This window comes from Podarcis gaigeae, assembly GCF_964106915.1.
Source record: "Podarcis gaigeae genome assembly, chromosome: 5".
Lineage (NCBI taxonomy): Eukaryota > Metazoa > Chordata > Lepidosauria > Squamata > Lacertidae > Podarcis > Podarcis gaigeae.
The window spans coordinates 19,911,907-20,930,311 of NC_139681.1; the positions used below are offsets into that span (position 1 = coordinate 19,911,907).

General features: G+C 43.0%; 8 protein-coding genes and 12 long non-coding RNA genes across 60 annotated transcripts; 5 read left to right on the forward strand and 15 right to left on the reverse strand.

Annotated features, from left to right (window-relative positions):
• Positions 1-20,874: 20,874 nt before the first annotated feature.
• On the reverse strand, positions 20,875-44,971 carry LOC310844431. The gene is made up of 3 exons (XR_014564120.1): positions 44,057-44,971; positions 43,175-43,383; positions 20,875-21,206 (listed from the first exon to the last, which is right to left on the reverse strand). It is a non-coding gene; the product is annotated as an uncharacterized lncRNA (long non-coding RNA).
• On the reverse strand, positions 35,258-38,639 carry LOC310844420. The gene is made up of 2 exons (XR_014564109.1): positions 38,478-38,639; positions 35,258-38,011 (listed from the first exon to the last, which is right to left on the reverse strand). It is a non-coding gene; the product is annotated as an uncharacterized lncRNA (long non-coding RNA).
• A 68,985-nt stretch (positions 44,972-113,956) lies between the features above and the next one.
• On the reverse strand, positions 113,957-134,344 carry LOC310844412. Its single transcript, XR_014564101.1, has 4 exons — positions 134,249-134,344; positions 126,682-126,844; positions 125,887-126,019; positions 113,957-114,185 (listed from the first exon to the last, which is right to left on the reverse strand). It is a non-coding gene; the product is annotated as an uncharacterized lncRNA (long non-coding RNA).
• An 18,641-nt stretch (positions 134,345-152,985) lies between these two features.
• ZMIZ1 (zinc finger MIZ-type containing 1) lies at positions 152,986-530,085 on the forward strand. 20 transcript variants are annotated; one of them, XM_083738293.1, is made up of 26 exons: positions 164,597-164,983; positions 238,808-238,925; positions 277,554-277,650; positions 322,609-322,690; positions 359,826-359,920; positions 377,470-377,580; positions 395,126-395,239; positions 405,612-405,717; positions 475,355-475,490; positions 491,997-492,065; positions 496,357-496,471; positions 497,813-498,030; positions 499,786-499,984; positions 501,843-502,130; positions 503,256-503,438; positions 506,598-506,772; positions 508,250-508,436; positions 511,280-511,490; positions 511,924-512,029; positions 512,203-512,363; positions 512,598-512,665; positions 514,124-514,192; positions 514,770-515,017; positions 517,031-517,197; positions 522,466-522,714; positions 525,020-530,085. In XM_083738293.1, exons 6-26 carry the CDS (start codon positions 377,521-377,523, stop codon positions 525,125-525,127), a joined length of 3,237 nt encoding a protein of 1,078 aa, XP_083594419.1. In that variant the 5' UTR covers positions 164,597-164,983; positions 238,808-238,925; positions 277,554-277,650; positions 322,609-322,690; positions 359,826-359,920; positions 377,470-377,520; the 3' UTR covers positions 525,128-530,085. The 20 variants fall into 20 exon arrangements, with proteins under 20 accessions (XP_083594417.1, XP_083594419.1, XP_083594406.1 ...); XM_083738298.1 differs by lacking the exon at positions 164,597-164,983 and adding an exon at positions 181,106-181,316 and having other exon boundaries at positions 508,295-508,436; XM_083738291.1 differs by lacking the exons at positions 164,597-164,983; positions 359,826-359,920 and adding an exon at positions 152,986-153,176.
• LOC310844455 lies at positions 181,243-182,830 on the reverse strand. Its single transcript, XR_014564144.1, has 2 exons — positions 181,998-182,830; positions 181,243-181,551 (listed from the first exon to the last, which is right to left on the reverse strand). It is a non-coding gene; the product is annotated as an uncharacterized lncRNA (long non-coding RNA).
• LOC310844437 lies at positions 396,027-399,795 on the reverse strand. The gene is made up of 2 exons (XR_014564126.1): positions 399,530-399,795; positions 396,027-396,146 (listed from the first exon to the last, which is right to left on the reverse strand). It is a non-coding gene; the product is annotated as an uncharacterized lncRNA (long non-coding RNA).
• On the reverse strand, positions 500,016-528,123 carry LOC310844388. 3 transcript variants are annotated; one of them, XR_014564066.1, is made up of 7 exons: positions 528,029-528,123; positions 523,701-523,737; positions 522,527-522,766; positions 521,113-521,207; positions 515,092-515,270; positions 501,054-501,154; positions 500,016-500,181 (listed from the first exon to the last, which is right to left on the reverse strand). It is a non-coding gene; the product is annotated as an uncharacterized lncRNA (long non-coding RNA). The 3 variants fall into 3 exon arrangements; XR_014564067.1 differs by lacking the exons at positions 500,016-500,181; positions 501,054-501,154 and adding an exon at positions 521,961-522,047 and having other exon boundaries at positions 515,024-515,270; XR_014564068.1 differs by lacking the exons at positions 500,016-500,181; positions 501,054-501,154; positions 515,092-515,270 and adding an exon at positions 517,096-517,195.
• Positions 530,086-537,374: 7,289 nt separating the features above from the next.
• PPIF (peptidylprolyl isomerase F) lies at positions 537,375-558,885 on the forward strand. 5 transcript variants are annotated; one of them, XM_083738525.1, is made up of 6 exons: positions 537,375-537,488; positions 547,544-547,574; positions 549,580-549,668; positions 553,192-553,288; positions 554,233-554,308; positions 556,688-558,885. In XM_083738525.1, exons 3-6 carry the CDS (start codon positions 549,660-549,662, stop codon positions 556,821-556,823), a joined length of 318 nt encoding a protein of 105 aa, XP_083594651.1. In that variant the 5' UTR covers positions 537,375-537,488; positions 547,544-547,574; positions 549,580-549,659; the 3' UTR covers positions 556,824-558,885. The 5 variants fall into 5 exon arrangements, 2 of the variants coding, with proteins under 2 accessions (XP_083594651.1, XP_083594650.1); XR_014564047.1 differs by lacking the exon at positions 537,375-537,488 and adding an exon at positions 543,402-543,948 and having other exon boundaries at positions 549,580-552,823; positions 552,958-553,288; XR_014564048.1 differs by lacking the exon at positions 537,375-537,488 and adding an exon at positions 543,402-543,948 and having other exon boundaries at positions 549,580-552,817; positions 552,951-553,288.
• On the reverse strand, positions 547,826-576,234 carry LOC310844406. The gene is made up of 4 exons (XR_014564089.1): positions 574,339-576,234; positions 565,006-565,554; positions 551,080-551,139; positions 547,826-548,497 (listed from the first exon to the last, which is right to left on the reverse strand). It is a non-coding gene; the product is annotated as an uncharacterized lncRNA (long non-coding RNA).
• A 3,677-nt stretch (positions 576,235-579,911) lies between these two features.
• On the reverse strand, positions 579,912-688,365 carry ZCCHC24 (zinc finger CCHC-type containing 24). 3 transcript variants are annotated; one of them, XR_014564056.1, is made up of 5 exons: positions 687,586-688,365; positions 661,133-661,333; positions 597,652-597,816; positions 583,286-587,560; positions 579,912-583,117 (listed from the first exon to the last, which is right to left on the reverse strand). XR_014564056.1 is itself a non-coding variant. In XM_083738541.1 (4 exons), exons 1-4 carry the CDS (start codon positions 687,826-687,828, stop codon positions 587,447-587,449), a joined length of 723 nt encoding a protein of 240 aa, XP_083594667.1. In that variant the 5' UTR covers positions 687,829-688,306; the 3' UTR covers positions 579,912-587,446. The 3 variants fall into 3 exon arrangements, 1 of the variants encoding a protein (XP_083594667.1); XR_014564057.1 differs by having other exon boundaries at positions 579,912-583,131; positions 583,310-587,560; positions 687,586-688,306; XM_083738541.1 differs by having other exon boundaries at positions 579,912-587,560; positions 687,586-688,306.
• Positions 674,079-678,309, reverse strand: LOC310844443. The gene is made up of 3 exons (XR_014564132.1): positions 677,009-678,309; positions 675,945-676,852; positions 674,079-674,923 (listed from the first exon to the last, which is right to left on the reverse strand). It is a non-coding gene; the product is annotated as an uncharacterized lncRNA (long non-coding RNA).
• Positions 688,366-722,697: 34,332 nt separating the features above from the next.
• Positions 722,698-756,111, forward strand: ANXA11 (annexin A11). 2 transcript variants are annotated; one of them, XM_083740471.1, is made up of 16 exons: positions 725,042-727,190; positions 727,235-727,336; positions 738,941-739,001; positions 739,647-739,759; positions 741,442-741,849; positions 742,179-742,266; positions 744,273-744,367; positions 745,740-745,853; positions 746,644-746,734; positions 748,194-748,273; positions 749,251-749,307; positions 750,473-750,566; positions 751,064-751,159; positions 752,873-752,931; positions 753,671-753,793; positions 754,414-756,111. In XM_083740471.1, the coding sequence occupies exons 3-16, from the start codon at positions 738,950-738,952 to the stop codon at positions 754,471-754,473; spliced, it is 1,530 nt and encodes a 509-aa protein (XP_083596597.1). In that variant the 5' UTR covers positions 725,042-727,190; positions 727,235-727,336; positions 738,941-738,949; the 3' UTR covers positions 754,474-756,111. The 2 variants fall into 2 exon arrangements, with proteins under 2 accessions (XP_083596596.1, XP_083596597.1); XM_083740470.1 differs by lacking the exons at positions 725,042-727,190; positions 727,235-727,336 and adding an exon at positions 722,698-723,040.
• Positions 755,760-808,356, reverse strand: PLAC9 (placenta associated 9). Of its 4 annotated transcripts, none has more exons than XM_083740555.1 (4): positions 808,338-808,356; positions 761,091-761,191; positions 757,783-757,900; positions 755,760-757,241 (listed from the first exon to the last, which is right to left on the reverse strand). In XM_083740555.1, the coding sequence occupies exons 1-4, from the start codon at positions 808,339-808,341 to the stop codon at positions 757,231-757,233; spliced, it is 234 nt and encodes a 77-aa protein (XP_083596681.1). In that variant the 5' UTR covers positions 808,342-808,356; the 3' UTR covers positions 755,760-757,230. The 4 variants fall into 4 exon arrangements, with proteins under 4 accessions (XP_083596681.1, XP_083596680.1, XP_083596678.1 ...); XM_083740554.1 differs by having other exon boundaries at positions 757,783-757,903; XM_083740552.1 differs by lacking the exon at positions 808,338-808,356 and adding an exon at positions 771,124-771,296 and having other exon boundaries at positions 757,783-757,903.
• Positions 786,060-816,658, forward strand: SRR (serine racemase). 10 transcript variants are annotated; one of them, XM_083740452.1, is made up of 13 exons: positions 786,080-786,169; positions 786,723-786,861; positions 789,656-789,682; positions 796,441-796,771; positions 797,221-797,337; positions 798,067-798,308; positions 800,635-800,800; positions 806,097-806,193; positions 806,444-806,519; positions 807,181-807,306; positions 808,349-808,516; positions 809,788-809,845; positions 815,333-816,658. In XM_083740452.1, the coding sequence occupies exons 2-13, from the start codon at positions 786,728-786,730 to the stop codon at positions 815,429-815,431; spliced, it is 1,641 nt and encodes a 546-aa protein (XP_083596578.1). In that variant the 5' UTR covers positions 786,080-786,169; positions 786,723-786,727; the 3' UTR covers positions 815,432-816,658. The 10 variants fall into 10 exon arrangements, with proteins under 10 accessions (XP_083596581.1, XP_083596578.1, XP_083596576.1 ...); XM_083740451.1 differs by lacking the exon at positions 786,080-786,169 and adding an exon at positions 786,415-786,509 and having other exon boundaries at positions 786,599-786,861; XM_083740458.1 differs by lacking the exons at positions 786,080-786,169; positions 786,723-786,861 and adding exons at positions 786,422-786,509; positions 786,599-786,667.
• Positions 816,659-821,927: 5,269 nt separating this feature from the next.
• On the reverse strand, positions 821,928-829,347 carry TMEM254 (transmembrane protein 254). The gene is made up of 4 exons (XM_083740550.1): positions 829,164-829,347; positions 827,400-827,503; positions 825,538-825,597; positions 821,928-824,381 (listed from the first exon to the last, which is right to left on the reverse strand). Exons 1-4 carry the CDS (start codon positions 829,275-829,277, stop codon positions 824,264-824,266), a joined length of 396 nt encoding a protein of 131 aa, XP_083596676.1. The 5' UTR covers positions 829,278-829,347; the 3' UTR covers positions 821,928-824,263.
• Positions 829,348-859,681: 30,334 nt separating this feature from the next.
• On the reverse strand, positions 859,682-861,332 carry LOC310845876. The gene is made up of 3 exons (XR_014565020.1): positions 861,178-861,332; positions 860,491-860,577; positions 859,682-859,755 (listed from the first exon to the last, which is right to left on the reverse strand). It is a non-coding gene; the product is annotated as an uncharacterized lncRNA (long non-coding RNA).
• Positions 861,333-914,124: 52,792 nt separating this feature from the next.
• On the reverse strand, positions 914,125-915,642 carry LOC310845482. Its single transcript, XR_014564793.1, has 3 exons — positions 915,488-915,642; positions 914,801-914,887; positions 914,125-914,198 (listed from the first exon to the last, which is right to left on the reverse strand). It is a non-coding gene; the product is annotated as an uncharacterized lncRNA (long non-coding RNA).
• Positions 915,643-953,434: 37,792 nt separating this feature from the next.
• Positions 953,435-959,485, forward strand: LOC310845416. The gene is made up of 3 exons (XR_014564686.1): positions 953,435-955,258; positions 957,445-958,568; positions 959,174-959,485. It is a non-coding gene; the product is annotated as an uncharacterized lncRNA (long non-coding RNA).
• A 4,200-nt stretch (positions 959,486-963,685) lies between these two features.
• Positions 963,686-970,396, reverse strand: LOC310845398 (transmembrane protein 254-like). The gene is made up of 4 exons (XM_083740547.1): positions 970,219-970,396; positions 968,700-968,803; positions 965,656-965,715; positions 963,686-964,523 (listed from the first exon to the last, which is right to left on the reverse strand). The coding sequence occupies exons 1-4, from the start codon at positions 970,330-970,332 to the stop codon at positions 964,406-964,408; spliced, it is 396 nt and encodes a 131-aa protein (XP_083596673.1). The 5' UTR covers positions 970,333-970,396; the 3' UTR covers positions 963,686-964,405.
• A 32,592-nt stretch (positions 970,397-1,002,988) lies between these two features.
• LOC310845483 lies at positions 1,002,989-1,004,492 on the reverse strand. The gene is made up of 3 exons (XR_014564794.1): positions 1,004,338-1,004,492; positions 1,003,653-1,003,739; positions 1,002,989-1,003,062 (listed from the first exon to the last, which is right to left on the reverse strand). It is a non-coding gene; the product is annotated as an uncharacterized lncRNA (long non-coding RNA).
• Between the last annotated feature and the right edge of the window lie 13,913 nt (positions 1,004,493-1,018,405).

The window sequence follows — 1,018,405 nt, forward strand, 5'->3', positions numbered from 1 at the left end:
TCTTTCTTTCTCCAGCTTCTGAACCAACAGGGAGACATTGTGTGTGCTGCCAGGCAAAGCCTTGCCTCTGAGGAATTGATGTTGACCTCGTGTTTCTCCCTCAGCTTGCACAGGGCCGCCACGGAGAAGCGATAAAGCTCGCAGTGAGAGCTTAAAAGCTGGGGAGTTTTCATTGTCTGTCTGCAGTACGGCTATCTCGCAAAAGGCCAGAAAGAAAGGCAGCCTCAAAAGTGCACCTCATTAAGGGAGAGAATGTGAAGAAGCATATTTCTTGCCTGCTGCGAGAGCCAGTGGAGTCAGGGATGCCGGGCTAGGAGACAATTCCATCCATAAAATGGGAAACAAAACCAAATATGTTGCGAGGATTTGTTTCATCACTGGATAGCTGGAAAACATTTTCTAATGACCAATTAGACTTGCCTCTGCAGTTGCCAGATCTCTCTGATAGTGCCACTATCTATTATAATAGTATTCATTCATCACAGGGATGGCATTATACATTTTTCCTCGCTGCGTGGTGCTTATGCACAGATACTTTGGAAGTCAGCAACCTCTACTCTCAGCATATTGGCATCCAGTGGCATCACTGTTGACAAAGTGAAGCCCATAAGAGAGGTTGTCCAGAGTTTTGGAGTCAGGTGCTATCAGTACATGGATGGCCGCAATTTCCATTTTTCTTTCTTCATCAGATCCAGGTGAGGATGCCCAGAATAGGTGCTTGGAGTCAGTAGCAGATGGGATGGAGGCTGGCAGAGGAAAGCTCAGTCCAGACACAACCAAAGTGCTTCTTGTGCAGTTTTATAATATACTATCTAGTATCTAGGGCAGGGTTGGGGAACCTGAAACCTTCCAGATGTTGTTGAACTACAACTCCCAAACTTCTGGCGGGGGCTGATGGAAAATGAAACGCAGCAACATAGTTAGGATCACTGGTTTTATTTTATTTTTATTTTTGTGTGTGGTTTTAATTGTATATAAATATCATTGTTGCAAACTACTTTGATATTTTTTACAGTACAGCAGTATATAAATATTTCTATGAATATAAGTGAAATGAGTACCGGTAATACCTGAAGGCCACAGGTTTCCCATCCCTGGTCTAGGGAAATGGTATTCAGCCTGTTCTGGTGGGGGTTTCAATCAACCTCCAGAGCAAGTTCCCATCATGGGGTATTTTTGAACCCAGAGTTACTGCTGGAGGTTCAGGTGGTGACTGTAACCACTTGTAGTTCCTTCCACCAGCTTTGGCTAGAATGCCAGCAGCAAAACACTGTTGAAATTCTTTTTGTTCACCTGCAATTCTTCAGATGTTTCACCAGAGGAACCTCCAAATTAACTCTGAATTTTACTTTAGGCAGAATCTGGTGACAACCAAGTAATTTGTGGACCACATCACTCTGGGGAGCTTCACTAGTCTTAATGAGATTGTGTCCAAACCAGATGTTCAGAGCCAGTTGAGAGCCAGTGTGGTGTAGTGATTAAGAGCGGTAGACTCGTAATCTGGTGAACCGGGTTCACGTCTCCGCTCCTCCACATGCAGCTGCTGGGTGACCTTGGGCCAGTCACACTTCTGTGAAGTCTCTCAGCCTCACTCACCTCACAGAGTGTTTGTTGTGGGCGAGGAAGGGAAAGGAGAATGTTAGCCGCTTTGAGACTCCTTTGGGTAGAGATAAAGGGGGATATCAAATCCAAACTCCTCCTCTACAACATTTGGCTCAAAATTTGCATGAGCCACGATCTAAAAGGTGGGTGAAACCCAATGTAATTATGGTAGCAGTGGCAGACCTTCCAAGTGTCCCTATTTTCCAGGGACAGTCCCGGATTTGCAGATTTCTGATTTGATCCCGGAATGTTCTGCTTTTACTTAGGACATCCCTTTTTTCATCTGAGAAATGCTGAAGGGTATAGTTGGACGTCCCTGTTTTTATTGAAGAGTTTGGAAGAGTTTGGATTTGATATCCCACTTTATCACTACCTGAAGGAGTCTCAAAGCGACTCACAATCTCCTTTCCCTTCCTCCCCCGCAACAAACACTCTGTGAGGTGAGTGAGCCTGAGAGACTTCAGAGAAGTGTGACTGGCCCAAGGTCACCCAGAAGCTGCATGTGGAGGAACGGAGATGCGAACCCGGTTCACCAGATTAGGAGTCTACCGCTCTTAACCACTACACAACACTGGCTCTCTGTTGGAGAAATGTTGAGGGGTATGGAGTTATTCAACTCCCGAGCCAAGGAGTCAAGTAATGATACAACCTTTAAAAGACATCTGAAGGCAGCCCTGTATAGGGAAGATTTTCATGCTTAAAGTTTTATTATGTTTCTATATATATGTTGGAAGCCACTAGAGTGGCTGGGGCACCCCAGTCAGATGGGTGGGGTATTATTATTATTATTATTATTATTATTATTATTATTATTATTATTATTAGGCTATCCCTATTTTCAGCAGAGAAATGTCAGAGGGTATACATTGGCAGTTTAGGTGCATAATTCAAAGAGGGCTTACTGGTGACTGATGGTAGAAGCAATGTTCTCTCATTTTCTCTCTGTATATAATTTCTTTCTGTCTCACTTGTTGTTGGAGAAGGAGTGACTCACAATATCTACTGCAGGAGGTTTTCCCCAAAACATAGGACACCAACAAGGCTTGCGCTTTCCTCCACAATTCAGGCTCCCTCCCCAAGTTTAGCCCAGCACTAACTTAAACTCTTCTGAACCCCTTTGAAATTTCTACAGTTAGAAGACATTTCAGTGGCAACACTTAACACATTTTTTTCATTTTGATCCAAGCAAAAAAGAAATTACAACAGTGATCCTAATAAGGGGCATCAAAAGATTTAATCAAATGTATAAAATCCAGTCAGTTTTGAATGAAACTGTTCCTCCTCAAGGGATATTAGAATTTAGGAACTTGAGGTTTGGGGAGCAGACAAAATCTAATTTATTAAATGAGGAGACAGTAAGATTTGTTTCTAATATCATGTGTGGTAAAGGATTCCCACCTGCCGCCAAATGCATCAGGATTTTATGACTTCGATTAAGCCTTGGCTATAACTACCTGAATCACTTTTGTCATTTTTAGTAAGATCATGTTTTCTGGCTGCTCTGAATTATTCAATATTAGCTTTCAAGAACCAATGTATTTTAAGTTTGCATTTTTGATATCTTCCTCATAATAATTATGGCAATTTTATCAAGACAGGTCAAATATCCTTTTCCATGGAGAAAGGTTTTCTGCCTTTGACAGGTATTGTGAGTACACAGGCTCATTTCTATGGTCTCTCAGCATATAGGCCCAATGAACTCACTAAGCAATATCAGTGGTCCTGGAAGATATCCATCTGTGGCCTGCAAGAGAAATGGAAATGGAAGAGAACTGTTGTGATTCAAGGGCCTGCCACCTGCTTGGGGATAAGAAAGACACATGGACACAGTATATTAGGTTAATGGGCTAAAAAAGGCCACAACTTTATTGATTACGGCATGTGAGAGGTATTGGCTTAGGCATTGGATAAAACAACAGAGCGTGACTCCACCCCCTCAGGGAGGGGTGAGTCTAACAAGGGTTAACCACCAGTGGGAGGAGCCTGTTGATGCAAATACAACTGAAAGCTCCCTCTGATGTCACCGGGGGTCGTGCCATGGCCCTAGCCACCAGCAAGGGCATCGGACAGGATCCATAGGATTCCTTTACTGGAATACCCATAAAGTGGAGGGGTAGGCGATGGCCACACCCTGCCCTCCAATACACAAACATATTCCAATGCCTAACCGCCACCCGAGCTAAAAGAGGCTCGCCGCCAATACCCTCACAGCTGCAACCAATCCCTAAGGCTTCTGATGGTGCTGGCCAGCCAAATATGATTGCTGTGATCCGAAAAGTGAACACCGTCATCACAAAACAAAGAGAACTCGCTTTACAGAATCACATGGCCATACATATAGCGCAATTTACGCGCCACCACACGGTTTAAGAGTTTCCTCGATTTTTCAATGGCCACAGGGCTATGGGAGCCTCACCAAACCCTTCTTTTCAGAAGGTTGGACCAAAACAACATTGTCCAGCAGCGGAAGGGAAGTGCTGCCGCGGCAACATGTGAGTGGCAAAACCCCGCCCCCAAGCCTCCACCTGATTGGTTGGCTACCTGGGGGCATGGCACAGCAGCCAAGCCAGCTGGGCAGGGGCTGGAACGCCCCCTGCCAATACGGTAATGGCTCCTGCTCACAACTCCTCCCCTCTGTAAGGAGGAGAGGCTTTCCCATACCTGCCCTCCCTAAATAGCACCATTCCCTGCTTGTTAGAATTTCACTGCCTGAAAAAGACTTGTCCAACCTGAGAGTTTCCCCTTGGTTACCTTTCCCCCCGATAGAGACAGTGGTGGCTTGATGGAGGGATGCTGGCTCCTTTTTTCTGACTGAGTATATCTACACTGCAGGGACGCAGCGGTGGCGCTGTGGGTTAAAGCCTCAGCGCCTAGGACTTGCCGATCGAAAGGTCGGCGGTTCGAATCCCTGCGGCGGGGTGCGCTCCCACTGCTCGGTCCCAGCGCCTGCCAACCTAGCAGTTCGAAAGCACCTCCGGGTGCAAGTAGATAAATAGGGACCGCTTACCAGCGGGAAGGTAAACGGCGTTTCCGTGTGCGGCTCTGGCTCGCCAGAGCAGCGAGGTCACGCTGGCCACGTGACCCGGAAGTGTCTCCGGACAGCGCTGGCCCCTGGCCTCTTAAGTGAGATGGGCGCACAACCCCAGAGTCTGTCAAGACTGGCCCGTACGGGCAGGGGTACCTTTACCTTTACCTTTATATCTACACTGCAAGTCAACAGTTCAGGGAAAACCTTTGGGTGTCTGCAAATAACATATGGTTTTCATAGAGCTGCTGTATCAAAAATCTCCTGGCTGCTCAAATAGCCATCACATATATGTCAGATGACAGCCTGCCCTTTCCAGGAAGACACTTGAGAAAAGAAAGAGGGAAAGCATTCTCAGAAACCTACTCATAGATTAGGTACCACCTGATTTACACAGAGACATGGGTCTTGCAGCCCAATGCATGTGTGTGCCCCAGTCCACTCTGACGTTCGTTCACATTTTCCTCTCCATTCCACTGCAACTTTTTTATTTTGTACGAGTCTCTCTTCCATTTCGTAGCCCACTGATGCAAAAATATACGTGTCTTTTTGTGTGTGTGTTTTAAGATATTGCAGACATGCATCTTAGTCATAAAGCCACTTCCGACTATCAGGAGGAGGTGGGGTTGCGGGCTTCACACCCAACCCATGCGATCAGGGGAATCCTCAGGCCACGTCATCCCCCGAGCCAGCCAATCGGCTGGCTTGGGGTGTGTGGCTTGCGCCATTTAAGGCAAGCGTGGCCCCGGGATCTCCCTCTTTGACTGGCGCAGCTGTTCGTTTTGCTCGAATGGCAGTTAGACATTGGTAGGGGTATTGTTATCTAGATGTGTTGGGGGGGAGAAGCGCCATCACCTCCCCCCAAATATTGAAGGGTGGTCTGTTAAAGGATTCCAGGGGGCGTGGCCTCGTCCGAAGCCTATGGAGGCCAGGACCTAAAGCACGCCCCCGAACGGTGACCCCGGGGAAGTTCCTAGTTGACGTGCACCAGCAGGGCTCCCCCTGCTGGAGTTAACCCTTCCCGGTCTTCAAGCAATCAAGCTGAAGCCGGATAGTGGATAGGACCAATGCCTAAGCCAATACCGCTCTTACCTGTAACCAATAAGGTTGTGGCCAATTTAAGCCCATTAACCTTATTCATTGGTGTCCTGTGTCTTTATTTTCCACCGGGGGGAGGCGGAACTCGCCACGCAAACAGATATTTACAAATCACCATGTGCTCTCCAGGGAGCTGGTTTGAGACACCAGGCAACTCTGTGTTACAACAATGTCTGCTAACATGACATGAAGGCTGGCAACATTATTCTCCCCCATGTGGAAATCCCTTGCACGCAACCACAGTGTGTGGCAGAGGCAAATTTAGGGAGGTACCACTGGTTCACCCGCACTGGGCGCTGAGCCGAGCCAGTGCTGCAGGAGGTGCTGCAACCATGCCAAACAACGGAAGGCAAGAGGCGGGGGAGGGAACCGAATTTTGGCATCGGACAGGATACTGTGCGATGTCCAATGTCCAAAGTCCGCCACTGTGCCTGGAGACAATCAGTAAGGTCATGTATCCACTGCATTGATCAGAGGAGGAATGACTGCTGGGAGGAGCGCAAAAAGAAGAAAAGTCACGGTGTATCTCCAGCAGCACAACTGGACACCTTCACCTGCCCCAGCTGCAACAAAACATGTCTCTCCCTTATTGGTCTCTACCGCCACAGCAGGCACTGTAACTCACCAACCATTTGACGTCACCCCCAAAGGTGCAATTTCCCACTGTCTCCTGAGACAGATGGATGCAAACAAACAAAACACCATTGTCAATCAGATTGGCAGGTAAAGGGACTGGGCCTTTTCTCTCTCTCTCTCTCTATAATTTTTAAAGTACTCATTTTTACATCCTTAAGATATCTATGACTTCTCTTTCCATGGTTCATTTTACATATCATAAATCCCTGCCTATTTTACAAAACTATATCATTCAGTATTCCATTATTATGTCCATCAAAACTTATTTACGCTGTTGAATTTAACTTAATGTTGCCAGCATTTTCAGCTGTACACAGTTATTTCCCATATATTCAATAAATGTTTTCCAGTCTTCTCTAGACATATGTTCTTCTTGATCTCTTATTCTATATGTTAACTCTGCAAGCTGCACATATTCTGTCAACTTAAGTTGCCATTCTTCTTGGGACCTTACTCGTTTTCCATTTTGGGGCTAACAAAACATGGGCCGCAGTAGTAGCATACATAAATAACCTTTTTTGACACCTAGGGATTTCAGTCTGAATTATCACCAACAGAAAGGAGTCTGTTTTTTTGTTTGTTTTTCTGGGCCTTTTCAGTGGTAGCCACACATTCATGGAATTCCCTTCTTGAAGGACACAACTGCCATGAAGCTTTTAAGTACATACTAAAGACTTAAAATTATTCCTTCTTTTTTTCCGATTAACATTTGGCTGCCTGCATGTTCATGATGTTATCTGTTGCTGCTTTTATAATGTATTTTGGCCATTGTATTGATTATATATAAAGAGGGGGGGGGGAGATAGTCTCTGTGTATAGTACTTGACCTAGAAGATGGGCGGAAATATATTAAATAAATATGTAAACAGAGGCTGGTGACCTAGGAGATTTTGGGGGGTACTGAATGTGAAGGATGCTGAACTTTGAGGGCAGCTGTTTACTCACATATCCACTTAGCAGCTGAAGCAAACAGTACAAACAGTTCATCCTCAGTTGTAAAGCCGATAGGACCAAGCTGCATGGCTAGCATTGTTTTAGCATTCATAGACTATTTGTGGGAGCGTATTCAACCCCAATGCATCAGTGGCCATTCACCAAATGGTGTGTGAGAGAGCGATTGTGATCTGTTCGTTGTGTGCACATTGATGGCCTCATTTTCATCATGCAAGCAAATTGTGCATCGCCATTGCGAAATGGCTGCAGATGCAAATACAAGGGATTTACAAGGGAGTATCTGGAGGCAGTTGGAGGATGGGTGGCGGCTAACAGATTGAGGTTGAATCCTGACAAGACAGAAGTACAGTAGGGGGGACAGGAGGCGGGCAGGTGTGAAGGACTCCCTGGTCCTGAATGGGATAACTGTGCCCCTGAAGGACCGGGTGCGCAGCCTGGGAGTCATTTTGGACTCACAGCTGTCCATGAAGGCGCAGGTTAATTCTGTGTCCAGGGCAGCTATCTACCAGCTCCACCTGGTACGCAGGCTGAGACCCTACATGCCCGTGGACTGTCTCACCAGAGTGGTGCATGCTCTAGTTATCTCCCGCTTGGACTACTGCAATGCGCTCTACCTTTGAAGGTGGGGCTACCTTTGAAGGTGACCCGGAAACTACAACTAATCCAGAATGCAGCAGCTAGACTGGTGACTGGGAGCGGCTGCCAAGACCACATAACACCGGTCTTGAAAGATCTACATTGACTCCCAGTACGTTTCCGAGCACAATTCAAAGTGTTGGTGCTGACCTTTAAAGCCCTAAATGGCCTCGGTCCAGTATACCTGAAGGAGCATCTCCACCCTCATCTTTCTGCCCAGACACTGAGGTCCAGCGCCGAGGGCCTTCTGGTGGTTCCCTCACTGCGAGAAGCCAAGATGCAGGGAACCAGGCAGAGGGCCTTCTCAGTAATGGCACCCGCTCTGTGGAACATCCTCCCACCAGACGTCAAAGAGAAGAACAACTACCAGACTTTTAGAAGACATCTGAAGGCAGCCCTGTTTAGGGAAGTGTTTAATGTTTAACAGACCACTGTATTTTAATACTTTGTTGGAACCCACCCAGGGTGGCTGGGGAGACCCAGCCAGATGGACGGGTTATAAATTATTATTATTATTATTATTATTATTATTATTATTATTATTATTATTATTATTATTTTAAACAAATAGAATTGCTCAATTCTGCTCTCACCCTGGCCTCCCTGAGAGCCCGGCGTGCCCCACACCCCTAGCGCCTATGGGAAAGATGGCCCTATGCTCAGTTCAGCTGTGCCCCTAATCAAGAGCCCTGGAGATTTTCATAGTACACAAGCTCTCCCTCCACACTGTCAAGGAGTGGGCAGAGGAGGAATGGTGGAGACCGCCTCCGCATCCTGACCCTTCCAGGGAGGGGGAGGAGGAAGACAATATAGACTTACAACAGGGGGTTGAGGGAGGTCACAGCTCAAAGGCAGGTGAGGGGGGAGTTGGGAGAGCCAGAGCAGCTGGCTGATACGTTGTCATTAGGAAGCATCCCAGGCCCACCATCTCCCAGAACCCGGTGGGCCTTAAAAGTAGGAGAGCATAGAGCTCAAAGACAGAAGGCACATAGCAGCACCCATAGAGGAAGTGATGATGATGATGAATGAGGAAGTGGGAGAGACAGGGGGTGGAGATTCACTCAGGACAACACCATTATCCAAGAGGCTGGGTTCTATAGTTTCTCTCTGTAAAGTTTGAAATACAAAAAGACTGTAAGAAACTTTTCCTTGTCTTTATACTTTCCTAGGCAACCAGCCAAGAGCCGCTGACAGTATCCTGACACACACACACACACACACACACAGAGAGAGAGAGAGAGAGAGAGAGAGAGAGAGAGAGAGAGAGAGTTCTTTAGAACAACTATCATTTTGCTGGTGTGTTAAATAGTAATCAAATCCTCTCCTTTGTATTTCTTCCATACAGAAATATCTAACAGGTGATCTCTGGGCAGAAGGTGTGGTGTTGTTCAGGGGTGCTGAGAATGACAGACAGCCAGAACATTCTCTAGGCGGAGAGGCCTTCCGTGTGTGGAGAAATCACTACAGCCTGCATTCCCGCAAGGGATTAATCCCAACCAGGGAGTGCATTTTAGCTGTAAAGTGCCAATGTTCTCAGCTCCTGTAAGCAAGCTGCAAAGATTATATATGAAGACAGATTCAGTATAAACCACACCAGACAGTCCACAGACGAACAGGTTTGCCGTCCTTCTCCACCCCATCTCAACATGCGTCAACTTTCGCAGTCACTATATACGTCAGCAATCTGGTGGAGCTTAGTTGTGTTCAGAGAAAGCCTCGCTTTAAAACTCTTCTCATAATAGAAACTATTATTTATCCAGTCTACTATCAGACAGATGGCTGCCATTTTATATCTGCCCAGCTCAGTGGACACTGGAGTTCAATTTAGAAAGTAGAAGGCCACGAAGTGGGGTTCATAACTAGATTTGGGGGAAAGAGGACAATTGGGGTAGGATTTTAACCAAAGATTCTGTGTCTTTCACACAAAGATTCCTGTACTCCATGTTCTGCAACAAAAGACAAAACTCACTGCTTGTGGGGAGGGCTCTGCGTCATAAAAATAATGTTGTGCTAAATTCCTGAACAAGAAAAGCTGGCTTTATTCGATAGGTACACAAACCAAGGCTGAATTTTGTTTAGTATTTCTTAATCTGCATAATTTGCTCTCCAGTTTTTACTATTTTACATAATTTATTCTGGTTTTGCCACTCTTGGGGAAGGGCAAGGAACTATACACCTAAATGAAGCCCTACCGTTAAATATCTTATTTAGACCTTGCTCCGACCTTTCAGCCACTTTCAGTCCTTCTTGTGTATCTTAGAATCATAGAATTGTAGAGCTGGAAAGGTTCTCAAGGGTCATCGCTCCCCTTGTGATGCAGCAATCTCAACTAAAGCATCCAGGACAGATGGCCACCCATCCACTGCTTTAAAACATCTAAGGAAAGAGAGTCCACAACCTTCTCAGGGAGTCTGTTCCACTGTCAAACAGCTCTTACTTTTCAGAAAGTTCTTCCTGATGTTTAATCTGAATTTCCTCTCTTATAACTTGAATCTGTTGGTTTGGGTTCTAGCCTCCACAGCAGGAGAAATCAAGGTTGCTCCATCTTCCATGTGATGGTTGTTTAGATCTTTGAAGATGGCTATCATATCTCCTCTCAGTCAGCTCTTTACCAAGTTAAACACACCCAACTCTCTCATAAGGCTTGGTTTCCTGACCCTTGATCATCTCAGTCACCCTCCTCTGCTGTGATGGCCTGGGACTCAGGCTCAGACTCAAAACCAGAGGAGACTCCTTTGCCTCAGTCATTATGTGAACCAAGTCTGGGGCCTGATCCTGAAGAGTCCCAGTCCGCACAGGTTCCCCTGCAACAAACACCAGCTGGGCCGAGTCAGGGGCCTGAACCTGCCCTGGCTCCAGATGCGAGGATTACCTTGTTGCCTTCAGCTGGGCCATCACTTACAGCTGCTCCACTACCAGTTTGGTCAGGTGGGGCTGAGGCAGCCCCTGGGTCTAGTAACCCACCGACGTCTCCCGAGCTGCAGAGACGAAGGTCTGAGAGAAGGAGAGACTTGAGTACTCACAGGAGGAGTGCTCGCCTTCGGGCAAAACAGGGAGGTGAGACGCCAGGGGATCAGGACTGGCCGCTACCCTGACAAAGACAAAATGCTGTCGGACCCCGCCCCAGGTTGTGGGAGCAACATTGCTGTATGTTAGATCCTGTACTTGTCCTTGCTTGGTCTCCTGCCTTGGCCCTGTTGGACTGACTCCCAGTGGAGCCTTTGGATTCTGGACTGGTCCTGGACTGCGTTTCACAGGTTACCCCTGGGCCCAGCACATCTACACATGTTCCAGCTTGTCAATATCCTTCTTAAATTGTGGCACCTAGAACTGGACACAGAATTCCAGGTGAGGTCTGACCAAGGCAGAATAGAGTGGTACTATTACTTCCCTTGATCTGGGCACTATACTTCTGCTGATGCAGCCTAGAATAGCATTAGCTTTTTTTTTGCTGCTGCATCACAGTTGACTCATGTTAAGCTTGTGGTCTCCTAAGACTCCTAGATCCCCTTTTTCATGTACTACTGGCAAGCCATCTTATATTTGTGCAGCTGGTTATTCCTGCCTAAGTGTAAAATCTTATATTTCACAACCATGGGGGCTATAAACTTTTTTTATTACACTTTTTTAAAAAAGATACCTTCCAGCTTATGGAAGTAAGAAGCAATTACAACAGTAAAGCGAGGAATATTAGGTTGTATTCTGTCAGTCCTACCCAGGGCAAACCCAATGCAGGACTAACTCAGGGCCATTAACTTCAATTGGTCTACTCTGAGTAAATCATAGTTGACTACAACTCAAGGGAGATTTGGGGGATTTTGGAAATTATTCCATCAGCTAAGGGCCAAGTTAAATATGTCATAATTTGAATTCTTCTTATGTCTTTTGTAAGCAGTTACCCCAAGAGAGGAAAAGAAACATGTTAAAGAGATAGCTGTATACAGCTGTACTGAAAATTATTTATATAATGATTTTATGCAGTAACAGAAAAATGCTTTTAGTTCATTGAATAGTATTGTAGGCTTGATATATGTTCATCTTTTTTTGTCATAGAATGTGGAATGGGTCTTAAGCTAATGGATTTCTATGTACATGTATTGATGTATATGAAAAGGATCCTTTCATGGATGCAAGAATGAGATGTTACTGCATTTCTTAACATACTCCAATGCCTTTGTTTAAAACACACACACACACCTTTAATAAGTATTACATTAAGCCAATCGAAAAGCCCTTGAATACAAGGTTCTCTTTATTTAAGCTAGAGCTGCATTCTTTCTGCATAGATGAAATTCCCTAGAGTTTATTCGTGGGAACCTGAACCGTTTCTTATCCTCACAACCAATTTTCACAAGTAGTTTCCAGAGAGCTAAATCTGAGGGTGGGAGCAGTCAGGGCTATCCTGTGACAGCTGATAGATATAAATTGTCCCAGTTCTGTTTACACAAGCGAGGTGGTGCCGATTTCCAACTCACCAGTATCTGATTCATTCTTTTAAGTACACAAACAACAGTGAGCTCACCACTGGTGAGTGTTCAGGGTTCCCCATCCACCCACTCCTCAGAATACAAACGACTCACTGTAACGTCCACTAAAACAAGCCAAGATGGAAAGAGAAAATCTTGCCATATGCCTTTTCCCCTCCCTCCTCAGATTTGTTTTCTTCCTTTCGAGGGGAAGAGGAGCAATTTTCCAACAACGATGGAGCCAGGCTTCCAGAATAAATACAGCGTTGGACACAAATACAATATTGGGTAATGTTATTTACGGGCCCTGTTTCAGAATAACCTGATATCAATCATGAGTGCGGTAAAATGATGCGAGTTACTTAATGCTCCCATTTGTCACACTTTCCTTGTGAAATAAATGACAGCTGGTTAATGCAGGATTCTGAACATTTAATAAACAAATGAGGACGCTGCCAGCGCCTGTGATGTTGATCCCCTTTTTTGCTCGAGGGGGAGAGGAGACGTAGTGCAGCCCAATTAGTGGAGTAATGAATGTAAAATCTAGCCTGAATTCATGGGCTTACTCTGGGTAGAACTATACATTATGCAGTGCAGGGCTACCACCCAAACCATCTCAGGTTCTCTCCATATTTCTCCCTCAAAGCATAATCACACCTACCCATATTGCGGCTTCACCCCTTTGGGCCCCAACTACTGGTGAGGAATGGGTGCTAGAAATTCCCTGGTGTCATGATGTGGACCTTTGCGTTACAGAAAGAAAGGGGATGGAGAAAAGGTTTAAACCAAACTTAGGTTCCTCAGATGTCCTTGGAATACAATTCCAGTCACCTCTTTCCATTAGCAAGGCTGGCTGGAGATCATTCATTCATTCATTCATTCATTCATTCATTCATTCTATATACCACCTTTATCTTCCAAGGATCTCACAAGGTGGACATGGTTCTCCTCCTTGGTTCTCCACCTTCCCATTTCATCCTCACAACCTTTTGAGATAGGTTAGGCTGAGAGACAGTGACTTGCCCAATGCCACCCAGAGAGCTTCATGGCTGAGTGGGGACTCAAACTTTGGTCTCCCAGGTCATAGTCCAACGCTCTAACCGTTATGCCACACTGCAAGTCCTCTGTGCTAGGGCTTGTAGTCCTACAATATCTGGGAACCCAAGGCTCAGCGGAGGGTGGGATAAGTTCAGATTGGCCTTCAACAACCTGGTGCCCTTTATATGGGAACTGAAGGGCAGTGATGGACTTTGGCACCTCAAATTTCAGTGGCACCAAAATCCTGCGTCCTTCTCCACCTCTTGCCTTCCATTTGATGCCATATTTATGGCGCATCTTGCAGCACCCCAGAAGCTCTGTGTCCACACTCCCATAGATCTGCCTTTGTGAAGGAAGTCATAGTCCCAACACATCACGTTGGCATTATTTTCACATTATTTTCTGCGGCCTAAGAGTGGAGCCCTATACACACTTACCTACAGGGGGGGGCCAACTTGAATAAAATATTGGGAGGGCAGGTAAACCCCACCCCACATAATCACAAGATGTGGCACACATATACCATTTTAATGGCAATACCCATCAATTTGGGGGACTACCCCCTCAAATATTTTATTGGGGGGGCGAAGGGACTTCAGCACCTCGGAGTTGGCTCCTATGCTTACCTGGGAGTAAACCCCATTGACTTTATTTCTGAGTAGACATGCATAGGATTGTGATGTTTGAGCCATAAAGTTGAACCATGTGGGCATGTCCACCATTTGGGTTCTTTCTCCTTGATTAGTCAACATTTGAGGAGACAGAGGGCTCCTTCACACTTCATGCGAAGCAAACCTGTGTCTGATCCTAACTCCTTGAGAAGGATAAACTCTGTTTACTGATGATGGTATATTTATGTTAAATGTCTGCACATGTATTTCTCACAAGCACACATTATATTTAACATGGTCACATAAATCATCTTAGATGTACATTTAAAGTGTAGTGTTGGAGGCAGCCCTCAGCTGGAGGTGTACTTAAAAAAGCAACAAAACACCACCCTACAGCATCTATATATAAATATAAGAGGAACACCGAGCCCTATATATTTTTGAGGACCCCGTCATATTGCCATACTGGAGAACTTACACTGGTTAATCAAATGAAAATAATACAAGAATTATCCCAGAGTCCTAGGAGGCCAATCAGATCAACACTTTTATTTGCATAATCAATAAAACCAAAGCATGTTGCATAAAAACTGTCTGTCTCTGCTTGTCTTTTGGGTGCCTGTATTTGTTTAGTCAGTTTTTCCAATAATGCTATAGATTTGTTGATGCCATCGTTCAATAGATGGTTCAGTCTTGGTGTTTACGGTTTCTTGCTGTGATGAGGTGTGCTGCCCCCGCCACTAAAAATGTTAATAGTTCTTTGCATTGTAAATTTTTATTGTTTCCTTCAAAAACAGAAGGCGGAACTAAATTCTGTGGCCAGGTCTGCAGGATTGGTGTGACTGAGCAGCCGAGCTGTACCATTTTTGCACATGCCCAGTTATTTGTTGTGTCCAGTTTGAAATGTGCATGTGCATGGAATGGTCTTATTTTAACCCTTTGGTCTCTACCTGGCCAGCAAAATGCCCAGTTCTACTACAAAATGGGTGTTTTAGTTGCCAATTCTCTGCTTCGGCAGCCACTGTAGCTCTTGCTCCATGTTGCTCTTTCTTTATATAGCAGAGAACATGTGATAACAGCCAATCAGAGAAACATGCATCATGACACACATGTTAAGACACATGGACCACCATGTTGTTTACAAAGCTATTGTAGTACCAACCTTACTGTATGCTTGTGAAACATGAACCACTTATAAACACCATCTCCAACTCCTCGAAAGATTCCATCAATGGTGTATCTGAATTTTTTTTACACATCACTTGGGAAGACAGGCCAGTGTACTGCCAGTGTACTGGAAGAAGCAAAGATCACCATTGTCAAAGCAATGACTCTTCAACATCAACTTTGTTGGACTGGTCATGTTGTTCGGATGCCTGATTATCGTCCTCCAAAGCAACTACTCTATTCCGAACTTCAAAATGGAAAGCGTAATGCTAGTGCTCAACAAAAGAGGTTTAAAAACTCTCTCAAGGCAAATCTAAAAAAATGTAGTATAAACACCAACAATTGGGAAACACTGGCCTGCAAGTGCTCCAATTGGAGAACAGCCTTTAGCAAAGGTGTCATGGGCTTTGAAATATATATATATATATATATATATATATAAATGTCCAGTAGCACCTTAGGGACCAACTAAGTTTGTTCTTGATATAAGCTTTTGTGTGCATGCACACTTCTTCAGATACACTGAAACAGAAGTCATCAGACCCTTATATATAGTGGGAGGGTGGGGGTTTTCTCAGGAGGGTAGTAGGAGATGGGTGATTGACTCAATGGGTATGGTAAACCTGTTGACGACTGTTAACAACTGCAATTAGTCCTACAGGAAAAGCAAGGGGTAGTATGCAGATGATTAGCATATGTAATGAGACAGGGCTTTGAAGACTCAGGATGAAAGGGAGAAACATGCTAAGAGGAAGGAACGCTTGGCAAACCCTCACCATGATCAACTCCCACCTGGAAACCAATGTCCTCACTGTGAAAGGACGTGTGGATCCAAAATTGGCCTCCACAGTCACTTACGGACTCACTGTTAAAACTGTGTTTATGGAAGACAATCTTACGCAGCTTCACCGGAGAAGAAGAAGAAGAAGAAGAAGAAGAAGAAGAAGAAGAAGAAGAAGAAGTTGTGCATAATATGGAGGACGCAAATGCACACAAATTGTATTTCCAAAAACCTTGTAGCAACAGAGAACTTCCATCCATGTTTATATAACTTTGGATTCCTGACTCTATGAGCACATTATGGATTGTGAAGGGGTCGGTTTGCTCATCGCTAGCTCAAGGCTCTGCTCCCTGTTCACACAGAGTGACAGTGAAGCACAAGAGGCCTGGTCAGAGATTCTGGGAACTGAATGTGCTCCTTCAAGACTTTCCCTGTGCAAACGCGCAGGGATTTCCTTGACAGAGAAGGCAAAGACAAAACGTGCGAAAACTATTGTTTAAACCTGCGTGGAGAAGCCTGGGCTTGCAAGGCAAACTCGTTCCCTCCCTTTGCTTTTGATAAAGACAGTGGAAGAGGTATGGATTAAGCTGTAAGTGTAAGTGAGGTAAGATTTTTATAGGTGGAGCTGCCTCCCCGCCTCTCCAGATAGCATGAAGCCACAGATAAAGGCGGAACAACCTGGTCTCCTGAGAGGGACGGTGCCCCAACTGTGTGTGCCTAATCCTGCTGCTTACTTGCCAAGCATACTTCTTGTCTGGCTGGCATAGCATCGCCCGTAGAGACAAGAGAAATGTTCCTGTTTCATGTGAGCATGCTTCCCTTGGCCGATAAGGCTATGTGTATTATTTTGAAGTTCATCATTAAAAAATTCTTTGGCAGAGGCCCATGGGAGCGGCCCACACATTTGGCTTACTCACACTCTCATACTGCGTAAGCCTTGTTCACTTGATATAAAATAAGCATTTCCCTCTGACGAATGTTGAAGAAAGGGATATAAGGCAGGGAGTGGCATTAAGACTCCCACCAACAATATCCCTCAGTTCACTCATTTGCTTTTAACCATGTGAAAAGATTATAATACTAAGATTCAGATTAGGATAAACCTTTGAGGTTTACTCTCAGATCCGATCCATTCCACCACAGGGCATCGATCAGAGATGATTACTAGCTCCAGCATTATTTAATTCATGATTTTATTTTATTTTATTTTTTATATACTACTCTTTATCACAAGATCTCGGGGCGTTTCACAGGATAAAAATACAAGGTAAAAGTACAAGTAAATAGTTAAAACAAAAACAGCAAAACATTTATGTTAATCCTTAAATAACTGATTTAAGTAACAATAATAGAAGAAGAAGAAGAGTTTGGATTTGATATCCCACTTTATCACTACCCGAAGGAGTCTCAAAGCGGCTAACATTCTCCTTTCCCTTCCTCCCCCACAACAAACACTCTGTGAGGTGAGTGGGGCTGAGAGATTTCAGAGAAGTGTGACTAGCCCAAGGTCACCCAGCAGCTGCATGTGGAGGATCTGGGTCCTCCGCTCTTAACCGCTACACCACAAAAAATGGGAATCCAAGAAAGTTGCAGTACTTATGTATGTTAATGACACTATTTTATTTTCTCAAACCCAACAAGGGTTAAGAAGACTTTTGAAATCTCTTCATCAATTGGTAGAGCAAGAAAAACTAAACATTAATTAGGAAAAGACAAAAGTTTTCGTTTTTGCTAATAGGTTTTAAAAAAACACAAGCGGCAAATTGATGGGCACCCCACTGAGCAGGTGAAATCCTTTAAATATATGGGTTTATGCTTTTCTTTAGCTGGGAATTGTAAGAAGTACTTTGTGAATAAAATAAAATTGGCTACTAATGCTGTGAACTCTTTATTGAGGTTCTGCTGGAGTAAATGTGGTAGGCAGATTCCTCCAGCCCTCAAAATTTATGAAGCCAGAGTCATCCCACCAATCTGTTATGGCACACAAATATGGGGACCTAAAAGCAGCCAGAAGCCAGAGAGAGAGAGAGAGAGAGAGAGAGAGAGAGAGAGAGAGATCCTTGATTTCTGACTGAATCCAAAACCCTCTTGTGGTGTTAATGCTGTGAGTCCCTCCATCGTAGGCTCAGATTATATATGTGTGTGTGTAAATAAACCATACCTGGTGAAGACATCACAGTATCTGCTGTCCCCCATTCTGAGGAAACTGAACCCTGCGTAAGCGCCTGGAACCACTGGAATCTCACACTGCTCAGAGATTGGGGTGGCATGGCAATAATATTTTGGGTGGGGAAGGGAGATGAAAGGCAGGCAAAGGGCACGATGGATTGCACTGGATTAGCTGCACAAATTCCACCCACCATCCTCTCCAAGAGGCAATCAAATAAACACCGAACTGTACTTGAAAGATTTCTGAGTATTTATCAGCTGACTAGCTGCCTTGCTTCCAAAAAAACATTTGCAACGAATGTTTTCGGTTTCAGGGCACACATTTTCCCCTTGTGTCATTTTTTTTTAATACAACGCTTCCCCATTTGAACAGCCTGTTAACTCGTTTTCTTGAACTTCTCTGGTTCTTGGTTTCTGTACACAAAGAGTTCAGTCCAAGCCTGAAGTGAACTAAATCTTCCATATGTTCTCTTCATTACGTCTTTTCTCAAATATCGCCTATTCCTTCAGTTCTATTATCTCTCATTTGGCTTGAAAGCCTCCTGGAGACGAAAAGTGTTGCTTCTCTACTCAGCCCAGCTCTTGCTACAGTCAATAACCATAGTACAGTCAATAAATCTTCAGTACTCCTTAGAGAGGTAGTAATAGCTCAAAGTGCATAAAAGAGTCCCTGGATAATGAAGGACTCTTTCCTTTGCCTCCGTTTCCTTTGTCTCTGTCTCATGCTGCCCTGTTTGGGTGACATTTTTCTCCTCTCCAAAAGAACCTTCTCACAGGAGGGTATACAGTATGTCATTTGTCAGCATTAGGCAACATGCTAACAGCAGCTCGCCCTGTGCAGTTAGAATATTTATGAACGTTCCATCACTTCTGTGCAGTTCCGTTTGAAACCGGAGGGACACACAGACAAATCAAGTGTGCATCACTCTCTAAATACAGTGGAGATCTCAAAGATCCTCTATGAATAGTGTAATGGAAGAGGGCAAAGAATGTTTTGCTCTTGTCTACAACTGGCAGCATCCAGCTTACCTGTCCTTGGAGACCCAAGCAGCTTGTTTTTCTACACCAGACCCCAGCATAGGCACACAAGCAGCATGAAACCAAAATGGTCTAGCCACATGAGAAGAAAAGTCCCTGAGAGTCTGGAAGAAATGCACATAAGACCCCCCCCAACACCAATTTTATGACAGGAGGAAAAAGGTAAAAGTAGAATGGTACTTTAAAATGTGAGGGGGGGAATCAGGTCCAATTGCAGCAGCTTACAAAAAGGTTCCTCACATATACTGAACTTTATGGTCTGTTGAGAAAGGTTGAAGGACAAACGGCTATGTGACAGAAGTTCACTTTTAAGATTCTTGGCCGAGGTGGGTCTTGATTGACAGGTGACATTGCCCAGTCACTCACAAGGCAGTCAGTAGCCAGGAGGGTTAAATATGCTCTCTGTTCCTGTTTTTGAAAATGCAAATAATTTTTTTTAAAAGATGAAGGCCACTATGGTAGACATTTGGCTGTCTGTCCTATATTGACCTGGCAAATTGTATTTTGGGTGTGCCTTGGGGGAAGTGTTTTGTTACTAGGTCTTCTGTGCCATGATGGTCTTGTAGACTAGAGCTGTGGTTATCAGACTTCCTACCTTACTGCTCCACTGTCCACACTGAAGGGTTTACTATGGAGCCCCAACCTATTACAAAGGTTCGAGGATGTGTTCTGAGCTATTGTGAAGTCTTATTCAAGGTGGTGGGAGTGGATTGACAGGCCATAAACTAGATGAAATGTCATATGGACCACAGACTAGGACACACATTAAGGCACACGCTCAGTTTCTGGATGGCACTGGCCAAGACTCTCAACAACCTGTGAGAAATGAGAGTGTTCCTTTGAGCACCTCACCTACATTGCCCAAGAACAACCCCCTGCAGTCCTTCATTGCAAAGGAATATCAACAGTCATGGACAATCTGTCTTTCGTGGACTGTGTTCACCACTGCTCTCCTGCTCACGGAGAAATCTCTAAGAAATTTCCAAGGAACCCTGGGATCCCCCAAAAGCACAGTATGAAAGCAACTGCGTCTGTCAAGAGGAAGGAGGGAGGGATTTTGTGCTTCTTCTAAGCTCCTTCAGCTGTCATTCAATGAGCTAATCACCACCGGTCTGCCTGAATGTAAATATGCTTTCAAACATTAGACAGATGAGCATGCTCTATTGTCTCTTACCTAATTACCTGTTTAAAGTGCCACATAGCTCAGAGGGAAATAAACAATTAAATGATGGCTGGCCATTTCTCTGTGCCTGCAAGGAAAACAGAGGTTGCTGAGGAAAAAATTAGATAGACGCAGTTGAAAGCAAATCTTTTAAAAGCAGTCACATATAAGGAGGCAGAATAGCTTCGAAGCACAGTCAAGAGGAAGATCTAAGATGTGTGTGGGCTCATTCATGTGCAGACTATGTCTTCATCTTTCATCTTTGCGGAGCACTTAGCAGAAGTGCAATTTTCTTGGGCTGAAATAATTATGTAAAGATTGAAAACGTGGATCACCCCTAATCTGAGAACTTCCTTCCTTAGAATTAACTGAAGCATTATAGACAAAAAATTGAAGTCGGTAACATCTTCCCCCTGAACATGATACTGCAGTTCTAGAATTCACACTATAATATAACAAAATGAAGTATGAGAAATAAAAGCAAGAAAATACAGAAACATATATTAATATTTAATACAATGGATATGCCATCTCCCATCTTCAACCACAAATCCATATGCAAATGCAGACCACCATGAGGCTGGTGGATCACAGTTTGGGGACCACTGCAATAGACTATTCAGAAGTTCTAATCTGTGCTTTCAATTTAAAAAAAGGTTGTGCATCTACTGCACATTTCGACTAAGGGTATGGTCTGGACTAATTAAAATAATTATTTTGTCAATCATCCAAGACGCCACTCTTCCTCTCCTTTTTTCCAGGAAACCTTCCATTCATTTCTGTACACAGAGCATCTCGGTCCACAAAGGAGTTTTGTTTCATTCTGAGAAAGTGAAAATATATAAAGAAACTGCAGCAGCAGTCTTAGACAGCACAATTTTACATATCCCTTTTCTAGGACACACATCTGAACGCTAAAGAGAAGGAGAACAGTCTTCACTCAGTTATACTTAAAAGGTAAATCATCATAGTTTTTAGCATGTACACAGTGCCCAAAGCACTTGGCAACTATTACGTTGCTAATCTTATACGGTAATTCTTATAAGATGCTTTTCCCATATTAAAGAGCGGGGTCACAGACACTGAGCAACAGGAACTCCCCTAAGGTAAACTTGTTGTGAACAAAGTGAGATTTCAGCCAGAGGTGGCACAGTTTGTTAGGGCTACACTAGCCAAAATGTTGTTTGTTTAAAGAACTTATAAACTGCTTAAAGGAAAATATCTAACTGGTGAACAAGGAAATTGAAAAATACAAGAGATTAAAAAAACAGTAAAAAAAAAACCAACCCAATAATTAAATGTATAATAAAAATAATTCATTGTAGATTGCATGGGCCGCAGACTAAAAACTAAAACTTATCAGTAGATACAAAGATAAGGGGGGAAAGAGGGTTTTCAGAAGAGCCATACTACAAACATTCACTTTGACTTAGTGGAAGTAGAATTTGCCAAATGGTTTAGGGGAAGTATCGATTTATCATATACAAAAGACTAGTTTGGCTTGGGGTTCATTCATAACTGTTACTTGCTTCTATGGAGTGGATTGCCACCAGACCATGTGATCATATAGCTACATTCACTCAGGGATCATATAGCGACATTCTATAGCATTCACCACGCGGTAATTTAAGACCCAATAGTTGTCATTTGGCATTGCTCAAGCACAGGGATCTTCAGCCTTTTAGGCCACCTTTTACCCCAAACTTGCATATGGGATTCCCGTTTCATGTTTTCTTCCTCTTCTCCCCCATCTATATCTTTATTCCTCTCTCTTATGAACTCTACTTCACCTTAGCCCTTTCTGCCCCCAGAAAGATCCCGATGCTGTTAGGACAAGCCACCTGAACTAAGGTTGCAGGCCACCAGTTGCAGGTCAGTGTTCACTAGTTAATTATCTATAGACATCACTTAGAAGTAGGCTTGTGGTTATGAAGAGGTAATCAGAAGAGCACAGGAATAATATGTCCTGAGTGTATAATCCCTGTCTTAGTTGACGTTATCCAAACAGTTTAGTACAAATGGCACTACAGTGGTACCTCTGTATAAGTCCGCCCCGTCCAACGTCCATTTCTGCGGACGTCCACAGCAAACCCGGAAGTAGCAGAAAGGTTACTTTTGGGTTTGCCGCTCACACATGCACAGAAGCGCAAACCGCTCCGAGCGCACAGAATAGTGCTTTGTTGAGCGTCCTTTTCGTTGAGCGTCCGGGGCTCCGGAACAGATCCCAGACTCAAAACAAGGTACCACTGTAAATCCTTAACTGCTCAAGGACATATTGTAGCATGAAAAATGCTCCATTGGTTAGAGCATGGTTGCAGGTTCCATCCCTGTATGGGACAGCTGCATATTCCTGCACTGCAGGGGGTTGGACAAGATGGGCCACAGGATTCATTCCAACTCTTACAATTCTATGATTCAGAAGCAAGATCTATTGTGACCATATAGAAGCTGGACTGGCAGCTGAATTTTATTTCATTGCTGGCAATGGGACAATCTCCTCCACTGCATCTGAGGTCTGCAAACTAGCTCATAGGGTACAAGGCAGGCCATGCTCCAACACCTCACTACAACTTGCTCACTACTCTGCATGGCTACAGTGCAGCATCTGTGGCACCAGTGTATGTCATGTGAGTAGAGCAACACATGTACAAGCATCACTGCCGCTTGGGCACCAGTTCAGGAGGACAGGAACATGTGCAGGACTCAGAGGAAACAGCTTGGGGGACTCCTATCATACAGAGACACTTCTGAACTTCCACAGCCTGAGGCAGCTATCTCAATCTACCTAATGTTAGGGTTGACCTTGACAGTATGTCAACAAAGCCAGCTGTAACAGCAGCCTCATCTGAGAGGTCATCCAGTTTCTGTGGACACTGTGAACGAGGTGTCCTCACTGCACATTTGTATAAATGCTCCAAGGTCATTGTACTTGCAAAATTGGAATATCACATTACCATGCAAGGCAGTGAAGGAGCATGGCAGTTGTTCCTTTGAACTGGCTATAACATTCATATCTCATAGATGGTGTGTTTAAATTTAAATGCCCAAATATTCCTTGCCGATCCAAAGGGGTATGCGTATGTAGATAGATAAACAGAGCCTGAAGCTCTTTTCATTGGACTGAACCCTGCTTCAGATATCCAACCAATGAAGAAAATTAAATTGCAATGTGAAGAGAATGGAGAAATTCCTAGCAAAAGAAAGCAAACACTGTTGTTAGGTCATGAGTCCCTTCTATCGTCAGGCACTCCTGATAAGAGAGAGCATATATCATGTACAGACAGAGGACAGGAGAGATTGTTCTTGTTCCTGAATTCAATTAGTCTGAATGTTTGTTTTTAAGCAAGTGTGAAATTCTTCTTGTTGATTTTGCAAACAACCTATAAGGGGCAGGTTGATATCAATTTCACTGTGGTCGCAACAGGGCTGAGTGGAGGGGGGAATACTTTGGGGAAATGCTGGGCGAAGCAAGATTTTAAATGTTGGAGGAACAGCTGTGTCATTTCTGTTTCTTTAGGAACATTTCCATTGGCCAAAGAAAATATCTTCCTGGTTTTGTTCTTCTTCCACCCCACTGTTTCCCTCCTCTTCCCCACAGATTCCAGCACTCCTGGAATTTAATTTTTATCCAGAACCTAAAGGTCTTCATTTCTGCAGTTCTTGACCTTTCTACTAACTGGTGTAGTGACCTTTACAATGTTTGGCTCCTGGGAGATCTGCCCATGCCACATTTGCCACAGAGACTTGGCACTGTGCTGACCTCAGACCACTAATTCTTGGGGACTGAATCCTTCCATGAAAGCAGCTCTGAGGAGATGGATCAATTCCATGGTCTGTCCCACGAGGAGCCATGAGCACCAGAGCCTGAATCTCTTCCCCTGAACCCCACGGATACACCTCTGCTGCTAAACTCTGATGAATGGTCCACAGATTTCTCAGAGAACCAAGTGAGCCCTTAAGGATGTATCCCCAATGCTTGAAACCCCAGGGCCTTGAAGAAGCCAACAGCTGCAGAGGAAGTCACTGACCAGATTCAATATTTAGGAGGTGGGGCCTCTGGTCTATGAATTCCTACCCCAGGCTATAAAGATCTGCTAGTTGCTCCAGGACGCTGCTGAGATAACTGGTATGTTCTGCCTCATGGGGCAGGATAACTAACTCTGGTCCTGTGACCAACACTCTAGTCCCTGTCCAGGGTGCTGATCCTCACCTTGCCTCCCTGGAGCCACTGACCTCCCTCTTGCCTGGGCCATCACCTTTCCTGTGTGATCAGCATCTTCACCAGGACAGGCACGTTGCTGAGAATTCTGGAGCGCAGCTGTAATTTACCTGCAGAACCAGCCACTTGCATCAAGCATTCATTGTTATTGCACTTAAATTCAGTGCAACCCGGAACACACTCAGCATTCTCTGGCAGCTGTACATTATGGGGGAGGGGACTGATAGTGGTAAGCAAGCTTGCCTTTCAGAGAAGCTTGTTTCCCATTATTGATCTGCTCATGGAGAAATCCCTAATAAGCTTTCAAAGAACCCTAACGTTCTCCTGAACAGTTTGAGAACCACTAAACTAGGGGAGTGACTACTGAAGAACAATAATATTCCCATAATATTCCCCCCACCAGCAACAGACATCTGAGTTCAATGGATTGTCTACCCAGCACCCTTGACAATTGTGCCAGCCCACACTATTGGTTTAGTTCCAGGATCATATTTGGGAATCAGTAAGAGGGAACCAAGGTCGTCATCTTGTGTGAGAGCTGTACCACTTTTTTTTGCAGGGACTGACACCACTGAGTGCTCCGTTACTCAACAAAAACAAAGCACATATGTGAAGGACAAGGCTCTTGGCCTAGCCTTCATTCTGACAGGCTGGTATTCTATGTGTAGGAATCTTTTCCCCTCCCTTGTAGTGGCCAGGAGGGAGATGACAATTCTATCCCATGACCTACAATCCAAAGTGGAACGGCCCAGACACAAGTTTACCACTTCAGTAAGATCTAGGCCTTAGACTAAAGGACTTCTCAACGAGATTTTTCAGACTCTGGGGGAGCACAGGCTGGAAAAAGATTCTCTCCTGCAAGGAATCCTGCCAACAAAGGCACCTTGTAAGCACCAGGTGCAAAAAGCCCAAGGTAATTGTCTCTAATTGTGAGCTTCTTGTTAACGCTATAGTTAGCTCAGCCAGAGTTGCTCACAGCATCCTTTCATGTCAATGGGAGTTACATGCATGAATTGCGTGGAGAATGGGGCCATTTATGCTACACTCCCTTGATGCACACCGTATTGAGCTAGTATGCTGGGAGGTGGTTGTTTTTAAACAATATCCAACATTTGCATGTGTTAAAATGTGGCATTAAGAGTTTTCTTTCTGCAAGTTGTTAGAAGTCCAATTAGATTTCTACAGAGCTGTACCTCCTTGAAGATAATTTCCTATTATCAGAGGAAGATGCATACGATGAAATATTGGTTTTCATATGCAAATTATCTCACCTACTTCCCACCCACCACCCTTTTTACTGCTTTGGGACTAAATGCTTTTGCAAACCTAGATGTTCCCACTAGAAAAGTTTGGTGTGATGGACTTTATTTAATTCAGGTTACAGACGCTTCAGGTTACAGACTTTGCTAACCCAGAAATAGTACCTCAGATTAAGAACTTTGTTTCAGGATGAGAACAGAAATCGTGCGGCGGCCACATAAAAGCAGCAGGGGGCCCCATTAGCTAAAGTGGTACCTCAGGTTAAGAACAGTTTCAGGATAAGAATGGACCTCCAGGATGAATTAAGTTCTTAACCCGAGGTACCGCTGTATTTAAAATAAGCAATAAAAATAAAACCCCAATATTGTTGTGTGTGTTTTTTTTAAAAAAATAAATGTCCATAATAGAGAGCGCACAAATGTCAGGGTTAAAATAGCAGCATTTAATCCTGAAAGCTTTACAAAATAAATGTGTTCAACCAGCCTCCTAAAAGCTAGGAGAAAGGTAACTTGGCAGTCTTCTCTGAGCAAGGCGTTTCAAAGAGCTAGGACTGAAAAGGTCCTAGTTGCTTTTAAAGCACCAAAGGCGCTTACAAGGGAAGACCAGTGGACTTTAGCGACAGGCAGACCAATCCTGTGGGTCCTAGTATAGTTGAAAAGAGTAGTACAATGAGGCACACAACAGATGAGAATGAGAGTTGGATCCCATCTCTGGATGATGGAAATACTGTAGTCCCAATGAAAGCAAAGCCTACCTTGTGGGTGTAACTGAGGACAATAATAACCTGAGATGAAGATAGAGGACTAGGACCCAGATCACTCACTCTGAAAGGTGATACCAAACTATGAGAACAGCCAAAAGAGAGTCTCATGTGTGGGGCTTTTGAAGCCCATGTCAGTTCAAGGTAAACATTTCCAGCCAGGCCAAAAAAAAAAAAAAAAAAAACACTTGAGGAGGGTGCAGAACAGGACTAGTAAGGGATGAAACCTAGGAGCCTAGGAGGAGTCCTGAAAGGCAGATAGAGGTGTCTGGAACCCTATCTGAGGTTCCACATATGTGCAATGATCCATTGTGGAGGTTACCAAAGCATGAAGTACAGCAGTCAAGTTACCTGGGACTAGGATGGACCATAGTTGCCAAACCAGCTGTAGCTGGAAATAGACCACCAAGGTTACATGTGATCCATGAGTACCCCAAATTACACAACTGTTCCTTCCTCACCCTTTCCCAGAACACCTAACATCTTGTTGTGATCCAGTTTCCCATTTTGGGCCCCACCTCCAGCCTGTTATTGCCTCCAGACAATATCCTGTCTTCAAGAACAGCTACCGAAATCCAAAGTTCACGCTGATGAGACAGTTACTGCTCAAAGCTATTGGCCAAAGCATAGGCAACTGCTGCTGCCCAGTGCCACCTATATCTGGTTGTTGTTGTTGTTGTTGTTGTTGTTGTTGTTGTTTTTGACTCCTTTCCCACCAACAGCACAGTGGTACCTCAGGTTACATACACTTCAGGTTACATACGCTTCAGGTTACAGACTCCGCTAACCCAGAAATAGTGCTTCAGCTTAAGAACTTTGCTTCAGGATGAGAACAGAAATCGTGCTCTGGAGGTGCAGCGGCAGCAGGAGGCCCCATTACCTAAAGTGGTGCTTCAGGTTAAGAACAGTTTCAGGTTAAGTACGGACCTCCAGAACAAATTAAGTACTTAACATGAGGTACCACTGTATTCAGTTGCTGAATGTGCTTTCCTGTGTTAGGCTGCTGCAGACACAGGGCCAATGAGAAACAGCAAGTGTGCCCCTGTGTCAGGGACCATGCTGAGGAGGACTGCACTGAGGAGGAGTGGTGGGAGCCTCCCCCTCCCCCTGAATCTTCCCAGGAGCAGGAGGACAGTATATATTTGGAACAGTGGTTTGCAGAGGGACATAGTTCAGAAGGCAGAAGCTGGGAAATACTGGATGGGGAACAGCTAGGAGGGAAAAAAACTGGAAGAGAGAGGGTTAACAGATTCACAGTCTCTGGACAGCATTCCCGCCCTTTCTCCAAAGTCACAGAGAGCTCAGAAAGTGGCAGAACAGAAAGCACAGAGGGTACAAGCTCAGATTATAAAACGTAGAAGTGATGTAGATTAATAGGGACAGAAGGGGGTGGGGTCCTTAATTGGGATCACTGCCATTCTGGGAGATGTGTTTGCTGTGATTATTAAAGTTTCTAACTGGTAAGAAGACTTATTTTCCTTTGTTCTACTTATCTACTACCATGGGGGAGGAAGCTGATACCCTGAAACCTGGCACCCGATATACCAGGCCTGCTGCCCTCAATCAGATTCTGAGTAAGCTGATACCAGCTTTTAACTATTCAATTTTAAAAACTCACCTGACTGTTCCATACTGAAATGCCTGCCACATCATTTAGCATTACAGTGCTACCTCGGGCTAAGTACTTAATTCGTTCGGGAAGTCCGTTCTTAACTTGAAACCGTTCTTAACCTGAAGCACCACTTTAGCTAATGGGGCCTCCTGCTGCCGTTGTGCCACCAGAGCACGATTTCTGTTTTCATCCTGAGGCAAAGTTCTTAACCCGAGGTACTATTTCTGGGTTAGCGGAGTCTGTAACCTGAAGCGTATGTAACCTGAAGCATATGTAACCCGAGGTACCACTGTATTTTAATATCTGGGGACATGCTGCAAGATCTTAGATGCCCACTTTTGGTGCCTCTGCCCAGATTGCGACCAAGAAAGATGCTCCGTAACCTATTATTGTTATCACTTCTAGGGCTGAATTGTGGTTGTTAACCTCAATTCGCTACTAATAAATACAGAGCGGGGAGAGGGGGAGAAGAGAGAAGGGAGGAAGCAGTAAAAAGTTGTGTTTAATTCATCTACCACTGCCCCACTGAAGGCAATATCACAGATATTAGCCAAGAGCTTCGGCATAGCAGGGTGAGCTCAGGACAAACCAGAGACTCGATCTGCAAGTTCCTGGATTTTGTCAGCTTGAGTTACAATATTTAGGGAAGACTAAGACACACACTCACATAAGTGTAAAGCGGAAGGAAGGAAGAGAACAGGCAGGCAGAAGAAGTGCCACTGGTCATATCACCTCAGGCTGCAATCTTGTCAGCTCTCATAAGTTAAGAAGGGTCAGCCCAGGTCAGTTCATGGATGAGAGGGTGCCCGTGATTCTCATCTGTTCAACCCAGACTCAGAGTGAAGAGTACTGCAGCCGTCCTGCACGGGACAGGATGCAGCTTTCAGTGAATGCAGAGCCAGCTGCATTTGGGGGAGAGTCTAGACAAAACGCCCTCCATAAGCCCCTTTCACTTGGAAAAGGGGTTTGCGTGCAAACTAGTCATTCTCCCACCAGTTTTCTTGGGCCCTCATGCAAAGATTATTTCATTAGTATCCATAGGACTGCAGCCTTAGAATTCTTATGTCTGCTATTCAAAGGCATCCCCACACACTCCAACATTTCTCCAATGAAAATTATTATTATTATTTATTATTATTAATTGAGTTTCTACACCGCCCTATACCCAGGGCGATTCACAGAAAATATCACAACATATATAATCAGAATAAAATTAACAACCTAATAACACACACACACCTTGAAAAGAGCCACATTTTAAAAGGGTATAGAACGTCAAACAGATCAACCAAAGGCCTTCTTAAAAAAGAATGTTTTCACCTGGCACCTAAAGGTGCATAATGAAGGCACCAGGCGAACTTCCCTGGGGAGAGCATTCCACAGACGAGGAGCCACTGCAGAGAAGGCCTGTTCTCATATTGCCACCCTCCAGACCTCTTGAAGAAGGGCCTCAGAAGATGATCTCATGGTCCAGGTAGGTTCATATGGAAAGAGGCAGTCCTTGAGGTATTACTATACAGGGATATCCTATTCAATAATAATATTATTTATGCCCTGCCCATCTGACTGGGTTGCCCCAAACACTCTGGGCAGCTTCCAACATATATTAAAACATAATAAAACGTGAAACTTTAAAAAAAAAAAAAAAAAAAAACAGCTGCCTTCATGTCTTCTATAGGTTATATAGTTATTCATCTCCTTGGCTTGGGGGTCACAGAACTGTCGGCATGCAGAAGGTTGAAAGGCCAGCTGACTAGCCCCCAGATGAGCTGTCTCCTTCCAGCCATCCCGCTGCAAAGACCCATCAGCCTCTGCTGTGATGTAATTCAGCGACCCGGGCTTCAAAGCCAGGGCTCACTATGTCAGCAGAGCGAACTGCGCACACAGAATAGGCATGGGGCTTGTGGAAGCATACTAAAACTACAGATTTATTAATCATAAATCAGGACAAAGAAACATGTCATCTCTCTTTTTGTCTTCTCCAAGAGACAGGGGAAAGCAAAAGCTATATACACAACAGAAGCTCCCAGCAAGCTGTGCTGATATGTAAACAGACATGTGACATGCAACAGTTCCATGTCTGCAACTAAAGGTGGAATGGAATTTTCCAACATCCTCCCCCTTTCCATGGAACCTATGGCGCAGTATTTCAACCCAACTGCAACCGCTGTACATATACCTGAAGTTGTTCTCTGTTAACAACCTTAGACAACAGATCTGCAGGAATTTTGTTTCCTGGCATATAGGACACCTGAATAAGCCCTTTCTAAACACACTCCCTTGCACGATGTAATTTGATCTGCAAGTACTTGGTTCTTTGCTTGCAACTCTCTGAAGCTAGCAAAGCCAAACAGGACCTGTTGTCTTGATAAACCTGTATAGGACATTTCACATTAACCCATGTTTCTCTGACAAAAATAGGGATGTTCCACTGGATTGACTTTGGCACTATTGGTCTCGCAGTAGCAGAAAGCCTTCCACTCATGCAAGGCAGGGCACCTACAAGAGTGTTCCATATCATATCTTATACTATTCTGCAGGGCTGCCACCCCCATCTTGGATCCTTTGAAGAAACCTTTTGGGGAATGGGCAATCCACATTGGGACCTACAAAACTAGATGCCCCCCTGCGTTGACGTAAGTAGTGTCTGCTATCATAATGCTGTGGTTGGCTACAACCCCTTGTAACAAAAAATAGTATAGTGTTGCCAAAAATGACTGCAGCAGTTAGCGATGGTTGGCAGAGCTATATAGAGCCTTGGCTAGTCTCCTGTGGTGAACAGGAGTTGCCTGAAGACGACCAGGCAGGAAAGCTTCTGTAAAATTTGTTCCTTTCAGACAATCAAGGTGACTAAAAAAACACAAAACTTAACAAAGTGATATGTGGGTGAGTAAAAACATGGCTTATAATTTTTGTGCTCATTAATATGGCTGAGTTAGTGGGAAGGTTTGGCTTGAAACACAGGGAAATAGAGACAGCTCATCAGATAAAGTGGGGGAAAGCGGATTTTAGTAAGATTATGAATGAACAGAGGAGGCAATGTTGAGAGGGGGCGGATATATTATCAAGTCATTAGTAAAACGGCATATTATAGTGCGCTTTATCTTGTGTGGTTTTAAGAGATCATTAACATCAAGGGCTTGTCTGTGTTTCTACACGACACAGAACCTACCGTTCTAACACAATGAAAGCATGAAAAAATATTACGGAGACTGCACACAACCATCCTGCTTAATGACTACATAATATATGTTTAGTGCCAATAAACATCATGAAGAGTATTAGTTGCTGAGTCTGGCCTTGCCACTGTTTTTCTAACATTAATAACTCAGCTGTTTTGGATTTTTTTTATTTTTTTATGCTAAAAGCAGCATGTCTGCATTATTGACTATGGAATACAGGATTTCATTAAGCAAACAACACAGCCCATTTCAATTGAGGGATTGATTTCCAGAGGAGAGAGAGCATCTGGAAGTGGCCTGCCGACAGTTCCTATTCCTCCCTCTGTAATAGAAATTGCCAACTGATTTAAATTAGGTTTCTCCACATTCACTCCTGGACTGTGAACTTGGAGCAGGAGTTAATAAGTCCAGAGCAGACAAAAGGATGCACATCACCTCCTCAAAGTCAAGGAGGGGAAAGCAGCAGGAAAATCTGACACAATTTTGGACAGCGTTGGACAAGGGTGGCTTCAAGCATTCAGCTCTCAAACTGAGGTGAGGTTGCCAATTCTTCTTTACCAGCTTCTGTTTCGGGTCTTAGCAGGCCTTGGCAGGTGAAGGTGCCTATCGTCATGCCCTGTTGTGCTGCCTTCAGCTGCTGATTTCTGGACCTCAACGTGATCTGAAAAGCACAGGAGCAGGCCAGCTATTTTCCCCCTCATCAATTGGCAACCCTACATGGAAAGCAGCAATGATCAATTCCATATATTAGCGTGCCATCAGGGGGCTACACTTTGTATGCGACAATTCTGAGGGAATGAAAAAAGAGGCACAGTGGTACCTCGGGTTACATACGCTTCAGGTTACATATGCTTCAGGTTACAGACTCCGCTAACCCAGAAATAGTGCTTCAGGTTAAGAATTTTGCTTCAGGGTGAGAACAGAAATCGTGCTCCGGCAGTGTGGCGGCAGCGGCAGGCCCCATTACCTAAAGTGGTGATTTAGGTTAAGAACAGTTTCAGGTTAAGAACAGACCTCCAGAACGAATTAAGTACTTAACCTGAGGTACCACTGTATTGTATAACTAACAAGCACGGCTAGCTCATTTTTTTCTGTTTCCCAAAGGACCACAACAAAAACAGCTTTCCTGCCATGACACACAGTTCCTTTTGTGCAGGTGAGTGCAGGTCGGGAGTTCTAATTATGCAGGGTGTTTGTCCCGTGTAGGTTTTTCATTCATGTTGAAAATATTCTCTTCAGCATGAGTAATAAGAAAAAGACAGCCTAACATCTCTGGGGTTTCTCCCCACCTTGTTGCTATAATCTTAATCTTTCCCGTTGCAGCAAAATGTTTGCTAACATGTTTGATCAAGCGCCTGTTAAAGAGAAATATTGTGCTGTTGGTGCCAACCAGACCACCTCCACTTGGGTGTCACTGTAATTATTGTCAAGCATTATTGTTGCAAGGGTGTACAGAGCACATAGATCTTTCTTTTAATATGGAGCTGGCCAATTTAATGGAACATTAGTAATGCAGCCAGCACAGAGTCTGCTAACAAAACTTTACGTTACTGCTGGATGAATTACACTATACCTCTTGAATGTCTAGCAGCTGGCAAGAGGCCAGAATCTTTTACATCTGAAAATGGAGCTTGTTTCTTCCTCTCCCCCCCCCCCCGCCCTCCCTAAAGAAAACAGAAGAACTGGTCTTGGTGAGCTTCATATATAGTAAAGTTTTCCAATAGGCTAGAAATGTAAAACATCAACCCTAAAATAACATTGTCTGTTATTTCATTGAGAGGTGCACTAATTCTTCCTTAGTTTTGATTTTAATGTAGAAACTAAAACCAGCCATGTTGAAGGGATAGAAAGTTTCAACCAAAAAGCACCTAGATTGCATCTATATTCAACTTTCCTCAGTCCTCTTTAAAGCCATGGTTTTCTTTGGATTTTGTACCATTTTTTCTCAGTGGGTGCTTTGCCACCATTTCTAGATTAATCATAAGTATGATTCCCCCCACCCACAAAATTCAACATTAGGTACCGTGGTTTGAAAGGAGTGAAATCAAAATGTCAGTTTGCCTACAGAAAGCTTTCGTGGAGGACAAGTGAGGGCAATGGTGAGTGGAGACAAATGAAGGAAATATAATGAAATAAATGAATATTTTTTTGTAAAGGGAAGGCACTTTTCAAACACTGCAGAAAATCTCCCCCCCCCCCCAATGCAGTAGGTTTAGCTCTGTCTCTAATTTACTTTTACTAGCCTATAAGGATTTTACATATGAACTGGTTTCGAAAGGAATATTTTTAAACCTCAGTGACCTGAGCTTGGTTTGGAAGCCAATCCAAATTCCATCATCACCTTTCACATTTGCCTAACACCCTGGCTCGGTGCGCCCAGGAAAAGGCAATTTCTTTTTCTTGCAGAAGTCATTATGACCCATGAGAACAAACAAAGAAAGCTGCAAAACTGAAAATGAGCAATAAAGCCAGCTAGACCACGAAATCTGCCATCTAGCAATTTCCCTCTAAAGCAGAAAAATCAGGTAAACGTGGCCTTGCTTTCCCTTCACCTTATTATGAGCTCAGTAACATTTATCACATAGGTAGTAAATCTACAAAGGTTATAGTGCATTTGCCATATAAGGCTTCTGGGAGGTTGCTTATTGTGCTATAAATTGCAATCAGCTAAATCCATTCCAAATAAAAAACAACAACCCAATTTAATTTTTAATTTTTGCTGTCTACAAAGGCGCTCAAGGAAATTGTGGCATCTGTTGGGGGAGTGCAAAAAAAAAAAAAGACAACATGAAATCCTATTCATGATCCTTCTTTGCAGCTCTCAAGTGGATGACTGAAAACCAATGACTTTAGGAAACCAGTGCAGTTTGGGAGCTACCAAAATCTCACTTATTCGCCAGTCTCTGCTAGGAGTTGCTGGAGTAGAAACATCACCATCTATTAAAGTGATTTTTAAACCTCATGTTACGCTATTAGAATTCCAAATTTGCTGCGGTAATAAAGTTGCATTTTAGAGCATTCAAAGCACTTGACATACGTTCTCTCACATACCTGCCAATGAGGGGCCACCATTTCCTCCCACAATGCCCCTGGAATTATGCTCTATCAGTGTCATGATACAGCATCATTTCAGGGTCAACCTTGAGATGGGAGGTGGCCGCCACTGGGCCTAGTTAGGAGCGCCACTGTTAGCGCCAGTTATTAAAATTTCTTATCCCCCCCCCCAACAACAAAAAAGCCCACAATGCAGCCTTCCACCTTTTTGTAACATACTTGTATAGAAAATGCATATTGTACTTCTAGAGAAATTCCTATCCACCCTTCTAGGGCTGATGTACTACCAAGGACAACTTCCATCAATTTAACCTTTTTTCAATAGAAAAACTGACTGTTCGACTACATTACTGTGACATGCTCCATGTAGGGTTAACCCTTAAGGCTGCCCTGGGAACTGCAGCTGGTGTAGCTTGGATGCTGTTAGGGGCAATTTACCATCAATATGTAATATAGCTGCTAAGGCAGGCTTCCTCAACCTTGGCCCTCCAGATGTTTTTGGCCTACAACTCCCATGATCCCTAGCTAGCAGGACCAGTGGTCAGGGATGATGGGAATTGTAGTATCAAAACATCTGGAGGGCCAAGGTTGAAGCCTGTGCTAAGGGATCTGCACTAACTACCAATTAGCTACCGGGCCAAGTTTAATGTTTTGCTGTTTATTTATAAAATTTTCCTTCCTTCCTTCCTTCCTTCCTTCCTTCCTTCCTTGGGATCTGTTGGTATACAAAGCTGTAAACAACTTAGGATCTGTTTGCCTGGAGGCTGCCTTTTTATCCTGCTCAACCCTTTTCTTTTCTTTTCTTAGAATAATTTCATTTATAAGAAGATAGTGTGAAAGAGAGAGAGAAGTTAGTGAGAAAGAGAGAGAGAGAGAGAGAGAGAGAGGAGGAGGAGGAAATATGTCATAATACAATCCTACTTGAACCTTTAGATCATCAAGCGAAGCCCTAATGTGGGTACCACATGCCCCAGGAGTCTGTTTAGGGAATTCGCAAGGCAGAGCTTTTAGTATGGTGATATCCGTTGTATGGAACAGACTCTCCTTGGAAATTAGAATGGCATCAACAACTTATTCTTTTAAGCAGCTCCTTACTCCCCCCGCTCCACCCAGTCTTTTCCAGGTAGCATTGCTTAATGCATTTTACTGCTTTAACCTGCATTTTGTATTTTGCTTTTTTCCCCTTCTTGACAGTATTTTTCAATATTGGTTGGTACATTTTTTAAAAAAAAAAACAACACAACTAAATAATCACTCCAATCAGATATTGGAGTCAAAGGCACCCCAAGGAAACCATACAAACAAAACATATACTGGTAGCTATTAAGGACGACACAATTGGTTGGTAAAAAAAAACAAACACAAGCAAACGCAAACCATGTCTTCCAGTTTTCCAGTAAAGGCAGTCAAGTTGCACAGAAATCACTGGGGTTAACCAATCTCACAGACTTTGCAACCACAACAGGCACTATCAGAGCATCCTACGCAAAGTCACCAAATTTCAGAAATGTATGGCGCCTATGGTCTGTATGGTCTATGCTTCATCAGACTGCAGTCTGGGCAGACAGCATGTGGGATTCCTGGTGGAAATAGCTGGCTGGCCACTGTGGGAAGAAGGATGCTGAACTAGAAGGACTTTTGATGTGCTCCAGCATGAAATCACAGAACTGTAGAGTTGGAAGGGGCCCAACCCCCTAGTTCAACCCCCTGCAATGCAGGAATCTGCTGCCCAACATGGGACTCAAATCCACCACCCTGAGATGAAGAGTCTCTTCTCTTCCAACTTGTTCTTATGTGGGGTGCTACATGTTGATCATCCACATCAAGAAGCTAGGCATTTCAGGAAGAAAGGTTCTAGGGCAGCCTTCTCCCTGTCGTGCCAGTTTTCTGTGTTTGGGGATTAATTTATTTTTATTTCTGCAGGAGCATTCGTGTATGTGGGCTGGCCTTCTTCAGTCTCAGACTAGCCTAGCCAGCCCCCTTCCCCTTCCTATCAGCCACACAAATTATTCTTGATATTGCAGTCCTGTGTTTTAAGTCTGTCTCTTGACCCAAGTTGTCTGGCATGTCACCGTAATTGTCACTTGGTCCTATTCCTGATCTCCAGTCACAAAACCTGTGGTTTTTCATGAACATAACATGGAGCCCTTTCCATGTCTCAGCTGGGCCGCTGTGACAGCAAACATATACAAGAAGCCCGTTCCAACGTTCCAGCATGCTCCAACGTCACACTGCAGTGTGACCAACAGAACACAGGATGGGGCTAGGTAGGTAAAAGGGAGAACTATGTATCTAACCATAAGGTTCATTCCAAACGGCTAACATGACCAGGGCAGATGAAGCCCAATGGTTCAGTTTCCGATCAGGTTAATGACAGCAATGAGGATAAAATCTGCATTGCACCACAAACACTGGAGCCTAATTCCTAGAAATCGCATGCAGTGGGCTTCTTTGCACAAACTGCACAAACCAGGGAACCTCCAAATGCACAAACTCTCCCTAGACACACACACACACACACACACACACAAACCCCATCATAATGGGTTGCATTTTGCTAGCCCTGAATACATGGGCTTAGGAAAAGGGCTCTTGCACATAAGTGTTTTGATGTTATGCTAATTTGCAGCTTGATTTTCTTTAATAGTCCCACTACCACTTGCTTGGAAATGGGGTGGGGTGGGAGACAAGAGAGGAGGGGCGCAGGTCTAATGGAATGAAACCGTTAGGCATTTTCCTCTAGATTTTCCATGTCAGAGTATGACATCAGCATAACCCTTGTCCTTCCTTTTCAGTCTAGACGCTGAATGTCATTTGTTGTGTTGAATTAAGGCTCCAGCCTACACAGATGGGCCCTTCACATTCATTCAGAGTAGCAGTGTGATGTCAGATGGAACTTCATACAGGCGTATATCTCTCTGAATCTGAGCAGCAGAGGCTTTTGCCAAACGTACCATGGCTCTGTTAATGCCTTTATTGATCAGGCTGGAAAGTTATCATCACACCATATAACAAATAAAAACCCATTTTTCCTTGGCAGTTCCTAGTGCTTTTCGGAGAGAGGGAAGGATCTCTCTTTCCCTGTTCTTACTTCATTCAGAATCAAGCTCAGGGCATGACAAATGCTATATTCTTCAGCATAGGCATTCCTAAATAGGAATGCAGTCTGGAACCATGCACCCATTGCTACCATCTTTGCTTGCTTGATTCCTTATCTCTATAGTTTCCCGAGCACCAGCCAGCAAATATATTTGGGATGGATCAAGAGAAAAGGATGTTAAGTGCTTCTCATGACCCACAATTCGCCCAAGGCAAGGAGCAAGAAGGTCTGATTTGATAATGTGGGTTTCTTCTCCCTCTTTCATATAAGCTGAATGTTGGAAGAGTCAGGACAATGGATATTCCGCAAAAAATGAAGGGCATCTTTTTATACGCCACGGCGGCAGCAAGAGTTCTTATCATGGCAAAATGGAAGAGTATTGAAATTCCCTCTGTACATGAATGGATCCAAAAGCTGACAGAATATGCCGAATTAGATGGTCTATCAGAAAAAATAAAGAATAAATCAAAACAGGAATTTGTCTCAAAATGGGAGGTTTTCAAAGAATATTTGAAATATATAGTAGTTTAAACTCTGTTGCAGCATTCGAGGAACTTCAGTAACAGTTGCAAATTAGACATAAGAGTTAAGATATATTAAGAAAAAGTTAAATTATGATAAAAGTGTGTATTGGCAAGAAGTAATATGAAATTGAAATAAGGAATAGATGGGAGGTCGGGTCTATAGTGTTAAGACCAACTTATGTTTTATTGTTTGTTAAGAAAAAAAATGTGTTTATTGTTATTCCTGTGGGTGTTTCTGTATCTGTGTTTACTTTTCTTTTTTTCTTGCTGTATCAATAAAAAAAAAAGGAACAGTCAGGTCAGAACAAACAAAGTACTTTGTCACACAGCACATAGACAAACTATGGAATTTGCTGCCACAAGATATATTGATGGCCATCAACCTGAATATCATTAAAAGGGAAAGTTTAGAATGACAAGGCTACCAGTGGCTACTGGTTCTGATGGCTATGTTCTGCCTGAATTGTTGAAGGCAATATGTCTCTGAACACCAGTTGCTGGGAATCAAGTTGCTGTTGTTTGCGGGCTTCCCAGAGGCATCTAGATGGACACTGTGAGAACAGAATGCTGGACTTGGTAGATCTTTGGCCTGATGTCACAATGCTGATGTCACAAATCACTGTTTTTGTCAGCTGCTGCTTTCCTAGCAACCACAGTGGATATCCCATTAACATAGTTAACCACAGTGGATATCCTATTAACATAGTTACAGCTGATTGGCTGAAGAGAAGAGGGGGAGCAAGGCAGGTTGCTCAGGAAAGGATGTGGACAAGGCAGCAGACAAAAACAGAAACTGGGCAAAGCCGACTGGGAAGGGATTAATAACTGTAACAAATATGGTGCAGTTATACAACTAAGTCACGCTAGGATTCTGCTTTTCTTCCAAAACTAGGTTTTTCAATTAGCACTTCCATCTTCCCTGCCTATTGGCCATGCTGGCTGGGAATCAGAAACATCTGGAGGACAGCATATTGGCTGCCCCAATCCAAGGAATGGAAGTGTTTGCTTCATCCTTATCCTCTCTTATTGTATGGGAGATAATTAGATTACAGCATGGGAATAGAGCTGATTCAACAAAGACTGTGATCACTAAGGGTGTCCACCAACTTTTGTATCAATGAATTTTAGAATGACGTTATAAATAATATGGCTGTTGTGGTCTCGGCATCACCGTAAGTCAGCAAAAGTAACTCTGCACCTGAATCATAAAAGTATATCAGCAAACTAGGTGGAATTTCCAGTGTTTTTATATACGGGGAGAAGTATAAGCATGAAATCTGTCTTCTTCTAGCCAGACTTAATATCACATTTCTCTTCCCAGAATAGCTTCTAACTTTATAGATACAAATTCCAGGTGTGTAGTCGTGGTTGTTGTTGTTTAGTCGTTTAGTCATGTCCGACTCTTCGTGACCCCATGGACCAGAGCACGCCAGGCACTCCTGTCTTCCACTGCCTCCCGCAGTTTGGTCAAACACATGCTGGTAGCTTCGAGAACACTGTCCAACCATCTCGTCCTCTGTCGTCCCCTTTTCCTTGTGTCTTCAATCTTTCCCAACATCAGGGTCTTTTCCAGGGAGTCTTCTCTTCTCATGAGGTGACCAAAGTATTGGAGCCTCAGCTTCAGGATCTGTAGTCAAGGTAAAGGTAAAGGGACCCCTGACCATTAGGTCCAGTCATGACCGACTCTGGGGTTGCGGCGCTCATCTCGCTTTATTGGCCGAGGGAGCCGGCGTACAGCTTCCGGGTCATGTGGCTAGCATGACTAAGCCACTTCTGGTGAACAAGAGCAGCGCCCGGAAATGCCATTTACCTTCCTGCCGGAGCAGTGCCTATTTATCTACTTGCACTTTGAGTTGCTTTCGAACTGCTAGGTTGGCAGGAGCAGGGACCGAGCAATGGGAACTCACCCCATTGCAGGGATTTGAACCGCCGACCTTCTGATCGGCAAGTCCTAGGCTCTGTGGTTTAACCCACAGCGCCACTCGTGTCCCATGGTCAAGGTAGGCCTGGCCAAAAGTACTTCTCCCTGTGCTGCCAGTGGAGAGGCATGCCCACTTGCTCTACACTGGGGGTGTGGCTCTGCAGATGTTGCTGGACTACATCTCCCATCACCATTGGGACCTTTGGCCATGCTGGGTAGGGGTTGGTGGGAGTTGGAGTCCATCAGCAGCAGAGGGATCACAGGTTCCTAATCCCCATCATGGAGATGCCCAATCACATGGTTCCCCAATTTGTACTACCCTTCCCCTTTGTATAAAGGAGAAGAAAGGCATGAACTGGGCAACCATGTGCAGTGCCCTGCCCTGTTAAAGATACCAACTCAAACAAGCCCTCCTAATCACACATGGTATTATCTGGATGGTGGAAAGGAGGGATCAGACCCAGTCATCTACCACCCAAAGACCCTTATTGCCCAGGTAAAGTCAAGGACTGGTTGGATGCAGAGGAATGGTGGAAGGAACCAGCATAAGTGACCAGTCTATTTAGAGGGCAAAGGTAAAGGGACCCCTGACCATTGGGTCCAGTCGTGGACGACTCTGGAGTTGCAGTGCTCATCTCGCTTTACTGGCTGAGGGAGCCGGTGTACAGGTCATGTGGCCAGCCAGTTCTGGCGAACCAGAGCAGCGCACAGAAACACCGTTTACCTTCCTGCCAGAGTGGTACCTATTTATCTACTTGCACAGCATGCTTTAGAACTGCTAGGTTGGCAGGAGCAGGGACCAAACAATGGGAGCTCACCCCATCATGGGGATTCGAACCGCCGACCTTCTGATCGGCAAGCCCTAGGCTCAGTGGTTTAGACCACAGCATCACCCGCATCCATTTATAGGATAGATGCGCCCAGTTTATAGGATAGATGTGCCCAATTTATAAAACAAGAAGCTAGACAAACCCATTATGGACCTAATAAAGACCTTAAGCTGTATAACCTTTTCTTTCAAAAAGCAAGCAAACAAACAAGATGACTGTTGCTTACCTAATTATTAGTGGTCTAATTTTTATTATTCCACTTTCTTCCACCTCCCTTCTTGGGATTTAAAAAAATTGTGTGGTGGGATATAAACCTGCCGTTTTCCAGTAAGTGTTCTTGCAAGGTCATGAAAATTATCCCAGATGCAGAATATCTATGAGGCACCGTGCCAGAATGCTTGCATTCAGCAAAATTGCAGATGTAATGTCTGTAAATAAGGCTGACTCCAAACGTCTAAACAACACATGTGATAGATGCCTTATAAATACTTAAGCAAAATTGAAATAACACTGGTTAGAATCTAGATCATTTCCTATAATAAGTGGATTTGAGAAGTGTTTCCTCAATGCTCAGTGTCGCTCTTGCCTGAATTCGTAAAATCACCTACAAGGAAGACCATTTGGAGTAGAAATAAGGGGTGGCGGTGGGGAGTCTGGCTGATATTTTTGTATGAGGAGAGTTGCCTTGCTGAGTTTAGCCCTGAAAAGCAGCATACAAATATACTTATTTATAGAAATATTTATATACCACTATATCATCAAAGAGGGACACAGGTGGCGCTGTGGGTTAAAGCCTCAGCGCCTAGGACTTGCCGATCGAAAGGTCGGCGGTTTGAATCCCTGCGGCGGGGTGCGCTCCCGCTGCTCGGTCCCAGCGCCTGCCAACCTAGCAGTTCGAAAGCACCTCCGGGTGCAAGTAGATAAATAGGGACCGCTTACCAGCGGGAAGGTAAACGGCGTTTCCGTGTGCGGCTCTGGCTCGCCAGATGCAGCTTTGTCACGCTGGCCACGTGACCCGGAAGTGTCTCCGGACAGCGCTGGCCCCTGGCCTCTTGAGTGAGATGGGCGCACAACCCCAGAGTCTGTCAAGACTGGCCCGTACGGGCAGGGGTACCTTTACCTTTACCTTTATATCATCAAAACATCATACTTTGCAATAATATTCCTATACCTTGCACCTTTTGAAATAACACAGCCAGGGAAGTAAGTGGCCTTGGTTGCAATTATGGAGGGATGCTAATTCTCAGGATCAGAAGACAATTAACAATTTCCTCCCTGCTGTTGTCTTGAAGAAAAATGTTCCTTTGAAGCTGCCATTTGCCTTGGGAGGAAATCCCCCATTCATGTCTCCTATGGCGCTCCAGACGCTTTGCACCTCACAAAATAGGCTGGTGGACCTCAGAGATCTAGTAAAACAACAACCTAAAGTAGATCCTGCAAACTGGAAGTCAGCCCATCTGGTCTCTGTACTCCTCTCTGCTTGCTTCCCAGTTTGATGAAGCTGACTCGGAGGAGAACTCTTGTAGCCTCTCTGCTTGAGCAGGTCTTCCTGGACACAGCACCTCAATCACCCATCCGCTCGAACCAGGACCTTGGCAGGTTGAGCAGAGAGCTTGTTTGAGCAGCAACCATCATCACCATCATTTTTAATTTGTATACCGCCTTTCTATCTTACAATACTCAAGGCGGTTTACAGGCTGAAGAAACAAAAAATGTACATCTTATAACAATCTAATGCAATACAAAAATGTGATAATAAAACATAACTTTAAAATAGGCAACCTCCATCAAAAAAGTAGCATTCAACAATCATTAGAATAGTATAAAAAAATAATCAACATATAAAAGTTAAACAGAAATCCACTCAACAGTTACAATAATGTTTAAACTATAATCAATAAAACAACGGCAAGCCACAGTACATAAAACAATACAATACACATTGAGAAGCAGAGGTAGAGCAAGGCAGGTGGAAGGAGGTCTCTCCCCTCAAGTTCTTCCTCCAGGCACAGCTTCCTTATGAGGACTCCTAGGGCTGGAGGGTTGGGCAAGGCAGGTGGAAGGAGGCCTTGCCTGATGGAGTCTCTCCCCTCACCCTGCATTCAGCAAGCTCCTACAGACCCTCTGCTCGAATGAGATGCTTTCTTGATGAAGCAGAGATGCAACTACGGTGCCTGTTCCCAAATACAGGGCCAGGAAGTAGTGGTGAGAGGGAAGAGGGAGAGAAAAGGGTGGAAGCTCTTTGCCATGTTCCTTGCTACTCTCCATTTTCTTCTGCTGCTCCACATCAAATTTCTAACCATGATGCTAAAATAACCACCATACTAACCTTGCTTTGAATGAACGTGGCTCGAAGTTGCGAAAAACAGAAGAGCAGAAACTGCAGAGTCCAAATGCAGTCAGATGGTTGATTTCACAAATGCCTTCAGGGTTCCTGAACACATGTGGGAGAAGGGATTGCTAAACACACACAACTCTTGACCACTGTCACCGCCATCAAAAGGCTCCTGGGATTCATCAAGGTACGCTGCAGATGGTCTGGAGGGGGAAATGGATTTTTCAACATTACGCCTGAAGAGTGTGTTTTCAAAGCTTTGGAAACTAAAGAAATGCTCCGACATTCTGTCCTTTGTTTCCCCCGTTGGGCCTGTACGATGGGGCATCTCTGAACAGCGGGTGATCATCAAACCATATGTGCCACAATGCTTAGGTAAAACGAAGGACAGTGTCAGACTGCAAGCAAGGAAATAAATTAAACTGACAATACCATCTGGAAAAGTCTTCACAGAAACATTGCCTTCTGCTTATTCCCTTTCCTTGGCCTTTTTCATTTCACAGTCTAATCTTTCGTCGATCCCTTTGGAATACGGCTGAGGAACCTGTAGCCCTGCAGATGTTTCTGGACCCTATCAGCCCCAGCCAGCAGGGTTCATTGTTGTTGTTATTATTATTATTGTTATTATTATTTTATTTTTTATTAGTTAAACTTATTACCTTATTACCTATAAGGTCTCTAAATGACTTACTTTTAAAAACATATACATATACATTATACCATTGGCAAGGGAGAGAGAGAAAATCATATTAATATGTCATAAATTACATAAAAAATGGCAAACAAGGCCTTTCCATAAATAATAGAAAGCTTGGGCAGCACACCAACAATAAAACAGGCTCACATGAGTTGAAAAGTTTTGGTGAAGATGTTTACCTGGTCTTCTTTCTTTGGTGATCACTCGTACTTGAGTAAGATTGTCTTCCATGAACACAGATTTAACAGTGAGTCCGTAAGTGACTGTGGAGGCCAATTCTGGATCCACGTGTCCTTCCACAGTGGGGAGATTGGTTTCCAGGTGGGAGTTGACCACCGTGAGGGTTTGCCAAGTGTTCCTTCCTCTTAGCACGTTTCTCCCTTTTTTCTCTGGTACCTGGTACCGAAACTATGTCAGCCAGGGTACCATGTGGATTTCACTGAGGATGATATAGCACAATGGTTATATCAGAAGTGGAGAACCTCGGGCTGTGGTGGGGGTGGGGTGCAAATGTGATCCTCCAACTCACTCTCACTCTCTCTGGCCTTGTTAGTTCCCCTCCCAGAGCTACAGTTGCCAGTGTGATGTAACAATCAATCCCTCTTCACAGAGGCTTCTGGAAACCGTAGCTATGGGCAAGGAACAGAGGTCACCTAACAGCTCTCAGCACCCTTCACCTACTAAAGCTCCCAGAATCCTTTGGGGGAAGTCATCACTGCTTAAAGAGGCGTCCTAGTGCTTTAAAGTGATGTCATAGTGTGAAAGTGGCATTTGCCAAGGTTCTTCTTTTTACTCCGGATCACACGGCTTTTGAAGAGAAGTAGATGAAGCTTATCAAAGCTTATCTTGTATTCAGACTTGTTACGGCGGCAGCTGTCTGGCAGCAGCAGAACAGACCCTCCAAATGTCCCTATTTTCCAGGGACAGTCCCGGCTTTACAGAAGCCATCCCAGTTTCTGATTTGATCCCGGAATGTGCTGCTTTTCCTTAGGGCGTCCTTATTTTCATCAGAGAATTGTTGGAGAGTATGCTGGAGGATATGGAGTTATGGGACCCCTCTGAGCCAATGAGATAAGTAACTATACAAACTTTAGAAGAACATCTGAAGGCAGCCGTGTACAGGGAAGTTTTTATGTTTTGTGTTGTATTATGTTTTATAATGTCACCCAGAGTGGCTGGAGCAACCCCGTCAGATGCGCAGAGTATTATTATTATTATTACTATTATTATTATTAAATAGGACATCCCTGTTTTCATCGGAGAAATATTGGAGGGTATGGAAGCACTAGCAATGGGGTGGCACACCTGGGACAGGTTTGCTTAGGGACACAGGGGACAGTTCTGTCCTCTTGCCACCTTGCCACCACACCCTGTCCCAAAGCAGTCCCCCGCTAAGCTGTCTCACTGTGTCTAATGTTAGAGGTGGCCTGCAACAGAGAAAATGAAGGCGTACAAACAGAAAAAGAACACAAAAGCTATTTCAGTTGCTTAAGCTTAGTTAGAGTTGGGCATGCCTTTCGTCAGAGAATGCAAACAGCTGCCCAAACAATTAAATGGGCGAAGGGATCTAATATGCCACAAGGGGAGTCCTTGCTGTTCACAGCGCGCGAACAGCACCTATTTGGATAAACGGTGGCACTGCTGCCAGCTTCCTTTGGCGCCTGCGCTGTGCAAATTGATATGCCACCTTAAATGCTCCAACATTGATTGAGCACTTCTCTGCTTTTATTTTCACTGCCGCCTCCTCTCGGGAGACTATTGCCCCTGGCCTGACCCCTTTTGCTTCGCACGTCAAGCAAAGGAAAATCACCTCTTGCTACCCTTCTGGGGACAGATATTGATCTGAGTCCCACTGATACAATTCCACTGAAGTTGGCAGAATTACTTTAGGCTTGCGCTCTAGGGAGCTGGGAACAAAAGCCGCCCCGTGATTTCCTGAACCAAACGCCAAGAAAGACCACTCTTGACACATTAGCTGTTTGGCACATGCAGGGCCAGAAATGAGGGGAATGTATGATTAGTTACTATTGACACTCATATTGCAGAACATTGATGGATTTTGCCCTCTCAATATATTTTCTTAATGGCCCCATCTATGCCAAATATCCCAACGATTCTTCAACATATTAAGAACATAAATATCAACATTTAATTTTCATAAAAGCTTTTTAAAGGCATCATATTGAGACTCCTCGTAACTTAACTACCACCCTCCCCATAAAGAAAAAGCTTTATTGCACCTCCTGTTTAGAATCTGCTTCTACATTTCACAAACAAAAATTAGCAAAGTGAGTTTATGCACTTGGCGCTACGGGAGGGGGAGAAATCTGATTCCGTTTGCACTTAAAGGCAAACTCACCTATTCTGCACAGTGTGGATCACATACACAATGCACAACACACAAACTGAAACACAATCATCCTTTGAAATTCACGCTTCTCCAGGTTTTGAATTGCAGTTCTCTAGCTAATCACATGCACAAAACGCAAACACTACAACAATGTGTGCATTAAAATGCATATATTTGAGGAAATAACTTACAAAAATGCTTTCCATCAGGGGAAAAAGTGCTTTGCAAAATTGTGCACATTAGGCAGAAATGTGTACATTAAAGAAATTCACACTAAAATGCTGGTGAATTTACATTACTTTTTTTTTAAAAAAAATCCCATATGTATAGAAATGTGGGAAACATTTGTGCATTCTGTCTCCTCAGGAAATGCTAATAACCTAAGTTCTTTGAGGGGAGGGCTCTGACATGGCCAAACTAGACCTGACATTCAATGCATAAATGCAACTAAAGTACATGTTTTTAAGAGGGTGAGCAACTTCAGAGAGCAATAGATTTGGAGCGAGAGTTTAACCCTTCCCCTCCTGTGCTGATGAACCCTCTCCCCAAGCTGCTGCTTGCCTTGGGAGGGAATTTCATGCGACCGGTGCAGCCCTGCTTCCTTTTGGCTCTCTCCAACCACTGAAAATTCAAGCTGAAAAACTGTGGCTTGCATTTGCTCTCTAGATTTGCTCTCGCCGTATTAAGTTTGACTCCCAGGCTGCTGCTAAAGGTGCAAGGGGGTGGGGACAGTAAAGTAAGGTTACCAGATTTTTTTCAAAGAATCTGGGGACACTTTTTTAAAAACAAAAAAGAGGGGGGAAACTATTTTTTTAAAAAGTTTATTTTAATAAAAGAAAAGAAGTAATATCTTCTCTTCTGTGGTCTCCTCTGTCACGTGGCCTTCCTCTGGGCCCTGGCCTGCTCTCCTGGAGCACTAGCCACCATGGAGTAGGCTTGGGTTGGGCCTGGGCTCAGCCACATGTCCTTGCCCTCTCAGTGCTCTCCTACCTCTCCTTCTCAGCGGCGGCAGCAGCAGTGGCGCAGCAAGGTCAGGGCTCCCCTCTTTTTTTCTCCTTCCTCTTTCTCTCTCTTCTTTCTCCTCTCCTCCTTCTCCCTGTGTCAGCTCCAAAGTTTTCCTGGCCCTGGAGCACCACTGGGCAGTCGGCCGGGTAGCCGGGCACTCTCGATTCCAGTTCAATTTGGGTCGCAGGGTGTGTGTGTCAGCGGTTCCCCCAGTTGACGCGCCAGGCATCCCCGGTTCCTCCTCAGCAGTGGCGGTAGTCTCAGCAGCCCGGAGCCAGCCTGGTAGCGCAATTGGCTCTGGCTGGCTTCAGGAGCTGCTCGCTGCCGTGGCGTCCGCCATTTTGCCTCGCCGGAAGTCCCCATAAGATGTGTCTTGTGCCGTCAAATCAATCACGCAACATTCATTCCCTACTAATAAATCTACAACACTTAAAATATAAATCTGCGGACATTAAATGAAATCCGGGGGCATTCCAGGGATGGATTTTGTCCGGGGACAGATTTGTAAATTCAAGCACTGTCCCCACAAAACGGGGACGTCTGGCAACTATACAGTAAAGGAGTTCGCAAATCTCAAGTGAGATGCTACTTAGCTCAGGGGTAGAGCAGTGGAGTTTTGTATGCATAAGGTTCCAGGTTCAAAATCTGACACCTTCAGGTAGGGCAGGAAGCTATCCCTGTCTGAAACCCTGGAGACCTCCTGCCAGTTAGATGGATCTGTGTTCTGATTCAGAACAGGGCTGCTTCCTATTCCTTGTTATTTGCTCTAATTTTAAAAAAGAGAACTTGCTCAGGGGACAGTTAAAACCACATGAGATGGCTGGAAGACAACAGAAACACACACAAAAAAACACTTGAGTTGCCTCCACTGTTCTTGTGAGCCCCAAACCCAAAGAAGCCAAGCAGCTACAGCTGGTTGAGGTCATTCCCGGGAAAGGAGAAGTAGCCAAAAGCTATAAAAGACTGTTTGGCGGAAGCAAGTGTGGTTTTTAGTGGGGTGGATGCATCTGGTCTGCAGTAATGGTGGTTTCTGTAGGCTCATATGCTAAGCCCCACAAAATATCCGTAGCTGCCTTTTCATTTCAGATGTTTTTGCACCCAGTTAATGATGCCTTGATAGGACTCAGGAGGCAAAACACCTTTAAGCTTCGCTGCGAAGACTCATTTGCGATGATCAAACTGAAAAGGAGGTTAGGGAGGGAGTGTCTCTGAAAGGAGCACCCTTCCTTGACATGAGGAGCAGGCAGCTGAGGTTGTTGGTTGTCATCCAGGCAACGTTAGCCAATGTTGACATCGTTGGGGCTGACTTATTTATCGGTTGCATTTGCCGCCCACTCATTCCCCCAAAAGCTCAGAGCGGTTCTTGTGAGGTTATTCCATTCTATCTTCACAACAACCATGAGAGGCTGAGAGAGTGAAGTAGTGTTCAAATGTTCATCTAAAGGTGCATTCAAGGAGGACGTGGGGCTGTGGCTGCTGGCCCTACCCTACCTTGTACACAAATTCAGCAAAAGCCATGTACAAGCTATGTACACACAAGCCTAGGGACGCGGATGGCGCTGTGGTCTAAACCACTGAGCCTCTTGGGTTTGCCGATCAGAAGGTTGGCTCCTTGCCAACCTAGCAGTTCAAAAGCATGCCAGTGCAAGTAGATAAACAGGTGCCACTGCAGCAGGATGGTAAACAGTGTTTCCGTGCACTCTGGTTTCCGTCATGCCAGAAGCGGTTTAGTTATGCTGGCCACATGACCCAGAAAGCTGTCTGAAGACAAACGCCGGCTCCCTTGGCCTGAAAAGCGAGATGAGTGCCGCACCCCATAGTCACCTTTGATTGGACTTAACTGTTCAGGGGTCCTTTTACATAAGCCTCTATTCCTTCAGATGTGAAGGAAATAAGCAGCTATCCTATCTTTAAAAGACATCTGAAGGCAGCCCTGTTCAGGGAAGTTTTTAATATTTAACGCTGTACTGTTTTTAACACTTCATTGGGAGCTGCCCAGAGTGGCTGGGGAAACTCAGCCAGATGGGCAGGGTATAAATAAATTATTATTATTATTATTATTATTATTATTATTATTATTATTATTATTATATATGCCAACCTAAATAAATGGTTTGACCTTGAAATGCATATGTAGCAGATTTGTCTAAATAAATACAAATACTTGATCTGGTTCTACTGGAATTACTTTCAGTGAGGAACATGTGTTTCAATGAGGAACACTTCTGAGTCAGGAGACTGTGAGTGGTACAGACCTTTAGATCTAGAACTGGAACTAAGTCAGGATGAGAAGCATACTTTGAATTCTTTGAATTATCAGATGTTGGCAAACATGACCTGGGCCTGCAACAGAGTAGGGACCAACTATGATTAAATTAGATGGGCTTCTCCCCCTATGTCTGCTCATCCAACTCCCATAAAGATGCACCATGAAAATTGCTATATTTTAAAAGTAGGCTTTTCAGCTGCGGCCTGGAGCTTACCAATCCCCCAATATGCATAAGGAAAATAATGAGGTGAAATGCCAAAAGTTTGAGCACAAGCTGAAGAGGCAAACCCCTTGTTCGTTTCACATTTAAATGGGAAAAGCAGCTTCCTTCTTCAGCTGTGAAAGAAGCTGTGATGGAAATCTCGTGCACTCTGCCTGGTTCTTTGTTTTTTGTGCTCCTCGCTTCATTAGATTGCAGTCACAAAGGGCAAAATGTACCAGCTTCATTTGGAAGCCTTTCAAATACGGTACTCTCTTAGACTAAGGCTCTGAATGTGGTGGTTTGCAAAGAATGAGCAAACAGAGGGACAGTGGCCTTCAATACAACGAAGTATAAGAATGCCCGTAAATAGCTGCTGTTACCTCATCAAACTAACAGAGGAATATTAGCTGTGGTCTCAGCTGACATGTATTTTTAGAACATGAGTAGACAATTTAGCGTGCAAATGAAGGGATGTGTGCTCAGTACGAAAGCAGGTTTCAGGCCAGTTGGTCTCTGTGTGTGGCTCTTGGATTCAGGGAAAAGTATTTGAGATGATGTTGGTAATGTGGGCCAGGTGGCCAGGGTGCCTTATGTGTGTTAGAAAGCACTTTGGGTGGTAGCTTGGCCTAGACAGATAGGCAGAGAGTTAATCAATTTATAGGCCACCCTGTAAGTGCAAGGCTTATGGGATGGCATGCCATTTAAAAGATCAACAAATACAGTCAAAGCTCCGAATAAAGCAGAACTGCAGCAAAAGCCATAAAGTAAAATAAAAATCCAGGGTTGTTATCAAGACAATATTAAACCCAGTTATAAAACACTCTGAAAGGCCAGGGCGACTCATATATTTTAAAAAGTGTTTGCCTTGTTCTAAAACGATATCAAAGTTGGTCCCAGGCAAGCTTCCCTTCAAATATGAGATGTCATGTCTTTCAAAAGGTGGTCACTGCTCACCAAACAACAGACACTGAGAGAAGCAAGGGTTTGGCCAGGCACATGCAGAAAAAGGCATCTTTTCTGCGAGACACTTAAGGCCTTACAGAAGCACTTGGAAATATGCCTAGAAACACAACAGCCAGTGCAACTGTATAAGCGGGAGTTGGTAGCCCCCAATCCATGGACCACATTAGGCCCAGAAGGGATGCTAATTTGGCCAATGAGGCTATATCCCAAAAACAATTCTCACCTGCCTGACCCCTGATGCCATATACGACCTCAGTTGGGACATTTTACTATGCCAAACAAAGTGCCACCTTCTGAATTAGGGCTTCCACTTTCTTGTGTTCAAAAAGTCTAGTAATGACTTTACATTTTAATAGTACAGTGATACCTCAGGTTACATACGCTTCAGGTTACATATGCTTCAGGTTACAGACTCCACTAACCCAGAAATATTACCTCGGGTTAAGAACTTTGCTTCAGGATGAGAACAGAAATCGTGCCGCGGCAGTGCAGCGGCAGCAGGTGTCCCCATTAGCTAAAGTTTCAGGTTAAGAACAGACCTCCAGAACGAATTAAGTTCTTATCCTGAGGTAACATGTATTTGTGTTTTATGTTGTAAAACACCCTGGGAACCTGGATTTCAAGAAAAGCGAGCTAGAAATTGAAATAAATAAGTAAATAATAGATGCCTCTGAGTATGTGGAAGGTTAATTTTATTAAAATACATTTTGAAGGCTCTAAGGAGGAAATGTTTCTGGGCATGTGATAGTTACTTTAACTGCTGACAGGAAGCATTTTTTTTATTTTTATTTTTATGAATATGAGGATAGCGTGCCAAAGAGAGCAACCCCTCCCGACACAAAGGTTACCTTCTATTCTCTTTCCAAAGCTCATATTGTAGAAAGTTAGGAAATAACAAAAACAATGAATGCACACATTTTCTCTGGCTTTGCATCCTCCTGTTCCAGCAGGTTCCAAGAGGGTTAAATTCTTGTTGGGTCTCTAAAATTCTAAGTAGGCAGCAAGCCTAGGTGTTTTGTTTTTTTTGCATCCGGTTTCCACTACTCAAAAAAATGAGCAGTACAGAAGAACCCTGACAGTGTTTTCCTTGTTCTCTTGGTAAACTCTGCAGATTTTATTTTATTTTAAAGCCAGATATCTTCCCAGCCGTTTGCAAGGTAGCCAGTTTGTGAAACATTGCGGCTTTTCATTAACGTGTGTTTGCCATCTTGAAAGTCCTCTCACCTAAAATACGGAACCCTTTTGGCCTTCTCGCAGCACGTGCAGTAAGCATTTTGAATGGAGAGATCTTCATCAACTTTATGCCGATGTCTTAGATTTAATCCTCTTGGCTAAATCACTCACGTTTTTAAGAGAGAGGGTCTTCGGTTGACCTCCACCTTACATTACACACTTTAAAATTGTTCCCTCAGTAGAAAAGCCACCATCCTTCTGAGGTGATTTCCCCTGCTCGATGTATCCTAAATTGTAGGACTCTTCATCTAAGCCAAAAATAATCTCTAGTCTGGGGAAGCAAGGAGGAGTTGTGGATGTGATTTGGGGCAGGGTAGTGGGGTTGTGTTCTTGCACCCTGCTCCAAACAGGAGAAACCCAACCCACCAGGAGCCTTCTTGGTAATTTATGTATTCTGGGGCATTGGGTGGCTTCTAGGCTGGTCCAGGCCGCAAGAAGCATGATGGGCTTAAAGGTCGGTATATCTTACAGAGGTCTGAGGCACAACTGTCTCTATTAAGAAAGAACAAACTAGGGCTGGATCTACACTGATCTGTAAGAACGTTACAAAAAGAACGTAATATAGCTCCCAATGCAATTTCCCATTGACGACAGATCGCTGCTCTACAGCGCTCCCTGGTGTCACATTTTTATAACGTATTTTTAACATTATAGCTGACCAGTATTGATTTGCCCTCAGTAAACCAGGAGAGAGAATGAATGGTAATGGAGAGATGAGGAAGAATATTGACAGGTCATCCAAATATCATTGCCACTTTTTAACCTAGCAAGTTATGGACAATCAACCCAGTCGTTCTACCAGCAGGGCAAAAAACAAACTGGCCATCAAGGGACCTATTGTCACTACAGCGAAAGTATGTGTATCTATCTAGTCACATGGCTTTAACTAGTAAATACAGGGTTGAAAAGGAGGTTATGCTTGCAACTCATGCTCTTTTGTTAAAAAAAACCACACCATTATATATCTATGATTACGTCTCTCTCTCTCTCTCTCTCTCTCTCTCTCTCTCTCTCTCACACACACACACACACACACCTATTCTTTTGAATCCTCAAGAGTACTGAAACCTTAAGAGTACCTCAAGAGTACTGGTTCTGAAGCGCAAAGAGAAAGGTCTGGCATCCTCAGCCATAGACCTTCATGTGGGCTGCTTTTAATTTAAGAAGGCTTAGGACAAATGTCTGAAGGAGACTGCTTTCAGCACTGCTTGCTTAATATAATCTAACTACTTAATGTAATCGTGCACAGAAAAAAAACAACGTATAATGGAAATAACAATATTGGCTATGCAGACACATCAGGAACTCACTGGACTTCAGCTGTCTCTGTAGCCTACATTAGGTTGTCAGTGGACGGACCACTCTTACCTCAGAGTTGTAAAAGCACAAACAGGAGTTTGCTCTCCAGGCCTCATTTGTACATTTCCTTCCTGTAATTCTTGCATTAGAAAGGCTCTTAAGCTTTCACACTTTCTCTGATCTTCCCCCCCCCCTCCAGCTTCCTTTTCTTTACACAGAATTCCTGGCTCAGGGTGAGCTGCCTGTTCTTTCCTGAGAGATTAATTTCCTCAGAGAGATGCGTTTAGAAGAAAGAAAAATGGGTTCAAAACAGCAGGACTCGAGAACTCTGCTAAATCAGGTTTTTATGTAGCTCGATAAAAACAATTTTCAGTAGGGCTCAAGGTTTGTCGTTGAATCTGAGCCCAGCTGTCACAAGGGCTCAGCAATCAATATTTTGTTCTGCTAGTCTATTTAGAAGCTTCTAAGGGCAGAAATCAAGTCTTGTGGGTCTAATCACTGTACAGGCCTCAAACAGAAGGCAAAGCCACTTGTGAGAACATAAACATTGTTAGTTCCACTGTGGATTGGGGCTGATGCCTTTCATCCGCCCCACATTGTACCCAAATGTTAGCAACTATTAGAGCATTCATATTATTTATTAACTACTACTGGAAATGCATATAAACTGCTTTAATATTTTAAACTAACCTAAAACGGTATGCAAAGGAATAAAAAGCACGCCACACTTAATAAAACAATATAAAAACAGCATGAAATGCAGTTCTACTGCTTCACAGTGGCCAGTCATATAAATGACCAGCGTCAATACTCTGACAATGCTCGAGTGAACAGAAAACAGTTTTAGTTTAATCCAAAAACATGCCTTATTTCCAAAGTGAAAGTTTCTGCTTGGCAGGTGCCACCACACAAAAGGCCCTACTACTCCATGTAGCTGCAAGATGGATCTCAGGTAGAGATCTGACCACCCAACATCTTTTCATAGATTATCTCTTTATATGTATTAGGGGGTTGCCATGCCCTCAAGATGTATCTGTATCTAGAGCATTTAGAAGCAGTCCTATCTGCTTCGGATCTACCCTGTGCCGTCCCAGGGATGGGTCCAAACCTGATCCGTTAAATCTGAAGGTCTGTTTTGCCCCTATTAGATTCCTGAGGAATCTAAGAATGAATATTTTTCTTCCCTTTTAATGTGGGAAAACCAAGACAAAAGACTTTCCAGAAGGTTGAACACCCTCTGATCTGCCTTGGTAACAATGTGAACCAACTCAGCGATGTGAAAGAAACCCCCAACATAACTCTGATTCGCCTCATTATTCAGGACACACAAAGTGCAGAGATGAACACCCCTAATATCTATTGCACCTACATCATGTGCATGAGCTATCTTTGTCTCACACAAACAGGACCAAGAACACGGTTTGAGCTATGCAGAGCAACAGAAAGAGGGGTGAGGATATGCTGCTCAATGGGTGGAGCTATCATATGGGGCAGAGGGGCAGTTCTCACATAGATCTCGGGATGTGGAGGAAATAAGTGGAATCTGGGGAAATGTTGGGGTGGAGCAGCAGTGGAGCAAGCCTTTCAGGCACCTGGGGCGGGGCGATCCACCCATAGGGATGGGGCATGTGGCGCACATAGGGGCAGGGCGCTAGGCGCTCATAGGGACAAGACTGTGCCCATAGGGACGAGACGGGGCGTGCGGCACCCATGGGAACGGGGTGCGCAGCGGGGCCTCAACCTCCCTACAACTGGGGGGGAGGTGGGCGGACAGCGCAGAGCCTGCGAGCGCTGAGATGCGTGGCTTGTGCATGCTGCGAGCCCCACGGTGACGAGTGCTGCTTGCCATTTTGTCACCCCCCATCAGGGTGGCACACGGGGTGAACCGCCCCCCTTTCCCCTCCCTTCATATGCCCCTGGGATGGAGAACTTGACTTGTGCCCCACCCACTGCTATCAATGGGTCCCTATTATATCCAATCGAACACTTTCCTGACTCTTCATAATGATGGACATTTCATTAGCTAGTCATATGGACCACAGTGTAAAGCAGTGCATACATTGTGCCTCAGACCTGCAGAAGAAATGCAACTATCTCCTTAGGTCATGTCCCTCCCAGACCACACTCCAGACTGACCCTGCTGCACACTATCCTCCAGTGCTTTTGCCGGGCCCTGAGGAACTGAGCCGGACCCTGCCATCATCATCTGAGATCCTTCTTCAGGTGCTTACTTCATGAGAGGTCCAGATGGTGGCAACACAGGAACAGGCCTTACCTGCGGTGGCTCCCCATTTGTGGAATGCTTTCCCCGGGGAGACTCACCTGGCCCCTACATTACATATCTTTCGCCGCCAGGCAAAAAAATTTCTCTTCAACCGGGCCTTGGGCTGATTAACATTCTATGAACTTTTAAATGTGTCTGTGGGAGGGGTGTACGTGTTTTGCTTTTGCTTTTATGTTTTCATTTTGTATTTTTACATTGCAAACTGCCCTGTGAAAGGCAGTAAACAATAATGATAATAATAATGATGATGATGATGATGATGATCATGTGTCATTGAAGTGTGATAATACCTCTTGCTAGTCTGAATGTTTGATGGAATGAGGTGGGAGGGTCCATAGAAACGTATGGCTTTTGTGTGGCTGGAATGTAGCCTAGGGTTGCCATACGTCCATCCAAAACAGTGACTCGGCGGAAATTGTGTAAATGTCCAGGAATATCTGGACATATGGCAACCCATGTTGGAAATTTCCCAAAAACCAGCTCAAAAACTTACATATTTTAAATCTAGCCTAATATTGTACAATAGTATGAGCCATATACATTGGTCTGTCCACAGTCAGGCTTCAGGGAATCTGATCCCCCTCCCTCACAGCAGTTTGCCAGTAATGGAAAGACAAGAAGCTCTTACCAATGTCTTTGATTCAATATTCACAGAGACGTAGAAATGCCAGCTCTCTTGGATAATGGCATTACTCTGAGTAAAGCCCCACCCCCTCCGTCTCTCCTATTCTATGTCACCCCTACATTGGCTGATCTGTACTTTCTGCCTCTGAGCTTTCTGTTCTCCTACTTTCAATGCCCACCAAGTCCTGGGAAGGGGAGGGTCTGGAATGGTTTCTAAAGACATTGGGTCTGTCAGCTGTCTCTCCCCTTCTTCTTCTTCCTGCTCCTCTCCCAATATTTCCCAGCTTCTCCTCTCTACAGCCTCTGAACTGTGACCTTCTACAAACCACTGTAAATCTATACTGTCTCCCTCTTCTCTGTGAAGTGCGGGGGGGGGGGCGGCAGTCTCCACCATTCCTCCTCAGTCCAGTCCCTGACATCCACTTTCCCTCGGGCCCTGCCCACCACTGGAATCTGTGCTCTTAGAAGGTTGTTTGCATTCTGTTGTGGGCAATCTTCACCCACAACAGAATGCAGTCAACCTTCCAAGAGCACAAATTCCAGTGGTGGGCAGGGCCCGAGGGAAAGTGGGTGAGGGTTCTTATCAATGAAGTTGATTGTGCTGGTCCAGGGGGGAGGTTACCGTGGGGCGAGGTCCAGGACCTGAGTTGAGGGTCGGCAGACAGACCTCCTCGGGCGAAGTGGGGTCCACAGCGAGAAGCTGGGCAAGGACAGGAACTCTGGGGGAACAGGACTGGATGCTGGCCGAAACAGCTCATCAACGACCGGGCTGACTGGCCTTTATCTTCTCTGAGGCCAGGGGCGGTCCCCGCCCCCAGGAGACCCGCCTCTCCTGGCCTTAAGCCGAGCACTCCTCCTGGGAGAAACCAGTTCCCTTCGCCTCTCTGCCCTGAGCCTCTGCAGTTCAGGAGAGGACAAAGGGTTACTGGGCCCAGGGGGAGACTCACCTGTAGGCACTGAGTCCTCAACCACCTCTGGAGCCAGAGTGGATTCACCTGGTGCCTGCTCCTGAGGATCCGGCACAGGTGCAGGCGCTTCAGAATCAAGGCCCTGCCCCAGTTCAGCCGGCCCTGGAGGCGGGGACTCCTGTGCAGGCTGGGATTCCTCCGGTTCAGCCTCTGAATCGGATTCCCAGGCCATCACACCGATCCTGACCTATCAATTTAGTGAAACGGGGTAGAGACCCATTCTAAGTTTCTTCAGAGAAGCTGTAGCCCTTACTAGAAAGAAATTCCCACCCAACTCTGTTAATTTAGTCCTGGTGGCTGTTTAGTGTGTCAAAGTCATTGTCAGGCTACTCTTAGGCATGAGTGTGCAGAGTTCAGTTCCACTCATTTCAATGGGATTTGCTCGTTCTAAATAAACGTGCCTAGCATCAATTGGGAAGTTTTTCTCCTTGCCGTCGGCACAGTACGTCACCACTTTGACTAAATTAATCAAGGCAGAAAATTGCACGAATGATCATTATTACACTTGCTGAAAAGAAATGTGTCAAAAATATGTATTATACAACTTTTTTTGGAAAAATTAGTCTCTCTAATTTTTGATAACTGTTTTGACAGAACCCATAGGTAGCTTTCATTTAACCATGTTGCTTTTTTAAACGGAGCAAACTGAGATCCTTATGTGGGAAGTGCATCTTTTATTCAAACCAACCTTGTTTAGCACTACACCTGTCAGCTTCCCTTTACAATATTCTGATTGTGCCGATTTTCCTTTCCAGGCCTGAAAGTGGGCGGCTGTGACACCCTCTATGCTCCAATCAGAACCTCGTGCAGTCATATCACCACTAAGTAATGACACCCTCAAGCTGACAGGCTTCCAAAATCCCCCCCTTTCTTTAAGGTCTCACAACTGGTGCAAATCCTCGTAATTGATTTGGATTATGGGGCTGGTAATACAGCACTGACTAGCAATTAATGCTAACATTTTAGTCTCATTTCGTGCTGTCAAATACTTTTGACACTTGTTTTATGTGCTGGATTGTCAAGTATGGAGCCACTTGTCTCATTATATGCTGATTGGCCTCCCCCCCTTCAGATTGCTGTTGCAAACGACGTTCCTATTTCTTTTAACACTTTATTGAGGGGTAGGAGATGCAAATGACAGGCAGGGATAGGCAACAGAGTGCCCAGTGGATGCTGCTGGGCTATATCTCCCATCGTCCACACCCACTGGCAATGCTAGCTGGGGCTGATGGGAGTCCAACAACATTCAGAGCACAACAGGTTCCTCATCCCTGCTCCAAAGGGATCTCGCAAGTCATGTAGTGTTTTTGCAATAGCAGGATTCCCTAATACAGAACTGGCGCATTCTAGTGGCGAGGAATGTTAGACAGGACATGGCCAGTCATTAACTCATGAGTAGCCTTAAGTATGGGTGGCACTGTGATCTAAACCACTGAGCCTCTTGGGCTTGCTGATCAGAAGGTTGGCGGTTCGAATCCCTGCGACTGAGTGAGCTCCCATCGCTTGGTGCCAGCTCCTGCCAACCTAGCAGTTCGAAAGCACACCAAAAGGTGCAAGTAGATAAACAGGTACCACTCCGGCGGGAAGGTAAATGGTGTTTCCGTGTGCTGCTCTGGTTTCAGTGTTCCATTGCGCCAGAAGCGGCTTAGTCATGCTGGCCACATGACCCGGAAAAACTGTCTGCAGACAAAACGCTGGTTCCCTTGGCCTGTAAAGTTAGATGAGCACCGCAACCCCAGAGTCGTCTGCGACTTAAGGCTTTACCTTGAGCCTTAAGTAAGCCAATCTATCCCAGCCTCAACGCCTCGTTTGCAGTATGAGAATTTTATTTATTTATTTATTTATTTATTTATTTATTTATTTATTGTTATTATATTTTTATTTTGCTAAATATACATAATTTCTAGGTGATTTACGTAAGATGTTAAAACCAATACCGTTACTCATTTCCCTTCCAGCAGGAGCAAGCCAGCAGGAAATCACACCAAGCAACTTGGAGTTAACTCTTTATTAGCAAAAACAGGATCTGCACAGGAGTGTCAGGCCTAATGAGCACAGCAACTCATCTCCAACAGGTCTGGCCCCCATGAAGCAGTTGCTGAGATTGAAGATCCCTGCCTCCCCACAGCTGCCTTAAGTCCCCTCCTCTCCAGAGTTTTCTCCAAGCAATCTGAGACTGTGCCTGCATAACGCAAACTTCTCCTTCACCCTCTTCATGCCTCTCCTGGTTCTGGGAGAATGGGGGAAGGGGAGCTTGTCGCAGTAGGAGGGGGAGGCACTTGTGACTCTTCACCAGCCAGACTCATTGCTGCCTCTTGGTCTCCCTCCTCTCCTGCCTCTAATTCTGGACTTCCCTCTGCCATAGACTCTCCCAGCTCACTAAGCCCTGTTACCTCTTCAGCTTCTGACACATCCTCCTCCCAGTCTTCTTCCTCTTCTCCCTCAGACCACTCATCATTGTCCCACCACCAATCCCTGGGCTCTGAGCCTTCATCCCTTCAGGGTTCCCCAACTAGTTCCCCTGCCATTCTTCTGTATCCAGCCAATCTGTGACACCTTACAGAGTACCTTATAAAACTGTTCAAAACCAATTTTGCTGGAAGCTGCATTGAAGAGGGGGTTGAAGGAGAATCAACTTTCTCCCCCATGCACACTTCCAGTGGGACCCTGATTTCATCGTGTGTGAATTATTTTTATTTATTAAATTTAATGCTTGCCTTTTTTTTTTTGCCAAAGGCAACTCAAAGCACCTTACAACCAAATAAATAAAAACCCACATCGATACATTACATTCCCCCCAGTACATTAAAGTAATACATTTAAAATACATTTAAACCCTATAATGAAGAAAATCATGAATCTCTTGGTACCTTTTATATGATTTGGCATTCCTTTTGACATATACAGAGGTGCCGTCATTTTAAAGACAATGATCTGATAACCTTGATCATCTTTACTTGGATTTTGTTATTTTATTATTATTATTATTATTGGGAGGGGGATATGGGAGGGACGTGCATTCCAGAACTTTATTTTTTATTTTTATAGTATTTTCATTAAGTTTTCAACAAAAGTAACAAATGCAATAACATTCATAAACAAAGAAAAATATACATAAAACCATATCACTTCCATAAAGTGGGATTCTCTGAATCCCATGACTTCCTTCCCCCACTTGCATTCTTGGTTCCCTAAATTTCTTATCAACTGCATATCATTTCTACTCCACTTTTTTTCTAACCTCAGATTTCCTATACTATTTCTAAAATTACAAGTGTTCTTAAAATCCTACCAATGTACAGTGGTACCTCTGGTTGCGAACGGGATCTGTTCCGAAGCCCCATTCGCATCCTGAAGTGAATGCAACCTGGGTCTGCGCATGCACAAGTTGCGATTCGCCGCTTCCGCGCATGTGTATGACGTCATTTTGAGCATCTGTGCATGTGCGAGCGGCGAAACCAGGAAGTAACGCGTTCCATTACTTCCGGGTCACCGCAGAGCATAACTTGAAAACGCTCAACCTGAAGCATCTTTAACCCAGGGTATGACTGTATTTACATTGGGATTTTGCTATTTTGACTCGCGTGCAACTTGTGTGCTTGTTATATAGTTTTCTTATTATATTTTCAATTTTTTCCTGTTGCTCTAATTGTTCTCTCTGTTTTATATACATTATAAAATAAACTAATAATAATACAAACCTTTTTTAAGAGAGAAGCATTTTAAATTCCCCGCCCACTCCAAGAGGCCACAGATGGTTAGAGGCCAGAAGCCTGGTAAAAGAGGAATGTTTTCGCCTGGCACCTAAAGATATATACGGATAAGATAGGGCAGCTATCCAGGCAAAAACACAGAATGGAGCAGGAGATAAATGAAAGAGGAAGAGGGGGAAAGTTGGCAAGGGAGAAGACTGGCACTGCAGCAATCTGGAATGTAATTGCAGCATCAGAGGGCCATGTTTGGGAGTGGACATTTTTAATTTGTTCCATGTTGCAAGCCATTTTCAGGTTCATTCCCAGCTGAACCTTTCCAGTAACTTTTGCTGCTTCAGTCCAGACTATGCAAGGAACTTGAGCTATATGATAAACTAAATCACATTTAAAATTGGCTATACTCTACTGTCTTCAGGCTAAGCTTCCTAATACAAGCTCTTTCCACTAAATGTGTTGGAAAGTCTTCCTGGCTGTTTCTATTGGAATCAATTTGCTTTCTCTTCCAACATGACGAAATACATTTGGGGCTGCTGTAATGCAAACCAAAAAGATATTTCAACCTCCTATAATTTGCTGGATTTTAGCATTGGATGGAAAAGACGTTTTCAAATAAAATGTCACCGTTTTGGACACCTCCCACTTTGTCCTTTGCCTGTGTATCATTGACAAGATATCTATATCATAGCTTTGTTGATGGCTTACTCACATATACTGAGCAACATGAATGGATAAAATGTGCACAAATTATCTAAGGAGGTGTGGCAGAGAGAAGGATTAATTGTTATGTAATTGGGAAGTCCCTGATTTCCTTTCTTAGTACAAAAGCATCACTGTGTTAGAAAATTCACAGTTGAGTTAAATGGTGTTAGAGAAGATGTAGTAAAAGCTTAATTTCTTGCTATTAAATCACATTTTATTTAAACAGCAAACACACCACAAAACATCACTAACATGACATGTGATGTGAATGCTTTGAATTTGCCCTGCTCCCATTCTATGTATGTAACATGCAAATCGGGCCTCTTACCAACTAGCCTGCTATATATAGTGAAGATATATTGCAGCTTATTACAATAACTCTGTATCTTCTTTAAAAGCCAGGCTTCCCCCCCCCCCAGACAATCTGAAGCCAGCATTTATTAGTTTTATATTCCTTTAATGATTCAAACTTCCCTCCACCCCAATCCCCTTATTTGGTACATGGCATTTTATGAATTTAACAGTTTTTATTAATTTAAGAGGCTTCCATTGAGCAATAAAATGGCTCAGCGTGACAACGAAAGTGTCATAAATGAATTGATTTGTCACCTATCAGTGGTGATTTCATTATTGCGGCTATTTCCTTTCAATTATCTGCAGATGGAAAGATGCTGGAATAACATCCCCATTATCAATTGAAAGGGATAGGGAAATGTGAACAGTTTCAACACACATACATCCCCCCCCCTTCTGATTATTGATGCCTTCCATTAATTTTTATTCCTAGAGGCAGAATCTTCCTGGAGATAAACAAGATATTTTATTCAAATGGGTTTGTGTGAGAGCTGGTCTCCAAGGCAAAAGGGAGATAAGCAGCAGAAGATTTCCAGCACAGTGGCTGCATCCACATAATAATGCTGCATGTTGGGGGGGGGGGGGAGTTGTTTTGCTTTTCCAAGTGGATGGCTGATTCTCAGCAGGTACTGGTCTGCCATTAAAAAGAAGGAATAGGGATGTTGTTCATATTAGAATGCAATCTGCTACACTGGTCTACAGCTAGTGGGCTGTGACTTGATCTACAGTGGATCATACTAGCAGCTTTGTGGCCATGTTTTGCAGAGTGGAAAAAGAGGGAAAGAGGGAAATGGATGCAGAGAGAGAGGTGAGGAAGGAGGGGTGGGAGGTGTGTGTGTGTGTGTGTGTGTGTGTGTGAGAGAGAGAGAGAGAGAGAGAGAGAGACGTATTCTTGTGGCCATCAAATGAGATTATTCTCTCGTCTTTAATAGCTAAAGAAGCTTCCCCAGAGAACATTAATGACTTAGAAGATATTTCTTTAATGTACGTTGATGGCTGGTGGGTACTAACAAGACACACACTGCCTGTTTGGCAAAGTAGCCATATCAGAAGCTCATATGGCTGGTCACCACCTCTCACCTTAACTTAACTCACAGGCTGTTGGGAAGATAAATGGAAGGGAGCTCTTTTTGGGATACATAATAAATAACCTCTAAACTCTGTTTGAAGGGACAACACCATTATTGCCATACGCTGCTTCTATATTTCACTGGCAGAACAGAAGGTTGAGGGGGGGAAACAGCTTGAAGCATGGAAGACATTTATAAAGCTGGCATAAATTCAAGGTGAATGGCAATTTCAGCTTCTGCCTTGAACATGTCATTACCTCACTGACCTCTAATTGCTAATAAAGGTTTATTATATACCTAGTATTAAAAATAGCCTGTCTGGAGTGTGTGCAAAGAATCTTCCCTCATGTTAATTCTTTGACAAGTCATGAACGTCTCCATTAGGCAGCTTCTGAATGGGAGAAGGATTTTTTTTTTAACTCAGCTGGGACAATCCAATTGCTCTGGAATCTGTCTTCCACAGAGTGCTGAAATAGAGAGAAAAAATATTTGCCAGAAGACATCCATCCACCCATCAGTACTTTCACAAGTCAACCCACTGAATCCAGACCATAACGAGCTACAATCAAAGAGCAGAACCTCTGCGAAAAGGCAGGTGCTTCCCAGTGCCCCCAGCAAGTAAGCTAATAGGACACTCTAGAATGGCAAAAACTGCCATGCCCGTGAGATATCCTCAGATCCTTCATTGCATCTGTCATGAAAGTCATCGGCATTCTCTGCTCCCATGTCTGAGGCTCAGGGTCACTTCTAGAATTTTTGCCTCCAGTAAAAGACATTGATTTACAGGCATAGCTGCATTGATCAAGAAAGTAACACACAGCACAAACCTATATAACAGAGGTGGCAAATCTTTGGCTCTCCAGATGTTGTTGCATTCCAATTTCCATCAGTCCCAGTCAGTATGGCCAGAGATTAACTGCACTTGCTAGCCATGGTTAAGCAGAAGTAAGTACCATTTTGTTCAATAGGACTTATGCACAGGAACACATCTCCTGCCAACCTAGCAGTTTGAAAGCACGTCAAAGTGCAAGTAGATAAATAGGTACCGGCGGGAAGGTAAATGGCGTTTCCGTGCACTGCTCTGGTTCATCAGAAGCAGCTTAGTCATGCTGGTCAAATGACCTGGAAGCTGTATGCTGGCTCCCTCGGCCAATAAAGCAAGATGAGTGCCACAACCCCAGAGTCAGTCATGACTGGACCTAATGGTCAGGGGTTCCTTTACCTTTACAGGAACACATGCATAGTAGAACTGCAGCCTTAAGCACCTGACAGAAGAACACAAATTTTCAACATAACAATATCTGTTAAGTTTAGCTTTTAGAGAAATTCATTTGATTATTTCTAAGGAGAATGTATAGTCTTTGTTTATTAAATGGGGGAAATCTCCCCAGCAACTCAAGAAAGCACTGGGTAGCTTTTTTGATATTACTTCCCTAAACTAACAAAATATCCTGCGTCAAGTAACAGGATGCATTCAGAGTAAATGATTGTTGATCTTAAGAGAAATATGGATCACTAGCAAGAGCCTCTGGGTATTTTTCGTTTGCGTTCTAGGATGATCCTTCAGCAAAATGAAGTTAGTAATATCAACAAATTATATACTGTTCGTTGGTGTTCCACCACTGTGGACACCCCTCAGCACAAGAACCCCAGTTGGATGGAAACACTGCTGGAATTCAAGGGTTCGTTGCTGTTAGTGTGCAGCAGCCCCAGTGCATATCTCCTGTCTCCAGTAAGGAGTAACAAAGACATTAAGCCAGGAGAAGGAAGGGCAGCCAGGGAAGAAATGGACGCCAGAGTTGCAATTGGTGGAACAAGTCTCATCCAAAACTGTCACCCGAGGCTGGGTGAGCTGCATCCCAAATGCCACTGGGATTTTAAATTTATGTATTCATTTATTTATATTTATTTTCATAAAAAATTATACCCCACTTGATTGTAAACAGCCTCAACACTGTTTACAAAAAGAAAAAGCCAGTCTTCCGGGGAGGATCACGATGCTATATAAAGGTATCAACTGTTCGCAGATTTAGTCAAAGGAGCTGTTTCCCAGCAATAACTGCTAGAAGAATTACCCAAGATATTGAGTGCTACCATAGCACTCACTGCTCCCAGACAGTGGTCTGAAGGCATATGAAGCTCAGAGGGGCTGACCCTGGATGCTGCCTGGATGGGAGATCAAAGAAACATGTGTAAACTACTTTTGATCTTCTTGGAATAGTTCTTGGTTTACAAATGTAGTAGGTACAACAAATTCGTTGCAGGAAAAGTACTAGTCTTTCTGGGTGCCCAGAATCTGTAGCAACGCCATGGGTTCCTATAGAACCAGGCCTTAAGGCAGGATGGACATTATAATTTAATAGATTTTGTAATCTATTTGTAATGTAAAAGATTTTACAAACTTTGACCATTCTGGTCTTGTGCACACATCCCGACTTAATTTTGCACATATAAATTCTGGGTCCTTTCAGACCAATCAATCTTTTTCGGTCAGTAGATTTGGCATATTCCATTATTTTGAAGCCAACCACTGGTGGCAAAGATTCTCTATTGAAAAAAAGCATAAATGCATTCTTGTCTACCACTGGGAATCCACCTCACCAGATCAAAGTATTGTTAAAAGTACGTAAAGGGGAAGGCCATGTTTGCAGAGCTTGCTGAAACCATGCTGAAAACCTGGGAAAAAATCAATGTGTTTTTCAGAGCTCACACCAAGAGAGGGGAAGAAAAGTGTTCTTTGAGAGCTGTAAAGTCACTATTAAACCACCACTGTCACTCTTACAATGTTCCATCTGTCTTCGCCCTCAGCAGGACGCCAGTACAAGGGCTAAGTGTGGAAGGTTTTCTGAGGTAACCAGCAATCAATAATAACCAAGCAATAAAAGTACTATGAAGTCATGGGGCAGCTAATGCCACTCCATGAGCCTTGTTTGCCATCTCATGGTAAATTTACCATGAGCACACTCCACTTTTAGGTGACATCTACTGTCCTGTGAATGACTGGTGCTACAGACCCCTCCATCAGCTGCAGAAGAGGAGAGAGTCTGCATCATTAATCAAGCGTATTTATGTAGCAGCAGGACATCGCCTTCCTGTGAAAGTTTCTGTTCCATGGCCATTAAACCCTTAAATGCAGCAATACTCCTACAGTAATCTGAGAAGGACACACAGCAATTGACTACAAAGTTGTCATTGAAATTATTGCCACCAACATTTTTAAAAACTTAACTGTATTTATCCATCAATATTTAATTTGGGGGGCTTTGCCACATCCTTTCAAAAGCTGCAAAATGAGCATTGCTTTCACTTTAGCCCCACTTCGTTTTGCCATGATTTCCTATAACCTTTCACAAGAATTGTTTACACTTTCCCACGCTTTTTCTCCTGTACTTTTAGGGTTGCCATACGTTTGGGATTTCTTGGACATATTGGGAATACAGCTATCTCTAGCAGTGCCTGAGAGGAAATCTGCTAAATGTCTGGTAAATTTCGGACATATGTTAGCCCATGTTGGCAATGCCCTTTTTGCCGATTTTCCATAAAAAATAGCTCAACTTTGCCCCTCCCCCCAAAAAAATCTCAACAACTTTTCTGTCCAGATTTTCACTGTTGAAATATGGCCACCCCGTGTACATTTCCTTCATTTGTTTCCATTTAATAACTTAGGATGCAACCATCCAAAATGGCAAGTCAGATCCTACTAAAATAAATGAGAGCAACACAAGAATATTGCTGAGCTCCTATTCCCCTCCATCAAATTTGTACAAAACCCAGACTTCTCTGCCAGATTTGAGGAATCTTGTCAACCACACAACCATTTTGGGCCTACTGTAGACCATACAAAGACTAGGGGTGGTTCAAAGGTGGTGCAGTGTGTCAGTAGGTTGGTGGTTCAAGCCCCCGCAGGAATGGCTGTGGGGATTCCTGCGTTGCAAGGGGTTGGAAGTGATGATGCTCTGGATCCCTTCCAATTTACAATTCTGTGATTGGGCCCTTAAAAGACTCTGGACTCTGTGGAGAAATGCTGCATGTATGTCTGATTATGGCTGTGCATGGAACAAATAAATATTCTTGGAACTCTGGGACTGTCACAGTTTAAGGCCTTGTGCTGTTGTGAGAATGCAAGCCTGCTTAGTAGTAGTTCTCAGTGACATGTTCTGACAGGAGAGAGAGATTGTTTTCAGAATTTATTAGGCAGGGCTGGATCAGCTAACTGCATTCTGATTGGTAAGGGTGCCTGGAACTTCAAGACAGTTCAGAATTAACTGCCAGTGAGAGAGATGCTTTGGATTTTGTCATCTGAGGAGATTATTATTATTATTTATTTCATTTCTATACCGCTTCACATTTTTAAGAAAAATCTCAAAGCAGTTTACAGCAGATTAAAACGTCAATCCAGAATCAAACATTTCTGAAGAAAGTCAGATATAAAGTATACAGTCAAAGCAACATAATTAACAGAAAACTAAAATATTATCTTAATATTTTAAGCCATCAACATTACAAAGGAGGTCAAGTATAGAATACATATTTAACACAAAGTTAAAAAACAAGCCCAACATTGCTAAGTGAAGTCAAATATAAAATGCACATTTAAAACAGCATAATTAATAAGAGAATAAAATATTGTCATAAGCATGACATGGCTGTTTGGCAGGCACAAAAAAAGATACTATTATGATGGTACAAGCAGAATTAAGTCCTGTTGATTTCATTGAGGCTTACTTCCTTGTAAGTGATTATAGGATCACAGCCAAGCTTGAGGTTTTGTTTTGTTTGAGCACTTGCTGGGATTTACTCAAGGGTAGACCTTGCCGTGTTGTTGGCGAATGCAGAAACCATTATAACAAACCATGAAATAATGCAAGACTAATTTTCAACAGTCTCCGAAGCGGAGAAGCTTCCGACTTTCTAAAAACATATTTATAAAGCTTTCCCCTCAGCAAAATAAGTAACATCAGTTGTACTCGTTTCTGTTTTCAAAGCTGCTCAGAAACCTAGGCATCCTGACCTTCGTGAAGACTCAGTAAACTGACATACTCCTTTATTTATTTTTTAGCATCGTTTTGATCCAGTTGTGCATATCACACACCCTTATTCTTTATTTTTATTTTTTGTGACACATTTCTGGCACAACTTGTGAATGGGCATAACGGGGGGGGTATCATAATTTAGTGTACAATGCAAGTATTGTCACTTCAGACAGACAGCATCTTAATGATAACAGATGCAATCGTGTTCACGTTTTGAACAAATATGTACGCCCTAATGATTTGACTCTGCCACAGTTCCTGCACTGCATCAACCCCCCTCCCTACTCCCCTTTTCAGTTACCAGCAGTGACTTCCATGTTGGGAAAACAAGTGAGATGGAGGGAATAAGGGGGTTTATTAGGAATAGCTGAGGGGAAAACTCAGGCCTATAGATGAATACCCAGAATGTTATTAATACATGACTGGTGAATATCAGAAGGGAGCCGGTAGTTGAGTTAATCTGAGAGGCTGCCCTGTGTAAAAGTCTTGAGAGAGGAAGGTTACACAAGTGGAAAACCTAAATTGACTAAACTGTCCAAAGTACAAGGAGAAAAACTTTGGGCTTCGGAAGAAGATTGTCCCTGGTATCTGGACTGGATTGTGCTGTATTTTGTTGGGGTGCAGGATTAGGGAATTTGCCCAAGGTAAAAGCTGCTTAGAGGCTGGTGCCAGCAACAGTGTATCTTGAGTCTTCAAAATCTGTCAACAAGCACCTTAAAGACCCTTGTGATATTCCCTTATGTGTATAATATTCCTTTTTTTAAAAAAAAAAAAAAGCCCCACCAAACTTAGTTAAAATTTCATCCTGTCTCTAGTGCTGGTGTCCATCTCGCACCTAAACCTAATGTACCAGCCATTGGGAGGTTTTGACAACGTTCTTAGTGAATTGGTGGCTGCAGAAAACGAAACAGTAAATACACAAATTTGTGTTTATATGAGTGAGGCTGAGGAAACCAGCGTATTCCTGACAGACTCCCCTCAAAACGGGCAGTGGCTAGAGAATGAAGCAAGCCAGGTGTCAATGGCAAGGAGAGACAGGTTAGACAGCAACCTTTCCAAAGTGTGCGTATGAGGAACGTGATCCTTCCTCCCGGAGAAAATGGAGGACCAGCTGGGATGCAGGAGAGTGGCACAGCTGTGGCATAATGGCATCATCAACATCACATGCCATGACCCAGAGCCCAAACATCATCTTCAAACTTCACTGTGAATGGAACCTGCCAAACACTTGTCATCATAAAATAGTTTCCAGAGGTAGAGGATAGCTTCATTCATGGCAGACGGAGGATCTTGTTCATGGCTTCACTGTGCTACTACCCTCTCGAAACTGGACAATGTGAATCAGCCTTCACTTGAGGTGGCAGCAGGAGTTGGCAGTGGGAATTGAAGGTAAGTTGTATCTTGTAAAAAAAGATTGTGTGTTTTTAAGCATTGCTCAAAGCTTTAAAAAATGCTATTGTTTTTAACACAATGGTTTTAAACAAGCTTAATCTTTAAATGAGCTTATTTTGATTTTAGTATTTCCTCTTTACTCAAGTAATTTCTGAACATTTGAGCTATCGTCACTGCAAAAAGATTAACGCACAGATAAACATGACTCATTTTCAAATAAACTAATGTTAAGGGGGAAGTTTGCCTTTCTGAAATCAGAAGTTCTTTGGATTCCAGCAGAAGCAAAAACGTTGTTGTTGCTTTTAAAAAGTGATGTACAAATTGCCTGAAATGAAACACTGACAGACACAAGTGTTTGCTGTAGTGGGAAGAAAGGGGAGGAATGTTATACTCGGTGTGCGTGTGTAATGAGCATGTCTTTCCAATGATCCTTTTGCTGCTGTAAATCTTCCACAGAGCGGTTTAAAATTCTTTGTGAATGTAAATGCATGGGTGGTCAGGGTCAGGAAAGTATCTTCCCTGCTCCTTTCCCTAGACAATTGAATACTTTTAAGAAGCCCTGCCCTCCTAGTTACATTTCAAGATCTGCTCTTTTTACATCCCTCTCAATCCAGGAGGGGGAAAAATAAATCTTTTTCTGAAATGAACAAAAGCTTCAGCTAAAGAACAGTACTACTCCATAATTGTAAAGAGGGAAAGAAGGTTTTCTTTTGAGGCCCGAGAAAAAGTATGTAGGGAATACAAATAACTACCTATAACTATAGGGAAATTGTACTTATACAAGCCTCTGTCACCAACTGGTTCAGCTGATGTGGTGCTTTGGAATGTCCAAAGCTGACCACAAAAAATATTCAATATTCAAAAATATTTGGCCTTCTGTAGGAAGGCCAAATTGTCTGTTTGGCGGCAATTAAATCATTCCATAGGCTTATAGATAGGGGTATGTGTGGAGCAGGCTAAAAACTGGAAGGAGCTCCCTGAGGGCAGTGAACCTCAAATAGTCCAGAAAGGGCAGAGGGTGGCTGAAGAAGAGAAAGATATTTTAGTAACAGCAAAAGAACCTGTTGGATCAGGCCAATGGCCCATTTGGTTCAGCATCCTGCTGGGGGAAAGTTTCAATGCTAAAACCTACAAATTCTTTTCAAATATCCCACTGACCATGTTAGGAGTGTTTCTGACAAAACGTAGCTCTGGCTTTCTCTGGCAAGGATTATTGGACACAGACCCACATCTTGGTGAAGGTGGGGCACACCGCCCAGCACCCAAAGACCTTCCTTCTTTGTCAGTAATTCTGAAATCACAGTGTTTCCCCCAGTCTCATGCTTCACCCTGTAAATTAGTTTCTCCTGATTGTTGGGGGGCAAGAGTGTGTACAAGAGAGACAGAAAGAGAAGTAAGTTTTTGGAAAATCTTTTTCAGATCAGGAATGCAGACAGTTGGAAAGGTTGCAAAGTGCTAGATAATGTTTACAGAAAAGCAAAATGCACACATACTACCCACAGTCACTTCCCAGCAAAAAGATAAACTCAAAACTGAAATTCTAAAGAACTTCTCAAGTAGAATGAGGAGGAAATGGAAGCCTTTTTCTCAGAAGAACAAAACTTTTGAGAAACTGGAGGTCAGGTTTTGACAAAGCACTAAGTTGCACTCCTCCAAGGAACTTTTCTATGATGACTTAGGGTGCTGCTGTTGTGAGTGAAAGAGAAGGATCCTGCAGAAGGGGCTATGATGGACATTTCCAAAGTCCACTTGCTCTCTGCTTCCCCACAAGAGGGCAGAGCCAAGCCTGAGAATTCTGAGGCTCTAGGATTCCATACAGATAACTTGACAACACTTCCTCAAAGATCCTGGAGCAACCAATATCTTTCTTGGATGAATGCTTGGGTGATTTTTTGTTTGTTTGTTTTGGAGTGGGGGAGATATGAGGAGAATTGATGCAAAACCAAAGAAAGAAAGACCTTAATGGGGGTAAAAGACAAGTATTATAGAAAGGCTACCCCAAATATCATTCTGGTCTGGGCAGAAATTTTGGTGGTGTTGCAAATGTGCCAGATTAACTGTAGCAGATTGTGATGCGAAGCTATTAAATTGAACACATTATTCCATTGCTACTGCCCTGCAAAGGTTTTAGCACATTCTTGGGTAAAGGGGTAGTCTTACCCCACCCACTGCCGTTACCTATGAGTCACAAAGCAAAAGCTCCATTCATAAAGAGGGGGAAAGACCTCACGTGGCACGCAAGCTGTCATTTAGGCAAGGTGGAGAGAAGAGCGGGCTTCAGAGCAAAGACAGAGGCAAGGGAACACCCAAAGTGTACAAGAAACACAGGAACACAGGAACCACTTAACACATGCCCAGTCAAGTTAACATATTTATACCAATTTATGAACTTAAGACGTGTCATCCTGAATCAGCCATTAATCTCTCTGGTCTCATTGCTAAACATGAGTGGAGAAACGTATTATCAGAAATACAGGGCAATTTCCCAAAATGACACTCCCATGGCAAGTTCCTCTCCCCCTCTGAACTTAGTTTGCTTTGGGCCCTGACATCAGGACACTGAGCAATTCTCTAGCCATCACTCCAAATCACCTGTTGCCACATGGGACGGCAAGGAAATACTCTATATTATGATATCAGTTAGATCCTGGCTGGGGCAGGTGGGGGCAACCATTACTTTTGGACCAAGGGCTACATTCACCCTTGACCATCCCTCTTTGAGCTACATGCCACCAGTGAGTGTTACCAAAAATGCACATGGCCACCCCACATTAGCATGTGCTCATTCTTCCTCTTATCCATGCAAATTAGGAGTAGGTTATAGTTGCCTCCCAGCTCATCAGATGATTGCTCCGATGATCAGGGAGGGGATAATTTGCATCTCTATTAGAGTCCTGGCTTGGGCTGAGGGGTTTCTCTAAGCGCCTCAGGGCTGTGTCTAATTTTGTTAAAAGTACATTTTCCTGCTGCAGACCAAATACTAGGATCTTTGGGGTTCAGGGGGAAAATTGTACTGGGGGCGGGGGTTATATCAGTCCCCTCGGCCAGGGTTAGCCACTTCTCAGTGAGACCCTAACAGTAGGAGCTGAAGCGTACTGCTACCCAGAAGTCTATGCCAATGTCCTTTGTGTGTTTGGGATGTGTGTGTGCTATTACATTTTAATCAGCCCCACTGGAATGTCATTTCATAGGCTTAGCCCTTGCCTGCTTTAGTTGCTTAGCATGGATCAGTGCCCATCTGGGACATCATATCCATGATTTGCATTGTTTCAAGCCATGTCTCTGCCCAATAAGGAACAAATCCCAGGAACTCTGCTTTGGCGTGCTGTTACAACACTAAGACATTATACTAAGGGACACATTTTGCTCTTTTCACAAGCAACACTGTTGGCATCCATACAGGGGGACAATTTACTTATTTATTTCACATCCTTTTAGGCACCTAGGCAGCAAGATATTGAACTGGCTTACAAAAAAGAGAGATTATATTACATAAAGCAAAATATAAAAACCTAATAAATACAAATTTCAGAGATAGTCACACTACTGGTTGTAGACAAATCAACAACAATACTAGACTAGCCAAAGTGGGGGGGGGCCAAAAGTGCAGCTATTGTGTGAATTTTTAGGGGAGGAATTCCCTTTGGGAGAATGACAGACAAACAAACCTAACTCCAAACCTCCTCCCAAGGGGATAATGCAGTTGCCATGGCATAATTTGATGCAGAAACATGAGGAAAACAAAATGTGTGTTAGACATGGAAGCACAGAAAGGAATGTGGATGACACAAGAGAGATGCTCCATAAGGAATGCAAACCCAAAACAATTTGTAGAAAAGCCAGCTCCCCAAGGAGTCATATTCACTTCATGAACAAGAAACAAAACTGACAGGGGAGGTATATAAGCCTGGGCTAGACTGGTTTCTAAGACGTTCTATGGAACGAAGAAGGTGAGCTGAATTCTGGGGTGTGGGGGTTGAAGCTCTGCTCCTCAGACAGGTTATTATGGCCACCACGTGAACTTATTTTCTCTAGTCTAAGTGAATGGATGTAAGAGAGTACTTGAAAGTCATATCTGCCCTTCACCCCTGAGAAGTGGCCCAGACTCTGCCAACCGTGTCTCTATACGCATTGCAACAGTCCCCACAACATATAGACCCTCCACACACATGTGCATCTCCCATCACAATTATGGGCATTTGAGTAGCTGTGCAGAAAAATGGGGCTGTTCAGCCTTAGTTTTGTAAAATGGGAATAACCACAACATATGAGGAATAACAACCTGAAGATGATTATTGGAGAGGATTGCCATAACGATTATGAAATATTCACTACACCTTTGTAGGTCTACACATGACATGATTGTTGCCTCCATAGCTACTCCTGTGCCGCTCCTGGTAACAAATATTGATTGAATATATTTATGTCCTAACCTTTCTTCCATGAAACTCAAGGTACTCTGCATAGGGTTACCACGGTAATCTTTAGTCCAGGCACTGATGACCATCCTTAGGGCTCGTCCACACTTGCCTTTTCCCACACCTAGGAAGCCCTTGGACTTGTTCATGCCTTCAAACTGTTCCCTGGAAACTGCATTGTTCTACCTGTGTAGTTAGAGCTGATTGCCAGGTCATGAAGCACACTGGTGATTTGCCATCAACTCAGCCTGGTATCATCAGCACAATATGTCATCAATCACCATGCAACCCACTGTGACCACATGGGCAGAAGAATATATGTTACCATGAGCCTCGTGGGAGCAGCCAAAGGAGGAGCATCAACTATGTAACATGTAAAGGCAGTCTTAAGAGACAGAATGGACTATAAATCAGAGCTAATAAATTTTATCTCTTGTAATTTGCTAGAGGCTTCCCTCTCCAGTTCATAATTTCACAGTGTCTAAATTTAATAAAATTAAAAATTTGGACATCTCTTGGTCTTTAATCATGCATATTCTATTATAACTTCTACCCCTCTGAGGCCTCACTTGGATGTTTTCCCACTGTATCCATCCTCTTTCTCCCTCCCTTCTTTTCTTTCCCAGGTTGCTGAATCACTGGACTTTTTCATGATTACATTAAAATCATATGTCAAACCTCTTGATTGAAAAAGTCATCTGGGTTATAAAACTATGGTATGGTGCCAAAAATAAGAGAAATGTATAACTTCCTCTGTTGCCTTTCACCAAGGATGTGTATGAAAAGCATTTTTCTTAGGACTCACTCATATTTGGAAGTGTGTGTGTATGTGTGTGTGTGTGTGTAAAGAGAAAGAGAAGGAATGAGATTGAGAAAGAGGTGGTTTTCGTTTTCACCCAGGTGTATTTCAGGAATAAAATGGATGTGGGACCTGCAAAGCAACCAGATTACCTTCTTTGTAGGCTTCAGTATAGCTTGGTAGCTGAAGATGCTAGTTTTAATTGGCCTTTGACAGTCAGTGACTACAGTGCCAATTGCTTGGGTAGGGGCTGCAGATGGAGGCTAATGGAAAGAGTTGTCCAGTTCTAATCAGACTGGAGAAGAGAGAAGAAACCAGAGTCTGATTGCTTCCCAGGGAGACTAATTGTGTTGCAAGACTAGTTTTACCTGAATGGGTGCATCCCTGGTCATCTCAGATATGTATAAACAAACAGATATAGTAAAAATGTCTCAAGTTTTCAGTCATCTCTCCTCACAGGGAAAGCAGATCCCGGGATTTCACACCAGTTAAATGAGAACATGAAATAATACTGTAATGAAAATGCTGTTGTCTATTGTCAAGTGCAGAGATATGCTTAGGCTGTTGTCTGGCTAATAGCTAAATATGCTTTATTAATGGACACTGATGGCTAGAAGTAAGTTGCTTAAATGTGCATTAATAGCTATGGGGGCTAATGGCTACTAGCTAGAGAAAACTGTAACTCGCTCCACCTCCATGGGGGTTTGGGCACTGGAAGGCAGTCACCAAAGGAGACAGAAGCCAAAATTATTTCAGCTGACGGCAGGATTCCTAGTGCATGCTGTTTGCTTTGGGAGGGCTGATGCTGTTTTAAAGACTAGCATTGTCAAGCTAGGTGTCTGCCTGCTCCTTCAGTTCAACTTGCATGTTTGTAAATAAACATATTACAATAACACCCACTGGCACAGCTCTTTAGTACAATGTGCAAAAGGATCCGCACAAAGCAGCTACAATAGAATGGTTATTATGTTTTCTATGGTAGCAAATTCCTGAATGGCAGGGAAATGTGACCTCCCAGAGTTCAAAAAGAATTTGGCACACAAAAGTCCATTCTGGAGCTTCTTAATGAACTCTCAAGTTTATTGGAGGTTTCCTTGAGAAGTGAAGTGCGGCTCTTGTATATGCCTGGCACACACTCAGAAGGCTTTCCCCCATTCCAAATTATAGCAGACCGTACAAAAATGCAGACACTGTTGCATATTGTGCTGCTAGCTAAATTAAAACAGGATTCATATCCGATATACTGCATCAATACTAGAAGTTTTCCCTCCATTTTCTTTCCATTTCCTGCCACAATATAGTTTTCCTTCCTTCCTTCTATCCATTTCCTCCCTCCTTCCCAGGAAGAGCATCAGGACCACTGACTGACAAGGGAACCAAGGGCCACAGAGAGGTCTTCCCTTCCAGGAATAACATTATGGCAAGGGGGAGATGAGGTTGGCCTCACTTACATTATGATTATGATTTGGATTTCTTGCCTGCCCTTTACCGTAAGATGATAGGGGATTTTACAAAATAAGAAATCACTTCTGTCTTGACGTCCATCAAAGGTCACAGCAGAGAAGATAGCAGCGGTCAGTAGACCATTATCTTTATTGTTGCACAACAGGTCCCCACAGGAGTAAGAACCCCAAGCATGCGGTGACATTGGCTTTTAAAACTTCCCACAATCACCCAGAATACAGTTAGTGCAGCATCCTTGATACATCATCTTTGCATCACTGACATGTCACAAAAGGGGAGGGGTAGACAGGGGTTACACTAGTTCAGCCTTGGCAGACATGTCCAGACAAGTCTCTTAACACCTCTCAAGTACCTATCACCAAAGAACAATAGAACTCTTTACATATCCTTGTCCTGTGGCAAGTCCGGGGATGATCTCTTGGGATTTTATGGTCAGCGATCAGCTCGGAGATTGCCACCCTTGGGCACTCCCTGGGTGGATGGATTATGGTGGGAGAGAAAGGTAAAGGAATCCTTTTCTCTAAGGCTAAAATGGTGTTGGAATGAAGAGAATCGGTCAAACTACTGATTTTATATGAATTTATACAGCACGGTATCTTCCCTGAGCTGTCAAGTTGAAAGGATACATTCAGGCATAATATTTGTAACATTGTAATATCTTTAAAGATGTGCCCCCTGTCATTTCTCTAGCATATTTAAGAGCAAACCTTTCCACTTTGCTGAAATTGCCTTCACTAACCCCTAAGATCTAGCCCCCTGTGCAGAAGAGCTATCAGCAAATGGAGGTCAGAAATGGGCATCATCTCCACACACACATTCACTCATGGATCCATGCATTCTTTCCAAAATGTCACCTCAACAAAACAATAGTTACCAAGCTTATGGATACTGGAGTAAAATGTAATGTCTGGAAGACTCTGGAAGACAAAGAACAATATGGATGTGCTCTAAGGATACTTCTGGCACACTAGGGAGGCACAAAAACACATACACACAGCTTGTCCTGATCCAAGTCACTGATGAAGTCACAGAGTGTTCTTGGAGCTCCATGCAGGATAGTGGTCTGTTATATACAGCTTGTATCTGTCGTCTGCCTTTATTAATCATTTCCTTCATTTTTCCATATCTGGCAGCAGTTAGTACCTAAACATATCAATAAAAGATTTGGTATGACAATTAAAAGCCTTTTTGTGTAAATGTAAATTAATTCAGTAGTGAATTAAAGATATTTTAATACATCCTAAGTTTTGATGGGTTATAACCTACTTCTTCAAGTGCAGCAATGGAATTACAGCAGTACAGTACAATGGAGTTAGCAGAATGTTGGCTGTCAACATTCTGACTTTTTAAAGGGAGAATAACCCTATACAACACGTAGCATAGGGAATAATGTGAAATGTTTGAAACAGTGCTGAAAATCTCCCCCTTTTTAACATCTGTTTAACACAGTCAAAAGTTTGAACGCAGTCTCAGCCTACCATCTCAGCTTCCATCTGCCCATCAGAATTGATGTTTTAAAAGTTTCAAATGTTGCAACCTTCCCTCATAGGAAAGTTGCTCTGGCACCTTGATCATTTTGGTTGCCTTTTTCCAGGACCTACAGTATACTTCTTGAGGTGTGGTGACCCAAACTGTACACTGTAGTAGAGTTGTCTCAGCCTGGGGGGTTGTCTATGTGCTTTTAAAAAATAGTTTGTTTCTCTAAGCATTATTTGCAATGTTTATGTGTGTTGCACAGGAAGAAGCACTGCTAAGTCCTGTCCATTTGTAAAAGGATTGATTGGCTTGGCTGTGGAAAATCCATCTGCAAAGATGTATTAACATGTGCCTGGTAAACAGTGGAAAAACACTGGCTAGGATCAGAGCGCTCCAGGCAAACACCCAGAGTCTCTCAAAGCTGACAGGGTTCTCCATCCCTCCAGTTGAAGGCTTCATCTTGCATAAGCTTTCACAACAAAATAGTACTTATGCTAAAATCCTTAATGTGAGATGCCCTTTTAAAGAGGTTGCTTCATTTAATAACATTCATTGTATTAGCTCCCCCTAAAGTAATCACTGACTTTGATGAGAACATGCTCGGTGTTCCTTTATTTGATCTGGGAATAAAATTAGCACGTCTTTGCTTTGGTAGCTGCTCCTTTTGCTCAAATAAATAAACATGAAGCTGTCACTGACAGAGAAAATCCAAAGCTTCTCTCTCTCTCTCTCTCTCTCTCTCCCTCCCTCCCTCCCTCCCTCCCTCCTGTTACACACCTTTGATTTTATGTAAAGAGGATTCTCCTACAACACAGCACTCTCTTTAAAGTACATTAAGCACATTGTGTTTGCTTTCTTCTTCTGCTTGTTTCCCATGTAACGGGAAGGGGAGGGGCAGACACAGAGTCTCCTGTCCCAACAGAAGAGTCCTCTTATCAAGTATCCTTTCCTTTCGGTACAATTGGCTATATTGTTTACTGTGGTTAATAATCAGAGGTATTAATAGCCAAGACCCACCCAAAGCCAACAGGGTTCTAGCAGTAAATCTTGTCAGAGGCCTAAACTTGCACAGACTCACAGGCATGCTTGACTTGGCTCCTTTTTCTTAAAGTACTCTTAAATCATGCTAGTGATATGTAACACATGTGCATAATACTGCTGCATTTCAATTACAACTATGTTTGGAATGCAGCACACAGTTCTGGCTGGCCCATCTCAGGATGGATATAACAGAGCTGGAAAAAATATGGAAAGGGCAACCAAAATGATGAACTGGATTGAAGCACTTACCTAAAAGTAAACTAACACAAATCAGATATTTTACAGTTTATTGTTTTATTTATATCCAAGCATGTCAAAGTGCAAGTAGATAAATAGGTACCGCTCTGGTGGGAAGGTAAACGGCGTTTCCATGCACTGCTCTGGTTTTGCCAGAAGCGGCTTAGTCATGCTGGCCACATGACCCGGAAGCTGTATGCCGGCTCCCTCGGCCAGTAAAGCGAGATGAGCGCCCCAACCCCAGAGTCGGCCACGACTGGACCTAATGGTCAGAGGTCCCTTTACCTTTACCTACCTTTCCTCCCAGGATCTCAAGGCAGACATATAGTTTTCACTCACCCAAGCGTGCCCTCACAACAACCCAGTGAGGAAGATTAGACTGAGAGAAAGTGACTGGTCCAAAGTCACTCACACTTGGCTGAGAAGAGATTTTAGCCTAGGTTTCTTTGAGCTAACTACTATACCACACTGATCTTCCAACCAATGAAAGATAAATAAAGGTGTGTAGAGATGTAGCTGCAACAAAGAAATAGTTATGTTTTTTCTGCTGTGGCATGAGCTCTGCTTGAACTAGACTCTTCAGTATTGCAACTCCCATCCACTGAATATCCCCATAAGCACTAAAAGCTTGTGTAGAAGGAGCCATGGTTCTAAGTAGGTGGCATGCCTCCACCTGATATCCCTTAAATTGTGGAGTACAGTCTGTTAAAAGGGTCTTGGACTCCTGTTTATTGCCCTTCCTTTCCTGATCTGCTCAGGGCACAGTAGCAAATATACCTAAAACGCTGCAGCCAATAACTGTCTGGCTACTAAGATTCAAGTCAATATGTTAAATACATTGCTAAGGATTGGCTTTTGTTTATGCTTTTTTAACATTTTAACTGCTCTTTTGATTGTTATTTATGTAGAGCTTTTTTCCCCCCTAGTGTTTTTATGAACCTGGGAATACCAGTTATGGTAAAAAGGTGGCATTCTATTTTCAAACTAAATAAATGTACTCCCTGCATCTTCAGAAGGCATTGCCTTGTGGGGTTACCAAGTCACAGTGCTGTACTGATGGTGGAAGTTCCATCTAACAAAATTTCTCTTTCTGGTTTAGGCTTTTAACCACTTTTAAATCAGACTTGTTCTCTTTGCTGATCATCCTTTCTGACTTTAATCTTTGTGAAGTCATTCCAAAATTCCTTCTTGGTGCAGTCCAACAGTGAGAAACCTCTTGTCTAAGGACTGAATGTGATTCTCCAGGCCTTTCTATTAGGCCCTCCTCAAGCCACAGCCTCTCTCTTCACTGTCCCTACTTTGCACCCTCTTTGAGTACCCTTTTACTTGTCTGGAATGGATCCTGGAACTCTGATAATGCCTCTTTCTTGCCTGGATGAAAGATCAAGAAAGGTGCGTGAGTGCATGTAGAAACTAGCCCATTGTACAAAGGCTAAATATGCATTCATTGTTCTGCCCACTTTTGCCTCTGGTCCCACCCACCACTGGCCTGTGGTCCTTGAAAGGTCACCTCTGCCCTTTTTGTTAAAACCATCTATCTTTCCTTCAGATCACTCTTTCTCAGTTAATTTCCATCACCGCATGTCTCATTTCTTCTGGGTCTCTTGGCTCTGTGTCCCCATCTTTAGCCTGCTCCTGTTTAAGGTTTCAATCCCAGTCTAACCAACAAATTTCCTTTCCGTCACAGGACTGAAAGGTATTGAATCCCCTGAGTAACTGAATACTTCACATCACCACCCCAGCCCAGTCAATCAATGGAAAGAGCTTCCACAAACACGATATGGATAAGACTATGCAAAATATTCATATGCAGACATTTCCACCAAAAATTCTCAAGGTTATCAGTGGGGCTAGCTGCCTCCTTTAACATACAACTAGGCTAAAAATGGAAGACTTCTAATTCCATGCTTCAACCAACTCCCAGTAGCAAAATTTGGCACTGAGCCTCTTAGGAATAGTTCTGCTCTTTTAAGATATTGCTGCTGAAATTCAAATTTTTCATTGATGAAGCAGACTGCTGCCATTCTTTGTTTCATGTGTTAATCTGTTTTATAGATGTATGCAAAGAGTATTATTTTAATAACTGTAAACATATATGCCATAAAATATGTGATACTCCTGTCTAGATGGGGTCTGGGGCAGGTGTCCCTGTAACCCTACCTAAGCTATTCTAGGGCTATCTCCTTTTCCTCCTAAAATAGCAGAAAGGAAGAAGACTGAAACCTGTTGTCTTCTCTCACAGGGATCAGACTGAAACCAGGAAAAGCTGTTGCATTAGGAATTACATTAAGTAACATGGTTTCACTAGCATGATTTAGCACTAATATTTTTGCTAGTGAGTACATGTTTCCTCTTGTCTCTTAAGATCCTACATAGACTCCCTCTGGCTGCACTGGGATTTGGCAGGAACTCTGCATCAGGAAGAAGGGGTGATTCTGGGATTGGAAAAGGCCTCTGGGGCCAATATATCTCCTGACAGCGTACTTATGTAATAAATTGTTAGTTAGTATAAGCATATGCAATCATAACTCTAGCATGGGAAATTGTGGTTGTTTATTCTTTATCCTAAGCCTCTTTGTAAGGAAAGCTCCAGGGATAGTGAGTACACATTTCACATCATTCTTTTCTACTGAAGCTGGGTGGAGAGGAGGGCAGAGATCTACTTCCACCTTCAACTCAGGATAAAATTGATTATTTCTAAACCATTCCCTAGTCCTTCCTTCATTTCATTTATTTAGATCAGTAGCCACACCTACACCCCCTGGAATGCAGGAAGCAGTGGCAGACCTTGGAGTCTCAAATTTCAGTGGCGCCCTGTGCAACACTAAAATTCTGCACCCCCTCTCACCCCCCCCATTCTACATCATAATTGTAGCATCCCCAAGGCTCTATGCCCAGTGCAACTGAACCAGTCCTGCTCCCCTAAATCTGCCTCTGCAGGAAGCCTCAGGTTGGGTAGTACTTCATTTTTACATGGGTATGGAGAACCTGTGCCCCTCTGGCCATAATCTCTGGCCACTGACCACATTGGATGGGGCTGATGGAAACTGGAGTCCAATAACATCCGGAGGGCCACTGCTTCCCTGTCGGTGTCTGTGAATATAAACCTTAAAAACAGAACTTAAAATACTCTACCCCAGTCACAAATTGGCAGCTTAAAGGATTTGGAGCACTTATGAAAAATACTTAAGCCTAGACTTTTGTAGATCTCTCAAGGAAAGCAATTCTACAGTTTTGGAGCAGCCAGCGATAATGCTTCTCTTTGGTCACTTCCAAACAAATCACATTGTGAACAATCATCCCAATTTATTTTCACACAAAATTAAGTGGAGTTAAATGATGTTGACATGAAATGGCTGTTATCCGGCATTTTCCACTGTAGTTTTCTATTACTTTTCTTATTGCAAAATGCCCTCTCTTTTTTGATGTGCATTTGAGTGCACAAGTGCAATGTAGCTGTTGCTATTCGCTAGCCCTGGCAGGCGCATTACGTGATCCAGAAGAGCAGCATATGATCAGGCAGTACACCAGGTGCTGGGATGAAATCAGGCCAAATCTTTTATGGAACGCAGTAGGCGGGATAAGGGTTGCCATAGCAGTAGGGTCAGGATCAGTTCCTCATTAAACTGACCCCAAGCTGGTGGAATGGGATCTGCTGAGGATGGACCCCACCAAATGCATTCCATGGGAGTCAGCTAGTGCTGAACCCTGTCGTGGTACAAGGCAAGCTTTCAGGGTCTCACTGGGCAACCAGGGTGAGGATTCCAGCCAGTCAGAGCCCAGCCCAAGCTTCTGGGGTGCCATGGCCAATCCTCCCCTCAGACCACTTATGGGGGTCCACCTTTACTATGTTGATCCTCCCCAATGCCATTTCTGCCTTTACACAAAGACAATGTTATTCTGCCTAACAAAAGAAAGCAATAAGTTTTGCTGAAGGAAAGGCAAACAAACTCCAACCAAGTGCCAACTCTGTCAAGGCCTTGATCTGAAGGCAGGTGGGCGAGAAGCTCACAGGACAAAATGACATGAACACCCAAGGGAGACCAACACGGCTACCTACCTGTAACTAGACCCAAGGGAGAAGACTTCTTCCCCCTCTCCCCCCTGTGGCAGTCCACAGGAGAACTTTCTCTCATAGGTTCCTGCAGAATCCAAGGTGTGGGCAAATCTTCCCCATTTCCAGCTCAGTTGAGCCACACGCCACCAGGCAAAGACATGCCACTCAGATTTGGCCCAGAACAAAGCTTATCCTAATGTGCCCACTTCCTTTGTGTGGGTTATGAAGCTGCTGTCTTATTGCACAAGAGTATATACCAGCATCTACCTGAATGTGTGAAAGATCTGCATAAACATGTGACTAGTTGGGGGGGGGACACCTATGTTCATAGAATATTCTCGTAACACAGTGAATGTATGGAATGCTCTTGTTTCACTTTAGGGGCTGCAGTGGAATATAGGAAACTCCTTTATATGGAATGAGACCATTGGTCCATCTTACTCAGGGCTGTCTGCACTGACTAGCAGCGGATCTCTGGAGTTTTCCTACCTGGAATACCAGGGAATGAACCTGGAACTTCCTGCAGGCAACGGAGATGCTTTTCAGCTGAGATATGGCCCCTCCCCTAATGGGACAAAGGGCAGGAAAGCAGTCTGTTAGGTATGCTGTGTCCAGACCATTCTGGTTTTTATAGGTCAAAAGTGCTTGGCCTAAGGCTACCTGTTAAGGTTACCTGAGTGAGGAAAGAGATGAATCAGGAGTTGCTAGTATGCACCCAAACCTCTTAGTTAGACTAAACTGAACTAGGTTTGGATATATCTATAGTGTCACAAAGCCCCAGCTAGTTTTAATTCCTTATTTGCTTATTTTAGTAGCTGTTCAAATATCTCCTCTTCCGGGTTGGTGTCAAGGTTGCCAGCATTTATCCTGACAAATTATGGACAGTCTAGCTGTTCACCATGTCAAGGGCAAAATCAAGGGGCTTATTATGATGAGAGTATAACCATGGATTACATTGTTTTAGTTTTAATTATTAAATAAGGAGTTGGAAAACAGGTCACTAATACCTAGTGATCATTGTGGCCTATTATCCTGAAGAGCAATTTTCATCTTCAAAGCAATTGCATTAAAATAATTTTTACAAATTATCCTTATTTTTCAAGCATGCTTGCTGTTCAAGCATCTTTGCTGCCCTTACAATTTTTTGTATTTCTACCTCATACACATTAAAAAAACAAAACAGAAATGGCAGAATGAATTGAAATTTGTGCCAGCATACAGGCAGACTGCATCATAATCATGTGTTTTCTATTTATTATCTTGAGAAATATGATCATGACTTGTTGCAAAAGGAAAAATATTGGAAAGAAAAACATTAATTTATTTACTAATCTGTTTCTTTAAAAAGGTGCCCTTCATTCCCAGCCCACAAGATTCTCAAAGCAGCTTACAAAAGATAACAATACAATGAAGTTTATCACAGTAATAAAAAAAAACCAGAATCCAAGATCAACCAGTTAGTGCTGGGTGGACTGTCTAAAATATAACAGCCAAAAGGTTATGGGTGGCAACCCAGCTGGCAAACAAAATATTCAGGAAATGTTCCTCCCTGTAGCTTTGTGCATTCAGGAACTGGTCTTCTGAAAATCTGGCAATCTTCCCTGGCACATCTGTGAACACTCAATGATCATAACAAGCACCATCATATTATGGGCATAGAAAACATCAAAGGCTATTGAATATCAGAGTCCCAGCTCCCTCTCCTGGCAGAGCACTGCAGTGGTAGTTGAGCTGAGGGTCTTTGAATGCTGAGAATACCCCCAACACAGCCCATCAGGAGAACTGGGATTGATCAGAAAGCAAATATGTGTTTGGCTCTGCCTTTCCTGAGCAACCAAGTCTCTCCGTTAGGGCCCTACCAATAATAAAGCCAACATAGCTCTACTGGCAGATTAATACTGGATTAGCAAAAGCAGACTCTAGTCTAGTGCTGGACATCTGTGACCTAGCTTTAGCTGAATAACTGGATATGTATTTGAGGTGTAATAGAACCTTTTTTCTGTGCACAACTTGTAATTCTTAAGATTGGCAGATATTTTAGTTCCTAATCATTTGATTCTTAGATGGGTGTGAGTGTGTCTCTGTGTGCACAGCACTATCTGGTCCTGAGTCCTCGTGGTCTCCCTTTACTGCCTAGTTTTACAAGCAGGAGGAACTGTTTCCCAAGGTGCAGAATGCTTTAAGTGCTTAATATTTCACAGATGAAAAAAGGTACACACTAGTAGTGTACTTGTAGCATCCCTTGCTCACATCAGAGATTACTGCCTGGGCCTTGTAGCTGAAATCTGTTTTTCACCTGCCTCTTCCTGCAGCAATTTAAAGCAGAGGGAATTTGTTCCTTGGGTTAAAAAGAAAGCTTTTTAAAAAGAGCAGCTTGTAATATGTAATCAACAAACTGAACCATGCTCATGTCAGTGTGCGAAATGGTAGCTAGCATGTGTATGCTCTAGACAAAATAGATTTCATCCTGTATATTTTACACAGAGAAGTTCAGTGGAGTTAAAGTTGTAAAAGGAGACCTTATTTCAGTGACACTGCACCCCAGCAAGCATAAAGAAAATGTTTCGTAATATGATTTTAAACGTCATGCAAATGAGATGTCGTACAAAAGATGCAGATACGTTTTCCCCATATTGATCACTGCAAATATAATAGTTGATCAAAAGGGGCGGGGGGAGAGAGAAAACAGAAAAACCCTTGTAGATTCAGCAGGCCTGGTGGTGGGGGATGCTACAACAGTTAAACAATTCTGGACAAGGAGAGAGAGCACCACTGCATTACTGGAAAGATGAAAGCTATTTATTCCATATCCGAATAAAATAAAATGAAATATTGTAAAATTATTTATTTAAACACGAGCACCAGGTAGTGAAGAAAGGGCCACATTCCCTCATAGGCAACCTTCCAGGGGCCACAAACCTGTTTTAGGAGAGGACAAAGGCAAAAATAAGCACAGCAATGAATGTGATGTACCTTGGTACAGATAACATTACAGCACTGCAGAAATGGGAGGTTTCTGCACATACACTCTCTAGCCTCCTTCCAAGCAAGCAAGAGTTCAATGACACATTCCTACCACCAGGCAAAAGCACTCAAGGAGCTGATGCAGAAAGTGCTGTGGCCTGCGGGGGGGGGGGTGATCTGGGGAGAGCCCTGAGGGCAAAGTCAAGAGGCCTGGAAGGCCTGAGATTCCCCACCCTTGATTTTAACAGAGGCACAACACTTGCAAATTCCCAACTGGGTGGCTTGGAAACTGCATTGCAGTCCTGTGCACATCATAGATCCCCATTTGATCCAAAGGCTGGGGCTGCATCCATTATTACACAACTGCTACCAATCCACTGTTTAGACATTTTGAATGGGTAGCAGGGCTGCAGCAGGAAGTCTTTTTGATCAGGACACAGGAGATGGGTCATAGAAGAAGCAGATGATGAAATGTTTCTCCCTTTTTTACACATGCATTCTATTCATAAAATAAGATGTAAGATGCATCCATCACTCACTCAGATTCACATCTAGAAATCTGGGAGAAGTATCTAAAGCCCCAAGAATGGCAGCTCTAGCATTCCATTCTAACAAAATGTTGAAAAGGATGTCCTTTCTCAAGCAGACTGTGATTTACCTGGGACAGGTAGCAATAAATAGGGACTGTCCCTACTTAAAAAGGGATCCCTGGAGCTTGTGCAACTCCAAAGTGCTGCCTCTTCAGAATCTCTCTTTCTACTATTTGTGGCATGGGAGACAGGCTACATGTGGTGAGCATTGCCATATGTTCAGGCATCTGCTGTTGATCCTACATTTTGGAGAACATCCACATACCTGCCAACGTTTCGAACACTGAAAAGATAGTTGCCTTTTCTCTCCTGGGTAACACTCACTATCCACTGATAAACAAAGCAGTGCCCAGGCCTGAGAGCAAAGCCACAGGAAGTAGCTACCTTTTAGGGTTCCCAACCAGTAAAATAATGTTTAGTTGCTTAGTGACCTCTCCTTAAACCAATTTATTGAATGTATATATTGGCAGAACTTCAATGTGTATGGGGATTTTTAGATTAAGGTATGAGATAGTTGCTTTGTTTATTTCAATATCAGTTACCACTCATTGGCAGGGCAGGAAAGGTCACCTTTTTCTCAAGTATTCAAATCCTTTCGACTACAATATGAATTACATGAATTAGACATGATTTGATTCTCACTCCCTTAAAAAAACAGCTTATGGTAGTTCCAGAGGCACAACTGTGGCATGTAAACTAAAGGATTTGTTTAGGGCTCCGGAATTTAGTGCCACCCATATAGCACCCTGAAAGCTACCTCTACGTAGGATCTATTCAGAATTGTGCATATACAGTACTGAAATTCTGCAAGAGCAAAGAAAAGCCACAGAACATGACATTGTCTACATAGTTCAATTTCCTTAGAAACTTAGCTCCATTTAAAAGGAAGTTTCTAGTGCTTTTATGACTACAGTGCACATGGGCAACGCATAGTAAAATCTTCAGAAGCCAGAAGGTAGAGAGAGAAGGATTTCCAGGGGTCAGAGGCTGAGGCATTAGTATTTTGCCTGTCTGCCTGACTAGCAGGAAAATAAACTGCACAAAGTACAAGAAATTGTGAACATTTGGTTTGAATTTTCATAATTTACAGAAGTCGCAGAATTAAATTTTTCCTTTTGCAGAATGTGGCTTGCTATGGTGCATAATTGTAAGTTTATTTTATTTATCATGCTCATTCCTAGAGCTGGCACTGCAGCACATCAAAAGGAAATTCCAGTATGAAAAATAAGTGCATCCCTGGTTTCTCATAAGCTTAGAATAATGGTTTAATTTTCAGTTTCATTCTCTCTTCCCACAACCTCAATTTTTTTGTGTCCTTGAGGTTTCTTACAGACACTTTAAAAAAAGAAGAAGCTTTTATGGTAGTGATTATGTTCTTGCAGTAACATCATCTTAATGTGTTTTGTCCTAAAGTATGCCTTGGAATTGAAAATTAAACTTTGCTCCAATGTTATCTCCTGGCAGAAGTCCACTGTCGTCATTTAAGTTGCCTCAACAAGCTATTTGGACCATTGGCTCTCTTCTTTTCTTTTCTTTTTTAAAAGTTCCATTTTAAACAGGTTTCTGCCTCCCTTTTTTCGTTCCTTCTTCAAAATGTGGACACCGTGTAGAATTCTGAGTAGGCTTACACTTTTTCTCAGTGCTTTGTTTTTGAATCAGTATTCAATTGTCTATGTTGACCCTGCCCTTTCCATTTACAAGGAGCACTAGGAAAAATCAAATGATAGTACCTGGTAGCATTCTCTTCTCTAAGCTAGTGACATCACCACCATTGGAGCAGTTCTCCAAGTAAAGCTTTTATTCACTTCTAATCTCCTAAACCTGTCAAGCTACGAGGGATGTAGCCAGGCTATTAGTAAACAGTTTGTGGTGTCAGAAACCAGAAAACATGATTCAGTGAGGATGAAAACACTGAAGTGCTTGTTCCTAAGGAACCCTGTCACTCCCTCACCACAAAGCGTAATCTTCCCATACCTGATTTGGGGTTCGGGTTCTTTCGTCTCTGAAGCAGTCGCAGAGACAACCAGCTGAGACAACCACTAATCCTACATTATTCATGTAAAACGGCCTTTTTAATGAAACAGGTCATGTCTGCCCTGTATCTTTGCGGCAGGTCTGGTGCTAGTTTAAGGCATCTCAGACCCGACCTCTGTACAGTATGGTGCACATCTTGCCTGTCCTACTTCTAACACAGGCACAAAGCTAAGGGGGGAAAGCAAGAATGACATTCAGACTTGACATCCAATACCAGATTGAAAGTTGCCCTGGTTGTGACACAGCCGTGATTCTACCCCTGCATCTCTGGCAAAAGGCATTTAGCACCTGCCAATGGTCACATTTCAATATAATCTCAGTTCATTTGATACTGGGAATGCCAATCAGTATGTTTTAAGACTGAGCTCCCTTGGCTACAAAAGCCCTAATCAGGTACTATGAGAACCGGTATTAAATTATTATTGTAGGGGCTTGGGGCTGCCCTTTCTGGCTCCATATCTGCCCTTCACAAGTAGGGCTAATGGCATGTGGGAGGCCAGGTGTCACCATGTGCTGCAATCTATGTGAATTCTTTTGTCTGGATAAATGGCCCCATACAGTCTCCCTCTGCTTCCAAAGTGTATGTGATTGTGAGTAGCAGTTCCACAAGTTGGCATTATGATGGATAACCCTTGTCCATTCTTTCTTAATCAAAGTGTGAGGTTTGCTGTTCTAGTTTTGTTTTGCAGTTCGCCTTGTTAGAAGGATATACCAGGGCAGCTTTGTATCAAATCATCTTCTTGTGGGGAGAAAATATGAATTGTGACTTTTGTAGTTAACCTTATTTACAAATATACAGGTGTAGCAGATGGGAAGCAAGTACACCTATAGGCAGTTTTAATCCCAAAGCAGCATCAGTCCAGTGCCACAATATCCCAGGCAGGCTGCTTTTGCGAGCCACAAAGCTTTGAGCAACATTTTTCAGGCAAGTTGCAATCTCATGCTGGGTTTTCTCTTGTTTACATTCAAAATGCAAAAACTGTTTCTTGCAGCCCCCAGCCAAACAGCAGGTAAGACGTGACACATGTTATTAGAGCTCAGGGTAGTAGCCACTGGTTGTCAATGACTATTCATCATGACTATCAAGTGCCAAGCTACATTAGAAAGAGCCATTCTGCACAGTATCTAGGTACATGTTTACAACTGTGTGTCTCAACTTTTGATGTCATTGTTGATTTGGCCTCAAAACCATAGAAAAATAGTAATAATGGCTTCGTTTAAAAATGCTGCTATGCAAATTACTCGGGGGTTGCAGGGGAGAATTCTAGGAGGAAAATAGATACTAAACTACATCTTTCATATCTTTACATTATTATTGCAAGGTGATTGGGCTGTCCATACTACATTGTCTAAACTACCGTATTTTTCGCCCTATAGGACGCACCGGCCCATAGGACACACCTAGATTTGGGGGGGGGAATAAAGGGGAAATTTTCATTTACCCCCCCCCCAGGCACGGGGCTGGGGCGGGGGAAGCCCGAGCTTCCCCTGACCCCAGCCCCCAGAACAGGCAGCTCTCCGCAAGCCGTGAAGTCCTGCAGGGCTCCCACAGCTAGCAGAGAGCTGCGCGAAGCCCACTCTGGGAGCATGTGGGGCTGGGAGAAGGGGGAAGCCCGCCGCCTGCCTCCAAACCAGGTCGGGAGACAGCGGGTTGGTGCGCTGCGCCTCCCCGCTGTCCCCCGAGCTTGCGGGGCTGGTGGCGGGGAGAAGCATGCTTCTCCCTGCCGCCAGCCTCCAAACCACGTCGGGGGGAGACAGTGGGATGGCACGCTGCGCTTCCCCGCTGTCCCCCGAGCTTGCGTGGCTGGCTGCAGGGAGAAGCGGGCTTCTCCATGCCTCCAGCCTCCAAACCATGTCGGGAGACAGTGGGATGGCGGCGTTCCGCCTCCCCGCTGTCCCCCGAGCTTGTGGAGCTGGCGGCAGGGAGCAGCACGCTTCTCCCCGCCGCAAGCCTCCAAACCACGTCGGGAGACAGCGGGATGGTGCGCTGCCCCCCGAGCTTGGGGCCTGGCAGTGAGGCTCTCCTGAAGCCTGGAGAGCGAGAGGGGTCGGTGTGCCCCCTCTCGCTCTCTAGGCTTCAGCGAAAGCCTGCATTCACCCCATAGGACGCACACACATTTCCCCTTCCTTTTTGGAGGGGGAAAAGTGCGTCCTATAGGGCAAAAAATACGGTAATAACATATAAATTGTACTTTGGTACCTTGGTTTGCAACCGTTTTGGATTACAACCATTTTGGATTACAACCATGTCAAACCCTGAAGTGTGTGTCCCTTTTTTTGGATTACAACCCCTTTTTTATTACAACATTTTTTTTTTTGAAGGCCCCATTGGCGAAAGCACGCCTTGGGTTACAACCTGTTTTGGTTTACAACCAGACCTCTGGAACAAATTATGGTTGTAAACCACGGTATCACTGTACCTATTCCCATGGGGCAGAGTACTTCCTATTCCCAGGGTGCAGAGAGAAGAGCTTTCCTGGCTTGCATATCAGTGGATAATGTCCTGTTTATCTGGCTGGTTACTAACCAAATAGCTGTGCTTAATTGAAAGCAGGAACTGATGATGCAACTGCATTGAGACAGGACCTCTTGGCATCTAACTCACCTGACACAGGATGCCTATAACTAGAGAGTAAAGGGAGCAGGAGACTGATACCAACATGATGTACACACACTATGAGTTACGAGAACCAACACCACCCCTTGTATATCAGGAATGACAAACCTCTGCATTATTGGGAACCAACATCTGACCAAGTCTTGGAGGTGTATTATTCTCACAGATGATCAGGATGTAGACACCTTTGGCAATTAGTGAGTGATAGCTAGTGGTTGTGCATTCCTCCACTCATTTCCCACACACTTTGTTCCTGTACCACTGGTGAGTAATTTTATGCAGGAGGACTAGAAACTGCTGTCAGATCCTCAATGCTAGACATACCTCTTTTTAAAACAAAGTTGTCAGATCTCTAACTCTATTCTGCACAATAGCATTTTGCCCTCAGCATTGTTCAGATTTCAGAGGCCTTGTTTTCGTTGGCAGGAGAACATATTGCTGGATTTATGGATTTTGACCAGCACCAGAACACTAATGCAGAGCAGCACCTTGCTTATTCAATTCTGAGCCATGTGTTATCTAGGAAGAAGTCTCAACAGTAACAGCACCAGCATCAATTGCATTTATAATTAGTAGGAAACATTTGTAATCATATTGCGTATCGAGGCCCCGTGACCACCCTCTTCCCCAAGATGTAAATAACTAGACATCACACAAGATACTTGGTTTAGGATCAAATAATGACACAACTTTATTGGTTACAAATATGAGGTTTGGTCATAGGCACTGTGGTAAGCAACTGCACATGCCATGCCCACCTGTCTGCTGGGAGTGTTTCGAAGGGTGAACCCAGGGGGGCACCCTATGACCTACATCAAATCAGGGTCTCCCTACAAGCAGTTCCCATTGGAGGAGTGGTATGGCCCTAGCCCCCACCTGGGCATCGGACAGAAGCTACTCCTCCTGAATCCTTTTAATAAGATCCCCATACCTGTGGAGGGGCAGGCAGAGGCTACAACCTCCCCTCCAACCAAGACTATGCTTACCCAATGCCTATCCACCAATCGAGGCATTAATGGCTCGCTGCAAAACCCCTCGCATATTTTGACCAGCATATGTTTCAGAGCGCATGTCTGATTGCAATTGGTCGGTTGGTTCCATGCCCAGGGGAACGCCCCCTTACTCCTGCCGCCGTTGACCCGTTTGGCGACAGGAATACAATCTGGCCTGCGATAGGCTGGTTGCCAGGGAGGCCCGGGGCCTACCTGCAAAGCTACCCACCCGAAGAAAGGGGCAAACAGACTAAACCACAACGACTGTATCACAAAACTAGCTATTTGTGTTTTGTTTTTAAAATAAAATGTACATACAGGCAGTGACTGTTTTAGGCAAGTTCGATATGTGTGCAGCTGCACATGCATGTATCAGGCAAAACCTGGAAGTGACCCAAAATGGTCACAAAAAGGGGGGGGACAGGGCGGAGGCGGAACAAGGTGTCTGCAGACTTTTTCAGTGGTGTTTCAAATAAATGCAGATTCACTTAAACATGTGGTGCCTTGGAACATAACTACCGCATAAATTGGGAGTTGCCTGTATGTAATGTAGGGATAAAGTAAGCCATATGTTTGCTGTAAACTGTGTTGTATCATGGTCATTAATTGAGGAAGTAATGGTTTCTCTAGTCTTTACTTTGCTAATAGGGAAAGAAAACACTATTGGCTTGAAGATGGCTACTTAAATGAGTTTAAACCATGGACAGTGGCTGCAAGCTACTGAACACACCTACCAGGCAATATGGGGAACTGAAAACATAGTGAGTAGCACACTTGTGTGGAGCTAAACCAGAGGTGAGAAAACTGTGCCCAGCTACAACTACCATCATCCCTGAAAATGTAGTGGGCCGTTGGTCTAAGGACTGATTCACTGAGGATTTTTTAGGTGTACACTTAAAGCTGTTTAGTGTGAAGGAGAAAGTTAAATGCACTCATCAAAGAGTTAGGACTAACTACCACACCCTGTCAAACACACACACACTGTTGAAAACCAAGGTTTGCTGCTGTGCAATGTGTAGAACAACCTTTAATTATACAGTGGAACCTCGGGTTGGGAATGTGATCTGTGCAGGAGGCACATTCGCAGCCCACAGCGCCGCGTCTGTGCACGCGTGGGTCACAATTCAGCGCTTCTGCGCATGCTCAAAGTGTGATTTAGTGCTTCTGCGCAAGTGCCGAAACCCGGAAGTAACCCGTTCCGGTACTTCAGGGCTCGGCGCGGTGCGCAACCCGAAACTGCGTAACCTGAAGCGTCTGTAACCCGAGGTGGTACCTCAGTTTAAGAACAGTCTGGTTTAAGAATGATTTGGCTTATGAACTCTGCAAAACCAGAAATAGTGTCCCGGTTTGAGAACCTTACCTCAGTCTAAGAACAGAATTTGAACGGTGGAAGGGCGCTGGCAGTGGGAGGCCTCATTAGGGAAAGCACGCCTCGGTTTAAGAACGGTTTCAGTTTAAGAACGGACGTCCGGAACAGATTAAGTTCGTAAACCAAGGTACCACTGTATAGCACTTAATTATACTCTAGGACAGCCTTTGGCAACACTGGGAGGGCACCAATCAGTTTTAGGAAGAGGGAGTAATTGTCCTTCCACTTTTGACCTGGCATGGTTAGGGCATGAGGAACCTAGAAAAATCAACAGAAACAGAAAAGAGGTTATTATTGTACAAGTGTTGCTGTTCCTTCCAGGCAACAATAAATAGGTATATTATGAACGGAGGGAAATGCCATTTAGTATGAGATGAAATGCCTGGAGTTCCATAAATGAGGACTCATCTCTGCTGCAGCCTTGGACAACTCATTATTTGAGAAGGATGTGCTGTCCTTCCACAAATCTTTAGCACTATGCTCAAACAGTGGTTCCTCAGGAAGGCACTTTATCACCTTGACCATTGTAATGTTGCCTACAGACAAAGAGCTAGCTTCTGCGGAAATAGCTTTGTTACTTCATAACAAAGGGGAAACAAAAATTCAATGTGTTATGAACCATCTTATCCTCTGCTCCAATCCCAGCCAAAGATTGTGTTTTCAAAGGCAGAAAATGAACACTATAATATGTTGAAATGGTGGATCTACTTGGTGTTGTAAGACTTGTCAGGACAGCAACAAGATGGATAAGCTGGTAATTAGTTACATAAGTCTAAGGAAAACAACCTATGGCCTAGGAAAGAGCTGGGGAATGTGGCCCTCCAAATGTTATTGGACTCCAACTGCAATTTCCTGGACACATGAAGCTTAGACTAGCTTAATTAGTTCTTAAAATTTGCCAATTCTGGGGGGTTAGGTACAGTTTAATACAAAGAGGGCTAGCTTAATACACCCTGGCTCAATATATACTCATCTGGCACCCAGTATTAACTCCTAGCCTTTATTAAACAACTACTAGGCCCAGGAATTTAGGGTGTCTAGCACCCACCAATTCATAACATGATGTTTAGATGAATGTCTCCCTCCTATGTACAAAGTCTGATCCAAGAAAGACAAAAGCTTCTCAGTTTCTTTCTCTTCAAATTATACACAGTTTTCATTCAGTTTGCTCAGCAAATGTCATCAGGTCTTTTTTCTTTGGCATCCCTCTGTGCTATTTAAATGACTTGTTAGTAGTTCTGCTCTAAGAGCATGAGAAGAATCATGCAGGATCAGACCAAAGACCCATCTAGTCCAGCATCCTATTCTTACAGCGACCACCAAAGTGGCTATGGGAACCCTAAAAGCAGGACCTGGGTGTAATAGAATTCACCCACCATTTGGATGATCTAAGAAACGTTTCTTCCCTTGAGTCACATCTTGGGCCAAAATACCTTCCCTCTGACTGAGTTAAGTAAGCATCCTGATTCACTGATTATGTAGTAAGCATGTTCAGCTATTCGGTATATTCCCAAGGAAACATAAAACCTTGCACTTCCAGGGCAGGAACCTGGCTGGGATTGGAACAATTCTGCATTTACAAATCTTCTATAAGCAATAGATTTTTAAAAGCACATTTCTAGCAATCATGGCTGCAAAGAGATGAGCAATGCCTGCTGAAATGAAATTGTAAAACCCTGAAAGATGGCTTGCAGTCCCCCTGCATAGTTGATATGCTTGTTCTTGGGAGCATCCTTAAAACTTAAATGCTTTCTTATCCACTTGTTCAAAGATGAAGAAGTCTGCAGACTTTTTGCTCCCATTCAGTACTAAGTAATTGTGGAAATTCACTAGGTGAGCTGCAGTAATTTGCACACTGGGAAATAGTAGGGGAAATGCAAAACATGCTTACTTACAAATTAGGTGTGATCCCAGCCCACAGATACCCAATTGCATTGTTCTTAGCAATATATTTTAAAAATAATAACACAAAAGGAAGGAAAGACTTAACAGACTGATGGAAACCAAGCCATACCCACACAACCCTAATTGCCGGTAATAATCTACATTATAGCAAAGGATGGGTAAGGTTGAGACCAAAGTGCAGCAATCAATACAATTTTCTACATGTCAGGAGCAGAGGACACTATGCAACTAGAATGAAGCACATTTAAGGCTGCAAACCCATAGGCAGCACTTAAACTCAGTGAGGGGCTCACATCTGCCTAAACATACATAGGTTTGTGCTGCAAGTCTCCTTGGTTTCAGTTAAAAATAGGTAAGCACATCTTTAACACACTGAAATCAAAAGTGTTTTCTTTGCCTGGATTATAGTCAAGGTAAACACAGAGGCTCCGAAAATGATAGTTCTCCTGTATATCTGGAATAATATTCTAAGATTTTAAATATAATTGTTTGAAGCACAGGGTATAAACAAAGTTCCGGTTGTTGCCATTTCGGTCTGGCTTTGCAAATGAGAATAAGTAATGGGCTCATTTTTCAATTAACAATGAACTGGAGTGTTGCATTTATTAATGAAATATGTGGCCATAAATAGTTATAAATCTAAAATGATTGCATTTCAAGTCCCACAGTATCAATTCTGGCAGAGCATTTATTGAGATAAGTAAATGTTTTGAAGGAGAGCTCCAAGGGTGGTGGTTGTTGTTGTTTTGCCCCAGTGAAGGAGTTCTGTTATATGAAACACACACACCCCAAAAAACCTCACACAAACCCCAAACTGAGAAAGTAAGCTTCTTGGGGATTTAATTTTTGCTTATGTTACCTCATAAAGTGTTGTGTACACTGATCATATTATAAAAATAATAAAAAATAATAATTTGCATCAAATCAGAGAATACTTTTCCTAAATTGAGGAATGCCATAACTCTACATCAGCTATGGGTTTCAACTGATTTGAAGTGGGAGAAGTGTTGAAATCAGTAAATGCTTGTGAGTGAATGAGAGGATTGCAGAAATTTTCTTCCTGCAGCAAATCTTTGAGAAGTGTTTGTCTAAAGACGTTTTCCTCATATGAGATTGAAGTTAGGAACCTACCTGTATGTACAATCATTTCCTAAATGCATTAGCATTTAGGGTTCGATGCTATTAACAGCATTCCAGCACATGTACATTTGGTTTCCTGGGATAAATTCCTAAAGCCGCCAAAGGGAGTGGGAATTCTGCCATAAGAGCAGGATTGCCCTCCCAGTGTTTGCAGGGATTATTTAGTTGCCTTGGAAACTAGAATTGCCAACAATTAGGTATTGGTTCTAAAAACTGGCACCCAAATTAAAAATGTTTAGGAGCTGATAAGAATTCCTTCTCATGTTTGTACATGTAAAGTGAAAGTAGGACAGTGGCAAATAGACAGGATTGGATCAAACCACATCAATCTCTCTTGAAGTCAGTGGGGCCATTCTAAATTCAGAGCAGATATCTAGTAGCTATGGGGCTCTAGGGTCTTCCCATCTGGCCCTAAGGAACTTTGTATTAGCCACTTTCTTCTGCAAGAGCTAAAGTATAGGCCAAGTGCTATTTAACCCACTCTGATCCCATGTGGCTAGACCCCACCTCAACTGCTGATTCTCATTTGTCACTGTCTTGGCTCATAAGCAGCTGAGATGCATAACAAGTGGAGACCAGGGAGCAGCTTAACCTGTTTTGTTTTTTCTGTTTTAAGTTCATGGTTAGTTGCTGAATGAGGCTCTGGCTTTCTCCCTTTAATTTGCTCCTTTTAAGGATCTGAACATGCAGCCATCCATAGTGGGCAATTGCAAGCCCTGGATCAGGAAGCATTGTACTTATTTATTTAACAAAATGTCCATATCGGTTGGTTGTAATAAAGCATCCAAGTGATCTAAAAAAAAGAAAAAAGCAACCACACACAACATTATCAATAAAAGACAGTCAAGACAGATATTTTAAAATATTCAAAAGATAACTAAAATCAACGTAACCTGAAAAGAGATTAAAACACTTGCCAGCATTCTACATTAAAACACAAGTCAACATTATGCTGTGTGCAACATATTGCAAATGAACTGGTCAGTGCTGCAGCCACCATAAGGGACTGAGCTTCGGCCACGTACTAGTCAGTCAATGAAGAATGGTTAAAGGGGCTGTGGCAGCCTATGAGCAGCCTGATGAAGTTGCAGCAGGTATGGGACAATGGCAGCTGTCCTGCGGCGCAATGGCAGAGGTAGCTTGGCCTCCACCCGCTTGCCCTGAGCAGTGATGCCAGCCAGCTGCCACACACACCAAAAGGGCTGCTGCACAAAACAGAGCAAAAACATCTCTGGGGTGCATGCCTGGGCAGTATGCATGGAGGTCTTGGGCTGCCAAGGGACAAGGCAGCAGCTACAGATTGTTCGTCAGGGTTTACTTCTGAAGTCTTCCTCATGAATGGGTATAACTGCAAGGCAGCAGACGTTTAGGATCAGTTTTCCATCTCCTAGGTGGACTTCCTCCCCAGCTTGATGAGCCCCATCTGCCCCTCATTTCCCTCAATAGCACATGCAGAAACCACCTTCCTGACTGATGGACCCGCTATTGGTCTTAACTGCTCAATTTGCCAGAGCATGTCTTCACATGCAGGGGAAGTCCCTAAGTCACCAAGGGTTTAAGACCCATCAGCTACACTCAGGGCTTTGTTTCAGCCGGAATTTGCAGGAATTCAAGATATTTTGAGCAGAGGGTTTTTCATCATGGTACTATATTATATCACTATAAAATATTAATAATTATAAATAGCATCAGTGAAATATTTTTTCTTCTTTAAAAAGAAACCCCTTACATAAACAATATTTCATCTAGGCAAAACATGAAATGAACACAAATCATAACAAAACTGGATAAGTAAAGTGTCAATAAATAAGAGCAACAACTGATGAGATCAGAATTATCATGGAAACAAATACAGTGGTACCTTGGTTTTTGAACATAATCCGTTCTGGAAGACCATTCAAGTGCTGAAACATTCAAAAACCGAAAACTCAATAACCGACATCTAGGTCTCAGGATCTTGCACTCAGAGGAAGCCGTGTGGCACGTTTGACTTCCGAGGCGTGTTTGAAAACAGAAGCATTTACTTCCAGGTTTATGGCGTTCGAAAACTGAAATGTTCGTCAAAAGAGACGTTAGAAATCTGAGGTGCCACTGTACCAAAAATACAACTGTAAAACTTGACACAGCAATTTTTTATAAACTAAAATTATGTAAAACGCTTATTTTTACATTAATAAGATTGTCTATGTAACTATCACAACCTTACCCAAACTCAGAAATTTCAAAGATCACAAAATCCAGATCACAAAGGAAGTGCTTAAATGTGGAAGATATAAAGATGCCTTTTTATTTTAAAAAAAATTGGAAGTCTTCTGCTCTGCCTCCCCATAATCACCTGTCCAAATAGTAACTGTTTGCTCAGTTCATTTTTTGTTTTTCAAAATCTAAGAGCCTTTCATTTTCCAAATAATGAATTCAAGCTGGCTTACAAAACAATACATTATACAATATTTTCAAATATTTATCTATTTAATCCATTTATAGACCACAATATTGAAATAATAATAATAATAATCTGTAAGTTGTATACAAATGTAAAAATACAAAAACAAACCCATAACAATCACAAAGCTAGAATACAAATAAAATGAAAATACATACTGTCCATAAAAATCCAAAATCCAAATACTAAAAATTAGCATATAACAAACAACACTCCTAAAAACAGCAGTCAGGAGAGACCAATATTAACATACCAGGCTGGAGAACAAACTGGATGTGTTTGAGTTGCAGCTATTCTGAGGTAAGTGCAGTCAGCTCTACTGGGATATTGAACACTCTATTAGGCATTCATAAACTGTATTTTTTTTAATAAAAAAAGGAAATTATTACAGCCAGTTTACTATCACAGCAGGATAGGCTGTTGCAGAGTAAACAATTACAACATACAGACATAAAAAAAAAGGCTTTCAGTAATGTGTGTAGCAGGTGGGAGTGGGGGCTCAGATCTGCGGTGTGGGACTAGACCTGTGTGAATTACTCAATAGTTGCCCCGCTTTCCTTTGTGAGATGTTGGCAGGTTTGCTTTGCATACAGTAGTCAGAGGAGAACCGACAGCAATGTCTGACTAAGTGTGGTGCTGAAGGGCTCAGAGGGAGATCATTAGTATAGCAGAATACGGATGATACAAGTACCTAAGCGTATCCCTGTTTTCATCTGTAAAATGTTGAGGTGTGTATGTATGTACACACACACACACATACGCATGCACACTGTGCTGTGAAATAAAAAGGGCTGGCCTAATTTCTTTTCCATGTGCATATTCAAGATGAGAAAGGAAAAAGAGAAAGAAATCACATACTTTCCGATGAGGACTGGCGAGATGAGCATTCCCCATTAAGAGGGAAGTGATATGGATTTGATGTGTTCTGTTTCCTAGTACTGTGAGCTGAGCGCTCTGGAGCTGATTAGGTGAACGCTGCTTGGAAGAAGAAGAAAGCACCAGGGCTGGGTTTTCGCCTCCCTCCCTCTCTCCCCCTTTAACTCTGGCTCATTTTATCCGTCTTTCCTTTCCTCCTCTGTTGCCGGAGGGTACAGTTGGCTTTCTGAATGCACTACTTCCTTTTCCCTGGGCCTGCTTTGATTGCATCTCCTATTACTAAAAGGAGAGGGGCAACGAGAGGGGGGCAGGTGGTGGGGCCTGCTTCTTTTTCATTTTATTTTTAAGTCGGTGGTCTTTTTGGGGAAAGGAAAATCATTAATAAAAGAAAACCAGCCGAGAGGCTGTGCAGCTCCTGTGCAAAACCATTCCCTGGCAGCTGACTGTGTCTGTTTTCTCTCACCTCTAAAGGGAATCAATACAGCTTTAACTGATTTCCCTGATGCCGACTATTCTTGTGTGGCATGACTGTCACTGCAGTCATTCTATTAGCCCATCATTCCTACATCCTCTCCCTCCCTCCTGGCCTCTCCTGGCTGTTTCCTCTGACACTGTTACAAACATGCTCAGATTCCCTTACTTTCACATTCCCATTCATATGCTGTTTCTCCTTTTCCCGCGCTTCTCCTTTCCCTCGCTCCACAGTCACAAAAACAAGTTTGCATAAAAACTGGCCCACTGGATCAGGTCAAAGGTCAATATTCTGCTCCCAGCAGGGCCCACTGGAAAACTCACAAGCAGGGCCAGAAGGCAACATTTCTGGTCCCCGCTATCCGCTATTCAAAGGTACACCATCTCCCGACTCGAGGGGAAGGGGTTATATTATAAGCAGCCTCCAAGGAGTTCAGAATGACATACATGTTCTTGCATGGCTAAGTGGCAGTGGTGGCCAAAGGTGGCTTTTTACCAATCCCAGTCTAACTTTGGTCATTCATGTTTCAGAAACGTCCAGATTGGACTCCATAGAGCTGTAGGGTATTCAGAAATGTCAGTTGGTTCAAAACTCACTGTCAAAATATGAACAGGAGCGGACTAGTTGGTACCAGTGGTATAGCATGGGTTGCCAGTGCCCGGGGCCGCAAAGAGGGAGAAAAATGTACAGAGCATGCATGTGCATTTGACTGCCTAATGCCACAGAGATAAGAAGAGTTATTCCATTGTCTGGAGAGGTCACTTCCTGGTTCGCATGGAGAAACTGTTTTCAGCGGAGCCCAGCAATGGAAGCGTTCAGCTGTATTGAGGCAGCACCGGGTGTTGAAATTTTGCGCCCCTAACAATTTTGTGTTGAGGGCAACCACCCCTCTGGGGGGCCCCCACGCTACGCCACTGGTTGTAGCATATATTACCCCAACTTGTATCTTCTTTCTTGGCAGACAGCTTGTTTCGAAGCACTCGTCCCTATCTGTAACACCCTAAGTAGCCTGAGGCCAACTTATCTTGCCTATATAGTCATACCTGTATAATTAGGTCTACATCAGAGGCCTCGTTTTCTGTCGCTCCCATCATCTGATATTTGGCAAGCAAGGATGCAAAAGGGGCCTTTATAGAAGCATAGGATTGGAAGAGGCCCTAAAGGTCATATAGTCCAAACCCTTGCCAATGCAGGCATTCCATTACTTTAGCATTTCTGATTGGTAGTTTTCTGTCCTTTTGGCTGCTGCACACCAGAGGTGGAATGGCTTTCCTGAGTCCACTGGGCTCCGTCACCATTGGCTTCCTGATAAGTAGTCAAAACATGGCAGTTTAGGAAGGCCTTTGTGGACATGGTATTGATCATTTGCTGTATTGAACAGAGAACAGGTTTTTTGCTATTTCAGTTTTCTGTCTGTGTTGGTAATTTTCAGTTCAGGTTCATTTTGTTTTATTATTTAGTGGTTGTTTTGTGATGATTACTATCAGCTGTACTGAATAGTCTTTGAAATTAAAAAGGCGTAGAGACATTTTAAAAAGAGGGAGGGTGAGGGTGCTGGCTCAGCCTTAAGGTTACCAGATTCTTTTTTTTCAATGAACGCTGGGACACTTTTCAACTTCCTGCTAAATAGATGGATTTTGTCAGGGGACCAATTTGTAAATCCGGCGGCTGTCCCTGGGAAACGGGGACATCTGGTAACCTTAGCCTAGGTAATCCTCATCCCCTTCCACTTGGTCTACTTGGGGAGGCTTCCCATGCAATTCAGAACCCTGGTTTTCTTCTTCAGAAGTTGTCCCTCCAACTTGTTGGAGGTGGGTGTGGGTGGGGTAAAGCTAATGTGCTTATTCCCATTCTCCCTCATTACATTTCGGAAGGATCACCTGAATGCCACATTTTGAGAAACACTAATAATATGGTGAGTTTGAATAATTTGATTTAGCTGCCATTCCCGCACCTGCATGTAGGAGTACAAAGATGTGCAAAATGAAAGGACAGTTGGACTTCCAGATAAGTCTATGAAATTCCAAAACAAAGTGTTTTTGAATTCTAGATTTTATGGGTCTTACGGACCCATCAAAGCAATAGCATCACACAGTAAGCACTGAGCGTGCAGTACTTATCCTAACTAGGCCAAATTTTTACTAAAGGGAATAAAATTGCCTAGGGAGTACTCTTGATGGGTTATTGCTTGCTTGATTCTTTATGCATTTGTTAGATGTGTAAAATGGTTGGGGTAGGAAAAAATGCTTAGAAAAACAAAGATATGTCTAAAGTAATAATTAAGATCAAAATCTGAAACAGATATAAGCCTGATTCATATATTCACTTGCTTTCTCTTCACTTGACTAGTGTCTCAGTTCAAAATCTTTATTGTGGTTCTGCCAAGGGGAGCAGCCTATTACGCAGTGACTCCAGGCAGTGGCATCTCTGTGAGGGCACCCTGCTATGGATCCTCCCTTTGGAGATGTATCAATCACCTTCATTATTGGGTTTGTATCACCAACTCAAGACTCACCTGTTTACCAGGCCTTTGAGTGATATTGATGGGCCATCTGTATTGCATTTTTCTTTCTTATCTAATGTTCAGTGGTTAAGGGTTTATATGTACTATTTTTATTGCCAATACTGTATTGTGAACTGCCTTGTGGTCTGAAATGAATGAAAGGTGGTCTGCATATTATTGAAATAAATACAATTAAAATAAAAAAAAATCCTGGAAGCCAAATGCATGAACTCCATTGAAAAGCATTGTATCTAAGGTGATATGAAAGTCATGCATATGTGAATCAGTCCTGTCCGGCCATGCACACTCTCCTGGCATGTGCACTGAAACATTACTACAGTCATACCTTGGGTTGAATACGCTTCGAGTTGAGCGTGTTCTAGTTGCGCTCCGCGGCAACCCGGAAGTAACAGAGCACATTACTTCTGGGTTTTGTTGCTTGCGCAGAAGCAGTGAAAAATGACGCACGTGTGTGCAGACGTGCTGTCTCTAGTTATGTTTGCTTCTAGATGCGAACGGGGCTCTGGAACGGATCCTGTTCATATCTAGAGGTACCACTGTAAATCTTTCTTTCCCCTACCTCTATGTATTATACTGTATTTCTGGCCCATCTTCCCCGCAAGTAGTTCGGGGCAGTTTTTCCCCCTGTTAATTTAATCCTTACAACAACCCTTGAAGGTAGATTAGGCTGAGAGATAGCAAGTGAAGATTTTATAGGAATCACGATTGAGAGGAAACTATTCCATTATTCTATTTGTCCATTTACTGGAAATCTCATTCGGTCCATAAAAACTACACTCATTTTCATCATTCCCATTCTTCATTTGCTTTTAACAGGAGACCGGGCTGCTCCTCTGCTGCCTTTAAGTGCTGTGTTTTCCATCCAACTGGTATTATATTTTTAGGCATTTTGCTGACTTGCAAAAGGATCAGACCTGTCAAATTTCAGACAGAAAGGTAAAGAAGTCCACATTTTATATGCAGTCAAAAAAGCACACAGATATTAATTAGAATAACTAGTATCTGAATTGGTATGCTACAGACTATAAGTAACTAACAACTAATCGCAAGGGAACATATATGAGCTTAAGGCTCAAACAGTTTACAGTGCCAATCCCCTCTTTCCCCATTCCATCTCTCCCTCCTTCCTGTAACCTTCAACTGACCTATCCCAGCTTCTAAAGGAAAGCAAAGGAGAAAAGAATGTGTTCCAAAAGGATAATGAATGTATAGAAGATATTCTGAATTCATTCATGACTCTGGCATTTCTTTCTTAATTAATAACAAATGGACCCCATTTGTTTCATGTTTTCATTTCTTAAGAAACAAATACACATCCCTTGTCCGATTTGAACTCAGGCCAGAGTCCGCATCAGCACCAGGCATTCTTGGGCAGCAACTGTCACACCAGAACCCAGGTAGAGCCAACCCTTAATGCTTGCCCTGAGCCCTACCATTACCAGGTCCTGGCAGCCACCACCTTTGTTTCCAGCTTCCAGGACATTGTGAAACCAGTCCCCACCCCCGTGTCCCCCTTATGTTCCAGACAACAACTATGGGTTGCGTTCAGTGCAACACTAAGCAAAACCTTCTGTCGGTGCAAGAATCTCTCCTTGGGCAATGAAACTTTCTTCCCCTCTCTTCCCCCCATGCACCCCCTAATTTGATTCTAGGTGTTCCCCAAACCTTCTGGAGCAAATTTAGGGACAGATGGGTCATGCACAATGGGAAGAGGGGGGGACCCCATCACATTAGTGCTAATCCTTGCACTAGTGGAACTATTTAGTTGAATACTGTCACGAAAAAATATGACTACCTGGAGTTTCTGTGTCCACCAAAGTAAATCCCCATCACTGGGCCTCCCTCAAATCCACTGTAGTAAAACAACCACCAGACAACATCTTGCCTTGGGTCCCCTCAACCCTGAAGCTGGCCCTGGCCAGGTCTTCCCAGGCCAGTCTGATGCTCTAACCACCACATCACATTGTCTGTCATTGTGAACGGCAAGCACTAGGAGAGTCATCCTTTCGCTAAAATTTTAACTGAAAGCATTTGGTTGCTAGGATGATAACAAGAGCAACAACAACAATTCAGCCTCATTCTAAAAGCTGCCAATTTCTGGCTTGCCTCTATTCCTGCCACTCTTTTCCACACACATTTGTTTGCCTGCAGGCAAGACTTTTCTCTAATCCTGTGACATCATTTGAGAGATGATGCTCTCCTCTTAAAGGAAGTCAAAATCACCTTCAGATCTATCTTCCTCAGCTTACTTGCTGTGCCTGTATGTTCAATTTTTTATTGCGACCCAAAAAAAATTTAGGTGGAAAGAAGAGATCCACTGATTTTAATTAAGCCCGTGACTGGGTAACATTGCAAGCCTTAGCATATTTACTTGGAAATTAGTCCCAGTGAAATCAACAGTATTTACTAAGGAGTAAACATTGGTAAGAGTATAAGGATGGAATTGGACTTAGGATCTCAGCCTGTCTTGAGCTACAGTTCTTTCATGGGCAAAGCCATCTGAATTGTCATTTCAATTCCATTATCAGCTGCTCATCTTCTGCAAACCAGTTCACTGAATTCAAATTGACAATGGATAGCTCATTGACAACAGGATAGACAGGCATTTGCAGAATGTGTGTAACCATGCGGGAAGTGGGAGCCAGCAATCTGCAATCGTCATCTACAGTTGGAGGCAGAAATGTTTCTGAATACCAGTTGCTGGAAACCACAGGGCTCTTGTGCTCAAATCCTGCTTCCTGGTTTCCCAGAGGCAACTGGTTGGCCACAGTAAGAACAGGATGCTGTTGGCAGCATCTGAACTCGTATATATTTTGTGAGGGAGAACCCTGTAGGAAAATTCCCCTTTGCTCTTATGCAGCTCCCATTCATTTCAAGGAGACTTAAGCACAACTGATTTGTGCTGGGTTGGGTGCCTAGTATGTTACCTACATCCCTCATTGGCAAATGGTGGTTGAAGCATGGCAATTGCTGATATCTTTGAGTTTTGGTTACAAGCTTCCAAGTGCTCGGGCCATAAATGAAAGCCACCTCATGCTAATGGCCACAGTGCCCACCCTTATCAACTGAAATATTAATAAAAAATAATTTATGTCATGTGACTGCTTTTTAACTAGCTGCTTTCAAGACTTTAGATCAGGATTATAAAAGACACACATTTATAAATTATTGGCCTGGAGCACATAGGCACCATATACTATGGGGAGCACTTTTCTAGCACTTTAAATTAATTTATTGTTATTCATTCCAGCTGTCTGTGATGTAAACCTTTAGCTATAAATTTGTACCATCATCCAACACGCCATTAAACTAAAGTGGTGCCCGTGCTACAGCATATAATAAAACATATGAATAAGATTTCTGTGGGGACAGAAATCTCCCCCCCCCCACCCTCTGCTTATACTCTCCTCTTGGTTAATGACACAAGAGAAGTGAGAAATAATGTAAGTCATTCTACAGCTGTGCATCCACTAAAATATGGCAGGGGAAGGGTAGTGAGAGACGCACATACTGTACCACAGTATGGTTGGATTTTGACCCTCTGGCTAATTGCTCCAATTCAAATCCTAAATCTGAAGCTTGGGCAGAATTCTTCATGAAATTGATGACAAGGGTGGTACTCACACTAACCCATTTGTAGCACAAAAATGTCATTTTTCCTCCATCCAGAATTGTTTGTTCTCGTCCTCAACATTCAATTTAGATTGATTCTAGATCCTTCTGTCCACAGGAGTGGGTGTTGTGTTTACTCCATACCTCTTTGGACTTTCTCTACTTGATCAGGTTATCTGCGCCTTTTCTTCCTTGCACATTCACCCAGGGTAAATGAATGGTGGTTGTTGTGATCAGGGAATACACCCACCCACAACATCATGGGTTTTGTGTGGATACAACCATCATTTCTAGGACCCCAAACATCCATTTTCATCTGTATAATAATAATAATAATAATAATAATAATAATAATAATAATAATTTATTGTTTATACCCCGCCCATCTGGCTGAGTTTCCCCAGCCACTCTGGGAGACTCCCAATCAAGCATTAAAAACAATACAGCATTAAATATTTAAAAACTTCCCTAAACAGGGCTGCCTTCAGATGTCTTTTAAAGATAGGATAGCTGCTTATTTCCTTCCCATCTGAAGGGAGGGAGTTCCACAGGGTGGGCGCTACTACCAAGAAGGCCCTCTGTCTGCTTCCCTGTAACCTCACTTCTTGCAATGAGGGAATCGCCAGAAGGCCCTCGGTGCTGGATCTCAGTGTCCGGGCTGAACGATGGGGGTAGAGACACTCCTTCAGGTATACAGGACGGAGGCCGTTTAGGGCTTTAAATGGACACACTTGCATTCCTACAACATACTGTGATCTAATCCTGATGTAACTAAACCTTGTTTGTGCCAGTTTCTCCTTTCCTACAGCTGATACTAAGAATGGTTATGCCATATCCCTATAGAGGAATCTATGGGCTTTTTTAAAGACATGTTGTGAATGGGGCCACATTCACATTAGACCTTTAATGCACATTCTTTCCCTGAAATAATTCTGGGCAATGTATTTTACCTGTCAGAGCTATAACTCCCAGCAACCCATAACAAACTACAGTGCCCAAAATTCTTTGAAAGAAAGAATGTGTTTTGGATATGCTTTAAAAGTATACACAGCCTTTAATTTGCCTTTGAAGAAATAGATGGTTACTCTGATGCTGAAATCACATATGCTGAAGTAAGCTGCAGTGAAATTTGTGGGGCTGATACCCAAGTAAACATATTTGGGACAGGACTGAATGTCATACAGATAAAAAAAATTCCTTCCAGTAGCACCTTAAAGACCAACTAAGTTAGTTCTTGGTATGAGCTTTCGTGTGCATGCACACTTCTGTGTATCTGAAGAAGTGTGCATGCACACGAAAGCTCATACCAAGAACTAACTTAGTTGGTCTTTAAGGTGCTACTGGAAGGAATTTTTTTTGTTTTGACTATGGCAGACCAACACGGCTACCTATCTGTAACTGTCATACAGATGTCAGCTTTAGCACTGATTCCTCTTGAGCTATTTGCACACTTCCCCAACCTGGTACCCTCTATATTTTGTGGTCTACAAGTCCCATCAGACTGACCATTGCCCATGCAATGCATAGTGCAGTTGGGCCACAATGTTTATTATATTTAGTTTAGATAGGGATGAGGAACTTGTGGCCTTTCAGATGTTCTGCACTCCAATTCCCATCAACCCCAGTCAGCATAGCCAAAGGTCAGGAATGATGGGAGCTGTAGTCCAGCATCTAGAAGGTTCCTTTTCTCTGGTTTATACATATGTGTACCCTGAAAGAACATGCCGGAATAAAGCTGTTGGTCTAAGTTGCCAGAAGACCATTTGATGTTACTAACAACGCTTCAAGAATATGCATGTGACAGAAAATTATGAGCTAATTTAGAATTCTCAGAAAAGATCTTTTTTAAAAAAATGTTCTCAGAGAAAGCTCATAATTAGTAGCCCAGATAGAAGTAGAGTGGAGTAGAGCTTGCATATTGCTAATGGAAACAAAAAAAAAATTGCTCTGCCTCCCAGCCAGGCAGAGTAGCAAGGCTTGAAGCAAAATAAACACACACACACACACACACACACACACACACACACACACACTAACCCAGAGAGGTGAGGTAGAAAAGAAATAAGGAAAGGATGCATAGCATCTTATCAGAGAAACAGCCTGGATGGCAGCAAAGTATCAAAGCTAGAAATACATCCTCAATGATTTCATACTCAAGGTCACCACTGGAAAAGAGGGGGAAATGTATATGATTTGTTTTTGTGGTGATAATTAAAGGACTATTAGTTGGTTCCTATTGCAACCAGTCATCATCTTGCCAACAAAGGTCCGTATAGTTAAAGCTATGGTTTTCCCAGTAGTGATGTATGGAAGTGAGAGCTGGACCATAAAGAAGGCTGATAGCCGAAGAATTGATGCTTTGGAATTATGGTGCTGGAGGAGACTCTTCAGAGTCCCATGGACTGCAAGAAGATCTAACCTATCCATTCTTAAGGAAATCAGCCCTGAGTGCTCACTGGAAGGACAGATCCTGAAGCTGAGACTCCAATATTTTGGCCACCTCATGAGAAGAGAAGACTCCCTGAAAAAGACCCTGGTGTTGGGAAAGATGGAGGGCACAAGGAGAAGGGACAGAGGACAAGATGGTTGGACAGTGTTCTCACAGCTACTAACATGAGTTTGACCAAGCTGTGGGAGGCAGTGGAAGACAGGAGTGCCTGGCGTCCATGGCGGTCCATGGGGTCATGAAGAGTCGGACATGACTAAATGACTAAAGAATAAGAACAACAACATTGCAACCAGTAGTTATTGACCTTCAGGTTGCTATGAAAGCCTAGATTTTAGAAGCTGGTAGCCTAGGGTGAAGAAATATAGTCTTGCTGACCATCCAGCTAGACCCTTGTCAGGCTCCAGCTGGCTTCCAGCCAGCTCCCTATATCAGTATCCCTAGATGAGATGAAAACCTGCAGTATGAGATGTCTTCAAATCAACACTCCTATGGCCTTCTGCTTTGTACAGTATGTCTCACTCTTATTGAGATTTCTATTGCTGCCTAACTGATTATGAAAGCCAACTTGGCTTCCTGAGTCAAATGCTTTGTTGCTCTTTAGCTAACTCCTCAGGGCTAAGGACAATGGGGTGAGCTTCCCAGACCTGAGCTGAGTTGAACACTGACAATGAGCTTGTGCTGAGAAGGGTGGGTACTAGCATTTAAAAACAAAAACAAAAATGCCCACTTATATAAAAAGATATTGGCATCAAGGGATAAGAATGGTGAACAGGCATACACTAGTGTTGGCAGCATTCTTAAACTTCCACAACACCTTGAAGCCTGTTTCTTGCAATGCGCTCTTTCAGATTAGGTGCCAGGAAATGTTAATTACTGCAGTGCAATTTCTTGTTTTCTGTGGAGCAATAACGATTAATTTATGCCGTTTGGGAAAACACTTTCAACTTATACATTTTTTATTAAAGATCAATAAAAGTAAGTCGATATGGTGCAAAGCGTACAGTACCAAAACAGAAAGCTCTTGTTTTATATACTTGCGATGTAATAAAAATTCGGTGTTGATATAGTCAATGCCTCTCTGCTCTAATGATAGGCCGTCATGCTTCTCTTTATAATCAAGAAAGCAATTAAAAAATGCTGGCCCTTGCACTTACTAAAATAATTAGCAGTTCTTTTATTGAGTGCTAACACAATGGGATAAGACTGATTGGGTCTTACCACATGAACTGAGTAGTCAATAGGAGGTGTTCTTTTTTGAACTGTTTATTTATATCTTGTTTATTTAAAATTATATTTATAGTAAAATAGATGTTTATAAGCTGTATGTGAGCTAGGTACCAGGCTGAATTGCACCCTAATTTCACCTGATGGCATGTACTGAGCTTCAAAGATGGAGTAGTTGAGATATGCAAGTTGTAACACCTCTCCAAATTCAGGCTGTGCAAAAGCAGCAGCATGCTAGCATGACAAGAATGAGAGCTGGAGCTCCATGCGACATTAGTAGCCCTAAATGTATGTTACCATGTATTAAACAAATCACAAAGGAAAGGATGTGGTAGCCTAACGGTTAGTCTCCACCTCTGCAAGAGAGGTAGTAGGCTGTTCGGACAGAGCTGGTTTTTTTTAATAATAATAATAATAATAATAGGCAAGTTTTTAGCAGATGCCTGTATGTCTCCTGCCTAGCAGGTTTGTGTTCTGCATCTTCCTTGCAACCAGGCCCAGCTTTACAAAATATGTTCTGCTAAATGTAAACAACCCACCGTGTAAGTGTTACATTGTGCAGATGGTGGTTTCCACCTTAATGGATCTCCACCCTCAACTCAGAGCCAAATTGCATGCCTGGAAAAGATATCTGGGAAAAGAGCAGGGATTGGGTGAATGGTGGCTGATGTCATAAAGGTACTGCTTCTTCTCCAACTATGACTACTTTTCCATATTCATTCCAGCCATTTGGTGAAATGGCATCCCATTGGTTTTGGCATAATGCTTCTTGGATTGGCACCTTAATATTTCAGCTGAACCAATAAAGAGGATACTTCAAGAGAGCTTCCTTTTCAGGAAATGGAGTTAGCTTCAAGCTGATAATGTCAAAAAATAATATTCAGAAAATAACAGATTCTAGCAAGCGTGTCGGCTTCTCTAGTTTGCTTTAAGTGGAAGCTGATGATCAACTGAGTGGAGAACAGGAAAACAGCCAGTGCAGAGGTCAGCATCACTTCCTAGATCCAGCTGTTTTGGTTTAGCTTTTTAAAATTAAGTTTGGCTCAAATTAATGATGACAGCTTAAAGGGGACTCATTCACCTATTTAGCTGACTTTCCATCTGAAACCAGGTCCCTTCTGTCTCCTTGTATTTTGTCAGAGGATTTGCGGTTGGGATCCCAGAAAGTCCACTGATTATCCCAGATTATATATTTTTTTTCCGTCTTTTTGTTCTGTGGTTATTTCCCTCTGCCCTTTCTTCCCATTTCCAGGAGAGTGCTGTGGTTGCTGCTACTGCGATAAGAAACAAAGTGCTGTCTAATTGATTTTTAGGAGTGGCTTCAGTTTGAGGATCATTGAAACCAGCAGGCCAGGCACGTTTGCTCTCAGATCCTGGGTCAAACCCTAGCTTATAGCTCTTGCAAATTGGCACAGCTCCTGAGAGTCAGTGGTGCTATAGAGGTTTTACATCTGTTGAAGGTCTGGACAAAGCTTGATGAGCTGCTTGAAGGCAGCGTCCTGGAACAAGGTAGACTAAGAATAACCCTGTGCATAAGACCATCTGTGTTTACTGAATGCATGGAGGGGGGAGGTCAATGGAAGGAGGTTCTGACCCTGACTTACTTATGCTTGGTAAACTGTCAGAGCAGGTCTTGTGAGCATTGTCTTGTCTATATGATCTGGAACATGTTTGGAATATATTAGCCCATAGTGCAGGTGGCACTATGGGACCCAGGTGGCGCTGTGGTCTAAACCACAGAGCCTAGGGCTTGCCGATCAGAAGGTCAGTGGTTCAAATCCCCATGACGGGGTGGGCTCCTGTTGCTCAGTCCCTGCTCCTGCCAACCTAGCAGTTCAAAAGCAGGTCAAAGTGCAAGTAGATAAATAGGTACCGCTCTGGCGGGAAGGTAAACGGCATTTCCGTGCACTACTCTGGTTCACCAAAAGCAGCGTGGTCATGCTGGCCACGCGACCCAGAAGCTGTACACCAGCTCCCTTGGCCAGTAAAGTGAGATGAGCGCCGCAACTCCAGAGTCATCTACGACTGGACCTAACAGTCAGGGGTCCCTTTACCTTTACCTTTAATCCTATATAAAATTGACACTGCTTATCAGTTTGCTTCCAAAAACAATTTAAAGTGCTGGTTCTTAAATTTAAAGCCCTAAATGGACCGCCGCCAGGGTGCTAGAAGGAATCTCTTGACCCATAAAGTGCCCCTGCAATCCATAAATCATTGTAGAAAGCCCTGCTTGACCACCTAAATTTAGGCTGGCAGCTCTGAGTAGCCATCTCTGTAGCAGCACTCATTCTGTGCAACTTCCTCACAAGGGAAGCTCACCAGGCTAATAATCTATTTTATCTGGGTTATGACTGCTGGTGACAGAAAGCAAGGAGGGTCCCTGTGGTAATTCCCGCTCCCCCACCCCCACATTACTCACAGGGACCAAATCACACAAAAATCACTTCACAAGCCCTCAATAATCCTTACAACGGCCCTGTAAAATAGACTAGTTTTATTATCTCTAAGGCTGAGATGGCGGTTCGTCTGAGGCTTCCCAGTGAATTAGGGATGAAGCAGGATTTGAACCAGGAGTTCACAGAGCATTCTTATTTTCATAGCAGCTCATTTTCTCCACTGTACTAGACACCTTTGAAAACACACAATAGAAGTCACAGATAGATGGCATTCGAAAGCAGGACACATAGCCACAAATCTAAAACAGTAACACTGACAAGCATCAACATCCTCAAAATCAATTTGTCCTGCATGTAAAATGAGTGGTGGAGATCTCGCTGGTGGAATTTATTCTTCCCTTGCTCCAACAAGCTACAGATTTGATTGTTGCACAGAATCAAACTATAAATAAATAAAGCAAAATGCATTCCCTTCTGGAAATGGTTTAATTCATATGAAGATAATCGAATGGGACGTAAGCACTGAAGCCTTGTCGGCTCTCAGGGCTCCTTTCCTATGAGCCATGTGTGGTGTATCAGCCTTTTAAACAGTAAGACAGCGGGCAGCACAACAGATGGATCCAGCATCCATCCAAATAACTATGTTAACGAAACAGACAATGGACAAGCATTTATGCTCTTTCTGTGCACTGGCAATTTCTAAATATAGGCAAAAGGAAGCTCCACTTGTGGGGCCTCATATAGGCTATTAAAAGGAATATTTGCTGGTTCCTGCAGGGTCTAAACAGCCTTCATCTCTTCTTTTCTGTGGCAAATGCACACCCTAAACTAAAAAAAGGCTTCCCCTTTCAACTAATAATTGAATGAAATCTAACAGGCCACATTGTCTCTTGCAATAATGGTGTTACACACTCCCTCCTTCCCCAAGCAGTGAGAAGTTTCAGAAGCAGTGCTACACAGAATTTAGTTTCCTTGTGAGGAGAGAGCACTGGAGACGTGTGCTGTTTTTACGATAACTGTTTATTTATAAAGAGACATGCTGAGCATAAAGAAGCAGAGAGGCACCCAGGCAAGCAGGGCTGGTCCGTAAATCAGCATAAGCTCTCCATGGCAAAGTACATCTCCTTGGGGCCTGTAAGGCTGGAGGTGTTGACTTGGAGACTGACTGCCAAGCCCAGACGTCTCTCCCCCCTCCCCCCAGTTTAAATACTTTATTGAAATTCGTAGTTAATATACACAATATACCAAGATGAAAACAATCATGTACTAATAATCTTATATATGTTTACAAAAATTAAATTTAAATTAAATTTATGCAATCTCTTTTTTCCTATCTTTTTGCTAACATAGAATAGACTTCTTATCATTTCCCGATGCATATAACCTTTCTGGCGATGAATGTACTTATCATTATTACCTTACTCTTTCTGTAATTTCTAATACTTTTTTACAACAATTCGTACCTTTTTTCTTGTTTCTTAACAGTTCGTTTAGACAAGGGTCATTCAAATGCTGCCACAGATATTGTACCGCTGTTATTCTGTAGATATATCTTATACACATCCCAATTTTGAATAAATGATTGTCTTGTATTACCTCTTAGCCTGTTAGTCAATTGCGCCATTTCTGCATATTCCAGTAATTTGCACTGCCAATCTGATAAGGTTGGAACTTTCCCCCCTTTCCAATTCATTCGGGCTGCAGCCGTTGCATATAGACAATTTTCTCTTAGATTTTTGGAATGTCTTTACCTGAAATTCCAAGCAGAAAGGCTTCTGGCTTTTTTAAGAAGGTTAACTTAAAGATCTTTTTCAGCTCATCATAAATGAGATTCCAAAACTTTCTAATCTTTCTGCATGTCCACCACATGTGATACGTATCTCCTTCACCTTCCCTGCACAGCCAACAGTTGTTTGCTATGTTTTTATATATATTTGAAAGTTTTGATACCAACTATATTGCATCTTTAACATGTTTTCTTTAATGGTAGCATGCTGCAAAGTTCATGTTTATTTTCCAGAGTGTTTCCCACTCACTCATCAAGATGGTATGTCCAATGTTCTGAGCCCATCTAATCATAACTACCTTCACCACGTCCTCCTGTCACTACCATGGCAGCTTGCAAGTCAAGAGAATGCTTGGCTTGGTTTCTGCTGAGCTAGAATGTCCTCATCCCTGATGGCCAAATGATGGTATTGAAGAAGCTGGTTCAGAAGTGATCCAAGTACTATAACAGAAGGAGCATGTAGAGTCCCAACAGTTTTTGAAAGGCTGCTGGTTCTGTTCTGTTCAGGGGCAATTTCCTCCAGGTCTATCAGAGCCATTCAAGATCCCTTCTTAACAGGCTTGACACAGGGGCATAAGAAACTGTCATACTTTGAGTCAGACCATCATTCCATCTAGCTCAATATTGTTTACTCTAGGTGGCAGCTGCTGTCCAGAATTTCAGACAAGCATTTTTCCTCAACATACCTGGAGACACCAGGAACTGAACCTGGGACTTTCTAAATATAAGGCAGATGCTAAGTCACTGAGCTATGGCACTTCCCCTGGCCCTTTGTCACCTCCCTGGTGTCTTCTCTCTAGCTCGTGAAACTAGCCAGTACAGAATTAAAAAGCAGGCCATTCTGCATAAATCAGTACTCTTAAGATAAGTCACTAACTTTATATCTGTTGTTGACTGATGATCTGCTGATCTTTTCTCATTGACCAAGCATGGCCAATGGTCAGCGATGCTGAGAGTTGGTAGTCCACCAGTATCTGGAGGGCAGCAAGTTCCCCAATCATGCCCTAACACTTCCTTAAGATGCTTCTCTGTTTTACACATCTCTCTCTCTCACACACACACACAAACAAACAAACAGCCAAACAGCTTTTCCTCCCACTCATCTGAAGTCAAGTAGAGGGATAGTAAAGAAAGGAAGTGGGAAAGAAAGAGGGAAATTAAATAACCTAAGTACTTTAGGATAGATCCAGGCTAAGTTAGTTGAAATTAGTTCTCACAGAAATGACTACGTTCTGTTGATTTCAATGGGACTAACATTCAACTAACTTAGCTACATCATAATTTAAAATACATCATAATTTAAAATATTCTTCATTGCAGGGGGCTGAATGAGAGCACCCTCCGGGTCCCTTCCAACTCTACAATTATATAATTCATGGTTCCCTCTTTCTTCCCCCTTGTGTTTTAAAGCAGTGATTCCCAAACTATGTGCTAGGACATACTAGTGTACCAAGAGAGGGGAACTAGGCTGCCTTGAAAAATGAAGGCCACAGTGTTATACACACCTACCTAGGAGTAAGTCCCATGGAACTCAGTGGGATTTATTTCTGTGCGGATACGTATAGGATTGCATCGGAAGCCACTATGCTGGGTGCACAACTACTCTTAACTGCTGATGCAAGGAAGCCCAATACCATATTGATTACTCTTTCTCTGCCAGCATATGAGCATTGACATCATCCTGAGAAATACAGTAAGGACACACAGGATTCCTTGATGCAGCCAATACTTCAGCTGACAGGCACAGAAGTGTCCCTGAAGCATCACCATTGCTCAGAAAGCAAATTAATATCCCTGAGCTGCGGCAGGACAAAATGACAGTGAAACACCAGCAGGCAGTGCTATCTGGACAGTTGCAAGAAGGATGTATCCTGCCTATAGTTTTGAGAGCTAATCAAGACAATATGTGTGTACTTTATTTTATTTTTTAAGTATGGGGTAGTGTAGTGTGTGCTTCCAATTTTTATCCAGAAAAAAAATGCCCCAGATACCAAAATATTTCAAAGATTCCACCGCAGTTCAGTGGAATTCCCCCCACTTCACCAGCAGAATAAACCTTGTGTCAAGTCACAGTGGAAATTTATGGGAAGGAAAGGGAGGCATGAAAGCAAAGGAAGTTTGAAGGGAGCCATTCCAGTTCTTGTGTAACAATCTGACAGTTCTTTAAAAAAAAAAAGCAGAGGGCTGTGGCTCAGTTAAAAATTAAAGTAAAATTATATTCCAGGTTCAAACTAGGACAAATGTAATCTTTAGAAGCAATAATAAAATAAGCTGGAGTAAATTTTAAAAAGAAATCTAATGGAAAGAACATCAGCATGAATATGTGTAGATACACAAGCTCTACTGAACTCTTGTCCGGTCATAGATTTATAGATGCCTTTCTTCACAGAACTGTTGGCAGAAGAATGGTCCCTTCGCAAGTTACTAAATGGAGCATATGCTCAGCTTTAACAGTGCGAGTCAAAATGCTATTTATTTCATTGTTATACCACTTGTCCCCCTGCCTGTCCACCCCATAACACACACACCCCGGGATGAATAAAAACACGGTACGGGGCCTACTACTGATTCCTGCACTGCCTCCTTACTCTGCCCCATGTTTATGCCCTGAGAGTGAAGAGACAGGGTTGAGAATCAACCAGGCAAAAGTGACCAGTATCACCAGGGGGATCTTTCATTACACTCCAGTCACATGAGTTTCATCTCCTACATAGAAGAACTGAACAATTAGTTACTTCCAGCAGCCCAGGTAAGTAGAATTAAGAGGTGTGAATGGAAAAGATTATCCTCTTCTGTTGACAGATCAGGCTAGTGAGGGAAACTCCACCCTCGAATGCTTTGTATGTGACAAGAGGGGAAGTCATTAAGTTAAAAGTAGAAGATTTTAAAGGAAAAGGTATTATTATTCCCAAGGCTCTTCACACTTAAAAACCAGGATATGGAATACCAGTAATTCTCATACAGGAGCACCAGAGCAACTCCCTCCACAGGCAGTTAATTCTTGCTCTTGCATATTAAAAGAACACTTTAGGGCAGCCTTTGCCAACCTGCTGTTCTGCAGTTAGCCAGCATGTGTTTACTGGGGCTGATGGGAGTTGTAGTCCAAAACATCTGGAGGGCACCAGATTTGGGAATGCTGGCTTAGGTGCAGGAAGAGTGAAGTACAGCTCCAATTTTAATTTTTTTTTGGGGGGGGAGGGAATGTGTTGCAGCTATCTGAAATTTTGCCCTGTTGGAAGGCAGACCTGTGGAAGGCCTGTGAGATTTGTATGGAGGAAGATGATCTCTTAAACAGACAGGTCCTAAATGGCATAGAACTGAATAAAAGTGGCTATTGTGCTTAAAAGCATTAAAAAACCAGTGTTTAAACTACATCCATGTCATGTGCTGTGAATGTCTGTTGAGTGAAGGGAGCCCTGGAGTTTCTACAGGCTGCTTTATGTACCACCATGATTCCAACAGGATTCTGGCTTCTGTTCTCTCACCTCATCTTTTGTCAGATCCCTGCTTTTGGGAAACTGGCCATCAGACATTTGCCAAAAAGGAGAAAATGCCATTAGTGCATGATACTGAATCTGAAATGAGTATTCCAAAATAATGAAAATTTACTTAAAATGTGAATGGCAAAATTTGGAAGGTGGTCAGGCTTTGCATGTGACATTTTGCCTGACAGCCTGAAATTCAAAAGCTTTCCACTGGAACCTCTTGAAGGCTTTGATTTTGGCAAGCGTCAACTTTGAAATCTCGTAAACTGTCAGCTGCCAAAAACAATTGCATGTCATTTATCAAATGTTGTCAGTTGGTAACACAGCGATTCTGTCCTCAACGTACACCTGTAGTGAGTGGAGGTGAGATACAGCAACCTAACAATACCGCTGGGGCTCCTCCAGCTCAAGGGGGAAACGGGACAAAATTCAGGATGTGGTGGAGGCAGAGTGGTAGTTAGGCTTTGCATGCACACCCATTTGCTCCTCATCCAGTGCACTCCCATTGCTGGTTTCGGAAGTGGCATACACGTGCCATTAGCCACAATCAATATTTGTCCTGTTGTTTCTTGTGAAATACTGCATATTGGTGCATTTCCCCCCCCCCAAACAGTGCTTTGATCCAAATTGAGTAAAAGAGCCACCTAGCTGTGTTTTGTGGGACACGGGTGGCGCTGTGGGTAAAACCTCAGCGCCTAGGACTTGCCGATCGCATGGCCGGCGGTTCGAATCCCCGTGGCGGGGTGCGCTCCCGTCGTTCAGTCCCAACGCCCGCCAACCTAGCAGTTCGAAAGCACCTCCAGGTGCAAGTAGATAAATAGGGACCACTTATCAGCGGGAAGGTAAACGGCGTTCCGTGTGCTGCACTGGCTCACCAGATGCAGCTTGTCACGCTGGCCACGTGACCCGGAAGTGTCTGCGGACAGCACTGGCTCCCGGCCTCTAGAGTAAGATGAGCGCACAACCCTAGAGTCTGTCAAGACTGGCCCGTACAGGCAGGGGTACCTTTACCTTTACCTTTAGCTGTGTTTTAAGCCAGTAATTCAGTGTACACAGCCTTAGTAAGAATCCTTTCCTTGCTCAGGGGTTAGACACTCCTGAACAATTGCACCTACAAAAAAGGTGGCATGGCTTTAAACACTCTGATGAGGTCAATGTTACATGTAGCCCCAGTGTAATTCCAGAGGTAAGCTTCTCCAACAAATAGGAGTGCCAACACAAAGTACCTCTAGGCATATTGATACTACAGACATAAGCTAGTACAATGGTCATTCTTCATACGTAATGCTGAGGTTAGTGGCAAATTTGTGTGACAGGGAGCTAGAGATTACTAACAGAATTCCCATTTCCTTGCCAAACTACAAGGCCCAGGATTCTTTGCAGGAAAATCTGCCAGCTAATAAAATATATGTTTGCAGATGAGGCCGCAGGATAAGTATTTCCTGCAACAAGGATTTATCTGGTAAGGCACATAACATCACTGTACCATACTTGCAGATCCTGCTAGAAAATCTGGAGCAGTTTTAATCAGACACTTTACAAAGTAATCTACATAGAAGTGCCCCAGCACCATTCTAAGCATATTTCCTTGGCAGCAAATCCTGTTGGTTGAAACGGGATATTTAAAAGGAAATAAGTTTAGGAGTGCCTATTTATCTAGTAGCTTTGAAAAATGCAGCCTTCCAAATTCTATTGACATGCCTGTGAGTAATATAGCAGGGGAAACACAATGCAACCTACATTATCATCTAGTGGATGTTATCCAGACTCTGCAAGTTGTGACTTCAGCAAGATTTGCTGAAGAATACTCTGTTTGTGTGGAGTTGGTGGATGCAGAAATACTGGCAATTGGGAATGCAGGAAGTAAAATACCGAATGTGACAATGGGAGAGAATCTTCCAGGCTACCCTGATCTGTTTCTGTTTTCATTACGCTAAAAGACAGCCAATTTCAGCAAACAATATAGTAGATTTATTCATCTGCAGAAGAGCTAGCTGCGTAGGGGCCTTGAAGGGGTGGAGAAAAGGAAAGCAGAAATGGGAAAAGGCTGATTAAACAAAGCAGTGGGGGAGAACACTCTGGAAGGTTCCTGCACGCAAGTCTGCTGCACTAATGCTTTATGTCACTGCAGAACATTAAACGAGCACTTAAAAAGGTAATTAGCACCTTTTCATTGGACCAGAAATCAAAGGTGTAATTTACCAAAAGTCAGTGAACAATGTAAGAGATCTAATTGAATCATAGTGTACAGCTTAGCCAGGGTGAAAAGTCAGAAGAACATCTTGGGTGTGCTCTGTGCTGTGGTGGTTACATTAAAGCCACTGTCCTCCTAAGCCCACTGCTACTACCAGCTTGCTCTAATCCCAACCAGAAATGCCATGAATGTATTCATGAAGATAGCTGGCCCAGCCATGATCCTGGAGTGTTATTCTATCATTGATTCTGTAATTGGGAGTTTTTTACAGTCTGCAGCTGAACCCCTAATTTCATGGGCAAAATTTAGTTACCTAATGGTGCTTAGCACATCACAGAGGCTTAACAGATGTTAAACAGCAGCCGTAGCACCTATGCATTTTGCTTTCCTGAACTGCCCATAACTGTCTCCTTACTTCCCCCTTCTATCAAGGAAAATACCTGTTATTCCAGGTGGAATAAACCAAGTGGAGGCTGCGGAGGGATCCTCACTTTAGGGATGGGGCAGGAAATGCAGTCAGGAATTGGACCGCACACTCCACTTTAAAAACTGTAATGATTTTTTAAAATAATAATAATAATTTATTATTTGACCCCGCCCATCTGGCTGGGTTTCCCCAGTCACTCTGGGCGGATTTCAACAAAGATTAAAAATCCTTCCACTCTTGCTGCCGCTCCTCATTATTGCTAGTCTTCTTCCTCCTCTCTCCATGTACCCCACAGACAGGCAAAGGTGCAATCATAGCCCCAAGAGCAAAGGATGGAACAAAGATAGGAGGAGGGGAATGCAACATGGCCTTCACTATTAGCTTGCCACCTTACTCCAATGACATCCCTCACGCCTCCTCTTTTCTACCTGCAAGCCAGCTCTGTAAACACCAGCTGATCCAGCAGCAAAGAGAGCAGGACAGCTCTGATAGCAATGTGGCAAAGAGCCCTAGTGCAACCTCTCCCCACCCCGCTTTTTTAAAAAAGCACAAATATGTGATTGCTGTGCTAAGCCTTCATTCATTTCCACTGAAACTTCATCTAGACGAATGTGGGAGTGGCAACAATACCAAAAAGTCATCACATTGCTGTGACACCCTAGCACTGTAGTGCAACAAAAGTGAGAATTTTTTAAAATGGAACATTTGGCTGTGATTGAGGGGGGACTACAGACCACACAGAGATTGCAAGAGATGCTGTTTGACCATCGAGAAAGATTTGAGGGCACAAATCTAAAAGCGGAAGCGTGTATGACCATCTCAATATCTTCAAGAGCATAAATTGCCCCGAATGCACATTAAAAGTCTTGTCTAAAAAGACGCCAAGTTGCCCCATCCTGTCGTCCTTTCCAGCCATTTGAATTTAGATTGTAAGTTCCTTGGAGCTAGCATTTGCTGAAGTTACTCTACATAATGTACTATATATAATTACTACAGCTATTACATTTACTAATAACATAATAATAAAAAATAGCATCAATAATAATAGATGACTGGCTATGTATGGCCTGTTAACCATGGGGGAGGGGTCTCCAACTCAGGGTCCGTGAGGTGACTTGAGCTAGTTGCTAGAATTTAATGTGCAGCAAACAGAAAGCACTGTTCTCTCATTCAGACTAGGGCTGCATAAACATCATACATTTAAAGCATACAGTTCCCCCCCAAAGAATCATGGGAACTATAATTTTTAAGGGTACTAGGATTTGTAGCTCTTTCTGGGTGAACTACAGTTCCCAGGATTCTTTGGGGGAAATCATGTGCTTTAAATGTATGGTGTGTGTGCAGCCAAAGGCAGAACATTAGGCTCCTAGTGTTTATATTATAGTCCAATCCAGAGGGTTCATACTTCCTGCCAATCACTTCGAGGAGGGGCACTATTGTACACCCCTAGTCTTTTCTGCATTCAAAGTGGGTTCTTAGTACAGACTTTTCATAGTAACTCACAGCCTTAGACACTTCAAGCCCCAGAGTCCCTGACAGTAACCTTATCAGAAACTACTGGTAGACCTAATCCACTTGAAGGACTTTGACAAAATTGCAGATTCCCTCTTGTGTAGCAGATCGCTTTAGATAAAAGTTGGATTCCACCCAAAGGCAAGCATTTATTCCCTTATTATTTCATAGCTGTGGTAGATTTTACAAGTACCAAATGATAATGGCTGTTCAGTTGATCTTTACAGATGATATTGAAGTAATGGCTGATGGTGAGGAAGATTCAGTTTGGATGATTAATGTCTGTGGCCTCAAACTAAATAAAGACCAAGGCCATGTAAGTGAATCATATGAAGGGAGAAAAAGGATGAAAATTCTGAAAGCAAGGAAACAAGTTTCCTCTATTTAAACTGTCAAAGGGCCTCTTCTCCATATTTCCTTTGTTCCATTTCACCTCTGGACACTTTTTTTTTTTGCGGGTCTCTGAAATAACATGAAAACCTATTTACAAGGGGCAAAATAGCCCAATATAAAGACAGCAAAAAAAATGCAAACTAAAATTGTGTGTGTGTGTGTGTGTGTGTGTGAGAGAGAGAGAGAGAGAGAGAGAGAGAGAGAGAGAGAACAATTACATTAGCATAGAATCATAGAATTGTAGGCCTGGAAAGGACTAGAGGGTCATCTAGAATCATAGAGTTGGAAGGGACCCTAAGGGTCATCTAATCCAACCCTCTGCAATGCAGGAATCTGAGCTAAAGCATCCTTGACAGATGGCCACCCCACTTCTCACTTTTTTCCAGGATGACTAGGAATCATTAATGGATTTGGTCAGTTAACCAGCTACAAATCTACCTAATGCTTATCTCTTTCTTTCTTTCTTTTTCTTATATTTTTTATTAGTTTTTCAACATATCATTTTCAACAATAATTAAACATACCGGTACTTTCATATCTTATACCATTTTTTTGACTTCCATCAATCACATCTGAAAATTTTCCACTCTATTCACTTAATATACATTTCTTACTTCTACTATTACATTTAAATCTCATAACTAATATCTCTGTTCTTTCTCTACTTTGCAATACTTCATACATTTCTCCTTACAAAACTTCTTGTAGTCTCTACTAGTGTAATTTGTTGATTACAGTTGCTCTTCAAAGAGTTCGTATATTTCTTCCAATCTTCTCTGAATCTCTGGTCCCGCAGGTTTCAAATCCTTCCTGTCATTTTATCTAATTCTGCGTAGTCCATTAATTTTGTCTGCCATTCTTCTTTTGCCAAACGCTTACCTCTTTCAACACACATTTTACCAGCTTCCTTGCGAGAATATCATGGGGGACTTTGTTGAAAGCCTTACAGAAATCAAGATACACTATGTCCACAGCATTTCCCTGATCCACCAACTTTGCAATTCTATCAAAAAAAGAAATCAGATTGGTCTGGCATGACTTATTTTTGAGAAACCCATGCTGGGTCTTAGTAATCACGGCATCCTTTTCTACATGCTCACAGACTGACTGTTTAATTATCTGTTCTAGGACCTTCCTTGGACACAACCTCCTGCAATGCAGGAATCTTTCAGCCAATGTGGGACTTGAACCCACAACCCTGAGATTACGAGTCTCATGCTCTGCCAGCTGAGCCATAATTACAGCATGCTAAAAATTGCAAAGTCTATCTAGCCTGCTGCAAAAAGTCCCCCCCCCCCCCCATCTGCAATTGTCAGCCTGGATATCATTTCCCAGCCTCCTGATATCATTTCCCAGGCTCTGGGAAGGGGCAGGGCCAGATTCCACTTCCTGTTAGCTCAAAGCCTCTCCTTTTCCCTTTCCAGCATTTGAAAAGAGGCCCCAGCAGCCAGCCTGCCAGCTTACTCTGCCTGTCAGCTTGTAAGTCTGTCTACAGCATTCAGTGAGTTTTATTCTCAGATAAGTGTGCACAGAATTGCAGCCACCGTTAGTTGAGCAGCCCGCAGCATGGAGGAGCAACCAGGGGAACAGGGAAAACAACAGTCCCACTTTCAGAACACCCTTCCTCTGGGGGAAACAAAACCCTATCATCTCTCTCTCTCTAGCCTATTTAGCATGTATAAATATTTATTTATTAAACCATACATATGGAGTGGAGCTGACTGGATGTGAAGCGTGGGTGACAGAAATGGAAGAAGGGAAATCGGGCTCAAAATGTGCTGTTAAAGGTGAATGGGTTCCTTGATGAATTTTAGACAAACTACACAGATTTATTAGCACAAGCCTCAACTGACTTACAGTGTGATTCTGCACATGTCAGCTCATTGGGTGATTACCATAGGACTTACTCCCTGGTGTATAGGGATGTGTCCATGTTCAACTCAATACTCTTGCAAGGTACCGTACCAAACGCCTGCTCAGATGTGGACATTTATATATTTGTTACTTATTGACTTTCACAGACTCAAAGAACTGTAGAATTCGAAGGAACCATAAGGATCTTCTAGTCCAACCCCCTGCGATGCAGGAATATTTTACCCAAAGGAGGGCTTGAAGCATTGACTCTGAGATGAATCGGAGTCTGAGTTATGCCTCCTTCCTCCCAAAGAAGCCCAAAGTGTGGCAAACACCAAAAAGTTAATACAATTTAACAAAGCTCAGATGTTGCCGATATAAAGTAGCCATCAAAAGCCTGGGGATTGTTTCTTTTGAAAAAATGTCTTTTCCAGGCCCCTACGTTTGACGAAACTAGGCACTAGGAAAGTGTCCCAGAGTTGGGATGCCATGACAGAGGAGGTCCTTTATTGCCACATGGCTAACCTCAGGTGCTGGGTGCAAAACAGATTTTAGGTTGCACCAAGGATTATTGGGAGTGGAATACAATGGCTGTTCTTTGAAAATATATTGTTACATGCCACCCCAGTCTCCAAGTGGTGTGAGGATCCAAAGGAACCAAGGCGCTTACCCAGGGTTTGTGTTCCCTTTGGAAATAAGGCACAGAGGAGACTGTGGTGTCTTTATGATATATGGTTTATATCAAATATCATATGTATATCCATATATATATATATATATCCAACCTGAGCCTATGATGGAGGGACTCACAGCATTACACTCCAGGAGGTTCTTGCTTTTCCCATGGCCTCAATCTTGGGGAAATCAGCCATGGCCCTCTGTCTCCTTGCTCAGCTTGCTGCATTTAACAGACTACCATTTTTCCTCTCTAGCTTACAGCATTCTCAATTGCAATCCTAAAAACAACTGCCCTCCTTCCAACCCTAAAACTCCTTCAAAGGCTTTTGTCTTTGTAACTAATTCTGAGTTGAAAGAGGGACTCCTTCCATTTGCCCTCGGGCATAGAGCCACACATCCTTGCGGGCCATTACCAGGCTGGCTCCTTGCTTATAGTTTAACATGCTAAATCCAGTGTCTGGAACCCAGAAATGAGAAGCAGGGTCCAGGAATTAGAAGGGGAGTCCAGGCACCCCACAAACTCATAACAATATTAAAAAAACAGGAGCAGTTTGGATTCGCCTCTTGTACTGATTGGAACACATGGGTTTGAAGGACACAACCTTTGAACAGACATGCTATATACATGAACTTCCACAGTTTATGTCATTAGAAGAAAACAGTGCATTCTGCTCGCCCCCGGGCATAACCTCCATCATAATACATTTTAATTTCTTGAGCACCAGTTTAAGACTTTGCCTCTGATTTTACCATTCCAGCGTTACTTGCTGTTGTTTTGTTTTCTGATGTTTAGTATTAGCAGGATTTTTTTTCTAGTTAGAAATTGTGGTCATTAAAATAAATGTAAGCAGCTTAGGGAATTTGTAATTGCTCAGGCAGGGTATACCATTTCTTAAAGAAACAGATAATAAGCCATCACTAGCAGCTTTTCTAATAATATATCACACATCTTACTCTACAAGCTTGGGGTCTTCTTAAGGAAGGAATGTTATATATCTTACTGATGGAATGTGGATTTTGAATGTGAAAAGACTCAGAGACCACAGGCACCTAGAAGACCCACTGCAATCACAGTACTGAATCTGTTGCACAACTGAGTGTGATTTAGTGCTACATAGCTCACCTCTTCAGTTACCTGTGCCTCTCATGCAGAAAAGTGATCCATGCCATAGAAATGGTCCGTTCATTTCTTAAGCAGTCATCACCTGTTCATCATAAATCATTCTACTTATCTTTCTCCCAATTTGTCACAGAACCTGTCAACAACCAGCATAGCATGAATGCTGCAACTTCCTTCCAAGGGCTCTTCACAATTATTTATCTTGATGACGTAAGTGCCTGGTACTGCCTGCACCAGATGTTAGAACTTGGAAGACATGGAGAACCTTTTTTCCAGAAGCAGGATTTGAACAAAAGATTTAGCAAGAAGAAACAGATTCACCATCAACACTAGGACCCAAGCATTAGATAGCTTATCTTTCTCTCTGGGCAGATCCTCAGTTGCAAGCCCCTTCACCATGATGGAAATATGGAGGCTGAACTGTGATGAAAGTTGTTTATATTATCTTATTTCCCCACATGCACAAGCTGTCTAGGGTCACTACCAGACAGAATCTTGCAGGAAATATTTGAGCACTATCCTGGGAATTTAGATTTGCACAATTATAGTGGATGAAAGTGGTCGGTCTCCCTTGGGCAACAAATCTACTTCTTACTTATTTTTTAAATAAACTTTTTATGATTGGGAAAGTGCTGGCAAAATGCTCTGAAAAATGTGGAATGAATGAATGTTTAATGGGGAGACATATAAATGCCATGCAGGCAAATCAGAATTAATGCAGGATGAATGCTCATCGCCATATAACATCTCCGCAAACAAATCTGAATGAATTCTCAGTGAAGATGAGACATAGTTTACCCTCCGTATAAGCTCTGTGCAAGCAAATCAGGATGAATGCTCAATAAACAGGTCATCTGAAGGAGCCTCAGATCTTGGAAGAACTTGTAAGATTTGCTGGAGCCACTCAGAAGTGATATAACAACACAAGAAACAATATTCAGAACAGCTAGCTGTTGGTTGTCTGGAAGAGAGGGAGAGAGGGAGAGAGGAAGAACAACTTTCAAGGGCCCCTTAGAATTTTTAGCTGGAGAGGCAGGAAGAAGGGCACATCCCTAGATGTCCCTATACTAACCTTCTGGAATAGTTCAGAACAATATTTTAAAAGACTAAATGTTCCTGTGTCCCAAGTTTAACAGTCCCCTTGGGCAAAAGCTGTTGAAAAATTCAGAAATGCATCAGATTGTTTCATGATGCAACTCTAACTTATCTTGGTGGTGGTTATGCAAGAGAAGGTTCCTTGCTTTCATGTGCTTGCTAAATTGTTTCATGAGCACTCAAAGGACACATGCATTGAGCAGAATAGTAAACCATGAGAAAAGAAAATATTTGCTACAAAGGCTACAAAAAAAAAACATTTCTAAGGGTATGAAATGATCTGACTGGTCATCACTTGTAGGATTCTGATACTGTTGCTCATTCCACTTCCATACAATGACTCCAGGGCCAGTTGGACAAATTTGTAAAGTGCAGGGAATAGGACATAGCCTTCCACAGGAGTCAACTACAGTGGTACCTCTGGTTGCGAACGGGATCCGTTCCGGGGCCCCATTCGCAACATGAGCAGAACGCAACCTGCGTCTGTGCGGGTCGAGACTCGCTGCTTCTGCGCATGCGTGTGATGTCATTTTGAGCGTCTGCGCAAGTGATGAAACCCGGAAGTAACCCTTTCCGGTACTTCCGGGTCGCCGCGGGACGCAACCTGAAAAGATATAACCTGAAGCGAATGTAACAAGAGGTGTGACTGTACTGGGGCGATGGGGGCTTTGGCCCCCACAATAAAATATTTGAGTGAGCCGGGCCCCCACATGTTGATGGGCATTCCCATTCTAATAGTGTTTGTGCACTGCATCATGTGATTGATTATGTGGGGCAAGGCTGACCTGGGCACCCACAATATTTTATTCAAGTTGGTACCCCTGTACGCTTCCATTTCAGCCCTACCCCAGCTGCTGAATAATTTATTTAGTCCATAAAGAAAATCAGAAACAGCATGGAAAGTGTGGGAAAGGGAGCAGAAATCAAGAATGGAGGCTTGTGTTGTTTAGGGAGGTTCAGTCGAGAATCGGGCCCTCAACTCCCCAAATCTTTCAAACAGACACCTCCTCTTCTAATTCTTCAACTGAAACCCATGGCATAAACTTTCAAAAGCAAGAAAGGCCCTGCTGGATCATGTAGCACCCTGCTCACATAGTGGCCAACCAGAAGCCTGCAAGCAGGAAGGAGCATAATGGCTCTCCTGCAAAATAGAAAATGCAGGAATCTTAGAAAATGATTTCAGAGCTTGTCTGCTTCTGGGTTCATCCTGGTTCCATGGCACAAGTAAACTCCAGATCTTCTGAATACATACATATTGCAGAAAGACTGGTTAATGCCTTAAAGCTAATCATTTCCTTCTTTTGCTTATGGAAAACATTTGAAGACATTTTGTCCCTAATTCTCTGTAGAGGACTTCTGTTCCTGATTTTAGAGGCGCACAGCATGAGAGAGGTATCGGGAATAGTGCAAGCCAGAGCAGTGTCATCACCCTGTGTGAAATGCGAAGCCGGTTTTAAATTGGGCAGGAAAAGGAGCAGCAGTGGAAGCAGACAGAGGCCAAGTCAGACCTGTAGCCCCAGCCTGCTCTGCAGAGCTTGGTTTTCATTCCCTATCAGGAAAAGTCGAAAGAAAACAGCTATGGAGTAAAATCAGAATTGGCCGGGCTGCTTTGGTAGATCCTTAGCAGGAAGGATCCTTCCACCATGCCTATGGCTGTTCTTTATGCAGCTTACCTCCTCTGCACTTCAATTTAAGGTTACTAGAATTGCCAGCCAGCCGGTCAAGGGGGATAAACTTTCACCAGAAAGAGAGGGCAAGATCTCAGCTGAGGCTAGTCATACAGCTTTCCTTAGCAGCAGCAAGAGTTTCCAAGAGAGTCTTCCAGAGAAGGCAGATGAAAAGAGGCCATTGTGTGTGGCTTTTTCTATGAAGAGCAGAAACTCACCAGAGATTTGGAGCTCAGTGAATTTGAAATTTTCTTAAACTGTGAAACACGAGTCCTTTAATTTTTCAGGAATGCTTCAAGGGGGCAACAAATCAGCTCTACAGGATTCTCAGTTAACCATAAATCATTTTCTTAGCGCGCAATGAAGGCCAGTGTCTGCTCCTTACCCTGAGCTGCAACCAAAGTAACACATGTTGCATACAAAAGGATTGTAATAAAACTCAGGTGATTCCAAACCACTCCACAATGCAAAAAGCATTGATGTGGCCTTACTTCAGGGTTCTTGCACATTTTGCAGGCCATTGTACAGAGTTAACTTGCAACTTAAATATAGGCATCCTGCTTTTCAGAATTGTGAGAGCAGAAGAACTCCTACCTTGGCCGTAGTCTGTTAGATTTTCAGAGATTGCACTGCAGGACAAAATCACTATACTATCAGGCAAACAAACTATATAGAGAGATAGTATCATTCCTGGTGTCCATTGTGTGGGAGACAGCTGAGGACACAACAAATAAAACATCAACTGTGAAACACCACGACAGGCTCAAGCTAAGTGGGATTCTTTCACCACAATAACTATATCCATTAGCCTGCATTTTTCATCTATATACCAGCAATCAGAAATGCTAGCAGCCAGGTCATTGTACAGAAAGAATTGGAAATTGGAAAACTGGAAAGGTGGCCTCACAGGAAAGCAGGGAAGAACAAAGATTAGAATAGGATGAATTCTGGAAAAGGAGCCTGCCCAAATCAAAGCAGTGGTTTGTTCAATTGGACATTGAAAGCTTTAGTCCTAGGGATACTGGACTGGGAATGTTGTTGTTGTTTAGTAGACCCCTTTAAATGCAGTGAGATTAACTGCCATGTAAACATGCATCAGACTGCACTGTAAAAAGAATGAAATGTAGAAAACTTGAAACAGGTTGTCTGTGTTTTGCAACACAGTAAATTTGTTATTTCATACTTTATTTTATATGTGGAAAGGACATCTTTTCACCCAGAGGTGGTTACTATCTGCATGCATTGAAAAGCTGTGATGGAGAGAGCTTGGGGCTGCTGACAGTATTTCTAGAACCTTCCTTTTGAGCATCATCATATGTATCAAGTAGAAATGTCAAGTTGTTAGAATTCCAGCAACGAATACTATATGACCCAATATTCTTGGTGTGAATATTGTTATTGAGTCTTTACTTCCCTGAATAGCAAGAAGACCAAGCGTACCATAGGTTTTAGTTTCCTTTGGATGAGAGAGCACTGGGGACTTGTGTTGTCTTTAGAATATCTATATACAGTGGTACCTTGGTTTAAGAACAGCTTAGTTTATGAACAACTTGGATTAAGAATGCTGCAAACCTGGAAGTAGGTGTTTTGGTTTGTGAACTTTGCCTTGGAATAAGAACAAGTTTGGCTACCTGTTGAGTGTAAATTGAGTCCCCCGCTGCTATGGGAAAGCACGCCTTGGTTTAAGAACACTTTGGTTTAAGAACAGACTTCTGGAACGGATTGAGTTTGTAAACCAAGATACCACTGTATATGTCTGTGTGTACATGTGTGCAGCTGTTCATTTATTTACTAGCATCAACTGCTGGTTTTTAAGCAGAAATTGGATGGCCATCTGTTCCGTATGATCTAGCTGAGTTCCTGCATTGCAGGGGGTTGGACTAGATGACCCTCGGGGTCCCTTCCATAGGAATGCAAATTTATTATAATGTCAGATAAATAGAATATCTTGTAGGAACCCACCCACAAAAACCTATGCTTCTTTGGGAGGAGGGGTGGGATGGGATATAAATTTATTAAATAAAGAATTAAAGAATGGCAGGAGTCTTTAGTATGTGCCAGAAAAAAAAGGCTGCATACACATCATGCCTTTAAAGCACATCCCCCAAAGAATCAGTACTACTGATGGAAGAATCAGTACTACTGGAAACAGTAGTTTTTTTACGGGTGCTGGGAAATGTAGCTTTGTGAGGGATAAACAACAGTTCCCATGATTATTTTAGGATGTGTTTGTTTTCAATGTGCTTTAAATGTACGATATGTACGCAGCCAAGGTTGGTATCTAAGGGGGAAATAACCTGAGGTTGTAGCTTTGCCTTCTTTGGAATGGCTATTTGGGAAGGTATTCTGTTGATTTTGATTTTGGTTGATTTCTGAGTCACACTATTTGTTGATTTGTGCTCAGAGTTTGAGCTTATATATTTTACCACAATCCATAAGCATTATTAATCCAATAAGACTCAGAGCCCAGCTGTATCCACGTGACAATGCTATCTTGTATAACTCCAAAATATTTCCCCTCATCCCCAGAGGGTTATGTCCACACTTCATGCCACAGAAGACACTCTGTGCCATATGGATGTCTATAATTCCTGTCTATAGAAGTTTTTACTCAGAAAAAAACTTAACAAAGCTAAAATGCAAAACATAGCCAGCTGTAACATCCGGTAGAGTGAGATAATTCACCTCAAGCAGCAGATTTTAGGAGACCATTAAAAGGCAGAACATTTATTGTTACATAACAAATAAATATAACAAATATAACAATAAAGTTATTTGTTAAATTTGTTAAATTTCTGGGTTGGGGAATCCATAGCTCTCCAGATATTGGGCTCCCATCAACCCCAGCCAGCAGGGCCTGTGGTCAGAGATGATGGGAGTTGTAGTCCAACAACATCTGGAGAGCTACAGGTTCCCCATCACTGAAACAGAAAGACAAGGCAAACAAGAAATAAGATGAGTTTAAATTTTTAAAGAATAGAAGGGGCTTTCAAAAATCCTCAAGCTTGAACCAAGTGTTCGCTTCAGATGGTCACTTCACAACTTTAACTTTTTGATCTGTGACTTGTTTCACTTCTTGAATCATCTCCGAATATGCCTTTAGTCCTTTTCCTCAGAACTGTGACATCCAGTGCTATTTTTCTAGAAGAATAAATGCTGGCACTCACTGTGAACACCTCCCTCATTCTCTTTGAATGGTAATGGTGCCCACCTGATAGGTGCCAGAACTGAGTTCCAGCAAGTTCCAGCTGTAAAAAATCTTGTTACATCCCATTACCTATGAAAGTACAGAAGAGTTTTGCTTATATTTTAGCCTTCTACATTCGGTGAGGGCCTCAATTCACCTCATGTAGTTGTGCTTTTTGCTTCTTCGAAAACCTCCATATGTATATGTATTATTTATACCAGTGTGCTAAAATAGGCAAACTAAATGCTCTGTGAGTGCCTTACACTCCTTGTCAAAAACTCTGGGGAATATCTGTGAATCCCTCCTTTCTGACCATTAGCTAAATGTTACCAAACTGTTGGCATTGTGTAATATTTGAAGACCGACATAGTTCCACTGACATTACAGAAGGGGTGAAGTGTTGTGAAGGTCATTAGAGAGAAAGCGTCCTCTCATTAAATCTGCTATTATGTCATCCTACAGCAAGAAAAGGCGGCTGTGCAACCAGGCTACCTTCAAATGCTGAGGCTGGAATTCAAAATAAGTTGTCACCAGGGAACCTCAAACACACACTGTCCTCTAGATTGCTTTGGCACATGACTGACAAGCGCACCTTGTTGTTGGGCTGGTCTTATGTATACAGTAAGTCCCCAACTTACGTGGTGGTTACGTCCCGGGGATTGCGCTGAAAGCAAATATTGTGTACAGTGGTACCTCGGGTTACATACGCTTCAGGTTACATACACTTCAGGTTACAGACTCCACTAACCCAGAAATAGTGCTTCAGGTTAAGAACTTTGCTTCAGGATGAGAACAGAAATCGTGCTCCGGCGGCGTGACAGCAGCGGGAGGCCCCATTAGCTAAAGTGGTGCTTCAGGTTAAGAACAGTTTCAGGTTAAGAACAGACCTCCAGGACGAATTAAGTACTTAACCTGAGGTACCACTGTATACTCAAAACACACTAGGTTCAATGGTTGGTGGAATAGCCAAAGTCATTTCTCCAAAACCTCACTACTTTTCACTCCACCTTTTTTGGTGAGGGGCACATATGTAAAGCTGAATGCACACAAGTTAAATGCACATACTGAATATTTACTGAACTTAACTAGGCATCGGTTGTTTGAACTTGTCTCAGCTCACTACATTCCAGGTCCCAGTACAACCTATATCTGACTAGAAATATTAACAAAGTACAGTTCTTAGGATTCTTTGGGGAAATGGGTGATGTGTACACAGCCAAAATGTTTATCTGAAAAGAATATGAGTTCTGTACAAGATAATTGGATGGGAGCTTATGACTGTGTCAGTCCTAGCTCCGCCATAATTGGGAGCCAGGACCATCTTTAGCCACCAAGAATAGATCTCTGTTCAGCTAAGTAAGCAAATCTGAATTAGAGGAGTAGGGGTGGGGGTTACTTAGCCCACTTTTGTCTGATTTCATTGTGTGGCCGGTCTCCCTGCAGCCCCCCGCCCTTCCTTTAGTAGAACAAAACAAAAAAAATTCCTTCCAGTAGCACCTTAAAGACCAACTAAGTTAGTTCTTGGTATGAGCTTTCGTGTGCATGTACACTTCTTCAGTATGGCAGACCAACACAGCTACCTATCTGTAACTGGAACTTTAGTAGAACAAGATAGTGGTGGTTATCAAGCTGAAACTCTGCCCAGCGTCCCCCCCAAGTCCAAGACCCCACTGAATGTTCCTGACATTGTGAAAAAAATGTGAAAGGGTAATGAACTCAAAGTACTGGCTGCCATTCAACTTACATTTACATTATCCTTTCTGGGAAAGCACAGTAACCACCTATCAGTTCTAAAATCAAAAGTGTTATTTACAAGGTGTGAACCTTAGTAGATGAAATTAATGGATAAGATTAGTACAGTTAATTGGTAGATTAAGCAACCAAAGTTTTAGTTGATTAATTGGTTGAGGTAGTTTTAATCATCAAGGGCAATTTTTAATCAGTGCGGTTATGATTTAAAGACTATTATTTTTGGCAGCCATTTTCTTCATGTGCTATTGTAATAGAAAATAAATGAGGAAGTAATAAAATGTAGCTTCTGTTTTGTTAAATTATAAGTTACCTTGCATTTCTTTCAATAGCTCAAACCAGAATTAATATTAAAATATGGTAATATGCACATTTGTTTACACTTCATTGATTGGTTAGACAGATAATTAATCAGATAAAAAACTTTTAAATGACTGACAGCCATAATGCTGTATGGTCAAAACGATCCAAGTCTGCTTAATATTTCCTCTTTCAAAATGAGTGTTTCCCACTAACAACCAATCCCCAAAAAATGTACTTGGGTGAAACTGCAGGGAAGATTTTCTTATTGACTTAAGAGGGAGTATCCAAATAACGAAAGAATCCTGCGGTGCTGCCTATTTCTACACACATGAACTCTCACAGATCTTGGTACACAAATACTCACAGGAATTAACGGTGGATTAGAAAACCAGTGTGCTTAGTCAGAACCTGGCCTGTTAATTCCTTGGTTCTGTCGAAACAGATCTTAGGTTCCCAGTGTAGTCAGAAATGATTTGCCCCTCCATCGCCATAGCAATAAAAGCAGAAGATTCTTTGGGTGTCACAAAGGGAGAATCAGTGGTTGAATGAGACTTTGAAGCCCTCTCTCTATAGCTCTCTTAACAGCCATGCCTTCTTCATTACTAGTGTTATAAGAACTTAAGGTCTCATATACAGTGGTACCTCGGGTTAAGTACTTAATTCGATCTGGAGGTCCGTTCTTAACCTGAAACTGTTCTTAACCTGAAGCACCACTTTAGCTAATGGGGCCTCCTGCAGCTGCAGCCGCGCCGCCGGAGCACAATTTCTGTTCTCATCCTGAAGCAAAGTTCTTAACCCGAGGGACTATTTCTGGGTTAGCGGAGTCTGTAACCTGAAGCGCATATAACCTGAACCGTATGTAACCCGAGGTACCACTGTATATAAAATAAATGTTCATAAATAGTATGGGAGAGCAATCCTGAAACCATTTTGACTCTCCCAAATTTACCTCAATTTTTTCTCTGCAAGGAAGAAGGAAATGGCCTCTCCATTGTCTTTTGCTTACCTGTCTTTAGGGCATCTTTGTGTATTAATAGGGTGAGCCCGTGACCTGGATTCAGGAGTATTTACCATCACAAAAGAATGACCAGGCTGCCCAAGTAAGCAATCACTGGCCATTGTCAGGTATTCTGGCAGACAGGATTTCTGTTGTAGACCACTTCCTTCTGTGATGTATGTATGATGTTTTGGGGGGTGGTCTTGAGCTACAGGGTGGGCAATTTCAATAGTCTATATAAGGGCTTGCACACCATGATTCTGGGTTCCTCCTCCCTCCTGCACATGGTGAGTGAGGACCCTGTTGTAACAGTTTAATAAAGATCAGGCTTACTAGCTGCTTTGATTCTCGATATTCTCTGGTTGGCCTCTTATTTTCTCCTATTGATAGGGAACCCACTTAAGCACTCTATGAGGGCTCTTGGATACCCCATAAGGGAAAAGGAGCCAATTTTTTCTACATCACTAGGTTGTCTTACAGTGCAATCCTATACATGTCTATGCAGAGGCAAACTCAATTCAATTTAATGGGGCATATGTCCCAACTGGGACACAGGTGGCGCTGTGGCTTAAAGCCTCAGCACCTAGGACTTGCCGATCGAAAGGTCGGCGGTTCGAATCCCTGCGGCGGGGTGCGCTCCCGCTGCTCGGTCACAGCGCCTGCCAACCTAGCAGTTCGAAAGCACCTCCGGGTGCAAGTAGATAAATAGGGACCGCTTACCAGCGGGAAGGTAAACGGCGTTTCCGTGTGCGGCTCTGGCTTGCCAGAGCAGCGATGTCACGCTGGCCACGTGACCCGGAAGTGTCTCCGGACAGCGCTGGCCCCTGGCCTCTTGAGTGAGATGGGCGCACAACCCCAGAGTCTGTCAAGACTGGCCCGTACAGGCAGGGGTACCTTTACCTTTACCTTTTATGTCCCAACTATATTTGTATAAGATTGCGGCTTTTGTCACTGTTTCTGATTAATGAAAATAGGTTTGTTGGTTGGTTTGTTTTCTAAAGTATAAGAGGTTTCTTATATCTTTTAATATCTGTCTAGGTATTTGGGCAATTGCATCTTCCTTTGTAGATGCTCATGGTACCTATGTCCTCCTTAGTATCGGGTCACCTGATTTTCAAGCAACACATTTAGCATCACATACAGTTCAGCCCATAGTTATACATCTTTTGCTTTCATTATTGAAACCTGGGATGTTCTTTTGTAAATGTTTAATTTTCCAACGATAAAAAGCAAAATCCATTTATTTTTCTGCCTTCATTTCTCTTTCGCAGAATTGGCTTTTCCCCTTTCTTGAAACAAAAGCTGAGAGAAAAATCTAGAATTAAAAAGGCAAAGGGACTTCAGTGCTATCTATTGTATATCTTCTCATTTCCTAGAGGGGAAAAGCAATAGCTAATTGTTACAAATACTACCGAATATTTTAGGGTATGTCTCTGAGTCATAGTGCAAATATTCATGGTACATGATTTTTTCCAAGGAAATGCCAGGATAATGTGTGAATTTCTTACTAATTTGCCTGCATAGCTGGGGTAGGTGTGGCTTCATTTAAATGCAGGAGCAGAATGAGAGAGAGAGAGAGAGAGACAAGTATATTCTTACTCCCTGCATGAATGAATTAAATTTTGCTTAGAGATGTTGGATGATAAACAGTGAGGAAGGTGAAAGAGTGGTCACATTAGGGCTGGTTCCATTGTTTTTCCTAATTGCATCTTTAAGAGGGAGCAAATTTGTCTGGAAAGAGCTGTGAAATCCAGTGTCTCCGTGTTTGAACCACAGCTCTCCATGCGCCTCAAAGGGAACACAGGGTTGGTGTGAAAAGCACGTCTCCCAGATCATGTTCTCCCATCTTCTCACCATAACATGTAGTTATGGAAATGTGTGAAGTGGTATCTTCATGGACTGTATTTCCCAACAGCTGCTGTGGGGCTGGCAGTCTCATGAAACAGTCCATGTAATATTACATGGAGAGGAGGGGAAACCCAGTACTTGGTGGCCATTTTCAGCTGCAATTCCGTTTTGTTACCACCTCTAAGACCTGTTCCAAGTGGGCCCATAATCAGGAACTTCCTGGCACTGGCGGAGGAAGAGGAGTGCAGAGGGAGCGCACCGCCCCCGCCAGCACTATCCCGGTGGGCTGCCATCATGGCTCCCTCCCCCCTGTGCTGAGCGCGAGGCCCCCAGGACATGTGGCAGCCCCGCCCCCGCCTGCTCTCCTCCCTCCCCCGGTGCCAAAGCATGAAACTCCACCACTGCTTCCTGGTACCTACGGGACTGCCTCCCCTGGTATGCCCTGTGGAGGACCTTAAGGTCCACAAATGACAACATTTTGGAGGTCCCAGGTTGCAAGGTGGTTAGATTGGTCTCAACTAGGGCCAGGGCCTTTTCAGTACTGGCCCCAACTTGGTGGAATGCTCTGTCACAAGAGACTAGGGTCCTGCGGCACTTGACATCTTTCTGCAGGGCCTGCAAGACAGAGATGTTCCACCTGGCCTTTGGTTTGGACTCAGTCTGACCCTTATGTTTCCCCGCCCCCCCTTATGGTCTTGATTTATAGGCTACTTTTAAAATGATGCTGCATTTTAAATTGCATTTTAACCTGTATTTTAAATTGTCCCCCCACCCCCAATATGTTTTTACTGTTCTTTTATTGGTGTTAGCTGCCCTGAGCCCGGCTCTGGCTGGGGAGGGCGGGGTATAATTAAAATTTATTATTATTATTATTATTATTATTATTATTATTATTATTACCTCTCCTTGGTAAATTACTATTCCTCTTCTCTCTCTCCCTCTCTCTCTCTCTCTCTCTCTCTCTCTCTCTCTCTCTCTCTGCAATTAAGAGCTTCTAGTGTTTCTTCTAATTTCAGCCCCTTCCCTGTGGAATCTAGAATAATTCACCAAGTTGAGTGCTGAGTATACATTTATTGCTTGTTCACATACATGGAACTGCACCTTCTTGAACACAACTAGCTCACCATTCAGAACCCAGTCTGCTATTTCACATGCTGCAGCAGGGAAGGCACATTTTGAACTGTAGAAAAAAATAGGACAGTGTCTCAGATTTCAGCCATATTTCTGTTCTTTGGGTTAAACACCCTCTGTCTTTCTAAATATTTTACTGGGGTTATAATTTTTAACAGTGCATACTTAAAATATATATCTTCTCATGCATATATTCTCAGCTTCCCAAATAATATGGACTTCTTTATAACAACTTAACCTCTAACTAGAATATTCTCAAACTGCAGTCTGCAAACCACAGGGCGTTTGCAAGCTTTGCTCAAGTGGTCTAGAGACACATAGTGGAACTGAAAAGGATATTTGTACCTGGTCATATGTTCATTAAAACGCAAGCTATGTATGTGACTTGATTTGTACAGTGGTACCTCGGGTTACATACGCTTCAGGTTACATACGCTTCAGGTTACAGACTCCGCTAACCCAGAAATAGTACCTCGGGTTAAGAACTTTGCTTCAGGATGAGAACAGAAATCGTGCTCCGGCGGCGTGACAGCAGCGGGAGGCCCCATTAGCTAAAGTGGTGCTTCAGGTTAAGAACAGTTTCAGGTTAAGAACAGACCTCTGGAACGAATTAAGTACTTAACCCGAGATACCACTGTAGAACAAAACATATTAATTAAGTGGCCCACCAGGATCCCTAGCGATTTTCAAGTGGTGGGGTGGGGAGCTTAAGAACCACTGATTGTGCTAACCTAAAACTCGGATTTGGGTGGGGAAAGGTAAGTTTGTACTGCAGGTGAGAGAGGGTGAAATCAAATATAGGGCAAGAAATTCAGGTTAAGGAAGAATAAGGAAGTGGGTTGCTGGGAACATCACTATTTATGCTGCTGCTTGATCTTATAATTGCTGTGTTTGCTTTTAAATCAGTGCAGAACAGGGTTTTGCAAGATAAATAAATACAACCGTGAGCCTTCAGCAATATTTGATAGTATGTGCAGGGGGGTGGTGTGAAATTAGGTTGGAACAAGCACAAAAGAATTTTCATCTGTGCAATCACAGGTGGAAAGTTGCTCTGTAATAGCTGGCTATAAATCTACCCCAGATGACTCACTGAGAGCAAGGTTACTTCAGTCCATTGATTTTTTTGGTTGCAGGAAGAGGTGCTTTGGCTGGTCTGTGGTGGCCAGACCACCTCTTCTCTGTTGCTCCTTCCTCAGATTTAGGCCTGGTACTAACACTCTGCGGGACGCAGGTGGCGCTGTGGGTTAAAGCCTCAGTGCCTAGGACTTGCCGATCGAAAGGTCGGCGGTTCGAATCCCTGCGGCGGGGTGCGCTCCCGCTGCTCGGTCCCAGCGCCTGCCAAACTAGCAGTTCGAAAGCACCTCCGGGTGCAAGTAGATAAATAGGGACCGCTTACCAGCGGGAAGGTAAACGGCGTTTCCGTGTGCGGCTCTGGCTCGCCAGAGCAGCGATGTCACGCTGGCCACGTGACCCGGAAGTGTCTCCAGACAGCGCTGGCCCCTGGCCTATTAAGTGAGATGGGCGCACAACCCCAGAGTCTGTCAAGACTGGCCCGTACGGGCAGGGGTACCTTTACCTTTTTACTAACACTCTGCACCATTTCCAGCCAAAGTGTATTCACTTTAGGTGTGGTCAGTCATAACATGGAGGTACAGTATCAGCTTGCCCCAAGCTGCTCAGTGCCTCATATAAATTTGTGGGGGGATGTGGCAGAAAATGAACAGCATCTGATCATACTACATGGTCTTGAGTCCTGCTCAAGAATTGGTAGACTTCCTTGGAGGAGTTTTTTGGGTGGTATGGTACAATCGTTGGGGTGTGGAATAATTCATCCATGTAGGAAAATGACAGAAATCAAGCAGTGTAAGTTATGTGCATTTTGCAAAGGGGGATGTATTGTTATAGCAGTAGATATTGCACTTAACAATTTCCGTGGGGGGGGGGCAGTGGCGTAGCGTGGGTTGTCAGCACCCGGGGCAAGGCAAGTAATTTGTGCCCCCTAACCCGTGGATTTGCGCCCCCTAACCCTAACCCCCAGATGTTGCGCCTGGTGCGGCCGGCCCCCCCTGCACCCCCCCACGCTACGCCACTGGTGGGGGGGGCATGGTAATAAAACGTCTGCTATATTTAGCCTGGATATTTCAGTACAGTTTAAGAATCATGACTTGGGGTTCTGGTTTTGGTGATGATGATAATTTTAAAAAGTATCATTTAAATCATTTTTCTGCATTATAGATGCTTCTAAAGAAAGGTAGCATCAGTAGCTACAGAAAAAGAACATGACATCATTAGAGACAGGGTTTAAAATTCTATTCTTTGTGCTACCAATTAAAATGTTGCAATGCCCTCTATGTAATAATAATAACAAATTTTATTTTTTTTTTCGCCCTCCCCGGCCAGTAGTACCTATATGATCACGCCTTAGCTTTTCTATAACAAGAGCTATTTTGTGTTTCTTAATTTGTGGTTTTGTAGAAGTCATTTGAGAAATTGCTGCTTTAAGAGGCCAGCTCCAGAGGTCAGCTTCCATACCAGCAGTGATCACACATCTATAAGTGAAACAGGAGATATCTCCTGGATCTGAAAGGTGGGATGTAATCAGTGGCTGGAGTGTAGAACTTGGGAATAAACATACATATAAGATTTATTTACAAAAATATTGCAAATTGTATGAATGTTAAGAAGGATGCTAGAGTATAAACAACTTGGCACCATTGAGTTAGATGAAGTGAATTATGAAGGTAAGATAAATTTAAGAAAAGATAAAACTTGGAAGATGTATGTTATATTTAAACCTTTTAAGACCTGAATAAAATGATAGTCAAAATCAGAGACATAACATTGGAAAATTAGATATTAGGATTAGAAATAAGGGGATAAATTTGTTGAATAAAATTTTATAAACAGGAACGCAGGAGCGGGAGATGCGAGGGAGTCCAAAGAAGTGAAAAGATCTATGTTAAAAGATGTTATATTGTATTGTTTTATTGGCATTGTGATTTAAACAAAAAATTGTTAATAAAAATTATTATAAAAAAATAAAATAAACATACATATCTCAACAGCCATAGATTTTCCTACTGACCTTAGGCAAATCAATCTCTCTTGATCTCTGTTTTTGTAAAATGGGAATAAAGGTGACTAACCTGATACAAAAAACAACAGAGTCTTGTGGCACCCTAAAGGCTCACGAATTCATTATGGCATAAGCTTTTGTAGACCATAGTAATCAAATGTGTGATGTGTAATCCAGAGTTATAGGTATATGTACACTTGGTTTGAAATTCAGAATCGTATGGACAGTGATAATTATATAATTAACAGTGATAATTCACAGAACAATTCTTGATGATGCTGCCATCCTGGCATTGGCAAGGCAATTCACACATGTAATGTGCTTGAAATCCTGTGTCTCAGATAATGTTTAAAGTGATAGGGTTTAAACTCTTGCTGTAGTATAATTCAGTGGTTTCATGTTGCTGATAATTAACCTGATAGTATTACTGCAAGGATAAAAAGCACAATATCTCTTAGCTATGGAGTAGATAGTTTTTAATTGTGTTTACTTGGAGAATTTATAGTCTGGTTTTCAACACTTTTTTTCAACAAAACAAAGTATCAATAAAATTAACACAGTAACAATAAAACACTACAACGATAAAAACAGAGCACAAGCTTTAAAACAACATGTTATAAAAAACATTCTTGAGGAGATTGATGTTGGCAGCTCGTTTAAAAGGTCCTTGTCACAGAGCCTGCTGTGTGCTTCCAGCCTGCAAGGGGGTAAAGTGTCAACCTCAGCTCCAAAATTTGGGTAGTACTGCCACCACTCCACATATAAGCCTCTGGACATCCAGACTCAATATCTGCCAGCATGAGCAAGTTAGGATCTGGCCGACTCCTGGTGCAGCTGAGCACAAGGCCCCATATCCCTGGTTGGCCAGAGATACTATGATGTAACTCCTTCATCCTAGCTCAGCCAAGACAGCCAGCTGAACCAAGGTAGGCAGATCTTGCTGGCATAAGCACTAGAAAATGAGTGCTCTAAGGGGCGGGGGGTGGGACTGGGCAGGGGGTGCTTAGGCTCAGTGGCGTAGCGTGGGGGTGCAGGGGGGGCCGGCCGCACCAGGCGCAACATCTGGGGGTTAGGGGGCGCAAATCCACGGGTTAGGGGGCACAAATTACTTGCCTTGCCCTGGGTGCTGACAACCCACGCTATGCCACTGCTTAGGCTGGATCCTAAGCCCATTCATCTTGGTCATGTGACCTGGTAGCCAAGTAATAATAAATAATAATTATAATAAACCTTTATTGTCACTACACCACCTGTGTGCAGTGAAATTAAACGAGCCCCCCCCCCTCCATACACTCAGTCTTGTTCACGCTCGGAAGTCAATTACACCATTTTTTTCCATTCAGCAGCCCAACAGCTCACGGATAAAAACTGTTCCTTAACCTGTTGGTGCGGCTGACTATACTTCTGTATCTCCTGCCTGAAGGTAGGAGATTAAAGAAGTGCCAGCCAGGGTGTGAGTCGTCCCTAAGAATTTTCCTCGCTTTCCTGAGGCAGTGGTCTCCTGCAATGTCATCTAGTGAACTCCGAGGACAGCCCATGATGTCATGTGCTGTATTCGCCACCCTCTGTAGGGACTTCCTGTCCGTGGCTGTCAAACCAGCATATCACACTGTTATACAGTATGAAAGGACACTTTCTATTGTGGCCCAGTAGAAGGAGATCATGAATTTTTGTTTGACATTGTTCTTTCGCAAGACCCTGAGGAAATGGAGTCTCTGTTGGGCCTTCCTAACCACCTGGGTTGTATTGATTTTCCAAGTGAGGTCTTCACTGAGGTAAACTCCCAGGAATTTAAAGGAAGAGACTATCTCTCCACACACACACACACACACACACACACACAAACACACACACACCCCTGATATACAAGGGGCTAGTTCCTCTCAAGTCTGAGTTGAACAGCAAACATGGTGATATGAGGGCTTATCCACACTTACATTTTGCCTCACTCTTTCCAGGCACGGGTCCACACTTTAAAGTTCTGGGCCCAAGTGCCCCCTTTTTCTTTTGCTCCAGAGCTTCCCCTGAAAAACTTGCTCTTTAAAGCTGAATTGGAGCAAAGGTCAATTCAGGTTTTCTGCGGATTGCTGTTTGCTCCAAGTCAGCTTTAAAGAGTGGACTTTCACAGGGAAAAGCTCCAAAGCGCTTGGACACAGAACTTTAAAGCACAGACCATGCCTGGAAAGCAAGGAGACATGGGCTATGTACTCGCCATATATTTAGTGCACATGACTCCTCCTCCCCCGCCCTGGGAATTGTAGTTTAGCCCTCACAGTCCCAAGCACCCTTAAACTACAGTTCCCTATATTCTTTGCAGGAACTCATGTGGCCACCCCTAACTTGCTGGCTTCCCACTGGAACTATTTGAGGTTTGTAGCTGTTATTTCCACTTGCAGATGGGAAAGAGAATTGAAGGAGACTTGAACCAATGAGCTCCAGATTGAGCAAGGATTTGCGCCAAACCTAGGTATACTTATACCAACCCCAGTACTTGTCTGGCAGGACCAGACAAAGTAAGTGTAGATCCTTCAGACTTCACATTCTAAGCTGAAGATCATGTACACCTAGGCCTTTTCAGTGGCTGATTTCAAAGAATCCACAGTAATGAAGCTCCATCTCATAATATCAAAGAGCTTTTCTTTTCTTCAGCACCTTTCTTTCTTTCTTTCTTTCTTTCTTTCTTTCTTTCTTTCTTTCTTTCTTGCAAACAAAAAGCAAGCATATTAAAGCTTGCTTAGGTTGGTTGTTCCTCCTCTGGGAGTAGAGGACAAAGGTCAAATTGGATTAGATAGCATGAAGTGTGCACCTTGGTTTAGTGAACTACATGGAAGAAAACACACAAAATAACAGCCAGCAATAAAATCATTACAGACTTCAAGAGGCACAAAACTAAATGTATATGCAATACATAAACATACCATGGCCACATCCAGGAAAGGTTTGTGCATGGTTAAACCCATTGATTTCAATTGACTCCTTAACCATGCTTAGCTCCATGGGGTGAGGCCTGATGTGATATTTAAAGAAAACTCTCTGCAGATTCTTCACCCATGGTGTGAGCCTGGTTTCCTTCTGGCTCTACAGTTTTCATTACAAGCTTCGGGTGAAGAAGGTACAAATTTCTAAATGGGATGGAAATGGCTTGAACACACTTTCTTTGCCCAGGAAACAAATTCCTCAGAATGCAGTGGAATATATAGCTGTCTTCACACTTCCATTTTAACAAGTTGAATGCTATGTTGGCTATTATCCTTCCTCACCCAATGTTTTAGACAGGTTTGCCTGCTCCATTGTATTGCTACTACTAATAATATAAGTTGCACGTACATTTACCAATGAAAACATTTTCAAATCACCCCAAATGCTCTACAAATGTTACATCCATCTCCACTATGTTGTTGGAATATGACCCTTGCCTCTTATTTCAGAAGAGGATTAAAATATTTTTATTTTATTTTATTTTTTAAAACAAATATCTACAGTATTCATTTAATAGCCTCATCTATGTTTGTTGGATATGTTGTTCCACATATACCATGTGACAGCTTTAAAAAAGAAAGCTCCCTCAAAAGAATTCTAGAGAAGGCGGAGTGGAGAAGTGGTGCAAAAACTCAGGAAGTCATCAATTACCCTCAAGGGAGCTGCCTGGTTTTCTTTCTTTTTATTCTTGCTATTGCAAGAAGCAATAGCATCAAAAATAGCAAGAAATAAAATGGTTTCCTATGTTACAATGCAGCTCCCAAAATAATGTTTGGTTTGGTTTGTTACCTTGTTTCAGCGTAACTAAAAAAAAAATTCAGTGAAAGAGTTATTATGATTTGATTTCACTTATTTATGTGTTATGGCAGTTCTTAAGGAAGAAAACGAAATGTAAAATTTCTCCTTGGTCTTTCTGCTCCAATTCTCTTTCTGCATAGGTTGAGGGGAAGCACCAGCTTTCCCTAAGAAGGCAGCAGGGAAATACAACCATCTCTGCACAATATTTTGCAAATTGATCAGTGCAAGCTTCTGGGGCAGGCTCCCTCAAACTCGGCCCTCTGGATGTTTTTGGCCTACAACTCCCATGATCCCTAGCTAGCAGGATCAGTGGGCAGGGATAATGGGAATTGTAGTCTCAAAACATCTGGAGGGCTGAGGTTGAGGAAGCCTGTTCTGGAGGTTCCACCAACTCCCTCTGCAGGCCAGAGCATAATAAGACTTTTACTGCCTAGAAAAGCTATACAGTGGACCCTCCGTATATGAATTAAATTTGTTCCAGGGGTCTGTACTTAACCTGAAAAGTCCGTAACTGGAGGCGTCGCTTCTGTGCACATGCATGGCATGATAGAGCGTTCTGCGCATGCGTGTGGGGCGAAACCCGGAAATATACACCAGTGGCGTAGCGTGGGTTGTCAGCACCCGGGGCAAGGCAAGTAATTTGCGCCCCCTAACCCGGTAGGGGCAGAGAGCTGTGAGTGCGCCCCCCCAGATGTTGCGGCCGGTGCGGCCGGCCCCCCCTGCACCCCCCACGTACACCACTGGTATACACTTCTGGGTTTGCTACGTTCGCAACCCGAAAGTTACCGGTACGTATCCAGAACGGTATGTAACTCAAGGGTCCACTGTACATGCTAGCTGGTACTTGGCCTCTTCCATACTTGCCCTTGCCCTGCCACTTTCCCCTGGGGAAACCCAATCGTAACCACTGATTCGGAGCAAACATCAATTGGGTTTTCTCTGGACTGACGTTTGCTCCCGATTTGTTGCTAAAGAGTGGGTTTTCCTAGGGAAAGTGGTGGGGCACAGGGCTCAAGCCCAAGTCTGGATGAGCCCAACTGAGTGGTAAAAGGTTGGTAGCAAAATACTTTTTTGTCACTTGCACTCTAGTCACTATCCTTAGAAAACTAGAGAACTAACTGAACTCTGTGGCTGTGTTGGCACATCCCACTAAACCAAGCCATGGTTAAGTGCAAACACGGAAACATACTGGTTCCTAAGGTGGAGATGACAGCCACTTTGCACCCCCCTGGGCTTTTTAGGTCAGTGTAGTGTGGCTACTAAGCTAAGGCTTGACTTAGCATGTTGTCGTAGCCAGAGTGGTGTGCTCTGCCCCATCCCCATCTTTTGCACTTTTCTTCCATACAATATAGGTGTGTTGTCTGGGTGCTAAAAGAACAGTGGCCCCAGCGTAAAGAGAAGCACCATCTTCCAGGAAATTTCCCTTCTAGCGCCTGATCTCAATGACACTGTTGTTTACATAGCATTTTTAGTGTTCAAAGCACTTCGCATACATTATCTCAGCCATCTTCACAACAACCTTGTAAAGTAGGTCACCATTACTGTCCCCATATCTAAGATATACAGTGGTACCTCAGGTTAAGTACTTAATTCATTCTGGAGGTCCGTACTTAACCTGAAACTGTTCTTAACCTGAAGCACCATGTTAGCTAATGGGGTCTCCTGCTGCTGCCGTGCCGCCGGAGCCCGATTTCTGTTCTCATCCTGAAGCAAAGTTCTTAATCTGAAGCACTAGTTTTGGGTTAGGGGAGTCTGTAACCTGAAGAGTATGTAACCTGAAGCATATGTAACCCGAGGCACCACTGTACCATCAGCAGCTAGTGCGTGGCAAGGTTTGCACCACAGACCTCTCTTAGCCCCGGCACTGCACCAACTCTAGACTCAGCTATGGCTGTGTAGCAGAGCCTCAGCAATGGCATGTAGTAAGCAATAATTATGATTTTTAAAGTGGCAGTGAAAAAAATAAATCATTGTCAGTAGCTGGGATGAAACAGGCCAGAATGAAATCAAACCACATGGAGCCTGATAAGATTCAAAAGTGGCAGACATGTGAATTAGCCTTAGTGGAAAACTGTAGTCAACTTTCTAGAGTAACAGAATTGGGTAGTCTGTATCTACTACAGAGCGAAATGTTTCATTAGTACAGCGCTATCTATTTAAAACTGTTTTAACATCTTAAATGTCCACCCATCCCTCATCCCATTTTTTTGGTTTATTTTTTTTTGCCAGTGTTCCATGACAATCCCCTCCGCTCCAGTGACAAATCCATACATATTCCAGAAATCTACCATGGAAAGCCCTTAAGTAATTATTGTGCATTTACATAATTAGTGCAAATACATGCAATTATCATGTGTGCCTACACAATTACCAGCTACAATAGAGTCCTAATAATCCTTTAGTAAACTTTATGGCAGGGAGGGGATTGAACATGTCCTTTCATAAATAATATTTAAAGCACTCACCCCGTTGGCAATTTGCTAACATAGATTGGCCTCGCAGATAATAAGAAAAATCAACCCTCATCATGAGTTGGGTATCAAATACATTGGTACAATGGTCCTTTGTGCCTGGCTTCACCCACAGCTGATTTGCTGGGATGAATTTATGCCCAATAACCATGAATTAAGCAAAACTGGTTAAGCAAAACATAGCGATAAGAAGCAAACTGGGATCAGAAAAAAATGAAATGCTGTGCTGCCAATATGAAAACAAAGATTTATAATATAAGACTGGAAAAAGTTTAAGGACTATTTGAAAAAACACTATAAGCTGTATGAATGTTAAAAAAAATGCACCTTTTAGGAAACTCTAGCTTCAGCAAATGTAAGTTAATGAAATGGAAATTAAGACACAAGAATTTAGAGGTAAAATAATGAAACAACTTTATTGTGTTTAATATAAAACGTACAAGAATTGAGTTACAGTATATTTGAAATTAGGTAACATGATAAAATGGAAGATACAATAAGCTTTGAAATAAGTTAACAAATTGCTGATGCTTTATATTACAGAGAATGCAGGGTTTGGAGGATGCGGGGAAGTCCTTTAGATTTGATGGAAAAAAGAACATGGAAATTTGTTATTCTTCTATTCTATTTTCTTATATCTATCCTTTATTCTTTTTTTTCTGTATTTCATAAACTCAATAAAAAAATATTATATAAAAAAAAATATAATACAAATATAAACATAAAACCCCCATAGATTATTTTTTAAAAAACAAAATGTGTCTTGATCAAAAGGTCTTATTCAGTGGTCACGAACATGGGGTTTTTGGCATATGCATATGTAATTCAAAAATATTCCCAACAATAAAGCAACATTATTTAAAATAGCTGGATTTTTGTTGTTGTTGGCAGACAGTGGAGAAATCAGAAGTAGCAACCCATGATAATCATAATAATTTAGAATAATATGAATTGGTTGGGGGGGGGGAATCAAAGTGCTTATCTTTTATTTAAAAACCTCACCCAATTAGAATAATTGTAATCAACTTTATCAAGCCAAATGGTTGCCCCATATATATATATGTTAGTATATCAAAAGTTACTCTGAATTGAAGGTGTGGGATTGCAAGGAACTCCAAAAGAACCTCTCCAAAGTGGGAGAATGGGTAGCAAAATGGCAAATGAAATTCAGGGTGAGCAAGTCCAAAGTGATGGGCATTGAGGCAAAAACGATTCCTAACTTCATAGGTTATGAACTGACCAGGACAAAGATCTTGGGGTCATGGTGGATAGCTCGATGAAAATGTCAACGCAGTGTGCAGATGCTAGGACAAAAACTAATTTCCTGTTAGGGAGCAGCAAGAAAGGGTTTGAAAAGAAAACTGCCAATAACATAATCCCATTATACAAATCAATGGTGAGACCACACTTTGAATACTGTGTTCAGGTCTGGTTGCCTCACCTGAGAAAGGATATTGTGGGGCTGAAACAGGTCCAGAAAAGGTTAACCAACATGGCTGAGGAGATGGAGCAACTGCCTTATAAGGAAATACTGCAATATTTGGAGGGTTTTAGATAGAAAGAAGGCAAGTAAGGAGGAACATGGAGGAAGGCAAGACCTGTCTGGGGCGCATCCATTTATTCCACTGCTCTCCCACATGCAAATCTATGTTAAAGGATTAATAAATGGGTCCCCAAATACATGTTTGGGTTAAAAGTGGGTGCTGGTTCTGAAAATGTTAGAGACTCCTGTTCTAAGTAATACACCACACTGTCTCACGTTACTCCTGGCAGGGACCTTGTGCTTTTAAAAGCCGCATGATCAGCAGAAATTAAACAGATATGTCTTTCCTCCATAAGAAAGATGCAGGGATAAGAAGTGCTTCACCTGTGGAGCTTCTGACTGCTCTATATCTATTAAAATACACAGGGGTATTCTCAGGAAAAAATGGCAACCTTAGTTTATTCATATTTTAGACCGTTATTTAATCTAAAAAGTAATTGAATCATGATGCTTATTGTGGCATGCATTTGAAAACATAGCCACAGACACCTTCATTGTGAACTAAATCTGTAGTTCAATAAAAAGAAACATGTCAAATTGTTCTAATATTTTCCTTGGCTTTCTTGCTGCTGCTGAATCATGATGTGTGTATGTGTGTGTGTAGTTATCTGGAATGAGATGATCTTTACCACAAGGCTTCTTTATCTGTAATTCACTTCCACTGTCTGTCCTCTTAATAATCACATGCCAGATTGGGCTGGGCCTGCTTGGTTTGGTGTCACATGTAGGCTTGGATTGCATAATTTGGGAGAGATTAAAAGGAAAATTCTGACTCTTGAGGTCACTAAAGCTCACCTGACACTTTGGTGTGTGCACAAGAACAGGCTTGTTAACAAAGCGTATTTTCAGATTAGGTTAATCAGGCTCTGAAAGTTCTCCTGTAAATGTAACAGATACTTGCCTGTTCTTTTTGTCCTGAACTGTTGCTTAATGTTACATACATGCCCTCCCACATTTAACAGATGGGAATAGGGATGTGCCTGTATTCTTACACCAAGGATCACAGGCTGAGCTCCCTTCCTCCCACTGTTACACGTTGCTGAAGCTTTTCTGCCTGCTGTTCATGTTCATTTACTGCAATGTTTAATGATTGGATAAGCACTTATTGGGGGGGGGGGGTTGGAGGAAAGGAAGCGGTGCCCTAGCATTTTGTATCTGCATGTATACCTTTACAGCCATACACATGCAGGAGAGGAAGAGGGAGAAGACTGAAATCTGAAATGATGATGATGATGATGATGATGATAATAATTTTTTATTTATATCCCGCCCTCCCCAGCCGAAGCCGGGCTCAGGGCGGCTAACAACAATAAAATAATACAACATTCTAAAATCATTTCGTTATAAAATTAATTCAAATCAGATTGATGGCAACCATTGGGCTAGAGTTCTGTGAAGATTGCCAAAGGAGGGAGTCAGGCTGTGCCCTGGCCAAAGGCCTGGTGGAACAGCTCTGTCTTGCAGGCCCTGCAGAAAGATGTCAAGTCCTGCAGGGCCCTAGTCTCTTGTGGCAGAGCGTTCCACCAGATCGGAGCCACAGCCGAAAAAGCCCTGGCTCTAGTTGAGGCCAGCCTAACCTCTCTGTGGCCTGGGACCTCCAAGATGTTTTTGTTTGAAGATTGTAAATTCCTCTGTGGGACATACCAGGAGAGGAGGCCCCATATGTACGAGTGTCCTAGGCCGTATAGGGCTTTAAAGGTTAAAACCAGTACCTTAAACCTGATACTGTACTCCACCGGGAGCCGGTGCAGCTGGTATAGCACCAGGTGAATGTGATCTTGCAGCGAGGACCCCGTAAGGAGTCTTGCTGCGGCATTCTGCACCCGCTGGAGTTTCTGGGTCAGTCTTAAGGGCAGCCCCACGTAGTTACAATAATCCAGTCTGGAGGTGACCGTCGCGTGGATCACAGTGGCTAGGTCAGGGCGAGAGAGGTAAGAAGCCAACTGCTTAGCTTGGCGGAGATGAAAAAATGCTGCCTTTGTTATAGCTGCAGTCTGCGCCTCCATGGAAAGGGAGGTGTCGAAGATTACACCCAAATGATGATGAGCTGAAGCTTTAAAAAGGCACCCCAAAAATCTTTTCAAAAGACAAAATAAAAACAATGATTTTCCAGGGTCAGATACCAGATATTAGGGCAGGGCTCACCCAGTCAGATGGGCGTGTGTGTGTGTGTAATCATAACTGGCAGTCATGGGTGCAGCAGTGCCCTTGAGATCTTCACCTGCCCCCTGTGAATTTTAAGTTATCATTATATCATTATTATAAAATCCTCATAAAAATTCACCAGCATTATAGTGCCAATATCTCCTAAAATACACATTTTTGTATGCAATTAATTTTGCCCATTATACATAATTTTTGCAAAGCAATTTCCCATAATGTAATGCAGGTTATTGTCATTAATATGTACATTGTTGTGCACTCTTTACCCTTGTATATGCATTTTTATGCACATTACTTGACCAAAGAACTACAGAATTTAGAGATGTGCACATTTCAAAGGATGGCTGTGTTTCATTGCACATACTATTTTGGAAAGCATGAGCTACACCTTTAAATGTGAACAGAATCAACTTTCTCCCCCATCCCTACCCAAGTATACTTGTAATGCAGTCAAGCATGCAGGGAAAATTAGCATCTATGGACATGAGTGCCAAGAAATTAGTATCCTCCTCAAGTCTTGGTGAGGGTGTCCTCAGGAATGGTTGACATGTGATCCTGAGCATGGCTACTCTTCCATAAGTTCCACTACTGAATGCAGTGAGACTCACTTCCTAGCAAATGTTTGTCGGCTTGCAGCAATAGCCATTGCGCCAAAGCTAGAATATTGTGCAGTTGACTTTACTCACTGTAACTACAAGCCCAGAATTCATTATAATGAGAGTGTGCACAGCCAAACAAATAACTTAAGACTGCAGCTGGTTAGAGGGGGTGGCTGGCCGAGGGGAGGGGTTAAAGGGAAGCTCTGGTTTAACGCACCGTTCTCTAGGGAGAAGGATTCCAATCTGTCTTCTGTTATATGAGAGAAATGAGTTTAGCAGAATCAGCCGGGTCCCCTTGTGGCTAGACCCACCGCAGAGTGCAGCTTGATTTGGCACCGTTGTCTGTCTCTGCTTACTCAAGAGGGCCTCAGTCGTACCACACCGACAGAACACTACTGAACCACTAGTAGTGCGGTGCATTTGAAGCCTGCACACTGGCTAAAGGCTGGCTGCAGACACTGCTATCAGTTACAATCTTTCAGACAGGATTGGTTTGCGGAGATCACCTCTGATCCTTGTAAAAGCCAGTTGATCTGGCCTAGCAAGGATTCTCCTTGCAAGGGAAAACCTTTGATTTGCCTTTGCAACTACATTGACTCCTAAATTGCCCCTTTTCCTAAAAGTGTTGTTTCAGGAAAGCTGTTCTGATGTGTCTGTCCCTGGTTACAGGTTTTATTATCCCTTGTGGCTATCATCTGCTGCTCCAATATAAACAAGGCTGGATCTAGGTTTGAGGGGAAGGGAAGGGGGTAGTCAGGGGTAAGGGGTCTTCTAGGGAGCTGTCTTCTCCATCACTGAGCCCTGGTGGGTTAACTTACCACCATTGGACAGCAGCAGGCGTCAACAGCTCTTACAGCAGCACCACGTGGCTGCTTTGAGCCACCATTTTAATTTCCCACAATGCACCAAAGCAACACTGTATCACATGCATTATGGAATATTAAAATGGTGGGTAGACTCAGCTGCTTCATACTACTCAGAATGAGAATCAAGACAGGCAATAAAATAAACAATAAAATGTTTGCTTTGCCTTGAGAACACAAGAGCCATGCTGTATCAGATAAAGAGAAACTGGTAGTCAGAAAGAGACTGCCACTGACCATGGAAGCAGAGCCGAGCCATCATGCCTAGTAGTTATTGATAGCCTTACCATCAATGAATTTGTCAAATCCTCTTTTAAAACTTTCCAAATTGGTGGTCATCACGACATATGAAATCCCATTGTACTGAGAGAGGAAATGCCTCCTTTTTTCTGTCCTGCGTTTTCCAACATTCAGCTTCATTGCCCTTATCATCTTTAAATTCTAGGCACAGTCCAGCTGAGGGCAACTCACTTCTGAGTAGATATGCTTAAGTTTGTGTTGTGCCTCCCATTGAAGACTGTGGAATGAGATTTAATTAACATGGGATTCCTAACTTACAGAATATACTGCCACAAGATATGAGGATAACCAATAACCTACATTTTTGTTTTTGTTTTTCAAAGGAATGGGTATGGAGTCAATAGCTGCTAGCCAGGATAGCTAAATGGAACCTCCAGGCACAAAGACCACCAGCTTCATGATCTGCTTATGAACACCAAGACACACCTTGCTGGCTACTGTCAGATACAGAGTGAAGGACTGGATGATTCCTTGGTGTGATTCAGCATGGCAATTCTTACACTTTCATTGGGACTTGAGCCTGAGTAAGTGTACAAATGATTGCAGCCATTCATGATTAACTTTTCCTAGACTATGTACTGGGGATAGGGGAGTAATTCGATGCAGTGCGTATTTAAAAGCAAACTACCTAATTTGTACTTTCCAAAAGAATATGAGGGGAACAACAGCAACCCCATATCCATCCATCAAAATCTGCACATCTCCAAATTTTGCAGAGCTGTTTTCCAGCCACGTAGAGTATAGAAAAATGTGATTACTGAGGCAACGTGTTCATAACAATGCATATATTAACAAACTAACATTCCAGAATGTTACACATATTTGCGTAAAGCAATTTCTCCTAATGCTTACTAGGCAAAATTGCATATAAAATGTGTAAATTAGAAGATACTTACGGTATACTAAAATGCAGTTGAATTTTCATAAGGATTTCAAAAAGAAAAAATCATAAATGATGTGGAAATGTGGCAAACTGAACCTAGGCCTGGAAAACTGAGAAACAGAAAGATACCAAAATGGACAGAGTCACCCATCCCTACTAAATACCAAGTGAAAGTGTGCCATCTAGTCTTATAAACACATCTAAGAAACGACCATTTACTTACCAGACCAGCAAGTTCCCCAGTTGAAGTCTTTGCAGAATTGTTGAGCCATTCCCTTAAAGTTGTGACTCGTTAGCAAGTTGATTGTTCAATAAGAAAAGAAAATTAATTGCAAATTAATATGCTATTAAGGTGAGATGCTAATGGCATATCATCTGTGTTATTATAATGAAATGACTGCATGGGTACAATGTCATCATCACTTACTTAAGAAGGCTGGGTTTATTCATCCCACGCTTTAATAATGGGCACCAAAGGCAGTGATTTATAGCTCACGTTGACTAAACAGTATCCATCTTTTTAATCTCTGGACTGCTGGGTAAAATTATTGGGGTTTATATTCATCTCAAAGGAAGGGCAATGAAGTGTAAAAATAAAAGGGAAGGAGCCACTATACTTCAGTAAGATCTGGCTGCTGTGATAGTGTTATCCCAGCACTCCCGGGGCCTCTTGAAAACATTGATGGAGAACCTGAATCAGATATGGTCTATCCATAAATTACTGGCATGCTGTCACTAGGTTACAAACTTTGCAGAACCATCCAGCATAGGAGTAGGATTGCAAACTTTAACCAGTAGTAAGGTGGTTGAATTCAAAAGACGACAGGGCTCCTGCACTTTTAATAACTGCAGCAAAGAAGGAATTTCAGCTGACTTCTCATCTTCTTGACAACTGTGGAAGGTGCAGGAGCCCTGCCCTCCTTCGCACCTGGCCACCCATATACCGTATTTTCCGCTCTATAGGACACACTTTTTCCCTTCTAAAAAGTAAGGGAAAGTATGTGTGCGTCTTATGGAGTGAATGCAGGCTGCGCGGCTAAGCCCAAAGCCAGAACAGGGAGACGGAGCACTGCGCAGCACTCCATCTCGCTGTTCTAGCTTGGGGATGGCAGTGCAAAGCCTCCGCAGGGCAGTGGGGTGAAGGCACCCTGCTGCCCTGCGGAGGCTTCACAGGCTGTCCCCAAAGCCAGAACAGCAAGAGGCTATCCCAGAAGCCAGATCCCTCTTGCTGTTCTGGCATCTGGGGTTCAGAATTTTTTCTTCTTCTTGTTTCCTCCCGCCAAAACTAGTTGCGTCTTATCGTCCGGTGCGTCCTATAGAGTGAAAAATACGGTACTTGTATATTCATGTTTGAATCCAGGGAGGAAAAAACCGTTAGATTAAGTAAGCATAGGATTTATTTCTGAGCTCTTGGCAGTGAGCAAAGTTTTGCTTCCCTCCTTTCCTATCATCCTCTTTCTCCTACACAACTGTTAAAGGTACAAGAACCCTCTCGTCTTCAACCTGGGCATCCTTATTAGCAGATGAAGTGAAATCTTGTATAGTGTGGAACTACCTCATAGTCCTCCCCTCCCCGTTCTCAGCTATGAAGCAGTCATGGAGCATTTGGCTCTTCATTCCAAGGTTGAGGTTGCACACTTCACCTACAAACCTCTGCAAGCTCATGCTCCCTCATACTTCTGAACGTGGGTGTACACCTTCTCTGCCTGAGAGTAGATTTCTCCTGTGTGAGAATGAACCTAGGAGTACAGTGGTACCTTGGTAGTCAAACGGCTTGGCTCCTGAACAAATTGACTCCCGAATACCACAAACCCAGAAGTGAGTGTTCCGTTTTGAGAACGTTTTTTGGAAGCCAAATGTCCGACACGGCTTCCAGTTGAGTGCAGGAAGAACCAAGATACCACTGTATCTGTAAGGGAGGCACAGCAAAGCCTGCCACATAATGAGTACTTTGGTGGGTATTGCTCCACTTAGCAGTGAGGAGATGGCCCTGCCAGTACAATGCCCCTGCATCTTGACTGATTTATGTAGGACAGCAGCATACACTCCATTCAGTGTGTGAGCCCAGCATGATTGTACCTCTAAAGTTCTGATCAATTAATGGCTTGACTAACACCAGTTCTAGCGTAATTGTGCTGGCTGCCCATGTTTCCGAACCTATTTACAAATGTTGGTTTTAACCTGGGCTCAGGACCCCAGCATCTAATGGAACACCTTTTGCAGACTGAATATATCTGGACCCTGGATTCATCATCTGAAGCCCTTCTCTTGTTGCCCCTTCTGCGAGAGGTTTAATGGAAGGATAGGTGCCACCACTAAAGGCCCAATTCCTCCCTTGTGTGGAACAGCCTTCCTGATAAGATGGTATATGCAGAAGGCCCACACCTGAAGTGCAGTGATCAATTTGGGTATATAAGAGATGAGATGATATTTCAGATATCCTGGTCCAAAAATGTATAAAGCTTTATCCGCAAAAACAGCACCTGGCAGCCAGTGCAATTCTTTCAGTATGAACTAATGGAGCTGAGATTAATAGTCATTTTGGAGGCTGTTGTGATTCTGGTGTGTTTTTTCAATAGGGAACAAAATACTTTGAAAATTCCTTTTAACAATGAGTAGCAGCATTAATTAGCCTAATTGTACATTGTTTCACACTTCCTCAAATATCTCAATAGGGCATTTATGTTGAAGTTTTCTTAATATGCAGATTTATTTAAATTAAATCAGTTAATTTATTAAATGGATAAAAAGACAGGTGACAAATCACCTAAAATTAGAGATTGACACCTCCAACTAACTAGACTTCTGTAACAGTGTTATAAAGAACTATACTAGGGAGGAAAATGATCAAAACTTGCTCATTTAACTAGTGCTTAAAATTTTTTGAATATACCAATAGGCCATTTCACTAAAATGACTGGCCTGATTTATTCAAATCAATCCTTATTATTATCATCATTAAATGGTATATAGCATGCACAGTTAGCTAGGGACCAACATAGAACATACCGTGCCCAGAATCCTATTAAGAATTGTAGGTAATTCACGCTGGATGGAACTAGTAATCAGTCAGTCAATCCAATCACCACCATCCCTGATCTTCTCTTTGAGGAACCCCTGATTAACTTTTGAGAAACCCAAGGGCTCCCAGGAGCACAGTTTGAAAACCACTGTGCTAGGTCATATGAGTAAGGTGAGGAAAAATAATCAAGATAGTCATTCCAGATTAACCCAGAATAAGAGTTACATCTATCTGTGCCATAAGAGATCTGTGTACCCCAGCAGCAGGGCGCATAGGCTGCCACGCTAATCAACAATAGTGCTTCATGCTGGAGGTGAAACATGATGGGTAGGGGGAAATAGGCACTTAACCGTATCAGTTTTGTTCTTAGATTGGAACTTGTTGCTAAGCACTATGCTCATTACGGTAAATAATCACCTTGTAAACTTGCGGCACTGCGCTCAAATGCTTTGAAAATGGTAATATGGCACACAATGCCATTTGCATTTACCATTAAAAACTGATTATATCTGAGGAAAAGAATAGGTCTTTCGTAGATGGTAAAAGGGTTACCAACTGTGCATTGCTTATATTAGACATTGGTTTTCTGCCCGCTGCTTACATTGGGCAAAAGTTTCCTCGAACATGTTTGGAAGGCAGCGATGGTGGCTGCTTCTCCTCCCCATTGCAATCCACTGGCTTTGTTCACCAGAAGCAGGAGGCACCTCCTCTCCACAGGTGGCAGCACCTATGAAGAGGACTCCAGAAGGTGTTTTGCTGAGAGTGCTTTAAAAGAAGGAGCCAGTAGAGGGCAAAAGGAGGAAACTGAGGAAGGAAGAGAATGGATGCTAATGAATGAATGAAGAATTCTCATAGCACTTGAGACCAGGATAGGGCTTTATTCTTTACTTATTAAATTTCCATCCCACCCTTTGCAGGGAGCCCAGGCAGACAAACAACAGCAAAACAATACAAGTAAAAATAAAATAAGTAAAAATGTTTTTTTTAAAAAAACAACAAAGCAAAACATTAAGAACAATTTAAAACAGCCACATACTGAAAATTGTCAGCACAACTAGTTTGGCAACACTGGGTGCTGACGTCACAACAGTGATGCAGAATGAAGTGCAAGAGGCAGGGGGCACCAAAAAGTTGCACAGGGCGCCGCTGAAATTTGAAAGTCCAAAGTCTACCCCTGAGTCTATGTTATGTGTGGAGGGAAAGGAAAGTCCGGATGGGCTGCTTCAGAGACAGGGTGGCTCTGAGGACAATTGGTGGTGGAAGCATGGTGCTGAGGAAAGGTGGCGCCCAGTTGAAAGCAGGACTCGGTCAAAAAATGCAACACAAGGTCTAGGGGCCAGGAGAGGTTTTGCATTGCTGGCAGGAAGTGAGTAGGCAAGGGATGTTTGGAAGGCCTGTTCAGAAGAGTTGCAGACCAGGGAGTCATCATTACATAGCTCTAAAGCAGCCTTTCCCAACCTGTTTTTTTAGACTACAACTCCCATCAGCTCCAGCCAGTGTGTCCCATGACTAGGGGGTATAGGAGCTGTAGTGCAAAAGAGCTGGAGGTCATTCATGTTGGGGGAGGCTGCTCTAGAGTTCGGACCCTAACAGGGAGGTTTCATTTATTTATTTAATACATTTAGATTCCACCTTTTCACTTAATCATCAAAAGGAGATCATAGTAAATAATAATAATAATAATAATAATAATAATAATAATAATAATAATAATAATAATAGATTCTGCCCATTGTGGCTTCTGTCATCTTTGTACACTGCCAGCTGTAAAGGGGTGATGAGGTCCAAACTTTATTCAATTTTATTTATTTGACAAAAGATATTTAGATTCCTATTGCAGGGGGTTGGACTAGATGACCCTCTGGGTCCCTTCCAACTCTACAATTTTGTGACTCTACAATTGCAATAAAACCTCAAAGCAGTTTATCAAAATGAGCAGTGGGGGCAGGTGTCACATATTAATTTGAAGTACCCAGCTAATTAAGGGACGCAGGTGGCGCTGTGGGTTAAAGCCTCAGCACCTAGGACTTGCCGATCGAAAGGTCGGTGGTTCGAATCCCTGCGGCGGGGTGCGCTCCCACTGCTCGGTCCCAGCGCCTGCCAACCTAGCAGTTCGAAAGCACCTCCGGGTGCAAGTAGATAAATAGGGACCGCTTACCAGCGGGAAGGTAAACGGTGTTTCCGTGTGCAGCTCTGGCTCGCCAGAGCAGCGATGTCATGCTGGCCACGTGACCCGGAAGTGTCTCCGGACAGCGCTGGCCCCTGGCCTCTTGAGTGAGATGGGCGCACAACCCCAGAGTCTGTCAAGACTGGCCCATACGGGCAGGGGTACCTTTACCTTTACCTTACCCAGCTAATTATTTGGTTTCAGGCTACTTTTTAATTAAACAATTAATTACTTAATTAGTTGGCAAAGGCAAGAGTTCTGTGGCTCCTTAAAGAGTAGCAAATGTTATTACTGCCTAAATTCTTGTGGACTAGTGGACTCCAGTCCCTGAAAGCTTTATGTCAGAATAACATTTGCTAAGTCTTTTAAGGTCTCACAAGACTCTGTGTTGCTTTTGTTGAGAGAGACTGACAGGGCTGGCCCTCTGGAAATCAATTACTTAAGAATTACTTTTATGCTCACCAAGTTCTTTGGAAAGAGTTTACTCTCTAAAGCTCAGCCATCACGTCTGGGGAAAGTTGCAGGACTGAGAACTTTTAAATATCTCTTTAATGGTGAAAACAGCCAATCTGTAATTATGTCTTAATACAGCATCTTAACTAGGCATATGAAAAAGCAGCTGTCTACACACACACACACACCCCCCAGACGAAAACAATATCGCACTGTATTTTCCTTTGGGGGTCGGGGACATGTCCCCACTTAACACACAACTTCGCCTGCGTTATTAGTGGCAAGCGAGGTGGCGATTCAAAAGATTAAAAGCAAGAGCAGCAGCCAGGCTGAACTGGCTGACTAAATAAAGAGGAAGGAGGTGGGAAGAGCTTGCAAAAAAAAGAAAGCTCCTCTTTGGAGAGCCGAGGGGCATAAAGGGCCAGTGTCCCTTTAAGGATCTGCATCTCCGAGAGCAGAGCCCTGTTTGTGTGACCGAGGAGGAGCTGCTGTGCGAGTGTGTGCGTGTGTGGCGAAGAGGGAAAGCTGTTGGCACAGGCATTGTTCCCTGACGTCACTCAGCCAGCTCTGCTGCTGCTGCGGCTGCGGCTGCTCTCAAACTTGTCTTTGTTATTCAGAGCTCTCCATCTGACACGGCGGCTGCCTGCAAAACGCGGAGCCCGGGACAGCGCCACAAGCTCAGGATCGGAGCAGTAGCAGGCTGCAGTTAGTCTCGGGGAACTTTCCCTCGCTTTAAGGGATGGATCAGGGCAAGGGAAAGACACTTAGCCGTCCTCGTGGGTGGAAAGGACACACGCGCACACCCTTAACGCGTTACTAGCGAACGGGGCAAGCCTGTCCACCCCAAACAACCCCCCAGAAAGCGATCCTGTTCATGTTTGCCTGAAAGTAAGAGCAATGGGGGTTTGCCCTTAAGTAAATTTGTAGGATTGCAGCCCAGCTCCTTACGTGCTTACTTGGAGACAAGAACCCCTGGCACCATTGGGACTGCCATAGGAGCCAAGTCCTAGGGGCAGAGGCCCCTTCGGCACCCCCAATGAAATCTTTGAGTTCCCCCCTCCCCATTAATGGACATTGCCATCCAAATAGTGTGTGTGCACCTCATCGTATGATCAATTATGCGGGGCAGGGCTTCCTTGCCCCCCCCCCCAGTATTTTATTCAAGATGGCACTCCTGAGTGCACGCAAGTCAATGCCTATTTAGTGATGAGTTACAGATAGGTAGCCGTGTTGGTCTGCCATAGTCAAAACAAAAAAAATTCCTTCCAGTAGCACCTTAAAGACCAACTATCTGAAGAAGTGTGCATGCACACGAAAGCTCATACCAAGAACTGACTTAGTTGGTCTTTAAGGTGCTACTGGAAGGAAATTTTTTTATTTAGTGATGTGGCACTGTGGGTTAAAGCCTCAGCGCCTAGGACTTGCCGATCAAAAGGTCGGCGGTTCGAATCCCTGCGGCGGGGTGTGTTCCCGCTGCTCGGTCCCAGCGCCTGCCAACCTAGCAGTTTGAAAGCACCTCCGGGTGCAAGTAGATAAATAGGGACCGCTTACCAGCGGGAAGGTAAACGGCGTTTCCGTGTGCGGCTCTGGCTCGCCAGAGCAGCGATGTCACGCTGGCCACGTGACCCGGAAGTGTCTCCGGACAGCGCTGGCCCCTGGCCTCTTAAGTGAGATGGGCGCACAACCCCAGAGTCTGTCAAGACTGGCCCGTACGGGCAGGGGTACCTTTACCTTTACCTAAGCCCCACTGAATAGGGACGTGGGTGGCGCTGTGGGTTAAACCACAGAGCCTAGGACGTGCCGATCAGAAGGTCGGTGGTTCGAATCCCCACAACGGGGTGAGCTCCCATTGTTGGGTCCCTGCTTTTGCCAACCTAGCAGTCCGAAAGCACGTCAAAGTGTAAGTAGATAAATAGGTACCATTCTGGCGGGAAGGTAAACGGTGTTTCTGTGCGCTGCTCTGGTTCACCAGAAGCGGCTTAGTCATGCTGGCCACATGACCCGGAAGCTGTACGCCGGCTCCCTCAGCCAGTAAAGCGAGATGAGCGCCACAACCCCAGAGTCGGACATGACTGGACCTAATGGTCAGGGGTCCCTTTACCTTTTAAGCCCCACTGAGGTCCACAAAACTTGCTGTGGAGTAAACAGACACAGGATAGGAACCTAGGAATCTGTCTTCCTCCGTGTCAGGCCACTGCTCCATCTAGATTTTTTTCTAGATTTTTTTTCAGTGGGTCTTTAGGGTTTCAGATGGGGTCTCTCCCTGGAGATGCTGAGGATAGAACCTGGGACTGCCTTCTGCATGCATAGCAGATGTTCTTCCACGGAGCCAAGGCCCTCGTGTATCACTCACACATGATGGGAGCTGTTGAGTTGCTGGCAGTATTTATTCTTTATTTGTGTAGACCAGGAGACCTGCGTAGTCCTAACTCAGCCACTGGTCCTGCAAGAGCTCACAGCTTAACACACAGAGACACACAGCCCTCTTTTCTGGTGTATGGCTTTTCAGACACCCCTTCACAAAAGCAAAGGGGAGGCAGGAATACTGGCGTTGGTCTTGGGAATTCGGGATTGGGGTTAATTAGAAACATAGCAATCTGCACCGTAGGGCCGTTGGGGTGAATGAATAGTAGGGAGGCGAAGAGAAAATAAAGAACCACTACCCAGTTTTCCTGAAATGTTGTTATTTAAATTTGTATACCGCCCTTCCTCCATAGATCTCAATATTTGAATTTGTAGATTTCTAGCCTGATCATAAGTATTAATCTACTCAATGGGGCTCAACTTCTAGCTAACAATAGTAAGGATCTCGGTGTTACTCAGGACTTAGATTCAAGCCCTTCAGAGCAGAATATGCAGCCTGCTGTTTGCCCGGAGGTTCCACCGAGTGACGTGAATTTTACTGCCAAGTAAAGATAACGCTACGCCTTTTCACTTGGAAATCTCTTTTAACTCAGTGGGACCTCCTTCCGAATAAACACCGGATCGGGCTGCACATCAGATTGTTGCGTGGGTAGGTAACTCTTACAAAAATAAAATCAACAGGCGCTCTCCTTCGGTGCGGGTGGCATCCAACTCTTTAAATGGGCATTATTTTGGAGGGGTGCAGAGGATTTAGGTTGGGGGGGGAGGGGGTTGCCAAGGAAGAGGAGTCAGATTGTATCGGTTAAAGGCGTCTTTAATTGAGGGGAAAGGGATGCGGTGTCAGAGAGCACGGGGAAATCCGGCCGTCGGCAACCTGGCGCCCGCCAAATGTTGGGGACGACAACTTCAGTCCGCGACAGCGGGCAGGGGGGGCGCTAGGTTTGCGACGGCAGCTCTAAAGGACCCCCTGCAAAGAGACGCCTCGAGATTTCTTTGATCCATCTGCGGAAATTAAAGCGCAGCGCTGCCAAGATGTACCCTAAATGCAGAAGTCCCGACGGATCATATAAAGAGCACTATAAAACTCCGCAGCTCTGGGCCTCCTTCCAAGTGTGAATGCTGCGAATCTGAACCTCGGAGTAAGCCCACCCACCGTGAGACCCACGTCTGGGATCCGGACCCCACGTACCCGAGAGTAAGGCTCCTTGCGTTCAGTAGGACTTGGCCCTGAGCTCTGTTACTTTCGAGTAAAGGATACATCGGGCCCTGGGTCTGCTAACCGGGATAGCTGGGTGTATAATTCCTTCCACCCCCCACTTGCTTCAAAATCAATTTCTCCCTCCTTCCCCCAAGAGAAACGGGGCGGAGCCTGGGCGCTCTTTAAATCGCTTCTCTTCAATTGCATAATCTAACAAGCCCCCTTGGACTCGACGGGCGTGGAATATATATTCGACTTCTTAATAGCTCGTCGTAAAACATTGCTAGGCCTGCAAATATTTTGTCAGGGAGAGAAGGGATGGTAAGGAGGGTCGGGGCTCTTAGAAGACAAGGACGATTTGGCGTGGTCATCTAAATCAATCTATCTATTGGAGACCCGGCTGGAATCCCCCCATTTGGAGCTCATTAACTCCTCGCTTCTTCCGCTGATCCAAATCCGCCAGCTTTTCAGGGCAGCCTGATGGTGGTATTGTGCGCCTAAGCTTGTATGCAAGCCCTGTGTGTGAAACGCGTAAGGGGCGGGGGGCAGAGAGCAAGCCCCACTTAAAAAAAAAACAAAAAACCCGGCGCTGACTTTCGAGGAAAACGTGCGCTGGGATCGGGCTGCTGCTGCTGCTGCAAAAAAGGGGACTCGCGCCAAAAATACTTTTAAAAATCGGGGGTGGAGGGCGAGAGGAAGAGAAGAGCCGGTGTGCCTGCTTCCCCGCCGCCTAACGGGGCATTTTAAAGGCAGAGAGGACGAGGGAGCCCCAGCGAGAGCTCTGTGTAGTCGGGAGATTTTCACAAAAAAGGGCGCACATCCACAAACCTCTCTTTCAATTAACATCGAGACCCAGCAGCCTCCTCGCTACCGGGGCTCTGCTATTAAAACACACACACACGCAGCTCCTCCCCCGGGATCTGGTTTCCACTCCCCTCTTCTCCCCGCTCCCGGTTCTTCTCAGAGGAAGATCCGGGTGTTGTGCAGATTTAGGGACATCCTCGCCTCCTCCTTCCGCCTCTCTGTGCTGGGCGTCTTGCAAATCCCGCTTAAAGGATCGGACTTTTCCTAAAGAGGAAAAAAATATATTTAAAGTCAACGCGTTTCCTGCCATTGGCTACCCCCCCTTCCGATTTTATTGGCGCTTACTCAGAAGTAAATCACAGCTGGGTTCAAGTGGGTTAAATTCCTGGATAGAAAGGTGGGGGGGGGGTTGCTCGTCTTACCTGGGAGGAAGCCCTATTACACCTAAATGAGATTTACCTCCTAGTAAGTAGGTCCAGGCTGCACGCACCGTGCGGGGCTCGTGGATTAAGCTGCTGGTTTTCTAGTAATTTTAAAAAAACCCTACAAAACTCCCCCCTATAATGTATCTATAAAGCACACACGCCCCCCCCCCCGCGTGCAAGAACCGTGTCAAAATACAAAATGTTTAGAGCGCACTGGTTTCCATTCACACGCAGAGAGTAAAACAATGGTCTTAAATGGCCGTGTAGACTGGGAAGCGTTGCCAGTTTAAAAGTGCACTGGATTATGGACGTCTTTCTATGGGGGGGTGGAAATTGCAAAAGGGTGTGTGTGTGTGTGTGTCCCTCCACCTCCCCCCCTTCATTAATTTTTATAAACAGTCGGGCAATGGTGTGCGCGCCGCGCTCCGTTTCTCTCGACAGGAAGTTCTTCCCTTTGATGAGGGTGGCGGGGAGGGGAGGGGGAAATCTCGAAAGACAATTATTTGCGTTGTTCAACTTGGCTCTTAAAGATTTTAACTTTAGGTGGTCAGAAGGTGCGGTGGGAAGCGGGGTGGCGGGGAGGGGGGGAAGAGGAGACGGGCACATGCAGGGAGAAAAAGCTTCCTTCCAGGAGAGACAGCTCCCTTTCAGATAGGAATCTGGGACAGATTTTGCCAACAGCCAGAAGCAGGGCCCTTTGGTAATAAAATAGCCAATGTAATTTGACACTTCAACTTGCTCTGCTCTCTGCTAGTTGATTCACTTATTCTCCCACTAACACTGAGCTCCTTTTCACTGTCTGTGAGAGGTTTTTTTAAAATTTAGATTTTATATATATATACATATATTAAAGGCAAGAAATAAGAGATTTTTTTAAAGTAAAATTTAAAAAGCCACCTGAACCAGACCTGCAGCAGATCCACTGGAAAGAGGGAATATTTTGCTTTGCCTGCTTTCTTCCGTATGATTTTTTTCCTCCTTCTTGCAAGCCTTGCTCGTTCCCCCCAGTCTGTAGGTAAGTTTCGTCTCTCAGTTCATTTACATCTCCTTGTGCTTTTTTTGGGAGGGGAGTGGGGGTTACTCCGGCCAAGGTTTGTAGAAACAATGGAAGTAAATGCGAGATAAGGAAATACACCGAGATCCATAGATATGTTTTATGTTTGGTGTGAAGATTGGAAGCGGCGGCGGCGGCGGCGGCGCGGGTGCGGGGGGGGGGGCAGAGAAGAAGAAATCCAGGAAAACAGTGTGAAGACTTCTTAAAGGGGCAGCTTGTGTTTCTACGTTTGGCAATGTGGGGGGTTCGCGAGACAGAGGCAAAACCCGGGAGATCCTGGGGAAAAGGCGGATAGACTTGAATCTTACTTTGCTGTATTAATATCTTGCTTTATTTTACGATTGCGAAGGGAGCATGGGGGGGGGGGGAGGCGTGAAGAAGCCAGACGTTTACCGGGGGTCGCTTTTATTAAAAAAAAGAATCGAAAAGCGGTGCGCATGTTAGAGCGTGGGTGGGTCGGAATGAATGCAAAAGAAAGGAGACCTACACAATTATATACATCTAGATCTGGAAAAGGTGTTTTTTTATGTGCGCGCGTCTCAAGTTTGAAGAGCCCAAACAACGTTCCTAATTTCGGCCCCCTTGACTGGCAGGGGTCGGAGCCGCGATCTTGCGCCCTAAAAACAAAGGAAGGTTTCAAATAATCCGGAGAGCTTCTGGTTCGGGGTTTTGTTTTGTTGCCCTTTCTCCCTGCCCTCCCTCCTTGCCTCCCTCCTCCTCTCCTGGCCGGCTTTTATTTTATTTTTTACTTTTGCTAACTGGTTTTGAGAAAAGGCGATTCCTTTAAGATCCTCCCCGGCGAGAGCCTAATCGATCGATCCGGAGGAGTGTTTGCAGGGGAAGATGTAAGAAAGGTGGGTGGGAGGGGGAGGAGGGGGCGCCGAGCTTCTTTTCCGGGCGGTGGGAAGCCGGAGCGAGTGCAAATTCCTTGTGTCTGGATTCTGAAAGCCAGTTGGGACTTGGGGCCTCTCTCGCCGGGCAGGAGGGGCGCGCGGGGAGGGTCTCCCCCCACCTCTCTCTCTCTCTCTGCCTCCCCCGTCTCTCCCTCCCTCTCGCGTTCATCTGTCCAGGAAGCCAGTGGAGGAAGGTGGCGGGCGCGGGGGGGGGGGGAAGAGAAGCGTCTAGCCCCTGCTTTCTTGGTACTGTGAACCGAGGGTGGGCGCGCGGAGAGGGAACGAGGGAATCGTTTTCAGGGGAGAGCAGTTTGGGCTATAGCTGGCTGCAAGGAAGGGAAAAAAAAGAAAACCCGAAAAGCAACATGGCAGTTAAAAGGCACTTGAGGAATGTAAACATTAAAAATAGGAGCCATCTGAGTTGAGCCTTGGATTCCTGGCCACGAACTTTTTGGGCAGGTCTCCTAGGCCGGCTTCCAAAGGAAGATAATGGGAGAGGACCTAAAAGTTCCTTGGTCGGGTTTCTTCGCCTGCCCTGAAAACTTTTTTGGATATAGGTGTGTGTTGGGCGCACGTGTGAAGGTTCTAATCTGGTTGCTAACTTTGGTTGTAGGAGGGAGACCTTCTGAGATGCCTGTTGCCTTCTTCTTTCTTAATAATTATGAGCATCATTAAATAACTGAGGAATGGTGAGGAGGAGGAGGAAGAGAACAACCGCACACAATATTTTCTTTTCTTTGCCTGATTGTGGTTCTACAGCCTGTGCAGCTGGGAAATGTGTAAGCCTGCAGTCACAGAGGGAATTGAGACGGTAGCCAGTTTTTAAAGTCTCAGCCCCCTGTCATCGCCACAGTCTGCTTTTCTGCACTGTATATACATGTTGGTCTTTAGTTACTGATCTGAAAGGGCTTAATGATTCTCCAGGGCCAAAGTAATAGTGTGTATCTGTGCATTGACTTCAACAGGCCTAAGAGACGCTGGGTGTTCTGACTGCTCCCCCCACCCAGACTGACATGAGAGTGGAGGATTTAACTTGGCAGCTTGAACAAATGCCCTCTCAAAGGTTTCCAGGAGACAGTAAGAGCAGGAATAGGAGTAGAGGGGTGGGGGAAGAGATGAATGCCTGGGTTTGGTCTTGGGGTGCTACCTAGCTGTGCTTTCTTTCAAATATGAAATGGCTATTTAGGCACCGTGAATACAAGTGTGTGCCTCAGTGAGGCAATGGGCTTATCAAATTTGAAAGGGCAAAAAGCCTGTTCAAAGCTCTGGCGCCCCAAGTTCTAGATAAGTGGGGCTTCCAGCTGCCAGTTTTTTTTTCTTTTAAGCATGTTTAGCAACTCATACCTCGCCTTTAAACTGCAATATGGGACTTGGCCTTTGGAATTGGAAAGGTTAATGATGGAGTCGCCTCCACCAAGTTGTAATGATTACTTTTTAGATATTTGGGGGGCGGGGGGGGAGTTTACAAGGGAGGATTATTGGGATAATGGAAGCCCAGCCTGGTGCTAGCCTTAAAAGGGTTAGAGTTGGACCAAGGTTCAAGTGGAAGCTCAGCCGTAGACTTGCTGGATCAGGTTGCTGTCTCTTGGCTTCTGCTGCTTTTCCCTCAAAGCGTTACCTTTTCTCCAAGAGTACTTGTGAGGATGTATATCATAAAAGGAAATGTGGCCTGCCTTGGGAATAAAGCAACAAACAAACCATCAACAATGAGGACTAGCGGCTTGACGTATGGGTGGTTTAAGTTATATTACTTCCCCAGTTAGTGTAACCAGGCTTGTAAATAGCCACTTGCCTAAATGCCTCTGGTGAGTAAGAAATGCCTCCAAGCGATCAGACAGGGAAGCTTTTTAAAGATTGGCTCTCATTCTTCTTTGGCCACAAAACGTCTAAGGCAGGAATGTTTTTAGACAGGCTGGTAACTTCAGTGAATGTTTGCAAGGCTGCTGTGAAGTATTTGTTACTGCATCTTTAAAAAATTTAAAGTTCTACAGGCGAAACTTCTTATTTATATTATTTAAAAAATGTGGCTGTGACCATCCAGGAAAGTTTTGAGAAAGATCTCCTCCTTGCTACTTTCCTTTTAAGCTATAAGTGATTGACACAGGTCTGTGTGTTTGGCTTATAAAGAAAAGTGTAGACCTATTTGCAAATCTGTTGTAGATGCCCCCCCCCCCAATCTACATATGCACATATCACTGAGGGAAAGGTTTTGTTGAAGGGTCTAGCTAAACCACATGCTTCTAAGCATTATTGTCTCTCCCTTTAGGAGAGAATTGAGATTCATCTTGCAAAGTTGGTTTCTGCCTCCAACTGTCCCTGCTTTTGATCAAGGCAAATTTACTACAACATCAATCTTCCTTTGGCAGGGCCTGATTCAGGTTTATGAATGCCAGAAGACTAGGGCTGACCTTTTTCTGTTCAGATCGAGGATGTTGAAACACCAGCCATCAAACAAAAGACACATTGAAAGCAAGGTCTTGCAATGGAGCACGTGTGACTTTCAGACTGGTTGCAAACATTTGGTTGATCGGTTTCAGAGTAGGGAGGTATTGGGGGAGGGGGTGCAGGACACTTTTTAAAAAGCTGTGTAAGGTTTGAATCTTCTTGAGGGGAGGGATCTTAAGCTAGAATGGGCGATCATGAGTGTAATAATTACTAGATTGGGCCCAAAACTTTTAAAAACAATTTCCAGCCACCACAAGCTGTTTTCATTTGCGTTACTGGCTCATTTGGTGATTTCAAACCTAGAAATTAGCTTGGGTTCTTTCCAATCTTCTTTATTCAGGTTTTCTTCCCTGTCCCCCCACTAGCAAAAAAAAAAAAAAAAAAGGCAGAAAGCAACACCAGAAAACCAACATTCTGTGGAAAACAGGGTTTAGTTGCCAGACCTGGATATCTGTCATAAGCAAAGACAGTCTTTTAAATGATTTCAACTTGAAGAGAAGATTTTGCTTTCCTTGTAAAAGGGCAATTGACTTTAATGTCTTACTTGATGAGGAAACTTAAGAGAGAATCCCATTGATTTGCAGTGCTTGTGGTCCCTAACACTTGACATTTGTAAAAAAGCAAAAAAACCAACTTTAATAATATTACTGAGCTTGGTATTAACTGAGTATCGCTTAGTGTGTCCAATATGCATCCGTGAAAGAATTTTTTCTCCAAAAGGAGTTTGTTGCTGCATAAGCAACAAAAGTGTGTTAAGTTTGTTGCTGTGCAAGATTTAAGCCTGTGCACACGTTTAAGATCACGCTGGGCAAACCAAAATGAATAATGCTGTGTATCTTGCTGAAAGGCAAGACACAAGTGTCTTCTGTGGATCATCCCCCCCACCCAAGAGGGGTTACTATGGAATTCTAAGTAGTAAAATTCTGCTACATATGTTTCTACTCAGAATTTTCCCCCGGTGTGTTACATTTGCTCTTGATGTAATGCTTCTTCCACTGCCAGAGTTCTCAAAGACTTTTGTGATGCTACTTGCACCTCCCCTTCTTCAAGTGTTTGAGAGGGGAGGAGGGGGATTGCATCAGTGGAAGCCCTGTGGAGGTCTTGGGCAGTTTTACTATGTGTTTCAAATAATAGGATACAGTGGCGTAGCGTGGGTTGTCAGCACCCGGGGCAAGGCTAGTAATTTGCACCCCCTAACCCGTGGATTTGCGCCCCCTAACCCGTGGATTTGCGCCCCATAACCCTAACCCCCAGATGTTGTGCCCGGTGCGGCCGGCCCCCCTGCACCCCCCACACTACGCCACTGATAGGATAGCTACATTGAGGCAAACCTGGTACCATATATACTTTTCACTCTCTCAGTACAATAATGGGATGAAGCACTACTGGTCTTACCACACCTGCTTTATTTGTACTGAATGATTCTCCACTGTCAAATTTTGTAATCTTGTGGGGTTTTGAGCTCTGACATTTGATGGCCAGAAAGATGGAGGTATCATAGGTCTCAAAAATGGGTTCTTTGGATTTTATTATTCCTAAGCTTGGGTCTCTGTTGTCAGGAGGTTTTGAAAAGTCTCTTTAGATGTAGTGGTAGCTGCTACGCCCAAGCTGTTTTTCAATGGACCCGCCACCCCACATACATTTTTGGCATCTTAAATGGTTCATTAAGATAAATAAGTTTGCAACAGTTTAGTTAATTAGAATCTGCAAGCAGAGGCAGAACAACAACCATTATAAAACATGTTGCCATCTCTGCTAAAGGCCCACCAGTGGAAGATTGCATTGCATTTGTTTTGAGTGGCACACTCGGAACTCTTGGGAGTCAGAGGTGCAAGACGTAACTTTACCCACATAAAGAAATGTATGCACTTTGATGCACATATACAATTAATGAATTGAGTGAGTGCAATGACTAAAAAAGTACTTGAGCTAATTTGATTGGCTTTGTTTTCAGTTTAGGTGAAAATATATGGGTCAGAGGACAGCAGAAAATGACTTCTTGGTATTAATGTATTGACCAAGTGAATGTGCTTATATATTCTGCACTCTGTGAATATGAATCTATGGTTTCCCTGGGACTGTCAAAGATAATTTCATTGGGGAAAATCTGTAGAGGTGAGTTTCGCTTTAGATTATTAAAAGGGATTTGGTCACAGCTCTGGCTAAGAAGGGAGGGAAATGCCCTGTCTCCCCATCTCCCCATATTGGGTGATCAGATGCAAAGGACAGTGGGGCTATTGTCCCTTTTAAGAGTTATGTCACACCTTACATTTAAAACACTATTATACCACTTTTAACTTTCATGGAGAATCCTAGGAACTGTAGTTTGTTAAAGGTGCTGGGAATTGTAGCTTTGTGAGGGTAGCACCCTAAACAAACTACAGTGATCAGTATTCTTTGTGACTGCTAAAAGTGGTATAACAGTGCTTTAAATGTATGGTGTGGATGTGACTTTAGTGTCAGCCCAAGGAGACCTGGGCTCAGATTCCTTTCTCAGCCATGCAGCTCACCTTGTGCCAGTTGCTATTGCTCAGCTTGACATACCTTGCAGGATCATTTGTGGGTCGCATCATATATGCTGCCAGGAGCATGGAGAAATAGTTGCTGAAAAAGAAGTTGGGGTGGGAAGGTGTGCCTTGTAATGCCCAGGTGTGGGCAGAGAGATGCACCTGATTAAATGCTCTTCTACTTAGTTGTTAATGGTACAGAAGCTCTCGTCTCCTTTGCATCTAGTCACATCTGTGGAGTTGCTTGTTATTTAGTCGTTTAGTTGTGTCCGACTCTTCGTGACCCCGTAGACCAGAGCACGCCAGGCACTCCTGCCTTCCCCTGCCTCCCGCAGTTTGGTCAAACTTATGCTGGTAGCTTCAAGAACACTGTCCAACCATCTCGTCCTCTGTCGTCCCCTTCTCCTTCTGCCCTCCATATTTCCCACATCAGGGTCTTTTCCAGGGAGTCTTCTCTTCTCATGAGGTGGCCAAAGTATTGGAGCCTCAGCTTCAGGATTTGTCCTTCCAGTGAGCACTCAGGGCTGATTTCCTTCAGAATGGATCGGTTTGATCTTTTAGTCCACAGGTCTCTCAAGTGTCTACTCCAGCACCATCTATAGTGGGACAAAAATGCAGCCAGCACTGGTTATCCAAAGCTTGTTGGGGTTTGGGATTTTATGTTCTTAACAACTGCATGATGTTCACATGATGGGTTCATCCTCTGGCAGCAACGATTTTCCATCTACTCACACTTACTCCCAGTGGCATCAGCTTGTGGTGAGGCAATTGTGTGCACACAACTGCCATTGAATACAGCCTGGATCAGCTTTTTGGCATGGCATTGTGAACCTGCAGCTAGACTTCCAGTGACATGCCAAAAAAGGGAAATCAAGCCATGGCCGTTCTTGTATGTGAAAGGGCATGGCATTGGGATTGACATGGCTAGAAGTTAGCATGAGCATCCTACAGCTTCCTTTAGCTGTTCTAGTTACACGAAGGGGTCCTCAGGTGAGTGGCCAAGAATGCAGAGAGAAATCTTTGAAGTTTGCTGCAGTACTGTACTCCTTTGAATGAGAGAGTTCCTCCTGTTTGGGTTTCAGGAAGCTCACCAGACCACTGTTCAGTCTGCAGATTTGTTTACTACTGTCATCAAGTGAAGGAGAAAAAAGCAGTGGGGGAAATGGTTTCAGATCAGAGTTAGGTTGTATTTTAAAAATGCTTCCTAACTGTGAATACAACTTTAGGCAATGCTTTCCTCAAGGAACACTGGTTGTAGGAGGGGTGGGTTCTGAAATTTGGTCTCGTACACCCCTCCAAAAAAAAACCCAACAAGCAAATAAGTGTTTTATAGCACAGAAGAAATAAAACATGTTTCCAAGTAATTGCAAGAGCAGTACGGAACACTAATCAGCTCTTAATTTTCTCACAATCCTTTTTTTTTTACATGTGCATTCTTAAGAGGGTATGCAGATTAAACCAATAACTGGTTAAACATGAAGATGAATATAAAATCAACAAATGCAGGTGCCCAAATAGCAAAAACATAGCCTAATAAAAGCATTCATGAACTAAAGATCTAAGTGAACAAAAATATTTTCCCAAGCTGCCTAAACTGTACAGTGAGTGAAAGCCTGGCGGGTTTCCCTGGGGAGGAAATTCCACAGCTGAAGTGCCACTGCTAGAATGATCCTGCTCCAAACAGCAGAATTTGTCCTTTCCCCAACAGGAGAAATTCGGTGCACAGCCTCTTCTGATGTTCTTAAACCCTAAGACAGGGATAGCTACTGCGGTATCTTCCAGATGTCTAGAGCTGCATCTCCCATTATCCTTCAGCTGATGGGAATTGCTTTCCAGAATCAGGAGGGCATCTTATTAGCTACCTTGTGCAAGAATTATAGGTGTAGAATGTCTTCTCTGTGAAGGTGCTGGCATGCGTCTTGACACTCATGGTTAATACAGTGGTACCTCGGGTTAAGAACTTTGCTTCAGGATGAGAACAGAAATTGCACAGAGGTAGCACGGCGGCAGCAGGAGTCCCCATTAGCTAAAGTGGTGCTTCAGGTTAAGAACAGTTTCAGGTTAAGAACGGACCTCTGGAACGAATTAAGTACTTAACTCGAGTGATACCTCTTTAGCTAATGGGGCCTCCTGCTGCCGCCGCGCCACCGGAGCACAATTTCTGTTCTCATCCTGAAGCAAAGTTCTTAACCCGAGGTAATATTTCTGGGTTAGCGGAGTCTGTAACCTGAAGCGTATATAACCTGAAGCGTATGTAACCCGAGGTACCACTGTATATGAATGAGGTCCACATAGAATTGTAAGGGATCTCAAGGGTCATCTAGTTCAACGCCCTGCAGTGCAGCAATCTCAACACGGGGTCCCCCATCCAATTTGAACCATATGTGCTATTGGTTTTGTTGCTGCACCACTAGGAAGGCTTGGTCCATTTGAAAACCTCCTGTATATCTGCCTTGGTTTGCAGTTCATAAAATGGGAATAACCTAAATTTGCATAGATATTGTAGGAATATGCAAATTAAAGATTGGAGGTCATGCCTGCACATCTTGTGTCCCACTAAGCTGCATGCTTCCCCAAAGAACACCTTAATGAATCTGATTTTGCTATTTCATAGAACGGGGGGGGGGGGGACTGGGTGGGTGACTGGGGGTAGGTTTTCATGATCAGGCCAAGCAAGACTATGGTGTTGTGGTCAGCTTAGTGGCCTGCAGGCCTGCAAATAGGTGTGCAGTTGTGCTGACAATGGCCTTCCTCCGTTACACAAGTAGCAGAATGCAGGGTAGGACAGACTATGCCACTTTAGATTGGAAGTGGATGCCGTAAATGAAATAATAATTGCAACGTTGCTATTCAATACTCCAGTATCTTCTTCCAAGGAGGAAACTAGCGCAGCACGCACACACACACACACGCACACACAAACGAACAATAGAGAGTTCTCACTTTCTTTCTCCATGGTTTCCTTGAAGAGGATCAGTGATACCCTCAGGAGCTGTAATCCATGGACACAGTGCTGGCCTGCTTGGGCTTTTTTGTAGTAAGAATCAGAATGATTTTGTTACTTTTAAATATTTGCTACCTCTGCTGACTTTAAGAATGAAAGATTTTAAAGTGCCGGGGGGCGGGGCGGGACTAGCATAGCAGAGGGATAGCTGTGTTAGAGTACTCCTTGCTGTCTTGGGAGATTTGGGCTTGTTAATTTTGCTTTCAGGGAATTCTTCTGGACAGGCAATAATAGTAATAATATAAAAAAATGCTGCAATAAAAAAGAGAAAAAACACTGCAGTCTGAAGTGGCACAGTCCACTCTATCACCTTAGGTTTATAGTTCCTCACTTCCACTGTATGCATAGATCAGGCTAAAGTCTGCCCACGGGAAGGAGAAGTTTATACTGGGACCAGAAAGGGTGGTGACGGTACATGGGGCAAAGGTTCTTGGGCTTTAGAAGACCTGTATGGTTTTCTGCAGATATGCAGTCTTTGTGAGGAGGGCTTGTGGTTGATGCTTGATCCTGGCTGACAATCCTGACAGTTTGTCTGCATAAGGAATTTGATTTTCCTCCAGCTAAACATTTATGTCGGGGGTTGGTGGAAAGCTGATTTATAAAACAGATGTCCTCATACGAGGACATCTTTTCTGCAGTCCTTTATAGCCTGGCTTGCTGAAATCACACACCACCCATTCTGTGATTTGCTCCCTGCTTGGCACTGGAATCTTATCTCCCTTTCAGAGGCAGCATTCAGTTCCTCCCCACTTGATATCTGTTACAAGGTCAGAGACATTACTGTTTGCTCCAAGCCTGCTTTGCTGGAGTAGGAAAACATTCAGGTAGTACTTGCTCTTGCCAGCCTAGCCACCTTGTGGGAATCACAACCAATCTTTCAGACACTGTATTTGTTTTGAAATGGGAAGGGTATACGTTTTGTCTTTCCATTGTCCATGACACTCATTGCTCTCTGAAAGGCTAACATAAAGTAGGGACTAAGAGGTGATCCTACACTGATCCCCCCCCCCCCCGATCCTAAAACGGACTCTACCTTAACTATTTCTTAGCAAATCATAGTTTGGAAACAAGCCGGCTGCAAAACAACATCATGTAATTGCACCTTAATGAAGTATCCCATTAATATTGTTAAAAGTAGCAAAATACTGGTTAAGCACAAACACAGGGACTCAGTTCTGTTGTTGCAGGAAATCATGGTTTCATGCTGTTCAAACAACAACAACAGCAACAACAACTTTATCCGATGCCTTTTTCTTTGATGGGACTCAAGACAGCTTACAGATAAAAACACAAACCTTTAAAAACATAGAAAAATTGCAAGTCTTTAGGACCTTCCCCAAAGCCTCACGTGTTATAGATCTGAACTATTGGAAGTTCCAAAACCATGGGATCACCACAGAGAAGGCCCCGTCTCTGGTGGCCATCCACTCCACAGACCTATGGTATAGAGGCAACAAGAGGGCGTCCTGATATTCAGATTCTGTCTTGTTTTCACTAACACACTGTGGTTAGTTTAAAATCAGAAGCAGATACTTCTCTTCTCCTCCTGGGCATAAAACAATGTTTCCCATGAATCAGGCAATAATGTGTAGCATGAGACAGGCAACAATCTTTAGTCTAATTTATCCTTATACATTTGTCTTTTTGATTAGTATTTTAGTAATGAAATATACATAGACATATTAAGGAATATTAATATATAGACTGAAATGCAAACAAGAAATGTTCCAAATTGTCCAGACTGTATAGAAAGCCACTAATGCACTGGTCTTCAGTTGGTGGGTCGCAACAGGAGCACTAAAGGTAAAGGTAAAGGTACCCCTGCCTGTACGGGCCAGTCGTGACCGACTCTGGGGTTGTGCGCCCATCTCGCTTAAGAGGCCGGGGGCCAGCGCTGTCCGGAGACACTTCCGGGTCATGTGGCCAGCGTGACGAAGCTGCCTGCACCAGCGCAGCACACGGAAATGCCGTTTACCTTCCCGCTATAAAGCAGTACCTATTTATCTACTTGCACTTAAGGGTGCTTTCGAACTGCTAGGTGGGCAGGAGCTGGGACCGAACGACGGGAGCTCACCCCGCCGCGGCGATTTGAACCACCGACCATACGATCGGCAAGTCCTAGACGCTGAGGTTTTACCCACAGCACCACCCGCGTCCCTAACAGGAGCACTACCACCATGCAAACATATGGTAAAAAATTAATAGGTTCCCACATGCATGTTTGGGTTATACGTAGGTCTTGGGTCTGAAAATGTTGAAGTTAAATGAACTAGTGGATGGTGGAGAATGTACAGAAATCAGATGTATTTTGTACATTCCCCAGATCGGGAGTGTCTTGACCTGTGGATGGACCACCACTCCCATTGTTCTTGACCATTGATTATGCTGGCAGGGCTTATGGGAGTACAACAGCATCACAGCTTAGCTTCCTTTGGCCTAAATGATATGCATAGATTCCATACCGGCTGGGCAAAATTCATGTCTCCTAAGATGTGAGGATGTATATCCTGACTGGGTTACAAGTATGCTACCTGATACTCTTATGCTAATTCTTGGACATCACCTGGAGACCAGGCAATGTGCAGTAACCTCTGCACATGTTCTCAGTTTGCGCAGATTTTCCAACATGGACTTGAACTGGTGACCTGAGCAGAGATTGAGCCTGTGTCCCAATTCTGATCTGGCCAAAGGATGAGAACTGCTAAGGAACTCTCCTTCCTCCAATAAACCAGGTCAGGTCAGGAATATTTCCAAGTCAGGCTTGGTATTTGGGTTCTGAAACCAATACATGCTCCTGTTTCCTGTTTTTACCCCTGTCATCTGCTGCTTGGGAAATAGGTCTGACAACATGATTTTGGTTGGGTGTGTGGTAGTTCTGCCAAACATAATGAATTGTGAATGTTTGTTTGTTTCTTTTAAGCTCAGAAAGATGGATGTTGGCAGACATTTTTATCTTGTGATAATTTTAGGAAACGTTTAGCATGTGTGTAAAGATGGAATAAGCGCAATCAAATTAAAGGAGCTTGTCTTACCTTGAAGATGCACTATAATTTATGTATGACAAAGATAATGTTACCGTGTTGTTAATGACTTATGTAAGACGAGTGCAGTTTGCGTTTGGTCAGAAACAGACACTTGATTTCAGAAATGTTTAAAGATGAAGAGTTGCTTGCTGGTTGTGAAAGTTATGACAGTTGGTTTCTGCTGATAAGATAAGTGTACAAAGATCTGTATGGCTTCTTGTTTTGACAAAAGTATTTGACTGTCAAAGCTGCTGCTGTGTTTTTTTGTTTGTGAGGATTTTTAATATAATACCTCTTGCCCAGAAAGTAACAAAATCAAGGTTGCATGTTTCATTATTCTTCCTTACACGTAACACTTACTTTTTGTGCGTGTGTCTTCATCTAATGGTTCTTAATCTAAGGTACCTTTGAAGATGCAGGTACCTTAAATTGGGAGGTGGTGGAGGAAATTCCAGAGCAGGATAGGATCTTGGGACAGGTGGACACTTTTCCCTCCCTACCAGTTACAGCCTGAGTAGGTTAAATGCCCCAAGACTTGTGGTATTGACTATATCACGACTGCCCCGTCATTCCAATCTTATATTATGAGATGCACATGAACCTGGGAGGTTTTTTTCCTTAAACTGCAGGTTTAGGGGAAGGAATTGCTGTTCATTTTGTTTTCTACATAACTAGCTGCCTCTTCTTCCACTTTTACAGTGACATTCAGGTTTTCTACTGCTACATTTTGTCCACCTTTATTGCTAAAATGAGGACTCCACAACTTTTGGTTGGCCTTAGTAGCCAATCTAAAATTGGTAGTTACCAAGACCCTGCTTCTCCACTGTTTGGAGAGCACCTTCCCTGCTCTTCCTTTTTTCTGAGAGCCCCATCAGCACAGCAGCCAAGGAATCCCCTTGCTCCAAAGCAGGAGAGGGGGTCAGTCCTTCAAGAAATTTCAGACTGTTTTAGGAATCACAACAGCTCAGTTGAGAAAACATGTCAAGCTAGGGTTAGGGGAGCTTCATAGTTTAGTATGATGATTCAATTTCATTCAGTGGACAAACCAGAATAGTAAACTAGGGTTTGTGCTAACTATGGTTTGTTATGCTGTCTGAATTGACAAACCATAGTTACATACCTCTGCTTTTAGAGGTATCTGAACCTAGAAGCTGGATTGTTGAGTAGGGAAAAATAAATTATGGTTAGTAAACACCATGGTTTGGTATAACATCTAAAACTAAGCCCTAAATATATTAATCTGGAAAGCTGTTTAAATCTGGCATTCATCCTTCTGATTGCTTTACTGGATCAGACCAAAGGTCCACCATAATGTTTTCAGCATTCGCCATTTAGATGTTTTGAGGGAGCCCAAAATGAGGCTTTACTCCAAGGTACGCAAGTTATAGGTTTGTGGTCTAAAAGGGTCAAGACCTTCCATAAAGACAACAGCCACCTTCTGTTAGTTCTGCAGCAGCAACTATTCAAATATACACTTGTCTCTGAACACAGAAGTTGCATTTAATTATCTTGGCTAATGAGCATTGCCAAGCCTATCTTCCACGAATTTGTCTAATATTTTTTGAAAGCCATCTAAGCTAGTGGCCATTGCTGCATCCTGTGGTAGTGAACTCTGTAAGTTACCGTATTTTTCGCTCTTTAAGACACATCAGACCACAAGACACACCTAGTTTTTGGAGGAGGAAAACAAGGAAAAAAGTATTCTGAATCTCAGAAGCCAGAACAGCAAGAGGGATCGCTGCGCAGTGAAAGCAACAATCCCTCTTGCTGTTCTGGCTTCTGGGATAGCTGCGCAGCCTGCATTCACTCCATAAGTCGCACACACATTTCCCCTTACTTTTTAGGAGGGAAAAAGTGAGTCTTATAGAGCAAAAAATACAGTAATTGGGCATTGTGCAAAGAAGCACTTTCTTCTGTCTTTCCTGACCCCTGTACTGTCAGTCAGTTACACTGGATGACTCCAGTCCATGTTCTAGTGCTGTGAGAGTGAAAAGCCTTTTTGCACCCACTGTTTATACCTTTCTAAACTCTTATCATGTCCTGCTTAGTCACCTTGCAGGGTTAGGGGCAGGGAGTGGACTGAATCTCTAAACTGAAAGTAAATCATCATCATCACCATCATTTTTTTTTAAAAATTTAATTTTAATAAATTTTATTCAGTACAAGTTAAAACACATACATATTCACAACAAAAGAAAATACAAAAGAGAAAAAAATGCATCTATCCAAGGAAAAGGAACTAGAGAACATTTTGTCTCTTTTCATGTTTACAGTTATCATCACCATCATTTTATTTGTATGCCGTGTTTCCACAATTAAAACAATGCTCAAGGCAGCTGACAATATGAAAAAAATTATATAGTTAAAAACATAGCAAGGTAGTCTTAAAAATAAATAAAATTGCTGTGGTTTTTTAGGTTGTAACACTATACCCACTTACCTCATTGAATTCATTATGATGCTTGTTACCTAATAATTCCTGACACTGAATTTGCCCTTTTCACTGTGGCAGGCCATGCAGTTCTTGGTTTTTATTTCCTGTGAGCTTTACACTATCTTATATTTTTATACATTCATTGTCCATGGAATTTGGGGTCGTTTGTATGAAGCTACATCTTTTCATCTACTCAACACACGTGACAGGTGGATTAAGGCTGCAATTCTGCACTCACTTAGCTGGGTGCAAGCTCCATTGATACCAGGGGGACTTAATTCTGGGAAGCAATGTCTTGAACTCCATTGTGAGGGTGGTTTGTTCCTGTCTACCCTTAAGTTTCATAACTGAGTAGAGATTACCTGGTTTCTCATATCTGAACCCAACCCAAAATCTCCTCCCTGGGGTAATGAAAGCTAGTATAAGCCCCACCAGCAACTTTCTGTATCCTAGGTTGTATCCTTTTGCACTTTATTTCATGCTATTTCCAGGATCCCTACAAAATATATTACTTTGGACACAACAAACATACTTGGGCTCCTTTTGAGAAAGGTCAAAGGTGTTTTTTTAAAGAGACAAATGATTTTTGTTGTGTTGTTACAGTATCTACACTTTAGTATTTGAGTTCCTTCGGAAAAGCTTTGGGAGTGAATGCCATCTGGCTTTGGTGACTTAATTTATTTTTATTTTGTCATTAGTGTCATTAGTTATTATATCCATTGTAACCTCTTTGACATTGTTCTTTTGATGTAGATGCTTGAATCTATTAAAAATTTTAGCCACGAACACTGATGCAGATAGTTTTTCCCATGGGGAATGTTAATTAATACAGGAGGCACACTTTATCTTAATACCTGAAAAAAATGTTTGTATTTAGAGTGTGTAACGGTATGGATTTTGCACGCTTTCAGAAGAACCTGCCCCATGGAGTTTCTGCATGAAAAGAGAGTCAGTGTGGTGTAGTGGTTAAGAGCAGTGGACTCATAATCTGGTGAACCAGGTTCGATTCCCTGCTCCTCCACATGCAGCTGCTGGGTGACCTTGGGTTGGTCACACTTCTCTGAAATCTCTCAGCCTCACTCACCTCACAGAGTGTTTGTTGTGGGGGAGGAAGGGAAAGGAGATTGTTAGCCGCTTTGAGACTCCTTAGGGTAGTGATAAAGTGGGATATCAAATCCAAACTCCTCCTCCTCCTCCTCCTCCTCCTCCTCTTCTTCTTCTTCTTCCTGGGTCACTGTTCAAGATGTGTTGCCCATCTGGGAGGAGGCACGCCCAGAGGAGTGACGTATGCAGAGAATCTATGGTCATCTCATATGAGGCACTGGGAGTAATTGAATTATCTTATTATACTTGATGCAGAAATGTGGCAGGACTACGTGTTCCCAGCAAAAGAACCTGATTGGGAGGGGACTAGGCAACTGGTACCTTCCAAGTCCAAGAAGCTCTGAAAGTCATGACACAGGCTAAAAACAATTTGACTTATCCCCCCCCCCCCAGTGAACAGACTATTTGGTAGAGCCTCGAAGGGCCTCCAAGACCCAAATCAAGGGCTGGGCATGAGTGGGAAGAAGCATTGTCAATGTCTCTTTAGCATCCCTCAGCTATTCTCTCTCCTGTATGAGCCAAGCCTTGGGCAATGCTAGATAATTAGTACTTGAGAGGTGGAATGACTCTGCTGCAGCTCACACTCCGTGGTGTGGGAGAGCAGGGACTGAGTGTCACCACTTAATTTCACAGTGTGGTTTATGATGTCATGTCCCTGAGCAGGATTTGCCAATCTTTCTTGGAGAGAAACCCACCAAAGAAGCTGAGCAGATCAGCTGACACTTAGCAGAGCAGAAATGGTCTAAATTAATCCCCATGGAAGCAGTTCTTACAATCTTTCTTATGACATATCCACAAACACGGTGGGGAGAATGGGTGAAAAATCCTTTATCTCACCGGTTCACAAGATTTCTGAAGAAAAATTCTTAAAAGTGCTATGTCGGGTAAGGATAGCCTCTAGTTTGCAGATGTTCCCCTGTGTCTTCGTGACTAGTAGTTCTTCCCAGCAATCCTGTTGCTCTTCCTTATTGCTCAAACTTTACATTGCTCAAAACTTCCCTTTTTTGTTGTATAAGAAGGGATGTGGCTATGGGAATTGCCATGAAGAGCGGCTGCATTTCAGAATTTGATGTTGCGTCACTGCTTGCTGCAGGGTGGGTGGTCCAAAGAGAGGTTTGCCTCTGTTTGGCATGCAGTGAAGTGTAAATGTAGCCAATATCGCTGTCCCCTTATCTCTCATGCTCAATTGACTGAATGCACAATTGAAAACATATCTCCTATTTTTAAAAACCAGTTGCTAGCCAGGGCTCTTAAGATCAAGCAATGCTCCCAATTTCCTCCCCCTAATTCGTTCTGCAGTCCAACCTGCTGTTCTGCCTCCTTACTCCACCAAGTTCTTACTGAGGGGTAAATTTAGTCTAAGCTGTACCACTGTAAATGGAGCCTCTTACACATGGAAACCCATGTGGAACCATAAACACAGAGGATTAATTTCTCAGGAGAAAGGGTTGCAACCTAAGTCTTCTCACCATCACACTAGTTTTATATGTGAAGGATAAGAGTATTCAGCTACATGAGACCCCCCTACAGTCCCAAATGGGAAAAGTTAAAAACAGGTTAACTACCTTAAGTGAGAACTAGGCTGCCTTCTCTGCTTCCTTCCAGAGCAAGCTGAACAATCCCTTCCTTCTTGACCTGTTAACTCCTTTCTCTCATTTTTAAGCCTCTGCCTTTCTCTTCACCCACCGAAGGAGTAATGGTTTCTAGCTGATCTTGGCTGATGTCACATTGGCTTATAGGCCATTTGTGACCTACACTGGCACCCTAGCAACAATGACATCACAAAAGAAGGGTTAATGCTTGGGTTAACACTTGAAACCACATGTGAAGCTGTGGGGAGTGAAAGTTGGGTAGGCAAGTATCACTCTGAGCCTGTACAAAGCATTGCATTGTAGCCAATAGAATATGGGTTGCAATGTGTTCTTGACTGCCAATTCTCCAGGTTGCAAATATGCCCATGGTCCCCCAAAAAAGGTTGGCAACCCAATCCCTGGTGTAGAAATTTCTCTTTATTTTATTTTTATATTGTAAGGTAGTTTTAGAGTGGAATTTATTGATATTTAGCTTGGGCTGAAGTTACAGATTAATTAGCTTTAGATTATCATAATCAGTGGGGGCCAGCTTTAATCTCTGAAAATACATTTTGAACAGGTGGGGCACTGCATTAAAGGTATACTTGTTTTTTGAGGTTGACTTTGTTACTGACATGTACTGTTGTACTGAAGATAGCTAACGTACTGAACAAAATGCGAGATATAAGCCAATACACTTAGAGTTAAAGCTTAATTGGTTAAAATGCAGGTACTCAATAGAAATTACTTAATTGGATGGTAGCCCTAGGTCCTGGAGAACTCTGTGCAAAGTACTTCCTAGTCATCCCCCTTTTTAGTGGGCCTTGTGTGTTTGCTTGACATCAGTGCACCAGGCAGCCAATTCGAGCTGCCATTTAAATGACCCACAATGCCCCAGTTAAATCTCCCACAATACCCCAGAGTTAATGCCACATTGAGAAAAGTAAATGGGGGCTAGCTGTGGTTGCCTAGCACTGTCCATTCTGCCCCCCACCCCAGAAAAGAAAAAAATAAAGGGAAACCAGGGCAGGAATTAGCATTGGACTCTGCCAGTGTACCAAGGTGCTGGCAGCTGCCCAAGGATACCAGTTGCTAACACTGTTGCAATAATTTATGACAGGTGTCATAAGTTATAAGGTCTTGGTCATGTGATGGGTCTATGCAAGGTTTGACAAAGGAGCTCTTTTCAGATAATGCCTGAGTGATAGGTCCCTTAATGTTCCTCCATTTGTTGCGGCCTCTTAAAATATAATCTCTCTATTCTGGTGCACATTGATTGCTGCTTACTTCTTTCTGAAGGCTTCTGTGACTTTTAAGTTAAGCTCCAAGGATAGGGATAACCCAATGCACATTGTACAGATTCCATTGCAATGTTGCCTCTGATATTGGCTTTGATCTGTCTGTCCCACCTGTCTGAAACTTCCTTCGCAGCCTTGTGAGTGGATGCTGGTTGTAAGTTCAAGCAGCTAGTTAAAATAATCTCCTTGCTTTCAGCTTTACGAAGGTAGGGACGTGTGGTTTACCCTTGTTGAAAAGCTCCTAGAAAACGACAGGCCAGGATATCTTGACTACTGACTCGCAGTGCTCCTTCCTGAGAACTTGTGTGGGGAAATGGTGCTTTTGGCCCAACAACTATCTGCAGGCTATCTTCAGCCGCGTCATTGCTGGGTTGCTGCTAAGTCTTTGCACCACTGCACAGCTCCAGTGGCATCTCTCCACAGCCCAGGGAAGGCTGAGAATCCTGCCTAGCTGGTTCAGAAACAACGACGTGTAAATTTATCGTTTATGAGCCAACATAGCAGCACCTCTGCTTTCCTTGGGCTAGAATGGGGGAGAGATTTCAGAGAAAAATAGAGAGGGACATTATAGAGCTGTGCTGTAATGGAGGCCCCCTTAGGAAAGGAGTTGAAAATAAAACTTTGTCGTGCCATTATACTAATTGATGTTGCAAGTGCACTTCAAATATTGTGTTCTGTTCTAGTTGACTTGCATTGTTGCAGAGTCAGAAAAGATTCAGAAAAAGGCAACCAAAATGACAAGGAGTTGGAGCAACTTCCCTTTGTGGAAAGGTTGCAACATTTGAGGCTTTTCGGTGTAGAGAAAGGTGAATAAGGAGGGAGCTGACAGAGGTGTATCAAATTATATGCAGTGTGGAAAAACTGGTTAGGGAGAGGTTTCACTCTCTCATAATAGCAGAGCTTGGGGACATTAATGAAGCTGAATGTCGGAAGATTCAGGAAAGAGAAAAGAAGGTGCTTGTTCACTCAACACATAGGGAAACGACGGAGTTCACTCCCAGGGGATGCAATGATGGCCACCAATTTGGATGGCTTTAAAATAGGATTAGACAAATTCATGGCGGATAAGGCAACTAATCTAGACTGCTTTAAAAGGGAGTGGGGTAGACACATTTGTGAAAAGTGGGCTTGTCGACTACTTTTAGTCATTTTCTGGTTGTGGTAAAGTTTTTAACATGCCCAAATGCCACCTTAGAATCATAGAATGGTAGAGTCGCCAAGGACCATCTAGTCCAACCACAGGATCTTTTGCCCAGCGAGGGGATTGAACTCACGAACCTAGGATTTAGAGTCTCATCTTGTGTAAGATGAGAAGGTTGTGGGTGGAGCTTATGTTTCTACTCGCACACTCCTGTTGCTCCTCACTCCTCATGTACTGATACAGAGTGGGACGCAGGTGGCGCTGTGGTAGCAACTGATCCTAGGGCTTGCCGATCGGCAGGTCGGCGATTCAAATCCCCGCAACGGGGTGAGCTCTCGTTGCTCGGTCCCTGCTCCTGCCAACCTAGCAGTTCAAAAGCACGTCAAAGTGCAAGTAGATAAATAGGTACCGCTCCGGTTGAATGGTAAACGGTGTTTCGTGCGCTGCTCTGGTTCACCAGAAGTGGCTTAGTTATGCTGGCCACCTGACCTGGAAGCTGTACGCCGGCTCCCTCAGCCAGTAAAAGAAGATGAGCACTGCAACCCCAGAGTTGTTTGCGACTGGACTTAACTGTCAGGGATCCTTAACCTTTACCTTTTTTTACTGATACAGAACAGCTGAGGAAGATGACTTCATAAACCATAGTTTAAATTTGGCATGCTTTGAAACGGTCCGTAGTTGGTCTTAAACCAGGAGATCGGTTCCTCTGATATGCCAAGACAGGATTAGTGGGATGTGAAACTAAACTCTGGCAAAGTCCTCTTCAGTACTGGGGGAGCAGAGAGTATGTGAGCAGTATGTGAGTCCAAGGCTCTGTTCAGGCCCACAACACTAAACCATAGCTTAGTAATGCATTGCCAATGTGTGTTCTGTGAAAAACAGGCCTATTCTGTATCCTACACTGAGCCTGGTTTTAATATTACTCAACAGTTCATGAAACAGAAAGGGGCAACAGAGGTTGCATTCCCTGCTGTGATGAGAAATAATGTGAGAATAAAAATTGGAATTGATTTTTTTAAAGAGTGCTTTGACGGTATACCTGGCTGCTGGTATACTTGGCTCTTCTATTGTTTTCTGATTTCCCATTTCTTATGTATATCCTGGCTCATTAAAAAAATAAAAGTCAGATATGCCAACTGAGCTCAGTTAAGTGGCACAAATGAGCTGCTGATGTGGAGGAGGAGGAAATATGCACATTTATTGTTCCCTGCTTTTTTTTTTAACTTTGAGGTGAGTGATATACTGAATTAATTAATGATGATTGAACATGCATGTTCCTAGATTTATTGACCATCTTTCCACACAATCCAGTGCTCATAGGATCACGGTGGCAAGACCTGCCATATGCACACCTGCATAATACAGTGGTACCTCGGGTTACATACGCTTCAGGTTACAGACTCCACTAACCCAGAAATAGTACCTCGCGTTAAGAACTTCGCTTCAGGATGAGAACAGAAATCGTGCTCCGGCGGCGCGGCGGCAGCAGGAGGCCCCATTAGCTAAAGTGGTGCTTCAGGTTAAGAACAGTTTCAGGTTAAGAATGGACCTCCGGAATGAATTAAGTACTTAACCCGAGGTACCACTGTATCTACATGGACAGGCTTGCATGACCCTATTCAGATGTAATGCTAAACTATGGCATGTGCTAGAGGAGGAGACTGGAAGCACCTGCAGGTCCTTGCCCATTTGTTACTGTGTCTTAACTGGGAGCTGTGACTGGTTTATGGTGGCTTATTAAAATAAGAACAAACCAGTATTAGAAACCACAGGTTGATGTTGGCTGGTTTGAGTGAACAGTAGCTTAAACTAAATACATTTTGTACTTGTTGGATATAGCAACAAACCCGGTTTAGTTTAAACCTTGGAATTATTCTTTGAGCCTTCTCTTCCTCCTAGTGTGTGCTGCAGGCAGAGGGGAAACGCTGAGTATATAGCAGGCCCATTCCTGTAATGCTAAAATATGGTTTGGCACTGTATCTGAAGCAGCCCGTTCTGTGAAAGCACAGTTCCTGACCACATACATGTTTAGTGTTAGTATACACAATACTGTACCACATTTCAGACAGGCCTGTGAACTTGCTGGGTCTAAGATGCACTGCCATGATCTTGCTTTGCTGTCAAATGTGCCACTGTCAAATGTGCTATCCTTCAGAATGAGGGAGGATAGTTTCTCATAGAAAGATGGTTTTTATTGCTTGGATAACCTTAATTCTTATGTATATGACATCAAAACTAAATTAAATAATGAATAAAGGTAAAAACAACAACAACGACAGATAGCTTATATTGCCTAAGAAGCAGAACAGCAAAGCATGGGTATGGTTCAAAAAGTCAGCGATAAGCTGCTGAAGGCCATTTCAGTTGTGACATCATTTTGATGGAAAGCGGTTCCTGCAAAAAAATGGGCTTGAAGTCCACACATAGGCCTATGTGAGAAATAAAAATAAAATTTCCGAGTTATGTCTCTCCAGCCATTTTGTGACCACTTCCCTTCTCGAAATACAAAGTGAACTCCGAATTAGCCGTTGGTAACTTTGGCTGCGGCGGCAGCTGCTTTCCATTTTGTCTTTTGACTGCTCTGCAGTTCCTTGTCTAGCTTGTGACGATATCATCACTCCACTTGCAACCTAATAAGTGTGTTAATTGTCTAATGAAGATTGATCTTTACTGTGATGTGACACATTCTAAATGAATTCCCCATGATGCTCTAATGAAATCTCCATGTTTAGTGCTTGTTTTGAGACTAAAAGGTTGTCTTGTGTGAAGTTCGCTGCAAGACAGTTGGGCTAGAATGAATGGGTGCCCTTCATTTTGAGGCTTCAGCCCTGTCTTGCTTCGGCTTGAGAGATTGTGAGCTTCTTGGGGCAAGGACCTGTCTCTTTGTTTATGCGACTGGCTAAAGCAGCCTTATTTGCTCTCGCCCCAGAAGCCAAAATACTCAGAACTCGCTTGCTCCCACCTCAAGGGTCCCCTCTGTTATGTTCCAGTGTTTGGAAACCGTATCATTCGCTAAGTTAACCCTGAAACCCCTCAGTATGAAACTAAGGGCTATTTCACAAATGTATATTATATTCCGGAGATGGCCATCCTGAATTAATGAGTTACCACAAGCAGAATTTTCACGTGGCCTCAAATACAGGGATTTTACTTGGCTTCAGTTTGTGCATTTGGCTGTGGAGCAAGTGGGGTGAACCTGTCTTCAGAAGCCCATTTTGCTTAGCAGTGCATTCATGAATGTGGCGCATTTCAGTTTTATTTAGTTGCACAGACGTGAGGGCTTGGTGGCAGATGGTGTTGTTGCTGGGGAACACCCACACCAGCCTGGATTTTTCTGTCCCCTCACCTCTCTGGTTCACCCTTAGTGATGTAACAATTTGTAATATTTTAAATTTAATATGGAATATTAGATTAAATGCCTTTAAAAAATTAATAGAGTGCACTGGATTCATAATGAATGTGGCTAGTAGCCTGGTCTTTTTCCACGCACACACTCAAGAAGTATAGCAAAATTGTGTCACTTTAAACTGTAAATGCAATAGGCTGCAAAGTAGGGAATAAAGTTAGATTTTGTTCTACTCATGGGTTAAATTGTATTTCTATCTGAGTCTAGTTTGAAATACGATTTTTCCCCTGCCATCAGATTGGCAATATTGAAGTCCTCCTACGCCCATATTAGTTTAATGTAATGATTGGCAGGTGTTTGCGGTTCTCTTTTTGTTGTTTTTAAGTAACTAGAATAGGGAGCACAAGAAACGCGGCAAGCACATTCTAGCGCTGTGTTAATTTACATTATTTAAAACAACTTTTGGTAAACATTTAAGCAGATGGCCATGTAATCCCATGCTTGTTTACTTGAGAGTAAGATGCACTGAACACAGCAAGACTGATTTCTGAGTGAACATGCTTAGGATTTCATGCTTAGGACTGTGGCAAAATGTTTATCACAAAATGTTATTTTTGAAATGAAGATGCTTATCAGACAACAAATGGGAGGTATGCACATGATGGTATAGCAAAGATTAGTAATTAAGAGGAAATGAAGACACACTGACTGTGTTAGCATGTAAAGCTAAACCATGGTTTAGTGTTTCATGTGCAAAGGAGCCACTGTGACTCTTGGGCTCACATGCTCCCCCTTCCCTTCTCCTCACACAGCTGGAAGGATAACTTCAGCAGAGTTAAATTTCACTTTCCATGAAACTTGGCTTGTTGGTGCATACAAACCAGAAATTCTGGTTTAAAGGGCACTCTGTTCTGCTTCTCAGCAAGCCATCGTCAAACCATGGTTTATGAAGTGGGCTTGTTTAAGTAACCAGACTTTGTTCGAAACCAAATAACAAACTGGGTTTCCGGGGAAATGAAACTAAACTTTGCCGAAGCTCTCCTCACATGTTCCCCATTCCCCTCTCCTCCTTCTGCATGACCAGTTTTGTGGTGACTCCTTTCAGCTCATGTGCACAATGCTAAGCAATGGTTAAACCTTATGCATGGACCAGGCCACTGATTACAGCGCTTAGTTTATCTTGAATAAGCTTGTGAGGCCATTAAAGTAATGCAGTATAAGGTGTTTGCCTCCAGGGAGCAAGGATTGATGTCCCACAGAAGAAGCAAGGAGGCTTGGGCTAAGCACCGGAAAATCCGGCTGTATGGCAGCCCTAGGCCTGACTCCATGCTGAGGGCAGTCATGGGCTCTCCTCCTCCTCCTCCCCCCCAGGTGTGCCACAATATCTCTTTGCATGCATTCCTTGTGGCACGGTTGCTGCTTGCCCACCCACAACACCAAAGCCGGAGAATCATAGGCTCAAATCCTTATTGGCTGCTGTGATTTCCTTGGGTGGCCTGTTCCCCGGGTGGGCTTGTTTGAGTTGCTTTTTGATGCCGCTGTTAGGCTTGAGGAAATGGCAGTTCTTAGCAACCTGCTTTTCTGTAGCTGTTTTAGGGATGTGGAAACAGTTGCAAATGCACTGTGCTTTTTTATAGCTAGAGAGAATCTCAGTGAAGTGATGGTTACAGGTGAAGCACCCTCTAAACATGCTATTGAAATTTTATTATCAATATTAATAGACTTCAGATGGGTAGAGCACTTCCTTTTCGATCTATGTGACACAGGAAATGTTCTTGCTCTTTTTGCACATTGAAGTGTGTACAGTGTTGTTTGATGGAGATATTTAGCTGTATTTATATAGCATTTCCCCAGTAATCATTAAAACATCCCTGTAAGGGAGACCACCATTGTTTCCTTTCTGACGGATCCCTCGGTGGAGTGGTTGTTGTGGCTTGCCTAAGGCCGCCTAACAAGTTTTGAATTGGGCACTTCCAGGCTGAGGCTGCACAGTCTTGGCTGTTGCGCTTGCGTTTAATGTCTGCCCAAATTTGTGGCTGCACTCTGCAAGTCCTTCACACCACTTAATGCAGCCTGCCGATTTGGTTTGATTAAAACGGTGTCTCTGGGTGTGTGCTCTAAATACCTTTTTGATTTTTCACCTACAAAACCAACTGTGGAATTGCCGATAAGAGTGACAGCTGCAGGCAATAAATGAGAATAGTAATAGAAGGTTCAGTGCTGGATAGAACATCATAAATCACGAGGAGAGAGCGGTGTGTGTGCTGACAAATCGCGGAGCAGCTGCAAACAGCACTTTCCAGGTAAGAATTATTGCTCTAGCTTCTGATCTGTTCAGAAACCACCTTTCCCTGCGCATGTAGGTGACTTTCCCCATCGCACAGCCAGGCACGGCTAGGCAATTAAGAGAAGTGCAGTCGCTTTGGGGCTCGATGTGGTGTGCCTACAGGATTATGGACTTTCATTTTTACTCGTGGTGCATTTAATAGTGGCATTTCCTTTCTATTAGGTGCATTGACTAAATCGAGACTCTTTTTCATTTGAAAACTTATTTCAGATGATTGTCTAGGAAGCTGGTAGAAAACAGTTCTCAGCAGTTGGGGCAATTATGGATTGTTTTCAGCTGTCTTTAAAACAGCTTCTCTCTCTCTCTCTCTCTCTCTCTCTCTCTCTCTCTGTGTGTGTGTGTGTGTGTGTGTGTTTTGTTCTGCTGTCTGGGCCCAAACCACCAGGAACATCTAAGCAAGCTCCGTTGTAGGGGTGGGAAACCTGCGGCCCTTGAGATGTTGCTGGACTTCAGCTTGCATCAGCCCCAGCCAGCATAGCCAATGAGCAAAGAATGAGGGGTGAAGAAGCCTAACAGCATCTCGAAGGCCACAGGCCCACCTGTCCCAGCATTTCAATTATTTGGTTAGGGTGCAGTTGTGGCTGGGAAAGAGCAAATAGTATCGGTGCCCTCCCCTTATTGCTTCTGAAACAGAAACGTCAAGAGTAAAGAAGAAATGTCAGTGCTTAAATGCTAAGCAGGGAATGAACATGGCCTTGACATTGCCTAGGTACATGCCTGGGGCAGCCCTCCTGCTCCAGATGGAGAGGGCTCTGCATTCCTGGCTCCATCTTAGTCATGGGCTGTGTCTAGTCTGCGCTATAAATTTAAAATTCTAATTCCAGGCAATATAAACTTAACCTGAACTCTGTGCCCTGTATAAATTATACAAATCAAGCACATTTTGTATAATGTCTCTTAACTTTGCATAATGCATTCCTCCATTTCTGCTGTTTTGCATCCAGGTTAGTTCTGATTTTGCCAGTCGTGGGGGGAACATCAAGGGCCCTGAAAGCCCTCTCCCAACCACTGGGGGTGGGATAGCCATTATTCAGGCTTCTGAGATTTCAGCAGGCGCTACTCACACAATTTTTCAAAAGACGCATGACTTAACTACCACAAAGTCCAGAAACTTGCTCTTTTTCTGAAAAGAAATGACAGCTAAGATTCCCAGGAAGCTGAAATCTATGTTTAGTGTTGCGCTGTCTGCCAGCTTCTGCACTACTCCAGAAATGCAACCTGCACATAGCCCTGATCTTTGTGAAAAGAAGTAACACAGAGCTAATTTTTGAGGGAGGGGCTGCTAGAGGGTCAGACTTAGGGGAAGTGATACAAGTAGATAAGCATGGGTATCGGGTTCACCCTAGTTGTTCTGAAGGGTGAGTAAAGGGCCATTGTACAAGGAAGCAGACTTAATCACTTCCTTCTGTCCGTTTTTCAGTCAGACAGCATGGGAGCTGAAGATCAAGGCATCAGAATCAGGACATGACAAAGTTGATTAGGGAATTGTTTTCCCCACTATGCCCCGCCTCCTTTTCTGTCCCTTGACTTACCACATTGGGGCTCATGACTGTGATGCTCTGGAGCTTAGGCAGCGGGGAGCGAGCAAGGAAGCAAGAGAGCCACCTATGGAGTGGAGTGGTGAACACAGTGCAGTGTTTTGTTCCCAGTGTTTGAAATTTGCCAGGTGCATTTTGTACCTGGCTATTGGCCACTTGCAACCAAGTGAAGATGCCTGGGCGCCAGGATGGTGCCCGACATCTCCACCATTTGAAGGTGCATGCCTGAGGATCATTGGATCTGGACTGTTTTCACACACTCGTATCACATTCTGTAGGAATAGGCCAGTCTATAGGTGAACTGTCCCTGGGTAAAGTGAACTTTCTTCTTTAAGTTCTCATAGTTCTTAACCTAGCTCAGTGTTGACATCTGAACTAGCCAGATGTTTGACTGAGAATCAACCACAGCCAGTCCATCATTTGAAAAACAAGGCTTTAGAGCTGTCTTGCCCCAAAATGGCAACTCGACATTCCGTTTTGGTGATTGTAATCTTGGTTTAAGGAGCCATTTGGTGCCTAGCTTATATATCCTGTTTCTAACACTTTGTTCCCCAGCTTTTATACTTCTCCACTGTGTGTGTGTGTGTGTGTGTGTGTGTGTGAGAGAGAGAGAGAGAGAGAGAGAGAGAGGGATGTGATTGACGTTCTTATAAGTGGTCAGAAAGCTTGCTGCATCTATTGCTGAATTTTTGTTGCACATCCTAATTATTCTTTTGTGATACATTGTGAGAAATTGAGAGCACCTTTTGGGGATGAGTGTGGGATGCAATTTTTCAGATGCACAACTTTATTGCTTACGTTTAAACGTTGTTCACTTTTGGAAGTACATGTCTGGTCCCCCCCCCCCCAGTTAAAGACTCTGGTCCCCCCTCCGCAACAGGGATTGTTAAGTGGCTTCAGATATATTCTTAAAAGACAAAGAATGCTTTATAGATAAGCACCTAACTTTCAGATGCACCTGCCTTGGCTGAAGAAATAGAAAGAACTTGCTCTTGGCAAATATTTCATTTAAGATGTTTCAGAAATTCTTGAATTGAAAACGTGGATTGAATGAAGTCAAATCTCACTGTTGTTTAAAATGAGGGTGTTATTTTTGTTCTCACAATGTGTGATTAAAACCTTTTTATATATCAAAGTTTGGGTTTTTTGGGTTTTTTAACCAGGGGAGTTGCTACTAACATCTGCTGTAATGTAATTGCTGCAACAACACTTGGTTTGTGGAGTAAGCAAATACTGAAAATCTGTAGGTGCTGGGAATTTTGAAATATTATACAGCAGAGGTCCATTTCATAGATTCCACAGAGGCAAACCTGGATTTCTCCCTATGTATACTTCCATACATCAAGCAGCTGCAGCCCACCATGACTTCTGGAGAAGTGTATCTGTATAATATAGATGTGTGCAAACACTTAGTATTATGTTGGTGTCCATTTTTTAAAATGGTCACGAACAAGGTGATGGCGACAGCAAAGGAGCAATGAACCATGTTCTCCAGCTTAGTGTTTATGTCCAAAATGGGGGTGGTGGTTTCTTTTTCCTCAAATAAGCATAATCAGGAAGCTTTGATGCAGGAGATTCAGAGCTAGAGCATCCCCAAGAGATCAATGGCCGCCCAATCTCTGCCTGAAGGTCTGCAAGCAGTGCTGGCTGCCTGGAGGTACTCACTATAGTTTCGAATGTCTGCAGTAGTGGTCCTGTTAGGGCAGGGGTCTGCAACCCGCGGCTCCGGAGCCGCATGTGGCTCTTTTACACCTTTGCCGTGGCTCCGGGGCGGATACTAGCGAGGGGAGGAGGCGCATTGTGTGCCCCGACACTCCCCACTGTGGCGGGCGCTGTACTGGCTGTGACGTCGCATGGGGGCAGTGCGTGCGTTAGTCACGCACCGTCCCGACGTCACCTTCCCGCCCGCCCGCCCGCTACATTGTAAGGGGCATGTACGCTGGTCACTGCATTGAAAGGGGACATGTACGCTGGTCACTGTTTTGAAGGGGAGTGAAGAACACACACACACACAAAGGTAACTTGTTAATTTAACGTTTATTTCTATGAGGAGGAGTAATTCTGAGGGGTCAAACAAAGAAATAATAACAAAGTGACAAAAAAGTTATTTTTATAATGATGAGTTTTGCGGCTCCCAGGTGTTTTTTTTTCTTCGGAAACGGGTCCAAGTGGCTCTTTTTGTCTTAAAGGTTGCAGACCCCTGTGTTAGGGGGTCTGTTGACACATCCCTGATCATCACTCAACAGCTTCCATGTGTGAATGAGTCATCACAGCTCAAATACCACAGAATTTCCATATTGTCTCATGGAGCTGCTTCACACAGTCATTATGGATGTATACGCACATTTGAATCAAAGGGTGGAGTGTTTGACATGAACAGGATTACCCATGGTGGTGGTGGTTTTTCTGTGGTCGAATGAGGTTTAGTAGACAGTGCATTAGATCAGGTACCCCTGGATTCAAATTCTACCATTCCCTTCCAGCGAGTTATCTCAGGGGGGCACATCACCATTTCCGAAGCCTCAGTTTTCCATTCATAGGCACAGGCATACTAATAACATCGCACTCAAAACGTAAGGCACATTAGTGTGTCAGATACAGTACTGATGATAAAATAACTTGAGTTGAAGCTTTTCTCAATTAACAAACATGTATTTTTGTTCAAACTGCTTGGTCATTGTTAGTTACTGTGATTTTTTAAAAGCGCTTTTGGATATTGAGTAATGTAATTGCTTGAATAGGTCTGTCTCCTAACCTGTAACGTAAATGGGTCAAAGCCACTGATTATTCAGGGGCTCTTATCCTTTATTTTTTCTGCAGCCTCAGTCCTCCCACACTCTTCACTGGACTATAAATCTGGGAGAGGTGGAAGGAAATTAAGGGGTGCTTAGGAGGAGGAGGCAGCTGGTTATCACATAATGCATATTTTAAATATTAAGTTTATTGCCACAAGAGATGGTGATGACCTCGTAGCTGAGATTGCTTTAAACACGGATTAGGCAAATTTGTGGAGGATAGATTGAACCACAGCTATTAGTAATGACTGCTTACTGCAGCCTCCATATTTGGAGGTGCTATACTTTTATCAGATGCTGAGCACAAGCAAGAAGCAATGGCTTTCTCTTGTCTTATTCTCCTTGTGAGCTTTCCAGGGTCATCTGTTTAGCTGAAAACTGCTGAACTATTTATGCATTTATTTATTACATTTATAGCCCGACCTTCCTCTGAGATTCTCAGGGTGACCTTATGGTGAAGAGTAAGCAATAAATTGAAATATTGTTCTTGTTATTATTGGTAGTAAATAATAATACATGGTTCTTGCCCACCCTGCCAAAATCTATCCTCACAACAACCCTTTGAGTGGCTGAGTGGGATTTGAACTTGGGACCTCTTCGGTCCCAGCCAAATGCTCTTCAAAACTACACAACCCTAGACTAGATATACACTTGGTCTGATCCATAGTTCTAATCATGCATGGATTTGGAGCTCCTGACGAGAGAGAGAGAGAGAGAGAGAGAGCGAGCGTGGTGTGCGTGTGTATATGCTTTCTCATTCATTTCTTACCCTCCACATTTGTTTTCCAGGGTTGGAGGCATGTATGTGGAAAGAGAGCCTGAGGAACAGTGATAACTGGCCTCTTGCTCTTTTCTAGCAATAGTGGGTTCAGTGGCAGAGCTTCATGCTCCGGCACTGGGGGTGGGGCTAGCGTGTGTCCCGGGGGCGTGGCACCCAGCGCAGGCAGGGGGACAGCCGCGATGGCACCCCACCGGGATCATGCTGCCGGGGGCGGTGCGATCCCCCCGCACTCCTCTTCCTCCGCCAGTGAGTGGGTTCAATGTATCTTAACAGTGTAGCAACCCAAAGCAGAAATGAGAGGGTAGGAGAGGTTCTTGGGAGGGTAGAGATTGTGTAGGGAGCAAGAGGGAGAAAATCTGTTTGTTCTGCGCTGGGTAAAAGTGGAGGGATTAATCTGGAGAAATGGTCTTCTTGCCAAAGTGCAGCATCTTCTCTCTAGTCAGCTCCCCCAGAAGGACCAGGGCTCCAGAGGAAGGAGTTCAGAGCGATGCAGAGAGGTTGGTTGTGCACACAGTGCATCTGACAGAAATTCAATGCAGGCAAAGAAGAGCAGCTGGTTCTTAGCCAGTGTGCCTTTAAATGCTTTTTGGCACACAGCTGGAAGCTGAATTGAGTTTGCTTCAATGGAAGAAAACTCACCCTTGGCACTTGTGTAAACACAGTTTGAGAGACAGCGACCTCAACAAAGGAGCTGCAAATGTATCTTGCAAGGCAGGAACATGGAGCGCAGGAGGCCTGATATACACAAGTTGGGTTGCCAGGTTTTCTTTTTACAGATGTTGGCCATCACCCTGGAGTAGAACTGGGGTAAAAAAATGGGCACTTGACTCTTGTCTCAGTTCTCGGCTTGGGTCTTTTAGATGAAGATGATAGATCATGATAGAAGAACCTCAGTCACTTGCTAGACTTCTCAAAATGTGTGCTGCTTCACAGTTGCCAGGTTTGCATATATTTAAACCATAGCTAAGCATAGCTATAGTTTGAAGGGAAGCATGCAGCTTGCTAGTTCATGGGGCTTAAATTGCAATTGCCTCACACCTCCTGCTGGGAAACATGCCATATTCTAGCTTGGTGTTATGTCTGAACTTGCAGCATTCATGGTCTATGTCTCTCTAAACAAACCACGATCTGTAATCAAGGTTTGTTCTTGGCTTACTGTTCATGGCTTCTTTAGGGGAAACAATCCATCAACCCAGATTTGGATGCCAAACCATGGCTAAGCTCCTGGTAGTGGATGAGTGGTAGAGGACCAAAACAGTCACCATTTTAGCCCAATGCACTTGCATGCTGCTCGTTCACTTTTAATCCATTTTTGAGCTTAGCTGTGGTTTAAAGTGATTTGTGCACCACTGCATCATGTTTGCCCTCTGCTTAATCATTAAATAAACATATACCTATGCCTGGGAGCCCCAACTGGGCTGCCTCACGCATGCCCACTGCATGTTCCAAACGTGCACAGACTTTTCACACTTTCCATGGTAGCCGCAGCAAATGCAATTGTCATGGAAAGGGGCCCTGAGCTTATGGGGCCTGGAGGATAAAATATTGTCAATTCTGAGCCTTCTTTCTCGCACCTTAAAACACCTCATTTAAAAAATGTTTAGTTGCTAGCTTTGGGTACATAATAAAAGGAAGGGAAAGCAGGGTCCATTCTCTCCAGGGCACTTCCCTCCCCCCCGCCAAACAACAACAACAACAACTGTCCTGGAGAGTAGGCAGCTGGCATGCATATCTGGTTTGCAAAATGGTGGGCGCTTCAAGAGTTCTGGGTGTTTTGTTGTCATCCCCACTGATTTAAGTGGGGGGAACTTAAATCTGCAATTAGCGCTTGAGTTGATTGATTGCTGTATTAATTACAGCTTGCAGCCCAAGTAATAATTAGTGATCTTATTGGTGCTCTGCTTTTCTGCTCCATTTATACAATAGCCACTGTGTAAATGGCTATTAGTCAAGGTAGCTGAAGAGCATTTGCATGTTCGGAGACAGCATACCAGAAGCCGGGGAGAAAGGATGGGGAAGGAAGGTTGCCATCATGTCCTCCTTGAAATCATGGCAGAGGCACGTGACTGGTCTCTGCCAGGAAAAGGATGCAGGGACCAGCTGCTCTGATCCAGGAGGGCTGCTCTTGTATACAAGGTATGCAGTGTTACCAGATCAGTAAACCCAAATCACTGCAGCAGGTTAATTGTAAGTACGCCATAGTATGCATTTTTATCTAAATGGGCAGTGCAGAGATTGCTAAATTCCAGATTTTTGTTTTCTACGGGCATACGGCTGTGTGTTTTGCCCACAGAAATAGCTTTCATGGGCTGGCAGATTTCTCCTCTCTCCCTCTGCTTTTCCCCCCACCTCTGGCCCCACTTCCCTTGCCCCATGTTGATCCAGCTTGTGGGGAGTGCGGGTAGACATGGTTACATTGGTTCTGTAGCGCCCTTCCTATTGGTGTATGTTTCCAGCCATAAAAAGGGTGAGCGGTAATTTTATTTATGTTGGTCTCATTTCAAGCTGTCACTGTAAATCTATTTTACTTGTCACTTTGTAAATCATTATACAGGATTAAGCCTTTTACCAGCTTTTAAGAATTCTGCCATCATTTTAAGCACCTCCCCACCCCACCCCCAAGCCTGGTTCAAGTGCCTGGTTCTCCTATTACTGCTCCTTTACAACTCTGACAATATTGTACGTGCTTAAGAGGAAATAGTTTGTCTTCAGAATGCGGCTGACATTCAGGAGCAGAGACTGCAACAAAGGAGGCTTTACAAGTTAAATAATATTTTGAATGTTAGAGTTGTAGTGTTTTTCCTATTGTTAAGGGAGATTTGGCTTGCGTCCCAGGACTGCAGTTAACTTTGCCAACAAACCTTATTTATCACCACTCAGGAGTTCAAGTTTTGAAAGTGCAGCTTGCTCACTCTCTCTTCTGCGCTCCGTACCAAATAGCAGTGAAAGTGAATGCCTACATTCAGGAGTAGAAAACCAGCACAAAGTTGTTACAAAGTAGGTGTCTTGAAACAGGGCTTTTTTCCCCCAGCCGGAACTTGCTGGAACTCTGTTCTGGCGCCTCTCAGGTGGGCGCCATTGCCATTCTAAGACAACAAGGGAGGTGTTCATGGAGAGTTCCAACACCATTTTTCTAGAAAAATATCTCTGGTCTGAATCCACATGCATGCCCAGCACTCATGTGTATTCATGCACACACTACCAAGAGGTTTGGGATCTTTTGCTAGAGTATGATGTGCATCCATTATGTGTATATGTTTGGCCTTAACAAGAAGTTCTGACACAAAAGGAATAGAGAAATAGGTTTATTATATGAAATGAAAGTGATGGAATATATAAATGCGGCTTCAGACAGCCAAATTACAATTTAAATAGGCATCAAATCCTATAACATGCAGCTTGATCTAAAGAGTGAAAGAATGCCTAACTATTCTCGAAAGCCTATAGGATGTGAGCACGACAATTTTTCCACAGAACTCAAACTAATAGCCAATCCAGAAATGGAGGAGGGGGAAGGGGATACCTGTCTTTAAGGTGGAGTGGGTATTGGTTTCTTGAGGGCACTGGGTAAAATTCTTGTTGGAGCTTTGAGAATTAACAAAACATTTAGAATCTTTTTAATCCTAAATTCAGCCAGTGCAATAGGGAGGAGAAGGATAGTTTCACTGTTCTATTGTGTTTATTTCAAAGTTTACTATCTATTTCCCACTTTGTCCATTTGCTCATTAACAATTGAAGAATGTGATACTAGTGAAGGCGACTAAATTGGCCATCCTTTTTTGCCTTCTGTCTCAAAGTTATCCCACCATTATCTTGATGGCCTCCATTCAGGCTGGCGTCCATTCAGGCGTTGAGTAGATTTAAGTTAGCTGATCCTTATATAAGTTGCAAGGAACTCAAGTTATCTCCTGAATTCCTTTTAGGACATGTTTTTGAGATCAGACTGGTACCAGGGTTAAGAAAGTGCGTAATGGTCTCCTGTCATGTTAAGTTATCAGTTATTGAAATCTATTCAAGATACTGCTGAGGTTTATGAGAGGGTGATTAAATTTGGAGAAAGGTAGCAGCACTGGCTTTCCACTGGCACCTTTCTGATGTTGAAATTTACAGGAAATAATTGCCTGGTTCAGATGTGGTCGTCTCCCTTTGATAACACACAATTTTCTGGCCCAGGAACCACTTGCCCCATTCCTCTGGCATCTCCCCTCAAAGGCCCAGATTCAGTAAAGTTATCTAGGTTTCTTAAACTGTGATGTCTGAACCAGAAAATTATGGTTTATGGCCCCCTCCAAACCAGGGTCCACTTCTGGTTTCATAGTTTGGTTTGGAAGGGCTCTTTAAATTAATTTGTAAGTACAGACATGACAGGAGACTGACAATGATACCTTGGTTTCTTAAGCAAAACTCAGGTGCCTAAGAGCAGTAGGAAAGGACAAGGAGCAAAGAGGAGTCGCAGAGGTCGATGGCACACTACAGTTTATCTGCTCAATATTATTGTGTGTCTGAATCAAGCCAGTTAGACATGTTTTGGCAAACTAAACCATCAATTTGTTAAGAGACACCAAACTTCCAAGGTGCAAGTTTTGTTTTATTTGTATTGCACCAGTTATGTACTGATAATTAATACAAGCAAAAAGATAAACCCCTGCCCCAAGGAGCTACAATCTGAATGTTTGAGAGTGGAGATCATGAAGGAGGGAAATACAGTGGTACCTCGGATTAAGAACTTAATTTGTTCTGGAGGTCCGTTCTTAACCTGAAACTGTTCTTAACCTGAAGCACCACTTTAGCTAATGGGGCCTCCCGCTGCCGCTGTGCCACCACTGTGCGATTTCTGTTCTCATCCTGAAGCAAAGTTCTTAACCCGAGGTACTATTTCTGGGTTAGCGGAGTCTGTAACCTGAAGCGTCTGTAACCTGAGGCACCACTGTACAGGCTTGCATGCCATGAAGGTGATCAGATGCTGCTTTTAATTTAGGTGCATTTGACTGCTGCTGCTACTATTATTTATTAAATTTATATAACACCCTATACCTGTAGATCTCAGGGTAGTTTACATAATGAAAACAGCCCAATCATGCCCCCAAGGTTTTATTGGTATGAAGCCAAAAAGTTGGCAGCATTTATGAGTTTTCAGATATCTGATGGGGAAAAAAAGAGGTGGCAAATGTGAAATGTGTACCTAGGAGGGAGTTTTAGGCAGCAAGGGAGAATGGATGGCTCCAATTAAAAGAGCATGAGACTTTTGGGTAGCTGAGGAGGGCCGAGTTGATGTGTGGAGGTCATACACAGGAGAATACTGGAAAATAAAGGAGAAAAGATAGCGAGATGAAAGGCCTCAGGGAAGAGGCCTCAGCTGGTATAAAGGCAGCTTCCTGTGGTCTCAGATTTAGACCCGGATCCAAGCAACTTGGTGCACTAGCGGAAGCCAGTACAAGGGCTGTCTGCTAGCTCAGTGGGGCTTCCTCCATCCTTCCCCTGTGTGCCCCACACTTTCCCCAATGCACCATGATGGCAAGTTCATGTTCAGCAATAACCTTCCAGCATGTGGCAACTTCTTTTCTTGCCCCTTTTTAAAAAAATGTAGACCTGCTTTCCAAGTTTGCTATAATGTGTTTATAGCATTGCATGACTTAAATGGAAAATAGGAGTGTCACATGGATTTAAATTAATCTACTGATGGGAAGTAGTGCTGAGCACATTTCTTACGTCCTTGTAGAATTCATGTCTTCAGATAATTAGCTGCTTTTCTTAAGAAGCCGTTTGTTTGACATAAGCTGTCATTAATAAGATGTCTTCTGTCGGACATGGTGTCTTCCACATGTGGTTGTCATGACAGCATTCTGCACTTGCAAACTTTGAGGATGTGGGTATTGGGCTCTTACTGGCTTATGATACGTCCCCTAGGTCTTATTTCCTGTCCATTCCCTGGAGTCTAATTGTTATTGCCATTATAAGTAATAACGGATTATCAGACCAGATTAAAGCTGTGCAAACTTTCTTGAATGCGTAGTAAATTGTAAAGTTGTTTTGAGGGTTGAAGCAGAATGAAAGGGGTTGGGGGAATCTCTCATCTTGGTCACTCACTCTGTATCAGGGTTAACTTTTTCAAACTTTTAATCTTTATCAAAGAGCTGAATTGGATAAAAGGTTGAAGAATTATTGTCATCAAGGATTGACACGATAGGGATTTAGGGACAATATTCTCTCTTTCACTCACAATACTTGAATTTGAGGTTGTTCAATGAAATTGATTGACAGGAAACTTCGAACAGTCAGCCAAAAGAAAATACTTCTTCACACAAAGCACAATTCACGTATAGAATTCACTGCCACCAGTGTTAGAAATTCAGATATGTAATCTAATTGCCAAATGGCACCTTAAACATAGGTTGTGGTCGCTACGGTGCAATGTCTAGGTGCTGTTTTTTTGTTTGTCTTTTTGCAGTGGAATCTATTGTTGTTGTTATTTTCATTGTTATCATTTCTCTGCTGCTTTATATTTTAAAGAACAAATCTCAGAGCAGTTTACAACACATTAAAACATCAAATAAAACAATGCAAAATAAAATTCAAGCTTCAAGGATTTTTTTTCAGATCCTTCTCTAAGTGACATTTTGCTTTCCCCAGTCGCCAACCTAGAATCCAGAGACCTCCGTCTGATCGCAATTGGATCCACACCAGTTGCAAAATGCTCCTAGCTCCTAGTTGCTTTCTAACACTGGCTGCTGCAAGTTGTTGTGACAACCATTGGCTGAACTTTAAATGGGGATTGGACAAATAAACAGTTATAATGATTAACCAATAGAGCAGAGGCATTATTTCCCAGAATGCTAGTTGTGGGGTCACAAAAACATAGCTGTTGTTTTCATGGTGGGCTTGCAGGTTTCCATCTAGCTGGTCATAATTGGAAATGGGATGCTGAATTAGAGACAAAACATTCTGATCCCACAAGACAGTTTTTATTTTTCTAAGGTTGTGGAGTAAGAGAGCTGAAAAAATGCCAATATATTTCACATCTGGCAACCAATAATTTGGTTTCAGCTAGTACATGGGTAGACGAATCCAAAAAGCCTGGGACGCAAATTTCCACAGCCCTCTAGTAGCTATGGTGGCTCATTTACCAGAAGTAATTATTTAGTGTTAACTTTGGGAGTGTATACTCAATTCTGAACAAACTAAGCCTTCTGATGTATATTTTGCTCTAGGCAGTAGATTTCAGGCAGTAGATTTTAACATAGAAGAGGAATGACACCAAGTTATTTTAATTTGGGTATAATTGTAAACTGTTTGTTATTGTTGTTGTTAATATTGGTTTCTATTGATTTATTGGTTTGTGTAGGATATTATGTTTTTTAATGTTTGATGTTTTGTTGTGTTTCTATATGTTGTAAGCCACCCAGTGTGGCTGGGGAAACCCAGCCAAATGGGTAGGATATAAATTAAATCATCATCATCATCATTAACAACAACATTTTGGTGTGGTTAATATGATTAAACACACCTTTGTAATAAACTAGAGATGTGGTCTGCAGCATTGTCCCTCCCTGCTAGGTTCATTTGCTTGATCTTTACAAGTGACCTGCCCTGTCGCTGGGGCACTCCCATGGCACACTGTCCTCTTCCCCATTTCTGTGGGCTCCAGGGGGCTCACTGTTTGGAGGGACCCAGAATTAAAGACACAGATTGGATGAGATAACCTTCAGGTGCCTTTCACTGCTATGTTTCTAGACGGTTGTTTCAAATTCCTTTGTTTATAGTACTCTGTGTGCTAAACATATAACAGAAGGCACCATACAGCTGCTTCTTGAACTAGGTAAAGATCCAATAAATCAAACATAGGGGGAAGAGAGAAACTCATCAGATGCTTAGCAGGATCTCATGAATATTAAGTACATTTGCAGTTAGGCTGCCTCATTCTATGTTTTTTTCCCGTTTAAGAAAAAATCCAAAACAATAATGTGACTGGCTAACACCACTCCAGCTGTACAGGAGAGATAAAATATTTGACTTGGGGTGATTTTTATCAATTTGCTCCAGCTAGTGTTTGATCAACAGGAGAAGACCTTCCATCAGAAGGATTTGTAGTGCCTAAGAATTGGTACTTCTAGATTGGACAGTGGGCAGCTGTTAGATGTTGCAAATGCCCAAGATGGACTGGGACAATTGACTGGTTTGTCACGTATTTATTGCAAATTTCATATCAAAATTGTCTCATCGTGATTTGGGATGTGAGATTACATTGTCCTGAACTGAATATTTATCCTAAATGACCCTGCCATACTCATAATAATGTTTATTTGTTAAGAGTAGCAAATATTGTTCAAAAATATGCACAGCTGCTGGAGGAGGGTGGCGAGTGTAGATTCCAGAATGGAAATGCATGTTATGTTTTCAGTGGGCATTCTCCTGAAAAGAGCTCCTTTCCCAAGATCCTCTGGGAGACAGGGAATATAAATTTAGGGCCCATGCATACTTTCATTGGTCCTGTAATTCCAAGTGATTTTAAGTCATGAGTCCAAGAGGATTTTTTTTTTTGTTCCGCCACCTTCACTGGGAAAATCCACTTTTTTCCTGCTGAATTGTAACAAACATCATTCAAGTTTTCTATGGATTGTAGTTTGATCAAGTGGCAGGACCATAAAAAACCCCTCTTAGACCCATGACTTTGAAACCATGAGACAAATGAAAGTGTGGATGTACCCTTAGTAATAATAATTCACCTGATCTTTTTACTTGCTTCTAACTGTAGTATGAATTGCCAGCATCACATTGCACATTTCCACGCTTCTTTTCCTTTGACCACACTCAAAGCAAGTGGTGGTTCAGTAAATAGAAGTGTTGGACTGGGGAGTCCAGTGTTCCCATCAATATGATGTGAGGCTGTTTCTCTCCATACTATTTTGAGGATAAAATTGAATAATTGCATGTGCAGCCTTGATCTCATGGGGCAGGGGTGAAGGCCAAATACGACAGAAATTTCTCTGAGTATCCCTAGAGTGAGCATTGGGTTCCTGCACAGTTTTTAAGGACTATGTAGGATTTTACAGAGGACGGTGTAGTATTTTGTATGGATTGTGTATAGCACTCTAAAGTGTTCAAAGCATATCACATACATTATCTCAGTCGGTACAACAACCATGTAAGGGAGACTAGAACTGTCATCCTTTACTGCAGATGTGGGAGTGCTCTGTTTGAGTGGCAAAAGTGAGATTAGAAACTACTGTATCCAACTTGCTGCTAACACTCATAGTCTCTAGACTCGCATCAGTTCAAATCACACACAGGCCTAATTGTTGTCTAGGCAATACCACTTTTAAAAAAGATCTCGAGAGGTACCAAATGAAACTCAATTTAAAACGGGGACTTGATACTCCTGAGTTATACTTTGGTGATTTGTAGAAGAGAAAGCTTAATTGTGGGAGGAGGGCAAATCTTTCAGGATCCCGCCATACCTCTGAAGCATTATTATTAAAGACAACTACTGCCTTATTGTCCCTCTTCCTTCCATTCCCATATACATGCTACAGAGCGAGTTCTTATTTCAAGCCACACAGAGCAACCTCTTACCATTTGTAATTTATACTGGCTTGCTTTTACAAGAAACAAGATCTGTACTTCCTGCTTGACCGATAACGATGCAGTTTACAACCAAGAAGTTAAGAGCACATCCGTTAAATCGAACAAACAAGAGATGAAACAGATCCCCTCATCCCACATTACTTTCTAGAGGCCGTGATTAGCACTTCTGTGACTGGGGGAGAAAAATCTGTAGGGAAATGTTGTATTTGCATATGATTCAGCTTCTAAAACCACTTGCCACATTTTTCTTTAAAAATAATACCCCTTACACTAATTCTATTAACTTGGTTTTACTGAAACTGCTGTTCAGATCTACAGCAATAATAAAAACTAAATTGTCTGACCTAGTTGAATCATATAATTTGCATCAATCTGTACTCTAAAACAGTTTTTGAGAATTGCATAGTCAACTGACTGTGAATAGTGTACATCTGATGGCTTTAACCTTTGAACCGCAGCTAAGAAGTGGACCACAAGTTCACACACTTCTCATAAAATTCTCCCTCTCACCTTTAATTGTGTTTAAAATATATGTTGGCAATGACCTTGTGGTTAACACTAACAAAGTCCTTTCTTATCCAGGATTTGTTAGCCAACTGGCACTAAAATGGCTTCGGTTTGAATCCCTAGCTAGGCACCTATTGATCCCTCCCTCCCTCCCTCTCTGTATGCCACTAATTCTGTTACTCCTCTAGCAGGTTATATGAGCCAATAAAAAACTTGTAGGGCAGGCTATTAAAATTAGTTGTGGGCTACTAATATCAGTGGACTATGGTTTTGTTGTAGGAGATTGGATGACCTCTGTGGGGCCTCTGAATGTTTGAGGGGTCTTGACCCAAAATATTTGGCCACCTCTGTTTTCAAGTACTCTGTGAAACTCTGTTTCACAGCTACAGGTTCCATTTTGGACCTCCAGACTGGAAGAGTAACTATCAGCATGCTCTGTTTTATTGCACTGCAGTATGTAAGTAAATCAGTGGTAGGCCAATAACTCATCGCCAACCCAGGGGTGCCTGGATGGGCCTGTGATTTCATGCTGAGAAATGAGGGAGTGAAATAATACAATGTAACCAAATTTGAGCCCTGATGTATTGCATGTTGGCTATTTAACTGTTTTGGTTATTGCTAAAAATTGTGGTAGGAAGCCGCCAGAAAATGAAATGCGAGGAACTGTGTATAATAATAAAATCAATTGGACTGTTTCCCCAGTAATTCTAGAGACTGATGCATCATTAATGTTGGTAATACAGTGGCTGTCAGACCACAAACTTCTCAATAAATGTGCAGCTGGCAGGCTTTGATGGAAATTGGAGGCAAGCAGAGAATGAGATTTAGGGCTTTGATATATGGGGTGTCAGGCATGTGATGAAGGTTTTATCAATTTCTGTCGCTTCTGTGTCTTGTGCTCACTACACTTGTGGCCTTCCTTGCCGTTTTCTCTGGGTGGCTGCAGTGCTAACTGAGCTTTTTAAATGCTTAGCACTGGGAATCTGATTTTAAAAAGAAGAGCTGCTGTTTGTGTTTCCAATGGGCTGCTCAAATGTTTCCCCACAGGAGAGTTTTTTCATTTCAAAATTAGCAGTGGTTGTTGTGTATCCGTGTTTAGGAAAGGCAGCCCTCATAAACTGAGTTGGAGGTAGTGTTATCTATCACCTGCACTGTTCAAAGCCTTTAGCAGGGATGTGAATGTACCACAGGTGTGCCCCAAAATGAGGGAGAAAAGAACACCATATGGGCAGAGGAATCGGTTTCTTGAAACTGTTTTCCTTTTCTTTCAAAGCAAGCTTTTGGTCCTTATGACTTCAGGTAGGTGTTTAAGAAGAAGAAGAAGAAGAAGAAGAGTTTGGATTTGATATCCCGCTTTATCACTACCTGAAGGCGTCTCAAAGCTGCCAACAATCTCCTTTCCCTTCCTCCCCCACAACAAACACTCTGTGAGGTGAGTGGGGCTGAGAGACTTCAGAGAAGTGCTACTGGCCCAAGGTCCCCCAGCAGCTGCATGTGGAGGAACGGAGACACGAACCTGGTTCCCCAGATTAGGAGACTACCGCTTTTAACCACTACACCACACTGTGCAGGTGATCTCAAAAGCCAAACAGGTGGCTGAACAAAACTTCTAGCCATTGGGAGCAGAGCTTTAGGGAGTAGAGCACAGCTCCCTGCCTCTTCCAGTAACTATGAAATTAAATAAAACAATAACATGGTAAGATAGTATGCATACAGTCTTGAACTGCAGAATTTGTCTGAATTACCTTGGCACAGAATTTGTATAAGCTTTTGTGTACAGTGTAAACACTGCTGTGCTTTGAACTCCTTGTGATAAAAGTTTTTCTCAGTAAGTTGCAGTGACGTCGGTGAACCACTTACTTTTTCCGTGGATTCCCCCCCCCCCTTTTCCATAAGTAGTGACAATGAATGGATGCCAATTGCAAATACAGTATTGGGCAAGCCTGGCAGTTCCAAAGTTTTTGGCTAGGTTTGCTATATACAAGCCCGCAGGAGAGCACAGTCGGTAGAGCATGAGACTGTTAATCTCAGGGTCTTGGGTTTGTTATAAGAAAATACTGCTCCTTTTCTCTTTATGGGGTACCCAAGAGCCCGTATAGAGTTACTATGTAGGATCCCTATTGGTAGGAGAAAATAATAGAGGCCAAGCAGAGAATATTGAGAAGCAAAGCAGCTAGTATTCCTGATCTTTATTAAACTGTTGCAACAGGGTGCTCACCCCCCCCCCCACGCAGGAGGGAGGAGGAACCCAGAACAAGGGTGTGCAAGCCCTTATACAGTGGTACCTCGGGTTACATACGCTTCAGGTTACAGACTCCGCTAACCCAGAAATAGTACCTCGGGTTAAGAACTTTGCTTCAGGAGGGAGAAAAGAAATCGTGCTCTGGCAGCGCAGCAGCAGCAGGAGGCCCCATTAGCTAAAGTGGTGCTTCAGGTTAAGAACAGTTTCAGGTTAAGAATGGACCTCCGGAACGAATTAAGTACTTAACCCGAGGTACCACCGTATAGACAATTGCCCCCCTGTAGGTCAAGACCACTCCTTAATACATCATACATATATCACAGAAGGGGTGGTCTACAGCAGAATCTTGTCTGGCAGGAAACCTGGTTTCCTGGCTGTTAATGGGTTTACCTGGCCATTCTTTTGTGATGATAAATACTTAATTCCTACAGGCTCACCCTATTCATACACAAATGTACCCTTAAGGCAGGATGGTGATGACTGTTCTCCTGTACTATTTCAGACACATAGTTTATATACTTATGTATATGTTTGCCTGGTACATTTATGAACATTTATTTTATATCTTAGACCTTACAATTCTCATAACAGGTTCAAGCCCCACATTGGGCCAAAAGATTCCTACATTGCTGGGAGTTGGAAGAGGGGTAGCCCATTCCCAAGAGACTGCAATCTACTCTCAGAGTTCAAAACTGGCAGTGATCTACCCCCTTGTGGGGGTGCGGGGCAAAAATACTGAGCTTTTTTTAGGGGAGCCAAAGTTCTTGAGCAGGGGTAGGCAACCTAAGGTCCGTGGGCCAGATGCGGCCCAATCGCCTTCTCAATCCAGCCCACGGACAGTCCGGGAATCAGTGTGTTTTTACAAGAGTGGAATGTGTCTTTTTATTTAAAATGCATCTCTGGGCTATTTGTGGGGCATAGGAATTCATCCATTCCCACCCAAAAAAAATATAGTCTGCCCCCCCACAAGGTCTGAGGGACGGTGGACCGGCCCACGGCTGAAAAAGGTTGCTGACCCCTGTTCTTGAGCTTCTTTGGGGGAAGCCTGTGATCTACCAGGGATCTACCACATATGATCTACCTGTTTGATCTACCACATTGGCTAGCCCCGCACTCCAGAAAATTTTCCAGTGCAATGTGGAGTTTTTCTGATGCAAATTACTGTAATCTGCATGATAAGTTTTGCAATTATTTCCCCCCAGAAAACTGACATCACTGATTATTTGCAGTATAGTTTAATAACAAGCATGTGTGTAGATACAAGATCTAACAGTGTACAGAGGAGAATATTCTGCTTTGTAGAGCTGCCTCAGTAAAAAAGACAAGTAGGTCTCATAATTGCTTACCTTTCACTAGATGGTACAAACTTGTTTTCTAAAACCATTTAATTGGTTGCTTTTTTTACATTGTTTTGCTTAACTTCTTTTCAGCTTTATCATCATCATCATCATCTACAAGTTTAGTTTTGTTGGTTTCTGTTTTTAGTAAAATATTTTCTTCTTCTTCCAAATTGACTATTCCTTTTCATAATTTGATTCCAGCATCTGTGGAAAGACAGAAAGGTATTTCATTTATAAAATTTACTATTTTCCACCAAGAAGTCAGCTTATGGTATGGCACCTTTCTGTGGAGTTGGCTGGGATGAAGGGTGAACTCAATGAGGAGACCAAAACAAATATCAGAGTAAACTGGCAAATTTTGGGTGCCTGTCAAATTCTACAATTGCAGCAGAAGAGTGTGCATCAGGATGCAATTGCACAGCACTGAGAGCCATGTTAGTGATACAGTGGAGGGTCCCATTCAAGTGTGCACCACCTAACCCAATTTAGAGATGACTGTGTCACAGAAGAACACAAGTACCACCGGTTGAAATCAGACGGGGAATATATGTTTCCTGTGGCCAAGTTTAGCACTTGCTTGTTAGTTATTGTAAAGATCAAATGACAGCCTTTTTTGCAAGGTTAGGTCAGGAGGGCATAAATGGATGGAAAGTGGGACAACTATCTGGAGGTTTAAGGAAAAATAAATAGAGCCGGTTTGCTAAGAGCAAATACTGATAAGGCAGGTTGTGTTGGAACACAGCTCATTTACCGGCTGGATGGAATACATAGCCAGGTAGCTATGGTCTGTGGGATTGCCCTGGTCTAGTCTTTTTGTTGAGCTGTTGTTCTGTCCATTCACTCTATAATTTAATAACAAATAAGGCATTTGACAAGTAACCTCTACTTTAAAAAATGTTAATTAACCCATTATAAAAGAGCACTAAAAGTAATAATATGTCAGAGCCGTAAAGAACAGAGACAAGCAAGCTGATTCCAAAAGTAACTGTTTTCTAGGGGTCTCCAATCCCTTTCCTGAAGCTTTACAGTATACAGTGCCGGAAAATATGGGTGCCCCTTCTTGCAGCAGAAAATGCAATGGACTTGGTGGTAGCATTGTCTTCTGCCAACTGCAGGACTTCTTACACCTTGGTTTTCTGCTTCCTCCTGAAGCCTCTACTCCTGTTTCTAGACAAGATTTGCTTGTATTGGGCACTTCCAGTCTGGATTGAAATGGGTTGAGAATTTTCTACTTTGCGAGGCAGTGCTTTGATGTTTTTAAAAACCTAATCAGCTTGTAAAAGTTTGAGATGAAGGTGCTTGACGGTTTGGAGGACAGCCTTCTGAAGGTTTCACAGAATACTTGCCCAAGCTGCCAAGCAAACCCAGTTGAGTGATTGGTATGATCAGTTGCCACTAAAAAGTGATGGCTACAAAACTAGAAATAAGTTCCTAAGCTGAGCGCTTTTTCTTTTCTTTTTTCTTTTTTTAGGGACCAGAGAGGAAAGTTTTTCAGTGTCTGTGAGCAGTATAACTTATGACATCAGTAGAGAGCTGTGAATATATGTGTGCTCTCTTTCTTTGCACATGGTAGAGTGTCAAACTGGCTGAACTTTCCATACCCTTCAATATGGTTGGCATCCCGGCTGCTTAGTCACATGCTCATTTTGAAAAACTAGGTTGTTGCCTCCTCAATTTTTCAATAAGAAACAGAGTTATTGAGGTCCCATGGGTTCAAAGGGCAACAGCCACAATAAGAGAGAGCAGAAGTTGCTTCAAATTTGTTGCTTCAGAGCTACTAGCTGAACTCTGTAGTCTTCTACTGGAAAACTCTCTCTCTCTCTCTCTCTCTCTCTCTCTCTCTCTCTCTCTCTAGCTCTGCAATCATTATATATCAGAAGGTGATGCAACTTTGAGTATGTCTTAACTTCCCTCCCATTCACAGATCAACAGTGCTGTGTAAATACTGCCCTTCAAGGCAAATAAGTAAACAACACTACTCTTTCCCTTCCGGTTTACTTTGTCCAAGTGGGAACCAGTTCAAAATCGCTTGAACTGTGGTGTGCCTGAAGAATAGTTACAGAGATGCACTCGCATTTCTACCAATACTCATGCTTGTTCTTGATATAGTAGTGAAAAGAATTTGGGCTAAGTATGTGTGGCTTCACAAGACCCTCTCCCCTACTATGGTTTCCAGTGACTTGTATCCAGAAGCGTTGCTACCTCTTAACTGTGGAGGCCGAGCATGACCATCATGGCTAGTAGCCATTGATAGCAGTCTGCACTGTGAGTTGTCTAATTCTCTTTTGAATCTGTAGTTCAACTATGTGTTGTGTGAAGAAGTACCGTATTTTTTGCTCCATAAGATGCACTTTCCCTCCTAAAAAGTAAGAGGAAATGTGTGTGCGTATTATGGAGCGAATGCAGGCTGCACAGCTATCCCAGAAGCCAGAACAGCAAGGGGGATTGCTGCTTTCGCTGCAAAGGGATCCCTCTTGTTGTTCTGGCTTCTGAGATTCTGAATAGTTTTTTTCTTGTTTTCCTCCTCCAAAAACTAGGTGCGTCTTATGATCTAGTGCATCTTATAGAGCGAAAAATACTTTCTTTTATCCATCCTGAATCTTCCTTCCAACTCTCAGCTTCATTGGATGTCCATGAGTTCTAGTGTTATGAGAGACGGAGAAAAGCTTTTCTTTGTCCACTATTCCCATGCCATGCATAATTTTATAAACTTCTAATTATTATTAATTATTTATTATTTATACCCCGCCCATCTGGCTGGGATTCCCCAGCCACTCTGGGCGGCTTCCAACTGAATATTAAAAAAAAATACAGCATTAGACATTAAAAACTTCCCTAAAGAGGGCTGCCTTCAGTTGTCTTTTAAAAGTAAAATAGTTGTTTATTGCCTTGACATCTGCTGGGAGGGCGTTCCACAGGGCAGGTGCCACTACCGAGAAGGCCCTCTGCCTGGTTCCCTGTAGCCTCACTTCTCACAATGAGGGAACCGCCAGAAGGCCCTTGGCGATGGACCTCAGTGCCCGAGCTGAACGATGGGGGTGGAGACGCTCCTTCAGGTATACAGGACCGAGGTCGTTTAGGGCTTTAAAGGTCAGCACCAACACTTTGAATTGTGCTCGGAAACGTACTGGGAGCCAATGCAGATCTCTCAGAACCGGTGTTATGTGGTCGCGGTGGCCACTCCCAGTCACCAGTCTAGCTGCTGCATTCTGGATTAATTGCAGTTTCCGGGTCACCTTCAAAGGTAGCCCCACATAGAGCGCACTGCAGTAGTCCAAGCGGGAGATAACCAGAGCACGCACCACTATGGTGAGACAGTCCGCGGGCAGGTAGGGTCATAGCCTTCGTACGAGATGGAGCTGGTAAACAGCTCCCCTGGACACAGATTTGACCTGTGCCTCCATGGACAGCTGTGAGTCCAAAATGACTCCCAGGCTGCGCACCTGGTCCTTCAGGGGCACAGTTACCCCATTCAGGACCAGGGAATCCCCCACACCCGCCCGCCCCCTGTCCCCCAAAAACAGTACTTCTGTCTTGTCAGGATTCAACCTCAATCTGTTAGCCGCCATCCATCCTCCAACCGCCTCCGGGCACTCACACAGGATATGTCACCTCTTACTCACAATTTCTCTAAAAAGTCCCAAATGTTGCAACTTTTCTTCACAGTGGAGTCGCTCCATCTCCTTTATCATTTTGGTTGCCCTTTTTTGATTTTTTCTCCTAACTCCTATAATATCTTCTTTGAAGTGAGGCAATCAGAGCTGTACATAGTATTCCACATGTGGTCACACCATAGATTTGTATAATGACATTATGATACTGGCAGTTTTATTTTCAATTCCTTTCCTAATGGTCTCAAGCATGGAATTTGCCTTCTTCCCAGCTGCCACACACTGGGTCAACATCTACATTGAGCTCTATAAGCTGAAGTCACACAGTTAACTATCTCTGGGCGATTTCTTGCTTTGATTGTTGAAGGTTAAAATCATACATATTTTTCATTCACATTTCAAATATTATGCTCAAGCGTATTCAAAAATGGAAATCCATAGTTGATCTGCATTATAAAAAATAACTGGTAAATATGTAGCAAGAAGGCGGAAGGGGAGAGTGCCACCATTATCCAATAAATTTAGCTGTGCAATAAATAAATAAGATTGCCCTGCTGAAAACTTTAGATTCGGTAGAAAAGAGAACAGGCTAATTCTGTTCCCTAATTAGTCTTAAGCAAATTAATTTTGGCTCCTTCTGCAGTCCTAAAATAAATCATTCACCTCTCATCTGTTCTTGTTTTCCTTTGGAACTGTAGAATCAGCAACTGTGTGTACGTGGAAGAAAATTATAAAGCAAATAAAAGAATGCCGTACTAAGTGCTTGGCTTATGGCTTTCCCTGGCTCTCTCCCCCCTCCCCCTCACGTGGCTCTGCTAGTATTGTCACAAGTCTTAGCTTTTATATAACCATTTTTCTGGGTGTTTGGATGACCTATCCTGGACAGTAGGTGGATATTTATTCTTATTCCCATATTACAGGTGGGCAGCTGAGAGATGTGTCAAGGGGGGCTGGATGCTAGAGAAGATCCCAGTGACAACAACAAATGGCCATTGGTGAACTCCTGTTGTGTTACGATGCTACCATGCCCTTTACTCCCAAGAGATTGTAGCTTTGTAGGATTCCCACATTTGGTTAGCTTCAAAGGTAGAACTGCGTCAGATGCCTTCTAGCTATTTTGCAGCAGTTGCCTCATCCATCCTAGACTACAGTGGTACCTCTGGTTACGTACTTAATTCGTTCCAGAGGTCCGTTCTTAACCTGAAACTGTTCTTAACCTGAAGCACCACATTAGCTAATGGGGCCTCCTGCTGCCGCCGCGCCGCTGGAGCACGATTTCTGTTCTCATCCTGAAGCAAAGTTCTTAACCTGAGGTACTATTTCTGGGTTAGCGGAGTCTGTAACCTGAAGCGCATGTAACCTTAAGCGTATGTAACCTGAGGTACCACTGTATTGGTATGCTTAATGGTGCAGGAAGGTCTATCAGGTGACCCTGTAAAATTGGTGTACTAATTATTTGGATCTACTGGATATGAGTTGGCTGTAGTTGAACTACCAAATATGCACTTAAATTCTCATCCTGTACAAAGTTGAAAAGGTCTCTGAATGTCCTTCTAATGTATTTACTGGGGAAATATGTTTGAGCTGGAATTAAATGGACTCCCTATCTGTCACTGACTGTCTCTACTATAGACAGAAAGATCTGATGAGGAATATCTGTCGGTGTCAGGAAGAATAGGTGATAACTTTTATTAAATTATGTAGTCTCGGCTAATCTGTTCATACAGCTATGTCTGTTAGAAGCGACAAACTAATATGTCATCAAACTTGACAGCCCCCTTAGTTGACTGTACAAACGTGAAGCAAACTGTCATTTAAATACTTTGGAAGTGATGAGTTTGAGATAAAAGAAATGCATTCCTCAAGCTACAGTTCAGAAAGTATGTGTGTTTGCAAGTGAGAGAAAGAGAATGCTAAAGTGGATTTGAGTTACAAAGTTGGGTGAGTGGGGCACAAATGCACAACTTTTCTATATTTTTTGTGTTTTCTGCTAAAGGACGGTTGTGGAGCTGAATTTTGCCCCTAACAAATGTTGGCATTCATGAGGATTCCTTAAATCCAAGAGTATGTATATATATTTAAAAATATCATTTTATGCTGTGTTTATGGTGTGTTTTAAAGCATATCAGAAACAAAACATGACAAGGGAGCTCCCCCCTGCCCGAGGAAAAAAAAATGAGGACTGTGATGGTGGTCAGAGGGAAGAGAGGCATATAAAGGGGGTAGCAAGAGATGTACATGAAGACAAAGAAACACTTATTTGTAAATTTCAGGGATTTGATGGAAGATGGGGAGAGAGGTGACAACATCTGAAGCATGACATTTCAAGCACAAGTGGGGAGGGACAGCAAGGGAGAATGGGAAGGAAGCTTCTGAGTGAACAGGAGATATCCAGGAGGCTCAGAGTAGTAGAGATGAGTGGAATGAGGTGAGCCATTGGTGCTTCCATTGTGTTGAAATAAAAGAAGCAGCTTTTTTGGGCAAGAACTCTGGGGGAACTGAGTTCCCTTACCTTTAAAAAAAATTACCGTAATTTTTATTTTTTTGTCTGAGGGTGTTCAAACTGATATGCACCCAATGCCCGAGGCAAAAATACACCTCTGTCTGTAAACAATGAAGTTGTGGCCATTTCTAATCCAAATCAATGCTTGAGTTTATTAGTCACATCTTACATTTTGGCATCGTCAAGGGTGGGTGGGTGGCACTGCAACTGGTCCTGCAGTAAACAAACAAGCAAACTTTGTTGTGAGTTTCCCCCACCTTTTTTCCAGAAAAAAAGCACTGAAGACAAGTATTTGACACATGCTTGGATAATGGGTGGTCATAGACATTTTTATTTTCAGGTGATCAGAATAGGAAAATTGTGGATTCTAACTTGAGTTTCTAGGTAACGAACTGTGTTCTAGGAGTAAGATAAAATATTTTCATATTTTTGCTCCCAGTCTGTAGTAGAATATAGCAGGGCTGATTTTTGCCAAGGGCACATTGCAGAGCAGATTTGCATTACAGTCTGGTGGTTGAGTTTTTAAAATCTGATTTGTTTCTAAAAGAATGAGTCTCCTGCAGTAGGAAACCTCACACTTCTCCCCACTCCTATTTCCTCAAGCTTCATGGATATTCCATATATTTTGAGAGATGAGTCATAGGGTGAAGGAGCCTGGAAAGCAATGAGTACTGATTGCCTCTTTAGCCCCAGCCAATAATTGCTTGATCCAACTGCCACCCATTTAGAGTGACTTTAATTCTCACCAAAATGAGGAGCTAATAGCACTGCCTTAAGCCAAGGCAGATGCTGGGCAAGTTTCCTCAAGTATTCGGCCAATGCTTCCCCCACTTCTTCTTTTGGCCCGTAATAGCCATGTTGTTATGTTTCTGGCTCCTTTCCTCATTGTGTCTGCCAGCTGTGCCAAACCATGCCGTGGGTTTGTATAACTGGTCGATTACATTGTGGCTGAAGAAATATATTTCCACTGATCGGTTCCAGCTCCCAAACATAACACCTTTTGGCTTCCAGGGAGAAAGTTGACTATTGTACTTCTACTTGCTGAGTTGAATAACCATCGCTATCAGGGAAAACCCAATTAGTTTAAACCTTTCTGGGATCAGATTTGTTGCCGTATACATTTCAATCTGAATTTGGGTCAAACCAGGCACTGCCATCAGCCGGCCTTCACTCGCCGGCCTCCTTAGTTACAACCCATCCATCCAAAGGGCGACATAGTTTCCTCCTCCTCGGTGTTGCCTTTATAGAATTCAGCAGCGAGGAGGATGGGAGCAAAACCAGAATTAGTTGGCTCTGCATAACAGTGACTCTGGCTCTGCTACTTTTGGCATTCACGCCCTCTGCCCTACCACCAATGTTAGAAAATCAGGTATATAAGCTAATTGCCAAATGGCTCCTTAAACCTAGGTTATGGCTGCCACAAAAGAATGTCCAGGTGCCTTTTTGCAGTTGAATTTATCATTATCATCATTATCAATCATTTCATTTCTATACTGTTTTATACAGGGAAAAAATCTCAAAACGTTTTACAGTACATTAAAACATCCAATGAAACAATCCAGAATAAAACAAATTCAAGCTTCAAGGAATTTTTTTCCAGATCTTTCTCTAAGTGACATTTTGCTTCCCTCGTATTTGTTTGCCTACTTAATCTATGCCCCATAGCAGAAGTACTCCAGGAAGCCAGTGTGGTGCAGTGGTTGCAGCAGTTCTCAACCTGTGGGTCCCCAGATGTTGTTGGACTACAACTCCCATCATCCTTGAGCTCTGGCCTTGAGGTTGAGAAAGGCTGGAGAGTGTTGGACTAGGATCTGGGAGATCAGGGTTGAAATGCCCACTCAGTCACAAAGCTCACTGGGTGACCTTGGGCTGGTCACAGCCTTGTAGCCTACCTCACAGGTTAACTGAGGAGGGGGTGAACCATGTATTCCTTGGAGAAAAAGGTGGGTTTATAAAAGCAATAAATACATTTTTCTGCTTACCTGCTTAAGAAAGCTGGAGGGGCCAGCCAGATGGCGATGTCGCCAACCTGGTATCCAGAGATTTCCATGATCTAAATTTCTGACATTACATTTGTAGGTTCCATAGGGAATGGTTCTCTAGATACACTCTATCCCTGTGTTTGAAGGAGCTACATAGCTTCCTTTGGAAGTTAGCAGCGACAAGCTTTTCAAGTTAAAACAAGTTGCAGTGAGGTCCGTGCTCCTTTGCCAAAATGGAAACAGCAGTTATTTAAAGGATAAAATGAGTTTGCCTTGTCCAGAACTCCTTGGAGGAACAGCACAGCAAAAATGTAATAAATAATAAAGCTACTACATTATGGAACCTCAAAATTTAGGACTTGGAGATAAGAGTGGGATTGAGTGTGCCTTCCCTCTCTTAATTACCAGAAGTCCTGGAAATGTGAGGGAGCCTTACTTTTCCGATCAGTGGAAAATCTGCAGCACAAAGGATTTAAAATGTACACAAATTCATCAGAATCTTCCTTAGTTTGCATACATTTTGCAATTCCTTCATTTGTTATTTTTCTGGGGAAAGAAAGTTTGAAAGTTTCTTTCAAAATTCCGAATGAAAAGGGTATCTCTTGTGTCAAGATAATGAATGTTTCATTCTCTATGTGCTTATGTGTATGTTCACCTCTTCTCCCTACCCCAAAGTCTGATTTTGGAATTAGGAGGAGTGACACTTGGCTTAAATCCTCACTGTTTGTTTTATTTAATTATCTTGTTCTTCCTTGTGTGTTAAATTGGAATACAGCCAAACAGCTAATGTTGTATTAAGTTATTGCTCTATTATTTGTTCAAGGAACAGCAAGCCTGTCTTCTGTAGAGAAATGGGGCCACTTATTTTTCATCCATGGCCTGTCTGTAGAAGTTGTCATGAGTTAATGTGACATTTTTCTTCTTCTGTTTCTCCCCCCCCCCCCCCCAATGCTTTTTCTCTTATTAAAAATTACAGCAAAGAGCTGATCCAGATTAGGAAGGAACGGCACATCCGTGAAGTATCTAACATAATAAAATTAATGTTAACATATAAGATCAGGACCATTAAGATCCTAAGGTAATTAGAGATTGAATTAGCCTTGAATTGCATCTGATTTCATCTGTTTGAGATGGAAGACAAAGGAATAGTATAATAACTGAGCAGACCAGGCTTTTTAAGGTCAAGTTTTTCCTGTAGGGGAAAAGGAGGTGGGGGGAGGAGGAAGATGAGAATAAGATTTGCTTTGTTTCTTTCTTTTATGGAGCTTGCTGTTCAGTCTCATGAAAGATTAATCAGGCTGGCTACAAGGATAGAGAATCTCTGTTGCGCTGCCATCGCAAAATGGTGGGTTGGGACCTGGGAATGTTTGGGTGTTTGAGAAATTGAGTTTCTGTTCATTCCAAAGCAAAACAGCCTTTCACACACCTCCTGAACTAGCATGCAGATTGGAACAAAATTATCCACCAGCTTTTGCACATCTCCAGATTTTGTGATACAATTCCCACCTGAAAGATTAAAAATCCACATTTTTAAGGATAAAATACATTTTTGGAAATTTGTGTATTTAGATTACATAGTTATATAAATGCTATTGTGTGTTGTAATATGTGTGTCAATACATATTAAAATAGGGATTTTCATATAGCTTTTTTAAAATAAAAAAACTCGGATTTCTGTTGAAACAGGATAGAAGTAATTTATGAGTGAAGACATGCAAAAGTGATTCAGACTGGAAATACTGTAGATTTATCCATAATAGCAACCGGCCATAATCACACCAAAAAGGTGTTTTGTTTTTTAAGTGCCAGTGAAGCAGCAAAAGGGAAAATAATCACTGCAAGCAGTAGAGAAAAAGGCATGGTTTGGAAAGTTGGTGGAGAAGAATTGTCCCCCACATATATACCGGTAATTCTGCTTAGACGATTACAGGAAGAACATTCAGTTGAATCAGATGAACTGGGATACATTTTCCATATACAACAGGGTGTACATACATAAAGTCCTGATCTTTGAAGTGCGGTGTGTATACCAGAATGCATTTGACATAATTTAGGGCATCAATGGGTGGGACGCAGGCAGCGCTGTGGTCTAAACCACAGAGTTTAGTGCTTGCCGATCAGAAGGTTGGCGGTTTGAATCCCCGCGACGGGGTGAGCTCCTGTTGCTCTTTTCCAGCTCCTGCCAACCTAGCAGTTCAAAAGCACATCAAAGTGCAAGTTGATGAATAGGTACTGCTCCGGTGGGAAGGTAAACGGCATTTCCGTGTGTTGCTCTGGTTCGCCAGAACCTGCTGGCCACATGACCCAGAAGCTGTTTGCGGACAAACGTCGGCTCCCTCGGCCTATAGAGAGAGATGAGCGCTGCCACCCCAGAGTCGTCTGTGACTGGACCTAATGGTCAGGGGTACCTTTACCTTTAGGGCATCAATACACTTTACTGAAGAACTTGGTAGAGTAAGATGAAGTCCAGTGAGCCTGTTCACCTCATTTCTGTTCTTTCTGTTTTGTAACGTCTTTGCCACCAGAGAATTTAGTCCAGTACTAAAGCCCTTTTAACTATGATTTGTGGGGGTTTTAGGGCATAAGGTGTGGACATAAGGCAGATCCAAGTTCTCCTAGTAGATCTCTGGGTGACTAGCAGATCAGTGAAGGTTTCTGACTTCTCACTGTTTGAGAAGAGCAACAACTATAAATTTGCCTGTTTCTCTGGCAGCTGAAATGAAGAAAAAAACCTCAGGTGTTTGTGTGTGGAAAGGCTGAGAGCTCAGTTTTGATAATGAGAACAAATTCCTGGTCTGGGCATGTGCTCAGAGACACCTCTATTCTTTTATTCTAAAGTGTCTGTCTGCCCCACTGAACCCACCTTGCAAATGCTTAATCTTGGTGGCTTATGGGGGTTGTTTTTTGAAGCTGTAAACTGCTAATCACCCCTCATTCCCTAGTAAGATGGATAAATCTTAAAAACAAAAACATGCCTCAAGAAGGTTTTGAGTGATAGGTGGGCGCATTGGCCTTGCTCGTTCAGAAACTGATCATTCTAGTTCAGGTGGTTAATATCCAGCCTTGTACTTAGAAAGCAGTGTAAGATTTTACAGAAGTTGATTTTTTCAACATTGCGTTATTAAAAAAAATATTTCAAAATAAGTTCTTCAGTTGTTCTGCTCCTTCCTGCAGGGCCAATTTGGGAGAGTAACATTGGCCGTCTGGCAGTGTCATTTGGGGTGGCACAGGGCAAGAATTTGTTCCAGTGCTATTTAACATATCTATGGAGCCATTGGTAGCAGCCATTGGGAGATCTGGAGCATGATTTCTTCAGTATGCTGATGAAACTCAGCTCTGTCACATCTGAATGCAGAGGGGATGTGCCTGTGTCCGGATGCAGTGGTGGGCTGGATGAGGACCAATAAACTGAGACTAAATCCTGACAAGAAACTGGCCATTTGCCTGTTGTGTATGGGGTCGCACTCCCTCTGAAGGAGCAGATTCCTAGCCTAGCAGTATTCATTGATTTACGGCATCTTTGTCACTAGAGGCTATAGTGCCATCAGTGGCTAAGAGTGCCTACTACCTGCTTCGTTTGGTACGCTAGCTGCAGCCATTTTTGGACAGGGATAATGTGGCCACAGTGGTCCATTCATTGGAAACCTAAATATTTGATTATGGCAATTGGGGGGGGGGGGGCTCCCTTAGGATTGGTCTGGAAGCTTCGGTTAGTCCAACAATCTACAGTCATACCTTGGGTTGAATGTGCTTCGGGTTGAGCGCATTCAGGTTGCACTCCGCGGCAACCCGGAAGTAACAGAGCACGTTACTTCCAGGTTTCGCCGCTCGCACATGCGCAGACGCTCAAAATGACATCATGCACAGAAGCGGCAAAACGTGACCCGCGCATGTGCAGAAGCGCCGTCATATCTTACGTTGCATTCACGATGCTAATGGGGCTCTGGAACGGATCCCCATTCGCATCCCAAGATACCACTGTACTCTTTTAGATGTGTGTTCAGGGAAATTTGTGAACAATTTGGTGTGCTTCCCATTTGTTAGTTGACATTTTTAGTAGCAAAACCATGCAATGTTGACAAACAATAGTGTCGGTATTGTAGGGTATTTGTTAACTCTCATATTCTTGCTTCTTTGTTTTATAATAATTTGCTAGTTTTAAAATTTCAGCATAACGTTCTATGCCACAAATGCCTTGAATTTACACAGGAACAGATCTCAGCAGAGTTCTTCCAAGTTTCACTACTTTTTTCAGGTCTGTAGCTGTTTAATTGTGGAGGGAAAGGCAGATACACCTTGACTTTAGTGCTCTGATAGAGCGTGTGCTATCCATGCAGAAATTCCCTATGTTCCGTTAAGGGCTGCCAGGAAGCCCAGTTTAGGGAAGTTCATAATACTTCATTGGATATTAGAGACAATCTATCGAATTCTCTTTACAGGACTTCTGTTTCCTTAATTTATTCCCGACTCACTATATTGTTCTGCAAAGTCTTTCACAGAGCTTCATGAGCTGGATCTTTCCTGCCCTGGTGTTCCCCCAGGTCTCCCCCAGCAGGAATGGATGCAAACTGCCTGCTGAGCAATAGGTTTGCAGATAAAATAATGCCAAGTGTACTGTTTGTGAGAACTTGAAGGGGTTCCTGCCTGTCCCCACACGCTAAGTGAATCCAGATGATCGACTTGCTCACCTTGCTGTGGCTTGTCACAATAACTGCACAGTGGTGTTCGCATTCGGCAAGGCTGCTGAAAGGGCTGAACGTTTGATTGGCTCCAAGGCTGTCACGCTTTTTGACAAGCTGCATTTTTGAAGCTCACAAGAAATTTGATTGACCCTGGAGACTGTTCCTTTAACTCCCAAATTACATTCCACAAAAGGACTGCTAGCTTACTACAAGAAAGCAGGAAAATTCCATGAGACTGAGGCTTTCGACTGTCTCTGCATGCCCCCCTATTCTGGTTGTATTACCTCCTGGTTAGCCTCTACACTGCATGGCATTGGATTATTCAATCACTCCAAATACAGATACAGTGGTACCTCGGGTTAAGTACTTAATTCGTTCCGGAGGTCCGTTCTTAACCTGAAACTGTTCTTAACCTGAAGCACCACTTTAGCTAATGGGGCCTCCTGCTGCTGCCGTGCCGCCGGAGCACAATTTCTATTCTCATCCTGGGTTAGCGGAGTCTGTAACCTGAAGCGTATGTAACCTGAAGCGTATGTAACCTGAGGTATCACTGTAATGGCTTGTCCACAGAGGGAGCTGCCGGTTGTTGTTGTTGTTGTGCACTAATCACTGCCCCGATCTTTCCACTTTCTAGTTAGAATGATGCAGCTGGTTTAGAAAACTGTCTGTGAGCAGATTACTTTTGCCCTAAAGGTTTGCAAGTGTATGTGTGAAAGATATCTCCAGTTTGGGTGGTGGCAATTCACTTGTGGAACTCTACTATAGAGGCATACTGGGTGCCCAGTCTTTTATCCTTTTTGCATCTGTGTGATCTAATATATTTTTAGAGTTAATTACAACTGATTTATTTTAGTTTGAGTTTTCTTTAGTTATTGGGTTGCAGGTCATTTTATGGTTTTATCTTAATTGTAAGCCATCTGGGAATTCTGTTTGTACTGCATATTGGGAAATAAATTTAAAAAGTGTGCCATAAGTATCAGACTTTTGGAAACACTACTTTAGTTTATCTGCTTTCCCATGAAACATGCAGGGGTTTTTTTAAGTGGGAAAGGAACTAGGTAAAAAGAAATGAAGCCCAGTGAATGAAATAAATGTTTTGTGTATTTTGCCGGAACCCCCACCCACCCTTTTCCTATTCATTATGTATATTTGCTTTGCTGATTTGATTACTCTTTATAATATTTTTAAAATTATTTTTTAAATACATGATTGTGTGCACAGACACTCATAGAGAACCATATAGAATTGTTAATGACTCTCTGCTAAAATTTCTACAACTTAGTTTGTTTTGTTAATGCTTAATCTATTGCATATCAACAATTTTATATTACTGGTTTCTATCCCCGCCCCCCAAAATTAAAAATACTGGTTACTGTCTTACATTCCTTACCTGTCTGTCAGTGCCTTGTTTTTCACCTTCCTCTTCCCTATTCACAATATTTCCATCTTGCTTCCTCTTTTAATTTTTCACTCTCTTTCTCTGATGGCTTTACTTTATTCCTTCTGCCCTATGTGCTCTCATCTAGGCTATCTTACATCACCGTTAGTTTCCCCCAATTCTGTCTCCTTCAGTCCTATGGCTATTCTTTCTTTCACAAAGTCTGCAGCAGTTGTGAATGGGTAGGTGCATGTTTCGAGATTTATTGAGCTGTCAAAACAACTGCTGGCCTCCCCGTGGTCTAATTTTTCTCAAGCAATGCATTACCCCCCATAGATCCTCCATGTTCCCCATCTATTCTGAAACACTGCCAACCTTGTTTGTTCCTCTGCACATGGTCAGAAATGTGGAACTGCACAATCCACACTTTCAGATAACAACACTGTCTCTTTCTCCCCCCCCCTTTTTTTTTAAAAATATGTGCTATCTTGAACTGGTAGTCATTAAATAACAGTTTTGTCTCTTGTGGCATTGACTGAGTGGAATGCGAGCAAGGCAGACATTCCACTCAGGCATTCCTTGTCTCCCCACAATGCATCTGGAGGCCCTGCTTGGTGTCACACCCTTTCCTCTCAGGCTAGGTGTCCTCTGCTCGCGCCTGCATGCTGCCTTTAATTGCCATCATTTGTCCCCAGCATCTTACAGCTGGGCATGCACAAAGCTAAACTATTCCTCTCTCATTTAGGTTCTTTTAAATATGAACCTTCTCTCCCCCTGCCCAGCACCTGCCTCCTCCCGAAACACGCTTTATTGTCATTATTTATTATTTCTTTATCTATTGCTCTTCTATCTCGCCTTTCCTCCAAGCTCAAGTTGGCATAGATAGTTCTCTTCCCCGTTTTCTCCTCACACCAGGCCTGTGAGGTAGGCTCGGCTGAGAGTGAGTGGCTCAAGGTCACCCAAGGTGGGCTTCGTGGTTGAGTGGGGATTGAATCCTGGTCTCCCAAGACTTAGTGCAGCACTCTAACTACAACACCACACTGGTTATTTTGGCACTAGGTGCATCCATGCAGGGCACCCTGCTTAACTAATAAGGGACTGATGGATTCCAGCTACAAGAACTGCCACTGCATCTTTTTCCTGTGTTGCAGGGGGTTGAACTGGATGACCCTCAGGGTTCCCTCCCAACTCTACAATTCTGTGATTCTATGATCCTCTATTCAGAAAAGAAATCAAGAACAGAACTTCCTTTTAGTAGGTGTCATGGACTTATCTATTTGTAGCGGGGGGGGGGGGGAGCTTGTGTCCTTGTTATGACTTGCTACGACTACAAGCTTCATTAAATTTGTCCCATGATAATGTGGAATACTGCTTTGTAAGGGAAAAATTGAAAATTGCAGTTAAGATAGCCGGATTCCCCAGAGGACAAGGCTCCTGTGCTTTCAGTGGCTGGGCTGGAAGGAGATTCTCCACAGCTGGATCCTTTCCATGTCTCTTCTTGAATCTGGCAGTCTGAGCTGCAGTCGTTCTAGGACAGAGTCATGTAGTGGCTAGAGGGCAGGGTCTGGATGAGAACTGGAGCAGCATAGTGCCATGTGTAGGTTGTAAAGCAGGAAGTGGCTCAATCAAATCTTACCCCAAGCACAAACTCAATAGGTGGCCTTAGACAAGCCACTGACTCTGAGCCTTCACCTGTCCTCCCTTCAGCCTGCAACATAGGGATAAATTGGCATGTTTTGAAGGGCTATTGTTAAGATGACAGTGATAATGTAAGTGAAACTCATATTACTATTATATGTTGAGCTGAGATTTCAGATCTTTGTGCAATGATGAATCGCAGTTGGTGGCCTCAGACAAGTCACACTCTCATCTCATCTTTGCTTTCCTGCCAGGGATGTTGGGAAGATACAAATGGAGTAGCACCACTTGTGCTATGTTTGACCTCCTTGAAGGAAGAAGGGCAGGGTACAAATTCAGCAAAATGCAAAAAAGGAAACATATTCAGAATAGTATAAGAAATGGAACAGGATTTAGACATGAACACATTTGAGAGTGACAGAGACCAGAAGTAGACTCATCCTATATACTAGTTGAGTGCAAATTTTGGCTTGCTGATTGTCATTTGTCTCTTGTGAATTACCTCTTTAAACTATTTGGCACTGGAGACCCCTTCACACATTAGATTGCTTAGCAATTTACATTAAAGCAATGTACATGAGAAAAGCATATTTTTGTAACCACATAATGTACAGGTATACTTGTTAGGGAGCTACGATTGGAGCTGTAATCTGTGTTGAATTTATATTCAGTGGCAAGCTCAGATCTGTCTCTGTGTCTCCATACAGTGTGAATTAAATGGTTATTAACCATGATAGCACAGTGGAACTTCCAGTTGCAGGGGCAGTTTACCTCTTAATTCAATGCACTGGGGAATAAAGAGGGGTGATCTATGGGTGCCTTGCCCAGCTTCTGCTCTTCTAAAGACATCTGCTTGGCTCCTCTTGGAGGGAGACTGTTGGGCTTGATGGATGGACCTTGGCCTGATATCGCAAGGCAATTTTTCTGATCTTGGAATCAGGTTTGTATTGCAACTACCTAAATGACATAATGTTGAAAAATGAGCACGGCAGCCAAATGTTATGGTAACGTGTTCATGTTGCGTTTGTTTCTCTGTATTTTCACACTTCCTGACTAGTAGTCTGTAGCAGAAATACTCTTTATGAAATAGCATGTTGAGGTGCTATGAAAGGTTCAAAGTGCAGTTGGCTGAGAAACAATAGCCAATAGTGTCTGTCAAGGCCCAGTCTTCCTGGCACCGCTGTTGTGGCAATCTGGATACAGGGCAGGTGTGTGTTCAGAAGGATGATTGGTGAGGTTTTAGAACACAATTCATCATACATCCAGAGGAAGATAGAGGAAGCATTATATTTTACAACATACAGCAGATTACATAATAAAGTATCCCACAACCACAAAACTCCGATGAAAATGCAGAAGCCATGAGAGATGTGGATTTACAGATGCACAATGTTGTAGTGACCCTCAGATCTAGCTTTCCTTTTGAGAGGACTGTGTTTAAATGCCTACCTGGCTGTGAAGTTTACATGGAGGCCTTGGGCAAGTGGTTGTTATCTGTTAGCCTACCTCACAGGGTTGGCGAAAGGCTAACCACTGCTCTGAACCCCTCAGCAGGAGGGTGGAATGCAGGTAGAAGTAAGAAATATAGATTTGAGGGGAGCAGTTGAAATTGTTTCTACAGAATGTTTCTAATTAGGGGGATACAGCTATATGCTAAGAGAGTGCATGGGCTCCAAGATTTGCCTTTTATCCATACTTGTGGTTTTTGTTTCGTTTTGTTTAATCCAGTCGGTGTCTGATGCACTCTGTGTTTTCCCTTGCTTCCATCTGCGCTTCTGATTCTGAGCCACTGTATAAAATGTAGCGTTGTGCTCCCCATTCTCTATATTGGGGAACCTAAAAGTGGCTGTAACTTCTCCCATTTTGCTACAGTGGATGACATCCACAGATTCAGGAGTCCCTCTGGAGTGGGTTAAGTCTGCCAAACAAATACCGGTAGGTCCAGTTTTTTTGTTGTGGAGAGAATAGAAAATGACCTCATTTTCCTCCATCACCCTTGTTAGGACAATATCTTTATAAGGCCAACTAAAAAAACCAAACACAACCCCTACAAAATCTGTATTAGTGGGAGATTGTATCTTATTCTTCCTTACTTTAAAATTATTACAAGGTGTCCCAGTGGTGTGTATTGTGAGTTGTGCATTAAAAAAAAAACTTTGCAGCCTTACACTGCCCTTTTGATGCTTGTTTGTGTCCTCCAATAGAATACCCTCTGACATTTCTCCAATAAAAATAGAAACTTCTTCTTCCTCCTCCCGCTCCTCCATTATTATTATTATTATTATTATTATTACCCCGTCGATCTGACAGGGTTGCCCCAGCCAACATATATAAAAGCATTGGAAGCATTTATATATGCTTCCAACATATATAAAAACACAAGAAAACATTAAACATTTTAAAAAGTCCCTATACAAGGCTGTCTTCAGATGTCTTCTAAAGGTTGCATATATACTTATCTCCTTGGCTCCATACCCTCCAACATTTTTCTGATGAAAATAGGGATGTCCTAAGGAAAAGTGGGACAGAAACTGGAATGGCTTCTGTAAATCTGGGACTGTCCCTGGAAAACAGGGACTCTTGGAGGGTCTGCAAAAGACCTTCTAGGCCTCTTTATGGGCCTTCCAATGTGAGGTTGTCTAGAATGCTGCCTGCAGAGTTCTGAAGAGCCCTGGGTTTGGTTTTGTCCTACCAGTGGGCCTCCCGAGAATATCTGGTTGGCCTGCTTAGCTTTGCAAATGTGCTCGCAGTTTTATTGCTGCACCACAAACTACTACTTCCCCCTCCCCTTTCTCTTGCAGCTTCTTCCTACTGCTCCCATTTTCTCATTACCTGTAAAAATAAACGAGAAAGCTCTACTGAGATTGGCATTGCTACCTCGGCAAGTGTGGAAGCGAAAGTCTATTACCAGTTAATGTTTGGAGTAATTATTACGGCAAAAGTTAAGTTTTAACTAGTGTAACTCAGAAAGTGTATGGAGTCTCGGATGTATTGTCTTAGTGAATTATCCTACGGAGATGGGGGAGAGAAAGGTGGAAGGAAAGAGCTTGACAATTTACTCAAAATTAAGTCTCATTCAGTTAAGTGTGTGAATTTGTTATTTGTTCTGCCACTTTTGGTAGCCAAAAGTCTGTTTCCAAATATGGAAAACTTGTGTTTGCAAATACATGTGTCATACAGGTAAACTCATCAGACAGCCCAGGTTGGCTGCAGCTCCACACAGAGTGTGCACGTCTTGACAGACCCAAGTTTGCTGTCACATAACGTATAAAATGACTTTCAGTGTGGTTGAGTATTCAGCTCTTGTTAGCCCTGCATTGAAAGGTTCATGTGTGTGTGTGCTCTTGGCTGGGTTAATTGCGTCAAACAAAAATTTCCATTCCACCTCTTGTATCTTGAGCCCACAAGTGGGTTTTTTTCTTCCCTTTCCCTTCCTGCCAAAAATAAATTCATGCCTCCTGGGTTTGTGTTCTGTGTACTGCGCTATGCAATATCTACCCAGTGAGATGCTTCAGTGGAAACTGCATTAATGATTGATAAAACCTGAGAGCTGGTTTAATTCTCTCCCCCTCCCCTGTTTAATGGCTATCAATAATTTAATGCACTTACTGTGAGTTTTTTAAGAAATGGTACCCACACTTAAAAAACACACACACAAAAAAACCTGGCCTGGATTTAAACAGGCTCAGATAATTAATGATGAAAATGCTCTTTGGGAGGAACTTGAGGGACCAACCACTGTCCCTCTTTGTGAACACTAAATCTAAAACATTTAATAGAAATATTTTAACCAAAAATAATGCACACCCCCCCCAGTTCCACCACCTTGCAAAATAATGTTCTGAATTGCGAAAAAAACAAAAACAGTTATAGAGGTAAACAAAGTCTGTGCTAGCCATAACTTCTAGCTTTATAATGGAAAGTGTTGTCATAAGCCTAATAGCAGGAATCCCCAATAAAATACCATTCCATGGATGACATTTGTTTTCTGGTCTATCCTGCTCTGCCATGTATTCTCTTAGAGGCCTAATGTTTTGCAATCACTTTGTTTCGTTTCGTTCTTTGGTAGTTTGAACCATAATGCCTGCTGTGTTTTTTCCTTTTCCCCTTTCCTTCAAAGGAAATGCTCTTGGACCCCATTCATATGTACCGTTCCTTTACTGTTATAGATACCACTCCCCCAATAATTATTATAATCAGCACTTTTTCTGGGGGTACGCAGGGGTATGCGTACCCCTAAACATTTTGTGAATCTAAGTTTGGCCTCATTGAGGGGCAGTATTTCAATACAGTGGATGCTCGGGTTGCTAACGTGATCTGTGCGGGAGGCACATTCGCAACCCACAGTGCTGCCTCTGCGCATGCGTGGGTTACACTTCTGCACATGCGCGTGACGTCATTTTGTGCTTCTGCGCATGCGCGAGCTCCAAAACCTGGAAGTAACCCGTTTCGGTACTTCTGGGCTCAGCGCCGTGCGCAACCCGAAAAAGCACAACCTGAAGCGCCTGTAACCCGAGGTATGACTGGTATGAGTAAGAAAATGAGAGTACCCCTAAACGTTTTTTAAGAGAAAAAGCACTGGTTATAATTATATTATTTATTAAATGCATATAACGCCCTTCATCTGAGGATCGCAGGGCTGCTTACAGTATAAATGACTGCCTCCATGCTGGGCTAGGTACACATAAAGACTGCTCGAAGTGCTTTGACTTCCTGACATCTTTACAAACCATGCAAGCAATGCCTGGCCTTTTTGAGGGGCCCATAGTTGGCATGGTTTGCTAACATGCCAGGAAGCCAAATCACATGGCCTTTCACATATCTGGTTTGGCCTGGGAGCAACTGCAGACATTATAGCAACCACGCTGGACAGGATACAAATACTGTAAAGGGGTGTTGGAAAATAGGCAGGTGTCCAGTTCCAAACCCCCACTGAAAACACTCAAAAGTAATAGTTGAAAATGGTTGTAAGCATTTGCAAGTGACATAGGAATAAATTCTCCCACGTCCAGAGTAGGGGAGCAGGTAGAGAAGCAGAGGGGGAAAATTAGAACTAATCATTTTAATGAAGAAATTTGGGCTACCGTTTACCAAATAGTACATAAGAATTGTGTAGCACAGTGTCCCCTACATTGACTGACACCAGCTCCCCAGGTTTTCAGACAGAGGTCATTGCAGTCCAACCTGGAGTTTCTGTGAGAAACCTGTGACCTTCTGCTTGCAAGGAAAATGCTCTGCTATTGAGCCACAGCCTCCTTCACTGTGTGAATATTACCACACAGTAAGAAGAAGAAGAGTTTGGATTTGATACCCTGCCTTTCACTCCCTTTAAGGAGTCTCAAAGCGGCTAACATTCTCCTTTCCCTTTCTCCCCCACAACAAACACTCTGTGAGGTGAGAGGGGCTGAGAGACTTCAGAGAAGTGTGGCTGGCCCAAGGTCACCCAGCAGCTGCATGTGGAGGAGCGGAGACACGAACCCGGTTCCCCAGATTACGAGTCTACCGCTCTTAACCACTACACCACACTGGCTCTCAGTAAAAGTGGTTGTCTGTATGAACCTGCCAAGTAATGGGGGAAATATTATCACACTTATCACTGGATCAGAAATCTGGACAAAGGGGCCAGGGGCAACATTTCCCACAGAAGTTGTGGGAAACACTTGACTGGCTAAAGAAGTGGGTCTGTAAACGCCATGGTTAGTTAGCATCTGATTTCCTCAGTACTATGTTCCTACAGAAGTCCAACTCATCTCCTAAAACCTTACTAAGTGAAGGCTTTTGCTAGTGAAACCTCCTTCAGTCATCTATCCCTACATGACATATATTCCATCTGCATTAATTCAGAGTCATTTCCCTCAAAAATGTTGCTACCTCCGCATTTGACTCTGAATTTAACCACAGGCAGAAATTAGCAGCAGCTCCAATTTTATCAGCTTGGCCTGCCCTGGATTCCCAAGTGGACATCCAGTTTGAGCGAGAGGCAGATGGTATTTATTTACAAGCATGCCCGCAACACAGCTTGACCGAAAACCTCCATTAATGTGCTCCTAAATTGGCATTTGATAATTTCCAAACCTCATCTTGCTCTTCTCAAAATTCTTTGGTCGTTTTTGCCCAGGCAGGAAATTGCCATTCTTCCCTCCCCACTCCCAAAATGTTGTTATAGATGAAATCCAGTGGCAGCTCTTGCCTTGAGGATGGTGAGCAGGGAGATGAAAGCAGGTGGAATAATTACTGCATGGTGCAGCAGGATCTCTCTCTCTCTCTCTCTCCTTAGGTTAGTTGAGAAGGCAGCATCGCACTGTGAAGTTTCCCCCCACCAAGAATATACCTGCAATCATGTCAAGCAGCTCATGATAGTAAGAGGAAATTAATTTCGCTGGCAGCCAATGACTACCTGATTGCAAAGCTGGTTTATGCTTGGAGTGCTCCGTGGTCAGACTTTTGTCCACTGGCTCTGTGAGAAACAGCTGGCAGTCATTATGGGCTGATAGTAGCAGGAAATACAGCTGTGTGGGAAACATAACTGCTACTTCTGAAAAGGATGCATATGGGAAGGAAATGTGGTTTTCGGCAGATCGCAATAATAAAGCAAACTTTCTCCGTTGTCTGCTTTATTAAAAAATATGGACTTTGGTCAAAGTTGCCTCAGTTTGCTTTAAACCTCTTAAGTATGTGCATCTGACTTTTGAAGTAATTGTAAATCCCCTCACCTTTCGTGATGGGCAGTTTAAAGAAGACCTGCCGTAATTGCAACGTAAGGAATTGAGATGCGTAGAAATGTCAGATATTTTGACACTCGTGAAAGGAGTCGACAGCAGAGCAACGAAAAAGACACCACCGCAAAATACGTTTCTCTGTTATGGATGGAAGCTCCTTTTTTTCTGCCAGGCTTATTGTTCTGTAAGTTGCGGACATTGTTTGTAATACCATCAAAATAAAAGATGTTATAGATGGAGGTGGAGCCTGGCGAGGAATGTTCCGCCCAAGTTCTTCTGACAGTAAAAGCTCAGCATTGAATCAGAGGCAAGAGTTTTACCTGAAAAGTGGCAGCTTTAGTGGGGCAACTTTATGATGCGGTGATAAAAGACATCTCCCCAGGGTGCTACCTGAGGCACAAAACAGGCAAATAGAATACATATTGACAGTTATTTAAAATAGTGTTAAATAATGCAATGCTTGCTTTTTCTTATGGAGCTAGTAGAGACTCAGGGAAAAGTGCCACTGCCTCGTATGTATTGCTCTGGTGTCTTTGTTACAACCTTTTTTTAAACTTTTACTAATAGTAGGCTTCATTTAGGTTCACAATAAAACTTCGTAAAATATCTGGATTTTCTCCCCCCCACCCTTGTGCATTTACAAACTGTAGCTGCAGTATTTTCTTCTCCCCGTGCCTGTAATGTTTCGGCGTATATGATTATTACTGGATTAGTAAGGCTATGCTGTATAGCAAATATTTTCTTTTGACTTTATTTGTGCTTGCTTCTGATGTATGTAGCATTTATAACTTCATTCTGGATAACAAAGACACATCTTCAGGATACACGTTTGTTACAAACCAAGACACTGTTACCTGTGTGTCAACCCCCCCCCCCGCCCCGCCCTGCCCAAAAAGACCATTTCTAGGTGGAATATTAAAATTGGCTCCTGAATACAGAATAAATGAGTTCTTTCTGCTGGTAAATATTATATAGTACATGCTATGAAAGAAGTATTTTACCAGTTTGGTTTATTGTGCATTCATTTTGGTTTGTTTCCCGGGTTTGAGGATCTTGTGTCAAGTCAGGGTTATCCCACAATTCGCAGTGCATTTTCCTGCCACTTTATTGCAAAAGGTCTGATCTTTGGGGGAAGTGGGTTTTTTGCACAAGACCTCCTAATCAGCTATAATGGTGCAGTTGTCAATTTGTCAGGATGTGAGTGAAAATGGCCATTTTCGGAAGCTGCTTTTGTGACCCCCCCCCAAACTTGAGTACTGTACTAAAGGTACTGCGACCTTTCAGTTCAAACAGAGCTCGGGCTGATGTAATTGTCATCACTTTTCCTCAGAATTGAAATGTTTTGGCTGAGTAAGATTGACATATGTATCACACTGCCTATAGCAGAATTGATATGTGTGCCACTCTGAAGGGTCGTGTTTTTGTTTTTGACACACAACAGCACTCAGTGTGTCCTGCTATTCTCAATGAATTTTGTCACACAGCTGTTTTCTACATCTCCCTGCTCTTGCTGAACGTTCATTTTGTGCAGCTTTTTTCTTTTCTTCTCCTTAATAACTGATTTCTTTTAGAATTCTTCCTCAGATCTACTGTTTGCTAATCTGTACACTCACATACACGCCTTGGAAGGCCTCTCCTCTTTCTGCTTCTGGCATTTTCCCGCCTTTTTGTAATTCTGTTTTCTGGATACAAACCGCTTTAATTCCTGCAGTTATCTTCAATGTTTATACTATTGTACAATGTTACTATAAACTTACGGTATTTATCATTATTGCCTGTATGGCAACATAGGATCAATTTTGTCTTCTGTTTTATATGCAGCCTGGCATTCCTAGATTAATTTTATTTTTTATATACACCTTTTATGTCACTGCTGTGGACTGTTATTAATGTCTGATGTCTTAAAGCAGAATTGAATGGGCCATTTTTTAATTTATTTTTCCTTATTGCTGTCTCTACATTCCCAGCTTGTTTTTGATTTGAGAACAAATTTGCATATGCTTCGTTGTACTATATAAATTTCTCCCACATCTCCTTAATAGTATATTTATACAATGCTCTCTTCTGCTTCCCTTCACTCTATTGTATGAATCTCCTACATTGTTTTTCCCTCCCCCCCTCACTCTTTTGATATATTTCCAAAACACAGTCTATCTTTTTTTATAAGCGCCCCCCCCATCTTCTGTCAGTTTTTCTTGGATTATTATTAGTGCCGGGTAACTAAACCAAAATCTAAAACATTTCTTCTAGCCATGTTTCTGCAGTATGTGTATGTGAACACCATTATGTACTCTTAAGAATACACAGTCTCTTTACTCCATTTATCAGTTACACACACCATTTCTCTCTTTTCCCCCTCCCCATGGGAAGTCTGTCCATTCGGAGGGCACCTGTTTTACTCAATTGAACATACTAAAATAATATTATCAAAAATGTAGATGAAAAGGTAGAAATCAGATTCTCAGAGGCTTAGTGAGGGCAGCTGGCCAGGCAGAGTGACACTGTTGCTGTTTTTAACTGACCCAGAACTCATAGCCTAATATACTGTATAGGATGTTGCATTGGATATTGCTGGTGAAGAAGAATATATATTTTTTTTATAAAAGTGACCACTCTTCAGTGCAATTGGATTTAGCAGCAGTCCCCTCGAAGGGCCATGACTGACCTGAATTCATCATAGTGCTTGTCTCTTGCAGTGAGTGAGGGGTGGCAGGGACGTGTAACATTGGTTGCCTGCCTTGGCGTAATTCGTAACAGCACCGAGCCTGTCAGTGCATCTGGTGTGAAGCTGAGGATACTTCGAATGGTGTCCTCAGTGATTTTGGAGTTCATTATTGCAAGAGGTTATGCTTCAGCTTTTCTTCTGAGCTGTGTGTTTATTTGGGGAGGGTTTTTAGTGCTACAGTGTAGGTGTAAGGGTTGATTTTAGTGGAATACACATATTTGGTATATTTTTAGTGACACATAAAAGCTGAAATGTTTTGTGAGCTGTTGTGAGCCTACAGGGGTGATGGTGGGCTATAAATCTGAATAAGGGAATCTTAAGTGCTGCCAAACCCACATTCAAAAAGCACCTGATTTAATTTTGGTTCTCTGGGTCCAAGCTCTGACCAGAAATTACCCTGCTCAGCATGAGCTCTAATGAAATCCTGGCTCATGCTGGTTTGGCTGCAGGCTCATTTTTGCTAATGGTATGGCTTAGGAAAATGATTGGACTAAACCCATTAGAAAAATTTACAGTTGCGGATCTTTGTAGGAGGATTGTGAACACAGCTGTCTTCTCTTCAATTATCGCTTAAATTTGATTAGATTGAACCTTTGGGTTCTCTTGTCATGCTTAACACACTGTTCTCTAATTTTTGTTTGCTTGCTTGTGGTACGCTGGGTGTCCGTGCATATAGGTGTGTAGCTTAACAAACTGAACTTCCATAGTCTTGCAAGTTGGTGGAAAATGGGTTGGTTTGTAGGGTACATCAAGCAGAACCTTCAACAAAATTATGCAGTGCTGTTCAGGACTCCTGCCAGTCCGTTCCATTATTCTCTGCTTCTCCCCGGCCCTCTATTTTCCATCTCCTCCAACAGTCAGTCAGCATTTCATGCTCACTAAGCATGCTCAGTTCTCCTTGGACTGTTTCCAATTGAGGGAGGGGTTTCTCCCCTAAAGGTTTTGGGTGTGGGTGGTGCTGTTTTGGCTTCATAAAGACTGCATCAGAGAACAGAGTTCGCACTATGGCACAATGTAAAATGTCTCAGCATAGTGTAATTCAGTGTGCACGGCCCCAAACACTGAATTCCATCACGCCCTCCCAGTTTGTCATTCCCACCCAACCAAGCCAATAAGCATTATATTGCTATTGCACATACCTGGACTTCACTTCGCAAGAGACACCACAGCATAGCTCTCAACGTTTCCCTTTTTTAAAGGGAAATTCCCTTATTCCGAATAGGATTCCTTGCAAGAAAAGGGAAAAGTTGACAGCTATGCACCACAGTCTCATGTATAGGTGGGTGATGGCATTTTGGCTGCAAAGTAACTGACACTTGGAGAATTGAGGTCACTTTATGTATATATGATGGTGTGTGGCCAGCCCTTTAATTCATATCACATTTGATTTTACCATTTATAGTTTATGTTGCTTGGATCTAAATTGTGGGTGTTGTTTAACAGAATCATCTTTATTCTGACCCAGGTTTTCAACACTAAATAGAAAAGGGTGACTACTTTGTCAAGGCATATCTGCATGACAAACTTAACCTAGTTTAATAATCCCTTGTCATGGCTGGATCACTTCCTATTGAGATTTAGGCTTTCAGAGGCTTTTTTTTCTCCATAGAGGTGGGGGACCCAGAGGTTGATAGTTCTAATTGGTTTGCAGATATAGTGGTACCTCAGTTTACGAACTTAATCTGTCCCTGAAGCCCATTCTTAAACCAGATCCATTCTTAAACCGAGCCGCACTTTCCCTAATGAGGCCTCACGCCGCCGGTGCCCTTCCACCATTCAGTTTCCGTTTGTAGACCGAGGTAAAGTTTGCAAACCAGAACACTATTTCCAGTTTTGTGGAGTTCGTAAACTGAATGGTTCATAAACAGGACTGTTTGTAAACTGAGGTACCACCGTATCTCTCTGGGATTTTCTAGCCCAGTGCTTCTCAAAGAGCCTAGGACTTGCCGATCAGAAGGTCGGCGGTTCAGATCTCCGCAACGGGGTGAGCTCCTGTTGCTTGGTCCCTGCTCCTGCTAGCAGTTTGAAAGCACGTCAAAGTGCAAGTAGATAAATAGTTACTGCTCCAGTGGGAAGGTAAACAGTGTTTCCATGCGCTGCTCTGGTTCGCCAGAAGGGCTTAGTCATGCTGGCCACATGATCTGGAAGCTGGAAGCCAGCTCCCTCGGCCAATAAAGCGAGATGAGCGCCGCAACGCCAGAGTCAGCCACGACTGGACCTAATGGTCAGGGGTCCCTTTACCTTTACCTTTACCACCCTATACCCTGAGGTCTCAGGGCGGTTCACAGAAAAGTTCGACATAAAAACCCCAATATATAGAATCAAAATAAAAACAGCAACCCCCCCCCCCAAAGAGCCACATTTTAAAATGGCATAGAATGTCACTCAGATCAACCAAAGGCCTGGTTAAAAAGGAATGTTTTTGCCTGGTGCCTAAAGGTGTATAATGAAGGCACCAGGCGAACTTCCCTGGGGAGAGCATTCCACAGACTGGGAGCCACTGCAGAGAAGAACCGTCTTCAAAGACAGCCCTACATATAACACATTGCAATAATCTAACCTTCTTCTATGTTATCTGTTGTGATGGACTCCCAGCTATTTTCCCCAATGTACCAGGGGTCTGTCTGTCTGACTCCAAGTGCAAAAGCTGAGGCCACTGAAGAGAATCTTGGGCTGGGGTTGGGGTGTTGCCGTGGGTGAGGGTTGTTGCTGTTATTGATATTAAGTTTGTGTTTCTTTGTTTTAGATCTTATTATGATTGATGTGGAAATTGTTTTATTTGGTTGGGTACTTTGAGGCATTTTATTTCTTGTTTATGACTACTTTTGTTAGGTTTGAATTATGCAGTTTTTTCGTGTCATAAGCCACCTCTAGCATGGTTTTAACTCTGGAAGAACAATTACTTTGTGCTGACTCCATTGCATCCTCCTTGTGCCATACAGCAGAGTTATCTCTGGTGGTGCCGAGCCTTTTACATGCTGGCCCAAAGGCACCTGTGGAACTGACAGCGGCCCACTGTGTTTTTTTGTGTGTGAAGCATTTCAGGTTGCTTAAATATGCCCCAACGGTGATTCTGTTGATGAACCTTGAAAGGTATCCAGAACACCGTTTGATCCAGTTTGGTTGGATGAGTTACATTCGGTGCAGCTCAAGGTTGTGGACGAGGGGCTTGGATGAATATGGGTGACTACTTGTATTCTTGATCCTTGATCCTCATAACTGATAAAATTGAGTAGGGGATGGAGGCAGCTGTTTAAACCAAGGAGATGATGATTGCCCTGAATGGTTGTGCAGATTAGTTCCAGGGACAAAGACCAAATGTATGGGCAGCAGTGACTGTGGCAGAAGGAGGCCCCATTCTGAGGGAAGCCCACTGAGGGATTCCCAAATGCCTGTAGTGGACACTGGTTCTATGGATTACTGGAACCATATTTGTGAAGTGATGAGAATATTTGTGATGTGTTGTAAGGATGCTTAGTAGGTTGTATCTTTCCTCTCTTTTTGTTCTCTGATAGATGGGAGACCAACACTGCAATCCTAGCCCTATTTACCTGGGAGTAAGCCCCACCAAATTCCATGGGACACATTTCTAAGTAGACAAGGTTAGGATTGTGCTGTAAAACCTACAAATGTTGAGGCACTTTAGATTTAACTAGCACAGCAATTATAAACTGGCTCTGCCACCTAGGTATCTCTGTAATTTTTCTGTCTAAGGTCATGGGAGACTTCATCATAATATCGCCTAAAGCATCTTAGTGTTATAACAGTTTAATTGAGAGGGATGTATCACTGATTACACTGTCTGTCTCGGCTCTTTTATTTGCATTTTTATTATGTCAACACTGGTCAGGTTGGGAAAGTTGAGTTGCCATTTTGTTCATTGGTTGGGGTGCTGCGTTTGGACTGGTCAGATATTGGTGAGACTCTCCCTGGGTGGCCTTAAGGAAGAAGCCACCATTACTCAGCGTCAGTTCCCCATCTGTAAAATCAGAATATTAATCACTTACCTCTTAAGGTTTTGGCAGGGATGACTAAGAGAATGGTCATAAAGCACTTTGCATATATGTGTAATCCCTCAACTCATGAAGCAAGTCCTCAGCTCACATAGGGATTACATTCTGGGGGTTGTGCCTAAAGCCAGAATTGCATATAGTCAAAACACAATGGGTGCAATGGCAGGTGTGATTGCCAAAGTCTTTTTCCTCCTGGACCCCTACCCCCTTTCCACCCGCTCTATCTATCTATCTATCTATCTATCTATCTATCTATCTATTGCGTAAAGTTAAATGTTCACAAGTTAAATGCACGTGTTGAGGGTTCTCTCTCTCTCTCTCTCTCTCTCTCTCTCTCTCTCTCTGTGTGTGTGTGTGTGTGTGTGTACAGAGGTAAGACATTTGTTAAGGTACTTCTACAACAATTAGCTAACTGAAATTAGGTCTTGAAGATGCATACAACTTTAAATAGTTCAATCTAAAATGCGTTCAAATGTGTGTTATCGATACAGTAATAAGATAGGATCTTTGCAGTATTGAGTCCCAGCCTATGTTGTGTTATCATTGTTTCCATTTTTAGTGGTTATCATATGCTCCATCAAAAGACCTGAAAAGGGATAACTAACTACTTTGTTTTTCCCCTTATGTTTCTATTAGGAAAAACCTTGTGCATTGTGGATTCAGGCATCGCTTCCAGCTCCCTTCCACCTTTTCTCCCTGTTTGTTAAGAGCTCCTGTAAGCTAATTGATGGTGACCTCTTCAGAGAGTTAAAAGGTAATTATTTGCCCGTTTAGGTGTTCTGCCTGTTAAGTTTCTTCCTGTTAAGTTTTCTCATGGGGCAGGGAAGAGCAATGGATGAGGTCTAGATTAGTTTGTCTGTGCAGAAATTTTTATTCATACGTCACTTCTGAGCTTACATTAATTGCTGTCCCTCCCTTTACAATGTTTAATGTTTTTTATGTATTAGGAGGCAGTGCTCTTGATACATTTTGTACACACATTCCAGTTTGTATTCCTTGCATGGACAGCATTCCTTTCAAGGGCTAGGAGAGACATAATGCTGGGAGATCATTCAGAATCATGTGGTTCCTGCTCTCCTCTTCTCCTCTCCAGCAAAATATTTTCTCTGCTGGTTCTAACTAGATGCCCTTAACTAGCTTCCAATCCTAGCTAAGGGGGACCCTGGTGAACATTTTTCATGGTTAGCTGAGATGCTGATGTAAATCTTAAGTGGAAGAGAGGCACTTAGTGGAACGGGCTACCTCTTACCAAAGCCTGCTCCCAATATCTTAAGCAGGGTGGTGAGTAGTGGTAGTTATTACTTCAGTTTGCATGCTACGTTTCCACGCAAATCTTCCAAAAGAGACTCACAAAAACATCAGCAGCCATACAACAACAAAACGAATACAATATTATAGTGAATAGTCTTATACCAACTCACTTCAAAACATATAACATCCAAATATACAGTTCATTTTTATTGATTAGAAACAGAATCATATAACAAAATAACACTGCCTTCCAAAATATTTGGTCCAGAATAAACTCATCAAACTTTTTCTCATAAAACTATACCCCCCTTCACATATATTTGAAGGTCAAGGAAGGCCCACTAAATATCTTTACATTTATTCAGAATTTCTCTTTTTATACAAGTCATTTTCTCATTGGTGGCAAATTCCTTAAAAAATATTTGCTTCAGGATTTGTAAAGAAAAAGTCGTGTTTTTCTTTAGACATGTGATAGGGCAACTTATTTTCCCTTTAATACTTTGCAAGGTCAGCAAATCAAACTTTGAATTATGAGTAGTGGGATCTTCTGCTGATACTTACATCTTCATAGATGTAACCACAATTTATAGAACCACAATTTATAGAAGTTAAAATGCGAAAAGCAATCAGCAAAATAAAACATTACAAACAAAATTCAATTACAAAAAGACAAGCAGAATAATTAGCAGCAAAGCAAATATTATCTGAAACGAAAGAACAACTTTACACGTATAAGTTAAACACAAAAATACGAAAAAGAAATCCAGGTATAAAGTATCATTAGCAACTAGACAAAATAACTGAGCAGAAACTACAACCTACTCCTGCCCCAGAGTAACATATTCCAAACACATCCTTAGCATTCTCTTACATACAGTGCACACTCTCAACAGTCACAGACTGTTTCCTCTACTAGCCGCTGACATGGATTGCGAATGCATGTAAAGTGAGCTAATAATTATTTTTGTTGGCTATTTAACTATGGTGCACTTAATTTCCGTAGCTAACCCACCCATTTATCATTGCCGTCCTTCTCCACTTTGCCCCTCTGAAGCCTTTGCAGGCTCTTAGCTGCAGATGTGCTTCTGTCTGCAAGTGTATGGCGTTCCCATTTTGTAGGCAAGATGTGTATTTTATGCCTGATTATACTGGGCAGGTGTTTTTTTTTGTGTTCTCAAGGGTACCAGAGGGGAATCCTGGATTTGACACTTGGTTTTCCACAAGGGTCCTTCTGAAAATCCTGTCCATAATCCTTTCCAAGCATTAAAAAGCATTCCTTTTAACCGTTTGCAATATTGGGAAGGAAAGAGCAACACTTCTGGTAATAAGGGAAGTAATTTGTAATTGTGTACTTTTGGTAGGATATATATATATATATTAAGTACCATATAGAATAAATATTATTACCACCCCAACACACTTTGGGTGTCAAGTTGCTTAGAAGTAGCTGAATATGGAAAAGTCTTTCCTGCTTGGTTCACAGTGGAGAAGATGGGAAGTGAGGAAAAATATTATTCAGCCTCTTATAGCTGGTCATTTGTGTACTAGAAGAGAGCACCAGGCTTTATAGGACTAGCCCTTCTTTGAGAAGCACTTGGGAACCAGCTGGCCAATTGAAGGCTTCTTCCAGAGCCAACTGGATTTCCCTGAAGCTCATGCCATGTAATTACCTGTCTGTTGCTTTGTCTCTTACTTCCTTATGCAAGAATGTGTGCCAAATTTGCAGGGGACTTAATCTGCAGAGAGAGAGAGAGAGAGAGAGAGAGAGAGAGAGAGAGAGAAGGGAAATATGTCCCTCCCTTTCTCACACTCTTAAAACGAAAACAAAAAAAGCACCCACCACCCAACTGATCCCCAAAGTCTTGACTAAAAATACAAGGTTCTTTCTGCTTTAGTCAGGTAGTCCATGAACCACAGAGACTGGAAGGAGCTGAAAAGGTTTGGGAGGAAAGGGAGGGAAAATGCTGATCTGAAGGAGCAAATTTGTAAGACTGAAATTCATTCAGACTGGAGCTGTGTCTGGAATTGGTAACTAGATGAGTGAGTGTGCATGTCTGGGCTGATCTGCGTACCTGGGTGGCAGCTCTTGCAAAAATCTAGCATCACCAGGAGAGTTCATTTCTAGTTCTTGGGTCCTTTGAAGCTGCCGCAAAAATCATGCAGGTGAGACTATCCACGCTTTTGAGCTTCTGGTGCCTGGTCTACTAGTTTTTCTAACCAGGGTCCCTCCAGTTCTCTGGCATTCTGACAATACCGCTTATTTGAAATCCTATATACAACTAGCAAGTTCATTGTTCAAGTGAGGATTCTTATGTAGCCAAAGTGGCTAGGGATGCAGAGAGGAATTAGCAGTTCACAAAACAATATACAACCTGAGATCTTTCAAAATTTGCGCTTTTCCAAATTTTGCAGTGCGGTTCTCCAATCAAAAAGTGTGTGCTAGAAATCATGTATTAGGGGAAAGTGCACATAAGAATCCATGTATTGCACATACACAGTGCAATAGATTATGGGGAAGTGTGTATAGGAGAAATATAGCCTAAAAGGCTGGTGCATTTTCAGGTCAGCTTTTTAAACAAAACAATTGCAGACTGATTGATTGAGCAGGGATATAAGTAAGGTGGGGGACGCGGGTGGCGCTGTGGGTAAAACCTCAGTGCCTAGAACTTGCCGATCGCATGGTCGGCGGTTCAAATCCCTGTGGCGGGGTGAGCTCCCGTCGTTCGGTCCCAGCTCCTGCCCACCTAGCAGTTCGAAAGCACCCCCAAGTGCAAGTAGATAAATAGATACCGCTTTATAGCAGGAAGGTAACGGCATTTCCGTGCGCTGCGCTGGTGCTGGCTCGCCAGAGCAGCTTCGTCACGCTGGCCACGTGACCCGGAAGTGTCTTTGGACAGCGCTGGCTCCCGGCCTCTTAAGCGAGATGAGCACGCAACCCCAGAGTCAGACACGACTGGCCCATATGGGCAGGGGTACCTTTACCTTTATAAGTAAGGTGGTCCGTGAGATACCCTGGATCCCAGTTGTTAAGGGCCTTCTAAATAAATGCAAGAACCATGAGCCTGGCCTGGTAGCATAGGGGCAGCCTGTGCAAGCTTTTGGGCACCATCGTTGTGTGCTGGCAATAGACCAGGCATAGGCAAACCCGGCCCTCCAGATGTTTGGGACTACAACTCCCATCATCCCTGACCACTAGTCCTGTTAGCTAGGGATGGTGGGAATTGTAGTCCCAAAACATCTGGAGGGCCGGAGTTTGCCTATGCCTGCAATAGACTCTTCATATCTAGCCACAACGTTTTGCATCAGCTCCCCTTCCCCCCAGCACATTGCAAAAAGCCTTGAGGCTACCAATGCAGGAATCACCATGGCCATAATTGGCATGCCAAAACAGCACTTCTAGTCACCAAGTCTACCTGAGCCTCCAGCGACAAAGATGGCTCAAGGGGGATGCCTAAACTGCCCAACTAGAATATGGACTGTCCACTCTCCCAGACACAGGATCCACCAATCCACAGTGCCTCCATTTCCCCAGGGTTCAAGCTCAGTTTTCCGGCCCTCATCCAGTTCACCACTGTTTGCAGACTATGGTCCACATCATGTACAGTCTCTCCTGACCCAGATGTTATGGAGAAGCAGAGCTCTATGTCAGCATTGTATTGTATTGTGGCGGTGGCGTGTGTGTGTGTGTGTGTGTGTGGAGAATCTGAAGGAGCAGGCAGCAGAAACCTCTTGAGACATTTGGCTGAGCTCCTGGGGTTCCATAGCGCACATATGAGCAAGAAGCAGCCCTATGGCCACATCTTCCCTCAGCGTAATCTGAAAAATGGTGGCTGTGGGTGAGAGAGGTGGCAGAGATGAAGGGAGAAGTGGCAGAGAGTGAAAAGGGCTGATCCTGCCCAGTGCTTGTATGTAGCACTCTACCAACTGACAGATTACCCCCTGAAAAAATATGGCCCTTGATGAAGACAAGGGTGCCAGTCCCTGTCACAGGATGATCTGGGAAACAGGTGGCATATGCAGGGGACTTAAATGTATCCGTACTCTATTAGGAAGGACATTTACCATTTTTACCATCATAAGTACTTTGTTCAGAATTTTAAAAAATCACTATCTTTCACTTTTTTAAAACACAAATGAAGTTTTTTCTTCTTAACCTTTGTTTATATCTCTGCAATCTCCAAACTGAAAGGTGATACTGCTTCTAGCTAACATATTTTAGGTGTGTGACACTCTGGTATGTTAAGCAGTGTCTCTAATAACTTATCTTTTGGTGTGGTAAGCCTGCTTTGTTTGTGTTTTTCTGTGCTGTTACATAAATCAAGTGCAGCGTTCCAAAAGCTTAGAGCAGTCTTTCAGCAGTATATTTACTTAGTGTTTGGATTTTATTTTAAACCAAACCTTTGAGATACGTTTGAAGTTGAAATTCCTAATTGGGCAAGCACAAACCATTTCTGAGGGCACTTGCAGCAACGTAGGGCTGTCTTCTCAGTGATCATTTGCCGATAAGAACAAATATTTATGCGTGAGTTGGGTGTGCGGTTTAAGGTCACCATTATGTATAGACAGCTAGCATTTGCATTGTGTTTTCTCTACAAAGTGAAACTTGTAAAAACTTGTAAAATTCAGAATTCAAGCCTGATAGAAATTCCACAAGCATCACCATAAGATTAGCCTTGCTGCATATGGGAAGTACCATATAAGCTTTGCTAAGATCCTTGGCAAATTTCAGTCCCTTGCCGTGACCTAGTTATTTCGTTGCTTTCCATTGCTAAGAATGTGATATGTATTTTTCCTTTGCTGCTCATCTTTAAAATTAGGGATGTATGGCACCACCCCCACAAGCCAAATATTTCACTAGTCTTCTTGGTTTTCTTTTTTTGCTTACCTTTTAAATTCCTGAAAGGTTTCATCTAAGCAGGAGTCTCCAAATTTGACTCAAAAACACTTTAGCTAAAGCTGGTGGCATTTTCTATTGAGAGTGATCCACAGATCACTAGACTGCCATTCTCCTGCACCTACTAACACAGGGGTCCCCAAACTAAGGCCCGCGGGCCGGATAAGGCCCGAGGGACTCGTTCATCTGGCCCACGGCGACTGCCGCTGCCTGATCTTACCGGTGCTGCGCTGTCCACTTCTGGGTCAGAGGAGCACCGGAAATAGCTTGTGCATATGCGCAAGCATTATTTCCGGTGTACATTTGGGTCGGAAGAGGCCCATGCACATGCACACAAGCTATTTCCAGTGCTCCTCCGACCTGGAAGTGCACCGGAAATAGTGTGTGCGCACGCGTATGGGCACGTGCTCCCCCGCCCTCCGGCCCACCGGACCGGCACTGGAGACACCAGCCCAAGGCGCAGTAAGTTTGCTGACCCGTGTACTAACAGGTATAAGCGTAACTGTGGTTAACAAGATGATGAGCTCTGAGCTGGGAAGTCCCTGGTCAAAACCTTACTTGGATGCAAATGTACCAGGTGGCCTTGGATAAAAGCAGCTGTTGACCCAATTCACACACAATGCTAAGGTAAATCATGCCTTAGCAAGAACTAGCAAATGTGTAGGCTCCCAAAATGAAGGTTGTGACTACTGCACCCTTTCCCCCTCCTGCTGCAACTATGTTATCCAAGGCTAAGCTATGGTTAGTCTTAGACTTATGCTCTAACCCAATCTTGTGTTTTGTCTCATTCCAGACATACATATCATGAGCAGGAAGCCAAAGTTTATTCTTTGTTCATATCTCCTGGTTTGTTATGGAGAGACAAACTATTAGTTGCTAATCTATATACCATGGCTTCCCTCCAGACACAGAGTGGTCTGTTTTCCTGAGGTTGCACTGAGCCTCAGCAAGGCATTTCACTGCTTTCTGAATACCTCTGGGGCTCAGTACAGTAGGGGGTGAGCCCATTCCCCTTTCAGCTGAAGAGTAAAGTAGGGAGAGACTTTCCCTTGTGGTTGTACTGGGCCCTGGCCATGTTGGAATGCCTCCAAAGCTCAGTGCCCACCTTGAATACTGGAGGCAGCGTGAGTGGCGAACACAGGCCTTGGTCAGCTCCCAAAGCCAGCCATAATTTGCAGCACTTTGCTTAGAAGTCTATAGATTACTAAGATAATGTTTGTAGCTTTTGCAATTGCAATGTATCATATGCTTTTTTGTTAATGAATTAGAAGTGTAGATCTGTATAAGTGTCCTGTGGTGTGTGTGGATATAGATCACACCACTACAAACAGTGTCTACCCCGAATCCATGACTAGGGAAAACAAAACTGTGGAGATTAAATGGGCAAGTTTCTTTTCTTTTATCACTTATAGAGGTCTGTCTTGATTATTCTTTATTGCCAGTACAAGATAAATATGCAGTTCTGGTGGAATCTGCAGGGTGAAAAACATCACTCCATCTGTGGTCTACATATGAGCTGGAGAAGTTTGTGTACTTAAGTTGCCTGCTTTGTTCTTTATAGGAGAGGGATCACAGGAAGGGAATAATGTGTATGTCCATCATCTGTCCCCAGTTACTCTCATCAATTTGTGACACAACAACTCCTATAGCATGGGAACGGAGAAAGAGAGAAATAATTTCTTAATCCTGCTGCTGACATGATATGTCATTTTGTAACGAGATGCCAGCAGTGCTGAATTCAAAGGCAGCAACTGAGTTTTGTTCACCATTTAAGTCGCCTGGCTTGAGCCCCCCATAGTTTCCTAAATTCTACTGTGTGGTTTTTCATTTGTGATACAGAGTTTATAGCCATTTCCTTGTATAAAAGCACTACCATGAAAGAAGTGGTCATAGTTTCTTGGTGAGTAACCTCCAATTTTTCGCACATCAAAAAAATAAAAGAATGTAGGAGGCCTCTTTTAGGATTCCACCCCCCCCCCACACTTTATTATTTACTTTCAGAGAGCATGAGGGCAGTTCATATGGGATTTTCAGTGGTCTCCTATCCAGGCACCAGGTCAGTCATGCTACAGCAGTGGGTACTCCTGGGATATGCAGAGTAAAAAAATAAAAGAGTTTTTTTAAAACACCTCTGCTTTAGGCATGACAATGTCATAAAGCCAGCACTGGTTAAAGTGTTTGATCAATCAGAAGTTCAGTGAGTTGCTTTGGGTAAGCTCCTGTCTCTTGACCTGTTGTATTTCACAGGGTTGCTAGCATAACATGGGATAAGACCTGTTTCAGGCAGGGGTATCGCTAACCTGTTGCCCTCCAGATGTTGGACTAAAACTCCCATCATCCTTGAACTCTGGTCATGCTGGCTGGGACTGATGGAGTCCAACATCTAGATCAGGCTTCCTCAAACTCGGCCCTCCAGATGGTTTGAGACTACAATTCCCATCACCCCTGACCACTGGTCCTGCTAGCTAGGGATCATGGGAGTTGTAGCCCAAAAACATCTGGAGGGCCGAGTTTGAGGAAGCCTGATCTAGATGACCATAGATTGGCTACCTCTGGTCTAAGAAACAAAACTGAATCGGGAAGTTCACATATTCCTCTGCCATGGAAGACAGCCACCTCCCGTCTCCACTTCCTGTCTGAAATATGACAGTAACAAACTTTACCTACCTTACAGCGTTATTGGAAGGATTACAACGCAATACTGTATGCGAAGTTTCTTGAACATTCAAAAGCATTTACCCATATACCTTAAGCATTGTCTCTTCACTAGAAATATATACCACCTTTCATGTAAGTATCTCTGTGTGTACATCACATTAAAAACTCCAAAGATGTACAGTGAAACAACAAATGGGGAAACAATGATCAGAAAAAATGTCTGCGTGAAACATTTTTATAACCTGCGGTATGTTGGGATAAACTGCTAGGAAAGATGGGTGGGATACAAATGCAACAGATAGAGAGAGCTTCTGATGTTTTTTTTCTGGATTCATAGATGTGCTGGTGCAGAGCCAATGCTAGTTTCCTTTTAACTGCAGCTATGAGGTTGGGAATGAGCCGCAGGAGTATGAGCTCCTTCTCTTTCTTCCCCTTCCCTCGCAAACACAAGTAAAGGACACATCAGTATTTATATTTGCCAAGGCTAAGACCAGATTGGGCTTCCATTTAAGTAGGATTCAAAGGCATGGTTTAATACTAGTTTTGAATCCTAGTTCAATGGGACTCCTGGTTATCCTAGGAGCTAATGTTGATACCAATGTATCCTGTAACCACAGTTAAGAAGGAGCCACTGCTAACACTTGTTGTGGCCTTAAAATTGTCTAACTTGCTGTTTGGGAGAAGCTGGCCTAGGCTGTCTCTAGAGGAACAGGATAAGGTTGCATCTGCTTGGGAATATTCCCATGGTACTGCACTATATAAAGTCTTCTGAGACAAGCGTGATACTGCACTATAAAGACTTTAAAGTGCAGTACCATGCGTGTCTCATCAGAATGTCCCATTGTAGAGCATATTACCTTAGAAAGTGTTTGTTAAGTCTGCAGCCATGCCAAAACAACACTGTTGTCCTTACACTGATGCAACACTGGCGTAACTTAGTCATCATCCTACACATGCTCACCGCAAAAGCCGAGAGAAAACTGCTGCTACAAAAAGCACAGACTCAAACAACAAAGGCCACACCCTGTGGCAACACTGCTGGAACAGCAGCAGGCTGAAACAACTGCTGCCTCCATGGGAACATTCCTGGTGCCCCCCAGTCATGGGCTGGCATGACAATGTTGGCACTGTATGAGGCAGCTAATGTAGGAGCCAATATACTCACAGGGATAGGATTTATCCCAGTCCCATTTCACACGTAACACATATCCCACTAGGCACAGCAAAATCGCAGTGCCCTGCATAACAGAAACTGCCATGGCACAGGCAGCATGAACTCAGTGACTGAGAGCAAAGGACAACACCTGCATGACCTCTTTTGACACGCAGATCTGAGGCCAAGCTGTTCTTCTCCAAGTGAAGGTACATGTAAGGGTATGGCAAGTTGAAGCAGTGGTTGGGACAGGGTGCCTGGCATTCAGCCACAGTTTGCTTACATACCAGTGAGAGTGCATCCCCACCCTTGGTCTCCATTGTGGGAAAAACATATCCCAGCTGTTTGCTTGTTTCACTCATTCCAGGGATAGCTCACCTGTGTGCAATACCCATTCAGCATGTTTGCCACACTTTTTGCACATTGTAGTGTCGGGGAAAAGAGATATAGGAGACTTTTGAAGCCACAATACCTTGAAGCATAGAATTCTGTCTTCCTTTCTTTGTCTATGAGGGGTCCCAGCAACCAATTCTCCCTTGTGTCATGTTGGGAAGGTGCAATGCTGACCACTGCTGGGGTAGCCTAGAAAAAAAAACAGTCATGTGCTGTCTATATAGATACACCATATTTTTCGCCCTATAGGACGCACTTTTTCCTCTCCACAAATGAAGGGGAAATGTGTGTGCGTCCTATGGGGCGAATGCAGGCTTTTGCTGAAGCCTAGAGAGCAAGAGGGGTCGGTGCGCACCGACCCCTCTCGCTCTCCAGGCTTCAGGAAGCTATCTGCAAGCCTTGGGAGCCTGCGGGAGTTCCCGCCGGGCTCCTAAGGTTTGCAGACAGCAGCCTGCAGCCCGAAACCCGGGGAGCGCAGCAGAGCGCACCCCGGGCTTCGGGCAGCTCTCCACAAGCCTTGGGAGCCTGGCGAGAGTTCCTGCTGGGCTTCCCAGGCTTGCAGATAGCAGCCTACATCCCAAAGCCTGAGGCGCGCTGAGCAGTGCGCCCCGGGCTTCGGGCAGATACCTGCAAGCCTGGGGAGCCCAGCGGGAACTTCCCGCAGGGCTCCCAAGGCTTGCGGATAGCAGCCTGTTCTGGGGGCTGGGGTCGGGGAAAGCTCGGGCTTTCCTCGCCCCAGCCCCGCGCCTGGGGGGGAAATAATTTTTTTTCATTATTCCCCCCCCCAAAAAAAAACCTAGGTGCGCCCTATGGGCCAGTGCACCCTATAGGGCGAAAAATACGGTATATATCACACACCCATACGTACACTGTTTAGATAGGAGTTCAAGTCAAATCACCTCTTGGCTTTAATAGAGTGTACATTACAAGTAGCCTTAACCTGTAACTGGCAAAATACTTAAGGAAAACATAAGCATTGTCAGTATGTAATAATTACTTTGAGTTTTGTTTTTCAAATATACAGCACATATCTATTTATTATGGGCACTTTAGAATTGATGGTGATAATTGGTGCAACTGTACCCAGGATTTGTGGAGGAGACTGGATGTTTGCTAGAAGGTTAGTAAATTACATTCTTGGAGAGAATTTGAAAGATAGATTTTCATTCATGCTTAGGATCAGATTCTGATGAGTCACTATATTCAGCAATGAACAGATATTCCATAGCTTAAAATGATATGAACATTAATTCCTCCATGAATTTGACTGCCATGGAAATATTTGAATTCCTTACTTTTTGGCTAGTAGGCTGGACCATATGCCTCTCATATAAAGTAGGAAGAAGCAAGCAGTCATTAAGCTTTGCTGCTATGGATTTGCCATACAACTACCTGTGGTAGCAAAATATGCAGACTCTCTTCAATTGAAGTTATCTGTTGTATCTCTCTCAATTTTTTACACTGTTTTCTTTGTAAAATATTGGAGGGTGTGCTTAAATTGATGTAACATTGAAGTGTGGAGACTCTGCCTAAATGAACTTGCCACCCTTATGTTCTTCTTGACACCTGCATTATCACTCCATAGATCATTGCCTGAGTACCCCGTGCCCTGCACACCATCACCATTATATTTTGTTTTAAGTTTCCCCAGCCTGCTACACTGATCAAAAAGCTGAGGATGTTTCTTTAGTGCTCACAAAAAACATAATTGCCCTATATTATATGTATCAACAGTTTAAAGTTCCAGATTTTTTCATTTTCCCCTTTTCAGAGAAGGAATTAAGGTGCTTACAGATGTTCTAGAAAGGCACCCAGACTTAACACCCATGACATGTAAACAGTAAACATGTTCTACCATCTGAGGTAGCACATGCTCACTTACACCTTGGGAGTCATCATTTACTGACACTTTATGCTAGTTTTTGCCAACCCAATCTTCCTCTGCAGGTTGGAGGAAGAATAGCATAGCCAGAAAAGTAGGCTGTAGACTCCCCCTTAACAACTAGTTCCCTTCCCTCCACCAGCAAGGTCACTTTGAGGAAGTCAAGCATAGCACTCCCCCTCCCAACATTTCCCAAAACAGACTGCCTGCAAGTCCCATTGTCACAGCCATCACTTCCATACCACTCCTTTGTAACTGGTCTGGCAAATGGGGCTTAAGAGTGCTGGGACTCAAGGGGCCTGATTGGGCCCTGACGCCCCCAGTTGCTGATCCCTAATGTAAGCAAAATGGGGGCCTCTGTTTTTATGGACAGCACATATAATGGATATTCTCTTTTTATAGAAATATGCCTCCTTTTCACTTCTGTTGCTTTTCCTGTTTTGAAAACAAATCCCAGGCTTCGGAGTTCAGACATGCAAATCGTTCAGCTCTACACACATTGGGTCCTTTTCTTCTCTCTGCCTCCCCCCGCCTCTCCCACATTGCGCTTGTGATCTGTGTTAATGCATTGATGGCACAGACTCTTGACTGCAAAGGGCTTGTACATTTTTAGGTCAGCTGTGGATTATGGCATCTTCCCTCTCATCACCCTAATAGCATTTGCATGCCGTCGTTGCTTGGTTTGAGAAGAAAAGAGGGGGAAGCTGGATGGAGGAAGCTTGAACACCACATTGGTAATAATAAAAAGGGATGATTGGAAGCGTGTGATCCATGGCTCACCAGTGTGTGATCCATGGCTCACCAGCGTCACATTAGTAGCATCCCTAAATCAAGAGCTCATTCATTTTAACCAGAGGTTAATTAATCAAACAAGAGTGCATAAAATTATAAGCAGCTTTTAATGAAGTGAAGCAGCATTATTAGCAGTAAGCAAAATGCAGGCTACATTCGTCTGAGGCACTTGCGGCTTGGAGTGGACCAGCAGTTTGCCATCGGCACTGGAAAGAAGTGATGGTGTCTTTTGGAAGCAACATGTGTCTTGCTCAGGGAGGTGTGCCATTTGTGTGGAAAGGAGAGAGGAAGCTTTAGGCTTTGTTTTCAGAATGTACACCTCTTCAGATAGCCCTGCGTATATGCAAATATTCTTTCTCTTGTGTGTGAATGGTTCTTAAAGACAACGTATCCATGTCTTATGTGCCTCTGTGTGTAGGGCATGATGCCCCTTGTCCATCTGGAGGAGAATGGAGGATGGCTCTTTATCAATCAGTCCCTAAGCTTCTCAAACAATTAGCCAGCTGGGGGGGCCAAGCTGGGAGGTAATATATCTCTTTAGCTTCAACTGCATGCTAGGTGGTGGACTGGGTTCAACACGCGAAGGCCCAAATGGTGTAGCCATGCAAACCTACCCTCTGCCTTGGCAGTGCTGAGCATTGTGGTTTGCTTCTCCCACCTTCAGGTAGGCTGGAGTGAAGCGGGAGTGGTGTTAAGTGGTGTGCATCATCATTCTGCTCATTCCCAGTAAGCCATATTTTATCTTTTACTTACTGTGACATGCAAACCAGCCCATAGTAATCAAAGTAGACCAGCTCTCTAGCTCTAGAAATATAATGACTTTTGTTTTGCATTATCCACACTCTGCCTTACAAGGACCGATGGCTGGGTACTGGAAAGGTGCCATGGTTTCTTTGTTTTTCCTTGTCTGGCTGCAATTTATTTTCTACACTGCTAGGTAATGCTGTGGAAGTTGGCCTACATTAGCCAGAATGCATTCCAGATTTATCTCTGCATCTGGAGATGTACGGTAAATGATAGTTTTGTTATTTTTGTGTGTGTCACTCACACCCTGGCATAAGGCAAAATTCTCTTGAAACTACTGTATAGTTGTGGAGAGGAAAATATGCCCTGCATTTTAGCTGCATTGTGTTTCCCTGAAATGTTTCCTACCATTTATTAAAACCTTTTGGGTCCTTGGTGCAGCCTTAACTTGATCCTACTGGCAAGGGCAGTTTGTAATGCTATTAGGCTACCCCAGCTCCACTAGCAAACCTACTGCTCTTTGTATGATGAAACACTCAAAAGCGGCCAGGCTGCTTCACACGTTACAATTTTTAAAAAATGGGTTTAGTGGCTACACAAAACTAGATTGTATTTTTCTAAAACTTAAGCATTTGAAACAGTCCCTTTCTTTGTGGCCTCCCTCTGGTTCTGACATCTCTGTCAGAGTGCCCAACTTCACCACCTGGGCTCATCAAGCTCTGACACACTCTTCCCATGCTTTCTGTGGATTGGGCCATTTCTTCCATGACATCTCCATGACAGTGTTCAAAATTAGCCAGGCACTGGCTTTCAGCCATTTGTGACCAAGTGAAGATCCCTGGGTGCCAGGATGGCACCTGACTTCTCCACCCTCTGGGGATCATTGAAACTGAGCTGTTTTCACTCACTGATGCCCCATCCTGTAGAATTCTATCAGTTATCTCTGGAACCAAATTGTCTTTTCTGTGCAGCCTGAGCAGGAGCAGTCACCATTAAGAAAAAGACGTCTGAATAGGCCAGTATATATGTGGACTGTCCCTGGATCAAGGAACATTTCTTCTTTAAGTTCTCAATGTTCTTAACCTAGCTCATGGTTGTCATCTGAACTAGCCAGATGTTTAACTGAGAATCAGTCAGTCCATCATTTGAAAAATAAGATTTTAGAGCCGTCTTGCCCCCAAATTAGACATTCCATTTTGGCAACTGTCACCTTTGTTTAAGGAACAATTTGGTGCCTAGCATATATATCTGAGTTTCTAAAGCTACTCCACAGGACTCATGACAGGAAGCCTGCACAACGTACTGTATTTTTTGCCCTATAGGACGCACTTTTTCCCCTCCAAAAATGAAGGGGAAATGTGTGTGCATCCTATGGGGTGAATGCAGGCTTTCGCTGAAGCCTGGAGAGCGAGAGGGGTCGGTGTGCACCGACCCCTCTCGCTCTCCAGGCTTCAGGAGAGCCGCAGCGCCAGCCCCACAAGGTCGGGGGACAGCGGGGAGGCGGCACGCATTTGACAGTGGAGAAGTCCACCGTGAAGCATTGAGTGAGTCCTTATTCCAGAAGGTCATTAACTCCCCCAAGCCTTTAAAATGAACCAGTCCCTTTCATGTGATCCCTCCGAACATCAGTTGCAGCATTAAACTGGGCAGAATGCAGAGTCTCTGAGGGCTGTGGTAATTCCCTCAGCATTCTCTGATATTAATGGTTTGCTATGGAAATAATTGGGCGGCCTTGGGGTGAGGAGTACACCATACAGTCCAGCCAACTGGAACTTGTACCCTCTTATGAGAGGCAAATTATATTCTTTGTGGAACTCTGAAATAATTACTGAGTTATTACTGAATTGTCATGCTTTAATGCCAGTCTGGAATAGAGACATTTAAAATTTACTTATGACTTGATTTAAAACAAGGCTTTTAAATGCATGACTCTTAACTGTTAATTTGCTCATAACAATCCCTTGGTATGCAAGGTCCTTTAAAACCCTGTAGGGATAAAGTTAATGCACATCTGTGAACTGTAGAAATATATCCAATCATGATTTGGCAGTAAGGTGCAAGTTGTGGCAATGAGTGGGGTCCCCTTTTTCTTACCCCCACCTCCAAATGCCAAGTTGCCTGTAGCTATTTAAAGTATTAAATTCCCAGGAGCAAAGAAAGCCCAAGTCCTCAAGCAGCTCAGGGTTTTAGGAGCTACTGCTGTCATAAAGATACTGATGCCTATCTTTCATTCTACCGGTGCTCCCGTTTACAAAATCTACGTTCGCATTCACACATGCATCCCTTGGTTTTTCGCCACTTGATTACTGTACATTTTATGTCCAGTAGGAGAATGTGTGAACTGATCCCATAGAAAAAGATTCCTGACCTCTTCATACATGCAGGTGTTCACTTAATGATGAAAATCCATGTGTGAATGAACTGTGTCTGAAAGCCTTAAATGAATGGAAGGGCATGCTGCTAATCCTCAGTACAGTTCCCAGTACACTTCATTTACACTTTCGAAAGTCAGCTTCCTCACGCCTATTTCCCTCATGTCTTTAAGATCTTATACTTAAGAGACAAGGACTGTCTGTATATTACCTGAAAGCAGTGTACATGTTTCTGAATGACAGCAGCCACAGGACACAAGAAAACATTTGGAAAAACAAGGGCTTCTGCCAGTTCTTCACAGGCCTAAACCACTATGGCAGACAGTGGGGCATTTTATAGTTGGCATGGTATCTGTATGACATGTGAAACTGCCTAATAAAGTGGTACCTCGGGTTACAGACGCTTCAGGTTACAGACTCCGCTAACCCAGAAATAGTACCTCAGGTTAAGAACTTTGTTTCAGGATGAGAACAGAAATCGTGCGGCGGCAGGCCCCATTAGCTAAAGTGGTGCTTCAGGTTAAGAACGGACCTCCAGAATGAATTAAGTTCTTAACCCGAGGTACCACTGTAATAAGTTTCACCCTTAGCAGCTCAGTATGACTGACAGCTGCTCTCCAGGATCCCAATAGCTCAGGTTCTGTTGAACTGGAATTGCTGAAGACTGAAGCAGTTGTAGGACCTTCTGAATGTAGAGCATGTGTTCAATCCCTAAGCTGTGAGCGTTGTATGTTGGCTGCAATGAATACTCATGAGTGTCTTCCATAATGAAGTTGGCACCAGCTAGCCACAAAGACCCTCACAGTGATGGAGTGCTTACAGATTCCAAGAAATGGGTACCTCAGTTGCCTACACAAGAGTTTGGAAATCTCTTCTCTTGGAGTGGAACAATGGCTAAATGTTTATCTGTGTGCCATGATTTTAATTTAGTAGGAATGGATAAGACTGATGTGGATGCCATATTTAAGAACTCCTTGAATTATTAGAACATCAGGAAGCAACCACCTGAGAGTCCCTCAGAAATGAGATGGTGGTTCAGGATACAGTCTTCACAGTTGTAGTTCCCCAACTTTGAGATACTTTCCTACCACTGAATCTAATCTCTCTTTGGCACTAGAAGACCTTAGCTTAACCCATTATGCATCTGATAACATAGTGTCCTGCCTGAAAAGCTCATGCTGGCACATCTTTCATCTGTAGGTGGACTCTGGGCTTCTTCAGTCACAGATTTGCCTCTGAGATTCTGTTGGGAGGTTGGGAACGGTTGGGAACAGCCTCAGCCTCAGACTTGCCTCTCCCACCTTCCTCTGCTTACTGCATGAGTAGAATGTATCATATGAAGCAGGAGAACTCTCATGAAGCAGGGATCTCACTCACTAAATAGTTTTTGAGCACTTCTCGTAATTTCCTGCTTATCAAAGGTTAGAATTTCACAATCTTGCTCTTGGTAGAATCCTTGGATCAAAATAGTACCTGGATGGGTTCTTGGTTATTTTCAGAAATATCTGTTTTTAGAGAGGGAGGAAATGAATGTATAGTTAAGAAAACCTTGCATATGTGTTTCAGATACATTTTTCAGGGTGAAGTCTCTTTATCTAACAGTGCTTTGAAAGAGTTTCATGCAAACCTTTGCCATTGTGTGAGGTGGATTAGGTTTCGTATGCATTCTTCCTTCCATAATAATAACCCAGGAATAATGGCTCTTGCCATAAGCTTTGTTTTGCTTGCCAGTGGTGATGGCTGTCACCGTTCTTCTCTCGACCAAGTCTGGATGTTGCAATGGGAGGAGGGGGCATGCACGCACACACACTCATGCCAAAAAATAATCTGGAATATGGTAGAACATTTTTGAAACTAGCAGATCAATGTCCTGATAAAGAGCGTGATAATAGGCATTAAACACGATTGCAGAAATACTACGAGTTGAGGCCAATGGGTAATCCATAATATTGATTAAATGCTTGGTTTCAGTACAAGTTTAGAAAAGCCAACACATCATTTTTATTTAGCTTTTAAATTGGTCCAAGCTTTCCTTGTCTTTTAATGTCTTCTATTTTTAAAGGGTTGGTTTTAAAACACATCACAAAAAAATGTTTTTTGTACAATATTAAAGACAGTGTTGACAGGGATAAGAAAGGTATGTTTATCCATGCAGGGTGAGGGCCAAACTAGTCTAGCTTAAGGCCAGAAGGAGGCTACTTAGGGATTCTACTGGTCATGCTTATCTCATGACTAATACTCTCTTTTGTCCTTACTGTTCACTGAAACGTAAGCTCTGTAGCCTTCCCTCTCCTTTCTTGTTTTCTGATGCTGCAGCTCTTGCCAAAACCTTTTTATTTCCTCAGATATCTTCATAACTTATTTTAACATATAGTTTTCAAAGTAGCTAACTATATATACATTTATTTGCATCATTTATTCTGTGTGCAGATGTTGCATTTGTATATATGTTTAAGAGAGCATTCATGCTCCTAAGCATGAACTGTGTGCAATGTAGTAGCATATTGATCCCAGAAAGGAGAAGATCAAAAATGGATAAGGTGATGTCCTCATATTAACGTAATACAATAAATATGTTGTGTTTCTGCTGAGGCAACATATAACAGTTTAAAAATATAAAACCCACACAAACCTACAATCAAAACTTTTAGTGTTACACCATTACAATGGCTTGTTATAAGGACCAATACATTCATTATGGCATAAGCTTCCATAGACCAGAGCCAGCTTCATCAAAAATGTTTTGTTAAAAAAAATACACAAACAATTGAACTTTTATAACTCTTGCATTTCATGGTCTTTGGATCCCACTATTTACAAACTGTTTCTTTTTGTCAGCCAACTGAGGGGACTACTTCATGCATCAGGCAAAGTGGACTCCAATCCAAGTAGGGAATAAATCTACCACAAGAAATCTGTAAATCTTTGAAGTGCAACAAGACCTGGTAGTTCTTGCTGCAGCAGACTAATGTGGCTATCCTTAGAAGAGTTAAAGGGCCAGCCATTGAAGAGCCAATCCATTTTGTTAGGAATGTGCATGTTTTTATGCTACATAGCATTTTTCATTCTTTTTGAGACAGAACTCTGTGCTAACTTGAAAGTTTACATACTCCTATCACAACTCTAAATTGGTCCAGTAACCAATTTCACATCACTTGAAGGTACGCTCCGGTTTGTAGCATTTGTAAAATGTGGGGTTTTTCTTTCTTTCTTTCCCACTCTTGGTTGAAGCCTGGCAGGAGATTGTTTGAGGTAAATTGTGTTGGTAATCTGTCCCTCAGGCACATAACCCTGCTAATGAATTACTAGAAAAATCCTTTGTTTACTCACTGTCACCATTCCTGGCTGTTTAAAGATTTGCTAGAGTAATGCAAGGTTTGTAAAGCTTTGACACAGCCTTTAAGAGCTTAAATGTTTCTTTTGTGTGTGGACTTCCTTGCATACATAGGCTGGGTTTCACTCACCCTGCCCCCTTCACCTGTTTGATGTATTGGATTTGAAATTTTCCAGCATGGAGGAAAGGACAGTTGACTTTGTTCAAGCCATAGACAAAATAGGGTAAGCTCCCTTAAGAAGCACATAAAGGACGCGGGTGGTGCTGTGGGTTAAACCACAGAGCCTAGGACTTGCTGATCAGAAGGTCGGTGGTTCGAATCCCCGCGACGGGGTGAGCTCCTGTTGCTCGGTCCCAGCTTCTGCCAACCTAGCAGTTCAAAAGCATGCCAAAGTACAAGTAGATAAATAGGTACCACTCCGGCGGGAAGGTAAATGGCATTTCTGTGCGCTGCTCTGGTTCGCCAGAAGCAGCTTAGTCATCCTGGCCACATGACCCAGAAGCTGTAAACCAGCTCCCTCGGCCAATAAAATGAGATGAGCGCCACAACCCCAGAGTCGGTCACGACTGGACCTAATGGTCAGGGGTCCCTTTACCTTTACCTAAGGGCAGCAAAAATGTATTCTCCATAAAGGTAATTTTGCCTGAAATGGTGCTTGATCTCCAAAGGGCACCAGTGTATGGATCTGGACTATGTCTGGAAGGGGGACTGCCTGGGGATCCAGTACATGTGGCCTTGAGTATCATATTGGAAGAAAGGCAGGATATAAACATCCTAAATAAATGCAAAGCACAACCTTGGATTTTGATATGAATTCAAAGGCATCACATGGCCAAGCCTCCTCTGAAACTATACAGGCTTTCCTATGAAAGGGACCTGGTTATATTTATCTAGCTGGAACCTTATATGCTTTCTTGGGTGGTCACTTACAGGAGGGATAGATAATTTTGTCCTGCATGCCCATAGACCTTTCTGGTTCAGACATACTAATGTCCTACTTGAGAAACACCTCCAGCAACCCTAGAATCAGTTCCAAATGGAACATAGAAAGCTTCCTTCTACCAAGACAGACAATCGAGTTGATTCAGTATCTGTCTAGTTCAGTGTTATTTCCTGAACTTACCTGGAGGTGCACTGCAGAAAAGACTTGCTCCCGTGTTGCCATCCTCTGAACCTCTCATGGAGGAGGCACACGAAAACCGGCCTCAAATGATGGTCCAAGTCGGTTCATATGGGTAGAGGCAGTCCTTGAGGTATTGTGATCCTATCTCCTCTGTTACCATAGTTAGGCCAGACCTCTCAGACACAGGCGTATCTGTTATAATAGGCAACCCCTACTCAGTCACAATCTTCTGTTCTAGTGGGGTGAGGATTGGACATAAGGCACCCACTTGATTGTGCAGTGTGTGTGTGTGTAATATTGATTGTACCAAAGACAACTGGCTCTATCACAGGAGGTTGTGTGTGAATGGGTCCATTGAAGTCCTCAGAATCCATCCTTAGATTTTTATGAAACCTAAACCCAGAGCTTAATTTATGCCAGTGCTCAGCTCCGGAATCTGTTGACAGCCCTGAGATTTGAAGGATGATCACCTGGAAAGCCGCAGGAAGAAAGTGTGATTTGCAGCAAAGGGGCAAGGAAGGGTGTGTAAAACCCTTCCCGTGCTTGGTTCCTGCAGCTGCCTCTCCCAGCCTCTGAACACAAGCAGACGCTGTTTCAGTAACCAGCACCCACAGGTTTCAGATCTAGGGGGCTGCTGTGTGCAAGGTCTTGGTAAAACCTGGCACCTACTTAAAAAACTAAATAAAATGGAAATAGAAATTTCAGCCTGCCTGAAAAGTGCTATCTTTTCTGTTGCTTGTTTCTCATTGACTAACTTGGATGTAAAAAGGATAATCCATTATGAAATATTTCCAGCCAGCGGAGGCGGAGGAGGCGGTGGCGACTTGCAAGGAAGAGTCTGCAGGCACAGCTTGTGTACATATTTGTTGAAAGCTGGTTGGCAAATGGAGTCGCTTTTCAAACGTGTTCTTTCACCTATCAACAGAGCACAATTCTTGAGTACTTAATGTTCTGCAGATTGCATAAGCGCTGCTCTGGAAATATTTGGACAGGCTGAGAGCTCTTGTTTTCCTACTACTTTGTTTTGCTGCTGCCGTAGGCTGAATCCCGTGAAATAGAGGCCGGACTACTGGTGTTGCGAAATAAATTCCATCATAAGGTTTATTTATAACACTTGGAAGGATAATTCCCCCCCCCCCCTTTTAGTCTGGTATGTATCAAGACATGTTGTCATCAAGAAGAGCAGCAGCCTCCTGGTCATAACTGGGCTGTTAAAAGTCTTCACCCAGTAAAATATCCTGCACTTTGCAATGGTTTGGCAACTATCAAACGTGCTGAAGCTCAAGAACAAAGCTGTTCCAGAAAACTCTGTGCCGGTGCCAAGGCTCCAGGGCTTCCTGCGCTACATTTGAATGTTTTATTTAGTTAGTTATTTAAAATATTTATAGGCCGCCTTTCCGGGTCAAACCCTCTCAAGGTTGTTTCCAGCATGCAAGCCGCCATAAAAATTAAGAATACAATGCAATGCAATGCCAGCAAACCAACACCAACAATATAATATAATCTTAGCATAATGATACAGAAAGCAAAGCAAATGAACATATAGCACCAAACCAAAGAGTGGCACAATCAAACTTATGCAAACGCAGGTTTAAACAAATGGATCTTGAAAGCCTGATGGGGCCAGTTAGACTTCCTTTGGAAAGGAGTTCCCCAGGCATGGGGCCATCACAGAGAAGGCAGCCCTATCTGTTGTACTCATCAATCTAATTGATTTCACAGGTAGGCACCAGAGGAGGGCCTCCGGGATAGTCTCAAAGTGCAGGCATGTTAATATGGATGAAATCAGTACTTTCAGATAACCTGGCTCCAAACCGCTAAGGGCTGGAAGGCAAATCCCATCGCTTTGAATTGAGCTTGGACGTGCAGCAGCAACTAGTGCAGTAAAGGTGTTACATGTTCCAACTGAGGGCAACCAGAACTATTCAGAGTATTTGAAATGCAGCTGCAGTGTGTGTGTGAATATGAAAAATTTAGGCATAAATTATATTGATCATTCTAAATCTCTCTTCTAATAAACCCATCATTGAATTTAATGCACACCATGTTGATGCTTTCTTGGCCTATTAATTCAATCTCAATACCTCTTTTCTGGGTTGATCACTGCCATTTCTAATGCCATGTGTGAAATCAGGATTGTTTGCCTCAGTACACATCACTTTGCACTTCTTTCAGGGAATCTCATATGCCATTTTATAGCCCTTTTGCACAGGATTCAGAGATCATTTTGGAGCTCTTCACAGCTGGTTTGGGATAGTTCAGTCCCTCCTGAATAATTGGGTATCATCGACAAATTTGGCCACCTCACTGCTTACCATATGACTCCATATCATTTGTGAACAAATTAAATAGCACCACTTCTGATATAGATTCTTTGGGGCAAGGGAACACCACCAATGTCTTCTCTCTGTTGTGAGAATAGTTTGTTCTTCTACCCACTGCTTCAGTATTCGAAACTCCCATTGTTCTAGGCGCGTTTTGCGACAGGGAATTTCATTAGCACAAGCTGTTTCTGAGCTCTCGGTGCAGTACTGCACTTAAGATTTCGGATTAAAACTGCAGAGTGGAAGGAAAAGAGGACCTTTTTTATGCCTCCCCACTTCCAGTTACTCTCTGAAGACTGGAGAAGAGACCCCCTTAAGAATATTAGGGGGCTGGGCAGGGGAAGGACTAGAGTGACCATGTGAAAAATGAACATAATATTTTAGCTGCAGTTCATTCATTTTCAGCTTTGTATTCTTGTTATTAAAAAAGTGTGCCTGGACATTCCATTGTTGCGACCATAACCCAGGTTTAAGGTGCCATTTAGCTCCTAGCTTTCACATCTCAGTTTCTAACACTGTACTGCTTCCTTTTTTTGTTTTGTTTTGCTCCTCATATCTTAAAACCACTGAATTAACTCCAAGAGCTTTTGGAGGGGAACTTTGTTTTTTAAAAAAACAGAAGTCCACATCTGCTCACCCCATCCAGATGTTTGCCAGCATTCTGACAGAATTCTAAAAGCTTAATGAGTCAGGACTTCCCTTAACCAGAAAAGGCCATGCTAATTCTTCCTTGGTCAGACTTGTTCTTCAATCTTTTGATATAACAGTCTTGGCTTTAGAGATATTTTCTGCCAATTTATGCTGAATAAACTTTTTTTCCTCACTCACCTGGAATATCATGTCTTCCCTTTGATTCCCCCTTTTAAGATCAACATTATTTTGCTTTCCAAGAGTCTGGAACAAAGAACAAAAACCTCACATCTGACTTCTTAATGAAGTCTTGAATATATGCCATCTAGATCCAGTGACTTAGTGGCTTTTAATTAGCCTCAGAATTTTGTTGTGCTCACTCCATGATCAACCTACCGGTAGTTCTTCAGATGCTCCCTCTGAAAAGAGTTCAAGCATGGGTATCTGTCCAACATTTTTCACAATTAAGACCATTACAGCCTTCACGTTGCTCCTAGAGACTCTGAGAAGCAGCAGCCAATTCTTCAGTTATTCTACCCTTGAAAATGTATTCCACTACTTTTAAAACTTCTCTCTCTCCATTAAGTGCACGTTCCTCCTTAATATAAAAAGAGTTAATATAAAAAGTTTCACAACAACTCTAACAGGCTATATTGACAACTGCTGTCAGAAACCTTCCCAATGGACGCCACATGCGTATGTTTTCTATTTGAAAGAGCAATGCAGAGAAGACAGTGGTGCAAAGGATCTTTGAAATGAGAGCCTCAGCTCATCCTGTTGCAATCAGTGCAAGGCAACACAGTCCCATCACGTTGCTCTGAGTATCTTCTTCAATTATATGTGGGAACTAAGCCAGATTTCATAGCTGGAAAAGTCTTTGGGGCTCTTCTATAATCTTTTTGCTTATTTGAAGGATGGGGTAGGAGGTTAGCAAAGGAATGTATAGTGAGTATAGCTTCCTAATTGGCTCTTGTTATATGGTTTTCTGTGGAGGATATATCTGATTCTGACCTTGTTGTTAGGGTACTCACAGCAACGATGGCAAAGATAATCTAAAACGGACTCGATTGTTAAGCTGTGTACAATTGCATGGGGTGGTGAAACATAAGCTTTAATGGGCTACAGTCCACTGTGGCAAAATACAGAGGCAAGGAGAAACATCAGAAACCTCACTCTTCACTACACTGGTCCTTCAGTTCTTCTCCACAGAAATTGGCAGTTGTACTTTTTTCTCTTTGGTGCATTAAAAAAGTGGGTTCTTCCTTCTTTTTGTAACAAGTTGGAAACCTGTTCTGTTTGCTTCAAGGAAAATCAGTTTTGTTGGCATAGCTTAGAAGTGTATTACTTATCACGCTTTTTGTGGCAAATCATGAGAGCTTTCCCTCATCTTCTCCCCCCTTCATTTTCCTCTACTGACACATGCTGCTCAATTGTGGTGTTATATTTAAACAAATCAATTTTGTTGCAGAGTTTTCCCCTGTCATGATGATCACTTTTACAGCACAAATACCATTGATTTTTCCCGCCCCACAGCCCTGAAGGAAAAGGGAAGGGGGGGTGAGGAGAGAAGAGAAACCAGTTGATGAATTGCATCAAGATCTCTGGAGAGACTAATTTTGTGGCTTCTTGGAAGAATCCAGCTCCTGGCCGCTTTCCATTCCTCTGTTCCTCTTGCTGGAACAAGCCTGCGTTCCTGATGGAAGTAAAATGGTACCCACACGGGAACGGGAACTATCATAGAGACTGATAGAGAGAAAGCCTAAGCACAAGAGAGGCGAGGGCTGCAGGGTTGAAAGAATATTCCAGCTGAGGTCAGCAATGGCTTGTCAGGCAGGCCGTGAACTTGGTCAGACCCCAACCTTTTTACCAAAGAGAACCCAATTCTCAGTAGTAATGGCAGTCAGTATGAAGCCCTCCCCTGACCGCCCTGACAGTGTGTCCTTAATGTTTACATTCTGTGGACTTGAAGGCAGAATAATTGGTGTGCTACATGCTGACTTTGATTTTTCCTTCACGGTTTTCAACTGTTCTTTCCCAACACCACCTTTCTCTTTTTCTTCTTCTGATCGCAGAAACAGCTAAGTGGAAGGGGATGCCTCAGTCGGGGTGTGTGTGTATGTGGTCAGTTTACCTGCTAATATAATTGCTTGACTATTTTTTCACAAATCCCCCCCCCCTCTTAAAAAAGCAATCTCTATTACCAATACTTCATTTTTAACTTGCTGTCTATGCTAAGCAAATAAATTTACCCGCTTTTAGTTTTTATCCCCTAAAATAGGGGTGGGCAACCTTTTATTTATTTATTTAGAAGACATCTGAAAGCAGCCTTCTTTAGGGAAGTTTTTAATGTTTGATCTTTTATTATGTTTTTTATATTCCGTTGGGAGCCACCCAGATTGGCTGGGGGTATAAATAATAATTTTTTTTATTATTTTTCATACAGAGGGCCATATTCCCTCCTAGGGGTGCCAGTGGGGGGGGGTGTCAGAGGAGTGGATGAAACTAACAAATGTATTTTTGACCTTTTGTGGGGAAGGTTAGTGTTCCACACACACTGTCCTCCATCCAGACAAGCAACAGTTCAAGGGTGCATTCCTGTCAAGACAGGGTGCAAAGTAGGCTTGGTTAAGTGTGAGGCCTGCGGAAAGGAAGTATTGACTGAGGAGGTGCCATAGCCTAGAAGAGTCCCAACGAGAGGGGTGGGTTGCATTTAGCCCCTGGGCTTGAGTGCCCCCCCACTAAAAGGTAAAATAGCCACAGAATGTAGACTTAACCATGCAACTTGAAGCTTGCCTTCTCAAGCATAAGTCCATCTGATTCAAGGACTTACATTTTCGTAAGCATGTCTAGGACTGTAGCTTTAAAATACTGAACCCAAACAATCCAACTCACACAACTTCACAGGCTTCTCAAGGCTTTACAGCATAGGGAGGCAAAAACTAAGTCCTGGGGGCCGGATCTGGCCAGTCGCCTTCTAAATCCAGCCCACGGACGGTCCGGGAATCAGTGTGTTTTTACATGAGTAGAATGTGTCCATTTATTTAAAATGCATCTCTGGGTTATTTGTGGGGCATTGGAATTCATTCATATCCCCCCCCCCCAAAAAAAATATAGTCTGCCCCCCCCCCACAAGGTCTGAGGGACAGTGGACTGGCCCCCTGCTGAAAAATTTTGCTGACTCCTGCTTTACAGGATAGTCAGATGGTCATACAGTGGTACTGTTCAGATGGTCTCCCTCCTCTTCCACTGGCCCCCTTGGTCCTGGATTTTGTCCAGGAAGTACATACATCAGGAATGGCCCTCAGACTTTTGACTCCTCCTTCCATTTTTAGTTGCCCTCACTGTGAGAATTAATAACCAGGAGACCTTATTTCCTTAAAAGTAAGATGCTCTCTTACCCTGGGAGATTGGTTGTTGTTGTTGTTATTAGCGTGAGCTGAGAGTTCAGTTGTTCCAAGATTTCTCATTTAAATATGGGAAATACTGACTCCATTGTTTGGCTAAGAAAAGAGAGTGAGACTAAGGACTGCTGCTGCTGTTCTCCCCATACAGTCCTGAGGGAGCATCTTATCTGCAAGAGAGATTTCCAAAACTGCTATTTGGTGAATGTACTCAAAACTAAAAACAAGGTGAAGGGTTAGTTCCCAGTGCGGAGAAGGTAACACTTCCATTTGTATGCTGCTCTATTTTGATTTCCAACAGCTCGTTTAAAACATTTTAAATTGACCCAAAATAGTTTTAGTTGCAAGATTCTCCCACTCTTTTGTTTTTATTCTCGTTCCAAACGATTTTTCTGCCCATCATGGACCAGTTAAGTTTGCTTTGGAGGTAAATCTCATTGTAGTAAACATCCTGCCTTTGCAACTCTCCCTTTTCCTCCCTCCTTGTCTAAACAACTCAGAATTTAGTGCAGCAGCTGTGGGGGCTGCATTATAGAGCCTGACAGGAGTGCTATGCTGCTGTTGGCTGTTGTTTGCTGCATGCCATCAATCATCCTCACCACATGGTCCTTAGCTTCCAGCTGTGTGTATGTGTGTTAAATGCATGGTGGACAATAATAATCTACAATAACCATTTTTTACACTATGATGGAGCATTGTGCTGCTGATACCTGGATTATAGCACCATTGCAAAGTATCAAAACTAGAAGGCCAGTCTCTCATTCACAAAAAGGCATGGTCTCTGGTATCCTGGCTCTGGAAACTGACAGCACAGCTCCATACTTGCAATGTGCTGTGTGTATTGGAGCAGAGAGTAAAGCATAAAACTCACCTTGCAGAGTTAAGTCACTGATGAGAGGGTGCTTTTTGACACAAGTGTGGGTTTTGATTAGCCAAGAAAAACGCCTAAAAGACCGAATATAAGCATTGTCTTTTTTAAACAAATGCTAAAATTTTGTTTTTTGTTTGTGTGTCCCCAGCAATATCTATTTAATGTTTCTTGGTATTTGGCACCAATTGCACTGCAATAGTTACATAATGGTGTTCACAAGAACCAACAAAGGACTATCGACTCATGAGAGCTAATCCAATATATCCGACAGAGTGTTGGAGTCTATGGAGACTTAAGTTCACATTGTTTCTTGGCCAATAACATTATTAGAAGATCTTACTGACAAACCATGATTTAGGGAGACTTGCCTGCTTTTGTTTTACATTCTCTCAACCCTCAGCTTCCTAAATTCAACACCATCTCCATAATGTAGCATCCTCTGGAAATGGAGAAAATAGTTTGCCAAATCATTGTTAACCTTTCTTCACCATGCTTTGGTGTGATGTCCAAATAGAGCAAGCATACGCAAACTCTGCCCTCCAGATGTTTTGGGACTACAACTCCCATCGTCCCTAGCTAACAGGACCAGTGGTCAGGGATGATGGGAATTGTAGTCTCAAAACATCTGGAGGGCTGAGTTTGCCTATGCCTGAAATAGAGCCATGGATTATAATCTGGGAAAGATTTAGATAGGCTTTTCTTCTAGAAAAAAAGGTGCCAGTATTGCATATCCTTGAATTCCCTCAGAAAAAAGCCACTGGATTTAGGTGCTGGTTGTGATTTATAACCCTCCAGATACTTTTAGGCTCTGGCCTTACCATGCCATAAAAATTACATATCCTTCTTGATAATACACTCCATGTACTGAATACAAATGATCCAAATGTGAGTTCTTGGTGGCTTGTCTCACATCTAGAATTTTGTTTAGGATGGAATTCTTTCTGAGCCAAGCATCTTCTGGGGGCTTTTAATCTCTGGGAAAATACGCACGGAGTTATTTCGAAGTATATGTTTATATTTGTTGTCACTCAGTCTTTAGCACTATCATTAATTAACAGTTTTTGTTTTCCTGAAACCAATTGGATACATCGGGATATAAACTGAGACGGAAATAAGTGAGGCTGGAATATAGAAGGGGACTGCATTGTTACAAGATAATTCTACCGACTTGGCATTGATCTCAGAGTTTGGAAGGGCTGGCAAAAGAAGCAGGATTTTGAAGGGTGACCAATTGCTGCTAGTCATTATTGCTGTGTTCTACATCCACTGTTGGAGGCAGCATGTGTCTGAATACCAGTTGCTGGGAATGACAAGTGGGGAGAGATCCTGCTTACAGCAGATGCCCACAGCATCTGGTTGCCCACTGTGAGAACAGGATGCTAGACTGAGTGGGGTTTTGGCTTATCTTCTTATGTTCTTATGCAATAACCACCTATCCTAGGTGCACCCGTTGCACCTATCTATCTATCTATCTATCTATCTATCTATCTATCTATCTATCATCTATCTATCATCTATATCAATCATCTCATCATCTATCTACCTCTCTCTCTCTCTCTCTCTCTCTCTCTCTCTCCACACACACACACACACACACACACACACACACACGCACTAAAAGTTAGAGCAGAAGTATATAGTAAAAGCTGCTGTTAAAAGGATGTAGAGGAAGTAACAGTTGTCAGCAACCTTTTTCAGCTGTGGGCCGGTCCACCATCTCTCAGATCATGTGGTGGGCCGGACTATATTTTGAAAAAAATAATAATGAATGAATTCCTATGCCCCACAAATGACCCAGAGATGAATTTTAAATAAAAGCACACATTCTACTCATGTAAAAACACCAGGCAGGCCCCACAAATAACCCAGAGGTGCATTTTAAACAAGAGGACACATTCTACTCATGTAAAAACACGCTGATTCCCAGACCATCCGCAGGCTGGATTGAGAAGGCGATTGGGCCGCATCCGGGCCCCGGGCCTGAGGTTGCATACCCCAGGTATATAACATATTGCTTCCCTCCCCCCCCCTCTGCACCCAACCCTAAAACATAATATTTAGCCACCAGATCAGTGTTCAAGATACATTCCCCACCCCACACCCCGAGGAAAACTATAATGCTGGCAAAGCATGCTTGATGGAGGATTATTGGCCATGCTCAAGAACCTCAGTGTCATTAGCTTGTAAAGAGGCAGTGAACTGCCTCTTGCTAAGGCTAGTGAGCAGAATAAAAGGCAGCCTCACATGGTGGCCTTTTCTCTCCATCTGCTCCATATCGTGCTCCATACAAATTAGATTTGGCAGTGAACCCAGCTATCAATGGGAGTGTTAGATACCGGACCTGTGATTATGCTTCCCAGGCCTGCCCTGGCGCAAAAGAGTGATACCAGCAACCAGGCAATCAAAGGCTGAATGTGCTCAGTGGGCAGAAGGCAAGGGGAGAGGAGGGCTGGTATTTCAGCAGTGCTTAAAGGTGGTTTCTGAACGTAAAAACAATTGATTTGTAAATGGCAATTAGGAAAGCATTATTTTGTACATGGCTTTGGTGCATTGACTCCAAACAAACAATTTGCTAGGAAGCTTTACTGGTTTTCAATCTTATTTAAAACCCTGTCCTCCACCCCCACCCTCCGCACCATATATGAACAAACCTACTATTTCTTAGACTGTCCCAAGCTATATCAGTAGGGGGTAATGTATACTTTATAAAGTACAAGTTGTAAAATATCTCTATCTCTCTTTCAAACAAAGAAACACACACACACACATCTAAGTTCAGATTAATTTCAAATTCTTATAAATCCTAAGGGCACCACCACCACTACCCACCCCCCCCCCAAAAAAAAAATTGACATGCCAAAAACTTTCTGCCCTGCTGTGACAACTTACCAGGAACCAAGAGAGGTGAGGCAAGCAGAGGTAGAGAAGTGGCTTCAAGAGTGATGAGACCACTGGACGAGGAGAGAAGGATATAACATTAATGCACCCCCCCCAAGATATTCTTAAGTAATTTTAAAGAAATTTATAATTTACAAAGGTAGAGATTGCCCTTTACTTAGCCTCATATGCATTAATTTGTTTTAGTGAAATAAACTTAATTGCTTCGTTTACAATTGACAGGAAATCATTCCAAGTGGCGGGATTTATATCTACTCTTTTAGAATACTTTTAGATAAACATAGTAATTATTTGCTTTACTGCTTGTAAAGTCCTTTGTATCCATTGGCAAGCAGGCCTTGGCTTCTTTTATTCTTGCCCTCCTGTTACCCAGGAGGAATGAAGAAATAATACTATTCTCCTTTTTAATTTCCCTCACTGAACCCATTAAAATCTGTGATCTAAATTGCCTCTTTCGTGGCATTAATTTTTTTTTCCTGAAAAAAAGATGTAAACATGCATAATATGTAGCATATTCTACATTGAGGACCTGTTTTTTTTTAAAAAAAAATATGAATAGGAAGACTGCAGCTAATTTGCATGTTCTAGCTACCATTTTAATTTGGGTAATTATTGTTTGGCTCTGGCTGGGAGTGCTGCACTCAATGCATCAGGGTGTGTGCGTGTTCCAAAAATGGTGCTCTCAGACATGGGGAAAAGATGTCCAGCACATGCTCTCAACAGAATTTCAGGAAGACTTGGGAAAAGAAACCCTGACAGTTTCAAATCATAATGCACCAGATTGTCTTTTTCTTTGTGGATCTCTACAACTATGAGGACCTAAAGCATTCTTTTAGAAATGACAACTTGGGTGTCTTTGGTTTGGTTTTGTGTTTTGACTTTTTGTGCCTCCCTGCAACCCCTGGCTTTCATCGCTTCCTTCACAGAATAACAGAATTGTATAGTTGGAAGGGCCTCCAAGGGTCACCTGGTTCAAGACACCCCCCCCCCCGCATTGTAGGAATCTCAACTAAAGCATGTATGACAGATGGCCATCCACCTCAGGCTCACCTCCCTACTATTCCTTTTTCATATTCTTTTATATTTTATATTTTAAAGAATACTTCCTGAACAGAAACATCAAGGTGGTACTTTGGAGGGGGACAACTGGTGGTCTAACAGCAGCTACAGTTATGGCACAATAGAACCACTTGACTTACTGGTAGTCACAGAGTTGCTGCTAAAAAAAAGTGATTTCTGCATCGCACCCCATAATGGGTAGTTAGAGAAACATGTGACACCATGACAGGTGACTTACACATTCTCCAGCTTCTCTCCAGCTTCACATTATTGGGTGTTGAGAGAAAGGGAGAGCATATGGTTTGATGACATCACTTTTTTTTTCTTTCCACGTGTTTTGGAGAGGGACAGGGGAACTGGATGCAAGACTGCTCATTTTGGCTGCAAACCTGTGCTTAACATTATGCCCAGTTTAACTCTAAAATCTCACTAGAACGAAACCAGTAAAGTCCACTTCACACTTCCAGTGTTAGCGAAATTCCACTGATGTTTGCAGCTGTAAACTTTAAGAGCATGAAGGGAAGGGAATCCCATGTTTCTTGGAACCCCAATTGGTAGTGATTTTATGACACACATGTCTCTTCCATGCTTATGTTCCACTGTACTGGATGAAATGAAGCCATTTCGTTACGCTTGCACCAGATCTTAGTGCTGCTTCCCAAAGTGACCCCCTGCAAACCATGGTTTTTAAATTGGGAGCATGCCTTCCCTCTTTCTCCAGATTTTCCTCACTGTTCTTCTAGCTAACCATAGGTTCCTGTAACATGCAGCTACACAAACCAGATTACCTCAAAACTGTGGTTTACAAACACATTTCAAACCATGGTTTCAGTTCCTGGTTTTACAAGTCAACCTTGGTTTGTGCACCACTAATGGTGCAAAGAATGGATCAAATCACCCTACTGAGGGTAGGAGGGAGGAAATAAGAGATCAGCAGCCATGCAACTTCATCAGGGCATGGTGAAGTCAGAAACCGGAGGGGTTTGTGGGGAAAGAGAACTTCTGGGGTCTTTTTTATTGTTTGCCACTGGGTGTGAGGTAAGTGGCATCTTATAGAGTGACAGCTATAAAATTAGATAATCGGTTAATCGCTGGCAAATTAGCCTCATGTCTTTTGCAGAGAACAAATACGGTATTTATGTAAAAGTTGTTAATAGTTTCTTCCTTTTTTAATTGGCAGAAATAAATGCAAAATGCATGATAATTAGGCAGCTGATGAATTCAGTTGTACAATTATGCCTAAAGCTATGCCCCAGCACTTAATGCTGCATGCTCTGAGCAATCAAAGGGAACCTATTTATATGGTTTATTTATAAAACAAAGTTACAGATGAAGTAACAGTGGCAGATAGACTTCAAGCACAGCAACTTGAAGTCAGCATTCTAAAATGTTTATATAGTATGCAGGATATACCTACCTACTGGGTTGGCAACCTGATATGTCCCCACCCCATTTTTAAAGTTGGGATTCATAGCTGTAAACATATCTAGATAATATTGAAAAAATAGCCTTAGTTGGTAGGTGTGAAGCCCCAGTGCATGTCTATGTGGCATGTAGGAAAACATAGAAAGTGAGCACCTCTGAGGATGGTTATAATTCTGATTTTGTTGACCTCAAATTGCAAAAGAGAAGTGGGATACCAATTTTAATTCAGGAAAAGTGACTTTCAACTGTCAGTTGTTTGAGGAAAGGCCCTCTCTCTCTCTGTGTGTATAAAACAATAAAATATGGGGAAATAGGTTGGCAGAAGTGGGGGGGGGGGCACTGACAGCTATCAGATTGTGGTCTGTCTGAGGCTGTTGTCTGAATGATGGATATTTCCCTATTGAGACATCTTTTCAGGTTTTGAAGAGGTATAATCTAAAACCAAATCAACAGACCCAGCTTTTGCCATAAGCAACTCCTTGCCTTGCTATTTTGTACTTCCAACCTTGGGCTTTTCATCAAGAAGCCTGCTATTTTCTTTCTGACAACCACACATTACAAACATAAAAATTTACTAGTCCTAACAGAGTAGAAATTGGCACTTGCTCATTTTGAGAAGGCTGCAGTATAAAAATCCTTTCTGGGGTGTGTGTGTTGGAGTGGATCTTCCCAACACTGTTAGAGAGGGGCTTCGTTCCCAGTAACTGCCTGATCTAACACGAAGATGACAGTTGGTTACTTTGGTGCCAAGAGGGCTGTGCAAGCCACTGAAGGGTGAACTTCACCCATAATCCTGGCTTCCTTCTAACTTTGTAGTTAGCCTAAGAGTCACATGTAACAGTGTATTGAACAGTTCAGCTGGCTGTTTTACCCTTTCTCTTCCCATATTTACCAGTACAGTGGTACCTCGGGTTACATACGCTTCAGGTTACATACGCTTCAGGTTACAGACTCCGCTAACCCAGAAATAGTACCTCGGGTTAAGAACTTTGCTTCAGGATGAGAACAGAAATCACACAGCGGTGGCGCAGCAGCAGCAGCGGGAGCATTAGCTAAAGTGGTACCTCAGGTTAAGAACAGTTTCAGGTTAAGAACAGACCTCTGGAACGAATTAAGTACGTAGCCAGAGGTACCACTGTACTATTTGCTGTTGAATGGAGTCCCACTCAACTCAACAGGATACACTGGGCAAACATGCATAGGATTAGGCTGAAGTCCTATGCATACTCATTTGAGAGTTGAGCCCCATTGGAATCAGTGGGAGAACATGGCTAGGATGTGACTGCTAATCTCTAGCCATACTGACTATGCTAATCCTGTTTTCTTCTTGTTCAGAACTTGCAGTGCCTCTGGACCTAAAGATGACTGTTTCTTAGAGAAGGGCAAGTCCCTGCCATGCCAATACAATGTTAGCTTGAAAATAAACTCAGCTACTTAAAAACAATGAAGCAGAATATGGCTTGGCTTATTTCCGAGACAATCAGATCCACCATCCTAGCTGTGCAGCCTACAAAAATGGACACCCCCCCATGCTATTTCTTTAAAAGACTGCCTTACTGAGCCAGTGACAGCAGATGCAGTAAGAGGGGAAAGACACCATTCCTTCCCTCCCTTCTCCTTAAGGGTCATGGAGGGGGGTCCTATGTCCTAGCACAGGGAGGAAACTAAAGACCCCCTCCCTCTCACTCCCCTGGTGCTGGAATGCTGCCCCAGCTCTTGTGGTATGTGGGATATTTAAAGGAAGGGAAGGGGAAAGGTTGTTTATTGGGGGGTGGTATTGAGTGAGTGGATCAGATTTTAATCTGAGCCAGATAAGAATTTGGATGTGTGTGATGCTTGGCTGCAGAGTTGCCAGAAGGAGGAGTGCAAGGCATCACCCAACCGTCTTAGAGACTCAACTCCGGCTTTAACCTTTTCATAATGATACACATTGAGTTACAATCCACGTGCAAACTCCCCCTCCCCCACTTTTTTTCATACTGCAAATGGAAATGCAACTTTGGGAGGGAAGGATAGCATTGAAGTGTAAGAGCAATGGGGGGAAACCCAACCCAACCTATTCCATTTGACCTTGTGGTGGCAACACTTCACATAAATTAGGTAGCGCCTGCTGAAGAAATTGGGCAGGGTGTCTGCAGAATGCCATTAGGCTTGCTAGAAGGGAAGAGAGGAAGATTAAAAACTTGCCCCTTCCCTGCCTTCAAGTCCAATTGGGCCAGTGTTGGACAAGAAAGCAATATCCAAGCGTCTGTTAAGGACATAGACTCTCTGTTAAGGATTTTTGGTTGCTATATAGTACTGTACTCCAGTTCAAAACCCACATTTTAGTTACCTCTTCCCGGGAGTAGCAATATCAGAAAGAAAGTAAGATTCTGGCCAACTGGGAATAAGAGGGAAGAAGAAACAAGCTCCATTTTTTTCCTGGAGACATGGGGACTGCCATGCTTTGGAGAGAGCAAGCAAGTGGTTGGTTGTTCTGATGGAAAATTTAAAAATAAATAACTTTTTTTAAAAGTAACCCTTATGAAACAAGAAGTCTTTTTCCCACCTGACCGTTCTCCTCCACTGCTGGTGTTTATTCTCCATCTCAGTAACTTGCAGAAGAGCTGAAAGTGTTGTTTGTTCTAATTGCTTGGAATTTTGGCAGACTAGATGAGACGCCACTCATGTGTGCCTGCCTGGGCATTTATAAGTTGCAGCTGTGCTCTCCTGGTCTAATCACACTGTTGGAAAGTCAATCTAGTCCTGCAAAAATGCAGTCGCCTTTGTTGCAGGCTATCTCCCTTCCATGCTTTCTGAAAGGAAAAAGAAAAGAAAAAGAACTTTAGAAGAGAATTTATTGGTTTTTTAATATACAAGGAAGCTTTGTTGAGGCTTCACTTGAAGGGAACCATTTCCATCAAATGCAAGCTTTTGTGTCCCATGTAATGTAATAGTGTGCTGGATTATTATTATTATTATTAGTAGTAGTAGTAGTAGTAGTAGTAGTAGTAGTAGTATTGTTATTGTTATTATTTGAAGAGAAACAAAGTGGCTTGGAAAAATTAGGAAAGCAAAAAAGGAAACCAAATTCAAGAAAAACAATTTAAATCATGTGATCGAGTCAGAGATCTATCTACCTTGCTACAGTTAACTGGTTCCAACCTTATAAATGAAGTGTTGATTTTTCAAACACTGTAACTACCACTACTACCAGGAGCCAAAGGCTTTTATCAGTTATTGCTTATTAATATATGAAATTCGGTTCCCAGTCCCTTGGCCTTCACCCCATCTCTTAGTTCCATGCTAAAAGCATGCATGCCTTCCTAAGTCTGGGTCCAGTGTGGTGTAGTGGTTAAGAGCAGTAGACTCCTAATCTGGTGAACCGGGTTCGCGTCTCCGCTCCTCCACATGCAGCTGCTGGGTGACCTTGGGCTAGTCACACTTCTCTGAAGTCTCTCAGCCTCATTCACCTCACAGAGTGTTTGTTGTGGGGGAGGAAGGGAAAAGAGAATGTTAGCTGCTTTGAAACTCCTTTGGGTAGTGATAAAGCGGGATATCAAATCCAAACTCCTCCTCCTCCTCTTCCTCTTCTTTCTTCTTCTTCTTCTTCTTCTTTGACTTCTCTAATACTCTACTTTCACTTCTTCAGCCCTGAAAACAATCTTTAACTTGGGATGGCACACCTAAGAACTACCACAGATTGCCTTTTGGTGTAACTAAGTGTTGTTGATTTTTGATTATTTTTTTTTTACATGTAAATCTGAAAATGTAATGTGTATATGAAACTAGTCTGTTTTTGAAAATGTGTGCATCATGCATCTGATAAAGTATTTCATAATGAGCCCATGAAAGCTCATTATTAGTACTTAAGATGCCTTAACACTCATTTTTGCTGCAGCAGTCCCTGCCAACTATTTGGATGTTCATTCATCTGAGAGCCAGGAATTGGCTATAGCTCCCCTTCAAGTGCACACTTATTGGCAAATCTCTTTGCTGCTGCATAGTGATGTGGTTTACACAATAAAATCTTGGCTTAATAAGCCAGGGCAAACTTCATATCCATACAGCCCCTTCATGCAAGTAGGGCAACAAAACAAGAAGTCACAGTTAACCATCAATTACCTGTAAACTGGGAACTGTGGTTAATGGCTTCTTTGTTTTCCTGCTTGCACAAAAATAGCAGTGAAGCAGGAATGAAAGAGCTGCATGTGAATATATAGATTTGTTGATAGCCTCACTAATTAAGCTAGTATTTGGCCCTCTGAACATGCTCAATGTGCTGAATGGCTGCAAGAGCAGCAAAGGAATAGAAAGCTCTGGTGTGTTGCAACATATCTATCCAGTAGAAGCTTTACAGTGGTACCTCAGGTTACATACGCTTCAGGTTACAGACTCCGCTAACCCAGAAATAGTACCTCGGGTTAAGAACTTTGCTTCAGGATGAGAACAGATATCGTGCTCCGGCGGCGCAGCGGCAGCAGCAGGAGGCCCCATTAGCTAAAGTGGTGCTTCAGGTTAAGAACAGTTTCAGGTTAAGTATGGACCTCCGGAACGAATTAAGTACTTAGCCTGAGGTACCACTGTACTCCATCACTCAGCTCTTCCCATGTGTATAACAAAAGGTAGAAAATATGTACCTTCAGGGGCACAAGCAGCCTGATCTGAAGCTAATTCAATTTGAAATTAAAGGGATTTTCTTCGAAAGTTTGTAAAGCCACAATGCTGCCAAAATCTATCCATAAATGTAAGTGAAAGTGTTACCGTGCAAGAGCCTCCTGCATTGCTCTGTAATATAAATAACAACATGATAATTGACTAAAAAGGCACCTTCTCATAATTCCTTGGCCCTAAGTATTGGCAACAGATCAGCAGCCCCTGAATATTTCTGACTGTTTGATGGAAAGGCAGCTATGCTGAGAGTTGGCAAGAGAATGTTTTAGCATTCAAAGGCAAGAGAAGTACAGAAGTGGCAGAATTGTATTAGGAGCGACATTCATACCTCCTAGATTCTTCTGTATTTAATTCTTTCAAAATGCAGATGCCTACAAATTCTTGAGCCTTAGCATTTTCATTGTGCAGATGCACACGCCAAACTAAGATATAGTCAACCAATTTATGAATTTTAGTTGAGTAATCATGACCTTCTGAACTGATTGATTAAATTTAAATGAGCCTCTAACCCAAATCTTTGATGCGGCTGTCTTTTTGAGACGCTGAAGGAAGTGTTAACATAGTTGCAAGTGAATAAAATCTGCCACTTACCCTTTCCTCTAAAGAAGGGTTAGATTTAGCATTTCTTTTTTCATTCTATATTACAGTTACAGTATATCCCCAGCAGCAACATAGTGTGAAATCAGCAACAAATTGTGCCATACTGATATAGCCACCTACCTATTCTCTGCCGTTTAACCAATTAACCTACTGGTTAAAGTTTGCAGTTCTGAGAATTTCATCACCTTGAATGGAAGGAACTTGGGTATTCTCAACTAGCTTCTAATAGTTTTGTTTCCTCCAGAATGTTTTTTCTTAAAGCAAATCTAGACATATGCCCAAAGATGAGAAATTCCATTTGTGCGTTGTCAGTTTGATTTAGGCCTTCTGTCAGACACTGGAGTTTTTTTATTTAAATCAAATACTAGATCAGTTAAATAAGAAGGTAGCGCAGTGGTTCTGCATTGGTGAGCTGCTTTACTGCTCATGTGCTTAGAAACCATCAGAGTTGATGGAGGTGCAAAAGCCCTGAGCGGTGTTCAGCAATGTGCTTCTGCTAGTGCAAGGACTTTTGGCCACACAAAGAAATTTCGTCTTCCCGCACACCCCTTAAATCTATTATGGGGGTTCCTCCAACTCTTTGGAACAGGTTTAGGTTGCGCACATGGGAAGAGGACAGTCTCTGCCAAATCCTTCTGAGAAACATTCTATATGAATGCCACTGAGCAAAGAAGAACTTTCAGCCAGTGTGTTATAGCTAGAGGGCTCTGTTTCAATGTTTCCGGGAGGTTCAAAGCTCTACTTGGCTGCAAGGTTCACTGAATGAATCACTGCCTCTTGTGTTTGGGCAAATCACTGTCTCTGCCTAAGCTACCTCCCAAGTCTGTTGGGAGGCTAAAACGCTCTTCTCATCTCCTTGAGTGGGAGAGCATGGTACAAATGTGATAATTTATCAGAAATTTTGTTCTACTTTTCTCCTCGCAGAACAAGCCTGGGGAGTTTGCCATCTTACCACTGGTATTGAGTGAGAGATTAATCAGACCAGCAGTTAATTTGTTCCTAAATGCTGAACCACCTAAAGGTAAAATTTCCACTTGCACTATGAAAAACCGACAATTCAGAATTTGGAGGTGTCTGTATTATGTTGTCCCTTGTGGATTATGAGAGTTTATTTTCATTATGACAGGTAGGGTCTATTTTACAGAAATATGGTTGCAGCAACTGTTGGTGTTGTTTGATTAACTTTTTGACCTTCCGAATTTTGTTTGAAAGTATCTGCTGTATAAGAATTAGGCAGGTTCATGGAGAGTAGGTCTATCTGCAGCTTTTAGGCAGTGCTAGGACTTTGGTGGTCTTAACACAAGGCACCCTCAGTGGGGTTCCTTAACTGGTAAGAAGCAGGGGACATGAGTTGAATTCTTTCTTTTGCTTCCAACCCGCTTGGTTGCACCATGCAAAGAAAAAATAGGACAGAGGGCCCTTTACTGGTCTTGGAATCTCAGGAAAAGCCTGATCTCACTGTCATCTGGAGCCAGCTATGGTTATTAACTATGACAGCTGAATACAACTTGCATGTTTGAGTGTTGGATGTTTGGAATAAAAATCACCATGAGAACTAGAGCCCTGGTGCTTGTTCACTCTCTGCACTTCCCCCCCTTGCTTCATGTATGAAGGAATTTTTTTACAAGTCAGGGTCCAAAACCTGCTTTGAGATCCTGCTTTGATATCAAAACAGTTTGCTGTGTTGAGGCAAAATGACAAACAGTGGTTTGTCACAAACTGGAAGTGAACCTTGGTCTAACCATGAAAGGCAATTCTATCTCTTTATCCCGTGTCTTTCTTCAACATGGCTAGTGTAGTTGAACATCTGTCTGCTTCCTAATGAAGACAAAGGATAGATTTGTAGCCCTAGTGCAAAAGAGGGGATAGAAAAAGGGAGTCAATAGAATGAAGTTCATTGGTGAAGAATCTTAAAAGGGCTAATTTAGCTAGGAACAGAACACTCATTTTCAATATCAACTTCTGTGGAAGCTGACTTCTTGATGTTGTCATCACTCCTTTGTTTGGAGCTGTGCGATAACTTTCAGGAATGAGCCACTGAAGGGTAAGGAAATGCTGGCTCCTGTGGTTTAGTATTAAGTCATCTTCATGCTTGGGTGGAGAGGACTGGATAGCAGCACACAGATGGTTGTTAGAGGCTGTAGGGAGATAAATAGATGGCCTAGGTTACCTTGAAGCAAAAGAGGATAGCTGCTAAGCAATTGCCCACATATTCTATCTAGCTTCTTGTCTCCTGGAGTAATCATTAGGTCAGATGTCTCTAGGGGGAAGGTGCTGGTCCACCCCCACCCCCCACAAATGTGAGGGGGTACACTGGTGGAGGGGGTGAGCCACAAAATCATTCCCTTGCCGAAAATCCCGAGTCTTCATCTTGTGAAATCCACCGAGTTTTTAAAATTCCCTTCTTCCTTCCTCCACTCACAATTTAAATTAGTTATTTGCAATATTTTGTTTCTTTTATAAAGGTTGTCACTGCATTTCCAAGTGTGTTCACCTGATGCAGGCCCTTGTGGTAGTGATGCTTTGCCCTTGTAGTTACTGATTTGTAGCACAACAATTGATGTACCAGTACTTAAACATAGTCCCCCATATTTCAGCAAAGCCATGTTGCGGTAAAATTTCTAATCCCAAGAGTAGCTTGTATAGCACATTTTGTGTACTTTTTTATATTAATTATGAAGATAGGTGTCCTTAAAGTACCCACAAATGAGTTTAAAACATGGATCTGTTGGAATTAAGAATCAGCTGATGTGACAGGTCCATCTGTTGCAATAGGAGCTTTGTACCAGCTTTGTGCTGATACAGAATCCACATGACATAAAAGTTGATTTTTTTTAGAATTTCTAACAATTTGTAAGATCAACAAAAGTTATGCTACAGCATAGGGTATTCTGTGTGGCTGAAATGGTGCTCTGGTTAAAAGGTTGGTAACTCTTACATAACCCAATATTTGCCACAATCTTCTGTGCATTTATTAGGGCAGTCATCCAATTAAACAATTTTAGTTGAATCATTGTTTCCTCTTTATCTGATTAAAATCAGATTTAAATTTACAGATATTTGCATATTTTATTTTATTTTTTTTAGAAACAGAAGATATGAGTCTGCAGTTTAAACAAAAGAGCAACCACAAATGGTTAGGTGGAAAGGCCCCTAGCATTTTCCATTTAATTTCCTGTAATAGTAGCAGTAAAATAGTCGTAAAATAATGCCCTTAACTCTCAGTCCCACAGATTAAAAATGACCCCCACTGATTAATCAACTGAAACTTTGGTTTTTTGAACTACCAATTAATGCTTGAAACTTTTTTTGCTGATTCATACAACAATTAATCGAAGTAGCACCAGAATCTTATTTAACCGAATAAAAAGATTCAGAATAATTAAGGGTCCTTAACTGTCTATTTCATCTTGGGATATATCTTGGGATTAGATGGTCAGCACCCTCTTGGATATAAGACGGTACTCGCACGTTATCAACGGTTGCCATCCCTTTAATGTTTTCGTTTTGACAACCTTTCCCCCCACAAAGATGCAGTTTTTTAAAGGCCACCTCACAAATGGCCACAGGTGACTATCCTTCTAGCAGTACAATCTGAACATGTATATTTTTTTCTAGATAAGAATTTCCCAAACATAATTTTGTCGGGTAGTTTGTCTTTCTCTCTCAGCCTCAGCAAAGAGGAGAAATTCCTCACAGCCCATAACAGATTGTGTGCTTGCTTATTAATATGTTGATATTTAGCAAAGCAAATATTTCATGTTATTTGTTTAGGTTGCCTGGATTTTTAGCTGTTCATTTGTTGTGAGCAATTACACTCTCAGGACTCTTGAGCTCACATAATTTCCATGCAGAATCTGTGCTTTAAGGAAGATAAAGATCACATTTTTTTTTGCAGGAGGAAGGAACTGTGCTTAGCCATTCGGAGTAAATGTGCACATTTCTAAATAGAATAAAAAATATACTGTATTTTAAGGACAGTACAGAGAATCTTGAGTTCTGTAAGGAGCTGCCGTGAAGAAGGGGGCTAGGGCTTTTACCAGGATGCATGAGAGAGCAAAAGCAATAACATCAACTTGTGGAACAGCAAGCTGGACATGTCAGGAGATGCTTTGACAAGTTGAGTAATTGGATGGGATGCACTACATCCCTTTCAAATGTTTTATTTGAAAGACTCCAGGGAGAGAGATGCAGGGCCACTTTTGGAAGGATATGAATAGTGAAGGGCAAAGAGGCTAGATTCCAACTCTCAAAGGGGCTTGCCACATCTGTACTGCTTCCACATCCTGTTTTCCTCTTTGGATTGGCAACAGGTAGTCTAGGCAGTATCTCAGGGAGCCAGATATGGCTCAAAGATTGTCAGTTGCTGACCTCTAGTCTAACAGGATTTCCAGGGATCAGCACACATTATGTGGATCGGGTCCCATGCACAAAAACTCGTGCTGTTTAAAAAATGTAGCCCACCAATCTGACTGGGTAGCCCCAGCCACTCGGGGCGGGTTCCAGCATATACAAAAAACATAATAAAACATAATTAAACATTTAAAACTTCCCTATACAAGGCTGCCTTCAGATATCTTTTAAAGGTTGTACATATTTTTATTTTGTGGTGACTGCATATTAACAAATAGCAGCCCTTTGATGACAGACTGGTAGTGGCTATGTGAGAGACATGGAAAGTCAGGGGGCGAGTGCTGCAATATCAATATTTTTTCTTGGTCGGAAGGAAACTTCATTTATTTCAAGGGAGTTACTTCCAAGTAAAACGTACAAAGCCAGCCAGTTGTGTTTTCTTCCGTAAAGGCAGGGCATTTGAGGTGTGTGTGAACAAAATAACGTAGGAATGAGGAAAGTGCTTAAACAAACACGCCCCAGTATCTTCCACCATCCACTGTTCAGCTAGCAGCAACAAGCAGTTTCTGGTGTTTTTTTCTCCTGCTCTGGAAGGGCCTTCCTCTCAACATTCCTTTCTCAAATTCTTAGCAGCAGTGGTCAAGTGTCCTTAGCAATGGTGCTGCTTGATGAAGCCTGAGAGTTGTCTCCACATTTTGTTTCATAACTTTCATTAGAATTGTTTGATTTCCTTTTTCTTTTTTTTCTTTTTTGGAAAGCAAAGAGTCTGTGTACCCACCTGTTGGCAGCCCTAGTTGGCCTTATTATTAGTGAATGTAGCAGCTACTTGTACGGCTCTTTTACTAGTGCAGCTATTGTCCTTTTCATTATTTATTAAATGTTTATCCCACTCTTTATCCCAAAGAAGCCCAGGAGAGGACAGCCCACTTTCGAATTAGCATATAAATGTGTTAGCTGACTTGAGCAACACTTTTAAAAAGCAGTCAGTAATCTTTCCTGTATGTGAACCTCAAATCATTCTGTGTTCTTGCATGACCTTTCTGCTTATAAAAGAGAGCTGCCATATGTGTCAGGAGGATCTTGGCTTTCTATCATTTCTCTCTGCCTTAGCATTTAAACTGACTGGAGACAGAGGCTGCTGCCTGACCCAGAGTGTTGCCGCATGTGAGCAGAGCTCTCTTGGGTATAAATACATCATGTTATAAAAGGAAGATGACTGAGAGCAACATGCTCTCTGGCGTGTTGATCTTCTTCCTGGAACTGCTAGCGATGATTCCCTTCTCCTGAGATCATCTCTCTAGAGTGATTCTAAGGACAACATCAGTTCCGAGCCCCCGTTGTGGAAAACCACACTAGAGGAGGTGCAAATGAACCCTATGGGATTCCCTGCTCTCAGGGTGGTGTCCAGGCCTGTTGACTGTACTTCTTATCTGTCTCTTTCTTGGTTTGTAATGCTAAGCCTCATTCCTCAATAGAAACCATTCTGTTTGTGTGATCTGTAAAGCACTGAACAGAGAAAAACTTACTTTTCACATAACTGGAGCACCCTCTGTAAGTTTATACCTGGGTTGAGGATTTATTCTTAAACCAAATGTGGTGTAGATATGTGCATGCAATGTGATATATATATGGAATTATAATTCACACAGATTGCAGTTTACCTGTGTCTTGAGGCAGGATGTTGTCCTTCCCATCTTCCTTGCCTCCCATTACAATTACACTGATTATCTGAGAACAGCCCTTTCTATCAGCTGCAAAACAATTGCTTCACACTCCACATGGCAAGTAATTTCCTACTTCTGCAGCATCAAATCCTTTCTTCCTCCTGGCCTTGAGCAGAAGCATCAAGGTGACAATAAGATGGGGAAGTCTGTTCCACCAGCAGCAGGACAGTCTCCCACAAAATGGACCTGGAGGAAGCTGTGTAGATGTGAGGCTGGCTCTAAATATTTTGCTTTTACAGCCCCCAAAAGGGCCACTTCACATTTTTGACAGTATACAGGTCCCATCATTGGTGTTCTAGTGCTTCCTGTAGAAACCACATTAAGTGAAAAGCAGTGAGGGGTGGGTGTGTTAGCGTGAGCTCATGTTCCTTCTGAGTGTTTAAGGATGTGTGTCTTCCCTTCAGGATTTGCATATTTAACTTGGGGAAACCCCAGTGTAGTCCCAATGCTATGAACAGTTTAAAGTTGAAACTGTTATGCATTTTAAAATGCAACACAGCACTCTCTGCACTAGTTTCCCTGAAGCATTATTAAACTCTGGGTATTTGTTTTTAAGTAGTGCAAACCTTTAATGCTTGAACTTTTGTTAGCATCTCCAGTTAAGGGATCTTGGGTGGCAGAGCTGGGAAGGTCCTCTGCCTAAGATGTTGGAGAGCCACTGCCAGTTAAAATAGACCCACTGGCTGGGGCTGATGGGGGTTTCTTAAGTCCACAATATCTACTGTAACAGTTTGGGGAAGGCTAGGAGCTCCAGCTTATGTCCTTCCTTTACGCCAGTGGTTTTCAACCAGTGTTCTATAGTACCCTGGAGGGGGGCCTTCAATGATGGTCAGGGGTGCTGCGGGCAACACTGGCCTCTGTCCCTCTTTCCTTCCTTCCCTCCTCTGATTCCCTCTTGTATCTCTGCCTCCCAAAGACTTGTACAGCTGTTTGTTGCAGCAGCCCTACAGAGCAGGAGAAAACAAGCTTTCTCCATCTTCCATGCAACAGCCATTTAGATATTTCAAGATGGCTATGATATCTCCTCTCTGTCTCCTCTTTTCCAGACTAAACATACCCAGCTCCTTCAACCATTCCTCATAAGGCTTGGTTTCCAGACCCTTGATCATCTTGGTTGCCCTCCTCTGCACACGTTCTAGCTTGTCAACATCCTTCTTAAATATGTTTGTCATTGCTAGAATCCTCTAATGATACAATTTCTAACGATTCATTTCCTGATATTTAGGTATCCTAATGTTAACATCAACTCCTGACAGCCATTGTAAACTGTGGCTATTAAACCCTATGTTTCACATTAAGCCAGCTCTATTGTTTGAATATAGATTAATAATGAAATGCTTTTTTATTGCTTTCTCAGTGAATACTTTTTTGTACAAAGTTAATTTGCACTGTTATGTCAATTCTGTCTAAATTCAATCAAGGTTTTTCTTTTAATTATGTTTTCTCCACATTAATTCCCGTTTGATTTCTCATCTCCTATTAGGTATTTAAGCCTTTGCTGGGTGATTTTTTTTACCCCGCTCATCTGATTGGCTTCACCTGAAATTGGAGGCACTCCTATTAGGAATGAATTAATTTGATTTTCATTCAAGCAAGGTTTGCTTTAATAATGATGAATTGCACAAAATGTAATTTGGAATCATTATTCCTATGACAATAATGAGCAAGAAATAAATAAAAATAATGGAGGAAACACATTGGATACGGAACTTCGCACTGTATTTTTAGTTTTGTTGATGTTAGTCTTTTAGTCTGATGTTAGTTAGTTTTGTTGATGGCAGTCTTTAATCAGGAGGATGCATGCAGGTGCTAAAATGGTAGCCTTGGCCACTATCTTATGGGCAAACCTGGATTTAGCGGCAAGTTACCAACTGAGGATACTGGATGTGGGGCTCCAGGCACTGAAGTGTCTGTCACAGGCTACCTGCTCAAGTTCTGTTTAATAGATGAGCAAAAATATACAAACACTTCATCTTTACTTGCTAAGCTGGCAGCACTGGCCTGCAAGGCCAGCATTGTGTTAAGATTCCTACTACTGCTACTTCATCATCACCATCACCATTATTATTGTTAGGAAAATTTACAGCATCAGTGCCCATTCAACAAATGGTGAGTGGGTGTAAGAGATTGTCCTGTGTGCAAATTTATTATATGCTAGGGATCACCCACACATGTCAATGGTGCATCAGAATTGTGAAATGGTCTACCAATGCAATGCAAAATACAGTATTAGAAAGGATGATCAAATTGGCAACTCCATGCCTGGGACATAATTTTCTCTAGGACTAGCCCTACTCATGGCTGACTAAATCTGGGAGGCCTGACAATATTCTGTAGCTCAAAACTTTTAGAAGCAATGCAGGACTCCCCTGAGACTTGATACAACCAAACAGAGATCTATGAAGTTTTATTAAGAAGCAAAGGAAAGAGAAGGAGGGCCCCAAAAGCTGAACTGGAGAGGTCCAGAACAGAGTAGGTGGCAAAGGCTGAACAATCTGGGAATGTGAGCTGCACCCAGTTATAGGGGGAAAAACCGATCTGTAAACCTCAACAAAAAATTGAAAAGGAGCTTTTGTAAAAGTTCAAGGAAGACATGTATAAATGCATAAGAAACGGAACGGATGACTTCAGGACCATCATTTTAAGAGTGGATAGTTGACACTGGGTGGCAGGCAGATGTGAATAACTGCAGGATCAGGAGTCATAATTGCTGAGGAGCTGGATGAGCAGATGGCTTGAGATTCAAGGAGGTATTTTCAGAAAGTAGGAGCCCAAATCCAAGTCACTCTTTGCCAGGATTCCATCTGAAAAGAACAGGATGCAAGAAAGTATCAGGCAAGAGGTGAATGCAAGAGGGTAATAAACCAGATCAGCAAGATCTAAACCAGAACTGTTGCCCAGGCCCAATGTGGAATTATTTATTGCTAGCCCTGGTCAGGAGAATCAATAAGCTGTATGGGGGTGAAGCCATGATGCAATCTGAAGAGGATAGTTCTGTTCTTTGATAGTCCTGTTCTGTAGCTGTGAATTTCTGATAGTTCTGTTCTTTGATAATCCTGTTCTGTAGCCATGAATAAAAGAGGAACCAGCACACAGGGCCGGAGGTTCCAGGCTGAAGTCATGGCTAATGCAACAATGGATCATGTATCAGCAAGAAGTGCTCTTGAGACCTGGGAAAATGAGTGGCCTATAGAAAATCTTCTGTCATTTTTGTCAGAGAGCTGAAGTTTGGCGTGCGCGCGCACACACACACACAAAATCTGATACCCTAACTTAGGGTTACCAGACACCCCCAGTTCCCGGGGACAGTCCCCGGATTTGCACATCTGTTCCTAGACAAATTCCGTCCCCGGAATGTCCCCAGATTTGCAAATCTGTCCCCAGGAAATGTGGCAGCGGCAGCCTCAGCAGCCCGGAGCCAGCCTGTTAGTGCAGTTGGCTCTGGCTGGCTTCAGGAGCTGCTCGCTGCCATGGCACCCACCATTTTTCCTGCACCATGGCAGTGAGCAGCTCCTGAAGCCAGCCAGAGCCAACTGCACTAACAGGCTGGCCCCTCCTGGCCCACGGCTACCCACCCGTGACTCCTGAGCCTCCTGTGATCTGTCAAAACAAAGGGGGAAGGGGGAAGGAGATCGGGGCAGGCTCGGGAGTCATGGGCACACAGCGTGCCATTGCCCAGTTTTTTTAAAAAAAAACTCTGCACATTTATGTTTCACAGGGTGCAAAAGAAGGGCTTTGCACCTTTATACAATATGCAATGTGTGCTTGCCTCACCATCCCTACTACTGACTCCCTGTTGTTACTCAGCTTTAAAAAAACACACACGAAAAGTGTCCCTAAAAAAAATCTGGTAACCATATCCTAACTGCCATCTATTGGACAAAGGCCTCATTTCCACATCCGTATAAATGATTATTTGTTTGTGATTGTTACATGACTAAATTCTAAAAGAGTCTAATAATAAAGCAAAAGCACAAACTGTGCTGTAGTGAAAGTACGTAATAGCTGTAATGAAGGATCAAGGGAGCTGAGATCTTGTGATGGTGTACTGAACGGTTTGCAAAAAAGACAGCCACAAGGACTAGTCATGTGCTCTTGTTTGCAATGGCTAGGTTTGATCATAGTCCAATACCAAATGTCACTACAGTGAAATGGTACATGAATGTCCTTGGTCGTAAGTGAGCTGCCATTTAATTTACTGCAAAAATACTTGAAATGGGGAGATACAGGGAAATGTCCAACACAGTTCCTTGCATTGCATGGTTTCTTTCATGCTGGCTGAGAACATGTAACTGGTTGGTAAAAAAACCCCGTTATCTAGCCTATCTATTATCAGGCAAAACCTGTTGTCTAAACTTGTAATTATTTTAGAGTTCACACAAATTAGGTAATCCACAACTCAGCTGAATTCTTCTTTTTAAGACTTAATTGAAGCCTTTAAAACAGTGGGATTCTTCCAGCCTTTCTTTTATGCTTACATGTGGACTGGTGTCTTTTAATCTCCATCGTTGATCATCTGTACAGAAGCAGGGGGTGTACTCATAGTTCGATATTAATTAATACAGAATAAAAAGGGTGTGCTCTTGTGCATACACCCTAAAATAAATGGTGTGTTATTTGGATCGTTAGCTTTGTCAGCTGGATTTTCCCTTAAGCTGTTGGAGAACAAAAGTCCTTCTGGCAGATATTTTTAGACGCTGAGAACTTGCGCTTGATGTTACAGTAAGCAAGAGGAATTCTGGACTGTTGCTTCAGGTTCGTTTTTTTCTCTAGGCAGCTCAGGCTGGAGAACATATCCAGTGACCTGAGAGGGACCTGTCCTTTTCTTTTTTCCTGCCATGCCACTGCTCTGTAAAGACCTTTATGCACATACATAGAATAAATGCACATATGACTGTGATTAATACAACATCACCAACATAGGCAGTGTTTTTCAAAGTCACATAAGCAAAGGACAAGTTGTAGCTTCAAAGAGCCTGCAGTTTAAATATGAGGGGTGGGGTTGGGAAGATGGATTTAACTCTTAACCAGGAAGAAGAGGAGAGGAGAAGGAGTCATGTCAGGTTTCATGTCTGAAGGGGGTTTCAAATTCTAATTTCTAGTAACTCTGAGTTACTAGAAAATTGGTGCCAGCATAATCATTAACCAGGATTATGGTTGCCATACGTCTCAATTTTCCCAGATGTTTCAGCAAGGGTCGAATCCCAGCTATGTCTGGACGTAGGGCAGCCCTAACCACGATTAGGGCTGAAAGTGGGAGCTCATGTGTGAGGTAGGGTCTTGGGAGAAGGGCTGTGTGAGCGTGCAGCCTGCTTTTCAATCTCTTAACCAGGGCTTTTTTCCTGGGCTAGAACTTTCCAGAACTCAGTTCCGGCTCTTCTCAGGTGGGCGCCATTGCCATTGTAAGAGAACAAGAGAGATGTTCATGGTGAGTTCCAGAAGCTATTTTTCTAGAAAAATAGCACTGTTCTTAACCATGGTTAACAGGTTTGGCTGCAGTATGTCTGTACCAGCACTGGCCAATAAACATAATTAACCAGGAAAGGAAATATGGGATAAAATGAACCATTATTGGAGTTCTGCAACCAAAAGCTTCTTTTAAGCCATTAAGAGGTGTGTTGTTGTTTTTTTAAAAAAATACCATTCCATTTTAGTCACATGAACTGTGAAAGTAAACGTGGTGGAGAAGTGGGCAAAATACAACGGCATTTATTACAGTGCAAATAAGAAGAAAGGCGCAGTAGCCAACACTTCACAGTAGCCTTGCAAATAAATCTCTGCAACATTTATGAACCTGCAAAAAATGTATTATCCTGCCTACTGGAGCATCTGTATGTTTGTAATTTGTGGCCTAAAAGGAAAAAAGGAACCAATTATTGTAAAGCTTCCTTGACTGGTTACCTAAAGGCCATTCATTGTTGCCACAGGCAATCAAGTACAAGTGGCGATTTACAAGCTGGCTTCATAGGCAAACTTTTAAAAAGACACCTGCAAAAAGCCCTCTTGCTATTGCACCTATTGCCACGTTTTTAAGGTTCTTTGGCTGCAACAGAAAATTTCTCTTCCTAAGGAAAGAACAAACCTTGTCACATTCTTGGGACAGTTCTTTATGCCTCAAGAAAAAGAGAGGTTGGCGAAGTTCTGAAACAGAACCAATATTTTCTTTGCTGAATCTTTTCCAAGCAAGTGAAGTTTCTTCCCCCTTCTTTTTCTGCCACTCCCCTCCCTTAAGAGGGAAGTTGTGGGTTTTTTTTTTTTTTTAAGGGGGGGGTCCAAGCAGGAGGAATGTCATTAGCACACATGGATACCATGACCGATTCTATTTAGAAACCTGCACGTGTCACAGTGTGCATTTGGCCGTTTGTCACATTGCTATTTTTGTCTCTTTGGTACAAGTGGTAGTATCTGGTTATTGGGATCGGGAGGGGCAGTGGTGGATGAGTTTTCTTCAAAGATGAATGTGGGGTGTGCCATGGGAGGGCAATACGTTTCAGCAAGATAGATAGATCTGCGCAGCATTAGAAATATTAGAAACAACAACAACAACAACAACTTATTTGTACCCTGCCCATCTGACAGGGTTGCCCCAGCCTCTCTGGGTGGCTTCCAGCATATATAAAAACATATAAAAACCTTAAACCTTAGAAAGCTTCCCTATACAGGGCTGCCTTCAGAGGTTTCCTAAATGTTATGTAATTACTCATCTCCTTAAGTAAGGAGGGCGTTCCACAGGGTGGGTGCCTCTACGGAGGAGGCCCTCTGCCTCAATCTATTCTGTGCCTAAAGCTGGGGAGTAGATGGGGCCTTTCACTGGTACACTGCCAGACTGAATGCAAAATCAGACTGATCTTTGGTGGCATGTTACCCTGCTATGTTTGGGTCTACGAAGCCTTTGAAAAAATTCAGAGCCCTATTCTTGCATGCAGACTCTCCGCTGTGTGCCTGTGGAAGAGGAAACAGCACCAAACACTTACAGAATGTCTTCTGCCATAGCTCTCTGGTGGCAGCCCTATATGCATGTGAGACTCTGAGTATTGTATAAGGAGTGTGTTTAGTGAACGATGCTCTTGTTTTCCGAGTAAGCATTTTAAAATACTGTAGTGCTGTACACTGGTACCTTGGTTGTCGAATGGCTTGGCTCCTGAAGAAATCGGCTCCCGAAAGCTGCAATCCCAGTAGTAGGTGTTCCTGTTTGCGAACATTTTTTGGAAGCTGAATGTCCAATGCAGAGGCTCCTGCAGCCAATTGGAAGCCATGCCTTGGTTTTCGAACAGTTCTGGGAGTCGAACGGACTCCCAGAACGGGTTAAGTTCGACAACCAAGGTACCACTGTAGATGTCTACTCCTGCAGCTGGTCCTGAGACAGTAAACAACTTCTTCACAAATAGATAAGCTAGGAATAATACCAGGAACTGGGGGCTAGTTCTAATTTCACTCTCTCCCCATTTCTCCCTTTTTGTGGGTTAGATGAAATGTCATTTATGCATATGAAGTAACTAACCTGTAGCCCTCCAAGTGTTATTGGACTGCTACTCCCTGTCAGCATTAGCCAGCATGGTCAGGGATGATGGGAGTTGTCAGTGCTTTGTGTATGTGTTTAAAATATGGGCGGTACTCCATAGTGATGAGTCCCATCACAACAAAACCCACTAGGAGTTACAGATTGGGGATGAAATTCAACATTGCAGTATCCCAGTCCTTCCATTTACACAAGAATTGCAGCTTGCCAGATGAAATACCTTCCCCTCCCCAGTGCTGCTCTGAGGCTTCTCCTGACCCCCCTGACTCAATTTGTGAGGAAGAGGAGAGGTGGGAAAGCTCCATTGCATATGTGGAAGCCTTTGTGCAAGGCATCTGATGATGGGGCTTGTTAGGCGAGTCCCACCCTAGGTGATTAAATGTGTAGTGAGACTATAGCTTTGGAACTCCCTCCCTAGAGAATGGCTCCCTCCTTGCTATCCTTCTGCTGGCAGGTGAAGGAGAAAAACAGGTCTTAGGGAATTGCCTGCTTTTAATGAAAGGGCTGGTGCCATGCTATTTTTATTGTAGTTCTTGTTTTTATCTGTAAGCCTCCTTCAGTCGCATCAGGGAAAAAGGGAGGGTATAAATAAATATAGGAGCAGGAGGTGGCGGAGGAGAAGCCCCCACTTCAAATCTCACCTTGGCTATAGGTGAACCTGGGCCAGTCACTGTCTCTCCGCTTACTCTGAAATAATAACGCTTTACAAAGCTGTTTGTAGGAATTACGGTCTTCTTGGGTTTGAAATGCTCTGAACATTCAAAGAGTGCTGAATAAATGGCCAGTTAATTTGACAAACGTTTTTCCTAAATCTGATTGAACATTTGGCAGTTAGAAGAATAACTTTTCATAAAACTCCTCTGAGCAAATATACTGTGTTTTACAAAAGTTAAAGGTTCTCACACCCACTTGTCCTCGGGAAAAACCTGTAACTGAGATCCTGCCTTTTTGTTGTTGAGTCTATTCATAGGATTGTTTTTGGAAAGGGCTTGGCGTTTCCAGGTCTTGGAGACTGACCTGAACTTCAAATGGTTTTACTTACCTTGTCTCGGAGTGATACATGAAAAGGAAAGGGACAATTTGCTTTGCCTGGCTTGTAAGTTTCTGCTATTAGCTCCACACCCATGTTTGCCCCATGGCATATTAGATGCCACTAGACATTATCTCTGTCCCACCCCCAGCATGACTCACCCTGATGTATTCTGGGCTCCTTCCCCTGATTGTGAGATCTGAGGCTCTGGAGAACGGGCAAATCTACCAGCTAATCCATTGCAAGTAAACTTTTTCCCACTTACATATGCTCACACAATTGTGGTATAATATTACCTTATGCTGATTCAGTTGTCCTCAAGTAGAAGAAAAATCTAGTCATTTTTTCAGTGATTAGATTGCAAAACATAATCAGTTGGGCTTACCTTTGCTTATTTTTCTTTTTTCTTTTGCGACTACTTTATTTTCCACAAAAGCTAGAATGAAAGCCAACCTAGTTGTGAAGTGGTCTATGGTCCTGCTTCAAGAGTGAAAATATAAAGCATCAGTCTAAGGGTGGCAATTGGACCTTTTTGCCTCTTGCAGCAAAAAGGCTAAGACCAGGTCTGTAGGAGTGGTGGATGGAGGAAATAGTTTGCAAATGTATGTACAGAGGAGGGGTCATAATGAGAATACCTGGGTTTCATTTTGCTGTGTCCAGAGCCATGAGAGCTGAAACCCTGTTTTGACTTTCAGATTCATGGAAAAGATAAATGGGCTTCACACTGTGCCACAAACATTCGCTTTTGTCTCTGATACTCACTGTCTCTCATGCTTATAATACAATGGGTTGTGCAATATGAACCTTTGGTTTGTTGCATTTTTTTCACATTGTCCTTGAGCAGTTCTTAGGAAAGGCATTTCATACATTTCTTAAATAAGGTGACAGACATGAAACCTAAATAAAAGTCAATCTACATAGTACCAAAATTTGCCGTTTTTCTTATATTGTATGCATACTTCATGACTATCTTAATATCTGTTTTCATTTTTTAAAAAAATAGTAATATTATAGTACCTATGATGAGGAGACCTGATTTTATTTTATTCTGGTTTTTGTTTAGTATTTCAAAACCCAGATGTGTTTACACTTCTGTCAGCCATAATCCAGCCATTTGGAATTATTTTTTACGGCTACTGGCTATTTATATTTTCAGCCTGTATATCTCTTTTAAATGCAGTTCTGCAGGACAATGGCTGGAAAACTAAATGTTTTGTTTCCTTTGGGTACTAGCAGTTGACACTGGTGGGATTTGTCAGCCACTTTCTGGGCTCCTCTCATATTACATAATGCAAAATATAAATTTAACATGTGTAAAGGCAGTTTTGGCTAAATTCTTCTGTCTCAAACACATATACTTTCAGCCTTGTGACTTTATTATTACTATAGAACCACCTAGGTGCCCTCGCTCAATGTCAAGATTCCTTATTTATTGTAGCAATGCCTGAACCCAACATGAGACTCCTATAACTTAACTTTGAAGGCCCCCCTCAAGTTGTTCATCTTCACCTCATAGAAGACAACAATTAATCATTTCCAAATGTGTCCCTTTAGCTTTTATAGACTTCATGTCCCTCCCCAAAGTTCTTTATAGTGGTGACCTTCACCACTATAAAGACTGAACATGGAAGGAGTGTTGAATCTGTTTCCTTTGGAAGCCATACAGCAATATCTGCCCACCAGTTTTTCTCGGCTCTGGATTGCATTTCTCTTTGGATCACATGCATATATGATTATTCATCTCAAGCGGTATATCAAAAGCCAGAGATTAATCATAAATTGTGCCTCATAACCCTCTCCTTGTCAAGAGATTTCATAGGAATGCCATTACTGATGTCTACTTGGTTGACATACAATACATGCTGTTATTGAGAACTGAACTTAGAACATGGTGCTGTGTTAAAATTGGAGACCTCTCTCTCTTCCAGTCCTCTCACACATACAAACCACGTTGCAACCAAATGAATGCAAGCAACCAAGTTTTCCTTGTTTGTTTGTTTTATAACACAAGAAAATCTCTTTTAAAAACCAAATTAAAAACAATGTTCAAAAATTAAACATTTTTTAAAATCCAATACATCAGAACAATGATCAGGCATTCTCCTTGCAACTGTCAAACAACTCAGTTTATGCTGTCTTCCAAGGCCCCATCCTCTCCTTTGTCCAGTAAGGGTTCAAGGATGAGACTGTGTTATCTGGGCAGTGTTATTCTGGATCCCTGTTTCTGTTAGTTGTAGTCCGGACTGCAGTCCGATGTGTTGCTATGACTTCCCTTAAAATAAAGTAAAGGTACCCCGACCGTTAGGTCCAGTCGTGGACGATTCTGGGGTTGCACACTCATCTCGCTCTATAGGCTGGGGGAGCCGGTGTTTGTCCACAGACAGCTTCCAGGTCATCTGGCCAGCATGACTAAGCCGCTTCTGGTGAACCAGAGCAGCACACGGAAACACCGTTTACCTTTCCGCTGGAGCGGTACCTATTTATCTACTTGCACTTGACGTGCTTTTGAACTGCTAGGCTGGCAGGAGCTGGGACCGAACAACGGGAGCTCACCCCGTTGTGGGGATTCGAACTGCCGACCTGCATCCCTTAGGTTGATGCAATCACCCATATTTGGGTGGGTGGAGGGAGGAATCCATGCTGTACAGAGGATGCATCCGACATGCACATTTTAATCTTTAATAGTACATTTCAGCCCCTTTCATGGCAGATAGCTTCAGAGTCAGTGGTAAAGAAGAAGAAGCCTGGAAATCACAAATAATTGACTAGGAATGCTCCACTTCACAAAAATCATCATCATCACCTCCTATTATTAGTGTCTCCAGACAATTTACAAATGTACCATAAAACAGTTAAAATAGTTTTAAAAACAGCACAAACAATTAAAGAAAATTGCTCTTATTACCGTAAATCATGAATCTAGATTGTTTACCAAACATGGTGACTGACATTCAGAAGTTAGCAGTTTTCACGAAATTTACAGAATCATTTGAAGGATCTAAAGAAAAAGAAAGTCAGTTTGACAGCTTAAAAAAAAAGATATATATGGAGGCTCATATCTTGCATTAAACATAATCTGGTGCTTACTCCCCTTTTCATGTTTCAGCTCACACAATTTGCTGCAAGTTTCTTGGGGATTATGTAAACAGTTATTAGTACCATGTGGTTTTAACTAGCAGGGGAAAATCCTGGGGTGAACCTGCTTTCCACCTGACCTTTATTTTTCTTTTCTAATACTCAGATTAAGCAAGGGAGTCTTATAACAAGAGTATCTCTTTAATGTAACACTATTTGCAAATCAAAAGAGTGACCTGCGCCAATACTGTCTTTAGAAGAGGATGCCTGTAGGTTAATACAAAACTATGATGAATTCAACAGCTGGTTCAGAGGCTTCCAAAGTAAAATCCATCCAAATGAAAGAGAATCAATATATGCATAGGAACTAAACGCTGTGTTACAAAGTAAGGTTTTATTTTGCGGTTGGAATGCAATCTAGCTCCTGCTTGCATGCCCCATTACTGCTGAAGGTATTTTGAACCTGGCCCTCTCAAAGATGCTTGTTAAATGACTGATTCCCATAATAACAGGCTTCCCTGACCCATTTCAGCACCGTTATCTTAATCATGAACCTGTAATTTCTCATGTTAGGCGGCAAAGGTGGCGTTGCAAAGGTTTGTATAACATGATACTTTATAACTGAGAGTTGGCCATCCCTTTGAGGGTCATGTGTTGCATGTTTGTGTACCCATTCCCACAGCATACATATCTGTATAGATATATAAAGGTAAAGGTACCCCTGATCGCGGACGACTCTGGGGTTGTGGCGCTCATCTCGCTTTACTGGCCGAGGGAGCCGGCGTTTGTCTGCAGACAGCTTCTGGGTCATGTGGCCAGCATGACTAAGCCACTTCTGGTGAAACCAGAGCAGCTCACTGAAATGCCATTTACCTTCCCGCCAGAGCGGTACCTATTTATCTACTTGAACTTTGACGTGCTTTCGAGTTGCTAGGTTGGCAGGAGCAGGGATCGAGCAACGGGAGCTCACCCTGTCATGGGGATTCAAACCGCCAATCTTCTGATCGGCAACCCCTAGGCTCTGTGGTTTTAGACCACAGCGCCACCCGTGTCCCTTGTATAGATACACACAGATTCAGATTTCACACACATAGCAGAGGATGAGAGGGTGGATCCTTTTTGCTCACTTTTCTCCCCCCTCTGTCTTATCTTCCTCACCCTCAGTATAATCAGTGCTTTTGGAATGTTGCTAATGGAAAAAAATAGTGGTGGCATTATTGACAGTCCTGTCATGACTGTGTCACTCAGAGGCACTCTCCTGTATAGTAATTTGGAAGTCTGGGCAAACAGGGTGGGAAGGAAAGGGATCTGGATGCAGGGAGCAGGGAGTTCCCTTTCACTGCTTAGGGCGGTGAATCAGCCTTTGCAGTTATTGGGGAGCTGGGTTCAGCAGAACGCACAGGTGACCATGACAACGGCATGAGCTTTTAAGCTGGGTTGCCACCACCTTCTCCTATGGATTTGAACAAGATTGCTATTAAAAAAAAAAAAGCTGCCAACTTGCCACCGAAATGTCAAAAACTGCATGGGCCACCCCAAACCTCTTGGTGGGCCATACATGGCCCGCAACCAATCAGCAACCCTGTTTTATAGAATAATATAATGAAAAAATAAGTCCACTCAGTTGGTTCCAGGCTTAGTCATGCATAGATTAGACCCACTGAAAGAGGCCCTGTGGGACTTAGGTTAGGCATCACTAAATCAATGTCCCATTGATTTCAGTGAGTCTTAAGTACAATTAAGTACAATTAAGTCTGGGTCCAACTTTATATGAACTCGCAAGCTGAATATAGAAGAGAAGTGATACTGCTCAATTGCAGAGGATATGGTTTCCTCGCCAAGGTCCACCTCCCAATTTCTTTGGCATCTCCACATTAAAGGGATTTCAGGTAATAGGGGGAAATGCTACAGTACTTGAGACCTTGAAATACCTGCCTGTGTGTGTGTGTGTGTGTGTGTGAGAGAGAGAGAGAGAGAGAGAGAAGAGATAACTAAGTAATAGATGGAGAGGACCATATTGAGATGAATGCGAGTAAATGTAATCACACTGCCTTTTGTTCACATAATCTTCTTCCACCAAAAGACTCTCTTTTTATACTTCATAAAAATATGTTAATAGCATTTAATATTAATTGGTGCTGAGAGCGGTGCAATTAATCAGTTAATTCTGTCAAAAAGCAGAGATTCCTAATCATATTTAATCAGATTCCCCTATGCCAGGTGTGCCATTAGTGCTAAATCAAACAATAATAACAATGATTTGATTGGGAGGTATTGCCTTATCTATTAAAGGTTTTCAGCGTTTGAGATTTCATAAGTTCTGAAGGTAAAAATGCAGCATGTGTCCAGGTAACTGGAATTCCCCAGAACATTATTCTACTTACATATTTATTTTTTATTTATTTTTATACTTATTTTATTATATTTATCATTATATTTATTATATATTTTTATACAGTGCTGAGCAAATTTGCCAACTTATAACCAACAGCAGTTGCTTTTTTTTTGCTTTCTTCCAAAATAATAATGATGATGATGATGATACAATTCCAGGTGTTAGAAATGTGTATGTACAGAAATTGTTGAAAGATTATTACAGGAGAAATTAAATAATTGGAATGGGGGTGTGCCTAACAGACTCAAACTGAAAGCAAATGCTGTGAGATAGTCACAGTTCCCCTATCCGTGTTTAGTATATGCTTTCGGAGCAAAGTTGTAATGCTTGCAAACATTAATGGGTATATTAATGGGGATTGACTGGTTTTTCAGTTAAAGGTCTATTAACAAGAATTTAATCAAGATAGAGCAAAATGTTTTCTTGTGAAGTTAATTGTTGGTAAATGGTATTAATAATAGTTATTTTAGTACTTTGCTTGAAGGAAAATGGGACTTAAAACTGGACATAACCGTGTATTTTCACAGACTGGATATAAGAGGTATGCCAATGGTCAACCTTCTCTTTCTTCCAGGTTCCCCTCCACTCGGTGAATGTATCTTGAAGCCTTGTGATCTGTTCTTGTCTAGCCTAATACATATATTAGCTTGGGCAATGGATTATTTGTGCCGCATACCAGCTCTGCCGGTTATGCTGAGCAGCCAACATCTTGCTAATCTCCATTCCTCCCTGCTATTGCTATTGCCAATGCTTAATGTTGTCCTTGCCTGGCCATTTTGTTGGATAACCGCAGGGCCCTCTCACGTCTCAAGAACAAGGCAGCCCAACTTTTCATACTGAGTGGGCTGCAGGGGTACTTCTCCATGCAACCCATGGGCCACACACTGCCTTGTTGTGTGTGCATGCTGGTGCAGAGAGTGCAAGTCCAAAATTTAATGGCCCTACCCTGGCTTAGTGAGATGCTGGGCTTTGGGGAAAAGGTGCAAGGCTCTGGCAGGGTCCTAGAGCCCTTCCACTTCCTTCCCAAAGCTGAGAAATAATAATAATAATAATAATTTATTATTTATACCCCGCCCATCTGGCTGGGCCTCCCCAGCCACTCTGGGCAGCTTCCATAAAAACCAAAAATACAGTAAAATATCACACGTTAAAAACTTCCCTGAACAGGGCTGCCTTAAGATGTCTTCTGAATGTCAGGTAGTTGTTTATCGCTTTGACATCTGCTGGAAGGGCATTCCACAGGGTGGGCGCCACTACCAAGAAGGCCCTCTGCCTGGTTCCCTGTAGCTTTGCTTCTCGCAATGAGGGAACCGCCAGAAGGCCCTCGGCGCTGGACCTCAGCGTCCGGGCAGAACGATGGGGGTGGAGACGCTCCTTCAGGTATACTGGACCGAGGCCGTTTAGGGCTTTAAAGGTCAAAACCAACACTTTGAATTGTGCTCGGAAACATACTGGGAGCCAATGTAGGTCTTTCAAGACTGGTGTTATATGGTCTCGGCGGCCGCTCCCAGTCACCAGTCTAGCTGCCGCATTCTGGATTAGTTGTAGTTTCCGAGTCACCTTCAAAGGTAGCCCCACGTAGAGTGCATTGCAGTAGTCCAAGCAGGAGATAACCAGAGCATGCACCACTCTGGCGAGACAGTCCGCAGGCAGATAGGGTCTCAGCCTACGTACCAGATGGAGCTGGTAAACAGCTGCCCTGGATACAGATTTGACCTGTGCCTCCATGGACAGCTGTGAGTCCAAAATGACTCCCAGGCTGCGCACCTGGTCCTTCAGGGGCACAGTTACCCCATTCAGGACCAGGGAATCCTCCACACCTGCCCGCCTCCTGTCCCCCAGAAACAGTACTTCTGTCTTGTCAGGATTCAACCTCAATCTGTTAGCCGCCATCCATCCTCCAACCGCCTCCAGACACTCACACAGGACCTTCACTGCCCTCACTGGTTCTGATTTAAAAGAGAGGTAGAGCTGGGTATCATCCGCATACTGATGAACACCCAGCCCAAACCTCCTGATGATCTCTCCCAGCGGCTGCATGTAAATGTTGAAAAGCATGGGGGAGAGGACAGAACCCTGAGGCACCCCACAAGTGAGAGCCCAGGGGTCTGAACACTCATCCCCCCCCACCACTTTCTGAACACGGCCCAGGAGGAAGGAGCGGAACCACTGTAGGACAGTGCCCCCAGCTCCCAGCCCCTCAAGACGGTCCAGAAGGATGTTATGGTCGATGGTATCAAACGCCGCTGAGAGATCCAGCAGAACTAGGAAACAGCTCTCACCTTTGTCCCTAGCCCGCCGGAGATCATCAACCAGTGCGACCAAGGCAGTTTCAGTCCCATGATGAGGCCTGAATCCCGACTGGAAGGGATCCAAATGGTCCGCTTCTTCCAGGCGTGCCTGGAGTTGTTCGGCAACCGCTCGCTCAATCACCTTGCCCAAGAATGGAAGATTTGAGACTGGGCGATAGTTGGCCATTGTGGCCGCATCTAAAGATGGTTTTTTAAGAAGCGGTTTAATAGCCGCCTCTTTCAGCGGGTCTGGGAAGGCTCCCTCACGGAGGGAAGCATTCACCACCCCATGAAGCCCATCGCCTAGTACTTCCCGGCTAGCTTTTATAAGCCAGGATGGGCAAGGATCCAGGAGACAGGTGGTTGGTTTCACTCATCCAAGCAGCCTGTCCACATCCTCGGAGGTAACAGATTGGAATTGATCCCACTCAACTTGACTAGACAGAACTCTAGCACTCTCCCGCCCCGGCCCTGCTCCCACGGTGGAGTCTACTTCTTCCCGAATCTGAGCGATTTTATCTGCAAAAAACTTTGCAAAATCATTGCAGGAGAACATGTGGCCCGTACTGGGCCCCGATGTTGCAGGTGGTTCCGCTAAATTGTGAACCACCTGAAAAAGTCTCCTGCTGCTGTTTTCTGCAGATGCAATAGAGGCGGTGAAGAAATTCTTCTTCGCCGTCGCTATCACCACTTGGTAGGCCCGACGTTGAGCTCTAACCTGTGTCCGGTCAGATTCGGAATGAGTTATCCGCCACCGGCGCTCTAGCCGTCTCAACGATTGTTTCATTGCCCTCAGATCCGTGGAAAACCACGGGGCTCTCCGGGCTCCATGCAATCGGAGAGGGCGCTTCGGAGCCAAACAGTCAATAGCCCTGGTTAACTCCACATTCCAGTGGGCCACCAGGGTATCAGCTGAAAGGCCATCAACATGGGATAAAGCATCCCCTACCACTCTCTGGAAACCATTTGGATCCATTAAGTGGCGGGCGCGGACCATCCGAATTGGTCCCACCTCCCTGCAGAGGGGATGGGTCGCAGAGAAGTCCAGTTGCACCAGGAAGTGATCTGACCACGGCACTTCTTTCGTTTCGCTTTTACTTAGTTTCAGATCACCAACATCCATAGAGGTAAACACCAGGTCCAAGGCATGTCTGCGGCTATGGGTTGGGCCAGACTTATTCAGGGACAGCCCCATGGAGGCCATGCTTTCCACGAAGTCCCGAGCTGCCCCTTGTAAGGTCGTGTCGGCATGGATGTTAAAATCCCCTAGGACGACCAAGCTAGGTGTCTCCAGGAGAACATCCGCCACGACCTGAAGCAGCTCGGGCAGGGAATCCTCGGTGCAGCGGGGAGGTCGGTACACCAAAAGGAATCCTGTACTGCCCCTATTGCCCAACTTCCAGAACATGCACTCGGAAAACTGGGTCTTCCCAATAGGACGCTAACTAGGCTTCCCCGAAGGAGAAGAGGGGATTCTAAGACTCTGTCAGAACCCTCATGCCTCCTTCCCAAAGCCTGGTGTCTCACTTAACTGGCTAAACCAGCGTGAGGACTGAGGAGGGCAGCCATCAAAAAAGGCATTGAGAGCCACATGTGGCCCTTGGACTGTATGTTGGACCACCCTGTTTTAGAACAAAGAGCCATTGGGGCATGTATGACACTTTCCTTGAGAGTGTAGAATAAGGTTACCAGATTTTTTTCTTCAATGAATCTGGGGACACTTTTCAACTTCCTACTAAATAGATGGATTTTGTCAGGGGACTGATTTGTAAATCTGGGGACTGTCCCTGGGAAACGGGGATGTCTGGTAGCCTTAGTGTAGAAAACTTGCAGACTGTGGTTCTGGTGGAGAATCTGGTTTCCTGAGCTGTCACTGTTCATGTTTTTAAAACCAGACTTCTTGTCCTCCTGATTATGTTGTTGTAAACATAATAGTAGTAGTAGCAGCAGCAGAATTATATTGTGCAACTGTAAGTTTGTAACATCGTGAAATTAAAATAGTTACAGTATCTAAATGATGTAAATTCTGGTCAAATAAATCAAATTTCAAATTGGATAAAAATGGTTAAACTTGGTCCTTATACAAATAATATCCATTAAAATAATTTAAACAAAAATAATAATAATCCCAGGAGAAGGTGTCGAATTGAAAGTTAAAATCAATTAATGTGGCAATCCACACTGTGGATCTTTTAGAAGCTAGCCCTTGTGGCTGCAAAACTTTGCATCAAAGGATGTGTGGGCAATGCTTGCATGCATTTCAGAAGCATTTTAGAGGATTAAATAAGGCTTCCGGTGTTTGGGAAGGACATGCTAGCAAAACCAAAATATATTTTGTATTGTAGAATAAATTATGCAAAACAAAAGAAACTCTGCAGATTTGCATCAGTTAAACAGGTCACAGATCTAGCCTCTCGTCATGTGATTTGGCCAGCCTAGATGCAGAATTGTACGGGTGGTGGGGTTTTTTCCCTATTATTTTTTTTTTAAGTGAGGAGTACACACAGCTCTGTTGACTGGCTGCCATGGGAACTGTCTGGCCTGAAGCATCAATGGCTAGAGAAGGTTAGAGAAAGAGGTAGAGCTCAGAAGCAGTGGAGGAAGTTGCTTCCTAGAAGAGTGGGGGAGAGGGATAAAGCCGAGTGCCACCCCCTCCTCCCCCTTGCAGGGTGCCCTGAAGCTCAGCACCATCTGTGCTTAGCGTAATGCATTTTCTTGTTTGGTTTGGGTTTGTTTGTTTCTTTTCTTCTGATTGTTAGAGTTTACTGCGGCATTGTACACAGCAGAATGTATTGCTGGGGTCACATGCAAAGGATGCTGGGCAGTGCATGATTTTGATCTGGGCACTGTCCTATTTTAACAGGAGTTTTTCAGCTTGTGGCTAAACGGTTGTGCAACACTTAGGAAATGTGCTTTCATCATTTAAGTTTTCAGTACCAGGATTAGCATTGTGTTTCCAAATCCTCCCCAGATTGACCTGGAAACATTTCCTGTAGTTACGTAAGAATAACCTATTAGGGAATGAGAAAGAGAACATTTATCTCCACTTAATAAAGAATATGCCCACAATCTCATCCATCTGAAAGATGTGATTTATGACCTTTATCTATCTTGCTAGGATTAAACTGTTTAGCCTGCCATTTGCTTCGTGCATTTAATTTGTTTTATAATATTAAATAATAATATTTCTGTAGCTGTGCAAATAAGGGGGGGAGAGATCTTCATAAAAATCTTAAACCTGATCCTCATTTTTTAAATGTTTGCTTGACATGGTAGCATAACAAGGGGATCAGTTTTACAGACACTTTTATGTTCCTATCAAGAGACAGTATCCCAAGGGGGTAAGGGTAGATTTTCCCTTAACAAACTCTCATGGGAATTTCTATCAGCAGTGATATGCTGGCATTTGTAGCAAACCTGAATAGCTGCTTCCTGCTTGGGCTAGTGGCTCTCAGATATATTTCACAGGGTTTGTGGATTATCTTATTAAAAACAACAGCTCTCTGACGTGTTCCTCATCAGTACTGAAAGAACACTGGGCACCTAGCTGCTTAAGAGCATGAGAGAGAACCAGGCTGAACCAAAGGCCTATTAGCTGAGATAGCTCAGTCGGTTGAGCATGAGATTCTTCATCTCAGGGTCGTGGGTTTGATCCCCACATTGGGCAAAAGTATTCCTGCATTGCAGGGGGTTGGACTAGATGACCCTCTTGGTCTCTTCCAACTCTGCAATTCTACAGTTCTAGTCCAGCGCTGAGCAATAACAGCCAGGTGCTTTCAGGAAGCTCAAAAGCAGGGCAGGAAGGAAATGTCCTTCCCTTGTTAATAGCCCCCAGAAACAGGTATTCTGTTTGGACTGGGAAATTTCATTTAGTAGCCATTGAGAGGACTATTATCCATCAGAGTGAGTGATGGGAAATCAGGAAATTGCTTTTCAAGTTCCATTTCAATTGGGGTTCAGGCATGGTTTTGGCACAGAAACTGCTTTCGTCACCCCGTATCATAACCTCTATTGGGAGAGAGACAGGGAAAATGTGGCCCTGTCGATTCTCTTTGACCTCTCAGCGGCTTTCGATACCATTGACCATGATATACTTCTGGAGCAGCTTTGCAGTAGTTCCAGTCATACTTGGATGGTCGTCTCCAGAGTGCGATGCTTGGGGAGTGGTCTTCAGCTGTGGAACCTTCCATGTGGGGTTCTTTGGGGTCTGGACTGGCGGCCAGAGAACTTTGAATCTAGGCCATTACAAACTGCTTACAGAACTTTTGTTATTAGGAAACCATAGAGGGAGGGAGGGAGGGAGGGAGGGAGGGAGGGAAGGAAGGAAGGAAGGAAGGAAGGAAGGGTGGGTTGGATCCAGTCTAATTTATTTGAACTTAGTTTCCATTGAAATCAATAAGAATTAACTTAAATCATGAATAATATGTCCCACTGACTCAGTGGGGCCCATGTTCAACTCACCCCCAGCTTTCTTCATCTTAGAAGCCTCACATAAAACGAAGGGGGGGGGAAAGCCCTTTTGTTGTTACTGTGGTTAAACTGAGAATCAGAATTCTTTCTGATCTACTGCAAATTATTCTGAACTCTTATCAGTAGATTTCAATCTACTTTCCATCCCTGTGGTAATGTAATTATTAAGAGACTGAGCCAGTTCACATGTAACAGTAAACCCAAACCATGGTTTAGCTGAGGGTTGTGGGTTAGGGAGAGAATGAGGCAATATTGCAGCTGCTTCACTCCTTCCCCCAGTCTTGCTGCTGCTGTGCTACCATAGTTTTGGATTACCATTTCCTCTGAACCCGGGCTCATGATTTGTCTATCCTAGACAAACCACAAGTGGTAAACCAAAAGCAAACCTTGGTTACAGCTTGTCAGGAGCAAGACAAACCACAAATCCTTGTTCAAATGCTAAGCTAAGCCAAAGGATGGTGTAGCACTTGACAGGCTGAAAGCAGTGGGACTACGGGAGGAGTGAAAAGTGATTATCTTACTGATTTGCAGTAAGTCATGGTTTGGCTTTGCATTACATGCAAACCGGGGACACAGAGATTTGAGAACCACTAAGTGTCTGTTTCACATCTTTCCTATGACAGGAACTAGCCATGTAGCCTTAGGTCAGGGGTCAGGAACCCGCGGCTCCGGAGCCGCATGTGGCTCTTTTACACCTTTGCCGCGGCTCCGGGGTGGATACTAGTGAGGGGAGGAGGCGCATTGTGTGCCCCGACACTCCCCACTGTTTTAAATGTCGCAATGGTTTTGCGGCTCCCAGTTGTTTTTTTCTTTGGTCCAAGTGGCTCTTTTTGTCTTAAAGGTTGCAGACCCCTGCCTTAGGTAAAATGCTATCTATGCCTCAGTTCTTCATCTGCAATTTGGGAATGACAATACTATTTTACTGGGCTGTTGTAACATTTACCAAGATTATATATCAAAACATCTTTAATGTTATAAACAAGCATGGGGAATCTGTGTTGGACTCCCATCATCTTTCACCAGTGGCCATGCTGGCTGTTTCTGATGAAAATTTGAGTCTTAACAGCCTCTGGAAGGCTGTAGGTTCGCCATCGCTGACCTGAATGCAGCAAAATAATGCCTGTTAGTAGTACCACTATTAGTACTACTGCAAAATAAGCCACACTGAAGGAGTCTTTTTAAACTATGAACATTTTGTGCCAGCAGTTTCACTTTCTGTGGAAAGAAAACAGCCCTTAATGTTTAAGGTGAAAACCTACATTTTACCAAACCTAACCCAGGATATTTGCTCCTAGGACTAAACAGCCTGTTGAAAATGCCTAACACAGTCAGTCACCAGAGGAATTATCTGCATGCGTACTTCACTTTGTGGCAGATGAACAGAATCACTGGGTGGAAACCAAGTGTGGGGGTTTGGAATCCTTGGAAGTCTGCATGTCAAAAGGCAGTTGGGAACTTAAAAGTTCATCCCTATGCAGTGCAATGAAAAAATGTAGACGATGAAGAAGTGGGAAAAATGGTGAACACAGGTTCAAATCTTTCATTTCACCAAAGTAGATTTAGTTATTAAAGGCATTTTTATTTGAAATTGACCTCTTTGTAGCCTCATGTGACAAGTGTTTATGAAGGTGGAGCTTCATTTTTTAGCATAGCTACCCATTGCAAATTGGGAAAAATTTCTCAGCAAGTATAATTACAATGAAGCACAACCTGAAAGTTTGGCTGGTGGTGTTTACTCATCCCAATAGAAGGTAGACAAAAGGGAAGGAGTTGAGTGGTTTTTTTTAAAAAATCACCACCACCAAGAGGATTAGAACTGGTGGCTGCAGTTGCATGCATGTATAGGTGCTATACCGAAGCAGCTGTTTTTCAGGTAGAGTTACCTTGGATACATGAGACCAGTCTAGGACCCTGAATGCAATGCACATGCATGTATGATATCATTGCTACACTGTACATTTGTTGACATTTTGTGAAATGTCAAGAACTTGCCTTTAAACTGCTTTTCAGGCTCTTGCAAAGCTTTATCCCACCCTGTGGCAGTGCTATCCTTGGCCTCCAGGACCCCTAGATCTCCCAGGGCCCAAATTCTCAGGCCTGCAAAAGACAAAACTGGATCCTCCAAGCTAGCAGTTGCATGCCCTCCAACATTTCTCTGATGAAAAGAGGGATGTCTGGTTCCATAATGGTAATTTTACTATTTGTACCCCACACATCTTTGTGGGTTGCCCCAGCCACTCTAGGCAGCCTCCAACATATATAAAAACACAATTAAACTTTTAAAAAAACTTCCCTATACAGGATTGCCTTCAGACGGCTCGATACCCTCCAACATTTCTCCGATGAAAATAGGGACATCCTCAAGGAAAAGTAGGACATTCGGGATCAAATCAGAAACTGGCATGGCTTCTCTAAATCAAGGAAATAGGAACACTTAGGGTCTGGCTGTTGCAGGTGATCTCATGACAACTTTGCTCAGAGATTACTCACCTCATTCATTGGCCCAAACTTCCTTTGCCTGTGCCGAAGTTTGATGTTGTCTGCAAAATGAATATATGTATTTATACTACTAGGGGAATCCTGGTTTATTCCTACCAGAGCACAAATAATGCTTCTCCTCCCACTCTCTGCCGCTGAAGGATGAGTCTCTTTTGATGAGGCTCGGCTGCATGCTTTTGATGGCTTTATTTTTATATAAGGACCGTGTTAGTATTTTCAAAGGTCAGGTAGCTTTTGTCCAAATGTACTTTCCCGGTTTTAAGAATGATGCCTCTTTAATATGATTCAACCATCTCCAGAAGCAGCAGCCTGTCATAAAGTTACTCTATTGATCTGTCAATATCACCGTCTTGTCTGCCAAATGAAAGATGGTTTAAACTCATAACCCAGACCAGCAGCTTTCTTATTGTAAGTCGGACAAAAAATGGCATTGATCTTCCCAGCTGAAGTGTTCTTTTCACAGCTTGCCAGCACAAACACACTGTTGTCCCTTAGTCAGGGCTAATTAGCTAATAATTTAAGGCAACGGAGACAGCAGTCTTAGTTTAATTCAGTGTTGGGGGGGAAACAGGCAGTAAGGCTTAAAACATGGAGCAACTTTTCTGCTCAGCTATGATAAAAAAATATGTGTCCCAACTTTTTTGTTTAGCTGTTTTTGATCTTTCCTCAGCACTAAAGAATAATGTTCTTGTTGAGGCAACTAAGTGGAGCTCTTTGTTCAGGCTTTATAGGCAAAACAAAAGACAGAGGCTTGCTATCTGTAATACATAGTATTTAGCTATCAAGTTAAGAAGAGCTTCATGATTATTTGTTTAATGAAATCAAATCATTGGATTGATATGGCATGCAAAAGAGAAACTAAAACTAGGGACTGAATGCTGTATTATGTGTCACATCGGGGCTGCCCCACCTTTTGGCACATTTGGAAATCTAGGAAACTGTTGCGGACACCACAGATGGCCATTTCACAGAATGAAAGCTGGCAACACTCCCCACGCAAATCGGCAAAACATGCATACCCCTTCTTAAACAAAAAAGCAGGTGTCCCAGCTCTTCAAAAGGGCTTGTTAAGGGTTTTATTGTTAAAAAAAAGAAGAAGTTCTGAGGAACAGGGCATTGGTGGGTGTCTGTGGGTGCCATGGTGCCCAGTTTAGAGACCACAGTGTGAAATAAATGGCCAGGTGGTGTCCTAGATGACAACAAAATCTTCAATCAGCCACACTCAGTGGGCAGGTTCTGAAGTTCATTTGTGGACTACTTCCAGGGTTTGGTGTTGCCCTTCAGCAAGATGCTGTCTGCAGGTCCCTACTTCTCAAAGTACTGACCTCATCACTATTCTTGCAGCTGCCCATTTGCTTACCTCTCCCTTTGGGGCCCAGTCCTCACCATCTTCCAGGGGGAGAGGGCAAGGGATGCGGAGCTTGCAGCTCCTCCTCTTGCTGTTCACTCCCTTTCCTGGAGAAGAGAAGTGAACAGGCAGCATGAGGTGTATGAGCAGTGACAGGGAGTTCTAAGGCCCTCTTAACAGAGCCCACTCAAAAGCATGAAAGGGAGATTAGTTACTATGAAATATATGCAAGTCAGCTCTTAGTCCTCATAGTCAATATGGCAAAATGTGGATATGTAGAATAAGTGCATATGAGCTGAATGTCTCATTCTCTTAAACGTCCAGCACACATCATTGTCTTGCATTGTAGAATTTGCTGCTACGTTTTACAGGAATAGTAAAGGACCTGCTTATGTAGACTTCTGAATGCAACTGGAGTTGTTGCGTGCAAAGCAGAGCTCCTACACCCACACCCACACACTAGTGTGAATTGGCAGAATATTTTTTCTTCTAGCTTAATGACTCCAGAATAAAATAGAGTTGATTTGACTATGCATCCTATTTTATAAAAGCCCTTTAGAAAAATTGTGATCAATATCTCACTGAAGAGCTTTCTCAAAGGCTCTTTTTTGTTTTTTAGAGGGAAGTTTCATTCATGAAAGTTAATGTATTCTGAGTTATCATCTACTTTTTTATGCCTAAAGATCAGAGGGTATCACATTCACAATGAGACCTCTGAATGCGACTTACTTGGAACTCCCGCTGAAAAGGGCAGCATATATAAACTATGATTATCTATAAGCCTATTTTTGTCCTCATCTTGTAGTTCGTTCTGACCTATAGTAGAGAGAGAGAGACTCTACTAATCCTGAGCTATCACACCTACCTGGCTGCAAACACCTTGGGTTGCCTCTAGCAAATGCTCAAGCTGAGACTTTGGCAGACCTCCAGTAGGAGTTTCCAGAACAGGGAGCTTTTTTGTCTAATTAGGGAAGAAATAATATACAGGCAAGTGTTTGTCTTCCCTGCAAAAACTCCCATTCCCCACCAAGTTAATAGTCTGATGATGCAAACAGCTGTGCAGTTTTATCACTTGACATGTGCCTATCGGATGAAAATATTGTGATGACGTCCTCTTGCTTAGCTGTGACAGCAGAAAGATTTTGGAATAAATTCACCCTTACTAAGGTCTCTAGAATGTACCATTTGAATATAGGGACTTGTTTCCTGTGATGTGCGCATAACAATCTTTTAATGTTTGGATAAGCATCTTCTTTAGTTTGTATACATTTTCTTTTATTTTAAGCACACACAGGCTGTTGTGGCATTTTGGCTCTCTTATAAATAGGAAGGTTTTTTTTTTTTATCCTTTAAGTCTCTCTTCTGAAAATTCCCAATAGCAAATGTATCTAATTTTCAAGACTGCACTCCATCTGTCAGGGTGAGGGAAGGGGAGGGGGAAGTACATTAGTAGTCTACACATGAACAACTTATTAGTTCATTTGGTCTATATGGAGTACGGTGATTCAAGACTGATTTAAAATATTCATCCTCAATTACTGGTGCAGCACAGTTCAAAGTGCTGCAAATCTGCACATTTGACTGAGAATTTGAAGGAAAATCACTGCAAATGTCTCTCTGTGTAATTAATGAAACTATCATTCTTATATAAATACTTGATGTGTGACTGTTTTGTTGTCGCTTTTCTCTTCCCATAAAACATAGGACATACATCCCTTCTGATTTTCTGTGCATTTCATGAATATAGGGCAGTCTCTCTCTTGGGCATGCAAAATTACTTCTATGAAAAAATAGGGCTTGCTTACAGGACTCCAATGTTGAGACAGAATTGTCCACGGGGTAAGTTTGAGGGGGCACATTGCAGCCACTTTGCTGAAACCAAGCAGGTCTAGTCAGTAGTAAGATGGGAGACCACCTGGAACTCCCAGACACATGGATCTTTTTGATTAAAAAGGCAATATATAAATGTACTAAAAATAAAGACAATCAATTAAAATAATTTAAAATAGGGGCGGAGAACCTGTGACCCTCCAGATCTTGCTGGACTTCAATTCCCATAATCCTTGACAAATGGACATCTAGAGGGCCACAGGTTTCCATCCCTGATTTTTTTTTTAAAGGATCAATAACTCCCCACAGAGTTGTCATCTTAACATCTGATTATGTAGGCTGACCTAGTGTTTGAACGTGGTTCTCCAGGGCCTTCAGCCTCAAAGACCTTACTCTGCCTTGCTCATGACAGTGAGCTGGGGGTGTGCACTGTGACGGCAACTGCGCTGGGGCCTGCACCTCTGCCATGGGGCCTCTATTCTTGAAAATCTGAGTTGTTGTTATTTATTTTATTTTTTCAAAACTAGACTATGGGCTGTATCCAGTGCTGTAGCTCCACCAGTGCAAGGCACCGTATTTTTCACTCTATAAGACACACCAGACCACAAGACGCACCTAGTTTTTGGAGGAGGAAAACAAGAAAAAAAATATTCTGAATCTCAGAAGCCAGAGCAGCAAGAGGGATTGCTGCACAGTGAAAGCAGCAATCCCTCTTGCTGTTCTGGCTTCTGGGTTAGCTGCGCAACCTGCATTCGCTCCATAAGATGCACACACATTTCCCCTTACTTTTTAGGAGGGAAAAAGTGAGTCTTATAGAGCAACAAATACGGTACTTCTTCCATGCATGCAATGGAAAGTCATTTCCTGTCCCCTGCAGCCCCCTGGGTCACCCTCAAAATCAGCTCACCAGGGTTGGGGCAGGTGGATTCAGTGCTGGGGAAAATGGAAGTCCCATTGTGCCAGCGCAACCCCACTAGTGCAGCACTGCATACAACCTTAGGACTGCAAGGAAATGCTTGGAAGTAAATGGACATCTCAGAAGGCAGAGACATTGCTGAATAAGATTTCCAAAGGTCATAAGTTGAGGCTCTGCTATTTCGCAGAGCCCTTTGACCCCCACCCTATGCCTACCAAGAACAGAATAAATTATGTAAAACGAGAGAAATCAAGTACTTATGTTAAATGTACATAACTTATGCAGGCCATGGAATCCAGCTTCTTCTTTTTTTAAGCCTTATTTTGAGGTATTAGTGCAGATTTTTGATCTAATGCAGCCCTAGCCATATTTGCTGGGGTGGACAGAAACACCTTGGGAAGTGCCCAAGCATCTGGATGCCATGGCAGAAGCCTGCTAAATCACTCTGTTGTAGAGCTCAAAGGATTTCTTTGCCATCTTTATGTTTAGCTAAGCTGGCTAAAAAACAGCCTCGGTGGAAAATAAGCTGTCCCCCCACAAATGGTCACGTGAATTGGCCTTAATTATCTTTACTTTTTTCTGCACTGTTTCTCCGGTTTAGAGGGGCCTGCTGTGACTCTTTGAGAAGGCTTGCTCTGGAGCATGCATGTAATACCCGGCTTGCCATCTGTTCAGGTTCCTTGTTGAAAACGGCAATGTAACTCTACGCTTGTGTATAGAGAGAATTATAGCAGGGTGAAGCTAGCGCCACAGGTTTTCACAACTGCTTTTTACTGTCAGGCTCAGCATCTTGCTTTCGTGTGGCAAATTGTCATTGACATGAGTTTTTCGGTAGGTGAGACAGCCACAGTGAAAGAGGCACTCTACTCTGTTCTCTCACCGAAAACCTCTGTTTTGTTTTCAGAGTCCCCATAACTTCTTTAAAAAAAACTGCAGCAAGGTGGGATGTCTTTAAATAATTTATTTTAGAAATAAGAATTCTGAACATTCAATAACCAATTTTGTAGAGTTTGCTAAACATTTACAAATTAATGTCCCCCCAAAACCAGTTAGAAGCATAAAATGCTAATATTATATTTTAGTACTAACAAAAACAAAACAAAAACCTCCAGTTAACCAGGGGACTATGGAATATTAGAGTGGGTAAATTGTAGGGTTTGCAGGCCATTTAATCTCAGATCTTGAGAGTACATCAGAGCCGGGTAGCTTTCTTAATGATGCTCAGGGCAGGATCATTGTTGCCTCTGCAATATTTTTTCAGTTGCTTTCATTCATTTCATTGGTATTTACACCTTCCTCTTTGGCAGAAAGTGGAGAAAAGACCAGAAGAATGTAGCTGGAAGAGGAAGATTGCTTCCATTGCTTCCGGCTTCTTGCTCTTGATATATAACTGCTTCTCCTGAAAATCGAGAAGAGGGCTAAAATTTTGAAACCTCAGTTAAAACCCCAAAGGCATAGCTGGTGAATGAGCTTTGTCTTCACACTCTTTCTGCAGTAGAATCTATCGGGAATTGACAACCTGTAATATATAGCAGATCTTTTTGAGATATAGGATGGGCTTTGCAGAGAAATACTGGTCAGTTAGCAGAGGCCACCCCGTTAGTAACTTAGATGGACTATAAGGTAGAATGCTAGGTTAGGAGTACACCTATTTTGGTGAATTTCATGATTGTCCAAGGCACCTTGCCATTTTGTGGGCTAATGAAGCCCTACTCTTTCCGTTCTTTCTTGGTCTGCTTTACCTCTAGCTATACTGCAGTATTTAAGGCCCAAGCCATTATTTTCATGACCGAGGACGGAAATTGGCATACAACAACCCTATAGTATTTTCTGTGCTTTCTAGCTGTCTCATTGGATTGTCAGTTCTTCATAAATTCTATTTCTTCAAGCTGACAGCATTTCATTAGGAAGGGAAGCCCCAGGATTGTATCCTAAAGCTTTCCCTTCCTGTCTTGGAATGTATATGCAGGGCTACCAGTCAAGGGACAAGTTGCATAACTTCTCCTTTGATAAATCACTTGAAGAGAGTTCTGAATATCATCTGTTATAATTGAACAAATTGCATGTTGGGGTCCTGGGGATGGAATGTCTGCATCTAGCCACTCACCCCCTGGTTATGAAGCTCAATTCCTATTTCCCACATGTATTCTCATAGCCATGATGTTGGGGCAATCAGTTTTGTGTTGAGTGGTGGGTTTCTTTTGGACACTCGGCCCACATCAAGCGCTTCATCACTTGAGTTAGCGACGAAGCTTAGGAATTGATGTGTAGAATTAATCATTTCCAGGGAGTCTGGACTGTTTGGAAGTTGCCAGACCTCCTGCTCATCGCTGCAAAGTTGTTTATTTAGCAGGCTGACACAGGAGAATTGGAATACTCATATATTTGTGAATGCATTACATACATGTGCCTTATGGAAATTGTATTATTGGTCTTTGTGTTTACGAGGACCTGCTTTATCAGGTACCAGCTGTCTTGGATGTTTTTGCTATATACAAAGGACTCCATGACAGCCATCTGGGTGTGTGAGTTTGTGTGATTGCAGCTTGGGGATGGCATTCATATACCTGAAGGGTGCATATTGTTACCACACATTTTGGTATACCTATTTGGCACAGCAGTCCAAGCAGAGAGGTATGTGCACTTAAAACAATAACAGGAGAAAGAAATAATAAGTAATATATGTGACATGGAACCTTTCAGAGAGAATTAACAAGTTGCATATTCCTAATGTCCAGTCAAGTATATACTCCTCTCTTCCTTCCACTCATTATCTTTCCCCTATGTTGGCAAACTTCCTGTTAGTTGTACTGAGGTCTTAGTATTTAAAGGTTTTTGGCATTACTGATTCTGGATTCTACTTTTTTTGTTGGGTTGAAATTGGGATAGATTTAGCAAGTGTTTTTTGGGGGGGGGAGTCGGTGCTTGGCTTGTCTGCAGGTAAAACTCTCAGACTGGAATCCTTCAATCAAACAAGTTTGTCTTTTGGATATTTTTGTCCTCCTTCACACTTTAAAATAACAATTGCCTATAATTGCTATGTGCAAAGTTAAAAGCACCCTCTGTGTTTTGAAGGGTAATAATTTTGGTGTCAAAGTTACGCTTATTGCATTTCACCAGAGAGAAAGAGAGAAACTGAATGGTTAAAAACAAGCAAGTTTAATCTTGCCCCAGCATTTATGCACCTATGAGTGATACTTTCATTTGAAAATTAAAACTGAGGCTCGCACTTAGGTGGGTGGTTAAGTGCTGTTATGTAGCAATAATCTGTTTAAGAAGACACTGAAACACTCTTGCCCTTCCCCTTGTTAGACTTTCATATCAACCTTGTTCATGCAGATTTGGGCTTTCTTTCTTGGTCATCCACCCATCACTGATTCTCAAAGCAACAAAAGTTGCCAGACTAGCAGATGAGTCACCTGCACTAGCAGTTTTTTTTTTTTTTTTTTTTTTTTTTTTTGCTTTTAAGTGTTAATTCTGAAGGACTCCTCCTGCCTACAGTTTCTTATTTCATCTAAGGCGACTTCTGCTCTCAACAAACAAGCCTTTGGGGCATTCAGTCAGCCCTGCCTAAGAGAAGCCTGATGTGACACAAGCAGAATGTTCATGCCCACCAAGTATTTGTGCCAACTAAGCTGAACTGGGCAACTGCGGCTACATTTACATGAATTGAAGGGAAAAGAGCTTCTGTAGGTATTCTAGTTAGGAATCTGTGTCATGGCCGGGCCTAAATATGGTTCGGGATCCCCAAGTCCAACAGAAAACTCTGCTTTGTTGACGATACAAAAGCACAGGATCCTGCTAGAATATATGTAGTAGGCTTGGTCAATCCAAAGGCTTGACACTGCCTGCTAATTGCAAGGGTTATTGCTGCACAAAACTATTTCCTTCCATGTTTGAAGTAGACTCAAAGGATCTGTGTATCCACAGGCCTAGTTCAATCTAGGCTAGATTCTTGATTCAAAATGAGAGACTAGGTTCCTTAGTCTTGTGGTCTTTCCCGTTACCAGAAGATAATCCAGTTCAGTGGTCATATAGGAGTATCACAGAATAGCATCTTGCACAGTTTTGCTGAAAAGGACAAGTTCACAGGATTTGCACTGTTTTATAACCCCACATTACTCATTCCTGTTTCAACCCATAAGGAACGGGCAAGATGGTGGCATGGCCATGGAGCATTTTGCATTGCTTTGGCTGGTACCCTCCTTGGCTTCCACTGGGTCCTTGTGCTAGGAATAGCGCTGCTGGATCAGACCAAAGGTCTATGGAATTCCACATCCTGTTTCCCACAATGGCCAACCAGATGCCTATTGGAAGTTCACAAATAGGACGTGAGGGCAATGAACTTCTTTTGTTGCTGTCCATCAGCAACTGATATTCACTGGCGTGCTACCTTTCAATTGGGAGATAGCATATAGCTATCATAATTAGCAGCCATGGATAAATCCATCCTCCCTGGATCCACTTTTACAGCCATCCAAGTTAGTGGCCATTGCCACATCTTTTGGCAGTGAATTTCAGAATTCATTGTGCAGTGTAAAAACTCTTCCCTTTGTCTGAATCCCAAACTTATGAGGAAAGAAAAACTCTATCCTTCCCTCTCTTTTTACTTTCATCACACTGCTAAAGCACTGTTAGTGTAAGGGGGGTTATTTCAATTTTAAATGTGAAATTTTCTCAGGCAAGAGAGAGAGTTGGTGAGATCCTCCAATATGCATGTCAAATCCCCTTTCCATTTATTAGAAAACAGAACAGCACCTCTAATGCCTGAATTTTAAAAGGCTAGTGTCTGATCATCAGTATTTTAACTAGTACTGTAAGACAGGACTTTCTAAAATTGAGTAGGAAAATAGAAAGGAAACTTGCTCAAACATTCTTGGGGAACACAGTACAGATTTAGATGTAGCACCATGCCAGTCTGTGGACCATCCAAGAATTTGAGTCAAGGGGCTTCATAGTTAGCCCACACCTAGGAGTTGTAGGAAATTTGATTAAATGCAGCTGCTTATTAAATGTTTGGGCATTCTTTTGAGTCACAAACCGGCTAGAGTGTCAACACTTCAGTAAAATTAATTTCCTGAACCTTCTCTGCTGCCTGGAGGATATGGAGGTACACAGGCTATGTGACTCTAAAGGATTCTTTGATAACTCCCTCTTTCATAACAAACCAATCTCACTTCTTTCCCTCTCTGGGTTGCTGGGACTGGACTTCAGGGACCTGCACTACTTGTTTTTTTGATGCAGAAAGCACCTCATTGCTGCTAAGCTTGGAAACCAAATGAGTTCCAGGTACTTAATGCCATAGTCTTTGTGGGACCCAGAAAGGCAGGGCATTGGGTAGCAATTAAGTGAGCATATTTAAGTGGCAGGCAGCTAAGGGACAGCTAAATATCTTTCTTCTGTGATCTGCCTGCTGCTCAGTCTGAAGAGGAGTTGCACTGCTTAGGGAGAAATGGGGGCATAGTTGGTTCCTCCCAATCACCAAACTCCCAGGCTAGGGGCATTCTCTCCCAAAGGTTTCTTCCTGTCTTTATTCCCTTGTAAATATTCCCTTGTGTTAACCTTGTAGCACTTTCCGTAAAGCTCTAATGCCTTATGCCCAGCGCTGCTTATTTGAGCTGTAAACTGCCTGACAAGGGAGTAATACTATTAATACACTGTTATGCTCCACAAATAAATGACAGCATCTCCTTCACCCAATTTCAATGTTTATTGTTGTTCAATATCAGCCTCCTTATAGTGCAAAAAGTACAAATTTTGAGTAGAATTTAAGAAAATCTTACATTATTTGTATTCAGGATTTGTTGCATTTTAATCCATGCCAGCGTGAGGGGGATTTAGGTGTCATTTGCTAGGCATTTTTGTCTTTTAATTAGAGCAGAAACATTTTGGGGAGAAAGGGAATATAAATGCACTCAAAATAGAGACGTACACAAAATCTGAATTTCAAATACCCCAAACCATGAAGTGAAATATTGCATATTTATTTTTCCTGGTATGGCATTCTTGGTGGCAGCTCCCCAGCTCTGTAATTTCTCTTGGGGGGTCATTCAAACCCAGATTTGGTTCCTTTTAGGACTGATCTACAGCACTTTCAATCACTGAATCCATCGTTTATTATGACCTGCAAGAAGAGGATTTTTTTTTTTAAAGAAAGCATATATGCCCATATGATTAGGCAATCCGTTCAGATGGGTGGGATACAAATAATAAATCATCACCATCATCTACCTTTTTCCCTCTAGGTTTATAAGATGAAGGGGAAAGTGGGGCTCTTGTATCTTAACGATAAGAAGGGAGAATTGCTTACCACATCAAGGTGAGCAAAGGTGCACCTGCTGAAATTTCTTATTCTGCTTTAGCATTAAAACTACAGAAGACTTGTCTGCATTTGCAGCTAGTCACCCTCTCCCTGTGAAATCCTTTTTTTTAAAAAAAACAAAACACCTGATGTACAGGCCAATGTTGCACTGCATACAAATCCCCTTCTGTGTGCCATACTACCAATATGACCAGTGGCCTAAGATGTTTGTTTTAATGCAGCCATCTATCACAAAAATGAGAAGCCTGTGCTGCCCACCCTAAATGCTGGTGGACTAAAACTCCAGTCCTCACTGAGCTTTGGTCATGCAGGATGTGGCTAATTAGAGTAGTTAGATAGTTAGTTAGTAGCCCAGGGCAACTCAACACAACTTACAGCCAAGCAACCAGACAGACACAAAACCCTGCATAGATATATCAAACCAAAAAAAGAAATACACTAAAAACATTCCATCTGATTTTAAAAGGCCATAGTTAATCAGCCAAAGGCCTGGTTCAAGAGAAACGTTTTTGCCTGGCACCTAAAGCTATGTAATGAAGGTGCCAGGCGAGCCTCTTTGGGGAGAGCATTCCACAAGCGGGAAGCCATTGTAGAAAAGGGCCGTTCTCATGTTGCCACCCTCCAGACCTCTTGTGGAGAAGGCACATGAAGAAGGGCCTCAGATGATGACCACACAATCTGGGTCTGTTGGAATTGGATTTCAACCCCACCTGTAGTTCCATAGGTTCCCCGGATATGTATAATGATTGCTGTTCAATCTTCATGTATTTTTCAGTTCATTCATGTAGACAGCCATTTGTCTGATCACCTGTATTGAATAAAAAATTATTGCAGATTTTTGAATATTGAAAGAAACCTGTTTCTTTTTTCTGTCAAAAACATAAATGTGCCACCAGTGATCAGCGTAGGCACATTATACCCAGTTGATAATGCTAGGGGGGAAATATGTTTTTGTATTTTCCAGTATGTTTATATATAATCATATACCTATGTAAACTAAAATACAAAAAATAATTTTTTAAAAGTCTTCTGCCATGAGCCAGTGCATTATAAATAAATATTATTCAGCCTACGACAGGAGGAAAATGTTCATGTTAGCATTGCATCTATTAGCACCTTGCCAAAAGGGCATTAAAAACCTGTTCCACCAGCTTAGTATGAACTTTCTCCTCTGTCAGACAAGGACACGAAAGCTTTCTGTAGTGGTAGAAATGTGTGGGTGATAGGTGTGCTAAGAGGCAGGAGTGCACAAAAGGTTTAGTACGGGATTGATTCACTGTTCTGCTGCTCTGTACCTTCTGAAACTTAATAACTTGGCTACCCAGTTTAGCTAACACCAACTGCCTATTCAGAAAAACATGTTTTCTGCATGCTGCTTACCCTGAATATTGATATGCAGATCTGAAGATGACTATTTGAGCATATTCCGCCAAGCTAGATCTTCTAAACGAAACACTTTATAGGGTGAGCTAAATAACTAGAAGAAAATAATGTAGACTTTTGTCCACTGGGAATCATTTCCCTTTCAGCTCTGAGCCTCTTTTCAGAATTTGTTTTGGGAAGGAGAAGGTTAAAAGTTTCAGAAGTTGCATTTGAGAGTCATGGGGACCATCAGGAGGCAAGGTGGATGGGGCACCAAAGTGTCTGCTCTGGGATGAGGGGAACGGTTACCCACTGTAGGCTACCCACTGTAGGCGTATAGGATCAAAGCCCTGTAAAGGGTCCCCAGGCCATGTGCTACACCCAGAGACATACCAGGCTCCTCACAGTCTCTAGGCCCCTTTCTAATTCCCTCACCATCAAACACTGTGGGACAGCATCTAAGAGGAGTGGTTGGCTGGCAGCCCCCTCCCCTTTAACGGTCACTTAAAGTTTTATATACTAGTACAGACCACTTTCCCAGCCCTTTCTTCGTAGCACACAAGCTGCCCCCTTCCTCCCCTTTGTCTTGTCTACCGTTAAGATGATGATGACGACGACGACTTAGAAGTAGGGGTGGCAGGGAAAGAATTGCTTTAAACCACGATTGCCGGGTTACAATCCTGGGCTTCAGTCTGTACCTTTAAAAAGAAACCCAAAACTGATGAAGGATGAGACAAAGCATGTGTGGCTTCTCCTGCAGAGTTCTTCCCCTGGTCTTTTTGTCCTCTTCCCTCCCTCCTCCCTCCTCCCCAATACCAAATCTGCCTTTCCTGCAGGTCTGCCACAAAGCCAGGAAGGCAAATGCGGGAAGGGGGGCGTCTTTGGGCAGGGAATGAAAGGAACAGGGAGAGGGACAGAGACAGGAGAAGCTGCAAATGCTTCATGAGGAATTGTAAAGGGTCTGAGCAAATTTCTGGGTAGCAAACTGGCAACCCTGCTTGGAGCAATGATTTGTGCATCTAGAAATATATCCTTGTAAGCCTCTAGGTATTCAGGGCAGATTTTTTGGAAGGCCTCTGAAGCTCCACTCTTCTGGAACACCACCTGTTCTCTTGGTGCCAAGTCTAACATGTGCTAACAGGCCCTTATTAACCGCTTGCCTGATTGCCTCTCTCTGGGTAAGCACCCGAGAACCAGATCCTGCAATATCCTAGCAGGGCCTCTCTGAGGACATGCAGGTTGCTGAAAGAATTAGCTACATCTTTCCCAGCCATTATATGAGGCTGTCTTAGGAGAGAGTTGATATTTACTCTTGCAATACAAAGATGATGCTCCTTCAATCTGTGTCCCGGATCCTTCACACTTTTGCTCTTGGGTAGGCTGTCCCTCAAATGAATGTCTCTCATTTTAAGGGGGCTTAGCTTGTGGGCGTTTTTTCTGAGTAGTTGGAATTGCAGAAAACACCCACAACTTTCTGAACTTATTTCTTGGCAGTTACCCCGTGTCAAGCACAACATTGTGTCCCTGCAAAGTGTCTTGTGGGGCTGGATTAAGGGTGTTCAGCACCCAACACTCCTGCCCTGTGCTATAGAAGCCTGTCTGGAGACACAGTGTGCAGGGAAAGTGTCACTGTTCCAAATGTGGATGCGTGTTGCCATCCTTTGGCCCACTTTGCCTGGGCACCTGCTGAAGATGGTTGACCATAGGAAGATGGTTGAGTCATAGGAAGTTGGAAACTGCACAGTGGAGTGTTTTCCTGGTGCATTTCCTGTCCTCACTACTCAGGAAGAATCGCACCTTTAAACTGTATTGGAAGTGAGGGGCAGATGATGGGCTCCCTCTTGCTGCCACCTGAGGTGAGATGAAATAACCTCTGGGGAGCATCCTGGCCGTGCTTCTCTTGGGCCCTTTCATGAGGTAAAGGAGTGGCATTTATTTATTTAATGCATTTATATCTCACCCTTAAAAATAACCATCCAAGGGCAGGAGCAAGGATCAATGCACATAATAAAACACACCAAGAAAGCAATAAAATCAAGATATAGTGCTGCTACTGGAGAAAGAGGAAAGTGTGCCAGAGAGGTTGAGGCTGGGAGTATCTGTCCCCACCCCTTGCACCTTTATAATTTCTCTGAACAAAATCTAAATGTTATCCAACTGTTGGCTTCATATCTTTTCACAGCTGCCAAACGTCTTGCTTTCCAGGCCCTGGTGCTGCTTCTCTTCTGTTAATATCTTTCCATGGCCCCTTTTGGGCTTGAAACATTTCCACTCTTGCCTTCTACTTGCTAGCTCTTCACTAGTCCATTTTCTCCACATCTGCTTTCCTGGAAACCTGTGGTTTGTTTTGTGCTTAAAATATCCCTTCCAATCTAACCTTTGAAATATATACTTCCTCTTTTTTTTTAAGTTGACTTTGTATTCATTGGTATGATTTGACCCAGGGCTTGTTTGAGCTCTCTTCACTGTTCCCAGTTGATTCTGACCTCCTCTCAACAAAATTACTCCCAATACATTGCCTGACTGTGGTGTTCCTGGTAGCTGTCATCTTCACTGTGTTAGGGCTGTCTAATTACTCTCCTGAAGAATCTGTAGCTCAGAAATCTATACTTCCCTGATGACAGAAACTGCAACAATTCACTTTGTTTTGCTGGACACTCAGGCCAGTAAAGTAAACATACGTCAAAACCTTTCCTTGCCTTATGTTAACAGTGAGCCTGGTTCTGTGATCAAGGAACAACACACCCTCAGCTTTATTGCAACACAGAGATCTTCCCTGTAATAAATACTCAGCATCGCCTACAAATAAGGAACACAAATTATAATTTTGCTTTGCTTCCACTGGCTGTTTCTGTGCTCCCTCTGCTGGATCAGGAAGCACACGCTGCCCCCAGAAAACCCCAAAGATTGCAGTAGTGCTGAAGCTGTATAAAGCACAGGGGCTGTTACATATTCATACTGACATACAAACAATATTATTGCACATTAAGATGTGCAGTTTACCTGAAAGGGGTGGCAAGCAAAACAGTTTGCTTACAGAAAGTAAATATCTCAGGCAGTTTATGTAGACAGCTTCAAATAAACCTTCAGATTTAGGGTTGTTTCAGTTAATCAGCAGTAATGGTAGGTAAGGAAGAGAATACAGAGATACAGCATGTCAGCATTGCTCTTGGGTGAAAATAATTGCTTCCAAATAAATAAATAAAATGCACTGATAAGGTATTAGTTGTAAATGACAGGGCCATTTCAAACAATATTAGCAAATTTCTAGCAAATATATATATATAACTAAATTATATTATTTAGTTATATATAACCAAATTGAAAACAAAATGTTTGTAGCTGGCATCTAAATCAGTATAGTGAGTATCCATGTAATATTAAGAGGCAGGGAGTTTCAAAGAATCTCACTGCTGAACTGAAAGATTGCCTCCTAGCATATAATGCAGAATGACTATTATATGGCCCTGGTAGAAGTGCAAGTCCTACAGATCGAAGCCATCCAGTAGGTGATCCAGTAGGTGATCCTTTCAAAGCCATCCAGTAGGTGATCCTTTAATTAGGCTGTTTTTGAGATAGGGGAGTGTTACCTAGAAGACCGGACAAGGATAGTGCTTTTTGGCATTAATCTAGTCAAGATCGATGGTCGTTTGAAAATTCATAAATATTTCTGTGGCATTCTCCCACTGTGGCTCTTCAGACCTATGGAAGACAGCCTGCCAGGAGACCATGCTTGGCTGCTAAAACAGCACATAGAAGGCACATTGCCTATAAGCAACCCATTGACAAAATAGCTTTCCCCAGAAAACTCTGTGCCAGGGTAATTTGTAAACTTTGTCTTCGTCTTGATGGGAAAATGTATGGAGGGTACCAGGTTGGGAAAGGAGGCTCTAAAAGAAAGAGCAGCATATTGACTGTGGCAGGGCTAGCCAACCTGGTACCACCCCCCTGCCCATGGCTGGCATCATCCCTAACCACTAGCTATGCTGGCTGGAGCTGATGGAGAAGAGCTACATTGGCCGCCCCTGCAGTATGGGCTAATGGTAGAGTTGCTCAAAGCCCTGCTACATAGACTGTACATGCAGTGCTACCGTGGAATGGCCACAGAAATGGAGTGGCACAACTAGCAGGCCCGAAAAAAGGAAGTGGAAATTCCACGTGCTACAAATGGCATTTGCTGTGAGCTCAAATAAATGTTAATTTGTAGCACCTGGAGTTCCTTCATTCCTTCACTGTTTTTTTTTTTACTTTTTTAACCTGCTTCTGTGGAACTAAACACCCGCGCTCCCCTATTGCCTGTAAGAACTTTTGCCTTGAATGAGATTAGGAGCCTATGGAGAAATTCCTTTTCAGGCAGCCCCACACATGGAATCTGCCCACTGCAAAACGAGAGTATATACTCATGCTTATGTAGGGATTCACATACGTAGGTGCCTGTTCTCGCTACATGGGGTTTGGCACAAGAGCATGAGGCTTTCTCCCCCCCTGCCCCCCAAATGTTCCACAAGTACAACCTGTATGCAGGGAAGATTTATGAAACACCCCTATGGGGCAGCTTTGTAGAGGACATCCTGGCTTCAAGAGAGTGGCCATAGCTCTCCCCAACATGACATGGGTGCCATTAAACTGCTACTTGGGAGCACAGGATGAAGGAAAATTGGGAGAGCCATTGTGGGTAGCAGACAAGCCATCCTAGTGCCATTGAGGGAAAGTGGATGTGTCAGGGACAAACAACAGCAGCCTATTGAGCTTTTGGTACTTGATATTGTATATTCTGTCCTGCAATCAAATTGTGAGCATGCAGATGCTTGGTACCTTTGGTAATAATGTTCCTTTTTATTGTAGGAAATTGGATCTTGTTATGTGAAGCTTCAAAGGGCCTAGTCATTAGCTGCCGCTAGATAGGAAGTGCTCGTGGAACACTCTGGTAAGATATTTCTCTTTTGACCAGTTGTATGCATAACAAGTTATTTGTTCATTCTTGCTCCATTACAAGAAATTAGGGTAAGGATAAGTATATCTTGCGCGCTGCACAGCTGGCCCTGCCATGCAGCAGAGCGAAGCAACCTAGTCCTGGAGGCACCATAGATAAAAGGCAGAAATTGGTGTCTGAATGATGCATCAAGACCTTTTGGCATGTTGGCCCTAGCTGGGGGTGGTTGGGGGTATGCCTTTTGCATAATGCCTTGGGTTGACACCATGCACACGCATACTCATGATAGTTCAGGAATGGGGAACTGCAGGCCCAGGTGCCAAAGGCAGCCCTGACCACCAGAACTCACTCCAGGTCACTCCTCCTTCCCTCCCCATGCCACACCATCACCACCATGCTCTGCATTCTCCTTGAGTGTTTTTGCCTGTCTGAAATGTGTCCTTGAACTATGACAATGGCTCTTGCTTGTCTGAATGGAGGACAGAGAAGGTGGAGATGTGTAGACACTACTGTACTATACAAAAGTAAAAATAATAGCAGTTGTGGCCCTGGGAGGATGGCCCAGAAAGCCTAGGGCAGAAAATGCACTAGTTAAAGAGCTATTGGTATGATTCATTTCAGGCGTAACGACACCATGCATGAGGAGCCTTGGGCTCATGTTCTGCCTCTTCCCCATGGGAGGGATGAAGATGAGAAGCTGTTTGATGAACCACAGTTTCTCGTGTTGAGACAAAATGGGAAACTGTGGTTTGTTAAAAACCATGAATAGAAATGTCTCATCTTGTGAGTATAAGAGGGGGAAGGGGATGAGGGAGTGCACATGCCTGAGGCTTGGTATACCTCTGCAGCGTAACACTGCATAGTTGCATATTAACTAGGCCTATGCTGGGCCTTGAGTGCTGTCAAACATTCCTGAGGTTCTGCACAGCCCTATTTTCTCTCCTTAGGCTCCTTTTCTATAAGAATGTCTGCTTGTTTTGTGCCGATGTGAGTGGCTGATCTAGTCTAATATGACAGTAATCCTAGCAAGCAGATGTGCCGTGGTCCTGCCTGCCATCTGCTCAGGTTCTTTAGCATCACATGAGGCTGGCCGGGGAGGGGGGGACAACCCTTTGGATCTGCATGTAACCTATGCAAAATTAAAGCACAAAACTATTATTACAGCCAGTAAAAAAGGAGTACCTGGAAACATGAGAAGCATCCAGGTCAGACTCTTTGTCCCAATTATCCTAATATTACTTACTCTGACTGGCAACAGATCTTTAAGGTCTGGGACAGTGGTCTATTGCATCACTTGCTACCTGATCCTTTAAATTGGAAACGCCAAGAATTGAATCTGACACCTTTAGCATGCAAATATGTGCTCTGTCAGTGAGTTTGCGGCTTCTCTCTCATTGGATGCAAATTGGTTGGTCAGTTTCAGAGCTTTTTGAGAGACGGGCAATAGTGGTTGCTGTGGATAAGGAAAGAGATTGCAATCTGTGGCTGGTTCTTGCTTGTCCAGACAATTTGTACTCTTGTTTGTTTATGTGCTGGCCTGGTTTTTTGTTTTTGTTTTTACCTGCTGCTCTCTAGGCAGGGATTGAACTTTAAGAAATAAGAGATTTAGTTTGTTTGTTTTTACTTTATTCAAAACTGTTGATTTCTAAGGTGAAAGACTGCAGCCGGCTCAGAATGTAATAGGTGCAATTACTGCAAAGGAAAGTTGTATAGCCTCTGTTCCCCTTATTAACCAAACTGACTCCTCTCCCACTCAAGACTGTTTTCTGCCTCCACATCCATCAGCAATCATTAGACATTCCTTCTGGCAGTACCAGTCACTTACACAGATGGAATAAACCATACATTTACTGGCAGAGCTGTTCCATCTCCCCCACCCCAGGCAAGGCTTTATGGAGCCTGGAGCTTGCATAACAGTTGACCCCAGCTCAGGATCCAATAGATCGCAGGCTAGCTCAGATCCTCCCCACCTGTTTCAGGTCCGCAGGCTGACACCAGTGGGAACCCCACTTGCCTCCAGTTCACACTATCAATAGTAGCTGTTGCAACTATTGGTGAGCCAGGTTGCCCTCCTAGGAGCATTGGCTTCATTCCTGGCCTTGGAGATAATGGAATCATAGATCGGTAGAATTGGAAGGGACCCTCTGTAATACAGGAATCTCAGCTAAAGCATCCATGAAAAATGGCCATCCAACCTCTGCTTAAACACCTCCAAAGAAGGGGAGGCCACCTCCTTTCTTGGACAATGTTTGAAACTCCCATTGTTTTAGATGCATTTTGCGACAGGGAATTTCATTAGCGCAAGCAGTTTCTGAACTCTGGGTGCAGTATTGCACCTAAGATTTCAGAATAAAACTACAGAGTGGAAGGAAAGGAGGACCTTTTTCTGCCTCCCCACTTCCAGCTACTCTCTGAAGACTGGAGAAGAGACCCTCTTAAGAAAATTGGGGGTGGAGGTGGGCAGGGGAAGGACTAGACCATGTGAAAAATGAACACAATATTTTAGCTGCAGTTCATTTTCAGCTTTGTATTCTTGTTATAAAAAAGCGTGCCTAGACATTTCATTGTTGCGCCCATAACCTAGGTTTAAGGTGCCGTTTAGCTCCTAGCTTTCATATCCAAGTTTCTAACACTGCTTTGGGGAGTCCATTCCACTAACACATCTTACCATCAGAAAGTTCTTACTGGAGTTTAGTCGGAAACTCCTTTCTTGTAGCTTGAAGCCATTGGTTGAAGTCTTACCACGCAGAGCAGGGAAAAACAAGACTTGCTCAATCTTGCATGAAACTACCCTTTAGATATTTGAAGATGGCTATCATATCTCTTCTTAGGCTCCTCTTTTCCAGGCTAAACATACCCAGCTTCTTCAACCGTTCCTCATAAGGTTTCCAGACCCTTGATCAACTTGGTAGTCTCTCTTGGAGAGCAGCTGTGGTGTCACAGGCCACATTTGCAATCCGAGTGGGCCTGTTAACATTCTTTGATCTTATGACTGACAGCCCTGCTCTAGATGCTCAACTACATCATCATACATTACCAGATGCTAGAATGATATACTTGGGCCTGCTTCAGCTTAGGTTATTTCCTTCAGTGCCCTAAGTAGTTAGCTGACACATCTTTATGCCCAGGAAAAGATAGAACAAGCTTTTTTGTGTAGATATATTTCAAATATTATATAGGGGGAATACAGTGGCCGCCATCTCTCCTGGTACCCACATGTTTGTGTGTTCAAGCTAAGTCATGGATTTGAAGCAATTTATTTAATTCCTCTTTATATTTATATCCCACCTTCCCTCTAAGGTGCTCAAGGTGGCATTCAAGGCTCTCCCCCTCCTCATTTTATCCCTGCACCTGCCAGTAAGGTATTTATATTTATTTCAGAGACTGAAAACAAAGTGGCATTGGGCAGTGTTTCTTTCTGTGTTGATGAAATGTGTTTTTAAGCAGTCTCATGCTGGAGACAGGCAATTTCCCTTCCCCTCCCTCCGAAAGTTCAAGGCGGTTTAGAAGAAGGACCAGAGCTTGTGGTGTGTGCACACATCCCCCTCTTTCGCCTCTTGTTTAGCTAGATTTCATGTTGCTTCAAAAACCTGCAAAAAAACATTTAACCAAAGGTAAGAGAAGGGCATCAGAAATATGGGGATCTGAGCGTGCAAACCAAACCTCCTGTGTGTTCGATCCTTCAACGGTTCATTTTTGGCGAGTGTCACCATAAGCAACATCCGCTAATCTGATTTGATAGCTGTCATCTTGAGAGCTGCAGTAATGCAAACAAAAGACGATAACTCAAACGAGGTTAGAGTGAAGAGCTGTTCCCCAAGTCTTGCTGTTGCCATGTGGAATCCCCAAGTCAAATTAGAGTGTGGCATTCGTTCCTTTAGCTCCTGGGAATCTGCAGTTAAGATTCAGACAAACTCTCTCTCATTTCCACTTGGAAACACAGTTCTTTGGAGACTCCCTCTAAACACCAACTGAGGTCTGATTCACGTAACTGAGAGGCTTATTTTCAAAACGTGTTGTCCTTTTTTTCTGGCATGGCAAACTGGTTCTGTGCATAAGGTTCACTACACTGCTGGATGCCAATATACCCAAAATTGGTTGCATCAGGAAGCAGTTGTGCTGCTTTTCAACTTTGCTGAGTGTAGTCATTATAGGCTGATATTCTTAGACAGGATGAGGCTGGAACTTTTCCACCCTTGAGAAAGAGAATTTATGAGCTGGGTGATGTAGCTAAGTGTGGGGCTTGAACTCTGGCCTACTTAGGGGTTTCAAAATGGAGATATTTTTTGGCCCTCCGCCTACTACTTTAGAAATGCTTTTCCTTTGATGGTAACTCTTACTGTTCTGAGAAAATATATTTGGTTATTTTGTTTGGCTTTATGTAGTTGCGCCACAAATTCCCAAGAGAAAGAGAAGACGTAATTCACAATAACAGACCAACACAGAATATACAATTGACTAAATGTTGGGTGTAAATTTTTGTCTGGAAGAACTAACACGTTGATAAACTGCAAAACACACTTCATTGGCAGCCTGACCTGCACATACTTATTCACAAATAAATTCCACTCTATCAAGTAGAGCTTTTCCCGTGTAAGTGTCCATAGGATTAAAGCCTTGTGGTAAAATAATTGTAAGATGGGCCTGTAGTTTCTCATGTCAAAGAGTGGTACTTTAGCTGAGCTTTCTTCCTGAAAAGGTAGTTTACACATGCAGGAAAGTTGGTGGGTCTGTTTGCTTTGTTTTTAAATGTGAGGCTTCATTCAAATTATATGATCTCCCCAAAAGAACTGTACCACATGCTGTTTCCTTGTTCTGCTGCCAATCTCTGCTGAGAGAGGGTTCTTCGGCAAGTATTGCTTTCTTGCCTGAGTTGTTTAAGTCCAGCTTGTTTTTTACACACTTCACTGGGCCTTGATATTGCAAATGATACAGCTTTTTGTATGGCAGTCCCAACACATGGATAAATTTCTTTTCCTTGCCTCTCATATGAGCTCCAGTGCACACTCACAATGCAGGCTGGATCTTAGTTCAGGCTCCTTTTCTCTGCGTTGATTTAGATCTGTTTCTTTGCCTTCCTTTAATCTAGTTCTGTGGTGTTAAATTTCCTCTCTGGTGATTACAGAAGTATGAAAGGCTGGGGGGAAGTGAGAGAATCTACTGCCAGTGTGGTGGGTTATATAAATATGAATATGAAGTTGGGAAGGGGAGCTGGCAGGTGTAGAAATTTAGAGTGGTGTGCAGAATGAACGGTGCGCTTCGTTCATTACTTCAGTTTTTTTTTTTAAAAAGTATTGGAAATGCTTGCTACATGAATGGCCTGACTGATCTTAAGGCTTGGCTGCACCTTCAGTTGGTAAGACCCGCCGACAGTTGCACCAATACAACACTGATATATTGCCTCTCACATTGCAGACACATCTCACACCACATAATCCCAAATGGGAAAGAAATATTTGCCTAGGAAGCACTGATTGACATGTAGAGGAAGGAGAGCAGGTTCCATATTGAGAGCTGTGGGTGCTAATATAATTTTGCAGCAAATGAAATTAGTCTTTAGTGGAGAAAGGCTGTAGCTCAGTGGGAAAGCATCTGTTTCTCATGAACAAGGCACTGGGTTCAATTGCTGGCATCCCCAGGGAAGAAATTGGAGACCCTGCCTAGAATCCTGGAGAGTGGCTGCCAGTCCGTGTAGACAGGACTGAGGTGGATTAGATTCATGCTTTGCAGGGGTTTGGACTAGATGAGCCTTCCAAGTCTACAATTCTATGATTCTGTGGGGTTGACGAAGAGTCAGCTAGTATAAGACTGCTTCCTGTATTTTGCAACTGGTTAAAAATTGCATAATTTACATGCAATTCACAAATATTTACATAAAGCCACTTTTCATAATTTATTTTGTGTTTTTGTTGTTGATGGTGTGTGTGCTTTTGGTTGCTATTTTGTACCTGGCAAGGATCTCTGTAGGATATTAAAAGCCAGTTCCCAGCCACTGCAAATCTTCCTCAGCCACCTCTCCGTTTTCTAAGATTTAACCCAGAGTTGTCCACACACTTCCAAGCATTTATTTGTATCCGTAGGGTCTATCCATTTATTTATATTTTGGCATTTGTGTGCTGCACTGTAACAGAAATTCCTCTCTCGAGCATTCAATGGAAACAATGCAAAACGAAACATAAAAGCATAAATTCAATGCTAGATTAATACAACAAAAACAGATTTAGAAACAGAAAGGTCCAGGCTCTATCAATTGTTTAGGAGGCCTGGGTAAACACGTCTTGACTAGGTGCTGAAAAGACCCTCTCCCTGGTGGTTGCCTGCCTTACTTCATTAAGTAGGGGCACATAGAGCAGAAATGTACCCTTTTTAAATCTGAGTGATGGGATGGTGGGGAGGTTTCTTACACACACACACACACACACACACACACCCATCTGAGTGATCTGATGCCTCAGCAACATTGAGCTTTGCACAGCTGGGGCGTAGATCCCAGCTGAGGGATCCGGTGCTGCTGAGGCATCACGGTCACTCAGATGGGGGAGCACTTTCATGGAACCGCCACCCCACTGCTGGCTTGGGCAAGCCAGTGCCGGACTGGGGCTTCCTTTAAATGCTGAAGGGAGTGGCAACCGGGTGCCCCTCAGCCTTCAATTTGAAGATGCGGAGGGAGGAACAAGCTATATCGGCACCTCTCCAAGGCAGCTTGCTTCTCCCTCTACACTGTATGAGGGCAGACTGCGATGTCAGTTTCACTTAGAGGTATCTTGCTGGTGAAACTGCCACACTTCCGAGTCCCTCTGCTAGCAGCACCCCCTGGCTGAAGTTGCTCTGTTATAAGAGGGTCTTAGCAGTGTGGTGGTTTCATCAGCGATATACCGCTGAGTGAAACCAACATCACGGTCTGCTCCTCATACCGGTCCTGGGCGATATATTGATGTATCGCCCAGGCCTAGGCAGGATGTAAATGTACTAAATAAAAAGGCAGTTATTGTTCAGTCAGGGACGCAGGTGGCTCTGTGGGTTAAAGCCTCAGCGCCTAGGACTTGCCGATCGAAAGGTCGGCGGTTCGAATCCCTGCGGCGGGGTGCGCTCCCGCTGCTCGGTCCCAGCGCCTGCCAACCTAGCAGTTCGAAAGCACCTCCGGGTGCAAGTAGATAAATAGGGACCGCTTACCAGCGGGAAGGTAAACGGCGTTTCCGTGTGCGGCTCTGGCTCGCCAGATGCAGCTTTGTCACGCTGGCCACGTGACCCGGAAGTGTCTCCGGACAGCGCTGGCCCCTGGCCTCTTGAGTGAGATGGGCGCACAACCCCAGAGTCTGTCAAGACTGGCCCGTACGGGCAGGGGTACCTTTACCTTTACCTTATTGTTCAGTCAAACTGAATGCAGTGTTTTGGCAAGAGGGAAGAGAGGAATCCCTTGTCCTCCAGATAATTATTTATGGTTTGGCAAGGAGAATACGCTTTGCCTTCTTGGGAATGTAGGCTGCCTAACTAATCTTCCCATTCATGGACTCTTCCCAGTCACTCCTTCTGTCCAGGCTACATGCCTCACCAGCTCTGCTTTTCACCTTCCTTGAGTGTTTTTGTCAGTCTGGAATGTGTCCTTGAACTTTTGTTAATGCCTCTTGGTTGCAAGGATGGTGAGGGATACACATGGAAAGTAGCTCCCTGTACAGAGGCAAAATTCACATTTGTTGCCTTGACTGCTTTGTATGTTCAAAGTATTTTCCTCTCAACACATTTTAGAAATATATATTTATATATATATTAGAACAGTGTTGGAACATTTGGGAACTGGAAAGCTTTTGCGTAACTAATTTCATATCGGCATATTAGTCTGGAAGGTCAGAGCAGTTCATACTGGAATTTGTAAAGCATCCTGAAGCATTCCTAGCAGTAGCTAACGAAGCCCACCTAATATGTCTACAGCTGGGCAAATATCCTCCCAAATAGCACTGTCAGCCTTCTCTCTCTCTCTCTCTCTCTCTCTCTCTCTCTCCCCCAGCCTTATTAAACCAGCTTGATGATCACATCTGTGATCAGGACAGAACAGAGTAATCAACTGTGCTCAGGAATTAAATATAAAACTGCAGCAACCCTGAAAAAAATATTTTAGCAGCAGCAACATAATCCTATTCGCTGCACATTATCTGCAGCCAGTATCTGCTGCTAGAAGAGCTCTCTATGTTATTTAAATGACTTCATCACATTTGGATCATTAGGAGGCATTTTATAGGATTGAGGTTATTTGGCAGAAAGTCAGGGGTGAATTTTATAATGTGCCTTTACTTTTTCCTCTCCAAATACACAGATTAGAGGTTTTACAATAACAATTACACCTTGGGTTGCAGCACTATTTCCTCTGCTTCAGACCATCGTGTATATCATCTGTAGCCAAATTCACTGTTAACATGTATCTAAATAAACACTCAGGAGAAAAAGGAAACTGAAATATTGTGTGGTGTAGGAGAAGTTGCTGGATTTGAATTTTTTTTCTAGGATCCATACCTTAAGGACAGTTCCCCTGTAATTCTGTAATTTTGTTTGTAGGGGTGGGAAAAATTGTGTCAGAGATGATGAGTGCAGATTTGCAAAAATGTATGCAGGATGCAGAATTCTATGGTGAATTGTTTGCCTATGTATGTTTCTTCACAGAGTACATGCAGGCTGCATTCAGACAATACTTTATTCCATTTCCTTGACATTTCCTTATTATTTCCACCTTTTATGTGATCTTTCTTGTCTTGTAAAAGCCCCTTATAGGTAGGTGGTGTTTAAGCTGTTCTGGGTGTGGTGGCATTTCCCCTGGAAAGATCAGGTGTGCACTCAGATGTGCACTTTTTTAGTCCTTTCAGATCCAGTTTTCCTGCGGTGGCCCAAGTGGTCTCTCTAACATGGAGCACCTTTCACCAACTAAGGCTGATATGCTAACTGTGAATCCCCCTTGGCAAGCTCTCCATATTCTGATAGCACCTCCCCTAAGCTATTGCAGCACATCATACCCAGAGCTTCCTTGGACAGCTGTTCAGAAATTGAAGCATGTGCAAAAGACAGCATCTGGTTACCAGCTTGGACTGGGTGAAGTAGGAAGTGTATATTAACAGTTCTGAAGTAGCTACACACCTCCCAGGCCATCTCAGAACACAATCCATACTGTTGCTTCTAACCCTTTAAAGTCCTAAACTGCTTGGGAAGTGGGAACCGAAAAGATTGCCGGCTCTTTCAGGAATCTGTCCTAATATTCAGCCGAAGTAATCTTCTACAAGTGTCTTTTCCATCACCATCAGACGAGGATGCTGTGACTGAGCCTACTCAGTCATGTATTCCATCTTTGAAATTTCCTCCCAAGGGACGTTCATCAGGTACCATCCCTCTACTCTTTTTAATGTCAGGGGGAAAGTTGCTAGGCTTTAATTTGATTTTTTTTTAATGCGGGAATTTGATTGCTGCTGTTACCAGTTTTAGTGTACTTTCTATGTTGTTCATTCAAACTGTGGATAAGCTATTCCCAGCACTTCAGCTGAAGAAAGGCTAATATATTTCTTAAATAAAATGGAAAGAAATATTTAATAGGCATTGCTACTCTGTCTAGGGATTTAATTGGAAGCTACTTAGTTAAAGCTATGGATGTGGAGTTTGCACGTGGCCAATGCTGCCTGGATGAAATTTGTTGACTACACTGTCAGTTCATTTTATCTTCACTCTCGGATCAGTGGACAGCACATTTGCTTGGCTGGTATCAGAGGGAGTTCTTCTGTCTTATGTGTAAGGTGCCAAGGGAAGGGGGGGGGGAAGTGTTTCACAAAATGAACTCCCTAAATAAGTTATGATCATGGGTTTATATAATTTATGTTTGTTTCCCCCCAGGACAAAATATAAGAGAGATGTTTAGGTAAGAGAGCATAGAGATGATGCTATCATCAGCTGAATTTGTATCTGCTGCCAAACATGAAGCTATGGCAGAGAAATACTGTTGAATGTATGGGATTGTCAGTGGCGACCAGTCAGGCAGGCACTCCCTGAAATTTAATTTCAGGGGGCAGAATGTTAATACCTGGCCATGCTGCCATTGTATCCCCATATTTCTTTCCCATCATACATTCCCGTTTGAGGGTACACTCCTGGGCTGACTAGATGGCCAACTGCATGAGTCCTATATTTGGGGGTATCTGCACACGGGCATTTTTCAAAACAACCCATTTTATTTAGCATGTTAATTAGTGCTTTGCACCACAAATTTATGCTTTGACAAAGTGCTTCTCATCTTCCCAAAAGCAAACAAACATGTACGCTCCATAAAATAATACGCTATTGGACTTCTAAGAAAATTGCCAGGAGAACCTGAACCATGAGATTGCTGTTCTAGAACGTTATTAAGATCAGAGTGAATTGCTGCAGAACTCTATACTAAGCAAACAAATTGTTGCATCCACACTGCTAGGTAGCTGAGATTTTGCACAGAGATGCTGCAGGAAGAGCGTGGTTCAGTGGGACTTACTTTTGATGTGGCATGTTTGGAGTAGATCTAAGAGTTTGGGGTTTATTTCTTACATTGCTGAGCTACAAAAATATGTTATCTGCTGTTTAAAAATGAGTAATCGCCATTCTGTACCAAGACAACCCAATTTTTGTACTAAATGAAGGCAAATTCTTTGATATATATATATATATATATATATATATATATATATATATATATGCAGGTTTTGGTGTCCTCGGGTGTCTTCCCGTGTAAAAGTTGGGGTGTCTAGGCGACGTTTCGACGAGGTCTCACTCGTCATCTTCAGGCATGTACAAACATGTACGCTCCATAAAATAATACGCTATTGGACTTCTAAGAAAATTGCCAGGAGAACCTGAACCATGAGATTGCTGTTCTAGAACGTTTAGTACAAAAATTGGGTTGTCTTGGTACAGAATGGCGATTACTCATTTTTAAACAGCAGATAACATATTTTTGTAGCTCAGCAATGTAAGAAATAAACCCCAAACTCTTAGATCTACTCCAAACATGCCACATCAAAAGTAAGTCCCACTGAACCACGCTCTTCCTGCAGCATCTCTGTGCAAAATCTCAGCTACCTAGCAGTGTGGATGCAACAATTTGTTTGCTTAGTATAGAGTTCTGCAGCAATTCACTCTGATCTTAATAACGTTCTAGAACAGCAATCTCATGGTTCAGGTTCTCCTGGCAATTTTCTTAGAAGTCCAATAGCGTATTATTTTATGGAGCGTACATGTTTGTACATGCCTGAAGATGACGAGTGAGACCTCGTCGAAACGTCGCCTAGACACCCCAACTTTTACACGGGAAGACACCCGAGGACACCAAAACCTGCATTCCTGTACCCGTGAAAATCTACGAAAGCAAATATATATATATATATATATATATATATATATATAAATGCAGTTATCTGCTTAATTTGCATCATTTATTCTACTTCTGATAGTTATGACAGAGGGCCAAGATGCTATGCAGATTATGTCCATCTTCTCCTGTGATCACTAAGTCCTATTGAGTACCAAGGTAAAAGGTAAAGGTAAATGACCACTGGATGGTTAAGTCCAGTCAAAAGTGGCTATGGGGTATGGTATTCATCTCATTGCCACCACACTACCAAAGGGCTAAAACTTGATTTTTTTTCTTTTAAGGCTAGGATTCTTAGGGTGCTGTAACCAATACTGAAGGTTGCTGTCGATATCTTTCTTCCTGCCCCCCCAACTCTCCGTACTTGTGTAGATTTGTAGAATTTACACAGGTGTGTTATAGTGATTATGTTATTATCATGCTGTATTATTATTATGCTTTTTATTAATGTGCTTTGTAAAATGTGTTCTTATTGTTTTACACTGCCCTGGGATCTTTTGATAAAGGATGGTTTATAAAGGGTGGATTTTCCCAGTTCACATAAGAATCTAGCAGTGTAATACATCCTATGGCAAAGTTATCCTTTATCTTCAACATTTGTGGAAGCAGAGGTGTTTTCACAGCTACTGGTGTCAGTAGAAGTAGTTTTATTGCCACTGCAAACTGAAAGGTTTTTTCAGATGCTCCCAGAAGTGTGAAACAGGTACTGTTGCATGAAAGGACTTTCTATTTTTTTGTGTTTACACACTATTACTGGCTTTATAATGACAGTTATATATTTGTGCCTCCCCTTCCCCCAATTTAATTTGGATTTATCTACTTGCACAGGTGTGCTTTTGAACTGCTAGGTTGGGAGCAGCTGGGACGGAGCAATGGGAGCTCACCAGCACTGCGCAGATTCGAAGCACCAGCCTTTCAGTCAGCAAACCCAAGAGGCTCCTGCCAACCCAGGAGTTTGAAAGCACACCAGTGCAAGTAGATAAATAGGTACCACTGTGATAGGAAGGTAAACGATGTTTCTGTGAGCTCTGGCACTTGTCACAGTGTCACGTTGCTCCAGAAGCAGTTTAGTCATGCTGGCTACATGACCCAGAAAGCGGTCTATGGATAGATGCTGGCTCCCTTGGCCTGAAAAGCAACATGAGCACCACACCCCATAGTTGCCTTCACTGGACTTAACTGTCCAGGGGTCCTTTACCTTTAACTTTTTTATATACTAGAATTAGTGCCAAACCTCCAGAACAGTGGTTATCTTTGGGTAGGAAGATTCAGATGCCTATTTTTCTTTCTGCCTGGGTGATTTTTCTGTAATTACTGTACGGTGGGATCTGTGAGGAACTGGGTCACATAATGGATATCTGTTACATCTGCAGCTAACTGAATGCTAAGTCAACACTTTGAGTGCGCCATGTGACCCATATCCACTGTGTGGAGATTGCAACCTTCCCTGAAAACAAATAAGCAAGCAAGCAAGCAAGCAAGCAAGCAAGCAAGCAAGCAAAAAACACAACTCTTGCAAAAACCGTCTTCCAATGAGGATATTGACTAATGGACTTTCCTCAAAGAGCCTTGAAGGGTTAAGCACACTATGCAATTAATTTTTGTCCACACTATTGTAGTGGTAACAGGAGTGCCAATTTATGGTTCATTAAATACAAGGGCTAATCAGTAACCAGTCTGGTTTTAATTCCACTGGCTTCATGAGCACATGAAGGTCACCACAGGACTCAATGAAGCTTTTAAACCAAATTAATGTTACTGTGCTGAGCTGTTTGATATTTGCAGAAAGCATGCCAGTGTGTTGGAATGTGCTTTGACCCAAAAATGTACTTGTTATATAACCCACTTAATATGTGTTTTTATTTCCAGCGGTCATCTGGTACTAAGTTACCATGTTCTAGCGTTGCAATATAACTGACAAGTGAAATTCTATTGTAGTTCCAGCATAAGAAGCATCTGTATATGTTTCAGTGAATGGAGCACTTAATCACACAAACCAATACTTTAGGGAAGGGGTCGCCAATCTTTTTTGGACCAGTGGGCACATTTCGAATTCTGAGGTAGTCACAGAATAACTGCAATGGGGGCGGTTATGACAGAGAACAAAATGGCTGCTTTAGCAAATGTGGCATAACACAAAATGAGAACCTTATGCTTTTTGTGAGAGGTTAGCTATGCCTCCTGGTCCTGAGTGTGGAAATCCCACAACATTGATTTTAGACACCCACACCATATATATATACATATCTCTCAACAAGGAATATTCTTCAGTACAAGGAAAAATATACAGGGTAGTTGTACTACACTCAGGGCTTGGCCATACTTCCTCTTGTCCCACTGCCCCCCCCCCCGAAAATTGCTCTTTAGCACTCAGGCAACCAGATTTTCTGCAGAATGGAAGTTGGGATGAAAAACGGAAATTGCAGAATGCACAAAACTCTACATTTCCTTCAAAAGAGACACAAAACTTTTGATTCCTATGCCAATATTAGAAATTAAAGAAACCGCTCGAATCCATGCCTAGAAATTGCGGGAAAAGCGGGAAACCACTCATAGTCGTGCTTTCTAGGCACAGGAGAAGCGGAAGTGTGGACAAGCTCTGACTCCCATTTCACATAAGCCACTTCAAAGGTACCTGCACATTTTGTGCCATAATTTTCATTCTAGGAGGGCTAGAGGCTTGGTCTTTTTTATTAAAAAAAATGGAAGCTCAGAGTCTGGGGCACCTGCGCAGAAACTCAAGTGAACACCATCATACATAATGGGTTGGTGACCCCTGATTTAGGGCATGGCTGCTTCCATACAAATCCTCCTACTTCTGAGGCACCGGGAGAGGCTTTCCTCCATGTACTGCCTCGTTTTGGAGGTTAGACTGATATTGACAAGAAGTAACATTTTCTGTGATGGCCTCACAGCAGTGTAACTGTCTCCCAGCTAGATCATGGAACGGCCCCCTCCATCACCTATTGAGGGGTTCATATGTATAGCTCAGGACACACTTAAAACCCGGCACAATCCAGAGGCTATGGTAACAGTAGTGCTGGTTGATCCTTGGCTGTCTCTTTTGTCTGACAAACCCTAGAAGTTTGTTTTGCTCTGGCTGTAATTAAGATCCTATCTTCCTGCTGTGACCTGGAGGAGGTGTCAGCAGTTCCTTTGGACATTTTTCACACTCGGCATTTATTTTCAGAATTATGTCTATTCAACTTAAATCAGGTTTGCTTCATATAAGGACTTCCACATTTAGGTCTACTTCTGCTCTTTGGCTAGTGTCAAATAACCTTTGTTTTTTCTATTTGCAATGAGCCACTTGTCCCAGCATGCTTGGCTATAACCTGATAGACTTTTGTACTAAGTACATGCTAGCTTAACATGCAGTCTGAAAAGCATATCCCCTGTTCCAGCTCAATGCCATTGCAAACTGCAGAGTGGAACTTCTGTCATGTTTTCTCTTGGATTAACACCCACCCTGCGGGGGATCTTGCCAACTTGAGAGCGTGCACATTTTGTTGTTGTTGATTGTGTGTGCATGTGTTTTAACACTCGCTGTTTGGAATACCCAGCACTGAACCTGAATAGTATGTGAGACTATGAAGTCCTTCAGCACCCCAGAGGCTAACAATTTTATTATGGCATAAACTAGTTTTTAAGGTGCTATAGGACTCTTCGTTATTTTTGCTATGCCTCTGAATAATGAAAATTGCAATTTTCAGTTATTGACTTTTTAAGATATATGTGTTAAGTTTTTGTCTCTGGGGATGCTTGGGAATGTTTGTTTATGGGCAGTGGTATCAACTACTACTAGGAAGACAACATAGGGGTTTGGCAGACTTTAAGAATAGAAGTTTCACACTTCAAAAGACTTTGGAGCAAGGATTGTGGATAACTGGAGGTCTTTGTAATGGAACAAAAATAATACAAAGGCACAAATGAATAAATACATGAACACTGTTTACTATTAGAAAATTGCAGTTTCTCTTTGTTTTTGGTGAATGCAGCTGTATATTTTATTTTATTTAGTTTGCTTTTTATTTATGTAAAATCAATTTTTAAAATATTAACTTTCAGAAACATAGGGGTTGTCTGTATGTTTCTCTGCCCACATGCAATAGGAGACATGCCTTCGGTTTGCCCACACTACTCATTTATTTGAACATTGACTCTTCTGATCCCGAATATTAAAATCCATTTTCTCCAGTGTAGATCAGGCAGGCTTCTTCCTGTGTGTGTAGGATGTGAAGGGGTAGATTGCGCCTTCCAACCAGTCACGTGTGCCTCACAGAGATCTGCATCTGAATGTGGTGTGCACTGTATATGTGAAATCTAACATAAATAGGCCCAAAAAGCTTGACTGCGTTCCCTTGTACAGTCCAGGAATCAGCCACCCATTTTTCATATACCGTATTTTTCGCTCTATCACACACACCCGACCATAACATGCACGTAGATTTTAGAGGAGGAAAATCCGTAGGCATGCCACCCGTAGGCATTCCCTCCATAACACGCACAGACATTTCCCCTTACTTTTTTTTCCCCAAGTGAATTTTTTTTGTTTTCCTTACATATTCTTTTCCAACAAATTGTAATAGCACCATACATTCCCTTTGACTCTGCCGAGTCGCGACCCCCTCCCTCCGCACAACTCTTTCCATCACACACATCATTCTCATATTAGTACTATTATACATTGGAGGTGCTATGTCAATCCTGCTAGTGTCTTGACCTCTTTACAATTCTTTTTAAATATTCAATAAATTTACTCCAGTTATTTTGGTATCTTTGATCTCCCTGGTCCCGGATCCTCCCTGACAGTTTGGCAAGTTCTGCATATTCTGTCAACTTCGCTGCCACTCCTGAATAGTTGGTATATCTTGTACTTTCCATTTCCCCTTACTTTTTAGGAGGAAAAAAGTGAGTGTTATGGTGCAAAAAATACGGTATTTGCCTTATTCAAATGTCCCAGCTGCTCAGACATTATTTGCATGGAAGGGGATGCGCACTTGGTGGGGCAGGCACGAAGGAACCATCTTGTTCTCCCAACTCATAAGCAGAAGATCAAGAAGAAAGTTTGTGTGTGTGTGTGTGTGTGTGTGTGTGTGTGTTGAAGGCATCAATAACCACCAGTATTTAATGTAGGATTTTCACATTAACAGAGGGCAATACACCACAAGAAGCAACATATTATTTTACTTACATGACTACATTGCATAAATAAGAGAGTACATTTTGATCCAGGCCCTAGTGGTCTCAGTGTCTTGCAGTCACATAAATATGCAGACTCCCCAGTTTCGGTATTACCTTCCGTTTTCAATGAGATGGCAAGGTGAGAATTATGCTCCAACCCCTCAAAAAATAAAATAAAATACTGCACAATCAAGTGTTTCTATCTAATACATTACCAAGTCATGGGTTTTGTTGTACCTGTCCTTAAAAAAGAAAGAAAAAAGCTTTGTAATAGTGAGTCCCTGGCAGCCTTAACAACAAATAACGGTGTTTTTTGGCTGGGGGTGGGTGGAATAACCGCTTTTGAAGGCACAACAGTATTTTAACTGTAGCTCATAAAAATTGTGTGGTGTAATCCTATCGAACAAGATAGAAGAAATCTGAAAAAGCTCTGCTCAATAAACTGATACATTCTTCAGGAAATTGATGGTAGTTCAAAAGCTGTTTCTTCAGATAGCAATCATTGGGCTTAAGCTTGCTCAAAATGAGTGCTCAGTTGGAGCATGGCGAGGGGCCCCCAGATCTGCTTTAGAATGGTCCCTGTTTAGTAGACAGGGTTCATGGCTTTATCTGAAAGGGGATTTTGACACCTGACACTGCTGCACAGAGGGAGGGGGCGGAGGCAGGAGAAGAACAGCGAGCGAGGAATATAAATCCATTTTGAACTGAGTGTGGTTTCTTGTGCCTTAAGTATCATTTGGGTTTTATTTGTACGTATAAAGGTTTATTCAAAGAGGATTTCACTTTTATTAAGTGGCCAGCCGGGCTGCCTTAAAATGTGAAGGTGCAATTAAAAGATAAGAAGTCAAAGGAAAGGCGTAGGCTTTGCCTCTTCTGGAGGCAGGCATTTTTTCCCTAGTTCATTCAAAACCTCTGTGGCTTGGGCATAATCCCAGTGCCCTTTTGTATGTTAGGGATCAGCAACTTCATGTCCTGGAGCTGAATCTGACCCACTGGGTGTAACCAGCTCTTCCCACCCCCGCCTCAGTTGCTAGCACAATGGTGGTAGAGGGGGGTACAAAGGGAGCAGCGGTTGTGGGAATAGCACTTACTACCTTCTGCTATCCTTTCTTGAAACTGCCCCTTCTGTAAAACCTGTTGCTGGTCAGAGTTGTACAGTGTTACCTCAGGTTACATACGCTTCAGGTTACAGACTCCGCTAACCCAGAAATAGTGCTTCAGGTTAAGAACTTTGCTTCAGGATGAGAACAGAAATCGTGCTCCGGCAGTGCGGCGGCAGCAGGAGGCCCTATTAGCTAAAGTGGTGCTTCTGGTTAAGAACGGTTTCAGGTTAAGAACAGACCTCCGGAACGAATTAAGTACTTAACCTGAGGTACCACTGTATATGCACTGAGCCTACAAACAAAGAAATGATCCCTGTGTAAAAGGACAGAGGTGGAAGTTGCCTCAATGATCCTGATCACAACTGCTTTCCATGAGTTGTTTCTACAGTTTTGGAAGGACTGAGAAAGGTTTCATAGAACTTGAGGAAGAGTAAAGACCAACTCAGGTGTTCTGCTGTAAGTAAGATGGTTTGTTTCCGTCTTTAAAAAGACCCCCACAAGTTCTCATCTCACCTTTCCGCACGGTGGGCTCTGTTCTTACCAACCCTCTACCTTTCTCAGTTACGGGAAACTAGATTGTAATAGGAAAGGCAGACTTTTTTCAGCAGTGATCCATCAGTGTCACTGTAGCATAGAAAGAATGGACATGCAAATTACTGTATTTTTGTTACTAGCATTATTTTTGTATTAAAGATTTTCAATTGATTCAATATCTGCCTTTAACCAACTGATTCAATGCGGTTAAACAAAAACCACATGTTTCTGGACTTTCAGTATAAGTAAATCCTTAACATGCTGAAGGAAGTGCAAGGTAAACTAGTAAAAAAGAAAAGAAATAAAAAGGTTCCTCTCATTATTAGAGAGGATATCTTTCCTTTTTGCATGCCCTGTTTCACTGAACTCATCAGAAACAAAATAGCCTCAAATAAACTAATGTGCTTTTAATTCACATTGATTAATACCCCCTCTGTTTACTCAGCTAACCCTTTTAATTGATTAATCTAGTAGATCAACTGATTAAAGCCCTAATAATTATTTATCCAGAGCTTTTCCTGAGTATTCAAAGCACTTCACATACATTATTATGACAACCTGTAAGATAGGCCTCGTTTCTTAGCAATGTTTGAGAGACTAGTGGATTCCCTAATGACATCTAGAAAGTTCATGTCTGAGATGAGATTTGAGCCAAGAATTTCATAACTCCTGGCCAGTTTCTTAACCGCTACAGTTCAACAGCTCAGAGAATCTAGAACACACAGCATTTGCTCCTATGGATGACTTTTATTTCAATACCTTTTATCTGCCAATACGCTAGCTCAAGGGTCAGCAAACTTTTTCAGCAGGGGGCTGCTCCACTGTCCCTCAGACCTTGTTGGGAGCCGGACTATATTTTTTTTGGGGGGGGGGATGAATGAATTCCTATGCCCCACAAACAACCCAGAGATGCATTTTAAATAAAAGGACACATTCTACTTTCAAAAACACAGATTCCTGGACCATCCGCGGGCCGGATTTAGAAGGCGATTGGGCCGGATCCGGCCCCTGGGCCACAGTTTCCCTACCCATGTGCTAGCTCAAGCAAGAATGTTCTTTGAAATGGATAAAACTAAATTCACACTTGTACATTTCTGAATGTGTTTTATGTGAAATGATGTTGTTAGATAATATTAATAAAAAAAGATTGATCTGTGAAGAAACACGGCTGGTTGATTCTGAGTTTCTTTCTGGGAACATTAGGTTTTGTGCAAGCATTTAACCAAAATGCTTTTCTTGCTTTTCTCATAAAATTTATTGTTGGTGAGCGATGATAGTTCTAGCACTGATTCCACAGAAATAGATTTTTTTTCTCTTGAAAAGGCAGATACTGGCTTGCTACTATTCTTCATTAACAAGTTATTGTGTTAGAGTTCACGAGCAATGCACCGTGTGTTTGTCCACCAGTCATGCCTCATGAGTATCAAATTGGTATATTGAGTGGATCCTGGAAGTGAATAACTTGAAGAGTTATATTGGGCAGTGAATTGATTGCATGAGCCTCCTTTTGCATTCATACAGAAAATACATTATTTGAAATTGAGATCCATTCATTGAGATCAATTGACAATCAGAAAATTAGTAAATGGGTCACGAAAGTTAACAATCAATCACTTTATACAAAAAAGAGTGGTTATATTAAAAGGCAATATTGGTTAAAATATTGACTGACCATAGTCACTCTTGGGAGTGAAAATATATGGTTTCTAAACTGTTGCAGAAAATGGTAAGACTGTCCCTTTTCAGACAGCAAAATTAATATATTCCAGGGTCCTAGTGGGTACTTATACCTAAATGTCTTAGTTGACAATAATCTATAGTTTCTGGTCTATTTTGCTGCGAAAGCTTCTCTCTTTAAAGGAAACAGGAATCAATTCACCATACCCTGCTTCTGCATATTGGACATAGTGGATTTGCATACAAAATGTATAACCTTTGGATTTAGAGTGATTCACCTTACAAGGCTGCAGTTGCATCCTACACTTATACAGTATACCTCCAACCAGATATGCGGTGCACTGAGAGATGCAGACAGCTGTAATTTCTTCCATCCTGTCCCAAACACAAATACTTCCAGTACCACCCAACCACCCTCCACTTTGTGCCAGGCTCCTTCTGTCTCTGAAGAGAGCGGTCTCTCATTTGGGAAACTCTGCACTCAGGATAATGAAATCCTTATTTCAACGGTATGAAAATAATGCTTTGATGAATAACCAAGCCTCCTTTTAGAAAAAAAAAATTCCCCAAAGAAAGATAGTGTTTCTAAGCGGCTGGGGGCACGGAGAGTGAAAAGTGCAAAGCCAGAATAAGAAAAATAAGTTAGAAGCACGCTAGGCTTGTCAGTTTAGATCATGTCATTCCTGTTAGTGCCTAGTAAATACAACACCAGATCAAGAGCCAGAGGATAATCTTTCACTCAAAATCGGTCTCTTGCAATAATCCAGTATTGGGTCCATAGTGGAGAAAACTATTGTCAGTGTCTTGCTTTGTTTGATGGCACGAGCATCTTTTCAGTGTATTGCTCTATTAATTGTAATAATACCTAATCCTCTTCTTTGGTATCTAGCAAAAGAGTTCTTAAAACAAAGGAAGACCCCAAAGTGAATATGTTGGAATGGTAGGGGGAGCTAATTTAATTTAAAGGGAGGGGAATGTGACTGCACCTAGGCTGGTGATACCAGGAAATGCTTTGAGCTGAAGCTCCAATCAAACTGCTTCACATTTCTTTCCTGTGCTACTGACATATTTTCAGTAGGACAATAATAAAAAGAAGAAGAAGCCATTATACAATTATTATAGGCAGGCAGTACTGGGTTTCAATGGTTTTACTAAGCAGACATGTCTTGTCTTTTGCAAAAATGGGGAAGCCAAATGAAACTAACAGATGCGGTCAGGACATGTGCATATTCTTGGAGAACTTTAAACCATTGCTTGGGACAATGTGGACTGAAGTTTTTTAATTCAGTGTTCCTTTTCATACTTCCTGCATGTTGGTTGCAATTATTGTTTATCTCTTTTAAAAAGTGGAGATAAAATAAAATGGGTGGAGATGAATTTTTGAAAATCTGTTTTGAAAACTGAAGTTGCTATATACTAGCAAATATATTGTGAACCTTCTTAGTCTAGATAAGATTTTCGTCCCATGTCTAGAGCTGTATATGGCATAAAGTAGCGACAAGCCATCAGTCTTTACAAATCAAAATCCAGACTAGTGTAGGATCCCTGGTGCCCAAGCGAAAGAAGGGTCTGCAATACACTTGGCTGTGTCTGCATGTAAGACTGTTTACTTTGCATAAAATATTGCAGTATACAATTATAGACATACCTTTACATATATCAAAATATAAAGAAAGAATCTGCCAAATACAAATTCAGCTAATTCTTTTTATGTGGTTCCTATCCTCAAGACATCATTCTCCCAAAGCAAGCAAAGTCATTAGAGCAGGATTAGCAAAATGGCTTTTATGAGGCCATTCTGTCCTGTTCTTCATTGGGGGAGGAGAATAATACAACCAGAAGAGCTGAGAATACCAGACACATCCTGACTCCTGCTGAGGATCGGAGATGCATTTGCTGAATGTCTGTGTTACTGAATACCACCCATTGTGATTATACGGGAAGTGTGTGGGTGGCAATTTTAAATGGTAAATAAAACCAGGCAGAGGAGAAGAATGGCGTTACCTATGGAGTTATAGAGAAAAGCTATGGTTAGTAAAATATAAGTAGTAAAAATATTCAGGAAATATATGCAACTACAATAATGGTTCTCAAGCTTCAATGCTCCCTTAGCAATTTCAATACATATTCTCTGAATCCTAGCCTTGCACAAACGCAGGTGTGCCAGGTTTTCCTCAGATAACTCTGGCCTATAAGCAGACTTTCTTCTCCTTTTCTGCCATTGCACCTTTGATGCGAAGCCTTCCTTTTTTATAGATGCATTCCTGTCTCTCATTCCTCCCTCTTCTTTGCATTCTGTCTGTGATAAGGAGGGGGCACCACATTAATGTCCACAAAATTAAGATGTCAAGCAAGTTCTTCACCAGTTTCTGTAGGGGAAACTGGAGGAGGACCACTCTCCCATAAATCTCCCATAAAGCTCAGAGTGGCCATTTGAGAGCCTCACTGCAGACCAGTGACAATGAAGTACTAAATCAACAAGGTTTGGTGGGCAGGTGTATGTGGGCTTCCTTTGATAGGACTGTTTCTTACAGAACTGACTCAGGAATTATATGTTTAATTCACTGAGAGAGTAGGTGTTTCCTATTAGTTATCCTTGAGTTTCTATTCTCTGGGCCCATTTTTTTTTTAATGGGGAAACTGTGTGGCTCAAACTGTTAGCGACCAAGGAGAATGGAAAGATACTTTGACGCAAAATCACACTTGGTTGAGGATCCCTAGGGAACTTTTTCACTGTACTCTGTTGGAACTATTGATTATCTGCCTTTCCTCGTTCGTGCTGCTTTTGAAGACCATATGGAAACTGAGAGTGCTATGTGCATGCCAGTTGTATGTAGCTGCTCCAGTGGTTGGCTGGGAGAGGAGAATAATGTTTCCTGAGTTTTGCAGAGGTCCTCTTCGTCCACATGGCAGGGCTGAGTGATGATCCATTACAGCGTTGGCCATCAGACGTTTCAGCCTCCAGATTTGAGCATGCCTGGCCATTTCTGAGAAAGGGATGTTCTATTCAAATCCATGTAATTATCTGTTAGGAAATAAAATGCCTCTTAATAGAATTAAATGAAACTGTATCTATGGACCACGCGCAGTGGACTCATCCCTGGCTTTTGTTAGTTAAGGAATATTTCAGAGACTAATTTCACTGGAAGTTGGTTTTGTGTTTTCAATAGGCTAACTTTCATGAGAAAGTTTCTCTCTTGCCACCTTCCTCTGCCTTTGAAATCCTGGTAATGTCTGGAAAAATCTGTATGTATGGCAGCAATAAATAACTCATACCCTCCAACATTTCTCCAATGAAAATAGGGACAACCTATTGCATAATAATATTAATAAAAAATTAATATCTACCCCGCCCATCTGACTGGGTTGCCCCAGCCCCTCTGGACAGCTTCAAACACATATAAAAGCATACAAAACATACAAGGGCTGCCTTTAGATGGCTCGGTGGTCAGTCGATTCTCTCCAACATTTCTCCGGTGAACATAGGAACCTCCTAAGGAAAAGTGGGACATTCCAGGATCAAATGAGAAACTGGGATGGCTTCTGTAAATCCAGGACTGTCCCTGGAAAATAGGGACACTTGGAGGGTCTGACAACATAGTCATGCACTGGGATGTTCCTATTTTCATCTGGGATATGTGGGCCACAAGTATACAAAGGCTGGAAGGTATGCAAATGTTGGCCTTCATAAAGGGTTTCAGGAATGAAGAAAGGGTTCTGAGTAGCAGAATAATGTTTGTGCTGGAGTTTTCTTTTTTGGAAGATGAGAGATCAAGTAGCCTTGCAAATAATTACAAAACATTGCTAGTCCAAAGCTTCCCTTCTCCTACTAGCTCATCTACCCATGCATATAGCAGTGTTAGTAATTTGTTAACTAAATGAGGAAAGAGCCAGCTCCTTTAAATCTTCACTGCCTGACTATCTCAAGGAGGGTAATCCCCCTCCCCCTACTCCAGGCAGGAGCTTGAAATAAGTGCCAATAAGGATGGGGAAGAGAGACACAGCATTCTCTATAGCTCAGCCTTCTGGTCCTGACACTTGCCTGGACAACTGAAAAAAGCTACAGCTTGACTTGGATAAAAGATCCAGTGCAACAGAGACGTCGTCCAGCATGGCCGTCAAGCTATACGTGGTTTGCTCTCTACTGCGTGGACCCAGCCCTGATTTGGAGTCCATTTATTGCTTTTTACAGAATCTGATCCTTTAAAATTTCCTCAAGCCACCTCTTAGGAGTTGATTTTTATCAGTTTCATTTTATACAGACCTTTTAAAAATGCTGAGACGATAATGCATCCTGGTACAAAAACCCGACTTCTCACTAAATCAATGAATAGCAATTCTGATTGCTTTCAGGGCACTGGCATTGTTACAAGGTTAACTGAAGGCTAAGGGGACAGATCAGATATTGGCTTTGGTAAACTCCAGTAAGGAAAGTGGAGAGGCAGACACTCTGCATGGTAAATGACTGCTGGTAGTTTGCTGACAATGAATGAATTCTGACCTTTGCCGCAGTAAAGTGCAAATATATTATCTAGCTTAATATGTAGGAGGACCCCTTTTGCTCAGTAGGAGAGAACTACCACATTAATTGTAATTGGTACTTTGTTAAGAGGGCTGGATCAACTATTACACTCAGTACTCCTTAGAATAAGGTTCTGGATAAATCAAGGCTTCCTATGCTCCAGAGAGCCTGTTGAACACATCTCTCATCCCTTATGCCAGTGGCCCATGGAAACAATGGCCATATTCTCAGTTGTGAGGAAATTGTAAATACTGATATCTAGTATAGCATGAAAGGCAGATCAGTTGCCTTCCCCCTCGGTTTGGGCAAATTTTGGATGTGGAATTAAGTGGAACAAGGGGAGGGAGTTTGTGTTTGTTTGTGTATGTATGGCTAACTGTGAGCTGCCAAAGTTCTTGGTTCAAACTGCACTTCTACTTTAAAGGTAACTTTACGTAAGCTACTTTCACAACCTCAGCCCCATATCTGTAATAAGAGACAGTACTAATGTTGACATGCATTTATAAGGTTGTTGTAAGGCTTACTGAGATAATGAATGTGGGAGGCTTTAAAATACGCTATATAAATAGCTGCTATTAGTGTTCTTGTTTTTTAAAAACTTAAAGGAGTCTGTTGCTATGATATAGTTCAGCCATGTTTCAGATAGCCCCAAGAATATTTTTCATGGTAGGATTTCTTGTACATTATAATTCTTTGCCTGTTTAATTATTCTGTAAAATATCCCATAAACTTTTGGTTTCTAAACATTTTTGATTGGTTGAAAGTAATAGACATAAGTAATAGATATGTCTCAAAAAAGTCACACCCTTTAAAAATTAATAAAGATAAGAACAGAAGACATTTTGTATGCTGTGTAAGACTTAGAATAAAACACCGGGGAGATATTCCTCTTTCTCTCTCTCAAATTATAGTTGTGTAGTACAAAGAACATTACAATTGTTTAACCCAAAGGCTGCAAAATGATGTCTGATATTGTGAACTTTGTCCCTTTCTCAGTTTATAAACAGGCTTCATGAAAAAAATTAAGATTCCAAGCCCAAGAAATCCAAATTGTGCACCAAGAAAGCTTGAATTAGTTGACTTGTTGGAATTATGCAAATTTCACAAATGGCATAATTTATTTTCTGCATATTTTAATCTGTGTAATTTATTTTGTGTAATTCTGCTTTTTGGCAGTTGGGAGGAGGGGAAGGCACTTTGCAGGGCATTGAAGCCTTTCTTTCCAACCACTGGAAATTTTATTAAGCCCCCCCACTTGTTTCTGAAATTTCAGCAAGCCTTGCCCATGTATTTTAAAGCTTATATTCACAGCCATAAAGGTTAGGAATTTGTTTCCCTTCCCTTTTAAAGTGATATTAGCTGGGAGTGCCTGGCACTGCATGGGAATTTGGAGAAACCCACAAATGTTGGGATTGTAAAATGAACAGTACAATTTGTGATGGGACCCATCATGCCCAAAATCAGACGAAGTCACACTAAAGCCACATTCGGGTCTGCCTTCTTGATTCAAAATGGAGCCTGGCATCCAGACATCAGTGAAGATGGCAGCCCCACCACATGAACCATTGAGCCCAGTTTCACTGGCAAACCTATGCCAAAAAAATGGCAAAGTCATGCCAAAGTCATGTTTTGGTCTGCCATATTGAATCAAAATGGCACCCAGCATCCAAAAGTCAGTGAAGCCTGCTGTCCCCACCTTGGGAACCCTAATGCTGATTTTGGTGGTGATATCTCAAGAGGTGGCCAAACTTGTGCCAGAAAATGCGCACTAAAGTTGTGTTTTCATCCATCATCTTCATTCAAAATGGTGCCTGGTATCCACATGGTGATGAAGTCCGCTGACTCCACCTTAGGAACTGTTGTGTTGTGTTTTGTGATATCTCAAGAGGTGGCTGGACTTTACCAAAAAAGGGGGCAAAGTCATGCCAAAATCATGTTGTGTCCGCCATCTTGATTCAAAATAGTGGCTGAGTCTAAATGTTGAAAGTGATCACCACCCTGGGATTGGGAACCCTAACAGCAAATTTATCACTGATCACTTGAGAGGTGGTTGAACCTATGGTGAACAGATGGATGATCAGATCACTTTCCAAAATAAGTAGAAGAAGATAAAAGATTCCCAAAAGATTCTGCTTTCCCTCAGAATCTGTGTGCTTACATATACAGCTTTGACAGTAAGTACTTCAGCAATGGTCCATTCTAGCCCAATAAAGTCTGTAATTTTCCTATCATCTTGAATTCAGCTCTCCAAAGTCTTTGTTAAATATCAAACTTGAGGTGTTTGTGCTTATGAAGCATTATATTATGTACCAGCTGGCCTGTGTCCTCTTCAAAGGTGATTGTGTCACCACACACTTCAAGTTTGTTGAGGACAAAGCCCTCCTACCAAACTGCATGAAATGATGCAGGACCGAACTATGTATGATGGGGCAGGGTATGTTAGCGATGCCTTTAGAAACCAAGTTAAAAGCCATTTTATGTCGTATATCTTAGCTACGTTGGAACTTCAGCTTAGCATGAGATGACATGATTGTCTGTTTTATGGTGTCATGATTGAAGATGTGTGTGATTCTCAGGAGTCTCTGTAGATGTGAGAATACTCAACTTGGATGTGACCTCCTCCTTTGTGAGCCTTAACTGGCTTCTGGTAAGCTCATTTACTTTACCAGGCCTTAGCAATCAGAATTAATTTCCTCAAGTCTTGTGAATAATTTCATCTCTGAAATCCAAATTTAAATCACATTTCTTTCTTTTCCGAAGCATTTAAGCTAGTGAGTTGCAGTATAGAAGAGTGGTGAGAGAATGTCTATTTAAATCTCTGCCCCTTTTTGCATATCACAAGCCAGCAAGTGTCCAGGATCTCATAGTGGAGATACAGTACTTTGCTTCTCCACGGGTTCTGCTACTATGCTGCACTGTGTTAAACCATGTTTTTACTTGGCATGTCTTCTAAACCTAGGCTCATGGTTTAGCTGTCCTGGACAAACCTTTGAGGTCCCTTCTAACTCTATGATTCTAGAATATTATTTTGGGGCTCTGGTTTAACAGAATACAAATTTTCCATGGAAGTGTGTGGGATGGTTAAAATGCCTTTTGTTGCAATACCTTACTCATTTAACAAACTGAGAACAATCCCTAGCTTGGGGTGTGGTGTGAATCTTAGCTGTTAATGAGAGAGAGAGTAAGAGTGAGAGAAAATGTACCCCAAATCAGAGATCTAATCCATATCAACATTAATTCTTTTCTCCATTTAATTTCCTGTAAAGATTCAGTGGGATTGCATTGAAACAACCCAGTTATGTAGTGCTGTGTTTACAATGCATTTTACCGCCAGTCCTCCCTCCCATACTTTCTAGCTACTGTAATGTATTTATGTGCCAAGGTAGCATGCAAATGCACCTCAAGATACAGTCATTTATAGGGGCTGATGGAAAACAAGGTGACAGCAGCAGATCCGGCTGGATTTCATTGCTTGGAATTTGACTCTGGTTTTACTTCCAGTAGGCTTTTCAGAGTGTGTATGTGTTTCCTTAACCCCATGGTGCTAGAAAAAATAATTAGAAGTGATGTCGGGAAAAGCAATAATAAAGGAAGCCTTTCTCAAATTCAGTTTTGTCAGTTAATAGCGAGTGTCTGGAACAATACAGCAGATGATTAAACGGGCTCATTCTGGTCTGAGGATATAATCAAAGGGACTTCTGGATATCAACACCAGCATTACGGCTAAGGGAGAATAGTAGCGTTCTTGTGAATAAAGGATGAGAAGGGGGCAATGCTGGCCAAGTGATCTGCAAGTATTTGCATTCCCTGTTGGTGGTTCTTAAACTGTGGTCTGGGGACCTCCAGTGGACTTCAGTGCATATTCAAATGGTTCCTGAGACCATAATAAAGGAGAATACAGAATAGAATTTTTTTTATTGCTTCATCAGCTCTAATAACCTTAAGTTATTTACAGAAGATCAGCATGAAAGAGAAAAGTCCTTGCAATTACATGTAATGCTGGAGATAAAGGAGACAGACAGGGCTGTCCTTCAAGAAAGCTGGATATCTTACTGATAAGCACCATAAATGTCTTAATGGCATAGAGCAGGAGCCAACTCAGCAATACTTTTCCTTTTCTTTCATGTTGGTTCTTCTATGCTTTTGGTTGCTGCATAGTAGAGTAGCATTTTGGAGAGAGAAATCCTTCTTTGTGACTTTGTCAAGTCCCCATCATCAGATTTTGTTTCATCTGGACATTTTGGTGAATATTTCAGAGGAACAGCAAATTATTAAAATTGTTTTGAAGTAGCACTGGGTCTTTTTAGAAGGCTTATAAAGTAGCCACTTGCCTACTTATCTGTGGTGACTTAGAATTTGCCATGGGTGACCAGGCAGGAAGTCGGCCCGGCTATCAGCGTGCCACAGATGACTAATATAAGTATGTGTGCACAGGAGCTGGGGGGTAATAATTTGGGAGTGGGGGTAGCAACATTCATGAATTTATTTGCCAGCTTGTCTTCAAGGCATTCTTTAGCTCTTTTGTTTTAGAAAGTCTGCATTTCCTCTTTGAAAGAAAGTATAACTCTAATTAACATATTTTCTCACCCTTCGAACGCTATTGGCAAATTGAGACTCATGCTGGATGACCCATAAGGTGAATGATGAAATGTAGCATGAATATTTTCTTCCTCATATTGAAATTTGAAATTTCCTCACCACTAGAAGCTATCCTCTTGCTCCTGGTTTGTGCTTAATGAAAAACCTCCCCCACCCCACCCGTTCTTTCTTTTTTGCACTGTATAGAATTTTAAACAAGCCTGGCAAATAAATACTGTAGAGAAGCATAAGCCTCTATTCTTGTATAAACTCTCTCAAATAGTTACATTAGAACCTGACCCTCTGTTTGGTGGAGGCCCTAGCCTAGAGCGTACTGATTAATCCAGCCCTCGTTGTGACCCGTTCTGAACATGACACAAGGCAACCTAGAAATGTAGCTTCTTCGGTATTTAACTTGAAAAACGTTGAAAGTGTCTCTTGATACTGAAGTGAAAATAATGCATTATATGTGGAGATCACAGAAGCAACACTTCATTACGATTCCCATCAGCAGAAGAATATTCTATCAAGGCAAAGATATTTACATTTATAATACACTAGGGATACAAGTATCTGTGTTCTCCTTCAAAGAGGGGAGGGAAATACCGTGTCATTCTTAATTAAGGCTTATAATGGACCTAAATCTTAATGAGGGATTCTTTTTTTCTATGTGCGCATTAACTCACAATATTGCTAACGTGTGTGGTTAATTTATATACAGCCATCAACAATAATTCTGGCAGAAACTGGATGCAAAATGCTCTTTAGCAGATGCCGCACCCTCAAACTTTTCCTCTTCCCAATGAGTCCTTGTCTAGAAGATAAACAGAAGAGAGGTCTATCAGCAGCAGTTAGTCATGATAGCTAAATGGAACTGTATGCATTGCTAGAGGTAATAGTCTCCTGAGTGCTAGATTCTGGGGGCAACTAACCTGGGAAGGCTCCTTGCCTTCTTTGTGGGCTTAATGGAGGTATTGCACTGGCCACTTTTGGAAAGGGAATGATCTGATCTGTCAAGGCTCTTCTAATGTTCTTAAGTCTGTTTCACACATGCCTATTCATCAGTTTATCTCATCATTCGTCTTGCAGCTGAACTTGTAGATAGCCTTTCATGCAAAGTATTGGTTAGCCAAACAAATAAATTGCATAATAACTTCTTTGGCTCACCAATTGAGGGATATTTTAATTTCCGCCCCATGTGTTTCACCAGAAAAAAACACACCCCACTAAAACCCAAATCTTATTTGTTTAGTATATATGCCACTCTTCCCCATACATAGAGTCCCCAAGCAGCCACAGTTCCCACAATGACCGAGCCCAGACCAGCTTTGCTTCAGCCAAGCCAGCTACATCCATAACGTCACAAAACGGAACAATAAATAAATGTGGTGAAACATTTTAAAAGGTTTTTAAATAATAACAAAACCCATTATATAGTAATCAATTGTGTGTTTCTCATTGGAACTCAGTTTTTTATACTATTGATAACATTCACTGGAATCAAAATTTTGTTAGCCTTGTGGATTATATACACACACACACACGCATACACACACACACACACACACACACACACACACTCTCCTTATGTTTACATGTTCGGCATTATTTTTATTCATTGAAACCTACTTTATAAAAACCACACCATATATCTTCCAGTATAACATTATATGCTGTTCTTAGTGGTAAATTTCAGGTTATACTGGGAGACTGAAATTGTGCAACAGTTAGAGAAATAACACATCCTTTCATTGAATTAATCTATTGTAATGTAAGTAAATTATCCAGGAACCATTCATGCACAGTATTCTGATAATACAGGTGTTTAAATGGTAATAGCAGCTGAAATCACAATGTGAGTTGAAACAATAAAGTCATTAGGGTGTTGCAATATGAAATTAAACCATCTCTGATGCTGTGCACTACTATAAACATTGTACCCCACCTGCACACACACTGCACAAATGAAAGCAATGTCACACCCATTTAACAAGAGTTTACATTAGGTATTTAGACTGGGTTGGGTGTTTTTCAACGTTTTGTTGAAAAACGTTGTGGTTCAGAAAAAGGTTCTGGCATATAACCAAGGTTACTGTGATTAATGCCTTTAACTTTTAGTATTCTCTCAGATAAACTTGGACTTTTGTTTGTTTGTTTGTTTGAAATAGAATACAAAAATAAAAAATCTTATCAAATAACAGCATCTTAATACTCCAGTCCATACACACTATTACAAAAAACACATTTTGTTAGAGAAAAAATATGAATAAGGAGATGTATATTGCTCCAAAATAAAATAAGTATTGACCAACTGGAGATATATTTGGTTCCATCAAAGGAGAGCTGAGTTTGTATACAATGTGTCGATTTTGTCATTGTAGTGATGTCCCAGATTCTTTAAAAAAATTGATGAGTGAAACAATCTTCTCTCCCCACAGTATGATATAGACTTCCTTGCTGCATTTACCAGGCTAGTTGCAATTTCAACATCATCTTTCTCCATTCAGTTTATCAGTATAACAATGGATCCTCCAGTAAATTATATCCTGTAATTTGATCAATATACCTCAGTATTGCTTCCCACAACTTCTAACTGAATCTCATTTTCAAAATAATTAATTGACACCAAATTCACCACACCTCCAACAGATGTATGTCTCTAAATTTCAACTTACATTTGCTCAAGTAACATTAGTAATGTATTTATATACATAACTAAGGATATTTGTATAGCACCCTCAGGGTGTTTCACAACTTAAAATTACAACATAAAAACTACAGAATACATAATAAAAATAACAACAACAACAAACCAATAATATCTCTCCCATAACTCCATTACTGATTTCAGGCACGGAATTTCCATGATTTCCTTAGAATGGGATGAAAAAGCAAGCATATGGATGACATTGAATACCAAATCTCTCATGGTGTGTCAAACCTGACTTGCATAATATCAAGTTTTGCAAGCATTTTGTTCTGAATAAGCCTTTTGGTGATCACAGTGAGATGCACAAGTTTTATGCTTGAGTAGTAAGTCTTATGGGATTCCCAGCCATTTACATATATTCAGAGTCAAGCTATGCTGCAGAAAATGTGTCAGCTTTCAAATTTACTGTAATTTTCGGCTCTACTACAATCCTATAACGTGAGTCAGTGTTAAAATTGCTGAAATTTTAGTGTGGGGACAATTCTCCACATGTGTTCCAAGGTAAAGAAACGATTTGCGGTGTTCTGCTATTTCTAGCAAACGTACTCTAAGGTAACAGTCAGCTATAGTGAAGTTAAGGGCCTCCTCACACAGTATGTCATGTAAGATTTCACAAGTGTACGCCTAAAAAAATGTGAAAGGTGAAGGTGAAAATAAGGTAATTGAAATCATACAGGTATTCTCATTAGAGAGCCAGGATTGGCTGTGGTTTGCTATTGAGCTTGGTGGCAAACCCAGGATTGCTGCTGTGTTACATGCCTTACAAATTCACTCCAAACAGATTTTTGTGAATCCCACCCGAACTGTTTGCAATAATATCCCATATTGAAAAAAGGTGGCCGTATGAAAAACATCCTAGCTTCTGTGCCATCAACAAAACACAGCCTACTTCTGCAGTTGTCCTCTGACTTAAAAAGGTTGGTAACTTGAAGCTGATCATTTGTACAAAAAAATATGGCTTGATTGCTCTTTGAATGGGAGAAATTGTGCTTTACACATTTTTTTCTGTTCGGTACCCATTTTCTTTGGAACACTAAATGGCCTGAATACATTTTCCAAGGGAAATAAAAATCAGCCCTTCTTACATTAATGAGTGTGTCTATGAAATGTAATAACTGTAGCTGCACTTAAATGAATATGTGAACTATAAAGAGAAAGCATGATTGTTCCTTTTTTCTAAAAACTGTATATCAATGGCAACTGAATGTGTGAACTTGACTGCGCTAGAAAATATTGTGTGGGAAGGAAGGCGACAGATGTCTTATTCAAACGTGTGTCACCATTGGAAGTTGTGTTCATCATAAGAATGTAACAGGAGCCCTTTCCTCATAGGGGAATTGTTCTAGCACCATCAGTTCCAGTATCAGAGAGCAGTATGCCTCTGGATACCAGTTGCAGGGAGCATAAGCTGTTGTACTTATGCACTGCTTGTGGGCTTCCCATAGGCATCTGGTTGGCTGCTTTGAGATCAGGATGCTGCACTAAATGGACCTCTTGTGCAAACATGCCACATGTGAACCAGCCCCTACTTTCAGCAGGTAACAGTTGGCTGCCTCTTGTTTTGCAAAAACAACGCAAAAAAAGTGATACCTCTTTCAAATTGTTCTTTCCCAATGCTCCTATATTCAGCACTGTCACTTGAAGCTCAGGTGGCCTCTGTGGCTAGGAGTGCCCCTTTTCAGTTACAGTTGGTTCACTGTCTATAGCCTTTTTAGACAGCGATAACTTGGCCACTGTATCCCATGCTTTGGTAGCCTCTAGATTGAATTATTGCATTATGTTGTACATGGGGCTGCTCTTGAAGATGACTTGGAAACCACAATTGATCCAAAATGCAGTGGCAAGATCACGTGTTCCATTTAGTTCACAAACAACCCCTGTTTTGAAACAGCTGCATGGGTTGGCAGTTTGTTTCTGGGCCCAGTTCAAGTGTTTAAAGCCCTCAGCCACTCAGGGCCCAAATATCTGAAAGACTGCATCCTTCTTTAGAGACTCAAGTGTTAATATCAGCTGAGGTGGCTCTTCTTGATAGTTCCAGCACCCTCAGAAGCTCAGGGATGGTGTTGGCCCAGGAATAATAAAATCATAGAGAGGACATTCTTTGTGGCAGCCCCTAAATTGTGGAACTCTCTTCCCACAGAGGTGTATCAGGCAACTTTATTATGCATCTCTTTACCCTGGCCTTTAACACCTGAGATGTATATGTTCAGGACCCAGTGTATTTTTTGTAATTTGTCTTTGGATTAGGGTGAAGTGCAGATAAATAGTAGTAGTAATTAATAATAATATGTTTTCAAGAGTGGACTGGAGGACATTTGGTTAACTTGATGACTCATCCCACTGGAGGGTCTAGGCAGGGCCCTCTGAAGACTATTGACTCCTCTAGTCCTAGCCTTTGACCATTTCCTTCAGATACTAGATATCCTCAAAACTAAATCAAATCAATAAACCCTGGGTGATGTTGACTTTGAGCCAGTTAACATGTTATGCGCTGGTTGCATTTCTTCTGTGGCCAGCTTTTGGGGGATAGGATGTGGCATATGACACTATCATCTCCATCTGAGCCACTGACTCTGCTGTAGGTAGTACCTTATGTTTTGTTGTGAGGTTCTACCTTTCAAACATTACTAGACCAATGTAGGATCAAGCCATAGGGAAGGCACAACCTAACCACTATGGTAATGTATGAAAGGGAACTTTGAGAACTGCTAACTGCAGGTGATACTCACTTGCATCCAGATATGGACACTTTCTTGGAACTTTTGCATGTGCACAGGTATCCTCGACACATCTGGATTTGGGTTTTTATTGTTACATTAATTAAAGACTTGGTCCAGCTGTTTTAATAGTTTAATGAAGTTTCTATCTCAAGCATGATTTGCATCTGTATGAAACTCAGATATGTGTGTCAACAAAGGCATGTATAGAAAGACTGTCAATGAATGCTCCATTGGTTTTTATACAGATTTATTTTAATCAGATGGTGTTGGCTGTCCAAAGTCCTTGGGATGGCATTGTGAAAGAAATGTAAATAGATAAATAGAAGTAGTTTCTAAAAGTTGGAGATAAAACTGAACTATTTATATTTATATTTATATTTATATTTAGTGCCACCTGGAAGGCTCTGAGTAGCTATAAAATGTAAGGAAACTAGACAAGAGTGACCTTAAAGTGGAAGTGACAGAAGTGAACCCACTTCTGAAGCTCTTTAGGAAACAGTTTTTGTAAATGATTTTACACAAATTTCAGTGATGCAGAATTGTTTTTGGGTTTCTTGGTATTTTCTGCGATCACATATTATTCTGCTTAGCAACTATATGGATTTAACTAGTTCAAACAAAAACAAATGAATGGTAGAATGAGGGGAAAGTGTTTCCTGCCCATTTAAAATCAATAATTATTCACATACATTTGTTCTGAACCACTCTCATTTATTTTTGTTTAAATGCCACTCCTGCTTAAGAATTGAGAAAAGAGGCACATTAAAAGGAATATCTGAAGTGTCTGTTATCAAGTCCATAAAGGCAAAAAAGTATCAACAGTAGAAAAAGTATTAACTTTTAATTTAACCCATTTGCCGTTTTTACATAAAATACGGTGTGAATATATTTCCCTTCTGTTTTCTTTGGCAAAGTCTTTAAAACATAGGAAATACAATCTCACATTTGATTAATCTGACCACTGCCATAATTATGGTTAAATGTGGGTGTAACATTCTCTCTCTTAGGATCACACCATGATGTAACTGGTACTACAGAAAACCTGATTATATTACCCTGCATTCTGTGGAGCTGTTAAGCAGAAGTCTTCTCTCTTTTTTTGCTCCAAAACTCATCTAAATGGAAAACACATTGTCTTCATTATACTCCAGTGTTGAATGAACAGGGTTGCCATAGCAACAGCCATCTGAGGCCTTGCTGATTTCAGGCCAGTGAATGGGGTAGACAAACAAAAAAAAAAAGTACCTTGAAAACCAAATGGGAACAATTGCTATTCATTCAAGCCAGGTTTAAGATCAGCAAATGTCTTTTAGCAAGAGAGAGGCAGATAAGGAGGTATCAGACATGACCGCGGAATAATAACAGAAAATTATCATAATCTCGAAAGTTTTCATCCTGGTTGTGTAGCATTAGGAATCCTTTTTTTTTTTTAAGTGTAACATTTTTAAAGTGCTGAAATGGACAACAAGGCTTCGTCTACACAGGCTTGGAAAGCAGTTGTGAGGATGTGCAATTACATTGGAACTTCCTTCTAACCTCAGCAATCATGAAACATTGTGAACATTTTAAATTTAAGAAGGCATGATTACTAGCTGGCCTGGCACTTATTAATGCCAACTGGAGAATCATTCTGTAGTAGCACTTCCCCTCCCCTCCTCCCAAAAGAATGTGTTATGAAGGAAGAGGGGATAAGCCAGGGGCATTGAAGTGCCCTACTTTTCTAACTGTAGCTATTTTCTCCTCTGTTCCATTTGATTGTGATTAATTCTGGAGAATATGTCCTAATCCTCCCTCCCAAATTTGACTGGTAGAAATACTAGCTTTTTAGCTGTAGTAAACAGTATGTGGTAAAGTTTGGAAATCTGAAAATCCTAATAAATTAGCACTTTGATTTATTTACTAGATTGTAGTGTATTTTTTTTATGTACCCACTTTTTATATGCTAAGGACATATCAGATTAATTGTTTCCAGCAGTTGGAATTTTGGGGTAGTCTTTAGAATAATATTCTAGTCACCAGACCCATTTTTCCATCTGCCTCCCCATGAAATATGACAACCTGATTTTCAGCGACAAGCATGTCAGTTGCTGACATCATTAGCCCAGTTCAGATACAATACTGTGAGATGGCACCAGGCTTTGCATTGTAAAGGAATGGAGGGAGGTGAGCATCATGTAAATAAACTAATTCATTATGTGGACACACCACACATATATCCAGTTAGTATATCACCATTCATTTTCTAAGAAGAATAATTCTGGAAGTCAAGGGCCTGTGCAGTTTGGTATTTGTGTGGTGTCCACATCACACTGATGTCATCTGCAGGGGTGTGGTACACCTGTTTCACTAACATGAGAAGAGTGTCCTCAACCGAGTTATGTTCTGAGCTAAGCCACTCTCTTCCATTCTGGCCCAGAATTAGTAACAAGGAGCATTTATCTACCTCCATCCCTGATAGGTGGCCATCCAACCTCTGTTTAAAAACTTCCAAAGGAGAAGAGTCCATCACTTTCTGAAGTAGTCCATTCCACTGTCAAGCAGCTCTTACTGTCATAAAGTTACTCCTAATGGTTGGTTGGAATCTCCTTTAAAAAAAAAAATAATGGATCCATTGGTTTGGTTCCTACCCTCTGGAGCAGCAGAAAACAAGCTCGCTTCATCTTCCATGTGACAGCCCTTCAGATACTTGAATATGGCTATCATATCACCTTTCAATCTTCTCTTCTCCAGGTGAAACATACCCAGGTCCCCCAACCATTTATGTACAAGAGCTACTTAACAGACTATACTTTGGCTACAAGTCCTAGGACCAGCTGTTGGAGTTGGTAAGTGATGTGCTCTGGTAAGAAAGAACCACTTTAACTGGGCACACAGTGTACAAATTAACTGGGCACACAGTAGATCCCACAGAGACCTTTTTACCAGTTCATTTGCTGTAGTCACAGCACACCTGACATTAAGATTGCACAGAAAGTGGGGAATGAATTAAAAGAAAATTATGAAATTAGACAAGTCTGTTTGGGATGACCCCCTCTCCTATATACATACACATCTACCTATAATCTGTCTGAATTCCCCGATAACATAATTGTTAGCTGAATGCCTAAAAACAAAATTTGGCAAGCTGTGTACAGTGGCACCTCAGGTTACATATGCTTCAGGTTACATACGCTTCAGGTTACAGACTCCACTAAACTAGAAATAATGCTTCAGGTTAAGAACTTTGCTTCAGGATGAGAACAGAAATCGTGCTCCTGCAGCGCGGCAGCAGCAGGAGGCCCCACTAGCTAAAGTGGTGCTTCAGATTAAGAACAGTTCCAGGTTAAATACGGACCTCCGGAACGAATTAAGTACTTAACCCGAGGTACCACTGTATATCTGTGGTAGAAAGCAGGAGGACTTCTTAGACTCATTTCCCATTGTTTGATTTGATGGCACAGGGGTGTTTCTGTGGTCATACCCTTAAAGGACAAAGCTGTGCAACTAGGTCAGAGAAGGATGGACATCAAGAGGTTGCAGAGCATCTTGACCGTTAAAGCAGTTTCTTCACCCTCCTATGTACATCTACTTCCATGATTTGGATACTACAAGTAGAATGCTTCTCAGTTTGTGAATCATGCTTTATGTAGTGATCAAAATGTAAATGCTTATTTTCTAGTCTGGGAATAATGGAATTCAGTAATTGCTCCTTACTGTTGCGTGTATGCACTAATAGTTCTAACTTGCCCAGCAATTGGTCAAAGAGATCCGGAGGGTTCAGAAGCAGGCCAGCATATCAGTCATTAGTAGCTGGAGAGAGACAGAGAGAAACATTATGCTTGAGGCCTGTGTCATCTCTTATCGAATGTGCCCGCTCTTGACAAGAGGTTATCTAGAGAACTAAACCAGACCCCTGCATCCCACTCTGGAACATATCTGAGCAATTCTTTTGACTTTAGGTAGTTAGTGTGTGTGTGTGTGTGTGTGTGTGTGTGTGTGTGTGTGTGTGTGTTTTCCAAAAAAAATGAGGGGATGGGGTTAGCGCAAGGCTCTCCACTTGGTACTGCCTAGCCTAGGTAAATCAGTCAGTGTGATAATATAAACCACTTACTGTGACAGTTGGGGAGTTGGAGACAAGGTGCCTTTGTGAGGAGATCAAGCTCCTCCATAATGATAGGCAAATTGTTATCTTGGGAGGCTTGTCTCAAAGATGGAATCTGTCAGATTTTAATTAGTTTGCCTACCATATTTCATACAGATACAGCCTGCATGTATCTGAGAGCAAGTGGGTGGGGGGTGGGATAATAATTAGTGGACAGCCACGGGTCCGTTTTTGCTTTCTGGCATAAACAGCGATCTAATGTTTAACCACATTCCAATTAATAGCAATATTGAGAGAAATGCTGCAGTCATGGCTACAAAGACAAACTGGTGGAGACATACTTCTCTTAAGTAGAGAACCAAGTGAGTATATAGGATGTGATACTTCATTAGGAGCAAAAGTGAGGAGAAAAACACTCAATTAGGGGGGCAGCTACATCACCTGATTCTTAGAATGTTTTTATATTCTTTAAAAGGGTAGTGTATTTTCTAGAGCATTTAGGCATGGATGTAGTAGAAGCTGAAAGAAAATGGGAGAGAGAAGGATGTCTGTCAATGTGGCATGTCCCTTAGAGGTTCTCAGGTTACAGGTATGGCAAAGACCTTTGTCTGTGAGATCTTGGAAAGCTGTTGCCAGTTAAAATAGACATTATTGGGCTCTGCTGTCCCAATAGTCTGTCTCAGTAGAAGGCAACTTCCTATATTCACAATAGCATTATATATACATTATATCCTTATGACATTATGTATTATGCGTTTTTGTCAGAAAACTGTTCATTCAGGACCAAAAAGTCAGTATTTTCCCATAGATGAGCACTGCTCACCATATTACACTTCAGAAAGAGGGAATTAACAAAATTTAAAAATGACTAATTCCCATTTTCATTCTCTGAACTGTGTGGTCTCTGCTGCCTCCATACTTTCCCATGCTAGTTGTTATCCATGTAAAGGTTTCCAGACACATCATTCTTCTAATAGCATACTTAATATATCACAAACGTGATGCCCAGGCAATAACCTTCATCTGTATTTTGGGGCAAGCCAGAGGCCTTTAAAGTTGCTGTTGAGGATGAGAAAATTCTAACCAAATTTGCTATCCATGTAGTTTTGATGGCTTTTTACTCTGATTCACATAATGTTATGATCTAACAGTGGATGGGCCTACAACAATTTCCCTGTCATTTTTAATCCACAATGAGCTTTGAAATGTGGAAACTAAATGGGATATTAAAACCCGTTGTCTAAAAACAATTTCCCATTATATGCAGTGACCTGTCCTGACTTCCTTTATCGGCTCGCCCTCTTTCATCTAATAGGTGCATTAATCCATCTCCTTGCCTTGCAAAGACAGCATGATCAATGGCACATCACTGCATGTCAGCTGTACAACATGACAGTAGCCACAAATGTGTGAGGCTAGATGAAACCCCAGGGATTCTTATGGTCACAGCCCCTGCGGAAAGGTACTTTCAGAGCAAATTGCTTAATACCTATGTTAGAAGAGCTTTACCAGATCAGATCATGAGCCCATCTAGCTCAGAATCCTGTTTCTGGCAGTATCTAGCCAAATGTCTATGAGAAGACCACGAGCAGAGTATGAAGGCTGCAGCCCTCATAGCCTTATCACCTGCTATATTGTCTTTGAGCATAGAAATTCAGCTGTTATAACTAGTAGATGTTTATAGAGTTGCCCCCCATGAGTTGGCATAAACCCTTTAAAATGCTGTCTGAGGTAGTGACCTTTTTTGTATAACCAGAATTAGAATAATAAAATTGTAGATTTGGAAAAGCCCATGAGAGCCATCTAGTCCAACACCTTGCAATGCAAGAATCCCTTTTCCCAACATGGGGCTCCACCCCAGGACCCTGGGATTTAGAATCTCATGGTATATTTTATATAAATTTTATTTTTTTAGTTTCAAAAATATGTTGACAAAAATACAATCCAATATTTTCCAACAAATATGTTCATTTTGACACCCCCCCTTATATTTTTAATTTGTAATACAGCATTTCCTTCAGTATTTCAATTACAAATTACTCCCTAGTTTTCCTTTAGCATTAATTTTAACTGTTTGGTTTAAGTTAATCCTGCTAATGAATTTATATGTGTACAACAACATTTCAAATAATCCACAATTTTTTCCAAGTCTTTGATAAAGTCTCTCCCCCCCCCCCAATTTGGTTCCTTATTGCTCCCATACATTTTGCTATTTCAGCATAACCCATTAGTTTAGTCTGTCACTCCTGATTGGTTGATACTGAGACTTCTTTCCAAAGAATCCCATGCTCTACCATCATAGCCACCTGATGAGAGCACAGCACATCTAGACTGAAACTTTCAAGTTTGTTAAAATCCAATATTTACAACTTGACCAGAAGACTAGAAGTCTGTAGAAGGTCTCTAAGTATCCAATATGTAAAATTATGGAGTAACCTCTGTTTTGTGAGAGCAGTGCTCATCATTGGATTCAAGAATCATTGAATGCATTTATGAAGGCTACTCAGGGCTTTTTGATGCCTCAGTTGTCCTCAGATGCCCAAGGAGGCCAGGGGTTTATGTTTACCAACTTTAAGATCTTGCCTTTCCACTTTAATAGTGATAGGACAGGAGTTTGAATGGTGTGGAGGTACCCTTTCCTAGATTTCCCTTACGAATATTTTGTGAGTGGGATTTTGTTTATGTTCATTGTTTGTATTCTGTTTAGGGCCAGGAAATAATTTTAACCCCATACGAAATTGGTGGTGATAACTGAGGGTAGAGGAGAGGGGTTTACCTACCTGTGCTGTTTGTGATGCTTAGTTTATAGTATGCATTCGGTGGTAATGTTAATCCTGTACTGTACCATTTTAAGTGTTGCTTTGTTTCACATATCCCCCATGTAGTGTGGGGGACGGACTTGGAAATGCTAGTTTTGTACATTTTAGAAATTGGCTTTGCAGAAATGTATGAACTGCCCCAGACCTGCCTTGCATATGCAAGTCATTTCAAGCAGTTTGATGAAAACAAACAAACTTTCAGCAAAGCATCTGCTGTCTCTAGTTGTGATACAATGTGGCATGCCAGATTGCATAGCATGAATTGTAAGGTTGATTTTGGGTGGATAACCATGTCCCTTTGGGTGTGCTTTGGGTCTATGTGGCCTTTGTGCCATGTACAATTCTGTGATTCTATGGAATGGCTGTTAGGAATCAACCTCTTGTGTTCAGTGAACTCTGCTAAGTTTGGTTAATGGTATTGCTTTTCTAGGGGGTGGATAATTAAGTAAAAGAAACAATGGCTTTGATTGCTCAGTGGTTAGTAATTAGCGCAAAGCTAACAGCCAATATATCTTGGGCTGCCTTGGTATGAATTGTAGGCTACTTAAGAGCAGCCGTCATACAAGGACAACGTAAACATGGCAGCCAATAACCTGATGGCGAATTAAGAAGCACAAATGTTAGAATATTGAAGGCGAGGCAGGGTGGTGGCTTGTCTGTTCCTAGGAATTCATTGCATTGCTGCATTTCCCAAGCAAGCTGATAACGAATATTTGTGTTAAAGATCTGCAGTTCTGTTTGTTGCTGATTTACAACATGGAAAGTAATCATTACTAATAGGAGAATGCTGTGGAAAGAGCAGAATGTGTTAGTGGGTACACCTTAATGGTATGGAGCTTTTCCTGATTATTTCCTAAGGAATTTTTTGTAATAGAAGGGTTGGGTGGGTGGGTGTGAGAGAGGGAGGGGGGAGCTGATGATATTGAAGTGAATAGGAAGCAAAGATTAAGCATTGGAATCTCTCGTGTCTTTGTATTGCTGAAAAGGTAGGTCTGTGGCTTGCCGTGAGCAGAGTAACAAGAAAAGTGGTATTAGCCATTTTATAGTAATAGTAATTTATAAAGCAGTTTTTGGAATGTTCAAGGAGTGTCACATACATTATAAACTGAGTAATTCTTATAACAATCTTGTAAAGTAGGTCAGTGTTGCTGGTAAAATATTAAAGCGATAAATAACTACCTGACATTCAGAAGACATCTTAAGGCAGCCCTGTTCAGGGAAGTTTTTAATCTGTGATATTTTAGTGTATTTTTGGTTTCTATGGAAGCCGCCCAGAGTGGCTGGGGAAACACAGCTAGATGGGCGGGGTACAAATAATAAATTGTTGTTGTTGTTGTTGTTGTTGTTATGTTGCTTGGTAAAATATTAATAAAAGGGTGTTGGATTTCTCTTTTGAACCTTGCTTAGGTTTTAGACAGCAGCTTGTTGAATGAATGCCTATATAATTATAATTAATTGACACAAGCTTTAATCGATATCAGATAATGAAGCTAATAGTTTCTCCTACCACTAGTTTCTGCTCTTGATATGTAACTTTTGTATCCAGATTCACTTGGACTAGCTTACCTCAATGCCAGTCTTAACCCACTTGACATGTCACCAGAATGTGCTTTGTACACTGACACAGCCAGGCATGACCATGCCTCTCGTCCTGTGCATTTGTATTGTTTTAGATTCTGCATGGCAGCTGGTTAACCAAAACTGATCATGTGGCCATGAGCAGATATTCTACAATCCCACATCCTGGCTTTGATCTAATGAGGGACTGCTTGCTTCAGGAGCAGCAGCTGGCACCTGGAAATGATGTCATGGCCTGCTGGGTGGCCACGAGCCAATCCAGAAGCAGCTAAATAAGCTGAAAGGTGGGAGGCAAGGAGAAGGAATAAAGTGGTTGGTAAACACCCCTAAAAGGGAAATATGAGTTGGCTGGGAGTGGACGGCTGGGCTCTCCTGCATAGTGAGGAAAGAGCTGAGGCAGTATATCTGGATGATGCTATATAAGGGCTGCAGAACAGGAAGGAAGGAATAGCAACTGCTTGTGTAATTGGACCATGCCAGTAAGTTTACTGTTTTGCATGATACTTACGTGGTCATTTACTCGAGGAGGGGGAGCAGTGATGTCAGGCGACCAGAACACAGGCCAGCAAGGCAAGGTGGCGCTGTGGGTTAAACCACAGAGCCTAGGACTTGTCGATCAGAAGGTCAGCGGCTCGAATCCCCGCAACGGGGTGAGCTCCCGTTGCTTGGTCCCTGGTCTTGCCAACCTAGCAGTTTGAAAGCATGTCAAAGTGCAAGTAGATAAATAGGTACCACTCCGGCGGGAAGGTAAATGGCGTTTCTGTGCGCTGCTCTGGTTTGCCAGAAGCGGCTTAGTCATGCTGGCCACATGACCCAGAAACTGTACGCCGGCTCCCTCGGCCAGTAGAGCAAGATGAGCGCCGCAACCCCAGAGTCGGCCACGACTGGACCTAATGATCAGGGGTCCGTTTACCTTTACCTTTATAAAATCTGAAATCACAGTTTCACTTGTACAGTTTCATAAATGGTGAGAGACGGAGATTTCACATTTGAACCATTCAGTAAGGTTTCAGCGCTCTCACTGCCGAGGCCTGGGTATGATTCCAGGTCAGGGAACTGAGGTAGCTCAGTTGGTTAGAGCGAGATGCGAATAATGCCAAGGTCATTCGATTGATTTCCATATGGGTCAACTGCATATTCCTGCATTGCAGGGGGTTGGACTAGATGACCCTCAGTCATCTGATTCCAACTCTGATTCCATGATTTCTTTTGCAGCTTTTTTGTGTATAATATTTTCTATGTGCTTATGTGCATGTGATTGATAGGTGTGAGGCTCTTACTGCTTGGTTGCATCAGCTTTACTATAGAGCCTGGCCACGTTAGATGGAGTTGGCTTGTGTGGGAAAATACGCTGCAGGGAGAATAGAGGGGCCCCTGAGAATAGAAAAGCAGGCTGTTTCAGTCTGGACAATTCAACTAGGTTGTCTGGATAAGCATCCTTGAGTTATGTTTTAAATTCAGTCTCAAAATAGATTAAACCATAGTGAAGAAGAGAGTATGTATGTGCTGAAAGTGTGCTATTAAAAGCCCAAGCAGGAAAAAACAAAAATGAGTACTACTTTTATTAGAATGATTTACTTGTATTGTGTATTCAGAGTTTACTGAATTCTTCCTTAGGATATTAAGCAAAGGAGGAAATTTTGTAAGTGGGAGTATTTTAAGGAGCATGGTGGTAGGCCTATTCTAAGCGGGTGATGGAGACAGTTCGTTGCAGACTAAAACTGTACCTTGTGAAAAAGAACTTGTGATTACACAAAAGCATGCTGGGACAGAGGAGTGATGGAGGCTCCTCCTTTGTAAATGAAGAAATAGTACTTTCAGAATCTTTGGCACTAATAGGAACACACATGGCCCTCAGAAGAACGAAAGGATAACAACTCTTCTTGGTTTCTGTTCCAAGGGGCCAAATGGCTTACTTATTTTTGACCTGTTGGACAGTTTCAGGGTTGCAGCTGTAGAATGTATGTGGTAAATTGTATGTTTACAGGTATTTAATCTGTAGTATCAATGCCCTTCTTATAATTTGTTGGGGGAAAATATGTTGGGCAATTTCAGTTTAATGTTTTATGTGTAAACAGAAAAATGTGTGGCTGGGTGTAAACGAAGTACTGTCAAATATTTGCATTTTTCTCAGCTGTTACAATCTCATCTTACAAAACCTGACACAAATCACTTCCTGCACTAATTTGCTTATTTTCTTCTGCTTAGAGCAGAGAAATGGTTTCCCTTCATTTTCTGTTGAAGCTTCAAATCAACGTGCCATTTATCTATTTATATACTGCTTTTCAGGTGGCCCTCAGTTTATCAAAAAAACTATTGAAACAATGAGTATCAATGACAATTATACAATTTTTAAAAAGGCATGCAAAGGAAAGAGACCCCTTTTTGAAAGCCTGTTTCTGCTTCTTCCCTCTCCTCAGGAAAAAATGGTTCCTCAGATGCCCCTGTGGTAGCAGTTGTTGATTTTAATGGGTCTATCCTGAGTAAAACTTAGTTGAATACCACCCCATGTTAGCAAGAGTGGGAAAGTCTTCTACCTGAGCTCATTGAGAGACACTGCTTTTAGTCTCCCACCCTCTTCCCCATCTGCTGTGTTATTGGAAAACATGGTTAAGGGAAAGATAAGGTTGCCAGGCAAAAACAACAAAAGAGGGAATGGTTAGATTTACTCTGACTATACCTACGTGTGTGTGGACTTGGACATTTCTGTGGTTGCCCCAACAATTATGCAGTGCCCCTATCAAAGAAGGTTGTTCCTCTTAAAACATGCATTTTATCATGCTTTGGGGAAATGTTTTTTTAAAATTGTATTACAGATGTGCATTACGTTGTAAGCTGTCTGGCTTTGTCACAAGAAAGGTGGAATATAAACTCAGGGGAATTAGAAATCAGCCATGTTCACTTCTCCGGCTCCCAAATTGCAATATTACAAATTCTAATACCTGGCAGCCCCAATGAAAGCTTGAAAAACAGCCATTGTGACAGTTCTTGGGTAAGCCTCACATGGAGGTGGCCGTCCATACATCTGAGCTGTGAGCCTGCGGGCAGTACCAACATAAGTTGCTGGGGTTTATTTTTATTTTTTACACCTCACTTCCACCTTTAATTTTATGTCAGTCTCTCTCGCTGTTACAAGATACTGGGTTCCGATGCCCTGTCTGCTCTCCATTATCAATAACAAATGGACCTATATTTTTTCCTTTCTTTTTTGCATGTTGAGAGGTTAGAGGTAAACTCGAAAAACCCATCCATCTAAGCAGGGCAATTTCTTGAAATGAGGATCTTTTGCTTTTAGTACATATGAAAGCCATCCATTTTAATTCGGCAGGGCAGAGGTGAGAAACACTGGCATAAGACAGGAGTCAAAGCTTTATTGCACCAGCGAATGACCAGTATGCAAGGACTGAAAGCCACGATACACTTGGTTGGAGATGCAGCATTGCTCTGTCCCTGTGAAAAATCCGTGTGTGTGTCTGTGTGTCTGTGTGTCTGTGTGTCTGTGTGTAATATTTTCATTCCTTCTTCCTAGCATAGGTCACATCACAGGCCTGCCTGCTCCGCACAGCCAACCTCGCCACCTTTTTGCTTTTGTAATCAGACTGCAGATGTGCTTGATGATTGAACAATTTCTGCGCACCGCCGCTCCTGCTCCCAGCGGAGTCCAGCAGGCTCGCTTATGCAAGCTGTCATCTCTTCTTTTTTTCAAAGCTTATGGGGTTGTGCCACCGTTGTGGCGGAGGCTGGGGGGGGGGGAGAGTTCGTATCTAATAGACATGTATGGGGGAGGAAAAGAATTAGAAAGCACAGGGCTGCAGAAAGGCTTTTCACAGCCCAGCATGACCGCCCTCACTCACAGCTCAAGCCACCATAAATTAAATAAATCCATTCCCACCCCTCGCTGAGACTGCGTGCGGGCAGACACACACATACAGACACACACACACACAACCCGTTCACTTGCTCTCGGAGACCAAAGATGATAGAAAGTCTTCTGGGGATTATTGCCCATTTGTAGAGTGACAATGGAAAGCCGCATCGCACAAATATCTATTCTCCGGCTCCTGGCATGACAAGTCCTTCCTTTGCCTTGCATCTGGTCCCTTTTTAATAGCCCCAAGCCAGCCACGGTAGCTATTTAGTTGCTTGTGGTAAATAAAGCTTTATTAAAACCGACTTCCTCTCCCCCTCAAGTGTTTAATGATTAAAATGACCTTTCACCTGACATTTTCATGCTGCTTATTTTGTTTCTGAAGTACCAATTCTACTAAGGGAATAAACCAGTTGTTGTGGGTGGATGTTTAAATTTCTGGCAGCCCCTCAACTTTTGAAGTGAAATGGTATTCCAAGTGCATTCTGGGGGGGGGGGGCGAATCTTAACTTAAAAGAAGTGTTTTTTGATGTATTAACTATTCATGTCATCCAATCACCTTCTTGACACACTCAGACATGCACAGTGCACACATAGGTGTGGTGATGTTCAGTTTTGGAACAACTTGTGTGTGTGCCTGTTTTATGTTTTACTTATGATCTTCCCATATACCCTGAGATCATAGCACATGGTTTTTGTAAAGCAAGACAATTGAAACAAAGCGGTAATACATACTGGTAAATTTAAAGGTAAAAATGAAGCCCAGTTTTTTTTTTAACCAGTTCATGTTTGTCGAGATTTAAAGAGATTTGTTTTGTCCTTAATTTGATGCTTAGGTAAACCTCTCATAGGCATTAAGAGTTTCTGAACTAGGGAGCAGACATTGTGTGGAAGTACTCCCAGAGTTTACGGAAGAGAGATGACACATTTTATCCTTACCCATTCCTCAGACCAGGTGGGGTACAAAATGGCTTTACAAAACTCACTTGGCTCCAGGTGGTTTACCTGAATGCCGAGAGAGTTACAGCCTAGCAGTTCTTAAGGGTTGTGGTAACTTTGGTCTGAACCAGGGGTCAGCAAACTTTTTCAGCAGGTGGCCGGTCCACTGTCCCTCAGACCTTGGGGGGGGGGGAACAGACTATATTTAGAAAATTATAATAATGAAGGAATTCCTATACCCCACAAATAACCCAGAGATGTATTTTAAATAGAAGGATACATTCTAATCATGTAAAAGCACACTGACTCCTGGACCGTTCATGGGCTGGATTTAGAATTGGGCCGGATTTGGCCCCCGGGCCTTAGTTTGCCTACCCATGCTTGATCCTTTCCCATGACTTTTTATATCCTAAACCACACACTACAGGAACTTAGCCTCCCACCCCTTAACATCCAGCAGCTCTTCCCATTTTTTCACCTGAGTCCAAGCAGGGTGGTTGTGTCCTCCAGTTCATTTTCTCTGAACTGCAGCTGTGGAAATCTGCCTCCATTACTTGGCTTTTCTCTGATAACTCACCTAGGAACCTCTTCTTACTAGGCACTTGGTACAGTTGAAGCCCCTCCTGGTATGGGTTGGCCTGTGAAAGCCCAAAACACACTACCCTTTTGATCGAAGTACCTAAGAGGTACAGGCAGGTGTCCAATTATGACAAATATTTTTATTGTGTACAAGTGGCTTAACATATTTTTGACATTTTTTACCTAATAGCTTTTAAAAACCTTTTCCGTTAAGAAAAATCAAGTCAAACTGTAAATTTAACATGCAAAGCATGAATAATTTTTAATGCCCTCTGTGTTTTGTGCTTGCGTGGAAATAAGTTGCTTCCCTACATCCACATTTTACTCAATTGCATACTCTTTGTCTTCCACTGTTATTGCTTGTGCCTATGGAAAGCAGTTTTAATATTGCATCAGATTTAACCCCCAGTTTCTAGGGCAGACAGGTTTATTGACAGTGTTTGAACGCAATATTAAAAGATACTGTGATATCAATCATGGCTAAAATCAGTGACATTAAATGGTCGTAATCTTTCCCTGTCTTTTGCTTTTGGTCCAGATTTTAATATTTGCTGTTACCCCTGAATTATTCCACCTCCCTCCTTGTTGCTATTTGTGCTGTATTGGCCCAGCAAATGTATATTAAACTGTACAAGTTGTCGGGATCTGCGTGGTATTTAGTCTTGACATTAGAACAGAATTTGATCAAACGGCACTTCCTGCCACATCTCCAAAGGCAGGCTTTTTTGAGCATAGCTGTCATGGAGTATGACTGCTACTCCTTAGCTCTCTATTTGCTAGCGCCAGAGGTGTGAAAGATGGCAGCGAATGGGGAGATAGTTAATCAATAACCACAAGGTCAGACAGACAGTGTCAGTTTTAGTGCTCCCTGTTAGGAAGCAGAGGCAGAGGATTTGTAGGGACTTGTAAAGGCTTAAAAGAAACACAAGGCAGTGCTATGTGAAAGGAGAATGGAAACTCGCTCGTCTTCAGTAGAGAAGGGAGACCTCTGCCGGCTTCCTTGGGAAAGAAACTCTTTCCTGCCCAGGGGACATGGTAAGCAAAGGCGTAAACCCCTAAAGCCCTCTAAATGTCAACAAGCTTTTCGTGCACTTTTTATATATAAATTAATATGTCTCTCTTCACAAATGCTACATACCTGTATTATACTATTGGTATATACCTGTATTATATTTACACACACACACACACACACACACACACACACATTTGTATGTAGTGTGTGTGTGTGTGTGTGTGTGTGTGTGTGTGTCTTTCACTATGAAACCAAAACAATGCATGCATTTTCTTTCTAAATAAAGCTTTTGGAAGCCGATCAAAACAAATCACCTGTGATGTGTGTATCAGTGGGGATGATTCATGGTTGCTCAGAGTAGAATTTTTATAAGCCCCTGATAGGTATTCATTTATACAATATTAAATTAACTTGGGAGCAGAATAGAATGCGCACAGGAAGAAACATATGACTTCCTTCAAAATTTACTTTCTTAATTAAGATTTTCATACTTGATATTTGTGCATTAAGCTCATGAGTAAGCCTTTACTTTTTGACCTTAGGTGCACAAGTTGTGGCAAGGTTGAAGTTTCAACAAAAAGCACAAGTAATTGAAACATAACATTTATTTGCTATTAAAAGCAAGCTGCTCCAAGAAAGTACACTGTGTATTGTCGTGAGCTCTATATTGTGCTGAGGAAGGGAAATGCTAAAGGAGGAATTCAACATAGCACTAGGCAGATCACCCTGCCAGCATATCTACCTTTCTGCCTTTTCCTCCCCTCGCATGCTGTTCCAGGAGTTATCCTGACCCCTTGAGCCAAATTGGAGGACACGGTGGGGGGCAGCCCTGTTGTATTAGCAGATGTTCTTGTGCAGGCTTCCACTGGTGGGGCTTGTTATTTAACTCCACCCCCTTAATTTTTTAATTAAAGACCTTGTTGCCCAAACCCACCACTTAAATTCAGTTGTTCAAATCTGCACATTTAAAAAGCAAAGACATATTTAATGTAGTGAAAATCCTGCTGTATCTTACGTACACATAAGATGCAAGTCTTGCAGGCCTTGGAGGAATGGCACTTCAAATGTATTAGTTGTTCTTAACCCCCTCATATACATGTCTGTAGTTAACTCCACCCCCTAACTTGAACCAGCTCTTATCTGATTATATAACTGATCAATTAGTTAAGGTAGTCCCCTCCCATCCTGTTTGTAGCCTAGCTCAGTGCTTAATCAAAGCTACTCAATAGATAGCAATCATCTGCCTTTGCGAATACCTCTCAGCATATAGAGAAATAGAGCAAATTATTCATTTTTGTCTGACGGATGAAACTTCACCATCTGTCTGTAGGCATAGATTTTTGTGCTGTTTATTGTTTCCTTTTACTCACTGCCAGGTAGCAAGAAGAGGGAGCAGATATTGCAAAGCTACGTGCACTGGGGGTGGGGAGAACAGCTCTCAGTTCTTTACCTTGTGACCCTTCCTGGGGCTACTTCAGATATAATGCTTGCCACTGATTTGTACACTTTTCTCACATACACCCACTGAGTCTGATCATGATGTTGCATTGCATTTGTACAGATATTAACAATATTTAAGATATAGCCCCTAATCCATCATTAAATCAGGGAGAACCTTTCCATTCTCCTTTCTGCACACCTGCCTTTAAAAAATGAGTTTTCATTGTAGCCCTTACCAGCAAAGAACTAGGCTACATGTTAACATTTATCATCTAGAGGATGTTGTTGGGTGTAATGTACATGGTATGGTACTTTGGTAGGGAATACACTGTAATAACTCTTCAGACTGCCATGGCATTTAGAACAAATTCTAGACCTGCATACAAAGGTGTCTGACTCAGCTTTTCAGAGCTCGCATTTCTCAGGGACGACTTTCCACCTCAACCTGCCTACTTAACTGCATCTTTGCAGCTGCCACAGAACCACTGAAGAGTATTCTGTTGCAGAGTATTCTGGAAAGAAGGATGCAGACCTTGGCAAGTTGCTTAATTTCCCCCTTAACTCCTTCCTATCAGTCATTCACACATTAAGAAAATGGGATGGGTTGGTCTTATTCCTACACACTTCAAATGCAGACATATGGAAAGAATCGCACTGGGATGAGACATGCCCCCATCACCATCTCAGAAAGAAGTAATCCTCCATCAGAAGTTTGAGGGAAATTTCCCTGGAGCCTTGTCCAAATAAGAGTCTAGGAATTCCTCTCTCCTAGTGCTAGAAGACCAGCTTGTTTATGCTTGTGCTAGGACAATTTACATAATGCACTTTTTAAATACCTTAAAGTCAGGAGTGGGGAACCTGCGGCCCTCTCAGATGTTGCTAGACTCCAACTCCCATCAGCCCCAGCCAGCCTGGCAAGGAATTATGGGAGTTGGAGTCCAGCAGCTTCTGGAGAGCTGCAGGCTCCCCAGCTCTGCTTTATTTTGCATTCATTATTATATTACTTATTTAAACTGTTACCTGTCCCAAGTCCTTGGGGTTGGGTGGAAGAGAAGCAACTTTAGTAATACAGTGGTACCTTGGGTTACAGACGCTTCAGGTTACATATGCTTCAGATTACAGACTCTGCTAAGCCAGAAATAATACCTCGGGTTAAGAACTTTGCTTCAGGATAAGAACAGAAATTGGGCGGTGACGGCATAGCGGCAGCAGGAGGCCTCATTAGCTAAAGTGGTACCTCTGGTTAAGAACAGTTTCAGGTTAAGAACGGACCTCCAGAAGGAATTAAGTTCTTAACCCAAGGTACTACTGTAATGATTTGTTATACCAGACATTTCATTGAGGTTTAGCTATTTATTCACACTGCTGTTGCAGTGGCTGCTCTTACTAACCATGGAATTGGGTTTCAAGTGTTGCCCTCTCCAAATTGCTTCCCACTATACCAGCAAGATCAAACCACTCTAATTTTTGTTCCCAGTCTTTCTATTTGCCTATTACTACTAAGTGCAAGCCATTTCCCTCCCGTATGCTAGATCTCCCTGCTGCTTTGTGGGCCCCCTAATCTGCCAGCAGGAGCTGCTTGATAATATTGGCTGACAGCATGGAAGGGGGGTATATCTCACTGCTGGAGAAAACAAGGCTTTCGCCAAGTGATTTCTATGTTTTGACCAGAGCTTTTAAATAATTTTAAGCTAATCACTGAATAATGTAGCAAGATGGTTAAACCAAAGAGTCACAGAAAGAAGAGTTGGGTGGAAGTGGAGAGAGACAGAGACATTTCTCACAAAATCAGGGTTGAAGCCATTTTGCTCCCTAATGTCCCATTGCCTGATCAAGACCTCCTCTTTGACTCTCACTCCTGCAGTAGACTAGGAGGGAAAGAAAAGCTTTTTAAGGTGGGACGATCTGTATATATAATGTTAGTTGGGCTGAGATCTGACAGTGACAGAATAGACCAGGGGTCAGCAACCTTTTTCAGCTGTGGGCCAGTCCACCGCCCCTCAGACCATGTGGCGGGCCGGACTATATTTTTTCTGGGGGGGGGGGGGGAATGAACAAATTCCTATGCCCCACAAATAACCCAGAGATGCATTTTAAATAAAAGGGCACATTCTACTCATGTAAAAACACGCTGATTCCGAGATCATCCATGGGCCAGATTGAGAAGGTGATTGGGCTATATCCGGCCCACGGGCCTTAGGTTGCCTACCCCTGGAATAGACTCACTGAGATTTGATTCCAACTGCATTTTGGATGGAGGGATTGGTTGGAAGTATGAGAGAATCACTGCTACAGTGTTTGGCAGAGCTTGAGGGACCTTTGATGCTGCTCCCCTTTCAGTTACACAATTTAAAAACTCCTACATGAACCAATTGATGCCATGTGTAAATGTGATATATATTTTAGGGGACGTTGTTGTTGTTTTTAACAGCATGGGCTCTATTTTTATTTATATATCTCCTATCCCCTATGAACAAATTGTAGTATTTAAAATGGATCATTGCTGAAATAGTGTTGTGTCTGGGTTAATTTATCGTGTAAGTAAATACTTCTGCTTTGCACTCAGATAATAAATTTTTGAAGTGCTTTGAGGGTTCTGCAAATGAATAGGAGCACATGTAGGCCATAGACTAATAAAATTGAGTTGGAAGGGATCCTGAGGGTTATCCAGTTCACCCCCTTCAATGCAGGAATCTCAACTAAAGCATGAAAGATGGCCATCCAGCCTCTGCTTAAAAACCTCCAGTGATGGAGAGTCCACAACCTCCTGAAGAAGTCTGCTTCACTGTCGAAAAGTTCTTACTGTCAAAGTTCTTCCTAGTATTTAGTGGGAATCTTCTTTCTTGTAACTTTAAGCCATTGGTTTGTGCCCTACCTTCAGCAGTAGGAGAAAACTGCTCCATCTTTCATGTGATAGCCCTTTAAATACTAGAAGATGCAGAATAAAGAGAAGATCCATTGGCTCAATCTACTTCTAATAGCAAACAGTCCTTCAATATTCTTTAAGCCAAGTTGTGCTTTACAATGAATGTCTGAAATTTGGGGGACGTCATCGACAGTTTTTGAGAATGTCTGAAAGTATACACTTGTAACATTGGCAATCAAAACGTACACAAATAGGAGAAATTGCTATTTTTAGCACTGCTGAAATTCATCCGGGATTGTCCATATTCACCACATTTGGGACTATTTATCTATAGGTCTGTTGCGAGAGACTGTGTTTACCTGTAGGCCGCAACAAGTATTCCACCCAGGTATATTTGTGCTAGCTCTAATATGTCATTTGGTTCCTAGCCATTTAACACATCTCTTTCCTAGTGTGTTATGCTGAAACTTTGCTTCGGCAACCTTTGGTATAGGAACCTTGCATTTTGTGGAGGGTGGAGAAGGGTCATAGCTATGTGGTGGAGCATCTGTTTTGGATACAGAAAACCTCTCAAGTTCAAGCTGAGAGAAACCCCTGGGAGATGCTGCCAGTCAGTGTAGTGGCAATACTGATGGGCCAATGGCAGATTCCTCTGTGTGTCTTTGTGTGTGGGGGGGGGGTAGTTTGCACACAGCGTCAACGTAAATTTACAACTGAAGTTTGTTGTATGTTGTGATGTTCGTATCCATCCCAGGTGCCTGCAGAAAGCATTTTGTGGTGACATTTATGTCAGACACCCTAATTCCCTCTCCCCTCCCTGCTGCTAAACCAACAGCTGGATTTGAAGCAGGAAGAAGAGGAGGAGGGAAAGAGGAGTCGTCTTTGGGACAGAGTTGATGGCACTGACATGATGGGAATATTGGTGGAAGGGATCTAGTATAGAATGTCTCTAGGTTTGTAGCTAGCCACCCCTGAATTATGTGACTTTGGGATGTCATTGTTACTTATTGGAATGAAAAGGCATTGCTTTCAAGAGGGCATCCATCCTCCCTTTAAACAGAAAAAACTACCACAAAGGGTAAACATCTGCTGTGTAGTATCCAGCATCTCGTTCGTTTTAGTGTTGGCAGGACTGTATTTTACTTTTTGTCGTCTTAATGATCTTTCTTGTTCTTTTTATATTTTGCAGCTTGAGGGATTTTAATGGCTTTCAGGTAGAATCCAAGTGGAGACAATCAAAATGAATTCTATGGACAGGCACATACAGCAGACCAACGATCGGCTGCAGTGCATAAAACAGGTAAGCCAAAGACATGTCATTAGACAAACCTGACGGTTGAAAGCACCCATAGCATTGCATGTCAGCCTGTGCTCTTCATGGCGTTTGTGTTGTAACAGACCTTATTTAACTACTGCACTGCTTCTTGATCTTGAAGCTCCATCAAAGCTGAACACAACCTCATCCCTTGTGAACATTTTCTAATCATTTAAGTTATTTCTCAAGTGGGGGATGGAAATGTTAATCTATATTGTCTTGCCATTTGCTGACACAGACAACCCCAAAAGGGGTTATGAGCAGCTGTGAAATGATACCTTCAGACTGGGGAATGGGAATCAAAATGGTAAATATGGTTCAATTTAAATGTGTTTAAAGTGAGGCGCACTGGAGCAAAAATTTCTAATATCGTATATGTACTGGTGAGGTGTAAATTGGTGGCATAACTAACCAGGAAAGAGATCTTAAGATTGAAGGTGGATAGCTCACTGAAAATAACGGAGTTCCATGTGGATTGTTAGGAAAGGGAATGGAAATATAATGGAAAACTAACTTATCAGAATGCCTTTATCTATGTTGCAGCCACATTTGAAATATCTTACAGTTTTGATTTACCCATTTCAAAAAGACAATATTGATCTGGAAAAGGGGGGATTCAATGACCAAATTGTTAGGATGCACTCCCTAAGGGAAAATGTTTAGAGGGAGTTTAATTTAGAAAGAAGGTGCCTGGAGGCATGATAGAGGTTCATAAATCTATACTTGGTGTAGAAAAATGGAACACACAGAGGTTTTTCTCCCTGTGTCCTAATCCTAGGATATGGGGTCATTCTGTGAAATTGAGCCTTGCGTTCTCATGTTCCTCTCTTTCATCTTGAAAGTTTGGATTCACTGTCCTGTATGTGCAAATCTACGTCATTGTCCTCTATGTGCAAGTCTACTTCTCCCCTTTTTACTTAAACATGTTTAAAAGTATTTTCCTAAAAAGATGTGTGAAATTTTGCCATGAAATATGCTTAGTTCCATGGGTAGAAGCTAAGAAGAGGCAAATTTTGCTTTTGCTTCCAGTTGCTACACATTTTGTAGACTTGTTGGCAGCAGTTACTGCTCCAAGGAGGCAGACAGCCCTCCATGCCCCCCTCACCCCCACCCTGCAAGAACGGTATAAATGATGTTCTGTGTTCTGTTTGAAGTGAGTCAGGTTACAGCAGAGGGTCAAGGCAGGTTTCTTTCTTTTTAGCTCAGACTAGGTTCTGGCGCACACAGACAGCACATTTGCTGTAATGTTTTTAGACTCCCTTTAGAACTGTGTAACTTCTCTCCCTTTCAGTTCAAGAGAGAAAGAACCCCAATTACTCAGACAGAATATAAGGGTAGGTTCAGAACAGAAAACACAACAATTAGAAATATGACATTATTTGCCCCTATAAAAATCTTATAGAAAACCTGAGGCAGTTACCTTGCATTGTCTGCCTGTAGGGACACATGGGACTGCCCTATGAAAACAAGGTTGTCCTGTACTCAATCTGTGGCATTTTTGTTCTTGCTGTATGTACTAGGCACCTTGCTACCTGAGAGAAAGTACTACTCGAGTTTCTTTTTTATGCTAAGCTTTCTAGGGTGTTTTGAGGCTGCTTCTCCCCATATTTCTAGATATTGTTGTTGTTTTTTAAGTAATGTTTATTAAGGTTTTAAGGGTTACAAAAAGAAAAAGTAAAAACATCATATTAAACAACAACAAAACAACACAACATAATATGAAAAGAAAAAGAAAAAAAGAAAAAGAAAATACAAAAACAGGGGGGAAAAATCCATTTAAAAAAAATAACACATCGAATCTTCCCATAACTTATCTTTCGTTAGCTTGTTTCCTTGACCTCCTCACACCTCCCTTTTTTGTATTCTAGTTCGGTTAACTATTTCAGCAAATCCTTTCCATCTTTTCCAATTTGTGTCCTGTAATTTATCTTAATATAATATAACTTTACTTTCCCTCGTTTCACCAATTAACAGTCTATTTTTTCCTGATCCTTTATAACATTTCTGCTAAAACCACATAAGTTCATTCCAACATCTTTCTAACATTCATTAATTTTACAATGTTTCTGTAAGTAGTCTTTAAATTTCTTCCAATCTTTCTCCACCGACTCTTCTCCCTGGTCTCAAATTCTGTCAGTCATTTCCGCCGGTTCCATATAGTCCATCACCTTCATCTGCCATTCTTCCCTGGTGGGTAGATCTTGTGTCTTCCAGTACTTTGCGATGAGTATTCTTGCTGCTGTTGTAGCATACATAAAGAAAATTCTATCCTTCTTTGGCACCGATTGGCCGGCCACCCATATTTCTAGACATTGTAGGGTGTTTTGAGGTTCCAAGAATGGTATCTAAGCCAAAAAACCTCTGGCTTAAATTTCATGTCAGCCATACTAGGCAACTGTATGCTCTTGCAGCCTCCACCCCTTCATCTCTTATTCAAGAATAGTAATTCTGATGATAATAAAAATTTACAGGAAGGTATAAGGATTACTGAGTGCAGCATGTTCAACACTTAGGAAAAGTGTGGGTGTGGGTGTGTATCGCGTTGACATTTGAAATAGGATATGTTGTTATTAAAATTATACACACACTTTATAACAACAACATATTACCCTATTTCAAATGTCAGTGTGATGCATGATTACAGTTGGCTGCTTCCCTGCTGAATATTGAAGCTGCATGACATGGTCATGCAGCTTCAGCTGAAAGAAATAACTAGAAGTTCTCGGTTACCAGGAGTCTTTTTCTGAGTGAGAGCCTAGACTCTTGTTTCATGTTATATTAGGAGGTGTTAGGCAACATCTCAGCAATCCATACTGTGTCACTCAGTTGATCCAACTTAGTGAATGTGTTCACACGTAACCTTAAACCGTAGTTTAGTGTTACATGTGCAAGCAGAAAGGAGCCCAGGCAAAGTGGTGGGCTCATGTCCTCCTACCGCACCTCCTTCCACAAATCCGGGAGAAGGAATAAACTATGATTCACTTTTGCTTTCAGTGAATCATGGCTTGTTGTTACAAGAAAATTAGGAATTGTGATTTAACATAAATTCTGCTTAAGTGCAAAACAAGCTACATAAAAACCAGGGGTTATAATCATGGGCCTGTTGTACTACAGAGAGGGAGTTATGCACTCGCTGTTGGGAGCACATTTGGAGGTGGCACAACAATACAGTTCTATGACTAATGTTGGAAACACCCAGGAGGCTGTACTCTGAAAGTTTGGTTCACACAGATCTGGGAGTTGCTTTGCCTGAAGGATTGATACATCAAGTTCGATGGGCAAGGTCTCAGGGGAAAGAAGATATATTTCTGGAGAGTTGGTTTCCATTTTTCACATATATAAATGGGCAGTAAGGAGAGGCTCAGAGGTCTTTTTGGAGGCATATATTATACCACTTAGAAAGAAAGGAGCTTGATTTCTGTCTTAAGATCTTTGTAACTGACAATGCAAAAAGACAAAACAAAGCAGAATTTGTTTTAAACCAGGATCCCTGGTTTGCATGTCACAACAAACCAAGAACCTTTGAAAATGAAACTGATCTTTGTTCATATGGGAAAGGGCGAGTGGGAGCACTCAAACCTAAAGATTCGTTCAGTTTCCCTTACATTATGAAACTCTGCTAGTTCTAGAAAGTAATTTGACCTTTCACTCTTTTAAATTTACCAAGCATATATCAAGTCTTGAATTGAACAATATACAACCTGTGCAGTTTCACACTCCAATTCCAGCCTGTACTTGGCTGCAGTCTACAGGGTTGTCTTAAAATATCACAAATCACAGTATTCATCAAGAGAGAAAAAAGGCACTCAGTCCATTCAAACAGACACATTTATGTCCTGTTGATTTCAGTGGGAAATTTAGATCAAGGGGATTTTAAAATGTGCTTCACTTTGACCAGACCATATGCATAATTTATCTCTTTTGTTGCAAAGTTACATTTAAAAATGTGTTTGGAAAAATGAAATATTTAGAAACAATCAAAGCAACAAGGATCTAGATTTCATTATGTCCTGCTTTCCTGAATTTGTAGTCTGTATATCAATATTTTTCCATGACTGTTGAGCATTTCCATTTCTGCCCCCGCCCCCCACATCCGACTGTAAAAATGTTTGAGTTAGACTGTTGTTACATGTTCACTATGTAAAACTAGGAGTAATATAAAACATGCAAATTGTACATAATTAAGGGCTGTTGCTGCAGCCCTCTGGCATATGTGTTGCCACAGATGCTGCCTATGTTATGGAACATGGCACTTATCCCTGCCCTTAATGACAGACTGTTTCACGTGTATTGTTTCAGTCTGAAGTGTACAGTCAGCTTTAGACGCAGTCAAATCTGATTCTGTTTCACTGGTGCTTTTAGGCATGGAGTGGTGTCACTAATCTCAGTGTCAATATCCACCCACGCTTTAAAGCAAAGGCATCAATGCTGAGGCAGTCAGATGTCTTATACGTTGTTTCGGTTGCTTCTAAAATATCCTAGCGTCTGTCTAGCTTTGTGCGACCTCTTTAACAAATTCTTTGTCTCCTTTCCCCGTCTGGCTGACTGTTGGAATGTGCTTCTCCAACAGTAAGAGTATGTTCAGGGGAAAGCTGTGCTGATAACAGCCAGCCATTCTTGGCTTCTCGGGCAAATCGCAGGCATCCGACTGACATTCCAACCATGGTTGAATCTCCCATCCTGGTAGGCTGCCCTCTTTGGCTCCAGAAGTTGATGAGCAGTGTGAAGATAATGACATCAAGTCAGGAAGAAAACTTCTTTAGTATTCACATTTGCTAGATAGAGTTGGGTGGTCTTCTGAACAATATGTTGAGTCTCAGCCTATGCACCCACCCATATATGAGCTGTTTATTTAAGGTGATATTTCTGCCTTCTGGATTAAGTGTATAGATTACTTTTTTAAAAACCATATATCAGGTAATAAAAAACCATCTTGCTCAGAGGCAAGAGAGAAGACAGACCAGGGAGTTAGAACAAACAATGACTGAGGATTTAGCTGCCCTTGGAAATGACAGTTTAGTGCCATATTTTGTGTTTTGTCTTTTTTCTGGCTAATTTGAATCTGCTTCTAAGCTCAGTACTATGAGGTTTAGCATCAGTAAGCTACGACTTCTGAGGCAGGCTGATGGCTATTGGCTCACCCTATGTCCTGAACCCCTGGCCTACCTGGCAGCAAGTCAGCATGCCACGTCCAAAGTTCAGTCCACACAAGTGAAGTCCAAAGGTCAGGAAACGAGGTTCAGGGTCAATCCAAGTAGTCAAGGCCAAAGTCCAGCAGTCAGGATACAGTCCAGAGTCAAACCGGAGTCCAGTTCCATAGCAATCCAGGAGCATCAAGGCCAAAAGCCCTCAACATGGGCAGTTGAGTAGGCACAGCACCTCAGCTCTGCTGCCCTTTTACACTTTGCACACTGATTGCAGCACCTGGGCTTGATGAGGCATGTGACCCTCACCTGTTCTAAGCCTACTCCAACTGAGGAATCACACACCTCCTCCCAGAGTTAATGAGCCCCACCTGTCCAGCTAGTGAGCTTGGCTGTGGGCCCTTGTTTGCCTCAGCCTCCTAAAGTGTCCCTTCGGCTGCTTCCTATGCATCAGAGCCCGCCGTGTTCGTGGAGTCAGGGGCCCCTCTGGCTCTGGTGATGAGTCCTGCTGCTCTGGTTCCTGTACACCCCGTGAGTACTTCCTGCACCAACCTCTCCTTCTCCATTCTCAGCTTGCCCCGGTTTGTCCCAGTCCCGGCTATACCTCTTGCCAGGCTCCTCTTCCGCCTCCCAGTTCTCTTGCCAGTTCATGACACCCTAGCATTCTGTGACCTGGAAGCCTGAAAATTTCTTTATGAAGAAGCTTCTTTCTTAACTCTAGGCCTTTGCAATTCATAATCATCTAAGCCAGGCAAGACCAAACTTGGCCCTCCAGCTGTCTTGGGACTACAACTCCCATCACCCCTAACTTAACAGGACCAGTGGTCAGGGGTGATGGGAATTGTAGTCCCCAAACAGCAGGAGGGTCAAGTTTAGCCATGCCTGATCTAAGCCAAACTCAGCTCTCCATTGCATATGGCAGCTCATATCTCTCTCCCCGCCGTACCCGCTTTTCCTTTTTTCTGCCTGTCTTGAATTGCAAAAATGTGACCGGGCACAGGGTTGGCAAGCACTTGGATGCCCAGAATACATTGCTAGTCTAAAGTCATGCAAACCTGTCCTGAACAGTCCTCAAAAAAAGTATTTAATATGCTTTGATGCCCTCTGACACGTTCAAAGTTTGCTAATTTAAAGGGAGACAAGAAAGAAGCCTTTTAGTGATTAAGAATGGTTCATAAGCCTGTTTGTTGGTGTATCTCTGCAACTTTTAAGTTGTTAAGTTACTTCCTTTTCTTTTTAGTTATCAGAATGTGCAAAAAGCATTTTTAGAATTGCATTCTAGAGAAAAAAAGAATCTATTATTAAAAGTCAGAAGAGTTTTTATTAACTGTGGTACAGAATTCAAGCTGTTTCTATCAGGCCCTTTTCAAGTTGGTGGGTGGAACACCCATGTTGTTTTTGAACAATGCATGGTGGTCTTTATAGGAAAAACTTAGTCTGTGTGACATAATAGAGCATTTCCTCTTGAGCAGGTTAGAGCTTAGCTGCCAGAAACCTTGCCTCATGCTTGCTGCTCTGGGATATTGGTTTCTAACTGACAGAGAAGCTGATATGGCATGGCCCCCTCCCCCCACTGAAATACACAGAAACCCGAAGAATTAACAAGCGCTATTTCACAGGGGCAGGCAGGGGGTTGGGTACTTCCTGTTTGGATAAACTACTTACAGAAAAAACCGTAAAGGAGAGGTTCTGCTGCTAGTCAACAATATTTCTCCCTCCTCTCTGACTTGATGGTTGATTACATTGCTGGCTGTGGCCTTTTGCTCCTTTTCCTGGAAATTTGAGTTTGGTTTTCCCTCTGAACGGACCATCTCTGTTTTTATTTGCAAGCTGTCAGTAAGAAAAGGTATGGCTCCCAAGAAGAGAGATGGTAGGGCTTATCAGCATCATGAACCATATGGAACTTTGAAAGTTCCTTCGAGTCCAAAGTTGTTCCCCCAACTGCGAGAGCAGGTGGAAAATGGACCCAGGACCAGGCCTCTGTTGGCAACTGACTATCTATCCATGGGCTCCCTAGCGCAAGCAGGCAACGAGGAACAGGAGAGTCTGCACGCAATCTACGTTTTGGAGGAGAGCCTTGGGCAGGTAGGCTTTGCTGTGTGGTTTTTTTTTCCTTTAAAAAATCTAAACTGAAGAGGAGAGGAGGATGTGGAGCTATGTTAGAAAGAGTCTGCATTCAGTAATTATCCAGGTTTCCTGTGAGGAAGAATAGAATTGGTGGGTAGCTTCACCGGTGATGTGGAGATATTGTTAGAGATTTAAAAGATTTAACTGGGTGTGTTACTTCAGGTTTGGAGGAGAGGTAGAGTAAAGTGGCAAAGACACCAGTGGCACTGGTTGGAGAGAAGATTCACTATAAGAACTGTCCTTTTCCAGCTGATCTTTGGTGTTTAATTTCATGTATTCCTTTATTTGATTTTGTATGTGCATTGGCACTGACAATAAAACATTTTGGTTGTTTTATGGCTCTGCCTTTTAACTTAGCATTTGTCAGGAAAGCTTTCAAAGACACACATGATAGGAAGCTAGATGAGAATTTTGCTGTCTCAGTCAAGAACAGAACAACACATGAAACTTCAGACTCTACCCAGCCCAGTGCCATCTAGTGACTAAGCCAAATAATGACACTATCCATACTTCATCTTGTCTTGGTTGCTGTTACATTTTTTGATGTTTTATCACCGGTTAAGTTGTATTGCATGCATAATGCAGCAAGGTGGTGTACAGTTAAGTCAATAGAACTAAATAAATTTCAAATGCATCCTGTTGTACTCTGTGTTTGCTGGAATACTGTTTATGCTTAACAATAACAAAATATATTCATTTGAAAAATAGTCACAGGCAATTTGAAGTGCTTTCTGCAGGTGGGGTAAAAATGCCTTGTGTTCAAAGTGGTACCCTTTATCTAACAAGCACAGAGGGTTGACCCCAGAGGCAAGGAGGGAATCGAGTATATGTCATACATAGCTACCCTAAGTGAATTCTTATTTCATTACATTCTAGGTCTTCCTTTCAATTTCTGCACTTGTTGAATTCTCTAGGTTTCTTTTCCTTTTCCTTTTTTAATGCAAATAAATTATCTTGAAGTAGCTGCACACAGAACAGGAGCGGATAGCCTTTATCCAGCCCATCAAGAACCCACCAAATTTTGACAGTGGTGGCAAAAAGAAATATAAAGTAGCCGTAGTGCTGGGGTAGCCCTGATGCAATGCAAACCATTCCTCCCTAGTTCTCTGATTGATCATTTGATGAACTCAGAGGGGTAATGATCCCCCCCTCCTCAATGACTCTGTGTAGATCAACTGAGGAGGGGGCTGTGTACACACTAAAGTGTAGGGTGGTCACATTCACAGCAAGCAAGATGTCCTGGTTTGATAACTCCCCTGGTTCCCCTCAAAAAAGAGTTCATGGTTCAAGCCAAAGTGACCGTAAATGAGCCCGTTTTCCACTGCCCCAAAGAAGGACCATTCAGACCAATTTTTCTCAGCTTTGTGTGTGCTTAGATTGTTAACATGTTAGGTTTCAATGTGATTCAATCTGTTTGTGTGGTAGAGACCTTATTTAGTTGTGTCTTTGTTCAGATTATATCATACCCTATCCCAGGGACCCAGCTCTGCTAAAACTGTAGTCCAGTGTAGGAGGACACACAAATCTAGACCAGTGGTCTGTAAGTATTGTTCTCAAATTGCTGGGGAAGGGGAAATGAGAGAAAAGTGGGATTTGAACCAAGGATTATTGTGAGCCACAGCTGCTGTTCTCAGCCATGATGCAGCACTGTCTTTTTTTTAACATGTGGAGTTGGGGGCGGGGTTTCTAGTATCAGCTTCTTTTTTGAACCATATAGAATCCACTTGCCTAAAGAAGGTATTTGTCAACCTTGGGCAGTTCAGGTTGGTATGTGGTACTGAAGAAAAACGTTGATGATTAGTGACAAGTGACTCTCAGCCTCATTCATATATTTCCAAATATCTGTTGTTAGAATCATGGTGGTTGTTTGTCATATAATTCCTTCCTTGCTTCACTGTAATAATGTCGTAGTGCGGTAGTGACCAGTTTGTCTGCTCAGGATTGGTTTCCCCTCCTCCTGTAATTGAATTTAATTTAATTGTAATCACTCTCTAATTTTTGCTATTCTTACTGTGTCCTCAGACTTGTACCTATTCTGTGACTGATCAAACCTTCTTGCAATGCATCTTTTTTCTGTAAGGAGCTGTGCATCCTGCTGCTGAAGAGGAACTGCCACAGGTCTCCAGAATCTAAATTTGCTTCAACTTCATAACTAGACTATTGCAGCGGAGCTGCTTGACTTCTTCAACATTTTTGGGATCTCACATAGTACCTAATTAATTTGCTCTTGCTCAGCTCAGTAACATCTGTGGGAGAGGCTTTCAGACTTTTAACTTCACTGAATATCCCCCTCTTTGGTTGCATTTGCACATCATGGTAAGCCAAACGGTCTTGGCACAAATGTGCTGGCTTCTGAGGAGGAAATTGCATCCACTTTGCTCCTCCCAGGACTTTTTAGCATAACACTGCATCCAGCATAAGGTTTGGCCTAGCATGTTGTGTCTCCTCTTTAACCATGATCTGTATCCAAGGTTTGTGCTACAGATTGAGGTTAAGGATGAGAAACTTTAACCACGTGTTCTGGGTTCGGATGGCATGCTAAGCCAAAACATCTTGGCTTAGCTGCTGTCCCACAGTGAGATAAAAAGCCTGCAAAGGAGCAAAGTGAGTGTGAGCTTCTCACTGGGTCACTGGGTCACTGCACATTTACACTGTGCCATACCTTGGCTTACCAGTGATGTGTGAACCTGGCCAGCAGTCTTCTCTGCCAACCCCCCCCCCCTTACACATTGCAGATGCTCCTATGTAGAGCCAACTTCTAGGTGCATTGTTCATTATGGTTTCTGCTGGGCTTCACAGTTGCACTGCATAAACCGAGAGTGCAGCCTAGAACAAATCCAACATTTCTCTACGACTGCACATCCCAGGATAGTGTTGTCATTTCCATGTTTAATGGAAGGCTCTAGTCATGCAGAGCTTCTACCATCTCCTGAGCAAAAGTAGAAAGACTGAGCCCAAGGTATTCATTTATTCAATGCCTGAGCAGCCTGATTTGAGTATATAGGCTGCAGCCCTTATGGACTATTTTTCTTAGGCGTAAGCCCCATTAAATTGGGTGTGCTTCCCTTTTATAGGATGGAGCTAAATGTATCAAATACTGGGTATCATGCCCCTTTCAAAACCCATACCCATTCTTCTGCCAACCTCCATTTGATCACAGATAAACTTCTATTTGATCACGCTTACTCTCACACTTATAGAGGTAATATTCAGGGTCTGCATGGGTTTAACTTGAAATAAACTAGCAAGATACAATGTTTTGAGAAGGCTTGCTTAAGATATCGCATTGTAGGCCATGCTTGATCTTTTGCTTGCAACAAGCTTCATAGAGGATTGTGTCATTAATGTGTGTAATATGTTTTGTGGTGGTATCTCAATAGTTAAGGCAGATAAATTGCATTACAGGGTGTCTTACATCTTTCCTCCCTTCCTTTAAAAGGGGTCTAGGGGTCAAACTGTTGTTCAAACATAATACAAAGAATTGTGTCCTGTACATCCATATCAAAAATGCTTTCCAGTATCTCAGCCTGCTGTCCCATTTTAGTTCCGTAGTAGCCAGGGAAATTAATGTCAGGGAGTGAGGAAAGGAAAGACTTTGTGAATGAACTATTTCCTGTGCATACAATGGAAGGGGGTTGAGATCACAGTACTCTGATTGCTAACGCAGCTTCTTAATGTCTGGGGCTTTGGACTATTAAAAAGCTACATTAAAAATTACAGTGAGTGATTTGCAAGCCCTTTATGGATTTATTTTGGTCCAGAGAAAACCATTATATTCACATCTAACATTTTATTTGACTCTCAGACCCACCCGCACTTTGTCTCTCTCACACACACCAAATTCATGATCAGATGCTCACTATCAATGGTGGCTTGAATGGCAGCTGCTTTAACATTATTTTCAGCCAAATCCTAGATGCGCATTATTTGGAAGTAAGCTCCATTGCTTACTCTCAAGGAAGTTTGCATAGGATTGCAGCTTAGAGGGACAGTTCATATCCATAGCACAGATACACTTTTATCAATCCCCACAACCAAGAAAATCCTTTGGAAAGAGGCTACGTTGTGATGTAAAGTAATAGAGAATGGGAATGGCAGACACCAGTCATCAGACACTCAGAAGAGTTTTGTTAGTGTTGCTGCCAGGCACTGGCAAAAATACAGTTTAAAAGAAAGAAAACAAACTACCGGTACTTCCCTCCATTTGGGGGGCAGGTGACTTTTAGACACCGAGACTCAATGCCAGGATTTTTTAAAAGGTTGACGCTGATTGGTAGCAATTGCTTTTTTCTATCTGAGTGGTTTGTATGGGTGAATTTGAGGTGTTATTCAAGTAGTTTTGGGGAGAGCCTGGCACCCACTGCTTTCCTAATGGTTGACTGTGTATGTAATTTTATTACTCGACCTGTTCCTTCATACATTACAATGATTATTCATTTTATTTTATTTATACCCCACCCATTTGGCTGGGTTGCCCCAACCACTGGGGGCGGCTTCCAACACACATATATAAAACATAACAAAACATCAAACATTAACAATTTCCCGGTAGAAGGCTGCCTTCAGATGTCTTCTAAAAATTGTGTAGTTCTTTATCTCCTTGACATCTGATGGGAGGGCATTCCATGGCAGTGTTGGGGCTGCTTCCCTGTGGCATCTTCTTGTGAACACCCCAGTAATATTGCAAGCATTCGTGTGGCTCCAGCCTCACAGGTCCTTTCTACCAGATCATCAGCCCACATGATTGGCCCCACCCATGTGTTTTGGGATTCCTAAGTAGTACCGTGGCAGCAGAGGAAAAAAACCCTCAGAAAGCAGCTTCCATGCCACTGCAGCAATATATGAAGGGGCCCTAGGCGACCCTTGATTGACGTGAATGCAAACGCACTCATTCAGCACCCACATCATTAGTTGTGTTGCTGTTTAGCAGTTCAATTAAAGCAAGAAGCAGAGCAGGTGTAACTGGGCAAAACAAACAGGCAGCTTGAGTCAGCCTTCATAATTTGGCACGGCATCCCATAAATAAATGCAGTAACTTGTTTAGCATAGTTAAGTAGTTTGCTACTCAAACAGGCCATATTTGCATGACATTCCTTTTGAGGAGCAGTTAAGATGTGGCAAATTAGCTCCATGTCATCAGAGTCTGACATGTTTCAAAGAAAAGAAAAATACCCTGCCCCCAAATATGCATTATCCTATATTAAGATTCTGCACTTATTTCCTTCAGCAGCAAATCAAGCTAAGCAGAGCGCTTGCAGTGTGATTATTTTGTTCCATATTGTTGCTGTCATTCTTTTGTGCCTTGATAAGATAACTTGAGCCCTGAGTGCTCTTCATTTGAACTATTACTGCTCTTGTGCAGAATCTAAAACATATTGGCATGTGATACCATCTGTTTTGCCTTCTCTGCTTAAAGAAGTGTCTCTTGTCACACATCTCAAACTTCATTCTGCACTATAGGTAGGTTCTCTACCTACCTCTGTGATGCCCTTCAGATTTCAATCAGGTTTCAATCTGCAAAAGTTCTATTTTTATTGGCTTCTTAAAACTCAGTGCATACATTTGAATTCAGTGTTTTAGGGCCTTGGTCTGTTGAAAGTGTTGTGCCATTGTGTTCATTCTTCTCTTCCTCCTCCCTTCCCAGTCTGGATGTTAGCCTGGTTGGTTACAGCATGGTGCTGATAGCACCAAGGTTGCAGGTTCAATTCCCACGTTGGGCAGCTACATTTTCCTGGGGTTGGACTAGATGATCCTCCGGGTCCCTTCCAGCTCTACAATTCTATGATTCTAAGACATTTTAACTCACTCCTGCAGTGTGCCCCCACTCTCTGTGCCCCGTTTGCCATCAGATCTGCTCTGCCTTGGAATGTAAGCTCATATGAGGCCACTGTAATTTCTTTGCTTTCTTTGGCTCTAGTCTCTCGGCAGCTCCTGTTGGGCTCCTGCTTCAAGCTTCGTGTCTGTGCCTTGCTGAGTCATTTGTTTTCCTTTGTCTTGTTGCTCAGCCCCATGTCTCCCTGAATACTGTCTGGTCTGTTTGCCTGCTCCCTGGCTCTTTGCCTTTGCCTTTCTCCTGATCCAGCCAAGTCATCTGCATCCTGGCTTCCTACCCCCAGCCCCAACTATGCACAACAGCTAAAGACGCTGCGTGTTGAAGCTTGCGCTGCCAAGACGTCCACCTTGGGGTAGGGATATTGATGAAGGTTTTCCAACTACAGTGCAGTAAGAGAGAAGTCGCCCCCTTGACTGATTTTTTTTTTTAAGTACTATACAAATAAATGGCATTGGGGTGGTTAAAGGAGCTGTAGCGCTGCTAGTCTTGTGGGGTGTCGCAGGCAATAGCCTCACTTTCAGCGAAGTACGGTTTGCAGAAAAAAAATGAATCGGAAAGTTTTCCAGAAAGTATTCTGCTAACCTAAATTGATGGAGATTTGATTTAGCATGTTTATTCGATTTACATTTAGTAAGCGCAACTAAAAACACCTGAAAGGATTTCCCAGAAGTATTTGAACAGAAATACTTGATTAGGAAAAAAAATAATCAATAAAGTATAGTTAGTGTGGTTTAGATGTTCAGTTTTCCACTTGGAAAATCATGTAAAGCATTTTAAGGCATGACAACTGTTACGTTTAGATTTATGAAAAAAGGACATTAAGAAACTGAGAATTGTTAACATACTATATTAGCAAGCCTCAAGAGCTGTGCAAATAAATTTGTGCGCTTCCTTGGGTTAGTCACCTGAAAAAAAGTTAATTAGAACTTTGGCTAACATTGACCTTGTTTGCACATAATGATAAACCACAGTTAATGACTTGTCATGATCACTTGTGCTTTGTTCCTATGCTGCTGCAAACAAGAGCACCAAGCCATTAAGCCTTGGCTTGTTGTTATGTTCAGACCCAGGATCGTGGTTTATGTCTCCTGAACAAACCATGCTCACTACTCAACATGAAGCCATGATTTGTTGTTGACTTTATGATGATAATGATTTGCTAGGGAGAAACTATGATCACAGTTCAGATATAACAACAAAACATGGCTTATGGCTGCTCCCAGTTGCACCTGGGAAGGAGCAAAGTAAGAGTAATCAGGCATAATCCCAGTAAATCATTTAGCCATGGCTTGTTAAATATGAACAGGCCCATTGTAGTCATTCCACTTGTTCAATTTTGTGTTCATTCACAATTCACATGGAAAAATATGGGGGGGGGGGGTGAATTCCATGGACAATTTCCCAGCTTCCCCCAGGATTGCTGCAGAATTACTCCTATCCCATCTAGCACTTTCACATATATTGAAGTGTGCACAAAGAAATGCAAAGTGCAATTTCAGCAATTCAGTATAGGGGTTTGAATGCCCAGAACCATAATACTCACTCCTAACACAAAACTCCTAAACAGTAGAAGCTCTTTCTAGGGTAATGTTGTCTGGGAAATGCTCAGCAGACTACCAAGCACCAGGTATTCTGTACACGCAGAACCCCACATAGTTCAGACAAGCCTTAATACCAAATGGGCTTCACATGCTCAGCATAGAAATTGCAGCTAAGTTGAAATTGAGGAGAGTCTACATTATGGATTTATTGTGGGAAAGCACTGAGTTTAAGCTGATTCAATCAAAAGATCCCTTTTCAACATCTATACTGAAATATTTGGGTACTGGCACCTGCAGGCTCTGTTTATATTCATGGGGCAAGTTGCATTGCCTTGAAGAGAGGCAAATTCTCCTGCCAAAATATAACACCAATAAACATAATAATTGGGGCAGACTTGGGTCTTTCAAATTTCAGCGACGCCCTGTGCGAGACCAACATTCAGTGCCCGCCTCCTGCCTTCACTATGTCATAGTTGTGGTGCCCTGCGCACCCCCTAGGCTCAGCACCCAGTGTGGCAGAACCAGTCATGCTGCCCTAAACCCACCTCTGTAGTAATAGTATTTATGTAAAGCATTGCAGATGTTCAACTTACATTACCTTGGTAATCATTATGACATATCAGTTAACAGTATTATGTTTTATTTAGATGGTGGGCTGAGGGAACAGTAACTTAGGGCATGAAGTGAAATTTAACCAAGGGACTTCCTGATCGCAGCTCTGATTTGACAATTATGCCACTCCAGTTAGCTGAGTTATATCTCCTTATATATGCCTACTGTCCACACTCTTTGTTCCTTTTAAAAAGTCAGGTTCTGTCAAAATGATGAGGGAAGAGTAAGGATACAGTATGCAAATTGCACCCCAGGATGCAAAAGATAGTTCTTTATTTTAGTTTTACTGAATAATAATTTTCCTGGTGCAGAATTTGAACAAAAAGGAGAGGTGGATGTTTCTCTTACTACTACTAACTATAGCAGTGTTTCCTCAGGAGAACAACTCAGTAGATGGTAGGGGTGAGAATGTGTATTTTATATAGCTAGCTACTGCTTTTCTATTCTAGAAATGTATTTTAGTGCTACACTAGTTTAACTGCATTGGCTTTACCCCCCAAAATTGTTCTGAATCATTGTTAAGTGAGCATACTGACAACGGACTGTTAAGAAGCCCACAGAACTGCCGCTCCCACCTTTCCAGTTGAAGTTACCGTATTTTTCGCCCTATAGGACGCACTTTTTCCCCTCCAAAAATGAAGGGGAAATGTGTGTGCGTCCTAGGGGGCAAATGCAGGCTTTCGCTGAAGCCTGGAGAGCGAGGGGGGTCGGTGTGCACCAACCCCTCTCGCTCTCCAGGCTTCAGGAAGCTATCCGCTAGCCGTGGGAGACGCAGCTCTCCCACGACTAATGGAGAGCTTGCCTGCACCCAGAAGCTTGGGGCGCTCTGAGCTCAGCACGCCCCAAGCTTCGGGCTTCGCGCAGCGCTCCGCTAGCCATGGGGCGCTTCCCCCGCCCCAGCCCCGCACTTGGGGGGGGGGGGATAAAAATATTTTTTTCGTTATTTCCCCCCCAAAAAAACTAGGTGCGTCCTATGGGCCGGTGCGTCCTATGGGGCGAAAAATACGGTACTATGTTGGTAGGCCCTTATGTATTGTATGATATATATGCAGTTTAGTCCTCTGCTGTGGTACATATTATATTATGTTTGCATTTACTGTATAAGCACCAAAGGAATATATAGAACTTTAGTTACTGAAGTGAATACCAAGCCCTTGTAGAAATTACTTAAGATAGGGAAAGAGATGGAATATATAAACATCCATCACAGTGGTCTCTTCTCAAGGGGTTTGAAAGCAAATTATGTAGAGATTTAAGGGCAAAATCCTTTCCATCTTCTAAATTTCTTAATAATTTTCATGGTTAGAGTACTTTGATGTAAAAGGGCAGAAACTGAACTCCGTAGAACATGGCTGTGATTTGGTCAGTCCCACAGAGAATGAGATAGTGAAGAATGCATTAACTCAGCAGGTGTCCATCAGGCACAAATTCACTTCTTCCTCCTAGGCATAATAGGAGATAAATTCTTTTTTCTGCTAGGGTGGAGAAGCAGTGTGATCTTTCTTCTGTAATCTTCAATATGTTCACTTATGTCGTCGTCACTGAAATACTTAGATGCAGTAGTTTCCCTCCATTTATTATTTTTTCCACTTTATTACTATTGTACCTCGCCCTTCCTTCGAGTAGCTCAGGAGGGCTTGCACCTGGCATGGGTAGGTTAGTTAGCCTGGGACACTGAGGCAGACCCAGTAAAGCCAGATCTACTGGCTAAGAAATGGTTTTTAAAAAGTGCTCAGTACTGTGAAAGACCACAGTGGATATATGGCATATGAGAGAGAGAGTCCAATTTGTATGCCGCAGCTTTGTACTGTTAGCATATTTTGCATATCCATGTTGTAACCAACAGGCAAGTGGAAAGAGAGCAGATGGACGTGAACTCATTCTATTACTTTATATATAGACAAAGGAGTAATTGGTAAGCATAGCCTATGTCTCTGATTTTAGACATAGTGTGAAAGGATTGTCAGGATTCTAGTGAGAATGTGCAGACAAATATTGTGAATTTCAGAACTTTGAGGCTATGTGTCTATTAGCAACACTGTTGGGTCCAGTTGCCAAAGCAAAGATGGTGGCATTCAGCCAGGTCAAATAACTACAGTTGGACGTTATGTGCCAGGATTGGTTACGGATTTTGGTACATATCCGTGAGAGAGAAAATTAGATACTGTGTATATAACCTGTGCCAGCTGTACCTATAAAATACCTAATCTAAAACACATTTAGTTGGAGAGCATCTATTTACCTAATTATATTTAATTTCCCTTCTCTCCCAGCACTTACAGAATCCTGCCAACTTCCACAATGCAGCTACAGAACTCCTGGATTGGTGTGGTGATCCGAGAGCGTTCCAGAGGCCCTTTGAACAGAGTCTGATGGGCTGTTTGACGGTATGTCAACTCTGGTGCAGCAGAATATTTTTCCACTGGCATTTTAAATTGTTACTTGCATCCCTAAGGACGGCTGGTTTGGGGAGGAGGAGGTGGAGGCTGTGCAGCTAAATACACTGATTCATTACCCTCTTATTCCTCTTCCTTTACCTGTCCATCCCTTTTCTAACAGAGCACCTGAGTTTTCACATTCTATAAGTTGTGGGGTAAGAGATCATTAAAGGTTAGAAGATCTTGGATTTGAGAGGTGGATTTGTTCCTCCTCAGGGCTTTAGAACTAAACTCGGGGATTTTGACTAGCTTTGCAAATCAGTCAAGAAAAGCTACCAGTCCATGAAAAAGTTTACAAGCCCATTGCTTATATATATATCCGTGTTATTCATATGGCCTAAACGAAATAAAAGGAAATTGCTTTTGTGAAGTTTCTGGTCTTCATTGCTTGGGCTTCTGACTTGGCTCAGAGGACTTGTTGAGTGGCTATTTACAATCCTGTCTTAGACCATGCATACATTAGCCTTAGCTCTGCCTTCCACCTATGTCTCCCCTCTCCCCTTTCCTACCCAATCCAGCTGTGTTTGGGACGGTGCCATTATATTAAATACTACATACTGCATAGTAGTGTACACACAAACATTCAACAAGTGAGCTGCTGTGGTAAGGTGACTGAGAATGTGTGGTGTGAACCAGGAAGTCTCCGGTTCAAAGCTACTATAACCACAGACTCACTGAATGGCCACAGGAAAGCCACTATTCTCTCACACCCAACTGTAATATCTCCACACAGAAATGGTGTGTACATTACACAACTTTACTGCTGAAGCTACATTTGTTCTGGCCTTGTAAGCTGCTGTTGCCAAATCACTGCAGTTCAGTGTTTGATGTGTTGTTTATCCATGGTTTTTCAGATCTGTTTAAAAAATAAATAATATAATATAATTAATATAATATAATATAATATAATATAATATAATATAATATAATATAAATCACTATTTAAGCACTAGCCTGTCTAGTGGGAAGAGGCAGAGTGCTAGTAAGGCCTACTGAGCCTTTAACTGAACATTTTCTTCTTGTAGCTTCCACTTCTGTTATTTCTTCCTGTTCATTGTAACTTGGGGATTCCCCCTTAATTGCCCCTTAATTCATCAACTTCCGTTCCTTCCAGGAGGTATAGGGTGGACTGTTGGCTTTAGTTCCTGATATTCTTGCATTATTATATGTGTGTGTTACACAGTTTTATGCATGTTTTAATTATATTGTAAATCATTTTGGGATGCCTCGTGAGAAGTGATTCATAAATGAAATAATATTGTTGGTGTTATTGCTGTTAATGCTAGTTTGGTTTCAAAGAAAAATAAATATAAATGGAAACTAGTAAGGCACTCCCCCACCAACAAAAGCTGACTAACTAAAGAACAATTCATCACCAATTCCCCAGCTGCTCTGAGAACAAAGCAGAAACAAAAAGGGCATAATGTGCAAAGAAAAAAGTTTTAGTGTAGAAGCAACTTGGATTCTCAAGCCTCACCTCCATTTACAGTATCCCTGCCTCTTGAGTGTTACCAATACCATTTATAGGCATAAAAGCATTTTTTGGAAACACATTCTTTTTGTAACAAAATATGGAAACAAAAAAACAAAACAAAAAAACTTAACAATGTGTCTTATAGCTAAAGACACATCGTTACCAGTTCTTTTTGGTTTTTTTTAATGAATGGCCACATTTGCCTCTGAATATTGGGGCAAGGATATGTTAGAAAACTCTGACTCTAAGGAACCATTTCTAGGACTTCTATTTAGAAACCTTATTCAAAATGGAATGTATGTAACATAATTCCCTTATCTACTTAAATCTTTGTTATGTGTTCAATGCTCTAGTCTAGAGTGTTTTTTATACATTGGGTTATTTAATGATTATACCTCAAGTTATAGGGGGACGCGGGTGGTGCTGTGGGTAAAACCTCAGTGCCTAGGACTTGCCGATCGTATGGTCGGCGGTTCGAATCCCCGCGGCGGGGTGAGCTCCCGTCTTTCGGTCCCAGCTCCTGCCCACCTAGCAGTTCGAAAGCACCCTTAAGTGCAAGTAGATAAATAGGTACCGCTTTATAGCGGGAAGGTAAACGGCGTTTCCGTGTGCTGCGCTGGTGCAGGCTCGCCAGAGCAGCTTCGTCACGCTGCCCACGTGACCCGGAAGTGTCTCTGGACAGCGCTGGCCCCCGGCCTCTTAAGTGAGATGGGTGCAAAACCCTAGAGTCGGACACGACTGGTCCGTACGGGCAGGGGTACCTTTACCTTTACCTCAAGTTATTATTAGGTAAAAGTTTCTGATTTATTTCTTATTCAACATTTAAATTTTTATTTGTTGCCAAAAGTAAAACTGAAATTACCATCCAGCCTGCAAACTTTATTTGCAGATATTTCTGTTGCCACCTTTCATTTATTCTGGTTTAGTACTGGCATTTTTAGTTTCCTTTTTACGTGTTTTTGTTCTTTTTACATGTGTTTAATTTGATTGCATGTTGCTTTGAGATATTGTAGAAACGTGAGAAGACAATAAATATTCAGATAATTTCAAGCACACTCAAGTGTCTTAAAACAAAACAATATGAGTTAGCAGCTGGTTGCCATTTTTTCAGTAACTGAAAAGCTTGCAAAATTAAATGAGGAAAAATTCGTTCTGACACCAGCAGGGGGGGTATGCACTTGTCTCTTTCTACCAGTTATGAGATTCACTGAGAGTTTTGTAATTAGCGGTTATTAAACTCTTGATTAGCAGGAGAGTTAGGTTAAGAGACATTTTCCTAGCAATATGATGATGTGATGAGGGAACCAGAGAAAGCTGCAGCCAAGTGATCAGTTTTCTATTTGAAAATATAAAGGGAACCCTTGCAGGCTGCAGTGTGGAAAAGCACTTTTTTTCCTGCAGAAATGAGGAAAAAATGGTGGGCTGATTTGCTTTGTGTAGTTTCCTGTTGTCAGCTTGCATCAGACCCACTTCTTCCATCTTCATTTGTAAGCTATTCTTTCATTATGATGGGATCAGCACTAGGGAGAAATTGAATTCTGAACTTTCTGGGAATGGAGTTGGAATTTCAGCTTACAGAGTCTGCTCATCCTTCTCCCTTCTTTTTTCAGCCCTGAGAACCTCTCTTCAGCTTCCCTTATCATGCTACTCCCATTGCCCTTTTCTTTTTCACGTTCTGCTTGTCCATACTAGATTCTCAACTTGGATCTCTCAACTTATAATCATTTCACCCTCTTGTGAAAAATACCGTATTTTTCACTCTATAAGACGTACCAGACCGTAAGACACACCTAGTTTTTGGAGGAGGAAAACAAGAAAAAAATATTCTGAATCTCAGAAGCCAGAACAACAAGAGGGATCGCTGCGCAGCAAAAGCAGCGATCCCTCTTGCTGTTCTGTCTTCTGGGATAGCTGTGCAGCCTGCATTCGCTCCATAAGATGCACACACATTTCCCCCTACTTTTTAGGAGGGAAAAAGTGAGTCTTATAGAGCAAAAAATACAGTAAATATATATATGTTGAGTTTTTAATCTTAGTTCTGTGTTTCTCAAACTTGGGTCTCCAGCTGTTGTTGGACTACAACTCTCATCATCCCTGACCACAGGTTGTGCTAGCTAGGAATGATGGGAGTTGTAGTCGAGCTAGAGATCCAAGTCCGAGAAACACTGCCTTAGTTGGCAACTCATGTTTAACAGGTTCCGTATTTGGATCAAGCAAGGACCAACCACTGACTCACCCCGATCCAAGCTAAGGGCAAAGGGCCCATTAACCCTCTCTGCAGCTGCTCTCATTTGCCTGATGCCTTGGATCATCCAGCACCGGAGCCAGCAGGTGGGATGGATAATAAAGAGACAACTTTGCCAGAACATCTGTTGCTGTCCACACTGGTGGAGAAGATTAAAAAGCCCCTTGCCCTTTACCTTGGCTTGGAAGGAAGCGGCTAAGATGCATAAGGAACAGGGTTTGGGGTTCAGGGACCGTGCTCGGGGCCAGACTTGGCTCCTGAGCTGCCAGTTGTCTCTCCCAGCCTTAATTTGTAAGGCCGCCTCTCTTCTAAGTATAGAATAATGAGAGCAGACTATTTTATAAGTGCACTTTAAGGGTTCTGATCTCATAAAGCAGCAAATGGAGCATTCGTTCGGCAACTGCTGCCAACTTTCCCACTAGTTTAATTGAGTTAGAATGCAGCGCCGTGGTTGCAAAGCTGGTGCATTTAATTAACTTTAGAAGACAGAAGGGCTGTAGCTCACTGGCAGAGTACATACCTTGCATAGAGTTCAAACCTCTTTCCAGGTTAGGCTGGAAAGGCACCTGTCTGTCACCCTGGAGAGCCACTGCCAGTTAGCATAGACAACACTTAGAGAGGTGGACCAAGGGAAGGGGGCAGCTGCTGCTCTGCCATATCTTGTCTTCCATGCACTTGTCTTGTGACATCAGTGGTTCTAGGTCACATGGGAAGAATCCATGATGCAGCTAGGCCTGTAGCCGGGGCGGGTAGAGGCTAGAGGGGGCTATCATTTAATTTTCTGTGCCCCCCCCAATATTTTTAAACCAATAATTCAGTCACCTGGAACCCATGTGTTTAAATGTCTTTTTGTCCTGGTTGTTGTTGTTTTTCTCAGCAAGTTTGTGAGTGTGAGAGCCATTTTTATTTCATTCCCCCCCCCCAAAAAATTATTTGTTTTCACAATAATATAAACAAACAAACAAACAAACACACAAAACAAACAAAACAAACATAAATCATAGCCTTATTAAAATTTACAGTTATTAACTTTGTTAAGTGACTTCCTCGCTTCCCCTTGGTTGAATTTCATTGCATGTCCTTTTAATTTTTATTGCATTTTTTGACCACAAGGCCGTTGACAGTAGCTACAGGTTTCCTTTGAGCAGAATGCCTCAACAGCACATCTTTTCTCCTTTTGCCAAGGTGGATTGTGAGAAAAAGGGACCTCTTGAGAACCTGTCTGTTTCCCAGTCGGCAGTGGGAGAGAAATACATGTTAGGGGAGCTGGGAGAGGAGAGAGAATTCTGGAGGCTTCTGTCGAACTACATGGGAAATCATTTGTGGCCAAGGAGGCTAGCAATCCTATACTCTCTGGGTTGTATTAAACTACTCAGAGTAAACCCATTGAAATTAAGTTTGCTAGGTCTACTTTGAGTAGGGCTGTCACTGAATATCACTTATGCCAGTACATACGTGTGTTGATAATGTGACGTGCGGAGAGGACGAGAGAATTATGTTGAAACTTGAGGGCTGCTTGGAGAGAGGGGGAGATTTATTAAACCCTTTTCTCTTGTGAATCTCCCAAACTTCAACGTATTAAGAGGTAGACTGCCCCGAACCTGGAGATTCCATGTAGCACTCCAGTGACAGATCTCGTCCTCTTTACTTCTCCAGGTTCAGAGGCAGTCTAACTCTGAATATTCTGAAGGAGGCAAACAACAGAAAAGCACTATTGACTTCAGACCTTGCTTGTGGGCTTCAGTATTCACTGGGTGCCATGGGGAGAAGCAGGATGCTGGGTAAGATTAATCTTTGACTGATCCATCCTGCTTCTCACTATGATCCAGCACAGCTGTTCCTTACATTCAAGGGACTCCCATCTCTTGCGGGGGTGCAATTAGTGCCAGCACCATCCGTTAAGAGTTTGGGTGTAATCTTCGACACCTCCCTTTCCATGGAGGTGCACATTGCAGCTATAACAAAGGCGGCATTTTTTCATCTCCGCCAAGCTAAGCAGTTGGCTCCTTACCTCTCTCGCCCTGACCTAGCCACTGTGATCCATGCGACAGTCACCTCCAGACTGGATTATTGTAACTCACTCTACGTGGGGCTGCCCTTGAGACTGACCCAGAAACTCCAGCAGGTGCAGAATGCTGCAGCGAGACTCCTTATGGGGTCCTCGCTGCGAGATCACATTCACCCGGTGCTATACCAGCTGCACTGGCTCCCAGTGAAGTACAGGATCAGGTTTAAGGTGCTGGTTTTAAACTTTAAAGCCCTATAAGGCCTAGGACCCTCGTACCTACGGGACCACCTCTCCTGGTATGTCCCATGGAGGACCTTACGGTCTTCAAACAAAAACATCTTGTTGTTGTTTAGTCATTTAGTCGTGTATGACTCTTTGTGACCCCATGGACCCGAGCACGCCAGGCACTTCTGTCTTCCACTGCCTCCCGCAGTTTAGTCAATCTCATGCTGGTAGCTTCGAGAACACTATCCAACCATCTCGTCCTCTGCTGTCCCCTTCTCCTTGTGCCCTCCATCTTTCCCAACATCAGGGTCTTTTCCAGGGAGTCTTCTCTTCTCATGAGGTGGCCAAAGTATTGGAGCCTCAGCTTCACGATCTGAAAATTTAAAATCATATAAATACACATACTTACTAGGGATGTAGGAGAGGGGAGTAAGCACTGCTTCTAGCGTTGTTGGTTGGAGAAGGTGAGAAAGCATGTACAGAGAAGGGAAGGGATGATGGCTGGAATGTATTATGTTATGGCACCATGTATTATGTACATTGTGACATCATAATGCTTTGTGTGGAGAGGAGTTGGGTTGATCGTCATGACAACCTAACCACAGTTATCCATGCCCTTAAAACATCTCAGATTGACCACTATAATGGGCTGCCCATGGGGCTGCCCTTGAAGACTATTTGAAAGCTGCATTCGATTCAGAAAGCAGCTTCTATTTTTCCACTTCCAAGTGATCATTTTGAACCTATTACACCACTGCATAAAGAACTTCACTGGCTACAAATCTGCTTCTGAGTGCAATTTATAGCGCTAGTGTCTACCTTTAAAGCCTTTTTATAGTCTGGCATCATCACCACCATCATCAGGATACTTATACCCCACCTTTTTGCCTGAAGGAAGCTTTGCTTCACTATCAACTTGCCTACGTATTGAAGTTGTCCTCGGTGGTTCTCCACCGTGTACCTCTGCCTCCAGAGAAGTTTGCCTGTTCTGCCTTTTGGTGCTGGGCAAAGCCCCCCCCCCCCCGGCTTTTTAATGTTGTTTTAGCATAGCTCATTTATATTTTTGTATTTTATCCTTTTTTTGTAAAATATCCCAGAAGCACATCTAAAGATTGATATATAAATCTTTTAAGCAAACTGATGGTGATACTACAATGTTTTCTGCACCCCTAAAAGAAGCCCAAGCTTGTAAAACAGCAAGCTAGAATAGGGGCAGGGGAAAGACCCTTGTTTGTGCTTTAGTGAGGATGTTTAAGGAGTCTCTTGATTTTGAAAACTCAGGCATGAATGCTTTTCTGCTCACCTCCTGGTGTTCAACTCTGCTTTATTTTTAATGAAACTGCCGAGGAATTGCTAATACCTCTAGAATGTCAGAGCTGCGGAAAGGAGTTGGGGGAAGAGTGGAGAGACTTAAACTTCCCCCTTTCCCCCCTATGTCTTTGAAAAATCTTCCTGGAAACGTTTCTGTGAATGTAACTAGGAAGGCTGAATTCAGCATTACAGTGGTACCTTGGTTTACGAACTTAATCCGATATGGAAGTTCGTTCTTAAACCAAAGCATTCTTAAACCAAGACGTGCTTTCCCATAGCAGCAGGGGACTCAATTTACAAATGGAACACACTCAGCAGGAAGCGAAACATGTTCTTATTCCAAGGCAAAGTTCACAAATCAAAACACCTACTTCCGGGTTTGCAGCGTTCTTAATCCATGTTGTTCATAAACTAAGCTGTTTTTTAAACCAAGGTACCACTGTACTGCTTCAACACTGAAGAAGAGAGAGTAATTTGAAGGCTAGCACACAAAAGCATAGGCGCCAACACCTAGGGGCCAAGGGGGTCTTAGCCCCTCACCAATGAAATATTTGAGGGGGCTACCCCCCCCCAGTTAATGGGCATTGCGATTCAGATGGCATGCATGTACCATATCATGTGATTGATTATACTGGGCAGACTTACCTCCCCCCCTCCCCCAGTATTTTATTCAAGTTGGCACCCCTGCACAGAACTGAAAATACATTGGTCCTGATTTCTCAAAAGAGACCACCACAGAAATGTTATCAGAGTGATTTCCTTGTTATAAATAAAGTTTAATCTGTTGATTAAATAGGAAAGATTAAGTTGTTAACCTTTTGCATTGTGTTACCTGAATTTATAGCAGGCTTATACATAGCCACTTGCTATTAAGAATTGACTTCTGGTAACCAGGAAAAATAGCAAGCTTTGCAAATATTGGTTCTGTTAGACCCCAAGTGACCTAAGAATTATATATAAGCCGCCTGGACAGTAGGACTTGTGAGCTAGTAACTTTTGTTGAGTAATTTGCAGCGCTGATTTATAGACAAGCTTAAATATGTCACTTCTATAATGCTATGCAACTCACACTGAAATTCAACCAACACTCTTTCTCCTCTATTTTGCTTGCCATGTAAGTTAAGAATGATGGTATAAAGAATGCACCACTTGAAAAAGTGATGTTTTCTCAACTGTTTTTGTCCAGGAAAACAGAGGTTAGGTTGAAACTAAGAAGAAAACACTGCTTCCACTAAGATAATATGAACATGAAAACCAAATCAGATGTTATTAACCAAGAGTTTTGTGGCACCTTATATATTGATAAACCAAATCTGACACAGAAAGTATCCATGTTATAGCGGTAGATGCAGTCTAACTGGGGGGGGGGGGGAGTATTAATTCAAAAGTGGAATTATTTCTACACATCAGCTTCCCCTGCAGATGTTTAGCTTTTAGTTTTCAAATTGCAACAGCAATGAACTAGCCATCCATCAATCTCAGTGTTATTCATGTTGTGAATCTTTATTGTTAATTAGGAAAAGTGGGTACTGGAGGGCAGTTCAGATTAATAAGAGTCATGCAATTGTGCTGACTAGTTAACGTAGAATAGGAAAATTTCATTACCATTTATAGGTTATCACATATCTTTGTTTCCCATTCTCTTCTCTATCATTGTTTTATGGCAAGCTAGTGTTGGACACAGATAATTGCACACTAATGAGTGCCCTCTTTAATTCATCAAAGGTCTTTTGTATTGAAGCAGAGGTGACAAAAACAATTTATTTCTTGAATTGTAAGCTCTTTTGAATAGGGTGTAGCTGGAAATAAAGGTTGGTATAAAAGAAAAGAAAAATAATGCCACTAAATGTCTTGCTGTTCGTCTTTAACTTCTGTTTTAAAGGAATGTTGGGGCAACTCAGAAATAATACACATATGATATAGTGTGTATAAACTGAGGCTACTTTTGGATTCTGGAGGTTCTGCTGATCTGATCACAGCTGTGAGTTGGAGGACATGGCCAAAGGTCACATAAAAGCTGTAGTCTTCATTGTAAAGCCATTATTTTGATAAGTGGTTAAAATAAATCAAATGTGTTTCCCTTATTTTCATTGTGCTGCATTGGCATGTTTTGTTCTAAATACAATAACTGAGTTTCTGAAGAGCACATTTGATCATTTTTATAGGGTCCAATGCCATGTGAATAATAGTCCCTGCTTGTACAGGGTGAGTCCTTCAAAAGAGATGCTGTGGAACATGTGTACTCTGTATCTATGGGGCTGCTTTTAAAGTTCTCACCCTGTACAAGCATATCTTTGTGCAGCATCAGAGGCCCATTCTTCTCCCTGGATAGAAAGTAGCATGTGACCTGACATACTGCCAAGCTTACCTGTACCTAAGATCTTCCTGAATCTGCTGTGTCTTCCCCTCAGCTTCCTTGCCATCCTGATAATGATGAGACAAATGTGTGTGTATAAGCAGGGCAATTCTGGTAGTTAAGGTGCAGTCTGGTAGTCAAGATCTCAAGCCAAGTCTCAAATACAGTGAAACATGAAACAGCTGTCTCCTTTAAAGTTCCCTTTAAGAACTTGCTTACATTTAAATCTTGGTAGTTTATTTTTATGTTTAAAGAGTCTTTCTCTCATGGCAAAAAGTCAAAATGATGGCTCTCAGATTCAGTGTATGCTCTGCTGGTAAAGCTGTGGGAGATGGTGTATTCCAGTGGATAGATGTGTTATCGGCTTGGAGCCAAGTTTAAGTCCGTGTTCATTTCTGGGCAATCTGGATGACGCTGTGCCAGCTCTCACACAATCCACTTCAATCCTGCAGAATGTAAATAGGAATTGTAGTGGCCTGTTTTACAGGGTTGTTGCAATGTGGCTAAATGAGAAAGAAATTAATGCACATCTTGTTTCACAAAAGCTCTATGAAAACCACAGTGACTTTTAAAAAAGACAGAGCAACAAACCCCCTTGGTACTTTTCTTTATATTGCGGGTGATGCTGCAAACACGTTGGCTAGCTTGCTACAACTGTGCAGTAACTCTCAGTGAATGATTCCCTTTCTTCCTTCTTCCCAGGTTGTTAGCAGAGTGGCAGCACAGCAGGGCTTTGACCTGGACCTTGGATACAGGCTGCTGGCCGTTTGTGCAGCCAACAGAGACAAGTTCACGCCAAAATCAGCTGGTAAGAAAATTCCATTTTTCTTTCTAGCAGTTGCCTGTTGACAGAGAGAATCTTGACACACTTTGCTCTGCTGTAGGAAATGGATAGGCTTCTGCCATATAGTTTAGCATTACTAGTATGAAGTACTGAAACAGGATCCCTGACATCCATTCCCTTTCTGTATTCCTCAGGCTATATCATTTATTTGCCACACGAGCTACAGAGAAGTGCTGCCTGGGTGTGCATGTGTGTACTGGACAGACAGACATTTTTTGCAGTTCTTTGACATTTCCAGAGGAGGGATGTTGCAAATATGATTTCCTGCTTCAAATAAGTATCCACTGCAAGTTTAAAAACATTATCATCCAATCCATAAAAAAGCTGCTACAAGTGGGTACATGATATGATTATCAGTTAAGCCAACCACTGAGATGATTTGCAACAATGCTACTTTGTATTGCACAACAATACAAATGGAATGGGGAGCATGATGCACTGTTAAACCTATTGCAGTTAACATGCATGTGTTGTGAACATTGCATATCATTTTTTGCAGATGAGTGTCTTAAACATGATGTTTATGTGTGGGAAAGTGGCATTATCTATGGCAGTTAAGGAACAGGTTTCATTGTGACTGGAGAGACAAATAAAAATGGAAAAACTTCAGCAATGTGTGTGGCTGTTGTGGTGATGAGGAATGTCAGTTAAGCTTTCAGGTGTACGTGTGGTTATCTCTGGACTTTGTGTTGTTTCTTAATATGTTTTGGTTCTAAGAACTTCGATATATTAAGGGTTGTGCACATGATTCTTACAGCAACTTTATACATAATAATTTCCATTCCAACTCTCCCATTCCACTCTGTTCTTCTATACCTGTGATTCCTATCTAGCAGGGGCTTGGGCTAATGACCCTTGAGGTCCCTTCCAACTCTACACTTCTAAAATAAGGAGTCTCTGATACAAATGTTGACGTCTTAGTAAAATTGGGTGAAAGAATAAAAGGAGAATTCCCTGGATGCCTAGATCCAGGTTTGAGGCAAGTTCTATTTGGTGAGAGAACCCCAGCAGAAATTTACAATCCCCAAACAGGCAGGAAAGCAAAGCATGGAAATATAGGCTGTTGGACCTTTAAAATACCCCCTTCTAAGTTACTTCCAAAGTCTCCCGCTTCCCTTAGCATAGAAAGAGACTGTGCATTTGGAGAGTTAAAAATGGCTTGCTTACAAACACGTCACATGCTTTATCAGCTGTGATCCTGCATTGCAGGGAGGTTGGAGTAGATGGTCCTTGGATCCCTTCCAACTGTAAAGTTCTATGATTCTAATTTCTGGACAGAACTACATGTTTTGATGGCAAACATGTTTTCCAAATGCATGTTTGCTGGTTAATAGTAATGAAATGACTGAGTTTGGGCACAGTGCTAAATTATAGTTCAACATTATAAGAACGGGCCTTGGGTTCATGCACTCACCCCTTCCAACATGATCACGGGGAGCAGAGTAGACTTCTGACTGAAATTTAGCATTATTTCTGGACTCAGAAAAATGGCAGCTAGTATTAGCTGTTATTTAGAACAGCCTTTGACAACCTGGTGTCCTCCAGGTGTTTTGGGATGTTTCAGCTGGCTGGAGCTGATGCGTGATGTCGACCAAAACATTTGCAGGATGCCAGGTGTTTCCTAAAGTTTATGAATAAATAAAGGTAAAACCCAGATAAACTGTGGATACACAGCTATGGTTTAGAGAAGCAAGGAAACTTCAGATTGTGGTTAATCACCCTGGCTTGATGTGATCATCAAATGAAAGGTGCCCTAGAAAAGAAGGAGGAGAAGGAGAAGAAGTCTAAAAGGGGTGGTAGTGAAGATTTTATAAACTTCCCAGCATAATCACCTATATGAGATTCTTACTAAGATCACAGAAATGACTATTTACAAGCTTGGGTTATTGGAGAAAGAGATGTCTGCCTTAATCCTTCTCCATTAGTCACTAAGCCAGCCTTTCTCAACTTTGGGTCCAGGCCCGTGTAGAGAGGGCGGGCAGCCAGGTCCACTTTTCCTGGGCCTCAAAGGGCTCAGATAGCCCGGGGTGCCTGCCAGGGGCCTGCTGGACTTACGCTATCATGCCAAGAACAAGACCCCTACCCTGAGGCTCAGACAAGCTCTGCACAGGCCTGCTTGGGTCCCTAAATGTTGTTGGACTGCAACAATGTTTCCGAGCACAATTCAAAGTGTTGGTGCTGACCTTTGAAGCCCTAAATGGCCTTGGTCCAGTATACCTGAAAGAGCGTCTCCACCCCCATCCTTCTGCCTGGACACTGAGGTCCAGCGCCGAGCGCCTTCTGACGGTTCCCTCACTGTGAGAAGCCAAGTTACAGGAAACCAGGCACAAGGCCTTCTCGGTAGTGGCACCTGCCCTGTGGAACTGTTGGAGATAAGCAGTGTCCAGTGCACAGCGGAATGATGAAAAGTACGTGCCAACATGCTCTATATTACTTTATTTACACTTCAAAGCTGGTAATTTACAGAAAAACATCTTCCCTCTGCCGGAGCAGAGAAAGGCATCCTCTCTCCTCTAAAGCACGGAGAGAATCATACTGAACTGCAAAGAACAGTGAAAAACAGGAAACCAGTGTACGTCACATCCAGTCTCCTTTCCCGTGAGAAAACCCAACAGCACTTGACTGTGGAATGTAAACATTGTCTTGTGACAAGCACTTCGCTGCTCAGTGAAGGAAGCAGAAACCAACATCCTCCCCCTTTCTGTGAACATCACTGGGCAGCGTGTTCGTACAATATCAGTACAAACCCAACTTCTGCACATAGGTACAGTGTTGATCCCTTGATACAACCTTGGACAATACATCAGCAGGAATTTCATTACCTGGCATATAGGACACAGTTACGAGTCCCTTCTGAATACGTTCCCTAGCATGTTGCAACTTCAATTGCAAGTGCTTCGTGCTTTGCTTACAACCTTCAGAATTCAGCAAAGCCAAACATGCTTTGTTGTCCTGGTAAACCTGGATTGGACATTTGACAGGAATTTTCATGTCTTTGCACAATTGTAACAACCATTCACAATCCTTAAGTGAATAAGACAGTGCATTCAGTTCAGCTTCACAAGTACTTAAGCTAACTGTTGTTTGCTTCTTGCATGACCAATCAAATAGACCCTGATTGTACTTATAGCAAACTCCAGACGTACTTTTCCTGTCTGTAGTGTCACTTCCAAAACTTGCATCTGCAAATATCTCAAGACCACCAGACTTCTGATTGTTAAATCTCAGTCTGTAATGCATAGTGCCTTTCAAATACCGCGCTATGCGTTTCAGAGCTTTCCAATCCTTAACAGTAGGATTGTTGACTTGTCTGCTTAGCAAATTACAGCTAACAGCAATGTCAGGTCTTGAACATCTGGCAATGAAGTTTAGCTTGCCTAGCACACTTCTGTACAGTGTAGTATCAGAAAATGCTTCTCCAGTGTCATCTACCTGATAACCTGTTGTCATCGGTGTGTCTACAGGGTTAGCATCCATCAGGTTTAGTTTGCTTAACACATCAGCAATTTTACGTGACTGGTGTACTAGAATGTTACCATCTTGATCTCTCTCTATTTCCAGAGATAGGTAGTTTTTTACCTCACCAAGATCTTTCATGTCAAAGTGCTCTTTCAATTGAGCTAGGGCATTATTGTACATTGTGACATTCTTCCAAAAGAATAAAAGATCATCAACATAAAACAAACAATACAGTTTCTTTTGCCCCTCCTCTTTGACAAATACGCATGGATCAGCTTTCCCTTGCTTAAAACCTAGAGAAAACAATACTTCAGTGAGTTTTGTGTGCCAACACCGTGCACTTTGTTTGAGACCATAAAGGGACTTCTTCAGAGCACAAACAAATCCCTGTTTTACCTGTACGCCATCAGGTGGAAGCATATAAAGTGATTCACCTAGAGATCCGTACAGAAAAGCTGTATTCACATCATGGTGACTAATGTGTAGATTCTCTTCTGCAGCTAGCTTGAGCATAAGCCTAATGCTCTCATACCTCACGGTGGGTGAGTAGGTCTCGTGATAGTCTTCACCTGGTACCTGTGCAAAACCTCTGGCTACCAATCTGGCTTTGTGTCTGACTATCTTGCCATTTTGATCTGTCTTCGCTTTGAAGACCCATTTGCTTCCAAGCAGTTTCATTCCTGGAACTACTGGAACAAGGTCCCATGTCTTGTTCCTTTCCAAGGAATCAAGCTCAGCCTTCATGGCATTTAACCATGGCTCAGCTTCCTTTGAATCCAAATCCTGGATTTCTTGGAAACTTGAAGGTTCAAACACCTTCTTGGAGCTTTTAACAGCTGTTACTGCTGTCTTAGCAAACTCATCAGCAAATCTCTTTGGAGGTCTGCCTTTTGTTGCTCTCTGTGACCTGCGAATTAGCCTTAAGTCTTCAACACTCTCCTCTTCCTTCTTGGGAGAGAAGTGACCTATTGTGAACAATGGTTCCTCTAATTCTTGATCAGAGCTTTCAGAGGGTCGCATAGAGGCTTTCGCACTCTTGAAATCCTCTGAATCACCCGATTCAGTTTCAGACTCAGAATCAGAACCTTCATCAGTGGGTGTGGGTTGTTGCGGTTGCTTTTGACTATCCTCAGTTTCATCACTGTCATCAGGATAACATTGGAAAATTCCCACATTCTCCCCCCACTTGGCATTGTACTCAACACTTCTTGTGAGCTTAATTTCCTTAGAGTCAGTCATCATTATTCTGTAAGACCCTTTCTGATAACCTAGAAAGATACCATGCAATCCACGCTTGTCTAACTTGGAGTTTTGTGGTGAGTGAACCCACATGTCAGAACCAAAAATTTTCATGTGTTTGATGTATGGCTTCTTGCCAAACATCTTCTCATAGGGGGTACAACCAATCGCTGAAGATAACCTGCGATTATAACTGTAAGTGAAACATGAGAGAGCTTCGGCCCAATAACTCTCTGGAAGATTGGCATCATGCAGCAAGGTTTTTAACCCTTGAAGCAATGTCTGATTTGCTCGTTCCGCAAGTCCATTCTGCCATGGCGAGCGAGGACTAGACAAATCGTGTTGAATTCCTTTCTCAGTCAGAAAAGCTTCAAACTGCTGAGAAGTGAATTCTCCCCCGCGATCACTGAAAAGAGTCTTTACCTTCTTACCATGCACATTTCCCAACCAAGCACAGAATTCCTTGAACCTTGGAAAAGCCTCTGATTTCTGCTTGAGATTGTACACATAAATATACCTGGAAAATGCATCAATGAGAACCATGAAGTACCTGTTTCCACCCAAAGAGGGCGCTAGTGGTCCAACCAAATCAGCATGAACAACCTGGTATGGTTCTGTAGCTTGCCCACTAGACACCTTACCTTTCGCAGCCATTTTTACCTTGTTTGCTGCGCATGCCTTGCACTTCATGTGGTACCTGCAGGGTTTAATAGTCATACCTTCAACCAAGGCAGGCATTTTAGATACTGCCTCAAAATGCAAATGACCAAATTTTCGATGAAAATCGTGAATACATTCTGCATGCAAACTTTTGTTAGAACCTGCAATGCAACAAGTGTCATCCTGCACAACATCATCAAAATACAAAACATACAAACGATCAACATATTCAGCATGCAATACATAATCATTTTTCTTTGTGATGATGCACCTTTTGTTCTTAAAGGAAACGTCAATTTTCCGCTCATTCAGCTGTCCAACGCTGAGCAGATTATGCTTGGCATCTGGCACATAAAGCACATCCTGTATCGATAAGTCCAAACTGTGAAGAACAACAGTTCCGTAGCCTTTACTGGGAATTGTGTGGTCAACCGCCTGGTGAATCGCACCTTCCTGCGGTGTAAAAGACACGAACAGTCGCTTATCGTTGCACATGTGGTGGGTCGCCGCTGAATCAACAACGAAGAAAGATCTAGACGTCTTCTGGACCTCTGCAACCTTTGGAGTGAAGCGTGAGACCATTGCCTTGTGCTGCGTTGTCCTGGACACCGGACCTTTGCCTTTGCCTCGGCCTTTTCCACGCGATGAGCTTTCGCTGCGCTGCTCTGTCTTGGCCCTGGGATATCTGCATTCCCTCTTCATATGGCCTAGACGTCCACACGAGTAGCATTTCACTGCCTTCAAAGCTTTGGCGCCATCTGGTGGTTCCACTGCACTATGGGGTGACGTCTGTGAAGTCTCCCCCTTGTTGATGCAGCTAGCACCCTGGCGGTCTGCTTCATTCTGAATCATGGCAGTATCACAGGCTACTCTGAGCTGAGCATGTGGCTGATTGGCATCAGATTCCCCACTTGCATCAGCCAGCCTTCTGCAGCTAGCCATCATGACTCTGGCATTAGCCTTCTGCGTCATCTTTGCTGCTTTAAATCAGGCTGCTTTATACATGCTGCGTCTGTGTACAGCTGCTTCAATCCAAAAGCAAATTCAAAAAACAGCCTCTGCCTGTGAACCTGTGCCTTTCTGCTTAACTGCTTTGCTTATCTGCAGCTGCTTCAAACCGCATTCCAAAGGCAAGTTCAAAAGTGAAAGTTCTCTCTGCTGTCTTAAATTCATGCTGCGTCACTGCTGCAGCTGCTTTACTTTCGATTTCCCCCAGCATAGGAAAAATTTATCCTTCTAGCCTTTTGCCTGTGCCACGGCAAAACCGGCTATAAAAGTTCAAAGTCCAGCCATAAAGCCATTAATTAGAAGCTGGCAGGCTGCCCGGAGCTGTAGCACATACCTCATCAAATCATCTTGACGTGCAGAGATATCGTCCGATCCGGCCCTCTGCATTCCGATCCTTTGCCGGCACTCCAATTCTTTGCTCTTTGTTCCTTTGCCAGGAGCCCGACTTCTGGAGTCCATTCTCAAAACACTGCGTTTTTCTGGGCCCGGAACCAAATGTTGGAGATAAGCAGTGTCCAGTGCACAGCGGAATGATGAAAAGTACGTGCCAACATGCTCTATATTACTTTATTTACACTTCAAAGCTGGTAATTTACAGAAAAACATCTTCCCTCTGCCGGAGCAGAGAAAGGCATCCTCTCTCCTCTAAAGCACGGAGAGAATCATACTGAACTGCAAAGAACAGTGAAAAACAGGAAACCAGTGTACGTCACATCCAGTCTCCTTTCCCGTGAGAAAACCCAACAGCACTTGACTGTGGAATGTAAACATTGTCTTGTGACAAGCACTTCGCTGCTCAGTGAAGGAAGCAGAAACCAACAGGAACGCCCGCCCACCAGATGTCAGAGAACAACAACTACCAGACTTTTAGAAGACATCTGAAGGCAGCCCTGTTTAGGGAAGCTTTTAATGTTTGATGGACTACTGTATTTTAATATGTTGTTGGAAGCTGCCCAGAGTGGCTGGTGAAACCCAGCCAGATGGGTGGGGTATAAATTATTATTATTATCATTATTATTATTATTATTATTATTATTATTAATCCTGTGGCAGTGATCAGGGATGATGGGAGTTGTAGTACATCTGAGGACTCACGGTTGAGAAAGGCTGCACTAAGCTCTGTGGACAGAATCTTCACAGATGATTGGATTTCCTTTAAATCTGGCTGTTAACAAATTTCCTAGTGAGCTATTCTATGGAGTGATGGTATCAAGTTTTTGTACCGTGGATCATACAGGAAAGTTACAAGAACTGCATTTTTAAAAATAGCTGTGACCCATTTGTGGAGCCCAACCATCAGTTAAAAGACTAATGTTTTAGTATTTAAGACCCTGCCCCGTCGTGTCTTTTTTCCACTATTTCTCAGACCAATAAGGGAAAATAAACTAGGGTGTATGGCTTTTCTCTGCCTTTTTTCTGGTGCTTATGAAATGGTTGTGAGTTCAGTTAGCATCTTGGTCGCCAGAAAGAAATATAGATACATTAGCTAGATTTATGGCTCTGTGGTTGCAAAGAGAGATACTTTCATGTGGATACAGTCAAGGCTAAATAGAGAAAAATCAGGATAAATTTTGACAGCAAACTTCCAGCTGCACTTCCCAATACCCGCCTTTCTAAGAAGACAAGACCTCAGACATTTTTACTTTGTCACTGATACAGCAGCAGCAATGTGCTTGTTTTTGTGAGCTGAAATCTTGTTATTTGAACCAGTCACTTTTAAGAGTTGGCATTTTGTGCTACTTCTATGCTGCCAGTTCGGAAAACATTTCCTCCACAGGGAGCTTGTTGTGTGAACTGTTACAAATAGCTCTGTATTTAGCATGATGGGCCTTCAGAGAACATCATTGCACAAGGGAGATCAACTTCCTTATCTTCTTAATAGATCATATCCAGCTTTTCTAATAGAGTAATGTTTTAAAAGTAACTGGCATGAGGAAAATGTCACAGTCATGACAAAAATTAATTGGCCATTGGCAACAAATGGCTTCCAAGTGTTTGTACAATAATGGAGCTGGATTTGAATTAATCTCCATGTTTATTGGAGTGAAATTAATTCAACAGAATTGGTGGGGAAGTGTGCCCGTTCATTCAATTTCCATTTTGCAACTTTCTATAAGTTAATGACTTGGTAGTTGCTTAACTTGCCGTTTTTAATTTTAGTCATGTCAGGCTTTAACCGTAGAATGTGTTCTTAAGAAGTCATTTGCAATCCTTGAACAATTTGCGTTCATGATCCTTGCAACTCTGTAAGGCAGGTTATTATTATGATGCCTGTATTGCAGACGATGGGATGGGTACAGCCACCCAGCAAGTTCAGGATAGAGGTAAGATTTGAACTGGCAAATTCTCTGCTCAAGGTCTCAGCAAAGGAAGGATTTGCTGAAATAACAATTTGAATTAGAATACAAAAATGGGAGGTGTGAGAAGGTCAAGGAAATAAGTGAAGGAAAGAAAGCTATGTAAAGGTTCGATTTGTTCTTTTTTTTTAATTGATTGTATTTTTTCTGTCTTTTTTATTTTTATTTTTTCTCTTTTTTCTTTTTGTAACCTTTAAAATTTTGAATAAATATTATTAATAATAATAAAAAAGGTCTCAGCCACTACACTGCACCTGAAGTGATTCTCCTGAACTACTTTGGATCTTTTCTGACATTTAAGGGATCCTAGGAAGTCAGCTACTCTTACGATTAAAGTTACTTGCTATTAATCAAAATCTGCCCTTTTCATCTGGGACAAATATCTTTGTGTTTGGGGGCATTCCCAGATGCCCGTCCAAAGTAACCCATCCAGGTACTGTATTTTGACCAGTGCTCTCTTATCTTCTGCCCAATATAGTTATCAATATCGCAGTGTTTGCTTTTCATTTGCAAGTCTTTACAGACTTCGGTTCCTGTATGATCAACTCCTATGAGTGCCATGTTGAAAAGTGTTTTATCTCAGATTTCAAAGAGAAAACACATGTTAGTGTAGTTATGGTCTTTTTTTAGAAGAGGACATTCTGCCACATTTTAGCTTAATGGTCTTCACATTTTAGAGCTCTTTGCTCTTCTTATTTTGGTAAAGAAATAATTCCTTTTGGGGTCATCTGTGCTGCTAACCAGGATTTTGAAGTGATGATTTTAAGTCTTATTTGTTTAGCCTAGCTAATCCCCAGTTATCCCTGTGGTTAATTTGAATTGTTTTTAAGAACGCTAAGGGCAGGAGTCAAGTTGTGTGAACAAGCATCTGAAAATTAGAGTGCAATCCTGAAAGAAGGATATAATAAAGTTGTCCCTGTGTTACGCCCTATGATCTGCTACTTTGTCAATGTAGCCTTGGCATTTCCTCCTTTATTAACAAGAATAGTGCTTAGTGTTATGGAGTATTCAAAGCACATTGTCGGGCCTTTCCGCTGGGTCCTCTGGAGTTGGCCACCCCTCTCCGAAGCTGGGCAGTGTGCCAGGCTGGGCGCAGTGGGCTCCCTCAGGGGCACGCTCAGCAGGAGCCCGTGCTGATGCCAGGCACAAACGATCCCTTGGCATGCAAAAAAATGTGGGTGCCCTGCCCCTTCATGGGGAATGTTGTGGGGGCTGGAGCACCCACAGCCCCACACACTCAGCACCGATGAAGCACATCATATAGTGCATTTAAGGTGGAATTGTATTATGATCACCCTCCATATTGCGGATGGGGGAACAAAGTGAGACTGAAAGACTATTATGTGCCAAAGGCCACTTAATGCATTTGTTGATTTCCCATTTCAACGTCAGCCTCTTAGTCCCTGCAAGTTCTGCGCTCGACTTGCTCCTCTCTCTTGGCAGGAGGTCAGATGCAACATTTCCTACCTTGAAGGTAAATGAAACACAGCTTCTTCTAAATACACATGACATTTGGTCCTGAAACAATTGTTAGCGAGTGGCATTGGCTTGTTACCGCACAGCAGGTAGGTCATGAGCTTGTTTGCTTCCACACTGCAGACCTCTACACTGTTTGACTCTACGCTGCCTCCCTCTTTCATTGAGCCACATTGAGACTGCATAATGGAAGAAGTAGGGACAGTATTGTCTTTCTGGGTCCTGGCATGACTCCATTCCCCACCACTCTATAGCTCATTGTTGCCTTCTCACAATGCTACAAATTCCTCCAGGTCAGACATGTATCTTTGTCTAGGCAATATCCATTATTGCTGCTTGATTTCTGCCTGTCAGCCTGCTAGACCCTCTGTATATCCAAGTATACCAACTTCCTTTGAAAGCTGGAAGGATGTCAGTTTCCTTATCAGTCTTCCTGCCCTCCCTCTTAACAGTTTCCTTGCATCAGACCTTGGCCTCCAATTGACTATGCCTTTGAATTGGCCCTTCCTTCAGGAAATTCCCATTCTTCATGTAGCTACCAGATCAAGGCTTCTCGTACTTACACTTTAGCTCTCTGCATGTTCAGGTGCCAAAGCCCAGTGCTGAGAGTACATATTCAGAGATAATGACAATAAAAGCAAAAGTCACATGCATATCCTTTGTATTGTATTATATTTCCTGTGTAAGGTTGTAATATGAAGTTCATGCATTCTCCCCAAAGTAGGTTTCCTTTGTTACTCTTTCCATCCAGAGATGCTTATTCAGATTGTTAGAGGAGAGTCATGGTACCCTCCAGATGTTATTGGACTCCAGCTCTCATCAGGTGGACTACAGCATAGCTAGTGGTCAGGAATGTAGTCTAAAACATCTGGAGTACACAGTATTGGCCACCCTTTTGCTAGAGGCTGAAGCAAGAGGAGCATTGTCCGCCTCCTCTATATTTAAACAACAGAAGGTGATACATGGCTTTCAAAGGATCTGTCTCAGCAAAAATAGATATATTCCTTTTGGCACTTATTTGGGATGGGGTGGGGGCTAAAAGAAGGAAATAAACCTGCTATACTTAAATGTTTTACAGAATAATTGAATGGTGTGCTGTGGTCCGTTTGTTCATTCCTTCTGGTGCTGCTTTGCTCTTGGCAGAAGGGCAAGCAGGGGCCAGGCAAGGGGACTGAGTGCAGGATGAGATCACACACAAAAGCTTTGTCAGTGAGAGACACTGTTTGATATCTCTGCAGGCAGATGAAAGGGAGAGGGGAGGTGGGAGGAGCAGCTCCAGGGCAGGAATGTGCAGGAGAAAGTACCTTTGCAGATACTGAAGCAAATTAATCTTAGACCACCTGGATAGGAGGCTCAATGTGAGATGTTTGATAGCAGAAATAGCAGTTCTGTTCTTTCCTTCAGCTCACTTCAGATGTCAACCAAATTTCAATCTTGATAGTCAGTGACTTTATTAATTTTTTAATATAGTGAGAGGGGAATGCCGCTGAATCATCATTGTGCTTGTCAGCTTTGTTTTAAAAAAATACTATTTAGTAGTTTTGAATGTATATGATTAGGTAGTGTTACAAAGGATGTGTCTTGTGGTACAGTCACAAGAGTCATATCATGCCTGTATCACTTTAGGTGGAATGTATTGCATCTTTGACTGGTTCACCGTGCTGCAACCATGTCAGGAGAAAAGAATTTTAGCTGCCTCTTCAGTATGCTAACTTTCCATCTGCAGTGTTTTTGGTTTTGTTCAAATGTATGAAGCTCTACCTGCAGTCTTCAGTGGGACAATCCAGGAAGGGGCAGTGTTCAATTTGGCCATTGTTCTGTAATTTGTCAAGATTGCTCCTTGCCCTTCAGAGTTTTGAATAGGGTTTCTGTAATATTTAGTAGAAGTAAACTTTTTAAAAACTAACATAACTTGGTTGCTCTGTTTGTTCAGTCTGTTTGTTTCCTAAGTTATTTAGAGTGTGTCTGGGGACGTGGCTTAAAGAAAGATGAATCTTATGTTTGTGGTGGACTAAGTCTCTGTGGGTTTTCTGTTTTGGTTTTGTGTGTTAATTTTCTAAGAAGTCTCAATTTAATATGCTGAGAATGACATGCTGGCAGTAAAAAGGGAGGGTATATACACCCTGAAGGCGGGATTCAGACAGAGGATAAGATGAAAGAAACAACAGTTTCCTAACAGAAATGCCAAATGTGACACAGATTGATTTAAAACTAAGGTTCTCTGGCTTTGTCTGATTCAAGATCTGAATTCCATAGTATGAGCTTGCCTCTTTGTTGAAATTTTCCATGTTTGAAATCCTGGGTCAGTGCTGTGTGTGGAATCACTTCAAGCTAAAAGAGTCAATTTCAGTTTTGTCATTGGCTTTGAACAGGATAAATGTCTTTTGGAAGAATGATTGTGGTCAGAAGCATAGAGTCCTAATGTATGATAAGCCAATAAGTATCGAGTTCCTTTCCTCCTTTTTCCTTTTAACCTACAACGTGTCTCCTTGGCTAGGTCACTTAACCTGCTTGCCCCTCTTACTTTCTGCTTATAGGAAATTACCTCATGCAAGCGATCGTTTGTTTTTACACAACCAGGTGTGAGGTATTATGGAGACTAATCACCACTGGGGCAGGGGTAAGGGGATTTCTTTCACTTCTGTAAATTGGTAATATTTCCCTGGTCAGCCACTAATTATGCCTAGAGAGATTTGATGGCTCTAATTATTGTGAGGGTATTCATATCAGCAGAGTTATAACATCTATGAGCAGTGTTCAAAATTTGCCAGGCTTTTTGTGACCCACATGGTGATCACAGGATGATAGGTTGGCGACTGACATTTCCATCTGGTTTGCCCCTCTACTTTTCTCAAGCAGGTAAGCAGAAGAACTTATTTATTGCATTGAGATCCCACCTTTTTCTCCAAGGAGTAGTAGATTGTCTATACCCCTCCTCAGTTAATCCCTGCAATGACTCTGTGAGGCTAAGAAGCTAGTGAGGGTTGGGGCAGGCAGAAGGCTAGAGGAGGAGATGTGAAATGAGGAAGGGTCCGAGAAGGAAGACTGAGTGAGGGCACTTTATTGGAGAGAGAACATGGACAGGTCAGGGAGGTGGATTGAAATGATCAGCTGCTAAATCTTTGCCTGCAAGAATTTGGTGGAAGGGAGATTCAGTGTAACTCCCTCTGACGTTCTAATGAGCTGCATCTTCCATATTCTCTCATGCATGATGGGAAAATGAGTGCTAATTCTCCTTAGAAAGCCTAGGAAGGAGAAATAGGATGAAGAGAATGGTGGTCTGTGGAAGGAACTTTGACTTCAACAAAAAAATTACGAGGAATAGATTGAGCCTAGATTGATTGAATAGGTCATGGAGTTAATGCACACGCATCCAAAAGTTAAAATAGCAATACTAGCATGGAAAAAACTGGTAACTATTTTAATAAAACTTTGAAGGCACTTCTCAACACCACTGACAAATAAGCCCACTATATCTCTTAAATGGGACAAAGAAATACAAAATACCAGTCCAATGTTTTTGCACACACAAAAATCACTTGGTCTCTTTATTATTCGTCCTTTCCTTTCATCACAGCTACCAGTAATTTAACATAAGGGAAGACATGTTTCTTGGGGAATTTTTTTCAAAGTCGGAAAGAACATATTTTCAAGTCATCTTCATGAATTTCCATCAGTTAATCTAAGACCCTTTGTAAAAGAACCAATTGATGTAACACAAGCCACACCAGTCCTTGTGCAATGAAAATGTATAAGAACCCATTTTCATTCATTTCAGACTTCATTTTGGAGAGGCTTCAGCATACCAGGTTCTTCCCTGGGGATGTTATTCTGAATATTGAATATCTGAGTAAAAAGTGGGACAGTTGGTTTCCTGTATGATGAGCTCTCCTAAATCAAATTTGTCTTCTTTGCTTCAAACATCATGGCTTTCCCATCATGGAGGGGGAACCCTAACAAATCATATTATTTGATGTGCTTACTGCAGAAGCAATTTCATTAAGACAAAAAAATATAGCAGCTTCTAGGATCCCAGTGTGAAAAAATGATTTGCTGCTGGTCTAAAATGAGATCTGTAGATGCAAATAGTTAGGAATTTGTAATGGTAGTTGTCTCCCGCTGGGAAATATTGAACCAGCCTCATGGCCTTGAAATACAAGACCACAATGTGAAAAGGATATTTTAAAAAGACAACTGGGTGTTCTCTGTAATACTGCAATCCAAAATGTAACTTTCTCCAAACAGTAAGTACTCATGAAAACTCGACTGCTTCCAAAGTGCTATGTATCATCCTGTCAAATCCAGTTTTTTGCTGAGTTGGTGGGAGTTATATAGGGCCTTGCCCTATTGCTGAAAACCATCTACTATCTGGGGCAGCACTCTAAACCTGTGGGTCCCCAGATGTTGTTGGACTACAACTCCCATCATCCCTGAGCTCTGGCCTTGCTAGCTAGGGGTGATGGGAGTTGTAGTCCAACAACATCTGGAGACCCACAGGTTGAGAAAGGCTGATCTAGGGTCTCCTGTGTGACTGTGAAGTAGCAGAGGCTCCTTCACTGACCCGATAACTTTATCATCATTATTTACATTTTTTTATTACATTTATATACCACCTATTAATAGAGTCGAAGAGTTGGAAGGGATTGTGAGGGTCATCTAGTCCAACCCCCTGCAATGCAGGAATCTCAACACACAGCCCCCCATCCAGTGTGAAACCCTGCTTTGCTTGCAAATGTGCTAGCAGTTTTATTGCTGCACATATTGCGTGTAATTGTTTTTATATTAAAAAATCCCCACTTTTTGTTCTCTTTAAACAATGCGGATAAATGTTTCTAAAAGCCAGCCAAAATGCAGAAGGATAAAATAATTTTTAAACCAGAAGATTTAAAAATGCTACCCAAAAGATCATATTATGGGCACCATTTTGGGGAGGGCATTCCTTACAACAGATGTCACCACCAAAAAGTCCCTCTTCCTTGTCACCACACACTCTTGGTCAGGGGAACCTAGAGAAGGAGCTCTGATAGATTATGGCAGTGCTTTTCTTTGGGGGGGGGGAGACACAGGGGTACACATACCCTTAAACATGTTGTGAATCTAAGTTTGGCCTCACTGAGGGGCAGCATTTCAATATGAGTAGGAAAATGAGAGCACCACTAAAAAAAAATTGGGGGGGGGGAAGCACTGGATTATGGAAGAACTTCCACTTTTTCTTTGTTAAACGGATGGTTGTCTTTCACTTATTATCCTAACCTGTTATGATAGATCCCTAACTTTTCTGACATACCTCCATTTTCCAGTGTGCATTCACTCGAGGACTAGAGCAACATGGTTTTGGAATCTTTTCAAATTATCAAGTCCTGAATGAGGGGTTTTTGGGGTGGCAGTGGGTCTGGAAATGTGCTATTTTATTTAGCTAGGGCTCAACCATCAGAAAGAATATGTAAGTTAGTGTTGCGGATAAGCCAGAATGGACATAACCAAAAGTGATGCTTTTAGACTCAAAATGCTGATCTTACACTGACTAGTTATAATCCTTTCATGGCAAGAAAGGAAAAGATGACTACAGATTTTAAAGGCAGAACCCGGGGGGGTTGGGGGGTTGGATCTAGGAATTTTGAAAAACAGGAATGGTTGTTCATACATGTTTAATAATGAATATGTACTGGCTCATCCGAGCAAAAAATAATAATTGCAATAATCAGAATAGGGAGCACTTGCAGCTCATGTACATGAAATGTATTTAGCATTTGTAAATGCTGTGTAAAGAAAAGGATATTTGTGTGTGTAAAATTTTCATCACACATGTTTCCACGGTGGTTAAAATGGTTTCAGTGCTCTTTTTCTGGCAGTCTGGGCGCAATTCTAGATAGATACCTCTTTATAGGAAAGTATGTAAGCTATGGGGTTAGCTGGTACCTTGAAAGCTACATTGTGCAGCCATAAACCTCACAAAAACTAGAGAGAATGGGGAAATGTAGGAGAGAATTGATTTAAAGAGGCCTGGCTATCTTAAACAAGCATTTATATTAATTTGGCTTTTTGTGATTCATATTTTAATACCACATAAATAAATAAGTAACACACTCCCCAGCTTTATCTCATTAACGAACTGGTAGTTAGTTTTTTTCCCCTACCCAAGGGGAAGATGCAAAGGACACTATGATCTTCTCCTTACACAAGTAGTCTACTCATGGGACCTTCTGTAAAGCCTCCTAAATTAGCTAGGGCTGATTGTTAAGCTTTTAAGCATTGTTCTCTGCTTAAATAACATTGTAAATTTGCCCTGATGTACTAGCCAAGGGATTAACCAGAGAGGGAGCTCTGCAAAATATCAGATTTCTTCCACTTTGTAAAATTCATGCCAGAGGGATTGATGGGCTGCTAGTGAAGTTAATAAAGTTATCAACAGCAATTAATTCAAAAGGGGAAAGCAGGTAAGAGAGCTAAATAAATCATCACTTTTATGTTAAAATAATGTGTTTAACATTCTGATCATTTACACACATCTTCTAATCTTTACCTGACAGCCTGCAAGTTAAATATTTAAGACTCCTTAAGGAAGTAGAAATGAAATAGGAAATGTGGGTCATTGTGTGTGTGTGTGTGTGTGTGTGTGTGTGTGTGTAGGGGGCGGCATATATGAAAATTGAAGGATTACTTCTTTTCTGCAAACTGTGCCTCTTTCAGGTCTACTGTGGGTACATGACTTGAAGGCCCCCCCAAATCCTTGAGTTTCTATTAATGTATACTTATTAGAACTCATATTCACATTTTCATTGTCTATCTGAGCCCTGTTTGAAAGTCTGTGTTATGCTTGATAACTTTGGTTGCTCAGGATAACTCTCCATTATTAAATCCAGTTGAAAATGGATGCTGCCCTCATATTCAATTGTAGTTCAATCATATTTGAAATCACCATGATGATTATTAGTATTATTTTAGCTTTAAAAGGGGGGGGGGCGCAAAGCGGATGACTCAGCATTAATATTCTGGTTTTTATTTTCCTTTTTCTCCTAAACACACAGCGTGGGATGTGACATAATTGGAAGTGCTTTAATTTTTCTCAGTTTCATGTGGTCTTCAAACAACTTCCTTGTATGTTGGTGGCAGATGTTCAGAATTGCTTCCTACCAGTTAAACATCTGGTGAAAAATGTCCAAGTGTTGGGTTGCGTATGTTTAAAGGACCAATTATATGTGCATGACTTTTTTTCTTTAGGGACTCTCTCAAGAAAAAATGGAAGCAGCTAAAATGGAAGCTTTGCCATGTGACTAAATGCACAAGTGGCTCCAATTTATTGGGCTCTGTGTGGGGAGAATATATGGAGTGACTATTTAAAAATATTCTTTCTTGCTCGTTTTCAGTGTCTGGGTTGGTTCACTTGGGGAGAGGCAGTCCGTGAGGTATTGCGGTTCTGAGCTGTTTAAGGCTTTATAGGTCAAAACCAACACTTTGAATTGGACCTGGAAGCTAATTGGCAGCCATTGTTGTTGGGCCAGGATTGGTGTAATACAGGGGTCAGCAAACTTACTGCACCTCAGGCCAGTGTCTCCAGCACCGATTGGGCGGCGGAGCGCATGCCCATACGCGTGCGCACACGCTATTTCCTGCGCACTTCCAGGTTGGAGGTGCACTGGAAATAGCTTGTGCGCATGTGCACAGGCCTCCTCTGACCCGGATGTGCACCAGAAATAATGCTTGCTCATGCGCACAAGCTATTTCCTGTGCTCCTCCAACCCAGAAGTGGGCAGCTGTGCAGCGCAGTGCTGGTAAGAACAGGGGTCGCTTGGAGCCAGATAAATGTGTCCCTTGGGTCTTATCCGGCCTGCGGACCTTAGTTTGGGGACCCCTGATGTAATATGCTCAAACTGTCTTGCTAGAGTGAGCAACCTGGCCACCAAATTCTGCACCAGCTGAAGTTCCCAAACTGCCTTCAGAGGCAGTCCTACTTATAACACACTGCAGTACTCTAACCTAGAGGTTACCAGAGCATAGACAACAGAGGTTAGGCTATCTCTGTCCAGAGGGGTGGAGCTGGGCCACCAGATGAAACTGATGGAAAGCACTCTGCACCCCTGAGGCCTCCTGAGCCTCAAGCGACAGCAAAGTATCCAGAAGTACCCCCAGTTTACGCACCACCTCCTTCAGAGGGAGTGTAACCCCATTAAGAGCAGGCCACCTCCCATCCATCAAGCCTAGGGAACCACCCACTAACAGCGCCTCAGTGTTATCTGGGTAGAGCTTCAGTTTTTTGGATCTCATTCAGTCCATTACTGAGGCAAGACAACAATCCAGCACATCCACTGCCACACCTGTAGATTTAAAGGAGAAGTAGAGCTGTGTGTCATCAGCAGATTGCTGACAGCGTACTCCAAAACTCCAGCTGACTGCACTTAGTGGTTTCATATAGATCAGGGGTCAGCAAACTTTTTCAGCAGGGGGCCGGTCCACTGTCCCTCAGACCTTGTGGGGGGCCGGACAAATTCCTATGCCCCACAAATAACCCAGAGATGCATTTTAAATAAAAGGACACATTCTACTCATGTAAAAACATGCTGATTCCTGGACCGTCCACGGGTCAGACTGAGAAGGCGATTGGGCCAGAACCGGCCCCCCGGGCCTTAGTTTGACTACCCATGATATAGATGTTAAACAGCAAAGGGGATAAAATTGAGCCCTGAGGAACTCCACATTGAAGGTTTCACAGTGCTGACTACCACTCTCCAAGTATCACCCTCTGGAAACAACCCTCCAAGTAGCACTGGGACCATTGAAAAGTGTTGCCACCCACCCGCAACTCAGACAGCCGCTCTAGAAGGATATAATGGTCAATGATATCAAAAGGCCGTGGAGAGGTAGAGGAGAAATAACAGGGGCACATTTCCCCTGTCTCTCTCCTGACAGAGGTCATTGTACTCAGCGACCAAAGCAGTTTCTGTATCAAAACTGGGCCTAAATCCCAACTGGAATGAATCTAGAAAATCAGTTTCTTCCAAGAGAGCCTAGATCTGGTCCACAACCGCCTGCTCAAGAACTGCTTAATTTTAGGTACATTTAACATGAAACATTTTAACATTTAGAGCCAGCACTTGGAATTGTGTTTGGAAATGGATCAGCAACCACTGCAGCTGTTTTAAAACTGAGAAGATATGTTTAATGCAGCCATTTCTAGTTAGCAACCTAGCAGCTCTATTTTGAGCTAACTGCAGTTTCTGAACATCCCCACATGCAATGCATTGCTTTAGTCCAAAAGCAACATTACCAGAGCATGTGTAACTGTGGCCAGGATATTTCTGACTGGGAGGGATTTGCAACTTGTGCACTAGCCCCAGGTTGTGGAAGTTACTTCATGCCACTTGGGTTTCCAAATATAAGGCCAAAACAGATTTTATAGAGGGAATTCTATTCAGAACAAGCCAAATACCACCACTGCAGTTTAAAGTGAAAACAAAGCAGTAAAACAAATAATAAAGCAAAACAATAACAAAATTAATAAAAGGTAGGGGCGGCAGCAGCAATTAACAAAGGTGAAGAGACATTCAAGCCTGTAATCATGGCTTATCATAGAAACAGTGGCGTAGCATGGGTTGTCAGCACCCGGGGCAAGGCAAGTAATTTGCGCCCCCTAACCAGTGGATTTGCGCCCCCTAAACCTAACCTAACCCTAACCCCCAGATGTTGCGCCCGGTGCGGCCGGCCCCCCCTGCACCCCCCACCCTACGCCACTGCATAGAAATCATAGTTTTCACAAAATGCTGAATATGTGAGCATTTGTACACATTCCATTGGAACGTATCCCTCCCTCTGCAATTGATGCACATGTGGAAAGGCCGTCAAAGTGCCTGAAGAAAGCATCTTATGTGAGAGGATGGCATTCATTAAAGTTTCACTGTTCTGATGCATTTGTAATTCATTCACTGTTCCCCTTCCAAGTATTTGGTCTCCAAATCTCTGGTTTGTATTGTCTTATTCCCACCCAGCATTACTGTGCTCATATTTTTGGAAAGAATGGATAGCAGGATTTTTTTCCCCAAAGCAAAAGCTGGAAGATAGTAACCTGACTATTTACTCCAGTTGCACCCTGGAGCAAGAACTTTTGGCTTGCTTCCCCCAGTTGGACAAGAGAATATTGGCAGGAGTCTTTTTTTAGTGGCTGCCGACCATCAGAGTTTGCTCCTGTGCCATCTCTCCTACGTGATTGGGAAAAAACACAATCCTTTTCTTTTTTAAATCGTCTGACAGTTCCTATATCAAACAGCAATGTATATTGCCATCACTTGGCGATTAACGTGTATTCATGTTGGGCATTAATGATTTAATGCACGAGCACCAGTGCTTCAAAATGCAGGCTGCTTGATACTTATTTCTCTGTATAGCCACTACGTTTTTGGTAGATTAGCTCTTAAGAAGCTTCCTCGTTTTCCCTCTCTTAAACCCATAAGATAACAACATCAAGACATGTCAAGGAATAGATGATTTGTCTGGAAAATATGCCGTGAAGTGGTTTGATATGGCTGTGCAACGATATGTGTCAAAAGCAATAGTTTTTAGCAGACCACAGGCACAAACCAAGAAGGTCTCCTGCACAAGCCCCATACTTGAAATTAACACTCCTCCTCCTCCTCATTTCAGTTTGGTTCACACAGGAAAACTTGTCATATTGTGGATGCTGTATCAATCAAAAGGGAACAATAGTAATCATTTCTAGCATCAATATAATGCTAAAGCATTAGAGCATTTGATGACTTTTCACATACGTCCATTCCGTATTCTTTTTTACTGTAGCCCAGTGAGGCAGGTCAGTATTATTAACATACCACAGATGTAAGATGGGGGGGGGGGGGAGAGAGAGAGAGAGAGAGAGAGAGAGAGAGAGAGAGAGAGAGAGAGAAAATATTGGTGTACCTTCGGTGACATAATGAGTTTGTGTTCAACATGTAATCTGCACTGTTTAGATATCTTGACTCACAGTTCACACCCTTAGCCACTATAGTTACTTCAAAAAACAATTGAACAAGATGTGGTAATGGCTGCCAATTTAGACAGCATTGAAAGGTGGTTAGAGAAATCTATGGAAGATAGGGCTATAAATGGCTACTAGTCATGATAGCTATAGGTTATCTTCAATATCCAAGGCAGTAAATGCCAATTGATGAGGAACCAATTGCGGAGGGCCATTACCCTAATGTTCTGCTAGTGGATTTCTATCTGGTTGGCCACTTTGAGAAACAGGGTGCTAGCCTGGATAGGCCTATGGTCTGATCCAGGGGGCTCTTTTTTAGGAGCAGAATTTCCAAGCTTTTGTTTGGGGGGAAGTTTGTTTAGCATCTGCTGATATTGAAAACTTTGAAAACCTCCTTGACCCTTGTACTGTACAGAATTTTTGTAATATCTAATACGTCTGTATAATGTATTTCAGTATTTACATTCAAATGCAGATGTAGTAAAGCTATTAATAGCGTATCCTATCATTTTTTTCACAAGTACGAGGGAGTACTAAATGTGAACAGCTGTACCAATGCAATATGAGGCTCATCAGCAAATGTGTGGGGGAATTCTGTAAGACACTTTTTGCCTGATGGGAACCATACCTAAACAGCCTGAAAGACCCTGCTGTATGCTTGCTTCCCATGCCAATCCAATAGCCTTTGAAGGAAGTGGACTGGCTGAATGACATGGTTGATTTCTACACCGGTGTGATTGGTCTTATTTCATTTATATAGTACTGTACAGTGTTTCCAAAAGTGGGCGATACCACCCAGTGGGGGCTGCTGGAATGATCCAAGGGAGAAGTAGCCTCGGGTGCAGTTGGGGGGGGGCGCGCATTGAATAAAAACAAGGGCGTGGGAGAAGAACCAAACCCATTCATATATGTTTCATTTGTTGTGTAATGACGCTTACTACCATGTCGGTAACCTTCCCTAGATCCGGCAGTTGTGCTGAAGGCAACAGGTTTTCCTGACCTTGGTTGAACCCATTTCAGCTTCACTCAGGCTCAGGAAGTGGATCAATTTGACCAATGGCAATGCTTCTTTGCTTAAAGAAGGTCGATTTCCAAGGGGGCGCTGAGTAATGTTTTTTTCCTGAAATGGGGGAGGTAGGCCAAATAAGTTTGGGAACCTCTGATGTAGAATGTGTAAGAGCAAGAATATTTCCCAGTGCCTGGAAGGGACTCTTCCTTTTCCTTATTTGCTTGAAGACTTCAGGGCTGGGGGTTTTGCGTGGCACTGAATATCTTGATGCCAGAGTGCTGAGGGCATTAACCTTTTGACCAGCTGGTGGTGAGTGGGTTTGTGGGCATCTCTTTGTGATATAGACCAGAACAACTGGAGGTGGGGGAAGAGACCTAAGGAGATGTTTCCAAAAGGAGATAAATAAAAGAAAACCCATTTCTTCATTTACCATCAACAAAGATGAGCATGAGCAGGTCTGCTAGTTCTTTGGGACTAGGCTGAATTAGCATTTGAAATGGAAGCATCTTCATGGAACCAGAAAAGAATAAAATCAATAAAAACATTACATTAAAAAAAACCCTGTTGGTTTCTGTTTAAAATATTGTAGATACTGTGTCTTTGTTTTTGTAACTTGCTTGTTGCAACTTGCCTAATAGAAAGCAAAGAGTTAAAGCCCTGAAGTCTTATAAATGGAGGTAAGTGCTGACGCAAGGTCTTCAGTACTTTTCTGACAGAACACCCATCTTTAATTTGCTTGTCCCTTTACCCATATAACATTGTACATCTGCCCTTGAAAATAGCTCTTGCAAGCACGAGTGTAGCCAGGGAAGTCAATTTCGCAGAGGTTCCTGTCTGTGTCCTAGCACTGCAGGCAGACAGCCTGGAGCTAGGAGTTATTATCGGCTAAACAGGTATATGAATAATTACTAAAGAGAGAAGCCTGGGTTAATTGCAGTTTTTAATCTTGTTCTCATAAATTCTTAGATAATTTTTTTTCCCAGGGGGGAGCATTCAAAAAAGCTTCAGTAAGTGTTTTCTTTTCCCCAGTGATTTATTATTTATTTTTCCTATCATCATTTTACATAATACCTTCACTGTACATGAAACTCCTATCAATTTTGTTTATTTTTGTAGGACATGTATATCCCACCCTTCCGTTAAGTAAGCTCAGATAGACCTCAGGTTATATTGTTTCTCCCGTCATAGAGGAGAATTTAAACCCCAGTCATGGGGTTCCAAGATGTTTTAGCATTGTGCACAGTTTGACACACAGGCACTTAGCTAAAGTCACCTAATGGCTGAGTGGGGATTTGAATGACGTTGGACCAATATGCCCCCCCTGAGGGGGAGGGGAAACCCTTGGGGATATCTTGCTTCACTTCTAAGCTTCTTAGATCTCTCACATCATTTCCACATGTGTGCCATCCCTACTAGAATTGCTTCAAAAGTTGGCATTTGGTCAACATAGCTTGTCTTCGTAGAGTCTTCACAGAATTGTAGAGTTGGAAGGGATCACAAGGATCATCTAGTCCACACCCCCCCCCCCAATGCTGGAATTTTTTGCCCAGCATGGGGTTCGAACCCACAACCCTGAGATTCCAAGCTTTAATGACTGAGATATCCCAGAAATCAGAGTGGCTGCTTAGAGGATATGAGGTAGTCAGACTTCAGTGCAGGCATATATTTTCTTCACATGCCATATTGTAGTTGACTTCAGGGAAAAGTGTGCATTAACACATTCGCTTAATGTGCCAGGTGTCTTACGACACCTTCCATAGGAGTTTTTACCATTACAATCCTACACTTCAAAACAAACATACTTAGACATGAAAAAGCCAAGACATTTTTATATGTGGCCTTTAAATTATGATTATAGGGGTATTTTATTTCCCTAGAACAGTCTATATTTAAGAGAGCAGTGGGGAAACATAAATATCACTTATTTCCTGGAACTGTTTCTTGGAGCTCTACTCACTGCTGAACAAACTTAGTTTCTCATTGCTACCCCACAGAGTTAATATACCTGCTTTTCTCTCATTCTCATGCTACTTCTGGAGTGAATGTGTGCCTCATCTCTCAAAACCATACTCATTTGGTTCGGCTGCTTCGTATGTGGTTGCTCTTTCCTTTCTCTTTTTAGTATACAGATAAAAGGGCCAAGTGCTGTCATCATGAAGTTCTGTGCAAGAATTTGCACAGCACCTGCATAAAGCTTGTGACCCACCAAGCCAACACAGCCTGCCAGCCATGCATAGTTCAATAAACCTTTTTATTGAACTCAAGCCTACATGTATACATTTTGGATATGACTGCTTTAAAATAATATGAAATATTTGTTCAGGGTATATATGTGTGTGTGTGTGTGTGTGTGTACTTGTGTATGTTATCCAAAGGCAAAAACTAGGCAAAATCTACCATTACAAAATAGAAGCCATGTTTTGTAGGTTCTGGAGCTAAGTATCACTCTTGGCCCAGTTCTTCTCTATGGCAATATTCCGCCCCAATACAGACATTTACTCCTCCCTGCTTTAAGAAGACTTCAGTGGGAGCTTTTAAATAGATATCCCTGTGAGACAACATTTCCCATGATGTAATTTGACACACAGTCGTCATTGGAGCTTAAACATAGTAATCTTTGAAAATGATTGGGAATTTGCCCTGGAGGGGGGAAGACCTGTTATGATTAATTTCTACCAATGATAAACCACTCCTTGTCCAAAATGCAATGTGCTATGAAGTATGATTTAATCCATTTAACTACAGTGCCTGGTGCCTGTGACAACTGTGACTCAAATGTCATCACAGAAAGTGATATTTCAAGTGGCATGGTGGGATTAGAAACCTGCTGAAGATTTGTCAAAGGAAAAGTAAGTACATAATTTCTAGATAAGTGATTTGTCTACTGTGAACTGCTTCAACTAAAAGAGAGAGAAAAACAGAAGGAGAGTTGGGGAGGGAGGGACTGGGAAGCAGTTTTTAAAATGAAGCGTCCCTGAACTTTTGCACTTGACCATGGATATAACTTCATAGGAAGTTGGGGGGCGGGGGAGAGATTTTAAAATCTAAAGTGGAAATTGTATGTATTGGGTATAAATTTATTAAAAACATACTTTGCTGGTGGAAATGAATGGGATGCAAGAGCAGGGGCTTGAGTAGAAGTCCTGGTGGATCATGCGTTTAATTTTTCTCCTTAGAAGTCTCAGCTCAGTTTGACTTTTGACATAGGATATTGTCCAATCTTGGAAGGGTATGTGTGTTTTTGTAAAGAGACTGGTAAGTGTGAGGCAGGAATGAGTATTCAGCTCTGTGGTTTCTGCATCTGAATTAATGGATTCCCAAACTGTATGCTAAGTCAAAGTAGTGTGCTATATGAAGGGGTGAAGCTACGCCTTGAAAAACTCTAGCCGCCATGCATCCAGTGGTCTCTGCCCTTCAGAGCACAGGAGTCTCATTTCAATATTGACTGAGAAATTGGTAGAGGTGATATTGCAAGGGAGAGAGTTAGGATGTACTGAATCGCACGAGGCATTTTATGCTGTAATTGAAAGGTGCAGGGGACTCCCAAACACGTCCTCATTGCCCATGGTATGAAAAATATAGGGAAATGCTTCTTTATTCCATCAACCCATTTAGTTGCATAGCTCCGTGGGTGAGGCCCAGGCCTTAAGCGAATTGCAGTCTTGTGCCTTCTGGATTGCATAGATAAATCTTGATTGTACAATGCCACCTGAATAAATGTTGATAAGGGAGAGAAGCGCTATGAGGCAGTTGGAGTCATTTCAAAGGCTTAGTGAAAGTACCATTTAAAAATGAGTAAAGTAAGATAAACCACAGAGCCTAGGGAGCTCCCATTGTTCGGTCTCAGCTCCTGCCAACCTAGCAGTTCGAAAGCATGCAGTGCAAGTAGATAAATAGGTACCACTCCGGCGGGAAGGTAAATGGTGTTTCCGTGCGCTGCTCTGGTTCGCCAGAAGCGGTTTAGTCATGCTGGCCACATGACCCAGAAGCTGTACGCCGGCTCCCTCGGCCAATAAAGGGAGATAAGCACCGCAACCCCAGAGTCGTCCGTGACTAGACCTAATGGTCAGGGGTCCCTTTACCCTTTACCTTTAAGATAACACTCCTGAGTCATCCACTGGCTAAGCTAACCAAGGCGTACTCAAGACACTCTGTGCTTAGAGGCTGACCAGATGGCAACCTCTCACCCCCAATTCGATACAGAACCCAACCAGATTGACAGTTGAGTCTCTTAACATTGGGGGAACTGATGGGATAGTGTCTTCCACTGCAGCTGAGGACAGCATCTGCTGCTTCAGGCAGCTCTATCACTCTGCCTAGTGGTAGCACCAGCTCTTCTTCCGAAAGAGCACCTATGTGTGGATAAAGCTGCCACTTGCGCATGCAGACCCAGCAGCATTATGATGGTTACCTGACTCCACTGACCAGTTGCGTGAGTCCTTTGAGGCAGATGGGATTGTGGGATTCTCTTCTGCATCTGGGACTGTTACTTGTTGCACCCAGTTGTAGTTGCCCATGGGTAGAGCAGTTCTTCCTAATGATGCTGTGGCTTAGACTCTGGTGAGTGCACCTCCCTCATGTGCTTACTATCCAAACCCAGCACCTAGATGGGGAAAGCTTAGTCATACTTACATTAAGATTCAATCCTAATGTATGTTGGACCCAAACCTGTCACAATGAGTAGAACCATTTAGGAGCAGCCCTGTAAACGCCTGTGTGATTAGTGCTGTCATGACTCCATTTATCAACTGCAGAAAGATCTAACAATCAGTAGGGCTCTGTATATAAGCCCCTGAAACATATGCTTATCCACAGACCTGGCTAAGGCTCAACTCCTAATTTTAGACTTCAGTCTTGGAGGGCCACCCCACACACCCATTTTCTCACTTCCTCCCGCATACACTCTTGAGCAACTCTGCTGTCTACATAATTATAGTTTTTAAAAGAGCATGAGTTCTGTTTTAATAAAAAAAGAGTGACATTCCAAATACCCCGCTATAATGTCATACTGTGGGTTTTATTTTATTTTATTTTTTAAATTGAGAACAACAATTTCTGTGATGTACAGCAGATGCTTGCAAAGGAACGCTGGTCCTTTCTATTGTAACAATTTCCAGATGAGTAGGTGTGTTAGCTGGAGAAACATGGAATAAAACTAAAGGGTCTTGTGGCACTTTAAAGACTAACACATTTTATTATGCTATGATCTTTCATGGACTAGAGCCCACTTCACCAAAATGAAGTGGGTTACAGTTCACAATAACTCACACCATAATAAAATTGGTTAGTCTTTAAGGTGCCATGAGATTCTTTCTTTGCTTTTTTAGTCTGAGAGAAAAAAAGGCAAAACACATTCTTGGCAATTTTCTGTTCTTCTAATTGAAATCGGCAAGATAGCCCAGGCAAGCACATCTGTGGTGAGGCTGATAGATTTTTTGAAGGTTGCGCTTGGATAGGAAGTGGGTTTTTTACCACAGGATGCTGTGTCAAGGAAAGACTGGTTCTTGGTTGGCCACAACTTAAACTGCCACTTTTCCCTCCAAGAAGGGGAAAGCTCTCATTGGCTTCCTGTTTATGTACTTTGTAATCGTTCACTCCATACAGAAAACATCTTTTAACTTGGAAAATCTCTTGAAATGAAAGCCAAGTAGTTGTTCTTTAAAAGGTCGGGGATTCAATTCCCATTTTGAAATTTAAACCTTGTATAAGGAATTCATTAAAACTATTATTGAAAGTCTTGTTAAAGGGTATGGTATGTGGCGTTGTAAATAATTTGTACAGTTGGAGCAATGTTAAAATATCCAAAATTTGTTCTCTCAAAAAAAATTCAGTATATTCCTATCTTGATCCTGAAAGCAGCTGCTATAAGAGGAATATAGTACTCTTGCTAAAGTGCTCAAAGTGTTTCTTATAAATGATCTCAGTAACCTTTGCTACAGCCCTGCATTGTAGGCCAACTTTATCCTCATATTAGTAATCTGGGTGTTGAGGGTTAGTCTGGATGTGGCTGCTATTCAGAGTGTAAATTATGGCTGGGATTTTTTCCCCCTGTTGAAAGTCACATTATCTTGGAAGTAACATGTCAAGGGAAGAAGTTCCAGGACAACCAGCAGTGGGGCAGAAGTGGCCTCCCTTTCAGCTGGAGTGTTGACCCTCCCCAATACCTTTGTGCTAAACCTTGAAACTCCTGGAAATTTGGCTCAGCTTTAATCTGAACTGGGGATTGGATTGACAAATACAGTGGTACCTCAGGTTAAGAACTTAATTCGTTCCGGAGGTCCGTTCTTAACCTGAAACTGTTCTTAACCTGAAGCACCACTTTAGCTAATGGGGCCTCCCGCTGCTGCCGCACCACCGGAGCCCGATTTCTGTTCTCATCCTAAAGCAAAGTTCTTAACCCGAGGTACTATTTCTGGGTTAGCGGAGTCTGTAACCTGAAGCGTATGTAACCCGAGGTACCACTGTAGGCAGATTGTACCTTTTTACAATCAAGCTTTCATAGTTTTACGAGGGGGGGGGGCAAGATTTCAGCTGCCTAGGGGGCTCCACAGGGTATATATATCTGGCACTGGGATTTCCTAGCCCATAAATTATTCTCTTAAATACTATCCCTTAGTGGGGCAGTGAAATTGGTTTGGGACTCCTTTACCTCCATTATGATTCTTCACCTTCCTCACTTGTTCAGAACATCAGAACCCTGATTCTTTATTCTCCCTTTGCTATGATCTTGAGTATCTGGGTGAGACATCTACAAGCTCAGGATCATGTGCCATTGTAAGAAACATCAGATTCTGATCTTAGGCATCCCTTCCTAGATATCAGATTTGTTTATACTGTAGTAATTGCACTGACATGCCTTGTATTGGGTCCTGATCTACTGCTTGGAGGATTAAACAACACATCACAGCTCCACATATCCCAGATTTAGTAAATTAATTACTTTCATTCTGCGGTGGGGGGGGGGGGGAGAGATCTGAGTTCTGTGACCTGTATAAAATATACTGAGTAAATTTGGATAGTTCTGATAGTCATGGGAAGGGACAAGGAGCTGTGGTTCAACCACTTGAAATTCTACACAGTCACGTCTCCTGAGATTCCTTCAAAGTTTGTTTACATATTATCAAGTATATTTTTGAGCCATAAGAGCTAGAAAACTGCTTTTTAAAAAGCTGAGATTCCAGAATCTAAATTCTGTGCCCTATTCTGCACCACAGAATTGTGGAGTTGGAAGGGACCCCATGGGTCATCTAGCCCAACCCCTGCAAATGCAGGAATCCTGCCCACAGCCATCCCTGGTTAGCAGACAGACCCATTGACCCATTGCATCCTTTGGGGTTCTTTGCCCTGTGATCTTACAGAATTATAGCATACACACAACTCTCCTTGAAGTATCCTAAATGTTCTGCTGCCCTTTGACTGCTTCCCATTTTATAATCTGCTGCCACAAGAATGGTCCCACAAGTCACTTCTGGATCTGGGGAATGGGTTGAGGCAAATAATGTGGAACGGATGACAACTAGGTCAAAGAAAGCCATAATTACTGTAAATTTGGCTGAGCAGTAAAAGTGTCTATTCCCATTCTAATTGTGTGTGTTGCTCCTTTCCTGACTTAAGCTTCCAGACGTGTGTGAACGAGGGCCAAATAATTAGACTGCAGTTGCTTCTCACATGTAGTTTGTGCTGAGCTTTGAGCACATAAAGGTTTGCATAAATACTGGATGTTCCCCAGAGAGTAACCTGCTGGATGTGAGGAAGACAGCCAAATTAAAGCTCGGCTCCAAATCCATCCACCTCAACCTTCTTTTCAGGTGTACTAGCTGACGAAATGGCAACAACCCTCTTTGTTTTGTTCTTTCAAACAGTGATTCATGCCAGAATTACGCCAATATGAATTTCGTATTCTGGTACAGGTGGCGTGTGTCCACTTCCTCCCCTTCCTTTTTGTGGGCTGATTGCCTTCATGCAGGAAGCCACCAACGTCGCTGCTGTCTCCTAAAAAGCAGAACATTCCTCCTCTGGACGCTTAATTAGCTTGACTAGTTTGATGGATTTAGTCAACAGTATTTCTAAATAGGGGATGCGGGGAGACCCTGTCCACCAGCTCTTTCCCAAACAGAAGCCCTTTTTTTGACCAGGCGCCCTTAATGGCTTGCTAGACACACTCAAACAAGTGTTGCTTCTGATTAATTGATCGAGGGGGGTAATTTTAGCCTTTTGGCGGCGTTCCAGAGAGCAACCCTTTGTCCTAATATTCCTAGCACCACCCCTCCTTGCAAGTTTGAAATGTGAGATGCCTGGATTCCCCCCCACCCCACCCCACTCCCTCTCCCGTTCTCTTTCTCTCTCCCTTCTGGCAAAGTGGCTGTGTCTGCTTGTGTGTATCTCTGTGTGAGTGTGTGAGTGTGCGTGCGTGCGCACGTAGGTGATAGATGGGTATAATGGGAGAGCAAAGGGATGGACCACTAGAGACAGCAAAAGGAAACCATCAATACCAGTAACATGCAGTTGAGGTGAGAATTTTCCTAGTGTTTGATTCCCCTCCTCCTCTCCTTTATTTCTCTCCCCCTCCTCATCTCTTTCCAGTCCTTTCAAGCGGTGTTGGGGAGGGGGAGAGAGAGAAGGGTGTTTTTCTTTTTTCTTAATGGAGCCTCCTTTCATATTTGCAAGCGCTGCACACAGACACCCGCCCGCCCACCCTCTCCCAGCAATGTCATGCGGACGCCACTGCGTGCCCCCTCGCTTGTTTCAGGTCTGTCCGCGTAGATGTGTGAAGTTCTAAAGCTGAACCTGATTCTCCCTTTATTGTCTCTGGAGGGTTGTCGCTGGCAGCACAAATAGCCTGTTGGCAAGTACGGCATGAGCCCATTAGCAAGGCTCCATCTGTGATTGGTTTTGCCTGGAAACCGGGAGACAAGCGATGAATAATTGATGTGTGTTGTGCAGGAGCTGGACAGGCAAAGAAAAAGAGCGAGAGCGCAGGATGCCCTCGGAGAGGGGGGAGAGAGAGAGCAGACTCGAAAAATAGCTACTGGCTGCCTTGCGCTGCTGAGATTAAGGTAGCCCTGGCTTTCTTTGTTCTGCAACTACATGCTTTCTTTCTGCCTAGAAGTGTTTTCAGATAGATGTGGCCTTCCCCCCCACCCCACCCTCCTTGAAACAGAAGAGAGGGAGAAACACCTCCCCCCTCGAGGTTGGGGAGTGGAGGACGCCAGTTTCGACTGAAATAGAACTTGTGGGTAAGTTGGCATCTGCGGGGGGGGGTGCATGTGTGTTGTGTGTGAGTGTGGGCTCACTCCAGCTTCTCTGACGAGGTGTGTGTGTGCAAGAGAGAGCGAGCATGTCTCTGGGTGCGTGCTTGCGCGTGCGTGAGGCAGAGAGAGAGAGAGTGAGAGAGAGAGCATTGTGGGTAGAAGTGTGTTGTCAGATGGCAAAGGCAGCACAAGGGGATGAAAGACAGGACTCCACTTGCAAACCAGGGCATGTTTTAAATACAGCTTCTGTTCAGATTGCATTCCCATTTTTCGTGAAACGGTCTATCTGGGCTTTAGGGTGTGAGTGCGGTTGGGATATGTGTGTGTGGTTTGCGGTTGTTGGTTTCTCCCCCCATTAGTGTGGTTTTTTGTCTGAGGATGATTTTATTTTAAGGGGAGAAATCCTGCCCTGTGCAGCCAGGTATTTGCCAAGATGTTGATACTTTAATTTATTTAGCTAGTAACCATGGTGAACAGAGTGCATGCAAGGCTACAGTGGCCTTTCTCTTCAACCTCAGCATGTCTGCGCTGCCCAAAATTACTAGATTACTAAATCCCAAGCAGCTGGGATATTAGGCAGCACCGTTGTGCTTCAACTCTTTCAAGATCATTGCCATCATTTTGAAAATTAATTGCTTTGTATCAGGCTTTTGGCAAACCTGCCTCCGTGAACAATCTTTCAAGGATGCTTCTTAGTTTCAGCTGGGAAGGTATCTAAAAGTTGAGTGTAGTTTGTATTGTTGACATTTAATGAATATATTTAAAGGCTATTAAGCAAGCCTAAAATCTGCAGTCACTGGAAGAACCGAGATACTAGAATTCCACATGCTTGTTCCAAGGGACATGTTTTGTTTTAGTTTTGAGTATTGAATGAATGGGGGGGGGAGTGTGATTGCTCACAACTGGCTAGAGAAATCAGTCCTTAATAGGACCCGAAATCTAGCACTGCAGAGTTTCAGTTTTAGCTTAGCAAGCAGCAAAATAAGGGCTGCAGCATGTTAAGGAAAGCTGTGCCAATGTTTTGGTTTGTGCACCTGAGTGACGTCACTGTTTAACTGAGATGGAGTTTCAGCACTGGCAGCCTCCATCAATTTGCTGAGTGAAGTAGGTGTGCTTTGCAATAAACAGCTTGATTGGCGGGTTTTTGTGGCAGAATAGAGCATTGTTTTTTTCCTATTGCTTGGGGCCTGATTCTTAGAAGGGGTGGGATTCATTCCAGCGTTCTCGTGCAGGTCATGCAATTAGCAGCAACTGATGCATTGCTGAACTAAGGCCAGTTGGGGCCTGATCCAAAAACTCTTGCCTTTTAATGGCCGTTAGCAAAGTCTTGTCATCCCAGAGTGGCTTTAACTGAACTTTCGATGTAATAAATTAAGGGGAGCTATCATAGTCTTAACAGGTGTCAGGCTGAAGAATCATACAAATGTGGTGTTTACTGAGTACAAGAAATGTTTTGCAAAATAGTGTGAGGGGAAAACGGTCTTTTAAAAGATCTTAATCAGTTATCAAGGTACGATTAAGACCTTTGTTGTCTCCCCCACCCCCTGGAAGGAGGGAGGTTCTCCCCACTAAACATGCCCTTTTTTGTGATGGAATGAGAGTCAGGTTGAGGATACAGGGGCCAAGTAGACCTCCTTGGCTTCAGGCTCTGATATCAGTCTCACTACTACATTCAGGGTCATGAAGTATCAACACACACACATACACATGCCAGCAATATAATACAATTACTGTATTCGGGAAGGTTTTGTTTTATTTTGATTGCTACCATTTCAGCCTTCCTCTGTAGCATGTACTGGGCTTATTGTCTGAAAGCACCTGCGTTCCTTAAATTTTGTCAGCACTTCCTTCAGGAGGCATCCTTGTTTATGCCACAGATGAGGCAGAGCAAGTTGTAAAAGGGATTTTTGTTTAGCGTAGGTGTGGAAGGCTTTGCTGCAAGGGGAAAGGGTTGGACTGGACATCCTTTAGGTCTGTGGGAGCCCTGTGAGGCAAAGCTTTGAAACTTTGTGTACATCACAGCAAAAGGTCTATTGATATGATGGATGGGGCATGGGTATGTGAAGGCAGGAAGCTTTCAGGTGCAGTGCATCTGTATGAACTCTGCTTACAAAAGTACATCGAACCTCTCTCTCACACATACAGTCATACCTCGGGTTGAAGTAGCTTCAGGATGAATATTTTCGGGTTGTGCTCCACGCCGACCCGGAAGTAACGGAGTGCGTTACTTCTGGGTTTTGCCACATGCGCAGACGCTCAAAATGACGTCATGTGCATGTGCGGAAGCAGCGAAACACGGCACGCAGTCAACGTGTTACGTTCGCTTCAGGATGCGAGCAGGGCTCCAGAATGGATCCCATTCACACCCAGAGGTACCATTGTGCAAATTTGCGTGCATTGGCCCTCCCCTTTGAAGGCTGGGTGGCTCAGTGTCTATGGTATACAATGGTACCTCTGGATGTGAACAGGATCCGTTCTGGAGCCCCGTTCGCATCCTGAAGCGAATGTAATACATGTGCAAATTTGCCCTTGCCAGAAACGTGCTTCACAAAAGTACATTGATTTACTTTTCCCCATAGGAATGAATCTTAGGCAATTGCTCATTTAGTAGGATGCAAAGATCACCTGCTCTTGCCCTGATGATCCCAGCTATTGAGAACCATTGTTAATCCTCATGCATAGCCTCACCCTGGGAACTTCCTGAAAGTGTGAGCTAGCCATCCACATGTTTTTGCTCTATTGCATTTTTTAAAAAATGATGACTATATTTACATATATTCATTTTCCCATTCAGATCTGATCATTATTTCAGTTTATCATATTATAGTTCATCTTAGGCTCCTCAGAGCTGTTTTACTTTATACATTTTTGAAATAAAATGTATGACAGCTCACAGAATTGTTCAGACATCGATTGCCAGGGAGAAATCGTAACCTTGGTAAGAGTCCTGGGTGCACGCATGCCCCTTACTAAACATGAGGAGAGAGTAATATCTGATCCAGGCTGTAGTACATTCAGTATATCATTTTCTTGATGGTACGACCAAAAAATTCCCTCACTCTTTACTGGGATGAACTGGGGGACGGGATGAAGCTGTGATCAAATAAATGTGGTACAGTCTGGATTAGATTTTATGCTATTTCTGCAGTGGGGAGGCAGCAGGAGCCATCATAGGATTTACTCCCCCCCCCCAGTAAGAAACCAATGAAAGGCTCACCTTAATTCACTTTCACATGGTGCAGCTTTCCCCCCCAAATGTTCCCACATAGCAAGGTCAGTAATAATCATGTCCTAGAAAACAATGGCATTTGACGGGGGTGTGCTTCATGTATCAAAATGACAGATATTTCAGCTTCTCTTAAGCACTTTTTATTAGAATTGTAGTGTTGGAAGGAATCCTGAGGATCATCTAGCCCAACTCCCTGCAATGCAGGAATATTCAGATGTCGCATATGGGGACCAAACTTGTAATCTTGACTGTGTCAGCACCATGCTCAAACAGTTCTGAAGCTAGGAGCATGGCCTGAGAAAGGAAAAGTTTTTCCAGGTAGCCGACAAGCAGCAGATTTGGGCATCTGCAAAAATCTATTATCTCTTCTTCAAACTAAGGACTAGACCAGCAGTGGTTGCTTGGATGCCTTCCTGCTCCCTCATGCTCTACTTTTATATTTGAAGTAAAATAGATATTACAAGAACACCATGAGTCTTGACTACTCTCTCATCACGGGGGAGACATCCGTGCCTCTTCCCAAGCCTCTCTGCTTCTTAGCCTCCCTCCACTGCTGCTTTAAAGCCTCTCTGCCACAGACTCTCCCTGCTACCTTTTCACCTCATCCTCCTAGTCTTCTTCCCCTTCTGACTACTCACCATAGTCCCACCACCACTCCCTGGACTCTGAGCCTTCTTCCTTTGGGGGTTCAGCAGCTGGTTCCTCCCACCATTCCTTCTGCATCCAACCAGTCCCTGACACCTACAGGCAGCCCTTAAATGTTGCAGCCAGGGACATGAATTGCAATTCGCATTACTGCATTAGAATGAATCACTGTAGGTCAAGCCAAGAATACCATCACCATTTTGATTTTTTTACTGAAAAGTTATATTATCTCTAAACACACACACACACACGGTTAAATGTTGAACCTTCATAAAACTATCTCTCTTTTGCTTCCTTTTACCTCAAAGGCTAATGCTATTTCACACATTCCACAATAGCAAACTCATTTTTCCCCTTACTGTATTGTCACTTTGACAGGGAGATACTGTCAGTCACAGTTACCTGTGATTGTGACTTGTTACCTTGATTGTGACTTCCTGCAGGAATATTTCCCATACTGGGACAGCTGTCCAACATAATGCTGTTGTTCCATATTCTATAGGAGCATATCCTTGTAAACATTTTCACCCCACTGGAATTTTAAAATTTGATTCCCCCCCCCCCAAAAAAAAAATTATAGCAGCAAGCATTTTACCTTTGCACTTCTCCTGCACTTTAGCAGTTCTTTAGAGTACCACAGAGAGCAATTTAAGGATTTTCCCAGCTCTTCCAACAGGAGACCTGCAAAAGAGCTTAAAAACTCAAAGGTAACCATCAGTCAGTTTTCAGAGTCCTTCAGAGGCTACTGAGAATGTAACACTTGTGTCTTAAGATACTTACATGTGTCTTTATCCATGCAAATATGCATATTTTACAGAACTCTGTGAAAACCACCTAGCTGAGACGCATCTTCCATGGGAAAAGTGGTGCATTGCACTATCCTCCTATATAAAGTTTACACACAATTTTTAGATCTTATAAAATAAACAATGGAAATTCCTGACGGCCAGTGCCCCTCCCAGGAAAGTCAGGGACAGCCACACATTTCAACTATCACAGTTTTTTTTGGTGTACACCTAAATGTGTAATGCCTAAGAAGGTGGAGCATGAATGCAGCAAATGTATGTCTTCAGACTTTTACGTACCTCGGAGAGCTCAGATGGCCCATGGCTCCCTATCAGGTGTGCACTCAGTGGTAAACACGGATATGTTGCAATGTGCCCCTTGGAAAAATATGAATCCCGTGGAGAGAGGGGCAGATTCAATGATAGTTCTGACAATAAACCATCCAGTAAGGAGAAGTGTGTGGATTTTGAGCCCCATCTGCTTTACAGACCACCTTCCTCCTAAAGGAGTGTAGGAGAAAAGGAAGAGTGATTGTTTCATCTGCGCCACCCTGTAGCCATGGTCTACGGGGCCTTTAGCTGAAGTTCTCCCTCTTCCTTAGCAAACTCCATGGATAGTTTTTATATCCAACACCTTCCCCCCTTCCTCCTCCATCCATTGCTAGGAGATCCCTGTGTCCTCCTTTCCTTAGTCGACGCAGCACAGCTGGTTTCCAGTTGCTGCATAGTAAGTTACCGTAGAGGATTATTTGTGCACAATTGTGTAGAAAATCCCAGTTAAGGTGACTAAAGCAATGATGTAGGCAAAACACTGTTGGGGATAAGATGTTGTGTAGCTAGGAGAATGGCCACTAGAGATGTCATTTGTCCAATATCTCTTGCTGCAGTAGAAAAATTGATTTCTTAGAGAAACAGATTAGAAATTAATCCATTTATTTGGATTCCAGGGACCACCTAAATAATGCTTGGTGGCTGTGAAATCCCGGTTATCCATGTGGCCCAAAGTGGGGGTGTCTGCCTGCAGGATGATCACCGACACCTGGCCTCATGATCCTTGGACTGTGTTTCTCTTCCTCACCTCTAAACATAATAGTTCCATAGGTCACCCTGGAAAGGGCTTGAACAAGCCAATAGAGACCTGCCAAGACAGATAAATGTCTGAAGAAAGCTGGCCCGGTATCCAAAGTGTTGGAATTAGCTGAACAAGCCCCTGAGCCAGGAAATTCACATAACCTTAAGAGTTGGTTGGGCTCTCATGAAACGAAAGCGTTCTGCAATGATAAGAGGCACACAAACGTGCCATAAAATAACACAGTGATTACTGTTAAGTTGCGGCGAGGAGAGCACATCATTCATCATCCATATGAAAGCAGCCAGCTGGTCTGGCACACACCTAGGCTCTTTTGAGGACTAAATCCACTACTCTGTCTTTTCATAGTCTTAATTAAGGATGCAAGTTTGCCTTTTTGAATCAGGCTAAAGCCCATCTAACCCAACATTCTCTTTCCAACAGCAGCCAGGCAGATGCTGCATGAATCTTGTAAGCAGGGCCTGGTGGTCGCGTTCTTCCCCAACAGCTGGTGCTCAAGGCTGAATCGAACTTTATAGTGTCAGCTCAGGGCAAGAAGCTGCTTTGTTCTAATGAGGTCTCCCTGTGCATGATTATAGGAAGGTGTCTTGCACTTTTACTCTCCTACTGCCAATGTTGGTTTAGTTCTTCAACTGCATGCGAGGATCTCCACCTGTGGAACAGATGGTTGGTGCTTAAAGCAGAAGAGGTTTTTTTTAAAAAAAAAAACTTTGAGAAGCACTAATTAAAGTTAATAGGCCTCTTTCATATAGTTGACATCATAATATTGTGGTACTTTTGGTTTAGAAATTGGCTCCATGAGATCATAGGGCAATATGGAGCATTAGTGAAAATCCCACATGTATAATATCATTTGGCATAGCTTGCTGCTGAAGCTCAAAGTAAATGTGATTAGAGGCCAGTTATCTCGTCACTTTCCTTCCACTGCCTTAGCTTACACCTGTTAAATAGGTTGACAGAGAGGTGCCTCTTTCCAGACTAAAGGCAAGTTTGCACTCTTTGGACATATGTGAGGACATCATGTGCATATATCTGCTACCGAAAGATGCATGTACAGTGTGACACTTTTTGTGAGGCAGACACGCGTATTTTGGCTCTGATCATGGATTCCCCAGGTACTGAGCTTTCACTTTAAAAAGAGAGAGCCAACTTTTAGCATTCGTAAAACCTGAGATATGTTACAGAAGGTACAGTGGCTGTTCTTATTTTTGTGTGTGAGAAATTAGTCTTCTCTACTCTTTCCGTCTTACTTTGCCTCCTTCCAAAAAAATATGGCAGGTGCCCATATTTCTGCAAACCTCTTTAACAGAGATGGCTTGAGAAAAATCCTAGATGGCACCTCTCCTGGTGGTAAAATTATAATGAATAATTGACCATTTGCTGTACTTCTGAGATTTTTCCTGCTGCCAGAAATGTCTTTCAAAGGGTCATTACCTGGATTTGCCACTGAGAGTACACTCAAATGGAAACTGTAACCCAGAATAGTAAAGTGTCACATTTAGACTTTACGTATTTTAGGTTTACACACAAAATATCATATGTGTAAACCTATGCAGCATGGCAAATTATGTTTGACTCTGAGGAGAATATAAAAAGCAGTTTGTGATATGGAACAAGTCCTAACACCAGGAATGGTGCTAATGTCCTTAGTGACGTCAGGTGCTTCCTAATTCATCAGTTGAAATTTGGGTTCTTCTCTTTTAAGTTGTGTTTCAGTAATACTGTTGTGCTTTCTGTTATCTGGCAGCTTAAGAAATTTCAATCTGTCTTCATAGCAGGGCATATCACCAGGACTTCCAGGAAGAGACTGCAATGATTTACTTATTCATGCAAACTCCACTGGTTTATGGAGTCTTGATATTGCTTGATCTGTCAGCAGAATTTGATTCTATTGATCATGGAACACTATTTGACTGCCTGGAGCACCCTGTCAGTCTCCAAGGCCCTGTTAATGGAGTTCACTTCTGATATTTTCCTGCTACCTCATTTTGCTGCTGTCAATAGTTCTATCTCTGATCCTTTCACTATACAAGATGATATGCTAGGATTGAGGGGTGGGCGGGCAGGAGAGATAACTTGAAGCCCTAGAGGAAATATCCAAACCACAATCTGAGGTTTATGACAAACTCCATATGTATCCCGACCCACACATCTGTAGGAAGACGGTAATTTGCTCTTATCAGTAGATATTTGCTCTTAAGTGTTGGACAGCCTTTCAATTCTGAAGTCTAATAAAACAGGAATGCTTGAGACTCTTCATTCCTTATTGCCAGGAGCAAGGAAAGGAAGGCAGAGAAGGGCTGGCCTCTCCTGTATTTCAGACCACGTTTCATTACTCTTTAAGAGCATATATATTTCTGGTCAACTAACACATTCTGAACTCTGAGGCCCAGTCCAGATGTTTGGGTCTGCAACAATATCATTTGTATAGTGGAAGCTGAGACAAAGTATGAGAACATTGCATTCCTTGAACCATGCACACAACCTCTTGTGCAATCCAGTCAATTGCATGCATACATATATGTGTGATTTACCACATCTTTGTGATAATTTCACCGCTTTTGGGTAAGAATATGATCACACCTATCATGCAAATATACTTGCCCAGCTTGCTGCTATGGGCTCAGTTTTGAATAACGTAGATGTGTATTATAGGCATGCCTGCCAAAGGCACAAATCCCTTTGCTTGAAAAGGAGGAGTGATTGTTTTGATCAGCATTGAGAATATTGCTGTAGTAATTTTGAAGGATAAAAATTATCTTAAATACACTGCAGTTTAGTCTTGAATATATCCAAGAAGGAACCTTTGAAACTTTGAAATCTCCCCTGAAATTTGAAATGGTGCCTCTACTTCTGACTTTTCCTTTACACAACTTCTTTCTGCATTTCACCCCCCCCCCCAAAAAAAAATCCTCTTTCAGGAATAAACAAACCCAAAGGTTATCTTTGGAGAAATGTCCAAACTATGCCGTCAAGCGTCTGACCATGTATGGAAATTTGCTGTTTCTATTTTAATCTGTTCTTTAGATGATGCTCAGTTGTGTTTAGACTGAACTCTTGAAAAATTAATAGTCTGCTGATTGGCCTGGTAACATAGGGTACAATGCAGCCAGTGTTAAGCACTGTCTCCTGTAGGAATCAGTGGGACTGAATGAGTTTTACCTTTGCCTGGATCGCAATTGAGGGCATTCACAGGCCATCTAATCACTTCCATTGTCAACATGGTGACACATTTTTCATACAGAAAGGTGAAGAATAGGACTCACTATGTGTCACCTGCAGTGCAATAAAGCATGGGTAAATTGCTCCATGCCACACAATTATTTGGGTTATCAGGAGAAGCAAGTAGCTTTGACTGAAATGTGTATATTTAAGTAGAGGGCTTCTTCGCAAATTGCATTTTATATATTGTAAGGATGAACAGCCTATAGGGACAAATTGGCTGCATCACTGAGACAACTGGGTCCAGACATATGTATTATAAATACATTCACTCAGCTGTCTGGATCCTTTGTGACTCTCTGTTGAGTGTATTTCAGTGGCCTTGCCCCACTGCCCTATTCAAAGAAACCCATATATTCTAGTAACAGATGTTAAAAGCTTTCAGTGACTTGAAATGAAGATAAAAGGTTACACCATCTGAAAATCTTGATAAAAATGTCTACAGGCTATTGTGTTGCGGGTTTAAATTACGTGAAAATAAGGAATTGCTTTGGTGAATAAAGATTGGGTAGTGAAAGAAAGTTTACTTTCTGTATATTATGCTGCTTTATCATATAAAATTACTGAAGATTAGGGATGCCATTTCAGATTCTGTCAGAGAGGTTAAAGGTAAAGGGTAAAGGGACCCCTGACCATTAGGTCCAGTCGCAGACGACTCTGGAGTTGCGGTGCTCATCTCGCTTTATTGGCTGAGAGAGCCGGTGTTTGTTCGCAGACAGCTTCCGGGTCATGTGGCCAGCATATGACTAAGCCGCTTCTGGCGAACCAGAGCAGCGCACGGAAACGCCGTTTACCTTCCCGCCGGAGCGGTACCTATTTATCTACTTGCACTTTGATGTGCTTTTGAACTGCTAGGTTGGCAGGAGCAGGGACTGAGCAACGGGAGCTCACCTTGTCACGGGGATTCGAACCGCCGACCTTCTGATCGGTAACCCTAGGCTCTGTGGTTTAACCCACAGCACCACCTGCGTCCCTGTTGGAGAGGCTACTTGCCTATAATAGATTAGTTGGCCAGAGCATGGTGCTGATAACCCCAAGGTTGCAGGTTTGATTCCCTTATGGGGCAGCTGCATATTCCTGCATTGCAGGGGGTTGGACTAGATGATCCTCAGGGTCCCTCCCAACTTTAAAAATTCAGTGATTCAAGGTTCTTCAGCAAGGTTTAAAGGCCCAGTTTTGACTGTATTTCAAGCTAAATTGTCTTCTCTTCTCTGTCCCCTCCACTCAGTAAGTGCTAAAGCTTTTGCCATGTACATTTTCTTCATAGAAAATGCATAAGCCCGCAATGCACTTCCCTGGATCATACCCAGTCATGTAAAGCTTGTAGCAAATATGCACTGTCAGGGCTCATTGCCTTCTTACCTTTGCTCTGCATTTCTGGGCACAGGTCTGGGCTGTCCAGGTCTGTTTCCGAGCAGGGGTGGTTGTTGTGTTTTTTTTTGCCGCTGTGATTTCCCTTGGAAAACCTGGTTTTTAGCTCTGAATCAGAGCAAACAGCAATTAGGTTTTCTGCAGATTGCCATTTGCTCTGATTCAGCAGTAAAACACAGATTTTCCTGGGGAAAGCGGGGGGGGGGGGGATACTCAGAAAGCGCAGAGCCCCACGTAAGTGTGGATGACCACTCAATAACACCTCTGCATTGCAGTCAATAGCTGTAGCAACTACTGCAGGAAATAATAATAATAATAATAATAATAATAATAATAATAATAATATAATTACAGTAATAATAACATATTAAATTTAAAAAATGCAATCTTTTTATTCCCACGTGTTTAATGGCAAGATAGCGCAATATCAGTCATGGCTTGTAACTTTTAATTTCCTGGGACAGCACAGTGTTTCTGATTATTGGCAGCTGTCCGTTGGCGCTCTTTGCCACTCTCCTTGCTATCTGCAGACTTATTGCCTACAAATGGTTTGGTGATCACATTGTCCATTCAAAGCTATATCTGTTTTTAGACATGGTTGTTATGCACTCCAGATGAGGCAGTAGATTAGACCAGTGTTTAAGGGCGAATGACATCTAGTTTGTGATGCAAAAGACAGAAAATACTGGAAGGGAACAAATGAGTTGTTTGCTTGCGCAGTATAGTACGGTAGTGGATTCAACTGAGCTGCGGAGTTTACATGAGCCACTGCTACTACTTAGCAGTAGGGGCTAATAGCAGGCTGGGCACCAGGATGTGTCCATCAGGATGTGATCTAAGTGCATTTTATTAACAGACTGCCTTGAAATGAACTTTAAATACAACAGAATTAGCTGCTTTCCATTCTGATTGGCAGAAGAAACACACGACACATGCCAAACAGAACCAAGGAAACAAAGAAAACAAGAGTGGCAGCTTCGTATTGCTTGACTCCCTGCAACTTTATCAGTGAAAACATCGTCAGTCCTGCTTCCAGCTACGGGCTTGCAGATGTCAAAAACCTGAGCACCTTTTGGAAAGGATGCGAGAATTTTTCATCAATTCAGTGGATAATTAATAAAACAAGAGAGGACTAGTTGGAAGGGGAAGTAGTCACAGCAAGGCACTCTGCCCTCTTTGTCCTAATGAAAGTACATTAGGGGAAATGGGCAGGAGTAAATGTTCTTTTTCATGAAGGCCAATTTAAAAGTCTATATCTGATCCCAGGCAAGGATTCTTGCAGCGGAGTCAGCCTATCAGTTGCACGTACAGCAGCTCAGCAGGCTGGCTGTTCATCCAAGAGTGGTATTTTAGGAACCTCCTGAAATGCATTGCTTGGGCAACTCGTTCTTCAATTGCTGCTTTGCACAGGCCTCCTATAGATACTAATAGCCACTTTCAGACTCCAGCAGAAGGTGTTTATTATGGGCTCTGTGAAGTTGCTCACTGAACATCAGGACCAGCAGGGGGAAGGAGGTTGCATGGATTTGTGAGGCTAGTGCAGAAGAGAATTGACAGAAAAGGGGACAACTTTGTAGGGAGCCCCCTTGAAAGAGAGTCCCAGAAAATACAGTCCACCTGGATTCATTCCACAAAAACGGTTACTGTCCTTCCTATTATCCCAGCCCCATTTGTTTGTGGGGTTTTTCCTGTGTATTTATAGGTTTCCCAATAACTTTGTTTTCATATCCTCCTCTTTTCTTCCCCCATATTCTCTTCCTCTTCCTCCTTGCCCGCATGCCTGCGACTTTGATTCCCAAGGCCTACTTTGGCAAAAAGCAACGATTATGAGCTTGCTGCTGCTGCTGCCTTGTCATGTCAAACCCCAAACTTAATCCCATGCTCAACAGCTCCAGCAGATGTCTCTCCTTGTTTTGTCCTCTCCAAATCTACTTTCCCTCCTTGGATTCTCTCAAATCCTCCTGTATTTTTCAAGTCTTCCCATTGCGCCCGCTGGCCTTTTGTAAGGGCTAGGATAAAAAGATCTATGCAGTCATGTGAGCAGGGGATTTTGGTGCGTATGATCACAATGCCCTAGGTTTTGACCTACAATTTTGATATATTTCTCTGGGTCTCCAGGGGAAGGTGTGAAAATATAGGGACAGCACCAGGAGGGTAGCCTTTTTTGTTACTTGGCTTGAAATATTTTGCTGTTTGCTTAGCCCCATCCCTACGTCCAACAAGCTCTCTCCCCCCCCCCCCCCGACAAGCCTGGTGAGATCCTTTGTCCCCATCTGTTTCCTCTGAAAGCCACCCCTATCTCAGAATGCAGTCATTCTTTTGCTTCAAGCTCTGTTCCTGAATCTCAAGGTCTGAACCTTAGGGGGTCTCGTGCCAAGCCAATGAGTGACAGTGGACCTCCTGCTTTATTAGAGGACCTCAGAGTAGAGTAGTAAAGTTTCTAGTAATTTAATTAATAACTAAGGGAAGGTAACAATTATGATTATATTGTAATGGGCTTGTGGACATAAAGGTCTGCATGAGTAGGGTCATCTGCTTGTTCTGTCTACCATCTCCTCTTCCTCCAGCTTGAGATGAGAGTACGCTGCAGAAGAAGTGTGATTCCACCCACCCATCCACTTGCACAGAGGACCTGATAAGGCTGCATGGTTTCCTTTCTTGCATCCCCTTTCACTGCAAAATGAAAAGGATCTGGATCACTGCCCTCTCCTTTCACTGCATTTCAAGGAGGAGGAGGAGAGACGGTGGTGGTTTTTTCCTTTGCACATAGGCAGTGCAGCATCCTCTCTCAGATGCCCACAGAATGTGAAAGAATATTCTCCACCACCTCTACTCCTTTGTAACAAAAAGTGGATTTTGCAGCTCTTTTTTTACCCCACCTCTAGAAAGTGGGGGGCAAAGCATAATGATGATGGGCAGGCATAAAAACAGGTGAACTTGCGACCAAATCGCAGACATTTCAGAGCACAGAATATGACTTTCATTGCTAATGTATCTGATCTTTTGATTTTGCTGTTATTTTTATTTTTTAAGTTTGTTTAAAATGTTTTAAGCTGCAGTTCATCATTGTACAATTTGTTAAAAAAAACTGTCCCCAAGTGCTCTTATCGCATTCAGTTGGAAAATGGCACTTTAAATGAGAAACCGCTCCCCCTTGCTAAATGACGTGTAATTTAATATGTGAGGCAGAGCTAACAAAGTGATTTATTTGCAGTCTGTTCATCAAGCTTTTGACACAATCTATAGCATGCCCATTCTTTTGGTTTGGGCTGACTGACAAATTAACAAACTTGCTTGTGCACTGCCACCATTAAGCATATTAATTTGGTCTTTTAAACTAATTTGTTTTGAGTGAGGTAAATTAATATTACATTGCCATTCATCAGTAAGAGGGGGGGGCATAAAAAATTTCCCTGCCATATTTCAGTTTTGGAGGGAAATAATTGTTGTATCAATATGGATTTCAGGTCACCCTTCATTAAACTTTCAGCTGTGTTTTGCTGCACTATATAGAGCCAATCTGATAAAGCGTAGCCTTTCCCAACCTCCAGGGAATTTTTGGATTACAGCTCCCATATGCCCTAGTCAAAATGCCCAATGGTCAGGAACAGGAACAGCATGCTGGGTGAATCCCAAGGTATGTAGAAGTGCTAAAACTTTTTGGGGTGAGGGGAGCTGGCAAAAAAAAAAAAAAACACCAAATATGGCTCAATGAGCAATGAACATGCCCTGCAGCCTTTTAATGTCGGTTGTGGTTGGTTGGTTGGAAGGGGTAATATAATGCAAACTGTTACCTGAATGGGGTAACTGTGCCCCTGAAGGAACAGGTGCACAGCCTGGGAGTCATTCTGGACTCACAGCTGTCCATGGAGGCGCAGGTCAATTCTGTATCCAGGGCAGCTGTCTACCAGCTCCATCTGGTCCGCAGGCTGAGATTCTACCTGTCCGCGGACTGTCTCGCCAGAGTGGTGCATGCTCTAGTTATCTCCCGCTTGGACTACTGCAATGCGCTCTATGTGGGGCTACCTTTGAAGGTGACCTGGAAACTACAACTAATCCAGAATGCAGCAGCTAGACCTGTGACTGGGAGCGGCCCCCGAGACCATATAACACAGGTCCTGAAACACCTACATTGGCTCCCAGTATGTTTCCGAGCACAATTCAAAGTGTTGGTTTTGACCTTTAAAGCCCTAAACGGCCTTGGTCCAATATACCCGAAAGAGCGTCTCCACCCCCATCGTTCTCCCCGGACACTGAGGTCCAGCACCGAGGACCTTCTGGCTGTTTCCTCACTGCGAGAAGCAAAGCTACAGGGAACCAGGTAGAGGGCCTGCTCGGTGGCGGCACCCGCCCTGTGGAACGCCATCCCACCAGATATCAAAGAGATAAACAACTACCTGACATTTAGAAGACATCTGAAGGCAGTTCTGTTTAGGGAAGTTTTTAATGTGTAACATTTTAATGTAATTTTAATCCTTATTGGAAGCTGCCAAGAAATGCTGGGGAAACCCAGCCAGATGGGCATGGTACAAATAAATTATTATTATTATTATTATTATTATTATTATTATTGGAAGATTGTAGGGATGGCTGACTGGAACCCTAAACAGGAGCACTCTAGACTACTGGGGAAAGCTCTGCCAGACAGTACAGTGAGGATGCAATGGAGGCAGCAAAGCATGCCTTGTTTGTTGCCTTCAGTGCCATGGAGTAGGCCAAAAGTGTCCAGAGTCAATGCTTGAGATTGCTTCTTTGCCGTTGAGTCTAATTTTATATTATACACTAACACCAGTGGCTCAGGAGCATCAGGTATCACAGGTCTGTTTACGTGTTTGGCTTTAGTATAATTCAAAGTTACTTTTTAATCTTCTTTTTCTGAAACAAGATTTTGCAATTGTTTTGATTTAGACCACGGAACACTTTGTAATTATAGTGCACACATCCTATTCCTCTTGGTATGCTTTATTATTGACTCAGTAAATCATATAACTGTATCCTATATTTCTTTATTGGCAATTGTGACAACTAATCATTTTTCCCCCTTTCTTTTAAAAAAGCTAATTTTTCTTTGGCGCCTGTAAAATATTTTGGAGAGCCACTGAGAACTACATTTAACTGGAACCATTTCAACGTAGTACATTCCAGCTACATTTAAGATTGTGCCCAAACTATTATCTTACCAGATTTTCCCTCCCGTCCTCCAAACCCATCTACTGCCTGCCCCCTGCTATTTGTATTACAAGACTGGGAACTTCTAGTGTAGATGTAAAAGGTGCCTAGGGTTCTAGCAGTGTGCCAATATATGCTGTAAATCCAGATGGAAAAGCCAGTGAAATCAAGAGTGCAGGACGATAAATCGGAATGTTGCTTTCTCCTGTCTTGAATAGCCTTGTGTTTGCTGGTTTAATGCTTGCTCTTGGCATCGCGCAGCTTGAAATGTTTTACAGGCTTGCATCTATTTAACCTTTAATGCTTTTTGTCAACATGTATCATGGCCTCCCGACCTGCAGTTAGTACAGCATGCCCTTGCAGGCTGCCAGTTGCAGCAATGGAATTAGAATTTTAAAATAATCAGACCTGTCAATGGAACGTATAATCTCTATATAAGTTCATTTAGTGATTTCATACCCATGTGTGAATATATTACCTACCTGTGTGCATCTGAAGAAGTGTGCATGCACACGAAAGCTCATACCAAGAACTGACTTAGTTGGTCTTTAAGGTGCTACTGGAAGGAATTTTTTTTGTTTTGACTATGGCAGACCAACACGGCTACCTATCTGTAACATATTACCTACCTTGTTACAACAGATACCTCTTACAAAAAGCTTGCAGGAATATCTATGGAAGAGTTGTGCCTCCTCTCATTTTGGATTTGCAGATCCAGCTGCTTCTACATCTGCATTCATGAGAAAATATTTTGTAAGAAGGCATTTCATGCACCCAGCTCCTATACACATATAAACCTGCAACTACATATACAGTATTTTGTAATTCTGCGTAAATACAGCGATGTAAAACTGGTGCTAGTCACACAAGTCAGTATCCTGGATATCACACTATGTTGTGTTTTTTTCTTCAAGAAGTTAAAGGTTTATAGACCTTTATACTGTCAGGATAGGCTTTAAAGTGTTGAGACAATTCTTTTTGAAATTCCAGCAGTCAGAAGGCGGGGATTTAGTGTGTGGCATAGCTGACTGCTGCCCTTCATCCATTCATTTATCATTTATTTGATACGACAAACTTGTGTAGGTTGTAGAATTTTTCTTTTTGTGATGCGGAATATGAATAACCCTGGTGCAGTTTTGTTTAATTAGTTTAACTAGTGTATTTATGAATCGCTTTCTACACAATTGATTCAAGGCAAAGTAAAATCAGAACAGTTTTTAAAAGCCCCAAAACTGATACATTTAAAACAAAAATAAAACAATACAAAATAGATGCTTGTGTCAAAGACCCATTTAGCCAGCTAGGAAAGCCTGTCAGAACAAAAATGTCTTCAGCTGCTTGAACAAGAACGTTACTCCACAAAACCACAGGCAGCCACACTAAATTTTTTGCCCGAAATTAATCTGAGATTAAATAAAGGATAAGGTGGTCTCTCAAGTAACCTGACTCTAAGCTGTAGAGGGCCTTATATGTCACTAACATGCTGAATCTGGCCCGGAAGCAGATTAGGAACCAATGCAAATTCCTCAAGGTGTTACATGTTACCTGTTGGTGGTAGTTTGCCCCCCCCCAGCACATTTGAGACCAGTCCCATCCAATTAAAGCACATTGCAGTAATCCAATTGTGAGCAATTCATGGACAACTGTGGTGGTCAAGCTATCCAGATCCAAGAATGCCCATAGCTGTCCTACCAACAGAAGCTAGTAAAAGGCATTCCTCGCCACCTGCACCTCTAGTGGCAGAGATGGATGCAGAAGGACCCCCACACTGAGCACTTGCTTCTTCAGGGAGAGTGTGACCCCTTCCAGGGCAGACAATTTACCAGCTTCCCAGACCGAGAAACCACCTACCCACAGAGCCTCCATCTTGCCAGGATTCAGACTCAGTTTATTAGCAGTTTACCACAGCATCTAGACACCAGTCCAGGTTCTTCTCGGTTGATCCTGATTCAGATGTTGCTCAAAAAACCCAATTCCAAACAGCTTCATGTGGATGTCAGATAACATTGGAGACAATGTAGTGCCCTGCAGCATCCCATAGCTCAAGAGTCAGGGGTCTGAAAAGCATTTATCCAATGCTGCCTTCTGGAGATAAGACTTGAATCACTGCAGAACAATACCTCTGATACCAGGAGGATACAATGATCAAAAACCAATGAGAAAAATCTAGTAAGAGATACACTCTCTGCTGTCCCCTCCCAATAGAGGTCATCCATCAGGGTGACCAAAGCAGAGTCAGTCCCAGACCCAACTTTGTAAAGAGTCTAGATAATCAGTTTTCTCCATGAATCTCTGCAGCTGCATTGCCACAAACCTCTCAAGTAGCTTGTCCCTAAAGGGAGGATTTGCAACAGGGTGGTATTCGTTAAATGCCATCAGGTGGGGTTTTTCCAAAGGTGGGTGGGAGAGAGAGAGAGATGAGAATGAATATGAATGACTGTATATATGTGAGTTCCCTGGTAACAGTATTTGCTGTTAGTCTAACTTATCTGGGAAAAGGGAATTAATTGCCCTGGTCTCCAGGAGACTTACAAGATTTGGAAGTTTAAAAGCTTCCAGACGTACTTACTACAAGGGTACACTGTCTGTTCTGTTCTGTACAAACTTCTGGGTTTGCACTGCTGAGATAAGCATCATTTGTAATGCAAAGGAAGTGGAAAAAATAAGTGAATACAGAGATATGAGCAAAGATTTCAGATTAATTCCTCCTGTCTTCACCATCCACTTGTACCAGGGAAATCACTCTAAAAGTAATTCCAAGATTGTATCATATCCTGGTAAAAATGCATTGTTAACAAAACAAACAAACAAAGAGAATCCAGATAAATGTTGGAAGAGAAGTGTGCTTAATCTCTCAGTCGACAACCAGCTAGTCCAGAGTAGATCCAAAGCCTCTCCAACTCTGTTAATTATGTTCTCACATCAGGCCGTATTTTCGGCACCAGATTCCACAGCATCCTTTGATGGTCTCTGCACAGCTGAGGAAGCATTGCCTTCAGGAAGATACAAAATCTGCAAATATATAGAGACACACAGCCAGGAATGCAAGAATTTTTGCATGCAAAAGGTGACGCCCCTGCCTGTGGAGCTGCCGTCTTGATACAACTGTCTAAGGATAGGTCTAAGCTTCATTTGTGCGGCCACTTTCTGCAACGGCAAACACAGCTCATCCCCACAAGCCCTCGCTTATAGACCTTATTCAGTGCCTTGCTGTGAACAGCTACCTGTCTCATGTCATTATTTCTGCTGTTATCTGGCAGTATCTCTTTAGTTATATCATAAGCCATGGTTAGTGCGCCAGTAAGCTTTGAATAGCCTGAAACGCTGCAAGGAGATAAGAATCTACAGATCCTCTTTATGTAATCATTTCATGACACTGGAGTTCCATGACCTTTGGAAAACATTAGAGGGCATCACACTCCTTGCTCTTTGCAGCTTATCTTTAAGATGCCTCCCAAGCAGAGCCACACGCACACTTGAGCAGCTGCAGATTGGATAGGTTTGATCACTTGATTTTAAAACCCACCAAAATGCCTCTGAGCCAAACTCCGCTTTAAAAGGTTTTGCTGGGGACTACTGGGAGAAAGAAAAAGGTTCCTTTGGCAGTGTTGTTGAAGGGTACAGAAGACCTATGGCTGTGTTGTAGATTGTGATGGTGGTGTTACTATTTATTCATTCTTATAGCCCCTATCCAATGTACTTGACAATTTGCAGTGTAGCAAGGCAGGAACGTGTCCCAAGGAGATTACAAGCAAGATATAAATACAAGAGCCACCATTCTCTCTTATGCTATCCATTCTTGGAACTTTTGCTTCCTTTCTGTTGCAGAATCAGGGAGCCTTAAAAGGCATTATACATAATGGTATCATTGCACCTGTCTGTATTTAGTTGCCCCATGTATTTTTATTTCAAAACAGGCTTTACCTGGTACCCTTTACTGTGAATTAAATATTGCACCTTTTCCTGTGATTTCCCACCCAGAATTAAGCATGTTTTGTATTGCATCTTTAAAGGGTAAGCAATCCTTATATGAAGTTGCATCCGAAGTGATGCTATTTAGAATTCTACCACCTCATTCTGCATGAGATGTATGACTGGCTTGAATACATTAGATCAAACTTGAGAGGTGCAGATTTTTCTTTCCTTTTCATTTGATCAATTCCGGTTCTGTATTAATGAGTGACGGCTCAGAAAACCTCCAGGAGAGATTAAAATAAAATAAATAAAATAAACTTATTTTAGGCCCCCCCCCCCCAAAAAAAACCTCTAGAGCAGGCCTTCGTGAGCCCACTATTCCAATGCAGCCCACCAGCTATGGGTGGCAGCTTATTAAGGGTTTGTTGCTTAGCTAGAACTGCAAAATGGGGGAGGTTGTTAAGCAACTGGCAGGTTATAAAATGTTGCTTGTGGACAGCATTTGGCAGCCTGCAGATTGTGGAGGCCTACACTAGAAGGAAAATCAGTTATGTGAAAACTGACAAATATAAAGGGGGTTGTTTCTTAAAGCATCAACCTACATTATGGTTTTGCTATGAATTAATAAAGTCAGTATTCAGTTCTTCTTTTCCTTCAGCTGGTTGTTTAACTACTATGTTTCAAAAAGCATTTGGAATATCTCTTTAGAGATGAACAAGTCTCTAAAGTCTCTTTGTCCTTTTGTCCCTCTATTTGGCTTCTGTAATCGTGGGTTTCTCCCCCCTCCCCCCTCTTCTAATGGTGAGTAAATATCTGGTTTTAATCTAATGAAAAATCCATCAAGTAGAACTCTTTCTCTCTTTTCAAAGTCCAGTTAAGCTTGATCACTCACTACTTCTAGAGTTTTATAATCTCTTCCGGAATTTCATGTTTTGCCTGATTTAATACTTCGTTAATCCCAGCCACAGTTTCCTACAGTTGATACATTAAGCAAAGTGAAGCTATAAAATGTTAATCCTGCTGAATAAGGGTAGCTGTTGAATGTTTTGGCTTTATTGCATAGAGCCCAATTTAAGAACAGATAGCTTTTATCTGGATGAGAATTCTGTCACATTCTTTTGTAATAAATAGTCATCATTTTGATAGTAAATTGTAATAAATAAACAAACAAACCCAGGCTTTTGATTCCCTCTACCTGTGTTCTGAAGTGTCATAGTCTCATGAGGATTGTGCTGTGTGTTTTCTGTGTGTGAATCTGTTAGTCCATTTTCCAAAGCACAGTACTATTTCTTGGACCCAACTGTAGCCTCCAAATGGTCTTCAAAAACAGCCTGTGCCTACAGCATTACAATAGTCGAGGCTTTAAAAAAAAACCAAAAAAAAAAACCCCAAACCAACAAGATTTTCTTAAACAGGGAGTTTGTGAAATGTCTCCCTGCAACCTTCCTGTCCATTTGACTCTGTGGGTTAAAAATGTCCTAAAGCTGTCAACATCAGGGACTTTGGGAGGCCAAATCTCAGTAGTGGCAAGTGTCCATATTACATATCCTGCTATTCTTTGTCTGTAATCAGAATCAGATTATCAATATCTATTTGTTTCTTTAAACAATTGCATTCCTCCCTTCGCTGCCAAAACGTATCACCTTATGTTAGTAACATTCATAGCAGCACAGAGTAAGAAATAAAATAATGACAAAATATACACATTACCACCTGAAACCAGTACAAATAGACATTCATCAGTCAGCAAAATCCTTGATTGGCGAAATAAAATGTTAGTGGCTCATTGGGTGCAGCAGCCCACAGTAGGTCTCATGATATGGTCCAGTTTTGAACCAAAACTTATCACAGAGGTGGATGAGTTTCCTCTCCCTCCCAAATGTGTCAGGTGTTTCATTGGGCTTCTCCAATTGCCCTCAGATAGCTAATTTTCTGTGAACTGGGGCTTGTAGGAGCACCCCAAAACGTGTCCTCCAAAACTGTTTCAGCTTCCAGGTGCAATATTAATAGCACTAATCAGGAGCTGCCTGTGGTGCTGTTGGCAGCCAAAACTCAACAATCACTTTCAATTGCTGCAGAAGGCATCACAATGCTTGCAACTTTTGACTGCTCTTTGTTGTTATTGGTGAATATTGCCCCTCCCAGCAAAGACAGAAGGTGGTGGAGAGAGACAAGAAGGTAGAAAAGACAACAGGAAGGTACCATCCCATCCGGTTCTGCTCTCCCACCACTCTAAAGAGAGATCTAGGCACCTACTCCACCTGTTGTCTTTTACCTAGAAGCATGATTTACACGGATACCGTTGTAAATCATTCCAAGGCAGCTAAGGCCACACTTACCTGTGAGTTAGCCCACAAGCAAATTTGTGTCAACTAATGTTTTAAAAGTATGTTTGTAGGGGGAGGAAAATCATCATTATTGTAACTATGCTGTAATTGGAATTCATTGTTGGTGCTTGTAAGAAACCATTCCAAGACAATTAATTTCTGTTCGTGTATATGTGAGTGAGTGTGCTTGTTTGCATACCTGAATGTATGAATGTGTATGTGTGCATGCACGTCTGCCTGTCTGTATGTGTATGCTCCCTTTGCTTTGTGTATGTGTGTGTGCATATGTACCGTAAATGGATGTGTGCAACTCCATGCACACATGTGAGTGTGTGCATACATGTTTGCTGGCCTGTGGTTGCCAGGGGGGCAATGAACCCTCAGTGTGACCCTTGAGCCAAAAAAAGAAAAGAAAAAGTAAAAGCTTTAATTTAAAATTCATGCATGCAAAATAATTCTATACTTTGATTTTGCTTAACAGTCTGTGGAGCTTAAATGGGGTGTTCTTTTGTACATCATACGAAGCAGAGACAGGTTGATCATGCTGTCCATAAGGCAAGATAAAACTGCAGCACTGAATTTTGCATTTCCTCCTGGTTTGCCCAGTTAATTTTCCTAAGCTTATACCTTAACATTATACCTACCACTGTTAGTATGTTTATTCTTCACCAATGAACTATATACTTGTTTGCTAAACAAGAATGCCTTAGGAAACAAAGATATTATAAGCACTAGTCATAAACACATTGAGTTACCATACAATTACAGCCTGGAAGCTTCAGCCAAAGATATAATCATGTAGACAAGAAAAGTACAGCAATAAATCTCAGAACAATTGTTACGATTTACTGCGGAATTACATGCCAAATTCATCCAAGATGTGTCAAAATCTTAGCAGAGTTAGGGCAGGTGACTTGAAAACCTGCACTTAAAAGGGTGTTTTCGCACTTCACCTCACTTAGGAAATCAAGCAGATTTTTCATAGTCATCGGTTGCCAAAGACCTAGAGTGCTTACCTTGCATTGTTAGATCACTAACATGGCAGCTGGCTATGGAACCGCTTGCTCCTGTGGCTACCATGTTTGATTATCTCCTAAACATTTGGTTTAGTACCTTACTTACAACCTAGGAAGAATCTATTCCATTTAGTTGCAGACAATTTTTGCTTGTATTCCTACCAAAGGGACTTACTCACGGAGCACTGGGTTTCTTTCCACAATGTATCTTCAATAACGATGCAAGATTTATAAATGCTCAGTAGGTCATCCTTGACCTGGGCATCATCATTCTAGAGGGATTCTGGCTCAATAGACTTTTTATTTTTGGGCTTTGTTTGTTTTAGGATAACTGAATTTGGCCCTAAAAACTGCATATCTGTGTAACCTCCTGATGTAATTGGATATTTTCCCTGTACTGAGATTGTGTCAGTGATTGTTGTGCTCTCAGGGGTGGCGCCCACACGTAACTACCGTAACTACCTGCAACTGAAAAGGCAGTAAGTAGCTTCTCTAGTATTGTTGAAAGCAGCAGTTTCAGAGTATTATGGGCAAATGCTGATGAAGCAGATTCCTCTTGCTATATCAAATGTACTGTTCTAATAGCCAATGGCCTCTACAGTAGTGAAGTCTTCATATATATATATATATATATATATATATATATATATATATATATATATCTCATATGTGAATATTCCAAAAAAAGAACACGAAACTTCAAAGGACCTAAATGGAATGATTTACAGGCCACTCTGGTGTAATGGTTGGCATTTATTTTATTTATATGTTTATTTTGCTGTGCATGTCAAAATTCAGTTCATAGTTTCTCATAGTTTTCCAGGACACTTTTCAAGTCTTTCTCAGTTGCCAGAGGTTTTTTGTTAATCACTGGGAGCCCAGGCCATACATGCACTGTGCATGTTGCATCCAAATTTAGTTTCCTCGTGCATTTGTGTTTCCTTCATGGCTTTCCAGTTTTTAAAAAAGTTTGTAACTATTTCATTATTTAATCATTGTGAATTTTTTTTATTTTTCATATCTCTTTCCACCAAAAAATATTAATTTCATGTTTTGAAAAGAGAAAATAAGAACAACGGAATAGGGAGTTTGGGGGCTCTGTAGACTCCTACATTTGCAAAAGATGCAACACACTCACACATGCTTGAAAGTCCCATAAAAATTAGCAGTTTGCTCATTCCTGAAATATTAACATTTTGTTTGCTCAAGTATTAGGTTTCTCTGTTTAGTTCTGCTACATTATTTAATTTCCACAGCAATGGCCAGTTCATTCTATTGTGTGACCACTTGAACATGAAAGGCCAATTTACCTTTTTATAAAATGATTTTATGCCTCATTATAGTCTCATTCTTCCAGTCATTGAATTAAATAGACTCATTCTTTTCATTCTCTCCCCTTTGAAGGCATCTAATTATCTCACATACACACACCTTCCTTTCTTTGAAAAACAGATAAACTAAATATCTACCTACCTACCTACTTCCCCTTGTAATACTGGTCAGTTATGTTTTCACTTGACAATTCATTGTGGCATTTATGGTTGTAGTAGATAATCTGGAACAAAAATGATACTTAAATGCCATTAAAATGGTTCTTTGTGCAGTCCTCGATAATACTTTTTAATGCATGCGTGTTTTTTAAAGTGTTGGGTTCTAGCCTAGGGGTTTGGTAAAAACAACCACCACATTTGTCCAAAACCAAAAGGTTTCTTCTGCCATCCAGTCATTTTGTTAACCACTACCATCCATATCTATATCAATGGTTGCTGCTGGCAGGGAAATTATTTGCCAGATGGGTCCAACATATACAGCAAGTTTTGCTTTATGATATATGGTGGGAGATGGAAACCCATTGAACAGGATACGGTGTTGGGAATCTCAAGTAAGATAGTCAGGCAGTGTAAGTTGCTCCCAGTACCAGTCACCAGACAGAAGCAAAGACCAGTTCAGATAGTTTACTGCTGCAGAAGATAAGGCTCAGTAAAACAGTTCTGGACAGAGATATATATATACAGCTTGTGGGGTTTACAGATACAGATGCATACAATACAAAGTAACTGACTAACATAGAGACGGACTACCTTCTCACTATATAGAAGGGTCTGGAAACTTCTGTTTCAGTGTATCTGAAGAACTGTGCATGCACACGAAAGCTCATACCAAGAACTGACTTAGTTGGTCTTTAAGGTGCTACTGGAAGGAATTTTTTTTGTTTTGACTATGGCAGACCAACACGGCTACCTATCTGTAAGCAGACCAACAGACAGTGCTGAGCTGGCATGCATTAACCACAGATATAGTCAGGGGACTGAGCTGTTACCAAAGCAATGGCTTGGCTCACCTTGCACCTGGGGTGATTTACGTACATGAAGGAAATTAACTCCTTCTCATGTCCAGTTACTCCAACAGAATACGGATCCTAAAGTAATACCTACACCAGCTTACAAACGAATCAAATAAATAGACAGAGAGTCTGTGGTGGGGTGGAAGATAGCAATGGTGGAAATTAAGTGACGGAGAGGGGCAATCAGGCATTCAGTCAAGTAATGCATAAATCTTCTACATTGTTACTTAGAACAGAGTAAATGAATGACAAGGGGACATGCATATAGAAGCTATGGGGAAGTGGACAACCAATCTGAAAAGGGGTTTAATTAAGCACATGGTGCAAGCATCAGAATGAGATAGAAGGATTTGAACATGATGTTAGGATGCTGAGGTATTAGGATGCTAAAACGTTAAGACTACTTAGGAGTAAGCCCCATTGAATTAGGTGGGACTTACTTTTGAGTAAACTGGTATAGGCTCGCACAGTTAGTCTGTGTTTAAACCTTGTTTAAAATTGTATATAAACTGGAAATTTTCTAAGCACCCTTCGTGTCCCAATATTGTAATTGAAAGATAAGTTAAAATATAAATAAATAAATGAAAAGAAATAAATGAAAAGAACAGAGCTTTCTAAACTGTATGTCGGCTCCAGTGTGTAGGTGTGTTATGTGAACACTCCCCATGCTTCTTTCGGGGCTGGAAAGGGGTTGGTTTCACCTCTGGTTTGGTAGTAAAACTGAACTACTGTGTCGTGGAAATGATGCATGTCGAAAAAGTGTGTTACCAACATGAAAGGTTTGGAAAGCTCTGACTTAGAAGGAAATTTGTGTCCTGGACCAGCTTGGGGAAAAGAGATGGTTCAAACCCCTTTATAAGTCTCCAGAACACGCTAGCAGACTATTCTTTCACCTATCTATAGTTTATAGAATATGAATACCTTTGGCTGGGTTTTCATGATTGATACTTGGGTGGTGTTGGGGTGGATTATTATATGTGTCTTGTCTATTTTATTTGAGAGAAAGAAGAGAAGGTGGGAGAATAATGTAAAGTATGTAGTTACCCATTTTTAAGATGTGGTAGGCTTATAAAGCAGATGGATAAATGAAAATTCAGGTTCCAGAATGATCACTTTGTGATTTTGCCTGTCTTGAAGATTACTGGTCATTTTCTTTTCTATTTAATTTTCTAACTGTTCTACAACTTCTGATCTGCAATAATAATTCCCCTCTCATCCTTAAATGAAATAAAGGATGCTCATGAGAGGCATCTAATATGGTCTGTTGAATCACTCAAGGAAGTCTAGAAGTATAACTTATTAAATGTGTATATTTTTGACGGCATGTACCAGCATCATTCTTAATGTCCTATCGTGTTGTGTGTTTAAGGTACATGTATGTGCGTGTGTTTAAGGTTAGGACTATATAACTTGCTAATGTTTGTGGGTGAATAAGTATTTATTAAAGGGACCAGTATATCTTGTTTGACTCTGTTCCCCAGTAGAGTATAAATTTATTTTGGATGTTCAGGATTTAAAGGTCTGGTTTTGAAGTCTTGAGGTTAGGTTTTACTCCCCCTAGAGGCAGGAACCATTTAGGCAGAGAGAGGTCATTGTTGTTCCCCTTGAATTCCCTCAAATACTTAAAGGCACCGGCCACCATTCATTGTTAATTCATTGTGTGCTGTGTGAACAGGTACTTCCTTTTGTCTGTCCTAAATCTCCCACCAACCACTTTCTGGTCTTAATGAGGAAAGGAGGGTAACATCTCTCTATCTACTTTGTCTGCACACTACACCATGTATGACTTTATAAACCTTGTATCAGGACATGCCACCTTCAAATAAACCCAGTTAACCCATTTCACTGCTTGCTTTTGTCAGGGTGGGGTAGGAGTGCATACATACTCAAGATTTATACCAGATTGGGGCTTCTCCCTAGAAAGTCCTTCGTGAACAAGTTGGAATAGAGTGTATCCCACCTGCTATTCTATTATATTGTGTTAAATGTCTTACGAAGCTCCAGTTTTTCTGTATATTTTGCTTGTGGCCAAATTCTCATTTCTAGGTAAGGAGATAATCATTTTCACATTTAAATGTTCATTTTCTCATATTTAACATTTAAAAAGAAAACACTTCCAAAAAAGCATGTGCAGTGTTTAAATGTTTGCCTAGATCAAATTAACGATATGCTGTTTTAGAAAGCACAGTCATTGAAATCATTAGTCTCGTCTTCTTGCTCTGACAAAGAGATCCAAGAGCTGCAGCACTATCCTTCTTCTGAAATATCTGAGCTATTTCTCTAATGGTTATATTGCTTTACTATGTCTCTCATATTCTAATCAATAGCATCCTGTCAGACTGAATGTTGTAGCAGTGCTTGTAATGAGCTCCTCCTACCATGCTTAGCTAAGCCTATTTAAATGTTAGCAAATAAGAATCTTTCCTCAGCAAGTGCCTTAAGCTATTGTGCTCTTGTAGGCCATGTTCTCAAATTAAAATTCTTATTCCAGGGGGAGCAAATTTTTTGTTCGACAAATTAAGCTGTAGAGATTTTTAAAAATATATTTGTAAAGCAGTGAGTGGGGGGTGGTGGAGATTGGATTGCAAAAGAAAAGCAGCAGCCTGGGGAAAAGAATCCTATGGTTACCACCAATCATCTACAGTGGTATCTTGGGTTAAATACTTAATTCGTTCCGGAGGTCCGTTCTTAACCTGAAACTGTTCTTAACCTGAAGCACCACTTTAGCTAGTGGGGCCTCCTGCTGCCGCCGTGCTGCTGGAGCACGATTTCTGTTCTCATCCTGAAGCAAAGTTCTTAACCCGAGGTACTATTTCTGGGTTAGCAGAGTCTGTAACCTGAAGCATATGTAACCCAAGGTACCACTGTAGTTCCCTCTTCTGTAGTTGCTCTGTCTCTGGTCAGGTGTTGTATAAAGGGTCAGGTGTCACTTGTGTGCATTTTGTTAAAATCTCTTTATCGGCAGAGCCATGTGGGTGGAAGCTTTTACACAGACTCTCCCCGTTGTGGGAGCAACCAAGGATCCCAGGTTATATGTAAATGAAGCCTTGGGTTCAAACTCGATTCGTGCTGTCAAATATAGGATTTCCTTTTCTCATCTGCTACTTTTCTCCTGCAACCTCCCCCATAGCTGTTCCCTCCCATTTGCCCAGTAAACACATTTGGAACCCTAGGAAATTGGGGGGGGGGGGACAGTGGATGAGAGGGGTGGGTTGCAGAGGAAAATGACCACCCTCTTACCTGTCTGATCCCATTTTGCCTGCTTGACAGTAGACATGGGACTAGCAATCCAGCTTTGCCACCAGACTTGTAACTCCATCCTAGGATTCTCTTTCTGAGTCTCTAGATATTCCTTTATTCCTGGAATTTTCCCCTCATGTGAGATTTGGTGTGGGCTTTGGGCTTGTGCGCTCTCTCTCTCTCTCTCTCTCTCTCTCCCTCTCCCTCAGGAGGGCACAAGGAGAGCAGGCATTTATTTGGACATGGGATCTCCTGCTGTGCTTTCTTCTTTTCCTAGACCCTCTGTTGGTTAGGTGACCTGTCTTATCTTAGTTCCTCTGCTGACTAGGTGATCTACTAAGGCGTTCCTTATTTGGAATGCCCACAACAGGTTCAGCTTCCAGGTAATGCTAGGTTCAAGTCCCTTGATGAATTCTTTAACCTATCAGGACAGTCATTTACATTATTTATGCCCCAGTTCCACCCCATATTTTATTGTTTCAACTATTGATACCTAATTTGTATGGGACTAGCCCTCCAAACGTAAACAAACCATCCTATGTTTCTTGCCTAATGGCATGGCTTGTCTTCTAGACGTCTACTCCCTGTTCATACTGGTAATACTTTGCAGGTTTTATCTGCCACACTATTTCTTTCCGTGATATTTTGGTAGAAACACATACGTGCGCATATGGTCTCTTTCTTACATTTGCTATCTCCTTTGTTGGGTATAATAATTATCTAAGATCCTGTACTTGGCTGAGTTGTGTCTTTCATTATCTGCTCTGCCTCCTAATTAGGGATGCTTTGAAACTTCAGCAAGCATCCTGCATTTGCTGCCAACAGCCTGTCTGGTTCTAATTATTCAGCTTGGCTAATATGGACACTGTATATGCCATGTTAACTGCTATTGAGTGCCAGATTGTTAATGCCAGTTACCATGCAACACTGCCTACAAGAATGGCACTGTTTACCACCAGGCCTTTTTTTTTAAAAAAGCAATGATTGGTGTACATCTTCGGTCACTTGGCCTTTGCCATGTGGGTTAAATGTTTGGGGGACGGCTCAGTAATAGATTACCGTATTTTTCACTCTATAAGATGCACCAGACCACAAGACTCACCTAGTTTTTAGAGGAGGAAAACAAGGAAAAAAATATTCTGAATCCCAGAAGCCAGAACAGCAAGAGGGATCGCTGCGCAGTGATAGCAGCAATCCCTCTTGCTGTTCTGGCGTCTGGGATAGCTGCACAGCCTGCATTCACTCCATAAGACGCACACACATTTCCCCTTACTTTTTAGGAGGGAAAAAGTGAGTCTTATAGAGCAAAAAATACGGTACATGCTTTGCATGAAAAAGGTTCCATGTTCAATTCCTGGCATCTTTCAGGTGCGGCAGGAAAAGACCCATGTCTGGAGAATTGGAGAGCTGGTAACAGTCCTAGTTGACAATACTGAGCTGGTTGGATTAATACCTTATTGCCCTCTCTCCCATGATTCCAGGAACCTCACTGACCAGCCTCACAATCTAAATATAAGTGAAACTGGGTGTTGGAATATAAATGTATAAAAGCACAAATCAATTACTGATTATGTATGTTCCAACTTCTTCTGATTCACATCTCAAATTCATAGGTTACCAAAGGCCCATAGTACCATTGGCTTCAGATTTTGTGTGCCTATGTATAAAAAAACCAAAATAAACTGGGTTGCTTTGTGCAGTTCGGAGGGAAGGGGCTTTGACTTTGTTGATGTCACTGATGGTTTGAAACAGGCCAGGGATATTTTAAAAAGTACATCTGGGTCAAGCACTGTAGCAGCAATTAATGGTACAAATTATGTTTCTCCTCCATATTTTCCTTCTTAATAATGGGATCTGAGTCTCTTATCCACACATCCCTGAATTAGAAGGCACCAGCACCTTCCATTGAAATATTGGCCTTGTTAAGTAATTTCAAAGCTCTTGATGTCTGTATTTGCTGACCCGGCACCTACCTCAGAATCTAAAGGAGGAGGAAGATGTTTGGTCCTGCAGTTTAAAGCATGTGGAATCCTTTTTGCATTCTTCAATGCTGATCTCACCTCTTTCTCTGAATCTGTATCTTTCAGAGGTACACACTTCCCCCCCCCCCCAATGATTGAGATGCCATGTCAATTAGAGAGGTGGGGAGGGGGGCGTTAACAGAGCTGCTCAAGAAATCAATTGTCTTCTTTTCTGTTCTGGCTGTGTATGAAGCAACACATGATGAGATTTTACACAATACCCAGTTAATGCTGTAGTCAGCAGCTTCAAAAGCAGCCTTTCTCATCCTGGTGCACTCCATCAGGTATAGCTTCCAGAAGCTCCAGCCAGCACTGCTGTCAAATCTGCTGATGGGGGTTGTAGTCTGAACATTTAGAGCAGGGGTCAGCAAACCTTTTCAGCAGGGGGCTGGTCCACTGTCCCTCAGACCTTGTGGGGGGCCGGATTATATTTTTTGGGGAAATATGAATGAATACCTATGCCCCACAAATAACCCAGAGATGCATTTTAAATAAAAAGACACATTCTACTCATGTAAAAACACGCTGATTCCCAGACCGTACGCGGGCCGAATTTAGAAGGTGATTGGGCTGGATCCAGGCCTTAGTTTGCCTGCCCATAATTTAGAGAGCACTGGGTTGGGTAAGGGTGCTCTAAGAAAAGATGTTAGGAATAAGAATGGTGGACACCCCCCCCCCCCAATTTGGGCATCAGTTGTAAAAAGGAAGGGGAAAGTAGACAGTGCAGGAGTGGGTGGAGCCCCCTCCCCAGCCATCAGATTTATCATTTGAGTGGGCAATTGTCTTCCTCCTCTGAAGATATCTATGGATCAGCTCCTGTGTGTGAAAGAGTGTGTATTGGTCTGATATACACACTGCTCAAATACATCCCTCTGAGCGCATGTTACCCTCAGGCCAGAAAACTGTTAATTGTGCCTGCCATATGGCATCAAGGGAAATTCCCCATCAAATATGGGCTACTTTCTGCCTCAACTCAAACTCCCATTTCAGAGAAGGAGTGGGAGCATGTTGAGGCCATCCCATTCAGGTGGTGTCAAATAGGATCTGTGTACTGAAATGGGAATTGGAGACTATGGGAGTAAGCTGCCTGATTCTGTCCTTGTTGGTGCATGAATTGACAGGGAGAGCAAACATTTTATGTTTTTGAGAGAGTCTGAGGCAAAGGTTTGCTCAGGTCAGAGAGGCTGAGGCCTGGATGCTTCAGAAAATGAATTTGGCAATAGAACACTTGTCCCCTTCCCCGTTTGAACTCTTATGCTTCTGAATTAATAGGAATTAATGCACCCCCATTGTATTTTCACATTTCAAAGAAGAGGTGTATTAATAATTGTTGCCATATACAATTGTTGTGTTTATGGAATACTTCTCTGGAAAATTCATATCAAAGGGCATTATTAGACTTTCCCTTCTCCCTTTCCCTTCTGCCATTGTAATATATATAAGTAATCTGCTGAAGACAGAGCAAATTTTGAAATCCATGTGTGTGCCGTTAAGCTCTTAAATCCACATTGGTGCTTACAGAAAATTGGCTTGTGGTTTAAAGGTGCTGAGCACCTGCCATTTCATTCACTTCAAGCACTGCAGGAGTCCTGGCTGTTCAGTATCTTTTGAAAATACATCCAACAGTGATTTACTTAAGGGTCTAGATATAGATTAGAGTCTAACATTAGACTCTAAATTCTGTCTGGGACAGCCAGCAAGTGGCTATGTGGCTGAGAACCCAGGCTGAGCATCAGTAGTGTTAGTAGATGGGTGGGGTGGGATGGGGCAGTGGGCTAGGGTCCAGAGGTGTCTGCCAGGTTTCCTGACCTCTTGGCAGTAGGGTATGGCAGGGGTAACACAGTGCTCACCCATTGTTGTTGAACGACAGCTCCCATGCTACACGACAGCTGAGCACAGTGGCTGAGGCTGATGGGAGTTGGAATCAGACAGTATCTGAAGGGCACCACTTTGGCTTCTCTGGACAATGGCAATCCAGTTTATATAATATAAACTCATAAATGGCATTCTGTAGGGCTGCCATACATCCAGGTATAACCCCATAACTCTGTGATCCTCAGAGGAAGGGGTAGATAATAAAGATGAAAGTTAAATAAATAATGTTTTGTTGCATAGCTATTTGAAATTCGTGCCTGGCGGACAGTGTCTTTTGAATTTTTCCAGTATCGCACTTAAAACGTTGCAACTATTTTGTGACCAAGACAGCGCTCTTTTGCCCAAGCTGCTCTGTTTTCTCTCTTTGTAAACAGGATTTAAGTTTTCGCAGTGATGCAGCAACTGTGTGAACCGTTTCTGCAACTGCTCAGCAATCTTCCATGGAATAAAGTACACTGTGCAGTATGCAGGATTGCACATCTGTAAAAGGTGCCATTAAAGGAGGGGGGGTGGAAGCATTTATTGGTTTGTTTTGCCTATAGCAGTGCATCCATTAGCATTGGATGGCTCTACTTGCTGTGAATGAAAAGCAATCAATGCAGAGATGCATTTATCACAACCAAACCTTGCATCTTCTTTAAAGATTTCCTGGAGCAGCCAAGAAGGAAATAGTGCTGCGCTGCCTATTGAACTCTTGCTGCAGCTTAACCGCAGCAAGAAGCTGTAATCCTATTGTGCTTTCCCCGCTGTCTCCTGGGAAGCAGAAGGCATTGAAATGACTGAGCTGCTGTCCTGCCCCTTTCTCACCTGCCTTTCTAGCTGTAAATATAGTGTACGCCTATAAATAACAGTTTGTCGCACCTTGAAGCACGTTTCTTAACAAGAGGCGGTAATTTACTGAGGTGATAAACTGTAACTAATACTAGGGTATCATAATGGGTAAATAGATTAGCACCATGAGCCTCTGTATTTCACTTTCCAGGGAGTCCGTTCGTTCATTTAGTCTCTCATAGATGCTTACCACAGCGTTTTGCAGCGCAGCAGCTATGCCTGATGGTTCCAGAATCAATAGTCACATGTGTTGTGTTAGCTTGGCGCACATTAGCAAATTTAGCAGTAACTTCTGGTCACTGAGCCTCTTTGCCATTCATCCTGGGTCCTGCCTCCCCCCCCCCAAAAAAAGGGGGAATTTATTGGCCCTATCTATTATTAAATCTCCTGATTTGAAGGCATTAACTGCCCCCATTGTTTTGTTTCATAAAATAAGCATGAAAACAGATGTAAGCTCTTCATTTTGAAGTATTCATTTTGAAAGGAAGGAATGGTCACTGGGGAACCACACCCTTGTTTAAAGATCTCTAAAAAAGAAGGTTTCAAGCTTTAGTTAGTAGATCAATCATGTCAAGCTTGATTAATTGCTCAGGAAAAATTTAACAAGAAGGACAAGTTTTCATTGGTGGGATTGGAGTTTAAGAAGGCCCTTGTTTCTATTTTTCCAAACTATTTTGCCTACTGTAATTGGAAATTACAATGGTTATAGTTGTGTATTAAATTGTCAATTGTCTTACACTTCTTTTAATATCAAAAGGGCACATATGTTGAGGTTTGGGGTAATATGCAAATTTATTTACATTTTTAAACTATTTTAATTTGGTTAAAAGATAGGTGAAAAATAAGATAAACATTATTTGATTAGTTAATAGCCCTAATATAAACATAGTATTGGAACTATAATACTATAAAGGGTGGGGGGGGGGATGAACTAGAAGATGAAATAGAAATCATTCAAAGTTTTGTCCCAAAATGAATTTAATTCATCTTTAGTTTACCCCAAAATTATGGGTTGTAATCAACTAAATTGGTCTCACTAATTTCAATATATCTGCCCTGAGTAAAACTTAGCTGACTACTGTACTATCCTGTGGGAAATATTTTCAGGTGCAGTTTAGAATTTTTGTTCATTCCGAGCACGGAGCTCTTGTGGTTCAATACTACTTCAGTCTTGAGGTGGGGAATTGTAGATTTGAATTATAATTCTTGCCATCTATCAGAGAGGAGGGTTCTGGCCTAGTCTTCTCTGTGGGCTTCTTGTTTTCTGTATGCAGGAGCATTATGCAATACGTGGCACAATCCATTAAAACCTCTACTGTCCGATCCTTCCACTTTTCTAGACAGGGTGATGAACCTTTAGATTCTTTCTTGCTTGACTGAAGATTGTACCTGTTTAGGCACAAAATAGATTAGGGTATTTAATCTCTCCACCGATTGCTCCCCTTTTCATCTGTTTGACAAGCAGGTCTCAACTGTCAATATTTAATATTGCATAGAGTAGATGTTTGTACACAAATAGGCTCTGTTTTCTTTCTTAATTCCCCCAAAATGAAACACTTATCCAGAACCATCAGTTAGCATCCCAAGTTTGACCATGTCTTGAGTCAAAAAATTGGCCACCTCTTGTGCCCATCAGCCTTGCGGATTATTTATTGTAGGACTGTTTTAAAACTGTCAACCTTTCCCTCTCCTGTGACATACAGAGGAAGCCTTGGTGGCTGAAGGATTGGGGTGGCCAGTGGGGTGGGGTGGAGATCAGGCTGTCTTTGAGTGCTTCAGCCAAAAGGACAACTTTCTTCATTTAAGGGAAGGAAGTCAAGAGGGAGATGGTTCTTAATGTTCAGTTCTGCAATGCCGAAAGCAATGCAGCGTAGCAATGGGCTGAAATCCAGGCATTAAACTGCAGCAGAAAGTAGAGCTGAGAGGGTCCATCTGTAAAATCTGCTCTCCTGTTTTATAAAGGAGGGGGAGGGGGAAAACGCAGCTGCTTGGCTGCTCTGTGTGAGAAGGAGAAACTGACTGTTGGCACCATCTGCGGCTGTCCTTTGTGCTTGCTGCTTTATCTGTTCATTATAGTGTGATACTGAGTTTCTCGTGCTTTGAGTTTCAATGAGATGAGATGTGCCTAAATACAGTTGGAGCCTAAAAAGCGGCAGCTAAAGCATGCTAAAGATGAATAGAGTAATCTGCAAATTAATTTTCTGTTTGTTTCATCTTACTGGAATGGGCAGAGCATGGTCATGTTCTCCAAAATCCAGCTGCACCAGATGGGTCTGTGGGTGGCCTGTGTGTATTCAATTTTCCTGGGCCACATGCAGCCTGGTACAGTGGAGGCAGGCTTCTGTAGCAGAGAGTGGTCTGGAAACTCTTACGTTTCCTCCCTGTCATTCTTCTGCGGCAGTGGGAGAAGATAGGATATGCTTTTGTTTCCGGTCTATGCTCATTTAATGTTCAGTCACAAAGACTTTGGAGGAGGTGGAAAAGAGCAATAACGACACCATTTCACATTTCAGTAGGGGAAAAGATTCTTTGCAGGGTTTTCAGTCCCACTGTTAGATACGTTCAGGACTTTTTAAGAGCATTGTTGCATTTACTGTTTTATGTCCCCTCATTATTGCTGTGTAATCAACACACACACACATACACACATAAAAACACATTTTAAAAGAGACTTGTGGCTTTGGACCATTTTGTTGTTGATAAACAAAATTGTAATTATAACCAGGGAGCAGGCAAGAAATAAAGGTGCTTTGGAGGAATAATCACATGTGGGTTGAATTCTGGGGGCCAAGGTTCCCTTCTGTCTCTAACTAGTACACCTGCCAAAAACCGAGAAACACTAGCCAATGAGAGCACAGGATACTGTTGCCTTGGTTGTTGCCCTCTGTGGAGAGGCTGGCCTCCTTCAGTCTTTGCTGAGGATTAGTGTAACTGAGAAACTCAGTTTTTGGAGTTGTTGCATTTAAATGCACTTCTGATTTATTCATTTTAGCTGTTTTCAGTGTGCTTTTAATGCTTTGGCATAACTATGGGCTCATAGTTAACATGGAGAGGCAATTTATGAGTATTAAAAATAAAATAACACCAGTTAAGTTGAGAGGCATGTGCTTCATGTTGCATTGAAGGACAGCAGAGTGGGAGATCATGCAGAGCTCCTGTTGATTTCTGTGATGCTTGTGCAAGAGAACTTCCCCAAGTACTTGTACTCCAGGACTGAGCCTTTGCTAACACATGGAGGCCATTTCCCCCCACCATGGATGTCATAATATTTCTGCCTTCATACAAATGTCCAGAAATCCCAGAAGTAAAAGATGGCAATGAGTAATTTCAATCTCTCTCTTCCTTGAAATTCTTCCTTTAACAAAACCCAAACAGCCACCTACCACAAACACAGATGTATGACGCATCTACCTAAAGGAGGGCCATGCTGTGATGTTTCACAGCTGCATTATATATGAATCAGATATTTACTTTCATGGATATTGATCTCACCTTGATTACGCTGGGTGAGGGGAAACTTTCTTTCAGCTAAGCAGGTGGTATTCTGCTGTTGCCACTCCTTCTCCTGCTTCTCCCCTTGTCTGTCTCCCACTGCAAAGCAGGTTTACTGGCACTCCTTTGCAGATTCATGTCACAGAATCATTAGACTGCTTCCTCCTTTTATCTTTATTTGTCGAGAGCATTATATGCTCACATTTGAGGAACAACTCACCCCTTGCATCAAAGCTACACTTAAGATGGATGGTTTCCATTCGACACCACCGTAATTGCGTTCAGCTTGCGTGGAGGTACTCTGCATTTGCTTTTATGCCAACACTGGCTGCATTTACAGTTTTTCCAGAACACTTTGTTCATTTCTCCCCCTGCTTTCCCCCTCAGAACTCAAGTGGCCACAGTGTAATGTTAGATAGTGATTGTTATCTCCAGGCAACATAAAAGAGAGGGGAAAGAGGGAGGGCGAGTACCCTTTGTTGCTGGCACATTAGTAATAATGTGCCAGGGATAAAGGGTGAGCACAATTTTATCAAATGCTTGTTGACAGATTCTTTGGCTAATAGAGAGAAGGAGCTCACAGTAGTTCTCTCTGCTTAGAATGCATTAGTCCAGAGCATAGTGTGCATGCTGTCTTTAAGGGATTAATCACTAAAAGTGCAGAGGGAATATAGAAATTCTAAAAGAAAGAAAAAACAGTGAGCTTCCTCACTGAGCAACCCCTTCAGATGTTATATCTACCCATTTTTAAACTAGGGACCAGCAACTATTGAGATCGAAGTTTCTTAACTTCTTAATCAGTGGGCATGGTGGCATTTTCTCATATCCAAATCTGTTTGTCTGGGTTTGTGACATCATCATGCTGACTACATGATCTCTGGGGGTCTGGGACCATGTAGCTGGCAAGAAAATGATGTTGAAAGACATGACAGTGGAAAATGGGGGTGGGGGAGGAGTATCTGAGGAGTTGCCAAAGCCTTCCTTTCATGCTGAAAATATTTTGCTTTCGAAAAGTTGGCACAGCCCATGAAATGTAGTCATTTCTCAGGGTGCTAAACACTAAAATAAGGCCTTGCATTTTTAAAATTGCTTTAAATATTAACTGGAGACTATTCTGATTTCAAATAAAGTGGTAAGGCTAGAAAGGACAGAAATGAAGGAAGAAGAGGCTTATGGTACACAATTTTGGTGGACCAAGACTGTTTTAATCACCAAGGCAAATGAAATTACAGCAGAATACTTCAGGATAAAGTTTAATAAAACAGTTTATATCAGAGATGAACCTGTGGCACTCCAGCTGATCTTAAATTCCAGCTCCCATCAGCCCCTGCTACTATAGCCAATGGCAACATCTGGGGGGGCGCGCTCGCACTCGCAGCTCTCTGCCCCTACTAAAATCCACGGGTTAGGGGGCGCAAATTACTTGCCTTGCCCCGGGTGCTGACAACCCACGCTACGCCACTGGCCAATGGTCAGGGGAGATGAGTTGCTTGTTTTTTTTATTGTAAGCATTATATTGGTAAATATCTAAACAATATTCTTATCCATCTGTGTGTGTGATGCAGAATTCATTCTTCCAATCGCTTTTGTGATTTTGTTTCCAGCGCTGCTCTCATCGTGGTGTGAGGAGCTGGGACGACTCTTGCTGCTGCGTCACCAGAAAAGTCGGCAAAACGACCCTCCTGGGAAACTCCCCATGCAGCCGCCCATGAGCTCCATGAAACCCTCCCTTTCACACAGGTAAGTCCCATGCAGGCCTTTGCCCTGCAAGAGCACACACAGCATTAGTTACTGTGATCGGTGGTGTAACTGGAATGCCTGCTGCTAAGTAGGGGAAATAGCTGCATTTTATATGCAGGGAAGAGCGATAGAAATCCAAGCATCTTCAGAAGCTTGGCTATAATTCTGCTACGTTTGCACCAGGCACTGATGTGAAGTGCATGAGTATGTGTTCTGATCAAACTTGAACCTCAGCCTCTTTGGATTCCACATAGCTGAATTCCTCTTATTTAGTAAATTATTTCTTATATTTCTGATCTGTGTGGAATGGCCATGTTCAGATGTATTGGTGGCCAGGAATTATACTTGGGGAGATGAGCCAACGCACAAGCCTCTCTTCTCTTCCTGGAGTGGAGAAACAAACCCAGGAGCAGCTGGTTTAGTGTTAACATGTGAACCAGAGCTTATGGTTTGTTTCTCTCCAACAAACCATGAGTACTGGTTCATACGTAACGCTAAACCAGCTCTCCCAGGTTATGTTTCCCTGCTCTAGGAAGTGAAGAACCAAGTGGAGATTTCTTCAACTGCATTCATCAGCCAATTTCCCTAACCATGGATTTTGGCCAGCGTTGCATGCAAATGAGACCAATCAGTATAGGGGGTTATGGAAAGGAGTGAGTGGCTCCAAATGCTTGCACTTTGGCACTTAAGATGGAAATCCAAGCTGGAGAAGAATTGGCAGTTTTGCCCTGCGTGGTTCTCTTCCTCCCACCCCAGACAATGCTATGCAAGCTAATGGAGTGGCTTCGTTCCATTTGTTTGTGTGGGGAGTTTGGAAACCTTGCATGACTGAAATATGAGGATGTGGGAGGCAGAGGGGCCTCCCTCCACATGCTGAGGACCAGGAGGAAAGGAGCCCCTCTTTCAGCCTCAGGTTTTGTTCCTGTAGGATTCCCCCATCCTTGTCAGTTTAGGCTAATGGAAGAAAACTTCTCCACTAGCTTGTATAGGGATGGGGTGGGCAGAGCAAATAATTTTCCTAAGCTCTTGGATTGGGTTTGAAAAATAACCTGAGATATTCCCCTCCTAAATAAAAAGATCTCAGGTTTTCTTTCTGTTAATTCAAGGCATTCGGAGAACTTGCTTATTTCAACATGGTGCCCTCTTTCCCCTTTCTCTGCTCCATCCTTTGAGCAAACAAGCAGGTCGAGAGAGCATTTGGAAAAGTAAGCTCTACCTGAAACTTTCTGAATCATTTTTGGGTGATGTACCCTAAAAAGCAGAGGTGAGATCAGCAAGGAAGTGGGTCTGCAGCACCCTCCACTCTCATTTGGCCCTGCTCAGAGTCCTTGGCCGCTCAGCTCACTCACACCTCTCTCTGCCTTTCTCTCTTGTATCACTTGCTTCCCCCTTATTTCCTGCTGTAGCCCCACCATCCACTTTGGATCCTGCATTCCGCAGGACTAAGACTCTCCTCTTTACTTGCTGATCCACAATCCCTCCATACACTTAACCCTATCAGCAGCACAAGGTGGCAAGGTTACACCACAAGGCAGGAAGGGTCCCCACTTTGTCATGAGAGTCACTTAACCAAACCCATCAAATTTCCCTCTCTCTGTGGTCTTTTGTTACAAGCTTCTCACTGAGGATATTCTGTGATCTGCCCTCATTATAATTGTACTCAAAAGATCAGAGTGTTGTCCTTTTTTCCTGCTGCCTAGTCAGTTACCTGGATTCCCTCCCCTCTCTTTTGCCCCTTTCCTTCCCATGCACATTTGAGTGATGAGTGAAAAAAATCAGCAAGAACATAAGCTCACAGGGGCATATTTATTGCATGTTTTCTTAAATATTCCAAAGTTACAGGAAAGAGACCCAGTTGCACAGAATGGAAGCTTGGCGATCCTTTTCTCCCCGTATGTGTGGTGGTAGCTCTAGGACAAATAAAGCTTGGCGAACTGGCTAGAAGTAGGCAGCCAGGCAGTTGCATGAATATAAAATATATGAAATATGCCACAAATGTTGATGGGTGCCTGGCAGAAGAACTGAGGGCCATGATCGCAAGGAAGTGATGTCCACATGTTCTAGCTGACAGTTATATTAAAGAGTTTACAGTACCTCTTTCTAAGGATATTATTAGCTAGATCTTTTCAATTCTGAAAAAAAATATGTACCATATTTTTCGCTCTATAAGACGCACCAGACCACAAGACTTTTTGGAGGAGGAAAACAAGGAAAAAAACATTCTGAATCTCAGAAGCCAGAACAGCAAGAGGGATCGCTGCGCAGTGAAAGCAGCAATCCCTCTTGCTGTTCTGGCTTCTGGGATAGCTGCGCAGCCTGCATTCGCTCCATAAGACGCACACACATTTCCCCTTACTTTTTAGGAGGGGAAAAGTGAGTCTTATAGAGCAAAAAATACGGTACTTTTTAGTGCCCTGAAACCATCAATATGTTACAGCGACTTTCCAATTTTTGGTGACATTCACACATTCAGATTGATTGTCAGAGGCAAATTCTGTGAATATTTGAAAGCTCAAGAATACATCTTCAAATGTTGACAGTCACCTGTCAGCATGCAGTGGTGAATGTCTGAAAAGTAATGACATTTCTGCATTTGGACATTCACACACATCATCTGATATTATCAACATTCACGTGAGAATGTCAACATTCAGCACATTTTGCACTTGTACCATTTCCCCCCAGAAACTTCGTTGTGTAATGAGCATGTGATTTCTAAGGTCTAAGATAACAGCATTCAGTTATACAGCTGCGGATGTTTATATTAAATATACCAATTATTATTGCTATAATTCCCAGATTAACTGAAACAGAAAATAGTCTGTTCAGAGAAAACAGTATCTGAAGTATTTTATGGCCCCCAGCTGAAGTGTAGATTTAAATTCTGGAGGCAGAGTTGCTTAGAAGACAAAGCTTTTCTGTAAATCTAGTAAGTTATCTTAAGAGAGAACTGGGAGTATTGTTGTTTTTTAGGATTTGCAGTCTTAAACTCAGAATAAATGTTCAAGTAGCTTGTGGGTTATGTGTACTGAGTGAGCTCTAGAAGGGGTACAGAACTGAAAACAAATTGTGGCCTGGCTATGCATTGATTTCATTGGATTGTGTGTAAACTACATTGGGGTCACTTGCAATTAAGGGCAATATAGAATTAAAAAAGAAGAAGTTAAAATTGCTGAATTGTGCCCAGTATATTCCTTTTGATCCTAAAAAATAATGAAAAGATGAAAAAGGAAGGTCTAGCATGTATATTTTGCATTTATGTTGTACATTTGAAATGTTCAAAACAATTCCCATGCATTATCTAAATTAGCCCCACATCAGCCAGGTCAGTTTGCAGAGGAGCATGAGAAGGCTTGACTAAAGCAAGAGAGTATGTGGCAGAGACAATATTTTAACCAGGGTGAATGTTATATCCAGCTCCAACTGCTTCAGCTACTACATGGTTTCTCTGCAGACCTTTGTGCATTTAGCATGAAGGTCTGAAGGGGATTTCTAAGTGCATTCCATTGAACCAGTCCACGATCAGGAACCCTGATAAGACAGGGAAGAGAAGACTTGTAAGTTCAGAGACTTTGGGGGCAGGGTTTGTGTGCCCCACCCGTAGTTCAACCCTTTGCATGGTCAGGTGAAGACCTAGAGATGCTTAATGTGAACTCAATTGGCAGCAGGTAATTAGAGCATAATTTTCTGCTGAAATCAAGCTTTTAAAAACAATTGTAAATTAAAGAAGGCAAGCGCACACCAAACCCTGTGCTGGTTTCAACAAGAGCATCTACTTAGTAGTCATTCAGAGCTTTGTACACTTAGGAAGGTACTTGTTGCAGCTTGTATAGCACATGTTAATGCTTTGCAGTGTCAGTAACAATGTCTGCAAACACACAGCTATTCATTGCAGCATTTTCTGTTATCGCAAGTCTTTTTGGCTCCTTTTTTATCTCCTATCATCCCCAAATTTGCCTTCAATATTAATTAAATGGCAATTTCCTTACAACCAGTGATCGTATTTGGATGCTTTCGTAGAGAAATCAGAATTGATTAAAATAAAGAGATGAAGTTTTTTTTATTAAAAAAAATAATACAAGTGATTTGATTCCAGAGGTTTGATAAAATTAAATGAAAGATGAAATTAACTACTAATTCAGTTAGGGGCTTTATTATTTATTAGCATTATTAGGCATCCATGAAGTTCATCTGAAATATCATTTAGGTGTCCTTTTCAAGCTTGAGGACAAGGAATGGATTTTGGCCATTTCACTCCCTTTTGCTTTAATATTTTTGTACCAGTCATAGGAAGAACCCCCTTGATTATGTGGTTTGTTGAATCATATCTAGACCATAATAACCTTTTTAAAAAATACAGAAAGAACCATGACCTGGAAGTGGAACTGTATCCACAGCTGACATCAGTGCTTACAATTCATAAGCTAAAATTAGACTTACTGCATTCCTGTAATACGTAAACCATAGTTTATTTTGGTAAAACCATTTGATAAGCACCTGCTTCGCTCTTCCCTTTTCCTCAACTGATAGTGAAACTGAGAGGCTGCATAGATCTTGATTCACAACACATTTGAGCCTACAGAAATCAAGTGCTTGATTGCCAAGTTACCTACTACTTTTTGAAGACTTCTAGAAAAGGGTGGGCACAATTTGGCTAAAATTGAAAGGAAGTTAGGGGGTGGGACTTGGTGGTTTTCATTAAGGTCCCACTACATCCTCGTCCCCCCCCCTCAAAAAATAATAATCAAGCATTCTCTAGTGTCTAGATTAATCAAGCACGGAGAACATTAACTGAGAAGATTAATTTTGTTGGGTGAATAAATGTTAAGAATATACTTATTTGGCGAAGGGGTAGGCTGCTTTGGTGCTGTTGTTCATCTGTATTTTTTTTTTTAAAGGGTGAGAAAGAAAATATTAAAATATGGATTCTAATAATGAGTTGTAACATTGTTAAATGGTTTCCTCTTATGGCCCAATTCAGTTTTGAGGACAGTAAGTGATTTGCAGTCAAGAAAAATGGTTACGTGAATCTATTCGTGGTTTTCCTTCACATGAAGTGATGTCCAGGCCCTTTTCAGACAGGAACACAACAAGAGTAATAATGTGTTGTGCATGCCCTATGTCTCCGCCTCATATAACACATGAAGACCCATGTTTGCTTGAATGAGGAATCTACCTGCGTCTAAGATGCAGGTCAGATTAGGAAGCAGGTGCAGGTGGGACTGTCCCATTTCCTGAGGACTCGTAACTCAGGGATTCAAGGCATGTAGTTGGGAGCTAAGGTGCAGAGCAGGACTGGCCCAAGATGTTTAGCCACTGTAGGCAAGATGTCCCCCTCCCCACTATGCCAGCCCCCTCCCTGCTTCCAGCCCCACCACCGCAACTGCACCCTTGCCTTAAGCTGTGTGTGCGCTGCCACCACAACACAGCAACAAGGACACAGCAGTGAGGGCAGCAGCACTGTGGCAGCAGCTGGTTGTAGGTCCGCGGGGCTGACAGCGGCAAGGAGGCTGTTGGATCTGCCTGCCAAGGCAAATGGCTTCACCTTGCCAGAATCTGGTAGGGATAGCACCTGATGGGTCAAGAGCCATGCCTGGCTGTACACGGTAACTCAGGTTTGAATCTGGGGTGTGGGTGTGGGTGTGGGGTGCTTATAGCAAAAGAGCAGGTCATGACGATAAAAAGATATGATAAAATACCCCACAAAGTTAATTAAACATCTTTAAACCAGCAGGCATAATGCAGTTCATTCATCTGATAAACCAGGTGGATGCATTTGGCTATGTACACACTCACCATTCCTGAAGGCCTGTAGGAAGAAGTATGTTTTCTGCTGATGCATAAAAGTAATCATCCAGATTTTAAGGGATGGATATTCCACAATTGGCTTGCCACCACCAGGAAGGCCCTGTTCCAAGTACCAGGTCCCCAGATTCCACATATAGCAAGAAGGCCTTTCCTGGCAGATCTTAAATAATGGACTGGGCAATGCAGAGATAATTGCCCCTTCAGATAATGGATTCACAGCACTCAGGACTTCATATGTCAACACTATAACTTTAAATTCAGCTTTGTAGCGTATATGAAGTCAGCACATACCTTTTATAATTGATGTGATGTAGCTGTGAGTGGTCAAATCAGTCTGGCGGTCGCAATTTGCTCTGGCTGTGATCTCCAGGCCATTTTCAAGGGCAGCATCACATTGAGTGGATGTGGATCTGGGAGATCAGATTCTTACTCTGCCAGGAAATTTCATGAGTGACCCTGGACTAGTCACACACTTTGAGCCCATACCACCTCACAGGCTTGTTGTTAAGGATAAAAATTGATAGCTCCCATATATGTCACACTGAACTCATTGAAAGGACAGCACATGAAGCTGGTGAATATGTAAAGAAATAGAAATAGAAATAGAAATGTGATAATAGATTAATGTTGGAAAGAACTGATTCCAATAAAAAGTTAGTTACTGCAAATGATTAAGCTATTAAAATTAATCTAAAATAGATTAATCAGCATGGCATGGCTGGGTTTATGTAGGGGGGGCAAAAATGCTAAATAATAGTGTCTTGTCTCTTCTTTTCAAAAGCTATTTTTGCTGTTCTTTGGGCATGCATACTAGCATACTAGCTGGATTTACAAACGCAAGTCCATCAAACCCTTCATTCATGCTGCCTGCTATACCTTCTCTGATTCACTCTCCCTGTAGATCATCCTTCAGTTCCCTGGTTTCTGTGCAGAGCTTTTTTCTTCTTCCTCTCTCTCTGGTTTTGGAGGCAAAAAGAAAAACAAAACAAAACCCAGAAGTGGAATCTGTTTCAGTAGCTCCTTTCCTGATTGTTGTAGCAATTGCTGACCTCCAGGCACTATGAATAAACAGCAAAGCTGGGAACAAAAGGATTCTTCTGGCTGCCATTATCTCACATTAACATAGCAGAGGCACTGCGGTGTGAACAATGCCATTCCCATTCACCGATAATCAGTGAGTTCCTGGGCGTTTGGATTACCAAGGCAACAGGCAATGGTAGAATACTGGGTGGGTGTCTTGGTTTGGTTTTTAAAATTATTGTTATCCTCATTATTGAAGGATCAACTGGATATAGAATCCTAAGGTATTTTGATAAGTACAAGTAAAATTAATGCCTTGCTACTTAACGGGGTAAACGGAGAAATTTCCTTTGAATGCTGGCACATGGGTTGAATAAATCATAGATGAAACAGGGCTGGCTGATGCTGTGAAATGCAATAAAGATGAAATTGTGTATGTCAAGCTGCAAATGATTGTGAGGCATTTTTAGTGTCTTTGGAACACAGGTAACAGGTGGGATGTTAATTGCAGGTGGGATTTGTCGTAGGGGGGCTGTAGCAATGTGTGTATGTGTATAGTCTACCTGAATGCCGGAACTGAGTGCAGCATTAGAATCTTTTTTTGGAAGGGGGGGGGGAGTTGATCTATCCCATAATTTGAAAATATAGTAATAAATAAATCCAATATCTGGGGTGCATTTTCTGTAACAACTCTCTTCCTTTCCAACGTAGTTTGATCATTTTCCTAGCATGCTGTGTATGTTTTTCTGTGTAGAGTTTACATGGGCACCAAGCATTTATGGGGTTGGCCTCAGCTATACACTCTTGGCTGGGCTCTAAAGAGTTCTTTGGGGCACACTCAAGAACTTGGGCATGACCACTGGCAGATGACTTCTTTGGCTTTAAACAGCAGACACCTGTGCCATATCACAAACTGCTTTTGAAAGCCCCTTTCAAAAGTGGAGACTGCTGTTTGAGAAACACAAGACCTTTGGTGCGTAGAACTAATTGTGCCGTTCTTTGGATCCCAACTGCTTTGCTTCCAAATCCAGAATCATCCAAACTGAGCTTCTAAAAAAAACTTCAACCTCTTTCCCTAATCTAAATTTAAGAGGACCGTGTTCTGCCATCTGCTTGCATGATTTATAGCATCTTATTCTCCAAATGGATATACCAACAACCTCATTAGGTCAAGGTCTTTATTAGGGTCAACTAAAGTATCACAAAATGGTGAGAAACCTTTTGAGTTCTCCATAAAATCAGGCTGGATGTTAAGCAAAGAGGGAAGACAGATGGGGTTGGGGAGAAATAAGCTGCAGTGGTCACAGTGTTTAGACAATGTTTAGTAACCCGATTTCCAATGGAATGGTATACTCTTGCTTCAGTGCTCATACTTTTGCTTCATCATTGAAAACATTCTCTAATAGAAAGAGTTGGCAGACTTAGACCACATCCACAACCCAGTTCATTTTGTTTTCATGACTTTCCCCTAACTGTTAAGTTCCACATTATCGTTGAACTTTCACATGATGTAAAAGCCACTTTCGGAACTCTAGTGGAATATAGTGGAAGTTTCATGCTTATTTCTGTGTTATTTGCTTCCAGAAAAAAACACTGCGCACATAATATGGAAAGGAGTGCTATATTCCACAATAGTTCTAGAAGTGAAATCTCAAATATAGTGCAGAACTTAACAGTTAGGGAAACATCATGGTGGATTAAATTGTCATGGGAATGCAGCCTTAGTTTCTACTAGGTGCTCTGCAGGTTACACCTAAGGATCATAATGTTTGCATTGGTTACAGTGAGTTTGTTCTTGGCTACAGCTTGTGATTAGTGAGGAGAGAGCTTAAGTATAAGCCCAGGTTTGAATGAGACCTCAACTTAGCATAGTGTAGGAGTTAAAAAACACCAAGGGAGGAGTAATGTGGCTGTATACTGGGAGCAACCACATAGTTTGTCTGTCTGATGTGCAATGCGGAATTTGCTAACGTGGCATACCTTAGAACATAAACATGCAAGTATTTCATCAAATACTGTGCTTAGGCTTTGTAGGTCTAAATACACCAAATCTGAGGCTAAGGGGGTGTAAAATTCTGAGCATTTTATGCAGTGGATAAAATATTGAACATGGTGAACCAAGAATCAAATACTTGCTCAACCATGAAGTATTATACTACATTTTTATCCTACTTCCCCCTCCAAGGAGCTCAGAGTGATGTACGTGATTACATATTTATTTTCACAGGTAGAGGTAGAGGCAGAGGTATCATCTAGTGAGATTTATGGTTGAGTGATGATCTCCCTGGCCTAACTCTATTATTGTACCCACGACACCACACCAGCTGTCCATCAGAATAGTGTGTGGCTTTTGACAACTCACTCTCTTACATCCTAGTCTCACCTCAGAAGGTTGTTGGGAGAATAACAGAGATAAGGGTTGTAAACAGCTTTAGGAAAAGAACGCTATAGAAATAATTCAGATAGGGACACAGAAGTCTCTATTAGATGAAGATTAAACAAAGTACATGTAAGAGACATGTGAATGAGTTTTACAGAAACAGTTTTATTTGCATATCTCTCACCTGCACATAGTAAAAAAAGAAATTCCTCTTTTCATTTCATTGATAGATATTCTAAACATATTCACTGCATTTATCTGCAAAGAATTGCTAGGTGTGCCTCTAGCATCCCCTTTACCAACAGCATCTTACTAGCTCATTACTTTGTAACTTTCGGTTGGTCCTTCCAGAGTTGTTAAGTTTTTGCTTTTCTTTGGAGCCGTATATTAATGCAGTCAGAAGATACAATCTTGCCATGAGGCAAGGTAAAGCCACCATTTTGAGGGCCAGACTTGGAGCAACAGAAGGTATAATCTACAGCAGTGTTTTTCAACCACTGTTCTGCGGCACACTAGTTTGCCGCGAGATGTTGCCTGGTGTGCCGTGGGAAAAATTGAAAAATTCAAAAGATTAAAAAAAAATTCAAATTTTCGCACACTAGGCGGGCGCCGGACTGTGTCCTGGGTATGGGGGGGTGGGGTTTTTGACCCCACCCTCGGCCAGCAGGGGCACCGATTGGCGCTCCTCAGGGGGACACCCTCCACTTTTCTGATGTCCGGGCTGTGATTGGTCCAGACTCCAGCCTGGACCTATCACAGTAGGACATCATCTTCCGACTTCCTCCCCGCCCAAGGACAGTGTGCGCAGCAGCGGAGAGAAGAGGACGTCACGACTCGAATCACCAGGAGGACTGGAGAAGTTGTCATTTTATTTCTCTTCAGTCTCCACTGAATGCCTTGACTGGGTTAGGGACCCTTATAGCTCAGCATCAGTTGGTGGAAAGGACATGACTTTACAGGAGCAGGAGGAACTAACTGAACTGAGACAAAATCGTGGTTTCAAGCTAAGATTTGCTGACCTACCTTTGGACAGTTTTTGGTTGGATACTGCCAAGGAGTTCCCCCTTCTGGCAAACAAAGCTATTTTGACATTGCTCCCATTTTCCACTACATATCTGTGTGAGATGAGCTTTTCAAGCATGATTGCTATAAAAACTAAATACAGAGACTGAGAGCTGTTGCCGAAGAGCTACGTGTGTGTCTTTCTTCAATTCCAGCCAGAATATCAGCTTTGTGTTCAGTCAACAGGCCCAGGTTGCGCACTGAATAAAGTATTTTATAATTTTTCATATTTCTGTTTACTTACTATTTCATAATAAAGTAATTATAAAATACTTTATTTGTGTTTATTTGATTCCTATTCAAGAGAATTACTTTATATATAGTCAATATAGGCACAGAGTTAAAATTTTTAACATTTTCTAATGGTGGTGTGCCTCGTGATTTTTTTCATGAAACAAGTGTGCCTTGGCCCAAAAAAGGTTGAAAAACACTGATCTACAGAGTAGTTATCCTCAGCATTTTCCATTTGTTTTGTTAAGGCTTGCACAAGATGCTCTGCGTGGTCACCAAAATGTCCTGGACTGACCCTGCAAATGCCCAGATAACCCACTGCGGGCTGGAACCAGTCCCATTGCCTTTCAGAATGGCACTTAAAAGGCCAATACCTCAGGACCATTGGTTCAAATGAACGAAGCCATGTGCTGCAGTGCAGTAGAAGACAACTTCCTCACCTCAGTCACTGCCTAAAGGAAAATTCTTCACTGCCCTCCTCTAAGTGTAAGAGTCTGACTCTAGTCAAAAGGAATTCACCAGTGGAATTCTCATGGAATTGTCATCCTGGAACTCTCCGCTTCAGAAAGCAGAAAGGCACAACAAGGCCACAGCCACACATATATTTTACCTTACACTCTCTAGACCCATGCGCCAGGGCAAAACAAAAATAAAAAGTGCTCAGACACAGACCTGCAAAGCCCAGACCTGTGGCTAGAAATGCAGAACAAAGCCAAGTGTGGATGAGCCCTTAGTCACAGTTTTCATCACACACTATCTTAAGATGCTGGCAGGTTTGGTTAAGATATACCTGCTTCTCTTTAGTGAACAGGAAGGTTAATGTCCGGTGACTTTTCCAGCGTATTGGGTCAAGTCCATGTTTCAGGCATGTGTAAGTGAGAGCAAGTCAAGTGCAATTCTAATCTCACAATCATGAGAAATCTGTTGACCTGGTTACCATACATCACAGTTAAAGAGGTTTGGTTTCTTAGTTGCTGTCAGTGTACAGATAATTCCATCATTTCTTTCCTGAAGTCAGCTTACTCTTCCTCTGAAACTTTTGAGCACAGTTGGAATTTCTTAAAATGAATGTATGATGTACTAGTAGCAGGAACAGTTAAATGGTGCAGAAAAATTTAAATTAGCTTGCTTCTGGTATGTTGTAGTTCACTGCAGTTCATTTTTGAGGTGTATATGAAGAGATTTTCAGAAAAGAGTCAGTATATGTTGCTTTATTATAAACGTGCAAGATGACCCGTAAATGATGAGAATGTTTGAAGGCTGCAGCATTTAAAATCTGAAGTTTTCAGATATGTAAATAGTGAGATGAACACAAGGGAGAGGGCGGTTTATTGAGTGCTGCTGTCAGTGTGCCCTTAAATCTATATTGAGAAACTTTTCTTCATTGCTATTCCTAGTAGGATTGGGCTCTTCCAACTGAAGGGTAATATAACAAATAAATAATAATAATAAAGCATCTTCCAAACATAGTCTGTTACCTTACTTTTTCTCTCAGGTTGTGAGGTTTGTCTGCTGACTTTTTTTAAAAGATAGAAGAGTATCCGATTCTACCATTGGCAGTCCAATTCAGCAGGAGTGGTTTTCAGTCTTTCTTGCTTTAGATAACACTTTGCCTAACCATTTGAATGTGGAAGAGCCCCATACGTCTACAAAGGAACCACTACATTTTCCTGAAGGTTCTGAAGGATATTTTAAAGCAGTGTTTCCCAAACGGGGGCCATATGGCCCTCAAGGGGGGGCAGGATATCCCAAGGGAGCCACAGGTGAAAAGGGGTGGCAGAGCACAAGACTAGGGCGTCACAGACAAAAGTGAGAAGTGAAAGGAGGGGGAATCATTTAAATCCTGATTGGCTGGCTATCCACTTGGCCAATCACAAGCATGTAAGGGGGCGGCCCACCAAGGCCTAGCACTCCTTTTTGCCATGTGAGTTTTCTTGGAGCTGTCCTGGTTTGTTTCTGGCAGAAGAGGGCGATAGCTGAGGCTCCTGTTTTGACCAGTAGAGCCCGCGATCTAGAACCCCCAAGTCAGGTAAGTGGTGGGTTGTTGCTGCCGCCAGTGCTGGGCAGATGTTGCCAAGGGGCACAGGGCCCATTGACAGCGTCGGCCAGGCTCTGCAAGGTGTGGGGTGAAATCGACCCCAGCACCTAGCCGAGCAGGGTTGTCTGGTGCTGCTAACTTGCATCTAGTAAATAACTGTCTACTCAGAAGAAACCCACACTGAGTTGAGTGGGCTTTACTCCCATGTCAGGGTGTGGAGGACTATAGTGTTTTATCTAGGCAGCCAGGGCTCCTCTGGATGACAATATCTTTTTGCACCAGGTCAGTGAGGAGCGCTTGCTTTTTAAAATTCTCTCATATATACAGAACTCCCTGTGTGCCTTTTGGACTGTATCTGTAGATTTCCACCTCTGTGTCAAATAACCACAGAGCCTAGGGCTTGCCGATCGAAAGGTCAGCAGTTCGAATCCCCATGACAGTGTGAGCTCCCGTTGTTTGTTCCCAACTCCTGCTAACCTAGCAGTTTGAAAGCACATCAAGTGCAAGTAGATAAATAGGTACCACTCTGGTGGGAAGGTAAACGGTGTTTCCGTGTGCTGTTCTGGTTCACCAGAAGAGGCTTAGTCATGCTGGCCACATGACCCAGAAGCTGTCTGCAGACAAATGCAGGCTACCTCAGCCTATAGAGCAAGATGAGCGCACAACCCCAGAATCGTCTGTGACTGGACCTAACGGTCAGGGATACCTTTTCTTTTAATAATACATGGATCTCCCTCGGGAGGTTGTGGACTCTCCTTTCTTTCTAAGCAGAGGTTGGATGGCCATCTGCCATGGATGCATTGCTGAGTTTCCTATATTGCAGGCGGTTGCACTAGAAAGTTGACCCTTGGGGTTCCTTCCAGCTCTGTGATTCTATGTTTTTCTGCTTCAGCAATATTTCATTATGTTGCTATCATTTTATGTAATTGTATTTTTTATAAATTATTTTTTTAAATATATAAAATGTTCTATTTACAAACAAAACATTTAAATCGCTACCTTTCTACCAGTAGGGCAGGGGCATGGGTGCAGCCAGGATTTTTGTTAGGGGGGTGGGCAGAACCTCAGATTTGTATCGATTTTTACTTACTGGGGGACAGCTGCCCTGCCCCCCTTGGCTATGCCCATGGGGGGCACAGGAAGGAAACAAGGTTGAAAGGGGGCCATAGTCAGAAAAAGGATGGGAAACACTGGGCATTGCCCAGGCCCATTTTTGTTAGGGAGGCCCATTGAATGAAGCATGCTACCAAAAAATCTCATGTGGCTCTGCATGGCAGGGATGGATTTGGTTGTGATAAAGATGTTGTCTTGGGCAGCTTGCCCACATTTCATGATTTTTCTCATTGAAGAACTCTAGAGGTCCCCAGAACACAGTTTGAAAAACACAGCAATAAAGAACCAAGCTTTTGAAGCTTTCGGTGGTTTTTAAAAGATGGAATCTTGACAAGTACAATTTTTTCTCAGTCCTGCAGCGGTAGTATGACTTGTCAAGCTGCATGCGCCAAAGTTTCCTCTTCTGCACAACTGGTACAGAGACAAGAGAAATGTCTTCTGTAGCATCTTGTCATCTAAGGCCCCGTTCTGGCATTCTCCTGGCAGCAAGGAAGCTGCTGCTTTTCATGCTGCCCTAATAATGCCTGGAGCCCAAGGCAACCTGGGAGGAGTCAGGGATTCAGCTAGTTCCTACAGCAATGTTGCCTTTACTGGGAGCTGTAAGGAGCTGCCTCATTGATTAGGATTCCCAGCATAAAAGGAGCAGTGCAAGGAGCCAGTTCCAGAAGGGACTCTACATTTACCCCTTTGCAACAGGATGTATTACAGAGCACCCCAAGGTCCTCACCTGAGCTCAGTGAATTTGAGTAGGGTGAGGAAGGGACGTTTCTAGTAATATATAAATTTTATTTAGACACAAAAGGGATGAGGGCAGTATTTAAGCTCACAACAACCTTGTGAGAGGAGTTAGGTGAAGGAAAGGTGAGTCACCCATGGCTCATCATAGATTTGAACCCAAGTCTCTTGGGTTAAAGTTCAACACACTAAGCAATACACCACACTAGCTCGCCTCAAACTTAGTTAGTTTTATCTTATATTGGCAGGTTTCTTATAGTTCAATTCTTTAGAATGATTTTTTTTTTAATTTCAAGTTCCTGTTGAACACTCTAGTCTAGTGTATCTGGTCTGGTCACAGTACACTGGTTTCAGTCAGTGGCATATGACGCATAAGGGAGAGATGTGGCTGGGGTCTTCTTCAGCTATACCTGGTATCTCCTGGCATGGGGATCAGGTCCACTCTAGTGCTCACTTTGTCCTCCACCTTTCCCCTGGCCTCCTTTCCTAGTTCTGTCTCTCTCCCCTGACCTCCCATCCTGCTTTCCCCCTATCAAGCTCCCACTTCGGAGACAGCGGCTGTAGCTCCCTGAGGCAGCCCATGCCTTGTACATGGTTCAGTCCCTGGCATTTCCAATTACAGATATCTGGTATCAAGGCTGTGGGAAACGCATTACTGAAACCCTGGGGAGCTGCTGGCAATGAGTAGTCAACACTGGGCAAGATGAGCTCCATATTAGGCAGATTTTCATGCTTATATGCTCAACTGGTCTGTCATACACATACACTCTAGTCCTCTGTGCTGTTTCTCACTTTGCTTCTGAGAAAGCCTCCAGTCTTCTTGGCCCACCAGGCAGAGTGAGAACGATGGCACAATCACTTTACTGGGCCTTTCAGAATGCTCTGCACTCCAGCACATGCCTGTCTGAGCCAGCCTCTGGCACCAGCCCTCACAGTTACGGATTAACTCTACTCTCCAATTGTTTTACTACCTGCATTATTTGTTTCCCCATCAGAGCTGCTAAGTGGTTAATGTCCAGTGTTGTGACTCTGAGATTAATACTGTTTTTCACAGATGTCTTTGGGAATGTCAGATTCCTCGCGCATCAATCCACATAGTCTGCAGTTTAAAACAGCAACCTCAATATTTCTTTCAAAGTGTTTCCCTTGTGTCTTGGGGCAGAACTACATATTCTGGAAGCCGTCCAGAGTGGCTGGGGAAACCCAGCCAGATGGGCCAGGGTATAAATAAAAAAGTATTATTATGAGCAAGATGATAGGTATCCCCATGTCATGTATTCTCCCTTTATACCTGTAACATGTAGAAATGATGGCCTTGTGTCATGGTTGCAGCATTCCATGTCTTTCTTCACTCCCAGTCCATGCTGTTGGCTGCTGCTGCTGGCAGTGCTGGATTTAGGGTTGTGCGGGATGTTCCCCTGCACAGGGCACGCAAAATGGCAACAACAATTTATACGAGTACCTACTGAGAAGATCAATTTAAAAAGCAACTGCACCAAAAGTAATTACTGCGAAAATAATAAATATTGGGGGGGAAGGCACCAAATTTTGCCCTTGCTCAGGACACCATATTACCAAAGTCTGCCCCTGCTGCTGTCAAACGCAGGGAGGGGCACATGATGATGCCATGACATGGGATAAGGAATATTATATGTTGCAGGGGGAAACTTAATGTGAATATGGTATTTTCAGAACAGCACCCCCACGCCCCCCGTATTGTGTAGATACATATCAGACTGTAGCTTATTCTCTCTGTGTTAGTGAGTATGTAACAAAATATTAGCAATTTATCTAGCTTTGTGATTTGCTAATGTGCTCCTTTTCCTCTTTGGTGGTAAAGTAACGGAGGCTGATTAGATAATACTGCAATTTTCCTGTTTGAAATCAAAAATAAGTTGGATGAAGTGAGGAAAGCCAAGAGTGAGTGTGTGTGTGTGTGTGTGTGTGTGTGTGTGTGTGTGCTTGCCTGTCCATTGTCTGGAGTAGCTATAAGCATAACTTAGCCCCAGGTCATAGATGACATCATTGTGAGGACCACATGCAAAACAGGGTAATCAATGTGCTTTGTTAGGGCTTTCAATTTTTATTCTGGACCTACACTTTCCCTTCTGATTCATAGGTGCATATGTGACGGCTGCCATCTTGACAGACCCCAGAGATTGAAACGGGGACCTCCAGAGCTGAAAGCGTGAGTCTCTACAGCTTGCGCTAAAGAGCCAGGCTCTGAAATAGGCTGTAAAAGACTCCCTTGTTCTCTGTGGATCAGCCACAGAAAGGGATAGTTCATAGATAGATTTACCCATAGCTATTCATCCCCAGGTTCTTTCTCTGCATTTAGTGCTTCAGGAACAGTTCTCTGCAGTGCTCTGTCCTTTGATAGCTCCCTTTGTACCACCAAATCCATGCTTCATGTTTCAACCCTAAGGAAACTCACCAAAAGTTGCCTTTACTCCTTCACTGGCATTACCAGTGGGGCATGTGGGTAAACAGCACCAGAGCAAAAAGCTGCTCTCGGATCAAAGGTGTTTTCATAGACAAGATGTGCCAGTGTGAATAGGGAACAGTTACAGTGACTGTACACAAAGTCAGACAGAAATGTCCTAAGGACATTTCAGATAGGGTGGGGTAGTTGTTTAATAATGGAGACTTGTGTCTTGCCCTCTCACTAAGCCCCAGGGGGAGAAACAACATTTTTACTTCACTTATCTTCACATAATAGTTCTGTGATGAGATGGGTCACCATTATTTATGCTATACACATAGAGAACTAAACCTGGGAAAGGCCATTCACTGAGTCTAGGGTTGCCTAGGGATTTGAACCCAGGTCTCCTGATTCCACCCTCCAGCCCATGACCACTGGAGTTTTCTTAGCTAATTTTGGGAGGTGTAAGGAGCTGTGCTTACCTGCAGTGCATCTTGTTAGCATGAGACTCCAGCAAACCGCCTAGCAGGTAATTGCAGGAGTGGGGTATTAAAGAACAGAACCACAGTAAATGTGGGCATTATGAAGAGGGACTGCAGAATATGTGAAAGCATTACCCTACAGTGAAGCATATAGACACTAGAGTGTTCTATAAAAGAATCAAGGAAACACCGGTTGCAGTGACACTTAAGAGACTCAGACTGATAGAACACATTAGGCTGCCAAATTAAATTTCCAAAGCCTAGGTGCCTCTTCTCAAAAAGCAGAGTTGGGAGACAAAAGTTGTGTGTGGAAGTGGGGCTTCCATGCCCCCAAACACCCTCTTCCATTGCCCTTGCACCCCGCTCCATTGTTTCTCCCCTTGCCAATGTTCTAGACCAGTGGTTCCCAATTGGTGGTCCGCAGACTGCAGGGGGTCCGTGGCACCATTCACATGACGAAACCTACTACAGAGGTATCAGAATTTGCAAAAGTAGGGGTTCCATGGCTTGGCTTCTGAAAAATGGGGGGGCACAGAACTTAGCTAATTGGAAACCACTGTTCTAGACACATGACTGAAACATGATGCTGACACTCCAGATGAGAAAAAAATAGCAGGGAGAATTGCAGTGGGGAAGTAGCTGGCAAGGAAAGGATTCCCTCTTCCAAGACACCCCTTCAGTAGAGAAGCAGCTAGGAGGCTGAAAAGTGAATTGGCTGTACCGTATGGTCCCAGACGATGAGGAAAACTATTGTCCCAGCTGACTGCAAGCAAATACTTTGTTCTTGATCTTGCAGTTTCTTTAATTGTTTGATTTTAGTGCTTTACTGTGCTATTGATGGAAGGATTTTGCTACAATGTTTTCATAAAATCACACTGTGGTACAAAAACTAGTATCCTGATTTTTGGCACATTTACTTGATAGCTTTTACTAGGTAGCAAGTTTCAGTATTCACAGTGCAACCTATTTCCATGTTGTGTGCAGTATTCCCTAGGTAAAAATTAGTCTGAGAACGAGGGTCTAAATAAAAGTGTTGACGGACGGATTATTTTCAGTCCTTGGTGTCTCCTGTTACAGCTTCATCATAGCAACACCTATTATAAGTCTCAGGTTGCATTAAAGTGGTTGTCTTCAACCTTTCTGTTCATCTCAAGCCCCAATCTGTAACATGGAGTCCACATTTATGTTTTCTCTTTCTTTCCTTTTTCTTTAAAAAAAGAGAGAGAGAGAGAGAGGATTGTGATGATGCCATTGGTACAATCCACTTCAGGTTACACAAGTTGAAAGCCAGTGTATCAATGCTTATTTAGGTTAGAAAATTATCCACAATAGCATTGTCCTCCAAAGGAAAGTTAATGTTAAAACTTCCCCCATTGTTACTCTTGAGAAGTCAGCCTGTTTTTAAGTTTTGGAGGAAGCTAAACACCCTTTAAATTGTGTTTCTGTTCCCATTGCATCCCCTCCAGTCATGCACAATATCCATTTCAAAGGGATGCCCTCAAAATAAACATTTGCATTCTTAATTATGTATCATGGTTAAGAAGATGTTTCAGATCCAGTTTGTTTATTCCATTTGTATTGTTACTTTTATTTTTGTCCATTGCTCATTTTCAACAGGTAGGACCTCCTAGGTCAATTTTGATTGTGAGCTGTTGGCATGTTTGGATCCCCATGCCGTGTACAAAGAAAACCTAACTGCTGGTTTTTAATTATTACACGTACACTCTCATTTCCAAGCTTTATGTAACACACATTTTGAGTAGGAGTGCTTCCATTATCTGTAATAAACAGCCTCAAGTGTTCCAGCACTGGAAATCATAGCAACCAAAGTTAGCAGAATCGTAGTTCAACAAAAAGATAGCTTGACTTTGCCCAGTACCATAACCCCTGTATTTATTCATCACATTCATACCTGTCTTCAAAGGTTATTTAATTTATACATATTGGAAAGCTTGAAATTTTATATTTTACATTCCTGTGTTAATGGCTTGCACCTATTTAAGTTTAAAAATATGATATGCATGTATGCCAATTAACGCAGAGCAGACGCACATCAAAGACCAAGCTGTAAGTTGCAGGTTATGAGAATACAGTAAATAAATAATAATACATTTCCAAGTGGATATAGTGCCTGTGGGCATGGTCTGTTCACATCTGCAAGTGCAGCACTTGTGCATCGAGGAGGGTCCCAAGATAGCATCCTACAGCTCTGATTCCCTTTCCCATTCATGTGTGAACAGGCAGCATGATGAGATGTTAGGCGAATATTGGGCTTCTTATGTCTACCATCCAACTCTCTTTTGTGCCTGATACAAGAGGAGGGAGGTGAGAGACATGTGCAGGCCTCCTGTTCTCCTTATTATCCCATCAGATTGACTGTGCACATGCCTGTAGATTTGGTGCTCCAGAAAGCTCTGTTTAGCTGCATTGGAATCAACCATACATCTAGGTCCTGCTTGTGGTGCAAATGGATTGTGACATTTGTAGAGTTTTCTACCATATTTGATCACCTACATAGCAAGGTCATAGGGATTTTTTTAGAGTATGTTCTTTATGTCTATATCAACCTAAGCTCACAGAAAAAGATGGTAGATCTATTTAGTTGTATGCATGAGTTTATTTTATTGTGGGGGTGGGCAGATAATCCTGGCTATCATGTGTCACAAAATACGTAATTTTATTACATCAGGGTTTTATAGTAATAAAAGCTTTTATGCAGCGCTTTTCGAATGTCCAAAGTGCTTTGAATATATTTTATCTCAGCATATGTACAACAACCCCTGTAAGGCAGGTCAGTGTTGTTATCCCCAGATTGATGATTTGGGATGATGGACCAAAAGAGAGAAGACCCTTACTTTTTAAATTCATTGCAGACTTCCTGTTTCACAGCTGATTCTTAGTCTGTGTACCACAGTAGCTCTCAAAGAACACTTAATAGAGGTTTTTGGGTGTGCTGCTTATGCAACGTGTGAGAGGATGCCCTCTGAATTCTAATTTTAGCTCATGTAGCAATTGCCGTTCCTTTAAAGGATTGCTGTGAGCCAGTGCAGGAAGAAAGAGCTGGAGTCTAGACCTGATTGAGCTGGGACAAGGGAGCTAAAGCCACGGTGGCTCAAGAGCTTAAAAATAAATGACATTGGCAAAGCAAATGTATCCAAGCATCCACTTTGCTTCATGTGTTGCTTCAGTTGCTAAAAATCCACTTTCGCAAATTTATTGCCATTTGCCACTTCTGCAGGTAGCATAGTTTCAAAAGTGAAACTCTTCATGCTTCAACTAATTTCATTGCCATTCACCTCCATAATCATTGTCATATGCATTTGTGCTTCACTGCCAAACGTATTTCTTCCCTTCGCTGATGCAAAAGCAATTGCTCTCCTTGCAACCAAACAGAAGCTATTAACTTTGTAAATGTTATCACTGTCAGGCAGTTCACCAAGCTAGTGTATTGGCTGGGGAATGAAAATTAAAAGATTGCTCTTCCCACCCAGCCCAAGCACTCCTTTAAATTATAAAGTATGACTTTATATACTAGGTGTATCTCTTCTCCCCCCTCCCCATTTTCTTTTTTGCAGTGATGGGACTTTCCCGTATGATTCTGTTCCTTGGCAGCAAAACACCAACCAACCGCCAGGCTCCCTTTCAGTGGTCACTACAGTATGGGGTGTGACTAACACCTCCCAGAGCCAGGTAAGCTTCATTTTGTGGCTTCTCTCCTCGGTAACCATTCTTTGGATCAGATACGGCAGAACTGCTGGAGGCTGGAAAAAATAATTCCTGGGGCCCTAGGAGGCTGGCTTGCACTAAACCTACCAAGTTCACGTGTCCCAAACAAAACATAGCTATCCTATGAAATTTCTGCTTCTCCAAATCTTGTGACACACTGCTCCAATTCGTTGTAGGATGGGCACACAGAGATGTGCATCTTTAACATAATGAAAATGCATTATATGGGAAAATTGCTTGCAAAGATGTATATATTAGAAAAAGGAAAACTGCAAAGTGACTGGCACTGTGTGAAACTGAAATTGACAGATCCATCCATCTCTACTGGGCCTAAATTTGGCTTTCAAACAAGGCCTGCCTGCCCGTAAGGGAAGCCGAGGCAGCTTCCAGCAGTACCCCACCAAAATCTTGTGAGATCTCATGTACTCTGTGAGATCATGACCATCGTCATCGCTTTGTGTGACCCCAGTAGGGGAGGCAGCAGCAGGGCAGGGTTGCCCCTTCCTGTTTCACCTCAGGCAGCAAAACGAGGCATACCCATGCTCTCAAAGGCAACTAGTCCTGTAGCCTTAGGATCTTTCAGTGCAGGTGTGGGCAGAGGGTAGACTACTATCCACCAGGGGATTTCAAGTGGATAACCTAGTAATTGCTGGTTGATGGGATTTAAAAATAAACTAAAGCTGCACTGAAAGCACGTCAGAGTGCAAGTAGATAAATAGGTACTGCTCCGGCGGAAAGGTAAACAGCGTTTCCGTGTGCTGCTCTGGTTCGCCAGATTGATCTTATTCTGCAACACATACAACAGCGATCACTTAATGCCAATTCATTATATATTTAACCTTTGAGAGATCCTGAATTTGCATTCTTGCTTTGCAAATGTAAAACACATTAGTGGACCATGGAGATTCTAGAGGAGAAAATAAGCAATCAGCAAGACTGAATTTAGCCATCCCTCTTCTGGGGACTCTTACATGGCTCCAGATAGCCCATGCTCTAAGATCACTGGATAGGTAGGGAGCTGAGATAATAAGGGTGAGCAATAAGGCAAGGTGCCTTAGACAGAGTCAGGCCATTGGTCCATTTAGCCACAGCGGTGTTTCAAGATATCAGGCTCCCCACCCCCACCCCTAGTCCCTCCAAAGATCCTTTCTCTGGATCTGCCAGAGATTGAAGTTGCAACTGTCTGCACAAAGGATACAACCTGACACAGAGTTACACCTCCTGTAACGGAATGAGTGCTGCTATCAGAGCTGTCAGAACTGTTCAGATGCCACTTCCATTTTTTCTTCTTCTTCTTTCAACCAGGTGCTGGGAAATCCTATGGCAAATGCTAACAATCCTATGAACCCAGGAGGAAATCCCATGGCTTCTGGGATGACTACCAGCAATCCTGGCATGAATTCGCCTCAGTTTGCTGGGCAACAACAGCAGTTCTCGGCCAAGGCAGGCTCCAATCAGCCGTACATACAACCGGGCATGTATGGGCGGCCCAATTACCCAGGGAGTGGAGGCTTTGGGGGAAGGTAAGGCTGGTTTGTGTAGGCTAGAACTTGACACTTCTCAGGCATGTAAGTAGGCAATGAATGGATGTATTTGAAGCAGGAGCAGCTTAAATGACAAGGTCCTTTGTCATACAACACATGGACCACATACACATGTCTAAGAGGCATATCATGCTCCCTCTGCTCGATAAGACATGCAAATAAAAACTCACCTGCTAGATCCAACCCAGCATTCTTTTCGCAGCAATTGTCAGTTGGATGCCTTTGGGAAGGGCACAAACAGGACATGGTGGGACAAGCTTTTCTTGTTGCTTCCCCTAACATCCAGAATTGGGTGATACAGTGCCTTTGTAGATGGAGGACCCATTTAATTCTCACAGTTAATAGGCACCAATGGATTGATTCTCTGTGAACTTGCCTGATCCATTCTTAAAGTCAGGGATAGGGAACCCAGGGCCCTCCAGACACTATGAGACTCGGATTCCCATCAGCCCAAGCTGACATGGACAGTTGTCAGGGATGATGGGAGTGGTAGTCCAGGAATATGGAGGGCCACAGGTTCCCCAGCCCTGTTTAAAGCCCACATTTAGTAGTGAATGCCATATTCATATAGATGTATACAGAGTATAATGTACGGTTAATGGATAATCATGCCGTCATATTTTTTTTTTCTGCTTACGCAAAAAGTCTGAAGGGGTTACAGTTAACTACGCCTAGTAAAGCTACATAGTTGCTTTAAAAAAAAAGGCTGTCTAGACTCAGAGGGAAATTAATCACAGTAGCAGGAAATGATTTGCAAATGACTTAGGTCAATCAATTAACTCTAATAAACACCTAAAATAAAGTTTTAATTAACTCTGAAATTGTGACACAAACCACAGTTTAGCCATGATTAACATTTTGCTAAGCTAGGAGGAGAAGGATATTGATGGATACAAGTACTGCTGCTTTGCATGAGAGAATGATCTTTGAATGTGACTGAATCCGAGGCCCAACAATACTGTGCTTGCGTTCGAATTGTCACCACAGAAAATGCATCTGACAAAACATTGGTCTGAGATGGTTATATTTATCTGCATCGTTCAGAAACAATTCAGGCACACCTCGTTGATTTATGTTTATGCAGACTGATGTTATCAATCCATGTTGGCACACCTAGACCTACCAATTAGCCAAACATGCTGTCATTGCCCCCACTGTGGAGGGGAAGAAGCCCTTCCTTCCTCCAGGTTGCCTGGAGATGTGGCTGGTGGGATGCCTGGTGAATTTTTCTGGAGCCACCACATTTCTGAGAAAATATGCAAATGGATCAAAGCAATTCCCTGCAAAAGTTCTCAGCGGACGGGAGTTACAGAATTCATGAAAGGGAACAAAAACAATCTGAAAGCTGGGACTGGGGTGGGTTTGGGAATTGAGTATGAATGTAAATAGTACGTTTGCAGTGGATACTCTTGGGAGGGGAGAAGAGTGGAATTTGCAAAGGATTGCCACCTAGAATGAGGTGTGAGAATTAAAGTAGCAGAAGAAATCAGCAGAGAAGTATAAAGTGACTCAATTCTGTGGGGGGCACCATTCTATTTGAAAGCATCCAGAGTTATGCTGCAGTTGCAGAATTCCCTAAACTCTGTACAGGGATTATCAAATATTGGTATATATCTGTAGCATCTCACTTTCATTCTGCACATCTCTCTCCCCCCCCCCCCCGTATTGTGTCTGTTATAGTCCCAAATGTAAGCTCGAACACTGATGCCTTTTAATTGCATTTCCCTCCTTTAGCTACCCAGGAGGCCCTAATAATCCTGCAGGAATGGGGATCCCACCCCACACCAGGCCGCCTGCTGACTTCACTCAACCAGCCGCTGCCGCCGCCGCCGCTGCAGTTGCAGCAGCGGCAGCTACAGCCACAGCTACTGCCACAGCAACGGTTGCAGCCCTTCAGGAAACACAGAACAAGGAAATGAATCAGTATGGACCGGTAAGAGAACCAGCCTACTCCCATCATGCATAGTCATTTCCCCTTTATTATGCTTTAGGTATAATTGGTAACTTCAAGTTACAAAAACTTGGCCCATTTTCTGGAATGTACTGCATATGCAAGAAGCAGGTATTGCTGGATGGAAATGCTCCTTCGTTTTCTTTAATTCTTAAATACCGGTACATTAATCACCCTTTCTGGAAAAAAGGTTGACAAGTTAAATATACTTTATAAATAAGGCTACCCCAAAGAGCCGTGTTCTGAAGATTTTGCATCATAAAAGAAAGGAGTCTGAAGCAAAGCCCTCTCTAGATATCTCAAAGAATTAAAGGGGCAGAAATGTTCCTGAATATATATGTTGGTTATTATAGATGGCCTATCTTTGCTGCTAACACACCCAGCTTCTGGTTGCTCAGCCACTCTTTGAACCCAATGTTTTTTGCAGCTTTCTAGCTCACCACCAGGAACTTACTTACTTGGAAACCTATGAAGCTCCCCTTTCTAGTGAAAAAAAAGTATCACCACCTATATCTTAAGTGTTAGACTCATTTAGGGTCCTGGAAGAGAGGCCTGAGAAATAAAAAGTTCATACCTAGATTAGAGCATGGTGCTGAAAATGCCAAGGTTGCAGGTTTGATCTCTGTATGGGACAAATCCATATTCCAGCATTGCAGGGGGCTGAACTAAATGATCCTCTGGGGCCCTTCCAACTCTATAATTCTATGATTCTAAAGCAAGAGAGAGAACGTCTCTTGTATACATTTGATGGCTGGCCTGAAGTATTGCACCAGAGCTATGTTTTCTTTACCTTAGAGATCTATTTCACCCTGTAAGCCAGTCTTAGACCTTTGCTCCTGAGCCCTTTATTCTAAAATACAACCACCTGACCTATAAGAGAAGCAGTAGCATTTCTTCCCTTTCATCTCTAAACACATACATGAATAGAAGGGTTCAATGTCTTTTCTTGGAGACCATTCAAGTCTTGCTCACCGACAAAGAAGTCTTTGGAAGTTAGTGGTTTACTACGTTAGATGAAGCAATTCAGTTTAAGAGAGTTTTGATTATGTACCTCAAAATTTAGATTGTGTAGCCTTTAAAGCACTCAGCTGGTGAGTTGCTCTGTGACATCAGAGCAGCAAAGCCAATGACATCCAGAAGAGCTGTGAAAACCTGCCAATGCAGAAGGACTATTAGGCAAAAGCATAAAGAGGTTCTGAAGGAGATGGAAAGAGACTTGAGGGAGGACTATCAATCAGATTTGGGCAACACAATTGTTGGAATAAGAGTATGGGTCCTCTTATGGGATGACACAGGATGCAGAGCGTAGGAGTAAATGGAGGAAAGTAAGATGAGGCAATTCTCCAAGAATGGGGGAAGCTCAGTGATAGAGAACATGGTTTGCATGCAGAATGTCTCAGGTTCTGCTCCCAAAACTTACCTCATGACTTTTTATCCCTTTATCCCTTTTGAAAAACCCAACTATAGTAGGTAGTGGTCCATTCCTTTACTTTTTGTTCTGTGGTACTTCAAAATAAACTCATAGTAAGTGTACAACATATACTTATTATGAGTTTATTTTGAAGTACCACAGAACAAAAAGTAGAAGTATACAACATATATTGCAGGCCACAACATGGAGTTCCCATGGCTCTGAGAAACCTACTAACTTTTGCATACTTTTTAGTCACTTTTAGAATTCCAGTTATACCTGCCGCAAGCAGAAATAGAGGCGGAGGAATGCTACCGCCCTCCCCATTTGCTTTTAAAATGCGACATATCCCTGACTCCCTTCAACTTGGCTCCCCCTCCCATTTTAAATGCATGTCGCATTTTATTCTTTTTTCTTCTTCTGTTGAAGGTTTGTTCCTCTTTCCAGATGGGTCCAACTCAGGCTTACAACAGCCAGTTCATGAACCAGCCTGGTCCCCGTGGCCCGGCTTCCATGCCAGGCAGCATGAACCCTGGCAGTATGGGAGCGGGCATGACGCCTTCCAGTATGAGTGGGCCACCTATGGGCATGAACCAGCCCAGGCCGCCTGGAATGAATCCCTTCAACCACGGGCAAAGGATGCCACAGCAAGCCTACCCTGGCCCGCGTCCCCAGTCTTTGCCTATGCAGGCCATGAAGAGACCGTATCCAGGAGAGGTGAGTAGCAGCAGAGGCTTCTCCTGCTCTTATGCATGCTGTACAGATGATGTGTTTGTGAAGGAGTGTGGCCAACCTCCGTCATTCAGCTTGGATATTGAGATCCAGCACTGAGGACCTTCTGGCAATTCCCTCACTGCGAGAATTGAAGCTTCAGGGAACCAGGCAGAGGGCCTTCTTGGTAGTGGCACCCACCCTGTAGAACGCCCTCCTGTCAGAGGTCAAGGAGATGAGTAACTACATAACCTTTAGAAGACATCTGAAGGCAGCCCTATATAGGGAGGTCTTTTAACATGTAATGCTTTATTATGTTTATATATATATGTTGGAAGCCACCCAGTCAGATGGGCAGCGTACAGATATTAGTAGTAGTAGTAGTAGTAGTAGTAGTAGTAGTAGTATTTCATTATATGGATGATAGATAATTTGCAAAAAACCTCACACATGGTTTATGCACCAGTCACTGAAATTTAATACATGGCTGGGTGTGTGTTGATGGCAATTTCATTTATTCTGTGAGGCATACAACTCCACAGCAATATATATGGTTATATATTTTAGGTCTCCAGACTGTGCACTGCTATTAAGATTTATATGTGCTTTATACTGCCTTTCCTGAAAATCAGTGTTTTTGTGGTGCTGTAAAATATATAATTGATGGTGAGTAAATTATGCCTCATCATTTATAATAGGAACAGTCCACATCAGAGTTAAGCACTTTTAAGTCCCACTGAATTCAGTGAGAGAAATTTGAGGAAGTTTTTCATTATTGTGGGCATAAATTTTACTTTAAAGTGCTCCGCTTTGACCGGATTTTATCCCATTTTTATAAATCAATGTTTCTTTTAAGCCCTACACTTAAAACCATCAGAAACATCACTTTCTTGGCCTGAGCACTCCGATTGGGCTGATGGGACTTGCTAGTATTCAGCAGAGCCTGGCAATTAAATAATTTAGGTTTTTAATTACCACACTAACATTTGAAAGTGTCAGCCAAGGTATAATGAAGTCAAACCATTTGCTTGTGATCATTTTTGTTTGAAGTCGATTCCACTACATAGGGAGATCAGTTGCATTCAGCTGGAGGTGCACTTTCTAATTTGCCTTCCCTTTTTTACAAAATAGCCAAACTATGGAAACCAGCAGTATGGACCAAATAGCCAGTTTCCATCCCAGCCTGGTCAGTACCCAACTCCCAACCCTCCCAGACCCCTGACATCTCCCAACTACCCTGGACAAAGGATGCCAAACCAGCAGAACACAGGGCAATATCCTCCTCCAACGGTCAACATGGGACAGTATTACAAGGTGAGAGTGATCCTTCATTGATCTCCATCTCTTAGGAATTAATCGGAGTTAACAAGCTCCATTCTGAAATCTGTAAATAAGTATAGTTGACTATTTGGAGCTATATTCAACTAGATTTTACTTAAAACTAGACCCATTGAAATTAATGAACACGACTGAGGGCCATTAATTTAAATGGGCCTAATCTGACTAAATCTTAGTTGAATAGCACCCAAACAATCAGACTGCAACTAGAACAGGCTTCATACAGCCCTCAATGTCTTTTTGGCAGCCCTTGATGCCTTTCTTGTAAGAAGGTGCTGGGTTTTAGGAAGGAGATGTGAGGCTCTGACAGGGTCCTAGAGTCCTCCCGTCTCCTTCCCAAAGCCCAGTTAGTGCTTTCCCAGTTTTGGGAATAAGGTAGAAGGCTCTAGGACCGTGCAAGAGCCTGTTGCTTCCTTCCCAAAGTCTGGTGCCTTGCCTTCCTGGCTTTGGGAAGTCAGCGCAAGGGCTGGAGGGGAGGGTCATATTTTTGCCTCGTGCCCTCGCACCCCCCCTTCATGCATGTGGCCTGTGGTTTCCCTGCCAACGTACTCTTGTGGCCTACTTGGTATGAAAAGCTGGGCCACCCTGAAATGTAGTAAGTTCCAGTTGACTTAAGTTCGTATCTCTTTTTCTCAAGTTTCATAAAACAACTGTAGCTTATCTATATATTTGCCAGCATTGTTTGTATATCTGTGAGTTTAAGAAATGGAGTGATACTATACAATTATCTGTCAAGTTTCCATGTCCTAGAACACTTCTAAAATAGTAAGGACAACAGTAGCCCTGGTGTAAAATGCACCAGCCCAGTGATGTTGAACCATTTCTCCACTTCTCTCTGCCATGTACTACAGTGTGGATGGATTTGATGACATGGTTCTGTATATGGGATGATGGAGCATCAAAGCTGTCTGGGAGTCATGATGAATCAAAGATAATTCCTGGGCAATGCAATGCTTTTCTTCCAAGCTCCTTCTGGTGCTTCATTCACCATTATGAGCAGATGGTTTGCTACCAAAGGGCCTCCACCTCCACTGGTTGTCTCTGCCCCACCAGGAATTACTATCAACTTTCCTCATGAAAGTAGGAGCACCCCATTCAAATGTCCCTATTTCCATGCAGAATGTTGGAGGGTAAAGCAGAGTTGACCATCCTTCTTCTCTCTGGATGCTGCTGGATTCCCAAAACAATTTCCCCAAATATAATGCATTCATGTATGTTGCACTCATGATATATGCACTTTTCTACACGTTTCTTGCCTGGAGAACTGCATTTCAAAATTCAGAGGCATGCAAATTTTGAAGGATGCCCCTGTTCCAGTCCTGACATTGTTTCTGAAAGGGTGAATTGGGAAATGTCACTTTTAAATGGGAACTGAACTGAATTTCTCCCTCTCTAGTCAGGGATGGTGCAAGTTGTTGTCTTGCAACATCTGCAAGGCCTCAGGTTAGCACCCCCTGGCCGAAAGGATTCCCCTTTGTGAGGTGTAAAACATGCAAAAGAGTACCAGGATGACTCCCGAGAGGCATTGCTTCCATCCAACTAACTGTGGCTTAGGGGAGACCAGTTTTCCTTCCACCACTTGTCTGGTGTCAGCATACACTAGTGCTGTCCAAACTTTTTTCAAAGAGGGCCAGATGTGATGAAGTGAAGGGCCAACCAAAGTTGTTAACCTTTTTTAGGATTGAAGTTCTTGAGCTTTTTTATGATTTTTACTCCAAAGTTGTAGAGCTTTTTTTAGGATTGAAGTTGTTGAATATTGTTTAGGGTTTAAGTTGTTGAGCTTTTTACAATGCTGAGCCAATGAGTCATTTAGCCAGTTTCTGCGTAATAAGTAACAATTACTAATCTGAGAGACCACTGACCATGGAACCACAAGTTATAAGGAGCAAGGAGTCGCTAAAACACACACTCCATACTAAGTTATTTCCTTCCAGCTTTGTTTTGTGTAGTACATGTGTTTCCACACCCACATCACTGGACGATGGTGGCAGGAGTGAGGAAACAGCATAATAAGGTCAAAGTGTGCAGTAATTTGTAACTAAACTTTGAGAGGCAGCGGCTGCAGTTTCTCATTGGGTAATGAAGGTAATTACCAAGGGGTATGGCTCCACCGTGTGGTCAAAGGCAGGAAAGATTAACTGAGGGCTGGCTCTCCTGGAATCCACCAGCTTGTTTTCCTGCCCACTTAGAAGCAATTCTTTGTCTGCTGGCTCCCCACTCTCCTCAGGATATTTTCCCCAGTTGGTATGCTTCTTTGGACTGTATTAGCTTTGTTGTGTTGGATTCTATGATGGGTTTGATGGACGTACTTTCTGAGACAATGAGTTTATTACCTTTGCCTCTGTTCGACTGTGGGGGTTTGCCATTTTAACAGCCGCCACCTTCTATGTTCTCATTTGTGTGTTATTCCCTTGTGTGCTACCATCCTTTCCTCAGAGTCCTCCTTGCGAGTTTCTTCGTGAGCACCTTCCCTCTTTGAACAGGGGAATCTCCTTCCATTTTAAAAATGCCGACTTTTTTCTGTTTCCATTTCTTTGTTGCAAGACTTTGCCTCAGCTTATCAGGACTTTGTGGTTATAATTCCACTCACCAGACTTCTGTTTCTATTTCCCCTCAGTGTGTTCCTGTTTTTCACCATTTTGGAGGCCCGCTTCTTAACTGTTTTGCGGTTGTTACTTATAGAAAATGTAATTGTGTGATTACGGTGACATTTCGAGCAATAGCTTTCTCAGCTTGACAAGAGCTGCCAGGAAGTCCTAATGTTCTCAAATTATAGATCTCCCTGTGTTAGGCTTGCATGGCTTAATCCACCAAGCAAAGTGCGCTCATCAGCTTTGTATTGTGGCCAGCCAGAAGCTGTTGCTTCTTCCTATTTTAAATGTAGGCACTATAGTATCCCAGGCAGGCAGCAAAATAGGGTGTTGATTAAGTCCCTGGTTGGCTGCCACATATGGCTGGTGGGCTTCATTTGACATGGTGGATCAAGAGTTGTACAGACCTTCCCTGTGTCATTGCGTGTTGTGTTAATACTTCTATGTTCGCATCGCCTGGTGTTTTAGTTCACATTCCACTGCTGTGGGGTACTTGCAATAATTTTCTTCTCTTCTCTTTTCAATTGCAATTACCATTTTGCAGCCATCAAGGCCTGTTCCTGTGGCGAATTACCCTCACTCACCTGTTCCAGGAAACCCCACACCACCTATGACTCCAGGGAGCAATATTCCTCCATACCTGTCCCCTAATCAAGATGTCAAACCGCCATTCCCACCTGACATTAAACCAAATATCAATGCTTTACCACCACCTCCAAGTAAGTAGCAAATGAAGCTTCCTCAAAGTTTTTCCCGTAACCCTGTTTTCTCCTTTCCACAAACTGCATGTCACAGAAACTTTGCTCGGTAAATACCAGCCTGCTTGCTGCCTTCTAGACAGAAATGTTGATTGCCCATTGATACATGGGGTGACCGGCAGCCTTACAAAAGGTTTACTAAATAGAAGAAAACATAAATGCATCAGTTTTTGGCATACTTGTCTGGAAGCAAGTCTAATCAAAATCAGTAGAACTTATTTCTGGATAAAAGATAGAATCAAGCTGAAATTGTCATAATGGATGAAGAGATCTGCAGTGTACAGCAATGGGAAATGGAGGGTGGATTCCCCCCTCCAACTTATATATTCCTTTATTTGCCTTATTTAAAGTCTCCTTGGGTGATACTGGGCCAGGTTCTCAGGTGCTCTCACTCCTGCCACTATAGGAAGACGTACACAGCCACACTAGGCAGTCCCACAGTTGTGCCAATGCAGGATCTCCCCTGACCTTGGGGAATCCTGTATTCAAGTAACTGTAGGATCTTGGCTATTTGGCTGCAAGGTGCAAGTCACTCTGCCAAGCGACAATCCTGAAGGAATGTAACGTCCAAAGAGCCTCTTAAAACACTATTTTCATTTGTATTCTCGGGGTATTTGTTACCTAAGAGTTTGACTGTTGCTGCATATTTACAAATCTCTATACAGTGGTACCTCTAGTTGCGGACTTAATCCATTTCGGGGTGCTGTTCCGTAACAAGAGTGGAATGCAACTAGAGGTACCTCTGTAGTCATATGGGCTGGAAAACTAGATTTATCATTTAACATGAAAGCAGAAGATCTTGGGGTTCTAAGCCAAAACCTGTGGGACTGTGATAAAATTCTCTGAGGCCCAGGGGCAACAGGCTGTTCATCCTCAGGGTCACTAGGACATTACTTCTTTCTTCCCCATCCCTGTGCACAGTGAGCTCAAATCTGTAAACTTTTTTCGCTGCCCTATACAACAGCAAGTTCTGTATCTCAAGGCAGGGAAGTGACCGAGAGCCTGCATGGTGTAACAGATTAGACCTACGGCTGGGGAAACCAGCGAGTCTCAGTGTTCACTAGGTGACTTTTGGCCAATCATGGTGTCCCAGTCTAACCTTCCCCACAGGGTTGCTCTGGGCAGTGGAGCAGAGGGAATATAACAGGATTATTCTGAAGATGAAAGGGGGGGCAGGTTTGCAGTTATTAGCAAAGGATGGGTAAAGTCAGATATAGCAGATTCTCAAATAAACACAGAACTCCGAACTTGAGCATTGCATTATAGGCATGGTGAGAGGAGTCAAGAGGGGCAAGGCTGGTGCGGATGAGCACCACTCACTGCATGCATGTGAGTGGAAGGGTGATGCCAGAACAGGCCGTAAGATCAGCCCAGCAAAAGATCAGTGAGCCGTGTCATATTGTCCAGTATAAATATATGCGTTGTTATTGCACTGCAGATGCTAAAGGGAAAGTTCACGCTTTCTCTCCCTCTTCGATCCCAGCCAACCATAACGATGAACTGCGCTTGACGTTCCCTGTGAGAGACGGGGTCGTATTAGAGCCCTTCCGGCTGGAACACAATTTGGCGGTCAGCAACCATGTCTTTCACCTACGGCCCACGGTGCATCAGACGCTAATGTGGAGGTAGGTTTGTGAAGTGGCGCGGGGCAGACCTTGAAGGCTTGAGAACAAAAATAGCAGGCGAGATGCTCTCTTCCTTTGGTGGCTGGGTGGGGAGGCTATTTTGCCTTGGGAAGTAGGGTCACATTCTGACACCCAGACTGCATTAAATCAGTGGTTCGGAAGCATGTACACACTTCCTTCAGAAATCTAACAGACAAAGACAAGTCCTGACTCTCTCCCTTTGCTGAGAACAGGTGAAAGAAGATTGGTGGAGATGTTTCCTAAAACTGAAGTATTTGGCTTCTAGCTGATTCTGCTATAGCAGCAGGATTTTATTATGCATCATGCAACTTTTCTCTTGGAAATAATTTATGCCAATATAAAATTGTGTTTAATTCTCTTGTGAGGACATAAAAAAATTAAGAATTTAAGTTGACGGTGGTGGTTCACTCATCTATTGTTCAGAGAGAGAGAGCACACACATCCATCTTCTTAGCTTGCACAAGTTATCCAGGCAGCAAAGAACACCATGGAAACAATTTTATTGCTTTAATCTTAATATTGCACATATATTAACAGCCACCATAATAGCAGCACAGTAACTAAGATTGGCAGACCAGGAACCCAAGCGTTAAGATTTTGAGTGTCTTAGAGTAGCTCCACACTTGGTGGCAACCAGATTTCTTTGGATACACATGAAGTATTAATGACATACATACCTTGGGGAGGGGGGACACCTCAAAGCCTTTTAACAAAAAACAAAAACAAAACCCCATCCCAGCATAATAGCCTAAAAATATAGCACAGCACCGTTACACCAGTCTTATCAAAATTTGGCTCTCAAAAATAAAAAGTGTGGGAAAATAAGATGGTCTTAGCTTCCAGCGCAAGCTGCAGCAGTGTTGCCTGGTAAGCCTCCATGGAGAGGCTGTTCCATAATTACACACCAGCTGTCAGTGGCAAGAGATACAGTGACATGAAATCGTAGCTGAGACTGTCTTTATTATGTTTATTATTGTTTTGTTGGTTGTGCTTTATTTGGTCACTTTACCATACACAGCAATACTCAAAGCAGCTCACAATGGTAAGACAAAAACAGTCCAGTAGATATAATTTATAAGTATGCCAAATACTGTTAAAACATTTAATAAATAACAACATATATTTAATTCAGTTATTTATAGCCTGCCCTTCACTCAAAGGTCCCATTCTAGCCAGCTAACTAAACAACATTCCACCCATTGTATTTCCATAAACATATCAAAAAAACAATACTTCCTGGCTCCCTACTTCAAGTTGGTTTTCTTAAGTTTATACAAGCACCATATGGCTGAGATCTGTTTGGAATTTGATCTTGTGGGAAACCCCCAACCCAATACACCTTTGGCTCTCCAGCCCACCCTTTCAGGGGACTGTGGATTTGTTGTGCCTGCCAAACGTATGTTCTTTAAGGGAGCCAAATGTATGATGGGGCCCACTGGCAATGTGTGCAGGACACACTGTCACCACTGTGTGGCAGCCAAGTGGGGAGGAGGACAACCCTTGATGAAGGTGCAGATGGGCCAGAGCTGCAACTGGCTTTATAGTGGCTCGTAGCCACTAGCATGGATCCAAAGCCAACACTGATCGGTTGTGCTTCTGCACAAGTCACAGTAGGTGTTTGGCTCACAATCTCCTTCATCCCATCAGGTGTAACCAGGAGGACTTCAGAAACTTCTCCTTTCTGATTCCTTTAAGTGCAGCTTATCATTTTGTTCAAACCAGGATTCCTGCTTTAAATCCTGGCTGGAGTCAACATCATTCATACCAGCTTCAGGCCACGGGTTATTAAGCTGGCTTGTTTCAGCACCACAAGTCCCAGTTTGGTTGCAACAAGCTGCATTTAAGAGCAGCAGAAAGCAAAAGCCTCCAAAGGCCTCCTGGCTGTGCCAGAATTCGGGAATCGCAGAGCTCTGGACTCTGCTGTCTTTGACTGCCATCTTTCAAATTCTTCAGCTCTCCTTTTCAGCTTTCAACAGGTAATCCCGGTTCTTTCTGGATGCTTCAGCACATTAGGAGAAAATGAAATCTCAGTTCATCTTTAACCTTCCTATGTTTTTCTTCCGTTTCTAAAGCAGAGTGAGAGAATGCCATGAGCACTTGTACCTTACGCAAACTCATGTTTAGTGGCATTTCAGGGCTGATTCACAACGTAGCTTTTTTAACCAGGCAGAAGATGTACCCAAGTTTAAATGACAAAAACACCTGTGGAACTATCAAATGTGATTGGACCACACATGTTTAAATGCCTGTGTTTCTTTGCAATAAACACTGAACTGGCAACCAGGAAAGGATTGCTGCTTGTGCTTGCTGCATGGTGTTTACTTTTGGGTCAATTATTTTCTGCTGGTCACCTTTCTAGTGTTGCTTTCTGGTGAACAGAAGGGAATGTGATTTAGGCAGGATGAGACTGTCTATTTACTCTTTGATTATGGTAACACATTTTACTTTCTCATTTCTAAATCCTAATTCTTGAGGACCTTCCTGACCGCACCTTTCCCCCTCTCTGCTGCTTAGAAGCCCACCTTTGCGTAAAGCACTTTGAGGTCAACCATATGAAAAGTCGTATTGAACTGTAAAGTATCGATATTATTACTACTCTCAAAATATGTAACCCCACACTCTTCCTTATGTAAATAACCAGCCCATACAAGATGTGTATCATGTGCTTATTTATCAAATAATTTAAAACAGTATCATGTTGCACAAAACAAATTAAGGGGCATGTATCCATGGCTTTCAAAAACAAGGGGAAATGGACATTTGCCCCAGTTGTATGAAAAGAAGTTGCCTATGCCAACCGAAACATACGCCTTGCATAACAGGTCAGACTTGGAGTTACAGTTCAAGTGCTATCACCATGAAGACAGACAGATGAACACCAACTGGCCAGCATCAGTCCAGGTCAGCGTCAACGCAACTCCGCTTACCATTGAACGTGGCGACAACAAGACATCGCATAAACCGCTGCATCTAAAGCACGTCTGTCAGCCAGGAAGAAACACCATTCAAATTACCGTCACAGCATGCTGTTGTGTAAGTACACCAGGCCTGCTGCGGCTGCTGACTCTGTGGTTTGGCTGTATAAAAAGAAATGTGCTATTGCTTTTAGTATGATGCAGTGTTCCATCAGATCCCTAGTAGGAAAGGCCCTTCAGATGTTGCTAAACTGCACTCTCATCATGCCTGGTCAATGGCCACATTTACTGGGGCTGGTGGGAGGTGGCATTGGCGTCCATCTGTCTCGAGAGACAGTGGAGTGCATCTCTTGGGGTGAATTTGAACTACTGTGCTTTCCCTAATGATCTTAACGGGTGGAAGGATTCCTAAAGGTAGGAGCTGTGTCTTTTTGTGTAGCTGCCTCTCCACCATGCAATATAGTACCCAAAGCCGGGATCTCTGATTGGTTTAATGGCAGATGTACCCCACACAGCTGAATTAATTTTGACTCTTTGCTTTCCCCCCACAGTCACATTTGTTCGTATTGCAGTTAGTACACCGGCCATCAGTGCGCTCTGTACTTCAGGGCTTACTAAAGAAACGCCTCCTTCCAGCCGAGCACTGTATCACTAAAAGTGAGTAGAGTGGTATGTTCTCTGCTTATGTTCATAGAATGAGCTAAATGTAGGGCTGAAACTCAATTCTGTCTCTGGAATTTTATACGGGGCACAGAATTCATGCAGCAATGTTAAGATGGTGCCCCGTATTTATTGTATTCTCACCCCCTTGTGCCATCTTTCTTGAACAGTCAAGAGGAATTTTAGCAGCGTGGCAGCCTCCTCTGGCAATGCAACTCTTAACGGTGAGGACGGAGTGGAGCAGACAGCTATCAAAGTGTCCCTGAAGTGTCCGATCACATTCCGGCGGATCCAGCTTCCGGCAAGAGGCCATGACTGCAAACATGTACAGGTGAATGCCTTCTTCTGTCCTGTTGATGCAGGCCTGCACATCTTGTGACAGCTGAATGTACATTGTGGCCTGCCAAGCACTTGACAGCACGCAGCAAAATGAGTCCTCTTTGTTCATCCCTTAGTGCATTTGTTATTAATTCCCAAGGAACTTGAAGTTTATTATTTATTATTAGTAGTAATCAATTTGAAAGTAGAGTTGTGTAGCTAATATCACTGACTTCTTGTTCTACAGTGCTTTGATCTGGAATCCTACTTGCAGCTGAACTGTGAACGAGGGACGTGGAGGTGTCCTGTATGCAAGTAAGTGTGGCTATTCAATATAAGTCGCAGTGAGATTTTTTTTTAAAACTTTTTTTTGCAACCACTGAGATTATATGTTTTAAGAGGAGGAAGAATAAGAGATGATTGAATAAGATGCATGAAAACGTAGAGAAAAATAGGAGAGGCCACTTTAAAAATTCAGGGTGTGTGTTTTCTTTTTTATGAGAGATGACCCATTTGACATTTGAAGAGCAAATCGTTTGGAATGCATAAAGGCTTTTCCTTTGATATCCTTGTGTGGGGGGAATGACTCGAAATTATTGAGGACGTAAAATGTACAGTAGTGTTTAAAAGAAAACCAACCACTACTACACAAATTCTGCATCTTTGCTCTAACTGGAAAAGAAAATGTAAGGTAGGGTTGAAAGTGTTTTAGGGCACTGTTTCGGCTCATACCATGAGATCAAAGAGCCCTGGCCAATGCCTATGTGAATTGTGTGCCATTACATATTCTGCAGAACCCTTTATGATGTACAAGGGTTCCACAGTAGCATGCTGATAAGGGAAAGGTTCTCTGAAGATGTTTTCAGTCTCTGTCTTAACCTAAGACTGTCCCTTTCTGCAAATTCTGAAGCTGTGATTTGATGGTTTTCTACAAATCCAACATGAATTAGTAAGGTCTACTACCATCACCTTGCCAACAAAGGTCCGTATAGTAAAAGCTATGGTTTTCCCAGTAGTGATGTATGGAAGTCAGAGCTGGACCATAAAGAAGGCAGATCGCCGAAGAATTGATGCTTTTGAATTAGGGGGCTGGAGGAGACTCTTGAGAGTCCCATGGACTGCAAGAACAACAAACCGATCCATTCTTAAGGAAATCAGCCCTGAGTGCTCACTGGAAGGACAGATCGTGAAGCTGAGGCTCCAATAATTTGGCCACCTCATGAGAAGAGAAGACTCCCTGGAAAAGACCCTGATGTTGGGAAAGATGGAGGGCACAAGGAGAAGGGGATGACAGAGGACGAGATGGTTGGATAGTGTCTTCGAAGCTACAAACATGAGTCTGACCAAACTGCGGGAGGCAGTGGAAGACAGAAGTGCCTGGCGTGCTCTGGTCCATGGGGTCACGAAGAGTCGGACATGACTAAACGACTAAACAACAACAACAACTACCAGGAAAATTCAGTCTCCTTCTGCTTTGATTGGGAAAAGACCCCACCTGTCTCAGGCACCAATCCCTCCTTAGAATTTCACAAGTGCGCACTCTCTACAGACCTCAAGTGATGTTGTTTGAGAATTACTGATTAAACCCCTTCACAGTCCACACCAAAATGAACTCCATGTAAATACAATCTAAATTCAGATTATGAGAATTAGAAAAAAATATTACTTGTAAGTACTTCAAGGCAGGGGACGGACTTTCAGATATGTTCTACAGAGCGTCATGAACATGTGTGTGCCCATGTTTGTAAATAAATATGCCATCTTCTCTTCCAGTAAAACAGCTCTGCTGGAGGGCCTGGAGGTTGACCAGTATATGTGGGGCATTTTGAACGCTATACAAAAGTAAGTGCAACTTTACCATTGGAAAATGTGCAATCCCTTTGCTTTTGATGCTGTTCTACTCTGGAGGTTTTTTCTGGGCACTGATTTTAAGTGCAGAACTCCATTAAGCTTTAGGTCTTTGAGCTGTACATTGATAGCAAGGAGGAGACAGACAACAAACTGAAATAATAAATAGGCATTGGCCACTTCAAATCCAAAGCAGGTCTACCGTGGGTTATACTTGTGGCACATCTGTTGCCTGCTTGGCCCAGTAAAGCGACTTTGTATTTAACCTGCTGTTAACAACCTCACCCCATCAATGACAGTCCTATTAAGTGGCCAAGGAGAGAAGTGGCTTGCAGATGAACGTACAAGAAAAGCGTAGCTAGTTTTGCAAGGCTATACAAAGGAGCTTATGCTGCTGTGGATTTGTCTGAGTAAACAGACATGCTTGTTGGTTCAGAACCATCCAAGCAGAGCTTTTCAGATAATGGGTTTGTGGACCTAATTTAAGAATCGCAACTTCTACTGGGGTGTGTGGGGGTGTGTACAGTATCAAGGAGACACAGTAGTGTGGAGCACCTCCTTTATTTTATAGCTCAGAGTTTGAGGAAGTCACAATTGACCCAACGTGCAGCTGGAGGCCTGTCCCAATCAAGTCAGACATTCACATCAAAGATGATCCAGACGGCATGCCTTCCAAGAGGTTTAAAACCATGAGTCCCAGCCAGATGATCATGCCTAATGTGATGGAGATGATTGCAGCTTTGGGTCCAGGCCCATCACCTTACCCCTCAATCCCACCTCCACCCGGCGGCAACAATTCCAATGAATACAGTAACCAAGGTGGGTTTAAACGTTTTGAGTATGTGTGTTTGCATCTATCAAACAGTATCTGCCACTAACCATCTACTGCCCACCTCAGAAGCAGTTGTGAGCATATCTTCCTCTTCCAGGCAGTTGATCTGAAACAGGTTGGTGAAGCATCCTATTGGTAGAACAGTAGGCAGTCCTTAAACTGAGTGACAGGGATCACAGGTGTTCTGTTTATGGTTTGGAAGGGAGATTACACAGCGAAGAGAAAAATGGCTTGATGTTGCTGTGGGGAGAGGGGAGATAGAGCTATTTGAGAACTTCCATGTGTCACAAAAGAAGTAAGCATCAGATGCAATTTTTTAAAGGATTCTACAGTGGTGCAGGCATGCAGAGAAGTGCAGAAGATGCTTATCTGCTGGTTTATGAAGCACATACATACTAACCTGGTGCCCTTCAGGTGTTTCGAACTACAGCGCTCATCGTTCCTGACCATTGGTCATGCTGGTTGGGGCTGATCGGTGCTATAGCCCAAAATACCAGGAGGGCACCAGGTTGGTGACAGTTGATGTATATGCAGCAAAATAGATGGTATGGAATGGGAGCGTGTTTTTGTTTATTTTTCTTCCTTTTTTGTTGTCTGATTGTTCTAGATGATTTAAAGAAATGTGTGCCTTTACAATTCCAGTAATGATTTTTTGCATATTTAGCAAAAATCAATACAAATACTTTTTTTTTCAAAAAAGCTTAGTGACAGGGTTTAAGCAAAATTGCCATCCTTCCTTTCTACCTGCTGATCTTTGGTCCCCACAGAGAAGCATCATGGAGCAAGGTTTTAATCAACAAGTTTCACACGGGTGATTTAGACTTAATTATTAACCTTCACATTTCGGCATACTGCGTTACAACTTGTAGAAAATTGTGATGTGTACATAAGAGACATGTAACAAGAGTTTCCTGCTCTTAAATCAGTGCTGCAAAAGGAAGGGGGTGGGGGCTGCTAAGCTCTGCAAGACATGCAACCTGATCATATGTATATTTCTTAGAAGCCAATCCCACTGTGTTCAGTGGGGTGCACCCCCGAGTCAGCATGCGAGGGATGGCAGCCTTAGTCGGTTTGCAGATTAGCAAAGTGAGAATTAGCAAGGCTCTGCTGTATTTACATGACAGATCAAAGCCTCCCATTCCCCAAGAAATAGTCTTACACAGCTAATGACTTCTGTTCCTCTGAGATTAAATTTCTCCTCAAATTGAGCTTGTGCCGGAAAGCAAATGATGCAGATGCTTCAAGTCCCATCAAACTCTGTTTTGGCTTGACTGTTGTAAAGCTGCTGCTCTTCAGTTGACAAAACTGTATCCCCTCTGGGCAAGCTGCAAAGCTGCCCTATTATTTCAAAGCTCAACATGATCCTGTTCAGTGGCTTATGTGAAATAACTTAGGAGTTTTAGTTCTGTTCCTAGTTCACAGCATTTAAACCACAAGGGCTGCCATTGCAGTTAAGAGATTGAACTGAGATGCTCAAGGAGTAATGAAATAAAGAAAAAAGACCCAGACCTTTAGCATAGGTTTGAGGGACAGTTGGCCAGGTCAGGAGTAGTAACAGGGGGAGAGGGGATAAAGACACTGCTGAATATACCTCAGTGTGTGTTAAATGTGGGGTTTATGTTTTTGTCTGCATCTCTTTCTCCATCCCATTTTTCCTTATATTTTCATTTTTATTAGATGGCCTGAGCAAGCAGCCTTTGAAACTTTTTTTTTTTAACTGCCACATGCTGGTTCCGCTTTTTGAACACAATGTATTCCACAGAAATCATTTGCTAGGCGAGCAGTCACATTACAAGTCAACGGTTTATTTATTATATATTTTCCTTATATAATGTGTGTGTCAGAATACATATTAGACTATGAAGAGGCAATCATGTTAATTTCCATATAAAGAGCTCTTATCTCTTATTTTTGTACAACGATCACATTGTGTATTTGGGTAAAGGTATGGATTTGAAGTACTCTTTTAAAGTAACTCTCCCTCTCTTTCTGCTGTCTAGGTAACAGTTACCAAGGTCACAGCAATTTTGATTTTCCACACGGGAATCCTGGTGGAACTTCTATGAATGACTTCATGCATGGGCCTCCTCAGTTGTCACACCCTCCAGACATGCCCAGTAACATGGCAGCTCTTGACAAACCTCTAAGTCACCCCATGCAGGACCCTGTAAGTAATAGAATTTCTCAGTTTCTTCTTTGTGAAATAACGAATTATTTTTTAAAAATTATGCCCAGCTACTTCTTCAAAGTACAGTGGTGCCTCGCAAGACGAAATTAATTCGTTCTTGCGAGTTTTTCGTCTTGCGAAGCACGGTTTCCCATAGGAATGCATTGAAAATCAATCAATGCGTGCCTAAGGAAACCGCCTTCAGTCCAGGTCCGGGGACAGTCTGTCCCCCGACCTCTTCTGAAGGCTGGGGGGGGGGGACAAGGGCTTTTCTTCCCACCCCCAGCATTTTAAAAAACCCCGGGACAGCAGAGGACTTCTCCGCTGTCCCGGGGTTTTTTAAAATGCTGGCGAGCGGCAGCGCTGCCGCCCACCAGCATTTTAAGATCGCCCCGGACAGCGGACTTCTCCGCTGTCCCGGGGCGATTTTAAAGCCCCCGGGAAGGCAGGCAGGGGGGAGCAAAGACTTTTGCCCCCCGCCCGCCTTCAGAAGAGGTCCAGGACCTCTTCTGAAGGCGGGCGGGGGAGCAAAAGTCTTTGCTCTCCCCCCCCCCCCCGCCACCTGCCTTCAAAAGCCGTCCGGGAAAGCGGGAAGCGCTTCCCTGCTATCCCGGACCGCTTTTAAAATGCTGGCGGTGGGGAGCAAAGCCTTTCGGCCCCCGCCGGCCTTCCTGGACCTCTTCTGAAGGCCGGAGGGGGGGGAAAGGCTTTGGTCCCCACCGCCAGCATTTAAAAGAGGTTCCCGGAGATTTCCCTATGGGCTTTCTTCTTGCGAAGCAAGCCCATAGGGAAATTCGTCTTGCGAAGCGCCTCAAAAAACGGAAAACCCTTTCGTCTAGCGGGTTTTTCGTCTTGCGAGGCATTCGTCTTGCGGGGCACCACTGTAGCTGACAGCTATTAAAAGCAAAACTACTACACTAGCATAAAGAACAATGGCATAATTTTAAAACATGAAATGTTAAATCAGTCAGTAATAAATTAACCAATCACGAATTTCTGAAGAAACCTTGTTTCAAGAATCACCTGCACTTTAACTACATCTGCCAGTAACAAGCACTGTAAATGTTTTTACTGTAATGTCAAGATACAAGGTAATATAAAAATAAGCTGGGGGTTGTGAATCATACAAAGGAGCCCTACACTGCCTAGAACAGGAGTGGGCAGTAGGCCTGTGTGATATATTGCCCAGGACCAGTATGAGGGGCAGACAGCGATGACGGTTTCACTCAGCTGTATATCGCTGGTGAAACCACCACTGAGTCCCTCTGCCTCCATCACCCGGCCGAGGGAGAAACAAGCTGCCGGCGCTGGAGGCAGAGAGACTCAAGCGGCAGTGGTTTCCTCAGTGATATACCGCTGAGTGAAACCGTCATCACGGTCTGCCCCTCATAACGGCAGAGACTGAAACAAGCTGCCTGGGTGAGGTGTAAGCTTGTTCCTCCCTCCACTTCTTTAAACTGCTTGGCTGAGGCGTGCGCTGCTGCCCTTGCCTCAGCCAAGCAGTTTTACAGAGTCCCCAACCTGCTGGTGGCCTGTAGAAGCTGGCAGCGGCAGGCTCCATTAAGGTGCTCCCGCTTCCCAGCTGAGAGATCTCCGACCCAGTTCCTGCTTGCACAGGAGCTGGGTCAGGGCTGCTCAGCTAGGAAGGTGCAGGCTCCACCACACTCTTCTACTGAGGGATGCACGGCTGTGCTCCCCTCAACAGGGAAAGGAGCACTGCCTGAAGGCAGCCAGGCAGAGCAAGGCTCTGATGCGGAGGTGAGCCTCCTCTAAACTTCCCTGTCGAGGGAAGCGCAGTTTCCAGGTCGGGGTCCCTCAGCCTGGAAGCCAGGGCTTTCCACCCCCCCAGCTAAGCAGCAGGCTGGGGCCAGCTGCATTGTCCCCAGCCCACAAGACGCTCCTCAGTTCCCACCGTGAGAGCTGAGGTAGTTTCTCCCAGCGCCTCGCCAGCTGGGGCCGATGCCCCTTGTTTCAACATCGCCCAGCCCTAGTGAGTAGATAGTTGCCCTACTGGTAAATCTGTGGGTGATCTGCACCAGGGCTGGGCGATGTCAGCTTTTCAATATCAAAACATTGAAACGGAGGGAGAAACAAGCTGAATTGGCCAGGAGCTGAGGCCAGTACAGCTTGCTCCAGGCACTGGGGATGGAGGGAATAAGCCAGGTAGCTGCAGCTCTGTCCCACAGCATCACCACCGCTCCTCAAGGCACAGGGTGCAAGCCACTCTATCTGCGCCGTGTGGAGCAGGGCTAGCAAGTGCTGGGCCCAGCAGCCTCTGCACCGCCTGGCTGCCTTCCCCCAGGGGGAAAGACCTAGCCCACCCTCCCTGGCGAGGCAAGTGCAGACCTGCTGCCTTGGCACAGAGGTCTAAGGGAGCCCCCCCCCCCATCTCCAGCTTGCACAAGCTGGAGGCTCCGTTAGGCTTCTTCAGCTGGGGGACACGAAGCAACCCGTTACCCAGCTGAGGGTGCTCCATCTTTTTCCTGCTCATTGTGAGCAGGAAAAGGATGGGGCTCCCTCAGTTGGTGAGCAGGAGCACTTTAATGGAGCCCCCACCCCTTGTGCAAGCCAGTGGTGGTCAGGATCTCCGTCAAACTGCTTGGCTGAAGGAAGTGCAGTGGCACACTCCTCAGCCAAGCTGTATCACGCCTCACCGATGCAGCTTGCTTCTCCCTCTGTGCCGGTATGAGGGCAGACTGTGATGGCAGCTTCACTCAGCGGTATATCTTTGGTGAAACCGCCACTGCTCCCAAGTCCCTCTGCTAACAACGCCAAGGGAGAGGGACTCGGGAGCGGTGGCAGTTTCAGCCACCATTGCGATCTGCCCTCATACCAGTCCTGGGCGATACATCACCCAGGCCTAATCTGCACTGGATCAGCAAGAATGTCTCACTCCCAAACGTTCAACAAGAACAAGCCCATTTCTTCTACTTATATCAAGCTAATAAAATGAAGAAAGCTATCCTTTCTGTTAATTTCCTGAAAACAAAACCTTAGATTCAGAAAGAGCTCAGAGGCACCCTGCTTAATTCCGACTATGTCTTTTACACCTGGCTCTTATTGTTATATCTTGGGGGTCTAGTAGGAAAAAATACATGAAGTGCTACTACTCTGCCCTTCCAAAAATGTCCTTTACCCAGTGTTAGTTAGTTAGTTAGTTAGTTAGTTAGTTAGTTAAACTTCCCCGCCTATTAGCATCTGTACTGGTGGATTAGTCACCAGTAAAGGAAATGTCTTATCTTCCTGCTTCTGCAAGTGCAGAAGCCCGATTCCTCAGTTTCCAGCCTTGGCTGGGAAGGAAAGGATCTAAGTAGCAGGCCATTTTGGAGTGTACTGTAATATGGGGTATTGGCCCATGTGTGCCTTCTCAAATGATAGCATATACTTTTTGTATTCTTCCCTCTCTCTGTACTGATGTGAGATCCCACTGCTATCACCCTTCCCTTTTGACTTCCTCAGGTGTGAGAGGCAGGGGGAGGCATGAAGGAAAAGCTATAGGTCCGTTGAACTCCCCCTCCAAGTATAGAGGGAGGGCCAATTTATGAGCCTGCTCCTTTGGCACAACCACATAAGGGAAGGTGATGGCAGAAAGGAGCATGGACAACTTAACTTTTCCATCTCTCACAGCCTCTCCCCCTCAACTTCCTGCTTTACATATTGAGGGGAAAGAGGGAGATTAAAACAAAAACAAAACAGCAGGCCATTTGTAGGGAAGGCATGATCCCCTGCATCTTCCCACCCATGCAGTTGTGGCCCTTTGACAGGATTAGTTGCAGACCAGGGTACTATATACCCCAAACGAAACTGTCAAATTAAATGTTGCTGTCTTAGAGATGTCTGCATGTACAATGAGGCTATTTGCCTCTGTGCTCTTTTAAATCCCTTTGGAAAGTAGAGAGCAAAAAATTGGCTCACCAGGAGCTGGCTTCTTGGAATAAGGAGAAGCATAAGCACACGTTGCCTTCTCTCCCACCTGATAGCATGGAAGTCTTCACTTTTGCAGCATTCACCTGTAAGGAAGAAAAGAACTGATGCTAAACTGGCCAATGTATTTATGTATCTTCCCCCTGTATTTGTATGCAGCTAATACTCTCATATGGTTATGTTTTTGTTAAAAATAAATAATTTGGTGAAGCACTGAGTTTCAGCGTTATATAAACCTACTTCCACCCTGCTACTTCAGTTTGTTTCCTAGTATCACTTTTTTATCACCAAGCATGGTATATCAAAGCACATGGGTGCTGCTCTAAGGATGCAGATCTCAGTTTTAGCATCGTACTTCCAACACTTTTCAATTTATTGATTTGTTGGAAGAAGCAAGTAGTCCATCTTAGCGCCTAGTCTTTGAAAGTGGTTGGGTCCCTTAAATGAGTAAATGCCACCAGTGATATCTCTTTGATAGACAACTGAATAACTTCTTCCTAGAGAAGTTATTCTATTGTTCTAGAATTCTTGCACTTTCTCTTCATTTGCATTGTGTTTTTGTGCTCATGCTATCTTTTTGCATCTTTATGTCAGCTGAAGTAGGGGACATCCTTTAAAACTATTCATGCACTTATTTTTCTCCATGGTGCTAAAGTCAGTTTGCAAGGCATGCTCTGGCATTAAAAGGTGGCCTGGACAAGAGGAGGAAACAAACACACGTTTCACTAGATACAGACATGCATGCTCATTAATCTCTGTGTGTGGCCCAGTAGCAATATCTGGAGGGTATTTTTATTTTTATGAGAACTACATGAAATGCCATGTTTCAGTTTCTGTACCTTAATTGGCTTAAGGTGAATTTGCTGTGGAAACATCTGTCAAGAGCTGCTTCTTTGATGGGGATGCCTTTTCCCCAGAAGATGTGACTAAATGAAAACCACAGCAGAACTGATTAAGTTTGCCCACTCCAAATAAATGTGCAGAAAGCCATTCTCCTCCCAGATGATTAAGATTTGTGTTATGAAAGTAAATGTATACTTCCATCTTTTCCACCATCCTAACAATTTCAGGGCAGGGTCTGGATAAAGAGAATTTTGGTCCCCTACCAAGCTACCTTTTATCCCATGCATTTATTTATTTTTACTGACACCTCCTAAATTCTGAGGGCTCATGGTCCTGCACATCATTTTCCCCCTGGCGGCAAACGCCTGTCCAAGCCAAGCATTTTGTATTAATGATAAAGTAATTTAGAGTGACAAAGATTTTATTTCCTCCCCCTGCCATTTCTGAGCCTTGTACCATGTAGCCTCACTTTTCCTTTCCTGCTTCTTTCCTCCTCCGCAGATCCCTCATCCCGGCAGCACTGATCAGTCCCATAGTTCCATGCAGCAAGGTTTGCACGTACCTCATCCCAGCAGCCAGTCAGGGCAGCCATTACATCACAGCGGTCCTCCTACCCAGCCGTCCCGGCAGCCGCCACAGGCCGCTCCTAGCAACCATCCACACAATGACCTGGCCTTTAACCCCTCCTCAGCCTTAGAAGGTCAGGCTGGTGGGCAGGGGACATCTGATATGCCGGAGCCTTCGCTGGATGTAAGTTTGTGTCATTCTGTCATCTGCTTGCTTTAGAATGTGCCTTCAGTTTCTGCAGGAATTAATAAAATAATAAAAAGAAAGGAACAGCTTTCATAGCACATGCCCTCATTTTATGCATTGTCTCTTGCATTTCTTCACTACAGCTGACAACTCAGACTCCATGTCACGCTAGTGGTGTCTTTCCCTTGGCAAGGGTGGGTAGGCAGGGGCCGGGTTTGGGGAAAACAAGCTTTCTGTGTGAGAAATAGGCCACAAAACATTTTAGTTATTATTGATGTTTATATAGCACTTATCTGACTAACATACATTTTAAAAAGGGATGGGGTTTAGAAGTTGAATACCACCCTGAGCAATCAGCTACTTTACTTACTTTATTTATTTAAAACACTTTAATAAATAATTATTTATTTAGACTTAAATGTCATCAGGCTTGATTTTCAAAAAGAATGGAATACTTCTATAATTTATTGGGCCATCCAGCTGTTAAAAAGCTGAAGGGCTGAGTGTTGGAGAGATTTTTCTTCCAACAGACATAGAATGTTGAAATCTGTGGCTGAGTCTGGGAGCAGACTTGTGTAAGTTTCCATTTTTAAATGTGTTTTGTTTCTGAATGGGAACATCTGAATGATTCTCCCTTCTTGACTAGTGTTTTAAGATGGTAAGGCTTGTTACCAGGGTTGTGCTGTAGTTTGGCACCTAGCAATAGAAACCATGCATTTCCCTCCTAGGAGGAGGAGATGCCATTTGGTCCACAAGAAAACCATACATTCTATTGCTATTTAGGACAAAATAAGCTATAGGCAACAAAGGAACAGGTTTTGCAAAAAGAAGGACTTCTTAGAAAAGAGAAGAAAAGCAGCCATGTGTGCAAAAGACTTTGTAGAAAAGTGCTCCAGGATGTGTGCCAGGGTGGGGTGGGGAATTCTCATCCATACAAAGGTTTCATTACAGTCAAAAACCCACACAGTTTCATATCAACTTACATTCTACTTGTCCAAGGATATTGGTCACTTGGGTGCCCTGAAAACAAATGAGATTGTTGGTGAAGGCTATGACAACTATACAGCTACAGTCTCTGTGGCCTTGGCCAAAGAGAACACTATGAATTATAATTGCAAGCCTTTTTGAATCACTGTCAAGCCAGAGTTGAAATATTTTCATTCAACAGGTATCTGACTTACATCTGTTCATGTATTTCAGGACTGCTGTAAGGTACAGTACAGATGATTCAAAGGGAACACATTATATTAGCTAAACTGGACATAGTCACACCAGGCAGCGTTGATTCACTTTTAACTATACTGTATTAACTAGTTGGCGAGTGAATGTGTTAAGGTTTAAGGAAAATTAAACCTTTTCAGAAATAGAACCCAAAGGATAAACAAACTATTTCTGAATTTCAACAATAGGATTGTTTGTGAGATCACAGCATATTAATCTGTACATGGTATTTACACTTTCTCCTAGGAAGTATCATAGCTGAAACTAAAATGCAGAATATTTGTGTGTGACTTTTAAAGAAGCCCCTACAGACCATCTTATATACATGCTAACCTTTTCAAGTGGTGATAGCTCATAGATGCCATTTACAGAATGTGCTGCATTATCTGTATGCCATATTTATTTATTTGCAGTATTTTTAACCCGCTTTTCACCTGTAAAGGCTCTCAAGAGTGGCTGACAAAGATACGCTGACCACAGTGGAAAACTGCCCATAATATTGTGAGGCTGCTGTACCACCTCATCTTGGCTTTCTGCCACACACTTGAGTACTACCTTGGCACAAAATAACTTACAAGGCAGGTCAGAGTGTCCTAGAGCTAAAACAAATGGGCAGAAGCCCTGTGTATTATTGAACTGCACCTTTTCAGGTGGGAGTGAATATTTGAATGCTCTGCCACATGAAAAGCTCCCCTGTGCATACAAAGCAACATGCTAGGGAGAGAGATTTGAGCTAGATTCCCCGCACCACATGCAATTTTTTTGTAGGTGTAGAGAATTTTTTATATGGTAGGGAGGGGGCCACTCAGAAAAGTGTTTCTTGGCACAGGAGCCCATATAATGCTTCAGTTCCATAGAGGATCACAGTGCCAACAACCATGTAGCACTGGAGTGGAAATTCTTCCTGTAATTGGGCTGACTATCATATATAAAGGACTCTTTTCTCTACCCATCAAGAAAATTTACAGACACATTTTGTGAGCTTTATCTGCCAGCAAATGTGGAGCGAAAAACATGCCATTTGCCGGCTACTTCACGCCTGTGATGCTGCTGCCTTCAAAATTTCCTCTTTCTTTTCCAGCTGCTTCCAGAACTCACGAATCCAGATGAGCTACTTTCATACTTGGATCCTCCTGACTTACCAAGCAATAGCAATGATGACCTTCTTTCTCTTTTTGAGAACAACTGAAGCCTTCTGTGTTTTGTCCCCAACACCTCGCACTTGTTTGACAAGTCTGTAGCTTCACAGTGAGGAATCCCAAGCCACCCTTTTTTCACAAGGACAAACTCACAACTTAAGCAAATGGTGCACACTCCCTACTTAACTTCATCTCAGAACTGCTTGAGTCAAGCTTCGTCAACTGCGGTGGGGAAAAGCAAGAGGACAATAAGGTGGTGACCTCACAGACTGCCACTCTACTTCACAGATCGATTGTGCAGCTGTGGAAAACCTCACTTGTTAATTATGCAGAGAGATAAAAGAGTTTTGGGATATGCCTAGAGAGAAGCAGCCCAGTAGAAACCAGTCTCAGCAAGAGAAGAAAGGCAACAGAACTATGCTAAGCGACCAGTTTCAGAAAGTCCTTCCAACTTGTGTTCTTCCATTAAGTTCTCTCTCCCTCCTGCCCTAATGCTGTATTGTCTCTTCCACTATGTTCCTTCCCTCCCTCTCCCAGTACACTTCTGTCGGACACAATAAGGACAAAACTTATTTGGCAGCACATTTAGACTAGCCAAACAAACTCAGAAACATAAAACAAATACCAAAAAGCACAAAAAAACCAATAAAGATGTCACAAGTAGGATAAAAATACAAAATGCAGCCAAGGGAGGCATCTGTTTCTTAAGACAGTGGTTTCTCCATTGTGGAAGAGTCCAGTGAATCTCCAGGGTATGGCAAGCGTGCTTTTCTAAATCGTAGCAATCTTTTTTATTTTACTATTCTTAGAGGAAGGGTAGTTACCTTGCTCTGAAACAGATACGTGGACACCTTGTTTTCTTCTGTCCTTCTCTTTCCCTTTCTGTTTTTCTTCTTCTTAAGGTATTTGGTTTCAGATTACTGCCTTTTGTGACAATAAAGCAGCCAGCTATTAAAAAGGGGCAGACCATATTCACATATGAAGTAGGAGAAGAGAAAAACTGTAAATCGTTGATCCATCACCAAGAGCTTTCAATTTTTGTAACCTGCGAAGTTAGATCACTGCTCAGTTTCTAACAGGAAAATGTGGCAGAAGTGTGGAGAAAAAGAGCTCTCACTTCAAGATATTTGGGGGCAGGGAGAGAGATAGAGGGGAAAACTGTTCACAGTTGTTTAGAATTGAAGGAGACGTTTGCAATAAGAGTCACCTTATCTCTCCCCCCACCCTCCGATGGTTTGCTTTGCATTTTCCAAATTGTGTTATGTGGCTCTGCCTTTTTTTTTGTTTCTCTTTTTCAGTTTTATTGTATCGTTTAGCTGCCAGGACCTTTTCCCTCTTCTTTTCAAAAAAATAGATTTCCAAGGATAATGGGCACGGGAACAGTAAGTTCCTTTGGTACCACCGTACAGCAGGCTCTCGTGCCACAATGCTTCCGTGGTATTTGTGCTTCTCATGTGGTTGCTTCCCTCCTGCATGAGCTTCCAGTCACTTCTGGGCCCATTTCTGCGTCCTCTCCGTCGTTCTCTCTTTATAAATTTTGTATAGTACCTGTGTGTTAAGACGTGCATGTGTGCCAACTTTGCCCTTGCGGGCCAACATTTCATCTTCTGCCTACTGTGTACAGAATATTGCTTTTTTGTGGATAATACACCTTGATTGCTTTGTCTCCTGTTCGGAATCCAATCCAATAGTCCCATCTTTGATTTCAGCAGTAGGCTTTCGATTTTGTGCCAGATGGAACTCTTGCGTGTTGGTTTCAGTGTGTAAACTCCACCCACCTTGCCCTCTGCGAATGGCATGACCTGTGCATTCCATTCTGAATTTGCTCTCCTCACCAAAGTCATGCTTGTAAATTCTTTGAGCATTTGTTCTTAGCATCTACCACCACTGCTGTATTTGCATCTTGTTATATATATATGCTAGTCGACAGCACCTTGCTGTAGATATTACAGGAAATGGCAGTTTTAGTTCTTATATTATTTTCCAGTTAGGAGTGTTGAATTTGTAAACATTTTATGTAGAGATGTTCCTACATTTACCTTTCCCCTCCCCACCCTTATTATTGAGGTTTTTATTTTGTTCCTTTTTTCATGAGAAGCGCTGTTCATTATGCAAGATCAATTATTTTAAGAATTGCTGTTGTAAATACCTTTTGTGAATATTTTAGTATTGTCTTTGATTATTATATTCAACATTTTCACGATCTGGATATACATGTGTTTTTAAAATACATAGTCAGGGGGAGCGGGTCTTTTTTCTTTTCTTTTCCTTTTTGTAAAGGGTTCTTGGACTAAGGGAGCATTGATTTTTCCTTCTGATAAATTAGCCCTATCAGTTTCTTCAACAAATATTCTACATCTGGCCAGTGTCCTCAGCAGCCCAGCAAAGAAATTGTTATGAGCTAGGAAGTGTGACTGTCATAACCTGTATCACCCTAGACTTCTGCTTTGTAGGCAAAGAAGCTATTTCTAAGGCTCTCACTTACATCCCTCTGAAAAGGATGCTGGCCTATGCGTAGAAGAGGGGAAAGCAGTACAGAATATAGTTTCTTATCCTGTATATACATAGCAAAGGATCTTTATTATTGGACACCTGGTGCCACAACTATTATATGATGGCACAACTGAGATGGGACACCACTGTGACACTGAAGTCTAGAGCTTCCTTCCATTAAAAATGCATTTTCTTTTTTCATTTTAGTAGCTTTCCCCCTGCACCATTTTGCTGCATCAGTTACATAATCAATGAAATCATTTGTATGAGCAGCTAAGGCTAATAATTTGACGCATTATTCTTAATTGTTTAAAAAGCCTCTCACACACAATCTATGAGCTCTAAACCGAATGCCACACCCTTGTCGTAGCCATGTATTGTGGCCCACCAGTAGTGCAATAAAGCTTCCGGTTCCACTGTATATTGAAAAAGCAAAAAAAATAGATAAGTAAAAATACCTCTGAATACCAGTTGCTGGAAATCACAAGTGAGGAGAGTGTTGCCATCCTCATGTCCTGCTTGTGCGTTTCCTATAGGCACCTGATTGGCCACTGTGAAAGCAGAATGGTGGACTATCAGTAGTCTTCAACCTTTCAGACCCAGGACCTCAAACATGCATTTGGGGATCCATTTCTTATTCTTTTGCCATATATTTGCATGGTGATAGTGCTCCTGTTGTGACACACCTCAGATCAGGTGAGACCCACTAGTGAAAGACTAATAGACTAGACGAACCTTGGCCCTGCTCCAGCAGAGTTGTTATGTTCTTAGTCGAGCAACTGGTAGGCTACAATACGTGGTGGGTGGGTTGCATTCAGTTTGATGGATCACAAGTTGTGTAGGCCTATGTTAAGCCATATACTGTACGTTTGCCTGTTCAGCTTCTAGCACTGAATTTTATTTTATTTTTTAGCATTGCTCCTCCACTGTTAGATATGCATCTATCAAAACTAGTTACTTGAAAATTGAGGGGAGGGGTGTTTCTGTGTAACTGGAAACAGAACCATTTTAAAGTCAAAAATTGTTTAGCTTTTGCTGATGGCAATCAAAATGCATCATTATAAAAAGGTTCCTGTTGAGGAGGCATAAGGTGAGACTCACCTGAGACAAACATATTTGGTATAATAAGGCTTTCTATCATTTGATGAAATCTTCTCTCTAGTAACAGTTAAATGCACATTTTGGCAGCTGTGGATTTCATGTACACTGATTAGGTCAGTAGAAAGAGACAGACTGACTAAGCACAAGGGCTACCTGAGCTGTGTTTGTGAATGGATGCTGAGATCTAGCCATGTACTTGCGTAATAGTTTATCAAAAGGCATATTTATCAAAGAGGCAGCCTTTGTGAAGTCAACCCAGAATGCCCCCAACTTTCTCTCTCACACGACCACATTAGCATCTTTATTAAATTACTGGGACTGTTTAAGGATAGTCAAAACAAAAAAAGGTTGCTGGTTTTTTCTTATGTGCTCACTGCCATCATGTTATAATGTGGAGAAAGCCTGTTAAATAAATAGCAACCCCATGCATGTCTTCTCAGAAACAAGGCCCACCAAGTTGGTATAGTGTTGTTTAAGACATCTACAATCCTATGCACACTTAACTGAGAAAAAACCCTGACGAATACTTCTGAGTAGACATACATATGATTGTTCTGTGAATTAGTTGTTTTTGTGTTGAAGGGCAAAATTATATCACCAAAGGTTTTTTGTTTGTTTTTTTAAATTCTTGTTTCAGGGGCATTTGCTTTGGGGTTTTTTTTTTTTAATTGTTTCCCTATAGACACCCACCTGGAAAAGAACCCACAGAGATTTATACTTCTACTGCCAAGACATTATTATTGTTGTTATTATTATTAATTATTATTAGAGGATTATGAAAACACACTAATGTCTGCAGTGGAGACTCCTGGGACATCTGTACATATGTAAATGGCAAATAGAGACATGTTAACAGAAATGCATTCATTTTCCTTGGAATGTGCATTGTTTTTATTTCGCAGGAAAAAAATAAAGCTTGAAGCTCCATCTTATGTGGAAAATGAATCCTGTTTGTTAGCGTTTGTGAAGTCTCCACATTTGTTTCACTTCTTGTAATATACTCTGGATCCTTTGTGAAAAGAATTTTGTTGCATTTTTTTGTTTTCCCTTCATGTAATAACTAGCTTAAATGTACTAGTCTTATCACCTGTGTATTTTTAGGGTGCTACAAAAATAATGAAGAAAATAAGGGGATTAAATAATAAAAAAGATTGTAACCAAATTCATACTTTGTACAATTTTTTGATATTGTGATCAGAGGAGAATTTTAAAAAAGTACAATCGGAATTAACATGCAAAAATGGCCATTGTCTTTGTTTGTACATTGTATGTACAGTACAATGCAATCATTTCATACTTTAAAACTGGTCAGAAAAAAATAATTGTGATTTTTAGTCTTGAAAAACTGTATGTAGTTAGATGATGTGACAACCTAATATTTATCTAATAAATATGTATTCAAATGAAACCTGTATATTAGGTGTTCATGTGGTTATTTTGTATTTAAAAAAATCAGATTGACTATTGCTAGACATTTATATACTTTCTTGTAACACTGAAAGTACTCTCATTTTGCTCATGTTATTTTTTTTCTTAAATAAATTTGGAAAATGATGGATGGACTAGTGGGCAAATGTTTTGTAAATCTGAACTTCCTCCTACTTCTCTTTTAAAAAAAAAAGCATTGCAAGGTCTTGGAATTCATTATCTGGTATTTATAATACTGCTTGGTCCTAATGAAGATCATGTTCTATGCCTATTATGTACACAATTGTATATTTACTTGATGAATATCAAAGGAGGCTATGGGAAAGATTCATTGCACTACAGGAAGCAGGGCTGATGCCAGATTTCAAGGGGTCCTCAGCATGGTCTGGGCAATGGACGTCACCACTATCAATCCTTTTCTCTTGCCCCCACCTCCAGCTGCTGACAATCCTCTTCCCTGTGGCAGCAGCACTGTCAATTCTTTGCCCACTCAACATGCTCAGTCCTCATCATACTATTTTGGAGTTGTTGTTTTTCTAAGTACCCCCTTAACTGCCCCCACCCCAAAAGTTTGCATAGTTCTTGCAAACCTTTCAGTTCTCTCAAGCATACGGATCCCTCCCTCTTCTCCATGGGTGGTACCATTTTGGTTAAATAAGAACTGGTAACTCAGATAAAAAGGTAAAGGACCCCTGACAATCCAATCGCAGATGTCTCTGGGGTTGTGGCACTCAGCTCATTTTACAGGCCGAGGAAGCTGGAGTTTGTCCGCAGATAGTTTGTCCGGATCATGTGGCCAGCATGACTAAGCCGCTTCTGGAGCAACAGAACACCAACACCAGAGCAGCGCATGGAAACACCATTTACCTTCCCGCTGGAGCGGTACCTATTTATCTACTTGCACTTTGGGGGGGCGTGCTTTCAAACTGCTAGGTAGGCAGGAACTGGGACCGAGCAACGGGAGCTCACCCCATTGCGGGGATTCAAACCGCTGACCTTGTGATCGGCAAGCCCAAGAGGCTCAGTGGTTTAGACCACAGTGCCACCCACGTCCCTGGTAACTCAGATAACAGACTGCTATTAATATATGATACCATGCCAGGTGGACCTATATCAAGTCAGATCATTGGCCCATCTAGTTCTGGATGTTTTCACTGGCAGTGGCTCTTCAGGGCTTCAGGTAAGACTCCCTCCCAGGGCTCCCTGGAGATGCCCTGGATTGAATCTAGGATCTTCTGTATGCAAACATGCACTCCCACTGAGCCACGGCCCTTCCCATAACAGCTAGCATCTGCTGGAGATGTGGTTCTGAACTGGGCATATTAATTCATGTGACCTAATTCTCTTCAGTACAAAATCTGGACAGAGGTATGCAGGAGGTTAATTACATATGATTTTGGAAGCTTCATTAACCTCACCACCATTATACGGGGTATGTTTGGGATTCAAATTCTGGAGAAGTTGCCCTGTTGATATTTAAAATAGGTTTCTGCAAAAGACCTCCTTGGCATTCAAGCCTCACAGGACAATGAGGGGGAGAACCCCACCTGTTCCACCCATTTCACTGACTGCCACATGATGGGAAAGGGACTTGTGCAGCAGGAAGCTGCTGCCTCTACCTGTGTAAGATCTGGGTTCTGAATAAGTAGGGAGTCTACACAAGGACAGCAAGCACCCTACTGCAGAGGTTTTCTTCCCGAAAATGTGATAGGTGGTGAAGCTGGCAACAGAGATGACAGCGAGCAGAGTGAGGAGCAAGAGACCCCAGGCTTATAGCCATGTGAGGGAGAAGAAAGGCTGAAGATGGATTCACTTATATGCCACTTTTCCACAACTTGAGTTGTGCCCAAAGCTGCTTACAGCAAATAATCAAAATATCAAACTATGCAGCATTAGAGATACAAACAAACAAAAAGGACCATGAAAAGGACTAAACATAAGAAATGTACCTACTCTTAAACTAGACTGCTGGATTAAGAACATGCTTGCCCTCTCACTCTGAGAAAAAGTAAAGATGAAGCAGGACACTTACCTTTTACCCTGAGCAAGGCAGGAAGAGACATTTTGCAAAGAGAGGTGCGATGAGATATTTGTCAGTGCCTGGAATTAAACAAATGTTGACACAGTAAGTGCACGCTAACCACGCCACACTCAATAAATTACCCCTGGCCTTATTACCCTACCCCCTTCTTTGCCCCACTCCACGAATTGTTCCCTTTCCCCATTCCTTCCTTGAGTTCCTTTATCCCAGTTGTGATGGTTGTCTCGTGTGTCTCTGTGTTAAGGAACATTCATTTTTAAAGAAATTAAAAAAGTTGCTTACTTCAGTTTAGGTACTTCATTTTGGAATCTTTTGAGACTCTTTTGTGATTTACCTCAAGGATGTCGGCAGTAAGTTTGGTAATAGGAAGCCAAAGCTGGTTAGAGGGAGTTCCCAATGAGAAACTGGAAACCCACAAACGACTTTAGTTTCATTCTGGTAGTACTTACTGCCTAGAACTCACACAAGCAGTTATGGCTACCATCCCTATTATTTCAAGGGACTTTAAGTTAGTGCATCATACCTGCTTATTACTGGGCTGCAGTCTTAAGGAACGAAGTGCCAATGAACTCACTGGGACTTTACTTGAAGTAAACATCCTTAGGCCAGTGCTGCCTACATTTTAAATTTTCAAGTTGGTTTGTTCTAAAAGTTCCTATGCCTACAACCAGAGGACCAACAAAAGGATTCCCAAAGTATTTATTTTCATTTATTAGTCTATAGTTCCTTTGTGCAACCTCATTCTTGGGTATATGAGATGATGATATATAACCTGAGAATGCCTAAGGCAGCTTGCTAATTGGTTCAGTGAGCGCTCTTGAATTACAAGTGCTAACCTACACACACCAGACAGTACCTGGAGAACAGGTTATGAGGTAACCAGGTAATCAGCACGTGCAGTCGTGGTGTTACTGTGTATCTGAAATACACTGCTTACTATTCTTTTAACCATTAAAGGATCAAAGGAGCTTGGTGAGAGACAGTTGGGGAGGGTATATGAGTGTGTCACAGCTGGCATTAGCAAGCAGACATACATTGGTTTCTGCTATTGTCATTTCTATTAAACAGAGGTTGCACATTGAGAGGCAAGCAGAACTACCTTGTAGAAAGTAGACAAGCACACAATTTTAGGTGCTGCTTTCCCCAGAAATGTCTAACTGAGGCCTATTTTTAATTGATGTTTTTCATGTGAAATTGAGCAAGTCCGAATTAAAGTATTCTCTCACACAGTTCCAACTACAAAAGATGTCCTATAGGAAGGGCTTGCTTTGTTAAGCAGTATAAAAGTTTGCCAGACTGGTACCCACAAAGGAGAACTAGCACATCCCACCACACTAAGAAACAAGATCTTGAATAGTTCTTCATTTCTTCCTGGTAGATTGTGCCCCATGGCTCAGATCCAATTGGCACTTTTCATGGTACTCAAAATCTATTGGCGGAAGTGGCTATCTCACCTCTGAAAAGCAGGTGATCCCAAGATGTTACTTTAAAGCCCTATCTTAAAACTGATTATCTAATTCACATCTTTCTATCAAACTTTGTTGCGGCAAAAGGGAAGATGAAATTACAGCAAACTGATAGCAAAACACAACCCAGAAAGTTGTTAATGATATTGATTAGCATAGCAGCAGATAAAAAGAAAGCAATCACTATTATGGATCATATTTTTAAGAATTATTTTAGTTATAATCTTCTCTTTTCCTGTGTCTTTAATAGTTGCCTAAGACATAGAAATTCAACAAGAAAATGATATGACATTGCTGTGTCTTCCATACTGAGAAAATACATGCCTGTTGAATTTCTGTCTGTTACACAAGTGTTAAAGGCACTTGAAAAAAGTCATACCAGCTTTCTTTATGCACCAATGAATGTGCAAGTAGATACTAATTTAATTTATGCAGAGATTTCTATACCACAGTTCTATTGAATGATTAAGCCCCTGGACTTTTCTTAAATTCTCTTGGCTAGTTTAGAACCAGCCAGATCCAGCAATCACAAAAGCTCTGAGTTTCCATACATTATATAATGCTCTTAGCATCTTGAATTCCAAAACACTGAGAACATCCAACGTGACTGAACTCAAAACACAAATCACAGAAGTGCAAAAGCCACATGGGAGAGGACAGCTTTCCCACATGACTCGGCAGGTGATTGTTATGAGAATTAATTCCTCAGGACATTTTGTTCCATATTGGCATGGCTCTTTTGAAAACTCAGCTTGAGGACTTAAATTTGGACCTAAATTATTGTGAGAGAAGATTCCCTCTACAATTGGAAAAATAGCATTTGGTACAGTCAGTATAAGAATTAGTAGCAATTTTCTCCACAGACATTGTTATGTAGAGGGGCTAATTAGAATTGCCTTTCAACATTTACTTATGCAAGTCTGCTTCTTTCTGAGCAGTCCTAGGTGCCACTATTTTTCCTTGTACCTTTTTGTGTTGGGTGTTATCTGTCCTAGATTTTCTTGTGATTTTTTAGTAACAAGTAGAAGGATCATAGTCCTCAATCAAATTTGGAGGGCTGAGGAAGAATAGATTATTGGACTTGCCTTTCAACATTTCCAGCACAATCCTAATCATGTCTATGCAGAAGTAAGTCCTATTGAATTCAATCAGGCTTGCTCTCAAGTAATTGGTGTTAGGATTATAGCCAAAGTTATGTAAGTCAAGGTTCCTTCTGAGATATAGGTGCCACTCAATTTTATTGCTCTTTTATGTGCAATATGTTGGGCATGATGCAGTACTAGATTTTCTAGTGACTTTCCAGTAACAGATAGCAGGCTCATAGCCATTCATCAAATTCTGAGGGATGAGGAAGAATGATTCCTAATTGTTCCCAATACTCCCTTTCAAAAATGCTGCAAGAGTTTCTAGCTTCAAAGAAACACACTCACTCACAGCCTACCTCACACAGGAAGGGAACCACTTCCTCTTCCCACATTGATAACTGGTTATGCAAATTGACCAGATACTCTGTGTGTGTGGTGCTGGTGTTGGAAGAGACCAGAACAGCTGCAGTTTTACTACAAGTTGTTTCTTACTCCAAAGTGTTTTGGGCCCAAGAAACATCATTAAGGTGGGAAATGAAATTTATAAAATTAGGAACGGTCTGTATCTCTACAAGATGTCTTGTGAGATTTGCTGAAACCTTTTTAGAATAGAATAAGCAACATCCTGAATAGAAAGAGGCTGACCCAAGTCCGTTCTTAAACCGAGGCGCACTTTCCCTAATGAAGCCTCCAGCTGCCGGTGCCCTCCACCGTTTGGATTCCGTTCTTAGACCGAGGTAAAGTTCTCAAACCAGGACACTATTTTTGCGGAGTTTGTAAACCGAATAGTTCTTAAAGCAAGGTACACTATATAGAGAAATAAATATTAAAATGGTTTGAAAGAATACGGCTGAAAGTTCTTCACCAACTTTGGGGGATAGTGCCACAATTCCAAAAATCTTTATCTTTGAAACAGCTAGATTTCTCATTTGTGTAGTTTGGCAGAACAATCCAACCCCCTACCCCGATCTGCTGTGGGATTGGAGATGTCTCTCCTCCCAGGCCTACCTGGTTCTGCCAGCTACTGCCAGTGCCCCATTCTGCCTGCCCAATAGTGGACAGAAGCTACCACTAGCAGAAGCAATTCAAACAGGGCATTTCAGAAATTGGGACTGGGCCATCCTGTGTGGACTCTGCTGCCATCACGTTACAGCAGTGGGCCCAGTCTAGGCCTCTTTGCTGCAACAGCCTGGGAGCTGGCACAGCAAAGGGACACCTTCCATCCCATCCTGCAGACGCTCTGGGGCTGTGCGCATGCACTGCACCATTACATCAGTCCCATCTGCTGCCAGCCAAGGGTTGGCACGGCGCCCTAAGCGGATAAATAAATGTTTTCCTTGGAGAAAATAATTTAGAAATTGTCTCAAAACATTTCACCATGGAGCATACTGTGTTGTTCTGTTTACAAAAGCTATAAAATGCTGAACATCACCCCAGTTTGGATTAGGCATATAACTAGTTACATAATAGTAAACATTGTTTTTTATTCCAGAATTGAGCTGCATCTTGTAAACCTTAGCTAATGTAAGGTTCTTCTTGGTTTATCATGTAAGGCCAGGATCCAAAGAAGCTGCAAAAGTTTCGAGTGCCCAAAGAATCTTTGGGCTGGTATTTCTTGAACAGCAGCCCTTCATATAACACAGAAAAACATTTTTCAATCAGAGGAATTTCAAAACTAGCTTATGGCATGGCATGGGACATGCCTAGAAAGAAAGAAATGTGCCCGTAGGCACACTCAAGACAACCTTGGGCATGCTTAAACTGGTTCAGTGGATCCTGCCCATTAGACCTGAAGTAAGCTTTAGAAAATTTATTCACATATATACATATTTTGGCAATTATCCACAAGGGAAGACATGCTTTCTCTGCTCATCCCCACAATGCAGATATGAGCTGCTACTTTGCACCACCACATGCACAGTGTTAAAAGTTTATGGATGCTAGGCTCCTATTGAATTATGCTTTTGAATTATGGTGCTGGAGGAGACTCTTGAGAGTCCCGTGGACTGCAAGAAGATCAAACCTATCCATTCTGAAGGAAATCAGCCCTGAGTGCTCACTGGAAAGACAGATCCTGAAGCTGAGGCTCCAATACTTTGGCCACCTCATGAGAAGAGAAGACTCCCTGGAAAAGACCCTGATGTTGGGAAAGATGGAGGGCACAAGGAGAAGGGGACAACAGAGAACGAGATGGTTGGATAGTGTTCTCGAAGCTACCAGCATGAGTTTGACCAAACTGCGGGAGACAGTGGAAGACAGGAGTGCCTGGTGTGCTCTGGTCCATGGGGTCACGAAGAGTCGGACACGACTAAATGACTAAACAACAACAAAGCTCCTATAATTCCCAGATTCATCAAGCGTTAGAATTTAATAAAGACTTGAGGGGTTAATCCCTGGATCTAGATAGTGTTAAAAGTGAATTGAGCCATGCTAGCTTCCTTGTGAAGTGATTGCCATTGAGGAAATGGGCCATTAAAGGATCAAAGGGGCTTGTGAGAGACAGAAAATTGGTAGGGTCCCCTGCCCACAACAGATAAAGCTAGAGTTGAGAAGTTAGGAGTGATGTCACAATAGAAGAAAGGCAGCTAGCTCAAAAGCTAGAGAGGCAGAGCAATGCATGGTCTCTGTTTGAATCCAAGGCTGCAGCTATGGGAGGAGCAAGACCCCCTTAGAGTGTTGATGCTGCAAACCCCTCCCTCACAGACCCAGGTTCTATATATGTGTAAATTTACCATATATCACAAAGGCCCCACAGACTCTGCTGTGCCTCATCCCCAAAAGGGAACAAGAACCCCAGGTGAGCTCCTGAAATCTCACACCACTCGGGGACTGCGGTGGTATTGTGGCAACGATATTACAGCATATTCACATAAATTGTGCGCTATATTCCTTCCATGAACAGCAACATGCTGTTTCAGTGCAAACCCCGTAAAGTAGCCCAATGGCAACAGGTGTCCTGCCATGATAATCTCTTCCTGCTGCCATCCACTCGTAATCTAGTATAAAACTATCTAGTCCTACATTAGGCAAATTAACCTAACAAAGACTTGCATCTATGGTCACTTCTGCAGTGGGCAGCCTCTGAAGTTGGTTGAATTTCAACAACAAAGTCTGGGGGTGTGGTGCCATTTTTTATGCTGTTAATTGGGGTGACTGACCCGTTCCTCCACATGCAGCTACTGGGTGACCTTGGGCCAGTCACACTTCTTTTAAGTCTCTCACCCCCCCCCTCACCTCACAGAGTGTTTGTTGTGGAGGAGGAAGGGAAAGGAGAATGTTATCCGCTTTGAGACTCCTGAAGGGGAGTGAAAGGCGGGATATCAAATCCAAACTCTTCTTCTTCTAAAAGGGAAATTGATCAATGAGGGGGAACCCATGTGAGCAATGGGTGGTGGAGGAAGACGCAATTAACACCAGTAATAACCTCTAAAAGGTGGTAAGAACTGAAATGGACTGGCTTTTCCTACCAGACAGTGTTGTGGAGTCAAAGGGAGGCTACTCTGGCACATGAGTAACGGTGCACCATGATAATGGACTCTGCCACTACAGCTAAGTGTATGGAAAATTTATCACAGTTCCAGAAATTCTTGAAAAATTCTTCATTCAAAAGCAGAGTACAATGCAGATGTGAATCATGCTTCTCAGGTACAACAGGCTTCATACTGCACATCTTTCATATCTCTGTCACCGTTCCCTCCGCCCCAGATCCAGGAATGGTAGTCTCAAACCTGCTACCTTTCGGGAGTGGCTCTCAAGTTGCTGAACCTCATCTACACCTTTACTTCCCTGGTTTGTATCACTTCCTCCCTGACATCAGAGCTTCATCACTGCTACTCCACTCATGCAAGAGACAGCATCTCTTGCCATGTCTTACCTGCATCAATACTGACTACAAAAGCAATGTAGACTTTGGTCACCTTCAGACTCTCAGTGTTTTGCAGGAGAGATTTAAGTACATACTGTACTAAAAATTTATGTTTGTGCAATACAAGTGAATTAAAACACTCAACAGCAGTTGGTGAGGAGGGCACAGCACTGACCCCCCCCCCCATGGTCCTATCACCCTTCTCCCAACTGGTAAGCAGTATTGGTTCTGCTATGCCACCCACCCACCCACCCACCCAAATTACTCCTGAAAGTGCGCTTTTTAAAAAGGATTTTTTGTGGTTCGGGAAGCAATGGGAAAAGGCACTGAAAAAGGATGGATAAATGAATTGTCAACACTGCACAAGCAAACCATTATGAATCCTCAATGTTGTATAACCTCCCTGCAAACAAATAATGAATGCTCAATAAAGACTGGGAATAGTCTAATCTCCATGTAGGCTTTACGCTGGCAAATCCGAGTGAATTTTCAATGAACAGGTCATAGTGAAGGAGTCCCCATTCAGAACCAATGTCTATTTTTTCCCTAATTGATGCCCTGAATTTGCAAAACAGCAGGCAAACTCCATACAGTCTTTATCATCAGGCAGCCACCTTCACTGTACCTTCACCTCTTTTTGGTGCCTGCTAAAAACACTTTTGTTCAGACAAGTCTACCATGTAGAATGTTTACACGTGTGTTATCCCTTTTTAAGGTTATCACCGATTATAATTTTAAAGTTTTAAATAGCTGCTTTTAACTGTATTTTATAATTATTTAATTGTTTTTGGAAACTGCTTCAAGGTTTTTTACAATCAAATGTTATGACATAAATAAAATAAATCACCATATCCCCAGGAAAGCTCTAGTAATTTTGGTATCAGTACAGTAGTACTCTGATGTGGCACTGATATAAATACGTACATTTAAACAGACTATCAAATAATTTCTAAACAAAACTGACAGTGGAGTTCTTGTTTTAAAATACATGAGATTTGTCACTGTCACTGATAAAAAAAAACTTCATAAAATACATTTTTAAAAATGGAAAGAGGCAATGACGTTTAAAGAAGAGACTGACGAATCACAACAAAAACTGCTAGAAAGGTCTCTGAAAGCACCAATCCTGACCCAAGTGTGTCAGATGTCCTTGCCATAAGGACCATTTTAAAGCTGTATTTTCCCATACACATTGACTATGAAGTTGGTTAAATATTAGCTCAAGAGCCACACAGAGCAAAGCTTCTGGAACCTTCCCTAGAATTCATGCATCTTGTACTCACATACAACTTTCTGATATATGGAACACACGTCTCCAGCTATTTTTAAGTCAATCGTTATAAGTAATTAAAAAATTAAGAAACATATTTCAAAAGTGTTCCTTGATCTCAGGCCTAACCCTGTAACCTGAGCACAGAGGATGGCTGGGTATTGGTCATTCCAATGCACAAGAAACTAAATCAATGTTTCCCAAACTTGGGTGTCAAGCAATTTTCAGACTACAGTTCCCATCATCACAGACTACTGGTCCTGCTAGCTATGGATAATGGGAGTTGTAGTCCAAAAATTGCTGGAGACCCAAGTTTGGGAAACCCTGAATGAAACTTTCCATTATATGGAAAGGCGGCTTATAACAATGGAATGTAGTTAAAGGTAAAGGTACCCCTGCCCGTACGGGCCAGTCTTGACAGACTCTGGGGTTGGTGCGCCCATCTCACTCAAGAGGCCGGGGGCCAGCGCTGTCCGGAGACACTTCCGGGTCACGTGGCCAGCGTGACATCGCTGCTCTGGCGAGCCAGAGCTGCACACGGAAACGCCGTTTACCTTCCCGCTAGTAAGCGGTCCCTATTTATCTACTTGCACCCAGGGGTGCTTTCGAACTGCTAGGTTGGCAGGCGCTGGGACCGAACGACGGGAGCGCACCCCGCCGCAGGGATTCAAACCGCCGACCTTTCGATCGGCAAGCCCTAGGCGCTGAGGTTTTACCCACAGCGCCACCTGCGTCCCCGGAATGTAGTTGCTACATGGCTAATTTCCAAATCATTACCTTAGTGAGGAAGAGGAATCAATGAAAAGATTATGAAAGAGATTTAGCACTTGGAACACCTTGTGAAGCCCTTTGAAAATGCATGACGTCACAAACAGCTGTGTCACAAAGAGCCCTGAACGTTTCACTTATTTAGTCTCTATATAAACACTGTATCACAACAGATAATTATCAGCTTTGGCTCTTACATATTTAAATGACTGTAGCCATATATCATGTGATGATTAGAAACTATTTACTCTCAACTACGTGCTTCTTCACACCAGCGTATAACATATCATTAGTCTGCTCATGACATTTCCCCAAAGCATCTTAAACACTCTGTGGGCTGCGTCAATCAGACAGTCAACTCTCACAGGGACAAAGAGCCCACAACTCCCAGACAAGTAATTGTCTGATATATGATCTATATGTGATGGGCTGCAAGCACAGCCCCAATTCAGCAAGAGGCACTGCTCTTGCAACCTTGTCTAACCCTCACAGCATTCTTGGCAGGCACAGGAAAGGGATTCATCATGCACACAATGATAGGCACAAATCAGCCTTTATACACCGTATATTTCACAAAATCTTCACGATATCTTCAAATTCCATTTAATTCTATTTAATTCACTATTCCAGGCAAAGAGATAAAATATACAGTTCGGTCAGCTCTGGGCCTAGCCCTGATAATGGAGAAAGTATATGTAAATAATTTCACCTAGAAAAAGTAGAGTCAATGGAAACCACTGCAATGTAATTAGCTAAACAATTAAAAAACACAGAACGGCTTTCTTCCTGCATAAAATGAAGAAATAGTTAATAATTCTTCCCTTTCTTTCTTATTTGATTAGGTACATAAAACCAAAATAAACAGACAAACTGGAAGGTTCCCATCTGTTGGGTGGGGATCGTTGACATGATTTGATATTCTCAATGATGACAGGACTGTGCAGAGGAAGAGATCATTTATAGGGACCACTTGCTTGGCTAGAACCTTTTGAGAGCTTCATTTACAATTTCACAAGTTGAAGAAACCACAAACACCACACACCTTGTAACAATCTGATCCAACACAGAAATGTCGTAATAAAAACATAACTTTAAAATAAACAAAAATAAAATAGAGTAATATTCAATCATCCATTAGAATGCGATATTACACAATAAAAATTATCAGCAAATAATAATTAAATGGAAATTCACTCTTAATACAATAAATAATTTCTAAACTATAACCAATAAAAAACAACAGCAACTCACCGTGCATAACACAATACAAATTGAGAAGCACAACTTATACACACAACTTATAAAATTATTATTTTTAAAAATTTCCCTGACCTCCTCTCTTCCCAGCTGCTTCTGCTGTTCCTAAAGTCATGATCTGTGAAAGGCTGCTAGGGCTGGAAGGTGGGGTAAGGCAGGTGGAAAAAGCCATTGTCTGATGGCCAGCACAAAATCTGGAGCAGGGAGGTCCAACATGGCCCAAAAACCAGCCCTCAAGGCCTTTGTTAGCGGCCCTCTGCAGCATTCAACACCCCCTTGTCCCTCCTGCTGCCTTCCTACAGCCACATAAGTGAGGTGCTGGGCTTTGGGAAGGAGGCCTCAGGGCTCTGACAGAATTCTAATCCTCCAAAGCCTAGTTAGCTCTTTCCCTGCTTTGAGAAGAAGGGAAAGCTCGAGGACCCTGCCAGAGCCTCTTGCATCCTTCCCAAAACCGGGTGCCTCATTTTGCCAGCTTTGGGAAGGCAGCTTGAGGGCAAGTGGGGGGGGGGGTCACATTTTGGCCTTGCTCCAGCCCCAGAGTGAAAAGGCAATGTGCGGCCCACAATTTCTCTGTCAAAATATTATTGTGGCCTACTTGGTATTAATAGTTTGGCTGCCCTAAACTGGAGAGCTACTGGTTCCCCATCTCTACATTTATGCTCCCCCCCCAAAAAAAATTTCCTGAGCTGCATTCCCCCCCCCCCCTTTAAGCTGGCAGCCCTAGTAAGATGGTGGCCATTTTTTGTTTTCTGCCCAACTTAGACTGTAAGGGCCTACCTTCTGTACAGTTTCTAACTTTCTGTTATTGTTGTTTACACCACATAATGATAATAATGATAATAATAATGATAATAACGTATTACCAGTGCTATTTTTCCGGGAAAAGAGGTGCTGGAGCTCCCCGTGAACGCCTCCCTTGCTCTCTTATAACGGTGATGGCTCCCACCTGGGAGATGCAGGAACTGAATTCTAGCAAATTCCGGCTTAAAAAAAAAGTCCTGTGTGTTACTATTACATTATCAGCACCTGCTGTCATTCCCACCCATTTCTGCCCTACACTAAGGGGGTAGGCGAGGCGTGAAGGCGCTTGTTTTAGTAATGGGCAACCGGCTTCCTCGGGTGTCCTTGCCACGGTTCGTTTGTTTTTGCCCCATTTCATCCTCACACAACCAACCTGCGGCAGTAGATGAGAGGACTCTCCATCCTTGGAGGTTTATAAACGGGGGGCGGGGGCGGGGGGCCACCTGTCGGGGATTACTTTAGCCGAGATTCCTTTGTTGCTCGGGGTTGGACTAGATGACCCTAGGGGGTCCCTTCCACCTTTACAGCCACAGGGTTTTTGGCAAAGGCGCCAAGACCTGCCAAAGCGCCCGAGGAGGGATTTGACCACAAGGGCAGTTTTCAGTAAAGCAAAAACACGTATTTGAAGTGAGGGAGGAGGAGGAGGAGGAGAAGTAGCAGTGAAGAAAATAAAAGGGAGGGGAGAGAGAGAGAGAGAGAGAAGGAGGAAGAGGAGGAAAAGGAGGAGAAGCGGGCTTCCCACCCTGGCGAAGCGCTTAATCAGCCACGAAGAATGAAGCGCCGTTGCCGCCGCTTTTCACGCAGCCGCGCTCCCTGGGCGTCCCTCTCCCGCCTCTGGGGGCGCTGCGGAGGCGGAGGAAGCGCTTAAAAAGGGCCCGAGCCCGCCGGATGGCTGTTCAGTTCCGGGCGCTTTTACGCACAGAGACGCACGCGCGCCTGCCCGCCTGCCTTTTGAGCGACCGCGCCGAAGTTTGGCCCCGCTTCCAGCCACCGCAGAAGGACCTGCTTGCTTGGTGTCGCCTGCCCATCGGTCCGTTCTTCCTTCATCCGCGCCGGCAAGCCGCCGCGATGTTAGCGCTCAGCTCTGCCCGCCGCCTGATGCTGCTCCTGGGGCAGCCTCAGCAGTGCCGGGCCGCCGCTGCCTCCGGGGAGCTGCTGCTGCTGCAGGTCTCCTCCGAGGGCGCCCTGAGCCGCGCCTGCCGCCGTGCCTGCAGCGACCACAAGCGCGACGACAACCCACTGGTCTACCTGGACGTGGGAGCGGACAACCAGCCCCTTGGCCGGGTGGTGTTGGAGGTACGCGCCCCTTCCTCCTCCCGGGGCTGCTTAAGCGGGGGGCGCGGGGTTGGCGCCTTCCTGCGTCCCTGAGGTGCCCTTGGAGCCTTTCGGGGAGGGCAGCCGAACTTGTTTTATTTACTTATTGCATTTGGAGTCCGCCTTTTCTTCCCAGGAGCTCAATGGTTCTCCACCTCCTTCCCCGTGAGGTGGGTTAGGCAGAGAGACGGTGGCTGGCCCAAGGTCACCCAGTGAACTTAATGGCTGAGTGAGGATTTGAGCCCTGGTGCCCCCATATCCAATTCTCTAACCGTTATACTGTCAGGGGCTTAGCTTTGCTTGGATCAGCGTTGCTAACAGACATCGCTGTTTTGTTGTTGTGTAAGGGATCCAATGACACTTATCAAAACTCTGCAGCTTGGAAGGGAGTTTTCACTTTGCAAGGAGCCGGCAAGAAAGTCACCACCTGTTGAATTTACAGTCTGCTTGTTACAGTAGGGTTGTTAAATATTTTTAGGGCTAACGCCCTCTCCCTCCCCATCAGCAAAGCTCTTGCGTCTATAAAAGAAACAGGGTGAAAGTTCTTTAACTCAGATTGTTGAATTTCTTCAGGGAAAAATGGGGCCCCAAAGATAGCAATCTAGAGAATACCCATTAAGCTTTTGTACTACTGAAGAGTGTAGCGTTGACTATTCGTTGCTTTTTTTCAAGGTGCCTTTTTGGGATGTCTCCTTGAGCCAAGGGCACTTACTTAGAATAAATCAACCTGCTTTGTTCTAAGCAAATGGACTGTAAACATGATTTAGCAATTAAGGATTTAGTTGATGAAAATATGGGTCCTTCATCCCCTTTTGATGTATTTGTTGATGCCAATACAGTATGTATATTCCAAGATAAAAGTTAACCCCATTCCTTCTCAACAGAGTTCTCTTGAGGGAAGTTTACTTGTTGGAGGCATAAACTGAGATATTGGCATTTCTCCAGAGAAAAGGGAATTCTGTAACATTTGGCAACTACAGAGAACCCTTCTTTGCATAACCTTTGTTGTAAGAGCTTGACACAGCCATAGGATGGCACCTTTTGAATTTGAGATAGTAGGGAACAAACCATGAACTCATATTTGTGTCAAGACAACTTGATCAGGAATTAATTAAGTTCAGGTTTGGGCATGTGCCCTACAAATGGGAAAGATATTTTTTATTAGAATTGTGAATTCTTATCTATTCTAAAGGTGATTTTTCTGGGGGAGAGAATCCCTCCCCCAAAAGGATTGCTAGTCTGAAATGAATTCTTTTGGCGAGCTTAATTTAGTGGCTTACACTGAGAGTATTAGAGAAAGTGATATCTGTGTAATAGAATTTGGGGGAGAACTGTATTGGACAGGCTAAAAGAAGTTGTTGAAGGTCTTTGGTCCCCCATGTATTGCTTGGAGACCTCAGGGTCCTTCTCTTTTCAGGATGTATAGCAATGACCCCACAGGTACACCAAAGAGAGATGCTGTTTCCCCTCACTAACTTAACTCCACTTATTGTTGACATCACCTTTGATTTAATATTCCAATAGGGATTATTGGACAACAAAACTTACATACACTAGAAACATGGTTGCAATGTTGGTCCTAAAGAAAATGAATAGGGGAAGCAAGTAAGATGTTTTCTTTCGGACCAAATAATCTTCAAAATATTAGGCGCAAACTGCAGGACTTGAGTGTGTGTGTGAAATAGGAGTGAAGTTGATGTTTTTATCTATCCAGGTCCCCGTTGATTTTTCAGACAAAGCAACCATTCCTATCTGAGTCAACATGTTATCAGAAAAGAGGAGCCAAAATGATCAAAGGGATGGAGCAACTCCCCTATGAGGAAAGGTTGCGGGATGTGGGATTTTTTTAAGTTTAGAGAAAAGGCAAGCAAGAGGGGAAGTGATCAAAAATTATGCATGGAGAGAGTGGCCAGAGAAATGTTTTTCTACATCTGACATTGGAATTCATGGGCATCCAATGTTGGGAGATTCAGGACAGATAAAAGCACATCTTTATGCAGCACATGGGCTGTGGAACTCGTTTTCCCACAGGTAGTGATGGCCACCAACTTGGATGGCTTTAAAAGATTAGACAAATTAATGGACAAAAGGGCTGTCGGTGGCTACTAGCCATGATGGCTGTGCTCTACCTCTACAGTCAGAGGCAGCAAGGTTCCCAAATACCAGCTGCTGGGAACCACAGGAGAGAAGAGTGCTCTTGTGCTCATGTTCTGCTCCCCAGTTTCGCTCAAGCATCTCTGGTTGACCACTGTGAGACCAGGATGTGGGATTAGACAAGCCTTTGGCCTGGACCAGCAGGCTCTTCTTACATATGCCCATTATACCTTTTATGATAAGGATAGTACAAATACTGCAGTCTGGAAATGCTTGCTCGTGATTGGATCACACTAAATTGTTCCAAGGATATTTATGGAGATGATATGAAAAGACAAATAGGTGCAGCAACTTTTATCCAATTAATACTTTTTTCTGAGATATCCTTGAGGTATCCTTTATAATGTCAAGGCTATCTCCAAGCGTGGTTGGACATGACAAGTCAAAATCACTTTCACGTAAACAGGAGCAGAAGCTTTTTGAGAGCCAATTCTTTTTTACTCCATAGTATCTCTGTGCCCCAAATCCGATGTTCACAAATTTGAGGTTCTCAAAAGCACAGACATGTTGGAAATCAGGCATATGTGTTTAAAAAAAAATGTTAGTAGGCTACACTTGTAGGTTGCAGGTCTGAGCAGCTCACACCTGAAGTAACTGTCAGTGATCTGATTAAGCTCATATGCACACAGAGATGGTATTGTATAAAAATTAGTTCTCCTTTGTTTTTTCCATGTACCTTTCTATAAGATGATCTTAAATGCTTGCCAAGTCATGCATATGGGAATCTCTTGGGAAGGTTATGTGGGAGAAGCATTCCATTGTAATCTTCCCACAGGCAATTACATGCAGGATCACTTCCAAGAACCATGAGTGTTAAACCCTGTGTCATTAAATTGACCTAATGACACCCTCAGGTGATTGTGAGTAGGCTCACAGACAACATCACATGATGCTAAGCAAGCAGGTCACAGGCAAGGGTGTTCAGAATAAAAAAGTTATACATTGAGCTAGGGCTGCTTCTTCTGTAATCTTTAACAACTCCTTCTCCAGTGCAATCTACAGTACTTAACTGATGAAAGGATATAATGCAGTAAAATTCCATGTTGTGAAATTTCTATGCTGTGTGTGTAAATCTTCACACATGGAGATTTGTTGCCCTTCCTCTTCCTTTTTAGTTTCAAAATGAAACTACTGGGGTTTTTTTTTAATTGTGGGCTGTTTGTAATAGGCTTTCTGAATGTGTCAGAATTTGGAAGTTGGTGAATGCTGGTGTAGCTCTGGTTTCTAGTAATTCTGCTGAGCTGACTAATTTTTCATAGAATCGTAGAATTATAAAGTTGGTACTTGGTGCAGGTTAGATCTTTTTGCTTTTAGCTAATACTGTGTTATTTTGTTTTGTTTTTTGAAAGAATGGATTATATATTTTATATTACATTGGATAATGTGTTTTCTCTCTCTCTCTCTCTCTTTCTCCTCCTAATAGCTGAAAGCTGATGTGGTGCCAAAGACTGCAGGTAGGACAATACTTTTGCCAGTTCCTTATTGAATTTTCAGGGTTATGTAATGTTGGTAAGAAAATGAAGGGAAACTGAAATGCTTTTTCTGAAACAAAAATAGTGTCTTAAAGTTAGTCAACAAGGTGGTTGCAGGGAAGGCGTATAAAGGAGATCAATTTTTTTCACTTTATCTTCCCTGTTTGTAGCACAGATCCTTTCCAGGTTTGGTTTTGTGTATTACATACTCCCAACTTTTTGGAATCCTAAAATTAAGAGAATTGTTGAGCGAGCCAAGTTCATATTTTACGTAAACTTGAGTTTTCACTTGAATAGTTCTGTTGATTCTACTCTGCTCCTAGCCAATGTTGATCTTTTCATTTCTTGCTGTGTTTCCTTATCCACACTTGCCTTTTGCCCTGCTCATTCCAGGCCCATGTTCTCTCTTAAAAGCTCTGTGTCCAAGCTGCTTTTGTTGTTGTTGTTCTTTTGCCCCAAACTTTCCCTGCAAAAACCAGCTCTTTTAGCATTTAGTTGGAGCAAATATCAATTCAAGATTTCCATGGATTACTGTTTGGATTACTGTTTGATTGAGCTCTAAAGAGAGGGTTTTCATGGGGCAAGCTCTGGAGCAAAAAAGAAGAGGGGTTGCTTGGGCATGGAGCTTTAAAGGAACATTATCTGTATGAACATGCACTTACGTCCTTGTTTCATAGACACTCATGACGTGACCAGGGCTACAATCCTATACCCACTCTCCTGGGAGTAAACCTCATTGGACTCAGTGGGATTTAATTTCTGAGTAGACAGGTATAGGACTGTGTTTTAAATCAAGTTCAAGTAGACCTACCTGTTTAATTGAGCAACTGTAATTGTGAGCCTTAGTTTCTCGTCATTCTGTGAGTCTGTGTGCCCATCATCAATTCATTGCTGTTGATTTTTAGCTGTGCAAAAATACATTAAGATGATAAGCTTGTGCAAATATTGGGCCAAATCCAGCATCTTTTTATATTGGAATCCTGCACGTGCAAGAGTCTCCTGAGCACAATGGAGCGTGCCTGTGTGCTTGCATAGTTTCCCCTCTTGCAGAAGACAAAGGATCCCTAAAATGTGGCAACTATAATTTTTTCAGAGGCAAGTAAGAATTTCCAAGAAGGGTAATTACAGCCCAGCTGTATCTATTGGCAAATACATTTAAGAATAAACAACAATACTGTGGTCAAGAGCTTCATGGTATGCCTAAAATATTACCACCAAATGCACTAGGATTCTGCTGACAACTCATTGTTGTCTGCAGTCCTTCATTCTTCATGGGATGCCTTGGTCCTGACCCTTCTAGACCTGCCTTAGTGTATGGTGCAGGAAGTATCTGTGCAACAGGGATGGAACAGGGCGCTGTGGGCATCCTTTTAGGCCTGAGTGCCAAGGTGCAGCATTGCACCCCAAAACCTGTTTTCCCCTCGGATGGTAAGCCTGTTTCTGAGTTGGGGTCTATAGTTGGGGATTGACATGATGGAATGCATATGGAAAACTAGCGCCCTGGAGAGAAGCGTTACCTGGAATAACCTTTTCTCCCTGATTTTCTGTGTACATTCAGACATGTCAGCCTCCCACCACAACCTGAAGCGGTATAGTCCAGACACAAGTTTGTCACCTTTCCTTAGGTTCTCCATTGAAGCTGAAACTCCGTTGAAGCTTGCGAAATTGCACAGCATTGATGTCAGCTATTTGCATGCCTAAAATGTCAAGGCCCTTTTGCCCTTACAGATTTCAGGTATGCAAATCTCAGCAACCAGGAGTGGCAGGAGGAGGCTTATAGTAAATGTAGGAATCATTGCAGACACCCTGGTATAATTCCCCCCACAAAAAAAATCTTTCTAAAAATCTGTTCAGAATATTGCATTGAAGCACGCTCTATTGGATGGATTGTGTTTTCATTGCTTGTATAGCTGTACAAAGTGTTTTGCCATGGTTGTCAAGCTTCCTTGTTAGTAACAGTGCTGCCTTCTCCCCTTTCCACCCTAAGAAAATTTTAGAGCGCTGTGCACTGGAGAAAAGGGCTTCGGATACAAAGGATCCACCTTTCACCGAGTGATTCCTTCTTTCATGTGCCAGGTAATTAAACTGGAGGTTTCTACTAAGCCACTTGAAGTTTTGAAAGAGCAGCTGAAGTGTAATTGGAAGAAATACAATTTCCAGGAAAAGCCTTTGCTGCAGCACTGGAAAGTTCTTGCATTGTATCCCTGTGTTCAGCAGCAGCAGCAGCTGTCAAGTTGCCATGTAATAATCTTGTGAATTCTCAGAAAGTCTGTACACCTGGGTGGTGGAGCTAGCATCTTACAGGAGGCAAACTGACAGCTTCTGCAAGTGAACTCTTTCAGCCAGCTGTGGAGAGTTGTCTGTCTTAGGAGTTCAGCTGTATAAGAAGGTATCCACTTTGCATGTTTGTGGATATCCTGGTTGCTAAATCATTCACAGACTACCTGAATCAGGGTGAGGATTTAATATGTAGCAGGGCAAGTCCTTTATGGCAATCTGCTGAAAGTCAGTCCCAGCAGACAGATGTGCGAATCAAAATAAAAGGGAGGTGGAAAACAGGCTGAGAGATACTTTGTTAACCACTGGCTAAACCAGGACTTGAAGGAAAATCACTGCCCAAAGTGCTGTCCTCCAGCCACCAGGCACAATCAAATAAAAGAGAGAGACGGAGCATCAGTAACAGGCATGACACCTTCATTTCCCAAGGAATGAAATGAATTACTTCCATTTGTTTTCTGTCGTGTTCTTTCTCCAAGGACCTCTGGGTGGTGGAGCAAATAGCAGTGAATTTCACTAGGGCGAAGAGGGGACTTTAAAAGCTGCAATTTACAGTGAAGCCTGGAAGCTGCGATTGGTGTAGTTAAAATTAAGTTAAATGAAGACATAGGCAGATCCCAATATTTCCCTTTCCTGTGTTTACCTCCATGATTTCTATACTCACTGGAGCCTCCACAAGAAGTTTAAGCAATGTTTGGGGATAGGGTGCTGTTTGTTAACTGCATCTCTGGTGCAGTGTTTTCTGCCAATATGTGGCATTTCAAATGCAGGAAACGGGTATATCAGAGTATTATTTCAACACTGCATCTGAAAAGACTTATACATCTAGAAAGTTGGTAGAAAATCATTGTTTAATATGAATAAATAACAGGTGTTGCCCAGTTTGCTTTGGGGGAAGCCTTACGAAAACAATCCTAGTCTGTTTTACCTCTGCTAAAACAAATGGCTGTCTCACTAAAGGGACCATTTGTTAGGAAAAGGGCTGACTGTTTGTGTGGAATTGTAATGAGCTTTGGTAGGAGAAAAACCAGCAGGTATATCTTTTGTTCTTGATCTCTGACCTCATAATCTTCATTACTGTTTGCATTAATAGAATAAATATTTGAAAGAGAAATATCACAGGTGTCTTTTAACTGCACCAAACCTGGGAAGAGTATACATTTTTGCTGTATAATTGCAGTTAAATTAGCTGAGTCAGCAAACTGTTTACCTTGAAGCATGTGTGAGGTGGCAGTTCCTTCTAATTTGGATGCAGATGTGTCCCAAATTTCTGTAAAAAAAGGCACAAAGGATTTTGGTTACACCCAGAATGGTGGAAAACCTGTGAACCTCCAAATCTTCTTGGACCTTCCATCAGCCTCAGTCAGCATGGCCAATGGTTAGGGATAATAGGGGTTGCGGTTCAACAACAGAAGGAGGCACAAGTTTCCCCACTATGTATCCTGGATTTAAAGAAAGGAGACAAAGTTAAATCTGAGTATCTTCTTTGCTGTGGCCTAGAGAATTGTGGTTTTTCCTATTGCACATAGTGGGTGCATTTCAACTATGTATGTAGCCAAATGGCTTTGAATGCATTTGAGATGAAAGCCCTTAAAATAATTACATCTTGAGTAACTGGGCTTCAGATTCTTGAAACCAAACAGTCTGCAAAGAAGCAAGACTGTGTTCCTGTTCTACTCAAGCCTTAAACCTTTCTCCCCTTCTTCTTTTTTTTGGTATAATATTGCCTTCTTCCACAGCTGCGTACTTTTTCTTCCTCATCTAAGGCAGTATAGGACTGACAGTGGTGCCTGGTTAGGGTTAGGGACAAATATCTAAGCTGTTTAATGATGGGCTGCAACCAAAGTGTCTATTTTTCTTGTTTGCAGAACGTGATGTTGAAGGGAAAGAGTAGTTCTTACATGCAAATAGTCTTCCTTCATAGTGTTGAAATCAGAAGGAATATTTGTCAGTAGGTGCTTGTGTCACAGTATCTATGACAAACTTCTTCCTAACTCCTGCCTCTTATCTCCCTCCCACAGATTCTTAGGAGTAATATTTTGAGTTTATGATGTAAAGTTCTCCAAGCAGGCACCTGATCTTAAGCCTCTCTTAAGATTGTGGCATTCATCTTCTAAACTCGTAGTAGGAATGCCTGTCATTTCATAACTAAAATGTGAAGTCACCGTGACGTAGCTAATTGGCAAAATTAGAGGTACTGAACCTTGACAATTTAAATGCTCCTAAATTATAGGGTGTGCTTTCACACTTGTTCAGGTATAACCAAGATATTGATGTAATTATTTCCCAGTTCCTTCCAAGTATAACCCACTGTTAATCATCTTAGGAACCATTTTTCCTCTAAATGAAAGTGTACTAGTTTTTCATTGGGGCATGACGGCAGCGACCCTGTGACAACAAACCAAGCATGTGATTTTTCAGTAGCAGTTTTTGATCTTTCCTGGGGTGCAAAGTTGTTGTTGTGTGATGCTCCGAAGTCCTTGTAGGTGCATTAATCTAGGCCAGCATTTCCCAACCTGTTGCCTTCCAGGTGATGTTAGAGTACAGTTCCCATCACTCCCCAACCAGCTTGGCCAATGGTCAGGAATGATGACAGCTAGGGCTGGATGATGTTGAATTTTCAACATCACAGTGTACCGCGAGCCAGACGTCACGGTGTGGCTATAAACTGTGATGATGAAAAAAAATCTGCATTGGCCCCAGCTGGCAAGATGCTGGGTGAAACTGCCACAGCTGAGCTCCATGAGCTCCTGCCCCCAGCGGAGCCAGCCCTGAGTCCCCCTGGGAAGGGCAGACTTCGCGCTTCCCAACTGAGCAGCCACGATCCTGCTCCTCTCATGCAAGCAGGAGTGGGGTTTGGGGCTCTCTTAGCTGGGGGGGGGGAGCACTTTAACAAAGCCCCCATCCCACCGCTGCCTCTCCCTGTTGGAGCAGGTGGGAGGCAAAGGGTAGAGGTTTGCTTAGTGCAGGCATAGGCAAACTCGGCCATCCAGATGTTTTGGGACTACAACTCCCATCATCTCTTGCTAACAGGACTAATGGTTAGGGATGATGGGAGTTGTAGTTCCAAAACATCTGGAGGGCTGAGTTTGCCTATGCCTGGCTTAGTGGGTCCAAGGCTGAAGTGAGATTTGAAGTGTGAATTCACCTCATTCGTAGGTCATTCTTCTAACCACCCTGCAGCGCTAGCAACTTTGATGTTTAAAACCACTTTAAATACAGTATCTTATATTGTATGTACTATCTGGCCATAAGTTAGTTAGCTAGAACAGGCATATGTTGCTATGTGTATGTACTTTGACAAAACTTGTATCCCTTCCAGGGTGGCGACTTTACAAATCACAATGGAACAGGTGGCAAATCAATATACGGTAGTCGGTTTCCTGATGAAAACTTCACCCTTAAACATATCGGACCTGGTAAGCAAAGTTTCCCTTCTCATATTTCAGGTTTTTTGCATGTTCTGTTTGCAGAAAGGGATTGTGGAGGTAGGGCAGGCCCACGCTTGAATTTCCAATCCTATGTTGAAGTTGTTGATTGTATGATAAGCTCATGAGCCAGAAGACCAGCTTCTGAGAATGACTAGGGCATTTCTGGGCCTCACGCCAATGTCTGAAACAGATAAAGATTTACTTGCATTGGTATTGTTAAGCCTCAAGTTCTAGGACAGAGCTTTTAAACAAGCATAATTAAAACGCCATATTATAGCCAGGTAGTGGTAATTTGTTGTCACTTATTAGTTGTATTGAAATTGACAGCCACAATTTCCCAAAAACTCAAGACTGCATGAGTTTGTTACTCTTGTTCAATAGCGAAAGAAAGAGATGGCACAGGGCAATATTCATATGCTCGTTTCATCCTCAGAATTACCCCATCAAAAAGTAGTAGTTAAGTTGCAGTTCTGTCTGATAGGCTATTCTGTCTCGGATATGCTATTCATCCTTTTAACATCTACATTGTTTAATTAGAATAGGCTATGTATGTGGTGTTGCCATTTGCCAAGCTGAGCTTGGGCTTTGTTTGTCAAAAAACAATAGAGTCCGCCGGCTTATAGACAAGTGAGAAGAGGTAACCTTGGATTCCTGGCAAAGGGGATAGAATTACTTGGTCCCTCTTGCGGAAATTCTTTCATAAACCAGAGCCAGTGTCTGATTCTTCCAGTACAATATCAGATCTTTTACTGCATGCTTACAATGGCATGTTTGGTGAACTCTCGGTGGAATAGCATTCTCTTGTTTTTTCAAATGCAGGACCTAAAACAAAGAGGAGACTTCATGCAGAAACTCCTTGAATGGCCTGTTAGGTTTTTTTGTTCTGTGTTCTTGTACAGTGAAGTTACATTGCTGTCTTGATGTTGTTGCAGGTGTTCTCTCAATGGCCAACGCTGGACCCAACACTAACGGATCTCAGTTCTTCATTTGCACAGCTAAAACTGATTGGTAAGCATTCTGCAAACACACATATGGAAGGGCTTGTTTTTGTAACTAAGCTTTGAGAAAGCTTGGCAAATTGCACATGTTTGTATTCCTTGCTAAGGAGCATGATGGAAGCAAATGGAATTGTATAGGTTGTGAAAATGACCTATAGCAGCTTTATACATTTTTAATAAGCAGTTAAGCCCCATTGCTTTAGAGGGAAGTGAGAGGCAGATGAGGATCATCAACCTGAGAAGGTAGCCTGTCTAGGAGAAGGAAAACTCTGATCCTAAACCTCCTCTGCCTTGTGGGATATCTTTGGGAGAAGAAAAGGCTAAGTAGCAAATCCTACATAAATCCAGAGTGAAGTCCCTAAGACAGTTGAATAGCGCCTTGTATGCTTCCTTCTGGCAACTTCTGCAGCCAAGCTGGTGCCAAATGTATTGCTCTGCTTTCCTTTGAACCACATCGGTGAGGCCAAGAGGGGTTTTTTGTTGTTTGGGCAGCCTAGGACCCCCAGACACACTGCCCAGGCTTGTGCCCCAGGAAAGGACACTGCTATTGCAGTGGTTTGACTTCACTCCCAGCAACACACTCGATTATTTCTCGATACAGACCGATGCCAACAACGACAAAAGCTGTTGCACTGGCTCCGGCTAATTTCCATTTAGAAGTGAGCTCCTCCTCAAGTGCTTCCTGTAAGTTCTGGTTTTAAATTAGAATACCTTAAACAGTACAGGATTAGATTTTTTTAAACGTAAAGTAGAACTCTTCTGTTAATTGTCAATAATGGTCCCATTCAGAAAGAGGGTGATGCCATGTTATGCAAAAGCAGATGAGGAAAAGCAGCCATAAAAAGCCAGTATAAACGCTACAAAGGAGACGTGTGGGTTAGAAAACATTCACCCAACCCCTAGAAAGCTCCATTTCTGCCTATAAACGTTTTGGTGCACCTGTAATAGGAATAGCAAATATATACTTGTATAGCCACATACTGAGAAGAGTCAGATAGGTACAAGCCTCAACACTGTTATTTAATTCTGCCAAAGCATAGATAGCATTGCTGTCTCCCATACGTAACTTTCCTACATGCCTAATGCATATTTGGAGGAAAACAGGCAGAGCACTGCATCATGTTTTCCTGCCTGCTAGTCAAACACTTAATGAGCACAAAGTCACTCCCATCGTCACATGTGGTGAATCAACGCAATATGCAAGTCAGAGAGTGCTAGAGGGCTAGAGTGACTTTGACTAACACACATCCCATAATGAGTATATAAGAATGAAAATGCCTTGAGTTGCTTGCTGGCGTTTGGTAGCTTTAGCACATGTCAGGTTCTGAGCCTTAACTGTTTGGTTGATTAGGCTAAACGCCATATTTGGGATTTGACAGGAGACCTCTGGTATTTTACCTGCTCTCCTAAGGGCTGGGTCAAATAACTTTGCACTGAATATGCAGACTTTAAATCATGTCTCACACTATCCATCAGCCTGTGTCCGTGCAAAAAACGTTTGTGTAGAAGCCCAGTGCCCTCTTCTCACGGTCCAGTTCTCACAGAACATTCTAGAGTTAAATCTACCTTGTCCAAAGTTCTGTGATGCTTCAGCCTATCCACTGCCACTTTAAATTTAGTTTTGAAATAGTACATCTCTCCAAAGAAATGTATTCAGGGGGAAAAGCATGTCGTCTTTCCTAGCCCACCCAATTTTAAGCCTTTGACTGAGAGTGTCTGGGTATCTTTTAGTCTGAGAAAAGTCTTGCACCACCACCCCAGAAAGAAGTGGAGTAGAGCTTCGCAAAGATTGTTGGATCAGAAGCTGAGATAGAGCCCATGTGGACTACACTGAACTCAGAACTATTGAACTCTGAGTGCTGCACCAGTAGGGTTGAGCTACAGGTTGTCCACACATCCATCTGCTCAGAAATGCCATCTCTAGGCACAAGAGCCCTCACAGAGGCATATCTGTCAATTTTTATGCCACATCAAAACAGTGTCAAAATCACTTCAAGCTTATGGTTTGTAATTCTAGCTTGCTTAGATCCGGGTTTCCCAAACTTGGGTCTCCAGCTGTTTTTGGACTACAATTCCCATCATCCCTGATCACTGGTCCTGCTAGCTAGGGATGATGGGAGTTGTAGTCCAAAAACAGCTGGAGACCTAAGTTTGGGAATCCCTGGATTAGATGTTAACAGTGGTGGCTCCTCAATGCCAAGCTGATTGCTAAGCTTCTTCCTGGTTTGGTATGATTTCTTCTTTTTTTTTAAGTGTTTCTGGCATGGAATAAAACCTTTTCAGTAAGAAGAAAATTATCCCGCGTTTCAAGTCAACTCATTCTAGATTCCTTCCCATTCATACTGCTATTTTCTTTTGCCGTTGCCCATTATTCTTGTTTTTATTGCAGGCTGGATGGGAAGCATGTTGTGTTTGGCCACGTGAAGGAAGGGATGGAGATTGTGAAAAAGATTGAGAGCTTTGGCTCCAAAAGTGGGAAGCCTTCAAAGAAGATTGTCATCACTGACTGTGGCGAGCTGAAATAAGTCGAGATGTGGGAGCCTCTGGCAAATCACTGATGCAAAAAAAGGAATCTGCGTGAATTATTACTTGCACATTTCTCATCTGGATAAGACTTTGTACTGATAAGGATACTAACTTCTTGCTGAGCCATGATCAAGGACAATAGAAGTATATGAAGAATTTCAGTTTGGAAAATTCGTTTGATCTCACATGACCATATTCTGGTTTTTTTTGTTTTGTTTTTAAATTGTACTACTTTTTATTTAAGTGTTACACTGAAGGTTCTCTTCAGTGCTTTATAATGGAAAATACAAGAACAATGGCTGCTAGCAAAGATCTGCTAAAAATTATCTGAAGTAGCTTATAATCTGAGCTGGGAATCTTATAAGATTCTTAGTTAGAGTGGGGAGTAACTAAGTTTCTTACAATTTAAAGATTATCCTGTGGTCTGGTTGAACTTGAACTCTCCTGTTTCAAATGAATGTATTAATGTATGATCTCCAGCATTTGTGGAACAGCCGTCAGAATATGGGTAGCTAAATGATTAACTGATGTGACTTAGGAGTTCAGCTGATTGATCAAGGTAACTTAATGAACAGTACTCTCTCCCCTCCCCTTACTGAGAAAGGTGCTAAAGATCCATTTTATGCAAGGGTACACCAGTACTTGAAGTACATGGAATTGGTGGATTTCCTACTTCTAAATTTCTTCCAGTCTTGGACCATCTAGAACTTTTAAGAAAGGGCAGAATTAACTAATAACTACTTTGACTGTTTAGAATGTAATGCTTGTGACATGCTACTGTTAGGATTTGAATCTGGGAGCATGTTACCAGATCAGCCAGACATTCTGAAAGGAACTAGCCATACTTACATGACATGCAACTGTGAACTTTTTAAATGGAGCATGGGAAGGCCTTTCTTATAATGATTTATTATTGTTATTATTTAGCCCTTCTCTACTGTGATGGATCCACTGTGAAAGCATCTCACTGTGTTCCAAATATAGTAGGTCTGATTTATGTAAGAGCTGGTATTAAATACGATTTTCTGTGCTTTGATTTAAAACCAGAGTAAGTAGCTGAGAGAGGCTATGGAGATTGATAGAATCACGCAAGGAGGGAAAAGTTGAAGCAGTGGATTATTTTCCCCACTTAACTTGCTTCAGTCTCCACTTGAGTTACAGGAATGGAAGGTTCAGCTGAAGCAAGCTGAATTTAGGAAGAAATACTGAAATGATAAGGAGGCCCTTTGGCCCATATTCTGGATATATCTACACCAACACCATTTTAAATCATAAGTCTCCCTTACCGCACTATCAAATAATTCTTAATGTTGGATGAGTGTTTCTCATCCCCATCACAGATCCTACAAATTCCCATGGTACCCTGTGGGAAGGGGGGATGTTAAATTTCTGTGGTGTAGGTATATCCTGAATCACAGGAAAAGTGACTCACATAATTGTTAGCATGTCGCTTTCTCTCAGGTGTGTTCAAAATTCACTGCAGGCCAGCAGTGATGAACTTTTGAGCACAGGTACAGAGCAAGGAAGGATGGCTGAAACATCCTGAGATTCCCTGTGCTTGCACGTGATTCTGAAATGGCCTGTTGAAACAAGCTGATTGATATGTGTGTTCTTGGAGCTGGCTCCTGCTTGTGGATAGCACATGGCTTCTGTTGAGGCGGAAATGAAACGGGGAACCTCTCATGGCTCTTTTTAACCAGACCTACCTTTTTAATTTTTAAGTACATTATAGTGAATGGCTATTGGGAGCTGAATCTGAGCATTTGGTAAAGTAAATATATAAAATGTGAATACCCTTCTATGATGTGAGTGGTTTTTCCCATAGTAGGTAGTATCTCTGCAAGTTGAAAATACTATTTGCACTAGGCTCGTGCATGCAGTGAAAGGTTAATTTAAAAACAAATAGGATACCTCCGGTGAATTGTTCTTGCATTCTTTGAAGTATATTTGAAATGCTAGCAATCTTAACTTGTTTGGCTTAGGTCGAGTATCAATAACTGGTATTTTTGTTACATGTTCGTTTTTGTATGTGTAAGGTCATTAAATACCTTTTTGTAAAAAGTGATGGTCAGTTTCTTTTCAAAGTACAAAGGGAAAAATAGCTTGAGAAGAGGTACAAGAGCAGCTGCTTATACTAGGTTTATTGCCATTGTCCTGCTTTCCAAATACTGGCCACATATTGCAGGTCACCAGCACAAAGCCTTCATAAGTCCATCTTTGTAGCTGTTGTTGACGTACAAAATCGGGATTGGTGAACCTGTGCCCTCCATGTTGTTGGACAATAGCAGGCACCCCCAACCTGTGGCACTCCAGATGTTTTGGCCTACAACTCCCATGATCCCTAGCTAATAGGACCCGTGGTCAGGGATGATGGGAATTGTAGGCCAAAACATCTGGAGGGCCGAAGGTTGGGAATGCCTGGATTATAGCTTCCATCATTCCAGGCCATTAGCCATGTTGACTGGAGCTGTTAGGAGTTGGTCCAACAAACTGTTAGAGCAGCCTGCCTTAAGAGTTTGGATTTGATATCCCGCTTTATCACTACCTGAAGGAGTCGCAAAGCGGCTAACATTCTCCTTTCCCTTCCTCCCCCACAACAAACACTCTGTGAGGTGAGTGGGGCTGAGAGACTTCAAAGAAGTGTGACTAGCCCAAGGTCACCCAGAAGCTGCATGTGGAGATGTTGAACTACAATTCCCATCACCCCTAGCTAACAAGGCCAGAGCTCAGGGATGATGGGAGTTGTAGTCCAACAATATCTGGGGACGCATAGGTTGAGAACCTCTGTGTTAGAGGATCACAGGCTAGCCACCCCTATGGCAGCCATTGCTGTTTCTTCCCTTCACTTGTTGGAAAATTGCCTGAGTTTCTGTGACGTGCTGCTGTTTCAGAGCCATATGATATAAAAGCACTTATTTGTTTTAGGTGGTGCTGCATTAGCTAGACACACCACCCCTTTGGGAATGTAAATGCCTCTTGATGATCCAAACCTCAAATCTGATTAAACCTGTAATGCTGCCTTCCTGGGTTGGGTGACTGACTATGGGCTCTTAGTCACCCATTCATTTCTATGACAGATTTCATCACCTCTCTCCTAGTTCCTGCTTAAGCAAGTCAGCTGTGAGACATTGCTCTCAGAGGAAATGGTCAAGGTTAGTTTACGAAAGTGCTACTTCATGAAGGCACACTCTGTAGCAGAGGGTCCTTCTCTACACCCCCCCCCCCAAATAGGTGATTGTTCATATAAAAAGGTCAAGACTGATACTTGTCAGAGTTGTGAATATTTTGGAGTTGGGCTTTGAAGAGCCTAGGCCATTACTACAGCTGTGTCAGGCCAACCAGCTGAGAGCCTGACCACAGGAGTGGATCCATTCCTGTCTCACAAAGGTGACCTACATTACTTCGACTATGTAGCATTATGTTTCTAAAGCCCCATCTTTAGAAATGGACAAGTTAACTAGCTTGGATAAAAGTAAGCATTTGGTATGTTGAAATTTTCTGCCCTTCTCCATTATTTCAGAGACGTTGTTGTTTAGTTCACCCTTACAAATAAGCTATGGGGCACGGGTGGTGCTGTGGGTAAAACTCCAGCGCCTAGGGCTTGCCGATCGCATGGTCGGCAGTTCGAATCCCCGCGGCGGGGTGAGCTCCCGTCTTTCGGTCCCAGCTCCTGCCCACCTAGCAGTTCGAAAGCACCCCTAAGTTCAAGTAGATAAATAGGTACTGCTTTCTAGCGGGAAGGTAAACAGCGTTTCCGTGTGCTGCGCTGGTGCCGGCTCGCCAGAGCAGCTTCGTCACGCTGGCCACGTGTCTGCGGACAGCGCTGGCCCCCGGCCTCTTAAGTGAGATGGGCACACAACCCTAGAGTCGGACATGACTGGCCCGTACGGGCAGGGGTACCTTTACCTTTACCTTTTACAAATAAGCTAGAAGTTTTGATACAGTGGAGAGGCTAAAGGAGTAGCCAAAGTTTTGCCCTGTATTCCTATACAGATTGCAGGTTAGTTTGTTACATAAATTAATGCTTGGTTAATGGTGCTGATTGGTCGCCATCATTAAATATAAAGTCAGGGCAAGGGATTATGACTACAGTGGTACCGCAGGTTAAGTACTTAATTCTTTCCGGAGGTCCGTTCTTAACCTGAAACTGTTCTTAACCTGAAACACCACTTTAGCTAATGGGGCTTCCTGCTGCTGCCGCCGCGCCGCCGGAGCACGATTTCTGTTCTCATCCTGAAGCAAAGTTCTTAACCTGAAGCACTATTTCTGGGTTAGCGGAGTCTGTAACCTGAAGCGTATGTAACCTGAGGTACCACTGTATTGGTGTGAACTGAGTGGCTCTTTGGATGTTTACTGATGGATGGAAAGGAAGCACAATAACCTCTGTCATTTCACATCACTGCCCCCCACCAAGTTTGCTACTCCTGCCCAGAAAGAGCCCAGAGCTACAGATTCTGCTGCTGGGTGAAAAGACCAAAACACCAGCTGCTATCAGGCCCTTGTTGCCAGGTAGCACACTGCCAAGAGGGTGTTTTCATCTCCATGGACACCCTGGAACCTTCCATAGACCTGCAATTAGTTCAGTCCCACATAGTATGCATGGGGTTTCAGACTCAGAAGGGATCAAAACAGGGTGTGCCAAAGTGTTTAGAATTATGTGCATTTCGAACAATAATTTCAAGGAGTAGTACCTACATGATGTTCAGTATCCTCAGCCTGAATTCCTATTAAAGCCTTTATTTTTATATTATTATTATTATTATTATTATTATTATTATTATTATTATTAATTGAATTTATATACCGTCCTATACCCAGAGGTCTCAGGGCGGATCACATAAAAAGACCACAGCATATAAAATTAAAATAAAAGCAATAACCCAATAATAATCCCCACCCCCCCAAAAAAGAGCCACATCTTAAAAGCATATGGGATGTGGATCAGGTCAGCCAAAGGCCTGGTTAAACCTGCAGGTGTTGGACTACAGCTGAGAGCCTGACCACAACATCTGTTATCCCTGGCCATTCTGGCAGTGGCTGATGGAAGTAGGGGTCCAACATCTGGAGACACCAAGTTAACCATCTCTGCTGTACTGAAATGGGCAGACAGATACTGCCCATCCTAGGCTATTTACATGTTGGCAGCTTAAAAGGCTGCAAGGTTGTCTTCTCCTGCACTGTTGCAACTCACATTTGCATGTTGCTGTCCACACCAGAGCAAGGGTGGGGATAGCTTCACCTGATGTACATTGCCTGTTTGGCTTCCCCACCAGACTTCTCCTGTTCATTAAGTTATTCTCTGCACATGTGCAATGACTTTCCAATGTGCACACCTCAGCTTAATTGCAAAGGGAATGTGGCTTATGTTTTCAAATTGGGTGGAAAAGGACGCATTTTTCCTTGAACATGCACAACAGCAGTATTAAGAAATTACTGGATAGATAAGGATTGTGGCTAATGTCATGTGCAGACTGCTTCAAACCCTCTGGTAGTGCGCAAGAGCAATTGGTAATGTGTACACAGCCCAAGCCTCCTTTGATCAGCAGGTGGTGCCAAAGGATCAGCCACTGTCAAACAGCTGCTGGAACATGGCTTGCCCTTTCAGAGCATAGCAATTTGCAAAGAAACATGCACAACTGGAGCAGAGGAGTAGGTAATCCTTTTGGAATCTTGTCCTCCTGAAGTGATTTCCCTCTGCAAATGAATCACTTATCTGCTTGATTCTGCTCATGCTTATACCCTAAGTATTTGGTTGAAGGGTTGTACTACAAGACAAAATGATTGACTTACATAACTCTGTAGCCAATCTTGAATTCTCGTAACATGAGGCAGTGCCAGCAACTGAGTCACAAATGGATTGGTTGGGTGTTAATGTGGGTGTAATTGGGAATACAGCTGTCAGTAACCTAACCCCAAGGTCTTGGTAAGCAAAGTTTTACCAAGCAGTCCTTTCAAGCAACATTTATCTTAATGTTTTGTATGTTTATCAAATGTCTCTGTTTAGTGATACAGCTGGGCCGTGCATAGAAGTCCTACTAAATTCAGTGGGCTTACAACCAGAAATAAGTATGCACATAAGATTGCCTAAGGAAAAATGCAACATTTTATAGCTCCGTCCTTAACCATGTCTACTCAGAAGTAATTCAATTGAATCAGGCTTACTTTCAGGGGGACAGGCTTGCAGTTTAAAAAATTTTATTCACCACTTAAAAACATTGGTTAGAGAATTATATATAAATAAATAGGTATCTCTATGTATCAGGCTGATCTTAAAAGCCTAGAAACAGGGCCAGTAAAATAGGGGCAATCCTACAAAGGCTAGCCCATTCTGCATGGGCGTAGCCAGGTTTTTTGTTAGGGAGAGCAGGCCTTTTGTGGGGGGGGGGGCGAACCTCAGTTTTCTATGTATTCTTACTGGTTTTTATTGATTTGGGGGACAGCTGGATCAATCAATATTATTAATAATAACTAAATTTCTATACCACCTTTCATCCAAAGATCACAGGACAATTTATGATATATATATATAAATATAAAAAACTTACCATAATAACAAAAAACCCCAATAACCTCTCCCACACAAATATGAAATGTAACTGGATGTGTTTGAATGACTGCAATTCTCTGATACACATCTAGATCCATTATGATATAGAACATTCTATTAAACATTCCTAAGGTGCTTTTTGCTTTTTAAGGAAATGATTATGGGCAATTGTTATGAGCAGTTTTACTAATGCACTCTGCATCAAGCTCCGAAGCGTGGCAGGGAGTTATAATGTATAATAATGCAGTGCATGGCAGACAGAGAAGAACATGAGAGTGTATAGACTTGAGCTTCAATTCTTGGTTTAGAAATTGGGAAGTTGAGTTGCCCCTGTTGGGTTTTGGAACAATGAACACATTCATCAGAAAACCTCAGCCATGCATGTGAGCTTCTCCAGGTCAGAACCACTGACTAGTTTTGGAGCAGGTTAGCAGTCAATTACAGAGGCCAGAATAGGAGGCTCAAGAGAGGCAACAGAGGAGAATGCTTAGGGAGACTTAGGAGAAACAGCCAAGGGCAGCTGCTGCTGCTGTCCAGCAGCATCTGCTGCCTGGGATGGTTGCCTCACTTTGTCAAACAGTAGGGCCAGCTCTATGTAGGTGGTAAGGTTTGTGTGGAACTTTTTTTTTTAATGCAGGTTTCCCCACCTGCAGCAGGTACAGGACAGGAACCATTTTACTACTTGATTCCACTCAATATATGTGCTGATTCTCAAATACCGCTTTGATTTCAGAGCTTACCTGCTCTTTGTTCATACAGTGCAACCACTGTGTTTCCAGTACATGTTTTTAAAAGCCACGTTCACATGATGTTATCAAAAAATGAATATTTATATGTACTTTGATACGAAATACTGCCGTTTCTCAAACCAGCTTCGCACCAACTGGAGTCCTTAAGCCATTCCTAACTTATGACATGAACAGCTAGAGGGGAAAGAGTTGGCAAGTTATGCTTGGGGAGGGGATGACAACACTGCGTTCTAAGGCGATAATGTGAACACACCCTTACTGTGTTGCACTTACAGAGCTCAAAAAGGCATGTATTTTGGATGCAACATACATTCACATAATCCCCAACCAAGCATTACACCCAGATTGTGCACAGATTGTGGAATAATGGCTCTTAACACACTGACCTCTGGCTGCATTCTCTCCTTGGCCTCTCCCCAGATGTTTGATACATGCTGATCATTATTAAAAGAATGTCACACATTCATGTTGTGCTAATTCACCATTTTATCTTGGGCTAGCCTCAAGAATCCTTTACTACTCAAGGTGCCCCACATCAAACCTGCTCTGCTAATCACCATTGGTTTTACAACATCTATTTGGCTTGGCAACAAACTGATCAATGCTCATTCAAGAAAGGACCCTCTAGCCCAAGATTTCCCAAACTTTGGTCTCCAGCTGTTTTTGGATTATAACTTCCATCATCCCTAGCTAGAAGGACCAGTGGTCAGGGGTGATGGGTAGTCCAAAAACAGCTGGGAACCCTGTTCTAGCCATCCATAGCCCTTGAAATAAACATTTTAGCTATTTACTATCTGATCTTCTCATTGAGGAACCCCAGATAAATTGTCATGGAGCAGCAAAGTTCTTCAACACACAATTCCTAAACAGGATGCTGTTACCTACCTCTTAGGGTTGCTGTGAAGATGAATTGCTTAGGGTAGCAAAACATTATCCACTGTTAATTATGTTGCAGGAATTCACGCATCTGGGCTCTAGATACAAGATGGCACGTTCAGCCACGTAGAATGACTCACAGAATGGGCAATTTCTTCATCTGCATGCTGTGCTTAACCCTTTTGGCTAGTAGCAGTTGATAGCCTTGCCCTCTGTCTGATTGAACTTGCATGAAATAACAACAATAATAAATCTTCTCGTTGACTTGTTAATAAGAAAAATATTTGCTTCTAGCAAAGCACAGTGTCCTCTGCCAGTGGTGAGCGCAGCAGCTTTTGCCTAGGATTTTTCTGTCTTTCCTTGCAAACAATTCCATGCACAAGACAGCATTGTCAAGATAGGAGAAGACAGCATGCACCTGTTTGGCACCAGGCGGCTCTCCCTGGGCCCTAAAGTACAGAATGTCCACATTTCAGGGCTGTTTCTGGAGAGCAGATGCAATTTCTCAGTCAGGGATGAGACTGGAGATCTAGATCCAAAACACTGTGGTTTTCACTACTGTTAAAGAAATAGGACAGAATCAACATCAGTGCAAAAGGAGAAAAAAAAAAGCAAGCTCTGTTTTCAACAATACCCATTTTTCTGCAAACCACTTTATGGGGGAAAGGGCAGCAGGAAGAAGCAAGCCCCCAAATGGCACTGGAAAAAGGTACAGAAATAGCAGTACTAAAATGCCACCAGTTAAACATATTATAATATAAATTGAATAAATATGTTATTGAATAGTGGATGCTTTCCTTAGGGGGAAGCAACATGTTTTAAATATATAGTCTATGAGTAACAAAACTAATTTCTGAGGCTCAAAATAAATTTAGTCTGAGGTGGCGTTCATCAACCTGGTGCCATCCAGATGGCTTACACTACAGCTCCCATCTGTACTAGTCATCTTTGCCTCGTGAGATTATCCTCAGTGTTTCTCCATCTCTCAACTATGGTTGGGGCTGAAGTCTTGGAGAGCAGTTTTCAGCTGGCAGATGGACCAGCAGCCTAATGGTGTAAGATGTGAGAAACTTTTCCTGAGGGTAGTTAGCCAATGAAAGCCATCTGCTTAGATAATCTGGTAGTATAAAGTTGGGTAAAGGGTAAAGGGACCCCTGACCATTAGGTCTAGTTGTGGCCGACTCTGGGGTTGCAACGCTCATCTCGCTTTATTGGCCGAGGGAGCCGGCGTACAGCTTCCGGGTCATGTGCCCAGCATGACTAAGCCGCTTCTGGCGAACCAGAGCAGCGCATGGAAGCGCCGTTTACCTTCCCGCCGGAGCGGTACCTATTTATCTACTTGCACTTTGATGTGCTTTCGAACTGCTAGGTTGGCAGGAGCAGGGACCGAGCAACGGGAGCTCACCCCGTCGCGGGGATTCGAACCGCCGACCTTCTGATCTAATCTCTTGTGTGTTTGCTGCCCTGGGCTCCTTCAGGAGGAAGGGTGGGGTATCAAATGAAGGGTTAGGTATCAAATGAATATAAAAATTAATATTTTAATAAACAGAGGTCGGGGAGCTGTGTCACTCCTGGGCATAGTTAAAGGTTTCCCATGACAGGGAGCTGCATTCCACAGCACCACCACAACACTAAACTTTGGGAAGAATACAACATTTGGGGGAAGAATAAAATGTTCCTAGGTTAATAAACAAAACAGAGCATTCAGTGCTACCAATACCACCATGCAAATTTAAAGGAAGACATCTGGACTGTAAGCCCCAAATGGACAACAGCAGCACATTTATCATGCCTAGACAGTCTGGAAAGGCCTTCGCACAACAGCTGCTAAAACTCAATCCCCTCCATTTGCCAGCAGAGAGCAGTAGATATTTCCTCAATAGTGCCATCCTAACCAAATGTGGGGGACACAGGTGGCGCTGTGGGTTAAAGCCTCAGCGCCTAGGACTTGCCGATCGAAAGGTCGGCGGTTCGAATCCCTGCAGCAGGGTGCGCTCCCGCTGCTCGGTCCCAGCGCCTGCCAACCTAGCAGTTCGAAAGCACCTCCGGGTGCAAGTAGATAAATAGGGACCGCTTACCAGCGGGAAGGTAAACGGCGTTTCCGTGTGCGGCTCTGGCTCGCCAGAGCAGTGATGTCACGCTGGCCACGTGACCTGGAAGTGTCTCCGGACAGCGCTGGCCCCTGGCCTCTTAAGTGAGATGGGCGCACAACCCCAGAGTCTGTCAAGACTGGCCCGTACGGGCAGGGGTACCTTTACCTTTTTAACCAAGTAAGTCCTATTGAATTCAGTGGCACTTACTCCCAGGTATGTGGGGTTAGGATGGCAGCCTAACACACACTGTTGGTTTTTCATTTATTGAAATTCTGTGGATTATGTATTGGTGTCTGCAAAGTGAGTTGCTTCCAATGGCTGGATCCCCCAACATGGTGAAGGAATGAATTTAATAACAGTAGAAAGAGGACTTTGGTATTTGAGGCTTCCAGTGAATATTCCTGTTACGTATGAGGCTGTGGTTTAATTTGGTCATAGGTAAACACCCAAGCAGGACTAGCACCAAAGGCTGGAAAGACTGGAAAGGTCCTGATCCAGAGCCCCTAATGAAATGCCAATGTCCTCATCATGTGTTTGCTCTGTGTATAAGTCCCACAGCCCCCTGTGATGACACAAAGGACTTGGTGGCAGTTTCTCTATCCAAATACTCTTCTCTTTCTCTCACTCACTGGTTATGCCTCCACTTCCTCTCCTCCAAGTGGTTCTGGAGCCCTTAGGCTCAGTCCTTAAAGGCCAAATTGTCTACCTGGAGACAGGCAACCCTACACCTTTTAGTTGTCTGTCTATGGGTTCCTCCAGATGACTTGTTTCTTGAACATTCATTCCGATTGGTTTGCAGGGAGGTTAGACAATGTTGGCTATTTAGTGAGCATTCATTCTGATTTGTTTGGGGAGGTTAGATGACGTTTCCACACAAGTTATCCCCACACTTTCCAGTGCATTTCCCTTATTGCAAAATGTCAATTCCCCCCACCCACCCACACCGGGAAATGGGCTTGTTTCACAAAAGCTCCAAATCAGCTTTAATTGTGCAACTGGGATGGATCCCACTAAAAAATAGCGACAGTCTCTGGAAGGAACCTATGAGTCAACCTGCAGACATTACTTGGGCACATGTGCAATCCCAATCCTGTGTTTGTCGAGATAATAGGAATGTGTAGGTGGGGGCACTTACAGAAAAGGATCAGCAAGTGGGTGAAGGAATGAAGGAATTAGGGTGGAGGTAATTAACCCTTTCAATGCCTGCCGATTTCCCCCTGCAGGTGCCCTGCCCTGAGCCCATTATTTCCTTAGTGAAGCTCACTTCCACGGGACCAAGGAGGCATTTGCAGGGAAGAATAAGCAAATGTGGTAAAGAGTTCAGCACCCTCATTTTGCTCATCAAATCCTTCTTTGCTAATATGCCCCCAGCCTCTTAATTAGTGTTGTAAAAGAAATATGGGGCTGGGAATTCTGTGTTTCCCTTGCAATGCCTTGTTTGGCCATATGCCGATAATTATGTTTTGCTTCCGGTACCATCTCTTTCCTGCCTCCTCTTTATGTATCTAATGTGTACTCCCCTTTTTCTTTATTTACATGCTTATTTGTTGCAAGTTTGGCATTAGTAGAGTAACTTGGGCTATTTCTTTGGAACCCTGAGGGGGTGTCTGATTGTCCGTCATGTAATTTGGGGACTAGAAAGGATTCAAAGTTTATGGTGTGTTTTTAAACATGTATATTTTAAGAAATGAAGAACAAACTTGAAATGCCTTCATCATCTTTGGTCCAGGAAGACCCAGTTCAGAGCATCTTATTCTCTCCAAGCCTTATGAAATCACAATGCTTCTGAGCTGTGGAAAATACTGTTCACATGTGCATTTAAGCAGTTGTAGTGGAACATAGCAGAGCAAAACAAGATGTTTCCTTTAATTGGAATGATGAGCTCACTCCTGGGTGATAAACAGCAGCATTATATAACCAGTGGAGTATTTGGTGTTTTTGCAAAATTCATGGAAATTGATTTGGTCTTGTTCAAAATATGTTTATATTTTTCTTATCAGTGTATGATTTCAACACTGATTACATGTGACATGAAGGCTTTATTTTATACCCTCCGAGCCAATTTGGAGAAAACAATAACATGACAATTTTATTTTAAATAACAATAATAATACTACAAATTTGCAAAAGGCATAGCAATTGAGGACATAGAATGCAAAATAAGCATGTGTGCTGAGGATATTTCAATAGAAGCCATGAACCAAAGAACATTCAGTTCAATCATTAAATCAGCAATTTGTTGGACCTGGGCAGCTAGTAATTTGCTTGTCTGCTCAAAGTGGGCTTATGAAGGAAGAATTGCTGTGGCAACAAATCTTCAGAAGACAGGGATCAGTGATGGGACTGTGGAGAGTACAACAGGAAAACATTTTGTGGTGAAATACAGAACAGATATTTCTGAGGCAGGAAAATATCAGAAAGGGACCCAGTGTTAGAAAAAAGAGTTGGACAACATGCCAGTAAGAGTTAAAAACAATCTCCTATCTAGACTGAGTGCTTAAAAAAAATGAATAGCTTTTGCACTGTGGCTGTACATGCACTGTAATAAATGCACCTTGCTCAGCAGGCCCATGTCTTTGCCACAGTCACAAATGCTCATTTGCTTGCACTTCCGTCTTGGGACCAATCTGCACACAGGGCTGGCCATTTTACTGCCTAAAGCAAGGGACAAGAGGGTGCCCCCTCCCCATTCCACATAAACAAGCTGGCTGGGCTGAGCGCTAATGACAGGATAGAACCCTCCTATCATTAGACTGTGATGCTGACAGCACCAAGGTTCTAGGTTCAATCCCTTTAAGGGACAGCTACATTGCAGGGGGTTGGACTCTATGATCCTCAGGGTCCCTTACAACTCTATGAGTCTATGAGATACCTATGAGATATCTGAGGCAGCAGGCCAGACTAGGTGGCCAGAGGCAAACTGTTTGGTAACTAGAGATAGAAGGATCTGCCAATTTCAGGTCTGCCAGATTCCCACCTTAAATTCAGCTCTCCAAATTTCTGCAGAAATTTGTAAATTTGTAAAGATTCTCCCCTCATCAAAAGGATCAACATTTTAGTGTGAGAAACACATTTTGTTATGTCGTTTGACTAATGTACATATTTTTACAAGCGAATTTGCTAAATTAATGCATGTTTATGTTATTTTCACTGAGAAACTCATTTTTGTGCGCACTTTTTGTAAACATTGGTTGAAAAACTGCATCACAAAATTCAGATGAGTGTGAATTTCTAAGGATGGCTGTGCTTCAGAAAGTATGAATTTGATGGATTCATGTTTTAATGTGAATTGAATAAAATTTCTCCCTGATCCCAATTGGCAACACAGTAATAGCAGGCAAGGCCTAGGAGAAACAGGCAGGAACTGCTGTCCCCCCCCCATCCCCTACATAATCTGTCACCTAAGGCAGTTGCCTCACTTTGCCTAATGGTAGGGCCAGGCCCATCTGCACCACTATCCAAAGGAATATACGAAGAGAAGCAGGAGCACCTGCTCTTTCTCCTTGTTCTTTTCACTACTCACATGCTTGAGAGGGCGAGTAAAGAGGCAGAAACAGCAAAGGAGGAGCAGGGCCCCAGAGATCTCTCAGAGGGTCTTGGGCTTACTTCCAAGCATGTACAGTTACGATCGCATTCCAGAGCAAGACTGCTGCCTTGTTTGATGTAAGCAAAGACAGACTGAGCAAAGGGAACATGCTGCTTGTGAATTGGGGCTCTGGTTTCATTATCTTATTTCCAGTTAATATCATTAAAAATATATTCGTTTATTATCCTGAAAAGCACGCTCGCCTGCCAGGGTTTGCCAGGAATGATTGACAGTACGATACACACAGAAATGTGGAGTTGGGGGTGGGAGGCAACAGGAGAAGAAGGCAAATAATTAAGATAAAAACACACAGGATAACAAATGACATCACTGAGATGGGAACAACCTGGGGCCCTGCTAAGCAAAGCATTCTTAGTCAGCAGTGGCCTGCTGCGGCAATATTATTCTAACCCAGTTGACTGCCTGATATGAAATTCAGGCTACTTTTTTAGGGGCCTACATTCTAAAAAATAACATGAACCAAGTTTACATTAACTGCAGGTTGTTAATAGCCAATGAATGGAATGGGGGGGGGGGCACAGCAGCAGCAGTGTTTCATCTATGGAAACCAAGATGTGATCTTCAGAGGTTAAAAAAGCCGGTTAGAGCTAATGCTCCTGTTCCAGAGTCAGCAGCTGGTTCTGAAAATATGACCCTGTGGCCAAGATGCCTAAAACCGCTCAGACAAGCAGGCTACTTGCAAGAGCAGTGTAACTCAGGAGTTCTGCCATGTTCAATGGGATTCCCAAGTAATTGTCCAAAGCCTTGCAACTTTATCCTGCAATCCTATATGCCAGGTGTCACCGACCTTTTTGGGCCAGTAGACACATTTAGAATTTTGAGAAAGTGTCATTTGCGGCAGTCACAACATGGCTGCCATGGGGTGATTAGCAAAACACAAAATGGCTGCGACATCCGCAAGAGCAGAAAAGGAAACAGGGCCACAAAACGGTCATACTTCCTTGCCACCCACCCCCTTAAGAATGCAGCGTCAGACAGGAATGGAGCTGGAGGATCAAACAGTCTCTCATGTACAGTTGAGGCATCTAATCATAAGCCTGCATTTTTTATCAAAGCTTCTATATTTTGATCAGGGCCTGAATCTTAAAATGAGCTTAAAGATTTTAAAATGTTTCATGCCAGGCAGAAGACTAAAAAACCTTGGCAAAATGTTTTTCCTCCTAAGACAAGGGGGGCCCCTGATTTATAGCAGAAAACAATTCTCAAAGTCATAAAAAGGGAATTACAGGCTGAGAGCGAGGACACTGACCTTGCATGTTACAGAAGATAAAAAAAGCAGAGATAAACAAATTAAGGGTTGGTAAATAGTAAAATAACACCATGTGCCTCCCAGTAAAATGAGCCATATCTTCTTCCTAAGGTTAAAAAGGCCAAGAGCAGTGAAAAAGGCAACTGGCTTGGCTGGAGAAGAAGAAGCTTCTTTCTATTTTTATTTTGAGGCTGGAAACTGTTCCTTCCTTTTCACTTTGAGAAGGTTTAATTCTTTTAAAAGGCTACCTATGATAATGTATGAAATATATTAGCTTAAATGTAATTATGCAAAGGATCTAGAAAGAAAGAAATGTTAAATTCTTATTTCATAGAGTCATATTGCAATAGGAGACCAGAAGGGCAAATGAGCCCAGCCTCCTGCCAGACAGGAGACGCCATCGAGCACTCCTGATATATAGTTGTCAGGCCTTTTTGTTTAGAAACCTTCAAATGAAGGAGATCTTTCAATGTTGATGTGAACTCAAGATCCTTGAAGATAAAAATTTAAGATTAACCATCTGTTTTGGAAGGCAATAGGGCAAGGAGGGCAAGAGGTGAGCTGCTAATTAAGATTCCTTGTTGAGACACATGTAAGATATATTACTACTTATTTGTCATTTATAGATGGAAGAATATATAGCTCTTTGTGTCCCATAAAAGGACAGAAGGAAATGGGTGTATCTTTTGTGATTGGTTCTAGCAAACAGCCAATAGGAATTTCAACCAGGCTGATTGGACAGAGGCAGCCAAAGGAGGAGCAAGGGGGCTGGATTAAGGAAATATAAGTGCTGGCCAGAATGGCAGGAGGGCAGGCCAGAGCTTGGTAACCATATACCACTGTGCCTCTCATTTATTTGTCTGACAAATAAATTATTATTTTAATTTCTCTATTGCTGCGTTGAATATTTCATTCCAGCTAAGCGTTAACCACAAGCAGGGTGCTACACAGTCAGTTTTTGAGGAGATATTTACTGAGACTGGGCGCACTGATATGTGCAGGCAACACACCTGGGAGTAGGCCCCACTGAACTCAAAGGAAGGACAAATTTGTCAGTTTTGGTTTCTCTCTGTTTCCTGTTCTTCCAGTCTTCTTTCCTCATTAGTTTGTGACTTTAAAAATAAGAAAACCACAAAGCCTTTTTAATGTTATTTTCACACACATTTCTCCTCCTAATGCACATGTCTTTGAATCCAACGTTGCCTAATAGTTGCACCTTTGCAAGTAATTTCCCCTAATACAACACACCTTTGTATGCTATTTTCACCAATGCACATTTTAGTGCACTTTACCCTAACGTGTTTATTTCTGTGCGCATTTTATGGTTGGCGAACTGCATCACAACATTTGGAGAAGTGCAGCTGGCTCTGCTGAAAAGAAATTAAAGTACAGGTACCTTTAAGACATAATTTGGGATAACATACATTTTTGCCACTTCACCAAAAAGGTCCTGGGGAGGCATCCAAAAGAGTCAAAGCAGTATAAAACTGAACCTCTCAGTCTATCCTATTTCACAAGGTTGTGATGATGGGATTATCCCCACCCTGCGGAGAAAAAAAATGGTACTTGAGAGGTGGATTTAGAGCTATATGATTATTGTGCCAATAGGCCAATAGAATCAAACCTTAGTAATCCCTATCTCTGTCCCTATGTAGGACTGATCTTCCTTTTCAAAGCTATGAACATTTTGATTCCTTGTGAACAAGAAGAATCTCAATACCAGCACTTGAAAAGTGAGAGTAAAGATACTCTTGTTAAGCATTTTCAACTAAGGCTCCAAGCTTTTGTTCCTTAAATTAGTTATCTCTTTTCAGTGGCTATCCAGACAGCTTGTCTCCAAATGTTGGGAAGGTCATAACTGTGTTTTTAAAAATGCTCAGAGGAAGTAGCAACAAGTGCTTAATTCCACAAAAGTTTTACTTGTCTAATTGACCTTCATTTATATTTATATTTATATTATTTATATTTATATTTATATTTATATTTATATTTATATTTATATTTATATTTATATTTATATTTATATTTATATTTATATTTATATTTATATTTATATTTATATTTATATTTATATTTATACAATGGTTCCTCAAAGAGAGTGGCATCAGGGCTGAGGCTTATTTGGGAGCACTGTCATGAGGGCAAGCAGCAGCGGGGTGAGGAAAAGAGACTTTGTACATGCCCACAGGCCACAGAATCATAGAACTGTAGAGCTGGGAGGAACCCCAAGGGTCATCTAGTCCAACCCCCCTTCAATGCAGGAATCTCAGCTAAAGGAATCTCAGCTAAACCATACATGACAGATGGCCACCCAACCCCTGCTTGAAAACCTCCAAGGTAGGAAAGTCCACCGCCTTCCGAGGGAGGCTGTCCTACTGTAAAACGTCTCTTACCATCAGAAAGTTCTTCCTTAGTCAGAATCTCCTTTCTTGCAACTTGAAGCCATTTTCTTTGCTATGTACTACCTCACTGTACTCCTGTAGGAGGAGAGGAGAGTCCAGGAGTTATTTCCAGTTGGCAGCAGGTGGGTGTATGTGTGGAATGAAAAAGGGAGGAACTGAAAAATGGGATTGAGCAGCACAAGAAAGAGCCCTTGGGAGAGGAGTCGCGTGAAGTCATTGTAAAGGAGGTTGTCGTGGCTTTCGAACTCAGCATCAGTGAGCCACACCCGGGTTCACCTGGTTCTCTGTAATAGAGATGTGGAGCCTCAGATGCAGGGGCTGAATGTTGTCCCTCTAAGACTATCTGGCTCCCAGCAGTCTCCAGAGGCCACAAATGGGTCTCCAGGCCACAGGCCTCAGAGGTCTCTAGGCCACAGGCCTCACTGCCCCGGCTTTGAAGCTTTTTTGTGTGGCTTGGATGTGTCCTTTAGCTCTAATAATGCCTCTCGCTTGCTTGGACGAAGGATAGAGATGACTGTGTGTGTGTTTGTGTGTGTGTGTGTGATTGCATGCAGAAAATAGCCTAGTATACAAAAGTAAAACAGGTATTCATTGCTTGGTCCACTTTTATGTCTAGCTGTGGAAAGTTGCTCAGAAGGGAATGCGGGCCTCAGATGGAAACGAGTCCCCCCCCCCAAAAAAAAATAATAATAATAGGAGAGGGGTTCAAAGTGAGTGAGTGAGTGAGATGAACCCTCTTCTCACTGTCCACTTTTTAAAAAGCCGTTGTTCCCCCAACAGGACTTACTTCATTTTCGGACAGGGAGCCTCACGAGAAAAGGCTTTTGAAAATTGGTTGCAAGGGGAAAGGGTGGGCAGGGAGGGTTCATTTCCCCACATGACACACTTTAAGTCTGCATGCTTTGAGAATTAAGACAGCAAACACAATCCTGTCCAGGGTTCTGGAGTATGTATGCTGAATCCAACCTAATGGATAACTGTCGAGATGAGTAGATTATTTAGGAAGCTGGGCATCTAAAAACACGCATATGTTGTAAGCCGGCCACAGGGGCTGGGGAAACCCAGCCAGATAGGCGGGGTATAAATAAAAAAATCATTATTTATTATTACATTGATCATTCAGACCATAAATAAGGATATTTTTCAGGATCAACGTATATTAGTAATTTATTGGTCAGGAAGACTTAGAATGCAGCTGCCACTAATTAAGCGTTTGTCAGCTCTTTCTACAAAGTGGTGTTGTGTGACAAGACACCATGAATTCCTTTTGTCCTTAAAACAGGAAATAGTTGTGGTAACGGCACAGTAGATGTTGGCAAACTTTGGTTTATTCTGTCAATTTAGCCTCACCAAAACCACCAAAGAAATTGTCATCTTTTTGTGGTCTGTTTTGCGGTTGATGAAAGAAAGCAGGAAGTCAACTGAGGTAATTTTAGATCCAGGCTAGGGATCTAATTATTGCCTGTCTTATACCGAACCTAAATCAAAGTGAGAAAAAATGCTTCATGTACCAAAGGTTACATCCCTGGTTGCTCCAGGTAACAGAATCTCAGGTAAGTAGAGCTCGGAAAGAAAAGTGCCTGAGACTTTTGGAGAAGCATTTCTTAGTGGACAATAGTGGGCTAGAAGGACTGGTTAAGGCAGTTTCATATGTTCATATATGTTGTGGCACCTGACTTCAGAACCAGCAATGCATAGATAAATACTTGTAGAAGTGGAATTAGCTTTTCTGCAGTGGACTATTTCCTTTTAGTGGGGCTGTTGGCTTGATTGATAGGTTGATTAACTAAGGAAGGAGCTAATTTAAGCAAGAGCATATTTTGGATGAGGGTACACTTATTTGTTATGAGCAAGGACACATTTAATTATTTTGTGGTATTTCTTCACGTATCCATTGTTTACTGAAGAGGCCATGTAGAATTTTTGGCTATGCCCAATGTGATATAGCAGCAGATTTAAAGATGCATGTATTACAACCAGGCTTCCTCAAACTTGGCCCTCCAGATGTTTTGGGACTACAGCTCCTATCATCCCTAGCTAACAGGACCAGTGGTCAGGGATGATGGGAGTTGTAGTCCCAAAACATCTGGAGGGCCAAGTTTGCCTGTGCCTGTATTACACACATACCCCACAATGTTTCCGTTTTAATAATTTTGTTCCGGAATTTTTAAACTGAGATAACAGTTCCTGCACACTATTTCCAAATGCATGATGGACATCTGGAAAAAGAGCAACTCAAACAATTCTAATTATAGAAAGCCCTGTTTGGTTATTTAGAGGGACAGAATGATTCTCATCCATTAGTCTGGCATCTAAGAATAAATTATACTTGCTGAATGACAACATATGCAGCCACGCTGGAGTGGAACTCCATAAGCAGTGAAACTCCAGAGATTATTCTGCACCTCCTAGGAACGTTCTTAAGGCTAAACACAGTCCTTCAGACAGATACAGAAGGATTGAATTTTTAAAATCTGGGAGTGACTTAGAGCAGCCTTCAAACTGTAACATGAGAAATGATCTTCATTGGTTGCCTTACAAAGGAAGTTCTGGGTTCACTGGCTAGGTCTGGTGGAAAGGAAACTGGCAACAATCTCTCTGTGTAAAACTAACAACCAGCATCTTATTTTTGTTCACTGATAAAGAATTCCTGTCAGGAACTTCAGCCCGACTCCAGACTGTTGCTTCCTTTTAAGATATTGCTTCCATTGGCTGAACTCCTGCACCCCTCATAACTTACTGCCTTGCCTCTTAGGTTGTTTCTAATGTTACTTTATATTGATATTAGTCATAAGATAATATATGATGATGATGATGATGATGATGATTAGTCATGAAATCCAGTGTCGGATAGCAGTGTGTTCAAATTCCTGCTCAGCCATGAAACTCACTGGGTGACCTGGGTCTGACACAGCCTCTCAGCCCAACCTATTTCACAGGTATAAAATGGGGAGGGAAGGGACCCAGCTTTCTGAGGAAATTTGGGGTATAAATGCAATAAACAAATTATAGTCATTTATCTTTAAAAGGGTTATATGCTGCAAGCATATCAGAGGGCCCAATGAATCACAGTCCCATCTTTTTGAACCGCATAAGGGTGTGCCTGAAGTGTAGTACAATTCATATTGCACATGATATAATGTTTATGTGCCACCGGGCTCCTTGGGTAGAAGGGTAGTATTTAATTTAATAAATGTCTACCCACCTAACTACTTACAGCTGTGTGGATAGTTTCATTATATAGTCTAGTCACTAGCGGGTGGTGCTGTAGTCTAAATCACTGAGCCCATTCAACTTGCTGATCAGAAGGTCAGCAGTTCGAATCTGCATGACGGGGTCAGCTCCCTTTGCCCTAGCTTCTGCCAACCTAGCAGTTCAAAGCATACCAGTGCAAGTAGATGAATAGGTGCCGCTGTGGCAGGAAGGTAAATGGCGTTTCCGTGTGCTCTGGTTTCCGCCATGGTGTTCCGTTGTGCCAGAAGTGGTTTAGTCATGCTGACCACATGACTCGAAAAGCTGTCTGTAGACAAACGCCGGTTCCCTTGGCCTGAAAGCGAGATGAGCGCTGCACCCCATAGTTGCCTTTGACTGGACTTAACCATCCAGCGGTCCTTTACTTTTACCTTTTACTGCACTGAATGGTATCTGTGTGGAGTCTGGAGTTTCCTGTTGTTCTGTTCTTGTTGAAGAAAGACAATAAAATTCTGTGTAGGGGCAGATGGAACTCATCAACCTGGGCAGCCCATCTAGGGGTAGGAAGAGGAAAACTCGGCTGTTAAACCTTCACTGCCTTGCCAGATAACTTTGGGAGAAGAAAGGGCTAAGGCAGGCTTCCTCAACCTTGGCCCTCCAGATGTTTTGAGACTACAATTCCCAGCATCCCTGACCACTGGTCCTGCTAGCTAGGGATCATGGGAGATGTAGGCCAAAAACATCTGGAAGGCCAAGGTTGAGGAAGCCTGGGCTAAGGAGTAAACCCTACACAAATCTGGAGTGAAGCCCCTAAAGCGGTTGGATTGTGCCTTGTACATGTACTTCCTAATGACAGTCACCTAAAAGAAAGTTACTTGCCACTCTTGATTCCGGATTTGATTAATACTGTATTCATTTGATTTGCCCAGCTTGACTTCCAGGGTGGTTCAGTCATTATGTCACTAACTGATTTCATGAAAGAATGCATTTCTAAAAGTGAAAAAGACTTCAGCAGAAAAATAAAATAGTGAGGATTTTTCCATTTTGGAAAACCATACACCCTGCATCACTGCTGATACACAGCTGTTCATAGTACAGTAACTAGAAATCTTCTTCTTCTTTCAGTCCAAAGATGTTCCTGAAAGTCAGGGGAATACATGTTGCATAATCTTATTTCTAAGGGAAAAAATGAAGGAAGTGAAAACTGTTTAACATACAAATTTCAACAAATTCAGCCATGATCTTATATATGCTCACACACTTTCTAGGGTGAGCCACTTGAAAAAATGCTATTCTTCCAAAAGAAGAAATTGCCTGGTTTGAATAGTGCTATATCCACTGATTGTGTTACAAATTAATTTCATTTAACTTTAATTATTAGAAATTGGAATTTTCCCTCAGAAAAATATGGCAGTTTTCCATTCTGGAAAATTTCCCGCCTCCTGTCACAGTATAAAAATCCTGCACTCACCCCAGACATTGTCCAGCTATTGTCTTCTCCACTATGTACAGAGTGAGGGTAGGGAGGAAAGTGCTTGATGGGTTCTCTTTTTGTTATTGCTGAATTCACTGGATAAGTATCTCCACATGTATCTACTTACAAACTACACGTTATCTGATTCTGGCTAGTATTTCACTTCCCTGTGAAGGAAGCAGGCAAAGATAAGAGACAGCAAAAACCGCAAATGCAACGAGTTATTAACTTAATTTCAAGCCCTAATTTTGCCTGCATAATTAACTTCAAGTTTAAAGATATATTCTTCTGTCCCACTTAGGAATGATGAGACCAAGCCGAGAGTGTAGTTGTGGATCCATTCAGCTGAGATTGAACCAACTCAGAGGTGTTAAAGCCTGATTTATTTATTGACAGTCCTAGATTGTATAGCCAGAGATTCAAGATGGGTTCAAGTGTTATATGTAAAAGAGCAAAAACAGGAGGTTTGGTTTCTCTGTGTCTTCAGATGACAGAACCCTGCTGTGCAGGTTCACATTGTGTGTGTGTGTGTGTGTGTGTGTGTGTAGATGAAAAAAGGGAGGGATGTACTTTTTTTTTTGCAGAGAGTGCCCATGCACGATTCTTACTGTAGCACAACTGAATCCAATAGCCAGCATGGGCCAGGAGAAGTGCTGTGCTGTGTTAACCTATCCTATACTGTTTTGTCCTGCTATGCTGCTTTTGCTTGTGCTGCCACTTGCACAACAAAAATAGCTTGCACAACATTGCGGACTCTCCCACTTTTTGCACTAAATGGTTCTTGCCAAGTGACCTCAGGGCTTCTTCCTCCAACTTGCACTCCAGGTCTGGATTCAGGCATGGTCCCAACGCATAAAAGATGTAAGAGGCACAGAAGGAAACAAATTGGAGAACACTATTGTTTGTTTTTGCAGTATTTTAATACAGCATTAAACTGCTATAATGCTAAAAGCAAGCCATATACTATTCAGCAAATAAGGCACATGTCGGAATGCCATTTTATGGACAATCCACAACAGAGGTTTGACAGTCTTTTAAACAACCCAGCTAACCAGTTATCACCTTCGTGGCTGAAATAAGCCTGGCACCCCTGGGGCCTATGTCCATAGAAATGTTATCATTATTATTATTTTTAAGCTGTACAAATTAATTACCAGTTACAGAAGAGAAAAATTATACGACTGAAACTGAAAAGAAGTCTGTGGGTACAGCTATGATGTTTTTTTTCTTTAAGTTTATAAGTAATTGAACTAATCTAAACTGGTAGACGTTAATATGATAAAAGGGTTAGTTTTATACAATGTAGTGATTGCTGCTCTAAATAACCTTTGTAAAGGAAAAACAAGCCCAGTACAGGATTGAACCTATCTCCTATTTTAGCATGGTTTAAGAATCACACAAACAATCTTAATATAATGGAGCTATGTGAAACCATAAAGCGTAAGATGCATATAATACGTGCACATGCATATTGTATCATTTTATGAATTCTAAATAAAAAATAAACACAAAATGCTTGTGTCGATCTAACTCTTTCTTGATTATGGCCACTGATTGATAGTACTGTATTGTTTTACTGCTAGCATGGCATCGCAAATCCCACAGCGTCTTTGCAAACTGCTGCGAGCCTTCCTTAGCAAAACAATGTCTCCCCCCTCCCACCCACCCACCCTGAAGAGATAGTGTAAAAATAATAATAATCAGATAATATAACCGTGTTACAGAATTTCTGAAAGCCAAATCTGGACTCTTTGGATCATTTCACACATTACATTGCAACAAAACGAGGGAGCCGCAGCAAACCCTGCTGTCGGATCTAAATGATGTTACATGTTTGTCACATTTACCACTTGCATGTTAAGGTATGCAGTAGGTTATTTAAAAAAACTAGATGTACACCTGAAAAACATAATGTGTGAATAAGTCCTTTGAGCATTTGCACTTCAAATCTAACTCTTTGCACCGGAGTCCCTGCTATGCTACTATAAAACTGTGCCGACGTAGAAGTCATTATAGCCCCATCCTAAGCATAAGTTTTGGGAGTGGGCTATAAACAAGTGTGTCTTTCATAAGGTCATAAAGTGATAGTGTAACATCTGATTCTTACCAAATCAGTTATAGCTTCTCTAAAAAGGCAATACTTTTCAAAATACACATATAAATAAACCGAATAAGCATATTAATATAAGTTCTAAACACCTGAATAATATACTGGTTACTTAATACTGATATTTTCATCCAAAGGAAAACAACAACAAAAACAACAACAATATGGCTTAAAGAATTGTAAGGGGTTTTTTTTCTTCATGTCAGAATTATGTACCAACTTTCATATAATATTCTATGTAGACAATATTTCCTTCTTAATGTAGTTCTGTTGCATACTTTATACAGACAAAAGCATTGTAAAAAAAAGAAAAAAGCAAAAGCAAAAAAGCAAATTCCTTTCATAAATATTTTCTTGAGGATACACCCTTAATTTTGTATAATACTTAAGAAAACTCTTAGCTCTGTTAGTATTCTAGTAAAAAAATCCAAGGCCCTTTTTGAAAGCTTCAGAGTTGTAAAAACACTTTTTAAAAAACCCAAACAGAACAAACAATAGTTTTTTTTTAAAAAAGGCCCTCAAATATATACAAAAAAAGGTTACTGCAAAGAGTTTCCAGATAACAATTCAGTATTACAAAGAAATATTTGTAACCATTCAAAAATTTAAACACCTAAAAAGTTTTTCCCCCAAAATACACACACAGTATTAAAAAGAAGAAAGGAACTCTATGTCAAGTATAACTCAAGATAAATACACATCTGCAAGTAAAACTGTAAAATATTTCATAACAGGGGTAAACAGTAATATCAATTGACTACATCTATTAACTGCACACGATTGTCCCTTTGATATTCATCCTAAGAAAACACAAACCTTCATTTGTATAGCTACAATTTCAGTCGTCTTACTGAGTGCTACAGCCATTCAACAATACTTCCAGAGGCAGTGGTTTTTGTAGACATAAAACAGATAGGCACTGAGATCATACATATATATATATATACACATACACACACTGCCTTAAAGAATGACAGTGTGGATCATTCTGTTAAGTCTGAATTAAAACCCGATATCTGCTTGCTTAAATTTTAACAAGGTTTACATGAGGATGACTTAGCACTTGCATGATCAGAAGCCTGAATAATGTCTAGAACAACGTAGTGGGCACCATGTAGCCAAAGGTAAGCACTTCTAAGTCCCACTGATTACAACAGGTTTTGGGAGTTGCCTCATACAAAACCAAATAATTGGTCCACCAAAATAAGAGCTCTCTATTCTGCCAGGCAGTAGTTCTCCAATGTGGTGGGTGAAGTCATTTCCCAGCCCTGCTATCAGAGAACCCTTTTTAAAAGGTGCCAGATATTATCCTAGAATCTTAGGCATGCAACCCATAAGGTCTGCACCCTGATGTGCTTAACTTTGCCATTGAAATGGATGGGACCTAAAAAGTGCTTCGCTTTGGTTGGATCATGCTGCTGCTTTAGTTACAACTAGTTTGGGAGGGGGAGGAATCTAACTCCATAATCCTAAACTCACATTTCATTTTCACTGGAATTTCCAGGTTCAATCAATTAGGCTCAAAAAGATTTTACACAAACAGGGGTTACATGGAACAGCAGGTGGTTCTGTGACACATAAAGCATGGCACTTTTCATGCATAGATCTCTATATTTTAATTTGTCGTTGACACATTTGTTGGAAAGCCAGTGCCCCCACATACCAGAGGTAAATGTAACATTGGCACTGGTAGGAGAGTTTCTGGAGACCTGCGAGTTGCCAATTCACAGGAGTGAATATGCACAACATCTTTTCAGATGGGCCTTCCAAAATCAGCACTTAGTACCCCCTGAAAAGCCACTACTGAATATTAGAGGGGGGGAGGCGGCAGCTCCAGAGTGGTTTTTAAGACTGCTCTATGTGCTGCTGAAAGAAGTCAAATTTAGAAGCGTCTTTATATACCAGTCAAAATAATCCTGCACATGTACCTACAAGAATGGCTTATCTTCATATGTAAAAAAGAAGTGTGCAAATTGCCCATTATTTTTTAGCACATGCTGAAAAACAGCTTCTAGATTTTCCAGGTGTGTTGTTTACAAAGCATATTTTTGGCATTTTCTGCAAGTGGATCTGATGTAACAGCACTAAATTTGCACTAGAAATGTATTTCTTAAAAAGAGACAGATTGTTTTCTGAGAAAAGTTGGGCATTGCAACCCCAGTTACAAGCTGTCTTAGTTCATATTTCACTTTTCCTTATTAGATATGGAGATATTACTGCTAACATTTTATAAGTGGTCAAAGAGAAATACTGTATATGATATAACATATGGCTCTTTTGTAACCATATTGTTAACTCTCTTGCAAGAGTGAAACAGAATTAACACTAAAAGTTCAAGTTTTTAAATGCCACCACTCACCTCCACATGCCCAAGATAAGGAGCACTGTACTGTTCTTTACACGGTCACTTAATTTGGCAATGAAAGTTAGAACTTTTTATACAGGGGCAGTCTTCCTTGCTTTCTGCTTCTTTCTGCTTTTGATCGGCCCCTTGATCATGTAAACAAAGCAGAGAAAGAAGTTCAGGGGTTTCTGTCTCAGGATAACTGCTCATGTAAACAATATCTGATGCAGAAATGGCCTGATCCCTTCCTTTTGCATAATCACAATATCTTCAAGTGGTCACTGAGTCACTCATAAGTCACTCAGGGAACTATATTTGAAAACAAAAGCCACACTGTCTCTACAGTTGTATTTGACAGAATTCATAATACCCACAGAAGGTAGGCATGGTGATTCATGTTATACCCATTTTATTGAGCCCTAGGGAGAATATATGACTTGTCAAATTTAATAAAATCAGTCATTATTGCAGGATCTAGCCCAGAGATACTGAGGCACAGTCACATGCAGTGCTGCTAGATGGTGCTATAAACTATTTAAATTAAGTTAATTAATTTCCACGGATTCTGAATGAATACTGCCTGCCATCCATATGAGACTTATTTGCTTAATGGACATTAGGAAAATAAAAGGAATTTATGTTTTCGGCAGCATCATGACAGGTTCACAACGAAATTTGTTACTGGAATAGGGCTTCTACTAATGGGTTTAGAAAGAGTGCACCTGTTTCTTTAAGAGCTCTGCCACATTCAGCTTCAGATTGACTTGCTGCTGTACTTAAGTGCTGCTGTCCTCTGCTCCTAACCACTGTGGCATGGAACCAGGATACACAGCAATTATTTTCAGAGTGTTGGTGGCGGTATGAGAAGCATCACTTCTCATTGTGTATCCAGTTTTGTTAAAGAGGTTTGGCAGGTTTCATAGTGCTTCAGAAACCTGCAACATCTCTTTGGCCAAGGTAACAGTGAAAAAGACACCTCCACCATAGCACTTTCAATGCTCTTCAAAACCACTGTCTGCCTTTAGGCCCACATCCCACAGGTGGGACCACAGCTCAGTGGTAGGGGATATGCAGAAGTCTGGAGGAAAGTGTTTACTGCCCGAGATCCTTGAGAGTTGCTGCCAGCCTGACTCAGCATAAGACAAATTCCTGTGTTTACAACGGGAATGGAAGGAGCCAGAGCTTCTGGACCACTGCAACGATGGTTGACGATATGCCCAAACTCTCTTTGTGCTGCAGCCCACTATTACCCTACTGGGTTCCAGATGTGAAACATCTTTTAAGTATTGTTTTCTTATATATGATGATAATCAGTGAAGCACTTCACTGCTCCTGCTTATAGAAATACTCACCGCAAGTGTTTATGGATAACATGGCATCATCCCTAGCTGATCTGACATGAGATGATTTGACACAGAAATTATCCTGCTTTGCCAGGAACCAAAACATCCCCGTTGAAGATCATCTCAAGTGAATACTACCCAGAGCCACAGTCCACCTGTGATTCTCTGTAGAAACAGGTTGTGCAGGCAAATGGTCCAGTCACTGCTTTATCCCTGCTCTTAAATTTAATACATAATACAGAAAGGAGTTAGAGCAGCTCCAATAATATATCTGCTTCACAAATAACACTTGAAAATTCTCTCACTTGGTGCAATTATTACATTTCCCCTAAACTAATATAGTAATGTTTTGGAACATAGGAAGAAGGGACAGCTTTGCAGTGGAATTTCCTTTATGCATTCCTATGATATCCCTATGGCTACTTAGATATATTATTTGATATTTAATAGGAAATTGGTGTAGTTGTTTCCCTAAAGTGTCACTGAATACACAATAAGTAGGCCCAAGTATATATATATATATTCAGTTAAGGTATGGAGAATACGTCTCCCATGATTCACAGTAAATTTACCTTTGCCCACTCTGGTCCTAAATATTTGTACTGGCATATATTCTGCAGTGATGTTGAAGTAGCAACCCTGTAACGGCATGCAGTATGGTTTGGGTAATCGAAACAGTTTGGGTGCTCAGTCTTGTGATTGAGCTTTTTTGGTCTTATGTGTAACAAAAAGTAGGCCACATAGAAGCTTATAAGCAGTGATGATAGCAAGTGACTGAGGTGTTCCTTGTCCCAAACTCCCATCATGCTATTTTGCTGTTCTAAGCTCAAGGCTGATTAAGGCGTTATGGGCCCCCCCAAAATCTTTGGCGTAGTGGCACATGAGGATTCTCCATAACCATTTTGCAAAATCATAGGGTCTGCTGTTGTGAACATGGAGAGCTTCTGAACTATTACATTGCTCTGCAGGCACCTTTTTGTGATGAGCTTGATTACAAACATGCTTTGTGCAGAGTACCACCATGCCACAACAATTTTCAGTGGACCCTATCTACTTGAGGGGTGTAACGTATGAAATTTCCTTAATTTATAATGTAGGTGAAATTGTTGGTGCCATATTGCTTGGCAAGTCCCAAGTGTCTATCCATTCCTGCCCTCTGCCATCACTGTCTTTAAGTCATATGTGGCTCAAGCACAGTTCAAACAGAGCTCATAAATGAATACATCAACAATATTTTTTGTTTAGGAACCTCTGAAGGGTTACAGGGAAGCTCCCACTATCTATTGTTTAGGGAGCTGATGTGTGTCTTTAGATGTGGAGAGTACGTACATCTTGAACATAGTGTGTGAGCAGATCAGTTAGTGACACCACATTTCACTACAGGAAAAATCTAACTGTAGGGTCTTTGCTCTAAAAGGAGCAAAGGGCCAAACTGCACTACAGAGTATGTGAATGAGAATTATAATGGGGTAGGGAGGGCTTGGGATAGCCTGCTATGGTGAGACAAAGAAAGTTGAATTTATCATGTTGGCTATATAAGGTGGTTGGTTATGTGGCATTCACAACAGTAGGAATTTCAGCCACCACTTGCATAGCAGGTACATAAAGGAAGGAGAAGCTTTAGAAATTGTGACAAGGGAACGGTATTGGTCAACAATGCCCTGAAACAACAAATGCATCCTAAGTGCATTTGCTCAAAAGTAGCCTTATAGATTTCAGCGGAACTTCTTCTGAGGAAGCATGCTTAAGACTACTGGCTAAGAAAGATGAATTCCTGATCGACCCTTCCTGTTCTACCATTATACTTCCATGCAAAACACTCCCTCAAACAATTATTCACTTGTTCTTTTTAACCCTCAAGATTCTATTAATCAAAAGCCTACCAAAAGTCTCATTTCAATGGCCCTGGACTCTTGGAAAGCAAGCAATCATATGCAACTCTCAGACCAACCCTAAAGTCAAGGAAAATGAACATTTCCCCCCTCCCACGCACACGCACATGCACACCTTTTTCTAGCTTAGCCCTCATTGTATTAGAAAAATATATCGTTTGTGGCATTGGCTAGAACCCACATTTAACATTTCCACCCATTTTGTCTAATGCCTGCAAAAGCCATGACGTTATTATATACCTCTCTTGACAAACAATACTGTTTCACCTGGGCAGGATATTGGAACTGTGTAAACAATCAACAGAAACCACGTCGGTGATTTCATCATGAACATGATGGGCACAGCCCAGCAAAAACTGCTACTGCACAACCACCACCACCACCTGTTTTAATCTGACTTGTGTGAGGCTGTTATGCAAGACTCACAGGAAAGGACGGCGGCTGTACAGCAGCAGCAGTGCTTGACGATTTGTGCCCTACATCAGTAACATCTGTTTCATATATATATATATATATATATATAAACACACCATAGTCCTATAAATACAACTTGCACGTATACACATACACAGGAAAAGGGTTACATTCTATTAAAGGTAAGGCGTATTATTAGTTTGTTGATAGGCAATATTGGTGATGTTTGGGGTTCTTGTCTGATGTTCTTTTTTCCTCCCCTCCTCTTTCATTTTGACTGTTTGCTGCCAGAGGATCTAAAATCGTGGTGGCAGAGGTGATCCCTGTGTTGATTTATTGCACACGGCGGCAGTAGTACCCCAACACTTTACATTTCTCACAGAGATGCTGAGGGTGTTCTTTACTTTGATCAGAAACATCCAGGCCGTCGGGCTTTTCCAAGGGTCTCTGCATAAGGAAGGTAAGCACAGGCATACATTCATGTAAATGTGAACTGAAATGCAGCTCTGTTCCAAAGACACATGAAACCATAGCAATATGCAGCCATTTTAAACATTGTAGGTTAGGAGATGAACAGAGAACTTTTACAGACGGCTGCCCACTGATTAAAGAACATTTGATGTTGATCATTGCCACAAATTCTTAAAACACATAGAATCACCGGGTACCACATACAAATTAAAAAGGCAAAGGGTGAATGTTTAACAAAGGGTGAATGTCTCCCATGTGGTTCACCATTTAAAATATGGTTTACCATTTAAAATATTTGCATATTGCCAGACTCTCAGGATAAGTGGGCTGTTGAAATACCAAAATTGTCGAGAGCCACCAAAGTTAGATCTGGGAATCCTCAGATGATGATGATGATATTATTATTATTATTATTATTATTATTATTATTATTATTACCCCATCTTGGTGTCCTCCAGATGTTTTGGACTACAACTCCCATGAGTCCCTGCCAGCGTGGCCCAGTGGTCAGGGACAATGAGAATCCACAGAATCACAGAATGGTAGAGTTGGAAGGGACCATGAGGCTCATTTAGTCCCACCCCCTGCAATGCAGGAATCTTTGGGCAAGGTGGGTCTTGAACCCACAACCCCGAGATTAAGCATCTCATGCTCCACCAACTGAGCTATCCCAGAAGAGTTCAAATCACCTGGAGGGCACCTTGTTGAGGGAGTCAGTTGCACAAGAGTGCAGAGCACTCTCCTTTTCCATGCTGACATTAACCCTGGATGTCCCCCATCTGCAGTGAACACTGGGAAGCTATCCATATTCCTTTACATGTAAAGGCATGATTCAAATCTTGCCTCAGCACAGAACACAGCACTAAGAAAAGGGGGAAAGGGATGTAGGAAAGGTTGTAGAAACCAATTTAAATGCTCTTTATGGCATCAGAATTGCACCTCTATCTCTCACTGCAAGGAATTATTGTCAGAGCAATGTATAGGTTTTTGGAGTACCACATATATTCTATGCAATCATCTGTTTCCTGCCTCCCGTCACCCTGAGCAATATGCTCGCCATCCTTCTCCCCCCCCCCCCGCCAAATATATGACCATGATTTTGGCTGCAGCCTTCCTGTTCTTTCCTCACCAACCCTCCCCGAAGCAGCTTTAAAATCTTAACTACAAATAAGACATTTTTGAAGAGAGACATAATCCAGAAATGAAATCAGTTGCTTATTCCCCAGCAGTTCACTTCAAATGTCTATCATAAAAACAAAAGTGCTGTCTGAAATTACACACCGTGTAAGTGAGATGGAAACCAACCACTAGCTAAGAGTAGGAAAGAACAACCCTAAGGAAATGAGCAAAGGTCTACTACATTTTAAGATTTAAGCAAAAAATAAATACCCAGCTTGCTCTTGTACCTGAATAGGTGCACTGCCATATTTCTTGAAATAAGTTAAAATTATGAATGAACTTGATAAAATCTGAGGGTTTATATCTTTTCTTCCCGGCATTCACAAAGAGAGCCCCCCTGCACCCCACAAGGGCCTCCTTTGTTCTGTGCTATGAAAGGTCTGCTTAGGAACTGAAGGTTTGTGCAATTTCCTTCTTCCCACTGGCTCTGCTGCAATGGTAGCTCCACTGCTTTGGCCAAAGTGGCCTATGAGGTTCCCAGCCAGGGGGCAGAGGGGACTCTGCCCAGTCCATAATAGAGGGGGCCAAAGGGCTCTAGCTCAGGACAGCCGCACTGTGCGAAAGTGCCTGGGGGAGAAGCTGCCGTGACCTGACCCGAGAGAGACAAATGCAGCAGTTATCGTGTTTATTGATATAAACTAGCTTAAAGCAAATTAACACAAATACGCAGGAATAATTTTTTCCTGGAAGTAGAGCAAAGGATGTTGGGGGTGCCAAGAGTTTCTTGGACCACAGTCAGAAACAATATCTTTCCCTGGTTTGCTTTTCCCAGGCATTGGTTGATTTCAGTTTTATTGGCCTGCAACCCATTTAGATCTCAGAAAATGTTATTGTTACCAGCACGTTATGACATACTTGCAGAGGACAGACGTTGCAAACACAGGAAATCAGGTTGTTATGGGCCAGTTGGAGGCCACAAAGCAGTGCTTGGGCTGCATGCATCTGGTGAAGTGCGGCTGAGGTTCAGGCTCCAGAAACAGCACAAAAGCAACAGGCATTAAACCAGTATGCAAACCAAAGCATAGCAAGCAAGCGCAGCATTTTTTGAGTGTAATGATGGCCATGGTCTAGAGCAGTAGAGGGGTGGCCCAGGTTTTCTAGTGGAAGGAAACACTATCCACATCAGTTCATTTGCCAACTACATCCTAGCAGCTTGGATGTAGGGATGTATGCCATGGTGGAAGAGACTTTGGTGCAATGCAGTGGGTTCCAGGGCATGGTCAGTTCATGTAGGGCACCAGCCAGGACTTGGCTGTTGCCTGATGTGTATCAAAGACAAAGCTGACAGTGCAGATCCATGTGTTTAAATGTGGATCTGTCCCATCACAAAAAAAATAAGGCATGGGAGCCCAACTTCAAGAGCAAAAGGGGTGAGGGACACTAAACCTTTTCCTTGCCTGCCACCTCCCTGCCCCACCTCTCTGGATCTCTTCTCCCCACTCGCTTTTCTTCCGCCTTGGCTCCCTTCTGGTATCAGAACTAGAACTGGAATAAAAGTGAAGTTGAGGAGCAGACCAAAAGTGGGCAGAGGGATTAGCACACTTCAGAGGGAGTGCAGGACCAGTGTCAGGGGTTGGACTAACCATAGCCCAGCAGAGGGCCCCCTGCAGACGAGAGATGCTGAACCAGTCTTCCATTGAGAAGTCCCCAGCAGAAGGAGAACAAACACAAGGGGAGTGGTCATTGCAGGATTCTTTGCAATGATCACCTGTTTCTCTTGTGGGAAGTGTTCCTGCAGGTTGCAGGGCAGAGAATGAAACAACATATTATTCTTTATTACAGTGCTATTTTTCTAGAAAAAGAGGTGCCAGGACTCACCACGAAACCTCCCTTGTTCACTTATAATGGCAATGGTGCCCACCTGAGAGGTACTGGAACTGAGTTCTGGCTGAAAAAAGCCTGCTTTATGTTGCTATATTCCCATAATAACCATTACATATCCTGTAATAATTGTCACAGCAAGAATGTGTATTTGTACACCAAGACTAAGGATACCACTCAAATTTAGTTCACATTTCTTCAAAATTATTGTTCATCCCCAACCAAAGTTTCTTATGGTTTTTTGTGATCAATTAGCAACTTTTATATGTGTTTATGTATCCGAGGCTTAAATCCCTCCAGTCCCTTTCATCTTGTTTGTATGAATAAATGTACACAGTTAATATGGAATACAAAGTGAAAGAGAGCTGTTCTTTGCACAAATGTGCATTCTGACCAATGCACACTTGCATTACACACCAATTTAAGCTAGGGAAAGCACTTTAAGTCATGTGTGAAATGCCCCAAGTAATGGAAGGATTTGGCTCAACCCTTCATTTCATACACAGATGATTTCTCTGATAGTTTTCTGGATGCCAAACAGGTAATGCTGCAGGTAGTTTATATGTATTTTTCCTTCTAGAACACAGGACAAGAATCTTTTAAAGGAGAGAAATATTTTTGGTGACCTGTCTGGGATTCTGTGAGCAATTTATATGTTTCCAAAAACCCTTCGCTCCCAATAAAACAGTATCCAGCAAAGCAAACCAACTACCAAGTGGCTGAATCTGAACCCAGTTCTGCAGCTGTCGTTACAGAAACAGCAGAGAAGGCCAAAATAAGAACAATTTTTTAAAAAGGAACTTGACAGGAGGCCAATCAGGAAGAAGCCACGGCATTGATGCTTCTCCTAGAAAGTGGCAGGAGGGAGGGGGGAAATGACCATTCAGAAGCTGGCATCTGGGTGGCAACGCTGCCAAGAACACCCAAGGAAATGGATATACATGCCAGCTCAATCACGAACCCACTGTGACGTCAAATCAAAAGGGCAGCAAATAGCTAATTGAAACAAAAAGCAGCAGCCTCCTGGAAAGGAGATCTTCTTTCTTTCAGAGCACCACCACAGTGCTATTGTTGGTGGGGTGTGGGGGAAATACAGCCCTAACTAACCACACTGAGAAAGGACTATGTGTTAAAGGGCGACATGGAAACTTCCCTGGAGCTGTGTGAATGGTGAGCTGCGCTGATTTGAGGAATGAAGGCTGCAATCCTCAGCACACTAGCCTGGGAGTAAAGTTGCCTGAGCTGAGTATAATGTGCACAATGTAAATGTATTGGAACATACTGTGTGAGAGAGGGCTACGGTTAATTAGCATTTGTGTTTGCATGTAGTCACGAGTTCCAGATGAATAGATCAGGTGCCAAACCGCAACTGATTTGACATGCCACAATTAATTGCATGCTGGTTTGAATCATGCCTCGAAAAATATTGATACAGTCTTAGAAATAACAAATGTCAGTAGGAAACAATACTATAATGAATTTAAACTACATTTTACTAACTTCTTTGGTTTCAGATACATCCAGGTATTTGTCATCTGATGACACTGAGGCGAAACAATTGATGGATGTGGATTCCAGAGGGAAGGGTGCCACTTTCCTGCCTCCAATGTCAGTCCCATGAGCTGTGTTTGCACATGGGTTGTTCCAACCAAACCATGGTTTAATCAGAAGGAACAGTGCTACATAGAAGTTCCTTTAATGCTGACCCCTTGCCCCTGCCATGTCCCTGAACCTAAGCCCATGGTTTATGTTTCCCCCCCAAACAAACCACAAGTGAAGATCCGATTTTGGAATTTTGTGGGAGTTCCCATATGTCATCTTTTCCCAGGGCACGCCATCTTTTTATTAAAAAATTGTCCAGAAGCACCTTAGAGACCAACTAAGATTGTTCTGCTTTTGTGTACATGCACTCTTCTTCAGATACACTGAAACAGAAGTCACCAGACCCTTACATATAGTGGGAGGGTGGGGTGGGGGTTTTCTAAGAAGGGTAGTAGGAGATGGGTGATTGACTCAATGGGTATGGTAATCCTGTTGGCAACTGTTAAGGACTGCAACTAGTCCTACAAGAAAAAGCAAGGGATAGTATGCAGATTAACAAAAATAGCTTTAGCTATTTATATTTGGATATATTGGATTAATGGATTAATGTGTGCAAAAGTGACTACTTTGCCCATCTCTACCAAGATATATATGTAGACTGCTTTGCATATGCAGACTAAAATTTTGCCTTCCTGCCTCTGTCATCAGAGACTGTGTGTGTGTGTGTGTGTGAGAGAGAGAGAGAGAGAGAGAGAGAGAGAGAGAGAGAGAGAACTTGTGTGCTGTTGTTTCAGCTGTAGATGGGATGCACTTCCCTTCATATGGAGCAAGGAACAATGGAGAAAAGCCGTTTTCATATTTAACCCAGGTTCTCAGAATTTTATCTTAAATAGCCGTTTTCATATTTAACCCAGGTTCTCAGAATTTGATCTTAAATCATCAAGATGTCAAGCACAAATAAGCTGGGTAGGTTTCACAATTTCTGGGAAGTTCATTTGAGAGGGGTCAGAGATTACAGTTAGAGAATGAGGAGAGCCATGTCCCCCATTTTTAAACTCTGCATGTGATTATCCGTCAGGATCAGCTATAGTTTTGGCTACCTTATGGTTCTACACACTATTTTTACATTATTATTTTTCTTAAAAGCTTACTATCCCTCCTATTTTTACAAGAAATTTAGTTGTTGTCTTTTAAGAGCAACAAAATATAAAACAATCTACGATTCAACCAAATCATGTATAAAACCACAATACCGCAATATCAATTCCCAAGCAGCCACCCGAGTTAAGCATCAATATCAAAAGGAGGAAGTATTAAGTGGAAGGGCTTTTTAATCAGCTAGGTATTTTACCAGTCATCCAAAAATATATATATTGCAGGGGCCTCGGGCAAGGCTTCTCGCAGGGTGAGCACTGATACTGAGGAGGCCGTAGCACTGGTGATTTCTTAGCATGCCTGGACCAGAACCTCAAATGACTATTGTAGCATGTGGGGGAGACTCATATGGAAGAAGATGGTCCTCAAGGTGCCCAGGTGCCAAGCCTTAAAGATTAACACCAGCACCTTGAATTGATGCTGAAAACAAACCTGCAGCCTGTTCAAATCCTGGTATGATAGACTAAAAATGCCTAACACCCATCAACATCCTTCCTGTGCATTTAACACCAGTTGCAGTTCCTGAATGCTTTTCAAAGGCATACCCACCTAGAGTGTTTTGCAGTAACCTAATCCATAGGTCACTGTGGCATGAATGACCATGGCAATATTCTACTCCGTCAGGAACGGAAAAGTCAGGTGCTACCTGAACATCTAATAATAGCATTGGATTTAAGGAGTACCCTCCCCCAAACCGTGAGCCTGATTTTTCAAGGGGTGTGTGACCCCCTCCAGAACAAGTTGCGAACCCAGACTAAAAGTCGGACACTGTAACTATCAACAACATGTCTGTTTTGTGTGGATTATATTTCAGCATATTCTACCTCATCCAGTCTTTCACAGCTACCAAACAGCAGTTCAGCCATTCAGCTGCCTCCCTAGGATCATATAAAACTAAGAGGTAGGGTTGAGTGACACACCAGCATACTGATGACTCCATGACCCACACCCCAACCAGCATTTTCATGTGCAGTGTATATTAAACAGCACGGGAGACAGAAGGGAACCTTCCAGGACCCCAGAGCCCGCAAGCAAAGGGAAAGAACAGCAGTCCCTTGGCACCATCTTCTGGGTCCAAATTCTCATGAATCAACGGAGTTGGTTCAATACTGTGCCCCTAATCCCCACCCTTTCAAAATGGTCCAGAAGGGTACCACAACTGATAGACTTGACCACCACTAAGAAATCCAGGAGAATCAGCAGAGATGCTCCCTCCCAGTCCATTTTCCATTGCAGGTTATCCACCAGGGTGACAAAACAGACAACATCGAGCAGATGCCATGGTGGTGGAAAATGAAGATTCCTTTGCTACCATCATTGTCACAAAACAGGCTCAATAACTAGTTCTAAGCTTTTGGTTGGGCTCACTATGAATCTTCCTGTACTTTCACTCTAGTGGTCTGCTCACTTGTTTCATTGCTCCTCAGTAAACCAAAGAGTTTTATAATCTCCAGGGGAGAGCTAAGCTCCACCAGGGGCTTAGAAGCAATAGAATTGATAACTGGGCCACTTCTGTATTTCACAGATTGACCAGGACAGTGGCAGAACTGCAATCTATTTCAGTGGGAATTCTCCCACCCACACAGGGAGCTATCAGGATTCTACCTGGATCCATCAGTCTCCAAGGATGGACAATTTCAATAGCTCCTTCCTGCAGAGTTGGGCAGTTGTCCAGAGACTAAACCTAACCAGGCAGTGATCTGTCAATGACAAGGGAAGCGCACTGACTTCCTCCACCCTCAGACCATATTGTTCCAGCCCGGGACAAAGCAGCAAGTCAAGCACATGCCCTGCAATTTGTGTGTGGGACCATGTACCATTTGAGGCAGGCCCACGGTTGTCATGGCAGCCATGAAATCCTGAGCTACTCCAGTCACGGTATGAAACTCAACCAAGCTTGTAAACCCTGGAGAATCCAGCATCACTATGAAGATTATCATGGCCAGCTTTGGTAAGCAGACTGTTAGATGGTGCACCAACAGAATTGCTATCATATCCTGTGTTTTCAACACCATATGCAGACACACAGACCTAGTGGGTTGCCTGGCAAGAATGATGGCATCATGGCAGACAGCAGCAATTGCTCCTCCCTGTCTACTGGGACTATGCGGCTGCATAGTGTAGTAATGATGACTACTTGACTTGTGGTGATATAATTGCTAACAGTTATGAACCATTAAAAATCCAATTTCAAAATGTGTGGTGTTTAAGGTTGAATATATCCAACAGCAGGCTTTTAAACCATGCTGAGAATCTTGCTGCCTTCTATTGTAATTGCTTAGCTCCCCCTCATATACAGAAATCTAAAATGGCAACTCTGACATGCAGTGGGAAAGGGCAAGGCGTTCAAACATACTACAATTCCCTTCCTGTGTAAATATATATTCAAGGTGAGGACTACAACCCACAAGAAACTTTTTATTTATTTATTGCATTTATATACCGTCATATACCAGCCAGGTCTCATATCCTAAATTTTGTAAATAAGCCATTCATCAAAGTATCTGGTTTTACCTAATGGCTATAGCCCTTTTACTGAACCCCAATAATCTTGGAGAACAACACAAGGGATTTCTTTCACTCTGCTTCTGCTGTTGCTGCCAGCAAAGGAGCAGAGACTGTGCTTTGGAATGGATTCTAAATTTCTGGCATGGTGTCATCATTTGCTAGTCACATAGCCTCCAGTCTCATTTGTAATGGATCAGTTTTCATTTTGACCTACTTTAAATTAATCTGAAAGTTTTATCTGAGCACTGAAATATTTTCTGTGGCTAGGGGAGGTCTTTGCTCTGCTCTTCCAAATGACCTTTTCTTCGTACTTAATGTCATACACTTTCCCCAACATTACCTCTTACAATTGAGACTCTTGCACCCTTCACCTTCCCGATTATACAAGCACAGATCCTTGTCGAGATTTAACAACTGCAATTGCATCAAGTATAACTCTCAAAGAGATTGGTAAATACACCCCACATTCTCTGCCCATGAAAGACACGAATAGCATCATATTTTTTCAGTCACAGCTTCCACACTGAAGTTGACTATCCTTAGGCAAAATGTCCCAATCTAGCAATGGAATTTAATACATGCAAATAATACATGTGAAAACGTATTGCAATGCTCTCCAGTCCCCACTGAATGCAATGAATGTGTCTAACGGGATGGATAGATCAGTCTAATTCTGCTCCATGTCTGTCTCCTGTGTGTTCATTCATAAATTATTCCATCCCATTTTCATATTGATCTGTGATGATTTTTTTAAAAAAGGAAAAACATGCATGGAAATTTGCATTATTTTTCAATGCATTTTATTATTTTCACAAAATGCAGAGTTGTGTACACATTTTACCCAAAGCACACATTTTTGGGGGGTCCTGTATTATACCTAAAACACAAGTTTTCAAGACAATTTGGTATACCTCTTTTAGTCAAGAACTCACAGAAGTGCAAAAACCAAAGGATAACTGTGTTCTAATCTATACATTAATCCAGGAAATGTGAATCAGATTGATTCATTTTAAAAATACTATATGGACAAAACAAAACCCTCCACTCTCCCTACTAATGGGAAATTCTCACCCCCCACCATCCAGATTGCACATAAGAAAGCAAAAGCAGCACATTACAATAAAAATGAGTTCACTTTTCATTTTAAAAAATAATAAATGGGAAAAGTGTGTGAATAAAATCTACTATAGGAAACCCTATAAGAATTAACAGAATGTTATTTTAGACCCCAATGTACTATAAAAAATAATCCCAAACATTTCTTATTCTTCGACATTAACTATAAGTAATTGTCAAATACATCTAATTGTTTTTTAAACTAAACTATGACTGGGCTCAATATCAGATAACTGAAACAACTACAAGAGGATTAAAAGGTTACTTAAATTCTTGACAGTTGTTTACAATTACTTTAGATATTCTGAATAAGAAGAAAATGTGTTTTGTTTGTTTGAAAAGTTTTGTTGCTGTTGGCTTTTTTAAAAATAAAAAAGTTTTGACATTGTTTCTAACATTCTTCATGTGCTTCCCATAATAAAATATGAGCAAGTATTACTGTAATATACAATTGTCAGTAATCATGTAAGCACTCTTGCTCATAGTCTCAGTCTTGCAATGTCTCAGTCTATTGAATTAAAACTTACTTGACGTTCCGCTTCTTCCAATATATACGTTTAATTCAGGGGAGGGAAACCTTTTCTGTCCCTGAAAGGCCAAGTGAGATAGGTGGCTGGGACTGCAAGAGCAGTATGGGGATGGTTGCCAAAGCCCTCTTGCAAACAGCCCATGCATGCTGCACTCTGTATATTGAGTTTTTGGAGGCTCACTTGAACCATATGGAGGAGCACCTGTAACAGCCCTACCTGCTTGTGAGGATACACATTGATGTGGCACTTGATACATTCTTGTCCCATGTTGGCCCAGGAGTTTCCACTCATCCATTTTCTCTTGCACTTGGGGCATTTGTATTCACCAAAGCAGCGTTTTTTCCCCTGGTACGGTGTCAGGCCTTCTCCTTTTGGACGTGCCTAAAATGTGAATTGGAGAGAAATAAATGTAATCATAACTGAAGTGCAGAACAGGAAGTGGGAATGGATTGCGCCGGGAGTTTTGTATGCCCAAGGAGGCTTAGGCCCTCTCCCCTTCCTACATAGCTCAGGTTCTCAGCTACTATGCTATACCAGTGTTTCCCAAACTTGGGTCTCCAGCTGTTATTGGACTACAACTCCCATCATCCCTAGCTGGCAAGACCAGCGGTCAGGGATGATGGGAACTGTAGCCTGAAAACAGCTGGAAACTAAAGTTTGGGAAAATCTGTGCTATACCATCTATTTCATAATCTTAACATAGTAATCTAAGGAACACTCAAATAACAAAAGACAATCGAACAAAAAAGAGCAGTGAGATTTTTAAGCACCTCTACAAGTAAGAACTCCCCCCCCCCAACATTCTCTCCCACTCTCCCAGAAAGATATCCCATCCTAGCATGACCAAGACACGGAATCCAGGGCAGGACTACATAGATAGGGGTTGGGCTGGCTCTCAGTGGCTCCCACTGAGCTGTGTGGAATAATGCAAGCCGGCTACAGTAGGCAACATGATTCCCCCGGTGTCATTTTTTTCCTACCGTGCCACTACAACAGCTGGCATCTTGCTCGTTAATAAATAGCAGAGTAAATGCAATCTTAAAAATTCATTCCTTTATCCAGTACCAAAGGCCAGGTGACACTAAAACAGTGCACTCTGCTTCCGAAGCATAGGGAGAAATAGAGAATGCTGGACTTCCTTGGGAGGGAATTCCAAATCTATGGTGCCACTATGAAGATGTCGCTTCCGTTTGCAGCTGTTGAAGGAAATTCCCGTATTGAATGTTCCCCGATGGGGTTATATGACCCAGACTGTTTAGGGCTTTTAATGAATGATGGTAACCAGCACCCTGAATGGTGCCCAAATTAGTGCATCCACAGAGAGCATGTCAGTAGGAATTGCTTGTCCCAGAGGTGCTTAGCACTTTTGATTCTGTGCTTGGCTTCTTCTGTGGCTGCCCTCCCCTATGACTATGGACTTGCTTGTGAATGCCTTCTCTGTGCTTTCATGGGTAGTAAGCATGCAGGGAAATGCCTGCTCTCATGAGAACCCCAAGGCCCATATGGTTTTGGTTTCATGTGTTGTCATTCTATTATCCATTCTATTATCCTGGAAACTGTGAATCACGGCCCTTTGTGGGGCTGACTGTGCTATGATCCATTTATGTTGTTGTCTTCTGAGGTTGCTTAACATTCCCTGATGAAATCCTCAGTGTTTCTTAACTGTGCGGGGCGCCACTTTTCTTGGTCGGCAATATGCATGCACGATGATTTGTTTTTATTTGCGATACTTCAACTGTTTTATACATACAGATGGCCTGTTAATGAATACGTGAGTGATGCCTATTTCCTCACTTAGACAAATCTTTGGATTTTGCAAGACACATAACTAAACAGAATATGGGATTGCTAATTATATGAGATAATCCAGATTTGCATTAAAACTAGGGATACTACTACAGATGTCTGAATAAGTAGGCTATACTAAGTACCATGCTAGCACAGCAATGTTTAGGTACTGAAACAGATGCCACAGTTGGTGTCCATTTTTACAGGGTCTCCTGCTGTCTCCTCTTTCGCTACCCTTCTCTTGTGCCCTGCTTCTTCCATAACTTTCCCATTCCATCCTTGTTTCATCAAGCAAATGCCACACTCCCACTCTGGTCATAACAAGCTCCAGAGTATTTCATAATGATGTTTCTAATCTCTCCCAACACTAAATATCAGGGTTACTGAGTAAGTTGCTCCATGACTGCTGCAGAACAAGTCTTGAGGTCCCAGCAGGCATGAGATGGTTAAATTACAGTTAAGGCCATTTGGTTGCTTGGCAGTCTGTCGGTTCAGCTGACATGTCAGCTAGCACTGGGAATTGAAACTAGTTTTTTAAAAGAAAGAAAGAAAGAAACCGTTGGCTCAGTTTCTTCGAACTGAGTCCAAATTACAAAATGGTATTTTGACATAATATGCATGTAAAGGTGGAGTTCCTGGCTGCAGAGGTGCTGGCAAATCTCCCGTTCCCTGATAATAGCTGACCCCGATTCCCAGATAAGATTTGTGCCTGAACTTAAATGTTTCTAAAATTATATCACACACACACACACACACACACACACACACACTTCTCTCTACTGGAAGCCTGTAGGGATTAAATGTCTTTCCTCAAAGGCTGTTGGTAACCCACTGTGACCTGAGCAGGCCAAAGGCCTCTTTGTTACCCATTCATGTAACTACACTTCTGTTCTGCTTGGAGACATTTTATAAGGCTCCCAGAATAAATTTAAGCTTTCCGAAAGCCAAGTGGGTCCTTAGCTTTAAGAAACTCTCTGCTTTGCTCTGGGAACTTGGGCACTATATCTTGGTGTAGAGGTCCAAATAGCTCTTGGTTGTTAAAACTGTGTAGAAGGAAAAGCAGGTGTTTGGCATGAAAACCCGAACTTGGCAGGGATGGGAGATCCCATGGCCAATGGCGATAGCTCGTGCTGTGTTGTGTGTATGTGAGAACTTCAGAAAAGTACATTCAGCGTATCTGGCCCTGTTAAAGGAGGCAATGAAACAAGGTGGGTATTTCCCTTGTTTTATTGCATGGGGATAAGGAAGGCCATAAATGCACAACTTTCAATGAGGAATGCTATATTTTCCACTTAAAGGAGCCAAAAAGCTTGCCAGAAGGGTAAGTTGGGCTACTGGGGTCAGGTGGGGCTGGGCTGCAATGGGGGTGTGAGTGAAGCCAGGCAGACAGGGATCAAGTGGAAATTCTGGAGTAGCAGAATTCAAGACAACTAACTGACATGTGCTAAGTCAGTGTTTCCCAGTGGTCAGGGATGATGGGTATTGTAGTCTGAAAACAGCTGGAGACCCATGTTTGGGAAACAATGCTAAGTGAAAGGATGAACAAGGTAAAAAGAAGGAGAAAACAGGAAGCACAAGCTGGAGGTTCAACAGGCATAGCCAAATTCGAGTTTCTGATTGCTCATCCTTCCGGCAGCCACAGCCACTACAGCTTCTTTTTGTAGTAGCGGTAGAGAACCTTTCTCAGCTCAAGAGCCATATTGTGTTGTGGGCAACATTCTAAGGGCCATATGCCAGTGGTGGGGGGAAAGGGGGGAAAGGAAGGACCTACTGACAAGAGAGCTTGGGGATCCACATTTGCACCCAGAATCTACCTTCCTTGGATGCCCGTGCAAGAATGCCACTTAGTGGTTTTTAATTCACAATGAAGCGGTAGTATAAAATTGTTGTGAAATAAAAGTAAATAAATGATGACTTCTCCTTTGGGCAAAAATAGAAACTGTTTGCAGGCGGTTGGTGACAGCACAAGAAACCCTCGACATTTCTTGTGAGTTAAAATGGGCATTTATTGGGAGCTAAAATGGGGTGGAACAATCTTCCTGGTCCCCATGGCAGGCACCTGCTCCACATTGCCATGTTACTCTTACGCCAGGAAGACCCAGTGTGTGAACCTAGCTCTTCCCTGAGGTGCTAATTTAAATCCAAGCTGAGGTGTACATGGAGAAGAGTAGCTCCTGTTCTTTATTCTGCATCTCTTTTACTTTACTGAGATGCACCCTGCTTTAGCCAGGCAATACAGATGAACCACTATGGAGGCTTCCTGACCATGATCCCCTCCTTTTCTTGACTGCAGCCAAGGAAGGGCTATTAAAATAAATAGTGATGTTTCTGCACAGGGTGGACTGCAGGGTTTATATATATATATATATTTTTCTGGCTCAACTCCTTCTTCCCTAGAGCAAGCTGGGAGTGTCATGGTGACCTTCACAGCTGTGCAGGGTTCTCAGTGAGATGGGTTATCCCACACCGCTAGTAAATTTGTTGCATCATCACCCCTACTTGGGGAATTGCTCCTGCTCCCTCCTGCCAAGCAATAAATACTCAGTGTAAATGTGGAAGGAAACATGCACATAACAATTGAGTCTCCCTTCCATTTAATAATAATCAGCATTTTATACAGTGCTTGAAGCTACATGATGTCTTGTAATCCTTGCAGGGACCAAGTATTATTATATGGTTGGAGTTATTATTCTGATATTGCAGAGGAAGATTTGAGGCTGAGACAGAGTGGGGTGAACAAGGTGACTTCATGGCAAGAGACCAGGGATTTCCTGATTTGTAGTTTAGAAGTAACTGAATCTTACTTCAGCACTAGTTATAGGACCAGGGATTTCCCCCCCCCCCCAGCCAGAACTCACCAGAACTGAGTTCTGGCACCTCTCGGGTAGGCTCCATTGCCATTCCAAGAAAATGAGGGAGGTGCTCATGGTTCATGTGCCTTGCGCACACATATATCCACCTGGCTTCTCCTTCCCTGGCACAGGAAGATTTTACTTCTGAATTCCCTTAACCACAGTTCAGTGTGTCACCAAACCCACACTGGTAGTTAATATGTGTGTCGCTCTCTGGGTTCATAGTGTGGCTATCCTTACGTTCTCCACACTTCAGTTTCTCCAAGGACGTCTTGATCTATTTTATTACATTGTTTTTAATCCTGACCTTCATCCAAGAGGGTCATGGTGACATCCCCCTCTCCTCCCTTCTGCTACAAGCAGCACTTTAAAAACAGTGAATAGAATGAGTTTTGGACTGAACCTCCACTATAGCCATAAATTCAGTGGGTGGACAAAGACAGGCCTCTCGCATTTCTTCATTCTAAGTTTCCCTGTGTTAAAGTAGGAATCACAACCCTTGACAGAGTTGTTGTGAGGATAGATAACAAAAACATTGTGAAAAATATACTCCACAACCATCCTCAACTACACATTATGCAGACTTCCAAGATTCTTCCCTTCAGGTATGTGGACATGGCGGTGCTGGTGGTTGTTTTGCATTCTGAGCTCCAAGCAGATAAACAGATGGTCTGGCTTTGGGACAAGGCAGCTTCCTTTGTTATTCTCATATACCCCACCTACCCTTTCCCCTGTCAAACCACAAATGGGCTATAATAAGATTTCTGAAGCATCTAATCTCCCCCCGCCACTCCCCTCCCCCACTTTGGTGAGTGCCAACTGGGGCCCAACTGGTCCGTGTATCTCATGGGACGGCTTTGCCAAGCATCTTGGCAGCATCAGGCATCATAAAGGATCTATTTCCTTCCCTTGGGACAATTCTCCAAAAGTATCCATTTGCAGAGTTTCAGTCATGCCTGGATTTGATGCTGGACTTTTACAAATGCAATAACGTGCACAAGCATCCTCTCAGACTGGAAGGCAAATTGACCACTGAGGGTGTATCTTCTTCTGAAAGCTCCAGGGACAAAGCAGAGTATTGGAACATACAAGCATGTAGCTAGCAAGATGCTGGACTCAGTCCACACAGAGATCTGAGTTGATGGGAATATTTAATTAGAAAATGCTTATCCCTCAAACGTCAGAATAAAATAAACCATAGAATCATAGAATCATAGAGTTGGAAGAGACCACAAGGGCCATCGAGTCCAACCCCCTGCCAAGCAGGAAACACCATCAGAGCACTCCTGACATATGGTTGTCAAGCCAAGTTTAGTAAGGCAAAAATGAATGACCTGACATTGTGTTGAGGGTTTGCAACTCCTACACCACTTCACTGGCTGCACCATGAAAAATCTTAAGATGATGACCACGTAGCAAGCAATTTGTCCTGTGAAATGCTAAGGGGAAGAGTGGAGGAAGAGATATTTTAACTGCGGTTGTGTGGTGAATGTAACTTGCAGAACCTGTCTTAGATTACCGTATAAATAAGAACAAACCAGTCTATTAAAAGCAGCATTATTGTAACAAAAGAATATTAGTTTAAACTACTTTAAAACATTTGTTGGGAAAGCTATTATACTGCCACCTCAAGTCTAGTACGATTATGGTCTTGCAGGAGTCCCTTAAGAGGATATTCCACAGCTAGGGCACCATAACAGAGAGACTGCCTGGGCAGCCAGTGATTTAAGTAGCTGAAAAGAAAGCACAGCAGCAGAGATCCTTTGGATATTCTTAGACTGTAGAGAAGCTCACACTGGAGAAAAAGTTCTTGAGTACTGGCTGCAGATGTTTTAATCTATTAGGGTGGCTTTCGATTTTGTTTTACTCAGATATGGTTGGCATCTGTCTATCTCAGGAGACAGTGGAATAGTGCACTTTCGGAGACAAAGTCACACTGTTGATGAGCAGAGCCATTGAAATCAATGAACATTCGGTCCATATAGTTAAGTGGGTCTGCTCTGAGTAACACTCAGTTGAATACCACCTTTAGGATTTCAGTGGATTTTCCTGGTGGTGTTGATTGCATTAATTAAAAGGTATTTAGATACAAATATTTGATCATATTCCCTATGTGATTCACAAGAAAGAATAAAACAACATAGTAACTATGAACAGAATATAATACAGCAGAAAGGCCACAAGTTCACAAAATGCGCATAAAACAGCAATTTTAAAATTGTATTTAAAAAGTGTTTGGGGGGAAATGATTGTGCCTGGCAAAAAATAAAAAATAAAAAAATTAAAAGGCACCAGGTGAACCTCTTTGGAGATAGTATTGTGTTATTGGGGAGCCATCGATAAGAAGGCCCTCTCACTCGTAGCCACTTGTCTCAACCCAGATGATGGGGGCACCTTCACGAGGCTCTTCTCTGAATATCGTAATATAATTTAGAAACATTATCTCAAAAGTTGTTTCAGAAGGGGGGAGGGAATATACATCTCTCTTTTTCTACAATGATGACTGAGTGGCACGATTTGGCAGTGCTAATCAGGAACTGCTTACACATGTTTCTAGATGCTGATTAAAGCTGCAAGAGATGAACTACTCAGGAGCCTATAAACCTAAAGTGCTGGCTTGGCAGATGCCTCAGTATTCAAATTAAGACCTGTGCTACAAATCTTGCAAATGCCTTGGCCACAATATTTTGGAAATAATCTATGTAGTGTTTAATTGGGCTGATCATTAGGCCCATTTGAGGGTGAAATGCATAAATGCCAAAGCTGGGATTCTATGCACTATGCCAGCAGAAATGTCAAGAGAGCTGTTTCCCAATGCTTCAGTCAACGTGAAATGTCAGGAAATAGGTTATTTTGACAGTACACAGGAAAATTTTTGACAACACCCTGTTCCATTACATCAGGGGTGGCTATTTTATTTCATGGCTTTATGCTAATGTGGGCATGGTCACAGCTAAACATTTGGTGTGATCAAGCTGGAAAGCGGACGTTGCCAAAAAAAGAAAATAAATACCACATGCAGAACCATAGAATCATAGAACTGTAGAGTTGGAAGGGACCACGATGATCATCTAGTCCAACCCCCTGCAATGCAGGAATCTTTTGCTTATGTGGGGCTCAAACCCACAACCCTGAGATTAAGAGTCTCATGCTTTGCCAACTGAGCTATGTATCAGAGCACATAGATAACACTGCATGGCTAGGAAGAACCAGTATGGACCCTCCTCCAATTTCATCAAATTATGTTTTCCCTAAGACAAGCCCCCTGCAAATTGGTTTGTTCACCATCACAAGACCATCAATTCAGGTGCGTTACAAAGTCCTCCCGCGGCATGCTTTTATTACTAAGTGGTGAAGTGCTGGCTGCAATGCTTGTCCCACTATGATGCCATTGGTAGCACTCAGGACAAATTGCTGAAGATCATTGGTCTTCAGTTGCTGACAGCATTGCAGGCAACTACTAATATTATTAATAACACTACCATTTTAATAACATGGACCTAAAAACTTGGGGAAAGGGAAGTGAGCTTTCTTGAGTTCTGCTGTTGTAGAGAGGGGTCTTGAATATGTTATGGCAGCTTTTGGAAAGGTGGAAACAGCTGTGGAATAACCACCAAATAATAGGCAGCATAATTTTCCCAGCATAAGCCCCCACTCAGACAAGTGATGGCCCAAGAAATAGATAGGCACCACATGTTCCCAGATGTGTGCCTCAGGATCTCTTGCAACCATGTGCATTGCTTTACTTTCTAAGACTAGAGATTCAATAAATGCCTTTAACAATTGGTAAGTGGCCAGCCTCTCTTTTAGAGCAAGACAGAGATCTACATAATAATTGTACTTATTCAAGTAATGTTAATAATTGTACTTATCCAAAATACTTGGTTCCTGTTTTAATCTTTCTGTTGACTGTATGCCCAAGGACCGCTTAGAGATGGAATCATTTTAGACTTCTTTTTGAAGTAGTTTATCTTTTTGGAACCATTCTTGAAAAGGAAAGGAAAATCACTGCGATAAGAAGCACGGTTGTATTCAAAGGTTTTTTTAAAAAAAACCTGCTACAAGCTGGCCTTCTTAAGATTTTTTTCAAAGCAAAGTGTCCATCTGTTACCAGACAAATAACTTGTCATAGAGTGGCAGGGTAGATTTAGAGGCAATGTAATTCTGTATTTAATTTTGCAAGTTATTAAATTTTGACTTAAGTGGAATGGGTGGAAAATACAGTAATTTATACAACACGTACATTGAATCAGCTGGGTCTGCTTCTCATTCAGCTGTAGAAACTCAAATGGCTATAACCAAACAATCTCAGCAACAAACAAGATAGTGACAAAGCCCTCTGAAACACCCCACCACACAAAAGCCAGCATGGTTTAGTGGTTGGAGTGTTAGACTAGGACTTGGGAGCTCAAGGTCCAAATCCCACTAAACCACTACTCATTGGGTGATCTTGGGCCAATCGCAGTAGAGGACAGTGTGATATGGCAGCAATGTTCACCTGACCTCCTGACCACTGAGTCACCATTGGTTACCATGAAGAAGAAGAGGGTGAAGTAGGGGCGGCAGGGAGGCCACTGTGGTGCAAACACACTGGCGGGAGCACTGCAATGGCTCCAATGATGTGTTTACACTATGCTGAGCTCCCTGCTGCCTCATCCTCTCCTTCCCAGTAAGGAGAAGGAGGTTCACTGTCTCTTTGCTTAACCTACTTCACAGTATCATTGTGAGAATAAAATGGAGGAGGAAGATGTATGCCACCTTGATGTTCTTGAGGGAAAGTTGGCATATAAACTCAATAATAAAATAAAATGTTTGAAGAGGCACCATACCAAAGTTTCTTGTCTAAGGCAGAAGTCTGGACTTTCTTGTGGATTTTTGGCCGGCCTGCCAAAAAAATATTAATCTGTAACTCAAACAGGATCACCCACATGCAAGTTCTCGGGTGTGCGAGAGAGAGAGATTGGGAGACAAAAATGGAGGACATATTCAGGGCTGTTTACAGCCATGTTCAAAAGAATTAAAATTCGAGCACATCTTTCTAAACATAAGGACTAGAAACTTCAACTTTGTCCTTTTGTTAGAGAGAGAGAGAGAGAGAGAGAGAGAGAATGCGCAAGGATTATCCAGAAACTGAATTTTGTACATAGTGCCATGTTCTATCTGCACTTTTCCCATGTTGCAGCAGAATCGTGGTGCATTGTTAGAAAACCAGTGAGTGCTGGGCTGCTCTGGTTGTAGATTTAGCAGCAAAGCAGCAGGGTTACCCCTTCCAGCTGGATCTAGTCTTCGGGTTTCAGCTGCTAAGAAACAGAGAAAGGAAATGGAGACCAGATGAGCAATCTCCCCCATGCCTCCCTTTCTCTCTCTCCCTGAGATGATACATGAAAATACCAATTGAGTCGGTCAGCCTGCTTTAAATCATAGCAGGTTAAAAAAAAAAAGCAACCCTAAAAATCTAAAAATGAAAATGCTTGCTGTGAACAGCCCAAGTATGAAAAATGATTTGGCCTGCCCCCAGCAGATTTAGAGGCAAAACATACACCACCAGCAACCTCATGTGATGTATCTGTTGCTGGGCTGTGTGACCAAGCTGCAAGTTTCTGGTTTGTGTGTGTGCGTGTAAAATCTTCAAGTGTTTTCCCATCTGAAAAAACTTCTTGCACATCCAAAATTCACATGCCAGGAAGAATGCTAGCCTAGCCTGTTATTTTCAAGCAACTGTCTTGTTGTTTGTGACTGCAACTCCCCTCCTGCACAGCAACAGCAGGCTTTTTGTGTTGGTGTGTGCATGCCCGTGTGTGGGGTGGTTACTAGAGGTGTGTAAAATCGGTCCCTTTATTTTTACAGATATTTCTGCCGTCCTGTATACTGGTTGGCATTGCAAAAACAGATAGGTGAATTTTAAGCATGTTGTGGGCGAATGTTATCTGGTCCTTTTTGCTGTGTTGCTGCATTGCGGCCAAGGTTTGTCTTAGCATGCTTTTAGGAGTCATGGATAAGTTCTGCACCAGACAATAGGACCTGCATGTCTATGACTCACTTTAGCCTTTTTAACCACATTCACATATAGTAATGGGCACAACCACATTCCCAACAATTAATTCCTGTCTTGCTCTGAAATAGTTTGCAGTGCAGATAATGGAAGCATAAAGTCAAAGTTATCCTCACAATACTTTCTCTGTATCCATTTCCTCTCCAACTCACACATATTCTGCCCTAGACACTAGCTGAATGACATTTGCATGCTCACACGCATATGACAACCACATGCAGACAATCTAACAAGTGACTGTGCTGCTTTGATAGTTTTGCTTATGCTTTTCTCTGTCCCTAAGCCCAGGGCACTGATTCTTTTTAACCTCTGAAGTTGGGGTGCTTATAGGCATTCCATAGCACCACACAGGGTGAGCCAATGGCTAAAGAGGTATCCTTTCAAAATACTGAAACCAGAGCTCATGCACTAGAGCAGGGCTGTCCAGCTTCCAAGAAACTGCGATCTGCAACCACTATATTAAAAAACTGGCAGTGATCTATTGTTGGGCTTTTTTTAGGGAAGCCAAAGTTGTTGGGCTTTTTTGGGGGGGGGGGATCCCGCAATCGACCAGGACCTTGACCGGTAGATCGCAATCGACCTGTTGGACAGCCCGGCACTAGAGGTTTTGAGCACTGTTCTGTGCCATCTTCTTTCCACATCTCTCTCCTGCAGTAGTGTAGATACTCCCACCCTGGCTCTCAACCAGAGGAACCTTATGTCTACTATTATGGGCTCTCACTCCACATGGAAGCCAATGACTTCCCTTCCATACTCTCTGGTCAAGCAACATCCAGGGTGGGGGCCACAAACAAGGTCTTGAGGGTGGTGTCCTTAGCCTCATGGTGAGCTCCAAAGGTAAATTTATTTGTGCTTAAAGCCACATTGTAACTGCCACCGCTTCTTCTAACCAACACTTTACGTCAGCATAGTGATGCTACATTGTTGGCAAAGACCCAGTTGATGGCATGTCTCTTCAGTTCTCTTCCCAAATTACTGAAGTGAGTACTAATATGAGCTGTGAGCCAGGGTGTCTGTAGTTCATATCTCAGCTCAACCACAATCTGGCTGGGAGTCCCAGGTGAAGCACTATTCCCTTAGCCTCAACTACCAAATGCAAAATGGGAACAATGCAGTTCTGTTTGCAATTACTACTTGTGTTAATGCATGAGAAAACTATATGAAGCTGCTTTCTGATGAGTCGAACCTTTCGTCCATTCCCCCCACCAATATCTATGCTGTCTGGCAGTGGCCCTCCAAGTTCTCAGGCACAATATTTTCCCCAGCTCTACCTGACCCCACTTTCACAGGGAATAGCAAGGATTCAACTTGGGGTGTTCTGCATGGAAAGCATTTCATGGTCCTCCACTATGATATAGCCTTTCAGCATTGTGAACACTTGAAAAGTGCCACAGAAATGTTCTGTGTTATGTATGGAGAAGCACTCACCACTCAACACAGGCAGTCCAAATCTCTAGATATGGATGGATGGATGGATGGATGAATGGATAGATAGATGATAGATAGATAGATAGATAGATAGATAGATGATAGATAGATTAGATAGATAGATAGATAGATAGATAGATAGATAGATAGAGATAGATAGATAATTAAAGTGCATTATCAAGTCAGCATCTGGCTTTAGAAGAAGATGCCATTCCCCCAGCATCATAAATGTGGTCACTTTCTGTATTGGGTTGACCTTCGGCTTCAGGGAGTGGTTCTGCATAGTCCTGAAATGAAGAAATGTACATCAAATTGGGGATGGTCCCGCCAATTGGCTTGCTCTCAGACATTTTGCTGCCAGCTACACTTTCTGCTTTGGATAAAGAGAGGGCTTTGTTTCCTAAGCTTGTCATACGTCTGCTTTATACAAGCACTGGATTCCGTTTACTGTGAATGATGTAGCAAAGTTCTAAAATGACAAGGAAGGGTAACTTGGCTGCAGGTACCTTTCTGTCCCATGGGAGCCTGCAAGGTTCACTCTTTGTTGGTGATCTTTCCTGGTTACACTGTTGCTATGGTTGTAATGATATCACCCCAAACCAGCAAGGAAGATCTGCCCACACAATGAAGCAACTGATGCTGCGGGCCACTGATGCAGCTATGCATCTGCAACAATGTGCAGATTATATGCATTGACTCCCACAGAGATGGCTGAATGAATCTCATTATGAATTAGGCATCCTTCACCAGGCAGTCAGAGCACTTGACTGAACACACGGAGTGCCTTATATTGAACCAAAGGCACTTTCCGACCTAACCCAACAGCTCTTCAATATGTCAACAGTGATAATCAAAACCCTGGGACTGAACCTGAGCATTTCTACTTGCAGCCCACTGAGCAGGGGTAGAAACATACAAATCTGTCTATTTTGGTTTGTCCCGGTTTCTCATTTTTCCACCCTTAATTTCAGTTGTTTGCATCACTGCTGCTGCCGCCCCCCAACAAGTCCTCATGAAAATCCAGCATAACTTTATTGCGGAGTTCTCCTGATATACATCTCTTCAAATGCAACTTGATCCAATATGCACATTTTCTACAAAGGAATTTCACCTTATAGAATACATTTTATCAGTGCTTCTTTTTCCTATAAAAATAGGTACTGTTACTCACCATGAAATTGTTACAGTGTCACACTTTTAAACAAACAAAAACTAAGGTGCCGGTACTGTGTACCCTTGAGTATGCACATGGCGTATATGTATTTTTGCACACGTTTTCTTTACTGGAAAACTGCATTGCAAAATTCAGAGAAGAGAGAATTTCAAAGTGTGGTGCTCTGTATGGGTCGACATCCTGTTTCACAAAGTGTGTAAGCTTAAGGGTATCAAAGAATTGTAGAGCTGGAAGAGATCGTGAGGGCCATCTGGTCTAACCCCCTGCAATGCAGGAATCTGAACTAAAAGGTAAAAAGGAAAGGTAAAGGACCCCTGGACGGTCAAGTCCAGTCAAAGGTGACTATGGGGTGAGGCACTTATCTCGCTTTCAGGCCAAGGGAGCCGGTGTTTGTCCACAGACAGCTTTCCAGGTCATGTTGCCAGCATGACTAAACCGCCTCTTGGGCAACGGAACACCATAATGGAAACCAGAGCACATGGAAATGCTGTTTGCCTTCCTGCCGCAGCGGTACCTGTTTATCTACTTGCACTGGCATGTTGAAGAACTACTAGGTTGACAGAAGCTGGGACAGAGCAACAGGAGCTCACCCCGTCACGGGGATTGGAACTACCGACCTTCTGATCGGCAAGCCCAAGAGGCTCAGTGGTTTACACCACAATGCCACCTGTGTCCTTCAGGAATCTCAACTAAAGCATCCATGACAGATGGCCATCCAACCTCTGCTTAAAAACCTCCAATGAAGGAATCCCAGGTACATCACCACTGTGACAAACACATTTGAAGAACACTCCCTTTCCCCTATGGCAGCAATCAGGGCCAACTTCAAAAATCTATTTATCCCCCACTTAACACAACAGATAATGATAAACCTGTCCCAGTTGCACAGAAGAAAGAACAGCACATTCTAAGACGTGATATTGATTGTGACACCTACTAGCTAGTCAAGAACATGATGAACTTTCTTGATAGGGCTGAGGAGAGCAGGAGGACAGCAGTTGGCTTCAGCCATCCAATGCTTTTACAGAGGTGTTTTTGTTTTTTTGTTTTATAAAAAAGGGTTCTAGCTGTACTTTAAACTTAATCCACTTAAACTTGTTTCATGATAAGTGATTACAGCTCCCCTTCTGTTTCTTCTCCTCCTCCTTGAAACTCAAAAGCAACGGTCAAATGAATACATAATTAAAATTCCAACCAATATTTGCAAGATGAAAATAGATGTCAGGGCCTTGATTCAGGAATGTCATGGTCTAGAGCAGTGTTTCCCAACCTTGGGTCTCCAGCTGCTGTTGGACTACAATTCCCATCATCCCTGACCATTGGTCTTGCTAGCAAGGGATGATGGGAGTTGTAGTCCAAAAGCAGCTGGAGACCCAAGGTTGGGAAACACTGGTCTAGAGCTGCAACTGAGCCAGAGACAGGGTGTGCTCAAGTCTCAAAACCCTTCTCCCGGCACAGTGTGGTGCAGTGCTTAGAGTCCTGGACTAGGACTGGGGGAGATTCTGGGTTCAAATTTCCATTCAGACCATGAAGCTCTCACTGGGTGACCTTGAGCCAGTCCCTGTTTGAGCATGACCTGTGGCAGGGCCTTTCAGGGTCCATTGTGGAATGCTGAATCTCATCCCTCATTACTGATATTCAGGAGGCATTTGAAAACATTCCTATTTACCCAGGCATTTGATGGCTGAAGAACACTTATCCTAGCAACCCTGAGATCACTGAATGAGATAATGTTTTTAGCTACTTTCAGAATGCTTTTTGAAAAATGGTTGTGGATGAGTTTGCTGCCCTGGGCTCCTTTGAGAGAAAGGGTGGGATATAAATTCAATAATTAATAATAATAATTTTTGTACACATTACAGGACCGGGGAATGCCACTGCCAAAATTGGAAAAGTGCAAACTACAAAGGATGGGTTTGTTTCAGTTTGTGGATTGTTTTAGAAAGTGTGAATTAGGTAGGTTTGGCTTTAAATGCAGATTGAATTGAATTACCCCACCTTCCCTAACAGGCTCCAGGGTCAGCAGGGGACCCTTGCTGGAGTGTGGACCTCAGGGGAAGCCCAGAAAATGCAAATCCCTGGGATTAGCTCTGACTTCAGCTTGCCAAGTTGAGTTTAAAACAACGACAACACCCTGTTTATATATCACAGATCAGTATGTGGAGAAATAAGCTGTCATACATATTTAACATGAAGGATCATGCGATCTTTTTATTTGGTCTGCTATCTTATTGTTGTTCGGTTGCCTGCCCAAGTGATAAGGGTCTCATGGCTACAGTGATAAGAGTGAAAATATGACGGCAAAAATGTGAAAGACAGTGGAAAGGAAACCCACACACCACCAGCTGCCAATGCAATCTCTTCCACTATTAGCTGACACCAGGATATAGATGTGCACACCTCCTGCACAACTTTCCCTTTTGTTTACAATTGGGTGCTATGAGTTGAGTGCTGAAGAAGCGCATGAACAGGCACCTCTGGCTCGTTTCCCAGTGACGCAAGCCAGAGACATTGTAAACAAGCGCTATCACGGGCACCTGGGCAGTGTCATCTGCAGTTGGCTCATGGCACTTGATAGCAAAACTCAAAGGGAAATATTAGGCTTTATCCACATCTACTGCCTGCGCAACTTTCCTACACAATATGCCTTCTGGGTATGAACTGGGGTGGTGGCAAATCATACCATGCAAATTAATCTTTGGCAAATCATGCCATGCAAATTTGCTCTGTCCCTGCATCTTCTTCTTGTCAAATTCAAGAGGTCTTGAACTGGAGACCCAGGTGACAACTCAGTGGATTATTCTCCCATGGAAACTTGCCCATCAGGGGTTGCTTGATACACTAAAGTTCCACCTGGTCTTGTAAACCTTTTCGGCTCCTCAGTCTGAGCTATTTATCACTTTGGTACTTCCCATCCTTGTTTACTAGTATAGCTGCCTGCCTGCTTGATAACCACTTGCCTCCAGACTACTACCGTGACAATAACGTACTAATGTAGTTCGCAGTGCCAAGACCCTTCCCAGTTCCTGCCTCTGAGTTACAATGAGGCCATTTATTCTAACTCGACACTAGAAGCAGAAAACAAGCTTGTGAGCACGAAGGATCTTGGCCCCTCCTAGAAAAAAACAGGTTATACCTGACAGAGAACAGGCCACTGGAAACTGTCATCATGAGATGCCATTTCTCTTTTAATGTCTGCAGAGGTACCAGAAGCAGTTCTGTTGTTGATGTGAATGCTATGCAGAGTGTTGTTGAAAGCCTCTGCAAAGCTCCCTGCAGCAATAGCAAATCAGAAAGATACCAGGGATGGGGGCGAAGGAGCAGACAGTTGGAGGGATGAAAGGTTACGTCTCCCTCCTGCTTTGCTCTTTTTCCTATCCCACTTTCCCCTTTTCATTTTCCACAACCTGCTCCCTGAATCACAAACAAAGGCCAGGTGTTTACCCTGTATTGCTCTGCCAGTCTTAATGGAGTCACACAGGGAGTTGATTTGCACCCCAAATATTAGTGCACCCCTTTCCCCCGTTGAAATCAACCCCACATCATCCACCAGCTGTCACATCAATAGAACTCTTATTCCACTGGAATGCTCTGGCCTCTCAGGGGTAGGTGCTGGTAATACAAGCGGTAATAATATGACTGTAGATAGGATCTCTGGCCTAAGGTGGACAGGTTGCATCAGGAGTGGGAAAGGCTCATTGGGAGCCACATTCCCTCACTGGTAGCCTTCTGGGCACTGCATGTTCATTGCGGATGGGGCCAGAGGAGAAAGTGGGGGGTGCAATGGGTGTGACTCATTCGAAAGCCAGAGGTTTGTCCCCCAAGCTGGAGGCCTCTCCCTACCCCCCCCCCTTGGACTACATGCCTATCTGGAGGAAGGTAGAATGAGTCTTGCCTTCAGAAATCTTTGAGAAAGAAAAATAACAATTACTTCTTCTTTTTTCAGTTAGAGGTCTCTTTTCCCCCTTTAAACTATAGAATCAAAGAGATTCAGTGAGTTCAGAGCCTTGCCTCAAAACCAGATAACTTGTTCATCATATGAAATGCCTGAAGGCACATCACTGCAACTCATCAGGTTTGGCCTGATAGAACTGCCTGGATCCAAGGCCACCCAGGAATCCTGTGTGAGCTGCCTTGAGGCATTTGAAGGAGTAGTGGGGTATGTATGAATGAATGAATGAATGAATGAATGAATGAATGAATGAATTTATAAATATGAAATACATTTCCAATCTGCTGTAGCTCATTTTTATAAACCCAATGGTTTTATTTTGGTTAGCATTAATACATGTATATTGAGAAAAGATTCAGCAGATTCACTAAGTGTAGCACAAGAATCGTGTATATAATATGTGATAAATATAAATTGATTCTAATGGCAAACATGATCCACTGTGACAGCAAAGACAGGAGTAAAGACAAGGGAAAGGACACATGCTGTTTGCTCTCTCAGTTTTTCTTAGCACTTGAGGCCCAAGGAGAATTGCATCTGAATCCAATCCGGTATCATACCCTATCGTCTGCTGAATTAGTGGCACAACAATACCCAATCTCTCTCAATGGATGATATGCAGTGTCGTGTAAGTGTAAGAGTCTCGCCACATGAACTTCCTCAGTCTGCTCCACAGGGTCTCCCAGCCCTCTGGAGAAGATTTCGGGGACTTCTAGGTGGCTGCAGCAGAGAGGAGAAGAGGTGAAATCTCACTGCACACATATAAATTCACTGCATGAGCAGTGATCCAATTGGATGCCACCCTCTGGCTCTGGAAGGCCAATAGCAATGAAAAGACCTAGCAGATTACTTCTCATATACCCAGCTTTTGTCACAGCACTGATATGGTCTTTAAAAGCATAACTGGCAAATGCCACCTGTAAAAACATTTTTAACAGTTCACTTTAAATTGGTGGCAAAAATTTCTTGTTCACTCAAGCAGTGTTTTTTATTGTGTGTTTTTTTTTGAAAAATAGGTGAACAAGTGTGGAGTGAAGTTGTTACCATACCGTGAAGTTGTTACCATAAGTGTCACACTTTTTAACAACAACAACAAAAGAGGTCATAAGCAATTGTTTCCAAATCCATTAACAAACTATTCTATTAAAATAAAATATTGCATTCAAAGCTTCAATTTTAATTAGCATTTTAACTAGTCTTATTTGTATATATTGAGAAATGCATAAAATTGCCATCAATTTTCTGAGTGATATCTTGATATTATTACTTAAGAACCTGTCTTGCTTTCAGAAAAATCATATCCCCAATTCCTGAAATCACCCATTTGATCATTCCAATTAAACTTTTTATTATACAATATGGATATTAATGCATTTAAACATCTATTCAGGTACTTGACATATAAAAATATTTGGTTTCAGAACTCTTGGCGTACTTTCTTATTGATCCACAATAGCATTAGGAGCAGTCTATAAAATTATTTCACTTCATCTCATGTCAAGAGCTGGTGTTACTTGTCCATAGCAATACTAGATCTACTCCAAATTCTCTCTCTTACTACAATCCACCATAAGAACATAGCTAAATGAAAATATATTGTACAAGTCAGTTGTAAACCAGATTTCTAAATATTTAATTGGGGTAGACAGTTGTGGCATTTGAAAAAGCTTTTTTGGATATTTTCCCCCAGGACAAGAATGCTTATTCCTAATAGTTTAGCTCTGGTTTCTGCTGTAATCTAAATTGGAACAAACCATAAGAGAATATCAAAGCTAGCAGCTGAAGACATAGCTGGATCCTGAATGTCAATGGTCACTTAGTCTACATATTAATATTATAGTTTACACACCTAATTACCGTAATATGTATATCACATACCTGACTTTCAATCAGCCCAGGTTTCTTGGGAGTGATCAGCTCTGGGTAATTAAGAAATCATACCCCACCCGCACTTGTCTAATAAGACATATGACTTTAACCATTCTGGATCCCGGAAGAGTTTCATGTGAATATAGAAACTGTCACAACATCTTTGCAATGCAATCCGCACTTCTATGAGTCTGAGCATGGCTTTCATGTTCAGAGAGCAGGTCTACAGTTTCCAGGTCATCCCTAGTGGTAAGTTTACTCTTCCTGGCTTTGTGTTTTCAAGCACTGTTTCATTCCATGTCTCGCAGACCCAATTCTAATCAACCCCGTTTCTTTGTGTAAAAAAAAAAAAAAGGTAGCAAACAAACACAAGCCCTGCTATGCTTCCGGACACTCTTGCTGAGCCAGCATTCCGGATTTCTTGGGCTCACACTACTCTTTTGCAAGTGCAGCTGTCCCCTTTCTATAGGTTCCCACTGTTTAACAAAAATAATAATGATGAAAAGGCTTAGAAGGAAACTGTCAAAGTAACAGGTGTGCTCTGAAGTGAGAAACTTGGCTGCAGACAATGCACTGAGTGTTTGTGGGTGTGAGTGTGCACACCAGGTCTTGTGTTGAGCTCTCTCCAAGGCCTTCAAGGGCCTCCTTGTCAGAGCAGAGTCTCATCAGGCTGACTCCCTTTCTGCACTGTTTCTCATCCAGCTCTGGCCAGAATAATTCCTCATTCTACCCCCTCTCCCCAACTTTGACCCCCCGTGCCACACAGAAATGTCATCCATTATTCTGTACCACTGGTGTTTGTCAAACTAACAGGAACAAAGAGAGCATTCATTTAACCAGGAGGCAAGGGGGGGGGGGCTGTATGAGAGTGAGAGAGCAACAGAGGAAGAGAGAGAAAATTATCAAATTTTGAACACTAAAAGAGATGTCATTTGTCTTGGAAACTTGACTGGATTTATAAGACAGCAAAGTGTGTGAGATGATGACGAGGCACTCTTAGATTTAGTTCTTTAGAGTATCCACCCAAATTACTTACCACCCATGGTTCCCAAGTTGCCACTTGGGTATCCCCTTGAATTATTATTTGGCACATTCTCTCAAATTCAAAACACATCATGCTGTTTAACATGAACTCAATTATGCCTGCAAAACTCCTGTAAGATTAGCATGGGCTAAAAGTGACTTGTCTGAAGGCTGAACAAGACATCATGCTCAGTGTGGGTCTGCTATCAAAAACCAAAGTGCTGTGCTGAGGTCTCACCAGTATGGCCTTAACATATATTATAGGAACATGTACCTGGGCTGTGCTGCCACAAAATTGTGCATTTTCTTGTTAACTAGCTACCACTGGTGATAGGAGACACACACAGTGTGATGATGTCATGATGTCAAGCAAGTACCTCCAAGCTGCACAGGAAAAGAGAGGAGTGTAACATGCAGCTCCTTTCTCACATCACCTAGTGAGTTTTCTGGCCGACATGACATTTGAACCAGGGTCCCCCTAACTCTTAACACTTCTCCAGCAGCTCTTGACAAATCCTGGCCACGATTTCATTCCATGGCAAAGCTTTGCTAAGTACTGTATATGCACTCTTTTTAAAGTGAGAGGTTGTTCGAAACACAACATGAAAAGAAATTCCCCTTTGTCACAGCTGCTCTAGCAAAGACTCCTTTCTGCTGGCTGTCTCCCCGCCCCCGTCCTTTACACCCAGTATATGTGCAGTGACAAACTGGTGAAGTGGTCTGCTACACGGAAACACCAGCTGCAAGAAGTTCCACCTACCGTCTCCTCTGTCACTGCACTATGGCACATAGAGGCATGGCCTGGCAAATTTGAATCCCTCCAAGTGCTAAGGGGAGCAAACAAGTGGGCTCTTTTTTTAATCCTCAAAATGAGCCACTGAGTGGCTTCAGGTGTGACTTGCCCAAGGTTGCCCAGTGAGCTTCATGGGTGAGTGGGGACTTGACTTACGCACATGTTTCCCTAACCTAAGATGGAATGCTATATACACTGCTGCACTGGCTATCACCAACCAAGATAGAGAAGGTATGTTGTCAAGGTTCTAAACAACCAGGGCTGTCCAGCTTTCTACTTAAGAAGTGTAATATGTAGCTCAGTCCTATTTTTCCTAGAATCACAGAATTGTATAATTGGAAGGGACCTTGAGGGTTTTCTAGTCCAACCCGCTCTTTGGTACTATATTGTCCAGTTCATGACCACAGTGACACCCTAATGAGTTTCTCCGACAGTTGCATTCAGCTTTCTTTGGCAAGGAATGAAAGGTGGGAGAAAGCAAAGCTTAATTGGAATTATGAACAAACTACAACCCGCATCTTAGATTAGCCATTAGCGGCTGCAGAGTAAATGGCTTGCAGCCGAGACTCCTGGAGGAGGTTTTCCCTCCAGCTATCCCTATTTATTGGTTCAGCCTAATATCTCTCTCTTCAAGAAAAAAAAACAAGCTGTAAAAATGTATGCAAAATTCACATCACACTTCATTTTGAAAAGGAACATGCTCCAGCTGTTGTCAGATGTTTGCCAACAACACAGATGAAATCATGGCCTACCAATGTCATTGGGAACGTTTCCATCAACTTAAGCAGAGCAAGAGCGTCATGCTCAGATTTGTATTGGAGTGCCATGCAGATTTATACTGGAGGACTCATACTCTCTCCCCCATGACCTGTGCACCTGCAGGGGGGCAGTTTCTTCCTCTCCTGGATCAGCCTTAATCCTCAAATTCCTTTCTTTCTTTCTAGTATCTAGCACTTGTGGAGCTCAAGATATGAGGCAAAACAGGCAAGCACTATTTTCATTTGTTTTGTGAGAAACTAGCCTGTTCCTTTCTTTTGGTGTTTTTAATCCAATGAATGAAATCATAGCAGTGACTGACATTTAGGAAAGCAGATCTATTGAATTAGGAAAAAAAGGCCAGAGGGAAACAGAGACATTGTTTAGACTGTAGAGGTGGTCTTTTCCCAATGAGGAAAGATTATGGCGCTGAAGCTTTTTAGTGTAGAGAAAAGGTAAGTAAGAAAAGACACAATAGAGGTGTTTAAAATTAAGAACGGCATGGAGAAAGTAGATAGAGGAAAGTTTTTCTCCCTCTCTCATAACATTCATGGACAGCCAATGAATCAGAATTTTGGAAGATGCAGGACAGATGCAGCATGTAGCTAAACCAAATAAACTATGTTATTCGTTCCCACAAGAGGCAGTGACCTGCACACAGCTGTCTACTCCACACTTACTGATAACAATGTTCTTTGTTAATTTAATTTTTCACATTAATCACCTTGAGGGATCTGTTGGTTAGATTTTTAGAATCACCCATATTTTTATTAGCAATGGACTTTTGCACATACACATGCATGTTTCCGTAGGACCATTATTTGCATATGTTTATGAAGAAAAGAAGTAATTTCCTCTTTAAAAAATAAGAATGGGTCACCTCTCTGCTTGATAGTATGTACATCATTAGATGATACAATTAGTTTATGTAAAAATGCTAAAATCAATATTAAAAACCATACTATCAGATCAAAACAATGATGCACAACTGTAGAAAAATTGTGCCAAAATCCCTTGGCTGAATCTTTCTGGGCTTCTTTGTTCTAGTGACTCAGCCCCAGCCTTCATTTGATGACCTTCAATTGCCTAATTGCCTGTTGAGACTATCTGGCAAGTCTCCTCGGACTCAGGCAGGTTTCACACTAGAAGTACTAGGCACTCAGGTAGTTGGGCTACTGGTAGAGACCACTAGGATGCTTATATTTGCTTGGCTCTACATTCATCCTTCCCTGCCAACCTAGCAGTTCGAAAGCACATCAAAGTGCAAGTAGATAAATAGGTACTGCTCTGGCGGAAAGGTAAACGGCGTTTCCGTGCACTGCTCTGGTTCGCCAGAAGCGGCTTAGTCATGCTGGCCACATGACCCGGAAGCTGTACGCCAGCTCCCTCGGCCAATAAAGCAAGATGAGCGCCGCAACCCCAGAGTCGGTCACGACTGGACCTAATGGTCAGGGGTCCCTTTACCTTTTACATTCACCCTTGCTTCCAAAATCATCACAGATCACTTCTCACTTGGGAATCATGTCTGCTGGGTTGTTCTCTGGTCTTGGTTTGGTTGCATGGAATTCCTGAACAACCTTGCTACAAAGTCTCCATGGCCTTTGCACCCATGAGTCTCCCTACCCCTGCAAACACTCTTAGGACAATTTTGAAAGACAATATTTTCAGCATGCAAAATTATGGGTGAACCTTTTAAAAAGAAAAGAAAAACTAGTTTCAGTGAAATATTCTAGACCAGAAAGTTATTAGAAGTGAATATAGTTCATTTCTCCTTTTTATTGAATGCTAGGAGAAGAAAGGCAATTAGGAAACCCAGTCAGGGCTAGGTTGGGATTATTTAATTTAGGGGCAGATGACACATTTAGAGTTGCAATGCTGAAGAAATGCTAAGAGTATGCAAGAGGTTAAAGACAAAAATGAATGACTGGCTTTTTCAAACAGCTGTGTTTCATTGTGAAAGGGTCAGATGGTGCCAAGCCAAATAGAAAATAGGAAGGCACACAGATTTGTTAGTTTGAAGTAATTGACCACATGGTGTCCAATGGTTTGTGTTCTCATGTTTTCTGGAGTGGACTCCCACGAGAGCTGAGGTAGGGGTTCCAATTCCTAGCACTCTATTGTTTATACTGATGGTTTCCAGATGCTGGAGACAACTACAGTGAAATCTCTGGCTAAATGCCAAAGAACGGGGGAGACGAAAGGAAAACTGAGAGCTCCCCCCTCATTCTGTGTTTCAAAAGATTGCACAGTTCAATTAGGAAATAAACCTCTAAACCCTTCCATTTATAGAACTATTCACCCCTCTTTGCTCATCCTAAGTGGCATTAAGTTGCCAGTGCCATTGCAGAGAGATGAGGAGCATTGGAAAATGTCAGTGTAGTGGGCAGGATTCATCTGCGGAAATCCCACAAAAGGACTTCCGCTCACACAGTGGGGCTTTCCTCCATCTCCTCCCCTCATGTGCCCCAAATTGGTTTGGTTTGGATGGGGTGGTTTTGGCTGGCAAACTGCAATGCCTGCCTAGCTGAAACATTCATCATAGTGCAACATTGAACTCCACCCTATGTATTTTATCAGCCCACATATTTCTTGTGCATGCCTTGAAACTGTACATCAAATACAGGTGTCCAGAACAAATATCTTGCACATTCATAGCAAAGTCTGTTTTCTGGAGTACAATCCTTATGTAGCCAAAATAGCTCCATCCATGCACAAAGAGGAGATTTCAGCAGGCTTGGGAGAACTACAAGGTTTGCAGAAGTACCAAAAAAGGGTTAAAGAAAACACTTCAAGAGAGAATGCCACACCCAACAGCCCAATGATGACTGAGCATGCTCAGTGGCCACAGAATGATTAACATGGGGTGGGGGGAACAACAGGAAATGTGGGGAGGGAATATCCTGGAACATTCTGGAGAAGGGTCTGGGTGCTTGGCTGAAACCCTTAACAGGCGAATTCTACAGGGCACTATTTTGTTGCAAGTTCCACTTGCAAAATCTATTGTGTTTGGCTCTCAGGGCTTGGTGGTTTGTGTGAATAAAGAAAATTTCCCTTGAGCTTCAGATTATACACATTATACCATCAAGACACGTCCATTAGAGTCTGCTTATTATTATAATGTCTTTCTGGAGAGAAGAAAGTCCATGCCCTGAGGACTTTACAATCTAAATGTTGGCAAAAACAGAGATAACAAATGAGGTGCAAGGAAGGACAGAAACAGTTACAAACAGGGGGAGGAGTGAGAGAGATAAGGGATGTAAGACAGCAAATGCACCTGTCTGTGGTTGGGCTTTGTTTCAAGTTGGAGGATAAGGATTTGGAGGTTAACCCACAAGTGTTAAAAAGTGGGCAGTGGGAAGAGTCTTGGATGAGTTGGGACTGCAGATCAATATGAGTTCAGCAAGCTTCAAAACCCAGGTTTACTGACTTCATGCTGGACCTTTCCTGGTGCTCATGTTCACCTACTGTGAAAGGTAGTGGAAAACCCGTGTTAGGTTTGCCAATCTGGAATCCAAGTGGGGGTGAGAGGAGTCTGAGAGCATCTTGGTCATCACTTAAAAGCAATGAGCTGCTCTGATTGAGGAACCAGGTCAGGGGACAAGATGGAAGCCTGCTTGCCTCTTGTGTCGCCTGACAAGTGCTAGAGTAGAAAGTGTGGTACTGCTCTTTCGCCAGCTGCACCGGTGGCCCCTAAGCAGGCCAGCGGGGTCCTCTCATTCTGGCAAGCTGCTACAATAGTGGAGAGCTGGAGGTCTGGTTGCCAGAGCTCCCACTTCAAGACCCTGATGCCTTGCAACCTGCACAACCACCTCCATAGCTACTTTTGCTTCTTGACTAATTGGATCTAGTCTCAGCCAGCACATCCTTTCAAATCCAACCGTACCTTACACTTGGGGGGGGGGGCGAGAGTTAAAACTGGCCCTCCTCTGTGGGTAAATAGAGGATTCCATACCCCCCGAGCTGTCAAAATGACACATCTCAGCAACAAGAAATTAAGTTTTACAGGGAAGGAAAACTTTTGCTTTGATCCCTCTGCTTAAACAAATGCTAGGCACTCCTTTACCTTACGGGAAAATAAAGCCGGAAATCAGACCATAACTGTTGCTTTAATTAACACACAGCTAAGTCTGTTTAAACATTTGACTTCTCTCATATGTAAACATGGCTACAGATGGACATATGGCCCCACAGGGATTTTGCGGGACGTTCAAAGTATCCGAAAGGCCTCCTTCCCCAATGTTTTCCCCAATGTCAAAAATTAACTCGTTACATAATTTCAGGTGGGCTTTGATTCCCAATACAAGATAATAAAGCAGACAAGGTGCAGAACGTACAATAGAAAAGGGGGGTGTAAAGGGATTGAATTATAGAATTGTAGAGTTGCAAGGGACCTTAAGGGTCCCCTCGTCCAACCCCTCGCAATGCAGGGATCTCAACTAAAGCATCCATGACAGATGTCCATCCAACCTATGCTTAAAAACCTCCAGGGAAGGAGAGTCCACAACTTCCAGAGGGAGACTGTTCCACTGTCAAACAGCTCTTACTGTCAGAAAGTTTTCCCGTATGTTTAGTTGGAATCTCCTTTCCTATAACTCGAAATTGGCTCGAGTCCTACGCCTCGGAGAAGGAGAAAACAAGCTTGTTCCCTCTTCCATGTGACAGGAGTTATATTAGGAAGGTTTATTCAAAATGCTTCATGTACTGCCAGAGCATGTCCATGGGCTATGAGAGATTGTGCTCCATTTGCTCCTCCCACCAGCAAAGAAGGCCCACAGCTCCCAAATGCATGGGTGGAGAAAGGGGGCGAGGCTACATGAAATGCCCCTCTTTATATGTACTTCTAACACATCAGAGAGTTCGTGTGAACCTGTCCCAAAGTAAAATGCCAACAGGCTGTAGAAAAATGACGAGATGGCATAAGGCACATGCTTCCTCCACTGTTCACTCGCTGAAAACAGAGGATGAAGGCAAGGAACAAAATTCCGCAGCAAGGAAAGCCAGCTTCTGCAATTACTTACAGAATCACAGAGTTAATAACAGCAATCAAATTACTGTAAATGTGCACTGCTTGTCCCTGTTCTGATTTTCCAATTAATATGGAGTGGGGGACCTGGATTTATTACCCAGACATGAACTGGATCTTCCCCTCCTCACTGCTTCACGCTAATTATAGGAGGGGGGGAACCACATTGAGATCCCATCCATTTTGTGAGGGTCACAGGGTCAAGGGTTGCCTTAGATGCTCCTGCACATGTACAGCATATTCACGGTGGCTCTGCACTGTCCGTTTTGTGGTGGTTGAGATACATGGACTTTGGTTTCTCCATACCTGCATATATTAAAGAGGTTGTGCACATGGACTGGTTTTATTTATTATTTTTGGTCATTGAGTGAAGCGTGTGTGCGTGTGTGTAAGGAATTTCCTATATCACTCACCTGCAAAAGTAATTTCAAGTCTGCTTCGAAATGGATGGCACGATTCAGACCTGCTAGCGTTTTGCCACCTTTCATATGGATAATCTAAAATGAGTCACAGTCTAGTTTTAAGGAAAATCTGGCAAAATTTCAATTCTTTTATGCTTTCAACAGCTGCCAAAATACACAAGGTTTGAATTCAGAACTCTATTTTAGTTTTCTTTACTATGAAATGAGTCTGCAGTTTGGCAAGTAGTTACATTCAATATTTCTCTTACTTTCCTCTCTTTTCTGCTACTTGAAAGAGGATTAATCTCTCCACCCACCCCGTGCAGTGTAGAATAAACCCAAAGGTACTTGAAAGTGCTCCTTGTCTTCTCTTCCTGTTTTTGCTTACTATAGAAAGGGCTGAAGTTTTAAATGAAAAGCTCCTTCAGTCATTCTTTTTCTATTAAAATGGAATATTGGGAAAGGGGGGTGCTGAACTAAATGCTTTTTAACTGACACATTACTGGGAATTATTCCAGATAAAAGGATGCTGAAACCCAAGGGATGCTCTACCCCAGCCATAACCAACCTGGTGCCCCCAGAAGTTTCAGACTACAATTCGCCTCAGCCAGCACACCTGTAGTCAGTGCTATTTTTGAGTGGGTACTCAAGGATACACGGTACCCTTTCTATCTTTCTAAGATGTTAAAAGTGTGGCGCTGACTGTAACAACTTCATGGTGAGTACCTGCACCTCCCCCCCCCTTTTTAAAAAAGCACTGCCTGTAGTCCATGGTTTTGGGAGGGCCCCATGTTGGTCAAGGCTGCTCCACCCTCTCTAGGAAATCTGGTTCGCTTCTACAAATAATATTTTTGCCAAGCCAGAGTTCTTAATTTTTAACATTGGCCAGTGTTCAGTTCTGATAACTGGATCCTCTCTGATAAGTTCTGCTATAAAAATCCTCCTAGCTGCTCTCAAAACCCTTTGTATGTTTCAGCCAATCAGGAGTTGCCGAATTCCAGGTTGAACTTGGTGGCTTTAGGTCTCAACAACTTCGTGCGCTGCATGGGGAGATTTCTTAAGCAGCCCTGCAATTGGAACAGCAGGACGTCTGGTGCTGGTGACTGGCGAATGACATACACATGGTGTAACTTAGCTTAATAATAATAATAATAATAATAATAATAATAATAATAATAATAAAATTTATTTATATCCCGCCCTCCCCAGCCGAAGCCGGGCTCAGGGCGGCTAACAACAATAAAACAGTACAAAAGTACAGCACAAACAACACTCTAAAATCATTCATTATAAAATTGATTCAAATCAAGCCACTGGCAACCATTGTGCCAGAGCTCCACGAAGATTGCCGAGGGAGGGAGTCAGGCTGTGCCCTGGCCAAAGGCCTGGTGGAACAGCTCTGTCTTGCAGGCCCTGCGGAAAGATGTCAAGTCCTGCAGGGCCCTAGTCTCTAGTGACAGAGCGTTCCACCAAATCAGAGCCACAGCCGAAAAAGCCCTGGTTCTAGTTGAGGCCAGCCTAACTTCTCTGTGGCCTGGGACCTTCAAGATGTTTTTATTTGAAGACCGTAAGTTTCTCTGCGGGGCATACCAGGAGAGGCGGTCCCGTAGGTACGAGGGTCCTAGGCCGTATAGGGCTTTAAAGGTTAAAACCAGCACATTAAACCTGATCCTGTACTCCACCGGGAGCCAGTGCAGCTGGTATAGCACCAGGTGAATGTGGTCTCGCAGCGAAGACCCCGTAAGGAGTCTCGCTGCAGCATTCTGCACCCGCTGGAGTTTCTGGGTCAGTCTCAAGGGCAGCCCCACGTACAGCGAGTTACAATAATCCAGTCTGGAGGTGACCGTCGCATGGATCACAGTGGTTAGGTCAGGGCGAGAGAGGTAAGGAGCCAACTGCTTAGCTTGGCAGAGATGAAAAAATGCTGCCTTTGTTATAGCTGCAATCTGCGCCTCCATGGAAAGGGAGGTGTCGAAGATTACACCCAAACTCTTAACGGACGGTGCTGGCAATAATTGCACCCCCGCAAGAGATGGGAGTTGCCCCCCCAATCCCATATTGTCCTGTCCCAGCCACAGGACCTCTGTCTTCGAAGGATTTAGCTTCAACCGGCTCCCACGTAACCATCCAGCCACAGCTTCCAAACATCTGGTCAGTGTGTCTGGGGCCGAGTCAGGATGGCCATCCATCAACAGATAGAGTTGGGTGTCATCAGCATACTGATGGCAACCCAGCCCAAAACTCCGGACAAGCTGGGCGAGGGGGTGCATAAAGATGTTGAAAAGCATCGGGGAGAGTATCGCACCCTGAGGAACTCCACACACCAAGGAGTGGCGCGATGACAATTCCCCCCCAAGCGCCACCCTCTGTCCCCGACCAGAGAGAAATGAGCGCAGCCATTGAAGGACTGTGCCCTGAATCCCCACGTCGGCAAGGCGTTGGTCCAGGAGTTCGTGATGGACCATGTCGAAAGCTGCTGACAGATCTAGAAGAATCAGCAGCCCCAACCTGCCTCGATCCAGCTGTCTACGAAGATCATCTGTTAGGGCAACCAGAGCCGTCTCAGTCCCATGACCTGCGCGGAACCCGGACTGGAATGGATCCAGAGCCGATGTTTCATCCAGAAACCTACCAAGCTGTTCAGCAACCGCTCTCTCAATCACCTTACCCAGGAACGGAAGATTCGAAACCGGGTGGTAATTGGATAGATCTAAAGGATCTAATGATGTTTTCTTTAAGAGCGGGCGCACCACTGCCTCTTTCAGTTCTGCAGGGAATGTCCCCGTGCCAAGGGACAAATTGATGATATCCCCCAGGAGGGCCCGCACCTCGTCTGGACACGCTCTAATCAGCCAAGACAGGCACGGGTCGAGAGGACAGGTGGTGGGCTTTCCAGCTTGGAGGAGTCTGTCCACATCGGCTGGGGATATCCGGTCGAAGTGGTCCAATACTGGACCCGAGGACAGTCGATGGCATCCATGCCTATTGGCATCCATGCCTATTGTGGAACCCTGGTAGGGTGTGCGAAGCCTCTCCCACAAATTCCATTAGTCTTATCAAAGTTATTGGCTACTTTCAAAATCCCACCCCCCCCCCCTTTCTCCGAAACAGGTATTCCAGCAAAGCACCCTGAAACTTTGCTTTAGGCAAAACTTGGTGTCATCTTTGCTTCTCTCCCTGACACTAACCCACCACACCTGGAGTCTAAGTTAGAGGCAGAGTGGAATTCTCTAGCTGACAGTCATGTCTAAGTTTAATTCTGCCATTTTAGGGAGGGGGGTTCCTTAAATTTAGGAGGCGCCTTCTCTATTCTCACTTAATTTAAAACAGAGCCCACATATTCTTGAGACCAACCACCCCTTTACAGGAGATTCTTGCCTAGTATGAAAAAGTTGCAAGCAGAAACTAGTCCGTTTCAGCTGCCTACTAGTCCACATTTTCACAGGCAGACCATACCTGCTGTCCTGATTAGAGCACACACACAGTATTTTTTAAAAGGAGGGAAGGTGGCAGCGTCCATAGTTATCCCTCTAGCATGGCTCCCTGCTGATTCCAGGCTTGTACAGCTTATGGTCCACCCAGCCAAACAGAGCCCACCAGCTATGTTTGGCTGTTTGTGCTGCATGCACAACAGAGAGGTTTTAATGAAACCTGGCTGGCTGCAAAACATGGCTGCTGGGTTGCATTTAGTTTTCTGGCCAGGAGCTGGGCAGGGTGTCTGTGGTAGGGGCACACTTTGAACTGACTTTGATAGGCTCCAGGCCAAGTACAAACACTCCAAAGAGCCAGGGCCAGTTAACTTTGCTATTATACTGGCGCTCAGCTTAACACATCCCTCTGAGGTCCACCCCCACTGGCTGTAAATACCAGACAGGAAATGGTTCCCAGAGCTAGATGGGGAGAGACAACATCTCATTTTTCTAAAGACAGCTGACAAGAGCAGGGTCAAGAAAAGCTTAAGACTGCAGCTAACAAAACCCAGGATATAATTTCTTCTTGTTTTTCTGTTTGTTTTGTGTGGTTGTTTTTTTTTTAAAAAAGCAATGGACAGGATGCAGCAAAGAAAAGCATCCTCCTGTCTTCCTTTTCCTTCGGTGACTGTCTCCTTGGGAGTTTCTCTTTGAATCACACTCAGAGAGCCAGAGTTTGTGGTCAGAAGCTTTCTCTTGTTTAGTGTTGGGTGTTGGAGCTAAAAGGAGGCAGCTGCTTGCAGTCATGAACATCTCCAGCAGACTGGAGTCACAGGCCAAGGCTGAAGACAACCCATCCTATTCCTGTCCATACCAGGGATTATAAACTGTCTTCCTTCACAACAGCCCCTTGGATTACCTTGCACGGCAACTAGTGACCCACCACCCATTATTGGACTATGAATTATGCACAGCTGCACAATGCCTCTAATTTTGCATAATTTGTTCTACAACAAAATGTATGTTGCTTTGAATATATTGATTCTGCTTCTGCTGACTATGGGGAAAGGCAATGTGTGATGGTAAATAGTGAAGTCCCCATCTTCTGACCACTGAGAATCTTATGCAGCTGCACCCCTTTCTGGCTTCAGAGGCTTGCTGAGGCATTTGTCTCACAGCACTTGCAAGTGTATCTTCTCATCCCTAAGGACTAGAACAGGCATAGGCAAACTCGGCCCTCCGGATGTTTTGGGACTACAACTCCCATCATGCCTAGCTAACAGGAGCGAGGGTCAGGGATGATGGGAGTTGTAGTCCCAAAAACATCTGGAGGGCCAAGTTTGCCTATGCCTGGACTAGAAAGTTGTTTCCTTTTATAATGGAATGAAGCAGTAGTTCTAATTTTGTACCTGGTTGCATATTTCCTATTAAATTCAGCAAGATTTACCTGTTCATACCTTCCTGCTACTCAAGTGAAATAGGAGGTCAGTTCAAGTAGTGAAAGGAATCGCGAGTTTGAACGGGTCCAGTCCATTTCCTTACTTTGATACTCTAAGATGGCAGGGGTAGCTATCCTGATTTAGAAAGTCACCTACATAACTCAATGTCATGAGCCTCCCAAGCTACTGATCTAGGATCATCACCTTCCCTTGTGTTGAAGGACAGAGGCAAGTCTACTGTTTATTGTATTCTGGGGATATGCTGGCTAGCTTTAAATTAAAATTATTGTGAGAACATCTCCCCCGGACCTTGACCGGAAGTCATAACTCCAGTTTCTTGGGAGGGGTCACTGATCTCCGATTGCATCCAATGTAGATTTACAATTACTTTTACCTGGTAGAAGGGGGGAGACATAGAGTAGAATGGTGAGCAGTTGGGGTAAATAGTGGCTGGCTTAGGAAGTGTGCCAGCCCCTGCCACACTGATTTTGGAGATGAATGGATGATTCTATTCTGCACCTTAATCCAGTTAGACCACATATGTGGAATCAGGCAGGAGGTCACATGCCCACGTATTTTAAAAGGTGACTCCTTTCATGTAGAAAACTAGAAGGTTTCTAGTCTAGCCAGCTCCTTGGCATGCCCATTTTGTTTGCGCAAGGGAGAGTTTTAAAAATAACAATAATTATTAGAAACAATGAAACACCTGCCCCCCACCTTACAATCTGAAATGATATAGCTGAGCAATATATAAAAATGATCATATGTTCCAGCTCTTGGCAAGTATTTACAGAGTCCTGGAATCCCTGGACAGCATGAACTGCAGTTGCATTATTATTATTATTTTTACACAGGGAAAGAGGGAAGTATTTCTTATCTGAGGTCTTCTTTTTCTTTCTTTCTTTTCACTCCATTCTATCTGTGTGGGCTGGAAGTGATGGTGTGGTTTCTCTTTTTCTTTCCTCTCTCCCCCCCCCACCCCCGCTTTTTTACTTTTCCTGAACACTTGCTCTGTTTCTGATCAAACAAGAGAGAAAGGGGCCTGAGCTGAATAGAGCTCTGTTTCTGTCCTTCAAGATGGTTTCTCATCTTGCAGTAAGAGTATGTGTGGAGGCATTAAAGAGAAGACAGCTGCACCAGAAAACCCCAGTAACCCTCAAAGCTTCCTGCCTCTTTCTTTCCTGAGCAGGCATGTAGGGAGGTGGGAGCTCCCCAGACAAACGGACATCTATGTTCCCATTTAGCCAAGAAGACAACACAGCTGCCAAGTTTTAAGAATGCCACAGAGAGGCTGAGATAAACAGTGCTGGGAACTTCACAGCGGATGATCCTGGTTTTTTTTTCTATTCTATGGCTAGGTCTTAAGAGACAAATGGATACTAAGAGCAGAGGGGAAATTACCGTGGGTTCAATGCTTCAGTTTTGAGAGAGATCCAGAAGCACATACAAACTGAAGTCTAAGCATGAGTTGTTGGCATGAAATCTTATTTGTACCATCCAACCTTGGGCTTAAAATAAGGTAAATAGGCTGTTTAGAGCCTTGGTCAGATGTACTGGCAATTTCACTTGTTCCACGCCTCTCTTTCAATATGGATACGGGTTACAGGTTAGGGAGATTTTCAGTACATGGACTAAACTGGTGGATAGGAAGAAGAGAGAGGATGTGAATGAGCTCAAGGCTCACCATGGCATTGAGTTCACCGAGTTGCATCTGACCAAGCACTAAAATGTCCAGAGAATCAAGGACATCTGGATGACACAGTGAGCTGATAATTCTTCTCTGGCCTTGAGAACTGCAGAACTGGAAAAGAAGGTTGCAAGCTATGCCATTAAAAAAGTGACCGTCCAGTACTGAGAGACTGCTGTCATTTCTGACACATAGCTTCTCCTTCTTCCTGTAGAAGGAACCCCTGTTGAATCAGAAGCCTCATGGTCTGAGGCTGGGAACTAGTCTGTGTATCTGGATGCAGAGGGATCTGGGGGGAAGAGTAAAAGGGGCAACATTGTTTTCTGTGATTGGCAATATTGACTGACCAGGCTTGGAATAATATTGTGGTCAAACTAAGATTGGCAAATCTGCAGATCTCTGTTTCTTGTTCTTCCAGTCTTAAATTCAGTTATCTGCATTTCAGGATCATAAGAACGTAAGAAAACCCTGCTAGGTCAAGCCAATGGCCCGGGTGGTCCAGCGTCCTGCTCTCACAGTGGCCAACCATGCCTGTGGGAAACCTCATAAGCAGGACCTAAGGACAATAGCATTCTCCCTAACTGTGATTCTCAGCAGCTGGTATTCAGAGACATATTGTCTCCAACAGTGGAAATAAAACATAGCCATCAGGGTTAGCAGTCACTAATAGCCTTATTCTCAATGAATGTCTACTTTTTAAAAGCCATCTGAGCTGATTGTCATCACTACATTTTGCAGGAGAGAATGCTACAGTTTTAACTATGCACCGTGGGGGAAAGTGCATTTTTTCTTTTGGTCTGTCCTGAATCTTCCAGAATTCAGCTTTATTAGTTGTCCCCAAATCCTGGTGTTATGAGAGAGGGAGAAAAACTTCAAGTTGCGTAAACAAACAAACAAACAAACTTCTCATGAAAAGTTTGGCCCATGTAGCCAAAAAGGTTTCCCGCCTTTTTGCACATAGGGCTCCTCTACATAAGGAGGCGGGGAAATTCTGATTGTCCTTATTATGTTTTAAGTTTAGCCTCTGCAGCTAACTTATTGTACTTCAGTGCAACACATTGGGCCTGCAATAAACCTTTTCACCTCCTGGTTTTTGAATGTCTGCAACTGCTAGGGGAGTTGAGTTAGGGAACTCTGCATGGATCTGCCAAACAAACAAACACAGGATGTCAACTTTGCTTAATGACCTCTAATTGCTCCAGAGAGCCAGAATAGTGGCAGGAGGCTGATGTGCTTAATATGCATGCTTGCTATAATACTTAAGATGCCATATAGGTATTCGTCCATTAAGCTTCTCTATGAGAGGTCCACAGAGTGTAAAATACACTGCACTGGTTTTTTTGTTTTTAATGTTGGCCCTCTTTCATTTCTTGGATAAGCTTAAGCTAAGGGTCTTAGAGCCTTTGCTAGAGTTAGGAATCTCTCTTCGCCACAGGAAAGGGAGTGCCTTATTTGAGGTTATACAAGTAGGAATAGAAAGAAACCAGCAATGCATGGACTCCTCTGTCCAGCTTTAACCATAAAGCCAAACGACCCAAGGTCTGCAGATGTGGGTTTTAGAAGAAAGCCTGGGGGATTTTGTTTTAATATTCTTAATGTTCCCTTAGTTCTGTGGAGGAAGGGTGTGATACAGATGTGATTGACAGAATAAAATCTGAGCAAAACACATGTGGAAGAGCAAATGCCCTGATTCTGCGAGAGAATTCTGTGCATGGAGTCAGGCTCCCATGCATCTGATTTGCCACTATGAGAACAAGATGCTGGATTAGATGGGTCTTATATTCTGATCTTATGGAAGAAATGGAAGAACCGTGATGACACAGGGGTGGTATATGAATATAAGCAATATGGAATGTGCAAGAAAGGGGGAAACCACTCCTTTGAAATTCAACTAGCCTCAACCAATTTAGCTTTTCTTGGTGTGCACCATATGTATTACCTCCAGATTCACCTAAAATGTAGCTTTTAGGCAAACTTCAGCTGCATCTGTAATAAATATTGATGTGAACTGGCAGCAAGGGTGGGGGAGAATCTTCATAAGCTGGTTTATCTGAAACAGTTGTGCCATTGCCCTACACACATGCTTCTATTTTCATCCATCTCCAGGAACTTGTGGTTATTTACTGGAAACCCAGCCTGGAAGGCCCTGCTTGTGCAACGAGGTCCATTGAGGACCTTAGGGGATAAGTATTGCCAAACAACATGATGCTGAGGAACAGGAAGAGAACCCAAACAAAATAGGCCTCTCCAAAGTCTCTCTGGCTAAATATTTATATCAGAGTCAATTTTTAAAAACAGAACATTTCTCCCACAAAGGGCTTGCGGGTAATCCTATAGATTCAACTAGCCTCCACTTACTGGAGTGGGAATTTATATTTGAACAAACAGATGTGAGTTGTTTTTTAAGCCTGTGGGGACAATAAAGCAGGCTGGAAGGCCCTTAATTGTTCAGAAATTCCAACAGTTAAAAAAGGAAAGCTGGCCAACTTTTCATGGTAAGAAGCCAAGCAATGCCATATGGCTTTTGGTACCCAAAAACGGGCCACACCAGCAAAAATGCCAGAGAGCAGCCGTGTTTGGGGAAGATGTAGGAATGTGTATTTACCCAGGTGGCTGCCTAATGAAAATACTATTTAATTCCTCAGTCAAATTCCAACTGGCATTGCAGGGATCAGAATTCATTTTAGCTTAATTCAATTACCTTGCATAAACCTGAAGAGATCCCCCACAGCCACCAATTGCACCAGCAACCCTTTCCCCAAGCACTGCTGTTAGAGCTTTGTTGTGCTTGACAATCTCTGACAGCCCTAGCAGTTGATCTTGCCCACCTTCTTTTCCAGAAAACTATGAGGAAGCTTAGGGAACCAGCTCCAATCCTCATCCCTACCCACCAAGAATTGCACAGGTAAATATAATTTATTTTCCCCAGCAGCACTCAGTGGGGCAGCGAAGGCAGGGCAGTGTTGCGCCCCTGGCTTCCTGATGCTGAGTATTGCTGCCTCTTGCCCAGAGAGGGAAGCATGAGGCATGGGGAGTTCTGCTGCAGCACCTGCACCGCACTGAGCTCCAGGCACCTCAGCACTTTCCCTCTTGGTAAGTTACAGCAACACTTGGCGTCAGGAAGACAAGCATGCAATGCCAGCCTGTCCCGCCATCCGCTGCTCACTTCTATTTATATTCTAGAAACAAACATATAACTCCTAACAGTGGAGTAGGAGAGCTGGGGGGTGGGGATCACATCTGGCAACCAATGTGCCCCTTTGGCTTCAGATAGTACATGGGTAGATGAGTCTAAAAAGCCCGGGGCACAAATTTTCACAGCCCTCATTTCATCTCATAGAAATTTTGGTTTCCATAAGTAAATGGTGGTGGATGAGTCTTGCTCTCAGTCCATCAGGTCAAGCATTTTAATACTTTTTGACATGTCGACACTAGCCTGGAGCCCAGATACTTCCTTAAATAATGAACTGCTACCATCTGCATCATCTGTAAATGGACCATTATAGCTTTTTAATAAAGTATACATATCTCAAGAGCAGTGTGCTTCAAGGATTCTCTTGTTTCCTGAATGACTCTCCCTTTTAAAGTTTGGCAAACTATTGTCGGTATCTTTATTTAATGAAGAAACATGGAACCAATTGTCTATGTATGTGTGTCTGTAAATTATTACAGAACAGCTGGTCTAGGAGCTTGCTGGCTTTGTAACAGACATATTTTAACTATTTCTTTTTTTCTATTTTTTTTAAAAAAGGCTTACAGTCAACCCAATCATATGCAGAGCTAGATACTCCTAAGCTGTCTGAAATCAATGGTAATTGTAATATGTGAATCCGCACTAGTTATGGAAACTCAAGCAAACCCACCTAATGCGACATATGCAAAAATCTGATTGTGCTGGACCTCCGTGGAGGCTCAGTGCTCAATAAGTTGCCCCCCTCACAGTAAGTGTGAATAAAGGAAATCCTTCATGATTCCCCATCCTATCGTAAGGCTCAGAACAACCATGCTATATATGATGACTTAACTGCAAGGAAGAAAGCACCAAAGAGAGAACAATTCACATACTACGGAAGAGACATTTATGCACAAGTGTGCTCCGAAAGTGCAGGGCTGAATAATCCCTTTCAGTTCTTCCTCCTGAGAGTATTAATATAGATTCCACTGTGTAAAACAAGATGCCAGCTGTGAAACCTGAGGAAATGATGCAATAAGCTTAATCTTCAGCTTCATTTACTACTGCAGAGGGACTGTAAACAGTGTTTTGTAGCTAAGAGGGCAGGTTGAGATCCAGAAATAATATCACGACGACGCACCACTCTTCCCCTCCCCCCCCCACCAGAAAAGAAGAGAGAGAGAGAGAGAGAGAGAGAGAGAGAGAGTGCTCTCTTCTGACATTCAGGCTGACAGAAATGAAGTGCAGAGCATCTGAAGAGATGCTATTATAGGCTGCTGAGAGGCCCATGTTATGTGTTAGCAGAACATATATCCTTCCAGGACTTCTCAAGGGTCCTGTGTGTAGATGTGTTTACATGGAAACCATGACCCCCAGGAGAAAAACAAAATTAGGGAGGGAATGTTTCTATCCACCTGCTACAGTATGATTTATAATCTCTTTCCAAAATAGCTTAACTCTTTGAGTGTCAAAGTGGAATGAAATGGGAAGGTCATGCTTGATGTCTAGTTAGAAGCAACAGCAAACATTTGCCGAAACTGAATTTCGAAACAAATTGAGGATTTTTCTCAGGTGAGTCATCCGAAGGAGTTCCAATGAAGGCAAAGAAGTTTTAACAAAACTATCAACATTGCCCAGACCACCATCAGTTGTTTGCCCATCATTAATATTAGGACCCCTCCATCAGTTGGAAACTAAGGGGAAATAATAGATTGCTGTAATATAATTTGAAGTAATTCAACTTCCATATGGCTAGGACTACCAACCATTCACAGTTCCAAAATAAGTGGAAAACTTATGGGCAGAACTTGCGCTTATTTTTTGTGAAGGTGATGAAATTGTATGATTATTTGAACCTTACTCAATTCTACCTTGACTTTCAGAAATATGAAGCACATTGGTGGAGCGGGGGTGGACCTCTGAAAGCAGCAAGAAACAACAGTAAGTCTGCATTAAAACTTTTTTTAAAAAAACCACGAAAGCAAACTGTTTTGTGGAAATAAAATGCATATCAATTTTCTGCTTGTCATATCTGCTTGGAAAACTAAAATTTGCCATATATGCTAATTAGTGAATACGGTATACTGGCCATTAGGCTTTGGTAACTTGTTTTCAAGCTCCCTATTTATTTAATTTGGGGAATACTCCAAGTGAGATGTAAGGGGGTTTCTAGCTAGAATGGTTGGATTTGTCTTTTTGGTGTTCTTCTTCTGTGTTTTACCACTACAATTAGAGGCAGGTTAGAGGAATCGCGTGTCTTGGCAAAGGAAAGTGGAAGAGGGGAAGAGCTGGGAGTGCTGCCATCCCTCTGGTGGTAGGTAGGGGGCTGAATGAAGCTGAACGAAGGCATATGGAGGGAGGAGGGCTAGTTACATCAAAGCCCGCCCATTTCACCCACTGTCCTGCTCTGATTTGATGACCGAGATGAAGTGTACATAGGATGTTCACGCAGGCAGGTGTTTTGCCTGTGGCTGCCATCACATTAGGTTGGGTTTTTTTCACTTGAAAGTTGGAAAACCATTGTGGTTTAATAGTGATTGGTGTGTCAGAGTGTGATATGAAAATCTAGGTTCAAATACTCTGCCCCACCTCCACAGCCATGAAGCTGAGTCACCATCTCTCAGCTAGGGATCAGCAAATCTCTCAGTTTTGGTTTCTCCATGTTTTTCAGTTTCCCAATCTTAAATTCAGTTCTCTACATTTGCATATCAGGAAGCACTATTGTTTTCTGTTTTGTTTTGTTGTTGTTTCTTTAAAAAGTCCTCCTGAAAATTCATCAGCATTTTAGTATGAATTCCTCCTAATATATGCATATTTGTATGCAATTTTGGCTAATGCGTAATTTTTTCGTTTACAAAGCCATTTTCCCTAGCACAGCACATTTTAAAAATGTTATAGGGGGATTTCAGTCCAAGATTTGCCATAGTATATGTATTTTTTGGTCAAATTACTAGGCTGGGGAACTGCACTGCAAAATTCAGAGAGGCATGAATTTCAAAGGAATGGCTGTGTTTTGTCTTGGAAGGTGTGGATTAGGTAGGTTCACCTTTACATGTAAATTTATCCACCATGTAAAACTGCCATTGATTAAGCTGCAGGCTGATGGGTAAAAAGAAAGAAAGAAAGAAAGAAAGAAAGAAAGAAAGAAAGAAAGAGAGAGAAAGAAAGCCAGCAAAAAATAATCAGGGCCAGTTTAAAACAAACAGAGAGCAATCAACACAACATTCATCTGAACACAAAGGAAGAAAGGTTAAAGCTAAGCAGGAGGTAGGTACTTGTTAGTAACATGCCCGAAGGGTCATTGATCTGTTTTATAAGAGCTGAGGGGGCCATTGCCAAAAGTGTCTGTTCCAGGATGTAAACGTTTTGGGTGAGCCATCATTAGATATTTATTTCCTCAACCATGAGCCCATAGCTGACACAGCTGCTCTGTGGAAGATGACCGAATACTTTTTAACAATTCAAAACCAGCATTTTTGTGAGCCCACCTGCAGGACAACCCCCCACACACACACCACCCGTCCAAAGCTAATAAATCATTACTCATTATGGGCCTAGTCCACTGGGACCCTCTCCTGGGCAAGCAAGCTTAAATGAATTGTGCAAGGGCACATTAGCGTTTGAGCACGTTTTAAATGGGTCTGCAAAAGCGAAGTTCCCAGCTTTAGTCTCCACCATTGTGCTCCCTCTCTCCCTCTCTCTTTGTATGGGAAATTTCAAGCTCATAGTGGGAAATTTACCAAAAGGATTGTTTAGTGCAGTGTTCACCAACCTTGGGCCTCCAGCTGTTTTTGGACTACAATTCCCATCATCCTTGACCACTGGTCTTGCTAGCAAGGGATGATGGGAGTTGTAGTCCAAAAACAGCTGGAGGCCCAAGGTTGGGGAACACTGGTTTAGTGGCCAGAGCGACAACAGAACTAATTATTGATTAGTGTGCAGTGGAGAGTGTAGGAAAATAAACTAGCTGCATTTGCACTTAATGCTATATCACAGAGAGGCTTGAAGGTTGCATTTGGCCCTGGGTCCCTGCCCTAAATGGTTTACAACTAGGTTACCTTCAGAATTGCCCAGGGATTAAGGTGGACTTCAGAGGCCTTGCATTGGGTGCTATCTCTGGATATCTGTCAAGTGAGCACAAAGGAATGGACCTTCTCTGGAGTGCCACACCCTCTTTCCCATCAGAAACAAGGACAGCATTGCTTTGACAGACTCTGATGTGCAACATCTCTGCTTAATTGCTGGCTGCTTTTCCTGTTTGTATTCTAGTGTCTTAAAGGCAGCCAAAATGGTTTAGTTTTCATTTTCATTTTGTATGCTGTTATGGTTTTGCTGTCTGCTGCCCTAGCAGAAGTAAGAAGGGTGATGATGATGATTAATTAAATTTATAGACTGCCTTTCATCCAAAGATCACTGCATTGCTTTGGTAAGGCTCACTCACTAACCACAAATTATCTTTGCATAGCAATGGATCTGGGAGTTCTGTATTTTAATGGTTAAAATATTCTTAACCAGATCCTTGTCTGTTCCAAATCTCATGGGTCAACTTTGACAGGTGGCAGGACAACTCCCTGACATCACCATGGCATCAGATAATTGACAGGTGGGTTGTCTCACCCACCTGTCAAAGTGCTTTGTGGAGCACTGAGGAACAGCAGCCCAAGGAGCTTTGCCACCCCTATGCTTGGTACTTGAGAAGCACTGAGCACAGGGCTTGCAAAGTACTTTCTGCAGTGCTTCTTGAACACCTGACAACCAACCTAATGGCTGTGGTGTGTTTGGGGGAAAGTGACAAAAACGCTTTGCAAGCCCCATGCTTGCATCCAGCATAGGGCTTACAAAGCAACTTTAAGCATCAATCTTCTACACAACTAAGTCCCAATCCAGCGGGTTCCCCACACCTCTTTTAAGCTTTTTCCTGGTCCTTGTGACCAGGATGCTATCATCAGAGACTGTGGTGATGGAAACTGTCCCTCAGGACTTCAGACGTCACCTTCCACGTCTGTCAGCTTTGGGGGAGAGACAAGAGCTCCACTTGCCATGGAACAATTTGCCTCTCCTTCCCCCCCACACACTCATTGTCAGTTGGGGACCCTTTAACTCTCTTCTTTTGGTGTCAACATCAGTGTGGTGAGCAGTTAATGTGCAGTGGCCCATTTGTTCATGGAGAAAATTCCCTGAGCGAGACATTGCACAGCTTGCTATGTTGAGGCAGCTGCTACTGAGACACATTTAAAATGCCCTCTGCATGGAGACAGCTTTGTTTGCTTGGGATGCAAGTCTCTGGCTGCTAAATACATTATAATGAAGAAGTCGGAATGAATAAGGGCGAAAAGCCTTCTATTATGCAGGTGGGTGGGGGGGATCCAGCACAAAATCCTGCTTCTTGGAGCTGGCTTGGTCCCAGGGCTTTTTGTGTGGGTGGGTAAGGCTTGGAAGAATTCCTCCAAGCATGTCTTGCATTGCAAAGAGCCTGCAGTCTATAAACACACAGCTCCAGCTCCGAGCTTTGATTCACTTTTCTTCTGTGCCTCTGACTCACTTGAATTATGGGGCGAAATGTGTGGGGAAGGGGGTCCCTCTCCCCAGCTTCAGTTCTCCAGCAGCTCTGGATGAATCCGAGCAACAGGGGGATGTCAGGCTCCAACGTAACACCCTGTAATTTGAGACTTCAATCCAAGCAAAATGCCCTTATATGGAGGGATCATTTCTCCACCGTGTGAATGTGGGAAATGTCAGCTCTTAAAAAAATAAAAATAAAATACATGACACACAGCACAAAATTTGAGGCTGGAGACCAATGGCTGGGTTCCCCTGCCGCCCCCGAGTGGTTAAAGTTGCATAGTACAGGCACAACTTGCCTATGGCATGCTTGTTCATTTCACTAGAGTTTCTGGTTGGTGTCCAGCCAACTTTTACTCACAGTAGACCTCTTGAAATGAATGGGTCTAACTTAGACCTGTTCATGAATTTCTATGTTACCTATGGCAAAGTGTGCTTAACAGCAGGCTAACACCAGGGTTAATCTGCCTCTATCCAAAATCCTGAGGGCTGCCTGCTACTGCAGTTACAGGCAAAGCTTTTGGTAAGGACCACAGAAATGAAGGGTGGTCAAATACATGGCTTTTGGAAGGAGGTAGGGCTCTAGCACCATGCCAGAGCCTCGCGCCTCCTTCCCAAAGTGCAGTGCCTTGCTTACCCAGCTTTGGGAAGGCAGCATGAGAGCTGGGTGGGTGGGTGTCAAATTTTGACCTTGCTCCCTGATCTCCCCCCCCCCCCGTGACAAGACAGGGGTTCTGTGTCGAAGCACTCTTGCAGCCCACTTGGTATGAAAAGTTGAGCCGCCCTGCTTGATAGCATTCCCAGTCCATAAACAAGTCATCAGAACTTCTCCATTTTGTAAAGCTAAAAATTTATGCAAGTTGTTTACTTTTGGGAAAGGGTGGAGGGAGGATGGCAGGATGGGGAAGAATCTCCTCATGCATTTGCACTGCCAGCTACCTAACACCCTAGCATGGGGTGGGGGTGGGGGGCTTGCTTTAAAAAAAAATTATGCAGCTGCATACTGGGATTGAGTTTCAGGAGATGTGAGCTGCAGGAGCAGGTGAGAGACCCCCTGGGCAAGGAATGCAGACTTTGGAACAAAAAGGGCAAGAGTAATCTGCACTCTTTTTTTCCAAATTGGAAAAGAAGCTGACAAGACGGTGCTTTGTAGCTTAGTCTCTCTCTCTGGCACTAAGAATGGCTAGAAAGCCACCAGCTGCTGGGGGGTGTCCTGCATGGTAACACGAACCTTTAATAAAAATGGAAACTGGGCAGGCCCAAAATGCATTTAAAAAACCCACCAACTAGTGAACTAAGCAGGCTGCATGGCCTTTTATCGACATGCTGCAGATCTGCTTAGAATCATAGGATCTGTGGGCCTCTCTGTTCTATGCTGCTTGGAATTGAATGTCTTGAGAGAAGGAACTTTCCAGCATTAGTTTTGCCTGAGAATTCATTCCAGGTCTATATTCAGAAAGCCAGCCACCCAAAGGTTGCCTAAGCAGCATCACATTGTGGATGGCCACAACCAGCTTCAAGGTCTTGCACTGGGCAAGATAACACAGTGTCATGCTGCTGGAAGTCCTTAATCTTCCTTTGGTGGCTGGTCTCTCCAAACATCAAGGAGTGTGGATAAGAACTGACACAATGATTCTTGGTGGGTTGTTCAGAGAATTGCCCAAACTTGCCCAAGGCTACGGCCAACCATTGAGGAAACACTTCCCCAGCTTTAAATAAGAAGCATATATTTGGAAAGGGCTTTGAGTGGGCTGAAAATACCTTACAGAAATCCCCCTCAAATGCCTCTGAAATCTGCTAACCTTCTTGAAAAAGGTGTGGCCAATCACAGTGATTATACAAACAATTTGCATGTGTTTGAGAGCAATGGGAGCTAGACAGAGAAAGGCCCAGTCCTCCATTCTAGCTGAATGTAAAGAGCTACATATACATGTTAAATTCATCTGGACAGACCTTTGGCATCATGGATACAGTTTGAGAGAATGACGCTTTTCACGGTTTCTTTTTGAAAAGTGTAGCCAAAGGAAGGCAGTGTGTTTTCTGCTTTGTGCAATAAAGTGCAGAACAGAGCAGCCAGCGACCCACAATCCCAGGGGTCCTTATTAGTCTGTCTAAAGGAAGATAAAGGGTTAGGGCAAAAGGCACATTTTCTAAGGTCTGCCACCCACATCCTATATGTGTTTCTCCTAGGCTTGCCAACGTATTTACCTGCTTCCGCATCTGTAATATCCGCCTGATCAGAATACATCAGTTCAGTCCAGTTCAATTTATTGCATCTAGCAAACAGCCATTACACACAGATCTGAATACATCAGCAGGAGGCCATGATTATTTCTAATGCTGGTTTCTGCAGACCAAGCAGCTATTACAGGCACATGAGTGGGCTGGTTCTGTGTCTGCTTTGGCCAGACTGAGGGAGACTTGCATGTTTAGGAAATTAACATTCTTTGGAAGGACCAAATTCCCTGTGGCTGCGCCCCAAACCTCCTTATTCTAATGCCCAATAGCTGGAAATTTTGATCCTGAATTGAAAAGGAGTAATTGGAACTATGCAAGGGCAGGAGGGGTTTTGCTAGCTTCCTCCGCCCCGGGACGGTTGCAGCCTTACATGCAAAAATTAGCAGATGATTTTACCCTGCCAGGAAAAGTGTTAGCTTCTAAATTTCTGGCTGTTCAGGGTTCATATTAAGTGAACATCCAGCCCTTCTTGAGTTTCGCTGTTCAACCGGAAAAATCATGGGTGCCAGTGGGACTTGACTCTATGTTGCCAATGGTGCAGATAAGCTTGAAGTTTCAAGCACCTAGCAGGGCACAATTGCAATGTTTGTGAATGAAGTGACTGTTCCCACACCATGAGTGTGGAATTCCCACTCTTTGTCCTTCAAAAAGTGAATGGGGGAAAACGTTGCTATGGAAGACAGGGGAGCATAACTGCTTGCAGTGTTGAAAGTTTACAGAGCTTGTAAGTGGGGAAATGAGGAGTGGGTGGTGCTAAAAACCCTCAGAGTGGAAGCACCCTAAAGTGTCATGATGATAGGGGTGACACATCTGCAGTGCCACTACTGGACTTCAGCACCCTCATTAGCACAGAATTAACACAGAGCAATGGAAAGGAATCAGAGAGCAGCCATTCTATCTGCAAAAAAAGCAATCCCTGTCTCAGATAAATCTGCAAACACACTGCAAACTACATGTTCATAGACTGCATCAGAGGCTTATTAGGGTAATTGCTAATAATGACTAAAATCTTCATATATCCCACCAGACTTTTGGATGCAGCAAAGATGCGAGACCCTGAACAACCTAAATTTTACAAATCCAGTTCTCAACAGCTCTAGCATGATAACAAACAGAACCTGAAGCCAGGCAGAAAGGTAGAGAGTTGAACAGACAGAACTAAAGGGAGCATGAGGAGCAGCCACGAATGTCACCCCTAAACACATTTCCTTAGCACCTACCGTATTTTTCACCCTATAGGGCGCACTGGCCCATAGGGCGCACCTAGTTTTTTGGGGGGGAATAAAGGGGGGGATTATTTTTTCCCCAGGTGCGGGGCTGGGGCGGGGGAAGCCCGAGCTTCCCCCAACCCCAGCCCCCAGAACAGGCTGCTATCCCGCAAGCCTTGGGAGCCCAGCGGGAACTTCCGTGGGCTCCCAAGGCTTGCGGAGAGCTGCCCAAAGCCAGAGGTGCACTCCGCTGCGCTCCCCGGGTTTCGGGCTGCAGGCTGCAAGCCTTGGGAGCCCGGCGGGAGCTACCAACCTTACTATATGCTTGTGAAACATGGACCACTTATAAACACCATCTCCAGCTCCTCGAAAGATTCCATTACAGGGTCTCTGAAAAATTTTACACATCACTCGGGAAGACAGGCGAACTAATATGTACTGGAAGAAGCAAAGATCGCCAGTGTTGAAGCAATGATTCTTGAACATCCACTTCGTTGGACTGATCATGTTGTGCGGATGCCTGATTATCGTCTTCCAAAACAACTATATTCTGAACTTAAAAAGTAAAAGCATAATACTGGTGGTCAACAAAAGAGGTTTAAAGACTATCTCAAGGCAAATCTTTAAAAAATGTAGTAGAAACACTGACAACTGGGAAACACTGGCCTGTGAGCACTCCAGTTGGAGAACAACCAAAGGTGTAATGGGCTTTGAAGACACTAGAACTCAGGACGCAAGGGAGAAATGGGCTAAGAGGAAGGCACGCTTGGCAAATCCACACCGTGGTCAACTCCCACCCAGAAACCAATGCCCCTACTGTGGAAGGACATGTGGATCCAGAATTGGCCTCCACAGTCGCTTACAGACTCATTTTTAAAACCGTGTTTATGGAAGACAATCTTACTCAGCTACGAGTGATGGCCAAAGAAGAAGAAGAAGAATAGTCAATATTCAGATTTATCACCATATCTGCTGGGGACCTCAGAACCAGTTAACTAATCCAAAACCAACCAACCAACCAACAAACCCTTATATCTGGGTAGCTTGCAGGCACATTCAGAGGTTTATGTTCCATCTGGCAAGAAACCTGTGGAACCATTAAAGGAAAGTAGGTGAAGCAGCAGGCATTTGGGAATCTCTGCCCTACACTTCAAACTGGGCATGACTAGGTGGGCATGATACAAGACAATCGGTGGCATTTTGCATCTGATGGTTATGAATTCCTTTGCTACCAAGGTCCAGCACAGCATCAGCTGCTGACATGTACAGACTTGTTTTAAAAGGCACAACATCATGGAAGTGGTACAGCCAGGGTCGTTGGGTCAAAACCTCAACAACAAAATGTGTTATCTTTTCTTTGTTTCAGCCCTTGTGGGGCAACCTGGGGGCCAGCAGTAATAAATAAATAAATTTAAAAGTGACTGAGGCCAGATGGCATTCACCCAAGAGCTTTTAATGAATCCAAATGTGAAACTGTTGAGCTAAAATATGTAACATCAATATAATCAGACACCTTAAAATCAACAGACATTTCAATGGTTGAAGTGTAACCCCTTAAATAATAATAACAAAGGACCAAGAGGAGACTGAGAAGTTACAGATCCATTATCAGAATGTGTCTTCTAGTTAAATTGATGGGAAGCAAAATTAAGGCTAGCATGGTTAAAAATACAAAAGAGAAGGCCTTGTTGAGCAGGAATCAGCATGGCTTCTGAAAAGTGAAGCCTTTTCTCAATGGTCTTTTGTAAAAAAAAAAAAACATGTAGGGGTGAACCAATCAACAATGTGTATTTGGATTTGGACAAAATCCTCACCAAAGGCTGCTGAAGGAACTTAGCTATTGTAGTGATAAGTGGATAGATCTTCTTACGGATTGGTAGCAGGTTAAAAATAGGAAGCAGAAGGAAATAATAAGTTGATAATGGAGGGAAGAGTGAGATTTCTCAAGGATTTCTATTATCCCAGGTTTCCCAGAACCTGGCTATTTAATTATTTAATGAGCTTCCCAGGAGTATCTGGCTAGCTACTGTTGGAGATGGAACGCTGAACTGCATGGATCTTTGTTTTACTTACTTGCTGATGTTCTCATGACCTTAGCTTAGCACTTGAGAAACAATGATCAGTTCTGAAACTTGTCCGCACTATTTGATCTCGTATTAGGTTTCACAGCCAATTCTGGACCAAATACTCAGTTTTGATAACTTTTTCCAAACTCAGTGAAAATGATGCCAAGGAGAAAGCAGGAGAGCAAGTTAATGCATCTCTTGAAAATGTTCGATTTAATTATTTTGGCAGGAGATAGGACCACTCATTCTGAATCACCAAATAAGATTGCTGTCGGACTGCACAGAGTTTTCAGTAAGGATTGCCACATCCAAAACAAATACAAGAAAGCAATTTCTGGCCAACTGTTACTAAGAGGAGTTTCTCTGTTTATTATCAAAATATTTGTGCTTTATTCTGCGCTCCTTGATTGAATTTATAAGAAAACAGACATTGGAATTGGTAATGGAACCAGGGCACGTTTATTACAAAAGGGTACACTTGTGTTTTATTTTACACTTCTCTATTAATGTTTTGATATATATAAGAAACAACTCAACCTCCCTCTTGGGTGGTGTCACCATTTGAGTTAAGCACTGAGTAATCTACTGAAATTTAGAAACAAAGCAAGATTATGGGGGGGGGAATGGAACTCCTATCAAGGACATTTGCAGACAATAGCCTTTTCCCTGTAACTGTCTTAGAAACTCAGATACATAAGCTAGGTGTCAAATGGCCCCTGAAACCAGGGTTATAGTCACCATCTCAAAAGTTGTATTTTCCAATACGATTTTTGGTTCCAAAGATTCATTCCGATACATAAAATATAATGGATAGAATTCTACATGATGTGTTGTTAGTGTGTGAAAACAGGAAGATCTCAGGATCTCCAGGCATCGGTCCAGTATACACTACCTTCTTGGTACGCCTGTGGAACGCCCTCCCACCAGATGTCAAAGAGAAAAACTACCAGACTTTTAGACTTTTAGAAGACATCTGAAGGCAGCCCTGTTTAGGGAAGCTTTTAATGTTTAATAAAGGTAAAGGTAAAGGTAACCCTGCCCGGACGGGCCAGTCTTGACAGACTCTAGGGTTGTGCGCTCATCTCACTCTATAGGCCGGGAGCCAGCGCTGTCCGCAGACACTTCCGGTTCACGTGGCCAGCGTGACGAGCCAACACAGCACACGGAACGCCGTTTACCTTCCCGCTAGTAAGCGGTCCCTATTTATCTACTTGCACCCAGGGGTGCTTTCGAACTGCTAGGTTGGCAGGCGCTGGGACCGAGTGACGGGAGCGCACCCCGCCGCGGGGATTCGAGCCGCCGACCTTTCAATCGGCAAGCCCTAGGTGCTGAGGCTTTTACCCACAGCGCCACCCGCGTCCCTTTTTAATGTTTAATAGACTACTGTATTTTAATATTTTGTTGGAAGCTGCCCAGAGTGGCTGGGGAAACCCAGCCGGATGGGTGGGGTATAAATATTATTATTATTATTATTATTATTATTATTATTATTATTACTACTACTACTATTGCACCTCCAGGTAGTGGAGACATTGGGCACCATCCTGGTGCTTGGGCATCTTCATGTGGTTGCAAGTGATCAACAGCCAGGTTCAAAATGCGCCAACAACAAATAAACTTGCTGCTTGTCTCCAACTGGAATCTGGCTGTTGAAATTTTCTAAGTAATCACTAATAGAGAGATGCAACCCTCCACTTCATTTCTCCCTGCTAATGACCACTCCTCTTTCCAATCAGGCAGTGGGGATGCTCAGCTCAGTGACTAAGCCACAGAGACTCTGGGTTCCCAGTGTGTATGGGAGGAGGAAATTTTGCCTTCGGTAACAGAAGCAGCTAACAGACGAAGGCCACCAAAGGGAAGAATTTTAGTGTGGGTTTCCCAAGACTTTTTATACAATCACTGTGCTGTACAAAGAAGTGAAGACCTTGCACAGAGGAAGTCTAAGTGAAAGGCACAGATTTGGACCTGCCTCCCAGTCAGGGTTTATGCCAGCCAACAGTGACTTGTGCTGAAATAACAGGGGTGGGCTCCTGTGATGGTCGGTTGTTCTTAACACATTCTAAAAGTAAATATTTTTGGCTGTAAAATATTAATATTTCTATTGAATCTAAAATGATTTAACTGTCCAAGTGACTTCCATGATCAGAACCGTTGGGAAACATCTAGCTGCCTTTGCACTCCAATTGGTTGTATGAGTTCTTTTAAACTCAGCTCCGCCTTCTCCCTGGTCGGTTTGTGTGTTTACAAAGCTCTTGTGCATGCATGCTTTTAATCTGCAAGCACAAGGTCCCCATTTTACCTCTATTTAGTAAAGTGAGAGGTGCCAAGGCAGATTTAGCAGCAGCCTATTTTTACCAGCTGAGAAGCAGCTGCATGGAGCAAAGTAAAATAAATAAATTCCAGGCCAAATGAACAGTGGCATGAGATGTCTGGCTGTCACCTGCCTGCAGAGTGCATCCCATGAAGGAAACACAAAGTCCAGCAACTCAAGCACTTTTGTGGCCCTACATCAATCTAGTCAGACATGTGAAAGCAGGTATCTAACTGGGCCTACTTAGATCAGCTTAGGTGAAGACAGCTCTCTGGGCTACTCCAAATGAGAGGCCAAAAATTAGTGCGAAACAAGACAAAAGAACAGAACAAAGTGTCTACCACCATTTTCAGCCCAGATCGAAAAATCATTGGGAGACAAACTGCAAACAAAAACCAGATAAGAAAACCCTTCCAGTAGCACCTTAGAGACCAACTAAGTTTGTTATTGGTATGAGCTTTCGTGTGTATGCACACTTCTTCAGATACCTTCTTATCTGAAGAAGTGTGCATGCACACGAAAGCTCATACCAATAACAAACTTAGTTGGTCTCTAAGGTGCTACTGGAAGGATTTTTTAAATTTTGTTTCGACTACAGCAGACCAACATGGCTACCTACCTGTAATAAAAACCTGATAAACACACGGACATGCTAGCATGAATTGCCAGTCACAACAACGCTTCAAATAGCCATTGGCAAATTAGATATGATGCTCACCTTAACATTGTTAACAGAGCTGAAGCTGGTGTGGCTTAGGCATTGTTACCTGTGGTCTTCTCTATAGTTCCCAACTCTTGTTTTCAAAAGTACAGGACTCCCTGAGCAAAGCCTGGCAGCTGATGGATTGATACTGTAGGAATCTTAATTCTCCAGCCTATTGAATCCTAATGCAGGTTACCTCACAGAATGCTGCCTCACTTGTTGGCCCAGGAAAATGCTGGCTGGTTGGCAGCCATTACATATATCATCATGTTGCTGTCATAGCTGCTCAAACACCTTTTTTCAGGTTTCCGAGGCATGACAAAAGCCTGCAAACACTGTTTGAGCAGAGATTGCACTGAGACATTATGCACAGGAGAGCATAGATCAGTCACATCACCTTCAGTTCTCTTGCCTGTTTAGAGCTTCATACCCTTACCATGCCTACAATGTCTACATGCATTTTTTAGGATTTCAAAATCCGTATTTCCAAGATAGTGAAACCCAGGTAAATGAAACCACACCAGCAGAATAGTTTAGTTTGGTAGAAACCTCCTTCGCCGGGTATAATATCTGTTTACCTGAAGTAGTATGCATAGGTTCTGATCAAACACACTTCAGCCTATTATGAGTGAACCTCAGGCTGTCAGGCTACACCCACTCACCTGGGGCAAAACCTTATTGGAATCAATGGGATTTCCTTCCAGGTAGATACTTTACATATAGGATTGAGCTGTCACTCTCAGTATGTATGGATATCAGTTTTTTAAAAAATTATCTAATTTCTTCATTAATTTTATTAGTGTAAATTGAGTACCTGTTTTTGGTAGGAAAATGTTAGGCAATACAGACAAATGGGTGGATGGATAGATAGATGCAACTACTTTTCCACTTCTAGGGGTAATTCCTAAAATGAGCAAGCCTTGACTGATGGACTATTTAACTGCTCTTTCTTCTGCCTCTGCAGTAGCTGGCTGGGTTGAGTTGGGGATGCTTGGCCAGGGATATTCATTTCCACCCACACAGCTGACTCTCTTTAAGATTTAGAACTCTCCTTATGGTTCCAATGAGGTTTCCACATACCTAAATGAGGACAAATGATTTGCTAAAACCTAAGCATGTAAATAAGGGCTGGGAACGGGCAAAATAGTAACATAATCCCTACAGCCGACAACTGAAGATCAAAGAATTTGGTAGACGCTGCTATTTTCCACACGATTCGGTTTCTCCAGGTTGTAGGCAGAGCCAGAGAGCAAGGGGGGGGGGTCCAAAATACCATGGGAAAGGCTTGCTCTCCTTTTCCCTTTCTCTTTTTTTTGGGGGTGTGTGTGTGTGTGGAATGGCTGGCTTAGCCAGACACAGCAATAACTTGTTAAAGAGCCAGCTCTCCATTGCTTTCCAGTCCAGCTTGGCAGGCCCCAGGAGGTCAGATGAGGTTCAAAAGAGAAAGTTTGGAGTTTATGCTCCCTTTGAATATGCAGCAGTTCACGGACCTCTTCATCATTCACTGTAATAGCATCTTAACTATCATGTATGTGGCTCATCAAAAGGGGCAATCCCTCCTCATTGTCTCCAGCATATTCTTAGTAATGCGTTGGAGACCACACAAGCACACAGCCTTCTTTGCCTTGATGTTGTTGCTGCACTAAATTCCAGATAAAACTAGAAGTCTGTGGTCAAAGGTTTGGTTGGTTATATCATATCGTTAACTTCAGCTTTCCTTACCTCTGCACTCTTAGCCATGTATACCCCTTCATCCCTCTGCCCCTCCTCTTTTTTCTAGTTCCCCTTCCCCTCTCCTTTTAGCCTCCTCTTTCTCAATCCAAACTTCCAGTCTTCTATCCCTCCTTCCCTGTGACCTGCTTCCTGTCCTGTCCTGCTCTCTCCAGAGTCAAGGACAATCAGTAACGCTTAGGACCAGAGCAACTCGGTAAACAGTTCGCAGTGGAAAATTTATGTGGGGCTGCTTTTCATGGGCGTCTTATGTGCATGCCTGTGTGTATGCCTTAATTTTGTGAAATGCAGAATGTTGTAGTATCAACATTTTGCTTAAAGTTGGCTTCTAGCCCTTACAGCTTTGAATAAAAACTTTGGAGGTGTGGGATCAACTTCATGGTGAAACCTAATAAGCCTGAGGGGGTTGTGTCAGTGCAAGGATTTGTTTGTGCAATGGAGCTTCCCCCCCTCCTGTCCTTCCCCACCTCGCCCAAGGCATGCCCTGAATCCTCTCCAAATCTGCTTCAGAGGTTTGGGGGAAAGCCTACAACAGATTTAGGCGGCACAAGGAAGGAAGGAAAGGAAAGTTCTGTTGGACAAGCAGATATCCTTGCCCTAACTGAACAAGTGACTTAGCGCTCCTTTGGATACCAGCTTTAAGTTCCACAGGTACCATGCATTTATTAAGGAAAGGGTATGGCTTTATGAAGCATCTTGTGCTCCTCTGGGAGAATATGTGGGAATCCTTCACCACAATCCTTCTCCACCAATCCTGCACCATATATGGTTATATTTCTAACTGCCCTGCAAAGATGACCTGTGCACAGTCTTGCTAATGAGACCACACACCCCATTGTGGCAGTGTCAGGAGAAAGATGAAGAGCAAAAGGAACTGGGGTGGAATCATAACGACACTGTAGCAACGGATAGGCATGTGGGTTCCTGAAGCCCAGTGGTCCCTGGAAGCCCTGATAGATGCTGAACCCCAGGCCTGGTTTCTCAAGCTGAGCAACCCTAGTTGAGAATCACTGAAAGAACATTGCGCATGAGCTACTTTTATTGCACCTAAGGAAATGCCCCATGCAAACTAGAAACCTTCCACATTCTTGAAGTTATTAAATAATACTCCACCAATCTTCCACACAAATTCTCTGCGTGCAATGAGGCAACAACTGCTTATAGTTTATCTGAAGCTCCCTGCTACAGATAAGAGGCTCAATCTCAGCTGTTGAACTTGAGCAAACGGAAGTAGTGGGACTGCTGGATCAGCAAACTATACTGAAAGCAACATCCCCTTTATGTAATTTGCCACATCTGGCAGGAAACCCCTCTCTTTTGATTTCCTTTTTTAAGAAAAGTGGACTCACTGCGTGGGTGTTGGTGCATCTTTTACACCAACCTCTTTTTGGCATCCATCCCCACTCAGTAAACCAACTCCCCATCCCTAGTCTTTCCTAGGGTGTCACCTATTTTCTGAATTCACATTATAACCACGTAGGCTTTCACCAGACATATAAAGAGACCAGGACTACAGAATTGTGCAGCTAAGGCTTGAATTGCTGGTGTGATGTGACCATGATGGCTTCTGTTTACTTTAGATATGACAGAGCTTACTCTTCACAGCCATATAAGCAAGTAAGATTTATAAAATTGCAAGCTGTATTGTTAGGGAGCCATATTTTCCTCTCTTAAACAACTAAACTAGTATTATTTCCTCTTCAAGTTTTAATGTCCAGTGTAGCAAAGAATTAAAGCAGAAGGAACTGTGCCATTCAACATAAAATGTCAGGGCTAGACTGAACAACATACTAAAGATGTTATGGTGTATTTGTCTAGGAGTTACCAAAGCTGTAAGGGATTGAGGGGAGGTGGTCTGTCCTGCTTCCTGTATCTCAAAATAGTTTGATACTAGAGGAAGGATTGTCTGTGTTCCAGATGCTGATAAAATCTATCCAGCCTATCCAGGTTGCCATCAGGGATAGACAGTTCCTGCTCTGCATCAATTTCGCATGAACTTCTTCATCTGTGATAAAATTGCATTTGAATTTATGTTTGAATGTGTATTCTATCACATGACACATACATAGATTTCTTGGGAAGAGCCATGCTGGTTTAACTGGTATAAAACAAATCAAGTATACAGCATAGATATTCCTTAGGTGGTTTTTCATTGAGCTGGGATTGCTTATTTAGTGCTTGCAAATTTCTGCATGAAATTTCATTTATGGAATTGGTAAAGAAAGAGTTTTAAGGAAGAAGAAAAAAGAACTCTCACAGGGAGCTGCATCACACTGTGGCACAAGAAATGTGGTCTCTAGTGCAGACTCTGAACGTGTGACTTTGTTATTGAGCCCTAAGTGCATTTCTAGTTCTTATTATTGTGCAAAGCATGTGTGTGGTTTCTGCTAAATAGTGCTATGACTCAAGCCTGTCACACTCTTGAACCTGAAGATCCATAGCTTGAGGAATGTCATGCAAGGAAGAGCTTTGCACCACCACTAAACTCTGGCTAGAGGAGGGAACTAGAGGATATTAATCAGCCAGACCAGCAAACAAATGATTACATAACGACTTCCTGTCCTTCACCATATGCTCCAACCCACAGCCTACTGCACCTCAATCTCTGCTGAAGTCTAACCTTCCTTCTGGGACCAACATTAGAATACAGTACGTTTCCCCCCCTCCAAATGCCACATAAGATATATCAAGCAAGTTGTGAATCCAGATCAAAATATACACACTTGCATAACTGATTTAAGAACTGTTGATTTTCTGCAGAGTGTGGGTTTCTGGATTGCTTCATGTGGTATTGAATGCATGTTATGATCAGACCATGTGAGGGTGGAGGAAGCCTTGGCTTGGCCCAGAAGAGATTAGTTTAAGGAGTTGTTCTGAAGCAAGGGCAGGTCTCTGACCTTACAAAAGCATCTAAGATTTTGTGTTCTATGGAGGAGGGAAAACATGGTTTTAAGGGTCTCATCTGAACAATCATCACAAAGGAGAAGTTACATAATACTTGGATTATTTACTTAGCAAAATTGAAGGGCACAATCACCCCAGCTACGATTTAAACTAATTACAAAGGGATCCAAAAAAACAGAGCGTTTGGACCTCTCAGTTGAAACCGCTGCCAATCAACCCTGCCTCTGAGTGTGCAGCTCCAAACCCTGAAAGTTATCTCATGTGAAACATCTAGGAACAAAGGAAGCTGCTGTATACTAAATTAGACTATTGGTTCATCCAGCTGATTTTTTGTCTGCACAGATTGTCAGCAGCTTTCCAGTGTTTCAGACAACCCTACCTGAAGATGCCACCAAGTGAAGCCGGGTCCTTTTGGATGTGTTCCTACACTGAGCTACAGTAAAGCCTTTCCCAGCAGCACTTTTACTGGAGCAAACAGGCAGCAGAACTTGTCAGGTTACTGGCTTAGCCCATCGTGAGACTCTTAATCTCAGGGTCATGGGCTCGAACCCCACGTTGGGCAAAAGATTCCTGCACTGCAGGGGTTGGACTAGATGAACCTTGCGGTCCCTTCCAACACCATGATTCTATTCTCCAGGGAGATCCACAGGGGAAAGGAAAGATCCACATGCACAACTTGTTTGCTGGACCAGGAACTGTGTCCACAGATCAATTTTGGACATATGTTTGGACACACATCCTTACTGTGATGCACATCTGGATGGAAGGTGCACAGAAAGATTTCCAATCACTGCAGTGGGTGAGTAGGGATGGCTTTCTATGTGTCTTGCAATGCTTAGAGCAGTGCACATCCACATTCCCTTGCAACACACAACTGGAAACAGCCCCCGTTCCTTACCAGTGCTGTCTATTCGATGCAGAAACAAACGGCATCTTAACTGCTCTCCCCCATCTAAAAGAAAGGTGAGCATGTACCAAGATGAAGACCAAGGCACTAGAACAGTTTAATTAAGATTCCTGATTGAGCAGCTTTTATGGAGAGAGATGAATTAAACATTTGACCAAAAAGGTGCTGCTAGTTTTGTAAAATAAAAATCCCCGAAATACATTGGGTTATATGCTCCTCCGCCACCAAAAGAGAAAAGAATTGTCAAGGGAGGTGAGGTGTATGAAGGCCTTCCTGAAACAGCAATCAAGTACAACTATAAGTAACAATGAATCTAGACCCTGGGTGCTTCCATACTGTTACCATATATATTTATTATTATTTGTTTATTAAATTTGTGTACCGCCCTTCGTCCATAAATCTCAGGGAGGTTCACAACATTAAAAATATAAGATAAAAACCCAAAATGCATAATAGAAACTAGAACACAAAAAATCCTCACATACCAATTAACACCCCCCCCCACCCACCCGAAGTACACATGTTTGCTCTAGGGGTGGAGTGGAGGGATCATGAAAAGCCCATGCCTGTTATGAATAAATCTTATGAATAAATCTTATGTAACACTTGGGATATAAAATCTAATAAACAACCAATGGACCTGCCAGTCCAAGTATTAAAAGTAATAAGAATGGCAGGACTTGCCTTTTTTCTTTTCAGGAACTTCAAGGTGAGCAGTTGGGAAGATTCATACTTATAGCCTCCTTTAAAAATTCAAATTTATGTTTAAACAGTAAATTAGATTGGGGCAGCTAAAGTGGTGCTTTTGAGGTGTTGTTGGGAGTGAAGCACCCATCACCCTTGACCATTGGCCATTCTGGATGGGGCTGATGGAAGTGGACTCCCACAGCTTCTGGAGGGCATCATGTGAGCGACTCCTGGATGAGAGAGACATATGAGATAGATGATAGATGACAGATGATAAGATAGATAGATAGATAGATAGATAGATAGATAGATGATAGATAGATAGATAGATAGATAGATAGATAGATAGATAGATAGATGATAGATAGATGATAGACAGATATAGGTAAGACAGATAGATAGAGGTGGGAAGGAGGGTGCCCCAAACCCAACACTGCACATTGTATTTCTACCTCTGAAATAACCTGCAATCATGTACATCCGTCGTTGCATGATGGGAGAGGGAAGAGAAAAGAAGTACTGAATTCAGCCTTCAGCTTTCTCTCCTGATTGGCACTTCTGTATCAGCTGCTGGATCAGGGTGGAGAATTGCACACAATTGTCCCCAGTTGTGCCTCAGCCCTGCCCTGTCTTGGAATACATGTTCCCTGCCTCCTGTGGCTCCCACAGCCCCTCTAAAAGGAAGCAAGAAGGGGCTGCTGGCAGGCTGGTCAACTGCTGTGCCTTCAGCCTTATTTGCACCGCCTGCTGTTTCTGCTTTCACTTTGCTCTGCCCTTGCCCTCCCTGAATCCCACTTGGGCCTTTTTGCCTCTTCCCCATCTCTTTGTTCTCGGCTTTTGTCATCCTGACCTCAGTTTTGGAGCCTGCATCCCAGCATGGCACTCAACAAGGCATCATGGTTTTTTTGTCTCTGGCAAATTTGTTCCTGACAATTAGAAAATAAAGGCAAATTTGCTTTTCCAGCTGTGGAATTTGTTTGGCTGGAATGAAAAGCATGGCCCACAGGTTTTGACTCTTATTTTGAATGGGAGTTCCAGTTTTTGCAAGTCTGTCAGCGAGTGAGATTTGTGCTTCAGCCATCTATACTGTATGCTATATGCAGACCCAGGAGTAGCTCCCAGAACTGCGGAAGAAGGGTCTGAATGGGACATTAAGAGTAGTGGTAGGCAGATTGAGAAGGAAACTGCTAAGAAAGAAAAATAACTTACGTCATTAACAGGATTGTGAGAGCAAAGTCTGCTGATAAGAGAATATCCTGGGGATGGGATTAAAGCTATCAACACACAAAAACAGATCATATGATAAAACTACTTCAGACTGCAAGTGGGTGATCTTATGACCGAATGCTGCCCAATATAAAAGCTTACACATAGAAAATTAGCACATTTGGGTGAAAGTAACTTAGAACGCTTCTCTCTAACACACAAGTTTTCTATTGACAGAGTTGTTATTTTTAACTGAGGGAGCATTCAATCACAGTTTCCCAAATGGCAATCTGAAATTATACTCCGGGATAAATTTTTCTTTAGATTTAATGAATGAAGATTTGCACCCTCATTCATTGCTATACCACAGGGAAATTGTCCTTTGGGTACATGCCACTTTTCCTTCAAAGGAAATTTATAAACAAGGAATTCTGGACACTAGGTAAGTTGCCATGAAAGGCATTGCCTCACTGATGTGGAAAATCCTGACAACAAAAGAAAGAAAAAGGGAGAAGAGAGGGGGATTTTGGAATTTGATGGTTAACCACATGGGGTGTTTTTGCCCTTTTAGAGAGAAAACTGTTTATATGCGTTTATTTTCAAAAGATGTAAATAAACAGAACTGAGATTGAAGATAGGCAAATGGAGAAGATTGGGTGGTGTATTTTTGCAGCGAATTGTTAGTTTTCTTCCTAGCCAAAGATCTTTACAATGCCAGCAGGTAGAAATAAACGAGATGTCAATGGCTATGACAAGGAAAGTCACTGCCATCTCCCCCCCCACTCATCTAAATGGGAGTTGGATACACCGCATGTTGAGGTAACATTTGGGGAATGCAAAGGCATAGTTCCTCATTGGCTGGCTGGCTTTAGCTCTCATATCACTTACACCAGATGGGAGATGTCAAACAGGCAGCTGCATTCTCTCACCAACACCATCTCTCATTCGCCCCCACCTCTCTTCTCAAACACTTCAGACTTTTATTCACAGTGGGTGCTAAACTTAGCTCATCCTAAACATCAACTGCAATAGGGATGGACATGGGGAAAATATAAGGGTATGTAATGAGAAGATCATATATGTGTGTGTGTGTGTGCGCGCGCGCGAGGGGAGCCTGACGACACAAAGATCTAAGAAAAAATAAGTTATAAGCATTCAAAACCTGCCCAGATGTTCTTTGCTAATTTCCCTAGAAGTTGCAGTGCTGTCCCAGCTCTGTGGCAGGTTTAACCCAATCTCCTCAAATGAAAGGGATACGCAGCAACAGACAAAGAAGTGTGGCTCAAATAGTGTGACCTACATTACAGAACAGTCCTCAATTGGAAGGGCTATCAGAGGAGAGTCTCTTCGAAGGAGTCCTGTGTCTGAAGGGCTGCCCAGTCCAAGTCTGGTTTAAATATAAATGAACCATAAGAAGAGGGGGGTGGGCCTTGAAGTAGCTGATCAGCTGTTATGAGTAGCTGATCTGCTGTTATGAGAGAGATACTCTTGGTCACAGGCTTTCCTACTATGAGATGTGTTGTATTTTGAATACATAATTATCATAGGCAATTTTATGTAAATCACTAATCTCTTTTTTTACCTTCCTTTTTGATGATGTAGTTCCTCTTTTATGGCAATGCACAAGTGACCACCATAGACTCAATGCACACTGATCTGCCTACAGTTGTTAGGGCTACACAGAAATCACACTTAAATTCAAATAAATTATAATGGAGCAGATTCTGGAACTCAACAGAATTGAGGAGGTCTTCTTGGATGGACACAAAACAAACAGGCCAGATAGTAGATTTACCTCAAGTTTTTGCTTAGAAGCAGACCAAACATTTCCTATCTTCGATTTTGAGATCCCAACTCATGACAGTGGTATCTCGGGTTAAGAACTTAATTCGTTCTGGAGTTCCATTCTTAACCTGAAACTGTTCTTAACCTGAGGTACCACTTTAGCTAATGGGGCCTCGTGCTGCTGCCGCACGATTTCTGTTCTCATCCTGAAGCAGCGTTCTTAACCTGAGGTACTATTTCTGGGTTAGCGGAGTCTGTAACCCGAGGTACCACTGTATATCCTTAGGATGTAAATTTCTCTTGAAAATAATACTGTGCACATATCCACTTTTCTTCAGTGCTGAATATACTTGTGGGAAACAGGGAGGTGCTTTTGCTTGGCCCTAATTTTGCTATATTTTTTACTCCAAATCACCATCCAGGTTTAGAGCTTTTGCAGCTTACAGTACCCACAACTCTATCCCTGGTAATCTTAACAACAACAAAAAGGAAATCACTCTGAGGACTGGAACACAAAGAGCAACCGCACACAGTCCATTACCTCTCTCCCTTGGGGAATTATGTGGCTGGAGAAGCCTCGATTTGCTATCACTGTTTACCTCCTCCACCTCCCTTAGAAACAGTCTTGCAGTTTCAGTTTCAGCTGTTCTAGGAATCTCCCCTGGTCTCCTTTCCCTCCTCCTTTCTAAATCGCCAAGAAATCTGATGCACCAAATGGGTGGGAGTGCATATTGAGTTTTTGAGGGTGGGGGGTGGGGGTCTGACATCTGGTTCCCATTAGCACTCTCATGCATGCTGAATCAGGAATGGGAGCTCAGAGTGGAGCAGATGAGAGTTTTAAAGTTTATTTCAGCACCAGAAAGAAAATCTTTGCCTCCCTGGTAGCCCGCCCATGAAATGTTTAGACCCAATGAGCCAGTTTCACTCAAACATCTACTCCTGGACTGGAATTAGCCCTGCTCCATATTTTTAGAGGTGCATCGCCAGGTATTATGAGGAGAAGGGCATGCCCTCTGAAGATCTTTGTTGGATTTGGGGATTTGGATTTGGGGCAGAGGCAGGAGGAGCTGTGTTGTTCATTAGTGGTGTCAACTGCTGGTCAATATGACAACTGACATGCCATATTGCAGAACCAACTGGGGGTTTATTTAGTGACTAAGGGTGACTAGAAATGAACAGGTGACTTCTGCTTGTACAATGGAGCTTCCCCAACTGTGCACTCCATGTGCCCTTGCACCCCCACATCTACTCTGAGAGTTCCCCTAACCCTCTGGAGAATATGGAGGATTTGCAGGGCTTCTCCTACCACTACACCCCTTGAGCCCCTCACACCTCCCTCATCTGCACCAGAGGTTTATGGGTACCCACAGAGCAGATTTGGGGAGGGGTGCAGAGGAGAAAGAAGGAGGGAAAGTTTTGTTGTGCAAGCAAGAAATAATTTCACTTATACAATAACTTTGTTGGATGCATGCCAAGTAGGTATAGCTATACCACATATGCCAGTTTTATATCACGTTTAATATCATGGAGTTCCCCAATCAATTCTGGAGATTATAGTTTGGTGGGAGTATAAAAACTTCTTGCAGATCCCCAGGGAGACAAAATGTAAACTAGTAAACCTTTTTGATGTGACATGGGCCCAGGATGACTGCAGTTTCACTATTAGAAAAATGAATACTACCACAACAGAATCCATGGCTTGAGAGTGGACATGTGGATGTCTCCAAAGCTACTTAGGAAGAACTGTTCAATTCATTGCGGTATTGTAAACTTCTGATAGTGTTATACCACTTTAACTGCCATGACATCCCCAAAAGTGGCTTCAGATTTGTAGCTTGGAAAAGTGCTGACATTTCTCTTTTAGAGGCCCCCTTGCAGAATGATGGATTCTAGGAGTTTCTGAAAAGACAGCCTGATTATTAAACCAGGTATAGATATGCCTGAATTCAGCCTTCCCCACTTGGTGCCCTCTAGATGGTTTTGGGCTACCAATGGTTTGGGGCCATCAATGGCCACAGATGATGGGAGCTAATAGTTCAAAACATCTTGAGGGCACCAGATTGAATAAGGCTTCCCTAAATCATGTTATCTTACTGGTAAACCCGGTGAAGTGACTTTTTCCTCCTTCCTTCCAATATAACATTTACATGGCCGCAAATTAACTGAAAGCAATGGAATTCTCTTGTGACTTTTATATTTAGGATAGAGGTGTTGATGCTAGAATGGCTCCCTTAAACAATTTGGCCCAGACTGAGGGCCATGCTTGGCTTGTAGGATTTGAATGACAAGCCTTGCATATGTTCTCTCTTTATGAAAAAAAAAAGTCTTAAGGTGTATGGAGAAGGGTTAGAAAGCCATGAGACAGAGGGAGAGCCTGGAAGCAGACTTTGGCAGAAGCTGGAGACAAATGCTTTGGCAAGGATGTTTGCTCTTTTGCTGGAGGTTTTCCCTCTCTGTCAACAACCCTGCTGCTACCTTCAGTATGGATCCATCTTTGCTCAGGGAAATGAGAAGAGCTAATCTTATTGGAGCGAAAAACAACAACACAAGATTCCCTATAGAGTTGAATTTTTAAAACTTAGCATTTCCAGAGAGCATTTAAGGTTCTTCATCCACAGTGCAAACGGAGGCCTGGGGCTGGAAGACAGTTACTGCATTTTTACAATCACCCAAGGCTTCAGAAACAATGCTTTATGAAGATGTGGGCACGTGCTATCGCCCCACTCTTCTCCCTTGCCCACTCCGACCCCCCGTCATGCACTGGCTCCACCACAATCTCCTAGCTTGCATTAAACCAGAATTTCCCATTTCATCCAAACCAGGGAACCCTAGTGGTTGACAAATCTGAAAGGTAAGTCAGGATTGTAAACCATGGTCCAAATTGTTTCTTACTGCATCTGTGTCCTGGCTCACATACATATTAATGTTCAGGTCATTTTTCCCCTCTCTGTTGGTTTTTTGAAGGGAGGGGAAAAAAGGAGACCCATCTATTCCCTTCCTCCACCTGGTAAAATGGAGAGAAAAAGTTGTGTGGTGGTGGTGGAGGGGTGGCCTAGGGCTTCCTCAAACCTTGCAGCTGATATTTCAGACCAGGGACTAATTCCCAAGATCCAAATGTGTTGTTGATGCTTTTTCTGCTTCCTATATGTCGTTTTATTTTAAATTTTGCTTGAAATGTACATTACTTAGTTGTTCTAAATGAAGTGTCCCATTCAATAACTGCCGCTGAACGTTCATGGAAATGCATTTAGCAAAGAGGGCAGAAATATATCTGATGTATTCTTCAAAACAGATAAAGCACAAAGAGGCAACGTTAAATGTTTTCAAAGATCTCTCAGCTGGGGTAAGAGAGAGAAACTCCTTTTGGCGGGGGAGTGGGATAAGTAAGATACCAGTATGTTTTCTTTTCCGGCATCATCAGTCCAGAGACTGCTAAAGCTAGCAAATAATCCCCGAGAAGATTATTGTGAGATATCACATTAGCTTATGTTCTCAAGGAAGGCAACAATCCACTTCTTTCTTAGCGGGTGGCACAGCCAAACATTGTGGTGAGACTTTTGTTGTCCTTACCTGTGGGCAGTCCTTGATGTAGTGTCCCTTGTTGAAGCAAAGATGGCACAGGTAGTTGGGTGGTGGTCTCTTGCTGGGCTTTCTGGCTTCTGAGGAGAGGGATATGTCGGAGAAATGTTCAGTGAGGGAGCTCAAGCCGTCTACTATGTTATTAAGGGAGCCATAAGGAGAGGCACTCTTATAGAGGCTGCTGCTCAGCGCCTGCCGAAGGAGGAAAAAAAAGAAATGAAACAGGGTGATTTTCAGTGGGAATAGAAGCAAGATCCACATCTGAAATTGCACTGTCTTTGCTGGTGACCATATGACTGGACTGAACAACAATGCTATTTAAAAAACAACAACAACAACCGAAAAGGGGTGGAAAGCAGTATCAGTCTATGCTTCCCTTCACAAAAATCATTTCTCTGACTTGCTGCAAAAGTTAATGACAGGAAACCAAGGCTCATACTTAGAGGTCTAGCTGGGATTTAAGCAGCCAGACAATGCACACGGTTGCAGCCCTGACGAAGAGAAAGTTACCAGAGCATATTTTACAGATCCCTTTCTCCCTGATCTCAGCACCACATGGATTATTTGAATAAGCACTCTTTCCCCACCTTTTGCTGGACTATAAAGTTGTCTGCAATCAATAAATGGTGCCAAACAGCCTCTCAATGGTAAACAAAATTACTAATGGGTCTATTTTTAAAAAAACAGATCGGCATCACACAACTGCTCAAGACCCCATGGTGTATATATTCCACATGCAATGTTTGTTTCCTAAGATGGTAACTGTGGGGAAGCAAAGAATCATTGATCACAAATTCAAATACCAACTAGAACCTGTTGTCAGACTGTTCTACGTTCCACTGAAAGATTGCTTTATATAGAAGGTTTCCCACCCTAGACACTGTGCTCCCATCAGCACTTTAAACAGTCATGGCTTCTGTAAAAAAAATGCTGGGAACTGTAGTTTGTTATGGGTTATGAGAGTTGTAAGGAGACGGCCCCTCCCTCCCTATTCACCTTACAGAGTTAAAAATTCCCAGAGTTCCCTGGGAAGAGGAATTGATGGTTAACCCACACTGGAAATTGTAGCTCTTTGAGGAGGAATAAACAGGTAAAGGGACCCCTAACCATTAGGTCCAGTCGTGACCGACTCTGGGGTTGCGGTGCTCATCTCGCTTTATTGGCCGAGGGAGCCGGCGTACAGCTTCCAGGTCATGTGGCCAGCAGGACTAAGCCACTTCTGGTGAACCAGAGCAACACACGGAAACACCGTTTACCTTCCCGCTGGAGTGGTACCTATTTATCTACTTGCACTTTGACATGCTTTCGAACTGCTAGGTTGGCAGGAGCAGGGACTGAGCAACGGGAGCTCACGCCGTCATGGGGATTCAAACCACCGACCTTCTGATCGGCAAGTCCTAGGCTCTGTGGTTTAACCCACAGTGCCACCCGTGTCCCTTTGAGGAGGAACAGGGGTCTACTAATAACACTCAGCACTCTTAAGAAACTACAGTTCCCAAGGAATGATTGTTTGAAGTTGCATGCTACTGCTTTAGATATATAGTGCAGGTGGGATTTGTGCCTTTGGAATGCAATAAGTACAACTCTTCTTGGCATGTTCATATGTCAGTAGGAATTGCCATGCCTGTGGCCTTTTTGCCTGCCTTAGAGCTGTTAAAGGCATAGAGCTTGCATCAAATAAAAAGCAACAGCCCTCTCGTGTGGTGCTTTTAATCTTTTTCTTCCCCATAGCATTTGCCACACGTTTATCCTCTGAAGTATTGCAGGACATGCCTCCCACACTTTTTATTTTTTTTAAAAAAATCCTTTTTAAGGTTAGCTCCACCTCATTCTATGTAGGGATGGGCATATTGCTAAAAAGGCCAGTGTCAGTAGTGGGGCTAACCATCTGTGACATTGCCATCAATCTGGGAAACCCAACTGCTATGTCATCATCTCCTAAATTTGGAGAGGTTGAAACAGTTGTTTCCTTGACAAATGAAAGCATCTTATGGCCTTTGTTTGTGAGACCTAAGATAATCAAACTGAGCAAATCACCCCCTCAGTTCAAGAAACAAAAACTAACCCTATTTCGTTCAACATACGCTCAAAGACACTAAGGGTTTGTCTTTGGATGCTATAGCTTCCCACAATCATTGTGTGGTATAACTTTGAAGGAAAATTTCAAAGAGTCCACTCACACACACAAATGTAAGAGAAAATATTTGGAATCCAAGCCTAACCAAGAGGGAAAATTTAAAATCTGGAAAAAGGAAGAACAATAAAAAAAATCAAAAGTAATTGTTCATTTGTGACTGGTTAAAGAGGCCTTAAACACAGTGTTCTGGATTTTATAGTCAAATGGTAACAAGGAGAACTCAGACCTACATCTGTCTTAGATTTTTCTGTGGGAAACCTGCAGCTGTTTTAACTGTTCCCTGGCGAATGGCCCCTTGGTGTCTCTTACCTCCTTGGGATGGCCGCTGTCTCTAGAGCGAAGGTCATACCCAGCAAACACAAGGGGCTTGCTATTCCGAAGCCTCAAACCAGCAGGAAGCACATAATCACTAGGATGGAATTAATATTCTTAATAGTGGGAGAGAGTCTGTATTCCTTCAGATGTCCTTAAATGTTAATAAATGGGTGGACCACCCTTATTTACAATTTTGTGAGGTAAAATGCTATGGAGAACATTCCCCAGAGGATAAGGTGGAATGCCTTTGGCAGAGAATTTTTTTGGAAAAATCATTCTCGGATGACTAAGAAAGAGTTCCTTCAACTTTTCACAGGGACCGTCCATAATTTACGTTACACAAAACTGGAGCAAGGAGTGGGAAGGATATTTCCTTCTCTTCCTTTTCCTGCCTTTATTTTCTCTCTCTCTCCCCTATGCCATCACCCAGTCAAATGCCTATCCCTCTATAGTCGAGGCCATCCCTCCTTGCCCACAGAAAACCTGGTATCTTTAGTGTTCAGAACAGAGCTGGATTTTTCTTGCACATCAGTTGCACAATTTGTTTAACAAAGCCTTTCATGTATTAAGGACTAACTAGGCCTGCTTTCAAAGGGTTAGGATTGCCAACAAGATGGTATTTTACTGCTCTTTCCAACAAAACCGCGTTGTATCAGGTAACCCACACTGGAGTCTGAGAAGCCAGTCAATTCTTTATCCTCCAAGCTTTCATCTATGACCCATCATATTTTGCAAAGGCCCACAACATTCTACTACATCTCTTCCACTTGCAATCCATGATGCATCCAAGCTCTACCCCTGACAGGAGGTTCTGATAGGCTCTGTCTCCTGCACCCACCAAAGAGGATAGTAGTTGTTTTTTAAAACCGAAATTTAATTCAAAATAGTAAATCCATAGCTTTCAAATGCAGCGGCCTCCATTGCTAGGCAGACAACAGGAGGGTCTAGGCAAGAGGTTGACCAAGAGCCTTTGTGCCAAATCAGTTCATGTTAGAGGTGCAGTCCATTCTCAAATATCACAAAGTAACCATCTCCTTCATTTTTGGAGAATGTTTAGAAACATTTTTCCTTTTTTTATTTGCAAAGTTTGCTGCATTATTATTATTATCATTACCATTATTATTATTATTATTATTATTATTATTATTATTATTTACAAATGTATACAATATAAAAACTGACAGAATTTGCGAATGCCTACCACAAGGTTATAACAAAGTGCGCTCTCTCTCTCTCTCTCTCTCTCACACACACACACACACACACACACATTCATATAAACAGCAAGGTCTCTCAGGGTGAAACTTATTGTACAGGCCAGAAACAGAAACACTGTTAAAAACAGAAGTACAGTGGTACCTCGGGTTAAGAGCTTAATTCGTTCCAGAGGTCCGTTCTTAACCTGAAACTGTTCTTAACCTGAGGTACCACTTTAGCTAATGGGGCCTCCCATTGCCGCTGCGCCACCGCTGCACGATTTCTGTTCTCATCCTGAGGTAAAGTTCTTAACCCGAGGTACTTCTTCCAGGTTAGCAGATTCTGTAACCTGAAGTGTCTGTAAGCCAAGGTACCATTATAGCTGAAATTAAACAAGTTTTTGAAAAGAACCTTTAAGTTGTACAAATCCTAGAGAACTGGTTGAGGCTTTGTGCTGAGACAATAGGGACAAGTAATGTAGAAGCACTGGAGAATGAAAAGGAGTGTGGGGGGGAGCGCACCGCCCCCAGCAGTGCAATCCCAGTGGGGTGCCATCATGGCTGTCTTCCACCTGCGCTGGGTGCCACGCCCCTGCAGGCTGCACACCACACCCCCAGGACACACGCTAGGCCCGCCCCCGCCTGCTCTCCGCCCCCCAGTGCCGGAGCATGAAGCTCCACCACTGTGTGGAGATACATGTGGAACATGAGGGATGCTCCGATGCTGGTATCTGAATTGGTAATGGCTCGGAATTGGTCTGGCTCTAGGTAGTTTTACATCGCATATAAAATATTAAAATGAAATGTTTGCTTGCTGACACACATTCTTTATTCCTTCACCTGGTGTCATCCAGTTGGCCCATGTTGTTGGAGGAATTAGGTGACTGCCACTTCTGTTCCACACCCACAACTGAGACATGAACCACAACTTGTGAAAGGTGAGGTGTCCATGCTGCACAACTTGCTCCAGGCTCACTGGATGCCACTCCCCACTACCACATGACAATTCAAGTCCACAACTGGAGTCCACATTATTTTCTTCTGATGACTTAGTTCTCACTAAACTCTTTCCAACTACTGCAGCCTTGGAACAGCCTCCAGTTGGCTTGAGAAAAAACCTTTTCCCACTTCATAGAATCATAGAGTTGGAAGGGTCCACAGAGTCATCTAGTCCAATCCCCTGCAATACAGGAATCCTGATCACAGCTGTCCCTGGGTGGTTTTGAACCACCAACCTTCTGGTTAACAACAAGATGCACTGACCCACTGCACCACTGGCAGATGTTCTCACTTGAACCTGCTGACTGTAAAGGAGGACCAAGCTACTCATGGCACACCTTTGCATCTAACGTGTGAGCATTAAAGAAAGAAATGCAAATAGAACCAACTATTTCTCTGTGTGTGGTGATAATGATCTAGATCACAGCAGACAGGAAAGGAAAATTGAGCCCTTTTCTCCTCACACTTTCTCAGAAGTTCGTATTTGCATTGGGAGGAAGCTCCCCAGTTGCTGTGGAGGCATCTGAAGCAAGCCTGCCTGCTCTTCTGTTACTGTTCCCCTTCAGTCCTACTCTCTCCCTATCACAGTCTGCATCCTTGGCAATTTCCCCATCGCCCTCCAAATGAACCTAACTCCTAGCCCTTCCTGCTGCTCGCCTGGCTTCGCCTACTTCCTTCCCCCTTCCCGACAAACCGCTCTCCTGGATTTTGGATTCTGACCTGTGCACTGGAAAATATAACCATGGACTCAGCTTCTTCCTCTGGCCCAGGTTAGGCCTTCCTGATCAAAAGATAAAATAAACAAAACATATATATGTATTTTTTTTTAAAAAAAAACCCTAACCAGTCTGACTACACTTTCAACCAGCCTATAAGCAGATCTGGATAGGCATTCAGATTCTTTTTTACTTATAAGTTCTAGTGGAACTGAAGGGACGCACTCACAAGGATAGAACATCAGGATTGCACCCTTGCTGACTGAAGTAGCCTGAGTCATCCAGTTGTTTCATATGATTCATGAGGATTCCATTGGGATGAAAATTCCTGAAGGCCCATTACCGAGGGGAAATAATCCTGGCAACAAGTTGCTAAGGGGAAGTGCTACGAATGTCAAACTAATGCTGCAGTCTTCCAAAAAACCTTCCCCCACATCTGGAAACTGCTTTCATTTACACACTCTTGGTCTTGCATGTTGCTGTATGCACACACACGCAGAACAGAAACCTTTGCATTACAGTGCTATATTTCAACAGAGGAAGCTCAGCATCAAACAGCACATGACTGGAAGTAGCACATTTTTTTATTCATGTGTGTGACGTGAGTTGCCACGTCTCTTTTGTTTACCAAAAAGAAAGCTGGGGTGGGGGTGGGGAGTTGATTCAGATCTGGATTGTGGCCATGGCATGCAGATGCTGTTAACCCTTTCCCCACCAACATTTCCCCACTGTTTTCTCATTCAAAGGCAAATCTATCAAATTTTCACTTTTCAGAATGATAGGAGAACTGAAACACAGCCATCTTTTGAAAATTCAACAGTTCGTTGAATTTTGCAGTGGAGTTCTCCAAGCAAATGATGTTTACAAAATCATCTATTTTAGGGGAACGTGTGCTTTGATATTAATATAACAGTGAAAATAGCATACAAAATGCATTGTGTTGGGGGAAGTTGCTTGCAAAAATGAGAACACTCGTCAAAACTGCAAACAAAAATTGGTAGAAATTTGCACTAAAATGCTGGTGGATTTTTTTATTTAATGAAATTGATGCAGAAATGTGGAGAAATGGATTTAAAACTGGAAGAATGAGAAACTGAGAAAACCAAAATTGGCAGCTCCTTCCATCCCTATCTGAGAGCAAGCTCCATTGGACTCAATGGGGCTTACTTTTGAGTAGAGCAGCATAGGCTTGAGTTGTAGATGCCCACTGCCATACTAAGACATAAGAGTAGATCCCACATATAGAAGGACCCTATAATTGGCTGGGCACATTGTGGCATACCTGGAACACAGCAGCACAAACACAGACAGAGCTGAACTAGCAGGAGAGTTCTAATGGTTTGGGATGTCTCCATGTTCTTTGTCCCCCCCCCCCCACTACAAAATAAGAACCATTCCTTAAGATCCCTTGTTTACTGTTGCCGTGTTTGTTTCTTGATATATATATATTTAAGGAACACAGTAAACATGTTCTTGCTGATGTGACAAATTGCCTCAAAGTACTTTATCTTGGCACACAAAAGCATGTACGTGTATTACTTTTATTCCAAAGATACATACAGTGGGACCTGTTTGTGAGCCAGAAAAATGGCATTTATTTTTGGGAGGGGGCAGTTCTAAAGGGTGGAGGGGTAGGGATAAATAGAACTTGATACACTGCATCTACATGTTTATAAAAATGGTCAGATAGCTTCATCTTTCAGTGCCAATTTTCAGCACAGTGAACATTTTTTATGGCCAAAGTTATAAGCCCCTCTGAAACCAAGGGGTTTCGGTGGAAATTGTGACATCACCAGGACTATAAACCAGAATAATGAAAATAGGGCATGTTAACTTCTGCGGCCAAAAAAATGCTCCTTTGGGAAGGGAGGAGGTGAGGATTCCAGTTTCAACCAGCGCTGCAAATATAGTAGTATAAAATCTACAAGGAATTGGGTAAGAGGTCATCTAATTGCCCAGAGCTGTATCAGCACATTAGCGTTTAAGACAGGATGAAGCAACTGCTGCACTGGGGTTATAGCCCCATCCGCTGTGTTTCACTAGGGTAGCAAGCTGATGTGGAAAAGTATCGTGGTAGGTTGTGGCAACTGTTGCAAAAAATGGCAGAGGCATCATTACACAGAATCATAGAATCACAGAGTTAAAAGGGACCTCAAGGGTCATCTAGTCCAACCCTCTACAGTGCAGGAATCTCAACTGAAGTATCCATGACAGATGGCCATCCAACTTCTGCTTTAAAACCCCCAAGGAAGGAATTTGTTGAGCTAGGGTGACAGTGTGCTTTATTCCACTTCAATTGTGCAAACCTAAAGTTCTGGCATGAGACCGAATCCCTTGTGCAAAATACTGAGACTGGAACACTCAGAATCTGGGCTTTTAGGCGGCTTGAATTGAATTTTAGGCTGTCAAAGGTGACACAGTGACAAACCTTGAGAGTCCCTTATACGAGGTGCCTATAGCTTAAAATAAAATAAAAATCCCAGGGAAGTTGAGAGTTCAGTTAATGAGACGCAGTCTTAGAGGAACTTTCTAATTCTTGTCCAAAGCTCTGCAGGGAGCCTTTTCATCCGCTGAATGCTAAACAACCGGCTACTTATACTAAAGAGAAGCCCTACACACATGAGCACTATATTAGGGACAAGGGTGGCCATTCACTCTGCAAATAACATTTCACGCATGCGCACACACCGCCTTCCCATTTCTTGTCAGTGAATAGCCTCCAGCCGAAATGTCCCTGCAGTTTCAGTCTACTAACCTCCCTGACCTTTCTCCCCCCACAAAAGGGAGGTGCACAAGTTAAAATTTGGTTGGCCGACCAACCAACCCAACACTTGCTTTTGTTTTTGAGTTTAAAAATAGGCACATAATTTTATGGGTGTTAGCCGGGATCGCCAATGAGGGAAGGGTGGAGGAAAGGTATACAGTATAGGGAAGCGGGAAATGAGCAAGGACTTTGTAACTCCAGCCCATCAATAGTTGTCGGATTCTGCTTCAAGTCTCTGCTTCCTGCAGGAAACGTCATGTCAATCTGACCTATGGCTTGAAGCAGCAGCAGCAGGGAGGGAGAAGCAGGGGCCAGCTTTCGTTCTGCTGGGCCTTTAAATGCTCCAGATGGGAGGGAAATAGCAATGTGGAGAAATACTTCTTTTTAAAGAGCGGCACACTTAAGAATTAGGTTTTGCCTCCTGCAGAGTTCCTTGGGGATTAAATGTTTGGCTAAGAAACTTTTATTGCAATTCCATTTTAAGCTGCAGATCTGAAACCATTTTGTTTGTGTGTGTATACATATATTGTTCCAATGCAGTCCAGCGAACTTGGCAGAGCCACGGACATAACTGCCAGAATTTAAAAGAGATCAATCTTGAGGTCACTGTCGGAAGTAGAAGGAATGCTGAATCTACCAAGCATATGGTGTAGGCGCCCTGATAGAGTATCTCTGAAGTAAATATATCCATACGCAGGGAAACAGAAAAGGGCCAAAAAAAAAATCAGTTTTCTTTTCAAGATTGTGATCCAGAATGTTAATTTTTCAAATGATGCTTTCCCAGATGAATTTGTTGTAACGGTGGTAAACAGCAGCGGTATCATCTGAATGACGCTGATTGCTAGAACCGTCACTGCAACTTATTTTAAAATGAACAGAACAAATAAATAAATGAGGTTTAGTTTTCAAGTGAGGCTTACAAATTCTTGGAAGCCGGGTTTATTTTCCACCATAATATATGTCAAGAGGAACAGGCTTATTGCTCAATAAAATGGAAATTAATTGGCCTTTAGAAAGAAACATGTCCTCATACTTCATAACTTCTAGACTGGGGATTAATGGAACAAACAAAATAGGCTTCTGCGAAGCCATAGCTCCATGTAAGAGATGTAAATCTCCCCCACATGTGGATAGGCCCTTTCATTTGGAACACCATGAAAGCAGAATTGCCAAGCAACTAGCTTTCTTTTCTAGTTCAGACCGTCAAACCAAGAGACAAACATTTTTCAAATAAAAAGTTGGGAATAATAAGTGACAGTTGCTGTCAATAAAATACAAGACTGGAGTCAGGCTTCTTCATGTGTTGCTGCAATTCCTACACTAACAGTGCAATCCAAACCCAAGATCCACCGGGATGAGAGAGTTTGGGTATGGTAGGCCCTGGGCTTTCCCAGCTGAGTCAGAAATACATTGGAGTAAGTCCCTCATGCCAGCTCAGCGGACAGAACTTAAGCCAGTGGCATTTACAGTGGTGTATTTCTAGAAAAAGGGGGGTGCATGTGTTAGAGCAGGACAAGGCAACTCAGGGTACCCTTGGGCAGGAATTTGCTGCGGAATTTGTGCTGCTCATGGTTAAAAGTTTGTTTGCGGCATCCTTTATTTATTTCCCGCCCATCCGGCTGGGTTTCCCCAGCCACTCTGGGCGGCTCCCAGCAGATTAAAAACAGAATAAAACATCAAATATTTAAAACGTCCCTAAACAGGGCTCCCTTCAGATGTCTTCTAAGTTAGATAGTTGTTTATTACCTTGACACCTGATGGAAGGGCATTCTACAGGGCGGGCGCCACCACCAAGAAGGCCCTCTGCCTGGTTCCATGTAACCTCACATCTTGCCGTGAGGGAACCGCCAGAAGGCCCTCAGAGCTGGACCAGGCAGAACAATGGGAGTGCCAGCCCTTATTTTTTTTGTTCTACCTTTAATCGCACACATTATGTCATACCACACACAAATCCTATGAAGCGGGGAGAGGGGAAACTTATAAAATCAGACCACAGGTGTGGAAGCTCAGAGTCAGTCTGCCTTACCCACTGTTGTCTGCCCTGGCTGGCTGTTGCTCTCCCAACTTTTGGGTCAAGGTCTTACCTAGCTCTGTTAACTAACCAGGTGGTGTTCATAGTTCATTCCCTCTCCCTTGGACCCTCACAACAACCCTGTGAGGTAGGTTAGGCTGAGAGATCGTAACTGGCCCAAGATCACCCGCTGAACTTCATGGCTGAGCAAGGATTGGAACTGTGGTCTCCAACTCTTTAACCACTATGCCCCACTGGCTCTAACTTACCTAGATATTCCTGCCCCACATATTCTATTTTCTTTCCAATCCTTGGTTTATAATTTTACTCCCCAGGAGCATGACTACCAAAGGTGGAATAATCCCTTCATGATATGGTTTCATTATCAGTTTGTTTAAAATGTTTCACAGTGCAAAGTAATACAGAAAGAAAATGTAGCCACAGTTAGCCATGATTTTCTCTTAGGCCACATGAAATTCAAGGACTGGTTGTGCATCTCCTTAAACCAAGTACATTGTGAGAGGGTTTTTATTTTATTTCATTTTTAGAAAAGGGGTGACTTTTCTTTCATTTTGAGTCAGAGGTGACTTTAATTTGGCATTTAACTGAGAGATAGTACTGAAAAGACTTAGCAGGAAATCCCTCCGTCAGACTTTACTTCTGCTTTGAATTCAATCTGTGGCTTTAGACCAGCCACAATTCTGCAGCTTCATCCTCCATTTACAATATGACAAAATGTTGGGAACTAAGACAGACAGAATCTAGGATGTTAGCATAGTGGGGTTCTTGAATTAAAATGAATAAATAAATCCATTTTATATAGCAGACAAATAGTTTGACTAATCAGAAGGAAAACATGCATAGCTGGCCAAGTGGGAATGATTATATTACTGCAATAGTAAACACCATGTAACTGCAAATTATTTCTTACATTTTATTCCTCTGGGATTTTAATTAGTCGTCGCAATTAGCTTTGTTCTAATTCCTGCATGTTTTCAAAATGTGAATTATTCGCTTTTGATGTCATTTTAAGAGGCCATGAAATACTCTAACTATCTGCTGAAATGACATAAATGCCTGGGCATAAATAAACTTACTTAGATTGGGCAGAGTGTGTTTCTTGTCTAAGCACAGCAGCATGCATTTCATGAGTGGGGATGATAAAAGTGTCAGAGGAAAGGGACTGAAATTACTGATAATTCATTTACCATTAAGTGAGCCAATTCTAGTATTGATTCTGGTAGTAAGCACTTAATCTGGATTGGCACTGGAAATTACCAATCAGGTTTATTGTAAAGCTGCTGCAGTGCTAGACCACCCAAACAGAACTGTCAGATACATTCAAAATGGTACCCCTGCCATCAGCAACCAATACTGCAGGAATTCACACTCTGTGTCCTCACAAACCCTCATAAGAAGAGCTTTGTAAAGGATGGCATTCGTTTTTAAAATATTATTAAATGCATTGGGTTTGTTTAAATTGAGGTAGCTCAAAAGTTGATGGCTATGTCGAGGAAGCCACAAGATTTACCCACCCGGGAAGAATGGCAGATGAAGTTGATGGACTACATGGAACTGGCGGAAATGACTGGCAGAATCTGAGACCAGGGAGAAGAGTCGGTTGAAGAAGATTGGAAGAAATTTAAAGATTATCTACAGAAATATTGTAAAATTAATGAATGTTAGAAAGCTGTTGGAATGAAGATATATGGCTTTAGCAGAAATGTTATAAAGAATTAAGTACAAATAGATTGTTAATGGATTAAAGGGAAAATAAGGTCAGAATGTGTTAAGATAAATTATAGGACAGAAAACTGAGGAAGATGGAAAGGATTTGCTGAAACAGTTAATTAAAGTGGAATACAAAAAAGGGAGGTGCAAGGAGGTCGCTGAAACAAGTAAACGAAAGATAAGATATTGAAAGTATTGGATGTGTTTTTAATTGTTTTTGTTTTGCTTTGTTATGTATATGTAGTGTTTTTGTTTCTGTATTGTATTATATTATATTATATTGTTTTGTTTTGTTTTGTTTAATTCTTTTTCTTTTTTTCTGTAATCTTTAAAATTTTAATAAATATTATTTTTTTTAAAAAAAGATGGCTGTGTCGTTTTTGACTATTATGTTTCTGGTTTTAGTTTAATTTTGTTGCCATTGCGCATATATATATATATATATATATATATATATATATGCACATGCTTCTTTGTATATTGTAAGATACTTTGAAACCCAGTTCAGTCCCCAAAAGTGGAAATCAGTTAAGTAACACCTGTGCTAATAAGTAATGAAAAGGGCAACCTGCAACAAAATGTTACAGTGTATTTTCACTTGGTTAGAAGAATACTTCTCTTAGCTGGTTGGCTGGAACTCTTATGTCCTCTTCCATTCCATTCTATTCTACCTCCCTGTTTTCAAATTTTCTTTTCCAGCTGAAAATCAATGTCTAGTGAGCTTGCTCCATCCTTTGGGTTTTCCCAGAGTTTTCTTTTTCTTTTTAAACTGCGAATCTCAGGGTTTTCCCCAATTTTAGGGGTGCAAGGGGCACACCAGGGGAGGAGAGGGAGGAAAGCCCTGCTGTGCTAGTGGAAGTCCTTGTGTGGGCTTCCATTAGTGGGACTCATTAGGTGGAACCAGCCCCAAGTTTCCCGATTTTAAAAAACCAGTGAATTTTAGGTCGCATCCACTCCGTTTGAAGTACAAGACATCCTCAAAGAATCTGCGGGACTGTATAGTTTGTTAAGAGTGCTTGGAAGTGTAGTTTTGTGAGGGATAAACTACAGTTGGCAGGATTCTTGGGGGGGGGTGTGCCATGATTGCTAAAGCAGTATTAATGTGCTTTAAATGCATTATGTATGTGACCTTAGTTTGATCTGCAGACCAGCCTTCTTCAGTCAGATACTCTCCAGGTATCATTTGACTACAGCTCCCATAATCCCTCACTGCTGTCTGTTAGTGTTGTCTAAAAATAGACTATACAAGTGGTCTTTGTATAGTTTTGCCCCTAGTAAGAAATTTTCTCCTAGCAACAGGTCCCCCCAGCAACAGGGTTTCCTTAGCAACAGCCTTATTTATTAGACGTGCTCCGAAGGGGAGAAAGAAAGAGGCTGTTGCTCTGTCCAGATGACTGAAGACAGCAGGGAGGAGACATGATTCTCTGTATATACTTTATTTTCCTTAGACCAGTAATTGTATAATAATAATAATAAATAATTTTTTATTTATACCCCGCCCTTCCCAGTTCAGAAAACCGGGCTCAGGGTGGCTAACAACAAATTTCAAACACTTAATTGATATTGCAATGTTAATTGTTCAATTAATACTTTAAGCAGAACTGGAATGGGCGAGTTGTTTATTCCCAAATGGGAAATCACCAAAAAATGAGCTGAACTGAGAAAGAAGATTCTGGAAGGTTTTCTGGGTGAGTCTGCTCACTGAAAAAGGATCCCCAAATGATTGGCATAGTGCACTGACAGTCTATGGTTCCTGGGACTGATGGCACATGGTGTCCAACTGCATCTAGAGGAGACCAAGTTGGGAAATGCTGCTCCTGGCCATGAGATGCCACCAGTGTGATGAAGAAATGAAAATGAAGGTGTTGGATAATTGGATGTATCCTGGATTTCAAATATGTGCCATAGACAGTCTATGGGGCAAAATAAATGAGGTGTCACTTGGGGCATTGCTGATGGGAGTGAAAACCTACCCCCTCCCAGGGGTGAATTTAGCCTACTCTCCAGTCTGTCCCTTGGTGAACCATATTTCTATCTCGTTTTAGTGAAAGGTTGCCATTCACCTACATGCCATTCATTCCTATACTTGGGGACAGGCGTTGGGTGGTCCACCAACAGGAATCCCATGGGAGAAGGCAAGGCACATTTTGCTACTGTTCTAGAACATCCCTCAGTGTTAAAGTAGGCAAAAAGCTGTGCTAGAATTCCACTTCCCACCTTAGCATTCTACCACTTCATTCCCACCTCATGCTGCTGCATATGTAGACCCAGCCTGAATCTCCCACCTATTTTGATTTTTCAGTCTTCCTTTAGGCTTATTTAGGAAGGTATTATTTATCTCTGTGTGCTATCAGAATTTTATTGGATATTGCACTGCAATGGAAAAGCTTTTCTGCTGTTCTCTTTGGGAGTAGGAGTTGATTTATGCAACAGAAGTTCTAAAGACTTTGGTTTCGCTGTAATATAATGGTGCAGCGTATTTACCCCACTAAAGGATTTTTTCTAAATTATCAGCATTGTACCACGGGCCTACATAACTCAACACAATCGATGTAAATTAAGTGCCTTTATTGTACAGTGAAAGGAGGAATGAATCGCTCAACTTTGGATACGCAACCTAACGTTTATTTTTCATCGCTGAAAAGACCTCTTAAAAACCAACTGCTCCGTTTTGCCATTATGGTAAGGCCAAATACTATGTGTACAGAACGGAGACGTTTGGCTTTTCTGCATTGGCATACAACCCAACTCTTTAAATCTAAAGCATGTGAATAATTTAAAATTCCTTCCTTGCACAGTAAGGCAAAAAATTGCTGCAGCCTGACAGACAAGGCTAAAAATTTACAAAGGATGTGATGAAGAACAGACGAGGGGGCTTATGCCAGAACTAGTCACACATGGCTTGATAACGCCAAACTTTGTTTTATGGCTTACCTTTACTCTGCAGCAGGGGCATTAATGCCTCATTGCTGCTGAAGCCTTTGCTTCTTTTCTTAAGGGCGAGTAAAATTCCTGTCACATCAGGAAAGGAAGGTCCAGATATTGTGCACACAAACACACACCTGAGGGACCCAATGGTTGTGGTGGACAACAATGGCAGCATACTGGCAGCATTTATTCTAGAATCAAGGGAGGCAGAGAACTTGTTTTTTTTCACTGTAGCCTACGCAGCCTAGATCTGATGCTTCCCCCCCTCTTTTTTTGAAAAGCACTTATTGAGAAACAGGATTCATTTGAAAATAAAAGCAACTGTGTCATAAGCTGCTCTTACTCAGCTGTGATATCTAAAGTTTATTTTTTTAAAGAGAAAGAAATCAGACAAAATAATCCCTCAGTTAGAAAGAACATGAATCTGTATTTACTGCAACTTTTTGTGCATGTGTGATGGGGCACACATTCATTCAAAGGCTCTAAACACAGATACACACACCAAAAAAAAAAAATCCTGACTTTCTCCATTATTTTCAATGGGTAGCTCTCACTTCTGCTCAGGGGTTGGGGGTGGGGAATAACTTCAGAAAGAACCAGGAAGTTGCATTCCCAGACAATTAATCTGTGACTCTAATTTTCCTATCTCTACTCATATCACTTTCCTTACATGCCAGTCACAGCCATGCAAGAGGTCCCAGATTCAATCCCTGACGTCTCCAAATACGGGTGGGAAGGACTCCTGCCTGGAACCTGTAGAGCCACTATCAGTTTACTTCAATGAAAGCTGAGCTAGATGGGCCAATGGTATTGCCTTTGAATAAGGCAACGGCTCATGTTCTAGTGTGACTTCACTTGTCCGCTACAATAATAGGGGTGGGGGTCCCGCACAAAATGATTCTGCAGATTGCTGCCTGCCAGTGGCATAGCGTGGGTTGTCAGCACCCGGGGCAAGGCAAGTAATTTGCACCCCCTAACCCGTGGATTTGTGCCCCCCTAACCCTAACCCCCAGATGTTGCGCCCGGTGTGGCTGGCCCCCCCTGCACCCCCCACGCTACGCCACTGCTGCCTGCATAGTTCAACTTGCACCTCTCCTTCTGTAAGAGCTAGAGACTTGCCTTTTCTTCCTTTTCTTTCAATGAAAGCTGGGGATCTGAAAAAAGCTCCTGAGCCAAAGGGGCACCAGGGACACGGCCAGAATCCTGGCAAAACCTGGCCAACTGGGACATATGTCAATCCTAATAAGAGTCTAATAATCCGTAAGCCCTTTCAGTCACTGGCTTCAGTGATCACTAACCCAAAGCACTAGTTAATTGGCTTGATTCAAGAACATTAAATCCCTTCTAAAACATCAAGCTCTAAAAGCAGTGGCTTAATAAGAGTTGGGGATATTAATGAACTTCAAGCACCAGTTTAATACATCTTGATGTCCTAGAATCCATTCTATATTCTAGGTATTAGGCATTGCCATGTTAACAATAAACCCACTGCTGCTAATATTGCTATTAGTAGTAGTAGCAGCAGTATTCTGAAAAGGGCACTTTAAAAATAAAGTAGAACAAAATATGAACTCATTTTATGTTTGCTATCATTCTACCTCTTTGATGGCACAATTGGCTTTTATGCGCCAAGCCATCAGGGTTTTATTCAGATGGCAGGTACTGTGATGAGAAAAGCTAGAGGGACAAAAATATTGGTTAAACACAAAATCATTTTGTGGGTGGTGGTGCTTTTTTATTTTTTTCTGTCCGGTTTCTTTGGTCAGCATGCCGGTCACATCCACAGGCACCACCATGCAGCCTTGCAAGCCCTCTCTAATAACAACAACTCTTCAGAGGCTGTCTGTTTCCCCCTCCCGCAGACAGATCCCTCCTTTGCCGTTTCTTTTCAGCCACGCAGCAACACATTTCCAGCTTGCTTATTTTGCTCCCTTAACCTGTTGCTATTTTTGCTCCTTGTTCAGTCACTTTCCAAATATTATACCTAGCTATGTGTCAGTCGTCGTCACTGCTTGGACTTGGGCAATGCCAAGATAGGACAAAACTGGAAGGCGAAAGGAATCTGCAAGCAAAGCAAGCAACCCTCCTCCTTTTTTTTCCAAGTCCACAGATGAACAGGGAGAAGCTCTCTGAATTGCAAAGGCATGCAGTCCTGGAGGGGGGAAGGGGGAATTGTATCCACGTCCACATATACACACACCATCCCTTGTTTCAGACTAGGGGAGGGGGGTGTCACAGCTCAGTGGAAGAGTGAATGCTTTGCATACAGGAGTTCTAGGTTCCATCCAGTTAAAAAGGATCTCCACCTGAAAAGGGATGCCCACCTGGAAAGAAGTATGATGGAAGCCCGCCCCACAAGCATGCAAAAGGCACAAATTTGGATGTCAAGAAATAGGAATATACAACATCACAAGCCACTTTGCTTGGGTGGGGTAAGGCGATTGGGCATCCCTGATGGCTGAACCAAGGGTGCTTTTTATATATATTAAAAAAGTCTATTTATAATATGAATACAATGAGAGCAGTCCAAAATCAAGCGTTTTAAAACTTGTTCCCTGGGAGTGTTAAGCATGGGAGTGTTAAGCATGCGCCTATATTATACCCACTGAAATCAATGGGATGTAATAGTGTGTAAACTTGGATGGATCATGCCCTATATAGTTACTTTGTTTTCCAACTTTATTCTATTCCCCCATCCTGAACGCTTACACTCAATTCAACAGAGCATCATCATCATCATCATCATCATTATTAGAGGCTGCAATGCTGGTGGTCAAACCTTCTGTGCTTTAAAGAACCCCTTCTGTGTTGATTTGTCTGCTGAGCAATGTTTGCATGTCTGCCATAAACCTCCTGCATGTTACGGAGAGTTCAGGGATATATAGTTAGATGTGCACAATCAGTTCAAATAGGAACCTGACCAGACCTGAGGGGGTCTCACCATTGCTAAAGGCAATCAATCCCAGAACATATTCAACATCAAACCTCTGATAAGCTTCTAAGGAGCCACAGGGAACCTGGGAACAAGAGTTAGGCTGGATCTACACTGACCCATTTAACATTATTTCCCCCTATTAGGACGATATTAGATATTCCGTTCTAAAACATCACAGGGCATACTTGTTAATTAAAACATTTTTTTACCTTGGTATTTTTCATCAAATGTAGGTACTACTCAGCCACACCATTTTTCAAAACCCTGTTTCTTTCTGTGGGTTGCTGGTTGCTCTGCTCCATCCTCTGGTGTCATGCTTTAATTCTTCCTCCCTCCCTGTATGTCCTTTATTATTTGTACATGTCAGTATTTCTAAATTATTTCTTTATGTATTTATTTGGAGAAGCAAAGTTAGCATTTTAATCAAGGCATCCAAGAGTGTGTGACAGCTAATTAGGAAAAAGGAAAACAACTAAGATTTAGTTCTTGTGGCCTGACCTTCTTCGTAGGTAAGTAGGCTTTACATTAAAATAAAGTGATAAAAACGACAAGGTAATAATGCATTATAAATACAAAAAGTAGGACGTCATGTGTCCATCTATGTTATCAAAACCCTTCCCTAACCCTTACTTAACATTAAGAACCATGAGTGTAGATCTGCCCTTGAAAATAGCTCCATGACTTCAAAGCCTTTTGAAGCCATGAATGAAAGCATACCATAGAAATACTCCAGAGCATTCATGCCATCTTTGGCAAGGGAAAACCCAGCTGACTACCCTTCCGTAGTCCAAATATGGCGTCCTGGCCCAAGGAGTTCCTTAGCTGCTAACTCGGCCTGCTTTGGGAACCAGGGTGCACCCAACTGATCAGCAAAGTGACATCACCACGCAGCATGGGTAAGATGTTTCCCCAACAAGCGTTCCTTATTCCATCTGGTGTCATCATCACATTCCACATGTGGGCAGGCAGTGTGCTAAAAATGGATGGGTTCAACTGCTAAAGAACACCTTGGGCCAGAACAGACACCTGTTTTGGGGGTGGGGGGAAGGGATGCCTCTTGTGAGTCAGCTATGGACAAGGCTTCACTTCCTTGCTTGTTTTCAAGGTTTCCTGGGGCAGGTAATGAAATCCATGGCCAAGTTCAGTCAGCAGCATATTTGCAGAATTCTTCAGGGGCCAATGTTATTCCCACAGAGTAAAAAGAACTGCCCTGCTCCAACCTTCGCATTTGCTATAAGATCTGACCCAACCAACTGATGTCATTTTAAATGCATTGTGAAGAGGTAATGGGAATAAAGCAATTTTAGATCCACATACCCCACGCCAAGGAAATGTGCTTTATTTCCTCTTCCACTGCACAAGGACATTATTCATGTTTTCAACTTCCAGCTAAAAGCAGAGGTTGTGATTATTCCTAGTATTTATATGGCACTTTCAGAGTACAGTAGTACCTCGGTTTAAGAACAGCCCTGTTTATGAACTATTCGGTTTACAAACTCCGCAAAACTGGAAGTAGTGTCTTGGTTTGAGAACTTTACCTCGGTCTAAGAATGGAATCTGAATGGTGGAGGGGCATCTCATTAGGGAAAGCATGCCTCAGTTTAAGAATGGTTTTGGTTTAAGATCCAAAATGGATTTCCAGAATGGATTAAGTTCGTAAACTTCTCAATTTTGTCCCATTAATATTTATCAGTTTAAGAGGTTAAGAGGTTTGAATGCCTAAGTTTTCCAACAGAAGAGGGTTGGGTTAAAAGTGTTAAAGGAAAGAACACACAATACAGTGGTACCTAGGGTTAAGAACTTAATTCGTTCTGAAGGTCTGTTCTTAATCTGAAACTGTTCTTAACCTGAAGCACCACTTTAGCTAATGGGGTCTCCCACTCCGCCCTGGCGCCGCCGTGCGATTTCTGTTCTCATCCTGAAGCAAAGTTCTTAACCCAAGGTACTATTTCTGGGTTAGCTAAGTCTGTAACCTGAAGCATCTGTAACCCAAGGTACCATTGTATTGCAACTAACGGTGTGAATACAGGAAGGACAGTGAAAGCAAAATATCCCACACAAACATTGGTTGAATTAGAACGTCCTGCCTTAGTTTAATATGACAAGAATAAGTCTCAGTGAGTTTCACCTTCTCCCCCAGTGTGGCTATAAGGAAGAGTTTGGAGCCTTTTACTTGTAATTAACTAAAGCTTAACATTACAGCAGAACATTAAACTTTGCTTAATCTTAACTCTGGTTTGTTTAAGGCTGCTTCTTAAACCATGGTGTGAAGTTGACTTGATTTAAACAAACCATTGCTAAAATTAACCACAGTGTATTAGGTCTGGACGACACAGAATGCTGCAATTACTAAAAATAAAAAAATAAAAAATCCACTGGCCGATGAACATAAGGGACAAGCTTATTGCTATTATTTCCCCAATAATAAATGAAATAGGCTATTCCAATTAGACTGAGATGGTTTCCCAATGAAGTCAATGTTCAGTTTAGAGGTCCTACCAATGGAGGCATAGGGTCAACAAGGGTCAAGATGGGCATCAACAGAATGAATTCTACATATTGACTGGAACTATTCACTGCAGATTTCTAATAGATATTATTGTACCGACCATTTATTATATATTCCCTATCACTATGCATGGCTACATATTGAATGAAGAACATGGCTGCTGATCTCTCAGTTATCTCTCTCCATGATGTCACTGTTTGTCCCACTTATAGACTTTCAGTCAGATTTGTGATGTTGTAGAAGGGCTAAATTGCTACTAGTTAATCTATCGCATTTCCATCTCTCCCATTTTGATCTTCTCGTATTGGCCCTCATTAGCTCCTGAAATGTGCCCTACTGTATAAAGCCCTGGTGTACAGATATACCAAAACTGAGGATCAGTGCTGCTGGAAGCAGAAAAAGAACTCTGAGTAGCCAGGTTGATAATGATTGATGTGTATGACAAAGTATTTGCCACAAACTAGCAAAAATAAATAAATCATTCTGAAAGCAAGTGAATTGAATGTAGCCAGAACAACCAAGTCCTTTCGGAACTGTGTTGCAATTAGCTGTTGGTAGAGCTAGTCCCTGTGGTATCAAGAGAGCTGGTGTACCATAGTATCTAAGAGACAGGTCTGGGAACCAGGCAGTTTCTGGTTAATATATCATCTCTGCCATGAACCTGTTCACAATAGTGGACGGGGCAGAGGCACTTACCTGTCCTCCCAGTACATGAGTCTTACTGCTTACCAGGAAGAGCGAGATGGTGGGGAGGTCAGCACAAGCAGGAATGTCAGATTGGCTCTGCTGGTGCATTGCATTCACACCACACTGACGCAACTGCTGCCTCACTCTTCCCACCCCAGATAAGCAGCAGTGACTTGCCTGCCAGATGGTCAGGTAAGTGCCTCTGTTCCATCATGCTGTCTGCCACTGCCTATTCATTCATTCACCTGTATTCATCACAGCCCTGTGAGGTAGGTTATGCTAAGAGGGAACCATTGACCCCTCATTTGAGTTTCATAAACTCAAAACGTCTCGTGACCTGACAATTACTACCCTGGCAGCTGTTGTTGCATATAAAAAGTATTTTTTTCATATGTGGTAATTGCCACTAAATGGAAATCTCAGGGCACAGCGACAAAGGAAGAGTGGATTTGTAAATTACCGTGAGTATATAGAATTGGCAAAATTAACTTCAATTATAAGATATCAATCAAATCAAAAGTTAAGAATGGAGTGGAAGTATTTCGAAGATTATAGTGTATGTCAAAATATTGTTCTAAAAATGACATGCTAGTAGGCTTAGAATAAAAAATGTAAGCAATAACAAAACCAACAAACAAAGAAGGAAAAATCAGAATGTAACAAAAATAATTTATTATAGAATGCAAGGAAAAAGGTTGAAAGAAATATAAAGAAGTTGAATTGCTGTGGTGGGAAGTAGGGGGTGGGCGGTGAGTTTTATAATTAAGTCTATAATCAAGTAGCTGTTGTGATTTAGATATATTTTATGTGAGGGAATCATTGGGAATTTTGGTTATTATGTATATATGTTAAGTTTCAATAAAGATCTTTGGGGTGGGGGAAGTTTCGTGACTTGAGTGGAGATCTCAACCACGGTCTCCCTTGCATACAACACTCTAACCACTAAACCACAATGGCTCACCAACTAGTCTTAGTCCACTAGTGATGGTATCTTTCAGCCTCAGTTTGCCATCTGCAACAAGGGATAGTAAAATTGATGAACCTTACGAGATTGTGAGGATTACAGGAAAACAATGCATCATAATGGCTTGGAACACTTGAAAGCTAAGTAGTATAGTTAAGACCTGTCCTATCACTTAAATAGGGTGTTCGGGGGAGCAGAGCATAATGGCATCCAAGCAGGGAGGGGCAAATATTCAAATTATTTCTAGTATACCTTTCGATGTATGTGTTGAAGGCAATTCAGAAAAAAGGAAATATCAGTAACAATAGTTGAAATTAGTAAAGCAAACCAAAGTATAAAATAAAGCCGCATCAGAAAACAGGAGCAGAAATTTCAAAGACATCAGTTTCATAAAACGTCTTCAATGGAATATCCAAGCAAAGAAAAGCTTTCCTCCAACACCTAAAAGAAAGCGCCAAGCAGACTTCTCTGGGGAAAATTCCATAATCATTGTGCCAAAACAGAAAAGGCCTTGTCTCCAGTAGTCACCCACCAAACTCAGGCTGAAAACATCTAGGGCTGGGTTTCTGATGATCTAATGGGCAGATTCATAAGCAAAGAGGGTGGTCCTTCAGACTGCCAGATCCCTTGGCACACTTGCAGTTCCACGTAGATCAACAGGATTCACTTCCAAATAAACATGTTCAGACTGAGTTGTTAAAGACAGCAAGGAATCAACAGAAACACAAACTCATCAGAAATCTTTCCTGGGATGAAGTAAAAAAAAAATGGAAAAGGAAGAAAGCCCCTAAAAGACTGCAAAGTGCTAAGGCTTCAGTTTAGGGAAGGTACTGTAGAAGACAACTTTCACAGATTACATGCAAGGATTGGATTAGCTTTTTATTCACAATGCAGAGGAAAAAGTAATGTCAGTGTACTTTGCACTGGATTTGTTTTAAAATAATAGTTTGCCTTCATAGTAACTTGATCACGGGGGGGGGGGGGGGTGGATAGGAAGAACCTCAAACTTAATAAGCAGTTGAAGGATGCATGACTTAAAAGAGGAAAACAACGAAAGAGCCTAGCTGGGATCAACAGACATACAGTTCGGTGTTCTTTGGAAAGTAGCAGGCCCTAAACTTGTGAGCTGGCATTCTTCAAGAAAGTTGCAGAATTATGAAAAAGAAAATTTCTGTCACATTCCTGCATTGATAAGACTAACAAACTAAACAATTCCCAAATAAGTAGCCATGTTAGGCGGCTGAAGCCCACAAAGAATCCTGTGGTACTTTAAATAATAACCTATTTATTGTGGCATAAGCTTTCATAGACTAATCAAAAGCTTTTGATCTGGCAAATAGCTTTTTAAGATGGGTGGTGTGGGAGGATAAAAACATAGCTCTGTTCCACTGAACTGGCATTGCAACCTGGACCAAAACTTCATTTTTCTTTCAAAGCAGCTCCCAGGAATGCTTTGATAAGTTCACAAAAGTTGCTAGACTACACAAAAAGATTTACTAGTCTGCCTGCTCACACATGTCTGCACTGGGGGCCTAAAATTTAAAAAGAACCAACTTTTGTAAAGTTCCTTACCTGCTTAGCTGGGAACCGTTCTTACTCTAGACATGCAGCTACTTACAAATCACACGACTAATTGGCACTGGTATGCCAGTGAAAGCTACTATAAGATGATGTCAAATAGTAATATCAAGCACACAAGTCCAAGACATGTCCATATTTAACAGATGGAATGGCATGGCAGGGGTATCACAGGGTGATGTCATTGCAGCATCACTAAGAGTTACATTGGGAAAGGTACCATTAGGGGGTGGGGTAGGGAGAGCGATCTGACTGTGGAAGGGTGCAGATTCACAGCAAAGGTTGGCCCAAGATTCAATAATATTTTTTTCAAATGCAGTGTAACTTGAGAGCATGTTCTGGGTATTTCCATATCTCATAATCACAGAAATATTATTTATTTATGTGTATCCTATCTTATTTCCTCATGTTCAGAAAGTGTATCATGCACCATCACAGTTCCACATATACAGAGGACAACAGATATCCAGCTACTTTGTTTTAACCAATTTGCACTACGAGAATATTTACAAATGCCTCTGAAGTCACTTCTTTTTTAAAGCAATCAATATGATTGCCTGGTGTTCACAACAGACTCTGCCACGTTCAAACCCCTTCTTCCTTTGATTATTCTGCAAACTGCATCACAAATAAAATGACCCGACACAGAATGATACTGGGATAAGTAGTGGCAGATTTATTAACAAGAGGCTCCCTAAACTTGTTTTCTAAATAAGACCCATTATACACATGCCACTTAAAGATCCTTGGGACCTCTCTTCTGCTGTTAGCATGCATGTTTGAAATGAAGCTGAGATAAAGTTCTAAATACAAATGTATCCGGGGTTTTAATAACTACTGTCCTGGTAGGAACTTAAATGCACAATTTAATTTCAACCCTTCGGTGGATGCTGGTGTCACCTATGTGAACTGAAGTAAAGTACCATACCTGAAGCACATTTTAAACCCTCCATCTGACACTTTCCCCCATAGCTATATACATTTCTTGGGGAGTGTAGCAGTTTATTTCCAAGTTCTGCAGCAGGAAAAGAGGTCACAGTACCTGTGGCAGAAGTCACCATGCCTCTGGCACTGGTTTTGCCTTCTTGACAACCCCCACCCCCTTACACACACCCTACATGCAGATAAACATCCTAACTGAAACACACATGCAACAAAGCCAAATGAGCAGCCCATTTTATGCCATGCCCATGATCACTTAATGACATCTATTAACTCTCCTTTCCCTTCAAATCCCTCAATCCATTTTTTTAAAAAGGTGAAAAGACCACATGTTTTTAAAAGAAAAGGCACTGCATAAAGGTGAAACTGCCAACCTTGCCTTGCTGGAGCACTGAGACTGCTGGACAGATAATTTAGGCAGGTAAAGTTACACACCATACAGTGGGGTTGCATCCAAGTTTGGTCCCAGGCCCAACCCACTATAGACCAGCATCCTGGCTAGCTAAGTAGGGGAGTGTCTTCCTTTTGCAGTAGCTGAAGGGGGAATACAGTGACATTTGAAGAAAGTATAACCACGGACAGTGACAATGCCCACTAACTGAAACAGAGGAAGATGGAAGATCCCCCACCTGATAAAGTATTTTAACATGCATATGTGACTTTGCTCCAAGTCTGAAAAACCAGTCTGGGGCTTTTCTGTTTGTTAATAACATAATACTGTATGTGGCGATTCACAGAGGTACTTAAGAAGATACAGTCCCCTTCTCCCCAGGAAACTTACCATATAAATGTAGGAGACACCAGAGAGAATGAAAATGCAAGAACACTACTTAGAAACTTTCCCGGGCTAGAAAAGCCCAGTTGTCTTTTGAAGTTAATAATAGCATAATACTGGTCAGCTTAACTCTCTCGCTTTTTAAAGCGATGGTGCTAAAAGTGATTGCTGGCTTGTTGAAGATCACAGAATCTGTAGAGTTGGAAGGGATCCCAAGGGTCATCTAGCTCAATGCCATGAAATGCAGGAATCTTTTACCCAACCAACGTGGGGCTCAAACCTACGACCCTGAGATTGACCCAGATATCTCCGTCTTCCTTCCCCACCTCCAGGCCCAGCGACCCTATCAGTATTTATATCACCTAAGTTTAGGATATAGGTAGGCAATTCAATCAGCCCATGTAAGCATTGACCACAATGTCAACAGGAACTAAACCCACGAGAGCGAGCGCACCTTCCCGCACACTCTCAAACGCGTGGGCAAGGGAGGGAAGGTAGTTTCCAACTGCAGAATTTTCACTGGACTGCAAATCCAAAGTAAACCCCCACATACACACTAAAGAGAGAGAGAGAGAAATCTAGATGGGAAACTGAAATCAACTTTGTTCCAACTCGAAGCGCATTCCAATATGTTCGGAATGCTTCGTTTGTAACAGCCTAAGAACCACCAAGCAAATAGTAAGCAACGCGTAAAAACCAGTTGTTTTCCCAACGTTTCTGCAGGACAAAATTCTGAACCGTTGCAACGAAGAGTGCGCCTGGGTTCTTTAGATCTCCTGCATCTCTGACGCGGAAGAGAAACGTCTCTCCAGGGGCCGCCTACCTACACCCTTCTGCATAAATCTGCTAACTCGATTACCAAGCGCTCCACGTTTCAAAGGAGCAAGCGGTTAAAAAAAGAGAAGGAATAAAAAAAGAAAAGAAAAGCGCATTGGAGAGAGTCAAAGGGCGCCGAGGAGGGAGGAGAAAATACTTGCAAAGCATCATGGCGGTGCAAAAGTTTTCAGAGGGAGCAACTTTCCGCAAACTTTTCCCAGTTGTTCCCTCCGCCACCCCCCCCGTCCAAGCAATGGTCGCTCGGCTCTTCCTTCCCCCAGCCGAGCAAAGTCCAGCCCTTTCCAGCTCCATTTCAGAGGCCAAAACCACAACCAACCAGCTTATTTCCAAGTGAGGGTCAAAAATCGGTATTTATCATCATCATTTTTTTAAGCGCTCGTTTCAGCTGAGGCTGAGTTGCGAAGGAAGGGATCGCGTTACCTCGTTCCTTTGGAGCTGGAAGAAGCTGTTAAGATAGCTGGAGCTGAGGGAGGAGCCCAGCTCGGCGCTGCTCTTGCTGGGGTAGCTCAGCTCCGGGTGCTGAGACGACGAAGGCTCTGGTCGGAAGGCATCGAAGGCGCTGGCCTGGTGCGTGTCTTGCAGGGACAGATAGACCCAGTTGAGAAGCTGCGCGGGCTGGTAGACGGAGGCAGCGCTGGTGTCGATGGCTGACAACAGGCTCATCCTTGCCCACCCGAAGCTGCCCCACTCGGAGATGGTCTTTCCCCCTCCCCTCCCTCGCTGGATCAACTTTCCTCCTCCTCCCCGCGGGGGACTTTTGCTACCCTGGACGGCTTCCTCGTGGGCCCCTACTAGAGGGGGTGGGGGAGAAGGGAGGGAGGGGGGCTCCTCTCCGTTTTCCTTGCGCCCTGAATCTTTCCAGCTCCCTTTCCCCCCCCTTCCTGCCTTTCCTATGGCGATCTGAGCCCTCCAAGCTCCAGCACGCCGTCCACCCCCAGCATAGCTGCTGATCTACGGTGGCAGCAGCAATAGCAAAGTTAGGCAGAAACTTTCTTTGGCTTTCCTCCCCCCCTCCCTCCTTCCTCTCCTTCCCGCGGCTCGATCCGCTATCTGTCTTTATTCTCACTCCCTTAGTCTCCCTGCTGGAGGGGAAGGGCGCCTTGAGTTATTCAGCAAACTCGTCGGGGCTGCCTGTAGGAACGCGACCATTGGGGAGCGGGGATTGGGGGGGGGACGGGCGGGGAGCGAAAAGGGCATTGGCTCGCGAAAGTTCCGTGCAGCGACCAAATTTAAATACGGGGGTTGCTGCGGGCCAATCAGAAGAGGGACCGCGCCTCCTTCCCTCTGTTTCACCCCGCCCCCCCTCGTTCCCGCCCCCGTAAGAACACAGCGGAATCCACTCTGGAAGGCCGGCTTCGTACGTGACTGGAACTATAGCATCATAGTGTCGCAGAGCGGGAAGGGACCCCAGCGGTCATCTAGCTGTTTGCAAGAGCTTTGCTGGATCAAACTGGAGAATCCACCTCGTCCAGTGTCCTGACTCCAGCAGAGCCAGCTCAGGAAATCTCCAACGGCATGCAAAATATTCCTGCATGGCAAGGAGTTGGACTAGATGACCCTCATTGTCTCTTCCAACTCTGCCATTCTGTGCCTGCTTGCCATCATGTTTTGTGCCTGCTTTGGTAGCCAGGAGCTGCCATTAGCCTCCCTTTTGCCTACCGACCTTCCAGTAACGGGCTCCCTTTGTGGCCTCCTTCAAACACTAGCGCTGTCAAAGGTTTATTCCTTATCTTCTAAGTTTGCCGCCAGTGTGGGGAAGTCCATCCATTGGCACAGTTGTGGTACAATGGGTGCAAGCCGTGGCACAGAATCAGGTCTATTACACCAGGACCACAGCCTTAACTCATACCAAACTTGCCAAAAAGGCTGGCCAACAATGCTGTTTTTTCATTCACCATTAATAAAAAGCAAGAGAATGTTTTGTCTAAAGCCTCTCTCAAACCTGGGCTCCTTGAGGGGAACTTGGCTCATCTGCAAATTAACCGTGTGAACTTTACAAAAGTTCAGATGCAAGAATTGCAACAAAAAACCAGGAATACACACACATGGCAAAATAAAGAGTTGCCCTCTTTAGTCTTAAACTGACACCATGCCCCTCCCCAGATTTGCTTTCATATTGCTGTAAGGTACATCAGCTGGAGCTCTTGAGCTGAAAGGTTCACTATACATGAAGTTAATCAATAGACTAAATAAATAAATTGTGTCACAAGGCAAGTGGGCATGCAAAACCATGCCGCTTTCTCCTGCCTTGCCTCTGAAGTTTTAATCACAACACAAATTTATCTGCAATTGTTAGCTAACTTAAAATGGTTTCAATCTTGCAATGCAGCCAAAGCTCCATCTCATTTCTGCTCCATACCCTAAGACCAAAGTGGGCAGCAAGATGTAGTTGGATTCTAATGCCCATCAGCTTCATCCATATGGAGAGCAACCATGAATTGTGGGAGTTGTAGTCTAGCAGGTTCCCCATCCTTGCCCTAACGGAGTAAGACAGTGGTTCTCAAACTTTTTTTGCTGGGCCAATCTTCCAGAAGAAACATTTTCTTGCACCACACCACATATTTTTATTGGTAAGAAATACACTGGGAATAAAAAAGAAACAACTCCTAGCAGTACTTTATTTATAAGGTAGAATACAACTGCTTTATAATATGATCATGGCACATCCAGAAAGTATAAAACAATGCAGCTACATAAGAACATGAAACATTCCCAAAATCTAATTATAAACGAGCCTCGTACACGTGTACCTTAAATGTGTATACAAACTCAATGAGAGGTGTGAGCTTGCTTTTGCAGGGTAATCTCATATATGTTGGGTCCAGTTTGAGACAGACAAACTCTCATCTCCTCATCAACTCCTCAAAGAACACAAAAGATTTCTCTTTTGTGATCTTTCATATTTGTCAGGGCTGAAAATCTCTGTTCACAACAGTATGTCATGGAGAAGAATAGCCAACACTCTTGAAGAGAGGCATGGATACTGTTTCTGGTTGTATATCCCACCCAAGTTATTTGGATACTATACTATACCCAGGGGTCAGCAAACTTTTCCAGCAGGGGGCTGATCCACACTGTCTGTCAGACCTTGTGGGGGGCCAGACTATATTTTTTGGGGGGATGAACGAATTCCTATGCCCCACAAATAACCCCGAGACGTATTTTAAATAAAAGGACACATTCTGCTCATGTAAAAACACACTGCTTCCCAGACTGTCTGCGGGCCGGATTTAGAAGGCAATTGGGCCAGATCCGCCCCCCGGACCTTAGTTTGCCTACCCATAAACTATACTACAGTGGTACCTCTGGATGCGAACGGGATTCGTTCCGGAGCCCCGTTTGAATCCAGAAGCGAATGCAACCCGCGTCCGCTCATGTGTGGATCGAAATTCCCCGCTTCTGTGCATGCACATGATGTCATTTTGACCGTCTACGCATGTCCGAGCGGTGAAACCCAGAAGTAACTCGCTCGGTTACTTCTAGGTCGCCGCAGCGCTCAACCCGAAAAGACTTATCTCGGAGCTACTTCAACCCAAGGTATGACTGTACAGTGGTACCTCTGGTCGCGAACGGGATTCGTTCTGGAGTCCCATTCGCAACATGAGCAGAACGCAACCTGCATCTGCGTGGGTTGCGATTCGCCGCATCTGCGCATGCGTGTGACGTCATTTTGCGCGTCTGCGCATGCACAAGCGGCAAAACCCAGAAGTAACCCTTTCTGGTACTTCCCGGTCTCCGCAGAATGCAGCCTGAAAATGCGCAACCTGTAGCAAATGCAACACAAGGTACGACTGTATACTGAAATGTTTAAATGTGTTGTTTTTTTATTGTCCTTGAATCTTCTCGCCACACTTGCCACCATCTCATGCTACACCCTTTGAGAACTACTGGCATTAGACCTCCCCAGAAGCAGTTTAGCCCAAGATGCAAAGCATAGAATTGTACCAATGCTAGGAGCCTTCTGCTCAGTTGTGCTCTATTGTCACTGTGCAGCAGAGTATTGGATCAGGCTGAGTGTGATGATATCACCTGGATTAATGCACTTAGTCCAGTGTCTGAGTTCACTTTCAGCAAGGGCAACACATTACATTATTTAGGGGTAGGCTTAACCTTTTTGTTATCATGAAGGAAAAGGACTGTCCAAAAAAAGGTAAAATTGCTGCATATGTTTGGTTTGGGGGTTAAAACTTGCTGGACCTGACCTGTCCAGGAATTAAACTGAAGGGTAAAATAACTGAGAAAGGTGCCAATCGCATGTCTGCTCTTAAAAAAAGAGAAGAATTTAGCTCCCTTGAGTTTGTGGATTACCGTAGGTGTCATGTAGCCAGAGGGAATCTGATGAAGGGATGAACATACTGAGGTGTGATCTCAGGATATGAAGGAAGCACACACCAGGATGGAGTGTTTAAGAAACTGGAATGCTGTATTGCAATTAAATCTCTGTTTATTTGTCTGCGCCTTTGTTTCATTGGGAGGAATGCTTTTGTGTGCATGCAACCATTCTTATGTTTAAATCTTTTCTTAAGAATTTTTTTTCATCCTTTTAGTAAACTTTTAAACTTGTTTGATAAAACCTTTTGTGGTTGCCTTTAATGTACCGCCCCTACGTCTATTGCCAAGTTCTACACATGTTCTTCAAGTGTTCTTGAGGAGACACAGGGGAATTTTAGGCTGGTTGGTGAAAGGCAGCCTTGTAGAAAAATGAACTCTTTCACCTGGTGGCAGCGAGAGTCCAATGGGAAGAGTGAGCAAGCAGAGTGGAATGCTCTGGTTTGGCCAAATCTCCTTTTCCGTCATGATACAGGGCCCAGGGTGCAGCTGCAGAGCTGCAAAAGATAGGGTATGTCTAAAACCACAAAATACAAATGTATCAAACAAGTCTGCAAACATGCATATCCTATGGGTACACTTGTCAGAGAGCAGGGATTGGCTGTAACTCAACCAAGTATTTACTGTGGCAAAGGTCGGTTTAGTAATACATAATGTGTGAAATGGTCTGATTCTGTGTCGGGGGAGGGACTTTGGACCAGAGGGTGGAGGTTTCTGTATATGGTGTGTCCTATTTATCACTCCACCTGTCTGGATCTGTTCCTGCAGCTCCCCCTTTTGAATTTCAGAAAGCTTTCTTGGTTTCATTTTGAGAGGAAGCTTTTCACAGGCTCATACAAAAAATTAAGACTTCTTTTTTAAGCCTTTTAGGTTTACTTGTGTTAGAAAACTCTTTTCAGAGATAATGTGTTCACCATGATTTGGCACATACACAAAGAGATGCAGATTTGGGTTCTGTTCCTTGCCTTACCAGAGCTCAGGTTCGTAACCTAAGGCTTGTTAACCTGGAGGTTGGGGCAATGACATAGCATCAGTGACCAGCACCCATGGCTGCAGGGAGGCAGTGCTTGGGAGGGATGGAAACGGACCATCTCTCAAAGCCACAGAGATAAGAAAAGAAGAGTCATTCTGTTGTCTGGAGAAGTCACTTCCTGGTTCGCATGGAGAAGCCATTTTCAACGGAGACCATGGAAGTGCGCAGCTGTACTGAGGCAGCACCAGGATTTAAATCCCCCCCCCCCATTCCCTTAGCCAGTGCTATTTTTTCTAGAAAAAGAGGTGCCGGAATGCCTCCCTTGTTCTCTTATAATGGCAATGGCGTCTACTTGAGAGGTGCCGGAACTGAGTGAGTTCCAGCCGGAAAAATAGTCCTGCCCGTAACCTTTTCTCAATGGGAAGATGCATCAAGTCTACAATTATTACTGTAATCCATATTTTCCAGATCGTATTTCAGATCTATATTATTTAACCTTAGGGCTTCCACAACATTCACCTAGCCTCTCACGGCACACTCGTATGAATGACCCATATGGTATCTGTATCAAATGAAAGGTATAGCAAAACGCATGTGTGAACCCCACTCCCTGGATGTTGCAAGTTCGGCATCAGTCTGAAAGGAGTCCTACGTAAGTACAAATACATGTGCACATGTGCATAAGGCTCCTTCCTGTGGGACAAGGACACTCACCAATCTTTCCATTTCCACAGAAGGGGTTCTCTGTGTGCACATTTGTACTCATTTAGGCCTCCTTCCGACTAATCCTGAACAGGGAATGGCAAAGTGTGTGGTCAACACATTCCTCAGCGTCTAGGGCCAGGGTTGTGCTGTGGGTTCTCTCTATTGCCTTCATGCCTTCAATACTCACAGGTACCTAAGCCTGAATAGGGCTTAAAACTCATCACAGCTGCCTGGGTCACACCTAGCACTAAGCCACGGTTTATAAACTATGGTTTACTAAACCATGATTTATGTTGATTGTCTGGACTGGGCCCACATTGTGTTTCTCTCTTCATCATAAGCAAAAATGTAGAACATTTTTCCTGTTTCAAAATAAGGCATTATTATTCCAAAGCATTTTTTTTCTTAAAGAGTGGGCTTCTTTTTTGCTTGGCTTACTGGATAAGTTTGAGACTTTCTCAATGGTATGTGAGATGCATTTAATGGCATGGATGGGAAAAGAGTGAAGAAAAATACTTTCTAAGAAAGTAAAGCTATGCATATATATATATGCATATATATATATATATATATATATACAAAGGAAAAAGAAAAAGAAAGAAAGAAAACCTGAGAATACCCTGTAGGAAATATTACTGAGCCATCCGCTATAAATTTGGAAGATGGATGGATGCGTTTCTCATATGTGAACAGGTTGTTAACTGCTTGCCTATCTGGTTACAGGATTTTAGAAACTGAGAATGTAATGAGGGTTGGCGAAAAACATGGTGGGGCTTGTAATATTAGTATGCTGCCCATTGCCATACCGCAAAGCTTGCAATACTTTTGAGATCCCACAAATATGCTTATTGCGAAGTGAAAAAGGTTGTGCTGGTAAGGATTTGAAAGAAGCAGCTTCTGCTTTCACAATAATAAAAAGGTAAAGGGACGCCTGACCGTTAGGTCCAGTCGCAAACGACTCAGGGATTGCAGTGCTCATCTCACTTTATTGGCCAAGGGAGCCAGTGTACAGCTTCCTTTTTTTTCTCTTCATGATTTTTATTGTTTTTAAACCATAACAAACAAAAAATAAAACAGTTTACATCTTATTATCACGGATTCCTTTCTTTGAGACATCCTTCAACTTCCCCTCATATCATCCATGCCCTTATTTAACAAATTTACGCAAATCCTAGTTTATATTGACATTATTTTCTCTTTTCATCTTTTTCTCTTTAGACAATATTCCTACTTTTTCACAGAGCCTTTTTGAACCCAACTAGCGTTATCTGACCTTCACTTATATTTTCCAGATACTCCACAAATTTCCCCCAGTCATCAATGAACCTTTGGTCTTTTATATATCTAATTTTCCCCGTCAATCTGTCCATCTCCGCGTAATCTAACAATTTTGCTCTCCATTCCTCAACCGTCGGTATGTTCTGTTGTTTCCAATTTTGAGCTAGCAGGACTCTTGCGGCCGTTGTTGCATATTGAAAAAATTTGCCGTCATTGTTCTTTATATCCCTTCCTGCTAATCCTAACAGGAAAGCCTCCGGGTTTTTTTCAAAGGTGTATCTTAGTATACTCTTCATTTCATTATATACACTTTCCCAAAAACCTTTGACCTTTCTGCATTCCCACCACATGTGGAAAAAGGATCCCTCTTTTTCCCTGCATTTCCAGCATTTGTTACAGGTTTTATATATTTTTGCTAACTTTGCAGGTGTTATATACCATCGGTAAAACATCTTCATGAGGTTCTCCTTTAACGTTATACAAGCTGTAAATTTAAGGGTTTTTTCCCCAAAGTTTCTCCCATTCTTCGTAATATATGTTATGACCGATGTCCCTTGCCCACTGAATCATCACCGACTTCACTTCCTCATCTATCAAATTCCACTCTAATAGCAGATTGTACATTTTAGAAAGGATTTTATAGTCATTATTTATTATTTCAGTCTGGAATTTCAGTCTGGAATTTCAGTCTGGACAGCTTCCAGGTCATGTGGCCAGCATGACTAGGCCACTTCTGGCGAACCAGAGCAGTGCACGGAAATGCAGTTTACCTTCCCGCTGGAGTGGTACCTATTTATCTACTTGCACTTGACATGCTTTCTAATTGCTAGGTTGGCAGGAGCTGGGACCGAGCAACAGGAGCTCACCCCGTTGCAGGGATTCAAACCACTGACATTCTGATCGGCAAGCCCTAGGCTCTGTGGTTTAACCCACAGCGCCACCCGGAGCCCTCTAACAATAATACCTTTTCATAATAGTCCAAAACTGTTAGAATTTCATAAGCTGGGGGGGGGGGGACATGAAGGAAGCAGCATTGTTGATCTGCTTCATTATCCTCTCTGATACATATGAAGACTTTGATACATATGAAGACAAGGCAACCATTTCCTTTGTGCACTGACATAAGAAAATTGTTTGAATATTACTCCAAAGGACTTGCATAAACCAACAAGTACATAAAAGAGATGGCAGTTGTTTCCTTATGCTCTCTACTTGCCCACTAGCAAAGAAATTAAGAAGGCAATTAAGGGGATAGCCACAGACTCTCCAAGTATCCCTATTTTCTAGGGACAGCCCCAGATTTACTAATGCAAAGGCCATGCTGACTATTATTTATATAACAGCTGCCAGAATAAGTTATGCAAGGTCAGTGGCAAAACACATGTTTTCCATGTGGATGTTCCTAGGTTTAATCTCAGGATTTTCAGGCAGGGTTGGAAACAGCGCTTGCCTACCCATGAAGCAAGGTGAGGCAGTCACCTCAGGCAGAAGTTCTGGGCCAACCGCTCACTGCCTCCTCTGCACTGCACCCCTACCATGATTCCTCTGCACTGCAGGCACATCCCCTTGCTTTTGCAGGCATTCTCCTGCCATGGGCGCATCCCTCATCCACCCTGACCGCTCTCTGCTGTCACCACACTCCCGCCTCCTCTGCCATGGGTGCACACCTGCTACTGTGGACATGCCCCCACACAGCAGTGGCAGGGTGCAGTTGTGGTGGTGGAGGTGGCAGTGGTGGTAGGGCATTCTCCCTCAAGCAGCAAAGCATCCCGGGCCAGCCCTGGTTGGCAAGACCTCTGTTTGAAATCCTAGAGAGCTGCTGCCAATATGGAGGACATGGTTGAACTCCAACTCCCATCAACCCCTGTCAGCAGGGCCAATGAACAGGGAGCATGGGAGTTGGAGTTGAACAGCATCAAAAGGGCACCATGTTTTGCTACCCCAGGTGAGCCAAATGGAGCAAACAACTAACTAGCTATATGGCGGTTTCCTATGTTCATTCGTAACACTGGTTCTGTCAACGGTTGAATGGGAGACTAAATTTAATCAATATACCATGATGTCAAAATTTACAAAGGAGGGAAAGAAAGCACTAATATTACAATTTTGTTCTGAAATGGACACCTTTGTTTATTATTGGCAAAATACAACATAAGCCTCACTACAAGGAGGACTTGGGTATTTGATTTACTGCAGTGCCATTGAATTACATTGCAAAAATATATATAGGGGTGCACTTTGCATATAAAGCTTATATATTTTATTTTAAAAATCAACAGCCTGTGAATGATGCTGTTTATAAACTACTACCATACTTTGAATGCATTCCAATAAAGCAACCTGATTGTGATTCCACAGTTCCAGCAAAATTGCTGAGCATCAAGCTGTGAGGAAGGGTTGTACCCAATCACTTGGGAAACTCTGCACAAATCCTGCTACCTCTTGCATTCCGGACAGTCTCGCAAAATTGCTTTGACATCTGACATCAAACTGTACAGAAACTATAGAGTATCAAGTTCCAGGGCTGCTCCACATGCTTGTCATAAATATGCCTGTGTATTCACTTTACAACTGCCACGAGAGGCTAAAACAAGGAATATAAATAGCTCTTTACAAGCCCCCCTCCTGGTTCTGGGCTCATGCAGACTTTGCAGACCTTGTGGCAGCTTTTGAGCCTCCTTCAGCTGACCCTCCAGCTGCAGCGATTTGCCTTGCTTGGTAGGCAATCTCCTGCTTATAACTCTCTGGGCATCAAATATTACAAGTTGCAAAGTGCCACTGGATCATACCAAGGGTTTATCTCAGGGATGGGGAGCCACAGGTCCAGTCCAAGAATGGCTCTCTGGGCCTGTCTCTCTGCGGCCCTCAGGATTTTCCAGGTTGTTTTTTTTCCAGACTGGCAAGCTTCCTTCAACTGTAATAATGTGTCTTGGTTACCTGGGGTGGATCTACACACAGGTGTTGAATGGTTTCTTCAACACCTGGTTTGTTGTTGATGTATTTAGTGTATAAGGAGTTTTTGTTTTTCTTGTTAAAACCTCGTTTAAGTTATTTTTTAGTCCCTTTTTAATGCATGGTCTCCCCAGCAAGCTCTCTGCAGCGCTACCATACTGCAAATAGCCAACAACAGCCAACGCTATAAATAAGTCAGAAATTAAATTGTTATAACAACATATAAAAATTGTTATAACAACATATAAAAAAATCATGTAAAAATCACATTGATTTTTTTTTTTTGCTCTCCGGTACCATCTGGTGTTGCATATTTATAATACAGCCAAAACATTGTTTTGGACTAATATAGCTGAGTCCCTGGATAGAGAGATGTACATGTAGAAACCTTTGGCTGTTATGTAGCTGAGCCTTTTGTGCAAAGGTAACAGCCACACTCAGTCCATACCCTCCAACATTTCTCCAGTGAAAACAGGGGCATCCTCTTTAATAACAACACCGCCACCACTCTGGCCATCTGTTGCCCTGGTCACTCTGCGCAGCTTCCAGCATATATAAAAACATAATAAAACATTAAAAAAAAAACTTCTCTATAGACGGATGCCTTTATATATCTTCTAAAGGTTGTATAGTTATTTATTTCCTTGGCTGATGGGTTGCATAACTCCATACCCTCCAACATTTCTCTGATGAAAATAGGGACATCCTAAGGAAAAGCAGTACATTCCAGGATCAAATCAGAAACAGAGATGGCTTCTGTAAATTCGGGAGTGTCCCTGGAAAACAGGGATACTTGGAGAGCCTGCCAGTCTGATGACCTATGCACATGTTTTAGGACTCACAAACCTGCCATTTTGACCCAAAACGTGAAGCAACTGGTTGCTTAACATTTCACATTTCAGTATACACACATTGGTGTTCTGCAAATTACAGTCAGCCCCAGAACAATGTATTGGGCCTCACCATAAGAGTTTTTGGCATCAGCCTGAATAAAGAGACAATGGAAGAGTCCACCATTGGAGGTAAAGTCAAACCAATGGAGAGTTACAGCGCCTGCTGTGGCTGGAGTGACCAATATGGGAGAGAGGTGTTTTATTGCAGTTGGGGCAGATGAAAGAGCAACCCTGGTGGAGGCTTGTATTTGGAGCCTATCCTGTTGTCCCAAGCATATTTTATTCAGCGTACGTGATGTTCACTATCAGAGCTATATATAACCCTGTTAATAATTCTATTACTGAGAGGTAGGTACTGATAAAAACGTAATAAATCGATTCTGAAAATGAGTGGGAAGATGGACAGTCATCTTTCAGTGGTGCTCATGGAAGAGACTTGAGATTGCATTTTAAAAACTCCCACGCTGCTATGTTGCACCTACTGCACCAAGAGGTGGCATCCTCAAGCTCCAAAAAACTCAAGTTTGAGCTTTAGAAGATCTGGCAACCCTCATGCCAGGATGACTGGTGCCACAGTTACCAATTTTACTTTCAAGTATATTGGTGGAGTAAAGACAGAATCTGGAGATTCCTGGCATTTCAGATCTGGTTACCTGAATGTGGTTTTACTGGTTGGAACAATAAAGGACTGGCTGATTGGCAAAGATCACTGGGTTGTCATTCCTAATTGACACCTTGTTTCTTCCATTGAAATATATACATTTTTTCACCTCCCCCAGTATCCTGCTCTTTTTTATGCTGGAATGATGTGTCTCCAAGTTTATCCATTCTTGGAACTAGACCATTTGGAATGACTGGCTGTGTTGCCGGAATGGTGAAGGATTCTGCACAAGCTTGTGATTTATTTTCTCACACTTGCTTTTAAAAATAAAGCAAAATTCTTACAAGAATGAAACTTTAAACTTGGTTGCCTTTTGGACCTCACCCAGTTGCCTCTATTTGTAAGTTTATTCTTTCCATGTTTATACACTGGATGTTCGAAGAGAACAAAAATAATGTTTGCTCCCTTTCCAGCGGATGGAGTGAATTGTGGCGGTTAAAGTAAAAATCTCTCTATAGTGTGCCAAGATGTTCAGAATGAACATCGTTAAGCTTAAGGTAATGAAAACCAAAACTTTAAACAGCGGCCAGATAGCTTTAAGATCTTTGGGGTTTGCTTGGCCATGTAGTTGCTAGTGGTTTTTAAGTGTCTGTCCAAGCCTTGAAGTTCCAATTTACCACTAGCTTAAGCTTTGAAACATATTTTCAATGAAAAACACTGCACAGAGTCCACTTTTTCTGTTTTTTTCCCTGTTTGTTTTTTGCCATGTTGATTCAGGATGGATTTCAACTGTTAGGATCATTATTAGCTCTGTGAAATGCTGAGATTTAAAAACTTCTTCTGCAGTTTTACGCTGCTCTAGAATTCAGCTCATTTGTATATTTACAGCTGATGGTACAAATGCACATAAATTAGAATCATATAATTGTGGAGTTGAAAGGGACCCCAAGGGTAATCTAGTTCAACCCCCTGCAATGCAGGAAATTGATAGGTGTGTTTCTGTGCATGTTGATAATAGATCCTTTTTGTCTAATCTGGGGAACTTTCTAGTAAAATTATTAAAGATGACAAAAAAGAGAGGGAAAGGAGTGCTAAGAAGTATTATTTATTAAATGTGTTAGTCACCATATTGTGAAGCCACTGGGCAATTTAGAATCTCTAGCAATTTACAACGCTGTGGCCCTTAACCCCTTCATTTACTAACTAGCATAGATAGGCATTTGTTCGGTTTGACTGCAAAAACTCCCACACCCATTGCACTTGGTTGGATTTGTTTCTTCAAGGAGGCATGTGTAGGGATTTCACAGCAGGTCTGATCATCAGCCTAATCAGCCTGAAGATTCTTCTCAGGTGCAGGCACCAGTATCTCCACTTTCCCTTACTGCTTTCTAATTCTTGCAGTTTGATGCTCAAAAACAGAGAGGGGACCTGTCTGATTGATCATCATCACTCTGCAAAAGGTGTGATTGCCTTGACATGATGCTCTCATCAGTCAAAAGTGGGAAGCAAATGGCTTTTGTTTGTTTACTCCCTGCCATACCAAGATAACATGCTCATTCCTCTCTCATCAGTTTATTCTCCAACAACCACTCTCTGCCCTGGTTCTTGTGTAGACAGTTGGAACTTGCTCCTGAAATTATTTCCATCACTCTTTGTGCAAGGAAGTAGATGCGCCTTTCTTCATTCGACACCAGCTGGAGAATTTGCCCAGTTTTCAAATTCAGGGATAATCACTTATGATAATCATTGCATTAGTTTAAAAACAAACATTTATTTTCAATATTCTCCCCTCCCCCACAAAAAAACTCCTTAGCATAGGGTGATATACACATTACCCAAACTGATACTGCTGAAAATGGCAGTCCTTCCACTGTACAATGTTTTCTTCATTTTCTCCATCTCCTGATGCAGTTGAGATGTGCCTATCACCCTAGCAAGAGCCAATGATGCAGAGTGAGGGGGGAAGAAACACACACTGTAATGTTCGTGCTGAGGGGAAGAAGGAACTTGACACATTTTCAGCAGCCGATGTATGTAATCTATTGTTCCACATGAGGTTGGTTACCACACTTTATCCTCACACAACTATCTTGTAGGTTTGGCTGAGGGACAGTGACTTGCCCAAGGCCAAAGAGTGGTTTTCATAGCTAAGATTTGGACATTTCCCAACAGTGGTAAAGGAGGATGGATGAGTGCCTCACATACAAAAGGGGGAAGGCATGTCTGTCCCCTACAAGGAGATTGCAGTCTTTCAGTGCATACACCTCTCCCATGGGGTATATAGTCATCTTTCTTCTTCAGACATGACCCAGAAGTGTGCAAGAAAAGTAGCTATTTTGAAACAAGGGAAGGTCTGCTGGTTGGTGCATGAATCGGGGCAAAATTAAGTACTGATGTGATCTGTTCTCATTAACAAAACCCATGGGTCTGATGCCACATGTGTATGCTCAACAGTTCAACAGGGGAACCAGGCTGTAAGCTCTAACACTGAGCTATGGCCCACCCCTTTGCAAAAATTATGTTGCAAAGACTCCCACAAAACTGTATTTTATTTTCTTCCCAAGGCAGTCGGCACTGACCAGCTCCTTCCCAGTCTATTTTGGCTTCCACTCCTGTTCCTGCCACTCTTTCTCCCTCCCAGAGCATTTGGTGCATGTACACCAAGCAATTTGAAATATTTCGCTAGCTGGAGTGTCTTGATTGAAATGAAACCATGAAAAGCATGTTTCTGCTGGGATGAAGAAGGGCTGCCTTGTTTCCTGGAGAGATCCGATAAATCTTGTGTCACACCATCTCGGAGCACAATGAATTACAGGGAAGGCATGGAACAATGACCCATTGACAGCCACCACACTTCTGAACTTTCTATGCCTTTTCAGTCCCCAGATACAGGACAAAGAATGATGATGACAACTGTCATTTGCAAGCCATGGCTTAGCAGATTGGGTAACAGAAATGAGTTAAAGGAAAGTCTGTGCCTTCTCTTCCACTAACTTTCTGTGTGACCCTGGTTGTGTCACTTTGCTTCATGTTGCTTTATTTATGTACATGCAATCTTAATGCACTGGGAAAGATTAATTTAGAAACCAACAAAAAACAAATGTTTCACAAGGCCCTTTGTTGGGAGAATGTGTGCCAAGCAAATAAGCAAAATAAGTGATCACATGGAATCGATTAAGAAGGTATGGATTACATGTGTTTATTGCAATTATCCTAAAAGGTGTATTTTATTCTCTTACTATAAAGAACAATATGAAATGGAGAACATAAAATGCTAACATTCTAAAACAGGCAATAGACATCTTTTAATGCTCTTTTAATTTTTTTGTTTTTAAATACAAGCTACCCCCTTTCCCCCAAATACTTCCAGGAATAACAATATTATTTTGCTATAACACTGCCTCAGATGACAAAAATACAAACATACATCTTAAAAAATTAAAGGCATTACTTGAAGATACCCTTAAAAATAAATAATGCCAATATAACAGCAACAAAAACGGCACTTGTCAAATTGTGTCATCTCTGAATTTATTTCTAAAAAAGGAAAGTTACTTAATGCCAACCTATTCTGTCTTGCCTTTATATTTTCAAAACATCACTGATGTGTCAATTTCCCCAAATCTCTTTTCTACCCATTCTTTCACAATAATACAAGATTGCCTTTCTAATGTGCCACTTCAGAATAGAGGTGAAGTTCAAACATTCCCCACCTATATGTTTCTTAGAGGTAATAATGAGGAGCTCACTCCATCATTTGCCATCCCAGTTGTTCCTTATAGCTCTGCCATCCCAGTTGTTCCTTATAGCTCTCCAAGGCAGTTTCTCCTACATACATTCCTTGCCTTCAAGTCCAAAGCTTGATTCACACATGCAGCCGGCACTCAATGTATGATGGTCTATCAAGTTAAGATTTACATGTGTGGATGAGACACCGCAAATTAAACACCAGAGACACAGCTTTTGTTTCACCCAATGTCGCTTTAAACACATTTTACTTCAGACATTCAGCCGAGATTCATCAAGTGTTAAGTAATCAAGTAACGAAAGATCAAGCAATCTACACGCATATGCAAATGAGTCCTTCACCCAAACCTATTTTTATACTTTGGCTTACATTTCCAAATGGTACATTTCACAAGAAATCCAATGAGATAGCAAGCCTTTTTTTTTAAGCCCTTGGGATTTAGGATTGCCTTCTGCATATATTGCAAAGTGGCAAGGAAGAGACTGTGGAGAATGCGTTAGTTGAAGAAATCTGTAACAGAGCAAAGAAAGCTTATTCTGGAGTAGATGAACTCTGCACCCTTTGACCTCTTCCATCTTGTTTTCATTTCCATATCTCTTTTACACACACACCCTTCTCAGCATGGTTACCTCTCTCCTCCCACCAAAAAGCTATTAATCATGCCAGCTCGGAGCCAAACATTAGCTAACGGTGATATGTTTGCCAGAGATCAGAAAGATGAGTGATGCTGATTTAAATAAAATGTGATTGTTGACTTTCGAAACAGCCATGTTTAGGATCAGGGGATTTCTTCCATCTGAAATCAGTCAACATTTGTGAGGTCAGGACGGAGGGCTCTCCACTTCTGGTTCAAAGCCAGTTGTTGGAAAGCAATAAAATGGAGAGGAGTGAGATTAGGTGTGACATTTTGCACCTTAGATGAGTATGCAGGCAGTGAGGATTTCCCCACCTGTCTATGTCCTACTCATACTTTCCACTGTGTCCTTTCTTTGCACTGCTCCTGGCACCCTCCGAGCTCCCCTTCCTGTCATCTCTATTTGGCTGCATTTTCTGATCCTTGGGGATTGCTGCTGCCACCCTGAGTAGAGGGAGATACCGTGAGGTGGCATGTGGGGTGAGCAGTGTGGGGTGAAAATATATTATAAACTGCTTCACTTGATGGGGGGAGGCTGTTCCGTTTCTTTTGTTTGGGAGGAAATCAACCTCATATTATTATGATAGCTCCATCAACGCAAACAATTCTGCTGTCAAACAGAGGAATCTCCTCCCCGTGCTGTTCTGGGGGTTCTCCTGACTGTCCATCCCCCCCCCAGCTGACAGAGGGAGGGAAAGTGGGGGCAGGGAAAGCCCCATTGTGTTAGCAGGACTCATTGCAATGGCTTTCACTAGCACAATTGTCCAGCTGAATCTGGCAGGCACACACACACACACACACACACACACACACACACACTTGCATTAACATTAACACTTCCTTCACCTACAAAATGAGAGAGCCCATCATGCAATGCTCCACCTGCTCTGTCTCAATTGAAAATGCATAAGCTGGGCCAGCCCTACCATTAGACAAAGTCACATAGCCAAAATCAGCTGCCTGGAATGGCTGTCATGAAAGGAAAGCAAATTGTTAGCTATTTAATTTACCGTTGTTGCATTTTTACTCACACAGAGATGTGCTTGCATGATTTTCTGTCTCAGGAGAGCCAAAATAACTTTGCCAACCTTGGTGCTACGTGCCTTGGCTTGTGGTGGGGGGTGCCATTTTCTGTTCCATCCCAGAGAGTCAATTCTCTTGGACTGGCCCTATGCACAATCACCCTCTCACCCTCTTAGAAAAGAATCAAGATGCCTCATTCAGCATAATCTTGCTTGAAAACTGAGCCAAGCGGTTCCAAAGAAGAATGCTTCCCTATGCTTGGTGCGGGACAACTGAAAAGTAGGCATGACTTCTGATTGTTTCCTTCTGCTGCAATAAAGCCCACTGGAATGGGAATAGGCGATGGAGATGACTGCATACTTCTCCTCCTCAGTACAGGCAGATTCCAATGGACATGTCAAAATCCTAGTTGCATTATGCTTATCCTCTGTGCCTCTGGCCAGTGACATTTTGCTATGTAGAAAGGAACACTTAAAAGACTGGGACTACTAGCTATGACAGCTGAAAACAGAACACCCTTATACAAAGGCAACATTTTTCTGATTTCCAAATGCTAAACGGGGGAGAAGCAGAGGAAATGGCCATATTATTTGTTTGTTTGTTTGTTTGTTTATAAGTGTCTAGCCTGCCATTATAGTGCCCATGAACCTCTCTCCAGACAGCTTGCAACAATTAAAAATAATAAATCTAGTACCGCTAACTTTAAAGAGACATTTTGATGTCCTCTTCTGGAGAAAGAATGCTAGAGGAATTTTATGGGCCTTGGTTTAACTGAAGAAGACATTTCTTGAAATGTTAAGTCATTTTTGGATTCCTTGTGCTGACCGGTGGCTCTCTGATTACAGTTTACATATATTGCCACTTTGTAAAAGATATTTTCTATTCAGTTACATTGATCTAACTGTTTAGGCGGCCCTTGTTTTTGCTGAATAACATCTCAGGGGACATGTGTAGACCTTCCAAGGCAGCCTATTGGCTTGGGGCAGCTGATTGTGTATTGTGTGGCCAAAATGACATCACAGCAGGGTAGGACTCTATGACGCTGGGTTCCTCTCACATTTATTGTATGTTGGAATACATTTAAAGAGCTACTTCTCTTTGAGGTAGTAAATATCTGACTGGGTGCTGCCATTATGGACTGGGAGCATAAATGCACAATTAAAAATTATTTCATGCAAAAGAAATTGCACATTGAAAAAGGGTCATATGAGGGAGAAAGGATTTCCCCCAGACGTGCTAGATTTCTGTGTCCAGAATATTTTTAAAAATAAAACAATAATAAATTAATAATACTTATTAATTTTATGAATTTTTACAAAGGCTGAACTGCATGCTTCACTTCAACTTGCCCTCTTCACCCCTATCCTTCCCCAGCCCATTTTTGTTGAAACTTTCTTATGTAAGTCAACACAAGAGAAGAATGGGGCAGGGGGCATAAAGGAGTGAGAAAGGGAAAAGAGGGAAAAAAGAAAAGAAGGAATTTTGTTGTATTATGCCATGCAGTAACATTCAGTTGCGTGAGTACAGTTCAGGCACATTAGGGTCAAGCCACACATGTGAAGGCAACAGGAGGAAGGAGAAGTATAAATTTGGTGGCTCTGTTTTAAAAATGCCCGTAGCAAACCTATAAGCTGTCGCTGTAATGGGTAAGCTGAAAAAAAATGCTTTAAGAAAGTGCAGAGTAACATATAGATGTATGAAGTGTGTCCTAAACAGAAGATCCAATCTGCAGGTATTTTTGGTGCAGCTATTGGGTTTCCTAAGCAGTAACCTTATGCACACTTAACTAGGAAGAAAGCTCAACTGAAATCAGTGGAATGAACTTAGAAACAAGTGTGTTTAGGAACAGGGTGCCAACATGGCTAGTGGCAGAACCAGTATCTGAATGATCTTAAATGAAACTAGATGTGATGACCCCACAAAAGGGCACCAAGCCATTGGGATTTAATTGTGCTTTTATCATTGAAATAAATGAAACCCACAGAGCTTTAATGAGAAATCAGAAACCCACAGAGCTTTAATGAGAAATCAACGGGGCATGGGTTAGTCTTGATTAATATGTGACCCACTGATTTATATGGGATTTGAGCAGAGCAAATCTCCTCTCAGCTGAGGCCTATTCTCTGTGGGCCATGGCTGAATTGAAATAGACTTAAACTGCAATGTGACAAGAGTTTGTAATTGAGGACGGGACTACCTCCCGAGATCTGAGAGAGAGAAATATTGATCATGGTAGGTTGCAGATCATTGGAGCAGTTTTATTTAGGAGCTGCAGCAGAACGTAACTGGATTAGACCACAGGCCTATCTACCCTAGCCTCCTACTTTGCAGCCTGTTTACTTTGCTAGTCCATAGCAGGTAATTCTAGGTTCCAGTCTGGCCTGGGTGAGCATTGTAGTGCTTGAGGCAAATTCTTCAGGTGTGATACCCTCCCCAAAGAACTGGAAGAAATATGTTGACACTGTAGGACTTTGCTAGGGAGAAAGTAGACACTAAGGTAGGTAACATTAGGTACAATGTGGGTACACTGGGAGCCAGTGTAGATCCTTTAGGACTGTTGTTACATGATCCTGGCAGCCACTTCCAGTCACCAGTCTAGCTGCCACATTCTGCATTAGTCGTAGTTTCCGAGTCACCATCAAAGGTAGCCCAACATAGAGTGCATTGCAGTAAACCAAGCAGGAGATAACCAGTGCATGTACCACACTGGTGAGACAGTGCTTCGGCAGGTAGGGTCTCAGCCGGTGTACCAGGTGGAGCTGGTAGACAGCCATCCTGGGCACAGCTCAGGAGGGGTGAGGGACTTAGGTGGGCTCGCTCAGGAAAGCTTACTGCCAAATCCAAAGTGTCATCCTGATGGATCTTGGGTTTGGATTGCACTGTCAATTTATGCAGGACATAAAATAACTTTATACATATATAATTCCAGTTCTTCAAATGAGGAATTTCATGCTGGTGGAAGAAGGGTCTCTCTTTAACCGTCTGTCTGTATCTCTCTCCCACCATTTTTTTTTTTCTAAAACAGCTTGGAATTCAGTCACTGTTCTGATTTCAATTCACTTACAAACTGAAATGAATAAACTGGGAATTTATCAAGCTTATACCACAATAAACTTTATGTCCCTAGCTGCATATCATGTTTCCAAACAAGACTTCTTGTGAGAGGGTAATCTCTGGAGGCGATCTTACTGTCTGAGCAGGCTAGATTGAAGCAATAAGGTTAAGCACATTTTAAAAGATATATCTTATTAAGGCTGAAACCATATGCCCACTTCCATGGGAGTAAGCACCACTGCTCTCACTGAGACGTATTTCTGAATAAATATGCACAGGAATGGGCATAATTTCTCCCTTTATTTTGACAGTTCCCGAAACCTCAATTTCTCCCACTTCAGACAAAGCATGTTCTACCACATTACCACATTGCTCTGAAGGATTATTACTATAAAATGTTATTATGGTAACAATGCCTCCCGTTATGCTAGTGTGATCTGAAAATGCCCCGCTCAATTGCCATTTTCTCTTTCAGAGAATTCTGGTTCTAAGAAGACTAAGATCAGAGCTCCCTTGATTCTCTCGTTTCATTTAATTACGAGCGAGACTTTTAATTTGACGCAGATGGGAAGGGAATGCCTCTTCGAGCTGCCATTACTTGGATTGCATTGGTTCAGCGATAAGCTTCAAAAAGCTGCAAAGGAAAACAAAATGCTGCAAGAGAAAGTCTAATCTCTGCCTTTACAATAATAGATTGAAACGGCAAGGAACACTGAGAGATAACAAATGGAAAACATTTCCCTTTAGCGCCAATACCACACAATGATAAGCTTTGGTTGAGAAGCAAAGGGAGGTAAAATACAGTTACTCTGTCTTGTAAAGGAAACAGGAGTAGGATTCTGGGGTAGGGAGGGTTTGCAGCTGTCACTGCAGAGTGTGATAAATGAGCCAAAGAGATAGAGTGAAATTAATACCCATGCCAGGTATTTCCCCCATGTTTCATTTCAGTATTTCCCCTCATTGTCCTGGAAAAGTGGAGTGGCGGAAGCCAGTCTCTTGACCTTCTTTGAGTGGTATGTACATTCACTTTTAGGAGCGCCAACTGACAGGCACCTATCAGTCTGTTTACCAGGGACTGAGCATTTAGCATAGCAGCCCCTGCCCTGTGGAACTCCATTTATTGACATGTTGGAGGTTTTTAAGCAGGAGTTGGATGCCCATCTGTCACGGATGCTTTAGCTGAGGTTCCTGCATTCCTGGGGGTTGGACTAGATGACATTCAGGACCCCTTCCAACTCTACAATTCTGTGACTCTAAGATTTTATCTTACAGGTGCTTTTACCAACGTTGTCATTTTTCTCTGTTGCACTTCCCAATCCTATTATTTCCTATGAATATGCAGCTTTTGTAAACATATAAACACATGAAATGATTGGTGTGATCATGGTAATGCTTATTCTCAGCCCCCTCTGCCACCCCCCCTCAACCCTAGTACAGTTAGGGTCAATAATTCTGGCCTACCTTACAATGTGTCCCTGTTGAAACAATGGTACAGTTCTCTCCGCACAGAGTTCCTCCATGGAGCTGCACTGAGGAAATCATAAGGCGCTGCTTCCAGGTGGGGAGTTGTGAGAAATATCTCTACCAGGAAGATCCATGTGGCAGTATTATCTTTCTGGATCAGGTGCTACTGCCCCCCATGAGGCCATCTCCAAGAGACACTCCATGCAGAAAGGTTTTAGAGCACTGGTCTTCAACTGGTGGGTCGAGACCCCTAGTGGGTCATGGCCTGATCCTATGCAAATATATGGTTGCTGGCATCTGTCTGTCTTGAGAGTCAATGGAGTGTGCTTCTGGGGGTGAAGTCGAACTGCTAGAGAATCACAGTGCCTGCTGTAGCTGCAGAAACTCGTAACTGCTGCCTCCTGCATTGTTTTTGCTGTGTTAGCAACATCTTTGTGACCTCCCCAGGGCACAAGCCCGGAGAGTGTGTATGGAGGTCCTGGGCTGCCTGGACAACAGGGCCTCCCTCTCGGCCTACTGGTATAATCCAAAGGAGAGCAGAGCAATCAGCTTAACTGAAGGAGTTGCTGGAAGGAGGTGCACAACACACCATCCAGCCACCTTAGGGACTCCACTCTGGATTTCCCCCTTAGCTTTTTCTTCTCAAAAAGATGTCCTTCAAAGCAGCAGGTACAGATTTTCCCTCAGGATTTGCTCCCGAAGCCTTTCTCATGAATGACTACAGCTGCAAGGCAGCGGAGGTTTAAATTCAGAATTGAAAAGCCCCATCTGCCCCCCCTTTCCCTCGACAGTATGTGCAAACCGCCTTCTTGACCACTAGACCCAATATCGGCCTTGTCCTTTCAATCCGCCAGAGCCTGTATTCGCATGCAAGGGAAGGCCCTGACTCACTGGGGGTTTGAGGGTAGCCACCCTCCCCTGGTTTAAGTAGCCAGTCAAAGCCATGGGATGTGGCCACTGTCGCTTCTAGGATTAAGAACTGGGTTTGCAAATGCATGTTTAAGTTAAGAGTGGGTCCTGGGTCTTGAAAAGGTTTGAGTGTACTAGTTTAGAGCATCTAAACCTGGTTGATGATAATATGGGTGATGTATTTTGAGAATTTAGGAAAAGGACTGTATACGGTGCTTTTTTTTCTAGACAAAAAGCTGCCAGAACATACCTCCCTCAGAAGACCCACCCCAGAGCCCAAAGAGAATCTCTTCAGGCTGAGGGTCAGGTCTCCTTGCCAGCCAGAAGCTTGTTGAGGCTGTTCCACTGAGGTGAGGTGAGCCTTCTGTAGCTTAACAAGCCTCACGTGAGCCAGACCAGCTGGTGACTTACTCAGCTGAGGCGCCGCTTTCCACGCATCTGCTATTTTCTGGGGGGCTGAAGAGCCTCAGCAAAGCTCCGATGCTCCTCCGGCTTGTGAGGAGACCCTCTCCAGAGCCCATAGAGAACATCGCCTTTGGGTAATCCTCATGACCCGGAGGCACAACCGGGCTTTGCTGAAGCTGGTCAGGTCTCTTCCTCCACTTCTGGGGCCCAGCTGAGAGGTGCTGTTCCGGCACGTTCCGGCTGGAAAAAAGCCCTGTCCATATACATAATAACTGTCATTGTCCTCCTCAGGAGACAGACAGATGGAGTGGCATGACATGCACATCTTTTCCTGAGATGGAAAAGGTGTGTTTCAGGTGAGATGGAAACACAGAACAAATTGCTTGCCTTCCAGATCCCCCTCCATCATCGCTCTCCACTCTGTGAGAGCGACAAAGCATCAGCCTCCATGCGCCAAGGAACTACAGTATCTAGCTCCCACAGTCTCACCAAACATTTGTGGATCCAGAGAGAAATAAAATGTGTGTAAAATGCAGGACCGTGGGAAGAAACGGATGCTACAAGGAAACCATACTATTAGTAACATGGGACAAAGGCTATATATATGGGGTCGCTCAAAGCAGGCCCCAGAGGAAATAGAGCTTGCTCCCAATTTGCAATGCAGCAAAGATGTGCACACGGGATACCTTTTGCCCAACTTGGCTGTGGAAGTCAGAGAATCTACAGCTGCCTGCCAAAATACCCATTCCCCTCTAAGTTGTCTGCAAACGATTGAGAAACTTTTCTCCCCCTGCTGGCCTTTCTTTGGTTGTGCTGCGTTAACGATGAAGGGCTTTTGTCAGATGGTTTCAATTAGATCCATAAGGATTTCACTAAGAGAAACGGTCCAGGGTTTTTTTTGTGTGTTTTTTTGTAGATTCACACTTCATGAATTCCTTGGCAGGCTTGCCTTATGTAACACTGATGTTGCTTTGGATTGTGACATTGCGTCACTGGGCCTGAAATGCGTTGGGGACACACTATCTTACTCTCCTACGCTTCATGGGTGAAACTGAGGACACATATCCTTGTCACAACTTAAGTGTGGGGTTTGCTGCAAGGTGCCCTGCGAATATCGGCTTTAAGGGCAGGGCTGAAATGTCAGTGACATCAACATCTGCAGTCACATTAAAAATAAGTATCTTAACCCGCATCTCTGCTACACATTGCCAAAAGTTCTTCTGAGCCGATTGTATTGTGAATTGTAGTCCAAACATCTGGAGGGTCACAGGTTCCTCGCCGCTGATGTGAAGGATTGCAGTATAAGGAAATTAAGGAACAATATCCTCTCTGTGGACCCATGGGTTTAAACTGCTCAGCTGTCTAGTGGCTGTGGCCATGCTGTCTATGGATTTCAGGCAAACAGATTAATTATCTTTTGGAACAATGTACAAACAGGAAAGTAACCATCCAGATTTCTCTCTCTCTCAGCTCTGATAGGTTCTTCCTTATCTTCAACAAATGTGGTATGGACTGTATCCAATATTCCTTTTAGCTTAAAAGGCATTTGCCAAAAGAACCCACTAGGAATTCCACCACCAATACATTTCTGCCACACATACAAATTTTATTGACAATAAGGAATATAGATTGAAAAAAATCTATATGGGCTGATAGCACTAAACATACGCACAAAATGATCAACAGGAAAAGGAACCACAATACATAGTTTGATGGAGCTTCCTTGAGTGTTGGAGACTAGGTGCTCCCTTCCTCTTGGTTTCTGAAGTGTTTGGCACCAACTGTCCAGTGGAAGGGAGTTCCATCTGACCTAGTCCAACCCCTCGACAGACCTTTGGGTTGACACCATCATACCCTTCCAGTCCTTGGGAAGCTGTCTCTCGATCCTCCATCCCCTCCACCAAGGTGATGTAGAACTTGCTCTCATTCTTTTCAGACACGTCCTCCTGAAGTTAGCCACAGGAATAAGGCCTACAAAGCCCTCTCCACATTGCAAAGGTATCTTACTCAGGGGCCAAGTTTCAGAAATGTCTCTTTTCCAGCACCCTGCACTATGAAGGGAAAATCCTCCATTCAGGGGCGCATCAGAAATAGTTACTATCAAAGCTAGAAAATAAATTACTGCACTGAGGAGGCAGTGGACATGGAAAAGGGAGCAGCAGAATGTGGCAATTGATCCACCCATCCCAAAACACCGAAACAAATTGCATGTGAACCTGAGTGAAGCATTTGGAGCCTGATTTCCTCCCACTTATTGTATTATTGTATTATTCCCATACTGGGTAAAGCCACATTTTTCAGGGGGAAGCATCAACTGGAGCACCCTGTTTATCATTTATTTACATGCACAAACATTCCCTTTGCACATAGGGTGTGCACAAAAAAATGTGCATAGTTCCTTTATCATTCACATAATGGTGGTGGTTATTTCAGGGGTCATAATGTGCATTCAATAAATTAATGATATTTCTTTTGCCTGCTTCAAAATGACTGAGTAGCCACTCTGTGTTCTTTGATGCTACAAACTTTCCCCCCCTTTTTAGTCATTGCCGAACTGCAGTCATTGGCACAGGTGAAACAAAAGGTTTGGGATTTCTCCTATCTGACCAACACTATTGTCTGCAAACTCTTGATGAAGGGCTCCCTCTGTTGGGAAACTGGAGCAAACTAAATATGAGCTCTTTTTGTTCATTGCACTGTACTTCCAGGTTGGTAACAGTAGTAAAATCCAGTGGCGTAGCGTGGGTTGTCAGCACCCGGGGCAAGGCAAGTAATTTGCGCCCCCTAACCCGTGGATTTGCGCCCCCTAACCCTAACCCCCAGATGTTGCGCCCGGTGCGGCCGGCCCCCCCTGCACCCCCCACGCTACGCCACTGGTAAAATCACTAGACTGGCCAGTCCGTAGTTACATAATTTTAGATGATCTTCATAATTCTCTTTGGTGGTTGGGACAACAATATGCCCAGCAAATATATTATACATGAAGATATAGATGTTTAGATTTAGAATGGCTGTGTGTGTGTGTGTGTGTGTGTGTGTGTGTGTGCGCGCGCGCACCATACATTTAAAGCACCCCAAAGGAATCCTGGGAACTGTAGTTTGTTAAGAATGCTGGGAACTGTAACTCTGGGAGGGCAAACTACAGTTCCCAGGATACTTTAGTGTGGAAACGTGCTTGTACTGTAATGCTCTCTACATGTATGATGTGTACGCAGCCGAAATCCTTCCCCCTAGACTAATTAACCAACAGGCAAGTCTCCACACGATGGCAGCAGAGTGTTGAATGAGTCATCCTATCCAACGGTATGTTACAGACACAGCCATATGCTGTTTCATTCGAATCCTCTTTGGGACCACAGAACCTATCGTCACACCTGGATGATGTTCCAAAAATGACCAGAGGAATTAGGGCTCACGCCTCCTCCAACAAGTCCTGATGTTGCAACCTAATGGATATTACATGAGGATTCATTCTGTGGCACAACCCAGCTGTGACTTAAGAGAGGAAGACTGCCCAACACACAAGGAAGCTGGAGATTCCCCACCAATCTCTGTGGCTGCCGACACTGGTATGAAGATGTTATGCTCGTTTGGTAAGTGGGTTACAATTATTCCATCTGCATAAAACTGTTCTTACTGGGCTGAATGCTGTTTGTGACTAGTGTTCTTGTTTTGCATCCGTTGCATTTTTAGGATGTTTTGTGGTTTTAAGTTGATACCGATTTGATTCTGTAAATTTGTATGTTAAATTTTAAAACAAATGGATCAAAAATTGAAAGTCGTCAATAATAAAAAGAGATTAAAGCGGAAAAAGTTACTAGCTACAAAAACGTATACTGTCCAATTTGCCCAAACATACGTATATAGAAAATTTTTGGTTCTTTGCAGAAAGAGGGAAAGAAAGGAACCACTTTGTGTTCCAATATTCAAAGGCTTTCCTGCCTTGGTTAGTCATGGCAACCAAGAAATGAGTAAACCTCTTCCCTATCATTTAGAACATAAATCTAGAAAACAGAGTATAGCCCAGACAAATATTTATTTTGTATTTTCTTCCATATTGTGCTTTTCTCCATTTAAGATGCATGCCTTTTCTTTTACCCCCACTCCACTGATTTTGGAACCATGATATAGCAGTGAATGCTTGCACAGAGAATCAGAGAACCGTGGAGTTAGAAGGGACCGTGAGGATCAATTAGTTCAACCCCCTGCAATGCAGGAATCTTTAAGAGGGGGGAGGAACTAGGAAAAATTATAAAAAAAGAAACTGTTCCTAAATTATGTAGAATGTACAGACAAAAATGTTTGCGATAGCCAGCTCTGCTTCAGAAGTTTCTAGGTGCTTTTAGTATGCTGAAATAACTCCTACATGCCACAAGAGGGCTGTGAATATATTGGTCTAGTTTTCAGACTGTTATTTCTGCAGTAAGTTCTACATGCAAAAAAACACATAAATATAAAAAATATAAAATAATACATTTCTTACCCACCTTTCACCACCAGTTCCCAGCACAGGATACAACAATTAAAAATTTAGATTTAAAAGTGGTTACAACAGATTTCAGTCATTGGAACAGGGTGGGTCTTGAAAACACACCAAAGACCAGGGTAAAAAGTGCATCTTTAGCAACCGCCAAAAACTGTATAGTGGACCCAGCACCCAGACCTCTGAAGGAGGTAGAACTTTCCCCTTTGTTGACCTTAGCACCTCAGTGGAACTGTAGGGAAGGAGACAGTCTTTCAGATATTTGGGGCTGAAGTAATTGAGGGGTTTAAACACCAGCGTGAGCACTTTATATTGGGCCCAGAAACAAACTGGAAGCCAAGGCAGCTGTTTTAGAACAGAGGTTATAGGAGGCAACCCAAGCCAATAATATGGCTGCTGCATTTGGACTGGTTGAAATTTCTGAGTCTTTTTCAGTGGCAGTCTCACACAGAGCTCATTGCGGCAATCCAATCTGGAATCTGCCACAACATCATCTCCATCTAAAAGTTTGCTGCAGCTGGCAAACCAGCCATAGATGGCAATAGCCACCAAGACCACCTGGACCTCAGGCAACAACACTGGATCCATGAGTACCCCCAAGCTACAGAACTGCTCCTTCTAAAGGAGGGCAACCCCACCCAGATGAGGTTCCCTTCCCACCTCCTGGATTTGAGAACTTGGAACACAGAAGACCTGTCTTTTCGGGATTCAGCTTGAATGTGCTTGCCCACATCCAGTCCATCAGGGCCTGCAAACACCTGCCCAGCACTCGCACGTTTGTTGTAAACAGCGTTGTTTGCTTTTATAAAGAAAGGCTATGCTATTAAAGTAAATAATTAAATAATCAGGACCAACCAGAAGCACCTGGTGATGACAGGAAATTACCATCAATATTGTTGGTGGGCTTAAAGTGTCATCTTTTGAGAAACAGCAACTGTTTGGGCTGAACAAAAAAACCCCAAAACCCTTCAGTCTTGTTTCGATTGCCAGCTACTTGGAATGTAGCTGGAATGCAAAGGCTTTTCTGCAAGTCACACCCACCTTGCAAAAGAAGATTTGGAGACCTTAAAAATATGTGCATCGTTCTGGCTTAGTTGGTAAATGTGAGGCTCAAGGCAGCAGTCAGGATTGTCTTTACAGCTGCAATAGACATTCCCATACTCTCTTCTTCCAAGGAAACTGACCCTGAATTCCATATGGCTATGGGAGGGGCTGCGATGAAGGAGGCGAACACATCTTTTGTATTGTCAACAGAAGGCATCATTGAAATGATCAGGAAACAGGTGATGGGCAAAGCTTCTGTCTGGTCCCTTGGAGAGCTGCTAACAGCCAGAGAGGACAGTCCTGGGTTAGATGGCCTGAGCTGATATGAGGAAGCCTCCCTTCTTCTCTTATAATGACAATGGTGACCACCTGAGAGGTGCCAGAACTGGTGAGTTCTGGGTGGGAAAAGCCCTGCTTCTACGTGATCCTGTGAAAGGGAATTGGAGGTGTCTCTATAACTGGAGAAGGATCATATGCAGGTCCCACTATTCCCATTTCCTTCACTGGATACGGGGCGTTAAAATAAAGCTGCCTGAAGTAAACCCTAAACAAATCCAGAGTGGAGTCACTAAGATGGTTGGATGGAGTCTTGTACGCCACCTTCCTGCTGGTGCCAAATGTATTGCTGTGCTTTCCTTTGGACCACATCAGTGGGGCCAAGAGGGGGCTTTTGTTGTCTGGGCAGCCCAGGACCCCCATGGAGACTGCCCAGGCCTGTGTCCAGGAGTTTCATTTTAAGCCTCTTCTCATGCCCTTCCGTCCACTTACTGCTTTGCCCACAATTTCTCTACCTAATCATGCCTGTGCTCAATTTTTTCTCAGCTTATAAAGTCCCTGGTTCCTGCTACTAGACACCCCCACCCTTCCCACCATATAGATTGCAAATAAAAGTGGGCAAAGGCTCTCTGCCAGCAGAGCTCAGGAACTTTACTCCTTGCACTGCTGTGGCAGAATTGGCAGAGGCCCTTTCCCCATAATATATGCTGTGTTGGAACTGCTTTTGAAGATAATTTGGACATCAGCTGACTCAAAATGGAGTAGCCAGAATTTTAACAGGTGCTGCCTGCTAAGACCATGTGAAAGAACCACATTTTATGTCTGCTTGTTTCTGGGCTCAGAAGTGCTGTTTTTGACCTTTAAACCCCTACATGGTTTTGCTAATCCAAATACAGTGGTACCTCGGGTTACATACGCTTCAGGTTACAGACTCCACTAACCCAAAAATAGTACCTCAGGTTAAGAACTTTGCTTCAGGATGTGAACAGAAATCGTGCTCCGACAGCACGGTAGCAGCAGGAGGTCCCATTAGCTAAAGTGGTGCTTCAGGTTAAGAACAGTTTCAGGTTAAGAACGGACCTCTGGAACGAATTAAGTACTTAACCTGAGGTACCACTGTAAATATCTCTTCCCATATACAGTGGTACCTAGGGTTACAGACTCTTCAGGTTACAGACTCCGCTAACCCAGAAATATTACCTCGGGTTAAGAACTTTGCTTCAGGATGAGAACAGAAATCGTGTGGTGGCAGCGGGAGGCCCCGTTAGCTAAAGTGGTACCTCAGGTTAAGAACATTTTCAGGTTAACAACGCACCTCCGGAATGAATTAAGTTCTTAACTCGAGGTACCACTGTATTCCACATACAACCCTTTGCACGCTGTTAGTAGTATAGTGGGTGGCAGTTACAAGGTGCAGAGCCTTCTGGGTAGAGGCACCCCTGTTTGGAACCTGCTAATAAGGCAAATTCATCTATGGATGAGGACGAACTTGGTACTAGACAAATAGAACACCTCAAGGTAGATTCGCCAAAAAAAGGAGTACTGATCACTAATGTTAGCACGTTGCACCCTTCAATCGATTCCATTGAGTACTTGGGCGATAATACATCTATGGACATTGCCAAAATGAACGAAACTCAATCAATAGACAAAAAGATAGGCCCTAAAAATCTTTTAAAGGCAAATTGACTAAGATCAACTTTTGGCAAGACAACGTGCAACCTTACCTTGCTAACTTGGAATATTGCAGGTTGGCAAAAGAGGGCTTCTGACCAATCCTTTACTAAATATATTCAGAGACATGACATTGTGTTTCTCCAGGAGACCTGGAGCACAAGCGAAGTGGAGTTAAATGGCTTTTCTGCGTTCTCCCTCCCAGGTCTTTTAAGTACTAGAGGGGGGCGAGTTAAAGGTGGGTTAGTTACTTTAATCTCAACAAGGCTAAGGGCCATATTTAAAAAACTAGACCCATTAGACCATCTGGCCACAGCTGTGCAGGTACAGTGGAGAACCCACAGCTTGCTGCTGATTAACGTATACCTACCCCCACAAAGAGAGAAAAGACTGATAAGAAATACCTGGGCTCAGTTAGAACAGTATCTTGACAAACTATCAAATCAATTTCCTGATGCCTCTGTAGTGGTGGCTGGCGACCTAAATGCCAGAACTGGACAATCTGATGAGGCTTTGTATGCCCATTTCCATGAAACAGCCCCCATTATAGAGGAAGCCCACTCAATACCAGCTAGAATCTCAAAGGATAAAGGCTGTAATTATGCTGGCTTATGCCTATTACACTTGGTCAATAAGTTGGACTTGGTTATACTGAATGGCCGTACTGAGGGGGAGAAGGTTGGAGAATTCACATTTATATCTAACAATGGCGCCTCCACAATTGATTATATAATCGTGTCGTATGATCTTCAAAACAAAGTTCTGGAATGCAAAGTGGAGGAGCGCTTAGACAGTGACCATCTGCCATTAAGTGCACTTGTAGTTGCGGGAAAGGATTTATCCTGCGCTGAGAAAATCGAATATTCGAGCCCTACAGCTTTGGAGCTCAGATATTCTCGTATTAGATGGACAGATGAACTGCATAAGGAAATTTCAAGTAGGCTATGCTCAAAGGAATTCCTCACTAAGAGAGATAACCTTATAACTTCCTCAAGCCATGAATTAAAAATAAATTTATTTCAGGAGTTAATTTCACTCCTTCAAGATTCCCTGAAGGAAAAAAGGAACAGGTCAAATAGGCAATCCTCAGTATATAAAAACTCCAAACCCTGGTTTGATCAAGAATGCCAGGACATGAAGCTAAACTTACTGAAAAAATACAAGAATTATAGATCTGCCAATTTACCCCAACTCCCCACGGTCTGGTTTGAAGATAAACGAAATTATAAAATCCTGATTAAAAACAAAAAACTCCTGGCACAGAAAAGAGAATGGAAATGCCTAATAGATGCATCCAGAGAGAGAGACTCGGCCACCTTCTGGAGAATGGTAGCGAATGGAGTGCGATCTACCTCCTCAGAAGTGGAGTATACTATACCTGCAGGGACTTGGGAGGCATTTTTCCAATCATTATATTCAGCTCTGCCTTTGACACAGCCACTAACACAGTGTGCGGCAGGTGATGAGTGGCCTCCGGTGTCGGTTGCGGAGGTCAGGAGGCTTATTCAGGCACTCAAATACAGAAAAGCCCCGGGAGCAGATAATATCTCCCCTGAGCTTCTCAAAGCCAATATTGACTGGTGGGCCCCAGTCCTTGCCACCCTATTCACCAGCATAGATCAAACAGCAATAATACCAGAGGACTGGGGATTGGCAATCATCGTTCCCATATTCAAGAAAGGCTGTAAACTTGATCCAGCCAATTACAGACCAATCAGTCTCTTAAGCATTATTAGCAAACTTTACGCAACTCACTTACGTGAAAAGTTTGCGGACTGGCTGGAATGGGAGCACATCCTTAAGGAAGCCCAGGCTGGTTTCAGGGCACATAGATCAACTTTAGACCAAGGACTGGTATTGCAACATCTAGTGGAGAAATACACCTCAAAGAAAGGAGGCTCCCTCTATGTAGCCTTTATAGATTTCAAATCAGCTTTCGATTTGATACCCCGGCACAGACTTTGGGAAAAATTAAGTGCCACAAACATCGACAGACGTCTTTTGCTTCTTATCCGTAGACTACATGAAAACACTCGGATCCGTGTTAGATGTGACCGTTATGGGAACCTATCAAAGGAAATCCAAAGTTTCCATGGTGTCAAGCAAGGCTGTGTTCTTGCCCCTATTCTATTTAATTTCTACATAAACTCCTTAGTCAGAAAGATGGAGGATGCAAGTAATCATCCCCCAAACCTAAATAATATACCAATCCCAGTCCTTTTGTACGCAGATGATGCGGCACTTATTTCCTTCTCTTGTGTGGGTCTAAGAAAACTTTTACGAGCTCTTACAGAGTATTGCGAAGCTGAACACCTAATAATAAATTACACTAAATCAAAAATTATGGTGTTCTCCAAGAGAAAACTCCGACATAAATGGAAAATTAATAACCAACCTATTGAGCAAGTAACATCCTTTAGATATCTTGGAATAATCTTTGATGAGAAGGGATCCTGGTGCCATCAGATTAAGAATTCCATGGCAAATGCGCAAAGATCTTCCAGAGCTATCATAAGATTCTTCTATAGAAAAGGAGGTCAATATGTTCCTGCTGCCTCCCAGGTCTTTGTCGCAAAAATACTTCCACAACTGATGTATGGCACCCAGATATTTAACTGTCAAAAACTCAAGTCCCTGGAATCTGTACAAACTAAATTTTACCGCTCCCTACTAGGGTTACCTACCTGTGTTTCCAACACAGCCATTAGGCTGGAGGTAGGTCAACTCCCTATCAATGCCAGGATATGGATCCTGAAGATTCACTTCTGGCTAAAACTCATATTTTTCCCAGTGGGAGTGGCTCCATTGACTCTATTAGACCCGTTCCAGTCTAAATGGAGATTGTTGCTCTATGAAAAATTGAAGGGCCTGGGGCTTTCCCCACAAGAACTTATAGCCTCAGGTTTTGAAAAGGCTAAAAGGATGGTGAGCCAGCGAATAGGAGATGTAGAGCTTCAGGACCATATGAGCAAGATAGATAAATATCCAGCCATCCAAGATTATGGAAAAGGGTTCAATCTAACACCATATTTGCTGGATTTACAAATCGCAAAATACAGGCGGGCGTTTACCCTTACCAGATTTGATGTACTGCCATCTGCCTTACTAAAGGGCAGATACGTGGGCAAACCCTATGCTGAACGAGTCTGCCCATGTGGTCTGAAAGAGGTGGAAACGGTTTCACATGTGTTGCTACACTGCGACCTCTATGGGGATATCAGGTCACTGTTTATTTCCCCTATCGTTCAGAAATTTCCAGGTCGATCTGAATCTCAGCGGCTGAAAATCCTACTAGGAGATAAAAACCCAGAAGTAACACTGAAAGTGGCCAAATTTTCTGCGGCTGCGATCAAGCGGAGGGCATTAGCTGTAAAAAAGTAAAAGACTTGACCCCTGGACAAGCCCCCTCATTTTTTAAGTCTATACATACATTGTAGTGCGTGTGTGCGTGTGTGTGTGTGTGTGTGCATATGTGTATTGCTTTTATGTATAATTTTACAATTTTTAATTGACACCATTACTCCCCTTGTAAACTATCGTTGTTGTTTTTTCTGGTCTATGACCGTAATAAATTCATTCATTCATTCATTCATTCATTCATTCATCTATGGTCCTTTAGGAAGTAAGTAAAAAAAAGTTAACGTTTTACCAAGACTTTGGATTTAAGATGGAGTACCGATATTTTTAATCCTTGTCGTATTGGTTTTTTGAGTATTATGGTGGATTTTATCTTTATTTCAGTGTTTGTATGAACACTTTCTTTTTTTTTTTTTTTAACTGAATGTGAGAACCACTCAGAACTATGGTTATAGTGTGGTATATAAATGTAATAACTGAAGTAATGATTGTAGAAACAAAATATACTTTTAAAAAACTCTGTAAAAAAGTGAGACCAATGAAAGGGCGTGTGTGTCATACCAGTTTCCTTGGAGTGTGATTTGCCTGTTGCTTTGGAAATAAGCTCCAACTTCTGGATGACACTTCTGTTGTGACACAGAGGCACATGAACATTAACACAAGGTACTTGCTCTGAGCTAATAACAGATGTCACTACTTTTGGTAGGATTTGTCTTTTTATGAACAGGATTGGTTTAAGGAAGGTGCTGTTTATTTCAGCATTGTTACATCGTTAAGTAGAAAGAGATGTTGTTGTGCTGAAGGACTCTAAAGGACATGCCTTAGTTGTATTCCCTCCCCTCCCCCCCCCCCCGGGAATGTGCAGCACACTTTTAAAGTTCCCAGTTAGCTGCCTGGTGCGGTGTGAATGGGTGTCTTCTCTGGGACAGATCCATACAATTGGCTCTGGCGAGGGAATTCCCAAATTGCTGAGTGTTAGATTTAAACTTAACTGCGGGAGGCAGTGGAAGATAGGAGTGCCTGGTCCATGGGGTCACGAAGAGTCGGACATGACTAAACAACAACAAGATTTAAACTTAGTTTTGGTCATTTTGTTGTTGTTTAGTCGTTTAGTCGTGTCCAACTCTTCGTGACCCCATGGACCAGAGCACGCCAGGCACTCCTGTCTTCCATTGCCTCCCGCAGTTTGGTCAAACTTATGCTGGTAGCTTCGAGAACACTATCCAACCATCTCGTCCTCTGTCGTCCCCTTCTCCTTGTGCCCTCAATCGTTCCCAACATCAGGGTCTTTTCCAGGGAGTCTTCTCTTCTCATGAGGTGGCCAAAGTACTGGAGCCTCAGCTTCAGGATCTGTCCTTCCAGTGAGCACTCAGGGCTGATTTCCTTAAGAATGGATAGGTTTGATCTTCTTGCAGTCCATGGGACTCTCAAGAGTCTCCTCCAGCACCATAATTCCAAAGCATCAATTCTTCGGCTATCAGCCTTCTTTATGGTCCAGCTCTCACTTCCATACATCACTACTGGGAAAACCATAGCTTTTACTATACGGAGCTTTGTTGGCAAGGTTTTGGTCCAAAACCTTGTGTGCAAAATATTAAGAAAACTGGACACGATGACACGAGGTTAAAAAACCCCGGATCACTTGATATGGAATGACCCGTTGGTAACAGAAGCGGACTTAAGAATCGGCTGAGCTAAATATTCCGAAGCGAGCGCGGGCGTGGCGGGGCTTTAGCAAGAGGAGGTGCACGTGTGTATGAGAGATTTCTTTCATGGGCAGAGCGGTTACTCAGCAGACCTGTCATTTGTTCCACCCGAAAATGTTTGCAGCGTGAAACCCGACGCTGTTGTTGCTGCAGCTGCCGCCGCCAAGTGGGAGGGCCCAGGAGGAGGAGGAAGGAGGAGAAAGTTCAGCTCCTCCTCCTCCCCCTCTTCTGGGCTCTTCAGTTATTTTCTTCCTTCTCGGAGGAGTTAGGTGAGCAGAGCACGGCTGAGAAAGCAAGGGGAAGACACGCAGCGCTTGGGCGTTCCCTGGACCTTCCTTGACAGCCTTCCTGGGGGCTTACCTGCCAGGTGAGAGGGTTGCACCAGGGGGAGGCCGCAGCTGCGCCTTCGTGCCCGGCTGCTGCGGGCGCTGGCGGGCATCGGGCGCCTCTCTGCTGGAAACGGAGCCCCGGGCGAGGCGGGCCTTGCTCCGCCTGAAGCCAGCAAGGCGGGGGACTCCCTGCCACACACCTATAGCAGGTTGGGAAGCGGCCCCTCTTAATTCAAGGGGGCCTGAATCTCAGGGAAGCTGGTGCCCTTCCTCTCTTAGGTCGCCCCGACCTAAACTGGGTTTGGGGGGACGGCTGCCCTCCCTTCTCAAGCGCAAACATGGCTTGCAAGTCTTCCTTCTCTGCCCGCCAAGGGCGGAGGTGCTGGGTTGGGTCAAGGAAGAGCGGGAGCCTCGGGCTGCTCCTCCTTGTTGGGTCAAACAGCCTAGCTCGGTGCGGGCCTTGCTCTGCAACAGGGCGGGGTGACTTTTCCAACTTACAGCTTCCAAAACTTGAGGGGCGCTCAAAAGTTGTAACGTGACTTGGGAATTCAAAAGTTTTAATAGGATGTTTGGTGGGTAACACCAGTGTAAAATCGTATCGAAATCGTTAAAAAGGATGGCCAAGTGCTTGTAGTTGTGTAATATATTAATATTTGTTATTTAGGGTTACCTGATGTTTTCAGAAGGTAGAATTAAAATGACTTGGTTTTCTGAAAGCAGTTCGTGTGCTTCATCAGACGTAGTCTAACCAAGCTAAATGTTGTCCAAACACAAAAATAAGATTTGAATTCCTCAGACATATTTTCAAGACCCCTTTCTGAAGAAAATGGCAAAAATTACCGTAAGCTTCACTCCCTAAAATGGCACGCTCTACTCATGTAAGCTTTTCTGCTTCACAGCATAGAATAATAGAATCATGGAGTTGGGACTATGAGGGTCATCTAGTAGTCCTACCCCCTGCAATGCAGGAATCTCAACTGACATGACATATTGTCATCCAACTTCTGCTTAAAAACCTCCAAGGAAGGAGAGCCCACCCTTATTATTATTATTATTATTCCTATTCCTTAAATGTATACTCGGTGTCTTCTCTTAATGAATTCTTAACAACAGCTGCCTTTGCTTGTTTTCTTTAAAAAAAAAAAACCAACCAGGCAAATTTAAGATTAGAAGCTCCTTGGGGCAGGGACTTTTCTTTCTGATGTTGTGTGTTGTTGCCTTGTAACGTGCCTTGGCATTGTGAAAGTAAATAATTTCTCCTGGGCCCTTATAGCTGCATTTATGTTCTTTCTGGCCTTTAAAGTGCTTCAAGTACATGATCTCAGTAATCCTGTAATTAACCCCTTCATTATTTGCCCCCATATCCTGGCCCACTACAAGCAGATGGGCAGTGCTTGGTGAAATCTCAAACCTGGGATGTGGGGAGGAATTCAGTGCCCTACATAGCATCTTCCCTATGACTAACAGAGGCAGACCAAATTATGTTAGATAAGCAGCTCTGTGAAAATTTGCTTATTTGTCCATAATATATACAGGGTGTGGAACCATGAGTTGTCTCAATAGAGATCTTTTTTAAATTTTACATGAAGTTGTACACCTTGCCTTCTGTGGATTGTAAAATGATCTGCACAGTTGAAGTGCTATAATATTTTTTTATGAAACATGCTAGGTACTACACTAATTTCTAGACATGGGTGATGCAGATTTTTAAGGCCTAGCTTATTTCTGTAATTTTAAGTTGCTTAAGACTGAATTCCAAATTATGTTGTCACTGTTACCTGGCCCGTAACCTTAGGGTGAAGGATGAGTAATAAATTGTTTTAGTAGTAGTAATTAATAATAATAAATACTAGAAATGCGTAGTGATATGTGTGGATTTGTGGTCTGCGATACTTTCCCTTGTTTCTCAAATGTGGCAGTGTTGTTTTCTTTCCCTTCCTGTGTCTGAACTGACAACAAAGAATGTTCTGTCTCTTTATCTTCTATAGTTGTTCCTAATAACATTGTTGTTTCTGGGATCCTGTTTCTGGTTGTTTGTTGCAGAGGATTCTGGTTTAGGGGCTGCTTCAAAATGTCTTAGGTTGGCTTCTGCACATCCAGTGGCTGCTGCTCCTTCCAGGATTATTTTGGGATGTGTGTGTCTTGTTGGTAGACCTGCCTGAAAGCTACTGTAGTGACTGAAATGCTATGTTGCTGGTCTAGCATATCCCATAATGCTATTGTAATATGCTAGTGGATAGGGGTGGGCTGCTTAATCCTCCTCCCTGCCAATGACTCCAAGCAGCTTTCAGTTCATTTCCCCCCCAGGTGGGCTCTTAAACTGGAACAAGGCCAGTTGAGATCAGCCTTCAAAGAACATTTGCATGGGAGAACTGGCAGCAGGTACAAGAGAGATTAGTCTCTCATTTCAGCCTGCTGACCCCTCTGCTCCGCAAGTCCCATCCCCAACCCCCAATTCCTGGTCGGGAATGGGGTTAGGAATGTTCTTATGCCAAAATCATATGTAGCTCTGCCCAGAGCGTAAGATGTGGGAATCCCCTGGTTCAAATTACCAGTACACATCGCAGAGAAACACATTTGATGGCTCCAAGCCACGGTCTTTTGATTTTTTCACTTCCCCATCTACAATGTAGGGGATAATTATGCCGGCTCACTTTGTAGATCTCTCAAGTCTTAGAACGATGGGATGGATATCTGCAATGACTGTTCATTCTCATTTAGATTTCAGCCTGCGCAAATCAGCAGGATTGGCAGAACCAGCCAGTATAACATCAGATCCTCTTTTCCCCGCGCACTGTTTTATTTTTTTATGTACTGCCACCCAACCCTTTTGAGCTGTGGTGTGACCTTGCTGTGGCAATGGGTGGCCATTTGTGTCTCCCCTGATCAAGGGGGCATAAAGTGGGACAATTGTTACCACAGAATTTGCGTGTTGGCAACTGAACCCTGTCCCCCCCCCCCCCGCCTTACCTCGCCATACTCCGTTGCTACGGGTGCTTCTATCTCAGTTGGAGTAGCGATTAAAAATGGGATTAAAAATGAGGACTGCACCGGGGTAGAGACAGGGTTCAGCTGCCTTCGCCCATGCACAACATTTGTGGTAAGAGTTGCCACCTTCTCCACCTGGGTGCTATGCGTGAACTGGGCAGAGAGGCCTGGAAGTGTGTCTGGCCCCTTCATGTCCGGTTTAGACCTTGGTTTCAGCATGTGGACGTCTGGAAAAAGGAATCGGTGTGGCCTCAGTTTGGGCCTTGGAGCTTTAAGTCAGTTCCTTACTCAGTTTCGGACAAATTCCAATCTCTTGGCTTCCATCCGTCAGCTGCTGGGCAGGGGAATGGAAATGCAGAACAGGGTGGTAACGAGGCCAAACTAAAAATAGGAATGTACATTTTGTTGTATTGAATAGCCAAAATAGGAATGTACATTTTGTTGTATTGAATAGCCAATAGGTTGTATTAATTATGACCACTAAGTTTCGTATAAAAATATATGCAGAAACATAACTCTTCTCTAGTAAAACAGGCCAGAGAATGAAATTATTTGGAGGGGAGGGTTTCATGCAGTGGTGGGCAGCTATCCTTTATTATCCTGAGCCTATCTTGCCTCATAGGGTGGTTGTGAGAGAGAAGAAGCAGCCCAAGGTTGTTTGGGGATTTTTATGGACCCAAAATCCACATGCACACAAATTAATAAACACTAGCTGCAGTCTAGCAGGAGGTTGAACTGCAAACAACCCATTGAAATGACTGTGCTCATGCAAGTCCTCTTCATTTCAGTGTACAAGAAAACCTTGAGTTGCACCTAGCGTAAATGCATTAAATTCTGTACATCAAATCAATGATCAGGCAGAGAATTGTTTGATTGTGAACTCAAGCACACTGGACAGGTTTTATTGTTGTAGGCCTCCGAATTTCAGGAAGAGGGATGCGGGAAGAAAACTTCATTAACCAAGGGCTGCTTTGTTTCATTGCCCTTTCTTCCTCATTAACTCCCACATGTTTCTTTGTGCATTACAGCTTTAAGTGCTCAGTAGCAGTTTCTGCTTTCCTTCTAGAATAATTGACTTGTGACATCACTGCTGGCTGTCATGGAAACCATAACAGCCCAGCACAGTGTGTGGCAACCTTCCCTAACTGGGTGCCCTGCATTTTTATGGGATCACATCTCCCATCAAGCCCAGCCAGCACAGTGCAGCTTCTTAAAACGGGACAAGCGCTGCAGGAACTGGCCAGGAATTCCACTGCTGATGGGAGCTCTTCTCATGAACTTTCTTACCACCCCAGTTCAAGAAGGATGTACATACAGTGGATGGGATTTGGAGGAGGACAAGGGAGGTATGGAAGAGGTTTGTTAAAGTAATGGGGAAAGACTTCAGGTGTTGAAGATCAGTGTAGTTGGCCAACTGGTGACCCTTGGGCTGGAACAAGCTTTTGAAATAATTGTCCCTGGAAGCTCTAACAAAATCAAGATGTGCCAGAAAGTTTGCCTGTGCTTTTGGCTTGTAAGAAAATGGTTCCCAAAAGAGTGAATCCAATGCTTTAGGTTAAATCTGGATTGTAAATCTAATTCTGTAGAGTTTCGAAGCCCTTAAGATGGCACCAACTTCCTTGCCATCTGTGCAGAAAGGTCAGTTTGTATGGCAAAATATACTTTGGCTCCCAAGTTACTATAGTGCAGACCCTGAAAATATAGATTTGCTATTCCTGGGATACAGTTTAAATTAATGGTTTTCAAATTTCATACCTTCTGGAAACCTTTTTGGATGGATCAATCTACTGAGGAACCTTCCCCTGTAGAGAAAATTCTGGAAAGCATTAGAGGGGCCCTCTGGTTTGGTTACTACATAATGGCCAAACTATGGTTTGGTGACTGAGACTTTGCTTGTGCTTATAGTTTGCTTGATTTGAACCCAGTGGCAATCTAAGAAGTAAGTAAGAGAGAGAATTGTTGTGATCTGGCAGCATGGTATGCATGATCATGTTCAATTCCAATCTTTCGAAACCAAGTTGAGAGAGAGCTGCTACTCTAAATATAGCATTTGCCTACAAAAAAGATTAGCCTTAAGGTACCAGTGTGGTTTTAAAAGGAAAGTAGTAATAGAAGCTTGCCTTTTTAGCTGTATCGTAATATATTCTATATCTTAAATAGTAAGCTTAGTTCCCTGAGCGTCAGTCCTTATGTAGATGGAACTCAAAAGGGGAAGGCAGCAGAATTCAGAAACCCCTCCTCCCTGGGCTTTTTTAGCTGGAAATCACCAGAACTCAGCGCCGCCACCTCTCAGGTGGGCGCCATTGCCATTCTTAGAGAACAAGGGAGGTGTTTATGGTGAGTTCCAGCACCTCTTTTTCTATAAGAATAGCACTGGGAACACCAGTATTTACAGTAGTACTTTAAAAACCTTGAGCAAAAAAAATGGAGGGGGGCGGGAACCCGAAACGGATTAATTCTCATTGACCGCATAATGCTGACTGATAGGGAGGAAAAGGAAAATGAGTGGGAAGCTGGGACTGGTATGGAGTATCCTTGAAAATAGCATGGCTGGGGCTCGGAGCAGTCTGCACTGCATCATATATAGGGAGCCACCATGGCTAGTTGCCATTGACACCCTCATCCTCCGTGACTTTGCCTACGTTAAAATGCAAGCTTTGCTCTCACAGAAGGCAGTGGTGGCCATGAACATGGAGCAGGGGCGGTTGCCCCAGGTGCAAAATTTCAGCACCTGGTGCTGCTTCAGTACTGCTGCATGCTTCTGTTGCTGGGCTCCGTTGAAAACGGCTTCTCCATACGAAGCAGGAAGTAACCTCTCCAGACAACGGAATACTCTTATCTCTGCGGCGGCAATCTCCTGGGTGACACGGACGCTGTTAGGCAGTTGAATGCACATATGTACTCCGTCCATTTCCCTCCCACCCACCCCTGCCCCTCTGCACAGCCCCTGGGCGCTGGCTACCCATGCTATGCCACTGCTAGATGGGCATTGACCTGATCCAGCAGGTTAAGCCCCTTTGAGAGCTGTGTAAGGTGGTAGCCATCACAACATCGTCTGGTAACTAATTTCTTAAGTTCTGCATCCTACATATTGAAAAGGTCTCATCCTGCCCCAGTGAAGGCTGGGATCCATTGCACCCCATTCAGCCAGCCTTCACCTGCCTGCTGTTGTACTTTCATCAGATCCAAGGCCGACTCTGGCTCTATTCACTTCTTGTCTCCCTTGGCTTCTGCCCTACTGGTTCCATGGAGCACCACTCCACCCCCTGACCCAAATGTATATTTATATTGGTGGACATGGCATGAAATCCTACGGTCATCTGTACGAAAACTAAACAGGGGAACTCTGCAGTATAGAAACAGTGGCTTTATTAATGCTGCTAGGTAAAAAAACAAACCCAAAACCCCATGGTTGTAAAAACTGTAGGCCTCTATTTACACTGCAGGCTTTGAGGGAAAGACCTTATTTATCCTTCAGCAAGCAAGTTCTCACATATAAATTGAGAAACTTTGTGCTTCTTTGGGGTATATAAATATGCCTCGGCTGTCCAATTTAAAGAAGTTCATTCAGCCGTGTATTTGCCAGAGTCCTGTGATTCACTCTTTAATTGTTTTCTGATGTAAATTTATAAATCCCACTCATGACCTACTTTCCTTTTGGGGAGAAGTATTCTCTTTTATTATTTATTTTAAAAGATTAAATGAAACTGCTAAAGTAATGAAAAATTAATCTGGTGCCTTTAAAAAAAATCAGCATGTTAACTGCTACAATGCTTTTTTAAAATGGGTAAAAGTAGTTATGTTGACTCACAGGAAAAAAATCATATTGGGCCAGTACCTTCATTAAAACAACCAGTTAAGTCAGTTAAATCATTCATTATTATGCAAGCTTTTGAGCTAAGCACCACTAGATGACTAGATGGTACAAAATAATGTAAGGCAATGGGATGAGGAACAGGATTTTATTTTATTTTTTTGGCTGGTGTTCAAGTCACACACATCTGGATCTAACAAGAGTCTTATGATGTAGTGTGGCATCAGGAGTCCAGAAAACTTTCAAAAGAACAGCAAGCATAATATAATCTGCCTTGCTCTTGAATACTGTGGGAGGATCTACTACCTTGTAAACTTTAGATATTTCATTGGGAAAGGTATAATTTAAAAAGCATTTGGGGGATGATCATCTTGCCGTTGGTACACTGGTCACTATTAAATCTAATAGGCATATGCAGCGGCAAATGGTTCCGGGTAATTCTTTGTTACTGTTTATATAGTTGAATATAATTCGGTGCGCTAATACTTATTAGTGAGGCCCATAGCATTCTTCTGTAGTTGTGAGGAAGTTTTACTTTGAGGAAAACTCCTTGGGTTTCCCCCAGAGTTTCAAAAGACTACTTTCCCTTTGGATATTTAAGATGCCTCAGAATATTTCAGTTCCTCACAGCATGCAAGTCTCCATTCTCTCTTCAATTGATCAACTTCAGCCAAATTATGGCACATGTTGGGTTTGGTTATATATACAGTGTCTCAGCATGTGGAATGGCTGTAGAGATGTAGCTCCCTTGGTGATATTTTTGACCACATCTCTAATCTTTCAGCACAGGAAAATGAATTGATGAGATGGAAATGGATTAGAACTTTCAAATGCCACAGGACATTGAGAAGTCTGAGAAGTATCTGATCAGACAAGGTTTCATCTGGGTTTCATGTGAATTAAGAGTAGAATTGCAGAAGGTGGTGCTCTATTCCAGTGAAATGCTAAAACGTGCAACACTTTAATATAAAAAACCGCCCTGCAATTTCTAGATTAGTAATTCACGGGCAACACTTCAGAATATCATTTACAATCTAGCAACAACTTTCTGGTGATAGCTATGAGGTTTCAATCTGATAAATAGTTCTTAAACCATTGAAACAATACATGTAGAGCTCCAAACCTTTTCTTGATTCAGTCAGTTTGCAAAAGCCACATAAACCGGAGTGTTCATTTACAGATGTTTCACCCGTTTTCTTTTGTCCATGATTGACAGCAACTTGCAGGAGCAGCGCAAGTGTCTCACATAAGAAAACCTCTCTGTGTTAGCTGGATTGGGTCTGTCTAAATAGATGCATCTTGGAAAGGTCAAATGCACCCAAAGGAAATGCTGATAAAAAGAATTGCTGCCTTATCACTCATAACAGGCATGTCATAAAGCAGAGTTCGAGGCTGCAGGAGACAGTGCTTCCTTAGATTAGTCAAGAGTCACAAACTAATATATAATATGTTACAAAGACGTCTCCTGTGACTTTTAAGGTTTCTGTGTGATACAGTTGGATCTTTCTCAAGCTTAAAGGCAGGGCTTTTTTTCAGCCGGGACTCTTCAGAACTCAGTTCTGGCACCTTTCAGGTGGGCACCATTGTCATGATAAGAGAACAAGAGGTGTTCATGTTGAGTTCCAGCACTTCTTTTTCCCTAGAAAAATAGCTCTGCTTCTAATGTTTGGCCATCTTCATGTGCATCATTGTTAGGCGCTAACATTTGTAGCTCAAGAACAGGATATGATGGATTAGAAAATTTGTGGTGTGAGTGCCCCTGGCTGCCTGGAAAAACCCATTGTTTTCAAATGGAGAACATGAAAGAGGCAGGTTCAACTTCATTCAGAAACTAAGCAAAAGCACTTCAGTTTTATGTCGCATGCCACTGAACTTGGTGGAGTTCATTCAATTTAAACTTCACTTTTGGGACCTAGGCCCACATTTACAGCTGCAATGTCAAAATATTACATTAGGCTGTGCTATGGATGGTTTTCAACAGGATGACCCCACATGTTGGGTTTCTTCCTTGTTCAGCTGGCAATGTGGGTGGTTCCTATCCCAAGTTGCTTGCCTGGCTCTGCAACTCCTAAATATAATTTTCTCCTTTGGGTGGGCCTGAATATTTCTCAGCTGACAGCTGAATGCAGAGTTGGCTGGCTGGCTGCAGGGGCTTGTCTTGTTTGAAACTGCATGGAGAAGGAGGAAAGCTGTGGAGTGTGTATGAACAGACCACGCCAAATGCAAGATGTTCTAATAGTTCTTCCTGTATTTGCGTAGCTTGTCCTCCTGCTCTGTGTATTTGTACTTGCCCTTTGTCAATATTGTGTCATCTGCGCTTACATTTTTAAGGGAGCAAGCAGAAGACATGCTCTAGGGATTGCTTTAAAATAATGGCGGTAGGAGCTGAGAGTAAATTTCTCTAGGAAAACCACTATCTATTTTTCAGGTTTGTTTCATGTATTGCAAAATCTAATCAGTTACCAGGTTAGCTTAAAAGCATACCAGTGACTGACTAAAAGTAGTTCCAATTAAGTGGGCAGCATATATATTTTTTATAGAATTGTAAGGCAGGAAAAGCACATTCCATCTGCAAGTTATCGTAACAAACATTTCCCTCTTCTCTCTTTGCTTTCAGAGGATGTTTGAGTTACTGCCATGCTGAGAAGTTGATGGGTTTTTTTTAAAAAAACAACAACGCCCCGCCCCCCATATTCTTTGCAAATTGATATTGTCTGCCTATGTAATACCTTTGCAATGCAAGTTGTTTACTCTTTCCAAATTCTGCTGCTGGTGGGGTAAGGCTGCTAGCTGGGATTGCAAAATACCACCAGAGTCCCATCTGATAGTGTTTTCCGGAGTTGGTTCCGGGGGCCCTTTGGTGAGTTTGGGGTTGTTTGTTTAAGATACTTTGATAACATATTACCCAATGCAGGTACGGTACCAGAGAGAGAGCGCGCACTCCACAGCCTGTGCATGCTTGCAAACCAGGAAACAACATGATGTAACCTCCCTCCTTGTCATTCAGAATTTCACTTGAGCCTGTACATGGAAGGCTGTGGGATTTGCATGAGGAGGAAAGAGGATGCTAGTCAGGTTCGGCATATTGGTGGATCTAACTCTCAAGATTGTTGTAGTAAAGAGAGCCAGTGTGCTGTAGTGGTTAAGAGCGGTAGACTCATAATCTGGGGGGCCGGGTTCGTGTCTCCGCTCCTCCACATGCAGCTGCTGGGTGACCTTGGGCCAGTCACACTTCTTTGAAGTCTCTCAGCCCCACTCACCTCACAGAGTGTTTGTTGTGGGGGAGGAAGGGAAAGGAGATTGTTGGCCGCTTTGAGACTCCTTTGGGTAGTGATAAAGCGGGATATCAAATCCCAATCCAAACTCTTCTAGTGCTTAAGTGTTTCTGTTTTGGTGCACTGGCTGGATTGATAACAGCCATCTATCTCCTAAACTTATAGCATTTATAGCATTTTTATCCCACCTTTTTCCCCAAGGGGTACATGGTTCGCCCCCCCCCTCAATTAATCCCTACAGTTACCCTGTGAGCTAGGTTAAGAGGCTATGACTGGGCAAAGGTCACCCAGTGAGCTTCATAACTGAATGGGGATTTGAACCCTGAACTCTCTAATCCTAGTCCGACACTCTAACTGCTACACCCCACTGGCTTCCAATAGTAGTTCTGCTATGGTGCAGCTCTGTAAATTGAGTAGCTAAATAAATACAGGGAAAGCAAAATGTCACTTAGAGAAGGATCTGAAATATTTTCCTTGAGGCTTGGATTTGTTTTTTATGGTGTTTTAATGTGTTATGAATCGCTCTGAGATTTTTTCCCCCTTTAAAATATAAAGCGGTATAAAAGTGAAAGATAATAATAATAATAACAACAACAAATTCCACCGGGGGGGGGGGAGAAGACACCTACATATTCCGTTTTGGCGACCGTAACCTGGGTTTAAGGTGCCATGTGGCGATTGGCTCATATATCTGAGTTTCTAACACTGCTTATTGCATCCTGCACCTGGTGGGAGTGTACTTGCAGTTGAGGCAGGTGACAGGGTGCAGGTGCATAACATGTTTGCCTCTTTTACGACAGCCGGAATGGACTATGGAGGGGACTTTGTTCGCGACCTCGGTTTGAATGGGGAATCCAGGCAACGCAGGATTCCATCGCATCCCAGGGATCTCCACGGTGCTCCCGGTATTGTTCTTGTTGCGCAGTTGCGGTAATAACAGTGGCAGTGAACACGTAGCAAGCCTTTGGTAGGATTTACTCAGGCTGCAGATAAGAACAGCTCTGCTACAGGGTTGATGGCAACTGGGAGATAACCAGGAACTTGCGAATTGTAGGGCTCTTGCCACAGAGCGAAGTCTGAGTCATTTAAAAATACATCAAATAAGGAAGGAGGAAGGGCCTGGTTTTAAAAGGGGCTGAAAAAAGGAAGCAGGAAATGAATTGCTTCTGATCAGTTGCTTCTGCCTTTCCCATAGGGAAGGGCATTGTGCAATATTACGGGGATTATAGCGACACTCTAAACACTTGGTGGTACCAGAAAATTGGGTAGGAGCAGTGCCCCAGCTGCACTCAAAGGTCCAAGTGTAGAAGCAAGTGTTCATCTCTACAAACTGAGAGCCAGGGCTTTAAAAAAAAAATTAAAAGCCACAGTTTCAAGGTGTCAGGTTCCCTGGTTTGCATTTACGGATAGCTTTGCTGATGAGCCCACAACTGCTGCTAGCAACAGAGATGACTAGTCTGTCTGCACTTATGCCTAGATGGGCTGTGTGTGCTGTGCATATTTCCTTGGCTTGTTTCCTGGAACCAGTTCTTACTTGTTACCGGCAAGCGGCTATTTATGCACCTGATTGAATGAACAACTGCCATTCCTTCCTTTCCATTCTCCACTTTTAGTTAGTTTAATCTAAGTCAGGCATAGGCAAACTCCAGCCCTCCAGATGTTTGGGACTACAATTCCCATCATCCCTAGCTAACAGGACCAGTGGTCAGGGATGATGGGAATTGCAGTCCCAAACATCTGTAGGGCCGGAGTTTGCCTATGCCTGTTCTATTTCCCCCTTGCAACAGTTTATTATAACTTTAGAAATCAAAACGAATTAAGATGGGAAGAACCTCCGAAAGGTTTTTAGAATGTCACAGTATAAGAACTTTGGTTTTAAACTGTGCTTATAGACTTGGAAGAGTTGGAGGGGGACCCCCAAGGGTCATCTAGTCCCACCCACCTCCTGCGATGCAGGAATCGAACTCACAACCTTCTGAGGAGCAAAATCACAACTAAGACAACAGTTATTGTGGCGTAAGTTTTAGTAGGCTAGAGCTCACCTGATCAAGTGAGTCGCTCTTTCAGATGCAGGATGTCGTGGGGGGGGGGTTGAAAGGTCATGGAATCTAAGATACAGCAGAATGAGTCTGTTACTGTAAGGAATTTCTCCCTAAGGAGCTTTCAGATTGTTAAGTAGGAAACTTGAGAAATCTAGAAGCAAAACCAAAGCAATTTCAGTTCCTGGTGTTTTAATGGTGGAAATCCGACTGTTAATTACAGGCCTGCGCAACTACTGACTAGCCAAGCCTCACGCAGCTCACCGTGACCTGCCAGAGGCTTCACTGCTCTCCTCTTTTTAAAGGTTTGTTGAGCCACTTGGTGGTCCATCATCCATGGTCGGTCAGTAGGGTGTGTTGTGCTTAATTGTGCCTTGAGTTGTGCTGGCCGGTAGTAGTAATAAGTTGTATCTACCATCCTTAGTTTGCGTTGCAGTGGCTCACTCCTCCGTTTCGTTCAGTCTTGGGGAAATTGGTGAAGGAAGAGGAAAATTGAGTGGTTCAGCTCCCCATTTCTCTTGACTCCCTCTAACTTGCTATGGGTGGAAACTTCCCTTGGAAACTTGCATGAGGCTTAAAAATTCCAGTACAACATCCTGTTGTTGAGGACTGACTATTTTCCTCTTGCTTTTGTTCCCAATGTTTCCTCCCACACTGATAGTAGGCTGCAAATTATCTGGTGGTCGGTTTACATAGATCTGTGTGGCTTTGCCCCCCACCAAATCAAAGTCAACCTGCTGGCTCTGAATGGCAGCCCAGTGAGGACTCAGTGAGGCCTCATGGTTTTCCTACCTTCCTAGAACTGCAAAAATGGGGAGGGGGTGTTAAATACCTGGCAGGCCTTAATAGGTTGCTAGTGGGCTACATTTGGCTTGACTGGTCAGTCACAATGGATTGTGGATTGATGTTATTGAATCTGTGATCTGTTGCATTAGGCTGGAGGAGGAGGAAGGAGGCATGTTAACACTATTTTTTTCCCTTTTGGTCTGTGCTGCATGCAATGTGCTGTAAGAGATTAGGGCATGGGTAGGCAAACTAAGGTTCGGGGGCCAGATCCAGCCCAATTGCCTTCTCAATCCGGCCCGCAGACGGTCTGGGAATCAGCGTGTTTTTACATAAGTAGAATGTCTCCTTTTATTTAAAATGCATCTCTGGGTTATTTGTGGGGCATAGGAATTCATTCATCCCCCCCCCCCCCCAAATATAGCCTGGTCCCCCACAAGGTCTGAGGGACAGTGGACCAGCCCCCTGCTGAAAAAGTTTGCTGACCCCTGGCTTAGGGCAATCCTTTTCAGTATTAACCATGGTTGGTGCCAGTGCATTTGTAACAGTGCACCTTGGTTAAATAAAACCATGCAGTTCAGATGAGAGGGTCTGAGATGTTTTCCGCTTATAGAATCAAAGAATGCTAGAGTTGGAAGGGACCCTGAGGATCATCTAGTTCCACCCCCTCTAATGCAGGAATATGCAGCTGTCCCATGCGGGGATCAAACTTGCAACCTTCACATTGTCAGCCAACTGAGCTATTCAGGCTTGTCTTGTGCTTCCTGGGCACGAGTCCAAACAGTTTTACCTTTGCCCCACAGTCCCCCCCCCCAAAAAAAATACCCCACTCTTCAACAGTGAATTGGAGCAAACATCAATCCAGAGAAAATTGATGTTGGCTCTGATTTACCAGTAAAGATATCCCTGGGGGTAAGCAGCAGAAGAGTGAATGAGCCCTTAGTTCTGTAACACCTATGTAAAACTATTCTCGTCATGGGCAGCAGCGGCATTGCTAGATATCATAGTTTCAGAAAGTGCTGTGTGAAACAGCCATTTTAATTCCATTCCCAGTTAATTGCCCAAAAAAAAGGCAATTCTAAAGGAATTTCAAACCTTGGAAAAGACCATGTGGCGCACCTCCCCAGCACTGCCATTTCCCTCTAAATCTCTTTCATCTTCCATCTGTGTGTAAAATAGCAATAACATAAGCGTTTTACCAGTTTCACTAGTTCATAACGCTCTGAACTTATCCATGTGCAGCTTCTGGTTAGCACAGTTCTAACTGGAATGTGGTCCCACACTATCGCCATAGTTCCTGCAGGTAGCGCAGGGTGGGAAAGTTGGCATAGCAACACGCTTTGGCTTCAGACGGAATTCCAACCTCGGGGAGGCAGCTAAATCAACAAGCTTCTCTGCCTGCCGACTTGTGTTGCCTCCCAGCACAGTTCTTTACTTGTGCCCCTTGTTCCCTCTTTACTTGCTGGCATTTGGTGTGGCTGGTAGGAATGAATGAGCCTATTATGGCTGTATTTTTTTTTAAAAGAACTTTACAGTTCTAGAGGCAGAGGGATATAAGTATAACATCAAAAACTTGCTCTCCTGGATTTGTTCGTAATGGGGCAGATGTTTGTGTGCCACATCTGGAGAAGGCTCCCTTCTTTTTACTGGTTGTTACTAAAAAGTAATACTAGGTTCCATTGATGTACAGTATTTTCAGTTAGCTACGTTTCACGCCAAAGTAATGTGTTTGAGGTCTTGTTAGCTCTCATTTGAAAACCTTTGAAAAGTAGAAGTTATAAATGTAGCTTAAAATAAAGGAAGTGGCTTCATGTTTTTACTAGGGAGAAAGAACTGCTTGTGCACAGGAGAGCTTGTCTAACAGCCTGATTCTGGGGGAACCACCCTGGGAGTGTTATTTAAGTGGGGGGATGGAGGGCAGGGAAGCTGAAGAAAAACAGGACCTGCTTTAGAAATTTAATCTGCAGCATGCATATTTAAAGTGTTTTATATGTGCAGATAAGGAAAAAATGTGCTTGCAGCATATCACACATGCAGCATATCACTTGCATTTGATTGACTGCTGGTTCCCCACTTTGTGAACATGATGCTTGAGCGAACAATGCATGTTCACTGTATGAACATGCATTGCAGGGGGTTAGACTAGATGACCTTTGGTGTCACTTCCAATTCTACAGTTCTCTGATTCTGAGATTAATAAGTACACATCTGCAGCTGTGTCATTAAAAAGGTGCACCAAGTTTCCAGCCTGAGGATGAAAAACCACTAATAGTCCTTATTTTGCCTGTGATTGCAATCATATGGAAAAAGTCCTGTAGCTACAGTGCTCTGCGGTTTCCTGAATCTAGATCTCATACAGTTTTGGATGGCAGGATCTCCTGAGATTGCCAGGATCATGAGGTTACAATTCATCTCATTGATAGTGGCATCAAAACTATAAAAATGCACAACACGATGTAATGAGAAATAGTTGCGTAGTGGCTAGAATTTGACAAAAAGACCCTTCATTTGGCCACAAATCCTACTTTGAGCCACTCGCCATCTCTCAGTGTAACCTAACACAAAGAATGATTTTGAGGATAATGGGTGAGGATGGGCAGAGCTTCGTGGAAGAAAGGCAAAGCGAAGCTAAATTTGATGGTAAAATCCCAAAAGTTCAAAACAATCCCAGCTGCTTTAGTTTTAAGCTGCTGTGTGTTGCGTATGTAAGAATGTACGAAGGGCCTGCAGGATCAGGCCAGTATCCTGTTCTCAAAGTGGCAAACCAGATGCCTTTTTGGAAACCGCAAGCACAATATGAGCACAACTGCCTTCTCTCCTGCGACTGGTATTCAGAATATAGAATCATAGAATTGTAGAGTTGGAAGAGACAATGGGAGTCATCTAGTCCAACCCTCTGCAGTCCAGGAATATTTTGCCCAATGTGGGGCTTGAACCTATGACCTTAAGATTAAGAGCCTCATGCTCTACCAACTGATATAAATAAAATATGTAATTAACACTTTGCAGTGCATTAAATCAGTGTTCTTCTTTTTGCAGTCCTGCAGAATGAGTTATCCCGGGTATCCTCCTGCCGGTGGTTATCCACCTGCTGCTCCAGGTAAGCTTACTGTATTTCATTTAAGAATCATAGTAACCTGGCGGGAATTGGATAAGAGAAGGGTGCAGACAAGAGGAGAAGTGCAAATAACCTTGGATTCAGTCGCCAGCATGTTCAGTTGAAGGGATCTCCGGTTTGTAGAGCTCAAGAGGCCTGGGAGAGCTGTTGCCAGTCAGAGTAGACAGAACAGTGGCTGATAGACCACTGGTCTGACTCTTGTATGCAGCAGCTGCATAGAGCTTCCTATGAAGATATAGTTTACATTCCCTGCTGTTATCACCTGTTCTCTCTTACATTGTTAGAAGGAAGGGAGAGACCGTTCCTCCTGCCATGTACTTTGCTCTAGTGTCTGTTATATATACGCTGCATGTTTTGCAAACAGATGATTATCTATTTGACGACTGTTCATTAGCCTTTGAAATGCATGCATGGTTTTAGCATAGCTTTCAGAGAACCTGCTGCTTTATGTTGCAACATCTGTTGGTCCAGGGATGGAGAACAGAGCAAAACGGAACTGCATCAAAGCCGGCCTGCTTTTGCTAGTGGCGATTACAGTGAAAATTCTGCCATAGAAATCCATATGCTAACAAACAGATATACAACTGTTCTGTAGCTCTTGTGTATTTTTATTTTTTAATATTTCAGGTGGCAACCCCTGGGGGGCTCCCAGCTATCCTCCTGCAAATCCTCCTCCAATTGGGCTAGAAAATGTTGGAAGCTACGCCAACCAGTTTAATCCAGACTATATGTCAGGCATGGTGAGTAATTTCAGTTGGAATTTGGTAGATCTTCCTGTTTCCGCTAAAGCCAGCTGTGAAATTCTGCTGTTTGAATTTTTGTCTTCTTTTAATATATTTAGATCCTGCTTTTCAAGGAAGGGCCTCATAGTGGTTTACAGCAGTTATAAAGTTACATTCAACGTCTCTTCCCCTTGTCTTCTTTTCATATCGGTCCTTTATTTCAGCAGTGGTAAAAGCTGTAACAGACAGATTATGTTCGCAAAAGTATTCTCTGATGCTCCTCCTGGTGGTTGCAGCAACAATACTGTTAGCACATTTGTAAAGCTAAGCAGGGTCCCATATGGTTTCAAACTGGATGAGGGACCATGAGTTCAGATTATTGCATTTCAGGGAGTTGGTCTAGATGGCCCTCGGGGTCCCTCCAAATTTATGATTCTACAGTTCTGTGAAGCACAGTGTGTAACAGGGTGCTCCACATCCCCAATTCTGTTTAACATGGCAAATGAGATATTTGCATAAGCCCATATCTCAAGCAGGCAAATGATACAGAATGGTAAAACCCTGTTTATATGCCAATAAAAACCCCATATTATTGAGGAGGAAATGGATACTTTGCATGTGCAAAGTATTGGACATTAGCATATGCTTACATAGATGAAATGCAGAACATAAAATATACAGGGTAGAAAATATAAAATAAAAATTTCTATGCCATGGTTCAGTGTTGTACGAACGAACCTACCTTCACTATCCTAAGCTTTTTCTGATTAACTGCAGTGCAGCTTGTTGTTCAAATTCTAAATTGAGGTTAGTTTCAACTGTAGGTAGAGAAAACAAGACAGATTTGTAAACTATGGTGTGAAGTTACCTTATTTTCACTAAGCATAGTTAAGACTAACCACAGTTTGGGTTACCATGGTAACATGGCAAACTGTGGTTAATCAAAACCAGAAGCGAAAGATTCCAAATTCATCCCTTCCACTGTGCTGGTGGAGGAGCAAGCTCATTAGTAGTCTAGACTCTGGGACCTAGGGAGCTCTTCTAGCCTGTTCAAAAAGATGACCCTGTTAATAGTTTGGATTGATGTGGAGCATCACACAGATGATGATGATGATGATGGTAATAATTTATTATTTATTATTTATACCCTGCCCATCTGGCTGGGTTTCCCCAGCCACGCTGGATGGCTTCCAACCAAATATTAAAAACAATACAGCGTCATATATTAAAAACCTCCCTAAACAGGGCTGCCTTCAGTTGTCTTTTAAAAGTAAAATAGTTGTTTATTGCCTTGACATCTGCTGGGAGGGAATTCCACAGGGCAGGCGCCACTACCGAGAAGGCCCTCTGCCTGGTTCCCTGTAACCTCACTTCTCACAGCGATGGAACCGCTAGAAGGCCCTTGGCGCTGGACCTCAGCGTCCGGGCTGGATGATGGGGGGAGACACTCCTTCAGACAAGAGTAGCACAGTGGACAAGTAGCTGGGCGGTCTTGCCAAGAAGCCCCAAGCTCAAATCTAGTGAACCCCAGAGGTCTTAAGCAACCTCCTATCTTGTGGCTTCCTATCTGTAATAATATTGGCCTATTTAGATGGTGGTTGTAAATATGTACATAGAGTGGTCTCAACATTCAAAGTGTTACAGAAATGTTACGTGCTATTTGAGACACATGTGCTAACTTTGTGCGTTTGATTGTTCAGGCTTCCAGCATGTCGGGAACGTTTGGTGGCGCCAACGTGCCGCAGAGCATGTACCCTCCAGTCCCTGGTGGCTACCCCCCGGTTCCCCCAGGAGGCTTTGGACAAGCTCCTGGAGGCTTTGGGCAACCTCCTCAAGGACAGCAGCCGTCTTACGGAATGTACCCGCCAGCGCCAGGAGGAAACCCACCAACAGGAATGCCATCTTATCCAGGGTATCCAGGTGGCCCGATGCCAGGAGCAGGACAGCAGCCCCAGCCGTATCCTGGGCAACAGCCATATCCTGGGCAGCAGCCAATGCCGCCGCCAGGGCACCAGCAGCCTATGCCAAGTTACCCTTCTGGCCCAGCTGTTAATCCTTCTATGCCATCTTACCCAGGACCAACAGTGCCCACCATTACTCCCGGAGCAGTAAGAGAACCTCTTCTTAAATTATTGAGCTTCCTTTTCTTCCAGTGTATAATAGGAAGAGTGCAAAAACTAGGTGTTTGATGGCACATGTTGCATCTGTGTGCCCCAGATGCTGTTGAATGCAAAAAGTGACGGGAGGGAGTTCAATTGGGGGTTGACCCTTACCCCACCACTTTCCACCAGCCATGGTTTCTGGGTATGTGTTTGCCATGTTGAGTGGTGGGGGAAGGACGGGTACTGATGTGTTGTAAGGGAAAGTGGCAGGCAGGCGAAGTAGTAAACGTTGGTTGATAGCTCCCCCCCCCCCCATTCTTCTTTGGACAATGCAGTCTGGAAACCGAGGCACAGTCCGTGATGCTCCATCCTTTGACCCTCTGAGGGATGCAGAGGTGTTGAGGAAAGCCATGAAAGGGTTTGGTGAGTAGTGCTTGCACTCCAAAGTTGGGTGCTTTTTCTTCACGTAATGATGTCCTCTTTGTCCCACCCTTTTGCTTCTTGCACGTTCAGGGATAGTTTGGGTACTGCTTTGCAAAACGTTGCAGGTTCTGGGTAACGTGAAAGCGATTCTGAGTGTTGCATCTTCTGCCCTTGGAACACAGCCTGTGACACTGGCCATGGGTCTGTGTTCTCTGTACCAGGGATTCAGAAATTCTGTGAGCCAACAGATGTATGCCCAAGTACACATAGAATCATAGAAATGGAAAAATGGAAGAGGGTCGTCTAGTCTGACCCCCTGCAATGCAGGAATCTCAGCTAATGCATCCGTGACAGATCCAACCTCTTCTTATAAACCTCCAAGGATGGAGAGTCCACCACCTTCTGAAGGAGTCTGTTCCATTGTTGAACAGTATCAGAAAGTTCTTCCTAGTGTTTAGTCGGATTCTCCTCCTTGTAACTTGAATCCATTGGTTCGGGTCCCACCCTCCAGAGATGGAGGAAACATCTTCCATGTGGCAGCCCTTGAGATATTGGAGGATTGCTAACCTATCTCCTCTCATGGAGGAAAGACTGTTCATGACTACTCTCCCTGATGGAAGCAGCCGTGCTTCTGATTTGCAGTTGCGGGACACAGGAGGTGAGAGTGCACTTGTGCATGAGTCCTGCTTGTGGGTTTTGCAAAGGCAACTGGTCAGCCACTAAGAACAGGATGCTGGGCTAGATGGGTCACTGGCTGGATCCAGTAGGCTCCCCTCACACTTAAGGTTGTTTCAGCAAGGCTGCAACCCACCTGCCCTACACCAGATGTCCTATTGAACTTTAGGTATGGGGCAGGTCAAGGGGTGTGTGTGTGTGTTGTGGAATAAACAATAAAGCCAGCCGTCCAGATCTGGCTTCCCATCCTTGCTTTGCAAAGTCAGTCACTCAGATATACCTTTACAAGCTGGAAGGAACAAGTTTAATGCCCACCTCCTCTTCCAACTAGAAAATATAAGAGGGATTTTGTGGAGCTTGCTTGCTAGCCTTGAGGGCAGGGCTGGGGACCCCCCAACACTCTCCCCAGGCCACCCCCCTTTCCGGTCCTGCTCTGTGCCTGGAGGGAATGTGGTCCTGCATGGATAGAGAGGGCTGTGTATAGACATCAGACTTTTGCATGCCTGGAATGGAGCCTACTGTGCAAAGATAGAAGGGGCATCTGTTGGCTGCACTCAAGTTTTCCATAGTTGCTCATTGTGATCGCAACACCCAGATTTCCATTCCTTTCTAGCATTTGATCTTTTCCTCAAGGTTGGAAGAGCTCAAAAGTTGCTTTTAGCTTCTTTGCTTTTTGTGAAACATTTTTCAGCATTTTACAATATTTCTCTTTCCTTTCCTGCCAAATTCTGTCCTGCTTTTTTTCTCCCAACTTAAATCTCTCCATTCCTAGTCTATGCAAAACGTGTATGACTCTTCAGTCCAAACCAAATGCACAACTGTCCCTTCCCTCAGAAATTTAAATATTTGGATTTCTTTTTTTTAAAAAAAAATAATAATATTGGAATGTGTGTGAATACCCCGTAATGTCATACAGACTTAGCTCATTTGTCAGGCTTTGCTGCCAAAAGTACAACAGAATATAGAATCACAGAATCCTAGAGATGGAAGGGACTCTGAGAATCACCTATTCCAATAATCCAGCTCCCTGCATTGCAGGAATCTTTTGCCCAGTGTGGCACTCAAACCCACAACCCTGAGATTAAGAGTCTCATGCTCTACCAACTGAGCCGTTCCATAGAGTTACTCTTAACTGCTGCAGATTCAAATACGAATTGGAACAAGCGATGCCATGCAATGTATAAGGTGGCAGGAGAGAATACACTTGGTTTTAAAAGTTGGCCTTTTCCGATTATCAAATGCTGGGTTAGATTCTGCTGAAGTGGGTTGATCAGAAAGTACTACGACAGTGGAAGAGGCTGCGCTAAACACTTGATTCTGTATATTTTCAGGAACCGACGAGCAGGCAATCATTGATTGTCTGGGAAGTCGCTCGAACAAACAACGCCAGCAGATTCTGCTCTCCTTCAAAACAGCTTATGGAAAGGTAAGTTCACCCCCATGAAATTATTCTTTGATTATTGCAACAGAGGAAGGAAGTGGAGGCAGAGCTAAACATGGAAGTCATGTGCAGTCGGTCTAGTTTGTATGTTCTTTGGCTGAAGTCGCCAGAGGGCTAGGATTTTGTGCCAAGGGTTAAACGGAAAGGGCAGGGTTTGAGAATGGATTTAAAGGGCGGTGGCATTTGTGCAGGTGGTCTGGGAGGCAGTTTTAGGCCTGCAGCACAGTTCAGGGAGAAGGAGTCTTTTGGGGGAGGCCTTGAAATGGATAAGGATGGTGGAGCCGGACAAACAAACATCACAGGCAGGGATGCTGAGAGATAAGGGGACAAGGCCATGGGGGGGGGGGGGTTGTATGTAGGATCTGAGAATGGCAGATCAAGGCAGCTGGATCTGAGAATGGACAGGAAGCCATTGGAGGGATTTAAGGACAAGGGGTTGTCACATTATCATAATGATGATGGTGAATGCTTTTGGCAACAAAATAATGAAAGAGACTTTAAATATCTTGGCACCCCAACGAATGAGAGGTACAAAATAAATTTGGTAATATCTTGCAGTTTTCAGCAGGATGACTTTAGTATTCCTCAAACACACTCTTTTCATATCATCAGCTTTTACTGGTCAGCCACTCTTAAAAACTTTTGCATCAGAGTTCTGCATTTTTGCTAATGAACAATTATCATCATCATCTTAAGATTACTAAGTGTAAAAGCACAAAATATGTAACAAAATAACAACACACATTCTTCTAAGGAATTACTTTTGCCAGATTTGTGCTTGCTTAATTTTTAAACGGCACCATGACCCTTTTGAGCAAATTATTTATTTAATAAATAAAATAAGTATTATGTTCCTGGGTTGCTGCTTTTTAGTTTATGACATTGTTTATAATGTGTTCATTTGCTTTTTCCATATTTCTTATGCTGTGAAGTTGCTCTCAGCATATCGTGGACATAAGAGCGGGGTTTAAATTACTGGCTACTATGGTTCATTGCCCTATTCAGCTGAAATAAAACCTAAAATTTGTGTGGCTACAAATATTCACACTGTTACATTTGTCCTCTGCTCTGGTAGAAATTTAGTTTGTAAACTCCTTTGGGCAGAAATCTTACCTTTTACCCTTCCTTATGTTACTCAGTAAAGTGCAGTCAACACTGATTGTGCTATATTAATAACTTCACAGATATTACCGAACTTTTCTGAAGTCTGACATTGCAAGAAAAGAGATTCAGATCATTAGTATGCCTTGAATAGGAAGCTTTGGCATAAACCTTTTGTTTCTCATCCTTTAAAAGACTCACTAAATATTACTTTACAAGGGAAACATGTGGTGTTTTTTCACTTATAAAAAACCAGGATTTGATCAAGGACCTGAAGTCTGAGCTTTCCGGCAACTTCGAGAGGACAATCTTGGCAATGATGAAGACTCCTGTCCAGTTTGATGTTTATGAAATAAAAGAAGCCATCAAGGTCTGTATGGTTTAAATGAAAGCTACTGTTGTTACATAATTCTTGCCTCCCTAAATTCTTTATTTGACGCATCATCTTTCTCCTGCTTCAAGCCTGTCTTCAAAACCCACCATTCTGGATTTGCATGTGTGAATACCTATCCTGTGACCCCCTCCACCCAACCCTTGCAGTATCAGTTTTTATTATGCTACTGAATCAAGAGACTTCTGCTTATCTTTCTGTTTCAAGAGTTATGTACAGTGTGATGGGACTACGGTATACCGTTATCAAAAGCAACTCTCCCTTTGTATAATTCTTGGAGGAGGGGATTGCACAGCAGTTGCAGTTTAATCTAACTGAAGAAACTGAGAGCTCTGTTGCAATGTTTGCAGTTCCTGCCCTCTACACCTGTGTCATTGCTCAGCCTGTGCTGGCATCCAGCAGTCTACTGAAGTGCGCATATGGAAAAAAAATGCAATAATAGTTATTTGTCCTTTGTGTGATGCGCTCCTGTCACATGTGAGAAGACACCTCTTTTTAGGTGGTCTTTGTCATCTGTCATTCTTAAAAGCACATTCAATAATAACACTTTATCTGTAGACCAGTCAAGTCTATCAAAAAATAGAGAAATCAAACTGAGCAATGGATTAAACATTGCAGACCTAGTAAGAGTACACTCAGTCCACGTGAGGCCTAGAAATAGGAGTCACGCCAGTAAGCCTGGCACTCTCTTAGCCTTAAAAGAGGGCAGAACCCAGGAGACAAATGCTTCTGCCCAGTGGTGAGCTTGAGTGTCTTTTCCTTTTCTTAGGGAGCTGGCACGGATGAAGCCTGCCTGATAGAAATCTTGGCATCTCGCAGCAATGAGCACATTCGGGAAATCAGTAGGGCATACAAAGCAGGTGAGTTTTCCTCTCAACTCTGCAACTTCTGCTGTTCTGATAGAAGAAAGGCCATCCCCATACCTTTAAAGATGACGGGGTTAAGTTGAGCAGAAACATTTGTAGGAGGAATTGCATTTTGGACATTGAGGTCGAAGGCTGTTCAGTGCATAAGCTGCTGCTTTGCTTACAGATTTGAGCTTTGTTGGTTTCTTGGGTGGGGCTGTCGAATTTAGAAGGGAGAAGACAATTTACTCTCATGCAAGGGCAAACTGGAGTTCATGAAGGTTCACCCTTTTTCAGGCAGTTGTTTGTGCAGAAAGAGCCACTTAGTGCAATAGTACATTGCTAACTGTTCCTAGAGCTGAACATGGTGTGTCTCTCTTTGTTCTCCTTCCCCGCCTCTGTATTTTGTGTGACTGCAAAGTGTTCTGTAGACTTGATGCACCACAAAGACTGCAGTCTGTACCTGCTTTTTCTAGGATTAAGACCCATTTAGTTCAACGGTACGTGCTTCTAAGTGGATACATAAGGCAGCAATCCTGCACACAGTTGCTTAAGAATAAACCTCAGTATAGTTGTTGAGACTTCATCTCCAAGGAAGCATATGCTGGATCAGCTTGCAAATTCATAAAGGACTAACATCAGCTGGCATGGTCAATGGTTTGGGACGATGGAAATTATAGGCCAGCAACTTCTGAAGCACACTACATTATCTAGAGTTTCATTTGTTTAAAACACATAATTTTAAGGGTTTTCTTGACAGTTCTTGGTTCCTTTTTTGTGCTGTATAGAATCCTATCATTTGTTTGATCCGCCAGTTGAGCTTACGGTATCCAAAGTTTGCCCTGATTTAGATGTCCTAGTTTTGCTTTCTGGGAATAAAACCGAGAGCTCCTTCTCCCTGCCCCACTAACAGTGCTCCACAAATCTGCTTGCCCCTGGTGTGCTTACTCCCGTTCCCACATGTTTTGAAGGGGCCAGAGACATCATCAAATCACTGCTGAATTACCCTGCAAAGTCCCAGTGTGAGAGACAGAAAAAGCACCAATCACCCCTTTTCCACCCATGGCAAATTCAAAGGAAGAAACGGATGGTGGTTTCTCAAAGTTGGATTTGTTAGTATCTTTGGAAACCCAGCTTGAGGGATGGAAGGTATCTTGCGAGGAGGAACTAGTGGGCTGCCATAAATATTCCCTTTGGCTAGTAGGTCAAACCAAAATGGGGCTATTTACACGAACTACTTTTAGTGTAAAATTTCCCTTTTCATCTTTTCTCCCCCTTGATATTTTGGCTGGAGTATAAAAGAGTGGAATGTGAATCCTCTCTCCCAAGCAGATGTCCTTGCAGTGTGTTATTAAAAAATAGATAAGAATTATCTCTTCCTTTCCTCCCTTCTCTTTCTTCCCACCCCAGTGATCCTTACAATGAAATAAACACGGACCATTTACAAAACGAGTTTCCTTTGTATTTCTCACAGAGCATAAGAAAACTTTGGAAGAAGCCATCAGAAACGACACATCTGGACACTTCCAGAGGCTTTTAATCTCACTGTCTCAGGTATGCGCAAGATCCTTGCACCCATTTGTCCTGTGTTGGTGTTGGTGTAATTTATACGTAACCCAAGTTCTCCTAAGATTTACATTCATCCACTGAAGTAAAATTCACAGAGGTATTGGGGTGATATCTGTTGTCAGGCATATTTTGAGTCCATTCCTTTCCGTGGTTCTACTCATGAGTATGACTAAGACTGGAGATCACCTTTATGTTTTTGAGCCAGTGTGAAGAGGTTATGCCCTCTTGCCTCTAATGTAGGGCACAGAACATGCTGGCTGTGGTACTGGATGTTGGTTCCCTATGATGTGATATAATTCAAGACGAACAGCATTGGAGTTAATGGAATTGTATATTGCAAGTTTCTTCCCCCTAATCAAACAGTTCTCCCTCAATTAAAATATTAAAACTTTCCTACCATTTACATTGTCTTTTCCCACTTTCTGACATTTCCAAAATACAGAATAGTTTTTTATTTATCATGGCTCAGGCAATGAGGTTATATAACAGACCCCACCCCCATTGTTGCATTTTAAAGTCTGACCTTTTGTTCCACAGCTTTTCACAGAAAGCTTATTTTAACCAATATTTGGAACCTATTGAATCATGAAATCATTTACTTAGTTTGGTTCAAAATGTTATTTTAAACGTAATGTATCTAGACCTCTGATAACTGTTGTCCATCTATATTTTACCAAAGAATCTTAAATTATCAGATCTTGGATATCGAGTAAATAGTGATCATGTTTGAAAATATACAGACTGGTGAGAATTTGTCTGTCCCATTTAACCTTAATGTGTTGCAATATTAAATGGGAAGCATCATGAGACAAATACGCATGTTTAACGAGCAAATAGAACAAAGCATACTTTAAACTGTTCGGCTTGCTTTTTGCTGGACTAACAACCTCATTAGACTAACGTCAGTTACAGTGTTTCGAAAGCAGTGTTTCATCTTTTGACTGACTTGGTAATTATTTCAGGGAAACAGAGATGAAAGTACCAATGTCAACATGGCGGCTGTCCAAAGCGATGCTCAGGTTGGTATGAGGAATCTTGTCTAGTTTCCACACTGATTTCTTTTTAAAGGCCCAGCCAGATGGCTGCTGCATTGAGCAGACTCTTGCCCGAAGTGATTTCCTTTAAACATCTCCTACTTTAATGAAATCTAAAACTTGAGGCCATGTGTACTCCCCCACAACCTGGCATGTTTCTCCTCTGGCCTCATTTCTAGCGTGGAAGTTACCCTGAAAACAGTTTGCTTTAAAAAAATATTCCTCCTGCCCCCACAGCTCCTGTTTTTGAAAAAAGGGGGGGATTGATATAGCTTTCCCTCAGCTCTATATTGAGCAGTTTGCACAGTTTCCCTTTTCCAAGTTACTGCAGATAAATGATCCCAGGATAACAGCAAGAAGATTGCAATCGAATATATATTTTTAAAACCCTTCTCAAATTTACCTGCACCTATTCCATTTTTGGAACTATTTACTGAATGAATTGGTGCTGCAGTAATAATTTCCCTGAAATGTGCAACTTTCTCCTTTTGGTTCATCATGTTGTGAATTTTTTTGTTTATTTCAAATTGTATGGAAGTAGAACCACACACCTTTTTCAGGGTTGCATAGACTTGTGACTTACAAACCTGTCAAGTTTTTCTGAGAGAAAGCATGGAGGGGGGAGAGTTGGAATGTACTTGTGGAATTTTTCATTCACCCCCATTTCACACCAAAAATGTTTGCTCTTTCACATTTTGGCTCGGCCCTAGTTATAAGGAATACGCCACTGCCATTTTCAGTGGCATCCCTTTGTCCCAGTATCATTTTGCAAGGATTTTTGTGCCAGTAACTTTCAGTCAGTAGTATGAAGTGGGGGCAGTGAAATGTGCAGCTTAACAGCACCAGTCGGGATGCAAGGTGAAGTTGTGCTGTGTGCAAGGGGAAGAAAGCAAAATTCAATATGAGCCTGTAGTATTTTGGCTGCAGCCCCAGGTTGCTTGCATTATAGTTACATCCTTGATTGTTAGGGAGGTTAGCAAAGATTAGCTACGTGAATAAAGGTGTGGGAAATAAATAGGACCAGTCCAGAAATATCAAGATAATTAAAGAATGAGTAGTAAGGGAGAAGAAGCCTTCAAAAGCAGAGTGAAATTCAGAAAGCAGCTGAGCTCAAGTAATGGCCTGTGATTTTTTTCTTTTTTCTTTTAAGGCGCTGTATGCAGCAGGAGAAAATCGACTTGGGACTGATGAGTCCAAATTCAATGCAATTCTCTGTGCCAGAAGTAAAGCTCACCTAATAGCAGGTAATTTCTGTCTACACTTTGCATCGAGAGGATGTTTGGTGATTGTAAAATTAGGCTGCAACAGTGCAAGAGACTACACGTGCTTTTTCTTGACAAGTGGTAACTAATATTTTCATTTTTGATGGTGCCCTAAGATCAGCCAACTCTGATCAGATGCAAAGAAGGGCTGGGTTACCTTGACCCTTTTAAATAGTTATGTAGAAACTTGTCAGGTGAGACAAGCTGCACCGCCTGAAATTCCTCCTTCTACATAACAAAGGGTGTTTGTCCTCCTATTAGGGTCCACAGCGTGTCTGTCTGTCATCCAGCCACCAGATGTCAACTTAGATAAGTGATCGGAGTTAAGGTCATACCAGACAAAACAACTGAAGGCCTGTGATGGGGCAGTGCAACTGACTTAAGACTTAGCAACACCCTTCAAGAGCTGGTTGTCAGACTTCACTCTTCCCACTCACTTGGCTTAAATGACTGATGATCCCTTTTCTCTCTCTCAACAGTTTTCAGTGAATATCAGCGAATGTGTAACCGTGACATTGAGAAGAGCATAATCAGAGAGATGTCGGGAGACCTCGAATCTGGGATGCTGGCAGTAGGTGGGTGAGGTCTCTTTAAAAAGAGTGGAGATCATAGAGTTGGAAGGGGCCACCGAAGGTCATCTAGTCCAACTCCCTGCAATACAGGAATCCAGCGCACAGGCATCCCTCGGTGGGCTCAAACCACCAGCTTTCTGGTTAACAGCCAGATGCACTTGACCCATTGCACCACTATGAATCTAACTTTTCAAATTGTGGTTTGAATGTTCTTTTGCTGCCCTAAACACACACAGTTTTCTGGCCTGGACTGCACTCTTTAAAATATATAATTTTTGAAAAAGATCCAGAAGTTGGCGGATAGCAGGCAACGCATGGCACCTATTGGCTAGCACCTGCAATATCACCAACCTCTTCTCCTGCAAATTCTCAGAGTAGCTTTTAAAGGATTCGTGTGTTTTGGCAGGGTAAAATGTGACATGTATGTTACTTAAGATGTATTTCAAAGCACAAAAGAGGGGCAAAGCTAAGAGATGATACCGTATGTATATGTGTGGAAAGCAAGTCATAAAGCTTGCTTCGACGTGTAGGTGAAAAACTTTGCCGTTCAGAATATTTTATCATATGTTTCATGCCACTTTATATACAATAGTTCTCTTGAGAATATTTGGCTTTGGCTGCGAGTTTCAGTTTGAAGCTACTTTTACTTCCCCCAGAGAACTTGGTTATAAATTGCATTTACCGTTCCTTTGGTTTGTCTCGGTAAACCTGGTTCCCATTTAACAAATCACAGTTCATGTGATTGGGGAAATGGCTAGGATTCCACTGAGGATGCCCTTTGAACTTGCTATTTCACCTTCCATGATAGGCACAGCAACCTTTGTCTGTATTCTCTCATCTTTCATTCCTCTTGTTTTGAAGATGTCACGTCCAACAACACCGTGTTTACATTCTAAGTGTGTTTCTTGGATAGGGGCGAGTATTGTGCCAAAAGCTTTTGCCATCACCAAGTTCCTTTTCAAAAATGTTAAATAACTTCTAGGATCACTTACCCTATCTTAAGTGGCCAACTATAAACCAGTGAATCCCGGAGTGCTAGTTAAAGTGTCATATTGGCCACAAATTCATTGGGTGACCTTAGGCAAACTACTATACTGACCAGCCGTGCAGCACTGCCATAAGGATTTACAAGGCAATATATATGAAGCTGCTTGAATATTTAAAATGTGTTCTATAAACACTCACTGTTTTATTTGTCGTATAAAATGGCTTTTACTCTTTGCACCAGATCTAACTGGAAATATGTACCCTTTTTTTTTGGCTCCGTTATAGCTTTCAGGATTGTAAGCTTGGTAACTGTATGCAATACTCCCATAGTGTGTGACTAACTTCACTGCCTCCCATTTTCTGGTCTTGAAGTGTAATGTGTGCCTTCTTCATCTACATGAGAAATCTTAACATTGATATCAAAAAGGAACATACCTTGTATTAGATTACAAATGAACATCACCATTGGTTCTTTCCACTCCCATAAAATGCTCAAGTAAAAAGGTAGATGGTGTTTGGATTGCATGACTGTGTGCTTTTTTTTTTTAATCTGATTTTGTGTGATTGTCCCCTTTGTTCCTCCCAATGACATTCACTGAGTCATCTCAACTCCCAGGTTAACTTGAGAAAGCAGATTTCAGCAAAAACAGTATGGCATTGATGTTGCTTTCTTTAATGGTTAGCAAATGGTTAACAGTCAGTAACTGGTGATTTCAATTTCTTTTGCAGTTAAGTGTGTAAGAAATACACCTGCTTTCTTTGCAGAGAGGCTGCACAAGGCCATGAAGGTGAGTTGAAATCATGTGGGCCTCTGCACGTCCATGTGGTCAGATATTCAAATGAGCTGTTACAAGCTGACTCTGTTGGGATGTAGATCTGAGTCCAGGATATCAGATTTTAGGGCTGGTAGACATGTTTCACACAAACCTATGTAACTGTAGCTTGAAAAACCTCTGGAGGCAATGATCGAGCAAGAAACTGCTGCGGGTGTGTGCACATAACCCATTGCCATTTTCTTCATTCCAATTCCTCCCCTCCCCCTGGGTTCCACAGCCCTGATTTTAAATGACAGAGGTGTTGGGGTTGGAGTGTTTGTGAACTGAAATGGGGTGACAGCAGGGAGGCAAAGGGTTTGGTGCCCCCTTCTCTCCCCTCTCCTAGTCTCCCTTTTTCAGTTGTCCCTCCCCTTCCCCAACATATTTTCAGGCTAAAAAGGATATGCCACCCTGTTGTTAACAAATGGGCATGTGTAAGGTTTTGGACTTTGAATTTGTTATCAATTAAGCAGCTGTCCCTAACTCTGTTCTCCATATATTTTGGACTACCACTCATATCAGCCTCAGCCGTTGTGACCAATGGAAAAGGATGACAGGAGTCCAAAACATATTGAGGTCACCACATCAGGGAAGGCCTGCCATAAAGCCTCGAGCGGCCATTTTGAGTAACAGTCAATGCTACATGTTCAGAGGGAGCATCACAGTCTGGTAACAATTCACATTCTGGCCCTTTCCACCACATTCTTCACAGGGAGCTGGAACCAAAGACCGGACTCTCATTCGCATCATGGTGTCACGCAGTGAGGTTGACCTGCTAGACATCAGGCAGGAATACAAGAGGATGTATGGCAAATCTCTCTACACAGACATTACGGTAAGATTGTGAGGGGCTTGTCTCGCTTTCCATGCGTGCCAACTCAAAATGCCAATGTTCACACCGAAACCTTGAACTTGGCCCAGTACCATTTTTGGGAGCCGGTGCCATGTTCATTCATCTTCACAGCGGGGCTTTCTCCACCTGAACCCTAGCCATCATCTGGCCCAGTGTTTCCCAAACCTGGGTCCCCAGCTGATTTTGGACTACAACTTCCATCATCCTTAACTAGCCAGACCAGTGGTCAGGGTTGATGGGAACTGTAATTCAAAAACAACGGGAGACCCAAGTTTGGGAAACACTGATCTGGCCTGTTTCATAGGCTGTAGCTCCACAGTATACCAGCGGGCCCAATGTGCTCCACACCACTGTTGTTTTAGCAGAAAGCAAAACAAAAAACCCAATAAGTTGTTGCTATTGGGGGGGGGGGAGAGGGAGAGAAAAAATCAGGTGGCTGCTGTCTCCCATGGTATATAAGTCTTGTCTGTAGGTTCAGATGAGCAGGGGATATGCCATGTGTAACTGGGAGGTTCACCTGTTGGCTTCTGACACAAAGATGATTGCTCTCTTTAACCTTTGGCACAAGATCACTTTTTTTCCCTTTTGGTATTTCTTACCAGGGTGACACTTCTGGAGACTACAGGAAAATCCTGCTGAAATTGTGCGGTGGAAACGACTAAGTTGAGTCCCCTGGAATTTTGTTTTTTTTTTTTTTTAAAGAAATCAGCTGGTTTTATGCTATCATTTCACACATGCTGTCAAAACTCCAAATATCCAGAAGATTCTTTCTCTAAAGTGCCACATTATTCCTTTCTTTGAATAATATATCATGAGTACAGAAATAAATCCTGCTATAGAGAGAGGCCGCTGCACCAGATAGCTGTAGTTCACAAACAGGTTTTTGCTTTCTTATGGGGGGGGGCACACTCCACTGTATGGAAGTGGCTTGTGTTGCATGAATAGCTTTTGTTTGGAAACGCCTTTATTTGTGCGTGCCAAATGATTCTATACAGCTTTGTGTCTTACAAAAAATAAGTACAAAACATTTTTTGTATGTGTGGTGCATGGTGCATTTGATATTTACATGCTTGTTGCTTAAATTAAAAAAAAAAACCTGTTCTGAAGAGTGATTGGGTAGACTTTCAGACCCTGTTCACTCACTGCTGTTCAAGGAGAAGTGTAAAAGTCTGGCTAGAATCTTTATGCTGCCTTAGGTTGTTTTGAATGCTGGATCTCCCGGAAGTCTGTGATATTGTCCCTCAATTGAAGGAAAAGGGATGTGGTGCATTGGCAGAATTCAGGACCAAGATGTTAGGAAGTCTGCCAGGGTGTTTGTCATTAGGGTCCCTCCAAATGTCCTGTTTCTCGTGCATTCTTGCAGATTTATGCTCCTGCTGATAACATGGTGGTTATGCAAGACCCCACTTCCAAGAGTGCACCTGCCAAAATGTGGTACAGCTATGTTTTCTACTAAAAACGTTTATTTTTGTCCCATTTTCACGTGTTGAGTGCAAGACTGCTTATTGAAGCATCACAGAACAACTAAGACAGCGCAATAGTGTCTTAATGCACTATTGTGTCAATGGCATGTTACAAAGCACACCCACAAAAAACTAAGTCTGTTAAGGCTTATACTTGCCAATGAGGGCTTTCCTTTCCAAGAGGTAATAGCAGCATGAAATGGAGCAGGATTTTTTTTCTTCCAGAGTTGGGATAAGGAGAGGAAAGGGCTTAATCTCTCTGCGCATGCAGAATCCCAACACTTCAAACACACACAGCCATTTTTAAAACTTAAAAATCTATTGGCTTTCTGTTGATGTCTTCAGCATCGTATCTAGTTTAGCTCTCAGGGACAGCCCACAATCAAAACAAATATTTCCACTCATTTGTTTTTCGATATGCGGAGGATCAGCTTTTTCTCTTGAAAGCAACATGTGAACAAGGCTTCATTGTTAGAAAAGGCTGCTTTACAAGCTCCAAACTTTTTATTGGAATATAAACAGGAACACAGAAGTCAATGGAGATTCCACATAAAATGCTCCTCTTTTACAAAAATAGGCACAAAGGAAACCCCCATTGATTTAAGCGTTCAGCACATGTTTCACTTTCCCCATTCAGTTCCCTGATTCTTAGATGGACTTGCCGCTAGCATGATCCAGCCAAAGTTGTCTTGGGGGGGGGGGGGGCTCGAAATGCCTTCAATCTGAGTGTATGCCAAAGCTTTTTCTCTTTGCGTGTTTTTGTAGAATTCAACCTTAAAATAAAATATATAATTTTTTAAAAGATGATTTGTACAAATAAACCAAATTAGTACCCAAGCCTCTTGCACCAGTGTTCTTATTTCTGCCATGTTGACAGCATCATTTCTTTGGGATATTCAGCTTCAACCATGGATGGCTCCCCTTGGGGAATGGGGTCGTGTCTCAGGCAAATCAGACTAGTGAACTTAAGCACCATCAGGCAGTTTCTTGAGCAAATGTTTCAGAGGCATATGCAGAGGGGTTCTAGCTTCTACATAAAACATGAAATCATTCCACTTGGGCTGCTCACTGTGGCTCCTTGGTGATCTGTCTCTTCATAAGAAAGGCTTGGGCAAAGACACGAGGGCAGAGTGTTACAAACAAACTCATTCCTGGGCCACTGAGCTCTGCATCCTATTTCCAACACTGGACAAACCTGGATATTTCAAGAAGTTTGGAACCAGTTTTTGGCAAGTGTGCCACAAGTCCAGAAGTTAGGCACTCAATGCGCTTTCACAAGGTGTTGCAGCTGGGAAGTACTGCCAGATTTGGACATCTTGCTGGACCAGACCAAAACTCCCACCATGGTGCTTCCAGCAATGATCAGCATTAGATGCCTCTATGAAGCTTGTGAACAAGGCTGTATATTTGACTGTGCTGCAGCCAGGCTCACATGCTTTCCTGTCCCTACTCTCCAGGAGCGCCATAAGCACCTGTTGCTTATTTTCCCTTGTGGCACCAGTGCTACAGGTTAAGCATCCTAAAATTTGAGCAATCAATTAACAACAACAAAAATTTCTTTGTGACCAGAGATGCCAACCCTGTTTTGGAGACTACCAGGTACCCTGTGAAAACTTCCAACAGTACCTCTTCTAATTTCTGCTCCTTTTTCTTGACGGCTGGACCTTCTGGGACATTTAACTTCTCTGCGGGGGTCCTTGCAGTGAGGACTCTTTTACAACAATTTTAGGAGCCTCTAAATCTTCAGGATAGGTGGGAAGAAAACTTCTCTTTTGGTATTATGCGTCAGTATGGTCCGATCGTAACACAGAGGAACTTGTGATGGAATACTCCCCATCCCAAGTCTGAAGACATCTGTCTGGTCTGGAAGCTTATGAAAGAGTGCAATATGGGTTATTTATGCAGGTGGGAGATATAGGTATTGCAGTCTGTTCCTTTGGTCTGTCGTTTTGAAGCTCAGCTGGTATCTAGTGAATGAGAGAGAGGAAGGGAGATTGTAGTGGCAATCCACCAAGCCATCGGTTTCTAGAGAAGGCAGTATTTGTTAAAAAGCAAATGAAGGGTCACATCCCAGTGTTAGCCTTCCACTAACAGAAGCAAGAGGTGCAGTTTTCATTTGATTCTCTCCCCCCCCCCCAAAAAAAAACCCCAGAGGTAACCAAATTTTCCAGAGCAGATTTCAGGGCGGCACAGGGTCCTGCAGAGGGGAAACCCTCTCCCCAAAACACCCACCCACTAGTGAAGGTTTTGCTAGATTAAAGCCCTTCTGTGTACAGGATTACTTCATTTACAGAAGGTCAACAATGAATAGTAGCCGATGAACTTGAGACAGATATTTCAGTAGTGTTACACATCTTGGAGTTTTAAGGGTACAGCAACAGACCATATTATTCCCCAAGTGAAGCGATCTTCAGGGTACAACTGCATTCTGTGCGCTGAACTGCAACATTTACAAGCGGTTGTGGACGCTTGGATAATAGATGTACTACATTTCTCTGTGATTCATACCTTCAAAGATATCCATCAAGGGAGTTCCAGGAGCAAGAGGAACATTCCATGCAGTTTCACTTATGGTGTTCAGCAGGGACTTGACTTCAGAGTCAAGAAGATCAACCGTCTTTTCCACCTGCTAATGAAGAAAAGTGAAATTTAGGGTAATCCACTTCTATCAGCATCTCCTGAATTAGCCTGGTTCTATGGCTTAGCATTTTGTGCAAACTCTGCCAAACAGCTTAACTATGGTTGGTTGGTTGGTTTCCTCTATATCCCAAAATTTTCCTTCAATGAGCTGGTGTACAAGGTTCTCCCCTCCCCATTTTCTCCTCACAACAACCCTGTGAGGTAGGATGTTAGGCTGAGAGACGCTGACTGCCCCTAGGTCACCCAATGAGATTCATCGCTAATTGTGATTTACTGCCAACAAGCCACTATCAATCCAAAGGCACTGTCTTTTGTGGCTTATGAATCTTGCCTTGGGCTATGAATTGATGTTGCATGTGAACCATAAGGCTTGTTTGACCACCCTATCGCAGCTGTCCAATCTACAAAGGTCCAAGGCAAGAGCAAGGCTGGAAGAGACGTCAAACATTTAAGAAAAAAAGCCATGGTTTGTCTGGTCATCTGGGGGAACAACTTGTAGTCACTACAAGAAAGTTCTCTGTTTTACTGAATAGGCTCTGGGAGGCTCTTGCATGGGTTTTGGAGGCTTTCGCAAGAGCCTCCCAGAGCCCGGTAAGCAAATCGGAGAGCTTAAAGGTTCTTCCCACGATGGGCTTTTAGGCTCTCCGCCTTGCATGCATTTAATTTGTTTGATTTCAGCTGGCTGGCTGGCCGCCATGCACATAACACTGCAGCTGTACAAGTTAAATTGCGTAAGTTGCAAGTCCATTGTACCCCTTGCCCGTTTGGATTCATCACTCCCACAGTGAATGCAGATGCAGGTGGGAGTTCATCCTTTGCAAGCTACATCCACCATAAGCCAACCCTACACCAAGGACTTTGATAAACTACAAGCAGGGAGAGATCTGTAGAGAGCAGGGTTAGCATTTCTGGTCTTGTGCTGCCCTCTAGTGGACAAGGGCGTTGGTTAATTTATTTATTTTTTAATTGATGAGATTAACCGGGCACTGGTCTGGTTTGCATGTACTTGTAATGTTAAACCACCTTCCTCTGGTGTGGTTGATAGGAGAAGTGTTTTTGTCTGCTGAGTGTATAAATTTATATTATTTTTATTGTAACAGAACAAAATAAAGCAAATAGAGTTGTAAAGAAAACAAAAACATGAACACATATATTAAACACTAAAAAAGAAAAAGAAAAAAGAAAATGGTTATTGTGAGCTAATAACAAATGAATTTCTTTACCAAAATCATATAGAACACATTGAAGTCCTAAAGTACCAAGTAATACAAACAGGTTTACCTAATCTTGAACCTTGTTGCTCCAATACACTATGAAAACAATCCTTTTTGCACAAAAACCATCTGACTGGTATTGTCTGGTTCTCGCCATATTTGGAACCTTAATTATATATACACAATGTCCCAAAATCTGATTATCCATTCTCATGAATGGCGTCATCCTCCTCTTCCAGTTACAGAAGGTGATCATTCTGCCTACAGTCAAATTCCCTATTTTCTGTGTACAGTGCCTTTAACATAAAACAAGAGGACCCACTTATAATCTATAAACCTTTATCACTTCTGGTTACGTTCTTATGTCTTCCCCCAATGCAGGGACGGACTTTGGTAGTTCGGTGCCCTGAGTGAGGACAAAATTTAGCGCCTTCCGTGCTATGCATGCTCTCAAGTGCACTGTGTCATAGTTTTACGCCCCCTCATCTTGGCACCTGTTCAAAGGAACTGCCGTAAACCCAGCGCTGCGAAATGCTATGACTTCAGGTCACAGCAGAGTATATACACCACAGCCCAGCATTTGCTATTTTTGCTGTACTATATATCTGATTAAGGCACGACAGCGTTAAGTACCAGCAACACAGACATTTATAATCGCTTAGCTTGAGGCTTACGCTGATTGTTTGCTGGGGAACATTCTGCCAGATCCCATTTCCAAGGATCTGGTGGAATTTCCTGCCCTAGATCTCCCTCCCAGCTGAAGAGGAGTTTTGATTAATTGCAGCTTAGTGGCTCATCTGAACCCACACAAACTGCAGTTGCTCTTAACTATAATCTACCAAAAACAAAACAAAACCCCAAGCCAACTTCAGACAGTGATGAAACTGATTTAGTTTACAAAAAACTGTATGCTAGAACATAGTCTTATAACAAGTCAGACTATTGCTCTATCTGATTCAGGGTTATCAATCATGCCTAGCAGCCATTCTGCAGAGTTTCAGGTAAGAGATTTTCACTAGGCCTACCTGGAGAACGTTCACAAAGAATGTGCAAGCCCCTCATTTTATGATTAACTATAGTTTGGGATTCAGATGCAATGGTAAACTGTAGTTAAAATGGAATGACTTTCTTTAAAGCCACACCAGAGGGAGTGAGTGCACCCTGAGGCTCGCATGAGCTCATTCTCATACCTCTGAATGTTCCATGCAAATACAGCCAGTGAGGGGTTCTTATACGTTGCTGTAAACACATACAAACAGGTAAAATAAAAGTGCTGTGTGCAAAACATGTGGATAAAGAATTGAGGCACGAATGCATTTGACAATCAGATTTCTGCCGAGACAAAGGTTTCATGCACAGTCGTACCTTGGTTGTTGAACGCCTTGGTACTCCTACATTTTGGCTCTCGAACGATCGAAACCCAGAAGTGAGTGTTCTGGTTTTCGAACTTTTTTTGAATGCCGAATGTCTGATGGGGCTTCTGATTGGCTGCAGGAGGTTCCTGCAGCCAATCAGAAGCCGCGCTTTGCTTTCCAAACTTTTTGGAAGTCAAACAGACTTCCAGAACGGATTCCATTCAACTTCCAAGGTACAACTGTACTCCCAAAAGTGGTCACGGATTATTTGCATCCACAATGCATGAGCTGTAATAATGAATCCATAGCCCTGCTTGCTGGTATACTGTCACATCTAATTGCCCCAAACCTTCCCAGCACAGTTGTTCAGATATTATTTGTAAGTGTCTAAAGCAAGATTCATGAAAAGAAAGATGTTGTATTCCCCACCCCACCTCAGTGTGACACAATTACAGATCTCTTGTCCCTTTGACTGTGACCCATGTATTGTGCAACCAGATTTTGTGGAAATCCCTGGTATTTTAAGTGAGCCATTTTGGAGAGGTACCAAGGAACAGACTGGAAGAGTAACTGTGGCCTGTAACATTGCTCTGCTAGATCACCTTACCTCTTGGATAATATCTAAGCGTTTATGAATTGTATTATGTTCATCACACCAGTCATTCTGCTCCAAAATCCCTGGGAGATCAGTGACAGGATCAGCAGCAACTGCAAGAGGGGGGAAAGCAAGCAATATTAAAATTTTCCTAGGCTTTGTTTTGTAATTCCACACTATATTTAGGTTTTGCAAAAATACTTAGAATCCCCCATGTGTGGGAACATCCACTGAAGAGTTGAACTCTTAAGGGTTCTACAATTCAGAAGAACTGGGACCTCCTATAGCATCAAAGCTCATCAGGGGTGACTCACCACAGAGATGACCTCTTCTTTCTAAAGTTTACTAGTGTGTGGAAGGAAATATGCCAAAGATCACAACTGTGTGGTTTTTCAATGTAATACCAAGAGAACAGAACAAGGAATTGAACTCTACAGTGCTACCTCGGGTTACATATGCTTCAGGTTACATACGCTTCAGGTTACAGACTCCACTAACCCAGAAATATTACCTCGGGTTAAGAACTTTGCTTCAGGATGAGAACAGAAATCGTGCTCCAGTGGCGTGGCAGCAGCAGGAGGCCCCATTAGCTGAAGTGGTGCTTCAGGTTAAGAACAGTATCAGGTTAAGAACGGACCTCCGGAACGAATTAAGTATTTAACCCGAGGTACCACTGTATTAGGGTGACATTATTTATTGGTTGATTGATCATCTCAGTCGCCCTCTTCTGCACATGTTCCAGCTTGTCAATATCCTTCTTAAATTGTGGTGCCCAGAACTGGACACAGTATTCCATTTCTGGTCTGACCAAGGCAGAATAAAGTGGTACTATTACTTCTCTTGATCTTGACACTATACAGTGGTACCTCGGGTTACAGACGCTTCAGGTTACAGACTCCACTAACCCAGAAATAGTACCTCGGGTTAATAACTTTGCTTCAGGATGAGAACAGAAATTGTGCGGTGGCGGCGGGAGGCCCCATTAGCTAAAGTGGTACCTCAGGTTAAGAACAGTTTCAGGTTAAGAATGGACCTCCAGAAAGAATTAAGTTCTTAACCTGAGGTACCACTGTACTTTTGTTGATGCAGCCTGGAATTGCATTAGCTTTTTTTGCTGCTGCATCACACTGTTGACTCATGTTAAGTTTGTGGACTAGATCCTCAATAAATAGTAATATTGTTCGTAATATTTACATTGTTTACATCAATAATATTCTGTTGTTGTTAAACATAAGGCAGAAACTGGAGCGCTGTGAGATTAGGTGCATCAGTCCACATAGCGCTAGACCCTAGGAATGTTTACTCTGGCCAACTGAATTCAAGATGACTTACCCAACAGTAAATTAGTATTAGTGCTAATTCTTTACACTGGTTTCTTTATTTTGCCTTTAGCATTGTCTTTATATGAGGGAAGCTGTCTCCTCATAATGGCAACACAAATATCTCTTTTTAAATCTTTATGGAAAGAAAAACAACATGTAATTAAAGAGTAGGGAAAAGGCCCTCCTCAAATATTTGGGCCAACCATCAAACCTTAAAAAGTTTTGTAGTGGAGGCCCCACCCATTTCAGAATGATGAGTGCAACCAAAACTATGTGGAACTTGCTTGCCTCAAAGTCAGGAAAGTTGGTTAAGTGTGTGTAATGCTAAACCACCACTGAGCTTTGGAAAATGTTTTTCAGTGGGGGGACAGCAAATGTCAACAATGTATTCCCTGACTTAATATGAAAGAGGCCACTTTACACAGGAAACTCCCAAGATGTTACTATAAAACAAGTACAAATGCTGCCAGTTTAAGAAAATGTAGGCTGTCAGCAGGTTTTTAATTTGGCATGGCAACTCTGCCCTGTGGCTGGTATGTATAATCACCTCAATGAGAAATAATGGAATTTCCAAAAAGAATTTATTTCCATTAATTTACTTCCAGAGAGCATATCCCACAGATCCGTCATATACTTTGTCCCTGCACAACACTGAAAATTTTCAGCTTTAAAACTCATCTAAAAACTTCATGCTGCCACAACCTTTTCCTCCCTGCCTGGTTATCCTTTGTTGCAAAACAGTCTTCAGTCATCTCACGTCGGCTGCCCAAAACGTTCACCTCTTCTATCACTCAGGCACATGACTCTCCTCCTCAAATTCCTACCCTGGTCTCCTACATCCAGTGAAATCTCTTCTCCTCTCTAGTGCTTTTTCCCCTGGGGGACGCAGGGGGACACATACCCCTAAACATTTTGTGAATCTTTGTACTTTTGTCCATTTACTGTACAGTCATACCTCGGGTTACAGATGCTTCAGGTTGTGTTTTTTCAGGTTATGAACCGCCGAAACCCGGAAGTACCGGAACAGGTTACTTCCAGGTTTTGGCAGCCGCGCATGCGCATAAGCGCTAAATCATGCTTTGCACATGCGCAGAAGCACTGAATTGCAAGCCGCGTGAGCAGATGTGCAGCTGCAGGTTGCGAACGTGCATCCTGCACAGATCACATTTGCAACCCGAGCATCCACTGTATTTATTTTCCCCGATCTGAACTATAAAATGGTGATTTTCTTGAGTCAAAATGAGAGTACCCCTAAACTTTTTTTTAAAGAAAAAAAGCACTGCCTCTCTCAGAACAGCCTTAGCCTCCATAGGTAGGTTAGGTTGAAACCTGATTAACTGGCCCAAGGTCATTGGGGAAGTTTCTGGGCTGAGTGGCGATTGGAACATGGGTCTCTTAAGTCCTAATCCAACACTAAGGATTAACAACAATACCATGCCAACTATTGCTTTGCTCAGAAATAAAAACAGATGAGAGAAAAAGGCAGACAGCATTTTTATTTTGGAATTAACTTTCAAACCACATAATAATTAATGTGAGTTATTATAATTAAAGAGGCAACGTTCCTAGCTGTAGGACACAGAGCCACACACAGCACGATACAACCAGAATAACTATTTCCACATGTGATATCAACATCTGCTCGGAATTTCTTGGGCCACTGAGTAAGAAGCATGGCAGCTTCGAGGTTTTTTGCTGAATGCTTTCCTGAACTTATTCCTGATTAAAATATTTCTGTTTTCACTTATGCTGGGGAAACCTCAGCAAGTTTAAAATCCTGTTTTTTTAATATATCGGGTACAGCAGGTAAGAGAAACACAATTCTGCAAGATAAAGCACCAGCCAGCATGGAGGGGGAAAATAGAGTTTGGAGTGAAGTAATCACATGAGCACAACCAGTGGCGTGTAGAAAATGGTCTTTTCAAAATAAAAGCTACCCGAAGGCTGCTTCAGATGTGACATTCATGTTTGACCAAGCTGAAAATGAGCATCAGGCATGCAAGCTCCTCCCTTGTCCATCTTTCCTTCACCAACAAACCAGGATCTCTGCATCAAAGCTGGCACACAGGGAAAGCCTAGTTCAGAAGCCCAACACTCATTTCTGGCTTCATATCTTCACAAAGATAAGAACGCTTTGCCTGACTCCAAACTGGGACAAAACGTCTAAACTTTAACATGTTGTGCCCAAGCTTAGTGGACTGCATCTTGCTTAAATCTCATGTAACAAGCAGGCAGAAATAGGGCTTTGGAGGTATAGGGTTCATCCAAGTAGATCTGAAATAAGAGTCCTTGGACTGCTTCTGTTTCCCTGCCCATCCATTCCAGATAGCCTTTCTTGCTAAAGTTTGTGGATATCACTGCTTTGTGGGGTGGGGGGTGGGGGGCAGAATTGGACTAATTGGACTAATTGCTCTTTAAATGTAAATTTGAGCTGGACTGCACTTGTCCCACCTTCAGAAAATGCACCTATCCCAAGATGAGGCAGCACACACACCTTCAAAGATAGGGAAATGTTGAGTTTTTTTCTTTTTTTTTTTGCCCAAAATTGTTGAGTTTTTCTGGCAAATTCATTTTTTTAAAAAATGAAGTTTTTGAGCTGTTTTTAAGAAACATAGTCAAAAACAACACTACCAATATGAGTTGGATTTTCCTGGACATTTTTAGTGATTTTTGCCCAGACACAGATATGTCCAGGAAATTCCAGACATATGGCAACCCTACTAGACACCGAACCACCCCTTCTCACCTGGAGACCCTACCACAAGCTCTCCTCCAATATCTTGGTCAGCAGCCTAATGCCAAAATTTATGAGGAGGTCCAACCACCAACTTGCCAGAGGCAGTGGTGTAGCGTGGGTTGTCAGCACCCGGGGCAAGGCAAGTAATTTGCGCCCGTGGATTTGCGCCCAACCCGTGGATTTGCGCCCCCTAACCCTAACCCCCACGCTACGCCACTGGCCAGAGGAAATGCTTTGCTTGCTATTTGTGTGTGTTTGTTATGCTGTTGCTAAAATACAGCCACGGTGGGACAGAACCAGTGCAAATGGTGACAAGCCACGTTTCCTCATAAGCCTGAATAATTTGGTTCAGGCTGTTTCTTGTGGTTGCTATCTTCTGTACTCTAGCGTGAGCTAGAGCCTCATAAAGCAGCAGGGTGGAACACAAGTTCTGATGGAACAAAACAAAGATTATTAACAGTGGATTGCAGCCAAGGGTGAGAGTTGATTTCTAGAAAGAAATCTGGGAGCTGATTATACTGAGGTCATTCTCTCCAGCAGAGACCATTTCTTATGCACAGCCTATTTTGATTAACGCAAAAAACAACCCACCATTTCTTTTCTTAGATATGTAGCCTCAAAGCAGCAATTGTCAAATTGTTCCTGGTGCATTCTCAGTTAACACAGTATGACTGTCAGGCACAATGGGTCTGGCTTGTTCCCATGTAAACTGAGTCAACCATCTCCCTGGGGTCCTCTCCAATGCACAAAGATTCCTCCTCTAGCAAAGCAACGTGAAACAGGTTCCTTGGAAAATATAGGGACCTGAATGCATGTCTCTCTTATAGCGTGAGGTCAAACAAAAGATCCATAGAGCCGAGGTGATTTTTGCCTGGGTGTTTTTGTCCTACTCGGTTTCGTTTACTTGACAATGTCCCCTCTGTCCAAAATATTACGTCAGGGAAATAAGAACTCACTTGGCTTAATTCTGTGCTTGCTTTGGCTATCCTTCCTTGCGCTTGGGAAGAAGATAAATATTTTTGAGAGGACTAAGAGCATTTTCAATTGCTCTTCAGTGGTAGATGGAGTTATGTGTCTGTGAGATTATGGTGATACTTAGCACCAATAAGAGTTCTTCAGAGTGTTCAAAGTACCTTACATATATTACTTTGGAGTTATAATTCCGACAAGCCTGTAAGATCTGAGCTCCCTGGAATAGTCCATACCCTCCAAGTGTCCCAATTTTCCAGGGACAGTCCCGGAATTACAAAAGTTATCTTGGCTTCTGATTGGATCCTGGAATGTCCTTATATACCCTGCCAGTGCCGCCGTAGCTGAGCCTGGAGAGGAGGATGAGCCAGGGCTTATACTGAGCAGTGACAGTGGCTGCCGGGAGCATCCTGTGGCCTCTCCATGGCCAATGATGCCAGCCTCCTCCCTTGGGGAGCTTGTAGTGGCTGCTGGAGAGTGGGCAAGGAGGAGGAGAGGCTGTCGCTGCCGTGGCCCAAGCCCTGTGTGACGTGTCAGCTCTCTGAGGGGCAGGCAAAGGGCAGGGCTGCCCTGGGAGAGAAGAAAGTCTTGATTTTAAAAATAATAACACTTTGCGTGTTTGCATCTAAGCTTGCCCCTTTCCAAAATTTACTTATTGGGGTCTGTTTTTCTTTGTGTAAATCTACCAAAGAATAAAATAAAAGCGGGGTCAAGGGGAGTGTCCTGTTGACATAGTTGTATTGGCACCTCCCCTTCTTCTGATAGGAAATGCTCTGCGGCAGGGGTGAGAAACACAACAATGGGGGTGTCTAGTGGGAAAATTCCCTACTTTCATCTGAGGGATGTTGGAGGGTATTCATTTGTACTCTGCCTTTTGGATCCAAAGTTTCTCCCCCAGCTGGCTACACCTTTCAGTTGCTAACCCATAAAACCTCCCAATTAACCATAAAAAACAGTGATCTCAAACAATGAAAGCTAAAACCCAACCAGAACGAAACAATCATTCATCAATATGTATTTACTTGATTTGTCTTTGCCATTGTGAAAACTTGCCCCTAACTCCATCTCATAAAATCAGAATCACTTCAAGCCCATGAAGTTACTGTAGGGATAAAATCCTGATTGCGTGCTGAGGTCCCCAAGACACCCCAACCCAATAACTCACACATCACACATTATTTTTGTTTAAGGTTTTTGGCATAATTTTGGCCACAACTTTATTATCATACAAATTGTGAGTGGTTGCTTAGGCATTGGTTATGACTAGCTGTCCCCCCCGCCTTGGGGGACAGCACTGACTCCCTAGTCAGTGCGGAGGAACAAGATCAGGGTCAACTGGAGCTGCGACACAGACCCTCAGCTAATCCCCGCATGCTCCTTGGAACTTACGCGGCCCGCACCCTGCACCAAGGGTTTGGACGAAGGGGATGGTAAGCTCCAGAATTCCTTTAACGGAATACCCGTGCAGCAGCAGCATTGGAGGGGCAGGCACAGCCAATCCATACCCCTCCACCAACCAATTTAACCAATGCCTAACCGCCAACCTTACAAGTTGTGACGATTTGCTACGCAGTAGGCAAAACCCAATTGGCACACACTAATCAGCCAAAAGGAAAAATTCCTACCAGGCCCCCGCACCAATGCAGACGACCCCATGACAGGCATAGCAAGGTCAGAGCAAAGCCCAATCAAGGGTGGGCGTGCGGGTGATCCGGTGTCCACAGCGAAAGAGAAAGGAACAAGCTGTGGACCTTGCTTAAATAACCTCTGATCCCACCCCTAAAATTGGCAACATCAATTTTACCCCAGTAACTCCATCCACCAATCTGATCCAAGCCCTTGAATCTAACTTGCCTGACAACCATGAGGGTGTCTTGTTTGGCCCCATCCGCAACCCGTGCTCTCCTTTAATGAGAACACGCTTTGTGCTATTTGCATTCTAATAACGGGAGCCCAAACCACTGCAGACCACAGTTTTGTGGGTTGTGATAGGAATATAAACCTTAGGATTGGTGTGTTTTTTTTTTAAAAAATGTTGCAAATATTTCTCAGAGGGGTAGCAAACACAACAAAGCAAACACAACAAAGAGTCTTGTGGTGCCTTAAAGACTAACAAATGTGTTATGGCCACAATAATGTTGGTTTGGCTGTTCCAGACTCACTTATACATTTCACTAGAGGATTGTCCAGAGCTATGGTGTCTTAATTAAAACTGTAGCAGACATGATAAGCTTCTGCATCTTGTGTAAAACCTTTCACACTTGTGCCCATATTATATTTTTATTACTTTAAGGTAAAAGTAGTTGCCATCTATTCCCACACCCTTCCCACAGATTGAGGGAAGTTTTCTCTTGTACTCCTCAGGAAATAACTTCAGCTGTAACTGAACATTAGAAGTTTGCAGCTGCCAGAAAGAAATAGCAACCACTGAAAAAGCTGTTTTAGGCACATCTGAGAGTTTGCATGTGCACTGATGTGATTTGAGGTTGGTTGGGTTTTTTTAATCTGCAGAGCCCATCGCAAAACGCTTTGGAGATTCCCCTCAGCACAAAACTAGAGGGGATGGTGACAAACCTGTTCACCTGAACCCAGGTATATCCCAAACATGCATATAATAGGGGGCAGATGACCGTTGTTGTTTTTTAGAGTAAAAGGAGAGCACAGGTGTTGGGCACAAAATCCTCTGTACCTGCCCATGGCCTCCCCTCCCTCTCACTGCACTGTCCTCCTAGCTTGGCATCTAAGCCCTATGAAGGTTAAAAGTGCTTGTGGGAAGAGGTTGAAGGGACCTACTGTGCCATAAAGATGGGGAGGGTTTGCCATCCGCCCACCACCTCCAGAACACATACAGAGTGGCTGGGGGGCGGCCCAGCCAGATGGGTGGGGTATAAATAATAAAATTATTATCATCTTCATCAACCTCATCATCATCATTATATACTTGCCTGCTCCTTTTGCTCTAAACAACAGGACACATGAATACAGATCTCGATTTAAATTAGTGGGCTTCTTGCCTCATAGTTTGTTTATCCCTTGATGTCTAGTACTGAGCTACTTAAGAAGAACAACAAATTATAATAAATACGGTAATTTGCTGTGTAATTATGGGAGTTTGCTGCCTGAAAAACACAAGTCCCCTAAAACCTTGGGCATGTTGAACAGGCTGCATAGTTCTTTGCATCCTGCGCATTATCTGTGGGCGCCACAGTTTTCACTTCAATAATACTTAGTATTTGAAGGTACCTGTGCATGTGTGTGCAGGAGCTGGTTTCTATGTGTGCATATTTCTTGCTGAATGGGGAATTGTGTGTGCAGTGTTTGCAATTCCACAGCACACTCCCACTGCTGGTTTGGGAAGCTGTGTACAAGGGGTGTTAGCTGCCATCCATATGTATCCTGCAGCTATCCTGTTATTTGTTACAAAATACTATGTTATGATGCATTTCCCCACAAAACAGTTTTGATCCGAACTAAGAAAGAAAAACTGCCTGTTTGTGTTTTAAGCGTGTACACATCCCCAAGGCACAAAGCAACTCAAGAAGGTAGTACAACTAAAGCAGATCCAAAAGAGGAAAGTGGGGGGGGGGGGAATCACCAAGAAAAGTCCCAACTTGAATGTATTTCAAGTGAAAGGTCTTCTTTTGCAACTGCGTCTGCATTTAGTGCTGCTTGCCAATCAACTGATCTGCCTGCAAGTTGGATTAGTTCCACGGCATTTTCCACAAGTGCTCAAAGGTTTACCTCAGTAATTCTTATAACAGCCCTGTAAGGTAGTTCCACATCTTTTTATTATTCCCATACTGCAGATTTGAGGCCAAGGTTGAGAGACAGTGGCTTGATCTGGCAACTGAGAACAGAGGCAGGAATTGTCCTGACTTATAGCTTATTACTCACTGCTTCTACATAATGACTAAAGCAAACTCACAAGAGGGAAGTGAGGATCTACAAGTGGGATTTGCAGCCTATGTTTACTGTGATATAGGCTGGCAGGCAGCACCTATATACCTGGATAAAAGTAATTACCGTAATGCTTGAAGAAATGCCGCAAAAACAACCTGTCTACACAGCCCTTTAGCATTTCTAGGCAATACCGAAAGAACAGAAAGTATAAGGGGAGGGGTAAATGTACCCAATGGAGACAGTGTAAGAGAAGCATGAAAGTCTACCCCATGGCAAAAACAAAAATCTTTGCAGATTTAAAGCAATGTCTAGCAAGGATTTTTATACTCTTTTCATTTCAGCGAGACAGTTAAACACTGGCAAAATTTTCTTCTACTGAAATAAAATTTTAGCCAAATCCTATGCAAATTAATTCAGAAGTGGGACCCAATAAATTCAATTAGACTCCGAAGTACATATGCATAGAGCTGCAGCCTTCATATTGTTTGCCTTCGCTAGATTGCACCCTTATTCAAGAATGGCAGTGTGTGACACAAAGGTATCTTTAAAACATTTCTACGTGCTATAAGTCAAAAATCCAGCATCGTGCAAACCATTTTCCCTGCTGCACAGTCCAATAAAACAACTTAGAGTGGCAAACACAGCACTATTAACCAAGAAAAAGCTTTAGAGGTAGGCTAACAAGCATCTTCATTCCTAGCTTCTTGAAACACTGAAGTTCTCACAGCAATTTATGTCTTAAGCTCTCCAAAACTGAATGCTGCTCAGAGGGCCATATGACTGACTGACAAAAGTGATTCGCACTTGAACCTGCATACCATTTTGGTGATATTTACTCTGACTTTTGGCGAAGCCTGACAAGTACTGCATATTTTTGAGCCCTGTAAAATTTTATAGTTTGCGTCTATAAAACACGATCTCCAATTGCACAGAGGTCATGCTTATTATATAGGGCTTTCCTTATGTGAACTTCAGAAGTTAAAACATCCCACTGGCTGTTTTGAACCAAGAATGAGCACATTGTATTTCTATCCATCTCTATCGATTTGCTTCCGATGGCTGCTCTTCCCTCGAGCAGATAATGCTTCTAACAAGCTGCCAGTTTTGAAAGACTTACCCAATCCTTGTCCATTCAGCATTAAAATAAAAAGCAGAGGCCAAATGCAAAGCATAGTTTCAGAGGCTCCGTCCGGAGGAATCTCTCCTGGTCCAGCAGATGAAGAGAAATAAGCAGCCTCTCTCCTCAGTATGCACTGGCCCTCTGCAGAACAGTTTGGATTGGCAGCCGGAGAATTGGGAGGAAATAGTCTCTGGCTGCTGAGCCAAGTTTCTTAGGCGGTCCTCGCCTTCCTTTCTCCCCACCCCCATCCAAGCCACCCTTTAAACTCCACATAGGGACCAGTCACCCAGGGAAACCCATTCTAGGCCAAATCTGCTGAAGCGAAAGGTGGGGCATGTAAGAGTTTATTTACTTATATGGAACACGAATGGAATGTGCCAAAAAAGAGCTTCACTGAATACAACCAATTGGATCAAGCACAAAGCAGCTGCCTTGGATTTCTGTATGCATAGTTTTTAATCACTTTGCAGGAGAGAACAAAGTGGGATTCACCAGTCAGGCCTATTCTTACTTGTTTGATTAGATTTCTTTAAGAATTACACTCTGTCTTGATAGCTCAGCGCAGGTTACCATAGTTCCAGTATTTACCATACATGTACTCACAAATTTAAGATTCCCCTCAGAAACATAGGTAAATCAGAGGCATAGGAAATAGGCTTTATGCCACGTCAGACAAATAATTTATCACACCCAGCATTCTCCACAACAGAGATGGGAAACCTTTTGGGCTTCAGAGGCCAGATTCCGCCCTGGGGGCCAACACTGACGGTGGGTGGGACAATTAACCTGCTCAAATCCCTTGTGTGGGTTTCCACACAAGGGATTTTGAAAGCTAGCTGGCTATCAGGTGCTTGGGAACTGCAGCACAAGGGGAACTGCCTGCCTTATGCTTCCCGCTTTGGAAAGCCCAAAGCATAGTACTGGCAAAACATGGGCGTATCCAGGATTTATGGGGGGATTTATGGATGACCCACCTGTCATCATCCTCTGTCTGGCTCCATCTAGCAGATTTGGAATGAAATGTCTCAGCAACTCTTTTAAATTACTTTCTTTTGACCCCAACTGCTCAGAAAAATCTCTCAAAACCTTTCTACAATTTCTACTTTTAGTTAGTAAAAAATTCTCATTTTTTACTTGATTTAAGGGGCAGCTGCCCCCCTGTTCCCCCCAAATACACCCATGTGACAGAGCACTTCTTCCCCTACCCATCGACTGTTTGGGGGTGGGGGGGAGTGAAAGAACGCTGCATTTTTCAAGTCCTTCTCACAGCCAACGCCCTCAATGGGTATTTAGGACCCCCAGACAACAGCTGACAAGCGGGGGGGGGGGGAGGTCAAATCCTGATGATTTGGCTGCAGTGCCTGTTCCCTGCTGTGAACAGACATGCACAGTGAACACAAAATCAAGAGAATTGTGCTCTTTTGTCTTTCCCATCAGCTGATGTCATGAGATGCACAAGCTGATTGACAATTGGGCGTGGTTTGGGGGAAATAGTATCATGGGACAAGACTGACCTGCAGACTGGGGGTCCCCCACTCTGGTCTACACTGACTAGAAGCAAATCCATTACGTCTTGAGCTTGAATCCCAGAACAATAGGCAGGTAGGATTCTAGAATGCAGCAACTTGATTGGCCGGTAGGAGCTGTCCAATCTGGCTCCAGTAGGGGAGTTTGAATCAGCCTATCAGGCGTGACTAATGGTGTAAATAAGGTATGTATAGCCCCGGGGTCTGGGCGGGGCAAAGACACAGGATGATTGACTGTTTTTACTATGAGCTGAAATAAACACATGAAAAACGATGGCTCTACCTGAATAAAATCTCAAGGGTCTCTAGGTGGCGTCTTTCCCACTTCCCCCTGGAAATGCTGGGGACGGAACCTGGGATCTCTTGCGTACGAAACAATCTCTTGGCCACTACATTTCACTAAAATGGTTTATCAACTGCTGCATTAATTTATTACTGTTGTACTTTTACCCCACCCTTTCTCCAAGGAGATCTCAGGGCAGCATCCATAGGAATGGCCACAGTTTACTTGAATATCAGCCCAGAGGGGTGGCTTAGGCTAATAAGGGGGGGGGGGGACGGGACCTGTGCTCCTCTAGATGCCGTACAAGTCTCAACATCTCTAATCAATGGCTATACAGTGGTACCTCGGGTTAAGTACTTAATTCGTTCCGGAGGTCCGTTCTTAACCTGAAACTGTTCTTAACCTGAAGCACCACTTTAGCTAATGGGGCCTCCTGCTGCCGCTGCGCTGCCAGAGCACGATTTCTGTTCTCATCCTGAAGCAAAGTTCTTAACCCGAGGTACTATTTCTGGGTTAGCGGAGTCTGTAACCTGAAGCGTATGTAACCTGAAGTGTATGTAACCCGAGGTACCACTGTACTGCCTGGGGCTGGTGGGAGCTGGAGCCCAACAACAAAAACAACATGTAAAAAATAGGGACTGGGTGTTTTTAAACAACAATAACAACAACCCGACAATTTAAAATACAGCTGCAATTACTGCCACACAGTCTTCTTCAGTGGTGGAAATTGTTTACTGCTTCAGAAGGGATCCAGAATACACAATAGCTCAGGAATCTTTAAACAGGGTTGTAAACAAAACTGAGATACTGTATGTTCCATGCCACTGAAGACTATGTTCAAAATGCATTTGGCAGGGCAGCAGAAAGTGTTGTTAATTTGCAAGATATTTTGGGAAATCGTTTGTTCACTATACATTCAGACACTTCATAAGGGATCATAACCCAATTCCACATGGTGGTCCCCAGGAGCACGAGCTCCTGGGATCGAGCCTTTTTGGGAGGGCCCAATGTCCAAGAAGAGCAGAGTCCCTTCAATTTAACCCCAATACCAGTTGTGTATTAGCAGAGCTACCTCAAAAGTGTGTGTTATTTTCCATTTGAGCAGCAGCATTAGTCAAAAGCTATGCCACAAACAGGCTGACATTTTTGAATAGTCTTCAACAGCAGTCTCAGGTAAAGCACTATGGCAGGGTTTTTCAATCTTTTGGGGGCCACATTTAGAAGTCTGGAAAAACTAGTTGGCACTACCATAAAATGGTTGTCATTGGAGGGGTGTGGTGGCTGCACAGTAACAGAATGGCTGCTGATCTGACCTGCCTTTTCATAAAGGAGAAATCACTCCCCAAGGAAATGAGTGCAAGAGAGAGGTTGAGGCTGAGCCCCAGATACAAAACTACATGCTTGCCTTTACAAAGCACAACAGAACAACCCATTTCACAGAAAGGAAACTGACAATGCTTACCAGAGAAGACTTTGCTTACTATACCAAAGACTGCTCATGTGTCTTAAATAGTCGAATGGCAGAGTTTGTTCTGCAGCACATTTTAAGGCCATTTTCATCCTTTCTGTACCCTCTCTTAGTTTTATGAGTCTGTCTGTTTAAATAAGCATTATCTTCCCACACATGATTCCAAGTATAATAATAGCAGTAAAGCACACTGGTGTTTTTAAAGAGCAACTCAAGAGAAGTATTCAATTCAAAATAATGCCACGGATTTTTGGCACAATAATAGCCTGGAAAGCAAAAGCATTCCTTTGTATCTTTAGGCCTAATATGGACTATTCTGAGAAACTAGTGAAATCATGTGAATAAGAGGTTTGAGCAAAATCTGAGATTCAGTAATGCCTTCAAGATGGCAGCAGGTGCAGGGACTATCACCCTAATGCGATAGCCAGTGTTTTTATTCTATCTGGTTAGGTGTTGAGAGAGTGGGGACATGGTTGCTAAGCAACTGCCACCCCAATCCCTCAATTCTACTAGATATCAGTAACAACAAATTCATATTTTGTTTGCAAAGATCATAAAATGGCAAAAAAGTGTACATACCCTTCAGTTGCAAAAGAGAGAAAATGAATGCTGATGAATCTGATACTCGCTATATATATATTTCCCTTGGCTATAGTAGATATTTTCTGGGGGTGCTGATGTGGAGTTATAGGCACTAGGTTCCTGGGAAGGTTTCTATACCTTCAAGAGTTGAGTAGAAGAGGGAATCTTGGCAGTTGCTGCTCTTATTATGGTGCAGCTGGGGGGCAGAAAAATGGCAGGTTGCTGTTAAAGGTACAGAAGCAGGACCTATGAAAAGGGGTTGGCGGCCCCAGCTCCTTTACAGGATGCTGATTTGAAGAAAAGCAGGTGTGCCATAGCTGCTTGCCTTATTCTTCTTATTTACCTATACCTGCAAGGCAGCTATATGGTTCTGTGTGCCCATTTTATCCTGCAACACTATACCCCGTGCCGGGATGTATTATGATGAAGGGCAGGCTATAAATACGCCTAATCAACAAACAACCCTGTGAGGTAGGTCAGGCTGACAGCGTCTGGCTCAAGAGTCACTCCCTGTTCCACTTCTGTCTGAAGGGTGCCTGCGAGGAGAAGGGGAGATTCTGGGGAGAGGTGACCCCTGTGGTAGTAGCTGCATGTAGGAAACGTGCCGAGCAACCAGGCCCTAGCAGCTGGGGGAGCAGCACCTGTAGCTCTCTGGATGCTATTGGATTCTAACTCTCATAATTTCTGACTGCTGCCTAAGCTAGCCAATGGGAGTTCGGAAAACCAGAGTTTCCTCTGGTCTAGAAGCTAGTGTTTGGCATTGATGGTGACCAGCTGCAAAGGAAGGCAGGGCTTCTTTCTCTTTAATGGTTGCGTAGGAAAGAGATGTTCAGCAAGTACAGTTTTCTTACCCTATAATGACAAGCTAGGATTCGCACTTTACACATGCTGGGGCACAGGAACCCTGTCCTCATGTACAAACATCTGTTCATGCTATGGGCTGTGCATAGACAAAGAAGTGTGTTAGCGGTCCCTGAGTTCAGCTTTACATAGATAGCTGACATTGATAATGAGAAATCTGGAAGACGCCCTAATACATACACATATATACACACATACCCAATCGTATATACATATATACATATATATATCTCGTATTTTTCTGTGTATAACATGCCCCTATGTATAAGACGGCCCCTATTTGGGGGGACTCCAATTTAAGAAAATGAGGGGAGATGGGCCAGAGTTGTTGAGCTTTTTTTGGAAGAGAATGCTGAAAATAACTCGCCAGACTGACAATCGCACTCTTCACAGAAGCCACAAAGTATCTGCCTACTCGCCAGCTGGCAAGTGCACACCTAATTGCTGCTGCAGTAGCCAATCCACAGCAGCCATTGCCACAGCCACCAATCATCCACCCAATCGCCGCTGACAAGCTCCTGCTCGTGGCTGCATCCAATCGCCTGCCCCCCTCTGCACTATCCGTGTATAAGATGACCCCCGCTTTTGAACATTATTTTAGAGTAAAAAAAATATTACAGAAAAGTACAGTTCAAACATACACACACACACACACATAATTGGGTACTAGTAGAGAAATACTGCATTTTCATATCAGCTTATTCATCACCATCTTTATCATGTTTGCATAACAATCCTAAAGCCATGATTGGTCAAGCTCACCTTATCGCTCTATCTCAGCCAAATGACTAACTTCTGACAACATTGTGTGCTAGACATTCATTGATTACTGTGGAAGACCCCTTGGGGGTCAAAATGTGCTTGGTCTTTTTGATGTTTAATCATTTAGTCGTGTCCGACTCTTTGTGACCACATGGCCCTCTCGTCTTCCACTGCCTCCCGCAGTTTGGTCAAACTCATGCTGGTAGCTTCAAGAAACTGTCCAACCATCTCGTCCTCTGTCGTCCCCTTCTCCTTGTGCCCTCCATGTTTCCCAGCATCAGGGTCTTTTCCAGGGAGTCTTCTCTTCTCAGAAGGTGGCCAAAGTATTGGAGCCTCAGCTTCACAATCTGTCCTTCCAGTGAGCACTCAGGGCTGATTTCCTTAAGAATGGATAGGTTTGATCTTCTTGCAGTCCATGGGACTCTCAAGAGTCTCCTCCAGCACCATAATTCAAAAGCATCAATTCTTCGGCGATCAGCCTTCTTTATGGTCCAACTCTCACTTCCATACATCACTACTGGGAAAACCATAGCTTTTACTATATGGACCTTTGTTGGCAAGGTTATGTCTCTGCTTTTTAAGATGCTGTCTAGATTTGTCATTGCTTTCCTCCCAAGAAGCAGGCGTCTTTTAATTTCGTGACTGCTGTCACCATCTGCAGTGATCATGGAACCCAAGAAAGTAAAATTTCTCACTGCTTCCATTTCTTCCCCTTCTATTTGCCAGGAGGTGATGGGCCCAGTGGCCATGATCTTAGTTTATTTGATGTTGAGCTTCAGACCATATTTTGTGCTTTCCTCTTTCACCCTCATTAAAAGATTCTTTAATTCCTCCTCACTTTCTGCCATCAAGGTTGTGTCATCTGCATATCTGAGGTTGTTGATATTTCTTCTGGCAATCTTAATTCCAGCTTGGGATTCATCCAGCCCAGCCTTTCGCATGATGAATTCTGCATATAAGTTAAATAAGCAGGGAGACAATATACAGCCTTGTCATACTCCTTTCCCAATTTTGAACCAATCAGTGTTCCATATCCAGTTCTAACTGTAGCTTCTTGTCCCACATAGAGATTTCTCAGGAGACAGATGAGGTGATCAGGCACTCCCATTTCTTCAAGAACTTGCCATAGTTTGCTGTGGTCGACACAGTCAAGGGCTTTTGCATAGTCAATAAAGCAGAAGTAGATGCCTTTCTGGAACTCTCTAGCTTTCTCCATAATCCAGCGCATGTTTGCAATTTGGTCTCTGGTTCCTCTGCCCCTTCAAAATCCAGCTTGCATTTCTGGGAGTTCTCGGTCCACATACTGCTTAAGCCTGCCTTGTAGAATTTTTAGCATAACCTTGCTAGCGTGTGAAATGAGTGCAATTGTGCAGTAGTTGGAGTATTCTTTGGCACTGCCCTTCTTTCAAATCGAAGCAGGGCATAGGCTAATAGAGTTCTGCCAAGAGAACAAGCTGGTCATCACAAACACTCTTTTCCAGCAACACAAGAGACTACTCTACACATAGACATCACCAGATGGGCAGCATCAAAATCAGATTTATTATATTATCTGCAGCCAAAGATGGAGAAGCTCTATACAGTCAGCAAAAACAAGACCTGGAGCTGACTGTGGCTCAGATCATCAGCTTCTTATAGCAAAATTCCAGCTTAAACTGAAGAAAGTAGGAAAAACTACTGGGCCGGTAAGATACAATCTAAATCAAATCCCTTACGAATACACAGTAGAAGTGAGGAACAGGTTTAAGGATTTAGATTTGGTGGGCAGAGTGCCTGAAGAACTATGGATGGAGGCTTGTAACATTATACAAGAGGCAGCAACGAAAACCATCCCAATGAAAAGGAAATGCAAGAAAGCAAAGTGGCTGTCCAACGAGGCCTTACAAATAGCGGGGGAGAGAAGGCAAGCAAAATGCGAGGGAGATAGTGAAAGATACAGGAAATTGAATGCTTGGTCTTTAGCATTAATCTAATCATTGCACGGCACATCAGCTCAGCACTGACACATCATTCTCTATTGTTGAGAACATAATTTCTTGGTTTTAGGAATTTCATTCATATTCTGAGTTGGGGCGGGGTGTCTGCCTGGATGATATCTGTGAATCCCTTCCAGGCCTGTGATCCTTTGTCCAGTAAATCCAATCAAAAAGGCTGTGCAGCCCGCCCAGTCCCTTTGTCAAGATAATGGCTTTGGCTGCTAGGTACGTACCACAATTTAGCATAAACGAAGAAGTTGCCCTGTGCCATAGAACAAATGGGTAGACCTTTTCCCCTCAGGCCTTCACCCCACCCCCCTCACCTAGCTGCTATGTAGGAAAAGTATCTGTGTATGTGCGAGAGAGAGATACCCTTCAACATTTCTCCAGTGGAAATAGGGACGTCCTATTCAATAATAATAACAATAATAATAATTTTATGTGCTGCCCATCTGACTGGGTTTCCCCAGCCACTCTGAGAAGCTTCCAACATATAGAAAAACATAGCAAAAGTATACAAGGCTGCCTTCAGATATCTTCTAAAGGTTGTATAGTTACTTATCTCCTTGGCTCGAGGGTCACATAACTCCACACCCTCCAACATTTCTCCAATGAAAATAGAGACGTCCTAAGGAAAAGTGGGACATTCCAGGATCAAATCAGAAGCCAGGACGGACTCTGTAAATGTGGGACTGTCCCTGGAAAATATGGAGACTGGGGGGTCTGGTGTTGGTGTGTGAGAGAGAGGGAGGGAGAGAAGCTAGCTAGAATCTGTAGAGAGACATGCCTTGTCTTACTCTGTGCTGGACCTTTGCCTCCCCTGACAACCTAAAAGGGAAGCAAGGTCTAGGGTGGGTGTTGTAATACCACCCATCTTACATGCAGGTTGTATATATGTATAAATAAAACCATATATACTAAAGACACAATAGTCTCTGCTGACTTGCACTCCAAGGTAACCAGACTTCTGGGACACCTGGATTCTTTCACTACTCAGAGACTGAGGTGGCATTTAACAATATGTCTAATGTACATTCAGAGTTCAATTCCCAACAGCCCCAGACAGTTTGGCTGATGGTTGGGGGTGACAGGAGTTTGGAGGGCCATGAGTTTTCCTAAACCTGAATGAGCCCAATGGCACAGACACTGCAAAACAACTCGCTGTATAAGTCACATGTCCAAGAAGAACTGGCCTGCATAACGATGCATATAACTACCTAATGAGAACCATGTGTCATGAAGGGAGGGGGCACTGGGAGGCCTCCCTGAAGAGCCAAGTCTGTTCAAGCACAATACGGCTTGTACTACGCTGAGACATCCTGCCAGCAGCGAGTGAGTCAGCCTTCTGAAAAAAATGTCTTTGGGGGTTTTCGGTGCCAATATCTGGTGCTAAGTATTGTTTGCCGAAGCTGAGAAAAGCTACACTGGTTCCAGGCCTGCCCTTCAGGGCTGCTTGAAGAAAGGTGGGGCTTTGTAGTGACAAAGTGGGGTCTGTTTTCTGTTTTTAAAAGAGAAGTTGGTTAAATTTCCCAAACTGAGCCCAAAGTTGAAGGCTGTGTAACATACATGCTTCCTTTCTGTTCTGTGACCATATGCCACCAGCTGCCTGTTTCCACTTCAGTAGGACAAATACTGAAGTAGTTTAGAGATGGATCCCCTAGATCAGGCTTTCCCAAACTTGGGTCTCCAGCTGTCTTTGGACTACAACTCCCATCATCCCTAGCTAGCAGGACCAGTAGCCAGGGATGATGGGAACTGTATTCCAAAACCTGCTGGAGACCCAAGTTTGGGAAAACCTGTTCCAGATGCCCAACATTTTCTTCCTGAGAAGGCACCTGAATCACATTGGTGATGTAACCCTTGAAAAATAGTTTCTTTGGAAGGTCCAGTCACAGCAGAGAAGGGTGGACATGCATTCGCAACATATCCGATGTGCATAACACGGATGGGGTATGTTTTATAGGTTCCAAGATCAGGAAGTGCCCGTAGTCAATATGTGCTTGCATTTTTGTGGTACTTTTCATTGACATTTGGGCAATAGTTTGATATAGAAACGGAGGTGAAGTGAGAATACCTGGGTTGGTCCAAAGTCAGCTAGCAGCAGACTTCGCATCGAATACACGTCAAATCTTCCTCTATTTCAAAGAAGCCAGTAGCTGCTAATGTTGTGAGTGCAGCTGCCCTCCTAACCCTGCCATCGTTGCTGCTTACCTGGACTTGGCAGGGACGGAGCAGTGGCAAAGCTGGAGCTGTGCAAGTAAATGGGTGGGACCACTGCCACTAATTTGGAGTTCCCACAAAGCCCTGATCTTGACGCTGCCCCACCCTAGACCCATCCAGGTAAGTAGCAGCAACACTGGTGTCAGGAGGGCAGCTCCACCCCACTGCAGTCACCACTGCTACATTTCAAGCTTATTGGAACTTAAGGTAAAGGACCATTAGGTCCAGTCGTGGCCGACTCTGGGGTTGCGGCGCTCATCTCGCTTTATTGGCCGAGGGAGGCGGTGTACAGCTTCCGGGTCGTGTGACCAGCATGACTAAGCTGCTTCTGGTGAACCAGAGCAGTGCATGGAAACGCCGTTTACCTTCCCGCTGGAGCAGTTCCTATTTATCTACTTGCAATTTTGATGTCCTTTCGAACTGCTAGGTTGGCAGGAGCAGGGACCGAACAATGGGAGCTCACCCCGTCGCGGGGATTCAAACCACTGACCTTCTGATCGGCAAGTCCTAGACTCTGTGGTTTAACCCACAGTGCCACCCGTGTCACTTATTGGAACTTACTTGGGAGTAAATCAAGTACCGTATTGGCCCGAATATAAGCCGCACCCGCAAATAAGCTGCACCTTTAAAAGTCAAGACTTATTTGCTGGTGCAAGCTGCCTCCTGGCACTGCTGCCCTGAATGAGGGATGGCTGGCTCTCGGCACCCTGCTTCCCAAGCCAGCGCCCAGTTTCTAGCATGCTGGGTGCCTGCCTCCTGGCACTACTGCCTCCCAGCACTCCTGGCACTACCTCCCCAAGCCAGGGTCAGGGGAGGCTTTGGCGCTGCGGGCAGGCTGTGCACCATTGCCCCGCACCCCCGATGGCCCTCCTGGGCAGCTGTTTCAGCAGCGAGACCGTAAGGGTAAGCCACACTTAACTTTTCACAATCCGAATTTGGGGTGAAAGTGCGCCATATATGTGGGCCAATACAGTGTAAGATTGAGTTAGAGACACTGGCCAGGTGTTACCAAACTGTACAACTAAAGAAAATAACCTGGGGGGGAGACGACAGCTTTGCCTCCTTGCTTTCTGGGAAATGACCTAAAAGTAAATCCCAAAATAAAACAGCCAAACAGTTAGTTGATTCCCTGGCTGACAGGCTGCTGAAAGACTTACTCCAGATTTAATTTCCCTTTTCTGTTGGTTCAGTCCATCCAGAGTAAGAGTTCTGGAGTGGCACTAAGCTGGTCGTGAAGCTTGCTTTTAAACGCAGAGTGAACTGTGATTCAAAGCTAAGTCGGTCTAATTGGACACAGCTGGAAGAAGGGGAAAGGGATTTAGATCAATAGGAGTCTAGAACAGCCTAAGAGACTTTGAATGTTTAAGCTTGCAGCTACTTACACTGATTGGAAAGGAAAGAAGTTTAGGTATTCCATTTTGACATCCCTGATGGATTGTGTAAGGCAGAGGTTTTCAACATTTTTTAGTCCACAGCTCCCCTGACTAACTACATTATTTCTGTGACACCCCTGTGGGGCTCAGAAACTGTTATGTCACACCCCTTGCCTGCAGAGCTGGCAGCCTCTCACTCTTTTTCGAACACCTTCCCTTGGGGAGTCTTGCCTCAGCCTCCTCTCCAATCCCACTCCTGGTCAGCTGCCTCCCCTACGTCAGAGAGGTGCCCTCTACAGTTGTTGGGGAAATATACTCATTTTATTTCATATCCATGAGCTTTAAGCCCACAGTTCAGTGACACCCTTGGCTCCAAGTTAAACCAAGAGAGTTTGCTGCTTGGGAACCGTCCCAGAGGTATTTTTCCTCTGAAAAGATAGGTACCTTAAGATGCTTGTAACAATGAACTACATTCCTTGATTTTTGTCTTTTTCCTGCCCTGCTACTAGTCCCTGTCCTGAGTTTAGCTACGGTACCTGGAACAACACAAGATTTTTAAAAATGTATTTTTAAGTGCCCTGTACCAATTGAAAACCTTCTCCCATCATGTTTTGTGCTTGAACAGTGTGGCAGCACTGACAGGGGAAATAGGGACATTCCAAGATCATACCAGAAGCTTTCGTCATTCCAGGACTGTCCCTGGAAAATCGAGACACTTGGAGGGTGTGCAGGTGGTAGTATTTAGTCCCATGCTGTGAAAAGCTTCAGAGGCTGATTTGTACTTGTGTAGGCTGGACTGCATCCCCCCCCCCCCCGAATGGCTGGCAGCCATATCTGGACCTCCTACACTGCTTTCTGTTCCTGCCTAAAGTTGATCATTGTCTCCAGAGACCACCACTTCTGGATTTGAATGTTGTCCCAGATTACGGGCATCATGCCTTTCCCCTTTGGGGAGTCATCTCAGCCTGGCCTGCTCCTTCAGACATGAATCCTGGCCTACATTTGGGGCCCCGCATTTGGCTTCACCTTTCGGTGCCTGTTCAATCTCTCTGTCCCCTGATCTTGTCGACCCTGATCCTCTCAAGGCCACTTACACACTTACTCTTAGCAGCCCGCAGAGATTCGCAGATCAGAAAGCAAGCTGGCCCGGTTATCTTTCACAGTTGGTGCTGTAACCATTTAGGTGGAGGAGGACATTATGAGGACACTTCTACATGCCTTTATCTCATTGGAAAATCACGGTGTTTGATAAAGTGGAAGCGTCTTTTGCTGTGCTGAAGGCTTTGGTAATAACTGGCCACAGGGGTCATTCATTGTCAAAGGAACAGACAGGAGAATCACACGAGAAAGCTTAGCAGGATCAGGCTTTAAATAGCCAGCGTCCTCTCAGTGTGTCTGCAAACACACCCCTTCCTTGTGAAATGTAGAAGCAAAGCAAAGAACCAGCCATACTATGAGATGGTCCATATGGCACCTGAACTGAGTAATATATGTGCAAGCAATTTACTGAAATATGCAGTGAAACATCTGCAGGGGAAAGCTAATGTGGGTTATAGCAGTTAGAATACCAAGGTAGGACAAGGGAGAGTTGGGTTCAAATCCCTGCCCAGTCACGAAGCTCACTGATATTTACATCGGGGTTGGGAAACTTCAAGCCCTGTGGCCAGATGAGGTCCTCCAGCTCACTTGTGATCCTCTCCATGCCACACCCATTTCCCCAGCCACACTTTTAATCTGGTTGGAATGTTTCCTTGAATTTTGATAACTAGTTTGAGAATGTTTTTCTTAGCTACCTGGGGCACACAGACGGGAAACGTCAGAGAGAATAGGAATGTGTTCTAACTTGAGGGTTACTCCCAGTAAGTTGATCTGGTTCTCAAAAACTTTTGCAGTTGAATAAGAAGATATTAAACCCAAGAAAGCATATAGCTCATACCAGCGTCCAACCATTTATCTATCCCTAGACTGCTGTGATCTCTTAGTGGGACAAAGTACAAATGTGTGAGTCTGCTGTGTAATATTATTGGTTGTGCAGAATGGGCTTCTTTCTCTTTAGCTTGGCACTTAATGAAGATCTTCATTAGAGCTGGGCAATATATCAACATTGTGATATAACACCAGCTAAACATCACAATATACCGATATATCACAATGTCTGAAAAAAGAATGGAGCTATGTAGAGGCATTGGCTGGCTTCACATTTTTCCCAAATCATGGTTTCTGCATAGCAGACGCAGACACACACACACACACACACACACACACACACACTTCACGATATATTGCCAGGTCAAAAATTATGAAACCAATATTATGGTGTGGACTTCAAGCTGGCTTTGGACAATATATCAATATATCGCCCAGCCCTAGTCCTCATTAATGATATCTGAGACCAGTGACTACTCCAAGCCACTGAAGCTTGTATCCAACCCCAACTGGTTGTAAGCTTGGAAATATAGTTTGAATGAATGCAGGCAGAAGTTAGAATACAAATTGAGTTGAGAGCTTGCAGAAGCTGTTGCCAAGAGATTTCCGGGTGGCAGAAGTAGCTTGCCAAGATCTTGGGGTGCTTCACTGCTTTTGGTACAGGATTACTACTGCTTGCATTCATGTATGCTTCTTTCTCATCTGTTGTGCACCTGTATGTTTTGTAAACAAACAGCTTATTCCAAAAAGCACCACAAGACTCCAGTACCTTTGCCATACAAAGGAGGCCAATGCTATAAAGTTGAAACTGTATCAGTAAAGGGAGTGTGAATGGATAAACTATAGACTTAGCCAAACAACTGGGCAATATGTACAAGCAATTGCCTGGCAGAAGTTCATTTGGGATGGATGGAGGTGGAGGCCAGACTGAAGTTCGTTTTTTGGGCATCAATAGAAAGTGCACCAGGATAATCTGACACCAACCAATAATAGTATTAGTAACAAAGGAAGGATGCTGAATTTCCTGAGGCGGCATATAAAGGAAAAGGGCAGTGAGAAAGTCCAGATTAATTCTTTAGCAAAGACTGTCCTGGTTGTGGAGAGGATTTGAGCAGGATTACAGTGCAGAGAGAGCAGGGTCAGCATTAGGGAAATATTCTGAAAGTCTATTGTTTGTTTTCCAACTGTCCCAAGAGATTAAAAAGAAAAATCGTTTGTTACTAGACATACTGAAACCAAGACTTATATTGTTTATATATAATGGTGGTGTAACACTGTCTCCTGAAAGAATTAAGAAAGGCAAATCTGGTCAGTTAAAGGCATGAAGAACAGGATAAGAGGATTTCCCAGCAGCAATAGAGTATGACAGGTGGGAATGAAAGGAAGGCCAGTACAGTAATAGCTCCTTTACCCTTTATCTACTGTTAAGAAGATGAACAGCTCTGACTATGGCTAGTTAATTTTAAACCAAGGATGGCAACTCAGCACCTTCCAGATTCAGCTCAGTCAGTATCACCATATTAGTGAAACAATGTTTGTCAAAAATAATGACCTAAAACTTTCTTGGGGGTCTTTGCATTTTTCTCTAGAAAAATGGAAACTTGAAGGAAACTTGGGTCAAGACAGACAACGTGTAGAAGCACCTACCATCTCCCCAGATGTTGAAAGGGGCTGAGCAAGTTTGTCTCCTCCTCGATCTCTGTGTCCTCTTCTCATTTTTTTCCCCTTTGCGGAGCAATGAGAGACAGAGCTAATCAACAAGAGCTGCAGCACAGAGATATGGCCTAAGTAAGATTTCATGGTTTGCTGCATGAATATGACAGTGTTAGCTCTTTGTGTCCTTACATTCTCTGAGATCTATAAGCCGATTTGTGTGCAGTCTGTTACCAAATTATAACCCTGTTCCAAGAACGGTTAAACTTTGCGACTTTTTGTGAATTTAAGAATGATTTCTCTTATTTTGCAATTAACCGTGGCTGGGCTGTTTTCTCCAACGCTCAGTTCTTCATGGTAGTGTGGGAAGCTGTTGTGCCGACATTCCTTAAATTTGCTCCTCAAAAGCACTGGTAAGCATACATTGGAAGTGCAAAGTCTGAACCCTTCCGCTCATCCCATTTCCTAGAAAGAGACACTTTGCAGCTTTGCAACAAGCCACAATATCGTTCTTCAGCTCAGCAGTGAACATCTAAAGCTTTAAACATTCAGCTAACTGAATGCCAGCGAAGTATAATCCAGGGCCTGACTCAAATTGACAGGGACAGGTTGGCCTGTGAAATAATCTCTTTAAATAGTAGCAGCCAATCCTCAAAGTCGTTTCTTTGTCCCATCCTGAGTGGGAGGACGTCTTTCAGCAGCCTGTTCGCCAGGCAGACTGCTTTGCTGCCCTTCCTGACAGTATTTGGAAAGGCAAGTTTCGCTCATTGGCTGGGACTCCTACCTTTCAATAACAACCAAGGCATTGCTATGAATTTTGCTGCACAATTTCTCTACTCCAGGGTTTTTAAGAACCGAACTCCCAGGGAACGCTTCAGAGAAGAAGAAGAATATGACCCTTTCTGGCAAAGGTTGGAGAATGTTGCCATGTGACGTAGACCTAGAGTGTTGATTTCTCCCCCTTAGGAATTATGGAAAGTCCTAGGTTTGTGTCTGGGGCCAAGCCACTGGCCGTCACCTCCTCTGGATCCTTCCTGCCTCCTTATGGTGCAGTAGTTGGAGTATTGCTTCACTTCTTTGTTTATTTCATTGCCGTGCTTTATAGGTAATGATGACGATTATATGTTCTTCTACTTTATCTGTTCCTCATTCCCAAGTAACTGCAGTCTGTGTGTTTATTTTCAAACAGTGGGCAAAAACCATTAACTCTTGAATAAATTGCTAGAATTCAAGGCGCCATCAGGAATTACGTAGATGTGTGTTATTGTGCCTACAAATTAATTCTTGTGGATTTGCTTTAAATCTCTGGATCTTTTTACCTCTTGCTGTAAAGATTCTGTTTAAAATGAGCGGCAACAGCCCAACAGAAATATCAGTAAATGGTACTTATCCCATAGGTTGTATTCAGTTTTAGATGCATTCCTTTAGCTGTTGTCATGATCACATTAGAAGTATATTTTGACGGGAATTTATGGATTTGCTTAAAGCTAATTGTATTACAGCAGTGTCCTGAGTCTTCAGTTGAGCTTAAGAAGCCTTGTGGAATGTTCAAGACATTTATTTGTCTCCCAGACTTCAAGTCCAAAGACCTGAGCCAACAAAAAGTTAGGATAATGCATAAACATTTGAAAGGTCAAATCCCAACTTTCCTTGTAATGTGCATGGAGCTAGAAGCAGTGCAATTGAAGATGCTCTCATGTAAGCCAATCAAATTGCCATTATGTAATGGATGCTTCCACACTAGAACCATTTAGCACTGCTGAGGCATTAGCTGGAAGAATTAAAACTAGATGCACATAGCATTTAATACAGTGTCAAATTATCTAGCAACGCCCATTCCCACTGCCAAAATCCTTCCTTCCGTAATGTCTATTCACAAGTAAATTGCATCCAGCCAAGGTCCCCCTGGTAACTTCAACTGACGTTTATAGTTTTTTGGATCAGTATTACTGCCTATTATTATTTAGTAGTATTATACTAATATAGTATATCACTCAGAGCACCTCACATTCATTCAGACTGTACAGTGTGATAATTACAAGAGTAAAATGATAGACATTATTTTAAGATCAATAAAATCTAAAAGAGCAAAATTAGTTGAAAAACAGCAGGGATGACAAAAAGCAGTTGAAATAAAATACAGCATCATTTCTGTATTTAAAATAAGAACATAAGAAGAGCCAGCTGGATCAGGCCAATGGCCTATTTAGCCCAGCATCCTGTTCTCACAGAGGCCAACCAGATGCCTGTGAGAAGCTTACAAGCAGGACCCGAGGACAACAACACTCTCCCTTCCTGCTGCTTCCAGCAACTGGTATTCAAAAGCATATTGCCTCAAACAGTGAATGTGGATCACGGTCATCGTGGCTAGTGGCCACTGATAACTTTATCCTCTATGAATTTGTCTAATCTTCTTTTAAAGCCATCCAAATTGGTGGCCACCACTGTCTCCTGTGGGAGCAAATTTCAGTTTTAAGTATGCACTGTGGGAAGAATGAATCTTCCAATGGACACCTTCATTGGATAACCCTGAGTTCTAGTGCTATGAAAAGGAAAAGCTTTTCTCTGTCCAGATTCTCTCCACAATGTATAATTTTATACACGTCTATCATGTTTCCTCTTTCTCACCTAATATTGATGATGATGAAGAATTAGTAATTAAATATCCCCACTGACACACAGGAACTAACATCGGACAATTCTCAGGAACAGAAATGGACGTGGGGGGAGAGGTTATTCAATGGGAAATTGATCACTAATCCCTTGGTTTGGATAGGAAGCACTAAAATAGTCTAGATTTGCAATGGGGAACTGTGTTATTTAAAGGCACAGGAGACAATAGTACTAGTGATGAATAACAAATTGCCCGTTACTTGTTCTTTTCACGTACACACAAAAAGGCACACAAAAAATGGGGGAAAGCCTCAATATCAGGTCTGCTCCAAGAAGATTACGGGCCTCCCCATCCCTTCTTGTGTGTAAGTGCAAAATATCACTTTTTCCTATAACAAAGGTAAATAAAAATGGTAGGAAACAAGTAATTAAAGTCCAAAATAGAATCTGACTGAGTCTATATAAAACTAGAATCTTCCTTGCTTTATATCTTGTTGATCGGAGCTCAGAGATTACTAGCATTGGCATTGGCATCGGTCTTGTCTCGAGAGACAATGGAGTGCGCCTCCAGGGGTGAAGTGAAACCGCTGGAGAATCACAGCACCTGCTGTGGCTACAGAGACCAGTAATGCATAACTGCTGCCCCCTGCATTGTTTTTTGCTGCATTAGCAGTGATCTTTCCAGGACACAAGCCTGGGCAGTGTGTATTGGGGTCATGGGCTGCCCAGTCTGCAAGACCCTCTCTCAGCCTTGCTGATGTGGTCCAAAGGAAAGCAGAGCAATACATTTGGCACCAGCTTGGCTGCAGGAGTAGCCAGGAGGAGGCGTACAAGGCACCATCCAACCATCTTAGGGACTTCACTCTGGATTTGTGTAGGGTTTGCTCCTTAGCCTTTTCTTCTCCTAAAGATATCCTGCAAGGCAGTGGGTAGATTACTAATGAATAGCCTGTTAATTGCCCCTCAAATAACCTCTTGTAAGTCCGGTACTTTTGAGTACACATTATAAGAGAATCTTGCTGGATATGATAGTGCTATATTAAATGCTTATATGAAATCTTCATTTTAATTTAACTTTCAGCTAGTTATTAAAAAGCAATGTCCCTCAGCAGTACTAAAGGGGGCTCTGATGTGGAAGCAAACTTGGTATCTGACAGACTGTTATAGGACTTTAGCATCTCTCCCATTCTGCCAGGAGCAGGAGGGCTGGCTGCTAATGTATTGATTTCTTTCACTCCTTTATTGCCTTTCGTACCCATGTGCCTTTTCTGTGTTTTCTTCCTCAGCTTTGCAAAGAAGCTATTTGCAAAAAAGTAGGTTTTAAAATCGCATTGCATGTTTTACTAATCCCACTAAAAATGAAATGGGGAAAAAAAACAGGCATGTCTCCAAGTCTCACAGTTCTATTATGCATGCATACTTAACAAACAAAGAAACAAAGAAACAAAAAATCCCCTCAAACATGCACCGGAAACAGTGAGACTTACATCTGAATTAAATGCATAGGATTTTGTTTTAGTGTACTGGGATTATACATAAACTCAATTACTAATTAATAAAGTTGACTATCCATTATACTTCCAGTTTGTTAATTAAAAACCTTTCACCAGGATTATGCATCTACTAACAAGGCCTTTAAGCAATAACCTCAGTTTGAAAAGATCCTCGGTGAACTCTTAAGTTGCTTTTGTCTGGGCCTTCTGAAAAAGCGGAACAGGGTGATTTCACCCTGTGACATTGCTCTAGGCAGAGCTTTGTCTAGAGCAGGAGTGGGCAGGCTTGTGGGATCTACTTTGGGGTTTTTTACTAGAACCTTCAGATCCAGAGTCAAGAGCATTCTACATCCCAAAACGTAGAACATATCATTTTGAAATCCCAACATATTAAAAAAAACACATCCATGGCCTGATAGTCTACTTTGTATTCTGCATAGAACTACAGTAGACACATTTACTGCTGTCTCTTGAGTTTCCTTGCTGTTTGGTCCCACTAGAGTAGTTTATTAATGTAGCCATGTGTGCTGTGTATATGTATGATATAACACTGAATTTTACTACGTTAGACTAACATGGCTATCCTTCTGGAATCCATCATGTTTGCGTGTTGAGGTCCCCAAGACACCCCCCAGTAAAACACAAGTGACACATTATTTTTGTTTAAGGTTTTTGGCATAATTTTGGCCACAACTCTATTAAATTACAAGCAATGTGAATGGTTACTTAGGCATGGGTTGCGACTATCTGACCCCGCACAGGGACAGTCTGACATTCACACGCCTGCAAAGTCAGAAAAGGGTAAGACAGCCGGGGAGAGAGACGGGACTGGGAACCATGCCTCACCTCTCCCCAAATGCTCCTGGGGGCTCTTGTGTGGCCCTAGCCCCTTGACAGGGTTCGGACAAAAGTATGGCAAGCCCCTGGGTTCCTTTAGTGGAAAACCCTTGCAGCAGCAGCACTTTTGGAAGGGCAGGCACAGCCAAATCCATACCCCTCCACCAACCAATTCTCAAACCAATGCCTAACCGCAACCTTACAAGTTGTGACAATTTGCTACGCACTAGGCAAAAACCAAATGGCATCAGCCAAATGGACAAAATTCCTACCAGGCCCCTGGCCCAAAAGCAGACAATCCCATGACAGGCATCGCAAGGTCAAGCAAACAGCCTAAAATGGGGAGGGAGGGTGGGTGATCCAATGCACGTAGCGAAAAGAGGAAGCTCAACGCTGCTTGCAGGGCATTTAAAGACTAGGGCTGTCAATCAAAAAATGGCAACATATAATTCTCCCCAGCAACAGCCAGCCCTCTGCTAATGGTGGCCAAACTCTTTCCGGCCCAGCAACAGTGGGGTGTCTTGTTAGCCCCCACGGCAACGCAAAGGAGACCATGCTTTGTGGAAATGTGACTAGAGTGGTACCCACTCAAGGCCTTCTCCAGAGCTGACAGCAGCAGTTAGAAGACTCAGATAGGGCTCACCAGAAGCATCATGGCTGCTTTTTTATTGGACTTGCTTTATTTTGCATTTCCTTTTATTATTGAGTTTAAAAATTCCATTGAAATTTGCAAGTACTGTTCCTTGGCCCTGCATGATTTGCAGAGGAGTGGCAAGTGTGACAAGAACGCTCAACCTTTCCCTATCACCCATTTTCTGCATGCCACACCCTCCCATCACATCTCAAATATGGGTTTGGAACAGAGGCTGGGGAGAAGTAACTGTGGTATGTCTGTGTGCAGTGGTTGCACCTTCCACTTACTCCAACTTAGATGCATGTTGCACCCTTCTGGCACTAACTTGAATGGGAGGAGAAGTAGCAAGGCTTTCAAGATACAACGGCCAAGCAAAACACACAAGTCAGAATATGTGGTTCCTGGAGTATCTGATGCAGAGGAAGCTAATCCACAAACTGGCAAGCTGATCTACAACTCATATTTAAAATGAACGGGGCATCTCTTGCTACTGCTTGTAAAATGTGCATTTAACTTGCAGCTTGTGATGATGGTTGACATCACCGTTGCTACTCCACCCCCGGAACACAGTCATTGCATGGTTGTCTGTCATCTTGCAATCAAACTGATTCACTGCATGTATGTGCTGTATAGGGAGTTGTATAGGGACAGTGTAAAAGACAGAACCCGCAGGAATAGGCTCTTTATTATAAATGAGCCAAAGGGAGTGTGATGTATTAAAGGCACTTGAGACAAATATTGTAGAACACAAGCCATTCCAATATTGGACTTTACCATGGCCTTTGATGCATGAGATGTATGTTTTGGGGACTCACCCTGTTCTTGCACCTGTGGTTTGTTTTAGACTGTTGCAATACTGTAATTTCAATTATTGTAACCTGTCCCCAGATGTCATGTTCACAGGAGAGTCATGGAATGGCCCACAAGTGCTACTTTTAAGCTAGCCAAACCAAGAAAATAGTGACTAGATGGGATTGATGCAGGAAGCCACAACGTGTGCACAGAGGCAACTATTGGATACTGATTCCAGACAATAGACTGCTGGGAGTGTCAACTTCTGAGCTACTCAAACCAACAAATTCACCATGTACAGATTACAGTGGTACCTCGGGTTACATACGCTTCAGGTTACATACACTTCAGGTTACAGACTCCGCTAACCCAGAAATAGTACCTCGGGTTAAGAACTTTGTTTCAGGATGAGAACAGAAATCGTGCTCCAGCGGCGCAGCACAGCAGGAGGCCCCATTAGCTAAAGTGGTGATTCAGGTTAAGAACAGTTGCAGGTTAAGAACGGACCTCCGGAATGAATTAAGTACTTAACCTGAGGTTAGATTCATGGAGTAAGCCAAAATAAAAAATAAAAAAGAAAGAAAAGTCCACAGAAACTACATTCTAACATCCATTCTGAGCTATAAATGATTTTCCATAACACCTTCCAAGCTAGTCAAAGCAACCAGATTCACCAGTTAAACATGACTAGATTGGCTTCATGAAGTAAGCCAGAAACTGTTCACAGAAACCATATTCACATGCTGGTTACAGGTCATAAACAATGCTCTAGAACAATGGCCCAGAACACCAACTTCTAGCCAAACCAGCTAAATCCCCCAGTTTCACCCAGGTAGATCAGATTATATAGTAAGACACAGAATGTCCACAGAAACCATGTTCCAATTACCATTCTTGGCAATAAAAGGTATTCTAGGAAAATGGTCCAGAACATCGTCATCAGTTAATTAAATTTCTATAATACCTTTTATCGGACGATCACAGGGCAGATTTCTATATCTAGAGCTATAGATATAAAACATACCATGACAGCAAACAGAAACAATACCCTTCCAGAGTTTAAAAGGTCACAGATGGTTTAATTAGCCAACATATGTAACAAAGGCGCCAGGCGAGCCTCCCTGGGGAGAGCATTCCACAAGCAGGGAGCCACCACAGAAAAGGCCTTTTTTTCGTGTTGCTGCCCTTCAGACCTCTGGTGAAGGAAGCACTTGAAGAGGGGCCTCAGATGATGATTGCAGCGTCCAGGTCAGTTCATTTGAATGTTATCAGTTATTAGATGTTTTGTGGGTTACTGTATTACCCCCATCTGGCTCAATGTGAATTTTGACCTGGGTTTGTTTGGATAGCTCAGAAGTGGGCTATTTTTCTGGGACACCATTAATCCAAATTTGGTTTATGCGGAAGTTTTGTGGCTTAAGGCATCATTTGCTTTCATGTGACTGGTAAATTGGGTTAGTTCAGCTAGCATAGAAGTTGGCGCACCTGGCTGTATTTCCAGAATGCCATGGAGTGCCCTGAATTGGTTATCCAAATGTGGTTTCTGAGGACGTTTTTGTGGCTTATTCAGTTCACAGTGTCATCACACAACTATACTTCTCCATAACATCTGACTCAGGGAAGGTCGTATATGACCTGGAACATTGTCTGGGTACAGTGGTGGACCAGATGAGGGCTAGTAAACTGAGCTTGAATACTGGGAAAACAGAGACTTGGTTACCATTTATGATTGTGAATAGGTGTGTGTCGATCGGATATTTTTCTACGGTTTATTACTGTGGATCATGGCATGAGTAAAAAGGTTGGCATAACTTAATATGACAGGAGATCCCCACTATGAACTTTCTTGACCCTGGTCCCAGACTGATCTCAAACGTGTCCTGGAAGGCATCGAGGAGACATATTGAGCTCCTAATACCTTGTATAAAGATCAGCCCATGTAATCTAGTTACCAGTGAAATCTAATCAACATCTCCTGCTAAAGAATGGTTGCTACACAGACAAAATGGTATGACAACTTTAAGGCAGGATGCAAACAAGGATGACCAGTTTAGCTATTGCTCACCAGGATTATAATCTTTCACTTTTCAATTAAGCAGAATAAACAAAATAGAAATAGGCAGGAAACTATGGGAAGAAACAATAGAATAGAAATATTGGAATTATTGGAATTAGCCCCTCCAACCTTCTCCATTAGAATGCATTGACTAAAATTAGTACAAAACCCCTAAATTTTCAATGGTTGGTTCGCTCTCCATGTTCCAACAAGGAACTTAGCACTCTTAAGGAACCAACACACACCCTTTCTCTTGAATGAGCCACAGAATGTGATTTCTGAGGAAGTTTTGTGATTTATTATATCTGTCTGTCTCATTATACCTGGTGAATCTGGCTGGTTTGAACAGCTCAGAAACATGCTTCTGGACTTCTGTTCTAGAACACAAATTATGCTCTGAAACAGATACAGTGGTACCTCGGGTTAAGTACTTAATTCATTCCAGAGGTCCGTTCTTAACCTGAAACTGTTCTTAACCTGAAGCACCACTTTAGCTAATGGGGCCTCCTGCTGCCGCTGCGCCACCGGAGCACGATTTCTGTTCTCATCCTGAAGCAAAGTTCTTAACCCGGGGTACTATTTCTGGCTTAGCGGAGTCTGTAACCTGAAGCGTATGTAACCCGAGGTACCACTGTACCAAAATGTGGTTTCTGTGGATATTTTGTGACTATAAAAATTCCAGGCCATTTCCCTGGAATACCATTTAGTGCCTTGAACAGGTATTGGAGTGTGGTTTTAATTGATGTTTTGTGGTTTTCTGCTTCAGCCTTTCTACTAGATTTGCTTAGCTTGGAAGCTGGTGTTCCAAGCAGTTCACGGTCATCCTGTTCTGAACTGGATGGGATCTGGGCGTGAATGGATTAATGAAAAGTACACTGTTCGGATTCTTTGAGTTCTAAAATGTTATTCTCGACAGTCTCACATCCCATTGTTCCCAGAATGGGCACCAGAACATGGCTTCTATGGGCATTTTGAGGCTTAATACACCATTCCTATTGGGTCCTATTGGATGAGTTAAAAGTTGGCTTTTTGAGCTATTTTTTCTGGAATATTGTTTATTGCCTGGAATGAGTATCAGAACATGGTTGCTCTGGATTTTTTTGCAGCTTATTCAACCAATACCATATAGCCATGTTTGACCTGTGGATTTTATTGGTTTGGATAGCTTGGAGGTTGATGTTTGAGGTCATTTTTCTGGGATACCATTTAATGCTTGGAATGGGTATCAGGGTGTGGCTTCTGTGGATATTTTGTGGCTTACTGCATCAATCACATCTAGTCACTATTTTAGTTGGTTGAACTAGCTGGTTGGTTTGATGAGAGCCACCCAGTCAAATGGGCAGGGTACAACTACTGTTGTTGTTGTTGTTTTGAAAGCTTGCCTTCTGGGCTGTTCCAAGCAGGTTTAGGGCATGAAGGGGATAATAAAAAGGATTCTTTGAGTTCTAAAATACTGTTCTCAACTGTTGCTGACACTTCTTACTGTACCCAGAATGGTAGAGTGAGGTTTATGTGGACATTTTGTGGCTTTGTGTTTGATTTGCATTTGGCTTAATATGACTGGTGAATTTGGTTGCTTTGCCTAGCTCAGGAATTGGCAGTTCCAACTATTTTTCCACCATACAATATATTTCTTGGGATGGCAATCTCTCCACTTGATTTCAGTGGAAGTTTTGTGGCTTACTGCATCAATTTCATCAAGTGAAATTTCACTATGTGGCTAATTTGGTTAGCTCAGAAGTTGGCATTCTGAAATATCCAGGGCAATTCCATTCTGCTCCACGTGGGTCCTGGGTGTGAAGGGGTTAAATAAAAGTTTACCGTTGCAGTGGTTTCAGTTCTAAAATGTTGCTCTCGAGCTTCTAACACATATCTTTGTACCCAAAATGGGTATCTGAATGTCTTTTCTGTGGACATTTTGTTGGGTTTTTTGGATCAGTCCCAAGAAATCCCATTGGACTGGCAGATTTGGTCAGTTTGCCATTCCTGGCACTTTCCCCAGAATTCTGTTTTTCACCTAGCAGGTATCAGAATGTGAAGGAGTAAATGAAAAAATATATTGGAATAGTTTTTGTTTTAAAAAATATTGTTCTCAATTGTCTCTACCACATTCCTCTGCTTTTTCCTGTGTAAAGGGTTTTTCCATCCTGTTTTTACACTGCCATTGTAGAATGCAAGTACAGGCATCTGTACTCAGGTGTGGTTTTTAACTCTGCTTGTTTCATAAGGCAGTTGTTTCTCTTTCTCTTTTCTCCATAGAGATGAATGTATAGTGAGAAAATTGGATGCCCCTGCACACTGTGAACTTCGGTGCTGTAAGGAGGGGCCAGTAGGAAATGGTCTCATTGGGCAGCGGCCACCCTCCATCAATCCTGAAAGACTGAAAGATTTTGGTGAAGAAGATTACCTAAATGGGGGAGTGAAGACATGGGAAATGAAGATAATCAGCCATAACGAGGAATTGCTAAGAGATCCAGTTGTTCGTCCAGAAAGAAGTAGCCTGCCAGCCTACAACAAGTTTATTCGATTTGAAGATATCAGTGCAGCAGCGTTCAAAATTCAGTGTGGAGTCCAGAAAACGCCTTGTACGGTATGATAAGCGACTTGTTTCACAACGCTAGTTAAAATGCAATGCATCCTAGAAGTTATTTACTTTATCAGTGCCCCACTGGCTTTAGTATAACATACGGATTGTGGCCTTGCTTTAAAATTCTGCGCACAAGGCAAAGATGAAGGCAACTTAGCCCAAACAAAGTGCCTTCCTTTAGCTTTGCTTATACATATTGGGCATCTGTTAGCAATGTTTCTCATTATCTCACATGAGTCTCTCCTCGGTATAGGGGCCTCCTGACTGTCAGTATTTTGCAGGAAGAATTCCAGCACATACTGGAACCTTAGGTTTGCACAATTAAAGTGAATTAATGCAGTCTTTCACCCTAGCACAACAAATTCACTTAAAAAACAACAACCCCATAGACTTTTTGTGGTTTGGAAAGGGGCAGAGATCAAATTAACTCCAGAATGTTCCATTGTTTTCAGTATTCTAGGCTTTCAAAGCAGTATGGAATGGACATATATCTAAAGAAAGAGTTCCTTCAGTACACAGGATCTGTGAAGGAGCGGGGTGTGCTTTACCTTCTGATGTCTTTGCAACAGGTAGGAAAACCAGTGGAGCAAAATCTGAGCATCAGAGTGAAGTGGCTCTTCACTCAATTTATAAACAACCCTGTGAGGTAAGTTGGCCAGAAAGAGAACGCTTCTCTCCCCGTCCCTTAAAAAACCCACCACCTCTGTATTCGTCACCTTTGGACAAAATCAGCCAAGCTAAGAGGGTCTTCCAAAAAATGATTCGTAGTTAAATGGGGATGTGAACCATGGTTTGCGATGTGTAAGCCCCACTGTCATGGTCTGGTCTGATGCCAGATCCCATAGGCATTTCAGGGACACACAGGCAACTTGCTTCAGCAAAGGTTGAGAGCAGATTGAGGCCTTGTAAGTTTCTTCCTCCAGACTGCTTCTTCTAGGCTCCACCCCCTTGTAGAGAACTTCAGATTCTTACAGGGCCAACCCTCTGGCTTGAAGATGGGCACTCCTCCTCTGTTCTGTAGCCTTCTGCCAGTGTGCAGCCTGTGCTCCCAGACCAGGGAGGTACTGTGAGAAGCATTATGGTCCTCTGATAGGAACCCGCAGCTGGCAACCTTTAAGCCAGAGGTGGCCAAACTTTATTGGCTTGTAGATTGCACTGCCACCACTCCAGGGGCTGCATGCCAGCAGCCAAAAAGTAGGCTAGTCCACATTCTCTGGCCTACCACTTTCCAGTTGTGACCTCCCCATAAAACTAATTGCTAACCAGTGTCCTATGATTTGATGGTTTGTGTTCTGCAGGATCAGCAAAGGAAAGGTGTGATCGTTGCCTCGGACACTAACTTCTCCATGGCAGTAGCATATCATGCCTCAGAGCACCAAATCCCGGTGTTTGTCATCATGTCCACCAGCACCTTGCCAGCCAGAGTTAAAATGTGCCGCGAGTATGGTGCCATGGTCATTTCCTATGGCTCTACAGCGAGAGATGCTCAGATGCACGCCAAGAGGCTGGCACAAGAAAATGGCTACTTGTATCTCGAAGAGTAAGTGGATATTTAACAGATAATAACCACAACACTCAGGATGACCTTTTATAGCAAAGATCTTGATGGAAACACAACTTGAGCTTTACCATATGTGGTGATGGGGAAAAGATGGGCTACATTTTGTGAATCATCATCACTACAAGAACACTGCAGATAAGTCCTCCCTAGGTAGGAATATGAGTAATGGAACATTTCCAGTGTTGCACATTATTTCCTTGGCTAAAAGTAGAAAAGTCCAGTTGTTTCTGTAATTCTCTGAGCGGAAAATATAGCACATGTATTGGCCGCAGCATCACAATAACTGTTGAGATACCTTGGAACTAGAATATTTTCTTTCTTGCCAGCCGTAAACGTCAAGCATTCTGGATCTCTGCTTGCTGTATCCACTGATGAGGCCAATGGAATGAGCAGCTTCCAAATGCTATTTGGTGCAACATTTCCATTAATTTGTCATCCTGCAGGTTAATGAATCAAATAAAAATAGCTCTTATAATTAGCTCTCTCCACTTCTTCCTGATCTGATATTGCTGCCCCCACTTTAAACTTTGTTTCCTTCGGTTTACTCATAACTTGCTTGCTAACTGAAGGAGTTTTTTTAGTTAGGATTTGGGCTGCCTTAAAACTTCTTTGTAGCCTTCAGGGAGGTCCTCCAAGTCAGAAGTTAAGGTATCAGATGTTGGCTTTGGGTCATGGAAAGACTTATTCCATGTTGGTCTGAACTGCGTTTCTGCAAAGAGCTAAACTGAAAAGCTGTAGTTTCCTGTAAATTCCTTGCTGTCCAGAAGGCTAAACTGACTTTGCCTTTATAGCAGATTAGGAAAGAGATCCTATGCCATTTCTTGCATTTTGAATGAGAGCAGAAAGCACAAGAGAAAGGAGAGCAATAGCAGAATAACCCAGAGATTCCTGCCAAGCCATAGCTGGTTTTTGCTGGAAAAACAACAACTAGAATAGCCCTCTTAGCTCTCTGAGAGGAAAAATGTACATTACAGACTTAATCTGATTTAATAGTTATGTCCTTTCCTTAGAATATCTGGGAACTATTTGGACTACAAGGCGGCAAAGGGATCTCTAATGCTGATTCTCAGCTGACTCGTCAAAAACAACTCCCAGGATTCTTTTTTGGGGCGGGGGGACATGACAGCTACACTTGTAAAGAACAAATACCAGTTTGGAGTACAGATGTGTCCTCTGTAACCCTTCTGTTACCGTAGCCTTGTCTGCCTCCTAACTGGAAATGATGATTTCCGCTAGTTCAAGTCATTTGCAGCAACTGATGCATATGTTAGTTTTAAGAGTGTGTCTGTGACTTTTGTCACATGAAATGAAGTCAATTTGTCCGATGCAATAACACCCATCCATGCATTTAAGGCAGTAAGCAAAAAAAGGAGGAGGAGTGGTAGATAGTACATAATCCTAGAATGAGACTATGAAGCAGCTGGGTTGTACCACCAAGTTAGAGCAGGCAGGTATCTTCTCGAGTCTAGACGATTAAACCCACACCAAGACCATCTAATCTGCTATGGCTGCTGTTAAAAAGAAATTCATTTGCCTTCACCATTAACGATGGCATGTGCTTTGTTAAATTATCTTAAATTTAGTTTTAAGTAAACATCTAAAATACGTAGGACACTCTTATTTCCCTGAATGATGGTGCAGAGGCCTGTTTCTTTCATCTCCTGATCTGGGTGTGTCTGGAAGCCTCATCAAGAGAGATCAGCAACGCAGAAGCCTGTGTGAACCTCCCAAATTCCATCCAGCCCTTAGTCCTATCTGATCCAGCTGCACTTGGGTGCTGAACCCTCACTTTAGGATTTGCGTTCCTAAAAAATTAGTCTTCAAGGTGTCACCAAACCATTTGCTGTATTATGGGGGAAAGATAATTTTTCAGTGTGCTCAGTGCCTTATATCCTTGTACAGCTTATTCATTCATGAACAAAATATTCAAAAATAAAAGCAAAGAAGGTGGTGGACTCTCTTTCCTTGGAGGATTTTAAGTAGAGGTTGGATGGACATCTGTCATGGATGCTTTAGCTGAGATTCCTACATCGCGGGGGGGGGGGGGGTGGACTAGAGCTCCCTTGAGCTCCCTTCCAACTCTACAATTCTATGATTCTATGAACAGAAGCCATAAATTATACATACAAACTAAATATATAAGCAATGAGAGATATTATTATTATTATTTGCATTCCAACAGAACCTGCAGCTGCTTTAGCAACATGCTCATGAAGGTTAACCCTTAGCTATTTTATCACAGCAAATAATGAAGGTATTGTCCATTGCTGATGAGCAAATGTTTTCCCTCTGCTTGCTTTTGCAGAGAAGACAGTTCTGTCTATCTATCAGGGCTGGGGACCATGGGACTGGAGATCTACGAACAGGTGCCAAAACTGGATGCAGTGATATTCCCGGCAGGGGCCCACTGTGGACTGCTAGCAGGCTCAGCCGCTGCACTGAAACACCTGAACGAACATATTTCTGTGATTGTAAGCATCTAAATAGATTTAGCTCCTGCACGTATGCATTTTGAAAGCTGTACTTGGCTGTATTTTGGTTCAGACTCTAGTAGCATTAAACCAGCTTGTTGAAACTAACAAAAACTAAACAAATTTTAAAATTGTCCAGTAGCACCTTAGAGACCAACTAAGTTTGTTCTGGGTATAAGTTTTCGTGTGCATGTACACTGCTTCAGATATTATTCTTGGTATCTGAAGATGTGTGCATGCACACGAAAGCTTATACCCAGAACAAACTTAGTTAACCTCTAAGGTGCTACTGGACAATTTTTTATTTTTTTATTTATTTCGACTGCGTCAGACCAACACGGCCACCTACCTGAATCAATAACTAAACAGAAAGACATTGGGCTTTGATAGAGGAGTTAAGTAGAAAAGCACACCCAAGGAGCTTCCTGGCAAATGGCACCAAAAGCTTCAGCTTTTGCTCTTCAAACCACATGAGCCAATCTACCTTTAGCCATGCTTCAGGAAAAGGTATTTATGCGTGATGCATTGCGTCAGAATGTATGGAGGGTGGTGCATGGAGCAAATATGTATCTCACTGAAAACAATGTAGAGTGAAGAGAGAGGAATGAGAGTTCAAAACACATTCCAAGACACACACACAATTATTATCATTAATATGATTATTACTGTGTGTGTATGTATATGTATATGTATATGTATATATATATATATATATATATATATATGTGTGTGTGTATATATATATATATATGTATATATATATGTATGTGTGTATATATATATATATATATATATATGCTTTCGTAGATTTTCACGGGTACAGGAATGCAGGTTTTGGTGTCCTCGGGTGTCTTCCCGTGTAAAAGTTGGGGTGTCTAGGCGACGTTTCGACGAGGTCTCACTCGTCATCTTCAGGCTGGTGCTTTCGGCTTCTTGTTACTGGAACAGAGCGGGATCTCAATGTTTGAGTTCCTATAAATACTGTAGAGGGGGTGTGGTGTCTAGCCTCCAATGTTCTGGGCAGAGAGGAAGTTCCCAGGCTAGTGTGCCTTTTCTTCTTTTGTTCCTTAATTACTTGAGAGATACCTTGAGTGATTTCTTGAGTGATATCCTGAGTACCACTTAGGTGGGTCATTAGGTGTGGATTAGTTGCTAAAGTCTTTGTGTCTTGACCTCTTGAACTTTGTGAAGAGTTTTCCTGAGAAGATGGCTGTATTGCACTTAGTTGTGCTTTGGCTTGGCTTCGTGTATAGGGGCGAGCTGTGGTTTTGTGGCTTGTGTCAGCCAGATCTGTGTAGGGATCTGTGTCCTGCAATCCAAAAGGAAACACCCCCAAAAAACCAAGACACAGAAGAAAACAATGGCATAGCCCTCCTTCCTTATATCAAGGGCACTACAGATAAAATTAGCAAAATCCTCCATAAACACAATATCAAAACAGCCTTTTGCACCAACCAAAAAATAGCCAATATCCTCAGAAACCCCAAGGATAAAATCCAGTTGGAAAACCAAGGGATCTATGAAATACCCTGCAAAGTCTGCCCAGCCACGTACATTGGACAAACAAACAGACGAATAAATGCACGTATCGCAGAACACAAGAATGCCGTCAAAAAAGAAGAAAAAACTTCCTCTCTTTTCCAACACATGAAAGAAACAGGACACGAAATTAATTTTGCAGATTCCAAATTGCTCTTTAACACGGAACATCACCACAAGAGAATAATCATGGAAGCCATCGAGATAGAGAAACACCCTCACAACATGAACAAGCGTGACGACACATCCCGCTTGCCAGACATCTGGAAATTAGCCCTCTCCACAAAAACTGACACCAGATCCAGAGGCACACAGAACGCCAACACCAATCAACCACACCAGACCCAAACCCAGACCCTCTCCACAGATGAATTACTGACACCATCCAGTAGCCAATCCATGGTGGCACCTCCGGATGCTGCACCCCCCTGCAATCCCTACACAGATCTGGCTGACACAAGCCACAAAACCACAGCTCGCCCCTATACACGAAGCCAAGCCAAAGCACAACTAAGTGCAATACAGCCATCTTCTCAGGAAAACTCTTCACAAAGTTCAAGAGGTCAAGACACAAAGACTTTAGCAACTAATCCACACCTAATGACCCACCTAAGTGGTACTCAGGATATCACTCAAGAAATCACTCAAGGTATCTCTCAAGTAATTAAGGAACAAAAGAAGAAAAGGCACACTAGCCTGGGAACTTCCTCTCTGCCCAGAACATTGGAGGCTAGACACCACACCCCCTCTACAGTATTTATAGGAACTCAAACATTGAGATCCCGCTCTGTTCCAGTAACAAGAAGCCGAAAGCACCAGCCTGAAGATGACGAGTGAGACCTCGTCGAAACGTCGCCTAGACACCCCAACTTTTACACGGGAAGACACCCGAGGACACCAAAACCTGCATTCCTGTACCCGTGAAAATCTACGAAAGCAAATATATATATATATATACACACACACATAAGATAAGAAATTATGAAACCTACTAAATACATTTCATAATTTCTTATAAGAAATTATGAAACCTACTAAAGAGGATTGGCAGCTGAAGTTGATGGAATCTGCCGCATTGGCAGATACATTTCACTTGTGGGACCAGAAATCACTGGGACTCAATTGGATACGCATCTGTCAGGGGTTCAGAAGGAGAGACACAGGAGGGGGAGCAAATGGAGAGTGAGGAGGAGGAGTACGAGGGGGGCGCAGGCAGTGACAGTGGCCAGAGTTATTCCACAAGCCTCTCTAGCGAATCGGAGGACTCACAGAAGGGAGCGCCGGTGGCCAGAGCGAAGGGGGGTCCAGGGGGGAAGCCCCAGGAGGAAGGGGCCAGCGGGGAGTCCCTGAGCAGCAGCTGGAGATCAGGACCAGCGTCTCCACCAGAGTGCAGTGGGGAGGGGGAGTCCCAGGAGTCGGGACCAGTGTCCTCACCACCAGAGGGAGGAGAGGAGTCAGGTTTGGCAACACCCACATCAGGAAGCGGGGAAACGGTCAGAAGGAAAGTCACCGGCTGGGCGCGCGCGCCAAGTTCAAATGTACAGGAGCGCGGCACAGCGGGGAGCCCGGGAAGGGAGCCAGGTCCTAAAGCCCGCCGGAGGGAGGGGCAAGACTCAGGAGGTTCAGCGTCAGAGGAGTCCAGGAAGGAGGGAACCCCAGAGGGCAGAAGGACCCAGCGCAGGAAAGAGCAGCGCAAGAGGTGGAGCCGGGCTAGAATCTTAAACTGGTGTGGATGGAGCAGTGAGTCAGAGGGGACTTAGCCGGTCTAGCGTCAGACGTGGGTCTGCGCGCCCAGAGCTTGGAAATGGAAACTAAACTTTAATAAAGACTTTTGTATATAACATCCACTGGGCGTTGGTCCTCTGTGAGCTGGGACCTAGCGGCAGTCCTGACAGCATCCAATTTATGCTTGTGATTTCTGGTCCCACAAGTGAAATGTGCAGAACACCTATCTGTTCAAAAATCTCCTGAGGTGGTTCAAGGTGAAAGAGGTTTCTCTCTCTCTCTCTCTCTCTCTCTCTCTCGTGTGTGTTTTAAGAAACCAGCTGAGGGAAATTTTACCCTACAATCAGAACTTGGCCTGCTACCTGTAAGGGTTAAGCCAACCCACTTAAAACAAAGTGCACCATCTAGTGAAAAAGTTTGGCCACGTTGATTTCAATTGAAGAGACCTGGCCCCTGCATAAATCGTTCCCAATATTATTTGGTTTTGTAATTTCTTTTTTACAAAAATATTTATATAGTTCAAAAGAACCTACAACATTTTCAAGTGACTTTGGATTTCCCTCTATGGTTTCCTTAATTTTCCAAATAATGCTGCATATTATTGTTATTCTATACCTTATCTTCTCCAAAATATTTTCAATTTTAAATGTTACTGCCGTTCCTATTCCGAAGCTACTTGCATTTTTAACACGTTCACAATATTTTTAAAAAATAATCTACAAATATTTTCCACTCCTCCTTAAATTCTGCCTCATCTTGATTTCTAATTTTACTAGTTGCCAATGCGGCAGATTCCATCAACTTCAGCTGCCAATCCTCTTTAGTAGGTTTCATAATTTCTTATCTCATCAAAGGAGATCTCACGGCAGCTTACAAGATTAAAACTGAACTAAAGCTCCAAATCACTGATAGATCAATGGAACATGAAAGTGCTTACCTTTGATGGATCATAACCTAGATTTGCACAGGTACAAAGAATCAGTTTCACAATGATTTGGTGAAAGTATGGCTTGGGTGCAGTTTGTCAGGGTACGAGTTGTATCTTACTTATTATGAGTTGTGCTCTTATGAGAAGAGAGATGTCTGTAGCCCTGCCTCTCTGTATAATTCACACTGGCTACTGGGTTGCCTAGTTGCAGATGAAAAACAAGGCCTGTGTGGTTGGCATGGCAACCCTATCTGAACTGCTACAAGAATGCTGCTGCTCCTGTCATAGAGGACAGGACCGTCAATGGAAATTGTGTTGTGCGATCTAAATGGAGCTTTAGACCTTCAGAGGCAGTTTGTGCCCAGCTATATATTTTTTATCTTGGAGAGCTTTTTATATGAAAAAAGCACGCAGACTTACCATGTCCCCACCTGCAGGCTGAAATGGCACAGTCCAAGGATAAGACACATAATCTAAGTTAATCACATTGTTCAGTGCAGGATTCTTAGATTTGGATGGCATGAAAGAGGCAAGGATGAACTTCGTTGCCCATGACCACCTAACGAATCCTTTCTGGTAGGATGCTTTTGCAGTTTGTGTTTGTTAGGTTAAGTCTCATGGGTTATTCTGGCCTAGTTCTCACTGAGGTGATAAAGGTGACTATATTGTACTACTTTGAACTTGGGAGTTCACGTGACTGAATCCCCTTTCCCATGCAACTATTCCTCTTCATCTAAAAAACTGGATGCTGAGGGTATGGGTTCTTGCCTAATTTTCTCTCTGACACATTTGTTCTCTGTATGCATGGAATTATTCCACATGAAGTTGTATTCAATCATCTGAATCTCCCACCAGCAATTTGAAGTGGCAAAAGACAGTCATAGGTTTGCTGCCTTTGTGAAAACTAGGTCTTGTACACGGATTGAATTTCTGTGTCACTTTGCCTGGTCATAACACACTGCCAGAGTAACTCAAGACTGTACCTCTTTGGCACAGGAGAACATGGTTGAGAGCAGTTGACTGAGACATGGAATGTTAGGATGCATGTTTGAAAACTAAACTGAAATGCTAAACCATCATTTAAATGGGGCTTGTCTTTCTCAGGGTGTAGAATCGGAGAGTTTCCCTGTGTTGCAGCAATCGTTAAAGATTGGTCACCCGGTAGAAGATCAGACCCGCAGTAACCATCAGTTTTACAGAGGTAAGAGACTTTGGCATCTTTTCTACTTTACATATGTTCCCATTCCATTGAAAAGGAGACACTAAGTTATCCTGTTTTGTTTTTCTGCTGTTACCTGTGTTGGTAAGGTAGGTGTTCAGATGCTCTTTGCCGTGTTATAAGCTACAAAATGGTCAAGTATTTTTTTAAAAAAATGTTTCACTTACAATTAGCAGGAAAAATAATTTACTACCTGCCCCCCTTTTTTAAAATGTGTTGCTTCAACCTACAGATGTGAGCGGACCTTGTTTTGGCACCAACTCGTTGCAGCTGACTGGGAAATTTGTTGATAAGGTTGTAACAGTGCGGTGAGTACAGCAAATGAGTAAATCAAGGACAACTATTGTCTGGTGTGGTCACTTCCTAGAGCACTTCCAAGTGATTCCAAGAGGCATTTAACTTAAAACAAACCCAACAACCACCACCACAACAAAAGCCCCTGAGCACAAAATGTACTTAATATGATATGAAGAGTGAAAGATTCATTTGGGTTGGAAAGGCATCATAAGTCACTATGTAATAAGAAAGGGGCCTGGAATCCCTCAGTGAGGTTGGCTCCTGCAGTCACATTTTTGTGGCCATTTTTGACATCCAGGGCCACACAGCCCTTTAGAGTCATTTGGTGACATCAATGACAGTCATATGTGTTGCCACAGCCAACAGAATTAAGTGGTAGCATGGACAAATGGGGACCAGGATGGGTAAGGTAAAACAGCATTTGTGCAACATAAAATTGATGGATATGCTTTTTGACATAAAAATAGACAGACAGACAGACAGACAGACAGACAGACAGACACACACACACACACACACACACACACACACACACACAGTGACTAGTTGCCTTATTGTGCTGTCACTTCCTGTCCTGCCCAGTGAAATGCTTTGGGGGGAAAGAAATAGGAGAAATCAAGTGATGTGTGCATAAGCAACCCTCTGTTTGACCCTGTTCCTCTCACTCTTCAGAGAAGAGGACATTCTGATTGCCATGCTGAGGTTGCTGGAATACGAACGAGCCACGGTCGACGCAGAAGGATCCATTGGCCTTGCAGCTCTGGTCACTGGGAAGTTGCCAGAGTTAAAGGGTAAAAGGTACGGAACTATGAGGAAGGAAAAGAGAACTGTGTTTCTTAGATGCAAAGAGGGTTGTTTAGCCTCTCTCATTGCGCGTCCCAGATTATCCACTACTTTTGGGTGGAACACATCCAGAACCAAAGGACCCCCTGTTTTGAAGGTATTAGAAGTCACTTCAGCTGTTCTGTGTTGTTTCTTTTCTTAGCTTCAGTGAAGCAATACTGGATGAAGGCAGGGGCTAAGCTTGCCAGAAATAATACTTTGGTTTCAGTAAAATCAAGCCCATGCCACAGTTAAAGCACTTTAGCTTATACATTACGGAGACTTCCACCACTCAGTAAAAATGGTGTTCTACTTGAGCCAATGGCCAAGCACAGCTAAAAGGAAGTTTGAGGCCCAGATGATGATTCATCTCAAACCCACTTTTCAGTCTCTTGAATGACATTAGTATTCTCTCAGGAGCACATCTCTGTATTACAAGCCAGGATATTCCAGGAGTAGCATACCCCTGTAACTCTGCCACCTCACTGCCCTTTCTTAGCATACTTTATTTAAAAGCGCCTTCCTGCCACCAAGTTCCTCTGGAAGGAGAGACAAGTGATCTCTTCTTGTCCCCTCATCGGCTTGTGACAGTTTGATCCTGACAATTGCTGGACTGCAATAAGTTTCCTCCACAAAGCGCAACATGCAAGCTACTTGTGAGCCGGCCTAATTCTGAACATGAACAGATGCTCTACCGGGGAAGAACCAAGCCATTCAAAACAGTTTTCCTGGGGTGTAAGTGGCTGATGTGATAGTACTCTTGGTCAGTTTTGTTCATGGATGTCTGTTCTAAAAATGACATATAAACAATCGACTGCTTCAGAGACCTGGCTTGAATTAACAGATATCAATTGAATATCATTTGCTTTGTAATCTATGCAAAAGGCAGCTGCAATGTATGGGGGAAAGCAATAACATACTGTACATTTTAGCAGATGTTATCACTCTGATATAAAACATGATGAAGGGACTTCTTTTGTATAGTAATGACTTTCTGGTGATCTTACTCATTTTCCAGAGTGGCTGTTGCAGTGTGCAGTGGTAACCTGGAGCTCTCACTGATGAGGCAGTGCATAGATCGTGCCCTTACACTGGACAACAGAGTCTGCAAATTCTCCATTCTGATCTCTGACTGTCCAGGCGATATTTCAAAGCTACTGGCGATCTTGGCTCGGGAGGAAACAAGGTAGCCTAGAATGATAACCAGGAAGAGAACAGTGCTCAAAAAGCAACTAATTGGACTGCTGACATTCATTTTATGTTTCATATTTGGGGGGGGGGGAGAAAGTCACATTGAAAGATACAAGAATGGGTTTATTGATTTCTTTTGAGCTATATCTCACTGAAAGAATAGAGGAGGTAGGAATAAAGGTAAAGGTAAAGGTACCCCTGCCCATACGGGCCAGTCTTGACAGACTCTGGGGTTGTGCGCCCATCTCACTTAAGAGGCCAGGGGCCAGCGCTGTCCGGAGACACTTCCGGGTCACGTGGCCAGCGTGACATCGCTGCTCTGGCGAGCCAGAGCCGCACACGGAACGCCGTTTACCTTCCCGCCAGTAAGCGGTCCCTATTTATCTACTTGCACCCGGAGGTGCTTTCGAACTGCTAGGTTGGCAGGCGCTGGGACCGAGCAGTGGGAGCGCACCCCGCCGCAGGGATTCGAACCGCCGACCTTTCGATCGGCAAGTCCTAGGCTCTGAGGCTTTAACCCACAGCGCCACCTGCGAATACACGATTCCAAATCTCTTCATTGCTCATTCATGTAACACCCAACCATGATTTGGTGTTACATCTGAATTGCATCTGGACTCAGGCGTCTCTTTTGAGATTCTTGGAACTTTTTCAGGTGTTGTTTTGTCCCTGGGGTGAGTGGGCCTCAGGCTTGCAAACCCTGCTCTATACACTTTCTAGATACCACTGGAATATAAACCAAGTGCACTCAAAGGCAGCAGGTGTAATCCCTGCAGTATATAATGCAAACGAATGAAGAAGTACAATAACAAGTGGAAAATGAGAGAGATCAGGAACAGTAAAGAGCTTCAGCCTGTCAGTCATATCCTTCCCTTCCAGCAATGATTTCTCTCCCCCCCCCAGCCCCCTAGCTGCTGGCCGGAAAGTATCTGTGCATTCAAGCTGAAGACCTTGGCAGGCAACCATTCCAGCACAAGCTGGAAGAATCAAAGTTTATGATCTCTCCATGCAATGCTGCAAGGATGCGGCTCGTTCAGGTTTTCATGAGTACAGGCAGAGAGAGTCAGCATGGCCCTCCCTGAGAGAGATAGGAGACCAAATTGAGAAAATAACCCATGACTCTTAAGACTCTGATGCTTTCCTTGATTTTTGCCCTCCCTTCTGCTAATTGGCAGGTGCTTAAAAAAAGGAAATTACTTTCTGCACAAAGAGCATACAACTATGACTAGATGTGCTGTGATCTCACATACAATCTCTTTGTTCTAGAGTACTGGACATAAAACAAGAACACATGTACGTGGCATCTGATCTGTTCACCAGCGAGGTAAGGAAAAGCCTTTCACTATGGCAATCCTGCACAGACTCAGTTGTGGCTGTGTATGAAACTGCCACATACAGTCATACCACTGGTCAATCTAACCCAAATGGCACATGTTTTGACAGGCAGTAGCTTCCCAGCATCTTCAGTCGAGTTCTTCCCTAACCCCTGATATTTGAGATCCTTTTAAGTGAGCAGCTAATCTAACTCTTAGGAGTGGGTTAGATAACACTAGAACTGGAGATCCAGTGAAATTGGTTTGTAGTAAATTCAGGAAAAATAAAAGAAAGTACCTCTTTTTCATAGTACATCATTAGCTTATGGAATTCCCTGTCACAAGATGATGGCCATGGCCTTAGATGGATTTTGACAAAGGGACAGTTCTATGAATGCATGTGTCAGGGAGCATTGACCAAGTAGGACATCCTGGAGTGAATCCCTACGTTTTTAATAATGTGTGTCCCTTTAGCTCACTTTATACAATTTCTGTGGAATGTGAGTATGGCCACGACAAACATGATAGCTGCATAAAGTGCAACGTTTCACAAGTGAACGGTTCCATCCACCAAGAACTGCTGTGAATCCAATGTACTCATTTAAATGAATGGAGATTGAGCATCAACAGTGCTTGGTGGTTCGTACTGGCTCCAAGCCTTGCTAGGCAGCGCAGTAAATCTGAACTCGTTAGCCAACTTTTGCTTGAACATTATACATTCGCTCATGGAGAGCTGAGCATTTCCTGGCTCACGTGGTTGCTTAGTGAAATACTGATGGGATGGTTTTGCTTTCTTTTACATATAGCATTTATTCGGCTACTTTGGCCAGCTCTGGACAATTTTAATAATCCCCAGTGCTCCAATTATGTTTCGCTGGTAAAACGCAATACAAGAATATTTATAGCTGAAGCTCCCAATTGATTCCAGATTTTTGGAACTTTCATAGCCAGCAGAGATACATAGAATACATTAAAACATACATTGGAAATTCACTCGGCTTGCTAGAGAACAGATTATCTTTACAGAAAAGTACCCGGTTTCAAGAAAAACAGACTTTTGCCTCCCAGCTGCCACATGCTTTCATTTTAAAATGTATAATTTTGTTGGGAAAGGGGGTGGGGAGCGTAAGTTAAATGGGACAATACAATGTATATGAATAGTTGAAATAAAAATCCTTACAATACAATTTAACAAGATTTTGTGCACACCACTCTAGAAAAATGGTTCTTCTCGGCACTTCCAGACTGTCACTCTTTTCAGAGGGATATGGAAAAAAGATCTGCACATAAATGTTGTTGTTGTTTAGTCATTTAGTCGTGTCCGACTCTTCGTGACCCCATGGACTAGAGCACGCCAGGCACTCCTGTCTTCCACTGCCTCCCGCAGTTTGGTCAGACTCATGTTTGTAGCTTCGAGAATACTTTCCAACCATCTGGTCCTCTGTCGTCCCCTTCTTCTTGTGCCCTCCATCTTTCCCAACATCCTGCACATAGTAAGGAGCTGCAACAGTGAGGAAGGTGTGGAATCTTTCAAAATTGATTGGTAACAGAACCAGAGAGATCTTTGGCTGGAGGTACCTGACATGTCTGTCACACACTTTGTGAATCCTGCACCTGATTCCACACTCCATTCATTTTAAAGAGTTGCAGAATTTACACAGCCCTGGTCACCAATTCCCCATTTCAAGCCATGCATGGTTCCTGGGATTAGTATTTCTTTATCCCTTTCTCCATGCCCTGGCTTATCCTGTCCTCAGATTATTGCCCCCTCCACAGCCCTGCCCCTCCTCAGTCTTATGACACCCTGCCTCTGGACATTACTTTGCATTCAGCTGAAAAGCTCTCTCTCTTTCTTACTCCACATCCCAATAACTCCCTGTTCCTAGGTTCTGTGTGAAGGTTCTTTCCTCAGTGAAGTACATTTTTTACTTCTGCATCTTGTCAGCAGTTTCCTTGACAACTTCCCTCTTGAGTGTTCATGAAATTCTATGAGGTCACAATAACATGTCCATTGTTTACAGGGGGCTCACAGGCAACAGGCTGGCAGTAGTTTTTAGCCTATTATATGTTTTGCAAGCCAGCCAAACCATATACTGCATCTCGCTTGCCAACTAGTGTGTTGCAGCGCTGCCAAAATACATTCAATCTAAACCAGGTAAGGGTTAAGATAATTTGTAAATTCAGTTGAGCTGTTATGCCTGTTTAGAAGTGAGTCTCTATACTGTATCAGTTTTCCAGCTGTAATTTCCTTGATGGTCTCATGTACAGCTTGCATGTCTTCATAGGTGAAGGACATATTATATACTTTATCAAATAAAAGAACTGGATGAATTACAGTTGCTACATCATAGCCATTCTCCATAGAGATGTTGTTTCCCATCTAATGATGGGAAGAATGTGAACACAATGTGGTCCTAATCAACCAGCTGTATACAGTGATCTCAGATGATGGTCCTAGGATGCGCCTGGCTGGGTAGGCAGCAGAGAGTTAGGAAGATGTTGCCCCAGTTTTAGTGGCAGCAGCAGGGGAAGGTATAGTAGGAGTGGGGGAGCTGACCACCATCTGGGGTGGAGACCTATACATTTGGTTCCTATCCTGATTCTCAAGTAGTCACTGTTCTAACACACCAATATGAGGGATGGAGATTGAAGACATGGGGGCAGCAATGAACTCCTTTGTCATGGCTGGACCATGTAACATGGTTAACTTTGGAGCTGTAGCAGCACTTTGCCCCTGTAAATCTGGTGGGTGTTCAGATCGCCTGCCTTTGGACACTTGTGGAACCTGAAGCAACCCTGAATGCTTTGGGGGGGGGGGGTCTTCCAGTGGAGATGCCCACATTCCTGCCAAAACCCTGGCTTTGCTATGGCATGGCATGATGAAACGGGCAGTTGACACAATCACTCCCAAGCATCCTCTCTAGCCCCATGGAGCCTGAGTGGCTCCTTGATACCCTGGGTTGCTTCTGGCTATAAAGCACGCTGCACGAAGACTAGAGCCCCAGTGGCGCAAAACACACTCCGAATCCAACTGAATGCTGGCTAGAGCACATAGTCATGCTTACCATGTGGCTATGTGGGCTGCGAAGAAGGCTCATTTTGCAACTTGCATGGCATCCTCTAGTAACTAGTGGGGAAGCAACCACTGAAGCATGCAGACCCACTATGACGCATTTGGAGGGTAAAGTCTAACTGCGGAGTGACCTTGATTCCGCAGTTCCAGATGAAGTATCCAATGCCAAGGATGTGTTGTGGCATCAGTTTCAGCTTATGCAGTCACCTGGTGTACACAAGGTGCTGGCGACCATATGCCCAGCCACTTGCCCTCTTGACACTTGCCCCCCTTGGCTTATTAAAAATAACAGAGGTGACTTGACTACTTGGGGCCAGAATGTGGGTACCACTTCATTGCATGAGAGGGGGGTGCATTCTTTCAGGCCTCAATTCCTGCCCAGGCCTCCTTTGCCACTTGCTTTCTTCAGCTGAGTAAGAAAAAGTGCGATTTTGCATTGCCTGGGTGAAACACCTATCCCAAACACACATTTGCTAGGTGTAGTAGCAGCATTTGTGGGGAGAGTCGCTGAGGATGGGAGTGGGGGAGTTGAGTCTTCCTTGCCTGCTGATTTCTCCAGCATTCCCTCCTGTTAGGTCTCCCCAAGCTAGAAGAAAAATGGGACAAATGGGTGAAGGCAGGGGAGGAGTTGTGAGTGGACAGCCTCCCCTTTGCCTTGCAACATGGAGCTCTCAACAGAATTTGAATATATGTGTGAGCTGCATGCATCAAGATGTGTCACATCGTTGTCTTGAATGCCTTGAAAGCTGCACACAGTCGGAATATTGCAGATGCCAGATGGGGACTTTTTTAGGCAACAGCAAACACATGTGCTCCATGTGGATGATGGCTTCTTGCCAAATGGCCGGGTGGGGCGCTCCAAAGCACTCCGCACGAGTTGTTTCCCAGCCCTCATTTATTGTTTTTATAAGGGGAGCTTGCCAGTTCTGCAACTCTCTTAATCTGCACCCCTTTGTTTAGCCTGACATTCCTCAGTGCAGGTGTGCAATAGCTATTTTGTAAATGTCTTTTTTTCCCCCAGCAATGAAAAAATTCAGCCAGCCTGGCTTTTGAATTTAAAAATATCCTCTAACACAGGTGAAGTCCTTTCACCTCCTATATGTTGACCATTTTAACCCCAAGGAAACCTGCCCTCTGGGCACAGGGCAGGGCTTAAAGCAGGGATGAAGTTTCCTGTAAAACGAGGCAGGGCTCACTGAGACTTAGCCCTAGTCTGTGTGCCAAGAAAAAAAAGTATTGTGTTAATTAGAAGACACTCAGCACATTTGAGCACACACAAAGTGCTTTTTGGTCACAGATGAGGAACCAGAGACTTTGTGTACCTCAGAGAAAGAAGAGGAATGACTTCCAGCTCAGAAAGTGCGTCTTCCTAATAACCCTGAGCATTGACACCACTCATTAGAGATACAGCATTTGCCAGGAGTCAGACCTAGAACTGAACAATCTCCTATGATCCCAAGATCATCTGTGAGGCAAAATACAGAACAATCACACGAGTCACTGTAGACTTGCCTGGTATTTTTGCTGAAAGAGAAACTTTCAACCACGCCAACATTTGCCTTCAATCGGTTGGCAACAGCGGCACACAGATAAAAATAAAAACTCAATTTCTGGTCATGGGAACTGGCCCTTAAGAAGAGTCTAGCTTCCTTTCCACTTGATGGCTCCTGCTTGTCTGTGCTGTCAAGAATTTATTCATAACAGCGAATATATACCTGAACTGACGTTTCCTAAGAGAACTGGAGAAAATGAAAGCGGACCTTAGAAGCAAGACTTTAATGGAGTCTTTGGGTATTTACTGAAGAATCAGCAACTCACGATGCTTTCAGGAGACAACTGTTATCTTCCAGCTGCTTTGTCTAGGAACGTTGCACTCTGGGGGAGCAGTTGTTATAGCCAAATGCAGGGGTAGGGTGCCACAGCCCTGGGGGCTAAATGTACCCCCTAAGTCTTTCCATCCAACCCTCCAGACTCTCCCTGGCCCGGGCCTCCTCCCTCTAGCATTCCTCACCAGCCCTGCCCTGCGCTTTTGCCTGGACAGAATGTCCTCTGGAACTGTGATGGCTCCCACTCACCTGCGTGGAGGGGTGTGTGTGTGTGCACGTATGCCCACCCAGACACCTCTGACTTTTGCATGGTTGAAATGTAGCCAGCTGCACAAAGGAAAGATTCACATCTGTTCCTCCATCAGTTTGCCTACAGCACCACCCAGCAATGGCGTGTGACCCCTAGAATGTTGCTCGTGGTTGAATGTGGTATTTGGGGAGAAAAAGGTTTCCTAGAGTGACATCACTGTATGTGGGTGCTTCAAACATGGCGGACTGAACCAAAGTCCAACCATTTTATAGTGGCAAAGTTTCTGCAGATGAGAAAACTGGGAATAATCCCCCTGGTTTAAATGATGTTTGTTGCTGTTGTTTTCCAGGTCACCTGCATTGTAGAGACCAGAGACAAGATCCACACTGCCCAGTTAAGGAACGCCCTGCTAGACTGCTACCCAATGATGACATGGATGGAGCGGTGATGAGCCAGCCAGTTTTGAAAAGCTCCACGATCATCTTCCTTGTTTCAGTTTCAGGAAAGCTGAAGATGTTATTGTTGCTTATTTCTATAGAGCCATCACACTGTATATGGTGCTTTACAAAGAACCGGGATCGACAGGTTCCTACTATCCCAAGGGGTTTACAGTCTAAAACGGCACTGCAATCAAAAATACGATTGCAAAAGCACTGGTATGTTTAAATCCTGCAAAATGGAAAAGTTAGGAAATAGCAGTAGGGTTTCTCTTCTGCGTATTCTCTCAAATCAGAACGAAACACCTATCCTGTATCATGAAGAGGAATAACTTGTATCTTTAACTTAAGTGCTTCATAGCAGCTGCAGAGTTTCAACTGTAGTCTTTGTATTAGCTATGTATTCCCCACCCCCCATATGACACCTCCCCCAAATTGCCTTCAGGATGATATAACTGAGAAACTGTTGAGGTCCCTAGTGTTGTATAGACTCCTGTAAAATACAAGGTGTAAATTCCAGAAAGGGACTTCTCCAAGCTCTTCTTCTGTGTAGGCAATTCCTGCTCCTTATGATGATACTTCCTTCCTCATTGCTTTGCTTATTCCACATCTTCCAAGCCAGAAAACATTACTTCAGCCTTGCAATAAGTCCGAAAAAAGTACAAGTCCACAGAAATGTTTACAAGCCTGCGTACTCTATGCTAGTTATTTGTACCACCCTGGCAATCCGAGAGAGGGGAGGTGGAAGAGTCCAGGATATCCCAGTTTACAATATCTTCTCTGGCTCAATACCTGGAGGCAATACTTGCTCACCTTAGCCCAGGGTCAGCAAGGTTTACCTTGCCTGGGCCGGTTCACTCCGGCCATGTGGCCCATGGGCCTTAGGTCCCTGCCTTAGGCGATTAGGTATGTGGGTATTTACAAGCCTGAATTACCAGAAAGTTGGGTTTTGTTTTGTTGGCTCCCCGCCCCCACCAGCCTGTAGATCTCTACTTTGCACATATTAAAATGTTAGTGAAAACTGCTTAAGGATGTTGTAGTACTACATGTTATCATGCTAATTAAAAAAAAATAAAGAAGAGAATCAAAACCTTTCTAATTATAACAATTTAAGCAAAGTGTTTTTCCCCGATTGAACACTTCCAATCCATTTCTGGCATTTCATGAATTTAGTAATGGGAACCATGCTTCAGTGATTAAGTGTGCTGCGCTAAATAAACTTTTTTTATATAAAAAAATGGGGGTAATTTTCTTCTTCTTATGGCTGCTATGGGGAATTCCCCAACCACAGCAGCTATGTCATAACCACTGATGTGGATGGAACAAAGTGGACTAAGCATACAGGAAAAGTGCAATACCCCGGTGGTGTGGAAAGTCAATTGCTGTTATGCTTGTAGCTTACAGGGGAAGAGCTATGATTTATTAGCACTAGGAACCATCTGTCTGGAAGCAGCCCAAGACTGTAAATCAGATCAGCTGATTAATAGCCATACAACCTACAAGTCACAGCTATAATCTTTGCAAACCATTTTTCCTCCTGTTCAATCCAAATAGTTACAAAAAGTGAGGTGGGGTATAGAAGCTTGAATCACATAGCAATTGTTTGTGATACTTTGGGGAGGCCTCATACTTTAACCTAGGTTAAGTAATAAAAAATGGCACCCACTGAGTTCATAATTCATTTCTGTATCACTTGCGATTGTTTACATTATTTCTTGCTCTCCTGTAGGTCAATAGTATTTCTATTTTACAGATGGAGAACTGAGGCTGCTTGATTGGGACTTGAGGAATGCCATCCAGAGAATCTATGGGCAAGCTATTAGATTTGGACTCCAGTAGTCCATGAATTATTTTTAAAAACAGACAACATCTTAATTGCTAAGTATTCTAATTGCTAAAGTTGGTCTCTCCTTTAGACACCAAGAAAATCAAAGGTGTGCTAAAGAAGGAAAATGTGATTGCAGGGAAGCTAAAGGAATTAGTTGTTTCTGTCTGTACCGTGGGAAATGTAAAGCGGATCCCTATGCCTGAACTTTCTGTGGGACTGAGGCAAACAAGAGATTAGATTCTAAGGCTTAATGGCAGATTAAAATGAACAGATTACTAGGCACAGATAGTATCCCCTGAAGAAGCTTCTGTAAAAGAAGTCGTGTCTCACGTTTTAAGAGGTCTTTGAGAGTGTCATTAAGCATGTGTATAGGGGTAATCACAGTGGACACAGCATTGTCTACACGGACTTTCAAAAAGCCATTGATACAGGGTGTATCCAGCACTTCATGCAACAGGTTCCACTTGCAGAACAGACTTCTTCTCCACCTCCTCTTATAATAGTAGCATCTGGTGTGTTCCAGTGAAGCTGATGCGTGAGAGAGGGCTTTTGCCCCATGCCCTGGTTGCACGGATGGGACAGTATGCTAGACTAGAGAGGCCTTTGGTCTGATCCATTGGGACTCTTATGTTTGCATGCTACCGCCGCCAACTTTAAGCATTATATTAACTAAGGAGCTCAATTTGATTAATGGGAAGTGGGACCACAAGTCTGGATCTTCCCGACGTGGCACGCATTTCTGGCCCTGCCCTTTGGCCACATGTTGAACGCAGACTCTTGTAGTGAAGGGACAGGATACCCAAACCTGACTGTGTAGTCACCCCAACTACGGTAGGCCCCAAGACTTCCCAAATTCTTTCTTTGAGGATTCAGCAGCTAAAATGCATTAGCTAGAGCTGTATTTCTTTCTCTGAGGATGCAAACTTAAAATATGCATTAGCTTTTGCTGTATAGCACAAAGTAGCTGAATGAACAAAGCCTTCTCCTCTTCTCAGTCCATGAAGGCGTAAAAGATGGCCTTGTCAGTGGCGCATCCAACTTATCTTACCAGGTTGCAACTATCCTGGCGCACTGACGCACAAACCCCGGGAATGGCACCAGGAGTACAAAAACAATTTCTATTCATCATGAATGGAGAAACAATTTCTATTCATCATGAATGGAGATTGTTTCCGCAAACTTGCATGTACAAGCTCATGAGGCTGGATTCGGGGGGGGGGGGGGACCTAAAGAGAATATAGGCTGCCTATTTCTACTCTTAAAGTGCTGCTTGCTGTGGTTGACCACGCAAGTGCCTTTCTGCTGCCTGGGAAGCAGAAATAAAAAACTCTTCCTCTGAACCATCCTGTGTTTGGCTCCTCCCTCCCTCCCCGGGAGCAATGCTCATCCTACCCATGGGAAAGGCCTGAGAGGCTACAGTAGGAATCCTGATTGTCCACAGTATCTACGCACATTTACCTGCTCATGCAAAGGTGTTTGAATTATAGCCATTGAAGGGTGATGGCCAGCAGCACAAGCCTGCTGGGATAGCTCAGTCAGTAGAGCATGAGGCTCTGAAACTCGAGGCTGTGGGTTTGAGCCCCACTTTGGGCAAATGATTCCTGTAACTGCAGGGGGTTGGACTTCCAAACTCTACAATTCTATGTATATGTACCCTTATCACTTGGGAGTCAATGGGGCTTGTGATGAGAGAATATGGGAAGCCAAACAGAATGTTGTTTTATGCAGAACACAAGAACCTGCCTTTCTTTCTTGCTTTCGACAGAGGGAAGTTCTCACTATAATAAGGTTGGCAAATAATGATCCAAACAACTGAAAAAAGTTTAGAACTTTGCTTAGTTGGCATTGTTAAGTTTGAGCTCCTCCTGCTGGCCTTTCTGTGAACATGATCACAGTGATCAGGGTTGTCGATTAAGGCCATCATGCTTCCAGTCTACCAGTTCAGACTTAGTTCTCTGCTTATTTTGTTTTTTTACTTTTTTCTCATACTGCTAGGTGTTGTTGCTGTTGCTGCAGTTGCTTCCAGTTACTAGTTGTATTTCATTATAACGACACCTGCTGTAGCATGCTAGCTAAGAGAGCAAGCTAAAAATCAGAAAACCCCAGCTTTGACTGCTGCCTCTCTCATGCATTCACCGGGTGACCTTTGGCAATCCACTTTCTGCGCCCCCCACATTTGCAGCATGGGGGATAATAATACTGATTTCCATTACAGGGCTGTTAAAGTTTACAACAATATAACACTCATTTGAACACTAGAAAGCGCTATGCGAATGTTTTTCAAATGGTTATGAGATGCCTTTAAATGCTGTAAAATGAATGGTAACGTTACAGGATTCGAGCATGTGCAATCTTCTTGCACACAGTGTCTATGTGCAATACTTGGTGATCAAAATAAAGGTGGGGAAATACAGGAAGAAGGCTGGAAACAATGACAAAATGTCTTTATTGGAAAGAAAGCTGCAACACTTCCCAGCCACCAATTTAACCAACTAATTTGTATTGGAAATCTTCTGGGTGTTTCAGTAACATCATGTTCCTGCCGTAATCGCCATCGATTATTCTTTATTACCACACTGCAACATCCTTAATCTTGTCTCTGGCTTAATGCGAGCAGACTAGAACCAAGAAGTCCAGGATTTTGATAAATGCAGTGGAACCTCGGGTTATGTACTGTCCTCCTTATGAACGCTTTGGGTAACGAGCTCCACTAACCTGGAAGTAGGTTTCCTGGTAGCGAACTTTGCCTCAGGATATGAGTGGAAGTCGCATGCCGGCAGCAGCGGGAGGCCCCATTAGCGAAAGCATGCCTCAGGTTAAGAACGGTTTTGGGTTGAGAAAGGACCTACAGAACGAATTAATTTCGTAACCAGAGGTACCACTGTGTATGGGTGGGGAGCCTATATTTGCCTACAGTCCTCACGCCTCATGGAATGCAAGTCTAGAATTACCGTATTGGTCTGAATATAAGCCTCACTTTTTTCCAAAATTCTGACTGTGAAAAGTTAAAGTGCGGCTCATATTCGCAACCTTATGGTATGCAGCTAGGAGCATGGGGCAAACAGCACCAGGAACACGGCAAAGCAGCGCCCACCCTGCGCGTAGTCCCCCATCCTCTCCCCCAAGGCTGGAAAGGGAGAGCGCGCCCCCAGTATGCAGCCAGGAATGCAGCGATTTATATTCGGGTATTTTTTCTTTTTTTCTTTCCCCTCTCCAATTTTTAAGGTGCAGCTTATATTCAAGACAATAAGGTATCCTCTGGCGTTCCTGAATGGCCTTTGAATTTATCTGCCATTGGAGGCTACGTGCACTTAGCCTCCTCAATTTTTGGCTTAATGTGTATCCATGTCTACATGGAAATTTTGTGCCAATTAGAACAGGTAAAGCAGGAAGTTCTCCTGTCACCCGCCTCCTCAACTGGCGTGACAAGCAGTTCCCAGGGGTGGGGCACGGTGAAAGATAGAGGAGCACGTGGATGGGAACAGCTGTCAGTGCCTTGTCTTCTACAGTATTGGGAAATGACAAGATCTCTTTCCTAGAGGGCAAAATGAGAGGGGACACCTCCACAGGCGAGTCCCTTCAGCTCATTATCATGTGGAAGGCCCTGGGAGAAGAAACTATGCTGGTGCTGAGAGACTATGACATTCTGTTTCCAGAAGTTTATCTTGACCTCTTCCCTCCCACTTTTTTACAGGCAAGTTAAGGCACATTTTTTCAGAGCACTTTCAAATATTTCATTAGTCTGGTTTCCAAATATCTTTACTGCTATTTTTGATGCCTGGTGTTTTGTGTTGTTAACCTTTTCTTTTCTTTTTTATGGTTAATGTTGGCTTCAGGAGATTGTCCTTTACAGGGCGACTGTGAAACTCCATATATAAACCGACTGGGCATTCCGATGTGGACAATATGTTCTCAGGCCAGTTGCAAGCAAAGACAGATTCCTGCATATTCTCCAGCAAGGGCAATGCACAGTTTTGTCACATCACCCTTTGCCAACCCTCTGGGGGCAACATGCCAATGGTGGGTATGGACAAAAGTGGATGCGACCACCCTACACTGTCACACATGCATTCACACAAATAGCTCCCCCCCCCTTCCTAGTCAAAAATCAATGCAGTCTTAGGGGAAGGGAGAGATTTGCTTGAGAGGTCAGGGCAGTCCTGTCTATACCCACTCTATAGGGCAGGGATGAGAATGTCTAATTCCCAATTTGGCAGATGGGCAAGGGTTAAATTCTGCCTCAAGTCAGACACTACAATGAGAGTAATCCAAAATGATTGCGCCTGCTTTGGCAAGCCATTTGCTCTTAACACATCTGTAGTGTGAATGCAAAAACAACATGTTTGTGTATGTATACACATGCGCACTTGTACAAATTATCTGGCCGTGTTCCTGGGATGCCCAAGTGCATTTCCTCACCAACTCCTTAGCATTCCTGCTGCAAACAGAGGGAACTGAGGAAAGAACCCGATACGATGACACACAAAAGCAGGTATTGTTGAGTCAACCCCTTCATCCTATTAAGGCCTGGTTATTGTTCAAAATTTCCTAGAAGGTGGTTGGGGAAACCCAGGCTGCATTAGGAATCCTTAGGGGGCCCTATACTTTGTGTTTTAGCACCCCTGCTTTAAGGATGTGAAACCACCACCCCATCCTTTGTAACCATTTCAGGGCATGCATTATATTTTAGAGAGAATTATTAGCTTTATTCAAGGCCAGCAGTGAAACAGCTCTCGGAAATTATCAGCTCAAAATGCAGCATTATACCAATTAAGCACCCTATCTTAGGACACATTTTCATCACAAGATGCAACAGTCAAACAGCTCACCATGTTTCCCTTCAAGTATTAACAGTATAAAGAACAGCAGAAGCTACCATTAATCATCCAGAGAATAGCCAGGTAAAACGTAATGTGTTAAAGAGGTGATTCTTAATACAACAAGCATGACGGAATATGCAGGGTGTTCAAGCACAAAGGCAAAATGCTAAAACTATGAGCAGCAATGTTCTTAAGAGCTGCCTAAAAATAAATCCAAATGAGACACAGAGTTTGAAAGACATTATAAGGCATTTCAGAAGAAATCATCAAGAGAATTAAAAGTTCAAACCAAAGGCAAGGACTATGGTCTAATGTGGCAGAGAGTCCCAACCTTTATATATTTGCTCAGGCACAGAATCAGCGGACCTGTCTCCTGCACCAACATAACAATGGCATGCACTACAGTAAAAATGCACTGCACTAATACAAAATGCTAAAAAGTTGGTGGGGTGGAGGGGTTCATTCAAGCTCTGTGCTGGTGCCCTTTGCTTCTCACCCTCGTTCTGCCCCTGAGCTTATACTAGTGAAAAGTCTCTCTAGAGGGTAAAATCTTGTAAACCACTTCACCCTGCCAAGCAATGCATGCCAGGGAAAAACTGCACCAGTAATTTTCCTTTCTCAGATCTGGGTGGTGGCACTGCATAACATGTAGGTACTAATCATGTAGATACTAAACAGATACTAAACACGTTGGCCAACACATCTATGAATTATGCACCCACTCATCTTACAGGCACTGTTAACTACTTCCTCCAAATCCAACTAACGTGCTGTTTCTAAACCTTCCCCACAGACAGCTCTGTTTATCGCGACACAGCTTGGATGAGGAACGCCTAATGAAAGCTCTATCAAAGCTTTCTCTCAGATTGAAACTAGTAGATCTGCTTTGATGTATTTCGGGGGGGGGCATCTCCCCTAAAGAATTTAAGGGATGTTATATAAAACTACATTTTAACAGCACGTTGGATCTCTGAGAAAGAAAACTGCCCCAGTGGGGTTTCTTGGTCTTCACTGCAGTTCTTATGTGGTCACAGCTTTCTCTCTCACAGCCTTTTGCACTTCAAGAAAAGCTTGCGCCATGCCCAAGAGTTCAGTGCCACGGTTATTAACTAAAGTGCTTTGCAATGCATGCAGGTTGTTAAAAGAGCACCAAGAAAACATAAGAGCAAAACCTGCTGGTAGACCATTATAAATCAGAGGGGGAGAGGTGGCAGAGTTTGTGGAGAAAGATTGCATGATGTTCAGGCCGCAATGCTGACCACATTTACTGCGGATAAACCCCTTTAAACTCTGGGTGGGAAGGTGGGTGAGAAATAGAAGAGGTTTATTTCTCAAAAAAGGGGAAGAAAAGTTGACCAAGCCACCTGCTGAAACTGGATGCCCAACAAGGATAATTTACACTGTTGCACATTATTTTTTAATAGTTGTTGTTGTTGTTATTTTATTATTATTATTATTATTATTCACAGCTAAAAGTACTAATGGAGTAGCATTAGCCTTCTTGGTCTATGGTGCAAATGACAGAGAATGAAAATGCCTCCTTGCCTCCCAGTCACAGCTACACCCTGGACACAGTGTGGCTGCATGTAGAGATCAGTGCTCACAGACCTGATTAATCTGCAATCCTTACCTGTAAAAAGGGTGGCGGGGGAGGGGAGAAAGAGGCTCATAAATGAAGGGGACTATCCATACAATCACTTATAGAGGACAATCCAGCCCTGGATGCAGGCAAAACCAGGGGAGCAACAGACAGGTGCAAGTTGGGCCCAAAGGAAGATGCCTCATCACACTTCTATACAGCTCAGTTTATGAATAAGGCTACTGTTAGACCTGAGAAGTAGAGACTATAGGTTGCTCTGTGCTTGCTCTGTTTGTCACCCCTATTTTAAATTGGTCCTATGCAAATATATTGTGAGTGTTGGCATTTTGGTCCTGACCATTAAGAACTGGCTTTATTTCCTTGATCTAAAAAGAAAGGCTCCACCCCCACCCCCCATTGTCACAAGCTAGTTTCCTCGCTTTGCCCACAGCTGTAAAACCTGCAGAGGAGACGTTGGAAAGAGAAAGATGTGAAAGAGAAGATTGCCACACTTCTGAACGCACAAAAAAATATTTAGGAATACACCCATCCCTCTCCCTGAAAAATATACCCCAAAGCTAGAACGTGTTGGAACCTTCTCTTCTGGCTGAATCCTTCACCGGCTTTTCTTCCGGGGGTTGTAGGTCAACAAAAAGTAGAGAGATCCTATTCCAAAGAAAAATGTTTGAACCAACCACAAACGCTGAGTTGAAGGGTCTGTGATGCCTTTCATCCTGCAGTGAAGAGACAGACAGACAAAGCCTGACATTTCTGCATGTATTACTTAAAATCCAAGTTAAGTAGATAGGTGTCTATTTTGCCCTCAGCTGCTTGGAGGATGGGCTGAAACTGAAGTTAGGCTGTCATCCACACCCCTGCTCCCTCACCAGAATCCTTCAGGGAACTTTCCAGAGTGGCATGTGATACACCAATGAAGGAAAGATATCAGCAATGCAGTCACTAGTTCCAGATAACCTCCAAACAGGGTTTTGAATGCAAGTGCATATATCTGGGATTTAGAACCATCATATTGTTACTCCTCTACTGGCACTCACACAGACCAGCCTACTTACACAGTCACTGGCTCCTTCTTGTGCTTCTTTTATGTTCTTTTATTTTGCTTACTTCATTTATACATCCCAAAGCAATTAACAATACAAAATCATCAACAATAAAGGCATATATAAGCACAATGCAGATAAGGGCCAGGATAAAATTCTGATCAAAAGGCTTCTTAAAAGAGGAAGGTCTTTAAGAGGTGCCTAAAAGACAATAGACGGAGTTCTCAGGGGTAGGTACCACCAAAATTTAAGGTCCAGTTCCCGCATTATACGGAGCAGATCTCCTGATGAGATGGTATCTGCAAGAGGCCCTCTCCTGCAGAATGCAACCATAAGTTGTATATATAAGGTGCAAGGCAGCCTTTTAGGTATCCTGGTCCTCAGATGTATAAGGCTTTGTAAACTAGTACCAGCGTCTTTATTATTATTTTTTAAGAAACCTGACAAAAGGATCAGGGTAAGTTCACCTGCCACAGCTGGGTTGGGTTCCAATGCACAGCACACCTCATTGGTTCAATGTTGGAAAGCACTGGCTGCTTTTTAAAAAGCAAATTCAACGACAGCTCCGAAGTCGGTCCTTGACAGAATTTACTTTAGACCCAGTTCATGCAGATAGGATGTGAAGATTATTAAAACCTGTGTGTCACTTCCATACCACTTTAGGCAGCGAGAGGGAGTGCTCATGCATTTCCTACAACACCCCATATCCGTACCCAGAAAACCAGCTCACAAGCCCAGACGCAGCTTTGCCACGCTATCTGCTGTTTAGGAGAGGGCAGAGGGAGGTGGAGGTAGAAGAGAGACCCAAAATAAAATAAAAATAGCTTACTTGCACAGTTTGAGGGCATATAATGCTTCCCCGATGTGGATTAACCAGGTAATTAAATATCTGAAAGGAAGGAAAATAACACCATTTGTAACTGGTGTAAATTAAAGCAAGATAAGGGTTAGCCCAAAACATTTAGGTATTCCCAGGGGGAAAGCCAAACACATTCCCAATCACCAGCTAATTAACAGGGGACACAACCCTGTTATTTCTCATGCAAGCCCTTGTGAAATGGACAGGAGTTCACTGAAGCAACACAAATATGCTTTGTGCAATGCCTGTTCATTTCGGTAAGCATGGCTTGTGCAAGAGAAACACACAACAGGTGAAGGAATAGGGTTTTCAAAAAGCAGGCAATCATTCTGCCCTGCCCTTTACATTAATGTGCATATTTCTAATAACAAGTTATGCATAGCCTAAACTGGACCAAAAACACTACACAGTCCGAGTGGAGTAAGGCATGTATGGAGCTGCTCTTTAACCCATAGCTGTCAACCGTCCCTTATTTGGCAGGAAACTCCCTTATCCCAGTGCTGTGTCCCGTTGCTGTCCCTTATTGATGATGTCCCTTAAATTTCCCGGGTTTCATGCTCGCCCGGCTCGGGAGGGAAGCAGCGGCTCGGGGTCCTCCGCCTCAAGAGAGCAAGCGCACGAGCTGCCATGTCTTCATCTCTCCCTTTTCCCCCTCAGGGGCACATTGTGAGGAGACGGGTGGTGGGTGGCGGGCAGGCAGCCCCTCTTGCGAGACTTCTGCCGCGCTACCAGGGGAAGCCGGAGGAGGCAGTGGTGGCTGAGGAGGCGGCCTGAGGGAGGAGGAAGAGGAGGGGATGGGGAGGGACACATAAGGGCGACACTTAAGCCGCCGCCGCGCCGCAACCGCCTCATGCCGGGCTCACGGGCGGCATGGGCGAGAGTCTCTCTCCCTCCCTCCCTCTCTCTCAGGCAGGGAAGGGCTGATGGAACTCCTCGCCCCAGGACGACGGCAGCCCCAACGTGCTGCTTAGCATACCCTCCAACCAGGGCAGTGATTTCACCCTCTGCATCCCTTTCTTTACACTATTTTTATAAATCATTTATCCATCCATAGTTCAAATTTTTACTACAAGTTTTCTGTCAATCGTACCAATGTATGTAACTCGTTACAACAGCTTTTCAAATTATAAACTTTCCCCATTCTTTATTAAAGAGGTCCTCTTCCTGGTTTCTAATTCTGCCTGTAAGCTTTGCCATCTCGACGTCGTTCATCAGTTTTGTCTGCCACTCTTCTTTGGTGGGAGTTGTAGACCCTTAGGATCATCTAGTCCAACCCCCTGCAAAACACAGTCAGTCGCAGCCAAAGCAGTATGGCTCCATGAGTGTGGGATTTCTGTATAAGCTAAGCCAAAATCCCTTATTTTGGCTGCTGATCCCTTTTTTCGAGGCTGCTGGTCCCTTATTTTCAAATCTGTAAGTTGACAGCTATGCTATAACCCAGGTGACAAAAGTGCTCAGGGGAGTTAATTATAGGCTGGAAAACTACCAGAGGAAGAGGAACAAAGGCTAGACAGCCTGTCCCGATCCACCCTTCACACATGTGTCGGACTGGTTTTTACAATTAAAAAGGAAGGAAGAAAAAAGAATGAGGCCCTGGGTCCATTGTTAGAAACTCTACAATTCTATGACTATATAATCTATGACTTTATAATCTCAAAATACATTGCTTGACTGTAGTTTGCTCTTACATTTCACTTGTCCCTCCCAATATGCAAGGAGAAACACATACATATGGCTGCATATTATACTCACCCTCCCACCCACCCCCAAAATCCCCGCTGTTGGGTGAGCAGAAGGAATGTAAACAGGTAGAAGATGAGAATTCAGCTTACCCTATATTGAGATGAGTTTTATGGTTTTCCACCAAATATTTAGTGAAGGTGCCTAATGGTCCCAGAAGGTCATAGGGGATTGTTGAGGGTGAAAAGACTGCCAACTGAGGTGTGAGGAGGGGGAGGGGAGAAAGAGAGATACATTTAAGTAAGCATACAGGAGGTATTGTTTTATTTACTTAGCTATACCACTTAATATTCCTAATTCCTAAGCGGCATACAGTGGTACCTCTGGTTACGTACTTAATTTGTTCCAGAGGTCCGTTCTTAACCTGAAGCACGACTATAGCTAATGGGGCCTCCCGCTGCTGCTGCACCACCGGAGCACAATTACTGTTCTCATCCTGAAGCAAAGTTCTTAACCCAAGGTAATATTTCTGGGTTAGCGGAGTCTGTAACCTGATGCGTATTTAACCTGAAGCATATGTAACCCGAGGTACCACTGTATATTCGTGTCAACATAACCCATCATCCCGCAACATCAGAATTCACAACTTTATCCCCCTGTGTTTATCCCCCTGTATCCATACATAATATATGGAATTCGGGGACATCAATACAAGGTGGCACAATCCAGAAATTAGCAGCCATTTGACCAGCGGTAGGCAACCTAAGGCCCGTGGGCCAGATCCAGCCCAATCGCCTTCTCAATCTGGCCCACAGACGGTCCAGGAATCAGTGTGTTTTTACATGAGTAGAATGTGTCCTTTTATTTAAAATACATCTCTGGGTTATTTGTGGGGCCTGCCTGGTGTTTTTACATGAGTAGAATGTGTGCTTTTATTTAAAATGCATCTCTGGGTTATTTGTGGGAATAATTTGTTCATTCCCCCCCTCCAAAAAAAATAGTCCAGCCCACCAGCCCACGGCTGAAACAGGTTCTGACCCTTGCATTTTACAATGCAGGGTGTGGAGAACCTGAAACACTGGACTTAGGCAAGAAAGCCCACAGCTGATGAGATCTCGGTCTAGATCCCCCTAAAAAAATAAATCACAATTATCATATAATGTACTTCCAGAATAAACCTCACCAGTACAGTGTGTGCTATGCATTAAAGCAGGCTGTCTTCATGAAATGCACTAAAAGTGCACTACGGTGGAAAACATAATTATACTGGACTCCAATCAGGGATTCAGCTGCCAAAAACCCTTGAGTGGGGGGATTTCAGAGCAGCAGAAAACACAACTCAAGATTCAGGGTTTGTTTTGTTTTTTTCAACCCATTCATTTCAGTGGAAGAGTTTAAACACCTGCTTGAGGCTTCTACCCTGTGCCCAGTTGCAGTGGAGTAATGCCCACTGAACTCAATGGGACGCCCTACTGAATACTGTAAATTCTCCCCATGAAATAAATGTGACTTAAAAAAAAACCACGCTTGATTTGGGCGGGCTCATCCCTAACATCTTCAAAGCTAAGTACGGTACATAGGGATCCCTTCCAAGCCTTCCCATCTCAGGCTCCCACGGCAAGAGAGACATAGCTCAGCCCGTGGACGAAGACTTTAACCTCCAGGGCGCGCGTTCGAGTCTCGTCGGGCGAAATGTTCCGGGTTGGACTATGATCCTAGCTGTCAACGTTTCCCTTTTTTAAAGGGAAATTCCCTTATTCCGAATAGGATTCCTCGCAAGAAAAGGGAAAAGTTGACAGCTAGGACTATGATCCCCGCACGCCACCCCCACCCCCCAAGGGTGCCCTTTGGAGCCGTGGCGCCCCGCGCTTCCCCGCACCTGGTGCCCCGGGAGCCTCCAGGGAGGCTGCGCTCACCCCGTAGTAGCTCAGGCCGGCCAAGATCGCCACCATTACGAACAGGTTGGAGCGTCGGAAATAATCGGCGCGGTGCTCGGCCTGGGAGTCCATCGAGCCCACGACCCTCCTCATCTCTTCGGCGATCGGGTCTGTTCCCGCCGCCTCTTGTGAGCAGCCCCAAGAAGCGCTCCGGAGAGGCGCGGCGACTGCGCTGTATTTGCATACGCCGCCTGCGTCACAAAGAGGGCATTGTTGTTACGCTCCGCGCAGGCGCGGGGAGGAGGCGGGTTGGATTAGGAGGGATCCGCGGGGCTCACTGCCGCGGACTCCGCGCTGCTGCCTGCTGCTTTCCTCCTCTCGGGCAACCGCGAGTGCGAGTCTTTGTGCAAACTCCTGGCAGCAATTCGCACAACTGGAGAGTTGGAAGAGGTCCCCAAGGGTCATCTAGTCCAACCCCGCCTGCAGTGCAGGAATCCCGCCGAAAGCCGTCCCTGCGTGGGCTCGACTTCTGGTTAACATGGCACTGACCCATTGTGCCACAATTCAGCACAGTGACAAGCGAGGGGGGATCGTAGAATCCTACAATTGGAAGGGACCCTGATGATCATCTAGCCCCCCTCCTCCCCCGCAGAGCAGGAATCTTTTGCCCAGCGTGGAGCTTGGACCCACGACCCTCAGATTAAGAGTCCCATGCGCTACCAGCTGACCTGCCCGTGGTGGTGCAATAGTGCCATGCACACCTCATTCACACACAATCACCACCACTCATCCGCCTTTCTGGAGTTTGTGCTTATTGTCTGCTCTTCTTGCCTTTTCCAGTGCCCAGCGCTTGACCCCTCTTGCTGTTGGCTATTCTGCAGATTAGTTGCGCTGCAGAAGGCGTGCTGGGGAGACCACACATTTCAAGAAACGCAAAAGTGACTTTTGCTAGGTTTTAATAACAAAAACAAAAACTCCTTTTACACTAAATTACAGTATATCAATATGCATGACCCATCCATCAGGGTATTGAGAGAGCTACGTGTTTAATTAACATAACAGCTTAATAAACCTTAACAGCACCTGCTAAACTGCTTCACAGCTGTAAAACTAGGTCATGTTATTTGCTCTGGCCCTTAAAGACATACACATCTTGTGAAACAATAATGAGGCTTATATTTAAAGAAACCATTCAACACTTGCTTCTGGTTTGCCTTCCTTCTCTTCCTTCTCAAAAAATGGGCCAGGTTTTTTGTGACAGAAAGGTTGGTTTTGCTGGACAGGTTGGATCAACAAGTGCTCCTTTTTTTCTTTTTGTTTCCCTGCCTGCAAATTGTTAATGAATGGCAGCCTCTGATTGGCCATGGTTCCAGGAGGGAAAGTTTAAAAGGAGAGGTTTTGGAGAGACAGTTAGTTTGAGAGGGTTGGTTGAAGTGGGTTGGAATTGTGGTTGGAGAGGGTGGGAGATAGCTAGGGAGACGGGTTAGGAGACAGGCTGAGGTATAAAGAGTGAATGGGAGAAAGAGTTGGCTCTGGAAAAAACAACTTCCACTCTGAGCGTATTGTGAAGGACAGTGTGGTGTCCTGTAGGAGGAATAGACTGGGAGGCAGAGGTTGAGCAGGAGAAGTAGGAGCTGAAAAGGAACAGCCTATTTGGAACTCAAATCTAGTCTGGAGGGGAGAGAGAGAGACTCTTCTAAGGAAACGGATGAAACGCCCAGACCCAGTGAAGGGAGGGAGTGTGGAGAGCCCTGTGGTCTACATCTGAAGGCAGCCTTGTTTAGGGAAGCTTTTAATATTTGATGTATTACAGTATTTTAATATTTTTTTGGAAGCCACCCAGAGTGGCTGGGGAAGCCCAGCCAGATGGGTGGAGTATAAATAATAAATTATTATTATTATTAGAATGGACCTCCGAACGAGTTAAGTTTGTACCACTGTATTACTTAAAGTACCTCAGGACAGCATTGTTAAAGGGGGTGGATAACTGAAAGAAAGTATCACCAGAAAAAAGAACCAAACCAATAATGCAAAAACTGAGGACAAATTTAAAGTGAAATCGCACTGTATTTCTGAACTAACCTAAGTTGAATCCATTTGTGTTATATACTATCTTGGTTTAAATAAATCTTTATTGTTTATTTAAAGAAAACCTGTCTGATACTCCAACTTACTAGTTACCGCTTTCACAAAGGTCCTCCACAGGATATTCTGGGGCTAGAATTTTTAAGGGAAAGGGGAAAGAAACCTTCGGGTAAAGGGTTGCTCAGTGAGGTGGGGGCAATTTACCTAAGTGAGAGCGGGCACAACGGCATGAGAGGAAAAAGTGCCATCGCGCCGGTCACATTTTGTCCTCAGCATTTGAAAGGAGTTAAAAGTGCTGGTTTCCTGCATGTCACATTTTCCAGAGAAGTCAGAAAAAGGGCTGCAGTGATGGAGAGGCGTGGGGGGGACCTGGTGCCAGAATATCACAAGCGCCAGGCTCTGCTGATCTGGCAACTGCCTCCCTCTGAAAAGCGGGGGTAAGCACATTGTCTCGGCCAAAGAATGCTAGAAGCAGCCATTTATCCCCTCACGGAGCTACAATTCCTGGCCCCCTTATGGGTCCCAGGATTGTTTTAAAGGACCATTAAATGTATGGTGTGTCTGCAGTCCAGAAATGTAGGTGGATGGGGGCTTGCATGCTTGGGCCATCTGGATTTGTTTCTCATAATGTTACGTGATGCTTCACACATTTTAAGTATATTGCTATTACTGCAATTTAAAGCACAGGGGAAATTTCAATTTAAATAAATTACTCACAACCGTTTCCCCATGAGTATATTTTCAGAACGTATGTACATGAATGTAAATTACATATTCCCTGGGAGGACATGCATAGTAATTAGTTGCTACTTGACTTTCTATGAGAAGGCTTGCTGTTGCTGAGCCCAACCAACCTCAACTTCATTCTGTGCTGTAGTGGTAGCAGAGGGAAACATGCAGCCTTTTGTAAAAAAAATAAAAATAAGGCTCTGTGCTTTAGTCTGATGTGACTTGGTTGATTACTTAATATTAATGATTACTAAATCTATTTCACCTGCCTACAGGAATTAATGACCTACAATGAAATTTTGGAATAAACATATTAAGTGGTTATTTACTCGTGTGTGCAGTGTTAGAGGAGGGTCATACCTCTGGTGGAGGACACATCATGCTCATTCTGGGATAGATTGCCCACCTTTGGTCCCCACCCTGCACTCAGCTCTCACCTGTGGCACCTAGAAGCTGTCAGCATGCGACAGCAGCAACACCCTGGGAATGGCTTTGACTGGCTAGCTAAACCAGGGGAGGGTAGCTGATGGGTCTCAAACCCTTGGTGAGTTAGGGACTTCCCTTGCATGTGGAGATAGTCTCCAGCTGTTTGAGCAGAAGAGACTAATAGTGGGTCTTGAAGTTTTGCAAGAGCTGCCTGTTGCAATGTTGCATCTGTGTGGGCATTTTCATTACCTGAGCAGCATGTTGCAGAGAGGAGCAATCTGCTGGAGCTATCTGAATTTGTTCCCAGAAGATCTGCGTTTAACTAAGAGGAAATGAAAGGATGAAGAAATCAGATAATAGGACTATCATTGCATCAGAATATGAAGGTGTAATTTTGAGAGGGATTACAACTTGGCACAAGCATGGACCTTGTGCCTTCAAAGTTGCTACATGCAGTGGCCTGATTCTTAGGCCATTTTTTTTGTTTTTTTTACATTCATCAGAGCGAAAAGATTAAAATGTCTTCAGCTGTTGATGCAATGGGACATGCTGTTGATGCAATGCAACACCCACAAATGAGAAACATTTCCTCCTTGACTGTTTATTGTTGTTTTTAAGTATACTTATACTTAAGTGCAATTGAAGACACAGTCCTGCAAAAGACTCTAGTCGGAGTAAAAATGAAGGATGAAAAGCATCCCTGAATGAGAGAACGAGTTGTTTAAATCCAGGTTGAGCTAGGCTGTTCTTTCCTTACTGGTATGCATCCATCCTTCCTTAAAAAAAATATAAATTCATTATATAATAAAAATATATATTATAAAAATATAAATTCATTATAAATAGGAGATGTAGAGCTTCAGGACCATATGAGCAAGATAGATAAATATCCAGCCATCCAAGATTATGGAAAAGGGTTCAATCTAACACCATATTTGCTGGATTTACAAATCGCAAAATACAGGCGGGCGTTTACCCTTACCAGATTTGATGTACTGCCATCTGCCTTACTAAAGGGCAGATACGTGGGCAAACCCTATGCTGAACGAGTCTGCCCATGTGGTCTGAAAGAGGTGGAAACGGTTTCACATGTGTTGCTACATTGCGACCTCTATGGGGATATCAGGTCACTGTTTATTTCCCCTATTGTTCAGAAATTTCCAGGTCGATCTGAATCTCAGCGGCTGAAAATCCTACTAGGAGATAAAAACCCAGAAGTAACGCTGAAAGTGGCCAAATTTTCTGCGGCTGCGATCAAGCGGAGGGCATTAGCTGTAAAAAAGTAAAAAACTTGACCCCTGGACAAGCCCCCTCATTTTTTAAGTCTATACATACATTGTAGTGTGTGTGTGTGCGTGTGTGTGTGTGTGTGTGTGTGCATATGTGTATTGCTTTTATGTATAATTTTACAATTTTTAATTGACACCATTACTCCCCTTGTAAACTATCGTTGTTGTTTTTTCTGGTCTGTGACCGTAATAAATTAATTCAATTCAATTATCTGCATTCTGCTGTCAATGTGCATGCCTCTTTACTAATAAAACAGCCAGATCTAAGTCCTGCTGAGCTTCCAGTGTACTATTCAGCCCAGGGAAGGAAGGAATGGGATGAGAATTGGGGGGAACGTGTATCCTTTCTGGAGGGAGAACATGGAACACATCTCCTGGGCTGCCAATTTCACCCCAAAGCCTTCTACATGATGATGAGTGAGCTGAAGGGACTCACCTGTAGGAGTGTTCCCTCTCACTTTGCCCACTAGGCAGGAGATGTTATCATTTCTCAATACAGTATAAGACAGGGCATTTGCAACTGTTCCCATCCATTTGCTTCTCTACCTTGTCTTTCACCTGCCTCACTTGAGGAATGCTATGGACTGGGAGCTGCGAGGAGCGTCCAAACATTGAGGGGGCCCAACACCTCACTAACAAATATTGTGGGGGGCTCAAAGGGCTCCGGCCCCTAGGAGTCAGCGCTCCTGAGGGAAGACAAGCCATGTGGGGAACTACTCATCCCCCACCCTCTTCTCTCAAATATCATGCCGATAATTATGTTCAGAATTTGGGCTTCTGGGCTACACAGGCACAAAACTGCTTGTTTCTAGAGACCTGTTGCTCTCGGAAGGATGGGGCCTGGTGCTCCCAGGCTGCAGCTCTGCGGATGACCTTAACTCAGCCAAAGCTGCAGGGAACTGAAGCACAATATGAAAGCCTTGCCTGGTTTGCTTCTCCTTGGGGACAGGATGAGGAGGGGGAGCAAGGAGTAAAAAAGGAAATAAAGGAGCGGTGGTTTCTCCAGTCAAGTATTTTGATATTATACTGTACTGAAATAATTTATATGTCTCTTTGATTGTCCTTGAATCTTCCTGCTGCTCTTGCCACCCCCTCCTGCAACAGCAGTGTGGCGTGCCACACCTTTTACAACCACTGTATTAAGCCTGAAATGGAGGACACTGCAACAAGCTCGGTGCCTCAGTTACTGCTCGCGCCGACTTGCCCACCTCACTGAACAACCCTTAAAACAAATGCTAACTATCCCAAAGTATCCTGTGGGGGACCATGGTGTGGGGGATAACCAATAAGCTGGAGTCTCAAGCAGATATTTTTAAAATAACAATAAAGATTTATTTTAAAACAAGGTATTGTAATACAAGTGGAGAAACTTGGGTTACTTCAGAATTAATAAGCTAGTTTGCTGAATTTGTTTCACAAAAGTTTCGGATTTTTAGTTTGGTTCCTTTCTGAGGCGGCACTTTCCTTCCGGTAAAAAGGTAAAGGTAAAGGGACCCCTGACCATTAGGTCCAGTTGCGACCGACTCTGGGGTTGTGGCGCTCATCTCACTTTATTGGCCGAGGGAGACAGTTTTTCCGGGTCATGTGGCCAGCATGACTAAGCCGCTTCTAGCAAACCAGAGCAGCACACAGAAATGCCGTTTACCTTCCCGCTGGAGTGGTACCTATTTATCTACTTGCACTTTGACATGCTTTCGAACTGCTAGGTTGGCAGGAGCAGGGACCAAACAACGGGAGCTCACCCTGTCGCGGGGATTCAAACTGCCAACCTTCTGATTGGCAAGTCCTAAGCTCTGTGGTTTAACCCACAGCGCCACCCACATCCCTTATTCATAATCTTATCAAAATGTACATTATAAAAACAATTATTTACTTAGATAACATGGTGTTAAGGATAATCAGCTATAGGTTGCCATGGTTTAAAGTGAGCCACAGAAGAAGCTTTCAAGACCGGGTATTGAATATACACTATTATTTTATCAATTAATGCATTGCCTTTCACATAATTCTCAAGTCCCAATAGCTTCATATGGATTTTAAACAACACTGGAGACATATCGTGCCCTGCAGCACCGCACAGCTGAAGAGACAGAGGGTTGAGAAACACTCATCCAATTCTGTTTTCTGGAATTGCCCATTATCTCAAGACCGGGACCAGTGCAGATTTATGCTCCAGGTACCCTCTTCTGTAGACAGACCAGGAGGATACCATGGCTGATGGTATCAAAAGCCAATGTGAGAGACTGCTGAAGCATCACTCTCCCAACAAAGCTCATCTAACAGGACGGCCTAGGCAAATTTAGTCCAAATTTAGTAGCCCCCTCTTGGCCTCACTGATGTGGTCCAATGAGTTTTGGCAGCATCAGACTGGGCTAACTCAGCAATACATTGCAGCCAGCACACAACTGTGTAGATGCACTGTGGAAATGCCGGTTGACAGACAGCAGTTTGCCATGTCCTGAGGCTCTGCTATCAAGACACTGCTCATAACAGCAATATGAGACTTGGAATCAGTCAATGGAAACTTCTGCAAGACAAATTGCTCTTCTTACAAACTGATACAGCTTCCTTAACTTTTTATGTTGGAGGAGATTGTCTTAATATCTGCAGCTCCAGAATCTGGGTTTCCAGAACATTTATTTATCTGCCAAATAGTATTTATTAGTTTCCCATTTTTTTTTAACAAACCAATGCCAGGTTACATCAAATTTAATATTTATTTATTTATTTATTTATTTATTTAATTAACTTGCATCCTACAAATCCTCAGGATGGTTTTCATGATGTCCCTCATCCCCATTTATCCTCACAACAACTTTCTGAGGTAGGTTAGGCTGAGCTATGAGTGGCTTAAGTCTACCCAGTGATCTTTGTGGCTCATTTGGTGCTTGAACCCATGTTTCCGTGCTTGTAGTCTAGCATTATAACCACTACACACTGTTCTGTCATAGATAATAACTACAAGAAGAGGTTTTTTGTGCATGTGCAGATTGTCCTTTTACCCTCGAGCAGTTGCAATCTATCCATACTTATTTAAGAGTGAAGAAGTCAGGTGGCATGGTCCCCAAGCAAACATCACCTCTCTTTTCTAGAAATGAAGCATTGTTGCAGACAGCACCATGGGCGTAGCCTGGATTTTTGTTTGTGGGGGGACAGGACTTTTGTTAGGAGGTGCAGAACAGACATGATTGGTTAGTTACTTAAGCATTTCTATTGTTTTGCTTGATCGGGGGGGGGGATCTGCCCCCCTTGCTTACACCCATGAGCAGCACACTTATCTTTGGGACTTGGAATGAGGCAGATAAACAGCATCTTAAATTCACAAAAAAGCACTAGGGGGCAGTATTTCCCAGTGTTTCACATCTAGATCAGATCCAAAAAGAACAGTCATTTCAGAAATTATCAAAATTAGGCATACGTATAGCCCAATATTAGATGTATGCAGTATTATCCTGAGTTGCAGAGGATTGTAAGTGAGATCAAAGGGAAAGGAAATGCCCCCAAACCTTCTGAATAATGGACTGTTAATAACCTAATCATCACCACCTGAACTTATTTTCCTGGCCTCTGCTGTTTACAGTTCCTCCCACATATTTGCTGGCCCTCTGGGTCATTTATAGTCTCAGCCCCTTTCAGGATCAACTGATATAAATTATCGGGGCTGGGGGAGGCCAGTTTGAATAACTGATATAAATCAAGCTTCCCATTGATATAGCTCCATATATATTGCAACAGTGTTGATTTACAAGAAAAGATAGTATTGTTTATACTGTTATTTCATTCTTACAACCAAGCTTCACATACCTTTTGCGGAAGAAAAACCGTAAATGGTAGGTGTTTGAATTGTGGAGGCATTGTTTGATGTTATTGCAAGTGACACTGTCCTAAATTGTTGGTCTGCTATTTAAATCCTGCAAGGAAAAGTGCACCTAGGATTGATTTCAACCTCATTTTTGTGGAGGGAAGATTAAGATACCCCCGGCCAGTATGATCAATAATCAAATATTATTAGAGTTGTAGTCCACCTAATACATTTTCCTGCATTGGAGAGGGTTGGACTAGATGACCCTCAGGGTCCCTGCCAACTTCACCATTTGATGGTTCTGCTTCTGCACTGTGGAGCAGCTCTCTGGGGTTTCAGGTAGAAGTCTGATCAAGCCCTACTACCTGGGAGACACCAGGAGCTGGACCTGGGGCCTTCTGCATGCAAACAACACGTTCTACCACTAAGTTACAGTGTTTCCCAGCAATATGTAGTGGCCAGCAATCTGTAGTGGATCTGTTGGCTCTTGCATCAGCTCATTTCCAGCTTCCATCTCTTTGGTTATGCTTGTATCTATATGGAACTCATGAATGGGCAGAAAACTTTTCTGTCCCACCAAGCCTAAGCAGGAAATTTAAAGCACATCGCCCACAATGGTCAGCTGGTGTTTGTCTTTAATTATTTTGCTTTTAATTTTTCATTATAATATATCACAGTGGTTTACATTTGCATATATATATATATATACCGGTATATATATATATATATATATATATATATATATATATACGAAAGCATATATATATATATATATATATATATATAAAATATTGCTTGCTAATTTTTCTGGTACTGCTTTAGTTCCATGCCTTTAGTTCCATGCCTTGCTGCCATGAAGACGCAGTGATGGGAAACAGTTCACTGGTAACATTTCTGCTAATTGTTTTTTTTTTTAAATGATATTTATTCAAAGTTTCAAAAATACATAAATACAAAAAACAACAGAAAAAAATACAATAGAGAGAAGAAAAGAAAAATCTAAGAAGAAAAAGGGAAAAAAGAAAGAAAAATACACATCCCCATATTACATCTTTTCATTTGCTTGTTTCTTAGACCTCCTCGCACCTCCCTTTTTGTATTCTGACTTAATTCGTTGTTTCAGCAAATTCTTCCCCTATTTCTCAATTTTTATTTAAATAATTTGTCTTAACAATCTATCTTATTAATTAATTCAACATATCCTTTCCATCTTTTACCATATTCTGTTATTCAATTTACCTTAATTTATTTAACCTTATCTTATCTTAAAAGTCTTAAAATTCAAAATTTAAACCATATTTATACATAACTCCTTAAATCCTTTCTACTAAGGCCAATTAATTCCTTTCCAAGATTTCCCCTAATATTTCATTAATATTACACTAATTCCAGAAATAGAAAAAGAAATTTTTCCCTAGTTGTTATCCAATGTCCCTTCTTCCTGGTTCCGGGTTATGTCAGTCCTTTCTATACATTCCATCCAGTCCATCAATCTGGTGATCTTATATCCGAGGCCCTTAAGTCTCTTCTCTGCCCCTTCTGCAGATTTTCTTGTTCTTGTTTGTAGTTGCACTCTTCCTTGTCTTTTGTTGGTTTCTTTCTTAATTTATTTATTCCCTTTCTCCTTGGAGAGTAGGTCTCCGGGGGATTCCAACCGGTAATAATCTCCATTTTCCTTCATCAAGCCAGTCCATTCCCCACAGTCCCACTCCCTGTCATCATCTTTGTATTCCAAAAAGTGGCTGTCCAAAAAGTAATTTTCAACATGTTTCATAGTACCACCAGATTTAAGAGCTTCCTTAACTCCAAACACTTCCATGTACACTCCAAGTTCAATCTTCCAATGCAACAACTTTTGCTCCTGCAGGACTTTGGATCTCTCCATTTGTGTTGCTTGGGGTGCGATCACAACCTCCTCCATCTTCCTCTGCCCTTGCACTTGCCCAATCAAACCAGTTTCCTGGATTGGTCGCTATATAGTTTCTTTATCCTTATTTCCTGTTAATTCATATTCACTGGCTACGGCAGTCATCAAGTCCAACTTCTCATTCATCAAATTCATCCTCTCATGCAACTGCTCCAGCAAAGCATTTGTCTTATCAAGGGCAGACACCAAAACTTCCTCCCAGCACATCTCTATTCAAGGTCAAAAGACTGGTCCCACGATCTCAATCTCGCAGCTGTAACATCTCCAAGTAAACTGCAGCAACAAACTGACAAGCTCCCTCTAGGGGACACAATTTCTATTTGTATCCATCTTTAAAAAATGTATCCAAGCAAAGAAAAAAGAAAATTACTTTCAATTTTTAAATACTTTGTTTCTTTAAAAAGCAGAAAGCGGCATTGAAGTTAATTTGTTTCTCTCTCTCTTTTTTTTTTTTTTTGACTATCTGTCAAAGTGCTCCACTTTCAATCAATGAACATCTCCAACAGTTTCTGTCCTGACACCCCATTCCCAGGTTTGAGACGATGGAAACTTATATTCCTTTACTCTCTCTCCTGCAGGCTTAAACAGTCAAATTCTCTCCCCCCCCCCTTTTCTCCTGCATTCCAGGGGGGTTTTATTGGTTGTAGATGCAGGAAAAATCAATTTTAAAACAACTTTCCAGGCTCTTAGATTGTAAAGGTTTTGCTTCAGTCTATTTACAAAAAGCGGAAGGCGGACTTCCTGTTTAAACCTTCCCGCTTCAGTGCCTAATTCAACAATTTCTTGATCCAATTTTCCGTTTTTACTCACGGGTACTTGTTTAGAGTCCGAATGTCAACAGGAAAAAGTCAGCGCTCTCCGGCGATGGCTGTGCGGCTTCCCTCCGTGAAAGTAGCAATCGGTTCGCTGCAACACGCTACTCACCCCACTTCGCTCCGGAGCCCCCAAAAGGGGGTTTCCCTGCGAGTAGGGGAGGCACTCTTGGTGCTCTGCCGAACCCCACGTTCCCAGGCTCCTCCGCCTGGGATTTCTAGCGGGTCCCCACCTTCGCCGCGGTGGGAAGACCCAGTTTCCATGGAGCCCGTTCCTCCGATCGGAGGAACTCCACCATTCGCCGATGGCACTAACCCAGAATTTCTGCTAATTGAACAATTGTAAATACAGCTGAGCCACAAGAGAAGTAAAAGGAAGCTATTCTGGGAAGTGCAGTGCCTTCCCACATTTTGTGGGATAAATGTCTGTTACTGTTTCTGCTGATGTGAACAGGACCCTTGCAATGTTGCAAGCAGCTTCTTGTTCTCTTGATCTCTGTCCATCCAGGCTGCTAAAGCTGACAAGTGTATCCAGGGGCCTGCTCCCTTTGGTCAAGCAGTAGTACATAAATCCCTGAAGAAACCTCTGTGACGAAAAAGTTGGTTTTGCTGGACAGGTTGGATCAACAAGTGCTTCTTTTTTTTTCTTTTCCTGCCTGCAAATTGTTAATGAATGGCAGCCTCTGATTGGCCAGGGTTCCAGGAGGGAGAGTTTAAAAGGAGAGGTTTTGGAGAGACAGTTAGTTTGAGGGGTTGAAATTGTGGTTGGAGAGGGTGGGAGATAGGTAGGGAGACAGGTTAGGAGACAGGCTGAGGTATAAAGAGTGAATGGGAGAAAGAGTTGGCTCTGGAAAAAACAACTTCCACTCTGAGCGTATTGTGAAGGACAGAGTGTGGTGTCCTGTAGAAGGAATAGACTGGGAGGCAGAGGTTGAGCCAGAAGAAGTAGGAGCTGGAAAGGAACAGCCTACTTGGGACTCAAACCTAGTCTGGAGGGGAGAGATAGATAGCTCAATTGGGGGGGGGGGGAATTCTGTGCAGTGTTTGAGCTGGCAAGTAGTTTGAGGAGAAAGGATACACACCTGGTGCTTCAGAGATCTGCCTGCCCTCACTGTAAATTGTAGGACAGCCAAGCAGAGAGCAGTTTCCCAAGTTATCATTCTCTTAGGATTGCTTCACACACTATTTAGATAGACATCTGAATGTTCAGCAAATCCATGTAAATTTCAATTCAGATAGAGCTATTCATGACATCATAGATGTTAACATGGTGATCAAAGTTCTCTGTCAATAGTGTAATCACATTGATGAAACAATACAGAAGAGTTTAAGTATTAACTGGTCAGGGTGGCAGAATCATTTGGTCTGGGTGAATAGAAACTGGTCTAGAGAGCAACAATTTGGAACAAAAATGAGGTTCACATTTAACAAAAAATAATAAGATCCAACCTCACAGTAAACTACACTTTTAAAAGCTACAATCCTAAAAGCATTTAACTTTCCCCCCTTGCAGTTTGTCTTTACTGTTTTGTTACATTTTTAATGGATGCTTATTGTTTTGATATATTGATGTAAAGCACTTTGTGAGGTTCATTTTAAAAGCAGTACATAAGTAAATGAAATGGTAGGGATTAAGAGGGACGTATTTCTGACTAAATGGATCTGTCTTAATTTATAATAATTAGAAATCATGATCAACCAAAAATAAAAGAGAGAAAAAACTTCCAAGCAGAGGCGGATTCAGGGCAACACAGCCGCCTCCCCCCCTGAGCCTGGAGGGGCCGGAGGGGAGCAAAAGGATGAAGGAATGAAAGGAGCAGCATGGAAGGCGAGAGGGGGCAGCCTTCCTCAGAGGCCAGACATGCTAATGCGCTTATCTCGCCTCCTGGGTGGGTCCCCCCTGCGGGGTGGGGTGGGGGTCATTGTGTTGAGAGGGAGCGGAGAGGAGACGGGGGGACGGGGGAAGAAGCGGGGAGAGCAGGGAGAAAGAGGAGGAGGGCGGCTGGTGTGACGCTGCAGGGGAAGGCGTGGCCAAAGGGCGCCAAGGCAGGGGAGGCGGGGGCGGTTTGGGCGGGAAACGGCGCGCGGCGCCAACCTGGATTATACGCGGCGAAGCGAGAGGGAGTGGGGGATGGGCGGCCGTTGGGACCAGAAAGAGGAGCGGGAAGGATACCCCTCCCCCCCTTGTCCCAGCAAGACGTTGGTTATGGCGCTGATGCTGAGGGAACGTAATAAGGGAGGACAATGTCGAGAGCGAAGCCCTTCAGAGTTATCTCGTAGCCGGTCTCCATAGGGCGCCATGTTCCCTCAGGAATATATATATATTTGGCGGCGTATTAGCGTGTTGGCCTGAGGCCAGGCAGGGTTCAAATCCGTGCACACCCACCCCCCCCAATCCCTACACCCCCCACAATCCCTCCCACACACCACAATCCCTACACACAAACACACCCTACTACCAGCCCCGAAGCTCACTCGGGTGCCTTTGCGCCTCTCAGGCTGGTCTCCCTCGCGGGGGTCTCGGGGGCTGAGAGGGCGGAGGGGGAAGGAGGAGGTGGGTCGCCTCAAGGTCCCAGGGAACCTTGAACCTCGATGCTCTAAGGGCACCCACAATCCCTGCACCCCCCCCCAATCCCTACACACAGGTCCCTTGCCCCCCCCATCTTCTATTCAAGTGGGCGCCCCTGGGTGGGATAGAAATAGAGAAATAAGCTCGTGGAATTGAAACCCGGTTTCAGAACCATTTGGGTGGAAAGCAGAGGGAAAGCAAACCCTGAACCGCATAATCAGAATTGGTCCCTTGTCTGGTTGTCAGAAGCTCAGCAAGGATTAGCTAGGTTTAAGATTAGGGACAAGAGGAAATACTGAATGATGACGTGATAATGTGTAAATCTTGTAAGGCATTTCCAATACTCTCAATTAGCATCCTCATTTAACACTTTGAATTCCATGATTTAACCCAATGTCTGAGTCACATCATCAAGCTACTGTGGATTTTGGTTTGGGTGAACTCTTCCATCATGGAAGTTGCACGCAAAAGCAGAGAGGGGATCCGGCAGAACCAACCCCTTTCTGTATTCAGGCAACATTTCAAAAAGGGAGGGCATTATGTAGCATGGCAGGCAGGCAGGGCTCAGAAAAATCCATCCCCATAGAATCACATGCACAAAAACACACGTATATGTCCATGTATGCTTTATTTTCTGCAAAAAGTACAAAAATACATTGTGCTGACAACACAATGCATCAAACATTTAACAACAAAACAAATAGCAAACCAAGAAACCAATAGTAATAATAAATAATAATTATAAAATAACAACAATAATAATGAACAGTTTATACTTATACCCAAATTAAAGTAACCGCCAACCCCAACTAAACATTTAACCCACATCAACCCAACAAAAACAAAAGCCAAATTGGAACCTTTTGAAACATTTACCCAATTGTTCTAACCCCAGACTTTGACTTTGGTCCTAATTTGAACAAGTGGCCAATTGTTCAGCTTTTTTTTTTTTTATTTCAGTATACAAGTGCTTTTAGCTTGCTTGGGCAAAGGGAAGAGAATGCTTCAGTAAAAGGAAAGCCAGACGATGATCCCAGAAAAAGGCATTAAAATAACAAACTTTATTGAAAAACTTTAAAATGCATTTATATGGATGAGTAACCCTAGAAGGTGTCGGGAGAAGGGAAGATATTGCTTTGCTGCCCATTTTGGTAATCTTCAGGCAACATTTGCACGGGATTTGCAGCTGGATAATTCCCCGTTGCATAAGTGTTTCCCATTGCATGACTGTTCCCCATTGCAGACCAGGGAGTTTTACTGCTTGATGGAGTACAGAAGTTACCAGCCGATGGTGGAGGCTGCCTCATCATCTCTGCATCATAATATGGAACTGGGCAGTTGCTTGCCTTGGAAGTCTCACAAAGCCCAGTTCCACTAACAGTAGCTGGCTGGTAATGAACCGGGTTCAATTCCTGGGAGTTCTGCTGCTGTGCGGCATAGACGGGCTCTCCTGGCTGCGTGGTGCTGAGAGCTGGCTGCCAGAACCCTGCTCCTTCAGAGCTTTCGGGATAATGGAAGCTGCGTGGCTGGTAATGTTGCTGCGTCGGACTTCTTGTACTGCTTCTCGGAGTGCTTGGACATCTTCTGTCAGGGCGGCTATAAGGAGTTGTAGCTCGGTTCCTGATCATTGTTTTGGACCTAGTCATCTTTGTTCTCGCTCTTCAGTTCTGAAACCAGGTCTGAACAAAAGCTTTCGGGATAATGGAAGCTGCATGGCTGCTTTTTGGGCTACTCCCCAGGCTGTTTCTGAAACCAGGTCTGAACAAAAGAAAGGAGAGAAGAAAATGCCCATTATTTCCAAATGGATAGGTCATAATTTCACTTTATAGCTCAGAGGACCGCCGAATATTTGTGCCTTGTGTGGTGTAATTTTTTCAGTGTGGGAGAACTAGGGACTTGCGGGACATGGCTAGAAAAGCAATGTTGCTTAAGTGTGGTTCCAACTGAAGGCTGCACATTTGGTCTCTCAATGCAAGGTGCTGAAAGCTGCCATCCTAATAGGAATATCCTATGCACACTCCCTTGGGAGTTCGGTCAGGTGGATCGGGCTATAAAGGTGGCCCAGAAAACCAGATGGTTTTATCCTCAAATTAGAGTTGAAACCAGGTCTGTTAAGAGTTTTTACTGTTTAAAGCCAGAACCTTTGATATTTGAAAGTATGTTCCTCCAATAATTTGAATGGGAAGGAAAAGGAAGCCTTAATCAGGAACCAGGGTTTCTGAACAAGTATGGGCACAGTGGAGAAGGAGGGGACACAACGCACCCACCCCTTAAAAAAAGCCTTTACATCCACGGTACAACAGCCCCCCCCCCGAAATAAAACCCCACAAAAACTCAGGAAAGAGGAATTTGGCTCTTGACTAAGGAACCTTTCGTGTTAAGCTCGGAGGCACCTGGATGAGCAAAGGCATTCGAATGACAACGCAAGAATTATTCTGAGTGTTTAAAATTTATCCAGTATTTGCGATTTAAGGAAGTCCCAGGAACCCCCACTTTCCCTCTTCTTACGTGCACACAATCTTCCTCGACTCTGATGCTCTTCGCCAGCGCCTCCCTAGTCCCGTATCCGGGGTACACGTTTTTTTCAAACTCCTTCTTTAAAAGCTCGATTTGGGCTGGGGTAAAAACTTTCCTTTTTCTCCTATCTCCTCCTACTTTGGAGTAACTTCCTCCTGGGAAAAGACAGAGGCAAATCTGAAGGAAGCGCTTGGCTTAAACTGAGAGTCCGAAGCACTTCCATCAACATTCTGCATTTGTCCAGGATTTGTAGCTGAATAATTCCCCGTTGCAGACCAGGGAGTGTAAGTGCTTGATGCCATGAAGAAGTTATCAGATGGTGGTGGAGGCTGCCTCACCACCTCCGCACCGTAATATGGAACTGGGCAGTTGCTCGCCTGGGAAGTCTCATAAAGCCCAGTTCCACAAAAAGCAGCTTGCTGGTAATAAGCAGGGTTCAATTCCAGGGAGCTCGGCTGTTGCGGGGCACACTCTCCCGGTTGCGTGTTGTTCAGAGGTGGCTGCCACAACCCTGTTTCTCTATAGCTTTCAGCATAATGAAAGTTCTGTGGCTGACAATATTGTTCCGTGTGAATATTTTGGCTGCTTGCTGGACTGCTTCTTGGGCTGCTGTCCAGGCTGCGTCTTGGATGGGTTCTCTCACTCCGGCTATAAGGAGCTGCAGCCTGGTTCCCGATCCTTATCCTGGAACCTATCCTCTTTGGTTTCCTGGCCCTTCTGTTTTGAAACCAGATCTGAACAGAAGAAAGGAGAGAATTTTAGGTAATACGTTTACGCTCTTATTTCTATGCCTGCCATCGTTTTCCGCAGCCGATCCAAACCACGTTTATTGGGAAATTTAATCCCGTTTATGTGAAAGGGATTTAAAAGTCAGAAAGTGTGTGTGTAAATGCTTCATGCAGTAAATGCTTCATGCTTACAAGTAAAATATGTGCAAACCAATCTTGCGAAATGTTTCCAACCGAAGACATTTGAGCTCCTGTGTAATCCCTCCCCGGCTACCATAAGTGGGTCTTTCCTATACCCTGATCCTGACCCAGAAACAGAAACAACCTTCCTTTATAAAAAAAAAACCCTCGTTTATGAAACCCTGAATTTATATCAATCATTTGAGCAATTTTTTAAAGACAAGTGAACTAAAAATCTTCTTAGCAATCCTCTCTTCTTACCTCGGCTGGTGGTTTTCATCTTGCAAAAGCGCTGCCTCGCTGTCTTCCAACAAAGCTGCTTTTCGCTTGCAAATTCCCTTGCTCCTCCAGGCCCGCTCCAGGTTTCTGGAGTTCGGCGCCTTTATAGCCCCTCCGGGCTGCCAATTGGCCGGCGCGTTTTCCTTGGAGAGAAGCGCTCCAATGGGGAGGCGGCTTTTGGGGAGGAGCGAGTTTCAAGTTCACTTTTCAAGCGCTGCTTGACCAATCTAGATTGGCCGGAGCGCACCCTTCCCTTGGCATCAGCCCTTAGCAAAACTGGAAAATAGCCCCATAGGCTTGTACGCACAGTTGAAAAGAAGGGAGTTGAGAAGATGGGTTGGGGAACGACGGGTTGGGGATATTTTTAAAAATATTATTATGAAGCTTTCATTTTACAGACAGAGATGCGCCAAGACTTAGGCATGTTGAAAGGCTTTGCCCAAGAATTTTAATGAGTGGTTTTGCCTTAACTGTAATTGCATTTTGCATGTTTTTCACTTTGACGTTTATCGATCATGTTCATGCCTTCGTAAGCCGCTTAGAGGTTAAGGCGGTGCAAAAACTTGAAGGGAAGAATGTGAGTAACACCACTGCAAATAAAGGGGAGGCAAACTCCTCTTCCCAAGAACTCAGTAGGTCTTTCAAGCCCAAGCGGTTGATGTTAGATGCTTAGAGTATTCAGCCCCGGAAAGAAGCTGCAACCAAATCCTGAATCTGCACAGTCTCAAGGCACTGTCGCTTGTAACTGCAAGGGGGTTGCATTCTGAGGGAAAGCGAGCTTTCCGTTTCCTAGGCTTGCTTCAGACGTTGCTGGTGCTTCCTTTCTTGTTCACTTCCACTATTTCTCTTTCTGTCTTTCTATCCCCACAACTTTCATGTGGCATCTTCCTCTGCCTTTCAGGGACTTGCGGCATCCAAATAGCCTGCCGCTCCACCCTGCACCCGGGGCAGGATAGTTCCCTCCGATCCTCAAAGGAACTGAAAACGTTCTGCAACCTTCCAGCTCATACAATGAATGTTCCCAGTCCCTGGCAGTTTGTTAATCCAGAATGGTTCCCTGTTGGTACATTCTTTGTTATTTTTGCATAAGAAAATTAACACAAGGTGTACCTATAAACCTATAAATATGCTGGGCCCCATATCCCAGAGGGGCCCCAGACCTGAATTTAGTCCACATTCTTAAACATTTTTATTCACACCAGTGTCTTTGACACGTGAGACAACCCAGAACAGAAATTCTAATCAAAGTCTGATTCTTTAAATGTGGTGATCTGTTGAAGAAGACAACAGTGGTTACCCAGAACTCATTGCTAGTTGTGAAGGGGCCCCCGGAACAGCTCAAGTTCAGGGCCCCCAAAATGTAGGTCTGTCACTGCTTGGGACTGATGTTGGGAGAACTGTAATAGTCATCTGCTGTTGGGTTTTAAAATAGCAAACGAGGGGAGGGGAGTAGAGATTCAGAACTATTTGTGGTGCTGGGGAAGAGGTGTAAATGCCATGCTCTTTTACCCATCCAAGTTGCCCACTCAGAACTAATATTTGCCCGATAAGGGGATTGGAAGTGACAGGCACCATGCAGCAAGAGATTCGCTTCCCTCACTTTAACTAGAACCTAGGATCCAGCAATAAAGAGCTTAGTACAAAAACCATACACTTGGAATACAAGAATTATGAGCCCAGGGACTTGTTTTGAGAATCAGAATTAATGGGAGCTCACAGGCATTCCACACATAAATTCGTTCCTGGTTAACTCAAGTATTCTTCATCTCAGCAGTATAATGTAGAGGGGGAGAGGGATTATTTTGCGGTTACTGTTTTTCTAAACACGGGGAGGTGAGGTCAGCAATCCTTTGAGATGTACTGCAAAACATCCAGCGTTCTTCCCACCTTCTTCCCACCACTGCCATGCAAAGGAAACAGCAATTTAGAAAGCAATTAGGACCGGGGTGGGTGAGCGGGACAGGGATAAATTGCTTCCCCCATCCCACCCTATGCATACAAGCAGGTGATGTGTTATCACAGATCTCCAGTTCAGATAATTCAGAAAAGGGCAAGAAGACTGATCTAGTGGATGGATCAATGAGTAAAGGTTGGAGCATTGGGAACTTTTTGGTTTAGAGAAAAGTTGAATAAGAGGTGGCATGACAGAAATTTATAAAATTTTGCATTGCATAGAGAAAAAAATCCTCCCACTAAACTACACTTTTGAATGCTACAATCCTAAAATCATTGAACTTTTCCCCCTTGCAGTTTGCCTTTGCTTTTTTTATTACATTTTTAATGGATGCTTATTGTTTTGATATATTGACGTAAACCACTTTGTGAGGTTCATTTCAAAAGCAGTACATAAGTAAATGAAATGGTAGGGATTGAGAGGGACGTATTTCTGACTAAATAGATCTCTCTTGATTTATAATAATTAAAAATCATAATCAACCAAAAATAAAAGAGAACCAAAAACATCTTTTGCAATTTATATGGATGGCATTACAGAGAGAATAAAACATCCAAGCTTCAATAAAGAATTAAACCATGTGGGTGAACCAAAAGGTCTTCACTAGATGATTTAGAGAAGAAGGCACCAGGAAAGACTCACTGAGTAGGCTGTTCCATAGCTGGGGTTCTACTTCCAATAAAGCTCTCTCTCTCTGATCAACACCCACTTCATCTCATTTCCGTTTCAAATATTAAAATTATTATATTACTCAAATAAATCCAGTTTGACTGCGGGCAATGTGTTATGCCTGCATATATCAGAAAAAGTGGAGCTGTGTCGACATTTGCTTCAACAGCTCAATGTATATTTTGAAAGAGCAATCTTCAAATAACCATCTAAGCTCTTTAAATACCCATAACTCTTCCATTCATTAAGTTTGCCTAAAAATTATTTTCACCATAAGTTATTTTACCAGAAATCATACTTCAATGTGGGTGCTCTTTTGAACGACCTGTAATTAATTAATTAATTAATTAATTAATTAATTAATTAATATGTGCGAGTGTGTTTATCTGCAGGTTGTTAGACAGTAACTTTGTGGTTTCTGAAGCCCATTGTGAATAGGTTGTTTTTCAGAAAGTGTAGCCTTGTTGAAGAAAAGTATAGTGGAAATTTGATTAAACAAAAGAGTGCTGGAACAGAGAGATAGCAGACACAGCATTCTTTGAAGGGCTTTATAGTCTAGCTGCCGTTTATTTATTTCATTAAATGTATACACCACTTGATTGTAAAACAAAAAACTGCAACGTGGTTTACTAACAGATAAAATAATAAATTTGAGGGGGGTGGGAATCAACCGTACTTCCAAACACACAAATTAATATTACCTTAACTTAGCACAGAGCCATTGAATGATATATATGTCCTCGTTTTCGACAGTGCTGGGGTGGTCGCCATTTAGTCTTCCTCCAATGAGTTCTGGGAGGCACCTACTAGGCTATCGCTCTAGAAACCCTTTCTCTCACCTAAGGGAATCTAACAGGAGCTGGTAGATGGTTTACTCCCAGGCCATGTGCAGAGTGCTTACCCCTCAGCATTTGGCAACCGCCCAGGGAATGCTAGTGCTCAGGGCCCTCGGGGCTTTCCTTATGGAGGAGGGAGAGAAACACCAGCCGAATTCCCAGGGCCAGGTTCAGAAAAGGAGGCAAAGATGAAAAGGGGGCATAGGCTTCCAAGTGAAACCCTCCCTGAGCTGACGTCCCAGCCCCCTTGGGCAGACTTACTCCTGGAGTGGGTCAGCAGGGCCGGCCCAAGACATTTGGCCCCCTGAGACGAGTCCCAAAACTGCCCCCCCTCCCAGGAAGAAGGGGAGAATGGAGATTGTTGGGGAATCAAGATCAAATGGCGAAGAAAGGCGGGAAGAGACCAGTGGCGCCTCCTCTTTGCCCCGAGGCTGCTGTAGAGGCAGATTTGGAGTGGGGAAGAAGTGGAAGTGAGGAAGATCCAGCTCCCAAGCAGAGGGCGGATTTAGGGCAGCCCACCCGGGCTGAGCCTGGAGGGGCCAGAGGAGAGCAGAAGGATGAAAGAATGAAAGGAGCAGCATGGAAGGCGAGAGGGGGCAGCCTTCCTCAGAGGCCGGACATGCTAATGCGCTTATCTCGCCTCCTGGGTGGGTCCCCCCTGCGGGGTGGGGCGGGGGATCATTGTGTGAAGAGGGAGCGACGAGGAGAGGGGGGGGGAAGGAGCGGGGAGACCAAGGAGAAGGAGGAGGAGTTATCTCGTAGTAGGTCCCCAGGCGCCACCACAGGTCACGGCTACCTTCCCTCAGGCATATACAGTGGTACCTCTAGTTCACAGACAACCCTCCTATAAAGCTTCATTGAAGGCAGTAGAGCACAAAACGGGGGGGGGGGGGAGAGAATTAAGAGCAAGAAAATGAAATAAAGTGTCCCCCCACAAAGTTTTTGATAGATGTATGTGCCTTAGCCTGCAACATGGGCATTTATAAGTTAAACTTATATGTCTTTAAAGCTTTGGAGAGCAACTTAACACACTCATGGTAGGAAAATCAATTAAACCTTATATCCCCATCCCAAACTTCTGTTTTTTAAAAAATGGAAGACTCATTAATGAAAACCAAACTTATTAATATGTGTCTCAGGAATATTCAGCCATTAGTAGACCTGACATTTTATCTCTAGAACCACATGTACCGCACAGCTGACTTGTTTCTATGGAAAAATTAAGCTTGCACACAGGAAAGTGAATGTTTCAGTAAATGGAAAGTTAAAAGAAGACTCCAGACAAGCTATTAAAAGAACAAACTTTATTCAAAGCATCCAAGTCATACATTAAAAGGCATTAAAAGAGGGAGCTTGGAAAATATGTACAGGATAGCAAGGAAGGAGTTGGGATGCTAATCTGGAACCTGATTTAAAGAGAAAAACTGAGAGTCCGAAGCACTTCCATCAACGTTCTGCATTTGTCCAGGATTTGTAGCTGAATAATTCCCCGTTGCAGACCAGGGAGTGTAAGTGCTTGATGCCATGAAGAAGTTCCCAGCTGATGGTGGAGGCTGCCTCACCATCTCCGCACCGTAATATGGAACTGGGCAGTTGATCGCCTGGGAAGTCTCATAAAGCCCAGTTCCACAAAAAGCAGCTTGCTGGTAATGAGTGGGGTTCAATTCCGGGGAGCTCTGCTGTTGCGGGGCACACTCTCCCGGTTGCGTGTTGTTGAGAGGTGGCTGCCACAACCCTGCTCCTCCATAACTTTCAGCATAATGAAAGTTGTGTGACTGGTAATATTGTTGCGTGTGAATATTTTGGCTGCCTGCTGGGCTGCTTCTCGGGCTGCTGTCCAGGCTGCTTCTTGGACGGGGTCTTTCACTGTGCCTATAAGGAGCTGCAGCCTGGTTCCCGATCCTTATCCTGGAACCAATGCTCTTTGGTGTTCTGGCCCTTCTGTTTTGAAACCAGATCTGAACAGAAGCAAGGAGAGAACCAAATGCCCATTATTTCAAAACAGGTATGTCATAATTTCACTTTCAGGTATAACAACTAAGCAAAGATTAGTGGATGACAGTGGGAGAACCTACGTTAACTTGTTTTGTGTTGTGCGAAAGGCATATAGGCATTATGTTCTGTGAATATAGAATACATTGTTACCATGAATATGTCTTTTTGATCCAAGAGAGAGAATTACATTTAATAAATTATGCTTATTCCTCTGGGGTTTCTCTTTAGTTCTCTGCAGCATTTTTCTACTATCTTCAGCTCCACATTCATATATCCCATGTACATAATCTCCAGTTACTGTTAATTATAAAGCTTTTACATCCATAATACACCCTCCCCCCCCCAAAAAAAAGAACCAAGTAAGAGGAAGTTAGCTCTTGAACAAGGCGCCTTTCTCGATAAGCTGAGAGGCACCAGGGTGAGCTAAGGCCTTCGACTACGCAAGGATTATTCTGAGCGTTTCAAATTGTTCCAGTATGTGCGGTTTAGGGAAGTCTTGGGAGCCCCCACCAGCCCGATTCTTACGTGCACACGATCTTCTTCGACTCCGATGCACCTCGCCAGCGCCTCCCTAGTCTCGTATCCGGGGTACTGGTTCTCTTCAAAGGACTTTTTTAGGAGCTCGACGTGAGATGGGCTGAAAACAGTCCTTTTTCGCCTTCCTCCTCCGACTTTGGGGTGGCTTCCTCCTGGGAAAAGACAAAGAGGCAAATCTGAAGGAAGCGCTCGGCTTAAACAGAAGCGAGGCTTGCAGATCTTCCTCCCGACATGGAAAGATCAGGGCATAATAATCATTTTTTAAAAAAAGTTTCTCTCACCTTCCTTGTTGGTTGCCATCATGAAAAAACTCCCTCGGGTTCGTTCACTTTGCAGGGGATTCGGTCTGGGCATTTATCTCCGGTGGGCGAACCTCACCCTTTCTTCTCAACCAATAGGAGGGAGTCACCCCACCCTTACTTCTCAACCAATATGAGGTTTCCCGGTTGCGGAATGCCCTCCCAGGGAGCTGCCCCGTCTTCATCATTTTTGCGTTTCACCCTTACTTCTCAACCAATAGAAAGAGTTAGACTCTCTTTCAAAAAATCGGTTGCTTTGCCAAACTGGGTCTAACCCCTCCCTCCGTCGAAACCCCTTTGGCAATTGACTCTTCAACTGAATGGAAGAGAATTGAGAGGTGAGGGGAGAGAGAGAGAGAGAGATTTCGGGCGCCTGCTACGCATTTTCTTTGTCAAGCCACACCCGCATTGTACAAAAATCTCACTTGCGAGGTCCAACCAAAGAACACCCCCCCACACACACACATTAGCAAACACTTCGTATCTTAAACGGGTACTCTCCTTTTTAAAAGATTTTGTTGTTGTTCTAAAAAGAACCAAGTGTAAATTATTTCATATCGTCAAAGAAGCTTGGAACAACTGAATTCCAATACCCCTCATAGCATCCTGCCTCGTCTAAATAGATTTGTACATCGCCTTGGATGGAGGCAGTGGCAACGGCCAGGAATCGCATCAAATGCGAATTATACTGTATACATAAGAGCGGCGGCAACCGAAGAAAGAAATCTAAGCTATGTAAGCAAGCTATATTTTATTAACATATGATTAAATTTGCACTCATTTTTCGCTGGTTTTGAAGACTTAGGAAACAGCTTACGTTCTTTTAAAAACGGTGCATTGGATATTCAAGGGCACCCGCCATCTTAGAAGAGGAATTCCTTGCACTAAGAATGCCTTTTCCAAGCTGGTACCTGCAAGTTAGGATTCGTATGTTAATCTTTTATAAACCCAAATAAATAAATAAGACGACAGTGCCGTTGTATTGGTTTAATTTGCTTTAATTCAATCTGGACGGTCAGCCCATTTAAAAAGGTTCCCCGGTTGCGGAATGCTCTCTCTAGTGAGCTGCCCCGTCTTCATCATTATTGCGTTTCCTTAAGAATTTGAAAATATTCCTGTTTGTTCAGGCATTTGGTGGCTGCTGAATAATGTTCCTGACAACCGCGAGATCAGCGGGCAGAAGAATAGTTGAAAAAACAAACCAACAAACCTCCTATAATTACTTTTAGGATTCTTCCTAACTAAAATTGCGTTTAGGTGTCCCTTTCTCCTCCAAGATTCAAAGATCACATTGTTTCATCGCATAAATTATAATTTGACGAATTTCAAAGCAGAATGTACCACAAAGTAACTTCCTAATATGAACAGTAGCGATGCCAATTTGAGATTAGCGCTGTGCTGATGGTTGTTTTAATGAACATTTAAACTTCATGGCTACTGAAACACACTGACCAGGAGGTCACTTTTGTAGCTTTTAAAAGCTACAATCCTAAAATCATTGAACTTTTCCCCCTTGCAGTTTGCCTTTGTTTTTTTATTACATTTTTAATGGATGCTTATTGTTTTGATATATTGATGTAAACCACTTTGTGAGGTTCATTTCAAAAGCAGTACATAAGTAAATTAAATGGTAGGGATTAAGGGGGACGTATTTCTGACTAAATGGACCTGTCTTGATTTATAATAATTAAAAATCATGATCAACCAAAAATAAAAGAGAACAAATACTTCCAAGCAGAGGCGGATTTAGGGCAACACAGCCAGTCCCGCCCCCCCCCCCCGCGCTGAGCCTGGAGGGGCCAGAGGGGAGCAGAAGGATGGAGGAATGAAAGGAGCAGCATGGGGGAGGCGAGAGGGGGCAGCCAGACATGCTAATGCGCTTATCTCGCCTCCTGGGTGGGTCCCCCCTGCGGGGTGGGGTGGGGGGGTCATTGTGTTAAGAGGGAGAAGATGAGACCGGGGGGAGGGGGGAGAGAAGCGGGGAGACCAGGGGCGCATGCGCGGGGGCGGTTTGGGCGAGAAACGGCGCGCAGCGCCAACCTTGAATCTCTGAGGCGAAGCGAGAGGGAGTGGGGGATGGGCGGCCGTTGGGACCAGAAAGAGGAGCGGGAAGGACACCCCTCCCCCCCCCGTTGCCCCGGCAAGACGTTGGTTATGGCGTTGATGCTGAGGGAAAGTAATAAGGGATGACAATGTCGAGAGGGAAGCCCTTCAGAGTTATCTGGTAGCCGCTCCCCAGGCGCCACCACAGGGCGCGGTGGCGCCATCTTCCCATAGGGAATATATATATTTGGCGGCGTATCAGCACACCCCCCCCCCCACAATCCTTCCACACACACACAAAGTGTGTACCGCTCATCTAGGCTCGGAGTACAAATTCAGTAAATAAAAACCATGAGAACATAGCAACCCGGAACATTGAATTGCTTTTATTTGTAGGAGGACGAGGAAAGGAAAACAAGCCAGCAGGGGTTGAGGTATCAAAGACATAGCTGCGTTTCAACCTATTACTAGTTCGTTTATACCTGATGTCCCTTTCTCCTCCAAGGTTCAAAGATCACAATGTTTCCCCGCGTCAATTGTAACGTGGCAACTTTCCAAGCACAATGTACCACAAAGTAACTTCCTAATATAAACAGCAGCAATGCCAATGTGAGATTAGCCCTGTGCTGGTGGTTGTTTTAATGAACAGTTAAACTTCAGGGCTACTGAAACACACGGAGCAGGAGGTCAAGTTTCTGTTGGAAATACGTGTTGAATTAACAGCGCAAACCGTGTTTTGACACGCCAAAGGCTCCCAAATTTATTGTGGCCGATGCTTTCTTGAACGACGGTCTACTCTCTCCGAAAAAGTTTCCCAGTTGCTGAGGAAGAGGGCAGTGAGCAGGGGAGATGTGTGTCTCAGACGTTTTTGGGGGGCCAGTGGAAGTCCTCAAGAGCACCATTGCACCCCCAGTCCCCGGTTTGGTAACCCTCTTGGGAAGACCATATCTTTGTCCCATTTTGAGATATGAAACTAATACTGAGGATGACGTGACTTGGAAATCAGCTTGATTGTGAGATTTTTATTCATTTATTGTGGGAGCCTCACAGGACTGTCAAGTGAGATAGAAGTACGATTCTCAAAAATGGGATATTAATGTCCCTAGCCGAGGCCAAATTGTCTGGAAATATTTACTATCAAGTATAAATGGTTTGGAATCCACTTCACATACCACCATAAACAGACATACTTGGATTCCAACGTTGATGAATCCAAAAGTCTACTTCACAGCTAAAACATGCCGCAATCCCTAGATTTGGATGTTATATGGAAGCCATACTATGACCACCTGAAAAGAATGCTTAGAAATATAGTGGTACCTCGGGTTACAGACACTTCAGGTTCTAGACTCTGCTAATCCAGAAATAGTACCTCGGGTTAAGAACTTTGCACAGCATCCTAAGTCTCCCTTCCAAAATAACAGAATTTTGAAGCAAATTAGTTGGGACGCATTTCTATATTCTGGAACGAATAAGACACCCCCTTATATTCTAGGTAGATGTTCCACCGCTATGATGAATAATATATTGAGATAGATTGCAACGTATTGTATCCCAAAGGATACAAGTAAATGTTTTCCGGGAAATTCTGCTAGTCCCTACTGTAAGTACCTTACAGGAATACAAGTTTATATCAATTGCCTTCTGCAGAAATACACCGAGCTTCTAAGCGATGATGATGGCCCAAATTAGAGACATTTAATTGTGTCTCTCCCACCCCCAATGTGAGCCCTCTTTTCTTCAGGGATAATCTTTCCTGAGACAGTACTGATATGTTTGCTGAGGTTTCCACATCTTTCTGTAACGCCCCCAACCTTCACGGAAGCTTTTTTTTCAGCCGTAAAAAATGTAGTTCTTACTCGAAAAAAAGTTTCCTTGCCGATTCTGAGTCAGCATACCTATGATTAGGGTTTATAGATACACTTAGGGAGGGTCCCTTGTGTTAATTATCTTATGCAAAAATAACAAAGAATGTACCAACGGGGAACCATTCTGGATTAACAAACTGCCAGGGACTGGGAACATTCATTGTATGAGCTGGAAGGTTGCAGAACGTTTTCAGTTCCTTTGAGGATCGGAGGCAACTATCCTGCCCCGGGTGCAGGGCGGAGCGGCAGGCTATTTGAATGCCGCAAGTCCCTGAAAGGCAGAGGAATATGCCACGTGAAAGTTGTGGGGATAGAAAGACAGAAAGAGAAATAGTGGAAGTGAACAAGAAAGAAAGCACCAGCAACGTGTGAAGCAAGCCTAGGAAACGGAAAACTCGCTTTCACTCAGAATGCAACTCCGTTAGGAACACAAGTGAACAGCACAAGCAACGCTGACGCCAAAGCCTAATAAATTAAGTATAATAGAAACATCGCCACCCACCCCACCCCCACTCATATCTCCACCCCTTTTTTCTCCCCCTAATGTCTCAACAAATGAAACGGATTTGTAAAAATGTTACATTTTAAAAATGTAAAAAATACGAGAGACATTACACATACTTCTGTAAAACAAGAAAATCTTTAATAAAAGAAGAAGAATAAAGAAAGAGAATGCAACCGAAAAGGGTGCCGAAAAGGGTGCAGTGAAGGCGCCTGCTTCATCTCAAAAGGCAGGGGGTTTCAGAGTGTACTTGCTCAGAGTGTCTTGGCTTCTCGGGCAAAGCCTGGAAAAATGCAGAATGTTGATGGAAGTGTTTCGTACTCTCAGTTTTTCTCTTTAACTCAGGTTCCAGATTAGCATCCCAACTCCTTCCTTGCTATCCTGTGCATATTTTCCAAGCTCCCTCTTTTAATGCCTTTTAATGTATGACTTCGATGTTTTGAATAAAGTTAGTGGTATCTGAAGAAGTGTGCATGCACACAAAAGCTCATACCTAGAACTAACTTAGTTGGTCTTTAAGGTGCTACTGGAAGGAATTTTTTTATTTTGTTTTGAATAAAGTTTGTTTTTTTAATAGCTTGTCTGGAGTCTTCTTTTAACTTTCCATTTACTGTAACAGTCTTCTAATGGCTGAATATTCCTGAGACACATTTTAATGCACCAATGGCTTTCTGTCCCTTTCCTTTCCTTTTTAAGTCTCTGTATCTGAGGCTAGAGTAGGTGGCAATCAATGTGGTGGGAAGCTGCTGTATTTTCTTTGTATGCCAAAGTATATTTGTAGATCCTGGTATAAGCAGATTTAGTAACACTTTTCTGTGTTAATAAGTTTGGTTTCCATTCATGAGTCTTCCATTTTTTTAAAAAAACAGAAGTGTAAGATGGGGATATAAGGTTTAATTGATTTTTCTACCATGAGTGTGTTAAGTTGTTTTCCAAAGCTTTAAAGACATCTAAGTTTAACTTGTATGTGCCTTAGCCTGCAACATGGGCATTTATATCTATTAAAAAGTTTGTGGGGGGATATTGTGAACACTTTATTTCATTTTCTTGCCCTTATCCCCCCCCCAGGTTTGTGCTCTACTGCCTTCAATGAAGCTTTATAGGAGGGTTGCCTGTGAACTAGATTGTGCCCAATACAGTTTGCCTTCTGTGCCGTTCAGCCTTGATTGAACCAGGTTTAGTCATAATAAAATAAGTCAGTTAATTTTAGATTCTAAATTGGACCCTCTTAGGACAACTAATTTAGAAGTAGTCTAAATTACTAATGAACTTACTAATACACAACCAAATCAACAACAGCTGCAACATGCTCCCCGCCCACTGCCCAGCAAAAACCCTGAAACAACTGAGCCTAAGAGTATAAATCTATCAAAGCCTAAGACATCTCCAAATGGTTTTTTCAGGGCTTTTCACAAATAATGCTACATTATTGGCATATCATTATGTTCATTTGATTATATATTCAGATCTAAATGGTTCTGCTAATGGGTCAGTGGAAAGTGCGAACAGCAGTGGGGATAGAGGACATCTCTGTTGAGTATCTCTACATAATCTGCATGAGTCTGAATTTACTCCATTCACTGAGATATAGGCTTTAGGCTTGGAATATATGACAAATCCATGTCATAAAACCTCACCTGCCCAGTCCACTATATTTCTCAACACTGCACTATGGAATTTAATGGGGCTGGGCGCTAGATTGGGCAGATCAAACTGAATCTAGTGGATTTGTCCTACCCTGCCCTGCCCCTTTAGTCCTACCCTGATATAGGACCAGATCTGGCTTGGGTGTGACCTAGGTTGGAATAGGGCTGATCTGGGTCCACATCTTAGTCTCTCTCTGTGTGTGTAAGCACAGCCCTGGAATTACTCAAGATGTGATTATGGCTGCCAACCTTTCTCAAGAGATTAGGCAAATTCATGAATGCTAAGACTATCAGTGGCTACTAATCGTTATGGATATATGCTATCAGAGGCATATCAATTACTGGGAAAGAACAGGGCAAAAGGGTACTCAACTGACCTGTGTCCTGCTTTTGGTTTTGCATAGTGATATGGTTGGCTACAGTGTAGAGCAGAATGCTAATGCTTGGAAAACCTGGCATTCTCCTAAACAGACCTTATATACAGAAAGGTGGTCACATATGCACAAATTAGATGTGATACAAGAGATCTGTGAATAAAATAGCTACAAGTAGTTCATTAGTTGCCAACTGACCAGATCTTCTTCCAGAATCATTTGCAGTTAAAGAAATAAAAACAAGCATTTAATGCATGCAATTAAAAAACAAACTAAAAAACCATATCCTTGCCTTCAGAAGATGAACTCAGTCTATACTGACTCTGTATGCTCCTCATCCCTAAAAAAAAGAAAGAAAAAGCTGCTTTCACTTGGAGATGACGAGTACTCTATCCATTGTAAATAAGCTCAATTAAAAACAAAAGTAGCCATGCTGGCCCACTAGAAAACAACAACAACAACAACTCCACAATCCACAGTAGGGTAATGTGTTTCACATAGCAGGGGGTGAGGGAGATCAGAGTTTCTTTCTTATTTAAGCACAATAAGATGTTGTAATCATGACCTGCAAGATAAAGACCACAGGCTGAGATGCCCTTCATTTGAGACAGTAGAATCTAGCACAAAAGGGCAGATACGTGGGCAAACCCTATGCTGAACGAGTCTGCCCATGTGGTCTGAAAGAGGTGGAAACGGTTTCACATGCAGTGGCGTAGCGTGGGGGGTGCAGGGGGGGCCGGTCGCACCGGGCGCAACATCTGGGGGTTAGGGTTTGGGGGCGCAAATCCGCGGGTTAGGGGGCGCAAATCCACGGGTTAGGGGGCGCAAATTACTTGCCTTGCCCCGGGTGCTGACAACCCACGCTACGCCACTGTTCACATGTGTTGCTACACTGCGACCTCTATGGGGATATCAGGTCACTGTTTATTTCCCCTATTGTTCAGAAATTTCCAGGTCGATCTGAATCTCAGCGGCTGAAAATCCTACTAGGAGATAAAAACCCAGAAGTAACACTGAAAGTGGCCAAATTTTCTGCGGCTGCGATCAAGCGGAGGGCATTAGCTGTAAAAAAGTAAAAGACTTGACCCCTGGACAAGCCCCCTCATTTTTTAAGTCTATACATACATTGTAGTGCGTGTGTGCGTGTGTGCGTGTGTGCATATGTGTATTGCTTTTATGTATAATTTTACAATTTTTAATTGACACCATTACTCCCCTTGTAAACCATCGTTGTTGTTTTTTCTGGTCTATGACCGTAATAAATTAATTAATTAATTTCACAATGGCTTTTTCAGATCACCATTTCAATCTGTGAGCAATCATTGTAAAATTGGTGCAGGGCGAATCTTTTCAATTCTGCAAAACCAACAGAAGAGTCTTGTAGCACCTGAAAGATAAAAAATATATATTATGACACACACAATATAATTCACTTCATTGGATGCATAAAGGGTTATCCTGAGTTGCAGGGACACAATTGATGGGGAGCTTGTAGATCAGAGGGAAACTAAATGCTGAATTATACAGTTGAGGATAATGACCTTTTAAACTGCAGTGATGCACCAAAAACAGTAGTTGATAACACAGACATCTTTGCACTTGTAAACCAGTTTTTAGCACATCCAGTGTGGTTTTAAAAACCGTAAACCCAGCCCCTATTATGTTGATTCCATCTGCAAATAATAGCACTGGTGCATTGTAATACAATGGTCTCATGGTTTGAGGTCACGTCATTCAATAATGAACACACTTAAGGTCAGTGACAGAGCATCCTGAGAAGGTGAAATGTTCCCTCTTTGGCTTTTCTATACTGCCATTTCAGATTTGTGCTCATTCATTCTTTTGCATAGACCAGCTAAAAGGCAACTGATGGCATATATTACGGTACTTTGGAAGATGAGCAGGTGAATTAGCCCCTCAGGTTCTATTGACATTCTTAGCTCCTGTAATAATTATGTTAAACTAGATACGGGAACAAAGTTGGTACCTGTCTCTGCCACAGCGTCTGGTCCCTCTTGTCCACAATCCTGTTATATGGCCTGTTACTCATAAAGAGGTGTTTTGAGGTTAATGGGCTGTCACCCAAGGCCTGTGATAGGAAAGTGTCACCAATGCATCTCAGATAGAAGAGAGGCTTTCAGTTCTGTAGTCACTCTTGTTTTATAACAGATTGACCTGAATCCTCTCCTCTGAACAGGTTAACCAAAATTGGATGATTACCAAAGTCTCAGAGCTGTTTGGAAAGTATCAGAAAAGGATAAAATACAACTGAATAAAATAGGCATTCACAGCCACAACTGCAAGGAAAGTTTATTTTTTATTTCATTTTTTAAATTAAGACTACGATCCTAAACGCACTATGGAGTAAGTCCCATTTAATTCAGTGGATTTTATTTTTGTGGCACACGTATTTAGTCTATGAGAAGGTGACGGTACACAGGTTTTTTTTTAACCATATAGTGAGAAAATCCCCTTATAAAATATGGGAGAAAATATAAAGAAATACTACAACCAAAGACCCCCTGGGGGACCTCACCGACAGAAGGCATGGCAGTAAAAAAGAAAAATATGAAAGGAGACTGCCAATGTATAGAATGATATTAGAAGAAAACAATAACAAATTGACGCTGAAGAAGTTTGAAGAAATTAGGTTGTACCTGATGGATTAGTTACCATATTTTCAATTCAATGAAAGATTAAGTATAGATTAAAAAAAGGATTTGAAAATAAGATATCAGATTTGGAAAAAGAACTAATCCAATCCAAAGGAAAATATATTTCAAAAATGTACAATCTATATATTGAGTGGGAGGTAAAAGAAAAGGTAAAAAAAAAGTGGTGCTGGTGCGTTGGGCCCAAGAACTTGGATAGAATATTCACATGAACCAGTGGAAGAAATTATGGAAGTGGACATGAAGTTTACAGTGTGCTATAATCTTAGTAATGAATTTAAAAAGATACTAAAATTCCCATTTACAAAGAGACCAGACCAGAAGCCTTCTTTTTAGCAATAATGTCAACAGAATTTTTTTAAAATAGCAGACCACTCTTGATGTACACAAAAACAGCAGCCAGGATCCTGGTGGCGAAGAATTGGAAGAGTGAAAAGACCCATCACAAAAACCGAATGGCAGGTTAAAATGATAGAATACTTACAATTGGCAAGTATGACAGCGAGAGTTAGAGGATACCTGATGCAGAAGATCAATAAGGAATGGATAGTATTTAAAGAATATTTGAAAAATTATTGTGATAACAAATACAATAGAACTTCTTTGATAAGATTTTGGAAAACAGAACAACAATAAGGCACTGTGTGATAAATAACAAAATGAGAAATAGTACAATGAGAATAATCGGAATTATATTTTAATTACTTTAATTTTTTATCTTTACCTTTTTCTTTATTTTCCTTTTTCCTCTTTCTTTGAAAAGTAGTTGTAGATTGTAAGGATGCAGTGTGTGGTGTAAATCTTGTATTGTTGTGTGCTGTTATGCAAGTTAATGTTGATTGTTTAATAGTTAATCATAATCATAAGGATTACACTGCAAATTTTAATGATAGGGTTGTTACCTGTTCATGATTATTATGGGTTGCTCATATTTTGAGACCACAAGGAAATAATATTATAGAGTTCGTTGTTTGTTTGGTTTATTACTCTGGTTGCGTCCCAACAGTCTTCAATGAGTGTGTTTTCAGTTTCCAAACTATGCATTTAATGGAGAAAATGGTTTCTGATGGTAGGGTCTTTTTAAACTACCCATTTGTTGTTTGTAGAAAAACAATAGGATTCCAGCATTGTAGGGGCTTGGAAGAGATGACCCTCAGGGTCCCTGCCAACTTCACCATCTGATGGTTCTGCTTCTACACTGTGGAGCAGCTCTCTAGGGTTTCAGGTGGAAGTCTGATCAGGAGACACCAGGACCTGGACCTGGGACCTTCTGCATGCAAACTATACATTCTACATCATTGCAATAAGGTTTTCCCAGTGGCCAGCAATCTGCAGTGGATCTGTTGGCTCTTGCATCAGCTCATTTCCAGCTTCCATCTCTTTGCTTATGGTTGTATCCATGCTTGCAACTCATGAATGGGCAGAAAACTTTTCTGTCCCACGAAGCCTTTGCAGGCAATTTAAAGCACATCGCCCACAATGGTCTGCTGGTGTTTGTTTTTAATTATTTTAATTATGTTGTGATATATATATATATATATATATATATATATATATATGCAGGTTTTGGTGTCCTCGGGTGTCTTCCCGTGTAAAAGTTGGGGTGTCTAGGCGACGTTTCGACGAGGTCTCACTCGTCATCTTCAGGCTGGTGCTTTCGGCTTCTTGTTACTGGAACAGAGCCTGTTCCAGTAACAAGAAGCCGAAAGCACCAGCCTGAAGATGACGAGTGAGACCTCGTCGAAACGTCGCCTAGACACCCCAACTTTTACACGGGAAGACACCCGAGGACACCAAAACCTGCATTCCTGTACCCGTGAAAATCTACAAAAGCATATATATATATATATATATATATATGCAAATGTAAACCACTGTGATATATTATATGTAACTAATATTGCTTGCTAATTTTTCTGGTACCACTTCATGCCTTTAGTTCCATGTCTTGCTGCCATGAAGACACAGTGATGGGAAACAGTTCACTGGTGACATTTCTGCTAATTGAACAGTTGTAAATACAGTTGAGCCACAAGAGAAGTAAAAGGAAGCTATTCTAGGAAGTGCAGCACCTTCCCACATTTTGTGGGATAAATGTCTGTTTCTGTTTCTGCCGATGTGAACAGGACCCTTGCAATGTTGCAAGCAGCTTCTTGTTCTCTTGATCTCTGTCCATCCAGGCTGCTAAAGCTGACAAGTGTATCCAGGGTCCTGCTCCCTTTGGTCAAGCAGTAGTACATAAATCCCTGAAGAAACCTCTGTGACGAACAAGTTGGTTTTGCTGGCCAGGTTGGATCAACAACTGTTTCTTTTTTTCTTTTTTCCTGCCTGCAGATTGTTAATAAATGGCAGCCTCTGATTGGCCGAGGTTCCAGGAGGGAGAGTTTAAAAGGAGAGGCTTTGGAGAGACAGTTAGTTTGATGAGAGGGTTGGTTGAAGTGGGTTGGAATTGTGGTTGGAGAGGGTGGGAGATAGCTAGGGAGGCAGGTTAGGAGACAGGCTGAGGTATAAAGAGTGAATGGGAGAAAGAGTTGGCTCTGGAAGAAACAACTTCCACTCTGAGCCTATTGTGAAGGACAGAGTGTGGTGTCCTGTAGGAGGAATAGACTGGGAGGCAGAGGTTGAGCCAGGAGAAGTAGGAGCTGGAAAGGAACAGCCTACTTGGGACTCAAACCTAGTCTGGAGGGGAGAGATAGATTCTTCTAAGGAAAAGAAGAAACTCCCAGACCCAGTGAAGGGAGGGAGTGTGGAGAGCCCTGTGGTCAATTACTTAAAGTACCTCAGGAGCAGGATTGTTAAAGGGGGTGGATAACTGAAAGAAAGTATCAAGGAACCAAACCAATAATGCAAAAACAACTGAGGACAAATTTAAAGTGAAATTGCACTTTATTTCTGAACTAACCTAAGTTGAATCCATTTGTGTTATATACTATCTTGCCTTAAATAAATCTTTATTGTTTATTTAAAGAAAACCTGTCTGAGACTCCAACTTACTAGTTACCCCTTCACAAAGGTCCTCCACAGGATACTCTGGGGCTAGAAATTTTAAGGGAAAAGGGAAATAAACCTTCGGGTAAAGGGTTGTTCAGTGAGGTCGGGGCAATTTACCTAAGTGAGAGCCGGCCCAAAGGCATGAGAGGAAAAAGTGTCATTGTGCCCGTTGCAACCTCCTCTTGCACCTTTTGTTGTGCTTTACGACAACCACCATCTGCTTGCAAATATCCCCCTCTTGGGCAACATGGTGAAAAGAGTGGTGAAGGAGCTATTACAGGAGTCTCTGGAGGATGCAGCCCATCTGATCCCTTATATCACAGTTGGATGACTGAGGTTTTCAGGGAAGACATTGGTGGTGGTCCCCCATGGTTCAGATGAACAGCTTGCAATTTACAGATTCTAGGCATTCAATATTATGGACCCAGTTCTGACTGAGTTTAGACAGCTCTCCTGCCTTTTGAACTTCAGACACTTGACAAAGCCTTTTCTATTTTGTAGGCATTTTAAGATGGCTTCCTGATTCTCTGATTGGTTAGCAACTTGCTGGCCTTGTTAAAATTCTGTGGCTGGCAAGACAAAAGGCACTCATTTTCAATTCAACCATCATACTTTCCAAAGTGCATAGTCAAATTCTTGCAGCAGAAGGTCTTCACGATCAATGCAGAAATGGGATTGTTGATCATACATATTTCAAAAGGAGATTCTTTTAAAATGCACTGCAAGAATCAGAATGTGGTAGATTTACGGGCAAGGGATATTAGACATAATATACAATTGGCATCATGGGAAAATTATGGAGGGAAGATTTAAAATTTACAACATGCTGTATGTTGAAAGAGAATTATATGAAAGTGATGTATCTCTGATACTGAACTCCTACCAAAAATGTATAGAACAGCTACAGATATAGGTTGGAAGTGTAAAGAAAGAAGGCACATTTGACCACACCTGATGGACGTGCAAGAAGACAAAAGGATATTGGGAAATGATTCATAATGAGTTGAAAAAGATGTTTAAAATTACTTTTGTGAAAAAACCTGAAGCTTTCTTACTAAGAATTTTAGATCCAGAAATACCTAAGGATGAGAATAGACAATTTATGTATGCTACAGCAACCGCCATTTGCCCAAAGATGGAAAGAGGACAAAGTACCTACAAAAGAAGAATGGTTGATAAAGATGATGGACTATGCCGAAATGGCAAAAATGACTGGGAAAATCAGAGATCAAGGGGACAATAAATTTAATAAAGAATGGGAAAACTTTATAAGTTACTTAAAAGAACACTGCAAACAATTAAAAACATTGGTAGGATTCCAAACAGCTCTTGCAATGTGGTGGGAACTATGGTAAAAACTGAGTTTTAAGAAAATATGGAGAATATTATATGTTGCAGTTGGAAAAGAAGATCTTGGGAAACCATGGAAAGGTGGAGGGAAGTCTTGGGATTCAGAGAATCCTGTGTGTAGAATGACTATGATTTATGTGAGATGATAATTGTTAAAAGCAAAAATGAATAAAAAAGAATGTAATAGATTTACAATACATTCTGATTCTTACCATGCTTCTTTTAAAAACAAAACAAAACAAAACAAAACTCCTTACTTCTTTACTGAGTAGATATAAACAACTAATGGCCTGGGAACTCAATCCATGTATTGGGAGTCATTCAAATCTATCATCCATTTGCAAATTCTAAAGCCCACACCTCCATACATTTACTCCATGCAATATGTGAAATCTACTTCCTACACAAAAAATTGTTTGCTTGTGTTACACAGAAAGTGACTTGGAACCAAGCCAGACCTAATTTTGTAAGTTTATCTGTAATAAACTCATTTCTTGTTAATTTTAGAAATGGCAAACACAACATGGGGGGGGGGGAGGTGGTAGTTACGGATTCAGATCTGTTTGCGGTGCTAAGGAATGGGTTTAAAACACCATGCCATTTCACCCAAGTTGCCCCCTCAGAGCTAGTATTTACCCAACAGGAAGGGTGGAGGTTGCAGGCACCATGCAGCAAATTTGTTTTTCCCCTTCCCGTTTTATTTTATTTTATTTTTTACTGTATAGAACCTACAATTTTGAATTTAGGGGAGGGGGATTACTTTGTTGCTGTTATTGATAAACATGGGGGAGTCAGAAATCCTTTCTGATCTACTTAAAATCACCTAGAGCTTATCTACCTTCTGGCCATCCCTGCCATGTGAAGAATATAGAAGCTTGGGAAGCCATTCAGATTGGTGGGGGGAAACAAAGCAGAAAGGGTTAAAAATCCCCTTTCAAGCTCTTTCTGACTCCACCCACCCCCTCAGCTGCAAACATGTGATGCCTTATCACTGATCTCCAGACATTGAGTCTAGATTGATATCAGCTGTCTAGCAAGCCTTTGTTCCCATTGGTGGGAGGAGTCAAACTGCCACAACTGTGTTGTTAAGGGATAATAATAAAGATTGCTTAAATAATCAGTACTGTCAGGAACTGATCGCAAATGCCTTGTGTGTTAAAATGTCTGGCTTGTTTTGCACAAAATTTTAAATGTCATGAATTAAAATAAAGCAAAGGCATTCTAAGGGGAAAAAACAAAAAACTGCCAAGAGTCAAAAGGCTTTGTTAGTATTGTGAAGAAAAACAAAACGTTGTTCCTGAGAAAACTGGAGCACTCTAGTCTCTCAGCACTCTAGAAATGGCAGTGGCAATGGTAATAGAATGTACAGTGGAATGGATATCAATACACATTATGTGAACTCAGAAATCAGGCCCAGTCTTAACAATGTGCTGCATGTTAGAATGTGGTTCTTCTAGGGAAAACACCATGAAGATGCTATATAAAGTAAAGGGTAAAGGGACCCCTGACCATTAGGTCCAGTTGTGACCAACTCTGGGGTTGCGGTGCTCATCTCGCTTTATTGGCTGAGGGAGCCGGCATACAGCTTCCGGGTCATGTGGTCAGCATGACTAAGCCGCTTCTGGTGAACCAGAGTAGCACACAGAAACGCTGTTTACCTTCCCACCAGAGTGATACCTATTTATCTACTTGCACTTTGACGTGCTTTTGAACTGCTAGGTTGGCTGGAGCAAGGACCGAGCAACGGGAGCTCACCCCATCACAGGGATTCGAACCGCCGACCTTCTGATCGGCAAGTTCTAGGCTCTGTGGTTTAATCCACAGTGCCACCCACATCCCAAGATGCTATATAGATGGCATCATACCCCCTTGAAACTAGCAAAAATGTATAAAGGAGGATCACCGATTTGTTGGAGATGTAAAACAGATGTGGGGTTATTTTACCATATGTGGTCATTGGGGAATTCTGGGATAACATCTATAATGAATTTAATAAACTACTGTATTCAAACTCACCTTTTTAAAAAAAAAAACCAGAGATTTTTCTTTTAGGCATCTTAGCATTAGAAATTAAAAAACACCACCAGAAGGAAAACCTTCACAAACTAGTTTATAAATTCTTACTGAAGCTATTGATCAGATCTTAGAACATGTCATTGGCCTGGTTGTACGTAACACTAACCCCTTATTAACATTAACCATAGTTAATATACCATGGTTACAACTGAGGCATCAGGCAGATAATCAGTTAAATCTTGATTCAATGCATCATAGAATCATTAAAAGCACAGTGAGAGCAGATGTATCTTGGGAGCAGTTTGAATTTTTTGCAGCACTTCATTGACAACATTGCAACTTTTGGGCGATGGCACTTTAACCATAGCTAAGGAGGGTATCCAGGTTCACATGTAACACTAAGCTATGGTTAACATTAGCTAAGATTTCTAAACTAGCTAGAACATTTAACCATAGTAAATAAACCATAGTTATGGGCTGGGTTCACACATAAATGAAGCAATACTCAAGAGTTTAAGTATTAACTGGTCAGGGTGGCAGAATCATTTGGTCTGGGTGAATAGAAACTGGTCTAGGAGCAACAATTTGGAACAAAAATGAGGTTCACATTTAACAAAAAATAATAAGATCCAACCTCCCACTAAACTACACTTTTAAAAGCTACAATCCTAAAATCATCGAACCTTTCCCCCTTGCACTTTACCTTTGCTGTTTTATTACATTTTTAATGGATGCTTATTGTTTTGATATATTGATGTAAACCACTTTGTGAGGTTCATTTCAAAAGCAGTACATAAGTAAATGAAATGGTAGCGATTGAGAGGGAGGTATTTCTGACTCAATGGATCTGTCTTGATTTATAATAATTAAAAATCATGATCAACCAAAAATAAAAGAGAGAAAAAACTTCCAAGCAGAGGCGGATTTAGGGCAGCCCAGCGGGTCCCCCCCCCCTAAGCCTGGAGGGGCCGGAGGGGAGCAGAAGGATGGAGGAATGAAAGGAGCAGCATGGAAGGCGAGAGGGGGCAGCCTTTCTCAGAGGCCGGACATGCTAATGCGCTTATCTCGCCTCCTGGGTGGGTCCCCCCTGCGGGATGGGGTGGGGGGGTCATTGTGTTAAGAGGGAGCGAAGAGGAGACCGAGGGGAGGGGGGGGGAGAAGCGGGGAGACCAGGGAGAAGGAAGAGGGCGACACACACACAACCCCCCCCCGTTGCCCCAGCAAGGGAAACGGCGCGCGGCGCCAACCTTGAATCTCTGAGGCGAAGCGAGAGGGAGTGGGGGATCGGCGGCCGTTGGGACCAGAAAGAGGAGCGGGAAGGATACCCCTCCCCCCCCTTGTCCCAGCAAGACGTTGGTCATAGCGCTGATGCTGAGGGAACGTAATAAGGGAAGACAATGTCGAGAGGGAAGCGTTATCTCGCAGCCGGTCTCCATAGGGCGCCATGTTCCCTCAGGCATATATATATTTGGCGGCGTATTAGCGTGTTGGCCTGAGGCCAGGCAGGGTTCAAATCCCTGCACCCCCCAATCCCTACAGACACCCCCCCTCACTCGGGTGCCTTTGCGCCTCTCAGGCTGGTCTCCCTCGCGGGGGTCTCGGGGGCTGAGAGGGCGGAGGGGGAAGGAGGAGGTGGGTCGCCTCAAGGTCCCAGGGAACCTTGAACCTCGATGCTCTAAGGGCACCCACAATCCCTGCACCCCCCCCAATCCCTACACACAGGTCCCTTGCCCCCCCCATCTTCTATTCAAGTGGGCGCCCCTGGGTGGGATAGAAATAGAGAAATAAGCTCGTGGAATTGAAACCCGGTTTCAGAACCATTTGGGTGGAAAGCAGAGGGAAAGCAAACCCTGAACCGCATAAACAGAATTGGTCCCTTGTCTGGTTGTCAGAAGCTAAGCAAGGATTAGCTTGGTTTAAGATTAGGGACAAGAGGAAATACTGAATGATGAAGTGATAATGTGTAGCATTATAAACAGATTGGAATCTTGTAAGGCATTCCCAATACTCTCAATTACCACCCTCATTTAACACTTTGAATAGCAAACCAAGAAACCAATAGTAATAATAAATAATTGTTATAATAATAACAATAATGAACAGTTTATACTTATACCCAAATTAAAGTAACCGCCAACCCCAACTAAACATTTAACCCACATCAACCCGACAAAAACAAAAGCCAAATTGGAACCTTTTGAAACATTTACCCAATTGTTCTAACCCCAGACTTTGACTTTGGTCCTAATTTGAACAAGTGGCCAATTGTTCAGCTTTTTTTATTTTTATTTCAGTATACAAGTGCTTTTAGCTTGCTTGGGCAAAGGGAAGAGAATGCTTCAGTAAAAGGAAAGCCAGACGATGATCCCAGAAAAAGGCATTAAAATAACAAATTTTATTGAAAAACTTTAAAATGCATTTATATGGATGAGTAACCCTAGAAGGTGTCGGGAGAAGGGAAGATATTGCTTTGCTGCCAATTTTGGTAATCTTCAGGCAACATTTGCACGGGATTTGCAGCTGGATGATTCCCCGTTGCATAAGTGTTCCCCATGCCAGACCAGGGAGTTTTACTGCTTGATGGAGTACAGAAGTTACCAGCCGATGGTGGAGGCTGCCTCATCATCTCTGCATCATAATATGGAACTGGGCAGTTGCTTGCCTTGGAAGTCTCACAAAGCCCAGTTCCACTAACAGTAGCTGGCTGGTAATGAACCGGGTTCAATTCCTGGGAGTTCTGCTGCTGTGCGGCATAGACGGGCTCTCCTGGCTGCGTGGTGCTGAGAGCTGGCTGCCAGAACCCTGCTCCTTCAGAGCTTTCGGGATAATGGAAGCTGCGTGGCTGGTAATGTTGCTGCGTCGGATTTCTTGCACTGCTTCTCGGAGTGCTTGGACATCTTCTGTCAGGGCGGCTATAAGGAGTTGTAGCTCGGTTCCTGATCATTGTTTTGGACCTAGTCATCTTTGTTCTCGCTCTTCAGTTCTGAAACCAGGTCTGAACAAAAGCTTTCGGGATAATGGAAGCTGCATGGCTGCTTTTTGGGCTACTCCCCAGGCTGTTTCTGAAACCAGGTCTGAACAAAAGAAAGGAGAGAAGAAAATGCCCATTATTTCCAAATGGATAGGTCATAATTTCACTTTATAGCTCAGAGGACCGCCGAATATTTGTGCCTTGTGTGGTGTAATTTTTTCAGTGTGGGAGAACTAGGGACTTGCGGGACATTGGCTAGAAAAGCAATGTTGCTTAAGTGTGGTTCCAACTGAAGGCTGCACATTTGGTCTCTCAATGCAAGGTGCTGAAAGCTGCCATCCTAATAGGAATATCCTATGCACACTCCCTTGGGAGTTCGGTCAGGTGGATCGGGCTATAAAGGTGGCCCAGAAAACCAGATGGTTTTATCCTCAAATTAGAGTTGAAACCAGGTCTGTTAAGAGTTTTTACTGTTCAAAGCCAGAACCTTTGATATTTGAAAGTATGTTCCTCCAATAATTTGAATGGGAAGGAAAAGGAAGCCTTAATCAGGAACCAGGGTTTCTGAACAAGTATGGGCACAGTGGAAAAGGAGGGGAAACAACGCACCCACCCCTTAAAAAAAGCCTTTACATCCACGGTACAACAGCCCCCCCCCCCGAAATAAAACCCCACAAAAACTCAGGAAAGAGGAATTTGGCTCTTGACTAAGGAACCTTTCGTGTTAAGCTCGGAGGCACCTGGATGAGCAAAGGCATTCGAATGACAACGCAAGAATTATTCTGAGTGTTTAAAATTTATCCAGTATTTGCGATTTAAGGAAGTCCCAGGAACCCCCACTTTCCCTCTTCTTACGTGCACACAATCTTCCTCGACTCTGATGCTCTTCGCCAGCGCCTCCCTAGTCCCGTATCCGGGGTACACGTTTTTTTCAAACTCCTTCTTTAAAAGCTCGATTTGGGCTGGGGTAAAAACTTTCCTTTTTCTCCTATCTCCTCCTACTTTGGAGTAACTTCCTCCTGGGAAAAGACAGAGGCAAATCTGAAGGAAGCGCTTGGCTTAAACTGAGAGTCCGAAGCACTTCCATCAACATTCTGCATTTGTCCAGGATTTGTAGCTGAATAATTCCCCGTTGCAGACCAGGGAGTGTAAGTGCTTGATGCCATGAAGAAGTTATCAGATGGTGGTGGAGGCTGCCTCACCACCTCCGCACCGTAATATGGAACTGGGCAGTTGCTCGCCTGGGAAGTCTCACAAAGCCCAGTTCCACAAAAAGCAGCTTGCTGGTAATAAGCAGGGTTCAATTCCAGGGAGCTCGGCTGTTGCGGGGCACACTCTCCCGGTTGCGTGTTGTTCAGAGGTGGCTGCCACAACCCTGTTTCTCTATAGCTTTCAGCATAATGAAAGTTCTGTGGCTGACAATATTGTTCCGTGTGAATATTTTGGCTGCTTGCTGGACTGCTTCTTGGGCTGCTGTCCAGGCTGCGTCTTGGATGGGTTCTCTCACTCCGGCTATAAGGAGCTGCAGCCTGGTTCCCGATCCTTATCCTGGAACCTATCCTCTTTGGTTTTCTGGCCCTTCTGTTTTGAAACCAGATCTGAACAGAAGAAAGGAGAGAACCAAATGCCCATTATTCCAAACGGGTAGGTCATAATTTCACTTTCAGGTACAACAACCAAACAAAGATTAGTATATTACAGTGGGAGAACCTATGTTAACTTGTTTTGTATTGTGCTATTTGGCTGTATTTTGTTCTGCAGTATTAGAAAAAGCCACCTTTAAAAGCTGCACAAGTGTACAGTTCCACAAGACTCGTATACCTGTGGATGTGAGCTTCATCTGTAAGAAATTGTCAAGCGTTTGTTAATGCCAAGTGGACGGCTGCATACAAGACTTAACATCTCTGTGTGCATTTGTGCTGGAAGGCAACACTTTATGCCTGGCAATTGTTTTACAATTTCCATAAACTTAGTAATAGTAATTTTAAATGGCTCTCTCAGAAGACCTACCCATTTGTTGTGCCCTGTTTGGGGTCTTCTGCCTCAGCCTCCCAAGTGTCCTGGGGGTAATGGACTAGGCAGGGAAGGGTTTATATATATATATTTCTAAATGCCAATTTCTCTGTAGGAGAGAACTAAATACTTGCTCAACTTTTGCCAGAAAAAGCAATGCAGCCTAACTCGTTTTAGTCTCCGCAGTGCAAGCTGCTTATGGCTGCAGTCCTCTGCACATTACCTTGGGAGTTAGTGTTAAGTGGATCAGGCTGCGAATGCAGCCTATAAAACCAGATTTAATGTACTTTTAGCACTAAGCCCATCCATTGCAGAAATTAGATTTCTAAGCTGGGTCCCTGAATTTTTTTTTTAAATGATTTAAAGTCAGAATCTGCATCAAATGAATGTGTGCTGTGCATAAATTTACTGGGAAGGAAAAGGAAGCCTTAATCAGGAACCAGGATTTCTGAACAAGTATGCACACAATTTCTCCCTAAATTTGAAAAGGAGGGAGCACAACCCACCCACCCTTTATAATAAGCCTTTACATCCACGATACAACCCCCTCCCAAAAAAGATCCAAGAAAGAGGAAGTTAGCTCTTGAACAAGGCGCCTTTCGCGATAAGCTGAGAGGCACCCGGGAGAACTAAGGCCTTCGACTACGCAAGAATTATTCGGAGCGTTTCAAATTGTTCCAGTATGTGCGGTTTAGGGAGGTATTGGGAGCCCCCACCATCCCAATTCTTACGTGCACACGATCTTCTTCGACTCCGATGCACTTCGCCAGCGCCTCCCTAGTCTCGTATCCGGGGTACCGGTTCTCTTCAAAGGACTTTTTTAGGAGCTCGATTTGGGCAGGGGTGAAAACGGTCCTTTTCCTCCTATCTCCTCCGACTTTGGGGTAGCCTCCTCCTGGTAAAAGACAAAGAGGCAAATCTGAAGGAAGTGCTTGGCTTCAACAGAAGCGACCTTCGTCCCGACATGGAAAGCTCAGGGCTGCATCGCCTGCCTTTGCACGGGAGCAAGTCCCCCAGAATCGGGCGCTGCCTGAGGTTCCACTACGTAAATCGACCCCCGGCTTCAGTGGCAATTCTTTCAACCGCCCCGCTGACCACCCACCCGGCAGAGCGCAGAAGGGCAAAGCCTTCGCTTTTTACAGGAAGGCTTTTGTACCTGACATTGAAATCCACGCACTTTGTGGCCTTTAAATAAACCTCCGGTTGCTCTGAGCAAGGCTTGCATGAAAGCAAACCAAAGAATTTTAAGTAAGAAGTTTACGCTCTTATTTTTATGCCTGCCATCGTTTTCCGTTGCCGATCCTAACCACGATTATTGGGAAATTTAATCCCGTTCATGTGAAAGGTTTTTATCAATCAGAAAATGTGTGTGTAAATGCTTCATGCAGTAAAATGCAGTAAATGCTTCATGCTTCATGCTTATAAGTAAAGATGTGCAAACCAATCTTGCGAAATGTTTCCAACCGAAGACATTTGAGCCCCTGTGTAATCCCTCCCCGGCTACCATAAATGGGTCTTTCCTACACCCTGATCCTGACGCAGAAACAGAAACAACCTTCCTTTATAAAAACCCTCGTTTATGAAACCCTGAATTTATATCAATCATTTGAGCAATTTTTTAAAGACAAGTGAACTAAAAATCTTCTTAGCAATCCTCTCTTCTTACCTCGGTTGGTAGTTTTCATCTTGCAAAAGCGCTGCCTCGCTCTCTTCTAACAAAGCTGATTTTGCCCTTGCTCCTCAAGGCCCGCTCCAGGTTTCTGGAGTTTGGCGCCTTTATAGCCCCTCCTGGCTGCCAATTGGCCGGCGCGTTTTCCTTGGAGAGAAGCGCTCCAATGGGGAGGCGGCTTTTGGGGAGGAGCGAGTTTCAAGTTCACTTTTCAAGCGCTGCTTGACGAATCTAGATTGGCCGGAGCGCACCCTTCCCTTAGCATCACCCCTTAGCAAAACTTGAAAATAGCCCCATAGGCTTGGAGATTAGGGCGCACAGTTGAAGGGAATTGAGAGGATGGGTTGAGGAGCGAGAGAGCTAGACAGAACTGTGGTTTATTTTTTAAAAATATTATTATGAAGCTTTCATTTTACAGACAGAGATGCGCCAAGACTTAGGCATGTTGAAAGGCTTTGCCCAAGAAGCCAAGACACTCTGAGCAAGTACGCTCTGAAACCCCCTGCCTTCGGAGATGAAGAAGGCGCCTTCACTGCACCCTTTGCGGCGCCTGCTATAAACTTTGTTTCCTTTCCTTTACTTTTACCTGCTATGCCTTTTAATCGGTGGTTTTAGCTTAACTGTAATTGCATTTTGCATGTTTTTCACTTTGGCTTTTATCGATCATGTTCATGCCTTCGTATGCCGCTTATAGGATTTCGTTAAGGTTAGGCGGTGCAAAAGCTTTAAGGGAAGAATGTGAGTAACACCATGGCAAATAAAGGGAAGGCAAACTCCTCTTGCCAATAAGTCAGTAGGTCTTTCAAGCCCAAGCGGTTGATGTTAGATGCTCGGAGTATTCAGCCCCGGACAGACGTCGCAACCAAATCCTGAATCTACGCAGTCGCAATGCACTATCGCTTGAAACTGCAAGGGGGTTACATTCTCTTTCTTTCTTCTTCTTTTATTAAAGATTTTCTTGTTTTACAGAAGTATGTGTAATGTCTCTCGTATTTTTTACATGTAACATTTTTACAAATCCGCTTCATTTGTTGAGACATTAGGGGGAGAAAAAAAGGGGTGGAGGGTGGGGATATGAGTGGGGGTGGGGGTGGGTGGCGATGTTTCTATTATGCTTAATTTATGTAGGGTTTGCAGTCAGCGTTGCTTGTGCTGTTCACTTGTGTTCCTAATGGGGTTGCATTCTGAGTGAAAGCGAGTTTTCCGTTTCCTAGGCTTGCTTCACACGTTGTTGGTGCTTCCTTTCTTGTTCACTTCCACTATTTCCCAGTCCCTGGCAATTTGTTAATCAAGAATGGATCTCTGATGGTACATTCTTTGTTATTTTTGCATAAGATAATTAACACAAGGGACCCTCCCTAGGTGTATCTATAAACCCTAATCATAGGTATGCTGACTCAGAATCGGCAAGGAAACTTTTTTTTCGAGTAAGAACTACATTTTTTACTACTGAAAAAAAGCTTACCGGGAAGGTTGGGGGCGTTACAGAAAGATTTGGAAACCTCAGCAACCATATCAGTACTGTCTCGGGAAAGATTATCCCTGAACAAAAGAGGGCTCACATTGGGGGTGGGAGAGACACGATTAAATGTCTCTAATTTCTGCCATCATCCTTGCTTAGAAGCTGGGTATATTTCTGCAGAAGGCAATTGATTTAAATATGTATTCCTGTAAGGTACTTACAGTAGGGACTACTGTAGCAGAATTTCCTGGAAAACATTTACTTGTATCCTTTGGGATACAATACGTTGCAATTTATCTCAATATATTCTTCATTATAGCTGTGGAACATCTACCTAGAATATAAGGGGGTTCTTATTCGTTCCAGAATATAGAAATGTGTCCAAACTAATTTGCTTCAAAATTCTCTTATTTTGGAAGGGAGATTTAGGATGCTGTGCTAGCCTAACTTACTTGGGACTTGGGACCTACTTCTGAGTAGGCATGGTTAAGGTTGCTCTGTTAATAGCATTCCCAATATTGTGTATTTTGGTGTAGTAGTGAAAAGTTTCAAACTGTACTACATGGGTTACTGTTGTGTGATTTTTACAGAGTTAAAATTATAAGACTTATTTGTCTGCTATATGACTTTCTGTTTGCTTTCTTGCTTGATTTATATTCCACCCCTCATCACAATATCTCAGGAGAGTTAACAAGACTGATAGATAGATAAAACTTTATTCGCATTAGACAATGGCCATAGCAACAGTAAAACATGACAGTATACGCAGAAAAGGAAATTTGATATAAGAGCACAATTTAAAGTCCTGAATTCTGATTGCCCCAGCTATGAACCTAGCAACCTTTGCTGTTATCTGCTCATCTTGATCCGATAGAAGAAAGGACATTGTGGCAGTGGATGAGTGGATGAGTGCCCTGGGATGGTTAGTACGGGTGGGCAGTGGCGTAGCGTGGGTTGTCAGCACCCGGGGCAAGGCAAGTAATTTGGGCCCCCTAACCCGTGGATTTGCGCCCCCTTACCCTAACCCCCAGATGTTGCGCCCGGTGCGGCTGGCCCCCCTGCACCCCCCACGCTACGCCACTGCAGGTGGGGTGATCATCTCGTTCCGCAGGTCTTAGTACAAGACAGGAGGACATGTGCCGCTGTTTCGGTGCTACCATCTCCACAGGGGCAAAGACGTTTGGCAGCCGGGATCTTTTGGAATAGACCCTCAAGTACCGCAGATGGCAAAACATCCAGTCTTGCAAGTGTAAAAGCATGTCTGTATTTGGGGATAATATGTTTGTGCAGATATGGGGCCAAAGTATCAAAATGGAGAGGTGCAAAATGAATATACCAAGGGCAGAGTTTCCTTTAGGTTGTTCTGATGCTCCATATCTTTGAGACATTGACCAGTTAGACTGTTTGCTTCAGTAGGGCCCATAGTGGGTAGGTGTTGTGAGGACAGGCTACAAGAGGGAAGTTTTTGATAGACTGTTTTAAGCCAGCCACTTTTATGGGAGTCTTGAAGTACTAGGGATAGTAAACCGGGGGGGATTTGAGTTTAGGCGGAGACAGAAGAGTTCTTTGCCAAGTCCCTACTTCTACTAAAGAGCTGGACCATTTCCCACTCCCCCACTCCAGGTCCCACGCAACCCCACCCCACATAATTTATCACATGACATGGCACATACACACCATTTGAATAGCAATGCCCATCAACTTGGGGGGGGGGGGCTCAGATATTTTTTTGGGGGAGGGATCTTGGCCCATAAGAATTGGCTACTATGCCCATTATCATATAATTGCAATAAAAGGTAAAGGTAAAGGTACCCCTGCCCGTACGGGCCAGTCTTGACAGACTCTAGGGTTGTGCGCTCATCTCACTCTAGAGGCCGGGAGCCAGCGCTGTCCGCAGACACTTCCGGGTCACGTGGCCAGTGTGACGAAACACCGTTTACCTTCCCGCTAGTAAGCGGTCCCTATTTATCTACTTGCACCCGGGGGTGCTTTCAAACTGCTAGGTTGGCAGGCGCTGGGACCGAGCAACGGGAGCATTGCAATGCCATCAGCTAAACCTTTAAAAAGTTATAGCAAATTAAAACTGGATAAGACCATAGTGTGTATATGACAGTACAGTGGTACCTCGGGTTAAGAACTTAATTCGTTCTGGAGGTCCGTTCTTAACCTGAAACTGTTCTTAACCTGACGTACCACTTTAGCTAATGGGGCCTCCACCCGCCTGAGGCCAGACAGGGTTCAAATCCCTACATACCCCCACACACCCCACAATCCCTGCACACACAAACCCACCACAATCCCTGCACACCCACACACACGGCACAATCCCTGCACACACACACCCCCCACAATGTCTACAGACACACAGACACCACAATCCCTGCACACACAACCACACACACAACCACACACCACAATCCCTGCACACACACACACACACACACACACCCTACTACCAGCCCCAAAGCTCACTCGGGCGCAAGCCAGTCGCCGCCTCTCAGGCTGGTCTCCCTCGCGGGGGTGTCGGGGGCTGAGAGGGCGGAGGGGGGAGAAGGAGGTGGGCCGCCTCAATGTCCCAGGGGGGAAGGTGGGGTCCTAGGAGAAAACTCTTGCCCCCAGGTCCCTTGTCCCCCCCTCCCAGTGCTCTAATGGCAATCGACCAGGGCAGGGCTTACCTGACCCCCCCCCATCTTCTATTCAAGTGGGGCCCCTGGGTGGGATATAAATAGAGAAATAAGCTCGTGGAACTGAAACTCGGTTTCAGAACCATATGGGTGGAAAGCAGAGGGAAAGCAAACCCTGAACCGCATAATCAGAATTGGTCCCTTGTCTGGTTGTCAGAAGCTCAGCAAGGATTAGCTTGGTTTAAGATTAGGGACAAGAGGAAATACTGAATGATGAAGTGATAATGTGTAGCATTATAAACAGATTGGAATCTTGTAAGGCATTCCCAATACTCTCCAATAGCATCCTCATTTAACACTTTGAATTCCAGGATTTAACCCAATGTCTGAGTCACATCATCAAGATACTGTGGATTTTGGTTTGGGTGAACTCTTCCTTCGTGGAAGTTGCACGTAAAAGCAGAAAAGGGAGTGCAGTATGTAGCATGGCAGGCAGGCAGGGCTCAGAAAAATCCATCCCCGTAGAATCACATGCACAAAAACACACGTATATATCTGTATCCATATATGCTTTATTGTTTTCTGCAAAAAGTACAAAAATACATTGTGCTTACAACACAATACATCAAACATTAAAAACAACAACAAATAAATAGCAAACCAAGAAACCAATAGTAATGCAGTAATAAATAATTATAATGATAGCAATAATGAACAGTTTATACTTATACCCATATTAAAATAACCAAGAACCCCAGCTAAACATTTAACCCACATCAACCCGAAAATAGCAAAAGCAAAATTGGAACCTTTTGAAACATATACCCATTTGTTCCAACCCCAGATTTTGACTGTGGCCTTTATTTGAACAAGTGGCCAATTGTTCAGCTTTTATTTTTGATTTCAGTATTGAAGTGCTTTTAGCTTGCTTGGCCAAAGGGAAGAGAATGCTTCAGTAAAAGGAAAGCCAGATGATGATCCCAGACAAAGGCATTAAAATAACAAATTTTGCGGTTACTGTGTTTATAAGCACGGGGAGGTGAGGTCAGCAATCCTTTCTGATCTACTGCAAAACACGCAGCGTTCTTCCCACCTTCTTCCCACCACTGCCATGCAAAGGAAACAGCAATTTAGAAAGCAATTAGGACCGGAGGGGGGTGGGACCGGGACAGGGATTAGTTGCGCCCCCCATCCCACCCTATGCATACAAGCATGTGATGCGTTATCGCAGATCTCCAGTTCAGATAATTCAGAAAAGGGCCGGCAGAGTGATCAAGTGGATGGAACAATGAGGAAAGGCTGGAGCATTGGGGACTTTTTGGTTTAGAGAAAAGATGAATAAGAGGTGGCATGACAGAAATTTATAAAATTTTGCATTGCATGGAGAAAGTGGATAGAGAAAAATTTCTCTCCCACTAAACTACACTTTTAAAAGCTACAATCCTAAAGGCATTAAACTTTTCCCCCTTGCTGTTTGCCTTTGCTGTTTTATTACATTTTTAAAGGATGCTTATTGTTTTGATATATTGATGTAAACCACTTTGTGAGGTTCATTTTAAAAGCAGTACATAAGTAAATGAAATGGTAGGGACTAAGAGGGACGTATTTCTGACTCAATGGATCTGTCTTGATTTATAATAATTAAAAATCATGATCAACCAAAAATAAAAGAGAACAAAAAACTTCCAAGCAGAGGCGGATTTAGGGCAGCCCAGCCGGTCCCGCCCCCCCCCCCCCCGCTGAGCCTGGAGGGGCCAGAGGGGAGCAGAAGGATGGAGGAATGAAAGGAGCAGCATGGAAGGCGAGAGGGGGCAGCCTTCCTCAGAGGCCAGACATGCTAATGCGCTTATCTCGCCTCCTGGGTGGGTCCCCCCTGCGGGGTGGGGCGGGGGATCATTGTGTGAAGAGGGAGTGAAGAGGAGACCGAGGAGACGCGGGGGGAGACCAGAGGAGACCAGGGGCGCGAGCGCGGGGGCGGTTTGGGCGGGAAATGGCGCGCGGTGCCAACCTGGATTCTATGAGGCGAAGCGAGAGGGAGTGGGGGATGGGCGGCCGTTGGGACCAGAAAGAGGAGCGGGAAGGACACCCCTCCCGTTGCCCACGCAAGACGTTGGTTATGGCGCTGATTCTGAGGGAACGTAATAAGGGAAGACAATGGCGAGAGGGAAGCCCTTCAGAGTTATCTGGAAGCCGCTCCCCAGGCGCCACCACAGGACACGGCTACCTTCCCTCAGGCATATACAGTGGTACCTCAAGTTCACAGACAACCCTCCCATAAAGCTTATTGAAGGCAATAGAGCACAAAACGGGGGGGGGGGATTAAGAGCAAGAAAAAGAAACAGATAGGTAGCCGTGTTGGTCTGCCATAGTCAAAACAAAATAAAAAAATTCCTTCCAGTAGCACCTTAAAGACCAACTAAGAAAAAGAAATAAAGTGTTCAAAATATCCCCCACACAAAGTTTTTAATAGATATAAATGCCCATGTTGCAGGCTAAGGCACATACCAGTTAATCTTATATGTCTTTAAAGCTTTGGAAAACAACTTAACACACTCATGGTAGGAAAATCAATTAAACCTTATATCCCCATCTCAAACTTATGTTTTTTTTAAAAAATGGAAGACTCATGAACGGAAACCAAACTTATTAACACAGAAAAGTGTTACTAAATCTACTTATACCAGGATCTACAAATATACTTTTGCATACAAGGAAAATGCAGCAACTTCCCACCAAATTTATTGCCACATACTCTAGCCTCAGATACAGAGACTTAAAAAGAAAAGGAAAGGGACAGAAAGCCATTGGTGCATTAAAATGTGTCTCAGGAATATTCAGCCATTAGTAGACCTGACATTTTATCTCTAGAACCACATGTACCGCACAGCTGACTTGTTTCTATGGAAAAATTAAGCTTGCACACAGGAAAGTGAATGTTTCAGTAAATGGAAAGTTAAAGGAAGACTCCAGACAAGCTACTAAAAGAAAAAACTTTATTCAAAACATTGAAGTCATACATTAAAAGGCATTACAAGAGGGAGCTTGGAAAATATGTACAGGATAGCAAGGAAGGAGTTGGGATGCTAATCTGGAACCTGACTTAAAGAGAAAAACTGAGAGTCCGAAACACTTCCATCAACATTCTGCATTTGTCCAGGATTTGTAGCTGAATAATTCCCCGTTGCAGACCAGGGAGTGTAAGTGCTTGATGCCATGAAGAAGTTATCAGATGGTGGTGGAGGCTGCCTCACCATCTCTGCACCATAATATGGAACTGGGCAGTTGCTCGCCTGGGAAGTCTCAGAAAGCCCAGTTCCACTAAAAGCAGCTTGCTGATAAGCAGGGTTCAATTCCGGGGAGCTCTGCTGTTGCGGGGCACACTCTCCTGGTTGCGTGTTGTTGAGAGGCGGCTGCCACAACCCTGCTCCTCCATAGCTTTCAGCATAATGCAAGTTCTGTGGCTGGTAATTTTGTTGCGTGTGAATATTTTGAATATTTTGGCTGCTTGCTGGGCTGCTTCCTGGGCTGCTGTCCAGGCTGCTTCTTGGACAGGTTCTCTCACTGTAGGTATAAGGAGCTGCAGCCTGGTTCCCGATCCTTATCCTGGAACCGATCCTCTTTGGTGTTCTGGCTCGTCGGTTTTGAAACCAGATCTGAACAGAAGAAAGGAGAGAACCAAATGCCCATTATTTCCAAACGGGAAGGTCATAATTTCACTTTCAGGTACAACAACCAAACAAAGATTAGTGTATTACAGTGGGAGAACCTACTTTAACTTGTTTTGTGTTGTGCGAAGGGCATATAGGCATTATGTTCAAAAGCCTTTACACCCACGATACACCCCCCCCAAAAAAAGAACCAAGAAAGAGGAAGGTAGCTCTTGAACAAGGCGCCTTTCGCGATAAGCTGAGAGGCACCCGGGTGAACTAAGGCCTCCGACTACGCAAGGATTATTATGAGTGTTTCAAATTCTTCCAGTATGGGCGGTTTAGGGAAGTCTTGGGAGCCCCCACCATCCCGATTCTTACGTGCACACGATCTTCTTCGACTCCGATGCACTTTGCCAGCGCCTCCCTAGTCTCGTATCCGGGGTACCGGTTCTCTTCAAAGGACTTTTTTAGGAGCTCGATTTGGGCAGGGGTGAAAACGGTCCTTTTTCTCCTATCTCCTCCGACTTTGGGGTAGCTTCCTCCTGGGAAAAGACAAAGAGGCAAATCTGACGGAAGCGCTCGGGTTAAACTGAAGCGACGCTTGCAGATCTTCCTCCCGACATGGAAAGCTCGGGGCTGCATCGCCTGCCTTTGCCCGGGAGCAAGTCCCCCAGAATCGGGCGCTGCCTGAGGTTCCACTGCGTAAAAAGACCACCAGTATAGAAAGCTTCGGTGGCCATTCTTTCAACCGCCTCGCTGACCCGGCAGAGCGCAGAAGGGCAAAGCCTTCCCTTTTTACCGGAAGGCTTTTGTACCTGACATTCAAATCCACGCACTTTGTGGCCTTTAAATAAACCTCCGGTTGCTCGGAGCAAGGCTTGCAAGAAAACAAACCAAAGAATTTTAAGTAAGAAGTCTACGCTCTTATTTCTATGCCTGCCATCGTTTTCCGCAGCCGATCCTAACCCCGATTATTCGGAAATTTAATCCCGTTTATGTGAAAGGTTTTTATCAATCAGAAAATGTGTGTGTAAATGCTTCATGCAGTAAAATGCAGTAAATGCTTCATGCTTCATGCTTACAAGTAAAGATGTGCAAACCAATCTTGCGAAATGTTTCCATCCGAAGACATTTGAGCCCCTGTGTAATTCCTCCCCGGCTACCACAAATGGGTCTTTGAAAGCCTTCCCTACACCCCGTCCTGACCCAGAAACACCCTTCATTTTTAAAACCGTCGCTTATGAAACCCTGAATTTATATCAATCATTTGAGCAATTTTTTATAGACAAGTGAACTAAAAATCTTCATAGCAATCCTCTCTTCTTACCTCGGCTGGTGGTTTTCATCTTGCAAAAGGGCTGCCTCGCTCTCTTCCAACAAAGCTGGTTTTGGTTTCCAAAATTGCCCTTGCTCCTCCAGGCCCGCTCCAGGTTTCTGGAGTTCGGCGCCTTTATAGCCCCTCCGGGCTGCCAATTGGCCGGCGTGTTTTCCTTGGAGAGAAGCGCTCCAATGGGGAGGCGGCTTTTGGGGAGGAGCGAGTTTCAAGTTCACTTTTCAAGCGCTGCTTGACGAATCTAGATGGGCTGGAGCGCACCCTTCCTTTGGCATCACCCCTTAGCAAAACTGGAAAATAGCCCCCTAGGCCTGGAGATTAGTGCGCACAGTTGAAGGAAATTGAGAGGATGGGTTGAGGAGCGAGAGAGCTAGACCGAACTGTGGTTTATTTTTTAAAAATATTATTATGAAGCTTTCATTTTACAGACAGAGATGCGCCAAGACTTAGGCATGTTGAAAGGCTTTGCCCAAGAAGCCTAGATGCAACAAGTACACTCTGAAACCCCCTGCCTTTTGAGATGAAGCAGGCGCCTTCACTGCACCCTTTTCGGCGCCTGCTATAAACTTTGTTTCCTTTACTTTACCTTTACCTGCAGAAAGTTACTATGCCTTTTAATCGGTGGTTTTAGCTTCACTGTAATTGCATTTTGCATGTTTTTCACTTTGACTTTTATCGATCATGTTCATGCTTTCGTAAGCCGCTTAGAGGTTTTCGTTAAGGTTAGGCGGTGGAAAAGCTATAAGGGAAGAATGTGAGTAACACCATGGCAAATAAAGGGGAGGCAAACTCCTCTTGCCAAGAAGTCAGTAGGTCTTTCAAGCCCAAGCGGTTGATGTTAGATGCTCAGAGTATTCAGCCCCGGACAGACGTCGCAACCAAATCCTGAATCTACACAGTCTCAAGGCACTGTCGCTTGTAACTGCAAGGGGGTTGCATTCTGAGGGAAAGCGAGCTTTCCGTTTCCTAGGCTTGCTTCACACGTTGCTGGTGCTTCCTTTCTTGTTCAGTTCCACTATTTCTCTTTCTGTCTTTCTATCCCCACAACTTTCACGTGGCATTTTCCTCTGCCTTTCAGGGACTTGCGGCATCCAAATAGCCTGCCGCTCCGCCCTGCACCCGGGGCAAGATAGTGGCCTCCGATCCTCAAAGAGACTGAAAACGTCCTGCAACCTTCCAGCTCATACAATGAATGTTCCCAGTCCCTGGCAGTTTGTTAATCAAGAATGTACTCTGATGGTACATTCTTTGTTATTTTTGCATAAGATAATTAACACAAGGGACCCTCCCTAGGTGTATCTATAAACCCTAATCATAGGTATGCTGACTCAGAATCGGCGAGGAAACTTTTTTCCGAGTGGTGAGCTGTGGGAAATTCAATATATTTTTCAAACTTTTTTTCGAGTAAGAACTACATTTTTTACGGCTGAAAAAAAAAGCTTCCGTGAAGGTTGGGGGCGTTACAGAAAGATGTGGAAACCTCAGCAAACATATCAGTACTGTCTCAGGAAAGAATATCCCTGAAGAAAAGAGGGCTCACATTGGGGGTGGGAGAGACACAATCAAATGTCTCTAATTTCTGCCATCATCATCGCTTAGAAGCTTGGTGTATTTCTGCAGACGGCAATTGATATAAACTTGTATTCCTGTAAGGTACTTACAGTAGGGACTAGCAGAATTTCCTGGAAAACATTTACTTGTATCCTTTGGGATACAATACGTTGCAATCTATCTCAATATATTATTCATCATAGCGGTGGAACATCTACCTAGAATATAAGGGGGTGTCTTATTCGTTCCAGAATATAGAAATGTGTCCCAACTAATTTGCTTCAAAATTCTGTTATTTTGGAAGGGAGATTTAGGATGCTGTGCAAAGTTCTTAACCCGAGGTACTATTTCTGGATTAGCAGAGTCTAGAACCTGAAGTGTCTGTAACCCGAGGTACCACTATATTTCTAAGCATTCTTTTCAGGTGGTCATAGTATGGCTTCCATATAACATCCAAATCTAGGGATTGCGGCATGCTTTAGCTGTGAAGTAGACTTTTGGATTCATCAACGTTGGAATCCAAGTATGTCTGTTTATGATGGTATGTGAAGTGGATTCCAAACCATTTATACTTGATAGTAAATATTTCCAGACAATTTGGCCTCGGCTAGGGACATTAATATTCCATTTTTGAGAATCGTACTTCTATCTCACTTGACAGTCCTGTCCCACAATAAATGAATAAAAAGCTCACAATCAAGCTGATTTCCAAGTCACGTCATCCTCAGTATTCGTTTCGTATCTCAAAATGGGACAAAGATATGGTCTTCCCAAGAGGGTTACCAAACCGGGGACTGGGGGTGCAATGGTGCTCTTGAGGACTTCCACTGGCCCCCCAAAAACGTCTGAGACACACATCTCCCCTGCTCACTGCCCTCTTCCTCAGCAACTGGGAAACTTTTTCGGAGAGAGTAGACCGTCCTTCACGAAAGCATCGGCCACAATAAATTTGGGAGCCTTTGGCGTGTCAAAACACGGTTTGCGCTGTTAATTCAACACGTATTTTTCCGAGCAGAAACTTGACCTCCTGCTCCGTGTGTTTCAGTAGCCCTGAAGTTTAACTGTTCATTAAAACAACCACCAGCACAGGGCTAATCTCACATTGGCATTGCTGCTGTTTATATTAGGAAGTTACTTTGTGGTACATTGTGCTTGGAAAGTTGCCACGTTACAATTGACGCGGGGAAACATTGTGATCTTTGAACCTTGGAGGAGAAAGGGACATAATGTATAAACGAACTAGTAATAGGTTGAAACGCAGCTATGTATTTTATATCTAAACTTTGTTTGCTGGTTTTCCTTTCCTCGTCCTCCTACAAATAAAAGCAGTTCAATGTTCCGGGTTGCTATGTTCTCATGGTTTTTATTTACTGAATTTGTACTCGGAGCCTAGATGAGCGGTACACACTTTGTGTGTGTGTGGAAGGATTGTGTGGGGTGTGTGTGCTGATACGCCGCCAAATATATATATTCTCTGAGGGAAGATGGCGCCACCGCCGCCGTGTCCTGTGGTGGCGCCTGGGGAGCGGCTACCAGATAACTCTGAAGGGCTTCCCTCTCGCCATTGTCCTCCCTTATTACTTTCCCGCAGCATCAGCGCCATAACCAACGTCTTGCTGGGGCAACGGGGGGGGGGAGGGGTGTCCTTCCCGCTCCTCTTTCTGGTCCCAACGGCCGCCCATCCCCCACTCCCTCTCGCTTCGCTTCATAGAATCCAGGTTGGCGCCGCGCGCCATTTCGCGCCCAAACCGCCCCCGCGCATGCGCCCCCGCCACCCCTGCCTTGGCGCCCTTTGGCCACGCCTTCCCCTGCGGGTCACCTTAGCCGCTCTCCTCCTCCTCCTCCTCCTTGGTCTCCCCGCTCCTCTCCCCCCATCTCCTCTTCGCTCCCTCTTCACACAATGACCCCCCACCCCACCCCGCAGGGGGGACCCGCCCAGGAGGCGAGATAAGTGCATTAGCATGTCTGGCTGCCCCCTCTCGCCCTCCATGCTGCTCCTTTCATTCCTCCATCCTTCTGCTCCCCTCTGGCCCCTCCACGACCGGGTGGGCTGCCCTAAATCCGCCTCTGCTAGGAAGTTTTTTTCCTCTTTTATTTTTGGTTGATCATGATTTTCAATTATTATAAATCAAGACAGATCCATTTAGTCAGAAATACGTCCCTCTTATGTACTGCTTTTGAAATGAACCTCACAAAGTGGTTTACATCAATATATCAAAACAATAAGCATCCATTAAAAATGTAATAAAACAGCAAAGGCAAACTGTAAGGGGGGAAAGTTAAATGCTTTTGGGAGTGTAGCTTTTAAAAGTGTAGTTTAGTGGGAGAGAAATTTTTCTCTATCCACTATCTCCATGCAATGCAATATTTTATAAATTTTTGTCATGCCACCTCTTATTCTATTTTTCTCTAAACCAAAAAGTCCCCAATGCTCCAACCTTTCCTCATTGTTCCATTCACTTGATCACTCTGCCGTCCCTTATCTCAATTATCAGAACTGGAGATCTGTGATAACGCATCACATGCTTATATGCATAGGGTGGGATGGGGGCGCAACTAATCCCTGTCCCGCTCCCCCCTGCAGTCCTAATTGCTTTCTAAATTGCTGTTGGCAGTGGTGGGAAGAAGGTGGGAAGAACGCTGGGTGTTTTGCAGTAGATCAGAAAGGATTGCTGACCTCACCTCCCCGTGTTTATAAATACAGTAACCGCAAAATAGTAATAATAATAATAATGTATTATTTATACCCCGCCCATCTGGCTGGATCTCCCCCGCCACTCTGGGGAGCTTCCAACTGAATATTAAAAACAGTACAGCATCAAACATTAAAAACCTCCCTAAAGAGGGCTGCCTTCAGTTGTCTTTTAAAAGTAAAATAGTTGTTTATTGCTTTGACATCTGCTGGGAGGGCGTTCCACAGGGCAGGCGCCACTACCGAGAAGGGGGTGGAAATGCTCCTTCAGGTATACAGGACCGAGGCCGTTTAGGGCTTTAAAGGTCAGCACCAACACTTTGAATTGTGCTCAGAAACGTACTGGGAGCCAATGCAGATCTCTCAGAACCAGTGTTATGTGGTCCCGGCAGCCACTCCCAGTCACCAGTCTAGCTGCCGCATTCTGGATTAATTGCAGTTTCTGGGTCACCTTCAAAGGTAGCCCCACGTAGAGCGCGTTGCAATAGTCCAAGCGGGAGATAACTAGAGCATGCACCACTCTGGCGAGACATTTAGCGAGCAGGTAGGGTCTTAGCCTGCGTACCAGGTGGAGCTGGTAGACAGCTGCCCTGGACACAGAATTAACCTGTGCCTCCATGGACATCTGTGAGTCCAAAATGACTCCCAGGCTGCACACCTGGTCCTTCAGGGGCACAGTTACCCCATTCAGGACCAGGGAATCCCCCAGACCCACCCGCTCCCTGTCCCCAAAAAACAGTACTTCTGTCTTGTCAGCATTCAACCTCAATCTGTTAGCCGCCATCCATCCTCCAACAGCCTCCAGGCACTCACACAGGACCTTCACCGCCTTCACTGGTTCTGATTTAAAGGAGAGGGAGAGCTGGGTGTCATCTGCATACTGATGAACACCCAGCCCAAACCCCTTGATGATCTCTCCCAGCGGCTTCATATAGATATTAAAAAGCATGGGGGAGAGGACAGAACCCTGAGGCACCCCACAAGTGAGAGCCCAGGGGTCTGAACACTCATCCCCCCGCCACTTTCTGGACACGGCCCAGGAGAAAGGAGCGGAAGCACCGTATAACAGTGCCCCCAGCTTGACGGTCAAGAAGGATGTTATGGTCAATGGTGTCAAAGGCCGCTGAGAGATCCAGCAGAACTAGGAAACAGCTCTCACCTTTGTCCCTAGCCCGTCGGAGATCATTAACCAGCGCGACCAAGGCAGTTTCAGTCCCATGGTGAGGCCTGAATCCCGATTGGAAGGGATCCCAATGGTCTGCATCCTCCAGGCGTGCTTGGAATTTTTTGGCAACCACCCGCTCAATCACCTTGCCCAAGAATGGTAAATTTGAGACTGGGCGATAGTTGGCCAAATTGGCTGGGTCTAAAGATGTTTTTTTAAGAAGTGGTTTAATGACCGCCTCTTTCTGCTGGTCTGGGAAGGCTCCCTCACAGAGGGAAGCATTCAGCACCCCGCAGAGCCCATCGCCCAGCCCTTCCCGGCTCGCTTTTATCAGCCAGGATGGGCAAGGATCAAGGATACAGGTGTTCGGTTTCACTTGTCCAAGCAGCCTGTCCACATCCTCGGAGGTAACAGATTGGAATTGATCCCATGTAACAGGACTAGACAAAACTCTAGCACTCTCCCACCCTGGCCCTGCTCCCGCGGTGGAGTTTACCTCCTTCTGAATCTGAGCGACTTTATCTGCAAAAAACTTTGCAAAAGCATTGCAGGAGATCTTGGGGTCCCTACCAGGCCCCGATGGTGCAGGTGGTTCCGATAGATTGCAAACCACCTGCATGGACAGAGATCAAGAGAACAAGAAGCTGCTTGCAACATTGCAAGGGTCCTGTTCACATCGGCAGAAACAGAAACAGACATTTATCCCACAAAATGTGGGAAGGTGCTGCACTTCCTAGAATAGCTTCCTTTTACTTCTCTTGTGGCTCAGCTGTATTTACAACTGTTCAATTAGCAGAAATGTCACCAGTGAACTGTTTCCCATCACTGTGTCTTCATGGCAGCAAGACATGGAACTAAAGGCATGAAGTGGTACCAGAAAAATTAGGAAGCAATATTAGTTACATATAATATATCACAGTGGTTTACATTTGCATATATATATATATATATATATATATATATATAACAAAATAATTAAAATAATTAAAATAATTAAAAACAAACACCAGCAGACCATTGTGGGCGATGTGCTTTAAATTGCCTGCAAAGGCTTCGTGGGACAGAAAAGTTTTCTGCCCATTCATGAGTTGCAAGCATGGATACAACCATAAGCAAAGAGATGGAAGCTGGAAATGAGCTGATGCAAGAGCCAACAGATCCACTGCAGATTGCTGGCCACTGGGAAAACCTTATTGCAATGATGTAGAATGTATAGTTTGCATGCAGACGGTCCCAGGTCCAGGTCCTGGTGTCTTCTGATCAGACTCCCACCTGAAACCCTAAAGAGCTGCTCCACAGTGTAGAAGCAGAACCATCAGATGGTGAAGTTGGCAGGGACCCTGAGGGTCATCTCTTCCAAGCCCCTACAATGCTGGAATCCTATTGTTTTTCTACAAACAACAAATGGGTAGTTTAAAAAGACCCTACCATCAGAAACCATTTTCTCCATTAAATGCATAGTTTGGAAACTGAAAACACACTCATTGAAGACTGTTGGGACGCAACCAGAGTAATAAACCAAACAAACAACGAACTCTATAATATTATTTCCTTGTGGTCTCAAAATATGAGCAACCCATAATAATCATGAACAGGTAACAACCCTATCATTAAAATTTGCAGTGTAATCCTTATGATTATGATTAACTATTAAACAATCAACATTAACTTGCATAACAGCACACAACAATACAAGATTTACACCACACACTACATCCTTACAATCTACAACTACTTTTCAAAGAAAGAGGAAAAAGGAAAATAAAGAAAAAGGTAAAGATAAAAAATTAAAGTAATTAAAATATAATTCCGATTATTCTCATTGTACTATTTCTCATGTTGTTATTTATCACACAGTGCCTTATTGTTGTTCTGTTTTCCAAAATCTTATCAAAGAAGTTCTATTGTATTTGTTATCACAATAATTTTTCAAATATTCTTTAAATACTATCCATTCCTTATTGATCTTCTGCATCGGGTATCCTCTAACTCTCGCTGTCATCCTTGCCAATTGTAAGTATTCTATCATTTTAACCTGCCATTCGGTTTTTGTGATGGGTCTTTTCACTCTTCCAATTCTTCGCCACCAGGATCCTGGCTGCTGTTTTTGCGTACATGAAGAGTGGTCTTCTATTTTAAAAAAATTCTGTTGACATTATTGCTAAAAAGAAGGCTTCTGGTCTGGTCTCTTTGTAAATGAGAATTTTAGTATCTTTTTAAATTCATTACTAAGATTATAGCACACTGTAAACTTCATGTCCACTTCCATAATTTCTTCCACTGGTTCATGTGAATATTCTATCCAAGTTCTTGGGCCCAACGCACCAGCACCACTTTTTTTTTACCTTTTCTTTTACCTCCCACTCAATATATAGATTGTACATTTTTGAAATATATTTTCCTTTGGATTGGATTAGTTCTTTTTCCAAATCTGATATCTTATTTTCAAATCCTTTTTTTAATCTATACTTAATCTTTCATTTAATTGAAAATATTGTAACTAATCCATCAGGTACAACCTAATTTCTTCAAACTTCTTCAGCGTCAATTTGTTATTGTTTTCTTCTAATATCATTCTATACATTGCTAGTCTCCTTTCATATTTTTCTTTTTTACTGCCATGCCTTCTGTCGGTGAGATCCCCCAGGGGGTCTTTGGTTGTAGTATTTCTTTATATTTTCTCCCATATTTTATAAGGGGATTTTCTCACTATATGGTTAAAAAAAAACCTGTGTACCGTCACCTTCTCATAGACTAAATACGTGTGCCACAAAAATAAAATCCACTGAATTAAATGGGACTTACTCCATAGTGCGTTTAGGATCGTAGTCTTAATTTAAAAAATGAAATAAAAAATAAACTTTCCTTGCAGTTGTGGCTGTGAATGCCTATTTTATTCAGTTGTATTTTATCCTTTTCTGATACTTTCCAAACAGCTCTGAGACTTTGGTAATCATCCAATTTTGGTTAACCTGTTCAGAGGAGAGGATTCAGGTCAATCTGTTATAAAACAAGAGTGACTACAGAACTGAAAGCCTCTCTTCTATCTGAGATGCATTTGTGGGAATGTTCTGGGGTGCAGGAGAGGATATATTGACTAATTATATCCTTATCCAACTTGTGCTAACAAGTTCCCAAAATATCAGCAGAGTTTATAGACATTCCCCTTTAAGTTCGCAACGGTAATGCTTGCACAGGTTCGCTAGAACCTCTATAATAATTACTCTGGTAATTTCCCCTTTGTTCCCTCTTAAAATCCAAGACACGACACAGTCTTTATAAAAGTATAAAAGAGTTTACTCACGTTCTGTTCACAATATGATCCCAGAAGGTAGGCAGGCTTAAAAAGGTTACATACACTTAGAAACTATCTTATAGGAAGATAGTACTGTCCTCTCTTGGCTGAGAGCCAAGAGGGCATCCTTAGATGTTTCCTCATCGAAGGAAGATGGCAGAGAGAGGCAAGAGGCAAGAGAGAGATGGCTGGTCTGCCCTGTGCTTTTATCATTACCTGCACAGGTGAGGCCACACCCACCACTGGTCACATGCGGAGGAAGTCCGTCCCTAGGAAGTTTACCTGCTTGCTGGACAGACATCCCTCCCCATGTTCTAACATGTACACTCTAGGAATGTTGTCATTGACTGCTCCTGTGTTTACATCCCACAGCATTGGTGACACTTTCCTATCACAGGCCTTGGGTGACAGCCCATTAACCTCAAAACACCTCTTTATGAGTAACAGGCCATATAACAGGATTGTGGACAAGAGGGACCAGACGCTGTGGCAGAGACAGGTACCAACTTTGTTCCCGTATCTAGTTTAACATAATTATTACAGGAGCTAAGAATGTCAATACAACCTGAGGGGCTAATTCACCTGCTCATCTTCCAAAGTAATATATGTCATCAGTTGCCTTCTAGCTGGTCTATGCAAAAGAATGAACGAGCACAAATCTGAAATGGCAGTATAGAAAAGCCAAAGAGGTAACATTTCACCTTCTCAGGATGCTCTGTCACTGACCTTAAGGTGTTCGTTATTGAATGACGTGACCTCAAACCATGAGACCATTGTATTACAATGCACCAGTGCTATTATTTGCAGATGGAATCAACATAATAGGGGCTGGGTTTACGGTTTTTAAAACCACACTGGATGTGCTAAAAACTGGCTTACCAATGCAAGAATGTCTGTGTTATCAACTACTGTTTTTGGTGCATCACTGCAGTTTAAAAGGTCATTATCTTCAACTGTATAATTCAGCATTTAGTTTCCCTCTGATCTCTTTTTACAAGCTCCCCATCAATTGTGTCCCTGCAACTCAGGATAACCCTTTATGCATCCAATGAAGTGAATTATATTGTGTGTGTCATAATATATATTTTTTATCTTTCAGGTGCTACAAGACTCTTCTGTTGGTTTTGCAGAATTGAAAAGATTTGCCGCCCTGCACCAATTTTACAATGATTGCTCACAGATTGAAATGGTGATCTGAAAAAGCCATTGTGAAATGGGTAGTAACTTTTGTGCTAGATTCTACTGCCTCAAATGAATGGAATCTCAGCCTGTGGTCTTTATCTTGCAGGTCATGATTACAACATCTTATTGTGCTTAAATAAGAAAGAAACTCTGATCTCCCTCACCCCCTGCTTTGTGAAACACATTACCCTACTGTGGATTGTGGAGTTGTTGTTGTTTTCTAATGGGCCAGCATGCCTACTTTTGCTTTTAATTGAGCTTATTTACAATGGATAGAGTACTCGTCATCTCCAAGAGAAAGCACCTTTTTTCCCTTTTTTTAGGGATGAGGGATGAGCAGCTTTTTTTCCTTTTTTTTAGGGATGAGGGACATACAGAGTCAGTATAGACTGAGTTCATCTTCTGAAGGCAAGGATATGGTTTGTATGTTTGTTTTTTAATTGCATGCATTAAATGCTTGTTTTTATTTCTTTAACTGCAAATGATTCTGGAAGAAGATCTGGTCAGTTGGCAACTAATGAACTACTTGTAGCTATTTTATTCACAGATCTCTTGTATCACATCTAATTTGTGCATATGTGACCACCTTTCTGTATATAAGGTCTGTTTAGGAGAATGCCAGGTTTTCCAAGCATTCTGCTCTACACTGTAGCCAACCATATCACTATGCAAAACCAAAAGCAGGACACAGGTCAGGTGAGTACCCTTTCGTCCTGTTCTTTCCCAGTAATTGATATGCCTCTGATAGCGTATATCCATAATGATTAGTAGCCACTGATAGTCTTAGCATTCATGAATTTGCCTAATCTCTTGAGAAAGGTTGGCAGCCATAATCACATCTTGAGTAATTCCAGGGCTGTGCTTACACACACACACACACACACACACACACACACACACACACACAGACTAAGATGTGGACCCAGACCAGCCCTATCCCAACCTAGGTCACACCCAAGCCAGATCTGGTCCTATATCAGGGTAGGACTAAAGGGGCAGGGCAGGGTAGGACAAATCCACTAGATTCAGTTTGATCTGCCCAATCTAGCGCCCAGCCCCATTAAATTCCATAGTGCAGTGTTGAGAAATATAGTGGACTGGGCAGGTGAGGTTTTATGACATGGATTTGTCATATATTCCAAGCCTAAAGCCTATATCTCAGTGAATGGAGTAAATTCAGACTCATGCAGATTATGTAGAGATACTCAACAGAGATGTCCTCTATCCCCACTGCTGTTTGCACTTTCCACTGTTAGCAGAACTTGACCCATTAGCAAAACCATTTAGATCTGAATATATAATCAAATGAACATAATGATATGCCAATAATGTCGCATTATTTGTGAAAAGCCCTAAAAAACCATTTGGAGATGTCTTAGGCTTTGATAGCTTTATACTCTTAGGCTCAGTTGTTTCATGGATTTTGCTGGGCGGCGGGCGGGGAGCATTTGCAGCTGTTGTTGATTTGGTTGTGTATTAGTAAGTTCAGTGGGACTACTTCTAAATTAGTTGTCCTAAGAGGGTCCAATTTAGAATCTAAAATTAACTGACTTATTTTATTATGACTAAACCTGGTTCAATCAAGGCTGAATGGCACAGAAGGCAAACTGTATTGGGCACAATCTAGTTCACAGGCAACCCTCCTATAAAGCTTCATTGAAGGCAGTAGAGCACAAACCTGGGGGGGGGGAATTAAGAGCAAGAAAATGAAATAAAGTGTTCAAAATATTCCCCCACAAAGTTTTTAATAGATATAAATGCCCATGTTGCAGGCTAAGGCACATACAAGTTAAAGAAAAGGAAAGGGACAGAAAGCCCATTGGTGCATTAAAATGTGTCTCAGGAATATTCAGCCATTAGAAGACCTGACCTTTTATCTCTAGAACCACATGTACCGCACAACTAACTTTTTTCTATGGGAAAATTAAGCTTGCACACAGGAAAGTGAATGTTACCGTAAATGGAAAGTTAAAAGAAGACTCCAGACAAGCTATTAAAAAAACAAACGTTATTCAAAACATACATTCAAAGTCATGCATTAAAAGGCATTAAAAGAGGGAGCTTGGAAAATATGTACAGGATAGCAAGGAAGGAGTTGGGATGCTAATCTGGAACCTGACTTAAAGTGAAAAACTGAGAGTCTGAAGCACTTCCATCAACGTTCTGCATTTGTCCAGGATTTGTACCTGAATAATTCCCCATTGCAGACCAGGGAGTGTAAGTGCTTGATTCCATGAAGAAGTTATCAGATGATGGTGGAGGCTGCCTCACCATCTCCGCACCATAATATGGAACTGGGCAGTTGCTCACCTGGGAAGTCTCATAAAGCCCAGTTCCACAAAAAGCAGCTTGCTGGTAATAAGCAGAGTTCAATTCCAGGGAGCTCTGCTGTTGCGGGGCACACTCTCCCGGTTGCGTGTTGTTGAGAGGTGGCTGCCACAACCTCCTCCATAGCTTTCAGCATAATCAAAGTTCTGTGGCTGGTAATATTGTTGCGTGTGAATATTTTGAATATTTTGGCTGTTTCCTGGACTGCTTCTCGGGCTGCTGTCCAGGCTGCTTCTTGGACAGGTTCTCTCTCTGTAGGTATAAGGAGCTGCAGCATGGTTCCCGATCCTTATCCTGGAACCAATGCTCTTTGGTGTTCTGCCCCTTCTGTTTTGAAACCAGACCTGAACAGAAGAAAGGAGAGAACCAACATAGAAGACATTGTTACCATGAATATGTCTTTTTGATCCAACAGAGAGAACTACATTTAATAAATTATGCTTATTCCTCTGGGGTTTCTCTTTAGTTCTCTGCAGCATTTTTCTACTCTCTTCAGCTCCGCATTCAAATATCCCATGTTCATAAACTTCAGTTACTGTTAAATATAAACCTTCTAAGTTGCAATGACTAAATACTGCTTTTTGGCTGTATTTTGTTCTTCAGTATCAGAAAAAGCCACCTTTAAAACTGTACACAAGTGTACAGTTCCACAAGACTCGCTTTACTGAAGTATACCTGTGGATGTGAGCTTCACATGTAAGAAATTGTCAAGCATTTGTTAATGCCAAGTGGATGGCTGCATACAAGACTTAACATCTCTGTGTGCATTTGTGCTGGAAGGCAACACTTTATGCCTGGCAATTGTTTTAAACATTCCATAAACTTCGTAACAGTAATTTTAAATGGCTCACTCAGAAGACCTACCCATCTGTTGTGCCCTGTTTGGGGTCTTCTCCCTCAGCCTCCCTAGTTTCCTGGGGGTAATGGACTAGGCAGGGAAGTTTTCCTTGGAGAGAAGCGCTCCAATGGGGAGGCGGCTTTTGGGGAGGAGCGAGTTTCAAGTTCACTTTTCAACCGCTGATTGACCAATCTAGATTGGCCGGAGCGCACCCTTCCCTTGGCATCAGCCCTTAGCAAAACTGGAAGATAGCCCCATTGGCTTGGAGATTAGTGCGCACAGTTGAAGGGAATTGAGAGGATGGGTGGAGGAGCGAGAGAGCCAGACAGAACTGTGGTTTATTTTTAAAAAATATTATTATGAAGCTTTCATTTTACAGACAGAGATGCGCCAAGACTTAGGCATGTTGAAAGGCTTTGCCCAAGAAGCCAAGACACTCTGAGCAAGTACTGTACACTCGGAAACCCCCTGCCTTTTGAAACATTTCCCCAATTGTTCCAACTCCAGATTTTGACTGTGGACCTTATTTGAACAAGTGACCAATTGTTCAGCTTTTATTTTTGATTTCAGTATACAAGTGCTTTTAGCTTGCTTGGGCAAAGGGAAGAGAATGCTTCAGTAAAAGGAAAGCCAGTCGAAGGCATTAAAATAACAAACTTTATTGAAAAACTATAAAATATACAAAATTTAAAAGATGGGGGGATTTATATGGATGGGTAACCCTAGAAGGCGTCGGGAGAAGGGAAGATATTGCTTTGCTGCCAATTTTGGTAATCTTCGGGCAACATTTGCACGGGATTTGCAGCTGGATAATTCCCCGTTGCATAAGTGTTCCCCATTGCATGACTGTTCCCCATTGCAGACCAGGGAGTTTTACTGCTTGATGGAGTGCAGAAGTTACCAGCCGATGGTGGAGGCTGCCTCATCATCTCTGCATCATAATATGGAACTGGGCAGTTGCTTGCCTGGGAAGTCTCACAAAGCCCAGATCCACCAACAGCAGCTGGCTGGTAATGAACCGGGTTCAATTCCTGGGAGTTCTGCTGCTGTGCGGCATAGACGGGCTCTCCTGGCTGCGTGGTGCTGAGAGCTGGCTGCCAGAACCCTGCTCCTTCAGAGCTTTCGGGATAATGGAAGCTGCGTGGCTGGTAATGTTGCTGTGTCGGACTTCTTGCACTGCTTCTCGGAGTGCTTGGACATCTTCTGTCAGGGCGGCTATAAGGAGTTGTAGCTCGGTTCCTGATCATTGTTTTGGACCTAGTCATCTTTGTTCTCGCTCTTCAGTTCTGAAACCAGGTCTGAACAAAAGCTTTCGGGATAATGGAAGCTGCATGGCTTCTTTTGGGGCTGCTCCCCAGGCTCTTTAATGGACTTCTTCTTCTGCCACAGCGGCTATAAGGAGCTGTAGCTCTGTTCCTGATCATTATTTTGGAACCTTTGTTCTCGCTCTTCTGTTCTGAAACCAGGTCTGAACAAAAGAAAGGAGAGAACAAAATGCCCATTATTTCCAAATGGATAGGTCATAATTTCACTTTCTAGCTCAGAGGACCACCGAATATTTGTGCCTCGTGTGGTGTATTTTTTTCAGTGTGGGAAAACTAGGGACTTGCGGGACATGGCTAGAAAAGCAATGTTGCTTAAGTGTGGTTCCAACTGAAGGCTGCACATTTGGTCTCTCAATGCAAGGTGCTGAAAGCTGCCATCCTAATAGGAATATCCTATGCACACTCCCTTGGGAGTTCGGTCAGGTGGATCGGGCTATAAAGGTGGCCCAGAAAACCAGATGGTTTTATCCTCAAATTAGAGTTGAAACCAGGTCTGTTAAGAGTTTTTACTGTTCAAAGCCAGAACCTTTGATATTTGAAAGTATCTTCCTCCAATAATTTGAATGGGAAGGAAAAGGAAGCCTTAATCAGGAACCAGGGTTTCTGAACAAGTATGGGCACAGTGGAGAAGGAGGGGACACAACGCACCCACCCCTTAAAAAAAGCCTTTACATCCACGGTACAACAGCCCCCCCCCCCGAAATAAAACCCCACAAAAACTCAGGAAAGAGGAATTTGGCTCTTGACTAAGGAACCTTTCGTGTTAAGCTCGGAGGCACCTGGATGAGCAAAGGCATTCGAATGACAACGCAAGAATTATTCTGAGTGTTTAAAATTTATCCAGTATTTGCGATTTAAGGAAGTCCCAGGAACCCCCACTTTCCCTCTTCTTACGTGCACACAATCTTCCTCGACTCTGATGCTCTTCGCCAGCGCCTCCCTAGTCCCGTATCCGGGGTACACGTTTTTTTCAAACTCCTTCTTTAAAAGCTCAATTTGGGCTGGGGTAAAAACTTTCCTTTTTCTCCTATCTCCTCCTGCTTTGGAGTAACTTCCTCCTGGGAAAAGACAGAGGCAAATCTGAAGGAAGCGCTTGGCTTAAACTGAGAGTCCGAAGCACTTCCATCAACATTCTGCATTTGTCCAGGATTTGTAGCTGAATAATTCCCCGTTGCAGACCAGGGAGTGTAAGTGCTTGATGCCATGAAGAAGTTCCCAGCTGATGGTGGAGGCTGCCTCACCACCTCCGCACCGTAATATGGAACTGGGCAGTTGCTCGCCTGGGAAGTCTCATAAAGCCCAGTTCCACAAAAAGCAGCTTGCTGGTAATAAGCAGGGTTCAATTCCAGGGAGCTCGGCTGTTGCGGGGCACACTCTCCCGGTTGCGTGTTGTTCAGAGGTGGCTGCCACAACCCTGTTTCTCTATAGCTTTCAGCATAATGAAAGTTCTGTGGCTGACAATATTGTTCCGTGTGAATATTTTGGCTGCTTGCTGGACTGCTTCTTGGGCTGCTGTCCAGGCTGCGTCTTGGATGGGTTCTCTCACTCCGGCTATAAGGAGCTGCAGCCTGGTTCCCGATCCTTATCCTGGAACCTATCCTCTTTGGTTTTCTGGCCCTTCTGTTTTGAAACCAGATCTGAACAGAAGAAAGGAGAGAACCAAATGCCCATTATTTCGATTTGGGCAGGGGTGAAAACGGTCCTTTTTCTCCTATCTCCTCCCACTTTGGGGTAGCCTCCTCCTGGGGAAAGACAAAGAGGCAAATCTGAAGGAAGTGCTTGGCTTCAACTGAAGCGACGCTTGCAGATCTTCCTCCCGACATGGAAAGCTCATGGCTACATCGCCTGCCTTTGCCCGGGAGCAAGTCCCCCAGAATCGGGCGCTGCTTGAGGTTCCACTGCGTAAAAAGACCACCAGTAGAGAACGCTTCGGTGGGAATTCTTTCAACCGCCCCGCTGACCACCCACCCGGCAGAGCGCAGAAGGGCAAAGCCTTCGCTTTTTACAGGAAGGCTTTTGTACCTGATATTGAAATCCACGCACTTTGTGGCCTTTAAATAAACCTCCGGTTGCTCTGAACAAGGCTTGCATGAAAACAAACCATAGAATTTTAGGTAATACGTTTACGCTCTTATTTCTATGCCTGCCATCGTTTTCCGCAGCCGATCCAAACCACGTTTATTGGGAAATTTAATCCCGTTTATGTGAAAGGGTGTGTGTAAATGCTTCATGCAGTAAATGCTTCATGCTTACAAGTAAAATATGTGCAAACCAATCTTGCGAAATGTTTCCAACCGAAGACATTTGAGCTCCTGTGTAATCCCTCCCCGGCTACCATAAATGGGTCTTTCCTATACCCTGATCCTGACCCAGAAACAGAAACAACCTTCCTTTATAAAAAAAACCCTCGTTTATGAAACCCTGAATTTATATCAATCATTTGAGCAATTTTTTAAAGACAAGTGAACTAAAAATCTTCTTAGCAATCCTCTCTTCTTACCTCGGCTGGTGGTTTTCATCTTGCAAAAGCGCTGCCTCGCTGTCTTCCAACAAAGCTGCTTTTCGCTTGCAAATTCCCTTGCTCCTCCAGGCCCGCTCCAGGTTTCTGGAGTTCGGCGCCTTTATAGCCCCTCCTGGCTGCCAATTGGCCGGCGCGTTTTCCTTGGAGAGAAGCGCTCCAATGGGGAGGCGGCTTTTGGGGAGGAGCGAGTTTCAAGTTCACTTTTCAAGCGCTGCTTGACGAATCTAGATTGGCCGGAGCGCACCCTTCCCTTGGCATCAGCCCTTAGCAAAACTGGAAAATAGCCCCATAGGCTTGTACGCACAGTTGAAAAGAAGGGAGTTGAGAAGATGGGTTGGGGAACGACGGGTTGGGGATATTTTTAAAAATATTATTATGAAGCTTTCATTTTACAGACAGAGATGCGCCAAGACTTAGGCATGTTGAAAGGCTTTGCCCAAGAATTTTAATGAGTGGTTTTGCCTTAACTGTAATTGCATTTTGCATGTTTTTCACTTTGACGTTTATCGATCATGTTCATGCCTTCGTAAGCCGCTTAGAGGTTAAGGTTAGGCGGTGCAAAAACTTGAAGGGAAGAATGTGAGTAACACCACTGCAAATAAAGGGGAGGCAAACTCCTCTTGCCAAGAACTCAGTAGGTCTTTCAAGCCCAAGCGGTTGATGTTAGATGCTTAGAGTATTCAGCCCCGGACAGAAGCTGCAACCAAATCCTGAATCTGCACAGTCTCAAGGCACTGTCGCTTGTAACTGCAAGGGGGTTGCATTCTGAGGGAAAGCGAGCTTTCCGTTTCCTAGGCTTGCTTCAGACGTTGCTGGTGCTTCCTTTCTTGTTCACTTCCACTATTTCTCTTTCTGTCTTTCTATCCCCACAACTTTCACGTGGCATCTTCCTCTGCCTTTCAGGGACTTGCGGCATCCAAATAGCCTGCCGCTCCACCCTGCACCCGGGGCAGGATAGTTCCCTCCGATCCTCAAAGGAACTGAAAACGTTCTGCAACCTTCCAGCTCATACAATGAATGTTCCCAGTCCCTGGCAGTTTGTTAATCCAGAATGGTTCCCTGTTGGTACATTCTTTGTTATTTTTGCATAAGAAAATTAACACAAGGTGTACCTATAAACCTATAAATATGCTGGGCCCCATATCCCAGAGGGGCCCCAGACCTGAATTTAGTCCACATTCTTAAACATTTTTATTCACACCAGTGTCTTTGACACGTGAGACAACCCAGAACAGAAATTCTAATCAAAGTCTGATTCTTTAAATGTGGTGATCTGTTGAAGAAGACAACAGTGGTTACCCAGAACTCATTGCTAGTTGTGAAGGGGCCCCCGGAACAGCTCAAGTTCAGGGCCCCCAAAATGTAGGTCTGTCACTGCTTGGGACTGATGTTGGGAGAACTGTAATAGTCATCTGCTGTTGGGTTTTAAAATAGCAAACGAGGGGAGGGGAGTAGAGATTCAGAACTATTTGTGGTGCTGGGGAAGAGGTGTAAATACCATGCTATTTTCCCCATCCAAGTTGCCCACTCAGAACTAATATTTGCCCGATAAGGGGATTGGAAGTGACAGGCACCATGCAGCAAGAGATTCGCTTCCCTCACTTTAACTAGAACCTAGGATCCAGCAATAAAGAGCTTAGTACAAAAACCATACACTTGGAATACAAGAATTATGAGCCCAGGGACTTGTTTTGAGAATCAGAATTAATGGGAGCTCACAGGCATTCCACACATAAATTCGTTCCTGGTTAACTCAAGTATTCTTCATCTCAGCAGTATAATGTAGAGGGGGAGAGGGATTATTTTGCGGTTACTGTTTTTCTAAACACGGGGAGGTGAGGTCAGCAATCCTTTGAGATGTACTGCAAAACATCCAGCGTTCTTCCCACCTTCTTCCCACCACTGCCATGCAAAGGAAACAGCAATTTAGAAAGCAATTAGGACCGGGGTGGGGGAGCGGGACAGGGATAAATTGCTTCCCCCATCCCACCCTATGCATACAAGCAGGTGATGTGTTATCACAGATCTCCAGTTCAGATAATTCAGAAAAGGGCAAGAAGACTGATCTAGTGGATGGATCAATGAGTAAAGGTTGGAGCATTGGGAACTTTTTGGTTTAGAGAAAAGTTGAATAAGAGGTGGCATGACAGAAATTTATAAAATTTTGCATTGCATAGAGAAAAAAATCCTCCCACTAAACTACACTTTTGAATGCTACAATCCTAAAATCACTGAACTTTTCCCCCTTGCAGTTTGCCTTTGCTTTTTTTATTACATTTTTAATGGATGCTTATTGTTTTGATATATTGACGTAAACCACTTTGTGAGGTTCATTTCAAAAGCAGTACATAAGTAAATGAAATGGTAGGGATTGAGAGGGACGTATTTCTGACTAAATAGATCTCTCTTGATTTATAATAATTAAAAATCATGATCAACCAAAAATAAAAGAGAACCAAAAACATCTTTTGCAATTTATATGGATGGCATTACAGAGAGAATAAAACATCCAAGCTTCAATAAAGAATTAAACCATGTGGGTGAACCAAAAGGTCTTCACTAGATGATTTAGAGAAGAAGGCACCAGGAAAGACTCACTGAGTAGGCTGTTCCATAGCTGGGGTTCTACTTCCAATAAAGCTCTCTCTCTCTGATCAACACCCACTTCATCTCATTTCCGTTTCAAATATTAAAATTATTATATTACTCAAATAAATCCAGTTTGACTGCGGGCAATGTGTTATGCCTGCATATATCAGAAAAAGTGGAGCTGTGTCGACATTTGCTTCAACAGCTCAATGTATATTTTGAAAGAGCAATCTTCAAATAACCATCTAAGCTCTTTAAATACCCATAACACTTCCATTCATTAAGTTTGCCTAAAAATTATTTTCACCATAAGTTATTTTACCAGAAATCATACTTCAATGGGGGTGCTCTTTTGAACGACCTGTAATTAAATAATTAATTAATTAATATGTGCGAGTGTGTTTATCTGCAGGTTGTTAGACAGTAACTTTGTGGTTTCTGAAGCCCATTGTGAATAGGTTGTTTTTCAGAAAGTGTAGCCTTGTTGAAGAAAAGTATAGTGGAAATTTGATTAAACAAAAGAGTGCTGGAACAGAGAGATAGCAGACACAGCATTCTTTGAAGGGCTTTATAGTCTAGCTGCCGTTTATTTATTTCATTAAATGTATACACCACTTGATTGTAAAACAAAAAACTGCAACGTGGTTTACTAACAGATAAAATAATAAATTTGAGGGGGGTGGGAATCAACCGTACTTCCAAACACACAAATTAATATTACCTTAACTTAGCACAGAGCCATTGAATGATATATATGTCCTCGTTTTCGACAGTGCTGGGGTGGTCGCCATTTAGTCTTCCTCCAATGAGTTCTGGGAGGCACCTACTAGGCTATCACTCTAGAAACCCTTTCTCTCACCTAAGGGAATCTAACAGTAGCTGGTAGATGGTTTACTCCCAGGCCATGTGCAGAGTGCTTACCCCTCAGCATTTGGCAACCGCCCAGGGAATGCTAGTGCTCAGGGCCCTCGGGGCTTTCCTTATGGAGGAGGGAGAGAAACACCAGCCGAATTCCCAGGGCCAGGTTCAGAAAAGGAGGCAAAGATGAAAAGGGGGCATAGGCTTCCAAGTGAAACCCTCCCTGAGCTGACGTCCCAGCCCCCTTGGGCAGACTTACTCCTGGAGTGGGTCAGCAGGGCCGGCCCAAGACATTTGGCCCCCTGAGACGAGTCCCAAAACTGCCCCCCCCCCTCCCAGGAAGAAGGGGAGAATGGAGATTGTTGGGGAATCAAGATCAAATGGCGAAGAAAGGCGGGAAGAGACCAGTGGCGCCTCCTCTTTGCCCCGAGGCTGCTGTAGAGGCAGATTTGGAGTGGGGAAGAAGTGGAAGTGAGGAAGATCCAGCTCCCAAGCAGAGGGCGGATTTAGGGCAGCCCAGCCGGGCTGAGCCTGGAGGGGCCAGAGGAGAGCAGAAGGATGAAAGAATGAAAGGAGCAGCATGGAAGGCGAGAGGGGGCAGCCTTCCTCAGAGGCCGGACATGCTAATGCGCTTATCTCGCCTCCTGGGTGGGTCCCCCCTGCGGGGTGGGGCGGGGGATCATTGTGTGAAGAGGGAGCGACGAGGAGAGGGGGGGGGAGGAGCGGGGAGACCAAGGAGAAGGAGGAGGAGTTATCTCGTAGTCGGTCCCCAGGCGCCACCACAGGTCACGGCTACCTTCCCTCAGGCATATACAGTGGTACCTCTAGTTCACAGACAACCCTCCTATAAAGCTTCATTGAAGGCAGTAGAGCACAAAACGGGGGGGGGGGGGAGAATTAAGAGCAAGAAAATGAAATAAAGTGTCCCCCCACAAAGTTTTTGATAGATGTATGTGCCTTAGCCTGCAACATGGGCATTTATAAGTTAAACTTATATGTCTTTAAAGCTTTGGAGAGCAACTTAACACACTCATGGTAGGAAAATCAATTAAACCTTATATCCCCATCCCAAACTTCTGTTTTTTAAAAAATGGAAGACTCATTAATGAAAACCAAACTTATTAATATGTGTCTCAGGAATATTCAGCCATTAGTAGACCTGACATTTTATCTCTAGAACCACATGTACCGCACAGCTGACTTGTTTCTATGGAAAAATTAAGCTTGCACACAGGAAAGTGAATGTTTCAGTAAATGGAAAGTTAAAAGAAGACTCCAGACAAGCTATTAAAAGAACAAACTTTATTCAAAGCATCCAAGTCATACATTAAAAGGCATTAAAAGAGGGAGCTTGGAAAATATGTACAGGATAGCAAGGAAGGAGTTGGGATGCTAATCTGGAACCTGATTTAAAGAGAAAAACTGAGAGTCCGAAGCACTTCCATCAACGTTCTGCATTTGTCCAGGATTTGTAGCTGAATAATTCCCCGTTGCAGACCAGGGAGTGTAAGTGCTTGATGCCATGAAGAAGTTCCCAGCTGATGGTGGAGGCTGCCTCACCATCTCCGCACCGTAATATGGAACTGGGCAGTTGATCGCCTGGGAAGTCTCATAAAGCCCAGTTCCACAAAAAGCAGCTTGCTGGTAATGAGTGGGGTTCAATTCCGCGGAGCTCTGCTGTTGCGGGGCACACTCTCCCGGTTGCGTGTTGTTGAGAGGTGGCTGCCACAACCCTGCTCCTCCATAACTTTCAGCATAATGAAAGTTGTGTGACTGGTAATATTGTTGCGTGTGAATATTTTGGCTGCCTGCTGGGCTGCTTCTCGGGCTGCTGTCCAGGCTGCTTCTTGGACGGGGTCTTTCACTGTGCCTATAAGGAGCTGCAGCATGGTTCCCGATCCTTATCCTGGAACCAATGCTCTTTGGTGTTCTGGCCCTTCTGTTTTGAAACCAGATCTGAACAGAAGCAAGGAGAGAACCAAATGCCCATTATTTCAAAACAGGTATGTCATAATTTCACTTTCAGGTATAACAACTAAGCAAAGATTAGTGGATGACAGTGGGAGAACCTACGTTAACTTGTTTTGTGTTGTGCGAAAGGCATATAGGCATTATGTTCTGTGAATATAGAATACATTGTTACCATGAATATGTCTTTTTGATCCAAGAGAGAGAATTACATTTAATAAATTATGCTTATTCCTCTGGGGTTTCTCTTTAGTTCTCTGCAGCATTTTTCTACTATCTTCAGCTCCACATTCATATATCCCATGTACATAATCTCCAGTTACTGTTAATTATAAAGCTTTTACATCCATAATACACCCTCCCCCCCCCAAAAAAAGAACCAAGTAAGAGGAAGTTAACTCTTGAACAAGGCGCCTTTCTCGATAAGCTGAGAGGCACCAGGGTGAGCTAAGGCCTTCGACTACGCAAGGATTATTCTGAGCGTTTCAAATTGTTCCAGTATGTGCGGTTTAGGGAAGTCTTGGGAGCCCCCACCAGCCCGATTCTTACGTGCACACGATCTTCTTCGACTCCGATGCACCTCGCCAGCGCCTCCCTAGTCTCGTATCCGGGGTACTGGTTCTCTTCAAAGGACTTTTTTAGGAGCTCGACGTGAGATGGGCTGAAAACAGTCCTTTTTCGCCTTCCTCCTCCGACTTTGGGGTGGCTTCCTCCTGGGAAAAGACAAAGAGGCAAATCTGAAGGAAGCGCTCGGCTTAAACAGAAGCGAGGCTTGCAGATCTTCCTCCCGACATGGAAAGATCAGGGCATAATAATCATTTTTTAAAAAAAGTTTCTCTCACCTTCCTTGTTGGTTGCCATCATGAAAAAACTCCCTCGGGTTCGTTCACTTTGCAGGGGATTCGGTCTGGGCATTTATCTCCGGTGGGCGAACCTCACCCTTTCTTCTCAACCAATAGGAGGGAGTCACCCCACCCTTACTTCTCAACCAATATGAGGTTTCCCGGTTGCGGAATGCCCTCCCAGGGAGCTGCCCCGTCTTCATCATTTTTGCGTTTCACCCTTACTTCTCAACCAATAGAAAGAGTTAGACTCTCTTTCAAAAAATCGGTTGCTTTGCCAAACTGGGTCTAACCCCTCCCTCCGTCGAAACCCCTTTGGCAATTGACTCTTCAACTGAATGGAAGAGAATTGAGAGGTGAGGGGAGAGAGAGAGAGAGAGATTTCGGGCGCCTGCTACGCATTTTCTTTGTCAAGCCACACCCGCATTGTACAAAAATCTCACTTGCGAGGTCCAACCAAAGAACACCCCCCCACACACACACATTAGCAAACACTTCGTATCTTAAACGGGTACTCTCCTTTTTAAAAGATTTTGTTGTTGTTCTAAAAAGAACCAAGTGTAAATTATTTCATATCGACAAAGAAGCTTGGAACAACTGAATTCCAATACCCCTCATAGCATCCTGCCTCGTCTAAATAGATTTGTACATCGCCTTGGATGGAGGCAGTGGCAACGGCCAGGAATCGCATCAAATGCGAATTATACTGTATACATAAGAGCGGCGGCAACCGAAGAAAGAAATCTAAGCTATGTAAGCAAGCTATATTTTATTAACATATGATTAAATTTGCACTCATTTTTCGCTGGTTTTGAAGACTTAGGAAACAGCTTACGTTCTTTTAAAAACGGTGCATTGGATATTCAAGGGCACCCGCCATCTTAGAAGAGGAATTCCTTGCACTAAGAATGCCTTTTCCAAGCTGGTACCTGCAAGTTAGGATTCGTATGTTAATCTTTTATAAACCCAAATAAATAAATAAGACGACAGTGCCGTTGTAGTTGGTTTAATTTGCTTTAATTCAATCTGGACGGTCAGCCCATTTAAAAAGGTTCCCCGGTTGCGGAATGCTCTCTCTAGTGAGCTGCCCCGTCTTCATCATTATTGCGTTTCCTTAAGAATTTGAAAATATTCCTGTTTGTTCAGGCATTTGGTGGCTGCTGAATAATGTTCCTGACAACCGCGAGATCAGCGGGCAGAAGAATAGTTGAAAAAACAAACCAACAAACCTCCTATAATTACTTTTAGGATTCTTCCTAACTAAAATTGCGTTTAGGTGTCCCTTTCTCCTCCAAGATTCAAAGATCACAATGTTTCATCGCATAAATTATAATTTGACGAATTTCAAAGCAGAATGTACCACAAAGTAACTTCCTAATATGAACAGTAGCGATGCCAATTTGAGATTAGCGCTGTGCTGATGGTTGTTTTAATGAACATTTAAACTTCATGGCTACTGAAACACACTGACCAGGAGGTCACTTTTGTAGCTTTTAAAAGCTACAATCCTAAAATCATTGAACTTTTCCCCCTTGCAGTTTGCCTTTGTTTTTTTATTACATTTTTAATGGATGCTTATTGTTTTGATATATTGATGTAAACCACTTTGTGAGGTTCATTTCAAAAGCAGTACATAAGTAAATTAAATGGTAGGGATTAAGGGGGACGTATTTCTGACTAAATGGACCTGTCTTGATTTATAATAATTAAAAATCATGATCAACCAAAAATAAAAGAGAACAAATACTTCCAAGCAGAGGCGGATTCAGGGCAACACAGCCAGTCCCGTTCCCCCCCCCCCCGCGCTGAGCCTGGAGGGGCCAGAGGGGAGCAGAAGGATGGAGGAATGAAAGGAGCAGCATGGAGGGCGAGAGGGGGCAGCCAGACATGCTAATGCGCTTATCTCGCCTCCTGGGTGCGGCGGGGGGGTCATTGTGTGAAGAGGGAGCGAAGAGGAGATCGGGGGGACGGGGGGGGGGGAGAGGAGCGGGGAGACCAAGGAGGAGGAGGAGGAGGAGAGCGGCTAAGGTGACCCGCAGGGGAAGGCGCGGCCAAAGGGCGCCAAGGCAGGGGAGGCGGGGGCGCATGCGCGGGGGAGGTTTGGGCGGGAAACGGCGCGCGACCCCAACCTTGAATCTCTGAGGCGAAGCGAGAGGGAGTGGGGGATGGGCGGCCGTTGGGACCAGAAAGAGGAGCGGGAAGAACACCCCTCCCCCCCCCGTTGCCCCAGCAAGACGTTGGTTATGGCGCTGATGCTGAGGGAAAGTAATAAGGGAGGACAATGGCGAGAGGGAAGCCCTTCAGAGTTATCTGGTAGCCGCTCCCCAGGCGCCACCACAGGGCGCGGCGGCGCCATCTTCCCTCAGGGAATATATATATTTGGCGGCGTATCAGCACACCCCCCCCCCCACAATCCTTCCACACACACACAAAGTGTGTACCGCTCATCTAGGCTCGGAGTACAAATTCAGTAAATAAAAACCATGAGAACATAGCAACCCGGAACATTGAATTGCTTTTATTTGTAGGAGGACGAGGAAAGGAAAACAAGCCAGCAGGGGTTGAGGTATCAAAGACATAGCTGCGTTTCAACCTATTACTACGTAATTCTTTTATACCTGATGTCCCTTTCTCCTCCAAGGTTCAAAGATCACAATGTTTCCCCGCGTCAATTGTAACGTGGCAACTTTCCAAGCACAATGTACCACAAAGTAACTTCCTAATATGAACAGCAGCAATGCCAATGTGAGATTAGCCCTGTGCTGGTGGTTGTTTTAATGAACAGTTAAACTTCAGGGCTACTGAAACACACGGAGCAGGAGGTCACGTTTCTGCTCGGAAAAATACGTGTTGAATTAACAGCGCAAACCGTGTTTTGACACGCCAAAGGCTCCCAAATTTATTGTGGCCGATGCTTTCGTGAAGGACGGTCTACTCTCTCCGAAAAAGTTTCCCAGTTGCTGAGGAAGAGGGCAGTGAGCAGGGGAGATGTGTGTCTCAGACGTTTTTGGGGGGCCAGTGGAAGTCCTCAAGAGCACCATTGCACCCCCAGTCCCCGGTTTGGTAACCCTCTTGGGAAGACCATATCTTTGTCCCATTTTGAGATATGAAACTAATACTGAGGATGTCGTGACTTGGAAATCAGCTTGATTGTGAGCTTTTTATTCATTTATTGTGGGAGCCTCACAGGACTGTCAAGTGAGATAGAAGTACGATTCTCAAAAATGGGATATTAATGTCCCTAGCCGAGGCCAAATTGTCTGGAAATATTTACTATCAAGTATAAATGGTTTGGAATCCACTTCACATACCACCATAAACAGACATACTTGGATTCCAACGTTGATGAATCCAAAAGTCTACTTCACAGCTAAAACATGCCGCAATCCCTAGATTTGGATGTTATATGGAAGCCATACTATGACCACCTGAAAAGAATGCTTAGAAATACAGGGGTACCTCGGGTTACAGACCCTTCAGGTTCTAGACTCTGCTAATCCAGAAATAGTACCTCGGGTTAAGAACTTTGCACAGCATCCTAAGTCTCCCTTCCAAAATAACAGAATTTTGAAGCAAATTAGTTGGGACGCATTTCTATATTCTGGAACGAATAAGACACCCCCTTATATTCTAGGTAGATGTTCCACCGCTATGATGAAGAATATATTGAGATAGATTGCAACGTATTGTATCCCAAAGGATACAAGTAAATGTTTTCCAGGAAATTCTGCTAGTCCCTACTGTAAGTACCTTACAGGAATACAAGTTTATATCAATTGCCTTCTGCAGAAATACACCGAGCTTCTAAGCGATGATGATGGCAGAAATTAGAGACATTTAATTGTGTCTCTCCCACCCCCAATGTGAGCCCTCTTTTCTTCAGGGATAATCTTTCCTGAGACAGTACTGATATGGTTGCTGAGGTTTCCACATCTTTCTGTAACGCCCCCAACCTTCACGGAAGCTTTTTTTTCAGCCGTAAAAAATGTAGTTCTTACTCGAAAAAAAGTTTCCTTGCCAATTCTGAGTCAGCATACCTATGATTAGGGTTTATAGATACACTTAGGGAGGGTCCCTTGTGTTAATTATCTTATGCAAAAATAACAAAGAATGTACCAACGGGGAACCATTCTGGATTAACAAACTGCCAGGGATTGGGAACATTCATTGTATGAGCTGGAAGGTTGCAGAACGTTTTCAGTTCCTTTGAGGATCGGAGGCAACTATCCTGCCCCGGGTGCAGGGCGGAGCGGCAGGCTATTTGAATGCCGCAAGTCCCTGAAAGGCAGAGGAATATGCCACGTGAAAGTTGTGGGGATAGAAAGACAGAAAGAGAAATAGTGGAAGTGAACAAGAAAGGAAGCACCAGCAACGTGTGAAGCAAGCCTAGGAAACGGAAAACTCGCTTTCACTCAGAATGCAACTCCGTTAGGAACACAAGTGAACAGCACAAGCAACGCTGACGCCAAAGCCTAATAAATTAAGTATAATAGAAACATCGCCACCCACCCCACCCCCACTCATATCTCCACCCCTTTTTTCTCCCCCTAATGTCTCAACAAATGAAACGGATTTGTAAAAATGTTACATTTTAAAAATGTAAAAAATACGAGAGACATTACACATACTTCTGTAAAACAAGAAAATCTTTAATAAAAGAAGAAGAATAAAGAAAGAGAATGCAACCGAAAAGGGTGCCGAAAAGGGTGCAGTGAAGGCGCCTGCTTCATCTCAAAAGGCAGGGGGTTTCAGAGTGTACTTGCTCAGAGTGTCTTGGCTTCTCGGGCAAAGCCTGGAAAAATGCAGAATGTTGATGGAAGTGTTTCGGACTCTCAGTTTTTCTCTTTAACTCAGGTTCCAGATTAGCATCCCAACTCCTTCCTTGCTATCCTGTGCATATTTTCCAAGCTCCCTCTTTTAATGCCTTTTAATGTATGACTTCGATGTTTTGAATAAAGTTAGTGGTATCTGAAGAAGTGTGCATGCACACAAAAGCTCATACCTAGAACTAACTTAGTTGGTCTTTAAGGTGCTACTGGAAGGAATTTTTTTATTTTGTTTTGAATAAAGTTTGTTTTTTTAATAGCTTGTCTGGAGTCTTCTTTTAACTTTCCATTTACTGTAACAGTCTTCTAATGGCTGAATATTCCTGAGACACATTTTAATGCACCAATGGCTTTCTGTCCCTTTCCTTTCCTTTTTAAGTCTCTGTATCTGAGGCTAGAGTAGGTGGCAATCAATGTGGTGGGAAGCTGCTGTATTTTCTTTGTATGCCAAAGTATATTTGTAGATCCTGGTATAAGCAGATTTAGTAACACTTTTCTGTGTTAATAAGTTTGGTTTCCATTCATGAGTCTTCCATTTTTTAAAAAAAAACAGAAGTGTAAGATGGGGATATAAGGTTTAATTGATTTTTCTACCATGAGTGTGTTAAGTTGTTTTCCAAAGCTTTAAAGACATCTAAGTTTAACTTGTATGTGCCTTAGCCTGCAACATGGGCATTTATATCTATTAAAAAGTTTGTGGGGGGATATTGTGAACACTTTATTTCATTTTCTTGCCCTTATCCCCCCCCCCCAGGTTTGTGCTCTACTGCCTTCAATGAAGCTTTATAGGAGGGTTGCCTGTGAACTAGATTGTGCCCAATACAGTTTGCCTTCTGTGCCGTTCAGCCTTGATTGAACCAGGTTTAGTCATAATAAAATAAGTCAGTTAATTTTAGATTCTAAATTGGACCCTCTTAGGACAACTAATTTAGAAGTAGTCTAAATTACTAATGAACTTACTAATACACAACCAAATCAACAACAGCTGCAACATGCTCCCCGCCCACTGCCCAGCAAAAACCCTGAAAAAACTGAGCCTAAGAGTATAAATCTATCAAAGCCTAAGACATCTCCAAATGGTTTTTTCAGGGCTTTTCACAAATAATGCTACATTATTGGCATATCATTATGTTCATTTGATTATATATTCAGATCTAAATGGTTCTGCTAATGGGTCAAGTTTTGCTAACAGTGGAAAGTGCAAACAGCAGTGGAGATAGAGGACATCTCTGTTGAGTATCTCTACATAATCTGCATGAGTCTGAATTTACTCCATTCACTGAGATATAGGCTTTAGGCTTGGAATATATGACAAATCCATGTCATAAAACCTCACCTGCCCAGTCCACTATATTTCTCAACACTGCACTATGGAATTTAATGGGGCTGGGCGCTAGATTGGGCAGATCAAACTGAATCTAGTGGATTTGTCCTACCCTGCCCTGCCCCTTTAGTCCTACCCTGATATAGGACCAGATCTGGCTTGGGTGTGACCTAGGTTGGAATAGGGCTGATCTGGGTCCACATCTTAGTCTCTCTCTGTGTGTGTAAGCACAGCCCTGGAATTACTCAAGATGTGATTATGGCTGCCAACCTTTCTCAAGAGATTAGGCAAATTCATGAATGCTAAGACTATCAGTGGCTACTAATTGTTATGGATATATGCTATCAGAGGCATATCAATTACTGGGAAAGAACAGGGCAAAAGGGTACTCAACTGACCTGTGTCCTGCTTTTGGTTTTGCATAGTGATATGGTTGGCTACAGTGTAGAGCAGAATGCTTGGAAAACCTGGCATTCTCCTAAACAGACCTTATATACAGAAAGGTGGTCACATATGCACAAATTAGATGTGATACAAGAGATCTGTGAATAAAATAGCTACAAGTAGTTCATTAGTTGCCAACTGACCAGATCTTCTTCCAGAATCATTTGCAGTTAAAGAAATAAAAACAAGCATTTAATGCATGCAATTAAAAAACAAACTAAAAAACCATATCCTTGCCTTCAGAAGATGAACTCAGTCTATACTGACTCTGTATGCTCCTCATCCCTAAAAAAAGAAAGAAAAAGCTGCTTTCACTTGGAGATGACGAGTACTCTATCCATTGTAAATAAGCTCAATTAAAAACAAAAGTAGCCATGCTGGCCCACTAGAAAACAACAACAACAACAACTCCACAATCCACAGTAGGGTAATGTGTTTCACATAGCAGGGGGTGAGGGAGATCAGAGTTTCTTTCTTATTTAAGCACAATAAGATGTTGTAATCATGACCTGCAAGATAAAGACCACAGGCTGAGATGCCCTTCATTTGAGACAGTAGAATCTAGCACAAAAGGGCAGATACGTGGGCAAACCCTATGCTGAACGAGTCTGCCCATGTGGTCTGAAAGAGGTGGAAACGGTTTCACATGTGTTGCTACACTGCGACCTCTATGGGGATATCAGGTCACTGTTTATTTCCCCTATTGTTCAGAAATTTCCAGGTCGATCTGAATCTCAGCGGCTGAAAATCCTACTAGGAGATAAAAACCCAGAAGTAACACTGAAAGTGGCCAAATTTTCTGCGGCTGCGATCAAGCGGAGGGCATTAGCTGTAAAAAAGTAAAAGACTTGACCCCTGGACAAGCCCCCTCATTTTTTAAGTCTATACATACATTGTAGTGCGTGTGTGCGTGTGTGTGTGTGTGTGTGTGCGCGCATATGTGTATTGCTTTTATGTATAATTTTACAATTTTTAATTGACACCATTACTCCCCTTGTAAACCATCGTTGTTGTTTTTTCTGGTCTATGACCGTAATAAATTCATTCATTCATTCATTCATTCATTCATTCATTCATTCATTCCCATTTAACAATGGCTTTTTCAGATCACCATTTCAATCTGTGAGCAATCATTGTAAAATTGGTGCAGGGCGAATCTTTTCAATTCTGCAAAACCAACAGAAGAGTCTTGTAGCACCTGAAAGATAAAAAATATATATTATGACACACACAATATAATTCATTTCATTGGATGCATAAAGGGTTATCCTGAGTTGCAGGGACACAATTGATGGGGAGCTTGTAGATCAGAGGGAAACTAAATGCTGAATTATACAGTTGAGGATAATGACCTTTTAAACTGCAGTGATGCACCAAAAACAGTAGTTGATAACACAGACATCTTTGCACTTGTAAACCAGTTTTTAGCACATCCAGTGTGGTTTTAAAAACCGTAAACCCAGCCCCTATTATGTTGATTCCATCTGCAAATAATAGCACTGGTGCATTGTAATACAATGGTCTCATGGTTTGAGGTCACGTCATTCAATAATGAACACACTTAAGGTCAGTGACAGAGCATCCTGAGAAGGTGAAATGTTCCCTCTTTGGCTTTTCTATACTGCCATTTCAGATTTGTGCTCATTCATTCTTTTGCATAGACCAGTTAGAAGGCAACTGATGGCATATATTACGGTACTTTGGAAGATGAGCAGGTGAATTAGCCCCTCAGGTTCTATTGACATTCTTAGCTCCTGTAATAATTATGTTAAACTAGATACGGGAACAAAGTTGGTACCTGTCTCTGCCACAGCGTCTGGTCCCTCTTGTCCACAATCCTGTTATATGGCCTGTTACTCATAAAGAGGTGTTTTGAGGTTAATGGGCTGTCACCCAAGGCCTGTGATAGGAAAGTGTCACCAATGCATCTCAGATAGAAGAGAGGCTTTCAGTTCTGTAGTCACTCTTGTTTTATAACAGATTGACCTGAATCCTCTCCTCTGAACAGGTTAACCAAAATTGGATGATTACCAAAGTCTCAGAGCTGTTTGGAAAGTATCAGAAAAGGATAAAATACAACTGAATAAAATAGGCATTCACAGCCACAACTGCAAGGAAAGCTTATTTTTTATTTCATTTTTTAAATTAAGACTACGATCCTAAACACACTATGGAGTAAGTCCCATTTAATTCAGTGGATTTTATTTTTGTGGCACACGTATTTAGTCTATGAGAAGGTGACGGTACACAGTTTTTTTTAAAACCATATAGTGAGAAAATCCCCTTATAAAATATGGGAGAAAATATAAAGAAATACTACAACCAAAGACCCCCTGGGGGACCTCACCGACAGAAGGCATGGCAGTAAAAAAGAAAAATATGAAAGGAGACTGCCAATGTATAGAATGATATTAGAAGAAAACAATAACAAATTGACGCTGAAGAAGTTTGAAGAAATTAGGTTGTACCTGATGGATTAGTTACCATATTTTCAATTCAATGAAAGATTAAGTATAGATTAAAAAAAGGATTTGAAAATAAGATATCAGATTTGGAAAAAGAACTAATCCAATCCAAAGGAAAATATATTTCAAAAATGTACAATCTATATCTTGAGTGGGAGGTAAAAGAAAAGGTAAAAAAAAGCGGTCCTGATGCGTTGGGCCCAAGAACTTGGATAGAATATTCACATGAACCAGTGGAAGAAATTATGGAAGTGGACATGAAGTTTACAGTGTGCTATAATCTTAGTAATGAATTTAAAAAGATACTAAAATCCCCATTTACAAAGAGACCAGACCAGAAGCCTTCTTTTTAGCAATAATGTCAACAGATTTTTTTAAAATAGCAGACCACTCTTCATGTACGCAAAAACAGCAGCCAGGATCCTGGTGGCGAAGAATTGGAAGAGTGAAAAGACCCATCACAAAAACCGAATGGCAGGTTAAAATGATAGAATACTTACAATTGGCAAGGATGACAGCGAGAGTTAGAGGATACCTGATGCAGAAGATCAATAAGGAATGGATAGTATTTAAAGAATATTTGAAAAATTATTGTGATAACAAATACAATAGAACTTCTTTGATAAGATTTTGGAAAACAGAACAACAATAAGGCACTGTGTGATAAATAACAACATGAGAAATAGTACAATGAGAATAATCGGAATTATATTTTAATTACTTTGATTTTTTATCTTTACCTTTTTCTTTATTTTCCTTTTTCCTCTTTCTTTGAAAAGTAGTTGTAGATTGTAAGGATGTAGTGTGTGGTGTAAATCTTGTATTGTTGTGTGCTGTTATGCAAGTTAATGTTGATTGTTTAATAGTTAATCATAATCATAAGGATTACACTGCAAATTTTAATGATAGGGTTGTTACCTGTTCATGATTATTATGGGTTGCTCATATTTTGAGACCACAAGGAAATAATATTATAGAGTTCGTTGTTTGTTTGGTTTATTACTCTGGTTGCGTCCCAACAGTCTTCAATGAGTGTGTTTTCAGTTTCCAAACTATGCATTTAATGGAGAAAATGGTTTCTGATGGTAGGGTCTTTTTAAACTACCCATTTGTTGTTTGTAGAAAAACAATAGGATTCCAGCATTGTAGGGGCTTGGAAGAGATGACCCTCAGGGTCCCTGCCAACTTCACCATCTGATGGTTCTGCTTCTACACTGTGGAGCAGCTCTCTAGGGTTTCAGGTGGAAGTCTGATCAGGAGACACCAGGACCTGGACCTGGGACCTTCTGCATGCAAACTATACATTCTACATCATTGCAATAAGGTTTTCCCAGTGGCCAGCAATCTGCAGTGGATCTGTTGGCTCTTGCATCAGCTCATTTCCAGCTTCCATCTCTTTGCTTATGGTTGTATCCATGCTTGCAACTCATGAATGGGCAGAAAACTTTTCTGTCCCACGAAGCCTTTGCAGGCAATTTAAAGCACATCGCCCACAATGGTCTGCTGGTGTTTGTTTTTAATTATTTTAATTATGTTGTGATATATATATATATATATATATATATATGCTTTCGTATATATATATATATGCAAATGTAAACCACTGTGATATATTATATGTAACTAATATTGCTTGCTAATTTTTCTGGTACCACTTCATGCCTTTAGTTCCATGTCTTGCTGCCATGAAGACACAGTGATGGGAAACAGTTCACTGGTGACATTTCTGCTAATTGAACAGTTGTAAATACAGTTGAGCCACAAGAGAAGTAAAAGGAAGCTATTCTAGGAAGTGCAGCACCTTCCCACATTTTGTGGGATAAATGTCTGTTTCTGTTTCTGCCGATGTGAACAGGACCCTTGCAATGTTGCAAGCAGCTTCTTGTTCTCTTGATCTCTGTCCATCCAGTTGGTTTTGCTGGCCAGGTTGGATCAACAACTGTTTCTTTTTTTCTTTTTTCCTGCCTGCAGATTGTTAATAAATGGCAGCCTCTGATTGGCCGAGGTTCCAGGAGGGAGAGTTTAAAAGGAGAGGCTTTGGAGAGACAGTTAGTTTGATGAGAGGGTTGGTTGAAGTGGGTTGGAATTGTGGTTGGAGAGGGTGGGAGATAGCTAGGGAGGCAGGTTAGGAGACAGGCTGAGGTATAAAGAGTGAATGGGAGAAAGAGTTGGCTCTGGAAGAAACAACTTCCACTCTGAGCGTATTGTGAAGGACAGAGTGTGGTGTCCTGTAGGAGGAATAGACTGGGAGGCAGAGGTTGAGCCAGGAGAAGTAGGAGCTGGAAAGGAACAGCCTACTTGGGACTCAAACCTAGTCTGGAGGGGAGAGATAGATTCTTCTAAGGAAAAGAAGAAACTCCCAGACCCAGTGAAGGGAGGGAGTGTGGAGAGCCCTGTGGTCAATTACTTAAAGTACCTCAGGAGCAGGATTGTTAAAGGGGGTGGATAACTGAAAGAAAGTATCAAGGAACCAAACCAATAATGCAAAAACAACTGAGGACAAATTTAAAGTGAAATTGCACTTTATTTCTGAACTAACCTAAGTTGAATCCATTTGTGTTATATACTATCTTGCCTTAAATAAATCTTTATTGTTTATTTAAAGAAAACCTGTCTGAGACTCCAACTTACTAGTTACCCCTTCACAAAGGTCCTCCACAGGATACTCTGGGGCTAGAATTTTTAAGGGAAAAGGGAAATAAACCTTCGGGTAAAGGGTTGTTCAGTGAGGTCGGGGCAATTTACCTAAGTGATAGCCGGCCCAAAGGCATGAGAGGAAAAAGTGTCATTGTGCCCATTGCAACCTCCTCTTGCACCTTTTGTTGTGCTTTACGACAACCACCATCTGCTTGCAAATATCCCCTTCTTGGGCAACATGGTGAAAAGAGTGGTGAAGGAGCTATTACAGGAGTCTCTGGAGGATGCAGCCCATCTGATCCCTTATATCACAGTTGGATGACTGAGGTTTTCAGGGAAGACATTGGTGGTGGTCCCCCATGGTTCAGATGAACAGCTTGCAATTTACAGATTCTAGGCATTCAATATTATGGACCCAGTTCTGACTGAGTTTAGACAGCTCTCCTGCCTTTTGAACTTCAGACACTTGACAAAGCCTTTTCTATTTTGTAGGCATTTTAAGATGGCTTCCTGATTCTCTGATTGGTTAGCAACTTGCTGGCCTTGTTAAAATTCTGTGGCTGGCAAGACAAAAGGCACTCATTTTCAATTCAACCATCATACTTTCCAAAGTGCATAGTCAAATTCTTGCAGCAGAAGGTCTTCACGATCAATGCAGAAATGGGATTGTTGATCATACATATTTCAAAAGGAGATTCTTTTAAAATGCACTGCAAGAATCAGAATGTGGTAGATTTACGGGCAAGGGATATTAGACATAATATACAATTGGCATCATGGGAAAATTATGGAGGGAAGATTTAAAATTTACAACATGCTGTATGTTGAAAGAGAATTATATGAAAGTGATGTATCTCTGATACTGAACTCCTACCAAAAATGTATAGAACAGCTACAGATATAGGTTGGAAGTGTAAAGAAAGAAGGCACATTTGACCACACCTGATGGACGTGCAAGAAGACAAAAGGATATTGGGAAATGATTCATAATGAGTTGAAAAAGATGTTTAAAATTACTTTTGTGAAAAAACCTGAAGCTTTCTTACTAAGAATTTTAGATCCAGAAATACCTAAGGATGAGAATAGACAATTTATGTATGCTACAGCAACCGCCATTTGCCCAAAGATGGAAAGAGGACAAAGTACCTACAAAAGAAGAATGGTTGATAAAGATGATGGACTATGCCGAAATGGCAAAAATGACTGGGAAAATCAGAGATCAAGGGGACAATAAATTTAATAAAGAATGGGAAAACTTTATAAGTTACTTAAAAGAACACTGCAAACAATTAAAAACATTGGTAGGATTCCAAACAGCTCTTGTAATGTGGTGGGAACTATGGTAAAAACTGAGTTTTAAGAAAATATGGAGAATATTATATGTTGCAGTTGGAAAAGAAGATCTTGGGAAACCATGGAAAGGTGGAGGGAAGTCTTGGGATTCAGAGAATCCTGTGTGTAGAATGACTATGATTTATGTGAGATGATAATTGTTAAAAGCAAAAATGAATAAAAAAGGATGTAATAGATTTACAATACATTCTGATTCTTACCATGCTTCTTTTAAAAACAAAACAAAACAAAACAAAACTCCTTACTTCTTTACTGAGTAGATATAAACAACTAATGGCCTGGGAACTCAATCCATGTATTGGGAGTCATTCAAATCTATCATCCATTTGCAAATTCTAAAGCCCACACCTCCATACATTTACTCCATGCAATATGTGAAATCTACTTCCTACACAAAAAATTGTTTGCTTGTGTTACACAGAAAGTGACTTGGAACCAAGCCAGACCTAATTTTGTAAGTTTATCTGTAATAAACTCATTTCTTGTTAATTTTAGAAATGGCAAACACAACATGGGGGGGGGGGAGGTGGTAGTTACGGATTCAGATCTGTTTGCGGTGCTAAGGAATGGGTTTAAAACACCATGCCATTTCACCCAAGTTGCCCCCTCAGAGCTAGTATTTACCCAACAGGAAGGGTGGAGGTTGCAGGGACCATGCAGCAAATTTGTTTTTCCCCTTCCCGTTTTATTTTATTTTATTTTTTACTGTATAGAACCTACAATTTTGAATTTAGGGGAGGGGGATTACTTTGTTGCTGTTATTGATAAACATGGGGGAGTCAGAAATCCTTTCTGATCTACTTAAAATCACCTAGAGCTTATCTACCTTCTGGCCATCCCTGCCATGTGAAGAATATAGAAGCTTGGGAAGCCATTCAGATTGGTGGGGGAAAACAAAGCAGAAAGAGTTAAAAATCCCCTTTCAAGCTCTTTCTGACTCCACCCACCCCCTCAGCTGCAAACATGTGATGCCTTATCACTGATCTCCAGACATTGAGTCTAGATTGATATCAGCTGTCTAGCAAGCCTTTGTTCCCATTGGTGGGAGGAGTCAAACTGCCACAACTGTGTTGTTAAGGGATAATAATAAAGATTGCTTAAATAATCAGTACTGTCAGGAACTGATCGCAAATGCCTTGTGTGTTAAAATGTCTGGCTTGTTTTGCACAAAATTTTAAATGTCATGAATTAAAATAAAGCAAAGGCATTCTAAGGGGAATAAACAAAAAACTGCCAAGAGTCAAAAGGCTTTGTTAGTATTGTGAAGAAAAACAAAACGTTGTTCCTGAGAAAACTGGAGCACTCTAGTCTCTCAGCACTCTAGAAATGGCAGTGGCAATGGTAATAGAATGTACAGTGGAATGGATATCAATACACATTATGTGAACTCAGAAATCAGGCCCAGTCTTAACAATGTGCTGCATGTTAGAATGTGGTTCTTCTAGGGAAAACACCATGAAGATGCTATATAAAGTAAAGGGTAAAGGGACCCCTGACCATTAGGTCCAGTTGTGACCAACTCTGGGGTTGCGGTGCTCATCTCGCTTTATTGGCTGAGGGAGCCGGCATACAGCTTCCGGGTCATGTGGTCAGCATGACTAAGCCGCTTCTGGCGAACCAGAGTAGCACACAGAAACGCTGTTTACCTTCCCACCAGAGTGATACCTATTTATCTACTTGCACTTTGACGTGCTTTTGAACTGCTAGGTTGGCTGGAGCAAGGACCGAGCAACGGGAGCTCACCCCATCACAGGGATTCGAACCGCCGACCTTCTGATCGGCAAGTTCTAGGCTCTGTGGTTTAATCCACAGTGCCACCCACATCCCAAGATGCTATATAGATGGCATCATACCCCCTTGAAACTAGCAAAAATGTATAAAGGAGGATCACCGATTTGTTGGAGATGTAAAACAGATGTGGGGTTATTTTACCATATGTGGTCATTGGGGAATTCTGGGATAACATCTATAATGAATTTAATAAACTACTGTATTCAAACTCACCTTTTTTAAAAAAAAACCAGAGATTTTTCTTTTAGGCATCTTAGCATTAGAAATTAAAAAACACCACCAGAAGGAAAACCTTCACAAACTAGTTTATAAATTCTTACTGAAGCTATTGATCAGATCTTAGAACATGTCATTGGCCTGGTTGTACGTAACACTAACCCCTTATTAACATTAACCATAGTTAATATACCATGGTTACAACTGAGGCATCAGGCAGATAATCAGTTAAATCTTGATTCAATGCATCATAGAATCATTAAAAGCACAGTGAGAGCAGATGTATCTTGGGAGCAGTTTGAATTTTTTGCAGCACTTCATTGACAACATTGCAACTTTTGGGCGATGGCACTTTAACCATAGCTAAGGAGGGTATCCAGGTTCACATGTAACACTAAGCTATGGTTAACATTAGCTAAGATTTCTAAACTAGCTAGAACATTTAACCATAGTAAATAAACCATAGTTATGGGCTGGGTTCACACATAAATGAAGCAATACTCAAGAGTTTAAGTATTAACTGGTCAGGGTGGCAGAATCATTTGGTCTGGGTGAATAGAAACTGGTCTAGGAGTAACAATTTGGAACAAAAATGAGGTTCACATTTAACAAAAAATAATAAGATCCAACCTCCCACTAAACTACACTTTTAAAAGCTACAATCCTAAAATCATCGAACCTTTCCCCCTTGCACTTTACCTTTGCTGTTTTATTACATTTTTAATGGATGCTTATTGTTTTGATATATTGATGTAAAGCACTTTGTGAGGTTCATTTCAAAAGCAGTACATAAGTAAATGAAATGGTAGCGATTGAGAGGGAGGTATTTCTGACTAAATGGATCTGTCTTGATTTATAATAATTAAAAATCATGATCAACCAAAAATAAAAGAGAGAAAAAACTTCCAAGCAGAGGCGGATTTAGGGCAGCCCAGCGGGTCCCCCCCCCGCTAAGCCTGGAGGGGCCAGAGGGGAGCAGAAGGATGGAGGAATGAAAGGAGCAGCATGGAAGGCGAGAGGGGGCAGCCTTTCTCAGAGGCCGGACATGCTAATGCGCTTATCTCGCCTCCTGGGTGGGTCCCCCCTGCGGGATGGGGTGGGGGGGGGTCATTGTGTTAAGAGGGAGCGAAGAGGAGAACGAGGGGGGGGGGAGAAGCGGGGAGACCAGGGAGAAGGAAGAGGGCGACACACACACAACCCCCCCCCCGTTGCCCCAGCAAGACGTTGGTTATAGCGCTGATGCTGAGGGAACGTAATAAGGGAAGACAATGTCGAGAGGGAAGCGTTATCTCGCAGCCGGTCTCCATAGGGCGCCATGTTCCCTCAGGCATATATATATTTGGCGGCGTATTAGCGTGTTGGCCTGAGGCCAGGCAGGGTTCAAATCCCTGCACCCCCCAATCCCTACAGACACCCCCCCTCACTCGGGTGCCTTTGCGCCTCTCAGGCTGGTCTCCCTCGCGGGGGTCTCGGGGGCTGAGAGGGCGGAGGGGGAAGGAGGAGGTGGGTCGCCTCAAGGTCCCAGGGAACCTTGAACCTCGATGCTCTAAGGGCACCCACAATCCCTGCACCCCCCCCCACAATCCCTACACACAGGTCCCTTGCCCCCCCCCATCTTCTATTCAAGTGGGCGCCCCTGGGTGGGATAGAAATAGAGAAATAAGCTCGTGGAATTGAAACCCGGTTTCAGAACCATTTGGCTGGAAAGCAGAGGGAAAGCAAACCCTGAACCGCATAAACAGAATTGGTCCCTTGTCTGGTTGTCAGAAGCTAAGCAAGGATTAGCTTGGTTTAAGATTAGGGACAAGAGGAAATACTGAATGATGAAGTGATAATGTGTAGCATTATAAACAGATTGGAATCTTGTAAGGCATTCCCAATACTCTCAATTACCACCCTCATTTAACACTTTGAATAGCAAACCAAGAAACCAATAGTAATAATAAATAATTGTTATAATAATAACAATAATGAACAGTTTATACTTATACCCAAATTAAAGTAACCGCCAACCCCAACTAAACATTTAACCCACATCAACCCGACAAAAACAAAAGCCAAATTGGAACCTTTTGAAACATTTACCCAATTGTTCTAACCCCAGACTTTGACTTTGGTCCTAATTTGAACAAGTGGCCAATTGTTCAGCTTTTTTTTTTTTTTTTATTTCAGTATACAAGTGCTTTTAGCTTGCTTGGGCAAAGGGAAGAGAATGCTTCAGTAAAAGGAAAGCCAGACGATGATCCCAGAAAAAGGCATTAAAATAACAAATTTTATTGAAAAACTTTAAAATGCATTTATATGGATGAGTAACCCTAGAAGGTGTCGGGAGAAGGGAAGATATTGCTTTGCTGCCAATTTTGGTAATCTTCAGGCAACATTTGCACGGGATTTGCAGCTGGATGATTCCCCGTTGCATAAGTGTTCCCCATGCCAGACCAGGGAGTTTTACTGCTTGATGGAGTACAGAAGTTACCAGCCGATGGTGGAGGCTGCCTCATCATCTCTGCATCATAATATGGAACTGGGCAGTTGCTTGCCTGGGAAGTCTCACAAAGCCCAGTTCCACCAACAGCAGCTGGCTGGTAATGAACCGGGTTCAATTCCTGGGAGTTCTGCTGTTGTGCGGCATAGACGGGCTCTCCTGGCTGCGTGGTGCTGAGAGCTGGCTGCCAGAACCCTGCTCCTTCAGAGCTTTCGGGATAATGGAAGCTGCGTGGCTGGTAATGTTGCTGCGTCGGATTTCTTGCATTGCTTCTCGGAGTGCTTGGACATCTTCTGTCAGGGCGGCTATAAGGAGTTGTAGCTCGGTTCCTGATCATTGTTTTGGACCTAGTCATCTTTGTTCTCGCTCTTCAGTTCTGAAACCAGGTCTGAAAAAAAGCTTTCGGGATAATGGAAGCTGCATGGCTGCTTTTTGGGCTACTCCCCAGGCTGTTTCTGAAACCAGGTCTGAACAAAAGAAAGGAGAGAAGAAAATGCCCATTATTTCCAAATGGATAGGTCATAATTTCACTTTATAGCTCAGAGGACCGCCGAATATTTGTGCCTTGTGTGGTGTAATTTTTTCAGTGTGGGAGAACTAGGGACTTGCGGGACATTGGCTAGAAAAGCAATGTTGCTTAAATGTGGTTCCAGATGAATGCTGCACATTTGGTCTCTCAATGCAAGGTGCTGAAAGCTGCCATCCTAATAGGAATATCCTATGCACACTCCCTTGGGAGTTCGGTCAGGTGGATCGGGCTATAAAGGTGGCCCAGAAAACCAGATGGTTTTATCCTCAAATTAGAGTTGAAACCAGGTCTGTTAAGAGTTTTTACTGTTCAAAGCCAGAACCTTTGATATTTGAAAGTATGTTCCTCCAATAATTTGAATGGGAAGGAAAAGGAAGCCTTAATCAGGAACCAGGGTTTCTGAACAAGTATGGGCACAGTGGAGAAGGAGGGGACACAACGCACCCACCCCTTAAAAAAAGCCTTTACATCCACGGTACAACAGCCCCCCCCCCCGAAATAAAACCCCACAAAAACTCAGGAAAGAGGAATTTGGCTCTTGACTAAGGAACCTTTCGTGTTAAGCTCGGAGGCACCTGGATGAGCAAAGGCATTCGAATGACAACGCAAGAATTATTCTGAGTGTTTAAAATTTATCCAGTATTTGCGATTTAAGGAAGTCCCAGGAACCCCCACTTTCCCTCTTCTTACGTGCACACAATCTTCCTCGACTCTGATGCTCTTCGCCAGCGCCTCCCTAGTCCCGTATCCGGGGTACACGTTTTTTTCAAACTCCTTCTTTAAAAGCTCGATTTGGGCTGGGGTAAAAACTTTCCTTTTTCTCCTATCTCCTCCTACTTTGGAGTAACTTCCTCCTGGGAAAAGACAGAGGCAAATCTGAAGGAAGCGCTTGGCTTAAACTGAGAGTCCGAAGCACTTCCATCAACATTCTGCATTTGTCCAGGATTTGTAGCTGAATAATTCCCCGTTGCAGACCAGGGAGTGTAAGTGCTTGATGCCATGAAGAAGTTATCAGATGGTGGTGGAGGCTGCCTCACCACCTCCGCACCGTAATATGGAACTGGGCAGTTGCTCGCCTGGGAAGTCTCACAAAGCCCAGTTCCACAAAAAGCAGCTTGCTGGTAATAAGCATGGTTCAATTCCAGGGAGCTCGGCTGTTGCGGGGCACACTCTCCCGGTTGCGTGTTGTTCAGAGGTGGCTGCCACAACCCTGTTTCTCTATAGCTTTCAGCATAATGAAAGTTCTGTGGCTGACAATATTGTTCCGTGTGAATATTTTGGCTGCTTGCTGGACTGCTTCTTGGGCTGCTGTCCAGGCTGCGTCTTGGATGAGTTCTCTCACTCCGGCTATAAGGAGCTGCAGCCTGGTTCCCGATCCTTATCCTGGAACCTATCCTCTTTGGTTTTCTGGCCCTTCTGTTTTGAAACCAGATCTGAACAGAAGAAAGGAGAGAACCAAATGCCCATTATTCCAAACGGGTAGGTCATAATTTCACTTTCAGGTACAACAACCAAACAAAGATTAGTATATTACAGTGGGAGAACCTATGTTAACTTGTTTTGTATTGTGCTATTTGGCTGTATTTTGTTCTGCAGTATTAGAAAAAGCCACCTTTAAAAGCTGCACAAGTGTACAGTTCCACAAGACTCGCTTTACTGAAGTATACCTGTGGATGTGAGCTTCATCTGTAAGAAATTGTCAAGTGTTTGTTAATGCCAAGTGGACGGCTGCATACAAGACTTAACATCTCTGTGTGCATTTGTGCTGGAAGGCAACACTTTATGCCTGGCAATTGTTTTACAATTTCCATAAAGTTAGTAATAGTAATTTTAAATGGCTCTCTCAGAAGACCTACCCATTTGTTGTGCCCTGTTTGGGGTCTTCTGCCTCAGCCTCCCAAGTGTCCTGGGGGTAATGGACTAGGCAGGGAAGGGTTTATATATATATATTTCTAAATGCCAATTTCTCTGTAGGAGAGAACTAAATACTTGCTCAACTTTTGCCAGAAAAAGCAATGCAGCCTAACTCGTTTTAGTCTCCGCAGTGCAAGCTGCTTATGGCTGCAGTCCTCTGCACATTACCTTGGGAGTTAGTGTTAAGTGGATCAGGCTGCGAATGCAGCCTATAAAACCAGATTTAATGTACTTTTAGCACTAAGCCCATCCATTGCAGAAATTAGATTTCTAAGCTGGGTCCCTGAAATTTTTTTTTAAATGATTTAAAGTCAGAATCTGCATCAAATGAATGTGTGCTGTGCATAAATTTACTGGGAAGGAAAAGGAAGCCTTAATCAGGAACCAGGATTTCTGAACAAGTATGCGCACAATTTCTCCCTAAATTTGAAAAGGAGGGAGCACAACCCACCCACCCTTTATAATAAGCCTTTACATCCACGATACAACCCCCTCCCAAAAAAGATCCAAGAAAGAGGAAGTTAGCTCTTGAACAAGGCGCCTTTCGCGATAAGCTGAGAGGCACCCGGGTGAACTAAGGCCTTCGACTACGCAAGGATTATTCGGAGCGTTTCAAATTGTTCCACTATGTGCGGTTTAGGGAGGTATTGGGAGCCCCCACCATCCCAATTCTTACGTGCACACGATCTTCTTCGACTCCGATGCACTTCGCCAGCGCCTCCCTAGTCTCGTATCCGGGGTACCGGTTCTCTTCAAAGGACTTTTTTAGGAGCTCGATTTGGGCAGGGGTGAAAACGGTCCTTTTTCTCCTATCTCCTCCGACTTTGGGGTAGCCTCCTTCTGGTAAAAGACAAAGAGGCAAATCTGAAGGAAGTGCTTGGCTTCAACAGAAGCGACCTTCGTCCCGACATGGAAAGCTCAGGGCTGCATCGCCTGCCTTTGCACGGGAGCAAGTCCCCCAGAATCGGGCGCTGCCTGAGGTTCCACTATGTAAAACGACCCCCGGCTTCAGTGGCAATTCTTTCAACCGCCCCGCTGACCACCCACCCGGCAGAGCGCAGAAGGGCAAAGCCTTCGCTTTTTACAGGAAGGCTTTTGTACCTGACATTGAAATCCACGCACTTTGTGACCTTTAAATAAACCTTGTTGTGTATTAGTAAGTTCATTAGTAATTTAGACTACTTCTAAATTAGTTGTCCTAAGAGGGTCCAATTTAGAATCTAAAATTAACTGACTTATTTTATTATGACTAAACCTGGTTCAATCAAGGCTGAACGGCACAGAAGGCAAACTGTATTGGGCACAATCTAGTTCACAGGCAACCCTCCTATAAAGCTTCATTGAAGGCAGTAGAGCACAAACCTGGGGGGGGGGGATAAGGGCAAGAAAATGAAATAAAGTGTTCACAATATCCCCCCACAAACTTTTTAATAGATATAAATGCCCATGTTGCAGGCTAAGGCACATACCAGTTAATCTTATATGTCTTTAAAGCTTTGGAGAGCAACTTAACCCACTCATGGTAGGAAAATTAATTAAACCTTATATCCCCATCCCAAACTTCTGTTTTTAAAAAAATTCAAGACTCATGAATAGAAACCAAACTTATTAACACAGAAAAGTGTTACTAAATCTACTTATACCAGGATCTACAAATATACTTTGGCATACAAAGAAAATATACCAACTTCCCCCCACATTTATTGCCACCTACTCTAGCCTCAGACACAGAGACTTAAAAAGAAAAGGAAAGGGACAGAAAGCCATTGGTGCATTAAAATGTGTCTCAGGAATATTCAGCCATTAGTAGACCTGACCTTTTATCTCTAGAACCACATGTACAGCACAACTGACTTTTTTCTACAGAAAAAATAAGCCCATGTTTATATGCTTGCACACAGCAAAATGAATGTTTCAGTAAATGGAAAGTTAAAGGAAGACTCCAGACAAGCTACTAAAAGAACAAACTTTATTCAAAGCATTGAAGTTATGCATTAAAAGAGGGAGCTTGGAAAATATGTACAGGATAGCAAGGAAGGAGTTGGGATGCTAATCTGGAAACTGATTTAAAGAGAAAAACTGAGAGTCCAAAGCACTTCCATCAACATTCTGCATTTGTCCAGGATTTGTAGCTGAATAATTCCCCGTTGCAGACCAGGGAGTGTAAGTGCTTGATGCCATGAAGAAGTTCCCAGCTGGTGGTGGAGGCTGCCTCACCATCTCCGCACCGTAATATGGAACTGGGCAGTTGCTCGCCTGGGAAGTCTCAGAAAGCCCAGTTCCACAAAAGGCAGCTTGCTGGTAATAAGCAGGGTTCAATCCCAGGGAGCTCGGCTGTTGCGGGGCACACTCTCCCGGTTGCGTGTTGTTGAGAGGTGGCTGCCACAACCCTGCTCCTCCATAGCTTTCAGCATAATGAAGGTTGTGTGGCTGGTAATTTTGTTGCGTGTGAGTATTTTGGCTGCTTCCTGGACTGCTTCTCGGGCTGCTGTCCAGGCTGCGTCTTGGATGGGTTCTCTCACTCCGGCTATAAGGAGCTGCAGCCTGGTTCCCGATCCTTTTCCTGGAACCAATGCTCTTTGGTGTTCTGGCTCGTCGGTTTTGAAACCAGATCTGAACAGAAGAAAGGAGAGAACCAAATGCCCATTATTTCCAAACAGGTAGGTCATAATTTCACTTTCAGGTACAACAACCAAGCAAAGATTAGTGAATTAGTGGGAAAACCTATGTTAACCTGTTTTGTGTTGTGCGAAAGGCATATAGGCATTATGTTCAAAAGCCTTTATATCCACGATACACCCCCCCCCCCAAAAAAAGAACCAAGAAAGACGAACTTAGCTCTTAAACAAGGCGCCTTTCTCGATAAGCTGAGAGGCACCCGGGTGAACTAAGGCCTTCGACTACGCAAGGATTATTATGAGTGTTTCAAATTGTTCCAGTATGTGCGGTTTAGGGAAGTCTTGGGAGCCCCCACCATCCCGATTCTTACGTGCACACGATCTTCCTCGATCCCGATGCACCTCGCCAGCGCCTCCCTGGTCTCGTATCCGGGGTACTGGTTCTCTTCAAACTCCTTCTTTAAAAGCTCGATTTGGGCAGGGGTGAAAACGGTCCTTTTTCTCCTATCTCCGCCCACTTTGGGGTAGCTTCCTCCTGGGAAAAGACAAAGAGGCAAATCTGAAGGAAGTGCTTGGCTTCAACTGAAGCGACGCTTGCATATCTTCCTCCCGACATGGAAAGCTCAGGGCTACATCGCCTGCTTTTGCCCGGGAGCAAGTCCCCCAGAATCGGACGCTGCCTGAGGTTCCACTGCGTAAAAAGACCACCAGTAGAGAACGCTTCGGTGGCAATTCTTTCAACCGCCCCGCTGACCACCCACCCGGCAGAGCGCAGAAGGGCAAAGCCTTCGCTTTTTACAGGAAGGCTTTTGTACCTGACATTGAAATCCACGCACTTTGTGGCCTTTAAATAAACCTCCGGTTGCTCGGAGCAAGGCTTGAATGAAAGCAAACCAAAGAATTTTAAGTAAGAAGTTTACGCTCTTATTTTTATGCCTGCCATCGTTTTCCGTTGCCGATCCTAACCACGATTATTGGGAAATTTAATCCCGTTCATGTGAAAGGTTTTTATCAATCAGAAAATGTGTGTGTAAATGCTTCATGCAGTAAAATGCAGTAAATGCTTCATGCTTCATGCTTATAAGTAAAGATGTGCAAACCAATCTTGCGAAATGTTTCCAACCGAAGACATTTGAGCCCCTGTGTAATCCCTCCCCGGCTACCATAAATGGGTCTTTCCTACACCCTGATCCTGACGCAGAAACAGAAACAACCTTCCTTTATAAAAACCCTCGTTTATGAAACCCTGAATTTATATCAATCATTTGAGCAATTTTTTAAAGACAAGTGAACTAAAAATCTTCTTAGCAATCCTCTCTTCTTACCTCGGTTGGTAGTTTTCATCTTGCAAAAGCGCTGCCTCGCTCTCTTCTAACAAAGCTGATTTTGCCCTTGCTCCTCAAGGCCCGCTCCAGGTTTCTGGAGTTCGGCGCCTTTATAGCCCCTCCTGGCTGCCAATTGGCCGGCGCGTTTTCCTTGGAGAGAAGCGCTCCAATGGGGAGGCGGCTTTTGGGGAGGAGCGAGTTTCAAGTTCACTTTTCAAGCGCTGCTTGACGAATCTAGATTGGCCGGAGCGCACCCTTCCCTTAGCATCACCCCTTAGCAAAACTTGAAAATAGCCCCATAGGCTTGGAGATTAGGGCGCACAGTTGAAGGGAATTGAGAGGATGGGTTGAGGAGCGAGAGAGCTAGACAGAACTGTGGTTTATTTTTTTAAAATATTATTATGAAGCTTTCATTTTACAGACAGAGATGCGCCAAGACTTAGGCATGTTGAAAGGCTTTGCCCAAGAAGCCAAGACACTCTGAGCAAGTACGCTCTGAAACCCCCTGCCTTCGGAGATGAAGCAGGCGCCTTCACTGCACCCTTTGCGGCGCCTGCTATAAACTTTGTTTCCTTTCCTTTCCTTTTACCTGCTATGCCTTTTAATCGGTGGTTTTAGCTTAACTGTAATTGCATTTTGCATGTTTTTCACTTTGGCTTTTATCGATCATGTTCATGCCTTCGTATGCCGCTTATAGGATTTCGTTAAGGTTAGGCGGTGCAAAAACTTGAAGGGAAGAATGTGAGTAACACCATTGCAAATAAAGGGGAGGCAAACTCCTCTTGCCAAGAAGTCAGTAGGTCTTTCAAGCCCAAGCGGTTGATGTTAGATGCTCAGAGTATTCAGCCCCGGACAGACGTCGCAACCAAATCCTGAATCTACACAGTCGCAATGCACTATCGCTTGAAAGGGGGTTACATTCTCTTTCTTTCTTCTTCTTTTATTAAAGATTTTCTTGTTTTACAGAAGTATGTGTAATGTCTCTCGTATTTTTTACATGTAACATTTTTACAAATCCGCTTCATTTGTTGAGACATTAGGGGGAGAAAAAAAGGGGTGGAGGGTGGGGATATGAGTGGGGGTGGCGTGGGTGGCGATGTTTCTATTATGCTTAATTTATGTAGGGTTTGCTGTCAGCGTTGCTTGTGCTGTTCACTTGTGTTCCTTGCATTCTGAGTGAAAGCGAGCTTTCCGTTTCCTAGACTTGCTTCACACGTTGTTGGTGCTTCCTTTCTTGTTCACTTCCACTATTTCCCAGTCCCTGGCAATTTGTTAATCAAGAATGGATCTCTGATGGTACATTCTTTGTTATTTTTGCATAAGATAATTAACACAAGGGACCCTCCCTAAGTGTATCTATTTTGCCTATGTTATACAGAGAGCAGCTTGGAATCAGGGAAAGATCTCCTACGAAACAAATGAATCTTAAGATTCTGGGTGCTTAATCTCAGATGGATTTAGTCCACATTTGTAAACATTTTTATTCACACCAGTGTCTTTGACACGTGAGACAACCCAGAACAGAAATTCTAATCAAAGTCTGATTTTTTAAATGTGGTGATCTGTTGAAGAACACAACAGTGGTTACCCAGAACTCATTGCTAGTTGTGAAGGGGCCCCCAGAACAGCTCAAGTTCAGGGCCCCCAAAATGTAGGTCTGTCACTGTTTGGGACTGATGTTGGGAGAACTGTAATAATCATCTGTTGTTGGGTTTGAAAATAGCAAACGAGGGGAGGGGAGTAGAGTAGAGATTCAGAACTATTTGTGGCGCTGGGGAAGAGGTGTAAATACCATGCTATTTTACCCATCCACGTTGCCCACACAGAACTAATATTTGCCCAGTAAGAGGATTGGAAGTCACAGGCACCATGCAGCAAGAGATTTGCTTCCCTCCCTTTAACTAGAACCTAGGATCCAGCAATAAGGAGCTTAGTACAAAAGCCATACACTTAGAATACAAGAATTATGAGCCCAGGAACTTGTTTTGAGAATCAGAATTAATGGGAGCTCACAGGCTTTCCACACATAAACCCGTTCCTGGTTAACTCAAGTATTCTTCATCTCAGCAGTATAATGTAGTAGGGGAGGGGTCTATTTTGCGGTTACTGTGTTTATAAGCACCGGGAGGTGAGGTCAGCAATCCTTTCTGATCTACTGCAAAACACGCAGCGTTCTTCCCACCTTCTTCCCACCACTGCCATGCAAAGGAAACAGCAATTTAGAAAGCAATTAGGACCGGAGGGGGGTGGGACCGGGACAGGGATTAGTTGCGCCCCCCATCCCACCCTATGCATACAAGCATGTGATGCGTTATCACAGATCTCCAGTTCAGATAATTCAGAAAATTCAGAAAAGGGCCGGCAGAGTGATCAAGTGGATGGAACAATGAGGAAAGGCTGGAGCATTGGGGACTTTTTGGTTTAGAGAAAAGATGAATAAGAGGTGGCATGACAGAAATTTATAAAATTTTGCATAGCATGGAGAAAGTGGATAGAGAAAAATTTCTCTCCCACTAAACTACACTTTTAAAAGCTACAATCCTAAAGGCATTAAACTTTTCCCCCTTGCTGTTTGCCTTTGCTGTTTTATTACATTTTTAAAGGATGCTTATTGTTTTGATATATTGATGTAAACCACTTTGTGAGGTTCCTTTCAAAAGCAGTACATAAGTAAATGAAATGGTAGGGATTGAGAGGGACGTATTTCTGACTCAATGGATCTGTCTTGATTTATAATAATTAAAAATCATGATCAACCAAAAATAAAAGAGAACAGAAAACTTCCAAGCAGAGGCGGATTTAGGGCAGCCCAGCCGGTCCCGCCCCCCGCGCTGAGCCTGGAGGGGCCAGAGGGGAGCAGAAGGATGGAGGAATGAAAGGAGCAGCATGGAAGGCGAGAGGGGGCAGCCTTCCTCAGAGGCCAGACATGCTAATGCGCTTATCTCGCCTCCTGGGTGGGTCCCCCCTGCGGGGTGGGGTGGGGGAGTCATTGTGTTAAGAGGGAGTGAAGAGGAGACCGAGGAGACGCGGGGGGAGACCAGAGGAGACCAGGGGCGCGAGCGCGGGGGCGGTTTGGGCGGGAAATGGCGCGCGGTGCCAACCTGGATTTTATGAGGCGAAGCGAGAGGGAGTGGGGGATGGGCGGCCGTTGGGACCAGAAAGAGGAGCGGGAAGGACACCCCTCCCCCCTTGCCCCGGCAAGACGTTGGTTATGGCGCTGATTCTGAGGGAACGTAATAAGGGAAGACAATGGCGAGAGGGAAGCCCTTCAGAGTTATCTGGAAGCCGCTCCCCAGGCGCCACCACAGGACACGGCTACCTTCCCTCAGGCATATACAGTGGTACCTCAAGTTCACAGACAACCCTCCCATAAAGCTTATTGAAGGCAATAGAGCACAAAACGGGGGGGGGGGATTAAGAGCAAGAAAAAGAAACAGATAGGTAGCCGTGTTGGTCTGCCATAGTCAAAACAAAATAAAAAAATTCCTTCCAGTAGCACCTTAAAGACCAACTAAGAAAAAGAAATAAAGTGTTCAAAATATCCCCCACACAAAGTTTTTAATAGATATAAATGCCCATGTTGCAGGCTAAGGCACATACCAGTTAATCTTATATGTCTTTAAAGCTTTGGAAAACAACTTAACACACTCATGGTAGGAAAATCAATTAAACCTTATATCCCCATCTCAAACTTATGTTTTTTTAAAAAATGGAAGACTCATGAACGGAAACCAAACTTATTAACACAGAAAAGTGTTACTAAATCTACTTATACCAGGATCTACAAATATACTTTTGCATACAAGGAAAATGCAGCAACTTCCCACCAAATTTATTGCCACATACTCTAGCCTCAGATACAGAGACTTAAAAAGAAAAGGAAAGGGACAGAAAGCCATTGGTGCATTAAAATGTGTCTCAGGAATATTCAGCCATTAGTAGACCTGACCTTTTATCTCTAGAACCACATGTACCGCACAACTGACTTTTTTCTATGGGAAAATTAAGCCCATGTTTATATGCTTGCACACAGGAAAGTGAATGTTGCAGTAAATGGAAAGTTAAAGGAAGACTCCAGACAAGCTACTAAAAGAAAAAACTTTATTCAAAACATCGAAGTCATACATTAAAAGGCATTACAAGAGGGAGCTTGGAAAATATGTACAGGATAGCAAGGAAGGAGTTGGGATGCTAATCTGGAACCTGACTTAAAGAGAAAAACTGAGAGTCCGAAGCACTTCCATCAACATTCTGCATTTGTCCAGGATTTGTAGCTGAATAATTCCCCGTTGCAGACCAGGGAGTGTAAGTGCTTGATGCCATGAAGAAGTTATCAGATGGTGGTGGAGGCTGCCTCACCATCTCTGCACCATAATATGGAACTGGGCAGTTGCTCGCCTGGGAAGTCTCAGAAAGCCCAGTTCCACTAAAAGCAGCTTGCTGATAAGCAGGGTTCAATTCCGGGGAGCTCTGCTGTTGCGGGGCACACTCTCCTGGTTGCGTGTTGTTGAGAGGCGGCTGCCACAACCCTGCTCCTCCATAGCTTTCAGCATAATGCAAGTTCTGTGGCTGGTAATTTTGTTGCGTGTGAATATTTTGAATATTTTGGCTGCTTGCTGGACTTGTTCTTGGGCTGCTGTCCAGGCTGCTTCTTGGACAGGTTCTTTCACTCCGGCTATAAGGAGCTGCAGCCTGGTTCCCGATCCTTATCCTGGAACCGATCCTCTTTGGTGTTCTGGCTCGTCGGTTTTGAAACCAGATCTGAACAGAAGAAAGGAGAGAACCAAATGCCCATTATTTCCAAACGGGAAGGTCATAATTTCACTTTCAGGTACAACAACCAAACAAAGATTAGTGTATTACAGTGGGAGAACCTACTTTAACTTGTTTTGTGTTGTGCGAAGGGCATATAGGCATTATGTTCAAAAGCCTTTACACCCACGATACACCCCCCCAAAAAAAAGAACCAAGAAAGAGGAAGGTAGCTCTTGAACAAGGCGCCTTTCGCGATAAGCTGAGAGGCACCCGGGTGAACTAAGGCCTCCGACTACGCAAGGATTATTATGAGTGTTTCAAATTGTTCCAGTATGTGCGGTTTAGGGAAGTCTTGGGAGCCCCCACCATCCCGATTCTTACGTGCACACGATCTTCTTCGACTCCGATGCACTTTGCCAGCGCCTCCCTAGTCTCGTATCCGGGGTACCGGTTCTCTTCAAAGGACTTCTTTAGGAGCTCGATTTGGGCAGGGGTGAAAACGGTCCTTTTTCTCCTATCTCCTCCGACTTTGGGGTAGCGTCCTCCTGGGAAAAGACAAAGAGGCAAATCTGACGGAAGCGCTCGGGTTAAACTGAAGCGACGCTTGCAGATCTTCCTCCCGACATGGAAAGCTCGGGGCTGCATCGCCTGCCTTTGCCCGGGAGCAAGTCCCCCAGAATCGGGCGCTGCCTGAGGTTCCACTGCGTAAAAAGACCACCAGTATAGAAAGCTTCGGTGGCCATTCTTTCAACCGCCTCGCTGACCCGGCAGAGCGCAGAAGGGCAAAGCCTTCCCTTTTTACCGGAAGGCTTTTGTACCTGACATTCAAATCCACGCACTTTGTGGCCTTTAAATAAACCTCCGGTTGCTCGGAGCAAGGCTTGCAAGAAAACAAACCAAAGAATTTTAAGTAAGAAGTCTACGCTCTTATTTCTATGCCTGCCATCGTTTTCCGCAGCCGATCCTAACCACGATTATTCGGAAATTTAATCCCGTTTATGTGAAAGGTTTTTATCAATCAGAAAATGTGTGTGTAAATGCTTCATGCAGTAAAATGCAGTAAATGCTTCATGCTTCATGCTTACAAGTAAAGATGTGCAAACCAATCTTGCGAAATGTTTCCATCCGAAGACATTTGAGCCCCTGTGTAATTCCTCCCCGGCTACCACAAATGGGTCTTTGAAAGCCTTCCCTACACCCCGTCCTGACCCAGAAACACCCTTCATTTTTAAAACCGTCGCTTATGAAACCCTGAATTTATATCAATCATTTGAGCAATTTTTTATAGACAAGTGAACTAAAAATCTTCATAGCAATCCTCTCTTCTTACCTCGGCTGGTGGTTTTCATCTTGCAAAAGGGCTGCCTCGCTCTCTTCCAACAAAGCTGGTTTTGGTTTCCAAAATTGCCCTTGCTCCTCCAGGCCCGCTCCAGGTTTCTGGAGTTCGGCGCCTTTATAGCCCCTCCGGGCTGCCAATTGGCCGGCGCGTTTTCCTTGGAGAGCAGCGCTCCAATGGGGAGGCGGCTTTTGGGGAGGAGCGAGTTTCAAGTTCACTTTTCAAGCGCTGCTTGACGAATCTAGATGGGCTGGAGCGCACCCTTCCTTTGGCATCACCCCTTAGCAAAACTGGAAAATAGCCCCCTAGGCCTGGAGATTAGTGCGCACAGTTGAAGGAAATTGAGAGGATGGGTTGAGGAGCGAGAGAGCTAGACAGAACTGTGGTTTATTTTTTAAAAATATTATTATGAAGCTTTCATTTTACAGACAGAGATGCGCCAAGACTTAGGCATGTTGAAAGGCTTTGCCCAAGAAGCCTAGATGCAACAAGTACACTCTGAAACCCCCTGCCTTTTGAGATGAAGCAGGCGCCTTCACTGCACCCTTTTCGGCGCCTGCTATAAACTTTGTTTCCTTTACTTTACCTTTACCTGCAGAAAGTTACTATGCCTTTTAATCGGTGGTTTTAGCTTCACTGTAATTGCATTTTGCATGTTTTTCACTTTGACTTTTATCGATCATGTTCATGCTTTCGTAAGCCGCTTAGAGGTTTTCGTTAAGGTTAGGCGGTGGAAAAGCTATAAGGGAAGAATGTGAGTAACACCACTGCAAATAAAGGGGAGGCAAACTCCTCTTGCCAAGAAGTCAGTAGGTCTTTCAAGCCCAAGCGGTTGATGTTAGATGCTCAGAGTATTCAGCCCCGGACAGACGTCGCAACCAAATCCTGAATCTACACAGTCTCAAGGCACTGTCGCTTGTAACTGCAAGGGGGTTGCATTCTGAGGGAAAGCGAGCTTTCCGTTTCCTAGGCTTGCTTCACACGTTGCTGGTGCTTCCTTTCTTGTTCAGTTCCACTATTTCTCTTTCTGTCTTTCTATCCCCACAACTTTCACGTGGCATTTTCCTCTGCCTTTCAGGGACTTGCGGCATCCAAATAGCCTGCCGCTCCGCCCTGCACCCGGGGCAAGATAGTGGCCTCCGATCCTCAAAGAGACTGAAAACGTCCTGCAACCTTCCAGCTCATACAATGAATGTTCCCAGTCCCTGGCAGTTTGTTAATCAAGAATGTACTCTGATGGTACATTCTTTGTTATTTTTGCATAAGATAATTAACACAAGGGACCCTCCCTAGGTGTATCTATAAACCCTAATCATAGGTATGCTGACTCAGAATCGGCGAGGAAACTTTTTTCCGAGTGGTGAGCTGTGGGAAATTCAATATATTTTTCAAACTTTTTTTCGAGTAAGAACTACATTTTTTACGGCTGAAAAAAAAAGCTTCCGTGAAGGTTGGGGGCGTTACAGAAAGATGTGGAAACCTCAGCAAACATATCAGTACTGTCTCAGGAAAGAATATCCCTGAAGAAAAGAGGGCTCACATTGGGGGTGGGAGAGACACAATTAAATGTCTCTAATTTCTGCCATCATCATCGCTTAGAAGCTTGGTGTATTTCTGCAGACGGCAATTGATATAAACTTGTATTCCTGTAAGGTACTTACAGTAGGGACTAGCAGAATTTCCTGGAAAACATTTACTTGTATCCTTTGGGATACAATACGTTGCAATCTATCTCAATATATTATTCATCATAGCGGTGGAACATCTACCTAGAATATAAGGGGGTGTCTTATTCGTTCCAGAATATAGAAATGTGTCCCAACTAATTTGCTTCAAAATTCTGTTATTTTGGAAGGGAGATTTAGGATGCTGTGCAAAGTTCTTAACCCGAGGTACTATTTCTGGATTAGCAGAGTCTAGAACCTGAAGTGTCTGTAACCCGAGGTACCCCTGTATTTCTAAGCATTCTTTTCAGGTGGTCATAGTATGGCTTCCATATAACATCCAAATCTAGGGATTGCGGCATGTTTTAGCTGTGAAGTAGACTTTTGGATTCATCAACGTTGGAATCCAAGTATGTCTGTTTATGATGGTATGTGAAGTGGATTCCAAACCATTTATACTTGATAGTAAATATTTCCAGACACTTTGGCCTCGGCTAGGGACATTAATATTCCATTTTTGAGAATCGTACTTCTATCTCACTTGACAGTCCTGTCCCACAATAAATGAATAAAAAGCTCACAATCAAGCTGATTTCCAAGTCACGTCATCCTCGGTATTAGCTTCGTATCTCAAAATGGGACAAAGATATGGTCTTCCCAAGAGGGTTACCAAACCGGGGACTGGGGGTGCAATGGTGCTCTTGAGGACTTCCACTGGCCCCCCAAAAACATCTGAGACACACATCTCCCCTGCTCACTGCCCTCTTCCTCAGCAACTGGGAAACTTTTTCGGAGAGAGTAGACCGTCGTTCAAGAAAGCATAGGCCACAATAAATTTGGGAGCCTTTGGCGTGTCAAAACACAGTTTGCGCTGTTAATTCAACACGTATTTCCGAGCAGAAACGTGACCTCCTGCTCCGTGTGTTTCAGTAGCCATGCAGTTTAACTGTTCATTAAAACAACCACCAGCACAGGGCTAATCTCACATTGGCATTGCTGCTGTTCATATTAGGAAGTTACTTTGTGGTACATTGTGCTTGGAAAGTTGCCACGTTACAATTGACGCGGGGAAACATTGTGATCTTTGAACCTTGGAGGAGAAAGGGACATAATGTATAAACGAACTAGTAATAGGTTGAAACGCAGCTATGTATTTTATATCTAAACTTTGTTTGCTGGTTTTCCTTTCCTCGTCCTCCTACAAATAAAAGCAGTTCAGTGTTCCGGGTTGCTATGTTCTCATGGTTTTTATTTACTGAATTTGTACTCGGAGCCTAGATGAGCGGTACACACTTTGTGTGTGTGTGGAAGGATTGTGGGCAGGGTGTGTGTGTGCTGATACGCCGCCAAATATATATATTCTCTGAGGGAAGATGGCGCCACCGCCGCCGTGTCCTGTGGTGGCGCCTGGGGAGCGGCTACCAGATAACTCTGAAGGGCTTCCCTCTCGCCATTGTCCTCCCTTATTACTTTCCCGCAGCATCAGCGCCATAACCAACGTCTTGCTGGGGCAACGGGGGGGGGGAGGGGTGTTCTTCCCGCTCCTCTTTCTGGTCTCAACGACCGCCCATCCCCCACTCCCTCTCGCTTCGCTTCATAGAATCCAGGTTGGCGCCGCGCGCCATTTCCCGCACAAACCGCCCCCGCGCATGCGCCCCCGCCACCCCTGCCTTGGCGCCCTTTGGCCACGCCTTCCCCTGCGGGTCACCTTAGCCGCTCTCCTCCTCCTCCTCCTCCTTGGTCTCCCCGCTCCTCTCCCCCCATCTCCTCTTCGCTCCCTCTTCACACAATGACCCCCCACCCCACCCCGCAGGGGGGACCCGCCCAGGAGGCGAGATAAGTGCATTAGCATGTCTGGCTGCCCCCTCTCGCCCTCCATGCTGCTCCTTTCATTCCTCCATCCTTCTGCTCCCCTCTGGCCCCTCCACGACCGGGTGGGCTGCCCTAAATCCGCCTCTGCTAGGAAGTTTTTTTCCTCTTTTATTTTTGGTTGATCATGATTTTCAATTATTATAAATCAAGACAGATCCATTTAGTCAGAAATACGTCCCTCTTATGTACTGCTTTTGAAATGAACCTCACAAAGTGGTTTACATCAATATATCAAAACAATAAGCATCCATTAAAAATGTAATAAAACAGCAAAGGCAAACTGTAAGGGGGGAAAGTTAAATGCTTTTGGGAGTGTAGCTTTTAAAAGTGTAGTTTAGTGGGAGAGAATTTTTTCTCTATCCACTATCTCCATGCAATGCAATATTTTATAAATTTTTGTCATGCCACCTCTTATTCTATTTTTCTCTAAACCAAAAAGTCCCCAATGCTCCAACCTTTCCTCATTGTTCCATTCACTTGATCACTCTGCCGTCCCTTATCTCAATTATCAGAACTGGAGATCTGTGATAACGCATCACATGCTTATATGCATAGGGTGGGATGGGGGCGCAACTAATCCCTGTCCCGCTCCCCCCTGCAGTCCTAATTGCTTTCTAAATTGCTGTTGGCAGTGGTGGGAAGAAGGTGGGAAGAACGCTGGGTGTTTTGCAGTAGATCAGAAAGGATTGCTGACCTCACTTCCCCGTGTTTATAAATACAGTAACCGCAAAATAGTAATAATAATAATAATGTATTATTTATACCCCGCCCATCTGGCTGGATCTCCCCCGCCACTCTGGGGAGCTTCCAACTGAATATTAAAAACAGTACAGCATCAAACATTAAAAACCTCCCTAAAGAGGGCTGCCTTCAGTTGTCTTTTAAAAGTAAAATAGTTGTTTATTGCTTTGACATCTGCTGGGAGGGCGTTCCACAGGGCAGGCGCCACTACCGAGAAGGGGGTGGAAATGCTCCTTCAGGTATACAGGACCGAGGCCGTTTAGGGCTTTAAAGGTCAGCACCAACACTTTGAATTGTGCTCAGAAACGTACTGGGAGCCAATGCAGATCTCTCAGAACCAGTGTTATGTGGTCCCGGCAGCCACTCCCAGTCACCAGTCTAGCTGCCGCATTCTGGATTAATTGCAGTTTCTGGGTCACCTTCAAAGGTAGCCCCACGTAGAGCGCGTTGCAATAGTCCAAGCGGGAGATAACTAGAGCATGCACCACTCTGGCGAGACATTTAGCGAGCAGGTAGGGTCTTAGCCTGCGTACCAGGTGGAGCTGGTAGACAGCTGCCCTGGACACAGAATTAACCTGTGCCTCCATGGACATCTGTGAGTCCAAAATGACTCCCAGGCTGCACACCTGGTCCTTCAGGGGCACAGTTACCCCATTCAGGACCAGGGAATCCCCCAGACCCACCCGCTCCCTGTCCCCAAAAAACAGTACTTCTGTCTTGTCAGCATTCAACCTCAATCTGTTAGCCGCCATCCATCCTCCAACAGCCTCCAGGCACTCACACAGGACCTTCACCGCCTTCACTGGTTCTGATTTAAAGGAGAGGGAGAGCTGGGTGTCATCTGCATACTGATGAACACCCAGCCCAAACCCCTTGATGATCTCTCCCAGCGGCTTCATATAGATATTAAAAAGCATGGGGGAGAGGACAGAACCCTGAGGCACCCCACAAGTGAGAGCCCAGGGGTCTGAACACTCATCCCCCCGCCACTTTCTGGACACGGCCCAGGAGAAAGGAGTGGAAGCACCGTATAACAGTGCCCCCAGCTTGACGGTCAAGAAGGATGTTATGGTCAATGGTGTCAAAGGCCGCTGAGAGATCCAGCAGAACTAGGAAACAGCTCTCACCTTTGTCCCTAGCCCGTCGGAGATCATTAACCAGCGCGACCAAGGCAGTTTCAGTCCCATGGTGAGGCCTGAATCCCGATTGGAAGGGATCCCAATGGTCTGCATCCTCCAGGCGTGCTTGGAATTTTTTGGCAACCACCCGCTCAATCACCTTGCCCAAGAATGGTAAATTTGAGACTGGGCGATAGTTGGCCAAATTGGCTGGGTCTAAAGATGTTTTTTTAAGAAGTGGTTTAATGACCGCCTCTTTCTGCTGGTCTGGGAAGGCTCCCTCACAGAGGGAAGCATTCAGCACCCCGCAGAGCCCATCGCCCAGCCCTTCCCGGCTCGCTTTTATCAGCCAGGATGGGCAAGGATCAAGGATACAGGTGTTCGGTTTCACTTGTCCAAGCAGCCTGTCCACATCCTCGGAGGTAACAGATTGGAATTGATCCCATGTAACAGGACTAGACAAAACTCTAGCACTCTCCCACCCTGGCCCTGCTCCCGCGGTGGAGTCTACCTCCTTCTGAATCTGAGCGACTTTATCTGCAAAAAACTTTGCAAAAGCATTGCAGGAGATCTTGGGGTCCCTACCAGGCCCCGATGGTGCAGGTGGTTCCGATAGATTGCAAACCACCTGCATGGACAGAGATCAAGAGAACAAGAAGCTGCTTGCAACATTGCAAGGGTCCTGTTCACATCGGCAGAAACAGAAACAGACATTTATCCCACAAAATGTGGGAAGGTGCTGCACTTCCTAGAATAGCTTCCTTTTACTTCTCTTGTGGCTCAGCTGTATTTACAACTGTTCAATTAGCAGAAATGTCACCAGTGAACTGTTTCCCATCACTGTGTCTTCATGGCAGCAAGACATGGAACTAAAGGCATGAAGTGGTACCAGAAAAATTAGGAAGCAATATTAGTTACATATAATATATCACAGTGGTTTACATTTGCATATATATATATATATATATATATATATATATATATATATATAACAAAATAATTAAAATAATTAAAATAATTAAAAACAAACACCAGCAGACCATTGTGGGCGATGTGCTTTAAATTGCCTGCAAAGGCTTCGTGGAACAGAAAAGTTTTCTGCCCATTCATGAGTTGCAAGCATGGATACAACCATAAGCAAAGAGATGGAAGCTGGAAATGAGCTGATGCAAGAGCCAACAGATCCACTGCAGATTGCTGGCCACTGGGAAAACCTTATTGCAATGATGTAGAATGTATAGTTTGCATGCAGACGGTCCCAGGTCCAGGTCCTGGTGTCTTCTGATCAGACTCCCACCTGAAACCCTAAAGAGCTGCTCCACAGTGTAGAAGCAGAACCATCAGATGGTGAAGTTGGCAGGGACCCTGAGGGTCATCTCTTCCAAGCCCCTACAATGCTGGAATCCTATTGTTTTTCTACAAACAACAAATGGGTAGTTTAAAAAGACCCTACCATCAGAAACCATTTTCTCCATTAAATGCATAGTTTGGAAACTGAAAACACACTCATTGAAGACTGTTGGGACGCAACCAAAATAATAAACCAAACAAACAACGAACTCTATAATATTATTTCCTTGTGGTCTCAAAATATGAGCAACCCATAATAATCATGAACAGGTAACAACCCTATCATTAAAATTTGCGGTGTAATCCTTATGATTATGATTAACTATTAAACAATCAACATTGACTTACATAACAGCACACAACAATACAAGATTTACACCACACACTACATCCTTACAATCTACAACTACTTTTCAAAGAAAGAGGAAAAAGGAAAATAAAGAAAAAGGTAAAGATAAAAAATTAAAGTAATTAAAATATAATTCCGATTATTCTCATTGTACTATTTCTCATGTTGTTATTTATCACACAGTGCCTTATTGTTGTTCTGTTTTCCAAAATCTTATCAAAGAAGTTCTATTGTATTTGTTATCACAATAATTTTTCAAATATTCTTTAAATACTATCCATTCCTTATTGATCTTCTGCATCGGGTATCCTCTAACTCTCGCTGTCATCCTTGCCAATTGTAAGTATTCTATCATTTTAACCTGCCATTCGGTTTTTGTGATGGGTCTTTTCACTCTTCCAATTCTTCGCCACCAGGATCCTGGCTGCTGTTTTTGCGTACATGAAGAGTGGTCTTCTATTTTAAAAAAATTCTGTTGACATTATTGCTAAAAAGAAGGCTTCTGGTCTGGTCTCTTTGTAAATGAGAATTTTAGTATCTTTTTAAATTCATTACTAAGATTATAGCACACTGTAAACTTCATGTCCACTTCCATAATTTCTTCCACTGGTTCATGTGAATATTCTATCCAAGTTCTTGGGCCCAACGCACCAGCACCACTTTTTTTTTACCTTTTCTTTTACCTCCCACTCAATATATAGATTGTACATTTTTGAAATATATTTTCCTTTGGATTGGATTAGTTCTTTTTCCAAATCTGATATCTTATTTTCAAATCCTTTTTTTAATCTATACTTAATCTTTCATTTAATTGAAAATATTGTAACTAATCCATCAGGTACAACCTAATTTCTTCAAACTTCTTCAGCGTCAATTTGTTATTGTTTTCTTCTAATATCATTCTATACATTGCTAGTCTCCTTTCATATTTTTCTTTTTTACTGCCATGCCTTCTGTCGGTGAGATCCCCCAGGGGGTCTTTGGTTCTAGTATTTCTTTATATTTTCTCCCATATTTTATAAGGGGATTTTCTCACTATATGGTTAAAAAAAAACCTGTGTACCGTCACCTTCTCATAGACTAAATACGTGTGCCACAAAAATAAAATCCACTGAATTAAATGGGACTTACTCCATAGTGCGTTTAGGATCGTAGTCTTAATTTAAAAAATGAAATAAAAAATAAACTTTCCTTGCAGTTGTGGCTGTGAATGCCTATTTTATTCAGTTGTATTTTATCCTTTTCTGATACTTTCCAAACAGCTCTGAGACTTTGGTAATCATCCAATTTTGGTTAACCTGTTCAGAGGAGAGGATTCAGGTCAATCTGTTATAAAACAAGAGTGACTACAGAACTGAAAGCCTCTCTTCTATCTGAGATGCATTTGTGGGAATGTTCTGGGGTGCAGGAGAGGATATATTGACTAATTATATCCTTATCCAACTTGTGCTAACAAGTTCCCAAAATATCAGCAGAGTTTATAGACATTCCCCTTTAAGTTCGCAACGGTAATGCTTGCACAGGTTCGCTAGAACCTCTATAATAATTACTCTGGTAATTTCCCCTTTGTTCCCTCTTAAAATCCAAGACACGACACAGTCTTTATAAAAGTATAAAAGAGTTTACTCACGTTCTGTTCACAATATGATCCCAGAAGGTAGGCAGGCTTAAAAAGGTTACATACACTTAGAAACTATCTTATAGGAAGATAGTACTGCCCTCTCTTGGCTGAGAGCCAAGAGGGCATCCTTAGATGTTTCCTCATCGAAGGAAGATGGCAGAGAGAGGCAAGAGGCAAGAGAGAGATGGCTGGTCTGCCCTGTGCTTTTATCATTACCTGCACAGGTGAGGCCACACCCACCACTGGTCACATGCGGAGGAAGTCCGTCCCCAGGAAGTTTACCTGCTTGCTGGACAGACATCCCTCCCCATGTTCTAACATGTACACTCTAGGAATGTTGTCATTGACTGCTCCTGTGTTTACATCCCACAGCATTGGTGACACTTTCCTATCACAGGCCTTGGGTGACAGCCCATTAACCTCAAAACACCTCTTTATGAGTAACAGGCCATATAACAGGATTGTGGACAAGAGGGACCAGACGCTGTGGCAGAGACAGGTACCAACTTTGTTCCCGTATCTAGTTTAACATAATTATTACAGGAGCTAAGAATGTCAATACAACCTGAGGGGCTAATTCACCTGCTCATCTTCCAAAGTAATATATGTCATCAGTTGCCTTCTAGCTGGTCTATGCAAATGAATGAACGAGCACAAATCTGAAATGGCAGTATAGAAAAGCCAAAGAGGTAACATTTCACCTTCTCAGGATGCTCTGTCACTGACCTTAAGGTGTTCGTTATTGAATGACGTGACCTCAAACCATGAGACCATTGTATTACAATGCACCAGTGCTATTATTTGCAGATGGAATCAACATAATAGGGGCTGGGTTTACGGTTTTTAAAACCACACTGGATGTGCTAAAAACTGGCTTACCAATGCAAGAATGTCTGTGTTATCAACTACTGTTTTTGGTGCATCACTGCAGTTTAAAAGGTCATTATCCTCAACTGTATAATTCAGCATTTAGTTTCCCTCTGATCTCTTTTTACAAGCTCCCCATCAATTGTGTCCCTGCAACTCAGGATAACCCTTTATGCATCCAATGAAGTGAATTATATTGTGTGTGTCATAATATATATTTTTTATCTTTCAGGTGCTACAAGACTCTTCTGTTGGTTTTGCTGAATTGAAAAGATTTGCCGCCCTGCACCAATTTTACAATGATTGCTCACAGATTGAAATGGTGATCTGAAAAAGCCATTGTGAAATGGGTAGTAACTTTTGTGCTAGATTCTACTGCCTCAAATGAATGGAATCTCAGCCTGTGGTCTTTATCTTGCAGGTCATGATTACAACATCTTATTGTGCTTAAATAAGAAAGAAACTCTGATCTCCCTCACCCCCTGCTTTGTGAAACACATTACCCTACTGTGGATTGTGGAGTTGTTGTTGTTTTCTAATGGGCCAGCATGCCTACTTTTGCTTTTAATTGAGCTTATTTACAATGGATAGAGTACTCGTCATCTCCAAGAGAAAGCACCTTTTCCCCCTTTTTTTAGGGATGAGGGATGAGCAGCTTTTTTTCCTTTTTTTTAGGGATGAGGGACATACAGAGTCAGTATAGACTGAGTTCATCTTCTGAAGGCAAGGATATGGTTTGTATGTTTGTTTTTTAATTGCATGCATTAAATGCTTGTTTTTATTTCTTTAACTGCAAATGATTCTGGAAGAAGATCTGGTCAGTTGGCAACTAATGAACTACTTGTAGCTATTTTATTCACAGATCTCTTGTATCACATCTAATTTGTGCATATGTGACCACCTTTCTGTATATAAGGTCTGTTTAGGAGAATGCCAGGTTTTCCAAGCATTCTGCTCTACACTGTAGCCAACCATATCACTATGCAAAACCAAAAGCAGGACACAGGTCAGGTGAGTACCCTTTCGTCCTGCTCTTTCCCAGTAATTGATATGCCTCTGATAGCGTATATCCATAATGATTAGTAGCCACTGATAGTCTTAGCATTCATGAATTTGCCTAATCTCTTGAGAAAGGTTGGCAGCCATAATCACATCTTGAGTAATTCCAGGGCTGTGCTTACACACATACACACACACAGACTAAGATGTGGACCCAGATCAGCCCTATCCCAACCTAGGTCACACCCAAGCCAGATCTGGTCCTATATCAGGGTAGGACTAAAGGGGCAGGGCAGGGTAGGACAAATCCACTAGATTCAGTTTGATCTGCCCAATCTAGCGCCCAGCCCCATTAAATTCCATAGTGCAGTGTTGAGAAATATAGTGGACTGGGCAGGTGAGGTTTTATGACATGGATTTGTCATATATTCCAAGCCTAAAGCCTATATCTCAGTGAATGGAGTAAATTCAGACTCATGCAGATTATGTAGAGATACTCAACAGAGATGTCCTCTATCCCCACTGCTGTTTGCACTTTCCACTGTTAGCAGAACTTGACCCATTAGCAAAACCATTTAGATCTGAATATATAATCAAATGAACATAATGATATGCCAATAATGTCGCATTATTTGTGAAAAGCCCTAAAAAACCATTTGGAGATGTCTTAGGCTTTGATAGCTTTATACTCTTAGGCTCAGTTGTTTCATGGATTTTGCTGGGCGGCGGGCGGGGAGCATTTGCAGCTGTTGTTGATTTGGTTGTGTATTAGTAAGTTCAGTGGGACTACTTCTAAATTAGTTGTCCTAAGAGGGTCCAATTTAGAATCTAAAATTAACTGACTTATTTTATTATGACTAAACCTGGTTAAATCAAGGCTGAATGGCACAGAAGGCAAACTGTATTGGGCACAATCTAGTTCACAGGCAACCCTCCTATAAAGCTTCATTGAAGGCAGTAGAGCACAAACCTTGGGGGGGGGGGAATTAAGAGCAAGAAAATGAAATAAAGTGTTCAAAATATTCCCCCACAAAGTTTTTAATAGATATAAATGCCCATGTTGCAGGCTAAGGCACATACAAGTTAAAGAAAAGGAAAGGGACAGAAAGCCCATTGGTGCATTAAAATGTGTCTCAGGAATATTCAGCCATTAGAAGACCTGACCTTTTATCTCTAGAACCACATGTACCGCACAACTAACTTTTTTCTATGGGAAAATTAAGCTTGCACACAGGAAAGTGAATGTTACCGTAAATGGAAAGTTAAAAGAAGACTCCAGACAAGCTATTAAAAAAACAAACTTTATTCAAAACATACATTCAAAGTCATGCATTAAAAGGCATTAAAAGAGGGAGCTTGGAAAATATGTACAGGATAGCAAGGAAGGAGTTGGGATGCTAATCTGGAACCTGACTTAAAGTGAAAAACTGAGAGTCTGAAGCACTTCCATCAACGTTCTGCATTTGTCCAGGATTTGTAGCTGAATAATTCCCCATTGCAGACCAGGGAGTGTAAGTGCTTGATTCCATGAAGAAGTTATCAGATGATGGTGGAGGCTGCCTCACCATCTCCGCACCATAATATGGAACTGGGCAGTTGCTCGCCTGGGAAGTCTCACAAAGCCCAGTTCCACAAAAAGCAGCTTGCTGGTAATAAGCAGGGTTCAATTCCAGGGAGCTCTGCTGTTGCGGGGCACACTCTCCCGGTTGCGTGTTGTTGAGAGGTGGCTGCCACAACCTCCTTCATAGCTTTCAGCATGATCAAAGTTCTGTGGCTGGTAATTTTGTTGCGTGTGAATATTTTGAATATTTTGGCTGCTTCCTGGACTGCTTCTCGGGCTGCTGTCCAGGCTGCTTCTTGGACGGCTTCTTTCACTCCGGCTATAAGGAGCTGCAGCCTGGTTCCCGATCCTTATCCTGGAACCAATGCTCTTTGGTGTTCTGCCCCTTCTGTTTTGAAACCAGACCTGAACAGAAGAAAGGAGAGAACCAACATAGAAGACATTGTTACCATGAATATGTCTTTTTGATCCAACAGAGAGAACTACATTTAATAAATTATGCTTATTCCTCTGGGGTTTCTCTTTAGTTCTCTGCAGCATTTTTCTACTCTCTTCAGCTCCGCATTCAAATATCCCATGTTCATAAACTCCAGTTACTGTTAAATATAAACCTTCTAAGTTGCAGTGACTAAATACTGCTTTTTGGCTGTATTTTGTTCTTCAGTATCAGAAAAAGCCACCTTTAAAACTGTACACAAGTGTACAGTTCCACAAGACTCGCTTTACTGAAGTATACCTGTGGATGTGAGCTTCACATGTAAGAAATTGTCAAGCATTTGTTAATGCCAAGTGGATGGCTGCATACAAGACTTAACATCTCTGTGTGCATTTGTGCTGGAAGGCAACACTTTATGCCTGGCAATTGTTTTAAACATTCCATAAACTTCGTAACAGTAATTTTAAATGGCTCACTCAGAAGACCTACCCATCTGTTGTGCCCTGTTTGGGGTCTTCTCCCTCAGCCTCCCTAGTTTCCTGGGGGTAATGGACTAGGCAGGGAAGTTTTCCTTGGAGAGAAGCGCTCCAATGGGAAGGCGGCTTTTGGGGAGGAGCGAGTTTCAAGTTCACTTTTCAACCGCTGATTGACCAATCAAGATTGGCCGGAGCGCACCCTTCCCTTGGCATCAGCCCTTAGCAAAACTGGAAGATAGCCCCATTGGCTTGGAGATTAGTGCGCACAGTTGAAGGGAATTGAGAGGATGGGTGGAGGAGCCAGAGAGCCAGACAGAACTGTGGTTTATTTTTAAAAAATTTTATTATGAAGCTTTCATTTTACAGACAGAGATGCGCCAAGACTTAGGCATGTTGAAAGGCTTTGCCCAAGAAGCCAAGACACTCTGAGCAAGTACTGTACACTCGGAAACCCCCTGCCTTTTGAAACATTTCCCCAATTGTTCCAACTCCAGATTTTGACTGTGGACCTTATTTGAACAAGTGACCAATTGTTCAGCTTTTATTTTTGATTTCAGTATACAAGTGCTTTTAGCTTGCTTGGGCAAAGGGAAGAGAATGCTTCAGTAAAAGGAAAGCCAGTCGAAGGCATTAAAATAACAAACTTTATTGAAAAACTATAAAATATACAAAATTTAAAAGATGGGGGGATTTATATGGATGGGTAACCCTAGAAGGCGTCGGGAGAAGGGAAGATATTGCTTTGCTGCCAATTTTGGTAATCTTCGGGCAACATTTGCACGGGATTTGCAGCTGGATAATTCCCCGTTGCATAAGTATTCCCCATTGCATGACTGTTCCCCATTGCAGACCAGGGAGTTTTACTGCTTGATGGAGTGCAGAAGTTACCAGCCGATGGTGGAGGCTGCCTCATCATCTCTGCATCATAATATGGAACTGGGCAGTTGCTTGCCTGGGAAGTCTCACAAAGCCCAGTTCCACCAACAGCAGCTGGCTGGTAATGAACCGGGTTCAATTCCTGGGAGTTCTGCTGCTGTGCGGCATAGACGGGCTCTCCTGGCTGCGTGGTGCTGAGAGCTGGCTGCCAGAACCCTGCTCCTTCAGAGCTTTCGGGATAATGGAAGCTGCGTGGCTGGTAATGTTGCTGTGTCGGACTTCTTGCACTGCTTCTCGGAGTGCTTGGACATCTTCTGTCAGGGCGGCTATAAGGAGTTGTAGCTCGGTTCCTGATCATTGTTTTGGACCTAGTCATCTTTGTTCTCGCTCTTCAGTTCTGAAACCAGGTCTGAACAAAAGCTTTCGGGATAATGGAAGCTGCATGGCTTCTTTTGGGGCTGCTCCCCAGGCTGTTTAATGGACTTCTTCTTCTGCCACAGCGGCTATAAGGAGCTGTAGCTCTGTTCCTGATCATTATTTTGGAACCTTTGTTCTCGCTCTTCTGTTCTGAAACCAGGTCTGAACAAAAGAAAGGAGAGAACAAAATGCCCATTATTTCCAAATGGATAGGTCATAATTTCACTTTATAGCTCAGAGGACCACCGAATATTTGTGCCTCGTGTGGTGTATTTTTTTCAGTGTGGGAGAACTAGGGACTTGCGGGACATGGCTAGAAAAGCAATGTTGCTTAAGTGTGGTTCCAACTGAAGGCTGCACATTTGGTCTCTCAATGCAAGGTGCTGAAAGCTGCCATCCTAATAGGAATATCCTATGCACACTCCCTTGGGAGTTCGGTCAGGTGGATCGGGCTATAAAGGTGGCCCAGAAAACCAGATTGTTTTATCCTCAAATTAGAGTTGAAACCAGGTCTGTTAAGAGTTTTTACTGTTCAAAGCCAGAACCTTTGATATTTGAAAGTATCTTCCTCCAATAATTTGAATGGGAAGGAAAAGGAAGCCTTAATCAGGAACCAGGATTTCTGAACAAGTATGGGCACAATTTCTTCCTACAGTGGAAAAGGAGGGGACACAACGCACCCACCCCTTACAAAAAGCCTTTACATCCACGGTACAACAGCCCCCCCCCGAAATAAAACCCCACAAAAACTCAGGAAAGAGGAATTTGGCTCTTGACTAAGGAACCTTTCGTGTTAAGCTCGGAGGCACCTGGATGAGCAAAGGCATTCGAATGACAACGCAAGAATTATTCTGAGTGTTTAAAATTTATCCAGTATTTGCGATTTAAGGAAGTCCCAGGAACCCCCACTTTCCCTCTTCTTACGTGCACACAATCTTCCTCGACTCTGATGCTCTTCGCCAGCGCCTCCCTAGTCCCGTATCCGGGGTACACGTTTTTTTCAAACTCCTTCTTTAAAAGCTCGATTTGGGCTGGGGTAAAAACTTTCCTTTTTCTCCTATCTCCTCCTACTTTGGGGCAGCTTCCTCCAGGGAAAAAGCAAAGAGGCAAATCTCAAGGAAGCGCTCGGTAAGCTTAAACTGAAGCGACGCTTGCAGATCTTCCTCCCGACATGGAAAGCTCAAGGTTTAATAATCATTTTTTAAAAAAGTTTCTCTTACCTTCGTTGTTGGTTGCAATCATGAAAAAACTCTTTCTCGCTCTCTCCTGAATTGGTTTTGCCTTAAAAATGGACACTAAGATCCCTCAGGTTCAATCCGGTATTCTGCTGGGCGTTCGCTCTGGGCATTTATCTCCGGTGGGCGATCCCACCCTTACTTCTCAATCAATACGAGGTTTCCCGGTTGCGGAATGCCATCCCAATGAGCTGCCCCGTCTTCATCATTTTTGCGTTTCACCCTTACTTCTCAACCAATAGAAAGAGTTACATTCTCTTTCAAAAAATCAGTTGCTTTGCCAAACTGGGTCTAACCCCTCCCTCCGTCGACACCCCTTTGGCAATTGACTCTTCAACTGAATGGAAGAGAATTGAGAGGTGAGGGGAGAGAGAGAGAGAGATTTCGGGCGCCTGCTACGCATTTTCTTTGTCAAGCCACACCCGCATTGTACAAAAAACAGACTTGCGAGGTCCAACCAAAGAACACCCCCCCACACACACTTCGTATCTTAAACGGGTACTCTCTTTTTAAAAAGGTTTTTGTTGTTCTAAAAAGAAGCAAGTATAAATTATTTCATATGCAAGGGCACCCGCCATCTTAGAAGAGGAATTCCTTGCACTAAGAATGCCTTTTCCAAGCTGGTACCTGCAAGTTAGGATTCGTATGTTAATCTTTTATAAACCCAAATAAATAAATAAATAAAATGACAGTGCCTTTGTAGTTGGTTCAATCTGGACGGTCAGCCCATTTAAAAAGGTTCCCCGGTTGCGGAATGCTCTCTCTAGTGAGCTGCCCCGTCTTCATCATTATTGCGTTTCCTTAGGAATTTGAAAATATTCCTGTTTGCTCAGGCATTTGGTGGCTGCTGAATAATGTTCCTGACAACCCCGAGATCAGGGGGGCAGAAGAATAGTTTTAAAAACAAACCAACAAACCTCCTATAATTACTTTTAGGATTCTTCCTAACTGAAATTGCTTTTAGGTGTTTAAAATTGTTATTTTTTTAATGTTCGAAATGTTTTAGAATGTTTTTGCTTTGTTTTTGTTTTTAAAGTGTGTACTGTTTCTGTTTGCCGACGTGGGCTCCGAAGGGCGGCGTATAAATTCAGTAAATAAAAACCATAAGAACATAGCAACCCGGAACATTGAATAGGTTTTATTTGTAGGAGGACGAAAAAAGGAAAACAAGCAAGCAAAGTTGAGGTATCAAATACATAGCTGCGTTTCAACCTATTACTAGTTCGTTTATACATTATGTCCCTTTCTTCCTACTAGGTTCAAAGATCACAATGTTTCACCTCCTAAATTGTAACTTGACAAATTTCAAAGCAGAATTTACCACAAAGTAACTTCCTAATATGAACAGCACCAATGCTGTGGTACCTCTAGTTCACAGGCAACCCTCCTATAAAGCTTCATTGAAGGCAGTAGAGCACAAAACCGGGGGGGGGGGGATTAAGAGCAAGAAAATGAAATAAAGTGTTCAATATACCCCCCCACAAAGTTTTTAATCGATATAAATGCCCATGTTGCAGGCTAAGGCACAAACAAGTTAATCTTATATGTCTTTAAAGCTTTGGAAAACAACTTAACACACTCATGGTAGAAAAATCAATTAAATCTTATATCCCCATCTCAAACTTCTGTTTTTTTAAAAAATGGAAGACTCATGAATGGAAACCAAACTTATTAACACAGAAAAGTGTTACTAAATTGACTTATAGCAGGATGTACAAATATACTTTTGCATACAAAGAAAATATAGCAACTTCCCACCACATTGATTGCCACCTACTCTATTCTCAGATACAGAGACTTGAAAAGAAAAGGAAAGGGACAGAAAGCCCATTGGTGCATTAAAATGTGTCTCAGGAATTTTCAGCCATTAGTAGACCTGACCTTTTATCTCTAGAACCACATGTACCGCACAACTGACTTTTTTCTATGGGAAAATTAAGCCCATGTTTATATGCTTGAACAAAGGAAAGTGAATGTTGCAGTAAATGGAAAATTAAATGAAGACTCCAGACAAGCTATTAAAAAACCAAACTTTATTCAAAACATACATTCAAAGTCATGCATTAAAAGGCATTAAAAGAGGGAGCTTGGAAAATATGTACAGGATAGCAAGGAAGGAGTTGGGATGCTAATCTGGAACCTGACTTAAAGTGAAAAACTGAGAGCCCGAAACACTTCCATCAACGTTCTGCATTTGTCCAGGATTTGTAGCTGAATAATTCCCCGTTGCAGACCAGGGAGTGTAACTGCTTGATGCCATGAAGAAGTTATCAGATGATGGTGGAGGCTGCCTCACCACCTCCGCACCGTAATATGGAACTGGGCAGTTGCTCGCCTGGGAAGTCTCAGAAAGCCCAGTTCCACAAAAAGCAGCTTGCTGGTAATAAGCAGGGTTCAATTCCAGGGAGCTCGGCTGTTGCGGGGCACACTCTCCCGGTTGCGTGTTGTTGAGAGGTGGCTGCCACAACCCTGCTCCTCCATAGCTTTCAGCATAATCAAAGTTCTGTGGCTGGTAATATTGTTGCGTGTGAATATTTTGGCTGTTTCCTGGACTGCTTCCTGGGCTGCTGTCCAGGCTGCTTCTTGGACGGCTTCTTTCACTCCGGCTATAAGGAGCTGCAGCCTGGTTCCCGATCCTTATCCTGGAACCAATGCTCTTTGGTGTTCTGGCCCTTCTGTTTTGAAACCAGACCTGAACAGAAGAAAGGAGAGAACCAAACGGGAAGGTCATAATTTCACTTTTAGGTAAAACAACCAAGCATAGATTAGTGTATGACAGTGGGAGAACCTACGTTAACTTATTTTTTGTTGTGCGAAAGGCATATAGGCATTATGTTCTGTGAATATAGAAGACATTGTTACCATGAATATGTCTTTTGGATCCAACAGAGAGAATTACATTTAATAAAACCTACCCATGTCCTGGGGGTAATGGACTAGGCAGGGAAGGGTTTATATATATATTTCTAAATGCCAATTTCTCTGTAGGAGAGAACTAAGTACTTACTCAACTTTTGCCAGAAAAAACAATGCAACATAACTCGTTTTAGTCTCCCCAGTGCAAGCTGTTTATGGCTGCAGTCCTTTGCACATTACCTTGGGAGTTAGTGTTAAAAACCAGATTTAATGTACTTTTAGCACTAAGCCCATCCATTGCAGAAATTAGATTTCTAAGGTGGGTATCTGAATTTTTAAAAAAATGATTTAAACTCAGTATCTGCATCAAATGTGTCAAATGAATGTGTGCTGTGCATAAATTTACTGGGAATTAGAGGGAAATTCTCACTATAATAAGGATGGCAAACATTGATCCAAACAACTGAAAAAAGTTTAGAACTTTGCTTAGTTGGCATTGTTAAGTTAGAGCTCCTCCTGTTGGCCATTCTGTGAACATGATCACAGTGATCAGGGTTGTAGATTAAGGCCTTCATGCGTATACCGGTTCAGACTTAGTTCTCTGCTTATTTTATTTTTTTACTTTTTTCTCACACTGTTAGGTGTTGTTGCGGAAGGTGTGATACAGGGCAGCCATAATCCCTTCACCATCCCAGCACATCCGCAGGAGCCCTGCCCAGTTGCTATGCCAACCCTGATGGTCCTAGACAGAAGACAATCAAGATCACAAAGAACTTGCATATGGGAGTGGATTCAGCATGGACTGAAACAAAGGACAATGATCAGATCTTCCCTCTGGGGGCAGGAAACTGCCAAGTCCCCTTTGTCTCCTGGAAGTGACTCATGGGGAGGGGGAGAGAAGGGAACCAGCCAGGTGACAGGACACTCAGGTTACCACCCCAACTCCTCCCTCAACCCCTCCTTTCTGTAATGTATGCATGATGTTTCTGGGGGTGGGCTTGACCTAGAGGAGGGGAATTTCAAAAGTTTTTATAAGGTCTTGCACACCATTTTTCTGTGTCTTTCCTCTCACCTGCAAGTGAGGGGAGCACCCTGTCGCATCAGTCAATAAAGGCCAAGCCTACAGGCTGCTGATTTGCTCCAATTTACTCTGGTTGGTGTCTTTACTTTTTGTCCAAGGGAGCACTCGGATTTTTCTGGTTACATAGCTAAGAGAGCAAGCTAAAAATCAGAAAGCCCCAGCTTTGACTGCTGCCTCTCTCATGCATTCACGAGGTGACCTTTGGTAATGCACTTTCTGTGCCCCCCACATCTGCAGCATGGGGGATAATAATACTGATTTCCATTACAGGGCTGTTAAAGTTTACAACAATATAACGCTCATTTGAACACTTGAAAGTGCTATACAAATGTTAAGGATTATTCCATTGTTTTTCAAATGGTTATGAGATGTCTTTAAATGCTGTAAAATGAATGGTAGCATTACAGGATTCGAGCATGTGCAATCTTTTTGCACACAGTGTCTATGTGCAATACTTGGTGATCAAAATAAAGGTGGGGAAATACAGGAAGAAGGCTGGAAACAATGACAAAATGTCTTTATTGGAAAGAAAGCTGCAACACTCCCCAGCCACCAATTTAACCAACTAAATTGTATTGGAAATCTTCCGGGTGTTTCAGTAACATCATCTTCCTGCCCTAATCTCCATCGATTATTCTTTATTACCACACTGCAACACCCTTAATCTTGTCTCTGGCTTAATGTGAGCAGACTAGAACCAAGAAGTCCAGGATTTTGCTAAATGCAGTGGAACCTCGGGTTATGTACCGTCCTCCTTACGAACGCTTTGGGTAACGAGCTCCAGTGACCTGGAAGTAGGTTTCCTGGTAGAGAACTTTGCCTCGGGATATGAGTGGAAGTCACATGCTGGCAGCAGCGGGAGGTCCCATTAGAAAAGCATGCCTCAGGTTAAGAACAGTTTTGGGTTGAGAATGGACCTCCAGAACAAATTAATTTCGTAACCAGAGGTACCACTGTGTATGGATGTGGAGCCTATATTTGCCTACAGTTCCTCACACCTCATGCTATGCAAGTCTAGAATTACCGTACTGGTCTGAATATAAGCAGCACTTTCCCCCCAAATTCTGACCGTGAAAAGTTAAAGTGCGGCTCATATTCGCAACCTTATGGTATGTAGTTAGGAGCATGGGGCAAACAGCTGCAGGAACATGGCAAAGCAGCACCCGCCCCGTGCGTAGTCCCCCATCCTCTCCCCCAAGGCCGGGAAGGGAAGAGAGTGCCCCCAGTATGCAGCCAGGAATGCAACGGTTTATATTCGGGTATTTCTTTTTTTCTCCGCCCCCCCTCTAATTTTTAAGGTGTGGCTTATTTCGAGACAATACGGTAGCCTCTGGCACTCCTGAATGGCATTTGAATCTATCTGCCGTTGGAGGGAGGAGACTGAAAAGAACCTACGGGTTCTTGGCCTCCTCAATTTTTGGCTTAATGTGTATCCATGTCTACATGGAAATTTTGTGCCAATTAGAACAGGTACAGCAGGAAGTTCTCCTGTCACCCGCCTCCTCAACTGGCATGACAAGCAGTTCCCAGGGGTGGGGCACGGTGAAAGATAGAGGAGCACGTGGATGGGAAGAGCTGCCAGTGCCTTGTCTTCTACAGTATTGAGAAATGACAAGATCTCTTTCCTAGTGGGCAAAATGAGAGGGGACACCTCCATAGGCGAGTCCCTTCAGCTCATTATCATGTTGACGGCCCTGGGGGAAGAAACTGGCATCCCAGGAGCTGCTGAGGAGTTCCATGTTCTATCTCCAGAAAGGACGCACAGTCCCCTAGTTACCGTCCCTCTTCCCATTGTCATCCCTTCCCCCTCTGGACTGGAAGCTCATCAAGGCTTGGATCTGTCAGAACATTAGAAGCTATAAACTGCCTGCACCCAGGGTTTCCTACCCTTCTGTGAGGCAGCTGCCTCAGGCGACAAATTCTGAGGGGTGGAAATGTGGGATGTAAACACAGGAGCAGTCAATGACAACATTCCTAGAGTGTACATGTTAGAACATGGGGAGGGATGTCTGTCCAGCAAGCAGGTAAACTTCCTGGGGACGGACTTCCTCCGCATGTGACCAGAGGTGGGTGTGGCCTCACCTGTGCAGGTAATGATAAAAGCACAGGGCAGGCAGCCATTCTCTCTCTTGCCTCTTGCCTCTCTGCCATCTTCATCTTCTGAAGGAGCAGCATGCCCTCTTGGCTCTCAGCCAAGAGAGGACAGTACTATCTTCCTATAAGATAGTTTTTAAGTGTATGTAACCTTTTTAAGCCTGCCTACCTTCTGGGATCATATTGTGAACAGAACATGAGTAAACTCTTTTATACTTTAATAAAGACTGTGTCGTGTCTTGTATTTTAAGAGGGAACAAAGGGGAAATTACCAGAGTAATTATTATAGAGGTTCTAGCGAACCTGTGCAAGCGTTACCGTTGCGAACTAAAAGGGGAATGTATATAAACTCTGCTGATATTTTGGAAACTTGTTAGCACAAGTTGGATAAGGATATAATTAGTCAATATATCCTCTCCTGCACCCCAGAACATTCCCACAGGAAAGAGGCCCAAAATGTTTGCCATGTTTTCTGCCCTGCACTCCCTATGCTATTCTGCTGCCCTAGAGTGCAGTTGAGGACTCTGCCCCATCAACAGTGCTGAAAGTTCAGTGACCAGCCTAATCAGATTTCGTGGAAATAATGGGGAAATGCGCAAACATTTCCTTTGCCTCAGCTAACAAAATGGCTTGCGCTGTTCCTGCTATCTACCCAAGTATCATCCTGCAAATAACATTAACCCTTTTAATATGCATATTGCAAAATGTCCTTGTATGCAATGAATTCCTGCAGGCAGCTGAAAAAGATGGCAATGACTTTCCTGTGCTGGTGCTGAGAGACTATGAAATTCCGTTCCCAGAAGTTTATCTATCTTGACCTCTTCCCTCCCACTTTTTCACAGGCAAGTCAAGCCACATTTTTTCAGAGGACTTTCAAATACTTCATTAGTCTGGTTTCCAAACATCTTTACTGCTATTTTTAATGCCTGGTGTGTTGTGTTGTTCACCTTTTCTTTTCTTTTTTATGCTTAATGTTGGCTTGAGGAGAGATTGTCCTACTGTGAAACTCCATATATAAACTGACTGGGCATTCCAATGTGGACAATATGTTCTCAGGCCAGTTGCAAGCAAAGACAGATTCCTGCATATTCTCCAGCAAGGGCAATGCACAGTTTTGTCACATCACCCTTTGCCAACCCTCTGGGGGCAACATGCTAGTGGTAGGTATGGACAAAAGTGGAAGCGATCACCCTAAATTGTCACACATGCACTCACACAAACAGCTCCCCCCCCTTCCTAGTCAAAAATCAATGCAGTCTTAGGGGGAGGGAGAGATTTGCTTGAGAGGTCAGGGCAGACCTGTCTATACCCACTCTATAGGGCGGGGATGAGAATGTCTAATTCCCAATTTGGCAGATGGGCAAGGGTTAAATTCTGCCTCAAGTCAGACACTACAATGAGAGTAATCCAAAATGATTGTGCCTGCTTTGGCAAGCCATTTGCTCTTAACACATCTGTAGTGTGAATGCAAAACCAACATGTTTGTGTATGTATACACATGCGCACTTGTACAAATTATCTGGCCGTGTTCCTGGGATGCCCAAGTGCATTTCCTCACCAACTCCTTAGCATTCCTGCTGCAAACAGAGGGAACTGAGGAAAGAACCCGATACGATGACACACAAAAGCAGGTATTGTTGAGTCAACCCCTTCATCCTATTAAGGCCTGGTTATTGTTCAAAATTTCCTAGAAGGTGGTTGGGGAAACCCAGGCTGCATTAGGAATCCTTAGGGGGCCCTATACTTTGTGTTTTGGCACCCCTGCTTTAAGGATGTGAAACCACCACCCCATCCTTTGTAACAATTTCAGGGCATGCGTTATATTTTAGAGAGAATTATTAGCTTTATTCAAGGCCAGCAGTGAGACAGCTCTCGGAAATTATCAGCTCAAAATGCAGCATTATACCAATTAAGCACCCTATCTTAGGACACATTTTCATCACAAGATGCAACAGTCAAACAGCTCACCATGTTTCCCTTCGAGTATTTACAGTATAAAGAACAGCAGAAGCTACCTTTAATCATCCAGACAATAGCCAGGTAAAACAGGTAAAACGTAATGTGTTAAAGAGGTGATTCTCAATACAACAAGCATGACGGAATATGCAGGGTGTTCGAGCACAAAGGCAAAATGCTGAGCTAAAACTATGAGCAGCAGTGTTCTTAAGAGCTCCCTAAAAATAAATCCAAATGAGACACAGAGCTTGAAGGACATTATAGGGCATTTCAGCAGAAATCATCGAGAGAATTAAAAGTCAAAACCAAAGGCAAGAACTATGGTCCAATGTGGCAGAGTCATAACCTTTATATATTTGCTCCGGCACAGAATCAGCGGACCTGTCTCCTGCACCAACATAACAATGGCATGCACTACAGTAAAAATGCACTGCACTAATACAAAACGCTAAAAAGTTGGTGGGGTGGAGGGGTTCATTCAAGCTCTGCGCTGGTGCCCTTTGCTTCTCACCCTCGTTCTGCCCACTCATCTGACAGGCACTGTTAACTACTTCCTCCAAATCCAACTAACATGCTGTTTCTAAACCTTCCCCACAGACAGCTCTGTCTATCACGACACAGCTTGGATGAGGAACACCTAATGAAAGCTCTATCAAAGCTTTCTCTCAGACTGAACCTAGTAGACCTGCTTTGATGTATTTCTTGGGGGGGGGCATCTCCCCTAAAGAATTTAAGGCATGTAATATAAAACTACCTTTTAACAGCACGTTGGATCTCTGAGAAATAAAACTGCCCCAGTGGGGTTTCTTGGTCTTGACTGCAGTTCTTATGTGGTCACCGCTTTCTCTCTCACAGCCTTTTGCACTTCAAGAAAAGCTTGCGCCATGCCCAAGAGTTTAGTGCCACTGTTATTAACTAAAGTGCTTTGCAATGCATGCAGGTTGTTAAGAGAGCACCAAGAAAACATAAGAGCAAAACCTGCTGGTAGACCATTATAAATCAGAGGGGTGGTGGCAGAGTTTGTGGAGAAAGATTGCATGATGTTCAGGCCGCAATGCTGACCACATTTACTGCGGATAAACCCCTTTAAACTCTGGGTGGGAAGGTGGGTGAGAAATAGAAGAGGTTTATTTCTCAAAAAAGGGGAAGAAAAGTTAACCAAGCCACCTGCTAAAACTGGATGCCCAACAAGGATAATCTGCACTGTTGCACATTATTTTTTAATAGTAATTATTATTATTAGTCTATGGTGCAAATGACAGAGAATGAAAATGCCACCTTGCCTCCCAGTCACAGCTACACCCTGGACACAGTGTGGCTGCATGTAGAGATCAGTGCTCACAGACCTGATTAATCTGCAATCCTTACCTGTAAAAAGGGTGGGGGGGAGGGGAGAAAGAGGCTCATAAATGAAGGGGACTATCCATACAATCACTTATAGAGGGCAATCCAGCCATGGATGCAGGCAAAACCAGGGCAAGTTGGGACCAAAGGAAGATGCCTCACCACACTTCTATACAGCTCAGTTCATGAATAAGGCTACTGTTAGACCTGAGAAGTAGAGGCTATGGGTTGCACTGTGCTTGCTCTGTTTGTGTTGGCATTTTGGTCCTGACCATTAAGAACTGGCTTTATTTCCTTGATCTAAAAAGAAAGGCTCCACCCCCCCCCATTGTCACAAGCTAGTTTCCTCGCTTTCCCCACAGCTGCAAAACCTGCAGAGGAGACGTCTGAAAGAAATTTCTCTTTCCAAGTGAAAGAGAAGATTGTCGGGGGTCCACTAGGGGCGCATTGGAAGATGGCCGACAATACCATCTCTCCGGCCCACACGAGGTAATTAAGAGGTTGTTATGGGAGTAGGCAGCCTCCCTTGTTACCCCAAGGGAATGGGGAACACTGCCCTTGCCTGCTGTGCCCATAAATCACCCCCGGACTCGAAAGAAGGGGGTGAGGGCATTAGGCAGAATGCCCTTGTGTGGACTCCGGCTCTCCTGGATGCTGTCTCTGATCGCGCACTAGCTGCAGCAATTTGAAATAAACAATTAGAAAGAAGCAAATGCACATATTTCAAGTGAAGAACGGGAGTGAAGACTGCTAATTGAAGGGACCTCTGTGAAAGAAGAGCGACGGGTTGGATCAACAGGAATATATCATGAAGAAGATACATCAAAGGTTCGGTATGTTGGCATCGGGACTGGATGGGGGGGAACTTTTTTTCTTTTCTACTATGTGATTAACCAATAACGCCTCCTCAAGTCAGAACCGTCATCTAACTGACCTAAGCAGGATGATTAAAGACTGTATGGAAATGAATTCTAACCAAAAGTCTGTTTTATGGAGATCGAGTAAAGAACAAGAGCTTTTGGAATGACGCAGCAATAAAAACAGAGTTGCCATGTTGGCAGGTTCTGTCGAAAGATTGACGACTGGGAGGAGGAATTGATTTGTTTTCATACTGGATTCCTGGCGAACCTCCTCAGTGGACTGAGAAAGGTGACAGACCTGTGAAGATTAACGACGGTAAGAGTGTCTTTATTTATGGAAGCGATGCTATACGGAAATCGTCTGAATATGGCTCTTGGACGAACGGAAATATCCACACAGGATTAAAATTTGTCTTAACCCACTTGTGGAGACCATCAGAGGTCACAAAGAGAAAGGAAAAATATATGAAAACAACAAGAAGAGATTGGATAGAATTGTGAACATTATTTGGACAGATTTGTGAACATTAAGATGATTGGATCCCCTTCAGAACTTGAAATATGGGTACCCCCAACAAAAATTTAAAATTCAGCTTTGTAATTTGGAATTTATGTGATTTGATTTAATTTGATTGGTCGGTTAATAAAAATTATTTAAAAAAGAAAGAAAGAGAAGATTACCACACTTCTGAACACACACAAAATATTTAGGAATACACCCATCCCTCTCACTGTGAAGCACGTGAAATATAGGAGGTACCCACTTAGGGTTAAACAAGGATCAGACAGACGCAGCAACTTGGAGAAAAGAAGGTGAGGTTTATTGCTGAGCAATAATGGACCCAGTTGGAATCCTTTCCAAAAGACTGGGACCCAGAAGCATACAAATCCTGAGAATATATACCTGAGCAAATCACAGATCATGAGACAATCATGAGACAGTTACGAACGCCAGGGGGAAATAACCAATTAGCGTGCTTCTTGCCATGCTCCTGATCTTACGCAGAGTTCACTCCTAACTTCTGCTTTCCACTGTCTGCACAATGATGCACAGTCTGACCTTTTCCCTAGTTCTGACAGAACAGAGAAATAAGATTCAGGGTGGGAATCTCCTGGCGCTACCTCCCCCTTATGCATCTGCTCTGTAGGGAGTTTTTGTGGTTTGGCCCTTCCTGTTTTGTGGACCATTTTAGCCTATAGTTGAGGGGGGGATTTGTACCAGCGCCTTGTGATTCATGGCTTCCCTTTTCCTATAGGGTGCAGGATGTTACTAGGTGAAAGGTCGGTTCTGGACTTGCGGTTCCAAGCAGTTTGCAGTTAGCTTAGGCAAAAAGCTTTTCTTGATTCAAATGGATTATGATATTACTGTAAGCCCTGCTATGTGTGCACATGTGAATATATTGTTTACTGATAACTGATTATATGAATAGCATAAGGGGAGCGCCCCTTTTCTTGCTTCAGCTGAAAAATATACCCCAAAGCTAGAATGTGTTGGAACCTTCTCTTCTGGCTGAATCCTTCACCAGCTTTTCTTCCGGGGGTTGTAGGTCAACAAAAAGAAGAGAGATCCCATTCCAAAGAAAAATGTTTGAACCAACCACAAACGCTGAGTTGAAGGGTCTGTGATGCCTTTCATCCTGCAGTGAAGAGACAGACAGACAAAGCCTGACATTTCTGCATGTATTACTTAAAATCCAAGTTAAGTAGATAGATGTCTATTTTGCCCTCAGCTGCTTGGAGGATGGGCTGAAACTGTTGGGCTGTCATCCACACCCCTGCTCCCTCACCAGAATCCTTCAGGGAACTTTCCAGGGTGGCATGTGATACACCAATGAAGGAAAGATATCAGCAATGCAGTCACTAGTTCCAGATAACCCCCAAACAGGGTTTTGAATCCAAGTGCATATATCTGGGATTTAGAACCATCATATTGTTACTCCTCTACTGGCACCCACACAGACCAGCCTACTTACACAGTCACTAATTCCTTGTGCTTCTTTTATGTTCTTTTATTTTGCTTACTTCATTTATACATCCCGAAGCAATTAACAATACAAAATCAGCAACAATAATGGCATATATAAACACAATGCAGATAAGGGCCAGGATAAAATTCTGATTAAAAGGCTTCTTAAAAGAGGAAGGTCTTTAAGAGGTGCCTAAAAGACAATAGACAGAGTTCTCAGGGATAGGTGCCACCAAAATTTAAGGTCCAGTTACCGCATTATACGGAGCAGATCTCCTGATGAGATGGTATCTTCAAGAGGCCCTCTCCGGCAGAATGCAACCATAAGTTGTATATATAAGGTTCAAGGCAGCCTTTTAGGTATCCTGGTCCTCAGATGTATAAGGCTTTGTAAACTAGTACCAGCGTCTTTATTATTATTTTTTAAGAAACCTGCCAAAGGATCAGGGTAAGTTCACCTGCCACAGCTCCAATGCACAGCACACCTTATTGGTTCAATGTTGGAAAGCTCTGGTTGCTTTTTAAAAAGCAAATTCAACGACAGCTCCGAAGTCGGTCCTTGTCAGAATTTACTTTAGACCCAATTCTTGCAGATAGCTTGTGAAGATTATTAAAACCTGTGTGTCACTTCCATACCACTTCAGGCAGTGAGAGGGAGTGCTCATGCACAACACCCCATATCCATACCCAGAAAACCAGCTCACAAGCCCAGACGCAGCTTTGCCGTGCTATCTGCTGTTTAGGAGAGGGCAGAGGGAGGTGGAGGTAGAAGATAGACCCAAAATAAAATAAAAATAGCTTACTTGCATAGCCTGAGGGCATATAATGCTTCCCCGACGTGGCCTAACCAGGTAACTAAATATCTGAAAAGAAGGAAAATAACACCATTTGTAACTGGCGTAAATTAAAGCAAGATAAGGGTTAGCCCAAAACATTTAGGTATTCCCAGGGGGAAAGCCAAACACATCCCCAATCACCAGCTAATTAACAGGGGACACAACCCTGTTATTTCTCATGCAAGCCCTTGTGAAATGGACAGGAATTCACTGAAGCAACTCAAATATGCTTTGTGCAATGCCTGTTCATTTCGGTAAGCACGGCTTGTGCAAGAGAAACACACAACAGGTGCAGGAATGGGGTTTTCAAAAAGCAGGCAATCATTCTGCCCTGCCCCTTTATATTAATGTGCATATTTCTAATAACATGTTATGCATAGCCTAAACCAGACCAGAAACACTACACAGTCCGAGTGGAGTAAGGCATGTATGGAGCTGCTCTTTAACCCATAGCTGTCAACCGTCCCTTATTTGGCGGGAAACTCCCTTATCCCAGTGCTGTGTCCCGCTGCTGTCCCTTGTTGATGATGTCCCTTAAATTTCCCGGGTTTCATGCTCGCCCGGCTCGGGAGGGAAGCAGCAGCTCGGGGTCCTCCGCCTCAAGAGAGCAAGAGAGAGAGCGTGCATGATCTGCTGTGTCTCCGTCTCTCCTTTTCCCCCCTCAGGTGCGCGTCATGAGGAGATGGGTGGTGGCGGGCGGGCAGACAGCCCCTCTCTTGCGAAACGTCTGCCGTGCTACCAGGGGAAGCCGTAGGCGGCAGCGGCAGCTGAGGAGGCAGCCTGAAGGAGGAGGAAGAGGAGGGGATGGGGAGGGACACAGAAGGGCGGCACTTCAGCCGCCGCGCTGCAACCACCTCATGCCGGGCTCACGGGCGGCGTGGGTGAGAGTCTCCCTCTCTCTCTCTCTCTCTCTCTCTCTCTCTCTCTCTCTCTCTCTCTCTTAAAATAATTTTTATTAACAAACGAATCAAATCACATTAGTTCCAAATTACAAAGCCAAATTTTAAATTTTGTTGGGGGTGCCCATGCTTCAAGCTCAGAAAGGGATCGAGTCATCTCTTATTGCTGCTGCCTTGATGTGCACAATTCTGTCCACTCCGCTCTTTGTTGTTCTCCTTTACAAATTATCTCTTCTTGTTGTTATCGTATATTTTTCCTTTCTTTATACCCTCTGAAAGTCTCCACAAGCGAGTTGAAACAAACGTGTTATAGTCCTGTGTGGATTTTCACATTAATCAAAAAATCATATTCAGACAGCAGATGCCATTTCAGCACTTCCATAAAAAACAGTCTTAACATCTGCTCATTAGCTTTCACAGACTTCTCGCTCCCACATTGATCTTTTCAGGGGGTTCTGCCAGTTCAAACACAGAGTCAAGTATGATAACAAAGTCATGGCTTTCTTCCCCTCTTGATCGTAAATCCTGCAACAAAGCCTGCCTGTCATGGCGAATCTCTTTTTACAACTGCGTCATTCCAAGAGCCTTCCATTCCTTTCCAGATCTTCCACAAAACAAAGCCTTTGGTTAAAAATTCATTTACACACAGTTCATAATTATCTCACTTGTTATCAATTGTGCAACGGTTCTTCTTGGGGGGGGGGGATTGTTAGGTAATCACATAGAGGAAAAAAGAAAAGTTCCCCCCCTTTCCGCCCCATTCCGCCATACCAACATCTTTGATGTATCTTCTTGATATATTTTCCTGTTGAATCCAACCCGTCGCTCAGCTTCACAGAGGTCGCTTCAGGTAGCAGTCAGTACTCCCTTTCTTCACTCGAAACATGTGCATTTGCTGGTCTCTAATTGTTTATTTTGAGCTTCTGCAACCAGGCGGTGCGATCAGAAGTAGCGTCTGGGAGAGCGAACTCACACAAGTGCTGTGCGTCTAGTGCCCTCGCCCCATCCTTCTTTTGAACTCAGGGGTGAATTATCGGCAACCGCAGATGAGGCAGTGTTTTCCCAATTCCCCTGGGGAAACTAGGGAGGCTAATTACTCCCATATCAGCCTCTTAATTACCTCGTGTGAGTCGGAGAGATGGTATTGTTGGCCATCTTCCAATGCGTCCCTAGCGGCCCCCTCCCTCTCAGGCAGGGAAGGGCCGGTGGAACTCCTCGCCCCAGGACGATGGCAGCCCTGACGGGCTGCTTAGTATACCCTCCAACCAGTGCAGCATCTTAATGTAGTGATTTCCCCTCTGCATCCCTTTCATAACACTATTTTTATAAATCATTTGTCCATCCATAGTTCAAACTTTTACTACAAGTTTTCTGTCAATCTTACCAATGTATGTAACTCTTTACAACAGCTTTTCAAATTATAAACTTTCCCCAATCTTTATTAAAGAGGTCCTCTTCCTGGTTTCTAATTCTGCCTGTAAGCTTTGCCATCTCAACGTCGTTCATCAGTTTTGTCTGCCACTCTTCTTTGGTGGGAGTTGTAGACCCTTAGGATCATCTAGTTCAGCCCCCTGCAAAGCACAGTCAGTCGCAGCCAAAGCAGCATGGCTCCATGTGTGTGGGATTTCTGTATAAGCCAAGCCAAAATCCCTTAATTTGGCTGCTGATCCCTTATTTTCGAGGCTGCTGGTCCCTTATTTTCAAATCTGTAAGTTGACAGCTATGCTTTAACCCAGGTGACAAAAGTGCTCAGGGGAGATAATTATGGGCTGGAAAACTACCAGAGAAAGAGGAACAAAGGCTAGACAGCCTGTCCCGATCCACCCTTCACACATGTGTCGGACTGGTTTTTACAATTAAAAAGGAAGGAAGAAAAAAGAATGAGGCCCTGGGTCCATTGTTAGAAACTCTACGATTCTATGACTATAATCTCAAATACATTGCTTGACTGTAGCTTGCTCTTATATTTCACTTGTCCCTCCCAATATGCAAGGAGAAACACATACATATGGCTGCATATTATATTACTCACCCTCCCACCCACCCCCAAAATCCCCGCTGTTGGGTGAGCAGAAGGAATGTGAACAGGTAGAAGATGAGAATTCAGCTTACCCTATATCGAGAAGAGTTTTATGGTTTTCCACCCAATATTTAGTGAAGGTGCCTAATGGTCCCAGAAGGCCATAGGGGATTGTTGAGGGTGAAAAGACTGCCCACTGAGGTGTGCGGAGGGGGAGGGGAGAAAGAGATATACATTTAAGTAAGCATACAGTAGATATTGTTTTATTTACTTCAGCTATACCACTTAATATTCCAAATTCCTAAGTGGCATATATACATTTCAACATAACCCATCATCCCGCAACATCAGAATTCACAACTTTTGTGTTTATCCCCCAGTATCCATACATAATATATGAAATTTGGGGACAATGTGGAACAACCCAGAAATTAGCAGCCATTTGATGAGGGGTAGGCAACCTAAGGCCCGTGGGCCGGATCCAGCCCAATCGCCTTCTTAATCTGGCCCATGGATGGTCCAGGAATCTGTGTGTTTTTACATGAGTAGAATGTGTCCTTTTATTTAAAATACATCTCTGGGTTATTTGTGGGGAATAGGAATTCGTTCATTCCCCCCCCCAAAAAAAAACTAGTCCAGCCCACCACATGGTCTGAGGGACAGTGGACCAGCCCATGGCTGAAACAGGTTCTGACCCTTGCATTTTACAATGCAGGGTGTGGAGGACCTGAAACACTGGACTTAGGCAAGAAAGCCCACAGCTGATGAGATCTCGGTCTAGATCCCCCTAAAAAAATAAATCACGATCATATAATGTACTTCCAGAATAAACCTCACCAATACAGTGTGTGCTATGCATTAAAGCCGACTGTCTTCATGAAATGCACTAAAAGTGCACTACGGCGGAAAACATAATTATACTGGACTCCAATCAGGGATTCAGCTCCCAAAAACCTTTGAGTGGGGGGGGGGGAGACAGAAACAAGAAAAATGCCCCCTATTTCAGAGCAGCAGAAAACACAACTCAAGATTCCGGGGTTTGTTTTGTTTTTTTCAACCCATTCATTTCAGTGGAAGAGTTTAAACACCTACTTGAGGCTTCTACCCTGTGCCCAGTTGCAGTGGAGTAATGCCCACTGAACTCAATGGGGCGCACTACTGAATACTGTAAATTCTCCCCATGAAATAAATGTGACTTAAAAAATATATTAAAAAACACGCTTGATTTGGGCGGGCTCATCCCTAACATCTTCAAAGCTAAGTACGGTACATGGGGATCCCCTCCAAGCCTTGCCATCTCTGGCTCCCACGGCAAGAGAGACATAGCTCAGCCCGTGGAGCAAGAGGACTTTAACCTCCAGGTCGCGCGTTCGAGTCTCGGCGGGCGAAATGTTTCGGGTTGGACTATGATCCTAGCTGTCAACGTTTCCCTTTTTTAAAGGGAAATTCCCTTATTCCGAATAGGATTCCTCTCAAGAAAAGGGGAAAGTTGACAGCTGTGACTATGATCCCCGCACGCCACCCCACCCCCAAGGGTACCCTTTGGAGTCGTGGTGCCCCGCGCTTCCCCGCACCAGGTGCCCCGGGAGCCTCCAGGGAGGCTGCGCTCACCCCGCAGTAGATCAGGCCGACCAAGATCACCACCATTACGAACAGGTTGGAGCGTCGGAAGTAATCGGCGCGGTGCTCGCCCTGGGAGTCCATCGATCCCGCCACCCTCCTCATCTCTTCGGCGATCGGATCTGTTCCCGCCGCCTCCTGCGAGCAGCCCCAAGAAGCGCTCCGGAGGGGCGTGGCGACGGCGCCGTATTTGCATACACCGCCTGCGTCACAAAGAGGGACGTGTTGTTACGCTCAGCGCAATTGGATTAGGAGGGATTCGCGGGTCTCTCTGCCGCGGGCTCCGCGCCGCTGCCTGCTGCTTTCCTCCTGTCGCGTATCTCGGGCAATCGCGGGTGCGAGTCTTTGTGCAAACTGCTGGCGGCAATTCGCACAACTGGAGAGTTGGAAGAGGTCCCCAAGGGTCATCTAGTCCAACCCCGCCTGCAGTGCAGGAATCGCGCCGAAAGCCGTCCCTGCGTGGGCTCGACTTCTGGTTAACAGGGCACTGACCCATTGTGCCACAATTCAGCACAGTGACAAGCGAGACAAGAGGGGGGATCGTAAAATCGTACAATTGGAAGGGACCCTGAGAATCATCTAGCCCCCGCTGCAGGGAGCGTGGGGCTCGGACCCAGAACCCTCAGATTAAGAGTCCCATGCGCTACCAGCTGACCTGCCCGTGGTGGTGCAGTAGTGCCATGCGCACCTCATTTACACAAAATCACCACCCACTCATTCGCCTTTCTGGAGTTTGTGCTTATTGTCTGCTCTTCTTGCCCTTTCCAGTGCCCAGTGCTTGACCCCTCTTGCTGTTGGCTATTCTGCAGATTACGGTAGTTGCGCTGCAGAAGGCGTGCTGGGGAGACCACACATTTCAAGAAACGCAAAAGTGACTTTTGCTAGGTTTTAATAACAAAAACAAAAACTCCTTTTACGCTAAATTACAATATATCAATAAGCATGACCCATCCATCAGGGTATTGAGAGAGCTACGTGGATGACCTTAACTCAGCCAAAGCTGCAGGGAACTGAAGCACAATATGAAAGCCTTGCCTGGTTTGCTCCTCCTTGGGGACAGGATGAGGAGGGGGAGCAAGGAGTAAAAAAGGAAATAAAGGAGCGGTGGTTTCTCCAGTCAAGTATTTTGATACTATACTGTACTGAAATAATTTATATGTTTCTTTGATTGTCCTTGAATCTTCCTGCTGCTCTTGCCACCCCCTCCTGCAACAGCAGTGTGGCGTGCCACACCTTTTACAACCACTGTATTAAGCCTGAAATGAGGACACTGTGACAAGCTCAGCGCCTCAGTTACCACTCGCACTGACTTGCCTGCTCTCTCTTACATATATTGCCCTGAACAACCCTTAAAACAAATGCTAACTATCCCAGAGTATCCTGTGGGGGACAACCACTAAGCTGGAGTCTCAAGCAGATGCTTTTACAATAACAATAAATGTTTATTCTAAAACAAGGTATTATAATACAAGTGGAGAAACTTAGGTTACTTCAGAATTCATAAGCTCGTTTGCTGAATTTGTTTCACAGAGGTTTCGGCATTTTAGTTTGGTTCCTTTCTGAGGTGGCACTTCCCTTCAGGTACCCACCCTGTTAACAAATCCAACTCCTGAGGTAACTTTCAGTAATAGTCTTAAGGGCTCACAACTCCTCTTCCTTAACTGGGTTTGGGGAGTCTCTTCCTCAGACGAGTCTCTCCCCTCCAGACTAGCTAGAGACCTAAGTAGACTGATCCTTTTTCAGCTACTTCTCCTGTCTCTCCCTCAGTCTCCCAGTTCAACCTGTCTCCTAACCTAACTCCCAACCTTTCCAACCTCAGTTCCATCCCCCTCCATGACCACGACTCTAAACCAACCTTACTAACTCTCTCCCACCTGGAACCACAGCCAATCAGAGGCTGCTGTTCTTTAACCATTTGCTGGCAGGAGATAAAAGTAAAAAGAAATACTTGTGAAACCAACTTTTCTGTCACAGACGCCATGTCCCTGTCGGGGCTTTTCAGTCTCCTCCCTTCAGTGGCAAATCAGCCCACAGGCTACTCAGGAAAGTCAGAGAATCTTCTGGACTTGCATTCCATGATGTGTCAGGAGCTGCTGCCAAATGTGGGTAATCCTTCCCACTTCCCTTCCTCCCCTCCCACTTTTAGCATTATTCTGGACTTGTTTGGATCCCCATCTGCTTGGCATTGACCCAGAGGCAAGATTAAGGGTGGTGGTGGGGTATGGAAATGGATACACAAAGAGTCTCATATGAATTTTAGGATAGGAAGAAATAATTTTAAAACATCCAGAGCCAGTGTGGTGTAGTGGTTAAGAGTGGTAGACTGGTAATCTGAGGAACTGGGTTCGAGTCTCCGCTCCTCCACATGCAGCTGCTGGGTGACCTTGGGCCAGTCACACTTCTCTGAAGTCTCTCAGCCCCACTCACCTCACAGAGTGTTTGTCATGGGGGGGAGGGAAAGGAGAATGTTAGCCGCTTTGAGACTCCTTCGGGTAGTGATAAAGCGGGATATCAAATCCAAATTCTTCTTCTTTCTGTTCAAATCTAGTCTATTAGATGTCAAAAAGCTGACAGAAAGAGGAAACAATGGAATTGTATACAGTGGTGCCCCGCAAGACGAATGCCTCGTTAAACGAAAAACCCGCAAGACGAAAGGGTTTTCCGATTTTTTAGCGGCTTCGCAAGACGAATTTCCCTATGGGCTTGCTTCGCAAGACGAAAGCCCATAGGGAAATCTCCAGGGACAGTGGGGAAGCGCAGCGCGCCTTCTCCTCTGTTCCCGGACCTGTCCTAAGGCTTGCGGTGGGAGGTCCGGGAACAGAGGGGAAGGCGCGAAGGGCTTCTCCTCTGTTCCCGGGGCTTGCGGTGGGAGGAGGGTTTTTCCTCCCCACCGCCAACATTCAGAACAGCATTCTGAATGTTGGCGGTGGGGAGGAAAGCCCTCCTCCCACTGCAAGCCTTCAGGACAGGTCCTGGAACAGAGGGGAAGGTGCGCAGCGCTTCTCTGTTCCCGGGGCTTGCGGTGGGAGGAGGGTTTTTCCTCCCCACCGCCACATTCAGAACAGCATTCTTAAGAGCTGTTCTTAAGAGCGCCCCTCGCGCGGGGCCGACATTCGCCGCTTGGAGAGCCCTGCGGGGAAGTCCTGCAGGGTTCCCCAAGCTGCGAATGTCTGCGCCGCGCGAGGGGCGCTCCTGCAGGGTTCCCCAAGCTGCGAATGTCTGCGCCGCGCGAGGGGCGCTCTGCTTAAGAGCGCCCCTCGGGCGGGGCAGCAGGCTGCTATCCGCAGCTTGGAGAGCCCTGCGGGGAAGTCCTGCAGGGTTCCCCAAGCTGCGAATGTCTGCGCCGCCGCCAGCCAGCATTTTAAGATCGCCCCGGACAGCGGAGAAGTCTCCGCTGTCCCGGGAAGGGGGGGGGGAAGCAAAGACTTTCGCCCCCCCACGTCGGCCTTCAGAAGAGGTCGGGGGACAGACTGTCCCCAAACCTGGTCTGAAGGCGGTTTCCATAGGAACGCATTGATTGATTTTCAATGCATTCCTATGGGAAACCGTGCTTCGCAAGACGAAAAACTCGCAAGACGAAAAGACTTGCGGAACGAATTAATTTCGTCTTGCGAGGCACCACTGTATTGAGTTTCTGATAAAGAAATTATGTCCGTGGTTACGACTTCCACATTCCTGAATATGTTTCCCACACATGATTTGGAATCCACATGTTGCCACATCCACAAGTGCGACTAGGGGTGCAGGTGAGAAGAGAAGTGTGCATTCAAAATGACCACTGCCTTATCCACAAAATTGGCAAGGCCTCCCTCATTTATGATGGTACGGCAATAATTCATTAATCTAATTCACCATAATTTTTGCTGTACAGCTATGCACTAAATTTGGATTGATAAGAACAGTTAAGATGCTACATGCAGCAAATAAATATATGGAATGGGAAACTGCCTTTAAATAACACCACAGCAATGGTTTCAATCAAAATTTGGCTATCACAAGTGTATCCCTCTGTAGGAGCTCTGAAGGGAAAGAGTTTTTATCTCTATAGAAGCTTCTCTGAGAAGTGAGAGAGCATTGTGGGGGTTTTTGCTAAAGAGATTACATTTATTGCAGGAATTGGATGCTTTAGTTGAGATTCTTGAATTGCAGGGGATTGGCCTAGATGAACTTCAGGGTCCTTTCCAACTCTGCAATTCTATGATTCTATTTCCTCCATAGATATCATCTAATCAAAATGTACATTATAAAAACAGTTATTTACTTATATAACATGGTGTTAAGGATAATCAGCTATAGGTTGCCTTGGTTTAAAGTGAGCCACAGAAAAAGCTTTCAAGACCGGGTATTGAATGTACACTATTATTTTATCAATTAATGCATTGCCTTTCACATAATTCTCAAGTCCCAATAGCTTCATATGGATTTTAAACAACACTGGAGACATATCGTGCCCTGCAGCACCCCACAGCTGAAGAGACAGAGGGTTGAGAAACACTCATCCAATTCTGTTTTCTGGAATTGCCCATTATCTCAAGACCGGAACCAGTGCAGATTTATGCTCCAGGGACCCATCTTCAGTAGACAGACCAGGAGGATACCATGGCTGATGGTATCAAAAGCCAATGTGAGAGACTGCTGAAGCAGCGGTGTTGCATCTCATCACTCTCCCAACAAAGCTCATCTAACAGGACGGCCTAGGCAAATTTAGTCCAAATTTAGTAGCCCCCTCTTGGCCTCACTGATGTGGTCCAATGAGTTTTGGCAGCATCAGACTGGGCTAACTCAGCAATACATTGCAGCCAGCACACAACTGTGTAGATGCACTGTGGAAATGCCGGTTGACAGACAGCAGTTTGCCATGTCCTGAGGCTCTGCTATCAAGACACTGCTCATAACAGCAATATGAGACTTGGAATCAGTCAATGGAAACTTCTGCAAGACAAATTGCTCTTCTTACAAACTGATACTGCTTCCTTAACTTTTTATGTTGGAGGAGATTGTCTTAATATCTGCAGCTCCAGAATCTGGGTTTCCAGAACATTTATTTATCTGCCAAATAGTATTTATTAGTTTCCCAATTTTTTTAAACAAACCAATGCCAGGTTACATCAAATTTAATATTTATTTATTTATTTATTTATTTATTTATTTATTTATTTCACTTGCATCCTACAAATCCTCATGATGGTTTTCATGATGTCCCTCATCCCCATTTATCCTCACAACAACTTTCTGAGGTAGGTTAAAGGTAAAGGGACCCCTGATCATTAGGTCCAGTCATGGCCGCCTGGGGTTGCGGCGCTCATCTCGCTTTATTGGCCGAGGGAGCCAGCGTACAGCTTCCAGGTCATGTGGCCAGCATGACTAAGCCGCTTCTGGCGAACCAGAGCAGTGCACGGAAACACCGTCTACCTTCCCACCAGAGCGCTAGCTATTTATCTACTTGCACTTTTTGATGTGCTTTCAAACTGCTAGGTTGGCAGGAGCAGGGACCGAGCAACGGGAGCTCACCCCATCGTGGGGATTCGAACTGCTGACCTTCTGATCAGCAAGTCCTAGGCTCTGTGGTTTAACCCACAGCGCCACCCGCTAGGTTGAGCTATAACTGGCTTAAGTTTATCCAGTGATCTTTGTGGCTCAGTTAACGCTTGAACCCATGTCTCCATGCTTGTAGTCCAGCATTCTAACCACTACACACTCTTCTGTCAGTAACTACAAGATGAGTTTTTCTGTGCATGTGCAGATTGTTCTTTTACCCTCGAGCAGTTGCAATCTGACCATACTTATTTAAGAGTGAAGAAGTCAGGTGGCATGGTCCCCAAGCAAACATCACCTCTCTTTTCTAGAAATGAAGTATCGTTGCAGACAGCACCATGGGCGTAGCCTGGATTTTTGTTTGTGGGGGGACAGGACTTTTGTTAGGAGGTGCAGAACAGACATGATTGGTTAAGTATTTCTATTGTTTTGCTTGATGGGGGGCAGTTGCCCCCTTGCTTACACCCTTGAGGAGCACACTTATCTTTGGGACTGGGAATGAGGCCTTTTACTGGTAACCCATCATCTAGGAAACACAACAAAATCCTGCAGGGAATAAGGATAATCTGTTGGGCACTGAATAATTTCTGTAGAAACAAATCCAGATAGTTCAAGCAAACAAGAGAAAGAAGATAAACAGCATCTTAAATTCACAAATAAGCACTAGGGGGCAGTATTTCCCAGTGTTTCGCATCTAGATCAGATCCAAAAAGAACAGTCATTTCAGAAATTATCAAAATTAGGCATACATATAGCCCAATATCAGATGTATACAGTATTATCCTGAGTTGCAGAGGATTGTAAGTGAGATCAAAGGGAAAGGAAATGCCCCCAAACCTTCTGAATAATGGACTGTTAATAACCTAATCATCACCATCTGAACTTATTTTCCTGGCCTCTGCTGTTTACAGTTCCTCCCACATATTTGCTGGCCCTCTGGGTCATTTATAGCCTCAGCCCCTTTCAGGATCAACTGATATAAATTATCGGGGCTGGGGGAGGCCAGTTTGAATAACTGATATAAAGCAAGCTTCCCATTGATATAGCTCCATATATATTGCAACAGTGTTGATTTACAAGAAAAGATAGTATTGTTTATACTGTTATTTCATTCTTACAACCAAGCTTCACATACCTTTTGCAGAAGAAAAACCATAAATGGTAGGTGGTTGAATTGTGGAGGCATTGTTTGATATTATTGCAAGTGACACTGTCCTAAATTGTTGGTCTGCCATTTAAATCCTGCAATGAAAAGTGCACCTAGGATTGATTTCAACCTCATTTTTGTGGAGGGAAGATTAAGATACCCCCGGCCAGTATGATCAATAATCAAACATTATTAGAACTGTAGTCCACCTAATACATTTTCCTGCATTGGAGAGGGTTGGACTAGATGACCCTCAGGGTCCCTGCCAACTTCACCATTTGATGGTTCTGCTTCTGCACTGTGGAGCAGCTCTCTGGGGTTTCAGGTAGAAGTCTGATCAAGCCCTACTACCTGGGAGACACCAGGAGCTGGACCTGGGACCTTCTGCATGCAGACAACACGTTCTGCCACTAAGTTACAGTGTTTCCCGTCACTGCAACAAGGTTTTCCCAGTGGCCAGCAATCTGTAGTGAATCTGTTGGCTCTTGCATCAGCTCATTTCCAACTTCCATCTCTTTGCTTATGCTTGTATCTATATGGAACTCATGAATGAGCAGAAAACTTTTCTGTCCCACCAAGCCTAAGCAGGAAATTTAAAGCACATCGCCCACAATGGTCTGCTGGTGTTTGTCTCTAATTATTTTGCTTTTAATTTTTGATTATGTAAACCACTTTGATATATTATATGTAACTAATATTGCTTGCTTATTTTTCTGGTACTGCTTCATGCCTTTAGTTCCATGTCTTGCTGCCATGAAGACACAGTGATGGGAAACAGTTCAATGGTGACATTTCTGCTAAATGAACAAATGTAAATACAACTGAGCCACAAGAGAAGTAAAAGGAAACTATTCTGGGAAGTGCAGCACCTTCCCACATTTTGTGGGATAGATTTCTGTTTCTGTGGTCTGCCGATGTGAACAGGACCCTTGCAATGTTGCAAGCAGCTTCTTGTTCTCTTGATCTCTGTCCATGCAGGCTGCTAAAGCTGACAAGTGTATCCAGGGGCCTGCTCCCTTTGGTCAAGCAGTAGTACATAAATCCCAGAAGAAACCTCTGTGACGAAAAAGTTGGTTTTGCTGGACAGGTTGGATCAACAAGTGCTTCTTTCTTTTTTTTTCCTGCCTGCAAATTGTTAATGAATGGCAGCCTCTGATTGGCCAGGGTTCCAGGAGGGAGAGTTTAAAAGGAGAGGTTTTGGAGAGACAGTTAGTTTGAGGGGTTGAAATTGTGGTTGGAGAGGGTGGGAGATAGGTAGGGAGACAGGTTAGGAGACAGGCTGAGGTATAAAGAGTGAATGGGAGAAAGAGTTGGCTCTGGAAAAAACAACTTCCACTCTGAGCGTATTGTGAAGGACAGAGTGTGGTGTCCTGTAGGAGGAATAGACTGGGAGGCAGAGGTTGAGCCAGAAGAAGTAGGAGCTGGAAAGGAACAGCCTACTTGGGACTCAAATCTAGTCTGGAGGGGAGAGATAGATAGCTCAATTGGGGGGGGGGGAATTCTGTGCAGTGTTTGAGCTGGCAAGTAGTTTGAGGAGAAAGGATACACACCTGGTGCTTCAGAGATCTGCCTGCCCTCACTGTAAATTGTAGGACAGCCAAGCAGAGAGCAGTTTCCCAAGTTATCATTCTCTTAGGATTGCTTCACACACTATTTAGATAGACATCTGAATGTTCAGCAAATCCATGTAAATTTCAATTCAGATAGAGCAATTCATGACATCATAGATGTTAACATGGTGATCAAAGTTCTCTGTCAATAGTGTAATCACATTGATGAAACAATACAGAAGAGTTTAAGTATTAACTGGTCAGGGTGGCAGAATCATTTGGTCTGGGTGAATAGAAACTGGTCTAGAGAGCAACAATTTGGAACAAAAATGAGGTTCACATTTAACAAAAAATAATAAGATCCAACCTCCCAGTAAACTACACTTTTAAAAGCTACAATCCTAAAAGCATTTAACTTTCCCCCCTTGCAGTTTGTCTTTACTGTTTTGTTACATTTTTAATGGATGCTTATTGTTTTGATATATTGATGTAAAGCACTTTGTGAGGTTCATTTTAAAAGCAGTACATAAGTAAATGAAATGGTAGGGATTAAGAGGGACGTATTTCTGACTAAATGGATCTGTCTTAATTTATAATAATTAGAAATCATGATCAACCAAAAATAAAAGAGAGAGAAAACTTCCAGGCATAGGCGGATTCAGGGCAACACAGCCGCCTCCCCCCCTGAGCCTGGAGGGGCCGGAGGGGAGCAAAAGGATGAAGGAAGGAAAGGAGCAGCATGGAAGGCGAGAGGGGGCAGCCTTCCTCAGAGGCCAGACATGCTAATGCGCTTATCTCGCCTCCTGGGTGGGTCCCCCCTGCGGGGTGGGGTGGGGGTCATTGTGTTGAGAGGGAGCGGAGAGGAGACGGGGGGACGGGGGAAGAAGCGGGGAGAGCAGGGAGAAAGAGGAGGAGGGCGGCTGGTGTGACGCTGCAGGGGAAGGCGTGGCCAAAGGGCGCCAAGGCAGGGGAGGCGGGGGCGGTTTGGGCGGGAAACGGCGCGCGGCGCCAACCTGGATTATACGCGGCGAAGCGAGAGGGAGTGGGGGATGGGCGGCCGTTGGGACCAGAAAGAGGAGCGGGAAGGATACCCCTCCCCCCCTTGTCCCAGCAAGACGTTGGTTATAGCGCTGATGCTGCGGGAACGTAATAAGGGAGGACAATGTCGAGAGCGAAGCCCTTCAGAGTTATCTCGTAGCCGGTCTCCATAGGGCGCCATGTTCCCTCAGGAATATATATATATTTGGCGGCGTATTAGCGTGTTGGCCTGAGGCCAGGCAGGGTTCAAATCCGTGCACACCCACACCCCCCACAATCCCTACACCCCCCCAATCCCTCCCACACACCACAATCCCTACACACAAACACACCCTACTACCAGCCCCGAAGCTCACTCGGGTGCCTTTGCGCCTCTCAGGCTGGTCTCCCTCGCGGGGGTCTCGGGGGCTGAGAGGGCGGAGGGGGAAGGAGGAGGTGGGCCGCCTCAAGGTCCCAGGGAACCTTGAACCTCGATGCTCTAAGGGCACCCACAATCCCTGCACCCCCCCCCAATCCCTACACACAGGTCCCTTGCCCCCCCCCATCTTCTATTCAAGTGGGCGCCCCTGGGTGGGATAGAAATAGAGAAATAAGCTCGTGGAATTGAAACCCGGTTTCAGAACCATTTGGGTGGAAAGCAGAGGGAAAGCAAACCCTGAACCGCATAATCAGAATTGGTCCCTTGTCTGGTTGTCAGAAGCTCAGCAAGGATTAGCTAGGTTTAAGATTAGGGACAAGAGGAAATACGGAATGATGACGTGATAATGTGTAAATCTTGTAAGGCATTTCCAATACTCTCAATTAGCATCCTCATTTAACACTTTGAATTCCATGATTTAACCCAATGTCTGAGTCACATCATCAAGCTACTGTGGATTTTGGTTTGGGTGAACTCTTCCATCATGGAAGTTGCACGCAAAAGCCGAGAGGGGATCCGGCAGAACCAACCCCTTTCTGTATTCAGGCAACATTTCAAAAAGGGAGGGCATTATGTAGCATGGCAGGCAGGCAGGGCTCAGAAAAATGCATCCCCATAGAATCACATGCACAAAAACACACGTATATATATATGTCCATGTATGCTTTACGTATTTTCTGCAAAAAGTACAAAAATACATTGTGCTGACAACACAATGCATCAAACATTTAACAACAAAACAAATAGCAAACCAAGAAACCAATAGTAATAATAAATAATAATTATAAAATAACAACAATAATGAACAGTTTATACTTATACCCAAATTAAAGTAACCGCCAACCCCAACTAAACATTTAACCCACATCAACCCAACAAAAACAAAAGCCAAATTGGAACCTTTTGAAACATTTACCCAATTGTTCTAACCCCAGACTTTGACTTTGGTCCTAATTTGAACAAGTGGCCAATTGTTCAGCTTTTTTTTTTTTTGATTTCAGTATACAAGTGCTTTTAGCTTGCTTGGGCAAAGGGAAGAGAATGCTTCAGTAAAAGGAAAGCCAGACGATGATCCCAGAAAAAGGCATTAAAATAACAAACTTTATTGAAAAACTTTAAAATGCATTTATATGGATGAGTAACCCTAGAAGGTGTCGGGAGAAGGGAAGATATTGCTTTGCTGCCCATTTTGGTAATCTTCAGGCAACATTTGCACGGGATTTGCAGCTGGATAATTCCCCGTTGCATAAGTGTTCCCCATTGCATGACTGTTCCCCATTGCAGACCAGGGAGTTTTACTGCTTGATGGAGTACAGAAGTTACCAGCCGATGGTGGAGGCTGCCTCATCATCTCTGCATCATAATATGGAACTGGGCAGTTGCTTGCCTTGGAAGTCTCACAAAGCCCAGTTCCACTAACAGTAGCTGGCTGGTAATGAACCGGGTTCAATTCCTGGGAGTTCTGCTGCTGTGCGGCATAGACGGGCTCTCCTGGCTGCGTGGTGCTGAGAGCTGGCTGCCAGAACCCTGCTCCTTCAGAGCTTTCGGGATAATGGAAGCTGCGTGGCTGGTAATGTTGCTGCGTCGGACTTCTTGTACTGCTCCTCGGAGTGCTTGGACATCTTCTGTCAGGGCGGCTATAAGGAGTTGTAGCTCGGTTCCTGATCATTGTTTTGGACCTAGTCATCTTTGTTCTCGCTCTTCAGTTCTGAAACCAGGTCTGAACAAAAGCTTTCGGGATAATGGAAGCTGCATGGCTGCTTTTTGGGCTACTCCCCAGGCTGTTTAATGGACTTCTTCTTCTGTCACAGCGGCTATAAGGAGCTGTAGCTCTGTTCCTGATCATTATTTTGGAACCAGTCACCTTTGTCCTCGCTCTTCAGTTCTGAAACCAGGTCTGAACAAAAGAAAGGAGAGAACAAAATGCCCATTATTTCCAAATGGATAGGTCATAATTTCACTTTATAGCTCAGAGGACCGCCGAATATTTGTGCCTTGTGTGGTGTAATTTTTTCAGTGTGGGAGAACTAGGGACTTGCGGGACATGGCTAGAAAAGCAATGTTGCTTAAGTGTGGTTCCAACTGAAGGCTGCACATTTGGTCTCTCAATGCAAGGTGCTGAAAGCTGCCATCCTAATAGGAATATCCTATGCACACTCCCTTGGGAGTTCGGTCAGGTGGATCGGGCTATAAAGGTGGCCCAGAAAACCAGATGGTTTTATCCTCAAATTAGAGTTGAAACCAGGTCTGTTAAGAGTTTTTACTGTTCAAAGCCAGAACCTTTGATATTTGAAAGTATGTTCCTCCAATAATTTGAATGGGAAGGAAAAGGAAGCCTTAATCAGGAACCAGGGTTTCTGAACAAGTATGGGCACAGTGGAGAAGGAGGGGACACAACGCACCCACCCCTTAAAAAAAGCCTTTACATCCACGGTACAACAGCCCCCCCCCCCCGAAATAAAACCCCACAAAAACTCAGGAAAGAGGAATTTGGCTCTTGACTAAGGAACCTTTCGTGTTAAGCTCGGAGGCACCTGGATGAGCAAAGGCATTCGAATGACAACGCAAGAATTATTCTGAGTGTTTAAAATTTATCCAGTATTTGCGATTTAAGGAAGTCCCAGGAACCCCCACTTTCCCTCTTCTTACGTGCACACAATCTTCCTCGACTCTGATGCTCTTCGCCAGCGCCTCCCTAGTCCCGTATCCGGGGTACACGTTTTTTTCAAACTCCTTCTTTAAAAGCTCGATTTGGGCTGGGGTAAAAACTTTCCTTTTTCTCCTATCTCCTCCTACTTTGGAGTAACTTCCTCCTGGGAAAAGACAGAGGCAAATCTGAAGGAAGCGCTTGGCTTAAACTGAGAGTCCGAAGCACTTCCATCAACATTCTGCATTTGTCCAGGATTTGTAGCTGAATAATTCCCCGTTGCAGACCAGGGAGTGTAAGTGCTTGATGCCATGAAGAAGTTCCCAGCTGATGGTGGAGGCTGCCTCACCACCTCCGCACCGTAATATGGAACTGGGCAGTTGCTCGCCTGGGAAGTCTCATAAAGCCCAGTTCCACAAAAAGCAGCTTGCTGGTAATAAGCAGGGTTCAATTCCAGGGAGCTCGGCTGTTGCGGGGCACACTCTCCCGGTTGCGTGTTGTTCAGAGGTGGCTGCCACAACCCTGTTTCTCTATAGCTTTCAGCATAATGAAAGTTCTGTGGCTGACAATATTGTTCCGTGTGAATATTTTGGCTGCTTGCTGGACTGCTTCTTGGGCTGCTGTCCAGGCTGCGTCTTGGATGGGTTCTCTCACTCCGGCTATAAGGAGCTGCAGCCTGGTTCCCGATCCTTATCCTGGAACCTATCCTCTTTGGTTTCCTGGCCCTTCTGTTTTGAAACCAGATCTGAACAGAAGAAAGGAGAGAACCAAATGCCCATTATTTCGATTTGGGCAGGGGTGAAAACGGTCTTTTTCTCCTATCTCCTCCCACTTTGGGGTAGCCTCCTCCTGGGGAAAGACAAAGAGGCAAATCTGAAGGAAGTGCTTGGCTTCAACTGAAGCGACGCTTGCAGATCTTCCTCCCGACATGGAAAGCTCAGGGCTACATCGCCTGCCTTTGCCCGGGAGCAAGTCCCCCAGAATCGGGCGCTGCTTGAGGTTCCACTGCGTAAAAAGACCACCAGTAGAGAACGCTTCGGTGGGAATTCTTTCAACCGCCCCGCTGACCACCCACCCGGCAGAGCGCAGAAGGGCAAAGCCTTCGCTTTTTACAGGAAGGCTTTTGTACCTGATATTGAAATCCACGCACTTTGTGGCCTTTAAATAAACCTCCGGTTGCTCTGAACAAGGCTTGCATGAAAACAAACCATAGAATTTTAGGTAATACGTTTACGCTCTTATTTCTATGCCTGCCATCGTTTTCCGCAGCCGATCCAAACCACGTTTATTGGGAAATTTAATCCCGTTTATGTGAAAGGGATTTAAAAGTCAGAAAGTGTGTGTGTAAATGCTTCATGCAGTAAATGCTTCATGCTTACAAGTAAAATATGTGCAAACCAATCTTGCGAAATGTTTCCAACCGAAGACATTTGAGCTCCTGTGTAATCCCTCCCCGGCTACCATAAATGGGTCTTTCCTATACCCTGATCCTGACCCAGAAACAGAAACAACCTTCCTTTATAAAAAAAACCCTCGTTTATGAAACCCTGAATTTATATCAATCATTTGAGCAATTTTTTATAGACAAGTGAACTAAAAATCTTCTTAGCAATCCTCTCTTCTTACCTCGGCTGGTGGTTTTCATCTTGCAAAAGCGCTGCCTCGCTGTCTTCCAACAAAGCTGCTTTTCGCTTGCAAATTCCCTTGCTCCTCCAGGCCCGCTCCAGGTTTCTGGAGTTCGGCGCCTTTATAGCCCCTCCTGGCTGCCAATTGGCCGGCGCGTTTTCCTTGGAGAGAAGCGCTCCAATGGGGAGGCGGCTTTTGGGGAGGAGCGAGTTTCAAGTTCACTTTTCAAGCGCTGCTTGACCAATCTAGATTGGCCGGAGCGCACCCTTCCCTTGGCATCAGCCCTTAGCAAAACTGGAAAATAGCCCCATAGGCTTGTACGCACAGTTGAAAAGAAGGGAGTTGAGAAGATGGGTTGGGGAACGACGGGTTGGGGATATTTTTAAAAATATTATTATGAAGCTTTCATTTTACAGACAGAGATGCGCCAAGACTTAGGCATGTTGAAAGGCTTTGCCCAAGAATTTTAATGAGTGGTTTTGCCTTAACTGTAATTGCATTTTGCATGTTTTTCACTTTGACGTTTATCGATCATGTTCATGCCTTCGTAAGCCGCTTAGAGGTTAAGGTTAGGCGGTGCAAAAACTTGAAGGGAAGAATGTGAGTAACACCACTGCAAATAAAGGGGAGGCAAACTCCTCTTGCCAAGAAGTCAGTAGGTCTTTCAAGCCCAAGCGGTTGATGTTAGATGCTTAGAGTATTCAGCCCCGGACAGAAGCTGCAACCAAATCCTGAATCTGCACAGTCTCAAGGCACTGTCGCTTGTAACTGCAAGGAGGTTGCATTCTGAGGGAAAGCGAGCTTTCCGTTTCCTAGGCTTGCTTCAGACGTTGCTGGTGCTTCCTTTCTTGTTCACTTCCACTATTTCTCTTTCTGTCTTTCTATCCCCACAACTTTCACGTGGCATCTTCCTCTGCCTTTCAGGGACTTGCGGCATCCAAATAGCCTGCCGCTCCACCCTGCACCCGGGGCAGGATAGTTCCCTCCGATCCTCAAAGGAACTGAAAACGTTCTGCAACCTTCCAGCTCATACAATGAATGTTCCCAGTCCCTGGCAGTTTGTTAATCCAGAATGGTTCCCTGTTGGTACATTCTTTGTTATTTTTGCATAAGAAAATTAACACAAGGTGTACCTATAAACCTATAAATATGCTGGGCCCCATATCCCAGAGGGGCCCCAGACCTGAATTTAGTCCACATTCTTAAACATTTTTATTCACACCAGTGTCTTTGACACGTGAGACAACCCAGAACAGAAATTCTAATCAAAGTCTGATTCTTTAAATGTGGTGATCTGTTGAAGAAGACAACAGTGGTTACCCAGAACTCATTGCTAGTTGTGAAGGGGCCCCCAGAACAGCTCAAGTTCATGTGGGATGTAAACACAGGAGCAGTCAATGACAACATTCCTAGAGTGTACATGTTAGAACATGGGGAGGGATGTCTGTCCAGCAAGCAGGTAAACTTCCTGGGGACGGACTTCCTCTGCATGTGACCAGAGGTGGGTGTGGCCTCACCTGTGCAGGTAAATGATAAAAGCACAGGGCAGGCAGCCATCTCTCTCCTCTTGCCTCTTGCCTCTCTCTGCCATCTTCCTTCCATGAGGAAACATCTAAGGATGCTCTCTTGGCTCCCAGCCAAGAGAGGAGATAAGGGCTATCTTGCTACAAGATAGATTTCTAAGTGTATGTAACCTTTTTAAGCCTGCCTACCTTCTGGGATCATATTGTGAACAGAACGTGAGTAAACTCTTTTATACTTTTATAAAGACTGTGTCGTGTCTTGTATTTTAAGAGGGAACAAAGGGGAAATTACCAGAGTAATTATTATAGAGGTTCTAGCGAACCTGTGCACACGTTACCGTTGCGTACTTAAAGGGGAATGTCTATAAACTCTGCTGATATTTTGGGAACTTGTTAGTACAAGTTGGATAAGGATATAATTAGTCAATATATCCTCTCCTGCATCCCAGAACATTCCCACAAAGGGTTATGGGCCCAGTATTGCATATTTCTGCGTATTTTTCAAGGATTACATTGGATTGTGATTTTGAATTGAGTAGTATTTTTCTAAGTTAACTTCCTGGTAAGCACATGGTCCTTTGTTCCATTGTGCAGTGGGGATTAAGCAACCCCCCCCCTTCCCTCAGAGTTCACAGTGACCCAAGGCAGTGAAGAACTGTTTTGATTTTTGAGATTTTTGAGATTTTGATTTTAAAATTTTGAGAAATTTTGAAATTTTTGAAGAATTTTCAAATTTTTGGATTTTAAGATGGCTAGAGCAGCTTTTGATAGTGATGCAAAGCTAGGAATGCCTGTGCTGAATGAACACAATTTCATACACTGGAAGCAGCGCTTGATAGCATGTTTAGATTATAAGCACATTCTGGAAGCTTTAAACCCTCAGCCTACGGGATCGTCTGAGGAGGATTTAGCCAAGATAAGTGCTTGGAAACGCATGAACAGCGAAGCTAGACACATAATTTTGAGTGGACTTCGTGATGAGCAGCTATCATTAATAAATAGTACAGATGATGCATCTCAAATCTTAAGAGATATTGAGCGTGTGTATGGAGAATCTAGCATAAACTGCTTCAGAAACTTGGTGTGTAAATTAACCAGAGTGAGGATGAATTCAAAAGAGGAATTCACAGAGCACATCAACAAGTTTACTGAGATTATTCAAAGAATTGATCTGACTCCCAAAGCTTTTGATGAAGATACAAAGATAGCATTTTTGTTATCATCGCTTGGACCACGCTTTAGCGCATTTGTAAGTTTGATGGATCATAGACAAGGTCTGACTTTTAAAGACTTGATTGGTTATTTAAAAGAAGAATGCAGAGATAGAGCTGAATCTCCAGTGAGAAATACTAGAAGCAAAGACAGCAGTTATGCATCTAGGCAGTGTACAAAGTCCAAAGAGATGCCTAAGAAAGTGATTTGTTTCAATTGTAACAAAGAAGGACACATTGCAAAGAATTGCAAGGCTCCTAAAGCCAAGAAACCCCACCCCTTTCAGCCAAAAGGGGAAAAGAAGGGGAAATGTGAATGCACATGGTTACTGCAAGAAAGGAATTTAACTGTCCAGAATCGTGAAAATAGACGTAATAAATGGATAATTGATTCTGGAGCGAGCTCCCACTTTTCATATAAAAGGGACTATTTTAATGAGATAAATGATGAAGAAGGATCTGAAATTGAGATTGCAGATGGCAACATTGTTAAAGCAAAAGGTGCAGGTTCCATGAGTCTGAAATGCAATATAAACAATGAATGCATTGAGAACACAATCTCTAGAGTTTTGTATGTTCCAGAGCTGAGCTGCAATTTAATCAGCGTGTCCACATTGGACAAGAAAGGTTTCCAGATCACATTTGGAAATGGAGAATGTAAAGTGACTAGAAATGGCAAAGTGTTTGCTCAAGCAAAGCTAATCAATGGTGTATATGAGCTTGATCTTTCAGAGAATCAGTCTGCAAAAGTGGCACATTCCAGCCAGAAGGATGAAGCAGATCTGGACCTATGGCACAGAAGGCTTGGACATAGAGACACCAACGTCATTCTGGATCTACAGAAAAGAGATCTTGTAAGAGGTTTGCAGGTAAAGCAGAGCAACGAAGCTCCAGCAAAGTGCATAAGCTGTATTACTGAGAAGGCTGTAAAACCTTCATTTCCACGTTGTGCAGAACAAAGAAGCAACAAAGTGCTTGACATAGTGCACACTGACATATGTGGACCCATGAATGTTCCCTCACTGGGAAAGAATAGATATATTTTAATATTTCTGGATGACTTTTCAAGATTTTGTGTTGTATATTTCCTCAAAGAGAAGAGTGAGACAGTGGACAAGCTCCAGGAATACATTGCCATGGTCAAGAACAAATTCCAGAGAGCTCCAGCTGTGCTAATGAGCGACAATGGAGGTGAGTACTGCTCAAATGAAATGCAGGCTCTCCTGGCCAAGGAAGGAATTGCACACATAACCACAATTCCTTACACACCACAGCAGAATGCCATAGCTGAGAGAAAGTTTAGGTCCATTATGGACATGACAAGGTGCATGCTAAAGGATGCATGTTTGCCACAGAAGCTGTGGGCCGAAGGAGTGTACACGTCGGTCTATTTGCAGAATAGACTGCCAACTAAAGGTGCAGAGCGCACACCATTTGAACTTTGGCATGGGAAAGCTCCCAATCTGTCCCACATACGTGTGTTTGGAAGTCCGTGTTACTTCCACGTGCCCAAGGAACACAGACACAAGCTTGACTCCAGGGCAAAAGCAGGTATCCTGGTGGGATATGCCTCTGGAGGCAAAGGATACAGAATTATGGACTTACAAACTGGTAAGACAAATGCATACCATGCAGTTTATTTTGATGAATATGGAAAAGTAGACACTAAGAACACTGTTGTGGATTCTTCTGATGTGTCAGAAAGGACTCAAGAGTTTGTATATTTCCCTTTTGAGACCCCACAAAGTAATAATCTGCCTTTAAGTGTTGCAGCGCCCCCTACAGGCGACGCACCAGAAGACGCAGAGGACCAGAACCCTGGCGGCACCAGAGACGAAGAGGAGGACTCAGATGGGGACATGCCTGCGTTGGAGGAGGATGAGGAAGCTGATGCGGTCCCAGAACCAGAGGTCAGACGCTCGTCCAGAACCAACAGAGGTGTCCCACCATTACGGTTGTCCTACTTTGCAGGGTCGGCATTTCCACAGGAACCTTCCACTTGGGAAGAGATACAGGAGATGCCAGCTGCAGAAGCCAGTCTCTGGAGGAAGGCCGCGCAGGAAGAGATGGATGCACTGCATCAGAACAAGACCTGGACACTCACTGAGCTGCCTCCCGGTAAGAAGGCCATTGGCAGTAAATGGGTTTTCAAGGTTAAGAAGGGGTCAGAAGGAGAAGTGCAGCGCTACAAAGCTAGACTTGTAGCACAGGGATTTTCACAGCATTTTGGTGAAGACTATGATGAAGTTTTTGCACCAACAGTGAGGTACAGCAGCGTAAGAATGCTTTTAAGCATTGCAGCCTCCAAGAAAATGAGGGTGAAACACATAGACATTGCTACCGCTTTTCTACATGGGCAGATTTCTGAAGAAATTTATATGAAACAGCCCAAGGGTTTTGTAAAACCACATGAGGCACATTTAGTGTGCAAACTGCAGAAAGGACTTTACGGACTTAAACAGGCTGCTAGAGCCTGGAACCAGAAGTTGCATAAAATGCTGACGCAACTTGGGTACAAGCAAGGCGACGCTGACAAGTGCTTGTACAGTAAGTCAAATAATGGACAATTCTCATATATCCTAGCATTTGTTGATGACCTGATTATTGCCACAGCAAGTGAGAAAGACTATACACAGATAGTAAAACACCTTAGCAAAGAGGTGGAGGTCAAGGAGCTAGGAGATGTCCAGTACTACCTCGGGATCCAGGTGGAAAGAGAAGAGGACGGCTCATTTCTTCTCAGCCAAAGACAGAAGATCCACGAGCTAATTGAGCACATGCAGATGCAAGACGCACATCCAGTTGCTACACCGATGGCCACTGACTTCCTGAAGAATCAGCAGGATTCGAAGCAGTTGCCAGACAACAATGACTACAGGTCGGCGATTGGTAAACTTTTGTATTTAGTTACCACATGTAGACCTGACTTAGCTAATGCTGTGGGGATTCTTAGCAGAAAAGTGAATTCTCCCACTGAGCATGATTGGGCAGGTGTAAAGAGGGTGGTGCGATATTTGAAGGGTACCATGAATTGTAAATTAAGGTTACCAGCCGTCAGAGACCCTAAGTTGGTTGGGTATACTGATGCGGATTGGGCTGGGGATAATGCTGATTATAAATCAACAAGTGGTCATGTTTTCATGTTTGGGGATGGACCTGTTTCATGGGGCAGTTATAAACAGAGCTGTGTAGCATTATCTTCCACAGAATCAGAATACGTTGCAGCAACAGAAGCCTGCAGAGAGATCGCCTGGCTTGATCAACTCATAAAGGACTTTGGGTTGGTGAGAAAAGGGCCTGTCAGCTTGCTGGAGGACAATCAAAGTTGCCTGAAGCTGACACAGAGTGAGAAGTTCCTGGCCAGAACAAAACACATTGGGGTTAAATACCACTACATACGCCAGATGATCCAGGATGGACTTGTGGAACTATCCTACTGCAGTACCCAAGAGATGACTGCTGACATCCTGACGAAACCCCTACCAAGAGAGAGTTTCCAGAATCTACGTGTCAAGCTGGGACTCTGGGTGGTTGAATAAAGTTGTTTATGTTTTGTGTATGTTGTATTGCCTGAGAAGGGGTATGTGGGATGTAAACACAGGAGCAGTCAATGACAACATTCCTAGAGTGTACATGTTAGAACATGGGGAGGGATGTCTGTCCAGCAAGCAGGTAAACTTCCTGGGGACGGACTTCCTCTGCATGTGACCAGAGGTGGGTGTGGCCTCACCTGTGCAGGTAAATGATAAAAGCACAGGGCAGGCAGCCATCTCTCTCCTCTTGCCTCTTGCCTCTCTCTGCCATCTTCCTTCCATGAGGAAACATCTAAGGATGCTCTCTTGGCTCCCAGCCAAGAGAGGAGATAAGGGCTATCTTGCTACAAGATAGATTTCTAAGTGTATGTAACCTTTTTAAGCCTGCCTACCTTCTGGGATCATATTGTGAACAGAACGTGAGTAAACTCTTTTATACTTTTATAAAGACTGTGTCGTGTCTTGTATTTTAAGAGGGAACAAAGGGGAAATTACCAGAGTAATTATTATAGAGGTTCTAGCGAACCTGTGCACACGTTACCGTTGCGTACTTAAAGGGGAATGTCTATAAACTCTGCTGATATTTTGGGAACTTGTTAGTACAAGTTGGATAAGGATATAATTAGTCAATATATCCTCTCCTGCATCCCAGAACATTCCCACAGTTCAGGGCCCCCAAAATGTAGGTCTGTCACTGCTTGGGACTGATGTTGGGAGAACTGTAATAGTCATCTGCTGTTGGGTTTTAAAATAGCAAACGAGGGGAGGGGAGTAGAGATTCAGAACTATTTGTGGTGCTGGGGAAGAGGTGTAAATGCCATGCTCTTTTACCCATCCAAGTTGCCCACTCAGAACTAATATTTGCCCGATAAGGGGATTGGAAGTGACAGGCACCATGCAGCAAGAGATTCGCTTCCCTCACTTTAACTAGAACCTAGGATCCAGCAATAAAGAGCTTAGTACAAAAACCATACACTTGGAATACAAGAATTATGAGCCCAGGGACTTGTTTTGAGAATCAGAATTAATGGGAGCTCACAGGCATTCCACACATAAATTCGTTCCTGGTTAACTCAAGTATTCTTCATCTCAGCAGTATAATGTAGAGGGGGAGAGGGATTATTTTGCGGTTACTGTTTTTCTAAACACGGGGAGGTGAGGTCAGCAATCCTTTGAGATGTACTGCAAAACATCCAGCGTTCTTCCCACCTTCTTCCCACCACTGCCATGCAAAGGAAACAGCAATTTAGAAAGCAATTAGGACCGGGGTGGGGGAGCGGGACAGGGATAAATTGCTTCCCCCATCCTACCCTATGCATACAAGCAGGTGATGTGTTATCACAGATCTCCAGTTCAGATAATTCAGAAAAGGGCAAGAAGACTGATCTAGTGGATGGATCAATGAGTAAAGGTTGGAGCATTGGGAACTTTTTGGTTTAGAGAAAAGTTGAATAAGAGGTGGCATGACAGAAATTTATAAAATTTTGCATTGCATAGAGAAAAAAATCCTCCCACTAAACTACACTTTTGAATGCTACAATCCTAAAATCACTGAACTTTTCCCCCTTGCAGTTTGCCTTTGCTTTTTTTATTACATTTTTAATGGATGCTTATTGTTTTGATATATTGACGTAAACCACTTTGTGAGGTTCATTTCAAAAGCAGTACATAAGTAAATGAAATGGTAGGGATTGAGAGGGACGTATTTCTGACTAAATAGATCTCTCTTGATTTATAATAATTAAAAATCATGATCAACCAAAAATAAAAGAGAACCAAAAACATCTTTTGCAATTTATATGGATGGCATTACAGAGAGAATAAAACATCCAAGCTTCAATAAAGAATTAAACCATGTGGGTGAACCAAAAGGTCTTCACTAGATGATTTAGAGAAGAAGGCACCAGGAAAGACTCACTGAGTAGGCTGTTCCATAGCTGGGGTTCTACTTCCAATAAAGCTCTCTCTCTCTGATCAACACCCACTTCATCTCATTTCCGTTTCAAATATTAAAATTATTATATTACTCAAATAAATCCAGTTTGACTGCGGGCAATGTGTTATGCCTGCATATATCAGAAAAAGTGGAGCTGTGTCGACATTTGCTTCAACAGCTCAATGTATATTTTGAAAGAGCAATCTTCAAATAACCATCTAAGCTCTTTAAATACCCATAACTCTTCCATTCATTAAGTTTGCCTAAAAATTATTTTCACCATAAGTTATTTTACCAGAAATCATACTTCAATGTGGGTGCTCTTTTGAACGACCTGTAATTAAATAATTAATTAATTAATATGTGCGAGTGTGTTTATCTGCAGGTTGTTAGACAGTAACTTTGTGGTTTCTGAAGCCCATTGTGAATAGGTTGTTTTTCAGAAAGTGTAGCCTTGTTGAAGAAAAGTATAGTGGAAATTTGATTAAACAAAAGAGTGCTGGAACAGAGAGATAGCAGACACAGCATTCTTTGAAGGGCTTTATAGTCTAGCTGCCGTTTATTTATTTCATTAAATGTATACACCACTTGATTGTAAAACAAAAAACTGCAACGTGGTTTACTAACAGATAAAATAATAAATTTGAGGGGGGTGGGAATCAACCGTACTTCCAAACACACAAATTAATATTACCTTAACTTAGCACAGAGCCATTGAATGATATATATGTCCTCGTTTTCGACAGTGCTGGGGTGGTCGCCATTTAGTCTTCCTCCAATGAGTTCTGGGAGGCACCTACTAGGCTATCACTCTAGAAACCCTTTCTCTCACCTAAGGGAATCTAACAGGAGCTGGTAGATGGTTTACTCCCAGGCCATGTGCAGAGTGCTTACCCCTCAGCATTTGGCAACCGCCCAGGGAATGCTAGTGCTCAGGGCCCTCGGGGCTTTCCTTATGGAGGAGGGAGAGAAACACCAGCCGAATTCCCAGGGCCAGGTTCAGAAAAGGAGGCAAAGATGAAAAGGGGGCATAGGCTTCCAAGTGAAACCCTCCCTGAGCTGACGTCCCAGCCCCCTTGGGCAGACTTACTCCTGGAGTGGGTCAGCAGGGCCGGCCCAAGACATTTGGCCCCCTGAGACGAGTCCCAAAACTGCCCCCCCTCCCAGGAAGAAGGGGAGAATGGAGATTGTTGGGGAATCAAGATCAAATGGCGAAGAAAGGCGGGAAGAGACCAGTGGCGCCTCCTCTTTGCCCCGAGGCTGCTGTAGAGGCAGATTTGGAGTGGGGAAGAAGTGGAAGTGAGGAAGATCCAGCTCCCAAGCAGAGGGCGGATTTAGGGCAGCCCACCCGGGCTGAGCCTGGAGGGGCCAGAGGAGAGCAGAAGGATGAAAGAATGAAAGGAGCAGCATGGAAGGCGAGAGGGGGCAGCCTTCCTCAGAGGCCGGACATGCTAATGCGCTTATCTCGCCTCCTGGGTGGGTCCCCCCTGCGGGGTGGGGCGGGGGATCATTGTGTGAAGAGGGAGCGACGAGGAGAGGGGGGGGAGGAGCGGGGAGACCAAGGAGAAGGAGGAGGAGTTATCTCGTAGTCGGTCCCCAGGCGCCACCACAGGTCACGGCTACCTTCCCTCAGGCATATACAGTGGTACCTCTAGTTCACAGACAACCCTCCTATAAAGCTTCATTGAAGGCAGTAGAGCACAAAACGGGGGGGGGGGGGAGAGAGAATTAAGAGCAAGAAAATGAAATAAAGTGTCCCCCCACAAAGTTTTTGATCGATGTATGTGCCTTAGCCTGCAACATGGGCATTTATAAGTTAAACTTATATGTCTTTAAAGCTTTGGAGAGCAACTTAACACACTCATGGTAGGAAAATCAATTAAACCTTATATCCCCATCCCAAACTTCTGTTTTTTAAAAAATGGAAGACTCATTAATGAAAACCAAACTTATTAATATGTGTCTCAGGAATATTCAGCCATTAGTAGACCTGACATTTTATCTCTAGAACCACATGTACCGCACAGCTGACTTGTTTCTATGGAAAAATTAAGCTTGCACACAGGAAAGTGAATGTTTCAGTAAATGGAAAGTTAAAAGAAGACTCCAGACAAGCTATTAAAAGAACAAACTTTATTCAAAGCATCCAAGTCATACATTAAAAGGCATTAAAAGAGGGAGCTTGGAAAATATGTACAGGATAGCAAGGAAGGAGTTGGGATGCTAATCTGGAACCTGATTTAAAGAGAAAAACTGAGAGTCCGAAGCACTTCCATCAACGTTCTGCATTTGTCCAGGATTTGTAGCTGAATAATTCCCCGTTGCAGACCAGGGAGTGTAAGTGCTTGATGCCATGAAGAAGTTCCCAGCTGATGGTGGAGGCTGCCTCACCATCTCCGCACCGTAATATGGAACTGGGCAGTTGATCGCCTGGGAAGTCTCAGAAAGCCCAGTTCCACAAAAAGCAGCTTGCTGGTAATGAGTGGGGTTCAATTCCGGGGAGCTCTGCTGTTGCGGGGCACACTCTCCCGGTTGCGTGTTGTTGAGAGGTGGCTGCCACAACCCTGCTCCTCCATAACTTTCAGCATAATGAAAGTTGTGTGACTGGTAATATTGTTGCGTGTGAATATTTTGGCTGCCTGCTGGGCTGCTTCTCGGGCTGCTGTCCAGGCTGCTTCTTGGACGGGGTCTTTCACTGTGCCTATAAGGAGCTGCAGCATGGTTCCCGATCCTTATCCTGGAACCAATGCTCTTTGGTGTTCTGGCCCTTCTGTTTTGAAACCAGATCTGAACAGAAGCAAGGAGAGAACCAAATGCCCATTATTTCAAAACAGGTATGTCATAATTTCACTTTCAGGTATAACAACTAAGCAAAGATTAGTGGATGACAGTGGGAGAACCTACGTTAACTTGTTTTGTGTTGTGCGAAAGACATATAGGCATTATGTTCTGTGAATATAGAATACATTGTTACCATGAATATGTCTTTTTGATCCAAGAGAGAGAATTACATTTAATAAATTATGCTTATTCCTCTGGGGTTACTCTTTAGTTCTCTGCAGCATTTTTCTACTATCTTCAGCTCCACATTCATATATCCCATGTACATAATCTCCAGTTACTGTTAATTATAAAGCTTTTACATCCATAATACACCCTCCCCCCCCCCCCAAAAAAAGAACCAAGTAAGAGGAAGTTAGCTCTTGAACAAGGCGCCTTTCTCGATAAGCTGAGAGGCACCCGGGTGAGCTAAGGCCTTCGACTACGCAAGGATTATTCTGAGCGTTTCAAATTGTTCCAGTATGTGCGGTTTAGGGAAGTCTTGGGAGCCCCCACCAGCCCGATTCTTACGTGCACACGATCTTCTTCGACTCCGATGCACCTCGCCAGCGCCTCCCTAGTCTCGTATCCGGGGTACTGGTTCTCTTCAAAGGACTTTTTTAGGAGCTCGACGTGAGATGGGCTGAAAACAGTCCTTTTTCGCCTTCCTCCTCCGACTTTGGGGTGGCTTCCTCCTGGGAAAAGACAAAGAGGCAAATCTGAAGGAAGCGCTCGGCTTAAACAGAAGCGAGGCTTGCAGATCTTCCTCCCGACATGGAAAGATCAGGGCATAATAATCATTTTTTAAAAAAAGTTTCTCTCACCTTCCTTGTTGGTTGCCATCATGAAAAAACTCCCTCGGGTTCGTTCACTTTGCAGGGGATTCGGTCTGGGCATTTATCTCCGGTGGGCGAACCTCACCCTTTCTTCTCAACCAATAGGAGGGAGTCACCCCACCCTTACTTCTCAACCAATATGAGGTTTCCCGGTTGCGGAATGCCCTCCCAGGGAGCTGCCCCGTCTTCATCATTTTTGCGTTTCACCCTTACTTCTCAACCAATAGAAAGAGTTAGACTCTCTCTCAAAAAATCGGTTGCTTTGCCAAACTGGGTCTAACCCCTCCCTCCGTCGAAACCCCTTTGGCAATTGACTCTTCAACTGAATGGAAGAGAATTGAGAGGTGAGGGGAGAGAGAGAGAGAGATTTCGGGCGCCTGCTACGCATTTTCTTTGTCAAGCCACACCCGCATTGTACAAAAATCTCACTTGCGAGGTCCAACCAAAGAACACCCCCCCACACACACACATTAGCAAACACTTCGTATCTTAAACGGGTACTCTCCTTTTTAAAAGATTTTGTTGTTGTTCTAAAAAGAACCAAGTGTAAATTATTTCATATCGACAAAGAAGCTTGGAACAACTGAATTCCAATACCCCTCATAGCATCCTGCCTCGTCTAAATAGATTTGTACATCGCCTTGGATGGAGGCAGTGGCAACGGCCAGGAATCGCATCAAATGCGAATTATACTGTATACATAAGAGCGGCGGCAACCGAAGAAAGAAATCTAAGCTATGTAAGCAAGCTATATTTTATTAACATATGATTAAATTTGCACTCATTTTTCGCTGGTTTTGAAGACTTAGGAAACAGCTTACGTTCTTTTAAAAACGGTGCATTGGATATTCAAGGGCACCCGCCATCTTAGAAGAGGAATTCCTTGCACTAAGAATGCCTTTTCCAAGCTGGTACCTGCAAGTTAGGATTCGTATGTTAATCTTTTATAAACCCAATTAAATAAATAAGACGACAGTGCCGTTGTAGTTGGTTTAATTTGCTTTAATTCAATCTGGACGGTCAGCCCATTTAAAAAGGTTCCCCGGTTGCGGAATGCTCTCTCTAGTGAGCTGCCCCGTCTTCATCATTATTGCGTTTCCTTAAGAATTTGAAAATATTCCTGTTTGTTCAGGCATTTGGTGGCTGCTGAATAATGTTCCTGACAACCGCGAGATCAGCGGGCAGAAGAATAGTTGAAAAAACAAACCAACAAACCTCCTATAATTACTTTTAGGATTCTTCCTAACTAAAATTGCGTTTAGGTGTCCCTTTCTCCTCCAAGATTCAAAGATCACAATGTTTCATCGCATAAATTATAATTTGACGAATTTCAAAGCAGAATGTACCACAAAGTAACTTCCTAATATGAACAGTAGCGATGCCAATTTGAGATTAGCGCTGTGCTGATGGTTGTTTTAATGAACATTTAAACTTCATGGCTACTGAAACACACTGACCAGGAGGTCACTTTTGTAGCTTTTAAAAGCTACAATCCTAAAATCATTGAACTTTTCCCCCTTGCAGTTTGCCTTTGTTTTTTTATTACATTTTTAATGGATGCTTATTGTTTTGATATATTGATGTAAACCACTTTGTGAGGTTCATTTCAAAAGCAGTACATAAGTAAATTAAATGGTAGGGATTAAGGGGGACGTATTTCTGACTAAATGGACCTGTCTTGATTTATAATAATTAAAAATCATGATCAACCAAAAATAAAAGAGAACAAATACTTCCAAGCAGAGGCGGATTTAGGGCAACACAGCCAGTCCCGTCCCCCCCCCCCCGCGCTGAGCCTGGAGGGGCCAGAGGGGAGCAGAAGGATGGAGGAATGAAAGGAGCAGCATGGGGGAGGCGAGAGGGGGCAGCCAGACATGCTAATGCGCTTATCTCGCCTCCTGGGTGGGTCCCCCCTGCGGGGTGGGGTGGGGGGGTCATTGTGTTAAGAGGGAGAAGAAGAGACCGGGGGGAGGGGGGGAGAGAAGCGGGGAGACCAGGGGCGCATGCGCGGGGGCGGTTTGGGCGAGAAACGGCGCGCAGCGCCAACCTTGAATCTCTGAGGCGAAGCGAGAGGGAGTGGGGGATGGGCGGCCGTTGGGAACAGAAAGAGGAGCGGGAAGGACACCCCTCCCCCCCCCGTTGCCCCGGCAAGACGTTGGTTATGGCGCTGATGCTGCGGGAAAATAATAAGGGAGGACAATGGCGAGAGGGAAGCCCTTCAGAGTTATCTGGTAGCCGCTCCCCAGGCGCCACCACAGGGCGCGGCGGCGCCATCTTCCCTCAGGGAATATATATATTTGGCGGCGTATCAGCACACACCCCCCCCACAATCCTTCCACACACACACAAAGTGTGTACCGCTCATCTAGGCTCGGAGTACAAATTCAGTAAATAAAAACCATGAGAACATAGCAACCCGGAACATTGAATTGCTTTTATTTGTAGGAGGACGAGGAAAGGAAAACAAGCCAGCAGGGGTTGAGGTATCAAAGACATAGCTGCGTTTCAACCTATTACTACGTAATTCTTTTATACATTAGGTCCCTTTCTCCTCCAAGGTTCAAAGATCACAATGTTTCCCCGCGTCAATTGTAACGTGGCAACTTTCCAAGCACAATGTACCACAAAGTAACTTCCTAATATGAACAGCAGCAATGCCAATGTGAGATTAGCCCTGTGCTGGTGGTTGTTTTAATGAACAGTTAAACTTCAGGGCTACTGAAACACACGGAGCAGGAGGTCAAGTTTCTGTTGGAAATACGTGTTGAATTAACAGCGCAAACCGTGTTTTGACACGCCAAAGGCTCCCAAATTTATTGTGGCCGATGCTTTCGTGAAGGACGGTCTACTCTCTCCGAAAAAGTTTCCCAGTTGCTGAGGAAGAGGGCAGTGAGCAGGGGAGATGTGTGTCTCAGACGTTTTTGGGGGGCCAGTGGAAGTCCTCAAGAGCACCATTGCACCCCCAGTCCCCGGTTTGGTAACCCTCTTGGGAAGACCATATCTTTGTCCCATTTTGAGATACGAAGCTAATACTGAGGATGTCGTGACTTGGAAATCAGCTTGATTGTGAGCTTTTTATTCATTTATTGTGGGACAGGACTGTCAAGTGAGATAGAAGTACGATTCTCAAAAATGGGATATTAATGTCCCTAGCCGAGGCCAAATTGTCTGGAAATATTTACTATCAAGTATAAATGGTTTGGAATCCACTTCACATACCATCATAAACAGACATACTTGGATTCCAACGTTGATGAATCCAAAAGTCTACTTCACAGCTAAAACATGCCGCAATCCCTAGATTTGGATGTTATATGGAAGCCATACTATGACCACCTGAAAAGAATGCTTAGAAATACAGGGGGTACCTCGGGTTACAGACACTTCAGGTTCTAGACTCTGCTAATCCAGAAATAGTACCTCGGGTTAAGAACTTTGCACAGCATCCTAAGTCTCCCTTCCAAAATAACAGAATTTTGAAGCAAATTAGTTGGGACGCATTTCTATATTCTGGAACGAATAAGACACCCCCTTATATTCTAGGTAGATGTTCCACCGCTATGATGAATAATATATTGAGATAGATTGCAACGTATTGTATCCCAAAGGATACAAGTAAATGTTTTCCGGGAAATTCTGCTAGTCCCTACTGTAAGTACCTTACAGGAATACAAGTTTATATCAATTGCCTTCTGCAGAAATACACCGAGCTTCTAAGCGATGATGATGGCAGAAATTAGAGACATTTAATTGTGTCTCTCCCACCCCCAATGTGAGCCCTCTTTTCTTCAGGGATAATCTTTCCTGAGACAGTACTGATATGTTTGCTGAGGTTTCCACATCTTTCTGTAACGCCCCCAACCTTCACGGAAGCTTTTTTTTCAGCCGTAAAAAATGTAGTTCTTACTCGAAAAAAAGTTTCCTTGCCGATTCTGAGTCAGCATACCTATGATTAGGGTTTATAGATACACTTAGGGAGGGTCCCTTGTGTTAATTATCTTATGCAAAAATAACAAAGAATGTACCAACGGGGAACCATTCTGGATTAACAAACTGCCAGGGACTGGGAACATTCATTGTATGAGCTGGAAGGTTGCAGAACGTTTTCAGTTCCTTTGAGGATCGGAGGCAACTATCCTGCCCCGGGTGCAGGGCGGAGCGGCAGGCTATTTGGATGCCGCAAGTCCCTGAAAGGCAGAGGAATATGGCCACGTGAAAGTTGTGGGGATAGAAAGACAGAAAGAGAAATAGTGGAAGTGAACAAGAAAGGAAGCACCAGCAACGTGTGAAGCAAGCCTAGGAAACGGAAAACTCGCTTTCACTCAGAATGCAACTCCGTTAGGAACACAAGTGAACAGCACAAGCAACGCTGACGCCAAAGCCTAATAAATTAAGTATAATAGAAACATCGCCACCCACCCCACCCCCACTCATATCTCCACCCCTTTTTTCTCCCCCTAATGTCTCAACAAATGAAACGGATTTGTAAAAATGTTACATTTTAAAAATGTAAAAAATACGAGAGACATTACATATACTTCTGTAAAACAAGAAAATCTTTAATAAAAGAAGAAGAATAAAGAAAGAGAATGCAACCGAAAAGGGTGCCGAAAAGGGTGCAGTGAAGGCGCCTGCTTCATCTCAAAAGGCAGGGGGTTTCAGAGTGTACTTGCTCAGAGTGTCTTGGCTTCTCGGGCAAAGCCTGGAAAAATGCAGAATGTTGATGGAAGTGTTTCGGACTCTCAGTTTTTCTCTTTAACTCAGGTTCCAGATTAGCATCCCAACTCCTTCCTTGCTATCCTGTGCATATTTTCCAAGCTCCCTCTTTTAATGCCTTTTAATGTATGACTTCGATGTTTTGAATAAAGTTAGTGGTATCTGAAGAAGTGTGCATGCACACAAAAGCTCATACCTAGAACTAACTTAGTTGGTCTTTAAGGTGCTACTGGAAGGAATTTTTTTATTTTGTTTTGAATAAAGTTTGTTTTTTTAATAGCTTGTCTGGAGTCTTCTTTTAACTTTCCATTTACTGTAACAGTCTTCTAATGGCTGAATATTCCTGAGACACATTTTAATGCACCAATGGCTTTCTGTCCCTTTCCTTTCCTTTTTAAGTCTCTGTATCTGAGGCTAGAGTAGGTGGCAATCAATGTCGTTTGAAGCTGCTGTATTTTCTTTGTATGCCAAAGTATATTTGTAGATCCTGGTATAAGCAGATTTAGTAACACTTTTCTGTGTTAATAAGTTTGGTTTCCATTCATGAGTCTTCCATTTTTTTAAAAAAACAGAAGTGTAAGATGGGGATATAAGGTTTAATTGATTTTTCTACCATGAGTGTGTTAAGTTGTTTTCCAAAGCTTTAAAGACATCTAAGTTTAACTTGTATGTGCCTTAGCCTGCAACATGGGCATTTATATCTATTAAAAAGTTTGTGGGGGGATATTGTGAACACTTTATTTCATTTTCTTGCCCTTATCCCCCCCCCCCCCCAGGTTTGTGCTCTACTGCCTTCAATGAAGCTTTATAGGAGGGTTGCCTGTGAACTAGATTGTGCCCAATACAGTTTGCCTTCTGTGCCGTTCAGCCTTGATTGAACCAGGTTTAGTCATAATAAAATAAGTCAGTTAATTTTAGATTCTAAATTGGACCCTCTTAGGACAACTAATTTAGAAGTAGTCTAAATTACTAATGAACTTACTAATACACAACCAAATCAACAACAGCTGCAACATGCTCCCCGCCCACTGCCCAGCAAAAACCCTGAAACAACTGAGCCTAAGAGTATAAATCTATCAAAGCCTACGACATCTCCAAATGGTTTTTTCAGGGCTTTTCACAAATAATGCTACATTATTGGCATATCATTATGTTCATTTGATTATATATTCAGATCTAAATGGTTCTGCTAATGGGTCAAGTTTTGCTAACAGTGGAAAGTGCAAACAGCAGTGGAGATAGAGGACATCTCTGTTGAGTATCTCTACATAATCTGCATGAGTCTGAATTTACTCCATTCACTGAGATATAGGCTTTAGGCTTGGAATATATGACAAATCCATGTCATAAAACCTCACCTGCCCAGTCCACTATATTTCTCAACACTGCACTATGGAATTTAATGGGGCTGGGCGCTAGATTGGGCAGATCAAACTGAATCTAGTGGATTTGTCCTACCCTGCCCTGCCCCTTTAGTCCTACCCTGATATAGGACCAGATCTGGCTTGGGTGTGACCTAGGTTGGAATAGGGCTGATCTGGGTCCACATCTTAGTCTCTCTCTGTGTGTGTAAGCACAGCCCTGGAATTACTCAAGATGTGATTATGGCTGCCAACCTTTCTCAAGAGATTAGGCAAATTCATGAATGCTAAGACTATCAGTGGCTACTAATTGTTATGGATATATGCTATCAGAGGCATATCAATTACTGGGAAAGAACAGGGCAAAAGGGTACTCAACTGACCTGTGTCCTGCTTTTGGTTTTGCATAGTGATATGGTTGGCTACAGTGTAGAGCAGAATGCTTGGAAAACCTGGCATTCTCCCAAACAGACCTTATATACAGAAAGGTGGTCACATATGCACAAATTAGATGTGATACAAGAGATCTGTGAATAAAATAGCTACAAGTAGTTCATTAGTTGCCAACTGACCAGATCTTCTTCCAGAATCATTTGCAGTTAAAGAAATAAAAACAAGCATTTAATGCATGCAATTAAAAAACAAACTAAAAAACCATATCCTTGCCTTCAGAAGATGAACTCAGTCTATACTGACTCTGTATGCTCCTCATCCCTAAAAAAAGAAAGAAAAAGCTGCTTTCACTTGGAGATGACGAGTACTCTATCCATTGTAAATAAGCTCAATTAAAAACAAAAGTAGCCATGCTGGCCCACTAGAAAACAACAACAACAACAACTCCACAATCCACAGTAGGGTAATGTGTTTCACATAGCAGGGGGTGAGGGAGATCAGAGTTTCTTTCTTATTTAAGCACAATAAGATGTTGTAATCATGACCTGCAAGATAAAGACCACAGGCTGAGATGCCCTTCATTTGAGACAGTAGAATCTAGCACAAAAGGGCAGATACGTGGGCAAACCCTATGCTGAACGAGTCTGCCCATGTGGTCTGAAAGAGGTGGAAACGGTTTCACATGTGTTGCTACACTGCGACCTCTATGGGGATATCAGGTCACTGTTTATTTCCCCTATTGTTCAGAAATTTCCAGGTCGATCTGAATCTCAGCGGCTGAAAATCCTACTAGGAGATAAAAACCCAGAAGTAACACTGAAAGTGGCCAAATTTTCTGCGGCTGCGATCAAGCGGAGGGCATTAGCTGTAAAAAAGTAAAAGACTTGACCCCTGGACAAGCCCCCTCATTTTTTAAGTCTATACATACATTGTAGTGCGTGTGTGTGTGTGTGTGTGTGTGTGTGCGCATATGTGTATTGCTTTTATGTATAATTTTACAATTTTTAATTGACACCATTACTCCCCTTGTAAACCATCGTTGTTGTTTTTTCTGGTCTATGACCGTAATAAATTCATTCATTCATTCATTCATTCATTCATTCATACCCATTTCACAATGGCTTTTTCAGATCACCATTTCAATCTGTGAGCAATCATTGTAAAATTGGTGCAGGGCGAATCTTTTCAATTCTGCAAAACCAACAGAAGAGTCTTGTAGCACCTGAAAGATAAAAAATATATATTATGACACACACAATATAATTCACTTCATTGGATGCATAAAGGGTTATCCTGAGTTGCAGGGACACAATTGATGGGGAGCTTGTAGATCAGAGGGAAACTAAATGCTGAATTATACAGTTGAGGATAATGACCTTTTAAACTGCAGTGATGCACCAAAAACAGTAGTTGATAACACAGACCTTTGCACTTGTAAACCAGTTTTTAGCACATCCAGTGTGGTTTTAAAAACCGTAAACCCAGCCCCTATTATGTTGATTCCATCTGCAAATAATAGCACTGGTGCATTGTAATACAATGGTCTCATGGTTTGAGGTCACGTCATTCAATAATGAACACACTTAAGGTCAGTGACAGAGCATCCTGAGAAGGTGAAATGTTCCCTCTTTGGCTTTTCTATACTGCCATTTCAGATTTGTGCTCATTCATTCTTTTGCATAGACCAGCTAGAAGGCAACTGATGGCATATATTATGGTACTTTGGAAGATGAGCAGGTGAATTAGCCCCTCAGGTTCTATTGACATTCTTAGCTCCTGTAATAATTATGTTAAACTAGATACGGGAACAAAGTTGGTACCTGTCTCTGCCACAGCGTCTGGTCCCTCTTGTCCACAATCCTGTTATATGGCCTGTTACTCATAAAGAGGTGTTTTGAGGTTAATGGGCTGTCACCCAAGGCCTGTGATAGGAAAGTGTCACCAATGCATCTCAGATAGAAGAGAGGCTTTCAGTTCTGTAGTCACTCTTGTTTTATAACAGATTGACCTGAATCCTCTCCTCTGAACAGGTTAACCAAAATTGGATGATTACCAAAGTCTCAGAGCTGTTTGGAAAGTATCAGAAAAGGATAAAATACAACTGAATAAAATAGGCATTCACAGCCACAACTGCAAGGAAAGTTTATTTTTTATTTCATTTTTTAAATTAAGACTACGATCCTAAACGCACTATGGAGTAAGTCCCATTTAATTCAGTGGATTTTATTTTTGTGGCACACGTATTTAGTCTATGAGAAGGTGACGGTACACAGTTTTTTTTAAAACCATATAGTGAGAAAATCCCCTTATAAAATATGGGAGAAAATATAAAGAAATACTACAACCAAAGACCCCCTGGGGGACCTCACCGACAGAAGGCATGGCAGTAAAAAAGAAAAATATGAAAGGAGACTGCCAATGTATAGAATGATATTAGAAGAAAACAATAACAAATTGACGCTGAAGAAGTTTGAAGAAATTAGGTTGTACCTGATGGATTAGTTACCATATTTTCAATTCAATGAAAGATTAAGTATAGATTAAAAAAAGGATTTGAAAATAAGATATCAGATTTGGAAAAAGAACTAATCCAATCCAAAGGAAAATATATTTCAAAAATGTACAATCTATATCTTGAGTGGGAGGTAAAAGAAAAGGTAAAAAAAAGCGGTCCTGATGCGTTGGGCCCAAGAACTTGGATAGAATATTCACATGAACCAGTGGAAGAAATTATGGAAGTGGACATGAAGTTTACAGTGTGCTATAATCTTAGTAATGAATTTAAAAAGATACTAAAATCCCCATTTACAAAGAGACCAGACCAGAAGCCTTCTTTTTAGCAATAATGTCAACAGAATTTTTTTAAAATAGCAGACCACTCTTCATGTACACAAAAACAGCAGCCAGGATCCTGGTGGCGAAGAATTGGAAGAGTGAAAAGACCCATCACAAAAACCGAATGGCAGGTTAAAATGATAGAATACTTACAATTGGCAAGGATGACAGCGAGAGTTAGAGGATACCTGATGCAGAAGATCAATAAGGAATGGATAGTATTTAAAGAATATTTGAAAAATTATTGTGATAACAAATACAATAGAACTTCTTTGATAAGATTTTGGAAAACAGAACAACAATAAGGCACTGTGTGATAAATAACAACATGAGAAATAGTACAATGAGAATAATCGGAATTATATTTTAATTACTTTAATTTTTTATCTTTACCTTTTTCTTTATTTTCCTTTTTCCTCTTTCTTTGAAAAGTAGTTGTAGATTGTAAGGATGTAGTGTGTGGTGTAAATCTTGTATTGTTGTGTGCTGTTATGCAAGTTAATGTTGATTGTTTAATAGTTAATCATAATCATAAGGATTACACTGCAAATTTTAATGATAGGGTTGTTACCTGTTCATGATTATTATGGGTTGCTCATATTTTGAGACCACAAGGAAATAATATTATAGAGTTCGTTGTTTGTTTGGTTTATTACTCTGGTTGCGTCCCAACAGTCTTCAATGAGTGTGTTTTCAGTTTCCAAACTATGCATTTAATGGAGAAAATGGTTTCTGATGGTAGGGTCTTTTTAAACTACCCATTTGTTGTTTGTAGAAAAACAATAGGATTCCAGCATTGTAGGGGCTTGGAAGAGATGACCCTCAGGGTCCCTGCCAACTTCACCATCTGATGGTTCTGCTTCTACACTGTGGAGCAGCTCTCTAGGGTTTCAGGTGGGAGTCTGATCAGGAGACACCAGGACCTGGACCTGGGACCTTCTGCATGCAAACTATACATTCTACATCATTGCAATAAGGTTTTCCCAGTGGCCAGCAATCTGCAGTGGATCTGTTGGCTCTTGCATCAGCTCATTTCCAGCTTCCATCTCTTTGCTTATGGTTGTATCCATGCTTGCAACTCATGAATGGGCAGAAAACTTTTTGTCCCACGAAGCCTTTGCAGGCAATTTAAAGCACATCGCCCACAATGGTCTGCTGGTGTTTGTTTTTAATTATTTTAATTATGTTGTGATATATATATATATATATATATATATATATATATATATATGCAAATGTAAACCACTGTGATATATTATATGTAACTAATATTGCTTGCTAATTTTTCTGGTACCACTTCATGCCTTTAGTTCCATGTCTTGCTGCCATGAAGACACAGTGATGGGAAACAGTTCACTGGTGACATTTCTGCTAATTGAACAGTTGTAAATACAGTTGAGCCACAAGAGAAGTAAAAGGAAGCTATTCTAGGAAGTGCAGCACCTTCCCACATTTTGTGGGATAAATGTCTGTTTCTGTTTCTGCCGATGTGAACAGGACCCTTGCAATGTTGCAAGCAGCTTCTTGTTCTCTTGATCTCTGTCCATCCAGGCTGCTAAAGCTGACAAGTGTATCCAGGGGCCTGCTCCCTTTGGTCAAGCAGTAGTACATAAATCCCTGAAGAAACCTCTGTGACGAACAAGTTGGTTTTGCTGGCCAGGTTGGATCAACAACTGTTTCTTTTTTTCTTTTTTCCTGCCTGCAGATTGTTAATAAATGGCAGCCTCTGATTGGCCGAGGTTCCAGGAGGGAGAGTTTAAAAGGAGAGGCTTTGGAGAGACAGTTAGTTTGATGAGAGGGTTGGTTGAAGTGGGTTGGAATTGTGGTTGGAGAGGGTGGGAGATAGCTAGGGAGGCAGGTTAGGAGACAGGCTGAGGTATAAAGAGTGAATGGGAGAAAGAGTTGGCTCTGGAAGAAACAACTTCCACTCTGAGCCTATTGTGAAGGACAGAGTGTGGTGTCCTGTAGGAGGAATAGACTGGGAGGCAGAGGTTGAGCCAGGAGAAGTAGGAGCTGGAAAGGAACAGCCTACTTGGGACTCAAACCTAGTCTGGAGGGGAGAGATAGATTCTTCTAAGGAAAAGAAGAAACTCCCAGACCCAGTGAAGGGAGGGAGTGTGGAGAGCCCTGTGGTCAATTACTTAAAGTACCTCAGGAGCAGGATTGTTAAAGGGGGTGGATAACTGAAAGAAAGTATCAAGGAACCAAACCAATAATGCAAAAACAACTGAGGACAAATTTAAAGTGAAATTGCACTTTATTTCTGAACTAACCTAAGTTGAATCCATTTGTGTTATATACTATCTTGCCTTAAATAAATCTTTATTGTTTATTTAAAGAAAACCTGTCTGAGACTCCAACTTACTAGTTACCCCTTCACAAAGGTCCTCCACAGGATACTCTGGGGCTAGAATTTTTAAGGGAAAAGGGAAATAAACCTTCGGGTAAAGGGTTGTTCAGTGAGGTCGGGGCAATTTACCTAAGTGAGAGCCGGCCCAAAGGCATGAGAGGAAAAAGTGTCATTGTGCCCGTTGCAACCTCCTCTTGCACCTTTTGTTGTGCTTTACGACAACCACCATCTGCTTGCAAATATCCCCTTCTTGGGCAACATGGTGAAAAGAGTGGTGAAGGAGCTATTACAGGAGTCTCTGGAGGATGCAGCCCATCTGATCCCTTATATCACAGTTGGATGACTGAGGTTTTCAGGGAAGACATTGGTGGTGGTCCCCCATGGTTCAGATGAACAGCTTGCAATTTACAGATTCTAGGCATTCAATATTATGGACCCAGTTCTGACTGAGTTTAGACAGCTCTCCTGCCTTTTGAACTTCAGACACTTGACAAAGCCTTTTCTATTTTGTAGGCATTTTAAGATGGCTTCCTGATTCTCTGATTGGTTAGCAACTTGCTGGCCTTGTTAAAATTCTGTGGCTGGCAAGACAAAAGGCACTCATTTTCAATTCAACCATCATACTTTCCAAAGTGCATAGTCAAATTCTTGCAGCAGAAGGTCTTCACGATCAATGCAGAAATGGGATTGTTGATCATACATATTTCAAAAGGAGATTCTTTTAAAATGCACTGCAAGAATCAGAATGTGGTAGATTTACGGGCAAGGGATATTAGACATAATATACAATTGGCATCATGGGGAAATTATGGAGGGAAGATTTAAAATTTACAACATGCTGTATGTTGGAAGAGAATTATATGAAAGTGATGTATCTCTGATACTGAACTCCTACCAAAAATGTATAGAACAGCTACAGATATAGGTTGGAAGTGTAAAGAAAGAAGGCACATTTGACCACACCTGATGGACGTGCAAGAAGACAAAAGGATATTGGGAAATGATTCATAATGAGTTGAAAAAGATGTTTAAAATTACTTTTGTGAAAAAACCTGAAGCTTTCTTACTAAGAATTTTAGATCCAGAAATACCTAAGGATGAGAATAGACAATTTATGTATGCTACAGCAACCGCCATTTGCCCAAAGATGGAAAGAGGACAAAGTACCTACAAAAGAAGAATGGTTGATAAAGATGATGGACTATGCCGAAATGGCAAAAATGACTGGGAAAATCAGAGATCAAGGGGACAATAAATTTAATAAAGAATGGGAAAACTTTATAAGTTACTTAAAAGAACACTGCAAACAATTAAAAACATTGGTAGGATTCCAAACAGCTCTTGTAATGTGGTGGGAACTATGGTAAAAACTGAGTTTTAAGAAAATATGGAGAATATTATATGTTGCAGTTGGAAAAGAAGATCTTGGGAAACCATGGAAAGGTGGAGGGAAGTCTTGGGATTCAGAGAATCCTGTGTGTAGAATGACTATGATTTATGTGAGATGATAATTGTTAAAAGCAAAAATGAATAAAAAAGGATGTAATAGATTTACAATACATTCTGATTCTTACCATGCTTCTTTTAAAAACAAAACAAAACAAAACAAAACTCCTTACTTCTTTACTGAGTAGATATAAACAACTAATGGCCTGGGAACTCAATCCATGTATTGGGAGTCATTCAAATCTATCATCCATTTGCAAATTCTAAAGCCCACACCTCCATACATTTACTCCATGCAATATGTGAAATCTACTTCCTACACAAAAAATTGTTTGCTTGTGTTACACAGAAAGTGACTTGGAACCAAGCCAGACCTAATTTTGTAAGTTTATCTGTAATAAACTCATTTCTTGTTAATTTTAGAAATGGCAAACACAACATGGGGGGGGGGAGGTGGTAGTTACGGATTCAGATCTGTTTGCGGTGCTAAGGAATGGGTTTAAAACACCATGCCATTTCACCCAAGTTGCCCCCTCAGAGCTAGTATTTACCCAACAGGAAGGGTGGAGGTTGCAGGCACCATGCAGCAAATTTGTTTTTCCCCTTCCCGTTTTATTTTATTTTATTTTTTACTGTATAGAACCTACAATTTTGAATTTAGGGGAGGGGGATTACTTTGTTGCTGTTATTGATAAACATGGGGGAGTCAGAAATCCTTTCTGATCTACTTAAAATCACCTAGAGCTTATCTACCTTCTGGCCATCCCTGCCATGTGAAGAATATAGAAGCTTGGGAAGCCATTCAGATTGGTGGGGGGAAACAAAGCAGAAAGGGTTAAAAATCCCCTTTCAAGCTCTTTCTGACTCCACCCACCCCCTCAGCTGCAAACATGTGATGCCTTATCACTGATCTCCAGACATTGAGTCTAGATTGATATCAGCTGTCTAGCAAGCCTTTGTTCCCATTGGTGGGAGGAGTCAAACTGCCACAACTGTGTTGTTAAGGGATAATAATAAAGATTGCTTAAATAATCAGTACTGTCAGGAACTGATCGCAAATGCCTTGTGTGTTAAAATGTCTGGCTTGTTTTGCACAAAATTTTAAATGTCATGAATTAAAATAAAGCAAAGGCATTCTAAGGGGAAAAAACAAAAAACTGCCAAGAGTCAAAAGGCTTTGTTAGTATTGTGAAGAAAAACAAAACGTTGTTCCTGAGAAAACTGGAGCACTCTAGTCTCTCAGCACTCTAGAAATGGCAGTGGCAATGGTAATAGAATGTACAGTGGAATGGATATCAATACACATTATGTGAACTCAGAAATCAGGCCCAGTCTTAACAATGTGCTGCATGTTAGAATGTGGTTCTTCTAGGGAAAACACCATGAAGATGCTATATAAAGTAAAGGGTAAAGGGACCCCTGACCATTAGGTCCAGTTGTGACCAACTCTGGGGTTGCGGTGCTCATCTCGCTTTATTGGCTGAGGGAGCCGGCATACAGCTTCCGGGTCATGTGGTCAGCATGACTAAGCCGCTTCTGGTGAACCAGAGTAGCACACAGAAACGCTGTTTACCTTCCCACCAGAGTGATACCTATTTATCTACTTGCACTTTGACGTGCTTTTGAACTGCTAGGTTGGCTGGAGCAAGGACCGAGCAACGGGAGCTCACCCCATCACAGGGATTCGAACCGCCGACCTTCTGATCGGCAAGTTCTAGGCTCTGTGGTTTAATCCACAGTGCCACCCACATCCCAAGATGCTATATAGATGGCATCATACCCCCTTGAAACTAGCAAAAATGTATAAAGGAGGATCACCGATTTGTTGGAGATGTAAAACAGATGTGGGGTTATTTTACCATATGTGGTCATTGGGGAATTCTGGGATAACATCTATAATGAATTTAATAAACTACTGTATTCAAACTCACCTTTTTTTAAAAAAAAACCAGAGATTTTTCTTTTAGGCATCTTAGCATTAGAAATTAAAAAACACCACCAGAAGGAAAACCTTCACAAACTAGTTTATAAATTCTTACTGAAGCTATTGATCAGATCTTAGAACATGTCATTGGCCTGGTTGTACGTAACACTAACCCCTTATTAACATTAACCATAGTTAATATACCATGGTTACAACTGAGGCATCAGGCAGATAATCAGTTAAATCTTGATTCAATGCATCATAGAATCATTAAAAGCACAGTGAGAGCAGATGTATCTTGGGAGCAGTTTGAATTTTTTGCAGCACTTCATTGACAACATTGCAACTTTTGGGCGATGGCACTTTAACCATAGCTAAGGAGGGTATCCAGGTTCACATGTAACACTAAGCTATGGTTAACATTAGCTAAGATTTCTAAACTAGCTAGAACATTTAACCATAGTAAATAAACCATAGTTATGGGCTGGGTTCACACATAAATGAAGCAATACTCAAGAGTTTAAGTATTAACTGGTCAGGGTGGCAGAATCATTTGGTCTGGGTGAATAGAAACTGGTCTAGGAGCAACAATTTGGAACAAAAATGAGGTTCACATTTAACAAAAAATAATAAGATCCAACCTCCCACTAAACTACACTTTTAAAAGCTACAATCCTAAAATCATCGAACCTTTCCCCCTTGCACTTTACCTTTGCTGTTTTATTACATTTTTAATGGATGCTTATTGTTTTGATATATTGATGTAAAGCACTTTGTGAGGTTCATTTCAAAAGCAGTACATAAGTAAATGAAATGGTAGCGATTGAGAGGGAGGTATTTCTGACTAAATGGATCTGTCTTGATTTATAATAATTAAAAATCATGATCAACCAAAAATAAAAGAGAGAAAAAACTTCCAAGCAGAGGCGGATTTAGGGCAGCCCAGCGGGTCCCCCCCCCTAAGCCTGGAGGGGCCAGAGGGGAGCAGAAGGATGGAGGAATGAAAGGAGCAGCATGGAAGGCGAGAGGGGGCAGCCTTTCTCAGAGGCCGGACATGCTAATGCGCTTATCTCGCCTCCTGGGTGGGTCCCCCCTGCGGGATGGGGTGGGGGGGTCATTGTGTTAAGAGGGAGCGAAGAGGAGACCGAGGGGAGGGGGGGGGGAGAAGCGGGGAGACCAGGGAGAAGGAAGAGGGCGACACACACACAACCCCTCCCGTTGCCCCAGCAAGGGAAACGGCGCGCGGCGCCAACCTTGAATCTCTGAGGCGAAGCGAGAGGGAGTGGGGGATGGGCGGCCGTTGGGACCAGAAAGAGGAGCGGGAAGGATACCCCTCCCCCCCCTTGTCCCAGCAAGACGTTGGTCATAGCGCTGATGCTGAGGGAACGTAATAAGGGAAGACAATGTCGAGAGGGAAGCGTTATCTCGCAGCCGGTCTCCATAGGGCGCCATGTTCCCTCAGGCATATATATATTTGGCGGCGTATTAGCGTGTTGGCCTGAGGCCAGGCAGGGTTCAAATCCCTGCACCCCCCAATCCCTACAGACACCCCCCCTCACTCGGGTGCCTTTGCGCCTCTCAGGCTGGTCTCCCTCGCGGGGGTCTCGGGGGCTGAGAGGGCGGAGGGGGAAGGAGGAGGTGGGTCGCCTCAAGGTCCCAGGGAACCTTGAACCTCGATGCTCTAAGGGCACCCACAATCCCTGCACCCCCCCAATCCCTACACACAGGTCCCTTGCCCCCCCCATCTTCTATTCAAGTGGGCGCCCCTGGGTGGGATAGAAATAGAGAAATAAGCTCGTGGAATTGAAACCCGGTTTCAGAACCATTTGGCTGGAAAGCAGAGGGAAAGCAAACCCTGAACCGCATAAACAGAATTGGTCCCTTGTCTGGTTGTCAGAAGCTAAGCAAGGATTAGCTTGGTTTAAGATTAGGGACAAGAGGAAATACTGAATGATGAAGTGATAATGTGTAGCATTATAAACAGATTGGAATCTTGTAAGGCATTCCCAATACTCTCAATTACCACCCTCATTTAACACTTTGAATAGCAAACCAAGAAACCAATAGTAATAATAAATAATTGTTATAATAATAACAATAATGAACAGTTTATACTTATACCCAAATTAAAGTAACCGCCAACCCCAACTAAACATTTAACCCACATCAACCCGACAAAAACAAAAGCCAAATTGGAACCTTTTGAAACATTTACCCAATTGTTCTAACCCCAGACTTTGACTTTGGTCCTAATTTGAACAAGTGGCCAATTGTTCAGCTTTTTTTATTTTTATTTCACTATACAAGTGCTTTTAGCTTGCTTGGGCAAAGGGAAGAGAATGCTTCAGTAAAAGGAAAGCCAGACGATGATCCCAGAAAAAGGCATTAAAATAACAAATTTTATTGAAAAACTTTAAAATGCATTTATATGGATGAGTAACCCTAGAAGGTGTCGGGAGAAGGGAAGATATTGCTTTGCTGCCAATTTTGGTAATCTTCAGGCAACATTTGCACGGGATTTGCAGCTGGATGATTCCCCGTTGCATAAGTGTTCCCCATGCCAGACCAGGGAGTTTTACTGCTTGATGGAGTACAGAAGTTACCAGCCGATGGTGGAGGCTGCCTCATCATCTCTGCATCATAATATGGAACTGGGCAGTTGCTTGCCTTGGAAGTCTCACAAAGCCCAGTTCCACTAACAGTAGCTGGCTGGTAATGAACCGGGTTCAATTCCTGGGAGTTCTGCTGCTGTGCGGCATAGACGGGCTCTCCTGGCTGCGTGGTGCTGAGAGCTGGCTGCCAGAACCCTGCTCCTTCAGAGCTTTCGGGATAATGGAAGCTGCGTGGCTGGTAATGTTGCTGCGTCGGATTTCTTGCACTGCTTCTCGGAGTGCTTGGACATCTTCTGTCAGGGCGGCTATAAGGAGTTGTAGCTCGGTTCCTGATCATTGTTTTGGACCTAGTCATCTTTGTTCTCGCTCTTCAGTTCTGAAACCAGGTCTGAACAAAAGCTTTCGGGATAATGGAAGCTGCATGGCTGCTTTTTGGGCTACTCCCCAGGCTGTTTCTGAAACCAGGTCTGAACAAAAGAAAGGAGAGAAGAAAATGCCCATTATTTCCAAATGGATAGGTCATAATTTCACTTTATAGCTCAGAGGACCGCCGAATATTTGTGCCTTGTGTGGTGTAATTTTTTCAGTGTGGGAGAACTAGGGACTTGCGGGACATTGGCTAGAAAAGCAATGTTGCTTAAGTGTGGTTCCAGATGAATGCTGCACATTTGGTCTCTCAATGCAAGGTGCTGAAAGCTGCCATCCTAATAGGAATATCCTATGCACACTCCCTTGGGAGTTCGGTCAGGTGGATCGGGCTATAAAGGTGGCCCAGAAAACCAGATGGTTTTATCCTCAAATTAGAGTTGAAACCAGGTCTGTTAAGAGTTTTTACTGTTCAAAGCCAGAACCTTTGATATTTGAAAGTATGTTCCTCCAATAATTTGAATGGGAAGGAAAAGGAAGCCTTAATCAGGAACCAGGGTTTCTGAACAAGTATGGGCACAGTGGAAAAGGAGGGGAAACAACGCACCCACCCCTTAAAAAAAGCCTTTACATCCACGGTACAACAGCCCCCCCCCCGAAATAAAACCCCACAAAAACTCAGGAAAGAGGAATTTGGCTCTTGACTAAGGAACCTTTCGTGTTAAGCTCGGAGGCACCTGGATGAGCAAAGGCATTCGAATGACAACGCAAGAATTATTCTGAGTGTTTAAAATTTATCCAGTATTTGCGATTTAAGGAAGTCCCAGGAACCCCCACTTTCCCTCTTCTTACGTGCACACAATCTTCCTCGACTCTGATGCTCTTCGCCAGCGCCTCCCTAGTCCCGTATCCGGGGTACACGTTTTTTTCAAACTCCTTCTTTAAAAGCTCGATTTGGGCTGGGGTAAAAACTTTCCTTTTTCTCCTATCTCCTCCTACTTTGGAGTAACTTCCTCCTGGGAAAAGACAGAGGCAAATCTGAAGGAAGCGCTTGGCTTAAACTGAGAGTCCGAAGCACTTCCATCAACATTCTGCATTTGTCCAGGATTTGTAGCTGAATAATTCCCCGTTGCAGACCAGGGAGTGTAAGTGCTTGATGCCATGAAGAAGTTATCAGATGGTGGTGGAGGCTGCCTCACCACCTCCGCACCGTAATATGGAACTGGGCAGTTGCTCGCCTGGGAAGTCTCACAAAGCCCAGTTCCACAAAAAGCAGCTTGCTGGTAATAAGCAGGGTTCAATTCCAGGGAGCTCGGCTGTTGCGGGGCACACTCTCCCGGTTGCGTGTTGTTCAGAGGTGGCTGCCACAACCCTGTTTCTCTATAGCTTTCAGCATAATGAAAGTTCTGTGGCTGACAATATTGTTCCGTGTGAATATTTTGGCTGCTTGCTGGACTGCTTCTTGGGCTGCTGTCCAGGCTGCGTCTTGGATGGGTTCTCTCACTCCGGCTATAAGGAGCTGCAGCCTGGTTCCCGATCCTTATCCTGGAACCTATCCTCTTTGGTTTTCTGGCCCTTCTGTTTTGAAACCAGATCTGAACAGAAGAAAGGAGAGAACCAAATGCCCATTATTCCAAACGGGTAGGTCATAATTTCACTTTCAGGTACAACAACCAAACAAAGATTAGTATATTACAGTGGGAGAACCTATGTTAACTTGTTTTGTATTGTGCTATTTGGCTGTATTTTGTTCTGCAGTATTAGAAAAAGCCACCTTTAAAAGCTGCACAAGTGTACAGTTCCACAAGACTCGCTTTACTGAAGTATACCTGTGGATGTGAGCTTCATCTGTAAGAAATTGTCAAGCGTTTGTTAATGCCAAGTGGACGGCTGCATACAAGACTTAACATCTCTGTGTGCATTTGTGCTGGAAGGCAACACTTTATGCCTGGCAATTGTTTTACAATTTCCATAAAGTTAGTAATAGTAATTTTAAATGGCTCTCTCAGAAGACCTACCCATTTGTTGTGCCCTGTTTGGGGTCTTCTGCCTCAGCCTCCCAAGTGTCCTGGGGGTAATGGACTAGGCAGGGAAGGGTTTATATATATATATTTCTAAATGCCAATTTCTCTGTAGGAGAGAACTAAATACTTGCTCAACTTTTGCCAGAAAAAGCAATGCAGCCTAACTCGTTTTAGTCTCCGCAGTGCAAGCTGCTTATGGCTGCAGTCCTCTGCACATTACCTTGGGAGTTAGTGTTAAGTGGATCAGGCTGCGAATGCAGCCTATAAAACCAGATTTAATGTACTTTTAGCACTAAGCCCATCCATTGCAGAAATTAGATTTCTAAGCTGGGTCCCTGAATTTTTTTTTTAAATGATTTAAAGTCAGAATCTGCATCAAATGAATGTGTGCTGTGCATAAATTTACTGGGAAGGAAAAGGAAGCCTTAATCAGGAACCAGGATTTCTGAACAAGTATGCACACAATTTCTCCCTAAATTTGAAAAGGAGGGAGCACAACCCACCCACCCTTTATAATAAGCCTTTACATCCACGATACAACCCCCTCCCAAAAAAGATCCAAGAAAGAGGAAGTTAGCTCTTGAAAAAGGCGCCTTTCGCGATAAGCTGAGAGGCACCAGGGTGAACTAAGGCCTTCGACTACGCAAGGATTATTCGGAGCGTTTCAAATTGTTCCAGTATGTGCGGTTTAGGGAGGTATTGGGAGCCCCCACCATCCCAATTCTTACGTGCACACGATCTTCTTCGACTCCGATGCACTTCGCCAGCGCCTCCCTAGTCTCGTATCCGGGGTACCGGTTCTCTTCAAAGGACTTTTTTAGGAGCTCGATTTGGGCAGGGGTGAAAACGGTCCTTTTCCTCCTATCTCCTCCGACTTTGGGGTAGCCTCCTTCTGGTAAAAGACAAAGAGGCAAATCTGAAGGAAGTGCTTGGCTTCAACAGAAGCGACCTTCGTCCCGACATGGAAAGCTCAGGGCTGCATCGCCTGCCTTTGCACGGGAGCAAGTCCCCCAGAATCGGGCGCTGCCTGAGGTTCCACTACGTAAATCGACCCCCGGCTTCAGTGGCAATTCTTTCAACCGCCCCGCTGACCACCCACCCGGCAGAGCGCAGAAGGGCAAAGCCTTCGCTTTTTACAGGAAGGCTTTTGTACCTGACATTGAAATCCACGCACTTTGTGGCCTTTAAATAAACCTCCGGTTGCTCTGAGCAAGGCTTGCATGAAAGCAAACCAAAGAATTTTAAGTAAGAAGTTTACGCTCTTATTTTTATGCCTGCCATCGTTTTCCGTTGCCGATCCTAACCACGATTATTGGGAAATTTAATCCCGTTCATGTGAAAGGTTTTTATCAATCAGAAAATGTGTGTGTAAATGCTTCATGCAGTAAAATGCAGTAAATGCTTCATGCTTCATGCTTATAAGTAAAGATGTGCAAACCAATCTTGCGAAATGTTTCCAACCGAAGACATTTGAGCCCCTGTGTAATCCCTCCCCGGCTACCATAAATGGGTCTTTCCTACACCCTGATCCTGACGCAGAAACAGAAACAACCTTCCTTTATAAAAACCCTCGTTTATGAAACCCTGAATTTATATCAATCATTTGAGCAATTTTTTAAAGACAAGTGAACTAAAAATCTTCTTAGCAATCCTCTCTTCTTACCTCGGTTGGTAGTTTTCATCTTGCAAAAGCGCTGCCTCGCTCTCTTCTAACAAAGCTGATTTTGCCCTTGCTCCTCAAGGCCCGCTCCAGGTTTCTGGAGTTCGGCGCCTTTATAGCCCCTCCTGGCTGCCAATTGGCCGGCGCGTTTTCCTTGGAGAGAAGCGCTCCAATGGGGAGGCGGCTTTTGGGGAGGAGCGAGTTTCAAGTTCACTTTTCAAGCGCTGCTTGACGAATCTAGATTGGCCGGAGCGCACCCTTCCCTTAGCATCACCCCTTAGCAAAACTTGAAAATAGCCCCATAGGCTTGGAGATTAGGGCGCACAGTTGAAGGGAATTGAGAGGATGGGTTGAGGAGCGAGAGAGCTAGACAGAACTGTGGTTTATTTTTTAAAAATATTATTATGAAGCTTTCATTTTACAGACAGAGATGCGCCAAGACTTAGGCATGTTGAAAGGCTTTGCCCAAGAAGCCAAGACACTCTGAGCAAGTACGCTCTGAAACCCCCTGCCTTCGGAGATGAAGAAGGCGCCTTCACTGCACCCTTTGCGGCGCCTGCTATAAACTTTGTTTCCTTTCCTTTACTTTTACCTGCTATGCCTTTTAATCGGTGGTTTTAGCTTAACTGTAATTGCATTTTGCATGTTTTTCACTTTGGCTTTTATCGATC

Excerpts from the sequence above, each read along its gene's own strand:
- ZMIZ1 (XM_083738291.1), top strand. The coding sequence starts at position 377,521 with ATGAATTCTATGGACAGGCACATACAGCAGACCAACGATCGGCTGCAG. Across the intron at positions 502,131-503,255 it reads AGAGACCGTATCCAGGAGAG|CCAAACTATGGAAACCAGCA; the intron begins GTGAGTAGCAGC and ends TTTACAAAATAG. Across the intron at positions 512,364-512,597 it reads ATGACTGCAAACATGTACAG|TGCTTTGATCTGGAATCCTA; the intron begins GTGAATGCCTTC and ends CTTGTTCTACAG.
- TMEM254 (XM_083740550.1), bottom strand. The coding sequence starts at position 829,277 with ATGAGGAGGGTCGTGGGCTCGATGGACTCCCAGGCCGAGCACCGCGCC. Across the intron at positions 827,504-829,163 it reads CCGGCCTGAGCTACTACGGG|TTGGCAGTCTTTTCACCCTC; the intron begins GTGAGCGCAGCC and ends CTCACACCTCAG. Across the intron at positions 824,382-825,537 it reads TATGCCCTCAAACTGTGCAA|GATGAAAGGCATCACAGACC; the intron begins GTAAGCTATTTT and ends TCTTCACTGCAG.
- SRR (XM_083740452.1), top strand. The coding sequence starts at position 786,728 with ATGGAAAGTCCTAGGTTTGTGTCTGGGGCCAAGCCACTGGCCGTCACC. Across the intron at positions 786,862-789,655 it reads TTCATTGCCGTGCTTTATAG|CTTTGCAAAGAAGCTATTTG; the intron begins GTAATGATGACG and ends TTTCTTCCTCAG. Across the intron at positions 806,194-806,443 it reads TAACCATCAGTTTTACAGAG|ATGTGAGCGGACCTTGTTTT; the intron begins GTAAGAGACTTT and ends TTCAACCTACAG.
- PPIF (XM_083738524.1), top strand. The coding sequence starts at position 543,541 with ATGGCTGTTCAGTTCCGGGCGCTTTTACGCACAGAGACGCACGCGCGC. Across the intron at positions 543,949-547,543 it reads TTGGCCGGGTGGTGTTGGAG|CTGAAAGCTGATGTGGTGCC; the intron begins GTACGCGCCCCT and ends TCCTCCTAATAG. Across the intron at positions 553,289-554,232 it reads CCTTAAACATATCGGACCTG|GTGTTCTCTCAATGGCCAAC; the intron begins GTAAGCAAAGTT and ends ATGTTGTTGCAG.
- LOC310845398 (XM_083740547.1), bottom strand. The coding sequence starts at position 970,332 with ATGAGGAGGGTGGCGGGATCGATGGACTCCCAGGGCGAGCACCGCGCC. Across the intron at positions 968,804-970,218 it reads TCGGCCTGATCTACTGCGGG|TGGGCAGTCTTTTCACCCTC; the intron begins GTGAGCGCAGCC and ends CGCACACCTCAG. Across the intron at positions 965,716-968,699 it reads AAAACTCTTCTCGATATAGG|ATATTTAGTTACCTGGTTAG; the intron begins GTAAGCTGAATT and ends CCTTCTTTTCAG.
- PLAC9 (XM_083740552.1), bottom strand. The coding sequence starts at position 771,178 with ATGCTTTGCATTTGGCCTCTGCTTTTTATTTTAATGCTGAATGGACAA. Across the intron at positions 761,192-771,123 it reads GCTGAATGGACAAGGATTGG|TTGCTGCTGATCCTGTCACT; the intron begins GTAAGTCTTTCA and ends CCCCTCTTGCAG. Across the intron at positions 757,904-761,090 it reads GCTTAGATATTATCCAAGAG|CAGGTGGAAAAGACGGTTGA; the intron begins GTAAGGTGATCT and ends TTTCTTCATTAG.
- ZCCHC24 (XM_083738541.1), bottom strand. The coding sequence starts at position 687,828 with ATGAGCCTGTTGTCAGCCATCGACACCAGCGCTGCCTCCGTCTACCAG. Across the intron at positions 597,817-661,132 it reads ACATCAAGGACTGCCCACAG|GCACGTCCAAAAGGAGAAGG; the intron begins GTAAGGACAACA and ends TTCACATTTTAG. Across the intron at positions 587,561-597,651 it reads ATGTGTATCCTCACAAGCAG|AGACCCTTGGAAAAGCCCGA; the intron begins GTAGGGCTGTTA and ends TTCCTTATGCAG.
- ANXA11 (XM_083740470.1), top strand. The coding sequence starts at position 738,950 with ATGAGTTATCCCGGGTATCCTCCTGCCGGTGGTTATCCACCTGCTGCT. Across the intron at positions 745,854-746,643 it reads AAATAAAAGAAGCCATCAAG|GGAGCTGGCACGGATGAAGC; the intron begins GTCTGTATGGTT and ends TCCTTTTCTTAG. Across the intron at positions 751,160-752,872 it reads ATCTGGGATGCTGGCAGTAG|TTAAGTGTGTAAGAAATACA; the intron begins GTGGGTGAGGTC and ends TTTCTTTTGCAG.